A 1,137,362-nucleotide genomic window follows, 5' to 3' on the forward strand; every position below is an offset into this window, starting at 1 on the left:
TTTCTCTTTTCTCGCAGCTTCACCAGCCCATAGTTCAGTTTTCCCTTCTCAGCTCCATAAAGGCATCTTATCTTTATATAAAAGAAATTGTGGTAGTGTTTTTGTCAGCTTTCTCACCGCTGTGACCAGAACAACTGTAGAGGAGGAAGAGTTTGAGAATTCATAATTTCAGAGGTGTAAGTCCATAGAAGGCTGGCTGCATTTCTTTGGGTTGGAGGCAAGGCTGAACATGGCGGAAGAATGTGGCATACAGAAACATCTCACATCATGGTGGTCAAGAAGCAGAGAGAGACTCCACTACACCCCATAGCCACTCCCCCAATGAACCACACCCACCTGCCTCCAGTTGCCACTCAGTTAATCCCATTAGGGATTAATTCACTGGTTAGGTTAGGCTGTAACCCAATCATTTCTCCTCCAAACCTTCTTGCATTGTCTCACATGTGAACTTTTGGGGGACACCACATCTAAACCATAATAGGTAGGCAGATTCTAAGGTGGCAGCCCTGCCTTGTCTCTCTCATCTGTTTGTGCTGCTTCTCACGTCTTGAATTGGGGCTAGTCACAGTCACTTGCTTGACCAAGAGACTGGTGGGAGTGACATTGTGGAACTCCCTATGCTTGGTTCTAAGAATCCTTGTAATGTCTGTTTGAGATTTTCAGAAACCCTATCCCTAGGACACTCACTGTAACTCTAGTCAGGAACCCCAGCTGAGGTGTCGGCCAACATTCAGCATGACTGCCCGCCGAGTGGAATGAGTGATGTCTGCTCCGAGCATCATTCATTGAATCCTCAGATCACTCCAGACCTAGCCACCATTTGACTGCAGTGGCAGGAGATTCTGAATGAGAACTGGCTAGCTGAGTCCACTCATCCAAGGTGTGAGCAATAAAAATAATTGTGTTAAGCCTCTGAGTTTTAGGGTAGTCTTCTATGTGGCAATAGGTAACTGAACAGAAATGATATGCTGGTGGGGCCATAGAAAGAGAGGAGAGGGCCTTCTGATGCCTCAGCCACTTTGAAGAGCTCCATTTCTCAGCCTTTCGGTCTCTGCATTCCCCCAACACCACCACTCCTTTCAGAGCTATGACTGGCACACAGCCCCTTGCAAACCTTGCATGCTCACTAATTGCTTTGTATGTATTAATTTTTTTCAACACGAAGTCAAGGCCTGCAGGTCAGGACTCTGTCTTATTTGATTCCTTCTTTCTTAGCACACTGAAAGTACATGTTTGGTTCTTGTTCTTATATGGTTTGCTGCTTGGGCCCACCCAGGAGCCAGTCACACCATGGAAGAGTCTGAACCTCATTCACACCATGGCCCCTCAGGGAAAGAGATCTGCGGAGTGTTAATTTTCTGTGTAGACTTGTCCCTCTCAACGCAGCCCCAGAAAACTAAAGGGGGCATATGTTCCTGAGAGGATCATTCAGGAGTCACTGGACATGGGTCTGGTCTTCTTGGACAGGTTGCAAATGTGTCTGGCCACTGAGGACTGTCCTCTGCATGCTAGGAGTTTTGCACAACCTGGGGAGGGAGCCTCAGCTACCCTTCCAGAATGTGGGGTAAGTTTGGGCTTCTCTCTGGCAAGACCAGAGCCTGCTCACAGGTAATTGCCTGACCCTGGATCCAGAGAGGACTTGAGGCTAGGAGAATAGGGAACTGAGATTAAGGGTCCCCAGAGACCCAGGAAGCATTTCAGTTCTCTCCCTTGGCCCCACTCCAGCTGATCTGTGGGGCCGCCAATAGCACCTGGAGAGCTCTGATTTGCAGGCCTTGTTCCCATCCTCCCTCCTAGTTTCCCCAGAGCTCCTTTTGACTTTGAGGAAGTCTGGGCAGATAGAGATAACAAAGGATTTCATGCTGGAGAAGGGACAGCTGCCCCTGACCATGGGGTCGGAGTTGCCCTTGCCAAATATCCTCCTGAGGTAAACACATGGTTTTCGTCTGCACCCCAAGTTCCTTCTCCAAGCAACATGTCCTTGTTAAGCCACCATTGAGACAGCACTGAGAGCTACTCATTCTGGTAAAGGAATGTGTTCTCTGCTAAGATGCCTGGATCTCTAAGGGGAAAGTCATGTTCTTGAGAAAATATCCATTTTACCTCCTCTCTCGGGGGCCCACTTCCTGACCCACAGGCTCAAGGTAAGCAGAGCTCCAGCACCATTTCTGGGCCAGATTCCAAACTCCTGGTGTTTCCAACCCAGAAGGGCCATATTTAGTGTAAACCTTGTACTCTCCTTAAAGTAGTTTAACAGAAAGAAGACATTGGATCCCTCCTTAGTACATATTGATAGTTCAATTTTCACTGTCATCTAAACTTAGGAAGCAGAAAAACAAAACATAAAGCCCTGCTGGTCCGACAGGTTTATCCATCCTGTTCTATTACCTTCTAAGAAGTCTGCCTTATTAGCATATCTGATCACTTGAGGACTACCTGGCTGGAACAGTTTAGATGCTAGAAAGGAACTGATTGGCTTATTTTCCTCCTCAGATGTAATTCTTTGGGCTCTCCACCCAGGTCACTACTAGTCCATACGGGCATCTAGTATTATAGGGCACCCCTTCCTCTGTGGTGACAGCCATGCCAAGGCACAGCTTGGCTAGCAGAGTGCAGGCTGGATTTCAGCCCCCAACTGCCCTCCAGGCAAGTTGGACTTGGGTAGTAAGCAGCCTGCAGAACTCTACATGGGCCTCCACCCATATCACTAGCACCAGTTTCTCTTTTTGGAAAGGTGCTTATTGGAGAGGGAGGAGGAAATGATGCTTGTTGGTGTACATTCGAGACAGCTTCCTGGTGGCTCAAGAGCAACCCCTTAATGTGGGCATGTTTTGTGGTCTGGGAGAATTTGAGGGGCATTTTACAACAAAGCCCACTTTTTCTGGGACAAAAAACATGGGTTTTTGAAGTTGAGGTGGCCCTGAGGAACTGAACAGCTGGTCAGTCTGCCCACAAACCTGCCCCCAAACCTGACGGCAAACTCTGGGTTTGCTTATTTGTATACTTTAAGGGAATTTTCAAGAACCCATCAACCTCTTCTGAGAAAATAAAGGGTAGGTCCAAGGCACTGCTCTCCCTTGCCTGCTCTGGAGCTTGGCCTGTGGTTAGGACATCTGGTTGCAGAGAGTTTGACCCATCTCTGCTTTCAGATCTAAATCCAATCACCTGTCAAGGGGCTTGGTTTCCCTGCTTTGATGAATCCATTTATAGAGTTCTTCAAGTTGTGGTGGTGGGGGGGGAGGGGGTGGGGGCTGGTGAGTCGGGAAGACTCTGCACAAGATCTCAGGGGTATCATCTTCCCTGGCTGTGACCCAGCATAAGCACCTCTTAAACCAAAAGAACAGCACACAGCACATCCACAACATGTGTAGACCTGGGGAGGAATCGTGGTATCAGGTTTAGTCAGGAACTTCGTAAATAAATGCATTAATACACCAATCCTGTAAGTAATCAAGGCTATCAGGATTCATTCATTTCTCCATCCATTCATTCAACAAACATTTATTGAGTATCCAGTAATAAACCAGCCCAATACTATGCTCTGGGTAAAGAGGCAAGTGAGAAAAAGTCCCCCTGGCCTTTAGCTAAAATGCCATTTCCTCAAAAAGGCCTTCCCAGCCACCCCCTCTCCAGACTCGGGGCTCCTGTGTGTCTTTTCTTTCTGGACACGACTTGGCTTCAGAAGGAGTCTATCCTGGCACAACATGGCCCCAAATGATAGGTGCTGGCTGACTCTTGTCCATTCTAAAAGTCAGAAGGGCTCACCTTCTTCTGGCGATGGTCCTAAGTTTAGGAAATCTGATCCCTGTATAGGGTCTAAGGCCGAGTGAGGATTTTCTGCTTCCGAGAGGGTCAGGACCAGATGATTGCCAAGGTCCCCATAACCTAAGCCAGTGATTCTAGGATAGATGGGACCCTGGAGGTTGGTGTGGTAGAGGGATAACCAGATAACAGGGGTAACCAGGGTGGGGCATGTGTTCCACTTTAGGCCTCATTCTTCTTCAGGAAAGAAATGAAGATGTGATAAGGGGCTCTCTGTGGCCCTGGTGATGATCTATTCTCCACCCCAACCCATGTGACTAACAGGTCTTCCAGAGGCAGGAGGTGACATGGGAAAGGGGAGAGGTGTGGTGCTTGGCCTGCCCCCTGCACCCAGAGCCCTGGGTCTGGTTACATTCATTGTCACTGTGCACAGAACCTACGTCACTACTGGGAAGAAGAGTAGGTTGGGCCCCATTGCTGACCGCACCATTTTATTCTTGCTGGGCCACTGACTCCTAGCTCTGTTTTTCTGTTTCCAATAGCTAAAGGAGGACAGTTGGCCTTTTCTGCTTTGGGAGCTTATGTGTTTCTACTGTAGCATGAACTGTAACCAGTTCAGGGCCCCAGCCTGGAGGCTTGATGCCCTGGGAGTCTAAGTGAGCCCTAACCCAGATCCTGGTCGCCACAGGTCAGTTTAGCTCTGCCCCGCGAGGTGATGTAGGCTCTGTAAACAAGGAGCTGTTAGTTCTTCTGGGATTGGAATCAGCTCTCTTTAGTTCTGAATGGTTATAAAATATCTGTGGTAGCTGCTTTGGGTAGGCCAATACAGAGAGGAGAGAAGAAAAAAGTTGTGTGGCGGGGTGGGGACCATAAGAGCAGAGAAAAAGAGAAAGGGATGGGAGAGAATGGCTAAAGGAGACAGGTGAGGGTAGAGGAAAGCAGTGACAACAGTAGCCTTAGGCATCACTTTGGAATGTGCAGCCAAAAACGGAATGATCCAGCAGGCCAAGATGAAAGGAAAAAAATGCACCTTTTCCTACTTACGCTGGGACTCAGTGACAAAGCCTGAGGGTAGCTGGCTATTCTTGGGTTAGCTCCTCTCCCTCCCCCTCTCCCTCTCCCTCTCCCTCCCCCTCTTCCTCTCCCTCCCCTCCCCTCTCCCTCTCCCTCCCTCTCTCCCTCCCCTCTCCCTCCCCCTCTCCCTCCCCTCCCCCTCTCCCTCTCCCTCCCTCCCCCTCTCCCTCCCTCTCCCTCCCCCCTCCCCCTCTCCCTCCCCTCCCCCTCCCTCTCTCCCTCTCCCTCTCCCTCCCCCTCTCCCTCCCTCCCCCTCTCCCTCCCTCTCCCTCCCCCTCTCCCTCCCCTCCCCCTCCCCCTCCCTCTCTCCCTCTCCCTCCCTCTCCCTCCCCCTCCCTCCCCCTCCTCCTCTCCCTCCCCTCCCCCTCCCCCTCTCCCTCCCCCTCTCCCTCTCCCTCCCCCTCTCCCTCCCCCTCTCCCTCCCTCTCCCTCCCCCTCCCTCCCCCTCCTCCTCTCCCTCCCCTCCCCCTCCCCCTCCCTCTCTCCCTCTCCCTCCCCTCTCCCTCCCCTCCCCCTCCCTCCCCTCCCCCTCCCCCTCCCTCTCTCCCTCTCCCTCCCCTCTCCCTCCCCTCCCCCTCCCTCCCCTCCCTCTCCCCCTCCCTCTCTCCCTCTCCCTCCCCCCCTCCCTCCCCTCCCCCTCCCCCTCCCTCTCTCCCTCTCCCTCCCCCTCTCCCTCCCCTCCCCCTCCCTCCCCTCCCTCTCCCTCTCCCCCTCCCTCTCTCCCTCCCCCTCTCCCTCCTCCTCTCCCTCTCCCTCTCCCTCCCCTCCCCCTCCCTCTCTCCCTCTCCCCCTCCCCTCCCCTCCCCCCTCTCCCTCTCCTCCCCCTCCCCCTCCCCCTCCCCCTCTCCCTCTCCCTCTCCCTCTCCCTCTCCCTTCAGGACTCCTTCCAAGATTTCAGGTAAGGTTAACCCTTCTCTAGGAAATGGGCCTTGGTGTCCAGTAGAGGTGGAACCACCCTAATGGATGGATGGATGGATGGAAGAGTGGGTGGATGGGTGGGTGGATGACGGGTGAGTGGATCCATGGATGAATGAATAGATAAATGAGACAAAGAATAATGGAATGGGATTTTTGAGGGATTGAATGAGTGAAAAAGGCAAATAGTAAGTGGAAAGTGAGAGAATCCCATGGGAGGGTGTAATCACTTAAGCAAGGATTGCCAACTACAAAGATGCTGCCAAGGGGTGCCTGGCTCCTCCCCCTGCTCCACTCTAAAGTCATCCTAGGTAAACATGGGATCTGAGGGGGAAATGGGATGTATATATAGTAAACAACTTGAAGAAAAATTTCTGAGTTCCTGTATTTCCCAGCTCTCCATCTCTGGAGTCTCCTTTAAGAAACTCAAAATCTGTCACTGCTCACCTGGAAGGTAGTGTTCTGCTTCCCCTACCCATGACCAGGTGTTTTCAGGCTTGGACAGACAGGTAAGGGCCTGAAAACTGATTAGAAGAGACAGGAAAAATAAGTTGTAGATTCATTTGAGAATGGGAAGAGTTAAATTGCCTGAACCCTTTAGGCACTCCTACTTCTCCTACTTAGGGATCTGGGGCATTGATTCCTCTAACAATCACAAATCATTGAGGGGATTGTCTCTTATAGCCTTTCAGTAAAAAATGTTAAATACAGGCTTTTCCCCAGGGAAAGCCCAGAAGGAATAGTTCACCGGAGTCAGGGTTAAGGGTTAGGGATCAAAGGGCTATATCAGGCAAGCCTTGAACCAATAATGTTATCTCAGGGGTAAGCAAAACTCTTCTTTCGTGGAAGATCCTGGTCAGAAACCAGAGCTACCCATGTGAGTCATATTTCAAAAGCTACCTATGGATACAGGCTAGAAGGGGGTCAAGTAGAGGATGGAGAGAAGGGGTCTTATTCTTAGGTTCCCCACTATCTCAGGACCTTCTCACTTACTGGGGAATCCCTGGATTTGAGTGGATTCAGTCCAACAACCTGCGTGGGTGTGTTCTTAGGTAAGTCTGAGTCAACAAATAACAGGAAAACACTGGCTCTTTTGCTTAAAAAAAAAATGCATCATCGTGTAAGAGCAAAGGTAAGGACATCTGATTCCCAGAGAAGTGTTAACCTTATCCAAAATCTTGGAGTCTAGAGGGAAAGAGAGGGGCTGACCCAAGAATAGCAGGCGACCCTAGAGGCTTGGTCACTGAGTCCCAAAGTGGGTAGGAAAAAGGTGCATTACATTTGGGGCAAAGGTCATGTGAAACTCCAGGAAAAATCATCAGCCTTGGAAGGTGAATAGCTTGTCACCTGAGAAACCTCCAAGGGGTCATAAGTGCGCAAAAGGTATGTCATGCAGAAATAACCTTCCGCTCCCTCCAGCAAGGCCAGTAGTATGAAGGGTTTTCACAGAATGGTGGGAGACCATTTCATCTTCTCTTTCTTAGGACAGAGATCCCGGCATGCTCACCCAAGCAGTTGTGTGTGCACTTTCACTATCTGGCCCAGGGTAGACTGCCATTTTTTGGTTCCTCTACTGGTGAATTTCTTCCTCCCAGCATCCCCTTGGCTTCTGATATGGTTTGGATATGCAGGGTCCCCCCCAAAGCTCCTGCTAACATTTGGAGGTGTAATGATTGGATTGTGGGGGCTGTAACCAATCAGTCTATCCTAGTTTGGATGGATTGGGTGGCAGCTATAGGCAGGCGGGCCAAGGCTGGAAGAGGTGGGTCACTGGGTGCATCTTCCCTATGACCCTTTCCCCCCTCTCCTCTCTTTCTTTGCTTCCTGACCTGTCGCGAGCTGGGCAGTATTCCTTTGCTGGCCCCTTCTCCTATGACATGCTGTCTCACCTTGGGCCCAGAGTGGTGGAGCCGAACTCTGAAACCACGAACCCCAAATAAAATTTCCCCCACTTTAGGTTGATTTTTGTCAGGTATTTTGGTCACACAAAGGTTGACTAAAACAGCATCCATTTCTAAATCGACTTCAGTCTGGGGGAGAATGCAGTGCCTACTCTAACTGGCCTTCTTGACCTCAGGACTACCATTTAAATAAGACCAACTTAAAAACTCAAGACCTTTTCCCCTTTATTATGTAAAGTCCTTAAATGCTCATGTTACTGATCTGTGTTCTCAATTTAAATATTATTATTACTTTTTTTTAGTTGTAGTTGGACACAATAACTTTATTTTATCTATTTATTTATTTTTATGTGGTGCTGAGGATCGAACCCAGCGCCTTGCATGATCTAGTGCTCTACTGCTGAGCCACAACCCCAGCCCCTATGTTCCCAAATTAAAATGAAAATAATAGCCAGGTGCAGTGGCATATGCCTGTAATCCCAGCTGCATGGGAGGCTGAGGCAGGAGGATCATTTTGAGCCCAGGTGTTAAGGCCAGAGTGTGCAATATAGTGAAACCCTGTCTCAAAAAAAAAAAATAATAATAAATAAAATTAAAATAACTCTTCTCCATGGAGCAAGTATCAGGAGGGGAGAGTTCCTTGTGTGTGTTGAGCCCTACTGGCTAGGGCCAAAAGACGAGTTGCTGTGTGTACTTGACCCTATGACCCCTAAGGGATGGTTGCCCCCAGGTACCTGGTCTTCATCTGGCCTCCTGTTCTCTTAGTTCTCACCAGATTGTTTCTGTTGCTAAAATCTGGAGGGAGGGATTGGGATGACTTTGTGCAGGAGAGCAACTAAACGATGGATCCCAGGATGGGAGTGAGGAGCTGAAAGAGTGGGTGGGGATGGGGGAGGGGGTGCTGCTTTCCCAGGTCTGCTCCTGTGGTGTAGCCTCTTGACTTTGAGCTTCTGATTTATAATAACTGAAGTAGTCGGGATTCGGCCCAGAGCAAACTGAGGCTAGAATCGATAAAATGGTCTGCCTAATGTCTTACAGTTGATGGGCAGTGGATGGGCAGTAGGTAATTCCCATCTGGGGGCATTGTCTCAGGCCTTTGAGGAGAAGTGATTACAGGCATGCGCCACTGTGTCCAGCTACGTTAGGTTTTATAACATTGAGGAGATGGTGTCATTCCTAAATCTGAAGGGTCAAAGGGAGGAATAGTTACCAGAACCTAGAGAGACTACCCGTAAGGAGAGGCTGCCTAACAGGACAGGGTGTCCTTTGGTGGAGGCGCAAAACGAATTCACAGGGATTTAGTAGGGAAGGAATGAAGGGAACAAACAATCCTTCTGCCTTCTAATTTCCTGTTTGAGCACAACTAGAAACTCAAGCTTAAAGATGCTCTGTTACTGCAGGATATAGACAAATGAATTATCTGGCACACGAAACAGGATAAAGGGCAAGGAGTAGATCTGGAGGAGAAAATGGAAGATAGATAGTCACTGGGAAACTCAAGTGAGGTTTATTTTCTTTATTTTTCTTTTCTTTTCTTTTTATTTTTTTGTGCAATGCTGGGAATCAAACCCAGAGCCTTGTGCATGCAAAGCGTGTGCTCAACCACTGAACTACACACCTAGTCCAAGATTTTTTTTTTAAATAATTTCCCTTTTTTTGCAGGGGGGGGGGGGGCTTTCTTTTCCACTGTCATACCTGTCCCTGCTTGGCTTGCAGATGCTAGTCTTTCTGCTGCTTTCCCGTACCCTGGGACTCCCAGCCAAGCCAGTGTCTAGTTTCTGGGCCTGTCTTCTCTCTTCCACCATTTCTTTATCAAACCAGTTCTTCAGATATTGGCTTCTGGCCATGACAACGCAACAGGATCTAGATTTACCCTTCCACTGTAAACAACCAGAAAACGGGACAACATAATGTACTGACGGCTTTAGATATTGCATAACTTGCAGGACTGCAATCCCCGAGATAAAGGAAATAAATGAAGTGAGCCCTCTGATCACCCCAGGTTTTGATTGGAGACACATTCTGGTCTTTACAACAGTGAAAGGAATCCCAAGCACAGCATTATGGTCTCATTAAATTAAAAGACAGAAATAAAGACTAACAAGACGTTAGATGGAAGTTTTGGGGCAGAGTTCTGGAAAATAAGCTACTTATGTGGGAAAAGCTCCACAGGTACTAAGACGAAGACACAGACAGTGAAGCTCCACAAGGTGGGCAAAAAATGACCAGGGGTTGTGAACTGAATAATCCAGAGAGTTCACATGGAAATATGAAATGTACAAATATAAACTTGGCTTGATCACTCAGGGCATTTGGTAAAGACAATAAAGATCATCCCCAAATAGTAGGCCTGAACTATCCTTAGAAAAAAGAAACTATTAGGTTTACTCTAACAAAGTTTTAAATAATTCCCTAAAGAAATAATTTTATCCATAAGTAACTAGTAGCCTATCAGGTTAAAAAAAAAAAATCAACACTCTTCAAAGGAAGATTGTTTTAAAAAACCAAAACCCATAGATATAACTTTCAAAATATCTAGCATCCAATAAAATAAACCACTAGATCACTGAGTAGTGGGAACATGTGACCCATACCAAGAAAAATATCAGTTAATAGAAATATACCTAAAAATGACAAAATTGAGCAGACAGGCACACTGAAATACCTATTATAAGTATTGAACAAAACGTGTTCAAGGTTTTAAGAAAAACAAATAGAGTGAGGAAACAATGAAAACATGAATCAAAAGCCAAATATAACTTCCAGGGATGAAGAATACCATGATTTTTAATCCATGAACTTAAAAGCAAAATGGATATGAAAAAAATGAAAATAAGTGAAATTTAAAAATACAGCAATAGAAACTATCTAAAATGAAGCCAGAGAGGAAAAAGACTTAAAGCTGAGCATGGGCACAGTGTACCCACCTGTTCTCCCAGTGACTTGGGAGGCTGTAGTAGGAGAATTGCCCCAAGACCAGCCTTAGCAACTTAGTGAGTTCCCAGCACTTGGTGGGACCCTGTCTCAAGACATAAGAAAATAGATAAATAATGCACCTCTGTGGTAAAGCACTCCTGGGTTCAATCCCGGGTATGAAAAAAAAAACTTCATAAAATAAAAAGAAAGAAATGAATAGAGTCTTAATAACCTGTTGGGCAATATCAAGTGGTCTAACACATATGTAACTGGAAAGGAGAAGAACAAATGTAATTGGGAAGTAGAAGAGAAGATGAACAAATTCTTGCCAGATAATGCACATTTTCCCAAATTTGATTAAAACAAAACAACCAACAAACTATATATATAAATACACACACACACACACACACATATATATTTATTTATTTACACATCAATCTAGATAGAACTATATGTCATTAATCTAAGAATTAAAAAGAACCCAAATTGATGGTACATAATAATAAAAATTAGTAAAAATTAGCAATAAAGAGAAAATCTTAAAAGAAGCCTGAGAAAAAGTGTTGTTATATGTTATAGAGAATATAAGAAATATTACTGACTTCTTATCAAAATTATGCAAGCCAGAAGACAATGGAATGATGTATTAAGCATAGTAAATGAGAAAAAAAGATCAAGTTATAATTCTGTATCTAGTGATAATACCCTTTAAAAGTGAAGGCATGGGGCTGGGGTTGTGGCTCAGTGGTAGAGCACTTGCCTAGCCCATATGAGGCATTGGATTTGATCCTCAGCACCACATAAAAACAAATAAATAAAATAAAGTATTATGTCCATCTACAACTAAAAAATATTTTTTAAAAAGTGGAGGCATAATGAAGAATTTTTGAGATAAATAAAACCTTAGAGATTTCACCACCATTAAATCTACATTAAAGAAACATTAAAGGAAGTTCTTTAGGCAGAAGGAAAATAAGAATGAAGAGTTTCAGAACTGATAAACATAAAAGTAAATATTAAAGACTTTTTCTTTAAAAAATTCCTTAATGCTGATAACGCCAAGGTCGCGGGTTCGATCCCCGTATGGGCCACCAAATGCCGCAGTCTGGCTGGGCACAAAATCACGAGCCACTCAAGCAGGAACAAACTTTATTTCTGAAACTCTCACCAATGCCACGCACGCTCCCGGGAAATATCCTGAACCACCCATGCGGTGTTCTCCCGGGACACACTACACCAACCGGGAAATTCCTCCTCTGGAAATCCCTCCTACCGCACTTCCCCAACCAATGGGAACTCTCCGGGAGTCCCGCTAGAGCTCCAAAGTAGCAGGCTGAGGTGGACAGCAGGGGTCTAATATCCAATTGAATGCAGATCTTAACATAATCATATCATCTCAATGGCTTGCTGGCGTCACCTTTCAACCAAAAATGCCATGCGTCATTCCTACTTAGCTATGGCTCTCAGCACCTTAAAATGTTAAAACAAAATAATAATAATACTGTGGAGTTAATAAAACATGTAAAAGTAAATTTTACAACAAAAAATAGCATAAGGGATAAACGTGTATAGCTAAAAATCAATGTTTTGGATAAAATTAAATAATGAAAGAGAACATTCAATCCAAAAGAAAACAGGGAAAGATTTTTTAAAAATAAGGTAACAGAACAAATTCAACAAATACAAAACAAATATTAAGGTTATACATGTAAACCAAACATGTATGGTAGATATAATTAAAGAAGCCCTTTTTCAACATAAAAATGCAAATAGTTTAAAAGCAAAATAATGAAAAAAAATTTATCATAATAAACCTGTAGTGGCTATGTCAATTACAGAACTGACAAACAAAAACTCACTTGAGAACAAATAGAATCACCAGAGATAAAGAGATAAGTTTATAATAATAAAAAATTTAAGATATAGTAATCCAAAATGTGTGAACTTCTACTAACAGTTTTATAAAGCATGAAATAAAAATTGATGAAATTTTAAAATGAAATAGTCAAATCCATAATTATTATATATATTTTATTATTCCTTTTCAGGAACTGATAGAACAAATGGCCAGAAAAATCAGGAAGTCAGTAAGAATATTGAAGACTTGAATAACACTAACTGTCAACTTGATTTAACTGGTATTTATAGAACACATCACCCAACAATATCAGAATAACTCTCTTTTTAATTCCCATGGAACATTCACCAAGATAGATTATAATTTGGGCCATTATAAAATTTTTTTTTTAATTTAAAATTTTATCACAAAATAATTAATGAGAAGTAAAAGCCAGAAACATATTTGGAAAATACCCCAATATTTGTAAAGTTAAACATTATATTTTAAATTATCTATGGGTCAAGGAAAAAGATGTGGGGATAATTTAAAGTTAGTTTGAGCTGAATGAAAATGAAGGCATCACCATTTCAAATGTGACATTATATTCATTATTTGTGCAAAAATCATCACCATCTAATTCTAAAACATTTTCACCACGCCCAAAAGAAATCCCAAACCATTAGCAATCCTTTCCTACTTCTTCTTTCCTCTCCCCCTCTGGATATCACTAATCTTCATTCTGTTCCTATGGATTTGCTTATTCTTGACATTCCATATGAATGGAATTTTGCACTACCTCGTCTTTTGTGTCTGGTTTCTTCCATTTAGCATTTGAATAGAATTTCAAGTGCTTAATTAGAGAATAAAAAAGACTCCCCCTCCCTGCTGGGATTGAACCCAGGGCTTATGCATGTGAAGCAAGCACTCTACAAACTGAGCATATCCCTAGCCCCAAAGACTCACTTTTGACATCAATACCAACACAATTGAGTAGGGATAGAATAGTCTTTTTGACAAGTGGTATGGGGATATATAGCTATCCACATGTAAAAAAGTGAAGCTGAAGCCCTACCTCACACCCTATATAAAAATTAACTCAAATGGATCAAATTCATAAATTTAAGGGCTAAAATTACAAAACTTTTACAAGAAACATGGGTGTACATCTTCATGATCATGGACTAATCAATGTTTCTTAGTTGTGACATTTTAATAAAAAATAGATAAATAGGACTTTATCAAAAGTAACAATATTTGCATATCAAAGCTCACTATCCATAGGGTAAAAATACTCACAGAATAGAAAAGTAGTTGCAAATCACATATATGAAAAAAGACTTGGACCTGGTATATATAAATAACTTTTTATAATGTAATAATAAAAAGATAGACAAACCCAACATTTTTAAAAGCAATTTTTTTATTGATATATAAGATAACCTAATTTTTGAAAATAGGCAAAGGGGGACTGGAGATGTGGTTCTGTGGAAGAGCACTTGCCTACCAGGCACAAGGCCTTGAGTGTGATCCTCAGAACCCCAAATAAATAAACAAAATCAGGCAAAGGATTTGAACAGACATTTCTCCAAAGAAGGTATACAAATGGCCAATAAGCACATGAAAAGAAGCAAAACATTTTTAGTCATTAGTAGAATGCTAATCAAAATCACAATAATATAACACACCCACTAGGATGACCATAAAGTAAAAAAGACCAAGGATAACAATCATTTTGAGAATGCAGAACATTTGGAGTATAAAACAGTGTAGATGCTTTGTTAAACAGTTTGGTGGTTCCTTAAAAAGTGAAACATACAGTTGCCCAAAGACCTAGTGTTTCCACTCCTAGATGTGTACCCAAGAGTATTGAAAATGCACACCCACATGCACTGTGTATGAATGCAGTGAGCCCCGAAGTAGAAACAACCCAAATGTGCCTCAGTGAGCAATGGATAAACAAAGTATGGTGTCTCCATGCCATGGGATATTGTTCAGCCATAAAAAGGAATGAAATTCTGTTATATGCTAGGACATGGATAAACCTGGAACACTTTATGCCAATCAAAAGAATCCAGACACAAAATGTCACCTATTGCGTAATTCCATTTGAATGAAACGTCAGAATAAGCAAATTCATATAGACAGATGGTAGAGTAGTGGAGCCAGGGAGGAATGAGGGGTAATTATAAATGGATATGGGGTCTCTTTATGGGATGAGGAAAATATTCTAAATTAGATAATAGTGAGGGTTGCACCACCTCATGAATATACTTAAGGAACCTAGGTAAGTCTACCCTAAAATATGGCACCCTGGTATGTTGATTACTTCCAGGCCCTGGGAGATCTGCAGAAACTGAAGAGGCTTTACTCTGCTCTTTCCTTATCTGGGTAAAGACCAGACCCACCAAAGAGGAAAAACCATTGCCTTCAGTCCAGTCGCTGAGGTTTTGTTAACTAAACTCATATCCCAGGAAGGAAGACTGGGAAATGCTACCACACCCAGGCCTGCTTTGTCAATAAGCCATCACCTCTCCTTCATTTCCCAGGTCCATTCATTCTTCCAAAGAGAATCATTTACCGGCTATTGTCTGTGCTCTTGGCCCATTCAATCCCCCAACAATCATTTACTACCCTTCAAAAAGAATTGCCTACACTCCCCCTCTTCCCTCTGCCCTACGAGGAAGAAACGAACATGGGAAGAAACAACAAACCTCACTGGGTTGGTGGATAATCATACTCCTGGAATTTTCCCTCCTACAACTTAAATAAATTTATATGCCTCTTCTCCCCAGCTAATCTGTGTGTTGTCAGTTCATTCCAGCAACACTTCAGAGAGCAAATGGAGAGTCTTCCCTTTGTCCCTATGATACTAAAACCCACTAAATTGTACACTTTAAGATGGTGAATTTTTATGGTATATAAATTACTTTTCAATTTTACAAATAAGAATCTGATAGAAATGACTTCATGCCCCAGTCTCAAATATTGATGTGACCTTAATGTGAGGCTCTCAGCAATATCTGGTCTAACTCAGGCTGACCCTATCCTGCAAAAACTCCAGCGTCTATTTTCTGAGTCCAGCACCTATGACTTCCAATTTTTCTCAGATGTGGTTGCTACCAGCCTGCCTCCAAGTTCTGCCGCAGAGGTTGAATTTTGTATTTTAGTTTCTATGCTTATTTTCGTGCAGTATGAGTTTTTTTTTTTTTTTTTTTTTTAAAAACCTATTGTTAGCTTGCTTCCCATAGCCAGGCTCAACTGAAATGATAAAGATGACAGATGATTGATAATGAGGTGCTTTACAGTTTATAAAAAGCATTTTAACATTCAACACTCTTGGCCTTAGACATTTGAATTTGAACTGGCCATGTAGTGGCCCGAGCTCTCATCCCATTTTCTCTGACTCAAAAATTGAAGTCTCTCTTCAAACAACTAAATGTGTTTTTGAACAGGTTATGGAGAAAGGATCTCCTATCTACCCTTCCAAGAATATTATGAAGGCTCTTAGGCATTTAAAGACTAGCTTCCATTGAAAATCTTATATTGGTCTGTGATATGCACAATGACCCCAATTATTAGTCATGACTAATGTTTACTTCCTTGATGGTGTTGTTTGCTGATTCATTTTCACTCCTGCAGGGACACACATGCGCACACACACACACAAACACACCCCTTAGGGCAAGGGGTTGAGCTGCCTTCTCCTAACTGTGCTGTGACCGGAGCTGAAATCCATTTTTGTTCTTCCCTCCCTCCTCCTACTCTCTCTCAAAAATGCGAAGATGTACATAACATAAACTTTATCATTTCAACCACTTTTAAGTATACAATTCTAAGGCATTAACATGCACTCACACTGATCTGCAACCAACACCACCATTCATCCCCAGAATTTTCTCACCTTGCAAAGCTGAAACTTGGTGCTCCTGAACCACTAACTCCTCACTCCCCTCTCCCAGCCCTGGCAGCCACCATTCTCCTCCCTGTCTGGGAATTCAGCTCCTCTGGGTATCTCATATAAGTGGACACACAATATTGGTCCCTTTACTGCTTGCCTGACTGTCTTTCTTTCTTGTCCTGGGGATTGAACCCAGGGGCACTTTACCACTGAGCTACACCCAGCCCTTTCTATTTTTTATTTTGAGACAGGGTTTCGCTAAGTTGTCCAGGCCAGCCTCAAACTTTTGATCTTTCTGTCTCAGCCTCTGATTACCAGCACACACCACCATGCCTGGCTCTTGCTGCTTGCATTTCTTGATAGCTGAGAGTCACATGATTCCAGAGCTGGCCCTTGGGACCGGATGTTTGATGTGGTACAGCCCAGAGGAGGGATAGAGGGGTCTGTAGCACAAACAGCCCCAGACAGAATCAGGAGGGCTCTTTGCACCCTGACGACAGCTGGAAATTCTTTCTGCTCTTCTGAGAGTGGAGTGTTACAAACAGGAGACTTTGCAAGCCCAATCCCAAACACAGGAATCCTTCCCTCGTCAGCCTGTCTCCTGGGCCCCACGGAGACAGCTGGGCTTCCCACGCAAGCGGATGCACTCAGCTGTGACGGCCTTTCCTGGGTCAGCCTGCTCCAGCTCACCCTTGAAGGAGAACATCAGATCCTTGAACGTAATGGCTCATTTTCCATTCCAAGTTGTATGGAGTACAAAGTAGAACACTTTCCAAATGCCCGTTTCTGCCACTCACAGCAATTAGTGCACTCAGATTGGCATGATCATTTTATTCCCTGAGCCAGTTCTATGAAATTCATGGCGAGGATTTGAACCTCATGAATGATCATCCTTCCACTGGCTTTTGTGAAGGTGAATGAAAACAATTTCTTATTAATGAAAGAGAAAATCCCTTCACTGGATTTGGAGTAAAGCCACAGCTAGATGGAAAACCAGACGACCAGAAAACAAAGATGGATCTAATAGGCCCTGGGATGTCCTAGGCCAAATTTGGCTGTGGAAGGCTAAGGGCAACCTGTGTTGTGTGCCCAGTCACAGGCACATGTACACCTGGAGGTTCAGAAAATAGGATTATAGTACTTGCTGCTGGTATTGAGTGTAGATCTGGGTGTGGTGATGGGAAAGTAGGCTGGGCCTGGATACTCATCCAAGGTCTCTCTGTTCTGATTCTAGTCCCCCTAGTTTGTAGGAGGGAAGTAGAGGGTTGGAAGGCCTGTGCAGTTAGACTTTGTACAATTGAGACTGGGATTCCTTGTTTTCCTAAGTACTATGTCAAGGATAGCAGACCTGGGTGAGGATATTATCCTGCTGTTGACTTGCCTTCTGACCTGGGGCCAACCCTGGCCACACACTTATCATCTGTGAAATTAGGGAATAAGACCCAACTCAAAAGCAATAGACTTCTCCCTTCTGCAGTTCTGAGATGGAATCCAGGGCCTCATGCATGCTAGGCAAGCACTCTATCATTGAGCTACACCCCAGTCTCCTAAAAGCATGCATGTGTGTGCACACCGATACACACATGTGTGCAAACACATTCAGATGCAGTTGTAATAGGGAATGCATAATATAATATGAAATACTAAGATACATAGTATAATATTTCATATATAAATATTATATATGATACATAGGCTAATATGCTAATAATATACTAAGTGAGAATGAGGAAGGAGAGAACTTGATTCTACCTTATCCTAATGTTTCTTGGAGGAGCTACTCCTTGAGCAGGGTTGGTCAAGGTGCTGACAGGTGGATACAGGAGCATGAAGAGGAGGTGCCTCTTGCACATAAAACAAGTGAACAAAAAGAGGGATGGTAAAACAGGTGAGGGCAGAGTGGCAAGCTCTGGGAGTGGCGAGTAGGTGGTTATAGCTGGGCACAGGTTAATAGTGCATAGTCAGTCGGTCCTCAGTCAATAGCAGCTGAAGACTGTCAATAAGGACTGAAGTGACAGGGTAATGAGGGGGAGCCATATGTAGCATGGAGTCCATCTGGGTTTCTATGAGGGAAACAGATTTCTGCAATGGACTCTTGTGTTCTAGGACAGGTGGATCACTGAAGAAGAAGCCCACAGGCTAAGAGAAAAGGTCCAGAGGAGATATGGGGAGGGCTTGAACTTAGATAACACTTTTGGGTGGGTGGGGTGGCCCATGCCTGTAATTCCAGGGTCTCAGGAGGCTGAGGCAGGAAGATGGCAAGTTCAAGGCCAGCCTCAGCGACTTGGCAAGGCCCTAAGCAACTTAGTAAGACTGCCTCAAAAGAAAAAAATAAAAAGGGCTGGGGACATGGCTCAGTGGTTAAGTGCTCCTGGATTAAATCTGTGGTACAAACAATAAATTAATAAAGAGTGTAGGAGATTCCTCAAGTTTCCAGAAGTTGATCAGACATACAAGGAGACAAAGAAGGAAATGTAGCCAATTTTGAGGACTTGAACCTGAGAAACTTTTCATAAACAAAGTCAGGCTATCTCTCGAGAAGAGAGAGAGGTCTGGAATGAGATGATCAACTCAATTTTGTGTGAAAATTCCACAGGGTGTCTGTGTAAAGAGAGCCAGAAGGAGGTAGAAATATGGAAACTTTAGAAGGTAGAGAATTGGGGCTCACAGAAGCAAAGGCTGAAGATGTAAACATGGCTGGGATAGAAGGGATTGTGGGAAGAGGAGGCTGGGTGCGCAGAGGAGCAGATCAAGAGTCCCTGGATGGAGCGGAAAGTGGAAGGCTGCCGGGAAAGAACCAGAGAATCTAAGGACACGCAGTGGGCAGGAGGCCCAGAAAATGTGAGAAAGTGGCAGTGGGGTGGCCTCACTGAGAATGGTCAGAGCCTGAGGAGAGGAAGTAGAAGCAAAAGGTGTGAAAGACCCTCTGAGAAATGTATCATGAAAGGAACCAAAAGATGGCTGCAAGAACAGGGCTAGAGAAAGGCATTTTAGCACAGGGAAGAGGCAGCCATGTTTTGGTACCCTCTTCTCCAAGGCTACCTCACAGCTTCTGATTCAGGAAGGAGGATGGGTGAGGAGGTGATGTGGAGGAGATAGGAGCCATTACCATGTTGGGCCAGGTAAATAAGTTAGTTTGCAAAGGAGGGGGATGATCTACTTCTAACATGGGGATGGGTAGGGATATGAAGGACTCTGAGGTGGAGGAGATGAAAGGGGAGCCCTGTGAGAGGTCTGGACCCCAGGAAGGAGGATGGTGGTAGTTCTGCAGATAGAAAGTGGAGGTTGGGGTCACCGTGGGAAGATCTGAGGAAAGTGAGGGCCTCAGGCATAGCAGCTGGCTGGTTTGCGGGTCCAAGAGGAGAGCTGGGTCCCCGCTGAGTTGCTGGGTCTGCAGCCAGTGTGAGGGCTGAGCTCCCCCTTGCAGGGCCGGGTGTCTTTAGGTGCAGGGGAAGGGAGAGACCAACTCAGATGGGGTCCCTCAGGGCAGGCCTGGGGAATGTTGGGGATGCAGGGGATTGAGGATAGAGATCAGATTGGTAAGGGACCTCAGGGAAGCTCCCGAGGGCACATGGCAGGGGGAGACCAGGTGAGAGTCAGAGGAAGGAAGAGGTGAGGGGCAGAAGATGCAGTCAGAGAGGGGACAGCTGCCGTAGAGGTCTCCAGGTCTGATAAGTGATAGAGAGTACAGAGTGGAGGCTGGAGAGATCGGAGACCTGCAGGAGGGGCAGGGGAGAGGCTGGGCTCTCAGAAGGGTTGATTTGTGACTGAGGAAAAACGAGGACCCCACAGACAAGGAGGGATGGAACCTGGGGCCTTGATGGGAATTGCGTGGAAAACGTTCCTCTCATTTAAGCAGCAGCCCTGTTGGAAGTCAGGGCGCTCTCAGAGGCAAAGGGGCCTGCTCTGCTCATGTTCCCTAAACCCCAGCTCTTGGGGCCCTGGGTTGAGCCCATGAGGCCTGAGTTCCACACACTGGGACTCTGATGGGAGGTGAAAGGTGACTTCTCCAGTGGCTGTCCCACTGCCAGCCTGCCCCAGCCATCCAGCACCGCAGCTGCTCTCTGGGGCCAGGGAGAGTTCAGACCCTTTTGAGAGCCCAGCTTGTCCCCTGCACTGAGATCCCAGCAGTTCCCCTTCCCCAGCCCCTGGGGACCCTTCTCTGGTGAGGCAGGGGCCATGCGAGGCCCTGAGAGTGACTCTTGCGTGCTGCTGAGCCAGGGAAAGACAGGCCATCGGCACTTCCTGTCTTGGAAGGACAAGCCAACAGCGCGGTTGGACTCCCTGCTCCCAATTTGACTCTGTTGGATTCTTTCTCCCCCTGGTGAGCTTCAGTTTGGAGTTGTTAGATCTTCATCAGCACTTACGGACATGGTGGGGCTTGCAGGGTAATCCTGGGTCAGACCAGCCTCAGAGGGACCTTTCTAGGCCTCTGGGACCACTGGCCACCACTCCCTGCTAGAAACAGCCACAGGCTCCTTCCCTCCAAACCCAAGCTCTCCTTCTCTTCTCCCTCCCCTAAGGTCTGGGATTTCTTTGCTTTCCAGCCTGGCTCTTCTTTCCTATTAAGGTCTGTAAGGAGTGGATGGGAGGCAGGTGGCTGGCCTTCCCTGGTCTGTCGCCCTGGGGGATCTGCAGCCCCTCCTCCTGCACAGCCAGCCCAGCTTCCTCCCAAAGCCGCCTGGGGGCGGGACAGCCTCTGGCCCTCAGTCTGTGCTCCCCTCCTTTCTCTGTGCCCCTTGATATTTGTCCTCAGCAGGGGAGGGAAGCTCTCAAGGATTTGTGCAAAGACTCTGGGCAGAAGAAGATAAATGGAATTTGCAATAAATCCAGGAGCAAAGTTGTAGCTTGACTTAAAAACAAACAAAGGGGCCAGAACTGCACTTAAGCTCTGCAGAAGTTCATCTCTCAGTGTAAACAGAAAAGGGCAGGCGGCCCAGGAGCCTGGGACAGCAGGCGGGGCAGGGGCAGGAGGACTTCCTCTGAAGACGGTGGTGGGGGTGGTCTCTGTGGCCCTCTTAAGGGAGAAAGAAGATGCTAGTGCTGCTGTTCACTACTCATTCTCCCAGGACTTTCCATTTTGAAAAGGTGCTCTCAGGTCGGGGACAGGAATTTGTTTGGGGGTGCTTCTAGGGCCTGCTGCTGGGGCTGGAGCTGGGCAAGGCCTCATCCTTCTCCCGTCCTGAAATGCTGGAACTCACTGGGCCTCCTGGAGGCTCAGAGAGGCCTGGGCTTCCCTCAGACCGTGGTCTGCCCAGCACGACCCTAGGTGGGTCACTTGCTCTAATCACCATGCTTGGTTTAGGCGCATTAGGCTGGAATCTGCAACTCCTTGTTTACATACAACTCTCCAATAGTTTCAAAGTGCTTCCTCTCAGGCCCTCTCACTCACAGGCCTCTAGGTGGAACAGAGATTAGGGGCATTTTATTACACAAAAGAAGTAAAAAGATCCATTCAAAGTCACACAGCAAATAAGCACGTGAGCTAGGTAGGTGCAGGGGAAAAGATGGGTACTGAGGGACATTTGCTACTCAGTTAATAATGCACTGTGTGATCCTGGGTGAGCTTCTTGACCTCTCTGGGCCCAGGCTCTCCTCTCTAAGGTGTGATTCCTTTTAAAGGGTAAACAGATGAGTTGCTGCCCTTTTCTCTGTGGCTGCGCTTTTCAAACTCAGGAACCTCAGGGAAACCCAGTGGTGAGTTGAGGAACACACAAAGCCACAGTTTAAACACAGCATACCTTCCTGGAGCCTCATGTCAACATTTGGATATTTTTTGGAGGAAAAAAAAAAGAAATTTTTTTTTAAAAAAATTGTTAATCAAAAGATCTGTATTATAGGAGAAGAGGCAAAATTCCAATCTTGACGGTAAAACAGGAAATCCAAGGGCATTCTGTTCTTTCTGCAGTCTGTTTCAGGTCCCCCAGAGAATGTATTCACTTTCTCTTGCCTCTTGGGAATTTAGTGGGAGAGCCTGGGACCCCACCTTGTATTCCAGAAGCCCATCTCCCTGACTGAAGGAAGGGGCTGTGAGGTCAGGGGAAGGTGGAGAACAAATCTTTGTTGTTGGGGGGTATCAAGAAGGCTGAATTGTGTTGGGTATTTCCCCAGCATGTCCTTCCTGGAACCTCAGAACGTGACCTATTTGGAAACAGGGTCATTGCGGATATAACTAAGTAGGGCAGGCCCTTAATCCAATATGGCTGCTGTCCTAATAAGAAGAGGAGGAGGAGTCGCACCAGAAGAACGCCATGTGAAGATGAAGGCAGAGACCTGAGTGATGTGTCCACAGGCCCAAGAACATGCCCAAGGATTGCTGGCAACCGCCAGCCGCTGCGGGAAGGACTGGACCCGATTCTCCCTCTGCAGGCCTGGAAGGCACCAACCCTGCCAGCACCTTGATTTTTGACTTCTACCCTCCATTACTGTGACAGAATAAATTTCTATCAGGTCAATTTTTACCAAGTTTGAGGTTCTTTGTTGTGGCAGCCCAGGGAAACTGGTACAGAGGCTGTTGTGAGTGAGTCCTGGCCGTGACACCGTCCCTCAGATGCTGAGAGAGGGTTGCAGGGGACATGAGCCTGTGAGAATGAGGCCTGATGGTGAAGCATACTTTTCTGCAGGATGATGTGACCAGGGACAAACGCTGGCCCTGCCTGGCTGGTGCAGCCTCTGACTGGACACTGCAGGAGGTAAGATGGGCCTCATCAGCTGCTGCTAATTGTACCATTCTGAAAATCTCCAGAATATTTTCAGCCCATTTGCACTTATCAAATATCAGGCTGGAAACCCAGCAGTTTGTGTAGGATCTTTTCCAGAATGAGGGGGATTTCACAAACTTGGCCTTATGTGGGGTGAGTTTCTTGGAACTTCGGCTTCCGAACAGGCCTAGCCTCCTGGTTCTGGGACCGCCCGCTTCTCACCGGCTTCCAGCCTCTCTTGGTGCACCTGGCCACCCCATGAAAGACAACTTTCTGAACAGACTCTGCAGCCACAAGATGTCTGCGTTCCTCTGGCTCTCTGGTTTCCCCTTTGCATTCTTGGGAGTTACATGACACTCAGCAACGAGTGATGCTGGCAGTCTAAGGAATACAAAGTTCAGAACCCCAGGCCGCTGCGGCCTCCACTGTGGTTTTTCTGAAGCTCCATTTCGTTTGGGCTGGAGGTGAACACTTCCCTCCCGAGACCCCAGCAGGCGGGGGCTGAAGCAAAGTTCAAGGAACAGTCGCTTCCACCATGGTTGGGTGTTTGTCTGGCACACATGCAGCCTGACAGCATGCTGACAGGAGGCCCAGGACCAGCAGGCAGGTCTGGACAGACTGGAGGAGTGGCCGTGGGGAGACTGGGTGCACCTGGCTCCCTGCTCCTTCCAGCAGCGGCCTGACAGGGCACTCATCATTAGCTCTCCAAATGCTTTCATTAAAAGTTCCATGTTACCTGACACTTGGACGTAATTAAAACAGAACAACCGTTTGCAGTTAATTTTACTTTTATGACCTCCACAGACTTTTACAAGGAAGTCTCAGGTCACCTCATTTTCAAAGGGAAGCCAAGAAGGACACCGTAGGTCCCAAGAAAGGACGGAGAACAGAGCCCCGTACCCCCTCAGATTCAGAAATAAAAAGATGAAAGAAAAGACACGTAGTGGTTTATGATTCTAAAAGTAACACATGGTTACAGAGGACAATTTGGAAGACACAGAAAAGTATGAAAGATAAAATAGAAGCCACCTACAATCCCATCCCTAGAGACCACTGTGGATGTTCTGGGGTATAAATACCCTTCCTGGTTATGAAAATATCTCTTCACATCTGTGCCATAAAAATAAAAGTGGAAACACATTTTAGTATATAGTTCATGATTAAAAATTTTTTTTTAGTTATACATGGACACAATATCTTTATTTTTTTTAAATTTTTTTATGTGGTGCTGAGGATCCAGTCTAGTGCCTCACATGTGCGAGGAAGCACTCTGCCACTGAGCCATGACCCCAGCCCTATAGTTCATGATTTTTTTAGAAGAGAGGTCCTAAAAGCCTGTGATGTTTCAGATAAATTTGTTACAGGGGTCAATATAAAAATAAGATCCATTAATTCACAAGTAATTGTTAATTACTTTGTGTCCTTCTTTGTGTAAGATGCTCCACTAGGTACTGTGGGGCACTAGAGATATCTAAAGGATGTCTAGAAACTGGATACTGGAGAGGAGGAATGCAGGAGCGTGGCTTTTGGTATCTGTATCCTCAACCCCTAGCCAAGCTCACCATAGGGCCCTCAGGCTGGTTTGTTGAGTAGAGCAGAGTGAGCCCCTCTCAAAATTCCTCCTTATTCACTACCCCAGCAAGTGTTGGCCTTACGCCATGGTGTGTAGGTGTGAAGTGTTGGGTTTTGGCATAGGGAAGCCTTGTGGTGAGAGTGATGTTTTAGATTTGTGTGAGCACTGGTTTACCAGAGAGATGGTGTGATGGCTGGTGTTGTGTGTCACCTTGGTTGGGCCACAGTACCCAATATTTGGTCAAATATTAATCTAGATGTTGCTGTGAAGGTATTTTGTAGATAAGATTAACATTTAAATAAGTAGCTTGGAGTAAATCAGATTACCCTCCATACTGTGGGTGGGCTTTATCCCATCAGTGAGGGCCTTAAAAGAAAAGATGGAGGTACCTCTCTTCTGCCTCCAGACTATCTCTGGGCTCCAGCTACAACACCAGCTCTTCCTGGATCTGCAGTCTGCTGGCCTGGCCTGGAGGTTTCACACTTGCAGCCTCCACAATCCCATCAGCCAATTCCTTAAAATCTATTTCTGTGTCCATTCACCTGTCTATCCATCCCTCTGTCCATCCATCCATCTGTCCGTCCATCCATTCATCCACATACATGTCCTATTCATTCTGTTTCCCTGGAGAATCCTTACTAACACAGACAGGTACGGAGAAAGACAGGAGTAGGGAGAGTTGGCTATTCACAGGGGCGAGGGAGGTCCATTTGGTCAGTAAGAAGGGTGGGTGAGTGTATGCTTGCGCCTCTATGTATGCCTGTGTATGTGTGAACACCATTGTGTGCCTGTGTGTGCCTTTGTGTGCATGTTTATATGAACGTGTGTGTCTGTGCTTCTCTGTATGTCTGTGTATCTCTATGGTTTGTTGAACTTGTGCATACATCTTTATATATACCTAGATTCTCGTCCATGTGCATGACCGTGTGTTTGTGTGTCTACATTTATGTCTGAGTGTTTCTGAGTGGGTCTGTAAGATTCTGTCTTCATATCTTTGTGTGTATCTGTATGAGTCTGTCTTCGTGTGCATCTGGATTGTGAGCCTCTGTGCTTGTCTGTATGTCCTCATGAGTACGTATCCGGGCCTCTGTTGATCATCTGTGTTGGTATATGTCTATATGAGCACGGGTATCTGTCTATGTGTCTATATAAGTGGCACTTGGCGTGTGTTGGTATGTGCCTAGCTGCATCAGTGTCCTTGTGTCTGTGCTTGTTGGGGGATGTAGGCAGAGAATGGATCTGTCAGGGCACCCTAGAAAGGGGCATCTGTTGTTCAATTCTCTGCCGTTCAAACAGCTTGCTGGGAGAGAGTGTAAGCTGAGTGTGAGAGCCAGGCAGAAAAGTAGGCTGCAGAAAAGCAGGCCACATATGAGCAGGACCAGCAAATCAACAGGAGACTGGGGCAAGTTTGGGAACAGGATGGCCTGAGGTCAAAGATGGCATAGAATTGACTTAGGCAGTTCAGGGATATATACATGCCACACCTCCCCAGCTACAGGTTTTTAAAGGGGCTGAGCAAGTTGGGTGCATAAGGGCCTGTGTTGAGAGTCTGGAAATGGAGAACAGGCCCCATGAGAATGGAGAAGAGACACTGGGCAGACAGGGTAGGGAACTGGTCTGGGGTCGGTGAAGATGCACTTCAGACCTGTTGGGGTTGAGGAAACAGAACAAGACTTCCAAGGATGAGGAGAGAGTAGTGACCAGTGTCACATTACAGAAAGGACAAGGAAAGTAAGGAATGCAAAAAAGTCATCAGGCTTGAGGACAAGAGAGGGAGGCAGTAGGTATGCATGGCAGGAGGGCAGCATTTGTGGGACCCCCCGCTATGATTATATGGAAATGGAAAAACAGCATAATAACCACATGAATGGGCAGCGGAGTTGAGTGAGGGGAGCCCTGAGCATATGTGAATAAAGAATGAAACTCAATCATCAAGATCTTCAGGCCTGATCCCATTAAGCACTTCCTCTGAGAGTTAGCAAACTGATATCCTTTAATCATGCCTTATATTTATAAAGGCCTTTTTCCAAAGAACTTCAAGTGCTCAATAAACATTAATTAATTCACTCTCCCAGCCTTCTTTAGGGAAAAGTTGGTGGCAGGTATCACCATCATGTTTATAGGCACAGGAATTGGGGCCAAGATGAGAACCACTCTGTTCGCTAAGGACACAAAGCATCTGTGGTGGGAGGAGTCCTACCTCACTCTCCTTCCATGGCTGAGCCATTCCCAAATCACCCACATCTTGCCAGACCCCCTATCCCCACCCACACCCCCATTACTGGTAAGATGTGGCTATGAGACCAGATCTGATGCTTCAGGGTAATCCCAGAGGCCTCCAGGGGCCAGGCGTGGGGCTTGGGGAGTGGATCTTTCATATGCTTGGTCTTGAACTTCATGGACCTAAGCTTACTTTCTGCTTACTTATTTACTACAAGCAAATTCTGAGACCACACACTCATCAAATTGTCACATTCAAGAAAGCACGCAGTTATTCAGTTCATGTTGGGTGCTTTACATCTTGGGCTGTTCAAGACCCAGTCACGGACTCAGAAGCTAAACACTCCTTAAATGCAAAGAATATCAGGCACATCCCAATCAGGGAATGATTGGTCACCTCTGGTGGTGAGCTCCGGCTTTGTCAGTAAAAGAAAGGAAAGAGTCGGAACAGTTTGGTCCCAGTGACTGAGGAGCCTGAGGCAAGAGTTTAAGCCCAGCCTGCACAATTTATGGAGACCCTATCTCAAAAATAAGTGGGACGCAGGGGATGTAACTCAGTGGTAGAGCACCCCTGGGTTCAACCCTCAGTTAAAAACAAAACAAAAAGAAAAAAAGAAAGGAAATCTTAATGGTTGCCCACTGTGGTCCCAGAGAGTGTTTTGCCTAAAGTTCATCCCAGGACTGGCCTGGTGACACTTGCCCAGCTCTGTGAGCTGCCTACACACACTCTTAGCTAAAAAGGCCCGGTTCTTCCGAGATCAGTTAAACAGCACACAGTCCCAGTCTGGTGTTTATGCCACTTGTGTGGACCTGGGAAATCCGAGGGGCCACCAGCATGTTGGCTCAATGCCAGGGCTTAATTAGGCCCAAATCTCAGTGATTCCACAAAGAGCCCCGTCCCCCTGAGGCCAGCCAAAGGGAGAGGCATCCCAAAGAGGATTGGATCAGCTTCTTTTGAGTCTTCCCCTCATACCATTGTTGGCCAACTTGTTAGTGCAAATAATCCCCTTGAAGTCACGGGGCAGCTGCACAGAAGATCAGAGGACCAGCCCTGCCCAGGACAGCTTGGTCACCCCAGCCATCCCCTCACGTGTCTTGCTTCCCACGCCCTGTCTGCTGCGTCCTGTGGAACAGGGGTGGCCGCGAAGAGACAGAGGGAAGAGTGGCACAGCAATGCTTTCATTTTGGAGCTTCTGTTGAGAAATCTTTGGTGTTTGGTCAGAAGTCAGTAAAAATATCACATCTTCAGGAAACAAAGTAGTTAGGTTGACCATTTGAGTTGGGGGACCCAGAAAGCCCAGCCACTCTGCAGGGCAGGGACCAAGGCCTAATCTTAGGGGAACACCAGGAAGGAAGAGGGTGATGTGAATTGGTTGAGAATGGAAGAAAGACCTGAGACTTTGGGGGAATTTCTGTCTTTTCCTTCCTGTCTCTGTCCCTCTTTCTTTTGCAGCTGAGAACTCCAGTTTCTCACAATAAAGTTGACTGGCTCTGGAAGGGGAAGTCACAGGACAAGACCCACCCCATCATCTGGGTGGTCAAGCGGGTTTAATGTAGGCAGGGCTGAGCCGACGGCAGGTGGTGGGAAGAGGGCCTTTCCTGTCCTTCTCCAACTTTTCTTTGTTCACTTGAAGAGAGTAGAATAACCCCTTGAGTCTTGGAGTCAGATGGCCTGAGTTTGTAATCTGGAAGGTTCCGCCTAGCTTACTAGTGCCATAGTTGGTTTCCAAGCAGAGCAGGGTCAGATTTCTCCCTTGTGGCTCCTCCCTGCTGATGTACCGGTGACAGTCGCATGGTAGCCTCCTCGGTGTTGAGTTGACATGGATCTTGTTGGCACACAGAAGTTCTATAGGGTTGGATCCCGCTTTCCCCCTCCCCCCGGGGTGGCTGGATGTGGAGATCTGTGGGCTCTGCCACAACTCCTGGCAGCCTCCCCGTGCTCCAGGGGTGTGGGAACTGGGCACTGGCCAGCCCTGCAGTGGGCCATGAAGCCAGCCCAGATAGGGCGGCTGCAGATGAAAGGCCGCTGCACTTTCCTTTCCAAAGTGCCGCTGTGTTCCTGAAGGCTGCAGCTTCCTCTGCCTGCTGGGTTTTTTTTTTTCCCTCCCCAGTTCCTCTCAGTGATATCTTAAGAGGCAAACTTCCAGCACTAACAGGAGGTCTTTTGTTCTCCTTTTCTCAAAGTGGACTTTAACCCAGTTCCTACAGATGGAGTCACTGTAAAAACAAACAAATAATAATACTCCATTTTCTTCCAGGCTCTTCCAGGCCTGCTGACAGAAAAGCAGGAACCTGACACTGTGCGAGGCCTGTGGGGCTCTTCTCCGCCCCAACCTTCTAGAGGCGCAGCCCGGGAGAACCTTTTAGAACATGCTGGAGCCCAGCACTGTGGCTTGTTCAGAATTTCATCAGATTTGGGGTGGTCCGGGACCTTAAGGAATTTTAGTCTCCACACAACCCTGGTGGGATTTATCCCGGACTGAGGCCTGCTCTGTAATGCTCCCAGACCTGCCACCCACTGAATTCTGGACTGGCCTCCCTTCTCTACTCTCTAGTTTCTTCATGTGCATACAGACACTCTGATTTTATTAGGAAGGACGTTGCAACAGTGGTATCATCCTGCTCTATTAAAAGGACTTCAGGACAAACTTACATAGGGGAGAGCAGCCTGGGTCCATTCAATAAAAGCTTCCTGGGCATTTAGTTAGCCCCTGGGTTTGCAGAGATGAGAAAGACCTACTTCCTATCCTCAGGCAGACAAACATGGAAGGAAGTAGATGCCCACAGGTAAGATGGACATGTGCTAAGGGTGGGGTGGGGCAAGGTGGGGATGACCGGGTGCCTGGTAGTATTGGGAAAGTCTTCTCAGAGGAGAGGGCATTTGAGCTGAGGCTGACTATGCATAGATGCTCATCAGCTGCTCAGGGGAGATGGAGGTGGGAGTGGGGGTGAGGACAGGGTTAGGGAAGGGAGCAAGAGGAATAATCCATGGCAGGTTTGGGCCCATCACTGTGCAAGCTGTCCCTAATTTTTTTAATCTTTATTTTTATTTATTTCTATGTATGTGGTGCTGAGGATTGAACCCAGTGCCTCACACATGCAAGGCAAGCGCTCCACCATTGAGCTACAACTCTAACCCTCTGCCCTAATTTTTATTCAGGCATTTTTGTCTACATGCTTAAGAAGAGCTGAGCCTTACTTTTTCTGAGAAGCAGTAGTCCCTGGAGGAATGTGTCACTGGCTTTGGGACTCCTTTTTGAGGTGTTTGTCTGGCCACATCGAACATGAAGACATGCTTTGGGCCACTGGTACTCTGGACACATTGCCAGAGAGTATGGCCATGGTTTCTAGTAGATGTTAAAGGTTTTACAAAAGGTTGTCACCCACTGAGTTCCCGACCCTCGGAGCTCAAGAGCAGGGATCAACATTCATGTTTACAATGAATACCTCGTCCCATCGCCTGGAGAACTCCTACCCCTGGTCAACCCCAACTTAGAAACTTCCCGCAGGGGGAGCACCTCCCGAAGCTGAGTAGAATCAGCTGCAGTCTTCTTTGTGTTCCTGTGGCTCACTCTTTTTTTTTGGAGGGAGGGGTACCAGGAATTGAACCCAGGTGTGCTTAACCTCTGAACCACATCCCCAGCCCCATTTTTATATTTTATTTAGAGATAGGGTCTTGATAAATTGCTTAGGGCCTTGCTTAGTTGCTGAGGCTGACTTCGAACTCATGATCCTCCCACCTCAGCCTCCTGAGCTGCTGGGATTACAGGCATGTGCCACTGTGCCCCACCTGTGGCTTACTCTTTATTCCTTGATAAAGACTCTAACTTGTAACCCTCTGTCCTCTCTTGGTTTCCTTTTGGGCTGTGGCTCTTGGAAAGGGAATGACAGCTGATGCACTTTGAGTGAATGCACTCGGTGTCTAGCATCGTATCTGGCTCATGATACACCAGGTGTTCTATAGGACACATGAGAGTGCGTGACAGGCGAGCGGGTGTTTTTCATAGTCTGACAGTGACATCAACGGGAGGCTCCACCTCATCATCACTAATCATAAAATGGTGAGGCCTCAGATTTCCTACTGCTTCTACTGCTTTGTGTATAAGTAGATCTTTCTTTCCAAGAAGCTTACTTGCACTTGAAAATTTGGATTTAAAATCAGACTGAGACTGCCCGGGACTCCAGGTCAAAGGGAATCTTTGTTATATTTTCAAGTTGCCTTTCCTGCTTTATCGGGTCCCAGGAGCTGAAATGGCAAGGATCTTCCATTAACTTATTGGGTTCCTATCCCTGAAATACAGTTCTTTTCATTTCTGTGTCAATCAAAATGAACATTTCTTCTTACTCGACCTGGCAAGACAGGATAGACTTCCTCCCATCTGTGTCATCGTTATTATTATTATTATTATAACTTGAGGGAGTCTCAATCAAGGGCAGGGGTCGTGAGAGTCTTTTTCTGCAGGGGAAGGCGCCTTGGCTGGGCTTTCTGTTGCTACTCTCTGTTCTGCCAAACTCAGCTTCCCCAACAACCAGGAGTGGATGATACCGAAGATGCTTAGGGCCTTGCTTAGTTGCTGAGGCTGACTCTATCCCCTGGGGATAGAGCCCCCATTGCATGCTCAGCCCCTGGTCTAGCCACAGCTGGTTTCTCGCCATGGGAGAACACGGGCCTCAGCCTCAGACTGTCTCCTGGATTATTATGAGAGGATGAGTAAAAAATTCCAGGAACAAGCTCGTTCTCAATGACAGTAGCTGGTTAATTTCTTCTGAGAAAATGGAAACCTTGGTCTCCTGATGTGTGCAATGACAGGCACAGGAGGAATTTTCCAATACAACAGGGGAATGAATTTTCCAAGGACAGGCTGACCGAGAAAAGCTACTGTCTGACCATGCACCAGAATTGGTAACGTGGCACCCCTGAAGCAGCAGAGGTGACCGGCTGGACTCTTGGACCAGGAGGACAGCTGCCCCCCCCACCCCCCGGGGTGTGTTGCCAAGATCTGCCCCTGATGGGATTAGTGACTTCAGGACAGCTGGAACATTGCAGTGCCATTTCCTACAGTGAGAAGAGACACGATCTTGACTCTGCTTTGGAAGGAGGTGACCATGAGGAGCAGCTGAAAGCTAGATGGTTCTTTAGACTCTGTGACAGAAACAGTATGCACCAGGCCTATCTGCTCACGGCGACTCCACAGCGGCCCCACGGTTTCCTCTTCCCACTCACCGAGCTCCGCCCTACGGAGACACTGTCCTGTGAACTGGGCAAAGCCGAATGGTCTTGTTCTAATTCCCTTCATCATCTTTCCACAAAGGGAGACAGGCCATTGTTCTCCTGGCCCCTTTCACACAGCGACAGCAGGTTTTCAAAGCTCTGAGGGATAGGATGCTGTGAAAGGCCCCGGAGAAGGGACCAATCAGCCTCGAGTTCAAAAACCCACTGAGGAGCTGTCAGGGTTTATAATGGTCCTCTGAGAACCCCTGGGAACTTACGAGCCCTTGGAGATGCTCGTTCCTGACTAGGAAAAGAAAATGGTTTGGGTTTGATGAATTCCCAGTACCAGATAGAAATATGAAGCCCTCCGAAATCTGTGACTGGGGGTGAGAGAGTCACCTTGGTGATGTTGTTGAGGACATCAGGTTCTCTGTCTCTCATTCCATAAAATATCTGTGATGGGATGGCTGGGGGATTTGAATCTCTAAAACCACATGGAGAAAAGACATGGGATAAGAAACAGGAGACACAGATTTTCTTTCTTTTTTTTAATCTAATTTTTTTCCTGATTTTGGAAAATATATGTTATTGGGAGAAAATTGGAACGATAGAGAAAATTTCCAATAAATAGATAAAAGTCAAACATAAGGTTATGATCCATAGACAGCACTGTTAATATTTTTATACACACTTTTTCTGGATAAAAATGTACACGATACTTTTCTTTGCAACACTGCTATATTCTATGTATTCTGCTTCATAATCTGCTTTTTCCCTTCAGTGATATGCTGTGAACATTTTCCTGTGAGATTAAGCTTCGGTCTCACACATAATTTTAATAACTACCTAGTATTCCATCTCACAGATATTAATTTAACTAATACCATGTGGCCGAACACTTAGCCTATGTCCATTTTTTTCTTGCTAATAAATTACATGGTGCAGACATGGGGAGACTGAGGCTGCTCTCTGCTCCTATCATCAGTCACTTAGTCCTTCTTCAAAAGCCATTGAACATTTTGGGGGCCAAAGAGATTTCACAGCCCTTGATCAGAATACAAGGACAAATTTAATCTCATTCAAGCTAGCAGCAGCCCTGAATGTGTTCCTGATTCCCCAGAAACATGCACAGTGTAAAACTGCAGTTAAGCTGAATTTGGTGGACCTTTCTTCATAGATGTGCTATTTTAGACAAAATGGCATCTCCTGACTGGTCGGTCCCCTTTGACCCCAGCCACCTCTTCTGTGGGAAAGGCAAGCTCATGGTAATAGAGGGGGAAGCCAAATGCCTTTAGCCAGGTGTATCTGTAGACACAATTGGAAGCTCATATCCCAGAGTGAATCATTTTCCAGGTTTAGGGCTTTTGGTGTCACTGTTTTGCTCTGTTAGATTAGATAATCAGATAGGAAAATGTGAGAGACCCAGAATTCCCAGTATGCCACGGGGTCTGCTGAGATGTTGCAGTTCTCCTGGGCAAAGAGGGAGAGGCCTTGGCCCAGAGCTCTGAGCAACTCCCACCAGAGAACCTGGGGCAAAATCTAGGCCGCCAAGCCCCCAGTTCAGCTCACTCTCAAGAAACTCAAGCCGCCACTTGGGATGAGACTTAGTTCACCTCTGACCTCTGCATCCCTGACCCTTCTGCCCAGCAGCAGGCCGGACAGGAAGTGTGCTCCATGGTGGAGGGGCAGCAGTTGTATGCCTGGGACATGGGGCCTGGGGGGCGGGGGCAGCTAGGCCACCAGCCGCCACTCCATCACGTCCTTCTCGTTCCTGCAACCTGCACACATTTCAGCAGGCTGCTGTGTGAGAATACAGGAGGCCCTGGGGCTTCCAGAACATGGGAGAGGAAGACTTACTGGAGAGAGGGAGTTCAAGGGGTCAGGCATGGAAATGAACATAATGGTAGAAATGTGTAAATAAGTGTAGGCCAGAAAGAAATGCTGGTGTGTGTATCTGCATGCGCGTGCGCGCACACACACACACTCCCTCTCAACCTCCTTTCCTTCCCTTTCTCTCACACTCACAGTTTAATGGGATTTCTGGGAGAGGAAATTGTGGTCTCGATGCAGATGAAAAGTCCCGGAGTGAGCTCTCAAAAGTGAGCGTGAAGGGAAGGGAGCGGGAGGGGCGGATGCGAGAGTCCCCTTAGGCCAACATTTCTGTCCCACTTCCAAAAGGTCATCCTCTCTTCTCAGCTGCTCTAATCTGTCACCAGACAGCCCTGCTGCCTCTGACAGTCCCTGTACACAAACCCAGCGCCCCAGGAGCCACTCCTTTCCCCGGGGCCGCTGAGGAGTGGATCCAGCACCGGCTGATGAGCTCAGCCATCAGCTTCTCCCAGGAAAGATTGGCTGCCACAGAACCCGGCTGACTGCCATGCCCCCCATCCCATCCTCCACCCCACCTCCCCACCCCCACCACCCCGTCCAAGCCGGCGGCTGAGGTTGGGGAAGTTTACAGGGGGGCTGCTAGGAAGAGATCGGCGTTCCTGCCCTGGGTGACGGAGGAGCGTGGAAAGACCGCGGAAGCCTGCCTTCATGCCCATAATTAGATGACAGTGGCACCGTGGTAAATGCCAGTCCAGAGAAATTCCCCATTTCCAACCAGCCCAGGTGCCGGGCAGCTCCAACATGGCCTCTGGTGGTTAGGAAGGGACAGCCCCAGGTCCTTTGCCAGCCCTTTCACCCAGGATGGGAATTCCCCCTTTCCCATCAGATTTTCTCTCTCCCTCCCCACCAAACCTACAGGGACAGGCTCTGATTGGTTTCTGCTACTGTTTTCTTCTCTCTACCTGGGTGACAGTTTGGCCCCCTACCTGCAGTCTTGGCCCCCTCAGCATGAAGGGCCCAGTATGATTGGAGGGATTTGGAGTTGACAGTCCACCTGGACAGCCAAGGTAAGTAAGGTAATCACAAACCATGGGTGGGCATTGTCATTACTTCTGTTTTACAGGTGAAGACAGTGAAATCCATAGAGGTCCATTAACTTGCCCAGTGTGGCACAGCTAAAGAGTGGTGGAATGAGGATTTGAACCTGGCAACCTGGTTCTGGAATCTTGCTTTTAAGACCACACTGCAACAGAAATAAAATGACTCTGGTGCTACCAGTCCTGCTGCTGGCCCAGTTCTGACCTCAGTTTGATGACAAGATTCGGTTCCACTCCTGTGTCTAGAGACCTCTTGGGGGGCTCATCTCCCTCATTCTTCCTAGGATGTACTGTTTTTACCAGCTCCCCCAGCATCCAGTTCTGGAAGCCCACTCTGAGCCATGGGCCTTGCTGATAGATCCCAGACGCTAAGGATAATATAACTCACCTCTGTATCTCACGTGTGGACGACATGTGAGGCCTGACACACAGGAGGAGCTCCAGCAACAGGTGCTGAAGGAAATCCACACCAAATGTTCTATGCCTCAGTTTCCTCTTCTGCATAATGAGAGCAAATGCAGAATTTTGGGAACATGAATTAAGTGAATACATATAAAGAGGTTAGAATTGTATCTGACATGTGGCACGAAAATAATAAGGTTCAGTACATACTATTGTCAGCGTAGGTGTTATTGCATACAGGTGGAAGAGTATTGTGGTAAAGACTTTGGACTCTGAGATTCTAATCCTAGCCCTGGCCACTGCTCAGATCTATGACCTTTGGCACTTTTCGGTACTTGTACCTCACAGTGGTTTTTGGGAATTTAATGAGGTAATATATGTAAAGTACTATGGCCGGCACAAAGACAGATCTCAATCAATGATTGCAAAAACATTATTAGCATTAATGATGTTACCATTTCAAAACCAGGATGCATATGTTTAAAGCATTTGAAGCCACTTAGTACTCTTCCTGTAACTGATCTCTCTCTTGATAATACACACGTGTGCATGCACGCACATACACCCCACTGCACCTCCCCATTCACGGTGACAAGTGCATCAAAGGCATCTGGGGACTTGGCCATTTCCCTACCAGCCCATGAAAGCAGGGTCTCTTGATGCAAAGAGGGGATTTTGTGCTTGAAGCCCTGGCAAGCATCCATTCCCTCACTCCTGATACCAAGAGGACACAACCATCTGGAAAGAAGGGTGTGGCCAGATCCTCCAGGACTTGAGAGCTTCCCTTGGTCCATCTGAAAGTCACTTGCCACTAGACTCTGTGCCTGGCTCCTAGGTGGTGAGTTCATCTCCCAGGGCTTTCTTCCTCCCACCAGATCCAGCAGCAAAGCATGAGAGGGGAGTGACAAAGGACTGCGTTGGGCATCCAGGTGACTGGCCAATTGCTTCCACATCTGGAGGATTCAGGATTGCAAGTGCCATGGCCATTCAGAACCAGAGCCCCACATGGTAGGAGAGACTCAGAACTCCTCAGAAATGTGGTGTGAAATCCTTGTTGCAGCTGGTTATGGGGAACCCTGAGGAGCAGAAAGATGAAACAAGCCTCCCTGCTCCCTCTGCAAATACCCAGGGAAGAAGAGTGTCTGACCCACAGGGCTCCTCATGTCGATTTGGTTTTTACGACAGCAGGACCTGATTGTGGTATCGCTGTCAGTGGTTCTGGAGACCATGTTGGAGGGGGGGTGGATTCTGAAGGGATTTACGTACTGATGGAGCATCCAAAGGGACAGCCCCCTTCCTCTTTGTTAGGGAACCTGTGGGAAGAAAGCCAGCAGAAAGGGCTGTCCTGGGACACTAAGAGCACGGCTCTTGTTCTGCATATCCAGCCTCCAGCTTGGAGGATGGCCCTTCTTCTAGTCCTTCTTTGAGTCTTTTTCCAGTTCCATTTCCCAATGTCCTTGCATGTGACATTAGGCCGCTGGGAATGTTGTTCATTCTGCTGTTGCTTCTCTCTCTAAGCAGACTCCTCCACTGGGGATGCCATGATTCGGCCTCCAAAACACAAACAAACAAGAGCCCGCACTTTCATTTGTTTAAACAGAAGCAGGAAGGAGAGGGCCAAGGTGAGATGTATGCGTGGCCTTCGGAAGGGAGAGGGCAGGGGATGGCAGCCGCCCAGTGAGCGCTTCAGGAGGCTTAGCCCTGCCATCAGGAAAGGCCCCTCGGTGGGTGGTGAGGGCCTTGAAGATGGGACATTCTCAAGATGTCACCATGCTTCCTCTTCCTCATGGTCAGGATCGGGGTGGATCACGACGGTCTGGAGTAGTTAGCTCAGGTATAAAAATAGCTTCAGAGGTGAGTCTGCGTCACTATCCTCTTCAGTAGAAACCATGTGGAGACATGGTTTAGAATTTAGGATAGGATGGCCTCTTGCGAGCAAGGGGTCTAGGTGGCCAGGTGATGTCAACATTAAGGACTCCAATTAGATCTGTTTATCCGCCCCCCCCCCCCCCCCGTGGGAGCCCAGAGGCAAAATTCAGGTCCACCAGCTCAGTCTTGGGAGGCAATAAAGAGGCCTAAGCCCCAGGCATTCGCAGGCCATAAGCTGAAGACCCAAGGTCGTGGGACAGGCCACCCCAAAGCCTGCAGGGGAGGTGCCTGGGAACACCTGTCATGTAAGAAGCTGGGGGGAATTACAGGTGTGATCTGAGGAGTGGCCTGACTGGTTCCAAGCCTGGGACCTGCCCACGGAAAACTGGTTCCATTTTTTAACAACTGTCAACATAACCCCATCTGCGCCCAGGTAGGCAGGCTGGCCCGGCAGAGTTTGAGGGGACACAGTCTCAGCTTTCACTCTCTCTTGGTTGAAACCTCCCTGGACACATAGCATCTGACAGCGATGCTCTTCAGGTTTTGCTGGAAGGACAGGCTGGAGGTGGGGCAGCACTAGCTTTCAGAATCAGCCTTTAGGTGGACACCTTGATCCGCTGCCCCAGATGACCCTTTTGGGGCTAGGCGGGGAAGAATGTGAGGTATGGGTGTAGGCACAGAGGGAGGCTTTGAACCGGGGTTAAGTTTGCAGGACAGTAAATGTCAGTGCCTTATTAAGGATACACACCGTGAGAACAGATCTGAGTGCATGTGCAGTTTGTGTATGTGTGCACACACCCGTGTAAGCGTGTGTTTGTGACTCAAAGAAATAAGAAAAAAGAAAAAAATTGGGGGGAAAAAAGTCCTTTCTATCCCTGTAACCATTAGAAAGAAAATGAAGTCCAAGTTGCGTTCAGGGCAGCTGAGACAGAGGAAGAGAAGCAAGAATGGAAAAAACAGGCCGTAAAGATGCCAGGGCTCCTTAAGCAGAAACATCTGTTGAAGTCATAAGACTCTGGGCCTGGTCAGGCTTCTAACAAACCCAGGAAGAGGGAGTCTGCGCTGGATCAGGACTACCCCATCCTCTGCCGCGCAGGGCCCCTGGGACAGCATACGTGCCGTGCTGAGGAGATACCTTCTCCTGGGCTCAGCCCAGGCCTTGCTCCTAGCAGAAGAGGAAGGGAGAGGGAGGGCCTGCAGCAGCTGGGGGCAGGGATGTGACAGCAGTTTTGAGTGTTATTTATTTAAAGCTTTAACTCACTGGGGTAGCCTGGTGAGCTACACAGCTCAAGAAAGAAAAAGTGAATATGAGGGGGAGGGGGGAGTTGCTGACCTACCCAGGAACCCCAGGGAGGCTGTGCTTGCTGTTTGCAAATGCTCTTATTTGTGCTTTTCAGGCTGGGCCAACTGTCCCAGGCTCACGTTTTCTAACAACTACCAAGATGGAAGCCACCATTTATGGATCATATACCAGTCCCTGTACCATGTGCTTTGTATAGCTCATTTAATTCTCCAGCAAATCTATTATTTCCGGAATGGGTAAAGATGTGCATGGCCTTCTTTGTGGAGTTTCTATTAGGATTATCATCCTAGGAGAAAATCTAGGTTTAGTGAAGTGAAATAATTTGCCAGTGTGTTCCTATACCCGGGAGATGCCCCTCCTTCCTCCCCTGACAAAAATAATTTGAAAAGCAGCTTTGCAAAATCAGCCCAGCTTTCATGAACACCTGAAGGCTCCTGAACATGTCCATGGCTTGTCCAACCCTGGACTCCATTGACATTAGCCCGGGCACACAGAAGAGAACTACAGCTACAGAACATGTCAGCATCAGAGAGAAGCTGTTGAAACTCCAATCCCCATGATAACGACAAAATCCTGCCATCTCTCAAGGAAACATAGATAGTGGAAGAAATGAAAACCCAGAACCTAGACTACTTGCTTGGAACAGTCAAGGTTTTATAAGTCTCATTACGAAAGCTAGATGCGTCTCCTTTTCTGCAGCCCTCTTCTCAGACCTGGCCCTGTGTGGCTCCATGCATTCATTTCCTTTACCCACGGCCACCCAGCCTACACGAGACAGTTCAGCCCCTTCCTGGGCCCTGGAGACCTTATTCCACATGAGAGCCACTGGAGATGAAAAGCTACCCTGTTGGTGGCAGGGTTCATGATCAGGGGACCCAGAAGATACAAAAGTGAAGTAGCCAAAGGGTGGATGGAAGCTACAACATTTGAGTAGCTGCCCTGGGGACACAAAGGATGTTGATGTTCCTAAGCAAAGACTTTGTGCTATTGTGGTTCACTAGGGCAAGAGCAGACTAGTGCCAGCCCCTGATTCACATATCAACCCTGTATTCTAGGTCATGCAACATCCACTTTCAAGGTGAGAAACTGAGTGGCAGAGAGGGTACTTAAGTTACCTATGGTCACACAGTTACTGGGTGCTCAGCTGGAATTAGAATCCACGAGGCCGGAGGCAGAAGCACCCCATTGCATCTCAGACTGTCCCATGCCTCACATCACCTGGCCAGTTGATGAAAACCCGTTCTCAGACTCAATAGGTGCCTGAGAGTCTGCATATATAGCGAGCTCCCAGGCAAAGCCAGCCATGCAGGCTCTGGGAACACACGGCTTTCTTTAGTGCTCATCTGAGCATCTGAGTTGGCATTTCCCAGCCTCTTTAAAACAGTTTCCCACCAGGATGTTAGAATTGACCAAAACCTCACATTGTGCCGGCCAGTCAGCTCCGCCAGGCAGCTAATCGTTGTACATTGTCTCACTTTTGCCTATTACCAGTGTTAAAAAACCCTAATATTGGCTTTGGGTCACAGAGGCTCACAAGGGTCTGCTTATTGAGGCCCAAAGCCCAGGGTGGAAGACAGCTGCTCCCCAGGGCTGGGATATGGCTTTGATATGATTCTGTATCTCAAGGGGATCCATGTGATGAAATCTCCCTCTTAGGGCCTCTCCCACAAGCTGAAGGGAATTTCCTGCTCAGACCAGCAGAGGAATTAGGAGTTTGCTCCTCCAGGGCCAATTTCAGTGGGAAAAATAGGAATGAGAAACAAGAAAGCAAGGGGCTGCTTTGTGTGAGCCCGGCCGAGTTGGGCTCCTGGTTCTGCTCCATTTAAAGCTGTGGGAGGGATCTCTGGCTTTTTTAGTTCTAGTGTGAGAGTCTGCAGCTCCCTAGGGCCTGCTCCAGAGGGCTGGGAGAACAAATCTTTCAGGAGGGCTGGGGTGATCTGCATTCCGTAGAAAGGAGGAGCTGGGAGAGGCTGGGCTCAGGTTTTCTCCCAAGCACAAAGCCAGGCTAGTAAGATGACACAGAAAACCCAAATCCAGCCCCTGTAGCACCCTGATGCCTCTCTAACCCTCCTCTGCTTCTGCAGACGGGCCCTTTCTTGCAACAGGCACGAATGGGGCTTTCCTCTGTGCAGGGCTATACTGGACGCTGACAGAGCAGGACTCCCTAGTTGCTGGCCCTGCAGAGCTCAACAGCTAGAGGGAGCAGACTTTTCCACTGGGTTACTGGAGTCCCACTGGGTAAATGCCCAGAAAGGGAGTGTGGGCCAGGTGGGCATTCAAACCTGCCATCCACTGCACTCCCTACCTGGACTGAGGGGCTCCCTCCAGCTGGCTGTCCTCTTTGGGGTCATCTTACCCACCCTCACACTTTGTAAATATGGACTTCCATCCCCCCCCACCGCCTCGCCTGCCCCCACCTCCCCAGCTGCACCCTTTTAGAAGCCACTGGACACCTTGGTTCAGACCAGAGCCATGCATGGGCTGGGTTTCCATGGGCATCTGGAACTGATCAACACAATGACCGGGGAGGCCGTTCCTTGGGAATTCTGCAAATGTTTGCCTTGGTCAAAAATAAAGGTGTGTGTGGAGGGGAAAGGTCGGGAGGTGGTGGGGAGCCAGGAGTCAGGGCTGAGTGGACCCACACAGGAGCCTCAGTGTTGCTCCAGGTCTATCTGGGTGCTAAATGCTTCTGACTCCCCAGCTTTGAACAGTCCTCCAGGCAAATCACAGCCCTTGCAACAGGACCATTGCTGCTCTGCCTCTCCACGCCAGCCTCAAGTTGTCATGCAGTCCCCCCCCCCTTCCTTTAATTATCTTCTCTTGCACAGGCAAGGAGGTCCCCAGGGGCTGAGGGGAGGGGGCTCCGAGCAAGACTGATGGCAGCAGATTCACTATGAAGCAGACAGCAGATTCACTGTGACGGTGCTGTGGATGCTTTGCAGGCTGTGATGAGATCTGCAGCAGATGAGTTGTTGCCTTGGCAATACTAATGAAAAGCAGGCCTCGGAGAGCCAAGAACCCCCGTGGGCTGAGTTATCTCCCCCCTCGACGCTCTCCTCGCTTCCCCACCAACAGCCTCAGATCAAACTCCCCAAATATTTATAAAATCTCTACCAGAAACAGAGAAAGTCAGCCACCCGGCCAGGCGTCTGCCCACGTCTTTCCGGAGCTGCTCGGGTGACACTCTTCAACGTGGCTCATTATTCTGTTTTTCTTCCTTTGCCGTGAGCAGGACAACCAGGGAGAGAGGGAGGGGAAGATGTTGGCTCTGCCCGATCCTGGCTGACTTTGAACCAGGGAGTTGGCTAGAGCTAGGGGCCTTACTTTGGAGAGGCCATCCTGTCTCTGGCTGCTCCCTGCTCTTTGCCTCCTGGTTTGTCTTTTACTTCATTCCACTCCCTGTTAAAGCTGGGTTCTAACTCAGACTCTGCCTTGGATTATGCCTTGGTTGCTTGTTTAGCCCCCTTCCTGCTGTCCCACACCAGCTTCCCTCCCGGGGCTTCTGAGCAGTCTCTGAGGGGAGACCACAGCTAAGAAGCTCTTGCTTCCAAAATGAAATTCGAGGGATGGTGGATATTGGCAACAAATGGAGCCAATTTCCCCGCCATGGCAAGCAGGAATTGGGCTCATTCCCTCTGAAGAAAAGGGACTTCCTGAAATTCCCCACGTGGAGACAGCAGGGAATCAAAGATGGTATGAGAAATTCTGAGTGACCTGTGTCAATTCTTCCCCCTGCCCCCCATGGTCATTAAAATGCAAAGAACTTGAAAAACAGGGCACACAGAGGTGGGTTACAGCTGGAGACTTTGTCTTGCCAGTAAATGGGAAGGTGCCATTTGCCCAGTCGATGAGTAGGTCACGTGGTTGCTGGTCCTGCCACCCCCTCACATGGGTGACGCAGACTCTATGAAGGGAAGCAGCAGAGGGTTGTGGGTAAGTCCTGGACGGGGTCGAGACGCTGCGTGTAATTTGAGTGTGGTGCCCATTTTGGCCAAGACCAGCAGGTTCAACCTGGGCAGGTTACGAAATCTTCCTTTATCTCAGTTTCCTCATCTTCAGAGAATGAGGGTTAGACAAGGTGGTCTTTTAAGATTACTTCTAAGATTTTTATGTAACAAGGAAGGAATAAAAATGCCATATGGTATGAGATCATCTGTGGGCCAAATGTGGGGTGCAAGGGCAAACAAGATGGGTGACAAAGCAAGAGACAGGTTCATGGAAGTGCTAGGGACCTTCACGGAAGGGAGGCTTCCAGTGTACCTAGAAGGATGAAAGGCATTTGGACAGAAGTAAAGCGAACAGCTGAGTAGGGGCAGCTGAGCAGGTGTTGGGAGAAGGGGAGGAGCCCAGTGGGGAGGTGAGCTGGCTGGAGTCAGGAGTCATGCTGGGAACCGTGGAAAGGGAAGGCTCAGGGAGAAGGCCAGTCAGGGCCTTGCGGCAGGAGCAGAAGTGTAGGAGAGGAGAGGCTTTCGTCAAGCAGCAGTGCTTTGAGACACAGCTTTAAGATGGTACTTTAAGATGGCTCCTTCTTGTAAGATGGATGAGTTTGCTCTAAGTGACTCCCACCAACACCCCAGCCAGAAGAGGTGAAAGGAAACCAGGCCAGTAACTGGAGGGCAGGACACTCAGCCATTGATCACGTGGCCCCAAGGAGGCTTCGGGTTCCTGTGGTTGAAGGATCTGATCCTCCAGAGACGTGTCCTTTTGTCACCTTTCTGCCAAGGAGACCAGCCAAGTGGCACAAGCTGATGGGGATTAGAGTCAGGGAGTGTGAAAGGAGGCAAACAAGCTCTCCACTGTGTCAGGGGCGTGAGACAGTGACACCTGTGTGACCCAGAGACACGAGGTGGTGGGCAGACACCCAACCCTGGCAGTGGGAAGCACTGGGTATCATGAGGACCCTTCTAGGAAATGCTGAAGCTCCTCCTCCAACCTCTCATTGGCTGACCTCACTCACATTGACCATGGCCCTGGTCTGGTAACAAGAGTGGCCATGAGTTAGGGACCTATTCTACCTTTTCTCCAGCCCCAGCCTGGCCACAGCAAAGTCTCCATGGTTTAGAAGAACATGTCTGCCAAGAACCCGTTATTGTCCCTGTTGGAACTTTCTTCAGGAACTTGGATACTGAATTCCCTGGACAATTCCATGAACCCAATCCTAAGGCCACTTGGGCCACAAAACCTGCATCTGTTCTGCCAATGAGGGTGAACAGTGACACTGGTATGTGTACAGGCCTCAGTGGGTGACAAGGGCTGGCTTGCAGGGGTGGAATTTGGAACTGCGGGCTGAGTGTCCAGACATGTGCTCAGACCCTTCCTAATGCTGGATGGAGTCAGGGTCTTAAGCCAGACCTTAAGCCACAGTGTGGAACATTCCAGTGTGGAACTCTGGCTCATTCAAATTCTAAATTCAAACTTGGCCCTCAGAATATCATGAAGGTGTGTTTGTCAAGGTAGGAGGAGAGAACATATTAAATTTAATAGTTTGTTAGTTTGATTTACAACTTCCAAATATTTGGACATATGGAAGCCAGACTCCACTGGACTCTTCTTGGACTCCCACGTATTAAATGGTGAGTCTATTTCCTAACCCGTCTTCAACCCTCCCACTGACTTCAATATCAAGGGTCATCTTGTCTCAGAAGAGCTTTGCCTTTCCTGGCAGGCCTGCAGGTGCCATGCACAAGCCTGATGGGCAAACCCAGTGGACCCAGGCCTTGGTGAGCCACGGGGCCTGTCTGTGCCTCAAATTCACCTCCTTATGCTGGGCACATGCCTATAATCCCAACGACTCAGGAGGATGAGATAGGAGGATCTCAAGAAGTTTGAGGCCAGGCTTAGCAACTTAACGAGGCCCTATATCAAAATAAAAATAAAAAGGGATAGGGATGTGGCTCAGTGGTTAAGCATCTCTGTGCTCAATCCCTGATTTAAAAAATAAATAAATAATAATTTCCTTCCTCCCATCCAATCCCAGGAGAGAGCATGACACCCTCTCAAGTGTGTCCCTTTGGTCTCAATCACTTCATGAAATTTGGAATCCTCTGTGGGCTCCGCCTTATGGAAAGTCAAAGTGGGTCACTGAGTGATTTTGAGGGGCCCTGGAAGATCCCTGTGGCCTGTCAAAATTCCTGTTCCTCACCGCATTCTCTGCTCCACCCAGACCTGAACCATTTTTACAGGCAGAAAAGCCTCCCGTTCACGTCAGGGCCTCCCCCTCCCCTTCTCTGCCTTTGCTCAGATTGTAGGTAACACTCCTCTCCCCTCCTATCTCAGAGGCAGGCTACTCATTAAGGAAGGCCCCAGATCCCAGCCAGAAATATTCCATCCCTGTCCTTAAAACAATTAGCATTATTATTGTAATTACTGTCATAAATGTAATTAATTAATGCTCATGGAAAAAAAATATTAAGTCATCCAAAAGGGTAGACAGTGAAAAGCAGAAGCTTCCTTGCCCTTCTGAATCCCAGCTGCCCTTTGCCCGAGATGACCACAGAACACAGTGGCTCTGTCTCTTGTGGAAATGGTCTGCACGTAAAAGCTGGGCTCGCTTGGTCCTTCTGTCCGTTACTTGAGATCTCCAAAGGGAAAAGGATTCCAGAGAGATGAGAACTGAACCACGGGAAGACCTTGGGGAAAGGGCCTGGCTAGATGGGGCCGACGGAGAGAAAAACACTGTGGAGAGGAAACGGGAATGTCAAAAAGTGAGAAGGAATGAACATGAGCAGTGTCCTCGATGCCGCAGAGGAGGCAGTGGGGGCATGAGAATGGCATGTGTGCAGGGGATGGCAAGGGGTCAGGAAGGTCTAGAGGTCAGAACAAGTTCAGAGAGGGAACTGAGGAACAGTTCCAAGGAGCAACAGAGGCAGAAAAAAGCCACATACGTGACAGTATCTGCTCGCACTGGCTCTGTTCTACTCACTTACCATCTATTTCCTCACTTAATCCTGACAAGTCCCCATGTGCAGATGAGGAAATTGAGGTGCAGAGGCATTAAGTAGTTCAAGGTCACACAGCTAGTCAAGGGCAGGAATGGGACTTGAACTATGGGAGACCAGCAGCATGCTAATCACTACTTTCAAGCCAGTCAGGGAGTGAGCAGGAGGTAAGGAGGTGGGGCCGAGCAGCACGGCTCTCCTGACAAGCCTTCTACTCTCAGAGTACCTTCCAGAATGCTGAGGAGACTGATGAAGGAGAGGAGATACATCAGAAGAGAAAACAAGGGGGAGCAGGAAGCCCTTCCCTGTTTTGTCCAGGGATGGTGGAGCAAGCAGAGGTCTCGGGCTAGCAGGCCAAGTGGTCACTCTGGAGGAAATCATTATCTCCCAGGTGGTGCCTTTCAAGAGACCCCTTCCAAGCTCCAGGCTGGCTTTGCAAACCCTGTCCTCCTGCCTATCCCTCTCATTCCTAGTCCCTGTCTTTCCCATGCCTCCTCCTCCTGGGCAGATGGCTAGGACCTAGCCCTTCACAGATGCCTGTGCCCATGGCTGGGCCTGGACGCTATCCTGAATCCAGCTATCCTGAATCTCTGTCTTGGCCTTGGTACCCTGGGAGCATTTCCCCCTTCCATTTTCTTTCCTGGGCACTCTCATGCAGGGCCCCCTAGAATCCTAGGAAGGGGTGTGGTGGAAAACAGGAATTGGAGTTGTAGGCTGTGCCCCTTGCCACAGGCGCAGCTCTCTGTGGGCTGATTTTGGAGGTGCTGATATGTTTAGGAACCATGCAAATAGGGTTGCCAGATAAAATACAGAATACCCAATGTCCTTTGGATTTCAGATTAAGCAAGGAATCATTTTTCTGTATTTATAGATGTATCCCAAACATCGTCTGGAACATATTTATACTAAAACATTATTCATTGTTTATCTCAAATTGGAAATGTTCTCTGTTTTTATTTGTGAAATCTAGTAACCCTACCTTCAAATGCAAACATCTTGGCCTGGCTCCCAGGACATGGTTTAAGACAAGCCCCCAGCCAGTGCTACTCCCTTGATCAAGCAGAACCGTTAAGTCCTGTGCTCCAGAATGAAAGACATCTCTGAGCTGCCTCCATTCACTGTCTGAGAAGTTGAGGTCTTCTCTCCGGCCCACTCTAGTGGACTCAGTTGGAGGTAAGTTTGGCCATTTGGAAGCAAATAGACAGGGAATGTGAAACAAGATTCAGGGAGGCTCAGAAATGGCTTGTCTTTGGATCCTTGAATTTTCCAGGTTGGTGAGGCCGTGTTCTAATAGGAAATTGGTGGTGATCTCACCAACAAGGAGAGTCAGGAGGGCATAAGTCAGCACCAGTGATTGCTAAGAGCCACCTCTGGGTCTGTTATGTGTCTACTTCTCTACTCTGCACAGAACCATGGAAGGAGCCAGAGGGGAGGCTGGCTGGTAAGGGTGAGCGGACACAGCCAAGCAGTGCATCCAGGCTTACCCAGTGAGCTAGAGGAAAACCTGCAATCCAGGTCACCAGACACTGCAATATTTCTAAAGAGCTAGATAAAACGACAAATCTATTAGCTGCCCCTCAGTGAACATGCCTCTCCCCTGTCTCCTGTCACCAGCACATGGATCTGGGCCACCTGTCTATGTCCAGACCACCTTCCTTGAACTCCCTTCTGGATTTTGATCCTCATGATCTTGTTTCCTTCTCATTCCAAAGTTTTCCTCCAAAGTTTCTTATCAAAGCCTTTTCCCTTTGAATCAATGTACCCTTCAAGGAGGGAGTTTATCTGAGACAATCAGGTCCTGGCCACCGGTGGGAAGTTCTATCGGTTTCTTTTTAATGATTGCCTAGCAGATCATGCGTGAGGTGGGCTGTCTGTCTGAACTCTCTATGAAGGCTGCCATGTCACACTATTCAGGGAGGAAAAAGACTAAATTCATCTCTGTTTTGTTTTTTTTTTTCCTTTCACTTCCGTTAGCAACAAGTTCCAATAGCTGTTCTGCTGCATAGGCAGCAACATGTTTGACAATGTGCTGTTACAAACCACGCCACAGAACTGGGAAGACCAGTGTGTTTTCCCAGATTTGCAGGAAATGACCCAAGCTCTGGGCCAGCGAGAGGTCCTACAAAACAGTAGGTGTACCCAACATTCCCTCTGATTCCAACCAACCCTTGAGGGCACTCCAGATTTCATTCATTCATTTAAAGAGTACTCACTGAGCACCTGAAAAATGGTTGCGGCTCTTGCAATGATCTAGGCAAAAGATGGTGATAGCTTTGACCACAGAGGTAGTGATAGGAAGGAATTGCCAATAAGATTTGCTGACAGCTTGGTTGTAAAATGCAAAATTCCTAGAGGAAAGAAGACTGACTCCCTGACTTTCGGCCTGAACAAAACGAAAGGATGGAGTTGACACAGGGAGACTGAGGGATGAGTAGGTTGGGGGAACAATAGAATCAGGAATTTGATTTGGATCTGGCCCATAGTTATTCCAGTGAAGATTTTACATAGGCAGTTAGCTATAAAATTATAGAATTTAGCAGAGATCCAATTTGGGATCCCATGGTTGGATATCACATAAAGTTACATGACTGCTGGGAGCGAATGAAGACAAAGAAGAGGTCTGATCTTGGAGTCCAGAGTTCCTTCTCTGTCATTTGCCGACAATATGGAGCAGCTATGCTCAGAATCAGGTCACCCCCCCAGCTGAAGTTGGCTTTTTTTGGGCGCAGACTTTCTAAATTAAGAACGGGCTCTGAGATAGACTACACACCTGTTCCATCTCCCTGGGGGTGGTGGTCAGGGAGATGGGCAGAAACTGTTTTTTGTTTTGTTTTGTTTTTAATATTTATATTTTTAGTTGTAGTTGTCAATACCTTTATTTTTAAATTTTTTTTATGTGGTTCTGAGGATCGAACCCAGGGCCTCGCACACCCTAGGCGAGCACAACCCCAGCCCCAGATCCTGGTGTTCTTATGTGATATAATAATAGATATATATTTGGTCTTTGTCCTAAAACCCTTGGAATTTCTGGAGCGATAAGAGCAGCTTTTGTATGTTAATGAGATAACTGGTGGCTGAGGTTTCCCATGGAGCTTCAGGATGTGAGTTTGTGGCCTTAAGGACCAAGGCAGGATAAGAAGGTTAGAACTGTAGGCCCACTCTCTGACCTCCAGTGGGAGGAGGGGGTCAAACATTGAGTTACTCACCAACAGCGCCATGCTTGTGCCATGAGGTCTCCATAACAGCCTATAAATGATAGAGTTGGTGAGCTTCGGAGTTAGTGACCGCATGAAGGTGCCAGGGGGCTGGTATGCCTAGAGAATGTGTGGCAGCTCTGGGTCCCTTTCCCCATACCTCCTAAGCATCTCTCCCTTGATAGTTTATGATAAACCAGAAATAGTAAGTAAAGTGTTTTCCTGAGTTCTGTGATACAACCTGGTGAATTTCCAAACCTGAGGGGTGGGGAGATTGTAGAAATCCCCCAATTTATAGTTGGTGGCAACTAGGGACTTGGGACTGACATCTGAAGTGAGGCAAACTATGAGACTGAGCCCTTAAAGCTGTAAAATCTGCTGCTAACCCTGGGCAGTTAGTGTCAACATTGAATTGTAAGATATCCAGTTGTGTCTAGAGAGTTAGAGAATTGATTGGCGTGAGGGTGAAGCCCACACATTAGGTGTCAGAAGTGTTGTGAGTGAAAACATTTCAGATCCTATATCCAAGGTTCCTATATCCAAGTGAGACTTAAGGAGAACACAGTGGGAGACCCTCTGAGTGAGTGAAAACCAGGCTGTCACAGGTGGGAGTCCTCAGGCAGAGCTGACAGAATGTGATCCTGTGCTGGTGACTGGCTCTGACGCCTTGCAAGCCAGAGATGAGGGGTGGACCAAGAAACATCTAAGGAAGTAGATCTCAAGAGGCTGAACATGCTTGGGTGGGGGGGTTGCTGTGGGGAAGGGTCTAGGCAGCTGAAATGAGAGAAGAACCTTACAGTGTAGAAGTTAAGAAAGAGGGTTCTGGGCTGGGAGCGGTAGCACATGCCTGTAATTCTAGCAATCTGTGAGGCTGAGGCAGGAGGAATGCAAGTTCAAAGCCAGCCTTAGCAACTTAGTGAGGCCCTAAGCAACTTAGCAAGACCCTATCTCAAACAAACAAACAAACAAACAAACAAACAAACAACAACAACAAAACGAGGGCTCTATAATCAAGGAGACCAGCTCCTTAGGCAAATCACAAAATCACATTGTAAATTAAAGAGCTCAGCACTGTGCCAGATGAATGACAAATGATGGATAAGTGGTAGCACTGTAATTATCATTTATGATTTTAGGACAATCTACCTATATTTGAGCAAGTCTGGAGAATGGATTTCAGAAAATGCAATGATAACACACTATCATGCTAAGACAGGGACATGGTTCCTAGAAATATTTGATTTATTCTTTTTTTTCTTTGGTACCAGGGATTGAATTCAGGCACACTCAACCACTCAGCCACATCCCCAGCCCTATTTTGTATTTTTTGAGAGACAAGGTCTCACTGAGTTGCTTAGGGCCTCGCTAAATTGCTGAGGTTGGCTTTGAACTCGAAATTCTCCTGCCTCCTGAGCTGCTGGGATTACAGGTGTGCGCCACCACGCCTGGCTAGAAATGTTTAATTTTAACATAAAACAAGGAAGAAATTTTATGTTCATGAAGTGGGGAGCAACTCCCTGAAAGAAACACACTGCAGAAGAACTTGAACCTCAGAAAGAACACACTCTTGTCTTTGAGTGCAACAAGAAAGGGGTGAAGGCAGCAAAGGACAGGCCCGAGGCGTGGGGCTGGGATGGTGTGGGCAGCTGGCATGAGCTGCATTAATGGCTATGTTAGCAGAGAGGCCAAGTTCAGCTGCAGCTAGGGAGGGGCTGCCAGCGAGTTCTTTGTAAAGGGAAGAACTAAAAATGCCACCTGGATCCACTGGCCTGGTCCTTTCATTTTGGTGGGAGAAAGCAGAGGGAACCAGACTCCACAGTGTGCATGGCTGGTGGACAGAGGGCTAAGATCAGGCGCCAGGTAGGCGGAAGTTGCCAAGCGGGACCCAGACTGAGGTGTGAGGACAGTCTGTGGTGAGCGGTGAAAGGTAGGACCCCTCAACTGTGGCCTGAGATTAAGAACACCATGGTAAAGACAGACCAGGGTTAGTTATTTTGTTTTGGTTTTCAGATTTTTTTTGAAGTTAAAAACAGATAAATATTAAGTAAGATCACAAGAATGATCATTTTGCATTTCACTGTAGAAACATTTACATTAAAGGAGAAAGAGAAGTTTTACTCTTGGTCCTACTTGATTGAGGCTGAGTCTTCATCTTCAAAATGATAGAAATCAAGGACAAGGCCACAGGACAGGGAGGGTCCAGGGGTTTTGCTGTAGGTATCTAGTGGAGGGTGGCCAATTCCTTGGGGTTTTATGAGGTACAAACCCAACATTGTCTCCCTGCCCCTTTGTGCTTTCTCCTGAGTTATAGTGGTCTTGGAGATCAGCTTGGCTCTCTATTTCTAGGCTAAAGGTCAAGGCTGCAAAAGACTTGGACCCAAACTGGAAATTCTTTCCTTCCCTGTATCTCCGTCAGCTTGCGAGCGCTTCTCTTTCTACAGTCTTGTTGTGTTCTGACATGGACCCTGGCCTCCCAAGCTTGCTTTCCAAGGAATCTCAGCAGACCACAAAAAGAATCACCCTATCTACTCTTCTGTAATCCAGCATTTTAATTAAATAAAAGACAATTAAATAATTCTCTTGCTCTTGAACTATGTGCATACTGGGGTCTACTATAGCAGACTCCCCGGCAGCAGAAAGCTCAGCGGAGTTGAGGGGCCCAGCTCAGGCCTGCCTCGCACCTGTTGCTGAACTTAGTCTTGCCCCTGCATCAAACCAAGGTCCAAACCCATTCTGACCTCCAACCCCATCAATAGAACAATAAAGTTCAGACCTAATGGTTGAGGCAAGAATGTCTCCTACCCTCAAGCTCTGAAGTACAAAATCTGGGTCCTTCCTTAGGAAAGTGTCTCTGTGTCCCTGGCACCAGCCATGCCCACTGCCCAAGTGTCTCCATCTGAAAAGCAGAACTCATTCCTCATCATGGAGTGAACAGAAAGAATGCCAACAAACTCCTTTCAACTAGGAGTTGAGTTTCACACATCCTATCCTCACTGTGAGGGGCTTGGCCCTTCACTCCCCACTGCCTGGAGCCCCACAGGGATGGGAGGGGGCGGCAGCAGGATTAAGGTGCTCCAGTGTTCATCCTTGCCCATTGGACCTCTCCTTTCAGACCGTGCCCCTCCTTCGTTGCCTCTTGCTCTGTGCCCCTTGGTGCTGACTGCTAAGAATGGAATTACCAGCTTCCTTTGGCCGCTGGCTTCCTTTCGGGCTTGGTCCATGGGGCCCTGGCAAGAGGTCAGAGGTTGAGAGGGCATCTCTGCCCTGCTGCCTCCTTGCTCCGCTGCCTTGGTTCTGGCAAGGGCTGTGTCCTTCAGGACTGCTGCTCCCATCCGGTGGTCCCTTCTGTGGGCCCAGCTTTCATCAGGCCCTGCCACACATTTCCTCCCCGGTCCCTGGAGCCCTAGGTGGTAACAAGTCCCCACTAGTGCTGGTCCCTGGGGCCTTGGCACTCCTTGCTGCCTCCCTGAGCTCTCCCGCTGCTCTATAACTTGTCCTTTACTACATTCTTTTCTGTAGAGCCCTTCTGAGAAGATTATTTTCTGCTGAGACCCTAATGGATAGACCTTCCCATATGTGTTTCTCAGTAAATAATGCCCTAGACCATAAAGTAAGAGGGTTTCTGACTTTTGACTCTTTTGAAGCTTTGTTAGTGTCCTAAGGATTGAACTTGGCTGGCTACTGGGGAATCAGGCTGGGTATGAGGATTGCTGTGGCTGCCAAAGTTTCTAGAAGGAGCAGGGTGGAGGGCCCTGGCAGCTGTGGGGCCTTCCTGTTAGGGAGAGAAACAGCTCACCATGTGTGTGTGTGTTGGGATGTGACAGGGGAAGGGGATAGACTCTGTGTTGTGGAATCTACCAGGCAAGGATTTGGGATTCAATGGTCAATTTCAATTTACCAAATGGGGACAAGACCTAGAGATTCACCCACTGAGTTCATTTCCCTCCGAATAAGCTGGAATTCAAACCTCTATAGATTATCATTTTGAGGAAAAAGGAAATTTGGTGACATCCAGAGAGATCAAGGATGGGATCAGCAAGGGGCATGGTGGTGCTATTTAAAAGCAATATGAGGGGCTGGGGCTGTAGCTCAGGGGTAAAGTGCTTGCCTCGCATGCGTGAGGCACTGGGTTCTATTCTCAGCACCATGTAAGAATAAATAAAGATACTGTGTGTTCATCCACAACTAAAAAAAGTTAAAAAAAGAAAAAAGCAATATGAACTTGGGAAAGTCAGAGACTCAATTCCCCCCATTTTTCAATTGTGAATTTTTAAAAAATACGTCTTTATAGAATTGCTGACAATATTGCCCCTGCCCAAGCAGCTGGCACAGAGGATGCATTTAAAAGGCTTGGTACAGTGCCTGGCACACAGAGATGCTCAGCACATGGTACCACTGATGATCTAAGGCCATCTCCCTGGCTTCCCATGACAGAAGTAGTCATTCTTCAGGAGACTCTTGGAAGCTAATGTTAGTTATGACCTTAAGATAATCAGAAGACCAAAGACATTTGCCCTTTTCTTGAATTTCAGAATGGCTTTGGAGGAGTCCCTGCTCACCCTGTGCCTCTCTTGCCTCTTGGCCTCGCTTGCCAATCCCCCAGCATCCAACAACTGGAGACAAAAACCCTGCTACCCTGGCATGCTTCTCCTTCTCCCAGGAGCTCTTGGAATTGACTAATGAGGTTAGCGCAGGTGCCACATTGCTGCCAGCCATGAAAACATAAAAATAAACCATTCTCTTTGGAGAGCAGTGACGGGGGACACATGCCCAGAGCCTGTTACTGTGGTGCCCTCAAACCGCAGGGCCTTGTCAGCAGCACATTCCTGATTCACTGCTCCCAATCCACCGGCCAACCTCCCTGTCCCACTAGAGCAGGCCCAGTGGGTTCAAAACAGAAACCTGAGTGTCCTGGGTGTGCTGGGGCAGCTCCCTGGGTGCTCCATACAGGCCACTGGGTGAGAGGATGGGAGCTAGACTTTAGGAAAGATCTACAAAGACTTCCCAGTTTTATTATTTTAAATAATGTCCAGTGAGCTGGACAGGGTTCTGAAGGTGGCTAATATTAAGACCTGTGGTCAGCAGGGCTGTTAATAGAGAAGGAGCTGCTTCTCATCCTCAGCTTGCTGGAGTCAGCAAGAGGGTGGAGGAAAGATGCACATGCGTGTACACACACACACACACACAGAGCGGTCGGTGAGAATGGGACATTGAGCTCAGCTTAGAAACATGTACTGTGTGTTCTTGTTCGCCAGGTTAGGTGGGAGGAACTGAACTCCAAAGTGAAGTCAAAATCTTAATGTACAAACTGAACAGTTGCTCCACTTTGGTGGCCCAGGAACAGACATAGATGGTGGTGGCCTAGAACCTCCATAGAACCTCAGGGGTTGAGGGGAGGAAAGAATGGCTTCCTCCATTCATTCAACAAATGCTCTGTCAAGGAGCTGGTGCGGAGCAGAGAACAAAGGGCACTGTCCCGGAGCTTTGTTCCCAGGGGGAGACAAACAACTAGTATGTATCTCAGGTTATCTCAGGTGTTATTTGGTGACTCATTGATGGAGAAAAATAAAGCCAGGTAAGGGGGATAGGGCGTCTTTGGGTGGGGTGTCAGCAAGGGTACACATTGGTTTTGTTCTGTTTGTCAGTAAAGATATGGCTAAGAGAGGAACGGGCCTAGCAGGTGTTGGGGGATGGGGAGGGAAGGGCAACCCAGACAAAAAAAAGAATGAGGTCGGGGCTTCTTGAGGAGTAGTAAAGGAGTCTGGTGTAGCTGACGGGCAGGGCTTGGAGCCTGAGGCAGCCCCTCCAGAGCCAGGTGACGACTGCAGGCAGGCAGCAGGGCACCCCAGGAGTTGTCTGGAATAAGGAGCCTCGGGCAAAGAAACTGGGAAATGAGGAATTGGGCAAAGACACGGGGCCTTACCAAGACAGCAAATTGGACAGCCAGTTTCAGGGCAGCTTGGAGGGTGACCAACACCTCCATCTTATTTCAAGAGCCTTGGGGGGCCGCTTGAAGGGCAGCTTTAGCTTCAACAAGGTGGAGAGCTAGGCAGCTGCCAAGTTCAGGTTCAAGACCTGAAGTCCAGGAGGCAGAGGGACTGGGCTGCATGGGAGAGAGGCTGAGGCGTCTCTAGGGACCAAGAGACACTTAGCAGAACCCGCTAGTGTATTGGGATTAGAGACGGTATCTCAGAAGGTTGGCCAGACATCTGAGAAGTGGGCCACAAACATCCCTGCTTCTATCCAGAGGACACGGAGGACTTGAGGAAAGTTCTTGTATGGAATACAAAATAGCAGAGTGTTGAGGTCTGTGGGAACGTGCAGGCCAAGAATTTTCCCCAGAATGGCCTGTGTTCTAATTTTGGGGATTGTGCTTTATGGACGAATTCTGAGAGACAGTGAAATAAAGTCCATGTTCCCTTTTTGTGTCCACTCCAGCAGCGCCTTCTCTCCGTGGAGGCTGTTCACTCTTTCTTTTCCCTTCTTTCAACAAACTTGATTATCTGGATCTTGGGCGAGGACCCAAGGAGGGGAGTCTCTCAAAAAATAGCCAACTAACAACCAGACACCAAGAGCTGAACAACTAACAACCAATCACCTAACCAGACACGCGGTAAGAAGGACAGCCCCTCAGAGATGTCCGTGTCCTAATACCTGGAACCTCTGACTATGTTACCTTGTAAGGAAAAGGATTTAAGGTTCTAAACTGTCTACCCTAAAATAGGCATCGTGTCCTGGATTATCTGGGTGGGGCCAGTGCAATCACTGGTCTTTAAAAGTGAAAAAGGAATCGGTAAGGGGGAGACCGTGGAATAACGGACGGTCAGAGCGCTGTAATTTTGGTGGCTTTGAAAGTGGAGGGAGAAGGTCATGAAACAAGGAATGCAGAAGCTTCTGGAAGCTGGAAACAGATTCTCCTCTGGAGCCTCCAGAAGGAAGCAGGGCCTTGACAACACTCTAGATTTTGAGATCCATGTTAGACTTCTGACTCCAGGTTGTAAAGTAATTAATTTGCATGGTCAAAGCTACTAAGTTTGTGTTAATTTGTTACAGAAGCAATAGATGAGTAACACACCAAACCCATCTCTACTCTGCCTGGTGAAGCCTGCGGCCTCAGCATGCGGTTGTCCAGCCTTAGTTCAGGGGTTACCCACGCTGCATTCCAGTCAATCAGAAAACACTGCTGCTTGACAGTCCCTGCCCTTGACCTCTGCCAAAGCTCAAGACTCTTTCTGAAAGGGTCTTTAGATATGACACTTGCACCAACTGTCTAACCTTTCAAAGCCCATTCATTGATTGATGTAAATTTAAAGGCAAAGCTATCCATGTGAGTGATTTGTGAACTGGAAAACTAAGAAAAATATGATTGTGATTTGTGTGTGTGTGTGTGTGTGTGTGTCCAGCCTTTGAGCCCAAGGTCTCTGAATGCTCTCAGAATTTTTTTTTCTTTTAAGACATTGACCACAGTCTTAAATTATAGTTTCATATATGCAAATGTTATTCTCCTACTAGATTTAAGGCTTCCAGGAGGGAAGGGTTGTGGACTGAAGTATTTATCTTGCTAACCCCATAGGGAGACCCTTAGCTAGAGGTAAAAATGGGGATGGGGGTTGGAAACCAGAGAGCCAGGGGTTTGTCACAGGCTGCCAAGGACACTGGTTCTCCCTCCAGGCTCAGCGGCAGCCCCAGACTCTGATCCCCTGATGAGAAAGCCTGGGCATAATTTGTCCCTTTAACTAGAGTGTGCAGTGAACACTTGTTGAGGACGTATTTCTGGTATTTTTTAGATCCTACCATGACACCATCCCCCCAGGTCTGGCCTCTGCTTGGCTCCAGAAGGAGTGGCCCTCTGGGTACTACTTTGTTCCCACAGGTGGGGCAACCGACACAGGACAAAGAGCCCCAGGGCAGAAGGACTTGGGTGTTGAAACCCAGGGGCCATGTGGGCAGGCTCATGCTCCCCTCTGACTGGCACGGCCTGTCCAGTTACCCTGGGCCACATTAGGTAAACAGGGGAAAGAAAACAATGTCTGTCGGCTACAAAATGAACCCATCAGGAAAGGAATGTTATTGCCAAGTGTTCTCAGAGGGCAAGACAAACAAAGAAGGTGAAACCTGTCTTTAACAGCAGTCCCCAGTTCCTAACCATGGCTCCCAGCAGCCCTTCTGTGAGCAGAGGCCTGAAATCCTGTACAGAAGGATCCTTGATACCTGCCTCTCACTTTTCCAGGGTCCTCTTGGCCTGTTCCCTCAGCCCTGGGGTTGGAGCTTCCCGGGGAACAGCTAGAGGCCGCTGAGATGGGGCTGCTGGCAGGCCTGGCTCCGTCCCCGCTGCTGGCTGTGCCCTTTTAGTGGGGGCATTCCCATCTCCAAGGAGGCGGTCACGTCAATAAGGGACGTTAGGCATCTTGCCCTCTCCGCGGGCAGAGGTGTCCCATAGCAACTGGAGCTGTGATCTGCATATGACAGCACATTGCAGCTATTCAGGACTTTTCTTTCCCCTGCTTTCTTTGAAACAAGCTTGCCCTATATCCAAGTTCCCTGTGAGCCTCATACAATGAAAACAGCAGTTGACAGGTTCCCTGTAACTTGTGAAATCTGAGTGCATCCAAGGGGAGAAAGAGTGCTCATTACCGAAACACAAAACGAGCCTCTTTCAAGGCCCAGCTAGTCGGCCCTTCAGTTTGCTGCCGCTGACCCCACTGCCCTTCTGAGCACAATGAGTGCAGGAGGAGAGGGAGAGCGAGGTCTTTACTCCGTAGGTTGCCAATTGATCACCCTCCTAACCCCTATGGGGGCTTCTGGGCCCAAACAATTCGGGTGACAGAGGTCAGGGCTCCAGCCCCTTCCTTGGGGGAGATCTTAGCTCTCCCTGCAGGAACTTTCCCAGGTAAAACAAAGACAAGCTGGAGGAGCCTTAAACAAACTCCTGCTAATGACGCACAGGGGAAATAGAGAGAGGGGAAATGAGAGGTGCCCAGAACCACAACACTGGGCCTCAGACCTTTTGTCTAACCAGACCCCAACACCCTTTGCACACTTGGGGACTGGGTCATGCCTTGCAGAGGTTCAGCCAGATCCAAGCTCCAACATGGCAGCCAATGACAGCCTGACAATTGGGTTGGCAAGAGGGAGCCATGTAAGAGGAGGAAATGGCGTTGGTTTTGCCCACACTGAGTTTTGTCTAATTAACTAGACTTCTGATATCCAAAATGTCAGACTAGGATGGAAAAGAAGAGGAAGGGGGAGCAGAGGAAAAAGAAGGAAGAAGAGAAAGAATAATTTCTGAGGTAGGCCCCGAATGGTGCAAGCTTGGAAGAAAAGCCTGCAGAGAGTGCCTGTCCATTCCGAGGTTGTTCCAGGAGGGTTCTGGATGGATTCGACTCCTGCTTGAATGGCACACCCTATTGTGCATAGTGCAACATGGGAAGCACATAGGAGAACAGTACCCTGGGGGTACAGGCCAGGAATCTTGACTGAGCTCTGCCCAGCTCTCAGAAGAGCAAGAATAAGCAAGAATATGCAATGGATGGGGCTCCATTCTTTACTTTCTGGTTCCAGAAGCAGTAATTGAAGGTGACCACACACTCTTGTGCCAGTGATCTGGTATAGATATACTTGGGGATCACAGGCAATCATTTAACTGTTGGGCTTCTGATTTTATCATTAGAAAATAAACTGTACACTTGCAACTCTCTCAGTATGCCATGCACTTTTATTTTGCCAGTGCTGTGCCTTCTTGTTGGAACACACCCCCCCCACCCAACTTCTCACCTACCTGGCAGAGTCCCTTTGATTCTTTAAGCCACATATCAAGTGCCATATTCTTTATAAATGTTCATATCTTAGCACTTTTCACTTTTCATTATGACAATCTACTTACTTTTCTATGTCACAATAGACTATAGTTTTTAAGATCAGTCATTTTGTTTTGTTTTGGTGTCATTAGTAGTTGGCACATAGTAGCTGTTCACTAATGACATGAAGAATTGAACTGAATCATGACGGGGCTATTTCTTTTTTAAGGTCCTGGGTTGAGTTTTATTCAACCACCAAAGACTTAGGAACAAGTCTATGACATTGTCTAACTCCATTCACATCATGTGAAAGGGACCCCTGTAACAATGCAATAGGCAGCCCTGCTTATGGAACATCTTGCCATAGGGCAAGCACAATTGTGGAATCCAAGTACCACGAATTTACACTCTAATTACAGAGACAAAGCTAAAATGGAAGAAGCAATAATGGCCCAGCCCAATGGTGCCCTGCTTGTGAGTATAGCAGGAATCCTGGGGTGGGAGAGATCCATGTGGACCACCTCCACTGGGAAAGGCATCATTTAGGAAGTAGAACCTGCATATCCATGTAGAAAATAGAAATGATGAAGAGGTAAGAGGTATGCAGAGCACGGAGAACTAGGGCAGCAAACTACTGTGAACAATATATAAAGGTTGAGACCCATCATCACACATTCATCCAAATCCACAGGATGTAGAATACCAAGGGTGAAAAGTGAATCCTAATGGAAACTATGGACTCTGGGTGACAGTGCTGTGTCAATGCAGGGTCCTCAGTTGTAACAAGTGTAGCACTCTGGTGGGGAATGTTGATAGCGGGGGGGGGGGGGAGGGGGCTGGGGGAGACTGTGCATATGGCAACTCTTACTTTCTGCTCAATTTTGCTTGGGGTCTAAAACTACTCTAAAAAACAAAGTCTATTTTTAAAAATGAAGTCAGTATGAGCTTATTTAGTATATTATCAAAAGAAGCATATTAAAAATGGAGCAAGCAAAATGCATAGGGAAATTAATGAACAATGTGGCCTGACCATAGATGTGGAAGGGATCCATCCGTCCAGCAGATGATGAAGAATCTCAAAAGCCAAGCAGAGAAGTTGGGACTTAATGTTGGAGGACACAGTGAGGTTTAGTAAGTTCTAGAGCTGAGAAGTAGTAGCTTTTAAATTTTTTTTTTATTTTTAGTTTTAGGTGGACACAATATCTTTATTTTATTTTTATGTGATGTTGAGGATCGAACCCAATGCCTTATGCATGCTAGGCGAGCACTCTACCACTGAACCTCAACCCCAGCCCTTTTTAAATATTTTTATTAGTTGTTCATGGATCTTTATTTTATTTACTTATTTATATATAGTGCTGAGAACCGAACCTAGGGCTTCACACATGCTAGACAAGTGCTCTACCACTGAGCCCCAACCCCAGCCCAAGAAAGTAGTAGCTTTAGGAGCAGGATTTGGTAGCCACATGTGTTGAAATAATTGGAGCAACTTGGGAGGCTGAGGCAGGAAGATTGCAAATTTCAGGCCAGTCTGGGCAATTTAATGAGACCCTGTCTTAAAATAAAAAATGAAAAGGGCTGGAGGATGCAGCTCAGTGGTAAAGCATTTCATACGATATGTGGTGCCCTAAGTTCAATTCCCAACTACCCCCGGCAAAAGAAGAGAAGCTAGTGTAACAGGGTGTGAGACAAGGAGTGCTCAACCTTGAGGCATTGGTCTGGTTTGCTGCTTACTTGCTTAGTCTGTTTCCTGTGGCTATAACAAAATACCTGAGGCTGGGGCTTTATAAGGAAGAGACACTTATTTCTCACAGTTCTGTAGAAAAGAATTTCAAAAGCATGGTGCTAGCATTTGCTGAGGACCTCCATGCTCCACCATAACATGCTGGAGGGCATCGCATGAAGAGGAACAGCACACAGGTGTGAGACAGAGAAGGATGGGGCCAAACTTACCCTTTTATCGGGAGCCAGTTCTCTTGATAACTCATCCACTCCTATGACAACCCTTAATCCATTCATGAGGGCAGTGTCCCCTCCTGAGAAGGGCATCCCCTTTTAAGGTTCTCATCTCTCAACATTGTTATGATGACAATTAAATTTCAGCATGAATTTTGGAGGAGATAAACTACAGCATATACTGTTTGAAATTTGACCTTGATGTTGTTTTCCTGACATCTAACGAAGATGAGTAGCCAGGTCTATTGAAAACAGAACAGGTTTGCTTTTTCTCTGGATTTCAAGCAGCGTGTAAGAGCCGAAGACAGGGTTTTCTTCTTCAGCTATATCTGGAAAAATCAGGCAGCCATTCAACAAATAGTTAGACTCTGAGGACAGAGCAGCAAGGAAGGGTCAAACTCACAGAGCCAGTGTTCTAGTAAAAAGCACAAGAGGGGTTGGGGCTGTGGCTCAGTGGTAGAGTGCTCACCTCGCATGTGCAAGACCCTGGGTTCGAGCCTCAGCACCCACATAAAAATAAATAAATAAATAAAGTTTTATATATATAAAGAAAGCACAAGAAGTTAGGTTTTCATCAAGTAGAGAGGATCAAGAAGGACAGGTCCTAAAACTGCTGAATCTAGAGAAGTCAGGAGAGAGAAGTGAAGGGTGTCTAAACCAAAGGAAGTGTGAGAGAGAAGAGGGAACAAACTTATCTTATTCTACCAAAGTCAAGTTTCCTTCAAGTTTCTACCCCAATGCACCCAATGACACACTGCCCTCAGCAAGACTGGCTCCAGGCATGGTGGTGCTAGAGAGGGACATGGGTGGCCAAGCACCCCTAGAGAGAAGATTCTGATCTGCTCCCCAGCTGCACTGAGAGAACCTGATGGAGGGAGACCCATTCTCTAAAAATAACAAGTGCTCAGTAGCATTTTAAAAGATAGCCTTGGCATGAAGATGTCAAGCCACCATGGAAATAAATTAGGGTGAAAGCAAGAATCAGTCCATCCAAGATATAATTGAAATATTAATAATCAGGCATGAATTGTAGATAGTGGCAGCTGGGCTGGGGGAAGGGCTGCTACACGGCTGCCCAGTGAGCATCCCATTCTGGAAAACCTCAAGCCCCGGGATGGCCACTTGAGGGGTGTTGAAGTCCCTGACAAATCAAAGCCCTGGGATGCGCTACCTTTCAGATTCTGGTAGAAGAAGGCAGGTCTGAAGGAGAGAAGGAACCTGAGGACCGCCCTTACCCAGAACCCAGAGAACCGCCTCTCAGTTACAATCACAGGAGCCCCCAAACCTGACTCTTTAAATCGAATGCCAGTCCCTACCCCACCTTCACCACCAAGGGCCTTTCCTCTGTGCCATCTTGTGTTACTGAGGAAGCAGTTTAAAGATGGCTGAAACCAACACGTGAGAAAGGGAGAGGCCGGGATGAAGGGAGAGACTTCCTGGGATTGGGACACAATGAGCTTTGTTTTCAAGGCAGAAACTCTTAAACAGAGCCAGATCCCAGCTGCCCTGGGTTATAATGGTCTCCCTAGCTTATTAAGTAAATGGCTCTAAAGTCACCTTTTGCTGGAGGAAGCTTGGGCCTTACAGGAGGGAACGTGATTGGGCCCAGATAAGGCAGGGCATCCTGTCGGCCTCCCGGTCCACACCCTCACAGCTGCGCCTGCTGTGGCTGCCGCTGACTTCAAAGAAATTGCTTCCCTTGGATCCACATCAAGGACTGGGATGAGAAAAGGGTCCTCTGACCTTCTTATGGTGAAGGATGGGACCACCTTTGTGTTGTTTGTGTGTGTGGATTTCTCCTGTTGCTATTGTGTTTTCATGAACTAGATGAGGAATATCTGAAAACAATCATCGGAAACAGTCTTTCACCTACGGCCAGAGGCTGGAATCTGGCCCAATGCAGGGAGAGGCTGTGGCCCACGTGAAGAAGGCTTACCAGGGTGCAGCCCTAGTCCCGAACACTGGTGCTCTGAGTCCCTTCCACCAACTAGGTCATGGCCCCGATTATGTGTTCCTTCCGCGTACCAGAGCTTTATCAATGGGCAAAGCTTACCTGGAAAACAAACCTTACCCTCAGACCCATAACCTGCCTTATTCTGAACTTTAACTTTAATGCAGTCTGGTAGTCAAGATCATTCCAGGCCCGAAAACCAGCCGTCTCCTGGGTTCTTGGAAGGGTGCTCTTGTGGTGGTGGTAAGCCATGCGGGGAGACTGTAGAAATTCCACTCCTCCTGAGGCTAAGGCTGCCGTGGGAAGCTGAACTCTGCAGCTGTAAGTAAGGGCTGGGGAGGCTCCTCCAACCCACGTCCTCCTTGGGCTTCTGCCTGGCCCCTCTGGGAAGGCAGAACCCATCCCACTCTGTCCCAGGTCTGTCATTGACCAGGCCCAGCTGGAGCAGCCTCCCATTTGCACCGAGTGCCACGGCAATGCTAACAGGGGCCATCCGGGCCTCTGTGGTGTGACCTCTCCTGAAAAGAGCCCAGCCAAGCTGTGGGCCAGTACCCACAGGCTGAAAAGGAGACAGAGAACACTGACAAGGGAAAAAATGAGAAGCACGAAGATTTGTACCAGTGGGATTTTGGCTCCAGGAATCCTCTACCAGCTTTCTCAGCCTTTGTCTGTAGGTTCCAAGGTTTAGAGCCCTGTGAGGAAAGAAGGGGCCCAAACTGATTGGGACCCAATTTTCAAAAAAAAAAAAAATGCAGGTCACCCCCTTTCTGCCTCAACACCAGCAGAGCAAATGCTATTAATAACCATGGCCTTTCCCCAGGCCACGCAGGGTATGCAGCGCTGGATGGAGCCCGCTCCTCCAACGCGGCCAGCTGTTCCGAAACAGGTTTGGGAAAGTGATCTTTGGCACATAATGAAAAGGGTGTGTTTCGGGGGGAGCGCCCAAGACTTCTCTATCAGGGCCAATATTATTTTTAATTGCCGAGAATCGGCCTGTGGCTGTTACTCAAGGCTGCAGAGCGCAGACTTGCCAGGATCAGAAACCAACTTCAAGAAGAGGAAGAAAACCTGGTTCCAAGGACTGTTCATTACCAAGCTGTCGCTTCCATGGAAAATCAGGTTACGCCTCAGCGTTTATATGATCCTCTCCCCACCACCTCTCCCTCCTTCGTCCCCCTTTAGAAAGGGAGCAGTGAATTGGAGCAATCTGGGAATTTGGGTTTCTGCCCTTCCCCCAAAGCATGACCGATGGCCCATTTTTCAAGCCAAATCTCACCCCTTGCAGGCAGCTGTCAGGAAACCACAGAAGGTGCTTGAAGGAACACGAGGAATGGCTGGTTCTAATCTGGAGAAAAAAATGAATTAACAAGGCAGCTACTTATGGAAGAATGTTTTCTTTTCTTCAGCCCCAGCCTGCATATTTTCACAACATGTGTACTCTGTTACCTTGTCACTTCCCTGTTTTCTTTGGGTAAATAACTGGGCTCTGGACCTAGGGGAAGAAAGAAAGAAAGAAACACCCAGCTTGGGACTATCACTGGGCAGAGCTGGCCGGCTGAGCTGCCGAGGGAGGAGCTTGTGCTGGGGATAAAACATGCCGGTTGCAACCACAGCTTGGCCCCAGCTGGATGGGGCTTTTCACTGAACTCTGCAGGTAATGGTGTGGGAGTCAGAGAAGGGAGGACAAAACCGCCCACCTCAGCCCCCGGGGTTGGCAGGCCCCAAGGCTGGGGAAATAAAGAACTTTTCTCCTTCTCCAAGTCAACTGTGAAGGCCTCTCTGAACCTGGCAGAGTCAATAAGGCACATTCAAGCCAGCCCTGCCCTTCCACTGACCAAAGAAGAGAGGTCACTCAAGTGGTGCCCAGTGGTGAACCCCAGCAAGAGTGGCAGGAGCCAGGGCCTTCCATGGAGCATGGGGTGGGATCTTCCTCTGTAGTGACCCAGGGTGGACATTTGAATAAGCAATGGGCTCCGTCCAGAAAATGCCCAAGAGTTTTGAGCCACTGTCTTTCAGAGGTGCTACATAGGATTTTGTCACTATTCTGGCCTTGGAATGTTTGCCTTATAGTGTTTGCACCATGTCCCAAGTAAGTACAGAACAGCACCATCTCACTAGTAGGGTATCTTTCCGATCAGCACTAAAGTGAGGGCACTAGTTTGTGAGTTACTCTGATAAATCAGGGTCTTTTCTTCACAAAGTAACAACAACTCTTACTTGCTCAGGAACTCATGGCTGATCATCAGAGCAAAGAACTGATAATCACATTGCAGCCATATTGCTCCTAATACTGCACAGCATGTGAAAGGTGTTTATTTACCTGATGCTACCGCCTGCCTGTGAAGCCGGTACTTCCCTGCAGGGGGAAACCAAGGCAGAGAGAACTCAGAGCCTGAGACCATCACAAAGGCCCCCCACGGCTGGGTTGGCAAAGGTGGGATTAATTGGGTGCTATTTGGGCCCCTGCATATGTGCATTTCCTTCCTCCATCTGCTCAGGAGTCTTTGATTCCAACTTTGAATTTGCTGTCTCACCTTGTAGATCACACAGCCATCCTCAGGCTGAGGTTTGGAATTCAAACCTGGAGTTTTCGGTTGCAAAGGTCTGGCCCCCATGTGTTGAGAGACTCTTTTGGTATCACTGGAAGGGTACAAATGTCCCACAACAGGGTCACCCTCCAAAGGGAGGGTGACACTGCTGGACTGGCACTACTTGTAAGGTGACAAAGAGTTTTCAGAGGGAGAAAAAGGGAAAACCAAAAGCTTTCTGGGAGCAAGAGATGAGAACATCTGTGGACTAGCCAAATTACTCTCATGGTTGAATTCTGCAAAGACAGCTCAGAGAGGGATCATGAGGTAGCTAGGAGCAGCCATGAGAACAAAGGCTGCAGCTAATGGGCACAGAGCCCTCCCTGGGCCAGGACCGTGCTGAGTGCTTTGACATATTATCTCATTTAATCCTCTCAACTACCCTCAGAAGTGGGTGCCATCGTCCTCCTTTTCCAAATGAGGAAACTGAGGCACTGAGAGAGTATGTAGCTACATATGGAGAGAGACAGGAGAAGTCAGGATCCAAACACAGCAGTGTGACTCCAAAGCCCTGCCTCTGAGAGAAAGCAGAAGGAGCTCCCTCATCAGAATTATGACATTTACCTTGGTGGCCTGCTCTATCTGGATAGATGGCACAACCCAGACCCACGAGAAGTCTCTTCTAGCTTCCACCTGGCAGCAGATGTCTGCATCTCCCCAGCAGCACTTCCACATGTAACACTATGCCACCGGCCCCTGGGTAGTCCCACTTGGAACCCCCTTCCTCCTGCCCCCGAGGTGTCTTTCCCTCACTCCGTCTCTACCATCACATTCCTGGCCTTTGCTTCCTCCTAGTCACCTCCCCTAAGTGCCTCTGGCAATTTTTTGCAGAGTCTAGGCCACATGTAAGCATGCCTGACTCAAAATTAAGTCATATTTCTCCAAGAGTCGCCTCTAGACAACCTGCACCAGAATCCCGTGTGCATTTCAAGAATGCAGATTCTCAGCTTCTGCCAGAGGCCTCGGTGGGGCTTACAGCCATGGGACTAGAAATCGGCATTTTTCTAGCAGTTTCTCAGAGTGACTCTGATGTTCCCTGAATTTTGAGGCTAACAATTCAGGCTTTTCTGTGAAATATATTGCACTAGGGGATAAGCTCATTGTGTGTTGGGGACAGGCAACGGGGAAGCTGGAATGAAAGTGACGAGTAGCAGAGGAAGAGGTAGGAGGCTGGGCAATGTTTCTGCCAGGTGGTGGGACTGCAGGATGGGCGATGGCCCTGGCAAAAACACTCTCCAGCCAACGTTCCAAGTAGAAGGCCTCTAGAGCCCCATTTCAAGAATCCAGGAATCTGGCTTCCTGCTGGGAAGCAGCATCCCTTCTGTTCTCCACTGGAGACCCCAGCAAGCAGGGTGGAAAGAGAATCAGGCCCTAGGCCTTCTAGAAGGGAAGGGAAGTGGCCATCCAGGCAGAGAGAGCAGGGGGAGATCCAAGAGGTAGCAGTGGGGCAGAAGAGTGGCGGGACTGAGAGCCTATTCAGCATTCCTGAAGGTCCTTCACAAAGAGGTTTTAGGGAACCCCTGAGAGACCCCCAGGGTAGTCCCACTTGGGAGACCCCCAACCCACAGACTCATCAGTGAAAAATATCCCAGACAGGCGACTGTGTGCTGATTATGAAGTTAAACTTTAGGTCAATTCATTTGAAAAAAAAATGGAAAAACAATTATAAATCATAAAATTGAAAAATGAAGGGTTTTTTTCCACCTCACCAACAACTCCCAGACAACTGAACACAAAGTACCTTAACCTTGGCATGTGGCAAGACCTCCATGCAAAGTCATTTCTCAGCTCATTTGAAGGGAAAATAGTGCTCTTTTTGTGACCACCTATAACATCTGGGCACGCTCAGCAGATGTAACTCAAATGAAAACTCTGATTATTAGCTGGAAAAGTGGAGCAAGGAGAAGCTGGAGGAGGGAAAGCCTGCGTGGACGTAGCTGGTGCTGGTGCGTGGAGCGTGATTTCCACTTCTAGAACTGTTTGTGCCTGGTAGACCCGGACAAGCTGCTTTCGTACTCTGGGTCTGGATTTTCTCATCCAAAACAAGGCAGGGAGGCTGCTATGGGGTCCCCAGAGTTGTTGCCCTGAGGAGCAGGAGACGCCCAGGCAGACATACACTCTGCCCATCCAGTGCTCCAGTCTTCTCCTGGGGTCCAGCACCACACTCCTGAGGTGCTTGTGTCTGTGGCAAAGACAGAACTTTCCCACCATATCTTTAGTAAGAGAATCACAGAATAAGCTCTGAGGCCTTCTTGCTTTTGAATGATGAAATTAGGCATTACCCAGAATTTTTCCTATGATTTGTATTATTTAGTGTCATATATATATTGATATATTTGTATGTTATATTGGAGAGTATATGTATTGTATATGTACAATGTTACCTGTGACATATGCGATGTATGTTGTACATATGACATGCAATGTCATATACATTTACATGTATTATGTAATATACTTAGGTGGCACTATAAATATAAATCACAGGTATTTGTATATATATTATAAATATTATAGGTATATATAAGTAAATACCTATTATATATATTTTAAATATTTATTTTTTAGGTGTAGTTGCACACAATGCCTTTATTTTATTTATTTGTATGTGGTGCTGAGGATCGAACCCAGGGCCTCACACATGCTAGGCGAGTGCTCTACCACCAAGCCACAACCCCAGCTCAATACCTATTACATTAAGAGGCATTTGTATTCACACATATGTATGTATTGGTATTTGTATGTGTATATACCTAGGTAGCACTATGTAAGTATAAATCACAAGTATATTTTATGCACACCGCACATATGAGTGGACATGTACAGAATAACTAGTTTTAGTGATCTAAGGTCATGGACAATAATTATTAGATTCCCATGATAGGTTGAATTTTGTCCCCCAAAATATATATGGATGTCTTAACTCCTCTTTGTGTATAGTACTTCTTTTTTTAGTTGTAGTTGGACACAACACCTTTATTTTATTTATTTATTCTTATGTGGTACTGAGGATCGAACCAGGGCCTCACATGTACTAGGCAAGCGCTCTACCACTGAGCCACAACTCCAGCCCAGGACCTTGTTTTTTGAAATAGGATCTTTGCAGATGTAATTAAGATGGAAGTTATGGTCCTACAAGATCCAGGTGGGCCCTTCATCCAATATGACCCATGTCCAGATAAGAAAAGAGAGAGACTCGGCAGAGGCAGACTCACACAGGGGACACCATGTGAAGACAGACACAGGGAAAGGCCCCTTGAAGGAGAAGGCAGGGCCTGGGGCGATGCACCTACTCACCCAGGAAAGCCCAGGACCCAGGAAGGACCCCTCCCTAGGGCCTTCAGGAGGAGCAGGCTCTGGATTCAGATTTCCAGTCTGCAGAACTATGGAACAACACATTTCTATTGTTTTAAGCCACCCAGTTAAGTGCCAGGCGGTGGCTCTTGGTTTGGGCAGCCCTAGGAAACACAACTCATCGCAGAGTGGGATGGAGCAGAACCTCCCGCCAGAATTGGGTTTATGCTTGGTGACCCCCTACTTCTTGGCCTCTCTCCCTAGCTCTCCCTCTCGGGGGTAGGGGTGGGGTGCAGATATCCAACTGTTTCCAGCTGAAGCCAACACCTGAAAGGTGATGGGATTCCCTACACCTTCTGCTCCTCTGTGGTGGCAGCTGATGGCTAAGGCCACACTGCCACCTCCTAAGCTCAAGCTCGATCACCTGAAAATGGGGAGCTGAGAGAGTGTGAGACCTCACAGCCTTCCTGGCCCTGCCCACTCCCTCCCAGCAGCTCTGGAAGGGTGATGTAAATTTACAGTCAGTATCTTCTAGATCAGAGTCCTGCTGTTAGAGGCTTTACTTTCTTTTTTACTTTAATGGTACAGAAGAATTCTCTCCCAGCCCCCTCAAAACACTCACACATCTTTTTAAAATTTGCACCTTTTTTTTTTTTCAGCCTGGTTTCCTATGGTGAAGGGGAGGTAGGAAATGCCCAATAAATCATCTGTCTTTCCTCACTCAATTGAAAGGCAGGAAATGCAGAGAACAGGCGCAGGACCTTTTCCATTTTGCATATAACAAGAGCGGTCAGGCCCTGTTCCTTTGAAGGGCAGGCCCCTCCAAGAGCAGTATTAATTCTTTGAGCCACTGGAGTTTCTAGTTTCTAGGGACGAGATCCAAAGCGGGTAGGCATGTAGATACTGGCTCTATCCTCTGCGCGCTCTTTCTGAGGGCAACCTCTCTGGGCCTGCCTGGGGAAGTCTATTCATTGAGTCAGTGGCAGTTAGGAGCTTCATGTGCACAAGGCCACTGTGACTCTGTGCAGGATTAAAGGGATTTTGATCTCGAGTCCTCATTTTTAAGGAGTTTACATCCAGTTGGTGCAACAACTAACTCATGTCCATTGGGGTTATTACCCACACACAGGTTATGAAAAGGGCCCAAGAGAGGTGTGGGAGGAATAGAAGATGCTTCTGGGGGTCAGCAAAGGCTTTTTGGAGGAGGTAAAGAAGGCTCTTGGCAGTTGCTTGAAGTCTGGGTAGGATTTGGAAACACAAAAGAAAGGAGGAATGACATTGCTGCAGATGCTGGGGACTCCTGGGAATGTCACAGGCTCAGAGATGAGGAAGTCAGAAAACGCATAGCTTATCTACGGGACAGTGAGAAGTCCAGGGTCTTTGGAGAGGGCCAGGGAGGGGTGGTAAGGAATAAGTTGGAACGTGAAGGAGGAGCCCTTCTCTGGGCCTCCCAAGCCTGGGGTGATGATCAAACCTGAGCTTGGCATCTGTATGAATGGGGCCAGCCCTCACTAGAAGATGGCTCATTCAGATCCAAAGGAACACAAGTGACAACACAAGTGTCTGTAAACAGCTTCAGGTCTGATGTGATCTCTGTGAAAATTCTTTTATGAAAGATCACGTAGAAGTTTCTTATAGTGCATTTTTTATATATATATCTTTATTTTGTTTATTTAGTTTTTAAAATTTTTTTAATGTGGTGCTGAGGATGGAACCCAGTGCCTCACGCATGCTCCTCAAGCGCTCTACCACTGAGCCCCAGCCCCAGCCCCCCTATAGTGCATTTCACAGCAAACCTTCTCCAAAACCTCTTGGGACATTTGCTCCTCGGCTTTCACACACTAAAAGGACTCCCTCTCTCCCAGGCCCTTCCTTTCTCTTTTTTTCTTTTCTCAGGTCACTGTCCCCCCTCCCCCGTCCCTGGCTGTCCCCTCGCTCCTGCTCATCACCCCCCCACCCCTGCCCTTCAGCACTGCTGGGCCTCCGCTCATCCTGGCCTCCTGCCCTCTCCAGGAGGAGCCTCTCTGGCATCCTGGGGCTGGAACCCTCTGCGACTGGCTTTTAAGAACAACCCGCAATGGATGGCAGAGCGTGAGGGCAGGCAGGGGAGGCCGAGTGTTCCAGGGAGGGGCCTGAGCGAGGTCCTGGGAAGGAAAAGACCCTAAAAGTAGGAGAGGAAAGTCTGATAGGCCCTGGGGTTACCCAAAGGCAGCTCTGGTCTGGATGGACTTTCACCTTTGCCAGTCCCTTGACTGTGGACCCTGGATCATTAAGCCCCAAACACAGGGCGACATTCAATACCTTTCTCCTTCACGAATAACTGAATGTGTGTGGGGGTGTACATGAGCAATGCCGTGGTATGAGGTGAAGGCCTGTTACAATCCATGGCCCGTCACCAGGCAGATAACAGGGCTCACCTACACTGCTGTCTCCAAGGGCAGGCACCCCAGCAGGTGGAGTAGGAAGGCTTCACCCCACCTGGATCCCCCATGTCTGAGTGTAGTTTCTACCCACGCTAATTCACAGCTGGGTGGAATCATAGACAGCACCAGGAATGACACTGGACTATATGTTCCTTGCCCCTGCTGTTGGATGGACAGGGACACCATGGTATATGACTTGCTCATTTTCTGAGAGCCAGAATGGGATTCTCTCCTTGCTCCATGAGCTGGATATCAAAGCTTCATGTATTATCTCTTCCCAAGATATCGCATTCTAAAGGTGGTTTTGTTGAGCAGATAACTGAACACAAAAGGGAAAACAGAAAAGGAACCAGCCTGTGCTGATTCCCTATTATGAACTGGGCACGGTGGCCGGGTTCTTAAGAATTACTATATATATATATATATATATATATATATATATATATATATATATATATATATATTTAGTTGTAGGGCGACACAATACCTTTATCTCATTTATTTGTATGTGGTGCTGAGGATTGAACCCAGTGCCTCACATGTGCTAGGTGAGTGCTCTACCACCATTCCACAGCCCCAGCCCCAAGAATAACTTTTAATCTACTCTAATACCTCCACTGTTATTCTCCAACCAATACTTTTTGAGTAGCCACTATGTCCCAGGCATATTGTAAGCATGGGGAAACAGCAGGGAACAAAAGACAAAAAGCCCATCACACATTCTTGTAGAGAAAAGAAGAAACAGGAAAATGGATAGGGAACGAGCTATGCCCATATCTAAGGGAGAAGATTCCAGATGTAGGAGCCATCCACAAAAGGTAAGGTCCTGCAGCAGGACCCAGGAGTGGAACAGCAAGGAGACCAGTTTGTAGGAAGAACACAGACCGCTCTTTAAACATGAGGAGAACTGGCTTTTCCTGTTAGCTCACTTGGCTAACTCATCTTGCAAATGAGGTCAAGGTCACAGGGGGAGGATATATTTGTTTCCTAACAAAAGTCATTTTGCAAAAACAGAGGAGATGGTCACAAGAGAATGGAATAATTATCACAGACTGTCCTTGGAGCTATCTAGAACTCGATTCATCTGCTGACTGCCAGTCTGTACACAAACCACGTTTTCTGAGCCTGTTTTCTGTTCTGCAAAATGGAATAAACCCATTTAATAATATCCACTCAAGGTGATCAGGCTAATGTATTATGTAAAGCATTTTGTGAACTATAATGGGCTATGTCTAGCTCATGTTGGGTCTAAAAGCCATACTAGTAGGCAGAGAAAATTTCTTTGTAGGTTGCAAAGATTATTTTTACTTATGCCTTATAGTAATCTTATTATTTTGAGTGGGAAAATATTTCATGAGTCTTTCACCACCCCTCTGATCTTTGGGTGTAACCATCAGGGCCATTTCTCAAGCCTGCGATAATCTTAACCTCCTCCCACTTACCCACCCAGCCTACCTCTTCTTGTGTCTCCCAGCCTTGCTGGAGAGAGCTACAGGCCCATGCCAGCATCTGACCTTGACTTGGCTCAATGCTGACAAACAATTCCCATCCTTTGGTGAAGCCCATGTTTGCTTCCTGTGGTAGGAGTTCCAAACTTTCTCCACCATCCCCAGGTGCCCAACCCCACATCCCTCCTCTTCTCATAGCACATTTCCTGTCTCCAGCTGTACTTAGAAGAGTAAGCTCAGTATCACGAGCTTCTTTCTTTCTGGTAATTCCTTACCCAGACCTCAGTCTATTGTATACTCTGCTCATCTCTTCTAAACTTCCATTTCCCCAGTAGACAGGGAAGACATCTTCCTGCATTGGTTGCCATGTCATACTTGCTAAAGAAAACATCAGAGTGACCCAAAAGATTGATGAATAAGGAATTTGATTGCTGTGCTGCTTGTCAGAGCATAAACTGGGAAGCAACTGCATGTTGAATAGAAGGGGGTTGGTTAAACTGATCAACCACGAGATGGCTTGAGAGGTTTTATGAGTACATTTCCAATTTTGTTAGAAGCAAAACAAAATTTGCAGCAACAAACATAAACATATGTAAAGACTGGAAGAAAATGCACAAAAAAGTAAACAATGATTATCTTCAGATAATGGGCTTATGAGGGATTTTAACTATTCTTCGTACATTATTCAAAATTGCTAATGTAAGCATGAAGTATTTTTATAATTAAAACTAAAAAAACCAACAGTAACCTTTCTCCATAGAAAAGCTGTGTGATTCTGTGCCTCTTATTATCCCTTTAAATGCAGGGTGGTGCCTGGTGGACAGCTGCACAGTAACTCTTGTTACACATAAGGGCCAGAAGCAGAGAAAGCCATAACCAATTAACATTACAGGGGGAACCGAGGCGTGCAGAATGGAAATGCTTCTATGGGAACATACTATTTTTTTCCCCCTATTTTGGGACAGGTGTTTAGGGGAATGTTCTAAATTTGCTCCAGATAATTTATTTTTAAAAATATTCTGATTATTGCATTGTTCTGCCCCTATTTTCATGGGAACTTTTAACTTGCAGAACCATTTAGAAATGGATGTTGCATTCTAGGTCTTTGGCTTGAGAGCCTACTGTGTGCCATCACTGGGGAAACCATGGGTTACCTGCCAGTGGTCCTCAACAGTGTAACATCTCACCAGGTATTTTGGAAATGTGTAGGGGGATTTTTAACTTGTCAGGATGGAGGAAGAGAAGGTGGGTGGGACCAGGGTTGCTAAGCACCCTACAATAGACAGGGCAGTCATGTACAATCAAGAATTGGCCTACCCAGAATGCCAACACTCTGTGTGGGGGTGGACATTGAACTGGGACAAGCTGAGTACAGAAGATGCAAACTCAAATGATCAAATGCTCCCCTTCCACCCAGCCACGCAAGGAAGGGCGGTGAGAAGCTGCTTCTCGGCAGCAGCCCAGTATCATCATGCCGAAATTCAGGGTTACTGGATCTCCCAGGCTCCCCCACGAAGCCATAAATCTAAATGGTGATGTACAATTTCCTGATTTTTAAAAAACACTGCATAGGCCAAACAAAACATATCTGTGGGCCAGATTTGGCCCTCAGATTGCCAATTCACAGGTCTGTCTTAGGAAAAGATACATCCTTGTCTTCACGAGAGGGTATAACAGAGCCCTGGTGAGTTCAAGTTCTAGAGTGGATAAAACCGGTTCAAATTATTGCCCTGTCATTCATTACCTATGATCTCAGGCAAGTGAAAATCCTCTGCACCCCACTTTTTTACTCTATAAAATTAGAACTAATGGTAACACTCATTGACTTGTTATGACGATTAATCTGGGAAGAAGTCCTCACTGTCTAGCACATGGGAAATGCATTAGAAAGTAGAGCTATTATTATTATCAAGGATATCACAGTCTAAAACTAAGCACCTACTGTATACAGCATGCTGTGCTGGGTGCTAAGGAATTATAAATATGTATGAGAAAAGGCCCTTGACCTGGAGGGTTTTTTATTCTATAAGGACAGACAAATCCAGGATATAACTATCGTGAGCTGCTCAGATATAAGAATGTGACTGACATCAGACGATCCCTGGGGACTGGCAGTGGGCACTACTTGTGAAGGAGGTTAGGAGCATGGAATCTGGCCAGGCCGAGTGGGATAGGGAGGGATGCATTGAACAAAGGCAAGGAGACAGATTATAAAATCCTAATAACAACTGAGTGCTTGCCACACCCGAGGCACACTCTGAGTACTCCATGGAATGGTAAATACATTGTTTGGGCCTTTGTACATACAAAGGACAAGGCATAAGGCTAGAAAGGTCCCCAGAGAGCCAGGCACAGTGGACATACCTGTAATCCCAGCAGCTCAGGAGGCTGAGGCAGGAGGATGGAAAGTTCAACACCAAAAAAAAAAAAAAAAAGAAAGTTCAACACCAGCCTCAGCAATTTAGCAAGACCCTGTCTCCAAATAAAAATAAAATAAAATAAAAAGGGCTGGGGATGTGGCTCATTGATTAAGCACCTCTGGATTCAATCTCTGGTGCCAAAAAAAGAGAAAAGAATGAAAGAAAGAAAAGAAAAAAGAAAGGTTGAGGGAGCCTAGTCATGGGTGCTGACTGCCGGGGCCAGAGCATGAGTATTTAACTTGTTGGTCGGGGAGTGAAAACAAGGACCGTGATCTGGAAAGCTGAACATAGAAGAGGTCGAGTATGGCATGGGCAGAAGTGAAGATGAGGGCAGCAGACTTGGGGGGAGATCAGCCTGGATTCTGGGAGTGGGTGAGGGGGTACTGGGACAGGTACTTTACTACACCAAATTAGGGAGGCAGTGGGGGATGGGTGTTGTCCTAACCAACTTCTAGGGTTTAGCATTCAAGAGCAATGCTAAGCTCTTGTCTTGTTTACCTCCTTGATATCCTGGCTCTCTTTGCCCACTGTCCATGTCCTTCACTACCAAGTTTGTTTTCTCTACTCATTGCTCCTCATGGTATAATATGCCACTTGTTGGCTATTTTTTTTTTTTAAGTTTGGGAAGCAACTTTTTCTCTGGCTAATTTCCTACCCCAGCTCTCCTCCTCTCTAGGACACAGATTGCTGCAAGGGTTATTGATGGATTGATTACAGTAATGCCTCTAGACTTTTGACTTGTCCGGGCTGGCTGATATGGAATCCCACAGTGCACATGAAGGAAGGATGTGCTTAACAAATACTGCGAAACAATATTTTCAGGGGGAAATTGTTAATCCACTTAAAGAACAAACCGTCTCTGAGCTTCCCAACAATATCCATGGACATTCCAACACGCAAATGTTGTTTACACAGGGGGTTCATCTATTTTTAAAAGTAGACTGGGCACACCTCTCCTCGGGAAGATTTTGTTGGCTGAGATTCTGATGATTCTGTAGGGCGGAGAGGAATGAGACTATTTTGCAGGGAATGTCTAATGCCTGAGGTTCTTCAGACCAAAACCTGAATTAGTCCAAGTCAGTGAAGTTTTGCTGTGATGTATCTTTATCATGAAAGAAGCTGTGAATAATCACCTAAGCTCCCTTTACAGATAACTGCAATATTTAACTGTCAGAGAGGTCTGTTAACTCCCTAGAAAAGGACCCTCGGCTTTGAAAAGCAAGTGGCATGACCTCAAGTCCATATTTCCAGCAGGAAAATGAAGTAAAAGCAAGCATGTGGCTAGCAGCTTGCGGACCAGAAGGGAGAACTTGGTGGCTATGCACAGGATACTTGGATGAAGCAGGGCAGAGCCTGCCCAAGGGAGGCGAGAATGTCTCCCCACCCACTGCTTTAGAAGAGTCCTGCTAGTTCTTTTCCTGTAGTAGGACAACTTCTGCCCTCCATCTGAGTCCCCTTGATCCTTCCCCCAGGTCCAAGCCTGACCCTGAAACAGAGGCGCGTGGGTGGCTGGAAAACTTGCAGCAATAAAGAGTTATTGGACGATGGTCAGAGTCAGCCACAGTTTTACTAGGCTGCTTGGTAGGTGGCAAGTTTCCTATCACTAGAGGCAACCAAACAGGGGCTCCACATCACTGGACAGGGAGGGCAGCGGGACTCCAACTGGAGCTTCCTCTGGACTTAGCAGCAAAGAAATACCTATCAGAAAGGACTTGTCTCTCCTTCTGGATTCTTCCGTAAAAGCGTGTACAGGGTTTGGGCTAAACACAGGCTAACAATCCTGTGTTTTCCTGGACCTGTGATTTGGCACAAGTCATTTCTCATTGGTCAAATGAGGGTTTGGGCTCAAAGAAATCTGAGTCGTCTCCACCGCCCCAACATTGGTGACGTGCAGACACTGGCTCGAAAACGAGGATGGTTCCAAGTGTGACTCAGTCAAGCGCCTTGGAATTAGGACTGAGGAGGTGGGAAAGGAGGCTGGAAGCATCTTTGGGGGCTTTTGACAGACCTGATACACCCCTGGAGCTCAAAACTCTCAGCTCCCCCAGGATTTACAGTGCCTGAAATGTCAGCCTGAGTCATTCCTTAGGGATTTGAATCTTTCCCCTGCCACTCAGGGGTCCTGTAATCAAATGCAAATTAGGTCTTTAAGCACCAAAGAGGTGGGAGGAGGGATTAGCTGACAACCCTGGGAGCGCTGGGCAGAAGGCCCTGGGGAGTGACGGCCCCCCATGGGGGAAGGTCGGAGAGAAAGAACAGAAGAGGCAGCTCTCTCAGAAGGGGTCAGAGGCCTCAGGTGGCCCCCACTTCATCGCCAGTGTGCCCCCACATTCGGTCCAGGGTGGGGGGATTATCCGGGCCAACCACCCTGCCCTCGACATTGTCTTGCTGGGTCAGGCCCCCACCCTGTGCGTCACTGACTGTGCTAGCCTGTGATTCTCCAGGCCAAGAGCCCAGAGACACCCGCTCTGACCCTCTTCCTTTGCCTAGGCCCAGAGAAGTCAGGATGGAACACAAAGAGCAGGGCTCCGCGGGATCACATCCTGGAGAAGAGGGGCAACTAGGAGGGTGGCAGAGCCAGCTCCGAGGGCGAAGCCAGCTCTAAGCGAGGAAATCAAGCTGCTCTCCCCAGCTTGCCCTGAAATCCTTTCCAATCAGGGAGTCTAAAATTACCATATTTACAGCATCTGCAGCCAAGCCCAGCACTAAACAAGATGAATAGCCATGACGCACGAGGCTGAGCAGAAGTATGTGGCCAGGCTGGGCTAGGCTGGGCTGGGCACTGGGGCGAGGGACCCACAGGGGAGAGCAGGACCGTCCCAGGAGGGGGGCTTATGGACAGGATTCACCCACCACTCAAGGAAGGAAGCTGACTTTAGAAAGCTCTCCCTCCTGCTTCTGCTCCCCACTACCCGCCTTCAAATTCTCCAGGAGGAAACCACCGAGGCCTCTAAGACAGTATCCCTAAATGGACTTTCCTGAGTGTATAGGGAATTGGGGGGAGTATCACTAGTGGGGTTTTTCTTTGGACTCTTCTAGTGGGGACACCATGTCTTCTTCCCAAGTATCTTACCTACTCCAGGGTCAGCCCACGCAGTCTAAATGACTCCATTCATAAAACGGACCTGAAGGTCTGAGTAATTTAGCTTTGGAGGAGATGGAGACTAGGAAGGACGGGGAATGTTCTGTGTCAGGGTGTCCCAATACGCTTTGTCCCAGCCTGGCCTGTTCTTTCCTGGATAGGAAGAATGCCCAGGAAAAGAGGGTGGAGACTAGTGACCTGCTGACTCTCCCTTGGCGAGAGTCAGAGAGAGGAGGGACCTGTGTACCACTGAGAGATGGAGGCTGGAAGCCCAGTGCAGTTTCTGGAGCCCCAGCAGCTCACCAGAGATGCCTGCACCCAGATTCTGCAGAGTGAACAGGCGCTGACCCCAACTCTCCTCTCTTTGGCCAGGGCATCTCCACACGATCTGCTTTGTGTACTGGCTTCGTTTTACATTTTTCACGTCACATCTATCTCCAGTGACATTAGTATCCAGAAATCACTGACCTGTACCAGTGGATGGCAAGTAGAAGACAGTGTGGGGATGAAGGGAAGGAAGGCAGAATGAACTGTCTGTAGAAAGGGGGTTAGACGTGGCGAAGGATGCTGAGAAAGGAGATTTCTACAGAGGGGTGGCCAAGACCAGCACTAATGTGTGAAAACATCTCCCCCAAGACAAATGGAACCAGAGCGACCTGCAATAATCCCCCTAAAGGCTGAACCCGGACTCCAAAGCATAGACCACTTGCCTTACATCTATCTAGTCCATGAGTGCGGTTCCTGGTAGGAGATGAGGAGATGTAGAGTTGGTGGTGTTTCCAAGCTGAGGACACACTCAAATATGCGGAATATTCAGCAGACAAGTAGATCTGGCCCTGCCCTCAGAGAATGCTAGAAGAAGAAATTGATAAACTACATATATGTGTGTGTTCTATTCTTCTCAGTGACCCAGAAATGCCATGAGCTCCCCATTGACAATAACGTGGTATGAACTGAATGGTGTGTGTTACCCAAGATGGTGGCCCCCATGGCCACTGACCTTTGTCCTTACCTTTTCTCTACAGTAGCAGAAGTTCTCTTCTCCTATCTCTTAGATCTCACCTTTTGTCTCCTTCCTGGCTTTTCTTTCCCACTCTCCTATCAAATGGTATTTGGCTCTAGGTTTGGGCTTCTGTTTTCTCTTCCAAGTCTGCTTTCCTTGAGTGACCTTACCCTCTGCTGACTCCATTTATCACCCAAAACCTGTGACCTTAGCCCCAGCCATCTTCCTGAATTGCCCACATATATTTCCAACTGTCTACTGGACATCTCCAGTTGGAAGATGGTTGTCTCAGATCGCACATGTCCAAAACTGATCACATTATCTATGCTCCCTTGCTTCCCACGACGTCAAGCCCTCCTCAGGTTCCTCCCCTATCGTCTCTCTCTAGATATGCCAGCCACTCAGACATCCCAATGGAAACCTTAAAGACACTCTAACCCCTCCAGCTCCCTCACCATCTGTCAATGTGAATCTGAGGAGCCCTTTAAATCTCTCTCCTTTTCACCTATGCCACTGCTGTCCTGAATTCAGCCCTCCACGCTCCTCTGCTACTGATAATCCTTCCTGTGAGATCTTCCCATCCTGGGATCTTCTTCCACACTACAAATTGGAGATAAGTATCTAACCACAGATATGATCATTCATTCATAACTAATTGCAGAGGGCCCACTTGGTTCCAGTGTTTGCGCTCAGAACTGGGAATAGGTTGGTGAGTAGGACTAACAGGGTTCCTGTCCTCATGGGACTCACATCCCAGTTGGGGAACCAGACCAAAAAATAAGCCCAGAACAGATACATGAATGAAATATCTCTCAGTTAGTTGTAAGGTGGAAATAACGGGGCAGGGTGGGTATCTGAGCCACCACCTGCAGAAAGACCTAGCGGCTCCTCATTACCTACAGAACAAATTTCAGAGTTGGGACCTACATGGTCCAATCTGTTTTCAGCCTTCACCCCCACTGCTGCCTCTGGCCTCCCAGTCCTCTTCCCAGTCCTCTTTCTTTTTGAATCCCTGGCAAGTAACAAGCAGATGTACTGGAGGATTCAAAGTGTGGGTGAATGGACGGTAGATCATGTCTACTCTTGGTGAACTTTCCTTATGTTGGCCCCTTCCCCTTCTCCATCTTCTCTCATAGTCTTTCTGCTCTGGTTACTTCTAATGCTCTTTCCTAATAGACACCTGAGGCATTAAGGGCAAGGCAGATCTTGCACCATTCTGAAAAAAGTGTCTGGCACGCAGTAGGTGCCTGAAACACCTATGAAGAGCACAAAGCTAAGGGAAGTGACAGCTATTCTTTAAAAACTCTTTCCTGCTAACAACTCCAGTAGTCATAGTATTTGAAAAGAAGAGTCATGAAGACATCCTTTGCTAAGAGGATCGCCAGAGGTACACACCTGTTCTTGCTCAAGGAACAGCCTCAAAGAGCCCAACTTTGTCCCTGTGTCTTTGCCTTTAAAAAGATCTTTGCATAACCAAAGAAGAGAACAAGGAACCAGATATGTGCCCGTGGAATTGATGCCCAAAGATCTGCCATTATTCATCTGAATGGAAAGTCATCTGGGTTAGCTGTTGATTCTAGGGTTCAGCTCATTCCTTCAAATGATCTGTGAAGAACCAACTCGGTTTCCATCCTAGCAACAGGGTATTTATTTCTTTCCAAGGATCTTAAGTGAAACCTAATTTCTCTGCTATTCCCACATCCCATTCCTGGAACTCCCTAATCACTATTCCCTGCCACCAGAATAATTGAACACAGGGTTCTGTTGGTCTTTGGCAAACCCACTGGGAGTCCCTGCCTCCTTCGGCAGGATGGCGGTAAGGTGGACAGGTAACCAACCGTAAGAAATTCAGTAAAAAGTCTGATTAAAGGTAAGAATAAAAATAAGAGGTAGATTTTCTGAGTTGTTTTGGGCCCGATGCCTGCTCTAAGAAAAGTACTGGGCATATGCCAATCTGCCTGGCCTCCCCAAATCATTGGCTCTTCTGAATTTAACACATGGTCACCTCGCCTTCCTTTCTTTTTTCAATCTCTCCAGAAAGCACCCTACCCGTGGACCTGAGCATCTCATTAGTCTGCCTTCCTTAGAGGCCATTTCAGATTTCTCTTGACAGTCTTATTTTATTTGCTCGGGTACAACGTTGCCAGCCTCATTCTTCTCAGCCAAGCCTCCAAAGGAAACATGATCCGTTTGCTGCGTCAGATCACTTGGAAATAGATACAACTGGCTGGGCGTCGCTCCATGCGGGGCTGTAAAATTGCTCTCTCCTTCTAAGTGGGTTGGGTTGAGCCCAAACTGAGGCAAGAGGTTTCCAAGGGACACAGAGCAGAGGATTGTAGTAGGTGGTGGTGATGTCGTCAGAAGTCCTCTGGCTTGAGTCAGTGTTAACCTTGCACAGTGTGCGTGGGCAGCAAACCAAACAGCCAGGTCTTCAACACTGGGGTTCATGAAACATTTTACAAGAATGGTGGGGGTGTAGACTTGGTGTGAATCTCTTCATTCAAGCCAAGTTCTAGTCTAAATTTTTGCGTTTCCAAGATAAATGAAGACTCCTTAAATTGATTTTGAGACTTATGTATCTTATGCAAAGCTAGCGGGTTGTCTACACTTCCGCAGGGCCACGTTTATTGAATACCATTGAAATCCTGATATACATTTGCCCAAGGTCTCCTTGGATTTTCAAATGGGATTAATTTATACTTTGGCTTAATTTTTCACGGTGGCATTTTGTTCTAATTACCTGAGAGGCTGTCTAGTCTAATGAAAAGAGTTCTAGGTGGGGGATCAGAAGTCCCAGCCGCATTGATCATGGAGCAAGTCACTTAATGTGCCTCAGTTGCCTTATCTACAAAATAGGAATTGTGTTACTTGCCTTGAAAATCATAAAGCATTATATAAATTAACATATGGCGGGGCTGGCCTCAACTGTGCTGTGTGATTGAAAATGAAGTGATTCTGTAGGTCTTATTGAAGCTGTGGACCAAAACAATGTGACAGGGAGGTGAACTGGTAGTCAGGTGAGTAGGACACCAGCTGTCCTGTTAGAGGGACTATTTTAAACTCAAGCTAAATCCTTTAATCTCACTCATCATGATTTTTATATAACCTTCCATTTTAGATCACAGAAGTAGGCCATTTGATCTTATACACAGTCGAAAGATTTTCCTCCATTTTTCTATGAGGAACATAATGATAATTCCTGATATTTGATAATCTGCCTTCATTGAACAGCTTCTAAGTCCCAGGCATCTAGCTTCTCGGATATAGGAATAAAAATCCTTGACTTCAGGGAGCTCATTCCTTTGAAAAGATGTACTTGTAAACACAATTATGGAGAAAAAGCCAGAGAGAGGACAGAAGAAAAGTGACAAGCTTTTAGGACTGCCATTGGCAAACTATAACTGTAGGGCCAAATCCAGTTCACCACCTATTTTTGTGAAGAAAGTTTTGTTGGGTGGGCGTGGTGCCTGTAATTCCAGCAACTCAGGAGTCTGGGGCAGGAGGATCACAAGTTAGAGGCCAACCTGTGCAACTTAGCTAGTCCCTGATTAAAAGAAAAATTCAGAAGCACCGGGGATGGAGCAGAGCAGTAGAGGGCCCTAGGTTCAATCCCCAGCACCACACATACACAAGAAAAGTTTCGTTAGAACACAGAGATGCTCATTCGTTTACATATTATCTGTGACTGTTTTTGCACTGGCAGAACCGAGTAGTTGGTTCAGAGACAGTATGGCCTGCAAAGTTTAAAAAAGTACTTTCTGGCTTTTCAGAGAAACAGTTTGTTGACCTCTGGGTTAAGGGAGTCAACTCTTACAAAGATTTAACAGTGGGTTAAAGTAGAGAACAGGAGAAAGATTTTCCAGTTGACTAGAACAGTCAAGTACAGGGGAACACACTTGTTAGAGAAGCAATGTGCTCTCGAGCTGGGGAGGTAGCTCAGTTGGTAGAGTGCTTGCCTTGCATGCACACCGCCCTGGGTTCAATCCCCATCACCACCACCACCAAAAAAAAAAGAAGGCACTTTCTTCCCTTTCGTGGGCATCTGCCACCACTCTGAAGTGGCAGAGGCCATGACGAAGGTCAATCCCTTTGTGACTTCTGACCAAAGCAGGGGCTATAAAAGATATTTCAACACACCTTCCTGTGTTCACAATATAAACTCTTTCCCTCTTTTCAAAGATTTGACAGAAGTACGGCCTTCAGTTCTGCTCACCTGAAAGGATGATGGAGTTCAGGAGTTGCAGGGGGTAGTTTCTACCCTGAACAGGTACAGTGGTAACAGGCTCAAAGCACAATGCCCCATGTGGATGTGCGTCCCAGGAGGTGGTTGTCACCAGGCTAAACCACAAAATGGGCCAGGACCACAAAATGGTCAGAAAGCCAAATCTCGATAAGTAGGAAAGGAAAGGGGCAAATATACAAAAGAAACATCTGAGAAGGCGCAGGAATAAAGTAATATATAACTTTCATTAACAACTGCTAAAATGGCAGGTGTGGTCTTTATTCCTATAATTCCAGCAATTTGGGAGGATGGGGCAGAAGGATCACCAAATTCAAAGCTAATCTCAGCAATTTAGCAAGGTCCTGTCTCAAAAAAGTGTTGAGGATGTGGCTCAGTGGTTAAGCACCCCTGGGTTTAACCCCCGATACAAAAAGGAAAATACACAAACCCTGCAAAAATGCTAGAGGTAACGTCACAAGCCTGTAATCCCAGCATCTGGGGGGCTGAGGCAGAAAGAGTGTGAATTTGAGGCCAGCCTTAGAAAATTAGCAGGACCTTCAGCAATTTAGTGAGATGCCATCTCAAAAAAGTAAAGTGAAAGGACTGGGGGTATGGTTCCATGGTAAAGCACCCCTAGGTTCAATTCCCAGCACTCAAAATAAACAAAGAAGAAACAAAAACAAAACTGTTAAAATGGAAGAAAGAAAGAGAGAGAGAAAGAGAAAAAGAAAGAAAGAAGAGAAAACCAGCAGCTGCAGTAATGGGGGTTCTCATTGGTACCAGACAGGGACCAACAGATGAGTCTGGAAAAAAATGGGCTGGTTTGGGTGGGGAAGCGCCCATTAAGTCAAAGCTAACATGTTTGAAATCCATTCTGTAATCCCTGGTCTCCAAATGGGACGCATTGTAGAGCTGAATCAAACTGAAGTATTAGGATCCAGGCAGAAATTACTGGAATCTTTATTTTTTTAAGAAATAAGAGATGTGGCTTCATAAAATTTAATGTACACATTGAGAATGGGGTCCAGACTTTTTTAAGTTCCTGGAGAACTTGAAACAAAGTATATCAATACCAAGAACTGTTATTCCAACTTCCACTCTGCCAGTATTTTCTTCTTTCCAGAATGTCGATATATCTTTGCAATGAGGCATTAGTTGGGTGACATAAAATTTTAGGGATGGTAAATACACCTTAGGAACACCTCATGCCATCTGGACTCAACTTTCCCCTGTGACCTACATGAGTTTCTAAGGCAAAGGAGTCTCGATTAGGAGGGATGCAGCCACTGCCACCACCACTGAGGCCAGTCCCCCTCCTGACAGGCATGAGTAAGGGACTCTACGGGCAGACACAGTCTCTGAGGCCTGCACATAGGCTTCTGGGAAGGATGATGGCATTTCTCTTCAGAAAGAGGCCAGGTGGGCCCATTAATCGAGATAGCCAGCTCTGTTTAACCACCTAGTCCTTGTCACAAAGAACCCAGTTGCCAGATTGGAGGAGTTTGACCTATATCCTGTCACAGGCTTCAAGAAAAGAGGAGCCTTTTCGTTCTTGGCGTTCCGTTGCCGCAGTTGGTGGCAGTAAGCGAGGCAGGATGCTGCGGAATCTGCTGGGTTTCTGTCAGATTGACCAAAGGACCATCAGCTCTGCTTCATGCAGCCATTTTGAAAAGAAAGTTCCAGAGAAACAAAAGCTGTTTCAGGAGGATAACGGAATTCCAGTGCATCTAAAAGGTGGGGTAGCTGACGCCCTGCTGAATAGAGCCGCCGTGATGCTCACAGTTGGTGGGATGGCAGATCCTGTGTATCAGTTGGCTATTGCCTCACTTCCCAAGAAGCAGGACTGTTTACAGTCATCTCAGCAATCATTAGGTTCAGTTTAATTCAGCTCTCTATAGACCAGTGAGTGACCTGATAAGTAACTGAATTCTTCTTGGGGATCAATATTTACTGACTTGTACTAACTGCCACCAATAAAGCAGTCTTTACCATGAAAGAAAAGAGAGAGAGAGAGAGAGAGAGAGAGAGAGAGAGAGAGAGAGAGAGCCTAAACTGAATTGAGCAGAGAAAGGATCCGTTGAGTCCCCTGGGGATAAAGTTTGAGCTGTCCCTGAGAAGACAACCTGGAAACATGAAAGAGCATTTTCTTCTCTGTGCTTCACCAAAGAGGGCACAGGCTCTTCCTTTCTGCCTATCTCTTTGAAGAACTTGGGAGGGGAAAAATGAAAACAAAAACAAATGACAGCAACCACAACCACTTTTTATGACCACAGATGGAGTTGGGGGCAGGGGCAGAGAAGAGACACTCTGCCTGGCTTTCCCAATTCCACATCATCTGGGCCTGCTTTGTGACTAAATCTTATTCCCCACATGGATTCTTCATTCCAGCAGCGTCTGTTTTCTTTCCTCAGAGAGATCACCCAATTCCATTCTTTGCTTTTGGTTGAAATTCCACTCAATGTTGGCCCTCACGAGCCTTCGTCTCTTTACAAAGTGTCACCCATTCTGCTACACCCACCCTCTCTTCCGTCTCCTGGTTAGCCGGAGTCACATTGAAGCAGGGCCCCCTTGTATGTTTCTCTGATTCAGGTCTCACCAGCTGACTTTCTTGGGAGGATGTGTCATTATGTATTTCCATAGAAATGAGTGAGCAAGTTGGAGAATAAATAATAACTCATTCCTATATGAAGATCAAGATCTTGGAAAATGGAGTCAAACTGAATGAGGGGGAGATGACGCTCATGGTTCATGGGGCTCAGAGCTTATCTCAATTGACCAAGAATTCTGGCTTTATAAGAATTCTGGCGACCCATACAGAGCTGGGGCATGGTCTGTGCCTCCAATAACGTGCAAATAATTCAGAATTCTATATTTGCCCTGCAAAGACGAGTTGAACTCTCTAGATCTTGGAGTTTTAAAAAGCACAGGGTATGGTTCACTCATGACTGGAAGCATTGGGAAGGGGCAGAGCCAAGGCAGAACTGTCCAAGTGATGTTCTCTGTCCACGTGGCTTTGGTGGGACTTCTGGGGCCGGATGCCAGCACAGACATGCCCTTACACCAGCTCATAGCGCCTGAAGGAAGCACCAACATGAAGACAGCTCGAACACTTTCAGAAAAAAACTCTGGAGTCTTAGCTAACAGCAGGCTGGAATATGTGGGACCCCAAAGGAGGCCACAGTTTAGCATCCTTTCATCCAGAGGAGGGAAAAAAATTCCTCCTTTCTCATTCCTTCTCCCAAATTAAAACAATGAAAATCAGTTCTCATTATCCCGATAATTAAGTCCCATTCAGCCAGCTGACAGCAGCCAAAGAATGATTTTTCTGTGCTGCTCTGTGTGGCTGCCCTCTGCGGCCCCATTCATGGACCACTGTGTGCATTTAATCACCCTTAGCTGGGCTGAGCTAATGAAATGCTGGGGCCTTGCCCTGCCCTGACCCTGCTGCTATTTCTATCTGAGCTCAGCACGTCCTTTGCTTGACAGTTGCAACCGAACAAGCAGATTTTTCTCTCCCATCTATGGAGTGTAAAGAGCCTATTTTGGCAGCCTGTGGGGCTGGGGACCCCGCTGGAAACCCAGTGAATGCCCCTGGAGGTTAATGTGCAAAGCTGTTTTCCAGACCAAGAGGCGGGAGAGGGGGAGGGCGCGCTGTGGCCCCGTGGAGGAAGGGCTGGGGGCTCTTCTGGGGCAGAAAGGGAAGATGAGCCTAGAAGGAAGGGGCCGTGCAGTGGGGGCACGTTGATGTATCCTGATGCAGACCTGAACAAAAGCCCTTTGTCATTATCAAAAATCTCCCTCCCTCACTGGGGTCAAAGTGAGAAAATCCATCCCGTTGGGTTTCCAGTTCACATGGCGTGGTGAAAGGAGAGGATCCAGCAGAGAGACTGCTCTCTTGAAATTCTTGTTGTTTTAACGAGTCCCCAAGATTCAGAAGTTTGGGACTAAGTTGCCAAAATTATAGGTATTTATCCATATTGAAATTTAGGAATTTACATTTAACTAATGGAGGAAAAAAATAAAATCCCAAATTTTCTCTGAGGGAATTTGGCGAGAAGAGACCCAAACCATTGTTAAATGTGGTAGTAGATGGCTTTATAAAAATAGAAAGGACATAGCTAAGAAGCACTTTAATAAGGTTGACAAACTCCAATGCCCCTAAGGACCAGAAGGTCAGAGGTCACCCAAATGAGTGAAGGGAGACAGGTGGGAACTATGACCCATTGGAAAACACTCGCCCAGTCTTCGTTAGAATGGCAGTTGCTGGGTAGCTCTGGTGGCTTCGTGCCATTCAGGTGAACAGGCCCCGAATTACACGATTCCCCCCTCCCTGCCTCTCTTCCTTCTTTCCTTCCTGCCCAACGCTCCCTCCTTCCTTCCTTCCTTGAAACGAGGCATCTCTATTCTTATATGAAGTCTCTAATTGTTAAATGCTAGAAACTGATTCAAGATGTGAAACACACACACACACACACACACACACACACACGGTGTGCTAGCCAAACAGAATATGTTGGCATACTGTAAGCCCACACCTAACATTTGGAGGGCCTGGGGTCAGAGTACAAATGGAGGCCCACATATCATATATCTAAATATTTAAAAGGTATAAATCAAGCTCATGAACTGTTAACAAAATATGTTCTCTCAACCTACAATGAAAATATATGCGTTCCTAGCAGCATAAAAACCTGGGGTGAAATCAGAGTGCTAGGATAACTTGGAGTTCACAGTAATGGAGCAGTTTGGGGAAAGCAGGCTCCTGGCCCCCTCCCTTCTCGCCTCCATCCTGCATTACCAGGGGTCTTGCATATCTTAGCCTACAAGTCAAGCTCTGTCTGTCCCCCTGTACCTGCCCCTTGAATTAGCGCTGTACACATCAAGCATGCAGACTGCCCGGGGAGAACACACTTAGATGGATTTGGCCATGTTTGAGAGGATGCTGACTGAGGTCCTGGGACGAAGAGTGTGGTCTAAAGGAAGAAGCATGAGCTTGGGTGATCACTTCATTTTAGTCCATGGGACAAGAAAGGGCCACAGTGAGGGGCTTTAAGTGTGGGATCTCAAGGCAGGGATCTCTTTTAGCAAGATCTAAGTGTGTCACTGGCCCCAATTTGGGATCTCAGACTTAAATAAGCAAATGTCTGTGAGTGAAGAAATTTTGACTCTTGGCCTGTTTTTATAAATAACTATGTGACTTTAGATAAATTAGTTTTTGATTAATCAGTTTCTACATTATAAAATGGGGACAGAATACCTCTTTTTAAAAATATCTTTCTGTTTCAACATGTTTTTTAATATCTTTATTTTATATTTTTATGTGGTGCTGAGGATCGAACCCAGTTCCTCACACATGCCAGGCGAGCGCGCTACCGCTTGAGCCCCATCCCCAGCCCCCAGAATACCTCTTTTAACAAATTTGCTTGAGAAAATTATGCATCTGGAAAGTAATAACTTGAAAAGTAAGAAGGAGGACTCAGAAAATAACTTCCATAGATACAAACTTTATCAAAAGGAATACATGTATAAAGGTCTCACTCAAAATACCGCATTGAAAGTCTATCTTTCCTTCCTTTCTTTTTTCTTTTGTGGGATTTGAACCCAGGCCTCATGTATGCCAAGCCAGTGTTTTACCACTGAGCCCCAGACCCAGTCCTAAAAGTCTTTCTTTTAATTCCAGGTATAGACTAAGCCTAGAGGAACTGAAATGACAAGACTTTTCGGGGGATTTTCCCTCTCTTCCACCAGTCCATTAGGATGGTTGTCCCATCACATTGTTCTTAAAAAGCTATTACAGAGGAAATAAAATGAAAACAAAACCTGGGATTTCAGTGGTTCATGGCCTGATTGGAAGCACAAAAGTTTTCTTGTCTCCTTTACTATCACACAGCAGTTAGGTCTTGTGGCTGTTTCTTGAGTCAGAAGGCCAATTGCCCATTTTTCCTTCCTAATAACACTTTGATTTTCTTTTGAGGGATTATCTTTTCCCTGTAGGATACAGTCTGCGCACAGTGCTGGTAAACAGGCTTGTGATCCATGTTGGGCCAATCAGATGCTCCCTCAATGGAAAGTGAATTTGAACAGAGGGACAAAGAGAGTGGACATGATGGAAATTTCATCCCATCCAGGTGAAGTATCCTGACCAGAGACTTTTAACCTTTGATATGGTTCTTGCTTCTTAGCTTCTAGAAGTTTGCTTGCTTTCTACCCATTTCTAAGACTGATTTTCCAACCTTCCCTTAATCCTGCGGGCGCTCTCCATTCTTCTTTTAGACTCCCTTTGGCTTACATTGGCCAGAGGTATCCCTGTTGCACACACCCAGAGGACCTTGGTGGCTATGGTGGCACCAGGGAACCGTGGTGCTGGCCTTCAGGCCAGCTTACTGAGCGCTATTGAGACCTTCCACGTGCCCTGACCGCAGCGAGAGCACAACTCACTAAGGGAAATGACACAGAGACTCAACACTGAAGCAGTGGCACCAGCCCAGGCTTCCTCCACCCAGTTACACATATTCATTTTCTCTCCGGGTTTTCCTGGAATGTTGGAACATTCATTTAGTCTTTCACTTAATAGTATGAGCTGTTCATAAAATGGCCAGCAGAATCCCAGCACTTCAAAGGGCACTCCCAGAATGAGATTGCAGTTGGAATCAATATAAAAATGAGTCAGCGGGGTGCTTCCAAGGGCTGCTGTTAGATCGATGTGTCAATATCACATGCTTAGAAATTAGGTTACAATGCACCTGACTGCCCTTGAGAGAAGTTAGTGGAAAAGGGCAGAGGGCTCGCCAGGTGTCTGGGTGAGGACATGTGGGAACTAGAAAATAACAAAGAAGGGAGATATGCAGGGGCGGGGGAAGATATGGGGGATGGAAGTAAAAAGATCTGGGAGCTGATGGCAGAGAGTACCTGATCACCAGGACAGAGGTGCAAGAATGTAGGACACTGGGGCAGAAAATACCCCAGACTGACTTTTAGATTGACTTTTGAAATCAATGTTAATAATTATTGTTTAAATGCTGGGGAGGGGGCGGCTAGGAAGGATTGAACCCAGGGGTGCTTAACCACTGAGCTGCATCCCCAGCCCTTTTTAATATTTTATTTAGAGACAGGGTCTCAGTGAGTTACTTTAGGGCCTCGCTAAGTCGCTGAGGCTGGCTTTGAACTCATGATCCTCCTGCCTTGGCCTCCTGAGCAGCTGGGTTATTGTTTAAATATTTAACTTCAGTCATCACCAGAGTCCTTACCTGAGCTATCACCTGAGCTCTTACCCTGAGATTGCTCTGCAGATCCTCCAAGGATGGAGGTAAGGATGCAGAGGCTGTACAGCCGAGCCAAAGCTAGAGAGTGAGGCCCCGGGGTTCTGTCCCCAGCTCTACAAACAAACAGAAAACAAAACATATAAAGCACTTAGTAATATCTCTGGCACATTAGTGCTCAATAAATATTAGTTACTATTATTCAATTTTAAAATATTTATTGAGCTTTCTCAGTGTTCCAGGCACTGTTCCAGTTCTTGAGATAGATCAGTGAGCAAAACAGACAGAGATCTCCACCCTTGGGGGGTTTACATTCTAGCGGGGGAGACACTATAAACAATGTTGGTGGTATCACTGGTCTCTGACCCCTTACCCACCCACTCCACTGAGCTTTCTGGAAATCCTCTAAATCCTAAATCCTTTATCCTCTTCAAACATTCTGTTGGTCTTCAAGCCTTAACTCAAACCTGACTGGCCCTGAGGATTTGCACTCAAAACTGGAGCTGGGTTTTCTCTCGTTGTCTATCCCAGACCTAAAGTAGAGACTTGCTTCCTCCTGCTACTTCTAGACCTTTCCTCCTGCTACTTGCAGTTTACCGCAGGGCTACATCCCTATCCCTTTTTATTTTGATTTTGAAATACAAATAACTGGGATTATAGGCGTGTGTCACCGCACCAGGCTTCCTCCTTTATCCTTTACAAACCATGGCTATTCTCAGCAACTTAGGAGTTCAAAGCCAGCCTCAGCAACTTAGTGAGACCCTGTCTCAAAATAAAACATAAAAAAGGGCTGGGGATGAGGCTCAGTGGTTAAGCACCCTCAGGTTCAATTCCCAGTACCAAAATATCAAAACAAAGACAAAAACCATGGCTACTTGGTTGCCCCTCCCTGCAGACCAGTGACCCTCTCCCACCTCGGTTGCTGTCACACCGGTCTCTCTGTTCCTCGGTTGTTGAACACTTGGGCTCTAACTCACCTTGCTTTTTCACCCCTGTGTTGTCATTATTTGGGGGCCTTTAGCACCTTGCTCTCCGAGTCCCTGGACCTCCTCATTTCCACCCATTTCTGCCACTCATTTCTCAGCTACATGAAAAGGCCACAGCCTCTGCCTGTCACGCCATCTTTCAGGCCTAGATTTCAGGTGTCCCCCCAGCAACGACGTTTCACCCTTCCAGCCCCCCTTCTCCAGCAATTCCTGGGCCCTAATAAGACCTCCAATCGGTTAAGTTGATTCACTTCTTATGATTTTTCATTATTTTGTTTTACTTATCACCTTCTCTCATGCCTTTATTTTTCTCTATATCCATAATCAATTCTACAATTCATTACTACTGAGCTCTGTCTTACATCTCTTTGTCCCTCTCTCTCATGCCAAACCTACTTAGATATCACCAATATCAGATTAAACCCACCTACTGGTTTAGGCTGCAATGGCCCTAAAGCAGTTTAAGATTAACAGAGAAAATAATTCACCTCAATTGACTGACTACGTTTTACATCCACGATTTAGTCCTCAAATGCTCAAATAGGCTATGCTGCTTCCCTAGTAAGTTCATTTTAACTTTTCTAAGAGCACTGGTTACATCTCCTCCCCCTCAGACCTCCAGTGATTATCTGTTCTTAGCTGATGATGTAAACTCAAGTCTCTTTGAGAGAACAGAAATAACCAGACAGGAACTTCCTCAACTCCAGATGTGACATCTGTAAAACTATAACCTAGTATGTCTTTCCTTCCATTAAAGGCAACTCCCTCTACTTGTGCTGGATGCCATCCTCTCTTGATGTCCCCAGGATTTTGTTCCCAAGGTCATCCACCCCTCCAGCAGTTTCTTCTGCTCTATGGATAATTCTCATTAGTATATAAAGTGCTCAGGTAGATTCCTATCTTGAAAAATTCTCCTTCCATATGACCTCCCTTCCAGCTACCATTTCACTCTCTGATCCCTTCTAATTTGTTTTCTGTAGTGTATGCAGAATGCTGTTGACTTTGATATATTGATGATATTATATTCAGCAAACTTATTACTTATAATGACTTCCCTACACAATGATTTCTTTTTTGCATTAACAATCTCATTCTCTTTAAAGAAAGGTAGCTTTGTCTGTTCCCTTTCCAGTTCTTATTCCTCATTTCTCATTGCACTGATAGGATTTCTGGAATGATATTGGATAACAGGTATCTTTGTCTTTTTTCCGAATTTCATGAATATGCATCTCAGGTTTTATTTTAGATGTGATGTCCATAAAGTTATTAGTAATAGATTCCTTATCAAGTTAAGGAAATTCCTTCCTACTTTGTTTGCTAAGAGTTTTTTTGTTTTATTTTGTTTTGTTAATAATGGAGGAGACATAGATTCATCAAATGATTTTTCTGCATCTATGTAAGATGATCATTAACATTTTGTATTTTAATCTTTTTCTCTAGTATATTCTGTCAGTCATCTCTGATGTTAGATCATTCTTGCTTTTATTTTTTATTTATTTATTTTTTTGGACACAATACCTTTATTTCACTTATTTATTTACTTATTCATTCACTTTTTAGGCAGTGCTGAGGATTGAACCCAGTGCCTCAGACATGTGAGGTATGTATTCTACCACTGAGCCACAACTGCAGCACCCCTATTCTTGCTTTAAATAAATTCTACAAGAAAGTTTTTTAAAACACACACACACACACGTCATATCTGGTAATATTTTATTTAGGAATTTTCACCTGTCCTTGTAACAGCATCGTCTATAGTTATATTCTTATGTTTGGTATCAAGTTTATAACAGTCTCATAAATTGAACAACTTTCCCCCTTTTTTTACACTATAAAACAGTTTGTATAACATGGGGTTGGCTGTTCTATGGTGGTCAATAAAACATTCCTAGAAAGCCACCTATGCCCCGTGTTTTTAATGTGGAGATTTGGAGTAATGAGTCAATTTCTTCATGTGTTATTGTTTGATCTCGATTTTCTAATAAATTATCTTCAATTAATTTCAAAAATCCACTTTTCAAAAAACAAGTATTATTGTCATTTATTGGCATTAAGTTGATTATAAAGTTGCTCACTCTATTTTTTAACAATTTTTTTCATCCTGATTGTATCTACACTTGGGTTATGTTTTCTTTTCAATTCTTAATATTTATTGAATTTTTTTCTCATTTTCCAGAGCAGTCTTGCTAGAGTTTTATCTATCTTAATAGTCATTTCAAATACTCAACTTCTGGATCTGTTTGTTCTATTTATTGTTTCTTTGGTTGTTTCTGTTTTCCATTAATTTTTGAACTTTTAATTTTGTTCTGATTTTCTCAAGCTTAATCTGTTGTTTTCATTGCTTCTAGATTGAAACACTTAACTCCTCTCTCTCTCTCTCTCTCTCTCTCTCTCTCTCTCTTTCTCTCTCATATATATATATATATATATATATATATATATATATATATATATGTATATATATATTTTTTTCAGGGTCTTAGGATGCTAGGTAAGTGCTCTATCACTGAGCTACGTCACTAGCCCTCTTTTGTTTTTAATTAATGAATTGTAGAGTTATAAGTTTTCCATCAAAATACGGCTTTATTTATGTTGCTAAGCTTTGATATATAATTCCATTGTGATTTCTTTTTAACATGTAAGTTTCTTAGGAGAAAACTTTTTTTTAAACTATTTTTCAAAAAATTGAATCCCACTGTGATTAGAAGACATATCTATATGTTAATTAATTCTCACAAATTTGTTGACACCTCTTGTGTGTGACTTATGTCCATTTATGTAAATTATTTAAGTGTTCAAAATATTTTTTAAAAAAAGAATACATGTCCTCTATTGTTGAATTTTGAGCAAAGGGCACATCAGTTTGAGGTTATATCTTTTATGATTTTGGTAAGTTTTGTTTCTTTGCTGGTTGGTTTGTTTTATTGAAGTGAGGTCTAACTCTGTTGCCTAGGCAGTTAATAAGATTTGTAAGATATGAATTTAGATCTCCTACCATGATTGTACGTTTTGAAATCATCTCAGTTTTTGCTTTACCACGTTTGAGTTTTCACGGTTATGTTCTCTGGAGCCTATAGGTTCATGATTGTTAAGTGTTTTTTTTTTTTTGACCAAGAGTTTCTTTTATCATTATATAGTTCTCTTAATCCCTTTTAATATGTATTGCCCTAAATTACACTTGTCTGCTATTGTAAATGTGAGACCGTCTTTCTTTTGGTTAATATTTTATGGTATATCCCTTATCATTTATTTATTTCCAAGTTCTGTATGGTTTGGCTCCTGTGTGTCTTTTGAAAAAAGTGTGCAACTGGATACTTTAAGAATTCTAATCTGATAATCTCTGATTTTTAGTAGATATATTTAATACAATTATGTTTATTGTGGGTACTCTAATTTTTTATTTACTTCTTCCAGTTTATTTAGAATTTTCTTTTTATCTTCCTTTGCTCTTTCTCATTTTTTCTTCTTTCCTGCCTTCTCTTAGTTTGGTAAGGTTTTCTACATTCCATATATTTTTCCCCTTTGTGGATCTGGAAGCTATAGATTAATGTTATTTTCTATTCATGATTATGCCAAAGTTTTATCATGTACATTTAACAATAAATGTTTAAAAGTCTAAAAGATTTTTGGTGTCTTATCTCCCTCTTGAACAAGGCAAAACTCTAAGCACACTTTAACTGTTCAATAAATATCATATTATCTCATCATACTATCTCAATTGATTTTTTGATTTAACCATTATTTTAAACTCCAGATTTATTTTTCTAACCTGTTGAAGTAAATGCATTTTAATCCATTTATTTTTGTGTCCACTATAGCTTCTAGATTTCTATCCTATATCTTGAGACTAGTAGGTAGACATACTTAAATCTTTGTCAGGTGGTTTTGTTATTATCATGTCTTTTGTACACAATTCATCTAGAAGTCTAGAAGTGTTACTGTTTCTTTTTGTGTTGATTATCTTTGCTTGGATACTAATTTTGAGTGAGTTCCTTTTTTTTTCATTCTCACTTTTTTTCCCCCCTATCCTAAAGGTTTTATAGAAGTCTCTGCTTCTCAACTAAGTGGGAGTTGAGATCCTGCCCTGCCATGGTCTTGGTGATGTCCCCCTGTGCTGCAGGGAAAGCATCCTAGCTCCTGTGAGCTATAACTGTTTCCTCCCCATTCCACAGGCCTGCAATTTCGTTGAAGCTATGGTTGTAGGAAGGTTCAGCCTCAGGTTTTTTGACCTTCTTTCTGATTTGGTTTTTCATCTCAAGAAGTGAGCCTAACTCTAGGAACTTCCTGCACCTGGAACAATTATAGCCTTATTACTTTACAGGAGCTTCTTGTCCTACTTCTGGATTTGGAATTCTGTTCGCTCTTTCTGCATAATTCACCTAGAGAAAGAGAAGCAGTATTTTCTTTTTGGTCCCTGGAATTGAACCCAGGGATGCTTAACCACTGAGCCCCATCCCCAGCCCTTTTTAAATATTTAGAGACAGGGTCTTGCTGAGTTGCTTAGGGCCTTGCTAAGTTGCTGAGGCTGGCTTTGAATTTGGCAATCCTCCTGTCTCAGCCTCCTGAGCCTCTGGGATTACAGGCATATACCACTGAACCTTCAGTATTTTCTGAAGTAGAATAAGGCTGGGAATTATTTGGAGTTGGACATAACACGGTTTCACCCATAGCCCCACCATTTACTAACATGCAGACTGGGGGCAAATTATCTAACTTGGAGTCTCAGTTTTCTCATTCACTAACCAGGAATAAAACCTACCTTTTGAGAGTGGTAGGATAAAGGTTAAAAAAGTGCCTGGCACCATGGATAGCTATTTAGCACATATTGGAATGAGTATTAAATAATCATCTTAAAGGTAAATAATTCATTCCAAAAACATCCACCTTTTCCAGGATGTTTTTCACACAAAGTATGGGACCTCGACTTTCTCCTACATGACGTATTCCTACTGGAAATTACCGTTCAGGTTGACCACAGGTTCTTACAGGAAATCAGGTAAAACTTCATTTATTTTGTTTATGAAATATGTCCAATTTCCAAAGCGTCCTTGAGATACTTTACCGTAAAAGACACATGTACAGCAAGTTAGCAGAATGAGAAAGAAATTTAAACCACAGAGGAGGAAGGGACACTACTTATGCCAAAAACCTCAGTTAATTGTTACTGTAATTGAGCATTAAATTTGTTCAAGGCTCCCTGACAACTGAAGGCTGAGACGAGGAAGTCCAACGTGGGTGACATGAGAAATGTGACGTGTGGGACATGATTCTCAACAGCCTAAGCTTTTCCCTTAAACAGTTTAGCAAGGTTATAATGGACTAGAAAACATTAGGATTACTCTGCATTCAGGCTACAGGTTGCAAAACAAGACGGAATTCTTCGCAGGGCACTGCGGTGTCTTTCCCCAAGGTTTGGCAGCAGGTGGAAGGACGCTGGGTTTGAATGGCTTAGTGCAAATCTGTTAGAACCAGGAAAATGAGATTTTTCTCAAACTGACTTTTTAGAAAACAATGTTTTCAATATTCCAGGTATAAGAATATATATGTTGAAGAAGATTTGGGAACATGAAAGAGTGGAAAACACAAAATGGAAATATCAGAATCCCATCGAAACAAACATAATTAATCTCTAATAAATTTCCTTCCGACTTCTGTCTATGGGTCCTTACATTAGCTGCCTTCTTGGAGTTTTTTCCTAGCTAAGTGGTTCTACAAATTGGTGGCCTTTGGCTGCAGTGGTTTTTATGTTTATAATTAAAGAGCCACTGCTCACATACTGCACACCTGGTGTGCTGCAGACAGTCATGGGTACGTTCCAGAACGCCAATCCTTCCAAAACCAACAGGCACAAGGAAGTTTTCCCTGTTTGCAGAGAGGTTATGTAATTTGTCTAAATCACACAGAGTGAAAGGAAGAGCAAAAACACCGATTCAGGCTTGTCCATGCAGCAGATTCTTTGACAGTGGGCCACTTCCCAGAGACACACGTCTCCCACATGGTGCTGCTGCTGGGACCCCCGGAAGTGGGAGTGTTTGTCTGACGGCAGCTTCACTGGCTCCTAGGCACAGAACACAGACGGAGCTGAGGTCCCCACTCTCTCTCTCCTTTTCTCCCCTTTCCCACGTGCTAGGTGGTCAAGAAACTTAAGTGATCTGTTTCCAGGTTAGCTCACATGGCTGTTCCGATAGGTTTTGCTTTGATAAAATATTGGAATTCAAACCTTTTCCATGGGAATCAAGAGAAAGTTAGAACCCAGTTCTGTTGTTTTCATCCCAGTGATTACCAAAGAGCATGGAGAATTTTTTTTTCCATTGTTGTTATTATGAGCTTTATAGTTGGAACTTTGAACAGACAGAACTTCTCTCCTGAGAGCCTTGATCTGCCCAGAAACTTCTCTCCTGAGCAAGGACTGAAGCATCCTGCAGCAGCTCCCAAAGCAGTCACTAAGTCACTTCCTCTGACAGACCCAGGCCACACAATTGTCAGGGCATGCTGGCTGCCACACCCAGAAGAGGCAGCGTATTGTGAGTGGCCTCCGTCCAACACAAGCAGTGTCCTGGGCACCAGGGACACCTCCTGGCTGAAAATGAGCTAGACTTCTCCCCTCTCCTTCACCACTTTTGAGGAGCTATGAGCTATATTCTGAGGAACCAAGTGGCCTGAATGTCAGGAGCTCTTGATGGGCCACGCAAAGAGCCTCCATCCTCCAACAGTGGGCCATCAGAGCCCTTGGGCAGCCTGGATGAGTCAGGCCGGGTTGCCAGTGAGTCAGTAACCAAGAAGCCCTCTCCCCGCTGCCTTGCACAACTCTAAACACAGGCTTGTCGTCCCCACGATCACTCATCTGGTTGTGGCACACCAGAGCCTACTTTCTGAAGGAGATGTTCGTGGGAAAGAAAGTTTGAAAAGAGGATGTACACACCTGAGCTTCCACATTGTGGGTAATGGGAACTCTTTTCAGTTGCTTGAGGCATGATACACAGCAAACCACGAAGCAGCTGGCTTTCCTGATGTGCCAAATGACTTGCCCTGAGGTTTGGGACCCATTTAAGAATAAGAACAAGAACAACAATACCATGAAAACTTTCATAGCTCTGAACATTTACCAGATACTTCTCTAAGTACTTGACATATATTAACTCAAGTGTTTTACCCATTTTACAGATAAGAAAACAGAGGCATGTGTTCAAATGATGTTCCCAGTGTCATCGAGCTTGTAAGAATCTGAGCTAGAACTCAAGTTTCTTGACCTAACTCAAAAGTTTGACCTGCATGTTCATGGGGAGGAAAGATGGAAGACTGGAGAAAGATCACAAATATTCTAGCAGATAGTTTTTCAAACCCAAGGATGTCTCAGGGTGGCTCATGGGAAGGCTAATTCCATATTCCAGAGCATAGAAAAATCTCCCAGGCCCTGAGCTGGCATTCTGGGTGAGCGTGAGAAACACCTCCACATAACGTCTCAGGGTGTGTGAGCCACACTGAGGAGAGGCCCTGGCTCACTGTCCAGAAGTAAAAATCCTTCTTAAGAAGAGACTGTGTCCGGGAAGCTCTGGTGGCTGAAGGGTCCACATGTAGGTGCAACATGGCCAGGAAGATTATAGAAATGTCCAGGCTCATGTGGAGAATGCTGAGGTAGTTATCAGGGTTTTCAACCCCCAGGCTCATGGCACCTGGAGGAGCTTATCCTTGGCCCTGGGGGGTCAAAAACCATGATAATCCTGAAATAGTTTCCCATGGCCATTCTAGAAAATTACCGCAAACAGTGGCAGAAGGCAATACAAATGTATTATTTTATACTTCTGGAGGTCAAAAGTGTGACACCTAAAATTAAGGCATCATCAGGGGTGGCATTCCTGTCTAGAGACTTTAGGGAAGACTCCATTTTTTGTTTTTGCCAGTTTCTAAAGGCTGTTCCTTGGCTCATGGTTCCCTTCCATCTCAAAGCTGGCAATGGCCCACCGCGACTTTCTCACTGTGTTTCACATTGACACTGACTCTTCTGTCTCCAGATTCCACATTTAAGGAAACTCAGGATGACCTGTGGCCCATCTGTACGATCCGTGATAATCTCCTTATTCTAAAGTCAGTTGACTGGCAATCTTGATTTCATCTGCTACCTTAATTGTCCTTTGTCATACAGCATAATCACATGTTGCAAGGATTAGGATGTGACCCTCTTTGGGAGGCCATCAGGCTGCCTAACCCAGGCCCCCAAATGGTAAAACCAAGACTCTCTATCACAGTTGAGGGAATGCTGAGCAGCTGGTGATCTCTGCCTCATGCGGAAGAATCATTGTGGATCTGCTTCAGAAAGCAGGCTGGGAAATCACATAATTGGTTTTTAAAGAGCTACAGATGCACCCTTGTTCTTTTTGTGGTGCTGGGACAAAACCCAAGGCCTCACACATGCTAGGCACACTCCACACCACATTAGCCCACACCTGTCTTCTTGAGAGATCTGAAGCAATTCTTGTCTAGAGCTCCAACGTGTTTGCTCCCTGTCAGAACCTGGGAAAGAACTGTCTGTGGGGTCAAATCATTGATACAGGCAGCATGGAATCTTCCAGAACAACAACCACACAGGACAGCTTGTAGGAGAGCATGAACATTCTCCCACTTAACCTGGCTCAAAAATCTAAAAAGAATGTAACCAGAATATTCCCTCATCCTGTGTCTTAGGTCTGTTTGGCACACTTTATTTAAAACCAGCCAGGGCCCATGAGCTGCTCACCCCACCAGGGACCAGGGTAGTGAGTGTAGAACTCTCGAAGTGCTTTTATTTCTTGGTATTGGAATGGCTCTATCAAGAGAGAAGAGGCCCTCTCTCATCCCAGTCAGGGTTTGCTCTCTCCATACACTTATCCTTCTACCCTGGTCATTTCTCAGCATTGGTCTGTCAGCTTCAGAAGTTTTAATTATTTTAATTTTAAGTATCTTTTTATTTTTAATTTAATTTTATTTTTCTATATCTGTGCCACTTCAGAATCATGACAGTGGCTCTCTTGCTAGGTCCCTCACTCCATGGGCCTTTGGGTAGGTTGTTGGCTTTTCTCTGCCTCAACGGTGCTTATGTGCAATGTGAGGATAGTGACAGCACCTACTGTGCAGGGCTGGAGTGAGGAAGTGGATGAACCATGGAGAGGCCTCAGAATAATGCCCGACACTTGGCAACGCTGCTGTAATCCCTCTTAGCTGCTATTATTTGCAAAAGATCAGATAAGAGACACACCTCTTTTCTTGTAGCCACAAACCAGCTATTTTGATGCCACTGGAACACTGATACACCCATCTTGACCTTACACACACATTTCTAAGCAATGTCCCTTTTTCTGTTCAATGGAAAAAGAATAGGGACGCCTCCCTCAATAATATTCTGCTCCATGGGATTAGTATTCCTGCAAAGGCTATTTCTTATAGCAGAAGGCAGAAAACTAGTCTCCTGCCAAGTGGGTATTTGAGAGCTGGGCACTTATGTAAGGGCCCAGAGAAAGTTACTCTACACAGCTGGGGTTAGGGACAAAAATAAAGCAAAGTGGGTTCTCTCAGGACTCTTTGGTGCCCACTGTTTGCTCTAATCCTAACCCCTACTCAAAAGGGAACTTTCTATGCAGTGCCATCTTGCCCTGACAGTCAGTACGATCCTATTAACTCAAAATGCCTCCCAGACAATCTGTCTCAAGAACAAATCTTGGCCAGGACACTGTAACATGGCTTCAACCTCCATGTCCCAACTCACTTTCTACCCTCAACTTTGAGGCACAGTGTTCACTGTCGTGGGACTGTCCTTGAGGTATTTGCCCTCAGGTTCCACCCTGCCCTAGGGCCACTAGCTGCCCTCCCTGTGGTGTTCTGCTTTCCATTTCCAGCAGCAGTTACTCAACCTGTCTCTCAGTGGCCAGGTGCCACCACCAAGCCCAGAAGTGCTTCAGGGCCTGAGAACCTTGACTCCCAGTGGTACACAGGCTGCCTAAATTCCTCAAATATGCCCCCTGAAACAGGAAGTCCCAGAGATTCAGTTTCTCTCACCAAGTTGCAGCTGAGGAAAACCATTCTCAAGGCCGGCCCGGAAAGCTGTCAGAGAACCATTTTGCGTTTTACTCAACATCAAACGCATTCCAAGACTTATCTAATCAGAAAGCCTCTTCAACAGTGAGGCAGAGGCTGTTCCTACAAACTGTGCTGAGCCAGGAAGAGGGCCTTGATTTTCAAATGCAAAAATAATGGCACTTTCCTCTTTTGGCACAGGCAAAGTTGGTTGGCAGCTGGAGGTTTGGGGTGACCTCTGACCCTCTCCCACAGTTCCTCCGAAGTCCCACTGCACAATACTAAGCCACCCTCAAATCCCAGGCTCTAATTGGCTCTGGTTTGTTTTGCTTTTCTCTTCTACCCAGAGCTTCAAAAGGCACTTCGATAATTGTTTGAGGCATGAAAAAGGCAGGTTTCAGCTTTCCTAACTGGAATTGGAGGTAATTACTGTCTTCCACACACGAGCTGGTACATGCTTCAAATCAGATGGCCCGGGTTGTTTTATAGAGGGTGGCTGGGCTTCTGAGCCAGGAGGAGGATTACTGAGCCTTCCAAAGACTCTCTGTTTCCGAGACAGAAGAATCCAGATACCTCAGAAACAGTGGGGAAGCCTTCCGTATTCTTTCTGCTGTCCCTCATCTCCGCCCAGGAGGTTTGTCCTGAAAAGACTGTGCCCCCAATCCCATCCAGGAAACTCAGGAGGCATCTTGGGGTTTTCTCTCAAGAGACAGAAGTGTACACCCCAAATCACTCCCATCAGCAACCATGGGCTTGACCTGAGCTGTCCTCCTGTCAATCCTTAGAACCAGGATAAACCCAGCCAGGTCATGTAAGAGCTGCCCCAGAGAACTAGGATAGAGATTCAGTTTGGGGCTGTTAGAACAGCAAACCCCTGAAGGGCAGTCCCAGGCTCACGTCTCCCCACCCCCACCCCCCTGAGTGTGGACTCACACTCAGGAAATAAGAGCGGGATCCTGTTTCAAACCCACGCCTACCTGCTTGTGTCCACAGGTCTCTGACTCACATCTCTAACCTCCATTGTCCTCACCTGTGGAATGAGAAGAGTAACTGACCCCACCTCATTGGGTGGTTGTGAAGCTGAAATGAGGTTAACCCTTGTAAAGGGCTTGGCGTCGGTGCAGGAGCTGGTAAGGGCTTAATAAATGTTAGCTACCATAATAGTCAGAGGCATGGTTTCTGGTGCCAAAGGAACCACTCTGAACATTTGGAGCTTTTCAAGACTGGAGATTGAGAAATGGAGGAAGAAAATGTGGTGCTATGAGAACAACGGAAGGAAGCAAAAGGGAACAGGGTGACAGCAACACCCCAAAACATGTTCCCAAGGGCATCACCTTAAACACACTAGGTTGCCTGAAGCTCCACAGATTAGGGACTAACTGTTGCCTCTTTGCCACGATATATCTCAAAGAGAACTCGCTGGTTTACCATCATTCATAACCTCAGTGTGAACAGGTTGCTTTCTTCCTGCTACCTGCACTCATAGAATCTACCACCGGCAGAGGGATTGGGTTAGGGAGAGGAAGGAAGAGAAAGTAATTTAGAGTTTGGAAGCACTGTCCGGGGCCAGAACAGCTGTTCAAGTTCAATTCCCTGGCTGGCCCGCAGACAGCCCCCCAGGCTCTTGGGAGAAGGAGAGGTAAGTTGGATGCATCCTGGGAAACCTGCATTGCTTCTCTGACTGCCTCCCACTCTGCCAAGCCCTGCCTGTGAGTGGCCCAGGGAGCAGGCCTCAACCTTTCCCTGTCTTATTTTCATCCCTAAAGAATCCCAACCAGGTGGAGAGCTTGTATCGTGTCCCTGAGGCTGACTCCCAGAATTTCTCTCTTGATTTGGATATTCGATGGTGTGCTTGACATCTCTCTTTCAAATGTCCCAAATAGAACTCTCAACTCTCCTCACCCCAACCCCATGTCACTAAAATCAATCCACATAAAAAACCCTCCCAGCAAGGCCTCCATGTAAATATTCTCTCTGCAAATGAGCTTAGAAGCCAGTTGACCTATTTCTTGTACCATATGCTCTTCCTTCATAGCCCTTAAGACAATATAATCACACATTTCTTTTTATATTAGATGTATAATATCTTTTTCCTAATAAAGTTCATGTGAGTGAGGTGACATTTCTCCGTCTTTTGTCCTTCCCTACATCTAGTTCAGAACTTACTTGGGAAATTTCCTCATTATAATTTATATAATTATATAAATTTAAAAGAAACCACTGTCTTCAGCAATCTAATGTGGGCATAGTAGGTCCTCACTATATATTTGCTGAATGAATGACTTCAAAGTGGAGAAAGGTCCTGGGGTCAGGAAAAGAGTTTCTATGCACAAAGAAGGGCCTTGAAACCTGTCGAAAAATTCTTGAGATCACTCACATCTTGTTTTCCTGAAGTGGGCCATTTGGCCTCATTCCCCTGCTATTTGAGAGAGCTTCACATTTAATAAAAGCCCTAAACAGTGAGAACAAACATATATGGTATGATCATGAACATGGTGAACTGATGTAAGCTTAAATGTCTGTTATGGGGAGTGACTCAATTACATGCATAAACATGGTTGACTCTCAATTATCCATTCCAGTGGATAATCTAATAGCCAGTAATCTAATAGTTTATAATTTAATAGCCTATAACCCTGACAGTTTAACATGTGGCTTCAGATTATGTTTCTGAATTTGCATCAGATATAGGGAGCTTTGGTCCTTAGGAATTCACAGTACTTTGAGTTCATATGTCCAATGTCACTGCCTCAGTTACCTATTAAGGGCTCTGGACTCCAACTACATACAGGAAAAATTGTAGATTGTGCTTGGGAGAAAAGTATATTGGTTTTCTGTCATAAAAATTGGGGTCTAAAGCCCAGCTCTTTATTTGTTATCTCTGTTTTCACATCACCTGGCCCTGTCTTTGTTTTCTCGTCAATACCTACCTCCCAGCACTGTTTCAAACACAGTCCACTTTCAGAGAAAAATTGATCTGAACTACCCTCAGGCAGGTGAAAAACAAGTCTGAAGCAGACTTGGGGTCCCCACATACTTTCTGTTCCCCATCTGAAGAAAGAAAGACTTCTCTCTTCTCTTTTCTTTTTTCTGCCTTAAAGTACCTTCTCTTCCATGCTCAGGGAGATAAAGTCAGAGGTCTTTGCTTTACGAAATCTGGTTGTGAAAGTTCCTGATTATGTCTATGTACTTTTGAAAGAAAAAGCTGTTCTCCTGATCAATCTAACACAGGAAACTGACTGTGGGCTTTCCCTGGGCTCAAGTGGCTCCACCAATGGTACAAATTGATGGTGACTTTCTTCATGATGATGCATATATCTGGGCATGTGCTGGTGCTATCTTGGGTCTGTATCAAGGTTGCAAAGTGGAGAAGACCTGAGATGCAAGGCAGAACCAGTCATGTTGTCAGTGAGTGGCTGGAACCCCAGAGTTCCCACCTCCTTTTCCTGTCCTCAAGTTTATATCTCCAGGGAAAACAGCTGTCCATTCTCAGACCAACTGGGACTGACGCCAGCTGTTTATTCCAGATGCCAAGAGCCAAATGCACACCCACTCTCCTCTCCCACTCCTTACGCTCAAAGTCTCACATTTTGTTGAATTTATGAATAACCTTAGGGACTTGCTAAGGAGGCATTTCTCCAAGCACTACCTCCAGAGCAGCAGATTCAGTTAGTGCAGTTGGCCAGGAAGTCTGCGTGGTAATAATAACATCTCTAGCTCATTTCGTCTCTTCTCTAGAAAATTCCAATGTAATTGATCTGAGAATCACATTTGGAGTGGGAACCTTCACCGTGGCGGCACTGGTAAATGCCTAACAACCGGCTCAGATGCAGAGGGGATTCTGGTTTGCAGTTCACCAATTTTTGTGGTGTAAATATTTCTACCCTGGTCCATTCAAGCTACCAACATGACGTCATGACTGTGGCGGTGGGAAAAGGTATGTGCAATCCGTTCTTACAAGTCCAGAATAATCAGTTCCAGAGCACCATGTGGTGGAGAACTCTGGATGCTGCCAAATGCTGACTCCTGGACTCTAGATTAGAAAGGCCACTCACTGTTCAGTCCAGGATGTCACAGCCCTGGTTTTGTCCTAAATCCTGAGCTCTTTGAGTGGTTTGTTTTGGTGATGGTTCCCAGAGACCTCTGGGGGTTCCAAACCAGAAAAAAGAGGCAGAGGAAAGAGAAAGCGCCCAGGGAAATGCAGGTAGTGGAAGCTGCTGGCCACGCCCACGCTCTTCACCTGGTGCAGGCCAGCTTTCAGAGGATAGGGGTTTTCAAACACCTGCTTCGGCCTTCATTTGATAAGCTTTCTGGTCAACTCACATCAACCTGATCCTGCTGACCTGGAGAAGGATGAAAAGACTGAGTGTCAGGGACGCAAGGGGATGAAAGGGGATGGGGGAGGACCGTGGGGTGGTCATGCGACCCAGGGTCACCACCAGCTTAAGACTTCCCCTTTGTCTCCTTGCTTGGGCCCCATGTTTGAAGGTTTTAGTGATTTCCTCCCCCCCCACCCCGACGAGGCAAACAGATGTGGAAAGGTCTGCAGTTCTCAGGGTTCAGGACACAGTCACTGGCTGTTCCCGCACTCACAGACAGGCCAGCTACTCGGTCACTTAGTAAAATGGCTAAGCCCGGTCAGGTGTGGGGTTCAAACCACCCCTGCACTTTTGCCATGAAAGGATGTGTGGGCTGAACTGAACAAGAATGAAAAACAACCGCCTCCCTGCTCTGTCTCGTGCCAAGTCCCTGTCGCAGGAATTTCAAGGCACTGTAGGAGGCCATGCCTGTAGCTCTTCCACAGCAATAAAACGCTCACGGACACGGTGGACATTTGAACGGATGCAACCCGTGGGCCTCTGGGCCCTACGGGGGGGTACAGTGGATATGAGCATGTGGCCCACTTAGAGCCCAGAACCAGAGGGGACCTTGCCACTCTGAAAAGCAGATCCCTCAGCTTCCACTGCTCGGGTTGAAGGGGAAGGAGCGGAGCGCCACAGGAAGGGCACAGCTGTTAGCTTCTTCAGCGCCTTGTTTATTCAACACTGACAGTCTGAGGAATTTCTCAGAGCCTTACCAGGGGGACAAACAAAAGCCTAAAGATTACCCTAATCTCCCTTAAATAAAGAACCTGCCTCAGATCTAGTCCATCCACAAGAATAAGCTGCTGCCTAATGATATGTTTGTTCGCTTATGCAATAAGTGGTGGCCATTACAATTTTGCACAAAGACCTGGTACATGCCTGTCTTAGCATGTAGCAGTCACCTCTAAATGCTGCAAGGAATGGCACCCATTTCCCTAAAGCAGTGGTTCTCACAGGGAGGTCTAGGGGGCACTGGGATCTCTGAGGTCCTATCAGGGTGTCCACAAGGCCAAAAACTATTTTCATAATAATACTAAGATGGCACTTGCCTTCTTTACCATGTTGACATTTGGGGAAATTGCTGGCGCCAGACTATACTGGCAGCCATGGTATTCTTCACTGCTACAAACTCACAGGGAGAAAAAAAGCCAGCTTCACTTAAAAATGTTCTAGATGAAGCAAAGTTATAAATTTTATAAAAACCTTGTCCAAATTCCACTTAAAAAAAAACTATTCTGTCATGAATTGGAAAGGAGGCATCAAGGCTTCCTGGTGCACCCTGCAGTGTGAGGCTGTCTATGGGAAAGACTGTGGGTGAGTGTTGGGTTGTAGGTGCAGCCAGCCACTTTCAAGGACACCATGTCACCACAAAAGCACCAAATGACCGTGGTGATTTAGACTTGGTCATTTAACAAATGTTTTCTCAAAAATGAAAAAACTGAGATCATCATTTTAAGAGAGATAATTGATAGCATTTACTGTCCAAATAGAAGTTTTGAGCAAAAATAAAGTTTTGAAAACTTGTATCTGCCACAGTGAGCTTAACAGCATCCCAATGCTTACAGACATTTCTGATGAGATCAGTGGTGATATTAAAAAATATGAATTATTAGCTTTCATCATGGCATATATCAATAGGGAAGATTTGCATAATGTAATGAAGCAATAGTTCCAAAATGACCCATACACAGTATTATAAAATCATGCATCGGCAAAAGATCTATTTAAAGTATAAGTCAGACACAATGGATTTTAATATGACTGAGTACAAAAGTTCACTGATACAGTTTCAGACTCCACAATTACAACAGACCTTTAATAAGCTACCATTAGTTGAGTTTGTGTAAAATGTCAAAGACAAATATCCATAATTATCTGAAAAGGCCATTAAAATATTCCTCCCTTTCCCAACAACATATCTATGGGAGGTTGGGTTTCCTTCACATACTTCAACCAAAACAACATTATCACAGCTGATTGAATGCAGAAGTTGATATGGGAACCCAGCTGTCTTCTATTAAGCCAGACATTAAAGAGATTTGCAAAAATGTAGAAAACTGTCAGTCTTCTCACTAAATTTTGTTTTGTTTTAGAAAACAGTTATTTTTACATGGAAACATATTGTTATTTGTAACTTTGAAATCAATGAATTTTAATAACTATTTAATATTAACTTACACATGAAAATAAACAAATATTAAACAAACTAACAAATATTAAAATTTTCTGTTTTAATTTTAATATGGTAGATTATTTAATTGTCTACTGCTCCATGGCAAAGTACCCCAAAGCCTATTGGTTTAAAACAACAATCATTTGTTCTCTCCTGCGTTGCTGGGCCCCATGAATTCAGGAGTGGCTGGGTGCTGCTCTAGCGCAGGGTCTGAAGGTTGGACTGGGGTCAGTGGATCTGCCTTCAAGATAACTCACTCTCAAGCCGGTCTGTTGTTACTGGCTATTGACTGGAGGCCTTGGATTTCCTCCATGCAGGTCTTTCCCCAGTGTACTCAAAACAGCAATTGATCTTCTTCAGAGAGAATCCAAGAGACCAAGTAGAACCTGCAGTCCCTTTTATGACCCAGTCTCTGAAATCACACACCATCACTTCCGCTGTTTTCTGTTTGTCACATAGAGCAGCCCTGATTCAAGGTGGGAGGAGAATATACACAGGCCAGAGTACTAAGGGGATGGAGATCTTTGGGTGCTTCCTAGAAACTGGCCAGGACTCATCAATAGAATAACCCCCATAAACAAAGACTGTTTGGGATCTTCAATAAAATGTGACAGTATTAAAGGAGTTATTTAGGCCAAACATTTGAGAGATGCCAACCTAAAGAAATTGGTCTATATCTTGAAAAAATTTTTAACTATTAATTTATTTCCTTTATCAATTTGTTCATAGTTTTACCATCATTCAGACAACGACTTGTTCCCTTACCCTCCACGAGTTTGGACACAGCGACTTGTATCCTGTTTCTTGTACACTTGGTTTACTGCGGATTCCCTTCTGTCTTTGGCTCTCCTCAGAGCCCTGACATGTTGGCCTTTTTCACTCGGCAGTGCCTGGGCTCCCCTCAGCTCTAATCATTCAGGCTCCCTGAAAAGTCCTTGTCTCAAAGAGCGTGTCACTAGTGGGCAGTTCAGAAGAGCTGCTGTGAGCCAAGAGCTCATGGGCGTTGGAAAGACAGTAGTGACCTAAACAGACCAAGGTCCCTGCCCTCGTGGAGCTTATGGTTCCACAAGCGGGAAGACAGAAACAAGAAGCATAAGGAAGCAAATGTATTAGAAGGTGACGGGGGACAAGGGTGGATGCGGTCAAGGGGGGAGTGGACATGAGGGGGTCAGGTGGTGGGGCCGGGGTACGGTAAACTTTGGAGATTAACGAGGATGGTCAGGGTCACTGAGGAGGAGAAATGTGCGTGAAGACTTGGAAAGGTGAGGGAAGGAGCCAAGTCCCCGAGGTGGACACACATCTGGTGTGTGTGAAGGAAGCAGGCCAAGGTGACTGGAGAGGAATGGCAGGGGACGGGGGAGGGAAGGCTGGAGCGTGAACGGGAGCAGATGATTTAGGGCCTCGGCTGCCACAGTAAAAACTATGGCTTTTAGTCAGAATGAGATGGGAGCCATTTGGAGGCCATTTGGAAGGGTCTGAGAGGGAGGAGAATGTGATCTGATCTGGCTTTTGTGTTGAGAATATATTTTAGGGCAAGAAGAAGGAGACCAGCTAGTGGAAAGGAGAAAGAGGAAGACTTAAGAGATTATTGTAGGTGACATGAGAGGAGACAGTGGTGGCTTAGACCAGGATGTTGCCATTGCAGCTCCTGAGAGTGGTTGGATTCTGGACAGAGTCCCTTGGGGGCTCCGCAGTGGGGTGTCAGAGAAAGACAACTATCAAGGATCACTCCAAGGTTTGGAGCTGCCTCACTTGAGAAGAGCAAGTTATAGGTGGACCAGTTTGAAAGAATAGAATTAGAGAGTTCCAGTAGACACAGGCAGTTGGAGCCACTCCCAGAGTTTTCGGGAAGACCCCAGTTACACTTGCCCTCCCCAGGTCCCTGTCTTGCCTGCCCAAGGGCAGGGTTCTTAAGGCTGGGACAGGCCCTCTACCACCTGCTTTTTAGGAAACAGTGGAGCAGATCACTCATTGTGTGAAATTATATTTAAGGGAGTGGAGGAATGTTGTTCTCCAGCCTCCCACTCTTTTTTCTTTGTCTTTCTTATCGGAAATGAAAGAAAACAGCCCGAGGAGATAGGATCTCAAGTCTAGAAATCCTAGCAGGTAATTTGGGAGTTGAAAACAAATCTCCCCTGAAATGCATTAAGCAGGTGAAGGGAATTTCAGCCCCAGCTCTTAAACCACACCTCATCCTGGCCTGGCAAATAACTTCCTTCCAGCCCCAGGCAAATCCCAGCTCCCACCACCAAATGCCTGCAGTTAATAAACGTCCCACAACAACAAAACTCAAAAGTGAAAAAGGGAAGACTGATCAGGGACCAAGATACTGAAGGGCTGCTTGAGAGCCTCTCTCAGGGAGCTGCCCTCCAGAATGAACGTTTGGGAAGGAAGCAGAGGCACAGGGCTGGGGTGCCAAGGCCTCACTTCTTGCAAAGCACCGGAGCAGGGTAAATATCTGACTGGAGTCAAAATGGTGATTTTTCGTGATCAGACCGTCCAATTCTTTCAGTAGAATTTCATCACTAACCATGGTCGAAGTTTTCAAAATGGCTAAACCTAAACCCAGTCAGGCACAGAGACTTATGCCTAGAATCTCAGCAATTGGGGAGGCTGAGGCAGGAGGATCCCAAGTTTGAGGCCAAGCTTGGCAACTTAGTAAGACCCTATCTCCAAGGCAGGGGGTGGGGGACAAGGAGAAAGACCCTGTCTCAAAATTTAAAAAATAAAGAGCTAGGGATATAACTCAGGGATAGAGCCCTTGCCTATTTATCATGTGTGAGGCCCTGTGTTTAATCCCCCCGCCCCCCCCCTGCAACACACACCAGCGTACATACTGAAAGGCTAAAATCTCTGGAATCCTTTACACAAGTCAGGCTTCCCACCAAGTAAGGAAGGACTGGAATTCCCAAATGCTGGTTTAGATAAATCACCTGAGGGTAGATAAGAAAGTTCTAATGGGCCCAGGAAAGACTGAGAAAAATAAGTATCATTTTTTGCTATGGGGAGTGCACTCAAAATTACCTATTATTCCCATTTTACATATCAGAAAAATGAAGCTCAGAGAGGTTGAGTGACTTGCCACACAGTTAACTAGTAACAGAGTAGTACATGGAAATTCATATGACGTCATGGCAGCTACCATTTGCTGAGATAGGCAAAGTACCCTGTGCTTCATGCATGTTAACTTATTGGATTCTCTTGGATTACTTCCTTTTTAAGGAAGTGAAACTGTCCAACAGAACTTCCTGCCATGGTAGAAATGTCCTATATATGTGTTGGCCTCAGCCCCACGTGCTAAATGAGACTGAGGAACTAATGTGTGTGTGTGTGTGTGTGTGTGTGTGTGTGGCGCTGGGGATTGAACCCAGTGCCTTGTGCATGTGAGGCAAGCAGTCTACTACCTGAGCTATATCCCCAGCCTGAGGAATTGAATTTTAAATTTTATTTCATCTTAATAGATTTAAATTGGACAACAGCGTTCTAGGAAGTTCAGTAGTTGTTCCAAAAGCTAGTGAAGTGACAAGATGAAGACAGTGTCTTGGGGGCACAGTGAACCCCAAATGCTTACCTTTCCCTTTCCACTCTGCCCACCCCTGTGAGGTGCCTGCATTCTGCAAAGTGAAATAGCCTAGAAAGGAAACTGACCAGGCAGTGTGCAATCAGCTGAAAATAAAGCCCGACCCCAGGAAAGGCTGGGTCTCTTTCGGAGCCCACTTCTTCCAGTGTGTCTGGAGGCTCCAAGAGAGGCTTCTTTAGGGCCAGACAAGCCAACTGGGGGCTTGAGACCCTGCACCGGTGACTTCCCAGAGCCTGCCATGGCCCCGTTGGCTGAGGGTTCTGTGACTCACCTGTCCCAACCCTGCTGTTTAAACAGCAGCATTTCCTTTTTCTGGGCTTAAGACTAATCAGTAGCGGGGTGGTGAGCCATCAGGCCCAGCCTCACCCTGTCAAAACATGTAGCTCTCCAAGGCTTCCACTTGAGGCACCGCCCAGGAGGCACAGCTACTATGTGCCATATGTCTGAGTGCAAACATTTAACCAAAGCAGGGCCACTGTCCCCTCGGCCTCTCTACAGCCCTTGAGTGTTCATCTCTGCTGCATTACTCTCCTGCTCCGAAACCTCCAAGGACATCCCATGATGGTCAGAACAGCATCCAGAGTTGCCACTTCTATGGCTCTTGCCTGCTGCTCTGACCTTACGTGCCTCCTGTCTCCGTTCATTTACTCTACACCAGTTCCTAGCTTCCCTGCTGTTCCCCAAACATGCCAAACTTGTCCCTGTCCCAATCCTTTGCTCTTGATATTCCTTCTGTCTGGAATGTTCTTCCTGGATTGAACAGAGCTCATTCTCTTCATTCAGCCTCTGCTCAAGCGTCACAGTGTGTGACATAGTGCACTCCTCACTGTCCTTTCTTACCCTGCATTACTTTGGGCAAGGCACTTATCACTAGTCAGCTCTCCATCCCTGTGGGGTCAGCATTTGTGGGTTCAACCAGCCAAAAATATTCAGAAAGTTACATTTGTACTGCACATGAATAGACCCTTTCCTTGTCATTATCCCCTAAATAATACAGTGTAACAGAGCCTTGTGAGGTGGTATATGCCTGTAATCCCATGATTTGGGAGGCTTGGGCAGAAGGATCACAAACTCAAGGCCAGCCTGGGCAATTTAGCAAGACCCTGTAAAGGACTGAGGATGTAGCTCCGTGGTAAAGCACCTCTGGGTTCAATCCCCAGTACCAAAAACAAAAAAAAAAAAAAAAAGAAACAAAACAAAAATATAGTATAACACTATGTACATAGCATTTACATTGTAATTGGTACTATAAGTAATCTATAGAGATGATTTGAAATATGCTGGAGTCTGTACATAGGTTATACACAAATACGACATCCTTTTATATAAGGGATTTGTGCGTCATGGATTTGGTACCTGCAGGAGTCCTGGAAACCAGGTGCCTGTGGATACCAGGCACTTCTCTATGTTTGGTTCACTTGCTTGCTGCCTGTTCCCTGCACAGAGATGTAAACAGAGGGAGGAGAGCCTTGTCTTTTTTTACTCTGAATCTCCAGCTCCTCAAATTAGAGTCAGCCACACAGGTGCTCAGTGAAACTTTGTTGAAGGAATAAATGCATGCATGGATGAGTGCAGGGTAACTGATTACCTTGAGTGCATGGGGGCAGAGGGAGGCTCAGGCTTGGCTCACTCTACACAGATCAGCACTTTCATGATTTGGATGCTGAACCCTGAGAAACAAAGAGATTTGCTGGTTTAATTTCTTTTGCCCTGGGAAAGTTAAAGATCACAGATAATCCAAAACCCAGTGCCAAGTTCTCTGATTTATAATCGAGGAATTATTCCCACAGAGGTAAACAAGAGCAAAGGACTGACAAGTGAAATGGAGGAGGAGAATGATGGGAAACAGGCGGAGAGACCCGTGCAGTCTGCACAACTTCAAGGGTCTGAGTTCCCACCGATGCTCACTCAAACTTGGATCCAAAGAATTCCTGCTGATCTCCACTCCCAGAATCCTTTGGACAATGCTGCCCCAGTGGCTGTTAGGAGTAAGAGGGCTTCAAGTGGGGACAGTCGAGGAAAGGCTCATCCCTATACAGTGATGACATCTGCACCCATCTAAAAGTCACACCCAGAATGGCAGACATTTCCTAAGGATGGCCTAAACTCACAAATGTCATGAGAGTTTCCTAAAACTTGGATTTACAGGGTAAGGGATGGGTGTAATTTCCTTTTTGTGTTCCACAGAAGTGAATCTTCTTAGTCTACCTTTAAAGACTTTAAAGAAACAAAATTAACAGCACTTAGAAAGTTTTAACACATAGGAGGTAGTAAGTAAATACTAATAAAAATGCCCAGCCAAAAGAGGAACAGTGGCCTCTGAAGAATGGTCTAGTGAGGCCTTCCATGGACAGAGAGTCAGTAACCGTGGGCTGCACTCCCTGTACCAGTTATATAACTTTGGACATGCCCCAAGGCCTCAGTTTCCCCATATATAAAGCCTGGCTTCAGTGGACTCCAGTCCCTCTAGCCCCAGCCCTGGCCCTCTCTCATTCTCTGAACATGCCTTCATAGCTGTGTGGTGGACTAGTTCTTACAGGTGTCCTACAGAGAGCAAGGCCTGCTCTCTGGAGTTCATCCATTGTTTTTAAGCACCAGAGGTTATTTAACAGCAGTTCTCTCATAACATTTTTCATGTCATCCATGAAAGAAGGTTCTGGAAAGTAGCCATCATCAAAATAGGAAGTAAAGCCAGGCTGGTGTTGCATTTATCAGATAACGCAGGCTTAACCAAAGTTCCTGTCACCCCCTGTGGTGATTCTGGGAGTTTGACCCTGTTTCAGAGGGTTCATATTTAGAGCTGTAAGAAATCATCTCTGTGGCTTGTGGGATTTGGTATCTGTTTCTCTCCTTTCCACAGCTCAGGGCTGTGGGTGCCAAGTGAGGGTTCCAATGACCCCTCTCCTCTCAGAGCCTTATGCAGACACAGAATGCCAGCACTGGCCAGGGCGGTTCCTCAGCACACTTCAGCAACTGACTTGAAACTGCCTCTGAACTTAATTTCCTTCTGCTCTTAACAGGGTCCTAAAGCACCAGTCCAGCAGAATCCAGACTCCTTCTTTACCTTTCCCAATCCCATTCACAGGCTTGAATCACCAGGAAGAGAAAGAACACCTGACAGGGAGCCTGGAAGATCCCTCTGGGCCTCAGTTTCCTCAGACAGGACTGGGTGTTGGCTGACGGCCCCGCCCTCCCTGCCTCCTGTCTTCTCCAGCCCAGGGCCAGGGCCCACCCTCTTCCCATGACAGGCCATGGCTCACATGTTATGTAACTTCTATTAAAGGCAGGGGCTTTTCTCTTTTTTCTTTTCTTCTTAATGATCCTAGGTACTCTAGGAAGAGAGAAACATTTTTATGATCCCAGTAACCAAACAACATAATGAAAATCATGGCAACGATCAGCCTCATAAAACCCATGGCGAAAGCCGCCACATTCTCAACAGAGACCCTGGGAATTCAGAGCTCTCTGAAGCCTTAAGTGGCCAGGGCCTCGCTGAAGGCCTTGGGACGCCCGGCTGATGGCTGATGAAAGGATTTTAACGCGCCACTGAAATTCTCTTTTCCAAAATAACCACTTTGAAACCTGTTAATTACAGACACACAACCAGCCCCAGCCCCAGCCCCCCAACAGGACCTGGGGCTTCTACTGGGAGAGTGGGGCTCCGGAGGCTGGTCACTGCCATGGCGCTACACATGCTTTGTGTTGGGCGAATTAGCTTTAGGAAGAGAATCCAAATTAATTAAAACCACATGGCCACTCCCCACCCCCACCTCCTACTCCACCTCCCTCCCCTGGAGACAGAGGCCAGCGCAGTCTAATTTGGTCCAGTGTTTTTGTTTCCTAAAATCTGTCTTGGGCTCAGGCCATTAATAGGTTGCAGCTGATTTTAATCTACATGAATCAGAGACCTTGATGCTTTGGTTTTAAGGAGATTACAAATTGTGTGTCCAGCAAAGTTGGGATGGAGGGGAAAGGCCCTGGGTGGGGAGAGGGAGGGGAACGTATTCTGGAAAGCACAAAAACTCTGCTCTCCATTAAGCAGCCGGTTTGAATGAGCCTGTGATTTCTCAAAGCTGGGGGAGGGAGTTAAGAGGAGGTGAGGGTCTTGCTGCTGGGACCCTGAGCAGAAACACAGAGCCTGGCCTGTGAAAACGGCATTAAAATCAAGGATCTGGACAAGCAGAGGCCTCAAGTCTCCTACCTTCAACCAATTAATTTCCCAAGTTTGGGTTGGGCACCTACCATAAGCTAAAGCAGGGACCAGAAAACCATGGTCAATGCAGCCTTCAACTTGCTTTTGTAAATAAAGTTTTATTGGAATACAGCAGGGGCCATTTGTTTACATCTATGGCTGCTTTAGTAGTTGTGGTTGAGACCCGGTGGCCCACAAAGCCAAACAGTTTACTCTCTGCCCCTCTGCAGTGAAAGTGTGCCAACCCCTGAACTAGACAACTGTTCTAAATCTCATAGGGCAGGCAACCCACTTGCAGCTCAACAAAGGACAGGTTTCGGACTTACTCAGTTTCCACATCACATCAATGTCTAGGTTCTTTTTAGACGTCACCCTTCAGGAAAGTGTCTTTATTCTCATTCAACTAATAATAATAAAAAGCAATGACAACCACCATGCTCCTGAGTTAAGGGTGCAATGTACTTGCCCTGACAATACACATACCCATTTCACAGGCAAAAGAACAGTCACAGAGGCAAAGGAACACTCTCAGGCTCGTGTAGGAAACAGTACAGTTAGGAGGAGGCAGGCATCTGAGGCACTGAACAATCCTCTGTTGGTCGGATGATACTCACAGAGGGTCCTGGGGTGCCTTAACACAGTACCACTCCCTGTGTGGCCCACAGGCCATTAAACAAAGTTCTTTTGCGAATGGGTCCACAGAAAATATGGTGCAAACCTTGGGGGTAGTGTATCTCCTTTTTTTTTTTTTAAATTTTTATTAGCTATTGATGGACTTTTATTTATTCATTTATTTGTTTATATGTGGTGCTGAGAATCGAACCCAGTGCCTCACATATGCTAGGCAAGCGCTCTACCACTGAGCCTCAATCCCAGCCCGGGTATCTCCATTTTTAAGGTAAAGATCAGGGACTGGGAATGAGTCAGGCCAGGTGTCACTCACTCTTGAAAACCACTTTTACCTGAGGCCCAAAGGCTGGTGAGTGTTGGGTGTCCTCCACCCAAGCCTTCTGGGCCCTAGGCTGGTTCCCTCTCAACAGGGACCCTAGGTGGCCACCTGCACTCCCCCAGAATGTCTCTAAGGCAGCTCCTGGCCTTCAGGAGCTTCTAAGCCAGCTAGAGCAGAGGCCAGGAGCAGGAGGACTGGGATTCTGTGATAGGTACAGTGGTGGCAGTGCCCATGGGGGGCTTAGGACAGTGTAGGTGAACCTTGACTTTTGCTGAACGCAAAGCCCTGAGTGATGAGCCTCTGGTGCAAACACTGCTCCTTGGAAGTGTCATCAGGCACCCTTCCCAGGCTTTCGGGAGCTGAATACTGTTGGGATCATTTGGGGGACAAGTAGGGAAGTCAAAGAAATTGGCATCCTCCCAGGAACCCATCTTGACAGGTAAACGGAAGACACCAAGAAAGCTTCTGCCTTGGAGCAGCGGGGGAGGGGCCAACCTCTCCACTGGAACCTATTTCCTTCAGGCTGAGCTGGGCTTCAGGTGGAGACCCTTCTAGCCAAGGCAGGACATCTTCCAGGGTGCAGTCACAGTGGTCAGCAGCACCTTGGAGCCTGACCTTGAATAGAATCTACAGAGAGCCTCACTAGCTTGAAAAGAATGTCGGCTCCATGCAAGGGCCCCAGGTGACAGGAGGTATGCTGGTCTGTACCTCACTATCTCCATTTCCACTGCAGTGTCCTGGTCTGTCCTTGGCAGGCTTCTTGAACTTTAGGCAGCACCTCAAAGGAATTTCAGAATTCACTGAGGAGTCGTGGGGTCCCACCTTCAGAGTCCTGCCCTTTCTCAGTGGTCTCTATTGACTTGCCTAAGGATGGCTCCAACTGAGCAGGACTGAAGAATCCCCCACCGTAACAACCAGAGCCTTGCCAAGGAGCAGGGCAAAGGCTGGGAAACAACCCCATCAGCATCTATGGGTTCCCCTCTCCCAGGGACTCTATGTTCAGACCTAGAGGCATGACACCTTTGGCCTCTGCCTCCTAGTGATCCCCCAGAACCTTCCCTGGTATTCACCTCTAACAGCATTGAAGGTGCAGTCTTCAAAGCTCCGTTTTGTAGGGACTTGGCTTCCTGATAGGTTCTGTTTCTCTGCTCCATAGAACACAACAGCAAGGGGATTGTTGCCACTGCTTCCTCCATTCTAGACTAGAGGAAGAACAGAGGCCCATGACTCTCACATGGCTCCCTCAGGAACCTAGGTGGGTGTGCAGACACCTGCCCTAACAAGGTCCTGAGCTACAGTGAGGAGTGATGCTGGCACTGTGTGCCTCTGGTAATGGCCCTTGGATGGAATGCAGTATGTCATGGTTAATTAGTGGTCACTGAGCATCTGTCACTAGCTGGGTACCACACGGATGAACATACTGGCAAGACAGACTCTGAGAAGGTCACATGCCAAGGAGTTTGTTTGTAGTGTGCAGCTTCTCCCCATATTGAGATGGTCAGAAATGCTGCTCACATCTACGCATCAGTGAGGTTTGGCCAAATTCCCCAACTTGTCGTAGGACACCAGTCTGAGGACTCACCAATCCGGAGCTCTTGTAAAAGAACAGGGCATTTAAGTCAAGGTCTACTCTTCTGTGCTACCAAATAAAGCCAAGCCAGAAGAAAGCAGAGTGAAAAAGCTCATAAACACTTCCTGGGGCTGGGCTGACAAACTGAAGCTCAAAGCAGAGCAAGCCAGACGAGTTGAAAACCACATAAACACGCGAGGATGCAGAAGCTGCCACAGGCCACGCAGACTGGGCCCTAAAATGGCTCCAGAACCATGAAGGGGGACATGATTTAAAAATCAGAGCTCCACCTTCTTTCCCCTCTAAGCACACCCAGGAGGAAACTGTGGGTTAATATTGTAAAGGGATTTCATTTGTCCCTAAAACAAGCAGGGCAGGGATCTCCATCCAATTTCTTTCCCTATTCGCTCTCCTTCAGCTCACCCCCGAGACCTGGAGCTTTTACTACCAGTCACTTTTTGTGTCCTGTGTAAACAAGGACAGCTAACTAGCACAGGACATGCATTTCACAAGCACTGAATGTGGACCAACCTGCGGAACGGGGAGACTGCCAGATTTTTTCTACCTGAGAGTTTTCACAGACTCTCAAACTTTCTTTCGGCTTCCTTCCTCCACATGTGAACGTGGGCACCTGCCACATGCACACCCCCCTCAAACAACGTCTCCCCAGGTCCCCCCATCCTTGTAGAGATCTGCCCCTCCCAGGCATAGGCAGGCTCCCAGAACGTCCCTCTGTAGTACCCCCACATAAACTTGAGTGTGGAGGAGGGTGGGGACTGCCCTCCCCGTCTCAGACACTTGGAACATTTTGCCCCCTCAGCATGCCCCCAGCACACAGGAACTAGGGAGCCGAGGATGTTTATATTCCCGGGTGTGGACACGCACACACGCACGCACACACTCAGCCATGCTCCAGCTGGCGGCAGCACGCCCGGACAGGCCTGGGTCTGTTTGCCATTGTTTTTCACTCGCCTTTACCAGGCTTTCATGTAACAGAGGGGAGGTCACCAGAGGTTTGTCATCCCATTTTGTAGCACTTCCTCTGGGCCTGAGCATTGGGAATGGTGGCTTTTTAAAATTGTGTGTGGGCGGCAGGGTGAACCATGGGGGCAAAGACATCCTTCTGATCTCCCACCCGAGTTTCACTCACTAACGAGCACCATCCTGGGCTTTTTGCAGGACTGTCTGAAACTGGGCTGGGAGGTCAGGCTCAGCTAAAGAATTTCTGGAAGTCCAATGTTGGGGTCTGTCACTCCTTGTTGCTGCAATTATTCTAGGCCCAGCTGCCTGAGGCAGACTGGATCCTCTGAGAGCCTGGAGGGAGGTACCCAACAAGCAAGGGCAGACTGGGGCAGAAACTGAAAGAGATAAAAATGGGCTCCAAGTGGCCACTACCACCCCAGGAACATGGACCCACCAGGAAAACAGGTGCACAGAGGATTCCCTACTCCACCCCCAACAGCAGCAAATGTTGATGATTCTCTCAGTAGAGCACATACAAAGTGGATGCTGTCTTTGCATAGACAATAAGACTGGCCAATAGACAAATGCATTTTTTTTTTAATTTACAAAAACCAGATGGACTTGCTGTTACTGCATAGATCTGGACAAGAGGTAATGTCTTGTATTACATCCTTCACACAGCGTAGCTTATGCATCCTGTGCTCTGGGGCTACTGACAGATTCCTCCCTGTGCCTCCCTGTGGCAAGGGGCTGGCTGGAAGTGCATGCACTCTGTTCACACTCTTTGCTGGTAAATTTCACCAAACTGTCCTCCCCACCAGAGTTCTTTTTTTCAAATAAAATCTTGTAAGAAATTGCAGTGCACACAACTGATAAAAGCCGAGTTTCTTGGTCAGGGGATGAGTTATTTGTGTGTGTGTGTGTGTGGGGTGTCCCCATCTGTTCCTGCTTCCATCCTGATCCTTTCCCTGTCTATACTCAGGGGATTTTTAAAGGGGATTCCTTGGATGCCAGTTTGAAAACCACTCTGACAATTCAGGCCTTTTCTCATAATAGTTGTTGAATGTTGGTACCCAAGAAAACACACAATGACAAAGAACTGTTTGAAATTTGGCAGCTCTTTCAAATTAGCCTAAATATGGCTTATTTTGGTATAGGTATGGACCCCTTGCTGAAAACCCCCAGGTCCACAGCTTACAAATGGGGAGTAAGTGAACCGAAATCAAGAGAGAGCAAGAAATAAGACCAGGTGCGGTGGAACACGCACTATAATTCCAGTGGCTTGGGAGGCAGGAGGATCACAAGTTCAAGGATAGCCTCAGCAATTTAGCAAGGCCCTAAGCAAGTTAGTGAGACCCTGCCTCAAGATAAAATATGAAAAATGGACTAGGATATGGCTCAGTGTTTAAGTGCCTCTGGGTTCAATCCCTGGTACAAAAAAGAAATAAAAAAAGAAATGAGATTGGGGTCCCCAAAGGAGCCAAGCCACCAATAGGCTCTAGCTCCCACTGAAGGAATCTGTGTCTGACGCTGTTTGGCAATGGAGAGCCACTAAAAAGCTATATGTTTTTGTCTATCCAGCTATTTATTTATTCATTTATTTTGTACTGGGGATTGAACCCAGGGAGGTAACCATTAAATCACATCCCCAGCCTAAGTTGCTTAGGACCTTGCTAAATTGATGAGACTGGTCTTGAAGTTGTGATCCTCCTGCCTCAGCCTCCCTAGTCACTGGGATTACAGGTGTGGGCCACTACTCCTGGTTCTACCTACTTATTTTAAAGTCAGGAAATGATATGATTGGAACTGAACTAGCCAAAAAAAAGAATGATTCCTTTGCAGTTTCGGCTGCTCTCTCATCTCTGAGACTCCTGTCTCAGCCTCCACATGCCAGTGCCATAGTCCAACAGGAGCAGCTCCCCTGCAGACCTTCATGGACAGACACTGACATAGAGGCACTTAGTGTCTAGGGTGGCATTACCTAAAGCGAGTGGCCCAGCCTGGGCCTCCGCAACCATGTGATGGTGAGCAAACCCACTGAGGAACACATGCCCAAAGTCAGGAATGTTCATGTGGTTGAACAAAAGGGGCATTTATATTGTGTGGAGGCCTAATTCCTCAGTTCTACCCACCTTCTTCTAGGCCTTCTGGTCCCCTCTGCCCTCCCAAACTTCTCATGGAAGACCTTGGTTTCCTCTGCGGAGTCAGTAAACATGGCTGGAGGTAGCATCCAAAGCCCATTTTGGGGAATGAAGTCATGCTTCCAGGTCCAACTCTGTACTGTACTCAACTTGGGGAGAATTGCTACAGACTTTGGTACCAGATTATGTTCATGCCTAAAACAAGGGGTACTGTGAAAGTGCATCTATTGAACTCAGAAGGGGCCGTGGGAATGAAGATGTAGTTAAAGCAGTGAATGCTTAGTGCTTCCTGGATAAAGGACAATGCTGTGAAGTTTTATTATCTACCTACTCTGTTTTTGTTTTATTTTGTTCCGTTCTCTTCTGTCTTTCCTTTTGGGGGTCTGCATAAACTTTATTAGGTATTCATTAAAAAAAAAAGTCCTTGCACTTTAGAGCAGGATTTTATTTGGTGCCTCAGAGAATTCCTTTCCATAACCAGGACCTCAAAAGATTCCTCTTGGTCAGGGTGAAAGAGGCCTGCGTGTGTTCGGTTGCTCAGTTCAGTTCCATTTAATAAATACTTATGGAACATCTACTAACATCTCTGTAGCCCCGAGAGGCAAGGCTGGACTGGAGTGAGTAGGAAAGGTTATGAACTTTGAAGCCAGTCTGCCAACTCAACAGTCCTGTATATATCCAGAGAGCTTTGATCGTCTCTCTGAATCTATTTTGTCACCTGTAAAGTGGAGATAATCCTGTCTGTCTCATAGTCATCAAGTAACACAAAGATCTAAATCTAGTGGGTGGTGGATGCGAGCTCAGTCTCCCCAGTTCTTCAGAATCTGGCCTCTGGAGGAGGGAGTCAGGAGATGCCTCTTCCTCCCTTTCCGTTGCTCCTCCCTGAGGTCCTCTGTCTAGGCTTGGATCCATTTAGGAAAGAATGTCAGTCAGTTAAACCAGCGATTCTGGAACTTTCTCATCTCAGTTTCCCCAAGCACTCCTGGGCAACTCATTTCCTCTCTATACTCCTCCTTCCTCCACCCAAACCTTCCAAGGCCTCCACATTATTATCCCCCTCCCCCTCCCACCAACCCTATTCCCAAGAAGGAGAAGAAAAGAGCTTTTCCATTCTTTTGAGAAGGAAACAGTGCAGTGCAAGTGGCTTTGCTTTGTTGTACCCACTTCAGAAAAGATCAGACTGCGACTCCACGAAGTATCAGTGCTCCAAGGGGGGCTTCAGGCAGGAGCAGGAGGGGCCGGGTCAGGCCCGGTGGGTTGAGGCTATCACAGAGCGGCTGGTGAGCAGGACAGGGAGTACCTACAGGGTGGAGTCTACTCACAGGTGCCCCCATCTCCCAGGACCAGAACGGTGTGCCTAGAATGTTCCCTGGCAGAAGTACCATCTGGTCTGAGAGAACCGGGCTAAAGGCATCCACACAGGACTCTGTCCCTCCCTAAATGGGGATTCTTGTCTCTCAGGTTCCCAGGGTGGAAAGCGGATGCAAGGAAGCCCTTGAAAAGGCACCACTTTAAATTAAGCTTCCGATGCTAAGAAGGGGCCTCAGCTTCCCACAAATCCCCTGGTGCACGGAGCTTTGAGGCCGAGTGTTCAGTCCGTTTGTTCTTTCAGAGGCGTGCCTTGGAAGCCAGGAGTTATTTGTTTCCGAAAGGTAGGCGCACATCAGGTGGGTGGTCTTTGCATTTTTTGTGTGCTTTGATTCCCTCCCTTTCTTTTCAGGACCACTGAGGGGTTTACTTTCTCTCCCTCCCAGCAGTGCTGGGGGTTTGGCTGCTCAGTGCATCTGTGTTGGGTTTTCCCACAGGCCCCTGCAAAGGCCGCCCCTTGCCTTCAGAAGACCCTGGGCGGCCCCGAGGGGGGGGAGCTGAGCTGCAGCTGTGTGCCCCCTCCCTTCTGCATCAGGCTTTGATCAGTTTTTGTGGGGGCTGAGTACAGCCTGACCTCCCATCTCCAGCGTCTCTCAGGTGGAAAGTTCTGTTCAGCCTGTCTGTGGCTTCAAAGGCTCTGCCTCCTTCTGGTTGGGACGAGTCTGATAATGGTTCCCGTTTTGTTGTTGTGTGATCTCCCAGCAGCCCCATCTTTCAATTGACAGGCTTTTGCTTGTTTGGTTGGGTTGCTCTGGCCAAACTGAAACCACCTTTCTGGTTGAGAAAGCACATTGACGTCCTCTCCCATTGAGTCTCCTTTGATGGTTCATATGTGGCCTTCCAGCCAGACAAAGGTGACTGGGCTGTAACAGCCAGGCACCTGGCAAATCAGAGTCTGGGCGTTGGGCATGGCTGATGCCCCAAGAGGCGAAGGACTGGCTGAGCCTGGAGTCTGTCAAGAGGAACACTCAGTTCCACCCTTCCTACTCCTCGAGTATGCAACCTAAGGAGAGCCACGCTTTCTGCCCTGGTTCCTTGCAGGAATCCAGCCATGGTGGCAGATGTGGCAGTCCATCCATCTCATGCTCTTGCTTGAACCTGGGTTGAGTGTAGGAAAGACCAGAAGTTTTGAAGTTGACTACATTTCCCAAGAACTTGAACTGTTCCATATTTTGAAAAGTAGGCACTAGGCCAGCCAAACTCAGGAGGTTTCTTTTCTAGCCTATTATTTCCAACAGTGGTGGCCTTATGGCCTCAGTTCTCAGCCCTCGGGATAAACAACAGCTAACTTGGACACTCCAGGGCCTACTTCGGCTCCTGCCCTAAACTGCCATTGACCCTGTGTTCTGGCCTGCCAGCCCCCACGGCCTAGATGAAAAGACAAGCACTGGACCACCAAGGTGCTGTCATCCATTTGGATAGAGGTGGCTGCCTCACCAGACAGTCCAGTGTGGCCTCAGCTGTGGCTGGCTGTTCCTCATAATGAGGACAAGGTTAGGCTGCACAGTGCCCTTTGGTTTCCTCACATTTAAAATGAGGGTGGCCAAGGGCAACAGGAGCGGTCAGGAGAGCATCCTTCTTCCTCAGCCTGATAGCACAGTGCTCTTCCTTCCTTTTGATCATACTCAAAACAACTGCAATAGAACAATAAGCCCTGGAGGAGCCGGAGGGGGATTTATTATGCTGTTGTCCTGTGGCAGAGCCTTGCCTGACTTTATCTTGCACAGAGGTCTGCATGGGAGGAAATCTGGCAGGCCTGTGGGTTGTCTCCCCAAAACCGTACTCACTCCAACACGGAACACTGAGAGAACAGGGAGAAGCTGCCATATTGGCCACACCCCAGCCTGGGCCCCAGCAAGAAGGAGATCAGCCTGGATCGCCCCAAACTTTGAACACAGGGCTCTCTGAGAGGGACAGGGACTGCTGATAGTTAGAGCCCCCATGAGTCCAGCCAAACAGTGTCAGTTTGCCCAGGACAGGACCTGAGAACTTTTTCACCAACTAGTATCCTCCCTTCTCTTCTGGCTGGGAAAGTGAGGTATATCAGGGTATGCCTTTTGTTTTTGGAAAAGCAGGAGACAGACACAGCAGTGGGAGTTTCAGATTCTCACACCAGAGGAACCACTTGGTTAAGGGTGTCATCTCTTCCCAGTTACTGAGAGAGGAGAAATGACCTCAGAGTCTTGGGGCAAAGGGGAATGTGACTGGTCCTAGTTCTGTGTTTCTCCTGAATTCAGATGTTTTGCCTCCATCTGCTATTAGCCTACCTAGCTCACCTAGGTCACCTCAGCATGATTTTTTTTTTTTTTTGTACCAGGGACTGAACTCAAGGACGCTTAACCACTGAGCCATATCTCTAGCCCTTTTTTTGGATTTTAGAGACAGGGTTTTGTTGATTGCTGGGGCTCACTTTGAACTTGTGATCCTCCTGCCTCAGCCTCCCAAGCCGCTGGGATTACTGGCATGCGCCACCAGGCCTGGCTACCTCAGCATTCTTAATCTCCATCAATCCATCCCTCTGACCCTCACTGCCAAAGAAAGTCTCCTATGTCAGTGCTGCTAAGTGTTCAGAAAATAAATGCTTTCTCATCAGGCAGCTGGGAGCCATGGGCGGATGGACCAGCTCTCCTTGAGCCTTTTGTAGTGCTGTGGCTTGAGCACAGGCAGACCCGGTGCAAGGGCTGGCTTCATCAGCATTGACCAAGTGACGCTGAACAGGCTGCAGACCTCTCACAGCCACAGTTTCCTCATCCATAAGATGGGGACGAGAATACCAACCTCAGGGGATTGTTTTGAGGATTAAGAGATGGTGTCTGATTTATGTGGTGTTGAGGATCAAACTCAGCACCCCGCGCATGCCAGGCGAGTGCGCCACCCCTTGAGCCACATCCCTAGCCCTAGAATATATTTAAAAACTCAAAAACTTAACAATCTCCCCCCAAAATAACCCAATTAATAAAAGGGTAAATGAATTAAACAAACACTTCTCAAAAGAAGAAATACAAATGATCAACAAATATATGAAAAAATGTTCAACATCATTAGCAATTAGGGAAATGGAAATCAAAACTCCACTGAGATTTCATCTTTTGCCAGTCAGAATGGCAGTCATCAAGAATACAAATAATAATAAATGAAGGAGAGGATGTGGAGACAAATGAACACTTTTCCACTGTTAATGGGATTGTAAATTAGTACAATCACTATGAAAATCAATATGGAGTTTCCTCAAAAAAACTAGGCATGGAAATACCACATGACCCAACTATACACTCCTTGGTATTTATCCTAAAGAATTAAAGTCAGCATACTATAGTGAGACATGCATACCCATGTGTAGAGCAGCACAATTCACAACAGCTACAGTGTCCATCAACAGATGTATGAATAAAGAAAATGTGGAAATATAAAAAAAAAAAAAAAAAAAAAAAAGAGATGGTGTCTGAGACATACATAGTGTATGTAAACATTCTCCAGAGCATCACCACACGTTCAAGTAGCTGCAAGGGCCTGATCGACCTCCCTGTCCTGAGAGGTGTCCTCAGGGGAATCATGAGCCCTGCTCTCTGCCCCGAGGAGCAAATGCACAGGAACACAAGAGGAAAACAATGCAACAGCACAAAGGCCAGGCAAGTCCCCCTCAGACACCAGCAGCCAGTTTAGGTAGGAACTCCGTTTTCTAGACTGGATGCGGTGTCCCTCGAGTCACATCATCTCCCAGCACAATCCCATGGGATTTGTCTCCTAGGGCCGCAGTGACAGATCGCCACACACTGGATGGATTAAAACAATGGGAATTTATTCTTTCACAATTCTGGAGGCCAGAAGTCCAACATCAAGGCGTCTGCAGGACCTCCTCCCTCTGGAGGCTCTGGGGAGAAGCCTTCCCATCTCTTCCAGCTTTGGGCTGCATTACTCCCATCTCTCCTCCATGGACACATTGCTGCCTCCTCTGTGTGTCTCATATGAGGACATTTATCCTTCTAAGAGACAAGTGGGCCCTATCTAGAACGATATCGCCTCAAAATTCTAAAAAAGACCCTCATACAAATAGGGTCATTTACAAATTCCAGGGGCTGGGATGTGGACATCTTTTAGGAGGTCACTCTTCAACCTATTCCATCACTAACCCTCACCTGCAGCTGGAGAGGAGGGTCACTCCTCTCCATGACATCACTGGTTCTCCATTTGGCCCCAAGAAGGGGCCTTGCTTCCCAGCCTTCAGGGAAGACTCTGGCTTGTCATTCCTTATTTATTGGCAGGAAGTGAGGTCAGGTCCTCCCCAGGCTGTGAAGAGCAGCACGCTGGTATCTAATGGTGGGCTTCAATCCTTGCAGATCCGGGTCTCCTGTTCTTAGCCAGATTCACTGAGATTTCCAGCCCTGCTTTGCCCTTGGGCTGGGAGTGACCAGGAAGACTCGCAGTGTGGCGAGGCTCCTTCTTGCCAAGCCCCACAGGAAGCTCTGATTCTCCCAGTGCCACCTTCTCTATCCTTGTCATCCTCCCAAGGCCTGCCCCAACTCCTGACCCTTCAGCTACCAGGCGGTGAGGGAGGGGAGATGGTAATAGACAGTACTCTCATTCTTCCATTCAAATAATATCTATGTATAAATTTAACAAGGATCTCAGCTCCTTCCAGTTGGTTTCAAGAAAGAAGCCGGCTCTCTGCCCTTCCCCTCTGATGAGGCTCATTCAGTGGGCTCTAGCGGTGGTCTTGCTTTTCTCCTCAATAGCTCCTGTTAATAACTTTGTGTCTGTGCTCTTTTTAAAGGTGTTTCTCCTATTTCTGGCTCACAGATGTTGACAAGTCACATGTGTAGTGTGCCGTCCTCACACATTTGGCAGCTCTGGACACTGGGCTGTATGGAACAGAGTGCCCCATGTTTACTGGAACCTGGCTAAGGGTGTGGGAAGTCACTGTGACCCTGCAGTCCTGAGAATGGGGTAGTAGAGGAGACTAATTAGAAAAAAGTGAAAATAAGGCACAATAAGACTTCTCAACCTGGTGAAGCCCATTACTTCTCTGAATCATCCCTCAACTTGAGGGAGGCTCTCCTTTCTCTCCTTTCTCTGTGCATGTATTGGAATGAAATTTATATCTTCACATGTAGACAGTGGGTTCTGTGTGTGTGGAGACCAGACCTTTAGAAGGGTCTTGTGCTACTTTAGAAAGTGACTCCTGTGCTCAGACTTTGCTGGTGGGAATATAAAATGGCTGGACCAATATGGAAGATAGTCTGATGGCTCCTCAGAAAGTGAAAAAAAAAGTGTAGAAGCACCACATGACTTAGCAGATCTACTTCTAGCTATGAACTCAAAAGAAATGAAACCAGGTACTCAAATACACATACACACATGTTCAGGAGCATTGTTCACAATGGCCAAAGGTAAACACAGTTGCCAAATGTCCATTGATGGATGGATGGATAAACAAATACAACACAGTTTACCCTTACAATGGAATATTACTCAGTCATAAAAAGGAATGGAATCCTGATACAATGTGGATGAAACTTGTTAGTGATAGAAGCCATACAAAATGTCACATAGCTTATGGTTCCACTTAGATGAAGTATCCAAAATAGGTAATCCATAGCAACAAAGAAAACTGGTGGCTTTAAGGAGCTGAAAGGAGGAGAAATGGGAGCAAAAACCTGATGGTTATGGGGTTTTCTTTTCGGGCGATAGAAAACATTTTGGATAAAAGAGGTGGCTGTACAATATTGTGAAAATTTTAATCGCCAGTGAACTGTTCACTTTAAAAGGTTAAGTCATGGGCTGGGGCTGTAGTTCAGTGGCAGAGCACTTGCCTAGTATGTGTGAGGCCCGGGTTAAATTCTTAGTACCACATAAAAATAAACAAATAAAACAAAGGCACTCTGTCCATCTACAACTACAAAAAAATTTTTTTTAAAGGTTAATTCATACCGTGTGAATTTCAGATTAACAAAAATTAAAAATGTTTAATTTTTAATTAAAAATTAAAATTTTTAATTAAGAAAAAAATAAAATAAAATAGAGAGAGAATAATAATAATTTAAAAATTCGCCCTGTGTTCCAGGTACACACCCAGCTCCTGCTCTTGTTCCAAGCTCACATTTTCTTCCTGGACAGACCTGTGTGCCCATTTTCAGTGCCATGTAACAAATCAGCTTATGGTGCAGATCACTGTCCTGCTTTTTCTTGATCCCTTTCTGAGACACATCCCCTGAAATCCCATGACTAAAGCTGAGTCTACACAATAGCTAGTAACCGTCCTCCACGAGAACAATGGGTGTGGGTAAGAACACCTGAAGAGCCAGACTTTTGTCCCAATATTTTGTTTTTGCAGCAGTAAAGCAGATTTTCTCGGCAAGAGGAACAGGTTTGCACATTTCTTGTCTTTTAGAATTCCTATGGGCTGCAAGAAGAAAAAACATAGTGGCAAGATACCTAGAAAAAGGTGTTCCAGGCCCGCATACGAGCCTCCCAAGTCCTCTTGGAAACTGTAGTATAAGGAAATATGGGGGGGAGGAAGGTTCCTGCTACCATGCAATTTGCTTCTACCTCATTTGAGAAGTTTGCGTTTCCGGAGCCAGAGCCGAGATTTAGGATTTCAAAGAGAAAATACCTAGAAGGAGAAAGGAGGACCCGGGGATGCCCCATGTTACCTGGGGCTGAATGTGGTAGCCTGTCTGCTGGCTAAACTGTCCTGCTTTCACTGGATGTGGCTGACAGGTGCCTGCGGGCAGCAGGCAGTGGCTCAGCCACTGGCTGGAGAAGACCCAGTCCCTGCCCTTGCTCCCTAGGAGGCTCAGGAAAGCTGGGCCTGCACAGCAGAAGAATCCTGGCCATAATGCAATGCCTGGGGCACCGGGAAAGGGCTAGAGTTGGAGCCATTTGAACCCAGGGTTGAAGGGAGATGGATGCAGGGAATGAGCAAGGCAGAGGGTGAGGCTAGCGACCCCATTGGCCCAGAGGCACGGAAATAGTGCTGCCCGTAGGAGAACAGGCTTGTCCCTGAAAGTCAGGGCCATTATGGGAAGAGTCTCACATTTGACTCAATTCTTTCTGCTGTCTTTTTCCTCTTCATAAGAATGACAGCCAAATATTGACCATAAATCATTTCCCTTAATCCTTTTGATAACCCATATATATATATGTGTGTGTGTGTGTGTGTGTGTGTGTGTGAGTGTGTATCTCAAGTTGTATATACACACAATGCCTTTATTAATTTTTATGTGGTTCTGAGCATTGAACCTAGTGCCTCATACATGCTGGGCAAGCGCTTTACCACTGAGCTACACCCCAGCCCGTTGATAGCCCCCTTTATATAGATGAAGACAGTGAGGTTCAAAAAGGTTAACCAGCTATCATAAAGGGGCACATCACTGGAACATGCGTATCAGGACAAGCCTGGGAGCGACTGAGCAGCTCCCTGGAGGAAGCTTGGATGGAGGGGTGGGTGGCAAGAAGACACAGGAAACTTTAGCTGCAGGGAGAATATTTCATTTCTCAAGCCAGGATGGGTACAGGGCTGCTCTTCATGCCTCTCTGTGGAAATGTTCCTGGTGACCCTAAGCCGTTGCACTAGTGCACAGGGTGGCCTCTCTGTCGGATGGGTGGCAGTGAGTTGAGCCCTTTAACGCTCAAGAACTGCTGAGTTTACCATTGTGGTGAAACCAGGTTGCAATTCACTCCACTTCACACGGCCTCAGAGGCAACTTCTGCTGCAAAAGCAGGACTAACAGGTTTGTCCCTCCTGGTCCCCTGGGCAGAGGGTTGCTGGAACTGACTGTTTCCCATCTTGGGATGTGCCAGGAGAGAGCAGAGAGTCTACGCCCCACTTGGGTCGGCAGGGATGGCCTCTGTGCCCTTTGAGGGACCGTGCTTTTTCAAGTGAACTTCCCTTCAAGTTCCACTGTTTGCTTTTCTGCCACAGCATCCTGTCCCCTCCAGCGCAGCCTGGAGGAGGAGACCCAGCCCCCTGCCTTCCTGGCATGCAGACCTTAAAACAAGAGCCCTCTGCCATCGGACATCCTTACCATTTCCAGCTATTGAGTATAATCAGGTGGGCCAGGATCTGATTTCAAAGCCAAAAGCAGAGGGACTAGGAGGAATCCTTTCTCCCCATTGCTCCAGTGGAAGACAAAGGGGTCTGAACAAACAGGATGCACTGAGAACTGCAGCGAGCACTCCCAGCCAGAGGGGCAGGCAGGATGCAGGCCCAGAATAGAGGGCCTGAGAGCCCGGCAAACCAGCATGTGTGGCAATGATGCCCAACAGAAACAAGCAGGGCAAGAAGAGAGGCTCAGGGATTAATTCAGCTGCCCCTTGGGTGGGTCATGATAGTCATGCTTTTCCAGGGTCTGAGGAGTTACATAATCTTCCCCCACCCTCTGGTAATTAGCTTCACTTTTTAAATTTTATTTATTTTTTTCGTGTCTTCATACCTGTACTTTAGATAATAATGATCATCACATTCCACCATCATTAATTACCCCATGCCCCCTCCCTTCCCTCCAACCCCTCTGCCCTATATAGAGTTCATCTATTCCTCCCACGCTCCCTCTCCCTGTCCCACTATGAATCAGCCTCCTTATATCAAAGAAAACATTGGCATTTGGTTTTTTGGGATTGGCTAACTTCATTTAGCATTATCTTCTCTAACTCCATCCATTTACCTGCAAATGCCATGATTTCACTCAGCAATAAAAGAGGATAAAAATCATAGAGTTACATAATCTTAACTTGAAAAAAGAGTTAATCATTCTAGAGAATAGGACCCTTCTCAGGAGAATATAGGCCCAGGGAAAACTTCAATGTTCCTTCCTCTCTTTTACTGACCCCATTTTCTGTGGGAGATATTGGAGATGAAAATAAATATTCCTTAAGAAAGGTCATTGAAGGCAACAAAGTTAGGAAGCAGCTCACACTGGAAGGAGATGTGCCTCTGGGGGTCCCTTGCTGATGGTGAAACTGAATGACACCTGCCTCCAGTTCACAATAGTTTTCCTTAGTATTGACCAGGGGTACTGGAATACTGCACACAGGCACTTCTGACATTACAGCGATCGGGACGCACCAGGCATTTTCTGGATGAGTCTATAAGGATGAATGTCCTCCAGTGCACAGGCCAGTTCCATCCAATCAAAGAACCACCCCAGCCTTTTGCTAATAGAGAAATACTGATGGGATTGGCTGTTTCTGGTATTCAACGGAAACCCAAGCTTCTCCAACCTGGAATCTTTGGACGTGAAACCCCCGAAAGGAATCTCTGAGATGGAGAATCTGATTGAAAAGGTCACTGTTGGTTTTAGATGAACAAAAAGCATCTAGAAAGGCCAGACATCTCCAGTCCACCATTGCCTCTAAAGGCAACCCTGAGACAAGCACCAAAGTACCCAAGAGACCACCGAATCTGACATAAAGCATCAGGAGACATATAAGGATGCTTTGGCCCAGGGTTGGAGTTCTGGGAACAAGAGCTGCACAGGCTGCCTCTCAGTTTCCATGAATAGAGGGCCTGAACTGAGTTCTTTTGTCCCCATAGAGATATATCAATGGCCTGTTACACTTCAGCAATAACTAGAAAATAAAATCCCAGCTAACAGTGGGTATACGGAAAGCACAGTGAACATGCTTGTTATAAACTATTTCAGTCTATGCAGTATGGAAACCAGATTCGGACTTTTCCTTAGTATGGCCAGAGTACAACCTAAATGTGAGGTCCTTGGAGGGAATTCTAGCAATGTTAAATGGACTTGTGAGGACTGTGCTTTTTGGAGTGGGGAGGCCAAAACCAGCAAATACCATCCAGATTTTTCTTAAAGGGAGGGACTTGATGAACTCATCGTTATATGTATAAACAAATGACCTTCACAAAGAATTTGATTTCTAGGGAGATTTTGAGCACAAAGCTGCAATGTCTTTTAGCACTTGATTTATGATTCAAGATGAACTGCTGCTAACACCAGGGTTATTCAACAGGGTGGGGGTAGGAAAGGAAGATCCATTCATCAAAAGGTGTCCAGAAAACCCTCCAGGTGAGCCAACTGCACAAAGGGAGGAAGTGAGCCCAGGAGGAGGAAAAATACTCCTCCCCTCATGTCCTGGTGTGGCCAGGAGACAGGTTTGCTTGAGGGAAGCTCCAAGGATGGTCTAACCTATATTCTCACTCAGAACCACAGTGACTGGACTTGTCTGATTACTTAAATCCTTATTCTGCCATCCCAGAGTTGTATGAGATTAAGCAAGCTACTTAACCCTGAACCTTGGGTCTTCTAATATCAGAATAATAGTAGCTGCCTCAGAGAGTTGTTGATGAAATATGTGAATGTTGATTAAGCGTCTAATATGTGCCTGGCTTCATTCTAATCCCTGTCACATCAGACAATGACAGTTTCGTGAGATCACTCATGTAGTATACTGGAAACACACACTACCTAGCATATATATAGTAGTTGCTCAACAAATATTAGTTTCCTTCCCCTTATTATCTGTGCCAACTAGGCACCTGCTGTGTGCAACCCACTGTGTAAGACCCTTGGACCTGACATACACAGCACTTTAGAGCTTCAAAGCTGACTTTGCACATGAGAACAAATGTCAGCAGTTTTCACACTTGCCCAATGAAGCCACTTCTTCCAGAATCAGCCTGCAGGGATGGTGGGAGAGATTTTGAGTTCATATCTTTCTTTAACAGAATAGTCCTTCTTCTGTCAGTTTTATATCCTGAACCTCTAAGACAGATCCAAATTATTTATTAAGCATGGTTAATGTGCCTAGAAGAATCAGCAAACAAATCAAAGATGCCCATTCTCTAGAACTCTCATGACAGCAGAGAAGACACATGTGACTGGTAAACAGTGCCCTTTATTACACTGTATGGTGATACGTGCTTCAGGAACATCAATGTAGAGCAGGATGGGGTAGGGAAGTGGACTGCAATTTTAAAGATGGTAGGTCTCATGGAGAAGGTGACACTTTAGCAGACACTTAGAGGTGAGAGAGTCATGCCAATATCTGGGGAAAGGAGTTGGCCATGAGACTCTAGGCTTAGGGAAGCCTGAGGTGAGCCTGGTGGTAAAGGAAGAGCAAAGACATGGCGAGGTTGCAGAAGGTGAGCAGGGGGTACAAAGTTGGGGAATCAGGGACACTAGAACCCTGGGGATGTGTAGACTTTGCTTTCAGTCTGAGTGAAAAGACTGTCTCTTCAGAGTTTGATGCAGAGGAATGGCAGGATCTGATTAATGTTTTAAAACTGAGGCCTGGGTCACTGCTGGATCCAGGCTCAGACCTTTGGGGAAGGTTGGGAAACCACTGATTCCTTTACTCTGGCATCCTCATGGGTCTTGGGCGTGAAGAGCAGGAGGATGATTTCCGTTCTCATTTTACATATTGGCAAATTGTTACCCAGAGAGGCTACAAGTACACTTTGAGGGTTCAAGCCTGGAAGGTGATGGGTTGGGAATTGAAGTCTTGAAGCCCTTGGACTTAGTCTTGGATGAGTTGCTGGACAATAGGACTGTCAGCTAAGCAGTATCCATGTGAGTTTCTTGTGTCCTTGAGGATTATTTGGTGCAGAGAAAAGACCTTCTGGGAATACTCTGGTTTTTGAAAATTGTATTTTATTTATTAAAGGTACACGTTGAGAAAATCCAGTTTTCCCTTAGGCTTTAAAAATCACCTTATAAATCTTATTATATTCCAGTTATAAATCATGGATGTCAGTGGAAGTTCGTGGATGATGTCTTCACATTTCAAAAGATCCTTCCTTGCTTTAAGTCTCAACAATGAACCAAATATATCTCACCTAGTTTATTCCACATCATGTACTCCACAGAGAGTCACCCCAGAAAGGAAGACAGAGCACCTTGTGGGGGCCTTGGTGGAGGCACACCTTGGCCAGACACCAACTGGTAACCAGGGCTGGGGATCCGGGCTAACGGGTCTGTGGGATGGGCTTCCCAGCAGGCACTAGGCACTGGGCAGGGTGACATGGATCAAGAAGTTCATGGGGCACCTGAAGGAAGAAAGAGAATGTGGCCCCTCCCAATTCCATAACTCATTAGTTATACTCACTCTGGGGGAAACACAGAGTCCGGTTCTGCCTCCACCATGTTGATGCAGTTTTACAGCATTAGGCCCCTCTGAGCCCTCCCTGCAGCTCACCTCTGCCCCTTCCTTACTCCTCCCCACTCCCAGTTACCTTTCCATGCCACACTCTCCCTAGGCCTGCCCCTGCTGTCCTCCCCACCCCCTGCCTATTTGGGTCTTGGGAGCTTGGCCCCCCACTCCACCCTTTTCCTCCATATCCCCCACTCTTTATTGCTGAATTCAATGTTCTCAATACAATACCGCTTTGATGATTTGCTCCAATTGAGAAGGAATGTCAGTTTAAATTAATGAGGAGTTCTGAATAATAGAATTTTAGAGCCAAGTTGAGTTGCTTTCACCCTTGTAAGACATCCTTTCCAGAGAGAAGTGTTAGCATTTAAATCCAGTAATTGTTGATAATGAAAAATGAGGAAATAGGTTTAGAGAATCTTTTTTAAAAAGTTTACAAGCAGGGAACCCTTTGGAATCAGCATACAGTTTCTTTGAATCAGACAATTTTTGCTCCTGAAACTTCATTTTCCTGTCTTTTTAATCACTGTGATTTCACCAGCTTGTCACAGGTCCAGTACAGTTTCAAGTAGAGTTCTTTATAACAGACATTTCCATATCCAAAGTCTCTCTGGCAATTTTCAATTTTCATCACATGAGCAATACATGAATACATTCTCTTTAAAACAATTAAAACCTTAAAATAGCACTAAATTAAAAATTTAAAATAATAAAATCACTTATGCCATTTTCTTTAAGGTGGTAACAATGTATTATCTATAACAAACTCCTGCAATAAAACCTTACTCCTCAGGGCTATCCTTCAAACTAAAACAAAATAACCCATCCACACCTGACTGGCTATCTCCTCTAAAAAATAAGCAGTATTTAAAGCTGAGATATTTAAAGCTCCCAGGTTTCCCTTCGACATCATTATGGCCCACTCACCTCACTTCCTTACCACATCTCTGCCACTTGCCACCCCACATATCGGCCAGAAAAATTCACCAGATGAAGCATATATAGCAAATATGTAATTATTAAATCCAGATAAGGGTATTTTAATGTTTATTATAGTATTTTTCTCTACTTTTCTGAATGTTTAAATTTTTCATTAAAAAACAAAAGCTGAGAGTGGTGGCACATGCCTAAGATCCCAGCGACTCAGGAGGCTGAGACAGGAAGATTGCAAGTTCAAAGCCACCTCAGCAATTCATTGAGGCCCTAGCAACTCAGCAAGACCCTGTGTCTAAATAAAATACAAAAAAGGGCTGAGGATGTGGCTCAGTGGTTAAGCGCCCCTGGCTTCAATCCCTGGTACCAAACAAAACAAAACAAACAAAAACAAAAAAAAAATCCTCCCCAAATTCTAAGAATAGCAAATTTTGCACATGACCCTAGGAAGAAAAAAGGACCAATCCTACTCCCTACTGTCTTCCTCTTCCCAGGGATGATATTCATTCATTCATTCTCTCTCTCTCTCTCTCTCTCTCTCTCTCTCTCTCTCTCTCTCTCTCTCTCTCTCTCCTTCCCTCCCTCCTTAGTCATTATTTATTGATTTTTTATTTGTTCTTTTGAGATATACATGACAGCAGAGTATGTTTAGACATACTATATATACATGGAGCATAATTTATTCTAATTAGGGATTCTCATTCCTGCATTGGAGAAGGCTATTCCTCACTTATAGGAAGAGAAACCAAAGTAATGACTGGTATATTTCTTAGCAACGTGCACACTTTTTCCAAGCTCATTCACACATTTTCTTCTTTTGCCTTTCCAACAATTCCTTGGGGGACAGGAAAGGTAAGCACTGACCCCCCATGTTACAAATGAGGAAGCCTAGAGGTTAGTGATACTAGCTAAAACCTCTAGTTCACAGTTAGTGCTTTCTCACCAGGCAGCAGGCATTGTTCTGTGTTAACTAATTTCATTCTTAACTCTGAGTTACATGCCCATAGTTACAACAGTAGTCAGTGCTGGACTGGAATATGAACCAGGCGGCCTACTCATGAGCCTAAACTCAAATACCTACATCCTCACGTGATGACATGACACGTTTTGCTAGTATCCCCCAAAAGGAAACATAGAAGCCTCCAGGGTGCATTCAGACTATTAAGTGTGATTTTTGGCTGGCATGTTATTTTATAACTTTTGAATTTCAAGATTTATTTAAAGAAAGATTTCATCTAAAAAATCCAGATTTCTGGCTTCCCTTGAAAATTCAGAAATTCTGAAAACTTTGGACCAGCATTCACTCAACTGGTGGGGAGCTGAGTGCTGTTAAAGAAATATTTTTCATGACACCTATTAAGATGTTAAGTAAGACTTTATTTAGGAAGGGATACTGTGATGGGGTTTTGCAATGTCGAAGAGAGACTGGGCTCAACTCTGAATACAAAAGGAAGAGTAGGAATTTATAGCCAAGGAGCAGGTGGGGGTTAGTAGATGAAAAATTACTGAGAGGAAAAATCCAGGCTAGGAGATCTTCCCTCCATGGGCTTGAAAGGATTCTTACTGAAGGCAGGTGAGTGTGGTAAGAGGTTGAGGGTGGGGTATGAGGAATTTGACCAAACACTGAGGGTAATCAAATACCAAGGATGAGGAATTTCAATAAATGGATTCAGCAAGATTCTTGCTAAAACTGGATTAAGTTGGCCAAGGACAGAGCCCAAGGTTGAGACCTAGTTGGAAAAAGGATCCTGACTCAGGTTTGGTCAAACAGGGAGTCTTAATCAGCAACTGCTTCCTATTTATAGGACATGTTTTCTCCAATGTGTCAGTCTACACTACTCCTTATTACCATACCTGGCCTAGGAGGGCCAAACCTAACAGGACTGGTTATCTTTATCAGGAGAGGCAGAGACACCAGGATTTCATGCACAGAGGAAAAGCCGGGTGAAGACATGGAGAGGAGGCATCTATCTGAGGAAAGAGTCCGTAAACACTAAACCTCCTGGCACCTGGATCTTGGACTTCCAGTTGCCAAGGCTATGAGAAAATAAATTTCTGTTGCTTAAGACATACAGTCTGTGGTATTCTGTTATGGCATCTCAAGGAGACTATATAGTAAGGAAGTGACTTTCATATGACCTCTGTCCACCTATTTTACCTCTCTCAACAGCCCTTCACCCCACACTTTACCCTGCAACCACATATAACACCAAATGCCATTTGGTTTAGCTACCAAGGAAAGTTTTCAGTAACATCAGTTAAAAAGGTCTGATTTCTCCAGCAGTGTGTATACCACCATCAGAATGGGCTGTGAAGGTGGGGGAAGAGCTAAGAAGATGCCACTAAAGAATTCTACCAGCAAGATCGACTCAGACCATTTTGCTCAACAGGGTGAGGAGATGATGCTTACATTCACAGCATAAGGAGATTTTGGAGCTGAGATGTGGGCATGGAAAATATTAGCATAATAGGTCTATTTGGCTAGTCAGTTGGGTTTAGCAAGCTGTTTTTATAGGGAGAGTCTGAGTTCAGTTTAACAGAGTGATGGTCAAAGTAACTGCTGCAAAATTTGCTTCATCTTAAGCCTTCCTGTGGATCTCCACCAGGTGCTCTAGTTTAGAGAAGCTTATGCTATTGACACAAAGATAGGTGGTTGCTGATTAACCCCAGAGGGGCTTAGAGAACTGGGAGAAAGCCAAACTGGCTTCTGCTTCATCTCTGCATCAACTTCCAAGCTGTTAGATTGGAAATGACTGTGGAGTTTGGAAGATGGTGTTGGCATGAGAGGCTAGACAAACCCCAGATGGGTTCTTGGGTCCCAGAGGACAGCCAATGGCAATAGACATCAACCTCAGACTCTAAATAGAATGAGCAGGGATCTGGAAGTGATCCAGAAGAGCTGGCTCTAGAATCCCACAGCAGCAGGTTTAGAAACACCGCCCAACTTACCTTCTCTGCCATCACAGTCTCCAAGGGGAATACTGCAATTTTAGTCAGTAGATAAAAGTGTCAGTCACAGAAGAAGTTTGACCGGTGATTTAATCAACACTGACATACTCAGAACTCAGGAAAGGGCAGGGGAACAGACTTGTTTAGACTTGTCTGTATTTCACTCAGAGCCTCATGACCACTAAATGAAATATGAAAATACTGAAACTTGAAAGCAGGTGGTTTGGGTTGGGTTTTTACCTATCTGGTGAGGTACAAAGGTAATGGTATTTACTGAGTAAAGCTTGGTATCACAGTTCAGTTTTTCCCGAGGCTTCTGATTGAAGTCTGGATTCACGTGGGGCATAATTTCTCTAACTCAGTTGGAATAGGGCAACATCACATGTGATTGGTCTTCCAAAAATATGAAGATCTGAGAAAAACTTCAAATGAAGAGCTTTGGGCATGTTGGGAGAGCACAGTTTGTAAAACTTTATCCAAACTTACTCCTTCTCTTGTGTTCTGAACCTTAATTTGAAAGTGAATTGTTTAGGACTCGTTAAGAATCTGGGGCAAGAGGAGGTTGGAAGATGAGTGAAGACAGAACATCTTCTGTAGTGCTCAGTCAGGGTTCTTCGATGGAAGTTTGTTTTCTGCTGATGTATAGTTTCAGGGAAAACAAAATTGTTCCAAGGATCAGGAGGAGGAGAAGGAGAAGGAGGAGGAAAAGCACAGTCTCCTGGTGGGAACTGGATTTTCCTTAGCTGAAAGGGGTTTGTTTCCATTTCTCCTTCCATTCAATACCTTCCCCAATCTTCCTCATATGCCTAAATAGATCTCAGGAGTTCTTCCTGCCCACTCAGCAGTCCTATACTTGTGAGACTGGGCACTTCCACAGGGAAGGAGTAGAATACTGGCATCAGGGCTTGGGGGAGGGAGAAGTGATGGGAGATGCCCAGGCTGTGACAGGATGTGGGAAGGCCAGGTCTACAATGATAGATGGGATGGGGAGGAGGAAGCAGGCAAGAGAATAAGGATCCTTGCAGCAATCTGGTCAGAGGACACAGAGTGCATGAGGGCCCATCATCATCCCGCCTTCTCCTAGCCCCTCCATGGAAGCAGCCTTCCCTACACACGCTGCTTAGGCACCTATGTTTTCAATGATGTCCCTAGTCAACGGAATGACTGAACAACTGAATGACTGGCTAGTGACCAATGATGCTGTGTGCATCAAAACAATAGGACAAACCTGAACCAATCAGGTCTCTCTTAGAAATTTTAACCAAGATAAAAAGACAATGGAGGCTGAGCTAAAAGGCTGAGGTGTAGTCTAAGGAGCTAGGGACACCAGTATGAGCCATATATTACTTTTTTTTTTTCCATACATGACATTTTCAGTAACCAGAACTACACTATGCAGGACAAGTTTGTCGGAAGGGAAGGTGGCCTCAGGTAGACATGCAGAGAAAAGCAGAAAAACCAGGATAATAAATCCCCTAGGGCTGGCTCCCCATTTATATCCTTAAAAACACATGTCCCCTTTTACCTGAGGTAATTGAGACTCCTTTTTTCCTAATGAAAAGGAAACATCGTACAAGCTTCATGTAGGCAGGTTGCTTTGGAGAGAATGAGTAGGCTCTCTTGGCAAACATGGCAGACCACCAAAGCTAACCTGGAAACTGTGTGTGTACTTAAGATTAGAGTTTAGGCAGGAAATGGTGTGACCTAATTTCTCTCTTTGTTCTTAGGATGTCATAGTAGGCCAAGACTATGCTTAGGTCCTGAAGAAAGGAACTCTTGGCATTTACAAAAAAATGGGTTTGATCTTAGAAAGTCCCATTCAGGTTACTAAAATCTAGATTCACAAATCTCTCTAAAGAAAGGCTTTTAAACAATTTTTTTTTTTTAACTAAAGGGAGAAAAGAGGTATGAGAGGCACACTGACCAACATGACCTCATGAATCATTTCTCATCTCTGATTTCAGGGCTCAGGAGGGCTAAACTGGAAGGAAAACCAAGAGCAGTTCTTGTCAATACAAGACCTCATCTATTAAGTCCACAACCTCTTGGAAATGTCCCCCAGCAAAGCTGCCATCAGCACTTGACTGAAAACACATGGAGGCAGTGTACTCAGAGCAGGAACTCATTATTGGAAGAATAATAAGGGAAAGTTTTTACTTTTTTCCCTCTCTCTTTCTCTCTGCTGTAGGGAGAACTGCTTTCTGGAAAAGTCACAAAGCTTAGAGGGAATTTGAATCATGTTTGGTAAGAGGAGGAGGAATGGGAGTGGGAGCCAGAGGCCTTTCACACAAAGCACGCTGGTCCTGGGCAACTCAAAGCGAGTCGTTTCATCTTAAGTATATTACTGAAACCAGGCCATGGCTCCCTTTAACACACTATCTTTTCCCAGAGCTATTAGTGCCTAATATAGTATTAAGGAAAAAGAACACAGAGTTAACTGGTCCTTTTTGGATACTCCTCATTTTCAAAAAGGTCCTGTAAACAAAAATGGACTGTAGAATATGTCACCTTCCTTCCTTCACACTACCCTTTAGATCTTTGATATATGCCAGGTAATCCAAAGGAAAAGTACATAGAAGGAGTGAGCTGGGAAGAAGGAAACAATTGCCAGCAGGCTGGGAATAGCAGCATGTGGCAGACATTACAGGCATTTGCTAGTATCCAGTTCTTCTCTTTTGAATACAGGGCAAGTCTTACCTTCACATCTCCTTCAAGTTAGGCAGGGCTGCATGACTGTAGAGAGTAGAAGTGATGTGTGTCATTTCTTCATTGCTAGTACTCCATCTGGTTCTGTCTTTCTAATCTCTCTCCTGCTCCTCTCCCCCACCCCTCTCTTTCTCTAAAGTGGCAACTGTGGAAGTGCATTTGATATTGAAGTGCAACTCATGAGTCCCCACATGGAGGAGAAGTGCCTGAAATCTCTGACTTGCACAGATTTTAAGTCACTGAGATTTGGGGCAGGGTAGGGGAGCAGGGGGTGGTTGTTAGGCAGAAAAATCAAGTGTCTCTTGATTTATACCCAATGATTTTTTTTTCTCTCCTCCCAGACCTATTAGAGTTCTGGAAAATTTGTGCATTATCCAAGCCCTATTCTCACCAAAATTCAGAGAAGTGGGTAATTCATTTTTTCTCACACTTAGGATATTCAGCTGAAAAGTATGATGGAGTCCTTTCTTCCATCTGAGCAAAGGAGGGCTCTGTATTCTGTAGTGGAATAAAAATATCCTTCCACAGCATAGGATGAAAGCATGGTAATATTGAAACGAAAGCTCAGAAAAAAATGACACTTCAAAATAGTTCTAAGATAGGTTTTTAGGGCAGAATAGAATATTTTGTATCAAATCTGCACCTTCCCTTTCGTTTTTTGGCAACTCTGGTTTTGTTGGACAAGCTTTTTAAATCCTGTCTCTGAGCAGAAACTTTGCTTTATTCATAACACATGACGTAAAGACAGTATGAAAAAAGCCTGGCATCTCTAGGTCAATCCAGAAATATTTCTGAATCTTTCTAGCACTGCAATACCTCAAGAAAATGGTTAGGAGCCCAGTGCAATCAGAGTGACAGAGTTGGACTTTCATACACACACACACACACACACGTATCTATGGAGAGAGAAAGATCTCAAAAAACTTCTGAATTACATCATTAACTCCTTTCAATATAAATATTTGATGATACAAGATGCCTCACTAATAAGTCCTGGGTGGTACTAGCCTGGCAAGTTTTCAGCTCCTGGGGAAGACGACCTCTTGAGTCTTTTTTCCTGTGTACCTTCCCTGGGGCAATCTTCCTGTTAGTGTTTCCTATTTTAACAATGATGAAAAGTAAAGATGGCTGTGGTGAGCCTCTGCTGTCTTCTCAGCTCCAGTGTTGGGGCAGGTGCTTCTCAAAGCGGATAATCCAAACAATAGCATTGCTCTTTATTTGAAAAATATTCACTGAGTTACTGAAGAATTGTATGTATGGCATTGTGCTGAGAACTTTGGTGAATTGAACATGAACAAGACAGTTTGCAAAGCTGTGAGCAGAAATACTACATGGGCGAGGGGTGGGAAGGAGGAAGGACAGCCTGGGTCCAAATTCCCATTCCATCCTTCCCAGCAGGAAACCAAACCATCCTGTCTTGGTTCCTTACTAGGAAAGAAGGGATACAATAAGGATGCTTCACGAGACTGCTAGAAGGATCAGGAGTGGGTGTGTCTATATGTAGCAGCTCAGCATCAGGAGAGTTTGGTGTGCAGAAGCCATGCTTAGGCCTGTCCTGCACTGTCTTACGAGTTTCTTGGAGTCAAAAAAAAAAAAAAAAGTCTCAAGGAAGAAATCATTAAATCTTTGACATTTAGGATGAAGCTAATTCTTCTTTTTACCTTGTCCAATACTTTTGAATAACCCATTTTGGTACATAATGGTAGTTTTTCTTTCTTGGTGGACAATGAAATGGGAAAGAGATCACATGAACAGTTATAGAGAATAAATGGTAGCTTTCCCAAAGTAGGGAGGACAAAGTAATATTTTCCTCATCGATGGCAAGGTTCATGCTTGATGTCTATAAAAGTTTAGATATAAGGTATTCCCCAAAAGTCCATGTATGAGAATATTTAGAGGTGAAATGATTAGATTATGAGAGCTTTAACCTAAACAGAATATTAATCTACTGATATGGGTTAACTGGGGTAACTGTAGGCAGGTAGAGTGTTGCTAGAGGAAGTCAATCTCTGGGGGTATGTCTTTGAGGTTTATATTTTGTCCCTGGTGAGCAAAGCTCTCTTTCTCTGCTCCCTCGTTGCCATGTCCTCTTGCTGCTTTGCTCCTCTACACCATTCTGCTATGATGCTCACCTCAAGACCTTACCTCAAGGCCCAGATCTACAGAGACGGCTGACCAGGGACTGAACCTCTGAAGCTGTGAGCCAAATTAAACTTTTCTTCTTAAGTTGTTCTTGTTAGGTCTTTTGGTCACAGTGACAAAAAGCTAACACGGTGCCCCTATAACAAGACACAGGCTTACAAGAGAAAAGCATGTAAATTTATTAACCTTTTTCTTCTTTTGAACTAAAGGTTCAAAACTAAAGGTTCTATTCAGTGACTCAGAACTCAAGGAAGTAAGTTGTTTATAACTTAAACAACTTGGATGAAACAGATGTCCTCAAAAGAAAGACAAAAAGACGCAGTCCTTCCAAGATCCAGATCCACTCCCAAGGATGGCCATAAGACAGACACATATGCCCCTCAAGAACTGACAGCACCAAGCACATTAACCACAAATGGGGTATAATCTAATTTCTCTCTGGTCATATTCTTGGGACCCCCCCCCCCGCCCCACACACACACACACAGCCTGAAGTTAAGCAAGACTGATAAGCTGTGTGCCCTGATTGGTAGAAAGTTAAGGCAAGTTCTCATCACACAAAACAAGACTAGGAAAAAGATGGCTGTTCACAGAGGGAAAAAAATCAATAATGAATAGGTACCCTAAAACCAAATTTAGCCAGAGTCCCAGTCCAAGAAGTACTTTTCTCTGCTAATCTGAACTTGGAAAGGAGCAGACAAGAAGAACTTTTTACCTTCTTCTCTCTACCTAGAACTACAGAGATCCTAGAGAGCTCTTCTTAGTGAGAATTCTTATTTCACCAACTTTTTGTCAATTGTCCCAGGATCTCATCTGTAGGTTGCAGAGCAAGAGGGGTGGCTCAGCCACCCACATGGGGCACCAAGAAATGTAGGGAAGAAAAAGTGTTATTTTGTCTTTGTCCTTTGCAAGGATCATGGCTGAGGCCCCTACAACAAGAGATCAAAGAGAAAAGCTGACAAACTTATTTACTGTACATTTTTAATGACATGGGACCCTTCAGAAATGAAAACCTCAAGAAATAGGGAAGCCTGTGCATTTTTATGCTTTGATGAAGAGTGAACAGGCCTGCATAAGTATAACTAGAGGGGAAAGGTATATGATCTAATGGTAATAAACCGGGGGCAGGGGGTAGTACTTAGTGAGGCCCATTTGTTCATATTCTTCTCTGCCTCCCTGTGTCTTCAGAGATAAGGACATTCCTTTCCTCACGGTATAGGGAGGGCACATCTGGAAAGAAGGTTTTATGACCTGCTTCTGGGGAAAGACAGCTAGGTTTTATGACCTGCTTCAGGGGAGTGAGGAGAAGGGAGGGGGAAGGAGACAGTCACTGTCCTGTTCTGCTGTTTTCTCATGTTTTAGGGGTAGCGTGCCCTGAACCCTACCACCAACTTCTCAAATACTTCTTTATATTTGAAATTGGCCAGGTCAGCTTATAAGAATTCATGGAAAATGTGCATTTAATCAGTTGCAAAACTCAGCTTGGTTTTCACAAACATTCTACGGAAGATCACAAGTTCTCCAAATGTACTTTGCACAGAGGGAGATGCATGGCCTTGGCCTGGAACATTTCCTTCCTCATTTCTTGCAGGCTTACCCAAATCTCCTTCTGATGCCCAGCACGCCTGCTTGTTGCCCAGGAATACCTTCCCTGGTTCACTCCAGGCAGGTGAGATGCTCCTTCTTTGGCCCTTGCAATGGAGCTTGGACGTGCATCTATCATATCATTTTATTTTATTCTGCTTTATGTTATATTTATTGTTTTGGGGTCTTTTTGTAATACAGTTCTGGAGGACAAAGCATATATCCTATTGCTTTCAAGCTCTGCCTGAGCACTTGGTCTGTGTTTAACAAATATGAAGTTGTTACGAGACTTGGTCTTTGATCCATTCTTCATCACTCACTGTCTACTTGGTACACAGCTCTGTTGGGTGTTGACAGGAGACAGGAAATAGGGTATGACTTGATTTTAGCCCCTAAGGCACTTAAATTTCTCAAGGGGAGCAGGTAAAAATGGTTGTACAGAGGACAGGTTGGGTCACTAACGTCTTGGGTAAGAGCTTGAAAAAGGCTGGGAGTACTTAATGCCTGACTTTGAAGGGGCTGAAGCTCCCAGACCTTTATACTGATCCCAGCCTGATGTTTTGGTCAGAAGCCTCAGGGCAATAGGAATGGGTAGGCCCGTTATTCTCCTGGAAATGCCTAAATTATCCCATGGGTCACCAACTTATTTATTTGCTAATTGAGTGGCCCAGCTTTGGGCTTTAAATCTAAAGAAATCATTTCATCCTTTATTAAATACTGCATGAATCTCACTCTTTGTTCTGCAAGGCTATACACAATATACCAGTGAAACTTGAATTTACACTACAATAGTCATGCCACTAATGACCTTCCAAATGCCACTAATACCACACATGTTCTGCTTCTCGGTTGGGATCTGAACCTGTCAATGAATTCTGAGGCCATTGACCTCCCTCTAACATAAGAACAGACCCCCATGCCCATGCCCACCCCCAGCCTCCCCCATCATTCCATGATTTCATTTCTGAATCAGTTACTCTTTGGAGACCTTGATTCCTTTACACCTACTCTTTTTATTTGGTGGACAATACTTTATTCGGAAATGTTCCCTCCTGTAATTACAAATCTTGTTAGTCATCCTCCTTCTCTCCCCAGGGGAATTGTGGGCTTTAATTAATTAATGTGGCTAAACCGCTTTGAGGTGCCTGGTTGAAAGGTGCTATATAAGTGCAAATTATTATTATTATGTCTGTTGACATCCCATGGTGGCAAAGCCCTCAGCCCTACACATCTAGAGACCTGAACAAAGGCTTCTTCATCTTCACCTTCCCTGCTAGGTCTGAAATCGCTGGTTCAATGGTCTAGGAGCAAATCTGTTACCATCTCAACAGCAATCAACTAATTAATCCCTATTATGTTGGCTTCCGTTTCCTTCTTCCAAGCAGCATGGTCCTGTTTCATTTCACAAATCACACCCCCATCAGCTCTAGACAAAGGTCACAGTATCCCTATGGCCTGTTAGCCTGAAAGAAAAAAGAAATAGAGAGAACTTGAAAAAAAACAATGTTGTCATGAAATGCTCTAACTTCCCACCCTTCATGGAAATAAAACTTTCCTTATAGTAGCCGTCCCCTTCTCCTTCCCCACGGAACCACACCTGGCACACCAGATACCCAGAAACAGTACTGGTGGGATTAAGGTCCCGTGGCTCTAGCTTGACCTACAAAAGGGGGACTCTATCTGCACTGGGTGGGAAAAGGTCATCCAAAGATGTCGGGCCCCTCTTCAGCTTTCTCTACTACCCCCAAGTTTCCCCTGAGAAAGCCAGCTGCCATCTGTAGCCAGGAAGCCCTCACAAAGGCTGGGGACCATGATTTAGATGTTTTGTGCTACACCTAGCACACCACAGCCCTTAACAAATGCCTAGTGCTTCCACTATGATGGTAGCCATTGAAAACAGCCCTGTGGGGGAGACTTGGCCTCTTATAGGGACCAAAACACTCCTTACAAGGTCGTGCCTCAGACCCTTTGTTAGAGTGGATGTGGGCAAGCCTCAGGGGGTCATGTCTTCATCTGCCTTCATTTATCCTCCCTATTGAAGGGCTCCTTCAGGACATCGGTCAGTCTCTGTGGGAAATGATTTGGAGAGCAACAAAAGAACTTGGGCCCTTTGGGGGGCCTTCAGAATTCAGTAAACATCTGGACGGGGAAGGCCAGATTCTCAAGCAGTCTAGCTGGGGAGATGTCAAAAGAGAAAGAGCTGTGTGTGCAACGTAAGCTCTTAGTTCTGTGGCGACATTTGTTGTCCAGAAAGACACAGACACCCCAGTAGGTAGAAAGGAAGATTTTTCAAAAGCTTCTCTATTTGACGGTTTTTGTGACTGTGGCTCCTGTTTGTCAGTGCTCATGGCCTGTGTGAGGAAATGGAAGTTTTGCATGGTTAGCAAGCAGCATGTGATGTCTGTTCTGATTCTGTATGTGTATGAATAACCTAAGGTTGCATAAGCCTGTCCTGCTAGTTGTTGTTAAACATTTCTGTTATCTTTGAGGTTTTTAAAGGCAAGGTGACTTACTGGATTCTCAGGATGAGCACATTTTAACTGACAAAAAAAAAAAAAAAGCACTAAGAAGCTAAGTGATTTATACTTCACACAGTGAGATGTAGGACCTGAACTCTTGACTCTTAATGTTCCCTTTATTGTTGAGTCAATCCATTTAGAACACATTAGTCAGCATGATTCAACATTCGTCACTAATCAGCACTAGTGATGGAACTAATCAGCATTCCCCAGTGTCCCCAAAGCTATCCTCAAATAGCAAAAGAAATTGGCCTCTGTCAAGAGACAATTGAATGTGGTTTTGTTGGTATTCAGAAGCTGAAGTCCCCGTTCAAGCCTCACATACTCTTAGGAGCTTTCCTCAGCCATCCTAGTTGGGACAACCCTTTTTCCTTCCATCCTTCCATATCCTTGAAACTTGAAATAGCTGTCACAGTTTGCTGATGATTAGATCTACATAATTACATCTTCCCGAACTAGACTGTGAGCTACATAAGGGAAGGGAACTTTTTTTTTCCCTCTCTCAATCTTGTATCCCCTGAGTCCTGAGCAGCATGTTCTGCAAACAATAGAAGCTCAACAAATACTTGCTGAACTGAATGAAGCTTAAATGATATTCCATAAGGAATACAAGTCCTTTTGGAAGAGATTTTCAGAGAAAATAAAAAAACTGAATTGATTTAACATCTTTTGGTATTATTACCTGGGAATTTTCACAAATGCAAATTGTTAGTTCTGCCTATGGCTTCTAGGTTCTAAAAGTGGAGTGTGGACCCAGGGTAAACTATGGTCCAAGTCTTGGAATGAAATTTTTCTCTATAACTTTATTTCAACTGCATTTTGTTTCATGTTAAAAAAAAAAAAGTAGAGGCAGGAAAAAACATTTTGGAAAAAAAAAATGTTTACTCTATAACTTTGGATCTCCTACCCTATTCTGTGCTATAAGCACTAGTAGCTCCCATTCAAGTTTCTGTCTCAAATGCTGCATAACAGCAAACACATACTAAAATTACTGCCTGAGGGAGATTCTGTTTAGGTAGGATAGGGTGGGTTGCCAAGATTCTGGGGCACTGGTCCTTGGTAGAAGAACAGAATGATAATGCTACTCCTCTTTTCCCTAGGCTCTGGAAACAAACAGGGCCCCAATAGCATTTTTAACACACTATATATATTTTTTTAATTTTTTTTAGTTTTTGATGGATCTTTATTATTATTTATTTATTTATATGTGGTGCTAACAATTAAATACAGTACCTACAAAGGAAACTACCAATTACAATACCAACACATGCTAGGCAAGCATTCTACCACTGAGCTACAATCCCAGCCCCTATGCACACTATTTATGTGGCATTTCAAGAGTATAACTCTATTATGCATCAAGCCCGGCCAAGGATCTGCACTATTGCAACGTGGGAATTAATCTCTGAAAGGTTTGTGTCACTAAATATTCATCTTCCTCTTTCTCTTGTGATAACAGAGCTCCCACAATGCACAATTTTTGTGGGTACATGGCCATTCAGATTAATAACTACATTTTCATCATTTCTTGCCATATACTCACAGATGGCCAATATGATATAGGTAGAAATAAAGTGTGTAACTTCTGGTTAGCTTCCTCAAAGAAAGGGGGATGCTTTCCCTCCCACCACCATCTCTGTCCCACACAAATCCTGCTACCTGAATGGAGCAATGATGCTGAGTCATATTGGGTCATGACAACAACAGTAATATCCTAGGTGTGATGGAGCTACAAGCCAACAGATTGTGTCCCTGGACGAACCTGGGGAGCCAAGCTGCCATACCAGCTCAGGACCACATTCCTCTGCGGTGCTCTATGAGAAGGGAGTAAGCCTCTCTTTTACACTACTGTTAGTTTAGGTAGTGGCTATGCCCAGCCAAACTTATAACCCAACTGCCCTCAGGGAATTTCTTGGAGGATCATTATATCAGTGTGACTGATACATTTTAGCTTAGATTTTCAAGATTCAACATTTAAGATGGGGCTAAACTACGTCAACAGAGGCCTATGAGGCCCGAGAGATAAGCAGCTAAGGGGTTGCCATGATGGAAGAGGAACAACCCAAAATCCTTTTGATTTTCTAAAATCTTAGGCCCAGGCTGAATACTTGAAAAGGAGTTAAAAAACCCAACTTTGAGGCAGTGAACTTAGCTTAACCTTCTTGGAACTGTTTCCTCAAGAAAATCAAGGTGATGGGTGAACTAAAAGCCCTTGTTTGAGGAAGTGTAGATACAGTTAGCTTTCGGAGAATGAGTAAATTTTTATCAGTGATCATCTAAGTACAGGTATAAAGCACACACACACACACACTGTGCAGAAAATCTCTCTGGAGCATATGGCAAGCTTACATTCCTAAGGCAAGAGACAAAAGAGGCATCCGTAAAGAACACATAAGAAGATCAGCCATGGAAATATGACAACACATCAATAATTATACATGGCTGCACAGAGATTGGTCCACTACCTCCACAGAGAGTCTAAATTGGTTAACTTATTTTGAAAAAAATTTGGGAATACATATAAAAGATGCCTTATCTATACCTAGAGAAACCCTCAAGCCTTGTTCTAAATAATCAAAATATCTATAAATAAGGGAGTAGATAATGGTGTGGATACCTGAAATAAATCAAAGGAATCTATGTGCATGAATGTGGACATACATAAAAACATTATGTTAAATGACAAAACAAAGTTATAAAATAATGTATATGATAAATCATTTATAGAAATTTTAAAATGCATTAAAAAACAAATCATTATATTATACATAGATTCACAGGTAGGTAGAAAAGTTTTAAGAATGAAAGAGAAGGATATATGCCAAATGGTGGAGAACTTTTCTTCTTTGGAGGAGAGTCGGGTGGGGAGGGCCTGGAGTAGTGATAGGTACAAAGGAGTTTTGAATTCTGTCAAATTTTTGTCCTAGAATTGAAAAAAAAAAATCTGAAACTACTAGGATAAAAATTTTAACAGTTGTTAATTCTGGGTGTTATATTCATATAAAATTCATGGTTTTTGATTTTCTGTACTATTCTGTATTAAAAATATTTTTCAGGCTGTGGTGTAGTTTAGTAGTAGAGGGCTTACATAGAATGAGCTAGGCCCTGAGTTTGAACCCCAGCACCTACTCACCCCCAAATCTACATTGATAACAGTCTCTCTCTGAGGCTGACAGCCAGAAGAAAAGATGTGAATAAGGCAGAAGGCCAGTGTGGGAGGTCCTGGAAGAAGGAGATGTGAAATAAATGCAGAGAGGAGAAGACCCTGGGTACATGGTGGTCCTTCCTCTTTCCCCTAGGAAGTCCCATAACAAAGAGGCCTGAATAAACTTTCTGAGGCTGCAGTGGCACCTGTCAGGACAAGGACAATGTGACAGGCTGGCTCTGCCTTCCTCTTCATGATTTCCAGGAGGAGTTTGTGCTCTCTGAGCCACTGAATCTCAGGGCTCTCTGCCCAAGCTCCAGGCTGTGCCAGGTGTGTGAGTGGTACTAGCCAGACTAAGAATCTTCTGGGTCATTTTGAGTCTACCAGGCAGACAATATTTAGATGAGCTACTGATTCAAATTGAAGTCTGATAAGCTCAAGTGGTAGTATTGGGGGGAAAAGAATTTTTCAATAAATCATCCAGTTGGCTCGGTAACTATGAAAAAGGAGTGGAAGAATTTAACCCAACTTTGTGACAAGGGAACAAATAGAGGAGATTAATGCCTTTCCTGATATGCTTCAAAAGGTGATCAAACAAACCCTTCTTGATTGTAAAAGCAGAAAGATGAAGCACTTAGCTTTCCATAAAAAAGACCATTGTTTCTTTATTTTTTCTTCCTTTCTTGGTTTCTTCTGAAAAAGTGACTAAGTGACTGAAGCTAGCTTGGTGTCCAGTACCTTCTCTGGACCTGTGTCAGGGTGCCCTGGTCTCCTCTGAAGTTCTCCAGTTATCCTAAAATTTATACTATTCATTCAAACCCAAACTAGTATAGGACAGTGTCGGAATCCAAATTCAACCAGTTGTATCTGATCCTGATTTTGTAAAAACTGTTTAAAAACATGTTTCTATCTCACTGAGAAATAGTTGCTACCTTCAGTCCTGCTCAAAACAACTTTGGCTTTCTTTATTTCCAACCACTCCCTAAATTCCCAAGGAAGAGAGAATAGGTAAAGGAGTGAACAATGTACCCTGCCAGTCCAGCCTCTCCATTCTTAGGGCCAGCCCTGCTTCAGAAGCTGCTTCACCTCATCCATGGGCCTCCCAAAACTGGGGGATGGTTCCAGAAGGGTCTGACCCTGGCTTCTTATATGCACCCTGCAGCATCAGCAACATAGCCTGGCTGCTTTCAATTAGAGTCTCTGCTGTGCTCTGAGTGGTACATTTGGTGCTTACTCTTACCAGAGCTGATGTGGGTAGTGGTGGAGTTCACTGAGAATTCTTCTTCCCTTCTGCACCCAAGTGCTTTGAGGCCCACCCCATTAAAGCTGGTGCCCAAAGTCAACCTCTGCTTTTCTCTTGCCACCAGATCCCAGCATCCTTCAGTCTCATTCCAGCCTAGGCCAGCTCCTCTAAACTTTTCCACTTGATGGGCACTGGACCTTCCATAGGGGACAAAAGGAAAACTGGATTCAGGGCTCCTCCTCCACCCCCACCTTTCCCACTCCAGTTGCACAAAGGGCTGAACTCTTCCTTTGCCCCAACCTGGCCTCTCTCAGAGCTGAACCATCAAGAAGCTGCTGGCTGCAGTCAGCTCCCTCTCCTTTGGAGCCCAAATATTTCCAGGGTCCAGGGCCAGGCCAGGAGAGGCCAGGATACCAGAAGAACCGTGGGCAGACAAAGAAGATGCAAACGGGATAGTATTACCATGTTAATGGCCTGAGTCTGAGGCCTCCTGAAGATGCAGGGAGGGTGGGTTTTCTTTCTCTTACTTTTTCTTTTTTTTTGCCAAAGGAGAATAGTTCCGCTTTCTATTTTACTTCAACAATAGCACAGACCGGCTCCTTCAAGTGTTTCAAAAAGCGCCTAAGAAATCTCTAACCAGCCCCTGGGTCTCTCTGGCCTGCCGCTTCATTGTCCCTCCCACCCCAGTGAACAAAGGGGTGGGAAGGGTGTCAGGCCCCCAGTTGCTGCCTGTTCTCACATCCTAATCCTTGGGAACGGGAGGGGAATGGCCTGCAGAGTTGCTTGATCCTATTCTGCTCTCACTTTTTACTTCTTCCACTGCTTGTGCAGAGCTTCAGGTATTAGCTAACCTCCTGGGCAGGGGCTGGAAGGAATCTTGGCCTTGCTAAGAGATAAAAGGCACTGAGGGACCATTCCCAAGTTCACTAGCAGCCCCCACCCCCAGGGTAGCCTGCATGGATTTTTCTTCTCACTGCTCCTGCTCACTCTATTATGGAGCCTGGTGTCAAGGCACAGACCTGTCTCACCCTCCCAGCCCTTCCCCTCTATCTCTGTGCCCCTCTGAAATGGACTGCAGACCCCACTCAGAGCTCCAGGTGCTACCACGCCAGAGCAACCTTGCACACCAGGAAAGCTTTCAGCCTTGACTTGTGGGTACCTTTCCAAATTTACCACCCAGGGAGAAAAGGGTTTCTTTGCTTTAAGCCTGGGGAATTGTGCAGGTGTCTTTTTTAGCTCAGTCATCTGGTAAGAAAGGGGAAAATAAGCCTTTATGTTCCAGTGTATGAAGATCTCAAGAGAACAACTAAAGGTATCAGGCTAAATGAATGATAAGTATATCACCCCCCAGGAGGATCAGATAAAGCTGAAGTGAAAAGTGAAAAGAAAGCAAGGAACGGGGGAACAGGAGAGTGAGAAATGAAAGACGGAGACCAGGCAAAGATACACATGAGAGTTTTATTTGTCAGAGCTGACAAATAAAGGCACATCTCTCCATTGATGGAGAGAGGCAAAACAGGCTTGGGGTTTGGGACTTTTATGGGGCAGGCTCAGAGATTAGAGCCCCATGGGTCCTAATGGGGGCGGTTAAGGGTGGGGTTGGTAGGAGGGAGTGGTGAGCCTTTCTCAGAAATGCCCTTGGGCGGAAAGTGAAATTTTTCTTAAAATGGCTGCCACTTAAGATGGCCATTCAGATGCTAAGCAAGGACCTTACAAGAAGGCCTTTAGAGATTACCAGGGCTGGTTACTGCATTCAAAGTTAAAAAAAAAAAAAAGGAAAAGAAAAAAAAAAGTGTCACCCTGCAATTCCTACATATGAATTCATGACATGCACAAGTGCACACACAAGCACACACGTAATAGATATTTCATTAAACAATACAATATATGTGATATAATCTGATATTTTCTATTCTCTCTTCTTTTTTCCTAAATGCTGATCTTGATTCATCAATTTCATATCATGACCCACTAATTGGTTACAGCAAAGTTTGCAAAGCCTTGAATCAACATTTTCATTTTCAAGAGGACAAAATTAGGGCTCAGAGATTTTCTCAAGATTATATCAGAGCTGAAATGAACCCCAAGAGTTCTTTACAATCAAAGAGGGACCCTCATTTTTCTGAGAGCACCCTTTTCCCCCTTAAAGTCTTTGGAGCACAGAGCCAAGAGGGCAGGGAGTGCAGGAAGTGTATTCAGTGGCACTGCCGACAGAAGCAGAAGGGCTCTACCGCCTCCAAGATCTCTGGGAGGGAAGCACAGCTGAGAGTTGGACTGGAGAAAACCCTTAGCAAGCAGCCAGGTGGAAGTTCTGAGGCCGCCCAGGCATTTTATATATTGGTTGGGGATCTTATATTATAAGCCATCTCTCTGAATTTCTTCTTTCCTGGACACACTGATCTAGGTCAGTTTCCTTTAGTAATCCATTTTCTCCCATTTTCCAGTTTTTTCTAACAGTCATTCCTTGTGGTTCTTTGACCTTTACCAGTTCATTATATCTCTAGTTTCTCTTTTCTCTAACCAGTTTTCTTTTCCCTGTCAAAATCACGGTCTTAACAATGAGGATCAGGGAAGCAATCCAGTAGATCTTAGTTCCACAAATGTCCCTGATGTTATCCACATTACACCAAACTTAGGAATGTCATTTATCAAGGTATAAACATCACAGCAAGATTTTACTACAAGTCCTTAGGGCAGAACTGATTCTTTACATCCTGGATTTGTCTTATAATCTTCCATAGGATTTCTTGAAATGTCCCTCTATATTTGCTATTTACTAGACTTCTTATCTTTTAAAACAGCCTCTAAAAATGAAGAGCTCAAAGCTACACTGTGCACTGGGTAAATAAAAACCGAGCTTTCTGATTGCTTATTAGTTATACACCCTTAGAGAGTATGTAACAAAGGGGCCTGCTGTTTGCTTTGCTTAATCTGGTCTTAAAATCTCTGCTTCTTTGTCAGAAAACAATATTTGCAATTGTAAAAAAAAAAATATTTACCAAGGAACTTGGATAGCATAAGTCAAAGGCTAAGAGCTAAAGGTCAGTAGTTCTTATCCCAAATTTTTGTGAACCTGAGGGTCCCTGCTGTGAAGCTCAATTGCATCAAACAAACATGCAGCTTTTGAGTCCATTAAGAAGCAGACATTTTAAAAGGGGAAGGAAAGGGAGGGCTGCAGTCTATTCCTCAGTCAGAAGGGTGAACTCCCCAGCCTGCCCCACAGAATTCCTGCTAGATATTTGTAAAGCAATGTGTCTCCATGGGAATATTACTGGGACTACCCTCTTTCCAAAATTGTGGAAAAACCTCAACTTACAAAATCTTACCAGGCAGACATTCCTTCCATGAATAGCCTTGGCAATAAGCTTCTCAGGCCTGAGGTTCACCTATGTATCTCTGTGGGTGGACCTCCTGCTTAATAGTGGGGGACAGAGGAATATTGTGGGCATTTCTTTATTCGCAAAGGAGTTTTAGACATCTGACCCTTCTAAGAGACTGATTTTTCTAAGTTTAATGGTGTTTGAATTTATGCCTTTATGTTAATTATTCTATTCTCTGGAAAGATTTGCCATTGGGTGCCTTTCCTAACCTCCAGAGTATCTGGCATCTGCAGAACAGTTCTGGCATCTGAATTACAGCTTGTGGCCTGGGAGTGTTCCACTTTGAGCAAGAATTTGAGTTCTTCCAAGTCCCAAGCCTATCTTATAAGGTGTAGGTAGGCAAGGCCTGGTCTCTAGCAGAAGGGCCTGCTGGGACTCAAACACCAGAAAGGGAAACATAGTAACCATAAGGAGGCAGGAAATGGAGCTCATGGAGTCGGGACATAGGCTGCCAGTCCAGATGCTGCCACAGCCTGTGAAGTGAGAGGGCTCCTCCACACCATCCAGTTCACACCATAGGATCTCTGTAGAAGACTGATGGTGGCAATTCCTAGATTTCTTGCTTTCACTTTTTGGTTCTCCCAATCTGTTATTAACAATATAGTCCTCCCTCATCCACACCTCAACCTTTTGTCAAATTCTTGCCACAACTGCCAATCTCTTGATCTTGTCAGGGAAATATCACTGGCCAATTCACGTTGGCCTTTGATTCTGTCCTAAAATAGATTCTTTTGGACCACAGCAATATTACCTCACTATTAGAGGTAATATCAGCATAGTCAGCTTGAAGAAATGGCTTAACCTAAGGATCTTACCTTGAAGAACCAGGCCTTCCTCCTTGATGGTGTAAATAAATGAGGTGAAGGGAGCCAGAGGGGATTTGGCAATGAGAATCTGCAAATAAATCACATTTTTCCAGAGTCAGACAAAGAATCAGGTATGAGTCTCTATTTACTACTCTTCTAACTTTGACATAGAGTGGTATCACATGACTATAAGTCATAAGGTTTATTATTTTCAAAAAATTTTTTAGAACCAAATGTTCAAATGAATGATATCCTTTCAAAATGATCACTTTAGAAGGATATGGTGTTTATCCAAATATTCTGTCACCAAGTGCCATATTCTTGAACCAATTCTTGCAGAAATAAGACACATTATTTTTTATGTCACAGCTACTTTTCTGCTCAAAGATAAACCTAGCTCCATTCTTTAATTTTATGAATAAACAGTTAGTTAAAAAAATTCAGTGATCCTTAAAATATTTACCATTACTGCAACTATTCAAATTAACTTGCCAAAGACAAAGCAATGGTAAATTGCTTTCTTGGACCCAATCCCTCACCTTGTCTGTATTTACACCCTTTATCTTGTGACTATATTTTCTCTTAAGGTGTAGCACATTTTCCATGCCCTTGACTGTGGGGTTGTCCACATGACTTGTTTTGGCTAGTTGTTTTGTGCCAGTTCCCAGATTTGCCTCAAGAAGTCTCAAGTATTTCCATTTGTTCTCTTATGCTTCTGCCAATGCCAGGAAAAAAAAATGTCCAAGCTAGGCTGCTATCTCAGAAGGGTAAGAGACGCCTGAAAAGAGCTGGTCAGCCAGGACCATCTAAACAGCTGAACTCGGGGGGCCTATACACATATAAGTTAAATACTGCTATATACCTCTCAACTTCTGGTGGTGGTATCATGAAGCATTATTGTAGCAAGAGGTGACTGATAACACCAGCCAGAACAAAATACCAAAAGCACTTTTGGCAATGGCATTCTTCTACAACAAATACCTATTTAAAAGGAGATGATCATTCGGTTATTTAAAAAATCAGTATCTTTGTTGGACGTGGTAGCACACGCCTGTAATCCCAGTGGCTCGAGAGGCTGAGACAGGGAGGACCACGAATTCAAAGCCAGCCTCAGCAATTTAGTGAGCCCCTAAGCAACTCAGTGTGACCCCGTCTCTAAATAAAATACAAATAGGGCTGGGGATGTGGCTCAGCGTTTGAAAGCCCCTGAGTTCAATCCCTGGTACCCACCCCACCCCCCAAAAAAATCAGTATCATTAACTCATTGTCACACTTCATGAAGCTCTACAGAAACTCTAAGGATTGGTAGATTTTTATGATATTTTATTGAAGAAATATGAATATCAGTTTCCTGTTTTTCAAATCAAAATAATATCATCAAAAATAGTGACAAGGGACTGGGGCTATAGCTCAGTGCTTGCCTAGCATAGTTGAGGCACTGGGTTTGATCTCAGAACCACACAAAAAATAAAAAAATAAAATAGTTATAAAAAATATATGTTAAAAAATAGTGATAAGCCAGGTGCAATGTTGCATGTCTGTATATGTGCATAGGCCCTTGGTCAATGCCTAGTGCTGAGGAAAAAAAAAAAGTTACATTGGGTCACGGAACCACTTAGGTAATCAGGAAAGCAAGGAAGAAGGAAGAAATAATTGCAAACAACCAAAAGGCTTACACATATTTCAATTCAACAAACATTTTTTATCTGTCAATTATGAGAAGTGGTAGAATAACGGGGTAAGGAGATCACAGGTTTTAGTCATGGGGTTTGAATCTAGCTCTTCTACTAGTTGGCTAATCCTCAGCAGAGCCTGCACATATTCCCTATTAGCCACTCCCCTTCTTCTTTTTAGTAAATAACTGCCCAAGTTCCCACATTTCTCTGCCTCTTTTGCAACAAGGTGTGTGGCCATGTGATTAACAGACTATGAGTACAAATGCCAGGTAGAACTTCCAGATTCTGTTTTCATAAGAAAATTGCATGCCCTTCATTTTCTCTTTTCCCCTTCCCAAGGGTAGGAACCAGTTCCAACCACATAGACAGGACAACTTCCTGGTCATTATGAAGCAACATGGGAGGAGAAAGCTTGGTGACTTCAGATAGCATCAATACCTTCTAGCTGGGTCACTTGTCCCCTCAGGACAGAGCTACTTGTTTCAATCACTGTATTTCAGCTGTCTTTGTGATATAGTATAGACTGAACTCTAACCAATACTGTGATGCTGGACAACTTAAACTTTTTGAATCTCAGTTTCCACATTTGTCAAATGGGGATAAAAGCATTAAATGAGATTATCATGAAGATTAAATTAAGTATATAAAATACTTGTCAAACACTAGTAAATGCATAATAAACAACAGGAGCATTTCCAAGCTCACCAAAACCCCAAATACTTTGCTTTTCAATAAGGAAGTCTCTAGTTGAATCTCAATAATTTTTAGTAGCTGCTCTAAAATTATTCACAAACTTGCAAACCATTTTCATAACCAATGAGTATAGGTAGGCAATTACACTTTCATGTTAAAAACATGACATCTAAAAATTAAGATGGATCATTTTCTGACTGAGGTTGAGGTTCACATGAAGTTTAAGGAAGCCCTTTCACAGGGGAACGGCATGGCAGAAGAAAGGATAGTGCTTTTCAAACTTCAATATGGGTGTGAATCACCAGCAGGTCCTGCTGACCTGCAGATTCTGATTCAGTAGATTTTGAACAGGACCTGAGAGTCTGCACTTCCAACAAGATCCCAAGAGATGCTGATGCTGTGGTCCCAAGATCACATTATAAGTAGCCTGATTGAAGAATCTAAGGAAAAACAAGAGATGGGAGGTATAGAGCCAATTAGAAAGATACTACAGTAATTCAGTGATGAGAATAAATTATGAGATGTGGCCTAAACCACAATTGTGTCAGAAAGAATGGGGAAAAGGAACAAGATCAAATAGGAATGAAAGAAGCTAAACATACCCCAAATCTCAGATTGCTATTGTCTAAATGTAGCAACCAAACATGAAACCAAAAGGGTATAAATAAATAGCAATCAATAATGTGACATTCCAATGCTTGATGAAATAATAGCCCCTGCACCTAAGCCTTCCAACTCTTTGGTGCCACCTCTGGTAGTCTAATGCCTATCCTAAGAACAAGTCCTAAGTCCCAGCCAAGGGAATCTCACACCTGTGAGGACCCTTCTGCAGGCAATCAATGGGTTTGAACAGGTCACTGATTAATGCTCCATTCTTTTTGGGAGCAGTACTTAAAATAAGTCATCAAAAGGATGATTTGTGTGCAGTCAGAAAGAGGAAGTGATAAATAATGTCAGATGAATCCCACTTCCTTTTTTTGGGACAGAACTTCTAGATCAGAGGGCTGTCATCAACATAAAATATCTGATTTGGGGGGAAAAAAGTGACAAACTCTTTTGACAGCCTGGTAGATAAAGTAAAGACAAGTTGCACTGAATACTAAGACCATTAGAGTGAATTTGTAAGTGGCTCAAAGCTCAGTAGCAACCTGTGAGGGGATCAACCTTTGATGTGATGCACTGGTTTCTAGCCTTGGTCCTGTTCCATTCAACATTTTTAACTGACCTGAATGAGGATGCTGACATATTCAACTGCATCCATACAACAAATGTGGAATCCAGCAGGGACTAGAACTGACAAAAAAATGTTGCACTAATAGAGCTTACAAGCTAAAGGAGGAAAAAGGCAATAAAGTAAATATGGTATCTTAAGGTGATTATATGTGCTATGGGGAACAAGGGCAGTAAAAGAGTATAGTAAAGAGTATATGTAGTATATCAGAGGAGGGTGTCATTTTTAAATAGAGTAGTTTGAAAAGACTTCTTTGACTTTTGGATCATGTAACTAACCTTATTGATGGGATGTTTTAATAATAGGAAGGTAATAGAAGACAAGAAAGTCAGAGGAGGAATTCATATATTAGATCATACAATCATGATATCCTAATGAATCTCAATTTGGTAAAAATGTTAGGACAAATCCTACATGTGTTTTAGAATGCTGAAATCCTTGAGAACAGAGCACAAACTTTGGCTATAGAATGGAGGAGATAAAATAAAGCATTCAGAAAATGGCTTAGAAATGTTGGTTAATAGTAATTCAACATGAGTCAGGAGTAAGATGTGATTCTCAAAGATATAGTGTGGTCTTGGGTTATTGCAATGGAAGTATAGTATCTGGAACAAGGGCTGTGATAGTTCTGCTGTCCTCTTGACTCAGCAAACCATACATTACACAGTGTGTATAGATTGGGGCCCAGAGTCCAAAAGCAAAGCTGAAAAATGGGAGAGCCAACAAGGTGAAGATGGGGCTGGAGTTGTAGCTCAGTGGTAGAGCACTTGCCTCGCAAGTGAGAGGCACTGGGTTCGATCCTAGCACCAAATAAAAACAAATAAAGGCATTGACTCCATATACAACCAAAAAAAAATTTATAAAACAAAAACAAAAAACCAGGAGAAGATGCCAAAGCAATCAATAATTAACATACTGCAATGCAAACATGATTGTCAGAGCACTGGGTGAAGGTGTTTAATATGAGTTTTCTGGTCTAGAGTTTGATAGTGTTACCTACTTGAGAGGAGATGGATCAATAAGTTTTCAGTTCAGTTGGTTTTGGAGGGGAAATGTAAGTTAGCTTTTCACTTAGTAGATTTCAGGGTCGGGGAGGGAGTGATGCTTGCCATGTATCTTTGTGAATACACACAGATTCTTCTTTTTAAAGATCTGAATCAATGTCCAGTGCCCATGTGCTTTTCTGTCATTCAAACTATAAACTATCTTCTCTAAAGTAAACAACTACCCCAGCAGAAAATTTAGGCTATTCTGTTTCACGTGTTCAGCCATTCCATAAATCTGGGTTGTTCTAATATCTGACCTGGGCTGCTATCATGTGTCAATCTATCTTCTTCCAATATATAATGTCCTGCAGGGAGGCCTAGAGGCCTAAAAAATCCCTCCAAGTCCCTAGTGAAAATTCTGATCCCACTCAATCCTGTGTGCATTGTGTGGAGCTGACTCTGGAATTCTCTAAGTGTTCAAAGAAATATGTACTTGAATAAGTATAGACATATGTGGTTCAGAAAGCCTGGAGCTCCACATGATAGATATTTGGTATGGTGAGCTATTAATTCTACTCCCACAGATAGGTTATTTTTTTCTTGACTATTTCCTTCATATAAGGCCAGTTCTATTTTCTACTGCCTATTCTTTCAAGGAAAGTGGTTACCAATATTTTTAAATTATTTTGAGAAATATTTAAGATATGCCTAAATCCCAAATCATGGTATAAATAATTTCCATTATTTATATCATCCACTCATCTATACACTTGTGCAATCCACACATATTTATGGTATTTTTCCTTTTTGCTGGAAAAATACAAGATAGAGAGGTTCTTGCTTTCATGAAGTTGACATTCAATGGCAGAAAACAGCACAGAGAAACCTTGGGCTGTTGGTCTTTTCCCACTTTGACATTCTACTATGTTTCCTTTGATCTTGAGCATTCAATCCGTCCATCAACTAACACTGTACTCTGGGCCAGGCATACTCAATTTACCCTGTGTGAATTTGAACTTATTAAAAGACTATCATCTGCTTCTACCTCGGCTTCTGCCTCTGTTTATTTATCAGATGCATATTCTGAACCCTTAGAGGGATAGAGTTTGGAGGCATTTGCTTTGACCTTACCTCTTTCACCTCCATAGGGTCCAGTCAGTGTGTTGCAGCTCTGAACACCTAAAATGACGCATGGACGTTTTTCTTACTTTATGCGTGGAGGTTTCTCCCATCTTACAATTGAGAATACAGAGGCCTAAGTACTTTAATTAAAGGGTGGAAGTAGCAGTTTGCCTTTGGGGCTCTTGAGCCTCTCCCTGCACATCCTCTCCTCCTTCTTTTATGTTCCTCTCCTAGGGTATCTATTTCACTCTCAGCAAACAAGTTCTTAGTTAATTCTCTCTAGCCCTAAAGTGACAGCTGGTTGAAACCTTCCAATATTCCCTTTCACAGGTGTGTTTGCACTTTAATATAAGCTCTCAAAGGAGAGGAATGTATCTACAATGGCAGAAAGTACAATAGGATTGGGGTAGGTGGGGAGCCTTCCAGGGTTCTACAGTAATAACAATAACAAGAACAACCATAGCCAACCAACATTAATCTTTGCAACAATGCTTTGAGGCAGGTAGCTTATGACTGATAAAGCTGGATTCCAACTCAGGCTACCTGGTTCTACAGGCCCTTAGAACCACTGTGATGGCAGTCCCCAATCTGCCACATATAGATTACTCTCCTTCTGTGGAGAAAAACATCAAATAAGGCCAAATACACAGCAACAAAGAAGGATGTTTTTCTCCCCCCTGCAGCATGGATATTGCATGCTTCAAGACAAAGAAGTAATTAGGTGCTGTAGCTGCTCATGAATTCCATACTGGCAGTTTTCCTTCCACCTTTCATCTCTTAATGTCCACATCCTACCTATTCTTCATACTCCTGTAAATGTCACCTCTTCCAGAAACTTATATTGGTTTCTCCAGCCTAGGGTGATCTCTATTTAATCCCATTATGCTTTATCTGTACCTCTAATAATAACACTGCTTTCATCACTATTTTACAGTTAATGTTACCTGAATTCCTCATCATCTATTTGAAGACATGACCACATCATTGCTGCTGCTTCTTATAGCAACCTCGAGAATGGTGCTATTTATAGAATGGAAGCTTATCTTTGAAATGCAAGAATGAATGCATAAATCACAAATTGGTAACCCACAGCAGCTCTACTGAGTCATACCCACTCTCAGGATTTATCTGGCATCCCCTTCCCAAAGTTAGGGGACTTAGAAGATGCCATAGAAAATAGCAGGCTGCCTAGTCAATCCCTGCCCAGATTCTCAGCTTGGACAGGGCCCAAAGTCAAGTCTTTGGTTCCAGCTTGCTATAGCATCACATGTTTTTCCTGGCTTGATCCCACTTCCAAAAGGCTCAGAAAGTGGAAAAGGAGCCACGGAATAGAAAGTGCTGGGCATAGGCACTCCAGGTCTTCTCCAGGACAGTGATACCTTCTAGGGATAGTGCCTGTGTCCTCCTTTTAAAGTATAGGTGTGCCCTCATCTGAGGCAACCCAGCCCAGTCCTTCTCTATGGGTAGCTAGAAAGGCTAGTGCAGAGTGGGTGGCCAGAGAGGCCAGTGTGGAGCAGGCAGCACCGATGTCAGAAACCTTGGGTTCAGGCTACCCAGGAGGCTGCTTTTGTGGAGCTCTGGTCCTGGCTGGTTCTCTGAGAGTTCCTGCAGTGGAGCCCCACCTTAGGAAACAGTGAGTGTTGCCTTTGTGACCAGGAAAGCAGACATAAAGAGACAGCCATGCACTGAAGGCAAGCTGGCACCAGTTCTTCCACTTTCTCTTCCTTAATTCCTATGCCAGGAAAGCTTCCTTTAACACTGGTGATGAATCCTTCCTCTCTCCTATTTCCTTCCCCTTTTTACCCACTACCCCAAAGCTCAGATTGGTTGGGGGTGAAGGACAGAGGGAAATGAGCTGGCAGAGAATTTCTTCCTGTAGGGGCAGGTGGTCTGACTGGTTTTCTTTCTGTCCTGCTCTCTGCTATAATGTGACGACAAAATACGTTCTGTCCAGAAAATAGGGTGAGAAGCAACTGAGTGAGATGGCTCAGAAATATGACTTTGTACACATCCACAACTTCCTGTCCTGTTAGTTTTTTCAATCCTGTCTCAGTCTTCCCCATGTTCAGCAAGATTATATGTTTTGTTTTGTTTGTGGTAGAGGCCCAGCTCCCAACCCAGAGGTACTCTACCACTGAGCTACATCCCCAGCCCTTTTTATTTTCAGACAGGGTCTTGCTAAATTGCCCAAAGTTGGACTTGAAATTGTGATCCCCCTTCTTCAGGCTCCTGTATACCTGGGATTACAGGTGTGTGCTACTACACTTGGCTTATCTGGTTGTTGATGAACATAGAGGTGATTGTCCTAGTTGAATATGTTTGGTACTTTTATCTGCAAGCAAGGGTACTGTTGAGAAGCAAGGGAGAAACCCACTGGCTCTGAAATGTCCTTTGAGAGGGATGCTATTATCTCTCCTCAAGTGGAATCCTAGGGTAATAAAACCCATTGCTAAATTAAACAAACCTTTCCTCTAGCTATGCCAAGTGTCTGCGACAAAAATCCTTCATGCCAGGGTTTTTCCTCCTTGTCTAAGACTTAGAAAAAGGTTGTTTTCTCAGCTGCTTAGAAGCCCAGGAAGAGAGCCAGGGAGGAAAACAAACCAGTTGGTCTTGCATCAGATAATTCCACAGTTTGTGATAACCTCAGTCTTCTGTCCCTTCCCCAGGTTGCTCTGAACTCTCCATGCCAAGGGGCAGAGGGCCGGAAATGCTCCAGACAGGAAGATCTGCAACTGGAAGGAGGCTGTAAGAGCAGGGGGCTTGAAGTGCACTCAGTGATCCTCATAGGAACTCCCTCGTCATCATGTGCAGGGAGCTTGAGAGAAGGTGGCAGAGGTCCAGCTCCCAACCCATATCTGGATCTTATACTGATTAGAATCTCTGCATCATCACTTGGAAAATCACTCTCCACAGAACTCTGAAGCCTCAACACCAACAGCTTCACAGGCTTGAGGGGAAAGCAGGGAATGAGATCAATGGCATCTAAGCTGCCTTCTCAAAAATAGGGGAGTAAAATCTGTAGAAGTTATATAGGGCTGGCAAATGGTGGAAAATGAAATGTATTTGAGCCAGCATGAATTTATTAATTTATTTTTATATGGCCAACTTTTTTTTCCTATAGCACTTAAGGGGACAGACAGTAAGCTGGTCTGAATCCCTAATGAAACATAATTCTAGACCCTAGGTAGAATCTCCTAGAAAGTGTGTGCCTGAGGCTACAAGTTCAGGGTTTTTCATAGAATATCGTTATTCTCTTTTGTGTATGTGTGTGTGTGCCTGGTGCTGAGGATTGAATCCAAGGCTTTGTACGTGCTAGACAAGTGCTCTACTCCTGAGTTATGTCTCTAGCCCCATTATGGCACTGGGGATTGAACCAGGGTGCTCTACCACTGAGCGACATCCCCAATCCTTTCTTTTTTATTTTGAGAAAGGATCTCACTAAGTTGCTTAGAGCCTTGCTAAATTGCTGCGGCTGGCTTTGAACTTGAGCGCCTCCTGCCTCAGCCTCCCAAGTTGCTAGAATTACAGGCGTGTCCCCCTGCAAACAGCTGTTTTTTTTTTTTTTTTAAAAACAAAAGCTCATATAAGTATTGCCAATTTCAACTTAACTAGTAAGTATGAACTGGTTTCACTGTGATCTGAATTTGGAAACTTTAGCTCCAATTAAAGCAACCAAATACTGTTACAGACTTTTTCAAGTGACAGAGACCCATTCCCTTTTTCTGCCCTTTCTTTCTCTATCTTTTAATTGACCATAAAAACAAAATGCATAGGAGCTCTGGCCAGCTGTAAATGCTGAGCTCTTTGGACATCCAGTTAAGCATGCCCAACTTCCCAGCACCATCCATAACCCACAGGAAGCAGTGCTGGATCTTTTTGTCCAGGCTTGCTAGAAAACACAGCCAAGGCAACACAGCTCTGGCCTTCAAGGGTCATAGAAGGAAGGCTGTGGATGTGTGATTATTATGGTAAAAAAGATGCCAGGAACTTAGAGGGTGTGTCTTGAATTCTGAGACACACATCCCTATTACATCATGTTTGGGCCACATGGGATTTTCTTTAGTCTCACAGGAACTGATTTAAGGAAGGCAACATGTTTCTATGTAAAGAGGATGAAATCTGGGCTTGACACATCCAAAAACAGCTGGTCAAGTGGGACTGGTTTGTGTAATGCACCACATCCCTGGCTCTGCTGTGAAGGGTGGAGGAACCAATGTGAGAAATCAACATGCTCTTTCTTCAGAGGATGGTCAAATTAGTTTACCCTGTTACCACAGCATTCTTCTTATTTCCCCAAAGTCCTCTTTCAGTGCAGAAACAGAAAAAGGACAAGACAGAAACACCAGACAGGATTTCAGGTGGTTGAAAGTGTTAGAGACAGTAGAGTACCCTCCTATCTCTTCCTTTAGTGGTGAAACTCAATCTAGTTTAAATTAGTTTTTGTAACCAGCTCAATAAGATGGAGGAGGGCTGGAGCTTCATAAAGTGATTCCAGTGTTGTCAGGCCACAATCAGGAACCTGTCAGCTTAGTCTTTTGTATTTTTAATATTTTTAATGTGACTATGTCCAAATCTTATACTCTATATAAACATCGTGTGAGTCATTTATGAAATATTATTGGGAGACCAAGGTATCTTTATCCCACAGAAATAGGCTCATAGACTGAAATAATTCAAGAAATGGGGAGCTTCCTGGAAAGGATTTTAGAAGAGAACTTGGTTAGAAGAGTTTGACAGCAACCAGATTGGATATATAAGGAGTTTTAAAACTATGCAGTCTCTTTGGGAACCCACCAGATTTGGGGGCCTACTTCAAACATTACAAACTATAGAACAGACTTTGGAATAATAATAATCCCATTGACTTGTCAGGCTCTGAAATCCTCACTAGAATCATGTTTGGACTAAATTTGTGTCTTCAGGCAGTCTATTTGGTTAATATATGCATGTGCCACCAGGCAGAGCACATCATCTAGAAATGAGTCAGGAGGCTATCTCACCTAGAACACAGGGCCTTGAAGCTGAAAATTCATGGATGTGACCATCAGAGAGTCATAACTGTCCAATATAGGATGGTTTCTGGGCTGGGAAGGGTCCTCTAGGGGGTCCAGCACAGCCTGGTACTCAGCTCCCAAATAAATTGTGGGAGGTGGGAAAGTCTTCCTATTTTGTCATCATGCTAGGAACAGCCCCACTCAAATTTCCAGTGTCCTTTTACATTATCCTAATCCCACAAGTCTTTTTATTGTTGACTTGACTATACTATGGAACTATGTGCCAGTTCCACCAAGCAACACTTTTTCTCTTCCTTCTGTACACTATGAATGTGGCTTTATGCTTTTCTGCTTATATAAATAACACATGTTCACTATAGACAAGTAATACAGAAAGTTATGAGAAAAAAGCAAACCAGTCCCTTCTCAGTGATTCTAAGTGAGGAAAACTTTTTATGTCAGAAACTATAGAACAGAGTATGAGCACAGGCTCTCTCCCGAGGCCCTTCCGAGGTAGGATGGGAGGCAAGTACAGAAGATCTGGTCATAGAAAGGTCTAAATTTTTTGCAAACCTTTTTGATGTCCCCTTCATTCTGTCACTCCTCTGCTCCTATCTTCCTCCCAGACAGTCAACTACCTTCTGGAATGGCACACAGCAACCGTGGGCATGGCCTAATTAGGAGGTGCAACAATGGGGAAAACCTCCCCTTTGTTCCCGTAGGGCACTCATCTTAATATAACTCTCAATTTCCACTCCTTCCCAAGGAGTTAATCATGGTTTAGGAATAAACTAGATCTCTGCCTCATGACTATGGGACAAAAGGTTTCATCTACCAGACAAGAGCCCACCTGAGTTTTCTTCAAAGCTTAGAGATAACTACTTAGGGATTCCTATAGGCAGGCAGGCAGAGTCATCCCCAGGGGAGACATTCAGGAGTCTTGGAGGAACAGGACACCAATGAGGAAAAAAGGTAAGAGAAAAAAGAATGAAAAAAAAAAAAAACCCAAAAACTAAAACCAGGTTCAGCAACGCAGCATCTTGGAATGCTTAGCTCTCCTCAGCACCCTACAGAATCACAGACTCTCACAGGTCACATGGTAAAGGATGTGAGTTTGGGGACAGCTGAAGGGATGGGACTTAAGGTATTTCATTTTTCTGAGCTTGGATTCATTTGGTGACTTGGAGCAGTTTTCTGAGCCATTTCCCCATTTATTTAAATTTTATTATTATTATTTTTTGTAGTACTGGGGATGGAACCCAGGGCCTTGTGCATGCTAGGCAAGTGCTTTACCACTGAGCTATATCCCCAAGCCTCATTAAAATCTAATCATAAGAAAGAAGCCCAATTAAGATAGTTCCAATTAAAATACATTTTAAAAATAATAATTGTAGGGCTGGGGGTTGTAGTTCAGTGGCAGAGCGCTTGCCTTGCACATGTGAGGCATGGGGTTTGATCCTCAGCACCACATAAACATAAGTAAATAAAATAAAGATACTGTGTCCATGTATAACTAAAAATTTTTTTTAAAAATAATTATATTTAAAAACCCATTCAGTTCAGATCAATTCAGAACACCTTTTATGGAGTCTTTGTAAAATCTGTACTATGCTCTTTGGAGTCCCAAGTAGCAGGGTTAGACCAGGTTAATGGTGAAGCAAAGCATGGCTATAATATTCATGAACTGAGTTAGCTATTTCTGAAGTGAGGTTGTATTGTGACTTGTCTTGTTTGGATCAAAAATATATTCTTGTTGATGTTTTACTTTTATTAGCAGGGGTTATTTTGATATCTGTTGTTTTAATAATTAAAAATAAAATATTTTAAATTTTCCTGATATGAGTTTAATGAAGGCAAAATGTCATTTATTTTAATGTTACCATCCTCTTGACTACATTTCTGTAAATCCACACCATGGAATACTATGCTGTTGTGAAAAAGGGATTTGTCAATATATGTACAGGAACAGATGATCTGCAATGATAGGTTATTTTTAAAGCAGACAATAAAACACATGTGGTGAGTGTGTGTATATATCTATACATGCAGAGAAAATGTGTAGACGTTTATATACCTCTACAGGATATTATTTCCTACTCTGTGCTATTCTATATTGCTTAGTCACCCCCAACCAAAGTAGCATGCATCACTTTTTTTCCTCCATTTCAGAATACATAAACAAAAATCTGACTTATACAGGTAGGAAAAGTCAAGTTAAAGGGAGAGTGAGCACTCTGCCATATTTGGTCAGAAGTCAAGACCGGATGCAATTTGTTCTTGCCAGGGATTTTCTGTTGAACAGACAGAGCCTCCAGCCGAGTATCACTGAAACCTCTCCTGCCAGAGTAAAAATACAAGACCTAAAAAGGACAGATACACTTTGCAATTATATAAAACTGTATTTACAGTAAGTATAAGCAATGATTACTTAGAACTGAATGACTTATTAATGTTATATTCATTCAACAAATATTTACGGAGTACCTCCTATGTCCCAGGTACTGAGCTAGACATTAAGGAAAACAAAGACGAATACAATGAGGTCTCTGCCCATAAGAAGCTGAAAGAGCCAGCTTTGAGGTAACCCAGAAGGCTTTGGGAATCCAGAAGATGACAAATGCCTTAAAAAAAAAGCTTGCTTCCCAGCTCCTTGCTTAGGGTGAGCAGCAAGCCAGGACTTTAGTGGTTTAAATGTCTGTCTAGTTTTCTCAGAGTAATCTGATAAATTTATAACAGAGATGTCCTAGTAGAGTACATGGATCATATGTCTAAATAATCTTAAAGTGAGTTTTCTCTCTTTGCCAGACAAGCAAGACCCTGCATATAAGCCCAATGTCGTCACTAGTAGATTGCCGGAGTTCTAATGTCTTGAAAGCCACTGTTGGCTCCCTCATACCTACTTTTCACATCTTTCATCAGGTCCTTCTCCATATGGATAAACTTGCTGCTCTAATCTCACCTCTAACCTCTTTTCCAGATAACTTCCAAATCTGACCCTGCTGGGGAAATGTCTCAGGGAAGCCTGTATTTGAATTGTTTTCTCTACCCTGGATGAATTCCATTAGACCCCCGTTCAAAACTCACCCCGTCTGAAGCTACGCTTCACCTCCAGCAGGACCAGCTGTTCCCATGTACACTTTACAGAGATCTCAAGTACAGAGCAATTTCCAGGCTGTTAGCCTGACCGCACCAGGTAAGCCATTCCAGTTTTTCAAATACTGAATTATTTCCATGTTTGCATTGGGCAAACAGTTACTGCCCCTAAGCCCTCCAAATGCCCATGGTTGCACCAGCCCCAGGTCTATCCTACAGGCTCCACCAACTAAGGGCTATATTGCCTGTCATAGTATATGTGGGATGGTACCAGAAGCAACACCCCTTCCCCCAATGGCTGGCATCTGTTCTGACTGGTCCCTTTTTATGTGGTCAGTAAATGCTTTTTAATTAATTTCCTCCTGAGCATCACACTGCATTATGGTCAGTGGTTCTGAGATTTACTCATCTGGGCAGATTTTGAAAATTATTCATTTTTTCTTTTTCCAGAATCTAGTCCAGTACATGGTAGATGTTTAATTAAGAATCAGCTTGCAATATAACCACATTTCTAAAATGATTGCTTAATTTCATTTTAGTACTAATGATGCTACTTTTGAACTAGAAAGAATATTTTATAGCCCACATTAATGATTGAGACTAACCCAGAAAATGTGCATTTTAATAGTGGAAGCAATGACATCAAGGACTTTCATCAGGTTTAATATGTCGCAAAGAAACCATGGTCAGAAAGGCTATCTAAAACCCCCAAATGGTTTTTAATTGCTTTTAAGTCAGTATTTTTACTCTTTATCTGAACCTTTTCAAAGAGCCCTAAAAGGCAGTGAAGCTTTTTTAATGCAAATTTCATGCTTTTTCCTCACCACACTGGTGGAAGTGATCAAGAAAAAGACCAAAAGGAAATCTGGAAGAGGAAGACCAAAGGAATGGAATAACATGGACAAAGGTCAATCCAGATAATCAGAACTTGTCTCTACTTAATGAGAAGATATGGTTATCAATTTAATGATAAAGATTCTCATTATTAGAACTTTCTGGCCTCACATTTATATGTCACTGCGAGCATCTAATGTGTGTATTATTGTTTGTTTGTTTTTCCTGTTTGAAATAACAGATATACAATTGAGACTAAATAGAATAGGGAACCTATTTGTTCACATAACTGGAATGTTTATAAGTGACAGACCTCAGGCTCAGTTGGATCCAGAACCTTATATTATCACCTTAGAACCTCCTCTCCTCCCCCCAGAACATTATATCTCTTTGTTTTATACTGGGTTGACTTCATTGTCAACCTCAAGTGGGTTCCCTCTGTATGGTGGCAAAATGGCCACTAGGAGCTCCATGCTTACATTCGATTTAGTGATTTAGGGATCCCGATTGCTCAGTCTTGGGTTTACTTTAATCAGCTTAGCTTGGGTCAACCAATTACTGCAAAACAATCTCTGCAGAAAGGAAATATGATCCTTCCTTTGGTCAGGCATGGAGCCAGTAGGTATAGTCAGCCCTACCTAGACAACACGGGCTAAACATTGAAGAAAGGTGTTTTCTTACAGAAAGATCATAATGCAGGTACTAAAAGAAAGGGTAGGAGATCAAGGCAAAGCAAAAATACCAGAGGACTACCACACTGTTTATTATGTTATGAGCAACCTAATGGCTAAAAGTCACTTTGGAGTTGTGATTTGACTCCCTTTCCTACAATTTACTAATTGTTTTAGTTTTAGGACATGTCTTAATCTGTCTGAACCTATTTCTCCCATCAGTAAACTCAGTCACTTCATAATGTTATTGCAAAAACCCATCTCATAGCATAATATAAATATGATGTTTGGGGTTGGGGATGTAGTTCAATGGAACAGTGTTTGCTGAGCCTGCCCCTGGCTATGGGTTCAGTTCCCATTACCACTAAACAAACAAATAAACAAATAAATAAATAAGCAAGCAGCTCATACAGTTTTTCTTGTGCTTGGCACAAAAATGGCAGCTGTTAATGTTGTTATTGGCATTCCTTGGGGACAGCTATGGAAAGCACAAGGGTTATAGTAGAAACGAGTCAGAAAGAAGTTGCATTGCCCCTACTTAGATAGCAAATTATGGTGTACAGTCTCACTCTTCAGCCCCTCTGGAGTCTATTGGCTTGATCTTGCCTTTAATTCCACAAACCTTCTCAGTCCAACGTCACATTTGTTTCCACTCTACTGTGTAAGTTTGGTAGGATGGACAATCTCACTTGTTCATCAAGTCAATCATTTTCTTTTTTTTTTTAATTTGTTCTTTTTAGACATACATGATAGTAGAGTGTATTTTGACATATTATACATACATGGAGTATAACTTCCCATTCTTGTTGTTGTGTATGATGTGGAGTTACACTGGTCGTGCATATGTACATAGGAAAGTTATATCCAATTCACTTTCTATACACCTATTCATGATTTTGGACAGGTTCTAATTTGAGGTTTCCCAAAATAAGAAGATACAACTTGAAAACATCCAGACCCAGTTATAATTTGAGGTGGGCTAGCAATTAAGAATGCTAATTTTAATTGTTTAATTACCTGTGGCCTAATGTTGTAGACTGAAAGAGGGAGGGATTCAGGAAAGTCAGTCAATTTAAATATATATTTGCAGAATTGAACTTAAAGTTGGAGAATAATAAGAACAATAACAACTAACAACTCTTTTTGACTCATGTATAAAATGGGAATAACAGTACTTACCTTACAAAGATGTGATGATTAAATGAGTTTATTGCATTTATATCACTAATATGTTTCAGATGGCTAAGTACCTCGTAAAGATTACCTATTGTTGTTAAAAAATACTGCATCAGAAACCAGTAACTTAGTAATATATAGACACTTTCCAAGTAAAGGTCTTTCCTTCTGAAGGAAGGGAAATTAAAAGGATCTGGTCAATCTTACAGATTGAGAGCCACGTGGAGGTGGGAAAAGAATTCAGCATTCTTTTCCACTCACTTACATCTTTGTTGTAAGCCTCATGGGCCAGCTCTTAAGGCTATAAGCAAAGCAGAATGTGGTAAAACATCCTGTAGTTCTAGTTACTTTTGGCTTTGGATTCCATAATGAGGGTCTCTGCCTACCTCTGAACTTCATAAACATAGCCATAAGAGGAAAAATTAGCCAAAGTTCAATTATGTATCAAAGAAAGCCACAGAGTCAGAGAGCTCCCTGAGGACCCACACAGCCACTTTGCTTACTGCCAAGCTATGGTCCTAATGCATGGATATGTCTGTTAGCCAAGAGCCAAAGCCACAAAGCCCAATGAATTCATTTAGCTTTGGCATTTCAATGTACTAAGGAGTCTGTTATTTGGGTTGTTGTCTCATTGTTAAGGGTAAAAACAGAAATACCCTTCACCCCTGTCATCAGAAAACTGGTTTACTAAAATCACCACCACTCCTTCCACCCTACTCCAGCCCTACTATGAGAACAATCCTATTGCCTTGTGTGACAAAGCAGAACAAATGCCAGTTTTCCCCACTGATGATTCCTGATTTCTTTGTGGTCATCCTTTCCCATGAGGCTGACTTGGATGGACCAGTTTTTCCACATCCCAGGGTAGGAGCAGTCTTCTGACAATATCACCAATCTAAATCTATCTCAACCTGTCTCCCTAGAATGAAACATTCTTCATGGTTCAATTTCTATTCCAATAGCTTGTCAAATATGCCCTAATACCATTTGTCTCAAAATCAAACAAAAATGTTTACAATTCTTTCCACCTTTGGAATTTGGTTGTTTCTTTAAATGGTGCCCTCCAAATCCAGTGAATGCAACTTTCCTTCATGGAAGTCATGATACTCTGAGATCTAAAAAAGTATCCAATTGAAATCTAGGTACAGAACTTCCCATTAGAGAATCCTGAAGTTACAAATAGCTTGTCATCTTTGGAGACGTTTATTTCACATAAGTCAACAAATGCATGTTAGGTATCTGCTCTGTGCCAGGCACTATGGGGGGCTTTTAGCCAAGCAGCTAGTGTGACAGGAAAGCAGGCAACAGGTAACTGCACTTAATACCATATGCAATGGAAGCACAGAGATCCACATTTTCATGGTAGTTGACAAGAATGTAGGGGAATAGAATCATTAAGCCTAGGCCATGGGGAATAAGGCTGCAAAGCTCTGGGCACTACCACACACTGTGAAGTCTTACTGGAAACATAAATTATGACTAAAAACCAAATTTAGAGCAAAGAAATGGTATCTAGCACTAGTAATATTTCTTATCTGTGAATTCTGTTTGAAAATTCAAAAATTTATCTTTCACTACAAGAGCTTTTATTCTTGGAAGCACAAAGCTTTTCAAAAACTGTTTAACTTTTGTTTTAAATAAATTTATGTTTTTTGTTTTTCTGATGTTAAGAAGTGAGTTATCCAAGGCTGAGCAAAGGTCAGTGTATTGAACTCTGAAAGTGGCCAACCTGGAGGCAGAACCAGAATTCCCATCTTGTGTGTGTCTACCAGACCACCCTGCCATCTTATATAACCAACATCATGTCTTAGTTTTGAGCATTTGAAAATGGAAAGAAATGTGACAGGTTAGAATCTCAGATTCCCTGGCTTTCTGATTAGTTGCAAATCCACATAAGGCTCACATATCACTCTCTTCCATTTTGTCAGTATCTGACTTTGGTTGGTTGTTATGTGAGTGATGAAAACTTAAAAAGCTATGTTCATGTGTCTAGCATGTGGGAAATCACTCCCAGGTTCACTCTGCCCCGAAAGGGCCTGAGGGTTATGTACACAGTCTATACCTAAATAGACCTATTTGTCCACTCGTGTACACATTCAACATTACTAGACACTCATTTAAAAAACAGTGTGTTGTGTGCTGTCTTGATGGGAAGCCACAGGCTAAGCTCTCAGACACTGGCCAAGAAAACATGGAATCCAACCCATCCCTAGACCACAGGAAAAATACTTGCAACCACAGAGTTGGCGGCAAAATATTCTTTCTGTAGGAAACAAAATGTTTCCAGCCCTGGGATTTTTTTTTTTTTTTTTTTTTGGGTCCTTTCACTGTTATTGAATAGGAAAGGCAAATGCTTAAGCAAGAGGCCAAGTAAACATTAAGGAAACCAAAACCAGTTTCCTTTGCTGGAGAGTGGAACACAGGGTAAATAAGTGGCACACTGGATGAGCCCCAGGCCTTCAGAGGCTTTTGGGGAGCAGTAACCCAGGCAATTTTTTATGTGTTTATAGCCTCAGTTAAGTCCTACTTCGCTGCAGCTCCACTTAATGACTACGTAGACTTGGATAAGTCACCCTACTTTTCTGAGCCTCAGTTCTGTAACAAATGGGAATAATAGTGATCTCATAAGTTAGAAAAGTTCTAGAGGGATGAAAGGGTCTGACCAAACCATCCAGGTAGCAGTAGGCCAGGACTATGCAGACTGGCCTCAAAAAGTAGAGAGACTCAAAGACATCCTCCTCATAGAATATTACACGTACTATCAGGTGGCAGTAGATCTCAGACTTTGTGTCTCCCTAAGAATGGCCCAGATATGTAGAAATGCAGACTTATCGACCCACCCCAAGAGCTGATTCAGTCTAGGAGGGCTTAGAATCTGAATTTTTAAGCTATGCAGGTAGATTTCAAAAGGTATTCCTAAGATCATCTGTCAAGAAATAACACAAGAGAAGTCTTCAGCCAAACAAATAAGCAGAGTGCAAGGACTGCGTTCTGCAGGTTAGCACAACAAATAATATGGCAAGCTCCCAAAGACAATGAAAGATATTCCTGTTATATAAGATAGTAGAGGAGGTGGAGCATGATGACATGGCTTCTTTTTCATAGAACCAGAAAATACAATCATCTTCTAGATCATTTCTCTCTCTTACAGAAGAACCCATGACTCAGAATCATTTATCCAAGATTATATAACTCATTAGATACAGAGCTGGAAATTTATTATAAAATATCCTTATCTTTTTTGCAATGGAAAATATTTTTCTTGGTATCTAGAGATGAAGATGGTGGCTATATGTGTATAACATTCTAGAGTCCATGAATTCATCTTAATGTCTCAAAGAATTTAAAGAGCATCTTAGATTTCTGATACATTCAAATGCAAAAGTCCTTCCATGGTAATTCTGGAACTGTGATTCATTTCAGAGACTCCTTTGCAGGCTAATAAAGGAAAATTGGTCAGAAGAAAGAACTATCAAGGGAATAGTGTGGACATTTCAGAGATACCAGAAATTGTAGTTAAATGTGTGTACAGCACCCACTTCTATCTGCTTCCTTAAACTCTACTCAATCTTGCTTCATTAAAATCATTCTCCTTTAATATAAAATATATACCTGACCTTAAGGTCTAGAAAGTTCCATGTGTCATCAAATAACCATAAAATATCCTGGTTAGTGATTACTATGTTAAAAAATTTGTGAGCCTCCTACACAATACCCAAATAAATCAATATGGCATTGGATTCAAGTCATTTTCAAAAGGATGGAATTTCGGATTTTCCCTGTAATGACGGAACATGTAAAAAACTTTAACATTTCTGGGGCTTTGTCTCCATAGACTAGAAATCATATTCACTTTCTTCCTCTCGGTCCAACATTGAAGGATATGAGCAGGCATATGAGTATGGATCCTCTGTTTCTACTTTACTTTGATGAATATTTTAAGGGAGCAATAATCATCCCCCAACAGAATCCCTTTTGGACTTTATTTATTTATTTATTTTTTTGGCAGTGGGTGGGGGTGCGGTACCCAGGATTGAACTCAGGGGCACTCAATCACTGAGCCACATCCCTAGCCCTATTTTGTATTTTATTTAAAGACAGGGTCTCACTGAGTTGCTTAGTGCCTCGCTGTTGCTGAGGCTGGCTTTGAACTTGCAATCCTCCTGCATCAGCCTCCTGAGGCACTGGGATTACAGGCATGCACCACTGCACCCTGCCCAGAATCCCTTCTGAAAGTGGGCTTTGAAGTGAGAGACATGGCAGTGAAAGCCATGACCTGCTTGAAGAAAACCAATAATGTATTCTGCAGCCGGATGTTGTCTGTCCTCATAACAATCTCAGAAAACTACAATTCATTAAGTCAGTAACAGTGGCCCTACAAGATTAAATTTAATCTTGCAACCATTATTATTAGCCAAATGGGGCCCAAAGAAGGGAGTTTATAGAAGTCTCCTTATAGAAACTGAGATGGCATCTAAATTAGAATCCAACTGCATCACTACATACTTAACAATCCTTTCCTTCCTGGAGAGAATTCTTTAGAGCTGTTCTTCTGTGCTATGTCATCACGCCTCTACTATGACACGAACTCATTAAAGGATGGGAGCCTGCTATTCTTTCCACAAGGGAAGAGCAGTTTGGATATGTACACACAGATCCTGGAACATTTCAATGCACCTCTTGTAGAGGAGGTCCTTTTGGTCTCAACTCCCAGTCCCCACGAGACATTATTTCCAGCCATTAAAATGCTTCCTGAGCTTAGATACATCTGGAAAGTTTTGGAAAATCCTACAGGAAGGAGACTGAGCCAAAAGAGCTCCTTTTCTCATGCCATGCAGGAAGCACTGTGCAAAACGTTTGCCCTCCAAGATAGCCCAGCCCAGAATCCCAACTCACAGGGCTGGGGAACTATGGTACATAGATGAGTCCTCTGGGGAACAGGGCTAAGGAAGAACAGATTTGGGTTCCTATATTAGCCACGTGCCAGAGAGCTTATGTAAGACCCATACTTGTCAAGGTCTATCAGAGAAAACAGGATTCATCCCAGGCAGTTCAAGAGAGAATTTAATTTGGGGAACTAGTCACAAATATGTTGGAAGAGCTGAAAGGAAAATAGAAGACAGCAAGACAACCCAGAGTTCGGCAACAAGAAGCTACTATCATCCACAATCAAGAAAGACGTGCTACTGCTGGAGCTCAGAGGCTGATGCTGCCCAACTAGACCTGGGACAACTAAGGGATCATGGAGGAAGAACTAGAATCACTGCCCAAGACACCACCGAAAGGCAGGCGTGGAGAAGGGACAGAAATACATGGCTTCTCTCATATTTCTTCCCTTCATCCTTCCCCCAGGGATCAAAATGAACCAGAGTCAATGGAAAGGTAGCTTGGGAAATATAGGAGTCAGTTCCCTGTGGTACCAAGCAGACCAGGGAAGGACAGGGGCGTGGATCTAAGAACAAATAAGCCATTGACTTGGCATGACCCACAAAGCAGGAATTACTGATTGATTCTCAATTTGCAGATGGGTATCTTTCAGAAAATATTTAAGTCTAAACTATTGGTTCTCCAAATTAGCTACTGATGCCACAGCCTTGGATTTTAAATTTGCCAAAATTCAGTGGGAGGGAGACATGGCTATCAATAGGGCCCTCTCCTCCCTGAGTTAAAGGGTTTTACCACAAATAGTTTGTACTCTTCCCTTTCCATAGCAGGCATCTCCAAACTTTTCATTTTTCACATGTTCTGATACCACTGTCTCTGTACAGAAACCAGGGTTCTGAAAGAAACAGCATTGAGGGTGAAAAAGGAAGAAAGGAAAAATGGGCTGGAAACAGTGGTAGGAGTCAGGGGGAAGACAATTTTCACTCATGATTCTGTGTAAATTATGAGAAATCATTTTGGATCTCCAAACTAATTCCTGATGGCAGTCATTTAATTCAGAGTGGAAGAATGAAAGTAACCATACTATGCTATATAATCAGGGAAACACGTGTGTCAAGCAGAGTCAGCTGTTGCCTCCCCTCCTGGGTCTGCTCTTTCTCTTGTACTAGCCCATTTCAGTGGGCAATGACCTCATCTACTCACCTACTGCATCAGAACCATCCCCTTCCTTCTTCTCTCTCTTAAGGGCTATTAATCCTGCTTCCCTGCCATCTCATATCTCTTCCTTCCTCTCTACCTCCATGGCCACTGTCTCCTTAGGCCCTCATTCCCATGGATCCTATTTCTAATCCCTCTAAATCCAGATGGCAAACTTGTACAGGAGAGCCTTGAAAGTGCAAATCTGATGTTATTGCCATGACTGGGGCTTCTGAGAACCTCTGCAATCAAATCTGGTATACCCTTCTTTTCCTTGCTTAAATGACAGGCCCCACTCTCTCCCCATCCAGATGTTGCATAGACACGACCTTCAATGTAACTACCCTTGGCAGTTCCCATCTCAGGGCCTCTACTCATGGTTTCCCCAGGCCCAATCTACCTAGCAATACCAAATTGCCTTTTAAGTTTTGTCTAGTTCTCACCCCTTCCTCTGAATCCTTCTCTAACTATCCCTTCACTACTAGGAATTTAACCAGCCCAATATTGATGCCCACACTGTATTCTCTACAGTTCCCTCAATACCTTCTTGTATTTATTTATATGTCTGCTTCTGTCTCCTAGGTATTCTCCTGTAATAGTATGGTAATTTAGGACAGGAGGATGGGCTTCATTTGACTTCATATTTCCCAATATTTAGCACATATTATCTACCTGAAAAATATTTAAAAGGTGGGGGGGGGGTAGAAAGGAGGGATGGGAGAAGAGTGGTGTCCAACACAAAGAACACTTAATGGTTTTGTCTGAATGAAGACCAAAGAATTAGAAGAGGACTCGTGTCTTGGTTTCAGCACAGACAAAGGCACTATTATAATTACCATTTGTACAAGACTTGTTCCTAAAGATTTCAAGCTGTAATGTATACTGCCTTAGTCTGTTTTGTGCTTCTGTAACAGAGTGCCACACACTGGGCAATTTATAATGAATATAAGTTTATTTCTCATAGCTCTGCAGGCTGGCAAGGCCAAGGTTGAGGGACCTCTGTTTGGCAAAGGTCTTCCTCATGTCATCATGTGGTGGAAGGACAAAGAGAGAGAGGGAGAGAAACTCATCTTTACAAGGAACCCACTCCCACCCTAACAGCACTAATTCATTTATGAGGGCAGAGCCCTCATCTCTAACTACCTCCTAAAGGTCCCATCTGTTAACCCTGTCACAATGGCCACTAAGTTTTGAACACATGCTTTGGGGGGGATACATTCAAACTATAACATAAACATTTTCTTAACTGAGGGAAAATATTAGATTTTAGGAGATGAAAAAGTGACCAAGCCTTCAAAGATGCCACGGCAGTCCCTCATTCAACTTATTTCTCTGAGTTTTCTTGGAAAATAATTGCCTTTGAACCATCACAACATGTAGAAAGATCCCTTAAGCAGTGGGGTCATAGAGACTGCATTTTAATTCAAACTAATATTACAGGCAGCTCCTGAAAAGGACTGACCTTCTCAAATCAGTGGGATCAAATGCTGACAGATCCTTAGCAGAGCCAGTCACTGGGGGTGGGGGATGGGGTGCAGGGATGGGGGGGGTGGTATAAAAAGGCAAGACCAGTGCCAGAATGGGGACAAGTAGAAAATAGAGATCAAAGGAAGAACCTAACATTCCAACGCAGGTCAATATAGGACAGTATGTCTGGAAAAAACACTGTATAAATAGCTACAAATATGAGAGAACAGTTTGGCATAAGCACAGCTGTTGAAGGGTTAGGGACCATGTTGACCCTGATAAACCTTTCTGTTTTAAGGAAGAACCAGTAAAAGAACATGGAACTATCAGAAGTTTTCCCATTTCACTAGACATTGACTGAGTCTTCACTAGGGCACTGGAGTAGTACTTTCAGAGAACAGAGAATTCAGAAAAGATTTAGAGGAAAACTCCAATATTTGTTGCTATGTGGGAAAGTGAATTGGCAAGGAAAAAGTAAAGGCATAGATATTATTAATATGTCATTCTCTATCATTCGCAAAGGAAGGGATATATCTCTGGGGTACACCATGATACTTCCTAGGCCCTGCTGCTTTTCACTGGAGGAGACCTGGACAGACAAGCATAGGTCTGCCACACTGTGAGCAAGACTCCATAGATTCTCTCTTCTTTGACAGTAAATGGGAGAACACTGAAACCAAACCCATTACATGAAAAGACATTGACTAGAAAGGCCAGAGCTTGGAAGCTGAGGGAGGAAGGGCCAGGATGTCTAGCTGAATGGCAAGAGTCGGGGGATCAAGTTCTGTGGAGCCCATTCTTTCTTGAGAAGGTTCTGTTGCCATACAGAGCTACACAGTTACAGTTATAACTAATGATTATTTAACAGAGATTGAAACAGTTCTCAGAACAACAGGGCATTCCACTCGTTGAAGGAAGCATTCTACCTAATATTAGGAGCCTACCACCCCATAGTTTAAAAGAAGAAATTATCTCCAAGTCACATGCATAAATAACCTTATATTAAGATGGGACTCTTGTCAGATCAAAGTTAAGAACCCAGGAATGTTGAATAGGGAGTGTATGTATGTGACTGGGGTGGGGATGGGGGCAAAGGAGAAGGAAATTCTGCCTTTGCTACCTTAAAAGTCATGTGATTTAGAGCAAAAATTTAAAGCTCTATAAACTTCAATGTAGTCATCTATAAAGCATACCTATTAATACCTACCTCATAGAGTTTTTGTGAGGCTTGAACAAGAAAGTGCCCATAAAGTACTTGGCAGAGTAATTGGCACAAAGGAAACTCTCAATAAATGCTTGGTAGACAAAGAAAAGCAACCAGAGGGCCAGGGCTGTGGGGGCTTTGGGTGGATTGTTCCCAATTCTCAGATACACCAGGCGCCTTGATTATAAGTTTCTAGTTTGTAAAGATGTGTTTCTTTCTGGAAGTTTGACACTCTGAGAAGAATTTGGTGAGTGTGTGTGGATCATAATCCCAGCTCAATCTCTCATTGCCAACTTTGAAAGGAGGATTGAGAAAATAAGCAGTGGGGTACAACCACTGCAGCTTGGCTCTCCAAAGGTGTTCTCAAAATCATAGTCCCTTAGGTAACAATAAAACAGGAGTCCAAGACTCAAAAGCACACATGGTCTTTGTCCAAGATGCCAGAACTCTAACATTCTGCCAAGCCAAGAAGGGAAACTTCTAGAAAAAGACCCTAAGTGGAAAAACCTCTGTTTCAAGCATTTTAACTTGAAGGCAGTTGCCAGGAACCACTGGGGACAGGGAGCTAGGCAAAAGGGTAGGAGGAAGGTTAATGGGGAGAAGGAGTAAGTCAACTCTATGGGACGTGAAAACTTCAGATTATTTAGACCAGGAGAAATCAGGAAAGCCCAATGACTTCTATTGCATTTGACAATCAATCATGCATTGGACAATATAAAACATATCATAAAATGTCATGGTACATAATAGATCTTACACAAATTCAAATTGAACACTTTTATTTGATTCATTTTCTTTCACACTTCCATTCTTTGTCTGCATCCCTGTCCCCTGCCCCTAACTTCATAAGCTATTAAGATGCTAGAAGGGCCTGAAGCCCCACAACTCTACCCATTGCCCATCAATGATCTTGAGAAAGGACTAGAAATGCAAACCAGTATTGTACTGTGCTGTGCACCCCCCAGCCATAGCACCCTCAGGAGAGAAGCAGAGACCACAGTCCTAGGCTGTGCACTGCCTTACCATCAGGATTCTTTCCCAAGAACAACAGCCAGAACACAGTGCTCTAAGCCAGACCTACCTTGGCCCCATGTGTGACCAAATCACATACACAGACAGAGCAAAGAGCATTTCTGGATCACAGTCACATGACAGGAGTATTTCCAAGTCAAACAAAGCCAAGAACCAAAGAAAAAACAAGCAGCAGCTCATTGTCTCCTTCCTTTCATGTCCCTGTCCTGCAGTAGGGAATGCCATTTTCATATGTAATTTAGTAAGCTTTGCAGGTAAGCTAAATGACATTCTAGATCTAGTCATCTTTGGGGAGAAGGCAGAGAGAAAGATAGTAAGGACCATCCATCAAGCCAAAAGAATCGTTAAGACTTCATTTTCTAGCACCTCATTTTATTTTTAAAAAGATTAAAAGAACAAAAACAAAATCCCATTACATCTTAGAGAACATGGTATATGGCAAAAAGAACTTGGGCTCTGAAGCTATACTAACTTAGATGCAAACCTTGATACTACTATTGACAACAAGTTTTTTTTCTTTCTTTCTTTTTTTTAATCTTTCAGCCTGGTTTCTCTATCTGTAAAAATAAAGATAAGGTGTCTGGGAAGGGTGTTGTAAGGATTAACAGAAACAATACCTGTGAAAGTCTCACCTGCCACCCTGTAAGCACTTAATAAAGGCTAATTCCATTCCATCCCCAGAAAATAAAGAAGGCTCTAAATTTGTATTGCCTGGAGTACTGGTATCAGGAAATATTCTTCACTACTAACCAATGGACACTGAGATAGTAGGAAATGGGTTGAACACAAGTGGCCTCCTGTCTCCTTTCCTCTGTCTTGCTCTGCCTTTTCAAATAAAGATGCAGAGACTCAAAAATGTGATTACCACAAAGTTTCTCCCATGCTAAGAAGATCAGACAAACAAAAGGCCAGAAAACTCTGGTTCTCCTGAATCATGGCATATCTTGAGCCTATTAAAATGGGCAATTGGAATCTCAGGGTTTAAGGGTGCTACTCCATGAACTCAAATGACATTTGTAGGAGACCAGCAGCCATGTTGTCTATAAGAAAAGTCACTTGATTGGGAAGTTTATGCTCATTGTGAATTCAACCTGGAAAAAGTCACTTAGTCACATGAATGGACTCAAGAATTTTAAGTTGACTTTTATCTTGAAATACATAGCAATTGGGGTGAGATAGGACTTTTTTTAAAAAAAATTTTTTCTGCAGATTTCTGCAGAATCTTTTTGTGAGCTATTGAAAGTCTTAGGGGATATAAAAATCACATCACCTGCAAACCCAATAATTTGGTTGGGTTTGGAGACTTTTTTTGCCCAGAGTTTTCCTACTATTGCTCCTACTATCATCAGATAAAGTGAAAATAGCAACAGGTTAGGAACTGGGAGAACTGAATTCCAATTCCATTTTTTCTACTTACTGTCTGATCCTGAGTAGATAATTTAACCCCAACTGTTTACCCCCATCTGTAAAATGAAGGGGTTAGAATAGATTACAGGACTAAGGACCAACCATCCACATGAGAATCACCCTAAGTGCTAAAAACTGCAGATTCTGGGCTTGGCCGCACTCTTACTGAATTCATCATTGGAGGCAGGACCGGGGATCTCTTTAGATAAGAGTCCCTGGGTTAGGAGATCACTAGGAGGTATCTCAAATGGGATACTGTTATTCTAAATGTTCTTATTGTAGTGAAAGTGCTGATTTGTTTAAAAGTCGGTCCATAGTTTATGCAGTTATTGAACCCTTCTTCACTTTTTACTTTCCCAATCAACAACTTGCCCCATTTTCTTTCCACTCATAGCTAAAGAATCAAGGCTAAAATACAGCATCCTGTCCAACTGTCATTCCCAAATGAGCCAAATACTTTTCATTGTCCTTGACTCTCAGGTCACTGCCTTGTTCAAGAGATCTTGTAGCTGTTTCCCACTGCAAACATTTTTATTTCTTAGCCAGACAAATAGGGTCCTCCATTTTGTTCCAAAGCCCTGTGTCTCTTCTACTTCTTTCAACAGCTCAGATTTCTCTAAAAATCTCTCATGCAGGTATTTGGCCTAGTTTACTTAGCAAGTTAGAGCTGGGAGGATCATAGCATAAGGAGATTTAGAACCAACAGTATGTAAAAATAAAATTAATCAGAGCTGGAAGAGAATGACTAAGATGGTGAAATGAGTGGCTCATTTCAGGGGAAATCACTTTTCAAACACTTGTGAGTAGACCTGCCATTTGATCCCTGATGGTCAGAGATCATGATCCTTAAGGACAGAAATAAGGACATGTAATAAGTCTGCCATAAAAGTAAACATATTCACTTTAAATACATTAATCCATATGTTCTTTATTCACAGATCCATCTGTCCTGCCTTTTGATGTTAAAGTGTCTATTTTTTTCCCCTTTTTGAAATGGAGGCAACGTTTTTTTTTTTTTTTTTTTTTTGTGGTCCTGGGGATTGAACCCCATACCTTGTGCATGCAAGGCAATCACTCTACCAACTGCGCTATATCCCCAGCCTGGTAACCATTAATTTTATAACCCCTCAATAAAAATATTTTGCTTTTATTTTTATTTAAACTTTTCTTGGTCCCCAAGGGATCAAACTCTCCTAATAAAGACTGACTCCTCTCTGGTGAAGGAACATATTCTATCACAGCTGAAGCATCAGAAGAGAGACCCCCAGCTGAGGCAAGGGAGCAATTGTACCTATGTATTTTCAAAAACACCTTTCTTAAGAAATAGCTCTCTTGGGCTAGGGATGTAGCTCAGTGGTAGGGCATTTGCCTTGTATTCATGAGGCCTTGAGTTCAATTCCCAGTACTGCAAAAAAGTTTTTTAAAAAATGATCTGCTTGTTTACTGAATTTTACTAAAGCCCATTCAGAAATGATGATTTCATGGGCACATGGACTTTTTTAAAAGGGAGCCCCATTGAATTCATTTGTAGGTGGTAGGAAAGATATAGATATTCTTGTCTCAAATGTAGAGATAGAAACAGGAGTGTTGTTCCTTTTCTGATGCAGCCCATCTTATGCTCTGCTGAGTTACCAACTCACTGTATTCATTTGTGGTTGCTACATGCTTGTCTGGTGGGATTTCCTCAGATTTCAATACATTTGCCTGGTGACCTGAGAAAAGAATCCTTTCAAAATCACCTTTTCCCCAATCTGTTCAACACCTGTTAGAACACTTCTGATGGAAGAGAGTGGCAGAGGCTTTGATTCTGCACTTAAGCAGATCTGGAAAAAGAAGAAATATTTATACCCAAGGCAATTTACTTGGCTGGGATTCTATGTTCCCTTTGCTATTTCTACAGATATTTCTTCTTAAAAAGGATTTTCTTCTATCTCTGCAACACAGCCAAACTCACCTTTGGCTGAATCCAGGTGTGCGCTCTCTCTTTCTCTCTCTCTCTCTCTCTCTCTCTCTCTCTCACACACACACACACACACACACACACACACACACACACATGAGCGTGCACATACACCTACACAGAAGTCTCCCTGACTAAAAACAGCAGATGAGCTGGAGGAGAAAACAAGAGTACATGTTAATTTGGAATCATTCTGCTTAGGAAAAGGGATTCATATCTGAGTTAGGGCAACTAAGCCTGATCCCTCTTTAGAGAAACCTGGGAGTAAGGAGACATACAGGGTGGCTTATATCAGGTAAAACATCATCTGTGGTGTCTCTCTTTGGGTGAACACGGGTATAAACCTGGTATTCCACTCCAAATCTACGTTTCAGCTTACCTGGGAGAAAATTTTAATCATTTTTTCTTTGATTATTCTGTCATTCATTAAGCCTTCCCAACCACAGAAAGGGGAAGTTAAGACTTCTAGAAGATCGCAACAAAGATTTCTGCCCTGTCTGCCAAAGTCCACATGCCATCTATTTTTGAAAGTGGATGCAGAAACCCTCCCTCCTAGGCTTCAGTCTATGTTTAGGACCCTGGCTCATTTACACAAAGGAATTCCTGTGAAAAGGATTCTTGTGAAAAAATCTGGTTCCCATTCACTCATAGCCCCCAGCAGACTGGTTCTGCATAAACGTATTCTTATATTCAGTATTCTTATGCTATTTCTATACAGATATCTGCTTGTAATTGTCAAGATTTTATGCTAAACTCTTTTACTGACAATTACTAATGCATTACAGGGAAGATTAGACTGTAAAACTCAATTCCTATGGGTAAGAGTTGATTCTAAATCAGCAATGTGTCCTTCCTCAAGGGTGGGTTAACAGTCAGGCGTGTAAAAGACTACACACCTGTAATCCTAGTAACTCTGGAAGCTGAAGGATCACAAATTTAAGATGAGCCTGAGCAAGTTAGCAAGCCCCTATCTCAAAATAAAAAAATAAAAGAGAAGCTGGGGCTGTAGCCCCGTGGCAGAGCGCTTGCCTAGCATGTGTGAGGCACTGGGTTCAATCCTTAGCACTGCATAAAGAACTAAACAAATAAAGATATGCTGTCCATCTACAACTATAAAATAAAAAACATAAGAGGAGCTGGGAATATAGCTCAGTGGTAGAGTGCCCCAGAGTTCAATCCTCAATACCACCCCTCCAACACATAAAGAAAGAAAAGTAGACTGGGTTTACATATAGATACAAGGAATTTCTTTCTTTTTCTCTGTCAAATAAGCATATCAAATATATAAGTGTTAAGCATTATCCTTACTTCTGAGGGTACACGAATAAAAATTCAGTCATAGACCTGAAGGGGCTGATAATTCAGGGTTTAAATGTTTAAGAATAAAGACAAGTACCAGGTGCAACTTGAGGAAGAGGGGCTGATTAACACTGGGTGTCAGGAAAGTATCCATAGTGATGGTGTTTGAGTCTTTGAAAATACCAAATGGACACCAAGAGGATCAAAGCACCAGAAAATAAAAACTGAATATTTCCAAGATGCAAAACAACCTGAGAGTTTAACAAAAGCCCATGGATACAAGTAAGGATCAGGAGATGGAGGAAGAATGTTGGTCCTATCAGTAATTTACTGGTGTATCTACTTCTTTCAACAGCTCAGATTTCCCCCAAGCGTTCTTTAGCTTCAGGGTGCCTTCTAAATAGAAGATGAAAATATTATTATAAAACCCACTTAAATAAACCTCCTATATGAAAAAGTCAACTCTTTCCAATTTGTTGAAATAGGAGAGTTATAATATTTATTTCATCAAGAGGGTGTGAGGCTTAGTCAGGATTAATTTATTTCATTATTCCTTCTAGGGTACTTCAAAATTTATATAATCCCTTATGTGGTTTGTAGGAACAGACTTCATGAGATTTTGATGAGAAATATTATGAATATTTCATCAGGGTTTTGCATCATTCTTTCAAGTATAAGCTTTTCCCAGTCCCTCCCTCATCACAAGGTACCTAGCTCAATGAGAGCTTCCCAAATGCAAGCCTTGGCCAATCCACTTTCCATGCTGCTGCCTCTTTCAACACTCCAGAACCTTCTTTAATAGTAGGGCCCTCTACCTCCTCTATGCTTAATTCTTGATACTCTTAGAGCATATACTGTTCACATGCTTATGTTTCCCCAAGTAGATTGTGAACAGCCAGAGGTTATCAACTACCTTTCTTTGTCCTTTGATTCTCTAGCATCTTATACAAGAACTAGCAGACAAGAAAGGATTAAATAAAGTTTTATCAAGTGAATGAGTGCTCGAACCCTTTGCTCTGGTTACAAGGTAAAACCCAGCCTGTGCCACCTGAGGATGTGTCCACTTTCCTAATTTTCTTTTGGCTATTCACCTGCCCAGCATGTCCCCTTTCTGACGAACTACGGGCATCTATTATTTAAGGCAGGGGTTCTCAACCTTGGCTGCACATTGCAATCACTTAGGCTAGCCTTATAAATAAAATGAACATTGATGCATGGGCTCCTACCCCATCCCTGGCAGAAATTTAAATTTCATTGGTCAGGGTGGTGCCCAGGTATTAGTATTTTATAAATGCTTCTGTGATGAGTCTGAAATGCAGTGAGGTTTGAGATTCCCTTGGTTTAAGGTGATACTCAGGTCCCATCTTCTAGAAAGACTCAAGGTATCTTTGATAGTTTCACCTTCCTTAGGATTCAAAGTATGTACTTTTTTTAACCATTCATTAGATAAAAAATAAAATGCTTCCTTGTGACTATATTTCAATATTCCTTAAGTTCTTTAACTCCTGTACTGTATTTGGTTGTTCACGAGTCTGTATATATGTATCATCTTCGTCCCTACGCTGGAAGCAATTTGAGGGCCAGAACTGTGTCTTCTCCTTCCTGGCATCCCCATGCCATGCACATCATGGATCCAGATATATTTTTGATTATTTAAAACAATTGCAACAACAACAACAACAACAAAACTAGTAGAGGCCACTTTAATGCTACTCTAAGGACATGTCTTTGATAAGAATAAAAATGTTGCAGAAAGGGTGGAGCAGGATTGAAGCAGAGTAGGACAATGGTAAATGAAAGTCCAATGGAAAAAAAGGCTAAATTAATCCAAAAGAAAATGCTTCCCAGTTTCTCAAGAGGGTTTTCCCAAATACTGAAGCAGATAAACAAGAGAATTAACTTGGCTTGTGACCTGATAAGGAGACTTCTTTTTAGTTATATAATTTTACACAGTTTCCAGGGTGTAAAGAAAAAAATCAGCCAGGAGGACTCCTTCCCTTCAATTCAGCTCTTGGGTTAATCAGATTGAAGATTGTTCAGCTTGACCTGACCTCCTTCCAGGCCCTGTGATTCCAGACTAAGCCTCACATTGAAGAGCCCTGGTGTAGAGCTCAATGTCATAGAAACGGGATGAAACATAATCCTTATTCCATAACCTTGATCCCTTGGTGTAGCAGCTTCTACTTGTGGACTAAAAAAACTCCAACAAACAGAAAATTATACTTGATATCTTCTCCAAGGTGCTGGTGTCCCACAGGTATGACTGTCCTATAATGACCAGGCACACTTTCCAAGTAAGTAGAATCATAAGAAAATATTTTTTGGTGTTATTACCTGAAAGCCTGGCTTTAAAGTATTGTTTGTGTACATATCACTGAAATATCTTCACATGGCTTCAGTACTTGGTCATGAAGTAAGACCACAGGAAAGCCTCACGGAATCACTAAGCCTGCTCTCTGCTGAGGCAAGATAAGGCCATCAGGCAGAGACATGTTTTTTACATCAAATTTCATTCTAGTTATTGGGTCACAAATTGAACAACTCATTCCCCAAAGCATGCTTATTTCTATAGTGTAATTAAATGTATGTCCTTTTGCTTGTTTTGGTCATTTTTACACTGGTAATATTTAACATTAATTGTTAATTATTGTTTGAAAATATGATTCAAAGGCATTTAAGTCTGCCTCTGATTGATTAGTAATGATAGTACAAGTTGTCCTTCATAGATTAAGATAACATCACTGACCCGTCTAATAGGATATGAGTTGATAGACTGTCACTGATCCAGCCACACTTTGCCCCTAGTTCTTCTTGTGACCAGTGGCCTGCATTTGACCTTATCAACCAAGAGCAAAGAGCCAACTAAATCCTCCCATTACCAAAGAAATGCAAAATAATAGCATTTGTCCTCCCAGCCACTTCCTGTTGACACTGACAAAATGTAAAGGACTGGATTTTTTAGTTATTATAAGGAAACGACAAATGTGGCTCTAACTTCTTTATCTACTTGAAAATTCTAACTGGAATTAGTAAAACTAGGGTCTAGGAGCCTCGAATTCATGATACTGTATATAAGAGACCAAATCACAAATTCAGGGTGTATTACAGAAAGAGTGCCAAATAAAATCTAAAACAGATTTGGAGGAAAAAATAAACAAACAAACCCACAGGCATAAACTATAGGCTTTTAAGAAGTGGGTAAAAAATTCATGAAAATGAATGAATCAACACTGATTCACAAGGAATTTTGCTTCCTCTAATACAATTTAGAAATACTTGACAGTTCTTAGTGATATCTCTGATAGCTGCAAACAAAGTTTATTTATCATGATTTACTACCTAGGGTACAAACCAAAGGTCATTAGGTTCTCCAGGAATATTTTTGGGTATGTTCCACTAGGAAGAGAAGTGATGGAGCCCAGGATACCAGAATCACTGGGGGAAAGGTATCATTGAGGTAATGAGCATGCCAGGGCCTGAGAACATAAGAATGCTTCCTGAACAGAAATAAGTCCATCTATCTTCTCAGAACAGGGCTGACCTAGTCACCAAGCTGGAATGTTATTTACACAATCCCAAGAAGACCTAGAATCCTCTGTTCTGTAACCAGGGCATTCATAAAGTTATGTCTGGAACAGGCAAAGACTCATGTCTGTTTTTCATAATTCCTGTCTCCTTGAAAAAGAGCCAATTTACCTAATGCAGGTAAAGGCAACAACACCCTACCTCCCATGTCCAGAAAGGACCACCAGTGCAATAGTTCATACTCTTTAATTAATAACCTGAATTTGCCATATACTTAGCAAGTTGGGCAAATCTGGCTTCTGAATTCTGCCCCATTCAAAACAACCTTTTTCTTTCTGCATACAGAAGAGATTGTGATTAAATCTGGTGACATAGCAGGATAAAGTCAAGGTAAGACATTAGAAAAAGAATTTCCTGATTATGAAAAACATCAGGCTATGGTATTCCTTTCTCTGGAGTACGAGAGAAGATGGAAAAAGGGGTAGACAGTATAGCTTTCTGGATGGAAGTGGGGGATTCTTACTTGGGGCCAGGATAGAAACTGTAAATAGGGAGCTCTGAGGAAGTCATTATCCTTTCCAAGGTCTCTCTGGCACCATTCAGTACTTTACACTACAGGCTTATGTAGTAATGTAAAAGTACCAGGATCTGGGGAAAAGTTCATTCACTTAGCAGGATCTATTTGGGCTAAAGTTCTCTCTCTCTCTCTCTTTATATATATATATATATATATATATATATATATATATATATATATATATATATATACACATATACACACACACACACACACATCTCACATATATGATAATCTCACTAAAAACACAGTCAATATTTAATTTACAGACAAATTATCTAGAGGTGTGGTTCTTGGTTATTGCAAATATCAGGGAACATGCTAACTTCCCGTGATTTATTCTTACATTGTTTTCCAGTATGTGACTACTGCCCTCACTTCACTATAACTACCAATGAGTAAGCAAGGTTTCTCAATGCACTCTTGCCAGTGTTGGCCCAGGATGGACAAAGTAGCCATCACTTTCAGAAGATCCTCTGATTTCTCGGTACATCTTGTTTTCTAACCTTGACAATGAAGATAACACTGACAAAGAACTCACCTGTCTTCTCTCTGAATCAAGGGACTGGAGAATCAGCCTGGTGTTCACACTGTGACTCCAAGTGTTTCCTAGGGCTGCAATTACACAGCTGGATTCAGAAAAGCCTGAAATGAGATGGCAAAACCATGCTTATGAATGCCCTTTCTTCAAATAGTATTTTACATAAAAAATGTCCAATTAGTACTTGTTGCTTAGATAGTACTCAGAGGCTTGGTTCATAACCACAGAAGTCAATAAATTAGAACAGGAGGACGGGGTTAAGAAGCTTGAGACTGAAAATAAAAACCAGCATGTGTTTCCTTCAACCTCTGTGAAAGTGACAACCACTGGGCCAAACAATAGCAGTTATATGCCAATGAGGTTGCATTGCAAAGAAGCTTGGAGCCATTGCTAATAATCAATCAAGCTCCCCAACATTCATGGCAGAAAAGCATTAAGAGCCAGTATGAAATAGTCTTAATTTAATAGTTAGAATTTTTTTAGCTTGATAAAAATCTTAACTTAATTTTTCTTATCAAATAGAAAAAAATGGCAGCATATACACATAGAATTCCTTTGCCCTCCTACCCACTGTACACATATACACACCCAGAAGGGGAATCTGGAAGATCTTGACATTTCACTTCTAGTCTATTTTAGACAGCCCTATTCCAAGAGAAACATGCTTTTAACTTCTAAGACTTTCCTTTTAGGGAGAGGATCTGAAGTAAACTTCATCTGAGTTCCACATTTACTCCAACTTGCACTAAATGACTCTCTTCCATCTCTAGTTTCACTGATTACTCTTGACATGACAAGAAGAAAACCATTTCCACTTCTTTCCCATCTTCTTCTTCCACAGGGGAAATTCTCCAAGTCCCACCACGAGAAGCCAACCTCCACTATCATGTCTGGTGCTTCCTGAGGTCTCCTCTGAACTCTCTTGCCCTCTTTGGCCCTTGGGCCATGGCAGGAATCCTGGCCTGGGGCCATGGATGTTGCACATTTCTCCTGCCTCATATCTTCCAGATAGCATTTCTTTTCAGCAAGGAGACTAAGGCAGAGAGACTGAAGTCCACTGAAATATCTAAAACAAAACTAGGCCTTAGTGTCTCATTTTTATCCCCTGCTTGCATCATTTGATATGTACCCCTCAGTATGGAATAGGAATTGGTCCTTTTTCCAAGCCAGATATCCTTCAGGGTAGTCTGTCAATTGCACATGGCCTTAATTGTCTGGGTCCAAATGCTACAGTGGATAAATGCCATTCAGTGGCTATTAGCTGGAGGCAACTTTGTTGGAAATGTCTAATTGAGAGTGTTACGGGCATCTAGAGGGTAGAGACTGTTGAAGCCATTAAACATCCTGGGAAGTCCCATGACAAAGAATTATCCAGCCCCAAATAGAACAGTACTAGGTTGAGAACCCCTGGGTTAGATAATACCAGTCACATATATCTTTCCTAGTTCAAGCAGGTCCAGGTATAATTAAGATGGAAATCAATAACATTTCTCAACAAATGGAGATTTTAGCTTGAAGGAGAATTTACTATAGGAAAGAATAAGGGGTAGCCTTGGATCATCATGGACACTATTCAAAACATGCATAAATTAATGTGAACACAAATAAGGTTCACATTTGATCTGTCCCATTCCCCTATTTAAAATCCTAAGTAATGCTCTATGCCTGAGGATAAAATGTCTACTCCTGAACAATGCATTCTGGGCACTTCATCATTTGCCTCCCTCTCTAAGGTCTATCACTGAATGGTTCACTGTCACCTCCTGACTTCTTTGTCCCCATCCTCCTTGACCTCTTGTCAGCAGCTGATAGAGCATTCACTCTACCAGCCTTCTCTGCTTCTCCTTTTACATGTTGATTACTTCTTTTCCTGCCCTGTCTTTTTCTCCCTCTCTTCTTAGCTGTGGTGGACCTCAGGAAGCTTGGGAGACCAGATTTTTCCCCCTAATACCAAATGCCTTCAGTGGCTAAGAAGGTAAAGGTAATATATGTACATTAGTAAAGAGCCCAGGTGTTGATCAATTAATATGTAAAGGTCTGTATTAGCATTAAGAGAGGTACTCCCTTCTATTCTTTTTGAAATATACAGTCTACCTTTCATTTTCCACTTCTTGATAAAGACAATTTTTTTCTGCTATAGGAAAATCAACACTTCAGGGGCAATAGCAACTATATTTGCATTTTAAAAAGTAGCTTTATATGTGTGAGATAATTCACACATCATAAAATTCACCCATGTGAAATGTACAGTTCATTGGCTTTTACTGTACTCAAAGTATCATTCAACAATCACCACAATCAACTTCAGAACATTTCATCAGCTCCAAAAGAAATCCCACATCCTTTAACCACTGTCCTGGGCACCCCATCCTTTGTCCCCAGCTCCAGGCAACCATTAATCTACTTTTTATCTCTATAGACATCAAGGGATATCAGGGAGGTGAATGGGAATGGGGACTGTGGTGAGAATGCATCCAGGATCTCCAGGGGCAGCCTCTGTTGTCATGTAGCAATGCAGTTCATAATTAACCACACCTTTTGATGTTTTTAAAAGAGAAGCCAGAAAACAATATTTTATGTAAAATTTCCTGATTTTTAAAATGTTAGCTTAATCTTAAAATTTTTGAGTTTTTAAGAACACACAAACATACTTGTGAGCCAGATAGTCTTGTTCTCATCAAGCTAGCAATGTCTGCTCCATACAGCATAATCTCACTGTTGACAAGCCCTGTGCAGGTGATTTCTAAGAATCTGTTTCAACCTCTGACTTGTCCCAGCACCTGTTCTCCATTTTCAACCACAAGAACTGCAAGTTGGACATATGAATTTTAGACTGTCATTTCAATATCTTCAAAGCAAGCTCATAACTTCCAATATAAATGTACTCTTCCTTTTCTGTTCTCTTCTTCAGTCTTCCAATTACCTGGTTTGAAACTTCAGTTTAATTTTTATGTTTCTTTTTCTCCTATGCTTTTTGCTTCAATAATGTTCACATTTGATCTGTCCCACTCCCTTATTTAAAGTCCTCAGTAATGCTCTATGCCTGAGGATAAAATGTCTACTCCTGTACAATGTATTCTGGGCACTTCATCATTTGCCTCCTTCTCTCTGGCCTCATCTCTCTAAGGTCTATCACTGAATGGTTCACTATGACCTTCTGTGAAGTCCTATTGATTTATCTGATTTATTTCACTTACATCCTCCTCCTACCTTCCATCTCTCCTACTCCAATCTTGGACCCACATTAGTTTCTACCTAAGAATGACCAGGTTAGATTTCTACCTGATGTTCTTGCTGCTGTCAGCTTCTCCATACTGAAGACCATCCTCTATTTTCCTCCCTGATGACCATGGATAATTCCCCCAATTGAAGATGTTTTCAAGCATGCATAAGCACACTACTGTGCCACTTAAAACCAACATGCTAAAAAACTTTCAATGACTCCCAAATGACTTCAAAGAATTTTAAGTTCCTAAGATGGACATTCAAGGGCCTTCACCCTGTGCTCAACCTGCCTTTTGTGCTTCTTTTCACTCCACTTCACATAGCCTTTGCTCCAATTTAATCACCCCAATTCCCCTCTTTGTCTGGAATGCTCCTACATCCACATGTCCAAGACCTACCCTGCCTGCAATGCCACAGTCCACGTGCTGACTTCTCTTATTGTTAGAGAAATAATATCTTCCTCCTCTAAACTTCCATAATACTTTACTTCACTCTTTGAATTGGGCACATTCTATCATGGTATAATATTTGTGTGCTTTTCTTATCACCCTTAGTATATATTTTAAAAGGGTTAGATGTATTTCTAATTTATACCAGCATGTCTGACTGAATGCAAAATGTGAGACCCAGAGGATACTTAAAGAGTGATTAAATCACTAATAGGTTATTTCACTAAACTTTGAGCCATCTTATATACTTGTTATAGCAGTGCATTAAATTATTAATCCTATCTTGCTTAAGTTAAGATTATCAGATTTACCTTTTACAAGCAAACTCTAGAATCAAATTGCTTACAATGTCTGTTAAAGGATAGGATAATGAGAGGATATGCTTTAAAGTTTGCCAAGAAAAAGCTACATGTGAATAATTGGGAGTTGCTAATTGGTTAGGCACTCTTTTTTTAGATAAACTGGAGGAGATTCCCGGGTCTAAAGGAAGACACGGGATGTTTTCAGTGGTCAGAGCTGCATTTGGGCCAGTAGCAAGTATTTAAAGAACTCCATGACACTAAACCAATTAAAGCAGCATAAAAAGTACAATATTCTTGCCTCCTCAACAGGTTAACTCAGGTCCCAACTACGGGCCATGAGTGCAAATGACCATAGAAGCATTTCCAATGAAAACTGAGTAAGATTGAGATGTATCTCCAGGAGTCCTTACAAATATCATGCCACTGTAAGAGTAACAGCAGCAAGGCCTTGAAAGTTAATGATGCTAAAGACAATGTTTTTAAAAGTACTATACACTGGGCACTGTGAAAGTCTTTTTATCAGGGGCTTACATACTGTTTGAGTTTCATATCTTACATCTTTTTTGATCTTCACAGCAACCCTGTGAGATACATAATGTTATTCCTATTAACATTATCTGAGGGTCTAAGAGTTAAGTCACTCCTTCAAGGTCACATGGCTGGTTAAATCTTAACCACTACTCCTAATTGCCTTATCCAGGCTCATTATATCTCTTAAGTCAAATATCCTGTTATTGTGCTAAGTCAATGGGGGCCCTAGGGAGGGCTTGGAGAGCTCAAAGGCCCATCTCTTTGGATGACACTGGCAGAGGTATGTTGTGAACATCTTATCACTCATCTGAACTCTGAATGTCACTAGGGCTTCACACTCAGCTTCCTCTGTTCTGATGTACTTTGATAACCTAGGGCAAGAGGTTTCCAGAAAGATAGCACATGTCCTGGCTCTGCAAATTATTTAACCTTGCTCAATTGGCCCTGTGGCTGGATTCACGCAAATCAGGTGGCCTGGAACTGACCCTCCCTCGTCAGAGGCTTAAAATCTGATCAGGACTGGGAAGATACTTCACTTACAAGGGCCTTTAATGTAGGAAAACAATTGGAAGTGATTATGGAGGTTGGGTCACTTGAGATAGGGAGATGGAGAAGCTATTATAAATGTGTACCCTTATTTTCAACCAGAAAGCTTAGTGGACTCTTATGTCTGTTGACTTTCTAGCATTCCTATGAGAAGGCTGGCATAAATGACTGTTACTGTTATTTATGAGAAATTTAAGATAGGAGGAATCTGCTTACTGGCTTTTCAGAAAAGGTGATTTCCTGCCCAGTTGACCTAATTGGTCAGGAAACAGATAAGTGAATTTTCTCTATGCTCATCTTAAGAGGAAATTCTAAAAACTGGGGTATTTTCTCTCTCCTTTTTGATGATTGTGATATTTAGACCGACCAAGGCAGTATGACTTAATTGTCTGGAATTTGGTTGATTTTAATACAAATTTTAAAAAGCAAAGTAAATGAACTAGGCATTGAAAACATCTTATTGGGGGAATTATCCATGGTCACAGAATTGAACCTGCAGAAGCATTTGGGTAGGCTGCGTAGAGCAAACCTAATTTATTTACTCTGAAGTCAAGGCTGTCTAAAAAAAACTGTGGGAACATTCATCCCCACTCTCTCAGAGACTCCTTTAGGTAAGTCAAAGCATGTTGTCGTTCTATGATGCTTATCCATCTGTAAAATGTGAATAATAATTGTTGCCTCCAGGCAACCAAAGGTTCTTGGTGACCCTGAGATGGAGATACTTGATATGGTTAAATGACAGGAGCAATGATGACCAAACATGGAAGATGAAAGTCAAGAAGAAAAGAAGTTTAATCACCCTATTCTCTATTTTTTATCCTGCTAATCATTAGGAAAGATAGTAAAGCTTAGTAGTGAAGCAGTTAAAACATGGATTCGCTTTCTAGAATCTTTCATGACTACTATCTTTTGGATTCTATTTCCTACTTTTTTGGAGTAGGAGTTGGTTATGAAGACAAATTTCTCACAAGGCAAGGAGCTGTCTCTTTGCTCTCTACATACAGAGTATAGCCCTGGTGCAATGAGACTGGAGGAGGATAATTAGGTTGTTATATAGCTTTAACTTTCAAAAAGGGAATGGGCCTCTGGTACCAATCCGTGTCAGTATTCAGAAGGGGCCTGTTGGAGAGCCTGTAATGAGAAAACTCCTTTTCTGAAAACATTTCAATTTATGACTCCTCTCTTAAGCATTTCTGGGAGGTCAGACTGAATCTCTAGTGCATAACAGAAAAGTGTTTGCCCTGTAGCAGAAGGGTCAACTTTAAAAGGATAGACTTTTCCAAGTAAAAAAAAAAAACAAAAAACTGAAGAAAAACAAAGTAGTGACTCCCAGAATAGGAACAGAGGGGAAGGAAAAGTTCATGGCCTTAGAGGAATGAATATTCTGGATATTTGGTCCCTCCTTTCCCTTTAGATGAAAGGCAACTTATTGAAACTAGAAGAGAAATTTTTTTTTTAAAAAGGGGGGTAGGGGATGATCACACTTAAAAATGTTTTCAGGACTAAATAAATCCAGGGAAGGGGTGGTATGTTACCACTGGAACTGACATTCTCTTTCTTATCTCTGTCCTCACATTCTGAAGCATGTTCTATGTAATGCATGAGAGTTGCTGGCTAGCAGGCAGGGCCCTGAAGTTCTATTTTTGACTCAGCTGTGGACTTTTAATGAGGCCAGGTGGGAGAAGGAGAGTGGGATATGAAGAACATCAGAGTAGGGCTCAGTAATGACCAGTTATGTTACCTCTCTCAGCCTCAGTTTCCTCATCCATGACAAGAAAGAGTTGTTCAAAATGACCTCGAAAGTTCCTTCCTGAATTACAAATTTTGTCTATGGTACTTTAATGACAAAAAATTTGTTCCTCATTCAGAACCTCCCTTTCCCCGGGAAGTCTGAGAATGCAGTACTCCATGTGTTGTCTTTGAATTGCTATGCCCTACCCAGCCAGTACCCATTTATGGATATATACGGTGCCCCTTTTTCTGACAGCAGATTTCTCTCCAAACTAGGGATTTTCTTTGTCTATTCTACCTACTAAAACCTTATGAAGGATAAATATGAACTGGCTAGTGGCCAAGTTCCACCGACACAACTTCACAATAACAAAGCTTAAGGATGGGAGTCTGAGTGCTAGAGTATGGATCAGGAGGGGATTATCATCCATTAAATTCAGTTTCTCCTGTTTAAAACCTGGCCCAGGGCAGTTGCTGAGCTTCAGCCTCAGTTTTTCATTGGGGCATCCATTTGAACTGGGGAAGTGACAAAGAATCTTGGTTACTCCTAATAGAAAGTTGACCTAGGGGAAACGTTTAGATCTGTTTTTCCCAAAATTTCCAAGTAGTCTAAGCTACCCCTGTGGGTCTTGTTCTATTCAACGCAAAAAGACAGAATTTCAGCAACTACAATGGAAGAGGACAAATGGATTATAAAAGAAGGAAGGAGACTGCCTAGGCTAGGCTATTTCTAGAATAAGGATTCAAGGTGACCTACAAGCTCAGTGAGGCCACAGGGCAAAGGTATCAAATAAAAGAGATTGGGATAGGCTCAGACATATATTCTCCAGCAAAATTAATTTCCTTGGGGGTTTGTAGTTCACTAACTGAACCTGTGAACCAGCTGTATTTAGTGTGCACTCTACTTCCTTGGGTCTCTAAAACTGACAATGGTCTGTAGGTCAAGTTCCAACGGAAGTGATATTTTTGACCTAGCTCTATAAATAGAGCACTGGGAAAAAACCCATCAACTGCAATGGTCCAGGGACCACACGCTATCTATCAAATAAGTAACCACAGTATCTGTGCTACCATTTTAGTTGAGAAAGAAATATCTTTTGTTATTTATAATCCTTTGAGCTTTGAGATTCTCAAAATACTTTAAAGCTATTAGTCTTCTTTCAGATTTACAAATAAGGGATCTGAGGCATAAAACCATGTAACAACTGCCTCATCAAAAACCATATGCCCATGAGGGAGGCATTTAGCTGGCTAATAAAGAAGGTTGCTTCACTTTGGTAAAGCAAAAAAATTCATTTCCAATGTCTTGGCTGGAGGTGAAAGGGACAAATGCAGTTCAGCTTTTCCCTGCACTACACATCGAGGCTGACTGAAGTCTCAATAAAACTCATTGCTAGGGAAAGAAAGAAAGTGAAACAAAAACAGAAAGGCAGGGCAGTCAGCACCTCTGGAATGCAAGACTTAGGTATGGATTAATCCTCTTCGGCAGAAGGTACAGCAGGAGCAGGGGTAAACTAATCTCTAGGATAAAGGCTGGTACATGCCAGCACAAGTTACTCAAATGATGACACTGGCTTTTGCGTGGGGAGAAAGTATTTTGTTTCCATAATCTTGAGTGTCATCTAATTAGGACACTTTTGAAAATGAAATGGAGACATTTTAATGATTATATTGGGATAGCAGGTAAATTGGGACTGTTCTGGGCAAACCAAGATATATGGTAACATTCCAGGGACACCATGTACAAAACAGCCCAGAATCTGGGTGAGGATGTTCACTCTATTAGAAAAAGCTCAGTGTGGAAACCATCCCATATGCCAACCAAACAGTTCTGAAGGTGATACTACATAGGGCTGCTCTGTTGTGTTTATAGTGACAATCATCAAGGTCCTCAAAGATAGCTGGGGAACACTAGCAAACTAGAGAAGAACAGAACTTGTGTCCAAATAGAAAGACACCATCTCCTCTCACCTGCTCAGCTCCCGATATCCTCCAGGAGGTCATGTCCCTGAATCTCTTCTCAAATAGTTCAATTATCGCTTGCTATCATCTATTTAAGGGGGGAAATCCTGAATGATAATCTGGACCCTAGGCTCCCAACCCTTTGAAACAAAATTTTTAATTAAAAGTGAATTCCTTATTCAAGAAAACACATGCACCCTTAGGTAAATACTAGCAAAATAATGCAAAGAAAACAGAAACTGAACAATTTTTTAAAATATGAGGAATTTTCTTTTTGAATTCTTGTTTCATTGAAGATAAAGTCACAGCCAAATATGGGGCTCATGCCTGTAGACACAGCTACTTGGGAGGCTTAGGCAAAAGGATTACAAGTTCGAGGCTAGCAACATCAACTAAGTGAGACCCTATCTCCAAATAAAACAAAATAAAAAGGGCTGGGGATGTAGCTCACTAATAGAGTGCCTGTCTGGTATTATATAAGGTCCTGGGTTTGATCCCCATCACTGGAGGTGGGGTGTGTGTGCGGGGGGAGGCTGTGTGGGATAAGACAGAAGGATGAGAAAGATGCTACATGAAATTTTTTTTTCCCACAATGTGTTCTATCTGCTGGCTCTGAATTCTTCAAATTGCACATATCAGCTGTCTTGGTATGACCTTGGCTTTTCTGCTCCCATAGTGGAATCTTAGGCAGCAGGAGGACACCAGAGCTGAATTCTAATAAGTCTTGCATATTATACATGGTTATCATCTCATTTTTGACCATCTGATATTTACTTCAGGTGACATTGGCTGACACAGAAGGAACACAGATGTTTGTTCTCATCTTATATTGGTTATAGCTCTAATGGCTGGGGGCCGGGGGCTGGGGGAATCACACCCAGATGTGTGCCTTTAGTCAGCTACCTTTGGAGAGAGAGGGGAAGGGTTAAAAAAATGGCATATCCTTTATCAGTTACTCTTTTGATAACTATATCACTTAACTGAAATGATATCACATAACTGACTTAAAACTATAATGAAGTAATATTTGACAGCTTTATATATCCAAGGACCTGGATTAGACAATGAGAAAGTCAGGTGACAATGCACTTGACTGAAAAGCCAGAGGACACATGTGATTTGCCTTTGGGATTTCAGTTCAGAAGGAAAATTCAGGACTGAGAGCTGGTTCTTTGCTGGTACCTTAGCTGATATGACTTGGTCCTGGATGAAGACTGCTCTGCTTCAGGCTCACACTAGATCATTGCTCTATGTAAGCAGTAAGGACACAAGAGAATATTGTTATTTATCAGGACATATATTTTAAAAAAGAAAAATGTTTTCATGAATATTTCCATGAAAACATCAGTTGTCACAAGCCATCCATGGGTTGTGTGTGGATTATTGTGCGTAGTAGCCCACAATACTGGGGATAAGTCTGGCACTGGTAACTTACGTGGGGCACCCCCCACAGGGATTGACCGCCTGATACAGGTGAACTTCCCCCTCAAGCTCTGCTAAAGATCCCACACAGCACCTGAGATGGGTGACCTGCCAAGATGTCAGTCAATCTGCTGACTGCAAGACATCAAGAATTAAGACTTTGCCCTTGAAACCTTATCCCTGCCTTTGATGTACCCCCTTAAGTAAATCACCAGAGCCATCTTTTCTTTGTCTGGTTCCAGACAAACTAGATAGATCTAGTTCCATGTGGACTAGATCTATCAGGGGCTTCGCCTATTGTAAATATATTTCTGAGTATTTGTGTTTTGTTATTTACTAATTATTTGAGATTTTTAAGTTTTAGGGTGGCTTAGATTCCCCTGGGCAGGAAGAAGAACCCCCAAATGAGATGCTGGCTGTCGATCCCTGTTAATCAGTGGCTTAAAAAATTAATGCAAAACAACATTTCAACTTAATGCAATGTCTAATCTTGGACCAAAAAAAAAATGTCATAAGAGGGGTGAAGTGGCGACTTGGAAGGCTAAAGTAGGAGGATTACAAGTTCAAGGCTAGCTGGCTTTAGTAACTTAGTGAGACAATGTCTCAAAATCAAAAAATAAAAAGGGCTAGGAATGTAGCACAGTGGTAAAGTGCCCCTGGGTTGGGTCTCCCATACAAAACAAAAACAAAAACAAAAAAACACCCAAAGAAACAAACAAACAAAAGCCATAAGGACATTATTGGGACACTTGGCAAAGTTTGAACAATGCTGGTATATTAGATAATAGTAGTGTATCAATGCTAATTTCCCTGGTGAGATAATTACATTGTGGTTATGTAAAATAAATTGCTTTTCTTGGGAGATAAATGCTAAAATATTTGGAGATGAAGGATCATGATATCTATAGCATTCTCAAAATGGGCATGCAGATATTATAAAAATAAAATGATAACAAAATGCAAGAGAGATAAAACAAATATGACAAAGTATTAACAACCTAGGTAAAGGGTATATGGGGAGTTCACTGTACTTTTCTTTGAACTTTTCTGTAGGTTTGAACTCTTTTCTCTGGATCTTACCCCTCAAAAAATTATTGTGAAAATATAGATTAGCTTACCCTAAGAGATGATCACTGATATAAAATCAGTACATTGGATTGGATTTCTGGAGAAATTATTAGAGCATTGTTTCAGATGTGTATTCTGTGCATCAGAATCACCTTGTTCATTTAAAACAATGCTGAATTCTGGGCCCCAGCTCAAACTTAATGAATCAGCATCTCCCAAGGTGCTGCTCAGGAGTCTGCATTTTTGAAAAGCTCTCGGAGATGATGTTCATCATGTGTGAGGCATATGCTGTTTCGCTTGCAACTGTAGCCTCCTGGGTGAGGAGGAGAGTGCACATACCCTTGAGGATACATTTGCATTAGAAATCCGCCACCTTGTATCTTGTGAAATGGCTCTGTCCTTTTTATTTTGAAGGCATCATTCTGGAGAATGTCCTTTGGCCCAGTTTTTAAGACTCCTGTTTGCTGATACAGAGGGGAGAGGTAAATGTTCTTTAGAATGGCCATAATTAATCTGACTGGAGCTGTTGTCAGAGATGTCACCCAAAACATTAATTCAGAAAGTCTTGGTGAGGAGGGGTAACCGACAGCCTGTGGTTTAAAACAGGCCAGGGCTAGTGCCTGGTCACTCAGAGACCCTCATTAAAGTCCCTTCTCCGTCATGCTCCCTGACCTGCAGTTCTTCAAGACATCATCTTTCAGAGTTCCAGCTCCTCTGTCTCCTCTGTGAGACAGGAACAGAGACTCTCCTCTCAGGGAGTCAGGAGAATCAAGGGGACAGGAGACAGCCACCCTGAGGTGCTTTGAAAACTCAGAGGACGTTAGTGCAGCTGATAAAGTCAACTAAAGTGTTTCTTTCCTTTGATCTCAAGATGTGGGCACAATCATTACCTCCACTTCATACAGAAGTGACTTGATCACTGAAACCTACTTCACTGAAGGCAGAGCTGGGGCCTGAGCCCAGGCCTTCCAGGACTTTCCATGGTCCCTGTGCTTCCTTTCTGACATAAGAGAGCACATCTTTGTGGAGAATGCTTTTAATTATCACCTTGCCCAGAGCGTGATGATTTATTGTTATGCTTTTCTCCCACCCAGCTCCACTGCCCCTTGCCCCTTGGGCAAGCAGAGGATCCTGATAGGAATCAGGACATGTTCATGAGCAGGAGGGAGTGGAATGCTGGCGTCACACTTGCTTACTGACCCCGGAAGGCTCTCAGAAGGGGGTGAGGGAAAGAAGTTTGGTGCAGGGGATCCCAGTTTCTCAAACTCCTGAGTTTTAGATGAGAACCCAAAGGAATTTCATTTTCCCACATTGGTGAATTCGCCTTGTCTGCTTGAATTCCCTCAGTGCTGCTTGTATTTCCTCCACATCTGAACTGGGCCTCCTGAGTCAAGGCTAGGAGAAGCTGGGACACTTCTCCTTTTGGGAGGTATGTGCTCCCACATGTACGCATAATGTGAGAGGCAGGGATGTCCCTATGGCCACCCAGCCAACACAAGGCTCACAACAAATGGGGGTCATTGGAGGGGGAAAAATTCCATTTTTGATAGACAATCACACTGGCCTCTAGAACAGAAGTTGCAAGATTCCAGCATCATGCAGACTGTTAGTATGTGTGTTGTGGCGGGTGGAGGGGGTCTTGGGCAACAGAGATGACCATCCTCTAAATTCCTAAATTGGGTGCTCCAATCCTCAGGGGCCCAGTCAAGTGTTTTCAAGCTGCCTTATAGAGGGAAAGGTAAACAATGAGAAATATGCTGATACCAGTGGGATTATTTTAACTGGGGGAACTGGTTTTAGTGAGCAGCGGGCAGTCAGGACACATCTGCAAAATATGAATTCTTAAGCAAAGCAATTTCCTTCTTCCTTGATAGCTACTATTTATCCAGAAACAGGAAATAAATATCCAGAAATGGATTTGCTGAAAATGGCCAGTATCAGCAGAGTAATCAAGACCTCTGATCTCGTGTTATGAATCCCACACCTCAGATGTCAGTTGATGTAACAAGTAATGGTCAAGACTTATGCGGTAACACTTTGGGATAATTAGTGTGTTTCAGGTGCTAGGCTAAATGGCTCACTTACATTATCTCTATGAGGAAGGTACCATTATCAGACCAATTTTGCTTGGGAAATGGCAGAACCAGGATTAGAACACCACAGTCTGGTTCATTATTTCTCTTTTCAATGATTCTTTCAGTCATTTAGAAAGTATTACAAGAGTGATCATTTGTCATCCCCTGTGGGAGGGAACCTCAACTCATCATTTCTTAGACACTCCACTTGTCTTCTTTTCCTTATTAAATTTTAGTATGCAATTTATTTTTCAGAGTCATCTATGCCATTCTAGAAAAGCATATTTTAATAATGTTCTCTTCCTAATGTTAGGAAACTCTTAGTCATATGATAGGCTTCTAGCAATTGATACAGAAGAAAAATAAATCTCCAGGTTTCCTCCAACTGAAAATATGTAAAATAACCCCAGTTGCCAAAGCCATGACTGGCTTTCTTTCTGTGATTTTAATTTACACATCTGGCTCACCTTTTGCCAGAAACGTATGATTATATATCTTTATATCTTAGAACATTTCTATATTTTATGACATTTTTATTTTTATCACCACAATTCTGATATTTATATGATTTCTTACATAAGTGTTAACTCTACAGTGAAAAAAATAAAACAGAGGAAGTTAAACATAAGAGAGTTAAGAAGAGCCCTAACAAAAGCCAGTTAGCCCATGTTTTCATGTTCTGTGCTTCTGGGGTGGGAAGAAGGACAAATCATAGCTACTATCTATGAACACCTATTGTGTGTCAGAAACTGTTCTAAGTACTTAACGTAATGATAAACTCTTAATCATCACAATAACAAAACAAAGAAGATACTATTATTGCCCTCATTTTATAGATGACAAAACTTTACCTCCATTGTACAACTAGCAAGTGGAAGAGCCAGGATTCAAAACCTTGCAGTCCAGGACCCATATGCCAGCCTTACCCAGGATTCTGACAAGCAGCAGTGGCTGTGATCCTTGCTCTGGACACTTCCCATGCCAGCAACTGAGTTAGACTACTAACCAAGGATTCTTTAAAAATCCTTAAACCAAGAAGGCCCATAAAGTTTTTATGACATTATCATAAGCCCACATGTTTATGAAACAAAGTAATGGTACAAACAGAAGAATCATGTGTTTATTATTTTTTGAAATGAAAGATTCTATCATTGGTTCTTAGAAAAGTGGTGTGCCCACAGCCATGCACTTAAGCCACTGGTCAGTACTAGGATAAACACTCCATTCATATCCATCCCTTGAGTCTGTATTACTGGTTCACTTGGAGGGTCCCATGGACTCCCTTGCCTGGATCCGGGTACCTCTGCAGTTGTCTATGGCTGTGTTTAAGATGAAAGGCTCCATGGCAGCCCAAGTTCTAAATTAAAAACAGCACAACAATGATGATGTAGCAGCAACAATAAAATAATAATAAAGTAGGTGGTGGAAGTAACTCAAGGGTGTAAAACTTCCCTTAAACTGATCATCAAGAGAAGGCAAGGGAGGTTCCCTATTTAAACAGGCAAGTGCCTAACAGCAGGAACCTAAACTCATTATTATTCTGTATTTTCTTTTTTCATGACTGGAAAGTTTTTCTATTCTTCCCCCTTCTATCCCTCTCAAAAGAATCACAAACTTTAAAAGTAGCAAGCCCCTACTTTAAAAAAATTTCTAAATAAAAATCATAAAACCATAGTGATTGCAAAACTGTTTTGTCTGGGGGAAGGGCAGTTTTTTTTTTTTTCTTAGAAGAGCTAATTTCATAGGATTGGAAAAGGAGAGAGATGAGAGGAGAAAGGGTGGGAGCACAGAAGAAGAGAGGCGGGAGAGGAGGGGATAAAGAGGAAGAATCGATGGCTTCAAAAAGCAACATTGTCCAGAGAGGTGAAAGGGAACAGATGGCCGTGGAGAATGTGGCCCTCAAAGCCCCGAAGAAAAGGGCGATGCTGACAGATCTTGCTGTTTCCCATTGACGCTTGGGTGTTCTGGGGTGGGGAGCCGAGGCCAGCGCAGGGGACAGACCTCTGTTCCCAGCGGCTCACTGGGACACTGGTACTGAGGCTCATTGAGAAGAAAGAGCAGGCATGGGGGTGTGGGGGCAGCAGCTGTGGCCACAGAGGGAAACCACAACAGTGGGCAGCAGCAGGGACAGCCTTCTCCTTCTCCTCTGGCTTGACCCAGGAAGGTTAGCCCAGTGCTGGACTTTGTCCTGGCAGAGGTGAAGGAAAGGACAGGAGCTGGAGAACCCACTGGGGGAGGCTGTCTGGGGTAAACAGACACCCGGGGAGAGGGAAATGAAGAGAGGATTCCAAGTGCCTTTAGAAGATTGAAGACATTCAAACTACAATAAACAAGAAATCTGGGTCTTTGAAAAAGGTCAGAGAATCCTGCCAAGTTAATCTGATATTATTTCACAGCATCTCAGGGCACAGAAGCAATTTGCTGAGGAAAACTCAAACATGAGTTGGTGGCAGACTCAGGAAGGGACCCAGGAGTTGGTCTCAGGGGTTTGTCAGCCCCTGAAGAGGTGCAGGCTTCAACAGGGGTTGCCTGACACAGCAGGACCAAGGAGCAGAGGTGGGTTCGTGTGTGCATACGTACGCCTTAGGCACAGGAATGGGATGCCCATAGGCTCCTTGCATGTAACTACACCACACTGGAGGATTGTCACTGGAGACTCACACGTCATTTCAGAGAAGAAAGAGTACTTGAACCCCTGGCCTGGCTGGTGAACTTGTCCTTCAGCCTCTGCAGATGGAGGCCTGGAGAACGGGTGAAGAAGGGAACTGGTTTGCGGAAGTAGTTATTACAAAAAGGCTCATAAACTTCAGGGACAAAGATGTAATCAGTACAATTTCCTTAATATAACTTTGATCAGGAAAATTATCATTTCAAATGACGTCTTGACCTCTCTATATACCCTGAGGAGGCTCCTGCCTCTTAAGAGGGAACCACATTGTTCCTGTCTCATGGTCCAGTCAGCCCAGAGAGCTATAGTAGCTCAAAACATTTCTCTAGTTCTGGTTTTCCACTCCTCCTGCTTGGCTCTGAAAAGGACAGCAACCTGTACTGAGGGCTATGAGTCTGGAGACAGTGGAGTATAGGTTTGGGGGAACAGATCCCTCATCTGATCATTTGGAAATATCCCTATACGTCAGGCCCCATGAACATTTCTCATCTAACCTTCTGTGGGAGGAAGGGGATTTAAAAGAAAGCTCTAAATATACTGAGTGACCTGCAAGTTCACCTTTACCTGGGGCTAGGCCTCCCTTTTCACCTGAATAAGGGTGTGACATGGCCATCAAGTCCCACATTTTGCACTGGACATACATCTGAGTTACTGAGAAAATTCCCATGGAGCGGCATAATAAAAAAGATCGACCATGATAAAGACCTTGGCTTTTATTTCCCTGCTTCATCCAAATTGCTCCCCAGGCGCTTTAGACTTAGAAACTCCACTAATCAACCTTATAAACAGCAGCCCAGCCTCTGCATAGAAATTACTTTGTATAGCTCCTAAGTGAAATGCCCCGGGGGATAGAAGATGCCCAAGGCTTTAACAATTACAACATAACACAGCCTCAGTATGAGAATAGAAGACAAGCACACTTTGACATCCCAATTGAAACTCCAGACTGAATCCGACATAGAAGAATGTAATTACCTTTCCTAGTTTGATGGTACACTAAAGAAATTGGAGAAGTGGAATACCTATTAGGTCCCCACTAATCCTCCTCCTACATTCAAAGCAGGGCTAGTTCCTGGAATTCATTTCTGAGTATTCTTACTCCCCACTATTGTTAAACAGCTCAATTGATAAGTGCTTCCAGCTAATAATGCGTTCTGCTGAGCTAACCCCCTCCTCTTTCCCAGCAGCTCAAAGCACTTTACAAATATCACCTCATTATTCTTTATGGCACTCAAGTGAGCCTGATAGGTGGAAAGGTTCATTATCTTCTCCTTGCCAATGGGGAAATAGACAAAGGGAGGAGAAGTGACTCGCTGAAGCCAACAAAGCAGAGGCAGAACTGGAACTAAAACTCAGCCATTCTCCTGACTCCAAATGTGCACATGTCCTATGTCAGCTTGTAAAGCAGATCTGCTGACAGGGCAGGATTTCCTTGCTGTGGGCTGTGTTGTAATCAACAGGTCCACAGCCATCAGGACAGTGGGCTAGAGGGGAAAGGGCATGAGTAGAGATGGAGAGGCCCCATGAAAATGGCCTTAACTAGTTCAGACAAATTTCTTCATCTCTGAGTTTCACTTCCCTCCTCAGAGAAGGAGGTATTTAGGTTAGAGGGTCCTTCAGCTCTGAGACAAGGGGTGAAGTGAGAGTTTGAAAAAAAAGGTTTTATTTTTCACCAGCCCCTTGTGATCATCCCTTTTGTAAGCTTGAAATAGCAACCTCATCTTTTGATAGAGTGCTTCATGTCATCCACTGTCCACCCAAATAATAGTGGGGATCAAATCAGTCAGTTTGATATGGAAAGTGGGAGAGGTGGTGCTGGGGTACCAAGGCCAAGTATTAAAGAGAGACAAGACAGGCAGAGAGCAGGAAGATAGAAGATTGCAAGGGCCATAAAGGGAAACATTGGCAAGCAATACCTTGAGCCACGCTTCAGCCCCAACCAGGGGCACTCCCTACATTCCATGGAACCCAGGACAAGTTCTCCAAAGCATAAGAAGGTCCCAGTGACACAGGGTTTGCTTTGGTTTTTCTAAATAGAGGATTCTTTTGCTAACCCCCAAACTCATGTGAACAATGTCCTGATGTACCATGCACTGGTGGTTTTCCATTTAAACAGAATTTCATTTTAATGAAACATTAATATGCCTTCTTCAAGTTAATTAAAACTGGATTACACAGCAGATTTTGTAGGTTTTAATTTGTGTGGTTTGAGTTCCATAGGCCAGAGCTTTAAAAAAAACAAAAACAAAAACAAAAAACTGCAATATCTTATCACTCTGATATTCTACACTTTCTTTTCCTAAATGATGCTTTGGTACTCTTCTTGTGCCACAAAGAGAGTTAGAAAGTAGGGACATTTAGTAAAATCAATATTTGTTTGTAGAAGCAGCCCCCACAACCAGCATAATAACCTTGGAATGAGTTTTGGGTGATGGGCCGATTACAGTGACTGGATATAAAAGACTGACTGTGCAGCCGCCAGAAGAAACACATTTTTGTAATAATTGAGTTGTTTCTATTGGCTCAGCCTTCTTTGCATTCACCATGGGAACTAAGTCAAGTTTGTTTGCTTTTCTTTCAGAGATTACAGAGCATTCTTATTCCTTCTACATACAGAGTAAAATGAAAATAATAGATATCTCCTGAAAGTTTTTTTTTTTTAAAGATAAAATTTTAGTCATCTTCAAGTACAGCTGTAAAGGCAACTGGTTGCAAACTCTATTCCATCTGCTCTCTCTGAGGGCCTCAGCTTGACCTTGTGGAACCTTCTTTCTGGGAAGTTAAAGAATTTCCAGGATTAGCTCAAGTCTGAGGCTGCCAACTGTGACAATCTACAAAGCTCTCTTAGGTAATGATTCAGACCCCATTTCTGCTCAAGGCCAAGACGGTCCCCAGTGAGTTAAAGATATTCTCATTTCCTGGACCTAGACTATAATGTGAGTTGACCCCGGAAGAATTTTGGAAGGCAAGCCTCAGCATCTTTGCATACTAAAGATTCAACAACTGATATATCTGTGACAACTGAAATGTAATTAAACTTGGAAAGTAAGGGTGAAGAGGTCATCAGAAACAAGTTTCAGAAAGAACACCACAAGAACAGAGAGAGAGAGCATGCAAGAGAAAAAGACTCACAAATTTAATAACGATCGGATAGATCTTCACTATCTAATTGTGAGGGAAGTGTCTTGTCTCCTGGACTGAATATTTTAATTTTCCAGCAGAATGCCAAATTTCCAATGCTGATTAGATAAAATGCCAAATTCCTCTCACCATCCCAACCCTAAGTTGGGTAAGAATGAGTCAATACTCTTACTGACATCAGCTGGCCCAGGAAAGAGAAGGCTGCAAATCCTACCAGAGACAGCCCAAGTGTAACAGGGTCGGATATTGCCCTGATCACTCCTCAGACACTGTCTTTCCTTGAATCTTCCAAATAGTGCAGACATCTAGGTGGCTGATGAAACAGCAAAGGAGCTTCTAACCTCTCTATAACTAACTCTCTGTAACTAACTCATTCTGTGACTTCCATAGACCTCCCTTTCTCCATTTAAACAACAACAACAAAAAAAGTAGGATTGGAGTGATTCTAATGTTCCTTTGACCTCCGAGATGCCCTATGACTACTGTATCTCTGCACAGACTGGCATTTTTCCCAGATAGGGTATATTCTCTACCTTTTAAGTTTCAGCCAATGCAGGCCTCCAAGAGTGCCTGACAGTCAGTGTCTGAGGAGTCTCAGGTCATGTATTCAAGTTTTACTTGCTAACAGGAGCATTTACTTCTTCCACTCCTGCAGGATGGGAGTTACCTCAGAATTATAGTGTTCCAGGTGACATTAATCAGGGAAAACCACTAGTATATGCCAATAGATAAAATCCAAAATGAGTAAAGATGAAGATCTCAAATGTGAAGATTTAACAAGTCCAAACTATAACAGGTTAAGCTCATAGTGTGAACATTTAGTCAGTAAAGACTAGCTTTTTAAATAAATGACTAGAATTTCAAAACTTAGATTTTTCCATTATCCAAGATTTGCAATCTAGTTAATAACCCAGCTCAGCAACTATATCCATAACAATGTATTTCCACAATGTTGGTTGAGGAAATTTTAAGAATAGTCAGCAACTCCAAAAAACTTTTCATTCAAGGACTCCAAAATGTTATGTAAGTATTATTTCTTATGATCCCAAACAGATGTGGTGATGAGGCTCTTCATCTGAGAAATAAGGAACATTTTACAGGATTGTCTTAGGGTAGAAAGTAACCAGGACTTGACCGAGATTCCAACAAGCCACTCTCAGAATTATCTGGCTTCTAATCTGTTACACATTAACAGAAGAAGCAATGGGCTCAATTTGGTCTTCAGTATCAGATTTCCCTAGCAACTCAATGGTCCATTTGCTTATTACCTTTATTTGGAAATCTGGAAGTCTGACCAGGATGGACCAAATATAGAACTGCCAGAATGATTAATACATAAAAACTCATGTGTATTCTTAATTTTTTTTAAAAAATGAATTTTCACTCTTCTACATTACTTTTAAATTCAGTTTAGAGTGCAGCTTCCTTAAGATAGACTGACATTTAGAACACATTGATAAATCTGGATAAAATAAATACAAAAGCTAATTGCAAAGAAGTTGTTAAGCATTATGTTCTAATTTTAAAAACTGACATAAGTTTTATACATAGAAAAGTGGCTAGAATTATAAATACTTATATTTTTCATCATCTTACTGTAATGGGTTATAATCTTTATTTCCTTTTTTGGCTACCCATATTTCCTATTGAAAAGAACATAGATAAACTTCATAACATAATATTGAATAGAAAAACTAATACCAATGAGGTTCAGAACCTACTGTTTGACTCCATTTATATAAACAGGCAAACTAATCTATGGTTGTAGAAGTCCAAAGAGTGGTTTAGGTTCTACTAGGAAGAGCGGGGAGGGGTGGGACAAGGGGAATGAAAGGAAGGGGGAATTTGTGGGTAGGGTATTAAATGTTCTGCTTCTTAATCTGGATATTGGTTATACATGTGTGTCCACTGAGAAAATTTGTGGAGCTGTACACTTATGATGCATACACTTTTTTGTTTGAAGAATATACATGATTTTAAAAGTTACTTAAAAAAAATACTAAATGCTTCTTCACACATACTGCCAGGAAATCTAGAGGAAAGGCTCTTTGTGAGGAGGCAGAGAGAGAGATTTCAAACTGCACTTTCAACTGTACAGTGGTCTTCTTTGGGTGATGACAATGACAAGGAAGAGACAAGTATAACTCCACAGAGAGGGGCCCTGGCATATAGCTCCTTAAAAGCAGGAAAAAAACCCACAGATGTATGTCACTGAAGGGTCCCAATTTGTGAAGATCAGTATCCTTGCATATCCCTTGACAATACAAGATTAATGGTAACTCTCAAAATCTGAGCAAAAAAATTTCACTCAACTCAAGCTCACTAGAGGCCTTGCATGAACCAGATGTAGCTACCTTGGGAGGTGCAGTTCCTGTACAGGGCCTACATTTGTGAAAACAAGTAGCTGATTCAGTTACAAGGGAAACTCTGTGAAGGCAGAAACTTTGTATTTCCAATGCTTAGGGCAAGATCTTCATAGGATAGGGACTTGATAAATATTTTTGAGATAAGTGAATATAGAAAGCTACTTTCAAAAAGAAGAAACTATTTCAACTCAAGTAGCAGTTACCATGAATGGTAAAGGGGAAGGAAAAGGATGGACTTAGGATGATACATATTGGATTGGTGATATATGTCTCTGTCCCTTCCAGTGTTCCTTCATTAAGCTAAGATGGGCTAAGGCATGGGGAGATTTGTGTTGCTGTACATGTCTGGTAAAGCAACCCAGAAGAAGAGCACTGTCCAAGAGAAATATAATGCAAGCCACAAATATAATTTAAAATTTTCTAGTAGCCATATGAAAAGATGAAATAGAGGTCAACAATACATTTTAGTTAGCACAATATGTCCAAAACATTATCACCCCAACATATACTCAATATAAAAAATTAAGATATTTTACATTATTTTTTCCCACTTTACATCTTTGAAATCCAGTGTGTATTACACTTATAACACATTTCAAGTCCTCAGTGACCACATGTGATTACTGCTATTGTATAGACAATGCAGATCTAGGAGGATGTCCATTTGGTGGTGTTAGTAATATGTGTATGAGAGAGATGGTATGAGAGATAGAGAAGACTTTGATAGGATTTAATCCTGGCCCTAGGTGCTCTTGAGGTAAGCTGTGTCCCAGTCCTTTGTTTCTATAGATATGCCAGTATTCTTGTGATAATTTTACTTTCTGTCACATGCAATAAAAAGAGACAGATACAGAGAAAACACACCCACAGGTATGCTTTTCAGGCACATTGCCTGTCAAACCATAGATACTAAATCAGCATAGTTTAATTTATAAATTAAAAAATAAAGGCATTAACAAAAATGAGCCACTATTTATTCTAAAGGTTTTTATGCCACTTGCTGTAGGTTACACAATCAATTTGTCTATCCTTTTTGTGAACAAATGAACCAAAGTCTAGTTCCAACTTGAAGAATTCCAGGTGCAATTTAGCTGTAAATTCTGAATCAAACAGGAGTTTAATAAGGTGCAGGCACTACAAGTTACCTGGATACTATCCATCTGAGACTGCTTCAATGTAAAAGAAATTAAAATAACAGCCTTTCTATCAGCCAGCACACCTCCTGCTTCATCTCAGGACTTGTCTTCCTGCCAACATGCATTTATTTCTGTGTGTCTTCGGTTAAACATGGAACTGGAGTTTGAGGAGAATGAGTCAGTGGTTTGGGTCTGCTGAGGGAAAAACAGCAGCCATCTCTGATACCAAAACCCAAATCATTTGGTATCATATGTTTGGCATTTCAGTATTGTTGTTCATTTCCTCCAAATAGGTCCAGACACACAGGCAGAGGTAGTATCCATGAATTTACTGTTTCCTCTGGATTATAATTTTTCTGTGTCATGAACCAGTCTTTGGGCCTTCAAAACTGTAAATGCTACCCTAGTTTTGGGGATATCTTTGCAGGTGGCATAGTGTAAGTAAGTTGGAAAGTCAGGATGAAATGAGAGGCAGAAACAATCACCTTTCCACTGGCTGGCAGGAAAACCCCCCTGGGACCAGGAAAAGAGAAACACTGAATGCCATTAAGAGGAGTTCTTTTTTGGGATTGGCTTACTTCGCTTAGCATGATATTCTCCAACTCCATCCATTTACCTGCAAACGTCATGATTTTATTCTTTTTTAATGCTGAGTTACCATTGTGTTTATATATAACAAAGTTTCTTTATCCATTCATCTATTGAAGGGCATCTAGGTTGGTTCCACAGTTTAGCTATTGTGAATTGAGCTACTGTAAACATATATGTGGCTGTGTTACTATAGTCTGCTGATTTTAAGTCCTTTGTGTAGAGACCCAGGAGTGGGATAGCTTGGTTAAATGGTGGTTCCATTCCAAGTTTCCCAAGGAATCTCCATACTGCTTTCCAGATTGATTGCACCAATTTGCAGTCCCACCAGCAATGTGTGAGTGTGCCTTTCCCCATATCCTCGCCAACATTTATTGTTGTCTGTATTTTTGAATATTCTCTCTGATAAGTGGCTGCTGATCCATAATGGGAGATGGGGCATGGGAAAAATGGAGGAACTTTGATTGGGCAAAGGGGAGGGAGCAGTGGAAAAGGGTTATGGGGGCAGGAAAGATGGTGGAATGAGATGGACATCATTACTCTAGATACATGTATGAATGCACATATGGTACGATGCTACATCATGTACAACCAGAGAAATGAAATTGTGTACAATGAATCAAAATGCATTCTGCTGTCATATATACCTAATTAAAATAAATTAATTAATTTTAAAAAATTTTAAAAAGCTTTGGAAAAGTTAAAAAAAAATTAAAAAAGAGTTCTTGTTTGGCTTGGAAAACCTCTGATGCTAAAAGGAATGTGCAATCCAGTGTTCTGGAGCAGATTGGAAGGGCCACTGGGGTCCCAGGCAGTGTCATGGCAGACACAGAAAGGACTAGGCAAAAGCAAGCTCTCCATTATCTCCTACTGCTAAGATTCCTGAATGAGTCCTGTTTGTGCTGAATGTGGGAGGAATTTGCTGTGATTCCTGCCATCCAGATGGTGTAAGATAGTCAGTGGGTGCCTTACAACAAAGAGTGGAGAGGAATGGTATGTGGTTGCTGCTTGTGTATGAGTCATAGGCTTGTAAATGCCTTTATATCTTGCACAGATCATTCAACATTTAATTGCAGAACTTAACTCTCTATGAAGTTAGACCATAGACAGTTCCTGATTTGCCCCAGTTAACAGGGTTAAGCAGGTCAAAGAATATCTAATATTTAAATTTTCTGCTCATCCTAATTTGTTTGGGAGAGACACTTAGCAGATGGATACCCCAGCAGAAAAGGACTCCTGAGTTCTTCCAATAGCTTCTGTGTATTAAGTTCCTACTTTTATCTCAAAGTGCCACTTATTAAAAGGAGGCAAAAATAACCTCCAAAGAATACTGCCCTAACTGTGGATGAGATCATTCCTGAGAATCCACAAACTTTGGGAGGGACCCTGGGGAAATAGCAATGAAGTGATTAAGGGACCACCTTAGGTGACCACAATAACAGGCTAAGGCTATAGATTCTGGAGCCAACCTCTCTGAGTTTTATTCATTAATTAATTTTTGGTACCAGGGATTGAACCCAGGGGTGCTACTGTGCCACACTCCCATCCCTTTTTTTTTAATTAAATTTTATTTTGAGACAGTATCTGTCTAAATTGCATAGGACCTTGCTATGTTTCTGAGGCTAGCCTCAAACTTGCAACCTTCTTGCCTCAGTCTCTCAAGTTTCTGGGATTACAGATGTCTGTCATGACACATGACCTAAGTTTGAATTCTGGCTCTGCCACTTATCAGCTATTTGTCTTTAAACTAATGGCTCAACCTTTCTGCAAATCACTTTTTTCATCTGTGAATCCAAGATAGAATAGTATCTAGATACCATTAGATGGGATCATGAATGTCAAATGCCTAGTACAGTACCTGGAACACATATAAATATTAGCAAATCCCATTATTAATAAGTACAGTATACTTTTACTTTTAAAGTTGGAAGAGTCTTCAAAAAATATTTAGTCCTTCTCACTAAACACCCTTTTACAGATGAGAAAAGTGAGGGCCAGAGGGGTCAAAATAGGTCAATGGAAATGATACACATATTCCAGGAAGGTCATCAGAAGAGACAATGACATATCTAACCAATTATTCACAGAATAATTGGAAGCTCTTAATGCTAGCTAGGACCAGAAGTAATACTGCCCTTTTGAATATAGTTCTGGGGAACAAATTAGGATTCATTTGTTGGTTCTTAGCTGTGTGATGGGCTCTTCTGAGAGAGAGATTCAGAAAGCATGTGAGAGCATTTATTTGCCTAGTGTTATCAAACTTTGAAGATGGTCACCATGAAATTGCCAGTTGCCTGGAGGGGTGCTGGGGAGGAAGACAGTGCTAAGAGGTGAAAAGCCAGAAAAGAAAAAACCAATTACATTGCCTAAAAGAGTCTTTGGAAGAATGAACTAAGTTGTTCAGAGGTTTCCATGTCTGTTGTAGGGGAGGTGAAGGAGGCTTCACCTCAATGTGATGCAGCAGTGAAGGGTGTCAGGCCTGGCATGCTGCCCGATGCCGAGAAGCTGTGGCCCAGCTGACGGGAGAGTCAGGCTGAGCAGTCCCACTGTTCCCTGGAGACTTGGATCAAGCTCATAGCCAGGGGAAGTGGGGATTAACACAATGTGGTGTCCGAGCTAATGAGTTAGCAAAACAGAGACAGATGGCATTTGAGTAACTTAACTCACCCATCTCTGTTTGCAATGTACTCCCACAGCTTCTCCTCTGTCCTCCTGCTATCTAACTCTGCTCAGCCTTTTCCCCAAAGGTCATGGCCACAAAGTAATCATCCTACATGAAAAGTAGCTACAACCCCACTTTCTAAACACAAATGTCACCCACAATTGGGGTGTAGTGGTGGGGAGGATGTCTTTCAGATGGCTTTGGAGAGATACTGACTTCTTTTTAAAAAAAATCACTTTCCTTTCCCTCTTTTTTATAGAGGGAAAGGAAAGTGATTTTTACTGAATTATTATTTTATATTAAAGATATAATTCCTTGAAAAAAATATGTAAAAGATAATGTATACAAGACTGCTAAAAATGTACATAACTTGCAACTTGGGGTTGAAAACAAGAAAAGGAACTTTTATTTTGATCTATATTCAGATTTATAGACCATGCAAGTTTCCTTCACAGGCCCTAGGCAGAGGTACAATGGCCAAGAATGTGACAAATGTGTATGTTTAGACCAAACATGTCAACCCTGACACTTTGCGACGAAAATGACTGTTTTACAAGTTGCCTACCACTCTGTGCCTCTTTTAAGGTGTTTTTAGGGGAGAGGCCCCGAAATAACCAATTTTTCTAGTGGTCATTATTATGCAGTCAGCAGCAACAATGAAACTCATCTGGCTCTGAAGCCAGCCAGGACATAGCCATTTTGGAAAATCCTATCTTGTACCTTTGGGTATTTGTTCATTTTTATAATAACCTCTTTAATAATAAAATTCCAACCATATAAACAAAAGGAAAAAAATGAGGTTTTTACAAATCCTTGATTTATGAATTATGATAAAAGGTTTAATTTTCCCCCTTGTTCTAGCCAGTTATTTCATTCAATGAAGTAATAAGAAACTTTAAAAATTTAAGTCAATAAACTCCATTGATAAAAATGGATTTTGCTTTTGCAAAGTGATAACTGACTCATGACAAAAAACTTACATGATCACTGAATTATTCAGTAGAATTTGTACCTAAATAGGGACATTGACAAGGAAGTTTAAGCAGAAAATGTATTCCCCACTCCATCCACACCCCCAAACTTTCCTGCCCAGGAACCCTCTCAGAAGCTACCTGCTTATTTTTGTCTTTTTAGAGTGGGGCCTTAGGATTGATATAGGGTAAAAAGCAAACAGCTCAAAGAATCTACTGCTTACTACCTGGCAGAGTCAACTTTAAACCAAATGATATCTGGGGAAATATTTATATTCTACCCAGATCCTCTGTCTGATAATAAGGGACAGTAAAATATGCTGGTGAAGACCTTGAGTACTGGATAGCACCAGATTCTTGAGAAAATAAAGTAAAATATAACAGACTTATAAGTAGGACTTCATTATGAATTTTATTACTTGTTGCTGATGGAATGGAGTGAATTAAGAATTATTTGAGATTATGTTGAGATTTCTTATCTAGAAAAAAGAATCAGAATAAACTAAAGCAAAACAATGAATATAAGGTCATGTGGTATCAAGAAGTACAGTGGGGGAATCTGCAGGCTGGTCCCAGTCAGGTCAGAAAAAGCCAAGTGATATGTTCTAGTGATTTAAGAAGAGCTTTTACTTATTTATTTATGTTTTCCACTCATCCCTAAGAGTCCTTTGAGCTTTAACCATGCCCAGGAAGCTATCAACATATCACCAGTAGGCTGTGTCTTTAAAGTGTTTTTTAGAGTAGTTTAGGATACATTTGTGCTCATCCAGTTGTGAAATGGCTGGTCCAAGTTAAAGTCAGACAGGGAATACATAACTTCAAAATCTTAACATCATTAGTCTTGACGAGTAAGTCATGTACACTGAGTAGAATTTAAAGAGTATTAAGTTCAAAGTTATTATAGGGAGGGTCTTTTCATCTAGATTTATCAGAGAACCTGACATAATATCATATGCAACATTTGTTCTTTGAATGAATGAATAAACATACAAATTATTAATATTTGCTTCAGATAAAGAATATTTAGGGATGGGCATGGTGGCACACGCCTATAATCCCAGTGGCTCAGGAGGCTGAGGCAGAAGAATTGCGAGTTCAAAGCCAGCCTCAGTAAAAGTGAGGCACTAAGCAACTCAGTGAGACCCTGTCTCTAAATGAAATACAAAATAGGGCTGGGGATGTGGCTCAGGGGCTGAGGGCCCCCTGAGTTCAATCCCTGGTACCCACCCAGCACCCAGAAAAAAAAAGGAAGAAATAATGTTTAGAGTAAGTTTGTAACTATAGAGATTAAAATTAGTAAAACTAATCTATCCTCTCAAAATATCTGGTGTTGGTGAGATTATTGATTCTCAATCTGGGACAATTCTCCTCCTACCCCCACTCATGGTATTTGATAATGTCTGGAGACATTTTTGTTTGTCACAAGTTGAGGAATACTACTGGCATCTACAAGAGGGAGGAGTGCTGCTAAATGTACTACAATGCATGTGATAGCCACCCACAAACAAGAATTATCTAGCCCAAAATGTCAATGATGTTCTGGTTGAGAAATTTTAGGCTAGACCAAGCACCAGGTAGAGCTAAATAAATGCACCTGACCTCCAAATGTGTTTTCTACCAGTCTCTGTTCTTGTTCTTCCTAGATGTTTTCTATGTTCATTCCGCTTGAGCCTCCTAATCCCAAACCTTATATGTATTTTGCATTCATTGGCCATTACATCCAATAGTTTCAAAGATAATCTGAGAATATGCATAGAATGGAGTGACAGAAATAATGGTCAGAGTCCCATAAAGGAGAGATTTTAAGTGGACAGAAATGGAACAGAAGTTATTTCCTCCTGAAAAAGAGCAACTGGAAAGGGTTCCAGAAAGAGACTCAATTGGTGGTTTCCATTCTAATCCAGTCTTCTTACTACTATGGGGAAAAAGCAGTGTTAGAACTGAATTATAGACAAACTCTATAGTTTTAGAGCAGAAATTCACCATGACCAATTTGGGGAAATTAGAAAATAAATCAGTATTGCTTTAAGTGGGGCTTACATTAGTCAATTCATCTAAGAGGGAAGTAAAAATATATTTTCCAGAGACGAGTATCTGGTCAACTGAAATGACTGGAATTCCAGCGAGCCAGTGTCTAACTAGCTAATAGTGGTGTGGCTCCAAAAAATCACTCACTGTCATTGGGACTTGATATCCTCATCCAAAATAAATGATCACTGCCATCAGCTCAATTTAATGATTGACAGGACAAAGAAAACAGAACATATAGAGAAATGGAAAGAATGAAAGATTTGAAATAAACAAGAAAACTCTCTCTTGGCTTAAATTGATGGCTCCATATCCTTCTCATTTAATTTAGGTCTGTCAATAGATACCAATAAATCAGTCACCCTATTGATCAGATCTCACATAAAATGACTGACATGCACACCTCTCATTTTTTTTTTTTTAAAACAGGACTGGAATCATCACTCTTTCAAACTGAAGGGTGCCTTATGTAGATGCACACAAATCACAGCTTTGATAAACATGGATTTAGAATACAGTTTTCTTTCTGCCATCCAAATGTTTGACCCTAATGCTAAATAGTGAGGGGCTGGGGGTAGCTGAAGGGTAAAGAGCTTTCCTGGCATGCATGAGACCCTGGGTTTGATCTCCAGCACTGTAAAAAATAAATAATAAAATAAAATGGTTCTAATTCTGATATTTCAACAAAAAACTTGGGTTTATATTTTCATTGAAATGACACTGGGGTGGTAGTGCCAGGCAGACTTCTGAGTGAGTTATGGCACAGATGCAACCCAGAGACTTGGCTCTTTGTATGTTTTTTGTTTTTTTTCCCCCAAGTGATGGCTCTCACTAAGACTGTAAAAGCCTGTGATCCCTGCTTGATGCCCCCCCTTCCACTCCATCTCTCTGTGGGAATCATAATATGATTAAATACTCTTAATTATACAGACACACTGACATCCTGAGGAAAATGATGAAAACTACCTGGCAGAAAACATAGGTGTATATTAACTCCAACCATCTGGGGCCTGCTGGGGGACTAACCACAACCCTTGGCTTTTCCTTCCCAAGTGCGGTAACATTCTGAGCCCATGTGTGTGGTCAGTTAATAATGTGTGTTTTAGTTTGGCTGGGTACATATGCTCTGCAGTTTCACTTTGGTCCCTTTTAAACATTCTTAGTTTTTTAAGATGACCAACAACCCTGTCAGAGAGGAATAATTGGGAGAGAAAGTTGCCTCTCCATTGGCCAAGCAAAGCCAGACCATCTTACATAGTTCCCAGAAGCTACTTAGAGGCACACTTGCAGCACAGGAACATCTCCGGAACCCAGAGGCTTTCACAAAGGCAACTTAAGAGAATGACAACAAAATAAAAGCCTGGAACTTCGGGAAGTGGTTCCAGGAACAATGAGTATATAAAAATGAAGTGGAATTACTTTTTCCAAGCAATCCACTTCCATAGACAATGCAATCATATGACAATAACCAGCATTTATGAGTATGTGAGTATACACTCTATGTTTATAGATACCACGGCAGCTGCCAACAGCGGAAGAGGGTGAGTGGATCCCTCTGTGACCAGCAACCTCCCTCTTCACCCTGCTATAACTTCACTACACCCATGGGAGCCTAGTTTCCCAGCCCTGCAAAAACTGCCTTGATTAAAATGTGATGTCCTTGGTCACTTGGGAAGTTGAGGGAAAAGAGCCAAACCACACTATGGGAGGAGCAGAGAAAACATCTCTCTCCTTTCCATGCAGGCATATCCTGACCACAGAAATCATCTTCCCACAGCTTCTCTACTCTCCATCCCAACTTTCCATCTTGTTATATTATCTTTCCATTTCTTCACACACCTCTGTCATTCCTCTCTTCTCCCTATGGTGGGAGTGAATATTTTGTTCAACTCCAGGCAGACAAAGAGATACCATTTCCTGTGTCCACTCAGAGGCCTAAGAAATCAGTCCTAGACAGGTGGGTAGATAAAGCCAGAAAGGGGATTTCCTCTGCTGGTCTACCAGTGCACCTCTCTCTCTCAGCAGTTCCCTTTTCTTTTGTCCTTAAAGCACTTGGCAGTCTCTAAGCAAATCCTACTGACTTAGTACCTGAAAAAATGTTGGCAAAAAATCTGTACAGCAAAAGTTGATTTTCAACAGCCAACAATAAAAAATTTAAAAAAAAAAAGTTGATTTTCAAGGTAAAAATTTAATCAGAGGTGTTTTTAAGAGTCTTTCATTCATTCATTCATTCATTCATTCATCACCAATAAATATTTACCAAGTACCTTTATGTACTAGGAACTGGACTGGGTGAGACCGGATAGGTCTTTTAGTAAATGATAGCATGTGAAATGTCAGGCTGAGTAAGGCCTAGCAATGTCAGTCTATCTTTGAATAAGAAGCTCCACTTAGGATTTCCTGGAACAAGCAACAGGGGAATAGCACAATATGCTAAACAACAGGTATCCAATCTATTTTGTTGCTGTTATTAGTGGAAGAAACATTGTTGGGAAGAACAAGTCTAGTGAGTCAGAAGATTTATAAGGTACTCTTTCTAGGCCTGAGCATCGTCATTTGTAAAATGGGGATCATGCTACCAGCTTCACATACTAGAAGAGATTACAGTGAAAATCAAAAGAGATACTGTACATGGAATACACTTTGTCAACTATATAAGTTGAAAATGTACATAAACTACTATTGTGATGCTCCATCTCAGGTTGACTGATGTGAGTAGTGCATTCGTCACTTCAACCAATACAAAAACCTTTTATAGAGGAAGGTAGTCTCAATTAACCAGGTTAGTCACCAAGAAATTAAATGATCTGAATCTTAAAGGGAAAAAAAGGAGCTATTGAGTGAAACATGCTCTTTATAATTTAATATATAGTGATTGCAAACAGAAAATATTTCAGTTATAAAAAGAAAAGAAGCCCATATGCTAAAAGACTTAAACATTATTGGGGTGGTCCAAAAGTAATATGAGAATAAGAAAGTTAAAACTAATATTTTGTCCTACTTCTATATCCAGTTTTTGAGTAAATGGAATCAACCCAGTGTTCCTCAAACTGGACTGATTTTTTTTTTTTTTAAAGGAAAAAATTATTTGAGACCTCTAAAACACATTTAAAATACTTTAGGAGATGTCAGAGGAGGTTTTATAAATATTAAGATATTTAAGACTTATTTTTTGAAAATAACTTTCAATTGCAAAGTATCATTTTTATAATAATAAAGACATATACCAGATTTGTGATAAAAATATAACAAATTCAAAGTCTTACAGAACTTGCAGGCCTCAATTTGAGAAATACTGATTTTGTCTTGCCTTTGCTATTTATGAATGAACTTGGTCCTGTGAAGACTAAGTGACTCCTCCAAGCCACACAGATGGTTATTAGCAATAATGAACCATAAGCCCAGGTTGCCTGATTTCTAGAACAGAGCTTTTTCCTTCCTTACACAAGGCCTCCTCTGTTTGTGGCAGAGCTCACTATCTGCTCCAGACAGATACCAGCATTGTGTTAGTGCAGAGCCAGGGAAGCAGATGGAGGCGAGAAGGTTTGAGGGGAAGTGACATGGGTGTGGCTGATGCAGAACATCACTACAGCTGGGTCACAATTTGAAAGGAAGGTATTCCAAGGCTTCATTCTTTTGCTCATCATTGAAACAAAGAAACCTTGGATGGAAAACTCCCGTAGTTTTAATAATGGGAGCTTTTCTGCTTAACAAGTCTAGGCAGAAAAGTAGGAAGAACATAGTCCTGAGCTAAAAACCGGAGAGGAACTACAGAAGGTATGAGGTTATAATTCAGGGTGGCCAATTTAATCAGCTCATATTCATTAAACACCCACATACACATGGTGCTTTACAACAAACCCCTTCCCTCACTCTGAAGCATCCACAGGCCTGTTTTAAACAGGCCACCCTGTACATGTTGGGAATCTGGCCAGGGTGTTAAGAGAACTGATTCCCTTCCTAAGAAAAATAGGGTAGATTTTTAGACAACCACAAGTAAAGGTTAAAACTTCTAGTTTTACATCTCATCTGAAAGCTGGGAAAGATTTAGGGAATCTGTTTTCCAAGATTTGTTTGCAAAACTCAGTAATATATTAAATCCTTCCATTTCAGAGGAGTAACATCCTATACCATCTAAATTCCCAGACTTTAACCCTGCAATTTCCTTGGGTGAATTTCTCTTCATTACTAGAGCTGAATTCAAGTACTTTATGAATATTCTCACATAATGACCGAAGCACTATGACCCCTGAGTTACATATAATTAGCCAATCAATGATTTCGGTCACTTCCGGCCCTTGGATAATGAACTCTTTGTAACTAGAGAAAGCATGTTCTTACCACTGCCTGTTTAAACTGCCAAGAATATTTTCAGCCTGACTGATTTATCAAGCAACTTTTGATTGCAATCTGATGAGAGGGTTGACGAGGCCTGTTCCCTTGAACAGGAAGGGGTTGGGTCTAGCAAACTTCTGGTATTAGGTGGTCTTTAAATACCAGGGAGTAATGTAGCACAAGTCACCCAATTTGGGTCCCTGAAAAATGTTTGGCAAGTGCTGTGATTTCTCTTAAAAAAAATCTCTGGTAGTTTCAAAAACTCACACAGGGGGCATCATATCATGAGGAAAGACTGAAAAGCTGTTCTGATTTCAGACCCTTCTCAGATAACTTTCTCATTTTTACAATATAATATCAGCCAGAAGACCCCATGAAGCTCAGGAAAGGACTCCAGTCATTCTAATTGCAGCTTATGATCCAAAGCACACAGTAGGTACTCAACCTACCACTGATGGGTGGTGGGTTGTTGTTTTGTTTTTTACGTGGGTTACTTTCAATGTGTGGTTTTGGGAAGTGAGAAGGATTCAAAAGGTGGTGGATACAAAAGGAGAGACGGGAGGGGTTACTTCTGCCTCAGTCTTCCTCCATGGTGCTCTTAGGGACATATCTCCAAAGATGTGAGAAGGAAAAAAAAAAACCCAAATAGGTATTTTTCAAGCCAGTAAAGGTGAACAATCATAAGAGATATAAAGTCTATAAAGTAATAAGGTTACTTTAAAAACACCCTCACATTTTTATAAAATCCTGCTGTTGGGTGTACATGAAGTAAATAGCAGGTGACCCCCTAATTTGGAAGTAAATCTGGAATGCCTGGGTCTCCAGGAGTCCTACAGATTAGGAAATAGAATATTATCAATGTTCTGGAAGCCTCTTGTGTAATCCCACCCCAACAGCATCTCCTCTTCTATGCGAAGGGAACCTTTATTTTAAAGTTGGTGATTTTTATTTCAGCTACTGTCAACATCTCAAAAATTATTCGTAATTTATACAGAATAAGGCTCTCCAAGCCAATATAAGGAAGAGCTTTCTTTTATTTTTTTATTGGAATTAAATCAGCTAATTCCTTAATCCATTTAACAAATATTTATCAAGTGCCAACTATGTATCAAGCAAAGACTTAGGCACTGGAGAAACAGCCATGAACAAGACAGACCTGTCCTTACAAGCAAACAATTACACAAGTAATGCTAGTTGTAACTGTGAAAAGAGCTGTGTGGGATGGTGTCCCTAAGAGAGCACCACGGAGGAAGACTAAAGCAGAAGGTACAGTACAATGACTCCAGACGTCACTAAGAAAGAAAATCATTATTTCCTAGATCCAAAGCTTCAAATTATTGGGGTCTACAAAGAGAAATATAATATACAGTGAAAAGTTTGGAAAGCTCTGCTCCAGAGTGGCCCCTCCCCCACTGAAGTCAGGAAGAGGGTGAAGAAGGCTGTAAGAAAATTCAACTTTACCATCACACATACAGAGATTAAAGATTCTTGCACTCTGGCTCTTGAAGTGCTATTTCCCAAGACCAAGCAGCAGACCCATCCCAAGTTTAAACAGGGTAGAGCTATGTCTCGGTTGCTGAAGCAGTTCCATCTCCACCAACCTTTATAAACCATGACCATGTCAGTTTTTCCAAGCAGGAGAAGTGGATGGAAAGCCAGGCCACGTCTTAATAAGGCCCTGGTGAGCTAATGGGTGTGATTATTTCATTGTCTCGGATTCATGCCAGCCCAAGCTCATCAGATACAGCACAATCCAGGAGAAACATGACCTCACTTTCAACATGGGACTGAGTGTGCAGATGCCAGTAGGAATTTAGCGATCCCTCAGCGCAGGTAAAACTGAACTCTTTACAGTTCCAGCTAATGAGAAGCATACCAAAGTTACCTAAAACAGTAAAGCTAATATTGACATTAACATACTAGATACTGTTAGGGGAAAGGAAGCCAGGAAAAACTTCTGAGACCATCTGTGCTAAGTATGTCACATCCATAATGAGGCGTGTATTTAAGATAAATTGCCATCTCTTTAAATGATTAAGTACCAGATTTATGGAAAGCTATAACCCCACCAGGACCACAGGGTTGTTAAGTGGTTAAGGCTATAAAGGTGAGAATCTCAAGATTTCAAAGTGTTTGCCAAGGTAACGTCTGTACCTCAGTTTTCCCAACATTAGAAAAGCACTTCCATTACATAGACTGCATAGCTGTGAGAAGAGCAAAGGTTTTGCAATCAGAAACATGCATGCTCTTACTGATTAATTCTCAGAACCTTCTCATTGCATCATGTTGGCATCCACTGGAGGACCAGAAAGCACAGCACAAGGCTTGATGTGTCCTAATTGCATCTCAAATCATATTCATTCATTATTCATTCAATATTTTTTTTTTCCTGAGCATCTACTATGTGCCAGAATCAGACTATGTTCTAGGCACTAGAAATGTGATAGTGTTAAAAACCGACTCACTCCCTGCTCCAATGGAGCTTAGAGTTTACTGAGGGATAGCATCAGGCTTGACTTTTAACTTCTCTGTGAGCCATGTGACATTGGGCAACTTATTTTCTCTGTTATGTTTCACTTCCTCATGTGTAAAGTAAGGATGATAAATATAAACTATCTGGTATGTGAAGGTGGCTAAAATTATATCCGACACATATAAGCTATCCAGTAAATATTGGATCTTTCTTTGTTCTCTCCAAATCATGAAAGAAGACAATACTTACTTACAGACCTTAGCTTTTCAAATGGAAGATTCTTCACACATGCAAATGATCAAGACATTATTATCATTGACTTGTAATAGGTAGTATGGTACAGTGGAAAGCTTTGAAAACACAGACCAAAGTTAGAATCTTTTTTTAAAAAATATTTATTTATTAGTTGTGGTTGGACACAATACATTTATTTTATTTATTTATTTTTATGTGGTAGACACAATACCTTTATTGTGTGGACACAATACATTTATTCATTTTTTTTATGTGGTGCTGAGGATTGAACCCAGTGCCTCACTCATGGTAGGCAAGTGCTCTACCACTAAGCCACAAACCCACCCCCTCATTTTCTTCTTAATCACCCATACCCCAATGTTTTAACTTTCTAGTTTCAGAACACCAGGCAAGGACCTTAGACTGTCAGGATTCTAATTAACCCCAGCAAACTGACAACATTTTGAATAGAATCCAAATATATACCAGGGAACACAGTGTGCTCTAGTCAACATTCTTCTTCACTAGCACTCACTGTTGGGTCTGTAGTACGTGCAGATGTGAGAGTCAAGAGCTCTTTCAGAAACATGAAAGAGGCATAGTGTGGATTAGGATGATGATTTAGTTGGAGAAGTGCCTCTAAGCAACACAGTAGGGAGGCGGATGAGTTGGTTCAGTTTTGCCCCAAGAAATGTGGCAGACATGCCCCAGGCTCCATCATATTAGCCAAGTGGGCATCTTGGAAGAAGAGGCTCTGACTGTCTCCTTACTCGACACACCCTACGGGGGATAGACAGGGGCTTAGGGAAGTCCTCAAAGGAGGTTCATTTGACACAGCCACCAACATTGCATCCTTCCTTTATATACCCCCACTTAGTCCAGCATTCAGAGCTGGGAGCCAAGGAAGGAACCCTATTTGTCTTTTCTGAGTTCTCTATATGTTGAATAAATTACCAAGTCTAGACCTAGATCTGTTTTCTCATGAAGTCATTAAGGACTTAAAGTCAGTGGTGGTATAATATAAAGATTATCTAGCCATTTCATATATTTTCCAATCTGAAAATTTGACCCTTCCAATCTGATCCTTCTTTGCTTTCTGCTGACTATCTCATGTCTTATTTCACCGAGAAAAGAGAAACCATAAGAAAACTACTTCAATCTCACACCACCAAATCTACTAACCTGCTGGCATTTATGCTAATGTAGTCTGCCTTCTGTTCTGGTCCAGTGAGTCCTTCTTCAGCCTAAGGCTACCCTGCACACTGAACCTGCACGCCAATCCTTTCCTGTATCCTCCAGGTCTTTCATCAGTGATTACTCTTTTTTTCTCCAGCATTGTCACATTTTCTCTCTCTACCGAATCATGTATATTAACATAAAAAAAACTTAAAAAATAAAACCTTCGACTTCTCCAGCTACCACTTCAAATCTGTTTCTGTTCATAGCAAAACATCTTAAATGATGGACCCATGCTCTGTTTCTCTCTTTAACCTACTCCAATAGGGCTTATGTCTCCAATACTCCACTGAAACCACTCTTTTTTTAAAATTGATTTTTAAAAAAACAAATGACAGTGGAATGCATTCCAATTCTTATTACACTTACACAGCACAATTTTTCATCTCTCTGGTTGTATATAAAGTATGTTGACACCAATTCATGTCTTCTTACATGCACTTTGGATAATGATGTCCTGAAACCACTCTTGTTAAGGCCTCCATTGACTGTATCCTGCCAAATCCAAGGATCAATTCTCAGTCCACGACTTATTTGTCCTCTTAGCAACACTGGGTTTAGCTCCTTCCTTCTTGAAATATTGCTTCATCTGGCTTACAGAAAACCACACTCTCATGGATTTCTTCCCACTTTATAGCAGGTTTCTCCCCTCTTTTTCACTTCTAAATGTTGGTGTACCCCCAGGAATCTTAGTCCTTAGTTGTCTTCCCATCTCCAGCTCAACCTGTCCCCTGAGTTCCAGATTCACATTCAGCTGCTTTGACTTTCTCTCTACTTACATGACATCTCAGACTCAACTTTTCTACTCTGCTACTGCCCCCCACCATTTACTCTTTTCCTTAACATTCATGGATTTTTTTGACCTAAAATTAGAAAAATAACACCATTTCCAGAGTTATCCAGACTCCCAATTCTAGGGATAAGTCTTGTTTTTTTTATACTCATATTTCATATCCAACCTATGTGCAGGTCTTATAAACAATTTCTTCAAAGTTTATCCTGAATCCAACTGCTTCTCACCTGTTCCACCACTATTCCCAAATCCCAGCCACCATAATCTCTTTCCTGGATTAGTGTTATGTTTCCTGACTAGGTTTGCAGCTTCCATCTAGCCCCATATATAGTCTGTGCTCCACACAGCAGGCTGGAGAAACTTTTCTAAACATGTAAATTAAGTCATGTCCATCCCTAATTTAAAATTTTGCATCATGATGAGAATAAAATAAAAACTCTTCACCTGGCTTTACGTACCCTAGGGCCAGACTATATGTGCCCAAGATCATATATGTGCCCTAGCTGTCTCCAAGCAACTCACCAGTCTTACTGCATTATTGTGAATATAAAACTAGACATACAAAGGGATTTTAAGTTTATTAGGTGCCATAAGTACTATTGTGGTTGCTCTCATTGGATCAGTTGCCCTTTCATAAAGAGTTTTAAACATGTCTTCTAAACATAAACTGTAATTCCTGCCAGTGGTTCGTTACATGTCATTACAGACAGATTGCATAACAGGCAAATCTTTTCATTTTTGTTAATAGGTTCAAGCATTATTTTCCTGCTATATATTTAACTTTGTCTTTTTCTCTTCTGGATATGGGATGTCCCTTGCAGGAAACAGCAGCTGTGCCACTAACCCTGGACATGGTCCAAGGCCATTTCCATATCCTGTGAGAGAATCATTCTTGCGAAGTTTGTTTTTGCAGTACAAAATAGAATAAAGATCATTTTTTAAAAATATACATTGTATATAGCACTTTTTGTCCAGAAACAACTTCTATGTGACCAAAGAGAAAACCAGGTCTTGATCTCCAATTCTGCAACTTGAACTAGGCTAGTCATTAAGAAGATTCCATCCATCACTTAAATGTAAGAGGCACTGCATAGAACCTGGTTGTCATAAATAATGTATAATGTCTAAGGAGGGGAAATGAAAGATGTGGCACCCATTTTAAAGAACAGGAGGAGTTTATGAAAGAGGAATTTCATTGACTGAGTTGCACCAAAATTGCAAAGATAAGCAGCTAATATTAGTTTCACATTTTACTCAAGCAAAAAAAAAAAAAAGATATGACCAAGAGAGAACATTAGATGACACAGAAATGCCTTGTGGATCATAAACAATACTTACTGAGTGCCCTATTTTCTTAGGAAGGGTTTCTAAACTCAACTCAGTGGGCCCAATCTGTGCGAGAGCTAGAGTGCTTAAGTGCAACATGCCCAAGCTTATGCAACGCCAAGAACATCCTGATGGCGGTTTCCTAAATAGCTTTCCAAATTTTACAAATAGCCAAACCCATTGGCACTAGGCTATTTGACTTAAGTGACTTTTATTTTTAGATGAAAAGTCAACAAACATATGAACAATCTGAGGATTCAAGCAATAAGCCCGATGGGTGATATCAACATGGAACCATGTCTCATCTCCCAAGAGGGATGAGTCATCCAGCCTCTTCAGGACAAGCAAGTACTAGCAGCAGGGAGGAGAGCTGGGTACTGGCTAAACTCTCCAGCCAAGCCTGTTGCCTTTTTGTGTGTGTGTGTGTGTGTGTGTGTGTGGTTGCCATGGTTGCCATCTCATTACACATAAAGGAGGAAAAAAAATACAATGGCCTTTAAAAAAAACAAAACAAACAAACAAACAAAAAAAGCAACATCAACAAGTCAATTTTAACAGCTTCCCTGAAAATGAGCCACAAAATCCAAACTCGAGTTTATACCCAAATTTCAGATGCTTGTAGTCTACTTCACTTAGCCTTTTCTACTTTCCTTATTTTTCCCTTTCAAGACTTAGCAAATCTCTTTTATAAATTCTCTGGTCTCTTTCATTTTTGTAGGAGCACAATATTTCCTACTTTGGGAGGTAGGCATGGCTTTCCTTTATAAGAACTTTAAATTATTTCTCTCATTCACCCCTTTCAGGTTGAAGTAAAGATGTTAAAGCAAGCTCCCTGATGAAAGATATATAGCATGCCCACCACCACTACCCCACCATACAACCCACAGGAGCAGCTGCTCAACAATACCAATACAGTAGTCTAAGCAACCACCATCAAGCATTTGGAGTTGAATGAAAGATCTATTTGCTATTTCTCACTAAAAGCACCTAGGTATTACAGGGGTGGGGGAGAATAAAACACATCAATTTTGAGCATGGTGCACACCTGTAATCCCAGCAGCTTGGGAGGCTGAGATAGGAAGATCGCAAGTTCAAAGCCAACCTCAGCAAAGGCAAGATGCTAAGCAACCCAGTGAGGCCCTGTCTCTAAATGAAATACAAAATAGGATTGGGGATGTGGCTCAGTGGCCGAGTGCCCCTGAGTTCAATCTCTGGTACAAAACAACAACAACAAAAACAAAACAACAACAACAAACACATCAACTTTATAGGAAAAGAAACCATGGTCAATGGCAAAATCAAAACAAATATAAGAGAATTCAAATATTCTACCTTTACCTGATGATTTATGCTCTGATATTGGGAGAATAGATAATGGAAAAGACATGGGTTTTACCATGTACTGGTTGTTAGGTTCTGATGAATTTATCTACCTTTTCTGAGGCTGTTTGCTTGTTTTTAAAAATGTGGCAAAACATTTGCTTCACAGAGTTTCCATAAAAGTTACAGGAGAAAAATGAAAATATATAGTTCACCTCATGATTAAAGTTAGCTCTTTTCCTGACTAGCTTTCTAGAATTCTAGTTCTTAGAAACAACTCTACCCACTTTAGTAATATTTCCTCAGTAATAAAATATCTCCTTTAAAGTGAACAAGCAAAAAGGAATATAAGGATTCTGCTAACTCTCTGGCATCCAGGCAGATCTATATCCATTAAGATAAGCATTGATTCTAGAATGTTCCCTAAGAGTTCTTTTCTACATGGTTGCCACAGGTCTCAGAATGTCCATACCCATAAAGATACATTTCAAAATAATATATTTTAAATAAATTTTATCTTGTATCCCCTTTGCTACCCAGCTGTGACACTGGAAGTTTACCTCGATTACTAATAATCCCATTTCCTCAAGACCCAATGGTGGCCTATTGATCCTTCCCTTCTGTGAGAAGAATGGCGATTTTAGCCTGTTTGTCTTCTCTGGTCAGCTTAATTACCAATTCTGCCTTAAGGCCCCTTTCTCATGAGTTCCTTCAATCTTTATGAACCTGTGTTTCCAAATATCTAGTAATGAATCTTGCTCTACTTTATACATTTTTTATATTCTTAAGCCTGATATATATAATAGCATTCAATAAATACTGACTGAGCAAATTAAGGAATTAATAAAAAGTTCCCTACTTTTCAGATGGACCCTTACAACTCACATATAAACATGTGGGTTTGTGTAAGTCTTGGGGGTCTTCAAGCTCAACTGTAAGAAACAGGAAAATGGCCAACTTTCCATTTTTACAGGCCCATCTAATTTAGTCTAGATCATAAAGTCATAACTAGGGAAGTAATTATCAAGTACAGTTTGAAAAAAAATTATTGTCATCATCTTTCAATCCCAATAACACATTTTATGAGCAGTTTTAGGGGCCATTTTGCAGAGGCTTTCAGGTTACCCGCCCCTCAGACTGGACCTACGCAATTACAAGAATTCCACAGTAGTCTGCAGACCCTTCCTGAGTTTTATAAAGAGCACTTCAAAATGCTCTGAAATGTCCTAAATGCTCTGTTATGTCCGAAAGCTCCTGAGAGTGAAATGTTACAGTGGGAAGCTGCCTGAAGCTCATTTATACACTGAAGTTATTAATCTCCTTCTTATATGTTTGATATAAGCCCTAGGGCACTTGGGAGGGTGATCCAATTACCCAATTCAGAGAATTGCCCTTTTCTTTCAATCAAGTTCAGAGCTCTGAATTTTTGTTCTACCAATGACTTTTTGTTTCAGTCAAACAAGGTCATGGAAGAGGCCAATATCTGCCAAGGCCAACAGGGGTTTCATTTACATGCCCACTAATGTGAGCAACATAAGAACCTCTTGAGAGCATTAAACTAGGGTGTAGGACAACAAGCCTGTTATTTATTTACCAGCTCCCAAAGCCACCACCACCAGTTTCTTGCCACTCAACATTTTTGGTTACCATTTTGGATTTAATGAAACTCTTTTCCATGCATCTGGAAGATGTGTTGGGATATATTAGTAGGAAAGAAACTCTAAGGGAATTTTCCAACGGGCCCCAGAGGAAAGGGCTTGAGCCTAGGTCATGAGGCAGATTACACAAAGCCTGTACTTCCTTAAAGTCAAACATTTCCAAAGTTAGGTTATTAATGATTGTAGATCAGGGGTTTTCTTTTACCATCTAGCTTCTGTCACAGATCTTAATTATATTGATGATTTTATTTATCATTTATTTTTGTTGCTATTTCCTTTTCAATGAATATTAAACATAAGTCAGTCTAGCTTTAGCTAAGACTGGAACACTTCCACCCTGGCCAGAGAGGATGGTCTGGCCAGTGTCCTATCACTGTCAGAGAGACACAGGCTGTCTGTTTGAATTGACTATGGGGTGTTTGTTACTTGAAGCTGATGAACGGTACTTCAGTTGAAGTTGAGAATAAACATTTAACAGATGGTCCAGAGAAATAAAGCAATATGTCAATCCATTTATCAAAAGTTCCAGGACGGCCACTTTAGAATTTGTGAACAATTAAAATGACACTGAAGTTGTTAAGAGAAGAATTGATCTTAGGAATGTTTGTTAAATTCAATGATAATGTTAAAGGAAAAAAAAATTGGGGGGTAGGAGGGGGTTTCTTTAATTACCAAAATGTGATACCAGCTTGCAGTTGATCTGTGTTTGTAATAAAATAATCAATAGAAGCATCTGGGAAACTCTTCTTCCTGCTAATTTCACAAACATGTTCAAATTGTCCGTGAAAAAAAAAAAGTCAGAAAATGAAGAGATGAAGAAGTAAGTGAAGAAATACTATATTCTTCTAGTGGCCCAATCAGAAATCCAAAAGCATTGAATCTACTAGGTCAAAGAGGTGACAAAATTTTGTGAACAGCTAGAGATATGATTTATAAAAAGCAAAAGAAGAAAAAAAAAGTTTAAAAATATAATTTAAATAGCCATACAGCTTATACAGATGAGTTTTTTTGATATGTTCTGTTCAGATGGCTCGGATGAGGAAATGTCTTGATTGCCTTTTTTGTTTTTTTCTCTTTGGAACAAAGAGAAAGAATTCATAGATCTTGCTGATTAGTTAATGATCTGGAAACTAAAAGACCTGAGTTTTAATCTCAAATCTTAAAATTAATTCACCATGTGGTTTGGGAAAGGCTTTAATCTGTCTAACCTCAGTTTCTCCAGGTAATATATCTAGATTATATGATTCATCATGATTCACCAAATAAAAAGCATTTACATATAATAATGGTTGCTCACTCAAGCTCTAAGGTTAAACTATGTTCCACAGTCTGAAGATCCAAAACACTTGCCAAAGAGTCATAAGAAAAATAGGACAGTTGTTTCCTAGTGGCTTAGTGAAGATATGAGAAGAAGTACACTTCCATCTTTCTCATTACACAGCTAAATCAGGCACAGGACCTGACTGCTTTTAATTCCACATGCATGTCTTCTTCCAACTTATTCCCTGAACCTCTGTTGTTAAAGCTGATGGTCTGTCCTGAGGTGGCCCATGAAGTCCTTCTTCCTCCCATCTAGGCCTCCACCTTCCCTTTGCTTTGAATCCTAGCCCTATATGCCCTATTTCAAGTACTTTCTCCAGACTCAGAATGAAAGAGAAATGTGTAGGAGCATATTTCTAAATTCCTGCCGAGCTCCCTCCCCAAAGTAGAGGGCAATCAGAGGCCAGCACAGAGACATGGGCATCACTCTGCCCCAACACCTGCCAATTCCTGCCTAAAACTATCCAAAGAATGCTGGGGTCCAGGGAGCATGAGCGGGAAAAGGGTAACTGCTAGAAGGAAAAACACAATCCTGGTCTCAAAGCAGCAATAAAAATAAAATTAAACCCTCACACACACACATAAGATTCTTTATGTCCTCAATTGAAGTTGCCTGAGTACTTCACACTGGAGCTATGGGCAAGAGGATTTTCTGAAAAAACAAACCACACACACAACAGACCTTACTGCTCCCTTGAAGGGGCTTATTTAAGGCAAAACAAGGCCTCCCATCATTCCTGTGAGAGATCATTGTCCCCCTTGTTGCCACAGCGCCCTGTGAGGCTGTGGGAAACAAATGACCTCAGAGGCACTGCAGTGTGTGTCACTGCAAAAGAAAAGAGAATGGAAGGGGCTGGGGGGGGGGGAGGGGGAGGCTGCTGGCGAGCAGAGTCCTCCAATGATATCCCTCCAGGCACAGCAGGAAAGAGGCTTGTAGGCCCCAGGAGTCTCCAGCCCGCCTGTAACGGGATTAGGCTCCTGTTCCCCAGAAGCAAATCTTTCTGGATGTCCTGCTGCTCATTCTGGTCAATCTGGCCTCTAATTGGCTCTCCCAACAAAGTGCCCATGATTTCCACCGTCTTACTCTGTTTCATGGGTGTCTTGAGTCAAGAGAGGGCTCTTGTGAGACTAGGAAGAGTGGGAGCAGAGGAGGAGGATGGCTGGGCTGGGGTGGTGGTGGTAGAGGGAGGAAGAGCAAGGCTGAGCATGATGGGAGGGGAGATGATGAAGCAAACCAAGGTAAATAAACACTCAGCACTGGAGAAGGCAGCCCACTGTGGCCTAGGTCTTGCTCAGGGCATGCACTGGGAAAGCAAGCATGCAGCCCAGCCACAAGGGCCTTCCCATGCACAACCGCCTCTTGTGAATCTCAGTGAAGTAGAGCAGTGGATGTGACACAGAGACACAATAGTTGACAGTAGGCTGAATCTCACAAGTTGGCATCTCTCTCTCCCTCTGTCTGTGTTAGGTTCAGTTTCTTGTTCTCCCAGATAGGAACGTTAAAAGTTAAATTTAAATGTTAGAGAGTCACATTTTACTTGTGGAGTTGACACCAGCCCCTAGCCCTGCTGCTTGAACCACAGAGCTATATTCACTACAGAATGACAAACAAAAATGGGGAAAGAAGACCTGGTGTGTGCAGGTGAGGAGAACTTGGCACCCTGGAGTGAAATGGCTGGCCTGATCTAGAGTCTGCTCACTTGAGGATGCTCCTGTGTTTATACTAGGGAAAATTTAAAACAAACAAAAAATGAAAATAAAATATGTAATACAAGATGTAGTTTATGTGTAAAATTCCTTTTATATATGCATGTATTTTCTACAGAAATATGTGCTGTGTAGATATATACATTTTTAACCAACTGTGAATCATCTGTTAATTTGCCATTTACTCTTTATATAGTACTAATTTCTGAAAATAATAGACTTACAAGAATTCTGTATGTCCATAGAATTTGTTTTGGCCTCTATAAAATATTCTGCCAAGTTTCAAGAGTAACAAAAATTGTAAGTTTGTTGACCATAAAAAAACTATTTTGTATGAAAATCTTTCCTCAAAGAACAGCCATAATATGGTAATGCAGATTTTCTCACCAAGTTGGCAACTTAGAAATTCTGCTTTGAGAGAAGCTGAGTTTGATGCAAAAAGGTTCTGCCCATTTTAGTTGTTTACCAGGAACATAAATGTCTCTGGGCTGCCCTCCTTTCTCCAGGTGCTGCCTGGGACTCTGCAAAACCACCAAAGGCCTTTGCCTTTCACAGATACACTCATTTCCCTGAAAACATAAATCAGAGATAAGGATGAGGGAACTAATATACCATCTTTCTGCTATGCTTTTTACAGAGTAGCATGATTAGGAAATAGCATAGTCTCTGGAACCAGAGACTTGGACTCAATCTCCATAATGTAACCTCTTTGTGTGTCAACTTCCTTAAGCTGTAAAATGAGGCCAATAATATTTACATCATCAGTTGCTACAAAAATTAATTAATATAAATGAGTTAACATATGAAAAGTCCTTAAAATAATGCTTGGCATATAATACTAGATGTTAGTTTCTGCAATACTTATTAATATTAATTAATATACTGCTCTTGGCTCATTCCCATTTAGGAATTTCAGCACTACACTCAAAGATTAAAAAAAAAAATCACAAGAACTAACATATACATTTTTTCAGTGCTCACTATGTGCCAGGCACTAGAGGTTCTTTATATGTATTCCACAAGAGAAGTCTGTAGGCATCTTCTTATGGGGTCTGACAGGGGTGATGTATCAGTTTGAACAATATGATGTGGCTGGTATTCATCCATTTTAGATTTCTAAAAGCAGTCACTTCATTTGGTTTAGCCTAATTTCTTTGGGGTGTCTAAAAAGACTTCAGAGAATAAGGAACAGGACAAGAAAAGATGACATGAAAGAAAAGAACCAAGACAAGGCAGGGGAAGCTACCCTTCTTCTCCACTCCATCTCCCACCATGAGGAGAGAATGTAACTGGCGCGGAGCGGGGCAGGAGTGGAGCAGCAGATGGAATGATACAGGTAGCTGAAGAAGGGGGACTGAAGCTCTAGGGAACACAGCCAATGGGCCAAGTGTAAAGCTGTAGATCTTGAGATTCCTGGCAAGGTTTCCCCAGGCTCAGAAAATGATTTCAGGGCAGTTCGTTCACTGAGCAGGTCTTTATTAAGCAGCCGATGAGAGGCTCTGAAATACTGAAAATAAGTAAGATCTGAATTCTAACTTTGGTTTAGCATTGGTAGCTATGTGACATGAATTTTTAACTTCTAAACCTCATTTTCATCTATTAAATGGAGAAAATACTCCTATGATATTGGGTTGTTGGGAGGAGTGGAAACAGTGCATATGAAAAATGCCAAGTGCAATGTTTAGTATGTGGCACACACTTAATAAAGTGTCATTACTACTGTTATTTCAGCTGCTAATCCTGATAGAACCACGGTCACTACTCCCACAGGCATTACACTGAACACTAAGATTGGGTCCTGCTTTTAAGGATAACAGTCAGTGAATGGGAGAAACATAGAAATGCAATGATAAGGTGTGCCTTGAGGAAGCTCAGTGCAGTTATGGCAGTCTTATATGATGGCAAGAAGATTTCCCCCAGTGAAGGGCACAGGAGGAGAAGCCAGTAAGGTGAGGTGGGCACTGAGCCTGGAGGCTCTGCAGTCTAGGAGTGTGTGTGTGTGGAGGGTGGCATCTAGCAGTATGGGGAGGATGGAGTCTAGGAGTAGGGGGCATATGAAGTCTAGGAGTGCAGGGAGGGCAGATGGAAACCAGGAGCATTGGGGGTGGGGAGATGGAGCACAGGAGTGCTTGGGCGGGGGGAAGATGGAGTCTTTGTGTGGAGGATGGAGTCTTAGAGTCTGTGGGGGAATATGGAGTCTAGGAGTGGAGGGTGGGCATATGGAGCCTATGGGGGCAGGGCTGATGGAGTCTGGAGTGTTGCAGGAAAGCCTTCTAGGAGCGCATGGGGATGCTGGACTCTAGGAGTAAAGGCAGAGCCACAGGAGGGAGGAGAACAAGTAAGCACATGTTCTCTGCTTCACCAGGAGTTCAAAACCAAGTAAGACTAGATACATATTTAGGAGACTCTTCTTTTAACTGCCAAATAAATTGTTTTGATTATTTAAGTTTGTTGTCCAAGATCCAGGAGCCCTTCCCAGGCCGACTAGGCCGGTTTCCCTGCAAACACCATGAAATGTCAAAAGCCGACAAGAAAAAGGACCCAGACTGAAGGTAAACTGCAGGAATTTTTTTTCCTTTCTCCCTTTTTCATTACCTATCACTCTGAAGACTGTATTTCAAACAAAAACAAAAGACAGTTCCAGCTCTTAAAAACTGGCAGACAAGAATGACTACCCTTTTTTGAGAAAACGTATCACCCACTACAGACAACTCTCAGGAACATTTTTGACAGAAGCATTCAAAATGATTCCTTTGAGTTAGCCAAGAGGAGCCTGAAGAGGTGAAAATCTCACAGCTACACATGGTTCTAAGAAAGGCAGTTGCCCTTGGAGCTACTGGGCCTGGTGGAGGTGGTTGACTGGCCTGGCTGTCCGGCCACCCCTCCTCCCCGTGTTTTCAGGCAGCAGCTGTTTGTATTTACAGCTCACTACCTTGAAGCAGGGAGAGGAGACTTCATTTTCTTTTTTCCCATCCCCTTGACTGCCATTCTCCTTCTCCCTAGCTCCCTGGAGCCCTCTCCTAAAACAGCAAAATGTCCTGCTTGCCCCTGAGTGAAAGGAGTCCAATCATCCAGCAAGGGGGACTTTATGAGCTTTCTGGGGACTCTGGGCGGATGGAAGGGATTAAAGTGAGGTGTGCTTTACGTCTTTTGTACTTTACTCTCCTGCTGCCTTATGGAGTAGCCAATTCCCCACCTAGGACAGGTTTGCTTGTTCTTCTTGGTGGGTTCTGTTTTTCTTTCCTCCCCCATAATTTTTCGTGAGGTGGAGGGAGGATGCAATAAAACCTCATTTCAGATGCATCATAAAACTCAAAGAGGCTGGCCTGTGGCAGCTTCAAGCAGGTGGGTGTGCTCCACTGTGTCTGCAACTCCTCCTCGAGAGGTGTGAAATCAGAGAAGTTTCTAGAAATTTTGTTACTACTTCCTGGGACTGCAGCACAGGGGTACAGCCCAGTCCCACCTTGTCTAGTAGCTCCTAGCATTAGCTGGTCTCCAATTAACATCATGAATTCCTTCTTCGAATTCCATGGCATAATCATTAAACAGGATATTCTTAAAATAGCTTTCTAAAATTTTCTTTACCAAAGGTTTTCATATCAGATGATCTAACTGAAGGATAACTTATAGCTATAATCCTGCATTCCATAGACAAAGCAGACCATAACCCTCCCAGAATTTTCTGACAGGACTAAACAAGCAAGTCATAATAGGAAAAATATAAGTGGGCAATAAACACATAAAAAGATGCACATTCTCTTCAGCAATTAAAATAAAGCAAACATGAACAACAATAAGATATTATCATCACTTAAAAGATTTGTAAAGAATAAACAAAACAGAAAAACCCTACCAGTTAGGTAATAGTGGGGGCGACCAAGAATTCACAACTACTACTAATTGCCATGAAAATGGATACGTTCCTGACAGATGGTTTGGCAATACATATAAAAACTGAAATATGCACAGGATCTATCAAAAGCAAATCAAGAATATATCCAAAGGAGATGATTAGACAAATTTGGAAATTTGAATGTAAAAATTTTTAATGATAGTAAAAATTTTTTAATGATAGTAAAAAATACAAAAAAAAAAAACCAACCAGAAATGATCAACAATTGGGAATGCATAAATGGTTATGGAGCAGCTATTTAAATGAATATTATATATCTAGACACCATAATTAACAGTGTTATTTTTATTATAATTATTAGTGCATATCAATGTACAAAATAATAGGATTCTTTTATTATAACCACCCTACTTTTCCCCCCAGTGTCATTCTTTATCTATGGACATAGAGTTGTCCACAATAGCTTAGTGAATCACAGTTAAAAAAAAAAAAAATAACAACCAATAGGACAGTATGAACTTGTTTTCTAAAAATGACATATGTGAGTATAATAGGATACTCTACTAGATACTTGGAGAGATGCTCATCATAATATTATTTCTGTTAGCATTATGACTTTAATTGACTTTTCCCTTTTCCCTTTAAACTTTCAGCATTTTTTTAAAATTAGAAAACAATAATAACAATATGTGTATTTTAATTGGGGTAAAAAATTTCAAACAATTGGACTAATTGCAAATTATGACCAGCAAGTCCCATGAATTTTATTCAGTCTAGTTCTAAGGATAAATAGAAAGACAACTATACCCAGTTAATATTAGAAAGAGTGTTAATATTGGGTATAGGGGATGGTGGATTAAAACTGGATAATTTGTAGACCCACAAGCCCAAGTTTTACTTTACTTTATCTTGTTTCCAGAATCACAATGAAGCTTATAACAAAATGAGGAGCTAAACATTTTAGGCAAATTATTTCAGTTCTAAATAACATTAAGATAAATTTTTAAATGCTCAACTTACTTTGAGCTAACTATCCACTCAATATAATTTGTAATCATGTTTTCTTTATGCAACACAAAGGGTTAAAATTTGCGTCTTCAAAATTGGCAATATAAGAAATGTGATGTAAAGGGATGTAGAACAACATATTTGCACTAGTTCCACTAAAGCCAGAGTGCTATCTCTACCATTCCTGAGCAGGGTACATTGAGCAGCTGCTCACATAGTTCCAACAAGATAGAACCCCCTTAACTGTGCATATTATGGCTCCTCCACAGTCAGAGAGTTTGCTTCATCAAAAGACTTGCTAAATGCCAAAAGATACTAATCATCAGTCAACATTGTATTGTTTTGACCAAAATACCTGACATGAACAACTTAGAGAAGGAAAAGTTTATTTCGGGCTTATGATTTAGAGGTTTAATCCACAGTTGGCCAACCCCATTGCTCTGGGCCTGAGGTGAGGCAGAATATCATGGCAGAAAGGTGTTGTTGAGGAAAGCTGCTCACTTCACGGAAGCTTGGAGAGAGAGAGAGAGAGACAGAGAGAGAGAGAGAGAGAGACAGAGAGAGAGAGAGAGAGAGAGAGAGGGAGAGAGAGAGAGAGACGCCAGGGACAAGATATAATCCCCAAGGACACACCCTCAGTGACCTACTTCCTCCTACCATGCCCCATCCACCTAAAATTACCACCCAGTAGTCCATTTAAATTATTAATCCATCAAAAGAATGAATCCACTAATGAGGTTATATCTTTCATTGTTTAATCATTTTGCCTCTGAACATTCCCGCACTGGAGATAATGTTTCAAAATGGAGATTTTCGGGGGGGACACTTCATATCCAGACTATAACACTATTCTAATATTGAAATTTTTTTTCTCCAACGGAAAAGGAAACTAAGTCACACTGCAGCATAGGCACTTCAGACCTCAGAGCCTGAAATAGGGCTCTCAATTAAAAATTCATTTCCAAGTCCATTCTTTAACTTTTCTTATTTGAAAAATAAGTGAAGCTAGAGGCTAGCACATAGCTTCCCGAGGGCCAACTAATTCATCTTCCCTACCTAATGGCATAAGATCTTTGGATTTTTAAGCTTATGAGTACCCAAGGGGAAAAACTTTATTTTCTAGTTTAAAACATTATTGGAAGATGCAAAATTCTTAGAATAGGCACATTTCCTATATGGTACCACAAATAGTGATCATGGCTCCTTTTTCTAATGTTCTTTATTACTTTACAAGTAATCTTTTTGTCATAAAAATATTACCACTATAGTCAACACTTCTAAACATTTTTTTTTTTAATTTCATGGAAGGGGTGATGAGAGAGGACCACATATTTGTTTGCTTAACATCACAGGCATTTCTTATAGTGTATATATGTAAGCTCATCCCTTAGACCCATGGGCTTGAGGGTACCACACGTGGTTATATCAGTGGGTGGCCTGAGCTTCTCAGAAATCATAACTATGTGGATGCTGGGAAGGTTCCTGAGCTATTCTCCCAAAGTGGCAACTTTTCAGACAATATTTAAGTGAAACATTGATACTTCATGGCTTTCTTTCCTCTGCTGCAACAACCAGGCAATGATGGCCTGGACTCCCTTCCATATCCACTCTCTGTGCTCTTATAGTCTGGCTCCACCTCTGCTTCCAAACTCTGCTGCCTGGAAACCCACCTTCCTCAACCCTGATCCTTTATCTCATCTTGTCCCAGTGCTAGTCTGAATCTTCAGTGGCAGATCTGGTTATAGAGACAAGAAGGGACAGGAGAAAACAGAGGTATACCAGCTGTGGAAACATCCTAGCCCAAATTCCAGCTCTTCACAAGAGTCCTCCCCTCTGCTACCTAACCCCTACACCTACATACAGCTTAGATTCTGGGACAAAGTACCATGGAAGCAACTGCACTGGGTCATATCCTCTCTCTTGAAGGAAGATGAAAATTATCAGTCCTTTGTGAACTGATTAGTACCAATGCATTACTTAATTTTCCTTTATGGGGTTAAGTAAGGTGACCACAATTCAGCTTCTAAACATTTTTAAAGGGAAAAGGGGTCCTGGCATCCCAAGGGCCTATTAATAAACACAATGCTTCACAGAAAGGCCTTCAGTCAGTTAGGGTACAGGGTCGCATCAGCCTAGGAACCCAGGAGCTTCTTTGGCATAACTGGTTTACAATTCAGACAACTACTTCTACATGAACTCACCCATCAGTAAAGTAGGAGGTTAGGAGAGGTGACCTGCTCACTTCCCAGGTTTTCATTAACTTTCAGAAGCATGAGATTGAGCTACAGGGAAAACCACTCATGGCTCAATTTTTACCTATTAGCAGAAGACTTTTATGGAAGGGGGTCCAGGCCATCATTGCCTGGTTGTTGCAGCAGAGGAAAGAAAGCCATGAAGTATCAATGTTTCACTTAAATACTGTCTGAAAAGTTGCCACTTTGGGAGAATGGCTTGCCACAATACAATTTTCAAATGAAATTTCTAAATGTTTATTGCCAACCTAGACTTCTTCACTGAGCTCCAGAATCCTGTACCTTCTGGGATATCTTCTCAGTGTTACAAAGGTACCTCAGAGAAATTGTGCTCCTTCCTGTCTGTGCCTCCCCCCACCCCCTTCTCCCTCTCCCCCACAATCTCTCTTTTTTCTTGGTGGTGCTGGGGATCAAACCCAGGACCTTGGGAATCTCAGGCAAGCACTCTACCACAGGTCTCCCGGGTCCATTATTCCTTCTCTTCATCCTCACCACCATTATAACCAGCACAAAACCCGGCACAATTGCATTTGCCTCCCAGCAAGACTCCCTCACTACACTTTTTTAAAAAAAGTTATTTCCCAGCCCCTACACTTTTAATTCATTCTACACCACAGCCAGAGTCATCTTTCCGATGAGTAAATTTTATCACTTTTTACCCCACTCCTTGCTTGAAGCTGGTCAGTGACTTTCCTTTGCTCTTAAATAAAGACAAAACTTCAGTGTTGGCTTCTCCCTGACTCTGCAGTAAGCCCTGTCTGTACCACACATACTTTGCTCTCTTGGGGTCTCTTGCAATATGCTGTGTACACATTGACTTCTTTCCATGAAATGTTCCCAAACTGATACCTATTCTTCCTTCAAGTGGCTGGACATCTCTTCAGCAAAGACCCATAAAGTATGTCTGCTTCTCCTGTAATGTTTTATCTTAGCTCCTTGATGTATCCATCTCCTTTGAGGCAGGATCAGGGCTATAATTTGCTATTTACTCTGAGTTTCTTTGATTCATGGTTGTTTCTCCTTTAGACTATAAGTTGTATGTGGGCAAAGGTCATGTTTGTTTGGTTTACCACAGGTATTAGTTAAGTAATTATTAAATAAAGGAAGAGCAAAGGAAGGAGAGAGGGAGACTTATTCTCATACTCCCTCAACATGTTCTATACTTTTCTGTTTTGGGAACTTTTGATCATTGTTTTTCCTTTCATATAGCATATTATTATACCTCTTGCCAGTTAAAACCCTGTTTCTCACCCAAAATGCCACTCTCCAATAGATGTTAGACATTGTCTCATGCCCTTAATTTCTGATATTCTTCGAGTCTGGTTTGGATTGGGGTGATCTATGTACACAACCATTTTTTGGGGCAGGATCCAATGTCTTATTTGTCCTATATCCCACCACCACCTCTGTCACCAGCCTCAGAGTTTATTGAGCAGAATTAAATTCAGTGGAGTCTCTGATATTAAGGCTGCAGCTGTGATAACTTTTCTAGAGTTAGGGGATGCCATGTTGTAGAGTCACACTACTATCTGGCATCACCCTGTTTAGGACTTTATTGAAGCTCTACTGGCAATTCTACTAGACTCTTTCACGAAAAAAGTCAAACAGATGCAATTCCTACCTTCTAATATCCCTATCTAAAAAATGAGAGCAACAAGCTGTAGCGCGCTCGCCTGGCATGCGTGCGGCCCGGGTTTGATCCTCAGCACCACATACAAAGATGTTGTGTCCGCCGAGAACTAAAAAATAAATATTAAAAAAAAATTCTCTCTTCTCTCTCTCTCTCTTTAAAAAAAAGTGTGTTTTATATGGTTGTTTTTTTTTTTTAAAATGAGAGCAATAATAAACCAAACACTTAAATTAAGCGTAACAGAAAGAGTGTTCAGTGGGTTTGACAAATGAAAGTATAGGGAGTTAGATACACAGGGACAACCATCACCTCCCCTTCACTAAATCAGGGAAACTGTCTATCTTCACTTAGTTCTGTTTACTTAATACTAACCTAAAGAAACTTGTTTTAGTTTATCCATCTGTCTCATGGTTGCCACAATATAATTTTCAAATGAAATTTCTAAATGCAGACCACACACAATATTTTAGTGGACCTAACACTGATTTATGCTAAGACTGGGGGAAGGGAGATGCTCTGAAGAAAGATGCTTTGCCAGTAATTTTCTGCTGCCAGCCTTTGCTTGTTCTGCTATAGAAGCACACAGCTGTAGTTTAGTGTCTCAATTACTGCTGGATTTGGCCCATTCAAGAGTTATATCATCTCTGCAATACCAAATAGCGTGAAAGTCAAAACCGGGATTCCTAAGACAACCATGGCGATAAAATATAAATTAAAAGGCTCTAGCTTGCTTAGCTATTATTCTGAAAACATCAGAATGCAATTTGTTGGGCAGATTCTATAATCTGCAGATGAAGGCAGTTATAGGGCTCAAGTTTATCCAGCGTTAACAAGCCCTAATAGTCTAGTTCAGTTCAGACATAACAAACGGAAATGGCTTTAAATTATCCTTCCCTAGAGACATGATTTCATAAGAGAACAAACTCTATATGCGCACAGAGAGATTTCCAATGTAAACATGTGGTGGAAGCTAAAAGCTGCAGCCGGGTTTCAAGGCTGGATATGCCAATGGCAGAGTATTTGATTTCAAAGATGCCGGTTTCCTCCCAGTGCAATAGCATGTATGCTTTTTATGCTGACTATACTTTGAACTGCAGAATATACACAAGCTTGCATATATGTGTAATTTTATAGTTTTCTTTCTAGCTGGGATATTAATAGATTTTACTTAGCTTTTCCATGCAAAAGTATGACTGGGATACATATGCTTAAGGGATAGGGTTCCTCATGGAAAACACAAGGCTCACTCATCACCTGGCTGCATGAAATGTAGTCTTTAAAGCTTTGGAAAACACAAGGTGAGCAATTTGGCTCTTCCATGTTCAACAGGATATAAACCTAACTCCCTCTGAATATGAAAAAGTAAGAAAAGGAGAATTCTTTTATCCTCTGCAGAGGACAGAACACCCTCATTTGTTCCTTTGGGCTGATCAGCTCTGAAAAGCCTAAGACCAAGATATTGCAATGATGATCAGCCAATGTCCATTTGGCCTATGTGCCCCTTGTTCTGTTTTTTAAAATTTCACATTTTTAAAATCAATTAAAATAAGGCAAAGGAAAAAGAATATTTTGTGACATGTGAAAATTATATGGAATTCAACTTTAATTGCTCATAAATGAAGTTTTATTGGAACACAGCTATCCTCATTTATTTGTGTACTATGACTGCTTTCATAACATGATGGCAGAGTCAGCAGCTCTAACTAAGACCATATGACTTGCAAAACCTAAAATATTTGTTATTTGGTCCTTTTACAGAAAAGGTTTACTGATTTGAGATCTAAATTATGAGACAAACGCAATGATGACCTTCAGTTGCCACTTTTGTTTTTTTCAACAAACCTATGCATTCTGCACAGGAATTCACAAATGAGTGACTCCTTGCAGCCAGGTATGATAGTACACCTCTGTAGTCTCAGGGACTCAGGAGGCTGAGGCAGGAGGATTAGAAGTGGGTACAACCAATATGGAAAGCAGTATAGAGATTTATTAGAAAATTTGGAATGGAACCATCATTTGACCCAGCAATCCCTCTCCTTGGTCTATACCCAAAGGACTTAAAAACAGCATACTATAGGGACACAGCCACATCGATGTTTATAGCAGCACAATTCACAATAGCTAAATTGTGGAACCAACCTAGATGCTCTTCAATAGATGAATGTATATAAAAAAATGTGGCATATATACACAATGGAATATTACTCAGCAATAAAAGACAATAAAATCATGGCATTTGCAGGTAAATGGATGGAGTTGGAGAAGATAATGCTAAGTGAAGTTAGCCAATCCCCAAAAACCAAATGCTGAATGTTTTCTTTGATATAAAGAAGCTGATTCATAGTGGGATAGGTAGCGGGAGGGAGCATGAGAGGAATAGACGAACTCTAGATAGGGAAGAGGAATTGGAGGGGAAGGGAGGGGGCATGGGGTAATTAATGATGGTGGAATGTGATGATCATTATTATCCAAAGTACATGTATGTGAGTATACCATGTATACAACCAGAGATATGAAAAATTGAGCTCTATATATGTAATAAGAGTTGTAATGCATTCTGCTGCTATATATAAATAATTTTTAAAAAAGAAGTATAATAGCTTAGTGAGAACCTTGGCAACTTAGTGAGATTCCATCTCAAAATAAAAAAAAATTAAAAGGACTGGGGATGTGGCTCAGTGGTAAAGTGTCCCTGGATTCAATGCCCAGTACAAAAAAAAAAAAATCCCTTACATTTATATCAGAATTCACTTATCAAGAGCCAAATGCCTGTCTTTCTATGTTTTTTCCCTCAAACCATCAAGTCATGCATGAACTACTTAGACCTGAGATCATAAAGAAACTACAAATAAGGAAGAAATCTTTATTTTTATTAAAAATTTCCTAAATTTGGAAATACATTCTACTGTCATGTATTACTAAAAAGAACAAATAAAAATAAAAACTCATGCTAGTAAAGAAAAAAAGTTTAGAAATTAAAAATAAAGATGAAATATAAATAAATAATATAGAGAATGATAATATATTTAATTTTTAATCTATTCTCTGCACATATACAAAGACAAAGGGGGGATCTTTTTGAAAATCTTTTGTGGAGTTTGAGGGATCATTAAATTCTACACCTTTTCAACAATCACATTCTGAGCTTGTCAAAAGAGACAGGGATAAATATACAATGTTGGTCTGGGCAATGATTTTTTAGATTTGACCCTAAATGTGAAGGCAACAGAAAAAAAATAGATGAATGGAATTACAGTAAAATATAAAGCTTTTACACAACCAAGGTAACAAGAGAGTGAAGAAATATCTATGAACTGAGAGGAAATATTTGCAAACCATATATCTGATACGAGATTAATATCCAAAATACATATAGAATCCAAACAACTTCACAGAAAGGCAATAAATAATCCAAAATTAAAAATGAAAAAGGGACCTGAATAGACATTTTCCCAAAGAAGACATACAAATGGCAACAGATATATGAAAAGTCCTCAACATTGCTAACCACTAGGGAAATGCAAATTAAAACTACAATGAGATAACACCTCACAGTTGTTAGCATGGCTATTACCAAAACAAACAAACATAAAAGAAAGATAACAAGTGTTGTGAGGATGTAGAGAAAAGTGAATCCTGTGTACTATGGATAAGAATGTAAATTAGTTCAGCCATTATGAAAACAGTATAAAATTTTCTCAAAAAAAAAAATCAAAAAATTGACCTAGAAATCTCATTTTCAAATTCCAAAAGATTTTAAATCAATATGTGAAAGAGATGTCTGTATTCCCACATCATTGCATCACTATTCACAATAGCCAAGTTATGAAATCAACCTAAGTGTTCATCAGATGAATGGATAATGTACTACATGTCACTCACACACACACACACATACACACACACGCACGCACGTGTGCGCACGCGCGCGCACACACACACACCCTTTAAAAAAGAAAAAAAATTTGTCTCTGCAACAAATGAATGCAATTGGAGAACATTATGCTAAGTAAGCCAGGTATACAAAGAAAAATACTTCATATTCTCATTAATATATGGAATCTAACACAATTGAACTTAAAGAAGCAAAGTAGAATGGTGGTTACCAGAAGTTGAGGCAGGGAGAAGGAAAGAAATAGGAAGATGATTGTCAAAAGCTATGGAGTCTTGGGCTGGGGATGTGGCTCAAGTGGTAGCATGCTCACCTGGCATGTGTGAGGCACTAGATTCAATCCTCAGCACCACATAAAAATAAAAATAAAGATATTGTGTCCACCTTAAAAAAAACTAATATATATATATATATATATATATATATATATACATATATGTGTGTGTGTGTGTTTTTTAAAAGCTATGGAGTCTAAGACAGAAGAAATAACTTTTTTTTAAACTCTGAGATATATTTGCACAGCAGTCAATCTAATAAATGACAATGTATTGTATATACCAAAATTGCTAAGAATAAATTTCAAATGTTTTCACCACAAAAAAAATAGGTATATGAGGTGATGTATATCTTAACTAGCTTGATTTAATTATTTTGCATTTGTATTCTTAGGTAATAACACTTAGTATCTCATAAATATATACAACTATAATTTGTCATTTTGTAATTTAAAATAATAAATCAATAAAATGGCAGCAGAAATGGGAGCCAGGGATAGACATGTTTTAAAGATAAGAAGCAGGGAAAATCTCTAGGATTTTTGCCTGAATGGATTTGGAATAAGCATCTCAAAGACAACAAAGACAGGAAACCCTGAATACCTGCTCACATTCACCTAAAACTGAACATTTAAAAAAATTCTACAGACATCATTAGACCAAACATAGACATGCATGAGTTTACTAGATTTAGATAGCACAGTGCTGACCATTATTGCTAAACCTTCTGATCTCTCAAATGTTCTTCTATATGGTGACAAGCAAAACATTCTCTGTGTTTCCACTTTTCAATCCCTTTTGATGGATTGTATTTTATGGTAAAGGTTTATTTTGCTCATTAAATCCAAGGCACTCTTTATTTCAGAGACAGAGAGAGAGAAAGACAGAAAGACAGAGACAGAGACAGGAAGAAATGTGGGAGGTAAGGCATGGGTACATGGCAATAGTGGGCCTCCCCTAAACTGGATTAGGCAGTGGCCCTCATACCTCTGGCTGATGGAGGATAACAGCTGGATATGAGAAATTCTTCCTTATCCCAGATTCACCAGTTAGACAAGCTATTCCATTTATTTGCTCTATGAAGTAATGGTAAAGAAGCAGAGAAAAGCTAAGAGTGGCTTACAGAAACCCTTTCTCATAGAGAATAAATGCTTTCCCTTATTGCTCATTTATCTAAAAATAAAATAAAAATTTAAAAAAAATATATAATATCTTCAGCAATAGATTTGATAGAATTCAGTTCCACTCAGTAAGTATCAAGTGGATTTTGTGTTCTGGGCACTGGACAAGTAATCAAAAATAAATAAAAGACAAAGTTCTATTTTCAAATATTCACACTCAATTTCAGAAAACATGGTCCTATAGAAGGAAAACAATCATGTGTTATAGTAGAGAGGTAAGCAAAACATTTGAGGAACAAAGAACAAATAATAATTAGTTGCAACCTGGGCGACTGGAAAGAATATAAGAAGGCACCTTGAAATTTTTTTCTTCTACTACCTACAGTATTTCAAGTCATCATTTCTTTTTCATTAGTAAAGCTGTTTTTTTTCTTTTTTCTTTCTTTTTTTTTTTTAATTACAGGATGTGAAAGTGCACCATGTACCACTACGTGCAACATTGGTGGACATGTATTCTTTCTGCCTAACATCCCCTCCACCTTTCCCCTTTTCTCTTTTTCTTTCTTAAATTTATTTTGTGGTACCAGGGATTGAACCCAAGGGTGCTCCACGACTGAGTTAGAGTCCCAGCCCTTTTAAATTTCTTATTTTGATATAGGTCCTTAATAAGTTGTCCAGGCTGGACTTGTTGCAATCCTCCTGCCTCAGTCTCCTCAATAGCTGGGACTACAGGTGTGAAACTGCATAGGCTTCGTCCCCTTTTTCTGATATCAGAAGTCTTCTTTCCTGTGAAGAACTGCACCAGCCCCACCTTTGGAGCCTTGTCTTTTTTTGCCACAGGGGTAGATAAGTGATCCAAAGGCCAACAGAGGACTCCTTTGGTAATGATTATATTAAAATCGGAAAGAAAAAGGACCTCATATCTTCTGATATTCTAAGTGATAAAGACTGAAGAAACTGGTTTGCTACCATGTGGCAAAACTTACAAAGAATAAATCAACAGGAGGAAAGCAGAGCAGAGAGATGGAAAAAGCAAAAAACAATGATGATATTGTTAGAAACCCAGTTAGAGACTTCCCAAGTATATTGGGCAATAAATTCCAATGGATCTGTCACTTGTATTTATCATAATCTTCTTACTTTAAAACATTATTTATAGATTGCTTCCACTGTACTTTTCGATTTGGTTATTAAGGCTCAGACCTCCACAAAACTTTATGCAGACCTTTACCACTTTAATCCTTTAAGATATGTTCTAGAGATTGCCAGTTATTCCATGAATGACACAATGCCATTTAATGATAAAGCTACTTTTTCTCTTATTTTAATTTATTCTTTTTAGATATACATGACAGTAGAATGTATTTTGACATATTATATGTACATGGAGTATAACTTCCCATTATTGTGGTTGTACATGATGTGGTATTACTTATATTCTCCCCATCTCCTTTATTGTGTTAGCATCCTCATATCAGAGAGAACAGTAGGCCTTTGGTTTTTGGGATTGGCTTGTTCCACACCATGACAGTCTCCAGTTCCATCTATTTACCAGTAAATGCCATAATTTCATTTTCTTTATGGCTGAATAATATTCCATTATATATGTATACCACATTTTCTTTACCTAAATTAATCTATTGAAGGGCACTTAGGTTGGTTCCATAGCTTAGCTATTGTAAATTGAGCTGCTATAAACATTGATGTGGTCACATTACTATAGTCTGCTGATTTTAAGTCCTTTAGGTATATGCCAAGGAATGGGATAACTGGGTCAAATGGTGGTTCCATTCCAAGTTTTCTGATAAATCTTCATTCTGCTTTCTAGGGTGGTTAAACCAATTTGCAGTTCCACTAGCAATGTATGCATGTACCTTCTTCCCCACATCCTTGCCAACATTTATTGTTACTTGTATTCTTGATAATTGCCATTCTGACTGGAGTGAGATGAAATCTCAGTATAGTTTTAATCTGCATTTCTCTAATTGCTAGATATTGAACACTTTTTCATATATTTGTTGACTGATCATATTTCTTCTCCTGTGAATTGTCTGTTCAATTCCTTAGCCCATTTATTGATTGGGTTATTTGTCTTTTTGGTACTAAGTTTTTTGAATTCTTCACATATCCTGGAAATTAATGCTCTATCTGAGGTGTAGGTGGCAAAGATTTTCTCCCATTCTATAGGTTCTCCATTCGTGTTCTTGATTGTTTCCTTTGCTATGAAGAAGGTTTTTAGTTTGATTCCATCCCATTTATTGACTCTTGATTTTTACTTATGCTTTAGGAGTCTTGTTGAGGAATTCAGTTCCTAAGCTGACATGATGGAGATTTGGGCCTATATTTTCTTCTAGTAGGTGCACGGCTTACGGTCTAATGCCTAGGTTCTTGATCCACTTTGAGTTGAGTTTTAGAGCAGGGTGAAAGATAGGGGTTTAATTTCATTTTGCTACATATGTACTTCCAGTTTTCCCAGCACCATTTGTTGAAGAGGCTATCTTTTCTCCAATGTATGTTTATGGGACTTTTGTCTAGTATGAGATAACTGTATTTATGTAGATATGTGATAGAGCTACTTTGATACAATGTCATTTATCAACTCTCATTCTTACCTTTACTTTTCCTATTATATCATACCTATTTATAGCTCAAGGTTCCCTATGTTTCTATGTTTTATTTTATCCATCATGCATTTTTTTTGTATTACAATTTACTGAAATGCAATTACTTTGGTTGTTGCTGTGCTTTAAAGAGACCAAATTTATATTTAATTTTAATTTAGACATTAACATTTTGCTTTACCTTAATATTCTCTCTGTGCAGCACATCCTAGTGGCATCTGCAAAGTTAAATCACCTTTGACATGTAGAATTCTTGCTTTTTACCTTCTTTGAAGTTAAAATTGTCATCAAAATCAGAATTATAAGTTGTAGTATTTCTCCCTCCTTAATCTACAGTGATAAAATGGGACCAATGAACACATGTGGAGATCTCTGAGCACTGAAGGCAGAGCACTGTCTAGGGCTTTTGTATTTTATTTCTCCTACCAGATTTGATCTCATAGGGAGCCAAGTATCCTGGATGCTTTGGCTATCCCTCATGTGCACAATGGTAAAAAGAGAAAACAGGAAAAGTTTTTCTCTTTCCTTGATAACTCATTTCATTGGTCTAAAACCAAATGGGAGTTAATTTTGATAAACATTATTAGTGAAATAGTATTGAATACTAGCCACATGCCAGGCTCTATTTTACATTCCTCCTGAAAGCATTTGTTCTTCTTTTAACCCTTGTATAAACAAAGAAAAAGCAGCAGCCTTCTCTGTAAAGACTATTATAAGGTCACATCTCAGCATTGTCTGTGATAAACTACCTCAACTCCCTTAAACATTTGTTATTGTGGTGATTAAAGGTTTATACATTGGAGACAATGGTTGTGCCATTAGATTTACTACTTATAGAAGCAGATTTCCCAAGGCTCTGGCTTTCTCAACATTTTATCTGATTCGTATTTATAAGAGGGAGAAGTAGACATGGAAAGAGAAAGATATATCCAACACTCATCTTAGTGACATCTGCAAGGAAATCACCTCTAATATGTGAAAACCATTGCTTTTCATCTATCTTAAAGGTGAAAATATCATCAATAAAACTGAAATCAGAAACAGAGTTATTTGGTATAGCTATTAGATAAAACGGAAACATGTAAAGCATAAAGACATACTTTGAGACATCTAAACAGCCCCCAATCTGAATCCACATATGGGTGGGACCTTGGCAGCCATGTTTAAACTGTGATTTGATTGGATTAAAGGCAGACACATTATCTGTGCCAAGCCAATCAGATGCTCTCTCAGGAATTTAGATTGATTGACACTAGTCTGCCTGGGTGGCAAGCTGAAATCAAGAACACATAAACTTAAGTCCTGAGGATGCACCACATTTGGTCCTATGCTCACCAAGCAATGAAAATGGATAGCTGAAAGAGAGAGAGAGAGTGAAAAATGCTGAGAAAGGGAGGTCTGAGTCCATAAGTCTCTGAGGGGAGCTAGGCAGACAGGCAGATTCACTAGGAGAGCAGGCACTAGCAGCTTTCATTCCAGGCTCTGGTCGCTTATGAAACCAAGGAGGAGTTTCTATCTGTGGGTTCTGGGAGAGTCTCCTGGTTCCCTATGGTAAATTAATCTGTTTTGCTAAGATAGTTTGAATAGGTTTCAATTATTTACAAACAAATGATTTCTAACCCAGGCAATGAGAGAGTGGTTTTTGATTTGGGTTGAAAATCAGAATACCCTTATAGATTTTTAAAAACATCTGCCCTGCCCCAAGGGATTCTGACTCAGAGGATCTGGGGTAGAGCCCAGATAAAATGAAATTTTAGAAATTTCAGCCTTAGAACTATGGTACATTGAATGGCAACTGGTAGATAACCGAAAGCTAGGCATCAAAGGAAAAAGAACATTCTTATTAAACTACTAACAGCAAATGGAATAGAAGGAAACATAGGATTCAAGATGTATACCATTTTTACAAAGCTGCATGCTATGATGACTAATCCTGCCGAATAAATTGTGATGCACTTCAATTATCTGTCTTAAAAAGAATTTTAAGGATCCAAGGAATTGAAATATTCACATATCAATGAACTACCCCCTGCATCTTTAAATCATCTTGGTATGTGGAAGCCTAAAGTCTTAAAAAATATTATTTAGTTGGACAATTACAGGTTGTGATGGGTTAGAATAGGCACGAATGAAACTAATAGATATGTGCAAAAGAGGCTGTTATGTAAGAATTTGGTATAGAAATTCTCCCCTGTACTGGAAGAAATTGAGTCCAATAGTGGATTGCATTCATCTGACAGCAAGTTTAACACCCAAATTATGGAATAAGTTATAAGTGAACTACAAATGAAATCACCCTCATTAGTTTGACCAAGGAATTTATTTATTTAAAATACTTTTTTAGTTGTAGATGGACACAATACTTTTATTTTATTTATTATTTATGTGGTGGCAGGGATCAAACCCAGTGCCTCATGCATGCTAGGCAAGTACTCTACCACTGAACCACAACCCCAGCCCTATGACCAAGGAATTTATCTCAGGTTTAAAGCATGGATCTTTTTGAGGTAGATGAGAAAAATTACTACAATATTTGTTAAAACAAAAACTTTAAAACAAAAAATTTGTTAAAACAAAAATTTCATCATAAGAATGAAATTTATAGTATTCTATAAATTTTTTTAAGGACTACATGTTATGTTTTAGAAGCAGTGGGAACAAGTAAAAATATGGTGAGATCTCTTTTAAACCCTGGAATGAATTCTCCTCCAGTGAATGGGTTAGGGTCTGAAAGGCACATCAGGATTAATATAAAATAGCATTAGTATCAAGGAATTGATACAGAGAAAAAGAATCTGACTTGAAACTTAGAAATTTCCTCCATATAACAGATGTAAATTTGTCCATGAACAGAAATTTGTCATGATTTTATATTAAGGTCCAAGAACTTTCTATCAAAATGACTGCAGGAATCAGTGTGGGGAGGGTATTTCCTTTCTTAGAAAATTCAAGAACTTTCTGGAAATAGTGCCTTATGACAGCAATCTGGGTGGTGTATTGTCAGACCCCCTAGGACTAAGTCCTCTATTTCTGAGGTCAACTTAATTGCTTCAGATCCCCTGCCTGTAGCCAGCCCTACATGTGCCAAAAAGGATGAATAAGTGTTGAATGAAATATAATGAAAGGGCAGTATAATCACTTCCACACATTTATGACATTGTTCTGGACAAATAAATGATCTTACCTTTTTGAAATCTGCTTCTTAACTAAAACTGAGACTCATCCAAGTCAAATACGAAGGAAGATACTAATGACAGTTTTGAGATATAAGTATGTGGTTTACGGCAATAGATGGCAGAACCACAATACTCTGTTTCTTCATTGTTCTACGAATGATGTAATAAGTTAACATTTCTTGAACACTTTATATATGAGACACAATTTTTACAATATTACATTATTAATTCTTTTTTTAAAGAGAGAGAGAGAGAGAGAATATCTCTTCTTTTTTGTAGATGGACACAACACAATGCCTTTATTTTTATGTGGTGCTGAGAATCGAACCTGGGTCCCGCCCATGCTAGGCGAGCGCTCTACCACTGAACCACAATCCCAGCCCCCATTATTAATTCTTTTAAACCTCAGAATAATCTCTGAAATAGGTACTATTATTCATCTCATTTAGACAGTTAAAAGAAACAGTGGCACAGAAAGATTAAGCAATTTATGCAAGGTAAAGCAGCCAGAAGTGGCAGAGCCAGGATACATACCCATGCAATTCTGGCTTCTGATAAACCGTTTAACCTCTATCTATATTGCTTCTTGAATGTAATGCCCACGCGTTTCACCTCTCTCCTGTGAGTCTCTTTGAGTATTGCTGGACTAAAGGCCATTTTCATAATGGGCTAAATGCATAATGGGTGCTTGCTGGTCCCCAGTGAAGTCTCTGTGGAGCTTTCCTTAATTCCCATATATTAAAGCTGCTTGTTACTGGAAAATCCAAAGTCATATATTTTGGTACCTTCTACCTTTAGTCAGCCAGATGCACCTGAAAATGTCTGTTAAGGCCTCAGTTTCCTTATTTTGTCAAAGGAAATTATATTTGATGACCTCTCAAACCATTTTCCAAATCTATGAAAAACTTTGAAGAAAAGAAAGATCCCAGACCTGTTCTATAATTCCCCGCTTTGTCAGATCTCATCAGCACCTCCTTCACAGAGCTTATAATGCTTATAATCGGCTTCAGACAGGTGAATTAGTCCTGGTGAAACTGTTAGCATCATAAACGAAAGCCCACTGTTTCCTTCAGGGCTGGAAAGATGCAAATCAGAAAATTACCCTAGGCCTAAAGTATGCAGGAAACTGCGTGAATGACTATTTTCTTTTTTAGTTTAGAAAGAAACTGAAGTGCTGGAAAGTACAGACACTGTTACTATATTTTCTTCTTTCTTTTGTATATATAAAAATATACATCCAATCATCAGGCATGGTGTGTTACTGGGGACTGAAACTAGGGCCCTTGCACATTCAAAGCAAGCACTCTACCAACTGAGCTATATCTCCAGCCCTGGTGAGTTCCTTTAATACCAACTGCTTGGAAGGCTGAGGTGGGAGAATTGTGAGTTTAAGGCCAGCACTTAGCAAGACTCCATCTTAAAAAAAAAAAAAAAATCAAGTTGAATAACCCAATTGCAATTCTTTCTCCAGTGACAACTACTATCAAGAAACAGACATCCATTCTTCTAGCCTTTTTTAAAAAAAATGAATATAATTTTGTTGCACATAAACTTAAACATGAAGCATAGCCTCTCAAGCATACACCTAGAATTGCAGTTATTGGGCTGCAGTCTTGTGCCTTTTCATATCTAACTAGTTGCTGTCAGATTGTTCTTCAAAATGACTGTACCAATCTACTCTCCCATTAGCAGTATGAGTTCCTACTTCTTCACATGTTCACAACTTTTCTTTTGTTTTGCCAAAGTGATAGGTAAGAGTGGCATCACATTTCTTTATAAAATTTTATTACCTTGATCATTAATAAAGTTGAACACTCAGGTCTCTACCTCTAAAAATTACCAGTTTATATCCTTTGTCCATTTTTTCTATTATTTTTTTCTTGTTGATTTGTGGGACTTCTTTACTTATTATGATATAAATATGCCTAACTTCCTAAGGTTAGAAGGTTATACGTCATAACAGACCATAGTTGGCCAGGCCAGTGCCAAGGGGACACCCAATCTGCTGGCTGGTTTCATGGCAGAGTCCACATTGCAGCCACAGAAAGAGTGAAGGTAACCATTCTATGCAGGGAACAGCTAACTGGTTACTCATCTGGGTGGGGAAATTATGGACAGAATCATCAGATTTTCTATCATTTGCCTAGCCACTGTCACTGGGCTATAAACCAGCCATTTTTTTTTTATTATTACACTAATAGAGTCAGAGAGTGAGGGAAAAGAAGTCTAGATGCTCTTGAGCTTTCAAAGAAAGGTCTAGACAAAGATGAAATGATTTAAAAATATTTCTCAGCTTACAAAATGTGAAAGGAAAGAATATAAAACTAAGCTGAACTGGAATAAGAAGAAGATATTCAGCTTTAGTTCTCTGCACCTCCACTGTTTTCTTCTGAGAACAAAGGGGAAATATCTTTGCTGTCTTTGACATAGGGCTAACCAGAGATAACCTAGAATTAGAGGCACAACAGATACAAAATTTTGTCTTCTGTACAGCAAGTGAATCCAAGGCTCCTTCCCCAAGAGAACTTGAACCTTTTAATATGTAGACCATGAGGCTGCTCCATGGTGCAAAAATTTCTCAGTGGAGAAGAGCCATGCACCCTACAGAGGTTTAGAAAGAAAACAATACTATGAAAGGCAGCTTAGTCTCCTTGGATTTTCTTGAAATAATGATCTCATGCCAAGTCTCAACCCTTAAAGTGAATTGTATTTTGATTAACGACTTTATTCTGTTAAAAAAATAAATGACTAAATTGTGTGTTTATATGCAGAGATGTACATTACACACATGCGTATGTGTGTGTGTGTATGTGATCTGTGTATGTGTGTATATATCAAGAGTAGAGGAGCCAGCTGGTTTAGCCATTTATATTTGGAGGATGAGCCCATATAACACAGTAAATTCTGCTGAAAGGAAATTATAGGAAAGAATTTGATATCCTGGATTTTTGAACACAGAAAGATTCAGAGTGAGAGTATGGAAATATTCAATTTAGAAAACAGTTTCTTGCTTCTAGATCAGTTTTAAAAAGTAAATATATAATGGGCACTATTTAGGTCAGGCCACTGTTATTGTTGTTTGGTTTGCTTGCTTGATTGATTTTAAGCTGATTTTTTTTTTTTTGGTACAATTCAATTGGAAAAAGAGAATGCATATGGTATTGTATGGTCCCTTCCCATCAAAATCACCGTCTTCAGCAAACTTTCCCCCAATACTTTCAACAAGAACAGTTTGGAAAACTGACATTCTTTTCTCTTCCCAGTTATTCCCTGTAAATTGAAAACTACAAACCTAGAAATTATCACTTGAATCTATTCAAAATAACTGATTGTAAAGTCAGCCAACCTCTGTTATTAGTAGATTCATTTTAAGGTTGGGAAGCCTCCTGGAAACACTACTGTTAAGTGTCCATGTGGGTTCCATAAGGGGAAATGACTGCTAGTGCTGAACACACGGAAACTGTCTAAGCGATGTGGCCCAGGAAATTGCAGAACCCAATTGTGGAGCTAATTAGTAGATATGTGGATGCATGAACACTATAGTCAGGAGAGCTTATACTTACACAAAGCATTCTGAGTCACCACATAGAACTTAATGAAATAGTCCAACTGCTATAGAAAAATGTGGAGCAACATATAACCTTTAATTTTTTTTAATTTGACTTTTAAATAAATCTAGATCCATATAAGCAGTAACAATGCCAAAATTGTTGTTCTTTAGAAGAACTTTTCCATATATACAACTAGAATTATTTCTCTAAATAAAATCTATTTTTCTGAGTGTTGATTTGAAGTCTTTGGATTCCAAATTAGACTAGCCAAATTACAGTAGGAGAAAGGTACCTACTAGTGCTGGCATTAAGTGCTCCTAACTCAATATGGAACCCATACACCTAATTCTATCCCTTCAAAAACACTGCCACCAGGCTAAGCGACCCCATGGTTTGCCCCATTTGTAGAGTTAATAAAGAAACTGATTGTGAATGAATTGTTGCCTCACAGCGAACAGAAAGAGCAGAAAATAGCAATCCTAGATTTCATCACTCCTTTACCACTAGTGTTTTTTTGGTTTTGTTTTGAGTTTGTGAATTGTGATGTTTGTTCACATACAATACTTGCCTCTTCCCAGGCATGTTATGAGTGTGGGAAGTGACTCCTGGGCAGAAACTACATCTAAACCAAATCAGTCAGTGTTTCTCCATCTTCCCTTTTAAGATGTGCAGCAAGGAGTTTCACAACAGTTTTGAAAAGGAAATCCACGATCTGGTGATCACAGAAACTTAGGTAAGAAGAATCATAAAAGTCATCTCCTCCAACCTCTCACCTAGTACAAGGATCCTATCTGCTTAGGGGTTAAAAAAATACACTTCTTTTGTATACATGAGATGTCTTAGGTAATTTTCTCTTAACGTACTCAGTGGAGGAGGAAAACATCTGGCCATCCTTTTCCTTATAAGAATTCTTTCTATACTTAAATACCATTTATTTTCTCCCTTCAATCTTCTTTTCTTTCAGTTAAATAGCCTACTTTCATCATTCTTCAGAGATCTGATTTTCCATGCTTTTAATCATTTCAATTGCCTTCCACATCCTCTGAAAAAGCAGAAGTCCAAGCTGGGCATGGTACCTGAATGAAATCTTTGCTACTATGTGTCTTATTAATGCAAATATAAAGATTCAGTTTTTAACACCAGCATTCTGTTAATGTAGCCTAACATAATATTAAATTTAAAAGTATATTTTAAAATAAATTAATTCTTTGCTTGGAATTTTTATGTTATACATTTTCAATATTAACTTGTTCAAAGTGAATAATCTTAAAATCATTTAGAGTGCTCTAAGGTAAAAACTAGATCCTTCTCCCCAGGGTTTTAATATACTGTATCTACTGGTTCTACATCCACAGCTTCAAATAACCATACAGTGAAAATATTTAGGGAAAATTGCCTCGGTATGAACACATACAGACTTTTCTTCTTGTCATTGTTCCCTTAAAAAAAATACAGTATAGGGGCTGAGATTGTGGCTCAGCAGTAGAGTGCTTACCTAGCATGTGTGAGGTGCTGAGTTCGATCCTCAGCACCACATAAAAATAAAAATAAAGGTGTTGTGTCCAACTACAACAAAAAAAACTTTAAAAATACATTAATAACAACTATTTATAGAGCACTTATTTTGCATTAGAAATGATTTAAAGTATATGGGAGATGTACCTAGGTTACATGCAAATACTATATACCATTTTATACAAAGGACTTAAGCATCCATGGGTTTTGGACCTGACCCACCTTGGATACCAAGGAATGACTATATTTAATTGCAGATGCCACACACAGCTGGTAATGCACTTGTTACCAGTCCCAAGTTTTCTTCTATAATACCTGAATTCCACATGTGTGTTTGTGTTTTCTGGAGCCCAGCGAAAGGTCTCTGCAATTCTCAAGTTGACCTTAGTATTTTTTTCTACTTATTTATTTATTTATTTATTTAGTAGTAGTTTGTGGCCTCTAAGGGATTGTAGGTCCCAGAGAATGTTGACTTCTCAGATGGATACATATTTCACTCACAGATCTGGGTTATTAGTGGCAGAGTGCACAGTCCAATTAGCATAATAGGCAAAGCAATAGGTAGGGCTGAAGTGGTAGACTGAATGGGTCATATTACCAGGGGGGCTAAACCTGACTGCCTATGATGATGTGAATCTTTCTCCATTTTTCAGTGTGCTGGCATTCTTAGGAAGGCTCCTCCAAAGCATGGTTTACAGGTTTATTTTCTACCAGGATAGTGACCCTGGCAGACAGAGGTCCCTCTTTTCCAGTAGTTCTGGCCAAACTCTTGTGCTGGCATCTTACATGTTCAGCTTGAGTCACATGTCCTAAACCAACCCCACAATTCTGTTTGGTCTGATCTAGTTGATCAGGTACTAATTCCAAAAGATGGGAAGTTGAACGGGAGAGAACATGAAAAGAAAGGGTGGCAAGTTGTAAGGACAGGCTAGGACTGCTTACAGTCCTCAGGAGTGTCTTCATGGTTTTCAAGGAGCCCACACATGGCACAATCTCTGATATGCGGTATGAAATCAGTAAAGGCTTGAAGGATGGATCCAATGGCTAGCTTTGTGACCACTGGCTCATTGCCAGCAAAAGATCTCAAATACTTAAGGATAACAGTAGCATTGCCTAGCAAGGCACAGGAGAAAATGTTTATTGGGTCAGGCTGCAGGGAAGGAACAGAGGGGAAAGGGTTGAGGAGATATAGTCCTTTCTATGTAATTTCAGGGAGAGAAACCTAAGAATTAGAGAAATTGCTCCCACAGATCTAAGTAGAAGCATATACTTAAAGCCTATAATGAGCATTTCTTTGTTCCCTGGTTCTGTAAAGTTCTGATCAAAATTTTGCAGTGACTGTAAGGGCAGCTTGGTAAAATAGGCAGGGTGGCCACATAACAGACTGGATAAAGGTGTATGTGGCATATGGGAAGAAGACAAATGGAGGGCTCTACAGAGAAGTGGGTGCCTAGGGGCTCCATGCAGAGGTAGGATAGCTGTCTAGAAGTTGCCTACATTTTGAAAGTGATTTAAAGGGTTTCTTACTGAATCTGATATTAAAATAAATGCATTCAAGTGAATAATTAGAAGACAAATCCTATTCTAGAACTTACAAATACTGTGCTGCAATGTGGCCTAATCATGTTTACTAAGGCATGGTGATAAACTTTTAAATTCTATTTCACTTTCCCTTTTACAGTCATAGATATTCCTTTGCAATTTTAAGTTATATTTAATTTATGACTACTGTATCCTGTGTTTTAATAATAACTTTTTAAAGATTAATATCCACTCATAGTGGTTAGAACTTGAAATAATTACACTACGTTTACCTTTGGTTCCTTGCTGAATCTTAAGTTAATTGTAAAAATATTTATGAGTAATAAAAATAACCTCATTGGGCAATATGGGCATTGGTATTAAAAGCAATAGAGAACCAGGAAATTTAGTTGGATTCCCAAAGGAGTCTTTGGCTGAGAAAGGTTTGGGAAGAACCATGCTAGATGTCTCCAAAGGTAACACATTCTTGGCCTAGGCACAGAAAAAGAAAGCAGTGGAGAGAAACAGAGAGGGGAGATGAAACAATTCACTTTGTACAGAGTAAAGTCTCTGAGAATAATATTTTTATTTTCTGTGTGCTCTGGAGGAAAGCAGACTAATTTATATACAACTTTTCAACTTTCCCTTAAAGGTCTTGGTGGGGGGAGGACAAACTAATAAGACAGTGAGGAAAATAACTGAGATCATCAAATTGATTATGTAATAACTATGGCAGAAGTATTTTATAACCTATTAAAATTTTAGCTTTCCCAAACTGATAAAATTGAAACACACATGCTTACCTGTACAACTGAGAGTAAAACAAGTTTGTAGGACATCTGCTACTGTATCCATCCAGACCTACTCTCATCCTACTCCACCATGCCTCTACCTTGGAATCTGGTCTGTGTGGATCATCAACAGAACTTTCCTGGACTAGGCCACTGGGGAGCACCAGCAGAGGACTGGAAAGAGGAGAGCGGCACCCATGGGCTGTAGCACCTCTGGATGGAAGGTCTCAGATCCTGCTGGGCTATCCTTCCTACACAGTCAGTCCTTTCTGTCTTATCTGTCTCCTCACCCTCAGTCTTGGGGTACTGATAGAACCTCACTGTAATTGGCCCCACAGCACTGCACAGCTTTTGAGAATTGCTTGTACCCTGTCCATTCCTGATGATCCAGTCTCCTGAATTATCAAAACTAAAGTATGCCATCTCATTCCTAATAGGATCCTGGCTGATAGAATACACAATGTATTAGGCTGAATAAAAAGAGGTCAGGTTATAGAAAACATTCTGAAGGCAACCAATACCTCATTTTACGTCTAGTCCTAACAATTATTGAGATTAGAGTTGAAGGCAGGCCAAGCCCAGGGATAAGGAGATCTATGACCAAAGGAGTCTTCAGTTCTCTCCTCACAACCTGGCCATGGATGCAGAGAGGGCTGGAACAGGAGCTGCTTGGCTTTCATCACACTGGCACAGGTCAGCAGCTTCCTCTCCTCTTTCCTCCAGTCCTAGCCTGTCCTTACAACTTATCACCCTTTCTTCTCATTGGATAGGAATGGGGCAAATAGTAGTGGGGCTAAAAGTGTCCAGCAGCACTAAACACACAGCTAGTTCAGTTAGGGAAACTAGTTTTGCTTATTAAGGAATAATAAAATTATTCAATTAGGATTTGTTAAAAAATGTTATAGCTCAATGAGCACCACAAATGGCAAGAATCGTGTCCTATCTATTCACTCTTCCAGTCCCCAGACCCAGCCTAGTGCCTGGAACTGAGTAGGGCCCCATTAAAACACTTCTGACATGAATTATGGAGCAAAATTCTAAGGTCCAGTAGGACAGTCAATGCTAAGGGGAGCCCCAGTTGTGTACCTGAGGGTGCACTTCTACCATGTGAATGGGCTCTTTTATTCTTCCAAATAGATTGTCATCAATGTCTCTCTCAGGGTTTTTGACTGATTTAGGGTCATGGACTTCCCCTTTGAAAATATGATAAAAACAATGTATCTACTCCACACTGAAAGATAAATATAGGTCAGGGACTAAAGGCAAAAAACCAAACTTTTAATCAAGATGTTTTGTATCACAGTGGAGCAGATATAATCCCTATGTAGAAAAGGACAGTGCACAAGAGATTCATTCCAGTTCAGAATATAACCTAGAGAAATGTACTTTCTTTACCTAAACTCCCAACATCTGATAATGAATACCTATAGTTGTTGATGAAGATGAAGATGGTTCTTACCCTGGGTCAGATGCTGTGTTAAGTGTTTCATATAATCTAACTCATCAAACCCTCACAACATCCCTATTAGGTAGAATACTACAGGGTGAGTAGCAAAAATGCTTGGGATCAGATGTGTTTTAGATTTAAGAACTTTTTGGGTTTCAGACTATATACATATACATAATGAGATATCTTGGGAGAAAACTGGACCCAAGATAAACAAGAGATTCCTTTGTTTCATATATACCTTATATACATTGCCGGAAGATAATTTTTTTTTTTGTACTAGGACTCAAACCCAGGACCTCAAATATGCTAGGCAAGCCCTGAGTTACATTCCCAGCCCTTTTGATTTTATTTTCACACAAGGTCTTGCTAGGTTGCCTAGGCTGGCCTCAAACTTGTGATCCTCCTGCCTCAGCCACCTGAGTAGCTGGGGTTACAGATGTGTACCACTGTGCCTATCTCTGAAGATATTTTTATACAATACTTTAAGTGTGACTACATTTTTACTTTGATCTGTCACATGAGATGAGTGTAGAATTTTACACTTGAGGCATCATATCAGCACTCAAAAAGCTGTGTTTTTGTTTATTTGTTTGTTTTATTTTTAATTTTGGAGCATTTCAGATATTTTATTATCTTCATCTTAAAGATGAAAAAGTTGAGGCACTGGGAGGCTTAGCAGATTGCTCAAGGTCACAAAGAGTGAATGAGCCAAGTTAACAAACCAGGTACTCCCACCCAAATGCTTTAGTTCTTAAATTGGTCAGCTATTATTCCTAACTGTTCAATTCTCTAAGGAACCTTTAGTAAAAACATACTTGATGAGCATTTAGTGGCATGTAAGGCATTGTGCTACCTGCTCTGGGAGACCCACAGACAATAGAACAGTCTTCCCTGGAGAAGGCATCAACTCCAGGGGAGGGGATAGACAGGTAAGGCCTTTTATGTACTAATAGTAATGTTGGGCAAGGGGGAGCGACAACCGGAGCAAAGCATAAGCACTGCTGAAGTCAAGCATGAGTGGACAGGCCAAAGCCAGCCTGAGAAGACATGTAAACTTCAAAGGAAAGGGAAACTACAGGAGCAGGGCACATCTGTAATCCCAGCAGCTCTGGAGGCTGGGGCAGGAGGATCACAAGTTCAAAGCCAGCTTCAGCAACTCAGTGAGACCCTGTTTCTAAGTGTGTGTGTGTGTGTGTGTATAATTTGCTGTGGATGTGGTAAAGTGGTTAAGTACCCCTGGGTTCAATCCCCAGTACCAAAAAAAAATTATGAAAAAAAAGAAATACATAATTCAAAAAAATCCATAATGGGTAGGAATGAAAATGTGAAGCAACTACTAACAAAGTCATGGTCTTAAAGGGAAACAATGTGTTCAATGTTAATCTACAAAATGAAACAAAAGTTTATGTCTTCAATATCTTATTTACATGTTTTAAAAGGGAAAAAGTTATAAATATATCTTTTACAGCATTAGAAGATGCCACTTGTAAGCCAGAGCATTTGCAAACTGAGCCCAATGTTAGCTTAGGGTTATATGAGGCCAGCACATCCAAATTGGAAAAGTCCCTGTTCTGAATTCTGACTGTTTCTTGGGCTCTATTCCAAAGATGAGAAGATGCATTTATTGGAAAAGACAAACTACTAGCAATATATTATAAAACTTTGTGGTGCCCATGATAATAGGAGATGAACAAAGAGTCTGTGAGATGGGCCTAGAAGGCTCAAGTATCATCCTAGAGACATGCAGATTGGGAGCAGATAGTCTGTTAAATCTACTTAGCGTGGGCAGTCCATTCTAACAATACCTGAGTGGTCTTTAGAACAGAAAGCCAGAGATTATTTGAAAATGATCAAAATAGCACTGTCAGGGCTGGGGTTGTAGCTCAGTGGTAGAGAGCTTATCGAGCATGTGTGAGACACTGGGTTTATTTCCCAGCACCACATAAACTAAATAAATAAACACACAAAATAAAGGTATTATGCCCATATACAACTAAAAATATTTTTGAAAAAGAGCACTGCCAACAAACTATGTGTAATTTACTGATATGTTGAACACTTATAAAATTACGTACCACTGTAGATGTGGTTTTACAGTCCTCTAGGAGGTTAGTGAACTCTTTTAGCCACTGGTGACTGGAGGTACCTGTCCTAGCTCTTTTTTTTTTTTTAAAGCTTTTTCCTGCTATTCCTAGCCGTAGCTTTTCAGAGTCTAGAATGGCCTGCCCCAGTGAACAGGGTCTCTGAACTCTTTCTAAATATTCTCTTAGCATCTAAATATCACTGCTGAACATCAAGCTTGAACTCATCTCTGTTCCTGTTTTCACTGTTTGGGTGTTGTGCATCTATGCATCATTTTTCCTGATACAGGGCTAGGTTTCCCTAGTGCTTTCTTGTTTGTACCATGCCTCCTGTCTGGCAGGTCTTCCAGTTCTCTAAGGACACTACCTTTAGCTGCCAATGTCTCAGACTCAATTCCCACTGAGATCAAAGACAGGGCTCAGTCCAGCATCTGGTACATAACAAGCACTCAATAAAGGTTTGCTGAATGATGAAGGAACATATGCTCATATCTTCAGGTCTGAACAGGGCCCTGCCCTCAGTTGCACTGGCAATGCCCAGCTACACTGAATGACTGACTCCAGCCTATAGCCAGTATCAGTTTCACCCTGCATCCTTCCAATCTGTTGCTCCTCCCAGATCCCATGGTCTCTTTGGGAGTCCTTGTCTTTGAGTCACCAAGGTTTATTTATCTTGTCTCTCTGCTCTTTGTGGAGGAAAACAGTGTCTATGTTGAGTGCTGCTGAGAAGGCCGCCCCCTAGAAACAAGATGTGTTTTCTTCTCAGAGTTCTAGAATCTCCTTCTGAAGTCAGAAGTGTAGGCTTTGCCTCTCAATAAAAGCTTATAACTTAGAAGAGGAAAAAGTCTTTGTACTTATACAGATACCCAATAACACAGGGCCACAAATACAGCCAGTATGAGGTAAAGGCAAGAACAATTAACACAGGTGGAGAAGATGGGGAAGAAAATTTGAATGGGGAGTTGGAATATGAAACAGTCAATCAATGTGGCCAAAATACAAGTGAGAAATAACCCAAGGCTAGATTAACTGTCAAAATCTCTGAATGAAATGACGGAATGCATTATCTTATAGACCTTGCAAATTGCCACTTGATTTATTATGGACCTTCAAGATATTATGCAGAAGTTGGATGTAGTTCTTTAAGCATGAATTAAAAGGAGAACATTATTATAATTTCTTGCTTCATTTTATGTGTTTATTTAATGTAGTACTTACTATGTGCTAAACACTGTTCTAAGTGATTTATAAATATTAACTCACTGAATCTTCACAGTGACACTAAGTCAGAATGATCATTTTGCTCTTTTTACTGATAAGGAACATAAAGTACACAGGTTAAATAATTTTTCAAGATCTATACCTGTTCTGCCTTTTCTGCTACCAAGAAAGAGCAGATTACAGATCAAATACTGCTACTTGCTGAGATTGTCATAAACAACAAAATACCAAGGGCAAAGACTAATTGATGATGTCTTCCCAGAGATTCTTTTGAAATCTTCTAAGTGCATCACTTAACTAAATTGTTCCTGAAAGACCCTGCAGCACCAGCATCCCAGCACCCAAAAGGAGGAAAACAAATGTCTGCAAGTATACCAAGTATGTAAAAGCCTACACTTCTGACGTTATATACCATTCTCTGTGCTTTGTACAAAAGTGATACTGTATCTCTGTGTTTTGAATAATTGATCATAAATGTGCTCTGTGAAAGGTTAGTCTTCCTGCTTCGTCTGGGACAATTCAGAATCTCCAGCGTAGGTCTGAGTAGAGAGAGCCACCTTGAAGTTAGGGGTGTGTGTGGAAGTGTGCTGGCACCGAATATGGGGTGAGAGGAGGGTTGCCTTCAAGCAGGGAGACAGAGGGATGTGGGGAATGGTGACAAAGGGAGAGGAAGCCAGTAGGGCTGCCTCAGTCTTGGGGAATAGAATGAGATCACTTTTTTCAATAACCTTCCTTCCTTCCTTCCTTCCTTCCTTCCTTCCTTCCTTCCTTCCTTCCTTCCTTCCCTCCCTCCCTCCCTCCCTCCCAGGGGCACTCTACCAGTAGGCTACATCCCCAGCCTTTTTAATTTTGTACTTTGAGAAAGGGTCTCATTAAGTTGCGTAGGGCCTCACTAAATTGCTGAGGCTGACCTTGAACTTGTCTCAGCCTCCTGAGTTGCTGGGATTAAGGCATTTAGTAATCAGTTTTCTGAGAAGACTGTAACATTATGCCTCTCACCACTGCTTTCTTTCCCCCTAGTTTCTCTCTTTCTCTCTTTCTTTTAATTCATTTTAGAATTGGATGACCTTGATTATAAACTGTGAGGACTCTTGGTTAAAGGAAACAGGAAGTAGGAGAAAGGTAGCACAATGGGAAGCAGGAGACAAATGAAGAGAGCACAGAGAAAAAGGAAGAGAGGATTCACTGAACTACCACAGGGGGCCAGGCAGATGAGAGAGGTGCTGAGTGACACAAGGAGGCTGGGGAGGCTTTCACCCAGAAAGAGGCCCTGTTATTCTGAGACCCTGTAAGAGAAATTCTTCCAGACCTTGGGTCCATGATCCAGAGTTTAAGAAATGCGGTTGGGGGCTGGGGTTGTGACTCAGCGGTAGAGCGCTTGCCTAGCACATGTGAGGCCCTGGTTTTGATGCCCAGCACCACATAAAAATAAATAAATAAATAAACGAATAAACAAAATAAAGGTATTGTGTCCATCTACAACAAAAAACATTAAAAAAAAGAAAAAGAAAAAAGAAATGCTGTTGGGATACTTGGTAGAACCACACCCATAGAGATATTTAACAGTGACAACTGTAGCCACAGCAGACGATAGGATGAAATGGCTAACTTCATGAATGTTTCCAGCTGCAGCAAGCAAACCTTTTTACATAATGAGATCAAAATGCTGACAAATCATTTTATATAGGGAGTGAACCAGGAGGAGGATGTGTTAAGTTCAAAATGAAAATGGTATTGGGCAGTGTATTCTGCTACTTCTAAACAGGAGGAGAGTTGAGAGGAGGGAGTAGGTGGGAAGGAGGGGCAAGCCCTTTCTGTTGGCAGGACAGCTGGCTGAATTCTGCAGCAGCCTTACAGTTTAGACCAACAGCCATTTTGGAACAATCATGTGGTTCCTATGTAAGCTCATCTTGGAGCTGTTAGCCATTTACAGTTTAATGCTTGCAAGTGTCTTCAGGCTCCTTAAGGATACTAAAATGATAATACATTTTAAAATGTTGTAATAATGTTCCTAGGCTTTTTGTTTCTCATGATTAAAACATTTTCATAAAACAGGAGGCATCTGAAGTTAACATCTTCTAGTGCAAAGATTTCTTTATTGTGTTGCTGTGACACACGTGAACAAAGATTGTTTAGGGACAAGTTTAGACAGAAAGTTCTCTGTCAGTTGCGTCCAGTAAAAAAAAGGAGAGAAAGGAATGATTCCAATATGAAGTCAAACTGGGAGTTTGGAAGGGAGTGGAAAAGAGGAGGATTTGAGGACAACACTGAGGGTACCCAATGGTTAGGTGCAGGGGTTTTGGAGTCAGAATGATGTAAATGCTTATCCCAGCTCTGCCTTTCAATGGCTCTGTAACCTGCACCAAGTTACTTTACTTCTCTAAGACTTCCTCATTTGAAAAAAAAAAAGGCGGGGGGAAATAACAATATCTGTCTGTCTCCTAGAATTATTAGAAGGCAGTATGAACTCAAGAAGGTAGATGCAGGTAATGAAGGTAACGCATTGGCACACAGTAGGTACTCAGTAAATGACACCTATTCTTGTTCTCAGAAACATATCTAGTGAGATTTCACTTTACTAGGTCAGGTAGGAATTTCATAGAAGCACAAATTCAAGAGGTCCAAAACTATCCTAAGGAGATGAAATACTCTGGGTTCAGGCTGTTGTGGCTCAGGGGTAGAGCACTTGCCTAGCATGTGTGGGGCACAGGGTTTGATCTTCAGCACCACATATAAATAAATAAAAATAAAGGTATTGTGTCCATCTACAACCAAAAAAATTTTTAAAAAATTTAAAAAATAAAATGGAGAAAATATTGCATATATATATATATCACAGTTTATTTATCCATTCATCTATTGAAGGGTATGGAGGTTGCTTTCACAGTTTAGCTATTGTGAATTGAGGTGCTATAAACATTGATGTGGCTGAGTCACTATAGTATGCTGATTTTTAAGTCCTTTGGGTACAGACCAAGGAGTGGGATAACTGGGTTAAATGGTAGTTCCATCCCAAGTTTTCTAAGAAATTACCATACTGCTTTTTCCAGAGTGGTTGTACCAATGTAAAGTCCCATCAGCAATATAAGTGTGCCTTTTCTCCCACATTTTTACCAACACTTAATTGTTTGTATTCTTGATAACTGCCATTCTAACTGGCATGAGATGAATCTTAGAGTAATTTTGATTTGCATTTCACTAATTACTAGAGATGTTGAACATTTTTTCATATTTGTTGATTGATTGCATATCTTCTTCTGAGAAGTGTCTGTTCAGCTCCTTATTATTCAATTTATTGATTGGGTTATTTGTTTTTATGGTGTTAATTTTTTTGAGTTCTTTATCTATCCTGGAGATTAGTACTCTATCTGATGTGCATGTAGCAAAAATGTGCTCCCAAAATGTAGGCTCTCTCTTTACCTCACTGATTATTACTTTTGCTGAGAAGAAGCTTTTTAGTTTGAATCCATCCCATTTATTAATTCTTCATTTTATTTCTTGCACTTTAGGAGTCTTGTTAAGGAAATTGGGGCCTAACTGATGTGATGAAGATTTGGGCCTACTTTTTCCTCTATTAGGCACAGGGTCTCTGGTCTAATTCCTAGGTCCTTGATCTACTTTGAGTTTTGTGCATGGTGAGAGCTAGGGGTTTAGTTTCATTTTGTGCATATGGATTTCCAGTTTTCCTAGTACCATTTATTGAAGAGGCTATCTTTTCTCCAATGTATGTTTTTGGCTTCTTTGTCTAGCATGAGATAACTGTATTTATTTGGGTTTGTCTCTGTATATTCTATTCTGTACCATTGGTCTACATGTCTACTTTGGAGCCAATACCATGCCACTTTTGTTATTATAGCTTTGTAGAATAGTTTAAGGTCTGGTATCATGATGCCTCCTATTTCACTCTTCTTGCTAAGGATTGCTTTGGTTATTCTGGATCTCTTTTTTTCCAAATAAATTTCATGATTGCTTTTTCTATTTCTATAAGGAATGACATTGGGATTTTAATTGATGGAATATTACTCAGCATTAAAATAAAATTATGGCATTTTTCAGGTAAATAGATGGAACTGGAGAATATCATGCTAAGAGAAGTAAGCCAATCTCAAAAAACCAAAGGCCAAATGTTCTCTCTGATAAGTGGATGCTGATCCATAATGGGGGGGGCATGGGAAAAATGGAGAAAATCTGATTGAGTAGAGGGGAGGGAGTGGAGGGGAGGTGGTATGGGGACAGGAAAGATGGTTAATGAGATGGACATCATTTCCTAGGTACATGTATGACTTCATATATGGTATGATGCTACATCATATACAGAGAAATGAAAAGTTGTGCTGTAATTGTGTACAATGAATCAAAATGCATTCTGCTATCATATATACCTAATTAAAATAAATAAATAAATGAATAATACTCTGGATTCCAAAGAGATCCCTTTGGAATCTAATCAAAGTCTGATTTGATCATCTGAGACACAGGGCCATTCAGATCATCTACAAAGTTTGATTATAGGTGGAGTAAACCTAGGTGGGTACTGCAATGGAAATGGAGCCTCAGAACTAGAAGATAAAGGAATGAGAAAAGGCTCACTTCACTGTGGTATTACTGAACTGATTCTGTTTTCAAAGTTTTATCGCATATATTGTTTTGTTTTAATTTAAAATTGATCAAGACTTTCAGTAAACATAAAAGCTCCTGGGCTCTTTGGATGGCCCTTTTATTATAACATAGAGTTGTCATATTTAGCAAAACTAAATATGGGAGGTTCAGTTAATTTAAATTTAAATTTCAGGTGACAAATATTTCAGTATAAGTACATCCCAATACAATATTTGGGTTGTATTTACACTAAAGAATTATGTCTTGTTTATTCAAAATTCTAATTTCACTGAGCATCCTAGATTTTATTTGTCAAACTTAAACAGTGGCCTAAAACTTGCCCTTTTTAACATGCAGAGTGGCAAAACAAAGTCATCCCCTGTCTACAATTAGTACTGCACTGGAAAATAAAGTACAAAAAAACCCCCAAACAACCCCACAGTTTCTAGGGCTGTTACTTCTCAGTACATACAATTCTAATTCACAGACTTCGTTTCATAAAAATTACTTCCCCACACAGGATTTTTTAAAAAGCATCTCAGTCTAGAGCAAAAATAACAATGGGAGGGGACTTCCCCTCTGATGGCATCTAAATAATTATCAGTGGGTTGATGTTTCAGATATAATACTTTTTAGCATTTTGACCCCTTACTTTTTTTTAGCTTGTCTAGCAAGGCCAATAGGCTAAGCTGTGTTCTTTCAAAAATCTGTCTTTACTCTTCGTGAAAAAAATAAACATACAGAAATTATATTCCTCTAAATGAAGCAGCATTTCCTTCGGCAGGTTCAATGCCACTGAAAACTATGAAATTAACCTTCAGTGCTTAAGGACAATGCCCGACAGTGCTGGCCATTGTCTCCAGCTCCAGCTGCAGCCTGGTTATTCACACTGACCTCAGACAGAGAGGCTGGCCGCGTCTGAACAAGGCCACACAGTAGGTGGACCATCCATGTAAACAAACAAATGCAAAACTCCCTCTTCCTTGGTAACATCAAAACCAACTGAGATTTTTCCTTCCTGATTGAAAGTTAACAATATTCTCTGCTTTCTAAAATATCTCCAAACACCCCCAAGTTCGAGATCTCTAATAAGTTAAAATTGGAAATAGGTTTACTCTGTAGGGCACTTGAAATTTAAGCAAATGGCACTATTATCCTTTAATTTTTTTTTTCCTTCTCAGACCTTCTGTCTACTTTCTAAGACTACTCAGGTACAGTGATTCTCCTCCCAAAGATTAGCATTGTTATTGTTATAATCTTCTTTAAAGGACTACATTAAACTTTTGGGCCAGGGCACAATAAGTCTATGGCCAAGTTGAACCAGACAGAAAAATGGAACTGGTTCCTGCTTACCAAAATGGTACGGATTATGTACAGGTCAGATAAATTATTTTTAAATCATGGGAGTCACTAGTAAAAATTCACTGGTGCTCTGATGGCAGCACAGAGGCTGCTGACCACATGAAGCAAACTTAGAGAACAAACTGAGAAAGAAAATTCATCGTCATATCATCATGACACAAAACATACATGAAGGACAGAGTGAAAGGAACTGCTTTTCTAGGACACATTCCTTGATCCTGGCAAGGGAAGGCAGAGCTTGCCGTCCCACTGACTTCCTTGTATAGAAACAGCTTACATCATGTGATGTGTATCAGTCCACCTGGACCACTCACTACTGGACCACTCACTACTCGCTTATCCCAAGCTCTCCTGCCCTGAGTCTTTGTTCATACCTTTCCTATGGACTGCTTCCCATCTCACACCAAAATTCTGCTCAACTACTTCTTCTAGGAAGGCTTCTCTGAAATGGTCGTTTTTCTCTTCCAACTCCCAACATGCTTTGCTTTTTCCATTTTATGAAATTACTTCATCTATTTGGAAGTAGACTTTCTCTTATTGATCACAGACCCCCTGAAGGCAGGGACCAGACCTCACAGAGCCTCCTCCAGATGGAGCACAGGGGAAGTGTTCAGTGGCAGTAGGACTGATGTACTTATTTGCCATGTCTCTGGTTTCTTTGTAACATCTCCCCTAGGAATTCTTTACTGAAGACCTCTCTGATTCCACACAGTATTATGTCCACAACAGAGTTTGTGACATCATATTAAAATTATCATATAAGCCATCAGACTACTAGTTTTTGAAGGTAGAAACCTCAATTTACTAAGTGTCTGCAGCACCTAAAATAGTACCTGACAATGAGATAGCACATAAATAGATATTGATTAGATGTTCCAAGTGGACTGCAGGCTCATTGAGGGGAGCTTATAGTCTCATATTCTGAACCCTTGCTTTATAATCAAGAAACATTAATTGATGTGGACATGTAAGGCAAGCTCAACAGCAGTTTCTCATAGTTCTTTCAAATAGGTCATATTATTTGGTGAGCAAAAATATGGAAAAATCTTCCTAAATATAAATGCTAATCTCAAGGCTCCATATACTAGATGTCTCAAGTGACTTCTGGGTGGCCCTTTTTCCCTAGCTAAAAACAACCTCAAAAATTTATTTTATACTTTAACATAAGCTGCATTCCAATTTTGATCATTATTGGTATTTTAAAAATAAGTCCAACTAAAGTTCTAAAACTGAATTGTGGTGATGGTGACATAGCTCTGTAAATTTACTAAAATTCATTGAATTGTATACTTACAATGGGTGAATTTTATGGTATGTGAATTATACCATGATGAAGCTGTAAAAAAATTAACTTAGATTGCTCAACAACAGGGCATCCAAACACTTGTTTTTCATTTTGACCTCCAAGGTCCACCACAGTAACAGCATGGCTGTTCCTCGTTAGCCAGGAGGTGTGTCCATTTTGGCAGGAGTGCTCAGGCAGGTCACCAAAAGTAAACAGGTCTGTAAAGGTCATCACAAAGGCGCTGTTGTTCTGTCTCATAGCCAAGGAGCAAAGGAGAGTTGCCACAGAATATCTACTCTTTTTTGCATCCCTAATTAGAAACATGTGGAAAAAAGGCCCACCCACAGGTCAAATCAGCCAGAAAGGCTCTGTTTCTTCTGCCTAATGTTGCATGTTGGCTAAAGAAAGATCTCTCCCTGGGCCTTCCATGGGAATGGTTTCAAGTTATAAAAGTATCTCCAAAGGCCACTTGCAAAGCACCAGTGGATTTTCACTAGTGGCTCCCCATAATTCGACCAGCATATAATTTATGCCAGCTTGGTAAACTGGAACCTGTTCTATTTGTTTGTCCAGTTCAACCTCACTGTGGGCCTGTCTGTACCCTGGAGCAAATTACACACTGCTCAGATTCCCTTGGGTAGGTGAAATGCACAACTTAGAAAATTCAAAAGCTCTGGGCAGCACCTTGGCAACACAGATCATGCAAATGTCTGCATTCTTTCTTGTAATCCATCTAAGGTGAACTTGATACTTTGGTTATTTCCGTTTTACAATAGAAAATATAGCTGTCTCAATGAGACATCAAGTAAACGAACGTTAGATTATATAAACTCTATTTGTTATTCCCCAAAGAAAATACAGGTTAAGATATAAGACCCAAAGAGTGTTACTGCTGTTCACATTCATTAAAACTGTCGTTAATATTCACCTTTCTTTAAATTCTGAGAAACGGTGACTCTTTTTATTAGTATAAAATTGATAATAAAGTCAGTGCAAGTAGAACTAAGGTTTTACTTTGGTTCTAAAGAGCTGCAAATGCTGGGAGACTAATTATTCACACAAACAAAAATAGTCTCTTTTATTAACATAGGGAGCAATACATGCAAAGTCTGCTGTGCTGGCCCAACATGGGGCCTTTTGCAAAGATCAGATAGTTCAAGAGACCTGCTTTGATCTGACCAAAGGCAGGCATTTAATCTCCTATGTGGAAGAAAGCTATAGTTCTTAGATTAATTACCCGGCCACAGATCTGCTGCCAAGCTGCTCCAAGTCTCTCTTCCTAATGGGAAATAAATATCTATTTACTTCAAACCATGTGGTAGAGTCAGCTTGTGCCAGAGATAGCATTCCTTCTTTTACTCACAGATAAATAAAGAATCAGTGCATCATTCAGTGCTTCAGGAGCAATAATCCTGTACTCTGAACTCCACTGTTTCTTACAGGTTTGCCAGACAGAGTATCAGGGACTGACAATGTCTGATTTTTGGGAAAAAAAAATGGTGCCAGCTAGAAGGGGTAAATTTTATATGTGGAGAGTTGATTTTCTTGGGTCAGATAGGGAACTAAAATGAGATAAAGACTGAACTCACCAAGTATCATTAGCTACCTTTCTACAGAAAATTGACTGGGTTCTGGCAACTGAAAGGTGGTGGCAATGGGTGGAGAAAGGAAGTCATAATTTAGAACTCATGGTTCTAGTTATATTGGTCACATACTTTATAGGAAAGTGGCCATCACTGCCTGTCACAAGGACCAGAGGACCAAAACTTGGACTCAATGGATGATCCTGAGTGAATATTTGACCTTCCCTGTGCTACCTCATTAGTAGTAAAAATAAAAAAAAGACCTTCCACTTTGGTGTGAAATTAGATGGCATCACCTTTTGGCTCTATAACCAAGATATGTCTTGTTAATAATATACTGCTCTGAAGAACTGAGTGGGTGGAAGCTCTGGACTTCCACTACAGGAATGAATGCCAGGGACCAAGTGATCAACATCCAAATGTGAAATCAGAGTCTCTTAAAAAGAGGCAAGCATTTTAAATCTGCCTTTCAAGAAGCTGCAGCCCCACCTGACTGCTGAGGATTATGTGAAAATGGTTCAACATTGGCAGTTTTTCTTTGGCTAGTAGATGCCTTGTTGACCACCTCTGAGGGAGGTCTGGTCTGAGTGAAGGATCAGAATGGGTGCACAAGGGTCAGAGGGCTGGTGGTGAGGACAGCAGAAGACTCTGTGGAGTGGAAGTAAATTGTCCTTGGATCAAATGCCTGTTTTTCTCTAGGCAAGACTATTAGAGTGAACTTGCTGTCAACACTCTTTCCAGATGCTTCTTTGAAGAGTGAGTGACTCTGATCAAACCCTATACAAATTGGTAGTTGATGAAGTAGAAAGGGATATGTAAAAAAATGTGATGTACATAGAATTCTTTTCTTTTTTTTTTCCCCTCAATAGGAAGTTAGATTTACTTCTCTGTCATACAGAGTTGGTAGTCCCTAAGCTTTAAGCTTTCAGACCTCTAGAATCAATCAGAGGCCACAGGGGTCTTTATTCTCCTACCTCCTTGATTTCAAAACAGCCAAAAAAAAAAAAAAAAGGAGGAAGCTAGGCACTAAGAATCCTGGTACTGAACAATCCAAGCTATTGTCACCCCATTTGTATGCCTTCTATCAGCAAAACCATTTATATCTCTCCAGACCTATGCACAGCCCCCACAGTCTTTCTGTCACTCAACTTATGATCATTCCAGGGGAACTGCAAGCCAGCGGTGAAGGATTCCTTTGTTTCCATCTCTATAGTAGGATGACATGCGGTCCTGAGTGCCAAGGTACTGAGATAAGAAGGGTGCTCAAAATGCCCAGATGGCTAGAGAATGAAAACCCGGAGAACAGAGCCAAGTTTGCACAGCAGACAAGGGCCACTGTGGCCAGGCTGGAAGTAGAGTCCTTGTAGTCCACAGGCAGCGGAACTAAAGGGAAGACATCCCCCAACTCAGCTGGTGGGAGCTGGGCAGCTTCCCAGCTGGAAGGGGCTCTCAAACACATCCCTGTAAGCTACCCATGAAAGACAGAGATGCCGTTAAAAACAACAAACAAAAGGAGCCGCTAATCAAGAGGAACTTTAGACTTAAGAATGGGGTTCAGTCATCATTCCAGAAAAATGCATGCCTGGGCCAAGGCCCAGGAGAATGGCATTCAGCTGCTGTACCCCTCTTTGGGGCCCAAGTTTGGAGGCACTGAAAGGAGAAGAGATTCACAAAGGAGGCAGATGGACATGTAGTGCGGTTCCCATACAGAATATTAGAATTAACCTGGTAGAAGCAATCACAACTGTGATCAGCTGCTTGGAACTGAAATAATGTTTTAAATAAGAAATCAGCAAAGACATAAAAACTCACATTATACCCTTTCCTTGTAAACCTTGGAAGTTATAATTATTTGATGGTTGATGTACAGTTTTGGAAATTAGCAACCACTGGTCTTGGCCATCGCAGGTTCTGACTCTCAAGACACTCCAATTTAGAACAGTGTGTGTGTGTGTGTGTGTGTGTGTGTGTTTAATAAAACAAAGGTATTTTGCATAGAAAGCCCAATGGTCTTAATTCTCCCTCTAAGTTTAATACTTATTTTTTAAAATAATGGTAGTTCTATTCCTTTCCTATACTTTTGGAACTATCCAAATTGCTTTTAACAACATTTTATCTTCCACTAATTTTTGTTGTTGTTGTTCAGGGGTGTTTAACCACTAAGTAATATCCCAGCTTTTTTAAAAATTTATTTTTAAATTTTTTTAAAAAAATTTTGAGACAGGGTCTCACTTAGTTGCTTAATGCCTCCTTAAGTTGCTGGCTTTAAACTTGAAATCCTCCTGCCTCAGCATCCTGAGTTGCTGAGATTACAGGCATGCACCACTATATCCATCTACCTTCCACTAATTCTTCAAGCAGAAAGGTTATGACATTACCAGGTGAACCAGACAACAAGAGATAGAAAAGATAAATGTTAAAAGCTTAATAATTATGCTGGAAAAATCCATAACTACAGTAAGGAACTACTGATGAGATATTTTTTTTTTTTTTTGAGAAATGTCTGAGCAATTACCACACACACCCCTTGAAAGCCCAGCTAGCTTGTTTCATTGCAGGTAAGGAATATATTTGACCCTGCTACCCTCAGACAATAACAGGTTTAAGACTGAGGAGATCTGCATGGTCCATGAAGACTGATCCTTCCTACCAACCTTGTCTTGATGGCTGGATGAAACAAAGGTAAAGCCACAGAGTCTTCTCTCTCTGGACTTTAGTTTGCAACATATTTGCAACTGGAAGACAGCGGGGAAACAGAAATCAGTTCTATATTTTGCCTTTTACTCCCAGGCGCCTCATGCATGGTAGGCAAATGCTCTACCACTTAGCTACACCCCCAGACCTTTTAAAAATGTTTAAATTTTGATAAAGGGTCTTGCTAAGTTACTGAGACTGACCTTGAACTTGTGATCCTCCTACCTAGCCTCTTGAGTAGCTGAGTAGCCGCTGTTATCTGTCCTGTATATTCTGCTTTGAACATGCAGGGATACAAAGCAACTGAGAGGCTCCAGGAAACCACATTTTGCTTTTCCCACTTATTTAGGTATTGCCAGTGGAGACTCAATTAGGCTTCATAATTAGTGTTTAATTTATAACTTACTCTTAGGCACAACACCTTTCACCAGCAATTTAAAGTACAAAACTACATTTATCCTCCATTGTGCTGCTCTTCCCATATGAACTTGGGCCTTTGTGGCCCACTTATCTTCTAAATGAACAAAATAATATTTATTTGATTTGTACAACACGAGATAGCAGTGCTGAGTTTCATGGGTCCATTTACTGAATTATTGAATATTTGGAGACGAATCCAGTTTTCTTTTCTTTAAATCCTGCCTTCCCTCTAATAACAACATCTATGGAGAGAGTCTTCTAAATAACACTGGTGCTATTTTAGGTATGAGGACAGAGGGAAAAAACCATGATCTTGAGCTGAGATAGCATAAGAATTGCAATAGGAACAGGATACCCTTTGAAAACACAATTTAAGTTCATCACGCGAGTGAGAATTTAGGATGTCCTAGGTCACTACTGGTGGCATTGGTCATTTATCACTGCACAGCAGCCAGATTTCCTGGGGAAAAAAAAGGTGTTTTTTTCCTGAATGTTCCCCTGACATAAGCCATTATCTATTTGCCAAAGATGAGGGCAAAAAGGCATGCACACAGGTTAAAACACCAAGCCTTTAAAATAGCCAGTGTCAGCTTCCCAAATGGCCTCCTTATTAAGTCTCATTTTCTTACAATGATTTCCTCTTCAGACAAAGGTGTCTAGGGGTGGTCTATTAAAGTGATTTTATTTCTTTTCTTTTTAAACTGTATTACATGTTGGGCTGTCGTTAGTAAAGCTGACATGGCACCAGCAGTCTGTTCTTCAGCCCCACACTCGAAAAGACATTTTTGGACAGATCAAGTTTTGTTCATGTAAAAGATGAGGTATACATAGTCAGAAAGACAGGAGATGAGGAAGTAAGGGGCAGTGGATGGAAGGCCACTATCTAAACAGGTTCATTTCCAATAAGCTGTCTGAAAACTGACAGGAGCTCTGGGCTAGAACATCACTCAAACTTTCTGTACAAGGGAAACTGCACCTCACTGCAATGTCTTCAGAAGGTCTGTGAGAGGAAGTGAAATGGTGGGCAAGGAGGCTAGAAGAGCAAAAGAAAAGTCTAGAACTGGTTCACATAAGTAAGGCTGTTTACCACCCTGTGGAGTTTCATTTCTTTTTGGACATACCAGCTTTCCTTAAAGAAAGAGGTAGTTGACCCCTGCGCCGCCGGCCGGGGAGCTGGCTCTTCCACTGCTGCGAGCCCAAATCTAGACCTGACCTGGAGGCACAGTCTCGCAGGCTCTTGCTCCCACTCCTGCTGTATCAACGTACACAAGTTATTCGTCACCCCCCCGGTTATTTTGCTGCTGCAGCCGGACTGCGGCAGATGGTGGCCCGTTACGGGGAGCCCCGGGACACTCGGGGGTAAGTGACGAAAAAAAGCTGCCCGTCCATAGATAGGACGGGAGCAATCCGCTCGTCCCTAGGCAGATAGGGCGAGAGGAAAAATGACCATTTCGAGAAAATGGAGAAGATTGATACAGTATGTTTGTGTCTTGTTTTGTCTCAGTGTATTGTATTGTCTTTATGATGAAAATATGGAAGGGGTGAGAAGTAAATTACTAAGGGAAGAAGGCACCCCAGTGGAACCAAGAATAGTTAGGGCATGTGTCGATAAGAGCCCAGGAACTCTAGTCAGAAAGAAAAAGAAAGTTCAGAAGAAGAAAGATTATCAGAGGAGGAAGGATTATCAGGAAAAAAGTTGCAGCAAAAGGCTATTACTAAATACTTTTCGTTACCGGAGGGTGCGTGAAGCAGAGAGGCGGCTGCCGAGTGTGCAAGCCAGTCACAGCGCAGCAAGGATTTTCCAGGAGGCTGCGGCAACTGGCCCTTCCCTGCCTCCTGGCCGGGGAGCTGGCTCTTCCACTGCTGCGAGCCCAAATCTAGACCTGACCTGGAGGCACAGTCTCGCAGGCTCTTGCTCCCACTCCTGCTGTATCAACGTACACAAGTTATTCGTCACCCCCCCGGTTATTTTGCTGCTGCAGCCGGACTGCGGCAGTTGACTCTTTTTAAAGACTGTCTGTTCCCCTCATATCTGCTCAAGCACTCACACCTATCACAGTGGTCCTGATAACAGTGTACAGTGCTCCCCTAAGACTATTGGGATCATATCTGTCATGCAGTTCATAGGCTTCGTGGCTTTCTGAAAAACAACAGCACAGAGGATGAAAATGTAGAACAGTTGAAAATTCACCAGGTGATAAGAAGAAATTGGGTTTGAATGACTGAGGGGACAAAGTTTTGATGTTATCCCGTCTGTCCTAGAATGTACAGGATCTCTGATCTTACTTTTCCCCTACATGATCTGAGACTGAAGATGCCAGAGAAAGAGGAATTTTACACAAGAGAGATGTGGGCACCCTCACAAGGCTTTATAAATCTCCCCAGGAGCCATGTCTCAGGCAACTGGCTGATGGCTGATTAAGAACTAATTTATTTCTAAGGTCTTGAATTATAGAAAACAGGAATATACATAAATGAATTTCCTTTCCTGAAGATGGCTCCAAACCAACATAAAATAGCAGAATCAAAAATAACACCTTAAAAACAGTCACATATTCATCAAGTTATGTTTCACCACAAGAGCCTAGCAGGTGAATTTACATATGGTATCCTATATATCTAAGAATCTTCCTTATATGATATCATCATATTTCACTGAAATTTTCTAAGCATCACAGCTAGAAGAATGAATTCCCCATAATTGTTCATTTCTTTTGGTTAGAGGAACTAACTCTATGTCAGTTCACTCCCATATCTTTGGCAGATTTTGTTCCAACTTCACCATTAGCTGAAATGTTTTATAGCAAACAGCACTGCATTTAATGATGCTTCTTTAGGGAGACTTAATAAAAGTGATGTCTATTGTTAAAATATCATAGAAGGTTTTAAGGTAGACTGAAAACCCTATCCCCTGGCCTTTTCCCTTCATCCACCCTCTGATTTTCATCTCCCCAAATAATTAAAGCTAAATCTGTTTGGCTTCATGGTCTTGGAAGAAGCAGTGTTGCTTGATCATCATTTGGATTTTGGCCTATAACCTTTGTCTTTGTCTACATCTCTGTGATTGTCCTTTCTTCCTTAACTTGAAAATAAATATTCTTTTTCTGATCCAGTACCCAGAATCACAAATGTGATGAGTAATGATCTCTCTGTGGCTCATTTTATTGCCAATTCCAGTACCATCAAATTGGCTTTTACTTTAATAATTGGAAAGTGGGCAGAAGATTCCCACACTTGATGAGGCTGCTTTGCATCAAATGCTTCCATCAGACTCATGGAAACAGAGCCACTTTTCTTGGTGGAGAACATGAGCTACTATTATGCCTCCTTAGTTGAGGAGATCTTCTGTAAGAATAGCTTTCCCATTTATAGCAAGATAACTCATGGAAGGATCTATTAACATTTCTAAGAACTAAATATGAAATGCCCATCTTCAAGCAACACAGGAATATCATAAATTAGAGGAGTGTTGCATCAATGATACATTCACAGGTTGAGTAGTGAAATAAGTGCTATTATGATATTACAGCCAGGATTTCCCTGTTTTAAAAGAGCCTTCCCTCTCAGGATGGTCTATGAGCTGACATAAATGGCAGCTTTTCCAACAGAAAGTGCATTTGGTTTCAATTCACTTTTATAACAACAGAGACTAACCCTTAGCAAGATGGGGAACATTAAGCTCCATTGTTCAGGCTGAGGATGACTGATTTGGGTGGCAGGAAGTTGAACAGTCTCTTCTCTGGAAAAGAAATGCCTGTGGGTAGCAAGCCTCATTCCCAAAGGGCCCCCTTCCCTTCCCCTCAGATAAAATGTCAGCAAAAGAAAACCAAAGAATCATCTCATAGTACTGAGAAGAGACCTCAAGAAATCATCAGTTGATTCAATACTGGCTAGAAGCTTTTGTTTCTTAAATAATTACAGGAACTCTGAAGCATTGTTATTTAATAAGGTCTAAGGGCACAGCAAAGTATTTTATAAAGCTTCTTGTATTATCTTTAAAAATGAGAAAATGAATGAGATTCTTTGAGATTTGGCAGCTTAAAGATATGAGAGGTTGTTAAGTGGAAAAGGTAGGAAAAAAAATCCAAGTTGTACCCAGGCCACTGGTTCATGTCTCAAACAACCAGAAACTCATTCTCTATCACTGTAATTTTTCAGAAATACCATGCCAGTTACATTTCCTTTTCTCTCACTGACAGAAAGGAAGGCATATTGGATAAGCTAATACAATGAAAGAATTCTGACGCACAAAATGTCCTAACAAAGTGTCCTTCAGGGGAGAAAAAAAAACCAAAAAACAAAAAGCAAACAAACCCAAGTAGGGAATTATGTAATTCTAGCTTTGATATTATTTAGAGAACAACAGGGGGAAAATACCATCCACCCTACGTTCCTCGAGAACCTCCAATCAAGAGTTTGGGCATGTTTCCTGGCTTCAGGCTGGCTATAAATAAATTTAATAAGGATGAAAAAAATCACTGCATCATTTACAGTTCACTCTTGACTCCAGCTGACAAAAATCCAGTCCAGATGTTTGTTTTGCAAGACCAATAGTAAGAGAGTAAAACTCTATCCTAAGAATACTCTAGAAGATTGGGATGAACTTGAAGAGAAAAGGAGAGAAGCCTGGCAAGGAGGATGTGGACACACCTGGTTTGCTATCAATTTAACAGAGACATGGTAATTAATTTATTTTGTGCATAAGAAATCCAGTTTATTAGCCTTTCCTCCACCTCATCCCCCCTTCAAAGCCACAGGCGCTTGGCTGGTGAAGCCTGAAATGGTTGTTCCATAACCTTTGCTTTTAAATTAAACAAATGACCTCAGATTTTGGAGCGGTTATTGACTCAGGGGAAAGTATGCCATTAAAAGTGTGCCAGAAACAGATTTAATTGGTACAAGTTCCAAAATGTGCTCAAAAGAGCGCAGGCTTCTCGCATATAGATTTCAGGGAAATTACTCAAAGGCCGCACAGCTTTGTCAGAATTTGAGATGTGAAACAAGGCAGCTGAAAGACTCCGTATCAAAAGGGTAAATTCAATTCAGAAGATATTAATCTGATTACCTAAGTAAGGCTGAGAATCGGATATGCTCCATTGTGTGCTCTCGTTCAACCTGGACAGCTGGAGGAGCCAATGGCTTCCTATTCCTTGACATATAATTAAGTTTTAAGAGCCGATCAAGTTACGGATACAAAGTTTTAAGAAATATTTCATTCAGGAGTGGCATTTACAGTGCTTGCCTGTTGCAAGAGTCATTGTTCACTTTATTTCCTTGAGCCATGCTGGAGAGTGTGTGGATCAGGCCTAGGGGCCTAGTGTTTGTGTTTCAGGCTACAATAAACGCCCTCTGTGCACCTGCCTAGAGGAAAAACCAGTCCAGCCGCCTCCTAAGACAAAGGGCCCTGTATTAAATGCTGAAAACCCAGACATGAACTGACCCTGTCAAATTCCAGCTAGGAAAAAAATAATTAGTATTTTCATCCAATCCAAGAGAAGCTGTCACGTAGATTTCTGAGTTTCTTTTCTCATCTGCACTGAATCTGAACAAGGGTGACTGGTCAACAGAAATCACCTCCTTTCTCATGAGTTTCCTTACTTTTCTAGAATTCTTTCCTAATGGCACAATCCATTGCTTGGCACACCATAATCTGACCTCCGGGGATCAATATGTTCCTTCCCAACCTTTCTCCACAAGGTCCTTTCCATTGCAGTTTTACTTGGGTCATGCAAATGCATCTCCCCAACTATGTGTTTTCAAAGATATCTCCAAAATGCACTTGTCACAAATTCCAGGTACACTTAGGATCGCAAGAATGTTTATCAGTAGGCCAAAGGATCAAGATTATATTTCTTCCTTGTCCATTGTAATTCCCAAAGCCAGTTGGTGAAAGGCCAGACTGGATCACACAGACAGATTTTAGATTACTTTCCCTGGGAGAACTGTTCAGCTTGGGCTCATTCTAATTCATATCTAGAATAAATCATGCTAGCCTCAGCTGATCTGAACATTGTCATGAAGAAAAAATGATTTTTCAAAAAATTTCAAGTCCAACAAGATGAGGTTTCATTTGTGAATCTCACGAGAGGCATGGGTAACTTTGGCCTTGGTATTAGATGAATAAACTGAGAAGGGCAACTTGACTGCACTGACTTCAGAATGAGTTGGTTTACAACACCGGAAAGGACCTGTGAATTGTCATCTCCTACTTTTTTAAGGAGTGGGATAAATTAATTAAATTATGATTTTGAAATTTATTTTATATTGCCATTGATAGTAAGGCTTTGGCTGCAAATAATTTTTTAATATATTTGGTGATGAATAGCTATATTTTTGAGGGTTAACTGCTTTCTCAAGGTTGCTTCAGTAGCTCCTCCAAACTCTAGTCCCAACGGACAGACTACCTAAATGATGTGCTTAATTGTGTCTGGAAAGAGCCTAGGAACCAAGCAGCATTTTATCTGATTTGGTGCTCATTAAATGGCCAAGAAAAACAGTCACCCACCACAGGTGCTAAGCTATGCTGAACTACGTTGGCTAGAATAATAAAGTTTTCAAAGAAATATGGTGCTGATTCATAGCCTGCCACTTGATGAGTGGCTCTAACTCAGCGATGGAAATTGTCTACCCGCTGATACCCAGAGCATCGTATATGCTCCTCAAGAAAGACCAATTAGGGAGTCCATTTTAGTTCTGTCCTGACATCCTAAGATGGTCAAAAAGCCACCATAACAAAGATCACAATGCCCTCTTCTTTCTGTGATTGCCTTTAACATAAAAAATCTGTCTCCCCCATCCTGGCAATTCACTAGGTGCTCTGCCACAGAGTGACTTTAAGTGTTGCATGTGTGTGAGGCTCGTTTTCTGGACCTTCCTTATTTTCTTATCTTTTCCTATCTTATCCACTGTGGCACAACACAGAGCCAATTTAGATGTAAGGTTTAACTTCATTACAGTATGCAGAAATTCTAGGCTTCCAACCAAACAAAGCTGACAAAAAGAATTAGCCTTTATGTTCTAGAAAACCAGGGACCAATTCTAACTTTGATCCTGTTGCTCCTGAACACCCCACAAGCATTTCACAGTAAGTGCTCCATTTTGTATGAATAAGTGAGTGTGTGTGAAGGAGTGAACAATTGATGTGCCAAAATGCTCACAGAAGAGTTGGTCAAGCCTGGGGTTTGCTCTGTTAATCTTTGAACAGAGAGGACTGACTAAGGCTCTAAAGAAAATATATAAATTTTCTCTGTGAAGACAGAATGCATCAGAAGAAGCAACCTGAAAAGGCCCACAGACGTCACATAATACAATCCCGTGTTGTGGCTGAGGGAACTGAAGTCCGGAGAAATTAAGAGTAACATTGCTCAAAACATTGCTCAAAATAGCACAGATGGTTTGTGGCAGAAATAGTCCTTGAACGTAAGTCTCCTCATTTGAAATGCAATGCTTTATCTACCTTGAGCAGATATCTACTTTATCTACACTGTTTCTCTAATGGCTCTCTATAAAGATATTTCAGGGTACAGGCAATAAAACAGCAACAATTATATGGAAGCATGGAATTCAACTCTGGCTACAACAGAAATACATGGCCATAAGTTCTAAGGTAGTGGCATTATCCCCCTGAAGACCTGAGTATATATGCTGGTCAAAAACAGACTCTGGAGGCAGACCCTCTAGGTTTGAATCCCTACCAATTACTAATTATATCAAATTAGGTAAACACTCTGTGCTTCCATTTCTTTGTTTCTAAAATGAGGGTAATAATTGAACCCCATAAGCAAGCACAGGGCTCTAGGTTCCAACCCCAGCACGCACCACACAAAAAGAAATTGAACCCTACAAACTTGCTGAGCTTTTCTGTACTTAGTACAGTGCCTTGACACATTGTAGGCACTCAATATTATTATTGTAATTGTTAGCAAAAGGAACATAAAACATATTTATTTCAACTCATTTGCTATTTTTCTCTCATCTCCTAACAAAGAATTACAAATAGTCTGATGTTGCTTTTAACTATGAGGCACTTTGATCACCTAATGCTATTAGAAACCTAGTCTCTCCCAAGTTGATGAGGTGGGGAATTAAAACTATACAGGATCTCAGAAATGATAAAACTTACTATAAAGTTCTCATTGCTTTAAGAAATTTAGGACTAACCCTACCCCAAAGGGATTCCTCTCTAAGAGATCAAAATCAGAGTTCTCTAGATTCATTCCCATCCCTTCTAAACTGTAAATTGTTGCCCAAGAAATCTCTTTGAACTACAAAATGATCTTGCCACCTTCCAGTTTCAATGGCTCCCATCACCCTCAGTAAAAAATTCCAACCAATTAGCATGATGGATAAAACCTTTCACAATCTGGCTTTTGTCTATGTCTGCATCCTGCCTTTGTTCCATCAGCAAGGTTTTTCTCTCTGCCAGATACACCTTCCCACTCTTTTTTCCCTCTTAGGAACTGCTATTGATCCTTGGAGGTCTGGCCAAAGCGACTCCTTGCTGCAAAGTCTTCTTAGAGAGTCCCATTCCTAAACCAGAGATTCTGTGTGCTTGACTTGCAATCTCCTTGACCTGTGCCATCATGGTGCCAAGTGCAATTTATGTGTTCATTAATTATTCCCCTCACCACAGGGCTCTGAACTTCTCAAAAAGCAGCACTTCTAGTTTTGCCTGTGTCCCTGGCACCTGGCACAGGAAATAGTAGACAGTAGGTGCATGATAGATGTCCTCATTTTGTATCAGACTAAACTACTTCAGTCACCTCCCTTGTGCAAATATAAGATTCCTCCTTGAAAATCTGAGTTACTAGGCTTCTGTTCTTTCATTGCTAACACTTTCCCCACACTGCCTATTGTCACTCATCACATATGGATAGATAGTAAAAAAAACTGCCCACATTTTGAAGGAATTTTGGAGCATAGAGATGTATGGGTGACAAAAACTATGGTGGTGATTTCATGCCCTTTAGGTGAATACAGTTCTAAAGCTTAGATAATCCTCTCATAGCTACTGGTGCCTCATTCATGCATTATGAATTTATTGAGTAATTATTATTGCCAGGTACAAGTCTAGGCTCTGGAGAGCCAACAGTGAACAAAAAACAAAAGTCCTACCCTCAAGGAACCAACATTACAATGACTCTGAGACAGGATTTTCTTGCTGGTTTGCCCTAATTTAGTATCATCCAGTCACATAGCAAGCCACCTTCCTCAGGTCCAGTTTGATCCCTGAAGGGGCCAGGCATTTCCTCCCGGCTGGTGGACCTAGTCCTTGGACTCCGGCAGTCACTTGTTCACTGACACTGTTTCTTGGGCTCCAATTTTGAGGGTTCTGATGGCTTTTTCTCTTTCTGGTCTAGAGCTCTCTTGGGGACAAGATTTCCTTAATTTGTTTTGATACTTTTCCTTCCTCATTTATGTATATATCATATTTTAAAACGAAACAGTTTTTGTCATCTTAATCCCCTGCCCATTTAGGTAGCTTCTATTGTCTGTAGCTGGAGGCGACACTGCCAGGATACATAGATTCTCTTAGCTGCTCTTCTGGGCCTATTATATGGGGGAGAAATGGTTAAAAAATCAACAGCATGACCTAAAAAGACCTATTGTCTTCTATTAAACACAGGAACTGTCCCAGTGCACACAACCACTGTGCATTGCTAACACATGTGCATACACATATACTCAGACCCTCAGCTGAAGGAACAGAGTAATTTTGCTCCAGCTTATTGTAAATTCAGAAAGGATGTAACTTATAGGTGTGGAGTTCTCTGCTGGAGGAATTTCAGTTGTTCAAATGCCACCCTGGCTTCTCTGGCTTACCTGTCTTAAGTAGTTGATAGATAATGACTGACTATGGGATGTAGTTTGTGCTAAAGTACTCTGAATATGAGGTAATTTATACCTAGTTAATCTTAAGTAGGCCTCCTGTCTCATCAGATAATAATAGTTGAGTGTAGACAGTAGATTCTGGATAAATGGAAGAAACATCTTTCCTCGTGTAGACAAACTCTGTGGCTATAATGGAAATTAGAATAAAGAGGAGCCAGGTGATTATCTGGGATCAGAAAGAAAATGTTTTTGAAATTTTTTCCCACAGTAAATCTGGTTGAAGGCATGGACCAATGATACATAACCAATACCAAAAATTTGATCTCAAAAACCAAGAGGATACTGAGAATGGACATCATGGATGAGATTAACTGAGGTACAAAGTCTCATTTAGTAAATTTATACTAATGTCTGCTTGGCTGGAGAAAGCCATTCTATTAGATGTTATGTTGGGGTGCTTACCTCATGGGTTCTCTATTCTAAAGGAATCTGTTCTTCATACAGAAGCTCCTATAAAGGGGAAATGCTCCTGTTTATAGGCCATGCTAAAAGAAGAGGGTATTCTGGCCACTTTCTTAGTTATGGCTGATTAGGTGAAAGGATGAACCAACAGACAGAATAACCAGATAAACGGGGCCAATCAGATCATAAGGGCAAGTGTCAAGGTATATAGAAAGAGGAAGAGAGAGGGAGAGGGAGATGGAGGGGGTGGAGAGAGAGAGAGAATGTGTATGTAAATATATGACCAAGGTTTCAATCTTTCCAATTCCCATTTTATCTGGCTGTACAAATAGCTAAAAGAATCCCAGTTGTATCCTTAGAGAAGAGCCTAGTGATTAAATGAGTAAGTTCTGGAGCCACTCTCCATAGGTTGGAATCCTGGCTCTGCTACTATTTTATCTTCTAACCTCAAGGTTCTTCATATATTAAATGGCATGATGAATACAGCCCTCAGAGGGTTGTTGTGAAAATGTATAATGCCAGGCACACAATACATGGTCCATAAATGTTCGCTACTCTTATTAGGTCTACCTTTTTTTTAATAAGGCCAATTATTTTTTAAAAATATATTTTTAGTTGTTGATGGAGCTTTTTCTCTATTTATTTATATGCAATGTTAAGAATTGAACCCAGTGCCTCACACATGCTAGGCAAGCACTCTACCACTGAGTTTTACAACCTCAGCCCCCCATAGGTCTAACTTTTAAAAAGTAATCTTGAGAGAATTTCTATTTCTTGCCACCAGAAGAGACCTAAATCCTTCTAGTAACTCCTGTATCTCAGACATGAGACAAAGCCTATAGAAAAGACCACTGGTGACCCAAGGAGGCATATGACTGTGGTAAGTGCTAAAGGAACTCTATACATCTACTCCCCTTTTAGAATGTCATCTCCTTGAGATTACAGGTAGAGACACATTTGTCTTGGTATCTGTGATGCCTAACATAGATAGGGATTCAATGAATAAAGCAGTGTTTCAAAGTGTGGTCCCTAGACCAACAGTATCATCAACCCCTGAGAGTTTGTTAGAAATATAAATTCTCTGGCTTTTACCCAGATAAACTAAAAATCTGGGAGTAGGAGCCCAGAAATGTGTATATTAATAAGACCTCTGGTGATTCTGATGCATGCTAAAGTTTGAGAACAACTAGAATAATGATTCTGGTGGAAAAACACAACCACTCCATATCTTTGACTGAGGAACAGCCCTACTTTATCTGGGAAAGTCAGCTTTGGAAGGGATAGATATTAGAACCAAGGTCACAGCTCAGCTGGACCACCCTTGGGCCAGACTACCTGGCCAGATCTTGTTATGATCATCCGGCAAATCCTAATGAACATCACATATGATCATGCCAATTCTTGGCATCCCATTCTCTGGGCTTCAGCCCTACCATTTCTGTAGCTGAGGCAACTGGCAAAGCTGACTTTGGCATTCTGGTTCCTTTGGTCTTCTTCTGAGACCTTAACAAGAACATGTATAGACCTGGGAAATTAGTAAATCCTAGGTGGTAAAGAGGTTTGAGTCTAAGGGGGATATATTTCCAAAACATGTGCTCAGCCCTCACATGAACCACTTCAAAGACTGCTCCCCAGAGAAAACTGTCTGGCTCTCATCTAACTTGATTGTCATGTACCTTGTTCTTCAAATGTGTCTTCCTTCAGCAAACTAGCACCAGCAAAACAGAGCTCATGACCAAGAAGTGCTTCCTGGTGGTTGACTTTAATGTTCCCTTTCTCCTTTTGATCCCTCAGTCATGGTTATATTACCCCCTGGCCTCCCTGCTGCAAATCCTTAAGAAGTTTCACTCTTGAGATTTATAGCTTTTCAGATATTTGTAGACTGTGCCCATCTCCTCTCAACTCTAGCCTCTCCTACCCTACATAGTATTTAGACTTTCTTTAGCTAAACACCACACATTTTTTGGTGCCTTTAATCTTTTTCTATAAATTAGATTTTTCACGGCATCTGATCAGCTGTTGGAAGTAATATAAGGCTAGTCAAGTGTTGTGGATTCCCTGGAATGCCAGGAAGAGTGGAGCATGGATAAACATGTGTGCCCTTGTGAACAGAAGCATGTGACGCCTTATGTGCTGACATATGTCTGTGGCTTTGGAATCAAAAATTGAAAGAACAACAGGACACTTAAATACTTTTATCCAAAACTTGCTCCTAAGAGGCAACACTGTTCAAATCTAAGATTTCATGGGAAGCACTTTGACTTCTGTTCCTGCCATGGCCACCTTGCACTGCAATTGAGCAATTCTCTTCTCTCCTTCATGCTTCATTTGCTTGAGGTGGATTAAGAAATTCATCATTTTAAAACATTTTAAAGTACTAAGGAAATGCTAATGCTAATAATATTGATTGCAGTCACACTGTGACACCTTATAATTTCAAAGCACTAATATAGCCAACCTGCACTATACTCCTGGGGGGTGGCTACTGAAAGCTGCTCCACCCATATCTATTTATGCATGGTCTACACAAACCAATTAACATTCAATGTGAGATTGGGCCATGAAGAGCCTTGGAGCTAACTGTGGAGAGAGTTCCTCTAACTTGACCAACCCACCCTTAGTTTGTGGTTAATGGATTACAAATTTGGGTAATGCAGAACAATAAATCACAACTAAAATAATAAAGCTGAAAGTACACACAATTTAAGCAGAAACACCAGTGTTTTTTATCGGAAATGAAAGAAACCATTGATCATAGCAACTGTCTGAGATTAGCAGGGAGCCACATTTTCAAACATCCTGCAGTAAATCCAGAGCAGATCCAGCTGGAAAGCAAGAGTGGAAATAAAACTTGGAAATTCATACCATGCTTTGAAGTCTGCTTCTTTCACAACCATAGGTCCCCCATTCACCCCAACCATTCTGAGCTGTGCTTGCTTGCTGAATTTATTTTAAAAGAGACATAAGCCACACACTTGCATATAATCTTTCAAATGGACTCCAGCTTTTTGCAGGGATGGTTTGTTAGGGAATTTGAATCCCAAAATACTTTCTCTTGCACATGAAATCAGTCCATCAACTCCTGACTCCAACCAGAATAGAAAGGCTCCCAGCACTAAAACTAGAAACCACTTTTGGTTCTAGTAAGCACTGCTTTTTTCTTGTGTTCTTTCCCTGACCCTTCCATGTACTTTTAGTTTTCATGTACTATAATCTGTCAAAACCTATTAATGCAGATAGGAAGATACCAACGTGCCAGGTGCTGGGAATGCCAGGATGGCAGCCTAATAACGTCTTCCTTCCTATGAAGCCACCTGGAACTCCTGAAGTGGGCCATGTCACCACACTGAAGTAACTGCTACTCTGCTAAAGCATCAGAAGAAAATTAAATGTCTAGATTGAGTAGAGCTACAATCTGTGCAAGATTGTAACTTGCTACAATCTTACTAACTGTGCCTGGTAGATGGAGACTCAGCCAGTTCTCAAATCCCAGGCAACTTCAGAATAGGATATGCCCTCTTAGGCCAGCTTGACTTTTAGATCTTTTCTTTACTGACCACTATAGGGAACAGAGAGAGATTCCTTATGACTGAGATTTGACTGTCCTTAGTATTTTCTGTGATCACAAGAAAGAGCTGGCAAGGGCTAAAAAACAAAACAGTTACAGTCACTGAGCTCCATGATAACCCAATAACTCCATGATAACCATAATAGCTCCATGCTGGAGTTTCTGCCAACAAAACAAAAACTGAAGGAGAAAATAGTTTGAATAACAGTGTCTGGTCTAGAACAATATAAAATATGAAACCCCAAATCCTTATTTTGGCCCCATCTCTCCTGTTAAATGATAAGTTGGATGAACAGAACATTCCTAGTTTTTGCCAGCTTTGACATTATAAGTTCATAAGGTGGATCTGAAAATCAGGAGCATCCACCCATGAATGAAATTTTAACTCTGATTTATAGAGTGGGAAGAATAACCTTGTGGCTGATATTGTCCTAGTTTAAACAAATAAAATTAACAGGATCTTCAGAAGTTCTAGCATTGATACTTTTGGCATATCTATAACTTCATGTACTACTGTCTGTTTCTTACTCTATACTAATTTCTGGTCTTGTCAGTCTATCTCTTGTTCTCTCTGCCTCTCTCCAACATAAACAACCAGAAGTGTATGCAAACTAGTGTGAGAAACACACTTGGGATGGGGGGACTTTGGTCAGTTTGCATTAGTCCTAGAAGTTCCATTATTCTAAATAAATGAGAAAGTTTGTAAATAAAAGGCTACAAACTTATAAGCATACAGCATAAATGAAGAATTATTTTAACTAAATAGGGAAAATTCAATTTGCCCCTTTAATTCTTCTCAAGTCACAAGCTCTGGGGCAGGAAAAACATGGAGGAAGTCCTTTGCCTTTGAGGTCTTCTCCCTTCTGTAGCTCTCCCACCTGGGAGCTGGATAATTCAACAGTGGAACTGAACCTAAATGAAGGAAATCATACCATAGACTTAAGCAGTGAATACTGGGTCTACTTAATCCAAGCTACAACCCAGTCACAATTTTAATAAGGGTGTGGGGTGGGGGAGCAAAACAAAAACAAAGAACTTTCAACTTTACAAACACTGGGAGGGCAACAGCTGGTCAGCTGAGATTAAAGGAGCGTGAGAGAGCACCTCCCCATCTCCTGACTTCTCCTCCCTCATAGACGGCCCTGTAGCCAGCCAGGGTTCACTTTTACAGCCCTGTGCAGATGACCTTGTTCCAGCTAAGATAGGGGCTCCTTTGATCTCAGCAGGGGGATGCTCTGGTCCTGCAGCTGGCAGATATTAATAGCACAGGATCTGCTGGGGTAGAAGGATCTCTCAGTTGGACCAGGTCACTTGTATTCCCTCCTCTGCGTCAGAGCAGAAGGAACTTCATTCCCTGAATCAGCTCCCGCTGGGTACTCTCCTTAGGTCAACTCAGATCCTTTTACTGCTCTTGCCGCTTGTTCTCACCCTACAACTGTTTTCAAGGGTGTACTGCTTAAGCAGATCCTCTGCTCTGCAGCTGAAATCTATTATAGTACTCTCTAAATCAGAACTATACCCCATTCATGGGTAGATACTCTTGATCTGCAGACTCACCTCACTATCTGATAATGTTACAGGAGGAAAAGACTTGAGCAATCACTTATTCATCCAACCTGTGGCCCAAAGTGATTTAAAAACATGCCTGAGATCAGGTCACTTAACACAAATGCTAAGCGGATACAATAAATGCTTGAAAAAAACAAAGCAATTTATATTTTATATGATAGATATATGTCATATAAATACACATCTCTCTATATATATGTACATATATATATATATATATATATATATATATATATATATGAACTTAACTAGTGCAATAGTTAAGTAGATATAAATGTTGTAAGAAATTTGTTCATTTTAATTCACTAGCAAGTAGCTTCATTATAGATCCTAGAAAAAATATTTCTATATCCTCTTTATCTGTTCAGCTATATAAGAACAAGAGCTAAAAACAAACAACAACAACAAAACCCAATTGTTTCCTTTCTCCCTTGGATTTCATAAGGGCATGTTGCCTAAGGATGTGCTGGTAATTCTCCCTCTGCTAGTAATACTTCATCATCTTCTTATAGCAGTCACACTCAAGTACAAAGCCATTTCTTTTGTCTGTTTTGCTCCTCTTCTTTTCACAAGATAAACCAGGAAGCCAAGATAAAGAAAAGTGCTATAACTGATTTTCAAATGAGGAAGCAAGACACTCTCTTCAGGTCTCTTCAGAATGGAACAAGTGTGCACAAGTGTGTGTGTGTGTGTGTGTGTGTGTGTAATCATAATAAATTTTAATGCCATTCTCAGGTGTTTTATGTGATTCTCATGGTTCTTTCAAAGTATTTACTATGATATTCACTGAGCATCTATTTACTGCTTTCAGTATGCCTAGAACTTTGCTAGGAATTGGGACATCACACACATACAAAAAGAACATGACACAGTCTTTTTCCTTAAAAATCTGCCAGTTTGGTCAGAAAAGCATGAAAAGTTAAAGTCATTTTTCTAGGCCTTATCCTCATACAGCTGAACAAGTAGAGAGAGAAGCAGAGAAGAAGAAAGCAGTGAGACCAGCTGTACAAGCAAGAAGACTCTGCAAGAGGCAGTCTTGAAGCCTTGAAGGAATGAATTTGGGAAGAGAAGAAACGAGAGAAGTGAATAAGGGAAATAGGGAAATGCTACTCTAGATAGGGAGAGTGATCTCTGCAAAGGTGTGGAACCTTTGTGGGAAGGGTCAGCTAAAAATCAGCACCAGGAGCACAGGAGTGCCCCATAAGGAATTGGTGGGAACTGGGGCTGAACAAGAAGGAAAGGACAGACACTAAAGGCTAAGAAGCATTAATTTCATCTAGTGGTGCTCTGGAAACTGGTCCACTCAGAAGAGAAAACATAGGAGTTTTTGTATTTATTGACTCTCGTGGTATAAATACTTCTATCCTGATGATTACAACAAATCCCAAATCCCTGAATAATTTTAAATTTACTTACTTATTTTGTCCATTCTCAGAAAAGACAATTCCTGGCTTTCTAAGTAGGAGAAAGACATGGTAGAAAGATATCAGATTGGGGAAGTTTAATTTGGTAGCAGCAGAATGAAAATGGTAGAGACTGGAATTGGCAAACTCTTTTGGATTAAAAAATAATCCAATCATGAGTTTAATAAGCCAGTTGTTCACAACATAAATTATTTTTAAAAGGGAGGAAAGATATTTTTGGATAGAAAAGCTAAAGAGGATGATGAAAAGTATTTGAGGGAGGAAGAATTCTGGATGATTCAGATTTTCAGCCCAGATGGCAAGAGAATGATAATGTATTACTAAAAGTAGAAAGCATTTTATAGCTTTTATAAATTTATATTTTATAAATATGCTATTAGTTTTCACCATGAAAGACATCAGCAAGAAGCAGGAATGATGTTCTTGCAGTTTCTGAGATCATAAACCAAGGCCCATCCACAGAAGACCACCTGGGCAGTCAGGAACCTTGCTAGGCCTAAAAGTCCCCTGTAGTCCATTATGAAAAATTCTCAGAAAGTGGAAAGGGAAGAAGGACCCATAAGAGCTCTGCACATCTACCCAGGCCTACAACATTGTGCCTGAAATTCAACTTTGACTAGAAGTCAGAAATGTCAAGTAAGAACATTCAATAAAACTAGAAACTACTATCTGGCTTGCTGATGTAATTCCTCTAGCTACTTAAAGCTCATTCCCATCAAATATATAGCCAGACTGACCTTTGCTAGCAGAAAATTTTTCAGGTTTACCACTGTAGAGATTTTTCTTAAGCTTCCTGTAAAGTTAATCAGGAATCCTACATGTATGGCATAAGAAACTGCTCTATACTTTTAGCCAGGCCAAAAGTACTCAAGACAAACAAAAGGCTAAATTGCTATGGGGCCGTTAGTAAAGTGGACCTTTGAGTGTGGGTCTCAGAATCAAAATCATTTATCAGTTTGCCAGACCTCCTAAGGATCTGAGACAATCCACAGAAGAACCATCAGCCTCCAGATGGAGATGATGGATACCTGTGAAGATGATTCACTCAAGTGAAAAAAGGAGCTCACTACAGAGGTGGGGGCAGAGACTCCAAATACAAACAATCAGATACCTAGAAATGTGGCTAAACCTAAATCGCCAGGCTTCAGCTGGCTTCACTGGCCAGCACCCATTAGCCATGTCTCTAAACTCTCAACAGGAGGCAGGGAGGCTGTGGGATGTTTGTCAGTGTCAAGTTTCAGCCTCTCCAGGACAGATACCTTACCTTCAGACAGGGACAAATCATCAGCCGGAGACACCAGGTCTGCCTGAGAAGCAAGGGCTTTGCTCAGATGGGTTGTAATTTGATTCGTCAAGATAACCTGTGAACAGACAGGGAGAAGGGAGGGGGGAAGGGAGAAGAAACAGAGAAGACCAAATTAATTATTAGAGCTATCCAAAGGCAGACTGTAGTTTAGGAGAAGACTGATAAGTACCTATGTAGGAAACCCCCAGCTCTAACTTTCACCAACTTTATCTTCAGGCAGGGCCTACAGGTCATTCAAAACCCAGAAATCTGAGAAAAAGAGGGTTACTTTTTTCAGACCTTAAATGGCTAATTAATTATTTCTAAATGATGAGAAAATTGGGACCAAGAAGTGTTATGTTAGCTAAAAAAAAACCAGAATAACCAGAATTAAGATGTACATGCACACATTTTATCAACATTTAATTTAAAAAATTATGTCCACAACCTAATATATTGTTGGTGCCAAATAAAAATAATTAAAAATCTCGATGCCTGTGGTTTCTTCCTTGTTATCTCAAAAGTCAATTTTAGTTCCAAATTTGTGAAACAGGAATAAGACTCAATTCTAGAGGAATAATTGTCCTCTTTTAAATTAGTTGAATTGTAATGAAAGAAGTCCAAAGTCCTCACTATGCAATTTAAAAAAAGTTAACATGATCCTACAAAATAAAGTCATAACATTTACAATTCTTGGAAAGGATTCTGAAACTACCTAACTACATGGTCCATTGCCACACAGTATTTTTATATTCAGTACAGTCAAGAAACTTTCTTTCCAAAACAAACAAACAAACAATCAAAACCCAACTTTCTTTCCTTAAAAATCCCCCCTTATAAAATCTACATCATTGTTTAGAAATTTAAAGGAAGAATAAAATGCACATTCTTTCCTAGAAAATAGTAACCTGCTGAATGCCACAATTATTTGAAAAGGATTGGGGATTCCCATCATCAGTAGAACTGTGAACATCTTGGTCATTTGGAGGAAATGTCTCCCCTGACAAGGTCATTTGGCATCTAGTGCACAATTTTGGAATATGTATCCAGTCAGATTGTCTTGGTCTATCCTGGGGATCAGCTATGGTTTTGTGGCCACCCTGATGAGAACAGAAATGGAAATCATCTCCAGTCTTTATTATCCAGCTTTTCTGCCACACCTCTGTCACTGTGAGTTTACCCGTGACACATTATACGTTCTATACCAATGGCAGTTTAACTGAGGGTTGAGAGAAGAACAAGATGGCAAGGTAAGGTTAAGAAATGTCTATTAGCAGAGACAAACTCTGAGGTCTTCATGTGTCAAGGAGACTCATGAGTCTCCAGTTACTCTGCAGAGCTGATCAGGTACTATGGGATTCCACTTTGTGTTTGCTCATCTCACCTCTTGTATTCTTTTGGACAGCTATCTTTCATCTAAACTAGTAAGAATCACAGAAGAAATATGTCTTCAGTTAAGATGCCTGGAAATGTTCAAACAGCCTGATCTTTTAAGAAACAACTATTCATATTCAAGAGGATGAATAAGGAATTGTGTTCATCTCTCTTTATAACAAGGGTATGGGCTTTGGAATTCAACAAAACTGGGTTCAAATTCTGACTCCGATACTGAGGACCTTGGGAAAGTTACAAAACCTGTGAGTTCCTCCATTTGAGCAGATAAAAGAATATAAATCTTATAGAACTGTTATGAGAAGAGAGATAATCAACATAAGGTGCTTGACACAGTGTCTGGTACTTAGTAAATTTCAAATAAATAGAAACTCTTGTTATTTACTGCAAAATGATGACATCTGGCCTAATAAATTAGTACATGCCACATGCTTCAGATAACTGGGTCTAGCAATAGAACACTAAATCACAATTTCCTATATCAGGAAATACTTTGGTACCTGATCATTTTTACCATTTTTTTTTCAGTGCTGGAGATTGAACACAGCACCTCACACATGCTAAGCAAACACTCCACCACTGAGCTACATCCCAGCCCTCATTTCTACCAGTTTGGGTCCTTCTAAGCATTTATTTATTTATTTACTCATTTAGTACCAGGGATAAAACCCATGTTGCTTAACCACTGAGCAACATCTCCAGTCCTTTTTTTATGTTTTATTTTGAGACAGGGTCTTGCTAAGTCCTTAGGGCCTCCCTAAGTCGCTGAGGTTGGTTTTGAATTTGTAATCCTCCTGTCTCAGCCTCCTAGAATTATAGGTGTACACCGCCACAGATGGCTCTAAGTTTTATTTAATTGCAAAGAATCTGTGTAAAAACCACAGCAGGAGGACTGGGGTTGTATCTCAGTGGTAGAGCACTTGCCTAGCATATGTGAGGCACTGCATATAAACAAACAAACAAATAAATAATATAAAGGTCCAAGGACAACTAAAAAATATTTTTAAAAAGCCCACAGTAGGAAAAAAAAAAGTAATTAGTTAAAGCAAGACCAGTAAGATTCTGGCACTGCTCTGAAAATACTATGTGCTTTATTTACCAAGAAACAAAATAATGTATCTGTCTGTTCTAATTAAAAAAAAAAGAAAGAAAGAGAGAGAGAGAGAAAGAGAGAAACTTCTGAGAGTTTCTAAATATGTAAGGTTTAATTTTATGGTATTCTTCTCAATGATGGCTTGATAAGAATGACTAGGAACTCCAGTTTGGTAACAGTGTAAGAAAAGCAATTACTGAGTATGGTACTTACTATGCAAAGTAAAGCATGTTATCATACACATGGAGGACATTAAGAGGTAAAGGTACTACATGTCTTCCATAGAAATTTATAAATTAAGTGATAAGGCATTGATTAGAATATTTAGATCACTTTTTCACAATTTTGGTCCTATAATGGAAACTTATACTAAGATGATTGTTTTGTGGTATAGAACTAATGACATGATGCCCTGTGGAACCTAAAACAAACTATAGCTGATTTCAAAAATACCCACTGGGCTGGGGGATGGGGGAAAGCTCAGTGACAGAGCACTTGCCTAGCATGAATCAAGGGTTTATCCCTAGCACCTTTGAAAATGAAAGAAAGAAAACTTCCCTCATTTCCACTTGCAATGGAAGAGTAGAAGAAAAGAAAACATTTTTACTCTCCCGTAGCAAAAAAAAAAAAAAAAACTGCTAATAAGAGCTAATAATTGGTTCTGTTAATCATCTTCTCCCTTTTTATTATGAGTCTTAAAGCCAAATCACTGAAGGAATATATGGCATCAGACCTCAGGGGTTTGCTAATCACATCATCTTACTGAATTGTGTGGTTTTCTGAATCTGTGTTCAGCAAAATGATAGAATGGAAACATTTCCAAAAGCATTGATTACAAATAATCACGACTTGGGCAGAAGCCTACAGATGTGTTTTCCTCTGAGGCATTCTAGAGACATGAAAACTATGCTCTTAAAATAACTTATAAAATAAGATTACAAGTTATAAACAGAGTCTCAGCACTATCTGGTTTCTGAAAATGAGTTCTGACACCTCAGAGGGGCTTTCCTATGCTTTCTTTGTTCCATTGGAAAGATCAGGGCTTCTATTGCTAAACTTGTGCAAAAGCAGTTTGCAGTGGCTGGGACAAGGGCTTTGAAATCAGACAGACCTGTGTGGAGATGCTGGACTCTACCGCTTCCTAACTGAGTGACACCAGGTAAGTTTCATGACCTCTGAGGGTGTGATAACACTTAACTCACAGAGTTTTGAGGATTAAACTGGATAATGTGTTTACAGTCCTTGGCATAGTGCGTGGCTTGTTGTCATCCCCATTGTTGTCATTAGTTATCCTTTGCTGATTTGTGTCTTGGTTGTTCAGAAGCCTGATTCTCAACATTATATGGTACCTCATTAAAATGTACTACTTTTATGTTTTTATTATCAGTAAAAAAAAAAAAAAAGCTTAAGAATAAAAATCTTTGTACAACATATAGCTCACAGTTGACAAAGAACAAATATTTGCTGCTTATATCCTCAAAAGCAACAAAACTTTGACAGTGCATCTGCTATTCCCTGAAAAGAATGGCTAATTAAAAACATAACATAACCTCATTACCATCAACTGTAAACCCAAAGACAGAGTAGAATAGATGGACAAAGGGAACGATATACTGTATAATCTGAAACTAGGATTATACAGTATATCTGTATAATAGGAGACAGAATCTAGCTTAAAGTTTACTTGCCAGGAAGAATACCATCCACTTTACTGGGGAGAATAAGAAGGCTTATAAATTGTATAGATTTCAACTCAGCTTTTAATGGAGAGACAACTTATTCCCAAGTCTTCCTCACACTGCCTTCTCAGGTTTCAGATGCTTAATGAGATACATTTGTATATGAAATGGCCTTTCATATAAGGACATATAGACCTCGAGTCCCTCCCAAGGCAAAATGGGAGAAGATTTCTGCCTTCAAAGAGCACGTCCCTGGGTTCCACATTTCCCTTGGCATTTCCTACCTTCTCTAAATGCATCTTATTCAGTCCTTCTGTGCGCTGTTGTACAATGCTTATTCCTCAATTTAAGGAAACAGTTAAAATCTCTTTTTAAAAAATGCAATTCAGGGCACAGATTCATAAACAACGCAATAGGTCTTGGAAGAACTTGTAAGGTAGAGAAAACAGATGGAAAGACAAGAACCAGTTAAAGCTGAAGTAAACTGATAAGGCAGATTGCTGGGAAATCAAGGTGGTTTTGGTCAGAAGGCAGAGGGTCCTGAGCATGAAAAACCAACTAACACACAAACAAACAAAAAATGAAAGTCATTTTCACCAGGGACTAAAAAGGCAGCTTTAAGACAACAAAACTTTGAGTAGAATGAGCTGGTCATCAGCCTTAAGAGTCAGGACTGGACAATTCAGGCTGACTTTCCACTAGTATATGTGTCTGGTACAGACTGTCTGCCTTCAGTTGACCCATCTTTCTTCAGTTATGCTGTAACAAGACTATATCTAGGTGATACCCACACAGTGCTTGAGCTTACTGCTTACTGCTCAGAATACATTTGGCCTTAATAGGCAACTGTATGCATCTAGTCTGATCCACCCTACATTGAAGGGGTGATGGGGATTCCATGAGTAGCCATTTAGTATGTTGGACAGAAGAGAAAATTAGACTGCCTTGGAGAGAACAGAGTGAGGAATTGCCAAGCCTAAAGCATAGCCTTTGATGGAAGAAGTTCCTTTTACTTGACTTTAAGGTGACAGAGAAGAGGGAGTTTATGGTTGATCAGGCATAGAATAGATTGGAATGTGATATCTGGTCCTGTTTGGTCAGCAGAAATATTCATGGTCATTGGAACAATAACTAAATATTTACAAGTCAGATTCTTTTAAGGACCCGTGAATATGACAAACACCATTGTTTAGCTTTCTGGGGGACAGATCACCTTCACTGATTCGAACTAGTCACCTGCCTGAAATCAATAGCTCGGATAAGAAAAGGGGCTGCAGGCCTCCTGCTTAACTCTCCTTCCTAAGGGTGGGGAGAGAAGAGTTCTCAGTACAGACCCACTAACAGGTACCTTCTCTAGATGTTGAGGTCTTGGCCTAGAGAATTCAATCTATAAAATTATGAACCTATGTCCAAAATACACTACAAGATTGTCAAAATGTTAAGTCATAATAAGCCCAACTTTGGGATGCTAAGAAACAACCATAAGCCAAGTAGGTAAATAGCTTCCACTCCTATGAATTCAGGTATGGAATGAGTCTACAGAAATTTTCTCAAACTTCCTGGTGGTCTTCAATGGCCTCAGTGCATGTAGTTTGTCATTTCTGAGGTCACAGGAAGCTTGGAAACAAAAGCTCTTTGTGAAACTCATGTCTTTGCAACCGAATTCAAGGGGCTGGCTGGTGAGTAGAACCATGGGGCAACCTGAGACAGCTCAGGGGCATTTCTGTGCCCATAAGAACATCTACTTCCTCCTCCTGCCTACTCCCTGCCCTCCCCCCCTCAAAAAAAAAAAAAAAAAAAAAGGCCACAATCTAACATAATAGAGAACTTTAAAAAATCACTTTAACTGGGCCAGCAGGGCTATGTGCAATGATTATCTTGAAACTTCCACTCCCAGGTAAACTGGCAGCCCACTGGATAAGCAGGTCAGCTTATCCAGAAAGAGCAATGAGAAGAGAATGTGGGTGCTGACTCTACTCACCATCCGACTGGGGCTCAGCCTAGTGCTTTCAAAATGATGAGGTACTGCCTTTTATCAATTCTGAAGGCACATTTAATCTTTCTTTATTTTAATACTAAAAATGCTCTATGGGTTTCAGGCACTGTTCTAAAAATGTTACTTTTGGTTTCTAAAGTGATGCTAATTGCCAGATATGACAGTGACCTAGCTTCTCTATCTAAACAGCAGACTTGGGTAAGTCAGATATTCTGAGTTTTAATCCTGGCTCAGTTATGGGTTGCTGAATGCTTTGCTTTTAAGGAGACAGAGGCCGGAACTTTCCTGTGAGAAACTGTTCAGGTTCATTGAATCCTTTCATCGCCGAGTCTTGAGAGAAAGACCCTGGAGTGGTTTTCACCATGCTCACCTCTTGCTTTCCAACCATGACGGTGTCCACCCAACCCGTCTGCTACTGGAGAGCCACAGTGAGGGGGATTGGAGGGAGTGAAGAAGGAAAGCAGGTTGGGTGAGAGGCCAAGGGGAAGAGAAGAAAAGGCCCCCCAAGAAGGCTTGAGGGCTACACTCCCAGACTCAGCCCCTCCCAGGCCCACTCCCTTCCTGCCCACTTGAGCTCTGGAAAAAGACATTCAGTATTTGTTGTGAGGAAAAGTCAGACCAAATATTCTGGAATTCGAGCAAGATAAAAACAAATCTGGTTTTACTATTCTCTGGCTTAGTTTTGCTGAGCTCTGGAAAATTATGAGTTATTTCATGATGAAAATAATTTTTTTTTCTGTTTCTGATTACAGAATATCGTTGTCAGTTTTAGAAAAAAGAACTGATAAGGTTTAAGTATTCCAGCCTGCTATTTCCATTTTGAGTGACTGCACAATTGTTTTCTGGGAAAATCTAAAAGGCTGTGGAGATTTTCCTTTAGAAATATTTGTAATAAAAAGAACAAACTTCAATTCGGCTTTAGGAAAACACAGGTATGGGTGTTGGGCAGCCTATCTTTTATTTCTGGTTCTGACGGTAACCTGCTGTGCAGTTCTGTTCAGTCTGAAGGAGATGAAAAGGAAATTAATGTATTAATTGTTAATATAACAGGCTACAAAAAAAAGTTTCCTATTTTCACTCACATTAGTACTAGTGTTGTACTCAAAATTCCACCATTGTTATTGACTCTCACCATCTCCAGCCTTAAGAAAACCATCCTACCCAGAACGGACTGGCAGCGGCTGAGGCAAAGAGGAGGGGAAAAGGGTAAGGAAGACACCCTAACATAATATGTGTTTATGGTGAGAATTTTTTCAATCTGAATAAAATTCATGCCTCTCCTTGTTAATGGAGGAGAAACCTCTTCTGTAGTTATCACTCTGACAGCCACAGGTAAAGCTAGAGAGGTGCACTGCCTAGGAGAGTCCCTGAAGAATAGGGTGGCTTGGTTTGAGGCAATGTAGCTGGAGGAAGGGAAAAGGATCAAAGTTCTACACACACACTCACCCAGTCACAAAGGGACTAGTAACAGTACTCCTTCCACTCCATGGCAGCCACCTCTCCTGACCACTGATTTCCCAGGGAATGCACTGAAGTAGGGCTATTTCTGCCATATGGTCAACATGAACGCATCGCTAGGGCAAGTAACTGTGCAGCACAATAGGGAGGCTTTCTCTTTGGCCTACTTCTCCTGGGTGCGCATTCAAGGGGGAAACCCGGGCCAATGGCTGTGGTATAGTAGCCATGGGCATGGAGGGTTCTGGTTCCACTGTTGGTGTGCTGTTTCCCCGGCCACAGTGGGCTGAGGTTAGCACGTGTTAGTTCTGAGACTCAGAGGGGCCGACAGTTGGGAGGAGGCCACAAGCAGTGAGCTATTTCCGCTGTCAGCCCAACCCTGTGGCCTCATCGCTTCAGTGGTCTTGGGCCGGCTGCAGGAAATAACACGCACAGTTGGTGAACTGCGACAGGGCAGCTACAGTGGCTTCCAATGGGGCATTTGCCAACTGTGTGCAACTTTGCAGTTAGCATGGGGCCAAGACAGCCTTTGGCCAGCCAGGGCATGAAAAAGAACAAGACATTGTCAGATGACTCTGAGGTTCACACGGACGTGGAAGAAACTTTCCTACCAGCTGCACTGTGCATTTTTTGTGGCCAGCTTGCTTTTGCCCGAAGTTTGTTTGGTTGTCTTCACCCACTCCCTCACCCCTGCCCACTGAGCCCTACAGAAAGGTAGGGGAGGTGAATTTCCAACAGCCCCCTGAGTTTCTGCTGACCTTTTTAGGAGGTTTTTTTTTTTTTTTTTTTTTTACTTGGTGGTGCTTTCTATTCACGTGTACGCCTGGGCTCTGGGGATTCCCCTCCCTTTGATTTGTAAGAAGGATTAGAAAGACACTGCTTTGTGATCAGGCCATCACAGACGACTGGTATTAACCAATTTCCCCTTCTTAGACTCATTTGAGACCCAGAAAATAGTTCTGTTGAGTCACTTGCTCACTGAGGGTCTGAAAATACAGCTTTTGGGGGAGTCCACATTGATAAACACCAGCTCTGATCTCCACCAGTCCCAGCTACACTTACAGTGGCTTATAACAGACAGGAGCCAGAGCTCAGAGGAGCCTCTGGTCTCACACAGCCTCTAAGAAAACTCCTGTGGGGGGTGAGCCCATATTAGTCTGCCTCTTTGTATCTCTATGCCACCAGCATGAATAGCATCCTGGCCACCAAGGGCTCTCCAAACTTACTGACTGGACAGGTACAATCAATTCTATCTCTACAGTGACTCTGGGGTATAAAGTAGGAACAAAGGTCATTCAGTACCTGTTCAAAAGGAGGCCAAAAGGTCTGCCTAGGAACAAATTCCCAAGTCAGCAGCCTCAACAAATATACTCTTAGGCAAAAATTACTTATTTGATGTCCTCAAGAAAGGAATGTTGTATAAGTGTTATTTTTAAAGGGGGGGAGGAGTTGAAATAATGCTGTGTCCATATTTAAATAAATGACATCAATACAAACAATAATAACTTACAGTGAAACAGAGTCAACATAGAAGAGACACAATAAGCATAGGTCCAGAACAAATACATTAAATGGCCAAATATTTACCTGGTGAGTAGGGGCAGACTTCCTTTCATAGTGAGGTCCTTGCAATGGATGGAGATCTTCCATCATGGTCACCAACAGGCCAACTACAAATCACATGCTACAGGCCCATTAAAATGGGTGTCCTGACCATGGGTACAACTCAATTGAGCCTCAATGCCAGGTGACAAATACAATTTTAGTCTCTGATACCCATTCCAGTGGCTTGGACATGGCCACTTGGAGCACTGCCCAAGAGGAAATGTGAGGCTGTGTGAGGTCTCAGAGTTGCTAGAGGGAATGGTGAGGCACATATAGTACATACATATTCACTAGGTGCTATCCTGAACTTTTCTCTCCCTCCTTTTCAGGTGACTATTTGTTACCTCTCATCTGACATCATTAACAGGAATAATGACATCATGGTACTTTATATTTAAAGAGTTTATTCACAGAAGGGTCTTAGCTGTCCTCACTAGCAGGTAAGGGAAATTGGGAGCTAACTGAAGTAGCAGTTGTGTTACGAGTTCTAGGTTCCCATCTCAGATCCATCACCTAATAGCTACAGAACACCTATTCTACACCTGCTCAGGTACAGTACTTAATCTCTCCATGCCTCAGTTTCAACTGTCCATTTAAGATAGCAAACATGCCCATTGTGAGGGGGAATGAGTTGGCACATAAAGTAATTAAGACAGTGTCTGATGCCTAGTAAGTACCTAACAAGTATTACCTTTCTTCTGACATTCTCATTCTAACTGCTGTATTTTTCATGGTTCACTTCCTCTGATTCTCATCCCCATCCCAAATGTTCCAGTCTGGACTATCCCCCTTCCCTCTTAAGTTTCCATCTTTCAGGAGTCAGTTCAAATTCCACCCCATCATGGAATTTTCCTAGCCCCAACAAGTCCTTCATTTCCTAATATCAAGTAATCTACTTCAAGTATTTTTCTCTGATTGTGTGATGTGCGTTATTCTTCGCTCTCTACCTACAGTGTAAACATCATGAGATTTTATGTTTTTCTGAAACCCTGACCCCATTCTAGAGGAGAAAAGAGAAGGGAAACCAGCATTGATTGAGCACTTCCTATGAATCAGACCCTGTACCAAGTGCTTCACACATGTCATCCTCATAACTCAGTGAGATAAACATTACTACCCTAGTTTTAAAGATGAGGAGACAGGTTCAAAGAAGTTGAGTAGTTTTCTGAGATCAAACAGTAAGCATGTGGGACAGCTAGATTCAGACCAGGTCTGTCTTTCTAATCTATACTGATTTACCTCATAAAAGGTTCTCAACATCAAAATTCATGGCCTTGACTTGGGAGGATGAGATAGGAGGATCTCGAGTTCAAAGCCACCCTCAGCAAAAGTAAGGTGCTAACCAACTCAGTGAGACCCTGTCTTTAAAGAAAATGCAAAATAGGGCTGGGGATGTGGCTCAGTGATCGAGTGCCCCAGAGTTCAATCCCTGATACCCCCGCCCCCCAAATTCATGGCCTCATGTATATTTGTTGATTAATATCCTCAGAGTAAAGCATTTGCTCATATTAAATTTACCAAGACCCATGTTGTTTAATGCAAAATGACATTTAATGGGAAAATGTAAAAAATGTTTAAGAATAAAACAAATTTTCAGTACCAAGAAGAAACCAGTCAACTGCTTTGTGGAATGTACTGTGAATTCTGGTTGGTAGAGATGGAAACATTGAGTTCACAGGCTGGGGAGGAACCATGCTCTGGTAGATATGGCAAAGGAAAGGACACAGATTCCTGGATTCTATTCCTGGCTTGGCCACTAACCACTCTGCTAATATTTTCACTTCTGCTAAAATGTGATGATGAGAGTTTCCAAAGAAAAGTTGCCATATAAGAATAGGCAGTTAGCTGGTTAAATGTGGTAGAGCCACAAACAACGCTGGGATCTGTAATAGGAGTTCACAGTTGGGACAAATTACATTTGGGCATTTGTCTTTCTAGCTTTGCTTCAACCTATAGAGAGCAGCACTGAATATGGAACAATCTTTAAGTATAAATAGTAATAGTATGTATGTTTTTAAAGAACTTTCGTTAATTTAGGATCCACTTGAACCATTTATGTTTGTTCTCATTTCTACTTGAAATGACATTTGTATTTTTCAGACTGGTTACTATGCACAATGGCAGTGCTAAATAAGAAAAAAAACTGATTGATTCTTAGCATGTTTGAAAATCAACACATGAAGTATGCCTCTCTCTGATCCTGTGGAGTATCTCATCCTTAAGATAAAGACATAGCTGGGACTGAGCAAGTAGGAAGAGACGTTTGTCATTGGTCTTTGAAGTCATCTAGCCAAGAGTCCAGGCGTGAAAGAACTGGTGATAGTGGAAGGTTATGACTGCTTCTGTAATCCTTTAAGGTACACATGATCCTCTTGAAAAAAAAAAAAGGGACCAGAACCTGTAGGGTAGTGACTGTCCATTTGTATGCAGCTAAAGTCCTATGGAACCCAGAATCCTGGAACTATGAGCAAGTCTTGTGGACTTCCTGTTTCCATCAAGGTCTAGAAAGGGATCACTGCTGAGAACAGATGCCCAGCTGCTTTGAAACAGGGAGGACAGGCAAACTCTTTTCCTGCTCGTGGACTCCTCCTGCCCTCCCTAGGACCACACTGAAATGACTAAATATGGCTGTTGCTCCAGTGAATCCAGTCAAATAAATAAGTCAATTCTCTTTTAAGTTTGTGGTCTTAACTTCTTGTTGGTTTATTGCAAAATTAGAGGGCACATAGAGTAGAACCATCAATCAGTAACCAGCAGAGGAATAAGCTCTTTGTGGAATGTACTGAGAAGCAGGAAAGAAGAAGAAAAAAATGAAAAGAAACCTCATGAAATGGCCATTTGTTAGAAGAACACAGAGGGGAAAAAAAAAATCCCCATTTTGCATGGAGCATTATTTCGGAAAAGTCTTATTAAAGGTTTCCTATCTCCCCAGGAGAGCAAGCACAGGAATGCAAACAAAAATCCCTCAAATGATTTGCCATTTATTAGTGCTGGTTTCTTGTGGGTTTTGCTGTATTCCATAGACATAGGCAAAGATCAGGGGCTTCGGGCTGGAACAGTGACTCAGCAGGCCAGAGCCCAGGGTTAGAAAAGGAGAAGCCATTATTGATTACTACAAAACAAACAAACAATACTGGCTTCTGTAGCACTCTACCCCAACCTGACATTCCCTTAGCACCCCTTCATTCAGAGTTAAAGCATCCACTGCCATGCCTTACTTAGAATTTCTGATAAATGTTACTTGATGAGGATGAATGAAGAGGCTAGGGGAAGAAAACTAACATTCACTGAGCACCTTCAGGTGCCAAACAACATGCTCAATATCCTATCTAAATATCCCCTTTAAGGAGCAGCGGGGGTGGCGGGGGGAGCATGTATGTAGCTCAGTGGCATAGTGCTTGCCTGGCTTGTGTGAGACCCTAGGTTCAAGCCCCCAAACTGCAAAGAGTAAATAAATAAACTGGGCATGGTGGTACACATCTGTAATCCCAGTGACTTGGGAGGCTAAGCCAGGAGGATCTCAAGTTTGAGACCAGCCTCAGCAACTTAGATCCTGTTTCAAAATAATAAATTAAAAGGGATGGGAATGTAGCTCAGTGGTAAAGTGCCCCTTGGTTCAAAAAAAGAATAAACAAAAACCTCATTACAACCTTGTGAGGTAGGTAACATTATTCCTCCACTTTAGGGATAAAATCATGTTGCAAGCAGCAACATCATGTGACAACCAAATCATTTCTTTCAACTACATATCCCATGTTCAAGCATGGCACCAAAAATAAACTATTGTGACAATATAAATTCCTCTGAAAGAAATGAAACAGAGAGGGCATGGGGGTAGAAATGATGGTGGAATGTGATGATCATTATTATCCAAAGTACAGGCATGAAGACACGAATTGGTGTGAATATACTTTGTATACAACCAGAGATATAAAAAAAAAAATTGTGCTCTATATGTGTAATAAGAATTGTAATGCATTCCACTGTCATATATAAATAAAAATAAAAACAAGAAAAGAAATAGGTAGTTTTGGAAATTGCATAATAGTAGTCACTCACCCTATGTCTACTGTGCATATTTTTTTTTCTCCAGATAAGTTTCTTCTCCAGGATAACTACTATTCTTGCCTATTTCATAGGAGGAAAAATCAAGGTGCTGAGTAGGGAAATGTTCACATGGGAAGCAGAAGAGCCATTAGAACACATGTGGTTCTGACTCTTACCTGTAAGTTGTAGTCTTTGAAATAATTTGGTCATAGGGAAAATTCTTTGTTGCTTTAGAACAATAAAGGTACTATATTTAAATATATAATACACATGTGAGTGAATATTAAATCTCATCTGAATCTCCTTATTGACAATGATATGGTAAATATTACATCTTTTCCCACATTGGAGAGAAAAAGTGATTTTCCTGAAGTTTACAGCATATAAATGAACCAAGACCCATATCCAATGCCATATCCCATGATATTTATACTCCTTGATCTGGAAGAGAAACATACTTTCCAGAAACAAATGACTGATGGTAAAGGAAAAACTGCTGTGAGAACACTGGTCTCATGTCTTTCTAAAATGAGGGTGAGCTATGTGATATCTAGTGAAACCACATCTTGGCTTCCCTCTTCTCTCTACACAGGTTTTAACTATCAATGCCATTAGAATATACACTCTCACTGAGGGTGGTCCTCTGTTGATAATCCGAGGGTCATTGGTTAAGGTTTATTAGAAGTGGTCTCCTTCATTAACTCAGCCAAGGAGTTTCTGAGGGAGAAGGGTAGAAGCAAGAAGAGAGGGAAAGCCATATCTGGTACTAGGCAAGTTCAGAACAAGACTATAAGGAGGTTAACAAGTAAAGTTTATATTTAGGGTTTCCCTTCCTAATCCCCATTATAGTCTCTCTGTCCAGAGTACCCCATGGGCTTTATGTGCCCATCCCTTCCATTGCAGGTGAAGTGGAACCCCTGCCAGACTTCCCTTCCCAGCCAGCACTACCTGGAAGAGCTCTAAGAGCCCAAGACTTCATCTATGTACCCTCCACCACTATTCAGAATTGTACATAGTCTTTTCTTCCCTTCCCTGTTCCTGATGAACTAATTCCTAAATTTGTTTTGCAGGAGTCTTTTTTTTTTTTTCCACCAGAGAGGCCCCTACTGACATGCAATATCTCTAAAGCAGTGACTCTGAAGAGGGGAATGTTGGTGAATCCAGTTCTTCTTTCTCTGGGCTCATATTAATTCTCCTACCTATTCTTTTCTTCCCTCTCCTGAAATAGGTTTGGCTTTACATATGACTGACAGATTGGCCTATAGACATTCAAAGAATAGTCGAAATATAAGCTGAATATAAGACAAAAACAAAATTACAAGTAATTTATTTAAGTATTAAATTTAAAAATATTAGTAAAACATTTATTAAATACTAATTATTGTTAAAACAAAGTAATATTTTTCTGTTAAAAAGGAAAAGTAACATTTGGATCTGTGGAGTATTTCAGAGGAGGTCCCTGACCTCTGGAATACTGGAAGTAAAGTGGCCAATCACAGGCATTTATAAGAATTCATCTGACTCTAAAAGGAGCTCTTTGAAAAGCAGGCTATCAGCTGAGAGACTTCCCCTCTTCACCAGACTCTCATGTCTCTGAGTACCAACCTTACAGACAAGACAAGATGCCTTCAGAGTCTCCTCCTGCCACTGATCTAATTCATATGGGACAGGTTCTTGCAGTTAAAAGAGGGGGGGGGGGATAGAAAAACAAGAAACTTCAGCTGAGAGATTTAAGGGTGTTGTGTGTGCGCACATGTGCACACACAGACACAGAAAGCTAGGTTTCAAACTGTATTTAGAAGCTAAATTCTGCTAAAACACATCAAAGGGTATCAAGCCCCATCACAGAAGAAAGGAAAAGCCCTAATTCAGATGCAATACAGTTTAGGAAAAATCATTATGAAAGACTTCTTAGAAAACTAGGGGAGTTAAAAACTAAAACAAAAAAAACAACCAAAATGTCCTCAAACGACCATGTATGTCATCAGGGACCATTCTGGTACCTCCCTCCAATTCCCTCACAGGAAGAAGCAACCCTATCAGGCCAGAATTTCCCTGCCCTTGAGAAAGTAGACACCATAAGCAAAGCAGGGTCTCTTTGTTTGTTCTACTAATACACACACACACACACACACATACACACACATATTTTAGCCAGTTATTCTTCAACATGACTGACAAGTTTTCTACTTTTCTGTTTCTATTTTCAAAGTCAAAAATAAAATTCAACTGGAGATTCAAATAAAAATTTTAATCACTACAACTATGTTCCTTTCATGTAAATATGGTCAGTTATTAGTTATTAGGTAGTACATAGGGTTACACAGAAACCCCTTGATGCTAACACAGATTTTGGAAATGAACAAAATAAGATGACCCTTTGAAGTTAAAATGGGTAATCAGCACTGCACAATGAAAAGACAGAATATGAGCCCCATAAAATAACAGATCTAGAACATAATCATTAATGGATGCTAAAAACCATGTGATGTGCTAGGTGTGGTGGCACATGCCTGTAATCCAGCTACTTAGCAAGCTGAGACAGAAGGATCACAAGTTTCAGGCTAGTTTGAGCAAGTTAGCAAGACCCTGTTTCAAAACAAAAATAAATAAGGGCTGGGAATATATGCTCAGTGGCAGAGCTTAAAGGTAAAACCCTGGGTTCAATACCTAGTACTGCAAAACAAACAAACAAAAAAACTTGAGGTGAAAAGTTGACAGAGAACTTGGTCATAAAAGATCAGACTGCCAGCATCTGAGCCCACTGATCAATTCAATCACCATTCAAGGTGGTACAATTATACATTATTGCCTTGTGACATTATGAAATAGGAAGTACACAGCACCACCTATGGAGTATTTTTGTCTTAAAAAACAAAAAAAGACTAAATCCTAATCAAGCCTCTAGCTATAACCATTAGTTTGTGGAAAATATGAGTTACAGAAGAACAAGTTAAAGGAAAAGGTAAGGAAGCCATCAACCAAATCTAAAGTATAAGTCATTCTATATCTAATTTCTCCAAAAACATCAATGTTACAAATAAAGGGAGGATGAGAAAGTGTTGGGGAATAAAACAAAGGGCATATAACAAACAACTGCAATTTATGGACCTTAATTAGTTCCTTATTCAAGTAATTAACTGTGAAAGGTAATTTTTTGAGACAATCAAGAAAACTGAATATGGGCTGGGTAATCAATGAAATTAAGACATTGTTGGCTAATTTTGTTAGGTGTGGTAAAGGCCTGGCAATTACAGTTTCAAATGCCCTTATAAAATTCAGAGATATTACAGGGAGAAATTTAAAAATACAAACCAGGAAGAAAGGGTGGGGAGATATAATTATGATACATTTTGTAGTTCTGTCATGAACACTTATACTGTCACAATGATATAAATGCTAAATATGATTTTAACTAAATGTTAAAATACCCATACTAGAAAGAAGAAGAGTGAAACCAAAGGAGAAAACAGTATAAGTGCTCAATGGTCATCTTCCATAAAAGACATAAGACAATGTCTAAAACAGAAAAATTAAGAATACCAATTCAAGCACATCAGTTAGGAATGGGTAGATAACTAGCAGAAGAATAGAAAAGACAGGGAAAACTAGGGCAGGAACTGTTGTCTGTCAGTTTAAGAATTATATTGTCATTAGATTTATGAAACAATATACATGCTTTATTTTGATGAAGAATAAAATTTACATTAAAATTTTAAAATAATACATATATCAGAATGATGTGGGGAAGATGTTTGTTATCCAAAAAACAAAAGAAAAAAAATTAAATATAAAGGACAGAGAGGCAAAGATGGCATTGCTTTCATACCTGGGAAGTCCAGTTAGAGGGGCTGGTTTTCAGCAATGCTGAAGGGTCTTGCTGAGACTCACACAACAAATAAGGACCAGAAATAAGAAGAGTCATTGCTCATCTTTTTCAAGTTTACAAAAGGAGTGAAAGCCAATGAACTCTGGAGACATTATAATCTCTTCAAATCATAGCTGCTGTAGTCAATCCCATTAGCTTCAAACCGGCTGACTAAATATCCAGATTATATAAATCCAACTCATGTTCACCTGGTAGAGAGAAGCCTCTGCAGAAATGGAATCCAAAAATTCAAAAACAATCTATAAAAGCATAACAGAAGATAAAGAAAGGACCATGGCATATAGAAACTTTCCACTGTCCCATTTTCAAGCTGAAATAAATGTCTCACAAAGATAATCTCAGACATTTGTCTTTTTCCCATAGGAGAAGGGAAAATGAAAAGAAAGTGACAAATTTAGGAGATTCTAAGAGTTCTGTTGTTTTTCAAATTTATTGAGTAATTACTGTTCCCGAAATTGAAACTAAACACCTTTCAACATCATATAGTTATCCTTAATCCTTTACTGTGAGTTGGACAGTCTGCTAAGAACTGAACCAGGATTACTTCCTTTTGTCCTGACCACTGTCCTGTGAGGCAGTACATAGTATTACATCCATTTTACAAGTGAAAAGGGTGAGCTCAGAGAGTTTATAAAAGTTATGCAAGTAATGAAGAGAGCCAGAACTTGAAGCTAATGTTCAGAACCCAGACCTATTGAAATACAAAGCTATGGTTTTGACTCTATATCTTTTCTGATCTTCACAACATACCCTCAAAGTCAGTACTATAATTCCCATTTTATAGATAAGAAAATTGAGTCTCAGAGAAGTCAAATTGCTTTCTGTAGACACACTGATCAGTGGCAAAGCTGGGATTCAAATCCAGAATCATTTCACTCCAAAGCGCAAGGTCTTCACCACAACATTATATGACCTCTCTTTTTGCTAGGCCATCAGTTCGTTCATTCAGTAAACATTTACCAAAGGCTACTATGCACCAGGTATCAATCTAGGCACCTAGGGTACAAGATAAATAAAATAGAAAAAAAAATCCCTATGGGGAGTATATATTCAAGCAGTGGGAGGTGACAATAAACACAATAATGATAAATGACATAGTATGCTGAAAAGGAATAAATGCTATGGGAAACTAATGAGAGTAAGCAATGTTTAGCATGAGGCACGGGAACATGTTGAAATCTAAGCAAGTGGGCATAAGAAGCTTGGTGAAAAGGAGAAATATGAATATAGGTTTGACAGAGCTGAAGGTGGCAGGCATGTACATATCCAGTCAGTTTGTATCTCCTCACCAGAAATCTTTAAAAAGAAATCCTCTGATCCTTTATGTGGAAACACCATACAAGCAAAAACAGTTAAAAAGCTAAGGTCATTGGCTTTGGCTTCTAATTTGCTAAAAATAGACACTGCAGGGAGACAAGAAAATATGCGTACAATTCATCTGCCATTACAAATGGGAATGGCAAGGCTGATGGCTGTGCCTAGGAAGGGCAAATGGAGAGCTAAATATTTTACCTATTAAGAATTTTCTTCCAAAGTCAGCAGCCTTCCCCAGGCAATCTGGGTGATGTCTTCATCAAGCTCTCAGCCTACACATGTTAACATTACAAAACTATTCCCATAAAACTGCACTCTATAACAGCCAAAGACTGGCTGAACCCCTGTGACCCAAATGTGATATCTCCAGAAAAACCAACAGGGCAAGCTATATTACACTTCCCACGAGTACACAAAGCCCTGACCAGCATGCAGTAAGAGCTCATTTCACTGCAAGGGTCGTTGAGGAGTTCAACCTAAGACTGTGGGAAGTTACAGATATAGTCTCTTCATCCAAATAGAAAAAGATCTCCTCCATTAAGAAAGATCCTGAGAGCTCATCCTTCAATTTCAGACTTTTTAATGAGGAAGAATTAAGGCTAGACACTGGATTTTGGTGCCTGACCTCCTCTACAAATGGCCTTTGGTTGAACCATCTTCCCCTTCCAGCTCACAAGCACATTTCTGGATCTGTCAATGCATATTCCAGGGGCCTCTTCTGTACTGGGCTGGATTATGGGGCACATCACAAAGAAAGGGTACTGATGTGGAACTCTCCAATTGGTGACAGAAATGAACAGGGGAAAGTTATCAGTGAAACAGATGCTAGTAAAGTGTTACACAATTATCTGAAATATGTTTGTACTTTTGACTTACTGCTGACCCCTGGAAAAAGAAGGTGGTTCTACAATAGCTGTTTCCAGTTGGCAGCTGTGTGGATCAGAAGCTTCAGATTAAGGGAAGGCCTGTGCTTCAGCACTAGAAGACATTGCTTTTCATGACACAGATTCTATAAAGTGAGGGAAAAAGGAAGAGAGAGAGTGCGAGAGCGTGCAAGCACGTAGAAAGGAAAAACCAAAAATCAGTCCCTTAATCGGGTCCATATGGGTTACTGAGCACCCACTGGGTGACATGCATAATTCCAGGTTCTGAAGCAACATCAAGAACAGGATGAATAAAGCCTCTGTCTGCTCTTGTGGAATGAGACTCCTGGTCAGAGTTCAACAAAAAACAAGGAAACCAGAGATAAGATAATTTCAAATAGGATGAGTGATATGAAGAGACAAAATATTAGGTATGGACACTGATAGGTTAGGGTAGGCTTGTCTGAAAGAGGACATTTAGGCTGAGATCTGAGTGACAATCCCGATTATCTGAATTCAGGGCAGAAGAATTAATATAAAGGTCCTAAGGAATAACAACCACAGGATGAATGCCTTATGAAGCCAAAGAAGATAAGGATGGCCAGAAGTTAGTGAGTAAGAAGCGGGGACAGGGGATTGGGCAGGGCTGAGTCAAGCCAGGACAGAGGCTTGGGTTTGCTTAAAGGGGTGGTGGGAAGCAGTAGACTGACAGAATCTGGTTTATGTTTTCCAGTGTGCTGATTCTGAGAAGCTAAAGCTCCAACATTGAGCCCCACCCCATCCCCAATAAAGATACAGCTTTTGTAACCTGCTTAATATATTCATGAGTATGTAATTGCTTTGAGTTGGAAAGAAAGAAAGAAAGAAAGAGAGAGAGAGAGAGAGAAAGGAAGGAAGGAAGGAAGGAAGGAAGGAAGGAAGGAAGGAAGGAAGGAAGGAAGGAAGAAAACATCTACCAGAGTTTGAGACTCTGGCTCCCAAGACATAGCAGGATAACAGAACCATATCTAGGGGAAGTATCCTCACAGCCCTTTCTACTCAGGTGACATCTGGTGGGAGAAAGTGTCTGATAATATTGTATCTGCTAGAAATGAATCTTAATAGTGGCCACAGTATGAAGCAGAATATTTCTAGCTGTACATACTTTCAAAAAGAATTCCAGTCTGTCTAAGGCAGGAAATGGTCTCATTCTATCAATGAGCATGCATTTTTTACATTTCTACCAAACAAAGATGAAAAAGTGAATATTGTGTAAATTAAAGATACAGTGTGTTTTTGAGGATTTGAAAGTTCCACAGAAAAGAGAAGCCATAAGAGGGAAAATATCTACAATGGAACATATATGTAGATATTTAGAGACAGCTAAATCCAGGTTTTTTGATTCCTGTTATCAATGTCCCAGGTAAACAAACCCACAAAACCATGGTTTATATTCCAGTTGTGATGGGGTGTTTTTAGATGTTCTACCAGAAAACCAACTCCTGCTATTACCCCCAAGAAGACAAAGGTCATCTATAGACAGCCACTTGGCAGAATCCACTTCAGCAAATTCAATCTCTTTGAACCACCACCAGTTTCACTTCCCTATGGGGAAGCTACAAAATGTACATGGGAGGAAGTGAGAATGGCATGCTGATGACCAGTTATCTTTTTTTTGAAAATGCACACTCTATACAATGATATATGTGCATATACAGAGGCAAATGGCAATATGGTGTGTGTACATGTGGCACTGGGGACTGAACCCAGGACTTTGCACATGACTCTTCTACTGAACTACAACCCAGCCCTAGATACCATTCTTTTGATTAACATTAATATTTCCTCAATAATCAAACCCTCTACAACTAATTCTATTAGTTCTTTGGATTATTTTTTGGTACCGTGAATTGAACCCAGAGGTGATTTACCAAGACTGAGAAACATTCCCAGCCCTTTTTGTTTTTTATTTTGAGATAGGATCTCACTAAGTCACCCAGGCTGACCTTGAACTTGTAATCCTAGGGCTTCAGCCTCCCAAGTTTCTGGTGTTATAGGTGTGTGCTGTTGCACCTGGCATTCTTTGGATTCTTTATAACAAACTTAGGAAATAAATAGAAAAGTTATCATTCTCACTGACAATGAGAAAACTAGGCTCTGAAGTTCCTGAAATTGCTCTTTCTAAAGGAGATGGGATCATAATTCCAATTTTTTTAAAATTTATTTATTCTAATTTGTTATATAAAACAGCAGAATGCATTTCAATTCATATTATGCATATAAAGCATAATTTTTGATGCCTCTGGTTGTATACAAAGCAGAGTCACACCATTCGGGTCTTTATAGATGTACTTAGGGTGTTAATGTTCATCTCATTCTACTGTCTTTCCTATCCCCATGTCCCCTTCCTTCCCCTCCCTCCCCTTTGCCCTATCTAAAGTTCCTCCATCCCTCCCATGCTCCCCCTACCATCCCCATTATGGCTCAGCATCCTCATATCAGATAAAATATTCAGCATTTGTTTTTTGGGGACCTAATCCCAATTTTGATGATGTGTAACATCATCATTTTGATTAACCAGCAAAATAAAAATGAAAATTTAACTTTAGCAAAATCATAACATCAAAAAGCATATCAGTGTTTTCTCAGGACCAGGGGGAGGAGAGGCAATTGACTGCACAAGAGCTCGAGGGAACTTTTTGGGGTGGTAAAAATATGATTAGTAGGTGTACAATTTGCCAAAACTCATCAAATTATATACTTTACTGAATGAAAGCTAATTTTAGAACATTTGATGTCAATGTAAACTCCCAATTTTGCTTTCCATTAGCAAGAAAATTACGGATCTTCATTTTTCTCCTACTGCATTTGTCTACAAGACTAATTCTTTCATTTGAATTTTCTAATGTTAAACATGTTCTCTTTGTTATCATCCCTTTTATGTTAAATGCAATGACATTAAATCACATTTCTAGTTTTGCTTAAGGGAATTTTTTCCCATATAATACCGTATGTATTTGACTTACCCTGGTTGCTTATATCAAGGTATGTTCTTAATATCTGTGGTTGTCACAGTGTTACTATTATTTGGGGGCACTCTAGGGATCTGAATCAGCTGGACTGTTCACCTTCATACCTCATAACCAAAAGTGCAAAATCTTCCAATGAGTGAAAGAAAAAAAAAGGAATATCTTTGCTGAGAACACAATACTCTTCCCCTTTTCAAACTGTTTTTTATCAAGTTGAAAAAGACAAGGTCACCAGGGACAATGCAAAGAGGAAGACTCAGAAGTTAACTTTTCAGAGTAAAGAGCATCTAGTGAGGGCTCAAGGTTTTGTCCTCCCACTTGGGAGCTGGTGAATAATGACTGTGTTTCCCTAGAAGAGGGGTCTTATGTCTCTCTAGCTCTTTGCACCATGCATAGAACTACATATTTAAATGGTGTGCTGATGTTTTTAATAAAATAATGGCATTTACATATTTTCAAAGCACTTTACAAAGTGTTTTCACATTTATTACTGCACTTGAGCTATAACTTTGTGGGGCTGGTAATATTATCAATCCTATTTTATATAGATACCAGATTCACCAGGAATATATGTAACTTGTCAAAAGACACTCAGCTCTTAAGTGGTGGTCAACTTGGTCATATAATCTGTCCTCTATTCATTTATGCCACATTGTCTGATAACTGTGCTCAGATCAAAAAAAGCTATTCCCCCTCCAAAGAAATGTAGGAACTCAGAACATGATACTCCAAATACGGTACCTTGGCATACTGAGTATTTTAAGCTAAAGGAAATTGATAAAAAACAAAACAAAACAAAACAAAAACCCACAGATGTTTCTGACCTTTTTCATCATTCTCCCCTGAAGGAGGTCATAAAAGAATTCTCTGATCTGCCTCCCCTGAAAGAAGGTCATAAAGATCCTCATTCCAGAGAGGTCCTGCCCAATACCTGGAAGCCAAAAAGAATCCTAACAAATAGGCCCTGCTAGGTTCCCCTGAGTTTACTGCCATTAGATCATCCCCTTTGGTCCTCCAGCCATATTTCTGCATGCCAGTTTCCCTAGGTCTTTAGGTCTTCATTTCTGAAGGCTTCTGTGTCACATAAAACTGTGGTTAAATAAATTTGTTATGCTTTTCTCTTGTTAATTTGTCTTTGTTATAGGAGTATCAGCCATGAACCTTGCAATGAGTGAGGAAAGGATATTACTCTTTCTTTCCTTCAGAGTTGGATGCCCAACTAAAGCCTATTTCCAATTAGTGCACTGATCACTTTGCCGGACAAAGACTTCCTCATGAGAAGGAAAATGAATAAAGAAAAATTTGATGGAACCATCCATCTATAAACAGAGTGCATGTAGTTAATCTGATTTGGTAGCATTATATCTCAATAACTGCATTTCCAACACTGCAATACTTATAATTCACTTTTTGCTGAGCATAATCGTATTCATCCCTCTAAATTCTAGCCATCTACTCTTTTATGAGTTCTTTCCTGATATTCCAAAGTGAATTATTTTCTTCATCTCTGCCGCTTGATTTGTACCAATACAATATCATATTATCTTACATTGAATAGTTGGTTATTTTCATGTCAATCTGTTCCACTGAGGGGGTGGGGTCGTGCAGATCTTAAAAACAAAGCCAATGTCTCATTCAATTTGGGAGCTTGGCCTAACACCTGATTGTTGAATATTCACTATGGAACCTAACAATTATTTGTGATAAGCTTAGTCATAAATAAGTTCTAAATCATAAGACTACACTTAAGTAAAGCCAAATAATTTTCCCAAACATATACTAACTCTGTCATTTATAACCCTATTTCTGACCTAGTTTAAGAACTCAATTTTAACCATTGATAACTGCTATTACAGGTTCAAACAGTTTAGTTCAGACATCAGGATAATAGGAAGCTCTAATGGGAAAGTGAACAGGAATAGGACAGGAAGCTGAAATCCAAAACTATCCTACTCATTCTAAGATGTCTGGTCACTTGGCCAATATTCTACCTAATCTACTTGCCCTAGATGATCCTGTTTATTTCTTACTAAACCCTGTAGGTGTTGTATGCTATTTTAGAGGTAAAGTTACAAGAGATAAAGGTCTTCAGATTCCATTAGTCATGTTTTCCTACTACCCTAAGCAGCTTCCATACATATCCCTTCAGTTTGGCATAGGTAATATCCAGGCAAAGCAGATGAGAAATAATAAAGAAGGAGGTTGAAACACAATGCTAACCTCTCTCTTGTGCTCTCTGTCATCCACTTTCCTTGGATCCTGAAAGCTTCTGATGTCTCCTATAGCACTCTCCAATCCCCCTTAACTAGTTTCTACTGACCTCTTCTCTGAAACAATTGCACTTTCAACCTTCTTCCCCTGATAATTGTTTAAATTCCTGGTAAACAGCTTATATCTGCTTTTACCTTTTCTAGGCTCTAAAATGTAAAAACCCTAGGAGATGCCTCCTGTACTTCTGGCAGTCCCGACAAATTGGTAAGGCCCAGGATACTCCAAAGTACCTTGCACTGGCTTATCCAAAATCTCCTCACAAATCCCTGGTCATCCCAAACACAATCCTTCTCTTTTTTCCACTTTGTAAATTCTGTCACCAAGCCTATAAACCTCTGATATTCTGTCAGGAGTCTAGGTCCATCACTGCCTTTACGTCCCAGAACTCCCGGAAGACTAGGAAATTAAGGTATTCAGATTTCCTTCAGGGCTAGCTCTGTTGGCCAGTATGACAACTCTACCCGCTTATTACCAGCTAGTCAGATTTTTCTTACAACTCATGAGCCCTGGTCCTGAATAAACACCCTTACATTAATCAATAGAGAACCTCACTCACCCTTGTGTTTGGAGGCCTTGGCTATTCCCAAAGAGAGAAGTATGTGGCAGTTGGAAGACAAGCATTAAAAAGGTGAAATTATACATAAAACAAATTTGCTGCTGACTTTTCCTTGCACACTGCTTTTCTGGCATCTCTTTTACCTAGTATACACTATTTGTGATTTTTGCTTTCTGGTTTCTGATGATCAAGGCTGCCATTAGTGCTTATTCAAACCAGATGTTTTCCACAAGAAAATGTCAGATGAGGGGGAAGGGTTAGGCCCATTATGAAAGAACAGAACATAGGCCTTACAACTTTCCTCCTTCCAGAGACTGCTGATTTGACTCAGGTTTCTGAATTGAAGGCCTGACATACTCTTTTTTTTTTTTTTGCTTACAGTAAAGTGTAGCTTTGTTTGTTTAAATAAGAACTGGGGCGCGGGGGGGGGGGGACTGTGAAATATGCAAATCTTTACATAGCCCATGTTGATTATATAATGCTAAAAATATAAAATTAGAATTAAGTACTCATAACAACTGTAATCCCAGCAACTAGGGAGACTAAGTCAGGAAGATCATAAGTTCAAGGTCAGCCTGGGCAATATAGTAAAGACACCCATCTCAAAATTAAAAGGGCTGGGAATGTAGCTTAGTGGTAGAGCATCCCTGGGTTCAATCTCCAGTACTACACACTAATAAAAGTACGCTTAATGAATATTATTATGAAATCACAATTAAGTTCAAAGGCCTTAAATTTTTGTTCAAAATAAGTTAATATCACTAGAATCCTGGCCATCTCAAACACAACCCACTTAGTAAACTATCTCTTCTTTCCACTTGATAAATGATATCACAAAGCTTATAAACTTGTCACAGTCTGTCAGGGGTCTGGCTCCATCCCTGCCTGTAAGTCTTCCCCAATCACAGTCACAGAACTCCTGGAAGACTAGGAAACTTAGGCATTTAGGAATCACTGTGTCCCCATTCACCCTATTCTTTGTGCATGGTGACCTGCATCCTTGCTCCAATCTTTTAAACACTTTTGGCTCCTATAAAGCAAGAAATTTTGCTTTTTTCATATAAATTGGTTAGATTTGGGTTTATGTCACTTGAAGCAAAGTCTTGACCAATATGTTGTATGATGCATTAGAACCTTTTAGGTTTAAACTTTCTTGCTAGGGCAGTTTCTTTCTAGGCAATGTACAAAAATTACAGGGAAGTACTCTCAGACATCCTGTTCTCTTCAGCCCTGACAATATACCAGGGAGAGAGGTGCCATCTTTTTGATGGAGATGAGGAAACTAAGGCTCAGAAACTTGCTACAAAAACTAAAAGCTACCATAGGCAACGAAAAATTTTATTTTCCCCTCACTTTTTGCTAAGTTATGGCTGAGTCCTTCTAACAAACAACAGATAACAAGAAGAAAACCATAACAAATTTATTTAATATAAGTTTTACATGACTTGGGAGCCACAACCCCAGCCTTAGCTTATATATTTTATACTTAGGTTTAATCGAGAGGTGGATGGTTGTGAAGAAGCATGATTGAACAAAGGGAGTGTGATCTAATAGTAATAAATGCATATGTGTGTCAGGGGTGAGGGTACTTAGTAAAGCCTAATTGTTTATAGTCTTCTCTGTGTCCCAGGTCTTCAGAGATAAACATGTTCCTTTCCTTTGTTTGGGTCTAGGGAGAGCACCTCTCCAATAAGGGTTTTATGACCACTTCAAGGAAGAAGGGTAAGGAGAAAGGAAGAGTTACTTACCTTCCTTGCTCCTGAGGTATTTTGCAAATGTCAAGGTGACTACCAGGAGTCAGGGAAGGATTCTAACTCAGTCAGATATGATTCAGAATTCTATTAACCTCCTAAAGGAGTTGAGGTTGGAGAGGGTGAAAAACCCACAGCAGGGGTCCAGGATATAAATTTCAATTGCACTTGGTAAAAAGCTTAGTGGGATACAGGATGAATTGTTTCCTCGCTGCCAATATCAGAATGTTTCCCGCATCTGATTTAAAAGACTGCATTAGGGTGGTAGAATGGTTCTCCAGGCCAGCTTGTGACAGGGGCAACAGGTTTGACCTTCACTCTCCCATCCCCCCAGTATCTCAAGACCCCACATCTAATTCTTCCCATATACCAACTAAAGGCAGAACTTGCTCCTGAAATCTTGGACCTAAATGCTCATGCCTTGTCCCTTCTTTCCAGTACTGCTGTTGTCTGTTCTTATCTGTCTGCAATATTACCAACACATGCATACACACACAGAGAGAGAGAGAGAGAGAGAGAGAGCGCAACATTCACATGGAACAATGTACAAGTAAACCCTCTTAGAAAGTGGATAAGTCTAGGAGAAAGGACTAATACCCACCCAGTGTGTGTGTATATGTGGGGGGGGGGGCGGGGGGGCACTCCCATTTACAAACACAGTACCAAGCCCACAGCATCACTTTAAACCCCAAATTCAAGAATTAACAGCTCACCCAAGAACCATCTCCTTCCCTATCTGATTTTAGAGTTTACTGATTGCCTGTGTCCAGCATCAGAATCCTTGTTCCTCACTGAAATCTTACAAATTCCTTCTGTCTTGACACTTCTCACAAAGTCCAATCCCAACTCAAACCTGTTACTGTTTTGGGGTGAGGAGTGAATATGAGTCTCAGTTCTGCTCAGTCCTGTACTTGGGAATAAGCAAGAATTTAAAATATCTAATATTTTTATTTTACATGCAGATTGCATTCTCAAGTTGGTGTTTAAGGCCAAATTTATTTACATTGTCAAAATTACCCTGGAAAATCCCTTAAACCTCTCAGTTCTAAATACATGGTTTTGTAGTTACCAATGCTGCACAGTAATATGTGTACACAGTAATATGCATAGCATATAATTAAAATTACAAGTGCAAAATACGGTTTCACAGTATTCTTAATTACATACAAGAAAGAGAGAGCACACAGTTGAACTTGAATAAATTAAATGGGCCACTGATGCTACTGCGCAATATCTTTCACCTCAACTCCCACAGGCTTTTCGCACACTTCTAAATAGGCTTAAGGGCTCCATTTACATGAAAAGACAGACAGCTCCGGGAACCTTTGAGGCCTTCTCTTAAGATGCACAATCACCACAAAAGGAAAAGAGAGAGCATTCTTTCACACAGGTTTCTTTTCCTGTTTTTGCCTTGTGGCAGGAACAAAAGAAGATTTCTGAAAGAGAAAGCCAGTAAAAACCACCGGCCATAACTTCTACACTAGGCTGTGAAAGATGCTCAGCTTGAGAATGCTTCCCTACGCTGTGACACCCACAGCACAGAGCCTTGAGGAGACTAAGTGTCTCGTGACCAACTGGCCTAGAGTCTTTGAAGGATGTAAGGCCTTACTTAAGGGAAAATTGATTCTCAGAAACACGCAGAATGAATTAAAAGAAGCATTCAAGCTTATGTATGGGGTAAAACAAAGGTTAGATTAGGTACTTAAGAATTAACGGAAGATTAATGATTCTTGTGGATGTGCTTGTTGTTTTTTAAGAACTTTTCTTCTAAGTACATCTTTAAATACAGCATCAGGTAATTGATTATATTAGCTGTCAAACATTCCTTAAATGTGAGAAAATTAGGTAGAGCATAATGAGGTATAAGAAATGCTAGCCCCAAATATGGCATGACAGAGTATTTTAAGCTGAAAGAAACTGAGAAAACTGCAGAAACAGGAAGGTTTCTCTTTCTCTTGAAGCCCATTCCTGACCTTGCTAAGCACACACCTCCAATTTATTACCATTGAGTGACACCCACTTTTTGTCCAACTACATGCTGCCTATTCTTAATTAAAGCTAACCATATAGTCTTCTGGGGCTGGGGTTGTGGCTCAGCGGTAGAGCATTCACTTAGCATGTGTGAGGCCCTGGGTTCGATCCTCAGCACCACATAAAAATAAATAAATAAAATAAAGGTATTGCATCCAACTACAACTAAAAATAATAATAATAATTTTTTTAAAAAAAGAATACAGTCTTCTGGGTCTGAGTGTGCATTTCTGAAGGTTCCTATGTCACTCAAAACTCTGATTAAATACATTTGCCATGCTTTTCTCTCATTAATTTGTCTTTAGTTGCAGGAGTGTCAGACACTAACCTTTCTATGGGTGAGGAAAAAACACTACTTATCCTCTCCTAGGATCACTCTCCTCCTCCTTTCCCCACATCCATATGCACATACAATGCCTTAGCCATGCTGGCCTTTTAGTTCCAGAATACTCTAACCTTGCTCCTATCCCAGGGCCTGTGCATCACCATTTCTTTCTGTAGGAATATTTTTCCCTCAGGTCTCCCCATGACTGGGGGATTCTTCCATGATTTAAGTCTAAGCTCAAATCTCTTTAAAGAGGCCTTCTTTGATTATCCATTTCACAGCAGACAATGCCCCATAGCCACCTCCCATTATTATTTGCACTAGTTTCACTTTCCTTGTTGCATTTATCATTTTCTGAAAATACCTTATATACTTGTTATTTTGCTTGTCATCTGAATCCTTCAGCGGAAGTGCAAGCTCCTTGAAGTCAGGACCTCTGATTCACCACTTTCTCCTGGATGCCTATCACATGCCTGAACCAAAGTATGTAGTCAATAATATCCCATGAGAGAATAAATGATTCTGAGGCAAAATAGCCATGGCTATATACCCACAGCCCTCATGCTTGGGCCATGCAATCCTGATCAAGGGACTGGTACCTGCTTCCCTAAGCACAAAAAAAGGGGCTAAGAAGGAAAATAAAGTTTTACGAGCTCAACTTGCAAGGCTAAATTTATTATTGAATTGATTGGTTTGAGGTTTCTCTGTATACTATCTCCCTTTCTGTCTACTGAAAAGTGGAGAGGAAAGTTAGAGATGCAGGACTGCATTCTGACAAGAATATTAGGTGTATCCCTATTTGATATCGCCAACAGATCCAAGCCCCAGCCCCTAAACTAAACTCCATGCTCCTTCTGCCTGGCCCAGTCACATTTACTAATACCACAGAGTTCTAGCCTCTGAGTATTATAAGAGAAGCAAGCATGGTTATGGCATAAACGTTAGACTCATGATGTGTTCTTCCTTGACCAAAAGAATATACCATATACTTTCATTGTATCTGTTGAAATTCAATTCAAAACATCTTTACTGAGCCCATATCATGGACCAGACACTGCATAAGTATTACAGAGAACACTGAGATGAGACTTGGTGAACTCAACTGCTGCTTAATACAAACATACAAGCCAACTAAAAGGGCCAGCTTAGGCACAAAAAGTATTTGTTTCAAGATTCACTTATTACTATAACTAATAATCCACTCAGATGATAAAATAGAGTCATGGGAACAAATCATAATGAGTTTATGTTTCCCTATTATCTGAGCTGTGGAAGACAAAGGAATAGCCAACTAGAGAATAAGAACAGAGTAAAATAGGGGCAGAAAGGGGTGATATATTTCCTTACCCCATCAGAAGGGTCACAACCAACACTCCTATAACAAAAGAAAGTTTAACAGCTAAGCACAACATATTTACTTCATAAATAAAAACTTCATAAAAGTTGAAAGTGACATGAGATCCTTCTGAATAAAGTCCCAAAGGGACATGGAAAGGCAAGAAGGCAAAGAGAGAATTTGCTTCTGAGGTCTACCTCCAAGACCCTTCAATCCTCATTAGTTCAAAACACTCAGAATGCCAAAGCTATCATTTTCTGAGCCCCAAAATTAGTAACAAACCATGAGGGATAGATGAACAAACAAATATTTTCCAGAGTGCCTTCTAATGTGCCAAGCATCATTTTAGTTTTGCCATTTATTTCTATAAGGGCCATTTAATTCTTGTAATAATGTAAACTAGAAGTTCCATTTTTATTCTTGTTTTGACACATAAGGAAACTGGAGCTCAGGGTAATGTAATAAAGGCCATAAAGTATATATGTCAAGATTGGAACCTAAATCTTGAGACTCAGCATCCAGTTCTCGTTTTATTTCTCTACAATCATTTCATTGATCAAAATTCACATAACTCGGGCTGGGGTTGTGGCTCAGTGGTAGAGTGCTTGTCTCGCACACATGAGGCACTGGGTTTGATCCTCAGCACCACATAAATAAATAAAATAAAGGTATTGTGCCCATCTACAACTAAAAAAAAAAAAGTCTTAAAAGAAAGGATTCACATAACTCAAATATGTAAGACAGAAAACCACCTGTCAAATGTATTTTCCAATCTAGCTTTATTGGTGAAGAGTATATAAACTTTCAAATCAAAAACAAGCAGACAAAAGAAAGACTATAGGATTCCAGAAGGCAATATCTTCTCCAGAATGCACAGAAGTGGTGATACCTATTTGGGGCTGTATCATTTATTTTTTTTTAATGTTTGATATAAATATCCATGGAAAATATCTAACTGGATATTTTAACAGGAAATAGAAAAGACTAAAATAGATGTAATCACTGGCCATCTACCAAAAATTTTCTAGGATGACTAAGAGAGTTTAGTTTATATGTTACCAGCTTCTTTGAATAGACCTGAGCTATAAAAAGTACATTATTGGGGGGGGCTGGGGTTGTGGCTCAGTGGTAGAGTGCTTACTTAGCATGCATGAGGCACTGGGTTCGATCCCCAGCACCACATTAAATTTTAAAAAAATAAATAAATAAACAAAATAAAGGTATTATATCCATCTACAAATAAAAATATATTTTTTAAAAAAGTATATTATGGTTTTCTCTGCAGGTATCCATCACAGACTTGTGTTTATTGTTGATATGTTATCCACCTCACTTTGGAAGCATATGAAATCATGACCATTTATAACCATACATGGCAGATTATAATTGGCCTTATACACTTAACCTTGTCCAATTATCCCTTAGTCTCTAAAAAAGGCAAATAAATACTTTCTTGTTAAATCACACTTGATGATTTAACAAGCAAAAAATATTTTAAGCAATCTATTTGTACCCTGAAAACTTTTAGATTTTTAGTGTTGGGGATTAAATCCAGGGCCTTGCACATGATAGGCAAGCACTCCACCGCTGAGCAGTCCCTGCAGCCCTCTGAGAGTTTTTAAGTCATCTTCTCTGCATTGCATTTGGTCAATTTTTTCAAAATTTCAAAAGACCAGATAAACCCAATGGGGATAAATACTGAGTGAGAAAAGACTAGCATGCTGAAACGTTCACCTTCACATTTCCTGAAATTCTGATGTTTCCTTTAAACATGATTTCAAACATTTTAAAATTCACTCACAAGTACCTAAAAGCCATGTTTAGACTTCCTTGAGAAAAATAAAGTACTTTAGTAGGACACTACAATCATATAGTTGCTAGGAACAGTGAATATGAAAGAGAAGTAAAGGAAAGATCTCATGCTTGGAAAGAAACACTTATATTGATGACAGTCCAAGAGGATGTTCATTTGGCATCCCTTCCCCCATTTTAATGTATTTATTTTTTGAAATGAGTCTCTGGAGTAATTCAGTTCACTTTATTCAATAAATATTCACATAGCACCTTTTATGTGACAGGCTCTGTTTAAGGTGTTGTGAATATAGGAACCTAAGACACAGTCCCTGCTCTTATGGAGCTTACTCTGTAGTAGCATAGATTGTGTTGGTGTTAAACTGTCTACAAGTTCCATAATACAACTCCTAGAAAAGATGGTGTTTCTGTGCCCATCCCTTGAAGTTGAATGGGTCTTTAGGATGCCTCAACACAAAACTGTAGTGAAAGGAACACACATGACTCCTGAGGCTAGACTTTAAAAGGCCATGCCAACTCTGCTGGTTCTTTTGAGACACACTCTGGGAGCCTTCGTTGCCAGGTAAGAAGTCTAAGTATCCTAAGGCTGGTGTGGAAGACCTTGAAGAGAGACATATGAGAAGCTCCAGCTATTCTCAACCTCAGTAGTTTGATTATTCTAAGCTCAGTTACCAGACATGGTAGGTGAAAAGCCTTCAAGATGACCTCAACTCCACTACTGGCTGGGCATCCCCACTACTGCATGAGAGGCCCTGTGTACAAACCCACTAGCCAATCTTATTCAACTCCCACACAGTTTTGGGAAAGGAGATGAATTGAGGACTTAATAATAATTAAAAGTGGCATAAGCCTTGGTTTAGGGGATCCTGATGTCATCAAAGTATTGTTGGAGTGGAGATAATAAAATAAATGTGCTATAAATACTGGATATAAATGAGCTCTAAATATTGGAGGTGATAATCAGAGAAGAGAATATTTGAAACCATGACTTTACATCAGGGCTGGTGTCATTGGTAACATCAGGAATAAGGTAAGATCATGTGAATTTTTGAAGTAGAATAGAGGAAAAGATTCATGGGGGGAAGGGACTCATCCTGAGAAGTTAGGATGTAGGATGGATGATCTACTATGTGAAATGAGGTCATCAAGAATGACCTCATTTATAGGCATAATGTAGAGAGAAAGGGGGTCAGAAACCTAGTAGAGAGTTGATCAATGCCTGTTACTAAGAAATTGACATTTCATATGTCTCTCTCTCTTTTTTTTTTTTTTTTTGTTAAAGTATTAGGGATTGAACACATTCTAGGCAAGCATTCTACCACCGAGCATTCTCCCCAGATCTTTATTTATGAGATGGGGTCTTGCTAAGTTGCCCATGCTGGCCTCAAACTTCAGCTCCCTGAGTATCGAGGATTACAGGTGTGCACCACCACACCCAGTGAGGACTTATCCTGCCCTCACCTCACCCCTGTCTCTAATTGGAACCTAATTCTTACCTCTGAGTGAACAAAGAATCATAATTTGGTTCTAGGTATCAGTATCTTTTGAAAAACAAATCCCAAGTATGATAATTTGCTCATATCTTTGTAGCAGATGCTTTGATTTTTTAAAACTTTTTTAAATATTTATTTTTTAGTTGTAGTTGGACACACACCTTTATTTCACTTGTTTATTTTTTTATGTGGTGCTGAGAATCGAACCCAGGGTCTTGTACATGCGAGGCAAGTGCTCTACTGCTGAGCCACAACCCCAGCCCAGATGCTTTGATTTTAACCTGCACAATTTGTCTCCTTCTAAGGGAAACTACCTATCACCATTCCTTCTGACAGTGTTGGTACAAGGCACATCCCTTACCCGTCCCTAGAATTCATTGATATAAACCAATGAAATTTGGGGTGCTTTTTTAAAAATGCCACACTAAATAGCATCCTTTCTCTCCTCCCTGCAAATAGGTTGCTGCTCCTAAGCTTCTGTAAAACTTCTGGAGCCTCCACTGCCAGTGGCCTAGGTAGCCATTTTTCAAACCAAAGTGATTCATCCCTAGTCAAAGTTGACTAGACTAGAGTCAAGTGACTAAGTCTAGGGCAGAAAGTAAGGGCAGGGCTTGCCAGTGGGAGGTGAATCCAAGAGAAGTTTATCAGACTGTATCTGAGACATGTCACTGAAGCTGCCTTACCATGGCTCTTGTTCTTAAATTTCCAGGAGATTCTTATTCTTTTGTAGTAATTGTTATTTGAGCTAACTGGAGTGGGCCTTTATTCCAACAACCACAAAAGTCTAATTTAGACAGTGCCAATATATGAAGGAGGGAGAATAGTGCTTTCCAATAAACTGTCTCATTGGGATGGTCATGATCTGCCCCCATACAACAGGCAATCTGTAGGAAAGCCTTGAGGAGGAGAGTGGAGGGAAAGGCCCTCGCCCCTCATCATCTTACAATCTGGTATGCTGGTATGCATTGTGGATGCTTAAGAGGACATGTTATTTTTTATAAAATAAATTGTACTTTTAAGGAACTAGAGAAATTATTAATAAAACACACACACCCAACACACACACACACGCCATTTTTATTAGTCTGTGAGCCCAGAGCCTTTAAGTCCTATTAAAACACAAAGGTGACAGAAAATTTCTAGAGTCACAATACATATTACAGGTTAAAGAGATATGTTTCTGGAATAAAAAAAAATAATAATTACTATAATGAAAGTCTTTCAATTGAAAAGGTCCAAATCCTACCACCTTAACAAATCAACTGTTTTCACATATCTGTGTCCCATTCTCATCTTACTTCACATATACACATTTTTTAAAATTTTATATTCTGCTTTTATTGCTTAGCATTATAAAAATTTACTGGTGCATAATCTTCAAAATTATCATTTAAATTAACAATTAACACACACATAAAATGTGAGCTAAGTGTGTATATCATAGTTTAAATCTTCTGTTGTTAGACATTGGAGGAGTTTTCCTTTTAAAAATAATGCATCAATTAATGTGATTAGCGCATTTGTCATTTTGTAAATATTATTTGTTTTAGTTTCAGGTTTAATTCCTTTTTCTTGGAACCTATGCATCAGCAAAAAAAATAATAAATTAAAAATAAAATAAAACTTAAAATATAAACTTTGTTCTTAGAAAGTACTGATTATGTGGGGCTGGAGGCACCGTTCACTGTTAGAGCAGTACTTGGCATGTGTGATGCCCTGGGTTTAATTCTCACACCCCGCCCCCCCCAAAAAAAGCTGATTACTTAGAATTTCTTTAATATGAATAAAATTAGATTTATGTAGATAATTTAACTATTTGATTGCTTCCTGAGCCAAAAGTTTTTCTTTTTGTACCAGCTGTCAGATCTATAGAAATGAAGAGGCAAGAGTAGGACTGGTAAAGTGATTAAGATAATAGGAAAGACTCATGAGGAGGTAGGATTTGACCTGGATTTGAGAAGCATGGTACGATAGTGAACAGGGCTCAGATAAGGAAACCAGCTTGAGAGAAAACACAGGGGGTGCAATGACCAAGCAGGGTGACTTCCAAGCTCGTACCCCCAGCCTCGAGCTACCCATTAAAGTAGCAAGTAGCGAGAGAGACAGAGAACACGCCAGGGAGTGGACTTTTATTGGGAACAAAAAATTCTGGGGAAAATCCCATCCAATGAAGATTAAGGGGGGCAGTGTCCCAAGGCCAGGTGAGATGATTGGGTCTTCAGGGGCTGTGGTCAGGCACACCTCCACACCGACAAGCCCTCGGACCCAAGAAAGGTGAGGAAAGAGCTCTAACACAAAGATGTGTCTGAGTGCCTCTCGCCCAGCCGGGAGGTAACTGGATCACATGCAAGGATGGCCTCCCACAAGTGAACAGGGCTCAGAAAAGAAACCAGCTTGAGAGAAAATACAGGGGGTGCAATGACCAAGCAGGTGACTTCCAAGGCTATTCTCCCAGGTGCAGTAGAGCTGTTGCTGGGGAACAGCTGGAGTAAGCTTCCATGAGATAAGAAGGGGCACAAGGTAGAAGGACTTGAAAGCCAGTCTGAAGAACTGAATCTTCCCCAAGCAAAACTAATTCAGAGTCACAGTCATCAAATTAGATAAAACTTTTAATGAACTTTCAGTAAGTCTTTTTTGGGGGGATCACAGACACCAAAATCCACCTGGCATGATGAAGAGAGGCCTCTTACTACTTTCCATATAGACTACTTAGACATCATATGGCAAGGGGCATGACAGAAATGGTCAGTGAAGTGGCCACCACCACTGACCTTGGACAGGTGACAAAAATTTCTAAGGGCTGTAACTCTGGAGTCAGCACCCAAATAGGGTAAATCTGTATCCAGTTGTCAAACTCATAGCAACACCTGACCAAATCTAGTCAGAGGTAAGTTATAGCACATATTTCTTTGGTTGACCACAGACTAATATCCTGGATCCAGTAGAACTTTTTTTTTTAACAGTATTTATTATTCTAATAAACCAAATGGAATGTTTAGAGATGGCTGGGCCAATCTGATTGGCACACTTACAGGGCATTAATTCTTCCAAGGTGACTGGTGTATAAAAAGTGAAACTATAGCACTCATGTAAACAATCCATCTGCTTCGTTTCCCTCCCCCAGGCACCTCTAATTTTCAGCTTACATTAGCTGTAAGAGGAGCTAATGTTTTTAGTGTAGAAAAATGGCATTATCCCAGATGCAGAAATTAAGAAAAATAATTTTACAGACATACAGATTGTATAAATCAGCAACTGCAACCCGGGGCTATTAACTGTAGTAGATGACTGAGACCATAGAGCAAACATCTCAGTAACTAAATACTAACTTATTACAGGCATCAAAATTTTACTTTAGGTGAATGAATTATGTGACAACTTTTGTCCATAAAAGGTGTATACTTTTGAACTAATCCCAAAGAAATTACTGCAACTCAACAATACATTCTAATAGTCCTTCTCTCAAAACAGGTCCCTCCTATGGGTACTTTGAAAATTAGAATGAATGACTATCTTATGAGGGAAATGATTTATAAAAGTAGTTGGATAAGCCTATTACAAAAGCAGGACTAAGAGTCATGGGGCCAGAAGCAAGGTCCACAATTTTCCTGGGACCAGACAAGCAAACCAGGTAGATAGATGCTCCCTGAGGTCAATTCCTAATTATCTCCAGGTAATTACTTTATGTTCATTGTTGGCAAATCTTGCTTTCAACTTCTTGTTCACTTTTTAAACTCTACCACTTTTTGTTTATCCCTGTTGTTTAATCCATTCTTAGACCGGAAAGAGAAAAGTTTTCTGAAAATAGGTGAAATAAAACTCCTTAAGACATTAATTTTTTTTTTTTTTGCAGTGGTGGGGGGAGGAAGAGAAATAAAGGACAAATTGAAGTGAGGAGCGAATGAGAAAGAAATGAAAAGGAGGGGGATACTCCCTAAATGAAAAAGGCAGAGAAAGGAGGGTGACAAAAGAAGAAGAGGGAAGAAAATAAATAGTTCTATTTAGGATGATGAAGAGAATTATTCCAGAAGTGAAAGAATCAAAGCATTATAGTGGGATATGCAGGGATGTTTTCCAGATCCTCCCAGGTTACCCCTTGATTGCTCAGCACCCAATGAGTATAAGGTCCAACGTCATCCCTGTGTCCGGATAAACTGTCCACAAGGCTCATGTCACCAATCTCTTTGGTAACTGGAGAAGCCCATGGACCCCTTCTCAGAAAAGTTTATTGGAACACACAATGAAATATGTAGGATTATAAAGGAAATCAGTTTTATGGAAATACAATTTTCAAAAAATTTCTGAATAATTAAAATATCAATAAGTGTGCTTCTTAAGCACTAAATAGCAAAACTTAGTGGTAGGACTAAATATAGCTACTATAATATCAAAATAGTGGATGAGTATGAAAAACATCTAAAGAATGGAACAAATAAAATGTAATACTTAGTATCGGTAGTATTAAGTATATGTGCCTTAAAGTCCTAGGCATTGCTAATAGTACTGTGGTTTATTGCCTATATGCAAAAAAATTGGAGCAAATTCTAAATTTCAGTCAAACATTGGTGAAAACACAGATGCAGGTTTCTTCTTATCCAAATTCACAGATATCCTGAATTTGGGGGGAGGAAGGGTATCAACTGACCTTAGGAAGAGAACCACTTAAATAATAATAATAATAATAATAATAATAATAAACTTGAAGAATTGTTCCACTTATTTTATGAACTTTTTAATAATTTTTTAAACATCAAATTGAATACTTTATTTATTTTTTCTGTGGTGCTGAGGATCAAACCCAGTATCCCACACATGCTAGGCAAGTACTCTACCACTGAGCCAGAACCCCAGCCCCTGCTTATGAACCTTTTAATCCAAAGTAGCATGAGATTCCATAAAATTATGCAGACCAAAGTTGCTGAGGAAAGCAAGATCTCTGAAGAAATAAACAATTAAAAGAACAATTAATATGAAGTGGCACTAATTATTAAGGATTCTTGGAGAAGGCAAGTCCTTTCAAGTTCCTAAAGAAGTGCTAATATTGGGGATATTGATTAACTGAAAAAATTAAATAGGAGCTCCATCTTACATGAAAGGCAAACTAGAATTAGATATAAAACTATTTTTAAAAATTGGAAGAAAATATGAGTGTTTTCTTCTTTGTTTTCAGTGACTGTTGAGATAGACTAGGACTTAGCATAATACTTGAAGTCAAATATACCAGAAAGACACACAGCAACATAATGTAGTGGATATGAATGTAGGCTCACAGGACAGTGCCTGAGTTTGAATCTTGTTTATGCCACTTTTACCTATGTGATTTTTTATACCTTAATTTCCTCATTAGTGAAACATAGACAATACTACATTCCTCATAAGGCTATTGCTAACAGTAAATACATAAGTTTTTATATATCAGACACTTAAAATGATAACTCATAACTGCTTAAAAATGTCTCATATTATTATAGATTTTCTTAAGTTCCTTTTAAGCCTAACAAAAAACTGTAAGGAAAATGCTGAAGTATTTGATTATCTAAGATGTTTGCATACCAAGGATTTCAAAAACAAAATTAAAAGGCAAATTAAAAACTAGGGAAAATAATTAAAACAAACATGAGACAAAAAGTTAACAACAACCTTACTGTATAAAGAGTTCTTATAAATCAATATGACACATAAACATTTCAACAGAAAAATAAACAAAAGACAAAAATTTTTCAAAAGAAATGATTAAAGAATATGAGAAGATATTCAAACTATAAGATTAAGTAGGGGAAAACTGCTATAGATAACATGATATTAATTTTGTTAGTACACAAATACAATTTTAAATAGCCTAGAAGGAAATATATCAGAATGTTAAAGAAGATTATGGGTAGAAGATTTTGACCATGTGATTTTTAATTTCTTCTTTATAATTTTTGTCTTTTTGAATAGAACTTTCAATCAAATTTATAAAGAACATTATTTTCTAATAGAGGAGATGACATTGTAGCATTGTTTGAAATAGTGGAACGTTAGAAACCATCTAAATATTCATCAATAACAAATAGGTTAGAACATATATACTCCATACATATTTGATAAAACTTAATAGGTAACTGTTAAAAGATGAAATATATTATTTCTGCAATATTAGTACATAAATAAAAGTTGCAAAACATTTTTTTAAGTATGATCTTACTAAAAAATGCTGTGAATATTTCTCCATTGGTAAAAAGTGTGCATGTTTATATATGTATGTATATATACATATATATGTGTGTGTGTGTGTTTATCAGAGAGAAAGAATAAGAGAGAGAGAGAGAGAGAGAGAGAGAGAGAGAGAGAGAGAGAGAGAGAGAGAGAGAGAGAGACAGTCAGACAGACACAAGCAGCAGTGGTAAAAGAGAAGTAGGAAAATGGATTAAGGCCAGGGGAGTGTATTGAATTTCCAGAATATAAGCTAGGATCATATTTAAATATAAATTTAAAAAATACATACCCAAGCTAGATTTACATTATTTTAGTTGGTTCCTAGTTCTCCCCTTTTCACATAATTGAGAAATTTCTCAAGCAGTTGGGATAAATAATAAAGAAGACCTAGATTTGAGTCCTTATACAGATTATTTTCAAGAAAACCAAGATCAAGTCATTCTCAAAAGCTCAAGATTTCCATAACTAAACCGCAATTTTAGAAAGTCATCACCTTGCAGTTTAGGGGTTTAGCCTCCTAGCTGCAAGTACACTCTCTTCTTATAGGCTGTTAAAGACTAGAGGAAGTATTTGAGCTTCTCTTGTAAAAGCTGCAAGAAACCCTTTAGAAATAAGGGACTCAGGGCTGGGATTGTGGCTTAGCAGTAGAGCGCTCACCTACCACATGCATGGCCCTGGGTTCTATCTTCAGCACCATGTAAATAAATATTTAATTGTATTGTGTCCAACTATAACTAAAAATTAAAGATTTTTAATTAATTTTTAAATTTATGTATGACAGTGGAATGCATTACAATTCATATTGCACATATAGAGCACAATTTTTCATTTCTGGTTGTATATAAAGTATATTCACATAATTCATGTCTTCATACATGTACTTTGAATAATAATGACCATCACAGTCCACCATCATTTCTAACACCATGCTCCTTCTCTTCTCCTCCAACCCCTCTGCCCTATCTAGAGTTCCTCTATTCTTCCCACACTCCCCCTCCCTATCCCACTATGAATCAGCCTCCTTATATCAGAGAAAACATTTGTCATTTGGTTTTTTGGGATTGGCTAACTTCACTTAGCATTATCTTCTCTAAATCGACCCTCAGCACCACATAAAAATAAATAAATATTTAGTTGAGTCCAACGACAACTAAAAAATAAAGATCTTTAAAAAAAAAAATAAGGAACTCAGAAAGAATGGCTGATAGACATTCCTTTTAAATCTCAATAAATCAAGTCCCTTCATGCACTTTACAGGTTATGAAGGTTTCCCCAAAGGGCAAACAGGTTTATCTTATGTGCACGATAAAGTGTCAGAATGAGAACTGCATTCAGTCATAACAAACCCTGATATTTTCCCCATAACATTAAAATTGGAGAATTTTTATATAAATGTATTAGCATGTCAGCCCTAAACAATACTATTCTTTCTCAAAAAACAGTATTTCACACTTTTTCAGGGCTGGGCTGGAAAAGTACAGAAAAAGTATAGCACCAAAGTCTGAAAATCTTCAGCTGGGCAATGGGCAAAGTTGTTGGGACCCCATAGACACAGAGACAAGTGAGTTAGCTTGTGTACCTGGCAGGACAGATATAACATTTGCAGGATACTTCACAGAATAGCACCCAACATGGGAAAGTCTTTTCTTAAAATGAGTTCCTTTGTTTTGTTTTCTTGAACATTAAAGTCAAAGGATAACTCCTCTACATTCCTTCAAGAGCTTTCACAGGTTTCAACTTATTTACCAGCATTTAAAATAGAAAAAAGGAGTGGGACTTCTTCCCTTCTAAAGCTACACTCCCCTCTGAAAAAACAACACATGTTTGGCTCCTTCACCTTATGCTTTTAAGAAGGAATTTTAATGGGATGGGGTTCCTTGAGGTGCACCAACTTAGGAGGGAGGAGCACAATGTAAATTATACCTTACAACGAGTCTGAGCCCACTGGCCACTGCAAGGGATTTTAAGTCCATAAACAAAATCATTTTTGTTTTTGTTTTAAACTCATCCCTGAAAGGTGCAAGAGAAGATGAATTGCTTCTTTTATTTTTCTGAGTCTGTCATAGAAAAATCAAGAACCAAACAGCAGTGCTTTGACAACTAGTCAAAGACAAAGTTGTTTTGACCAGCATCTTTCATTACTCTGGAAGCACTTTCCCTCCCAATTAATATAACTTATGAGGCTGTTTTGGAGAGTTTGATAAACTGACACTCAGGAATATTAGTTGACTTTTTTATGCTGGAAACCATGGTAAGCTGATATATACAGCTTGCCTCTGTGAGGTAGAAGTGCCAGAACTTCTGGTAACCCCTGGCTGCAACCCAGCCACTTACTGCACTGGGGCAGCCATTGTGTTTAGCCCATATTCTTTCCCCCCCGCTATGAATGTTCCCTACCCCTCAGCTCTACTCTCTGATTCTTACTGTTAGACCCCAACCACTTGGTTTCTGGTCTGAGCTGTCATTTTGATATAGGTCCGAGGCCCTCAGTGAGTGTCCTAAGGTGGTGAGCAGGCCTGGGCAACATCAGAAAGGCCCACTCCCAGAGGAGTGGGAGAGGATTTTGCTTATTTGGGCCACGCTTTTACTCTCCATGGAGAAGAGTTGTTTCTAAAGTATTGCATCTAATTAAAAGAACTGGCTAAATTTGGGTTGTTTACTCTTAAAAGTAAACCATACAACTATATACCTCAAGCATTGTAGTGAGAAAATTGAGCTTCTTCATTCAGAAACAAATATAGAAACAAGCTGTGACTCACTTTTACCATCATTCTATTCCAAAAACTTAAAAACACAAGCTGCATAGTGAAGATCTACATAAAAATGTACAGACACATTTGCTATAGCCCTAAGAGCAAAGAGATCAATTAATTGGAGGAGTATGAAAATAAAGATAGGACAAATAAGAGAGAGAGGGCAGTAGGGAGAGAGGAAGGTATAATAAATAACAGTAAAAATATCACAAATTAATAATAATTCAGAATGGATGCTAAAAACAAAAATCAGGAGCAAAGTGAGGCTATAATTCGGAGCCTGCATCAAGGGGTATTTTGTACAACAGATTTATTCACAAAGCACCAAAGTAGCTATTAGAGGAAACAATAAAGAGACCCCCACCCCCTGGAAATTTGAGCCCTGCTTTGGAATTTTTATGACATTTCTTTCTTAACAAACAAGAAGGTTCCACCACCCTTTCCTAGCTTCAAAGCATCCCTATAGTGGTGGCCTGTGATTAATACCTTAGTTTGATTTATACATGTTATTTGTGGTATTCTCAAAAGTCATATAATTTATTCTTTATAAAAGTATTGCAACTCTGGCAGGCAAATAAATAAACAAAACCCCCTTATCCCTAATCTACAGGAATATTCTGATTACTGTGACTCACTCTGGTCACTTGGACAAGGCCCTTTTATGTCATCAGTTCTATGTGTGCAAAATTAAGATGTTACCAGCACCCCCAGCTAAAAACTAAAATATACCATGTAATTCCCAGTTGGGAAGTAGTGTAGGATGTGATGTAAACATGTCACTTATTTTTTTTGTTTTATACTACAAGTGGATTCCTGAAAAGTAGAGATTTACACTTTCTCCCATTTTTATAGATGGATTCATTTGCATTTCACATCAGGAACTCACTACTCACTATTTAATAGGAAATCTGATTGTGGTTCTAACTGTAAAGAATGCTTTTGTAATTAAAATCTTTTTGTTTGATCAATGTTATATATTCAGACTCAGTATAACTGGAGTTCTCAATGCAGGGTACACTAAGAGTTTTATTACCAGTTGGTATGTTATTGTTTTATTTTAACACTATTCCTTCTTTTTTCAGAAAAAAAAAAACCCAAAGAAGTATTTCTGTACCTAAGTTCATGTTTTTCATGACACAATAGGACAAAACTTGCACTGCAGCTTTATTTAGCTTATTGTGCCCTGTGGCATGTGAGGCATCCACTGAAGAAGACACCAACAAAGTACTGGGAAAAACTGAAGGCCATATCCCACTAACTGTGTCACTGTACTTCCAAGCCATCTACCTAGTTGAATGGAGATTATGCTGCTCTTTTAAAACAAAATCCTGCTTTGCATATCTGAGTTATCAAGGACAATATCTTCAAGTTGATCTAATTCAGTCAGCTAGAGCCACTCAGGGCTAGGGCTCAGAAACCTTACTTCCAGACCCTCTATGACCCACAGTCAAGAGTGCCAGCACCATTGGGCACATCCATCCCAATCTGCCATTTCAAAGCAGCTGCCTGCAGGCTGTGTCTGCCCTCAGCTACCAGAATGCAATGGGGCAGAAAAATTTAAACACAGGGGAGCTGGGGAGGGGGAGAAAGAACGAAGGGAACTTAAAGACAGTATCTTGGAAGCATATGTTTTAGAATCACTGCAGCCAGTTCCCTGTCAAGAAAATATTGTCCAGGTTGGTTGGTCCAATCTCATATAATCACAGATGGTTTATGCCTCCCTATTCAGGGTCCCAGTTCCCCCAACTAGCAAGAAACAAAGGAAATGGTGCATTGTGGTGTAGTTACTCTGCCATCTAGTGTTACATGTGAAAACAAACAAATAACAGCTGAAAATCTGGCTGTTAGAAAATTAAAAAGAGAATTACAAATTTTGCTAACTTGCATATTTTTCTTTCTGAAAATGAAGATCCTTCATTTCCACTGGCAGCCTGGTGAAGCCCTGCCAACCATTACAGCAGTCCTTCTCATGGGGGAAAGGAAAGCCAGAGAGTATTAGCTCTGAAGTTCAGGATGTGGAGAAAAAGAATATAACCTCAAAAACCCACTTTAGTGATTTTTAAAAGGCCTTATCCCTCCATATAAGGCAAACACCATGAATATAGCAATACAAACTAGGCAGTGAAACTGTCAGGACTGGGCAAGGACAGTATGGCCACTTCAGTCTTCACCTTGGAGAAGACAGCAATAAGTATCAGAGAAAATATGGATCATTTTTTAAAGTATTATCACTTCAACAACTAATGTATCATGAAGTAATGAGGTGAGCTGTGGGCTTGGAGTGCAAGTCTGCTTTGAGTCCCAATTCAGTAGCCTTCTAGTTGCAGGTAAGTCATGCAGTATCTCTGAGCTTTAGTTTTGTCTTTGGAAAAACATATGTACTTACATATATTCTTTCTGCTTTCATAAAACTGTCCCAAGGATTAGTTAGAAACACATCTGAATGCTTTTTGCCAACTCTAAAGCCCACTGCAGCACCATAAAGATATTTTCCCCTCTATATTATTCCCTTCTTTGGTTTGTGGCAGTCACTTATTTGTATGTGACCCTCTGTGTGAAGGACTTACGTATTCAACTTGTTCTAGAAGTGCCAGTGTTCATTCTTGAATAAGTGCTCTCGGGGTTAAAAGAAGAATTAAATGAGAAAACGTTTATGTGTGTCATGCAATATATGAAAAAAAACTCCCCACTGGACTATGAAAAATTAGCATTGTAGTTCAAACTGAAGTTATTCTAAATGTTTCTCCTTAAAATTATGTTCCACTGAGAATAAGAAGGCTTTCTTGATTAGTGGTTTCTATTGAAATGCGATTTTTTTTAAAGTTCCAGAGACTCTAGCCTGAATTTTCTTCTTGGGGACAGAGCTTACATTGCGAAAACAAATCAGGCATCAGGAAATTTAGAATTTTTCATAGCTGTTCCTATGACTACTAACTGTGTAACTTCAGGCAACTTGCTTAACCACTATCAATTTCAGTTTCCAAATGTGAAAAATAAGTGGTAAATTAAACAAGCAACTCCTTCCAGTTCTAGGATGAAAAGTTGTCCTACTTCTAAAAGTGAAATTTAAAGAAAATTTAAAGCTCATCACAGACCAGCTGTAATGTAATTCTTCAGAAAAGAAAAGTTGCATGATAGAAAAGATAACCTTAGGAGAGAGGGCTACTATAGAATGGGTGTGTTTGTGTCCTCTATCAGATATTTCTTAGATACTCAGAAACCAGTGTAGGCTAAAATAGGCTGTAAGAAAATGCTTACCCAGCCATCTACCTGGGCTTTCAAAATTACAAAGAATGGCTTTCCTTCCATTTAGCTCTGAAAACAGCCTTTGCTCTTTTTAGTAATATTTTTAACAATGCCAAGAAAAGAATTCTATTTATCCAGATTTCCTCTCTCTCTACAAATGTCAACACTACTTGGAAGAGCAGTAAAAACAACCTGGTGTTTTCATGATGTGAACATTAGACCAAAGTCACACTGTGGAGGGATCGAACTTGAAACATGACTGCCAGAAAAGGATATAGTTCATGCCTCAGGAAAAAAAACCCAGCTGTTGACCCCTGTTACAGAAATCACAACCACATCTGGTTCACTAGCACTTCCTCCCATATGGAGGCCGCCTTATTTTAAATATCCCCAATTCCCTCTGCTTTAAGATGATGCCAGTGTCTTATCAAATGGTCAGCTTTACTGAGTCTCCCTGGCTATTATGGCACACTGGGGCCCTGGAGATTTAGCCCTTTCTTTTCCCTCATCTACTGGGGCTTACACCCACTAAGTCAAATAATTTTTTCAGGTCTTTCCAATAATCTGCTGGAAGCCATGGAGACAGATCTAATCAGGGTTCTCATCAATCTTTCTCTACTTTCTCCAAACAGAACCAGGAGACTAAATGGAATGGTGCTGGATTTTTTTTTTTTTTTTTAATCCCTCAAGCCACTTCTGTCCAGGGAGTTAGGGCCCACTGTATGCTTCTGGGAGCTAACATTTTCCTAGGGAAATTTCAGGGATTTTACATTTGCCCTAAACCAAATACACATGAAACTTTAAGTCTAAATTCCACGGAGCTTTTTAAAAGGGGCTTTGCCTCTCCTTGGCTTATAATAACCCTGAAGGTTTGTTGTATCTCATTCATTTTGGCTGTTTTCCAGAGCAGCTGACAGACTGAAAATAAACACACTGCTGTCCCTACCACCCCATTTCTCTCCTCCAACCTTCTGACAACCAGCCCTCCTCACACAAAGACCCAGGAGCATTTATGTGTAGGTACACACCACCATGGCCTCGCAGCTCAGAGTTCAATATTGACCTTGATAATTTCTAGTTTGGATTTCAAATGTAGGTATCCTCAGCCTAATGACAATAGAATTAGAGCCTTATTCAATATGTGAGTGGGAATTCCCCTGGTCTAAGGTCAGAAGTCTCTGTCCTTTTTGAAAAGCAACCCTACATTTGGGGAAGTACTGTTGCACAATTTGAACCAAATATTTAAGGCAAGCTTGGGAACTTCTGCTGGAAAACTGATTTGGGAAGAGGACATGTGAGGCATCATACACTTATAGATCACACCAATACAAGAAAATCCGAATGATGGATTCCAAGCAGGAACCCAGGATCTCTATGTAAAGCAACACTGCCAATGTATTACTAACAAATCAAGAATCTGATCAACCATAGCTGAGAGTCTATTTGACTCAGAATTTAGCAGCAGCTTCATCTCCCAAATTGGTAAGGGGAGACAGTAAATAACAAGAACTGCTATCTTTATTTTGCCTTTTTTTCTTTCCGGAATGGAATCCAGAACCTCATGCATCACTCAGCTATCACTGAGCTATGTATCCAATCCCAAGAACTACGATATTTGAAGTATTAAATTTATAGCCAGCCCAGTTTGCTGGACCCCACCCTAGCTGGGTCTCCTCTAGATCACAATACAAGTGAGAACAGGACTCCTAGGACCAGAACTGGGCCTGATTGGCTTAGTAGGAATGGAGAAGGCAATGAGGACACAGGTCATGGTTTTACCTAGGTGTTTTACTTATCAATCAACACAGCCAGCTATTTTGTGTTAGGATAGTCTCTAACTCCTCCATCTAAGAAAAAGATCATGATCTTTTCATACCATAACCATTCATCTACCCAAATATCGGGAGATTGTTTTCTTTGTGAAGTATGCCGATTAATTGCCAAGGCAACACCTGTGCATCCCCTTTTTTGCTATGGGAAGCATTCTAGGAAATTCATGTACAAGACCATGCAGAGATCACCCACCCAGTGGCTTGGAATGCAGTGTGACCAAAGGCATTTCCAGAGAGCTCACAGGGCACAATGGTCATGCATGGGTGGATTTACTGGATGGATTAGACAAACCAACCGCAACCTTTCCATCTTTTGTTTCGATTCCTTCCAGTAGATTGGCCTTGTTACCAACACTGATGCCAAGACTAGCAATTGCTAGCAACAAAGAATTGTTGTTAACCCTTACCGCCTGTTTCATTCACCCTAATTATTCTCTAACAATACAATGGCTTCAAAAAGCCTCCAACTGTCCAACAGACACTATGGGCCAGAGGAATCACTGAACACAAGCAGCCTATCAATAAAAGACAATCCTGAAGCCGCTTCTGTCTGAGTATTTGCTTCATCTTCTCTAAGACAATGGGAAAGAAAACTCAGGGGAATAAAAAGGAAGTCCTGCCCTACAGATCTTTTGTTTGTCTGCCAATGCTGTATCTGCTCCAAGTTCTTGGGCGTATTCTTTACCACTCCCAAATACAGGAAAAGACCTCAATTTCCTAGGAAATGCAGCTTCAAGATTTTTAATGAATTCTCATTTTACCCAAGTCAAACTTCAGTGAAGATTCTGGTTTCTATTTATTTTTTTCTCTCATAAGGACAAGTATCTTATTATATGGCAGAGATATGTGAGCCACTGGACCAATTCACAATAAAAACAATAACATAAATAGGTTTCCCATATTTTAGATGACCAGCATAGAGCCCAACATGTCAGTATTTTTTTCTTTAATAGATAACATGGGTTGACGGCGTGAGTAAAAAAGCAATAGACTAGAAACAGGCCATCAAGAAAGGAGACCTGTTTAATAAAAGAGTCTGATAGAATAATCCTGAAGGTTTCCAAATAGGGGCATATAAAGTCAACAGAAAATTAAAAGAGAGGAAGTCTATGATGAATACAAATCAACATATAATTAGACTGAGATATACCCATGTGATGAAATGGCATGAGAAATAAAAGTTTGGTTGTTTCCAATAGGCAATCTTGTCAGTCCTCCTGTGCTTAAGGAGAACAGACCAACAAACTGACCTAGAATCTCAATGACATCTTAGAATAAAGGGGATCTTTTATGGTCTATTTGAAACATCAATTAGAATATGTCCATATGTAAAGGGAACATGGGACCTGGAATGTGTATAGTATGTCAATTACTATAGAGTATTTGAAGCAATAAAAACCATGGCTGCAAACCATACCCTCAGCAGAGCTATAAATAAATGAACAAAGATAAACTGAATTCCCCAAGGAAGAAAAAGCCTATATTGAAAAAAAAGATCAGCAAGCTCTAGACTTCAGAAGATACAAAATAGCATCAGCTATGATAATTTAATAGTGTTGTTACTCAGTAATTTTTAAAAGATGAATTAGTCAAATAGATAAAACATTAGAAAAACAAAATAAACAGCAGAAAGTTGCTTTTCTTTGCCTAAAAGTCTGGATAATATAAGGAAGTTCATGACATGAAAAATGAGAAGAATGCTTTATTAAAAAAAAAAAAACAACTTTATTTTACCAGACTTACAAAGGTTAAAAAATTGAATCATCTTGAAGATATATTTCTATCTAGAAAATAGCAAAAGTTTCAATAAAAACTTGTAATACCAAAAATTATAATACTAAAACTTATTTAAAGTGATTACAAAGAAATGTCATTGATTATTGTGTGAATCAAGGGAATGAGTGATCTGAAGGTACCAAGTACTGATGTGTTTTAACATTTCTGATATAAACAGTCCTGGATTTTAGATGTAAATTAATCCTGAAGAGCACATCTTAAAAAACAGCAGTAATAATACCTAAGTACACACTACTGAGGTTATCATTAGTGTACAAGATACTAGATTTACTAGTGTGTAAAACAAACTGCCAGAACCCCTTTCAAGGAAGGACTCACTGCTTAGCTATGAAGAGTACGGCCAGCAGGCAGCTTCTAGCATAAGCTCCTTCAGGTTCAGGATCAGGTTTATAGGCCCTCCTTGTCCAAGGTCATGACCTTCCAGGAGTAGACCATATTCTAAAACCAAGAGGCTCCATCACTGACAACCTGAGTGACCTTGAACCAGTTACTAACTTTTCTGACCTATAGCTTACATTATAATACACCAATAATAATATCTTCTACATGTGGTTGTCATGAGAATTATATGATATAACATGTGAAAAGTGCTTTTTTAGCATGGTACATAGCACCTGGGAAGGGCTCTGTGAATTGCAGCTATAAAATTATTGTTTTTAGGGGCTGGGGCTGTAGCTCAGTGGTAAAGCGCTTGCCTCCTATGTGTGAGGCCCTGGGTTCAATCTTCAGCACCACATAAAAATAAATAAAGATACTGTATGTTCGTCTACAAAAAAAAAATTATTGTTTTTAACCTCAACAAGAATAACACAATTTCTAACACTTGGCAGGTACTCAAAACTCTACATTGATGAAATAAGGCTAAATATTGATGGTTATATACACTACCTTCCTTTGTTGAACATTAGAGTAAACTATTGAATTTAAACTGAGGAAGCAAAAAGATAATAAAGGGGGCTTTATTATTTATTTTATTCATTCAAGAAATTTTTATTTAGGCAATGCCATGCAAGAGAAACTAGACTTTCTACCTTCAAGGGGCTTACAACCCTTCTAGATAGGAAAATAAGATGCACTAATATCTTCTATTTCCAGGCAATCTGTGACAAGCTCCATCCAGGAATTCAGAGGTTTGCAATCACCTCCGATGGTTCGGGGTCAGGATGGCTCCGGAGGGCACCTTGAAAGGTGACAGATGTAAGTAAAGTAAAGCAAAGCAAAGTAAAGTAAAGATGAGAAAAGGGATCGTTCTGGGCAATCAGGATGGACTGAGCCAGATGAGAAGGGAAGCAAGCAAGTGGACCTTTGGGGAATGCTGACTAGTCTAGGCTAGCTGGATTTTATGCTAGGGAATAGTGAGAGACAGGTCTGGAAAGGGCAATGTGGACTTGTCCGGAAGGGCTTCAGATGCCAAAGCACAGGTGGTAGAAACCAGAGATGCTTCAGGGCTAAGGGATGGCCAAGCTGAGACCAACTGATCTGACAGCTGTGGACAGGGTGGACCTGAACAGGGGGAACCTAGAGTTAGGGCAGACACTCTTTAACAACCCAACTAGTATTCTCAGATGGGAAAACTGAGAGGCCATGTGCCCAAGGTCTTCCAGTTCATAAATGATGGGAGTGGGGTATAAATTCCAGAGTTCATGAGAAGAGACATGAATTGGGCAGGGGAATCACCTGATGTCTTGAAAACAGCAACAGGTTGCAGGCAGAGAACAAATGTGCTGGACTGTCTAGGGTAGGCAATGGGGGGAAGGCAGGCAAAACTGGATTTTTAAAGAAACAAAATCTGAGACATAAAAGAAATTAAATTTAAGTGGTATCCATATGTATTGGATTTAGCCAAAATCATGAAACCAAATATTTTATCATGACACCATGATTGACAATTTAAAAAGAGTACAATATGTTTTTCTCACAACCAAGGAAGAAGGAAAATAAAAAGGAAAGAGAAAAAAAGGTTGTTTGAAGGTTGTATAGCAGCTTCCAAGTGAGAACATGCAATTTGGGTTTCTCAGTATACCAGAGCCACATTTTTAAGGGAAAGACAAGAATAGAACATGCCCTGGTGGGCTTTTGGGGTTAAAGCCATGATAACATATAAACAAATTATAAACATACAAAGATGCAAGTTCACTGGAATTGCTTTTCTCTGCAGACATGTCATATGAATTTGGTTTTAATTTAGTTGAATAAGATAGTATATGTAAAGTGTCCAATACAGGATCCGAGGCAAAGCAAGTGCTGGTTCTTTTTCTTTTCCTAATCAGCATCTTCCCAAACTACCCAACAAAATGTAAGTTAGACTTAATTTCTCTTATAGTTTAGCTTGAAAAAATATAAAACAGTCTTATGATTCTTCAAGTTTCCACAGGTTAAAGTCCTTGAGTTCTGGCATTACCTACAAGTGAGTGGGGACAAGTATGAGAACAGAAGCTCTTTCCTTGAAAAGTAAATGAGGGCAGGGACATGAACAAACAGTGGGCCACTGAAAACAAGAGGCTTTTTGTACTCTGGACTCTTTATCTTATTCTACCAGTGACTCACCATAAAGAGCAAGTTCCTGTGTCAGTGAGAGCTCAATCTGTCCTTCTTTGCTCAGAGAAATAATTGTCCTTTATCCCCACTTTACCTCCTAGCAACTGATGAGTTAAAGCTCTGGTAATGATACATTAGGAGAGTAAAAAATATTCATTATTACATATGCTATAGAAAAGGCACTCTGGTCACTCACAAGAATTCTAAGTCATACTAGACCGAAGAAAAAGAGCTCATGTTGCTAGTAGGTACCATCTTCTTCTCTCCACTCTCCCCAACCAATCCCCCAAAGTTTCTGTATATTGTCTGCCTTTCCTAAGTGGTTATATGTGGAAGTGGTGTTAAGGCTGTTCAGCAGATCATGGGGTGAAAGGTATTGTTCTATGTCACCCCACTCAACAGATTTAATAGGCGGCAGCTGTGGCTCCAAATATATACAAAAGGCCTCTTTTGCAATGAAGAAAACTAAAGACCCAACGTTCTTTTTATTATTGTCGATGTAACACCCAGGGTAAAAAGAGTGTCCTATAAAACCACTGCTGCTGACAGAGAGGATGGGGACTCCTGGACAACATCGGTGTCATATTTGGTGAGAAGGTCTCTCATCTTCCAGATGTCTTTGTATATATTCTTGTGGCCAGACTGTGACCCTCAAGGTAGAGGGACTAGGTTAAAATAAGGAACATTTGTAGGTTCAAATAATGTAACCAATGTAGCTTATCCCATCCAACCTAAGACATTTCATTTTTTTTTAACTCAGATATTAAATTATACTTAGATTGGCCAAATTTTCTCAGATAAAAATCAGGTCCTTTGTCAGTAAAGAATATTTAAGGAGACAATGGAATAGAACATTTAAAATGAGATTGCTGAAACATCAATAGTTATATCAGATTCTGCTGCAAAAAAAAAAAAAAAAAAGGAAAGGGCTCTTGTGCTTCTTTTGGCTGGATGACTATAAAGGAGGCTTTAGGGTCTGGCAAATAATGGTGGTACCACTGGGCTGGGCTGGGCTGATGGGATGGGCAGGTCAAAGTCAGAGAGAAGGAAGAGAGAGGGAGCAGTGAACAACAAAGCAAATAGCAAGCTGAAAAACACATGCCAAGTATTGGAGTAGAATCTTAGAGCTCAGTTAAAAAAAAAAAAAAAGACTATGGTGAGGTACAGCTTCCTAGGACAGAAGGCAGTGTGACTTCTCAGAGTCAGGCAGAAAAAAGGGTTGTAAATCCTCTTGAGCAACGGTCTCACACTGAGGATTCCTCACTGATGGAGAAACTCAGTACCCAGAGAGTAGCTGTGATGCCATTTGTGATACCTTGAGAAAAAGAATCCAGTGGGCCTGGAGTTGTGGCTCAGTGGTAAGAGCACTTGCCTAGCAGTTGTGAGGCTCTGGGTTCGATTCTCAGCACCACATATAAATAAATGAATCCAATAAAGGTCCATCAACATCTAAAAAAAAAAAAGAATCCAAGAAAAGGAATCAGAGAAGAAGAGAATAGGATGGGAAAGGCCATAGGAAAGCAACAAATCCATACATACTCCCCAGGTGCTCCCCAGGAAAGTGACAGAAGAGTGAGGCATTTTCCTTGGATTACAGTTGTATCTTATCTGGAAAGAGTGTCCCTCAAGGAGACTGCCTTGTCACAGAAGAAGGGATACAGCTTAGTCATCCATGTGGCCTGAGCAGTCAGCATGGCGCCTTGCATGTGGTGACTGTTCAGAAAATGCTTGTTGTTTGTTGTTGTTAAGATGCCAAGATTCCTCCAGAGCTAGTGCCTTTTAATCGTGGTTCACAGAATGCCCAGAACAGCTGAAAAGCACCATAGATCATGTCTAATTTCCTGATAAAACTGGCTAAGTGGAACAACACAACTGGCTCAGGATCACACTCTACCCACAGATATTCTGATCTCTGGAGGAAACCGGAATCTGAATTTTTATCAAGCATCACATCAACCCCAAACTGATGGAATTCATTGCAGGTGCTCCACAGACCACAACCCAGGGGCATATAACATTACATTTTGTGGTCTGGCTTTAAGAACTGAGATCAAGCTGAGAGTCCCAGGGATGAGTAACAGTCAGCAACATTTCCTTGTAACAATTAAGGAATTCTACTTTGTAAACAATGTTTTTGATCAAAACCACAATGAAATATCACTTCACAATGACTGTGATGGTTGTAAGGCTGACAATAAAAAGTGTTGGCAAGGATGTGGAGAAACTAGAACCCTCACATATTGCTGGTAGGAATGTAAAATGGTTTGGTCATTTGGGAAAGCAATTTGGCAGTTCCTCAACATGTTAAAACAGAAAGTTAACATATGACCAACAATTACACTTCTAGGTATATTCCCAAGAGAAATGAAAACATATATCCATGCGGAAACCTGTATGTGAATCTTCATAGTAGTGATATTTACAAGCTGAAAGTAGGAAAGAAATAACCCAAATCCTTAGGGGCAGAAAGCAATTGGTGATTGCCAAAAGCTAGAGAAAAGCATTGGGAATGGGGGAGGGAATGGGGAGTGACTGCTAAGAAATGTAAGATTTCTTTTGGGTGTAAAAATGTTCTAAAATTCAGTGGTACAACAATAGTTATACACTTCAGTGAGTAAACAAAAATACTGAACAGCATACCTTAAGTGATTTTATGATATGTGAATTATGTCTCAATAAGTCTGTTTAAAATATTTTTAAAATATCATGCTAACTTGTAAGCATCTAAATAATTTTACCACTAGAGACTACAAATAAAGATTACAGAAGCAAGTCATGTAATATAAACCAACCAGTTAACAAATATCTGAATGAAGTGGGTCAGGTGTAAGGAAAGGGAGCGGTGTGAACTTTGGCAAACTGTGAGAGGCATGCCCATCTAAAGGGAGCAGAAGCTGTTGAGATCTAATGAATTGTCACCTGCAAGAATGTGATACAACATTTTGAGAGCTTCTAATTTGAAGAGCCTGGATTTTATATGACATCTCTCAAGTTTTAAATGCTGACACTGAATTCATATTTTTTTTCTAAAGACATCATTGAGAGAGTCAATAAAATATATCTACAGGCTGGAGGATCCCATGGCTGCCAGCTTGTGACCTTGAATCAACACACGCATCTTTCCTAAGCAATTAGTAAAGTAGATTGCATTCAAGTTGCTCAGAAGACTTTTTATAGGTTAAGCTACCTTCACAACATGGAAAACCCAACCAGTTAACAAATATCTATTACAGACCTCTTAGGTGTGAGGCGCTAGAAGGTAGGGGCACCATAAAATTAGAGCACAAGTCAGAGAAGTCAATTTTCATCACAAAGGAAAAAGCTGCATCCCTGAGGGAGCCGCTCCAGAAGCCTGCAAGATGGTTATGCTTATGGCAATAAAACTAAGGCTCTCTAGTCCCAGAACACTGCTGGGTCCCATTTTGTGATACTTCAAACTGGCTGTGGACTATCTGAATTCATTTACTTTTCATTGCTTCAGTGAACAACAGGAAGAAACAGAGTTTCTCCATGTGCTTATCAGCTTCAATTTCAAATGTAGCTCAATCCTGTAGAGTCAGGAGGGAATAGACACTTGAATCCAGGTGCTCTGCAGGCTGGAAGAGTTTTAAATCTCTGAGTTGGCTCCATAGCAAAAAAATAAAAATAAAAAAAATAAAATAAAAATCCCAATAACTCTCTTATGAAACAATTTCTCCCAGGACAGGGACTTTAGAGGCAGATACATTACTGCCCACATAATTGAGATAGCAAGTGAATGAAAAGGTAAAGGGGTAGCTGATTTGATAGAGGGTCACACAGGTGTCCTTGAAAATGGACAAGTGCTGAGAAATCAATTTGTGTCCTTTCTCAGAGACTTGAGGAACAGATTGCTACAATTAGTTAAGGGACTGCTTACAAGTGACACTCTTTGTGTGGATGTCTGCAAATCTATATAACATCAGCAGTCACTAGGAATCAAGGCCAACAGGGAAAGCTGAGCAGGGGCATGTGTTTAGCATTCAAGAGAACAACTCCCCAAAGAGACACAAACTAACAGCTTAGAAGGGGTCAGTATCCTACTAGCTTTTGTTTGAGACTTCAAACCTCATTAAAAATGTTTGTCATGTGTAGGAAAAGAACAGAATCCAAAGTGTATATGATTAATGATTCCTAAAGTTTTCTCTATACAGCAAGGTGTACATGCCTTGATAGGCAAACTGAAAAGAATACACTCTTTGCTGTCGTGGCCCTTTCTCTTTTGCTTGATTGATCTAATCGCTGGCCTGGTTTCAAGTACTTTAGGTACTTCTCTTTTCTTGACTATTCTATGGTTACCTACTGAACTTCTCTACCTGAATGTCTTCTCTTACTAGAACCTTTATTTAAACTCAATATGTTACAAAGTAACCTTGATATTCTCCAAGGTTGCTTTTCATTAGAATTTCTTGTTGATGGCATCATGATCTACCCAGATACTCAAGTCCCCAACCTGGGTCTCATCTGAACACCAATCCCTTCACCCAAACTTTCACTGCAGTCTCCCTATTTGGCTTCTAAAATGCTTTGTAAATCTATCCCTCTCTTCTGCTGCTGCGGCCACCACTTCCAGATTAGACAGCAGCTTTCCTACTGGTCCTTTTATTACCCTTTTCTCTCACATCATACTATCATCAGAATTCTCTTTCTAAAACATAACAAAATAAAGTTCCTTTCTTTCTTTAAAACCCCCATAAACCCTTCTAGTACTCACAGTATGCTACACAAGGTCCATCACAGTCTTAACCTATTTAGGCAATTTTTTTTCTATAATCCTATTAAAATGTCTTCTTTTACCTGAATATGCAATGTTCTTTCACACCCTTATCATTTACACATGCTGTTTTCTGTATTGATGATGCTCCTTTCAACCTTGTCAATCTAGAAAATTTATTCGTGATGTTCCAACTCAAGTATTTCCTCCTCTTCTTCACAGAAATATCTACTTCTTCTATGCTTCCCTAAGTATTTTGCTCAGACCAACCACAAAGCACTAATTCAATGAACCTTCAGGTCCCTACCAGGACTGTCTTATTTACAGCTATATCTCCAATGACTAGTATACTCAGGTATTTAATAAATGTCTCTGAACTCAGAGAATAAGCCAGGAGATTAACACATCACAAAATCAAGAAAAATGAACTTTCCAGTATAACTTAGAAGTATAATTGCAAATCTAAAAGTGAACAATTTCTTAAATAACAAACTTCATAATGGGGAATACTAGCCAGGCAAAATAATGCAATCGGTATCTACACTTTGGTTCAGACAAACAGAATTGACCTTTTAGTCCTGTGAATATATAATCTTTAAAGAAAAACAAGTAGTTTAGTGTCTGACAAACAATAATAAGCACTACATGTGTTTGCTGTTGTTTTTATTGTTAGAGAGTTATGACATAGTCTACTATCCATCTAAATAGCTAAAAAGATAATATGTCATGATGGAATTCTGCTAAGTAACCAACCTCCAATTCCTAATTTTACATTGAGAAACTAAAATACTCACATATAACCAAGTTTCCTAACACACATGAAAATATTCTGTTTCAAATACATGTCTGAGCCAGTGGCCTCTGGCCATAGCCCACATACTACCATCATGCTTAAAGGCTATTGGCAATGTCTTCTAGGTTTTTCTATAGACTAACATCAAACTAATTTATCTGACCTTTTTGATCTACATAGCCCATCCACTACCTCCAACTATTTTCTAGAGGCCTGAATGAGTCAGAACAAGAAAATGATTAATCAACTTGGAGAGATTTGAAAGCTGGAAAAGAGCCATCCTGTGAGTAAAGCCTTGAAGCTGTGGGACTGCAGCAGTTGGAAAGTTAGGGGATTTCCATGGTTGAAAACATTTGGCCAGCTTGCTATTATCCTCTGACCTTGCAATAAGACAGAACAGACCAAGCTGGGTGATTTACCTCTGACAATATCCTATGTCTGCTGCCTTTGGCTGTTCACTCTGACTTGACAAAATCAAAGTAATTTCCCCTGAGCCTTATGACTTTGGAAATAACTCAGAAAATTCCCTCTGCTTTTTCCTCCCAATGGATAACATTCTCAGTCCTTGGCTACACTTTTATGTATAGTGAGGTTTACACTAGAAGTAAATGCAAAGCACCTAGAATAATACTTGGCAAATAGTCAGGTGGGTCTGCTCTTTTGTTAGCCGGGGCTGGTTTCTCAACACCCAGGGTGTATAGCACCATCTTGTTTTTCCTTTTTGCCAGTTGTTACCCTGCCAGTACAACATAAAATTACTTCTCAGGCTTAAGATTTGTATTACTTGCCAGTGTTCCTTATTACATCTATTTAAATTCTCCAATTCTCTTTCCTGAGGACTTGATTTCCAAAGTGACTTTTTTAGAAAATACTACTCTAGTATTATTGACCTTTTATATCCCCAAAGTACCAAAGATACTTTATCTGTATAATTTATTTGCATTTCCCTCATTTGTTTTTTAACATGTAATATTATACTGATGAGAGGAGGGCTTCTTGCTTTTCTGATCTACTTGTCTCCACTGCTTACGCCTTTACCTTCATTTTCTTGCCCTTTCACACTATGTACACTGTCCCCTTTCTTCTTTCATTTAAATATATGAATGGCTTGGATTTTATTACCATCTCTTCCTTTCCTGGTTCTGCTTTCTGTTCTATCACTGCATCTGTAATACATTCCTGTGCCTGCTCTCTCAATAATGTGTCAGCAGAATATATAGATGCCTGGTTGTTTAATGGTGTCCTGTCCCTGTTTCTCTCCTTAGTATATTATGTATTTTCTCATAAACTTCTTAGACTCTCAATCTCATCCACTTACTTGACTAAAAAATAGGTTTAGACAAAGCTATCTACAAAATTCTACCAGAAAAGATCCAGGTACTGCTCCATTCAGCAGATATTATCATACAGCTCATATATACATGCAAACATATGCACGTAAACATTCATTGTCAGGGTTCTTATCCATTGATTCATGGGTCACAAGGAACTTGCTGAGCATTGACAGCTGCTGCTTTTCACTGCACTGGCATGGAGAAGGTTTTGCCTTTTGGCACATAGGTCAGTAAACACAGTGGGGATTAACAGAAGAGAGATAAGAAGAGAGAAAACAGAAGTGTAGGAAGAAAAGCAGAGTGATTGAGGAAAACAAAAATCAGAACAGGCAAAGAGAGAAGAAAAAGGCAGCATGCAGCTTTTTCACTTGAAGAAGAAAGCATGAGGGAAAACATTTAGGAATTAGTAAATACAGATGAGAAGACATTCCAAATCAATGTGTCATCCTCATTTTAAAATCATTTTTTTATTATTATGATCTACTGTCCACAATATGGCTTCTTATTACAAATCCCTCAGTCTACAGAAGCAGAAGTATCCATCTGGCAATTTGTTTGAGGTCAGTCAGTTAGTCAAAGCCCTCAAGGACTCTAATTCTAACACTCTACACAACTCAAAAGTGAGCAAATAAGTAAGATGTTCTTCTGACAGTTTACTGCTAATGAATAACCCTAGTTTTGGCCTTCCATATGTAATAAACATGATGATGGGATTTTCTATCACAGTCAAAGAATTTTAAAAATTCATTCTATTCCAAACTACAGTAACCAAAGATGCTTCTTGCTAATTATTGATCTAAATTCTAAAAGTACGTTGTAGGCAAACGAACACTAACATCAGAGCCAAGAACTCCTGAGCTGGATCAGGGTCACTTTGGCAACTATGAAGAAGCAGAAATCCCTTATAAAGCTCATTTCTTGATTGAAAGACTAAACTTATTACCTCACTATAGAACAGGTTTTGCAGTGGATATCTGTTGTCTTCCAGCCTCCCTTTCTTTTTGTAGAAATACTCTAGTTTGGATTTGGGTATAACTACTGCCTAACTTCCTCAGGACCAGTGCTGGTAAAACTATCTTCCAAGATACAGGTCCTTTCCCTGGACAAGAGGTAGGCTTATAATCCAAGCCAGTTAGTCAGGCTCTCTTCTGGGAATTTGAACAATTAAGATCAGAAAATATCTGAAGTGGATTCACCGCATCAGTAGTAACCTGACATAACTGTCCAATAGGTTTTTGGTCCCAGTACTCCTAGAGCTGTTCTGATCTGGAAACTGTTCTTCTTTAGGATATGACCTATTCCATATCCATTCAAAGATTATACTTTATTTCTTTAAGTTAGCCAAGGTTAGTTGCTATTACTTGCAATCCAAAACCCTGAACAAATACAATGCAAATTACAATGAATGAGAAAAATCACCTGTGTAAGACTGTCATACAATTTGATGCTTTTTGTAACCACTTAACTAGTTACAGGCCATGACTCCTCTGTGCCTTCTCAGTTCTGGACACCCTGTTGAAAAGTTTAACTGACACTCAAAAGCAGAGGAAGAATACATATTGTTATATGCTAGAAATGAAGCATTGCTTGAAGTATTGCTTCAAGCTAGTCAAAGTTGAAATTTTAGGATGACCAGACAGTGATAGCCTTACCTACAATGGCATCAAAAGCTGGTCAGGACCATTCTGTCCGATCCTAAGTCATTTGTGTAGAAGAGACAATTTTGACAGTTGACAGGGTACACAGATATAATAGATCTATGACACAGCTCTGAGCCTGTCCCCAATTTGAAGGTTTGCCAAACCAAAAGGGCAAGCCCCAAACTACAGCTGGGATCTTGTTCTGTCAGTTTTCAGGGCTATTCTCTTTATTCGGAAACAAGATGAATGAATGACCAACTGAGATGCGAGTGCTCTTCAGTGTATGCCAAAGGCCTTGTGGCAATGTAGCTGAGCCTAGACTGAAGACCAGGGCCTAGTTACTCCCAACACCCTGGAAATCACCTTACTCTGAAACTGGCTGTGAATAGATATCTACTCACAGAGCTATTTGTTTCCCATCCTGCAACATATGAGACCTTGAAAATGGCAAATTCTTGTCATGATTAAGAGGAATAATACAGAGGCATCTGCTGAAATGACTTTCACTTGCACTGAGAAATGTCAAGAAGTATCAAAAATTATTTCATCATCTTGGTTCTTATCATATACTATAACACTGAATAGTGGCTTTTGGGGTTTAGAATGCATGAAGTTTTAGAACCTACCTGTTGGTAAGTTCAGAACTTCTTATAGTATTTTTAGAGAACGTTAGGTTTTCTTACTAAATCTGCTGGTTTGTAGGGTTCCAGATGAAAGTGAGAAAAAAATCATGTTTTATTCCCATGCTCATAATCACTTATTGTAAAAATTAGTTATAAAAGTTGAGACACAGAAGGGGCCTTAGTAAATATTTAGATTAAATTCTATCATCTTACAAAGGATAAACTGCATGTGAGGGCCAGTCAAGAAGTAGTGACAACATAAGTCATATCACTGACAGTGGTAAGGCTAAATGTAGAATACAAATTATATGACTTGTGACCAGAGCTCATTTTTTGTATCAAGCGCTTTAAAATAAAACTGTTTTAGGGCTGGAGTTGTAGGTCATTGGTAAAGTGCTTGCCTGGCATGGGTGAGGCCCTCAGTTTGATTCTCAGCACCACATAAAAACAAATAAACAAAATAAAGGTTAAATAAATAAATAAACTGTTTTAAACCCATACTAAATTCTCACTCATTTATCTCCCCCAACTCAAATTTATCAAGCATGTCTGATATACCAGGAGCTGTTTTTATGAACACAAAATGATAGAACTAAGTTCCTTAAAAAAAAAAAAATTCAAAGAGAGTGATTTCAAAAAGTGACAGTCCTGGGGCTGGGGATGTGGCTCAAGCGGTAGTGCGCTCGCCTGGCATGTGTGAGGCCCGGGTTCAATCTCAGCACCACATACAAACAAAGATGTTGTGTCCGCCGAAAACTAAAAAATAAATATTAAAAAAAAAAATTCTCTCTCTCTCTCTCTTTTAAAAAAAAAGTGACAGTTCTGTTTCAGTAAATTTTCACACTGTGGTAAAGGAAAGAAAGAGAATGAAATAACTTTAATTTTCATAACAGTAATGATTCAAATAATTCAAGCAATATGTGCATTGTTTTGCCAGCAAAAGGGAACATTTTCACCAAGCTAATCATACTTCCTATGAATGCCAAGAAACCACTCTGACCTACAGTCTCTAGAGAAGTGAGATGTTGAGTCTTGCCTAGGATGGGGAGGAGGGAGCTATGCTGAAGGAAAGCATGTTTTGGAGCTAAGACACCTTAATTTAAATTCTGGCGCTCCCATCTACTACTTGTGACCTTAGACAAGTTATTTACCTTCCCTTAGTCTCAAATTTTTCACCTATAAAACAGGATGAAATCACTTACTATAAAAATTAGACATAATGTATGCAAAGCAGTTAGCTCATTGCTGACACAGAGTCCTTAATACATAATAATAATCATTATTATCACCATAATAATAATTGATAATTAATATGATCAATAGAAAAATTGTATAAAAACAAAACTATATCACACTGTCTCCTCACTTGATAGGTGGACTTGCTCTTCTCTGCTATCCATGAAGAAGAATTTTAAAATAATAAAACAGGCTTGGGAGCATAGGTCAGTAGTAAAGAGCTTGCCTAGCAAGTGGAAAGCTCTGGATTTCATCCCCAGAACTTCAGAAAACTTTATTTTTTTCAAAAACAATAATGTTACATAATGGATAGAATTAAAGGATTCCAGGATGTCATCAAGTCTATACCATAGTCCTTAAGCAAGACTCATCTTAAAACAAACCCAAAGAGAATAGAATATGAATCTGTGTGTGTGTGTGTGTGTGTGTGTGCGCGTACGCGCACCTTTGTGTATTTAATCCTCAAAAATGAGAATTCTACCATATTTTTTCAGTACTCCACTCCAATTTTGCTTGTTAGAAGATACTTCCTTATGTTCATACAAAAATTGTACATACTGTAGTTTAAGTTTCTTGTGTTGTCCTGAGGTAAGATGGAAAACACCAGTCACTATGCTCTACTTAGCTTCATTGTGTACATAAAGATTGCTATTAAATTGCCCTTTATCCTCCTTTCTTTCCATGCTGACTAATCCCAGTTTCTCTAAATTCCCTCATAGTTCTTTCCCAATCCTTTAATCACCTTTGTGGCTGAACTCTCAGCCACCTCTAGATTCAACCTCTCCCCAATAATTACAAATTGCTGAACTGGGCACAATTTCCAACTACAGTTCTGAATGTCAACCAGCAAGCTGAATGTGTTCCTGCAAAATAGCTGTCTAAATTACCATCCCATGATTATGCTTTTGCTCTGCAGGCTATAGCTTATGCTACACCTTATGTTCTACAGGATATAGTTTGTAGAACCTCAATCTAGAAAGAAAGTTATTTTTGAAGGTTCTTCATAGCAAATTTAAACTTGAACTGCCTGCCTCCCAGCTCTTATCATGTTTCTATATCCTCCAAACACTTAGGGAGAACTAACTTCAATGAGAATCCAGGTAAAACATGAGTATAAGAGTAAATAAGCTGGACAAGAATCCTAAAATTTGTATCAAAACATAAAGATAAGTTGTTTTGGGTTTAAGTAGCATTATTCCTCTACAAGTACAGATAATTCAGTAATAGCTATGAAGCAAGATACTGGAACAAGTTGCTAAAGTACAATCTACTATGATTTATTGTTCCTAGAATTTTTTAGGTTTCTTTTCACAATTTTTCTAAATCTACAATGTTTATAAAAAATAAAAACATTTTACCATTTCACAATAGTATGTCTAAATCTTTTTGTAAAAAACAAATATTTTTCTCTTGTGTTTTCTGTATGTACTATAAAGGCTTAAAATATTTCTTAAAGATTATTTTTGTTGTTTATATAAAAATATATCCTGGTAGCATAAGAAAAGCAATTTCCTGAGTCTGGATACATCTCTATCCCTATTTCTATGTCTAACTCTATCTCTATCTTATATAGAGAGAGAGACTATTTGGTGGTCCTGGGGATTGAACCCATGGCTTCAACAAATGCCAGGCAAATGCTCCACCACTGAGCTACATCCCCAGTCCCAAACCTAATATTAACATCCACTTAATAATTACTTAACACCTACTATGCATACACTGGATCTTAAAGAGTTGGATAAAATATAAACAGCACACAATGTGAACCTGAAAGCCTTTTAAGAGGAGTGATATTAGACACTGAGGAAGGAGTAGAATTTTGACAGATGTTCCTGGTGAAGGAATATTTGCCAAGCAGAGGAATGCCGAGCCGTGTTTTCCATTTCTTAGATGCTGAGCAGCATCACTAATACAGCTAGTGAGACACTGGCAAAGGATGAGATTAGGAAAGAACAAAATTGGATCCTAAACAGATGCTATTTTTACAATAATTTTTCCAACCAAAAGTTGTTCTTGAGAGTTGTCCAAGTACTGTAACAGAGTCATACCATTTCAGTGCAATCTCAGGATGAGAAAGCAACTAATTAACCCAACAGGTTTTGTGCAGGATGACACTGCATAAAAGGAGGTGGATTAAAAGATCTGGCAATAGGGAAATCAAGTCATTTTCTTTTTATAGCTTAAATAAGTTCATCCTCCACAGGTTCACATTTTTTCCTTTTATTTCATACCATGATTGTTTTGCCCCACTTGGCAAACATGAAACTTCTTTGTGAATGTGTGTTTCTCAGTAAGAACAACAAAAAATGTGGCTAAGGTTGATTTGTAATTTTTCACTGTGGTTTTGAATCATGGATGATATCAGCAGAGCTACAGAAATTAGGTTTGTCAGTTAAGCCTCCCTCCCTGCCGGTTAAGCAGCAGAGCATGAAACATAAACCATAAGAAACAATGGCAAGGCTCAAGGGTTATTTGTTGTTATTCTCCAAATACATCTTAGTGACAGAATGGAAAATGGTCAACTGGAAATCCAAACTCTATCTTCATCAAAGCTGGGATAATTTCATAAGTTAGGATTTTCTTTTTCTTTCTTTTTTTAAAATTTTTAAACATTTGTTAACAAAGGAGAAAGAATAATTGAGAAATGTCTGAGAATGGTTTGGCAGAATGGGATCTGTGGCTTAACTAGCCTGAAGGAATTATGAGTTATCGTGCCAGACTTTTCAATCCATATCCTTTAACAATTGCACATGCCTCTAGGCTTGTGCCATACAACAATCTCCACAATAAATTAAGGGAGTTGAAGAACTGGTCAGGAGTTGGTAAATTTGAAGGGCTGTGAGAACACTATATGTATGTGTTCGCAGGCACAAATAAGTATTTATAAGTGTGTGTCCTTGCAATAGAAAATGAAAAGCTATAGAAAACAAAGTTGTATTCATTAGACATTTATTAAAACCATACGTATCCCAAATCAGGCCTTGGGATAGGTAGAGATAATAAAGAACAAGACAGAATTCTGTCTAGAGGGAGTTTTGAACTAGAAGAAAAAGGAATATAAAATTCAATTGGACGGGAGTGGGTGGTAGAGTGCTTGCCTCGCACATGTAAGGCCCTGGGTTTAATCCTCAGTACCACATATAAATAAACAAATAAAACAAAGGTATTGTGTCCATCTACAACTAAAAATATTTTTTAAAAATTCAGTTGGTTATGGGAAAGTTTCTATGCTCCAAAATTGTGACTAAAAAGATAATGAATTGCTGTTAAGCAAGATAGGGAGAATGTGAAAGTGTCCTTTTGGAAAAACAGACTAACAGTGCAGATCTGGGCATTCTGAGTAGGAGGGAGTCACACAACATCTAAGAGAACATTCCCAACAGACACTTAGAAACAAGGGCCTAGAGCTCAGAAGTGTGGGCTAGATGCAGAGATCTGGGACTCATCAGGGTATGGGTGAATACTATAGGCATAAATTAGAGGTGGAGAGTAAGAAGAGAATGAAAGGCACAATCTAGAATGCTATAAAATGAAAATTCAATAAGTACTTCTAACTACTCTGTGTAGTTATTTTGTGAGGTACTTCCAGGCATAGAAAGATGAAGAAAATGTAGTTCCAGCCCTCAAGGGGATTTCTACAAGAATGAGTATTTGAGTAAGAAAAACATTTCTCTCTTGATATCAACAGTGACTTCCTTATAGTTACCTCACCCCCAGAATTCACTGAAGTGACATGAGAAAATATTATTCTATGCTTTCTCAGTCTTAAGTTTTAAATTTTGTTCTTAAATTTAAATTTATCAATTGTCAACTTTGTTTCTGCCATCAGAATAGTAAATGTTTTAGCCAGGTGTGGTGACACTTATGATTCCAAACTACTTGGGAGGCTGAGACGTATTTTGCAAGTTTGAGGCCATCCTCAGCAACTTAAGGAGACCCTGTCTTAAAATAAAAAGGACTGAAGATGTGGCTCAGTGCTTGCCTAGCATGTTCAAGGCCCTGGGTTCAATCCCCAGTGCTACAAACAAAAAAACCTAACCAAACAAAAATACTAAGCTCCTTGATGTCAGGGGCCACTATAGCCTTTATTTCTTTTTCACATTTTTAAGATCTTACATGAGAGTAATAAATACCCCTTGTTGAGTACATCTCCTATGCCAGACATTACTTTTAAGTGATTTTTAGAAGTTATTTTACTTAAACATCACAACAACCCTACAAGGTGGTATTGCTATTCCACTTCATAGATGCTACATAGATGGGTATACAAACATTTGCAAACAGCAAAGCCAAGACACAAGTCCAAATCTGTCTCATGTTCATGGGAGTAAACCCATGCTCATAAAAGGTTCCTCTAGCTGTTTACTGCTCAAGCAAAGGGAACAGATAATTACCATCAGTGACAGGAGGGAAGTTTTATAATAACTGGGCATCTTCCATCAATTATCTCCATTCAATCCCATCTACTCCCTGATCACCTTAGGAAATTAGTTATCATGTTTTGAGAAGTACCCTGCTCTAAGACAATTTAATGAATGTCTAAGCTTTTGAGGAATGAAAACCTATTACATCCTAATAGGACTTGTTATATCTATAATATCATGAACGTATCTAAAGACAAAATAAGTAATGTTCTGGGCAGATATGCAGACTGGCTTTGGTCTTTTCCTCAGTTTATAAATAATATTATGAAGATAGTAAAATTAGGGATTAAAAGGAATTTTATTAAATTGAAGAGTAGAGAATTAAAGGGCTGAGCAAAGAATGTAATTTCATGGTAGAGTGCTTTCCTAGTATGTGTGAAGTTCTAGATCCAATTCCCAGCACCACAAAAAGGAAAAAAAAAAAAAAGAAATAAAATACTAACCCAGTTATCCCACTCCTTAGTACATATGCAAAGGAGTTAAAATCAGCATACTACAGTGACACAGCCACAATGTTTATAGCAGCACAATTCACAATTGCTAAGCTATGAAACCAACCTAGATACCCATCAACAGACAAATGAATATAGAAATTGTTACACACACACACACACACACACACTGGAATATTACTCAGCCATAAAGAAGAATGGCTTGGGCTGGGTTTGTGGGTCAGTGGTAGAGCACTTGCCTAGAAAGTGTGAGGCCCTAGGTTTGACCCTTAGCACCACATAAAAATATAAATAAGTAAAATAAGGCATTATGTCCATCTACAACTACTCACACACATAATTTTTTTTTAAAAAAGAATGACTTTATGACATTTGCCGGTACATGCATGAATATGGGGACCATCATGCTAAGTGAAATAAGCCAGTCCCCGAAAACAAAAGTTCAAATGTTCTAAAGCGTGGATGCTAACACACAACAAGGGGTGGGGGTTGGGAGAATAGAAATTCAATGGACTAGACAAAGGGGAATGAAGGGAAGTGGGGGTTTAGGAATAGGAAAGACAGTGGAATGAATCTGACATAACTTTCCTATGTAGATATATGAAGACATCACAGTGAATCTCAACATCATGTACAGTCATAAGACTAGAATCCTAATTAGAATAAGATATATTCTTTGCATGTATAAATATATCAGAATAAATTCTACTGGCATGTATAACTAAAAAGAACAAATAATTTTAAAAAAAATTAAAAAAGAAAATTTAATTTATTCCCTTAATATAATATACTAATTATGTAACCTCCAAGTAATACCTCTTCTGGGGGACCTTTCCTGATACCCTCTCAAAGGAAATAATTTTTCCTCTTTTATGTCATTTACCATATTCCATTTTGTGTTCTCTTTTCTGCATTCGAATCCTGTTTTATATCAGTCCATGCACACAATATCAAAGATATTGTAAATCCTTGTCTAGTAAAATAAATAAATGACACAATGCCAATTTTGTTAAAAAAAATAAAAGAGTAAACAAGATCCAAAACCTCAAAATGACAGAGTGTTCCTGGGGTAAAAATGGAGTGGATTAATTAATTAATTAATGTAGTTCTGAATTTAATAATTAGGCAAGAATAAATAAAATGTGAGGTTTCCATACAACAGAATATTATTCACCTATAAATAAGAATGAATGAAATCTCTTTTTAAATTTCTTTCATACATGACAATAGTGGAATGCATTACATTCATTATTATTCATTCACAGCACAATTTATAACTCTGTATATAAAGTATGTTCACGCCAACTTATGTCATTATACATGAGCTCTCTTATTGATTTTTTTTGCATTACAATTCTTAATACACCTTTATACCACAATTTATCATATCTGTTTGTATAAATCTTAATTTATGCTATAATATGAATCAACATAATTATTCTGCTAAAAGAAAGGAGCCAATACAAAAGACAATATTTTGTTTATGGCTTCATTTATAGGAAATGTCCAGAATAAGTAAATCTATAATATAGAAAATAGAGGAAATCAGATGTGACTGATAATGGGCACTGAATATTTCCTTTGAGGTGATGAAAATGATCTGGAATTCCATAGTGATGACAGCTGTACAACCTCGTAAATATACAAAAACAGGAACAAAAAACGTGAATTATGCACTTCAAAATAAGTCTATTTTATGGTATATAAATGATATCTCAAAAACTGCAATTAAAAATACAGTTCAAAATTCAAGCAAGGAAATGAGATTCATAAGAAAAAGTACTTATGAATCACAAAAGAATGTTGTTGTTTGTTGTTTGTTTTTGGCAGTACTAGGGATTTAACCCAGGGTGTTCTATCACTGAACTACATACCCATCCCTTTTTATTTATTTATTTTTTAAATTTTGAGACAGGGTCTTACTAAGTTGCCAAGGTTGACCTTGAGCTTGTAGGTCTCCTCTGGAGTGGCTGAGATTACAGGTGTGCATCCTTGCTCCTAGCACAAAACCATCTCTTTATTAGTGAGTTGGTCAGGCTTTATGGACAACAGCACTAACTTCTGGGCTCCAGATGGTTTAAAAGAGAGCCACAAGACTGATTAGACTTGGAAAATAAGATTTATATGGAATACTAACATGATGGGAATGATTCTATCTGAAAATCCAAGTCAAAGGTGGTGATTTAATAACAGTTTCTTGAATACATAAGGATTCTAAAGCAGAGAAGAGTAACCAGCTGTTTTCCATCTTCTCTGAAGACAGAGCAGAAAGAAATGGGTGCAAAAGATAATATATGGGATTTATACATAAAAGAAATTATCCTTACAGTTGAGAGTTTAACAAAAGGCAATGTTATTGGCGGTATCCAAAACAGGGGCAGAGGACTGTCCCTGAGGACTTTTGTAGAGTATTTTCAAAGCCATATTTGTGAGTTTGTCATTGTGCCATTCTAAAGGATACATTTTCTATTTTAGGATTTAGGTGAGCAAGAGAAATGAAAGGACTAGATAAAGTCCCACCAGGTTAATGTTAGAGTAAGTTTCTATAAAGTGATTGTAATTTCCTACTGGTTCGCTTCATAAAGCTTCCTCGTGAAAGGAAAAAAAATTGTTCTCCTGCTCCAAATGAACTGAGAGCCTTTCACATATAAGATCCAGATTCTGTGCCAAAAACATTCCCATGCTGGGAGTTTTAGCTACTTAGAAGCTCCCTGTCTCTTTATTAAATGTTGTAGTATTTTATAGTTTTTCCCTAATTTGGAAAATATTTCTGGTGTCAGCCTTCTACCCACCTACCCTACCCATGAGCCTGTAGAAATACTCCTACTGACCTATCACCAGACTTGCTACTCCACTGAACCACTCCTGCGTCACTGTCCATGACAACTTCTATTTCTGATGCATAATCTATCAATAGTGCCAAGTTGCAATAATGTGCCTTGGTATTATATATACACCCCACTGTCTAACACTTCCTACCTCCACACCGAAAATTCCAACTTCAGGTTATACTGCGAACTATTAATCACCTGTTTATACAATATTGTTGTGTAAGTATTCTGGTATAATCAAGGTAATTTTTCACAGTTCTTAACTACATGTTTTTCATCTCCAAAGAAAGACCAATACAGTGATGTCATAAATATACATTTGAAGTTATGATTTCTGTCACTTGATTAAGTAGATATGAAAATTAATGTGAATGCCACATCAACAGTACTCACATTCAGGTAACATAAACTAAGCCATCACTTAGTTTAGCATACTTCCAAGAAGTATATATATATATCTCTGATGCCTATCCTCAGAGAATCACAAAGATCACTGACAGCCACATAAACTGTTAGGAAATGTACTGCCAGTGATACTTAACAAAGAGCATGTAGCTCATTTTGCTGAAGCCAGAATCAAAGTTAGATCAGAAATGAACTAGGTGATATTATAAATCTTTTTCCTAAACCCTGGTACTCACTTGGCAGTGGATGGAGGTGGGGGGTGGGGGCAATATCAAATAATCTTTATGAGTCAGAACAGAACAGGTCTTAAAATTGTTCTTGGCTCTATTGCCCCTGGGTCAGCTGCTGAAACAGAAGTCAGGCTGTGACTTATAGGCTTACATTCATTTTCCTTATGCTGCTTAATTTTAGTGGCATAGTTTCCACATACTCTAATTTCTTGTTTTCGGTGTTGTATGACATGTCTTATAAATAGTGTGAAGTTGGTTTAACTCTACAACATTAAAGTTATATCCCCATTAGGTCTATAACCTAAAGACCTGTTACAGATAAGGAACTGTTCTGAAATCTGGTAACTACTGAGAATTACGGAGAAATCCAACAAGGCTCTTTTGCTTGAGACTAACTTCAAACAAGAAGGTCTTGCTAAATTATACAAAGTTTTCCTTTCAAAATTAAGTAGACCAACACTTTATATTTCAGAACCTGAGTCCTCCATGACTTCCTATTTCAGGAAAATATTTTTTGTACATGAATGCCCAACTCCCTACTACATATTCTTCTTGTCTCACTTCTCCACAAAGACTAGGAAAGTGAGACATACCAAACTTAATTTGGCCCAGAACCACACAGTCCCACCATGAAACAAATCTTGTGAATACTACTCTGGACAGGGACTGTGTTTCCAACCACAGCACTCCTTGACTCTGAAGAAGTTAAGGTGCCCATTCTTAGATTGATGAAAGTAGAACCTACTTCCCCGACCCCACACTCCATTATACAGTACTGGCTAACTAAAAGGCACTTATGTTCTTGATCAAAAGACCACTATCCACTTTCCTTATAAAAGAGCTACAAATGTCATATTAATTAACCACAAACTGTATGCCTTCACATATTAAGCTCTATGAGGTCTATACATAACTGATAACATGAGATTTGAAGCTGGGAGTTTTTAGGGAGAGGGGATGAAGAGTGGTCTAAAAGCAGCAGTGAGGAAAAAGGAGGTCACCTAGTCCACCTCCAGACCTAATGGTAGGAGAAAGTGGAGACAGCATTGCCATCACTTAAGAGGGTAGCAGGAAAAGCAGCATGCTTAGGACATCCAGATCTCTAATAGAGTTAGAAGGTAAAAGGAATGCTCTGAGAAGGGGTTGGGAGCACAGGAGTCTTTGCTGAAGATGGGTTCTGAATGCCAGGGGACACAGGACTTGAGGAGGAAAAGAAGAGAGGAATTAGAGTTTGGGAGGTAAAAGTTCCCGGGCAAGTCAGGCTTCTTGCACTGACTAATCTAAACAGTGATCAAAGGCATCCTGAGATTAGATTGCTTGAGGCAAATAGCTGTGATTAGGCTGAGAGTGTGCAGGCAAAGAGGAATTATTGTCCAGGTTCCCTGTGACCCCTGTTAATGGAAGTGCAGAAATCCCAGAAAGGGGAGTCTTATCCAGGTATTTATGTCCCTCTTGATCCCGGATGATAAAGGAGGTGATACATAAATCCATAAAACAGAGGAATATACATACTTTTTGAAATATGCCATTGTAATTCCAGATTTAGTTTTACAGCAACAAGTAAAAAGATGAAGGAACCACTGAAATGATAGAACTTAGATGGGATTCTTTAGGAAGACTTTGATAGCCTTATTCAGGAAAACTTTGGGGAAGGCTTAGAGATACTTAACAGCATTTGGGAAATGCATTTGAGACTCTAAGGTATAGTTCACTTTGGGAAAGTTATTAAATCTCCTTGAGATTGTTTCCTGTCTTTATCAAGTGGTGATAATAATACCTATGTCCTAGGGCTGTCATGAAGATTATGTTAGGCAAATGCAAGCATGGCACCTACCATATAAGTTCATGCCCCCAAAGCATTTAAAAAGCATTTAACTACCTTTTCAACTTGTGCTTTCTATTTTCTAACAAATCCATGAGACAACTGTTGGCTCCACTTTAAAATGCAGTGATGGAGAATATATATATATTCACAATACCTTTATTTCGTTTATTTAGTTTTTTGATGTGGTGCTAGGGAACAAACCCAGTGTCCCTCGTGTGCTAGGAAAGCGCTCTACCACTGAGCCATAACTCTAGCCCCCAGTGATGGGTTCTTAATGAGATACAGTCAACTCATGTATGGTCTGTCTGTTATGAAGAAGCTGAGCTGGGATTTTTAACTCTGCTTGGCTGATGCCAAAGGTTAGTCTGAGAAGCCTCACTGACTCTCTTATTTGCTTTTCTGCTACAGTTAATATGAAAACTAATTTCCCCCAAATTGGTTGGGAAACATACTGGCTCTATCAATTTCAAACAGAGCAAAATAGTTGAATCCAGAACAAGCTCTTGTGTGAATCACTATGAGACAAGGACTGCCTGCATTAACTGATGATGACAGTGCTGGTAGTAAAGAATAAACACTATGAAGAGAACATTAGGTACTTAAAAATCCCGTAAGAGCCTGAGATTCAACTTGGTACTGAACTGGTTCCTCTATGTTATAAAGGGAAATTTTGACTCAGTTTTCATTTGTTTCTTTTCTACATATTGGGGAAAAAGACTAATGAAGACCAGTGAAGTAGCTTCAAGATGTAGAAGATGTGCTGAGCAGTCTAAAGACATAGGTTTGGGCCCTGCCAAGGCTACTGGGCAGCCAGTAGCCTTGAGCAGGTTCATTGCCTTCCTGGTGACAGTAATCTGGTTATTAAGAAAAATGAATTTCAGAATCGGAAAGCTGATTCTCGTTTTTCACTTACTACTGCGTGACCTTGGGACATAGCTTCCCCACTTCAAACTGGGGAAAATAGTACCTAATACATGTATAACAAGTATAAGGATTAAATGTACACTGCAGATAGTTAGCACAGAGGTGGTGTTCAGAAACTTTTTGTTATAATTGTTACCACCAGTACTCTCTGATGTTCATGTTCCCGGTTTCTGAAATGGGGACAATTGAACCTATCTTCCTTCCTCTGCTCTACTTTCTAAACAGGATTATTTGTGATTTTTATTGTGTGTAAAATAGTACTTTATGAAATGAAAAAAGATCATACAAATATTAGGGTTATCATGATGATAGGAGAGAATTGAATTATACTATCTTAAACATTAGAAGTAACAGGGATGATTAGTCTTCCTGAAATGTTTTGAAAATGATAACCAAATTGTAAGCCCTAAACATCTAACTGGGGAAAACAAACTGTTCCTCAGGTTCTCAGAACTCCAAAGTCTTTTTTCCCATAATATAATTGAAACCCCTAAGGATTCATTTAATTCATAGTATAAAGGGAAAACAACAACAAAGTTGAAATAAAGGGAAGGCTGGTTTCACAGATTACCCATAAAACTAGGAAACTGTTACTACAGCACAATACAATAAGGAGGCTTACATATTGGGTCCTGGGGGAAGAACACAGCCTTATTTGTTGAATTTGGGTATCAGAGCCCAGAAGCTGGCCTTTTCTATTCTGAGTGCCATGTGCATAAATTTGTAGACTGTCATTCTCTTTAATTCAAAACACTGGTGACCAGTTGGAGCAAAGCCACCTCCAGAACGTGACGAGCCAGCCACTTAGAACACTGAACATCTCTCATTGCTCAAACTAAGTCATAAAACTACTGACTTGCTTAACTTGAAGTTTTTGTTGTTTACCAGTGTGTGTCTTAACTGATCTCAAGAGAAACTTAGGGAAAGGACTTTAGAAATCATTTAGACAACATCATTCTGTACCCTTCTCCACTTCCCAAAGATGGAAGTCTTTTTCACAGCATTGTGCACAGGGCCAAACATTTCAAGGATAAGAGTGCCTCCAGTGGCTTGTTTGCCACTAGAGTTATGGTTGACAATTACCAGCAGTAACACAATTCCTTTGCCCCAAGGTTTCAATAGGGGCCTCCTACTAGAATAACATTCTGATCTCTTTTGATGCTTCAAAAAGGATTTTTGTGGGGATAAGAATTTGGGTCCCTTCTCTCTAATTTAAATTGGAGAAGTCTGCCCTGGCTTCAGAATGCCCACATTCTACTCCTCTCTACAGGATGGGCCTGTGCCTCCAACACAAGACCTGTAGGCTTCCAGATGCCCTGCCTGATTCCATAAGTGTTTGATTAGGGAAGGGAAGGAGAAGGGAATTAAAAGTCTGGTTGTAACCTAAGATCAAGCCATGATCTCCAGTATGGTTTTCCTGATCTCAATCAATCAGATACCTAGGTCTATTTCTCAATAGCAAATGAGAAATAGTCTCTTAAATACCAGTACAAGCTATTTCTCTCATCATACGTCTCTGTTAATACTCAAGGCAGTCTTCATATTCCTCTGTCTTCGGCAACATCTTCAGTTCACCATTTCTCCTGTTAGAATATAAATCCAAAACCTCTTATCATGAGTTAAAACAGTTAAGGATTCTCTTAATGACAACCAGACTTAGTACTCTGGGCATGCATGCACTGTTGGAGTAGAACTATTGCCACTCCTGATTCATAACATCATATTCTAATAATTCAAGCTCAGATTTATGTTAGTTGTACTTTTCTCTTTTTCTTCAGCAGGCACATGACAGTATTGATTCATATTAAGTTTCCTATTACATAACATCCCTAAAATTTTTTCCCCATTACTTGTTATCAACTCCCTCCTTCCTTTTAGGATTTGATGTCTTACTGACCTATATCTAGGACTTTACATTGACCTTTGCAAAAAAAAATTTATTTTTGGGGTAGTACGATTGAATCCAGTGGTGCTTAACCACATTCCCAGCCCTTTTTTATATTTTATTTAGAGGCAGAGTCTCGCTGAGTTGCTTTAGGACCTCGCTAAGTTGCTGAGGCTGGCTTTGAACTCACGATCATCCTGCCTCAGCCTCCCAAAACCCTTGTAAAACTTTAACTCACTGGCTCTGGTAGCACAATACAATGATTAAGAACATGAGCTTCAGTGTTAGACAATTGATTCCTATCTCAGCTGTGCTCATTATTGGCTGTGCATCTTGAAAAATGATTTAGCATTTCTGTGTCTCCTTATCTACCTACAGAATGGAATATTAACAGTAATCATATCAGGATTAAATGAAGGAGTCAACATAGGACATTCAGCATTCTGCCCAGCACATTCAAAGTGCTTAATAAATATAACCTATGGTTATTATTAGCAAATTTATATCAACCTACACAGATCTTTTAAAAAATCCTGTTTCACTATTGCATGTATTAGCCTTGGAGTCAGCCATATTTACAAAAGCACATCTTTTGTGCATCCATCAAAAGTTTTAAATGAGAAAATTGGTCAGAACAGCATTAGCAAACAGATTCTTGAGGCTTACCACGATGACCTCCTTCCAAGATGGACATCAATCTATCATCCACCTCAAAACTAGCAGGATACATTTATTCAACCAGCTATGAGTCCAGTTAATTAACCTCAACAAGACAATAACATTAAAATCTCTGCCAAACTTCTTCCAGAAATAAAAATTCATGTTTTAATTTCTATAACCAATCAGATAAACTGTAAAAGAATGAAATGGTGTTAGAAATAGAAATTCTTTGCTTTTAGTGAGTTTGTATTGTCTCCAAATAATATTTTTCTCATGAGCAATCATTCAATGATCTACTCAAAAATTTTGCTGAAGATCAATGTTCTGCAGGTTCAGGAATATGTCTTGTTCTTCCCTACTTCATTTTTCAAAATTAGAATATGTCTGACTTTTTTTTTTCAATACTCTGCACCATACCTTATTACTATAATTTTTTCATAAGTGATTTGTTCACAATGGCAATTCTACCCATGCTGCAGTTCCAATGGAAACACTCTACTCCTAAGTTAGGGTAGTTCTAGGCCAGTCTAATTTGCTGACCAACCAAGGTGGTCATTTCACCTTTCTGCTGCTGCTTTTGCTTCTGCTAATGATGATGAGGATGATGGTCATAGCAGCCCTATGTAATGGTCTGGGCCAAAAATTTTACATGGATTAACTAATTTAATCCTCAGAGCATTTATTGAGGTTGGTGTTTTGCTAATCTCTTTTTTTACAGAGAGGAAATCAGGCTTAAGTCATATAGCTTATAAATGGCTCATCTAGGATTCAAACACAGGTCAGCTAGTTTCTAGGCCCAAACTTCTAGCCAAGGGTGATATTATCTCCCTTTTTTACTAAGTGGTACCATATGGCTATATAAACAATATAATTGGGGTCTAGTCCCTGAAGGCATAGAAACTCCAAACCATCAGTATCCCAGGATAGCGGGAGTTAGACATGGTTGCTCGAACAAAGTTTACAGTAAACTGGTAGAGAAAACCAGAAGTCCAATTTATTATTTATAACTGTAAGGATCCACCACACAGACCAGGTACTTGCATTTTCCCTTTTAGATGGTTATACCTACAGAGGCAAACTATACACAAAAGCTGCCAGAATAAGAGGAATTTGTTATAGGACTTGAATGTTACATTGAATTTCTAACATAGAAGGCCTCTTGCCAGTGGCACTGAAACTCTGAAGACTGCCTATATTCCCAACACTTTGGATAGTTATTGGTCAAATTTTATCTCTAGGTGCTTCTGATGGTACTTAGCCTCTTTTCTGATAGATTTATGCTTTGTTTATGTTTACGCCAGTATGTGGCCGAAAGGCAATCATTTTCTTTAGGTGGTTTTCCACAACTCTGCTCTGATAACATTCTCTAGTACTTCTACATTTTATTTCCCAACCAAATTCTTGAACAACCATCAGATCTCGTCTATGCTCCACAATGTAATCAACTCTGACTTATAGCCTTTGACTCATATATGACAGCAAGAAGTTTTCCTACTATCTGTTTCAACTTTTTATTTTACCTCTTTAAGATATGTATACCATATTCAGTTGATAGTACAAAATAGGTATTAAAACAGTAAAGGCAGTGCAAAAGCAGTATTTTTTTTTTCATTGTTCTATCTTCTCCACATATTAATGTTTTAATGGCAAGAAAAAGTAGGGAAGGGCAATGTGACTAGAGTGGTCCCTGTGCAGGGGGGGCTGGGTCCTTAACTACAAGCAAAAGTAGCCCTGTCCTTCAACAAAGCTGAGTCACTAGGCACTGGGGGCGGGGCGGGGGGGGGGGGGAGGCAGAGGGGAAGAGGTCACAGTGTCCTGAACTCAGACACTTAATGATTTTAGATTTTCCTACCTAAGAAATATACCATTAGCAATGTTCTTGCTATGACCACAGTGCATTAGTCATAAAAGACTTGTCAGAGAGAAGATCAAGGGAGATAATGCAAATGTGTAAGTGTGGGAACAGCACTGACCCTAAATCAAGCCTGAGAACTAGAAAGTGAAAGGGACTAAAAATAAAGGGAAACTTTTTGTTGATAAAAAATAGAAAGTGAAAATGAAATGAACATTTTAAACAGAGCACACTTTTCACTGCCCTTCATTTTACTTAGTGACTCAAACAGGGAGTTTCTATAATACAGAATTCTGTTTGGTACAGTAACCTACCTGCTCTTTTTGGATGATCTTATCATGATCATGTAGAGAGTAACTCACTCTAAGTCACTGCAATAATGATCATAAGCACATGTCCTTGCTTTTGGAGGGGCTATGGAGATTTCAAAGCACTTTCCAAGTTTTTTCTCTTCTCATCCTCAAACTGTGAGCTAGAGATTTATTGCCCACTTTGTTCCAGGTGAGGGAACTGCTTTATGATCTATGTTTTTTCCATGATACCACAGTAGTGATGTCTGCCACAATAGCCCATCCAGCCTTCACTGGAGGCAACTAAGACACATAATCCTACACTGTATGATTGCCCTTAACTAGCCTGAGGCCTGGCTATATATCAGCACAGAATCCCAGTTATCATTACTAACATATTCCAAAACCAAAAAAAAAAAAAAAAATCCACATGCACAGGAACCATGGTTTAAGGTATCTTACCTATTTGATCCTGGTGTATTTGAATACTGCAACACAAGTACCAATCACCTTTATTTGCTTCAGGCATGGTATACAAAATCTGTGGTTCCACTGAACAGGTCCCTTATTACCTGGTCTCAACTTTTCTAACTATAGAACTCTTCTAAAGATATTCCTAGAGTGTGTTTCACTCAGATTAATGTAGCCTGATGAAATTTCAATGCCAAATAAGGGAAAAGATCATGTGTTTTATTCCCTGGAGGTATATTACAGCCTGGCAAGGAGCTTCCTTCAACCCATTTAAAAAGATTATCAGGAGCAAGAAAAATAGGGTAACTATAAAAGAATTATCCCTAAAAGTTCTCAGTATAGGCTGGGGTTGTGGCTCAGTGGTAGAGCACCTGCCTCATATGGGTGAGGCACTGGGTTCGATCCTCAGCTCCACATAAAAATAAATTAAGAAATATATGAAAATATTGTGTCCATCTACAACTAAAAAATATTTTTAAACAAGTTCTTAGTATGATTCTTTTCTCTGATGCCTAACCACAGCATCTTCTAACATGATAGTAGTTATAACTAGGCATGTGTATCTAACTGCAGATCCCTGAGGTTACAGAATATTTTAAAATCATCTTCCTAAAAGTAGATTTGAAGAGAACCTTTATATTTTTCCTTGTACTCACTTCAGCTCTTTCAAATGTTGAAAAAAATTAAGTGAACAAGACAATTACAAATAAAAAATTAAAATTCTGTTAGAAAATTTTATCTTTTTCAAGGAAGACAAACCTCCCCAAGAAGTATCAGGAAGCTGAGAAAATATGAGGCCCTGGGAGCAAGAGATGTAACCCAACATATGCTATAGCAGGAAACAATGGCAATGGTTGCTGTATCCTGTCACTACCCTGCACTTAGGAAGAACAAACATTCTTGTTAGCCTCACAGTATCTAACATGGTGACTGTTTCACAGAGAATTCTGTAAGTAATTACTTGCTGGGCAAAATGGAAATAGGTTCTCACGTCTCCCAAAGTTTTAGTTATAAAGTACTAAAGGAGAATTATTCTCTATAGGAAGAAAAAATATACTGTTTTGAATTTGATGTGTTCAAGTCTTACAATGTGAAAGAGACCATGAAATATCTTCCTGGTTTACCAAGGTTCCCAAACTAATTCATCCATAATGAAAGAGGAAAGGGCTTCTACAAAGTTCCACAATCTGGAGAATATCTTAATGCTTTCAACAAAACTTCACATCAAGATAAGCTATCAATGTTCTCCATAGATTCCATTCAGTTCAGTAAAGATTTTATTTTTAGATTGTCCAAACAGTTTGCTTGTGGATATTGGATACTAAATTTCTGCCTAGTATTCCTCTTGTAGAACAATTTATTGTCATTCAGATTGATAACCAACATCTGTAGTATAATGTAGAACCCAAAAAAGGTTTTGCTATTTTAAAAGAGATGCTATAATATGTGGTATAGCTGCAGACCTAGATGGGGGTGATCAGCTGGCCTGAGATTAAGCTCTACCATTTTCCACCTGTGAGTCTATAGGCATTTGATTTTACCTATCTAAGCCTTTGGTGTGTTCCTCTGACAAGTAGTGGGATTAAAGCAGATAACCCCAAAGATCCTTTTTAGCTTCTAATTCTTGCAATACTTCATGACCCTGAGGAGAAAAACAATTAAAATTAAACCCTTTATTGCCTATGCACTGTACAGAAAACAGGTTGAAGCATCAACAGGTCACACAGACATGGATCCTATTAGCAAAAGCTCAGCCCTTTCTGTGGCTGAAAGGAATGAGAAGAATATTTTGGCTTTCAAAGTGGGCAAAGACTTGGTTTGGATTTCTCGCCAAAAAGACAGCATGTCTCAGCAGTAGAAATGATGCCAGCAGCCACAGGCTGGATCACTGCTTTTAGAGAGGCCCAGCAGGCTCAACACAAATTTTTTAATTACCATTACTATAACCTTTACCACCTTGTTTTTCTTGGGGGCGCTCCTGGTCAGGTAATCTGGGTTACATCCAACCCAATTTATAAAATTTGAGGCCTTTCCCACTGTAGGTAAGATTACATGCTATTTTAAGAAAACTCTTGGGGGATGAGGAAATATGTTGTTTTCCTTTTAAATATTATACTGTATATCAATTCCAAATGCTAACCAATTCTTTAAAGAAAAACATGAATTCCCTAAAAATAGCCTGTCTATAATGCCTCTTAGAGTTGGGCGCTTTATACACACAGCATAGCTTGCTTAGCCTGCAATTAAAAATAAAATAATATTTTGTCAACATATATAAAAGGTTAAGAAAAAACTAAATGTAAATGTCCCCTAAACATTAAACAAATATTACTTAATTTAAGCTGGGTGATTCTAAAGGTATATTCTCAAAAAAGCTCAAATGAATTTCTAAACTCAGATTTAAAAACCTTCAGTAACCAGATATCAAATCCAAACTCCCAATCTTGGTCTCCAATTTTCTCTGACCACTTTGCTATCTTTGACATCTTCTGAGATTCTTTCCAGTCTTGACTACCATGACTCTATATAATACTGGCTCTCTTCCTACTTTCTAAACTTCATTTTCTTCATCTCTCTCCCAGGCTATTCTTATTTTTATCTCCTTCTTCTCCTAACAGATCTTCTTAATGTACCTCAAAATTCAGGGGGCATGCTCTGTTCTTTTCTGTAAGTCTCTTTCTCTTACAGTCTTGGATTTGGCATATGCCAGTTGTATTTACCCCTAACTAAAACTGACCATCTCATGTAAGTTTCAATGTTCTATTTCCTTCCACTGCATGCTGAACATCTTTATTATTCTGCCTTATTATTTTAAACTTGGAAGCCATACCTAAGTGAATTGTGCTTACACCCCTAACTAAAACTGACCATCTCATGTAAGTTTCAATGTTCTATTTCCTTCCACTGCATGCTGAACATCTTTATTATTCTGCCTTATTATTTTAAACTTGGAAGCCATACCTAAGTGAATTGTGCAGGTGGAAATCTGGGGAAATGGATGGCAATTGGAGGAATCAGTGTGAATTCATGGTCTCTAAAACGTGTGTATGTATGTGTTTTTTTTGTGTGTGTGTGTGTGTGTGTGTTTCCTAGTTCTGTTCATTGAATTATCCAAGAAGCTAAGACACTTCAATAGCACTGAATACAACCATGCCTAGAATGTATTCTCTATTACCATTTCTACTAAAAAAAAGAGCTAGTGTTTCCTAGAAAAACAGGAGATTTGAGAGCTAAGAGAGGATAGTTGTAAAATGTACCTAGCATGACTTATTATGCCGAAAAGTAAGGAAATGCTAAAACACACACACACATACACACACACACACACCATGATAGAGATATGACACAAGAACACACTAGATAAATCTGGGACAAGCTGAGCACCAAAATAATTCAATATAGTAGAAACCACAGAAAAGATGTATGGATGGAGAGAAAAGAGGGCACTATTACTTTTAAGAAAATATCTAATACTGACTGGCAAATGTGGAAGGAATGTTAGAGTTAGAAAAACATGATTTTATGGACATTGTACAAAGCCTGATAATGAAATAATTATCAATAGATACTAAATCTAGGGGTGAAGATGAGAAGCAAGATATTTGCTTCCCACTGACTACTTTGTGCTTGCAAGGGAAAACAGGTAATTATACAGAGGAAAAATTAGACAATGACTTCACCTGGTGATTAAAATTTATATCACTGAAGAGTGGCAGAAGGACATTATATGCCTCCAGAGGTGATAACTTGAAGATAAAACATTATCTGGTCAACAGGACAGAACCTGAATCTGATCTTAAGGAAATATCAAATACATTTTTGAAAAGTGTATGTATGGGGATAATCCTGAATTCTTCAAAAAAGCCAAAGTCATAAAAGATAAAGGGTATGTAAGTGGTGGTGCTGAAATCCAAGCTACTTGGGAGGCTGAGGCAGGAAGATCACAAGTTCAAGGTCAGCCTGGACACCTTGGTGAGACCCCATTGCAAAATAATATAAAAAGCTCAGCAGTAGAGCACTCACCTAGCATGCTCAGGGCCCTGGATTCAATCCTCAGCACTGAATAAAAATAAATGAATGAAATAAAGGTATTGGGTCCAATTACAACTAAAAAATAAGTAAATATTTTAAAAAAACAATATAAAAAAGGCTGGGATGTAGTTTAGTGGGAAAGCACTTGCTAGCATGCATGAGGCCCTGGGTTCAGTCCCCAGTGCTGTTAAAACAAAAACACACCAAAAATTTTGGAAAAGCTCCAGATGAGAGACAAAAGGGACATGACAACTATATATCTCAACTAATTGTGATATCTAATCCTAGACTGGATCCTATGCTGAAAGAAAGAAATGCTATAAAGGGCACTCTTATATTACTGGATCAATTGATAAAACTATAACTAGAATACATATGATAGATTAAACTGTAGTCAAATTTATTGAAGTTGATCACTCTACTATGGTTACATAAGAGAATATCCCCTTTCTTGAAAACATACATTTCAGAGTTTGGGGGTAAAAAATTTAAGATGAATATAATTTACCCTCAAATGGCTCAAAAATATTATGCATATAATGCATGTACAAATAGATGATAATAGAATAAATTAAAATGCAAATGTGGTAAAATACTAGCAATAAATGAATATATGTAAAGACATATGAGTGCAATATTTTCACTTTTGCAGCTTTTCTATCTTTCTAAATAAAAAGTAAAAACAAAAGCATGCAAAAAACACACTGAACCCAAAAACTTGGAATGGATAATTTTTTCCCAGTCCCTAAGCAAGCTGTCTCTATCTTTTACTGCTTTTATTTTTCCAAAAAGGTTGAAATAGCATACTTGTCAAGATTCCTCTGTCTTTTTGTCTCTCTACCTCTTTATATAGCAACTTGTATATCCTTCCTAATTTTTTCTTGCCACAAATACATTTTATAAAATGGGAATCACACTATATATTGTTTAATAACCTTTTTTTCACTCCTCTCTATACCATGAGTATTTCCTCATTTCAGTAAATATTTTATACAACATGATTATTAATAGCTATTGAGTATTTCTTCGTTTACTTAGTCAATGCTCTGGCTTTTTTCATCTTTCATACTTATAAGTAGCATAAATAAAAATGTGTGTGTGTATGTGTGTGTGTGTGTGTGTGTATTTGAGCTCATCTACTAAGGATTTCCTTAGAACTAATGGTTGTGTACATTTAATTGAATTGAATCACATCTGTTTTAGTTAGCAATTTCACCCTCTGTGACTAAAGGACCCAACCAGCACAACTGTAGAGGAGGAAAAGTTTATTTGAAGGTTCATGGTTGCAGAGGTCTCAATCCATAGATAGCAGGCTCCATTCCTCAGGGATCCAGGTGAGGCAGATCATCATGACATAAGAATGTGGTAGAGAGAAGCAGCTCATATGGTGATCAGAAAGCAGAGAGAGTCTCTACTTGCCAGATACAAATATATACCCAAAGCCATGACCCCAATTCCCACTCCTCCAGCCACACCCTACCTCTTCAGTTACCACTCAATTAATCCCAATCAGGGGATTAATTTGCTGTTTTGGTTAACATTGTTATAACCCAATAATTTTCCTCTGAACCTTCTTGCATCGTCTCACATGTGAGCTTCTGGGGGACACTTCACATCCAAATCAAAACAACATCTTTCACTAGTTTGTATACACAAAGCAACTATGTGGTCACTTCCATGCTTCCAGACCCTTTCTCATGGTGCCTTTGAGCCTACTCTCTGTCGATCCAAATCATAAGAAAACAATGTATCTTAAATATACTTGTATCAGAGGTTCTTAAAATTGCTCTTTGAATGACTAACACCCTATGTATCCTCCCAAGCCTCACTCAAGTCTCCCCTATTCTCTAAACCCTAATTATAACCCCTACAGGCCACAGACATCACTCCTTGTTTATCACCAATAGAAAGAAGATTGGTATCTTTTCTCTAATGGACAAGCAGGTGACAAGTACCTGTGTATCCACTTGGGAGGCAGGTGACTTATTCATCTGACTCAGAGTCTCTGAGTAAGTTCTAAAGTCTACGCCCTAAAATGAGCCATGGGAAAAGTAGTCCCAGGGAAATGTTTTGTAGTACTAGATCCGTCTCTGTGAGGCCCTACTGTATGATGGAAGTTGACTGGATCAACCTAATGTTAAAACCAAACTAATTATGTGATGACTCCTTTAGACTAATGAATTCTCTGTCCAGAAAATGACTAAGAACTGACCTTTTCATTGCTTTTAGGTAGATAAATTCACCTAGAACTATGCAAAAAGTGTAATTGAAAAATGGGTTTTACAGAACTTGCTTTAAAAAATAGCTGTAAATAATTTGTATTTATGAGGCCAATAAATTATTTGTGAATACAAACTTTTAAGGTACATAAAAATACTAGAGAAAAAAATTTTCTCCTAAATAGTTTCAATATGAAACTTTAATAAGATTGAGTTAAGATTCATGAAATTAGAAGAACAATGAAAGTCCACTACTTAAGCAAAGCAGAGAATTACCCTGGGAATAAAATCTTAACACGACCAAGAGTGTCTGGGAGACCCAGCTGCTGCCTTTACACATTTATAGAAAAAATTATTGTTTTATTTTACCCAGTTCCTTCTAGTAAAATTTTATGCATAAAATAACTAAGTCACAGACAAGCCATCAGTGATGCTACCTTTGAGGCTAATGAAAGGAAGAGTCTCTGAGGATACTAAGTTAGAAGAGAACACACTTGAAAATTTTATTCTCCAGCATTTCTTGGTCTATTTGAGAATGTTTCATAGTAAAATTGTGTGCATATTTTCTACATTTCAAAGCAAGTTTTAATGAATAACACTTTAAATAAAAGCAATGACATAGCACTGGTCACTGACTTCTCCAAGATGGACAATTTAATCTTATCCAAGAAGGTTAGAAGGATGTGGTTAATATTGCTGTAGTAATCCCCAAATCAAAGCCACCATTTGACAGTTTGTGTTCTCAGGCTCCCCCAAGCCGGACACTAGGATTGGTTTCATGGACAAGGAAGGTCCCACAAAAGAAATGATTAAAAACAACTAGAAGATGATTACTCCTTTGTGACTCTTGCCTGAGAGCCTGAAATCTGAGCAGAATTCATCTCAGTTTCTCTAATGAATTCCTCTGCTGCTGTCATGCGGTTAATTCTCTACTTTTCTACTACTCTGATTATTAAAAAAAAAAAAAAAGGAAAAGGAAAAGGATCCAGCCAATATAAGCATCAAAGGGTACTCCCACTTCTGTGGCCTTCAGATATTTTCCAGGGCTGGATTGTGAGGACAAAAGAGATGGGGGGGAGTGGGGGAGGCAGAGGAGGCTGCTGTTTCCTCTGGGAGAAATGGGACAAACCTGCCAGAACTACAGTGCAAGTAGGTGGTGTGGGGCTGTGCAGCAGAGGTTTCCTTAGGGAGGCTAGAAGATGTTCCCTAGTCTTAGCCAAGACAGACCCCAGCTGTTACTGAATGGTGGTATATGGAGGAGGAGGAGGGCAAGGCCCTCTAAAGGGAGTCTCACTGCAGACATCCTTTATCAGGGCTCAGATGGAGGCAATGGAGAGGGAGAGGGAAGGGGTGAGAGGAGGAAAGCAATTTGAGAAACTGAAAACCAGCACAACTTTTCATTTCCTGAACTTAAAGCAAATAACTGTTTGTGGTATTCACTGGAGTTTGAGTTTTTTCTTCTGCCACAAAAGACTGACTAGAGGATTGGTCTGAAGTTAGTAACATGAGACTGAATGGGAATAAATGTAAAAAAATCTATTACAAGGATACAAGAAAAAAAATTATTATATACTAGATTAGGTGAATGACCAGGCTGAAGAAGTTCCTGTGAAAAAGATGTAGGGATTTTAGTTGACTATAAACATCAGCCAACATGGTCACTGGGCTGCTGAAAACTCCACTGCAATTTAAGGCCAGATTAGCAAAGGTAAGGAAACATAAGTTTCCCTTTGCTTGACACTGGTCTGGACTTAGCTGGAGTGCTGTCTTCATGCTGGGTGCCAAATTTTAAAGAATATACAGAAAAACTGAAGCAAATCAAAATAGCCACAGGAAAAGAAAGGGTGTGGAAATTATGTTTCAACTGGTTTAAAAAAAAAAAAACAATTTATGGAGCAGGTTAGCACTCTACAAACAGTTGGAGGGTTCCATGGGGGAGAGAACAGAAACTTCAAAGGCAGACAAAGGGGCAGGAGAAGAGCACAATGTAACAAAGAATTCCTAATAATTCAAATTGTCCCAAAATGGAATAGGCTGTTTTATGTAATGGTTACTTCTCCAGCATGGGAAGTGTTCAAAGTCTAATGAACATCTGTGAGGGATGCTATAATCGAGTATTTTAGCATCAAGTGGAAGACTGGTCTCAATACCTGTTTGATTCTTTCAAATATTAAGATTCTGAGCCTGAGAATTATATAATAATAGGAATAACATTTAAAAATAAAAGGTATTTATCATTGGCTTGAATCTCCCTACACATCACGGTGAAATTTACTCACAGTCATTTAACTGTACTGTTGCAGTTCCTTCAGTTTATATTTTGAGTTAATAAGGAAAACCTCCCTCTAGTTAAAGTCCTAAAGAAATCACTGTTTATAAGAATTCTAGGGTTCTAATCCTAATGTTTATTAACTTATTCTTTTAGATATCTTGTCTTCAGACACACCACATGCCAGAAAAATAAAACTCTCTCAAAATAGTACCAATGTCTTATTCCCCTTTGTATCCCTGAGGCAAACACAACATTTGATACAAGTAGGTGCCAAAAGTATTTGCTGCCTGTGTTGGGACTATGCCAGATGCTGGGGGTATAGAAACAAACAAAATGGTCTTACTTATCATGGAATCTACAATCTTATAAAAGCTACAACATTCAATTTTAAAAAATCAGACTAAGAAACACATAATCAAGCTGGGGTTGTGGCTCAGCAGTAGAGTGCTCGCCTAGCATGTATGAGGCCCTAGGTTCAATCCTCAGCACCACATAAAAATAAATAAAAGAAACACATAATCATAAATTTATTTTTAAAAATTGAATTAAAAGAAGAGAAACAGGAATTATAAGAGGAAATCTAACTTTCTTAAGGGAGTGATCTTTACACAGAGACCTGAAGGGAAATAGGAGCAGGCCAAATAAGATTAGGAAGAGGAAGACTCTTCTATGGAGAAGGAGGAACCTGTAAGAAGGTGTTGAGAAGTGGGAGTGAAGGTGAGGCAGAGGTAGGAGCATGGCGGACCTCATAGGCCATGCTATCATTTCCAGGTTGAATCTCAAGATTATAATTGGAAGCCAATGAAAGATTTTAAGCAGGAAACTGATGTAAAAGTATCAGGTGGGTGACAGCATTGAAAAGGACTGAAACAGTATGTTTCAAAACATTAGTGGGTCATGAAATAAATTTAGTTGATCAGAATTTTTAAAAATTTCAAAATCCACCATAAAAAGTAAAGGTATGTATTATTCTGTGAATCTTTTGTTTCAAAGTTATTTACAGATACACAATAACACATGTATGTATGTGCACTGGGGATATCATGAATGTATTTTTTATTGTGGATCATAGTCAAAAATGTTTGAAAGACACTTAACTAGATGGAAGCAAGAGTAGAAACTGAAAGACTAGTTAGGAAGTGACTAGAGTAGTCAAGATGGTAAACATTTTGAGAAGTAGATTTCAACACTTATCCTGGAGACAGACATTTGAGAGGATTTGGCGGCTGCTTGCATGTGGAATGAAAGGGAGATGTCAAGGATGACTCAGGTTTCTAGCACTCATTAACTTGAAAAATGAATGAATGGGTGAGTGAACAAATGAGAACAACATAGTAAATTTAGCTAACATTGTAATTTGCTTCAAATTTAACTATAGAAACACACAGGGTGGGAGGAGGTTTAACTATTTAAAATACTAGGAACTTAATTTTTTCCCCTTTGTTTCTCCTCAAAGCATTTTAGGTGTAGGACTTCAACTTTATATTCCCAGGTCCTCTCACAGGGCCTGCCAGTAGTCATATGCTGAATGAATTAATAAGCAGAGTAACATAAAAATGAAAAAAGTAGTCAGTCCTATGGGAAAATGAAGTATTCTATATTTCTTAAAGTTAAGGAAGAGAAAATCAACTTGGGATAGATTTTTCTTTTAGGTTGCTACTTAATGATCAAAAGTGACATTTTATAAAACTAAAGAAAGAATATTTTTAACATTATAATACAAAAGCACATTTATTCCTTTTTACTGTGGAATATTAATAAATATTCAAAAGTTCTCTTCTACCACACTGCCATATCTCATTCTCACTCCGTTTACAGATCTGCAAGAGAATCAAAGTTCTAAATTCACAATTATAAACATTATTGGGATTATTCTTGTGTACTTGGAAGACGGAAAGTATAATCCTTAGTTTAAAATAAGATAAATGGATTATTGAGAATATCTAAGAAATCTAAAGTCACCTAGCAACAGAGTCCACGATAATCCATCCTTGCCTTCTGATTTGTTGTTAGCCCCATGGTTCTTTGCTTATTCTCTAACAGCATTCTTTTGCTGATCCTAATATATAGGAGTTGTCTACTCAATTTTTACTCCCTCAAGATCAGCCACCATGTCTTCTTCTATTACTATACTGTCCCTAATGCTTAGCAGTCCTCAACACAGAATAGTCAGTATTTCCTGACTGGATTAGCTGTAAGATTAAAACAGTGTTTGCCTGTGTTACAGGTTGTTTAATTACACTTTGCTCCTTCATCAAACTGTGTCAGTCTTGAATGCAAGTTTTATCTCCAGCATCCTTGTCTTTCATTACAAAATAACAACTGCCTCTTTTCCAAAGAGAAAAATATTTTCCATTGTAAATTATACTTGCAGCTGGGATGTTGAAATGTTCCTCAAGCAAAGATTTTTATCTGAGCTGCAAAGGGGGAAAGTGTAACTCATAAGCTTAATTTTTTTAAACAAACCCAATAACTCTGTTCCTTTGGGCTCAGACAGTCCTCTTAGTCTGTTTATTTTAATGTCCCATACTACTTCCCCCTGAGTGCCCGTGGGTGAGCCATCCAGTATATGAGAACACTGGGGACAGATTATTGCTGATGTTAGTGTGATCCCTATAACTTCTAATGGCTAACATTCCATCTATCACAAAAAGAGCATTGAAAAGGTGATACTGTGGAGAGGAAGTCCTTTAAAGGAGGCCTAAACAAATATGTTGTCCCCAACACTCTTGCTTCATCCTGGCTTGGCCAAACAGACTGGAGGCAGAGGGTAGCTGTATCACTTTTTATTTTGGCTGACTATCCATATTACTTTTTAGATATCTCAGAAAATAAAAATTATTATGTGGTACATGTATCTCTGAAAACTTGAGGAAATCCTTTTGAAAGCAATAATGATTACTTTCAAGAGAATTCTGAATTTGACCCAGTATTTTACTCTTAAAATCTTGGCCCTTTCTCATAGCAGTTACATCTCAATACCAATGTTTCCATCTACCTATGAGAAAACAAAAAAGTATGTAACTTTGTGCTAAACCTGGACGCTACTTGAAGATATGGTCCTAGTCCATAATACCATTGCCCTTGTCGATGGGGAGACTGGATTGGGGGGAGACCAATTAAAACACAAGGTACAAGGAACTAAGTGCTTCAGTAACAAGTCAAAAAGACTGGTGCAAGGAACAGCATTTAAGTCCACAGGGAGGTTTAATGATAGACATAACCACTTGAATGTGGTGTTGAAGAACACTGTAGGAGATGAGGGTAGAACCTCATTTGAAGTAACAAATAGCATTATCCAAGCCATAAAGGTGGGTACATGCATGTTCAAGGAACCACATGAAACCTGTGTGGCTAGGGTATACAATTCACATGGGAATCACTGAGGGAAGAGTAAAATTTCACAGGAACGAAATACACAAAGATGTTATCACTAAAATGTAAATATGAATTGAAAGTCTGGAAAAATTTTGAGTGCCTCAAAGAAAAGGAGTTGCACCTGTTTAGTGTTACAAATCCAATTTAGGATGAAGCCAACAAATCAATGAATCTAAAAACATAACCAACCACTAAATCATTTGACTTAAATGATCTATTCATAAAATAATATATTCCAATATTCATTTATAAAATGGTCCTATCCAAACTCCTGAATATACCCCTCTTTGAACAAAGGTGAATTCTCATCAAACAAAGTAAATACAAAGCCCCATTCCCCCCCCCCCCCCGCCAAAAAAAATGATGAGAGGGTTGGGGTTGGGGCTCAGTGGTAGAGTGCTCGCTCGCCTAGCACAGGTGAGGTACTGGGTTCAATTCTCAGCACCACATAAAAATAAATAAATGAAAATAAAGGCATTGTGTCCACCTACAACTGAATATATATAAAACAAACAAACAAAGTGATAAAAAAAGGGGAGAGAAAGAGATTGTTTCAGAGTGAGAACCAGTCAAAGAGCTGCTGAAAGGGTTCCAGTCTGTTTACCTTAACCTCAATGGAAACATATCCTTACAAATAGAAAATTTGCATTCTGAATAGAAAAGTCTGTTTTCAGAGCAAATAAATAACTTTCTTGGGGGGTACTGGGGATTGAACTCAGAGGCAATGAACCACTGAGCCACATCCCCAGCCCTATTTTAGAGACAGGGTCTCACTGAGTTGCTTAGCACCTCTCTTTTGCTGAGGCTGGCTTTGAACTCTCGATCCTCCTGTCTCAGCCTCCCACGCTGCTGGGATTACAGGCATACACCACCACACCCAGCAATATATAACTTTCCATAGCTGACATTTAAGATTTAATCACGTTTGGAGACCATTAAAAAGAATTGTCTGGAGAGAACTGGTTTAGTATTTCAATCATCATTAGCTAAAACATAAAGATTACAATTTGATAATTAAAATTTGGAATATAAAAATCTGTTTTCAGAGAAGTCAGTATATACTAGACAATAATTTTTTCAAGTCGACATGAAGTACTCTTCTCTTCACAATGAAAGAGAAAGGAGCGTCCAAAAACAAAAACTCATGAAAGGCCCCTTTCAGATAGTGGCTTTTGCTGTGTCCTCCTGATTAAGAGCTCATAAATAAGAGGTCACAACAGCTGCAACTTATGATTAACTATGGTATAGTATTTCAAACAGTGAATAACATTATAGTTACTGGAACCAACAAAACTCCTTATTTTGGTTCAACACATGACCTTGGCTTTGTCTGGCCTGTAGGTGACCTGAACTGAAGAGAAATGTCTGGGTTGAAATTTAACTGGGTGTCTGAAAAACTATGTCACATGGCTGGAAGTCAGTAATGTTGCAATTTCAGGAACCTCCACTCCTCTCAATGTGATTGGATGGTGCAAGGTGAATCTGGAAGGAGCAGTGAAAAGTAAAGCTAATTGGTTCATCTCAGACAGCCCTTGAATAATGCCCAAACATCTGTGACCAGTCTAAGTAAATCACTCAGGTTATTCTTACACAACCAAGGTTATTTTACTGCCTGCCATGGGCAAGGGCCCTTTAGATTACAGGGTAAACAATTCTCGAGTGATTAATGATATATACTCTTTCTCTGCCCTCTATAAAGGGCAGAACTCTTCTTAAGGACAACATAAAAAGGCATCATCCCTGATTTACAGGCTAAGATCCAAGCAATATGAGTTTTCTCTAAGTATGACAACCTATTTTCGAGTAAGACCTGAGCCTCAAAAGAAAGACTACAGAAGATAGGAGGAAAGGGTCCTCCATTATCCCTTTCCTTAGAGAGTATACTCTGAGAAGCTGCCAGTATTCCCCAAGTCTGAGATGGGTTCAGGATCTAATTCTAAGAACTATTTCCCCATGTCCACAAGAGATGAAAACTAAAAGAAGCGCCTGACTTTCCTCATTTTAATTTGTAAGTAATCACATCATTTAGTACTTAGTGTCTTCTCACAGGCCCTCAAGTTACATTTTATTAGGTTGTCCTGTTAAAATGAACTGACCATGTAATGGCTTCAAATGCTGTTATACAGAAGCTCAAGTTGTAATAAAGCAGACCTATAGCCTCTTTAAAACATAATCCAAGCACATATGCTTATTTTTTGTCTGTCTGTCCCTAGTTCACATGTTGACATTACAATAGAGGGTGGGTTTCCAAGGATGAATACACCATTTAAGACACAATTACATTTTACTCACAAATCTGCCAACAAGACACACAATTCTTCTTAGAATGAACAGTGACATTCATTTATCTAACACAAATACTTTCTTTTGTATTTACAATATCCTTTTAAACAAGGGTATTGTTTTAAAAGGCTCATAGTAATATGGCATTAACTAATAGTATTTAGACAATTAATATTGAGAATTAATGAGATACATATTTCCCAGGAAAGATGAGCCTGCTTGAATCTTCCATTTCATAATTTCTAATGAAATGCAGAACACAAACCACATGAAGAATTTAAACTTCACTTGCTATTATTAAAATCAAAGGAATAAAGTGCTAGTTCCTTACAGAGATTATGAATTAAGATCTTGAACAGAACTAAGTAAAGAGTAGATACTAAATAGACACTTGTTAAAAGTGAGTCAATTAACCACAAAGAGTAAAAAGTAATTTTTAAAAAAATAGTCAAGACAAAATTTTTATCTGATCTTTTCATCTTAAAATCCCCATGGTTCAATTTGCAGCACCACTAAAAAAAAATGAATAAATAAGCAAATCAATGAAATGAAAGATTAAGACAGGTAAAGTAAATTATACCATAACACCAGAACCATTATAATAGAAGCAGAGAACAAGGAAAAAGAGTAGTGCCTGAGGAATCTAAAGAACCGTACAGCAGAGAAGCAGTGCAAAGCACCCTAGGAAAGGGAAACCCAAAGTGAAGCACAAAGCTGAGGAGCAGTAGGACATCCTTGAGTCTGAAGCAGATGTACCTGGAGCTGAGGCTGGAGAGATGAGCCACGGCAATCTTACAAACCCAACTAACACATTTGGATTCTATCCTTTAGAAAAGGACAAGTTGAAAGAGATTTTTTAAACAGGAGAGTAGATGAGATTTAGGCAGATAACATTCTGTCTTTTCAGAATAAAGTAACAGAATCTCTAAATTCAATTAGTTTTCACAAGAGGATTGCTGTCAGAGTAGGAAAAATTTTGCTTTCCAGAAGTCAATTAATTCATGATTCACACTATCAATATAACAAGTACAAGAATTGGGCTGGCCAATGGGAAAGTAGAGCTGTGGCCAAATCTAATACCTTTGCCTTTAAAACAGCTTCTACAGGATCATTCTAAAAAACTTTTCTAAGGAAGAAAGAAGAGAAGGAGGGAAGGAAGAAGGGAGGGAGGGAGGAGAAAGAAAATAATTATTTCCATGCTTTTGTTCGTCATGATTTTGATCTTTTAAGAAATACTGGGTGGATGCTGAGGTGTAGTTAATACAAAAGCAGTATATTCCCAGTGTATAAAATTTAAAGACCAAATAAAATAAAGTAAAAATTACAAAAAAAGTAAAAAACAAAAAGACAACAAAACCAAAGAATCACTCACAGTCCCACCCCCAGGCACAACATTTTTGCCAACTGGGTCTACAGATTTCCAATATTTCCAATTCTTCTCTGTATTTCATTACACCTGTTTAATTGAAAAAAAAAAATCATGGCTAACCAGAGCAAAAGCTAGAGCTAAAATCCATAAGCATTTTCCCTTGTGCCAGGAAATCTATTCCTTCTTACTAATTTATCTTTGAAAATGTCCAAACATCATAAAGAAGAAAGCTTCAGAAACAGATTTTTGAGGTGTTCATATTTTATTTCCATTTATAAATAACATTACCAGTGGTTTTTGGAGAGATGCCACTTTAACTATAAAAATTACGACACGCATAAATAAAAGGCATTCCTGTACATCAGTGACAAATCCTCTGAAATGGAAATGAGGACAACCACCCCATTCACAATATCCTCAAAAAAAAAAAAAAAACTTGGGAATCAACCTAACAAAAGAGGTGAAAGACCTATACAACGAAAACTACAGAATCCTAAAGAGAGAAATAGAAGAAGACCTTAGAAGATGGAAAGATATACCTTGTTCATGGATAGGCAGAACTAATATCATTAAAATGGCCATACTACCAAAAGTACTCTATAGGTTTAATGCAATGTCAATCAAAATCCCAAAGGCATTCCTCGCAGAAATAGAAAAAGCAATCATGGGCTGGGGATGTGGCTCAAGCGGTAGTGCACTCTCCTGGCATGCTGCGGCCTGGATTCGATCCTTAGCACCACATACAAATAAAGATGTTGTGTCCGCCGAAAACTAAAAAAATAAATATTAAAATTCTCTCTCTCTTAAAAAAAAAAGCAATCATGAAATTCATCTGGAAAAATGAAAGACCAGAATACCAAAAGCAATTCTAAGCAGGAAGAGTGAAACAGGCGGTATAGCGATACCAGATTTTAAACTATACTACAGAGCAATAGTAACAAAAACAGCATGGTACTGGCACCAAAACAGACAGGTAGACTAATGGTACAGAATAGAGGACACAGAGACCAATCCACAAAATTACAACTACCTTATATTAGACAAAGGTGCTAAAAGCATGCAATGGAGAAAGGATAGCATCTTCAACAAATGGTGCTGGGAAAACTGGAAATCCATATGCATCAAAATGAAATTGAATCCCTTTCTCTCACCATGCATAAAAGTTAACTCAAAATGGATCAAGCAGCTAGGAATCAAACCAGAAACTCTGCATCTAATAGAAGAAAAAGTTGGCCCTAATCTCCATCTCATGGGGTCGGGCTCCAAATTCCTTAATAGAACACCTATAGCACAAGAGTTAAAATCAAGAATCAACAAATGGGACTTACTCAAACTAAAAAGTTTTTTCTCAGCAAGAGAAACAATAAGAGAGGTAAATAGGGAGCCTACATCCTGGGAACAAATTTTTACCCCTCACACTTCAGATAGAGCTCTAATATCCAGAGTATACAAGGAACTCAAAAAAATAAACAACAAGAAAACAAATAACCCAATCAACAAATGGGCCAAAGACCTGAACAGACACTTCTCAGAGGAGGACATACAATTAATCAACAAGTACACGAAAAAATGCTCACCATCTCTAGCTGTCAGAGAAACGCAATTTAAAACCACTCTAAGATACCATCTCACTTCAGTAAGAATGGCAGCCATTATGAAGTCAAACAACAACAAGTGCTGGCGAGGATGTGGGGAAAAGGGTACACTTGTATATTACGGGTGGGACTGCAAATTGGTGCAACCAATTTGGAAAGCAGTATGGAGATTCCTTGGAAATCTGGGAATGGAACCACCATTTGACCCAGCTATTCCCCTTCTCGGACTATACCCAAAAGACCTAAAAAGAGCATGCTACAGGGACACAGCTACATCAATGTTCATAGAAGCACAATTCACAATGGCTAGACTGTGGAACCAACCTAGATGCCCTTCAATAGATGAATGGATAAAAAAAATGTGGCATTTATACACAATGGAATATTACTCAGCACTAAAAAATGACAAAATCATGGCATTTGCTGGGAAATGGAAGCATTAGAACAGATTATGCTAAGTGAAGTTAGCCAATTCCTAAAAAACAAATGCCGAATGTTTTCTTTGATATAAGGGGGGCGACTCAAAACAGAGCAGGGAGGAAGAGCATGAGAAGAAGATTACCATTAAACAGGGACGAGAGCTGGGAGGGAATGGGAGAGAGAAGGGGAATTGCACGGAAGATGGAAGGAGACCCTCATTGTTATACAAAATTACGTATAAGATGGTGTGAGGGGAAAGAAAAAAAAAGAAAGAGAAATGTGTTACAGAATACAACAGACACTAGTATGGCTGTATGTATAAACGTGGCTGTATAACCAATGTGATCCTGCAATCTGTACATGTAGAAAAATAAGAATTCATACCTCATTTGAATTAAACATATGATATGTTAAGATCATTGTAATGTTTTGAGCAACTAATAAAAAAAATTACAGTCAAACTCAATTATCTCTGAGTTTCTCTTTAACTCTGAAGCAATTCTAATGGAATTTACCAGAGGTCAAAAACTGGATCAATAGGATATTAGATGAGGGCAAATTAACTAAATCAAAATCCTCAAAATAAGGATTTAATAAAACTAAAATAAAAATCATAATCCAACATTACAAATTGGAAGAAGAGTCAATCAAGGGAAGAAAAGGAATTCAGACCCAGAAAAGGGAGGCTGAATCAACAAACCCATTTGTCAGAGATTGCTGGCTGCTCACAAAATTTGTTTCCTCTTCTTCCTAGACACACAGCCAGATTACACTTTTTAATTTCCCTTGTAGTTTAGTATGGCTATATAAATCCTGTCCAGTGCAGTGAAGATGGAAGCAATGTGACATACTTTCCCTATAAACTTCCCATTTTCTCTTGTTTCATGGTCTTTCTTCTTCCAGGGTAACCTTAGATGTCATTCTTTAAAAAACGGAAGAGTCAAAAGATGGAAGGAGCCCAGTCTATGAATTACTGTTTGGAGAAGAGTCCTACAATAATCAAGAACATTAACATCTAATTAAACTTCATCTGAGCAAGGAATTAGTTTGTATGTATTAAGTCATTGATATTTGGGGCTTTATGTATTACAACAGGGAGTGTAACACTCCCTGATGGGTAATGATTGGCCAGGACATCTGGGAAAGGCCAAACTCTGCACGGTCTTAGATCAGCCTGTTATGTGTTCAGTGCCATAACTGCGAGTCAGGCTTTGCTAGGAAATGCCAATAGATACCGAATTATTTTTTGTCAGTGAAGTCTTACTCAGCTCAATTTCACCAGGTTAAGAATATCAAATGACAGCAGGCACAGTAGCACACACCTGTGATCCCAGCAGCTCAGGAAGCTGAGGCAGGAGGACCATGAATTCAAAGCCAGCCTCAGCAAAAGCAAGTTGCTAAGCAACTCAGTGAAACCCTGTCTCTAAATAAAATACAAAATAGGGCTGGGGATGTGGCTCAGTGGCTGAGTGCCCCTGAGTTCAATCTTCAGTACCCCCCACCCAAAAAAAGAATATCAAATGACAGAGGGAATCATATATGTTTCATAAACAAATTTGGCAAATTTCAAATGCTCTCTTGAGTTTGGGAAAGATTTTCATAGTGTTTTGCTGGAGACATAATTAAAACAAATTACAGTATGTAGATTCTGCAAATCAAATATACAGAGGGATGAAGGGAAGGGAGAAAAAGGGAAAGCAAAACTAACTTATACTGTAGAGACATTATACTTTCCTGGTTAGATTAGTTTCCAAGTATGTATGTATGTATATATGTATGTATGTATGTATGTATTTATTTATTGAAATTATTGTGAATGGGATGGTTTTCCTGATTTCTTCTTCAGCTGAATCACTCTTTTTTTTCCCAGTACCTTTATTTTAGTTTTATGTGGTGCTGAGGATCAAACCCAGGGCCTCATATGTGCTAGGGGAGAGCTATCACTGAGCCAAAACCCCAGCCCAGCTGAAACACTCTTGCAGTATAGAAATGCTATCAATTTATGGGTGTTGATCTTGTATGTGCTACTTTGCTAAACTCCTTTATAAGCTCAAGAAGTCTCCAGTGGGGTTTTTGGGTCTTCTAGATATAGGATCATATTGTCAGCAAACAGAGATAGTTTGACTTCTTCTCCTATTTGCATCCCTTTGATTTCCTTTTCTTGCCTGATCGCTCTGGCTAATGTTTCAATGTCTACATTGACTACAAGTGGTAAACAGCCTTGTCGTGTTCCTGATTTTAGAGGAAATGCTTTTATTTTTTTTTTCTCTATTTATTATGATGTTGTCTTTGAGTTTGTAATAAAAGGCCTTTACAATGTTGAGGAAAAGTTCCTCTGGTCCCTACCTTCTCCAGCATTTTAAACATGAATGGGTGTTGGATGTTATCAAAGGTCTTTTCTACATTGTTAGATAAAAATTATAGAACACTGAAGAAAGAAACTAAAGAAAACCTTAGAAGATGGAAAGATATCCCGTGTTTTTGTTTAGGCAGAATCAATAATAATCAAAATGGCCATACTATGAATAGAAATATAAAGATTCAATGTAATTCCCACCATAATATCAATGAAATTTTTAACAGAATTAGAACAAATAATTCTTAAATTCATTTGAAAGAATAAGAGGCCCAGAATAGCTAAAGCAATACCAAGCAAGAAAAGTGAAGCAGGAGGCATTACAATACCTGATCTGAAATTATTATACTACAGGACTGTAATAACAAAAACAGCATGGTACCGACATCAAAATAGACATGAAGAACAATGGAATAAAATAGAAGACACAGAGACAAATCCATATATCTAAAGCTGTCTGATATTTGACAAAGGTGCCAATAGTATAGCATATCTTGGAAAACAGAGAGTCTTTTTAATAAATGATGCTGGGAAAACTGGATAACTATATGTAGAAAAATGATATTAGACCCCTATCTCTCACTCTGCACAAAATTCAAACTGAAATGGATCAAAGACTTAGGAATTAGAAACTTTACAACTGCTAGAAGAAAACATAGGGTAAACACTCCATCATATAAGTACTGACACCAACTTCCTTAACAAGACCTCCAAAATGTAAGAAATAAAACTGAGAATCAGTAAGTAGGATGCCATCAAACTAAAAAGCTTCTGCACAGCAAAAAGAAATGATTAAGGGTATGAAAAGAGAGCCTACAGAATGGGAGAGAATCTTGGCCAGATACCCTTCTGATAAGGGATTAATATCCAGAACATACAAAAAAACTCAAAAGCTTAACACCAAAAAAACCAAATAACTCAATAAATAAATGGGGAAAAAAACTCAACAGAAACTTCTCGAAAGAAGAAACACAAAGTACATGAAAACATTTTCAACATCTCTAGCAGTCAGGGAAATGCAAATCAAAACTACACCAAGGTTTCATCTCATTCCAGTTAGAATGGCAATGATCAAGAATATAAACAACAATAAATGCTGGCAAGGTTGTGGGGGGCAAGGTACACTTGTACATTGTTGGTGGGACTTCAGACTAGTACAACCACCCTGGAAAGCAGTATGGGGATTCCTCAAAAACCTAGGGATGGAACCACCGTATGACCCAGGTATTCCACTCCTAGGAATTTCCCCAAAGATCTAAAATTGGCATATTATAGCAATACAGCCACCTCAATGTTTATAGCAGCACAATTCTCAATAGATAAATTATGGAATCAACCCAGATTCCCATCAATAGATGAATGGATTAAGAAATTGTGATATATATATATGTATGTGTATATATATATATATATATACACATACATATATATATACATGATAAGTAAATAAATAAATAAAATTATTTAAAAGCCAATTGCACTTATTAGCCAAGTAAGATTAGAGAACAGGATGCCCGACTTCTACCCAGAGCTATTCCAGTGACTCACTATGTAATTCTGAGGACACGGCCCTTTCATCTTCAGTTCCTTAGCCTATAACCAAAGTTTTAAATCGGGCTTTCCCTCTCCTTTTGGAGTCACCCTTTCTAGCTTCTCTTGCCCTCAGATGAAAGGATCTATAGATGTGGAAAATTGTTGTTTGGTGATTTCCTATAACCCCCTTTCTAGAATTTCAGCCATTCTCCTTTTACTTTGAAGGGACACTGCAGAGAAATCACTGCTGTGCACAATCGAACCCACAGGCTTAATATTTCACTGTTGGAGAGGCAGACTGAGAAGGAACAAGTTTGGCTTTAACACCACAAATATCTCCAATTACCAAATGCAAGCAGAAAGAATACAAAAAACCAAGGAGAGATAGAAAGGCCCTTGGTATTCTTTAAAGCTTCCCTTTGGGGATGAAAGTTCTTCTTTGAGACTTCCAAGCAGCCTGCACACCTGGAGTGCATTAGTGGGCTCTGGACTTGAGGTGAAACAGGCTAAATTTCATCTAGATGATTCCCACAATCCAGTCTCATAAAAGCCCACAGTAATTTACCAGCTTAGGAACATGGCATGGTATTCATGGAGTGTTGAACCCAAGGATTACCTTCTTGAGTCCTAGATAAATCCCACTGCTCATCTATGTAAACACACTTTCATCTTGATTACCTTAGCTCAGGAAGACTTTCATTTTGTTTGCTGTGGCATAGGGTCAAGACTAAGACCTACCCTCAAATCATTCTCACTCCTCTTCTGAGAAGCTATAAGTTTTTTGTACCAGGCTGTGTCATCCAAACACAAAACACCCGCATCTCTGCCATTTGCTTCCCTTTCTCTACCTGCCTTGCTGGGGTGATGCTGATTTATTTTATCTCGCCAGTTCCCCATTTCAGTGTCTCCCAACTTCTATAGGGAGAAAGCCTAGCTTTCTAGGTAGGCTCCAACTTTGCCATGGTGGCCAATATGGCTGTTCCTGCCCCAGAAAAACTCTTCATCTTCCCACATTTCTTATTTCTGCTCTATAGTTCTTAAAGTCTAACTCAGCCTATGGCTCACCCAGACACCGTGATTGCTGTGTTCTAGGTATATGCTCCACCACCAGCTACCTAGAGAAGTAACACACAAGGCCACAAGCTCTAGAGTTAGATTTCTGATTTTGCAGTTCACTATCTCTGTGACCCTAGAAAAGTTATTGATCCTCTCTTTGCCACATTTTTTATTTATAAGATGAGAATATTAATGCTAGTAGCTACTTCAAAAGGTTCTTGTAAGGATTAAATACATGACCTCATAAGTTGCCTAGAATCTTGTAAGGCACTCAATAGCATGATGATGATCATGGTGACATCTTCATTACCAAAATCAAGTACATTCCTTAAAAAGGACACTCCTCTGCCCTGACCTTTTCTCACATTTATAGCTCCCTCATATAACAGCGGCCAGGATGACCTCTATTCCCAAATCACAACCACCTAGGGTAAACTGAGTCATTAGTGAGCAAGCTGTAGGATAAACAGGTTTAGGTGAAATACTGCCCAAGAATAAAGTAAAGACAGGGCTGGGGCTGTAGCTCAGTAGTAGAGCACTTGCCTAGCATGTTGGCAAGGTTGTGAGGCACTGGGTTCAATCCTTAGCACCACATAAAAATAAACAAATAAAATAAAGGCATTCTGTCCATCTATAACTACAAAAAAAAAAAAAGATTTAAAGAAAAGAATAAAATGAAGATAAATGATATGGAGCTCCCCAAACTGTCCGCAGTCCATCAAAATAAATGTTCCAAATTAGGCTCTGGCTCAGAATCTACTCAAAGCTGGGGTATTCTAAGATGACAGGTGACAAAATACTTACCATAACCATTAGGACATAATGGAGCATTATGTTAGGCAATGCTCTGGCCTGCACATGTTCTTTAGAATTGAAAAATTATTGGTGCCACAGAACAAGCTCTAGTCATAGAAATGCCAGGTGGAAATCAAGGGCAGAATGTGGAGCACTCACAACCCAAGACATACATTTACCTACTTATATATCTTCTACCATGTACACAAGAACCAACTATCTTGAAGTGAGAACTGAACTAGCTGAAGTCCTAGTATTTGGAGCCCCTTATGACCCATCAGTACCTCCATATGATGCAAGGCATAAATCCCATGGTGTGATGCTCTTAAGAATGTGTCATCTGTTTACACATATCACAAACAAGCACTCTGATATATGCTCTCTATGGCAGTCTTATTCCAAGCTGGCACAATAAGAACGGCATTCTTCAACTTGCACACCTCTCTAAATTATGCTACTACTAGAGACGTTCTTTGAAAAAAAAATCCATGTGACATATAAATATTATCGATTTCACTATGTACCACATTGGGAGCCGCTGCTCTAGATCAAAATCAAATGAAATCTGCAATAAGTTCTGGACATTTACTGAGCACCTACTTAGTACAACTTAGGCAATGGTATGACTTTAATATTATATATCCTCATACCTAACTGTAGGTTAGAGATGAGATAAATACCTCACAGGAATGACCTCAGCTGCAAATGCTTTGAAATTATTAGGTAAAAATTAAAAAGTGCATTTAAATATATTTTTTTTAAATTTTCTACATAAAATATATCTCACCCCCAGATTCTTGCCAAGAAAGAATAACAGAGCCTCATCCTAAAAACAAAGCCTAAAATCTAGGGCTGTATGAATAATATCTACCACATACTAGGTGAAGCAAAGAAATTACATATCAACAAATAGTCATTTAACTGGAAAAGGAATGCTTAACACATACTGGATGCAGCTCCTTTGTCTTCAAGGTGAAATAGGAATGAAGGAAGAAGGGGTATCTGAGTACTCTGCAGGAAGGTGGCATTGATCTCACCTCTTCTTATGTTAAACACCACTACAGAAACACACTCTCACAATATTTATACAACCAAACACTGGGCATTTGCTGTGATTCAGACCAGAGATGTGTGATTTTATCTACATATCTCCTTCAAATTTCCTATTTCCTCTTCAACATCACCAAATATTTAACTCTAGTTCTGGTCTCAAAGATTACGGTCTTAAGTCTGCCTGAAAGAGTAGGGTAAGATAACTTCTTTTATGACCAGTCATGTAAAACAGGCAATAGAATGGATGTGGTTCAAGTGCAGTAAGATTTTCATGGGGCTTTTCTGACAACTCCCTTCTCTCTTGACCCTAAATGCTGCCAATCTGCTGCCAATCACGCTAGCTGTTGGCCAGCACCAGAAACAAGTCTCAACTCTCCAGACTCAGCTTAAAAATTCCTTTGTTAACAAAATAGGGTAAAATTATGAGGACCTGGCCACCAAACTTGCAACAAAGGATTTAAAATGGAAGGTGATTCAAAGGTTATGCACAGCCCACTCTCTTGAACAATGAAAATCTTAATTCAATGGCAGCTCCTCATGTGGTTACTTATGCATACCTAACCCCATTTCTTCATTCATGAGACTGGACAGTAGAAAGGGAAGCCAAAGGCATAATTACAGAAAAAAACAAAGTATGCCCAGCACACTGCAAAACTGGAAGAGGTACATAGCTAAACTAAATATAAATCACCCAAAGCCACTTCTGCTTATCAATGTATTCATGCATGTTCGCTCTGCAAAGAGATATGGGTTTAGTTTACACTTGGTGTTGTCAAACAGCCTCATAAAAGAGGATGAGAACAGAAGACCCTGCTTACTGCAAAATTAAGAAGGCGACATGGTCATTGGTTTAAATGTTACAGAAAGGGCATTACAATAGCAGTGTCAAGATGACTTGGATCTGCCTACTAGGATGAATTGCTTCCTTTCAAGCAATGCCACGATCATGTGAATTCATATACATAACTGAGTAGGAGAATATTTTCAAGCAAGGTAACTTTCTCTAGAGTGGTCTCAGTACCTGGCCATCTGGGTGTTTCAATAGTGGTTCACTGATTAATAACAGGATGAGATAAATGAGAAAGTGAAGGTCCAGAAAGTCTGAACATCTTGGAGAGTTAAGTTCTTTTAACCCTTAGAAGGATTTTAAATGTTTATTTATATGTGTTTCTATGAGTTTAAGTTTAATTGCCTTTTATTTCCATTTCTTTTCTTCTCTTTTCCCACTCCCCTCACTACCTTTACCTCATCAATTTAAAGTTGCTTGAAGAAGCTTTTCAACAATACCCAAATTAAAGCAATTTTACATATGTTCTCCTTATGAGTGAGCTTGAGGTCTATCCTTGGGAGAGAAAAGATAATCACATGGCATGTTAAGAAAAAGTCCACTGAGGAAACCTACTTATACTGGAATCAGTGAAGTATACGTAATTAGATCACTCTTGGACTGGTCAATAACAAGAACTGTTCTAAAAAACAAGAACAGGTGCCTACATATGCACAAACACTTATGCACACACACAGGAACACACATATATAAACAAATACACATGTGTATACATGCACAGGCAGAAGCAGGTGCTGATAGGTTGAGTTCCTTTCTGGCACCCAGAAAAAAAGGTGGTGATTCTAAAAGTTTTAAGGGTAAACATCACTAAGTGTGTTTGTGAACAGATTTATGTGCTATTTGCCCTTGGAAGTCAACGGGGGCATTATATACTCAGTGGCATTCTAAGGGTTTAGAAGGAAAACCTCTTACAGAAACAAGGCTTAAACTCCAGTGTTATCTTTCCTGGCTCATTCTGGTAGTTATGCTCTGGGGGATGGGGGCCTCATTTGCTCATTTTGTGATGTGCCTCAGTTGTGGATAGCAAACTTGATGACAATATTATGAATCAAGTGATTTAGAACAGATCTCTAATAAAACACAGAACTCAGTCTTGGCATGGTGCAGTTGATTAATATGCCCTGGGCCCATGAAATACATATTCCTGTTGCTAATTGAAACAATCCAGAAGCCTTCTCTGGTAGTTACCTGGCTGATCTTGTTCCATTATCCTACCCTCTTTTGGTAGTACTATAACTATTTGTTTCAAGACTATTTACCATTTAATTCCCAGAATCTGGACATGAATGGTCCAAAGTTTACCTTTTTGTATTTAAAATAGACCTACTCAGAAGTCTTCAACATGAAATATTAACACTATAAATTCATACAATCTTTATCCTCTCTAGAGATCAGAGAACTTTACAGTTGCTATTTTGTTCTAGTTTTTAATGTTTATTTACCCATGAATGACAGACATCACAATCCTCATCTCCTAAGGGAGAAATCATCTAATGGTGCTTAAGTTGCCAGAGGTGAAGTTACTGGTAAAGCTGACAGGTAAAATATGAATTTCCTGATTCACTATTTCAGCAGTAGATTTTATTATCCCATTTTTAAGAAATGACTAAGAATTTGAAAGCCAACTCTTTCAGAACAGCTTATTGACTAAGAGTGCAAGTTTTGGCATTAGCTAGACTTGGGTTTGAATCCCAGTTCTATTTGCTGTCATAGACCTTAGATAAGTTATTTAATCTCTCTGTACCTCATTTTCCAACCATCCATACAAAACCCCAGAAAAGTAGATGGGTGTTGCTTGGTATGCTTTCCAAGATAAATGCCTAAGATAAAATCGGCCTTCTCGTTTCCTAGGGATGTTTTCAGAATTAGGATAGGAAAGTCAGCACATACTTGCTTGAGCAAACAGAAAACAGCATCCAAATAGAGTCTGAGCTCAGTGGGAAAACTCAGCCTATTACAGCACATGAATGGCCATTTACTAATGAGCACAGTAAACTGGTTCTATTTACCTTATCGTGATAGAAGAGCAAGGGAAGGAGGAATAGGCAACATCTTGTCCTGAATGTAGGTGTGACAGCCAATGATAAATGCACCTAAACAAGTCTTCATATGCCATGCCAACAATAAATAAAATGGAAATAATCCGTCTAACATTCAGTACTTAAATTACTGTCTGACTGATGAAACAAATACTATATCTCCTTATTATTATGCTTTATTTATATTATAAACATACCAATTATCATAAGGTTAGTAAATGCACCTTGAATTCTTTCCCTCTTCATAATAGCAAAACGATGGAAGAGGAAGATTGAAGTTATAAGCCTCACATGGAAAAACAAAACTATAAAATCCGTGGGAAAGAATGTGGTATATTGGAATATAAAATCTGTATTTCAACTGAATCAAGTTATTGTTTTATTTCATTTAAAATTTAATTTTTCTTAGAAATACTGATCCCCAGAATTCAAATTATAGCTGAAGAAAGGTAGAAAACATTCTGTTCCTTTCTAACAGACAAATATTAATATTTACACTAACTTACTACTATTATTTGCAAGGAGAATAAAGCTAAAAACTTAGATGTGGACTGTGCTGATTATCTCACCATCTATAGTATAGAGCATTCTTATGTAATGCAACTCAGTCCCCGAAAAGAGGATTAATTAACATGAGGTTTCCATTGGTTCATTCAATTCTTTCCAAGTTTAAATAGGTGGATCAGATTAGGTTTGTAGGACTCATTGAGAAGGTAAAACTTAAAGTGAGCAAAAACTTAAAGTGGGTGAGGGAGTTAGCTATGTATATATCAGGGGAAGGGCATTTTAGTCACCAAACTTGATTCAACCTAGGGCCCCTTGGTCTTGGTCCCATTACATAGTCTAACCCATGTGCTATTGGCTTCACTCCAGCATTTCAGTATATCCTATCCTTTAGTCATTCACTTTTAAAATAACATTCATTAAAGGGTTCAAGGTTACTATATCCAAGTTGCTCCTATCTTATCTGAGAGACACTGAAGTCTGTCAAGATTATATCCTTGTATTAGTCAAAAAGATGTTCTCTTTCCTACTCTTCTTAGAACCGCCTATATTCCTAATCCTTGATTATAATGGCCTCTAAATTCTACCAGAAAGTGCAACTTATCACCAGTACCTCCACTGGAGTCTGAACCTAACAGGGTAAAAACAAGTACATACCAAGTAAGAACAAATAGTGAAAGGAAGGTCCTTCGGCAAATAAGGGGGAGGCGGGAATTAGTAGGAAGCTGTTCATCACATACATAGTTGATGCTAAACTGGAAACAGTAGGATGAAATAATCCAAGACTTGGGATAGTCAGAGCCATAATTACAAAGATGCCCTGCAGACTCAGTTTCTAATGGTTGAGGTTTCAGTGGCTATAAGTTTTCCCTTCACTGACCAATTTGTGGCCACGGATGTCAATATAATGACTTATGTAGGAGTAGTTTGTATATTTTAACCATCTTCATACTTCACTCTTTCAAAGCAATGCATTATTCCTTGAGTAAATATTTATCTGTGCAGTCCAGTGGTTATAGCTAAAGGAAAGAAGCCAGCAAACATGAACACTACCCCGTATTCTGCTACTGCTCTTACATAACAACAAGGAAGTCACCTCTCTTAAGTTTGGGAACTAAGACAGTTTATGCCCCTTGGATTAAGTCCTAAAAATCTTTATATAAAATTACTCATATTCCATATGAACTTGTCCCACCAAAAGTACCTAGACCCAGGTATCTAAATCAATCATTAATTAACCACCCCATTCCTGTCACCCCTGGGATCCTGCTTGGGATTTCCTGTCCAAAATTTTTAGTCCAAGTGTTAATTCCTGAATTTGGTCTCATCACACTTGCTGACTGCTATCTTTGAAAATAAAATGTTAGGTTTTGAGGTCAGGGTGCTCCCACAGACAGCATGGCAAGGTAGCAATCAGCTCTTTGCAAAGAATAAAAAAGAGAATATAATTTTATCTTGAAGTTTGAACTAGGTTTCAATGGCAACAGATCAAGCATAAAAATGTATTAATTACAAAATGGCCCCAGTTAGCCCTAGTTGGCTATATAGGTAAAAAACCCAAAACTATGCCTCCATGAGTTAAACACTAAGCTAAATATATGAGAGTGTACACTCACTTTAAACCTGCCTCTGACTTGTTCTGGAAATTTTGACAAGTAAAACTTCTCTGTGTTCAACTTCCTCATCTGTAAAACTTTAAAAAATGATATTTTACTAGCTGGGGTTTCACAGCAATAAATTTAAAAATGCTTTTGAAAAATGTAAATGCCTGGAGCTGCATAATCAGTCACATCACCTTCAGAAAAAAACAAAGGACCAACTCCCTGTGATCCAGGTGTCCCTACACTCAATAACAAGAGACCTTGGAGATTTGGCTCAGCAATGAGTAAACAGGCTACAATAAAGGAAGGGCAAGCTCCTGGGGAGGGAGGCCAAGGAAGGTTAATCATTCACAGGATTAAGTGTCTTATTTCTCTTTCATAACACAAGCTTGACTAGCTGGAAGCTACCCAGCCAAGCACTAAGGGCCATCAGTGGTGAAAAGGAAATATTAAATGGGAAAGGAACTGAGGTTGAGGTCATCTCATTTTAATTCTCTTAAGTTCTTTCTTTAAGGGTCTTTCTTCACATGAAATTTGGGAGATAACAGTTCAACGTGGATATGTAGAGATTCAATTATTTTTCTTACATATAAAAGCTCTCATACATCATATGAACAAGCCCCCACAAGCTTATGGATTTTTGTAGAAGAGTTTGGCAAAAGATCTCAATCCTGTTCTTAGCTTCTTGCAAATAGTTATGTGACTTAGGAAAGTCTCTTCACCTAGTTAAGCTTCTTATTCCCTGAAGTTAGAAAATAAGAAATTGTGAACTGGGCCCTGGCTAATAAAGGGACAAATCCATTAGTGCCTGGCTCTTCTTTCCTTAGATAGTATGTTTGTACTTTGCAATGTGATCAGGGGTCAAGTCAGTAAGAACAGGACAAATATACATGTAATAGGTTAAGAATGTAATGACAGAAAAACATACAGGATCCACATCCTCCTCTTAACAACTGACAAAGCATTTCCTTACTTCTTCTAAATGAGAACTGGATGATTTAAGGGAGAAGGGGAGGTATGAAGTGAAATTCAGGAAGTGTTCAATGAAGACCTAGCAGAATGTAATGGAAAGAAGTATATTAAAATTGGCTAGTGGGGCTGGGGGTGTAGCTCAGTGGTACAATGTACGCTTAGAACTAAAATAATAATAATAATAATAATAGAACAAATGAAAGAATGAATGGCTAGTGGATATACAGATTCAAATGTGGCTGAGCTGCACAAGTATTGAGTTTTTAAATATTTTTATCAACCTAAATAAAAATGTGAAATAGTCTTAAAAGGCAATCCACATCTATAACACTGAATTTAATATTTTCCTCAGAAAATAAAAATTTCTAGTGATGATCTCTTTTCTCCAAAGAAGTTTCTACTGCAGAAATGCTCATTTCCTTTCCATTCTATCCTATTCCAGAGTTATAAACAAAAGAAAATAAAGGATCAAAAACTTAGAACCTTTTGAAGAAAAAAAAGAGAGTCTCTTTTATAAATCCAAGAGGTTGGTCAGGCTGAGAATCTGTGCCCTGTTCACACAGAAAGGCAAGAGACTCCTGGGCTTGTGGGGTGTGGAGAAGGAGCTGGGCATTGGGACTTACCCTTTTAAGATACTTAATGAAAATTCATTTTGTTCTACCCAAAGACCAAAATCAAGACATGAAGCTTTTACTTCTAGAAACCCTAAAACTCAGTGAAGGAACAAAATGTACTTCCTGTATATTTTTTCCTTTATATCAATCTATTATACTCAGAAATGAGAACAACTTATTATTTACAGTTACAATGAAATAGCAGATCCAATCTAAATGTCCAACATCTAGAAGAATGGTTATAGAAATTATGTTACAATCATGAGGTCAACCATTCTGATATCATTACAAATCTGTTTACAAAACAGTTTTTAATAGGATGAGAAAATATTTGTGATGAAAGAATTGAAAGAAATACTATTTAAAAACTATATGTGAAATGTAAGTTGAATTATGTAAAAACCTTAAGTTTGTATAAAATAAGACTAGAAGGGGATATGACAAATGTAATTAACAATAGTGATTTCAAGGTGGGGTTTTAGAAAATTTTTCGTAATAGCTTTACTGAACTATAATTCATATATAATTCACACATAATTCACATTTGAGTAAAAATTTCAACAGTTTTTAATATATTCACAGAGTTGTACAACCATTGCCACCAGCCAGTTTAGAATATGTATATCATTTCAGAAAGAAATCAGGGCCAGGAATGTAGGTCAAGTGGTAGAGTATTCACGTAGCATGTATGAAGTCATGGTTTGGAACCCCAAAACCAAAAAGGGGAAGAAAAAAAACTACATCCTTTAGCTATTATGCATAAATCCCTCTTATCCACTAAGCAACTACTAATCTAATCTAATATCTGTCTCTATAGATTTTCTTGATATTTCATATGAATATAATGTGTCTTTTGTGGATAGCTTCTTCACTGAACACAATGTTTTCAAAGTTCACTCACGTTGTACCATGTATCTGTACTTCATTTCTTTCTATTGCTAAATAATATTCCATTGTATGGATACACCACATTTTTGTTTATCCATTCATTCACTGATGGACATTTAGGTTGTTTCAACTTTTTTGATATACTGCTATGAACATCTCGGAACAACTAGTTTTCAGTCATACTATATGCACCTAGGAGTGGCTAGGGTTTTTTTTGTTGTTGTTTGTTTGTTTGTTTAAGCCTCTGTGTGCCCAAATTTTCCATAAGGAATATATAATCTTGTACATCTGTGTGTGTATGTGTGTTACATGCACACACATACACATGATATGCACACTTCAGATTAAAAGATTAAAACTAGGGTCTCGTACATGCTAGGCAACCTCTCTACTGTGAGCTACATCCCTGGCCCTTCTCATTTTATTTTGAGACTGGGTCTCCCTGCATCTCCTAGGCTGGCTGGTCTCAAACTTGCAATCTTCCTGCCTCAGCATCTCAAGTAGCCAGGATTATGGGCATACGTCACCATACCTGGCTGGTACTATTATTATTAGGAAAATAATAATAATAAATGTATCGTCTTGATTTTAATCCGCCCATGTGTCAGTTCTTCTTCTGCCCAATCTTTCCTTCTCTCCTAAACCCAACAGACATTTTGTAGTTAATTAACAAAAATGTTTTTAATGAATGTTTGCTCTGAATTGGACTCTGTAATAGGCAAATTGAAGGATATAAAAGGAATGGGAAGAGGTCTCTGCTTTCAAGGAAGGGATGCTACCAAAATCAAGAGAGACTGCTAGAGAAGGGGAAACCAGCATGAACCTAGGAAATAAAGGAATAGAGCAAATTTGAGTGGGCTCCCTCCTACACTGGAACATGAACTACTCCATCACTCAACATAAAACCAGAGTTCTCTCATCTGCCTATGCTCTAACTTAGAAATCATTACAACTCTCTGTTAGAAAGGCATCTTCCTAATGAGGGACCTAACATGGAGATTTAAAAAAAAATTGTTTTAGATGTTGATGAACCTTTATTTTATTCATTTATTTATATGCTGTGCTGAGAATTGAACCCAGTGCCTCATACATGCTAGGCAAGAGCTCAACCACTGAGCCACAACCCCAGTCCTAAGATGGAGATTTTAAATGATTCTTTCCACCACAGCTAAGATTCCACAGAACAGTATTATTTGCTATTTTCTCTGTATACACACTCAGACAAACGACTTGTTTCATTTAGAAAAGACTGTGTTAGCATAGCAGCAAAAGCAAGTGGAGAAATGGCACCACTGTAAGGTGAACTAGGAGCCCATCTAGACCCCCAGTTCAAAATTCACCCACAGTCCAAAATACGTCCACCATTCAAAATTACCCACCACTACTACCTCTCAAAAGTGACCTGCCCTTATAGGAATGTATGTCACTAAAACTGCCCCTAAGGGCCACCTGGGCCACAGGAAAATTTAAGCCATCATGACTCAGCAACATACAATTAGAGAGTTGTATGTGATGTAAGATATCAGATTGAGGAGGAAGTTAACTTTTCTAAACATAATATGCTGTTTAAAATACATAAAGTTCTGAAGAATAACATAATAAATGTTCTGTACTCAAGATATAAAGCAATAAGGGCCAGGCACGGTGGTACAATTCTGTAATCCAAGCAGCTCAGGAGGCTGAGGCAGGAGGGTTGAAAGTTCAAAGCCAGCTTCACCAACTTGGTGAGGTCCCAAAGAACTTAGTGAGATCCCATCTCAAAATAAAAAATATAAAAGGGCTGGGGATATAGTTCCTTAGCTAAGCACTCATGGGTTCAATTTCTGGTACAAAAAATAAATAAATAAATAAATAAATAAGAATAAAGGGTTATATTTTTAAGAAACTGGTAAACAGAAAAATCAACTTATATAAGTTGATGACTGATAATAGAATAAAAAAGTCATAACTATCAACAACAGTTTAAGGGTAGAATAAGATGTGTTGGGAACAGAAAGTATGAATCAGGCACTAAACAAATAAATAAAACCAGGTTACTTTAGAGGACAGTACCTGTCCCAAATATGACTGTGATCTGGGCACCACCTTGCCTTTCTACATTGTATCCTTCTCTGAAACTCTGCTGCTTTCAGGGTGGCAGATGAACCACCTGTTAAAAGAATAAAGAAAATGGCTTCAGATTTAAAAAAAAAAAAAAGAGAGAGAGAGAAAGAGACCAAAATCCATTGAGCTTGCTATGCCTGCTGGAGGCTTCAGGGAACAGGCAGTGTATAGACTTCTGTTATAGTGATTAGGAAAACAACAACAGCTAGAATAATCCCTCCTAAAAACTGAAATAGGAGCATGCCAGGGACAAATGCTTTGGTGGAGGCTTGCCCATGTCCTAGGCCTGGAATAAAGGAGCATTTTTAAAGGGCAAGTCTGAAATGTGCTCACTGAGCATGACCTGCCTTGCTAAGCCTGGTTCTTCTCATAGTTATTATGCCCTCAATTTCATGAACATCATGTTCACTTAGAAAGAGGAAAAAAAATCTGTTTTAGTAGCAAATGCACATCAATACCAGAGTCCTATTATTTCTATTAAGTTAATTAACCTATTTTTGAAAAGTATACAAAATAAGTCACTTAAGTAGGTGTGACCTTATCCAGTGAACTATGCTTTTAAACTGTCTCCAACTATTAAGATTTATAGACCCCTTTATCAACATCTTGGTTTGAAAAGGCTGGCTGAGTGAAAGGCATGCAGCACCAGGCTAAAACAGCTTTGGTCCCTACCAATCAGCCTCTTATTATAACTTAATGATATTTAGATGATGATTAGATTTTAAAACTGAATGATGTTTAATCTAAATTCCTGAGTGCTTGTGTAATCATGCCACTATATATATAATTTAGTACAGTTGGACACAAAACCTTTATTTTATTATGTGGTGCTAAGGATTGAACCCAGTGCCTCACATGTGCTAGGCAAGCTCTCCACCACTGAGCCACAACCCCAGCCCCAATTATGCTGCATTTTAAAGGCTCAGGCAAACAGTCTGAAAGAGAGAATTTGTGACTGAGGTCTATAAAAATAATGTTTCTCCAAGACTGATAAAGGAAAAAAGTGCTTTCTCATGGTATACATATATTGGCAAAATCTCATCACCATTATCATCATTAAAAGCAGAAAAGGCCCTTGCAGAACTGAGTACCATGCTGAGCAATGTACAAAATACAATGCACAAAATGTTTTATGATTTAGTCCTAATTCAAGGGAGTAAAGGCCTAATAGAGAGGCATTTTTATTAAATTAAATAAAATTTCATATATAAAGTGATAATGAACTTTAGTTGTAGTTGACACAATACCTTTATTTTATTAATTTCTCATCTGAAGGTCTCTGGTTCCATGATTATGTGGCCTACCCCAGGGAGATATTCAAACTCCTAAAAACATCTAGTGATGAAATGATGGAAGACACTTCAAAGTTTCACATTGTTTTAGAAGTTTCTCTAACTTTTTTATGTACAAATTACAAAAAGGAATATGGAGCCTCATGGTATGATAACCTTAGGATCTGTGAACTCCAGCATTACACATATGAAGTCTCCTCTCTTTTAAGGTTTCAACCAAAAGATGGTGAATTATGTCAAAGTCACAGAGCAACATCCCACTCTTTGTCATTTTTTAAGCCCTTACTAGTGCCCAGAAACTAGTTCAGAAACTATCTAATCAATTAATGAAGGAGTGTGCACATATTTTAACACCTCCAGGGGAAAACAAAACAAAAAACTCTAGGCTTTTAGTTTTATCTTTGAAATTGCAGGCTCTGTTCCTAGTTTTGTTTTTCCTTTAATGCTGCTCTTCCTGTATGCGCCGTGCTAAACAAAGTGAATTATTGAATATTTCAAACTCATTTTGTTTTGTTTTTTTCCTACAACTTCTTGTCTTTGTTTATATTATTCCTTTTGCAGAAAGATTCCTCACCTTCTTGCGTTCAAATCCTACCTATACTTCACAATTTTAGATGTTATATCGTACACCTACAAGAGAAGTTTATCCTCTGGAGAAATGGATCTAAAGGGGTTTTTGAACTCAAAGACACCAGAGGTAGCACAGGCTGGGGGCTTGTGGAAGTACTGAACCGACCTGCACTAACCTGCAATGAAAGGAGATTAAGTAAAAATCTACATTGGGGGAGAGAAAATGTACTCAGGCCTAGCGCCTTTCCTTCCTTCAGTTCTCCAAACTCTGGCAACCAGTTTCTTAGTTTCAAAAAGAAAACTAGAAAGCTCCTCTCTGGATAAAGAGAATGCACAACATTCAGATGCAAATACCTGGAGGTTCATCCACAAAACAGAGGGATCCCTCCCAAAAATGCCGAATGAAAACATCGATCAAGAAAACTATCCCTGTACTTAGAGCTTCTGGTGTGTGTGTACACACAAGGCACCCCTGCTCTTTTTTTTTAATATCTATTTTTTTTTTTTAGTTTTAGGTGGACACAATATCTTTATTTTACATTTATGTGGTGCTGAGGATCGAACCCAGTGCCTTGTGCATGCTAGGTGAGCACTCTACCACTGAGACACAACCTCAGCCCCTACCCCTGCTCTTCAATGTGAATGGACTTCAAAGACTGCCAGACTTTTGAAGAAAACCTCCAACATGAAAGTCAAAGAGCAAATCTTAACCCCTCCTATATTAACTATATCATAAAAACAGCTTATGTTCCTCAGGAAAAAATAATACTGAAGATTTTGAAAGAACACTTCTGGGGATATTAAGGACATTATTGTTAAAATTCAGTATTTTGTACTTTCATTTTATCTGGATTGATTACCAATATAGTAATGATAGAAATTTTTATTATGATTAAATTAAAATGTAGTTTAGTAATATAGTGATAAATGAAGAAATATAAAATTTTATACACTTAACATTATCATAGTGACCATGCTAGGCCCAGTGTGATATTAAAAAAAAAAAAAATGTCTAATTCTCTGGGTTTGTCCTAGTCTCCAAAATGATCTTCCATCTGTTCTCTGCTATATTGGGAAGGGAAAAAATATATAACATAATAAAAACTCTCATTTCTTCAAAATTCTGTTCTTGTCAAACTGGCATGAAGAAAGTTATCTGCTTAGTTAATGCTTACCACTTTGGTGTTAAATTGTTAATAGATTTGTGTCTCCTAAAGTGAGAGGCTAAGAAGAAAAGATGACCCAGGCCAATAGACCTTTGCTTAAGCTACAGGTCCATTGTGACAATGCAATGACCTTTGGCAGATCCTTGAGTTGCTTTAAAGTTACATTTCTTTATCTCACTGGGTCCCTGGTGGTACATGCCTGTAATCCAGTGGCTCTGAGGCTGAGGCAGGAGGATTGCAAATTCAAAGCCATCCTCAGCAATTTAGTGAGGCACTAAGGAACTCTGAGACCCTGTCTCTAAATAAAATACAAAAAAGGGCTAGGAATGTGGTTCAGTGGTTAAGTGCCCCTAAATTCAATCCTGGATACCAATAAAAAATATTTCTTTATTTCTAAAGTATCCTTTCTATACTATACTCTAAAGTATATATCTCTAAAGTTGTATTTCTTTGTCTCTAAAGTATATACAATAAAAGTCTATCTCATAAGGTTGTTTCTAAATTAAATAAGACAATGCTTATGAAAGGACTTTGTAACTATAAAGTTCCAAAGAATGCATGGAATAAGTAGAAGATCTTAATAAATGAGTCTCCATGTTAAGTTTCAGTTGCTCTATGAAATCTTTGGGTAGGTACAGAGTTTATGGGGCATTCCCTTTGGTCTTTCAGTCATACCAACTAAGTAAAGACCTAATCTACCTGTCAGATCTTAATCTGAGCACTTTTTAAAGTTACTTCCATGAAACATTGAAAAGGAAGTAGAATCTGAGAAGGAAAATATGGTTTTAGGATTTTTTAATCCACCCATCCATCCAATAAATCAATTAACCAAGTCCTACTCTGTGCCAACCACTATTCTGCATATTGAGATGCAAAAATTAACAAGACACAATCCCTCAAACAATAAAGTAGGAAGGGAATAATATTTGCAAATGCTGTAGGTTTCAGAGGAACCATGAAATAAGTATATACAGAGTATAAGGGGATATAAGAAGAAAATAATCAATTCTATTTAAATTAGTACAACCTCATGCTGAGATTGGGCTTTAAAATAGACACTTTCTTATCAAAAAAAGTGGATGAAGAGAATGGGAAGTACTGAACAACATGGCATGTTTAGGAACTCAGGAACTTTCAACATGACTGGAATAAGAAGTTCCAAGAGATGCAAGGTAAAGATCATTAAGACCTCAGGCATGGAGGCACACATGTGTAACCTCAGAAACTCGAGAGGCTGAAGCAGGATGATGGCAAATTTGAAGTCAGCCTCAGTAACTAAGAAAGGCCCTAAGCAACTTAGGAAGCCCTTTTTTTCAAAATAAAAAATAAAAAGAACTGAGGATGTGGCTCAGTGGTTAAATGCCCCTGCATTCAATTCTCAGTATAAAAAACAAAATAAGACGTTTAAATCCTGTCTTGTAAACAAGAAGCCACTGAAGAAAGTGAGAAAGTAACACTTTCTGATTTGCCTTTTGGAAAGGTTAATCTGGAAATAATATAGAAACTAGACAGCCAGGGACAATACTGATAGCTAGAACATAGAAAAGCAAGAGCCTAATTAAAGTAGTTACAGACATGAAGAGAAAGGACATAAAATATTAAGATATGTCAATCTATGAACATTGAGGGAATGGGTGAGGGTTTTCTGGCTTCAGAGATAGGGTAGATAGATGGTGATTCCGTCCAGAGAGAGAGAAAATTCAGGAATAGTATATGAACTTAGGTTTATATGTTACACCAGAAATAAATATAGGACATCCAAGCAGAGAAGTTGACTCATCAGTTGTATTTATGGGTCTGGAGCTCAGAAAAAAAGATCTGGCATAGAAATACAGATTCAGGACTCAGTAGCAGATTGTTGCTATTAAAATTATGAATTCAACACTTACCTAACACTTTCTTCTTCACTACTTTATTTAGCCTATGCCACCAGATAAATATTCTCAGATAATTTAAAATTGAGTACATCTGAAGATGCAACTTAATTTGTAGCTAAAAAATATTTTATTTAATTGAAGAGTTGGTAAAGATAACAGAACATCTCCTCCTGAAAGTCATGCCATGGATTTTACTATAATCCAGCTCTAATTTAAAGAGAGTCCTAGCTACTTAGGAGCTAAGTTAAGAGCACCATCAAAGCTCAGGAGTTCAGTGCCAGACTGGGCAACACAGCAAGACATCATGAAAGAAGAGAAGAGAGAATATGGTGCTGGGCATGGTGGCACACACCTGTAATCCTTACAGAATAAAAATAAAATACATTTAGTAAGTATAATGAAAAAATAGAAAATATAAATATTAGTAAAAGCAATAGACAAATAAAAATACAATATTAGAAATATAATAGAAAAAATTTTCTCCCAAATCTTACTCTTCTGAACTGGATAAATAACAATATTTTATACCTACAAGTTATAGTATCTTTCATTCTTCAGACTGTAGAAACTTTATATTTTCTCTCAGTTTTAACAACATGCCTGTCAGGTAAGTAAACGAACAGGACTTTTGTCTTCTTAGTGTACCTGCAGAAACTAAAACACAGAGTAGAAGTAATGTGCCTGGCCTCCCACCTTATCATTAAAGTGAAACTGGGAATGGAGCACAGATCTCCAAACTCCTGCTTTTCACATCTCCCCTACACAATTATCACTATCAGTCACCTTCAGGATGTTACTGCTGGGTACCTGGCACTATATTCATGGCACTGTGCCAGGCTACTCTCTTATGGAATAGATATTAATGTAGACCTTATTGTAAGGGGAAGGTATATGAATTTTCTCCAAAGCCTTTCAGTTGCTTTTTAATGTACCATGTTTACCAAATTAGGTGGATTATATAGCATGCAAAACTAAAAAGAATTCTATAAAGTACTTGCAATCTCAAGTATAAAGCCAATGCAAAAAAATAATATATTTTGTTAGAGCAAGTTAGTTTTGATCATTGTTAAAAATAAAGTTTAATGATGGAGACAAGATAATACAGAGATCTGGCATAAAACTTAGATGCCAGCACAACCAAGTATCCAGTATAAATCTCATCCAGGCTTGGACTGACTGAAAGTTACTTTGATATAATAGTCATTTGTTGGCTAGTGTGAATTAACTGATCAGGTTCATGCCAGTTCTCACAAGACAAACATCTATGTCACAAAATAAGTAGCACTTCTGACCCTAATAGAACTCTTTACCCAAAGAGGGAAAATCTGGATGAATAAAGACTAAATATCTGTCAACCAACCCCTCTTTCCACATAAAAACTATCTCCTTTCTCACTGCTCCATCTAAATTAAGAACCTTTAGATGGCCATTATCTCTGAATGGCAAATCTTGCAAGCCACTTGGCCTTTGGAGGTGAACCACAGAAGTTTCCCGGTTCATACACAATGTTAACTTGTGCAAAGTTCCCAAAGAGTTACTAATGGACAAAGAATAAATTTCATTTTAAAGTGATTTTCAAATATCCCTATAGAAAGACATCTGAAAGTACTTAAGACATAAACTTATATCCCTGGTGGTTGAAAGAAAAAAATTAAAAAGCCTCTGTCTCACTCCATAAAGGTTACTGAAAATGCCATGCAATTAAAGTTATTTATATGGCATTGAGTTAAACTCCAAAGGTAACACTTAACCATTCTCTGTTTACCAAGTTAATCTAACAGATTTGTTTACTTTGTCTGATTTACTAAGACAAATACGTTGAGGTCTGAAATGTTTTATCTGGCCCTGGGAAAGGAAAACGAAAGGAGTGTTGTGCATTTATTAATAGATAAGTGCAAACAGGCTCTATCCTATCAAATGAACAGCTAGGAGCTTTAGCCACTGTTTACTGAAAATAAAATTAGCCTTGGCTGGCAGGTACTTATCAGATCTGAGAATAATTAACTACCTACATCTGGTACTTGTTACTGAAAATGCTAGTGGGAGCCACTACCTTTGGTAAGGATTTTTTCCCTGAACAGCTAACCTCCCTGTAAGAGACTATTGGAATGCACCCTTTATTTCCAAATGCACTTCTGGCAGCATCAAAAGCAGTTCCACAAGCTGTTTCCCCATTTCAACCCAACAGAAAAACACTTTTAGAAATCCAAAAGAAACCAACAAGACAAAGTTGGTGCCCACATATTCTATGATGCTCACCTACAAGATTATTGCCCTATCAAGCCCTGGGAGCTTTGCAAACACACAAGGGTCAGTTTAAGTTAATCAATAATAACATTTTTCATTTTAAAAATTATTATTCAGAGGACTTCAAGAAATTTTACCAATGTTGAAGAAAATAAGTACAGTGTTCACAATTCAAAAAAAAAAAAAAAGAGCCTAGAAACCAACAGCCCCCATTATTAGTTAAAAAGGAAATAATAAATTTGGGTACATTGTGCCTAGCTTATTTCTTTTCAACCATAACAAATTCTTTATCAGGTAATAGGTTTTACAATTTTAGTAAAGGAAAGGAAATGCTCTAAGGCATATACATAAATAAGCAATTCAAAATAAGTTGTTTTATATTTATGTCACAGGAATTAAGAGACAGGAAACTCAAGCACTCTGCAATTAACTTGTTATGAAATTCTAAACAAGTCACTTGTTTAGTAAAGTGACCTCTCATTTCTTGGCTCTATAAAACCCATATCACAAGCTATCAGGAGGAATAAACTTCTAGCAGTGCCAGGAAAATATTTGTAAATAGATAAGAAATTTCAAATCTTCAAGAATATCTCTTCTCAAGCAAAACAGTAAGACTATATTAATAATAAATTATGACCCCCCCACCATTTATTAAGATATTTTTCTGACATTTTTGGAAGATAAGTATTATTGTTCCTTGTAATGTAACAAAGAAACTTGAATTAAAACTGGGTAATTTGGGCTGGGGTTGTAGCTCAGAGGCAGAGCACTTGCCTGGCATGTGTGAGGCACTGGGTTCAAGCTTTAGCACCACATAAAAATAAATAAATAAATGGCATCTGTCCATCTACCACTACAAAAAAAAATTTTTTTTAAACTCTGGGTAATTTTAAGATCAGTTACTGTCATATTTATATGGAAATGAAAAGATGGACTGTCTGTACCTACATGCCTTACTAAATATGCTAGGTCAGACATCAGATACCTTAGTAGATGAGGACATGAACTAAAAACCAGCGAATTCTAAGGATGGAACCAGTAAATAGGGCTTAAGAAACAGAAAGAGGTAGAAGTAACAGCCAGGGAAGAAATTTAATACAGGGGAGGGAAAAGAGGCTAAAGAAAAATAGAAGAAACAGAAAAAGCAATGAGTATTTCTGGGGTTAGGTAGTATGCTCAGGCAAAGAAGTGAGGATGAACCAACAGGGACGACAGGCCTGACCCCTGACCCCATGAACTAGTTAGGAATGGTGGGGAGAGAATCATCCCTGTAAGATATCAAGGCAAACAAGAATTATTTGCTTGAAATCAGAGAAAATATTACTTGATCTGAGTAAAGTCCAACAGGGTTGAAAAGAACCCAAGAGATGAATAAATTTATAGTTCCACCCATGCACAGAGTCGTAAATATTTAGAACATAACACTAAGAACCTGCATAAAACTGCCAAAATTAGAAAAAATCTAACTCCAACAATAAATTTCACTTGCTGGATTGTGAAAGATTTCCTATGTGAATGACATCTGCAATATCACTCTAATCATTCAACTGTTCTCTGGAATACTATCTGTGATATGACTACAGATGCACATCTTTCCTAGTATTCACTCAGATAGATCAGCACAGAAACCATTTGTAGTCTCAAGAAAGGAGATAAGTCAAACTATTTTCATGTCATTAAATGAGAAGATTCTCTTAAGTGTCAAACCCAATAACTAACAGCTATAATTCATTAAATGCATTTTTCTGTCTTCATTATCTTCTCACAAAGCAGTTGCTTTTAGGGTCAGCTTTAGCTCAAGCAGTTATTTGGTCATGTGGACTTTACAAAATGCTTACTAAAGGAAGAAAATTTCGGTACATTGTTTAGTATCTTCACTCTCCTATTATCATCTGAATTTTTAAAAATGCTTTGGTTAAGAGTTTTAAAAACAATTTCTTCCATTTGAAATGTTAAAAGACTTTCAAGATAAATTTACATATTTGTTATAAAAGCATTCAGTATTCAATTTTAAATATCCCTAGATTTATATTTTCAGGAAAAATTATATGACTTATTTTAGAGTGAAAATTAGGCCTGGGAAGTTAGGTAAAATTGCATAAAATAATTGTTTAAAAATTTTACATTCTATTTCGATTTACATATTAACAAGAATTTAATATGCTAAAGTTGGCTTCTATGAAAGTTAAAATTTCTCTAAATTGTCAGACTATTTAATTGCATATAGATATTTAAAATTATTTCAATCTTATCTATATAATTTCTTCCTTTCAAATCTTATTTTAATAGTAATAGTCTAGAATGGAACTTAATATCAGGCTTTCTTAACCTTAGCACTATTGATGTGTTAGCCTGTGTAATGATTGTGAGGCACTGTCCTGTGCATTGTAGGTCATCCCTGGCCTCTATCCAATAGCATGCCTCCACCTTCCTGCACAGCTGTGACAAACCAAAGTGTCTCCAGACATTGCCAAATTTCCTCTGGTTGCAGAATCATCTACTTTTTTGAAAATCACTGCCATAGGGAAATGGCAACCATCACAGTTTCACATTTAGGAGAAGGAGCATGGTATTCCAGGGACATAACAAGGTGTGGAGAAAAAAAAGAATGACTTTAGATATAGAAAGATTTGGGTCAAAATTAAAACTTTATCACTCATTAGCTGCATAGCCTTGTGAAAATAATAACATTCTAGTGGATATTTCTCTTTGCCTGTCCAGAATCCCTTTTTGGGAAAAGGTTCTGTTAGAGGAAACATCTCTCTTCCACTCTCAGTCCAGACCTTGCACCAGGGTTGAGTACATGAACCAGATTTAGCTAATGAAATAAATGCATGTCCCAGGCTTAAAGGTTGTTCAGGGATAGTCATGCGATTGACTGATGCTGGGCCAATTAGACTAAATTCTGAGACTTGCTGGAGCAATCAGGAAAAATTTGTACCCTTTCTGCTTAGGTTATTCATCAGTTAGAGAATAAGCCTGGAGCTTCTAGATGGGAAAAGATGGAATAATAACAAAGCCAACCCAGTGGAAAGCAGAGCCAAGTGAGACAAAGCCCTGATGAAATAATGCTGAATACCTGAAGTCATATCTACCCCTTACACATGTCAGTGATGCAGCAAATAAATTTCCTTTCATTTTAACTTAAATCAGCATGAGTTGGGTTTTAACATTTGGAGCAAAAAAAGAAAAAGAAAAAGAAAAATCCTACCTAATAAAATACCTATCTTAAACAGTTGTTGAGAAGACCAAGCAAAATACAGAATAGGCCTATAAAAAACTTCCTCACCCTGATTCCCAATTTATAGAAATCCAAACACAATTATATAAGAACTGAAAACACAATACAGAGACAGATTAAACAACAGAACCCCTCTTTTGTTTTGACCTCTTTCCCATAAACTGCCAGTCATTCTAAGAATTTTAATTCATGGAGCCAAAAATTAGTATATTTTGAGTTATCTACCAAAATAAAAAAACAAAAATAAAAACACCCCAAAATCCAACAAATAAATACATAAAGCCAATGAATAGCACTTAATGAACTCTATTTTGTTTTCTCTTTGGTCATCATATCATTTTTAGGTAGCCAACAGTAAGGGTTTGCTTATAAACTTCCATAGGTTGATTTTATTTTATTGTCAGAGGACTGATAGAAGTGAATTATAGAGTTGGTAGATTAAAACAAACATATAACAGGTCTGGGAATAGAGTGAATCAAGAGAAGCACCTGCCTTAGAAGCAAAATTCTGGAGGTTGATAAAAAAAAATTGCAGTGATCAAGATAAAGAATAATTTAATCTAATTTTTAAAAAATGCCAAAAAACCATGATGAAGAAAATCTTGGAATTTTATATAAATATAGAATTAGTATCAATGGTCTTTCATTTTGCCTCAGGCTCCAATATGGGTTGGCAAGGTTTTGCAAAATAGAGTAAAATTTCTAAGTTCTAAGAAGCAGAGACATTATCTAGTGTTCAAAAACAACATCAAGGATTCAAATGAACTTGAGAGGCAACCTAGTTAAAAACTCTAAAATGAAAGTTAAGGAACTTGGGTTCAAGTTTCAGCTCTACCAATACTAAGGAATTTATCTTTGAACAAAGTGCCTGGCTTTTCTAATCTAAAGTTTTTTTCCTAAATAAACAAAAAGATCTATACAGATGAACATTAAGATTTTTCCTAGTTATAAAGTTCTATGATTCCACTATAAAATTTATTTATTTTGATGCCTAAAAACAAATCACATTGAGTATGCTATAATTCCAGTTCAGCATTTGTGTATCTGGGAGCTTATAAAACGACAAGCTTACCTACCCATCCAAGTCTACAATGAAAATAACCCAAGTTGAGTGTGATTTTTTTTAAAACTAGGAGTGCTCTTACATGTTTCAAATGTCATTACATTATAATAAGATCCTACAATGGGAAAGTCACCGGCTTTCTGTTATGGGTACAAGGTGGCATGGTTGATCTGTGTCTCTAAAAGCTGAAATAATTCACATGGCCACCCACTGACAAGTCCATTGAAGCATAAAGTAATTGGGTTAATAAGTGACTGCTTATAATTCTCAACAATTTCCAGAAACAGAAAAACAAAAATCTAAAATCAACAACTACAGTGAGAAAGTGACAAGCATGTGGAAGGAGGGTAAAGGGGAAAAAAGTGTAATCTACTAAAGAAATAGCACAATAAGTTAAAAATATAACAAGTCACAAGTGGTTTAGAATCACTGGAAATAGAATATAAAAATTGAATATGAAAAACTAAACTTCCTGTTTTTAGGGATCCAGGCATATACATTTTAGGTCAATTTTTTACTGTACCCCAAGAAGTAAAGAATTATCATACCTGAGAGATAAATGGACTAAGTAGCTTTTTAAAAGAAATTTTTAATAAAAACAGAAGTTCTTCTTTTTAAAAAAAAATAAACATTTTAAAACTTTTTACATGGAAATTTCAAACATGTAGTTAAGATCATATAAATGACTCATTTATCAGCTTCAATATTTGTCATCTCATAGTCAATGTTATCATATCTATATTCCCACCAATTTCCCCTTATTCTCCAAGAGTTTTTAATTATAAGCCCAAAACCAAGTCTTTTGGGGGCTTTAGCTGCCTGGCTTGTAAAATGCAGATAATTATACTAACCGCTTTACCAATGCATGAAATTGTAAAAAATAACAAAGACCTTTGAGATTCTTCTGACACTGTGATATCTGAAGAAAAAACTAGATAGAAATGGAGTCAGCTTTGCTTTAAATAAGTCTTTCATCTAAGAAGCACAAAACTCTTTGGGAGAATTTATCTTTCATTCTCCCAGCACCTCTGTGTGGCCAATGGAAGTATTATTATTCACCTTTAGAATATAAGTGATATAAAAAATAAAGAAGAAGAAATTATTCAAGCCAGATTAAATGAAAAAAATCAACACTAAAGGCAAAAATAAATCCATATTTTCTAACCCCCTGGTTCTATCATTAAAATGTACCTCTTTCATTGTTATTATAATATTTGTGGGTGAAAACAATTGTTTTCTCTTCATGAAATGGACTTAAACTCTTATTAAGGAGTTACATGTTTAAAAGAGACTTGTTCAAATAGATTAACTGAGTTTAAAACTCACTTTGTAGATTCATACAATGATACTCTAGTTATTTCAGCTTAAGACAGAAAGAAGTAAAGGAAGAAAATTAAATACACCTGGAATTCACAGAATTGAACAATTACATCTTGGCATTTCATAGGTTTGAAATCCAAAACATTTACTTGGCAGATCCAAACATTGCTTCAGTATTATGCTGAAGAATTATACCAGTTGGGCCCAGGCCATAGAGCCACAGGCCCAGATGATGCAACTTCCAACTGGACTGTAGGGTATTTTTTTAAGCACTTAACAAGTCATTATAACTTCATACACTTATGCCATTTTCCTTCCAATTCATACAATGGTTCTTGTTCACTAAGTTTAGTCCAGGCAGGTTGGGATAGGGTGGAAGAAGGAAAAATTGCTGTGTGGAGGGTGTGGTGAAAGTAGTCTGCCATGAGCTAGTCTTCTTAAATGTTGCCTATTATGCATTTCATGGGATATATCAGGGCAAACGTTCTTTGTCTTGCTATGATCACAAAAATAGTCAGCTGTGGCTTGAGCACTGTCTTCTATGACCATAACAGAGAAATCACAACTCAAAATACACAAATGAATAGTTCTTAAAAGTTTATATATGAAGGATATTCTTCATCAGTGATTTTTCTCTGACTTCAAAAATAATGAAGATCCTACAATGGGATCTTCTGTCAGTACTTGGCTCCTGTGTCTTTCTGACAAACCAAACATAAACAAGCCAACCAATAAAACAAACAAGTAAATAAATAAAGCAAACAAGTTTAAATCATATTTTCAAAAACTAATAGTTGGATATTGTCACTATTCCTATTTTTATTCAGGATGCAAAGCTCATGTGGATTGTGACTTCTACAATAAAAGAGAAAGCACAATTAGAAAACAGGCTGAGTACCCCTAATATAAAAATCCAAAACTTTCTGAGTAACAACATGATGCCACAATTGGGAAATTCCACATCTATCCTCATGTGACAGGTCACAATCAAAACACAGACACACTAAAAGTATTGTATGAAATTACCCACAGAGGAAAAATAAGAGGCCCAGAATAGCTAAATAAATCCTTAGCAGGAAGAGTGAAGCAGGTGGCATCAGTATACCCGAACTTAAACTACACTATAGAGCAACAGTAACAAAACCAGCATGGTATTGGCACCAAAACAGACTGGTAGACCAATGGTACAGAATAGAGGACACAGAGACTAACCCACAAAAATTACAATTATCTTATATTAGACAAAGGTGCCAAAAACATGCATAGCAGAAAAGATAGCCTCTTCAACAAATTGTGCTGGGAAAACTGGAAATCCATATGCAACAAAATGAAATTAAACCCCTATCTCTCACCATGCACAAAACTTAACTCAAAATGGATCAAGGACCTAGGAATTAAACCAGAGACCTGCATCAAGTAGAATAAAAAGTAGGCCCTAATCTCCATCATGTGGGATTAGGCCCCAAGTTCCTTAATAACACTCCTTTGGTGCAGAATTAAAATCAAGAATCAATAAATGGGATGGACTCAAACTAAAAAGTTTCTTCACAGCAAAAGAAACAATCTGTGAGGTGAATAGAGAGCCTACATCTTGGGAGCAAATCTTTACCCCTCACACATCAGATAGAGCACTAATCTCTAGGGTATATAAAGAACTCAAAAAGCTAAGCACCAAAAAAATAAATAAATAAATAACCCAATCAATAAATGGGTCAAGGACCTGAATAGACACCTTCTCAGAAGATGATATGCAATCAATCAACAAATATATGAAAAAATGTTCATCATTGCTAGCAATTAGAGAAATGCAAATAAAAACTACTCTAAGATTTCATCTCACCCAGTCAGAATGGCTGCTATTTATTAGTGGGACAGGGAAAGGGAGCATGGGAGGAATAGATGAACTCCAGATAGGGCAGAGGGGTGGGAGGGGAAGGGAAGGGGCATGGGGTTAGAAACAATGGTGGAATGTGATGGTCATTATTATCCAAAGTACATGTAAGAAGACACAAATTACCTGCAGAGACTACATATAAGGTGTATATAAAATCAATTTCCTGTTTAGATTAAGGCCCCATCCCCCAAGTTACCTCATTATGTATATGCAAATATCTGAAAATCCAAAAAAGTCTGAAATCCAAAACACTTCTGGATTGTGCTGGGAAATTTCAGTTATGGAATACTCAACCTGTTGTAGAAAAGACAGGGAACTGGCAATTAAGTTATCTAGGTGTCCATCTACTAACTAGCTGTGTTGGGCAAGGCTGATATGCTTCAGGACAGCAGTTTTCTTATCTATTACATAAAATACATGAGCTGGGCATGGTGGCACATGCCTATAATCCCAGTAACCAGGGAGGCTGAGGCAGGAGGATCACAAGTCCAAGACTAGCCTCAGCAACTGAGCAAGAGCTTCAGAAACTTAGTAAGATCCTGTCTCAGAAAAGAAAAAAAAAAGGACTAGGGATTAGGGATGTAGCTCAGTGGTAAAGCACCCCTGGGTTCAATCCCCACTACCAAAATAAATAAATCTTTAAAAGTCTAAATGAGGTCTAAGACTATTTTTAGCTCTAAAATTCTTAAGACCACCTAATTCCATAACCTTCATGTCACTATTTCTACATAGCATCTCTGATTTTCACAATGTAACTTCTGTGACTCGCTTTAAAATTTGTATCACCTGTCTGTGGATTAGCTTGTAAAAAAAAAAGTGTTAAAATCTAAAGCAAAGAAAAGAAAGGATTCTTTTATGAGTATAGGTTAGGGAAAAAAATAATAAGAATAAGATATTCTAGTCCTTCTCCAAATCCCACCTAATGAGTCAGGCCTTTTTCGGAGATTCAGAAATAGAAGGACAACATAAGAAGTGCCTGGATCATAATGCATACTAATAAATATCTGAGTATCGAATCCCTCCCCCTTGCTCTCCAATCTTCCCAACACCACTACCAGAAGTAAGATCTTTTATAAACTACAACACTTTCTTTGAATCAAAGAGATGCTATGGAACCAGTTTCATTTCCAAAATAAGACACAAGCAGGGTAAGGTAAATGGCATTTACAGGTAAATGGATGGAGTTAGAGAAGATAATGCTAAGTGAAGTTATGCAGATGTGAGTTTCCTAAAGTTGTTTATCTCAAGTGCTTTCTTAAAAGAGAGACTCCTAAGAAACAATAACTAAAGAGGAGATCAATCTTCCCCATGAAGGAGCACAGAAAAATAAGAGCACTGTAATAGCAAAGTATTCTTAGAATTTTAACACTTGAAATAGAAAAGTCTCTCTCTGTGGAGATGAATTCCTTCCATTCTACAAGGATTCTGTCAACATCGCCTACCTCAAATGCTTGGTTCACAAAAAAGGGAAAAAAAAAGTGGTGATGCAGGAAATTGTATGTAAACAAACAAACAAAAAGGTCATTTTCTCTCCCTGGAACCAGTGCTGCCAAAATAGAGCAGGGTAAACAAACAGCATGTGGAACTGAATTACTTACTTAAACCCCTCCTATGAGAAAGGGGGTAGGGGATCTTCCAAGGCTTCTAATTCTTACTTTGCTAACTTCTACATTGTTGTGGGTAGGGTAGTGGCAAGGAGACACAAACTAAGGGCTAACTAGCCAAACAGACTGGGTGGATGAGTTGAACTTAAAAACTTAGAAGGTCTGTTTCTGCTTCAAGGACCTAATGAATCAGAAGCTCCCATTTGCAAATGGTGGCAGAGGGATGCCGGGGAGATCTTGGTATATTGCATCCTGGATTCACATTTGCATTTTAGACCCTACTATTTATCTATGAACTTTTCTACTTTTCAGAACGACTATTTATAAAAATAAATAAATAAATAAAGTTTGCAAGAACTACCTTATCAGAAGCTAGTTGGATTTTGCAAACATTTATTGGCTTGGCTGACATTAAAAGGAGCTGTAAGAACAGGAAGGAGATAACCTGCATAGCTTTCCTATATGTTTCCTGATTCTTTTCAGGCCCCAAACCATTTTATTCCCCAGTGAAGTCCACATAACAAAGCAAAACAAACAAAATCAAAATCTCACAACTATTTACCATTATAAAGACATTAATATGATGCCAACCCAGTTACCTTTGCATCATTTTCTTTTTATATAATACATTCAACGAAACTTATCATTTACTACCTTATGCATGTTTCCCCAAAACTCAATAATCTACCCATTAATGTGTACAAAGAAATTTGTTATGCAAATGCTAGTAAAGGATGTGAGTGGAAAGGATTAATATGAAATTCTCTTTCCTAACTCTCGATTTATAATGAAACATGATGCTTCTGCCAGAGACTCCTCCTTTTGCTACTTGTCATCTCTATCACCACCACTGAAAATTTAAAAAGATGATCTCTAGAGAATTTTTGCTACAGAAAAGATTGACCTACCACCTAAAATAACAATTTTTTAAGGAAATGAAACTTGGGCTGGGGTTGTAGCTCAGTGAAAAAGTATTTGCCTGGCATGTGTGAGGCACTGGATTCAATCCTCAGCACCACATCGAAACAGATGAGAGAAATAAAGGTATTGTGTCAGTTTATACCTTAAAAAAAAAAAAGCCTCCCAATTACTATTCTGAGAGAATTTCCAGGGTGTGATTCAGGGAGAGAAAACCCAAATGGAGTCCAGCAGACTCTCCAAGTTGTAGAAATAATATTGAGGGTCTGCAGAGAAGAAGGCAGAGATCAGTAGGGCACAGATTAATGTATACTGTGAGGAAAATACCTGAGGCTAGCTAGGGAAAGAATGATCATAGAGTGGTAGAAAAAAAGAGTACCTGGCACTGACATGAGACCAGGAATAGTGTTTATTCTCACCAACCAGACAAGAAAATATCATAATTCATCAAGTACTAGGTTTGATACCTAGAAGGCCTTGATAGTGGGGAATAATTAGCTTTAAAGTAAATGATTCTGGTCCTACCTAAACAATTTTTTTTTCTAGTACTGAGGAATGAATCTAGGGGTGCTCTACCATTGAGCTACATCCCAACCCTTTTTTTATGTCAAGACAGGGTCTCACTAAGTTTGTCAAGGCTGGTCTTGAACTTGTGGTCCTCCTGCCTTAGCCTCTTAAGTCACTGGCATTACAGTGTGTACCACAAAGCCTGGCTCTGCCTAAACAAATCTTAAAAGCAAGATCCAAAGAATCTGTTATCAAGTAATTTAATTGTACCTATCAAAAAACCTTAGAGCTATATTATAGAAATATAAATATCCAGCACCCAATAAGATAAAACTCACAATATCTGGAATCCAGTCAGATAACCAGGATTGCAATAAGGCAGAAAAATATGACCCATAATGAGGAGAAAAAGTCAACCAACTGAAACAGACTTAGTATCAGTTCTAACAGATACACACAAAATGGTCAAAAGGGGGAGGAAAACAAGAACAAATTTCCCAGAGAATACACTCAAGTACATTAATCAAAAAGTGGGTAAATACGAATTTCATTTACATTTCAATTATTAAAGCCCAGTTGTTCAATTATTATGGGAGAAAGCACCTGTGGATGTAAAGTTTGAAGTTTTAGGTGTACCTTTCTATGACAAGTTCTAGGGAGAGTTTGACCAACACAGTAGAGATCCACAATGACACACAAGGTCTCCAGCCATTAGTGAGCAGTGCCAGTGTTGCCAGTCAACACTTCAGAGAAGAGCTTGAAGACTGACAGAGTGCTGTGCTGCAGCCCAAGTTCAATGTGTCTGTCAAAATCTTGGGTTTAGGGGCTGGGTTTATAGCTCAGTGGCAGAGAGCTTGCCTAACATGTGTGAGGCACTGGGTTCGATTCTTAGCACCACATAAAAAAGAGACAAAATGTAGGCATGCTGTCCATTACAACTACAAAAAATAAAAATAAAAAATCTTGGGTTAAAAAAAAATCTTTGGGTTTATGTTGGTGGGATTGTAAATTATTACAACCACCACAAAAATCAGTATGGAGGTTCCCCAAAAGACAAGGCATGGAACTACCATAAGACCCACTATACAACTCCCCAGTATTTATTTTAAGAATTAAAGTCGTTGCATTACAGTGTTAAATGCATGCCCATGTTTATAGAAGCACAATTCACATTAGCCAAACTATGGAATCAGCCTCCGGTGTCCATCAATGGATGAAAGGATAAAGAAAATGTGATATACATACACGATGGAGTTTTATTCAGGCACAAACAAAATTAAATTATGTTATTTTCAGGAAAATGGATGGAACTAGGACCATCATGTTAAGCAAAATAAGTCAAACTCAGAAAGTCAAGGGTTGTATGTTTTCTCTTATATGAGAAGCTACAGAAGTAAAAGGGAAAAGAAAGTTGTTAGGAGGGGGATCTTATGAAAATCAGATCAGTAGAAGAAAGGGACCAGGGACGAGAAAGGAAAGTGAAAGAGCTAGGGAGTGATATTAGCCACATTGCTATATTGTGTGTATGTATGAACATGTAACAAATTCCATCATTATGTACAACTATAATAAACTTGTGGGAAAGGGCTGGGTTGTAGCTCAGTGGTAGAGCACTTGCCTAGTACGTGTGAGGCAGTAGGTTTGATTCTCAGCACTGCATACAAATAAATAAAGTGAATAAAGGTATTATGTGCATCTACAGCTAAAAAATTTATTTTTAAAAGTTGTGGGAAAAAATCTTGGGTTTATAGGTGTTTTGGAGTCGAGCAGTTAAGGCTGATAATTCACATATGTATATGATAATATGCGAAGCAACATTCTTGCAGGAAGGGGGATTATACTCTATGTTCTTATTGCAGTAAAACATGTCACTCACATAGAAAATTATGTATTTGGAATCAATTGAAGGTCTAACACAAGGACATTCAAATAGTGTTTAAAAGTTAAGTAGAAAGAGATCCAACATGGCGGCCGGCAAGGAAGCAGCACTTTCAGTATCTCCACATTAACCGGATCAGACACACCCATTAAAACAGCCACATTCTACCTACTGAGGAACTTCTAGCAAAATTCCGCTGAAAGGAGACCTGCCAGGAATTAGTAAGTTATATTAGAGGTGACAGTTGGCCCCAGACAAGTGAATCTTGGCCAGCCACGCGGGCGCAGAGGTCCAATCCCTCAGCCACCGCCCAACCGGCTCTGCAAGCGGCCCCGGGCGGCCCGGGGCAGCGAGAAGGGTCCCCGCCTGGCCCAGCAGACGGCCCCCGCCATCCCGGCTCTCCTGGCGGCCCCACTCGCTCTGTGATCGGCCACCCCGCCCTCCCAGCTCTTAGCCACGAGGCCGCTGCCTACCGGGTTCTACAAGTGGCCCCCGGCGCGGCGAGAAGGGTCCCCACCTGGCCCCCCCCCCCCCCCCCCCAGCGCAGGCTCAGCTCTGCAGGTGGCCCCCAGCGGCCCCGCGCAGCGAGAAGGGTTCCCGCCCGGCAGACGGCCTGTGCCCTCCCGGCTCTGCTAACGGCCCCGCCCCCACTGCGAACGGCCCTGCCCACCCGGCAAACGGCTCCCCCCCCCCACACACACGACGTGAAGGAAATCTAACCAAGCCTTTATGAAATAGTGAACTGGGAACTAAAACCAGAGATTGTGTCAGACCAGAGACAAGCCAGTTCCACCCCTCCCTTCGGACACTCCAGCAAGGAGGCAGGGGCCCGCCATAGCAGAGAGGGGAAGTCACCAAAGTTCGGCCAAAGAGTTTCCTTCCCAGCGGAATCTACTTTAGCAGGTGTGTGACTCCCACCCACATCAGATACAAACAACCAGGAAACTTCAAAATCTCTCCGTGGGCGTGACCATAAGGGCCAAAGGACTCTGGACCCCCAACTCCCAATACTGCCAGTGACGTGGGCGTGACTGTAGGGGAGGAGGGAAGCAGAGAAGACTCCCCACCCCCAACTCCCCCAACCCAACTGAGAGGGCGTGACGGTAGGGGCGGAGGGAAACAGAGAACACTCCAGACCCCCAACTCCTCCTACCGCCAGTGGAGTGGTCGTGATTGTAGGGGCTGAGGGAAGCAGAGGGGATCCTCGACCCCCAACTCCCATTACCACCAGTGGCGACACCAATGGTCTTAGCCGCCAGACTCCGAAGGTGTGCCCACCAAAGGGGTCCGGAAAAATTAAACTATTGACTCCCAGAACACAGCTCCACAGCACTGGGGCTTAGATGAATGACAGAGAGAGTGCTCAGTCATTAGGGAAATAGAGCACCCAGAGGGGCTGAAAGTGTAACCAAATCCTTGGAGAACCTCCTCCGGTGCACAGGACCTGGCTGGCTGGCAGGAGGAAGGGGAGGAGGGGCTGTAGAAGTGAAACGGCTCTGGACCAACAGGATTGAGAGACTCCCAGGAGCCGCCTTACAGGGATTGCTGTTGACACATTGAGGGCAAATCTCAGCCCGGAGGGCACAGCTTTGCCTACGGGAAGAGAAGAAAATGGATCTCTAAGACCTAATTTTATTTCTTATTTTATTTTATTTTTTCTCTCCCTTTTTCCCTCTTTCTCTCCCCTTCCAAGTTTTATTGTTCTTTCCATTCTCCTCTATGCTATCTAACTCCCCCTCCTTCTTTCTTTTCAAGAGCACCTTCCTTCCCCTTCCCCCCAACTTTCATCCCAAGCATTACGTCCTCCATTTCGTGTAACTGTCTAAATGCAAACAGGTGAATGTTTCGAGGCCGTCTATAGTGCTCCTAAATACCTAGCTACTACCAACACCCTGATCCAATTGACGGTTAGCATCCCCCTTCAGTAGAGCAATCTTCTAAAGTAGCCAAGACATACTAACCCTTATACCTTCATAGCACCTAACCTAAAGTCCTAAGAAGAAAAAACAAATCACTATATGCATACAAAATCCGGAAGCCCTTTATAAATTGAATGAATCAGCTCTAAAGTACAATAAAGCCCAACATCTATAGGCATAATCTCCCACCACAAAGGAGAGACAACAGATATAAACAAAGCCAAAACAAATGTATAGGAGAAAGCAGTTACAAAGCAGTCAAACAGAGCTGGAAAGTAACGTGAACAACATGAAAAAACCAGGGAAAAAAGGAGTACAGATAATGTAGGACAACTTAAATCTACAGGAGGACCTAGAAGCATCAGAAATATGGACAGGGAAAGAAATCAAGGCATACCTAACTCAGATGGAATGGAATTTTAGAGAAGACATGAGACAGCAAACCCAAGAATTGAAAGTATATTTTGAAAACCAACTAAACAAACAAATTCAAACTGCAAAGAATGAGCTTTACCAGGAGATAGAGATCTTAAAAAAAAACCAAACAGTGATTTTAGAAATGCAAGAAACCATAAACCAGATTAAAAATGCTAAGGAGAATATTACAAATAGACTAGATCAAGTAGAAGTCAGAACATCAGATAATGAAGACAAAGTTTATCAACTTGAAAAGAATATAGTCAATACTGAAAAGATGCTTAAATCTCACGAGCAATCTATCCAAGAGATATGGGATCTCATCAAAAAACCAAATTTGAGAGTCATTGAGATAGAAGAAGGCACAGAGATTCAAGCCAAAGGAATGGACAACTTATTGAATGAAATAATCCTAGAAAACTTCCCAGAGATGAAAGATGGAATGGATTGCCAAATCCTGGAAGCCTACAGGACCCCAAACATCCAAAACTGTAATAGGCCAACTCCAAGACATATAATTATGAAGATAGCCAACATACAGAACAAGGAGAGAATATTAAAAGCTACGAGGGAAAGGAGGCAGATTACATTCAAGGGTAAACCAATTAGGTTAACGGCTAATTTTTCATCACAGACTTTGAAAGCGAGAAGATCCTGGAACAATGTATTTCAAACGCTGAAAAATAATGGATTCCAACCAAGAATACTGTATCCAGAAAAATTAAGCTTCAGATTTGACAATGAAATTAAAATCTTTCATGATAAACAAAAGCTAAAAGATTTCGCAGCCAGAAAACCAGCACTGCAAAGCATTTTGGGCAAAATTCTACAAGAAGAGGATTGGAAAAACAGTGCCCCAAACCAACAGCGGGAGGTATCTCAGTAAAGGGGGAGGAAAACAACCAAAAAGTAAAAACTAGCCAAACTAAAATAAATAAATAAATAAACATGACTGGAAGTACAAATCATATTTCAATTGTAACCTTAAATGTTAATGGACTAAACTCACCAATCAAGAGACACAGGCTGGTAACCTGGATCAAAAAAACAAATCCAACAATATGCTGCCTTCAGGAGACTAATATGATAGGAAAAGACATACACAGGCTGAAGGTGAAAGGTTGAGAAAAATCATACCACTCACATGGCCCTCGGAAGCAAGCAGGAGTGGCCATACTCATATCGAATAAAATCAACTTCAAAACTAAGTTAATCAAAAGGGATAAAGAAGGACACTATATACTGTTAAAAGCAACTATTCACCAACAAGACATAACAATTATCAATTTATATGCACCAAATAATGGTGCAGCAACGTTCATAAAACAAACTCTCCTCAAGTTCAAGAGTCAAATTGACCACAACACAATAATTATGGGTGACTTCAACACACCGCTCTTGCCATTAGACAGATCCTCCAGACAAAAGCTGAATAAAGAAACTATAGAACTCAATGACACAATCAATAACCTAGACTTAACCGACATATATAGAATATATCAACCATCATCAAGTGGATACACGTTCTTCTCAGCAGCACATGGATCTTACTCAAAGATAGATCATATATTATGCCATAGGGCAACTCTTAGTAAATATAAAGGAGTGGAGATAATACCATGCACCATATCTGATCATAATGGAATGAAACTGGAAATCAATGAAAAAAGAAGGAAGGAAAAATCCTGCATCACATGGAAAATAAACAATATGTTACTGAATGATCAATGGGTTACAGAAGACATAAAGGAGGAAATCAAAAAATTCTTAGAGATAAACGACAATTCAGACACAACATACCGGAATCTATGGGACACAATGAAAGCAGTTTTAAGAGGGAAATTCATTTCCTGGAGTTCATTCCTCAAAAAAAGAAAAAAACAACAAATAAACGAACTCACACTACATCTCAAAACCCTAGAAAAGGAAGAGCAAAACAACAGCAAATATAGCAGAAGACAAGAAATAATTAAAATCAGAGCGGAAATCAACGAAATTGAAACAAAAAAAAACATTGAAAAAATTGATAAAACTAAAAGTTGGTTCTTTGAAAAAATAAATAAGATCGACAGACCCTTAGCCATGCTAACGAAGAGAAGAAGAGAGAAAACTCAAATCACTAACATACGGGATGAAAAAGGCAATATCACAACAGACACTACAGAAATACAGAAGATAATTAGAAAGTATTTTGAAACCCTATATTCTAATAAAATAGAAGACAGTGAAGACATCGATAAATTTCTTAAGTCATATGAGCTGCCCAGATTGAGTCAGGAAGACACACACAATTTAAACAGACCAATAACAAAGGAAGAAATAGAAGAAGCCATCAAAAGACTACCAACCAAAAAAAGCCCTGGACCAGATGGGTATACAGCGGAGTTTTACAAAACCTTCAAAGAAGAATTAATACCAATACTTTTCAAGCTATTTCAAGAAATAGAAAAAGAAGGAGCTCTTCCAAATTCATTCTATGAGGCCAACATCACCCTGATCCCGAAACCAGACAAAGACACTTCAAAGAAAGAAAACTACAGACCAATATCTCTAATGAACATAGATGCAAAAATTCTCAATAAAATCCTGGTGAATCGAATACAAAAGCATATCAAAAAAATTGTGCACCATGATCAAGGAGGATTCATCCCTGGGATGCAAGGTTGGTTCAATATACGGAAATCAATAAATATTATTCACCACATCAATAGACTTAAAGATAAGAACCATATGATCGTCTCGATAGATGCAGAAAAAGCATTCGACAAAGTACAGCATCCTTTTATGTTCAAAACACTAGAAAAACTGGGGATAACAGGAACTTACCTCAACATTGTAAAAGCTATATATGCTAAGCCTCAGGCTAGCATCATTCTAAATGGAGAAAAACTGAAGGCATTCCCGCTAAAATCTGGAACAAGACAGGGATGCCCTCTCTCACCACTTCTATTTAATTTAGTCCTTGAAATACTGGCCAGAGCAATTAGACAGACAAAAGAAATTAAAGGCATAAAAATAGGAAAAGAAGAACTTAAAATATCACTATTTGCGGACGATATGATCCTATACTTAGAAGACCCAAAAGAGTCTACAAAGAAACTACTAGAACTAATAAATGAACTCAGCAAAGTGGCAGGATATAAAATCAACACACATAAATCAAAGGCATTCCTGTATATCAGTAACAAAACTTCTGAAATGGAAATGAGGAAAACCACCCCATTCACAATATCCTCAAAAAAAATAAAATACTTGGAAATCAACCTAACAAAAGAGGTGAAAGATTTATACAATGAAAATTACAGAACCCTAAAGAGAGAGATAGAAGAAGATCTTACAAGATGGAAAAATGTACCCTGTTCACGGATAGGCAGAACCAACATCATCAAAATGGCGATATTACCCAAAGTTCTCTACAGGTTCAACGCAATGCCAATCAAAATCCCAATGGCATTTCTGGTAGAAATAGATAAAGCTATCATGAAATTCATATGGAAAAACAAAAGACCCAGAATAGCAAAAGCAATTCTAAGCAGGAAGTGTGAATCGGGAGGTATAGCGATACCAGATTTCAAACTGTACTACAAAGCAATAGTAACAAAAACAGCATGGTACTGGTACCAAAACAGGCAGGTAGACCAATGGTACAGAATAGAGGACACAGAGACCAATCCACAAAATTACAACTTTCTTATATTTGATAAAGGCGCTAAAAGCATGCAATGGAGAAAGGATAGCATCTTCAACAAATGGTGCTGGGAAAACTGGAAATCCATATGCAACAAAATGAAGCTGAACCCCTTTCTCTCACCATGCACAAAAATTAATTCAAAATGGATCAAGGAGCTAGATATCAAATCAGAGACTCTGCACCTGATAGAAGAAAAAGTTGGCTCCGATCTACACATTGCGGGGTCGGGCTCCAAATTCCTTAATAGGACACCCATAGCACAAAAGTTAATAACTAGAATCAACAAATGGGACTTACTCAAACTAAAAAGTTTTTCTCAGCAAGAGAAACAATAAGAGAGGTAAATAGGGAACCTACATCCTGGGAACAAATCTTTACTCCTCACACTTCAGATAGAGCCCTAATATCCAGAATATACAAAGAACTCAAAAAATTAAACAACAAGATAACAAACAACCCTATCAACAAATGGGCCAAAGACCTGAACAGACACTTCTCAGAGGAGGACATACAATCTATCAATAAGTACATGAAAAAATGCTCACCATCTCTAGCAGTCAGAGAAATGCAAATCAAAACCACCCTAAGATACCATCTCACTCCAGTAAGATTGGCAGCCATTATGAAGTCAAGCAACAATAAGTGCTGGCGAGGATGTGGGGAAAAGGGTACACTTGTACATTGCTGGTGGGACTGCAAACTGGTGCGGCCAATATGGAAAGCAGTATGGAGATTCCTAGGAAAGCTGGGAATGGAACCACCATTTGACCCAGCTATCGCCCTTCTCGGTCTATTCCCTGAGGACCTTAAAAGAGCATACTATAGGGATACTGCCATATCAATGATCATGGCAGTACAATTCACAATAGCTAGACTTTGGAATCAACCCAGATGCTCTTCAATAGATGAATGGATTAAAAAACTGTGGCATTTATACACAATGGAGTATTACGCAGCACTAAAAAATGACAAAATCATGGATTTTGCAGGGAAATGGATGGCATTAGAGCAGATTATGCTAAGTGAAGCTAGCCAATCCTTAAAAAACAAATGCCAAATGTCTTCTTTGATATAAAGAGAGCAACTAAGATCAGAACAGGGAAGAAGAGCATGAGGAAAAGGTTAACATTAAACAGAGACGAGTGGGGGGAGAGAAAGGGAGAGAGAAGGGAAACTATGGAAATGGAAGGAGACCCTCATTGTTACACAAAATTACATATAAGAGTTTGTGAGGGGAAAGGGGAAAAAAAAACAAGGGAGAGAATTAAATAACAGCAGATGGGGTAGAGAGGGAAGATGAGAGGGAAGGGGAGGGGGGATAGTAAGGGATAGGAAAGGTAGCAGAATACAACAGTCATTAATATGGTATTATGTAAAAATGTGGATGTGTAACCGATGTGATTCTGCAACTTGTATTTGGGGTAAAGAATGGGAGTTCATAACCCACTTGAATCAAATGTATGGAAGATGATATATGTCATGAGCTTTGTAATGTTTTGAACAACCAATTAAAAAAAAAAAAAGTTAAGTAGAAATCCTAAAAGATTCAAAGTCAAACTTCTTAAGGAAAAAAACCAATAAGGTCTGAGGTGACAAATACCCTGGCTAGGATTAAGGATAAATTAGACATTGTAGAAGAAATGGCTGGTGAATTTTAATACATAACAACAGAAACTATGTAAAAATAGAATATATAGGGGAAAAAACAATCACAAAAATGAAAGTGCACCAGTGAGCTCCAGGACAACTTCAGCTGCCTTTGCATATGTGCACTAAGAGTCCACCAAGAATTGGAAAAGAAAAACATTGAAAAAATAATGGCTGATTGTTTTTCAAAATTTGCTAAAAATCCTAAACCCATGTATCAAAAAAGCTCAACAAAGTCCCAAACATAAAAATAAGGAAAATTACACAAAGATCTATCATAATCAAATTGCTCAAAACCAATGAAAAAATCTTAAAAGCAATAAGAAGAAAAGAAATATTATATACAAAGAAACAACAATAAGGATGAATATACCTTCTAACTGGAAACAATAAAAGTGAAAACACTGTAGAGCAATAGCTTAAAAAAAAAAACTTAAAGGGAAAAATAAACCCTACTACCCCAGAATTCTATATCCAGATAAAACATGTTTCAAAAACAAAAATGAAATAAAGACCTCCCAGACATACAAAAGCTAAAGTAATTTCATTTCTTTGATATAAAAAATGATAAAGCAAATCTTTCATGTAAATCCATCTGCTTTGTATATGGGTATATACAAAGGAATGAAGATCACTGGAAATGGACACTACTGAATAAATATAATTTTTCTTATTATATAACTATAGCATAAGATAATTGATTGCTTAAACAAAACTGTAGTATAAGAATTAAAACACATATACTTATGTATAAAGTATATAGTAGCTACTATAAGGCTACTGTAAGGTTTTTATACTATATGTGATGCATAATTTCACTTAAAGATAGACCATGATAAGTTAAAAATGTATATGATAAACTTTAAAGCAATCACAAAAATAACTAAATAGATTTATAGCAGTAAGACAACAAAAGAGGTCAAATGGAATCATAAAAAATATACTTAAGCCAAAAGAAGGCAGGATACAAGGTTAATGTGCACAGTCAATTGATACTCTATATGCTAGTAATGAACATTTGGAAATTGAATTTAAAAACACAACACCATCTGCACTAACAGCAAAAAGAGCAAAATGGGTGTACACTCAAGAAAATATCCATAAGACCTATATGAGGAAGCTGCAAAACTCTGATGAAAGAAACAAAAGACAGTCTAAATAAATGGAGAATAGGAAAACTCAATATTGTTAAGATGTCAGTTTTTCCAATTGATGTATAAATTCAGTGCAATCACAACCAAAATCACGAGTGTTATTTTGGACCTATTTTTTTTTTAAAGAGAGAGAGAATTTTTTCATATTTATTTTTTTAGTTTTTGGCGGACACAACATCTTTTTGTTTGTGTGTGGTGCTGAGGATCGAACCCGGGCAGCACGCATGCCAGGTGAGCACGCTACCGCTTGAGCCACATCCCCAGCCCTATTTTGGACCTATTGATTCTAAAATTTATATAAAAAGAGAAAAGATGTCAAATAGCCAACACCAAATTGAGGAAGAAAGACAAAGTTGGAGGAATGAAACCATCTGACTTGAAGATTTACTACAAATCAAGACCACGTGTTGGTTTTGATGAAAGACTAGATAACTCAGTCAAGAGAACAAAACAGAGCCCAGAAATGAACTCATATAAGTATAGTTGATTGAACTGTGACAAAGGAGCAAAAGACAATTAATGGAAGGATAGTTTTTCCAATAAATGGTGCTGGACAACCAGCCATCAACATGGAGAAAAGAATAAATCTAGATACTGACCTTATGCCTTTCAAAAAATAACTCAAAATGGACCATAGAACTAAATACAGAATGTAAAACTATAAAATTCGAGAAGAAAACAAAGAAAAAGTCTAAGTGACCTTAGGCTTAGCAATGAGTTTTAAGATAAAACACCAAAAGCATAATCCATGAAAAAAAATCAATAAATTGAATGTTAAAATTGAAAACTTCTGCTTTGCCAAAGACACTGTTGAGAGAATGAATAGAAAAGCCAAAAATTGAGAGAAAATCTTTGCAAGACACATTCCTGATAAAGGATTCGTATCCAACATATACGGATTCTTAAAACTCAATAATAAGAAAAAAACAGTTTAAAAAATGCTCATCAAGGGATAAAGGGATGGCAAATGAGTACATAAAAAGGTGATCAACATCTTATGCCACTAGGAAAGTGCACCTAGTAGAATGGCTAAAATCTAAAGCAATGAGTATACGATATAATGCTGATGAGTATAAGAAGGTAGACCATCAAGAGCTCTCATTCATTACTGTTGGGAAGCAAAATGTACAGACAGGTGGGCAGTTTCTTCATTCAATTTATTGATTTTTTTCAAGCAGGACATAGAATATTCCTGGATCTAGCATTCCACTCCTAGGTATTTTATCCAAGAGAAAAGAAAGTATAACCCTATTCAACAATTTGTAGTTAAATGTTCATAATGGTTTTATTTGTAATAACCATAAACTAGAAAGGACCAAAAACACCCATCAATACATGAATAGTATGTAGAGGCAGTAAAGACATACACTGAAATATTAGCCAAAAAAATTTTAAAGAAATTAATTACTAATACATGCAATGATGTGAATGTATCGCAAAATAATTAAGCTGGATTTAAAAGCCAGATCGAAGAATTTATACTGCATGACTGAATTTATGCAAAACTAGAAAATGCAATATAATCTATCGTGACAAAGATCAGTAGTTTTCTTGAGGAGGTAGGGAAGGGTGGGAGAGAGAAAATGGAAAGGTAATGTAGAAACTTTTAGGGATGATGATATGTTCATTATATTCCTTGTGGTTATGATCTAATGAGTACATACATATACTCAAACATACCAAATTGTACTAAATATGTGCTTTTTATTGGAATGCTAATTATGTTAAAATTCCCTTGTATTATCTTTTTTGGTAAATGTTTGACTCTTTAATAATACATATATATTCCTACTGTGTTGGAAGACTCTCTCTATATTAGTTGTTTAAAATATAAAGAACCACTTCTTCATTCATCATTAAGGTTAAAAATATTTGTTGAGGGCTGGGGATGTGGCTCAATCGGTAGCTAGCTCACCTGGCATGCATGCGGCACTGGGTTTGATCCTCAGCACCACATACAAATAAAATAAAGATGTTGTGTCCGCTGAAAACTAATATATATATATATATATAAATTCTCTCTCTCTCTCTCTCTCTCTCAAAATATATTTGCTGAATATTTATTTATTATGTAAGTCAATGTACTAGGCCATTGAAGGGGATACTATTTGGTACTACAGGGATGAATGTCAGATTACAAGGAATAAGCAATATTGATAATGATATACTGATAATGATAACATGTAATGGCAGGGGTCATTTACTTTGCTGGAGCGCAAAAGGCTTATGGAAAATTAAACAAGAAGGCAAATTTTTAGGTTCATGAAGATCTCTTGCCAGAAAGCTTTACAAAATGGCACAGTAAATCAGAATTTCAAGCAGAATATAGAATAAAATAAACATACGTTGTTAAAGTAACAACGTAACCTTATTTATTATACTATATTATATTAAATTTCAATAGGGAGACATGAGATTAGGGGAAAGTTCCTTTTTAGAAGTGGAATCCAGGCCACATTTACTCAGGTAAATCTCTACAGGAAAAGCAGAGAAATAAATGCACAGTCCCACTATGATCCAATTCAACTGTTTCTCTTGGGCTTATAGATCTCAGTTGATCTTTCTAAAATTCATCAACTTTGGCATTTTTCCCTCAAGGGCCAGAAATCTCTGGCTGTTATGCCTCAAGTGGAATAAGACTCCTGGAGAAATTCTTTTGCTACCACAACTATTTCAGTGTGCTTCTAAGTGGTGAATCTCAATGCTTGCCAAATTCCTCTGGTCTGACCCCATCTGGATGAACCGAAAATATTGCAAAATAGGTCCTCTATTTTCTAGCCATATTTGATTATCCAATATGCCTCCAAAATCATGCCTACTTTTATCTTTAAGAAACCACAGGTCTAAGGCTCTTAATTCAATATATGGCATTAGGTACAAACGGACACAAGGAACATCCATTCCACTCTTCATCACAGATACATTTTCACTTTCATCTAAAAAATTGAACAAAACCCCTTTAGGAGTGTTTTCAGCTTTTACTCTTCTAATCATGTTTGGATAAGCACATAATGGCTCTTTCTAATTGGACTTCCTTCCTTCCTTTCTTCCTTCCCTCCCTCTCTCCTTCCTTTTTTTCTTTCTTTCTTCAAGAGACAAACTGTTCCCAATCTCCTGGGCTCAAGCAATCTTCCTGCCTCAGCCTCCCAAGTAGCTGGGTGTACGGGTGGGTGCCACTATGCCCAGCAAGTTACACTTAACTTCTTTCTGAAATCTAAGCCACAGATCTTTCTCCTCAGCTTCTCTTTGTTAAAGAAGCAAAATTCTTTCTGTCTAGTTTCTCAAGGTCCTTCCCTCTACTTCTAGCTTAAGTGCATTCCAGGGAGCAACAACATCCAAGCAATCTGAGAGGCTCTCAACTGAAATTCCCCTGAATCGCCTCCTCTGAAGCCTCCAAACTTTCTTGATTCTGGCTTTTGTTAGTTCCATTTTAGTTTTATTTCCTAAATTATTCTTTCTCCCCATGCTGTAAGGTTCAATGATTTAGTTCTGCTTCCTTTAAACGGAACAGTCTTGGACCCCTTTTTGCTGAACATAACTTCAATTTATACTCCAAACAGGTATGTTTAATTTTACACTGAAGCTATTTCTCACAAAGTACAATAAGTGTCAGAATAATATCTCAAACTTCTCAAAAATGTGAATAAAACATTCTAGGAAGAGTATATTTTAAGATTCATAACCTAATGTTTAGCTAAATGAAAATTAGAGGCCAAATTCAAGGACACTCCAGATGTCTTCTATGGGTGAGTTTAAACTTGCACAAAAGTTTTTGGACAAGATGCAAGGCAGCTAAGTACAGATGAAAGTTATAAAGAAAAGGGAAATGCATGAATCATAGTCATGGTATAAATAATTTCAGGAATTCATTTCCAGACAACTACTCCATTCATATGTTATACTGATTTTAGAAAATTTTTATTGAATAAGAGAAGCTCAGACTACTCAATAATAAGATAACTATTTAAAATTATTATTTAAATTATTGGCAGATTTTTATAATAATAATTTGTAAGTATAACATGGATAAGGGCACTTTGTGTAGGTTATATAATTAGTATTCACAATAACACCAAGTAATATTGTTATTAGTTCCATATTACACAGGAAGAAACAAAATCCCCAAAAGCATCACTTATGTGTGCAATTTACCCTGCCAGTAGGTGGCAGAACAAGATATTCAAACCCAAATTTGTCTGCCTCCAAAGCTTCTGCCCTTTTCCAATAGGATTCACTTCCTATTAGTTGAAGGAGCTATCGCTAGTGTTTTGGAAAATTCCTGACACATGCAGCCTGGATGGTATAGTGGAAACTTGTGAGCCCATGCTCTGGCAGGTGTGTGCTCTTGGCCTAATCTGTTCCTTCTGTTGGCTTTCTTTTTGTTGTATATAAAATGAGGAATTTAGGTAGTTAACATTCTAAGGACCATAATTGTAGACAATGTGAAAGAACAGGGGACAGGATAGTAACAGAAAGTTTAACTAGATATTAGAAACAATACAGCCAAACAAACTAGATAGGCAGAAATGAAAGAAAATGGCTTTATTGTATTGTATTCCCAACTATGAATAAAAACTTTATATAATACATATATCAGCAGGGCGCAGTGGTGCATGCCTATAATCCTAGCGGCTTGGGAGGCTGAGACAGGAAAATCAAAGCCAGCCTCGGCAACTTAGTGAGACCCTGTCTCTAAATAAAATAGGGCTGGGGATATGGCTCAGTGGTCGAGTACCCCTGAATTCAATCCAAATTCATACAGACATAAGAAAAACATTAGACAAACCCTATATAGATATAGTTTGAGTTTGCTTTTTATTTTATAAGATTCTGATGACTATACTGAGTTCCTCTTACACAAGAAGTGTAGACTGGGGTGCTCTCAGACATGGGGCAGGACAGCTATGGAGGTTCCAGAAAGAATGGCAGAGAAGAACAATCTATTGTATCTGAGAAAGCTCTACTCATCTGCAAAAGACGGTGCCCTACTACAAAAGACAAAGGCTGTGCGGGCTTCTGTTTTATTTTGCTTTTAATATCTAAGCCAGCAAAGTTAGCCTGTGCAAGTGGAACAATTAAAAACCTTCATAACACTTGGCTTCTCCTTACATTAAACCTTCCTTTCTTGGTTTTTTAAAATGAAGAGAACTAAGTGCCTTTTTGCTCAGCTGCCATCATGAAGAGCCAATAGATGTCTGCAGACAAGATCTGTGGGAAAACATCACAGGCCAGAGGTGAAAGGACACCACAACGGCTGGGAAACAAATGGCCAAGAGCTCTCTGGGGCTTGGGAGACCTCGTGGTTTGGAATGGACTGTAAGAGCTAAAGAGGATCAAATTTCTAAACTTGTGAGGGAGTACAGAGGCTCCTGTTATCCATCGTAAGCTCTCTCAATAGATAAATGTTTTTTTATGTGGAAGAAAAAAAAGAAGAAAAAGATGATGATGATGATGAGCAGTCTGGCAAAAGAACCTAAAGACAAAGCAAATCTTCCACAGGATGTTCACAGACAAAAACGCTGAGGAATGTAGAGGGGGAGAAGCTCCCCAAAGAGAAAGGGAGGGGGAAAAATTAAAGCCATAAGTCCTGACATTTGCCAAGGAATGAGAGGGAGAAGGACAGAGCACTGTTTAAACTGCTTTAAACCAGGTAAAGGGACTGTTGGTCCCAGTGGAGTCCACACACCCTTACCATGCCTAGTCACCAATTCCAGCACCTTGTGCCTCCCCTGAAGATTGCAGCTGCTTTCCAAAGCCCCCAGAAAGCAAGAGCCAGAATACAGTGACAGCTGGAAGGAAGGGAAATTAAGCAAGGACCTGGCATAAATAGAAATGTGGCCAAAAGACACAAATATGAAGGGAGAGAGACAATTTTCCTGTGTGGTTTGTGTGTGCGGCATGGAGGGGGAGCTCAAAATAAGAACTAGCCAAAGTTCTTGGCCTTGATGGCCTGAAGGATTTGGCAGGAGCAGGCTTTCTCATGGCAGGCAAGCCAGGAAATGAAGCTTTCAGCTGTCTGTTTCAATGTTTTGCTCACTGTCACCATGTTCATGTTCGGCCCCGGGCCCATTTGTATTTTCTTCTTCTTTGGGGATTAGCACATCAGTGTGGTCAAAATCCATTCTGGTTATTCAAGACTGTACTGTGCATCATTTCCTCACACACCATATTTGTCAACTAGGGACTTTAAGAACATGAAATTCTGACAGTACACAATGAACTAAAGAGTTAGATGATCTGTAACTCAGAGAACATTAATCCAGCCTCATTTTAAAGATGGAGAAACTAATACTAGCTAAGAGAAGTAAGGTAACTTGCTGAAATAACCTTAATATTCAGAAAGCAGCAAAGTTGGTTCAAGTACCCAACTCTCCCATTTCTACTCAGTCAGCTGCCTCTCTACAAAAAACACAGTGGTCCTTGATATCTCAGAAAAAATAATAATCCACTTCCAATCTCTTCTTTTATGGGGATTTAATAAGAATTGTGGGTGTCATCTATGCTTTCTGTTAAGAATTTGCCTGTAAATTTGGTAAGTAATTATCCAAAATGTTTGTTCTCCAAAACAAACAAACCTGGAGATATATACAACTAACAACTTTCAGAAAAAAAAAAAAAAAAAAAAGCTAAACTAAAGCCAAGCACAATGCATGTCTTAAAAATTAGTTTCATGAAACTTAAATTTTGACTTTCACTTACAATTGCAATTGGTATTAAATCATGAAGCATTATTGCTGCTACTCAAGTTATGGACTCAGTTTATCCTGTCATGTTGATTTAAGAAGTCACAGGTTAGTTTCAGGCCCTGGAGGCATTTTTTTAAATTAAATTAAGCAGGTATTTAAAATATAGTATTTCTAACTCAAGAAACAAATTTAGAAATCAGAGGAGAATATTTTCATTTGAAAGTAAGTTTTTAAAAGTTAAAACAAAGGCTGGGTATGGTGGAGCATACCTGTAATCCCAGCGGCTCAGGAGGCTGAGACAGGAGGATTACAAGTTCAAAGCCAGCCTCAGCAACTTATCAAGACCCTAAGCAACTCAGTGAGACCCTGTCTCTAAATAAAATACAAAATAGGGCTGGGAATGTGGTCCTTGTTTGAGTGCCCCTGAGTTCAATCCGCAGTACCACCCCTTCATCCTCCTCCAATGCAATTCATACAAGACTTCTTTGAAAAATTATTAAATCTCCCAGGCCTAACTCCCAACACCACACCACCACCACGCCCCCCGCAAAAAAAAAAAAAAAAAAAAAAAGAGAGAGAGAGAGAGAGAGAACTGCAAATGGTAGCCTTGTTTTACATTCTTACAAACCTCCTTAATAACTGGCCTAAATGACAGCTGAATTCTGATATTTGGTTTTATATGCAAGGTGTTACAATGGTATTCAGAAGTGAGAGTATGAAAATGGAAATGACAACCAATGTCTTATGATTATGATGAAGGTAAATTGACCTCACAGACCCTTTGAAAGAACCTCAGGGACTGCCAAGGACCCCAATCTACATTTCTTTTTTTTTTTTAATTTTTATTGTTGGTTGTTCAAAACATTACATAGTTCTTGATATATCATATTTCACACTTTGATTCAAGTGGGTTATGAGCTCCCATTTTTACCCCATATACAGATTGCAGAATCACATCAGTTACACATCCATTGATTTACATATTGCCATACTAGTGTCTGTTGTGTTCTGCTGCCTTTCCTATCCTCTACTATCCCCCCTCCCCTCCCCTCCCCTCCCCTCTTCTCTCTCTGCCCCCTCTACTGACATTCCTTTGTCCCCTTGTATTATTTTTCCCTTTCCCCTCACTTCCTCTTGTATGTACTTTTGTATAACTCTGAGGGTCTCCTTCCATTTCCATGCAATTTCCCTTCTCTCTCCCTTTCCCTCCCACCTCTCATCCCTGTTTAATGTTAATCGTCTTCTCATGCTCTTCGACCCTACTCTGTTCTTAGTTACTCTCCTTATATCAAAGAAGACATTTGGCATTTGTTTTTTAGGGATTGGCTAGCTTCACTTAGCATAATCTGCTCTAATGCCATCCATTTCCCTGTAAATTCTATGATTTTGTCATTTTTTAATGCAGAGTAATAATCCATTGTGTATAAATGCCACATTCTTTTTATCCATTCATCTATTGAAGGGCATCTAGGTTGGTTCCACAGTCTTGCTATTGTGAATTGTGCTGCTATGAACATCGATGTAGCAGTGTTCCTGTAGCATGCTCTTTTTAGGTCTTTAGGGAATAGACCAAGAAGGGGAATAGCTGGGTCAAATGGTGGTTCCATTCCCAGCTTTCCAAGAAATCTCCATACTGCTTTCCAAATTGGCTGCACCAATTTGCAGTCCCACCAGCAATGTACAAGTGTACCCTTTTCCCCACATCCTCGCCAGCACTTGTTGTTGTTTGACTTCATAATGGCTGCCAATCTAACTGGAGTGAGATGGTATCTTAGGGTGGTTTTGATTTGCATTTCTCTGACTGCTAGAGATGGTGAGCATTTTTTCATGTACTTGTTGATTGATTGTATGTCCTCCTCTGAGAAGTATCTGTTCAGGTCCTTGGCCCATTTGTTGATTGGGTTGTTTGTTCTCTTATTGTCTAATTTTCTGAGTTCTTTGTATACTCTGGATATTAGGGCTCTATCTGAAGTGTGAGGAGTAAAGATTTGTTCCCAGGATGTAGGCTCCCTATTTACCTCTCTTATTGTTTCTTTTGATGAGAAAAAACTTTTTAGTTTGAGTAAGTCCCATTTGTTGATTCTAGTTATTAACTTTTGTGCTATGGGTGTCCTATTGAGGAATTTGGAGCCCGACTCCACAGTATGTAGATCGTAGCCAACTTTTTCTTCTATCAGACGGCATGTCTCTGATTTGATATCAAGCTCCTTGATCCGTTTTGAATTCACTTTTGTGCATGGCGAGAGAAAGGGATTCAGTTTCATTTTGTTGCATATGCATTTCCAGTTTTCCCAGCACCATTTGTTGAAGATGCTATCCTTTCTCCATTGCATGCTTTTAGCCCCTTTATCAAATATAAGATAGTTGTAGTTTTGTGGATTGATTTCTGTGTCCTCTATTCTGTACCATTGGTCCACCCGCCTGTTTTGGTACCAGTACCATGCTGTTTTTGTTACTATTGCTCTGTAGTATAGTTTGAAGTCTGGTATCGCTATACCGCCTGATTCACACCTCCTGCTTAGCATTGTTTTTGCTATTCTGGGTAGTTTATTTTTCCATATGAATTTCGTGATTGCTTTCTCTATTTCTACAAGAAATGCCGTTGGGATTTTGATTGGCATTGCATTAAACCTATAGAGAACTTTTGGTAATATCGCCATTTTGATGATGTTAGTTCTGCCTATCCGTGAACAGGGTATATTTTTCCATCTTCTAAGATATTCTTCTATTTCTCTCTTTAGGGTTCTGTAGTTTTCATTGTATAAGTCTTTCACCTCTTTTGTTAGGTTGATTCCCTAGTATTTTATTTTTTTTGAAGATATTGTGAATGGAGTGGTTGTCCTCATTTCCATTTCAGAGGATTTGTCGCTGATATACAGGAATGCCTTTGATTTATGCATGTTGCTTTTATATCCTGCCACTTTGCTGAATTCATTTATTAGCTCTAATAGTTTCTTTGTAGACCCTTTTGGGTCTGCTAGGTATAGAATCATGCCATCTGCAAATAGTAATAATTTAAGTTCTTCTTTTCCTATTTTTATGCCTTTAATTTCTTTCGTCTGTCTAATTGCTCTGGCCAGTGTTTCGAGAACTATGTTGAACAGAAGTGGTGAGAGAGGGCATCCCTGTCTTGTTCCAGATTTTAGAGGGAATGCCTTCATCATTCATTCAGAATGATGCTAGCCTGAGGCTTAGCATAGATTGCTTTTACAATATTGAGGTATGTTCCTGTTATCCCTAGTTTTTCTAGAGTTCTGAACATAAAGGGATGCTGTACTTTGTCGAATGCTTTTTCCGCATCTATCGAGATGATCATATGGTTCTTATTTTTAAGTCTATTGATGTGGTGAATAACATTTATTGATTTCCGTATATTGAACCAGCCTTGCATCCCAGGGATGAATCCTACTTGATCATGGTGCACAATTTTTTTGATATGTTTTTGTATCCGATTCGCCAGAATTTTATTGAGGATTTTTGCATCTAGGTTCATTAGAGATATTGGTCTGTAGTTTTCTTTCTTTGAAGTGTCTTTGTCTGATTTAGGTATCAGGGTGATGTTGGCCTCGTAGAATGAATTTGGAAGTTCTCCATCTTTTTCTATTTCCTGAAATAGCTTGAAAAGTATTGGTATTAGTTCCTCTTTAAAGATTTTGTAAAACTCTGCTGTATACCCATCCGGTCCTGGGCTTTTCTTAGTTGGTAGTCTTTTGATGGTTTCTTCTATTTCCTCAATTGATATTGGTCTGTTTAGGTTGTCTATATCCTCCTGACTCAATCTGGGCAGATCATATGACCTAAGAAATTTATCTATGCCTTCACTATTTTCTAATGTACTGGAGTATAAGGATTCAAAATAATTTTTGATTATCTTCTGTATTTCTGAAGTGTCTGTTGTGATATTGCCTTTTTCATCCCGTATGTTAGTAATTTGAGTTCTCTCTCTTCTTCTCTTTGCTAGCATGGCTAAGGGTCTGTCGATTTTGTTTATTTTTTCAAAGAACCAACTTTTAGTTTTGTCAATTTTTTCAATTGTTTCTTTTGTTTCGATTTCATTAATTTCAGCTCTGATTTTCATTATTTATTGCCTTCTACTTCTTTTGCTGTTGTTTTGCTCTTCTTTTTCTAGGATTTTGAGATGAAGTATGAGATCATTTATTTTTGTTGGTTTTTTCTTTTTTTAAGGAATGAACTCCAAGCAATGAATTTTCCTCTTAGAACTGCTTTCAATGTGTCCCATAGATTCCGATATGTTGTGTCTGTGTTTTCATTTATCTCTAAGAATTTTTTGATTTCCTCCTTGATGTCTTCTATAACCCATTGATCATTCAGTAACCTATTGTTCATTCTCCAAGTGATGTATGCTTTTTGCTTCCTTCTTTTATCGTTGATTTTCAGTTTCATTCCATTATGATCAGAGAAGATGCTTGGTATTATCTCTACTCCTTTATATTGTCTAAGAGTTGCACTGTGACATAATATGTGATCTGTTTTTGAGAAGGATCCATGTGCTGCTGAGAAAAAAGTGTAACTGTTTGATGTTGGGTAGTATATTCTATATATGTCAATTAAGTCTAGGTTATTAATTGTGTTATTGAGTTCTATAGTTTCCTTATTCAACTTTTGTTTGGAAGATCTGTCCATTGGTGAGAGAGGTGTGTTGAAGTCTCCCATGATTATTGTATGGTGGTCTATTAGACTCTTGAACTTGAGAAGAGTTTGTTTGATGAACATAGCTGCACCATTGTTAGGGGCATATATATTTATGATTGTTATGTCTTGTTGGTGTATGGTTCCCTTGAGCAGTATGTAGTGTCCCTCTTTATCCCTTTTGATTAACTTGGGCTTGAAATCTATTTTATTTGATATGAGTATGGACACACCTGCTTGTTTCCGAAGTCCATATGAGTGATATGATTTTTCCCAACCTTTCACCTTCAGCCTATGTATGTCTTTTCCTAACAAATGCGTCTCCTGTAGGCAGCATATTGTTGGGTCTTGTTTTGTGATCCATTCTACTAGCCTGTGTCTCTTAATTGGTGAGTTTAAGCCATTAACATTTAGGGTTATTATTGAGATATGGGTTGTTTTTCCAGCCATATTTGTTTATTTATGTTACTAAACATGGTTTGTTTTCCTCTTTGATTATTTTTCCCCCCTTTACTGTCCTACCTCCCACTGTTGGTTTTCATTGTTATTTTCCATTTCCTCTTCCTGTAATGTTTTGCCAAGGATGTTTTGAAGAGATGGTTTTCTAGCTGCAAATTCTTTTAACTTTTGTTTATCGTGGAAGGTTTTAATTTCATCTTCCATCCTGAAGCTTAATTTCGCTGGAAACACAATTCTTGGTTGGAACCCATTTTCTTTCAGTGTTTGAAATATGTTATTCCAGGATCTTCTAGCTTTCAGAGTCTGTGTTGAAAGATCAGCTATTATCCTGATTGGCTTACCCCTAAATGTAATCTGCTTCCTTTCTCTTGTAGCTTTTAAAATTCTCTCCTTATTCTGTATGTTGGGCATCTTCATTATAATGTGTCTAGGTGTGGGTCTCTTATGATTTTGCACATTCGGCGTCCTGTAGGCTTCTAGGATTTGGGATTCTGTCTCATTCTTCAAGTCTGGGAAGTTTTCTCATATTATTTCATTGAATAGATTGCTCATTCCTTTGGTTTGAAACTCTGTCCCTTCCTGTATCCCAATGACTCTTAAATTTGGTCTCTTGATGTTATCCCATATTTCTTGGATGTTCTGCTCATGGTTTCTTAACAGTCTTGCTGAGCTGTCTATGTTCTTTTCAAGTTGAAATACTTTATCTTCATTGTCTGATGTTCTATCTTCTAAGTGTTCTACTCTGCTGGTAGTATTCTCAATTGAGTTTTTAAGTTGGTTTATTGCTTCCTGCATTTCTAGGATTTCTGTTTGTTTGTTTTTTATAACCTCTATCTCCCTGTATAGTTGATCTTTTGCTTCTTGGATTTGTTTATGTAATTCTTTGTTGAAGTGATCTTTCATTGTCTGATTTTGCTGTCTGATGTCTTCCTTGAGACTCCAGATCATCTGAAGCATGTATATCCTGAATTCTTTATCTGACATTCCATCTGCTGCAGCTATTACCTCTTCTAACGTTGAGTTGACCTGCATTGCTTGTGGTCCTTTCTTTCCTTGTCTCTTCATACTGTTCGCGTTCCTTTCTACTTGGTGAAACTGTTGTGCTATTGAATTTTCCCCCTATATATTTATATTGGTCTTGTATAGTTGCAAAGTCTCCCTCGCAGGCGCGGGCGGCGGCTCTGCCCCTCCTCCAATTGGGGCAATGTGCCTACCACGTCGGCAGGCCGCTGGGCCTGCTCTGCCGGTCAGTAGCAGGTCCGCCTACCTTGCAGGCGCAGGCGGCGGCTCTGTCCCTCTGCGGGCCGCTAGGCTTGTTCTGTCGGTGGTCACAGTTCTGCCTACTTTGCAGGCGCAGGCAGCGGCACTGCCCCTCTGCAGGCCTCTGGGGCTGTTCTGCCGGTGGGTCGCAGGTCCGCCTACCTTGCAGGCGCAGGGGGGGGGGGTGGGCTCTACCCTTCCTCAGGCCACTGGGCCTGTTCTGTCTGTCGGTTGCAGGTCTGGCCTGTTCTGTTGGTGGTCACAGTTCCGTCTACCTTGCAGGCGCGGGGGGAGGGTCGGCTCTGCCTCTCAGCAGGCCGCTGCGCTTGTTCTGCCAGTGGGTCGCAGGCCCACCTACCTTGTAGGAGTGGTTGGCAGCTCTGCCCCTCCGCGGGCCACTGGGCCTTTTCTGTCGGTAGTCACAGTTCCGCCTACCTTGCCGGCGTGGGGGGAGGGGCGGCTCTGCCTCTCAGCAGGCCGCTGCTCCTGTTCTGCCGGTGGGTCGCAGGCCTGCCTACCTTGCAGGAGTGATTGGAAGCTCTCCCAATCTACATTTCAAGAGCCACTGGACCACAGCAATATAAGTAATGTTCAAAACTGAGTAAATTAGAGTATGAATTCAAGCTTACTCTATCTGCAGTGCTAATTCAGGGAAATCCTACAGTAGAGAGTTCATAACCTAATCCTATAATTCTAAGAGTAGACTTGTATTCTCGTAACCTAGGTAGTATGACTGTGTCCACTCTCTCTGGCACTTCTAAGACTATTTCCTCAAACACTAGTAGCACAAATGAGGGTGACCATATTCCCTACTTGCTTAGGACAGTCCCAGTTTGTTCTTTTTAAGAGAGAGTGATGATTACTAATAGAGTCCCCTCACTCTCAAAGGTACCCAGCCTTGGGGACAAATTATACAGTCACCATGACAATGTCATTTAATTGCAGAGCTAGCATTATGTTTCTTCCCATCTCGTGGACAGGTCTAAATGAAGCCATTCTGGATTTGGTTTACATAGTAGTACTCTGTCAAAATCTTTTGCTAAAAATCAGCCAGGCCTGGGAGAAAATGCCTCCTGAACTCTTGGTTTCTGTTTCTTCTTTTGCCTTCTTACATTCACATCAACCAACCATTCTTAACAGTTCTACATGGCAACATAAATGCTGTTTTCTTGAGATGCACCTGGTTTAGAGTTTGGACTATAGGATGTCATTTTGCAAATTGTTTCAAATTAGTTGTAAAATAACCTATAGATTAATGGCTACCAATCAACCAGACAGGGTTAACCACTAGACTCATAAAACAGTACATGAAACACAGTACATCAATCCACCTCATCCTCCAAAATCGAAGCAATTCATACAAGACTTCTTTGAAAAATTATTAAATCTCCCAGGCCTAACCCCATGAGCATGGCAGGGGGTATAAAGAGGACTGGAAAAGAGGTGCTGTAAATTCTGACTTGTGAACCTTGAAACTGGTGTGATTTGGCTTTGCATCTCCAAGTGGCAAAGAAACCTCAGTAGTTATCCAGTGCTTTTAGAAAGTAGGGTAAAATTATAAGAACATTTTTATGAGTTGTGGCTGGCAAGCTCTAGCCTGTTAAAACTTTAAAAACCAATGCCTTGGTGGAGGTAACATTTACTGTTTACTGTAGCTCTGGTTGTTAGGGGTTATTGCTAAGGTCCTGGTTTTCCGTGACATCAACAGCATTCCAAGGGAAGTGTGTGTCAGTGACTTTCAGTAATGACTCCCTTTTCCAAATGTTCAAAGCTTCTGCCAAGCTGCACTACACCTGCATACCAGCTGAACTGGAGGAAAAGGAAAAGCAAGATGGATTAAGTGGGATTTTTGTCTGGATTCCTAAATGAGACTAAAGGCTTTTCTTCCTTCTGTGTTTGGTTTTATGTAATAAACTGATGCCAACCCTTTTAGGAGTGACAAGACTCACCCTTAATTCTTCATAAATTGATCTGATTATTATTTATGACTTCCCACTGTCATATTCCAGAAGAGCTTTTTGAAAATTTTCTTCTGTAGGAAAAGTTGAGTACTTAATAAGATGATCAGCATAGTATGCCAACTGTCTGGAACAGTTTCTGAGGAACACGTCTGCTGCTCCCTAAATAAGCAGGTCACATTATTGTATGAAGAGACATTACTGTATCATTCCTTTAGGAATCACCTGGCTTTCAACATTTCAAACCAAATGTGTTTTCTCAAGGCAGCAGTAGATCTTACTCCAGAGCCTGACCTCAACAAAACCAGGGTCCACTTAACCTGAAGGCACCTAGTAACCACTCAAAAAGTTTGTTACTGGTATTAGGGCCAGTACTTCTATACTGGCCTTTCTATGCACTTCTATAAGACTTTCTTCCAAAAGGCCTGAAGCATGTTATCAACATTAACTCATCAGTAGTATTGACAATCCTCGAATAGAGAGGTTGCAAATATTAGTTCAGGTGGGAAAAACTGGGAAATGGGAGTAAAAGGGAATGAGAGTGAGGAGAATGAAAGTACTCTGCCAAGAGCAAGAGCCTCATGTCCCAGCACCACTACCCCTTAGATAACCCACACCCCCAGTGCCTTCTCCAGTTCTGCCCAGATTTGACATTTTTTTGTCCTGATCAAGTGGTTTTGAAAAACAAGCACTGCTGTTCATGGAAGCTGTTGAAACAAAAACGATTTTATGAGAAAACATGAAGGACTGTCCTCTAAAGACTTCTGATAAAAGAATGATTTATACATTTAATATCTGCTTTATGAATGACACAAGGTAGAAGTTTCAATTTTTCTATACCTCAGTTTCCTCATCTTTATAGCTAAAAAGAAAAAAATCATTTAAAGTATCTCCAAGAGATGTTTTGAAATTTTAATAATTAATGTTGGAATTACATAGAAATCTTTGAGGGAACATCTCTAAAGTGCTAAAAGTGCTCTTTTACAGTATATTACATAGTTCTAGAGGAAATTCTTTAATTACTAGTAATTATGTTCTTAGGAAATAAGGATGAATTCATGTGCTTTCAAGTAATATTTTAAATAAAGAATTTCTATAATTATAAAAAATAATATCTATCTTCAACTTCCAAAAACAAGGGTTTTTAAAATTTTTTTAAAAATTTTATTTATTTTATACATGGTGCTGAGAATCAAACCCAGTGTCTCAACACATGCCGGACAATGCACTACCACTGAGCCATAGTCCCAGCCTGTTTTTTTTTAAACACGGTAGAGGCAAGATCCTCCATGATACATAGCAGCCATAAATAACATACTAATAAAGATGGCTGTTTCCCCAATTTCTCTTTGACTTCATCAAAAAGGTTCAAATATGAAAAAAACGTGAGAATAAAAGAATCACTCTCATTCAGACTGCCTATGAAGATTGGAAAACATGGCACTTGGCTTCAATTACTAAATTATTCTACAAAAGTATGTCCACTGTAAGCTCACACAGAGTTCTGAGCCTCAGTTACCTTAAACAATTTTTAAAGGGGGGAATTTAACAATTATAGCTTGTTAACAGGAGATTAAGCCAATTCAAAAACAAATCTCTCAATAGACATTTTGGTACAAAGAATTAACAAAGTTACCCCTAAGACTAAGTTCCACAAATCATTTTCATAAATAAGTATGTACATAAATTAGTTAGCAGAGAAACAAAAAGAAACAGAGAGGTTTTTATACAAAATGTTTAAATCCCAAGAAAAGCAAATTGGGGAAAAGGTTTCTTTTCTTCTTCAAGATAAAAGATTTAATGAGGTACTAATCCTCTCAGTACAGTTCCTTTGGTAATTGCCTTATTTTAAGCCACACTAATTTTGCTAGGACCCTTTGCTGTTAAAAGATGTTGTTTTATTATGTTAAACTACACACAAAAGAAATGTAACAAAACAGCAAAATACACTTCTGATTTTAGTTATGCTACCAACCTATACTTATCCAGAAATTTTAACTGCCAAGTGTCTTTTATCTAATACAGACTTCATCTTTCACCACCCACCCTCGCCACATGAAGTAACAACGTCATTAGGAATGGAAAACTCTAGGAATAAAAACCCGAGCACTGGAAAAAAATACTAAATGGGAATCTGCCTCCAGCTCTGCTGATTTTGAAGTTTGCCCTGGCCTCTTGGGTCTGGAAGCTAGACTTCTGTGCCCAGAATATGGCTAGATGAGGAAGACAGTCTCAAATCACACCCTGAGGGGTAGGAACAGAACACACAGTCTACAGTCCTCTAAAGAGGATTGAGGGCTTGCACTACAGAGGCTCCTTTCTCATTGGCCCTTGGTGATGTCATGCTCCTGTCTCCAGGGCCCAGGAAATTCACCATGACTAATGGAGAGCCTCAGTTGTGAATACACATTCCATCTCAGAGGAGCAGCAGCGGGCAAGAGTGTCAGGGCAAAGCAGAATGTGCTGCTAGGGAATGCCAGTCAGTCATGTACAGGACCTTCAGGAGTTCTGAAATAGACTGCTCTCATTCACCTTCTCGGAAAACCTTCAGCCACTGCCTGGATATCTGTGGCCTGTTACTACTCATGGCAGTAACTCTTAAACTTTTTGCTTGTTTATTTTGAATAATTACTTTCTTTAAGCAAAGAAAAGTGGTCATTGTAATAGGATACATATCCTTCTGAGATTTCTAATGTATTAAGGCAGTAGTCAGCAAACTTTGTAAAGGGTCAGATAATAAAAATTTTTAGGCTTTGTATGCTGTATTATCTCTGTTGAAAATACTCATTTTTGCCCTTGTACTACAAGAGCAGTCATAAACAATGCATAAGTGAAAAAGCACAACTGTGTTGCAATAAAGTATGATGTACAAAAAACAGTGGCAGGCTGGCTTTGGCCCAAGAGCCATAGTTTGCTGACCTCTGTGTTTGTTAAAGGATAGCTCACCTTTTCCCCTGCCACATACCTGGGCCAAAGTATTCTCAAACAAGGATTAATTTACAGGAAAGGATGTGAAGAGATTTCCAAATATACCTGTGATGACTAGGCACCTAGAATATAAAGGTGGTTTACAGAGAGCTAGTCTCTGGAGTCAAATGACTAGGTATCAGTTCTGACTCTGACATCTTTGAATTTCAGGGCTTGAACAAATTACTTTATTCCTCTCACCCTTGGTTCCTTCATCTGTAAAATAAGGTTCCAAATTGTTCCTACTCAGTTGGGTTAGTATGAAAGTTCAACAAGAAAATATATGAACAAAATTTAGCATATTGCCTGATACTATAGTACTCAATAATAAAATGCTAGATTTTTAAAAAAGTGATCATAATTACTACCCTTGATTGTAGTAGACCAAAGTGAAGAGGCACATATCAACACAAATACTAGCACACTGTGAGTTTTTTTTCTAGTTCTACTAACATCTATTAATACCATCATTTCTTGTAAGTGCTTCATAGAATTCCACATGGAATGTACCATAATTGAATCAATTATTGAACAATTAAATTATTTACTTATGCCATTATAAATAATGACATGATGAATATCATTAAATATGTACATCTGTATGCAACTTTATTTTTTGTGGTGCTGTAGATCAAATACAGGGTCTGTGTGTGCTATGCTCTGCCACTGAGTCACACCCCCAGCCCATATATAAACCTTTGAGCACTTGTTCAATTTTATTCCTGGGTGCAAAGATATATGCACATTTTAAATAACCTGTACTTATTCTGCCAACTGGCTCTCCAGGAAGGTAATACCAAATTCTAGTTCTACCATCACTGAAAGAGAGAATCTTTTTTCTCACATTCTTTTTTTTAGCTGTAGATGGACCTTTATTTTACGTAATTATATGGGGTGCTGAGGAGGGAACCTAGGGCCTCATACATGCTAGGCCTGTGCTCCACCACTCAGCCACAACCCTAGCCCTTTTCTCACATTCTTGATAATACTACAACTACTTTATTTTAACACTGGAAAAACTAATACCCAGAGAGGTTAAATGACTTGGTGTGTGTGTGTGTGTGTGTGTGTCACACATGCGTGCACAGGCGCATGCATTACCATACACTAGGGATCAAACTCAGGGTCTCCTGCACCTAAGGCAAGTGCTCTACCACTGAACTATACTCCCAGCCCAATGACTTACCTAATTTTAACTGAAAAATGTTAAAGTGTTTCTATTGGCCTACAACTTTATAAAACATTTGATAATTATTTTGATTACTGGCAGATCTTTATGGAATCCATGATCCAAATTATGATGATAATAATCCTATTTTATGATTGAAAAAACTGGAGGCCAAAAATCTACTTTAGATAGCCAAAGTTCTCAGATAAGGCAAAAGATATAGAGGGATACAATCAAACTAGAAATTACTTTCCCTTTATTGTTGGACTATACAAGATTCACCATAACACTTGGGCAAAATTTAATTTTTAAATAGCAGCGAAATATGCTGCCTTCTCATGAACTCACTTAACTTTATTTTGGCAAATGACAAATAGCAAATCCAAACAGAACTTTTTTTATGTATTTATTTATTTATTAATTGCTATGAAACTAAATAAGCCCATAAACTGAGTGTCTTTTCTAGAGGAGAAAAAAAATAAATAAATCATCTGAGCTTTTGACAAGCAAGTCATGGATCTGGGCATTTAATTCCATTCTTATCTTTATTTTCTTCTTAATAATTACAATTTGAAATCATATTATTTATTTGTTTATAAGAATTCTAAGTTCTATAAGAACATGGACTTTGTCTCAATTACTATCTTTTCAGTACCTAGAAGAGTACTTTGCTCATAGCAAATGATTTGTAAATATTTCTGGGATAAATAAATACTCCCAGATGCTATCTATGTATTTCCCTTGCTGTACAAACTCCAAGGCAGGCTGACTTTGAAGTTGTTATTCCATATGTATCATACTTCAAAATAAACAATTTCCTAAAAGAAGAGCAGATTCTCTTGCCAGCAGGGTCCCTATCCAATTGAATCCCAACCAAACTTCCACTGTTCAACCATGCCACAAGTTTGCACACACTGGCACATTATGATCTCTCATCTTATCCTTCACCTAGGAGATGCTGTCACTGTTAGCCCTTGCATTGATTTTGCTTATTTGGTTTGTTTGTTTTTCTTTCAAAGAGGCTACCACTAAAAGAGTTTCCCAACTACAACTGAAACAGAAAGACAAATGCTCACCTATTAATTATTTTATTTAATTTTTTAATGAATTTGGTAGTTATCTATTCAACATCCATTCTGCCCTGGATGATTGACCTAGTCCTACAAATTCCAATATGGTATCCACCAGCCATACATAGTCATATAAATTGAAATTAATTCTTAAAATTCAATTCCTCAATTGTAGTAGTCATTTTCCATGTGCTCAATAATTGCCACATGTAATAACTATTAGATACAATATTGGACAGCACAGATATAAACATTTCCATCACTTGCCAACAGTTCTATTGGACAGCATGGGGTCTAGTCAAATATGGTAATTCCATTCTCCTTGCCTGAAATTGATTATAATATGGGTGTGTAATTAACACATGGGGAAGTTATTAAATGGCTTCTGAGCAAGGTTTCCTTACTTCTAAAAATATCATACAAGAGATATCTCTCTTCTGTATTTGGGTAATGTCAGTTTAGGATGGAAATGTTGCAGCCGACTTCTGAAAATAAGGAAAGCCAGCCCAACATGCAAAGCCTATTCAATAAAGATGGCAAAGCAAAGCAATGGAAAGAACATGCTTAATGAAACCACTGAAGTGTTGAAATGCTACAAACCCTGTATCTTTATTATATGAGACGAAAATGATGAATTTCCTCATTGTTTAAACAATTTGGAAATGGGGATTTTGTAACTTATAGCCAATTACAACTAATAACAGAGGTTCATTTACACTTTTGTATTATTCTCTAATAAAAAATTCTACATCAGTCACTGTGCTATTAAAAATTTATAAGAACTCTTTGCTTGATATTGTCTCCAAAGTTTGACTATGCCTCCTTCACTCAAACCTTAACTAAATTACACTGTCTCTCATAGATTTGAGCATTTTAGTTTTTTTCTCCATTATTAATTTTTATTTAATTGATTACTTTCCCATCTGAAGATTTAAGCTCAAAATGCAATATAAAAAATATTTTATGGTCTGGGGTTGTGGCTCAGCAGGAGAGCACTTGCCTAGCATGTGTGGGGTGCTGGGTTCGATCCTCAGCACCACTTAAAAATAAAGGCATTGTGTTGTGTCCATCTACACCTAAAAAATAAATATTAAAAAAGGTATTATATCCAACTACAACTAAAACAAAATAAATATTTTTTAAAAAATATATTTTATAAATAATCTTTCAACCATGAATTTTTTCCTTTTGATGAAGTCAACAAGAATTCAGGAGTAGGACTGTTAATTTCAGTGTTACCAGAATCGGAAAAATCCTCAAAGATTACCTGGTTCAGTCCTTTCATTTTACAAATGAGGAAAGTAAGGTTCATAGAGACAAAGGGACTGTGACAGACAGAACAACAGCCCTCCGAAGATGCTCACATCTCACTCTCCAAACATGTAATCTTACATGAATACAGGGATTTTGCCGATATGGTTAAAATTTTGAGGGGAAGAGATTATCCTGGACTTTCTAGTTAGACATAAGAGATCTCATAAGAATGAGGAAAGGGGGTCAAAAAACAGAGAAAAATGAACAAGATGAAAGATGCAATAAAAGAACCAGAGACTCGAGTAATGCACTTTGAAGATGGTTAGAAGGGAACATGAGCCAAAGAATGCAGAAAAATAAGGAAATGGGAAAAAAGTAAGTAAATAAATTCTCCCCTGAAGCTTCCAGAAGTAACCCAGCCCTATCAAAGCTTTGCTTCTAAGATTTTCACCTCCAGAATTTTAAGAGAATAAATTTGGGTAGTTTTATATCATTAAATGTAAGATAATTTGTTATGGGTACCAAAAGGAAACTAACAGAGTGTTCTCTCTCAGTTATACCATTTGGACTGGTAATGTCAGAACACAAATCTTCTAAGTCCAGTTTTGCTTCTACCAAAAACTTCTAAGTATTTTTTTTCCATACTCCTTTCTCAAAGATAGGAAAGTCTCAGTTGTATGCCTTAATTGTGTTACGTGGAAAAGCACCTGACTAGCCACAGTTTGGGACCATTGTCTAGTAAAAACATAGACTCTGGAGCTGGATGGACTGGTTTTGAATCCTGGTTCTGCAACATATTACCTATATGAGCTCGGGCATGCTACCTAGCCTCTTTGTGTCTCAGTTTAATCATTTCTAAAACGAGGCTAATAGTATCTACCATATAGGTTTATCATGGGAATTTAACCAGTTAATCTTTCCAAAGAACATAAAACATGCCACCAAAGAATAACATATGTGTTTGCTACAATAAACTTTAAAAAATACATTTGCTGTCTATAACTTGTCACTTGTTAACCTATTCACAACAAAATGGTAAAGGCTATTAGAAAACAAATAATGAAATTTGAAACTAAATTTCAACTAGAACATTGACTCTTAACTAATTTTGACTCTTAATATAGTTTAAATCCTACTTTAGAATTTTTTTCTACATCTGGGCAAATTCCATTTTTAAGTCAGACTACAAATAAGTCAGCTAGTTAATAGAAAAAGTCCCAAATTTATAACATAAAACTAATACAAAATCACAGGTTTTTAAAGAAATGACACAAGACCAGGATTTTTTGAAACATGGATTATATGGGCTGGGGTTGTGGCTCAGTGGCAGAACACTCGCCTAGCATGTTTGAGGCCCTGGGTTCGATCCTCAGCACCACATAAAAATAAATAAATAAAATTAAGGTATTAAAATTGAAATCTTATTTAAAAAACGTGAATTATGAAAAAGGCATTTGCCCAACTGGCTTGTTCAAATGAATGAACTTCTTTTTATAGCCTAAAGTGAATGGTGAACTTTGGTGAACTCGCATACTTTAGACTACTCAACCACCCTTAGGTAACTGCCAAAAAAAAAAAAAAATTTTTTTCCCCTGTTGGTAAGAAAATAATTAAAGATGAGGATTTTCTTTCTCATAACATATTTTCATAATATGCTTGTTAAGTGTTACTTGCTTGGCTTGGTTTTCATCTTAATGGAATGTAGCCACTTCCACAGCATTAAAATCATTCACTAAGATTTGGACATGTGCATTTTGGAAGAAAAAGAAAGATTCTGTGACAGAAAGTGGGAAATAAGAATATTCAATTGCATCAATGAAATGTGGACAGGCAACACAAGCCTATGTGTAATATTAAGAAATGAGAACTAAACTGTATGCTCCATGAAGGCAATACCAACGTCTATCCTTTCCCCATTAGAACCCAGAACCTAGCATAATTCTGACACACTGATTGATGTGCAGTATATCTGGAGCAGATAGAAAGGACTACCTAAGGCTAAATGTGTATAAACAAAGCAACATGGAATGTTGCTGCACTGGCTGGTATGTTTGGGATTGTACGGAGAAGAAAATATTAGTAATGTAAGGTGCCTATTTACTTAAGTCAGTGGTAAAAGTAGAATCACATGTCCTCTTTCAGTCTGTAATGAAATCTTGCTGAAACTTAAAATGAAACCACCTCCTTAATAGAGCTTAATTTTTCTTTTTTCCTTTAATTAAAACAACAGACTAGAATAGTCATACACACAGGCATGCTATTGCACTTGAATATTATATACTGAATAATTTTGCTCATCTTAAACTACATTTGCATTGGTAACTTGTATGAGCTACAAAAGAAGGTGGAACAAGTAATTTGGCAATTTAAAATTTTTTAGATTCATCACAAACATGCAAAATATCTTCTTCATTACTTAAAATTATTTTCATTAAAACTTAAAACTTTTGCTCTGCCAAGGACTATGTTAAGAGGATGGAAAAGCCAGTTTACAAACGGAGAGAAAATATTTGCAAATCACATATCCAACAAAGGACTTGTATCTAGAATATAAACAGAACTCTCAAAATTGAACACTAATAGAATGCAATCAGAAAATGAGCATATGGTGGCACACGCCTATAATTGCAGTGGCTCAGGAGGCTAAGGCAGGAGGATTGCGAGTTCAAAGCCAGCCTCAGAAAAAGCAAGGTGCCAAGCAACTCAGTGAGACCCTGTTTCTAAATAAAATTCAAAATTGGGCTGGGGATGTGGTTCAATGGTTGAATGCCTCTAAAGTTCAATTCCCCATACCAAAAAAAAAAAAAAAGACAGAAAAAGAAAATGAGCACAAATATGTACATTTTACCCAACAGTATATACAGAGGAGAACATAAAAAGATGTTCAACATCATGAGCCATTAGAAAAACTTCAGTTAAAATCACAATGAAATATCCCAACATATGTATCAAAACAATTAAGATAAAAATTATTGATAACACCAAATGCTGAAGAGGATGAAAAGAACACACATATACATAACTTACAAACTGATGATGGAAATGTAACAGCCATTCCAGAAGATAGTCTGACATTTCCTTTTAACACTAAAAATTTAGTAATTACCATATAACCCAGGGTTGTACTCTTAAGCATATATCCAGACAGATGAAAACTTATTTCCCCATAGAAACTTGTACATTAATGTACATAGCAGCTTTCTTTACAATTGCCCCAAACTGGAAACTGTCTAAACATTCTTAAAAGCATGAATGGTTAAACAAACTATGGTATATCCATACCCCAAAATACTAGTTACCAACAAAAAAGAACTAATTATATATATGACACTTACATACATACATACACACATATACAACAACTTGAATGAATCTTAAGGAAAGTGAAAAATGTCAACTTGAAAAGGATACATATTATAGGATTCCATTTATACAATATCTGTGAAATAACCTAGCTACAGTGATAGGAAAGAGATTAGTGGTTGCCAAAGGTTAGAGAATGGAAGAGTCATGGCTACAAAGAGACTTTTTTGGTGATGGTGCAGCTAAGGATTTTGATGATAATAGTAGTTACACAAAGCTACATGTGTTTTTAAACTGCAAAGTCCACACACCCCAAAAATGAGTGTATGTAATTGGTGAAAATTAAATAAATTCTATGGATTATGCCAATGTCAGTTTCCTGGTTTTGATATTATAGGAGAGTCACACAAGACTTAACATTGGGGATGCTGTACATTTATTTGCACCTTGCTACGAAAAATTAAAAGGTTTTAAAAATCATCTTAAAACAAGTCATTCTGCCTTGAATATGTTCCTATCCCTTTGATGATGATCTATGTGACCTTAAATCCCCAGGTTCCAGTTTTTTTTTTAAAGTATATATGACTTCTCCCACTGGACCTTCATTTTTATGTAATATAATATTTCCATCCATCCTTTAATTCAAAAACAGCTAAACTAATTCTTTAAATAATCTCTTGAAGTGAAATACACAGAAAAAGAAAATTCCAGACATAATCCCAAACCAGTATGTGCCTGCTTTCCCTGAAAAGCTGTCAGAACAATAGCATTGCTGAGCTGGAAAGAAACTAAGAGATCTTCCAGTTCAAATTCCCACCAACATAAGAATCCTTTCTATAATATCTCTGACTGATTCAACATTTGAACACATATAGTAACAGACTATTGGACTGTTTTACTTGCCCACCAAATTCCCTTTCAGTCAACTTTTCCACAGACCCCAGATTAGTCCAGAGGAGACAATGAAACCAAACTGAGTGTCACGCCCCTTGATGCTGGTTGATTTGTCCAGAGATGGCCATCAGGCTCAAGCTGGACCACTCTTTTCTTCAGATTTCTCACTAAATGTGATAAAGAAAGAGAGTTTCTCTGCAGTTCTGAGAGACATGCAACTCAGAAACTCTTGCGACTTGTGTTTCACATGATGTGTGAAAGTGAGACTACGGTAAGAGAAAATAAGGCCAATACCTAGAGAGTAGCAGAGATGAGAGAAAGAGAAATAGGGCCAGCTGCATTGGATGATCATTAGGGTAAATAAGGGAGGAGGGGAGAGTTGGGGGAATCAAATTGTTTTGTCCAGTGGAACATCTGCCCTTCCCAGTTTGGCTATTAATCCTTTCTTTGCTTACATGAGATATTCCTAGAATCTTTCTAATATTTTTTTTTTATTTTTTACCAAACTAAAGTCAAGTTTGTGCCTCATGTAACCAAGAGAATATTCTTTTATAAAGGGAAAGCCCCTAACTTTTAAAGTCCTGAAAGCAGCTCTAGTTGTTAGAATGCTCTTCTTCATTAGAAATATAGTAAACCTCCTAAGACAGCCCAACAATTGCCCCATACCCTTACCTAGTCTCATCCTATTCCAAATATTTGAAGTTTATAATCCTATAAACTGTTGTGGATATTTGTCCCTTTTTCTCTATATATCATGCATTTCTTTATTATTTTGATAATAGCCCCCCATTTCTCTTTTTACTAGTGCATCTCAATTATACAGAATGGTGAGTTCAGTGTGGCATATTCACACATACGTGAAAGCATAATTTGATCAATTTGACTCCCCCAACTCTCCCCTCCTCCCTTATTTACCCGAATGATCATTCTTCTGCTTTCCTGGCATCCTCATTTCTTCATCTTCTCTCTAGCTTCCATAGATGAGAAAAAAACATGATACTTAGAATTCTGAGTCTGGTTTACTTCACTTGAAATTATGATACCCCATTTCTTTGGGGGAAATTATCTTTACACTACTAGATGTAGTCTTCTGTGACTATGGGGTCAAGGTGCTCTACCTTTCTTTAGTCAAAGGGTGAAAATATGACCCAAGCCAAATCCTCTAGCTTTGAATTGACAAAAATGTTGAAAATTGCTGGATTGTGATCACTCTGGCAGTGAAGCCCTGAAGAACATAACCCCTAGGCTTACTGAGACCTCTTAAAAATGCTCTAGTCCCTGACCTGAGCTTGATTCTTTCACTTCTCTTGCACTCTGTAAGCAATCCAAAATCCTTCCAATCAGGTATGTTATTAAGCTAGCTAGTTAGTTTATGCACGCAGAGAATCTCAAACATATACCAAAATGTTTCTCTTTTTTAAGTAAGTAATCTTAGCATGTTGAACTTCATGGGTCTTGACCTCTGACCTGTAATCTGATTGGTTTCCTCTTAAACTCATGTATTAAAATCCTTCTGAATGCATGTCAATCAAACAAAAGGCATTCTAGCCAGAAGAGAGACAAGAAGAATAAATCCATCTTGACGTGTGCTTCTGTTAGTCCAACTCCAAAGTTCTTGTCACAAGCATATGGCTGACTGATAGCAGACTTTGCATTTATGGTCAACTAAAAATTTAAGTCTTTTTCGTATTAACATCTTCAAAATTAACTCTTTCCTGCCCTATGTTATATAGTAGAATTTTTAAAACACAAGTAACACTTCAGTCAGTTTGACTTTGTATAATCTTAAATCTACAAAGGTTTAACAATGTTATGATATGGTTATCACTGACTCAGATATACATTGAGTTTTTATTCTCTGACAATATAAGACCATTCTGATCTGACAAAGGAATGAACTAAGAATAATCTTATTTATCCATTTCCCCAAAGGAATTTAAGAATTCTCACATTGGATGTCTGTGTTGTATATTGAAATCAACTAAGTAAATGTATATAAAAGTACCTCTAAGCTAGTAATATTCAACAATAAAGCTAGATTTTTTCCCCTAATGGATAAAGAAATAAAATTAGACAAATATAACTCTCTCTCTCCCTCTCTCTTACACACACACACACACACACACACAATATAAGACATATAGACAAGGTGTTAAAAACCAGATCATGGAACCTTAATTCATTACTAGTAACCCTTTGCAACTGCCATGAAATCCTCTCTGGTGTTTGCAGAAATTCCAATGGGATAGGTTTTGCCCCAGTTTACCTTTAAAATTTTTATTTTCAGGATCCTACTTCAATTCAAAAATTATATGTTTTTTCGGAGATCTCCAGGCTACAATAAAAGAATCAATTCTTACACAAAAAAAGTTTACAGAGACTAGCTTTAAAACCACTGGACATTTTGTTTGAATGTGAGAGATTTTCCATTTTAACTTTAATCATGGTTTTACTATTCTATACAAGATATTCTATACATTAAGAAGTTTGAATAACAAGTCTGGTTGTAAAGCAATTGAGAGATAAGGCCTAGGAAGGTAGACTGGTTGCTTAGTCTAGTCTCCAACATTGGTTTTCATCTTGGTGAGTTTCTTTATCCAGGATCTGAATCTTAAACATTTAGTCTTAAAACCCAATCTTGTCAACCCAACAAGAGAGGACCCACATTAAATACATCCACACAGAAGCCAATGAATATAATCATAATGCCAATATATTAATCTCTGGAGAAAATTCAATTGCTATATAAACCAGGGACACTTGAGTCAGCCAGACTAGCATATCTTCTCCTCTGAAGACAACCTCTATAGACCTAAGAGCAACCTCCAGAAGTTGACAACAGTTACCAGCTGATAACAGAAAAATGGGACTTCATTTTTAAAGCTGCCTGGGAATGAATTCTACCAATAACAACAATGTACTTGAAAGAGGACCCTGAGCTCCAGAAGAGAATACTGTTATCTTTAATTTCAGTCTGAACAGAGAACTTAGCCAGGCTGTTCCAGATTTCTGATCTATAGCACTATCAGCTAATAAATGGGTAGTTTCAAAATGTTAAGGTTGTGGTTACATAGTAATAGAAAACTGACACACCTATAGATCAATGATTCTTTTTTTTTTTAAATAATATATTGCAGTTGGGCACAATACCTTTATTTATTTATTTTTATGTAGTGCTTAGGATCAAACCCAGGGCCTCACATGTGCTAGGCGAGCGCTCTACCACTGAGCCACAGCCCCAGGCCAGATCAATGATTCTTGAATTGCAGTTTCCCAACTTGCATTGGTATTGGCAAATTCTTAGACCTTAAGAATCTGGGGTCAGGGCCTAGTGATCTGTATTCTAACAAGCCCTCCAGCTAATTCTGATGGGCACTGAAGTTTGAGAACTACTGAAGTACACAATGCTTAAGTACTCAGGCACAGGAAAACTTGATCAGTGATTCGATTTTACACTTCTAATCTGACTCAATTTATTCTGACTGATACATTCTTTCTTTGGGTATCTTAATAGTTGCTATTTACTTTTCAGTAAAATCCTTTTCCTTTTAGACTCATATTCTTTAAGACAATCGTGTAAATATCTACTGTTATGGATTTATGGCTTACCTCTTTAAGGAAATACCTCATTTTCCTCATGAAGTGAGAGGCATCCCACTGCTCCCCTGTGGTGTATACCTTCTATTTATCGTCTGGCTCTTTACTTAAAGAATATATGTGATATATTTAAGTCTTTAAGTTTTAGCTGTGTGTTGTTCACCCCAAGCTCTTAACTCATACAATTCTGATCATTTCCGCAGTCAGTTTTTGCCTGGAAGTGAGCATCCTTCCCCACTAAATAAAGAAATAACATGGCATAGTAGAAGGTGTCAAAGGACCTAGGTTCCAGTTTAGGCTCTACAATGAACAAGCTGTGTAATCTTAATATCTCAGAGCCGGTTTACTCATCTGTAAAAGGAAAAGCTCAAAATAGATAATTCTCTAGGATCTCCTGCAGCTAGATTTTTCTATGGCTTTCATTTTAGAGTTTTTGATAACAAAAGAGAGAAAAGTACAAAGTAATACTTCAAATGATTTAGCTTATACCTCACAAGAGAGGAAAGGACCTTTTCATCTCTAGGAAGATTTTTTGTGGGAATAAAGAAAATTAATTCAATGACAAGCTACATATTAACTTTTAAAATAGTTACCAAAACTACCTTGAAAGTTTAAGTTAAAATTGTTCAATGTCACCTTAAGAGTAAGGGCTTGCTTATTTGATAATTTCATGTGAGAACAGAGATAAAGAGCAGGGTCTATAAGTCCCTTAATAACAAAACCTGCACGACTATCTGATTGGATTCGAAAATTACAGAAAATTTGATTGCTGAGAAACTTTACTCTTGTGATCTAATTGATTTCTCTTCATATTATATATTCTGAAGGTTTGTTTCTTTGGGTGAGAATCCAAGAGATAGAGACACAAAAAGAATTAATTTCTAAAAGAATGAAGCGTCATCTCCTAAAAAAAGAACCTGGGAACAATCAAACTAGACACATATTCTAGCTTCCAAATACCATCTTCAAAAGGTTTAACATGTCTTACAAGCCATTTGGAACTTTGGGCAAAGGGGAGGGAGGGTAGGGTGCATGGGGGCAGGAAAGATGGTGGAATGAGGTGGACATCATTAGGCTAAGTACATGTTTGACTGCACATGTGCTGTGATGCTACATTGTGTACAACAATAGAAATGTAAAGTTGTGCTGCAATTGTATACAATGAATCAAAATGCATTCTGCTTTCATATATACCTAATTAAAATAAATTAATTATTTTTTTTTTAAAAGCCATTTGGTCCCAAGCAGTGATTCTTCCCAAACAATAAAAAGAACAGAGTGTGCTACATTCAATAGTTTGGTCACAGTAGTTGCGGGAATACAAAAATGAGTTAAGACAAGACTTCTAAGTTAACATAAATAATTTTTATAAAGTTTTCAAATTTCATTATATATTCATGTCTTCGTTTGATGCAATAAGTATTTGTTGATCATTTCCCATGCTCTCTAGGCACTATGATAGGAACCTGGGCATAAGAGGCATGATCCCTGCATGTAGGGCATTTGTATTGCCAGGGATAGGGTTGGGTGGGGGGGCAGACTCAAAGGAAATTCCATTACTAGATACAATGAAAATTCAAAAAAATTCAAGTCTATCCCATATCAGAGCAGAGAAAAGAGACATAATGATCAATTCTATTTAACCTTCTAAGAGATGACAGATTACCAATTTTGGGTTTTAAAATAAGAGTTAATAAGCAAACATATCCTTCTTGTCATAAAGATATAAACGTAGTGAAGCAGGATATTTATTGGCGTTTGTGGTTCTCCAGGGATAAAAAGCACTATAATGTGTGTGTGTGTGTATGCATACATATATATATATATATATATATATATAATGTATTATAAGGAGCAATTGTTATTTATTCCTTGTTATTATTATGCAATACAGTTAACTTTGAAAAATGAGAGGTCTTTCTCTGATTTGTATATTCAAGATCACTGCTCAAATGGATAAATCCAACACTAATTCAACAGAAATTTAATGACTACCCTCTGCATTTCAGCATTATGCTGGGCCCTGGGTAAATACAGATGGAGGACATAGTCCTATTCCCTTGGAATTTACAATCTAATAGAAGAGACAGCTATATAAACAAATCACTGGAGTAGTGTGTGAATAGTACTTTTTAGAGCATATAATCCTAGCAGAGAGGAGGGAGTGAGCAGACCTGCTCAGTGAATGAAACCAGGTAAGCTGGAGAGTGTGCTACATTCAACGGTTTGATCACAGTAGTTGTGGGAATACAAAAATGAGTAAGACAAAAATCCCACCTTGATTTCAATAGCTGATGGGAAGAGAAGTGAAAAAATAAATATATAATTCAGGGCAGACTGACATACAAGATAAGTACTTTTACAAAAGGTCAAAATGCTTTGGAAAAGCAAAGCAGAGGATGATTGCTTTGTTTAACAGGGTATTGAGGAAGGCTTCATAAAGAAGGTGGTAGTTGAGGTGATGCATTGGCTCTGGAAGGTTCTTTTTATACAGGGGACATAAATTATTTCAGTTCTGCAGAAATACTTTGAGACTTTTCCTGAGTTACTTTAAAGTCTTCACAGAGAAACTGTAATAAGCAAAAATATTTTCTGTAGAAAGAATCCACCCAAACACCTTGACATTCTCATTCCACATATTTCACACATGGTATCTTTTATGTCTGGGAAAGTAGACTAGGAAATGATTCAAATACCCAAGGGTCTCTAAGCATATATGTTGGAAAGTGTACCTAATTTCCAAAAAAGGTCAAGTTGCAGAAGACTACATTTTGATTGGAAAACAAGCTGCTCACTTCTGGGTATGGACCAGATGCTGCAGTTTAGGCATTAAGGGAGTAAAACACACCTTGCTGTCAAAAGAGTCTACACAGCCTTGTCTTCAGCCCAGCAATTTCACAATGAGTAAGATGTCACAATGTGAACCCCACTTTCATTTGTAACATTTTATACAGTCATTCAAAGGAGTGAAATGAGGTTTCTAATCTTCACTGACAATAATTTAAGACTAAAGGATTTGAATATAGAATAGTTCCTAAAGATACTAAGTAAATTGCAATTGCCGAGTATAAGATTTTGAGGTAGGGCAGACACACAGTGCTACCTGGTTCCCCAGAAAAACAGCATGCAAAGCAGTAGGACAAAAGTATTGAAAATGGTCAGGAAATAAGGAAACTAAGAAAAGTGCCAATTATGAATGAATGTCTTAAAATTGATTAATTTAAAAAAGATTTATTACTGTTGGATAAAAATTATCACCAGAAGAAAGAACTATATGGCTATAAAACAGATGCATATAATTCAATCACATTTCATTGCAATTATTGCATCTAAGTCAGATCTAGCACCAGAGAAACCAAGGGAAAACACCTGCAGGATTAGGAAGATCAGATGTGGGATATCTTGCCTTCACTACCTATGTGTCATTATGATTACTTCTTTCTAGACTGTTTCCATCTGATTCTATGGAACCTTGGTGCCTTCTTATTATGTTTATTATGCTTCTATGACACTGAGACTTCAATAGAAGCGGAGTTCTAAGAACAGAGCCTACCATCAAATTATATGACACTTAAGATGAACTGGTTCATCACCCCAAGAGAAATTTGCCTTAAAAAATGTGTGTATGTGTGTGTGTGTGTGTGCATGTACACACACACGCATGCGCACACACCTACACAAACACATACCTTAAATAGTTAGATCACTAGAAATGAGGAATTTGTTATCTTTTTTCTCAGGAATATTCAATCCTTCTGACAACAAAACTGACCAAAGTCCAACTACATAGATTATTCCTACAAATTTAGATGTATATACATTAACCAAATTGCTCTGCCACTGCTCAAATATTAAGGTTTGGCTTGCGGGCATAGTAATTTGTATTCATGAAGCCCAGTACTAAGAGTTAGTTATCAGACTAGGTTCACTTTCAGAAGAACACAGCGCACTGAGAATTACACAGCAAGCTACATGTAAACAACTGCGTGTGCTTTTTCCATTGCATCTTTTCTTCCAACTCTCATGGAAACAAGCACTGCCACAGACCCTTGGTGACCCAGCAGAACCCAGTCATTTGGCAATAATGACTGGTTTCTGACATCTGGAAGAACATCAACTAAAGAAAATGAGGGAGTAAAAAAAAAAAAAGGCAAACATAAGACAATTGATTTCTCACCCCTGTAACCTCTGCAGTTCCATTTGCTTAACTCAGAATTAATTATGTTTTGAATGCTGTGCAAATAAAAGCTATAGCCCTGTCCAATTTTCACACTACTTTGTCATGTGCCTAGTATAGGGCTCAATAATGTCACTGCTAATGTGAATGCTCCATAAAGCTGATGAATTGCTGATGTAATATTTTAAATAAGGATACATTTCTCATTCAATATGACATTATGTGGGAAAATTTCACTTTGTCACTTATTTGTCATGAGAGTTTGGGAAAGTCACATAATCTCTTTCAACTCTACCTTTATCTCATCCTTAAAAATGAGAGAAAGAAAACCTGTCTTTTTTTCTTATTATTAACACCTGAGGCCTACTCATTGTTCAGAATGAACAAAAACAATATGCAAACTCTGACACCACAGAGCAGTTCACTCTTTTACCTTAGGAAAAACATGTATACAGCCTCAAAGAATAGGGCCATCACATGAAACATGTAGCTTTGTCTAGCTAGAAACTAGAAGGCACCCAAAGTCTCATTAATATGTCACTCTCTGAATAAGAAAGGTACCAACACTATTGCTGCTCCATTAGGAATAAAAAGGCTTGAGGTAAAACTGGATGAAACTGCATACTCAGAGCAGTTCCATGGTAGGGACAGAAAAATAAGGCTGAACCCACACTACTCAATGGCATTGAGTTAATATTTCCTCCCTCCATGTAAGTAAGACATTTCTAAAATGAAGGCTCCAGTCTTCATATACACTTTATTACACAATGTACCACCACTATAAAATATAATTTCAAGTTTTTTAAAGATAAGGGAAAGAGTTCTAGCCACTAATATCTACTGACCAGATGATTTAAATGGTGCATCACAGGTCTTTGACCTGTGGACCACTAATCAGAGCCTGGGAAGCTAATGCATCATTCGGGAATACTTAGAACCTGCAGAAAACCGGAGTCTAATCATAATACGGACAACCAGAATTTCTGTCCAAGATAGTAAATGAAATTCCATGAATTTTCCTGTGTACTAAGGTCTTTTCAATGAGACTTTTGAAATGCAATCATGAATTAATATCATCTACATTTTAAAAGGTCTAAGATCCTTACATTTATATAGTATTTTAATAGAACAGGCAAAACCCGAACGTGAAATAAAATACAAAAGAATATGGAGTAAAAAATGAGTCTCTTCCCTTTGCCTGTTTCCCAGGTACCAATTCTCCATCCTAGAAACCTTCTTTTTTCGGGGCAGGGGGTGGGGGGCGGAAACGGCATTTATAGGGGATTGAACTCAGGAGAACTTGGCCATTGAGCCATATCCCCAGCCTAATTTTGTGTGTTCATTTATTTTTTAGTTGTCAATGGATCTTTTAATGCCTCATACATGCCAGGCAAGTGCTCTACCACTGAGCCACAACTCCAGCTCCCCAGCCCTATTTTGTATTTTATTTCAAGACAGGGCTCTCTGAGTTGCTTAGTGCCTTGCTTTTGGTGAGGCTGGCTCTGAACTTGCAATCGTCCTGCCTTAGCCTCCTATGCCCCTAGAATTACAGGCATGCACCACCACACCCAGCAACAATATTTTAATAAAAAGAAACTATGTATTTGTGTATATATGTGTTAGACATATTGTTCACATTCTACTTAATAATGCATCTTAGATTTTGTTCCTTTAATACTGTAAAACTTTCTCATTCTTATTTTAATAAGTTGCATAGCATTATTTCATGGCACATGAAAATATGTTTAATCAGCACCCTATTGATGGATGTTAAAGTTTTTTCTAATCCCCTGCTATTATTATAATTATTGAAGCAAAAACTCTGTTTATGTCAGTCTTTCTGCTCAAATGAGACTACAATGTAGGAAATTCCTAAAAGTAGGATTAGTCAAAGGATACATGCATCTAAATTTTTAAAAGATTGTTCACAAAAGTCATATCAAACTTGTCATTCTACAAAAAGTATAACAAACAATTGCTTATTCAAACCCTTAACAATACAGGTGTTTGTTTGTTTGTTTAAATATTTTTAAGTTGTAGATGGACACAATACCTTTATTTTATTTTTATGTGGTGCTGAGGATCAAACCCAGTGCCTCACACATACAAGGTGTGCACTCTACCACTGAGACACAACCCCAGCCCCAACAATACAGTTTTGATCAAACTTCTTTGTCTTCAATAGTCTAAATAATTTTATTTTCTTAATTTTTACCTCTATGAATGAATATGGCATCTTTTATAAAAAAAAATGCTTAAAAGCTATTTGTGTTTTTCTGAAATTTGTCCTTGTTCTTTACCAATTTTTTTGTATGAATTCTTAGCCATTTCTTATACATTTATAGATATTCTTTATTCAGTAATGAAAATAGGCCATGGGCTGTGATATGTGTGAAATATTTTTTCCAGACTTTCATTTGTAGTCTTACAATGAATTTTTATGTTACGCATAAATCTTGTTTTTAAGTATTTAATTATTCTTTCTTTCATGGTTTCTAGGTTTTATATTATACTTGAAAAATGCTTTCTCATGCACAGATTTTCTTTCTTTCTTTCTTTTTTTTTTAGTTGTTCAAAACATTACATAGCTCTTGACAATGCACAGATTTTCTAAAATGGCCTCTGACATTTTCTTCTAAAACTTACCTGATTTTATTTTATTTTACATCCAAATCATTGGTCTACCTTGATTTTGGAATAAGGCTTAAGGAAGGGATTCAACTTCACTTCTTTGTGTAATAGTATTATTTATTGAATTCATATTTCCCTCTCTGATATGCAATGTTAAAATTATATGAAATTTCCACATATATTTACCTTATATTCATCCCACATGAAATTTCCACATATATTTACCTTATACTCATCCCACATTTATTTTACAATATCCAATCTTTTCCATTTAGCTGTTTTTACTAGCACCATAGTCTTTAAATTACTATAGCTTAATACTTTCTATAAAAACTGTGCTAGTTACACCTTAGTACTCTTCTTTCTTAGAATTTGTAATTATAAATTATCTTATTTTTGTAAGTTTTTTGTTGAATCACTTGAGTTTTCCAGATATACAATCATATTGACTAGAAAGTATGGTTAAAGCTACTCCTTTTCAAATGTTTTACTCTGAATTTCTTTTTTTTTTGGACTCCTTTGATATTTTCATTATCTATTTTGTTGGTGAATGTTTGTTTTTCCTGCTGGACCATAAGTATACAAAGACAGGAATCAAGTGTGTCTTGTTAACCACTGATCCCTGCAGTCAGCATAATGCTGAAAGCACAGAAGTTGCTCAACAAAATATATTTACTTAATACTGGAGGGAATAAATACATTTTTGTAATTAAACATAATTATTTAATTATTGGAGGGAATAAATACATTTTTGTGCAATGTTACTATGGGATTTGTATCCTTTTAACAAGAGGATATGTCAATATTGTTCAATTGTTTTAAAGTTAACCAATTTCAATTGGAGAAATGTTATACACATAGTGGCTCTTTTTTATATTTCCTCTGGTCTCATAAACATTTAAAATTTAATAAATCCATAGGGTAATTTTAGAGAGGAAGTTATTATGTTGTCCCTTAGACTATAATTCTTATTTAAATAGAAATACTTGATTTGTAAAGATAAAAGAAACAAAGTTGAAAAATACAGCCTTTTGTCACTTGTTTTCAAGGACCATTTATAAGTCCTTGATTTGTTTGTTCCTCTGGCTTTTTAAAGAAAATTTGGGCTACTGAAAAGTTCATATAGAAGAGAGAAAACCTGATTGGCCCAACTTTCAAGCTGGTAAGAGGGCACTTATCAACCTATGAACTGTGAATCTTTAGAGCAAGTTACTGTTTATCATCCATTTGCTTGGGACATGGGGGTGGGTTCATATGGTACTGACCATGACTATTACCTCTCAACAACATGAAGTAATATCCCTTCATAGCATGAAGGTAAGCAATGCCATAAAGTCTGTATTATTACTCTTTACTGCCTGGACTCACTGAAAGTTTCAAAAAACACTCTGCTTTTCAGTTTCTTCACTTTTACAAGAAAGCTAAAAAGTTGTTTATATTGATTAAAGATAATATACGTAAAATGTCTGATGCATAGCAGGCACTCCAGTGTCAGTTGGTGTCATTAATCTATGAGATAATATAAAAGGTGTTCTAGCACTGGGGTTGTGGCTTAGTGGTAGAGCGCTTGACTAGCATGTATGAGGCACTGGGTTTGATCCTCAGCACCACATATAAATAAACAAATAAAATAAAGATCCATCAACAACTAATAAAAACAATTTAATTTTCTTTTAAAAAAGGTGTTCTATTTGGAACATAGAAAAGAAAAAAATATCCATAACTTCTGTGGGCAACAAAAGCACATCATGAACTCAAAGACATTACTTTCTTACAACCCACTCCTCTTCATTAATTTATACATTATACCTCACCTAAAGAAATGGTATGAGGTGAAGAAAGAGCCTACAGAATAGGAGCAAATTTTTACTACACTTCCATTAGATATAGCACTAATCTCTATGATATATAAAAAAATTCAAAAAACTTAACACACAAAAAAATAACCCAATCAATAAATGGGCTAAGGAACTGAAGAGACATTTCTCAGAAGAAGATATACGGCTGATCAACAAATATATGAAAAAATGTTCAACATCTCTAGTAATTAGAGAAATGCAAATCAAAACTATTCTAAGATTTCATCTCACTCCAGTCAGGATGGCAGTTATCAAGAATACAAGCAACAATAAGTGTTGGCAAGGACACAGGGGAAAAGGCACACTCATACATTGCTAGTGGAACTTCAAATTGGTGCAACCAATCTGGAAAGCAGTGTGGAGATTCTTTAGAAAATTTGGAATGGAACCACCATTTGACCCAGCTATCCCTCTCCTCAGTCTATACCCAAAGGACTTAAAAACAGCATACTACAGTGGTACAGCTACATCAATGTTTATAGTAGCACAATTCACAACAGCTAAACTGTGAAACCAACTAGATGCCCTTCAATAAATGAATGGATAAAGAAACTGTGATATATAGATAGATAGATAGATAGATATAGATATAGATATATACATACACATACAATGGAATATTACTCAGCATTAAAAAAGAATAAAATCATAGCATTTGCAGGTAAATGGATGGAGTTGGAGAAGATAATGCTAAGTGAAGTTAGCCAATCCCAAAAAATCAAATGCCGAATGTTTTCTCTGATAAGTGGATGATGATCCATAATGGGGGGGTGGGGATGGGAGGGCAAAGGATGGGGAAGGGAGGGGGCATGCGGGTAGAAAAGATGGTGGAATGAAATGGACATCATTACCCTAGGTACATGTATGATGACATGAATGGTGTGACTCTACTTTGTGTACAAAAAGAAATGAAAAATTGTGCTCCATTTGTATACTATGAATCGAAATGCATTCTGCTGTCATGTATAACTAATTAAAACAAATAAATAAATTAATTTAAAAACAAAGAAATGGTAAACAAGGCACAATGTTACATGACCATAATCCCAGTGACTTGGAAGGCTAAAGGAAAAGGATGGCAAATTCAAAGCCAGTCTTGGCAACTTAGTGAGACTCTGTCTCAAAATAAAAAGTATGTAGCTCAGTGGTAGTATTCCTCTAGGTTCAATCCCCAATATCTCTCTCTCTCTCTCTCTCTCTCTCTCTCTCTCTCTCTCTCTCTCACACACACACACACACACACACACACACAATGATCATATAGAATTATACTTGTAGCAGTATGATAAAAGATTTTACACCTAAAATTTCTGGTTATAATATAAAATATGTCTTTATAAAGCCTGGTTCAACTGAAGATAAAATAAGAGAAATAAGCATAGGCCATAAACAACTGAAAAAAAAAACATTTCTCAAAAGAAAAAAAATTTGAGCAGATTCTCCCCTGAAAGAGTAACCAATCCTTACAGAATCAGAGCCCTCATTCTAGTGAGCACATGCTACCGTCAGAGTTGGCTGGAATGAGAGGTGAAATGAAATCCACTACTTAAAGCTAAGATTTCCACTCAGTCAGTAGAAAAAAGTCCACCAAGAAACAGAAGACCTGCCCTTAGTCATGGCTATGTGCAGACCATGCATTCAACAAATACTCAAGTGCATATTTTGTATCAGGCACTATTCTACACACTGGGTTACAAAGATCTCTGCCCTCATAAGAATGTCTAACTACCAGCAAACTAATGTGGTTTAGGGTTAGAAATTTAAATCACTCAGGAATCCTGAAAACCTGCAGATTAACATTTAACATCCATAAGTATTATTTTGGCAGTGTCCCTTGATTTTCAGTGTCCACAAGCTTCTGAGAGGAGCAAATGAGAATCTCCCCTTGAAGAACACTAGCTTCTCAAAGTTCAAGAAATGTACACCGAAGAACCACCATAAATGAGGATAAAATAAAAGAAGAAATCCTAATGGACATTAGAAAATATTTTGAATCAAATATTAATCATAATGCAATGTACTTGAGGGATGTTGCTATAGCAGTACTTGGCAGAAAATTTATAGTCTTGAGTGCTTACATTACAAATGAAAAACAAAACTATGGAGCTAAGAGTCTAAACAAAAAAGTTAGACAAAAAATGATGGACTAAATACACACACAGTAGGAAGAAGGTGAAAATAAGGGAACCAAAAAGTAACCAAAATTAATGAAGTTGAGAGGATACAATAGAAAGGATCAACAAGCCAGAAGTTGTCAGGTCCCATGGCACATGCATATAATCCCAGAGGCTCAACAGGCTGAAACAGGAGGATTGCAAGTTCAAAGCCAACCTCAGCAATTTAGCAAGGCCCCAAGCAACTCAGTGAAACTCTGTCTCTAAATAAAATACAAAAAAAAAGGGGGGCTGGGGATGTGGCTCAGTGGTTGAGCTCCTTGGGTTCAATACCCAGTACCCCCTCAAAAAGGGCGGGGGCCAGAAGTTGATTCTTAAAAAGACTAATACAACTCACAAATATCTAGTGAGATTGAGAATGAAAGTATAGATTTTTAAATTTCTGACATAATATACATACTTATGTATGTGGTATAGTATTATAATTCTGTATTTATATTCTACAACATGTAATAATCAAATCAGGGCAACCAGAATTGCCATTTCCTCAAATATAAGCTACAACAATTAATTATACATTTCAAAAGAAATAGGGGGGAAGAGTTTAAAGGTTACCAACAAATAGAAAATTAAGTTTGAGAGTTTTATTATTTTGTTTTTTTAATGGTGCTGGGGATCAATCAAGACCTCACACATGCTAAGCAAGTACTCTTAAAATTGAGCTCTCTATTCCCTAAATTTAGGGTTTTAAAAGAGAAAACTGGGGCCGGGGTTATGGCTCAGCGGTAGAGCACTTGCCTCACACGTGCAAGGCCCTGGGTTCGATCCTCAGCACCACATAAAAATAAATAAATAAAATAAAGAGTTATTTAAAAAAAGGGAAAACTAGAAATGTAATTAAGATTAAAAAGTTAAGGACACATTATAAATAATTTTGTAACACATTTGAAAATTTAATAAAATGGAGAAATTAAAAAAAATTATAAACCAGCAAAACTGACTCAGAAAGAAAGAGAAAGTAAGAATGTCCCCCAAAACATTACAGAAACTGAAATATATTTAAATATCTTCATACACACCTACACACACACACACACACAAAAAAAAATCCTGACCTAAGTGGTTTTATAGACAAGTTCTATAAAAAAAAAATTTCAAAAGTGTAAAAAAAAAGTATTCCAAAAAAGTTTAAAAGCAGTAATCCACATTCATTTAATGAGGTTTATGCAATTTTATTCAATGGACTGTTGAAAAGAGTAAATACGGGCCAATCTCACTTGAATATAGATACAAAGTTATTAATCAAATATTAGCAAATAAAGTCATAGCTGAGTTGGGTTTATTATAGAGGTACAAAGTTATTTAAACAATAGGAAATTAGGTTAACAGATTAAAGGAGAAGGAGCATACAACCATATTAAAAAAATACATGGAAAAAAGCATTCCGTTAGAAAAATATCAATAAACACTCCTAGAAAAGTAGGAATAAAGGAAAATTTCTTTAATCCAAGAAAGGAATCTAGAAAGTAGAATGTGGGCAGAAGGTACTTCTGGGCTTGGTCATAAAACATCCCTACTAATCCTACATACTCTCCTCTAGGGTCAGCTGACTGAATGGGAAGATTAGGCATGTGTAGACCAAAAGATAAAAGGATACTAAATCCCTAGTTATACTTGGAGAAGAACTGCTGGGTGCCATCAACCAGCATCACCCTCATTTGGCTTCATGGAAACAAAAAGTAAATGCTGATTGTATCAAGACACTAAAATTTGTCAAGACACTAAAATTAGGATTTGAGTATTTCTCGCTCTAGTAAATCCTTACCTTCTAGGTTGCAATTGTTCCACTCTACATATGAGAACTGTTGAGATCAAAAAATGGTTTCAGGGATTGTGGCTCAGTAGTAGAGAGCTCACCTGGCATGTGTGAGGCACTGGGTTTGATCCTCAGTACAATCAATCAATCAATCAATAAAGTATTGTGTTGAAAAAAAAAATGGTTTCAATTGTAGAATGTCCTAGGTAGCAAAACTAATACATGTAAAGGCCCTGATGTGGGACAGAATGTGGCCTATTGGAGGATTTAAAAGAATCTTAGTGGCTGGAGAGTTAAAAAGACAGATGGAACTGGAGAGGTAGATAATTGTCAGATCATACAAGGACTTTAGTCTTGCTAAAGATTTTGGAAGATAACCCAAGGACACTGGAATGCCCCCCTTCCCCAAAGGATTTAAGCAGAAATGCAAAGTGACCATATTTGAATTTGAAAAGATCACTCTGCCTACAAGATAAGGATACAAGAGCAATAAGGGGCTGCTCACTTTAGGAGGCTATCAGAGAAATTAACAGAAATACTATGCTGCCAAGATTAACATAATTAGATCAGGAAATTAGAGAATTATTTAAAAAACAGAAGTTAGCAAGAACTTCAGAGACTTATTAAAAGAAGAGATGGTACATATAAAGGAGTATTTTAGGTCTTAGAAAGGGGTAGGTAATTATAGATAAAGAGATCACTTTTGAAACTACTGAAAATGGGTAAGGTTTAAAATTAAAATGGTAAGTCTGAACCAAGGTGATGGCAGAAGAAATGGAAAGGAAGCACAGAGATACAAGAGACCAAGAACATTTTGAAAAAAATCCAGAGCTCCATACATATCTGCACCATGGTGCTGGAGAGACCTGCTGTTTTTGTATACTGTAAGCTCATTTGTGCTTTAGGCATCCGTTACTCCCCTTTTAATTGCATCAACCCACACAATTTTGGCACAAAAGATCAAATAAATTAAATATTTGACAAGACAGTAATAGAAACAGAGATTTTTTTAGAACTATATTCAGAGTCTATGGCTCTCTCTCCATTTTGGGGGGACTGGGATAGGGTACACTGAGGGGGGTACTTTGTTTTAAATGTCCTCTTTGGGAGCCATGATAGTTAGAAGAGACTAAGGAGTTCTTAATTTTGATGGTTATACTATGCTTATGTTGGATGGTAACATTACAGAAAGCTGGGTGAAGAATACATGGAAAATCCCTTCCATTTCTGTAGCTTTTGTTGTTAAGTACAAATTATTTCAAAATAAAAACAAATTGAAAATAAATAAATATCCTCACATATAGCAAATTGATATTTTCATAGTACCACACTTTTGAAAAAGCAAAGAAAAATTCATGTAGAACAAAAGCTAGAGAAAATGTCAGTAACTATCTGGGCAATACATTTCTTTGCAGGGGAGGAGTTGATTAAAAAAAATATGGTATGACTTTAAGTCAATGTTGAGACTGTTTTCTTTTACAGTTTATAAATGGCTTCTAAAGGCATTTCAAAAGGACGAGTTCTAAAAATATTTTTTTGCAATGACAGCATCATTGGATTAGTGTAAAGAGTGGCTGTGTTAGAAGAATAGCACTCATTATAACAGTGTACCTTATGGCATATTTATTTTTAAAAATCACTCTTCATTACCTTATGGTCACACCTCAGGGTGTTAAAGCAGTTTTGGGGTACTCAGTAAATCAAAGAGAAGTTAATTGAAGGCAATAATTTATCATGTCTCCCTCTGTTTTCTAACTCAAGGGTTTGAGTTATTTTTAATTTCTTGTGTGATAGAAGATCTTCTCATTTTACCTTATTGGGGTTGTAAGCAAATTTATTACTCTTTAAAAGAAATTCACTTTTGTATGGATAGAAAAACAAAGTATCAAAAGAAACACAATGACAGCAAAAAAGCAGCCTACAGGCAGTGCATGGTCATCAAGGTCAGCTCTCCCCTGTCATGTGTTGATCTCACCTTACAGTCTATCTAGACCAATACTGAGCATACACCAGATAGTCACCAGTCAGTTGGTCATGATGTCTGCATCATTTTATGGAGAATCTATAATGTGGCCTCTTATTCATCAGTTAATATGGTCACATATTCACTCATCATATTTTGTGCTGGAAGGGCTTTGAACCACATGACCAACAAAATAAAACAAAAAAAACCCCACATAAACATATATAAACAGCTATCCAAATAGGTACCATGCCCAAGTTCTAACAAAATAGAAGCATTTTATTTCTTTATTTTCCTAATAAAGCAGCAAGGTTTAGGCTACAGGTTCAAGCCTTAGAATCAATGTCTTAATTTCGTTTTTGCCACTTAACATATTTTGCCTGTTTTGCTTATAAATCAGATGCAATAACATTGTTGCCTTCTAGGGGACTTATGTAAATTAATAATATAGCTATAAAACATCTTGCAAACATGAAATGTTACATACTTACTAATTCTTTAAATGTGCTCATTATATTGCCCACTTTGAACCTTAATATTCACTTATAACTATACACTTGAGATTTTCCCAAGGGAAAAAAAAATTCAACTTTTTTTTTAACCTATGGCTTTATCAACTTTTCTTTATGTAAGCAAAGATACAGTAACAAGGGGAAAAAATAACACACAACTAACCCAAAACCAAGCAGTATTCATAAATGCTCTAAGCCTATGAACATATAAAATATGCCTTGGTGTCAATTAACCACATTCATGCATTATTTCTAGTTGGGAATTGCAACAGAAATGTAGTTATTTACTGAAAGTTAGATAATAAAAATTGAATGTTCTCTCAATATAATGCCATGACTTAAGTATTAGTGAGTTCATTATTGGCAATTGTAGTTCTTCATCTATGAACTGTTTGTTCAAAACTCATATATTTTTCTTATGAGTTGTCTTTTAATTAACTCATAGAATTCTTAATATGTTATGAATATTAGCCACTCTGTTATGCATGGCAAAATTTTATTCCAGCTTTCATTATGGTATCCTTTAAAGTGGGATGATGTTAATTCACCTAAGGTATAAGTAATACCTTTCCTCCAAGAAAGCTAAAACTAATAGATGCAAGTTCTACTAAGAATTAATAAACTCAATAAACAAACTGAAAATATCTTAAATATAAATATGCTGTTATACTTGATAGCATATAAAATATTTTAAGGTCAAACTCAGACATTGTAGGTCAAAATCTTATGACAGGGGCTGGGGTTTTGGCTCAGTGGAATAGCACATGTCTAGCACATGTGAGGCACTGGGTTCAATTCTTAGCACCACATAAAAATAAATAAAATAAAGGTATTGTATGCATCTACAACTAAAAAATATTTTTTAAAAATCTTGGAACTTAAATATCATCAGTCTTAAATACTTTCCAATTATGTAAGGTAACTATTCTTTCTATGTGGTGAGTTTATTTAATTCATAAGGAAGAAAACAATGATGACATGTCCTCTAAATATATACTACATTCTTAATACCTTATTAACACTTCCTCAGTGTCTTCAAAAGCATCTGGTAAGTACTCCCTGGTATAACCAAAGACTATCTCCTGGAGCTAGGGAAGCCGGGGGAGCCTGGGGAGCCTGCTGCCACTTTTCCTTCTGAATTCTGTTCAGATAAAACCAGCTGGGACACAGTTGCAGCCCAGCTGTTGGCTTTGATTTCCTATGACAGCACTGAAAACAATCACTCCAGCTTGATCACATAATAATTAAATTCAAATTACTACAGCTAAGGCTCACTACATTAAAAATTAAAGCTGCCAAGAATTCCAAAAGACTATCAGCATAAGGAACTATACTTGTGGCTGGATCATCATGTATGCACATTTTGTCATTTCATCTTAGGCCAGGCAGACAAAAGGGCTGATCATATTGTGAAGGGGATAAACAATTACATTGGTTAGATGAAGGGCAGAAACAAATCAATATGGACTCTTATTGACATAAATGCCATCAATAGGTAATCATCACATCAACACTCAGAAAAACGCTTTCCTCACAACCCAACAGACCATAAGCTCAAGAACAGGGGATGCAGCTCACCAATTTCTCTGACATCAGTCCAACACAGTGCCGAGAGAGAACATAATAAGTGGTCAATAAATGCTTTTTTGAATGAATGAGAGAGGAGGCTGGCTCAGAATAGATAAGGTAAGTGACACAGATATTTAAATACCTAGGCGACAGTGGAACAGGGGTGATGACTTAACTCTTCATGTGATGCAAGGGAAATAAGAAAGAGAATACTCCACATTTCCATAGATTCTTTCACTTACAGCCATGAGATGGGAATAAGTACCTTGAAATGACCTGACTATTAAGAAGAATATCTTTGGTATCTGTCTACTGTGGAGCTCAAACAAGAACAGGAAAAGAAGTATTCAGAGATGTTACCAGAGGCAGTTTCAGAATTAAGAAGTGCACCAATACACTCAATCAGTGGTAAATTCACAGCTTATTTTTCAGTAATGGCATCTAATTCACTCAAAGTCTTTTTTAAGTGGGGAAAATGTCGGTGCCTCAGACCTGCCTGCACACTCGCTCTGTGGAAGTGGTACTGAATGCAGGAGTGTACTGCAACCACTAGGATTACAGATAATCACCATACAGATTATATGTAAATCATATCAGAAAAGTGGGGGAAACAGTATGTACTTATTTTGCTAGCACTATTCTGGGTAAATAAAGAGCTGGGTCTAAATTAGGAACTGCTGAATTGATTGAAGAACAATCTTTTGTTCTTATTTTCAAATATAGCATTATAAATGGGAAACTACAAGATCCCCAGGAGTTTCCTTTGCCTCAGTTTGAAAATGTACCCATCCATGTATTTGGCTTGCAAGACTATATCCAGTGCATTTGCCAATGCAGTGGAGACCTGGGTTCAGACCCTTCAAGAACGATGACAGGTTCACATTGTGGCAATATAGGTACACAGGAGAATAGGAGCTAAAGATGGGCATCATGTGACTTCTAATGCCAGTTAAAGGAGGGACTATGGATTTGTATTCTAAACCATAGAAAAATAAAAAGGTCCTGAGGAGATACCAACCAAGATCTCAAAGGCAAGCAGTTAAAATTAGACGAGTTAATTGTTCAGTGGGCTTGTAAATACAATTCAATATAAGGAGAAGCTCCAGAGATTAAACCTATATGACTGCAAAATTGTACTAAGATTCCTAACTCTGAGTGCTAACTGAATTTCCTGGATAAGGTTGTACTTCAATAGTAAACCCCCAAAAGGCTTTTTAAAAATTCTTCAAAAGTAGTTCTATGTACCATACCATACCTACTGCTGGAGACCTGGCAGAGATCCTGCTATGAGCTACAAGCTAGCAGCAGGGTTAGAAGACAGCAGAGTGAAGCTTTTGAGCAGCAGAAGGGCCTACAGTAAACCACAGGAACAAGGCCCAAACAATGGGCAACAAGGTGGGGAGGGGGGTCAGCTGGAGCAACACAAGGTAAGGTAACTTGAGTGTTGGGAAACACAAAGTACAATCACAAATCCAAGGCTTCATAATGTAACACATATCACCACAGATGACCATCTGCTTTGAGTTTGTTACGGAATGTAATTGCTCCCTTCTTGCTGGCAGCCATTTCAGAAGACCTGGGTGGCACCTCTGGAAACCTGCCCAAGGTGGTCCTTCCCTGGGTATATTTTGGCAGGAACAGAGGTTCTGGGTAAAGGAAGTGGTTTGGTGAATATTTCTAGATTTTCAGTTTAACCCAAACCAAAGTACTTAGGATGGCATTGTAGTGAGGCTGTGCTATATTTACATCTCAGAAAAGAAAGAATTGCCACAGATTTGATATGTGAAAAGTTTTGAAAGCAGACACCTACTCACTAAGAGCAAATAATAATTTAAGATGGATGAATTGAAAAGACATGCAACAGCACAACCACATGAGAGCGTTTGTGTATGTAAATTTGCTTGCTTTTTCAACCACTGATATCCTGTTTCTGAAAATGTATTCCTAGCTTCTATTCTCCTCTAACAAAACCCAATCAGTTTCTGACAGCTCTTTCCCAAACAGCTGCCTTTCATTTAATTTCATTTAATGTGCAAGCCATTTCAAGTCGCATGCACAAGCACACTGTGAAGAATTCATTTTCTCTAGTTTCCTGGTGACAATAAAAGAATTTAATAATAAAAAAAGTTGAACTTTGGTCTCAAATGTTTCTGTCCTGCCGAAATGGTGAGTTATACAAGTGGAAGTGATCCAAAGGTTATTTGGTCCACCCCCCACCATGCAAAAAGAGCCTAAACAGACCCTTTCATGTAATTACCTAACTTGTCTTTTTAAAATCTTATAAGAAAAATTCCACATTCTCACTAAATAAATTTGGTCCAGACCTTGATAATTTGAAAAATGAACTTCCCTAGGGATAAGTGCAGGGGGTAAAAACAGATTTAGGATTCACAAACAGGGACAAGTCAGATGATAGAATTTTAAGACGTTTTATCCTAGAATACATATACAGGAGAATAACAGGGAAGATGCTTGCTAAAGGAAACTGAGTTCTTGAAGGAGAGAGATGTAATTTTGCATAATAGTTTAGATTATGAGCTTCACGGTTTAATAACCTTGCATGCAAATTCTACTAATGCCACTCTAAGGTACAGTTCAATTCAAAATAAGTACTAGCAATAACATTTCTTGGGTGCTTATTATATCTCAGGTACTACTCTAAGCGCCTTACATATATTAATTAACTTATAAATACTTAAATAATAGAGTTGTATAGATTATATAATGTTCTTAAAGGGTTGTCACAGTTCTTATGTTCAATAAATACTAAAAATTATTAATAATTTCCACTTCTGTTCACAAAACTGAAAGTTTCACTAATAAGACTTTGGATCCAAAAACTTTAAAGAAACAAATAAACCCAAAGCAAGCAATGCTACTTTGCTCCCTCCCTGCTTCTCTTCTATAAAATGCAAGAAACAAGCCTGAGCAAATCCTGAGAAAGGGAGAATGTTCCATTGTGTTCCCTTACCTAAGTAATAATGGTAAGAGGAAATAGTGAAATAGTATGAACACCTTTCAGTCTCTTCATCCCAGTATCACTCATCCTCTACTCTTGCCCACTTCTTTACTGTTCTCCACACCCTCCCCCAGTTTCTAGCCCACCATGATCTTGAATGCCACAAGGTTTCTGTCACTTGAATGACTAAGAGGCAAAGAGGAAAGGTTGCTTGAGAGTAGAACCAATGTGATCAAGTTTCAAATCAACTATTAACAATGAGGACCTATAATTGAAGCTGGAAACTGAAGCTCTGTTAAAGACTTCACTCCAAGTATGCCAAGAACTTGGCAGGTATTGGCTGTGGGGACACTCAGCACTCACTTTGTCAAGAGGCTAAAACCATCTATTTTGAAAGTGAGACTGGAAATGGTGTTACACTTGCCTTGTGTTATCAAGTCCTGCTGCCCACTCAATGCTCTTCAGCCCCACATCTCCATCACTAACAAGAATTCAGGGGCTGGGGATGTGGCTCAAGCGGTAGTGCGCTCGCCTGGCATGCGTGCAGCCCCGGTTCGATCCTCAGCACCACATACAAACAAAGATGTTGTGTCGGCAGAAAACTAAAAAATAAATATTAAAAAATTCTCTCTCTCTCTCTCTCTCTTAAAAAAAAAAAAAAAAGAATTCGGGGGCTAAATACCATATCCAGAAACATAGCTCTTTGTTGTCTATGCTCCAGGCAGAGGAGCTCCAGTCACACCCCTGAGGAAGCGTAGTGAGGAGGCCAATGGAAAAGACCCAAAGGTTTTATCTCCTCTTTCTACTGAGCTCCTCAGTTCCCTCAGAAAACTTTGCTTCCTGTTATATAATACTTTAGGTAGGACACTCATACTTCTCACTAGCAACACACCAGAACACTCAAGAAGTAAAACTTACTTGAATCTTATGTTTACAAAAGAAAAAGGCATGTACAAATTCAAACTGTAAGGTGGGCTCACGGCCACATTATAAAAGTCATATTCAACCTGCCTGCATTTTATCAAACCATGAATCATTTCTGCACTGATCCCCCACCCCCACCCCCCGCCAAGAATTCTGTGCTCTGGCCAGGAAGCATTTCAAATGTGTGGTCATCAAGTGCCATGAATAACAGAAAATACAGGAAAATCAGTTTCTAAATCAAATCTGTACCCTTGAAAATAAACACATTTCCAAATGATGTAATTACAATAATATGCCACTCTTGGTTTGAAAATTAATATAACATTACAATTTTTAAAAAAGAGATCAAGAAGGAAATATGACATCATATTTTTCTGAACCAGTTTTTTCCTGTATGTAATAAGGCTAGCTGGTGTAAAGTAAGGCAATAGGAAAAAAGATAAAAATAAAGAAAATTAGGAGCTGGGGTTGTGGCTTAGCGGTAGAGCGCTCACCTAGCACATGTGAGGCACTGGGTTTGATCCTCAGCAATTCTCAGCACCACATAAAACAAATAAATAAATAAAACAAAGGTACTGTGTCCAACTACAACTAAAATTTAAAAATTTAAATAAAGAAATTATAGATCCTCATAGACAATAAAGGTTTAGATTATATTGTACTTGAAGTGAAATAATCCATACACAGGTAATTGAAGTGGTAGACTGAATCTAAACCCCCAAAATAAAAGTAATAGGTGTTTTTAAATACATGCAAGTTTTATTAAGATATAACCACATAACATAAAATTCACTCTTTTAAAGTATATGATTTAATGTTTTTAAATATACACATAGACATTTGTAACTATAACCAATATCTAATTCTAATTCAATTCCCTAAAAAGAAACTTCAAGACCATTTGTAAGTCACTCCTCATTCCTCCCTCTCTCCATGCCCTGGCAATCAGTAACCTATTTTCCATTTCCATAAATTGGCTTATTCTGGATATTTCATATAATGGAATTATGCAATATGTGGATTTTGTGATTAGCCTTTTCATTTAATATTCATTCATGTTAAAACAGGAACCAGTACTATGTTCCTTTCATCATTATATAATATTCTATATTGTACAGATCTACCACACTTTGTAGATTCATTCATCAGATGAGAGACATTTGAATGGTTTCTATTTTTTGACTATGATAAATAACACTGCTATGAATATGTGCAAGTTTTTGTGTGGACACGTTTTCAATTCTCGTGGGCATATATATGAGTATGAAATTGCTGGGTTGCACAGTAAACTCACTGTAGCTTTTGGAAGAATACCAAGCTTTTCCAAAGTGGCTTTTACCTTCCCACCAGCCCACCAGCAACTTATGAGGGTTCCAGTTGCTGTACATCCCCATCAATGTGTTTTATCGACTATCTTTTTTATTATAACCATCCTAGTGGTAAAAAATGGTATCTTATTTTGGTTTTGATTTGTATTCTGCCAGTGGTTAATGCTGTTGAGCATTTACAGTCCATTTCTATATCTTTTTTGAAAAAAATGTCCATTCAAATTCTTTACCTGTTTCCATTTGGGCTATTTGTCTTTTCATGTTTGTGTTATAAGAATTATTTATATTTTCTGGATACTAGACCCTTATCAGATATTAAATTTCCAATTATTTTTTTCCATTCTATGAATAGTCTTTTGGTGTCTTAATGGGGCACAATGAAACATAAAAATTAATTGATAAAGTCTAACTTATTTATTTTTACTTTGGTTGCTTTTGGTGTCATACCTAAGAAACCATTACCTACTTCCAGTTGTGAATAGTTATACCTCTACTTTCTTCTAACAGTTTTAGACCTCATGTTTATGTGTCTGATCCATGTGGAATTTAGTATGAAATTAGGAATTTAACTTTGCTCTTTTGCACATGGCTGTCCAATTCTCCCAATATTATTTGTTAAAGAGACTGCTCTTTGCCCCACTGAATGATCTTGGAACCCTCATCAAAAATCAATTGATCAGGGGCTATAGTTCAGTGGCAGAGCACTTGCAGAGTGTGTGAGGCACTGGGTTCAATTCCTAATACCACATAAAAATAAACAAATAAAAAAAGGGATTCTGTCCATCTACAACTACAATTTTGTTTAAATCAATTGATCATAAATGAAAGATTTTACTTCTCACCCATAATTCCAATCTTATTTTCATTCTATGCTTGTAACACATTGTCTGGATTATTGCAGCTCTATGGTGTTTTTGAAATTGGGAAAATGTGAGCCCTCCAACTTTATTCTCTTTCTCCTACCAAAAGCACTATACAGATTTAATGCAATTCCTATTAATGTTCCAATGACAGTCTTCATAGAAATAGAAAAAGCAGTCATGAAATTTATTTGGAAAAATAAGAAACCCAGAACAGCCAAAGCAATACTTAGCAAGAAGAGTGAAACAGGAGGCATCAAAATACCAGACCTTAAATTATACAACAGAACTATAGTAACACAAACAGCATGGTACAGGCACAAAAACATACATGAAGACCAATGGTACAGAATAGAGAACACAGAGACAAATCCACATAAACACAGTTACCTCATAATAAACAAAGGTGCCATAAATACACATTGGAGAAAAAATAGCCTCTTCAACAATGGCACTGGGAAAACTGGAAATCCATATGCAATAAAATAAAATTGGACCCTATCTCTCACCCTGAACAAAATTTAACTCTAAGTGGATCAAGGACCTAGGCACTATACCAGAGACCAAGTGCCTACTAGAAGAAAAAGTAGTCCCAAATCTTCATCATGTCAGCTTAGGAATTGAATTCCTCAACAAGACCCCTAAAGTGCAAGAAGTAAAATAAAGAATCAATAAATCGGGTTGTACCAAACTAAAAAGCTTCTTTACAGCAAAGAAAACAATAAAGAACAGGAAGAGAGAGCCTACAGAATGGAAGAAAATCTTTGCCACCTGCAACTCAGATAGAGCATTAATCTTCAGAATGTATAAAGAACTAAAAAAAAAAAAAAAACTTAGCACCAAAAATAAATGGGGCAAAGTCAATAAATGGGGCAAAGGAACTAAACAGACACTTAACAGAAGAATAAATACAAATGGTCAATAGACATGTGAAAAAATGTTCAACATCACTAGCAATTTGAGAAATGCAAATTAAAACTACACTGAGATTTCAACTCACTCCAGTAAGAATGGCAAATGTCAAGAAACAAGTCTCAATAAATGTCAGCAAAGATGTGGGGGGGGTGGGGAAGTACACTCCTACATTTCTGGTGGGACTGCAAATTGGTATAACCACTCTGGAAAGCAGTATGGAGATTCCTCAGAAAAATTGGCCCAAAGTTATCATTCCTGGTCCAAGAACCAACATTTGACCCAGTTATCCCATTTAAAAATCAGCATACTATAGTGATGCAGCCACATCAATGTTCATACAGTTCAATTCACAATAGCTAAACTGTGGAACCAACCTATGTACCCCTCAACAGATGAATAGATTAAAAAATGTGGTACATATACACAATGGAATATTACTCAGTCATAAAGAAGAATGAAATTATGGCATTTGCCAGTAAATGAATGGAACTAGAAGCTATCATGCTAAGTAAAATAAACCAATTCCCAAAAACCAAAGACTGAATGTTCTCTATGATATGTGGATGCTGACTCTCAATGGGGTGTGGGGGTGCATGGGGTGGAGGTTCACTGGACTGGACTAGGGGAATGGGGAGGGATGAAAATACGAAAGACAGTAGAATGAATAGGATATAACTTTCCTATGTTCATATATAAATACACGACCAGTATAACTCCACATCGTATACAACCACAGAAAGGGAAGTTATACCCCGTGTGTGTGTGTGTGTGTCAAAATTCATTCTACTGTCATGAATAACTAATAAGAACAAAAAAAAAGATTTTTTTTGGCATTTCTGGAGCCCATTAAATTTCAGCAGCAGTTGGGGTTTTGATAGGGATTGTGTTAAATTTGTAGGTCAATTTAGAGTTCATTTCTATATTAACAATAATGTGAGACATCTTTCATTTATTTAGGCTTTTTTTTTTTTCTTCAAACCAGGGATTTAAACCAGGGCTGCTCAACCATTAAGCCACACCCCCAGCCCTTTTTTTTTCATTTTGAGACAGGGCCTTGCTAAGTTGCTTAGGGCCTTGCTAAGCTGCTGAGGCTGGCCTCCAACTTGTGATCCTCCTACCTCAGTCTGCTGAGTTACTGGGATTAAAGGCATGGGCCACCACACCTAGCTATTTAAGCTTCTTTAATTTCTTTCAACAATGTTTCATAATTTTCAGTGTACAAATCTTACAAAATTTTTGGTTCGATGTATTCCTAAATAAAGTGTTTTTTGACATTCAAAGTTTTAGGTTTTAGTGTCCCTTCTAGCTCTTTTGAAGCATCAAAGTTAAAAAGGAATAATTGTTTATGAACTTCATAGTGTGCGCTGTATCCCTGTCAGTTTAATTATATCCATAGTTGCATATGTTCAGATCAATCCTAGATGTTAATAAATATCTTAATGAAGAAGAAAGTAATACTGATCTGTGAAACAGTAGAACACAACAGGGTACAAACTGGAATTAAATATAACAAGTTCAAACTAAAATTTGTTCATTCACAGGCTCTGCAATACTAGAAAATTTGTTCTGTTTCTTCAGCCTCAGCTTTCTCATCTACAAAATTAAAACAATCTCTACCTTGAGGATATTATATAGATTAGAAACAATATATAAACCCTCTTAAGGACCAACGCTTTGTCTTACTCACTATTATATCCGTATCCCCTAGGATCAATGCTTTGTGTCTAAAGGGTACAAAATGAATATTTACTAAGTGAATTAGCAAAATGTCTGAAGTAGTACATCTAGCAAAAGTAAGAGTTCAATAAATGGCAAAGATAATTATCATCATCAACATCATCATGAGATTACTGACACTGGCATAAATAACATCATATTTCAATGAATAAACTGAGCCAGGCATGGTGACGCATGCCTGCATTCCCAGCTACTTGGAGACAGAGGCAGGAGGATGGTAAGTTTGAAGCCAGCCTGGGCAATTTAGTGAGACCCCGTCTCAAACTAAAAATAAAAAGAACTGGGGATATGGCTTAGTTGTAAAGTATTTGTGCACATTCACACACACACACACACACACAAACACAGAGAGAGAAAGAAGAGTGGTACCAAACTCTGAAAGAAATGGAAATACAAATAAATTTAGTCAGAGACACTGTAAATCTGAAAAGAACAAAGGAGAACTTTAATAATTCTAATATGGCGTAAATATTGCAGTTCATCTTTAAATTGACTTTCATTTTATTAAACTGCTCAATACAGGAAAGGCTAGAAAACATTGTGCCAGACAGGGGGTAATATTCAAGGACAGAATAAGAAAAAAAACTACCATGTCTATTCTAGTGGTTACAATAGTATAATTAATAATGCTAGGAAGGTACTCTAATTGTAAAAAAAAAAAAAAAAAAATTGAATGAAGGTTGGGCACAGTGGTGCATGCCTGTAATCCCAGAGGCTTGGGAGGCTGATACAGGAGGATCACAAGTTCAAAGCCAGCCTCAGCAAGGACAAGGCGCTAAGCAACTCAGTAAGACCCTGTCTCTAAATAAAATACAAAATAGGGCTGGGGATATGGCTTAGTGGTTGAGTAACCCTGAGTTCAATCCCTGGTACCAAAAAATAATAATAGAAATGGTTTTTAGGTTCTTTTGTAAATTTCCTTAAGTTTATTTTTTTAAATAAGAAAAAAAGGCCAGGCTCAGTGACAGACACATGTAATCCCAGATTCTCAGGAGGCTGAGGCAGGAGGATTCTAAACCCAAGCCAGCAACTTAGTGAGATCCTGTCTCAAAATAATATAAAAGAGCAGGAGACAAAGCTGAGTGGTAAAGAACACCTGGGTTCAATCTCTGATACCAAGGGAAAAAGAAAAAAAAAAAACAGGAAGAAAAGGAGGGGAGAAAAGAGAAGCCCACAAATATGCCTGGCAAGAAGCGTCTACTTTCTGGGATCCTATAATTTCTCAAACCTTCATGGAACAAAAACTAACGCTCAAACCAAAATTCAAGTGCAGTTACCAAATGCAGACTCTGAAAACGCCTTCTGATGTTTCAACCGATTGCTTTTTCATTTCCTATAGTTTTATCCTCTAAAAAGATTTAGAAGGAGCATTTAAGACACAGGAGTAAAACTGAAACACTTTCAATTTGGCACTAGTCATTACTAATTGGTCTAAAAATCAATTTTTCCCACCTCTATTTTATTCCAACAATCACAAATAAAAAGATGATTCTAGATACTGTTGCAGATAGGATAAAGAATAAGACCTTTCAGAAGATTCAAAAATTAGAAGCTACATAATTCTGCCCCTACCCCCACCCCCACCCCCCAAAAAACAGCAGCAGCTATATAATCCTGTCACTTACATGGCTAAAGCTTGCCTCTATGCTTTCAAAGACAGCTTATTCCACCAAACAAAAGTGGCTGCTTTAATTGATGGACAGGATTTAAAAGAACTTTCCATGATACAAACAAAAGTAAATAATACTTTAAGGTTAAATGTAATATGTAGAGTCTGAAATGAAAGTCCAAATATTCCTCATCCAGGCATGCATTCTGTACTGATTTGAAAGCCTTATTTTTGTCCTTAAAAAAATAATAAAAGCAATTTATTTTTAAAAGTTTTAAACATTGCATGATTTTTTTAAAAAACAAAATAAGCAATCAATTGCCTGGCATGCATGAGGCCCTGAGTCCAATCCTTAGCCCTGCAAAAAATAAAATAAAAAGCAATCAAAAGTATAAAATGAATGTAAAATTTTCCCTCCCTGACCTATAGATTCACAGTCCTCTTCTCCCAACAAAACCACTGTTTCTTTTTAACAACCTGAAGTTTTCCATGCACAGGCAAGTGTAATCAGTCACACATATACAGAAGAAACTGAAATTCTACTATTGACAACTGTGAACCACCTCCTTTAGCACAAAATTATGCAAATACCTAAAATTTTATTTTATTGTCAGTGTCATAGTATAACAGAGTAATTACAGAATCAAAGAGCTACAAGTAATGTTGGGGAATTTTACCAGACCCTTGTTCTATAGGTCAGGAAAATGAAGCTCAGTTAATTAGGTAAGTTGCACAAAGTTGTTTATTACAAGAAATATTCCTAACTCTTACCACTTGAAGCTCTGGCTATTTTTTTCTTCTGTGATTTAAAAAATATTGCTATCTTCTAATAGACTTTAAAACACCTTTCTCAATAGAAAAAAAACCTTAAAGTTTAAAAAAAAGAAGTTATAAACTATTAAAGTGTCTTCCTTTGTTTTTATCTGTTGTCTCATCAAGGGGGAAAAGGGCTTATTTAATTTCATCTAGAATAACAGTTCTGCCTCCTGGACAGACTCAACAGATGTATTCACATCTGTATTCTTAAGAAACAAGTAAAAATTAAATATAAACCTTATGAATTTAGCTAATTCCTGTAAAATCATGAATTTTATTTTCTCAGTTGAGCACTTACGAATTCTGAATTCACAAGCCCCAGTCTGTACCCTGTATAATAAATGGATATCTTATTAAGAAGCTCGAGAGGGAAAGTTCTTGGTTTCATCAGAAATGAATGAAATCTAAGGCGATTTCTTGCAATCTAATTAAAAGAATCATGTGGGCCAACACTGGTATGTGAGCAGAGACATGATGTCAACAGCGTCTAGAGATAACCCTGTTCCAAAGCAGCTGTTTGGTGAAGCTGCACAGTGATGAAAAGTGCTGCCTGGAGTGACTGCTAGAAGAACATGCAGTGGAGTGGGCAGATTAGACAACAGGACTTTAATACCCAAAATGCAGTTTGGCTCACACATGTCACCCTAGGCCTATCTGCTAAGTACTTTGTTTTTCAGCTGACCTGCTTTTTTAACTGGTCCCAACAATATTTATTGGTTGGGTATTTAGAAACGTTAGACAACAAAGGCACTGCTCAAAGAAACTACTGTGCTTAAAAAAAAAAATAGTTCATTAAAAAAAAAAAAATCAAAGCACCTAGAAGCAATTGTTTGCCTTCCATCCTATCTTTGCAAGCTTCTGTAGAAGCCAGGATCTTCATTCTCCATTATCTATTATATAATCTCTTTCTGATTCTTTAAACCTTTCAAAAATCACACAGAAATAAAAACTGCCCCTTAAGCCTGCCTGGTACTAAATACTAAATACAAATACTTCTGTAAATTGTTAGCAATAAAAATGCCAAATAAAAATCTCCCGGATACACTCTTTCACTCTGTATATGTTGCTACCTTGAGTTTCTGGGATTTGTCTCTAACAAAACAGTACTAGTGTCACACTAAAGAAGGTTACCTCAGCCCTCTGAAAACTGACTTAGTGAGCTCTATTTCTAAAACAAACACAGCAGGAGGTGGCTCCCTGTAAGCCATAGGCCCAATACTGATAAATGCCAACCAGAGCTTCTAAAGGAGACAGAATATCTTAATCTGCAAAATTCCCTACACCTTCACAGGAGCAATTAAGTATATTTTTTGTCTATAAAGCACTTTTGTTTTGGGGATTTATTTGATCCTGATGCCTTTTTTTAAATTAATTTTCTTGAATAACTTGTTTGCTCCCTATCTAATGTGATCTGCCCAAAGCAATCAATACATTTTCCTCTCTTTTATCCTCAGGGATAGGACCTGTTCTTATTCAGTTTCTCTAATGAAACCTACAAAATATTCCTTCCCCTTCCACATCAATGTGTACTACCATGTTAAATTCTCTTGGCACACTGAAGACAAAGATAAATGATGGTATGTTGTGGAAACGGACACAAAAATTACAACAACAGTCACAACAACCCACACTATATTCAAAGGAGGAAAATAAACTCTCAGTTATTACCACATAATCTAATATCTTTGGGTTTTTACCTTCTGGTTGCCTACCTTTGGACCACTTCATTTTGTGATCTTTCTTTCCATGGTAGGAAGAAAAACACAACAAATTGAAACTTAATATGATAATTTATTTCCTAGTTCCTCATAAAAGATTTTTTAGAAACATAGATTGAAACTATTTTGGTGGCTCATAAGGTTTTGAATTAAACAGGGAATCCCACTTAATTATTTTATTAAGTATTCTTTATATGTCAACTGCTATATCTTATATATCTTATAAGCCAACTGCTATATCTTTCTTAACTATATATAATACTGAGCTCTAAGCAGATCAAAAGACATGTATTAGTATAGGAAAAAAAAGCAAAGGGGTCAAGATCTGGGGAGTTCTTGCATTCCTGTTTGGGAGCTGAATGCTTCTAAGCAAGTCATTTACCCACTTTGGGCTTCATTTTGCTCTCTGCAAAATGGTAGAGGGTGGGTCAATGATATCTAAGGCTCTGCAAAGCTATGAAAATATTTTTAGGCAATTAAATATCCATAGCACCTTTGAGGAAGGTTAATCAAGTAAAAATTATTCATAATGGTATTTTTGTTTATTTGTCTGTTTTTGTAGTACTGGGGATTGAACCTAGGGCTTACTAAGTGTTTGGTAAGTGCTTTACCACTGAGCTACAGCCCCAGCCCCATGAATATTTTAAAAAGTAAAAGGCATGAAGGGCTGGGGATATAGCTCAGTTGGTAGAGTGCCTGTCTCATATGCACAAAGACCTGGGTTCAATCCCCAGCGCCAGAGGAAAAAAAAAATGTAAGGCATTAAGAGTTTTAAAAAGTAAGGGATGAAAGACCAGGGTCCATACCTAGTAAATAAGAGGAGCCAAGTAACCCCTGTCCTCAAGGTAGTAAACTGAACTTATGAAGGAACCATAGTAAAACTCAAAAAATCTTCAGACTTTCAAAATTAAACCTCTATGTAACATGCAAAGCTTTTATATGCTCAACAGGCAAGTAATATCAGATAAAATTTACAAAGATAGTTTTTAAAGCCATTTTTTTTAATAATAAGGAATTCTTTATTTAATCACATTTCTTTCTACAGTCGAGGTCTTTGGAAACAAGCTTCCGTCTTCTTTTCCCATCAAACTCACTCATGTTTACATGGGCAAACTATTCCAAGCATGAACGAAGTCATAAGACAACAGCCTGATCAGGAAGAAAGTCAAAGGGAACTTCCCTCCTCCTTTGAAATTTTAACTCATATCCAGGTCCTCCCTCTCACCCCATACTCCTCTCATAAAATGCAGTATTTATTTATCTTTGATTCTCCTCAGAGGTGCCTGGAGAAGCCTGTCGAGTGAGCTGCCACCTTCCAGATTTAATCGGTTTTCCTCAGTTGTTTGGCAGCTCTAAATGCAGAAACCAAAAACTCTTCTGCTTGATTGGACTTTTTCAATACAAGAGCTGGCATAGCCTCACACGTACTTCATCTGAGCGGAACAATAACAATATTAAGTTCCCTCCCATCACAATGGCCCTAGTGTTATTTGGTTGTCATTCCACCTGTCAGCTGCCACCAGAGGGCAACGAATTTGCAAATTACACAGATTTCTAAGGAATTTTCTTTTCTTACCCTCCCCACCCTGCCTTTCTTACTTGGGACTCTACATTCCTATGGTTCCTATTCTTCAGGGACACAGGAGCTTATGTAAACATAAATTTTTACAATTTAGGAAGGACACCCTGCTTACAAATCAGAAACTGACACAGAGCACACTTAACTGTGGTAAACTGGTGATAGAACAAAGAATAGCATCCAAAATTAAGATTTATTCTTGTTACTGAAGTTAAAGGGTCTAAGATGATTTCACTTGGAGTCACAGGCTGGGTTGGGAGGCTGAGAAAAGAAAATTGATAATATCTACATCTAGTTACAATGAGGGAATTTTATATACATCCACAACCTGAGCCAACCTCAAAGACATGAAAAGCTATGACAATTTTAAGCACCCTGAGCATCGTGACTAAATATGAGTAGGTTGGGGATTTGTTCCCTGTGTTAGGAGCCTCTAACCAATAAGAATCTCTGGGTCCTTCTCCACAGCAAAGAGTAAAAAGTGACAAGAAGATATAGAGAAGAAAGGGTCAAACAACAAGGTCACCTGGTCAAACAACAAGGTAAGTAGAGAAGAATGGTGGGGGGTAAGACCAGAAAGACTTAGGGGACACAAAAAGACCCTGGATGCTAAACTAAATAATTCTTGAAGCATTGATAGTTTTAAGCAGAGGGGTAACAAGATCTGATTGGCACTTTAGGAATACCATTTGATAACACTGTAGAACATGGATTAGAAAAGGCCAGAGTAGCCTGTATGAGGCCATGAGTTCAACCCCCAGCTCACGTATGCACAAAAGAATAGAGGAAGATAAGTTTTTGCTTTAGTCCAGACAGAAGCCACGAAACTAAGACAATTCCTCATGACATTCATTTATTCTTTTCTTCATTTTTCCAAGCAAGAATTCTTAGTGCCTGCTTACTCAAGGCTATGTGCAATGCCCTTAGAATCGATGACAGCAATGGGACTGGAAGAGTCAGCTTTAAAGCAGAACGTAGATAAAATAAAAAGAATTGGCTGGCCAATTAGAGGAGTTTAATATGACTGCCACATACATGATCCAGGTGGGTAGGTACAGAGTAGTGCCATTTACCAAAATGGGAAATGGAATGGGGGAAGGAAAGGGAGCAAAGGTAAGGGTAACTTTACTTGGTAAAAAACAATATGTGAAGTTTCAGATGGTCTAAAGTACCTGCTGAACAATTAGAGATGTCCATTGAGCAATATTGAGCAAGAGACAGGGAATTCATTATCCTCATGAAAACAAGCTGAATAACTATTTCATTCTATATAAATTCCCTAAAACTTCTATAATTGTCACACCTCTGAGACTTTAAATTTCCTATTCATATCTCAGACAAAAACATTCAAATTAAATTTCTTTAAGGGGGCTGGGATTGTGGCTCAGCGGTAGAGCATTTGCCTAGCATGGGCGGGACCAGGGTTCGATTCTCAGCACCACATAAAAATAAAGGCATTGTGTTGTGTGTCCATCTACAAAAAAAGATTCATTTTCTCTCTCTCTCTCTCTCTCTCAAAAAAAATTTCTTTAAGGGAAGGAAATGTTTTAATAAAAAGAAAATGTGTACCTTTACTAAAAAATATGAACTTGGCAAATTACAAATTAGAACAGGCCATGGTAGCCTGTGCCTGTAATCCCTGCCACTCAGGAGGCTGCGATAGGAGGATTGCAATTTGAGGACATCCTAGGCAACAGTGGAACTCCATCTCAAAAGAAAAACACAAATTAAAAGATGACTAATTTTTCAGAAAAATAACTCCTTAAATATTGATATTCAACAATTCTGGAATTTTGCTAATTCTAGTCAAGAGAGAATTCCATAATAAACAATGAAAAATAGGAAGGTAGAAGAAATGAGGAAGATGAAAAAGTACATGTGACCTTTCTAGGAGAAATGTGACTTAACTCTCAAGTCAGGAAAGCTTTATGAATACATACAGTTTATTCCTCCACAGTTATTAAAAATAATCTGCAAATCTGACTCCAAGCATTCTAGTAACCAAAGAAGAAAATACAATTAAGTCTAAGATTAATAAAAACAACATGATTTTTTTGCAAAATGAATCATTAATTCCTGATCCTCCAATCTGAGAGAAACTTTGTCTCCAGGTCCTCTCTAAGATGGTATGGTATGATATGTGGTGTGGGTGGCTTCCTCAATAAAAACCAAATCACGGGCTGGGGTTGTGGCTCAGTGGTAGAGTGTTCACCTAGGATGCACGAGGCACTGAGTTCAATCCTCAGCACCACCTAAAAATAAAATAAAGATATTGTGTCCACCTAAAACTAAAGAATAAATATTAAAAAACAAATTATAAAAACAAACTCATAGGAAAAAAAAATCACAGAGAAAACAGTGAATTTTACTCAGCTATTTCCTACAGCATCCATCATTGAAGGTCAGTGATTTAACCTGGAGGAGGAGGAGGAGGAGGAGGAGGAGGAGGAGGAGGAGGAGGAGGAGGAGGAGGAGGAGGAGGAAAGAAAGAAAGGAATGAATGAAGACATCATATTCCATATGAATAAATATTGTGTAACATATAGTCTATGAAAAAATATAGTGTGGGCAGGTAGAAAAAAGGTAGGCTTTGGAGTTAGGCTTGGCTCCAGCTTCTGCTTCTGCTATTTATTGCTATATGACCCTAGAAAAGTTGCTTAATGTTTCTGAATCTGTCCCTTTATAATGCAGGTTATAATGAGAAATAAATCAGTATAAAGTGCTAGTATTAATGTTGAGCATTTGGACATTGAAATAAATGGGGATGGGATCAGGGCAGAAACCAACAGAACTAATTCACCCACCCCCCCAAAAAAAAGGTAGTATACATGAATATGAAGGTAGAGATACAAGGTCTTCATATCTGGCAAAAAAATTTTAAAAAAAGACTTCTTTATAACATAATGTGACTGTGATACCAAGGGAATATGCCTTCCATTAGTAAGTATTCTATTCCTCAAGAGTGTTGGTGGGCTGAAAATGACTCAAAAAACATAATTCTCAACTTATTTTCAAGACGAAGACCTGGACCTCTTTTCACCTTCCTTCAGTTGCATACAATTAGTCAGTGTTCAGTATTTGTTATAAACAGGAAGAACCTACACATCAAATAATAAATGCCAATAAAATAATTCATTCATCTCACTTATAAGAAACCACCCACACATTGCTCCTGTATATCATCAAATTTAAGACGTAGCCAAAAGAACACTTATGATAAATGACTTAATTATAAACCTATACTTGCCAGAAAAAAATTTTAATTTAACAAGCAACATAAAAAATAAGCAGAGTCTGCTCTCAATAGAAACTAAGCATTTTGTCTATGACAGGTGTCCACATGTACTTACAAAGAAACATCTGCTTTCCTTCTTACAGATGTCTTCATCTAAGGAAAAAAAGGAGAAATTCCTGTTTCTCATACAAAACACTTTAAAAGCCAAAAGAGTACAGCCAGATGTAATACTTTAGGAGCACTGTTCGTTCTTATATGTGTCTCACTTATGAATCATAAAACTTAAAATATTTTATTTCTACTTTTCTTCAATTAACTTTTTGGCTCATCACTAACTACTTTCTGGTCATCTCTTCCTAAAGTATATTTACTCCATTCTTAGACCGGTGGGTTAATCACACTCCACAGTTCAGGATATGCTATTATAATGACTCTCTATAAGACCCTTTCTGGTTAATTTTATTTTATTGTTTTTTCCTTTTATCTCCACTTTTCATTCTTTCCTACTCCTATTTAAGCAAACAATTTCTGGCATCTGTCTTTGAATATAGATTATAAAGAATGTGTTTTACAAATCATAAATGGCAATGTTTGATGCATACCATTCTTATGTTTTTCACTAAAAATTCACTTCAAAATGTACCATGATGCAGTATGACCCTCTGATTCATACTAACCTGTGGCATTGCATTCCAAAATACTAATCTCCTACCTCAAACAATGACACTATATCCAAAGGTGAATTCCATATGAATTAAAGCCTAAATTAAATAGCAAATAACCCTGTGGCCTTGGAACTCTAAAAGCATAAACTATAAGAAACAAAAAGTGATATTTTGACCAATTTAAAATCAAGGATGATTTAAACTGGGCATGATGGCGCACACCTGTAATCCCAGAGGCTTGGGAGGTTGAGGCAAGAGGATGGAGAGTTCAAAGTCAGCCTCAGCAACCTAGCAAGGCCCTAAGCAACTCAGAGAGACCCTGTCTCTCAATAAAGTACAAAATAGGGCTGGGGATGTGGCTCAGTGGTTAAGCACCCCTAGGTTCAATACCCCATACCAAAAAAAAAAAAAATCAAGGGTGATTTAAAGACTCACATTAACAGTGAATCTTTAAGTCACAATACTAAGAAGCCAAATAGCTAATAAGTATATAAAAAAGAGCTCAACTTCATTAGTAAACAGAGAAATGCAATTTAAAATTAAGTATGACTTTATATCCATGAGTTTGGAAAACTGAAACAGTCTAAACATAATAAACTATTGGCAAGGAAGTGGAGTAGCAAGGAAGTGTTCATATATTATTGGTGGGATACAGACTGGTGCAGCCATTTCCGGAAGCAATCTGGCAATACTTAGTGACCTTCAGAATGTGTATTCTTGGTGACCTTGCAATCCTATGCCTGAGTACATGTTCCAGCGACTTCCAGGATGTTCCTCCCATCATAGTTTACATTAGTAGATAGAAAGAGATGATCTACTTTTTTTTAAAATGCAGTATAAAATCATATAGACCCAGACTATAAAAAATATGCATCTCTTATTTCTACAAATTTTTCTACAGAAAATTAGAGCTCATTTGCAAGCCTGAATACAATTAAAAAATGGCATCACACATTTGCACATGTGTATTATTTTTCTATAGAATCAAAAGGAATTTTCTTAAATAACTGAATAATTTCTATAAACTAAGGCCCTGAATATGTTATATAATCATAGAAGTATTATTTAAATGCAAAAGCAATGTGTTTTGAAACTTTACTTTAGGAATTTATTATAATGAACAGTTAATTCTATCCTACTATTATAACTAAGTTAGATAATAATCAAAGGATAAAAGAGTTGAATTTTCTAAGGTTAGGCTGGTCATTCAACAACAAATGTTCCCTATTTTTACTTTCCCCTGTTGCCTTAAAATAGGCATAGTCATCTGTTCCCAAGAGCTATAGCATAAAAAGGCTAGAAGTTTAACAAAATGCTCTGAGTACTCAGAACACTTCATAGAAAGGTTTGATGGACAGTGTGTTCATGTCAGTGCCACACTTGATTATGGAGATGATTATGGAGTCCATACATACATGTGGCTCCAGAGTCAGGGAAAAAAATCTCAGGTGCCTAGGTTTAAATAAGACAATAATTTGATCACTCTGGAAAAGAAAACTTGAATTATAAATAATTCAACTCATTTTTAGCATCTCTAGCTTCTACTTACTTTCCCAAACTTTAGATATAAATCCAAAATGAATATCACATGGAGCATAAAAGTCCACAAGTATCTGGTGCCTAGTGTTCTCCCAAGAAACTGCTATCCTTAAGTCTACTTGAAATACAAAAGGTCTTTGCAAAGCTGACATTTTCAGATACACATAAACATTTACCTGACACAGAGGCTACTGAAAGAACCACATTTAGAGCAGCGGGGAAAGTGGGGGTTGAAAGGGAGTATGCAAAGGAGGTGCTTGGCAAGGGTGCAATTTGAGAAGCCCAGACAGATTGGGTCCTATGGCTTTGTTCCATCAAAAGGTCGTTTGAAGCACAGTATTTTATTTTTATAGTAGGGTATTGAGTTCTGAGGTTTCTGATACACCCCAGGGAACCAGCAAAAGCTAGTCTCAGCACTGTGCCAGCCCCCTGCTGGGTCACTAATGAAGATGGAGAACTGCGAGTGCACCCAAATAAAACACAGGAAAAGGCGAAAAAGGACTCCAAGCAGGTCTATTCCTTTTATTCCAGAGGAGCAACCTTTTCTGTACTTCGGGACTAATGAGTTGTGAACAGGAGGTGGGAACAAATCACACAGTGCGTTACCAGAGGGACAACACTGGCTGGGCTTTGTGTTTAGCAGCCGGTTCAGTTTTCAGAGCATTTCCCAGCAAGGACCAAAAGCAACTTGAACAAAGGAAACATACCAGTTAGATACTTGAACTGTCTCCACTAATACCACAGAGAATTGGGGGCTTCAAGGCTAGAGTGACTAGTGAGGGTAGAGAGAAAGACATAGGTAAGAGGGCCCAGCAATCAAAGCAACATGGCTTGTAATGAAAGTTCATAAGAAGCAGAAAACAATGAGAAGTTCTTGAAACTTTTTTTTCAGAGTTGTTATTTGAAAGTTCTGTCATTTCTAAAAGACATAAACTCTGATCCCTCAGCAGACATTTAAAAGAACAGAAATAAAGCCTAAGAAGGTATTTTATTTTTCATCCTCATCACTTAATTAGGAAGGGCATTTATGAGGTTCAAGGTTTTAATTGCCTTCAACTCCCTCCCCAACCTTCTTCTTCAGTTAGGCCCTTAGAGCAACTGAGCCTGAGCCAAACAGACATCTGAAACTTCTCTCAAGGAGAAGAAAAACACCAGCACAATTACTCTACATGTGCTCCAGTCCCTCCTGCTCCATCCCCCACTTCCCCTCCCTCCCTCTGGCGCTCGCGCACTCTCTCTCTCTCTCTCTCTCTCTCTGTCTCTCTCTCACACACACACACACACACACACACACTCACACACACATACACAATATGGCTAACATAGCAGAAGCTTAACTAATGTAACTGATAGCAGCAAATGCTACAACATGAGAAAGTTTCCCATAATCAGAAGAAAAGGAAGAAGAGGAAAAAAAAAATGAGTTCTTAGACAAAGAAAACAGGGGTTGAAGAGGCTAAACAAACAAACAAAACACCTTCTAACTGCACAGTGATCCAATAAATTTGATTAACTCCATATTCCTTAAATATCTGGAATTTTACCACTTTTCTCTTTATTTTCTATGATGACATCAAGGCCAATAAAACATGTTCTTAGTTGTCCCAAAACAAAACCTCTGCACCTTCCAAAATTTAAACCAAAGCATCACCATCAGTTTATTTTAGATCCATGGAAAATAGAGGCAATCGATTTTGATCTGTAATTGTAATTTGTAATTTTAACAATAAATTCAGATTATGCTCACTAAGGGTTCTGTAATAGTAATTTATAGTTTACTTATTTTCAATGATCAGAAATATTATAGCTCCTGTTTATTGCATATCAACAATGTACTGGTATACATATATGATCTCTAATCTTAACCAGGATGCAAGTTAGGCATTACCAGGTATTACCATGAGAATATGACCAAAAGTAAATGACTTACTCAAGACCACATTCATTAGTTATGATGGAGTCAGGAATTTTTTCTTTTCAGTGCTGGGGATCAAATCCAGGACCCTTCTGCATGCTAGGCAAGTCCTCTACCACTAAGTTACATACATCCCCAGCCTGGGAGCCAGAATTTTAGTTCATTTTTGTTTGTTTGTTTCTTTCTTTGGTTGGTTGGTTGTTTTGTTTTTTGGCTTCAAAACCTATTCTCTTACTTTTAAACAATGGAAGAAAGTAAGTACAGTTGCCCCTATAATATTTGAACAGTAGAGTTTTTAAGCTTAATACCGTGATAATCCAGAGTTTTCTACAATCAACAATCCATCACTTTGGCTATAAAGAATCATAATGGGAAGGCCATCTTTGTTAATGCAAGGTAGACTGACTGCAGGTGATCTCCAGGTTGTACACTACATCTAGGAAATCTCCAAAATCTCAGAACACCTGCTATTCTGATTATTTTGCCTAGAATTAGGTTCCCGATCCTAACCAAATCCACAGGCTCAGAGTTCAATTCTAGTATGTGCCTGTTTCTCAAACTAGAGTCATCAAATAATGAAATCTGTGGGAATCAATATATGCTAGAGAATTTGAAATAATATGGACTGTACTAGGAACCTGGCACTCTGAACTTTCAGAAAATCACAGAAGTAATTGTAACAATAAATTCCCTCAAAAATAAATTCCCTCAAAAGGTCCCCAAGATTAGAAGCTAATCCCAGCAGAAAATGGTCTTCATCACTAACACCCTGCAGTTTGGAGAGTATCCATCTTATAATGCTCTCCCTGTGTTCCAGACTTATCCCATCCTAAGTTGCTCCCATCCCCTCTCCTCTAGCAACCTTTGTCTCCTTGACTCCTTCCTTTCAGCATTAAAATATGCTCAAGCCCACATGCTCTCCACCAGCCAATGCCTCCTTCATAAACTATATCCTTTTCCTTCTCTTCTTCACAGCCAAAATACATGAAAGCATAATCAGTACTTGCTGACTCCATTCACTCACCTCCCATTTACTCTTTAAACAAATTTACTGAATTTCTGCAACCACTGGACTACCAAAAAGGTCCTCAAAAGTTTGCCAATGCTTTTTAGTTGCAAAATCCAGTGTCATCTTCTTAGTCTTCAACTTACTTGATGTTTTAGCTGAATTAAAAGCCACTAAACACTCCTTTTTTCCTTCGAACTCTCTCTTCCCTTTGTTTCTATTAAACTATATACACCTGATTTTCTTCACATTTCTCTAACCCTTCCTCATCAGTTTTTTGAATACGTCTCCCAAAATGTTGCCATCCCAGCCCCTCTTCCCTTTATGCACTCTCCTTGCACAATTTCATCTGCTTACTTGATTTCAATAGATAATCTATAACCTTAAAGAATACTAAATTGATACATCCAGCCTAAACTTCTCTCCAGCCCTAGAAATTCAGACACCAAAGAACAAAGTAGCACCTTTCACTTTCATTGTCTAACATCCTTGTGAAAGTCTCAAAGTCATCTCCAACTAAAAATGTCAAAAGCTGAAACAAACTTTCTGCCCTATTCCCCCAAAATATCTGCTCTTCCTACTTAAGTCATCATCTTAAAGAATGCCACCACTGTTTACCCTTTTTACTAAGCCAGAAATATTTTTACTAAGCCAAAAATTATTCTTGACTCCCCTTTTTTCTCCATCAACCACTGAATCCTGAATGAAATATCTCGCATCATCCCACTATCACTACACAATCCAGACAAACTTCACATCTCAGCGATATTGTAGCCCACAACTTCTTAACTGGTCTGCCTGTAGACTTACTATCCACCTATTCCAACAATTCTTTATATCCAGTCATAGGAACCATATGGCAACAAACATGTCACCATCACCAAGACTGGCACATAGCAGAAGCTTAATACAATTTAGCTGAATGAACCAATCAATTAATCAACAGATCAACCAACTAACCAATCCTGAACTCAAGGGTTAGCGTTGCTGTTTCTTGAAAAATTTCCCCAAAATTGAGCAGTGTCTTAGGAAATAAAATTCTGCATCAACAGTTATGCCTTTGTGTTACTCTGTTGCTCCAGACATAAACACTGAGAAAGTGCATCAGATCACTTCATATTACACAGAATCTAGGTCTACACCGCAGCTATGTAGGACCACAGTTTATGTCTATAGTTATTCTCCAGTAAAGATGACTGTCCCCCAGGGGATTCTGCCACTGGGATCTACTGAGTAGAAAAGCCAGGGAGGCTACTAATAACCTACCTTGGATAGAACGGCCTCTCATAACAAAAAAGTATTGAGTCCAAAATGTCAAAGGTGCTCATATGTGTAGTTACAAAATTAAGACACAAAATTAGGATGTCACAACAAGACAATAAACCTATTTATTTCCTCTGCAAACCGAGATAGGACATGTTCTCTTTTGAAAGCAAAAGTTAATGAGTTTCTCTGCCGCAGTCTGGCTGGGCACAAAATCACGAGCCACCACACAGCTTGTAGATTCAAACAGCAACTCTTTATTCCCGAACTCACACCAGCCGTCTACAATCACGTTCTGGGGAAATCCACCCCCACTGGGCTTCTGTCTCCCAAAAAATACTGTCTGAATCCCGTGAGAACTCAAGAGGAACTCAGGCAGCAGGATACGCCCTATTCCCAGCAGGAATAATCTTAAACCTGGAACCACCCTAAACCTGGATAGTCCTAAACCGGGAACGCCCTAAACCCGGATCCGCCTTGGTCCTTGAGCAAGGTCACCTACATGCAATGTCACTGCAAAATGTCCTATTTCCATGAGTCCTTCCACTAAGCAACATGGGGTACGGTATGCTGGCAAGGAAATTGTCATACCTACTTGGCTAATGGCTCCCAGCATTTCTCCAATTTAAAAAAATGAAGATAAGAAAATTTAAATAGTGACTCAGCATTCCAACTCTAAGAATGAAAACAATGTTCAGAACAAATTCTAATAAGATTCATTAGTTTCTTTGATGGCTTCTTTCTTCCTCTACTCACTTCCACCAGAAATAAGCATGATAACAAAATGCCCTAACAGGGCATGTACACATGTACACACATGGTGCTATATCATTGCTTCTCACAGCTTTGGGAAATAAGATTATTTCTTCTTTATGCTTTTCCCCTTTTCTTCATCCTCTTTTCTTAATCAACCACAGTATGGTTAAGGAGTAAGTTTATTATTGTGACTTTATGTGTTCCTTTTTCCCAAGGTAAAAAATAAATGGAATTCCTTATTTCTCTCAGAAAATAAAGACAACAAAAATCCTAAATCAAGATGATCTGCTGGCATAAATATAACTGATTTTTCCCTGATATTCAAGAAATAAATATTTTTTCAACATTACAATGAGTCAGACATAACTTTCTTATGTTCATATGTGAATATACAACCAATGCAATTCCACATCATATAAAACCACAAGAATAAGAAGTTATACTCCATGTATGTATAATATGCCAAAATACATTCTATTGTCATATATTTATAAAAAGAACAAATATAAAAATTTTTAAAAGAAATATTTCTCTTTCTATCTTAAAAAGTAACTTTCAACCCAGTGCCAACATACAACAATTCTAATGGCTTTTTCTATTAACTTTCTTGCCTAAATACCACATTTTTAAAGAATGCACAATTTTTGCACAAAATCAGAGAAGGCTAAGAAACTAGCAATTATAATACAATGAGTAGAAATTTAAAGGAAAAGAATACTCGTGACTGAATATCAAGACCACCATTGCTTGCTATGACAATATTCCCTTTTGGTGCTTCCTATAGTCAAGTCAAGATTCAGAGTGCTCTGCTCTAGGTCAACAAATCAGTTCAATGACTGTGTTGTCTGATTATTATATGCAAATACTACTGTAAGAATTTGGGGGCATTTGGTGCATTATAAGTGTACATAACCGTGGGATTAGTTACTGCATATTTTTACATACACACAACATAACAATATAATTTAGCCAATTCCATTCCCCAGTATCCATCTTAAGAATATTTGATCATAAAACACCCAACTGTGAACTGAATGCAATTATCTAACATAAGCTAAAATAATAAATAAATGCAGGCCTTGAAAGCAAAGAGTAAAACTGCTTTGATTATTTATATTCAGCTCACCCTAAAATCTTAGATGCCTCCCATTTTATCAGCCCTGCTTTATCAATGGTACAGTTTTCATTTATATTACTTGAGTCTCACCGAATAAATGTTGTATCTTAACTGAAATACAAGATATGTCACAATAATCAAAATCACAGATTATTAGTTGGAACTCTGTAGTTTGCCAATAGAAGCCATGACACAATATTTGTACAGCATAAGGATTCTTTAACCTTAGGTGATTACTCTGAGGAAAGAGACCAGAAAGAGAAAAGGCAGCAGTGTGCACATATACACAGATGTCTACAAACAAACATCTCAGATGTGTCAGAACAGAACAAATATATCATTTCTTGGTACTAGTATGCAGGTCCTGATAAAAGCTAGGAAATGAAAAAGCGAAATTAAATTGAAAGCAATATTAATCACTGCAATGAAAATAAAACATTGGCAACAATGTAGGTTGTTGAGGCCTAATTTTAAAAACTACAATTCATCCAAAATAGCTGCCACAAGACCACAAGAAAGAACAAGGCAGCATTTTATGTATCAATGTGATTGCTTTCCAAGATATATTGTTAAGTGAAATAACAACATATAAAACTGGGTATGGTGATACATACCTGTAAACCCAACTACTTGGAAGGTTGAGGCAGGAGCATCCCATTTGGGACCAGTATGGGCAACTTAGTGAAATCCCATCTCAAAATAATATTTTTAAAATGGATGAGGAATGCAGCTCAGAAACAGGGTGCTACTGGGTTTAATACTTAGTACAGGAAAAAAAATCAAGGACATATGTAAAACTTAGCAAAGTGCTATGCAGTAGGTATATTAAGCAAGGGGTAGCGTGAGAGGGGGAAATTATTTATTTATTTATTTACACAAATATACACATATATAGCTTCTACATGCATAAAATATTTATGAGAGGAAACAAAAGAAAGTAGTAGTTTGAGCTCCCTTCAAGGAAGCTAAAGGATGGCTTAGAGAAAAAAGCGAACAAAAAATATTCTTCCTATATACTATTTCATACTTCTGAAATTTTTTGTGTTTGTTAGTTTGTTTTTGGTGTTGTCATGTTTGTTGTTTAGTGTGAAGTGTGTGTGTGTGTGTGTGTGTTGCTGAACCACATTCCCAGCCTATACTTCTGAAATTCTGAACCAGCTGAATGTATTTCTTAACGAAAAAAATAAATAAAACTGAGCCAGGTGTGATGGTATGCACCTATAATCCCAAAGGATTAGAGCTGAGGCAGGAGAATCACAAATTCCAGGCCAGCCTTAGTAACTTAGAAAGACCCTGTCTCAAGACAAAAAAAAATAAAAGGTTCTAGAGGTGGTAGCTAAGTGGTAGAGTGCCCCTAGGTTCAATTCCTAACACAATAAATAAGTAAAACGGTTCACACAGTGTTGTGCTTCTGTAATCCCAGGTATTTGGGAGGCTGACACATAAGGATCACAAACTAAAGGCCAGCCTGGGCAATTTAGCAAGAACCTGCTTTAAAATAAAATTTAAAAAAAGGACTGGAGGTGTAGCTCAGTGAAAAAGTGCCCCTAGGTTCAATCCCCAGTATGATTAAAAAAAATGAGTAAACAATTAAAACTGAAATTAAAAAAACATGTGCCAAATAACTGATCATAAGAAGAGAAAAAAAGAATTATTCACACTCTCTAAATCAGTTAGTTCTGTCAATATGTAGGTCAAAGTGTGCCTCAACACTGGATTAACATGGCATTGGGGAGAGCTCCTAACAAGACAGAAATTAACTTTTAAAAACTTCTACAGCAGCTTTCTCAATAACTCTCTTCAATTCTTGCAACACTTTTAAAAAGGAGACAATTTTCAGGTTTAATTACTGATTACTGATAGAAGTTATTTCCCTAGTTGTGGAAGAGGAAGACAATTTAAAAAAATTTTTTGCCTAATTTATTCATCCTTCATTATCTGTGAGTCTCTCAATAAGAACTAAGATTTTCTTCAGAGTTCTCATTCAAATATTACTGCAAGTTTAGAATAACCTGAAACAGACTTCTAAGATAACATTTCTCCTTTATAATTCAGTTGTGTTTATTATAAATGTATTAGGAAATATAGATACAGAAAAAAAGTTTTTGACAAACTAAAATGCTACAAAATAGGGCTCTGTGTTAGCTCGTCTCCTTTTAAGCAGTATCTACATTATTTAATGCTGTGATTATGTGACCTGGCCATAGCTTAAGTATGTCCCTCTGAGCCAAGATCACAGTTGTGCTTACACATTCTAAGAGGAGGCTCAAGAAGCATTTGAATCCTTGGCTACCTTGTGACAAAAACAACCAAGCAACCAACCACAACTATCAGTTATGCCAACTCCAAACTTATGGAAGACACTCTTTAGTATTCAAATAGTACTACAATTATATCTTTTAGGTATCTCATTATAGAACAACATTTTTAAAAATCTGTCAGAGGGCTGGGGTTGTGGCTCAGAGGTAGAGCACGCACCTAGCATGCGTGAGGCACTGGGTTTGATCCTCAGCACCAGATAAAGTAAAATAAAGACATTGTGTCCACCTATAACTAAAAAAATTAATATTTAAAAAAAATCTGTCAGAGTCATATCAATGTGAAACAGATTAATAATTACAACTCCTGGCTTCAAAATTATCTAGGACAAGATAATTTCTTCCAAGCCATGCTATAGAATTTTGTATCTTCAAGTAAGTACTTGTTCTCATTAGACTCCAGAAATCAGGTCAGGGCTAGGGTTTTGCACTGACTTACAAATGGTTGAGCATTACTTTGGTAAATTCAATCAATGAATAGTTTGTTTCTAAGTTTCAATGCCCTCTTTTTTTCTTACATTGAAATTTAACTGTTAACGATTCATCTAAAATTGATGGTGACACCAGATATTGACCACTACACTATTTTTCTTTTTTTCAATCAGTATCAGATTAGGTACACACATGTGGAGTATTATGATAAACATCTGTTTTTCAGATGAGAAATTAGACTTTTCAGTTAATGCTCTTAAAGAGAGCCATGTCAGACTCAACCATCAATCATGACATTACTTCACAGCTAATCATCTAGGTTGAAAGAAAGCATCTAAGTAGACCAGAGAGCCTTTCGGAAAAGGTTGAAAGACTTACCTTGAAACTGATTTGCATTTCAGACTGGGGACACCTCTCTTGTTATACCCTTTGATAGTCTGGGCCTCGCTTTTGAAAGACACTCAAAAGCAAATGCAGCTATTCAAACATTTGCCCATATCTGAAGAGTATCTTGGGTACTCAAATGCATTATGAAATGTAATTAACATGCTTTGGTTTTGAAAAATTCCAGAGAAGGAAAAGAATGTAAATAAAAGAATGGAGAATACATATACAGTTGGACATTATGGAATCAGAAGTGTAGACAGAAAATAAACAAATAAGATTAAGTTGATCCATCTGGGGAAGAAAACACTAGCCCATTCATCCTAAGGTTCCCTAAGAAGTAAATGGGAAAGCAACTGTTTCTATACTCATTTTGCAAATGGGAAAAATCAAGGTATGAAGCAAAAAAGAAAAACATGGAAAGTTATAAGCTTACCAATGAAAGAATTGAGTGAGAACCCTGGGATAAGTATCCTGTCACACTCTACTATTCTCATTTTTCTTCACCACAGCATATCTCTATTAGTTGTTCCTGCCTATTCTTCAGGAGATTGTGATGTACCTAATAACCACCAGGTAATAAATAATTGTCATTTTCATGAATACAGAATATAATTTTAAGTAGGTATAAAACAGGTAAAAGAAAAGACATCTCTTCGATTTCCAGGAGTTTGTGTATTAAGAAAAGTACATGAGAATGAGTAGAAGAGAGTACAAGAAACAGATTGAGATGATTAAAACTGGTTTCGAAATAGATAGTTTTAGTCTAAAATCACATAGTGAGAGAATACACACTAAAATATTTTCTTTTTGCCTTTTATGTTTTCAGTGTACTTAATTCAGATAACACTGGGTACAACAGCAATAAAGTCAATAAAAAGAGTTAGATCTCACTGAGATACATAGTGTAATTCTAAATTTTTATTTACACTGCTAGTAATATTAGGTGCTACAATTAATAAAGAAGAGGAAAATATTACCATGGTATCCTCTGCTTTCTCAAACATGTTTAGAAAGAAGCAAAATGCTAACTATTACTGTCAAGGAGAGCTTAAGTTCTCTCTGAAGTTCATGTACATTTTTTTAAAGGGCTAAACATTTTATGCAAATCAAGAGAAGAATAAGATTTAAGCAGAGTTTGACCACAATTTAAGCATATTTTGCCAAGAACACAGGATGTGTTCTTGTATGTAAAGTGGGTCAAGTATGAATATACCACAGTGAATTTCATCTTTATAAATATCTACAATGCCTTAATTAGAAAAAACTATATAAATAGAAGAAAAATTGGTACAGTAGAGAAAAGGCAACTGGGGAAGGAGAAAGGAAGGGAAAGGGGAAATATTGGGAACTGAATTGAAGCAAAGTCTATTCCAAAATTGTATAATTATATCAAAATGAAGTCAAATAGTATGTATATCTGTAATGAACTAATAAAAAAGGAAAGTGGGGCATAATTTACCTGCAGAAGTACTGACTGAATGCATTTTTTCTTGGGATCATACTAGAATAATGAAAAGTTTACAATATGTGTACAAGGGGAAATAACTAATATGCATACTAGACTCTAAAATGAAAATGATTATTTTGGAAAATTAGACTCTGAGATGTAACATTAGCAAAATTTATTAGGTTCTAAGACAAAAGAAATTCCCAAAAGAGAAAGAAATTTAACTACTTTGTACCATCAAAATTCAGATACATAACCATCTAAAACAAATCTAAGATTTTAAATAGAACAAGTTGTAGTTAAATATAGAAGCTTGATAAAGTCAGTGGCCTATTCAAGGGAAAATCAAATATCTCTTGCACCATAGCTAAAGAGCTTGATCTCTTAGGAAACATTTGCAATTTGCTAAATCAGCTAAGTATCTTTATAGCGTTTTAATGACATTGCACCCAGACAACATTTTTCACCCCTCATCTGAGGACAGAAAAAAAGGTGAAGGGCTTAGAGGCTCATATATATATATATATATATATATATATATATATATATATATGTGTGTGTGTGTGTGTGTGTGTGTGTGTGTGTGTATATATATGTGTGTGTTTGTGTTTGTATGTATATTTATAATATTGATTTGATTTTATAACCTTTTGTGTATAAACTATTCCACTGGTAGAAAGAACAAAAGGTGAATGAAAATCAAAAATGACACCATTGAAATAGTGCAGCTTCAATATAGAAATAGGAGAAATAAACCATAGTCATTCAGTTGATATGAATATATACCATTAAAATAATGAAAATAATTGATTTCATAATCAATACTGCATATAGTATCTGTACATCACATGTGTTTTACATGTGACATACCTGGGATATTAGGTAGAGCTCATAGACACTTAAAATGTTACATTCCATATCATGTACAAGTAAGAATAAGCACACAGTTTAATGGGATATATTTCTAGCAATATAAGAAACACAAGAATATTGGATTTTTTGTTTTTTGTTTCTTAGAGTCTTAGCTTATGTCTTTCAGAATTATTCTACACAAATATTACATGTGTGGATAGTTTTTCAAAGCAAATGTCTTTAATATTCAACTTGAAATTTTTTCAAAAGTTTATATGAAGTCTTTCTATATAACCAGTAAGCTACCCAACCCAAAGATAATAGTCAGCAGGATGACTTATTAAAAAATGAACAGTCTACTGGATGGAAGGATTGTAAATACCCTGGGAGCAGGAACTACATCTTATGCCCATCATCTAGCATTGTGCCTTAAATATTATAGTTATATAATACACATTGGTGTCTGAAACAGACACAAACAGCCTAAATCTCAGCCCTACTTCTACCACTGCCATTTCTGGAAATGTAAAAAATATAATTTGGGGTATATAGCACATGATTTATTCTGCCTCTCCTCTTAGAGCTACTGATCACCATTCACAGGAGAGAGCCCATCCCTATCCCCATTTTAACCATAATGCTCTCATATAACACCCTTTAGCCACGGCCAATTAAAACAATGGTAAACTCATGGCTCAGAGTAAATCAGAGTATCTGGTGTGAGCACTTGAACTTAGAGGCACACAGACAGGCAAACAGAAGCCAAACACTCAGTTCCAGAACACTAAAGCAAATGTTCAGTGGAGTTTCTCAGAGCTTCTTGAGTTGAGGTCTATCTAGCTTTTCCTTTAATTTGGAAAACTTCCATACCTTATATGTGAAAATGAAATTTTCACTTTTGGGTAGTAAGTAATAAAAATGAACTCAAGTGAGCTGGAGTTATAGCTTAGTGGTAGAATGTTTGCCTATCACTAAAATACTAAAAATATTTTAAAAATGAACTAAAGTTTATTTAAGCAAAAACTAGGGGGATAAACACACACACACACACACACAATCTCAAGTGAGAAAAGCCCTTGACTTTGTTAGTTCAAGCTCTCTCTCAATCAGAAATCCCTCTGAAAATCTTCCTAAGAAGTGGTTGATAATAATTATTTTTGAACAGAAGCAGCCTGTTCTGATTCTTTGGTTCTTTTTTAGGTGGAACTAAAAATCTTGAGTACAACATGGCAATAAATATATTTGCACATAAATATTTATATATCATTATTTCTTGAAGATGTGTGTGTGTATGAACATGAAGTTACATTCCAGGAAAGTTGTCCAATTTTATAATCCCAACCAGAAGTATATGAGAAGCCAACATCACAAAGCATTAAGCCTTATTGTTGAAGAAAACAAGACAAAAATTTAAAAACTAACTTTTAAGTGTACTTTTTATATTTATAATTATGAGTTATATATATATATTTATATATTAGTAAGTATTTTATTAATACTTTATCTCATTTCCACAATTGCTTTTAGGCTTAGGAAGTTCTTCTCTTTTAAGAATAATACCAGGTGCTGGGGTTGTGGCTCAGTGTTAGAGTGCTTGCCTAGTATGTGTGAGGCACTTGGGTTTGATTCACAGCACCACATACAAGTAAGGTCCACTGACAACTAAGAAAAAAATATTTTTAAAAATTGTATCAGTATGTACGAATTTTTTCCTATCTTTTTAGTGCTATAGGTGCTACTTAGGAAACTTTCAATAGAAATATAATACCTATTTTTTAAAATGTTTGCACCCAAAACTGACAATGAGTCAAGGCTGAAATGAAGTTTGAGAGAATCTCAGAGGCTTCTCCTGAAAAAATATCAAACAGAAGCAAAGCCAAGTGTCATTTGGCTTGTAATAACATTATAGACAAAAGAAAATGTCACTGGAGAAGTCACATATAAACTCTAAAGAGAAATGCAAAGATAGGAAAGGAAAAAAGAAAGTAGAAGAAGGGAACAGATCTTTCATAATGTTAAATTTTTTAAAAATTATTGGAATGACCTTCATTTTCAATAAACTTTGAAATACAGACTTCCCATTTCATCAAGCAAATGATGGAATAAAGTAATTTTTAAAGAGCACTTGAGGTCCGGAATGTAAGGAATAAAATATTCTGGTTGTCGAGAGGATATTAGACAGTGGCATCTGTTGGCAAAGGATACTCTAACCCAATAATATTAGACATTATAAATATCCAGAAAGTATGTGTGTAGGATGACACATTCTAGGAAATCTGAGTTGTGGAACTAGAATCTGAACATAGAAGACCAATACCAGGAATCATAATGAACAGGAGAGAGCCCAATGAAAGGGGGGCGGAGTGCTATTACACTGTGAATAAGCACTACTCTTAATTCCAGACCTGCTTAGGAAAGTCTTGTCAAAGCACTTTGTTTTCAGTCTGCTCGAGTTCTATGATGTGCAAAAAGATTTTCTAATTTGATAATTAAAGCTAAAGAAAATTTGCTCCAAAATGTGATATCTATTCTATACCAAGTCTTATGAGAAGATCAATGAGAAGAGAAGTAGAACACATATTCTCTAGCTAAAGACAAGTTCCAAACTGAATGGTGGACAATGGAACAAAGAACATTATCAGAAACTGTTTTGTAACCTCTAATCTACTTATCCCAAAATACACAAATCAATGTTACTTTCAATTCATCACTTTTATGGATCAAAAGATAAACTTTATGGTACTAAAAAAAACAATTGATTTTAGAACAAAACATAGGAAAAATCTGTATAACAACTGAGAAAGTAAAGACTTAGGAAATAAAAAGCACTCAACTGTAAAAATACTGGTAATTTAGGCCTTATCAAAATTAAAACTCACTGGTCTTCAAAATGTATCATCATGAGGGCTAGAGTTGTGGCTGAGAGGTAGAGCACTCGCCTAGCATGTGTGGGGTGCTGAGTGCAATCCTCAGCACCACATAAAATAAAATAAAGATATTCTGTCCACCTACAACTAAAAAATAAATGTTTAAAAAAATATGTCATCATGAAAATAAAGTACCAAATAGAAGAAAACACTAGAAGTTATATCTAGAATATATTTTTCAAATCTTTAGTATAATAAAAATTGGCATATGATTTGGAATTCACAAAAGAAAACATATAGGTCAGACAGAGCACTAATCTCTAGGGTATATAAAGAACTCAAAAAGTTAAACACCAAAAAAACAAGTAAAGCAATCAATAAATGGGCCAATGACATGAACAGCCACTTCTCAGAAGATGATATACAATCAGTCAACAAATACATGAAAAAATGTTCATCATTGCTAGCAATTAGAGAAATGCAAATCAAAACCACTTAAGATTTCATCTCACTCCAATCATAATGGCAGCTACTATGAATACAAACAACAATAAGTTGTTGGATGTGGGGGGAAAGGTACACTCATACACTCCTGGTGGGACTGCAAATTGGTGTAGCCAAAATGGAACGCGGTATGGAGATTCCTTGGAAAATTGGGGATGGAACCACCATTTGACCTAGCTATCCCTCTCCTTGGTCTATACCCAAAGGACTTAAAAACAGCATACTACAAGGACACAGTACAATTCACAATAGCTAAACTGTGGAACCACCATAGATGCCCTTCAGTAGATGTATGGATTTAAAAAATGTGGCACATATACACATTGAATATTACTCAGCAATAAAAGAGAATAAAATTATGGCATTTGCAGGTAAATGGATGGAGTTAGAGAAGATAATGCTAAGTGAAGTTAGCCAATCCCAAAAAATTAAATGCTGAATGTTTTCTCTAATATAAGGAGGCTGATTCATAGTGGGATAGGGAGATGGAGCATGGGAAGAATAGACAAACTCTAGATAGGGCAGAGGGGTTGGAGGGAAAGGAAGGGGCATGGGGTTAGAAATGATGGTGGGATGTGATAGTCATTACTATCCAAAGTAATATGTATGAAGACATATTACAGCCAGGGATATGAAAAATTGTGCTCTATAAGTGTAATAAGAACTGTAATGCATTCTACTGTAATATATAAATTTAAAAAATATAGGTCAATAAGCATATAAAAAGATGTTCAACATTACTAGTCATCAGAAAAAAGCAAATTAAAACTCAATGAGATACTATGTCATGAACAGTAGAATAAGTATAGTGACAAAGACTGGTAACACCAAGTATTGGTAAGAATGTAGAGCAACTAAAATTCTCATTAACTACAGGTCAAACTACAGAATGTTTTCCATTGGAAAACAGTTTGGAAGTTTCTTACAGAATTAACTGCATATTTATCATGTGAATCAGCACTTTTACTCCCAGATATTCCCCCAAGAGAAATAAAATTATATGTCCATATAATACTTCTGTACAAATTAAAATACCTTTATTAGTAACTATAGAATGGAAACAACTAAAATGTCTATTAGATAAAGGGATAAATCACTGTATACTTGTAGAAAGGTATACTACTAAGCAGTAAAGAATGAATAAACTGATGGTACATTCAATAATAATGGATGAATTTCAAAATCATTATTTTGGACAAAATATGTTATATACAAAAAGAGTATGTATAGTATGATTCCATCCATATGAAAATCTGGAACTGACAAAACTAATCTACTGTGATATAAAGACATACAATTTTTGCCAGGGGACAGGGTGGGGATTACCAACACAGGGGCATAAGGAAATTTTCTAGGAAGATGGAAAAGTTTTATATCTGATCGTGGTGATGGTATAGGATGTACACATTTGCCAAAAGTTACTAACCTGTACCCTGAAGCACCTGAAGCATGAATACAAAGTACATCTAATAATTTTTATTTATTTATTTATTCATTTATCTATTTATTTTGCTTTTCCTTCTTTATATTTTTTTTTCCAATTGTGCACAGGATCAACCCAGGGTCCTGCGCATTCTAGGCAAGCACTCTACCATTGAGCTACTTCCCTAACCCTTAAAGGTGAAATTTTTAAGAATGAGAAGGTATAAAGAGGCTGACTAAAGAAATTGTCTCATGCCCATCTGACACCTACATATTTCAAACTGTCAGCCTTGGGAACAAGGAAAGCCAAAGAAAGGAATTATTATAATAGCCAGGAAAGAATACCAAAAATGTGAAAGATACATGCAATTTCTGGGCCATTGAGACCATTTATCCTCCCTTTTGTCTTCAATAAATTATGTTCCCAAATTAGCTTGATAAAATTCCAATGGATAATCCTGATTTTTATATAAACAAAATAGGCTACTTTTCTTCCAAAACAAAATTATACATGGAAAATGGCCCATCTTTTTTTTTAATCCTAGAAATGAGAGGTCCTTATTATTGCTTTCCTAGGAGAGCCAGCAATTCAATGTAAAAGATATCTGGCTGCCTGGAGAATCTTCCTTTTCTTCTAAGACTCATTACCACAGCAAGACCAGTAGTCAGATGATGGGTGCATTGGATGCTCATCTCCCCTCAAAATGATCCATTGTGGGAGACCAACCTCGAATGTGACTGAGTCACTCCCCATCTGGGTGATTGAGGCAGGTAACAGAAATGACACTAGACTGCCCCGCCCTTCTTGGGTCCGGGGTGTCTTCGTGTAGAGGCGTGTCTCTCCACAACCCCAGGGACCCAATCACTTCACCTGACCTTGCAACACTGCCCCCCTTGACCTTCATTGGACGGGATTTTCCCCAGAATTTTGAGTTCCCCAATAAAAGCCCACTCCAAAGCATGCTCACTCTCTCTCACTAGCCTCTCCCCTGCTGGGAGCTTGAGGCAGAGAGCAAAGAGGAGCCCTCCTGGAGCTTGGTTAAAAGTAAATTGTGTGTCTGTGTTTTATTTCTAACTCCCTGAGAATTTCCTTGAGTGACCGAACAGTTAATCGTCTGCACTGGCCGCAGCCGATAATCCATCTTCTTTTTTATTAAAATTCATTGAACTGTCAACTCTTTATTGAAAAAAAATACTACACAACTTCAATTCTCTTGCTCACAAATTCTTTCTTAATCTTGCCACTAATTGATGGTTTGTGACTAAATCTGATGAATTATAACAAATCAGGTGAAAAGAATTCTCACATAAAAACAAATTATTTTTTACTTTGGATATTTTAGCCCTTGATTAGAAATACTCATTAGATATTAAGTTACTTTAACTGAAAGCGCCTTTTTATCCTATTCTTATGTTACCAAAAGCTCAGGTCACAAAGAACTGAGAATTTTCAATCTCATTCCCAACTATACTTTGGGAAAAAGAATCAATAATTAGAGTTGCAAGAGAATTTCAAGATCCTCTTGTCAACAGTTCACAATGATGTGATAAAATCAAGTGTCAAAATCAATTATAAAATGTTATTTCTTTCTACAAATAAAATATTATGAATGTTTTGACTGATGTTGTGTAATTTAGATTACACAAGTTACATAAGTTATCCCTGTAATAACCTGACCCTGATCAACTTACATTGAGAAAGAAGGTACAGCTTACAGGAAAGCAAGAAAGAGGCTCATATATAACTTATAGCCTCTCTTGGCTGCATTCTGACACGTGCAACTTATTGGTGTACAAGTATACCAGGAAGAGTTGTGACAGCTAAGAAATCCAATTAAAACCAAAGCACTCTAATTATTTTGTCTTCTACCAAAATATAAGTATGCTGATAAGAACATGTTATACTTAGGACCCACTTGTGCTATTGTTTGGGTATGGTTTGAGTGTGTCCTTCCAGGGTTTATGTTAGAAGCTTGGTCCTCAATGTAGTTGTGATAGAGCCCAGTGGCAAGTCCTTAGATCAATGAGGACATCATCCTCATAAGAAATTACTTAGTTCTCATGGGATCCTGATAAGCTCTTATGAAAGGATTGTTAGGAAAAAGAAAGATTGGATCCTGCCCGCTCTCTGGCTTCCTGTCTTACCATGTGATCATCATGTGATCTCTCCCTGTCACACATGGTCCCACCCCATGATGCCATCTGTCAACATGTAATTCAGTAAAGGGGTCCTCATCAGAGACAAAATTGATGGAATCACATGACCTTGGACTTTCAGTCTCTCAAACCATGAGCTAAGTAAACCTCTATTTTTTTTTTTTTGAGAGAGAGGGAGAGAGAGAGAATTTTAATATTTATTTTTTAGTTTTCGGCGAACACAACATCTTTGTTTGTATGTGGTGCTGAGGATCGAACCTGGGCCACATGCATGCCAGGCAAGCACGCTACCGCTTGAGCCACATCCCCAGCCCCAACCTCTATTCTTTTTGAAGTACCTGTATTCGGGTACTTTGTTATACCAATAGAAAATGAACTAACACCACCTGTCATATGTATTGTGACAAAAATAGGTTAATAAAAACTGGTCTAATCCAATCATCTCATTTTAAAGATAAAAGAACAAAGTTCAGTGTTTATATAATCATAGCTAAAAAGTGATCAAACTGGCCACTTGTCTCCATCTGCATGATTTCCAAAATCTTGTTCTTCCTCCTATGTAATATTGCCTTTCTGTCACTAATTCTGGAAGATATTTCTTGTTTAATTCAGCTATTCTTCTCTGAATATGCAAAACTTTTAAGACTTTTAAAGCATTCTACAATCCCCAAGGAGGAAGAAAACCCTAAATTCACTATTAAATAAAAAGAATTTAATTCAGCATCTATAATTCAGTTTACTAGAAACATATTTTGTATGGAACAGAGAAGTATAAAAGTGGTGGTACATATGTCCAAGATCTCTTAACTTGGTCACTCTGTGGAGAACCAGCACTAACAACTAGCAGCAACCTGCCACCGCAGAAGCTCTTCTATCCACAGGCAAGCCCCAGGATGACTACAGCAGTGGCCAACATCCCACTACAACCACAGGAGAGATCCAAACCCAGAAACACCTCCTGAGATCCAAAACCAGAAATACTTAGCAGAAACTCAGAGAGCTAATGAATATTACTGTCCTTTTTAGACATTAAGTTTTGAGGTAATTTCTTATACAACAACATACTAAAATAAGGATCAAAGTTGAGATAACATTTTTAAAAATACAAAAAGATGTCTATATTTAGCATTGATTAGTTGATTTTTTTTTTATGTTGCTGCTATCACATGTTGCTCTCAATAAATGCCTCAGGGGATGAAAAGTCATTGGTTCACTTATGTATTTATACACAAGTAAATATTCAAGAACTCTGATCATAGTGCTGACCTGTAGATAAGCAGCATTAGTTTACATAACTTACTACCTTGCACTAAGGGAAAACTCTTTTATCATTAAAGGCAAAATTTCTCCCTAGAAAGGATTCTGAAGAAATTAAAAATATGCTCCAAAAGTCACAGATTTTTAAAAATCTTAAAGATGGAAAAAACATTTAGATCACTTAGAAAAGGCCCTCATGCTTATAAATGTGGAAACTAAGCCTCCAAATAGGTATATATTTAGACAAGATCTTTAGATTTTAGTTTTTTTTCACTTGTGTCAGGAATAGTTTGTTCATAAATTGTTGAGTGTTGGGAGGGTTGTTATACTGTTTCCACCAAGACCCAACTAGCTCTCCAAACTTCTTAAGGGGGAAAAAGGAGGTTCAATACAAAGATCGCTTCAAAAGCATAATCTTATACTATACTACCACAATGCAGTACTCTGAGGTTATAAGAAAGACCAGGAAAAAAATCTCTGAACTGATATGGAATAACTTATAGATGCATTATTAAGCAACTAAAGTGCAAAAGAATATAGTATGCCATTTTGTGAAAAGAAGAAGAGGAAATAAGAAATAAATATCTTCTCAAATAAGAAATATGTACATATCTACAAAAAATAAAAGAGAAAAAAACGATAAACAGGAAACAAGAAATGGAAATGGCACAGAAGGAATGGGAGGTAATGTTTCTCTGAGCATACATTTTGTACAGGTCTGACTTTAAATGGAAAACTAACACAAGCAACTTTTGAACCTGATATTTGTACCACATGCCCTAAAACTGAAAACCAAAAACGAATAATGACTACTAGTTATAGTAGTGTTCCTTTTTGAAAATACACAGGTTACTGATTCTGAAATCGTTTTCTTTTTATCCTAGGACTGAGTAAATAAGTAAATATGCTGAGGATACTGAAATCAGGCTTCTCACTGTTGAAGAGCTAAAAACAGGAAAGAAGAAGTGACAGAATGAATAGGTAGTACTGAATGAGCACTGGAATTATTAGTATAAATTCATGGTTTTTCATGTAAATAAATCAGAAGAAAATAATAACTGGCCTAAAAGTAATCATAAGGAATCATTAGACAAACCCAAAATGAAAATCTTTCTTAAAAATAACAGGCCTGAAATCCCAAAGAAGACTGAGGGAAGTAAAGGGGAGAGGGGGCATGAGGATATGAATGATAGTATAATGAATTGGACATTATTACCCTATGTGCATATATGATTACATGAACTGTGTAACTCTACATCATGTATACCAGAAGAATGAGAAGTTATACTCCATTTATGTATGATATGTCAAAATGCATTCTACTGTCATCTATAACTAATTAGAACAAATTTTTTTTTTTAAAATAACAGGCCTGGGGCTGTGGTTGTGAACTTGCCTAGATCAAGTAAGACACTGGGTTCAAGCCTCAGCACCACATAAAAAACAAACAAATAAAATAAAGGTTCTGTGTCCACATATAATTAAAAATATATTTAAAAAACAGGCCTGTGCTCAACAAAAATGTTAATGTTATAGAAGACCAAGAATGAGTAACAAACGGAGAAGAAGATTATATTAAAGAAGATTAAGAAATATGTAAAAAAAAAGAAGTATGTTAAGTGAATGCAACATGTGATCAGGAATTTTATCTTATTATAAAGACCATTTACTGGAAAATCTGAATACAGTTTATAGACAAGAAGACAATGGTGTTACAGATAATGTTCCTTGACTCATAGTAAAGTTATATGCTGATAAACCATACTAAACTGAAAATATCTTAAACTGAAATACATTTTAATACACATAATCTACCAAACACCATAACACAGCACACTGCAGAGTATCATTTACCTTTGCTATCATGAGCTGATTGGGAGCTTCAATGTCTTTCTGCTGCCCACATAAAGGGAGAGGATCATACTACATTTCATCAAGCCAAGTAAAAGATCAGAATTAAAAATTCAAAGTAGTTTCTATGGAATGAGTATCACTTTAGCACCATTATAAAGACAAAAATAAGTTGAATCATTGTAAGTCATGAACTATCTGTATATTCGTGTTAATTTCCTGATTTTATATAATTGCACCATGATTATATAAAAGACTGTCTTGTTTTCAGGAAACATACACTGAAGTATTTAAGGATAAAAGAACATCATGTTTTCAATTCAAAAATGGTTCAAGGTAAAATAGTTTGTGTGTGTATATATGTTTGTGTGTGTTATGCCCAGCCTAAGTACTAGCTATCCACCATATACATGTATGAGCCTGATCTCAGAGTAGAATGAGATTAACACTTACCAACAGATCACATTATGGTATTTCTCAGATACAGTGAAATCTTTGAGGAAATTAAGGATTTAATATAGTCAGAAATCTCAGAACCTTAATTAAAGTTATTCAAAATTAAACATTTAGGTATTCCTAGGAAAATTAGGAATAAAAAATGCTTTATCAAAAATCCAAGATTCTTTCTTCTTGACCAGAAAAGTCAGACTTTGGTATGCAAGGACTACTGTGATCGAGACCAGAGTAAAAAGCTTAGCTAGAGGGGCATCAATCATTTCAGAACCACTATCTTCTCACTCTCAGTCTCTATCACTAATTCACTGATTCATTCACCCAGGAAATTTATATTTTTTGAGTATCTCCTGTAAGTCAAGTCCTATGCTAGCATTCTGGTGACCCAAGAACCCAGAAATCAGTGAGTGACTAGATATAAGAAATATTCCAAATAGATGAGTTTTGCTTGATCTACACGCTTTCATTGTAAAGAATAAACTAAGACACATAGACCACTTAATCATGCCAAAGATTCCTTTGGCATTCCTAACAAATCAATCCATACTTCTAAACTTCCAAAATAAATTTCCTTTTTTAAAAAAATATTTTTTAGTGTCATTGGACCTTTATTTTATTTATTTATATGTGGTGCTAGAATTGAACCCAATGCCTCACACATGCTAGGCCAGTGCTCTACAATTGAGCCACAACCCCAGCCCCCAAAACAAATTTCTAGAGCCCATTCTTTTATATATAATTTAACCTTTCAGACCCATTCAAGGGGAAAAGAGACTTTACTTCAAAACTACATTCTAAAGGTTAAAATAAAACTGTTCACCAGCTTCCCAATTCTGAGAGGACTGTTTTTATTAGAGAGGAGGATATCAATATTTAAAAGGCAGAACCCACCATTCAATTAAAAACATCAAGGGAGACAACCTAGAGAATGTGGGAAAATATTTACAAGGGGTTAATATACAGGATATATAAGAAACTCAAGCAATAATCACTCTTTCCAACTGAGTAGGCAATAGATCTGATTCCAGTTTTCTGCAGATGAAGATGGAGTTTATGTAGATTAAGTATAAACATAGCTATCTATAAAATTAATCATGAATAAGACACAGAACAAAAAAAGAGACAGAATTAGGCAATTTAGAATCTATAAAATAGGAAGTCATGGAAGTGAGACAAATAAGACATCAAAAGAGAAAAATAGTTAAAAGATCTAAAAATGATAAGAGATGACACAGCAAGTTAGAAGTAAGCAAAGACTGACTGGAAGGAGTAATTAAGATCAGTGGTAATATGAGGTCAACTCCAGGGTTCTATATTTTCACTTGATGGCTTGACAAGTTGCTTAAATTCTCTTAAAGGTAAGTTTCCTCATCAATAAAAAGAGAAAAAATATTCAAATATCCCATCTCAGGAATACTGCACAGTGCCTGACACATAGTAGATGTTGGATATATTAAATGCTAGTTATTATTTCTATTATTGTTGATTAGTAGCAGAAGCTGAAAATTACACTTCAATGATGTTACTCAAGCTAGGCTTAAGAAGCAATTTTATTCTAAGAGATTTTGGGTATAGAATGCTCTAGATATCAAAGTGACTTATTTTTTTTAGGATGTGATAGTTAATGTTCTAATTACCCTAGAGGCTGAGGCAAAGGGAGATGAAGGGAAACCAGAGCCTTCTGTCACATTCAACAAAACTATAATCTATAATTTGGTTATTATGTGTAACTTGCCTACCTATTTCTGTACAATTAGTACCTCAAAATGCCTTCAACCAAGGAATTTTCTTCTTAGTTTTGAAAGCTAGTAAGTTGACCCCTTTATATTGTTCCTAAAAACAATGTTACCAAAGAAGAAAATATGCAATTGTCACATAAACATGAAAAACATGTTTAGTCTCTCTAGAAAACAAAAATTTCACTAGGAATTAGATTAGCAAAGTTTATTAGCAAAGTGCAATGAAGAGCACTCTTATGGCAAGTTCTTAAAAGAATAAAAATTCATCTATCAATTTCACTTCTAGGTTTTTATTACAGAAATGATCAGGGTTGTGCATGAAAATTTATACATAGTATATTCCCTACAGCATATCTAAAATTGTGGGTGTGTGTGTATGTGTGTGAGAGAGAGAGAGAGAAAGAGAGAGAAACAGCCTAAATTACAAAAATAGAATAGTGAAATAGATGACAGTATATTCATAGGTTTAAACACTATGGAGGCATTAAAAGTCATGTTGAAAAAGAATTCAGTGGCAAAGACTGCTCTCTCTCCCCAGTTACAAAAATGAATTCAAAATGCATTTAAGGCCTAAATTTAAGACATGAAATAATGAAACTACTGGAAGAAATCAAGGGAAAATTTTCAGGATAATAAAATATATAAAGATTTTTTGGTTATGACTCCGAAAGCACAGGAAACAAACAATTTTAGACAAAAGGGATTATGAATTTTCTGCATAGCAAAAGAAACAATATGTAGAACAACCTAGAGAATGTGGGTAAATATTTACAATGGGTTAATATACAGGATATATAAGGAACTCAAACAACTCAATAGCAATATTTTAAAAATAAGCCCATTTAAAAATAGGCAATAGATCTTAATAGATATTTCTCAAAGGAAGACATATCAATAGCCAAAGGAATGTAAAAAAAAAATGCACACCAACACAATTATCAGAAAAATGCAAATCAAAACCACAACAAGATATCATTCTAGTTAGAATAGCTATTAGCAAAAAGATACAAGGTAGTAAGTATTAGAAAGGATGTGGAGAAAAGGAAGCCCTTGTAAGTTGTTAATGGGAATAGAAATTAGTACTGCTATTAGGGAAGAAAGTATAGAAGTTTCTCAAAAATTAAAAATAGAACTACCATGTGATCCAGCATTCCCACTAATAGTAACTGTCCAAAGCAAATAAAATCAGAATGTGGTGGCATATGCCTGTAATCCCTATGGTTCAGGAGACTGAGGCAGGAGGACTGCAAGTTCAAAGCCAGCCTCAGCAAAAGCAAGGTGCTAAGCAACTCAGTGAGACCCTGTCTCTCAATAAAATAGGGCTGGGGATGTGGCTCAGTGGTCAAGTGCCCCTGGCCAATCCCTGGTACCTACCCCCCAAAAATTAGCATGTCAAAGAGACATCTACACTCACATGTGCATTGCAGCACTATTCACAACAACCTAAGTGTCCATCAACTGATAAGTGGATAAAGAAAATGTAGTAATACATGCATACCATGGAATGCTATTCAGTCATGAAAGGATGAAATTCTATCATTTCATGATACAGATGGAATTGGACATTGTTATATTAAGTAAAATAAGACAGACACAGGAAGAAGAGTATTGCATGATTTTACTCATTTGCAGAGTCTAAAAATATATCTCTCGTTGAAATTGAGAGTAAAATGGTAATTACCAGAGGACAGGAAGGGGTTGGGGAAGAACTGATGGAAAAACTTGAATAAGTTCTGGTATGGATTGCACAGTAGGTTGACTAGACTATATATGTCAAGTAGTAAAACAAAGAATTTTGAAAATTTCATCATATAGAAATAAGTGTTTGAGGAGATAATTAAGTTTAAGCTGATTTAAATATTATACAATGTACTAACACATGATAACCCATTAATATGTATAATCTTTGTTTTCATGAATCAGACATAAGCATAAAAAAAAATTTCAAAATAAGAAAAAATGAGGAACATAAAAAAAGAAAATTCAGTAGCAAAAGGAAAATGTTAAATATACATTGCTTAAATTTTAAAACTAGATCACCTTTTTCATAAATTTATTAGTTTCTTTCAAGCAGTTTTTAAATATTCACATAAAATTATACATATTTATAGGGTATCATGATGTTTTGATGAATATTACGTATTATGTAATGTTTAAATTGGGGTAAGCATCTCTCTCTCCTCATTTATTATTTCTTTGTGGTACATTCAAATCCTCTCTTCGGTTTTTTTGAAATGTACACTACATTATTATTATCTATAGTCACCCCACTGTGCAATACAACTCAAATATTAATTTTCCATATAAACTTTAACATTATTTCATACAGTTTTTAAGGAAGTCAGAATTCTATAAATCTGATAATTTTCCTTCTAGTATCTGATAATTTAATAAATTTTCCTTTATTAATTTAATCCCCTTTCTAATATTTATTCTAGAGTTGGACATAAAGCATCTTTTTTTTTGGGGGGGGGGAAGGATTTTCTTAAGATACAGCTAAGTGGAAAAAGCAAGATGCCAGTACAATCCCATTTTGGCAAAACACACTCCTCCTCTTTTATATCTGCATATGATTACATGGACTTGGTGACAGATATTTGAAGAGATGGGGAGAAGAGGAAAGGTAAATGTTCTCCCAAAAGATTCTGTACTTAAAAAAAAAAAAAAAGTCATTCATGGAAAAAGCAGTATGGCACTTATATCAGTGCATGTGTGTGTGAGACAAGAGAGATGCCTGAAGAGACAGTAATCTCAATGTTCACTTTTATTTCCCAATGTAGGATTCTTTCTTTGAGGGGGAAATCAAACCCAGGGCCTCATGTTGTATCACTGAACTATACCCCCAGCCCCTAAATAGGTTTCTTTTGTAAATTTTTTTTGTGTAGGATTGAAAAATGTTTTACATGAAAATATATTATGTGATATTATGAAGAAAAAAAAAAAACTTTTTGCAGCAGACTAACAATGATACGCACTGGGGTATGCTGGTATACTGATAAGTCAGAAGGAAAAGAAAAGAAAGACAATGAAAGGATATATGTAGAATGATGTGAATTACCAAAGAGGGGTGATGGGAGAAGAGAACAGAACTAGAGAAGAAGTGAAAAGGAGTCATTTGTGAAGGGTAGTTGCTTGCCTTACCATCATCATTTCTGTGATGAAGTATATAATCTGGTGGGGGAAAACAACTTCCATAAAAACATGACTTCCTCAGGAGGCCGAGGCAGGAGGATCGTGAGTTCAAAGCCAGCCTCAGCAAAGGTGGGTGCTAAGCAACTCAGTGAGACCCTGTTTCTAAATAAAATACAAAACAGGGCTGGGAATGTGGCTCAGTGGTTGAATGCCCCCGAGTTCAATCCCCTGTACCCATCCTACGCACCCCGCCCCTATAAAAACCATGACTTCCTCTGTCAGATACTTTCTATAAGGGATATACAGAGCAAGGAAAGATCTATGTGAAATGAATTAGGAAATATTTCATAGAAGAAATAGGACTGGAGAATTAGAAAAATTTTAAAAAATTAAAGTGAGAATTTTCTAGATCTATGCGGAAAAAAAAAAACAACACTATCAATAAAGTGTACAAGCTATGGGCTGCAGATGTAGCCCAGCGACAGAGTGGTTGCCTAACATGCGTGAGGTTCTGGGTTCAATTCCCATCACTACAAAAAAAGGGAAGAGGAGAAGATGGAGGAGGGGGAGGAGGGGGAAGGGGGGGAGGAGGAGAAAGAATGTAAGTTTAAATGCACACCACTGGACTGGAAAAGAGCTTCATGTTGAGTGGAAAATAAAAGTGACAGCACAAAGCCAGATTGCAGAGGACCTCAAAAAACAAGCTGAGAAATTTAGGCTTAATGCTCAAGGCATTCATAAGCAGAAAAATGACATGAGAGAAATGTTTTAGAAAGTTAAATCTGGAAATGTATCAGGACCAGGCATTGGGTCCTGTGGGCCGGCAGAGCAGCTGTGTGCTGGGCCAGGAGTGAAATAAGCCAGTCCCCCAAAAATCAAAGGCCAAATGTTCTCTCCAATATGTAGATGCTACACGATAAGGAGTGTGGGGTGCAGAGAATAGAAGTTCACTGGATTAGACAAAGGGGAATGAAGGGAAGGAGGAGGGACTGGGAATTGGAAGGACAGTAGAACGAATCACACATAACTTTACTTTGCTCATAAATGAATACACCACCAGTGTAACTCCACATTATGTACAGCCTCAAGAATGGGATCCTAATTGGAATGGTTTGACTCCATGTATGTATAATATGTCAAAATACACTCTACTGTCATGTCTATCTAAAAACAACAACCAAAAAAAATGTGAAGCATCAAAGATTCTTTAAGAAAGAAAGCTAGCTAGCTAGATCTGGAAATGGTAGATAAGAGCATGAGTACTGAAAGAAGAAACAAAAAGAATGTAGGAAGCTCTTAGAGCCATAGAGCCTGGAGTGCCATCCTAGCCATGAAAATGCATTCACAGGAGCAAACCAAAGAGACATTTTGAAACATTGTTTGGAAACTTTTGCTACAAAACCTTGGTCTTGCATGTCCAAGAATACTTGGGGCTCACTGTAGGAGCCACAGATCACCCGCACCTGTCGAATATGGAGTTGTTTGTAATCTGGAGAGTGAAGGACAGGACCAGGAGTGACTCTGGGCACAAAGGTAGGCAGAGGAACTGGAGACTTTAGTTGGACCACCGCAACCTCTACCCACTCTGATGTGTCTTTACACCCTTACAGGAAAAGTGCTAGCATGACCCAAGGCTTTGAACAGCTAACAGTGTCCAAGTTACTGATTCCTATACTCAGTTTTATCATATAAACTCTAGTAGGCCAACCTTAACCTCTTATTAATACATAAGGAATGTTTTGATTACTCACTATGTAGCTATCTAAGTACTGTAAAATTCAGTTACACCCTTGTATGTTTCATCTAGGGTTGGAGGAGTGAACACCAAACAAATATTTCCATATCATTTTCAAAAAAGCCTTCACTTCTGATAAGACTTCTTCACAATTTAGAACTTGTTAACACACTGAAGATAAGGTTCCAGTTAAAAATATTTCATTCTTTATAGAGGACAGATTCTTCTTCCCTCTAAAATAAAACCTCAAAGCAAAATTTAAAAAGGAAGTGTGTTCACGCACACACGCACGTGCGTGCACGCACACACACACACACACACACAAAGTCTAACCTTCAGGATGAATCCAAATACTATGTATAACTATAAAGCTCTAATTTCAAAAAACATTTTTAAAATCTAACTTTCTACATTGTTGTCTGTATTTTCTTTATACAGTGATGCCAACTTATAGAAGAGCTGGATTACAGATGTTCCCTAAACACAAGCTCAAGATTTTATAAAACCCACCCTTATAGTGCTATGAGAGGAGATAAAATTTGTAAAATGTTTAAGATAATGCCTGGTACATTATAATTACTCAAAAGAACTGAAAGCCCAAAGTAGTAGTCAAAGAAAACAATAGCAGGCCAAGAAAGTGTTTTGTTAATCATGATTTTAACGACATTAAATTACATGGGAAAATATTAGAAAGAAATACACTAAAAAGTCAATTCAATTTCTCTGGGTGTTGGTGTTGGAGGTGGCTGATCTTTCCTTATTTTTCTTCATTCTTTTCAAATTTTTCCCAACCAGCACACCTTTCTTTTATAGTCTTAATTTAAAAATATGTAATTTTAATAGGATTTTGCACAGAAAAGGAGTCTGTGGAAAGATTTACTGCCCCTGATAGAATTTTCTCTTCTCTCTCTGTTAATATCTTGGTCCCTTAATGACAAGACCACATCTTTCCATAATTTCCATATTTCCTTCACCTATTCTTTTGCCTCTTTGAAAGCTATCTACCTGCCATTCTTTCTAGTCTTAAAGAATAAAAATTTTAAATGTACAAAAAATAGATTCTTCAGCGTACATCTAAGTAGAAACATTATTTTTATACACATAATCTGTTTATATATGTAAACAACACAATAAAGTCTCCTATAGTAAGTATAAAATAAAAAAGCACAGAATCCTATTATTCTTTTTTTATTCTAATTTGTTATATATGACAGCAGAATGCAATTCAATTCATATTACTCATATAGAGCACGATTTTTCATGCCTCTGGTTGTACACAAAGTAGATTCATACCATTTATGTCTTCATACATGTATTTAGGGTAATGATGTCCATCTCTCCTATTATTCTTTTTCAAAAAACTATCTCAAAAAGTTATAATACACTTAGTATAAGCACCATACCCAAATAGGAGGTCATTCATCTAATGAATTCAAACTGGACCTTAACATAATTTTATCTGATTTATAGAAAACCCTACGTAGTTCGTCCCATTTTATACTAAAATCCACAAACTACGTAGATAGGTTTGGAAGTGTTTTTTTGTTTTTGTTTTTTGTTTTTAAGCAATGCTCTAAAAGTCCACAAGATGTGCTAGTATTTCCACAAAGCTTTTTTCTTTATAATGAGATGTGATATTCTGCAATTCCCACAGGAAGGCCAGGACTACAGGTGATGTTGCTACTGTTACAGTTGAGAAGAGAAGGCCTGAGGAAAGCCTCTGCTTTTGGACTTGAAGAAAAAAATCAAAATAGTTAATTTTATAAATTAAATAATTTTAAACCCTAAAGAATTTATAAGGTTTTTCTTTTTTAATTGCCATTAAGCAATTAAATCATTATCCCTGAGGACTTGCATATCTTGCTCTTTTCTCCTATCTCATAGGACAACCTGGCCTATCCTCCAGACACTGATATTGTAGAACATTAATAAATATAGAGCTAAGATATTCTCAAATTATTGTTTCACATACTTACTCATGAGAATGTTTTGCTTCTTGATTTTAATTTCAAATGCAGATTTGTAGAAATTTTATGCTTCTATCTAAAAAAAATGACTTGTAAAAACTATATTGCTTTTTACTTACATGATCCTCATATTTTTTAAGTTGTAGATAGACATGATACCTTTATTTTATTTATTTTTATGTGGTGCTGAGGATGGAACCCAGTGCCTCACACGTGCATGCTAAGCAAGTAGTCCACCACTGAGCCACAACCCCAGCCCCCTCACTAGTTTTTGTTTCCTATACTGTTAATGGACTTTTGGCAGAAAAAAAATAAAAATCATTCGCCATTACTGGCTTACATATTCAGATACAGAACTGAATTAAAATCAGTAAAAATTTTATACAGAACTGAATTAAAATAAGTAAAAATTTTATTCAGTTCCTTCTGTGTAAAAGGTGAGAGATAAGAAATATATATAAAACATGTGCTAACCTTTAAAATATTCACCTATCCAAACCTAAGACATGCTTTCAATAAAGTAATATTATTTCAAATTTCTAAAAATTGACTCTCAATCTCACAAAAATCCTGTTTGCTGATTCAGACTGCAGTTGGGCAAAAAGGAAGATGTGACAATGTTTCTATTGATGATTAATGAACATATACTAAACAGGTTATAATCAGTAAGAAAAAGAGGGAGGGAGGGAGGGAGGGAGGGAGAGAAGGATGAGAAAAGGCTACAAGGAAGAAAAAAAAAGATTTCATACTAAATTGTCTGTATTAAGATATAACTAGGACCAATTTTAAGAGAAGAAATGCAAGTTTTTCTTCGATTTAAATGAACACTTATAGTTAAACAAATACATGGAAAAACTGACCTAAATAAAAAAGGTTTAACCAGTGTGGATCTCTATAGCCCACCCAATATCTCTGACCAGCTAAGTCAATGTGAGGTCAGTGCCAAAATAAGATCGAGGATTCAAAACAGATTTTGCCTTTTCAACACTGTAAACAGTTTGAAAAACATACAGATTATGAAAGAGAAGAAAACCATCAAGATTGAGCCAATGATATGCTTATAACATCCTTCTTCTCACTATTTGATGCACATAAAAACATGTCTATCACCCTGTCTTCCTTTTATAACAGTTTGCAGAATTCAGAAGTAGAAATTCCCAACACTTTCTACCAATTGGTTTCTAAATAATTTGAATGTGAAGATTTCACATCAATTGTTTAAAATATTGCTTCCTTCTCCTGAAGATTATTTATTTGCACTGTTGTCTTCTCAAGAAGACAATAAGTAGTCATTCAAGTTGCTGGTACTTTCTCTGGGCCAGTTACAGCAGATAGGACACTGACAGACAAGAAGAAACCTGTTTTGATCATCATGTTTCTGACAACCTGATGGGCAATAAGAAGTTGGGTGCCATATTTAACTAAGTCCTTTTCCAGTTCTTTTAAAATTTTATGGCTTAATACTCATTGGTAAAGTTACAGCATGTTTCCTTCTTTTACAACCTTTTTTACAAACTGTAATGGAAAAGCGACCTCATGACACTTTTAATAACTTTAGTCTTCTCAGGGGTTTTGTCATCTCTTGCAGTTTGGCATCAGTTCCAAAGACCTACCTTATGTTTAGCCACTTTGGGCTTTTGTTCCTCTTTTAATCCTAATTTATTTCTCCAGAAGTGAATTGCTCTATTTGCTCATTGAAAATCATTTTTTAAGTTTCAAATTAATGAACAGGCCAAAGTTGTAGATCAGCTCTGCAACTTTTCTAAAGATTTGCAGACATACGGTTTGCTTTTGTGGAAAGAGCAATACAGACAAATTTGAAAATTACTAGCAAAAGATTTCAAATTCCAGATCTCTTGCTGAAAACATTTGAGACTTCAACTTAATTTTTCTTCCCAACTAAGAAAAAATTGATACTAAAGAACTATTTGTAAAGATCCTAATATCTCTCATTCATCACATATCTTTCCCAAACTACATTCTAATCAGTATAATACACATGATTCACCAATTAATTCTGCCCAAGATATTTTCCTGTACTAAAATTCAAAGGAAAGTGCTTGGCAAAATGCAGGTTAAGATCTGCCAAACCCCAAACACTGGAAAATAAGTAATAATTCTAAGATGTTTTGCCAAATCTCAAAAAGCTAATGGCCACCTCTGTCTGGAAGGGCTGAATGTATCTGAGCCCTTCTACTTGAGCTTCATAGGCTATTGGTGTCAAAGGTCAAGAGCTACCAATCAGAGAATTAATAAAACCAAAGCTCTAGATAAATAAACTTCAAATTCCATTTTAAATTCTGTCAGAAAGATTCATACATAGTTCATCTGTTAAGAGAAGTTTCCCCCCCCCCCCCCATCAAAGAGCATTTTAGCCTCAGGAGTAACTTTCATTCAACAAGAATCACCTACATTCTGATTCTTGTGGTTATTAGAGCAAATCATGGGGTGTTGAGAACTTGGCTTCCTCCATCTTAACAATAATAGTTGAAGTCCTAGAAGCAGTTAATCCCTGGAAGGCTTTGTGATCCCATCCCTTGACATGTTTGATAAATATGGAAATTGTAAAATGTTCTGACTTGTTAAATTTTTTTCAGCCTGCTTAACATGCTCTTTGGCCTCAACATGCAAAAAGTGCTGATTTGGCATGCCTAGGAGCCTCCATCACCTCCTCTATTGTGTACACATTGACAACCCCTGAAGCGTAAATAAGTCAAACTTCACAAAGAAATATTTATTTTACACTCTAAGAGGTACTCTCCTTTTCTCAGGGAAACAAAAGTATGATGAAGGGGAGGGGGAAAGGGTGTATACAAAAAAAGAAAAAAAAATGGCAGAAAGGGGAAAAGAAACCCCACAATTCTAAATGATTGCAAAACTAAAGACTATAAAAAAAAATCTGGGCTAAGAAAGGTGTGTCTACAGTTAGCTAATAAACACATCATCTTTCAGTCTGAAATTACTATTGTAAGAATCAACTATTCTTTGTTTCTTGCTTTACAAAATATAATGAACAATAGTTTCCCACCCCTGCCCCCTGATCTGAGAAAGAATGATTTTCTTTCAGTACCTCCTGAAATTCAAATGAATCAAACCCCCTTTAACACTGTTCAAATTTAAGAAAATTCAATACCATTATGACCTAAATCTGGCCACCAATGAACAAGAAAGCAAGCTCTGGTCTCATGAATTAGTCCAACTTCTATTAATCTCAAATAACGATTTGAGATCAAACAAATAGATAAACACCAAGAAAGAAAGCTGTAACTGTACAAACCATGCAGAGTCTAGAAACCAGACACATAGGATTCAAAGGAAAACTCTACAGAGAAACCACAAAGACAAACATTGATGAAATTCTCCTGACACACTGGAACACTTTGGAATCCATAGCCTACTACATTCACCATAGACATTATCAATGTTTCCAGATCCAACCATCAAATTCCCAACACTCTCTCCATTTCCAAAAGATTGCCTCTATAAGTTCTCCTGAGGCTGCTGATTATATTAAATTTACAATTTTGAGAGCAACATCAAGTGAGAAGTAGGAGGAGGCATGGTAGAAAGAAAACATGCCTCATGGATGCAGAGGTAGGCACATCATAGTAAGAAGAAAAGTAAACAGTCAAAGAGCTGAGTGCCAGAGAGCTGGAGGGAGATGGAAAGATGCCAAGAGTCAGCATGGCACACATACTACTAAAACCTTCCAGGAATCATTGAGAATTAGCTCTAGGTCTACAGACATTTCTCAGAACCTAGATGTGGGTAGGCAGGAAAAGAATGACCAGGTCATTCCAAAGGGATAAAAGAGTGAAAATGTTGACTTCTCAACCTAGTTTTCATATCCCAATTAAGGAAAGAAGGGAAATAGACAAAAATAACTTTAAGAGAGAAAAATAATCAAAATTATTAAAAATACTCTCTTACCATCCCATCAATACCAAATTTCTTAAAAACAGTTGTAACCCAGAACAGAATGGCATGAAGAAAATTGCACCGAATAGAGAAAAGGAGACCAGTCAAATCAATGACCAAGTCATCCATCTTCTCTTAAGTGCTCCTCAATCAAACCTTCGTGTACATGAGAATCACCTGGGGGATTTTGTTAAAATTCAGGCTCCAGCTCAGGACAAGAAATGGATCTCCAGATTTTGCAGTTCCTACAACCTCCCAGGTGATGTTAATGCTGCTGCGAGTAGCTAGGATTAGCATGGATCTTGATCTGATAAAATCTTGCTCATGACCTTGAACAAATTACTTAATTTCTCTGATTTCTTATTTTCCTCATTTATTAAATGGAGATGCCAACGCTTAACTCATAACACTGTTGTGAAGAATAAACAAAACTATTTAGCCTAATACCTACTTACTATCATCACAAGCACATTATTTTCCATAATATGATATACATACCATTGGTTGTTTGAGGAAAAACTTGTAAAAATTGTAATGGTTAGGCAACATTTTAATAGGCATTAGGAAAAACATCACCTTAAACCCAAACTTTCATGGGTATTATCACTTATTTTAAAAAAGGAAGCAAAAAAATTACTACCTAATAAAAGTACAAAAACTGCATAGATATGACAAAAATTATCATATCTAACTTATTAATGTATTGGAAAAATCAATTCATACTATCAAGTTCCTTGAAGGCAGGGACTTGACCAGGTTCTCCTATTCCAAAGAGCAGGTGTGTGAGAGTTCTAAATGTATTTCAATACCTTCTGCTCATTTAAATCTTACAAATCACCCTTGAATCAAATGATATTCTTACCCATACTTACTCATATATTGCCTAACTGTGCTAATCATGATCATCAGGTAATCCATAAGATTAATAAAAACAAGTTCTGTTGAAGACCCATTTTCCCCTTTGATATTTAAATTAAGCAATCTAAGTTACCTTCCAACGATGAGCTAAATAATAGAATTATTCTTGGGGAGAATTATTCCCTCAGTAAAGTAGTGGTCTAATATATCCAGTACTAAGATGTTTCTTTTTCCACAAAAGTTTAGTAACACCATTCTAAGGCAACCTGTGATCAAAAGGATGGATGTGGATGACTAGAACACTTCACAAATGAATTTGTTTTATCCTGTAACAGCAACCTTTGAAAAGTGAGAAGTGAGAAAATCTGGGGTCATACATGCTTTGGAGAAGTGAGAAAATCTGGGGTCATACATGCTCTGAAAAAGAGCAGTGTGTTCTGAATAGGATGGTTTAAAAAGAAAACTATAAATGAGTTATGTCCTTAGTATCTGATGTCTGATATATATGCAGCAACACATCATTCTTTCAATTCTGCTGTTACAGATGACGGTTTTGGTGTAGTTAGTGAATAAAAAGAAAGTGAACACAGACATGTGCTACAACTTAACTCATTCATTTGTCCAAGAAGTGAACTTCATGATAAGTTTTCAGATGCTGAAAAAATATTTTCTCAATTTTTTGGTGATGGTCATAATATAATGACCATAATAAAGACATGACATACTTTAAAATTTAATACGTACTATTAACATCTTCTCTAGCACTTTCTTAAGTCTAGACAATAAAAATTATAAGTCAAATCCTGATTTGTTGTTTTTGGAGATTTCCATGGTACTAACACTTCTACTAAGGTTGATTTTAACACCAATCTGATATGAGTGAACACAAAGTTGTGAAAAGACACACAGTAGTATATATCATTACACAGTTTTTTCAATATATACACAATAGACACAACTGTAGGAGCAAAGATGAAAATAAAATGTAGTAATTATAAAATAATGAGTTTTGAGTAAAAATAATTATGAAATATTATCTTTGAGTACTGATTATTTTTGTTTTAAAAATAATTTCTTATTGTAAGTTCATGAAGTTTTAATATTTAATAACTAGTTTACAAAATTTCTAAAACTTAATCATAGCTCTTACACACCATTGGCCAATAACCCATCTCACACATTGTTAATATGAAAAATCAGATTTACACACCTCTTGAATAAATGTAAATTTTGTGGGCTAAAGAAATGACAATAATAACAATAAAATAACCCTACAAATATTGCAATTTGTATTTTTTATGTAACCAAGCTTAGAGTTAACAATGAAAAACTTATGAGGAATGTCTGCTGTTAAGTTCTGGGAAGTCAAAAAATGAAAGCACCTTATATCTTGCAGGAAATATGTAGGCAATAGATATCCGCTTTGGAAAAAAAAAATAGGACATCAAGCTAAGATATTTGCACTGATTTTCACAAATAAAACTTGTCAGAAAAACTTGATTTACTAAGGGAACCAAAAAATTTTAAAAATGGTTACTTAGAAAACAAATCATTAAGATTCCTTCCGTGGAACAAAGTGCTGTCACAAAACAAGTACTTTAGATGTCATCATTACATGACAATTCCACCTTTTTAATTTGTGAAAGATAAAAGAGGAAATTACAAGCAAATCCAAAGCGATTTCATTAATCTACTCAAATAATTAGGGAATATATATTCCATGAAATGGTCATTTATGATATTAACTAGAAGTTCTCTAGATTTTCAAACACAGGTCTGTGCTGCTCTGGTAAATCTTTGAAAATAAAAAACCAGTTAAGTTACTCTTAGCACCTTGAAAAGTTCAATTAACCAGTAAACATTAAAAGGATGGAAAGTCAACTACCTTCCCTTTCATGGAGAATATACTTGCGTGACAACTTTTCAAAACCTACTGTTAAGTCCTATGGAATTGTTTATTTCAAAAGTAAATCTTCAAAGCTGAGGAAAATGTACAGCACATACATTGTTTATCTCTACAAGATGGAGCATATGGAAAAATTTACAGCTGTCAAGTATTATTACACTACAAAACAAACATGTGGAAGAATACAACAGGAATAAATATAGTGAGACTGGTTCACAAACTGGAGATGCTGGAGGCACATGGAATAGTTTACCAAAATTACAATGTTTAAGACATCAGCAGGACAATGATGTGGACCTGGGTTTTATAAAAAGATTGTATTCAATAGATTCAGTTATTCCTTTTGAATTATAACACAGGTTTAGGCATGTGGGTTAATTTGAGAAGCAGCTCTTAAAAAGGAAAGAAGAAAAAAAATTCCTGTGTTGTGTTAAAAATTCCAAATAAGCATTATGGATACTAGAAGTTTTCTTTTTCTTTTTTAAAGAAGAATAAAACAACTAAAATCACGAGAGCTGTTGAGTGATAAATATTCAAATGAAAACAGCTGAAAAAATATTTTTAAAAATATTTATTTTTCAGTTATAGGCGGACAATGTCTTTATTTTACTTTATGTGGTGCTGCATATCAAACCCACTTCCTCACACATGCTAGGTGAGAGCACTACCTCTGAGCCACAACCCCAGCCCTGAAAAAATATTTTAAAAAATTTTTATTATAAGGCAAACTAGTTTTTTGCTGTTGCTCTTTTATGGATTTGAGTAAAATTGGAAACTGAACCTAGGACCTTGCACATGGTAGGCAAGCACACTACCACTGAGCTACATCTTCATGCCTTTGTATTTTATTTTTGAGAAAGGGTCTCACTAAGTTGTCAGGGCTGGCCTCGAACTTGAAATCCTTCTACCTTAGTCTCCTGAGTAGCTGGGATTACAGGCATGCACCGCCATGCCTTGCACAAATTAGCTTTATTTCTAAAAAAAATCTTTATAGCAATATAGATTGATGAATTAAGTAAATTTTAAAATTCAATTTCTGCAATAGCTTTTCAGACTAAAAAGTGGGGGAAAGGCACTCTGCCTACATTTTAAAATGTAGAGTCTTGCAGTTATCTCTTTCAATATGATCTAGCTTTGAAATATACTGTATTTCCAAAGACTGATTTTTCACACATAAAGCTTGAATGAAAAAGAATAATTTTCCCCAAATTCTCATCAGCAGTGCCCTGAAAAAAAATTTTAAGATGAGTATGATAGAAAAGTAATTCCCAGGAAATAAAAGCATTCTGTCCAAAGTCCACATGTGCTAACTGCAGAGGCTCCAATGAGGCCTGAGTGTTCTATTTTCTTCAGTCTTCTAATCATTACTTTAACAGACAATAATTAAATAGCACATACTTTCTACACACCCTAAGTGTCGAAGGCCTATTTAGAGAAAAGCCAGTCCACTACATCTCACATCTAAGAGCCAGAATGAGAAAATGTTTCTGACTAAAGAGTATTTCTATCTCTACCACTGCTTCATGTTGTAACCTAAGTGAAGAGATTTGTCTGTTCCTCACTTGGCTTTAAAAATTAAAATGGAAGCTGGGCATGGTGGTACATGTCTATAATCCCAGCAACTCAAAAGGCTGAGATAGGAGGATTGCAAGTTCAAAGCAGCCTCAGCAGCTTAGCAAGTCACTAAGTAACTTAGCAAGACCCTGTCTCAAAATAAAAGTGACTGAGGATTTTGCTCAGTGATTAAGAAGCCCTAGATTCAATCTCCATTACCAAAAATAAATAAAAATAAAATGGAGCCACATAACCTAGCTCACTAGAATATTGGGAGGCTATAAATCTTTGATCTCTTGGGCATGGGTGGCATACATTCTGATATAAGAAGAGGTTTTAGAAACTTCTAAGAGACCAACTTCAGTGGTAGTCAAGGTGAAACATTAAAAAACAGATGACCATTGATCAGAGGAAAGTGCCTATTAAGCCCTCTTAATTATTTTCTAGATAAACATGGTCTTTGAAACTAAACCTATAAACTGCCATCTAGATCATTATGCAGTTTCCAGTTCTATAACATCCATGGGTGCCATCACTACAAATTATAACTTCTGAAAAGATAAGAGACAACTAAAATAATCAGATTCATAATTAGAAAACCAGAGAAAAAATCAGGATGTTTGATTTCTAGGCCTGGCTCCTGATATTAAAAAAATAATTAGGAAGTTGGTATTTTTCTTTAAAAAAATCTGTTTCAGGCCTCTTTATAGTCCCATCTGCCTCTTTTATGAGAAGCCATCAATATAGCTGCCAAGATTTCTTGGTAGAAACATTGTTTTGTAAGATGAAACAATTGGACTTAATTGGACCTTAGTTTCTGGATACATGCCAGTATTTGCATGTTTGCATTTAAGTTATTAAGAACTGGTGCACAATGTTTTCAATTGAATCTTCTCTATAAAACCTTGACTCTGGTCTGTAATTCATATAATTCCTAGCTTTTAACTGAAGATATAATGATGGCAACGGCTTAGTTCTTATTTTCTCTAGAAGTTCACAATAGCCTCACATTTTAAATGCCAGATACTAACATTCTATATGACAACAGGACAGCATTTAAAGGAGAAATTAAAGAGTGGCAAGACAGGGCAACAGCTCTGACTACTTGTCCCTCTTTTAACTATGGATATATTTTCCCCTTAGAAACAGAGTTATAAAAGGCAGAGAGAACCAACTTTCTAGAGTGTTAAAATAATAATAATGAGGAAAACCTTTCCGAGCATATTAATACTCAACAATAAGAAGATTAATGTCAAATTCTCTTATTTTCACATTTTACCCAAGAATGGAACTCAGGATATGTTAATTTGTGAGAAATAAGCCTTCACTTTTTAAAGACATGAATCAATTTTCCTTGTAATAGTTGATATTTTCAGTGTATATGAGTCTGTAGATAAAACAAAAGCTGCTTTTTTTTGAATACTGTAAAACTGACATCATGCCAAACTTCTAAACACCTTGTTATTTTTTAAAAAAGAGAAAGAGAAAAAAGGTAAGACTTTGAAAATGAGATAGAACAATGAAATCCATGAGTACAGACTCTCTATAGTTTAATTTATGTAAGGAAAACAACTGGGTAAATTAAATTAATCAGAGTCCAAAAGAACCATAGATCACACGTACATACTGCAACAAGGAAGATATATGAGTTTAGAATATGTTTAACTTTGGAAATCCAAAATTAATTCCCTTAAGTCACATCTTCCTTTCCTTTCTGCTTGAAATTCAAGAAAAATGGTGGGAAAATTTGCATATTTTGCAAAGTTAGGAATCCAAATTCTTCAGACCAGCCCTCCGGTTTCTGTGGGAGTAGACAGTTGCCAGAGAAGAATTTTTGGAGGAAAAAAAATGAGTGGCTTGCTCTTTTGCCTCAAACGACTCTTGCTTTGGGAATTTCACTACCTTAACTGTCCACATAACCTTCCTCTGGGAACTTTAAAACATGAGATTCACTTTGTTATTGTTGTTGTTGGTGGTGGTTGCTTCATCTTCTAAAATTTGCACAGGAGACGTCCATCATTTCCACTAGTTAATTAACTCTGATGTCAACTTAGAATCAAATGAAGGTTTGTTCAGATTTTGCTTTTTATTTTTATTTATTTATTTTGTTATTTTGTTATTATTGTTTTGTTTTGTTGTACCAGGGATAGAACCCAGGATTCTTTACCACTGAGCTACATCCTCAGTCCTTTATATTCTTTTTATTTTGAGACAGGTTCTGGCTAAGTTCCTCAGGGTCTTACTAAGTTGATGAGGTGACCTTGAACTTCCAATCTTTCTGCCTCAGCCTCCCAAGTGGCTGTGATTACAAGTATATATCACCACCGTACCCATCTCAAGTGGAGTTACATAAACTATTCTTCTCAACATTCCTTTTTTTGGGGGGCGGGGGACTTAAACTCAGGGGGCACTCAACCACTGAGTCACATCCCCAGCCCTATTTTGTATTTTATTTACAGACAGGATCTTGCTTAATGCTTTGCCATTACTGAGGCTGGCTTTGAACTCGAAATCCTCCTGTCTCAGCCTTCCAAGCCACTGGGATTACAGGGGTGCACCACCACTCCCAGCTCTCTTCAACATTCTTGTTGTAGGCTTAAGAAGGCAAACAATCCTTACTAATTTAAAAATGGGGAGAAAAAAAAGTCTCATACGTTCTGGGCCAATAAGAGTTATAACAATTCCTATATCCAAGTGGTATAAAAGACCAGTAATTTCAAAAATTAGGAATATTTCTAATTATTTTCTAGATCCAAAGTACATGGGGAAAAAAAAAATCTTCCCCAAAGGACATTATCAATAGTCAGTGGTCACATAAGGGCAAAGAAAACTAATGTATAGTGATCCACTGGTATCTCAGTTAATCGGGGGAATAAGATTTCTTTCTTAGGAACAGGACAATGAAACTCAACCAACAGAACTTCCATAACAAACTTTTCATAAATAAACTTGAAGAAAATGTTTTTTACCTAGCCGGCTAGAGCAGTTCCCCTCTAACCACAGACGATATGTTCCAAGATGTCCCTCAGGTGCCTGAAATCAAAGACCATACCAAACCCAATATATACTGTTTTTTTTTTCTATACACCCACAATTATGATAAAGTTTAATTTATATGTTAGGCACAGTGACAGAATAAAAATTGTAATTAACAATAAAATACAACAATTATAACCATTTACTATATAATAAACATTATTTAAAACTTATGAATTGTTTATTTCTGGAATTTTCCATTTGATATTTTCAGACTGCAGTTGACCACACATTACTGAAACCACAGATAAGGAAGGACTACTGTATAGTCACACAGATCTTTCCAGAGCATTCGTGTTTCCCTGTCAAGGATGAGTCAGTCAGCCTTATAGTCTACTTCAGTTCAGTGAAGCCTGGGAAGGAGAGGATCATTAATCCATCAACAAGTTCTCCTGAGCAGCCTCCCTGCAGGGAGAGACCTGTGGTAGGGGCTGTCAAGTGGTCAAAACAGTGTATACCACAGTGTAAACCTCTATCTACCTACTGCTTTCTGTCTAGCTTGCTGCAGAACCAGACAGCTCATTGGATTTCCTTATCTTTAAGATGTACTGAACTGAAGATTGTATGATATAAATTCAATTCCTAGTTGAAAAGCTTCACAAAATGATTCACGTAAATGCCATCCAAATATAGCTGGAAGGCTAAATGAAAGTTGGTAGAATTGCTCGTTAAGTGGCATTTTACACTCAAAAGCATCAGAATAAAAAAAAATAGTGTTTGTAGTACAGAATGAAAACAAACATTAAAATATTTAAAAATAAGGGAATGTGTGAGGATAGAAAAATAAGGGCATGTGTTGAAAAGCAGCATTATTATTTTACACACTTATGTTTAAAGAAATATTCAAAGGTAAATATAGGAACACCAGGTGTAGCTCTAAAACATAGCATATGCTATTATATAGGATAATTTTTCTCCTAGCTTGAACTGATTATTTATTAACATTTAACAAAATTTTATGAGTGTCTACTATGAACCAGACACTGTGCTAAAGAATATACAGAGTAAATAAAAAATAAAAAGGACATGGCTCCTACCCTCAAGGATCTTAGGAGAAGGCAAAGAACTATAACATGTAACAAATACTATGATGATAGGGTAATATGGGATAGACCATGGGGATCCCTAGCCTACAGGGAAGGCCACTACTTCCAGAAGGGAAATTTAGATAGAAACCAGACAAAAATGGATGATGAAAAAGGCAGAGGAACAGTATGTGAAAAAGCTTACAGGTAAGAGAAACCTATTCAATGAAAGAGAAGAAATCCAATTCAATAGGGCAAGGACATAAACAGGGAAACAGTGGTACAAGATGAAGCTAATAGGTAAATAGAGCCTGATCAAGGGGCTTTGCCCTAAAGGTAGTAATAAGTTGCTGGAATGTTTAGAAAAGGGAATAACATTATCACCTTTACATTTTTTATATCACCCTGGAGAGTGGAATATGAAATAGTGTGGTAAAGGGGTGAATGGCAGAGGATATGGCCATGATAATCTTTGACAGATTGGACTGGAATGATGACTTCCAAGAAAAAGAGATGTAGAAAAATGTAAAAACTATTTGAAGAGAGAATTATCAGAACTCTGCTTAGTGATGGAATGTAGGGAAATTAAAGGAAGAAGACAAGGTTATCTCCCACATTTCTGACTTGAACCACTGGGAGATAAAGTCCCTGGAGGGTACAACAGGCTTGGAAAGGGAGGGATGTAAAAGTAATGAGATTAGGAATAAAATTCAGAAACCAGAGTGAAGAGGGCTCCAAAATGAATAGGAGGTAAAAAGTGGAGAATAACTGGAAATAGAATGTTAAATGTGTAAATGAAGTAGAACAATTTTTTACAGGTGAGAAACACTTAATGAGGATAGGAATCAATAGAAAGTGAGCTGATCACAACACAAGGATCCTTCTTTTGAGTGCTTACTGTGTACCAGTCAGTGTTCAGCACTTTAAAGATATCTTTATATAATATTTTTCTATATATCTTTATATAATAATAACCCAATCGATGTGAAAAAATTGTGATACATGTGTGTAATATGAATTGAAATGCATTCTGCTATATAATAAATTAAAATAAATTTTAAAAAGAACAAAAATAAATTTAAAAACAACAGCAGAGAAATAAGGGTACTGGAAGAAGAATAATAGGAAAAAAAGGAGATACAAGTACAAGAAGACAGAGTAAAAGAAGGTGATTTGTAAGAAAATTGTTAATAATAGCCCAGAGAAGAAATAACTATTAATTTAGCTAGGCCACAAAAACATTCTAAAAAAGGCAGAGCATTGTACAGCAGGTGAAAAAATAACGATCTTAAGAGTGGCAAAGAGGACTTGTGAAGACAATGACGGTAAAGGTATGGGAAAATGACAAGTATCCTCTCAGAGTGTCTATAGGGGAAATTGCATCTTAGGGAACTACTAGGCCTCGGGTCAGGGAAGAAAATCTTCCTGACAGAAGTTTACCAAGTCCAAAATTTCAGATATGACTTCCGTCATTGGCATCTGATCCTTGTGTTAAGGACCCATTTCTCAGAATGCAACATTCCACCTTTAAGCTTCTCCTTTGCCCTGGTCCTCTAGTGAAACACTAGTCTGGAATAAGTTGACATCAGAACAGCAAAGCAGTTTATTTAGAGAGTCATTTGAACAAGCTGACACATTTAAGGAACCAGGAGGGTTTCAATTTCCACAATCTGGTTATTTCCCCAGGTCCTCACCATGCATCACAAAGATCTCTGTGAATCCACTTTAAAAGGAAAGGGCAACATTCTTTTCACTTGCTTGCACACTACCCTCAAAAGAAGGTGGTACATCCAAGGATAAAATAAATAATTGGCCACAAAAAATCATGCTGCAAAAATATGTTTATTTCCATACAAAGATATTCTCTTTTCATTGTTGAGCATAAAAAGCAGATTACAAAATAGTATGTTGAGTCTGATATAATTTTTGCAGAGGATCAATGTTTTGTTTAAATTGTAGTAAAATATACATGAAATTTATAATTTAAATCATTTTCACATGTAAATATAGGTCAACTGCATTAAATACATTCGTAGTATTGTGAAGCCATCACCACTCTAGAACTTTTTCATTACCCAAAAAACTAGACTAATCACATGCAATAAATTTTTTAACATTAACAAAAAAGCCTTAAAAAAGTGTACACCAAAACTGTTAACGGTGGACAGTTCAACTTAAGCAGTTTTTCTTTTCTACTTTTTAGTCCACTGTATTCCTGACATCTTTTTCTAAAAGGAAGTGTACTTTAATTTCTTAAAAAATAATTTATTTAAAAGACACTAAGAGGGACTGGGGATGTGGCTCAAGCGGTAGCGCGCTCGCCTGGCATGCGCAGGTCGCTGGGTTCGATCCTCAGCACCACATAAAAAATAAAATAAAAAAAGATGTTGTGTCCACCAAAAACTAAAAAATAAATATTAAAAAATTCTCTCTCTCTCTCTCTCAAAAAAAAAAAGACACTAAGAGTTTAAACATTAAAAAAGAAAAATGGCATTAGGGACCATGCTTATCACCTCAATTAGATTTGGACTGATAACTAAAATATATACCATGAGTGATCTTAAGTTATTCAAATCTTTTATGTAATTTTTAGAATGGAAAACAAAACTTATTATCAATAATAAATAGTGCAACACTTTAAAATGATAACTGCACCATAGAGAACTAATTGTCCCTCATTGCTTACTTTCACTTTCCTCTTCTTCCTAGTAATAAGAACCCCCAAAGACAGTATTATCTGGTCATGATTTTGTGGTTAGTTGTGGCCACATGTCTAATTTTAGCCCAAGAGGGAATACCACGTATAATTTACCAGAAGTGCCTTGAAGAGAAGGGGCACACTTTTGCTGATCTCTCCTTCCTGCTAACTGCAACAGGAACAATAGGTAAAGCTGTAGTTGCCATCTTCAACCAAGAGGCAACAATCTAAAGCTGAGATATCAATAATATATTTGTCTCTTCTTTTGTTTTATGCAGTTATCCTAATCTTGTCTGACACACGTACCTTCTAAATTATTTTCTTTCCCAGCATGTCACATACAAAATGCTATACCTTTGTCAACAGGGGTCATAAATAATACCAATATAAATTGGGAAATAAGGGCTAGGACTGTAGCTCAGTGGCACAGCACTTGCCTAGCATGTGGGAGGCACTGGGTTCAATCCGCAGCACCACATAAAAACAAAACAAATATAATAAAAGCATGCTGCCCATCTACAAATACAAAAACAATTTTTTAAGAAATTGGTAAATAATAAAGATGACCAAATCCAAAAATGACCATTCTCAAGCTTCTTCCTATTTGAATTCTCTACAGAATCTGCCACTATCAGCCAATTCCTGAAACTCTTTTCTCCCCTGAAGCAGTACTCGGCAGATTTTGTTCCCATCTCTTTATTCTCTCCTTTTCAGTTTCCTTGCAAGCTCCTTTGCAATCTGGCAATTTCTCTAAAATATTTTGACCAGAATTTAGGTTCTTTTTCCTTTCTTCTTTTTCTGTATGTGTTTAGTGGCCTATTTCAGTAGTCAAAATTTCCCTGAAATAGTTATTTTACTTAATCATTACCAAATGCCTAAACTTTACTCATGTTTACTATATGCCATGAAAAATATATATTTTATCTCTATGCGTCTCTGCAACTCTAACTTATGTATTACTATATTCATTTCAGAGCTGGGTCTAAAGCCCAATAATTACCCAGGGTCTCAGAGCTAATAACTGGATACATCAAAGTTTAAACCCAGGCTTGTTACTATTCCAAAGTCCCTTAACCATTATACCCCCAACATACACACAAGTCTCTGACTCAAGGAGTTTAGTGTCTCAGAGAGAAAATCCAGACCAATAAAAAGCAGAATAATTCCAAAACTGAATAACAACATATGACAAAAATGCAAAAAAAAAAAAAAAGAAGAAGAAGAAGTAGTACTAGGAATTCTCAAGAGTGAATTAAAGAGATCATAGAATAATTCAATTTCTCCCCCATAAAAACCTAGAAAATTACTTTAAAAACCAAATCCTTGTTGAAACCTGCCAACAACAAGTAGATAAAGAGGTAAGAGATATTACAACTTTGGGATAAAGGTAAATCCTTAATAGAACTTGCTTTGACATTTAAATTAGTACCTTTAAAAAGTCATCAAATAAGCATTTTCCTTCCACAAGGTATGCTACAGGTGATTTGTTTCATCACATCTTAATCTTTAGGGGAAAAAAACTACACAGAAGCTTAGCTTCTCTAAATTGTCTACTAATGTTAATCAGTTATTGACTAAAAAGGAATAGGAAAAAGAATTAAAGCTGTTTTCTGGAAGTTTATAGAATTTGATTTTTTGCTTGTATTTGAAGATAATTTGAAAGGTCTGAGAAACTCCTTTATAAAGCAGGATGAGCTATAAATAGTTAATAAAATTTTAACAATACATAGACTAGACAGGAATGTGGGACATGGAGGGGTCAAGACCAAGAACAATGTATCTTCAATTTTCTTAAAGTGGCAATAACTATTTAGCTATGAAGCAGAGTTTATTGTTCTTTGTTTGTTTTTTGTGGTACTAGGGATTGAATCCAGTAGTGCTCCACCACTGAGCCAAAATCTCAGTCCATCTTTTATTTTTTATTTTGAGACACAATCTCACTAAGTTGCGGAGGCTGGCCTCAAACTTGTGATCCTCCTATCTCAGTCTCCCTAGTCAGTAGACTACAGGTGTGCATCATGGAAGTTGGCCTAAGCAGTTTTTAAAATAGGTGCATCTGGAGTTAAAACTTTTTCTTTAATGCACGATATTTTTATGAAAACTCAAAATCTTCCATGGAAATCCATGACAGTTTTCACAAAAAATCTAGGGATAAAAAGGAATCCAATATTGATGTGTAAAAGAACAAATTTAATTTGTATGTGCTCTATTGGCTGCTAAATGAAAATATTTAATTTCTAAAATAAAAAATTACATTTCACCATCAACTGATAATGAGGAAAGAAAGAAAAGACATGGGAAAAATAAAAGCAGTCTTTGTGATGATAAAATACTTAAATGAAAATGAAGATTAAATAGTAACCTGAATTATTAACCTTAACAATAAACAGTTTGATTTCAATATCAATGAGGGAAAGTCATTGGGTATTTATTTTTTAATAAAAGGATATAGGATTAATTCATTAATCAAATTTGGCAAATCAGTCCAAGATTATTGTCAAATAAAATGTTATTCATACTTTATTCATTCATTCCTGCTCTGCTTCATGAAAAACTTTTGACTAACCACACCCAAGCTCTAAGACTGCTGTATTGAGGATAGAGTCATGGAGGCCTCACTATAGATTACATTAATTTAAGAAATTACTTAATTGAAACTATGCCTTTTTTAAACCCATTTTAACATGATTTGTGCAAAAAATACAAATATGTATTTAAACTATCTTTATTTTTATTTGGGGGGAATCCAGATCAAACTCAGGATCTTATGCAAGCTAAGCAGGTGCTCTTAGTAAATCATAGCAAATTATTTGATATTCATCAGGGTCAGAGAAAGTTGTATTCCAGTTAATTCAATATTCTGTTTCAGTTTTCTCATTTAGAAAATAAGACCACTATAGATTAAATGAATTAATATTTATAAAGTATTTAAATTAGTACTAGCATATAAAAGTTATATAAGTGATAATTTAATAAATACAGTCATATAATTATGGTTGACTTTCCAATATTAGCTTCACTCATGTTTCTGGTCCCATGTGCTCTTCAAGAACTTTGCAGTCCTCTTTAAAAGGTGAAGTCGATTTTTTCCCCTTAAATCTGGTTGTATTCATGACTGTTTAGACAAACAGGAAGATAGAAATGTTCCGAAACTTCAAAAGCTATGTAAAGGAAGAATACACCTTCTGCCTTTCTCTTTCTGGAATGCTTGCTCTGGGGAATCCAGAGACCCCACTTAAGGAAGCTAAAACTTATCCGTTAGGAGAGAGGAGGAACTGAGACCAACAGACAGCAACCACTGCCAGAGATATGTATGGATGAGCCTTCCATGAGTCCATCCTAGTCTTTGGTATTCCAATCCCAGACACTGTGGAACAATTAAAGCCACCCCTTCTGTGCTCTGTTTAATTTCTGACCTGCAGAATCTATGGACATGATTAGCTGATTATTTTACAGCATTAAGTTTTGGGGTAATTTGTTACACAGCTGGAGGAACTGAAACACTAACAACTGCCACACAAGATTTGCATTTCAACTAAAATCAAAAAGATTTTAAAGTGGCTTATAAAATTCAATATAATATAGATAGTACAGATAAAACAGATGAGAGCAGAATGCAAAGCAGATAAAACTATCAGGCATTCAACATCATCGAAACAACAGCAATAGCTAATAGCTATTGTTCTCCATGTGTAAGGCACTGCAAAAGCAATGACTTAATGCTTCTAACAACCCTATAAGATACTGGCATTATCTCTATTTTATATATCACATATAAATAAAAAATAAAATGTCCTAGCACTAAATAAGAAATAATACCCTGAACACTAAAACTACGGAAACATATTTCCATTTGCTTTATTGTTGGAACATTTAGGATTCTTGTATTAAATCATCTTCAGGACAATTAATATAGATCAAGAGTTCAAACTTTTTCTTAAGGGCCAGATATTAAATATTTTATACTTTGAAGACTTTCTCTATATTAGCCTTATGTAAAACTACTCTTAACTTGTGGGTGCCACAAAAATACACCCCCAGCTGGCTCCTGAGCCATACTTTGCCTGAACAGACTATGATAAGGAAATGTTGAATATTTTAAATTTAAATTAATAAACTAATTTTTATTGTAATACTTATACTAGAATCTATAGTTATATAATTAAGAAAACATATTTTCTGGCTCCAATCCATTCACTAAAAGCATAAGCTTCCCTGAATATGTGGGTAAATGAAAATGTAGACCCAAGCATCCATAATTTCCATTATAATAAATGTCTCTTCACAACTGATATTTACCTGCTTTGAAAGGTCTGAAATTCTGTTACTTCAGTAGGGTCTAACTGCTTCTCCAGGCATCTACACAGATAACTCTATGTTTGTTTATTGAGGTTCATGACAACTCACTGGAATTGATAGACCACTGAACACTTCTAACCTGTAGATGTTTTGCAAGAAAAATTTATTATTCTTGGCAGAAAATGATGGAAACTAGGAAGAAAGAGCCAGACCATCACCATTTGTAAGTGAATTGGAATTTTAGGGAAACAGTTCCCCCTAATAAATTTGTCTACACACAGCTTAATCAACCAAATTCACAGCTGTTATCAGGTTGTGCCTCTGTATGCACAAGCATATAAATAAATTTCTTAATCAGAACAAAAACAGGTTTAGAATCTAGTTATTTAAGTGGTATAGCCAGCACCTAACTATATGTCAAGGAGAATCATAATCCTAGTAGGAAAGTTGTTTTTCTATTTCCTCAGAGCTACAAAGATGCTGGTTAGTGACTACTTCTGTGATCATCCAAAGCTGAAGCTACATGGTCTCATTTAGTTAGATGAGCAGTCTAATGCCAAATTAAACACATGTGTTTTCAAACTGAGATTCCAAATTAGGAAGAAGCCAGTTACTTAAATTTAAATTGGAAGGGAAAAAATTTTGAGAGTATATAAATCAGAAGGCCCTGAGAAATTAGAATGGGTACAAGAGTGAGGAAATGGAACTCTTTTGCTCAAGAATGTAAAAGTAAGTAAAGTTCAGGTTAAAAAAAAAAGCATAAATTTAGGTTCATACAAGCACTCTTTACAGACTGAGAATAGGAATTGTTTACAGGAAGGTAAGGTGAACATGCTATGTTAATAAAAATAAGTTGCCCTGTAGATTAATAAGTCAAAATAGTCCTCAGAGAAATAATCAATCCAATCATTAAAAATTTACAGCTAGTCAGTTTACTTCCTGGAAAACTAGAAGCATAATTTCAATGCATCTTATAGATTTTAGGGCTCCCTATATTTTTTTTCATCTAAAAGATCATCTAAAGTATTAAGTACAGACAAAATAGAGTAACTAAACAAACAGAAAGTCTATCATTCATAAAAATAGCACGTTTAAATATATATTACTAAATTATTAACAAACTATTGTTAAGTTGGACTTAACCAGGCCATGCCATGTATGAAATCTAAATTTTAGGAGAGATCCAACATGGCAGCGGGCGCTGAGAGATCAATTCTGTGACCTCTTCAGCTGCGTGGGCAAAGGGAGTCTTAAACCAACTGAACGCTGTTTGCTCAGGATCACTTGGCAATGCTGGGCTGAAGTGGACCTAAGGTGAGCAGTTTGCGCCCCTCAGAGCCTACACCGAGCCCGGAGCGGGTGAATTCAGGCTACCCGCACGCAGTTTCTGGCTGTCTGCGTCTCGACGCCAAACTTCCGTGACTCAGTGCTACAGACTCTCCAGCAGAATAGAGAAACAACTCTTTGGTTCCTCCGTGAACCTTTTGAGGTGATACCAACTGAGCCTTCATAAGTAGCGGGCCCAGGATTGAGAGGGGACCTGGGAGAGCCGGACCGGACCCACACTGTTAGGGTCTGTAAACAAGTCAAGATGGCACCTGGCATTTTGCCAGGGGAGTGGTTTGTGAAGTAATGCCACCAAGCCATTAAGTGTGGAGATTCCTTATTGGTTGACTGCTGTATCTAGATTGTGTTAATTAAGATAAGCTGTGTGGAATGTATATATACCCCTCTTGTCCTACAATAAACGGCTCCCACTCCTGCTGTATCAATGTATACAACCCCAGTTAGTTTGCCCAGCCAGCCGGGCTGCGGCAGATGGTGGCCCATACCAGGAGCCCCGGGACACTTGGGGGTAAGTTGACGAGAAAAAGCTGCCCATCCCTAGATAGGACGGGAGCAAATCTGCTCGTCCCTAGATAGGGCGAGAGGAAAAATGGCCATTTCAAGAAAACGGAGAGGATTGATGCAGTATGTTTGTGTCTTGTTTTGTCTCTGTGTATTGTATTGTCTTTGTGATGAAAATATGGAAGGGGTGTTAAGTAAATGGATAAGGGAAAGAGGCACCCCAGTGGAACCCAGAATAGTTAGGGAATGTGTTGATGGAAGCCCAGGAACTCTAGTCAGAAAGAAGAAAGTTCAGAGGAGGAAGGATTATCAGGAAAAAAGTTGCAACAAAAGGCTATTACTGAATACTTTTTGATACCAGAAGGTGCATGAATCCGCGCGGCGGCTGCCACATGCAGCAAGGTCATGGGGCAACAAGGACTTTCCAAGTGGCGGCAGCCGGCTCTCCTCCCCCCCCCCCCCTTGCCCAGAGAGCAAGACGCCACTGCGAGAGCCCAAATCCAAACCTGACCCGGAGGCACAGTCTCACAGGCTCTTGCTCCCTGTGCCCAGTGGCAGTTTGAGTCCTGAACACTCCCCGGACTCTCACTGGGGCGATCTGGGGCTACCCAGGACGCTGCAGGTGGAGGACGGCCCCATGTCCCTAAAGTTTGATCATTTCCAAGGCCAGTAACTACAATGGTTCTCCCACACCTGGAAGCTAATGAGTAATGAGCACTATTAAGGCTTATTTCAAATGTAAAAATCCTTGAGATAATGTACTAAATTGTTCAAAAGGTTGTTTTCTTAGCGCCTGCTGGAATACTACAGGATTTTCTTTAGCATCATTGCCGGAGTTCATGACTTCATCCCAGTGCCTGTGAGGACAAGGGTGGAAGAATTTCCAGTGTTGCTGAAAACCGGACAAAACTTCGGCTGAGAAACGGATGAGACTTTGGAGCTGTTGCTGTTTCTGCTGCTACAGCTTAGGCTAGCTGCCTGCAGAACTTACCTAGACTGTAAACGTACCTGGACTGTGAATTACCTGGACTATGAGTTAATCTATTGAGACACTGCATTACCTGGACTGAGACAACAAACTGTAATCTACAACAAATTGTAACTCGGTATCTTTGCTAACGGTGTCATTGCTGGTATAATTTTTCCAAGGGCTTCTTGCATGGAGCCATCAATTGGCTTGGTATTGTGGCATTTTGTATCCTCCCCTTCTGCTTGTAGCAGATTATTTATGGTGTTTGTGTAAAAACCACTATGGTCGTTATTTAAATTAAACAAAAGGGGGAAATGAGAGGGTCTGTAAACAAGTCAAGATGGCACCTGGCATTTTGCCAGAGGGAGTAGTTTGTGAAGTAATGCCAGCGAGCCATTAAGTGTGGAGATTCCTTATTGGTTGACTGCTGTATCTAGTTTATGTTAATTAAGATAAGCTGTGTGGAATGTATATATACCCCTCTTGTCCTACAATAAACGGCTCCCACTCCTGCTGTATCAATGTACACAAGTTTCTCGTCACTCCCTGGTTATTTTGCTGCAGCCAGACGGCGGCACCACACTTCGCATCTGACTCCTGGCAAAGGGAACGAACGGCTGCCCTTCGCATTGGACACCACCATGGCAGTGAACTGACGTCACCAGAATTCGGTCATTGAAACCGGCGACTGCATGTGTGAACCCCCGGCCCCTCCTCTCCACACAGCGGGGAAATCTCAAGGGGCAAAACACTACATAAGGAAGAAATGAAAAACAACAACCAAAACCAACAGTGGAAAGTACCTCAGTAAAGCGAGAGGGGGGTGGGCTAATCATGGAGAAACAAACCAAATTAAAAAAAAAAAAAGATAAATAATCAAACATGACTGGAAGTACAAACCATATTTCAATAGTAACCCTAAACATTAACGGCTTAAACTCACCAATAAAGTGACACAGGCTGGTAACCTGGATTAAAAAAAAACAGATCCAACAATATGCTGCCTCCAGGAGACACATCTGATTGGAAAAGACATACACAGGCTGAAGTTGAAAGGTTGGGAAAAATCATACCACACACATGGTCTTCGGAAGCAAGCAGGGGTGGCCATCCTCATATCGAATAAAATCGACTTCAAAACGAAGTTAATCAAAAGGGATAAGGAAGGACATTGTATACTGTTAAAAGGAACCATTCACCAACAAGACATAACAATTATCAACATTTATGCACCAAATAATGATGCTGCAACGTTCATAAAACAAACTCTCCTCAAGTTCAACAATCAAATAGACCACAACATAATAATTATGGGTGACTTCAACACACCTCTCTCACCATTGGACAGATCCTCCAAACAAAAGTTGAATAAAGAAACTATTGAACTCAATAACACAATCAATAACCTAGACTTAACCGACATATATAGAATATATCAAACATCATCAAGTGGATATACTTTTTTCTCAGCAGCACATGAATCCTTCTCAAAAACAGACCATATATTATGCCATAGGGCAACCCTTAGTAAATATAAAGGTGTGGAGATAATATCATGCGTCTTATCTGATCAAAATGGAATGAAACTGGAAATCAATGATAAAAGAAGGAAGGAAAAATCCTACATCACTTGGAAAATGAACAATATGTTACATGAATGATCAATGGGTTACACAAGACATAAAGGAGGAAATCAAAAAATTCTTAGAGATAAATGAAAATACAGACACAACATATCGGAATCTATGGGACACAATGAAAGCAGTTTTAAGAGGGAAATTCATTGTCTGGAGTTCATTCCTAAAAAAAAAAACAAACAAACAAACAAAAAAACCCAACAAATAAATGAGCTCACACTTCATCTCAAAATCCTAGAAAAGGAAGAGCAAAACAACAGCAAATGTAGCAGAAGGCAAGAAATAATTAAAATCAGTGCGGAAATGAACGAAATTGAAACAAAAGAAACTATTGAAAAAATTGACAAAACTAAAAGTTGGTTCTTCGAAAAAATAAATAAGATCGACAGACCCTTAGCCATGCTAACGAAGAGAAGAAGAGAGAGAACTCAAATTACTAACATACGGGATGAAAACGGCAGTATCACAACAGACGCTACAGAAATACAGAAGATAATTAGAAATTATTTTGAAACCCTATATTCCAATAAAATAGAAGATAGTGAAGACATCGATAAATTTCTTAAGTCATATGATTTGTCCAGATTGAGTCAGGAGGATACACACAATTTAAACAGACCAATATCAATGGAGGTAATAGAAGAAGCCATCAAAAGCCTACCAACCAAGAAAAGCCCAGGACCGGATGGGTATACAGCAGAGTTTTACAAAACCTTTAAGGAAGAATTAATACCAATACTTTTCAAGTTATTTCAGGAACAGAAAAAGAGGGAGCTCTTTCAAATTCATTCTATGAGGCCAACATCACCCTGATTCCGAAACCAGACAAAGACACTTCAAAGAAAGAAAATTACAGACCAATATCTCTAATGAACCTAGATGCAAAAATCCTCAATAAAATTCTGGCGAATCAGATACAAAAACATATCAAAAAAATTGTGCACCATGATCAAGTAAGATTCATCCCTGGGATGCAAGGCTGGTTCAATATACAGAAATCAATAAATGTTATTCACCACATCAATAGAATTAAAGATAAGAACCATATGATCATCTCTATAGACGCAGAAAAAGCATTCGACAAAGTACAGCATCCCTTTATGTTCAAAACACTAGAAAAACTAGGGATAACAGGAACTTACCTCAACATTGTAAAAGCTATCTATGCTAAGCCTCAGGCTAGCATCATTCTAAATGGAGAAAAATTGAAGGCATTCCCTCTAAAATCTGGAACAAGACAGGGATGCCCTCTATCACCACTTCTATTCAATAAGAGCAATTAGACAGACAAAGGAAATTAAAGGCATAAAGATAGGAAAAGAAGAACTTAAATTATCTCTATTTGCGAATGACATGATCCTATACCTAGCAGACCCAAAAGGTTCTACAAAGAAACTACTAGAGCTAATAAATGAATTCAGCAAAGTGGCAGGATATAAAATCAACACACATAAATCAAAGGCATTCCTGTATATCAGCGACAAATCTTCTGAAATGGAAATGAGGACAATCACCCCATTCACAATACCCTCAAAAAAAATAAAATACTTGGGAATCAACCTAACAAAAGAGGTGAAAGATTTATACAATGAAAACTACAGAACCCTAAAGAGAGAAACAGAAGATCTTAGAAGATGGAAAAATATACCCTGTTCATGGATAGGCAGAACTAACATCATCAAAATGGCGATATTACCAAAAGTTCTGTATAGGTTTAATGCAATGCCAATCAAAATCCCAAAGGTATTTCTTGTAGAAATAGATAAAGCAATCAAGAAATTCATCTGGGAAAATAAAAGACCCAGAATACCAAAAGCAATTCTAACCAGGAAGAGTGAAACAGGCGGTATAGCGATACCAGACTTCAAACGATGCTACAGAGCAATAGTAACAAAAACAGCATGGTACTGGTACCAAAACAGACAGGTGGACCAGTGGTACAGAACAGAGGACACAGAGACCAATCCACAAAATTACAGCTATCTTATATTTGACAAAGGTGCTAAAAGCATGCAATGGAGAAAGGATAGCAACTTCAACAAATGGTGCTAGGAAAACTGGAAATCCATATGCAACAAAATGAATCTGAATTCCTTTCTCTCGCCATGCACAAAAGTTAACTCAAAATGGATCAAGGAGCTTGATATCAAAACAGAGACTCTGCGTCAGATAGAAGAAAAAGTAGGCTCTAATCTACATATTGTGGGGTCGGGCTCCAAATTCCTTAATAGGACACCCATTGCACAAGAGTTAAAAACAAGAATCAACAAATGGGACTTACGCAAACTAAAAAGTTTTTTCTCAGCAAGAGAAACAATAAGAGAGGTAAATAGGGAGCCTACATCCTGGGAACAAATTTTTACTCCTCACACTTCAGATAGAGCCCTAATATCCAGAGTATACAAAGAACTCAAAAAATTAAATAACAAGAAAACAAATAACCCAATCAACAAATGGGCCAAAGACCTGAACAGACACTTCTCAGAGGAGGACATACAATTAATCAACAAGTATACGAAAAAATGCTCACCATCTCTAGCAGTCAGAGAAATGCAAATTAAAACCACCCTAAGATACCCTCTCACTCCAGTAAGAATGGCAGCCATTATGAAGTCAAACAATAACAAGTGCTGGCGAGGATGTGGGGAAAAGGGTACACTTGTACATTGCTGGTGGGACTGCAAATTGGTGTGGCCAATTTGGAAAGCAGTATGGAGATTCCTCGGAAAGCTGGAAATGGAACCACCATTTGACCCAGCTATTCCCCTTCTCGGACTATTCCCCAAAGACCTTAAAAGAGCGTACTATAGGGATACAGCTACATCGATGTTCATAGCAGCACAATTCATAATAGCTGGACTATGGAACCAACCTAGATGCCCTTCAATAGATGAATGGATAAAAAAAAAATGTGGCATTTATACACAATGGAGTATTACTCAACACTAAAAAAATGACAAAATCATGGCATTTGCAGGGAAATGGATGGCATTAGCGCAGATTATGCTAAGTGAAGCTAGCCAATCCCTAAAAAACAAATGCCAAATGTCTTCTTTGATATAAGGAGAGCAACTAAGAACAGAACAGGGAGGAAGAGCATGAGAAAAAGATTACCATTAAACAGGGACGAGAGGTGGGAGGGAAAGGGAGAGAGAAGGGAAATCGCATGGAAATGGAAGGAGACCCTCATTGTTATACAAAATTACATATAAGAGGAAGTGAGGGGAAAGGGAAAAAAAGAGAGAGAAATGAATTACAGTAGATGGGGTAGAGAGACAAGATGGGAGGGGAGGGGAGGGGGGATAGTAGAGGATAGGAAGGGCAGCAGAATACAACATACACTAGTATGGCAGTATGTAAAAACATGGATGTGTAACTGATGTGATTCTGCAATCTGTATTCACAGTAAAAATGGGAGTTCATAATCCACTTGAATCAAATGTATGAAATATGATATGTCAACAGCTTTGTAATGTTTTGAACAACTAATAATAAAAAAATAAAATAAAATAACATAAACTTGGTTAGTATAAAAACACCAAAAAAAGAAATCTAAATTTTAATTATACATAAATGTCATAATAAATGCCAATTTCTATTTCTCCTCAAATTAATCCAATATAACTTCAGACTAAATGCTCACAGTAGAAGCTGAAGAAACGGCTTAGGTATACACATTTTCAAAGTATTGGGAAAAGACCTAATAACATTTAAAATAGCAACATCTAAGCAGGAATGAATATTTATAAGCATCTGAATTCTTATGACATAAGAACTATTTTCATGCTGATGAAACAGACCCACTACCCTAAAACCTTAATAAATGGGCAAAGGAACTGAACCCATCCTACTCAAAAGAAGAAATATGAATGATCAACAAATATATGAAAAAATGTTCAACATCTGTAGCAATTAGAAAAATGCAAATTAAAACCTCACTGAGATTCCAGTTCAATCCAATCAGAATGGCAGTTATCAAGAATACAAGAACAATAAATGTTGGTGAGGATGTGGGGAAAAGGGAACGTTCATACATTGCAGTCCTGCAAATTGGTTCAACTACTTTGGAAAGCAGTATAGAGGTTGCCCAAAAAACTAGAAATGTAATCACCATTTGACCCAGTTATCTCACTCCTCAGCATATATCCAAAAGATTTTAAATCAGCGCACTACAGTGACACACAGCCACATCAATAGCAGCACAATTCACCATAGGTAAGCTATAGAACCAACCTAGATGCTCCTTCAACAGATGAATGGATAAAGAAATTGTGGTGTATATACACAATGGAATATTATTTAGTCATAAAGAAGAACGACTTTATGACATTTGCCTATAAATGGATGGATCTGGAAAATATTACTAAGCCAATCCCCAAAAAACAAAAGTTGAATGTTTTCATTGATATGGGAGGGGAGATCTTACCTAGCCTACATTAGATTTATTTTAGTTATATAATGAATAAGTTTACAGTAAATATTATAGGTTTAAACTGCATTTGAATTAAAAATAAAAATAAAATTTGCACTACAAAAAAAAAAAATAAAACCATCTGTAGTATTAAGCTCCTATTATTTTTTTTTCCAGTATTCCCTTCTGTGAATACTTTGTGTGTAATATGCTACAGTCTTATTATTTAGTCATGTGTTAACTGTCTATAACAAAGCTGTCCAAAAGACCTTTCTATAATGATGGATATGTTCTATATCTGTGTTGTCCAATATGTCCACTATGGTAGCCTGTAGCTACTGAGAACCTATAATGAAGTTGGTATACCGCAATAATGAAATTTTAAATTTAATCTTAGTTAATTTAAATTTAAATGGCCACACATGTCTAGTAGCTACCATTTTGGACAGTTTAGGTCTAAGATAGGGACACATTTTTTTCCCACAAAAGTCCCTGCACAACCATGATTCATGTCATTGTTCATGGTGTTCCCTCTGCTTAGCCTTCCTTTCCCCTCATTGTGTGACAAGGAAACTCCCACTCATCCAAACCAGTTCATGTTACCTTTTTCATGAAGCTATCTTTGATTTCTTTGATAACAACAGAGAAGAGTAAAAAGAGCTGTAGATAAGGAAAAAGGCAATTAACATTTGATTCCCAGAAATACCTTTATAAGCCAGAACTAAATTTGAGTCTCACTTTTCTCATCTATAAATTAGTAATAAAATATTACTCTTGCAAATTTGTTGTAAGAATTAGAAATTTGAATAACATATCTTGTGGCTAACATTTATTTGTCTACTTAGTCACTGTGGAAATGAAATACTTGAATTTTTCATTTCACTTAGCAACTCTATAAAGTAAAATTCCTTGACTTATTCTTCTATATATGCAACACTTTTATTCATTTATTCATTCAATAAGACCAAATATGGTCTGGGGTTGGAGCTCAGTGCCAGAGCGCCTGCCTCACACATGTGAGGCACTGGGTTCAATCCTCAGCACCACATAAAAATAAATAAACAAAATAAAGATATTGTGTCCATGTATAACTAAAAAAATATTTTTTTAAAAAAGGACCAAATATGCCTGATAGGGGATAAAAGAGTAAACAAAACAAAATTTTTGCAATCACAGATCTTACCTTATAGTGGAAAAGACAAACAAAAGTGAGAAAAAACACACACATATACACACACATATAGTATCAGTAGTGTTATGAAGAAAAATAGGCAAGAATAATGCTATTTTCTAGAAAAGGTGGTCTATCAAGACCTCTCTACTGAGTCAATGCTTGAACAGGGAACTAAATAATGCATAAAGGAGAGTTATATGGACATATGGAGGAAGAGTGTTCCCAGGAGAGGAACAGAATAACTGGGAGCTAATACATAGCAGAACCTACACTAGATGCTAGAAATTCATGAATGAACCAGAAAAATACTAGTCCTCCAGAGTTATTATTATGAAAAAAATGAACAAATGCCTTAGAAATGAAAAATTCAAGAAGGAAAAGATAAATAGATATAGAAATAGAATGATAGGTAGGCTGGGGTTGTGGCTCAGAGGTAGAGCAATTGCCTGGCTTGGGCGAGGCCCTGGGTTCGATCCTCAGCACCACATAAAAATAAATTAATTAATTAAAGATATTGTGTCCAACTACAACAAAAAATAAATACTAAAAAATAGAATAATAGGAGAAAGTGTTGTTATTTCTACTTTACAGGTAAAGATATTAAGTTAAACAACAAACTGGTAAATTATAGACTAAGCATTTAAACCCATTAAGTCTCACCCCTAAGCTTATTGTCTTAATTAATATGCCATGCTCTAAGATTACATTATAAAATCTCCATTGGGAACAACAGGATGACAAGGATCAGAGTCAATTCTAATGTCAGTTCAATGGCACATGAGAGAAAGAAAATAACATTGAAGTAACTCAGATTTCCAGTATAGATAAAATGTGAAAACACCATTCATCATTACAACACTCATACTTTGTTGGTGGGACTACAAATTATTACAACCATTTCAGAAAGCAGTATGGAGATTCCTCAAAAGACTAGGAATGGAATCACCATATGACCCAGCTATCCTACTCCTTGATATTTATCCAAAAGAACTAAAATCAACATACTATAGTGATACCAGCACATCAATGTTTACAGCTGCACAATTCACATCAGCTAAGTTATGGAACCAGTTCTGGTGTCTGTCAACAGATGAATGGATAAAGAAAATGTGGCATATATACACAATGGAGTTTTACTCAGCCATCAGGTATGACGATGTGAGGAGGGGAAAAAAAGGAAGAAGAAGTGGGTCACATTAGATTAGGTAGAGAGAAGTGATGGGGGGGGGAAGAAAGGACAGCAGAATAAAATAGACATTATTATTGCTGTGGTATATACATGACTGCATGACCAATGTAATTCTTCAACCTGTACACTCAGAAAAATGAGAAATTATATCCCATCTAATGTATGATATGTCAAGATCATTGTACTGTCACGTGCAACTAATTAAAACAAATAAATTAAAAAAGTAAAAAGAAAAATGAAATTATGGCATTTGCTGATAAATGATAGAAACGGAGAACATCATGCTGAGTGAAATAAGCCAGACTCAGAAAATCAAGGGTCTGGGCTGGGGCTATATCTCAGTGGTAAATCGCTTGCCTCACATGGGTGAGGCACTGGGTTCGATCCTCAGCACCACATAAAAATAAATAAAGAAAATCAAGGGTCAAATGTTTTCTCTCATATGCAGAAGCTAGAGCAAAATAAGGGAGGAAAGTGGGGGGGGGGTGCATGGGGGGGATCCCATGAAAGTAGAAGGGAGATCAATGGAGTAGAGAGAGGACATTTAGGGGGAAGAAAGAGAGACAGGAAAAGGGAAGAACTGCAGAAGGAAACTAACCAAATCAGTTTATAATATATAATATAATATATAATATATTATATATAATATATATTATATATGATAATATACCACAGTAAATTTCATCTTTATGTATATCTATAAGCATTAATTTATAAAACAACTAATAAAAAGAAGGAAGACCAGTATAGTAGAGAAAGGTAGACAGGGGGAGGGAAAAGGGGAGAGAAAGAAGAAGTACTCGGGACTAAAATAGAGCAGATGTTCCATGAATGCATTATTGTGTTGAAATGAACCCCTCTATTATGTATAATTATAATACACTTAAAAAACATTTTTTTAAAAAAAGAAATCATGATCCTAAAACCAGGGACAGCTCTCCTTATTTAGGGAAAATTCACTTTAAAACTTCACAAAAATAAGGGGCTGGGGATGTGGCTCAAGAGGTAGCGTGCTCACCTGGCATGCACGGGGTGCTGGGTTTGATCCTCAGCACCACATAAAAATAAAATGAAGATGTTGTGTCTACCGAAAACTAAAAAATAAATATTAAAAATTCTCTCTCTCTCTTTAAAAAAAATTCACAAAATAAATAAAATGTACCATTTAATGATAAAGGAATAGGTTTTCAAAGGGGCTGGAGTGAAAGAGAACTACTCAAAAGAACTTATCCCCACAAAAGTGAGCTATATACACAAGCTTCGCAAATGGTAGGGGAATGAAATGGGTGGGGGAAGAAAAAGTATTCACACAGACATTAACAAAACTAGTCATAAGTTAGCAGTACATATCAGGACTTATCAATATCTTCCTAAGTATTTAGAACTTAAAATGCTTCATTTCAAAGCTGGTTCCTATCACTTAGCCAACTAGTACAAAACTGTCAACACTTTAACTCATAAACTAAAGGAAGAAAATGCCAGAACCATATGGGAAACATTCTCACCATGCCATAATAATATGTTTAATCTATATGAAACATCTTATTCATAATTATTTTACTTTCTTCCTAATTGGAAAGCAATACACATTTATTCTGGAAAATTCAGAACTATATAAAGGAGAAACTCAATTAACAACCTTAATCCTACCACCAAAAGTTAATCACTGTCACTATGATATCAATTTCTTTATAAGTACATGTACATGTGTGTTTGAAGGTTTTGCGTGGGTGATTGTTGCTTTCTATAAACCATTATCAGACTTTGTATTCAGCTTGATATCCTCCTATTTTTTCACTTAATATGTAAAAAGGAATCTATATTTTAAAACACAAAATTTTAGTAATGGTAAGATATTCCACTATATGTAACTGGGATTCTCTATTTTTTAATTCATATTTATAAAAGAAATTATACTTAATCTATATACAAAATAATAACTTTCTCAGGATAAATTCCAAAAGGTAAAATTACTGGTTCAAATTATATAAATATGTCAAAGTATAAAACTCTTGCCAAATGTCCTCCACTAAAACAAATACAATTTACATTTCCACTATTAATTTCTCTTTTAACCCCATACTCCTTCACAAAACCATCAAATTATTAAATATAATAGGCAAAAATAACATCACATTAATCATTAATGTACTTTGCCTTTTCTTTTTATTATTAGTCACTCATACTTCTTCTTTGGTAAATTTTTAATATTATTTGGGCATTTTTCCAGAGTTGGCATTTTACTTTCTCATTAACTTAAAAGAACACTTCATATGGAAAGAGATTTGTCCTTCATTAATATACACATTACAAGTATATTTATAAAGAACACTTAAACTCAATACTAAAAAAGCAAATTACCCAGTTAAAAACTAGGCAATCATGGTAGTATATTACCTGTAGTACCAGCTACATGGAAGGCTGAGGGCAGGAAGATCACATAAGAACCAGGAGTTGAGAACACAGCAAACATTAACTCAAAAAGGATAGGAAGGGGATCTTAATCAACATTTCTCCAATGATACACAAATACCCAATAAGTACTTGAGATTTTACTCAAATTGGAATTAGGAAAATACAAATTAAAACCATGAGATACCACTTCATATTCATTAGGATAGCAACTATATTTTTAAAAATTTTTTAGCATCCATGATTTTAAAAAGAAACTTTTGAGGAAAATAACAAAGGTTGACAAAAATAAGGAGAAAATGGAAGGGTATGAGAAAAATAATTTAGCAATTCCTCAAACAGTTAAACATACAGTTATAATGTAACCTAGCCATTCTACCCGTAGGTATAGACTCAAAAAATGTGAAAGCATATGTCCACACAAAAACTCAAAATAAATATTCGCAGTAGCATTATTCCTAATAGCCAAATATCTATAAAATAAAATAAGGCATACCCATACAATGAAATATTATTTGACCATAACATGGAAAAACCATGAAAACATTATTTTAATAAGTCTAAGAAGACAGACACATAAGACCACGTTTTGTAGGATTCCATTTATATGAAATATCCAGAATAGGCAAATACATAGAAACAGATAGTAGATTTGTGGTTGCCAGGGTCTGGAGGAAGGCAGGAATGCACTCCAACTGCTAATGGGATTCTCTTAGGGATGCTAAAACTATTCTGAAGTTAATAGTAATGACTATACAACTCTATGAATAAAACAAAAATCATAGAATTATATATTTTATAATTATAAATTTTATTGCATGTGAATTAGACCTCAACTTTTTAAAGATCAAAAAAATAAAAACAAAATGATAAGCATAAAAGTTAATATATAGCAACCCTGGAGTTTATGAGACCAGAAATTCTACTTTGTGAATTTATTATCATTGCAGTTTTGCTTATATTACAGTAAAAACTAGAAATAACTCAATGCCCATCAATATGGGATTAGGTAAATTATTGTGTAATAAACTATGAAAACTTGTTGGGAGGTTCTATTGTTGCTGTTGTTTTTGCAATACTAGGATAAACTCAGGGGTGCCTTACCACTGAGCTACATCCCACCTTCTTACTTTTTATTTTGAGACAGACAGGGTCTGTCTCAAAAGGCGCTCAGTCTGACCTTAAATTTGTGATCCTCCTGCCTCAGGCTCCCAAGTCGCTGGGATTACAGGCATGCACCACCATGTCTGGTTAAAACTAGCTTTTAAAATGAAAGCTCCATAATATTGAAATGCAAGATTTCCAAGAAATATTAAGTTATGAAAACAAGGTATAAAACAGTATGTAAGCCGGGTGCAGTGGTGCACACTTGTAATCCCAGTAGCTCGGGAGACTGAGACAGGAGGATTGTGAGTTCAAAGCCAGCTTTAGCAAGGGTGAGGTGCTAAGCAACTCAGTTAGACGCTGTCTCTAATTAAAATACAAAATAGGGCTGGGGATGAAGCTCAGTGGCCAAGTGCCCCTGAGTTCAATCCAGGTACCACCCACCCCCCCACACAAAAAAAAACAATATGTAATGCATTCTACCAGTTATATTAAAAATATACACACATAGTCACATATACTTATAAATGCAATATTTAAAGGAATAGTAACTACTAATTCTCTAAACTAATTGAAAGGATACTAAAAATAAGAGATTGAGTAAATAACTATATATCAATAGATTTAAAGTGTTTAAATAAACAACTTTCTAGAAAAAAATTATCAAAATGATCTCAAAAGTAAATAGAAAACTTCAGTAACATTTTTCAAATGGCTAATAAAAATATGCCCATAAGAGATGTTATTTACAGTACATTAAACCAACAAAGGACTGGTATTTATAATTCATGAAGAATTTATATAAATTAATAAGAAAAAGACAGACATTCCAAATGGACAAAAACTTAGATAGGCACTTCAAAGAGGTGAGGCCAAGAGGCATATTCAAAGACTGTTTAATGTATTTAATCATAAGGGACAGGCAAATTAACAGCATACTATGACACCCAACATACCAACTAGAGTGGCTAGAATAAAATAATTAAATATCAAGCTCCAACAAGAATGTGGAGTATATAGGTATGGTGGCATGTGCCTATAATCTCAGCAGCTCAGAAGGCTGAGGCAGGGGGATCACAAATCCAAAGCCAGCCTCAGAAACTTAATGAGGACCTAAGTAACTTAACAAGATCTGTATCAAAATTTTAAAATAATAATAATTTTTTTTAAAAGGGCTAGAAGTATGACTCAGTGGATAAGCATTCCTGGGTTCAGTCCCCAGTATGAAAAATTAAAAAATAAATAGAATGTGCAGTAAGCAGTACTCAAACACTATTGGTAAGACTGCAAATTAGTTCAACAATTTAACTAGCAACATAATTAAAGTTGAACATATGCATAGTCCATGACCTAATAATTCGACTCCTAGGTAAAAGACAAGGTGTAAATATGTCCAACAAAATGTCTGCAGCAGTCCTATTTGTATTAGCCAAAAGGTAGAAAGTACCCAAAAGTCCATTAATATGAGAATGGATACATAAAATGTAGTGTGGTCTATTGTATGATTATCTACACAATAAAATACTATACAGCAAAAGAATGAATGAACCACAACCACACAAAACAACATGATGAAGCTCACAAATACACTGTTGCATGAAAGAAGCCATAAATATAAAAGAATTCATCTTGTATGATTTCTTTCGTATAGAGTTCAAAATATAACAAACAAAAATCTTAATCTGTCGTTTAGAAACTGAGATAGTGGTCAACTGGAGAAGGCAGTGGCTAAAGGGCTTCTGAGACACTTGTAATTTTTAGTTTCTTGCTGTGGATTCCAGGTTATATGAAATTTTTCAATCTGTGAAAAATCACTGAGCACTGAGCTTTATATTTATGACTTGTGTATGTGTGTAGGTATGTGTAATACTTCAGTTAAAATTTTCTTAAAACAAAAATTTCCACATAAATTTTTCATCAGGTACACAGTATAGAGATAATTTTTACTGTACATATATGTAGAAAAATTCTATTATTATATAAATTTTCCCACAGAATAGAAAATAAAATAGAGCATTCCTCAGCAAAATATTACAAAAGAAATCCACTAATATATTCTTTAAAATAATCAAATACATCTTATCTGGGAATTTAAAAGTGGCTTAACACACTAGAAAATCCATTAATATAATTGGCCATATTAACAGAATAAAAGAAAAAACTCATATGACTTAGCTCAAGAGAGAAAAAAAATTTGTAAAATTCTAATTAGACATACTACTTAAGAAAAGAACTTCTAGGCTGGGTTGTAGCTCTGCAGTAGAACTCTTGCCTAGCTTGTGCAAGGCCCTGGCTTCGATCCCCAACAAATTAACAGCACACTATGACACCCAACATACCAATTAGAGTGGCTAGAAATGAACACATAGAAATGAATAAATAAAATAAAGGTATTGTGTCCAAATACAACTAAAAATAAATAAATATTAAAAAAAAAAGAACAGAGCTTTGACCAAACTAGCAACATGAAAAACTATATATATCAGGAGTCTCTTTAAATTAGAAACAAGACAAAGTCCAACTATCACTGCTTCTACTCAAAAAATTTAAAAGTATGAGATTTGGAAAAGAAGAGAAAATATTGTCACTATATAATTCTCTCCATGGAAAATATGAAAAAAAAAAAAGTTTGCAAAGCACATTAATAAGAAATCAAGTTTTCTCAACTTAGAAATCAGAAAATCATCTGATACAACAACCAAATAACTCCCACTTAAAAATGTTATCAAAAACCCATGAATAATTTTAACAAACAAAAAATGAAGTGAAAAATCTTTGGGGATAAGATTCTTTGCAAGCACTTACTACAAAGAGCAAGAAACAGACTTCTAAATTACTGGTGTTAGAGGCAGAAGAGAAGAACTGTTTATAACTGAAATCCACATTTCAAGGAAGATATTTGACTTTTGTTTTTCCCATTTCTGGTCTCATCATTTTCAGGGATAACAGCTCTTCTCCATAATCATTTTTTTTTTTCAAAACATTCCAGAGCTTCTGAAAACATACCAAAACAAAATTAAATCTAAAGGTCAGATAAGTTACCCACTAGAGAAATGAGGTAAACTCAGTCCAGGAAGTAATCTGATTCCTTTGTTATCACTATTATTTTTAGCTGTAGTTGGACACAATATCTTTATTTATTTTATTTTTATGTGGTACTGAGGATGGAACCCAGGGCCTCATACATGGGAGCGCTCCACCACTGAGCTACAACCAACCTGTCATCTGATTCTTGATAGTACAAAAAACTAATACTTTAAAAATCAAAAAATAGACAAATCTTAACCTTAATGAAATAAAATACGTAAGTTTAGAATTCCTACTAAGAGCAATGTGCATTAGTTACGTGCTTTATGAAGTCCTTGAGAGTATTCATAATAAAAGTGAACATACTAGAGTCTCAGAAAGTCTCTGTAGTACTCACACATTATCAATCACTTAGAAAATCTAAGAAATAGGACAAGGAGGAAAAAAAAAACAACAATAACAACAAAGTAACCCAAGGAAACAGATAACTAAGAAAAATAGTTCGACAAACTCTTGGAAACTTGGGACCGTGGTCTGGAACTTAATATTAATGAAATGATCAGCTTAGAATACCAATTTAAAGCAGGCTCGAATAGTAGTTAAGAAAATACCAGCCCACAGGAATTTTCCACAAGCCTTCCCAAATTTATTAGTCATGGCAGTAAATAGGAATGGCCTAAGGAAGTATACTTTTACTATGGGTTAGATTTCCTGTTTGTTCTTTTCTACCTTCATTTTTACTTTCCTCCTAGTAGATTGTTTTTAAAGATATAAACTGCTTTTCTTAAAGTTATGGACTATGCTAATTTTCCTAAGTTTATTTGCAAGCTTCCCCACCTTTTATACCTGTGAGCTCTTGCTCCTTTCAGTTTCTTAAAAGTAGAATGTCCTTGCTACTCAACCTTCCAGGCATAATTTAAATGTCATTGCCTCTCTGAAGAACGCTACAGTAATACAATTAACTGTTCCTTCTATGTTAACTATAAGGCAAAAAAAAAAAAAAAAGAAGAAGAAAGAAACAGCACTTAATGAACTTTTGCTGCAAACCAAGTGCTCTATAAAAAAACTTCATTTTAATCTTATAGACAGTACTACAAAGTTTAGTTAGCTCCATAACAGAATGGAAACAGAACAATGTCATGGAGTTCAGATTTAAACTAAGCCTATGTGACTTCAAATTCCACTGTCTTTATATAATTTCATGCTGTTTCTATTTTGTGCCTTATTACAGGCTTAGAATGAGTTTATTACCAGTCTACTCATAGATGATGAGATCTTTGAAGGGATAGCTCCTATCTTCTATTAGGTTTGAATCCTCCTGTCCTAACAATGACAGTATTTATGTATCACATAGTACTTTTGTAGTGTCAAAAATTAGCACCTGGAATTCTAGCCACAACACTAAATAGGATCAGTCCCGTTCTCCTACCATAAACAATGAGAAAATTGCGGAAATAAACAAAGAAATTATTGTCACATATTGGACAAAAGTCAGCATACGAAAATGTACAATGTCAGCCCCCAAATCACCCTAATGTCTATCTGGAAGTAATTTTGGGGATGCAACACAGAGAGTGATAATCCACCCAGAGTGCAGAGGTCTTGTTGTATTAGTGTAACAGAGTTCAGAATGTAAAGGATAGGAATCTTCAGGACAGAGTACTAAAGAAGAAGGAATTGTGCACAGGACAACTTAGCAAACTACACAGAAATTCCTCTGAAACTAATGGGTGAAAGCTAAACTGCACATTCACAGAGTAAATTATACAAGGCCAGATAAAAGCAATTCAACAAAGCAGGATAAACATGAAGAAAAAAAGTATCATAAATACTAATCTGAATAATTGCCAGAACTTGTATAACCTGTAAGACATTTTGACCAACTATAGTAGAGAGACTTCATTTAATATCTAGAGCATTGTACACAGACTCCAGAAGGGCCATACCCCAGCAGTAAAGCTGAATTAGCTTTAGAGTAGAGGTTCTTAAAAGTTAAGAGTACATCAGAATAACTTGGAGGGTTTATTAAAATACTAACTGCTAAGTATTACCCCCAGAGCTTTTGATTCAGTAGTTCTGGAACAAAGCTCTAGAATTTACATTTTAACAAGTTCCTAGGTAACAATGATATTGGTGATTGTTCCAGACATATACTTGAAGAATTACTGCCCTAGAGTGAAGACAACTCTAGACACACTCTAACAAGTATCAGATGGATTAAACTGATCCACATTTAACTCAAACTACTTGCTAGAAAGAAACTTAACCTTCTTTATAGAAAGGCAATAAAATTCTGCAATCCACAATATAACAGTCAGAATATCCACATTAATATTCATAATGGGATTAGTAGGAAATTAGGCACAAGAAAGATCAATGAACTATAATTACACAAGAACAGAAATTACCCAAACTGAGGCACAAGAAGAAAAAAGACAATATTAATAAATACTCACTGATCTGTGGAACAAGGGCAGGATATATTTGAAAAACTAATGACCAATGAAAATATGAATAATGATGAAATTATAAATTTTTCATCATTTAAAAAAACAGGGCCTGGTGGTGCATGCCATTATCCAAGGAAATCAAGAGACTAAGGCAGAGGAATTGTAAGTTCAAGACCAGCCTCAGCAACTTAGTGAGACCCTAAGCAACTTAGTGAAACCCTATCTCAAAATAAAAAATAAAAAGGGCTAGGGATGTGGCTCAGTGGTTAAGTGCCCCTGGATTCAATCTCTGGTACCAAAAAATAATTTTTTTTATTTAAAAAAAAAAGATAAAAACTATCCAACACAGCAGGATAAACATAAAGAAAATGACATAAACCATATCAAAATCAAAATGGCAAAAATCAGTTATAAAGAAAAAAGTTTTATAAGAAAATTTTTAAAAGACATTTATATAGAAGCACAAAGCTAATAATACTACTGACTTCTCATCAAAAACAATGGAAGCAAGAATACAATGGAATGACAATTTTAAAGTACTAAAACACAAAGTATTGTCAACCTAGAATTCTATATCTAGAAAATATATCCTTTAAAATATAAGGTTAAAATAAAGTCTTTTTTTAGAAAACTAAAAGCTGAGCGAATTCAGTGCAAGCACATCTACAGTGTAAGAAATATTAAGAGCTATCTGTAGGATGAAGTTAAAGCAGAAGAAAGCCTCAATGTCACCAAAGGAATGAAGAATGTCAGGATGGTAAACATGTAGCATTTAACAATAATGGTTTTACTACTGCAAATTATTTTATTTATATTTAATATTAAGTAAATTAAATTTTAATTTTAATATTTAATATGAAATTAAACAAGACTTTTTCCCTCATTTAATTCCTTTAAATATGACTAATGATTTTATGCAAAAAAAACAGAAAAGAACAACAACAAAAAATATTGTATTTGGCACCGCAGTGTGTCACACATTATGCTGAACTTTGGGGATAGAGATGAATTAGGAATATAATTTGCCCTCAAAAAGCTTACAGATAGATAAATAATAGTAAAATATAATGTATTCCAGAAAAGAAGCATGAGATAGTATGAGTCAGTAAATGATTCAGCAAAGCAGAAGTTGAAAATTGGAAGGTAATAGATGAGAGTAGAGAAATAGAGATGATAGATCATGAAAATCTGCATCATGAAAAGAAGTATATACCAGTATACCAGTCAAATTTTTAATCATAGAATAATATTTTTGTGTTTTTATAACTTTATTTGCTTATTTGTTTTAAAGAGCACTTTGATAACAGAGTAGAAGATTGATAGGCTGTAGAGAAAGGGCTAGGGACAGAACTGCCATAACTTAGGAAATGACATAGAAGACCTAGAGATGAATCACTTTCTCCTCCCTGGTATGCTTACTTCACTTGCCTTCCAGGACACTACACTTTTGATTTCCCCTTTATTTCACTGGTTCTTCTCAGTCTACTTGGTTGATTCCCCTTTTTCTCTCCCCAACCTTGCCTCAATCCATATTTCTTGTATTGAAGTAGCCTGGGCTAGGTTCTTATTCATTTTCTTTATCTACTCCTTTTCTTGGAAATTTCATGTAGTCTTTGGTTTTAAATACGATATATTTTCATATAACTCCAAAATTCATTTGCACTGTAATTCTGAACTCATAAATCTGACTGCCTACTCAATTTCTCTAGTTATCTAATAGACATCTCAGTAGTAAATTCAAAATTACATACCCTGTGCTTCTTCTATGAATACATTCTCACCACCTCACCCTCAGGGAAGTCCACTTAGAACAAAAAAACATAGATTTATCTCAACTTTCTCTTACACCCTACACCTAATCTATTAGAAACTCATGCTGGCTGTATCTTCAAAATATCCCAAATCTGGGCTGGGGATGTGGCTCAAGCAGTAGCGCGCTCGCCAGCGTGTGTGCGGCCCGGGTTCGATCCTCAGCACCACATACAGACAAAGATGTTGTGTCTGCGGAAAACTAAAAAATAAAATATTCTCTCTCTCTCTCTCTCTCTCAAAAAAAAATATATATATATATATATATATATCCCAAATCTTCTCACTACCTGCACTGCCACTAACGACTCTGTCCAAGCTATCTTTATCTCTTGATTGAGATATTCCTAACTGACCTTTCTGTTTCATCCCTTGCTCGTACAATCTGTTCTCAAACCAGAAGCCATAGTGATTGTTTGAAAATATAATTCAGGCATCTTCCCTCTGTTTATTGCATCCATCCATCCACTGCTCCATACGGGCCTGCCATGAACTGACCACTGTCACCTCTACGGCCTCCTTTCCCATGGCTTTTCCTCTTGCTTTCTCCACTTCAGACACACTGGCTCCCATGATGCTCCTTGAAAGAACTCCTCCGACAATTTCTCTTCTTACAACCATTGCTCTGACAGTTCTGTCTGGAAAGCCTTTTCCTCAGATATTTTCATTGCTCATTTCCTTCAAGTTTTTGCTCAGATTTCATTTTTAGATGAAACCACCATTTTCTAAACTGAAACTCTCTCCTAATCCTACACTCCCAAGCCTCCATTCTACCCTGTTTTCTTTTTTCATGACATTAATACTTTCTCTACTATGAATATTATTAACACTTTCTTTGTATAATTAATGCTTAGATCTAGTATTTATTGTATGTCTTCCCCACAAGCTTCATCAGAACAGTGGTCTTTGTTTTGTTCATTGAAACATTTCAATCAAACAGAACAGAGTCTGGCACATTGTAGCTGCTATGTACTTCCTGAATGAGTAAGTTGCAACAGTGATGTAGAGAAGGTAGATCAAAGAAAGATGAAGAGCTAGGCCTGGTGGCACACAACTACAATCCCAGCAACTTTGAAGGCTGAGGCAGGAGGCTCAAAGGCTTGAGGACAGCCTCAGCAATTTAGTGAGATCCTGTATCAAAATAAAGCAATTTAGTGAGATCCTGTATCAAAATAAAAAAATAAGAATGGCTGGGGTTGTAGTTCAGTGATAAAAGTACCCATGGGTTTATTTCCCTAATTAAAAAAAAAGAGGCAGAGAATATATAATTAGCAAGACTTGGTCACCAATAGTATTTGGAGGGTAAAGAAAAAAATAAGGGCTGGGAATGTGGTTCAAGCGGTAGCGCGCTCGCCTGGCATGCATGCGGTCCGGGTTCAATCCTCAGCACCACATACAAAGATGTCCGCCGAAAACTAAAAAACAAATATTAAAAAATCCCCTCTCTCTCTCTCTCTCTCTCTTAAAAAAAAAAAAAGATGGAAAAGAAAAAAATAAGTGTAGGCTGGCATCCATATTTCTAACTTGAGATAAAGAAAGCAAAGACTAATTTGAGAGGAAGAGATCCCAAGTTCAATTTTGAACATGTGGAATAAACAAATCAGTTATCTTGTCTTATATTCTAATTAAATTCTAAAAACCAAAGTCTATCTAGTAAACAGTAGCAATATGTTTTAGTGGAGGACTACTTTTTTTTCATTTTTGTGCAATCTTTTTTTAAAATAAATGCATTTATTTAGTAAATCTTTTGAAATATTTTTGAAAGTTTTGTTATTGTTGTTGTTGTTGCAGTACTAGGGATTGAAACCGGGATATTTTACCAGTGAGCTGCTTCTACAGCCCTTTATTTATTTTTTATTTTAAGTTCATCTCACTAAGTTGGCAAGGCTGGCTATGAAATTGATATTCTCCTGCCTGAGCCTCCCATGTTGCTGGCATTATAGGCATGCAACACAGTATCTAGATTCTTTTTAAATTATAGTAAAATGCATATAACATAAACTATACTATCTTAACCATTTTAAGTATACAGTTTAATAGTACTAAGTATATTCATGTTGTGCAACCAAACTTTAAAACTTGTCATCTTGCAAAACTGAAACTATTTATCCATTAAAAAATTGCTATATCCCTCTACCCATACCTTGGAAAACACCACTCTACTTTCAATGAGTTTCACTATTCTAGATACCTTATATAAGTGGAATCATATACCATTTGGTTTTTTTGACTGGCCTATATCACTTAGCATAATGTCCTCAAGGTTCATTCGTGCTGTGGTATGTGTCAGAATTTCCTTTTTAATGACGAATAATCTTCCATTATATTTATATGCCACATTTTATTTATTCCTTTCTCTTTTGATGAACATTTGGGTTGATTCTGCCTTTCAACTATTTTTAAAAATGCTGCTATAAACATGGATGTACAAATGGTTTTTTCACTTCTCTGCAATCTGAGATAACTATAGGAAAAGTCAGAGAAGACCATGAATTAGGAATGGGATGACTGATGGGTAGGGGCTAACATTTTGCCAAAGAATCCTGGAAAACCAGAGAAAGACCTTATGATAGTAGCAGTTGTCTTAGATGTGTTTAGATAAGACTTGAAAGATAAAGAACAGAACCCCACCCCACCGCTGCCTTAAGCCATTTTTTACTACTGTTACACAAAGAAGCACTGATTTCTCATTTTATATTTCTAATTTAAAACTAGGGTCTACCAACTTACCCTACCTAGTTTGATAATGATTTATAAGCTACTGTTAATAGGGTATACTTTTAAGATGAAAGACAACACCATAACCATCCTATTTTAGAATAAATCAAAGATGAAACTTGGCCATATAACCAGTGAATACGTTCAACTAATTAACTTATCCTGCAGGCCATGCCTTTGTTGGCTTAATATTTCAAAAGCTTTCTTTTTTCAAGATCATTCTTGTCTACCTAGAAATGATGAACATTAAAATTAAAGCTAGCTGAAAAACCTATTTAGCCAAGAGAGCAAAAATAGTTTTTTGGTGTTTTGTTTTTTTTTTTTCTGAAAAAGAAAAAGAGATTAGTGTGTACTTTTAAACCACTAACGTGGTATTTTATTTTTCCTTTCAAAAAGTAACATGGAAATTAATTATAGTTCAAAGAAGAAATATAGAATATTCTGACAATAACTGAAACAACTCTGAAAAAACAAGTTCTGCCTCAGAATTCAGTTTCAACTTAATATTAATACTGAAAATGTACATAAAGGTGTGGTTTTTGTATGAATTCATAAAGTAGCTGACATAATTAATATCAGGGTGTTCCAGGGTTTCTTTTATTTCTTTATCAGTAATACTCTTTTAATGAAAATGTTTCTTGGAAGATTATAAGTAAGAGAGTCTAGTAACAGATTTTTTAAATAAATGATAAGAGAAACTGTAGTATATTTCAACTTCCTTAGCACTCAACAGAGTGACTAGCATTTAACAGGTAGCCAAAAAAATTATAAATTAATGAGTGAATAAAAGAACAAATGTAAGAACAAGCCAATGGCCCTGTATTATTATCTTCTTACAGTTAAAATATGTATTATTATCTTCTTACAGTTAAAATATGATCACATTGGTTTTAGTATTAATTAAAATGTGTCAAATATAAATAATGTTTCCTGGAAAGAACATTATTTTCCCTTCTAAACTCACAGGTTAAGTCCTTTTAACTTCAGAAAGACATTTTAAGAGTAGACAAGAATAAAGCACCTTGCAAAAGCAAACAGACATGTTTTAATAATAACACATACATATTCCAATTTATCCATTATGATCAAAGAGATTCTCTGTTTCTTAGCCAAATGACAGGGAGTAAGACTTTTTTTTTTCAAAAAAAGTTAGACTGAATTTTATAAATCAACTAATTTTACTCCCTATCTGATGAATACATTTCTTCTATTATCACATGCCCAGAGGTAGGTAGTTCAACAACTCCCTAGAAAAATCACTACTTTAATTCCCAACACAGTGCAGTCCATTCCATTTGGGGGGGGGGGGAGGGTGAGGGGGGTGGGGATCAGTTAAGAAACAGAGACCTCTCCTTTTATATCTCCATATACCATCAAATAACTGGTCATCATTTTGCTTTCTGGGACATTACAATCTCATTTTAACCTCCCTTTTGTAGAAATGCTCTTTAAATAAACATTAGGAGATGGCACTTATGACCCCTTAAAGATTAAACATCTTTCTTTCTTCAGTTTGGTTATTTGGGAAAAAAAAAAAAAACGTATTGTTTTAGCCATTTTCTTCTGAATGTGCTTAAAGAACAGAATATAATTTTTCCTGCCCACATGCTTCCATTTATGTACAATGAATTGAAATGCATTCTGCTGTCATGTATAACTAATTAGAAAATTTTTTTAAAAAAAACTACAATGTACATTAAAAAAAAAAAACAGAATAATCTGACTTGGAAGAAAGAAGACTGTCATCAATCCTGTTCCAGACACTTTTATTAATATAGCCTAAGATCATAATGCAATTTTGGAAAGGAACATGACAACATTATTGCTCATATTAAGTTTGCAGTTGACTTAAGATATTGTCTTTTTTCTACCCCTAAATCTAAGCCATTTCTCCCTGATTCCAAAATACATAGCATCATACATTGCATTATGAACTTGTTCTCAGTAAATTTTATCATACTGGTTAAGCCAATCAACCCAGCATGTTTGGCCTTGTCTGATTCCTGTCTCCATCACCTAATAATTGAACCATCCTTCCCAACTGCATATGAATTACAAATTTGATCAGTATATCAGATATATATATATATATATATATATATATATATATATATATATATATATATGTAACAGAAAGCTAAAGATAGATTTCTTATTATCTCAAGACCCTCCCTCCAGGTTAACATAAATTCATTACTTAACACTCTTTTACATGGTTGTTCAACCAGTTTCATACCAACATAACTGTAATAGCATTCTCATCCATCATGCCTACAGTGATATCATAAGATAAACCATGTCAAAAAGATTTATAAAATTCAAGCACTTATATGGTATGGTCAACAGTCTAACAAATTTCTAAAGAAGAATGAAATTATCTTAATCCACCATAACTTAAAAAAAAAATAAATTCAGGCTGGCTCCCAGAGATCATCATTTTTCCTTCTGAGTACTCAACAACCATCTGCTAAATGACCTAATCTGGAATTTTACTGAGGTTCACTTCATACTCACGAGCTATAGTAAACAAGAAAGAGAACCTCAGGTGCTACTGCCTTAGGCTCTGTAATCTGCTCTTTCCCCTATCATCTTCCTGCCTAGGATTCCATCTCAGGGATCTTGCCCAGGCTGCAGAGCTGTGGCAGGGGATATACCAAAAATGGGTTTTCCAGATTTAAACACCCAACTCTGATTCCTAACTGCTTTTCCCCCATGTTCTTTGAACCAAACAAGAGGAGCAATAGTTATCTAATGTTTGGGATTATCTGGATTACTTTTCTTCTCCATTAGTATATGGTCCACAGTTAACTACCATGTAATGATTTCTAGTAAGGCTTCACTTTTACATACTCTCCAGAAAGAAATAAAAGCTAATAAAATTTTAACACAACTATAATCTGTGAACAGAAAAGAATAATTTGATATGCAACTGTAATATCATACCTTTCTGGGGTTTTCTGTGTCATTTACTTGGCACAAACTCTATATAGTTGTATGCTTTTAGTTCAAAAAAATCTCAAAGTACTCATTATAGGCAAAACCTACTATGACCAGTCAGTAAATAAATCCAAACCAAAGCACCACTGTTTAGTTCTTAGGCAGTAAATAATCATACCTAATACTTCTATGCAACAGACTTTTTACAATATAAGATTTTTACCTCTTAGAAAGAAAAGAACTGGGGTATGGCAAAAATGAGCAAACTCAGGATAGAGACACATGGAATATTATGCCCCAAGTAATGCTTTGGAAATAGTCACTGGGCTTGGAGGATTTGTTAGTTTTGGCTTTGTTTTTTGCCATAAGAAACATTGGCAAATTTGATTCAATGTTTTAAAGGTCAAATTATTATATCTATCTACTATTTGAAAAATAAGAATAACTTCGTCATTTCACTTAGAGAATTAGAATTAGACTCAAACTTTTAAAGACCTTTCAGAAGTGGGACATGTAATTGCCTAAATTGGGGTAAATCCAGGGCTGGACATGTAAATGCAAGCAAAGCAGACAATTTCAAAGAAAAGTATCAGATCCAAAAGATTAACATACTGGCATAATATAGGAAATTCCAACTGAAAGTGCTGTCTATACCTGCTGCCTACAGCAGGGTAACCCACTACCCTACTGCCCCTCCCTGGAAGTTGGAAAAGTCATTGTTCTTTTCCTTTTTTCAGTACCTCATTTCCACATCAAAACGCAAAACCAAAAATCATTAACTGACACAATAATTTTTTAAAAATATTCTTCTTTTAAAAAACATGTCTCAAGGGGCTGAGGTTGTAGCTCAGCAGTGGAACATTTGCCTCATAAGCATTTAGAACTGGGTTCAATCCTCACTCAGCACCAAATAAATAAAGGTATTGTGTCCATCTACAACAAAAATATTTTTTTAAGTGTCTGGAGGGGCTATAGCTCAGTTGGTAGAGTGCCTGCCTCATATGCAGAAGGCCCTGGGTTCGATTCCCAGCACCACCACCCCCAAAAAAGTGTCTGGAAATTCTATTGTATGTCATGCACACTATGCCCATTACAGACATCCTAGAATAGGAGAAGCATACTTTCATTACTGAAACCTTGGATATCATTTAGTCTAAGGCTTTCATTTTTCAAAAGTTCAGGGAACTTAAGTGATTTACCTGAAGTAAAGCAGCAAGTTAGTGGAAAGATCAGGAAATCGCCACAGATAATTCTGTTAACCTCTGTAAAATAAGACACCAGGTGTCACAGGAACACTCCTAATCCTTACTTTACAGGAACTAGACTTTGCCTGACTACTAAATATCTTACTTTTTAAATGTCTGCTAATTCAAAAGTCCAACAGTTTTCATTTAAACAAAACTAAAACATCACTCTGCATACTCATAAGTACAAAAAAAAGCGGGTGTTGAAGTTATTACATACTATAAACTACATTTTACAAACCACATTATAATAGTCTAAGTGTATAGTAATCAAATGTCATCACATATAATTAAAGATAAACTCAGCGTGTCAAAACAGAAGATCAAAGCACTTTTAATACTGCAGGCCCATCATTTTCAATGGCCTATTCCTTGATCATGCCTTTAATTCACACAATTTGGTGAATCAGTACCTCCTCCTACTGCAGTTGAAATAAGCCCCCAAACCCTACTTTCAAAAAAATTGACAAACATAAAAAATATTCTCAAATTATGTGTGTGAAAAAATTAGTAAACCACCAGTTTTCCATTAAACTTGATCCTAGAAAGAACAGATAATATGTTGTTTTTCATTCTCTAAATCAGAATCTGATCTAAGCACACATTTTTTAGTTAAAAGAAGAGTTCTTAGCCTCATATGTGAAAAGTAGATAATCTGAATTACCTGGTATTCCCATTTGCTGGTGGTTGTTTGTTTTGTTATTAATACCAACTATGGTAATGAAACACTACCTGCTACCTAAGCAATTCAATAAAAAAAGAACCAAGAATAGTATCACTCAGCATTATATAAAAAAAAGAAAGAAAACCCTTCTGTTGCAGTTATTTTATTCCTTTAAACTTTGGCTGAACCACACTGGCTGGTATTTTGCTGAGGGAGTGATTGCCAAGTTATCCACAGGCACATACACAACAGACAAACCACAATATGGAGAATGTCAGCCATTACTCCTAAGAATCTCTTCACAAAAGTATGTGCTGAGTAATGAGGAGTTCTTCAGTAAGTTCAGGTAAATGTAGAGTTAGAATAGGCCTTCAGAAATAAAAAATCAACTGAGATAACCGCCCCAGATGATAGTTATGAAAGTCAATACTAAGAAAACCTGTGTACTAAACATTCTTCTTTAAAACAGAAGAAAACAATGTTTTGGGCTGGGCTGTAGCTCAGTGGTAGAGCGCTTGCCTAGCATGCATGAGGCACTGGGTTCGATGCTCAGCACCACATAAAAATAAACAAATAAAATAAAGGCATTCTGTTCATCTACAACTACCAAAAAAAAAATTTAAACACAATGTTTTAAGAGTTCCTGAATGCTAAGAGATTAAAAATCCTAAATAATCCTGAATAATAAATTCAAGTTTATTATGGACCTTAACAAATAAAAGATGAGCTGCAGGGAAACCAGAGCCTCTAAAAGGCTACAATGTACCTTCTCAGATGCTGACTTCAATATGAACAACGTCCTATCTGTACTCATCCTTAAAAACTTCGATTGAGTCATTTTCTTAGAACCACATTTATTTGATAATAAAAGACCTCTTCTTGGGCTGGGGTTATAGCTCAGTGGTAGAGCGCTTGCCTTGCATGCACGAGGCCCTGGGTTCGATCCTCAGCACCACATAAAAATAAATAAAAATAAAGATATTTGTGTCCATCTACAACAGCAACAAAAAAAAATTTTAAAAAAGACCTCTTCTTGACAACCTGAGAGTTCTAGTCTTGAGAAACATATTTTAAAAAGTCTAAGATGTTTCATTCCAATTTCACTGTCTGCTAAAATACCAGGTCAGATGGGAAGGCTATTTTGGAACATGTATATGGAAAGGAAGTCAACAATTGCAAAGGGTTTCCTCAAAGGAATGATGAAAAGAAATAACATGTGAATTAGTGCAGAATTCAGTGTTTTGTGTGTATATGATATTACACTTTGGACTATTCAAGTTTCTTCAAGACTCAATAAAACAAAACATAATGCCTGTATTGTTACATTGGTGCTCTTTGACATCTTTAATTACTCTTAAATTCATTAATCTGATATGTCCTTCTCTCCCCTTAAACTACAAAATATGTAAGAACTTTTGACTTACTAAATATATTTAATTTTTATTACAAATTAAGTATTACATGTGCCTGAAAGTATGGAAACTAAAATTATAGGATAAATTATCTATCTATAAAAATTTATAATCTAGTTTAGAAAAGACTCAACATAAACCTAAATAAAGTATAGCATGCAGGTATATACCAGTATACACGTGTGCATACCCACAGCACTAAAATACAACAAGAAAAAGAACCAAGGTACAGTGGAAATAATTATGCAATTCCATATGAGGCATTATACAAAATTCTGGGCCTTTAATAAGTGTCAGTGTTTTTTAAAAAGACAATATACTAAGGAAACACAAGTGATATGACAATGAAATTTCTATTTACCAATCCTTATATAGAAGACACAAAAAAGCTGCTAAAAAAGTTGTATTGGGAAGATAGGCAAATTTAACAATATATAATACTGAATTTGATCAATATACCATGCTTATGTAAAAGAATGTCTTTGTTCTTAAAAGACATATACTGGGGCTGGGGATGTGGCTCAAGCAGTAGCACGCTCGCCTGGCATGCGTGCGGCCCGAGTTGGATCCTCAGAACCATATACAAACAAAGATGTTGCGTCTACCGAAAACTAAAAAAAAAATAAATATTAAAATTCTCTCTCTCTCTTTTAAAAAAAAAAAGACATATACTAAAGTATTTAGGATAAAGAGTCCCAATCTCTGCCATTTACTACCAAGTGGTTCAGAACAAGAGTACAGTAAAAAGTACACACACACACACACACACACTTAAGAGACAAAAAAAAAATAGCAAAATGTTACCATGTGAATGGATCATAGGAACTGACTATACAATACTAGCAACTTTTAATTTCTCCAAAATGTATTTTTAGCTTAATGAACATTTAAGCTAAAATTAAAAAAAAAAAAAGAACACCCCAAAAAAAGCCTAGGTGATGCTGGTCTCAGTGGTACATGCCTGTCATCCCAGCTACGAGAGGCTGCTGCAGAAGGATTGCTTGAGCCCAGGAGTTCAAGACCAGCCTGGGCAACACAGAATACTGAGTAGTCTTCCATTGTATGTCTATACCACAGTTTATTACTCATTCACTTGATGATGGACCTGGTGGTGACTTGCAGTTTGGGGCTATTACAAATAAGACTGCTAAGACAGTTGTATATAAGTTTTTGTTTCTATACCTTCAATTATCTTGGGTAAAAAGCTAAGTGGAATAGCTGGATCATATAGTAGATATATGTTCAACATTTTAATAAACTACCAATCATACCATTTGACATTTACAAAACGTAATACTGTCATTGTCATTATTTTTTACTTTCCCACCTGCAAGATGGCAGGGTTTTAGTTCCTCCACATACATACTTATCAACACTTTTATAAGATTTTTTTTTCACTTTAACTTTAATAGGCATTGTATAAATAAAAACATTGCGGTTTTTATTTACATTTCCATGATAATTAATGATGTTGGGTTCCTTTTCATGTGTTTACCATCCATGTATCTTCTTTGGTGGTATGTTTGCTAACATCTTTTTTCTGTTTTTGTTGGCTTGTTTTTTTATTGAGTTTTGAAAATTCCTTATATATTCTGGCTGAAAGTCCTCTATCACATTATTATGTTTTGCAAATATTATCTCACAGTCTGTGACAAATCTTTACATTCTCTTTTGAAGATCTGAAATTTTTTATTTTGATGAAGTTCAATTTATCAATCTGTCTTTTTATCAGCTGAGCCTTTGGAGGCATATATAGCAAAGCTTTGCAACAAAAAAAATTTCCAATTTGCTCTTCCCCCTTCCACTGATACTATGATCAAACTCAGGGCCTCATACATACTAAGCAAGTGTCTACCACTGAGCTACATTTCCGGCCCATCTTTCTATTTATTCTTTTAGAAGTTTTATAGTTTTAGGGTTTACATTTTAGTCTATTTCTCCATTTTTGGGTTAATTTTTATATGGTGTAAAATATTATACAATTTATTTTTCACATAGATATCTAATTGGTTCAGTACCATCTGTTACAATTTAAAAGACTGGCTTTTCTCCAGTGAACTGCCTTTATACTTTTGTCAAAACTAAGTTGCCCATGTATATGTTGGTGTTTGTGGAGTCTCCGTTCTGTTCCACAGAAAAATTTCCCTATCTCTACATTAAACATTAATAATTAATACTACTCTACCAGGAGGATGGCAAGTTAAAAGCAGCCTCAGCAATTTAGTGAGGTCCTAAGCAATTTAGCAAGACCCTGCCTCAAAGTGCAAAATAAAATGGGGGGGGGGGGTACAGCTTAACAGTTAAGTGCCCCTGGGTTCAATCCCTGGTACCAAAAAAAAATTTTTTTTTAAATACTGCTACTCTACCTTGAGTTATGATTTATAAATCTTGAAATCAGGTAGTATTAGTCTTCTAACTATACATTCTTTTTAAAAGTTGTTGTTTATTTATTTGGTCTAAGATGCTACAGTGATAAAAATAAAGAATTTCTTTCTTGTAGCTCAGCAGTAGAGTGATTGCCTAGCATGTTCGAGGCCTTGGGTTTGATCCTCAGCACCATATAAAAATAAATAAATTAAATAAAGGTATTGTGTCCAACTATACCTAAAAAATAATTTTCTTAAAAAAATAATTTCTTTCTTTCTCCCCGCGCCCCCAGTACTGGAGATTAAACCCATGAGTACTTTACCACTGAACTACAACCCCAGAGCTCCTTATTTTTTTATTTTGAGACAGGGTCTCACAAAGTTACTTAGGAACTCACCAAATTGCTGAGGCTAGCCTCAAACTTGTAATCCTCCTGCCTCAACCTCCTGAGTCACTGGGATTATAGGCATGTGCCACAATGCCCAGTAAGAAATTTCTATTTTTTAACAATATAAATCCCATTTATTTTTTCTTTTGCAAGAGTTAATTAGAAAGATAGAGAATACAGACATTCAGGAAAGACTGAAGAGGCCACCGTTAGTAAGTCGATCTGCCAGACCTATTTCTCAGTTTAAGAGAGAAAACCACCAATTCTAAAAGTTAAGCAATAAACCTTCAAAGAAGGCACAGTATGGACTTCACAGAACTTATTTTACAATCTATAATCTAATTATCAAGCATTGTGCAGGTTATCTTCACTCAGGATTTCTGTTCAAAAATTTATGTAATTTAAATAGCCACAATTTTAAACTTGATAACATGCAGTAACAGAGTATATATTTAACATCTATTATGTCCTCAGAAGTGTTCTAGATTCCATTCAGAAAAACTACAAGATCTTCTACCACACTGATTTCCATTTAGGAAGAAAACAAAAGAATAGACAAAAACAAAAGTGACAAGAAATAAACAAATCAACATAAAAATAATGGAGAAAGAGCTTAGTTCAAAAGTACTATGGAAAATAGGATCCAATAAGATTATTATGAAGACTCCTTAAAGGAAAATATAAGTCAGGGTTTGAAAGAATATTGGTAAGATTAAAATAAATGACATCAGTTGATAGGAGAAAGCATGAAGTTATTTTAGAAATATTATCCTATCAGGCAAGAGGCTGAGGCAGGAAGATTACAAATTTGAAGTTAGCCTAGACAATTTAGTGAGACCCTGTCTCAAAAAGAAAAACTAAAAAAGAAAAAAAAAAAGGTGGGGGCTGGGAATGTAACTCAGTGGTAAAGGGCCCTGAGTTAAATCCCCAGTACTAAAATATCCTAGTAGAGCCAGGTAACAGAAGTTTTAAGAGTAACAGCGCCAGGAGTGTGGCTCGGGGCAGAGCACTTGCCTAAATGTGGGAGCTCCTGGGTTTAATCCCCAGCACCACACACAAAAAAAGTTAAAAAAGAGAACTACTAAGGCTAGGGAGATAAGGGAGAAGACTATTCTATACTTCAGGCATAAGGGGTTGGGGAGACAGACCAGAGAGGTAACTATTGAAATGTCTTAAAATACATAAATAACCTGAAAGTTTTAAGTATTTATTTACTTCAAATGTTCATACCTATTCAAAATTAGAATTTAAAACTCTGTTTTAACTAAACACACTTAATTAAATATTTTAAAGTTATATACAAATCATAATTGTACTTTTAAGAATCACTCTTGTGAGGTAAAAACAACTCTCCACATCATCTTCAATGGTAGTGAGACCTCAGGGCTACAGAGTTGTTTACAGTGAACTCTGAGGCACTTCCATTTCCAAATCTGCCCACATTGGAGTTTCATGTTTATATGATGGTTAGCCAGTAAAGTCCATTTTTCTTCTCCTGCTTTAGTAAAATAGCTTTTAGCATATGGAAGCATTTTCATATTGTCAGTCCTGCTGTAGGGAAAGGAGAACAATCTGCAAATGCCATCCAATAAAATGTGAACTTTCAAGTGAGGCTGATCAGACAAAGTTTCATGTGGCAAAAGTTGTATTCAATAAATCTTTCCCTTTTTTCCAGAAGGGAATGTTCAAATTTATCAAAAATTCAGCAGAGTGACCAAGGAAGATGGAAACCAAGTAAAAACCGTGAGATTTGATCTTAAGGATATAACTAGAGATTTTCAGAAAATTGAGTGCTGAGGACTGAAATGCAAATGACTTTAATCTTTATTTAAAACTCTTCATAGAAATACTGATGTGGTGGTGATAAGCACAAGACAGAACAGCAGTTGGGGAAGGAAGTAGAATCCTCTGAGGGTAACACTCATACATCTTCCACATGCTTTTTCAAGTCTGTCTCTGACCCTCCTTCACCCTCTCTCCTCCCACTTCTACTTTTCCTTTTACATATACCAGGTAGTGTCCACTGAGTAGAGAAGTGGGACACATGTGCGGTGTATAGAACAAGTTAGAAGAAAATGAAGAGATATCATAGTCAGAGAGAGTATTGCCCGGTGGCCTCATGAGGAGTCCCTCACAGGTTCAGGGGATCTCAAAGACATGATGCAAACAGGAGGTATTAACTGAAGTGATCTGTGCAGTAACCAGGTGTATATGCAGCTGATGGGCTTTGTCTTCTGAAGGATATAGTGCAAACATCATGAGCTGTAAGGATCAAAAGAAAGAATGAAGAGTTTTAGGGGCTGGGGTTGTGGCTCAGTGGTAGAGTGCATGCCTAGCATGTGTGAGGCACTGGGTTTGATTCTCAGAACCACATATAAATAAATAAACGTCCATCAATAACTAATAAAATATTTAAATAAAAGAAAAAAAGGAAATTCTTAAAAAAAAAAAAAAAAAGAGAGAGAGAGAGAGTTTTAACCATTCTACTTTCTCTAACTCAAAGTGCTCCAGCACTCCAAACAGGAATCCTGGCTGATACACCTACACATACAAACAACAGGAGGGGAATTTTTTAAAATATATAAACACAAGTAATTCAACCACATGGAAACCAAAAATGTGCAAATAATAACTGAAATCACAGACTGATATTATAAATAATCCCAAAACCAACCCTAAATAGAATTAGAGATGATGAGGAGAAGGAGGAGGGAGAAGACAGGGAGAGGTGGAGGAAGAAGAAGAAACAACAAGGAAATATTGTTATTGAAACTAATAATGTGAATGGAATTATATCTTAGTAAAGGCACCAAACTAAAGGTTGCCAAAAGGAGCTTCCCTTCCCACAGACTCTCAGGCCTCACTCTCCAGGGCTGGTGCTCAATATACCAAGAATGATACGGAACACAATTAGCCACATTATTTTCAGGCTGTATGCGTACCTATATTTTGATTAATATTATCACTTGATTTTAAATTTTCTCAGTCAATAATAATAAGATGTTGACACAAATTTCAGTAATTTGCCCTTTCTTTGTGAATCAAATCCATGAAACTTTCAAGAGAGAGAGAAGATAAAAATAAATTCCTTTTTTCTACTTATCTAAGCCAAAGGGCTTGATCAGGCCCATAACTGAAGCAGAATAGGGATCAGAGACCCTGCATTGCTTGCTACTTAGTACCTGTTCTGCTCCAGGCAACTCTGAAACTTTTGCTTTGATAGTTCAAGGCTAAAAGCCAATTTTGATAGTTGGCCAGAGGGAACTTTTTAAAAAATTAATCTCCTCATATAGCAATGCTTCTTGAGGAAAATGATGAAATGTAGTTCCCAACTATTCTGAAATCAGTTTGTCCTCATGAATGGCTCTGAGAGATATCACTCATTCAGCAGCACCACACACAAAAAAAAAAAAAAAAAGAAAGAAAAGAAAGAAATTTGTAGCTGAATCAAGATTTCTAATTTTTAATCAACCAGCCAACATGTACTCTGCACATGTACTCTGCACATGACAATAGGTACATATGAAGGAATAAGATTTTGCTCCCACAAAATTGGAATTCTAGTTGGAAAGGAAAATTAACCCAGTTAAACTAATTAAAAATAAAGGGATAAACTGTTCAGTATTTAGCATTAGTATAGCAGGAATTCTAAAATTAAAGGCTAAATAGCCCAGAAAAGTGCAAAGTGGCTTTATAAAAGAGGTAGAAGGAACACAATAAGACTGGAACAGACAGAATCAGCAAGATTTGGAGCTGGGGTTGCAGCTCAGTGGTAGGTAGAGAGCTTGCCTCACATGAGTGAGGCACTGGGTTTGATCCTTAGCACCACATAAAAATAAATAAAGATATTGTGTCCATCTACAAGAAAAAAAAAATCAGCAAGATTTGGAAAGACAAAGAAGGTAATCATTACCATGAAGGAAAAAGCAAAGTAAAACTGAACACAGTATTAGGGATGGAGATGGTGTTTGGTCCAAGGTGTAAGTGACCAATTTAAGTAGGTGTTTGTTAAACACAGTTGAACTAAGTAAGATCAGGGGACTGGCTTAGGGAAGATGCTGAACATCGAGGATATAAACTTGAAGATTAGGCCAAGGAGAGTCACGATTATTATTTGTGAGGGACGTTAGAGATTTTCAGAAAATTGAGTGCTGAGGACTGAAATGCTTTAGAAAGGGTTGTTTTAAAAAGATCATGGAACTAAGCTCAATGGCGCAAGCCTGTAATCCCAGCGGCTCTGGAGGCTGAGACAGGAGGATTGCAAGTTCAAAGCAACAGTGTTGCACTAAGCAACTTAGTTAGACCCTATCTCTAAATAAAATACAAAATAGGGCTAGGGATGTGGCTCAGTGGTGAAGTGCCTCTCTGAGTTCAATTCTAGTACAAAAAAAGCGGGGTGGGGCATGGAAATAAATATTGTAAGCCATGTAGTTGTGAAATAATATCAGTTGTGACTTGAATAATAGCATCCATTTATGCAGCATTCAACAATATTTATAAATGTCATTGTTTATCATGCACATTCGAATACAACAGGATATTACTGACCCATAGAAACTGAGATAACAAATGTTCATTGTTTTAAACTGCTGAATTTTAGGATAATTTATTAGCAATAGATAACTAATATATACATAAAGTCAGCAGAAGGGACCCCAAATAAGGTAAGAAAGGCAGGAGAACTGAGGATGTGCACTGCCACTAAAGACCAAAAAAATAAAGTTTCAACAAATAGTAGATAGGTAGCGCCAGATATAAATGAGTAATACAGCATGATAAAATGGTTTTTTAAATGTTATTTAATTTGGTTTAGGTCATGAATAATAAAAATTAGATTGTGTACAAGAAACTGATTACTGTTAATGGTCAAATTGCTGTTTTCCTCCTTAAAAAGTGAATAGGAGAAAAGCACAGGCAGCCTGATAAACACCACAAGTCTAACTGTGTGGGTTAACTAGTAACTGATTAAATGGCTAGTGAAAGGTATAAGTCTCACATATGGCAGTGAGGGTTTTTATAAAATTTTACTTCTGTTTTGATCTAGTACCTAACTTCAGTCCTACACTCTCCCCACAACAAAATAAGAAGTATAAATTTATTCAAATTTTTTATCACATCACCTGCCGAATGGTGCTAAATATTATTAGCTACCTGTTTGCTTCCCAGCTACATTGAAAAGTTCCTGTAGCTTATTCATCTTTGATGTCACAATACCTCTAACAATACTTAGTCCACAGCAGATGTTTAATAGCTAATTGAAAATTAAATATATTCATACATCATAGATCATTTTTAAAGTATCAAGATTTTTCTTCCATTTATGTCTCTATCAGATAGTACCTCTTCATTGTAATTCCCTAAAATTTAGTATTATCCCACCTGTCCATCTTAGAAAATGAGTCAAAGTCCTTCTATTACATATATTCCCCTATGCAATCTGCAGATTTCACTTCTTACATTAAGACACTTAAGTGTCATTTTCCTATCCAAGGTAGTAATAGTGAATTAAACAAGTGTTTTGTTGAAAAGATCAATCTTCAAAAAACAATATTAATTTAAAATAGAGTGAATGACCCATTAGTATCAATTGTTAGCCATCATTCAAATAAGTGATTCCTGTGTTACCTTTTTTACAACTCAACTGGGTGTTGTGGTCTTCATTTCTATAAATTCCACTACATTTCATACTCCATCCTGGTCAAACCTCCATCTCAATTATACTGACCTGAACAATCTGGAATTTATATTATTTCATGGATTTCTTTCAACATTATCCTAGGTTTTGGTTTAGAATGTCAAAATCTAAAAACTTGCATTCCCTTGTCCTCAAATTGATAATTGACTGCATAAAGTAACTGAGGCTATTTTAAGAGAATTGAGCATAAAAAATAATAAAATGAAGTTATTAAAAATCAACATTTAAAATAAGCATTGAATGCTCAATTTTATAAAAGTCTATTCAAAGAACAACTAAATTTTCAGCTTTTAAAAGAATCCTAATACACCAAATTAAACTCTAACTTTGCCACTCAAAGTATAAATAGGATAATACCAATCTTAAGGAGTTGTAATCTGGACAAATTCTTACATTGAAAATGTTTGTGGTCTTTTACGCAGAACAGCTGCCACCCAGGATGACTAAAATAACACAAATTAGATTTAATTGAGGTAAAGGACCACACCAGGTTTGTAATTCAATTTGTCCTATGTGGTGTGGGTTTGGGGTTTTCCTCCTCCAGCAAACCACAGTTTGAAAACTTCATCAAATGAGAAGTACAAAAGAATAAAACTATATAATGTGAATGTTTAGCATGAATAAATCCATTTTAACAGTTTAGGCAATTTTTTAAAAAACCTGATGTCAGCAAGCACTTGTTTTGTTTTATTCACTCAAAGTTCATTTTTTAATATTTATTTTTTATTTGAACACAATATCTTTATTTAATTATTTTTTATGTGGTGCTGAGGATCAAACCCAGGGCCTCGCACTTGCTAGGCAAGCGTTCTACCACTGAGCCACAACCCCAGCCTCTTATTCACTCAAACTTCTCACTGCCAATTTCTCATTCTTTTACAATCTATCCTATCTGTGAGTTTTATTTTGATATACTTTCCTATCTTAGCATACTATTTACCCAAAAGTGCAAAGTAGATTCCAGGTTAGTTTTAAGCCCATTTTTTTTTTTTTAACTTCAGTCCAAAACCCTGAGGATCATTAATGACAGTTAAGGCAGAGCCAGCAGTGGACCAACCTTTCAAGTGGCCTCAGGTATGACTGATTAGATGTTGTTGATAGATATAGCTAATTACACTGTCATCACTGTGTTGATAATTTTGATCTCTATGGATCTAGTCATAAGAGAAGAATTTTAGGATAATTCTTCTGTCCCTAGAAGAATGTTTAGATAAAATGTCCTGAAACTAGACAATCCCTGACCCTTGTTGGGATATATTCATACAAGGCAATTTGATCACTAAGGAAGTTTTAGGGGGAAAGTTGGGCTTACAAATTTAGTGTTGCTTTCACCATTCCCTTCCCATTAGAGGTCACAGATTTTAAGCAAAATTTGAGGGGAAGAATTTTCCAAATGAGTTGGTTGCCCAGGTAACTCTCAATAAGGTTCCAAACCAAAGAGTCTAATGTAATTGGCAGGCTTCATTTCAGAAAATCTTATTGAACAAGATTTCTCTGATAAATTCAGTGTAAGCAGAACATGGCAACAGGAATGTGTAACAGGTTAATAACCAATCAGAAGACCAGGTCACCTTCTTTTGATATTGATTACATATAAAGTATTTGGATTCTTGCATGTATTAGAAGTCATTTGGGGGATGTGGTAACACACACCTATAATCCTAGCTACTTGGGAGGTTGAGGCTGGAGGACTGAAGTTCAAGATCAGTCTGGGCAACTTGGTTAGACCCTGTCTCAAAAAATAAAGGAGCTGGAGATAGAATTCAGTGTTTGCCTAGCATGTGCAAGGCCCTGGGTTCTATCTCCATGGCTGCGGAGGAGGGGGGGAGTCAATTTGTCTTGGAAAATATGAGCACTTTTACTGAGGCAAACCCTTGTCTCTATAATTTTTTCTCTGGCAAATATAGACATGAAAGGCACCTGGCCTAATAATTCTCTCTTGCATAACACTTCAGAACACATCACAAAGCTGTCCCTTCTAAAGGCTCAGTTCTTCCCAGGTGTCCTAAAACACTAAAACACACCCAAGAAACTTGAATATCTTAGGTTGTTCAGACAGTATAGCTGTCAATCATGTTAAATGCAGAAAGAAAATTATTTTTACATCGTTTTTCAACAATATTGGTATCAATGAGACATTTTTTTCTAGTTAAAAGAGCTAGTTATTCAGTCTTCTCCCTACTATCAGACACCACCTGAGGTAAACTATAAATCCTCCTAAAAGACAAGACCAAGAAGCACTACCGGTTAATTATAGGGGTCTCACGGATAAACCAGATGCTGAGTACCAGATGGTTAAGATTATAACCAGCTAGAACATGCATAAGACACTCAAACTGTCTTAGAAACCTAATCATTGTTTTTATTTTATATATAGGTAGTGCCCTTCTTAAAGGCAGAAGAATGCACTATTATGCAAGGCTATCTTTAATCTTAAATTTGTTCATATTAAAAGCCAGTTCTATACAATTTTAAAAGGGTTAATTCCAATAAATTAAATAAATCTCAAATTGTATAGCCATTGTCATGGAGAAATTAAGGCAAAGCAAGGCAATGTGTTAAGATTACAATGTAGTTAGAGAGTAACTAGCCAACTCTTTTCACCAAGGCAGAATGATCTAAGAAGTCATATAACAACAATAACACAAAATAAAAAATGTCCAAAGGGCAATATGGACTATATCAAGAACTATATATTCTTCAAGACCCAGCTCATTCCCCTCTCTCCATTTCACAAATTTCCTACAGTGCTATTAAACTGTTTCATTTATTTTTAAGTTCAAAGCTACAAATCAGTTTACATTTACAGACAAAAAAAAAAAGATGCAAAGCAAATCAACATTCTCCTCTCTAAACTGCCTTTGTTGGTTACTTAACTGATCTGACTTCTCAAGTTCAAGAGAAATTTAAAAAGTAACTATGAAACTTACACATCCATATTCCAAGACCAACTCTACTAAATCTATAGATAGAAAGAAAACATGTTCCATTGGCATGAAAACTGGAACAAACTTAAACTTGTAACTAATCAAACATGAGTCATCTTTTTAAGTTCAGATGAGACTGCTGAAAAAGGAAACAGATCCTTCCTTACACTATCAGTTCAAAATGTCTTGCCTGCACTGAGCCTGGTCTGAAGCATTCCAGAGTAGTTTCCCTACTGGGTTATAAACATGACATTTCATTTGAGTACAGGTTATACTTAGAACAGTTTCATATGTGTTTATAAATAATTTGATTGTGAAATATATAGTTTAGATATTGTAATATTTAATATTTTTACATCATAACAGAATAGTCCCCAGATGTGCAAAACACAGGAAACGCTGCTGGACTTCATGCAATTGAGTGTCAGTTTTTTTCACCAGCTGGACACCAAATTTTGAAAAGAATTCTCATACCAGGGGTGATATCCATTTGGAAAGAACGACAGTGAGAAAAGAATGAGTTCTTTAAATGGTTTCCTCAAATAAATATCTCTTTTTGTTCATAATTGTCTTCCCTTTATAGAGAAAAGGTTTGGTGTCTCATATAGAGAAGAACTCCAGCAGGTGTTCTTCAAAAAGCATGTCTTTTACATATTTTTGTAAAAAGAAGCAACCAATCACAAGAAGGTGAGAAGAGGAATTTAAAAAGAGAATCTTATAGGATATATGTACTGAGAGTGTTGGAATTCAAGTAAAAGTGAAATTTTACATGATTTTCTAATCCAGGGTTATCTAAATAACAGACCTCATGAATAATCTGAACAAACATAAACATCCAAATATACCTTAAAAAAACATCAAAAAGCTGGGCATGTAATCCCAGCAACTCATGAGGCGGAGGGAGGTGGATTGTAAACTCAAGGCCAGTCTCAGTCATTTAGTGAGATTCTGTCTCAAAATAAAAATAAATAAGGGCTGGGGATGTAGCTCAGTGATAGAGCACCCCTGGGTTCAATCCCCATGGGTGGACTAGAATACAAAAACAAAACAAAACCTGGGCCATTGACTTTTGTAAAAGGCAGCAAATAACGTAGAACATTAAGTTGAAAAGAACTAAATAGATCATGGATTGGCTCCTAGAACATCACAAACCTTTGTTTTTGTATGTTTTCAGTACTGTTCTACCTAATATAGCACACTCTTTGCTGGCTTAAAAGAAAGAAAAACTTTAAGTGATCTATTCTGGGTATTTTTCGCACTTTCAAGAACTATCTTAATAATATACTAACCACCCTACCACTGCCAGTCACTTGTACAGAATCTTTACTGAGGAACACAAATTAAATGGTTATGGTTATCTTCATTATTTCACAAAATATCATTAGGTAAGCTAAAAGTCAGAAATAGGTTCCTGTGTGTTACAGATGGGATAATTTAAAAGCAAGGAGTAACCTGCAATCACAGAGTGAGACAGTGATGGGCTGAGACTAATTCTCCAATTCCTGACTCCCACACTTTTGCTCCTGGTATATGATGGCACCTTTTTGAACATTCAAAAGCATATTAATAAAGTAAATGTCTTATATATACTTTCTCAGAAGATCCTGTTCACTTTGACTCAGTCCTTAGCTTTATATAGGTTAAAAATATCAGATACTAGTGGTCTAATAATACTAGTGGTAGTAATAATAATGCTTGACAATTATCAACTCCTTTGACAATTTTCTTTGAACATTAAATGATCATTATAAATATTCTTCAAGGAAGAGTGACAAATAAGTAGCACAAGTTTCATCTATTTTAATATTATTAAGTTATTTATAACTAGCAATAACCAAAATCAAACACAGAAAAAAGTTTATCAGAATGTATTCTCTGAAAAAATTATTTCAATAACAGTAAAATACTAGAGCTATAAAAGCACTAAAAGACTACCTAAACCCCTCATTTTATAGATTTCAAATTTTCTTCTTGAATTAATTTGGGAATTTAAGTGCTAAACAGAAGCAATTGAAGAGGGAGGACATAGGCATATGGAAAAGGGAAAAACAGATGCATATATACATGGAGTCCTGGTTACATTTAATTTCCAGCAATGCCAATAATTGGGGGTGGTGTATAAGGAGAAAGGAGGGCAGAGAGTGTTAATGCCAGCAAAGTTCTTTGAACTGGATCCAAGAGTGTTTTTAACAGTCTAATTTTTAAGGAGAACATTTTTCAAGTCAACAATTACAACCTTTTATATTTAACTGGCATCAGAACCAACAAACACTTGCTTACAAAAATTTTTTCCTGTTTTCACCTTCTAATTGTCCACACAAATTACTATGAGAAGAAAGGGTCAAGATAGTTCTAAAGATTATATTATGTGTCAGAAGTTGGAAAAATATGATAAGTCATCTATATGTAACAGAAAAAGACTTCCTAGATCTATTATACAGTCAAAAAAGCAAGTCTGTAGGATGAGAAGCAGAGTAAATGTCTGTGAGGAAAGTGCACACACTAAATAACACTATATGCTTTTTATAAGCCTATTTGCCCATACATCTTTCTGTAAGTCAGTGCATAACTGAACAGGCCCTTTTCAGAAGAAATACAAATGGTTAACAAATATATAAAAAAAAATGTTCAGCATTTCTAGTCATTAGAGAAATGCAAATTAAAACTATACTGAAATTTCATCTCCTTCCAGTCAGAATGGCAATTATCAAAAATACAAGTAACAATAAACACTGACGAGGATGTGGGGGAAAAAATACACTCATACATTGCTGGTGGGACTGCAAACCAGTACAACCACTCTGGAAAGCGGTATGAAGATTCCTCCAAAAAAAATAGGAATGAAACCATCATTTGACCCAACTATCCCATTCCTCGGTTTAGATCCAAAAGATTTAAAATCAGCATTCTACAGTGATACAGCCACATCAATGTCTGTAACAGCTCAATACACAATAACTAAGCTATAGAACCAACCTAGATGCCCTTCAACAGATAAATGGATAAAGAAATTGTGGTATATGTACACAATGGAGTATTACTCAGTCAGAAAGAAGAATGACTTTATGACATTTGCAAGTAAATGGATGGACCTGGAGCTGATCTTGCTAAGTGAAATAAGCCAGTCCCAAAAAACTAAAGGTCAAATGTTTTCATTGATATGTAGAAGATAACCACAATAAGGGGCAAGAGAGGAAGATTCAGTAGATCAGACAAAGGGGAATGAAAGGAAGGGATAGGGGGCAGGAAAAGGAAAGACAGTGGAATGAATCTAAAATAATTTTCCTATGTACTTACATAAATACACCTTAGTGAATCCCACCATCATGAACATCCTTAAGAATTGGGTCTTAGGACTGAGGTTGTGGCTTGGCAATGGAGCGCTTGCCTGGCACACGTGAGACACTGGGTTTGCTCCTCAGCACCACATAAAAATAAATAAAATAAAGGTATTGTGTCCATCTACAACTAAAAAAAATATTTTTAAAAATGGGGTCTTAACTAGAATAAGATATATTCCATACTTATACAATTATATCAAAATGAATTCTACTGTCATGTATAACTAAAAAGAACCAATAAAAAGAAGGGTCTGAAGGGCACAAAGTCAAACTGAAAATAGTTGTCATTTTCTAGTGTTGGTGGAGTGGTGAGGGGATTGGGATGTTAATAGGAATGTCTAAATGGCTTTTACAGATATTCTGAATGTTTTGAAGATAATATATTAGTATATTGCTTATATAATAAAAACTAATTTTAAAAAAGAATCAGTCCTGAATAAAAAAGACAAAAGTTGAGCATAAGCATTCAAAGGTCAGAGAGAAGAATGACTAGGCACAAACATGAGAAAGGCTTCTGCTTCCTCATTAACTTCCTCATTAAAATAAAGATCAAATAGTTTCCCGGACTCAGTTTACTCCAAACCCACCATCTCTGACTAGAGATTTTTTTCCTTCCTGGTGCTAGAGAAAGAACTCAGGATTTTGTACATGCTAAGCAATGTTTACCACTGAGTCACCCCCAGCCCCAATCCTGTAGTCCTGTGAGTTCCTAATCATTCTTTAGTCCTTTGGAAAGTGAGATAAGGAATAGCAGGTAGATAAGGGTAGTGATTTTTCTCTCAATTCTTGACCCTAACTACCCTACCAAGAATCTTTTGTGGTTCTTTTCCTTATCCTTCATTTATAAAAATAGGAGCTAGACGTGACTATCTGTACTGATAGGAAGGAAGCATTCATTCAATATTGTTATAAACTAGTTTTATCACTGCTGGCTCCACTGCTTTCTCAAATCAAGTCCTTTCTCTAGTTTTGCTTGAGGAAATAACCTACAGCTAATCTGAACTCTATTCCAATGGTTGTACTTGTTGCTTGGTACTATGCACATGTCTTCTTGTGTCTTATTTTCAAGAGCATTCATTGGAAAATCTTGGCTTCCTCAGTTCTCCATACTAGCAGGAGTTCATGAGAGCATTCTGTGTGTATGGGGCAAGGAACAAAATGACTAAAAGAAAAAGGGTAATTAACAAGCTCAGATAACTAAGAGGAAGCTAGTGGAACTAGTGTAAATGTGTTATGTATTTGTCAAAAGAAGTGGCTGCAGGGTAGGGGGAGATTATGGCAGAAAATGAGGTGAAAATAAGCAGACTGGGGCCAAACCATGAAACATGGCACAACAAGCTAAGTTTAGACTTTAATGGAGACTCATCAAAGGTTTTTAAGCCAACGAATGATATGATTACATCTGTCTTTAAAGAAAGAGATTTGACAGCAGAATGGAGGATGAATTAGAAAATTAAAGGAAGACAAGCAGCTCTCCAAAGAACTGAAATGAAAGATGAAAAAGACCTAAACAGGGCAGTGGCCATGAGAACAGAAAAGAGGGAATGAACATATTCAAAAGTAATTTGTGAGATAGAAAATATAGGACTTGTTAATAGATTGGTGTGGAGACTAGGGAAACAGAAGGACTCAAGATGAATGTGAGGTTTCCAGCTGAGAGAACAGAGAGACCATTAATGAAGACAGAGAATACAAGGGGTGGAAGACAGGTTTGGAGTGTTCACAGAAAAATGAGTTTGGGATTTATTAAACTACTTGCTGGGATAACACCTCTTCCTAAGACCCAAAATGATAAGGACTTTGTTTAATAATTTTCTCTGTGCTGCATCCAGTATAATGCCATGTGTATTTAATTCAAATTCATGAAAAACAAGTGATAATGCTAACCTAATAAATGCCAGAATAATTGAGACTTGACAATATTTAAGATATCTCTTCAAAGTGCCTGTGTGGAAAGAGAATATCAGATGAGATGATTTGTTTTACTTTTCTTTCAAAATTTCCTCTTCAGTAATTTTCAAAATAAATGTCCAATAATAACAGAACTTTTAACGAGAAGGTCTATTACTAAGAACAGCCTGCAGTAGACCATGGTGCCTCTCCCAACTTCACATTCTACACATTCCAATAATCAAGTCACATCACCTCTAATTCTCTTTCTTGTTCAAAAACCTGTACTACCACTTAAGATTTTAAAGCTTGCCCCACCCAACAGTCAAACATAATCAGAGCCTTTTAAACAATTTGAGAGAAAAGGGGTAGGGGGGAACCCACTGCTGTTTTATTTTAAAAACCTTGGGGGAGGTATAGGGGAAAAAAAGCACCATTTGTTCTGGTTAATGTTGTTGTGCAATGTTTTCTGGGGTTTGCCTTGTAGGCATGTTGAAATCATAACTAAATAAATCAGCTCAGGCAACACAAAGAAACAATATTCCCCTCCCCCTTGGATGCCTGAAGGAATAATGGCATCTTCTCCATGATGTGCACAAACTTTGGAGCCGCTTTGTTTTTAATCCTGTGCCAAGTTAAGTTTTAGTTTTATTTTAATCTCAGTAACCACAGTAAATTCCAAATTTTTGACAAGCAAATGCTTTCTTCCTTGCCAGAATCCCACTCACTTTACTTTCTAACTCCTGGAGCTTATGGATTCAATAATGGCTGAACTGCTGATCTCCTTTCATAATGAAAAACATAAATACCAATAAGTTAAGAATATTTCCTGACATTTACATGTTAGTTTACATGTTAAATGAGTTAAGATAAAATTGTCATCGTCACTGTCCCTCATTTTTTAAAAATATATTGCTGTGTAATGAGGGGAAAGAACAGCATAGAAAGTCAGAAGATCTGGGCTCAGGTCTCATTCATTCATTTGGTTGTATGATGTTGGTTAATCAATTTAAAGTTAAAGAAACAGACTGGATGGTTTTCAAAGTCCCCTTTCACTTTAAAATTCTGATTCTAAAGATTATGGCTATTACCTATTTTATTGTTGTTGATGTTTTCTTTTTACTTCATGGCCACTCAAAACAAAGTTTCTAAGGAAAAAAATAGTTAGAAATTTTCTAATCTGAGTCTACAAACCCAGCTACTTGGGAGGCCAAGGAAAGAAGGATCACAAGTTCAAGGCTAGCCCAGGCAATTTAAAACCCAAGGCTAGCCCAGACATTGTCTCAAAATAAAATAAAATAGATGGGCAATATAGTTCATGGTAGACTACCTGCCTAGCATGTATAAGTCTCCATGTTCAATTCCCAGTACCATAAAAAAAGAGAGAAAAGGAAAAAGAAATGTTCTAATCTGTATGTAGAATTTTAAACTATGTTCTATAGTTGCCCAAACAGAGAGATAAAATAGTTTATTTATTAGAAGGATTCCTCAGCTGAGACATAAAGATTGCAACCAATTAATCTGGTCCAGTTTTGTTATTACAGATGAAGAAACTGAGATTAAGAAGAAATATAGCACATCCATAATATACCATCAGCTATTAAAGATAATAGGAAGAGGAAAAGAATCATAGTAAATTTGGGAGGGGGAGTTACCAGGGATTGAACCCAGGAGCACTTAACCACGAAGCCTCATCCCCAGCCCTTTTTATTTTTTATTTTGAGACAGGGTCTTGCTAAATTGCTTAGGGCCTCACTAAGATACTGAGGCTGGCTTGACTTTACAATCCTCCTGCCTCAGCCTCCTGAGCCACTGGGATTATAGGCATATGCCACCACACCCAGCTGGATCATGGTAGATTTTAACATAAATGAGGTTATGGAACTGCATAAGAATGATCATTGTCAGAGGAATAAGTTCACTGTATCATTTTCATTAAAGCAGTTATATAATAGAAAATAATATAAAAATACCCCAAAAATGAAACAAACCATCCAAAATCTCCCCATTGAAATATATTCAGCAATAACAACTAGTGAACATGATTCCTGACAACTCTTTTCATATGCAGATCAACAGATGGATGGACAGAAATAAACATTTTTTCTGGGAAGAAACTGCAGTCAGTTTTAAAACTAAAAAAGTATCAACTGTAATTTTACTTGAAATTAGCAGAAGCTGAAATGAAAATGAAAATGAAGAAATTTTAAATCTTAAATAAAAACTTCATGGGCTGGGGTTGTGGTACAGTGGTAGAGCACTAGCCTAGCATGTGTGAGGCCCTGGGTTTGATTCTCAGCACCGCAAATAAATAAATAAAATAAAGGTCCATTGATAACTAAAAATATATTTTTTTTTAAAAAAAAACTAGTCATTCAAGAAACATTGTGAAAAATCCTTCTAGTTTAAGAAAAATAATTTTAAAAATCAAAAAGAATAGACATTACTAACTGAATTGCTGCTGTGAAAGATAAGGAAATTAATAATCCCTGTATTTTCTGTATTCAACATGTCTTTTGCATCTGCAGATTCATTTCATTCCACTGAGGTTTTGCTGTTTCACATCTCTAAAAACTTCTTAAGCTCCATTTGTTGAGTCCTCTTCCTTATGGACATCAGTAATCGTTTTGTTGAGTGGCCTTTGTATAATATCTATCACTGTTAACAAACTGACTCTTTGTCTCTCACAGCTGGATCTACTGCGATTATGTCAAACTTTTGCCCCAAACCATTACATTTTCTGTTCCTTACTGGTGTCACATCATTTATCAGTCCACAATGGTTGTGGTATCCTAGTCCTCAATTTGTTTTCTAAGCTCATTTTTCATTATTATGAACTCATTTTTACATTTTATTTTTGAATGTATGCATCTGTGTGAGTCTGTGTGTATTTAAAAAGCCCAAATGTTATAATATTTTCTGTTGTGGTCAGTGATTTCTTTTCCTTTTTACTTATCTGAATTTCCTATTTTTCCCCATAATGAACATAATTATTACTTATACAGTGATGTTACATAGTCACACAATATTTGTAAATATTTGTATTTCTAGAAGGAAAGTAGATTTCCAGTAAAAAATAAAATGCTGACAATAAAAGAAGTGAAATAATCTGTCTAAGCAAAGCAGTTGATAGGACTGCTTCCTTCAACTATCCACACTATACTATTTCCAAAATGTATCTTCTAACAGGATAGCTGTAAGCTTTAAGAGAACTGGAATCCAGCCAACAACTAAACATCTTTATGTTTCTCATCCAAAATACATAATTTCCAAGAGTAATGTTCTTTCTTAAACTATATGCACACTTCAGTCTTTGAGAAATAGGAAAGCAATACCAATTCTGATCACCAGCATACAATCGAGGTCTGAGACAGAGATACACACCAATGTAAAACCTCTCTTGTTTTCTTTTTCTTTCTTTCTTTCTTTCTTTTTTTTTTTTTTTTTTTGAATAGAGGATGGAACCCAAGGGGCACTTAACCACTGAGCCACATCCCCAGCTCTTTTTTTTTATATATATTTTATTTAGAGACAGGCTTTGAATTTTTGATGCTCCAGCCTCCAAAGCCACTGGGATTGCAGGCATGTGCCACCACACCAGCTCTCCTATTTTCTTCATGGATTTTTTTAAAATCTTTTTTTGTAGTTGTAGATGAACAGAATGCCTTTATTTTATTTGTTTATGTGGTGCTAAGGATCGAACCCAGTGCCTCACACATGTTAGGCAAGCGCTCTGCCACTGAGCCATAGCCCTCTTTATGGCTTTTGTTTTTATTGTTCTTATATCTCAGAGGTTAAGCACAGATCTCAGGAAATGTCTCCATCAAAACTGTACCTAGGGCTGGGGCTGTAGCTCAGTGGCAGAGTGCTTGCCTAGCATGTGTGAGACACTGGTTTGATCCTTAGCACCACATAAACAAATAAATGCATTCTGTCCATCTACAACTACCAAAAAAAAAAATTTTTTTTTAAACTCTACCAAAGAATGAAATTCCTCTCAGAGTCTAGTAAATTGTTGATTCATGTGTCTAGGCATCATTAAGTATTCTTCTAAAAAGATGTGTCTTAAATTTATAAATTTCAATACATCTCTCAGATGTATTTGAGTATACTGATATGCTCACTCTGATGCTACCAATTCCTAAACTCTTGGGGCAGGGTTCAGGAACAAAAAATCTTTCTAAAGTGAATTATAAATGTTGCTCTCTTGAAATGTTAAACTGAAAAATCAAGAGTCTTCATTGATGGACAAGAAATAAAAGGCAACTTATAGAAGACAATAATTAAACGTTGTTTGTTTGTTTTTTTAAGGAAGAGATGAAAGTTATAGAAAGATCAAGTGAGGTAGAATCAAACCATTTCTGAATTTGAGTCTCAACTCCTACTAAGCTGTGTGATTTAAACAATTTAATTTCTCTGAACTTCATTTGCCCAGGAGGAAAGGTATTTCTGTCATCCATATATTTATACACTTAGCACAGAATACTAACTTTATATTTATATATTTCTATAAAATTAATAAAGTACTTTTACAAAGAATGCCTTGTTCTTAGCAAAAAAAGGCAAATACACAATTAATAAAGTTTTAGTTGTCAAAATATACACATGCTAGAAAAAAGACATACAATAGTAACTTGACTGTTTTATAAAACTTTAATCACTTGTCATCTAATAACATGTAGAGATATATAAGCATATTTATCCCTGGGCTATATTTATTTTTCAGTGCAAAATATAAGTTTAAAAAGCAAGTAACAACCAAAAGAACCCTATATAATCAAACAGAAACATTCTGAAAATCCAAAAATCTTAACATAAATTTCAGGATCAACAGTACCAACAGCTGATTCCAATTTTACATCTATAAACTTAAACAATTTATAGACTAAAAAAAAAAAGAAGATTCTACATATCAAATAATGCTAGAAGTATCACTTGTAAAGGTTAATACCAAAAAAAAAAAGTGACATGAAAAACTGACTACAATAGAAGACATGGCAAATAGCCCCTAAAATTCCTTGACATATAATAGAAAAATTAATGCTGGATCTAGAGAGAGGGCAGAACAGTCAAAGTGAGAAAGGAAAGAAAGGTTTTCAAGGAGACATCAAAAGCTACCTTATCAGTCTAGGAAGTTTCTTTTTAGTATCCGGAACATTCTAATAAAGAAAACTAAGCTTAACAGTTGTGTCCACATGAATGACTTTGGGTGCCCAGTTCTATAATCTTGTTATGCAAGTTTAAAAAGATGGACACTTATTTAGCTGACCTAAGTAACTTATAAGACTAAAGACGAGCTGAACATAAATACCACATGTCCATAGGCTGAGGGAACAACTTGCCAAGCTGGGTGCTCATCATTAACCATCAAGGTAACCTGGCACCCAGTCATCATTCACATCTGCTCCTAGCACCAATGTGGTTCTAACTTTCATCCAAATTCAGGGAATGCTGTATTTGTAAGATATTTCATTAGGGATACAGGATAGACTTTTAACCTTTTGGATTTTTGTTTATAAACAAATGCTGCTGTACTCAGGGCAATTCCACATTGTCTCCCAATGTATTCCCATCAGTCACAGATTTTTGCTTCTTTATCTGTACTTTTCTTTTGAGATGGGGCTTCGCTATGTGGCTCAGCATGGCCTTGAACTTGACTCAAGCAATCCTTCCGTCTTATCCCCTGAGTACTGGGACTATAGGTGCATGCCACTGTGCCTGGCTTTTCTGCATTGTTCATGTGATTATTATAATGAAGTATTTTAAAATAACTTTTTTCTAACTTTGACCAAAGACAAATACAAAACGAAAAATATGGACACTTTGAGGAGAAGATTCACTAGCAAAATTTGTTTAGAACCAGAATATCTTCAAAACGTACTCAAAACCTGGGGCTGGGGCTAGGGCTAGGGCTAGGGCTAGTAGCACACTTGCCTGGCATGTAGTGAGGCATTGGGTACAATTCTCAGCACCACGCATAAATGAATAAAATAAAGATTTATCAACAACTAAAAAAAGAAAGAAAAAAGTACTCAAACCTTATCCTCTTGGCTATAGCATTATCCCATCAAATTTATATTCAACCCTCCAACAGAAGCCTATTCCAAATAAGAATAGGGATGAAAATAAAGAGGAATATTTTTTCACTGTAGGTTTTTTCTTAATTTTCTGTTTACTGTGTTGAGTCCTGACTTGATACCAAGTTTATTTGACAAGCTCTTGGTGGTAAGCCTAGACACCAAACTTTTCCTTCATGAAAACCAATGTGTGTGGCATCTCGATATTGTTCATTTTCTCACAAGAGGGTGACTATTTGTGGTGGCATAAGACTCTCGTTACTGTGTGAGAAAGCCTCCTGCCATCCTGGCTAAACAATGCACAGTTAATTCTATGTCTGCATTTTACTGAAGTAATAGTGATCATTACATTCAGTCAAACTGAAGATGAGAAAGAAAAAAAAATCATAATGAAAATCATCATGATCAAATAAAAATAAAGCCTCACATACAGAGCTCTATGTTAACCATTATGCAAAATAAATAGACATGATCCTTGCTTTCCAGAAGCCTCCATTGTAGAGCAGATGATGTTGACACAGACATATAAACAGACATTCACAATATAGAACAGAGACATGATGGCTGCCAGTAGGGCAGAAATAAATCAACAGCAGCCAAATATTTACAAAACATGAAAGATTTATTATGTGCAATGTATTTTGTATAATACATATAATAGTCTCTGGAACTAGTGATGAATGAGAGAAGATACAATTCTTTTGTTTCCTGATTCTACTCTAACTCCTAAAACTTCATGTTTTAATGGGAGAGTGACTATTTTTTTGTGCTATAAAAGTGCAATAATAGCATTTCATTTCCTCCAAGTTGTGTATACTATAAGTGTATACACTCATGAAAATGCAGTACAGCAAATTCCATTACAATTTCTCATGAAGTTAGCCAGGGCAGAAATTTAATTTTTAAATCCCTTCTCAAAAATTATTCTTACATGATATACTTCACAATATCAACTCAACAATTTGGAAATATTAATATTTGAAATAGTCAATGTGAAATTTTGATTAGAGACAGGGAATCTGAGTCATTCCCCACCCAATGTTACTTGTTTTATTTCTCCAAAACTTCCTCTGGCCATCTTCATCTTTGGTCCTTCTTTTCTTACCTTATTCTTTTCACCTTTTCTTGTCCTCCTTGACTCTGGAACCAACAGAGATGATATAAATATAAGAAGCTCCCCAAACAGTGGGGAGCAGCAGGGTCCTTTTTCCCTCAAATTTTTATTTGGGTTTTAATAAGAGATGAGGCCTCACTATGTTGTCCAGGCTGGGCCCTAACTCCTAGACTCATGAGATTCTCCTGCCTCACCCTCCCAAGTATATGGGACTTCAGCTTACCACTGCACCCAGGCTTCCCTCCTGTTTTGAAAAGGAGGAGTCCATTTTTAAATAGATTAAATATATCATAATAAAGAAATTCTTTGAATTAATCTATCTTACAGATTATGTGATACAGTCAACATCTTTTGGCCTCATATTACTACATATCCAGCAGTCTGGATCATGCTTTCTCCTACTCACTCTCCCAAACTTAACCAAGCCAATACTCCAGAGGCAAACCTTGAGTGTTTCTTTTGTACTTTCACACCCTCCTGGATCTCTCCTCTATCTTGGTACTTACTGCACCCTCTTTTATTCACCTGTTCAACATCTTGATCACCTACAGAACTGAAAGGAACTAAGATTTTATCATCTGGCTCTAGCACAACATTTGGCACATGAAGGTTTGTTGATGAGATAAACAACAAGCCAACCATCTGACCAAAACAATTAAAATACATCCTATATCTCTAGGGAAGTAATACCCAACAAAGATTGCTGCAATAATGAAATTATTCAATATCTGTGTTAGTCGATATGATGACCATTAGCCACATATGACTACTAAGCACTTGAAATGTAGTTCTTGCAACTGAACTTTTAATTTTATTTAATTTTCATTCATTTTAATAGCCACATGTGGCTAATGGTTAACATAATCTCTAGAGACACAATGGGAATATAAAATACCACACATGGCTTGGTTTGCTTACGTTGTTTAATATATTGAACTTTATAATTTACTGAAATAATTCAAACTTCCTAAGTGAAATTTCTCTTAAATGATTATGTATTCTGAGGGCAGGACTTTTACCTTGCTCATCATCATCTTATATATAGTAAGACTTAAAATATCTGAAAATACTTAACATAAGGTAAAATGAGTAGTTACTTACTGCTCAAATGTAAAGAATCTCATGTCTCTTTATTTTCTTCCCAGTTTAAAAGTAACAGGTGAAAACCAAAAACTAGACAACCCAACATCAAAGTAAAACAAAACAAAAAACATGTTATGCTATCTGAATTAGGTATCCTCCAGAGCATCAAGCAACAGAAGGTGGCTATCAAATATGCCCCACATCTCCACCTTTCCTCTATCTTTGTTCATGCTATTTTCTTTGCCAAAAGCCTAACTCATCCCAATCCCACCTAAATGTACCCAAATTCTACGTATACTACAATGTGCAGTTCACATTCCCTTCCTCCATGGAAGCATTCATGTTTATACAAGGATTGGATCTGCCTCGTCTACACAGTCCTCTTAGATGGTTAATTCTGCTCTGTTCTATAAATGTTAGAATATTTATGTTCTCTCTCTTGCCAGATAATAAGTCCTCCAAGGGCAGACGTATTATCTTATTCATCCTGCTCTTTCTGCAATGCTTAGCTCAGTGTTCTTTACTAAACAGGATCAAATATGTATAGCATTAATGAAGTCTCACAGAACAACTGATGTAATTATAGGCACTCAGTGTAAGATGCCAAAGAACATCTAATTCAGAAATTGTAAGTGTAGAAAAAAACTTTCTTTTGCTTCTAGAATCCTCAGAGAGCATCAATTTGTCAATAATCTCTTATGTGCAGTCCCTAACAATATTAGATACCCCAATATTTTCAACTATTTTTATTTCTTAAAGAGCTTCTCATCCTCTTCCAATCTCTCCTTCTTGCTATTTCCTCCCCAGTGGACACTATTCCTTCACCTCATTAATTTTAATATAAGTTTGTGATGTCACCCTTTTTTTTTTCTTTGAAGACAGCAACTATACCATCCCTTCCTAAAAAGATGTTTTTGGACAGTGCCAAACTTCGAGATATCATTTAGGAGCAAATGTAGATCACAGAATATACAGTTAATTGCACTGATGTGTTACTAATCTTTATAAGCGCTCCAACTGTGTTCTTGTATGTCCTCAGAATAGATAACAAAGTTTAATACTACTTCTCCCATATACATCTGTCCATTCATTAATGCAACAGACACACTTCATTCACTCTTCCATGTGCATACGTAATTACTATTTAAAATCTCACACTGATATGTACTTTGTTATTGACAATAGTACTTTAAAATATATCATTCCATTTCAGAAGTTTGGGCAACAATTCTTAACATCCAGTTATTGCTTTTGCTATAAAGTAAGCCAGAGAATTTTCTACATATAGTTTGTGCAACATTTTGTTGCCTGAGGAGATGAGAAAATGATTCTTGAATCTTTTGTTATAATACTAGTGTAAAATATAAACAACAAAAATCAAAGAAATTCTGGAATTAGAGAGAAAAGACTGACTTGTTTTCCTTGGAAACAGTGACTAGACTTCATTGTGGTCTTCATTTATTCCAATGAAAAACTTTTCCAAAACCTAAAGAACATATTAGCTTAACCATTATAATAGCATTTGGAAATATCTATTGCTTTTTCAACATTTGTAAGGCACATGGGGTTATCTGCTCAAAAGAATACGGGATGCAGAAATGTTTCCATGTACTAGAAAATGGTCCCATTGGTTTAATAAGACAAGAGAAAAATGTGGTTTATTTTGCAAATAAATATTGAACTATAGAAGGTATTCTTAGAAGAAGGAGGCACTTTCTTCTAAGAACTACAAACAACTTTGAAGTCACATGAAATCACTTCACAAAACAAGATGATATCACAAAGTCAATTATCATTTACATAAGTTACCAAAACATGCTAGGATGGTTAAAATTTATAATATTTTGAATTCAGATAAACTTTTAACTATTCCCTATCGTTAAAATAATAGTCTTTCTGCCTTATTCTTTTAGGAGTATTGGGATCACAAGATCAAGAGGAAACAGACTCCAACTTTCCAACTTCAAAACTTTTAACCATGTTGTTATTCCTCTCTAGATAATGAGCTTTAAGAAAAAATGAATTAAAAGTTAGTTGTCTTATTTTGGTTAATAAACCATTTAATATTCAACTTCAGTTCTTAAAAAGTTTACAAAAATCTCACTAGACATTAGCAAACTATCATAGAAGAAAGAAAAAGTCCAAATTTGTTATTACAGTCCCTACCCAACTCTTCATCAAATGGATAATAATACATTTCAGTACACACCAAACCACAGGCTGCCAACTGCATATCCTGCAAGCAAATTTGTTATCAAAACAAAAACAGTAAAATGACACTACTCTACAGCATATATCTCCAGATCCCAATTTCATTTGCAAGTGATCTCTACTATTTTATTCTGTCCCAGAATGTATCTAGAGTTCATTTGTACATTTGTAGAAAACAGGGAGACCTCATTTCTATGAACAGAGAATTTCAAAATGGCCCTAATCTGAACTTAATCTCAAGTGATCTCAGAACCAACCAAGCCTCATCAGGATCCATTTTAAAACAGGACGATATTTAGATATATTCCTATAGACTATAACAAATTACTCTGAGCCTAGATATAGTCAGACTCTAGCATACAATTCTCTGTCTCTCTCTCACTCTCTCCCCGCCACTGCCCCGCTCCACCCATGGGGGAGGTTGTTTTTGTTTTTCTTTTGAGATAGGGTCTTACTATGTATTGCCCAGGTCAGCCATCCTGGGCTCAAGGAATCCTCCTGCCCAGCTTCCCTAGTAGCTAAGACTATATAGGTGTATGCCAATGAGCCTGGCTTAATAAAATATTTAAGAAACATTCCTCGATAAGTTCAGAGGCACATACCTATACTTGCAGCTAAGGAGGCTCAGATAGAAGGATCCTTAACCCTAGAGGTTCAAGGTCAGCCTGGGCAATATAGCAAGACCCACTCTCAAGGGGGAAAAAAATCAGTCTTATTGAGAATATAAATATAGCCTTGTAGGCAGCAGATTTTTCTTTATCATACACATATATATATCCTATATATCTCATAAAATGATATATTTTATGTCAAATATATATAATATGTCACATTATATATACACACATATACATATACCTGTATACACAGTAACTTCAAGGGTAAATATTAGGGATTGCCTGACAATTAATTTAGATAAAGTTATTGTTTTTAAAGACCAAATATTTGCCTTTCTTTAAGGAAAAAAAACACCTCTATTGTAGTTTGAAATATGATTTTCCTCCACCCAAATTCAGGCTGAGATTTGGTACCCAATGCCACATTGCTGGAAGGGATTTGAGTCATGGAGGCAGGGCCCTTATAAATGAATTAATGCCTTTCCCATGGGAATGGGCTAATTATTATGAGAGTTTAGCCTCTTTTCTCCCTTCACACATACCCATTTGCCCTCTGATTTCTGCAGCACAAGGGCCAAGACAATGTCACACCATGCTCTTGGGCTTCCCAGCCTCCAGAACTCTGAGCCAAAATAAACTTGTTTACCTCATAAATTCCTTGCTCTTGGGTATTCTGTTATAGCAACAATTCAACAGACTAAGATAAGAACCTTATACATAAAAAATCTTAAGTTAAATTAAACCTTGTCAGCTAAGCAAGCTGCAAAAGCCAAGGAGATGATGCTACGTTGGCCCCATATAGGTTCTTTCATGTCTCTCAAATACTCTAGGCCCAGGCCCATGGAGTCCACAAGAAACTATCTACTGTTTGAGAGCACCTTCTCTAACATCTCCCCACCCACTCCCATCTCCCAGGGCCACTAATGTAAGTGACCTCAACCCGTCCAAGAGAGTTTTCTGCCATTCGATGACTGACCTAATTGTGGAACTTCTAGAGTTGAAGGCCCACTTGTGGGATAAAGTGGCTGCACACCCTGCTAACAGGTCATCCCTTGGCTCTGGAAATCTGTCACCTCCACCATGGAACCTAGGTGACTTTGAACAACTAGTGACCAGTCTGACCCTTCATGATCCTAACATCTTTGGTCCCCAGTAAAGATGCTGAAGCACTGAATGATGCTGCTGAGGACTTGGGCCCCTGGTTCTGGGAGGGGAAAAAGGGTTTGAATACCTGGGTTTACTCTTACTTCTGCCCTGTGCACAAACACAAAACTCTACGCAGAAATAAACTTGCTTTATAACAAAAAAATAAGTTAATTAAACCTGTATCACAAGTCGAGAAAAAATAGCTTCCTTCTAAGAAAAATCCATATTTTAACCAAATAAATCTAGGAGTCAAATTACAGATGTGACTTTCTAGTAAGAAATTCTAAACACAAAAATAGCAACTATTTTTGGAAACTGAAGGGAAGACAAAGAATAAAACACAGATAAGGACAAACATTTAATGGAACACTTTCCATGGCTGGACACTGAAATAGTAACTAAATATACAAGGTACCCAAAGAAGATACAGTCCCTGCTGTCATGAAGCTCTGAATTGATATGAACCCATTACTATATTTTTTTCCTCACAACAAAATAGCTATTTGTATTTCCATCAATCTACAAATAAAAGCTAAACATATCTTGCAGAAAACTCTCCAAATCCCTAGAACTAACTGCTCTTCTATATAAGACACTCACCAACATCATGATCTTTTTACTTCTCTGTGTCTTTGAGTAATCTTACTATGTATGTTTGACACTATACATTCAGTCATGAGGATATATAATATAGATGTTATGAATCATGATGATGATGACAGTGATAACAGCAAGAGCTAATCATTAGTAAGCACTTAAGTTCCAGACACTGCACTGAACACTTCACATTTATTGTTTATTCTAATACTCACCTTAACCATGTGTGACAGGGCTAGTATTAAAAGATCACTGTGTGATCCATAAATATTTTATCAAAATAAGATAAACACATCAAATTAAGAAGTCAAATTTTACTCCTTGGTTCTTTTTATCTACAACCATAGTTAGCAGCTTAATGAGAAATATATAGCTACAAATATAAGTTAAAATTATCCCTTTCTTCAGCGTATATGCAAAGGTTAGGAAACCATAGATTATAGGAAAGACAGAAATATGCCATCCTCTCTCCACCTAAACCTGTGAGGAAAAAAAAAAATCACAGTATCAATTTGTATTATCAAACTTATAACAAAGATTTGTCTTATGTACTTGAATTCAGCCTCAGCAAAAGTGAGACACTAAGCAACTCAGTGAGACCTTGTCTCTAAATAAAATATAAAATAGGGCTAAGGATGTGGCTCAGTGGTCAAGTGCCCCTAAACCCAATCCCTGGTACCACCCCACCAAAATTGTTTAATCTAAAGGAACTCTTAAGCAGTGATAAAATTTAAAATTTAAAACTTAATTTCTTCAGTTGTTTTTTATACTGAGAAGATATAAACCTTTTACCTTATTCCTTTCCTAGTTCTACTTCATTTTCTAAACATAACCATTTGTCTGTCTAAAAGTCTGAATTAGAAAGAAGTATTTTCAAATTAAGGTATTCCTCAATTCAAACAGGATATCCTCCTGAGACTTGAGAGTTCCAAACTCTTGCTAAACACATACTTTCATATCCCAAATTCATTCAGAATCTCAGAACTGAAGTCCTTAAAAGGAACAGCCCCTCCTTCTCCAGGATGTCCATCTCTTTCCATGATCCTGAACTGCAGTGACTCTTAAAGACCTCTTTGGATGAAGTTCTATTAACAACTATTTTTAACCTTTTAGGCCACTGAGAATCTGGTGAAGGCTATGGACTTTCTTTTCATAGTGATGCTCCTAAATGCATACAGTTTTGCATAATTTCAGGTCTTCCATAGACTTAATGAAATCCTGTCAGGTGCCTCAATTCAAACTTTTGGTCTACATTTCCTCTTCAGTCACATACCTTTCAACATCACAGGAGCTTGATATCATGTAAAAATAATGAAACAAAACTTTTTGAGGAAAAAAAATGTTAAAAGTTTCAAAATGAAAGAAGTCCATGGCAATTTGCAGATACCAACCTAATGACTCTAGAGAAGCTATCTAGAAGTTATTGCAATATTTGTGCACAAACTATATTAATCTCCCATTGCTAACATCTTGCTTTAGATATTTTAATACCATTTAATCAATGAAAACTTTTGACATTTTAGTACAGCCAGGTAGCCCTCACTCTTTTTTTTTATAAATATTTTTTAGTTGTAGTTGACACAATACCTTTATTTTATTTATTTATTTTTATGTGGTACTGAGGATCGAACCCAGGGCTTTGCACTTGCTAGGCAAGTACTCTACTGCTGAGCCACAACCTCAGCCCCCCTCACTCTTTCTGGTTCTTATCTAGAAAACAGTATAGCTTATTTTGGTTTTTTATTGTTGATTTTTTTATGTAACTGTTAGAAGAGGAAAGAGAAGGGAGGTCTTACTTTTCCCTTGGCTACAATGAGAACTCCTAAACAAATATTTTAATACAGTGATACATTCAATCTATGTATGACTCCATCTTTCTCTTTAGCAAGAAGGCTCCCAGGCTCATTCACCAATCAGTGACTCTGAAACTAATCTTTGCATTTTCTTGACCACTTTTAAGAAGTCTACCAGATTTCAATGACACCCTCCTGAGTAACTAATAATTGTTAAGGTCCACAAAAAAAGTGTGTAGATCATACGGTAGTATGCCCAATGTTTAGCATGCTTGGCACACTGTAGGTGCTCAAAAAATACATTAGTGCACTGACAAAACTCTTGTAGCAGCTATTAGTTCAACACTAGATATGAAAGCTTGGCAATTTACTAAACATCTCTGACACCATTTATTTGTCTAGAAAAGGCAATGATAATTCTCATAGAGCTATTATTAAGATTAAACAAGATCAAGTACATAAAGCAAGTGTTAAAAATTTTAAGAATACCACATAATCCCTTAATTTAAGCCTATATTTGAGGCCCATTTGACTGAATACTTTGATATAGACAGATGAATTTTAAAACATCTACACTATAAATTGATGTAATTCACTTTATACCATACTTTTATAAAATTACCAAAAAGGTCCAAAAGAGCTAGGAAAGAGCAGAAATATTAAAATGGGGAAACAAAGAGAGGAAACCCTCATAAATAAGCAATGTTTTGAAAGGAAATAACTTCCTTATATATTTGTGGCTCAAAACACAACTAACACTTTTCAAGAGACACACCTGGCACAAACATACCAAATTGGGAGATTTATTTTTGCTTAAATTATTCTCCAGTCCTGGAGAGAGGGAAAAAAAAAAAAAACGCCACAAAAATGTACTTTAGGGTTTTAGTTCACCCCCACCCTCACAGGGCCACATACTGGTTTTCTTAAAAACTAAGTCTAAAGCGCCATCTACTGTGTCTGATCTAATCACATCAATTTTGTTGGTTTTTACTTCAGAGTACTGCAAAAATAAGTAAAGCAGGAAACTGAGAATCTGTCAGTTTAAAGTCTTACTCAAAGAAATGAAAGAGGATGTGCATTTTTCCTATTATACTTTTTTCCACATTTTAATTGATGCATTATAATTGTATATAATTCCATTATATACTTTTAGACAATATTTTTAGGCCTTCTTTTCACTTTCTTAAATAGACCTGATCTCATTATAATACAAGCATCACAGTAGGATCAAAATGTTTCCCTCTATATGTTACAGGAACAATAATAATAACAACACACTTTTTTGTTGTTTATTCATTTTTACAGTGTTGGGGATCAAACCCAGGGCCTTGAGCATGCTTTGCAATCACTCTACCACTGAGATACATCCCTAATCCTATTAACCCATTTTTATTTAAGGCTTACTGTTTGTCAAATAGTGTTCTAAGAGCCTTTCATTTGCTGTCTCATTTAATTTTCACAAAAATCCTTCAAGGCAGATGCTATTAGTATCATCTCCATTTTACTGATAAGAAAATTGAGGTACAGAGGGATTATTAAATACTTTGTCCAAGTTACACAGTTAGTAGGTAACCAGACATTCTGGATCTAGAACTTATTTCTTAACCATGATGTCAAGCTTTCTATTACTATCAGTGGACTCAAAATAATTATTAATCACACTTTAGTCATTAGAACTGCATGGAACATCATGCTTTATTTCAATACATTCTATCCTTTAGGTTTCTTTGGAGTTGGAGGGAGATTGGTATATATAATTTAGAAAGTATTGTTTTAAGCAGAGAAGAACTTTTTAAATTTTTTTTATTTGTTCTTTTTAGTTATACATGACAGTATAATATATTTTGACATATTTATACAAACATGGAGTATATCTTATTCTACCTCGGATCCCAGTAAGAAGAACTTTTTAAAATACCTGGGCCTCATTCTGGAGATTCTGATTCCATATAGCTAAACAAGAATTTGAAATCTTTTGTTTATTTTGAGGTGCTGAGGATGGAACAAAGGGCCTTGATCATGTTAGGCAAGTGCTCCATTACTGAGCTACAACCCCCAACCTTGGAATTTGAAATCTTTGTTTTTAACAAGTGCCCCCAATGATTCTGATGCAATCAGTCTGAGGCCCTGCATATAGAACCATGGAGTTATATATTATCTGGGGGCTATCAAGGACCATATTACTTAAAAATGGAGGTTCTCTGCTTTCATTCTCCTTTTATTTCATCTTAAGTATTTAAAAGAACTGTGAAGGCAAAATTCTATCATAAACTTAAATATGTAGGGGACTTGTGTATTTATAACAACTTTCAAAGTAAGAAATTATATAATTGGTTATTGAAATTTTTTAATTTTGTTTTAATGGTTGTAGAAAAATAAGGAAGAAATGAAGTAAGTCTCCCTAGCTGCTTCTGAATACAAATTCTTTTCTGGACCTCCAGATAACTTACTCTCCGTGCCATGGTTTCTAAAAGTTACTCCAGGGATTCTCCTAGAGGGGGACAAGAGAAGGCAAGGATTCACGCACCATACCCATCCCACCACACTTAATTAAACAAAGTTTCCATAGATTAAGTTTGAAAACCATTGACTTACTCCTCTCACATCAGTGCAGTTGACTTCTGATTATCTGTTTCACAAGAGTATACCACCATGAAATAAAACCAAGTATCCTTCAGATAAGTGTCTGAGACTCACTGTTATTTCGAAATAAATGAATGGATGGATGGATGGATAGATCTAGATGGCCAGCCCAAAGCTCCTGCCATAATGTCATCTTTTTTTTTTTTTTTAAGGATCTTTTTCACTTCAAAGATGTAGGCTTTAGCCAGAAAATACAAATGTTATTGCACAACCTCCTGCTTTTTCCCTAAGAGTTCTTGGGGAACAAGAATTTCAAAGATAAATTTTTAAAAAGAGAAGTTCACATATATATGATGTTTGGGGTATGGAGGTACAATTCAGTGGTAGAGTATATGTTCAGTATATGTGAAGCCCTTGGATCAATTCCCAGAATGAATGAATAAATAAAAATATGGTGTCTATAATAAAATGAAATGGGTTTGTTAATAAGCATCTATAATTTACAAGTCTAAATAATTCATGTTTATAAAATATATCAATCCAAGAACTTATTCCACTACTACTGGTACACAAACATTTTTGTATTTTCCTTCAGAATTATTTTGGAAGTAAAGTAATAGAAGAAAATTTACTTTTCCACTTTATATTTCATTTATATATTAAATCCATTATTTAATTTGACACCCCAACATATTTGTCACACTTGGGCTCTACATGATGGTTGGCTATTAAAAAATCAATATCAGCCTACAAAATGAAGATATGCAACCACAGAAAATAGTCAAAGACTATACAAAGAACGAGTTTCCAGAAAAGAGCATGCATAAAATGAGTATATAATCTTACATGATCATTTTGAGGGAAACAGTACCTATTTGGATATAGTACTGTTGGCATAAAAAAAAAAGAAAATCAAACACTATATTTTTAAATCACTGCACTTTATAACCGTAACTACTGCCATAATAGTTTTCATTTTCTATATGTCAAAAACTCTTCCTCTCATGAAAGAAATCAAAGCCAAGTCCATTTATAGAGACTCCACAGTCTTTCTCTGGGAGGATTTGACAGGCTTTATGACTTCTATGTACTGACAGTCTCCTGCCACTTCACATAAACCTTAACTTCAAGTTCAGTTATCTGCCACCACATTGCATAATTTTTCCCCTATTCCAAATACTCAGAAGGAGCTTCCCAGAAATCCATGTTTGGATCAGCACAACAATTTGGTATCATCAGCAACTTTTAGCATTTCCTATTGGAGTTATTAAAACACTAAACAAACCTGATCTTGGTAGCAACCCTTGGGGTTCCCCAAGAACCTCTGGCTGAAGTCAAGCCATTCTCGGCTGTGTTGTGATTCCCATCATAGGACTCAGATGTGTTTATTTGCTAAAAGTTTAAATTCTTATGGCTATTTTTTTCAACTAAAAGTTGCAAAATGTATTTCGAAAGCTAAGGGGGGAAAATCCCAAAGGAAAAAAAAGCCAAAGAAATCAGCAAAGAGAAATAGCTCTCAGATGAGTTATCTTATCCAAGTACTCAAACCACCTCATATTCACCTGATTCTTAAACCTCAACAGGATTTTGACCTTTCCTTTGCAATTATTTATTTCTAATTGTATAAGAGACTTATTAAACACATTTGAAAATTCTATATGAATTATAACCAGCAATCCAACTATTTTATTAGCTTTTTATTCTCTTTATTACATTTAAAGAGAGAAAAGCAAACAGTCCTTATACAGAAAGTAAAAGAGCAAACAACTTTCTACCCAAACTAGTCTGTATTATGAACAAGGGAAATTGCTCTTTCTTTTATTCAAGTGCAAATCTGTTTGAAGCTTTCATTCTGTTTCCCCAGTTTGCTCTCTGCAGCTGCATTAAAGATGAAATGTGGGAATAAAAGAAAACTAGACTGGGGCCAAAAAGCAATACTGTCCATATGCAAACTCACTCAAAGGGCAGCAAAGTTCTGTACATCCCTTCTCATTTTTCCATTCTAGGAGATTGCTAGCCAAAAGGAGTCAGTACTGGACTACACCATGTCCAATCCTGTTTTAAACAACGTCTCGTCTCGTGTGAAATCAGGGAAAGGATAAAGTGACTTAGACCCCTTGCCCTTCACAGAGTTTGAGATGTTCTTTAGGGCAAACATCTTTTTGATCTTAGGTGGCCAAAATGAGATATAATCAAGAAAGAAAATGAAGAGACCAGACCCTCATGGATCTCTTAAGAGGCTTGTGGAACAAGAGGGTGGCAGAGGCAGAGCAGCAGTGAAGAGAATTCACTTCACCTATCCTGCTCCATGCAAAATCCTCCCCTTAAAAAGCCAATTCTGCTGTAGACTGTCAGAATGTCTGGCAGCCCATGAGCCCACATGCCAGGGTGTCAGGTAACCTTATAATCCCAGCAGTCTACTTAGGCCACCAGTGAACCAAACAATTGAAAAAGTTCACCACCTCAAAATCAAACTCTGCTGGGACCAGAGGGATGTTCTCAAGGGGTTTTACTCAAATGTCATTATAACTCCATGTTATTTTTAATACTGTTCCTTGGATTTTGCCTCACACAGAATTCCCTAGTCACAGAAGGACCATGAACAATCTCCAGATGTATAAAATGCAAAAATACTTCCCTCCTACTTGTGGATTCCAAGACAAACACCACAAGAAGCACGTGTTACTAAACTCAGACCTCATTCCAAATTAAATACTGCATCATGTGCACAGTGTAAGGCTTAAAAAACAAACCTAACAAATATTCTACACGGTTCATAAGCCAGGCTTGGGCAAGCACATGACCAAGTTGTAAGAAGAAAACATGAATTGGAGAATAGGGGTAAAGGGTGAGAACAGACTTGGGGCCTTTCTTAGAAAATTGGTGCTATTTTCAGTAAACATTTATATAATATAGGACATAGATAAAAGAGGAAATAGTACTTTTCCCTGCTTTTTTTTTCCTACTGATGACCCTTAATTCTAAAACTGTTCTTAAATAGGGAAACCCTATAAAGATTTCAAAATCCCCAGCTAACTCAAACACAAACATCATTAAACACACACACACACACACACACACACACACACACTGGGTTAATACTTAAATGTCTGGCTAGACAGCCCAGACAGAATCCTTTTGACCTGGGTCTGGACAGACTACATGGAAACTTGGGGACAGAAAATAGGAGCATCAGGCCATGTGAAACAGTCTGTACATTATTGTTATTGGTTTCAAAAATTAAAGTAAAAAATGGAGGGAGGTTTAAAGTAGAGAGATAGCAGACAGAGAATGAGTTTGGCTAACTGGGTAAGTTCAGTTTTTTTCTCCCACAACTTGACCCAAGCAAAAGCTTTGAAGAAATTTGGACTAGGAAATGTTTGCTGAAATAACATGACTTTTTAAAATTTGATAGATGCAAAAGAACACACACACACACACACACACACACATATGTAAGTTATAAAGCATAGCTATGAAATCTATATACAGGAACTGAACACCCAATTTGTGAAATTAGGACACTTCCAATCTCCTAAGGACTGAATGTGTGCATCCTCTCCCACATTCCTATGTTGAAATCCTAATCCTCAGTGTGATGATATTTGCACATGGGGACTTTGGGAGGTAATCAGGGTTAGATTAGGTCTTGAAGGTGGAGTCCCCATGATGGGAACAGCCATGTGAAGACATAGCCAAGAAGAGAGCCTGACCATGAACCTGACCATGCTGATAACCCCGATCTCAGATTTCCAGCCACAAAAACTATGGAAAATAAATGTTTATTATTTAAGCTGCCCAAGCTATTTTGTTACAGTAACCCAAGGTGACTAAGAAAATCCCATGAAGTTACACAAGGGCCCATCCTGAATCCCATCTTCTTGCCTCCCTCCCAATGGTCATGACTATGTTGTGCATTTATTTCCTTCTAGCTTTTCTGCTGGGACCAAATCCAGGGCCTTCCACATGCTAGGCAAGCACCCCACCACTGAGCTACCCTGAGCCCTCCTTCTTGCTTTTTTAAAAAAGCTATTGGAATAACAGCTATTGGAATATTCTTCTTTTAAAAGGGAATATAGTATCATTCTTACTTTGTCAATTTTACATTCATTATCTAATTTATACAAGGATTATTACACAAATACACAGAATTTTGTTTCTACTTTTTAAAAATTTGTATCTTAAAGCAAGGTAACACATATAACCATTAGATACATACATGTAGCTGACCTAGATGACCTAACATTTGGTGTCCCTCTTTTGTCCTCTCCTTTGTATTTCTATATTTTGGGGGGAATGGGAGTAAAGCCTTTATCTCAATGTATCAAAAGAAAGTACTTGTCTGAACACCATCTCCCCCCAAATTTAAGTACCTCAAGGAATATGTCTTACTTGTTCTAATTTTCATCTACTCTTTTAAATTATAGACCAAATGCTTTAAATGTTTCACAATCAGAGCTAGTCAACAATAACAAAAGATGTTGCTCTTTCAATCACTATTTTTCTTACATAATAGTCCAATCCCAGGCCCAAGTTAACCAATGATCTCCTGAGAGTGTAACTTAATTTAACAGTCACCACACACCACCTCACATACAGATGACACTGAAATTGTCAAATGAGAATATTTCCTTACGAGTCATACAGAGCTGACTCATAAGGAATGTGGGCAAGCACATTATTTACATGAATGTTTAATTTAATAGTATTTGAGTTTTTGGGGTTGGGACTATGCTAGGGATCAAACCCAGGCCCTTACACATGCTGAGCAAGGACTCTACCACTGATCCATATCCCTAGTCCCTATTTGAGTTTTCCTTAACCACAAATGCCAATATGACACTGAGGGAAAAAAAAAAAAAAAGAAAAAAAAACAACTTCTTATTGAAGGACAGCATCACCTACAAAGCAGCCCACACACGAATTGACTGAAAAGTCCCTGACACTTGACAGCATGAAGTTTCACAACCACCTTAACATACCTTTACATTATGTACTGAACACAAGTCTCTTGGGGGCTGTGTACTAAAGGATAAGCCTGCACCCTCAGTTATGTCAGTATTATGCAATATGCTCATCATTACAAATTTGTCCATCAGCTTAAAGGAGCAAACTGACAGTTAATGCCATTTCACATTCAAAATAAAGTTTTGCGACCTCCCCCTAAAGCATTAGTGTTGGAAAATTTTTCTGACTCATCTCTTCATTCTGCTCGAAGTACAAGATTAAGATCAAGAAGATCTAAAATATCTTTCTGGGTGTGGACAGGAGTCAGGAGAGAAAGCGCCTGAAGAACTCAGTCATAAGACATCAACCTGAAGGATCTTTCTTAAGGGACAACTGCATTGTTATTCCAAAAGGTTTAATGGTTACACTGTAGGAAGTAAATCTGAGCGACCTAGTCACATAAATACAATCTACAATCTAGAGTCAGTTCTGATATTATTTAAAGAGATGAAATTTTTAAAAAATTGAAAAAACTGCAACATACTTCAGGGTACTTTCCAAACCCACATCTTTTCACAAAATACATTTGAAAAGCCTCGGTCAAGAAAGAGTACATGCTGATTTTGATAAGCCATTCCAGGGGAAAATCTCAAGAAGGGTATCTTTCTCAGAAGGATATTAGTGCTCTATTTCAAACCCTTGGCACAAAAAAAGAAAACAACAATAACAAAATTCATCTGTGCCTATAATTTACCAGGTGTGATCATTTTTTTAATCTACCTCAGTCAACTCTAAACATATCCTCACCACTACCACTGCATTCCAACCAAACTGAAGGTATAGTAAAGAGACAAAGAATGATTTCAAATGGAATACTGGAGAGATTGACCAAGAAAACAGGCAGGTGATCATGACCATCTCACTGTGTCACTACAGTGCATCATCAGCTGCTCAATTATTAATGGGAAAATATCTCCATTCATACTATGTCAAAGATACACTCCACTTTCTCTACCTACCTCCAGCCTATCTTTGTTGCTAGACAGTTCTCTTACTATACCTAAAGGAAAACAGAGTGCTTGCAATACTATGGCATTGATCAATCATGAGCACTTTTCTCTGATAGTAACTTGACACCTGTAGTAAGAATGTTATCACTGCTACAACCAGTTTGTTCTTCATTGCTTTTTTGTTTTGTTTTATTTTTTGGCTATATCTGTAATAGCATATCATGCCTGAACCATGAAACAAGGAAATAGCTATTCATTTCTCACTCTCCCAACCCTTAGCATTTCTCTACCAGCTTATAACAAGAATAACACAAATACAGTAGGAAGAAGGTGCATTGTGTGTTAGAGATCATTATGTTTCACTCTTAATAATTTCTGATCTTTCTTGGCTGTCTCTAATTGTATTAACTACTGATTTAGGGCATAGCTTAGAGTTTCAATTTAAAAAAATAAGTTTCCCCTTTAAGCCAACCTACACAATTCAGACAGTGCAATCCTTCTAAATCACCTTATTTCATCATGTGGTATATACTACTATTTATGTGTATAAAACATATTTCTACTCCAAAGAATACCACCAAGAAAATAAAATGACAAAATGGGTGAAAATCAAGTATCAGATAAGGGATTTGCATCCAATATATAAGGAACTCTTACAACTCAATAATTAAGACAATAATCCAATATAAAAATGGGGAAAAATTTAAATAAATATTTTTCCAAATAAATATAATCAGTCAATAATCATATGAAAATATTCTCAACATAATTAGCCTCTAGGGAAGTACAAATAAAAACCACAAAGAGAGAACTGCTTCATACCCACTAATAGGATGGTTATAATTTAAAACAAAACAAAATGATAACGCCTATTAGTAAAGATGTGGAAAAACTGGAACCCTAAGTTTGACGGTTCCTCAAAATGTTAAACACAGAGTTACCATATGATCCAGCAAATCCACTCCTGGGTATATAATCAAGAAAATGAAAACATATGTCCATGCAAAAACATGTACATGGATGTTCATAACTGCACTATTTATAATAGCCAAAAGGTGAAATTAAATGCCCATCAACCAACAGATAAATAAAATGAAGCATATGTATATAATGGCATATTATTTGGCAAGGAAAGGAAATGAAGTACTGGTATCATGCTACAACGTGGATAACCTTTAAAACATATGTCAAGTGAAAGAAGCTAGTCCCAAAAGACAACAAATTGTATGATTCCATTTTTATGGAATTTCCAAATAGGAAAATCTATAGAGACAGAAAATAGTGGTTGTCAAAGGCTGGGGGGAGTTGGAAACTGAAAATGACTACTATTGGGTATAGAATTTCTTTTGGGTGGTGAATATTTGGAATTAGTGAAGATAGTGAACAATCCATGAATATACTTCTTTTAAAAATCCTGACTTATATACTCTAAAAGGGTAAATTATATGGCATATGAACCTGTTCTTTGAAGGCATTTTGTAATGTGTTCTTTACAAAATAAAAAGCATTTTAAAGTCTGAAATGATGCATTTTTAATATGTATTTAATATGAAATTCCTGGCAGTCAATAAATAAATTTTGGTCAACTGACCCTCACCTCTGTCTGACAGAGTAGAATTCAAATGCAATGAAATCCCTCTCTGCCCATCTTTTATTCCTCTACCTGACCTTGATTTAGTTCCAAAGTTCAATTTTGTAGGATGTGGTCCTGGCAGGCCCTAGACCCTGAAGCAGTAAACAATCAGGTAATCAGCCCCTATTATTTAGAAATAAGAAGACTATAGCTGGGCTATTTATCCAAGATGGCACAACAGAATCTGTGTTAAAATTTAGAAAATTTGTAGCCAGATGTTGTGGTTCATGCCTGCAATCCCAGCAATGCAGGAGGCTGAGGCAAGAATCCCTGTCGTGAAATTAAAAAATACACAAGTCTGGGGTTATAACTTAGTGGTAGAATACTCCTGGATTCAATCCCTAATTCCAGGGGGAAATTGTTTTTCCCAAGAATATTTACAAATCTATCTCTATCTTATGACTGATATACCTTCTGGTTTTCTTTGTGCAATATATCTTACACTTTAAAGCAATTGCCTATCCATCCTCATACATGTGGAAAATGTTAAAGGAAGGTTATTCTGGCATATCCAAAAATTAACCCTTTCAGAAAGAATTCCTACACAAAGCTATCATATAACAAGGACATTGTAACTAGTTAGATTCATTCATTCAACCAAAATTCATTGAGCACTAACCACCTGACAAACACTGAGATAGTGCAAATAATTTAAATTAGAACAGACTATCATGAAAGAATTCACCATTATGGAGAAACACAGAATGCCTTGTAAACAGACAGTGATAGTGGTATGCTACAGAGTATAGTGCTATCAGGAAAGCCTTCAAAGTCAGAAGCCTGAATTCTACAAAGACCAGGAAGGCTGAATACTATAACTATGAGATGCCTTACAGGTTCCCCATCTGACTCTACCATTCATTCAACAAATGTATGGGTACACACACATAAAAACACACACACACATTAATAAGAGTCATATATCAAGCCACATGCTCCAGAATCCCTTCAGGAGCTAGTTTTCAAAGTATGTCAATAAGAACAGATTTGTTTTATTTTGTTTTTATTCTAGAAAATTTTTTTCCTGATAGAGGAATGAAATACAGACTATGAAACAAACAGAAGTAAAATAAAAAATGTATTCTTTCCCATATTATTTAACATACCCTATAAAAAAGGGTGTCAAGATTTTAAATTCGGATATTTCAACTCTTTTTACCTATAAACTCTCTGAGAGCAAGAACAGCATCTTGCTCACTGTGGTATACTCAATCAGAACTCCATTCATTACATTAAGTGTCAGATAAATGAATAAGCAAAGAAATGACCCAATGGTAAGGCAACAAGTACAAGGTACCACTTTCCTGAGATAATTATTTGAAGGCATTTTATTCCTGCCTTCACAATATGCCTGCTAACTTTCTCCTTTTCAACTCCCTTGCACTCTTACTTCTTTTCTCTCCTTTTACCTTTTTCTCTTCCTTCATTTCTTATTTAAAACCTGTCTTAGGTTTTAGGAACTGCCACAATCTGTTGTTACTGGCAATTGCTTTACTAAGCAGGCCACCTTCATTATAGTAGTAGCAGTGGAGAGCTTGCAGTTCTGTAATCAAAAAGCGCCACCTAGTGGTTAAATCTCCCTTTATCCCAAAGGTACCAAGAAACCTGACTTAACTATTAACACTAAAGAATTCTAGTTCTGTTGTGCCAGTTTGGTCTTACAGCAGCATCAGATACACTGACTTATTTCCTTTTATATCTACAATCAAGTTGTCAGAAGTAACTGATATTGATAATCTATTAATATTCATAGTCAAACATATGTTGACTTTGTTTCTTATCCTTAAGTAGACAAATTGTGTTACTTCCATTCTGGTAGAATTAAAGGTACAATTCCATCAAGACCTTTTACTTTACCTATACTTTAAACACTATAAAATAAAATCTGATTATGTTTTCCTGTACCTACTACTAAATTTACCTGACCATAATCTATGAAAATGTTTAATTGCATTTGTCTTACTTTCCCATTATCAGCGATCAGAGCCCATTGCTGAGGGCAAGAGGCAGTAAACACCCAAAGCCAAGGATGTAATAAATTCAGTGGCATATTCAACCAACTCTTCCAAGAAGAGAACTATGGAAAAACAAGGGAGAGCTTGGGAGTCTGGCCTCATAGGATTGACATCATTAACTAAACAGGCACTTCAAGAGAACTGGACATACAAATTGAGAGCAGGAGATAGATGTTGGCAAGAAGTTAGCCCCAAGTTAGCTACTGGCTCAACCAAACTTGAATGCACCTGAACACACAGGTATAGGTAGATAATCCTCTGGAGAGTTCTGAAAGCAAATGACTTGCTAGAGCACCCCAAGGTCCAAAGCCCAAAAAAGGGCTTATAGAATGTAGTTTGCCTGGTAAGAAAATGACTAGGGCCGTTGGAGGACTCAGAGATGGATCAGCTTCAGTGCTCCCAAGTGGAAAAAAATGAATTAAAAGAAGGATAGGAGGATTCTAATATTCCCATGCCTTAGGAATGTAATGAATTTTATGTGTTCCTTTTCCTATTAAAAAAAATGGTGAAGAAAAAGAAGGATGGAAACCAGGAATGCCCAGGAGATACACCCCACCCTGAGAGAGATGAACATTACCAGGGACCACTAAGGGAAGTCAAGGTAAAGGTTCTCACTGACGAAGAGATTCAGGATGAAGTTGGACACTATCTTAAAGAAATAATCATGTACTAAGATTACTACCAGAGGCTACCAGTATCTGACAGGTTTGGAATGCTCCCTTCTACCAACCACTCCAAAGACCCTAGATCCCCTACTACTTCACTCTGTGGCCAACACAGAGGACCTGGAATCTTGAAAGGCAAAAAGGAACACAGAATCCTGACATGAGACTACCATCAGGCATCCTGAGTCATAGTTCTGGCCTGTACCAGGATATAATTCCCAGTTTTATGCTGGACAAGACTGCTTTAATAATAACAAAACATACATGCACATGCATGTACACACACACACACACACACACACACGCACGCACGCGCGCACTGTATAATATGTCCTTGATTTCATTAAAAGATGTAAGAGAACTAAAGAAATAAGACATTTCTCAAAAAAAGAAACTCAAACATCCAATAAATATATGAAAAATATGTTCAACATCTCTAGCAATCAGGGAAGTGCATATCAAAATCACACTAAGGGGGCTGGGTTGTGGCTCAGTGGTAGAGCGCTGGCATAGCACGTGCATGGCAATGGGTTCGATCCTCAGCACCACATAAAAATAAATAAATAAATAAATAAATAAATAAATAAATAAATAAAATGAAGGTATTGTGTCCAACTACAACTAAAAAATAAATATTTTTTTAAAAGTCACACTAAGATTTCATCTTACTCAAGTCAGAATGGCAATTATGAAAAATACAAATAATAAATGCTGGCGAGAATGATAAGGAAAAGGTACACTCACACATTGTTGGTGGGACTATAAATTAGTACAAGTACTTGGGAAAGCAGCATGGCAATTCCTCAAAAAACAAGGAATGGAAACATCATTTTATCCAGCTATCTCACTCCTTGGCATTTAGCCAAATTATGGAACCAGCCCAGATGCCTGTCAGTAGATGAATGGATTAAGAAAACATGGTATTAACACACAATGAAGCTTTATTCAGCCATTAAGAAGAATGAAACTATGGCATTTACTAGTAAATGGTACTGAAGAACATCATGTTGAGTGAAATAAGCCAGACTCAGAAAATCAAGAGTTGAATGTTTTGTCTCATGTGGGGAAGCTAAACCAAAATAAGGGAAAGAAGTGGGGAGGGATGTTGGGTATCATAAAGATACAGGGAAGATCAATAGAATAGAAGGAGATTTGAGAAGGAGGAAGGGAGAAGGGACAAGAACAGTGAGGAAATGAGGAATTAATTTTTAAAAAATCATGCTATATGCATATATAAATATGCCACAGGGAATTTCACCTTTATGCATATGTAGAAAGCACCTATCAAATAAAAAATAAGTAAATAAGCAAAAGGAAGATCAGTAGAGGAGGGAAAATGGGGAGTGGGAAAGGAAGGGGGAATGGGGGTTAAAATGGAATAAATCAAATTTCATGCATGTGTGATTTTGTCAAACTGCACCTAACTACTATGTATAACTATAATGAGCAGAGGAAAAAAGATGCCAAAGGAATGTAGATTAAAAAACTGGGGGAAAGAATATTTTCTTACATTCTAATCTGCTGGACTTGTTTAGTAAGTTGGTTACAATAAGAATTATCAAGGTGCTTGTTAAAAACTCAGATTTCTACTCCTCTCTAAGGATTCTGATTTTCCCAGTCTATTGGGGGATTTTGTTAATTTTTTGTTTGTTTACAAACTTTCTAGGTCTTTCTTATCATCATGCAATTTTGGGAAACACTGTTTCAGAAGAAACTGCCTAACTCCCAAGGGCAGCATGCCTGCCTCATGAGAAGGCGTTTCCATTGTATTAGTTGTATTCCACTACTGTAACAAGCACCCACAAGCAAACTAGAACAGATTTAGTTTGGTTTGCAATTCTGGAGATTTCAGTCAATGGTCAGTTGGCCCCATTGCTTTGGGCCTATGGTGAGGCAGCAAATGATGGTGGGGAAAACACAACAAAGCAAAGTCACTCACCTCATGGCCAAGATGCAAAAGAGAGAAAGAGGAAGATACTAGGAATTTCACAATCCTCTTCAAGGTCACACCCCCAATAACATAAAACCTCTAAATAGGCTCCACCTCTTAAACCCTCTATCACCTTCCAATAGTGCCACACTGAAAACCAGGTGTTTCACACATGGGCCTCTGGGAGACATTTGAAAGCCAAATTGTATTCAGGTTTCCCCAGCCCTCTCTCTTACTCTTACTACAAATAGAAATGTTTGTCATTTCCCAAAATGTAAAGCATTTCCATTTTTTCTTCTTATTACATACTTTTCATGTGATAACTCTATCTAATTCATTTGGAAAATACTGTCTATAACACATTTAACGTCTATTATATTTACCTGTTTTGTGTCAAATTTCTTCCTGTAGGACTAAGAATGATAGAGGGAAGTCCTAACTGTCATCTCTGGACCTAGCACAGGGATAGCTGTCACACCCTATCCATGTTTGCTGGCTGGATTAACTAATGTTCCTAGACTCTGGATGATCATGTATTGTAGGAACTTAACTGCCACAAAATCTTATACAATACTCAAACTTTAAATTAATAAATTTTATTTAGATTACCTTTTTCTACTCCTGTAGTTTTTCTTTATGGATCAGTTATCTGAGTATTAGCCAAATAACAAACAAGACTAGATGTAAATACAGGCTACATCTACATCTGAGAAATACTAATGTGACACAAAACTGATACATTTCACATTGTAGTCAAACTAAACAAAAGAAGAAATATAAAGTTTAAATCAAATAGGTTTACGATTTTTTAGGCACAATTATTTAGACAATAAAATTTTTTATTTGCTTTTAATCAATCTCTAACTACAAAATAACTTTATGGTTATAGAAGAAGATCCATTATGATATTGCTAGAGTGGTACTTTATTGGCATAGGTCAATTAATGTAAAACATATCTGAGGAGGGTAAAACAAATTACTATATAAGAAATACACTTGCAATAGCACAGTGGCCCATGCATGTATTCCCAGTGGCTTGGGAGGCTGAGGCAGGAGGATCACAAGCTCAAAGACAGCCTCAGCAAAAAGCAAGGCACTAAGCAACTCAGTGAGACCCTGTCTCTAAATAAAATACAAAAATAGGGCTGGAGATGTGGCTCAGTGGTTGAGTGTCCCTGAGTTCAATCCCCACACACCACCACCCCCAACAAAAAAAAAAATCCAGTTGCTTTTAGTATTCAAAAGCAAACAACTACATATTTTCCCCTTGCACAGTCAATTTACAAATAAGATATTCTTGTAAACATGACAGTAGCATATATTCAAAAACAAAAACTGACAAATGCATGTATTTATATATTCACATTAGTAATATATTTATCTGTTCAGTTTTCAACTAAAATGAATGGTTTATCCCTACTCATCTCGGGCGGTGGGGGTGGAGTATAGCAGGGCCTATTCTTCAGCTAACCCAACATTCAGGCCCAAATTCCTGGTTTAACAGTTCAATTATAGTTGCTCAAGGAGTTAAATACAAGTTTTCTCAGTTTTCATTCCAACTAGGGAGGATCCAGCAGCAGAGCAGTACACTTTATGAATCTTCAGAGAATACTGTGATTGCCTGAGAATACTTCCTCAGGAAGGATGTGTAGGAGATAAATTTTTTGACACCTTGCATGTTGGAAAAGATTTTTATTCTATCCTCATTATTGATCAATAATTTGGCTGGACATAGAGATCTGTTTTTAATAAGTTTTTTTCAGAACTCTGAAGGTATTGTTCCTCTGTCTGACAGGTTCCAGTGTTACTTTTAAAAGTGTGACACTCTGATGATCCCTGTTCCTTTCTTTGTGAATTGTTTGTTTTCATTCTCTGTTTTGACTCTCAATGTTCTAGTAATATGTCTTTTTTTTTTTCCTTTGTGGTGCTGGGGTGCTCAAACCCAGGGCCTTGCACATGACAGGCAAGCGCTTGACCGCTAATCTATTTCACCAGCCCATTATTTCTCTGACATTTTTACATTTCTTTGACTTATTTTCTAAATGATTTCTTCAGTCTTATCTTCCAAGCTTTTAAAATTTTCCACTGTCATATTCTGTGAGCTCCTTTTTTTCCCTGAATATCCTTTTTGGAACCTATTATTTTTATTTCATGTAGCAATATGTTCTCTAATCTGCCAGAGATAATTAGGCCAGGAATTCTACTAAAGGATCTATTACATTCACCATATCTAATTTCTGCAACCCACCCAGATATCATTATCCCCACATGAATGTCCAAGAGGCATCTCAAACTTGATATATACAGGACTGATCTCCTGACTTCCCCCTAAAATCTGCTCTGTCCACAATGTTCCTCATTGATAATAATTTCATTCTTCCAGTTTCCCAAGCCAAAAATACTCTCTTTCTCTTTTGTTTTTCCCCCCCCCCGTGGGGTGGGGAAAGAAGTAGGGATCAGGGACTGCACTTAACCATTAAGCAACGTGCCAGCAACCCCACCCTTTTGTGGGGGGGGGGTAGAGACAGGTTTCTAAGATGCTGAGGTTGGCTTTGAACTTTTGATCCTCCTGCATCAGCCTCCCATGCCACTGGGATTATAGTCATGTCTGACTGAGGCTCTTCTTTTTGTTTCATACAACATATCTTTGTTAGTCTTTCATCACTGAGACCAAAATACTTGACAAGAATGACTTAAAGGTAGAAAGATTTATTTCAGGTTTAGTCCATAGTCAGGGGGCTCCAAGGCAGAAACATTCATGGCGGAAGGACATGATAGAGGAAAGCTGGTCAGTTCCTGACAGCCAAGAAACAGAGAGGGAGAGAAAGGAAGGGCCAGGAACAGATTTAGTCTCTAAGGCCACACCCCAGTGACCTACTTCCTCCAGCCATGCCCCACATTCCTATTGTTTTCACCACCTCCTGGTAAATCCTTTCAAATGACTAATCCATCTGATGGATTAATACACCCATAAAATCAGAAGCCTTATAATCCAGTATTTTCATCTCTGAACATTGCTGCATTGCCTAACACATTAGCTTCTGGAGGACACTGAAGATATAAACACAATAATATCCAACCCATCAAAAAATTCTGTTGGCTGAATCTTCAAAATATATATATAATTTAATCAATTCTTATCATTTTCACTATTACTACTTTCATTAAGTCACCATCATCTATTGTCTACATTACTACAAAAGCCTCCTAATGATTCTACCTCCTTTAACTCCCTACAGTATACTCTAAACTTAGGAGTACCAGGATTAGCCTTTTAAAACCTTATCAAACTTGGCTCCAATGTCACCAAAATCCAATTTGACCTGACATCAAAGCCTACAAAATAAAGTTAGACTGCTCTTCATCCATGTCTCTGATTAAAATAGTGGTAAATCCTCCACAGACTTTAATGTTTGGGGTTTTTTTCCCTTTGATTTCTAATAATAAAAAAGTACATTCCCTTGTGTAAATCCAGAGAGAAAGTGTTTGTGCAAATCTATGAAGTAGTAAAACAGGATGGTATTTAACTCAACACGAAAACCAGCAACTACCCAGATAGGAGCAAGGTTGCCAGAGAAATTTCTATGAAGAATTTCTGACCCCCTGGTAAGATATATACCACTTTCTCCTATTTTGACTTAGCAGGGTATGTCTTTAAGGAACATGGTATATGTCTTTATCCAGGATGTTCTGATCTTTCCTCTTTCAAAATTTCCCTTTTAAAACATTCTGTTAAATAAACATGAAAAAGTAGCCAGGAAAACACACACACACACACATACAAAGTCAGTAGAGGGAACTTTTAACACCAGACACAGTATAAAATATCTATAATTAGAATGTGGTATTATCACATGAAAAGACAAACCATAGGATAATATACAGTCTAAATTCAATCCCAAGTAAATATAGAAAGTAAATAATGATAAAGATGGCATCTCAAATCACTGGAACAAAGATGTTTTAAAAAATGAAAAAATAAATGGTGCTAGGACAACTATTCAGTCATTCGGAAAAAGATAAAAACTAAATCCATACCTCAAATCATGCACAAAAATAAATGCCAAATGGATCAAAGATCAAGATGCAAAAAATGAAATTACAGTCTATTCTTGTTATTCACAGTAGTTATGATCTATAAAGTCTCCACAAAAACTGAACTAGTAAATACTGAATCATTATTTACTTCCAAAGGAAATACAGGATAGGGTTCCCACAAGCCTCTGGTAACATAGTCATCAAATGACCAAAATATACCTGTCCTATTTGAATTTCTGTTTAAAGACTCTTTAGTATTCAGTTGATTCACTATAGTTCTATAACCAGTGCCTACAGGAAGCTTGTCTAACACATATACTTTCTCCATAATCACACCTTTCTTGTGCTTAGTAACACTAGAAAGGACTTCAGCATTATGCTTGGGAGCCATTTAAATTGCAAAATAACCAACAAAAAGCTCAAAAATATGAAAAGGACACTTGTTCACAACATGAAAGCTGAAACAAGAAAGCAGAACTTAATTCAGCCACAGCAAGAACCATACACATTGGGTGACTCAAATTTTTCACCGCTCTGCCACATCTGCAAATGACCATGAAAGCACCAAGGATACTAATTTAGGAGTTACAAATAAATTTTGATGAGGAGGAAAATTCACAAACACTGAATCCATGAATAATAAGGATCAACTGAAAATTCACAAACACTGAATCCATGAATAATAAGGATCAACTGTATATTACAGAAAACATGAGTGTCTTCCTCTCTAACGTCTGTGTAATGAAAGGCTTTTTCACTACTACTCAAAATCCAATACAATAAAATATGGCTATTTCTGACTACATAAAAAAAAATTTTTTAACAAACTTATGCTTGGCAAAAACACAAAAGTCAAAGGAAAACTAACCGAGAAAAATATTTGCAAAATATCAAAACATTGATAAAGGGCCAGCATCCCTAATTATTTCTATAAGCCCTTAAAAATTAAGGGAAAAAAAATAGAAAATTCAAAAGAAAAATGTGCAAAATAATTAAAAATTTACATAAAAAGAAGTAAACATAAGATGTTCAACCTCACTAATATTAAGATAAGTATACTAAAATGACATTCCTCAGACAGGCAAAATCAACGAGTACAATAACACACTCTGTTGGCACTCTATACATTGCTGGCAGGAATGAAAACTGGTACAATTCTAATGTAAAATTTGGCAATTAATAAGAAACTTTACCTTTTGACCAGGCAATCCCACTTCTAGGAATATACCATGAAGATAGACTTCCAAAAAAACAAACATACATATATGCACAAAGCCGTTCATTGCAGCATTGTTTGTAATTGCCAAATACTAGAAAACAAATTAAATGTCCATACAGAAGAGTAGTTAAATAAACTAATCAGCTATTGTGTACCCACATAACAGAATTCTATGCAGCTGTAAGAAAAATGAGAAAGATGTCTGTGAACCGATATAGAGTTATTTTCAGGTTATGAAGTTGAGCAAAAAAAAGCAAAGTACAAAAAAAAAAAAAAAAAAACAACTATATGATCCATGTATCAAATACCCAGAAAAGGCAAATCCATAGCCAACAAATCAGTGATTTACAAGGGCTGAGAGGAAGGGGCAATGAAGAATGATTATTAACAGGCATGGGAGTGTTCTTTTCTGGAGTAATAAAAACATTCTAGCATTAGTGATGATGGTTGTAAAAGAGTAAATTTTATGATATATGAAGTATATCTTAATAAAAATGTAAGAGTACCTATAAAATGCTGTTATATGAAATAAGGAGAAATAAAATCTGTATGTATCTGCTTTTGAGCAAAAAGAAACACAAAACAGGATAAATGAGAGAGTTATGCAAGAAGGCAGGAGAACAGGATGGAATGACAAGCATGTAAAAATAGGATGGAAGGAACTGGGGGAAGGTCTGTGATATTTCTTTGAATACACCTTTTGCATCATCCTGACTTTTAGAACTACATTAAAAATAAAAACATAAATAAAATTAATCAGGGTAGGAGGAAAATCCAAATATGATATACAAACAGAACTATATTTATTTTTTTAACCTTTATTTTACTTATTTATTTTTATATGGTGCTAAGGATCAAACCCAGTGCCTCACACATGCCAGGCAAGCGCTCTACCACAACCCCAGTCCCAGAACTACATTTCAAATGTATTTATAATCATACTATAGAGAAGCAAAAATATATATATTTATATTGTGTGTGTATATATATATATATAAATACACATAATAATATAAAAATACATATTTAAAAATATGTATATTTTTGTTGTTGTTTTGTTTTAGTACCAGGAATTGAACCCATGGGCCCTTAACCACTGAGCCACATCCCCAACCCTTCTTTATATTTTATTGAGAGACAGGGCCTCACTGAGTTGCTTAGGGCCTCACAAAGTTGCTGACACTGGCTTTGAATTCATGATCCTCCGGTCTCTGTCCCCACCCCACCCCCAGCCACTGGGATTACAGGTTTGCGTCACTGCGCCCAACTCAAAATAACTTTTGAATCCATCTTTGAACTATACTCCCTTTGACCTAAGATTAAGGAAAAAGAAAAAAAAAATCCTCCAAATTGTAAGCACTATATAGTAGGGGTTCCCTCCCAACATGTATATCAAGTTCAACTATTCTGAAACTATTTTCTGTATACTCTACAATTTAGTAAATAAAAAAATATATATATACTATGAACAAAAGGATTAGGTTTTCTCACGACTGAAGTAGAGAGTTACAAACATGGAAAGAAGGAAGAAAAGAATGAATTCTGTGGAATTGTATTGGAATTGAACATATCAGCATTCAGTCCTGATTTTTATATACACTGAAATAGAAATAGGTAAATATGTAGACATAGGTGTGGAAGTATCAATTATTAGTATATGATGATGATGATGATGCCTAATATATAATTATATTTATATATTTAGGTAAAGACACAGATTTATAGATGTAGAAGTAGATACATATGCACACACATACATGTTTATTTCCCCCTCTCCCTGGCTACTAAGAGAAAAAAGATTTTGGTTTCTTAATACTATTGTTTCAAAAAAGGAACCAGGACTGATTCTACAGCGAGTGCTAGAAAATACAAGATGAGCTCAAAACACTGTTTTATGTCCAAAGGTAAGAAAGCACTCAAAGAGTGATGACAGTATGTCAAAAGCTCCTATATGCCAACTTGAAGGAGTTCTCTCTGGCCAAATCTGAGACAATTTCAGTATCAAAATAAATAATGATAGTAGTTTTGTAAAAACTTAAAAGAAAAACATGAGTTCGTGCTTATAAAAGTAAATATATAAATAAATGGGAGATAAAAGAATGTCTCTTCTTTATGGTAGAAATAATTAATAAATGTAGGTAAAATAGTAGAATTAGAAAGTCACCATTTGACAACCATCATCACAATAACACAGGTTGAGTATCCCTTATCTAAAGTATTTGAGACAAGAAACATTTTAGATTTCAGGGGTTTTTTGTTTTGTTTTGTTTTGTTTTTGTTTTTGTTTTTGTTTTGGCGGGGGGATTATACATATAATAACATATCTTGAGGATGGAATCCAAGTATAAACATGAAATTCATTTGTGCTTCATATACACCTCACACACATAGCCTGAATGTAAGTTTGTATGATATTTTTAGTGTGTCTTTTTTTTACTGCTACCCATTATATGAGGTCAGGTGGGAAATTTTCCAGCTGTGGCATCATGTTGGTACTCAAAAAGTTTTGGATTTAGAACATTTTGGCTTTCAGACGTTCAGATTAGGGATGCTCAACTTGGAAGTGATTCAAATAAGAAACATCAGTGAATGTTAAAACAAAGTAAAATTTCAGGAATTACAAGATATTAACATAGTCTCAAAGTATCTCTTCACAACATATTTATTGATTCCAAAGGAGAAAACAGTAACTTTATACTGGAAAAACCCAGCAAGCACTTGACAGGTACTCCTAAACAAAATAATTAAAACTAACAGCAACAATAATAACACAAAATCAATAACATGTAACTTCTGATATGACAATCTAAAAAACCCACATCTGTCATATCCTGTCAAAACCATACCATACATATAATTATGAGCAAACTCAATCTGAGATCCAATTCTACTATTTTAGGTGCATATTTAGATAAAGGGGCATTATACATACTTAAAAAAAGCACTGCAACCTGTACAATCAGAAAAATGAGAAATTATACCCCATTTGATTCAAATGTATGAATTGTCAAGATCATTGTACTGTCATGTGTAACTAATAAAAAAAAGCACTGCAGCATTCATCATATTTAACCTTTCACTCAATACTTAATCATTGGTGATTACTGTCTAAATTAATAAACGTTAAAAGGATACAAAATAATGGTCTTCTATCATTCCTTCCCATTTATTAGCTGAAACTCTTCTGTAAAGACCTCCTACTTGACTTCCTTGCAATATAGTTATTGTTAGAGGTTGGATAAATGCTTACTTCTTTCCTTTTAATTGTCAATTTTCAAACTAAGAAATTAGTGCTATAGTCTCTTACATGGTTACCAATGAGATGTGTACTTCTATCAGTTGTGCCCCACCTCCATTTTGTCTTTTTAGACTCAAATTTCCTCATCTTTGGTCAAAAGGAGCCAATTATACCCTAAGTTCAGGTTTCAACATAATGAATTTGAAGTGTCTATTGGACATCCAAGAAAAAGCTGGGAGGGGTTCTGAAACTGAAGAGAGACAGAAGTAAAAAGAACTATGTAAATATAATTCTTATTCCAAGACATCCTAACCATCTTGCAAAGCTGCCTGAGAGAACATTTTTAGTATAAATTAAAATTGTAAAATTGGGAGGGAAAGGGAGAGAGAATGGGAATTGCATGGAAAAGGGAAGGAGATCCCCTTCGTTATATGTTATACAGAATACAGGTATGACAACATGAGGGGGAAAAAAAAGAAGAAGTAGGTCACATTAGATTGAGTACAGAGAAGTGATGGGAGGGGAGGGGAAGGGAAGGGGGAATGGAAGGACAGCAGAATACAGTAGACATTATTATTGCTATGGGTATATATGTGACTGCATGACCAATGTAATTCTGCAACCTGTACACTCAGAAAAATGAGAAATTATATCCCATCTGATTCAAATGTACGATATGTCAAGATCATTGTACTGTCATGTGTAACTAATTAAAAGAAATTAAAATAAATAAATAAAACAAAAAACATAAATAAATAAAACTGTAAAATTAATACGTTCACTGACTACTCCATCTGTCCCCATCTTTGCTTTTGTTTGCTTGTTTTTCTTTTTTTCTACTTACAGTATGATGGTTAGGATGCACCAATCTATAAAGAAGTTCCTACCATCAATGAGCTTAGTAGGAAAGATACCATAACCATCTGTCCCATATGCCAGGTAACAGATACAGGTCATAAGAAACATATCAGAACAAAATTAATGTTATAAAACTAGAAATAAAGATTATGTCCAGCTAGAGTGATGTAATATTTGAGTCAGTATTTAGTATTTGATTAGTAAAAAGCTAGGAAGCATGCCAGGGCACTGGAGAGAACTGGGATGTGGTAGAAATAGTCAGTGTAGGGAGGGGCATATTAGGAGCGCTAAGAAGTACAAAAATTCATCCAAGAGAACTTTCTATAGAATGTGTGGTCACCATCCTATATCTGTGCTGTCCAATACAGTAACCATTCACCACATGTAGCTACTGAATACTTGAAATGAGCCACTGAAAATGGAATCTTTAGTTGTATTTAAGTTTATTGAATTTAAAATTAATACCTATCTATGACTAGGAGTTACCATATTAGACAACATAATATTAGATAAAAACTCAATGAGGCAGAACACAACAGACACTAGTATGGCAATATGTAAATCGATGGATGTGTAACTGATGTAATTCTACAATCTGTATATGGGGTAAAAATGGGAGTTCATAACCCACTTGAATCAAAGTGTGAAATATGATATATCAAGAAATTTGTAATGTTTTGAACAACCAACAATAAAAAATTAAAAAATAAATAAATAAATAAATAAATAACTCAATGAGGACAGATATGTCTGCTGAATGAATACATGATTGAATTAATGTATTATTGGGTGCACACTCAAAGGGATACTCCAAAGTTTATATCTTAGGACAATATAAGACACCAGATGGACAAGTATGCCAGGGCCAAATTAAGAAGGCTTTGAATGCAAACTTAAAAGTTGAACTTCACTTGATAAAGAATCTAAAATTTGGATGCTGGGGCTGGGGCTGGGGCTGTAGATCAGTGGTAGGGCACTTGCCTAGCATGCATGAGACACTGGGTTTGATCCTCAGTACCACATAATATAAACAAATCAAATAAAGGTATAAAAATATAATAACAGGGCTGGGATTGTGGCTCAACAGTAGAGCACTCGCCTAGCATGTGCTAGGCCCTGAGTTCAATCCTCAGCACCACATAAAAATAAATAAAGGTATTGTATTCAACTAAAAAAAATTTTAAACATGATAACATTATTTTTTGAAGGTGATTATAAATATTATCTCATTTAAATTTTAAAAATCCTAAAATTTTTTCTTTCTTTCTTTCTCTGTTGCTAGGGTTCAAACCCAGGTCTTTGCACATGCTAGGCAAGTACTTGACCATTGGGCTACACTCTCAGCCCTTGAAATTTTCTTACTCCATTATAGATCTCTTTACACTCTTAAAACTTATTGAGGTTTCCAAAGAGTTTTTATATATGTGGTACTTACCACAGTTTGTTATATGGTGTTCTATAGTTTTATAATATGGTGTTTACCATAGTTAATCATTTTGAATTAGAATTCAAACTTATTAAGTGGATAGTAATTTCTTTTAAGATAATAAAAACTTCATTGCACATTAACACATTTAATAAAAATAACTGGTTTTAAAAGATAATGAAGAAGGTGGCACTGTTTTATGTCCCTCAAATCACAATAGAAAGCAGCTATATTCTCATGTACTTCTGGAATCTGTTGAAATGTCACGCTCTGGCTGAAGTATCTAAAGATAATCTGGCCTTACAGAGATACACAATTAGGTGGGGGGGGGGGGCTTAAGGGCTTTTTAAAAAATTTATTTATTTATTCTAATTTGTTATACATAATAGCAGAATGCATTCAATTCATAGTACACATATAGAGCATAATTTTTCATGTCTCTGGTTGTACACAAAGTAGAGTCACACCATTCATGTCTTCATACATGTACTTAGGGTAATGATGTCCATCTCATTCCACATCTTTCCAACCTCCATGCCCCCTCCCTTCCTCCTCCTCCCTTTTGCCCTATCTAGAGTTCCTCCATTCCTCCCATGCTCCCTGCCCCACACCCCCATTATGGATCAGCATCTACTTATCAGAGAAAACATTCAGCCTTTAGTTTTTTGGGTCTTGTTTCCTTCACTTAGCATAATATTCTCCAACTCCATCCATTTACCTGTAAATGCCATATTTTATTCTCTTTTAATGCTGAGTAATATTCCATTGGGCATATATACCACAGTTTCTTTATACATTCATTTATTGAAGGGAATCTAGATTGGTTCTACAATTTAGCTATTGTGAATTGTGCTGCTATAAACATTGACGTGGCTGCATCAATATAGTATGCTGTTTTTAAGTCCTTTGGGTAAAGACCAAGGAGTGGGATAGCTGAGTCAAATGGTGGTTCCATTCCATGTTTTCTAAGGAATCTTCATACTGCTTTCCAGATTGGTTGCAGCAATTTGCAGTCCCACCAGCTATTTATGCTTTTTTCCCAACATCCTCAAAAACACTTATTGTGTCTGTATTCTTAATAGCTGCCATTCTGACTGGAGTGAGATGAAATCTTAGTTTTGATTTGCATTTCTCTAATTGCTAGAGATGTTGGTTTTAATGGTTTTTTTCAAGTAACTACAGATATTCTTCCTTGAAAGTACATCAAACTCAACAAGCAATAATTTGGAAAAGGTGTTGCCGTATGAACTCTGAAACCATATCAGCAAATTTTCATGCTGTTAAAAATTCATTGCTCTACCTTGCACTTTGAAGAAATCCTGACCCAGGTATATTTTTATAATACAATGCATTATTTATGTGGAAAAGGTTATGCAGATCTTCCTAATATCATCAATCTCATCAGAAAAGCTTTTAAGGGATGAGGTTGTAGCTCAGTGGTAGACCACTTGCCTAGTACATGTAAGGCCCTGGGTTTGATCCTCAGCACCACAAAAGATAAATAAATAAAATAAAAGTATCGTATCCATCTACAATTACAAAAAATTTAAAAGAAAAGATGTTAAGTTTTCAGAAGTTTTCCAAGTTTCTCTTTTTGCTTCAAACCTTAAATTTTATAATTATCAATGACAAAATCTTACTTATTTTCTGGAAAATTTTTATCAAATATCAAAGTCTGAATAACTATAGTTGTCTATTGGACATTTTTTCAAATGAGTATATATACCACAGTTTCATGAGATGGGGTTTCATGAAATAAGCAGCTACTTTAACTCACAACTCAAAACAACTGCAAAAATGCTGCTCCTTGAGGCACTCATAGTTCAGAATATAATCTGCATTCCTGTAAGTATTTTCCACCTTGTCAAATAGCCTATTAATAAATGTGCACTTAAGGTTTAAGATTTTTTTTTTAATTTTTTTATTGTTGGTTGTTCAAAACATTACATAGTTCTTGATATATCATCTTTCACACTTTGCTTCAAGTGGGTTATGAACTCCCATTTTTACCCCATATACAGATTGCAGAATCACATCAATTACACATCCATTGATTTACATATTGCCATACTAGTGACTGTCATGTTCTGCTACCTTTCCTATCCTCTGCTATCCCCCCTCCCCTCCCCTCCCCACCCCTCTTCTCTCTCTACCCCCTCTACTGACCTTCATTTCTCCCCCTTGTATTATTTTTCCCTTTCCCCTCATTTCCTCTTGTATGTTCTTTTGTATAACCCTGAGGGTCTCCTTCCATTTCCATGCAACTTCCCTTTTCTCTCCCTTTCCCTCCCACCTCTCATCTCTGTTTAATGTTAATCTTCTTCTCATGCTCTTCGTCCCTACTCTGTTCTTAGTTACCCTCCTTATATCAAAGAAGACATTTGGCATTTGTTTTTTAGGGATTGGCTAGCTTCACTTAGCATAATCTGCTCTAGTGCCATCCATTTCCCTGCAAATTCTATGATTTTGTCATTTTTTAATGCAGAGTAATACGCCATTGTGTATAAATGCCACATTTTTTTTTATCCATTCATCTATTGAAGGGCATCTAGGTTGGTTCCACAGTCTTGCTATTGTGAACTGTGCTGCTATGAACATCGATGTAGCAGTGTCCCTGTAGCATGCTCTTTTTAGGTCTTTAGGGAATAGACCAAGAAGGGGAATAGCTGGGTCAAATGGTGGCTCCATTCCCAGCTTTCCAAGAAATCTCCATACTGCTTTCCAAATTGGCTGCACCAATTTGCAGTCCCACCAGCAATGTACTAGTGTACCCTTTTCCCCACATCCTCGCCAGCACTTGTTGTTGTTTGACTTCATAATGGCTGCCAATCTTACTGGAGTGAGATGGTATCTTAGGGTGGTTTTGATTTGCATTTCTCTGACTGCTAGAGATGGTGAGCATTTTTTCATGTACTTGTTGATTGATTGTATGTCCTCCTCTGAGAAGTGTCTGTTCAGGTCCTTGGCCCATTTGTTGATTGGGTTGTTTGTTCTCTTATTGTCTAATTTTTGGAGTTCTTTGTATACTCTGGATATTAGGGCTCTATCTGAAGTGTGAGGAGTAAAGATTTGTTCCCAGGATGTAGGCTCTCTATTTACCTCTCTTATTGTTTCTTTTGATGAGAAAAAACTTTTTAGTTTGAGTAAGTCCCATTTGTTGATTCTAGTTATTAACTTTTGTGCTATGGGTGTCCTATTGAGGAATTTGGAGCCCGACCCCACCGACTGTAGATCGTAGCCAACTTTTTCTTCTATCAGACGGCGTGTCTCTGATTTGATATCAAGCTCCTTGATCCATTTTGAATTCACTTTTGTGCATGGCGAGAGAAAGGGATTCAGTTTCATTTTGTTGCATATGGATTTCCAGTTTTCCCAGCACCATTTGTTGAAGATGCTATCCTTCCTCCATTGCATGCTTTTAGCCCCTTTATCAAATATAAGATAGTTGTAGTTTTGTGGATTGGTTTCTGTGTCCTCTATTCTGTACCATTGGTCCACCTGCCTGTTTGGGTACCAGTACCATGCTGTTTTTGTTACTATTGCTCTGTAGTATAGTTTGAAGTCTGGTATCGCTATACCGCCTGATTCACACTTCCTGCTTAGCATTGTTTTTGCTATTCTGGGTCTTTTATTTTTCCATATGAATTTCATGATTGCTTTCTCTATTTCTACAAGAAATGCCGTTGGGATTTTGATTGGCATTGCATTAAACCTATAGAGAACTTTTGGTAATATCGCCATTTTGATGATGTTAGTTCTGCCTATCCATGAACAGGGTATATTTTTCCATCTTCTAAGATCTTCTTCTATTTCTCTCTTTAGGGTTCTGTAGTTTACATTGTATAAGTCTTTCATCTCTTTTGTTAGGTTAATTCCCAAGTATTTTATTTTTTTTGAAGATATTGTGAATGGAGTGGTTGTCCTCATTTCCATTTCAGAGGATTTGTCGCTGATATACAGGAATGCCTTTGATTTATGCGTGTTGATTTTATATCCTGCCACTTTGCTGAATTCATTTATTAGCTCTAATAGTTTCTTTGTAGACCCTTTTGGGTCTGCTAGGTATAGAATCATATCATCTGCAAATAGTGATAATTTAAGTTCTTCTTTTCCTATTTTTATGCCTTTAATTTCTTTCGTCTGTCTAATTGCTCTGGCCAGTGTTTTGAGAACTATGTTGAACAGAAGTGGTGAGAGAGGGCATCCCTGTCTTGTTCCAGATTTTAGAGGGAATGCCTTCAATTTTTCTCCATTTAGAATGATGCTAGCCTGAGGCTTAGCATAGATTGCTTTTACAATATTGAGGTATGTTCCTGTTATCCCTAGTTTTTCTAGAGTTTTGAACATAAAGGGATGCTGTACTTTGTTGAATGCTTTTTCCGCATCAATCGAGATGATCATATGGTTCTTATTTTTAAGTCTATTGATGTGGTGAATAACATTTATTGATTTCCGTATATTGAACCAGCCTTGCATCCCAGGGATGAATCCTACTTGATCATGGTGCACAATTTTTTGATATGTTTTTGTATCCGATTCGCCAGAATTTTATTGAGGATTTTTGCATCTAGGTTCATTAGAGATATTGGTCTGTAGTTTTCTTTCTTTGAGGTGTCTTTGTCTGGTTTAGGTATCAGGGTGATGTTGGCCTCGTAGAATGAATTTGGAAGTTCTCCCTCTTTTTCTATTTCCTGAAGTAGCTTGAAAAGTATTGGTATTAGTTCCTCTTTAAAGGTTTTGTAAAATTCTGCTGTATACCCATCCGGTCCTGGGCTTTTCTTAGTTGGTAGTCTTTTGATGGTTTCTTCTATTTCCTCGATTGATATTGGTCTGTTTAGGTTGTCTGTATCCTCCTGACTCAATCTGGGAAGATCATATGACTTCAGAAATTTATGGATGCCTTCACTATCTTCTAATTTATTGGAGTATAAGGATTCAAAATAATTTTTTATTATCTTCTGTATTTCTGAAGTGTCTGTTGTGATATTGCCTTTTTCATCCCGTATGCTAGTAATTTGAGTTCTCTCTCTTCTTCTCTTTGCTAGCATGGCTAAGGGTCTGTCGATTTTGTTTATTTTTTCAAAGAACCAACTTTTAGTTTTGTCAACTGTTTCCATTGTTTCTTTTGTTTCGATTTCATTAATTTCAGCTCTGATTTTCATTATTTCTTGCCTTCTACTTCTTTTGCTGTTGTTTTGCTCTTCTTTTTCAAGGATTTTGAGATGAAGTATGAGATCATTTATTTGTTGGTTTTTTCTTTTTTTAAGGAATGAACTCCAAGCAATGAATTTTCCTCTTAGAACTGCTTTCAATGTGTCCCATAGATTCCGATATGTTGTGTCTGTGTTTTCATTAATCTCTAAGAATTTTTTAATTTCCTCCTTGATGTCTTCTATAACCCATTGATCATTCAGTAACCTATTGTTCATTCTCCAAGTGATGTATGCTTTTTCCTTCCTTCTTTTATTGTTGATTTTCAGTTTCATTCCATTATGATCAGATAGGATGCATGGTATTATCTCTACTCCTTTATATTGTCTAAGAGTTGCCCTGTGACATAATATATGATCTATTTTTGAGAAGGATCCATGTGCTGCTGAGAAAAAAGTGTAACTGCTTGATGTTGGGTGGTATATTCTATATATGTCAATTAAGTCTAGGTTATTAATTGTGTTATTGAGTTCTATAGTTTCCTTATTCAACTTTTGTTTGGAAGATCTGTCCAGTGGCGAGAGAAGTGTGTTGAAGTCTCCCATGATTATTGTATGGTGGTCTATTAGACTCTTGAACTTGAGAAGAGTTTGTTTGATGAACATAGCTGCACCATTGTTTGGGGCATATATATTTATGATTGTTATGTCTTGTTGGTGTATGGTTCCCTTAAGCAGTATGTAGTGTCCCTCTTTATCCCTTTTGATTAACTTTGGCTTGAAATCTATTTTATTTGATATGAGTATGGACACTCCTGCTTGTTTCCGAAGTCCATATGAGTGATATGATTTTTCCCAACCTTTCACCTTCAGCCTATGTATGTCTTTTCCTATCAAATGCGTCTCCTGTAGGCAGCATATTGTTGGGTCTTGTTTTGAGATCCATTCTACTAGCCTGTGTCTCTTAATTGGTGAGTTTAAGCCATTAACATTTAGGGTTATTATTGAGATATGGGTTGTTGTTCCAGCCATATTTGTTTATTTATGTTACTAAACATGGTTTGTTTTCCTCTTTGATTATTCCCCCCCCCCTTTACTGTCCTACCTCCCACTGTTGGTTTTCATTGTTATTTTCCATTTCCTCTTCCTGTAATGTTTTGCGGAGGATGTTTTGAAGAGATGGTTTTCTAGCTGCATATTCTTTTAACTTTTGTTTATCGTGGAAGGTTTCAATTTCATCCTCCATCCTGAAGCTTAATTTCGCTGGATACACAATTCTTGGTTGGAACCCATTTTCTTTCAGTGTTTGAAATATGTTATTCCAGGATCTTCTAGCTTTCAGAGTCTGTGTTGAAAGATCAGCTGTTATCCTGATTGGCTTGCCCCTAAATGTAATCTGCTTCCTTTCTCTTGTAGCTTTTAAAATTCTCTCCTTATTCTGTATGTTGGGCATCTTCATTATAATGTGTCTAGGTGTGGATCTCTTATAATTTTGCACATTCGGCGTCCTGTAGGCTTCTAGAATTTGGGATTCTGTCTCATTCTTCAAGTCTGGGAAGTTTTCTCGTATTATTTCATTGAATAAATTGCTCATTCCTTTGGTATGGAGTTCTATACCTTCCTGTATCCCAATGACTCTTAAGTTTGGTCTCTTAATGTTATCCCATATTTCTTGGATGTTCTGCTCATGGTTTCTTAAGAGTCTTGCTGAGCTGTCTATGTTCTTTTCTAGTTGAAATACTTTGTCTTCATTGTCTGATGTTCTATCTTCTAAGTGTTCTACTCTGCTGGTAGTACTCTCAATTGAGTTTTTAAGTTGGTTTATTGCTTCCTGCATTTCTAGGATTTCTGTTTGTTTGTTTTTTATAACCTCTATCTCCCTGTATAGTTGATCCTTTGCTTCCTGGATTTGTTTGTGTAATTCCTTGTCGAAGTGATCTTTCATTGTCTGATTTTGCTGTCTAATTTCTTCCTTGATACTCCAGATCATCTGAAGCATATATATCCTGAATTCTTTATCTGACATTCCATCTGCTGCAGCTGTTACCTCTTCTAAAGTTGAGCTGACCTGCATTGCTTGTAGTCCTTTCTTTCCTTGTCTTTTCATACTGCTTGCGTTTCTTTCTTCTTGGTGAAACTGTTGTGTTTTTGAAATTTTTTCCCCCCCTATATATTTATATTGCTCTTGTATAGTTGAAAAGTCTCCCTTGCAGGTGCGGGCGGGGGCTCTGCTCTGCCCCTCCTCCAATTGGTGTGAGGTGTCTACCACCCCCGCGGACCCCTGGGCCTGATCCGCCGTTCTGTCGCAGGTCTGCCTACCTTGCAGGTGGGGGCGAAGGCTCTGCCCTGCCCCTCCTACCACGCCCGGGGACCGCTAGGCCTGATCTGCAGGTTGGTCGCAGGTCTGCCCACCTTGCGGGCACGGGTGTCAGTTCCGCTCCGCCCCCACTCCAATTGGGGTCACTTGACCACCACACAGGCGGGCCACTGGGCCTGATCTGGGCGCGGGCGAAGGCTCTGCTCTGCCCCGCCCCTACTCCAGTTGGGGTGAAGTGTGTACCACGCTGGCAGGCCGCTGGGCCTGATCCGCCGGTCTGTCGCCAGTCTGCTTACCTTGCCGGCACGGGTGGTGGCTCTGCCCTGCCCCTCCTACCACGCCTGCAGACCACTGGGCCTGATCTGCAGGTTGGTCGCAGGTCTGCCTACCTTGCGGGCGCAGGCGGCGGCCCCGCTCCTCCCCTCTGGCTCGACAACAAAGCGAGAGAGACTCGGGTATCTGTGACTCACCCTCCCTACCAGGGGACCAACTGTTTCCGTTGCCGCTGGCACCGATGAAGTTTTCTCCTCGGCCGCTCTCCGATGACATCAGATCTCTGCCATGCTGGCATCCCCTGTTCTATGGCTGAATCCCATTTTCTTCTCTTCCAATAGGCGGAGCTGTGCCCTCTGAGCAGAGCTTCTGCCCTCTATGTGCTGACAGAAATCCCTGTACGGTGGCTCCTGGGAGTCTCTCAATCCTGTTAGTCCAGAGCCCTTTCACTTATCCGGCCCCTCCCCCTGTTCCTCCTCCCAGCCAGCCAGCCAGGTCCTGTTCACCAGAGGTGGTTCCCCAAGGATCTGATTACACTTGCAGCCCCACCGCGTGTCCTATATCCCGAACGATGAACACCCTCTCTGTCATTCATCTAAGCCCCAGTGCTGTGGTGGGGTGATCTGGGAACCAACAGTTTAATTTTTCCGGACCCCTTTGGTGGGCACGCCCCCAGAAACTAGCGGCTAAGATCTTGGGTGTCGCCGCTGGTGTTAAGGGGAGGTGGGGATCTGGAATCCCCTCTGCTTCCCTACAGACACGCCCCCGGTGGTTTCCTGGCTGGTTGTATCTGGAGGGGGTGGGAGTCACACACCTGCTAATGTGGATTCTGCTGGGAAGGAATTCTGTCGGTGGAACTCTGGTGATGTCACCACTCTGCTATGGCGGGCCCCAGGCTCCTTGCAGGAGTGTCCGAAGGGAGGGGTGGGACTGGTCTGTTTCTGGTTGGTTTCAGCTCCTGGTTTGCTATTTCATGAAGGCTTGGCGAGAGACCTCTTCCTAGAGTCCCTGCACCGCTCCTGCTGCGCTGCGCCTCGGAGGCTATCCGCCCTGACGCGGGGGCCGGTGCAGGCAGCCGACAGTTGCCGAGTCGCGCGGGCAGTGGCTGGCGGGTCTGGACCTCTGCGCTGCGTGGCGGAGATTCACTCGTCTAGCGCAGACTGTCACCTCCAAAAATCCTACGGATTCCCGGCCGATCTCTCTTTAGTGGAATTTTGCTAGGAGTTTCTCAGCAGGTCGTATCTAAGCATATCCATGCGTCTCTCTGACCCCGTTGTTGAGGAGGTACTGAAAGCGCTGCCTCCCCTCTCGCCGCCATGTTCTCTCGAAGTGTTTATTTTAAATTAGTCTATTTTATTTCCTTTGACATTTTTCTATTTTTGAACACTCCTTTCCAATCCTGAAATTTAACAAATAACCAATTTTGTTTTCTGTTTTTCTAACACTCAAAAATAGGTAATTCTAGCCAGGCACCATAGCACACACCTGTAATCCCAGCGGCTCAGGAGACTAAGGAAGGTTTAACATTTAATGAAATTACTAATTTTAACTGATTCACTGAGGAAAACAGGATTTTTTTTAATTTTCAAATTTGTCCTAAGACACTACAAATTTTACCTGTCACTGTTTTCTCACCATTAACACAAACGTCCACACAATGGAAAAGGCAACTGACATCTTGGCGTAACTATGAAAATAGTTTTGACTTTGCAGATCCCTGATAGAGTCCTGGAGATTCCCCAGAGGTCCCAGATCATGTTCAGAAGTGCTGCCTTAGTGAGTGTTTCTCAGCTTTGATGTGCATTAGAATCAAAATCTCTTGCTATGAATCAAAACCTCTTGATTCTTTAACAAAGCACCATTATATGATTCTTAGGTCAACTGAAGTTTACTAATCACAGACCTATATGGTAGAGTGATCAATAAAATGAGGATGTTAATAGTGGAAATGGACAGGAAGGGATGGTTAGCAAGAAACCCTGTTAATAAATCAAATGTTTTACAGATTGATAAAATGTGAGAATATGAAGAAAATTAAAACATCAAAATTTTAAGTGTTGGGGCTGTGGCTGTAGCTCAGTAATAGAGCGCCTGCCTCCCACGTGTGAGGCACTGAGTTCGATCCTCAGAACCACATAAAAATAAATAAAATAAAGATATCGTGTCCATCTACAACAAAAACAAATATTTTTCAAAAAAATTTTAAGCGTTGATTACAATGGTGATGGCACAAAGTGAATGAGAGGTCAGAAGAGGCTTGAGTACCTAGAGAAGTAGGAGGGGAAATTAATGGTTGTTTTTTTATTTCCTGATTCTCCTTCTTCCTCCTCTATGTTCTCAATAAATTTTATCTCTTTTTAAATCTTACTTCAACTTAAGATTTTTATTTATTTTCCACTTTATTTTAGTGAACTATTTACATGTCACTTTCTTGCCTGGTAGAATTTAAATCCTTGCGGACCTTAACGAGTCTGGGGAGCATTAGTCCTGGGTTACTAACTATATGATTTTCTTCATGTTACTTAATCTCTCTAATCTCAATTTTATCATTTCTAAAATGGGAACTAGAAGTCACTTTTCATGGTGCTAGCTAGCACAATGCCTAGGCCATAGTAAATATTTTAAAGATAATAAAATCAATCAGCATAACTATGTTTTCTTTAAAATACTGTTTTTAGATCTAAGACCTTTCTGAAAGAATAGAGATCACAGGCAATTCTCACTGTAAAACACACTACAGTGGCAGTTCAGTATCAATTAATTACAGAATGATAGTCTAATTTATGAATTGAAGTATCTAGTTTATCCTGTTTTATACTCATTAAGGACTCTAGAAGGATAAGCAAACAAAAAGTACAATTCTAAAGTATGTTTGGCTTTGTTGGGACATGACACCTAACTCTGTGTAAAGAGAAGCAAGAAGAAAATTTCTCAAAATTCCTAGATTGTTAGTAGATTTAATTTATTGCTTATCTTTGGCCTTCATAAACACAGATATAACAAGGGGATGAAATTCTTTACTCTGTTCAGGTTACTGAATGCACATCTGGACTATACTTTGCAAGAATAGATCCCCAGAGCTTAATGGTTCTATACAGTACAGTATAAAACTCTATTTAGCTGAAATGGGAATGGAGCTGAGTAGAAAGTGGAAAGGGGTAATCCTAATGGAGGTAAAATGCAATTCTCAACAATGACATTCAACCAGCACACTAAGCTCATATCTCCTGACTTGCCATTAGAGTCTTTTTAACTATAAGTAACAAGTTTCATCTAAAAAATAACTATTTAAAAAAATTTTAAATGACATATCAAAGTGTGGTGAAAACTTTTTTAAAGCCTATATTATGACCCAATAACTGTCATTTCTATTAAAATAAGAAATGGGAGAAGCTCAACCAAGCGATTGTGGCGTACTGGTGCTGGGACGCCTGACGGCTGCTGCATCTGGCCTCTGCCCTGGCCTGAAGTGGGTCTGGATCCCTCACAGTCCCAGGGTGCAGCTGGTCCTGGTTGAGATGGAGCACGAGGCTGAGGAGCCAAGACGGTGGCAGACTGCGCACCAACCGATCCTGTGCCCGTGGGCTGTCCAAATGAAATCAAGCTGTAGGAAGGCAGAGATCTTCCTTGAAGCTAGATTTAAGAATAATTGAAATGATGACGAGAGAGCAATGTCCATCTTGGATATGTCTGTCTTCCAGATGTGGCGGAGTACTCACCTCTTGGAACCACAGCCCACTAGACACTCAATACTTTCCTCAGGGCACAGAGATGTTAGGGACCTTTTTGGTGTCTGCTGAGGCACCCGTGCATAATATGGGTGAAGTGGGGCCCCAGTTCTTTGTGTTACTACCGGAGTACTCTGTGAACTGTTGCCCACAAGCGGCTCTTGTCCCTTCCCAGATGACTTACTGTCAGGGAGTCTCTCCCTCCCGGCCAGGGATGATGATGTGCAAGGAGCCCCAGATGATGATGCCTTTAGGAGAGCCCAGTATTCCAGGAATGGCCAGGACCTTCAGTGAGAATCTGAAGATACCCCCCAACAGGCTGCCAGTCCCAGATTCAAGTGGCATCTCCGTGTCCCACACTAGTGCCCCAACAATGCCTTATTCTGATCCCCAATTACTACCTTCTCTCAGACCCTCTTTAACTCCTAAAATGTTATGGGCCCCAAACATGCCATCCACTGAGACCCAGCCTGTGCTCCCCTCCATGATTCAGATGTTGCCGCCTAGAGATCCCTATGACCTTGAGATGCCCTCAGATAGGTCCCAGTCTTTGCGGACCTTAGACTCCCTTGATGCTTTTGTGGACAAGTTAGACTGCCAGGAAGACCTCTTCCTACCTGAGCCGCCCACCCAGGCTCCAAGGAGAGCAGAGAACTCCAGTGGCCAGAAAGCGGCACCCAGGAGGAAATCTCCCCTTTCAAGGCCTTATTGCTGTCAGTATAAGAACTGTGGAAAAGCCTATACCAAGCGCTCACACCTTGTGAGTCACCAGCGCAAATACACAGGTGAGAAGCCTTATAGATGCACCTGGGAAGGCTGCACGTGGTCTTTTTTTCGTTATGATGAGCTTGGACGACATATGCGGATACACACCAGGTATCGACCATATGAATGTGATCAGTGTGGCCGACAGTTCATGAGATCTGACCATCTCCAGCAACATCAAAGGATTCATCAGCACCTGCCAGGGCAGGTCAGCAGTGGACAGACAGATGGTCCTCTTGCTCCTGGTCTTTAGGTCTATCTCTTCCTCAGTTTTGTTTTTCTACCCAGTTGCTGCCTGCCTCCAACCAACTCATCTCTTGGTAGGAGCAGCTTAGATGAACACAAAGTTTAAGAGGCAACATCAAAGCCCAGATGAAGCTTTGGACTCCATCAGAGTTTCCTCAAATCCCTCAAAGCCTGTCTTGAATGGCCTCGCCTCACTGGGGACACCTACTATTGAAGTTTTGCCAGACAGGAAGATGAGCACAATGGAGATTGAGAGTTTTATTTAAAAGCTCTTTATCAAGTTGCTCCCTGGCCTGAAACCTTTTAGTGACTCTCCTTTGCTGCTACATAAAATCCATGGTTTGGCCTTCCACAGTTTCCAGAGCCAGACTATGTTTAAATCTTGAACTTTCCACTCACTAGCCATGTGACCTTAGGAAAAATCTGTGATCACTATACCTTATTTCCCCTTCTGGAAAATGGGAAAGACGTACTGGCCTATATTGGATATGTCATATGTATGGCATCAGATTCTTTGCTTCTTTTTTTTTTTTTTTTTTTTTTTTTTTTTGGTGGTGGTTTGTTTTATTTTGTTTTTGGTACCAGGGCTTGAACCCAGGGTCGTTTAAACTGATAGCTACATTCCCAGACCTTTTTATTCATTTTTAAAAATTTTGAAACAGGGTCTCACTGAGTTGCTTAGGGCCTTGCTAAATTGCTGGGGCTGGCATTGAACTCTCAAGCCGCTGGGATTACAGGCATGTGCCATCACACCCAGCTGCATCAGATTCTCTTTGTTACTAACCATCCACATGCTTAGAGTTTGTCTCTTCCAAACTCATGGAATGTCCCACCATAGGGCATGGGGTCTGGCATTCCATGTAACCACAGCAACCTTGAAGTGTAGGGCAATTCTTGCTCTAAGGGGAAGATTTGACTAATGGGAAATGGGAAGTAGGAGAAAGCCATGCGGATGAATTCTGCCTTCTCTCCCTTTCATGAATTGCTATAAGGCATTATTTCTCCCATTCATCCAAGCCTCTGGGGAGATTCCCAAGTAGGCAGGGCATATGCATGCTGGGCCTCTTCAAGGCTTGTCATGAAGCAGTGTCCAGCTTGGAAACAATCACTGCATTACCTACTTTTCACCCCTGCCTTGCTTCCATTTTCTCACCACTAATGCCTTGGGTTTGTACCTCCAAAATAAAACATCAGTATTTAAAAAGAAAAAAAAAAAAAGAAATGGTACACCGTCCCGTCCCCCCCCCCCCCCCCGGCCATTTCTATACGACATGCATGGAGAAGGCTATTCTTTCTTCGGGGAGGAGCAGAAAGAATGTCACATCAGGATGTTTCCAGTTGCAAGTAAATAAAACTTGAACTCAAATTAGCTTAAAATAACACTTCTGAACCTTTTGTGCGTATAGAACTTACCTGGGGATTTTGTTAAAAGGTGATCCTGATTGTGTAGGACTAAGGTAGTACCTGAAATTCCAACAAGCTCACAGGTCATACTGATGCTGCTAGTTCAATTCCACAAATTTAAACCATAAGAAAATACACAGATTAACATATCTGCAAAGCCAGCAATAAACTGTTGGTTATTTTCAGAATCTTTCTTTGTGGAAACTTTGTGTGTGTGTGTGTGTGTGTGTGCGCGTGTGTGTGGTGCTGAGGACTGAACACAGGGCCTTATGCATGTGAGACGACCACTCTACCAATGAGATGGACTTCATTACCCTAAGTCTATGTATGAAGACACACTTGGTGTAACTCTACATTGTATACAACAAGAGTCATGAAAAATTGTGCTCTATATGTGTACAATGAATTGAAATGCATTCTGTTACCATATATAACAAATTAGAATAAATAAATTTTAAAAAACTGTTGACTAATGTCATCAAGGACTAGTTAAGGCTACAGGCTTCCTTGGTCATGTCCTGCAAAAGAGTAGCTTCCCACAGATTTTTCTCAAAGAACAAGGAAGAGCATCCCAAGAAGCTTAGAAGACTTCCCTTGTTTCCCATTTGCCAGAATTAGGAAATGTGATCATCCCTGAACTGCTGATTGGCAAGGGAGATTGATTAACTCTTGGACCAATCAGGGCACCCCTGGACTGAGGGTGGGATCTTGATGCATGTTGGTTACAGGGAACTGGAGGGTGGAGCATGTCAACATTGAGAACTAGGGCATTTATCATAGGTCCATAGGAAGGAAAAGAACAGATGCTTCGTAGGCATAAACAATAGCCAACACATATTTTTTTGCCACCCCTCATCCCAGAAAGGTCATCATCTAGTTCTGAGCTCAATGTATGTAGGAGAGGGAAATTTTACTTGGGGCTCACAGTTTCAGAGGTTTCAGTCCATAGATAGCTGACTCCATTGCTCTGGGTCCAAAGTGAAGCAGGGCATCATGACTGAAGGGTATAGCTAAGGAAAGCAGCTCACCTCATAGTGACAGCAAGCAGAGAAAAACAGGAAGGAGGAAGAGGCCACAGGAAAGACAAACCCTTCCAGGACACACCACCTGTGTGACCCACCTCCTCCAGCCACACTCCATCTGCCTGCAGTTACTACACAGTCAGTCTATTCAAACTAGGATGGACTGATTAGATTACAAATCTCACAATACAATTATTCTTCCTCTGAACATTCCTGTGTTAACAGAGGAGTTGTTGGAATTGCTTCCTGAATCCTAATGATTCAAAGCTTACCTGTCTATCCCAAGTTCCATCTCTCCCTTTAGATCACCCCTAATCACTCTCTGTTCTCTGAATTTCCAAATCCCATAACTGGGTCCTAAACCCAGCAACACCAGAAACCTGTCACAAACACAAACTCTTGGGACCCATTGACATAATGTCACAGAAACTCTTTTTCAAAATCCATGTTTTTACAAGCATTCCAGGTGATTTCTATGCATATTCAAGGTTGACAACCCTGAGTTGGAGGATTATGATTAGCTATTAAAAAAAAAAAGTCTTGATAAAGTAATTTAAACAAATAGGTTATTTATTTCCTCTCAGAAAAAAAAAAAGTATAGAAATAGTCCAGGGCTGAAATGCAAAAATATCAACATCCTTAGCAGGTTGGTTTATCGCTCATGGGTACAGTTGGTTGCTATTATTTTAAGACAGGAAGAAGGGATACACAACAAAGGATCATGCCAGAAACATCATCTCCAGTTTACTTGGAATATAAAAACTTCCTAAACATCCCCCCTCAATAAACCTTTCTTTAAATGCTGTGATAAACTGTTGTTTTCCAAAGATGGCCACCCCAATACATTTATCCCATCTCTTATGTTCTTTTTGTAATGTGACAGACCTCTTCCAACTGAGAAGGGAGACCAGGTTCTCTCTTGGAACTAGAGGAGGACTTGTAACAGTCCCAACTAACACAATGAAGCACAATGACTCAATATAACTGCTGACAAAAGATCATAAAAAAAAATCTAGCTTCCATTTATCTGGGGCCTGTGCTTGCACATTATCTCTCTATATATACGTGTGTGTGTATGTGTGTGTGTGCGTGTGTGTGTTATACAGCAAGCATGTCAAGACCAGATACTAATGTTCTAGTCAGCTCCCAACAAATACAAACACAAGTTTTAACCACCGGACAGCATGAATGCACTTTCATATAACCCTAGTCCCGGCTTTAAGTCTTCTAGCTAAGACCTCAGACATCATGGAACAGATGCAAGCTATCCCCACCAGACTTATCTGAATTTCTGATCCACAGAAACCATGAGAATTCATAGTAATTTTTATTATGTTAGTACATTTAGGAACAATATTATCAAGCAGTAATAGAGAATTAAAACAGATAACCACTGGCCATCGCAGAGTCACATAGCTACCCTGAGTTGCAGAAGATGGGAAATCAAGGAACGCGATTGTCATGGACCAATGTGGGACACAGTGCCACGAAAACACAATCAAGATTACATTAGCAAGGGGAAATAAGTTCTGGGAGGCAACTAATAGTACATGCCACAACCACCTGCTATTACTTACTATCTACTGCCTTATATTATGTTGATCTTTTCTTAATATATGTTTTATATCAATAAAAAATAGAGGTTTTGAAGGCAGAATATTTCTTTTAAAATGCCCTAACTAGTAGTTAGTCTAAAAGTATCAGCTACTTAACCTCTGAAAGGAACTATTTAAGTTATACTTTAGAAAGAACTTCTAGAAGCTATGAGGTTCTAAATGCACATAAAAGGTATTATGGTTTGAATATGTCTTCAAAGATTTGTGTGCTGAAAACTTGGTCCCCAATGCAGTATGTTATCATGCATTGAGAAGGCCCTCAGCAGCTGCTGGAGCCCTGCTCTTGGACTTCCCAGCCTCCTGAACTTGAATATTCTTTATCAATTACCCAATTGATAGTAGTCAGTTTTAGGCACAAAAGGTAAACTAAAACAAAAGGTTTTATCACTGGGAAGGTAGTTTTTTCAGAATAATTCCTCTAGAAAAAATATTGATGCAAATAAGCTTTGAAAAATCCTTAATTATACACATAATTATCAACCGAATCCAGAGTCAAAAGTGTTCTCAAAAGGATAACTGGAAATCCTGCCCAAAGCTGGCCAACAGAGGCATTTGCCAGCCCTTTAACTACAGATAAACACTAGTACAGGCCAATTAAAAATCATAAGATAAACATAAACTCATAAATATTTATATTTAAATAGCCACAGTGATTTCTCACTAAATGATATCTTATTTTTGCTTACTAGAGAGGGAACCTGATAGTGGTTTCCAAATATGACATCAGCCCCCAACTATTTCTGACCATTTGTGATATTTTCCTGGGTCACTATCTCTAATAATGCAGAGGCAAGATGGTATTGTAATTTAATTTCCTTTTTTTTCATCTTATTTTCATCATATTGCAATTTAAATTCAAAACAAATCTTAACACTTTGAAAACACTTCAAAATTTTTATTTTAGCAAAATAAATTAAGTGTATTCTCTGAGTTTAGAAAAATTTGATATCATTCAAATAACTAAAGCTAAAACAGCCTATATTTGCCTATTTTCTGTTACTACAATAAAATATCTGAGGCAGTATAACTTGTTAAGAAAAATTGTTTATTTAGATCACAGTTTCAGAGGTTCAAGGGCACAGCACCAACATTAGCTCCTGGTGAGAAACTTATGGCAGATGGAGGGAACATGTTCCAGAGAGAGTAATCACATTGCCAGACATGAAGTCAAAGAGCAGTTTAGGAGTTGGGCTCACTCTTATAACTCACTCGCAAGAGAAGTAACTCAGGGTCCCACAGAACTACCCTAATCACTTCCAAAGACATGCTTCCAGTGACTCAGGGACTTCCCACTAACACCTACCTCTTAAAGATCCCACCATCTTCTTAACATTTCCACACTGAGTAATATTAAGTTTCTAACACACGAATCCTTAGAGGACAAATCATATCCAAACCACTAACAGCACAGCCACTAATTTAGGTAATTTTGAAACTACCAATTAATAATCACACTGTACTTCATAATTTGAAAAGTCCTTTTATAGACATGTTATACATAAATATATCTTCCTTAAATCTGTATAAAAGTACTTTGCAAACCTCTTAGTAATCTAGCAATATATTATTATTCATCTATTAAAATTATTAGGGCTAATATTAAGTCCTATGATGTAGAAATGTTTATCTTCTTTCTCCATGTAAAGATATTAAGGTTAAGAAAGGAGAATTCACTGCTCCAGGACCACATAGCTAGTTTCAATGCATTTAGTACTTAAATTCTTATCTTCTGACTTGAAATTCTGGGTACTTTCTACCATATCTTGCTGTCACTATGAACATTTAATCTTCAAAGTGTGATTCCCAAAGACTGAAAAAAAAAAAAGTGGAAAGACATCTCTATTGTTAGATGTTAATTCCAATGCTATAGATCAGGCTAATCCCATGTTATAGGGCAATCCAGTAAACTAAATATCCTATGACCTAACAAAAGGCAAATTTATTACAATATAGCCTAAGAAATGACACTAACTTTAGTGACTTTAAGCTAGAAGCATTTAAAAACTTCATATTATAGCAATTTCAGTATTTCGTTAAAATATCACCTTTGGTCCTGATAACTATGGGCATTGCTTTATTCTAGTTCAGGTCAGAACTGTCCCTTCTTCAAACATACAGTATATAAATACACAAAGAATCCTTTGAGTCATGATGCATATAAAAACTACCTTAAGTTTTAAGTTCCTAGGAACTCTTAATTAAATTCCTGAATAACCAAGTTTACTGGATACATCTCACAATACAATGAAACTTGTCTCTTGTCCAGTCACAGCATGTATTCAGTCTTCATGAAACCTCAAAGCAAAATCTTAGGAGGCTGTCTCTATTTCAGGTGTTCCCCAAGAGAGGACCAAAGTATAAGTATTTAGATATTACTTTACTAAGACAACATACTTATCACAAGACTTAAGCTGCAAATTTGCCAAAAAAGCTCAAAAAAATCTTTAACATATTCACTGACAGATAAAAGACCTTATTAAGACCCTTAACAAAAAATTTTAAAAAGACCCTTAACACACATTTATGATTTCATGTATGTGAAAAAGCAATCAAAGTTTTTCAACTATTTCTTCAAATATTCCTCTTACTTGAATGTATTCAAATATTTTGTTACCTGAAGTAGTGATATTACTAATACAGAAACACAGCTATAGTTATACTTCCAAATGGCAATCAATGCACAAAGGAAATTGTGAGACTTTCCATGGAAAAGGGCTTAGAAGAAAGTTTTGAAAGAGTTTTGTACTACACTAAAAGTCAAGCGAGCAGAATAATTCTGACTGCTATATTAGGAAGTCTAGTTCTACTATGATAATACATATATTAGATAGATCTAGGTTCAAACTCTCACCTTTCCATTTACTAGCCATATGATTCTAAGAAGGCTATTTACCCTTATAAGTTTCAAGTCTTCAACTATAAAAAGGGAATAATATAGCACACCTCACAAGTTATTTAGAGTATTAAATGAAAAATATTTAAATGTGTTCTTATTTGAAATGGAACAAAAGTACTTATAAGGTGTAAGCATTTATTACTAATAGCATTTTCAACTTACAGAATATCCAAATAAACTAAAAATGCCAATAACCACTTGTTTTGCCAGTAAAACACCATAAATGCTGAGATACTAAATAAGGTCCCTGACCTTAATTAGAAGGAACTCCAAAACCCAAACAGTTATGATCACAATTTAATTTTAAAAGGAGCTATGGTTCAAACAAATAATGGTAAGAGCAACAAGAACCCTTGCTCTCATTTTTCTGTTATAACCATCAAAACAGCCTTAGTATTAAAAAAAAAAAAACCAACTACCATTTAATTTAAATGTTTTACTTCCAGTAGGACATTTCCCAGAGAGACTGAATCACCAGTAGAAAAATAAAAATGAAAATAAGAAGTAAAATTAATAAGATTATTTCTCTTTCAATATCAAAGATAAACAGAAGGCAAAAAAGGAGGAAATACACAGTTCAAATGAGAAATATATAACTCTTAATATCCTCTATTTAAAGTACCTTAGTTGTACTGGAAGACAGATAAACCTTTAAAACACAGCTATTATATATTTCCATGAAATTATTACCACAGTCAATACCAAGAATATATTCCTCACTTCTTAAAGTATACCCCCACCATCTTTTTTCAATTAAAAAAAATTAGTTATAGATGGACACAATACCTTTATTTTATTTATTTATTTTTTTATGTGATGCTGAAGATCGAACCCAGTGCCTCATCCATACTAGGCAAGCAATCTACCACTGTGTGACAACCCCAGCCACCCCCCCACTCCCATCTGTTAAAATTTTATGTGCATATGTGGAAAGAACATAAAATAATAGCTACTCCCTAACAAAATTTAAAGCATACAACGCAATACTGTTAACTATAGGCACTATATTCTACAGTACACCTCTAGGACTTACTCATCTTCCCTATCTGAAACTTTGTACCCTCTGATGAATACCTTCCCATTTCCTCCCCATATCCTGGCAATCACCATTCTACTTTACATTTCACATACAAGTGGGATCATGTAGAAATATTTCATTTAGCATAATGTCCTCCATATTTATCCATGTTGTCACAAATTAGTAGGATTTCATTTTTTTAATATTAATTTTTAGGTATAGTTGGACACAATACCTTTATTTTATTTACTTATTTATTGTTATGTGGCACTGAGGATTGAACCCAGGGCCTCACACTTGCTAGGATAGCACTCTACTGCTGAGCCACAACCCCAGCCCCAGGATTTCCTTTTTAGGCTGAATAATATTCCATTATTTGCATGCCACTCTTTTTTTAATCCATTCACTTGTTGATGAATATTTAGGTTGCTTGTATGTCCTTACCACTGGGAATATTGCTACAATGAACATGGGAGTACAAATCTTTTCAAGATCCTGATTTTAATTCCTTTGGATATGTTCCCCCAAGAGGGAGAAGTGGGGTTGTTTTAACAAATGGAAGTTCTATTTTATTTTCTAAGGACTGCCATACAGTTTTCCATAGGAGCTGCACCAATTTACATTCTCACCAACAGTTTATACAAGGTTCCCTTTTCTCCACAACACTTTTTTTTCCAAACAGCCATTTTAACAGATGTGAAGTGATAACTCATTGTGGTTTTGAGTTGCATTTCCTTGATAACTAAAAATATTGAAAAGCTTTTCAAATACCTGTTAGCCATGTGTAGGTCTTCTTTTGAGGAATATCTATTTAATTTCTTTCCCCTTTCATAACCACATTTTTTCATCTTTCCCCCTCCTTTTATTTATTTCTCTTTTTGATACTGAGTTGAAGGATTTCCTTACACATTTTAGATATTAACCCTTTATCGGATATATAATTTCCAAATATTTCCTCCCATAAGTTGTTTTTTTTTATTTTATTGTTATTTCCTTTGCTGTGCAGAAGCTTTTTAGCTTGATATAGTCCCATGTGTCTATGTTTGCTTTTGTTGCCTGTGTTTTGGAGTCTTATCCAAAAAGCAACTGCCAAAGCCACTGTCAAGAAGCTTTTCCCCCGGAACATTTATTGATTGGGTTGTTTTGTTTGTTTGTTTGTTTTTTGGCATTAAGTTTTTTGAGTTCTTCATATATTTTAGAGATTAGTGCTCTATCTAATGTGCATGTGGTCAAAATTTGTTCCCATTCTGTAGGCTCTCGCTTTACCTCAACGATTGTTTCTTTTGCTGAGAAGAAGTTTTTTAGTTTGAATCCATTCCATTTATTAATTCTTGGTTTTATTTCTTGTGCTTTAGGAGTCTTGTTAAGGAAGTCAGGCCTAATCCAACATGACAAAGATTTGGGCCTTCATTTTTTTCTATGTGGTATAGGGTCTCTGGTCTAATTCCTAGGTCCTTGAGTTAAGTTTTGTGCATGATGAGAGACAGAGGTTTAATTTCATTTTGCTACATATGGATTTCCAGTTTTCCCAGCACCATTTTTTGAAGAGGCTATCCTATCTCCAATGGATGTTTTTGCATCTTTGTATACTATAACTGTATTTATATGGGTTGGTCTCTGTGTCTTCTATACTGTACATTGGTCTACATGTCTATTTTGGTACCAATACCATGTTTTTTTTTTATTACTAAACTCTGTAGTATAGTTTATGGTCTGGTATTGTGATGCCTCCTGCTTCATTTTTCTTGCTCAGAATTGCTCTCAGAAGAAGATATACAACCGATCAACAAATATATGAAAAAATGCTCAACGTCTTTAGTAATTAGAGAAAAGCAAATCAAAACTACTGTAAGACTTCCTCTCACCCCAGTCAGAATGGCAGTTATCAAGAATACAAACAACAATAAGTGCTGAAGAGAATGCGGGGAAAAAGGTACACTCATACACTGCTGGTGGGACTGCAAATTGGTACAACCACTTTGGAAAGCAGTGTGAAGATTCCTCAGAAACTTGGAATGGAACCACCATATGACACAGCTATCTGACTGCTCAGTCTATACCCAAAAGACTTATAATCAGTATACTACAGTTTCATAGCCACCAAATAGCAGCTGAATTCACAATAGCTAAACTGTGGAACTAACCTAGATGCCCATCAATAGATGAATGGATAAAGAAAATGTGGTATATATACACAATAGAATATTACTCAGCATTAAAAGATAATAAAATTATGGCATCTGCAGGTAAATGGATGGAATTGGAGAATATTATGATAAGTGAAGTAAGCTAATCCCAAAAAACTAAAGGCCAAATATTTTCTCTGATTAGTGATGGGGCAGAAAAGATGGTGGAATGAGATGGACACCATTACCCTAGGTACATGTATGATTGTACAAATGATGCATCTCTACACCGTGTACAACCAGAGAACTGAAATGCTGCACTCAATCTGTGTATGATTAATCAAAATGCATTATGCTGTCATGTACAACTAAGTAGAACAAATAAAAATAATAATAATAATAAAAGAAACTTTTCCCCTGTTTTCTTCTAGAAGACTTCAGGTTTTATGCTTTTAAGTCTTTAGCCCATTTTTTATTGATTTTTGTATAGGTGTAAGATAACAGTCCAATTTCATTATTTTGCATGTGGATATAAGTTTATATACACACTTATTTATTAAAGGCTATCTTTTTCCCATTGTTGTGTGGCGCAGCCTTGTCGAAGATCAGTTGACTGCTGTATAAGTCAGTTTTCTGTTATTATTTTAAAAATACCTGAAACTAAGTGCTTATGAGAAAAGAGAGTCTTTTAGCTCATAGATTTGGAGGCTGAAAGTCCAAGATTAGGCAGACCTGGTCCATGTTTGGTCTCTAGTGAAGGATGGCAGATGGCATCACTGCAGGTACACATGGGTAAAGAACAATCATGCAATCCCAGAGCAACTGGGAGTGGCCAGGCATGTTCTTTTTATAACAACCCTCTCACAAGAAACCATAGTCTAAGAACTACCTTAATCTCCTCTGAGAGCAGCACTCTGAGCAATACTTCAAGACTACCCTCTATGCTCCACCTCTTAAAGGTCCCATCATCTCTTAATACCACTAAACTGAGAACAAAGTTTCCAACACATAAATCCTTGGGGGACACACTCAAACCATATCCAGACCATAGAAACCACATATGCATGAGTTTATCTTTAGGTTCTCTATTCTATCCCATTAGTCTGTCTATTTTTATGCCACTAACATATTGTTTAGGTGTTTGGGGGAGAAGGATTGTTTAGTTTTTTGAGACAAAGTCTCATTCTGTAGTGTAAGCTGGTCTCAAACTCCTAGGCTAAAGTGATCTTCCCTCCTCTATCTCCTGAGGACTGGGATTCAATATCATGTTTTGATTAGTGTAGCTTTGTATCAGAAATCAGGAAGTATAACACCTCCAACATTTTTCTTCTTGCTCAAAATTGTTTGGGCTATTTTGGAATCTCTTATGTTGTAAGACTAAAACTCTGCCCAGGTCTTAAAACTCTATTAAAACTTTGAGAAATACATTTGTTGACTTGATAAACACATGAAAATAGAAACAATAATACTAGAAGTTTTCAAAAAGAAGGATTGCCAAAAATTAACCTCCTCTCAAAGGGGAGAACTAAAGAATATTTTTTAAAAAGGATAAATCTTTTAATAAAGTGAAATTAAACACTAACAACATATACTTGGAAAGTAACTGTATTAACTCAGTACACATCCAAGAATGACAATAGAAAACACAATGATATCAAGCAAAGTAACAACCTGTTTTTGAAAAACATAATATCCAATGACTAACCTCCTACACAGCCAAGTTTGTATTTCAAACTGTTCATCTGACTCTGATGAAACAGTGAACTGTTAGTGATACTATTCAAGATAAGATTCAACTTCTCTGTAGTATTTTCTTTTGATAAACAAAAATCATAAAATAGAATATCATCTGACATTACTAAACTTTTAAACAAGTCAGTATAGTAATACTGGTAAATTCTCACCTTGATCACAGCTTGATCATCAGTGACCAAAATTTTGTTCAATGATGTCTCACAAAAAATCCTGCATCTTACTAAATTACAAGTACAGAGCTTTCAAATTGGCTATGAATCCTCTGCACACAATCTTTTTTTATAAAATGGATAGGAAGAGAGAGACACCAGAGTTTTAGTTTCCAAATATCTTTTCACTTTTTAGAATGAATATTAGAATGTGTTCCAATTAAGTAGTATAAGAATAAAATAGGGAGCCTGGTCCAGTGGCACACACCTGAAATCCCAGTGGCTTGGGAGGCTGAGGCAGGTGGATCATGAGTTCAAAGTCAGCCTCAGCAACTTAGCAAGGCCCTAAGCAATTCAGTGAGACTCTGTCTCTAAATAAAAATACAAAAAAGGTTACGGATATGGCTCAGTGGTTGAGTGCCCCTGAGTTCAAACCCTGGTACCAAAAACAAAAAAAATAAGAATTAAATAGGCAATTAGTTAAATATGCATTTAAGAAATACAACTTGAAAAAATATGATATAGGCATTCTATAAATATTATTGGAGACCACTTCAATAAAGAATATTATTCAATATAGGCGGATATGGAGGGTATATGAGGACATAGTTCTATTTTCAGGGAACTTTATAATATAACTGAGAGCTCAGACATAGATATATAAATATTTAAAGGCACTGCAAGGCAAATAAATGATTACAATTCCCATTAGAAGTTAAGACCATTTGAACTATAAAAGAAAATAGAATCAATTAGATTAAAATAGTGGTACCAAAAAAATATATCTCAAGAAAGACATAAAACTTCAGAACTCTGGAATGAAAGATGAAATTTAGAAAGGAAGAGATGAAAGAGGAAGATATCCACACCTAGTAAAACACAGAGAGGTAGGGGTAGACCAGCATCCTGCACAGACAAGAAAAGATGAGGTAAGAAGAGTAGGTTTGAGCCAAGAAAAAGAAAATTCCTGAGTATCATATCAAGAATTTAGATTTAATCATTCAACAAATATTAATTAAAGTGCCTATTATGTGCCATACACTGTCTTAGATGCAAATGATACAACTGAGTCAATTCAGATACTGTCCTAATGGTGCTTATAATTTAGTAGTTTTATTTATATGTAATATGATACCCTACAATGCTTCCAAGCAGAATAGGTATGTGACCAGAAATACACTTTGGAAAAATTATATAGCAATGGTAATTACCAGTCCATTACCTATAAATAAAAGAGAGAAGCAGATCAATTAAAATATTGCAATTAGAATCCAGGATAGAAGTGGCAAGTGATATTATTCAATAATCCAAATGATTTATTGATCAGCCTTAGATAAATTACCTTATTTCTCTGCATCCCTGTTCTCACTAGAAAACAGAAGATTGCCACTGAGTCACACTATTAAGATCTTCAATCAGAAAATTCCATAGCACATCAAGGCACTGTATGTTATATGTAGAGTAATGTTAAAGACTAAGTGCTGCAACTCACTTTCATTTCTAAGCTTGCAACACAACTTTAGAATTATGCTTGTCCTTTATCAGTTTAACCACTACTTGTCTCCAACGGAGCACTCTTTCTGAGCAAGACTGGGAAGTAAGGGTCAAAGTTAGACACGATATAGGGTTAACTATAGACTATGAAGGTTTGTGCTACCGTCCTTTATTTCTCTCCGTGTAATCTATAGTCCCAAGTAAAGGACAGAGAGGGAGGTACCCCGCTACTTAGGTATCTGTTAGAAATAGAAAAAGAGCAGTAGACAAGATACTTATTTTATTCTTCATTACACCACAGTGAGCTATTTGTCTCGACAATTAATTTAAGAAGACTCAAAGGCAAAGTCCATGTTTTATTCATCTTTATGATTTCATCGTGCCTAGCACAGAGCTTTAGACACAACTGCTGAAGGCAGAATTGAGAAGACGAAGAGAGGCTAAGACCCAAAAAAGTATGAGTTAACTGGGTATAAGAGGGTTCAGGCAATAATAACAACCATCAACAAAACAGTCAGAAAGGGATACAAAGTGAATAAGACATGATTTTTTTCCTTTCCAGGCACTTTCAGCCTAGAAAAACTATTAGGAGGAAAAAGAAAAATATACTAGGCATCTGGAATGAGGTAACTACTAAAATTAATAATTAATGGCTACCTTTTACTGAATACACCAAACACTGTGTAAAGAACATTACAGACATTATCTCATTTAATCCCCACACCCCCATGAGTCAGATATTATTATCCCTATTTTTCAAATAGGGAAACTTAGAGCTGGGATAAATAACTTACTCAAAGTCATAAAATTAGCAACAGTAGAGCTCTGACTCAAATGAACATCTAAATCTAAAGCTACCAGGAACCAGGGAGATGTGACTGAAGCTAGTTTTAAGCACCAGGTACTGTGTGTATTTCCAAAGTGCAACCAAAAAGATTTGCAAAGATGAAGAGCAGTATTTAAATTGAAGAGATATTAGACCATATGATGACTAAACAGAGAAGAGTCAATGCATCAAAACCAGGTCCCCTCTCCCCATACAACCAGTGGGCTGTCTTGTGAACTTCCAGAGCCAACTAAGGCATAAAAAAGTACTCCACCTTGCTCTCCATCTTTTTAACTTTCTATTCTGAAATAACTTGAGATCTATCACAAAGTTGTAAAGAGTACAAAGTTCTCATATGCCCTCAAGCAACTTCCCCTAAATTACCATCTTACATACCATAGTATTATTATCAAAACCAATGAATTAAGATTGATATAAAACTATTAACTGAATCTTGCCAGTTTTTAACAATTCTAAATTTAAAAAATCATAAAATCACTTGTACCCACAAATATAATTATAAATTGCCAATATATAATAAGACATAATAATTTTAAACATAAATAATTCAAGCTGCCATAGATACTCTTTTATATATCTATTGGTGGCCCTGTGTGCCAGGGGTCCCCAAGATTACCCTCTGTTTTAGAAGATTTACTAGAAGGGACAGAAAAGCTATTAACTCAGTTATGGTTTATAATACCCAAAATATAAAGATGAAAACCAGCAAAGAACCTAGGAATTAGACCAGAGACCCTGTGCCTAACAGGAAAAAAAAAAAAAAGGTAGGCCCAAATCTTCATTATGTCAGATTAGGCCCGACTTCCTTAACAAGATTCCTTAAGTACAAGAAATAAAATCAAGAATCAATAAATGGGATGGATTCAAACTAAAAAGCTTCTCTCAGTAAAAGAAATAATCAATGAGGTAAAGAGAGAACCTACAGAATGGGAGCAAAGTTTTACCACACACACATCAGATAGAGCAATAATCTCCAGGATATATAAAGAACTCAAAAAACCAAACACCAAAAATACAAATAACCCAATCAATAAATGGGCTAAGGAACTGAGCATACATTTCTCAGAAGATATACAACCGATCAACAAATATATGAAAAAATGCTCAATGTCTTTAATAATTAGAGAAAGGCAAATCAAAACTACTGTAAGATTTCATCTCACCCCAGTCAGAATGACAGTTATCAAGAATATAAGCAACAATAAGTGTTGGGAGAGGATGCGGGGAAACTCTTACATTGCTGGTAGGACTGCAAATTGCTGCAATCAATCTGGAAAGCAGTATGAAGATTCCTTAGAAAACCTGGAATGGAACCTTCATTTGACCCAGCTATCCCACTGCTCAGTCTATACCCAAAGGACTTAAAATCAGCAGAGTACAGTGACACAGCCACATCAATGTTTATAGCAGTACAATTCACAATAGCTAAACTGTGGAACCAACCTAGATGCCCATCAACAGATGAATGGATAAAGAAACTGTGGTATATATACACATTGGAATATCACTCAGGATTTAAGAGATAATAAAATTATGGCATTTGCAGGTAAATGGAGGGAGTTGGAGATTATCATGATAAGCGAAATAAGCCAATCCCCAAAAACCAAAAGCCGAATGTTTTCTCTGATAAGTGGATGTTGATCCATTTGGCGGTGGGGGGGGGGACACACACACACACACACACACAGGGAGCGCAAGGGTCCCTGGGAAGAATGGAGGAACTTTCGATTGGGTAAAGAGGAGGGAAAGAGAGGAGGGGAGAGGGCATGGGGTAGGAAAGATGGTAGAATGAGACGAACATCATTATCCTAGGTACATGTATAATCATACATATGAATGATGTTACTCTGTGTACACAGAAGTGAAACACTGTGCTCTATTTGTATACTATGAATAAAAGTGCATTCTGCTGTCATGTTTAACTAATTAGAACACATAAATAAATAAAAATAAATTTTAAAAAATCAGCAAAGGGAAAAAGAGCATGACTAAAGTCCTGGAGAAACTAGATCCATACAAGTTTTTACACATCTTCTCCCAGTGCTATTGCATGGATGTGCTTAATTGTGTCAATAATGACATGCAGCAACACACACAAAGTAATGTCAACCAAGAAAGCTGTCCCAAACCTTGGTGTCCAGTATTTTTATTGGGGGTCAGTCACAAGGCACATGACACCTGGATAACTGACCTCTCCTATTTAGACTCCAGGCCCCAAAACAAAATGAATGTTCACCATAAATCATATTGTTTGCATAAACTATCTGATCAAACTGGTACCTATGGCTCTAAGCCCTCAGGCATTCAAAAATACTCTTATGAGGCAGATTATTCGAAGGACTTGAGTTCATCTCCCTAGAGCCAGCCAAGGATCAGTCCTAAAGAGTCCTTTCTTGGAAACTTGCTAGATTTGTGCAACCCAGCTTCCAAGGTTAACCTTTCCTACACAATCTGTGAATGTATTTCTGGGCTATCCCATTCATTTTAACAATAGCACAATATAAGATTATATGGGTGTACCAACACTAACTTACCCAATTATTTACTCATTAACCTTTAATGTGTTTCTAGCTATTAGTCAAAAATAAAAGCAGGGGCTGGGGATGTGGCTCAAGCGTTAGTGCACTCGCCTGGCATGCACGGGGTGCTGGGTTCGATCCTCAGCAGCACATACAAAAAAACAAAGATGTTGTGTCCGCTGATAACTAAAAAATAAATATTAAAAATTCTCTCTCTCTCTCTCTTTAAAAAAATAAAATAAAAATAAAAGCAAAGTTTCAGAGTCATAAACAGATACACAAAAGAAAGACATAGTTTTTCTAGAATTCATTATCATTAGCTGATGAAATAAAGGTTAGTCTAAATGTAAGTTTCAGGCCCCTAAAGAAATAAGGTTAGCTTTAAACATTCCAATTTTAAATAAGAATAAGCGAACAAGAAAGCACTTATGGAAATAAAAAAAAATACAGAGAACTTTTCTTATTGCAGAACTCCTATATTGTCTGCTTTCAGTAATTAATATAAAATAAATAAAGTAAAACAAAAATTACACTCAAGAGTTTTTTTTTTTTAAGGGCTTATTTATTTATTTATCTAGGTCTAGAATTTCTATTTTACAGAGTAACTTCATTAGATTTTCACAAAAATGCAAGTTCTAAATATTCATGTTTATGGTAGGACTAAATGTAAACAATGAATCCACTACTACATATAATTATAATACACCAATAATTTTTTTAAAATACAGATATCCTCAAAATATTAGTATAGATACTTTATAATGGAAAATTTCCACAAAATATTAACAAATATGTCTGTTTCCAATCACATGATATTTATTAATACCTCTTTCATTGTCAGGGACTAATATAGAAAAGAGCAATTCTAGACTTAATTTTTTAAATATTTAATTGATTTGACTTTTTAAATACACGACAGTGGAATACATTACAATTCTTATTACACATACACAGCACAATTTTTCATATCTCTGGTTGTATATAAAGTATGTTCACACCAATTCATGTCTTCGTACATGTACTTTGGATAATGATGTCTATCACATTTCACCATCATTGCTAACCCCCTGCCTCCTCCCTTCCTCTCCCATCCCTCTGCCCTATCTAGAGTTCGTCTATTCCTCCCATGGTCTCCCTCCCTACCCCATTATGGGTCAGTCACCTTCTATCAGAAAAAACATTCGGCATTTGTTTTTCGGGGATTGGCTAACTTCACTTAGCATTATTTTCTCTAACGCCATCCATTTACCTGCAAATGCCATGATTTTATTCTCTTTTATTGCTGAGTAATATTTCATTGTGTATATATACCACATTTTTTAATCCATTCATCTACTGAGGGGCATCTAGGTTGGTTTCACAGTTTAGCTATTGTAAATTGTGCTGCTATAAACATTGATATGGCTGTGTTCCTGTAGTATGCTGTTTTTAAGTCTTTTGGGTATAGACCGAGGAAGTGGGATAGCCGGGTCAAACGGTGGTTCCATTCACAGTTTTCTAAGAGCCTACATCTTGGGAGCAAATTTTTACCCCTCACACATCAGATAGAGCACTAATCTCTAGGGTACAGAAAGAACTCAAAAAGCTAAGCACCAAGAAAACAAATAAACTAATCAATAAATGGGCCAAAGACATGAATAGACATTTCTCAGAAGAGGATATACAATCAATTAACAAATAAATGAAAAAGTGTCATCATCTCTCGCAATTAGAGAAATGCAAATCAAAACTACTCTAAGATTTCATCTCACTCCAGTCAGAATGGCAGCTATTATGAAGACAAACAACAATAAGTGTTGGCAAGGATGTGGGGGAAAAGGCACACTCATACATTGCTGGTGGGACTGCAAATTGGTGCAGCCAATATGGAAAGAAGTATAGACTTAAAATTTAAATGTATCCTTGCCCATGTGAGGATCAAATAATGTCACTTTCCAAAACAGAAGGAAGTTTTATAGTAGCTCAACTAGAGAAAAAAGGTTGGAAAATTAAGTCATCACATGAACTACAGTAGGAATATACATATATATTACAATCAAAAGAAGCTGTGAGATTGGTTAATTATGTAAATTATAAGCAATAATTTAACAAATTATCATCTGTTACATTAAATTAATATAATTAATTTGAACATTTCTGTGTTGCTCATAAACACCAAACACCTAATGGTTTCATAAGTATGGTTTATTACAGAGGATTATTAACTAATCTTACAATTCTATGTATTTCTATGACAATAACCCTGAAGTCAGCAATGGAGGTTCACGAGAATATTATCTACATTTAAAAGGAGTCAATGCCTCAAATTAGTATGACAAAACATTGCTCTACCCTATCTAGAGTTCGTCTATTCCTCTCATGGTCTAGAGTAGAGGGTTCTCTTATGCTCCCTACTAACTACTTAAGATACTGGGGAACCACCAGCCCCGAAGGTCCTAAATCTAGGGAGAAAGGTCAAAATCAGAGGTTGGTGAATTAAGATCCATGGATCAAATCTAGCCCTTCATTTGTTTTTGTAAACCAAGTTTTATTGAGCCACACTATATCCATTTGCTTATAACCTGTCTACGGCAGAGCTAAGTAGTTGCCACAGAGACCAAATGACCCAAAAAGACTAAAATATTACTATCTGGCCCTTTACAGAAAAACTCTGCTGAACTTTAGCCCAGCAGATCTAATAGGGTAAAATGAGAATGGCTTCATGGGTATCTGAAAATCCTAGACTAAATAAATAGGAAATAAAATATTACTATTTCTGGAAAGGAGACAAGACAACAAAGTTCTCTGACCTATAAAATGCAAGTTATTAAATATTAGATAAAAGTGTCCCTTATAAGTTTTTTTTTTTTTTTTAGATACTGGGGATAGAATTCAGGGGTACTTTACCACTAAACTACATCCCCAACCCTTTTTATTTATTTTGAGACAGGATCTTGCTAAGTTGCCCAGGCTGGCCTTAAACTTGAGATCCTCCTGCCTCACTCTCCCAAGTTGCTGGGATTACAGGCATGTGCCATCGTACCCGAATAGCTTTTTTGACCTAATCATTTGTTAAACTGTGTTTAAGGATAAGTACATTTAATTCAAGACGACAACCAGTTGTTTGTTTTTTTTTTTTTTTTAAACCAAAAAAGCATCGCCCTTTAACTTCTCTAAGGACCTGTTGAGAAACAGGTAGGTATTATACCACTGTTCAAAGGTGGGAATTATTATTTCCATTTTATACATTAGGAAACCAAAAAAAAAAAGGAAAGTAATTAAGCACAATTATACAGACAGTAAGCAGATGCGTCTGAGTTTTGATCCAGATCTATCTGACTGTAGGAGAAAATTCTAACCCCAAATCCTCCAGAAACTAATAATTACCTTTGATATAACATCAACATAACATGATTTTCAAAGACAATCTTTGCTGACACACACACACAAAAAAAGTTGTACTTACTTACCTGAAATCCTGTGACCTAGGATACTAGATATCATTACTAATTGCATACCAAAACAAAATTATACCCAATGTAAATATGTTTACTATTAAAGAACACACACACACACACACACACACACACACACGAGTTCTAATACATACATTTTTTAAAATAGAAGTTTTAAAGTATAAGATAAGAAGTAGAAGGGAACAAATACATAAAATTTTCTCACATTCATAAATTTAGAGTTAGGACAGACCTCTATAACTAAACATTAACAAGAGAAGTACAAGCAAGTTTATTAATACATGTAATATACATCATGGAGAAGAAAAGCAACCCTCAAAGCAGTGGCTTGGAACACTGTCTTAAATAGTATTTTAGCAGTCTCTCTGCTTTCCAGCTGCCATAAGGTGAACAGTTTTCCTCTGTCACACCCTTCTACTATGATGTCTGCCTCACCTCAGGCCCAAAGCAATGGAGTCAGCCAACCATGGACTGAAACCTCTGAAACAGTGAGCCAAAATAAATCTTTCCTCCTTTAAGTTGTTTTCTCAGGTATTTTGGTCACTTACACAAAAAGCTGACTAACACAGTACTGAATTCTGTATCTATGTTTTTTCCTACAAGTACCTACCTATGATAACATCTAATTTATAAACTAGGCCCAAGTAAATAATTAACAACAATAACTAATAATAAAGTATAACAATTATAACAATATAGCATGTATAAGGCCTTATACAGCATGGGGGGGGGGGCAGAGCAAAGAAAACATAGAGCAAAGAAAGGAAAAACTTTAAAATGCTGTCTAGCTGGCTGGGGTTAACACATTCTGTTTTTTAGCTTTTTTCTTTCTTCTTTTTCTTTGTGGGTGGTGCTGGGGGTAGTGCCAAGTAGGTATTCTACTACTAAGTTATAACCCCAGTCTTCCAATTTTGACTCCTGTTTCTGAAATCCCTCTCTATACATGCTGAATCTTCAAGTCAAAGCCTTGGGTTTTCCCCAAGGTCCAGCATTTAAGGGGATCCACATACCTGTGCCAAGGGAGATGTCAAGTGCAGATGTCACTGTTCTCCCTCTCCCCCAGAAGAGCTGCTTCTGGGGGAAGGAAGGATAGAGATGGCCTTAATCTAGTGACCTTTCCATTTATGTTCCTTTTCTGTAACTGAGAGCCCCAGAGTGTGAGGAGAACTGAAGAGAAGACCAGACCTTCTTAAAAACAACAAACTGCTATCCACTGACAAAAAAAAAAAACAGAATTATCATCGATATTTTTTTCATCAGTAAACATGATAATTTCACTTGCCTCCATGCTAGAAGAGTATTTAGTAATAGCCATGTAAAAAAATAGAATTCTCAGGGCTGGGAGTAGCTCAATAGCAGAGCACTTGCTTACCATGCATTCAGCCTTAGATTAGATCTCCAGCACAGCAAAAGTAATAATAATTGTAATTATTTAATTAATTGATTAATTTTTTCATGGGATGAAATGTTTTTAATGTTTTAACAAAGAACAATAAACTTCAGAAAAGTGACAATATAATGAGAGGACAATTTCAGGCATTAGCCCAAAGCAGGGAAAACTAGGAAGAAATGAAGAGTGAGGTCTGCTCACAGACTCCTCTGGTGCCTTCCCTGCACCATCTCTGAATTGACAAACACTGTCTATTGTGATTTATTCTCTGACACACAAATGCATATGATTTGCTGATTTGAAAAAAAAATTTAAAGATAATGTTAAAAGCAAATATTAAAATTTAAGTTAAATTCTAATAGGTAGTCAAGTTTAAGAAGAGAAGCAGTGCCTATGATTTATACATTAAAAAATATTTACTAAATGCATACTATGTGTTATGTGCTATTCCTGGTGTTAAGAAAATTTGTATTTAATTTCAAAATATCTGGAGATTTTCCAGGTACTTCTGTCATTTATTTCTACTTTAACTCTCAAGGGGTTAAAATTTGTACAATTTCAATATTTTAAGTTTGTTGAGATCTGTTTTACAATGCAGAAAATAGTGTATCTTGGTGAATATCCATGTGTACTTAGAAAGAATGCATATTCTGCTGGCATTGAGTGATATATATGTTCTGTAAATGTCAGTAAGATCAAGTTGATCAATTATATAATTCACATCTTCTATATCTTTACTGACTTTCTTTTTTTTTCTTAAAGAGAAAGGGAGAGAGAAAGAGAGAGAGAGAGAGAGAGAGAGAGAGAGAGAATTTTAATATTTATTTTTTAGTTATTGGCGGACACAACATCTTTGTTTGTATGTGGTACTGAGGATCGAACCCGGGCCGCACGCATGCCAGGCGAGCGCGCTACCACTTGAGCCACATCCCCAGCCCCTCTTTACTGACTTTCTAACTACTAACTCTTATAAGTACTAAGAAGACTGAAGTCTCCACACAGTACTATAGGCATGCTTGCAAACATACAATGTCATAAGCAAAATTAAATACAAATTATATTTTAGATTTATTTCCATATTATAAAAATATAGCATATCCATTGTAGAGAAATGTAAAAATTCAATAAAATGCTTATCTGAACACCCATGTTGGCTTTACTCCTGATTCTGACTTGAATGAAAAGAGGTGTGGAGTGTGTCAAAATGGTATGGCAATGATACAGTCCTAGCCCAACCCACCATCTCAGATCCACAACCAGAAATCATGCTGGAATACACTGGCATCCCAGCCAATCTTTCTCAGAAGTCATCAGACATTTACCTATGATAGTTCTACTAGACTTGAATTTTTTCTCCTACTACCTGGCTCTCTAATACTGTCTAGATGTCTAAAATCTTTTCAAAATTTAAGAATCTTAAGAATTCTTTTTTCATCCTACAAGATCCCACTGTAATCTGATTATAGTAAGATATTTTGCCACCTAAAACTACATTTTATCACTATTAAAATCAATATTAGGTGAAGGGGAGTGAAGGCAGGGGAGGGGACATGGGGATAGGAAGGATAGTAGAATAAACAGATATTATTACCTTATGCTAACCAATGTGATTCTATATGTACAATCAGAAAAATGAGAAATTAGACCCCATTTATGTATGATATATTGAAGTACATAAGTGCATTCTACTGTCATGTATAACTAATTGAAACATACAAAAAAATTATTAAAAAACAATATTAAAGCTGGGCACGGTGGCGCAGGCCTGTAATCCCAGGAGGCTGAGGCAGGAGGATCACGAGTTCAAAGTCAGGCTCAGCAATGGCGAGGTGCTAAGCAACTCAGTGAGACCTTATCTCTAAATAAAATACAAAATAGGGCTGGGGATGTGGCTCAATGGTCAAGTGCCCCTGAGTTCAATCCCTGGTACCCAAAAAAAAAAAAAAAAAAATTTAAAAAGAGTTAAAAGCAAATATTAAAATTTAAGTTAAATTCTAATAGGTAGTCAAGTTCAAGAAGAGAAGCAGTGCCTATGATTTATACATTAGAAAATATTTATTAAATGCATACTGTGTGTTATGTGCTATTCCTGGTGCTAAGAATAAAAGTTAAAGTAGACTCTATGTAGTCTACTAAGGAACACACAATAAACCAATAAACATACTATATTACATGCTAGAGTAAAAACTGTCATCAAAAAACATAAAGCATAGTAAGAATCATAGGTGTGATTAACATTTACCTGGTTAGTTCTCAAGTCCTCAGGAAAGAATAAGCCATACTACTATTTAGAGGAGGAATATTTCAGGTGGAGGAAAAGTGTTGGTAGGTTTGAGGAAATGCAAAGATGCATATGATTTGCTGATTTGAAACACATAACGAACTAAAAAATAACATACCGTATTAAGAAATTTAGTTCCATATGAAGCCCCTTATTCAAAGTATAGTACAAAAGCTTAAAACTTCATGATTTTTCACTTAAATGAGGTAATTAGTCTAGAAAAATTCTAACATGTTCTATAGGAAGTATTTTTCAAAAGCCTTTTAAAACCAGCACTTACCTGTCACAAAAAAACTAATACCACACTGTATTATATAATAGTATGTATAATATATATACACACACACACTATGTAGTTACATACTTATGCATTGTATATTTTGCCTTTATTTATAACAGAAAAAACAAGTCAAAGACAGAAATGTTGAGATACTAAGTACCTATTTTTTCAGAGGCCTCTATTAAAAACAAAGAAAAGCAGAGTGCCTTTGTCACTAAAGAAGATAAATCAGCTCAGTAAAAAAAAGCATTAGCCTACAATTACTATTTAAAAGGAAACAAACTTTTAAAAAGTGAATTTTCATATTTTAAACAAGCTTAGGTAAAGCAACAATATGAATTAATAAAAATAAGCATAAAAACTTATATTCAATCAAATATCTCTATGAAATATTTTTAAATTACCTTCTTCTCCTTGATCAGTGAAAACTAGAATTCAAATTTATCATTTTAACCAATGACAAGAAAAATTTAAACATGAGCACCACCCACGATAAATTTTATAGTACTTGACTTTAATCCAAATTATGGATTAAAAAGCCATTAAATTATGTAAAACTTTTTGTATCTTGACTTTTTTTTTTTTTTTTTTTTTTGTATTTTCTCCCTTGACTTCCAACTTGGCTTTATAAATCTCAAAAGCTGTGTGGTGGCTCATACTATTTAATACATGCTTTTTTTTTTTTTTTTTTGGGGGGGGGGTGCTGGGGATTGAACCCAGGGCCTTGTGCATGTGAGGCAAGCACTCTACCAACTAAGCTATATCCCCAGCCCCTATTTACACATTCTTTATGCTGCAAAGATCCAAGATTTTAATTTTCCAAAAACAAATCTAAAAATTATAAAATCATAACCCAGTTTCATCTCAGGGTAAGGAATTTTCTGTCTAGATGAGATATGACTAAAACTGAAAAGCCTAGCAATTCCAAATGTTGCTGAGGCTGTGAACAAGTAAAAGTCTCCCATACACTGCAGGTAAGAGAGTAATTTAGTACACACTTATAGGATACAGTTTATACATCACAAACCCTTGCAATATCCCCCTCATCTTTAGAGTTCCTGATCACAATGCCCACAACTGAAAAGTGGAGGTTTTCTTACTGGGTTTCTTACTCGTATTATCATTACTACCATTCCAACCATCCCCAAATGGCTGAACTCTGGTCATTTGAAGCAAACCAAATCCTACTCTGTACAAAACAGCACTGAACACGGTAACACTGTATCTGAACCTAAAATATTTACAAAAGTGACAACTACTACAGTAAAACAAACTTTGTAGAAATAGACACAGGTAATTGCATTCAGTTTTACTTCCTAGGTTATCTCAGTGTGACAAATGTGATATAAAACATACACAACGAGGGGCTGGGGTCACAGCTCTGTGGTACAGCGCTTGCCTCACACCTGTGAGGCACTGGGTTTGATCCTCAGCACCACATAAAAATAAATAAAAATGTTGTATCCATCTACAACTAAAAAAAAGTGTTTTAAAAAACACACAATGAGTAAAAGAAGTGGGGGAAAGTGTGACTACAGGAACTTCTAAAAACATTTAAATCTGCCTCAATCTCAAATTATGAAAAAGAGTAAAATAATCTCAGCAGATGAACTAATTTAAGAAAATATCAATATTTGCTAGAGTAATTAAACTGTGCTACCTTAAAAAAGTCATCTGTTTTATGTCTTCTTCTATTTTTATTACTTGGTATTATGTATCAGTAAACTTAAAAGAAAGAAAAAGGAGAGATAAAGAAAAACTTACTGGGATTGAAAATTCCTTGGCCAAATACTTCAATAGGGATGATTCTTTGGCCAAGAATTTGTTTCTTTCCCTCATATTGCCTTGAAGTTGGGTATCAAACTCCTTTCTGACGACAGAAGCAACAGAGTCGACAATCACAAGTTTAATTCCTTTTGAAATAATTTCTTCTTCCAAAGATTCAATCCTATAAAAGCAGAATTTGTAAAATAATGAAAAAATTTAAGATATAATGTAAAAATAGATTGTTATGAGGGTTAATCAAAAATTTTAAATTGTTACAAAAATTGCAAATTGTTCTTCCTAAAGTTACATTGATGACTGCAAAAATCTCTTAACATCATTTATTTTCAGCTCTTCTACACATATTACACTTTTCTGGATATAGAGCAAAATGTTTTCATTTAGTTTCGGAATTCCTTGATTGTCCCATGAAACTGCCAAAGCTCCAATTTTAGAGAAACACTACTTATTGCAGCCATTCTCCAAAATGGCTCCCACTCATTCCCACCTCCTGCTATTTCACACCCTTGGGTAGCTCCTTCCCACACTGTAGCAGAGTTGGTCTATGTGGCTAATAGCATACGACAAAATAATGGTACATCATGTCTAACAGTAGACTATAAACATCTAGAGTTTCCATCTTGAACATTCTTTCACTTGCCCACACTCACATCACTCTGCAGGAAGCAGGTTGCTGTGTTTTGAGTCTACGGATACATCCACTTGGTGAGGAATAGAGGCCTTCCAACAACCACATGAGTGACCTTGGCCTCAGATTTCACAGCATAATTGAACCTTGAGATGACTACAGCCCTGGCCAACAGCTTGACTATAACCTTTTGAGCAACTTTGAGCCAGAAACTATTAGCTAAGCTACTCCCAGATACTTACCCTCAGAAACTATGTAAGATAATATATCTGCTGGGTGGTTTTATTATTGTTGTTTTGGGAGGATTTTTGTTTGTTTGTTTGTTTTGGGTACCAGGGATTGAACTCAGGGGCACTTAACCATTGAGCCACATCCCTAACCCTTTTCTGTATTTTATTTTGAGAAAGGGTCTCACTGAGTTGCTTAGGGCCTCGCCAAATTGCTGAGGCTGGCTTTGAACTCACAATCCTCCTGCCTCAGCCTCCCAAGCCACTGGGATTACAGGCATGCACCACCATGCCCAGCTTATGTTTGCTGTTTTTAGCTGATAAACTTTGAAGTAATTTGTTAATGAAATAGCAGACATTATACCACTTATGTGATATCTAGAACATTTTATTCATTGATATTTTTTTCATTTTTAAAGAAGTCCTTCAAAGGCTACAGAAAATTAAAAAATGAAATAATTATTGCCCATAATTTGCATATGTAAAAATTTTTTGTTCTTACTCAGAAGCTGAAAACATGAAAAAAACATCTTCAAAGCATTACAAAACTGTCAAAATATTAGACAACACACCTTTGTAGAACTTCATCACAGGTGAGTTCCCGGTAAAGATGAACTTTACTACTTGTCCAAAGTAATTTTTCTTCAGTGTTAAAATATCTGGGAAAACGGGATTCTGCTATTTCAACCAGTCTATAGGGAAAAAAACAGTCAATATATTTAAACCACTACTGAGACTCTAATAAGAACTGGAAAGCTTATAAACCTTATTGATAGAGCAGACATAAGCAAAATAGCTTAAAATACAAGTTTTGAATGTAAGCTCTCCTTTTGAGCACTTATCAGAGGTTACATTAGAGGTTACATGAGACCAGTGAGGGCTTTTAGGTCTTCTCTAATTTTGAGCAAACAACAATGTCTCCAAGATCTATTTTTCTAGGAATTTTTTATAAATGATATTTTATCAAGCAACTAGAAGATATATTACTAAATAAGAAAAATGCTTTCATTTTCTTGAATTAAAAAAGTACATTTGAACATAGATGGCATATTATCATCCTAATAATCAGACATCAGTAAGTCTCCATATCTTATTCCAGAAAAATGTTTTCTCCATTAAAACCTAATTCAAATAAATACTATCCAATAGTTTCTTGGTAAACAGAAAATTATTATCTAAACAAATGAATACTATTCAGTTGTTTCTAAGTAAACAATAAGTGATCTCTAAACACTGAATTCTGACCACAAAGCTACATCTAACATATGGGGATCAGGCCAACCAAGAAGAGTGACAAGTGGAAATAGGCAATTATTATTGATAGAATAAGATATGGAGAGCGTCACGAGAAATTACAAATGCTTCTGATTTCAAATGTTAAAAATATAACTCTTTAAGTGTAACTGTCTCCCATTTAAAATGACACTTTATCAGTCATACTACTTAGCATGCAAAGGGACAGAGTGGAGAGACGATAAACACTAAAACCATCCTATATTTTATGTTCCATTTAGAAACAAAAAAGTGCAAAAAAGCAGTGTTTTCACCCAAAACAGCTAGAGTTGCAAGAAAAGGCTGATAACTTTAAAGAGACAAACAAAATAATAATAATAATTAATAATCAGAAACAAAAGAGAAAACCCTGAAACACGAAAAGAGAGAAATAAAACTAGTCAACAACTTTTTTAAAAAAGTGTTGACGAAATTGAAAAGAAAAAAACATAATTTGATTGAACAGAAAGCACAAAAAATACTTTAGGAGTAAGAATTATACAGAAGGGGTTTAAAGAGAACAAAATGAATCACACAACCATTCAGAAGTGCTTGAGAGAAGCATAGGGTTTAAAATAGAAGAAGGAAATGAGGCAAGTGAGGGAAGAAAAGAGATGGCACTGGCAAAGGCAGAACAGGCAAATGCTGAGGGCTTGGTAGAAATGTTTTGTTTTGTTTGTTTCTAAACTAGGGCAACTATTTGCTGAGTTTCGTGCAGAGATAACAGTCAGAGATAACATCTAAAAAGCTCTCATGCTCGGAACTCACCAATTTTTATTAGGATAGTATGGCAACAACTACCAGAACCATGGAAGTTTCTCAAAGTAGTTGATCAGGCACAAGATGGAGAGTACCTAACTCATTGGTAACAATAACTCAATGGCTGACAGGCATGAATAATTTTCTGCTCTTTAGCAGCATGATAGATTTCAACTAGTGGCTTGAGTGGTGAAGATTTCTGAAAATTATTGCTGCTACTCATTCTGTTAAGGCTTTTTGGAAGGAATAATGGTCAATGGACATGAACTATCTTTATTCACAGTAACCATTCTAAATAACTATATCAAATGGTTATTTACCTACCAATATGCTGCAATTCTCTGTAAGTTTCACTAAATTATTTTTATTCAACAAAAAAACAAATACAAATGTAGTATTCTACATGCCTTATATTAATCACATTAATTTCTTATAGTCTTTACCACAAAGAATTTTTTCTTTAGGACAAACAAAAAAGAGCTTATCTTTTACTCCCAGGCATTAATTACATAAAATTTGAAAATACTGCCATCTAGTGGCTACCTTTTATTAAAAAAAAATCCTTTGAAATGAAAGGTAAAGATTCATCCATTCCACAAATATTTACTGAGGAGGACCTACAGGCATAGTTCTAGGTGCTGAGGATATGGCAATACAAAGGAATGAAAGGAAGGAAGGAGAAAAAGTAAAGAAAAAGAAAGATCCTTCCCTCATGGAGCTTATATTCTAAGAAAGAAGCAAACAAATACATATTACATGCCATGTAATAAGTGCTCTAAAGAAAAGAGAAGCAGAATGAGGGAACAGAAATGTAACCAATGGAAGCAAATATTATTATATGTAGGGGGATTGGTAAAGCTTCATTTATAAAGTAACATTTGCAGTTTAGGCTTAAAGACATGAGGAAATGAACCATGCAAATATCCAATGGGACAGCACATCAGACTAGAGAACTATAGCAAGTACAAAAGTCCAAATGTAGGCAGATACCTGATGTGTTTGAGGAAAAGCAAAGAAAATAAGTAGATGAACACCAGAAGCAAGAGGGAGAATAATAGGAAATTGTCTCAAGGACAAACCCTGTATAACTGAATTGTGAACAAAAAAAGTTACTTTTTCCATGAAGGCCATTTTTCCTTGAATGAATAAATGCCAAATTATGATTTTACACTTCCAGTGAAACCATGATAATAATTGTTGTCAATGATAAAACTCAAAGTTTTTTTTTAATGAAAAATCAGAATTTTTTCTATCTTCCACCATGAGTTTGATGCTTCCCACTATTTAATTCTTACTGAAATCAGTGGAAATACTGATGAGAGACTTTTTGAGAGTGAATAATAAAATATATCACATTTAGAAGACTTCCATAACTCAGTGAACCAATATTTTCCAAATGAGTAATACTTAATATTATAAAATCATGTACAGGTAAATGTCCACTAAAAGTATAAAACAGATCAAATAGATTTTAATTTAAAATAGGAAAAATTCACTAATACAGTTTCAAAGTTTATCACTCATCAAGTCTTAGCTTAGTTGGGCTGGGGCTGCAGCTCAGTGGCAGAATGCTTGCCTAACATGTGAGGCACTGAGTTCAGTCCTTAGCACTGCATAAAAAGAAATACATAAAATAATAATTTTAAAAAGAATGGTAGGGAAAAAGTCTTAGCTTAGTATCAAAGAGGGAAATTTATAATTGTCTGAAAAGACTATAAAATATTCTTCACTTTCCCAAATACGTATCTGTGTGAGGTCAGATCGTCTTCATATTTTTCCAACAAAAAAACATATTACCAAAGACTGAATGCAAAGCACATTAGAATCCAATAGTCTTCTATTATCAGACTTTAAAAAAGATTTTCAATCTTTTCTCTCATTTTTAAGCTTTGAAAATCTATTTTCCATAAAAATATGTGTGATGAATATTTTATGAATCAACTTATTAGGGTATGGTAACCTGTTATTCAGTTGACCATTATGTATTGCTGTAAAGAGATTTCATGGTTATCAATGTTGGTAACAGCTAACTTTAAGTAAAAGAGATTGTCCTATATAATTGGGGTGGGCCTTTTTCAATAACTTGAAAGGCCTTAAGAGCAAAAGTGAGGCTTCTTTAAAAAAAAAAAAAAAGAAAAGAAAAGAAATTCTACCCATGGACTACAACTTCAAACCTGGCTTTCAGCACTTCCTGAGAGCCTGCCTTATATATTTCAGACAGCCTCTGCAATTGCAAAAGTCAATTATTCCCTGCAATAAATCTCTTTATGTATATACTCTACTGGTTCTACTTCTCTGATGGAGTCCTGCCTGATGCAGTGTATTAACATATTACACATTTATTATTGTGTTTCTACTGAATTAATAATTAAATATTTTTTAAAATCCCTCAGTTTCTAACATGATAAACATCAATCAATATAATCTAAAGAGTTTAAAATCCTGAAAAAAAGTAAGAATTACAGCCATAAAGGAAAAGCTGTAAGACTGAATACAACAAAAAAACATAGGTAACATAACCAAAGTTAAAACATAAATGACAGACTAAAATAAAATCTTATATTCTTTAATATCTAAAAAATACAACGTGTTTCTGTAAGTCCATAAGGAAAAAGAAAAAGAAAAAAGGGCAAAGTGTATTTCTACATAATTTGCCTAAGAAAGATAAACAATGAACATATTAAAAGTTATTAGTCCATAATAGTTTAAAAAATGAAATGTCAACTTTCCCCATGACAAAAATTTAAAAAACTAGAAAACAAAGGGTTGATGAAGACTTTCAAAACACTGTGTATTAGAACATATGAGTACCCCTAGGTTCAATCCCCAGTACCAAAAAATAAAATATTGTGTACAATATTTCTGGAGATAAGTGTGGCAGTTTAAATCACAATTTAAAATAAAACCATCCTGAATAGGTTTCCAATGGATTAAAACCACTAATATGAAAGATAAAACTAAATATATGTTTTAAAAATGTTGCCTAATAGTGAGAGAAAACTTTTTTTAAAAATATTTGTTTTTTAGTTGTAGTTGGATACAATACCTTTATTTTATCTCTTTATTTTTATGTGGTGCTGAGGATTGAACCCAGGGCCTCACACATGCTAGGTGAGCACTCTATCTCTGAGCCACAACCCCAGCCCCAAGAGAGAAAATTTCTTAAGATCCAAAAACCAAAACCATAAGACAAGTTCAAAATTGCAAATTTCTGTTCAACAAGATACCATTAAATAAAGATAACAGAACAGAAAAAGATATAATCTCTGATAGGTGTTATTGAATGAAGGAATGAAAACACTATCCGGATTCTTCCTCAAAGTCAATTATTTTTGCCAATCATAGTTTAGTGGAAAGAGAACATGAATTCACCTCTGAGCTCACTTACTAGCTATATGATCTTAGGTTAATCACATGACTTCTGAGTACCATTTTCCTTATTTCTAAGATGAATATCAACTCCAGGCATGGTAGCACATACCTTCCCAGAGGCTTGGGAGACTGAGGCAGGAGGATCACGAGTTCAAAGCCAGCCTCAGTAACTTAGTGAGGCTCTAAGCAACTTAATGAGACTCTGTCTCTAAATAAAATATAAAAAGAGGTGGTGATGTGATTCAGTGGTTGAGTGTTCCTGGGTTGAATCTCCAGTACCAAAAGATAAAATAAAATAAAATGGATATCATAATACCCACCCTCCCTACTTCAAAATGCCATTATATGGATCAAGTAAGATGAATGCCACTTACAGCATCTGAATTATGTTCTAATTTATAAAATGTTATTTAGAGCAGCTGCCTCTCAATTCTCTCATCTCAACAACTCTCCTATTACAGAATTTACAGCACCCTGTGCCCCACCCATTTATTATCATAAAAACCATTTATTCTTGCACTCCCTCTACAAATTCCCAAAGACTTGATAGCTAGGGGGAAAAGTTGCCTATCTTTGCCCCCAAATGAGAACCACTAATTTAGACAATGGAGGTAGTGTCATTCTAAACAGCTATGTTGTAAACAAAGCTCCTTTTTACTTACGCCCCATCAAACTCCCAAAACAATATCCCTGAAAACCTACTAAAATCTTTATTTCTAAAATCTCCTCCATGGATAAGTCATTTGCAAACCAATTGCTAGCAGAAACTTCTTGAGAGAAAACTCTTCAACCTCCCAAATTCTCCTTCCCTGTCATTCAACTTAACCTCTTATATTAAATAATATTCAATAGTCCTACATCTATTCTCACTGTCGCATTGTCCAGAGCCATCATTCCTAACAAATAATGTTAGCAATCAATCCTACAATTGAAGGATTTACTGTGGTAGAAAACCTCAGAAATGGTTAGAAGCACTACTCTTTTTAATAATTTTTTTATTTGTTCTAATTATCTATATGTGAGAGTAGAATGCATTTTGATACATCATACATAAATGGAGTATAACTTCTCATTCTTCTGGTTGGACATGATATTGAGTTACACCAGTCATGTAATCATGTATGCACATAGGGTAATAATATTTTATTCATTCTACTATCCTTTTTACCCCTTCCCTCCCTTCACTCCCCTGTCTAATCCAAAGTATCTATTCTTCCCTAGTCCCTTCCCCTTATTGTTAATTATCACCCACATTATCAGAGAAAACACTCAGACTTTGTTTCCTTAGGATTGTTTTTTTTTTTTTGATTAGCATAATATTCTCCAGCTCCATCCATTTACTAACAAATGCCATGATTTCATTCTTCTTTAAGACTGCGTAATATTCCATTATTGATATACACCACATTTTCTTTATCCATTCATCTGTTGAAGGGCACCTCAGTTGCTTCCATAGTTTAGTTATTGTGAATTGTGCTGCTATAAACATTGATGGGGCTGCATCACTGAGTATGCTGGTTTTAAGTTCTTTGGTTATCAACCTAGGAGTGGAATAACTAGGTCAAATGGTGGTTTCATTCCAAGTTTTCTAAGAAATCTCCATACTGTTTTCCATAGTGGCTATACAAATTTGCAGCCCCACCAGCTATATACAAGTGTACTTTTTTCCTCACATCCTCACCAACATTTATTGTTGCTTATATTCTTGATAAATGCTATTTCGACTGGAGTGAGATGAAATCTCAGTGTAGTTTTGATTTGCATTCCTCTAATTGCTAGAGATGATGAACATTTTTTCATGTTTGTTCATCAATTGTTTTTCTTCTTCTCTGAAGTGTTTGTTTAGATCCTTAGCCCATTTATTGATTGGGTATTTGTGGTTTTGGTGTTAAGTTTTCTGGGTTCTTTGTATATCCTGGAGATTAATGCCCTATCTGAGGTGCTTATAGTAAAGATTTTCTCCCATTCTGTAAGTTCTCTCTTCACATTACTGATTTCCTTTGCTGAGAAGCTTTTTAGTTTTAATCCATCCCATTTATTGCTGCTTGACTTTACTTCTTGTGTTTTAGGGGTCTTGTTAAAGAAGTCAGTTCCTAAGCCAAGATGTTGAAGATTTGGGCCTACTTTTTCTTCTATTAGGGACAGGGTGTCAGTTCTGGATCCATTCTGAGTTGTTTTGCGCAGGGTGACAGATGAGGATTTAATTTCATTTTGCTACATATGTATTTCCAGTTTTCCCAGCACCATTTGTTGAAGAGGCTATCTTTTCTCCAATGTCTGTTTTTGACGTCTTTGTCTAGTTCGACATAACTGTATTTGTGTGTGTGTTGTCTCTGTGTAAAAGCACTACTCTTTTTAAAAGAAGTTTGAAGCCACATTTCAGTTTTTCTTACCCACTAAACCTCACATTGAAGATGACTGTGCCTTAATTTGAACCTGACAACTAAAATGCATTTTAAAGATTCCAGTTCTGGAACGTGTTAACTAGTTTTGAATAGATGAACTTCTTTCCTGATCAGTTCCAGAATCAAAAGGCGTGTCATTTAAGGAGCAAAAACCCTTTTTAATATTATTAGTTCCCCATGTAACTTCACAACTCTTATATGTAAGAAAATATAAGAGTTATTCATTTGTGAACACACACTAACTCGAAATAAAATGTTTAATGTAAAAAAAAAATTCCAAAATCATAGTTGAAATATAGCATCATAAATAAGCTGAAATATGAGTTTATGGCTTCTCCAAAGCTTCTTATACATATGTACTATTTTCCTGTTCATTCATTCAATATGTATTACTAAATATAATGTGAATCTACAAGTTCCTTGAATTGTAGAAAATTCCAAAGTTTTGTTAACAGTAAAAGTACTTATGACTAATTTCTACTTTCTATCATAGAATTTTTTTCACGTCTCTTTCCCCATAATTTATCCAGATTCACAAATGATAAGGTAGATGGAATAGGGCTGAGGAAAATCTACCCAGACTTCATGAAACCACAAAAACAGTAAGAAGGGCCTAATCTTCCTATTGGCTGCCCTCTGGGTCAAAGATCCTAGATTAATACCAACTAACCAATAGGTCAGGGGTCCTAAGACCACACTGGAACTAACTTCAGAATCAGCCAAAGTCATGGCTGGACACTATTACTGCTGACCATGCCTTCATCTATACACCCTGATTCAGAAAGAGTGACAATCTAAAGTCTTGTAGAAATTAGATAGCAAGATCTGTAAGCCACTTGGTACCGAGAGGTGACATGCACACAAAATTAATTCAGCTGCTCAGCCAGTGCTTCCCCCACAATATAAAAACAACAGGTATTTCTCCTTTGCATCCTTAGTTATAATACATTCAATTTTATATTTTAGTGATTATTTGAATAATGTCTTCCTCCCTTGCTGAACTCTTTCTTCCCCATTCTCAAAGCTTTTCTATCACTGTAACTCAGGAATGTCCATTTCTACCTCCTAATTCCAGTCCTATATCCCACCTTCCAGGGTCATTGGTCCCATCTCTTGCTTCCCCAGATCCTTCAGTTTTTTCTCACACTATCTACCCTACTATTCTCATTTGCAGTTCCAAACTTTATTTTCCTTTATCCATGTTATTTTATTTTTCTTCAAAGCTTTCCCCCCCCCCAAGAAATTCTATTACTATTTACTATCCATATTACCTTCCTCTGTGTGTGTATGTGTGTGTGTGTGTGTGTGTGGTACTTGTGGTTGAATCCAGGGGTGCTCTACTACTGAGCTATATCCCCAATCTTTTTTCTTTTCTTTTCTTTTTTGAGACAGGATCTCACTAAGCTGACCAGACCAGACTGGCCTTGAACTTGCAATTCTGCCTCTTGAGTAGCTGAGATTACAGGCATGCACCACGATGCCAGGCTATTCCTTATTTTTATTCTTAACCCCCAGTTCCATTTTTTCCAATTATCTCTATTAAGGATAATATATTATTTATTCAATTCATGTACAATGGAATTGTTATGGTTGCCAAATTTTCCATAGGCTAAAATATGGGGATGGGTCACTGAATTAATCTATTTATCCAGATTCTCAAGATATATGAAAGAATATGGTAACTAAGACAACATCAAATTTTAAGCAAAAATCCAATATGTAAAACAAAGAAAAACAGACCTTTTCAGATTCCATTAGAAGAAGGACATTCAGAACTCTGCCTTCTTAGCATTTCCTTTTTCCCAAAGCAGACCCCAAGTCCCCCAGGGGTCAACTCTACACTACACTATTATCTAACTGTTAAACCCTCTGGAGATACAAATGCAGTCTGTGATGAATGAGCATAATTAACATAATATTTTAGATTATTTTCTAAAGGACATGTAAAATAAGCTAGTTAGTATACTGCTTTAAAAAAATATAACTAATCTTTCCAAAGTGCTTTTAAGTATATCACCTTCACCCACAAGGTTTTCTTGTTTGTCTTTTTTTTCCTTTTAATGCATTTTAACTCAAATAGTTTTTATTTATTCTTCCTGTTTTCTTTTTTTTAATTTTTATTTTATTTTGCTACTAGGAATAGAAACTACTTCCTCCTTGATAAAAAATTCTAAAAATAATTTCCCACTTTTATCACTTAACCCAAAATCCTATATATGTGAATCTTTTAATCCTTCCTCATATTAATCCTTCAAACACTTTTTCATTCATGTTAAAAGGCTTACTTTGTAAACACAAAATGGTGACAATACTAAACCAGACTGACTAAAACATATTTCTCTTTGAGTCTCATATTTCTCTGTTCTATCTCTTCTCTAAATCCACATTGCAACTGATCAATACATCTTTTAAACCTGTTTTAATTCAAAGGTTCCTCCTCCTTTTTTATTTTAATCTTACAATTTATTTGTTAAAGAAACCAGGTTTTTTATTCTATAATTTCCAGTAGTTCAGATTTTGTTAACTGCATCCCTCTAGAATAGTTTAACACATTCCTTTCTGTATATATGCTGTAAACTGGTAGTTGGTAGACAGCTTAATCACATTCATGTTTGGTTGTTCTTCCATCGGGGATACTCCAGTGATGTTGTTTTTGTTTGATTCTAGCAGTCTTTGATGTTTAATATTGAGATTCATTAGATTGTTAAGAGTTTGTAATTTGGAGATAATCCAACATTCCTTCTTTATTTATTACTCGGTGGCATACACCTGTAATCCCACACACCTGTAACCCCACTAGCTTGGGACGCTGAGGCAAGAGGATCACAAGTACAAAGCCAGCCTCAGCAAAAACAAGACGCTAAGCAACTCAGTGAGATGAGACCCTGTCTCTAAATAAAATACAAAATAGGGCTGGGGACATAGCTCGGTGGTCAAGCATCCCTGAGTTCAATCCCTGGTACCCCCACCCCCCACCCAAAACTTTTTCCATACAGTTTTAAAATAAGAAGTTGCTTCTCCAAAATTCTCCAATGGTAATCAATGAGTTCCTTTTCATCTCTTTTTATTATAATTATTAACACATGTTAGTTATAAAAATAATGGATTTCATTGTGAAAATTTCATACATGTGTATAACCATAGAACATACTATGATTGTATCCACCCTCCCTGTTGCCTTCTCTTACCCTCTCTACCTCCTCCCCAGGTCTCCTTCCCCTTCCCTAATAGTTCCACTTCTACTTTCATACCATCTTTTTTTTTTATTATTCTAGATTCCACATGAGAGAAAACATACAATGCTTGTCTTTCTGAGTCTGGTTTATTTCACATAAAATGATGACCTCCAGTTCCATTCATTTTCCTGCAAATGAAATAATTTTGTTCTTCTTCAAGAACAAATACTCCATTGTGTAAATAAATATGCCACAACTTCCTTTATCCATTCATCTGTTGATGAGCACCTAGGCTGATTTCATAGCTTGGTTATGATGAACAGTGCTGTAATAAACATAGGTATTCAGGTATCTGTCTTATGGTTGGTTTTGTTTCCTTCAGGTATATACCCAGTAGTGGTAAAGCTAGATCATATGATAGTTCTCATTTTAGTTTTTTAAGAAACTTACATGCTCTTATCGATAGTGGTTTTATTAATTTAGAGTCCTACCAACAGTGTGTAAGGGTTCCTTTTGCCAACATCCCCACTAGCATTTGTTATTGTTTTCTTGATAACAGATATTCTGACTGGGTGAGACAGACTCTCAATGTAGTTTTTATTTGCATTTCCTTTATGGCTAGAGATGTTAAGCATTTTTCATGTATTTATAGGCCATTTGTACTCTTGAGAAATGAATTACTGTTCTTTTGGTATGAATATTTTGAATTCTTTATATATTCTGGATATAAATCCTCTGCCTGATGAATAGCTGGCAGATTTTCTTCCCATTGTGCAATCTTTCCCTTCACTGTGCTCACTGCTTCTTTTGCTATGTAGAAGCTTTTTAATTTTATCTCTTAATATAATTATAGATGCATGGATTTAAATATTTCATGTTTTGATTCACTGACATTATTATTCTTATTGATGCTCAATTTGTTTCATCTTTGGTCAGTAGAGGCTCTTCATGTTGATTCCTAAATCTTTTAGAGATCAAATAGTCTGTTATAGCTTCCTTGCTATCTGACATGTTTCAAACTCAAAAATAAATGCCGAATGTTCTCTGATATATGAAGGCTGATTCATAGTGGGGTAGGGAGTGGGAGCATGGGAGGAATAGACGAACTCTAGATAGGGCAGAGGGGTGGGAGAGAAATGGAGGGGGCAGGGGGTTAGCAAGGATGGTGAAATGTGATAGACATCACTATCCAAAGTACATGTATGAAGACACGAATCGGTGTCAACATACTTTATACACAACCAGAGATATGAAAAATTGTGCTGTATATGTGTAATAATAATTGTAATGCATTCCACTGTTATTTATTTTTTTAAAAATCAATTAAAAATTTTTTAAAAAAGAAAAAAAAACTCAACTTAAAAATTTCCTGCTCCATGGAGATGTAGTTCAGAGGAAGAGCATGTGTGAGGCCCTAGAGTTGACCCTTAGGGACCACCCCTACCCCAAAAAAAGAAAAACACCTGCTCCAGAGCCAGATTCAGCCATTTCTCAAGGAATCTTCATTCCTTTTATTAAGAAATAGCCTTCGGATTTCACAATCTGGGAGTAACACCTGCCAGTTCACTCATTTATCAAACATTTTCTGGAAAGTTAGTATGTACCAGTCACTGGATTTGGCTTTGAAAATAGAAAGATATAAAACAAACCCAAAGAGCTGACAGATCAGTGGCATATATTCAGACAGAACAGATAACCAGGAAATATATTGCAAGATAAGTATTAAGCTCTAGGCAAAATAATTCATTTGGAATTTATCTGTCCATGTCCACTTTGATCTGAATAGTACTCTTTATAAAGAAATAAAAGAGAGATCTGATTCATAGTGACACGGTTAGAAAGAGTCAGAACTCTATAGTATACCTTGAGTAAGAGAACAGAATTGGGGTGGAGATATAGCTCAGTGTTAAGAGTTCTTGCTTAGGCAAGTGCAAGGCCCTGGGTTCAATTCCCAGCTCTACACACACATACACACATGCACGCACACACATACATACATGCACACACATGCACAGAAGAAAGCATGCAAGAGAACAGAACTACATCAATCTCCAAATGCATAAGCATCCCAGCTCAGACATATCCATTCACCAACACTTTACTTCCAACTAGAAATTACTTATAAGGCAAATTATCTATTTTCTTTTTCCTTTTTAGTTTTGCATCTTCCTCATTTTTTACTTAAATTCTTCCCTGTTTCTTTACCTTCTTTCTTACCAACTTTCAAAACACAAGACAGCTTACCCAGGAACCCCACTTACCCCAGTAAGAAAGAGAGAAAAACAAAAAACTGTCCTGTGTCAATTTTAAAAGGAAAACTCTTACCAAAAAGTAATCTAACATTCTCTGTTCCAAAAAAACAGGTAAATATTAACCTATTTATTAATGTTCCACATTGTATATGTTATTAAAGTAAAGCATTATAATGGAAAATAATCAAATATCTTACCTTTCAGCACTAAATGCTGATTCTGTGTCTATGTACACAACAGCTCCTTCTAATCCTCCCATACTGGTGGGTAATGTAGCCAAAACACTCATCATTATGCAAAACTGAGTTTTTCCACAGCCTGGTGGCCCTGTAATCTAAAAAACAAATATTATTTGTATAAAGCCTATAAGTCAAAGAAAATCATTTTAGGAACTTGCTACAAAAACAATCCAACAACCTGGAAATAGTTAACCAGGACAGAATTAACCCCTAATACCCTGGAACATCCATTATATATAATGAATTAACTTCTCCCCTATGCATCCAGATTGGTACTCTATGTAACATCCTTGGAAGAACTGTGAAAATGGTCACTCAAATCATCCTCTGTGTTTTGTAGTTCAGATAAAAAATTTTAACGAGAAAGGTATTTAGGTCATTGGGGCACTGCCTTAGAAGGGATTAATGTTGTTTTCGTGGAGTAAGTAAGTTCTTATAAGAGGAGGTTCTTATTAATCAAGCCTTCCCCATAAACTTTACTCCTGCCGCACAAAGCCATTTCCCTTCCTGCTTCTCCACCCTATTGTGATGCAGCCTGTGGGGTGAGTTTCACCACTGTTAGGGTTTGAATATAAGGTATTGCCCAAAAGCTTATGTAGACAATGCAGGAATGTTCAAAATGTTCAGAAGTGAAATTATTAGATTATGATCTGAGAGCTGTAACTTAATCAGTGGATGAATCAATCTGATTGAGCAATCCTTTGAAAGAACTTCTCACTGGATGGTAACTACAGGCAAGAAGGGTATAGCTGGAGAAGTAGGTCACTGGGGGTTTATATTTTGTCCCTTGCTCCTAGCTCACTTTCTCTTTGCTTCCCAGCTACCATGAGCTGAGAACTTTCCTCCACCATGCCCTTCTACCATGATGTTCTTATCTCACAGGTCCAGAGCAATGGAGTTGGCCAACCATGGACTGAGACCTCTGAAACCATGAGGCAGAATAAATGTTTCCTCCTCTAAATTGTTCTTGTCAGGTATTTTAGTCAGAGGGAGTAAAAGCTAACTGACAAAGCCACAATGAGAGCACCATGCTGTTGGATCTTCTAGCAACCAGAATTCTGAGCCAAATACACCTATACATAAAGAACCCAGCCCTCAGGTATTTTGCTATAACAACACTAAATAGCCTGACAGGTTTTTATAAAAAAATTTAAGCAAAACTGATACTTCCTGAAGTACTCTTTGCACATCTGATATCAACTTCTGGGATGCTACAGATTGCATAAGGATAAAGCAACAGAAAACTTGGAAGACATTTTATAAGAAACATCCACATACCTACCACCTAGACTCTAAAAATACCATTTTTACTATACATGTAATATTCCTCTATCCATTATCAATTCGTCTTAGGTTTTTTTGTTTTTTATGCACTTCAAAGTAAGTCAAAACAATATACTATTCCCCCACAGTTCAGCATGCACATCATTAAGTAGAATTTAATGTTTAAGATTCTCTTTTTCCTTTTCAGATAAATTTTACAAAGAGTGGGATATAGAAACCTTAATTCTAACATTTGATGAACTTCAATTGCATACACGTATGCAATCTATGATTTGTGTTTGTTTTGTGATGCTGGGGATCAAATTAAGGTCTCTGCATATGCTAAGCAAGCACTCTACCACTGAGCTATACCCTCAGCTCCAGATGTGCAATCTAAATTCTTATCAAGTGAAAATATTACCACCCTAGGAAATTACCTCATATACATTATTTTATATTCAAGAAGTCTTTTTTTTTTTTTGGAAACTATATCTTTCCTGATAACATCTATACCTCAATAGCACACATGGAAAAAAAAGTGGTTGTTTGTGTATTTTGTTATTGAAAAAGAATCTAACTAATATGATGATCTGGGCCATGTTAGAAACACCTGTACTTTAAATATATAGCATTCTCCCACATTGAGTTTAATTCCTGAAACTTCAAATCATCTACAATGACTACTCTATACATTCTGAAGTTATTTGCTTACCAAATAATCCATTTAAGTTGTTGCCATGTTGTTTTCTATATTAATCCTAAACTACTGAAATCAATGTGCCTCTGTCAACCCTTTGCAACCCTCCCTTACAGACAAAACTGATAAATGATAGTCTGACACACAGATGATCAACCCATAGATTGTTAGTTAAAGCAAATTTCACTTGCTAGATTGAAATGCCAACAAAAGTTCTAATATTTTCTTCCCACAACCTAAGAGATCATCTTACATATCCTGCTTTGGAAACTAAAGATATCCAAGAACTTATCATGGACTCTTATTACTAGGAACAACATGGATCAAATTACTCATCAGATATCAGAGCAAGGGAATCTTCTGTCAGTAAAAGTTTAAACTGGATCTTCAAAATAAAGAAATACTTATACTTCAGAGTGAGAACTAATGGAGGAACTGAAAACCGGTCTTTCTACACATACTATCTATGTACTGGGTTTTAGATATGTTCTCAGATTAATGAGCCTGCCAAACCCCTTCTGATTTTTTTTTAGTGGAAAGTTTAAATAAGCCATCATTTTTACTAGGATAATATATATATAAATGTTCAATGAAGCATCAAGTACCATGAAAATATAAGGTATTAATGTACTATTCCATCTTTAAAGAAAATGTTTTTAATCTGAAAAGTTAAGAACAAGTGGCATTTTCCCTACTTCATTATTTTTATGCATTGATTCAGTATAGTCTTAGAGAAAGTAAAATATCATGTGAATAACATTAAAAGCTCTCTGGGTGTGTTTGGGCTTTATTTTGTGCTTGGATTAGAGCTTGGATAATAACACTTTATAACTAATTTCTAATGCTTTATATTCTCTTCACATATTTTTCCTCTATTCTAGAATCAAAAAAAAAAAAAAAAAGTTTTATGCTATATGCAATCTTATGAGGTGCCTGGAGCAAAATTTCATTATTTTTTCAGGTTTACTTAATAGAGTCAAAGTATCTCAACATTAATATTTTTTTATTTTCAGACAATTTAGCCCTGAATTCTAGCACCCACACCACATCAAGTTGTGTTCACTTCTCAGCTTCAGCCCCAATGGTGGTTAGAAAGAGAAGTCATACCAAACCAGAAAAGTCTAAATTCTGTGCTTCTTGGAAACTCAGTGAACACAACATTCACGTACAGGAAATACCAGTAAAATACAATTAGCTTTATATAGTTAGAGACAAAGTTTCACCACCCTTACATGAGAAATATAAAAGAACTGAAAGAAAATCAGTAGTGTAGATATCTCAAGCATCAGCAAGGAAGAGAAAAATAATCATCTACAGAAAAGTCTAATTGTACTAAGGAATAAATGAAGCCTTCTCATTCTAATCTTTGATTAAATGTGAGATGAACATGAAACCTGGACCCTTAAGGACCTAGAAATCTCACCAAGCTAACTTTCTGCACACTCAAGATGGGGACATCTGCCAAGCCTATAGTTGGAGAAAAAAATGTAAGGACTGTCCAGCTGGGATCTGAGATAAGACAGCTTGTGGGAACTATCATGTTTTTAATGACTTCCCTTCCCAGCACCTACTTTTATATTCACTTTATAATTACGTAGAAATATGATTAGATCTTAAGACCTACAGAATTTGTTTTAAAAATAACTTGACTCTAAATCCTCAAACTAAAAGCAAAAGCAAAGAATCTCAGACAGGCCAGGTTGTACTTAGCCTTGTGAAAGAAACCTTGAACATCTCTTTATACCAGCATGTGGAAGAATTTATACCTTAGATTCTCTCCATCAATTCCATCTTATTTAGTATTGATAACTGCTATTTTTTTAAGTAAAGGAGAAAGAGAAGGAGAGAACAGGGCAGGAAAAAAGCAGGAGACATGGAAATGACAAGCCCAAGATACATTTAAGAAAAATTAAATAGTTATCAAAAATCTTGGTATTCAAGTAAATGAAAAAATCTTTCATAAAACAGCATTTACTGAGTATTTGCCATATGAAAGATCCCAGAGAACATTATAGAGAAGGATGTTTATTTCTAAGTTAGGGAGTGAGTAAAGAATTCAAAATAATACAACCATAAATGCTAATAAATTCCTGTATTAGGACAGAAACCTAGGTATCTTGTTTTCCAAACCTCTGGGCAGGATAAATAAATCATGTCAGCAAATTATATTGAAGGAATGCCCATCTGAAATCTTTCCCTCACTTTCCCATTGCCGTTGCTGCAAGTGAGGCAGACCTAGACCTGACTACAGCTTAAACAAGACCCACCTTCAAAGATCTACAGATCCATTGGTGAGAAAAATAGGTGTTTGCCACAGTTTTCAGCAGATAAAATAGACTAAAGAAGCATTTAAGTCTTATAATTCACTATTTCATGTACATCTGTCACATGCCTGGCCCTTGTAGGCAGTGGAGTTTATAACCCCTGCCTTATTATCTCCTGTGATTATGTAGGCCTCAGATAATCCTGCCAATGTGGAAAAAAAAAATTCTAAACTATAATATGAATTTGTCCAAAAAAAAAATTTCAGTACTGGGCTGAGTTTGTGGCTCAGTGGTAGAGTGTTTGCCTAGCACATTGAGGCCCTGGGTTCCATTCTCAGCACCACATGTAAATAAATAAAATAAAGGTCTATTGACAAATAAATATAATTATATATAATTTTTTAAATTAGGGTACTACACAGAACTCTGGCATCCTACCTCTACCTTTTTTAAGAGAGTAGGAGAATCAATCCCAAAGCAAATCTGTACCATTGAAGGAATGGTTCTGAAACTTAATATGCAGACATACCAAGATTCAGTGAAATTCATATACATCAAAATTGATAATAGAGAATTTAAGTTAAAATCAGAGAAAAGTAACTACAAAAGTAACAGCAGAATGTTTTCAGATATGTTCTTATTCCCTCAATCATTTCCAGACCTAGGTCTTGACCTTTCAACTAGAAACAAAGACCATACAACACAAAAGGACACCTCCATTGATGCTTCTATTAGTACTCTATTGCTCTGTAACAGATTACCACAAATTTATCAGCTTGAAACAACACCCATTTATTATCTCAAAGTTCTGTCAGCCAGAATCCAGAAGGGCTTGACAGAGTTTCTATGCTCAACATCTCATAAAACTAAAATCAGCTGAGTTGGTCTCTTATCTGGAGGATGGGATAAATATCAACTTCCAAACTCAGTAAGTGTGTTAAGTTTTTATCACTATAACTAAAATACCTGACAAGAACAACTTAGAGAAAGAAAGTTATATTTGAGTTCATGGTTTCAGAGGTTTCAGTCCAGTCAGACAACTCCATTGCTCTAGGCTTAAAGTAAGACAGAACATAATGACAGAAGGGGTTGGCAAAGTAAAGCAGAGACAGCATGAGGAGCCAAGGACAAGATACGCCTCCAAAGGTATGCTCTTCAGTAGCCTACTTCCTGCAGCTGCAGTCCACCTGTCTATGGTAACCACCCAGTAAATGATTCAAATTATTAATCCATTCAATGAACCGATTCACTGATTAGGTCATGGCTTCCATTTTATCCCTAAACATTCCTGCAGTGTCTAACATGAGCTTTTTGAGGAGATGACTTGCACCCAAACCATAACATTCTGCCCCGGGGCCCCCCAAAACTCATTTCCAATTCACAGTGCAAAACGCATTCAGTCAACCTCCAAGAGTCCCTATAGTCTTAATAAACAGTTCCAACATTGTTCAAAAGTTGTTCTAAGCAAATTCTTGGTTGTGAGCCCCTATTAAAAAGTTAAAAAAAAAAAAGATTTAAAAAGCGAATTACACACTTCCAATATATAATGGCACAGAGTTAACAATCCCATTCCAAAGGGAAGAAATAGGGGCATATAAAGAAGGAACGGCACCAATGCAAGACTGAAACACATCTGGGCAAAGAAGCCCAGCATCTGGGATACATGGTGGGGAGATGCAATCTCTAAAGGGCCTGGGCAGCCCCACCTCGTCAGCCTTGCAGGATATAACCCATATGGCCTCTCTCTGTCAGCAGCCAGCACTTTTCTTCAACAGAAGTTCCACATTACTGGCATCTTTTAATTCTAGGTTTTAATTCCACTGTTGCTTCAGCTTTCTTCCCAAAGCTTCACAGTTATCTCCCTCTCAGGAGCTGCCCATAGGGATTCCAACCCTCAATTCTCTTCGCCTCTCAGGTATTCCTTCGAAAAATCAGAGGAAGCCTTAACAACCCCTTAGCTCCAGCATCCCATCCTGCATTCTTGCAGAACCAGCATTCCTGCCACCAGCTCAAGCAGTAGCCAGGTCCCCTTGGACCATGGCTCCTCTGAGTGCCTAGGGAGCAGAGCATGGTGAAATGAATCTTGGGGAAATAACTTTCTAGACAACCCTGTGCAAGACCCTATCCCAAGGTCTCTTCTCAAAGGAAGTTTCATTTTTATACCCTTGAGTCTATTATAGCTAGGGTCTTCCTGATTCCTGAGATATCCTCAAGGCATCTTTCCTATTGTCTCTGTGTAAAGTACTTAGCTTCTCTTTAGTAGTGGTGATCTTTTCAGCCACCACATCTTCCTTGACCCATCTTACATGGTCTTTTCTAGTCAAACTGCAAGTTTTTAAAATCTTTATCCTCTGCTTTCTGCTCCCAATTCTCACAGGACACAAGGCTAAAAGGCACCAGCAATACCCATGTCACTGCCTGAATGCAGTGCTGCCTTGAAATTTCCTCCTTCAGATTAATTAGTCCATCACCTTTAAATTGAGCCTCATAGAAATTCTCATGACATGGGCAAAATGTGCGCAAGTCCTGTGCCAGAATATAAAACAATTAGCCTCTAATTCCCCATGAAAACCTTGATCCTCTCTGAAATCTCATCAGCACAATTTTTATTGTCCACATTCTTATCAGCATTCTGATCTTCTGAGCTCCCATCAAAACTCCCATTAGCTCTGCTTACAACATTCTATGGCTTCTCTAGCCTGCATATTCAAACTTTTCAAAAGTCCTCCCAGAAATCAGTTCCAAAAGTTTCTAAACTATATGGTCAGGTTAGTCACAGCAATATCCCCACTCCTGCTACCACTTTTTGTGTTAGTGGGTTTTGTGTCATGGTGCTCAAAATACCTGACAAAAACAACTTAAAAGGGCATATTTGGGCTCACAGTTTCAGAGGTTCAGTCCATGGTGGGCCGACTCCATTGCTCTGGGCCTAAGATGAAGCAGAACATCGTGGTAGAAGTACATGGCAGAGGAAGGCTGCTCAGGCCATAGTAGCAATGAAGCAAAGAGAAAGTACAAGGATCTAGAGATAAGATATATAACCTCCAAGGTTACTCCCCCATTGAATTACAAACTACAGTCTCTCCCCACTGCCTACAGTTACCACCCAATGATCCATTCAAATCAAATAGATTAATCCACTCATTAAATTACAGCTCTCATAATGTAGTCATTTTACTCTAAAAATTCCTGCATTATCTAACAGAAGCTCTTTGGGGAGACACCTCATATCCAAACCATAATAGTTAAACTGTTGGCAAAATCTACTTCTCTACAGTTACAGGTGTGCAGTCTCTTTCTAGCTGGCATCTAAGGGCCCCTGACAGGTCCTGAAGGCCACCTAATTCCTTCTCACATAGTCCAGCAAATGGCATCTCCCCATGTTTTGAATCTTTTTGTCTTCTTCTTCTTCTCAACCAGAGAAAGCACTGCTTCTGACAGTTCTTGTAGTTAAATTTGAATACTCTCCCTATCTAAAAGTCACTGTACCACATAACATAATCACAGAAGTGACATCTCATCATTTTCACAGGTTCCTGGGATTAGAGCACAACAACACTCAAAGGCCATTTTAGACATTCTGCCTACTATGATGTCTCTGAGAATTAACATTCAAAGGTGATAAATTAAGGATTTTTAAAAAATCATATGCATATGTGTATTGATTATATATATATATATATATATATATATATATATATATATATATATATATATATATGCATTTTTAGTTTTGGTCTCATGGGATTATACATATGATATATGATAGCCATTCTCTAAGACTGACCCAGTGACCGTCACCTTTTTGTATTCATGACCTTTTATAGTCCCCTCCCACACTGTATCAGGTTTATCCTCGAACACAATAGAAATGATGGTATGTGACTTCCATGGCTAGGTCATAAGATACACTATCATTTCTATCTTACTCCCTTGGATCATGTTCTATGGGGAAAGTCAGCTGTCACATCATTAAGACCCTCAAGCAGTCCCATGGAGAGATTCACATGACAAAGAAGTGCCAAAAACCAGAACCAGCTTTCCAGCTATATAAGTGAGCCATCTTGAAAACAGTTTCCCCAGCTCCAGTCAAGTTTTCAGATAACTTCAGCCTCAGTGAATATCTTCACTGCAATCCCATGAGAGACCAAGACCACAAACACCTCATTAAGCTATTCCCAAATTCCTGACTCACAGAAACTGTCTGAGATACTACTTATTATTGTTTTAGTCACTAAGCTTTGGGATGACTTGTTAAACAATATATAACAAAAATATATAGATATAAATATATAAATATTAGAGGAATACGATTTTAAAAAAATAAAAAAATTCTAAAATGAAAGAATTGCAAATACCCATTAATATAAAAATCAAATAAGTAGAAAAATCAATTTCTTAAACGTACTATTTTAATAATTAAAAAAAATAAATGGAATACAAATAAAAATACTCAAAAATAAATACTGTTCCCTGGAATTGCAATAACATTAAAAGTTCCTTATAGGGGCTGGGGATGTGGCTCAAGCGGTAGCATGCTCACCTGGCATGCGCGGGGTGCTGGGTTCAATCCTCAACACCACATAAAAATAAAATAAAGATGTTGTGTCCACCGAAAACTAAAATAAATAAATAAATAAATATATTTTTTTTTTAAAGTTCCTTATAAAGCTAGGCTACTCCAGGGTCATGCTCGCCTGGCATGCTTGCGGCCCAGGTTCGATCCTCAGCACCACATACAAACGAAGATGTTGTGTCCACCGAAAACTAGAAAATAAATATTGAAAAATTCTCTCTCTCTCTCTCTAACTCTCTTTTAAAAAAAAAAAAAAAGAAAAGAACTGGTACTATTAAAATGTCCTCAACTTCATAACATTTCTCTTAAAGAGTAGGGCCTAATTTTACTTTCCCTGAATATGGGCTGGACTTAAAGATTCACTTCTAATGAAAGAATAAAACAGAAGTAGTGGTGTGTAACTTCCAAAGTTATATCACTAAAGGTACCAACACTTATACCTTGCATTCTTTGGACTACTCTCCCTGGGGGAATTCAGTCATCATGTCATAAGGAGACTGTGGAGAGGCTGCAAGGGGAAAAACTAGAGTCTTCTACCAAAAACCAACACCAGCCAGCCAAGCATGTAAGTGAGGCCCCAAGAAACAAATCCTCCTGCCCCAAACAAGCCTCAGATGACTACATCCCTTGGCAAGATACCAAAGAGCTAAGCCATTCCCAAAGAAACTGAAAAGTAAATAAGTGTTTACTGTTTCAAGCTACTTGGTTTTAGGATAATTTGTCATGCATATTAATTAATAACCTATCACTTCCTAGAACTAAGTTTTATTTGCAACAGGAAGTAAAAATAACTCATTTGAGCTTAGTGTTATTTGCTAAAATGTTAATAAAATTTCAGATTTTCCTTTCTAATATGCTACGTAGTGATTCTTTTTTAATTCCCTCAAATTGTTGCATAATACTATTTCATAGTATTCTTCACTTTCTAAGTTGATTCACAGAAACAGAAACCTAAACAGATTTTAGTCAGCAATGATATTTTTTAAAACCTTTGTTTGTTGAGCAACTACACCAGGTACTAAATGGAGAACTATACCCTTAATTCATATTAATGTTCATAAAATTACTTATTTACGTACTGGAGGTTAAACACAGGCTGCTTTACTACTGAGCTACATCCCTAGCCCTCCTTTTTTTTTTTTAGTTTTGAGAAATGGTCTCTCTAAACTGAGAAGGCTGGCCTTGAATTTGTGATCCTCTTTCCTTAGCCTCCCAAGTAGCTGGGATTGGAGGCATTCAACTATGCCCAGCTGAAATTATTTATATATTTTAACTAAACTTGTTCCTCATGGTCCTGAAGATTATAAATCAATAGAAGGTATATAAAGCTTTTACTTTACCTCTGTGAGGGATCCACAAGGCACACCACCACGTAGGGCTTCATCCAAAGCAGAAAGGGTAGTAGATAAGAATGCTGGTGAGAGATCAGTAGACCTTTGTGTCTTTATCCCATAAGCCTGAACAACAATCAAAAAAATGATTAAATTCTTTTCAGCCTCCATATCTACTCAAAAATATAAGTCAACTCCTAACTTCTTAACTTTAGAAGCTAAAACCCAATCCATCTTTTTCCCCTTTATTATTTATTTGTTCAACAAGTAATTACTCCATGCCAGAGACTGTGCTAGATTATGGAGATGCGATTTTACAGAGGGATTATGAATCTGGAACTAGAAATGGGCAATTGCAATACAATTATTAAGAGACAGTGTATTAGGGAAAAGGGAGACATAGAAACAGTAAAACTAATCTGGACCTTGTAATCTACAAAGGTTTCACTGAAGTGCTGTATGACTGAGCTGAAATCTGATATATTTTGTTTTATTTCTCTATTAGATGAGCAAAAGAAATGTGAATGTTTCTGGTAAACAGGATGTACAAAATTCAAGCAATAAAGATTGGAAAATGTAAACAAAATAAAACTAAAAAAAATTTTTAAAGTTCATTTAGCTGAAAGAGTGAGGCTGAGAGCAGCAAGTGATGAGGCTGGAGAAGGAACTGGGCTTAACCACGAAGAGCTCTGTAGAAGTTTGGAATTCATGCTGAGAGCAACCAGGAACAACATGACCAAGTTATCATTTCAAACTCAAGTTGTTTTGTGAAGAACAGCTAAAGGGAGGTTCCTAGGCTAAGAAATATCCATATCAAATCCCTGGAACCGGTCTGTGAATGTTACTTTATTGGAAAAAAGGCCTCTGTAAATGTGATTTACTTAAAGACTTCATGATGAGAAGATAATACTGAATTATCTGGGTAGACCCTAAATGCCATCACAAGTATCCTTATGAGAGAGGAAGAAATTCGATATATAGAGGAAAAAGCAATGTAAAGATGGACCAGACAAGGAGTAGCCACAAGCCAATAATGCCAACACTCCTTGGAGGCTGGAAGAGGCAAGGAATGGATCTCCCTAGAGCATCAGGAGAGACAGCAGCTCTGTCTGTACCTTTGGCCTCCAGAACTATGAGAGAATAACTTCCTCTTGTTTGACATCAACAGCCTGAGGTAATTTGTGTTAGAGCCACCACTAAGAAAATAATACATCAAATTATCACTTTGAAAAGATACACAGGTTGGTTTAAAAGAGTAGCTTGAAGGTGGCTAATACTGGAAGTTGGGAGATCTGTCAGAAAGATAGTTTGCAACCATTAGAAAGAAAAATAATGGTGGCTCAAGGAGGGTATTAGCAATGGGGATAAAAAATTGCGGGTACTAGTAAATCTATCTAAAATAAACTATAGAGTATGTCTGAAGGGTTTTTTCCTTTTATATAATAAAATTCTGAAATTATTCTGTTTTCATTTTCAAAACATCAAAAATGAGTATATTTTTTAAAGTGAGTGTATTTAACCATACTAAGTTCACAATAGAATAAGTGGGTGAATAGAATAATTCATTTTATGACATGTTTAATGAACTGCAACAGAGAAAGTTGGACAAAAGGAGGCAGAGAAATTTTATCTTGTAAAAATTACAATCAGAGGCTCCATAATCATCTGGCATCTGCTCAATGTTCTATCTATAGTTAGAAATGTACATGATAGAAACTCTAGTGATTCAGATTCATCCTTTAAGGTCATGGTCAACTGTGGCCACAATGTAATACTTGTGCTGAGTTGTTCTCTGTACTAAGCAGTCATCTGCATAGTTTTCTTTGTATGTGCATGGCAATGGTTCAAATTATGGATCATTGGTGAGCTTTAAAGCCATTTAATGCTTCTGCCCCCATTTCTCAATTTCAATCATTACACAATTGGTTGTACATAGGATCGACTTGACATACAGATAGTCCACCACTGACTGCAGAAAGTCCAGTCTGGCTGTAACGGAAAAGGTAATAAGCCCCGTATCAACCTGGATATGGCATGGTGGGCCCTGCTATGTGTTTTATTGGAAGAATATTCTCTTTCCTTCAGTTCACTAGGATCTTTCTTTTCTTTCTTTTTAGGCTTCAATCTCTCCTTTTCTTTAAGACTCTCATCTGAGACAAAACATTCACATTCAGCAAAGTTCCTTGCTTTCTTTTCCATCCCCATATCCACACTGCACAATGTTTCCTCTGAGATCCTTTCTTATCTCAGGAATACATCCACAAGAAACTATACAAAGAATTTTGGTGATTTCATTTGTTGGTTTGGATAATTTGGATGTACTCAGAATAATAAAATTTTAACACTCCGCAAGGACAATTGTTTTTTAAATTATTTTTTTTGATTCAGGGTCTTGCTTTGTTGCCCAGACCTAGCCTCAAACTCATGATCCTCCTGCCTCAGCCTCTTAGCTGAGATTATAGGCACACACTATCATGCCCAGCTTTAAATAACTTCTATTAATTTTCTGGGGCATTAAAATTTTACCTGACTTTAAAGGATGTTTATTTTTCTAACATTTCATCAAAAAGAACTTTTGATGGGGCTGGGGCTGAAGCTTAGTGGTAGAGCTCTTGCCTTGCAGGTGTGAGGCCCTGGGTTCAATCATCAGCACCTCATAAAAATAAATAAACAAATAAAGATATTGTATCCATCTACAACTAAAAAAATTTTTAAAAGAGATTCTGAGAAAATCTTTTTTTTATAATAGTCTCTTTTTTTAAATTTATTTTTAGTTGTAGTTGGACACAATACCTTTATTTTATTTATTTTTATGTGGTGCTGAAGATCGAACCTAGCGTCTCACACGTGCTAGGCAAGCACTCTACCACTAAGCCACAACCCCAGCCCCTGTAACAGTATTTTTTATATTTCAGTTTAGTTTTGCCTTCTCCTGGGCAAAATTATACAAATAGTCACTACCCTAGAATATGGAGCAAATGATGTCAGACCCTCTCAGATAATGCTGATTCAGGAATTAAAGAAAACAAAGGGAAAAAATGAGGATGGAACAAGGTAATAAACATTTATTGAACATCTAGCATTGCTATATTAAGTACTTTACATATATTATTTAATTTAATCCTCACAACCCTACACGTAGGTACCCTATATATACACTACACATAAGTATAATTATCTCCAGAATAAGAAATGGAGGGGCTGGGTTGTGGCTCAGTGGTACAGCGCTTGCCTGGCATGTGTGAAGCACTGGGTTTGATTCTCAGCACCACATATAAATAAATAAAGGTCCATTAACAACTAAAAGAAAAAAATTTTTTAAAAAAATGGAAACTGAGAGGTTTGCCAACAATTACTTTAAGAGGGTGTGATAATCAGCTTTTCATCTTTGTGACCAAAATACCTGCTAAGAACAACTTAATGAAGGAAAGTTTATTTTTGACTCCCAGTTTCAGAGATTCAGTCCATGGTTGAATATTCCTAACAGCTCAGACCATGGTCTGACTTCATTGCTTTGAGCCCAAGGTGAAGCGAACCATCTGGCAGAAGGGCATGGGGGTGGAAAGCTACTTACCTCATGGTGGCTGAGAAGCAGAGAGAGCAAGGGGAGGGGTCCCAGAGAAAAGGGATCCTTCTGGGGCACACCACAGTGACCCACCTCCTCCAGCCATACCGTACCTGCCTACAATTACCAAGTTAGTCCATTCAATCTGCCTAGGATACACTGATTAGGTTATAGTTCTCACAATCCAATAATTTCACCTCTGAATATTCCTGTATTAGCACAGAAGCTTTTGGAGAACATCTTATATCCAAACTATTACTGTGCACACAAGAATTGTTACTGGTCTTTTTTTTTTTTTTTCCTTTTCCTAATTACAGACCATAACATATCTTAGCAATTTAGAATTAAAAAAAAAAAGTTAAAGAGCCAATAACAAAATTCTGAAATAACTACTATTAACATTATAGTATATATATAACTATGCATATATGCTTTTAAACTTTCATTTTTACAAAACTGGTATGTACACTATAAACAATTTCAGAGCCTCCTTTTTCACAAAGCATTTATATCCTAAGCATTTCTCCTGTTATTAAAAATTCTTCAAAAATTTTAATTCTTACATATTATCTCATCACATAAATATAGGAAAATTTATCTTCTTCCTTTTTACTGATGATTTGTTTCCCAAAGGCATAGATGGAGGTTTACTTAGGAAAGTAGACATACATTCAGTTAGAACAGGATAGGGGACAACCTCAAGGTTTCCATTTTTTGATGTAAGAAACATTTCAGTGGGTGCATGCTTCCATAGACTTTTTGCCTATAATCTGGCAACATAGGTGCACATGGGGACACTTCATCAACATGAGAAGGCAGTTCAATCTGTCAACATTAAAGTACTTCACTTATAATCATAAGTGTAAGTTCTAGAATAAAGTTTGTGATTATCGGAAAAACAAAAACAAGCTGAACTAATAGAACAAGGCTTCATAAATAGTATGTAAACAAATGAGACAAAAAATAATTTTGTGACATGAAATTACACTACTTTTTCTTTTTGGATTTGTTTTGCTATTTTTTTGTTGTTGTTGTTTGGTTTTGGGGTTTTGCCATACCGGGGATTGAACTCAGGGGTGCTCTACCACTGAGCTACACCTTTAGCCCCTTTCATTTTTTATTTTGAGACATGATCTCACTAAGTTGCTGAGACTGGAACTCAAGATCCTCCTGCCTCAGCCTCCCAAGTAGCTAGAATTATAGGGTGCTTCACCACACTTAATACACTACTTTTTCTTCTATTTTGGTAATTGCTTCTTCTCTAATCTGACTTATAAATATTGGCATCACTCAGGAATTAGTCTTAGGTACACTTATCTTCTTATTATATGTACTTTTCAGGCAATATTCACCCACATCCAGGGCTTTAACTGTGATGTTTATACTTATGATTCCCAAATGCACAGTTCTAATGCTCATCTCTCTTCAAAGTCCAAATCCATATACTTTTCTGCCTACTTCATATCTCCACTAAATGTTTCACAATTGCCTTAAATTAGATAAGAACTAAACTGAATTCATGATCTCTGTCCCTCAAATCTGCTCCTGTTCCAGTATTCCATATTTCAGGAAATGGTACTACCCAGTTCCTTAAAGCAAAAATCAGGGAATCATCTCTGACATTTTCCCATAATTTCCCACCACCCACAATTGCCAAATCTTATAAATTCCATCTCCTAAATATCTCTCATATTAATCAACCTTATACCCTCTACTTAATACCACACTAACAATCCTAGTCACAATCACTTTCTGTCAGAATATAATAACAAATACCTAGCTAGTCTTCCTGAATATTTTCTTGCTCCTTTTTAATCACTTATCTGAATTAAAAACTGATTATTTAAAAACACACTTTAGATTATAGCCTTTTATGACTTCCCATTACTCTTGGAATAATGTCCAAAATCTTTAACATGGTCTTCAAGGCACTAACAATCTGATTCCTGCTTACTTGCTTTTAGCTTAAGTGTTGCTTCCTTAGTAAGTCCTCCTGTTATGGTTTGAATATGTGTTCCCAAAAAACTCATATGTGAGACAGTACAAAAGTTTTAGACGTAAAACAATTAGATTATGAGAGCTAAAACCTGATCACTGATTAATCCACTGATACGGATTATCTGAGTGGTAAATGCAGGCAGGCAGGGTATGGCTGGAGAAAGTAGGTAACTGGGGGTATGCATTGGAGGTTTATATTTTGTCCTTGGTGAGCAGGTTTCTCTCTGCTTCATGGCCATCATATCCTGAGCTGCTTCCCTCTGCCACACCCTTTTGCCACAATGTTCTGCCTAATCTTAGGCCCGGAGCTATGGAGTCAGCCAAACATGGGCTGAAGCTCTGAAATCATGAGCCAAATTAAACTTTTCCTCCTCTATACTGTTCTTGTCAGGTCTTTTGACCACAGCAATAATGAAAAGCTAACTAAAACACCTCCTGACTTCAAACTAAGTAATGTCCCTTGTTATTTTCAAAGCTCTTCATACTTTTCCTTGCACTACTATAATTATTTCCATAATTGTTTAAGGTCTGACTTCCCCATCCAGACTGTAAGCTATATGAGAGTAGGAACTTTATCAATCTTGTTCACTAGGACATTGCCAGTACCTAGCAAAGTACCTGGCACATGGTTGGCACTTAGTAAATAGTTTGTTTTAAAAAATAAATGAACAAATGAACAACAAAAAAAAAACTTTCTTGAATGAATGAACTAAAGCTAAGTTAATATGTAAGGCAGTACTCAAACATAAAGAATACTACAAGAGTAGGTACAAACCAAAGGAAAAATATTACTTCTAGCATTGTATTTGGTGAGATTGCACATGCAAGTGTTGCTGCAAGTTGAAACCAAAGTTGAATTTCCTCCCCATGTTTATTTAACTCCTTAGTTAGAAATTAGCCATGGGTGCATACACATGTGTGTGTATGTACTTTTTTTTTTTTTTTTGGTACACAGGGGTACTTGACCACTGAGCCACATCTCCAGTCCTTTTTATTTTTTATTTTGAGATAGGGTCTCACTAAGTTACTGAGGCTGGGCTTGAACTTGAGATCCTTCTGCCTCAGCCTTCCAAGCCACTGGGATTACAGTGTGCAAAGCCTTAGATATTTACCATTTAAAATGACAGAAGTCAAATTAAAAGGTTTCCCTGGTTCTTTATAACTTTGAATATAGTAACAACTTAATTTGAATTTAGTCACAAAATCAACATGTACTTTTTAAAACTTTCTACCTTCTCATATAAAACAAAGACAGCTTGTGGTATGGAACATAAATGTTCCCCAAGGGCCCATCTGCTAAAGGCTGGGTCACCAGACTGTGGAGCTATTCAGAAGTAGTGGAACCTCTGGGAGGTAAGCCCTACTAAAGGAAGCTGGGTCACTGCAGGCTTGCCATTCACTGAAGGGGATGTTAGGACATTTTGTCTCTTTGCTTTCCAGCCACCAGGAGGTGAGCAGCTCTGCTCTATCACACACTCCCCACCATAATGTTCTGCCTGGAAAAAGGCCTAAAAACAAAAGAACCAACTAATCTTGGACTGAAACCCCTGAAACCATGAGCCTAAATGAACCTTTCCTCCTTATATGTTTATGTCAGATACTTTGTCACAGCCATAGAAAGCTAACAGAGCTGTTCAAAGCAATGAAATCATTGATAAACCAAGACTAGTACCTAATTCTGATTTCTAATTCTGATTCTAATTCTCCTTCGGACTATCCCATCTGTAAGGTCCTTAGGTCACAAGCTAAATGTGAACTAAGGAAAATATCTGTAGTTCAGATAACTCATTGTTTTTAGAAGTTTCAAATGAAACTAACATTCCAGCTTTCTTTCCTTTTTTAGGAAATTGTACCCTACTTTATTGAATGGTTACCAAATTTCAAAATAAGATAATAGATAAGGTAAATAAATTGCAATCCATACAAATAAATACATCTGCAAACAGAACCGACTTTTAGGCAACTCTTGTTCTGAGAAAACAAGATCTTTCCACTGTGTTCAAAATCTACATTCTGAAAAGCTACAGTTACAAAACAAAAAGCATTAAAAAAAAAAAAAAAAGTACATTTTGATGAGGGCTTATTATAAAGAACTTCAGCTTTTCCCAAGAGTAAGGATAACATTTTGGACATTATTTGTTCAGTTAATAAGCAAGTATATGTATTTTATGATATGGAGTATGTAATGATGGTAAAAGTTAAGTATGACAGAGAAAAAAGGACATTCAAAAATTGAGTATGTTATAATTTAACCACAAAGTCCTCAAATCTTACCCAAATAAATGACAAATAAAGATGACCTTTTGAAATACCACTATTAGCTGCAGAAAAAAGAAAACTTCCTGTTGCTCCCTAATTCCTACATTTAGGAATTGTCTCGTATGATTTTATAAACCTCATAAATTTTTCACATGTATTCTCATTAGAGGACTAACATTATGGTAAGATACTTGATACTTCTGAAGTACTCATCTCTACTTTTGCTTCATCCAAAAAAAAATTTTAAATGAGACAAAGAATCATTGCATAATCAAATCAAAAAATAGATGATACCGTTTGCATTTGTGGGGCACAGGCCCTGCTGACCATACGCAGAAGTTCATGGACACCTCGGTAACTCAGGCCAGTTACCTTCATAAGTTCCAGTGGGGAAAGACATAAAAAGTCCTAAAGAGACAAAGAGAATATTTTAAACACAAATGTGAAACAAGGATATTGGAATAAAAGGAAATTTTCAATTGACATTGCCCATATGTAGATAAAAATGTAATTATTTGCAGATCAAAGATTTATGCATTCTTTCTTCTTTGCTGTGCTAGGGATTGAACCTAGGGCCTCACACATGCTAGGCAAATGCTCTACCACTGAACCACACCCCAGCCCTATGCATTTTTTTATTGTATTTTTCCCCTAAACATGCCTTAACTAAAAATATGATGACATAATCTTATATTCTAATTATTAGTTCAATCAGCATATATCAGAAGACATACCAGGCAACATTACATAGCAGTAGCATCCAATTCAGGTTTATATGAACACTGCACTTGTACCAGAAAGAATCTGGGCCTATACCAGAAAGAATCTGGTGCATATTTGTATGCACCCCGAAAATGTCAGGTTGCAATGTATTTTTGGGGGTACACTTCAGTGGCAGAGCACTTGCCTAGCATGCATGTGGCCCCAAATTTGATCCTAAGTACTGAAAAAATAAAAGGTGTTTATTTCTAATTTAAAGTTTACTCAGATAAAGTATTTGATAATTGAGAGAAAATAGAGCTGAATGTGGAATGTTAAATTTCATACTTTTTAGAGCATTCTGAAATATGAACAAGAGGATTATTAAATGTATAATGGAGGAACCACAGATGCACTTAACATACCAACTGATTCAAAAAGAATCAAGTATGCTCTGATATCTATCTTGTTAAGGATAAAATCCTAAAATAAATCAATAAACTTTTTCCCCCCTCCTGAAAGGAAATTATTTCATTACAGTGCTTATTAAAAATGCAATATTTGCTCTATGTATTTCTCAGCCTTCATTAATAATAGTACTAAAAATTAGTTGTAACTATTAATTTCTCTTCCAAGAGAAATTTCCCATGTTGAATACCATCTCCTAATTTGAGTAGAATTTCTTATGTAACTACAAAAAGTAGATAAAAATTTCTGTACAGCCCCAAATAAATGGTATGAGTATATTTCACCTTACATCCCCTAAAATGCAAAAATATTAAATTTCAGTAAATGAAATTACATTTGGAAATGCAACCTAAGTGGCTTATGGAAAAGCACCATCATTCAACTTTTTTTTGGGGGGATGGGGGGGAAAGATGTGGGGGCAAACCTAAGTTTTTATGTTCCAGGTTTAAGAATTATCAAAGTGGACTGGGGTTTTGACTCAGAGGTGGAGTGCTTGCCTAGCACGAGTGAGGCGCTGGGTTCAATCCTCAGCACCACATAAAAATAAATAAATTAAATAGAGGCATTGTGTCCATCTACAACTTAAAAAAATTTAAAATAAAACAAAGGATCATGGCTAAGGTGATTAGCCATTAAAGAAAAAAGAATTATTAAAGTATATTTACTTAAAGTTAATTGGGCATAAAATCTCTTAACGAAAAAAAATTAACTATTAAGTTTTACCTGACAGGTAACAATCTGATGTCTGCTCAGACGGTCACACAGCTCTTGAGTTAAACCCACTCGTCTTAGTTTCTTGCTACCCATGCTTCCAGATCCAGCAAAGAAAAGAAGAACCTTGAAAAGAACATCAGAAAATAATATACATGATAGTGGATGGGCTTTCCAAAACACTTTATAAAATAAAAATTTTTTCAAGTTTCTCCATGTGCAAAATGAAACGTGATATGTAATTGATTAAGAAAGAAAAAATGATGGCTTTAAAGAGGAGGAAACACCTATTTATTCAACACACAAAACAAGACAACCTCAGAATGTGCATTTCACACAATTCTTTGATATTTATTCCATAAATATTGTTATATATTTCATAATTATATAGCATCTTAAGATTGTCAGGATATTTATAGTTTATTTGGATATGTAATTAATTCAAGGCATATATCCAAACAGCACCCCTAGAAGTCTTTATTTTTATTGCACTATAACAATAACAGCTAAATTTATTGAGTACCTCCTTTATGCCAGGCACTGTTCCAAAAGCTTTACCTTAATTATCACATATAACATTTTCAAAAGGCCTAAAAGGAAAGTAGATTATTGGACCCTCTTTTACATATGAGAAAACTAAACTGGAAATGTCTGCTAACAGAAAAAGTAAATGATAGGGCTGGAGTTGTGGCTCAGTGGTAGAGCGCTTGCCTAGCATGTGTGATGCACTACGTTTGATTCTCAGCACCACATATAAGCAAATAAATAAATAAAGGTCCATCAATAACTAATAAAAATATTTTTTAAAAAAAGTAAATGGTGGATTCAGAACCCAGCAATCTGACTCTGAGGCCTATCTTCTTTGTGTGTGTGTGGGGGGGGGGGGGCTGAACTCAGGGGCACTCGACCACTGAGCCACATCCCCAGCCCTATTTTGTATTTTACTTAGAGACAGGGTCTCACTGAATTGCTAAGTGCCTCACTTTTGCTGAGGCTGGCTTTGAACTTGTGATCCTCCTGCCTCAGCCTTCTGAGCCACTGGGATTACAGGCATGCGCCACTGTACCGGACTGAAACCTATCTTCTTAATCATTACACCCTACTGCAAGTCCAGAATCATATTAAACCTTCCTTTTTTCTAGGAGCCAGAACAAACCAGAATCAAATGAGATTTATTATGGTTATTATCTATAAATCAAAATTGTTCTTTATTATAACAGCTGCTTATAATATCAATGCAATTAAATTTCATTCTTGTTATACCTTGCTGAGAGCAAATGAGGCTCATGAAATGTTTGTTTTTGGAGAGCTAGAACAGAATCATTATGACTTCCCTAACAATAATAATGCATACAAAGGAAAGGCTGTGTACCTCACCTGAGGTGGCAAAGCATTCTCTGAAAAGAGTAGAAATAGGAACTCATCATTGCTCCAGGGAAAAAAAGCAATATAATTATCAGTAATATTTTGGAACACATTCCACAAAGATAAAATATATGATCCTCATTTTCTAATGGGAATTTCTTAGTATTGATTTGTTTTCCTCAATAGAAAGTTTACAAAGTGACATCTACCTGCTAGATTATTGTTTAGTATCTTTTCAGATCAGGTAGTTCCAGGCAATAATACCATTTAGACTGATAAATTCAGTGGGTCAAAAATAGAACAACCACCAAAAAAGTAACCCCCAAACTACAGAGATTTTTAATAATAACCAATCTGCTAACTTTGTTTTAACAAGGCCTGGACTACTGCATACTGTTTTTGGTCACTCCCCATTTTACCAAAAACAAAAACAAAGAAATAAAAAACATTCCATTCAATTTGTTCCTTCCACAGACACTTCTTAAGTACAAACTCTGCTGAACTCTGGGACAGAAGAATCATTCAGATAGATTTCCTCCCTTTTGGGTACACACAGTGGAGAAATGCAAAGAGATGTACGTATACACAAATAACCACAGTCATGCAGTAAGTGTTGCTATTTAAGTGCTATGGGAGCTGATCGGAAAAAATCGCCAATGGGCCTGAAAAAGTTAGGTCAGTGTCACAGTCTTGCCAGTTTTCTAAAAACTTACTTTTATCCATTAAAACATCCCACAGGCACATCAGGCCACAGAATAAATTCCATACTTCTTAGGATCATATTTTTAAAACTTTAAAGGTGGGTCCTGTACGTTCATTCACACATCAAATTGCAAGGCTCATATCCTGTCCTTCCTGGAAAAAGTTACTTACCTGCCAGTATATTGGCTACCTCATCTGTAAAACTGAGGTAACTTTAATATCAACTTCATAGGATAGCAGCAAGGGGTTAAAAGACTTAGGTTGTGGCTGGCACACAGCGCTCGGTTCATTCAGCAAACATCATCTAACCTGCTCTCCAGCCAAAACGTTTCTTGGTAGGTTACTCAAGCACCCTCTAGCCTCCCTGACTTCCCTCCACAAGGGCTTCCCCAGAGTAGGACTCTTCCTCTCCAACATTTCCATCATACTTTGTACATATTTGTTTCATAATATTATTAAGGCATCTTTGTTTCTTCCTGCTGCGTACGTGTGTGCCCATCTATGCGTTTTGGAGGCGAGGAGAGAAACTTAAACCCCGAAAATTGAGCTCTTTCCACTCCGCCACCAAGAAAAATCCAGTTAGACGTTTAATGAAAACTGTGAAGTAACAATACTATCTGAAATTTGGATGTTTTACCTCATTTTACAGATAAGGCTATTGAGACACGAAGTTGAGAAACGCGCAAGTCAAACACCTAAACCATTGGTGGAGCCCGCCTCCGAATCCAGGAACGAGTCTATTATTCCAAGCTCTTCAACACCACCTGAAGTGAGACCGTCCCTGAACTTCCCCTAACGACAGGATTCCCTAGACCCCGATCTGTCTTAAGTGGTGATGGTATGTGTGCGCCTGGGAGAGGGGAGATGAAAACGTTACGGGAGGAAAAAGCTTTCTCCCACAAAGGGCACCTTCCAAGCATCCCCCCACCCCATCCCCGCAAAGGCCACCGGACCTGAAGCGGGATTCCCGTCAAGAGCCCTACCCAGCATCCACCCGGACAGCAATATCCACGGGCTCAGGAAGGGAACCGGAAATAATGAAAATACCCACTTCCCTACAACTGTTCTCCACAAGAAACTTTCCAGTTCCAAGTGTGCAGCTTCCAACTTTCAAAGATTCCCCCACTCTTCACACAGTTCCCCGCGGAAAGCGCCGCAGAACAACAACCGCAGCGCTGGTTGGTCGTCATCATGGCTATTTATCCAATCAGAGGCAAGCACAAGCCCAGGTGGCTCCGATGATTACTGGGAATTGTAGTTCTGATACCTAAATCTATGTATGAGCTACGAATCAGAGTCAATTTCTCATTATAGTGATCCTCAAAATCCGGTGTAGGAACATCACCAAGAGAGTGTGAAGCAAAGGAAACCTTGCTTGGAGTTTTCTATTTTCTTTCATGCACTATAACATTTAAAAATTGTTTAATGTACGAGAGAGGCATGTTTTCTGGGGGATAGATATCAATCTGCTCATCACAGAGAGTTTTTAGAAGAGGATCTTGTGTTTAATTTGCCCTTTTCAAAAATAGTTTGGGAACTGCTTATTGAAATTGCTCGAACTGAAAAACACACATTGGGGAAACCCATGGGTCTCTAGCTGAAAACAAACACAAAAGAAAGCAAACAGAAGGTTTGTGTAAATGCAGTCACAGTGAGGAAATCTAATATACCATTAAGACTTGATTTCAGAGTATTATTCGCAAAAAGCCTTTGTTCGTTCTTTGCTCTCCCCTGTGCAACTCCTCCATGCATACCTCGATTTTATAATTTAGACCACTGTAACCTAATTATTGTCCTGCATCCCTCCTTTGAGAAGAGGTATCTTGCCTCATTCGAGGGAAATGGACCTGGCACATTGTTCAATTAACGGTTGCTGAGAAAATGAGGAAATAAATAAATGGAGTGAAGCAGAAGAATATGAAAATTCAGACCACAGAGCTCTGGGATTATAAGAGAGCCCAAGTTGAATAATAATGGAGAATAGCCCTGGTATCCCTAGAGTCTAGCAAAGCATTGTCACTGGTTAGCACTAAACAAGTGTTGACTTCCAATGCTATGAAGAGCAGGGGAAAAAAATAGAGGAATATCAATTGTTCCTGCCACCTGCTCCACCGAAGGCAGAATTGAAAGTGTTGAGAGGAGGAGCTGTAATTGAGAGGGGCTGGTCCCTAGCCAAGCCAGCTGAATTAACTCTTTCCGAGCTTTCGCTACTGGTGAGATGGCATCACGTGACTCAAACATGGCACTAAATTTACGTCCTCCCTCCACTGAGCCAATAGGAATGCACTGTCAGCCGTCGTCACCGCCCACACCGCCTCTGTTCACAGAGGATCTGTCACCTGACTCGTCCCAAATATGGCTGCGCTGGAAGCTCTTTTGCTTTGGGCGCGGGGAGCAGGTGAGTACAAGGCGCCAGGGAGAAAGCAGGGCGCTCTCCAAGACCCGAGTAGTAAGTGTCCCTGCCTCCCTCACGCCCCTTCCCCCGCTAGCCCTCCACTTCAGGCTTTCGTCTCCTGGTCTTCAATCCTCTGGCTTAATTGAAGGCTCAAACGAGGGGAATTCCTGCTTAATTTTTCATCCTTGCCGCGGCGACCATCTGGGGATTTGGAGCCGGACTGGCACAGTGTTTAAGAGAGAATATGGAAGTCAAGTTATGGGTCGGACTCCGGGCTAATACGATGGTTAATATTATTAAATATAGGATCTTCATTGGTATCCACACTTTGGAGAACGTGGTAGGTCTTAAAAAGAGATGGTAACATCAAATTAAACTTAATAAGGAGAGTAATTCCCGCCTTTCCTAGTCGGGCCAGTAGTTGCTGGTTTAAATAGAGTTCCGTTTCTTCTCACTGTGGTACGTTGTTCCTAGGAGGTGCTCCACGAATGAGAAAATTGAGGATGTGTTCCGCCTAACTCATCTCTGTCTATCTCCCTGCACTCTGTGCTGGGAAAATGAATCATCCATTTGGAGAAGAAGAAACTGCTACCTTGAAACAGCTTTTGGGGTTTTTCTGTGAGTGCCTGCGGAGGGGAGAATGGGAGCTGGCACAGGCATGTGTACATCAGCTACACGAGGGGCACGGGGATATCCCAAAGAGGGTGGAAGACATACTTCGGGCACTGGTGCTGTGTCCAGATCTGCTGAGGTAAGGATCTCCCTTTTTGACAGGGAATTTCAGGATAGAAGACATATGGTTCAATATGTGGGCTTTGGTTAATGTGGTCCATTCGACTATCTTCTAAGAATTAGCAGAGCACAGTATATTTCACATACTCTGAAATTTTCCTAATATATGCCCATTACTTTTACCAATATAGTCCATTGGTTTGGGGTTATGATCTAGAACTGGATTTAAGCCTGGCCACCAAATTGTGCCTTAAACCACCATTTCTTGGCATATGTGCATTAAAAAGTATTTTCTTTACCTCCGAAAAGCAAATCCTGCTCTAGTCTAGATTTTGGTGTAGTTTTTCCCAGTTTCCACTAATTGTGCCATCTCATATAACTATAGTACAATATCAAAACCTGGAAATTGACACTGGTATATTACTGTTCACTAAAACCTGATTTGGTTTTCACCATTTTTTAAGTCTGTATTCATTTGTTATTGGTAATTCTATGCAATATTATCCATATTATCCCATAGTAATAAAGATACAGAACTATTGCATCACTGCAAAAGAATTTCCTCACCTCTTTTTATTTGCACTATAACCCTTCCTTGTCTCCATCCTAGATTTTTAATGAAGTTCTGCCTGATGGTGCTATTACTAGTGGTATAGGAATGAAATGTACTGTTTTTGTCTTTCCTTGGCTTGTCCTTACTTTAACCATTATTTACAGTATTGAAGTATTGTATTAGCACATAAAGAATAGAGAAACAAATGATCCTTTTCTTCCTCTATTTGTTTAGGATCTAGCTGGTTATTGTCTGCATTACTAATTTCAAAGAAAGGCTTATGAATTCCTAAAACTCTTTTGCATATAATTAAAAATAAATTTTTATGAACTTCCTTTTTTCTTTTATATTTGATTAATTGTTTATGTTTAAGAATATACTTTAGATAGAATTAGCTGTTGCAATTTTCTCTGTAATATTATATTTAAAAGTAAGACTAACTCACTGGGCACAGTGTCACACATCTATAATCCCAGCAACTCAGGAGGCTGAAATAGGCGGATCACAAATTGGAGGCCAGCCTCAGTAATTTAGCAATTTCCTAAACAACCTAGCGAGGCCCTAAGCAACATAGCAAGACCCTGTCTTAAAATTAAAAATAAAATGGGATGGGGTTGTAGCTCAGTGGTAAAGCACCCCTGGGTTCAATCCCCAGTACCAAATAAATAAATAAATAAGATTAAGTTGGCCATAGTGAAGAATGCCTTTCATCCCAGACACTCGGGAGACTCTCTTGGGCCCAGCCCAGGAATTGGACACTAGCCTGAATAATGTAGCAAGACCCTGTCTCAAAAAATAAAAATAAAAAAGATTGGGTAAAGAGGTAGAGGTTGGTTAGAGACTTTCAAGGAAGCTGCCAGCTCTATTCTAGGGTTTATGTTTTATTGAGCTACTATATATAACTGAAAAATTTTATTAGGACTTTCCTGTTCAGGCTTAAATGGACTTTCTGATTTATTAAAAACTAAATTTTGGATTACAAAAAGAGAAAGGGTCAGTAGAAACTCTGTTTTACAAAATTTTTCTTTTCACTTTATTCAGATGTGAGCAGGACATCAGCCCTCAAAGATTAGCCTGGCTCTGGCTACTAGTACTAGAAAAATGGTTGGCCCAGGAAAAGGTAAGAAAATTTACATTTAAATTTTCTCCGAAGGCATTCACTGAGAAGAACTTAGAAGTAGTTATGGGATTTTCCGTCTATTTGTTACTTCCTTTATTATAAAAGTGGTCATAATCTCTCTCAGTATTATCAGTGAGAGTTGTTTAAACTGTTATTGCTGTCTCCTTATCTAAATTCCTTCATTAATTCACTAACATACATTGGCATATAAAAGCCAATGATGATGCCATTTTTTTTAAATACCACTATGAGTCTTCTGCTTAAAGAGAACTTGGCAAAACTCAGTTAAAGTGTCAAGATAGCAAATAAAATAAGAACCCATACATTTGGATCTATTCAGCATTCAAGTATTAGAGAATGAGCTGAGCTGAAAATTGGTTTTTATACTAAAAATCTTTTCACTAGTCTAAAACAGTGAAATCTATGGATGTAAGCCCTGTTAGTAATTTAATAATGCATAAGAATTGAATTAAAATTTAACTAAATATAAAAATATAGCAAATTAATAGTGAAAGAAAACTGATAAGATAGTGCTTTCTTTTTTTTTTTTTTTTTTAAGGAAATCTTCCAAAATCTCTTTTAGAAGAGCTTATTATTAGAGATAGAGATCCATTGAAGGAATTTCTGTGAATCAATTTCATATTGAACCAGAAAATTTAAGATTTAAGTGAGGAGGCAGGCAAGGTGGTACATTCAAGTAGTCCCAGCCAGTCCCAGCCACTAAAGAGGCTGAGGTAGAATGATTGCTTGAGTCTAGGAACTAAAGGGCGTGGCAGCAAAACCCCATCTCAAAAAGAAAGGACAGGAAAGGAAAAAAAGAAAAAAGAAGGGATTGGTTGACTTAAGTGAGGAACCTTTGACATACCATATAGTTAATTGACAGAACTGGAGCTGAAACCAAGATCTGACTCCTAATCCTTTGCTTTTCATACTTTAACATTATTTTTTGGCCTACATGGAGTTAAAAGTGAGAACTTCTGTTTTTGAAATGTCTGTCATTTAGCCTAATTTTTCTTATTTTTACTCCCTCAGTCATGAGGATTAATTTTGTCTTTAATGGAACATTTATCCTTCACATAGCTGTCAGAAAGTAACAAATTGCTGATCTAAATGTATCGCTTACCCAGGTGTTGGCAAACTGCCTACTAAAGAGAAAAGACAGAAAGGTAGCAGGAAGGGAGAAGAGAGAGAAAAGACTGAAAAATGATGATACTGGATAATTAAGAGTTAGAATTAAAAGAAAAAAACTTGAACTAAAGTAGAAATATCCTCCCATGCTGCCTCTCCCTACCCCACTATGAGATGAATTCTAGATAGAGCAGAGGGATAGGAGGGAAAGGGAAGGTGCATGGGGTTAGAAATGATGGTAGAATGTGATGGACATTATTATCCAAACTACATGTACGAAGACATGAATTGGTGTGAATATACTTTGTATACAACCAGAGGTATGAAAAATTGTGCTCTGTATGTGTAATAAGAATTGTAATGCATTCTGCTGTCATATAAAATTAAAAATTAATTAAAAAATAAAAATTACATATGCAATAAAGAAATAAAGTAGAAATATCATAGCTGCAGTAATATCTTAAAGAAAAAAAAATCTTATGACTGATGAAGGATCTCTAGTACAGACATGAAATTTGTCAAACCAAATGAATTTATCTCTCAGTGGAAGCTGTTTGCTTACTTGATGCCTGATTGGTCACTTATTTTCTAGATAGTTGCTCAGCTATATCAGGCAGTGGATTTCAATTCTCTGGCTCCTTGGGTTTGTTTGGTTTTTTTGTTTTGTTTTGTTTTGTTTTTAACATCACAGATCATTTAGTCTATATAGCTCTGGTAACTCGTTTAATTTAAATGTTTGTGAGAATACTTTTGTTCACTTCCCTGGCTTGTTAGGTGCAGACCAAGAGTGGTTCTTGTTTCTTCCAACAGCACAGATCATTTGGTCTTTAAAGCTCTGATGACTTGCTTATTTAAATAGTCATGAGAATGTTTTTGTTGCTCAGAATTTTAAAACTTTATATAAGGCCCAATATTTCAAATGCATTCTTAGAGTAGTTCAACAAGGCAGTTGTTTTCCTGAAAGTGCCTTCATCTTCTAAGAATGTGCTGGCTATCTGTTCTTTTCAATGATCCCACCATCTGCCAAAAAGCTTCCTTTGCAATTGTTAAACGAAGCAATGATTGTTTTTCCTTTTCTTCATTCACCTTTGTCTTCTATCTCTTTATCATGCAGGGAGTTATCTCTACGTATATCTAGATATGTACAAAGATTTAACTGTGCAGATGTTCACTGCTATACAGCTTCTAATACAGGAAAACTAGAAACCACTCCCCTTTCCATAGTACAGGACTGGTTAATAAATGAAGTATATTTATATGTAAAATACTATGCCACTATTGAAAATTACATGGAATACGATTTTCAGTGACATGAATGTTTATATTCTCCAAGTGAATAAAAGCAGTTTAGAAAAAAGTATGTGTGGTATACATGCTTAAATACATGCATAGAAAATGACCTGAGTGCTCTTAGACCACAACATAGAAGTTCTCCTCCATTAGGAAGATTAGATTTTTTTATATATTTATAACATATATAGTTTTTTAGTTTTCATATTTGTATACTCTAATTTTCACCAACATTGAGCATACGTTGCTTTTATTGTAAGGAAATCTGTGCTTAGAAACAGTGAGCAACTTCTTGGCTGTTTTAGAAATATTAGTCATTTATGGTCCTGCATATGCTTAAAGTAAATTCACCAATAAAATAAATATAAGCTAATCATTCTTTAGAATTCTAAATAAAGACTTAAAATGTTAACCAGAATATTAAGGACTTGTTGTCTTAGATATCTTATCTGTTTTTTCCACTTCTCAAAAGAAACACTATTCAGCTTCTCAGCATGAACTTCCAATGTTGAGCATTATACAAGCATTCATATGGAATTGGTACATGTTAGGAAAGAGTATGGTGAGAAGTAATAAGATTTTGGACTATGAACACATTAGATCATGCTAGCCTTTGATGTGATAAATGGCACATGAAAGGAGAAAGTGTCCTCTTGTGTTCTAACCACTTCTCATACACATACACACACACACACACACACTCCTACAGGTGCTTCCTGCCTTCCAGTAAAACTCATCTTTGGGAAGCTTTAATCAGAGTCCTGATTTATGAATGTCTCTAATTCATTGTTTGCAGAATTAGTCCCAGGCTCTTATTTTTGTTTCTAGAAAAACAAAAGACTCTATTTTGAGTTTTCAGGAGCAGGTGTTGGGAAATTATTGTGAAACAAGCAAATATAGAAAGGGTCATAGGCTTCCTCTCTATTCATACATTGGACATTGCTGATGGCATGGGCTCATTAACAAACATTGGGATCAGCCGGCATGATTGCACATACCTGTAGTCCCGGGCTCTTGGGAGGTTGAGGCAGGAGGATCACTTGAACTCAGGAATTCAAGGCCACATAGTGAGACCCTGTCTCAAAGAAACAAAAACAAAAGTTATCTTTTGGGCTGGGGAATGTGGCTCAGTGGTAGAGTACTAACCCAACCTTCAGGAAGCTGTGGGTTCAATCCATGGCACCACAAAAGAAAAAATGTGTGTGTGTGTGTGTATTATATATATATATATATATATATATATATATATATATATAGAGAGAGAGAGAGAGAGAGAGAGAGATGATATATATGTATAAATTTATATATATATATAACAAACGTGTATATGTATACATATAATGCATGTATATTTATTTATTTATGATTCACTTTTTCCTTTTCATGTTTGGAATAATTTGAAAATACTCCCAACTACTTCATCTCTATAAAGATTATCTGTAAAAATATATAACTATTTGCAACAAGTTTGGTTTGGAAATTAAATGAAATTTTTAAAAATGTGATATACAAAACACCATAATAATAATTATGAATAAACATTAGATCCCTTCCCCCTTTACTTTCTTCTCCACCTAATATTGAGTATAATAAATACCAGAAACAGGGATTTGGACTAAAAGAAGATTATGTGGGCCATACCCACCCAAACTTACCCATGACAGGGTGTTTTGGACATAGCAAGGGAGATTATTGGGAAAAGAGCTCAAGTGATTTAAAAAAAGAAAAAAGAAAAGAAAAGAAAGTCATACGAAAGGAACAAACCTTGGAATTTAAAGCCAATCCGTATAGGCTTTATCATTAGTTTTTAAGAGAGGAATTTGTCCAAGTTTAACTGTCTTGGTTTATAAGAAAGTTATCTGAAAACATATTCAATTTAGTGGTTAAAAATACTTTATTTTAGAGAAGCAGCAGAAATGAAACTAACTGGAGAGAAATAATTTTAATATTTCTTATTTTAATATTTGAGTTTTGGGGTTTTTTTATTTTTTTTTTTAGTTGTAGATGGACACAATATCTTTATTTTATTTATTTTTATGTGGTGCTGAGGATTGAATCCAGTGCCTCATGCATGCAAGGCAAGCACTTTACCACTGAGCTACAACTCCAGCCCTTAATATTTGTTTAATATTAAAATATTATTAAAAATTTGTTTCAGAATTTCTTATTTTAATATTTGTTTAAAAAAGCATATGCCTAATCTCTATACTTCCTTCTAGAAGTTACTCCCTGCCATCATCCGGAGAAAGCTTGAGTTTCTTTTTTTGTCTGAAGACCTCCAAGGTGACATTCCAGAGGACATCCTCAAGGTGAGAAAGAGCCTAAGGCCATCTGTGCTGTCTCTAAACAAGCCCAACTTTCAGAGACCCATCAGAAAAAATGTCTCCAAGATGTTAGCTGCACCTTATTCTCAGGGAAGACAAGGTAGAAGCCCCTGTGAGGGGAGGTTAAGAAGGCAAACTTTTCTAATATTAGAATCCTTTGAGGTAGATTCTCCAGAGGTACTAACTATAGCTTGGGATCGATTTTTTCACATAGAAGGAATAAATAACATGGATTTAAGCTAAGATATTTGAAATTTTGACCAGTAGATGATAACAAATATGAAGAGAGAGGAACTAATATTTGGTAAATATCTTCTATAGCAGGTACACTGAATGTGTTACAATAATTCCTCACAACAACCTTCTGGGAATTCAGTATTCTAAGTATTAACTATGTAGTATGTATGAATTACCACATACATGTTTGGTGTATGTTCTGAAGCTCTTTACTTATTTTTTTTTTCTTTCTTTCCTTTTTCTGGTATTGGGGATCAACCCCAGGGTTTTGCATGTTAAGCAAGTACTCTTAAAGTGGGGACTTTCACTTGTACTGGGTCAAAGACTCATCATCTCACTTAATGAACAGGCATTGCAAAAACACCATTTATAGGCACGTGCCTGAAGTGTGAGAAATAACCTACTTCGTATCCTCCTTTTCTCCCTCCACCTTACTCTACAAACAGGCTAACTAGAGTCTTGCTTTTGAGGGCTAATGGTCTGGTTGGGGAGGAAAGACTAATACCCATGAGACAATTTAGTCTCCATATGGTACTAATTTTTAATTACATTGAAATTGTGTGGATTGAAAATATTTTAAAAGTGTCTTAGTCTCTTTTCTACTTCTGTAACTGAATACACAGACTGGATAATTTATAAAAAATAGAGGTTTGTTTAGTTTGTGGTTCTGTGTGCTGGGAAGAAGAGCATGGCACTGGCATCTGCTCAGCATCTCTTGAAATCCTTCCTGCTGCATCACAAAATGGTAGAAGGCATCACAAGGTGAGACAGAATTATTGTGCTAGCTCAAGTCTCTCTCCCTCTTCTTATAAAACCACTAATATTATCTAAGCCTAATGGGGTAAAGTTTCCAATACATGAGCTTTCAAAGAATACCTTCAAACTATAGAAGAAAGGTTTTATAAAAGGAAGACTGGACTATACAAAGTAAATTCAAATACCTTTAGATGGGCATAATATCTTACCTATCTGTTCTATGAATTTGCAGTCCCCGATTTAAGTTACCAGTACACACTTTTTGGAAGCAGTGGGTTGGGGCTAGCTTGAGCATGGAAGCCTTGGGGAATTGAGTTAATCTCTCTTAGCCTCAATCTCTTTATTTATAAAATGGGGGTAATAGTAGTGTTTTCTTCTTCAGATTATTGTAAGGATTAATTTTGTTCTTGTGTTTAAAGGGCCTAGAACAGAATCTGGCACAAAGTAATTCCTACAGAAGTATTTGCTACTGCTACTAAACCATCAAGACATATAAATGATAATATTTTAGACATGACCACGCCCATCCCTCTCTTCATCCTCTATTTAGGAGCTTTATGAGACCTTAGCACAAGATGCAATAGGCCCTGTGTCTGAGAGAAGTCTGAGAGGCGAGAACTCGACCCCTCGACTGAGCTCCGAAGCTGTCTCTGTGCTCTGGGATCTTCTGAGACGGGCTCCCCGGCCAGCACAGGCCCTGTTGGAGCTCCTGCTGGGCAATGATGATAGCACCAGCCTCTATCACCCACTTCTGCAGAAGGACCTGGTGGACCTCATTCGAAAAGCACTGCAGTCTCTTCAGGGCCAGGACTCTGGGTCCCCTGAAGTAGTTGATGCCATCTATAGGGCCCTGCAGGCTCTGCGTTGCCCTATAGAGCCACCAGGGCTTGAGTTGCGTGTCCTGTGTGAGGAACTGCTAGAGGCCTGCTGGACTGAGGGGAGTCCCCTGCGAGAGGAGCGGCTGCTGGGGTGCTTGCTACACAAATCTCGACAGGGCCTGCTGTCCCTCTACAGCCAGACCTATGCAGAGAAGGTCATAGAAAAGTCATCAAGAGCTACAACCTCTGGAAAAGGTGTGTTCCTTTGTTGCTTTTCATTGTGTTTTGGTAATGTTGATATGTCCAACCTCTCTGAAGTTTCCCTAGACTAGTGCCTTGCTTATTGTTCAAGACATCTAACAGGAGAGGCAAAGAAAGAATAGATAAGGTGTTCGTGTGTGTGTGTGTGTGTGTGTGTGTGAAAGCACAGATTTTCTAGTGTTAGTACAGAGGTGATGTGGGGAGGGAGTATTAGCAATAGCAGGAAAGTTTTGCAGAAGCTACTAAAATAAGTAAAGCTTATCTTTAAGATAAAGTGTAAAAAACCTGGTTTACATTTTTAAAAGAACTAGCTCTCACATCAGTTGGTTTTTCAAATGGGCTCTGGCTTAGGAAAAAAGAGCTCTTGGTTCCCAGTAACCTTGTCTGGTTTGATGTTCAGTCTCACCAGATCATCCAGATCCCGAGCGGGCAATGCTGGCCGTGTTCTCCATGCCCGATCCCACCCAGGCTTGGAAAGTGGCCTTTTTCTACTGCCTAAGCAATAGCAAGCATTTCCTGGAGCAGATCCTGGTAAGTCAGTCTAAATTATTCTTCATAACAGAAGGACCTAAAACTCTTCTGGACTTTTCCATTCCTTATTTCTCTCCCACTCATTTGTGCAACACAAGCAATCTAATTAGTAGCAAGTCATTTGGTTCTGTTCATCCCACAGTCCCAGGGGACAGGAGGCTCTGAGAATCAGTAGCATTCATAATTATAGTTTTAGTTACTTTATTTTGGTCCTTTGCCAGCAAAGGACCATGTCAGCTTTCTGGAGAGTGTAAGATAGAAATGGTCCTGGCAGTAGTACATGGCATAGCTGATAGGGAAATAACTACTCTAACCTTCCTCCAGATTGTAACTGAACTTCATTTAATTCAATAGATATTTATGAACCTCAATCTGTGTACCAAGCTCCTGTCCTAGGAGCTGGGTCTACAACAGAAATCGGGGACATATTTTAGTGAATATTTATTTCACCCAATTGGCCACTTCTGTCATTATCAGAAATCTCTCCACTGTACAATAAGCTACTTTCCCCAGTGAACAGCAAGCCAGAATTCATTCTTTCCAGTCCACATAGTGGCCTATAGCAGCCATGTTTGACTTACAGGTAACAGCACTAACTCTGCTGAAAGAGGAAGATTTCCCAAGCCTCGGTTGCCTGCTCGATAGGGAATTCAGGCCTCTTGGTCACCTGCTCGTGCTCCTGGGCTGGACACATTGCCAGAGCCTTGAGTCAGCTAAGAGGCTGCTGCAGACACTCCACAGGACTCAGGTAACTCTCATTCCACATCCCAGGTTGCCCTGGAAGTGAGTGCCATAAGACTTTGGGCCTAGACAGAATGTAGGGTTCTAGTGTCAATCACAATCTATGAATGCCAGGTACCTGAGCCAGCATCTCTTCTTCCCTATCAATAGGACCAAGACTGTGATGAGCTCCTCAGGGATGCCTGTGATGCATTGTTGGCTCACCTGGAGGTCCTGGAGTGGTGTGTACAGCAGAGCAGGTACAGCACTGTACACCCAGTCCCCTTCCCACCATTGGACACACTTGATCCTGTGATCTATGTGTGTGGCCATTTCAAGACATCTTCTACATAAATGTTTTGAGTTGAGGATTTGACCAGCTACAGATATTTACTCTAGCTATTACACCAGGAAATAAACATGAGTATTTATTATCTTCTCCATGATTGTCAAGTCATAACTAGAGCATAATTTCAGGATGATAATGGTTCACATTTCCTAAGCACTTACTGTATGCCCGGCATTGCTGTCATCCCTTTACCTGGATGATTAAGCCTTACCATAATTCTGTGAGATAGATAATTCTTTTTAAAGGTGGGACAACTGAGGCCGAGGTTATACAGAAAGTAAATATTATTTGTGTCCTTATTCATATGTTATCCCGAGTCACACTTCTATTCAACAAATACTCATTGAACTATGTGTAAAGCCGTGTATTTCCCTATAACTAAACATAGGTCTGGGTTCCTGTCTCGTTCTTCACCCATCTCACCAACACTTCCTGAAATAGTGCAGGCAGAAAGGGAAGTAGCAAGGGACCTTTCTTCAAAGTAAAGCCACAGAAGCTTATGTCAGTGTGAAGCTGGGGAGAGGGTAGAGATTAGGAAATTTAATCTGCATAGGCCTTTTTTTGGCTCCTCTGACCAGAAAGGCCCTTTATGGACAAATAAAGCTGACTTTATGGATGTGCTTCCCTAAAGGCAAATAAACCTGTGTTCCAACCCAGACCTTGAGGAGGTAAAACCTCTGGTCTTAATAGGCCAGAGAGGAAAAACAAGAGGGACTAGAGACTCTTCTTTCTGCAGGGCAGTAACTTCCTCCCAACTTTTTTCTTTCAGTAACCCCATACCAAAGAGAGATCTTCTATGTCATTTACGTGGTGGAGACAGCCATTCAGTGCTCTACACTCTCCATCACCTTACAAATCTCCCAGCCCTCAGAGAGGAAGAGGTTCTCAAGCTCTTACAGAAGGTGCCAGCCAAAGACTCCCAGCAAGAACGAGGTGAGTTGGTGATGGAACAGTTTGGCCAGCATTCCCTCTTAGGATGGTCATAAAAGTGTTTCCTCAAGTATGAGATTTATTGTGATGGCCAGGTATCTGTCAAGAGGGCTGTCCAGGGCTAGGACTATACCTCAGTGGTTGAGTGCTTGCCTCACATGTGTGAGGCACTGGGTTCGATCCTCAGTACCACATTAAAAAAATAAATAAATATATTTTTTAAAAAACTAAATAGAGCGTTAAAAAAAAAAAAAAAGAGGGCAATCCAGCCAATGTCCTCTAAATTAGGACTATGGGACATAAAGGCTTCCTCTTTTTTAGTGAGGTGTAGGGAATCCCATGAGTACAGTTCCACATCCTTTGTCCTGTGGAATCATCCAGAAAACACTAGCATACTCTCCTTCCAATGAAGTAGATTTAGGACCTGCCATCTACATTCACAGATTGTCATTGTCAGTGTTAATGGACATTATTGGTGAGTGGTTTCATGCTTCTCAGGATGTCTCACAGCACATTTTGTGCCCTTATTCCCTCCATGTTCTCTCTATACTGTATTTACAGATCAAGAGGTTTGGACAAAAGACTTGCCTGAAACAGTAACAAAGGCCCTTTTCAACCTTTGATCTTTGGTTAAAATTCAAGACCCTGATTTCTTATTAACAACCTTTTTCTTCTTGCTGTCAAAAATTGTACCATGATATAGGTAAAACCTACCACAAAGGCCAGGGACACTTGGCTTTGAAACCATCTATCATATGGCAGCCTGGATGTTGTTTTGATTTAATTTTCAAAAGGACCTATCATTGTTTATAAAACCAGTGTTAACCACATTCCAATTTTTTCTAGAAAAATAGACAACTTTTTTTTTTTCAACCAGGTTTCTTAAAGGAATTAGAAGTATGGCTTTTATATGCAACTACAAAAACCTTTCAAAGAATATTTTAAGTCTGATTCCTGGTGACCCACTGGGATATGTTTGGAACTTGAACTTGAAAGACAAAAGAGGGGCAATAAAAGTACTGAGACTAGGGGCTGGGGTTGTGGCTCAGTGGTACAGCAGTTGTCTAGCACACGTGAGGCATTGGGTTCATACCTCCGTACCACATAAAAATAAATACATAAAAAATAAAGGCATTGTGACCATCTACAACTGAAAAAAAAAAGTCAGAAAAAAATTTTTTTTAAATCCTTTGGGAGGTACAGGCTCTCAGGTGTAAGTCCTGACCCTGGACAGCAGTGCCATGTAGAGGATGTGAGATAATGTAGAAGGAAGATTGATGAAGAAAAGAAAGGAGCGGGACCTGAAAATTAATGTTGACCAGAGGAAAGGCCTGGAAAGGATCCAGAGCAGACTCACAAAATGAGACAGGGTTAGAACCTGTAAGTATGGCCTTCATGGAAAAAACTTTAAACTTCTGCCTGTTTCTCTCTCTAATTCAGACTCTGCTGATGCCCCAGTCCCTGAGCACCAGAGCCAGGCTCAGAACGTGACCCTTTATCAGGGTTTCTGTGCCATGAAGTATGCTATCTATGCCCTCTGTGTGAACTCACACCAGCACTCCCAGTGCCAGGACTGCAAAAACAGCTCCTCTGAGGACGTGGCCCTGGCTGCAGAGACAGCAAATGACTCTCTCTCCTCCCCAGGTATGGCACTTCCTCCCATCTCTGACAGATGTTGGTAAGGCTTGGCCCATTGAGTGCTTTGTTTGGTTACATTTTCCACCAGGATTGAGGTTACTTTGATTTTATGGTGTTCAGGAATAATTTTATCCATTTATTAGCCTCTTAATCAAAGGGACATGGAGAAAGCAAGTCACTTGCTTATATTTTAATGGTATCTAATCACATCACCTCATACAGTGTTTTCCAAATGTTTTAAAAAAAAAAAAAAAGAATACAATCCATGTTAAAAATGGCATTTCATGTCACACTCCAGTGTTACCTTGGCATATCATTTATGTGTTTACATATATATGTGGTATGTGTATATATCTGATACATAAAACTGAAACTTCAGTTTTCAGAAACAGTACAGTCAAATGGAGCACACTTGTGATTTTTTTGTTCTATATCGTTTTTTTAATGCAGCCCTTAAGTCAGTTCCTGGGTCACAATCTGCAGTGTGAGAAATACCATCCTAATGTCCTTTCCTCTCTTATTTTTCTTAAATAGGTGCTTTACATCTCTTCACAAAATACCTGTCCAGGTGTCAACAGTATCTGTGCAGTATCCCTGACTCTTTATGTCTGGAACTTCTGGAAAACATCTTCTCACTGCTCCTCATCACTTCTGCTGACCTCCGCCCAGAGCCTCACCTGCCTGAAGACTATGCTGAGGATGATGACATTGAAGGAAAAGGTCCCGTGAGCTTGAGGTCTCCATCAGAGAGCCCTCAGCACATAGTACAGCCTGAGAGGAAATCAGAACAGGGTCCGATGGCAGCCCCCAGGATTCTTGCTTCTATAATACCAAGTTGTCTGAAGGCAGAGTCAAAAGACCATTCCCCAGGGCCTCATGGGCACAGCTTTTTGGATCTAAAGCACTTTACTAGTGGTGTCAGTGGATTCCTGGCTGATGAGTTTGCAATAGGGGCCTTCCTCAGGCTTCTGCAGGAGCAGCTAGATGAGATCAGCAACCACAGCCCCCCTGAAAAGGCCCAGCTGCTAGAAGACCAGAGCCATTCAGGAAGCAGAGATGGACTGCAGAGCCGCCTGCACCGGTTTTCCAAAGTCCTCTCTGAAGCCCAGTGGAGATATAAAGTGGTAACAAGCAACCAGGTCTCAGGTAAGAGGAGACAGCACAACTGGTAGGTCCAGGAAGTGGGAAGGGAGAAAAATCCTAGAAAGGTAGGAGTGTTTGGGAATCACTCTGTTGTTACTCAGGGCATTATCATCTTAGCAACCAGTGCCAGAACACTGGGATAGTGCTCCATGTCTCAGAGGTCAGTATAGATCATGCCCTACTCATTCCCCCAAGAGACAGGCCAAATTAAATCTGATCCCTGTCCTTATGTTGTCTGTATCAGAGGAACAACCATCCCGAAGATATCGGCCTGTTGCCCCTCGGTGCTCTAGCCTTCGCCGGGGTCGTCGGACAAGACGGAGCCGCGCAGGTAATCTAAAGAGCTCTCTTTCCATGTCTCACTCCCATATACCAGGCAAATGGTATATCACCGCTTGTATAATATTCCTTAAGATAAAGCACATGGTCAAAACAACAAGTATTATGAGCATTATGAGCTCATCCTGGTCTCACTTGCCCAAGTTAAGTCTTTCTATCTTTTTGTTTTTTTTTGGTAATATGAATTGAACCCAGAGGTGCTTTACCACTGAGCTACATCCCCAGCCCTTTTTTATTTTTTATTTTGAGACATAGTCTTGCCAAATTGCTTTTAGGGCATTACTAAATAGCTGAGACTGGCCTTGGATTTGTAATCCTCTTTCCTTGGCCTCCTGAGTCACTAGGATTACAGGCATATGCCATGGCAAACTTTCATTAAATAGTTTCTTACATATCCTTCCAGAACTATATAGTACAAGCACACATATCTTTTCACATATACAGATGCATAATACTGTGTGTGTGTGTGTGTGTGTGTGTGTTAAGAATTGCAACATGGCTTTTTCACATATCCTTTTATATACATGAATGTATCATATTATATATTGAGAATATTTGTGTGTGTGTGTGATACTGAGGATTAAACGCAGGGGGCTTTACCACTGAACTATATCCTCAGCCCTTTTTATTTTTTGAGACAGAGTCTCATTGAGTTGCCCAGGTACGCCTAGAACTTGCAGTTCTGCTGCCTCAGCCTCCCAAATTGCTGAGATTACAGGCATACCCACCTTACATGGCTAAGAGCTTCCTTTCACTTAACATTTTTAAGGCTGAGTAGTATTACATTGTCCTATATACTCCATTAGTGGACATTTAAGTTGCTTCTGAGTTTTTACTATTAAAAACAATGCTATAGTAACCAACCTTATACATTCTCTATGCATACTTACATAATATAGTAATGTATACTTAATGTAGTATAAGTTCCTAGCAGAACTGCTAGATCAGAGGTATTTGGATATAAAATATAGACATTATCAAATTACCTGAAAATGAGTAGACTGATTTATATTTCTTCAAACTAGATGTGATTGCCCATTTATACATGCATTCATCAACAGTGAGTATATCAGATTTTTTAATATTTTGCCAATACAATCAATACAAGAACAATGTTCCACTGTTTAATTTTTTTTTTTTTAGTTTGAATGAGATTGAGTTTTTTTTTCATACACTCATTAGCCACTTATATATACATACATATATATTTTCTTTTTTCATCTAAACTTGCCATTTATTTAGTCATCTTATTTGGAGCAAAAGGCAAAGAATTCACAAATTAATGGACCTAAGCCACTGTTTGAAATTAAACATCAGCCTTCAGTTTGCAAAATAGTTTCTTGGTAATTAAGCAAATTGCAGCAGAAGACCCACATAAGTTGCTGTTTTCTTCCTGGAGAAGTCAGCAGGATAAATGGCATCCCTAGGGCTTCTTTCTGTTTTGAATCTGACATGTCCTGAGTTTAGAACTTTGTTTTGAGATAAATATAAAAGGCCTAAATGTCAATAAAATGTTCTTCCTGTGTGATAAGGATCTTTGCATGGTCAGGTTACATAGTCCACCTCCCAGGGGCTGGCCCTCCCCAGGCCCAAAGGCCAGACAGGCAGATGGCTGAACAACCAAGGCACACCTCTTCCCAGCCGTTTTGAACTACATAATCATATATAAGTTTCATTTTTCTGTTGGACTTACCAGTTTTGTTGAATTATAGAAAATATAATTTCATTTATATATATATATAAATGAAAATAGTTTGTGCTATAATGAAAATTATGTGCTATAATTTTTTCTCTATTTTTGTCTTTTGAATTAGCTTTTCTTAAAGGCCTTTAATACAGTAGAATTATTCAGGAGTACAATATTAAATTTTTAGATAATTAAATTTTCATGATGGTTTTTGGTACTGATCTTTTTGACCATTAACAAAAAATAAGTGTTTCCCATGTGCCAAACAATAATACTAGGTATCTTGTCAGAAGTGAATAAAGGCGTAGATCAAGCCATTGCCTTCAAAGAATGTGTAGTGTACCAGCATAGCCAGTATACATGAAAAACTAAATTGATAGACTCCCTGAAAACCAAAGAAATCTGTTAGAAGGGATCATAAGCATGGCCTGTGAGAGTCAAGGAAACAGATTTCATGACAGAGATGACTGGAACCAAGCTCCAGGGAATGAATAGACTCTAGCTAAGTGGCAATAAGAAAGGTGAACATACTGGATAGATTGGAGGATACTGTGAGAGAAACCTGGAACAACTTCATGTCTGAGTTTCCCAGGCCCTCAAACCACTCAGTTAATTGGTTTGGGTCAGAAGGCAGAGTTTACATCCAGTTGACTCACCCAACCCAAGAATGTTCAGCCCATCATTTCTTTCCTACAGCTTTCTGCTTCTCTTCCTACAGGGGAACCCAAACACTGAGCCAAGGGTATTCCTTGCATGGGGTGATATGATCCCCATGACCATGCTAAAGGACAGAAGGCTTCATTGGCAAGCTCTAGCACTTCTGGAAAACTACTGTCAAGAAGCTTTTTTTCCAGGGCTTTGAACAGGGTGGTCTTTGGTAGGCCACACATGTCACACTGTGGGTCCCTACCTTTTCAAATATAAAGATACCCTTTTCTGGGGCTGAGGTTGTAGCTCAGTGGTTGAGCGCTTGCCTCAGATGCATGAAGCACTGGGTTCGATCCTTAACACCAAATAGAAAAAAATAAATAAATAAAATAAAGATATTGTGTCCATCTACAACTAAAAAACATACAAAATTTAAAAAAAGGATACATTTTCTATGTCAGAACATTTGTAACCCTTCTTTGCACTCTAATGCTTTCTGGTTATAATTGTGCTTTTATTTTTTCATTGTGGTCACTGACCCCTAGAAATAACTTGAAAACTCCTAGGGTTCCAAGACCTACAAGTTGGAAACTAATGATATAGGCTACTACCAGATGAGACTGGGGCCATATTAAACCTACACTTTGCCCTTGCCATTGTAGGAGCAGCATGGGTAGTAGTTAGCTATTATCCTCTCACTCTACCAAGATCTTGGCTTTCATGTCAGCGTCACACCTTCTGCACTATAAACAATTGATACCTTATTTTCTCTCTTCTTCCTGACACCACAAGATGGCCGGGATAGAAGTTCCAATCCATCCCTGGAAAGTACAAGTAGTGAGCTGAGCACAAGTACTTCAGGTATGTGGGTCCCAACAGTTGCCAGCTTCAAGCAGCTGTGTTCTGATACAGAGTTGCCATATACTATGGTGTAAAAATCAGGACTGAGCAATTGATGTGTGTGTTCAAGAAGGTTGTTCTGCAGATGACTAAACAGATTTCAGCTAAAAAAGGAGAAAGGGCTGTTTCACACTCAATTGAGTTACTCATCAACAGAGAGAAAACAGGTGAATGCCAAGGAAGATACTTGGTACTTGACTTATATTCTAAGATGATAGCATAGGTTTGCTTTTTCAAGGAAAAAATCAAGACCCACTTGTAGACCTTTTTAGAGAAGGACTTTGAGGTAAGAGGACAAAGCAATATGATTTTTTCCACAATTTCTCTTAATGCCTCCCCACCCCATGTTCTTGTGTTCCAACAGAGGGGAGTCTGAGCGCTGTGTCTGGGCGGAATGAGTTAGATGGTCGGTTGCAACCCCAACCTCAAAGTTCACTCATCCCCATGATGTTCTCCCCACCTGAGTCACTACTGGCATCCTGCATCCTTCGAGGAAACTTTGCAGAAGCCCATCAGGTAAAGGAGCCTCAGCTGCACCTTGTCAGAGTGTAGAATGCCTAGTTGGTCCCTGGCAATAACCCACCGGGATTCAGGTAAAGCTGGATAATCGTTACTCCAGAACCACTCACGATCACTTGGGGAGCCACATCAAACAGAATTACAAAGGAGTTTCCAGGCCCAGTCTGCAGCATTGTAGATTTAGAGATATTGAATTATGTTCCTAACATAAGATGATAAAAATATTCAGCTATGATCCCACCCCTTCAAAGTAGTGAAATATTTTGGTTTCTTTCCTTATACTCTTTCTCTGAACACATCCATGTTTTCATATAGTTAAAAATCATGGTGTAGACAGTTTTAAATAATAAATAGAATGATGGGGTGTGCAGTGCAATATGCCTATAATTCCAGCAATTCAGAAAGCTGATGCAGGAGAATCACAAGTTCTAAGGCTAGCCTGGGTAACTTAGGGAGAACCTGTCTCAAAATAAAAAGTAAAATGGACTTGGGATGTAACTCAGTTGTAAAGCACCCCTGAGTTCAGTCCCCAGCACCAAAAAATTTAAAAATAATAAATAGATTGCCAGTTCAATATACAAGAAATATAGGGAGCTGCCAAACTAGCACACCCATGGTGTATCAGGGAAGCAGCAGTGGAGTAACGATCAGAAAGACTCCTGACCTCTCTGAGCTTTGGAATTCTCATTTGAAAGTTGAAGTTAAATATAATACCTGCTTTTTCCCACCTCAAAGGACTGCTAAGAGGATTACACACAAGCTGTGAGAAATGCAGAAATCTTCTGCTATTGCTTAAACTCAATAGTACTATTAATGTTCAAAACTCCTGGTCTATTTTTGATACTTGTGCCAGTCACTAAACATGGAGGTCAGAATTTTTCTTTTTCTGTGAGTTCAGTTATTAAGGAATCAATCTAGGAGATAGGATTATATTTCCTCTGATTATTTTAAATCTCATACTTTAATAATAATGATAATTATGATCCTCTGGACAAGAGAGAACCCTCCCCAGTCTTTCTTTCTGTTGTTTTGCTTTTTTGGTACTGGATATCAAACCCAGGACCTCACACATGCTATGCAAGTGCTCTACCACCGAGCTGCACTCCCAGCCCTAAAATTTGGTTTCTTTGGTTTTGTTGTTGTTGCTCCCCAGCCTCTCTTAAAATCCATATCCAAAGGAGGTCAGCTGGGAGTCTCATGGTGCCTTGATCCCTAAATGGCCTCCACACTCTTGCTTTCCTTTAGCCTTGGTTTCTTTTTTTTTTTCTTCTTCTTCTTCTTTTTTCTTTAATAAAAACTTTATTTTTTAACATGGTTATAGAACAAGTTGTGCTTATTATAAGAAAATTCCAGAAAGTATTACTAACAAAATAAAATTACTTTAAACCTGTTGAATGGAACAACCAATGTTAAAGACAGTATTTTTTAGCAAAAATTTTTTGTTGAAAAAATATGCCCTTTTAGGTAACTGAAATTATTTTATGTCTAGAATTTTAAGTTGTCTTTTTTTTATATTATAATACAAGCATCAACCTTATAATTTCAATTTTAGTGACCTTGTAATATGATCAAGTCGCACTCAGCCATTTTCCTTTTGCCCAACATTCAGGTTATTTTCAACCTTATGATAGTTGTAATATGCCAAGATGATCACCTTTAGGTGTTAAGCCTTTTGGATCATTTCCTTAACAAACTTACTCGTAAAAATTACTGGGTCAAAAGACTAAAAATGTCTTTATAGACATTTATGTAGATTTATTTTTATATGGCTTTATAGATTGCCAAACTACTATTTAAAAACAATTGTGACAGTTTAACTCTACACCACCCCCCACCCTGAGGATTTATTTTTACCCTTTGTTGTTGTGATAGATGCAAAATAATATTGTTATTTAATTCATGGATTACGAGTAAGTGGAAATATTTTCTCATTTCTCTACTAGTCAAAGTATTTCCTCTGAAACTGTCTACATCTTTTTCTTATTTTATACTGGGATTTTGGTTTTCTGTCTGATTTTTATGGGTTATTTTTATATTTGATCTATTCTTTTAATGTTCAGTGTTCTTCTGACCCTCCAAAGAAGACATCTGAGGGCCATAGTCCAATGATTGTCAAGACCTACTGTCTCTGGACATTGTCTGACTCTCTGGACCCACCACAGCCATGCTCTCCTCCCTCTCCTATGACAGGTGGTATTCACATTCAACCTGAAGTCTTCACCCAGTGCAGGGGAACTGATGTTCATGGAGCGTTATCAGGAAGTGATCCAGGAGCTGGCCCGAGTAGAGCACAAGATTGAAAACCAGAACTCAGATGGGGGTAGCAGCACCATTCGGAGGACTGGAAGTGGCCGCTCAACTCTACAGGCTATTGGCAGCGCTGCCGCCGCAGGTCAGACTTCTTCCCTGCTGCCACTATAATTGAGAAGGTAGCTAGGAGCAGTGGATGTAAAGGGAGAAATCACTCAAATCATAAGCTCTTCAAGAGGATGGGCATACTGTCTTGAAAAATAGCAATCCTGGCACATTCAGAGTAGTTTTCGAGCCATACCCAACCTCCTTGATCAGGTGTTCACATTACTTGCCACTCCAATGAGCTTGTCTTCTGTGACTTAAATAAGAACATGAATGTGATTCCCACCATGTGTTTTGCAGCCACTGTCTTAGGCTTTGGGAAATAGTTAAGAGTTTATTATCTGCCTGCACAGTGGTGCATACCTATAATCCTAGCAGCTCAGAAGTCTGAACATCACAAGTTCAAAGCCAGCCTTAGCAACCTGGCGAGGCCCTAAGCAATTTAGTAAGATCCTGCCTCAAAATAAAAAAGTACTGGGGATGTGGCTTAGTGGTTAAGTGCCCCTGGATTCAATCCCCGGTACCCACCAAAAAAGGGGGGGGTTCTCCTTCACATATAATTATTGAGGGATAAAGCATACAATTTTATTATCTCCAAAGTAAAGAGGCTGTGTATCAATAGTTATAGCCCATAGGTCCACATGTCTCAATTTCCCAGCTATGGCTACACTGCCAAAAAGCTCATCTTCCGTTATTTCTTGAGAATCTGGTAGAATCTGGTCCCACATTTTCACATTTCTTATGAGTCTTATTGGTCTATACATCAAATTACCATCATATATTGCTTCTTACATGTCCTCCCAGAAATTGTCTGTCTATTTAAAAAAATATAGGTACATCCTTTTTATATTTTGTATATAAATATGCTTTTACAATGAATACTGCTTTCTACCTTGCTTTTTTGATAATGAAAGTATATTAGATATCTCTTCCAGTTAGCACACACAGACCTGCTTCTTTCTTTCTCAGCCTACCTTTACACCCTGTTTGGAAGACACCCTCCCTCATTTTAGCTTTTCTGAGTTTCTCTTGGTCTTCCTGTTCATGCCTCTGTTTTGATGCTATAGGAGTGACCTGTAATGACAGTCCTGATATTCATAGATCCTGTGCAGAACAGCCTGAACATTGTTTGAATAACTACTTTTTATAATGAAAGTAGTCATTAGAATCATTTTAACCCCTTGCTTTCTCCAATACTGGGTTTCCAGGGATGGTATTTTACTCTATTTCGGATGTGACTGACAAGCTTCTTAGCACCTCTGGAGACCCTATTCCTACGCTCCAGGAAGACTTTTGGATAAGCACTACTGTAATGGAGCCCACCGCTCCCTTGAGAGGGGTTCTGGAAGACCTCAGTCCCCCTGCCATGGCTGCATTTGACCTAGCTTGCTCTCAGTGCCAGCTCTGGAAGACCTGTAAGCAGCTTTTGGAAACAGCCGAACGGCGTCTACACAGTAGCCTTGAAAGCCGGGGTGAGTGGGCTGCTAGCCTTACCCTTCATTCTCAGTTGAGGAGATAAGCTCCTGAGAGACTTGATAACTTCTGAAAGATGAAAGTGATTATAAGGAGACAGAGAACAAGGAGAAAGTAAATGTTAAATGTCCTCATGACCAATCTGATGGCATAAATATAGTCTGTTGAGAGTCTCCTCTTAATGGTTATAGCAGCCTACAATCATTTGGGGATATTCTTTCTTGGCTTAGCATTAAGTTCAGGGAAGAAAAAAGATCTAAAGTTGGTACACCACAGTGATATAGTCACATCAATGTTTATAACAGCACAATTCACAATAGCTAAATTATGGAATCAACCCAGACACCCATTAATAAATGAATGGGTGAAGAAATTGTGGTGTGTGTGTATATATATATAATGTGTGTCTATATATATATACACACACACACACACACACACAATGGAGTTCTACTTGGTCACATGAAACAATGAAATTATGGCATTTGCTGGTAAATGAGTGGAAATTGAGAATTTCATGCTAAGTGAAATAAGCCAAACTTAGAAATTCAAAGGTCAAATGTTCTCTCTCTTGTGCAGAAACTAGAGTAAAATAAAGGAAAGGGGGAAGGAAAGATAACATAAAGAACCAATCAAAAAAAAAGAACCAATCAAATATTAAATTAATAGACAAGCAAAAGGAAGTCTATAATAGAGTAAAGGAAGGAGAATGGGAGAGGAAGGGGAAGACAGAAGGAAAAAGGTGGGGTTCATGAACTGAAATCAATTTCCATGCATGTATGAGTTTGTCAGAATGAATCCAACTACCATGTATAACTATAAAACTCTAATAAAAAAATTTAGGGAAGAAATATACATTCAACTATGGCCCAAATAAGGATTGAGGTTGTAACTCAGAGCATGCAGTTGTCATGCCTGAGGCCCTGGGTTCAATCTGCAGCACCACAGAAATGAAAAGTACAAATGGATTTTTGCCTTTAGACCGCAGTCCCCTCCTGGGTGAACCTACCTACCTTAAATCCTGGGACCGTCATGAATTTATAAGCCATGTATAAAAGAAAATTCAGTGGATCACAATTGCAGGGAGAATCATGCCTTGAGGTTAATATTGTCCCAGAATGTGCAGATGGAATTCTTAGAGGAATCAGGTATATGAAGACAGAATTAGGCAATCAGAGAAGACAGGATACCAGCTCAAATCCACGGCCAAAGGTAATAACCAAGGCAAATCTACGAAAAGTGCCCATTTGGCTTGGGACAGCAAATTCCACAAGAGTGCCAGAGATTCTGAATCTGGGGCTGTTGACTGCTAAGGCATCGCACCAAAGCCCTACAACCTCAGGCATGGAATAAATCAGACTTGAGGATCGTCATCCAAAATGGTCCAACATGTATTTCATCTCTAATATTAGGGAAGATAAAATTACACAAGTAAATACAATACTGAGTATCATCAATCTCTGGAATTATCTAATTTTCTGCATTCCCTTTTCCTTCATCTATTTCCAGGTCGACGGCTAGAGCAGGTACTCCTCAATACTGAAGGTATTCAAGGTTTTCCAGTTGTTCTTCAGCAAATCACTAAGATTCTCAATTATCCACTTACATTAGCTGGACAAACTAAATCAGGTGAGTTCCTTCCCTCCTGTGCCCCACACTTTTTTTTTTTTCTGGGACTTGGGACATTAGGTCAACAGCCTATTTCACTTTTTCATTTGCTTTCCATAGAGACTGTGGAAGAAAAGGGAGGAGGCCCTCCCCGGTGCAGCATCACTGAGCTGCTTCAGATGTGCTGGCCCAGCCTAACCGAGGACTGTATTGCCAGCCACATCACCCTCTCCCAGCAGCTGGATCAGGTTCTTCAGTCGCTGAGAGAAGCACTAGCACTGCCAGGTAAGGGGCTGTCTGCTCAGGAACAGATAAGCAGATATGAGCTGAACTTGGGAGAAGCAACAGCTGAGAGTGAAGGAGCACTTTGGAGCTGAGGCCCAGGACTCCAGAACTGGGCTCAACCCTTAGTTGGCTGGGTTACATCTCAAAATTGAACTTTACCCATTCCCCACCTCTTGTTTGAAAGAATAATTAACACTCTGTTAGAAGGAACATTTTTCAGGCTGCGGCTGTAGCTTAGTGGTAGAGCACCCGCCTTGCACGTGTGAGACACTGGGTTCGAGCCTCAACACCACATAAAAATAAATAAAGATATTGTGTCCAACTACAACTAAAAAAAAAAGAAGAAACATTTTTCTTATTCTTATGGGAAGTATACCCAGGAGGTACTTAGTATATGTTGATCAATCCTTCTCAAAAGCTTGCTGTGCTTTTTAGAAAGATATTTCACTCCAGAGACAACAGGGCACCAACAGAATTATGTTGCCTGATCTTCCTGACGGAGAATCACTTTGTGCAGATTACCAAATTAGGATGTTATTTCCCCCATCCTCGTGTACTGCCCAAGCTGTAGAATGCCCCAAGTTAGTGTATAGAAGGCTCAGTTTATGTATTGTTCAGAAATTGACCAAAACTGGATGCACAGACTAAAGCCTATGTCCCTTCCCCTGCCATAACTCCTCTCAGAGTCTAGGAGTACTCCACTGTCTTCCCTGGTGGAACAGGCAGCCCAGAAAGCTCCTGAGGCGGAGGCCCACCCTGTGCGTATCCAGGCTCAGCTCCTCCAAAAGAACCTGAGCAAACAGACTGTGGTAGACAGCATACAGACTGACTACGTGGGCACCTTTTTCAGTTACTGCCACACACTGGCTGCAGTGCTCCTTCAGAGTTTGAACTCTGAACCTGGTGAGTAGCAAAAAAGAGAAAATGTAGTCATGACTGACCTATAGGTGTTTAGGGCAAAGTAGAGAAAAGGTGGTAAACTAAGAGGTTCTGAGTGCAGCAATAGCTAAGGACACCAGATTTATAAGATTCTCCTTTTATTCATCTCCATTTAATACATCTTGTTCTAAGTACACTTGTGCAGCACATGGGAATAGTCAATAAAATCTCATAGAATTAGAAATATCTCTGTCAGAGCTTGGGTCCATTGTGGCTTTAAGGATCCAGTAAAGGAATCAAATTTTTGGTATGAGTACCAGATTCTTTCTTGAGTCCACAGAGTGAGTACAGGTAAGTGACCCTAATCTCAAATCCTAACCGCTCCAAAATCCAAAACTTTAAGAGCACCAATCTGATGTCATAAGTGGGGGATTTCACATTTGACAGGTCACAGTCAAAATACAGGCACGTTAAAAATATTATATAAGTTATCTTAAGGCTCTGTGTTTATCTAAAGTATAATGAAACAGAAATGAATTTTGTATTTAGACTTGGGTCTCATCTCTGTGATAACTCATTTTGTGTGTGCAAATATTCCAAAATGTAAAACACTGTGATCCCAAGCATTTTGTATAGGGATTAGTCAACTTGTACTGCATGCACTTCGTTCAGGTTGAAGTGAGCAAGAGTGGCTAGACCTGCAATTTTTCTGAGTTAAAGATCTTTAAAGTAGTGGTTTGGTTTAGATAAACTTATGATCAGGATCATGTTTAGATACCCTTTGCTTAGCACGAATCAACAGAAGGGCTTTCGGTATTGTTTTCTATTTGACATTGTACTTTTGTATGGATTCAAAGAAACAGGACTCTGAAATACTGGAGTCCAGTGGTACAAACAAAGGTCATTGTCTTTGTCTTTATAGATCATGTGGAGGTCAAGATAGGAAATCCCTTTGTTCTTCTACAACAGAGCTCTTCCCAACTGGTGTCACATCTCCTGCTTGAGAAACAAGTTCCCCCTGACAGGTAGGAGCCACCCCCATGGGAGTCAGCCCTGACCCTACCTGATTGTTTCATCAAGGAAAGCAAGGGCTCAGTGGGGTTGTGCTTTGGGTCACTACAGGGAGTGGAAATCTCTTCCAGACTTGACTCTTACAGTATTTCAAAAATCAACGTACTTTTTTTTTGTCTCTTGCCACTGCTAATATGTATATTGCAAGTATAGATAAATCTTCACTATGGATAGGTAAAATTTAAAAGCTTGAAAGCTATAGTTAAGTAGGTTGTAGGAAAATAAGCATTCTCAGAGTTTGTTAATGGGTTACAAATTGGTATAACTCCAGTGGAAAAACAATTTGTCAGTATCTATAAAATTTGCAAATTTATATATCCTTTGACAGACCAATTCATTTGGGGGAATTCATCCTGAAGCTTTATTATATGTATGAAAAGTGATGTATATGCAACAGATCAGAAGACTCCATTGCTAATAATAGGAGACTAGTTATGTTCCTCTCATAACGGAATATTTTGTAAATGAAAAATTATAAGGGTCCTCTCTACAGAGGGGTAAGGACAGATTTCTCAAATATGTTATTAAGTGAAAAAGTAAAGGACAGATCAATGCATCCAATAGACTACCTTCTGTATGTATACATGTGTATATTTAAGAGGAAAGAGCAAGGGCTGTGGCTCAGTGGTAGAGCACTTGCCTGCACAAGACTGGGTTCAGTCCCCAGTGCTGCGAAAAAAAAAGCAGGGGGCAGGGGGAGGGATACATTAAAAAAAAAAAAAGTACTTTCATTTGCATTTGCTGTGTAAGCATTAAGAAATTAAGACTGGATGATAGTGCCTATGTATTCAGGTCTCACATGCCCTCTGCTTCTCTCCCTCTAGGTTGGCAGCCCTTCTGGCCCGAGAGGGTCTCAGCCTAAGTGTGCCACAGGTCATTGTCAGCTGCTGTTGTGAGCCACTTACTCTTTGTTCTTCTCTACAAAGCCAGCAGACATCATCCCTTCTGACCCACCTGGGTGTCCTGGCCCAGCAGCACACCTCCCACTGCCTGGACAACCTCCCCCTTTCTATGCCAAGTTCCCCTCGGCCAACTGAGAATTTCACATTGGAGAGAAAGTCCCCTTCTTCCCCAAAGGACTCATCGCTTCCAGCTCTTACCTCCTCTGCCTTGTCCTTCCTTAAGTCCTGCTCAAAACTTCTGGCTATAGTGGCCTGCCTGGGGGCTTCCCCAGGAACGAAGGTCAGCAAGCCCAGCTTGTTGTGGAAGGAGCTACGTGGTCGCAAGGAGATGCCTATGACTGCAGAGCAGGTAGCCCAGGAGTGTGACCACCTCCTGGAACAGTTCCCTATGCTCAAGGCCTCCCTCTTGGCAGCCTGGGAGCCCCTACGCAGGCCCTCTGAGGAAGGGAAAAGTCTGGCATCCAGTCTTTGTGGTCAGGCCAGTCTCTCTACTGTGCTCCTGGGCCTGCATTCTCCCACTGCCCTGGATGTACTGACCAAGGCCTTTGAGGAAGCCCTGGTGACCAGAGATTGGCTACGGGCCCTACAGTTAACTGAAGTGTATGGGCGAGATGCAGACGATCTGAGTGGCATAAGGGATGCAGTCCTGAGCTGTGCTGTGGCATGTGGTGAGCGAAATTTACACCTATCTCTTTCACTAGTGGCAAGTATTTACCAAGCATAACATCACATTGAATGACTCTAGAGAAAGGTACCACCATAACTTCATTTTATTGAGAGGTTAGAAAACTTGCCAGGATGGCAAGTGGTAGATTTGAAGTTAGAATCTAAGTTTATCCTACTCTAGAATGGGCATACAACCAGTAACTGGTAGTCTCAATTCTGCTTATCAGAATTATTTTGAAATTCTGTAAAGGAAAAATAACCTAGGCTTCATCCTCAAAGGCCCAGGATGGTGTTCACGCAAGTCATGATTTTAAAACAGATCAGCAATTTTTTTCTGTAAAGGACTTTGTAGGCTATATGATCTTTGTTGTAACTATTCAACTCTGATACAGTAGCATGAAAGCAGCCATAGCCTATACATAAAAGAATGAGTGTGGCTGTATTCTAATAAAACTTTATTTATAAAAAACAAACCATGAGGGCTGGGGTTGTGGCTCTGTGGTAGAGCAGTTGCCTAGCACATGTGAGGCACTAGGTTTGACCCTGAGCACCACATAAGAATAAATAAGTAAAGGTATTGTGTCCATCTACATTTAAAAAAAAAAAAAAAAAAAAAGTTTAAAAAAAAATCATGTACTTTAAAAGCACCCCAAGAGTTTTATATGTGTAACCAGAATGGAAAGCCAATAAGCTACAATCTTCCACTAGAGAAAATAAGAGTCAGGTGTGCTGTAGAGAATGGCTTTTGGGTAGAAGGCTTGGCTGCCCTTTGGGAAGGAGAAAAGACCTCCTTCTCCTTGAGAAGGTGGACAAAGCCACTGAGAGGCTTTATGATGTTAAATCCTTGGAGTCTGTTTTTTGTATTCTAAGATCAGAGCTATGAAATGGGTGTGGGAGAAAGACAGCTACTAAGTAGTAAGATAGCAAATATCCATGGAGTGAAACTAGTTTTCCTGAAGTAACTTTCACGTGATTATATAAGATGCAGAGTAGAAATTTCAGGGAAAACCACAGTTCTGCTGATGAAATGAATCTGAAAGAATGTTCTATACGTATCATGCCAAACATGGAAAGCTACTTCAGACCCCTTTCCTGCCTTGTTTTTTTCTCCTCTCTTTTGTCCTTACCCACTTTTCTGCCTTCTGAAAGTCCCATGACTATGGTCAGGTTTGCATAAAGGAACACATAGGGGTGTGGGATTTCTCCTTGTCATCTAATGGTTCAAATATGAAAACTAGTTAAGGTTACGTGAATCTTAAAGGCCTTCCAAGCTCCTGTTTTATGAGATCAAACAAAGCCCTCCCTTAAGAAGTAAACTGGCCTCTTGAGCGTTTCTGTTGCTAAACTTGGTGTCTCTTGTTGTGCCATCATTTTTGTCTTATAGACAAGGAAGGTTGGCAATACCTGTTTCCTATAAAGGATGCATCTCTGAGAAGTCAGCTGGCCCTACGGTTTGTGGACAGGTGGCCCCTGGAGTCGTGCCTGGAAATCCTGGCCTACTGCATTTCAGACACAACTGTCCAAGAAGGACTAAAGTCTGAGTTGCAGAGGAAGTTGGCAGAGCTTCAGGTGTATCAGAAGGTATGAACACTGACATCAAGAGAAGGAAACAGGCTTCTCATCCTGTTAACAACCTCTGCCTATGTTCATATGATGGGGGATTTTAAGAAACACAGAATATTGGCTGACTCTGCCCTGCAGCTGGCTTCAGTTCTTAGGTGAATGGAGAGGAGGCCTCCTGTATGGTTCCTGTGTTATTTACTCCTGTTATTTTAAATACATCTGCATCAAGCAAGGTTAATAATAACAAAGTTGTTGAAATGGTGCTCTACAGTCCACAAGGTTTTTTTAAGCTTGTGTATGTTTTATGTATGTTTTTTCTTAAAGATTTTTAAATTTCAAGAGCCCTTTTGAAAGGATGCATAAGAGTAATAATTTCAAAAATAAAAGATACTTGTGGGGCAAGTGTTATATCCACCTAAAGAGGTTCTTCAACAGTTTTCATGCAAAGCTAAAATTCTGCAGGAAAGGCCAGAAGAAAATGTCTTGGGTGGGGTTTTGAGATGCAGCTTGGAACAAGTGACCCCAGAAGGCTGGATAAGCTTTGAGCCTCTCAGAATTGTCTTCACCAGTAAAAGGCCCTGATCTTGGCCTCCCATTTTGCCTTTTCTGCTTGATTTTACTTCCCAGAGAAGTTCATTCTCCTCTCTAAACAATTTTTGCCCTGTTTGCTCTTTTCCTCCTCTTTCCTAAAAGTTCTAACACTGGGCTTTGGGCCTGACATCTAGGGATGGCTCTTCCCTGAACTCATCAGTGACTCATTCATGGAGGGAGGGAGAAGCTAGTGTTGATTGATGGATTCTCCTGTCTTTCCTTAGATTCTAGGCTTGCAGGATCCCCCAGTGTGGCATGACTGGCAGACCCTCAGGAACCACTGTGTTGAGGACCCATCATCTGTCATGAATATGATTCTAGAAGCACAGGTATCATTTTCCAGAGTGGTATCCCCTTCATCCTCCTTGCTGAGCTGCAACTCCTTAGCTGGTTGTTTAGACCCCTTTCTATGTATCAGTAGCCAGTTTATAATTATATGACATTCCTTTTTTTTTAATTGTGAAATTTGCCAGCATACTGATAAGTGTAGAGAATAATACAATCAATGCTTTTATACTTGTATTCATTGTGAGCTTTTCTATACTATGTACACTAGGTACAGAATGTACATGTAGAAGCGGAATTGTTGTGTCATCAGCATGGGCATCCTCACCTTCACTAGGATGATACCAAATTCTACTGGTTATATTCTCACACACAGTTCCTATTGCTCCATATACTCACCAACTTTTATGTTATCCAACTTCAATTTTTTTCCCATTGGATGGTATCTCATTGTTTTAATTTATATTTCCATGATTAGTAATAATTGTGAATATCTTTCCTATGTTTATTGGCCATTTGAATATTAACTAGAATTTTATCTGTCTTTTAAGAATCTGATATACCATAGCTCAAAATGTAGATGTTCACTAAACGTGGTAGTGCACACCCGTAACTAGCTACTCGGGAACTCAGGAGGCTGAGACAGGAGGGTCACAAGTTTAAGGCCAATATAGGCAACTTAGTGAGACCCTAGGGATGTAGCTAAGTGATAGAGCTTACCTAGCATGTGTGAGGCCCTAGGTTCAATCCCTAATATCAAAAAAAAAAAAAAAAAAGTGGATGCTCACTCAGGTGTTCTTTTGTTTGTTTTTTTGTTTTTGGGGGGGGGGGGTGGTACACCCGGGATTGAACTCGGGGGCACTCAACCACTGAGCCATCAGATGTTCTTTTGTTCATGAAATATTTACTGGATATAGGGATCTCTGTGCTAGATAGTGGTGAGAACAAAGATAATTAGGTTTAGTCCCTGCCCTGGAGTGGCATATTTTAGGGAGATGGGTGACATAAGATGTTTCCTGAGGTGGATACAAGATAGTATATCAACTAAGAAGTAAGCCAAGTTCATAGGAGCTCAGGTAGAGCTCCTGACATAACCTGAGACACAAGGAAGCATCCTAAAGAAGGCACCCCAGGAAGAAGTGTGGGGAGGGCATCCCAGGCACCACCATACTGGAATATTTGGACAAAGCCCTGAGAATTCCATCCCCTGAAATTAATAGAGTTCATAAATTGAGGGTGGGAAAGTAAAAGGAGGGCATGGATAGAATTTAACCTCAGTATGTTTGCTTGGCCCATATAGTACTGGTCCACAGAATTCTTATTTTTCCATATTCACTTCTTTTAAAAAAAATTTTTTTAAATGGGCATTTGTTAATTTAAAAAAATTTTGTTTTAATTTTTAGAATTCTGACAATACTGGGTCTTCATATGGCTATAATCAGAGTTAAGCAAGTGCTACCTCCTTGGAAGCATCTTCTCAGTTTTCCCCCATTCTCACCCAGAGCTGACACCAAGTGTCATTATGTCATCTGCTTCTCTTTTTTATGATAGAGCTGGAAGGAAAATTATATTAACAGTCAGCCTACTTCAGTCATTTTCTTACTTTACCTTGTTACTCTAGTCTTCTGAATTTCTGATCTCACTTAAGTCCCATAGTGAAGATCCCATCAGCAGCTACCAAACATTCCTGAGGCTTAAAAGACTCAAGACTGCTGAGAAAAATCAGGCAAAAGTTAGATAAGTTAACAAGGCCAGTAATTTAAAGGGATTGAACCTGTTGTGTTTCCTTCCAGGAATATGAGCTGTGTGAGGAGTGGGGCTGCCTCTACCCCATTCCAAGGGAACACTTAATCAGCCTACATCAAAAGCATCTTCTCCACCTTCTAGAAAGAAGAGATCAGGAAAAGGCTCTGCAAGTAAGCCTCTGATTTTTCCCATTTTTCATTTGGGAAGGGACAAGAAGATTCGTCAGCTCAGAAGGCTTTTTCATGCAGAATCCCATACAAAGTATTTGCTATCTTAGATGTGCCCCTTCATGTCCTTCAAGAGCCAGTTATAGTCAGCTTGAGAAGAAGGTGCCTAGCCCTGCTTTATGTGCCACATGGAGCAGATGGGTCCAGGATTCTGCTGAACTCTGGTCCTATCAAGGCCATAGCTCCCTCATGAAGCTGTGGAGGTAGTGAAAAATGAGTGTGGAGAAAGGATTAGCCCAAAATGGAAAACCTGAATATTCCTTTCTCAAACCAAATAAGGCTGGCCTGAGAGTTCTTCAACAGGCCTCACCATTCTCCTACCCTCTCCTGCAACAGCTCCTGCAGAGAATCCCTGATACCACCATGTGCCTTGAGGTCACAGAGCAGTCCCTTGACCAGCATCCTAGCTTGGCCACTTCACACTTCTTGGCCAACTACCTCACCACCCACTTCTATGGAGAACTGACTGACATCCGACACTGTGAAATCCAGGCACTGTACATGGGATCCAAGGTAAGGATAAAGGGGATTCAGGAGAGCATGACTAAGGGGCTGACTGCTGGCCCCACTCCCATTTTAGAACCCTCCCTCTCAATGGTCTTTCAGCCAGCACCTGCCCAAAATGGAAAACTTGAATATTCCTTCAGGTTTAGCCTGAATAGTCTTAGCCTGTGCTATATAAAATTCTAACCTAGCATCCCACCATATCCTGGTTAAGTCTCCTAGGACTTATACTGCCCTGCCTCCAAAGAGAATTTTACTTGATTCTCTCGTGTTTTTCTTAGAACCTGCTGTATCAGTGTGTCTCAGTTCTGACATTTATTAGAATCATTTGGACTTTGAAAAATACCAGTAGTTGCCTTCCATTCCAAACCAATTAAAACCGGTCTTGAGATGACTAGTCTTGAGGGTTGTCTGTCTTGCTAAACAGATGAGATAATAGGTCCTTAGCTTTGCTGTATAACTTGTAGACACTAATCGAAGAAATTATAAGATAGAGAAAGTAATCCGATAAAGGAGAGTTTGGAGAAAGAGGGGACCCTCTGGCACTCTTGTAATTTTTCTGATTAGCCATTGCATATACTCTCTCACATAGAACAGGTACCAGTAGGGCTGTGAATGTGATGACTTTCCCCTAAGAAAATAAACCTTTTTTACCTTTTTGATGCACTGTACCTAAGTTGGGGAAGATCTTTATAAATTGGTAATGGACAGAACAGAACCAGTGAACCCATTTCAAGCCTAATGATCGTGACCTTTAAAGGGAGTTTAGATTCATCATTTATCTGTAGAACATAGGAAGTACCAGCTTTAGGTAGCCCACTGACATCACCTTGTATTATTCCTTCTAACTAAAGCCTCACATAGACGGAATGCATTAAGGGCCAGGCAGAGCTCAGCCATACCTGGAGGGTCTAGGCCAGGGATCAGCAGATCACCACCTGTCTGCCAAATCCAGTCCTCAGTCTGGTTTTGTAATCAAGTTTTATTGGAACACAAGCATGTCACTCATTTATATATTTGCCTGTGGTTGCTTTTGTGCTGTGTTGATAAAGTTAAATAGTTATGAATCCTGAGAACTAAATGATTTACTGTCTTACTCTTTATAGACAAGGATTACCAACCCTTTGTCTAAATAAAGATCCTTGGGGTACTTCTCAGTTGCCACCTGGAGGATTTAGATGGGAGTTCTGCCTTGCTTCCTGAAAGACTCCTGGCCCTTTGCAGTAATACTATGGGCCTTTTAGCCTCTGACACCTTTCCATTTCCCAGTAAGAATTTCAAGTTTCTTCTGAAACTTGTTACTGTTTTCTTTACTCTGCAAATCTACCTCACAAACAGGTTCTGCTGACCCTGCCTGAGCAACACCGGGCCAGCTATTCCCATTTGTCCTCCAGTCCTCTGCTCATGTTGGAGCAGCTGTTGATGAACATGAAAGTGGATTGGGCCACTGTGGCTGTACAGACCCTGCACCAGCTGCTGACCAGGCAGGAGATTGGCTTCACTATGGATGATGTTGACTTGCTGCTTTCCAAATATGCGGGCAAAGCCCTGGACTTCCCATACCCTCTGAGAGAGAAACGATCAGGTAACTGCCAACATCCTAGATGGCAATTCAACATGGAGGAAGAAACACCATGCTACATTCTCAGTTTTGGTTTTTTCCTCTTTCATTATTTTGGATTTGATTGAGAGTGAAAGGAATATACTTCGAGAGACAGCTCTTTATTAGCCTTAGAAGAAAGTAGGAAGCAAGCCAGAATTAAAGGATGATAAACAACACTGCATGCATAATAACATAAAGATTTGGGGAACCAAATGTACTGGAAATAGCATCTGTCTGACTTTGATATAGTGGACTCCTAAGTGCCATTATTTCTTATGGAGGGGATGCTTCATTCCCAGGGTCACATTAGATATCACTTGTATTTGAGTTGACTCAGCCTCTTCTAGAATGAAGAAAAATAAGTATGGACTAATGTACCCAGCCAGCTCTTTTTTCTATATCTTCTTAGATATTATAAATCAAGTACATCATTGAAGTGTCTTCCACATCCTGCTGGGCATTTTTAGATTTATGTTGTAAAATCCTAGTGTTTGTTCTATTATCTCTTGTGCCTGAATATGGCTTGATTTTTGAGAAGTTTAAGAAACATGTACTTCTTGGCTCAGAAGTGCCACTGTCATTCTATACATACCTAGAGCAATTACAGATAACAGTCAGGGAAACCAACTAAGCTTTGAACTGAATACCTAGCACAAGGAATATAGATGCTTTTGGTAGACCGATATTTTGTCAGCATTTTCCCTCTCGACAGAATCTGTGATTCACCTCCAGGAAATTGTCCATCAGGCTTCAGATCCTGAGACCCTGTCTAGATCATCATCAGCAGAGTTCTCTGCAGCTGCTGCTCCTGGTAAGAACTGGTTCTGAGAGTTACCCATTTTTTCAATTCAATTCTGCCTTATTTGGACCTTCTGGTTCTTTTGTCTCTTTCTTCATTTACATTATATTTTTCATAGTTCATTTCAGCTTTGTATATCCCAGGAGATTGAACATCCACCTGGCTCTCATTATTTGCTATAACATGTCCATAAAGTCTGCAAACACTGAATTTGTGAATTGCTCCAAAGAGAAATATATATACACACACACACACCACATACTTCTCACATAGTTTATATTCTTAAATTCTAAAAATAATGCATCCTAGTAGATTCTATTTTCCTTATTTTGCAAAAGAGAAAGAGAAGTGACTTCTCTGAGGCACCCCACTAACAAGTGCCAGAGCTGGAATTCAGACTCCATCCATCTGGCCCCACCACCAGAGCTTCTTACTCTGTGCTGCCCTGTACTGTTTCTATCCTCTGATCGCCACATGAGAGCTGAGACAAGAGGGAAGAGCATCATTTTATTCAGCCTCAACTGAGAACTTGAGTGTTGAGAGACTTAGAATTTTCACCACTCTAGATATGTCCATGAATGACTGAAAGCCCTGCAGGGATTGATTTTGAGTTCACATAGAGATTTTAGCAAATAGGCAAATTCACAAATATAGAATCTGCTAATAATGAGGCTAAGTGTATTTAATCCCCAGTTAAATTCTATTACCCACGCAGGGAACAAAGTCCTTGAAGTCCTCAGCCATGTTTTGGTCACCCTTTCCACCACCCATTCTCCCCAGTCTCCAGCACATGCCCACTGGCCTACATGCAGAAGCAGCTCAGCCGTTGTTTTGCCAAATGAAAGGAAAGAATGCTTGCACTGTCTTCTGGACGCTGCTAGGAGTCAATGTTTTTCAGTTCTCATTTTCTGTGTCCAGCCAAAATTGTTCTGCTAGGTGACAAGAAATTCCTTTAGGTGTCATAAATCAAAGACTATGGCATTCCCTGTCCAGACTTGGAGAATTTGCCATGTTATTTACAATAACTAGCAAGGGGAAGATTTAGACTTGCAAGTGTATGAGTAGCTTCATGTACCAGTGTATAAATTTCTAAAAGACAAGGACTTTTATTAAACAAAGTCATAACACCATTATCATACCTAAACAAAAATGAAACTGTGACTTACTATTACCAAATATCCTGTCAGTATTCAAATTTTCCCAGTAAAGATTTTTTTACAGCTGGTTTTTGTATAATCAAGATCTAAATAATGTCCACACATGGCCTTTGGCTAAAATATCTTTTCAAGTATTTTCTAACAGAAGATCACCCCACCTCTTTGCTTTTTTATTCTCCCCAGCACTACCACCTCTATTTTATTTGGGGAGAAAACTGGGTCATTTGTCCCATAGAGCCACATATGTGCTGGATTTTGCTAGTTGCCTCTCTGTCTGGGTCTCTATTTCCTGAATATCTACGACACTGGCCATTAGAGCTAGAAGTTTATCTTGAGTCAGACATGATATTTAATTTTTTTTAAAGCTAATACAGTTTTTTTTTTTAGTTGTAGTTGGACACAATACTTTTATTTTGTTTATTTTTATGTGGTACTGAGGATCGAACCCAGTGCCTCACCTCACACGTGTGAGGCAAGCGCTCTACCGCTAAGCCACAGCCCAGCCCTGATGATATTTATTTTTAATTTTTTTTTAATCATAGAACACTATACCATTATTTTATTTATGGGCTGCTAAGGACCGAACCCAGTGCTCCATGCATGTAAGGCAAGCATGCTACCACTGAACCACAACCCCAACACCAGACTGATATTTTTTGGTAATAATTGATAAGCTTTGTTGTGCATTTTCAAGAGGAGGTACACAGTGTTCCATTTTCTCTCTTTTGTAATGCAACCAGCCAACTGATGCTCATTAACTGCATCTTTTATTTCAGCAGGGCTTTGTAAAACAGTGAAATTCTATTCTTCCTTCTGAATTATGAACTGGAACATTGATCACCTTTTACCCTGACCTCTGGCTCCCAGGTGTTCCCCTTGTAAATTCCCCCAGTCCAAGGGAGAGGAGTTTCCCTCAGAGTCAGCCACTGCTGGAATTTGTGCCACCAGCAACACCCCCTGCCAGGCACCAGTGGATACCGGATGAAAGCGAGAGCCTCTGCATGGTCTGCTGCAGGGAACACTTCACTATGGTGAGTGGAACAGGGCCTCAGCGTCACTGCAGGAATTGAAAGGAAAGCTCCTTTCAGTATCCACTTATAAACTAGAGGTGATATGTTAATTGACTCATGGAACTGTTAGGACTGTATACAACAATAAATGGTACCACACTTAGCATAATATCTGCCTGTAAGATTAATTCAATGTGAATGAAAATGATGATGATCTGATTTCTCTACTGTCTGTTTCCTGCTCCTCTGTTAAAGAGGTATAAGATGTCTATCAACCTCTCATAATGAAATGAGGTTGTACTTGTAAAAACATTTGGAAAAAGGATGCTTTTTCGTCATCATCAATACTGTGCAGAAATGTGATCCTCTCTGCCTGAGAAAATCACTCCTTCCCCACAACTTTTTGGCTGTGTGTGTCCACATGTTGCCTCATACACAAGTAAAACTTGGCAGAAGCTATTAATTGCAAAACTCTGCATAACTTGGAACCTTTGCCTATGAGCTGATGTCTTAAAATGGCAGCTTTTTAAGGGCAAGGCCTGCTGTATTCATGTTCAGTAGAGGCCAAAGTACCTGGTGCTCTTAATAAGCCACATCTGACTACAACCAAGTATAAATGGACTGATTGTGGTCTCACTTTTGCTTCTTCCCTCTTTTATCCCAATGACATTCCTCAGTTTAACAGGCGTCATCATTGTCGCCGCTGTGGCCGGCTAGTGTGTGGTTCCTGCTCCACCAAGAAAATGGTGGTGGAAGGCTGCAGAGAGAACCCTACCCGCGTGTGTGACCAGTGCTACAGTTACTACAACCAAGAGTGAGTGTCCTGCAGTGAGACTGATACTGATACTGACCACTGCACACTTCTCCAGGTCCTTTTATTTCTAAGAGTCTCATTCTAGAGAACATTTCAAATCTGGACCACTTCCAGAAATGTTTAATTTAACATTCATACTACAATGCCATTAACTCTACAGGAAAATGTTTGTAGACTGATCTTGGTCAGAGAAACTAGTATGAGAGGAGGTCAGGATGAGAGAAAGCAGTGTTTAAGGGGCTTGCATGCTGTTCTCTCTGAAATCAGGACATTTGGTTTATCAATCCTCTCCAGATTGAGGCCACTGATCTTACTTCAACACCTCACCTATTTTCTGCTCAGTCTGGCTTCAGCTGGACTCAGAAGGAATGTTACACCTGCAGAATATTTGGGTATCTCCTATGTCAGCTCTAGTCCTGGCTTGTTACCCACAGTTAGAAGAGCCCTTATACTTTCCCACACATAGTTCACCTCCAGAAAATTTTCAAACACTGTTCACACCTTTGTCAAGACAGATCAAAACCAGGTTTGCTGGCTAAGTGTCACTCAGTCTTTCCACTACTGATAACAAAGGTTATCAAGTAGTGAAACCAAGACTCTGGGAATAAGGGCCAAAGCAACTATCCAGAAGCAAAATTGCTTTGAATTCTCCATGCTTTTATTTTATTTAACAGACTTAATTAGATTCCACATTCTACTCAATAGCATTTTCATGTTGGTTTTAATATGAACAGTTTTGGTCATCATTTGACATGATGAAATTGCTATACCTTCAAAGTAGAGAACAAGTATACAGAATCAAGGAGACCAATGGGAAAGCTATTACAGACTCCAGTAGTAAATGATGAAGTCCCTTACTGAGACAAAAAGAGATAGGGACATTTAAAAGGATGTTTAGGAGGTGGAATGGACAGGACATGGTGAGAGATTGGCTATGACAGGTGAGGGAGAGAAGAGTTATGGATGATTCCCTGATATCTCACTTGAGTAACAGAGTAAATGCCAGTGTTATACACTAAGCTCTAAACAAAGAGAAGGAATGATTCAGACACTTAATTTTTCTTTCTGTTTCTAGTACACCAGAGGAGAATCCAGGTCAATTAGAAGGTAAGGCCTCATCACATTCTCCATGATTCTTCATATGCTCAACTTGGCCCTGTCTTCAGTCTGTCTGCTACAGTTGTTACACTCAATGGCATCTCAATCCAGCTTGTTTGCCAAAGAAAATTCTTGGTCTTCTGTCAGTTCTTGGTCTGTTTCCCTTGATGCTTATCATATTAACCTATCACACAGGCCCATTAGCTTTCAGTATTAAGAAGGTCAGCAACTAACAAATTTAGTCCTTATCTTTTCATAGGTTATTTCTCTCCCTAACCGCAAGTTCCACTTCACTACCATCCTAATATCCAAGCCTTCCTCCTTCCCCCTAGGTAGTCACTGTTAACAGTTTGGTCAATAACCTTCCACAGTAGGTTGTTTTTAGAGTACCTATTTGAGAACCATGTGCCTTTCAGGGTTTTTCATGTGAGGCAACAGAGTTGTATTACAACACTGTATGACATTCATCCCAGGTCTGTGCCTGGGGAAGAAGGTGGACATGCCTAATGGGGTCTCCTATAGGAAACAAAAGAGTCCAAGGAGAGAGAAAGGGGCCCTCAGATAGCAGGCGTGTATTTTGCCTTCAACTCACTCCAGCTTACGGGACTGGGCTAGACTGAACTGCAAACCAGTGACTGACACATGAATGACAATTCTCTTCTCAGTGCCAGACAGCTCTAAGAGCGAAAGCCCGCCATATTCAGCTGTGGTGAGAGTCCCCAAAGTGGCTGAAGTGGAATGGATTTTGAGTCTGAATGAGGAGGAAAATGAGCTGGTGCGGAGTGAATTTTACTATGAGCAGGTAATGGTAATAAATTGTAATGGCTATTTAAGTTTCTTTATGGTGTTTAATAGTATGGCAGGAACAACAGAGGTAGGTGAATACAGCCTGGCCTGCACTTGCTTACTGTGAAATAATATGGGAGCTAAGACCAGTAATCTGGTTAAGGCAGAGGATGAAGAACATTTCAGGAAATGTACAAGAGGAGACCAGGAAAGGCTTCATGGAATTTAAGATGAGTCTCAGGAGCTGAGAATGTGGCTCAGTGGTAAAACACCCCTGGGTTCAATCCCAGGGGCCAAAAATAATAATGATAATAAGATGAGTCTTGGAAAAGGGTTAAGAGTGTGATATGCAGAAATTTGGGCACTACAAGGGGAATGAAGATAGAGGAAGGAAAAAGTACAAAATTAAAATGTCTGAGTAAAGGCACAGTGTCAGAAACTACAGGGCATGATTGGGGAATTGGAAGTTAATGTGAAAGGAACATAGAATGTGGATAGGAAGTGAAAGGTAGATTTGAGAAGGACTATGAATTCTGCAGTCAGAAGCAGGGTAGGTGTCAGGGACCTAGCAAAGTTTTCCAGTTAAGCTTTAGGAATACTAATTAGACCAGCAGCATGTTCGTGGTTTAAAACAGACTCCTCAAGGTGTTCAGACAAGCAAGCAATGCAGAGAGACCGTAGACCAGAAAAAGGAGAGAGACCTGTGGACATTCTCAAAAGGTAGGTAATATGTGGATATAACTGCCTTCTTCCCTGTAAAGTGACAAAACTTAACAGCCAGAACTTAGGCAGTGCCACTGAAATTAGATCTGCTTCTGCTTTGCAGTAGAACTTTTGACTCCTTCTTTCAGGGTCTTTCAACCTTTCAAAAAGGTTGTATTTGATTGTATTTGAAGAATGGTTTGGCCCCTGAACTCACTAAGTGTGTCTCCCTTCTTTCTCCACCTCTAGGCCCCCAGTGCCTCCTTGTGCATTGCCATCCTGAATCTCCACCAGGACAGCATTGCCTGTGGCCACCAGCTGATTGAGCACTGCTGCAGGCTGTCCAAGGGCCTCACCAACCCAGAGGTAGATGCAGGGCTGCTCACAGACATCATGAAGCAGCTACTCTTCAGTGCCAAGATGATGTTCGTCAAGGCTGGCCAAAGCCAAGACTTGGCTCTTTGTGACAGGTACATAAGAATGAGTCTCCATTCTGTTACATGGAGGTGGTTTTTATGCACCTCTTTTTCTGACACATCACTATGGTTTTTCACCTCCCCATCCTCTGACAAGACACACTGCAATGTTTGCATCTCACTTTGATGTTAATGAAATACTTACCTGACCACAAGTGGTCTTGCCGCCCCATCTTGTCTGCCTACGTCCTTTTCTTTCCCAGAGTGTATCCTTAAAGCAGAGTTCCTGTACCTATATCCTGTCTAAAAGAAAGTAAAGACTTCCCCTGATTAGTTTGTAATTTAAATCATTTAGGGAAGTACCTTTAGTGTCTGTGGAATTTTCTGGCTTTTAAAGGAAATATATCCTCCCCAAATGTGCAGTGGTTAACTTTCTACAGACCTCCACCCCAACACTGACCTCAGGGAGTTCTGCATAATAGATCCATAAAAGCATCTTGGGAAGTGACTGATCCCTGCCACTGTGCCAGTCTGAGTCATAAACTGGAAGTATCCATGGAAAAGGTGTGACCAGGCCTCCCTCAGGTTCCTGTGCAACCTGCTTTGACTCCATTTATTAACTTGACAATGAAAACTCCTAATTCCATGCTCATCCACCCAGATGCATGACTCACATTTCATGTTCCCAACATCCGTCCTAACCAGATTTGGGAGCAGGGAGTGTAATTTTCTTTGAAGTGTAAATGCCTCCCTCAGACACTTGCTCAGACTCCACCAACTCCTAACTCCCTATCCTCAGACAAGTCGGCTAACCCTCTGGGCCTCAGTTTCCTCCTCTATAAAACGAGAATGATAATAATATTTAAATATCAGAGGGTTGTTAGGATAAAATGAAATCATCCACATCAAGGGCTAAGAAATTAGCCTGGTATGCTCATGTACTACAAAAAATTTAATTATTCTTATTTCCATGAACAAAAACCAGAAGGTTGAGAAAAGCATATGGAGGTGGAACAAAAATGGAGGAAATGCAAGGGTGCTAGTTTCACTCTTTATATTGAGACAATGAATTATATGTCATTTGTCAATTTGATTAATGAAGAAATAGGTATATTTAAATAAAGTTTTAAAATAACCATAAAAAGCAACACTTATAGTCCCAGCTGCAGTAGGAGGCTGAGGTAGGAGGATTACTTGAGCCCAGGAGTTTGAAGCTAGCCTGGGCAACATAGCAAGACCCCCCAGCTCAGTAAATAAGTAAATAAATAAACAAGAAGGGCTGGGGATATAACTCAGTGGAAGAGCCCTTGCCTAATGCACAAGGCTTTGGGTTCAATACTCATGTGCACATTATAATTATGAAAATAACCAAAAAGCTACCAAATTACTGGAAAAGGATGAGAGTATGGGGGAATAAAACCAGAATTCTCTCCATGTAATAAAAGATAGATCTTTTTCCATATTTCTTTTGTTTTCTAACACAAAAGTGAAAATATAGCCAAATATATCTCAAATAGCAGTAATTAAATGAGATAAAATTTACTTATTAAAAGAAAAATAGTGGCTAGTGCACTTGCCTAACATGTGTGAGGCACTGGGTTCGATCCTTAGCACCATATTAAAATGAATAAATAAAATAAAGGCATTTTTTCCATCTGCAATTACAAAAAAGAGAAAAGAAAAGAAAAAGAGGGGTGGGTATGGCTCAGTGGTAGAGGAGCACTTGCCTAGCACTTATGAGACCCAGTTTCATTCCCTGGCAACATTTTTTTGAAAAGGGGAAAAAAAAAAAACAACTTTGGTAGAGGAAACAAAGGTAACTTCAAGTCCTGTATGTTCTTTAAAATCTGATGTATTTGGAGGAAATATTCACTTTAGACTGAGGGCAGCAGAAATGAAGGAAGGATTCAGCAGGATTCTCAACCACCCCAAGGTGCCTTGGGCTTTCTTGGTTTCAGATGACACCTCTTTCTCCCCATCCCTGTATTCAGATATACTCATTGTAAGAACCTTTGTTGACCCTTTACAGCGGAAGGGGATTCATCTGTATGCTGCCATGCAAACCAGTTAAGAGGTATTGGTTTGCAGAGTTTTCTACTGTTTTAACTCATGCCTCCTTCTGATAGCCAAAAAATAGATAAATGTTTAAAAACAAAATCCATATCATCTATATTAAGTGTTTTCATTTTTAAAATGTACTTGCATATTATGGTTCTAAATCTGCTTTCTTATACTATACTTTTTCCCTTCCTTATCCCTACAAGGTGAAGAATTACTCATTGATGTCCAGAATCCCTTTTGGTGAACAAGTCAGGATCCACACAGGGTTTTTTGCTAAAACTAAGGGACAAGATTCAGGAACTGTAGGTGTGGGCTTGTTTCAGGCAACACCAGACAGAATGGTGCAACACTTTAGGTTCTCTGAGTACATAACATTTTTTTAAATATTTTTTTAGTTGTCAGTGGACCTTTATTTTATTTATTTATATATGGTGCTGAGAATCAAATCCAGGGCCTCACACATGCTAGGCAGTGTTCTACCACTGAGCCACAACCCCAGCTCCCTCCATAACATTTTTCCAGTCCTCAGATGTCAGGAGTAAGGTCACAGGAGCAGTCCTGGTGGGCTATGAGGAGTGTCCTCTCTTAGCCCAAGGAGAGGATGTCAAGTCCCAGAGCCTAGACTAAAAGGGCCAGAACGCCTCCACACAGGAATACCTGCAAGAAATGGTAGTAACATGACCTCTGTATTAACCAAGAACACAGGTCATCGATACTACAACCTCCCAAGTAAGCAGGGTTCCAAAAGACTAAAAAGCAAATGGGTAACTTGTGAGCACCCAATAGTCAATATAAAGGCCTTGTCTCAAATAGAAACCGTGAGCATCCCCATTCTAAACAATAATGAACATTTAACAAGTGCTGAAAAGTTTCAAACACTGTCTTTTTTAAAAAAATATATTTATTTTTTAGTTATAGGTAAACACAATATCTTTATTTTATTTTTATGTGGTGCTGAGGATTGAACCTGGTGCCTCATACATGGTAGGCGAGTGCTCTATCTCTGAGCCACAACCCCAGCCCCAGACACTGTCTTTTACTAAGATATTTCATTAAAACTCCCAATTGTTATACCCATTATACAGATGAGTGAGTTGAGGCAGAGAAAGTTTAAGTCAGTTGCCCCAGATCACAGAGCTGGGGTTCAAAGAGTCTGACTCTAGAAACTTCACTCATAGTGTCTATGTATCTCTCAATTCTCATCATATTTCACATTGAAAATGAAATAGAAAACCTTTAAGCAACAACAATTCTTAGTAAGACTCTGCAACCTCATTACTGGGTTTTTTCCTCCCTGTAGTTACATCAGCAAGGTAGATGTACTGAATATTTTAGTTGCTGCTGCCTATCGCCATGTGCCATCTCTAGATCAGATCTTGCAGCCAGCTGCAGTAACCAGGCTAAGGAACCAGCTTCTTGAAGCAGAGTACTACCAATTGGGTGTTGAGGTAAGCCAAAGACAAAGCTTACTTCTCCCCCACTGTAATGAGTTGTCTTTGCTCAGCCTTGAAAATGGTCTTGCCATTTCTCAGTTGTCTTGACCAAGGGGAAGTATCCAGGGCATGAGCAGCATGGGAACATGCTGGCATGGGTGCAGAGTGGTGGGGAGGTGGTTAGCCACAGGGATAAAAGAGGTCATTGGCACATCCTCAGGTCTGCATGTATGCAACATCTCTCACCAAAAGGAGCAATTTTTCTTCCAGGTCTCTACAAAGACTGGGCTTGATTCCACTGGGGCGTGGCATGCTTGGGGCATGGCCTGCCTCAAAGCTGGGAATCTCACTGCTGCACGGGAGAAGTTCAGTCGCTGTCTGAAGCCCCCTCTTGACCTCAATCAGCTGAGTCATGGCTCAAGGCTGGTACAGGATGTGGTTGAGTACCTGGAGTCCACAGTGAGGCCCCTCATTTCCTTGGTAAGAGCAAAGCCGGTGAAGTGGCCAGCTCTAGGAGGGAAGACAGGAACAGTAGGGACCCAGGAAAAGGGTCAGCTTAGATTCAGCTGACAGTGTTAGCCCTGGCTAGAAACTGCCAACTTGATATTTCATTTCCTCCCATTACATATAGTTAGATAAGACACTAGTTATGGTTGAATAAATAACGCAAAGCCAATTTTTTTAAAAAAAGGAAACTACAGAACTTTTTTAAAAAATAAAAAAATTGCTGGGGCTAGGGTTGTGGTTCAGTAGCACAGTGCTTACCTCTCACATGTGAGGCACTGGATTCGATCCTTAGCACCACATAAAAATAAATAAAATACAGATATTGTATCTACGTATAACTAAAAAATATTTTAAAAATAAAAAGTTGCTAGGCATGATGACACATACCTATAATCCCAGCAACTCAGGAGGCTGAGGCAGGAGGATCACAAGTTCAAGGCCAGCCTCAGCAACTAAGCAAATCTCTAAACAACTTAGTAAAAGCCTGACTCAAAATAAAAAATTAAAAGGGCTAGGGATATGGTTCAATGGTTAAGCACTTCTGGGTTCAATTTCCCAGTACCAATTAATTAAAATAAAAACTCATGTATAATCCCATGCCCAGACTAATTAGTATTTAAGATTTTGGCATATATGTGTAGCCCGGGCTACTCAGAAGGCTAAGGCAGGAGAATTGCTAGTGTCCAGGAGTTCAGAGCCAATATAAGCAACATCTCAAAAAAGATTTTTTCTGAGTTATTTATTTATTTATTTATTTATTCGTTGTAGGTGGACACAATACCTTTATTTTATTTTATTTTTTAATGTGGTGCTGAGGATCAAACTCAGTGTCTTCCACATGCAGGGCGAGTGCTCTGCCACAGAGCTACAACCTCAGCCCCCTGAGTTATGTTTTTGAGTGCAATTCAAGTTATACCATATTATAATACATAGAATTTTGTATTCTGCTACTTTTCTATTCTCAAAACTAGAGAATGAGCATTTTTCCATGTGAAAAAGCCTTTGAAAGCGCTCTTTCCATGCCTGCTGAGAACTCACTGAGTTCCATTTTTCTCTCCCACTCTCTCCTTTCCTGTCAGCAAGATGATGATTACTTTGCCACCCTGAGGGAACTGGAAGCTACCCTTCGGACCCAGAGCCTCTCCCTGGAGGTGATTCCCGAAGGGAAGATTATGAGCAATACCTACTACCAAGAATGCCTCTTCTACCTGCATAACTACAGCACCAACCTGGCCATCATCAGTTTCTACATGAGGCACAGCTGCTTGCGGGAAGCCCTGCTTCACCTCCTCAACAAGGTGGGACCCGAGACACAGCCCACAAAGGGCAGCTCCCACCTCACCCCCCTCCCTTGAGCCTCCACATCCCCCACCATAGGCTCAACCCATTGTTGAACTGTGAAATCAAATCTGGCAGAGTCAGGTCAAAATGGAAGACTCGGTCTACACAAACATTGTCCACTGATTGTGTGACAAGTCTTAACCCAATCCTAAAATACTCTCCTGATTGGCAATAGTAAATTTCATCCCTTCTCCCAAAATGTTTAGCAGGATCACAGTATGGTGCCTGGGATGAGACACTTAGTGTGAACCTTTTGTGATATGGGGCACCCACCTCCCACAGGGCCTAGGACTGTGTCCACTCAGAGTTGTTGCCACAAGGGCCATGAACATGCATAGCACAGGTCCTGTGTACATGGTGGAAGAACAGTGTACTCCACTCACTTTCTTCTTACATCCTCTACCCTCTTCCCCTTAGAGGCAAAGGCACCACTGAGGTGCATTATTTCTTAGGAGCCACAGATGAGTAATCAGGACTTCATTTTACCATGATCCTTCATCATTCCTTTTTTATCTGAATATTGCATGATCACTTTCTAAGAAGTTAGCTGATACTGACCAAATTTTATAGAAAATTAAAAGAGCCCAAGGTAAACTGCCTTGAATCAATGAAGACAATGAAAATTTCAAATACACACATCTTCTAGAGTTGCTCCAAATGACATCAACAGTTCACAGTACTGTGGTAACCAGATACCTACAGGATAGTGAAAGAGAAATGTTTTTACCACTGCTTGGCTTACTGTTGTGTCTTAGCTACTAACCAAGTCTCAAGAATCAAAACTCACATAAAAGTCATGTTATTTGGAATTTAGTTTCTAACTTTTTTCCCTTTTTCTCTGCTTACTAAAGAGTTTAGAGGTAAAGATGCATCTCCCAAGCACAGATTGAGAGTGGAAATTATTTAGTCCTATTTCCTTAGATAACTGTGGTCCCAGAGCTAAGCTGCTTACCTAAATACCCAGATATAAGCTGACAACAGCATTGCCCCTGCTTTACATCTGTCAGCTTAGGAAGGAAGCCTTCTTTTTATCTCCTGTAATCACAGTTACCCTTGAACTGAAATGTCTTATCTGTATTCTCAAGCAGGGAGGGACACTGTAAAACTGACACCAGAGTGCCTGGGGTATGGAAGGTGTTCTGTTTCTAGCCTGTCCATTTCATCCCTTTGCGTACACTGCCTGTAGAGTGAGCCTCCTAAAACTCTCCCTAACAGGCCTTTAGTGGATCCCCACTGCCACAGGATGAAGTCCAAATCCCTTAGCATTCTATAGCACCCACCAGGATCCATCTGCCATATTTCTCCAATTAACTTTCATCACAAATCCTATCTGCACCTGCATTCCAGACTCATCAATTTTTTTTAAGAGAGAGAGACAGAGAGAATTTTTTAATATTTATTTTTTAGTTTTCGGTGAACACAACATCTTTATTTTATTTTTATGTGCTGAGGATCGAACCCAGCACCCCGCACATGCCAGGCAAGCACGCTACCGCTTGAGCCATATCCCCAGCCCCTCATCAAATTATTTAAGTTTCCTGATTGTACCATGCACTATCTTTGTGATTTTTTTTTTTCCGGTACTGGGGATTTAAAAGGAAAACCACTACTTAAAAGAATTACTCAGGTTGATTTGTTGACATTGGAAAAGAGGCAGAAATGGGAGATGGTAGACCAGGGAGGAGGCTATTGCAGCAATCCTCCTGGTGGTGACAACTTGGATAAGCAGGGGCAATGAGGTAGCCAGAAGGGGCAGCTTCTCTATATCATTTTATGGTAGAACCAATAGGACTGGCTGACTAATTTGATGTTGAAGTTTGGGGGAAAAGTTGATTCTAAAGTTATTGACTTGAACAGTTAACAAAATGGTATTACCATCTGAGAAAAGGAAGACTGGAAGGAGCGGGTTTCAAGGAACACTCTGGAATACTGTTTTGAATGTATTATGTGTGTTGAATACCCAGGACATGTTTAGGAAGCAATTTGGATATCACGGGATAAACAGTTCTGGACTTTAGGAGGTGATGACCAGGCTGGGTGTGGGCATCATCAGCACTGGGCTGGTACTTAAGTCATGAGACTGGACAAAATCACCAAGAGAGAAAAGGTTCAGATGGAAAAGAGAACAGGTTCCTGCTAAACCTCAGGGAGATTGGGGGAAATCAGCAAAATGAAATTGGGAAGACACAGCCAGAAAGATAGAAAGAAAACCTACAGAGGCTGGTGTTCTTTAGGTCAAATGAAGTTTTTCACAATTAAAACTAAAAATTTAAATTAAAAAGTTTTTTGAGGGAGAGGAAGCTGTTATCAAAAGTTGCTGATAGGAGCAGGGCATGGTGGCACACACGTATAATCCCAGTAGCTTAAGAAGCTGAGGCAGGAGGATCTCAAGTTCAAAACCAGCCTCAGCAACTTAGTGAGACCCTAAGCAACTCAGTGAGACCCTGTCTGTAAATAAAATATTTTAAAAGGCTGGGGATGTGGCTCAGTGGTAAAGTGCCCTTGGGTTCAATCTCTGGTACCTACCCCCTGCCAAAAAAAAAACTGCTGATAGGCTGGGGATGTAACTCAGTGGCAGAGCATTTGCCTAACATGCACAAGGCCCTGGGTGCCATCCACTACAGGGAAAAGCTGCTGGTAGATCAGGTAGAAAAGGAGACTAAGAATTGACTCTTGGGATTAAATTAATAGTTTAGAGGTCCTTAGTGACCTAAGACACAGTTTGGGTGGTATTTGGGTCCAAAAGTGAGGTTAGAGCAGATTCAGGATGATATCCTGGGAAAGAAAGTAGTGACAGCATAGATAACTTGGTCAAGGAGCTCTTCTACAAAATGAAGGAGGTACATAAAGCTGTCACTAGAGTGAGATTCTCAGAGGTATCTGTGACACACAGAAGATTAAGCATTGTGCTAGGAGGATGCTAAAGTATGTGAATGAAAGAAAATTCAGAACAGATCCCAGACTGAGCCAGAATTCCGCTCCAGGCTCCAGACTTCTGACTTCTCACTTTACCCTGCTGCAGGACAGTCCTCCAGAAGTCTTTATAGAAGGCATTTTCCAGCCAAGCTATAAAAGTGGGAAGTTACACACTTTGGAAAACTTGCTGGAATCCATCGATCCAACCTTGGAGAGCTGGGGCACATACCTGATTGCCGCCTGCCAACATTTACAAAAAAAGAACTACTACCACATTCTGTATGAGCTGCAGCAGTTTATGAAGGTAATAGCAGCCCCCTCCTCCCTGGTGCCCCGCCATACAGGGAAGGCTGTAAGATGAGGAATACGACTGCCATTTGATCCCTTGCCTTGCTATTTGACCTTAGGACAAATCCATTTTGCTGTCTAGCATTGTTAAAAAGATATTTGAACTTTTATGCTAAATTTAGGGATAAACTTTAGACTTGTCCATAATACCATTCTTCACAATTCAAGGAATATAAAGGTAAGAAAGATACAGAATTCATAAGGAATGATGGAAAAGTATTTTCAAAGAAAATACATGAAGAGAGAAGCAACACATTTCTCCTAATCTGTGTGAGACTTGCCACTAAATCACAGAGAAATTTATTTAATACTACGTTAAGAGTGAAACCATTGTGAATGAAGAAGCAGAAGTATCCTTTTTTCGATTATTTTGGGGATATGAAATAATGTCTAACCCAAAAGTTTAGTTGGTCAATTCACTTTAGGATCTGTTGGGCTCTGAAGTGACTGACTCAAAATAGCAGTTCAACTGGTGACCAATGCATAGCAAGGAAAAAGAAGCAAGAGATAAAGATGGAGACATCACTAGGGCTAGATGGGAATCAGATCAGAATTCTCATCATGTCCTGCCTCCAACATCCCTGATCTCTTTTGACCTGAACGTTCATTCTTCACTTCTAGGACCAAGTCCGGGCTGCCATGACCTGTATTCGGTTCTTCAGTCACAAAGCAAAGTCATATACAGAACTGGGAGAGAAGCTCTCATGGCTGCTTAAGGCCAAGGACCACCTGAAGATCTACCTCCAAGAAACATCCCGCAGCTCTGGAAGGAAGAAAAATACCTTCTTCCGAAAGAAGATGACAGCAGCAGATGTGTCTAGGTAGCTCAAGGCTTGGGAGCTAATTAGTGCAGGGCAGAAAGGCTGGGATGGAGTGTCTGTGCCCATGCCCTGTGTCCTTAAAAAACACATCTGAAAGGGAAAGCGGGCAGGAGAGGAGGATTAGTATCACATGCTGCGACCAAACTAAACTCCCTTCTCCTTACAGTGGGAAAAAAAGATCCTGTGTGGTCTGGCCTCTGCTGATGGCTCCATCTCTGTCTTGTATTCTTCTCTCTCTTTTTTTTTTTTTTTTTTGTTTCTTTGAGGAGGTGGTACTGGGGATTGAACTCAAGGGCACTTGACCACTGAGCCACATCCCCAGCCCTATTTTGTATTTTATTTAGAAACAGGGTCTCACTGAGTTGCTTAGCACCTCCCTTTTGCTGAGGATAGCTTTGAACTTTGCCATCCTCCTCTCTTAGCCTCCTGAGCCCTCCTGAGCCACTGCGATTACAGGCATGCGCCACCACACCCAGCTCTTCTCTTCTTGATGAGCATCAGTCACTGGCCTCCTGAAGATTCCTCAACACACCAAATCCTTTCTTCTCGGGTTTCATGCTTGCTAATCCCTCTGTTTACAACATGGTATCTAAAGTAAACTTTCCACCAGTTCACTGTTGCCTTTGTAGCTCAATCATTAAATGTCTTCTGTGTTTGGTTACTGTTCATTTCTCCTCCAGCCTCTGACTCTGTGAGAGCAGGGCTCATGCCTCTCTTAACCTCTGTGGCTGTACCTGGCACATAGGTGCTCAGTAACTCTGTGCAGGGGGGACCCTGAGACATCTATTTCCATCTTTTTATAACTATCCAAAATGTATTTGGAGTCTCTTTTCCCTCCACATCATTTCTTTGGCCTTTTCCCTTGCCTTCTATGACTTCTCAGTCACTCAGTACCTCACCCGTGATGCTCCTTATGAGAATGTACCGTGAGTGTCCTGTCCCCATAGGCACATGAATACACTTCAGCTACAGATGGAAGTGACCAGGTTCCTGCATCGGTGCGAAAGTGCCGGGACCTCTCAGATCACCACTTTGCCTCTGCCAACCCTTTTTGGAAATAACCACATGAAAATGGATGTTGCCTGCAAGGTAGGTACAGTGCTTCCCCTCCCCCAGGCAGCCCTCATCTTTCATAACATGTTTAATTGTCACAATTGTAATTGGTTATTATTTTAGTTGTTTGCTTGATGGCTTCCTCTCCACTGGAGTTACATATGGTTGGATATCAAGTAAATTTTGATCATTCTTATGTCTTGAGTGGCTGGCACCCATCAAGTCTCATTAAATATATATCAAACAACTGAATAAATGGGGGCCCTCATTCTTTTTTTGTGTGTGGGTACTAAGGATGGAACTCAGGGGCACTTGACCACTGAGCTACATCCCCAGCCCTGTATTATATTTTATTTAGAGACAGGGTCTCACTGAGTTGCTTAGTATCTCACTTTTGTTGAGGCTGTCTTTGAACTCCTGATCCTCCTGCCTCAGCCTCCCAAGCCCCTGATTACAGTCATGTAATCATTACAGTCATACACTACCGCGCTTGGCTCTCATTCTTGATTTAGGGACTATTCAATAGCTACTGCTTCCTTTTTTTTTTTTTTTTTTTAGTATCAAGGATTGAACCCAGAGGCACTTAACCACTGAGCCACATCCCCAGACCTTTTATATATTTTATTTAGACTCAGGATCTGCCTGAGTTGCTTGGGGCCTCACTAAATTGCTAAGGCTGGCTTTGAACTCGCAATCCTCCTTCCTTCCTCAGCTTCCTGAGCCACTGGGATTGCAAGTGTGCACCACCATGCCTGGCAGTTACTGCTTCTTTAAGCATGTTTCCCTCTCCTTTTTCAGGTCATGCTGGGAGGGAAAAATGTAGAAGACGGTTTTGGAATTGCATTCCGTGTTCTGCAGGTATGACTTGGATTATCTGAGATTATGCCAAGGGCAGTCAGCACCTGACCACATTTTCTTGAGATTATTCTTCAGAAAAATTTTATCCCAAGAAAAGCAGATTTGCATGTACATTAGGGATGAAATTAGGGAAGTGGCTATTACAGAACTGGGTCAAATGCAAGACTGTAGGCTGTTTTGCCAAAAGCCAAGTAACCAATGACAAACTCATTAAAAGCTGTCAAATAACTACCTGAAATTAGTCTAGTACAGTTCCTCGTGGCTGTTTCTCTACAGAGCCACTGCTCACCCTTGCAGGGGAGCAAGGCTAGAGGGAATAGCCAAAGGTTTCCATTGGCCCTGTGGACTGCCCCTCCATTCTCTATCCAGGAGCTGCCTTCGGGAGCATATTTTCTGTTGCTTGTGATAAAATGACAAAAGTGGGGTTGTAGCACTGAAGCAGGGGCTGGAGCAAGGCACTGAAACTCCAAAGGGCAAAGTCTCTCCAAACCCCCACCATGACCATGGGTTTATGCAAACACCCCTAGGAGCTGATTGAGGGACAGGCAGGACACTGTACGTAGCATGCATGTCTCAAGGACCAGTATTCTGTCTTCCCATCCATTTTAATTGTTGGTTAAAGTGCTCTACTCACAGATGCCCCTGGTGGGCAGGCAGAGGGGCAGCTATCCCGAGTTTCTCTGGCATAGAATTAACCTAGATGAGGCTTAAGGTCATCTGGCAGTTTTCAGCAAATTAATCTTTTGATGAACTGGACTTTTTCTGAACACTAAAACAATTCTTAAGGGAACACCAAGTATCAAAGGCAGCAAATACCAGCTTTCCACACCATTTACCAGAGAAAGGTGATTTCACAAGAGAGAGAATGAAATGTTCTTAGGATTCTGTTAGGATATTTTAAGGAGATGCCATGGAAGTAAGTGAAATGCACCATTTTAGATGATAAGGTTACAGTGTTTATGGATGCTTCCTAAATGTCTGCCTGACTCTCAATGAACTTTTGCTTGTTTGGGGTTTGTTTGTTATGTTTGTTTTCTCTTGTGTCTACACTCATCATGGTTTTTCTACAGCGAACATAGTGGATACTTCTTAAATCTGGCCTCCCTTACCACTGTGGACATCCCCTGTCATCTTAAGTCCCATGTTCTGTTCCAGGACTTCCAGCTTGATGCTGCAGCAACCTACTGCAGAGCTGCCCAGCAGCTGGTGGAGAAGGAGAAATACAGTGAGATCCGACAGCTGCTCAAATGTGTCAGTGAGTCAGGCATGGCAGCCAAAAGTGATGGGGACACCATCCTCCTCAACTGTCTGGAAGCCTTTAAGAGAATCCCACCACAGGTGCACTCACCCTTCTCTTGGGTCCTCCAGCTATTTTAGTGTCTTCTCATCACCCACTTTATTTCTCTGTTCACCATAGCGTGCCAGAAACTCTAGTTTCTGACCCCCTTGCAACAATAGCCTCTACAACCCTTTTCTTATAAGGAAAATTCATGGTGGTGACCATTTAGCCAGAAGGTGTCCCTTAACATTACCTTTTCTAACATTGTGTACACCTGAAAATGTCTGATGGCATTGAATTGCTTGCTCCCTGTGATTCTAAAGATCAGGATGGGCCAGCAAATGGCCTTTGAAGCTTATTACCTATGAAGTTGTATCCCTGTGGCTTCTTTGAGGGGTAAACAGAGTCACATCCATTTGTGAAGGCCAAGCACAGGCCTCTTGGGAGATATTCTTTTCCCAAAATTCCCAAGCTTGCTGTTCTCATTAGCTTTCCTTCATTGCTCCTATAGTAGGAGTTGAGTTTAGAAGGAAGAATGAGGCAGGCGATCTCATGCTGGAGTTACAATGCTGGGATGAAACTGAATTGGACTTTGGCCCCCAAAAGGTCATGGGCTCTTCTCCCTCTTAAAACTGCTGTGTTTCTGTTCTGCACAGGAACTGGAAGGCCTGATCCAGGCAATACACAGCGATGACAACAAGGTGAGCTGAGCTGTCACTAAGCTATGGTGATGGTAATGGACAGCACATGGGGCTTGCCTTGCTCTCCACAGTAATCACCTATAGTCTTGTACCTCAGCTCTGCTGTTATCTAGAAGCGGCACTGAGATTTAAGTAGGGGTTTAGAAAGGAGGGAATGGATAGGGAACAGGTAAACATTGACTCTCTGAGCCTTTTCCTTTTCAGTTCTTGTCCCCCAAGACAAACGTGTCCTAAGCTGCTCTTTTTTGGTGGGAGGGAGGTGTCAGTCTTGAACCCTGGACCTTGCACATGCTAGGCAAGTGCTGTGCCACTGAGCTCCATCCCCGGCCCCTTTAAGGTGCTCTTGAATCTACATTTTATATGGATGTCTCCTCTCAGAAAGCCCTAGAAAATGTCCCACTTCCATCCTTAGGCTGATTGGCTGAGTGAGGTTCCCAGAGTGGGTAAGCTTTTCTTTGTTCTCCTAAGAAAAGAAGAGCAGTAAGAAAAAGCCACCCCCAACCCCTTGGCCTACAGTGTTCATTGGTGTCTCATTTGCCAGAAAGGGCCTTTCCCCTGGGACCAGTGAACTCTTCCCTATTTCAGAAATTGGTGAACCTTTGCTTCACATTGTCACTCTGAGGAGTCCCAGCCAGAACAAAAGTATTCCCAGCTGCCCTGTATGTGGCTAACCTTAGGATTGATCCTCTTGTCATAGCAGGAAGGCCCCCCAGCCAAGAAACACCCAAGAAAGCCCAACCAGACAGGGCTACCCTGACTATCAACAGAGGAATATTCTGGTAGCTGAGTTCTTTATGGTGAAAAGAAATGTCAGGCAAAGAGCTGCTCCCCGTGACAGTATTGCTAATCCCGGACTATATTTGCAGGGCATTGTTAGGGGCTAAGGAGGACCTGTTCTAAACATTTCCTTATTATTTCTGTAACATCCTGATGAAATGTTTAGAAAAGATGAAATTCTAGCATTCTGAAATGTGGAGAATTACTTTTCTAAAATCAGAATGAGAACCCAATGGCCAGAACAGACAGCCAGTTTCCCTGAGTCCCAAACTATGGTCCTTTCCTGAGCCTTCACTGAGCCTCGCACTCTACAGGACAGTGGCTCTGTCCCTGGAAGTGTGCACAGTGCAGTCTAGAGAGTCAGTATTACTCTTCAGGGTTTTTCTCTCAGCAGCTGTTCCAAGTGATCTCAGGACTTGGGGACTTGCCCATATCCGCTTAATCCAGTTCCTATTCTAGACTCTCTGGCAAGATACCCTTCTTCTCTTGGCAGGAATTTTGCCTACTAACTGGGATATTTTACATGCATGGGCTCTGACTGGAGCTGAAGGCTGGAGTGAGAGCTCATATCCTAGGGTAGTGAATAGAACAACAGGACTTGATCACTTTTGTGAGTTCAGGACCTGCCAGGCATCTTTTAGTGGTGGGAAACAATCTGTAATTGAACCCAGGAAAGGAAGACTTTACTGACTAAGACCAAAAAAAAAAAAGGAAAGAAACAGTGGAGCATTATACATGGAGTGAGAATAATCCCAGAGAGGACTGTGAAGCAGAAAGGCAGCTGCCACTGGGGGCTGTGGCAGCTCAGGAGGACCTTGCTATTGTTCCCTGGCTCAGAGCACTAGCCAGAGAGGGAAGGGGCACTCGTCCCCACCATACTGCACATTCATGAGGCGGTTTCGGAGATATGCACCCTCAAAACTGAGCTGCCTCTGATCCAAGCAAAAGAAGTCAAGTCAGGTCTAACTGGGGTTAGACCTGAAGTACACCTTTTCTAATTGTGTATATTCATTTTCGTCTCCAAACTTTCTGTTAAAAGATTTTAAATTCAGATTAAAAACAGAAAAGGAGAAGGGAGAATCTGTGCATCCATTGTAGCAAGAAGGTATGATGGCTCATGGATTCGTTAATTCATTCATATAATGCATGTTTATTGAACACACTACATGCTAAACATCAGTAATACAAGGGGTAGAAAAAGCAGACACTCTTCCTGCCCTCATGGACCATATAGTCTAGTCAAGGAAACAGACATCAATGAAAAAATAACCAAGTAACCATAAAATCATGATCTGTGGTCACCAGTAGTAACTTTTTACATTATAATACCATGTGATAGCTTAATGTCTAGAATATATGAAGACTTTCATAATACAAAGGCAATAACCTACCTGTTAATGTGTAGGTGAGAGGTAATGTGTCTGCTTGAGCTTTGATGTGGCTCAGCATATTTGTTGGTGATTCACCAGTGATAGTTTCCTTTCCACTGTTTCTCATATCCGATTGCCAGGTTCAGGCCTACCTGACATGTTGCAAGCTGCGATCTGCCTATCTGATTGCCGTGAAGCAAGAACACTCACGGGCCACCACCCTCGTTCAGCAGGTGCAGCAGGCTGCCAAGAGCAGCGGGGATGCCATAGTGCAAGATATCTGTACCCAGTGGCTTCTGACAAGCCACCCCCGGAGTGCCCATGGCTCAGGCTCCAGGAAGTGACCCTGGGCAGCAAGACCAGGAAAACATAGCAAAAGAACTGTGGCGACAGGAGTGATAACCCCCACCTCTCTCCTCCCATGGAGTGGGACTTCTCTGGCTCTGCCCCAGGTTGGAAAGAGTTGGATTGGACCCTACTTGCCTTCCAGCAAGGACAGGACTTTTCACGCAAGTGCCATGTTTCTGTAAAATTGTGGGATCTGTGTGTTCGTCTGGAGATGGCCAGTTCTTTCTACCTCAGAATGAGTGAGTGTGTGTACACAGGCATGTACACACATGCGTGCATGCTCCTGTACACTCATGTTTACGCCCAAGCATTTTCTGAACAAATGAGACTCTCCTCCATTAGAGGCACTTTCCTTTAGATTTTTGCCAGTTTGAAATCCTTCCCTGCGTTTTGGTTCTTAACCCGGGTCATCCTGTTTGTACACAGTCCCTCCACATGGTGATGCTTTAGTAGCTCCTCTTAACTAGAGGAGTTTTACACAGAATTATAGGGCAACACCAAAAGGATTGCTTCTTTCCCCTTTCTTTCCTTCCTGAAATTCAGAGATGGCTTTGGGGCAAGTGCAACCTGTGGAATAAAACTGCTTGCCAAGTGTCTCCTCTCACAAGCACAAGGAGTTCATGTGGGTCTTTGGAAGGTAACCTGAATAGAGGCCTTTCAGGTAGTGACGTCCGAAACCTCTGACAGCAATACAGGTGATCAGATCTGTGGGCTAATGCACAGATCGGAGGGTCCCTGTCACATTGATCCAGAGGGAAGTGAAAGGCAGGCCTCTCCAAAAAGGGATGCAGGATGGTTACTCACAAGCACAGAGCTGGCTCTTATTGGTATCCCTGCTACAAAGTTGATGGGTGAAAGATTGTGGCTCCCTCTCTGAGAGTCTGGGAAGAGTAATGATAGTGAGGGTCCTATGACTGAATGGCTAGACTTTACCTATTTGAATTCCAGTCCTGTTTGTGCCTCTTGAATTGATTAAGAAACCATTTCCCTCCTTCTTCTTCTCCCTTCAGTCTTTCTGGGACCACTGGATGGATACTCAGACACCTGGGTCATTAAGACAGCAGTGCACTTCTTAGTCTTAACAGAAGGAATCAGGGATTCACTTTAGAGTTTGGCCTGTGGGCAAGGGTCAGAACTAGGGAGCCAGGTATGGGGGCACACACCTACCATTCCAGCTACACAAAGGACTGGTGATGTAACTCAGTGGTAGAGTGCTTGCCTGGTAGCATGTGTGAAAAAAAAGTACCTAGTACCACAAAAAAATGAAGGAAGAGGAGAAAACAAGGGGACAATAGGTTACATCCAGTTGGTGGAAAACTAGATAAAATCTTCCCACCTGAGATGTGAGATATCTGAGAAAGGGTTTGTCATACTTAATTACTTGGATTTGCAAATGAGAGGCCTAAAGAGAAGCCATGCAGCCCTGAGTCTCCCACCAGCCAGAGCTCAGCCTATTGATCCCTTTTTTAAAGCTGAGAAAAACAGAAACTGGAAGTTGAAGTCAACATCTCTGGTGCTTAGAAACCCTGTGGAATTCCCTCTGAAATGAAATTTTTAAAGTAAAATAAATAAGTATTATGGAGATCTGTCAGATTGAAAGTTTCGGTCTTATTAGAGAGGAGAAAGACTGTAAGGAAAATACTAAATTTCTTTGGGGTGAAGTATGAGTGACTTTTCCTTCCTTGAGTCATATAACACATCTGACTGACTCCCAGGAAGGGCATCTGCTTGCCCTTCTGAATCTGCCCTTTTTGCACTGAACATAAGCACTTTATACAAATGAGTCACAAATCTTGCAGCCCTTAATTTGGGGTGTTAAGACCAGATTTTCCTGACTTTTTCCTCTAACTAGTTGAACTGTAAAATAGTCAGCCATTGACTAGACTGACATAGATGGGGCTAAAGGTCTTTGAGCATCACACTGTGGTCTCCAGCAAAATATTCTCCAGAGCAAATGTATGCATTGAGGGGCTAATGTATTACCACAAGCAAACCACAATAAAGTGTCTATCCAACTAGTTTCCTGGCCTCCTGTCTTCCTTGTACCGATTGCTCTTATCCTGCCCATCCTTTCTCCTTGTGTTTTCTGTGGATAGAAAAGGTAAGTAGGGATGGTCAGGTGACCTTCAACTCTTAAACTTTCTCTCAATGATTCCCATAATAACTACTGACTCAATCTTTGGTTAGGACTTATCTCGTTTTTTTGAGTGTCGCAACCTATTAATGGACCCTCTGCCACCAAAAACATTTTTCTTTTTTTCATTTTAGTTTCGTTTTTGCTTCAGCTGGGAATGGGGTGGAGAAAGGTAATATATTTGTAAGGCAATAAAAGGTAAGTGAAAAGTCCCTCCCATTCCTGTTCCCAAAACCAACTCCCTTCCAGAGGCCAGCAATTATTTTGACTGGCTATTTCTTTTTTTTTTTTTTTTTTTTTTTTTTAAATTTTTTATTTTATTTATTTTTTTTAAGAGAGAGTGAGAGAGATAGAGGTAGAGAGGGAGAGAACTTTTCAATATTTATTTTTTAGTATTTGGCGGACACAACATCTTTGTTTGTATGTGGTGCTGAGGATCGAACCCGGGCCGCACGCATGCCAGGCGAGCGCGCTACCGCTTGAGCCACATCCCAGCCCCAGACTGGCTATTTCTAAACCAAATTTATACCCTCCTTAGTTCTCCCCTGTCAGCTCTGCCTCCTGAGACATTTCTACATGGCTCACCAGTTTCTAGTGTGTTGTTCCAGAGCTGCTTTATATATAAATAAGCATTATGACTGAAGTATTCCATGGTGAAAATAATGCCATAATTTAACCATTCTCTACCAATGGACATTTTAGGTTGTTGCCATCTTTTGGCACAATAAATTATGCTGCAGTGAAACATCTTGTCCAGAATTGCTATATTAGAGGATATGTGCATTTTGGTAAATCATTTCATTCACCTCCAAAGAGGTCATAACAATTGACTCTCCCACCAACAATGTACGGAGTGCCTGCTTTTCCTGCACCTTTGACAAAACTGTTGTGAAACTTCATAAATCTTTGCAGGTATGAAGTGAAAAAAATGGTACTCTGAGAACTTTTTTAAAGGTGTGTGCTATTTTAAAACCTCACTCCACATCCCCCAGCCGCACAAAAGAAAAAGTCAATAAACTCTTATAGTTTCTAATAACCAATTTGTGAATTTTTTAAATATTTTGTAGGGTCTTTAGGGAAAGCAGAAATTGAACTTAAAATTGCTTGTACCCTCTCAGGGCATATGTTTGCAGCATGATACTTGATAATAGCAGTGGCATCACTGCTGTTATCTCCTTTCCCCAGAAACATGATCTCATCTAATTGCTCATTTAAAAAAAAAATAAACACTAAAAATAAACACAATTCCAGATGTAGTGACACATGCTGATATCCACCTACTGGGGAGGCTCAGGCAGGAGGATCACAAGTTTGAGGCCAACCTTGGCAGCATAGCAAGACCCAATCAAATTTTTTAAAAAGGGCTAGGAATGTATCTCAAAGACAGAGCACTTGCCTAGCATGCATGAGGTTTAATTCCTCAGTACTGCAAAAAATGAAAAAAAAAAAAAGATAAAAACCATCTGAAATAGATGTGGTACATGTCATGACAGAGAAAATTGGAACTCCCAATCTAGATGAGGATAGAGGAGACATGAGCACTATGTTTAGAAATCTGAGACATGCCGAGGTTATCAGATCTCTTTGGCTGGACCTTAAGTTAAGTAGATCAAAGGCCATTAGATCTCTTAATCCCCAAGCAACCAAAGAGTTGTCACAGTAACCCTGGAGGAAATGGCCTCTTCTTGATCTTTGTCACCTCTTCCACAGTGACAGTGTTAACCAGCCCATTTTCTTCTACAACATGTGCATTCAACATCTAATTAGTGGTCGGCTGTTTTGCTGAAGTGCTTTCTTGCTCCCTATTTCTTCATGTTGTTTCTTCTTGAACCCTTCCTTCACCCCCACTACCACACCCTCCAGTCTACCATTGTCAAAAACCCTTCCTTCAAGCCCATATGGGGAGTCAGTCGTCTCCTCTATAAATTATTTGCTTTTCTGGCAATACTCCCTATTCATCCTTCTTCAAGTTTCTGGCCATTCCCTCTAGACACTCTTTCTAGGTCCACAGATCTAGCAATCTTATCTACTTAGGCATTGGGGATTGAAAGTAACCCAGGGTTACATTACCACTGAGCTACATGCCTAGCCTCTTTTACTTTTTGTTTTGAGACACGGTCTCACTAAGTTGCTGAGGCTGGCCTCCAACTTGGGATCCTTCGACCTCAGGCTCCTGAATTGCTGGAATTAAAGGTGATCACCACCATGCCTGGCCTCCAGCAATGATTTTGACTGGCTGTTTCTAAACCAAATTTACACCCTCCTTAGTTCTCCCATGTCAGCTCTGTCTCCTGAAATTTTTCTGCTTGGCTCACTTGTACCCCAAAATATCAGCATGTCCAAAGTGAGATGCATCTTATTCTACCCACAAGCTTGATCTTCCTCCTTCAGTAAGTATTAATATTAATTGATATTATTACTCTTTTGCATGCTGCCTGGGTTAGAATATCTGTGCAGTTTCTTCTCTTTTCATTCAGCACTTAAGCATATGTCTAGTGGAAAGTCAAACCCTACCTTCCCACCTTCCCAGTTTGCTTTATCATGTGTGAGGACCTTTTCGTCTTAGTTCCTTAGTTTCCTTAGTTCCTTAGGTCCTTAGTTCAGGTCCTTGTCGTCTCCTCCCCTTTACCGTAAACACTCATCCTGGAGTTATACTTCCTACCAACTCCATATTAACAAACAATAAGTCTAGAATAAAAGGACTATAATTTGGAGGTATGGAAAAACCTTAAAAACAGAAATGAACTCCAGAATCTTTGAAAGACTTTAATTTTATTGTGCTAATATATATATATATATATATATATATATATATATAATATATACAATATTATATATATTGTATATGGAGGTTAGAAAGCATTTTGTAATAATAAACAACTCATTACTTTTACGTTTGTAGACTTAGTAGTATAAAAGTAATGTGCATGAAGTATATATATATATATATATATATATATATATATATATATATATAAAACCTACCATTTTATAAGTGTTCAGTACAGTATCATTAAGTACATTCACAGTATTGTGCATCACACTTTTAAATGTTGTGGGAAGCCATTCTCGCACGTGATTGGGCACCTCCCTGATTGGGTGGGAGGCACTCTGGCTAAACTGTGTGGGAGCTTTCCCCACCCTCTCCTGGTGCGAGAGCCTGTCCATGTGGGGGTGTGACTGACCACTGACCCTGAGGCCAATCACTGACCCTGACCTTGGAATGCTGCCCCCCTCAACCTTCATTGGATGGAATTTTCCCCTGAATTTCTTGTTCCCCAATAAAAGGCCACTCCCTGGCGTGCTAGCTCTCTCTCTCCTGCTAGCCCTGAGTAAGCCTTGCTGCCCTACCGGGTGGTTCGAGGTGTGAGCCAGAGAGGTGAGAGCCGTCTCGGACCTGGTCATAGAAAAAGGTAATTGAGTCTGTGTTTTATTTTGATCTCACTAGTTAACTTTTATGCCACAAACCTCTTTAATGAAACCAGTGTGCTGGTCGCATGGTAGAAAAATGTTAGTACTTTGGGTGACCCAGGTATATCCATAGCCATTTCAGTATTCATGTGATCTTCCATTACTACTATGTTTAAATACACTTTCTCAGATACTTCCTAAGGCAAAATTCTCATATGTTCAGTGAGCACTTGATTCTTTCATACCAGATTGACATTAAAACCTCTGTGTAGACCTGGCACATCATAGGTCCCTCTTTGGGAATTCCCAGGGTTAGGCCTCCAGTGGCCACATAGGATTATATGAACTAAAAGAACATAATTGCCCTTACACCCATTCAAGAAAGTCTCCTTCCTTTGGCCATGCACTTTGAAAATCCCATATTATACAAACATGCACAAGAAAACAATAACTACTTAAGAATACACGATCACCTCTCTTACTTAGGCTCTGGCTTTCAGTGCTGACATAGCACAGCCTCATACCCTTATCTACTCTCACAACTACTGCTGGTTAAGGCCCCTTAACCAGTGCATCTAAATGCTTTGAAAGTGTAGATTGTGCTGCTATCTTGGAGTACAGGGAGAATTGAATAAGCAATTGAGGAAAAGACAAATTCATCTGTCAAGTTCATTCTTAGCATGAATGTCATAAGTACGTAAAAGTAGATATCATTTTCAGTAGAGCTGAAGGTCTATTTTCTTGTTTCTCTTCATACTCCAAAGTGTATTTGCAACACTTGTATATGGAGGTTAGAAAGCATTTTGCAATAATAAACAACTCATATTACTTTTACATGTAGACATAGTAGTATAAAAGTAATGTGCATGTCCATTTTTTACCTTGGCAACTAGAACATTGAACATTAGAATTGTGAATAATTTTATTTTAGTAAACATTCATAGAATTCATTAAATTTTTGAGCTGGATATGGTGGCACATATCTGTAACCTCAGCTACTTGGGAGGCTGAGACAGAAGGATTATAGGTTTTGAGGTCAGCCTGGGAAATTTATCAAATCCCTGTCTAAAAATAAGTAAGGGGTGGGATGTAGCTCAGTGGTAGAGTGATCACCTAGTATGTGCAAGACCCTGGCTTCCATCCCCAGTACCACAAAAAAATTAATCAAATTTTTAAAAACTAAACAACTTGAGCGTTAATTAAATAATTTTTATTTAAAATGTTGATATTCATAACTAATGTATATTGCCTTTTAACTTTAATAGATGAGTTAAATATTTTAGAGGAAAAATGACAACACATTTAAAAATTTTTATTTTTGTGTTTCTTTGATTTCCATTTTTATTAAAACATTCAAATAGTATATATGTGGGCTGAGGATGTGGCTCAAGCGGTAGCGTGCTCGCCTGGCATGCGTGCGGCCCGGGTTCGATCCTCAGCACCACATACAAAGATGTTGTGTCCACCGAAAACTAAAAAATAAATATTAAAAAAATTGTATATATGTTGAATGTAATTACTTTTTTTATTCCTTTAAGTAACTGCCCTCTTGTGAACAAAATTATTGGATGATTACAACACAATTTGTGATTTTATTGAGATGCAGGAGAATTAAATTTTATGGAATAAATATATAATATTTAATAAATTATGTCTTTATTTTATTATTTATCTCAGTACTACTCATCCATATGTTCTCTCATCATCTACCAGCTGGATACAGACCATCCAGTGAAGAACTCAGAGGAAATGAGAGATGATGGACCCACTGAATTTTTAATGGCCATGTGAATCCACCCTCTCAACTAACTCATCCGTATTCTGGACTGTGACATGAGCAAGAAATAAAATTTTAATATAGTAAGCCACTAAAATTTAACGCTTTCTTTCAGCAGTTAACTTCCTCCTCCCATTAGAACAAACTGTTCTTCTTCTTTGGTCTTCTCAGCTGATTGTTTTGGCTAATAGATATCATCCATCCATATGTAAAAAATAAAGATTGTACACATTGATTAAAATCTGGATGCACCCCTGTGAAGACGTACCAAGACTATTAAGATTCTCTGTACTGGCATGTTAGGTCAGCAATCCTCATGGTTTGATATCCTCAACTAAAGATAACAGGTATTGGAGGTGAATAAAAATATAATGAAACAGGTGTCAAAATTTCACTTGGAAGATGAGGAAATTGAGAGTAATGAAAGTAGACCAGGAAGACATCTGCTTTAGGCCAGCAATATTGCTGAAGAAAATAGGTCAAAAATAGCTGAATATTAGCAATTGTATATGGTTCAACATCATGTATGAGGGCACAAATGTAATAAAGACAATTTACTATGTCACATAACAAGAAGTTTTCACAGATTCAAGTGACTCACTACTGCACCATCAGCAACTGAAGATCTTTCCATCTTTTGCTTCACTGTCCTCAGCATGTGAGCCTGATCTTTGGACAAGGTCAGCTCCACTGGTGGCCTCAAAATGATTGTGGCAGAGTCAGGTGTCACATATAGCCATGACAGCATTGGTACTTAGGATTGAACAGAGGGTGAGGGTTATCACTGAGCTACACCCCCAATCCTTTCTATTTTGAGAATGGATCTCTGTAAATTGCTGAATTTTTTTATTTTTTTTTTTTATAGAATAACTTTATTTTTTTTTATTTATTTTTGCTGAAATTTTTTGTTCTTTTTACTTATTCGTGAGAGTAGAATGTGTTTTGACATATCATATATACATATATATATATGGAGTATAACTTCCCATTTTTGTGATCATACATGATGTGGAGTTACACTGGTTTTATATTCATATATGAACATAGGAAACTTAGGCCCAATTCAGTCTACTGTCTTTCCCGTTCCCATTCCCTTTCCTTCCCCCATTTCCCCCAACCAATCCCATGAATCTCCCCTTCTCCTCCCTCCCTTCCCCCACCTATTATAAGTTAGCATCCACATAACAGAGAGAACATTTGGCCTTTGTTTTGGGGGATTGGCTTATTTCACTTAATATGGTAGTCTCCAGTTCTATCCGTTTACAGGCAAATGTCATAATTTCATTCTTCTTTATGGTTAATATGCCATTGTATATATGTACCACATTTTCTTTATTCATTCATCTGTTGAAGGGCACCTAGGTTGGTTCCATAGCTTAGCTACTGTGAAATGAGCTGCTATAAACATTGATGTGACTGTGTCATTATAGTAAGCTGATTTTAAGTCTTTTGGGTATACCATGCTTCACTTTTTTATTTTATTTTTTTTTTTGTTGTTGTTGTTGTTGTTGAAGTACAATGAAATGCACATATTTGAAGTCTCTACAGGAGACTACTACTAACACCTTTCTATCATCAGAGGGCGTAAGTGTCCAACCAACAGCGCCACCTCCATATGCTGGGAGGCCCCCAACCCCCACAGTTGATAGTTGGGATCCTGAGACAGGATCTCCAATATTAACATGCCCTGTATTTGAGCAGGCAGGAGGGCAGCGAATTCACCATGCTTTAAATTTCAAAAAAGTGAAGCAGCTAAAAGAGGCTGTAACAACCTATGGTCCTCAAGCACCCTTCACTGTAAGCATGGTCGAATCCATTACCGACTTGAACATGATGCCAGCAGATTGGGCTAATATGTGTAAAGCTGTGCTAAATGGAGGACAATACCTGTTATGGAAGGTTGCCAATGAGGAATTTTGCAAGGAGTCAGCTAGGCAAAATGCAGCAGCTGGTTATCCTCAGAGAAATCTAGATACGTTGTTAGGAAAGGGACCTTATGAGGCTCAGCAGCAACAAATTGCATATGATCCTGGCGTATACATACAAATTGCTGTAGATGCGGTTAGGGCATGGAAGACGTTACAAGGACATGGATGTTTACAAGGTCAATATCTAAGGTAATACAAGGAGCTAATTAACCTTATGCTGAATTTGTAGATAGGCTTATTCAAATAGCTACCAGAGTTTTTGGGAATACAGAACAAGCAATGCCATTAATAAAACAATTGGCTTCACCATTGCTTCCACTCATAGCAGCAGTGTTTAAAAATAGCTATTTTTCTATATTTTTCTAAAATTTTATAAGCTTTCTGATTTTTTTTTTTGTACTAGATATTGGGTTCAGGGACACTTTACTTCTAAGCTACATCCCCAGCCTTTATCTCACTAAGTTGATTAGGGTCTCACGGCTCAGGCTGGCCAGGAACTTGTGATCCTTCTGCTTCAGACTCCCAAGTCACTAGAATTATAGGCATGCACCCATCACACCTGGCCAAGCTTTCTGATTTTTACAAGCTGGTGCTCAAAGATGATACCGAAACATCTTGTTTAAATTTGCCTTTCCCTAATCACAAGTGAGGTTGAACATCTTAATTTGAGTATAGATTCATTTGCATTTCTTCTGTAAATTTCCTCTTTATATCTTTTTCACATTTTTTGGAGGTATTGGGGATTGAAACCAGAGGTATTCTTCCATGGAGCTGGACCCCCATCCTTTTTATTTGTTATTTTGAGGCAGGGCCTAAGTTGCCCAAGCTGGCCTTGACTTGCAATCCTCCTGCCTCATCTAAGGAGCTGGGATTATAAATGTGTCCCACCATGCACTGTGGTTCCTGTTCATATCTTTAGAGAAGTTCTCTTTTGGATTTTATGTCTTCTTTTATTGAGAAGTAGCAATTCTTTATGTAATATAGGTATTATATAACTTTGTCACATAGATAGATACAGATGATATAGATATGGATAGGCATGTAGCAACACACCACTCAGTTTTACTTCTTCAGGAAAGAAGCTCTTATTCCTCCATATGCTAGAAGCATAGGTAGCTAACAGCTCTCATTTAAGTCTTTCTCTTGAACCTGCCCTCGCCAAAAAGGAAGTTTCACCCAGGTCATGCTCCCTCCCTAGAAGCTGTCCACATCCGGTGACAGATCACTGTGGAGACATAAATCTTTCCTCAATTTAAGGCAACTTAGCTCCAGGGCTCCCTGTGGAATAAGATCACCTAACCCTACCTCAGCCTCTAGAGCTGCTGGGATTACAGGCATGCCCCACCATGCCCAGCCAGAGTCAGCTTCTTGCAGCCCATCAAAGTTGTGTTTCTTCTGCCTACATCCACTAAAGTATTTTTGAGTGAATGGTATGATACCCCCAAGATATTTTACAATATCCCACTCTTACCTCTTAAAAAATGTCATGGGGGAAATAGATGAGATGATATTGACAACATGTTAATAATGTTGCAGCTGGACATTGGGTGCATGGGGATTCATGATACTATTTGCTCTATTTTTGTGTTCAAAAATTTTAATAGGGTTGAAGGTGTAGTTCAGTGGTAGGGGATTTATCTAGCATGGGTGAGACCCTGGGTTTGATCCCCAGCATCACAAAGAGAAACAGAGACAGAGAAAGAGAGAGATTTAATAATAATTTTTTTAAAGGTTACTTGAGCTAGGCACAGTCGCACACTTGTAATCCCAGCAACTCGGGAGCCTGAGGCAGGAGGATCATGAGTGCAAAGCCCTAGCAAAGCCTTAAGAAGCTTAGGGAGACCCTGTCTCAAAAATTTAAAAATAAATAAATAAAAAAGACCAGAGATGTGGCTCAGTGGTTAAGCGCCTCTGGGTTCAATTCCTGATACCAAAAAAAGAAAAGAAAACAAACAAACAAACAAACAAAAAACCTTTATCTTAAAAAATAAATAAAAGGCTACTTGATGTTGAAGAAAAAAAAAATTTTTTGTCACCAGATACTCTTGGAGGCTTTAGAGCTAGAGCCAATAAACATGGTTTCTAGGATCAACCAGCTGAAAGATTATTTACATCTCTCTTCCTCTTCTTGGTGATCTTCAGAATTTCAGTCAAGAAGCAGGTCACCTGGTCCACAGTATAGAAGAGTGAGGCCAGAAGGAAGAAGAGCTATGAATGTAGGGAAAGGGGTTATTGGGACTTGATTTTTCTGCAGCTACCATCTACCATCCTACCTCTGGTCTTACTCTGTGGTACAGTTTAGCAGTTGTGTTTTTTTTTTTTTTTTTTTTAAGAGAGAGAGAGAGAGAGAGAATTTTTTTAATATTTATTTTTATTTTTTTTTCCGGTGGACACAACATCTTTATTTGTATGTGGTGCTGAGGATTGAACCCAGCGCCTCGCGCATGCCAGGCGAGTGCGCTACCACTTGAGCCACATCCCCAGCCCCAGCAGTTGTGTTTTAATCCACTCCTTTCACTTCTCAGCTAATAAAATGTTAGTTCTAGAAGAAACTTGAGAAAATATCCAACTGTGCCATCTTATTTTGCACCCAGATACAACATGCTAAGAAAGTGATGGGTGGGTGGGTAGAGTGAGATACTGCTCACTAAACTGGTGGGCAGGCTTCCCTTCTTTGGCCCATGTCCCTGAGAAAATGGAAAGGCAATAAGATGAATGTGAATCTTTATTTTATCTAAAAATTGAGGTAAAGGGAACTCTATAATAAGAAACCATCTGCACGGTGGAAAATGGAAAGGCCCAGCTTCACTTCAGGCTCCACGATGCTCCAAAGAAGAAATCAAATTTGGCCAAGGTTAGCCATGATCTTCTTGAGTTGATCGCACTCCAGGGTTGGGACTAGCATTCCAAAGAGGAAAGTGGTCAATTAAGAGTTTGAGCCTAAAGCCCCCTGGAAATAGGTAATGCTACTGCTCCTGTCGCCTCAGCTTAAGCATGCACTCTGGTGTTTCTGGTGTTGGTGAGAAAATTGACCCAACTTCCCAGGCTCTTCTGTCACCCCCATTCCCAACCTGGGATTTGCTCAGTTCTTTTGTCCCATAGGATTGCTGATTCTCCATGTCTTCAAGAATGGTCTCTAGGTATGAACATCTTGTGCCATGAGCCAGCATCACATGAGGGTGTATCAAGGTTTCCAGAAAGGTCAGGAGGATCAGAGTAGGCAGCATTTGCAGCAGCAGCAGCCAGTCAAGAGGATAATACTTTCAAGTTGGCCTTCTTGTTGGTCCCCTTTCAGTATGGCATGGATTTGGCCTGATAAAGCCATGGCTTTTCAACCAGCTAGCTACTCCCACTGGATTCCTAGAAGCTCACAGCTGACCTTCCACAGGCGCTCAGCTGTTTTGTTATTTCGGGCCCTTGGAGATACCCAAGTCCTCTTACAGTCACTGGAAGGCAGAGATGGGAGGAGAATATTAGATGTGAGAACTGGCAGTCTGGGAATGCTTGTGATCTCTTCCTCTAATGTTCTAAATATATTATACATAATGTACTAGATTCAAAGAAACCATATTAAAATGCATATTTTAAATTTTAAAAACAAATTTGGGATATGGTGATACATCAGCTTTTTAATTAATGTATTCTATCACAAGATATAGCATCAGAATTAATAACCATGGATTTCAAAGAATGGTGAGCAGAATTGGCATTGTGCTATATTTGTAATAACTGCAATGTTATATGAAAATATTTATACTAGAAGGCTAGAGGACTCAAAAGATAATGGGGAGGGATGGGGGAAACATAGTTCTCAGAATGGTTTTTAAAATTTTGTTGTTGTTGTTTTGTTGCTCTGTGTGAGGGGAGGGGTTGTTTGTTTGTTTGTTTGTTTGGCAGTCTTGAGGAAGATTGAATCTAGGGTTTTGCACATGCAAGGCAAGTGATCTACCACTGAGCTACCTCCCCAGCCTCCCTCTTTTTTTTTCCCCAGCCCCCTTTTTTTTTTTTTTTTGAAACAGTGTCTTACTAAGTTGCCCAGACTGACCTTGAATTTGAAATCCTTCTGCCTTAGTCTCCCAAGTCACTGGGATTACAGACATGCATCACCACTCACCACACCTGCTAACACTTGGCTTTTTTTTTTTTTTTTTGGTGGTGCTGGGGACTGAACCCAGGGCTTTGTGCATGCTAGGCAAGCACTCTATCAACAGAGCTGTATCCTTTAATAGTATATTTTTTTCTAATTATGAAATTTCTGTATGGCTTTTAGAAAATGTAGTACTGATAAAAGAAGAAGAGTCTATTAATTAACTGCTTTTCTTCATAACTTTGTTCACTTTCTTCATGTATAAACAGATACAGTCTTTTATATAAAACTGGAATCATACTGCATTTAATTTGAGGAAGATATCTTTCTCCTGTTAAAAATATATTTAATTACAAAAATAACAAATAAATATATGATCTTCTAAACATTTTTAAATAATAAAGAAAAACCTAAAATAAAAAAGCTAAACTCCTCCTTTACATGCCATCCAACTCTCCCCCAAACTTCTTTGAAGTGAGCACTACTACCCAGTGGCTGGGTATGTATTTACAATAAATACTTACATAGTTTAGTATTATAGTCATTTTTTCTCACAACATTATACAACCAACATTTGCCCATTAATTAAATACTATTTGAAAATGTTACATTTAATTATGGCAAAATATTTTATCACAACTTTATGGCAGTGACTTAAACACTGAGACTCTAGAGTAGATTTGTCCAACAGAAATATGATGCAAACCATGTGAGCCACACATGCAATTTAAAATTTCATCTAGTAGCCACAATCAAAAAGTAAAAAGAAATGGGTGAAATTGGTTTTAGTAATATATCTTAGTTAACCCATTATGGCCAAATCATTACAGTATGTAACCAATATAAAAATAATGAATGTCATATTTTTATTTCTTTTTCCATACTATGTCTTCAAAATTTGGTGTGCATTTGATACTTACAGAACATCTCCATTTGGACTAGCCATATTTCAAGTGTTCAATGGCCACACGTGGCTAGTAGCAATAGCACTAAATAGAACCACTCTAGAGTCAGACTGCCTGGGTATAAACCCCAGTTCTACCATCTACGAGCTCTATGAACTTGAGCAATTCCTTCATTATCCTGTGCTTCAGTTTCATTTGTAAAGTGGGGATAATATTACCTACCTCTCAGAGTTTGATCATTGTATGAACTAATACACACAAACACTTAGAAGAGTGACAAACACATAAAGAGCTCAAGCAACATTAGTTATTAGCATTTATCCATTTCCCTGTTATTGGACACTGAGTTTATTTACAGTGTTTCACTTAAATGCACTGATGAACAGCCTTCAACAAAGTGGGACAGCAGAGAGGACTTAAGTCATGGAATGGGATGGGGATTTAATCCTGGTCTTTCCTTTATTCCCAAACTCAGGTTGCACATTGAGCTTGTGATAAGATACAGTACTGAAATTTCTATTTTTATATTCTAACAGATAATACCAATCTCGACAGCACTGGGACAGAGTTGACACTGGAGAAAGAGATGATCTTCTCCCAACAACTTTGTGCTAAGTGGTATCAAAGAATTCATGAATCAAATCAGCCAAAACTTTAAAAGAGGAGAAAAAGAATCCAGAGAGCCTGCTAACAATATTCTTTGCATATCATAAACACCAGGGACAGTCTTTAACAGCTTTCAGAAAGCTACAAAGTTTACACAGAAAAGCGGCACCTAGGTATAAAATAGAGCTATAAAAGCAGTTCTTTCTAACGTAAGTTTCCTTGGAAAAGAAAATGGAATTGTTTGCAGATCCAACCCAAACCTGTCTTCCATCATCAGACACAAATGAGGGGACTCGCAAAGCCTAGGGAGTCCTGTGTCTCACACATACACAGGTAGAGGAGGGTGGAGGAGGGAATCTACACTGCCGCCACACACCTGAAATACTTGCCACTCAGGGGCTCCAGGCCCTCAGCCAGGGCACAGTGCAGACTGGTCTGGGCCCCTTCCCTTGTGGTCTTGACGAATGGGGAAAAGAGCCTCCAGAACAGACACAGCAGGAATGAGTGCCGAACCAGCTCCGAGCTGACGATGCCTGGGTGAACTGCATAGGTGGTGACTCCTGTGCCTAAAGAAAAGACGGCACAGTGAGACTAGGCACATGCTCTGAGCTCAGGAAAGCAGCGCATCTCTGCAGCAAAACATATAAATAGGAAGAAAGAACTCAGGAAACCCAACCCCAGGGTCCAGAATTCACCACTGCTAGCCAGGCAGAGTGTACCCAAAAATGAATTGATCTCTTCCAGAATGATTTATAGCTTTCTCAGCCTTCTGTGCCTGGTTCAATGTCCTCCTATTTCAATGTCACCTTTATACCAGGGCTAAATTACTACTAATAAAAAAAAAACACGTAGTAAGTAGAAATATCATTTATTAACAGTTGTTTCTTTACCATTTCTATAGGAGGGGCTCAGGAGTAGTGATCTGATTGGAAGGTAGAGGAGCGGGGCCTAGTTTTGAGGTGCATTTGCCCAGCACCTCAAAAATCTACATATTTTATGTAGATTGAGGGTGTTGATGAAGATTATGGAAAGTTAACCTGCTCCCCAGACACCCCTGTGTAACCACTGTTTTCAGTACTTATTATAAAATACGCTTTACCTTCATTGTCTCATTTAATTCTTAAAGAGGTTTGTGAAGTAGGTAATATTAAGATGCCCATTTACATTTTGTAGCTGAGGAAACTGAGTCACAGAGAGAGGAAATAAATTTCTCAAGGTCATACCTAGCAGATTATAGGACCAAGGTCTCATCCCAGAGGTAGAGAAAAGATCAGGGGCTCCAGACCTGGACTTTCTGGATGGTATTCTGGCTCATCTAGGAAACTCACTTGGGCAAATTTATTATCTATACCTGATTCTTCATTTGTAAGAGGAGGGGGAATAACAGCACCCACCTCATAATAATGTTGAGGATTAAATTAGTTAACACAGAGTATGGCACAATAAACTCCCAATTGCTGTTCTAATTATTATTTATTTTTAGGATTACCCCGTTCTTCTGCCCTTGGGGTTCTGAAAGTAAACACTGTTGTTCTCAAACCCTGGTTTGTTCACTATAGTAAATGGTCCCCCAGATTCTCAGATGTCAGAGCCAATAGCTTGAGCAAAACTCCCAGGGAGCACAGAGTTATTAAGTATTAAGAGCCAGACTCACCTATTCTACAGTTGAGGAGACACAGTCAGGGAGGTTAACTGGACAGTCCACATAGACACAGGGCTAGTATGAGGTAGAACAAGAACTCAGACCCCAGGGCCTGAACTCCAGCCCTTCCTACCTGACTCCAGGCAGTGGCAGCCCTGTAGCTTAGCTCCCCAGGTGACTCCAACAAATGGCACAAAAGGAGGAAGCACCTTGATTTAAAGCAAAGCACCCACATTCCATTCCTGACTCTTAGTTTTGCCATGTAATCTTGAATCAGCCATTTTCTTAGAACTCAGTTCTGACCTATGAAGTAGGAATAATAATACCCACTCTGCCTGTTACAAAAGGTAGCTGTGAAAATCAAATGAGATAATAGATACAAGATAAAATTTTACATACATGTAACTTTATAAAGTTCCTAAATCCTATTCAATATTAAGCTCTCTGGAGACAAAGACTATTCTATTTACAGTTTATAGCCTCATTCTCCTCAACACACAAAGCTACTACTGAAATGTACATGTTTTACAGCCTAAATTCAGAAGTTCTGGAGCTGGGGTTGTGGCTCAGAGGTGGAGCGCTCGCCTACCATGCGTAAGGCACTGGGTTCGATCCCAGTAGAACATAGAAATAAAATATATTGTGTCCACCTATATCTAAAAAATAAATATTTTAAATAAATAAATAAATTCAGAAGTTCCTGTGAACCTCTGTCTGGACAGGCGACACTGTTTTTGTCATTTTAAACCTGGCCCTTTCTCCAAACTTACCTTGGAGCCTTTTGGCCAGCTCTCGAGTAAAAAGCACATTGGCCAGCTTGCTGTGACAGTAGGCAAGACCACTGCAGTAGCGCTTCTCGCCTTGTAGGTCATGGAAGCGAATCTTGCCAATATGATGGACCACTGATGACAGGTTCACCACCCGTGCAGGAGCAGACTCCTTCAGCCGCTTGAGGAGCAGATGGGTGAGAAGAAAGTGGCCTGCAGAGAGAGCCAGCAAAGAGACTGACAGCAGCCTAGGCTCAGGGTATGGGAACTGATGACAGGACTTCAGCATTAGCTCATTGTCTTCTGGGTGTGAACAAATTCTGATGCCATGAATAACTCAGTGCTAATGGTCATTGTTCCAAGTTAGCGGATTCCTCAAAGCAAGGGCCAGAGCTGGACTATGGTAAGGCAATATTAATCTTTATTTGTACATCTGTCTTTGCCTGGATCAGGGAAAAAAGCCCTCCCGCTCTATGATCATGATTGCTTAACTGTGGACTCAGGTATACTCATGTACAGAGGAAGGATAGAATAGTCAAAGAAAATGACATTTGCCTGGGATCACAGAACAAGTTCCATGCACTCCTCTCTAAAACCATCACCTTGAACTCTGAACCCCCAGATATATGTCTTATACCTCAAGTTCTTGACGTTTGCCTGCCTCCATGGACCAACCCTTGACTTGGTTGCATCTCATATGGATTTGATTCCTCCAGTCACACCCAGATTCCTACATACCCCAGGCCGGCCCTGCCTGGCAAACTTCGCACTGTCATTATCCCATACAAGAATGATGTTCTCTCCTAAGATTTGGGGTTTCTTTCTGTCTTTTTTCCTTTTTTCTGTACTGGGGACTGAACCCAGAGCCTTGAACATGCTAGATAAGCATTCTACCACTGAACTATACCTCCAACACTTTTTTATTTTTCATTTTGAGACAGGGACTAAGTTGCCCAGGTTAGTCTTTTTTTTTTTTTTTTTTTTTTAATTTTTTAGTATTTATTTTTTAGTTTTTGGCGGACACAACATCTTTGTTTGTATGTGGTGCTGAGGATCGAACCCGGGCCGCACACATGCCAGGTGAGCGCGCTACCGCTTGAGCCACATCCCCAGCCCCCAGGTTAGTCTTGAACTTGTGATCCTCCTGCCTCAGTCTCCCCAGTAGCTGGGATTACAGGACTGTGCCACACAATTCTCAGCTGAGATGTGGGGCTTCTTAATGGTATGGATAGGAAGGCCTTGCTTTTTTTTAATACTGGTTAGGAGAGGGACAATGAATACAACAATGTGTCCGATCTATTGGAACATTGAAATCTAAAGGGACCACTTTGGAGATTCTCAGCACTGGTATAGGACCATCTTCCTATAGAGAACAAGGGGGATATGCTTCATTTTGGAGTCATGTAAGTATACTTACCCAAATGGTTGACCCCCAGGTGAGTTTCAAAGCCATCTGCTGTCTTGGAATATGGACACAACATCACTCCTGCATTATTGATCAGAATATGGAGTTGTTTTTCTTCTGCCAAGCACAACCAAGGAGAGCCTGTGTTAGTGAGGAGACCAATAGCTACCTGTCACAGCCCTGAGTATTTGTCCCTTGTCTTTGTCCAGAAACACTCTTGTTGCAGAAAGGTTATCGAGAAACTAATGTGACTCCATTTTTGAAAATAAATAAATAACAGCAGCTTCTACCTCAAGGCCTGTCCTAAGGAAGGGGGCATGACCCTTGTCTTTGGAAAAGCCTACAGAGCACTCCTAGGCACACACCCACCCTGCTGAGTTGTTTGTCTGCAAATAACTGGAGAGATCTGTGGCACCAGGTGTCCCTGACTCGGTTAGGCTAGGTGGGGACCCATAGCAACCCCCTAGCAACCACCAATCAGCATGAGACAGGGAAAATACCTGGCATGCCAGATGACCCCCTGGTAGTTTATGGTAGTTGATAATATGTTGGGAAACCATGTAGTTTAGCATGTACACCCCTCGTGGCCTAAACCAATCAGTTCAAAGGAATCCCCGTCTTGTACTAACCAATCACCCCTACCCAACTTGTTCCCACCAGTGAATGTGCTAATCAATGTTAAGAGTTGTTGTTTAACTTTCCCGCAGTATGAAATGATTTGCTGTGTGATGTTGTGATGCATAGAGTATCCCCCCAAAACCTATAAAATCTCACTGAACAAAGGACCGGGACTCACTCCCTGGGACCACTGCGTCGGGAATGGTTGTGAGTCCAGGCTCGAGCTTGCAATAAAGACTCTTGTGTGATTGCATAGGATTCGGCTCCTGGAGGTCTATTGGGGTCCCAACAATCTGGCATTACAGTTATCACTCATTCTGCTCCTTTCTTGTAAAACAAGGTATTGCCTAGAAGTCAATAACTTCCTTCACTTGGACCTATTTCAGTGGTATTCAGTAACCATTATCATTGAGTTTCTAGTTTTAGTTGCTTATATCTTCTTGGACACTGTTCATTCATTTATTCAGCAAGTATGTACTAACTACTGACTCTGGGCCAAGCCCACTCTGCTGGGTCCTAAGAATCCACTGGTAAAGAAAAGCAGACCTGGTCCCTGTCCCTCGTGGATTCTATAGTTCTTGGTAGAAGCTGGTCATTTTCCAAGACCCAGAAGAATTTTGGCAGTGGCACAAACTCATCTAGTGCCTGTGGCCACAGAAGGTTGATTTTCTGGATGAAAGAAGAAAGTGGCATCAGGGCCACACCTTGATGCCAAGGAACAAGCCCAGACTGGAGCAGATACCTCCAACACTCCTACTGCAGAGCAAAGAGTTGATAAGGATCCTGCCCAGCTTGTCCACCCACCATTCTCTTGCCAATTCCCTGTCCTGCTGGTTCCTGTAGCAGAACCTGCCCAGTGGGATCATGATAGTTCTGATGCAAGGGCCATAGATGGGCCAGGGTAGAACAGTCATTCCCACTCAGTTTCCTGATTTCTTCACCACCACCTGGGGCCTCACCTGCCAGAAAGCCCTCAGCAAAGGCTTGGATGGATTTGGTGTCAGATAGGTCCAGTTTCCGCACCAGCACCTGGGAGTTCTTTGTATCTGCCCGGATATCGCTGGCAGCAGACTCCCCTTTCAGTACATCTCGGCAGGCAATGTATACTCGTGCTCCTGGGGCCAAGACAAAAAGGGCAATGTGTTCAGATCCTAGGCTGAAAAGAGGAATAATAAGTGAGCTTATTATATTATTATTATTATTATTATTATTATTATTATTATTATTGAAGGACAGAGCATTCTCCCAGCCACTCCTAAAACAGTGGAGGGATCACATTTCCACTTCCAGATGTTCCTGGGAGCACTGCTCAGTCTTCTTGCTGTTGGCTTAGCCCCAGGCTGGGAACGCTGGTTTTACAATCCTGTATTTAATGCTGCTTAGCATATCCTATTAGAATAACTGACTTGACAAGTATTCTACCTGGACATCATTGTTTTCCTTACTTTATATAATAGGGAAGGAACAGGGAGGAAGGGAGGTGTTGAAAGCCAGAGTAAGTTAGTGTCATGTTGGACTTGAATCCCAGGTTTTTAAATTCCCACGGGAGCTTCCAAGCCCAGGAGGAAGGGCAGAGTCCTCAGTGAGGAGGGCAGGAGGCAAAGCTGTGCAGAGGCAGAAAAGAAAGGACTCACCTCTGCGAGCCAGCTCTCGGGCCGTCTCCTTGCCGATGCCTGTGTTGGCACCTGTGATCACCACTACCTTTCCCGGAAGCTGCATGTTTGTTTTACATACTCCACCAGCAAAAAACTTCCTGCCAGCAAGGGAAACAAAAGCATCACACGCCATCTTTCCCAATCCACACCGAGATGCATAAAATAGAGCCATCCAGCTTCTAAGAAGGATATCTTTTACTTTGGAGTCAGGAGGCCAGAAAAAGATATTCTACATGAGATGTTTTTCCTACTGGGCAAGGTAGTGTCCAGTTCATAAGCGCAAGTTGGAAGGTCGTGGGCCCAGAGACTACGAATGATCACCTGGGCAAAGAGAATAAGTGCTCCTGAGACAGAGCCAATGAGGACTTTCCTTGTCAGATAACAAAGACAACTAACACTTATCTCTGCAGGTTCCCAGGGTCAGCTTCCTCCTGTGACCCACATTCAAAAGACATGAGTGATGAGCATTAGTGGAATGGATGATCCTGAGCCCTAGGTCTCCATTAAGCATCTCTGTGATTAGCTGATGAAAAACAACATCCCAGAGGGCAGCACACGGCTGTCTCTCCTGTTCTAGAGAGTGGAAATCCTCAGAGCCTTTCTGCCATCATATTACAGATTTCATTCTGGCCCTTGTCACATAGAAAGAAAACTTCCTTTGTTGACTTTTCGAGAGAGAGAGAGAGAGAGAGAGAGAGAGAGAGAGAGAGAGAGAGAGAGCCCAACCCTGACCAGAGAAGAGCACAGCTAACAATTCCTAAGCATCATTTGACTGCTACCAGGTACCAGGCTAGGGGCTTTCCGTACATAATTTATCTTAATTCTCTCAGCCACTCCAGTATTATCTCTACATGACAGTGGAGAAAACTATGGCCCAAAGAAGTTAAAACCACTTCTTTAAAAAAAAAAAAAAAAAAAAAATATATATATATATATATATATATATATATATATATATATTAGTTGTTGATGGTCCTTTATTTTATTTGCTTATTTATATGTGGTGCTAGGAATCGAAACAGTGCCTCACGTGTACAGGGCAAGCGCTCTACCACTGAGCTACAACTCCAGCCCCTTAAAGCCACTTCTTACGGGGGCAGAACGGGAATTTGAACCCAGGTCTCCATGCTAGGACCTAAAATGACACTTCTTCCCTGATATGTCCATTTAACCTTCTTTATCATCAGGAAGTTAAAAATTCTCTGTTCAATGTACACATTTCTTTAACACGTCCAGAAGTCTCAGGCTACAGAGTCATCCCAAACTTTTATTGAGGGTAGTTATCAAAGGGAAGAGTTGGTTTCCTTCCCAGGGTGCCTGGTACTTAACAATGAGTCCCTCGGTAATGTCCCCTGCCATACACACAACCTCGCTTGTCCACCTTGATTAGGGACAAGAGAAGAAAGGGTGAGCTTCGGAGAAACTCAAGGAATCGAGTAAAAGAGCCAAGACTCCACCTAAGATGACTCTTGAGCTGCCTACAGAGTCATCCCCGCAGCCTTCCTCTAGCACCAGACCTCAAATCGGCCCCACCTCCACAGCCCAAATCCTCCCTTCTCATTTTCCACCATGGTATCCATAACCTCTCTTTATTTCCTGCCTTTTCTGCTCTAACTTTCTCTCCCTCAGCCTCCTTCCCTGTATCTTTTTTTCCTCTCCTTACAGTGCAGGGTTTTGTAAGCTAGTGTTATAATTTGTTGAATTAAGACAAACCTGATGGATGGAGCTGTCACATACAAGAGCGAAAAGAAGGAGGTGAGAAGTCCCAAGATAACCAGCATCTTTTTTATGTCTTTAGTTGCTGCTGCTCCAGCTTCAACCGCAACTCTGGCTCGGGCTCAGAATCTGGCTTGGGCTCAGGATCTGGCTCCAACTCTTGGCTGCTTTGGCTGCTTCTTGCTCCTCTTACGCCTAGGCGCTCAGCAACAGCTTGGCTCTAAGCAGAACCCAGAATCCTATTTAAATCCGAGAGCTGTCAGAGCACAGCCTCCTGGGAGTTGTAGTCCTGGAGCAGAGAGACTAGAGGAAAGATTAGATCCTTATACTTACTTGCAAAGAAAATTTGGGGGAAACTGGAATAATGGCCTCCTAGCTCTACCACCCCCAATTTTGTCTACTTTTTAGAAATATGTTCTCCCAAACAACCAATCTCTACTCCTATAAGAGAAAATACTGTAAACTTTAGTAACATATCTCATAAAAGATGGGCATGGCGACACATGCCTGGAGTCCCAGCTATCAGGAGTGGGAGGTGGTAGGATTGCTTTAGCCCAGCAGTTCGAGGCCAGCCCCGGGCCATAGTGAGTACCCATCTTGAAAAACGAAACAAAACAAAACACCAGATTATGATGATTGAAATACATGTGTAATGAAAATAGAAAGAAGAAGAAACTCTCAGAGGAATGGTAAACAAGATCAGGAGAGTGGTTACCCTTGGGGAGGAAGGGGCAGTGACTGGGAGGGATTGGTTGGAGCTACTGGGGGATTGGTAGCGTTCTCATCTTTGACCTGAATGCAGGTACACAGGTGCATTCACTGTGAAAATTTGTTGAGTCATACACATTTGATTTGTGCATTTCTCTGTGCCTTATGTTATACTTTGATGGAATTCATACACCCATCCATATCTACATACAAGCTCTATGGCTCTGAGAAAATTACCAAACCTCTCTGTTAACTCAGTTTACTCACTTACACAATGGGTATGATATATATATATATATATATATATATATATATATATATATATATCCACTTGTTTCAAATATTCAATTATTAAATAGGTAGAAAAATTAAGACAAACTAGCGCATACTAAACATGTAGAAGAGTCAGCTGTTATATTTTGTTGAATTGATTCCTTTCTTCCTAGCTATACCACTTGCTTTACTCAGGGTTTGGTGTAGAAAGGGAGACATGATGAAAGAGGGTGCCATTTTTTTTTCTTTTAATCCAGAGGTGCTTTACCACTGAGCCACATCTCCTGCCCTTCTAATTTATTTCATTTCATTTTATTTTATTTTGATTTATTTTTTTTGAGACAGGGTCTTGCTAAATTGTTGAGCCTGGCCTCAAACTTGACATGTTCCTGTCTCAGCTTCCCAAGATTACAGGCGTGTGCCACCATACTTGGCAAGAGTGACGTTTAACTTAATGCAAAAGCAGGGCACTGTAGTACACACCTGTAGTCCCAGCTCCTCAGGAGCCTGAGGTGGGAGGATCACTTAAGTGCAGGAATTGGAAGCTGGCCCAGGGAATATCTACAAAACAAAACAAAACAACACAAAAGATGGGGCAAACACAGTGAAAAAGCTAGCTTCAACTCACAGGCTCTGGTGTGTGAGGGGATGGGAGGGGGACATGGTATTTGTCATCCTTGTTCACTCAGCTTTTCTCTCCTGGGTAGGAAGGCAGGCAAGGAGCTGGGATGCAATCCCAGGAATCATGCCCCAGTTCTATTCCTACCTTCAAAGCCATAGGACAACTTTTACAGGAAAGAAGACTCCTTGGCGGACATGTGTTCACGCCCGTGTTCATCAATTCATCTATCCACCCAACCTACACTTACTGAGCACTTCTCAGTGCCAGGCCTGTGCTCGTTGTGGGGAAGACACAGTTCCTGCCCCTCAGGAAACTCATGGGCCTGACCACCAGAAAGGCTGATCAGAGGGTTCCCAGAGGGGACCTCTCCTGACTCAAATCCAAGATCCCCTGCACTTAGGAAGTGGTAACTCTGTTTATCCTGAGTGTGTCTGTGAGGTAGAGAGCCATAAAGAACAGTATGTAGAACTCTGGAGAAGAGATACATTAGAAGGAATACAAAGCATCTAGAATTATGGAAATACACAAATGGCTTGCTAAAAAACAAGTGCTAAATATTATAATCCAAAGACCATTATCAGAGTGGTATTAGTTGTACCAAAATGTTAAATTATAGAATAAAGCTATAATAATAATCTGTTATAATAATAACACTACCATTTAGTGTGTTACAGATAGGTGAACAGACAAAAAGAAAATCAAAACAACAGAATGGAATGCCAAAAAATAGACCCAACTTCATATGGGCAATTAGATATGATTAAAATGTCGTCTCAGATCAGTGAGGGTGGGGGAGTGGATTATTTAATACAATATTATAATATCTAGGAATACAGTTAGGAAAAAGTAAATAAGTACCTTACTTATTTTACACCAGAATTCCAATTCATTAAAGACATAAATATGAAAAATTAAATCATTAAAATATTAAGAAACACCATTGGATAAATGTTTAAATAATTCGAGTGGTAACAGCTTTCTAGTGACTAAAACTAAAACTAAAAAGGCAGATAGGCTTAAAAAACTCTTCATGATATGAACCACCACACACAAGGAGAGACATGTGAGAAACTGAGGTGGGAGTACCTGCAAATCATGTGCAAATCATGTGGAAGATGCTCTCTGACTTGACCTTTGGTTGGCATTTGTCAATGAAGTCATGCTGCAATGGCCACTGGTCACCTCTGTCCTGGCTACCATATTTACAACACATTACTAATTTATTTAGAATCCAAAGGACTCTTACAAATCAAAAAGAAAAAAGAATAATAAGTGAGTTGAAATTCAAGTTAACAGGAAAGGAAATGCAAATGGCTCTTCAACCTCACTCCCAGTAAAGAGATGCAAATTAAAATCACACTGGGAACCACTTTTCACTTACCAGATTGGCAAGGACTAAAAAGATTAATGTCCTCCTCCAGGGAGAGTGTGAAGAAACAATGCTGATGCACTGGAGTGGGCGGTGGATCCTTTCAGCCTCCGTTGACAGTGCAGCTACATCACAGGTCAAGTTTCAGATCAGGTGCACTTGCTCCCCTTGACCTAGACATCCCACTTCCTTCTATTTACAAGGTTATCATTGCAGCATTGTATATAATATCAAAAGCTTGGAAGCCTTCTAAATATCCACCCAAAACACAGCAGTACAATAGATACTACACTGATTTTTTTTAACATTCTGATAAAGAAAAGTAGGAAGCAAAATTGTATCTTTAATATGCTAATATTTGTTTAAAAATGGAGGGGAATATATAGACCTATTTGGTTTTTTTAAAATTTTTTTTAATTGTTGACGGACGTTTATTTTATTCATTTATTTATATGTGGTGCTGAGAATTGAACCCAGTGTCTCAAGCATGCTAGGCAAGCGCTCTACCACTGGGCCACGACCCCACCCCTAGATCTATTTGTATATGCATAGAATATCTCAGAAAAAAAAAGACAAGAAATGGTTGCTTTTTGTTTGTTTGTTTGTTTGTTTTGGGGGGATGGGTACCGAGGACTGAACCCTGGGGCACTTTACTACTGAGTCGGATTCCCAGCCCTCTTTTTTATTTTTTATTTTGAGACAGGGTCTCACTAAGTTGCTTAGGGCCTCACTAAATTGCTGAAGCTGGCCTCAATTTGCCATACTCCTGCCTCAGCCTCCTGAGTTGCTGGGATTGCAAGAGTGTGCCACCATGTTTGGCGAAATGGTTGTTTCTAAGGGACAGGAATGTAGGAGGTTTTTCACTGATTTTTTTCCCTTTTGTACCTTCCCTTATATCTATCACCTATTAAAAATTAAAGGTTTCACCAAAAAGATCCATATCACTTTGAAACAACTCACTTGTTTATTTTTGTTAAATTAATCATCACAATATCACAAAATAAAGCTATCTTTCAAAACAGCATTGAGACTAACATGCTTTGCCCCATACTGAAGACTATGGACCAATCCGACACCTATTTTTAGGGAATTTCCCACTGAGACAGATGCAGATATAAGTCACAGAAAGAAAGGGATGAAAACACAGAGGAACCCGTACAAGAATGGACATGAAATTCAGCCATAATGAAGAGCACGCATGACTTGCAACACTGCTGAGCAGGGCCCTCTGGCCACCTCACCTCTAGTGAATCACAGGTCAAGTTTACAGGTCAGCCATCCTCCCAGGGCTGACACTGAGGTGGGAGTACCTGGAAATCATGTGCTGTGAAGCAGAGCTGGAAAGATGTTCTCTGACTTGACCTTTGGTTGGAATTTGTCAATGAAGTCATGCTGCAATGGCCACTGGTCACCTCTGTCTTGGCTACCCTATTTAGAACAGTCTTAAGAGTCTCAGAAGGTGGAAACTGTAAATACCTCCTTCTCCTCCATCCTGCTTTTCCCCTCCCCTAGTTTTCAAACCACAGATTCAGAAGCCAGAAAAGGCAAGTGGAAGGTTACAAATCCAATCTTCCTGCTATAGACTCAGCCCTGTTTCCCTAAAAGGCCTTGTATAGCACCACATTAGTATTTACATTTCCAATGAGAAACTGCCTCTTCCCACATCCCTTCCCCAAATGGCACCAAAATAGAAGTATATTTTTTGTATTCATTTTACCCAACAAGAATGATTTATTATTCCTTTTTCTTGATTTTAAAAAGTGAAACAAACTGGGTTCCATGGCACATGCCTATGTAATCCCAGCAGCTCAGGAGGCCAAGTCAAAGGGATTCAAAACCAGCCTTAGCAACTTAGTGAAGCCCCCTCTTAAAATAAAAAAAGTAAAAATAAAAATGACTGGGGATGTAGCTCCATGGTTAAGAGACCCTGAGTTCAATCCCCAGTACCAAAAAAAAAAAAAAAAAGTGAAACAAACACATCATCTTTCTTTAAATTTTTTTTTTCTTTTGCTGCCACTGTGTAACTTCCAACCCTTACCTTTAACCTACCAAAAGTACTCTTCATATTCAGGGCCAAATAATTCTTTCTTGCTAGGGGATGTTTAGCAGCATCCCTAGCTCCTGCCCACGAAAATGTAAATTGTACTGTAAAATTCTTTAAACTTTTATGAAGATGTTTGTAACATTACAATCCCTTGTGACAACCCAAAATATCCCTAAACATTACCAAGCGTCCTCTGTGGGGCAAAATTGCCCCTATTTGGGAACCACTGCCCTCCAAGATATACGGCCTACAGGAGAACCCTGATATATGTTTGTTTGAGGGAGTTTTGTATATTTTTGGTTGTTGTTGTTTTGCTTTGCTGCTAGAGATTAAAACCAGAGTCTCACGTAAGCTAAGCATGTGCTCTGCCACTGTATTGAAAATAACTGAAGCAAAGTGATATTTCATTTAGTATCTCACGCCTTTGGCTCAGCTCCCGCCAAGCTAATCTGCTTACTATCCATAGCAAGTTATTAGTGCCTACTCAGGGTCTGGGATGCTGGCCACCTACTAATCCTTTTGACCTTCAAATTTTTATCTTCTCCAGTTTAATTCTATTTATCTCTCATCACTCTTTGGTCTACAGTTGCTGGGATTTATGAGTATTACACCTCAAAAATGTACTTCTGTGAGTGACTTTCTGGGGTGCTGGGAATGTTCTATTTTGTTTGGGGTTTGGGTACCATGCACTTTTTCAAAACAGCAACTGTACATTCACAACTTGTACATTTCATTGTTTGTAAGTTTTACATCAGAAGAAGAAGCTACAAATAAATATTGAACTCTGGCTAATGATTTGCATGCTGAGGTTTTCAGCCAATTCAATGTGAATATCTACAATTTGAAGTGCACTAATAAAATAAAATAGATTGATGAATACAGGGAAGTAAAATGAACATTTTACTTGTTTTATGTATATAACAAAACAAGTATATATGTAATAAAACAAGTAAAATGTTAATGTAGAATTTAGGTGATGCATATATGGACCTTTCCTATAAAATTCTTTAAACTTTTATGAGTATTTGAAAAATCTTTCCAACTGAAATATTGTAAATACACACAAATGTGTACACCTTCTGTCATGGAAAATTAAGAAGCTTAACATTTCAGCTGGGCCTGGTAGCCTACACCTGTAATCCAAGGCAGGAAGATCTCAAATTCTAGGCCAGCCTCAGCAACTTTTCAAGGCCTTGAGCAATTTAGTGAGACCCTGTCTCAAAAATAAAAAAGACTGAGAATGTAGCTCAGTGGTAAAGCGTCCTGGGTTAAATCCCCAGTACCAAAAATAATAATAATAATAATAATAATAAAATTCAAGAGGGCCGAAGATGTAGCTCAGTGGTAGAGCACTTACATAGCATGTGTAAGGCCTTCTGTACAATTCCCAGGTAGTGGGGGGAGGGGGAACCTTAACATTTCAGAACAATAAGTTGAAATATATTGCCATATTATTTTTTAAAAATTTTTTAACATTATAGAAATTTTCTTCGACTGAAAATATCTTTTGTCATCTTTTAGGTTCAACTTAATATATATCTTTTCTGAAGCTTTCACCCACCCAAGCCAATTATCTTCTTGCTCCCTGTTTTAGTCAGCTTTCTCATTTCTGTGACCAAAAGACCTGACAAGAACAGTTAGAGGAGAAAAGTGTATTTGGGGGCTCATGATTTCAGAAGTCTTAGTCTACAGACAGCCGACTCCATTGTTTTGGGCCTGAGGCCGGGCAGAACATCATGGTAGAATAGTATGGTAGAGGAAAGTGGCTCAGGACATTGCACCAGGAAGCAGAGAGAGCTCAGCTCAACAAGGACAAAATATATGCCCACCTCTTCCAGCCACACCCTACCTGTCTACAGATATAACCAAGTTAATCCCTATCAGGGGATTAGTTCACTGATTAGGTTAAAACTCTCATAACCCAATCATTTCACCTCTAAACCTTCTTGCATTGTCCCCCAAATGAGTTTTTGGAGGATACCTGACATCTAAATCACAACACTCCTTTATATTATGTTTACCTCTCCATCAAGGAAGTCATAGTAGTTTGACTTGTGCCTTAGATCAACCCTTATCTCACCATTCAGGGATATAAACGGGGCTGCACTTTTGTGTTCTCCCAGTGTCTAGAACCAAGACTGGCATAAAGGATACATGCAAGGAATAATGATAAATACAATTTAGTTTACAGTGATTTCCTCTTATGAAATTCCAAAGTATTCTAATTTAATTCTTTGCAGTCATGAAAGTCATCGGGTCAAAATGGAATTGATTGTGTCCATTCAAACCAAAATACATACATACATACATACATCTGCGAAGTTACAAAGGAGGGGCCCTATTACATATATGCCTGATAATAAGAACTATGCCTACAAGACTGCTAGATCCACAACCTTACACAAGAAATAATTCTGCAAGGACGTCTGCCCAGCAACTATCTTTCAACCTCAGATTGGCACTACTCTTATCATTAAAACTTATAGTCAAGGACTACTGTTTCAAAATATTTTATGTAATTCCACTCACTTCACCTTTGAAAACTTCCCCTTGCCTCAATCTCTTTGGCAAGAGATTGAATCAAGGGGCACTTTACCATTGAGCCACATTCCCAGACCTTTTTATTTTTTATTTTGAGACAAGGTCTCACTAAGCTGCTTAGGACCTCCCTAAATTGCTGAGCCTGACTCTGAACTTGGGATCCTTCTACCTCAGCCTCCTGAGTTGCTGGGATTACAGGTGTGCACCACAACACCCAGCTGCCTCAACCTCTTTGAATATGCTCATAGTTTCTTACAGCATGCATATTCCTATTGCAGGGATATTTTATTCCAAAATGAATATAATTAATCTTTAGAGAATCTAATTTCTATTTATGTTGACACAATTTTGTAAATATTGCACGATTTTGGTTCAAATAGAGGTGAATGATGAGTCACAACTGCAGAGGATAATTAGAAAAACAACAATCTGGGTACTAGAGACTGAAACAGGAGGTAAAGTGGAAAAAAAGACAAGGCACTTTTGCAATTAAATATTAATATTATTATTTTGTTGTTGTTTGGTAAAAGTGGGCCAATAAACCCAGGCCTTAGACCTGCACTGTGGTGAGGTGCTAGGAAATTCTCAACTTCTGCCAATTCAAACGCTCACAGCAATCAGTGAAGTCATAGGCATCAAAAATCAAAATGAGGAGGGGCTAGGGATATAACTCAGTTGGTAGAGTGCTTGCCTTGCATGCACAAGGCCCTGGGTTCAATCCCCAGCATATCTCTCTCTCTCTCTCTCTCTCTCTCTCTCTCTCTCTCTCTCTCTCACACACACACACACACACACACACACACACACAACCAGAATGAGGACAAATAAGTAAAACAGATGTCTCCTAGACAACTAAAAAGCATTTCACTACTTTCTATTGGAGTAAACCAAAGAATATATAGAATCACATAATGTTCATGGTCCAGCTTACGAAATAAAACATCATCAGAGGCAGGTGCAATGAAGCACACCTGTAATCTCAGCGACTCAGGAGGCTGAGGCAGGAGAATCACAAGTTTGAGACCAGCCTGGACAACTTAGCAAGACTCTGTCTCAAAAGCATAGAATAAAAAAGGCTAGAGGCATATATAGCTCAGTGGTAGAGTGCTGCTGGGCTCAATCCCCAGGACTGCAAAAACAAAACATCCTCAGAATAAGGCTGGGGTTGTAGCTCAGTGGTAGAGCACTTGCCTAGCATGTTTGGGGCACTGTGTTTGATCTTCAGCACTACGTAAAAATAAACAAATAAAGTAAGGTATTGTGTCCATCTACAATTAAAAAAAAAAAGAAAAGAAAAAGTGCGGCAGCGTACCAATGGCTCAAGAGGCTGAGGCAGGAGGATCGTGAGTTAAAAGCCAGCCTCAGCAACTTAGCAAGGCCCTAAGCAACCCAGTGAGGCCCTCATCTATAATAAAATATAGAAAAGAGCTGGGGGTGTGGCTCAGTGATTAAGTGCTCCTGGGTTCAATCTCCAGTACCAAAAAAAAAAAGATCTAGATGTTGTAGTATCTGAAGTCCTATAGCCCTATACAGGTAAAACAACAAAAGAAGTCAATTACCAAAGAAATGGCAATAGCACATAATAAATTTAAAAGATCTAACAATTGCCACACACACCAGAAAATTAACTAATTGCTGGATGCATTTAATTATACCTTTTCAAATACTTTTGGTTGCCGCAGTCTGGCTGGGCACAAATGCCGCAGTCTGGCTGGGCACACAATCACGAGCCACCACACAGCTTGTAGATTCAAACAGCAACTCTTTATTCCCGAACTCACCAGCCGTCTACAATCACGTTCTCTTCCCAAATCCACGTTCTCTTTCCAAATCCACGTTCTCTGCCCAAAATCCCCTCCACTGGGCTTCTATCTCCCAAAATATACTGTCTGAATCCCGTGAGAACTCAAGGGGAACTCAGGCAGCAGGATACGCCCTATTCCCAGCAGGAATAATCTTAAACCTTAAACCTGGAACCTAAACTGGGAACGCCCTAAACACGATTATCTTAAAACCGGGAACACCCTAATCTGCCTTGGTCCTTGAGCAAGGTTAAGTACATTCAATGTCACTGCAACATGGGGTACGCTGGCAAGGAAATTGTCATACTTACTTGGCTAATGGCTCCCAGCATTTGGTGACAAGCTTTTTTTAAATTTTATTTTTTAATTTATATGACAGCAGAATGCATTACAATTCTTATTACACATATAGAGCACAATTTTTCTGGTTGTATACAAAGTATATTCACAGCAATTTGTGTCTTCATGTATGTACTTTGGATAATAATGTCCATCATGTTCCACCATCATTTCTAATCCCATGCCCCCTCCCTTCCCCTCCAACCCCTCTGGCCTATCTAGAGTTCATCTATTCCTCCCATGCTCCCGCTCCCCATCCCACTATGAATCAGCCTCCTTATATCAAAGAAAACATTCAGCATTTGGTTTTTTGGGGATTGGGTAACTTCACTTAGCATTATCTTCTCTAACTCCATCCATTTACCTACAAATGCTATGGTTTTATTCTCTTTTATTGCTGAGTAATATTACATTGTGTAATATATACCACATTTTTTTTATCCATCCATCTACTGAAGGGCATCTAGGTTTGTTCCACAGTTTAGCTATTGTGAATTGTGCTGCTATAAACATTGATGTGGCTGTGTCCCTTTGGGTATAGACCTAAGGAGAGGGATAGCTGGATCAGATGGTAGTTCCATTCCCAATTTTCCAAGAAATCTCCATACTGCTTTCCATATTGACTGCACCAGTTTGAAGTCTCACCAGCAGTGTATGAGTGTACCTTTTCCCCACATCCTCACCAACACTTATTGTTGTTTGTCTTCATAATAGCTGCCATTCTGACTGGAGTGAGATGAAATCTTAGAGGGGTTTTGATTTGTATTTCTCTAATTGCTAGAGATGATGAGCATTTTTTCATATATTTGTTGATTGATTGTATATCCTCTTCTGAGAAGTGTCTGTTCAGGTCCTTGGCCCATTTATTGATTGGGTTATTTGATTTTTGGTGTTTAATTTTTTGAGTTCTTTATATACCTTAGTGATTAGTGCTCTGTCTGATGTGTAAGGGGTAAAAAATTGCTCCCAAGATGTAGGCTCTCTATTCACCTCACAGATTGTTTCTTTTGCTGAGAAGAAACTTTTAGTTTGAGTCAATCCCATTTACTGATTCTTGATTTTAATTATTGTGCCAAAGGAGTCTTATTAAGGAAGTTGGGGCCCATGGCCTCCTCATGTCCAGGAACATTCCCCTCTACCTCTTGCTTTCATCTCTGTCCACGATCTATCAGAACCTGGAACTGTTATGGGGAGACGTCTCAGAAAGCACTTTAAGTCTGAATTTCAAATCAAAAGAGAGCTGTATTTACCTGGCCAGGGACTGTCACTATAGAGACAAGCTCTGTGAGAAGACAGCAGTGTCCTTGTCCATCCAAAGAGAATATAAGCACAATTTGTGTCTTCATACATGTACTTTGGATAATAATGTCCATCATGTTCCACCACACAAACAGAGCTATCAGAAGGAAAAGTTATCTATGTCCTGCTACCAAGTTTCTATTTGTTCCATCTTCATTATACCTACTTCTCTTTATCCCATCTTTTCTAGCTCTTTAAAAATGTTCCTGCTATGAGGCAGTAGCTAGTAATAAGCAGTGAAATGTGAAGCAATAGCACCGCAGGGTCACAGAGCTTCTTTGAAATTGCCTTTAATGAACAATCAAATAACTTGTAGAATAACAGGTGTACTAACCCTGAGGAAAAATAGAAGTCAACAAAGGGAGCCAACAAGAAGTACATCAAGAAAGAAAGACCAATGGAGCTAACTTCCGACAGGCTCCTCCGAGGTCATTGTAAAGTTAGGATTTATGGCCATAGGTTTCTCAACATATTTCAGAAAGGAAATTCCTTCCTACCCCAATACCCACGTTAACATGGGATTGACTTATAGATGAAGCCTCCCTGAATAGAATGGTCACCATGACAGTTCTGGAGAGGACTAACTAGGGTCAAAAACTCCCCTGCCTGATGTGAAGGAGGATTGAACACCTGATGGGTAAAGACTATAGAAGGTGGAAGCCAGTTCTCCTGGCAAACCTCAAACAGCAATAAATTTGGAAGCAGTATCATTTTTTTGACATTCTGTGCTCAGAAACAACCCACTTTCTCTCTTGAGAGTGCTCTTTACTTTCATTCATAATAAAATTCTCTCACTTGGCTCTTCGTGTCTGACTAAATTTTGTTTGTTGTTGGAACTGAGGTTTGGAGCTTCAGCTCCCCACTGTCCTGTGGCATCTAACGTGGTGATGTGACTCAGATCAGCACCATCTACAGGACAGTTTTAAACTTCTCCTTATTCATCTCCCAGCTTTGGTTGGGATGGTGTTCAACTTAGCCTCTGATATCTTATCTTTCACCGTGGACTGCTCCAGGTAGTCTCTCTGCCAAAAGCTCCTCCATATGCCATGTCAGTGTTCTGTCTTATGCAGTTTTGATGCATGTATTCAGCTTTTCATGTAGTCAGTAACCACATTGGCACCTTGTCTTTTCTGGCTGGCAAACTACAATCTCTTGTTTATTTGTTGTTGTTTGTTTGCTTATGTGGCATTTTTAAATCAAGGTCACTAAGAGGCAATGAGATCATCTCCACTGTTGTGGCCATTGTCTTACATCATGCTCCTGACTCACTTTAGGAATGGGCACATACCATCTCCTTTTAGAGGCTCTATCCAGAATCTGGAGGTTACTTAAGTCATCATCTTTGTCTACAATGATCCTTGATCTTTTTTTTATGATATTTATCCTGTTGTTATTATCAGACTTGCTGTGTTTCCAACATAGTGACACAAAAACCTCTGCTCCCCTCCACTTTTCAACATCAGACCTACGCTACTCTTAAAATTCTATGCAAAAGACCAGGCATGGTGGTACACGTCTGTGATCCCAGTGACTCAGGAGGCTGAGGCAGGAGGAATGAAAGTTCAAAACGAGCCTCAGCAACTTAGTGAGGCCCTTAGCAACTTAGTGAAATTCTGTCTTAAAATTAAAATTTAAGAAAGGGCTGGGGACGTGGCTCAATGGTTCAGAACCTTTGGGTTCAATCTCCAGTATCGCCCAAGAAAATTCTATGCAAAAGGATTAAGGATCACTTCTTCAAGTTCTATCAATTGACCACATAAAGTTATTAAAGATTTTTAAAATTAGATTATAAACTTGAGTGACAAAGAATTGCACAAATAAACCACAAGTTGTGGAACTTGGAGAGTGCACACTACACCAAGTTCTCAGGAACCATGCAGGGACGCTTTCTGGCTCTGGGTTTAAAATGGACACCGTCAAGCATTCATTTCTCTTGGATGTCAGTACTGCTGAGGGACACCTGGAGTATTGATGGATGCTGGCTTTGTTTGTTTTACAGATGGGAAAACAACCATCAATATTGGTACTGACTAAGACTCCACTGGGATGCATCCTGAGAAACTGGGACCATTTTAACCCAGAGACCCTTAAGAAAAAGAGGGTTTTTTTGTTTTGTTTTGTTTTGTTGTTGTTGTTGTTTTGCATTGTTGCATGACCTCAATATAAGTTAGGAACAATAAAAAATGAGAGTATAATCTGTAATACTATTTTCCAAAAGACTCATTTAGTAAAAAAGAGAGAAAATGGTCAGAGATCCCCTATATGTCCAGGCTTTTTTTTTCTACTAGGAGATCAAAAATATTTGTGTGCTAAATGTAGCAGCAATTATGAGTCAATGATGAGTCAAGAAATTGATGGCTGCCGCAGTCTGGCTGGGCACAATTCAGGAGCCACTTGTCAAAAGAAACAAACTTTATTTTTAGAACACACAGGCCAAACCACACAGCTCTTCAGGAAAACCTTCAGAGCCCAACTGCCACCACTGGCTTCCCACAAGCCTCTCCACCTCCCCCACTCCTCCTGCTCTTGAGGCCAATTGGCTGGGTCGTGTGGGCAGAGCCAAAAAAAGTCCCCCAATGAGCAGCTCCATGGTCTGAAAGGGCGGGGAAACAACCCAATGAGCATCACCACAGAGGAGCCAATCCGTTGGCAGCTAGAAGTTTGCTGGGGCCGCTGTGAGCCAATCATCAGCTGGCAGCTGGAAGTTTGCTGGCAGCTGGAAGTTTGCTGGCAGCTGGAAGTTTGCTGGGGCCCCTTTTGGCTGTGGCTGTCAACATCTCCCCCTCTCTGTTTAAACAACAAGCATGTGGCTTAGGGACCTACCTGCCTTAGGTTGTCCAATACTACATATGGTCCTTACCTGTCATCGGATGAGCTGACCTCAAGGCATCAGCCTCCTGTCTTAGGTTGGTACCATTGCAATTGGATCTTACCCGTCATTGACTACCGGTCCAGCATACAGCCACACCTGTGGATAGATCTTTGTACCAGCAGGGGGGGGGGTGAGGTTCTTTGCCTCACCTCTATTGGCCCCCAAATTTTAGCTGAACGACCATCACAAGCAGAAGGGAGGAGGATACACCAAGCCAATTGACGGCTCCTTTTGGAAAAATTGTACCACTGATGACACCATCAGCAAAAATACCCCAACACTACCACAAGTCGCTGCACCAACAGATAGTTCACAATGCATACAAGTGATACATAGTCCAGGCAACTTCTGCAAGCAGTTCAGTGATGGCTCTTGCAGAAGCTGTAGATTGGTTTTATCTTTGTCTTCACTGGCACTGGGCTGAAGATAGGAATTCTGGCAATAATGGCTAAAGAAAAAATTATGTAACATTCCAGAAGGCACTAAAAGGAAACAATTTCGATTCCAGAGAGATTAATTAAGGTCCTGACCCAGTGATTGTCTGGAGTCGGGGGTCTTAACAATTTACATTATCTTGAACAGAATTATTAAATATAATGAAAAGGAAAGGTGAAAGTAAACAAACAGATCTGTTAACCTCCTTTTTTGTTCACATATTTAAAAAATCCTCAACAGCTGTTTACCCAATTTAATCACATGACTAAAAAAAATTTGGATCCATTTTTTCATGAGCGCTCATCATATATGATATATGGACATACATACATACAAACATACAACAAAAAACACAAGTGTGCACACATAATACATACAACACATAACATAATAGTAAAGGCCTTATAACTTTTTACAGGTGAAATCTCCATTGCAATGTTTAAAAACTCTATAGTCAAAAACAGATCTGATCAGCAAAACATTAACCTAGTTCTGTATGAGCTCAAAAAAAAAAATTAGAACTTCATGATGTGGGAAAGGGTAATAATAAAATAGATATTGAAAAAAGCATCCTGGTTCTGTCGCAGATGTAAGAATAGCCAAACTGGAGTATCAACTGTAACATGCAAATATTTTAATTTTCCAAATTCTGGCAAGTGTGTGACATCCATCTGCCAAATATGGTTAGGTATCAATCCTCTAGGATTGACTCCAAGATTAACTTGTGGTAAAAAGGTCACACAATTTTGACATTGTTTTATTATTTGTCTAGCTTGTTCCTTAGTTATTTTAAAACGCTTTTGTAAAGTAGTATCGTTGACATGGAACCGTTTATGAAAATTTATAGCTTCTTCAAGTGTAGAGAAAATATGTATGTCATGTGTAGTTATATCTGCTAAATCATTGCCCAAACTAAGGGCTCCAGGCAATCCTGTATGTGCTCTGATATGTCCTATAAAGAATGGATCTTTTCTGTCCCAGATTAGACTTTGTATAGTGGAAAGCAAAGAGAAAACAGTAGAGGAAGGGGAAATCCTACCAGCATCTTCAAGGGATACTATAGCGTTAACTATATACTGACTATTGGAAAATAAATTAAATACAGAATCTTTAAACATCACAAAAGCTTGTAATACTGCATTAAGCTCTACCTTTTGAGCTGATTGTTTGGGTACTAAAAATGTAAAAGTTTGATCAGGTGTAACTATTGCTGCTGTACCATTATTTGACCCATTAGTGAATATATTTGGAGCATTCATGATAGGTGTTTTTCTTGTCATTTTTGGAAAAATTACAGGATGCGATGACCAAAAAGACAATAAAGGATTGGATGGTAAGTGGTTATCAAATGAAACATTAGATTTGCACATGATTATTGCCCAAGTATTTAACTCATTAGCTAACTCATTAATTTGATCCACAGTATATGGAGTAGTAATTTTATTGGGAGAAATTCCAAACACTCCCTTTGCTGCTTTTATTCCTTTGAGTATTAATTGTCCTACAGCCTCAGGATACCTAGTAAGAATAGTATTAAGTGAATAAGATAAATGTATCCATAACAATGGACCTTCTTGCCAAAATACTCCTGTAGGAATATTTTTTGTTGGTAGTACAATAAATAATAAAGGCAAACTTATATCAATTCTATCCAAATGCATATTTTCCATATATGTTTCAATGATTTTTAATGCCTTTCTTGCTTCAGGCGTTAACATTCGGGGTGAATTTGGATCTGATGGACCTTTTAGGATATCAAATAAAGGTCCCAACTCTCCTGTTGGTATACCTAAATAAGGCCTTATCCAATTTATGTCTCCTAATAACTTTTGAAAGTCGTTAAGTGATTTGAGTTGATCTACTCGTATTTGAATTTTTGGTGGACGGACCATGGTTGAGGATAATAGAACTCCTAAATAATTAATTGGAAAATTTAATTGTACTTTATCTATTGCTATCTCTAGATTATAATTTTTAATAAGTTTGTAAGTGTGGCATAACATTCTAGCAATGTGTTTTTATCTTTGTGTGCTAATAATACATCATCCATATGGTGAAATATTTGTAGTTCAGGATTTTGATTTCTAAGTGGCTGGATTACTTTGTTAACATAAATTTGACACATGGTTGGGCTGTTAGCCATCCCTTGAGGGAGTACTTTCCATTCATATCTCTGATCAGGACCTTCATGATTCAGTGCAGGGATAGTAAATGCAAAACGTGGACTATCCTCAGGATGAATTGAAAAAAAAAACAATCTTTAATATATATACATACCAGGTTTTTGGCAAAGCAGACAACTGAGGAATCCCTGATTGAGCAGGTCCCATAATAACCATCTCATTATTAATGGCTCTTAAATCTTGCAATAATCTCCATTTACCAGATTTCTTTTTGATGACAAAAATGGGAGTATTATGGGGAGATACAGAAGGTTGTATATGTCCTTCCGCTAATTGTTGTTTGACAAGGTCATGGGCTGCTTGTATCTTTTCTTTAGTCAGGGGCCACTGAGGAACCCATACTGGTCTTTCTGATTTCCAAGTAATTTTTATTGTCTCAGTGGCCCTTTCTGAAAATCCAACCTATGTGTGTCTGTTCCTTGATCTATTTGTATTGGTGCTGCTATGCCTTGTTTTTGTTTTTCTAATCTTTTTCCTTTCCTAAAACCTTGTCTAGCCATAATAGTGGGTGCATTTTGATTGATGTTATTTGTTAATGTCAAACCTAATTGATCTAGGACATCTCGTCCCCATAAATTTACAGGAAGATGATCCAATACATATGGCTGTATAGTTCCTTCACATCCTTCAGGATCCTTCCAATCTAATACCATTGCACTTCTATGGGGATTAGTCGCCACTCATAGGCCTCGAAGCATTTGAGTGGCTTGTTGTAATGGCCAATGTTTTGACCGATCTTGATGAGAGATGATGCTAAGGTCTGCACCTGTATCCATTAGTCCATTAAATTCATGTCCTTGAATATTTAGTTTTAGCATGGGGCGAGAATCTAAATTTAAAGAAAGCATAGCCCAATCTACACCTGTGGAGCCTAATCCCTTGGAACCTCTTTCTACAGTACGACTGGAAAATTTATCATGCAGGCTGGGTATTATTAATAACTGTGCTATTCTATCTCCTGGTGAGATTACTGATATACCCTTTGGAGAACTGGCTATAATTTTTATTTCACCTTCATAATCGGGATCAATTACCCCAGGACTTATCATAAGTCCTTTTAGAGTAGAAGAACTGCGTTCCAATAATAAGCCTACTGTTCCTTTGAGAAGAGGTCCTTTTACCCCTGTGGGAATGATTTGAACTCCCATCTCTGGAGTTAGTACTGTCTTGCACTTCCTCTGGTTTGTCTAGTGATGGATTTAATGGACAATGTGTCCTGGGCACTACCCTGATGGGGTTGCTGGGTTCCTCCAGTGCTACATATATTTGTGGTCTTGGGCCCCGGAGCATTGGGCCCCCCTGTCCATTTTTTGGCAATGGAGCCTGATGCCTTTCTCCACGATATCGTGGATAGACACCTGGTCTTTGTTCGTTTTTTGATAATGGAGTAAGTACCCTCTATGGTGGTTTGAGAACGGCATTCATTAGCCCAATGTCTCCCTCTACGGCATCGTGGGCAAATACCCGGTATTCTACTCCTTTGATACCTAGTTTTGTTAAACCCTCCTCCTATGGGGCAATTCCTTTTAAAATGTCCTGTTTGTTCACAATTGTAGCATGTTTTTGGCCTGGCATCTAAAACCTGTTGTACTGCAGCTGCCACGACTTGCCCTTGTTCATTAATGTCTCTACATAATTCTAGTCAGACAGAGGAAGAAAGTTTAGAGCAGAAAAAGCCATCATGGGAAAAGTTACAACAGGAGACTGCTACTAACAACTTTCTATCACCAGAGGGCGTAAGTGTCCAACCAAGAGCGCCACCTCCATATGCTGGGAGGCCCCCAACCCCCGCAGTTGATAGTTGGGATCCTGAGACAGGATCTCCAATATTAACATGCCCTGTATTTGAGCAGGCAGGAGGGCAGCGAATCCACCATGCTTTAAATTTCAAAAAAGTGAAGCAGCTAAAAGAGGCTGTAACAACCTATGGTCCTCAAGCACCCTTCACTGTAAGCATGGTCGAATCCATTACCAACTTGAACATGATGCCAGCAGATTGGGCTAATATGTGTAAAGCTGTGCTAAATGGAGGACAATACCTGTTATGGAAGGTTGCCAATGAGGAATTTTGCAAGGAGTCGGCTAGGCGAAATGTAGCAGCTGGTTATCCTCAGAGAAACCTAGATATGTTGTTAGGAAAGGGACCTTATGAGGATCAGCAGCAACAAATTGCATATGATCCTGGCGTATACATACAAATTGCTGTAGATGCGGTTGGGGCATGGAAGACTTTACAAGGACATGGAGGTTTACAAGGTCAATTATCTAAGGTAATACAAGGAGCTAATGAACCTTATGCTGAATTTGTAGATAGGCTTATTCAAACAGCTACCAGAGTTTTTGGGAATACAGAACAAGCAATGCCATTAATAAAACAACTGGCTTATGAGCAAGCGAATCGTTGGTGCAGAGAAGTCATTAGACCATGGAAACATGAAGATTTAAACACATATATTAAATTATGTAGAGACATTAATGAACAAGGGCAAGTCGTGGCAGCTGCAGTACAACAGGTTTTAGGTGCCAGGCCAAAAACATGCTACAATTGTGAACAAACAGGACATTTTAAAAGGAATTGCCCCATAGGAGGAGGGTTTAACAAAACTAGGTATCAAAGGAGTAGAATACCGGGTATTTGCCCACAATGCCGTAGAGGGAGACATTGGGCTGATGAATGCTGTTCTCAAACCACCATAGAGGGTACTTACTCCATTATCAAAAAACGAACAAGGACCAGGTGACTATCCACTGGCCTAATGGATTCCCCCTAAACTACATTCTCCTCCCTCTCAACAATATACTTCACACTCAGATCTATCAAGCCCTACTTCTTCCACTTCTACCCTGTACACTTACACCATTACATACTGCTTCTATTCCACCTTCCTGGTTTGCCTCATGTAAATCTGTCTCTAAATATCCAATACCAAATTATTCCCATTTCAAGAAACAAAGGGAGAATTTGGGCCAGACAAAATACAGGTGCATTTTTCTCTGCTAGATCTAAAACAAATCAAACAGGATTTGGGACAATTTTCTGATGATCCAGAGGGATTCCAAAATTTAATCCTGCTTTTTGATCTAACCTGGAGAGATATAATGATAATGTTGAGTCAAATTCTAATAGATACAGAGCAACATTGGATAATAGAAGCTGCTAGGGCTTTGGGGAAAGATTTGCATATTATAACACTTTAGACCCCGTGGGTCCTTCATCTGTCCCAACTGAGAATCCTCAATGGAATTATGATGGTTCTACTGGCAGGTGGCATATAAATCACATGATTATTTGTCTCATGGCAAGACTTAAAAACAGCAGAATGAAACCTATTAACTCTATGAAATTGGCAACTATTGATCAGAGGTCAGAGGAAAATTTCACAACTTTCTAGAAAAGATTCAAAGAAGCCTTAATAAAATATGCCCCCTTTGATCTCACATCTTTTGAAGGGCAACTTACTTTAAAAAATAAATTTATTGTATAATCTTCTCCAGATATTAGAATAAAATTATAAACATTGGCCCTGGGACTTCTCTTGATGACCTACTCTGGGTAACTTCCCAGGTCTTTTATAACAGATCCTGGGAGGATACTTTAAGGGACTAGCAAAAAGAGAACAATAGGGACAAGAGACAAGCACAGTTATAGGCTGTGACTCTTGGGGACCACATATTTCCTCCTCCTCAGGACCCTTGAACCCCTGAACATGTCTGTCATCATTACAGAAAACCAATACATTGGTAAAAAGATTGCCCAACTAAGGACAGGCTTCCATAGACTCCTTATCCTTTATGTGGAGGATAGGCCACCGGATTATTGACTGCCCCAGGGTGACAGGAACCTCCCATCAGACACTCTCCAAATGATGACCCAAGAAGAGATGCCTTTGGAATCAGCCAGGACCCAAAACAGTCACCATCAGGGGGGCTGAATGGAGGGTAATTCTGCAGGTAGGAAACAGGGCTGTTCAATTCTTTTTGTATACAGATGCTACCTGTCCTGTTTTAACTGTTCCCTGGACACCTCTTTGCTAATTTCTGCTTGGTAGTGAGAGTTGATAGAATACTCAAGTGAAGAGTTCAGCCCTCTTCTATGTTGCAGTTGGGAAGATGTAACATCTCATTCTTTTATTGGTAATAATTAAACGTCAAATTCCATTAATGAGTCGTGATTTTTTAAAAATATTTTTTTAGTTATAGTTGGGCATAATGCCTTTACTTTATTTGTTTATTTTTATGCGGTGCTGAGGATCGAATCCAGTGTCTCGCACATGCTAGGTGAGCGCTCTACCACTGAGCCACAACCCCAGCCTTAGTCGTGATATCTTAATAAAGTTAGAAGCTTGTCTAAGTTTTCCACTCAAAGCACCCAGTTCTTTACTTTTGATGTTATCAGTAGGTGAACAATCAGAACAATTGATTGATGGGAACTTGTTGAGTACCTCCCTACAAGGGAATAACTGGATAAAATTACAATCCTTAATGCTACAACAAAAGGGAGCGATGTACTCTTTACAAACCACTACTCACATAGATGTCACATTATGGCCTATAAATGAGACTTTGTTAAACTCAAGTGTTTGATGAGATGTACTTTTGGGTACCCATGGGTACAAGGGAGGTGGACCCAAAATATAAGACAACCTCCACAATATAAGACAACCTCCCCAATCTTAAGCATAGATGGAAACAATTTGTTTTTTGTTGGTATGATCATTTAGCTTCACAGTTTATCCCATAAATTGGTCTAGAAGACCTAATCTGGCATGTGGAAATCCTGACCAATTATATTTAAAAAGTTCTTGATGGTGACACTGAGAAAGGCATTTCTCTCCTTAACACAGAGTGGCTGCTCATGAGAAAAGTTGTTTTACAAAACCACGTGGTCATGGATGTTCTCACAACAGCTCAGGGTGGCACTTGTGCCATCATTCAGATTAAATGCTTCACTTCCATTCCTGATAACTCTGATAATATAAATCAAGTCCTCAAAGATTTGCACTCCCAAATGGATGCTATGTTCTCAGCAGCCTTATGATGAAGACAACTTTCTAGTTCATGGATTCCTGGTACTTCCTGTTAGAAGAAACTGCTGGTATCCATAATCATTATCATACTTATTGGTGTATTTGGGTGTTGCTATGCTTATTGTCACATCAATCTTATTTCAATATTTCTATCTTCTTGTTTACCTCATAGGGTATCCACCTTGCAGATGGCTTTACAATTTGTTTCTACTGAATCAGAGACTTACTTTGGCTACTTAGATAGATCTTGCACATAAAGCATTCACTGACAGATAGTAAAGTTTGGAGGTACATATTTTATAGGCCTGTGCCCCTAATCAGAAGGAAATAGGTAATGTTTTGATTTCATTGCCTCTAATCCTCTATATGATTTAAGGTCTCCAATTCTTGAACGGGAAGGATTTGGAAGTAGTTAGTAATGAGCAGTGAAACGTAAAACAATAGCACAGCAGTGTTTCAGGGCTTCTTTGAATTGCCTTAATGAACAATCAAGTAACTTGTAAAAACATGTCTACTAACCCCAGAATAAACAGGAAGAAACAAAGGGAGCCATTAAGAAATACATCCAGAAAGAAGGATCCACAGAGCCAAAAGGCTCTACTGAGGTCATTGTAAAGTTAGGATTTATGGCCATAGGTTTCTCAATGTATTTCAGAAGAAATTTCTTTTGTCGTGCAGGGGCTTTAAGGTAAAGTTTGTCTGGTCACTAACCCCAGTACCACATTACACTAACCTTCCCTCTCTCCTTCACTGATGGAAAAAGTTGGTAACATGTTTTCACTTTCCAGTCACTCCTCAGTTTACTCTTATTTGACTTTCACTTCACCACATCTCTGAAGCTGTTCTCAGAGATATCACTAGTCATTTATGTGATGTTTAATCTTCAATCCTGAGATTGCTTGACTTCTCAGTACTATGGCACACATGATTAGTACCTAATTAGTACTACAAGATTAGTACCTAATTAGGACCTAATTCTCCCATTTTTAAGAGCTTTTTTGAGGTGTAATTGGCATGCAATAATCTGCACATAGTTAAAGAATATAATTTTATAATTTTTGTCATTATATACATTCATGAAACTATCACCACAATTAAGATAATGAACATGTCTTCCAATCCCAAAATCCTCATTGTCCTTGGTAGTCCCCACAATCTCATCCCTTGCCACTTCCTCCCATCCCCCAAAAGTCATTGGTCTTTCTGTCACCACAATCCATATTATATAGTTTGCATTTTTTAAATTTTTGTGTAAATAGAACCATACTGTCTGCATTCCTTTGTCTGACTTTATTCATTTGGTGTAATCACAGTATTTGAGGATTCATTCAAGCTCTTTTATATGAATCAAAAGTCTATTTCTTTTTATTCCTAGGTAGTATTTCATTATATGGATATAACACAATTTGTCCATTCATCTGTTGATGAATATTAAGGTTGTTTCTAGTTTTTCTTTTTGTCTCTGTTGGGGACTAAAGCCAGGTCCTTGCACATACTAGGCAAGCAATCTACCCCTGAGCTACACACTTAACCTATTTCTGGTTTTTGACTGTTATGAATAAAGCTTCTGGGATCATTCACCTACAAGTTCTTTTTTTAAATTTAATTTTTTTAAGTTGTAGATAGATACAATACCTTTATTATTTATTTATTTATTTTTACATGGTGCTGAGGATCAAACCCAGTGCCTCACATGTGCTAGGCAAGTGCTCTACCACTGAGCTACGGCCCCAGCCCCCCACCTATAAGTTTTTGCATGAACAAACTTTTACTTCTCTTGGAAAATTATCTGGGAGTCTTTTGATAGGTGTATGCTGATCTTATGTTTAGCTTTTTTTGTGCGGGGGAGGGGTACCAGGGATTGAACTCAAGGGCACTGATCACTGAGCCACAACTCCAGCCCAATTTTGTATTTTATTTAGAGATAGGGTCTCACTGAGTTGCTTAGTGCCTCACCATTGCTGAGGCTGGCTTTGACCTCACAATCCTCCTGCCTCAGCCTCCCTAGCTGCTGGAATTACAGGCATGCACCACCATGCCTGGCTATTTAATCTTTTAAGAAACTGCCAAACTGCATCTCTAAGAGTGTTAGAAGACCCTGCTTTCTGCAGAAATCACCAGCACTGTGACCTCACACAGGGCTTGGGGCCTCAGCGTTCAAGCAGGGCTCTGGATTCCTGGCTCCCAAAGTCCAAAGTTCCAGCAAATACAGGGCTCATGAATGCCTTAGCAGAATCACCTATCAGCACATCTGCAGATCTCCAAGACTTCACTCGGCTCCCATACAGGTCACTCTGTTGCTACAAACCCACAGCACAACGCCATCGCCCAGCTCCCCCACCCCACCCGACACCCCAGCGCTGAAAGCAGACTGCCTCCATCTTGGCTCACCTCCCTCCCCATATTTGCTGGAAGCAGCTCTCAGATCCAGTGGCCAGGTACCAGGTTTCTAACCTCCCCCTCTCCCCAGCAGTGGTAACCCAACACTGTAGCTGCCCAACACAGGTGTGCAGTGCGACCAGGGAGCTTTCCACTGGAGCCCCGGGGGGAGAGTTTCCTCATTTGGGAACTGCAAGGGGAGAGGGAGAAGGGGCTAAAATTTGGAGCCTAACAGAGAGACCAGGAACTGGGAAATCTCCAGGCAAGATATGGAGATAGTACCAGGCACTGAAGTCATAGGAGCGGTCCCAAAACGAGACCCATGAGGTGCAGTCTCCCTGCAGGGACTGGCAGGTGCCACTCCCCACTTCCAGGTGCCCTGCACCAGGACCAGCCTTCCCACTCTGGCTACCTCCACCATCCTGAGGGCAGAGACACCAGCTTGCAACAGACAACCCCACCTATTGGACGAGAAGAGAAGCAGGACAGATACAGATCTCTAAAACTAGCAACAACCCTGGTTTCTTCCTTTGAGTTTTTTTTTTCTCTTCTACCCCTCTATCCTCCAGCCCTTACATCCCCAACATATGTGAAATCAAGATCTTTGCATGAAATAGGATGTTGAGGACTAAGTCATCTGAACAATATAATGTAGAGGTGTTGTATATGGCCTTTTTTTCCTTTTCTTTATTCTTCTTTCATTTTTCTTTTTCCCTCCAAATTTTACTACTTTAACATCCTGTATTTTTCTAAATACATATGTGTCTTTGTTTTATGTACTTTACTGTCTTCCCACGAACTTGCCTACCCTAAATTAGTTCCTGTCTATTCTCTTGCTACTAAACCTCTTCATTAGATTCTTTTTCACACTTCCTAAGATATGGTAACTCTATATCCTCACATCCTACCCCCTCAGCCTATCGTCCTACACCCCACCCCCAGTTCACTGTCCACTGTCAGGAAACTGTAAACCTTTTTAAAAAACTACTGATTATATTTTAGATAATAATTGAATCCAACATTTCTGTACATTGAGATTAAACTGTAAATGTCTTAACAACAACAAATTGTTCATAGGTGGTATATTGTTGATATTGGGATCTGTTAACATTGTCCTTCCCCAAAAAGGAGAAGTCTTGGAACCCTACAAGAGCACTACAAACCTATAGAGTAAAAACAATAACACCCCAGACCCACAGAGATAGAAAGGAAGACACACGAGCAACATGAAAAGAAAATGGAAGAAAGTGCCCCAAAGGAATCAAGACACCACATCATTAGAATCATTGGCAGCCACAGCAGAAGAAATGACAGAGGAGTTCAGGATGTACATGGTTAAAATGTTCTGTGAACTCAAGGAAGATATAAGACAGCAAATACAGGCAGTGAAAGATCACTTTGACAAGGATCTACACAAACAAATACAGGAAGCAAAAGATAACCTCAACAGGGAGATAGAGGTTCTAAAAAACAACAACAAAAAACCAAACCGAAATCCTTGAGATGGAAGAAACTATAAACCAAATTAAAAGCTCAAATGAAAGCATCACCAACAGAGGAGACCACTTGGAAAATAGGACATCAGACAATGAAGACAAAATATATAATCTTGAAAGAACATAGATCACACAGTGATTATGGTAAGAAACCATGAGCAGAACATTTAAGAAATCTGAAATAGCATAAAAAGACCAAATTTAGGAGTTATTGGAATAGAGGAAGGCATAGAGGTCTAAACCAAATGAATGAACAATCTATTCAATGAAATAATATCAGGGCTGGGGTTGTGGCTCAGCAGTAGAGTGCTTGCCTAGCACATTTGAGGCCCTGGGTTCTATCCTCAGCACCACATAAAAAATAAATAAACAAATTAAAACTATTATGTCCTACTAAAAAATAAATATTAAAAAAAGAAACATGAAGAATGAATTGGAAATCCAAATTCAAGACATCTACAGGATGCCAAATGTACAAAATCACAACAGCTCCACACAAAGGCACATTATAATAAAAATGCCCAATATACAGAATAAAAGCCATGAGAGAAAGGAATCAGATTACATATAGGGGGAAAACCAATTAGGATGACGGGAGATTTTTCGACACAGACCCTGAAAGCTAGAAAATCCTGGAACAATATATATCCAGCTCTGAAAGAAAATGGGTGCCAACCAAGAATCTTGTATCCAGCAAAATTAAGCTTTAGATTTGAAGATGAGATAAAAACCTTCCATGATAAACAAAAGTTAAAAGAATTTATAGCTAGAAAACCCAGCACTACAAAATATCTTTGGAAAAATATTCCATGAAGAGGAAATGAAAAACAACAATAAAATCAGCAGAGGGCAGTAGTACCCTAAAGTAAAAACTAATCAAAGAAAAAAATCAAGTCAAATTAAATAACAAAAATAAACAAATATGGCTGGGAATACAAAACCATGTCTCAATAATAACCCTGAATGTTAATGGCTTAAACTCACCAATCAAAAGACATAGGCTAATAGATTGGATTTTTTAAAAAGACCCAACAATATGCTGCCTCCAGGAGACTCATTTTATAGAAAAATAAATACACAGACTGAAGGTGAAAGGTTGGGAAAAATCATACCACCAGCTGGACTGCAGAAGCAAGCAGGGGTTTCCATTCTCATATCTAATAAAGTAGACTTCAAGCCAAAGTTAATCAAAAGGGATAAAGATGAACACTACATACTGCTCAAGGGAACCATACACCAACAAGACATAACAATCATAAATATATATGCCCCAAACAATGGTGCAGCTATGTTCTTCAAACAAATTCTTCTCAAGTTCAAGAGTCAAATTGATAACAACACAATAATCTTGGGTGACTTTAACACACCTCTCTCACCACTGGATAAATCTTCCAAACAAAAGTTGAATAAAGAAACTATAGAGCTCAATAACACAATTAATAACTTAGACTTAACTGACATATATAGAATATTTTAACCAGCATCAAGCGGATACACTTTCTTCTCAGCAGCACATGGATCCTTCTCTAAAATAGACCATATACTATGCAACAAAGCAACTCTTAGCAAATACAAAAAAGTAGAGATACTACCATGCATTTTATCAGATCATAATGGAATGAAATTGGAAATCAATGACAAAATAAAAAATAAAAATTTCTGCATCATGTGGAGACTGAACAATATCCTACTGAATGAACAATGGGTTACAGAAGACATAAAGGAGGAGATTAAAATTCTTAGAGGTAAATGAGAACACAGACACAACATATTGAATCTCTGGAACACTATGAAAGCAGTACTAAGAGGAAAGTTCATTGCATGCAGTTCATTCCTTAAAAGAAGAAAAAGTCAACAAATAAATAACCTCATATTACATCTCAAAGCCCTAGAAAAAGAAGAACAAATCAATCACATAAGTAATAGGAGGCAAGAAATAATTAAAATTATAGCTGAAATCAATGAAATTGAAACAAAATAAACAATTGAAAAAGTTGACAAAACAAAAAGTTGGTTCTTTGAAAAAATAAATAAAATTGACAGACCTTTAGCAACAATAATGAAGAGAAGGAGAGAGAAAATTCAAATTACCAGCATAAGTGATGAAAAAGGTAATATCACAACAGACACTACAGAAATACAGAGGATACTTAGAAATTATTCTTGAAAACTTGTACTCCAATAAAATAGAAGATACTGAAGGCACTGACAAATTTCTTACGTCATATAATTTGCCCAGATTGAATCAGGAAGATACACACAATTTAAACAGACCAATATCAAGTGATGAAATAGAAGACGCAATCAGAAGCCTACCAACCAAGAAAAGCCCAGGACCAGATGAATACACAGCTGAGTTCTACAAGACCTTTAAAGAAGAACTAATACCAATACTCTTCAATTTATTTCAGGAAATAGAAAAAGAGGCAGCACTTCCAAACTCATTCTATGAGGCCAATATCACCCTGATTCCAAACCAGGCAAAGACACATCAAAGAAAAAATACTTTAGACCAATATCTCTAATGAACATAAATGCAAAAATTCTCAATAAAATTCTGGCAAATCAAATACAAAAACATCAAAAAGATTGTGCACCATGATCAAGTGGGATTCATCCCAGGGATGCAAGGTTGGTTCAACATACATAAATCAATAAATGTAATTCATCACATCAGTAGACTCAAAGATAAGAACCATATGATAATCTCAATAGATGCAGAAAAAGCATTTGACAAAATACAGCACCCCTTCATGTTCAAAACACTAGAAAATCTAGGGATAACAGGAACATATCTCAATATCATAAGGGCTATCTACGCTAAGCCCCAGGCCAACATCATTCTAAATGGAGAAAAATTGAAGGCATTCCCTCTAAAAACTAGAACAAGACAGGGATGCCCTCTTTCACCACTTCTATTTAACATAGTTCTTGAAATACTGGCCAGAGCAATTAGACGAAAGAAATTAAAGGGATACACATAGGAAAAGAAGAACTTAAATTAGCACTATTTGCTGATGATATGATTCTATACCTAGAAGACACAAAAAGCTCCTCCAGAAACTAGTACTAGTAAAACTAGTTGCATAGTATATATTCTAGAACTAGTAACTGAATTCAGCAAAGTAGCAGGATATAAAATCAACACCCATAAATCAAAGGCATTTCTGTGTATCAGTGAAAAATCCTCTGAGAGGGAAATGAGGAAAACTACCCTATTTACAATAGCCTCAAAAAAAAAAAAAAAAAACAAAAACAAAAAACAAAACTTGGAAATCAACTTAACGAAAGGGGTAAAAGATCTATACAATGAAAATTACATAACCCTAAAGAAAGAAGTCAAAGATGACTTTAGAAGATGGAAAGATCTACCTTGCTCTTGGATAGGCAGAATTAATATTATCAAAATAACCACATTTCCAAAAGCACTGTATAGATTAAATGCAATTCTAATGAAAATCCCAATGGCATTCCTCATAGAAATAGAAAAAGCAATCGTGAAATTCATCTGGAAAAATAAGAGACCCAGAATAGCTAAAGCAATCCTTAGCAGGAAGAATGAAGCAAGTGGCATCACTATGCCAGAACTTAAACTATACTGCAGAGCAATAGTAACAAAACCAGCATGGTATTGGCACCAAAACAGACTGGTAGACCAATGGTACAGAATACAGAACACAGAGACTAACTCACAAAACTACAATATCTTATAATAGACAAAGGTGCCAAGAACATGCATTGGAGAAAACATAGCCTCTTCAACAAATGGTGCTGGGAAAACTGGAAATCCATCTGCAACAAAATGAAATTAAACCACTATCTCTCACCATGCACAAAACTCAACTCAAAATGGATCAAGGACCTAGGAATTAAACCAGAGACTCTGCGTCTAGTAGAAGAAAAAGTAGGCCCTAATCTTCATTATGTGGGATTAGGCCCCAACTTCCTTAATAAGACTCCTTTGGCACACGAATTAAAATCAAGAATCAATAAATGGGATCGACTCAAACTAAAGAGTTTCTTCTCAGCAAAAGAAACAATTTGTGAGGTGAATAGAGAGCCTACATCTTGGGAGCAAATCTTTACCCCTCACACACAGATGGAGCACTAATCTCTAGGGTATATGAAGAACTCAAAAATCTAAGCACCAAAAAAACAAATAACCCAATCAATAAATGGGCCAAGGACCTGTACAGACACTTCTCAGAAGAGGATATACAATCAATCAACAAATATATAAAAAAATGTTTATCATCACTAGCAATTAGAGAAATGCAAATCAAAACTAATCTAAGATATCATCTCACTCCAGTCAGAATGGCAGCTTTTCTGAAGACAAACAACAATAAGTGTTGGCGAGGATGTGGGGGAAAAGGCACACTCATCCATTGCTGGTGGGACTTCAAACTAGTGCAGCCAATATGGAAAGCAGTATGGAGATTTCTTGGAAAATTGGGAATGGAACCACCATTTGACCCAGCTATCCCTCTCCTCAGTCTAAAAAGGATTTAAAAACAGCATACTACAGGGACACAGCCACATCAATGTTTATAGCAGCACAATTCACAATAGCTAAACTGTGGAACTAACCTAGATGCCCTTCAATAGATGAATGGATTTTTTTAAATGTGACATATATACACAATAGAATATTACTCAGCAATAAAAGAGAATAAAATCATGGCATTTGCAGGTAAATTGATGGAGTTGGAGAAGATAATGCTAAGTGAAGTTAGCCAATCCCCAAAAAACAAATGCTGAATGTTTTCTCTGATATAAGGTGACTGACTCATAGTGGAGTAGGGAGGGGGAGCATGGGAGGAATAGACGAACTCTAGATAGGGCAGAGGGGTGGGAAGGGAAGGTAGGTGGCAAGGGGTTAGCAATGATGGTGGAATATGATGGACATCATTATCCAAAGTACATGTATAAAGACATGAATTGGTGTGAGCATTACTTTATATATAACAGAGTTATGAAAAATTGTGCTCTATATGTGTAATAAGAATTGTAATATATTTCACTGTCATGAATTTAAAAAATAAAATCCATTAAAAAAACCTGCCAAGCTTCTTTCCAAACTGGTTGTACCATTTTTACATTCTCAAAAGCAGTGTTTAAGAGTTCCGGTTGCTCTACATTCTCATTAGTATTTGGTATGTCAGTCTTTTTTTTTTCCTAGTGGGCACATAAAGGTATTTTAATGTGTTTTTAATTTGAACATCCCTAATGACTGATGATATTGATTTTTTTTAAACTGAGGATTGAACCCAGGGGTGCTTAACCACTGATCCACCATTCCCAGCCTTTTTTATATCTTATTTTGAGACAAGGTGTCTAAGTTGCTTAGGGCCTTGCTAAGTTGCTGAGGCTGGCTTTGAACTTACTATTCTCCTGTTTTAGCCTCCCAAGCCTCTAAGATTATAGATGTGCTGCACTGCACCTAGCCTTGATCATTTTTTCATGTGGTTTTTCTTTTTTTTTGCGTTTGTATATCTTTGGTGAAGTATTTATGCAAATCACTTGATCATTTAAAATATTATGTTTTTCCCTTAATTCCTAGTTTTTTTTTTAAATTTGTTCTTTTTAGTTATACATGACAGTAGAGTATGATCTGACATATTTATATGAACATGAAGTACATCTTATTCTAATTAGGATCCCATTCTTGTGATTGTACATGACATGGAGTTTCACTGGTGGCGTATTCAAATCTGAACATACAAAAGTTAAGTCAGATTCATTCTACTCTCTTTCCTACTTCCTGTCTCCCCATTCTTCCCTTCCCTTCCCATTGTCTAATCTACTGAACTTCTATTCTTCCCCTCCCTCCCTTGTATCAGAGAGAACATTTGACCTTTGGTTTCTTGAGATTGGCTTATTTTGCTTCGAATCATAGTCTCCAGATCCATCCAATTGCTGGCAAAAGTCATAAACTTATTCTTTTTTGTGGCTGAGTAATATTCAATTGTGTAAGGCTGGGACATGTGAGGCACTGGGTTCGATTCTAAGCACCACAAAAATAAATAAATAAATAAAAATTAAAAGATTAAAAACTTAAAAATAAATAAATGTATTGTGTCAATCTACAACTAAAAATTTAAAAATTCCATTGTGTATACATATCACATTTTCTTTATCCATTCATCTGTTGATGGGCACCTACGTTGGTTCCATAGCTTAGCTTTTGTGAATTAAGCTGCTATAAACATTGATGTGGCTGTCACTATAGTATGCTGTTTTTACGTCCTTTGGGTATATACTGAGGAGTGGGAAAACTGAGTTAAGTGGTGGGTCCATTTCAAGTTTCCTGAGGAATCTCCATGCTGATTTCCAGAGTGGCTGTACAAATTTGCAGTCCAACCAACAATATATGAATGTATCCTTTCCCCCCACACCCTCACCAACATTTATTGTTACTTGTATTCTTGATAATTGCCATTATGACTGGAGTGAGATGAAAAATATATTTTGACTACAGTTCTTTATCAGATGTATGTTTTGCCTTGTCTGTGTTTTATTTTTATTATCTTTCAAAGGGCAGATGTTCTTAAAGTTGATGAAGGTTACCATCAATTTTTCTCTTATGGATTAGGCTTTTGGTGATGTAAATACACACACACACACACACACATCTATAAACACACACATACATATGTATGTATATAAATGTATATATGTATGTAAAAACATATATACTGTATAGTGTGTGTGTACGGGTGTGTGTGTTTGATGCTGGAAATCTAACCCAGAGCGTGTTAGGCAAGTGTTCTATCACTGAGCTACACCCCAATCCTTGAAATACTTTTTTTTTTAAATATTTTTTTTTAGTTGTAGATGGACACAATACTTTTCTTCCTTCCTCCCTTCCTTCCTTCCTTCCTTCCTTCCTTCCTTCCTTCCTTCCTTCCTTCCTTCTTTCTTTCTTTCTTTCTTTCTTTCTTTCTTTCTTTCTTTCTTTCTTTCTTTCTTTCTTTCTTTCTTTCTTTCTTGTGCTGAGGATTGAACACAGTGCATCACACATGCCAGGCAAGCACTCTGCTACTGAACCACACTCCCAGTCCTTGAAATACTTTTAAAATTCATTGTATTACACCATGTTTGCATGGTTTCCTCCCATGATAATCATCAATTCATTGCTTCTTATTGAAATCCATCTTTCTTGTCTGCTCTGAGAAAATAAAAATGGATCCTTCACATACACCTTTTTTAAAAAATGTTTTGTTAGTAGTAGATGGACCCAATATCTTTATTTGTTTTTATGTGGTGCTGAGGATCAAACCCAGGGCCTCACATGTGCTAGGTGAGCATTCTTCTGCTGAGCCACAACCCCAGCCCCTCACATGCACCTTTCTTAGTTAAGCCTTGTCAACTGATGGCACTGGAGAGACACTGCAGGAGGGAAGGGGCCTGCTTCCTGGTCCTTGTGTATCAGCTCAGCACATTCTGCCGCAGAGCTAGTTTCTGCAGTCTGCATGGCTTCTCTAGTGCCAGTTCCATCAACCAGCAGCTTCCCTCAATGCCCCCTGCCACTCAGGTGGGTTCTAGCAGAGTGTGTCCAGTGAGACACCTCCCTATGGACAGCTTGCTCAGCTGATACAGTGCCACAATGACTTCTCTGCCATTCAGTGTTCTACATCTGTGTTAGGTAGGAATTCAGGACACCAAGATGTCTGAGATAAGGTGAAAGGACGCTGCCAGAGGACAAAACATGCAGAGGAGTCCTGTCCCTGTTTATGATAAGTCCCATTACCATGACACTGAGGATTTATCACTATTACAACTACAGGTTAGGAATTTTTAAATGACCATGGGGGTAAATTGGACAGTATTCTAATCAGGTTTTCTAAAGTAACCAATGGGGGAAAATTGGACTATAGTCTAATCAGGTATCCTAAGGCAACCAATGGGGAAAATGGGATAAGGTCTTCAATCATGTCCACATAGGAAAGAGAATACCTCATAGCTCAGCATGTAAGATCCTAATTTCCAGATACCAGGGCCTTGAGCTTCCCTCTTTTGCTCCTCCCACTCCACTCTACCTTATGAAGTGCTACTTCCACTTTCACCTTCAATAAATCTGTACTTTGCTGTTATTTTTACGTGTGTTGCTCAGTTCTTTGTTGGGGACGCCAAAGACATAAGCCCAAATTGGACACTGTGATAACACCTGTGCCCTCTCCAGCAAGGTTGGTTATCAGCCCAGGAGTGGAAGGGCTCTCCTTCTTGGAAGCTATATCTTAGCCACAGGTAGTGGTTATTATATTATATATCAATTATTATTATTATCTTCTTTAAAATTCTTTTCTTCTTATTAGCCCAACATCTCCCCCTCTCTGTTTAAACAAAAAGCATGTGGCTTAGGGACCGTGCCTGCCTTAGGTTGTCCAATAGTACATATGGTCCTTACCCGTTAGGTTGGTACCATTGCAATTGGATCTTACCCGTCACTGACTACCGGTCCAGTATACAGCCACACCTGTGGAGAGGTCTTTGTACCAGCGGGGGGGTGAGGTTCTTTGCCTCACCTCTGTTGGCCCCCAAATTTTAGCTGGACAATCATGACAAGCAGAAGGGAGGAAGATACACCAAGCCAATTGACGGCTCCTTTTGGAAAAATTATACCACCGATGGCAACATCAACCAAAATGCACCCACTATTATGACTAGACAAGGTTTTAGGAAAGGAAAAAGATTAGAAAAAACAAGAACAAGGTATAGCAGCACCAGTACAAATAGATCAAGGAACAGACAGACATGGGTTGGATTTTCAGAAAGGGCCACTGAGACAATAAAAATTACTTGGAAATCAGAAAGACCAGTATGGGTTCCTCAGTGGCCCCTGACTAAAGAAAAGATACAAGCAGCCCATGACCTGGTCAAACAACAATTAGCAGAAGGACATATACAACCTTCTGTATCTCCCCATAATACTCCCATTTTTGTCATCAAAAAGAAATCTGGTAAATGGAGATTATTGCAAGATTTAAGAGCCATTAATAATGAGATGGTTATTATGGGACCTGCTCAATCGGGGATTCCTCAGTTGTCTGCTTTGCCAAAAACCTGGTATGTTTTAGTTATAGATATTAAAGATTGTTTTTTTTCAATTCCAATTCATCCTGAGGATAGTCCACGTTTTGCATTTATTATCCCTGCACTGAATCATGAAGGTCCTGATCAGAGATATGAATGGAAAGTACTCCCTCAAGGGATGGATAACAGCCCAACCATGTGTCAAATTTATGTTAACAAAGTAATCCAGCCACTTAGAAATCAAAATCCTGAACTACAAATATTTCACCATATGGATGATGTATTATTAGCACACAAAGATAAAAACACATTGCTAGAATGTTATGCCACACTTACAAACTTATTAAAAAATTATAATCTAGAGATAGCAATAGATAAAGTACAATTAAATTTTCCAATTAATTATTTAGGAGTTCTATTATCCTCAACCATGGTCCGTCCACCAAAAATTCAAATACGAGTAGATCAACTCAAATCACTTAACGACTTTCAAAAGTTATTAGGAGACATAAATTGGATAAGGCCTTATTTAGGTATACCAACAGGAGAGTTGGGACCTTTATTTGATATCCTAAAAGGTCTATCAGATCCAAATTCACCCCGAATGTTAACGCCTGAAGCAAGAAAGGCATTAAAAATCATTGAAACATATATGGAAAATATGCATTTGGATAGAATTGATATAAGTTTGCCTTTATTATTTATTGTACTACCAACAAAAAATATTCCTACAGGAGTATTTTGGCAAGAAGGTCCATTATTATGGATACATTTATCTTATTCTCCTAACACTATTCTTACGAGGTATCAATTAATACTCAAAGGAATAAAAGCAGCAAAGGGAGTGTTTGGAATTTCTCCCAATAAAATTATTACTCCATATACTATGAATCAAATTGATGAGTTAGCTAATGAGTTAAATACTTGGGCAATAATCATGTGCAAATCTAATGTTTCATTTGATAACCACTTACCATCTAATCCTTCATTGTCTTTTTGGTCATCGCATCCTGTAATTTTTCCAAAAATGACAAGAAAAACACCTATCATGAATGCTCCAAATATAATCACTGATGGATCAAATAATGGTACAGCAGCAATAGTTACACCTGATCAAACTTTTACATTTTTAGTACCCAAACAATCAGCTCAAAAGGTAGAGCTTAATGCAGTATTACAAGCTTTTGTGATGTTTAAAGATTCTGTATTTAATTTATTTTCCGATAGTCAGTATATAGTTAATGCTGTAGTATCCCTTGAAGATGCTGGTAGGATTTCCCCTTCCTCTACTGTTTTCTCTTTGCTTTCCACTATACAAAGTCTAATCTGGGACAGAAAAGATCCATTCTTTATAGGACATATCAGGGCACATACAGGATTGCCTGGAGCCCTTAGTTTGGGCAATGATTTAGCAGATATAACTACACGTGACATACATATTTTCTCTACACTTGAAGAAGCTATAAATTTTCATAAACAGTTCCATGACAATGCTAATACTTTACAAAAGCATTTTAAAATAACTAAGGAACAAGCTAGACAAATAATAAAACAATGTCAAAATTGTGTGACCTTTTTACCACAAGTTAATCTTGGAGTCAATCCTAGAGGATTGATACCTAACCATATTTGGCAGATGGATGTCACACACTTGCCAGAATTTGGAAAATTAAAATATTTGCATGTTACAGTTGATACTTCTTCTGGATTTTTGATGGGCTCCCTTCATGCCGGAGAAAAAACTAAAGATGTTATAGCTCATTGCTTACAAAATTTTGCCACTGTGGGCGTTCCAAAACAGTTAAAAACAGATAATGCCCCTGGTTATACTTCTACCTCTTTTAAACAATTTTGCTCATCATTTGGCATTACTCATATAACAGGAATCCCATACAATCCACAGGGACAAGGTATAGTTGAAAGAGCTCATCAAACTATTAAAATGTACTTATGAAAGCAAAAAGAGGGAATTGGGAAAGGGTATATATTCCCCAAAGATAAACTTAAAATAACCCTTTTTACTCTAAACTTTTTAAATTTGGATTCATCAGGACTTAGTGCTGTGGAAAGGCATATGTGTCCAAAAAATGTGCATAAGCCCAAGGTACTTTGGAAGGATATTCTAACAGGACAATGCAAAGGTCCTGACCCAGTGATTGTCTGGAGTCGGGGGTCTGTTTGTGTGTTTCCACAGGGAGAACAGCAGCCGATTTGGATTCCAGAGAGATTAACTAAAGCGATTTCTACAGACCAAAAAGAAGATGATTTGACTCAAGTCCATAACAGCTGATATCCAAAACTCCAGTTTGGCTATCCTTACATCTGCGATAGAACCAGGATGCTTTTTTCAATATCAATTTTATTATTGCCCTTTCCCACATTCTATTTCGTTTTTTGAGCTCATACAGACCTAGGTTAATGTTTTGCTGATCAGTTCTATTTTTTGACTATAGAGTTTTTAAACATTGCAATGGAGATTTCACCTGTAAAAAGTTATAAGGCCTTTACTATTAGGTTATGTGTTGTATGTATTATATGTGTGCACACTTGTGTTTTGTGTTATATGTTTGAATGTACGTATGTCATATATCATATATGATGAGCGCTCATGAAAAAATGGATCCAAATATATTTTTTTTATTCACGTGATTTAAATGGTTTAATTTAAATTGGGTAAACAACTGTTGAGGATTGTTTTAATATGTGAACAAAAAAGGAGGTTAACAGATCTGTTTGTTTACTTTCACCTTTCCTTTTCATTATATTTAATAATTCTCTTAAAGACAATGTAAATTGTTAAGAAAATTGTTTTCTTTTAGTGCCTTCTGTAATGTTACATAATTTTTTCTTTAGCCATTATTGCCAGAATTCCTATCTTCATCCCAGTGCCGGTGAAGACAATGTAAATTGTTAAGAAAACTGTTTTCTTTTAGTGCCTTCTGGAATGTTACATAATTTTTTCTTTAGCCATTATTGCCAGAATTCCTATCTTCATCCCAGTGCTGGTGAAGTCAAAGATAAAACCAATCTACAGCTTCTGCAATAGCCATCACTGAACTGCTTGCAGAACTTGCCTGGACACATTGTGAACTCACCTGTATGCATTGTGAACTATTTGTTGGTGCAGCGACTTGTGGTAGTGTTGGGGTATTTTTGCTGATGATGCCATCGGTGGTACAATTTTTCCAAAAGGAGCCGTCAATTGGCTTGGTGTATCTTCCTCCCTTCTGCTTGTCATGATTGTCCAGCTAAAATTTGGGGGCCAACAGAGGTGAGGCAAAGAACCTCACCCCCCCGCTGGTACAAAGACCTCTCCACAGGTGTGGCTGTATACTGGACCGGTAGTCAGTGACGGGTAAGATCCAATTGCAATGGTACCAACCTAAAGGGTAAGGACCATATGTACTATTGGACAACCTAAGGCAGGCACGGTCCCTAAGCCATATGCTTTTTGTTTAAACAGAGAGGGGGAGATGTTGAGAGCCACAGCTGAAGGGGCCCCAGCAAACTTCCAGCTGCCGGCTGATGATTGGCTCACAGGGGCCCCAGCAACATCTAGCTGATTGGCTCCTCTGCGGTGATGCTCATTGGGCTGTTTCCCTGCCCTTTCAGACCATGGAGCTGCTCATTGGGGGACTTTTTTGGCTCCGCCCACATGACCCAGCCAATCAGCCTCAAGAGCAGGAGGATTGTGGGAGGTGGAGAGAGAGGCTTGTGTTGGAGAGGGAGGCTTGTGGAAAGCTGGTGGTGGCAGTTGGGGCTCTGAGGGTTTTTCCTGAGAGGCTGTTTTGTTTGGCGTGTCTTGTTCTAAAAATAAAGTTAGTTTCTTTTGACAAGTGGCTCCTGATTGTGCCCAGCCAGACTGCGGCAATTATTATTATTATCTTCTTTAAAATTCTTTTCTTCTTATTAGCCCAAACAGTTGGCAAGCCATGATCCATGAGGCAAATCCAGCCCACTGCTTATTTTTATACATATATATAAATAAAGCTTTATTGGAACACAGCCATGTTCATTTGTTTATGTATTATCTGTGACTGCTTTCATACTTCAACTATTACCAAGAGTTCAATCCTTGTCCCTGATACCAAACCAATAACAAGGATGAGAAAAAGAAAAAAAAAAAAAGTTTTATTGTTTGCTAGCAAAGGAGAAACAGAGGACTCCAGCCCCAGAGGCTGTGATTCTGCCCTTCAGGGAAAAGGGTTTTTTAAAAAAGGTGATTCAAAGGCTACATTCCACATGTTCTGTCTGAAATTATAACTCACTTGTTAATTTGGGAAACAATCATTTCTGAGATCTTCTGATGCTATCCTCAGAGTGTGAATTACTTCCTTTCTGTGGTGGGTGTATGCTCAAGGACAAATAACTCTGCCTAGGATGGGAAAGAAAGGTAATTCTGTTTCCCCTGAGATCAGGGAGGGGGAGAGATTAGGGAGGCCCTGGGAGAAAGGAAGAGAAGAAACATGTCCATTTTAAAAACAAGTCGCAGTGGCAGAGCAGCAGGGCTGTATTCAAAGCATAAGGTGAACCACTGTTACTATTTTATTTTATTTGGCACCAGGGATTGAATCCAGGGGCAGTTAACCACTGAGATATTTCCCTAGCTCTTTCTATTTTTTATCTTGAGACAAGGTCTTGCTAAATTGCTTAAGGCCTCATTAGGTTGTTGAGCTGGCTTTGAATTTGCAATCCAGACTCAGCCTCCAGAATTGCTGGGATTAAGGCATGCACCACTCAGGCTGGTTTAACCAATTGTTTAACCAATCCTCAGCAATTTATCGAGGCCCTAAACAATTTTAATCTGGATTCTATGAATGATTCCACTATGTTGATAAACCACCTGAAATTATATGCAAAGTTTGTGTGGATATGCAAGTGTGCATATGTATGGGGAGAAAGTTTCCAGCTTAATCTTTTGGTAATAAATTTCAATAGTTAAGGGCATAGGACCTGGATACAAACTGCCCTGAATCCCAGCTCTGCTAATTCCACTATCACCTAAACTAATTAACCTCACCATGCTTTGTCTGTAAAATGGGGATGTTGTAGTACCTACCTCATTATTATGGGAATTTAGAGAGTTAACATATATAAAGCATTTGGAGATGACTTGGCATATGATAAATGGTATATAAGCATTGGCTAATATTGCCATTTCTGGCTTTCCCCTTGCCTGTAAGGCTCCCAGCTAGACCAATGTTTTCCTTTTCTTTCTTTCTTTTTTTTAATATTTATTTTTTAGTTGCAGTTGGACACAATATCTTTATTCTATTTTTTTTAATGTGGCACTGAGGATCAAACCCAGGGTCTCCCATGTGGTAGGCGAGCACTCTACTGCCTAGCCCCAACCCCAGTCCCTAGACCAATGTTTTCTGATGCTCTAGTGCACCTTGCTCTCCAGGACTCATCCCTCAGGCTCTTTCTCTGCTCAGAGCAAGCTTGCCAAAGTGTGGCTTGCCCACTAACTCTTGACCTTGCCTCTGGCCTCAGCTCAAATATTTTCTCCAAGAAGCCCTTGCTGATCTCTAGTCTATGAGAGTCCTCCCTCCTCTCAACTCTCAGCCCAATTTTTCCCCATTAAAAACAACAACAACAACAAAAAAAAAACAAAAAACCTGCACTATAATTGAGTGAGATCTCTTTAAGGGTTTCCCTTACAGTTTCTAAGCTCTGAAAAGGACAAAGGTCATGTCTGCCTGGCTCCCTGTGGACTTCAGTGCAGTGCCTAATATACTGTAGGAATACCATAAATATCGGTCAAATGAATTAGTGAATGAATAAAAACAAAACAAAAAAATGTAGCTGGCTGGGTGGTACGCAGAGATCAAAGCCATCCTCAGCAATTTAACGAGGCCCTAAGCAATTTAGCGAGACCCTGTCTCAAAATGAAAAAAAAACAAAAAGGCTTGGGGATGTAGTTCAGTGTTAAAGCACAAAAGCGCGCCACAAAGAAAGAAATAATTAAGCAGGGAGCTTGCCTGTTCCCAGAGAAGATATGCATACCCTTAATTTAAGACATGATTAAATACTTTCATAAACTGGTAAAATCAACTGTGTCAATCTGAGAAATTTACTGCTATCTTGGGAGATGATACATAAGTGACACGTTATCAGGAAAACTACATTTTATTATTAATACTCGAACACTAGGAAAATTATAATAATTACCATCATAATTCAAAATAGACACAATAAAGAGATTCTTTAGGAAATGTCTTAAAGGACCAATAGTTGCTTTCCCTCCACTGGAATAAGGAATCCCTGCAAGAGTTCGCACTGCACCCACCTCACCAACTGTCAAACTCCAAGGGTTCCTCTGCTGTGTAAAGGGCCTTAAAATACCTGCGGGACACCAGTGCCTATTCTCCAGCCAAAACAATGAGGTAACTGCCAACCACGATGGGGGGTGGAGGCGGGGACTGGACTTGGGCCCCAGGAGATACAGAACTGGGGAAATTTCACAAGAATTGCTGGTGGTCAGAGGGCTTTAGGAGAGCCGGTTGGAATGTCTCAGAGACCCTAGACAGTTGGAGATCTGTCATGCATCTGGCAGATTTCTGAGGATGGAAGCAGCTTCCTTAGACAGCCCTTCAGCTCACAAGCCTTGGACTACATTTCCCAGCGGGCTTGCTTTAGGGCTGGTTGTGAGTAATAGGGCGTGTCTAGGAAGAGAAGCCATAGTACTTCAGCAGCGCTGGGGCATCTTGCTCCGCTGCAGCTGCGCCGGCAGAGATGGTTGTACTCCTGCTCCTGCTCTTCCTTCTCCCCTTTCTCCTGTACGTGACTGCGCCCCAAATCAGGTTTGTGCAATTATGTGTTGCCTTCTCTTGCAAAGTCTTCACGAGGGCACCCGAATTCTCAATGAAGCTCTTTTCTTCAAAAAGAAGGACTAAGGAAAACTCCCCGTGGTGGTGGTGGTGGTGGTGGTGGTGGTGGTGATGGTGGTGGGGTCCCCAAGATGGCCTAGAGCCGGAGTTCAGTGGGTTGCAGGCCAGGTCCAGGTGTCTTGGATGTTGGTAGGGTAAGATCCGACACCACAGGCGGTCGTGAACCATTCTGAGCATCCTGCTTTGCTTCTCCGATCCCCCCTATTCGTCTGGCACCCCCCCTGCCTCCGCCTTCAGGGATCCCTGAGCGCAAGGCTGCCTTAAATGCTCGAGTTTTCAGCTTGGCGGATTTCAAACCCTAGAACGGAATGTGGCCCCCAGCTCTGTTTCCTCCTTCAACTCCCACGTCTTGCCCCAGCGCTATCTATCTTCTTGCTTCCAGCCTTTGAGAAACAAAGAACTATTGCACCTTTTGCTTTATGGCCCGGTTGCATGCGCTCTCGTTACTATTAGATTAGTGCTTTCGTGAGGCGGCTGTAAAGGAGAGAAATGGAAAGAGTGATTATGCACCCTACCCTGCCTTCGAAGCAAGAGCATGGGGGACGGTGAGGGGTGTTGAGGGGGAGGACAAGAAAAGTGTGGGGGACGGTTTTTTGACCAGGTGACAGATCAGCCCGAGGCTGGCGCGGTTCCCCAGAGAATCAGCAGCGGGCTGCACAATCGCTGATTGGTTCTGAGTAGAGTCACCCGTAGTGACGGCGGTCCAGTGACTGAAGAGACACACTCCTTCCCCAAGAGGTGTGATCATAGTTGCAGTAGAAACGGAAGCTGTGCCAGATTCTACTCAGTCATTTCTTACCATATAAGATTGATCTATCAAGGATCACCTGCCTGCCTCCCTGCCTCCCTTTCTTGACTTTGACTTTTCCTCATTGATGACCCTCTTCCGGTTGTATTTTTTTTTCTCAATCCTAAACATTCACTGCTCCTATCTCTAAGCACACACGTGGGTTATCATACTCAAATGAAAACATGATTTTTTTTATGTCTTTGCCACATCTTCTTATGCACATAGAATCTCAATGAAAACTTGAACCATAACTGGGAAATAGTTCCTAATGATATTTTTCACTGGGAAAATCTTTCTTAGAAAAATATCTAAGTGAGGTGATATTTTTCTTATAAAGAATATTCTTCAGGCTTTATCTCCAGCCTAGCTATGTCATGGGAGCCAGGCCAGAGCTGGAATTTTATAGTTGATTTTCTTTTTCATTTCTGCTATTTAAGGAGAGGAAGGAGCTAAGTGCAGCCCCCAACAATTTGTCATTATTGGAGCTCAAGCTGAAGGAGTGTGGGAAATAGAGCTGGGGACATGTTCTTTGAGCAGGGAGGTATCAGTTGGTGGGCACCATGAATTAGTTCACCTCCTTTTCAGCCTGTTTGCACTAAGCAGGTAGCTTTGGTGGCTAGGAGTAATTTGCAGTTCCAAGTTCAATGAAAAAAGCTGAAATGCTCTTTAAAAATGCACCTCCTCATCATCTGATTATTTTAGTCCCAAGATTGTAAAGGAGAGAAAAGAAGAATCTGAGGACTGCCAAAATGAATTTGTGCATTTGTTCTTTTGGAAAGGCAGTATAGTGTAGTACTTAGGAGCAAGGACTGTAATTAGACAAACCAAGACTTGAAACCCCACTCTCCTTTGTACTTATTTAACTCCGTGTGTGTGTATGTGTGTGTGTGTGCGCGTTCATAGGATTTGAATCCATGGTTTCACTCGTGCTAAGTACATATCACTGAGCTACATCCCCGACCCCTGTCTTATTTTCATGTGTGTAAATGTATGTGAGTGTGGCCTTTTTCTTGATTTGTTCTAGATTTACAAGCTTTCATAATTTTAACTCTTCTAATTGATTAATCATTTCTCAAGACTAAATATGTCAGTTGTTGGCAGAGTGACATGCAGAGACAAGTTCTTTCCTCTTCTTGACTGGGTCTTGTGATTTTTCTAAGCCAAAAGTACCTCCTGGGGAGCTCAAACTGTAGTCAGGTGCTTGGCTAATCAAACCTTCATCCAGTTCTTATGCTGCGGGGAACAGCTTTTTCCCTTGTGCAAGAGCAGATTGTTTTCTTTCCACCAATTTTTCTTAAACTTGTAAAAGGACATAAGTGGAAGAACCTAAAGGAAACCTCAGCCTTGGGATTTGAAGACATTGGGAGTTGAGGAATCCTCTGCAGGGATGAGATAATGAAGGACTGATAAACTCTCCTCCTTTGTCTACAGGAAAATGCTGTCTAGTGGGGTGTGCACATCTACTGTCCAGCTTCCTGGGAAGGTAGCTGTAGTCACTGGAGCTAACACAGGAATTGGAAAGGAGACAGCTAAAGAGCTGGCTCAAAGAGGCAAGTTCATCTGCTCTTCATTCCCTACTGCTACTGTAGTTTTCCCTCACAGTGGGTCATTTTCCTTATTTCTTCATGGTCCTAGATTCAAGAATACTCCAGTGTGATATTCTACTTGTAATGGGCATTTAACAGATATTATCTATCTGTTTTTCTTTCTTGATTTGATTTGAATACCTCTGTTGTGAATTAGGGATAAAAATTTTAATCTAAAAACAGAGAACAACATTAATATTACTACATTAATGTCAGTATTAATCTATAACACCCAATCAAAAAACAACTGACAGTTTTTTTCATATGTCGTTTGATAGGAGCCCGTGTGTATTTAGCTTGCCGGGATATGCAAAAGGGGGAATTGGTGGCCAGAGAGATCCAAGACATGACAGGGAACCAGGAGGTGTTGGCACGGAAACTGGACCTGTCTGATACAAAGTCTATTCGAGCCTTTGCTAAGGACTTCTTAGCACGTAAGTGTGGAACCAGAAACTATGTTGTGGGTCTTACGATCAACATAGCAGACTTAGCTAAAAGGGAAAGATTCCTTTCCCTCTAATACATAGAAATAGTGGATAAAATATAGCCCCAAACTTTCCATATATAACTGAACTCATGTGATCATTGGGATGTGATTTATGTCTGGGGAACATCCTAGGAGCAGAAACAAAAAGGCAACCATAACAGCGAGCATGAGCCAAGGCCAGAATCTTATGGGAGTATCAATACTTGGTTGGGGCTTTTTAAGGTCTAGGGTCTAAATAACAAGATCAGGAGATGAGACCTCAGGTTTTTGAGGGGTGAAACACCATAGATAAGGTTGAGATTCACAAAGGGCTATCTGGTCCATGGTAAAGGGAAAAACAACAAAACCCTGACTACTTTGTACCAGTTCAGGGACATGATGAAAAGCCTTTTCATCTTTTCAGGATATGGATGAATAGTCATCTGCAAGAAACTAAAACCTCAAACTGGTCTTATCTGTGGGGTCTGAATCATACCACCAAATGGTGTAGGATCTTTATTTTTTAATTACAAGAAATGTTTTTTGGTGCCAGACTCTTGAGCTGAGACATTAACATAAAAACCTATAATAGGTGCCAGGTATGGTATTACATACCTATAATCTCAGCTACTCGGGAGACTGAAGCAGGAAGATCACAAGTTTGAAGCCAGCCTGCACAATTTAGAGAGAACCTGTCAGGAAATAAAAATTTTAAAAGGGCTTAGAATGTGGCTCAGTGGTAGAGCATTGCCTAGCATGTATGAGGCCCTGGGTTCAATTCCCAGTATTGAAAACAAACAAACAAAACTATAGCTCTTGTGAAAAACAAATCCAAGCTTACTCTACAGATATCCCTTTTCATTGCCCAGGGATCTAGGTCTCCCAGAGGAAATACCTTCCACTGCTATGAACTTAAACCACATGAGGAAATGGACTACTAAAGACAGGTGGCAAGTTTCTTTTGGGATCTGAATTCCAGAAGCAAGGGTGCATATAGAACAACCTTTTTTCTCTTGCTTTGGGATCTTCCCATTCAGCTTGGGAAGTCTTTGTATTGGGAGAGGTGGACAGAATACTTTCAAAAGCAATGAGTAAGCAGCTCCTGAACTGGAAATACTGGGAAAGCCATTCAGTGATATCAGATGGTATTTTTCCATGTTGTAGAAATATGTAGGATTCAACTAAGTTCTTACAATGAAAAAACAATGCAGCGAAGGGGAAATGGAGGGAAGATTGAAGTCCTGCACCCCCACTTTCAAAGCCTGGGTTTTGAGGCAGGTGTCAAAGATGTAACAGCTATGGCTGGCCACATTCATGCTCCGTTTTCTCTTTCCTGCAGAGGAAAAGCACCTCCACATTTTGATCAACAATGCAGGAGTGATGATGTGTCCCTACTCTAAGACAGCAGATGGCTTCGAGATGCACATGGGAGTCAACCACTTGGGTAGGAAATCTGGTCTTATCATAAAACTGGAAGAAATCTAAAGTTCTCCTTGGAAACCTTAGGAGTCAGATTGAGCCTTCTTTGTGGTATGATTGGCGCTCAGGTCTATAATAGACCAGGTGAGAGTTATGAATAGTTTAGACCAGCCTGAAGCTGAGGCCTGCCTTAGGTTCTGCCTACGTTTTAATCTGCATTCCAGATTTGGTTTACCTTGAGAGCATTTTCCAACAGCCCAATAGGATTGGGGACTGTGTTGCTTCTTAGAAGTGATCCCTGTAGCTGGTATCAGATAGAGGCTACCTACACTTAAAGAGTGATGTTAACCACCATTGGAACAAGACAGGACTTCATAGGCACTTGTCACACCTACCTGGCTGTTTCCATTTCCCTGAACCTTCACTGGACTTGTGTAGTTGACAGTGTAAGTTGAGGTGAAAGGCTTTATTCCTGAATTCTCTGTCCCCCATAGCTGAGCCCTGCTTACCTCCATTCCTCTTACCTCATACTGGCACTGAACTCTGTTAATCCTAGTTTTTTCTCAACAGGTCACTTCCTTCTGACCCATCTGCTGCTAGAGAGACTGAAGGAATCAGCCCCATCAAGGGTAGTAAATGTGTCTTCCTTGGCACATCACCTGGGAAGGATCCACTTCCATAACCTACAAGGCGAGAAATTCTACAATTCAGGTCTAGCCTACTGTCACAGCAAGTTAGCCAACATTCTTTTCACCCAGGAACTGGCCAGGAGGCTGAAAGGTAGGCTTGGGAAAAATGAATATGGAAACATAATTCAATGGAAGATAGCTAAATGCCACAAGAATGGAAACTGTTTTCCAGAGCCTGTCACCTGCCCTCAGGACCTGCTTCCCTGACTCTAAATGAATATTGGAGGTGGCTAGCTGGGGACAGGGAGATTCTTACTTTGATTCTGAAGGCTCCACAACTTACTGTGTGAGCTGAAGAAGTTACTTAACTTTTCAAAACTTATTTCTTCATGTGTACAATGAGACTGCTCCACAGATGGTTGTCATAATTCAGGCTCATGAGCAAGTCGAGATTTTTCACTCTTAGTGAGACTGAGTAGCAGGAAGGGAACTGAATTAACACTAGATACAGCCATTAGAATAAAACATTTACTGGGATTCTGGAGGGGCATCTTCCTAACACCAAAGGGTCTAATATGAGGGATAGTGAAGGGGACTCTCCAGTCACAAGTAAACAAAAGTTCTTAGCATGATCAACTCTGGATTTCCAACAAAGATAAAGGAAATGAAAATCTAAAAGGGCAATATGTAGGAGAAGAGAGAGGCAGAATTCAGACTCAAGGAATTAATCACAGGATCCCCACTTTAGAATAGGATCCTCATACTTCATGGTCAGCCACAAGATGAGAAGAAGGAAGCTGGTAGGCAGCTCAATCCATATGCCCAGTCTGTACCCAGGGCATGCATCCTTTATTAACTCAGGATAGATGAGGATATCATAACAGTAAGAACTATCCAAAGAGTAGGTCAGGGAGCTAAGGCAGCCTGGAGGTGTAGAGATGGGTCCACAGTGAGAATCCAGTAAAAGTAGAGTATATACTAGGGAGTAAACCTGACAGTTTTCCTGGATTTTTAGGTAGAAAATAGCTGTGTTGAAGAGCAAGAACCCCCATGTGACAGATTGATTCATCCAACCATTCCGCAGACATGTATTCCATTCCTGATTTAGGGGAGTAGGGATGAGGTGGTGGACAAGACTCTATTTGTTTGACGTCTAATGGGAGAGAGAGATGATTAGCAACATTTGTTCCACGTAAAATCGTCTAGTAATACATGAGATAATTTTTGCTATAAAAAGTTCAAATAGTATGTGATAGTATACAGAATTAAAGATGAAAACCTTTATTTATTCTTTTAGCCCCCTTCCAATTTTTTCCCTTCAAGTGATGCTGTCAGCAGCTTGTTGTGCTGATTTCCAATCATCCCCCGTGCATTTACATATGCATGTCATACACAAGGAACTACATTTCTAACATGGTATCTTGGCAATTCTTCCATGTGGTACATATTTACTCCCATTCATTTGTTGGCTGCATTATATTTAATATAGCTGTACCTTTGCTTATTTATCCATTTTCTTAAAACATATAGGTTGTTTCCTTTTTTGTTGCTGCTATTTAATTTTAATTATGGTAATGTTATAAAGGTTAAGTGCAAGGACTTAATAATGGATTGGGCTGGCAAGGACCTTATTCAATCTAAGGGTTTAAGAAAGATTCTCTGAGGAAGAAATTGCAATCTGAGCCCCAAAGAATGATTAAAAATTAAATGGGTCATAGGTGCAGGGTGGTGAGAAGGCTGAGGAACATTCCAGCCAGAAGGAAGAAGATGTATAAAGTATGAGCTCTGTTGGAGAAACAGAGAAGACTGGTTAGAACATGGTTTGAACAGAGGATTGAGCTAAAACTGAAAGGTAGATAGAGGCCATAGTAAGGATTTTAGTGTTAATTCTAAGAGCAGTAGAAAAACCTTTGAAATTAAGGCCTTTTAGAAATGGGCAGGAGTAGGTGCAGCAAGCCTGGACTAGGGTGGTGGAGATGGAATGTAGAAGACACTCCTGAGAGATATTTAGGATGTAGAAACCACAGAGCTTGTTGATGATTATGCATGGTGAAGTGGGGAATCATCAAGTGCTGCTCCTAGAAGCCTATTTAGGTATTTAGGGGACATGGCAGCAACCAGGTTTGGACTTAAAAGTGGAAGTCAGTTTTAGACCTCTGAATCTGCATTGTGGTAGGTTATCTAGGGAAGACTGTGGAGTAGGCAGTTGGAAATAATGAGTACTTTATCTCAAGTTGCAAAATCCACAACTTCTCAAACTTGACACCAAAACTTATTTGGTAGCAAAACCTCAACTATGCTAGGGAGATTAGATAATAGGCAGGATAGGTATATGTCTCATATTATCCTGCTAAAATAAGAAGAAATTTAAAACATTTTTGGTCTCAAGATTTCCAGACAGGATCAGGGACCTGAAATAACATGTGCAGAAGTGTTATTTAGCATTTCCATATTCCAGGGACTATTCTCAGCTCTTTACATATGTGAAATTATCTACTCTTCAGACAAACCCTGTGAGGTATAGGTATCATGATTAGCCCCATTTTAGAGATGAGAAAGTAAGTCACAAAAACAGGAGCTTGTCTCAGGTTACACAGCCAATGAATGGAGTTGGGAGTTGAAATGGGGCATTCTCGCTGCTACAAAGTCCATGCTCTTCACCACTTCTCATAGTTACTCTAGAATCCAAAGGAACAGTTTGGGCTGTAGATGCAAAGTGTAAGTCTAGTGAGCCATGACAATTCCAAGACTTAACATTTGGATAGAAAATGATGATAAGGCTGTCTAGGAAACTGAGATGAAGCAGCCAGAAGAAGGGTTAAGAGACCAGAAGAGGTGTGGGGTCATAGAAGCCAGTTAAAAAAAAAAAAAAAAAAAGGACTTAAAAAAACAGGGGATCAACAATGTAAAGTGTTCCTAACAGGCCAAGTCTTGGTTCTGCTACAACAAAACAGTTAATAACCTCTCAGAGCCTTAACTTCTTAATCTGTGAAATGGATGTGTAAATTAACTGAATAGTGCTTGTGATGTTACCGTGGCAGGGGGTTCACTTGTGGGATCACAAGAGTCTTCCCATCCTTTTTGGTAAAATCGAGTCCGTCTCTTTACGTGGCACCCCCTACAGGCTCTGGCGTTACCACATATTCTGTACATCCTGGCACAGTCAAATCAGAATTGGTTCGGCACTCATCTTTCATGAGGTCGATGTGGTGGCTTTTCTCCTTCTTCATCAAGACTCCTCAGCAGGGAGCCCAGACCAGCCTGTACTGTGCCTTAACAGAAGGTCTTGAGATTCTAAGTGGGAATCATTTCAGGTATGCATATATCTGTTTTTGAAGATGAATTTTATTTCTCAAAGGAAATTATCGGAATTTGTCTGGTATGTCGTAGCCTTTTAAAAAAAGTATTTTGTCAAATATATCTAGAGTTTTTATCTTTTATGTGACCCATTCACATTTTTTGTGATACCTAAGTTTGATTTTTTTCTCTTACTCTGATAATTATGCTTTCTATTTCTTTTCATCCTATCTTTTGTTATGTCAGTCAAGTTTTATTTATTCCTTTTTGGACTCTTTAGTTCTATATTTCTCACATTAAAAAGAACTTTAATCTGTTTTTTTCATTGTCTTTAGAATTGAAAGATTCCCTTCTTGAATGAGTAAAAGTTTAAAAACTTCATTGTAGAGGCTTTTGAACATACACAGCAGTAGAACAATTAGCATATTGAACTCACATATACCCATCATCCAGTTTCAACTGTCATTATCCTTCACACCTTTCCATATTTTCTTCTCCCATATTACTATTATTATTATTATTATTTTAATGTTTTTTAGTTATAGATGGACACAATACCTTTTCATTTTATTTGTTTATTTTTATGTGGTACTGAGGATCAAACCCAGTTCCTCACACATGCTAGGCAAGTGCTCCACTCTGAGCCACAACCCCAGCTCATTCTTCTCCCATATTATTTTGAAGAAAAATCCCAGACATCACATAAGATTGGATTTTTAACATTTTATTTATCTTCATGACAATGTTAAAGTAACCTGATATTTTGGAGAAGGGGCTATAAATTATATTCAGATTGGAAAGAAAGGTAATTAGATGATGAAAAGTCTATAGTACCAACTTACAGAAGAACCACAGAAGTTATTTCCTTAGAGACAGACAGAATCTAGTCTATGTTTTAGAAAAATATTTGTTTAATGAATAAGTAACCCAGTGAGAGGTAGAGTCCCTGATTTAGGGTATTGACAAAAGGATAGTTGCATGCCAGAGGCCCTTGAAGAGACAGAATTTTACCACTGGATGAGTGAGAGAGGGAGGGAGAGAGGGAGGAGGAAGATTTGGTAGCCTGGGTTTCAAGCCTGAGTGTCTAGGAGGTTGATGATGACATTAACCCAGATAGCAGGCATGGAAAAATAGTGTATGACTTAAGGTTCTTGAATTCCAAAGCAGTGGACATGAACGCTGGCAAAGTTAAGCAGGAAGGAAATTTTCTATAATATTAGAGCTGGAGGTGCCTGTAGATTCAAAGGGAAGACTGAAGAGTTGCTTAGAACAGTCAGAATGGCCAGCCACCCTGCTGGAGCACTGCTGCCAGGGTGAAATCTTTTAGTTTTGGTTGCTCACTATACAGTCTCCAGGGAGGAAGCATTGGATAGAAGGAAGTTGCCAAAAGAAGATGGAATGGATATTTAGTCAGAATGACAGTTTTCCCTGGCGTAGTAAATCTTGCTCTGTATATGTTGAGTGTGTATTACAAGACATACAAATAGAAATGTGTAGCAGAGAGTTGAAAGTATGGGTCTGAAGTTCAAGAAAATAGATAAATACAGTTTTGCACACTGGAATGATTTTCCAAGAGTGAGTGGAGGCCGGATGTGGTGGTGCACACCTGTAATCCCAGCAACTTGGGAGGCTGAGGCAGGAGGATCGCAAGTTCAAAGCCAACCCAGTCTATGGATTCTTAATTTTACTTCATTTTGAAGATCCAACAGCAGCCAAGTAGAACACTATTTAGAAAGCAATGTAAAAGTCTGTTTTGATTGGAACTTTGCACTGGCTGTTCTCTCTGCCTATTTCTACTAATCTTTCTGTCTGTAATGTTTTGCCTATAATGGACATTTCACAAAAATGGAATGATAAAATGTGGTATTTGTGACTTTCAATTAGCATAATGTTTTCAAGGTTTATCTATACCAAAACGTATCAGTTCTTAGTTCTTTTTTTAATAATTTTTTTCTTAGGTGTAGATGGACACAATACCCTTATTTTATTTATTTATTTTTATGTGGTGCTAAGGATAAAACCCACTGCCTCACACGTGCGAGGTGAGCACTCTTCTACTGAACTACAACCCCAGCCCCTCTTATTTCCTTTTTATTGCTTAATAATATTTAATTATATGGATATACCATAGTTTATTTATCCTTTCATCAGTCAGTGGACATTTAGGTTTCCAAATTTTTTGGCTATTTGAATACTACTGTTGTGAGCATCCTTATAGAAACTTTTGTATTGGCATTGCTCTTGGGGCATCTGGTAACTCTGTTTAACTGTTGAAGAGTTGCCAGACTTTTCCAAAGTGACCATCCTTTTACATTCTCACTGGTCATGTATGAAGGTTCCAGTTTCTCCATATCCCAAACAATACATGCTATTGTGTCTCCTTTTGATTTTAGCCATCATAGTGAATATCTTGTCATTATCATTTTCCTGCTAATGATATGAAACATTTTTCTTGTGCTTCATTGTACTTTAATGTATGTACATTGGAGAAGTGTATGATTTGAATCCTTTGCCCATTTTTAAGTTAAATTATTGTCTTTTTATTGTTTAGTTGCAAGAGTTCTTTATAGTCTAAATACAAGTCCTTTATCACATAAAAGATTTAAAAGTATTCTTTCACTCTGTGGGTTGTGGGTTGTCTTTTCACCTTTGTGTGTGTGTGTGTGTGTGTGTGTGTTACTGGGTATTGAACTTAGGGGCACTCAACCACTGACCACATCCCCAGCCCTATTTTGTATATAGACAGTGTCTCACTGATTTGCTTATTGCCTCACTTTTGCTGAGGCTGGCTTTGAACTCATGATCTTTCTGCCTCAGACTCCTGAGCCACTGAGATTGCAGGTGTGTGCCACCACGCCCAACAATCACTTTCTTAATAATACCCTTGGAAGTACCCAAATTTTTAATTTTGATAAAGTCCAATTTATCTACATTTTTCTTTTGTCACTTGGGCTTTTGGTGTCATATCTAAGAAACCACTGCCTCACCCAGGTTCACAGATTTTCTACTCTGCTATGTTTTCTTTACACAGTTTTATAGTTTTAGCATTACATTTAGGTCTGTGATCCATGTTGAGTTATTTTTTGTATGTATTAGGAATTAGAGGCCTAATTTCATTCCTTTGCATGTAGATATCCAGCAGTCCAAGCAACATTTGTTGGAAAGACTGTTCTTTCCCCATTGAATTATCTTGGTAGCTGTATTAGTCTGCTCAGACGGCCAGTACAGAATATAGTTAGCCCTGAATATCCATGGTTCTGCATCTGTGGATTCAACTAGTAGAGGATTGACAGTGTTCACGGGGAAGAGTGTATCTGTACTGAACTCAGAGTTTGTTTCTTGACATTATTCCTTAAACAATATAGTGTAACAACTTATTTACATAACATTTACATTAGGATTGTAAGTATCTTATGAGACGATGTGTGTAGGCTATTATGCAAATATGATACCATTTTATGTAAGGGACTTAGGCATCCCACAGGAGGTCCTAAAACTAGAGACTGGGTGCCTGTAGCACAGATTGGATGCCTTAAACATTTATTTTTTTACAGTTCTGGAGACAAGATCTTGTCCAAGATAAAGGACTGGCAGGGTTGGTTTCTGATGAGACCTTTCTTCAAGGCTTTGGAATGGCTGTCCTCTCTGTGTCCTCACAGGGCCTTTCCTCTGTGCACAAACATTCCTAGAGTCTCTTCTTCTTCTAAGGACACTAGTCCTATTGGATTAGGGCCCCACTTCTAGCCTCATTTAACCTAAATTATCTCCTTAAAGGCCCCATCTACAAGTACAGTCACATTGGGGGTTAGGGTTTCAATGTATGGATTTTGGAGAGACAAAATTCAATCCCTAGGCTAGGTATAGTGGTACACGACCGTAAACCCAGAGGCTCCAGAGGCTGAGGCAGGAGAATTGCAAGTTCAAAGCCAACCTCAGCAACTTAGCAAGGCCCTAAGCAACTCAGTGAGCCCTCTCTCTAAATAAAATACAAAAAAGGGATGGGGATATGGCTCAGTGGTAGAGTGCCCCTGGGTTCAATCCCTGGTACAAAAAAAAAAAAAAAAATTCAATCCATAACAGGAACCTTTTTGGAAGTCAATTGACCATAAAGGTAGGGGTTTATTTCTACACATTTAATTTTGTTATATTCATTTATCTGTCTGTCCTTATGCAGGTACCACATTATCTTGATTACTGTAACTTTGTAGTAAGTTAATTTTTTTATATTAGCCAATCTTTTACTATATTTATTCTTAACAAATTTTGGGGGGATTATCAGCACTTCAACCATGTTGATACAGTAACCACACTTAAATAGCTCATACTATAGTATTTAAATAATTTTTATAGCACATCATAATTTACAAGGTATCTTTGTGTCCATTGTATCATTTGCTCTTCACTATGACCTTAAGAAGGGTATAAGACACAGGGCAGAGGAAGATGCTTACAGAGGCTAGATGTTTCCAGAGAGTGGTTCTCTGTGATGGTATTTTCATTCACAAAAGTCAGGTTGTGCTGGTCATACTGTAAGTTTTCTTAAGTAGATATACTACACTTATAATTCTTGTTTTATAAATGTGAAGTTTTGTGGGTTTTTTTCCTTTTGTGTGTGTGGTACTGGGGATTGAACCCAAGGTCTCATGCTTGCTAGGCAAGCATTTCTATATATCCCAACCCTTTTTTAAATTTTTGAGACAGGGTCTCATTCAGTTGACCAAGCTGGCCTCAAGCCTGTAATGCTCTGGCCTCAGCCTCTGGGGTAGCTGGGATTATAGGCATATACTACCACCCTTGAATATGTTTTTAAGTGATCTGTACATGTGAAGGTATTTTAAATGATGTTTCTCAAGCATTAGCTAGTTATAAGGATCATCTTAAGAACTAGTTGAAAACAGATTCCTGGGCCTCAACCTGAGGGATTCTGATTCAGTATGTCTGAAATAGGACCAGAGAACTGTCATTTCTGACAAGCTCCAGGATGATATTCCTGCTGCTGGTCCACGGCCCACACCAAGTAGCATGTGTTAATGAACATATGTTAGGAATTTGCTTCATGTTGTTAATTCAGAGTTGGCAACTCTACTTTTACCTTCAGAATTTGCTTAGAAGCCATGCCTATAATCCCAATGGCTTGGGAGGCTGAGGCAGGAGGATCACAAATTCAAGGCCAGCTTCAGCAATTTATTGAGGCTCCAAGCAACTTAGCAAGACCCTGTCTCAAAATAAAAAATAAAAAGGGATGGGGATTTGGATCAGTGGATAAGTACCCCTGGGTTCAATTCCCAGTTCCAAAAAAAGAAAAGAAACTTAGTTACCAACACAGCAGCCTTTCAAAGGTGATTAGGTCAAGAAAGATTAAATACCATTATTGCAGGAGTGGTAGAGAGTTCCTTATAAAAGGATGAACTGGGGCCCTCAACCACCTGGTGCCTTCTGCCTTGTCATGATACAACCAGAAGGCCCTCACCAGATGCCAGTCCCTTCAAGTTCATCTTCCCAGTCCCCATAATCATGAGCCATTAAATTTCAGTTCATATATAAGTTAAACAGTCTGGTTAACCAGTCTATAGCAACATACAAAGGACTAAGACACACCTGGCACCTTGTTACCATTTCTTTTTTGCTGTCACCTTTTCCTTCCTTTGTTGTTTATGAAGCTGGCTATATTTGTCATGAGTTTTAAAGTAGTTATAATTGCAGATAGTTCAGGAATAAGAAATATTCTTTTACTACTCCAAGCATCTGTGACCAGTGTAAGCAGCAGGATCTCAGCTTTGTAACAATGTCCAGGGCCTGGAAGGATGGCCCTTATGGTCTTATTTGAAGAAGGTAGACATACACAGGTGTCAGGCAGGCACTGATATTAGAGTTAAATATATACACAGAAAGGAAGACATAAAGACCTAATGAAACATTCTGATCAGAGTGACCTAATAAGAAGATCTAACTGGCATTCATATTTTCTCAGAGAATAGGACCAACTGTGGCCCTGTCCTGAAGGACATGTGATCCCTGGATTGTTTTTCTATCCTATTCTTTATCCCAGGCAGAGAGCAGATTCCATTCTTAACCCTTTGCTTCAAGCCTCTCTCTTTCCTTCCCAGTGACTGCCATGTGGCATGGGTCTCTGCCCAGGCTCGTAATGAGACAATAGCAAGAAGACTATGGGATGTCAGCTGTGACCTGCTGGGACTCCCAATGGATTGACTGGTGGTAGTTGGACCCCAAAGAAGACTGCAGCTGAAGATACAATGCTCCTGACAAAATGTTTCTCCTTCAAGGTGGCCAAAACCTGAAGCACAAAAAGAACAAACCTTCTGGCCTAGCCTACGTGGTATCCAGTTAAATTCCAGTACACTGCCAGACTCATGTTAATACCTTGCATTTGTCCAGACTTACTTTGTTCTTGTTACTACCAGTTTCTAGCAATATCATTGGATAAGATAACCTCATAAGACCTGTACAGCTCATATTTTCCTTCTGAAACCTACTCCTACTTAAGAGAATCTAAGCTCTGGAAGGTTGATGTTTGGAAATATGGAATAGTCTACCTTCTTTGTTCACACTGTAATTCCTCCCAATCAACCAACCTTTACTTAAGGGAGGCACACTGCAACCTCAGCTGAATCGAGTCACAGTGGCTTGACTCAAAAGCAGGGCTTCATTGCACCAACACTGGGATTCTTTCAGGAAATCCTTCACTGAATCTGGATTATGGCCCAGCCTTATTTCTCACAACCTAAAGCCACTGCTGTTAAGATATTTACCCAAGTCCAAACCACAGAAGAACTTCCTTTTCTAAGAAGTTTGTGGTATTTGGGGGAGAGCAGAAATTTTTTAAAAATCAACATGTCATTTTCCTACCATGTATCAAACCAGTAAGGGGGTAATGAAAATAGCATTATTAAACAACAGGCCACTTGGCTATACTGACTCCAGTCCCATGGAGGCCTCCTTTTTTGTGCCTTGAAACTAGAAAAAGAAAGGGAAGTGTTTTTGGTCATTGTCATTGTGTTATCTTTTTGTTCTTCTTGTGTATTTATGCAGTTGGGAGTATTTTCACAAAATTTACAACAGCCACAAAGAAACAGTGGCATCAAAGCAGACACTAATGTAAGGATATGATCAGAGATGGAACAAACCAGTGTCATTCATTTGTTTATATAAATGAGTACAGCTGCAAAGAGAAGTAGACTGTATATGTTGGTATCCAGCCAATAAGAAGTAGGTGGGTACAGGGACAAGTTTAAAAAAAGTTCCTAAAATTCTATATTTTATTTGGAGAACTTTTATCAAAAGTAATGTTGCCAAAGAAGTCTGAGGAATTGGTAATGTTCCCATCACTTCACTGGAGTATGTGATTCTAAGAGAGTTTGTGACTTTCTTGGACTGAATAACTTTAGTAAGGAGAAGTTATAGGACCACATCCTTCACTTCTCATATATACATAAACTGATAAATCTTTTATTGGACTGTTTGACCATTAAACTATATATTTAGAAATGGTCATTTCTAGGAAAATTGGAAAACTTGGTAATAGTGCAGAATAACTCAATATTTTACGTAATTTATGTGGAACTGTCAATGACAAAAATTCTTTTTGATTATTTATCATGTTTTTAATCAGAATAAAAGTGTAAGAATTAAAAGTTTCAAGAGTCAAAAGAAGAAAGCACCTATTATAATTATGCAATTATTTTTCATTATAAAAGATAAATTTGTCCCAGAATCTAACTACAGTACAATCTCAGTTCACATGCCATTAATTTGTGTTGTTGATAATTTGACCATTCACTCACTTCCTACTTAACTTTATGACGTTGACCAAAGGTCACTTTTTCTGCAATCCTTGATCATCCCCAGAATTTTCTCTCTGTACCAGCCTTTTATTTCTGTAACACAGTGTTACAGGACTTAACACTACACTGCTGCTCACAACCAGAGACTTTATCATCTCTTTGCACAGGGCATATTAAGAGCTCAACTAATTTATTTGTTTAAAGCAATGGTCAGTGAACTCAAATCTAATAAAAACAAGGCTCTAAGAGAGAGAAATCACCAAAGCAGCGAGGTGTGGTGGAACACCCCTGTAATCCCAGCCACTGGAGGCTGAGGGAGGAGAATGGCAAGTTCCAGGCTGGCCTCAGTAACTTAGCAAGGCCCTCAGCAACTTAGTGAGACCCTTAGATTTTTTTTTTTTAAAGGGCTGTATGGGCAGTTTAAGTATTGGCTCTTTAGGCAAACTACGCAATCACTATAGACAGGAATCCACACCCACGGAGTGTAGGAAAAAACTTTATAATTGCTAAGTTCACTTAGTGGGAGACCATACCTCTTTTCTTCAAGCCCGGCCCAAGTTCTACCCCACATTATAAACCACTCAAGGACAAAGTAAATTATATGATTCATCAACATATGCGCTGATTCCCACCAACGCCTACACTCAAACGCCTTTGGTAAACTAATGCACAGCCTAGTGCACGTGGCGGTCCGAGTCCGTATTTTGAGGTCGCACTGAGTTCCCCAGTGCACCACCGCCCGACGGCCCGCCTATCCTTCTAGGACTAAAAGCCAACACGTAGGACACGAAGTGAGGAAGTCAGGGTGGCAAAGAAGGGAGCGATAACCGTGAAGAGGACGTTCGGGACCATGTTACACTCCAGCGCAAAAGCCGGAACACGGCAGCCCCACGGGCGCGTGACCCACAAGCCGAGCGTCCTGCGCCCTAACTACAGCCCCCGGCATGCACTGCGTCCAGCCCCGCCCCTCGCCGGCCGGCGGGGCCCGGAGGAGGCAGTCAAGCTGCCCGCGCCGGGGCCCTCCTCGAGCCCTTCCGCTGTGGCGCCTTCTCTAACCCGGGCTGGATATTTCCAGGGCCGCAGACGGCCGCTGTCCCCGACACGGCGCCACTTCTGCAGAAGTCGCCAGACATTGTGGACCTCCGGGCTTTCTGTCAGGCTTTCGTGCCCGACGCTTCCGCAGTGAGCGGCCGGCCGGGTGGGCGTTCCGGCTACGAAGGACCCCGCCGCGGCCCCGGAAGCGCCTGGTTCCGGGCATTGGTGGTGCGGCGATAGCCGTGATGGCTTTGGGACTGGGCGGCTGACCGCTGGGCTAGGAGCAGGCCCAGGGCCTAGAATCTCAGTGGCCGCTTTTTAAGCACGGCTTCACCATGGCCACCTCGGCCGCCTCCTCTGAACATTTCGAGAAGCTGCACGAAATCTTCCGCGGCCTCCATGAAGATCTACGAGGGGCACCCCAGCGGCTGCTAGGGACTGCCGGGACCGGTGAGGCGGGGGCGGGACAAGCCGTGGGGAGCGCGAGTTTAGGAAGAAAGAGTCTCCTCCCTCCTACCGGGCACCGACCCCTTGCTCCCCGCTTCTCTCCCTCAGACACGCCTCCTAGAGCTGGCACGTCCCAGCATTCAGGGGTCTCCCTGCTGTCACTGAGAGGGGGCTGGGGACGTGGCCAGGGTGCCATTTCTCTGGGATCTTCCTGTGGCCTTCAGAATTTTCTCGGTCCCCCACCACACACGGTGGCAAGAAGACCGTACGATTGTTAAATCTACCGTTCTATTTCAGTAGAATGGGTTTCTTTTGTAATTCTGTATTTTGTTGTAGTCACTTAAAAGCATTATCATCAAGAGAGGCTTCATCAGACAAAAGAATCCATAACACAGAATAGGGCCAGGAACCCAAAAGAATCATACCTTCTTGCTATTGGAATGTAAGGGTTCATGGGAGTTTGCCAGAGGTGGGGTGAAAAGAGGCAATGAAATTTAAAAAAAAAAAATGAATACTCCCAACTGGAGCTTAGGGTGTAGGTGGAAAAGCAGCTAGTGACAAGGAAGGTGAAACACACTGTGGAGGGACCTAAATGTCATATTAAAATTCTTGGACCTGATACAGAGAATCAGTAAAGGATTTTAAGCAGCTGATTAATATGAATTTTATTTTAGAAAGAGTGCTGTGATGGATGGATAAGAGGCTGGCTATAGGAGACCATGTTAGGAGCTTGAGTGACAGTCATCTAGAGGGAGGTGGTTCTAAGCAGAAATTAAGCAGACTCATTAGCTATTGAAGGAGTGAGAAAAAAGGTTCAAGTGTTTCTAAGTTTTTTCACTTGGTCAGTTGAGTGAATGATGAACTTGAAATAAGAAAAGAGAAGCAGCCAGGCATAGTGGCACATGCCTGTAATCCCTGCTACTGCAGATGCTGAGGCAGTAAGATCACAGGTTCTAGGTCAGCCTAGGCAACTTAGGGAGACCTGTCTCAAAACAAAACTAAAAGGCTGGGGATGTACCTCAGTGGTAATGCACCCCTGTGTGTGTGAGAGAGAGAAGTAGACTTCTTTGCTTGGAGGAGATCATCAAGGGTAACTTTAGAATAGAAATCACAATGCATATATCTGTTTTAGCCTAACAAAAATATTTTTTCTGCCATCAGAAATATCATTTATGAAGAACATATTAATGTGAATGGAGAGACAGCATAGTAATACTTAAAAGCAAGAATTCTAGAGCCAAACTGGGTTAAATATACATTTTGATAGCTATGTGATCTTGCAAGTTATTTTAACCAAATTAGTTTCCCTTGCAGAATGGGGATAAATCATACTATTTAACTTCATAGGATCTTGGTGAGGAATTAATGAGTTAATGTATGTAAAGCCCTTAGACTATTACCTTGCAATAATAAGAACTGTTAGTTATTGTTATTAACATATGAGAAATTTGATATTTAAATGAAAACTAATACCAATTCTGTATACAACTAACTACTCTTATGTAGCTCTGCTTTTTCCCCCCAGAACATTTATTTTCTGATATAGTAGACACTTTACATATTTCTGATATTTATATAAAATGTTTGTTTTCCTTTCATTGGAAAGATAGTTTCAGTGTGGTCCATGAACCAGCAGCATCAGCACCATCTAGGAACTTGTTAGAAATATAAATTCTTAAGCCCCACCCTAGACCCACTGAATCAGAAAACTGTTTTGACAGCTCTCCAGGGGATTTCTGAAGCAAACTCAAGTTTGAAATCCACTGAGCTAGAATATAACTCAGTATTTTATTTGCTTTGCTTATTATGAATCCTGAATTCCTAAAATATTGCCTAGCACATGCTAAGTGATAAATATTTGTTGAATGATTGAATTGTGTAAATACTGTGAATTGTTGTAAAGAAAATAACTGAGTATTGGGCTGGGGTTGTAGCTCAATGGTAGAGCACTTACCTACCATTGTGTGAGGCACTGGGTTCAATCCTCAGCACCACATTAAAATAATAATAATAATAATGATAATAAAGGTATTGTGTCACTCTACAACTAAAAAAATCACTGAATATTAAAACTAATAGTGTGTTTTTATTGTTTTTACTTTTTTATTACTCTTAAAATTGATATATGCAACTACTTTTTAAGGGAATATCATGCTCCAAATTCTTTTATTTTGTTTATTTGTTTTTATATGGTGCTGAAGATCAAACCCAGTGCCTTAGCACTCTACCACTGAGCTATAATTCCAGCCCTATATGCAACTATTAGAACAACAAAGATGGAGATTTTTATTTTCCTAAAGGACAGTCCACATTCAGTTTCTGCCATTAAAGGATAATAGACAACAAGTGTCATTTTAGGAAGTTTTTGTAGCCATGACAATCCATTTATTATCATATACTATAATTATCAATCTATTTAATATAATGTTAAGACCTACAGCAGGATTTCAAGATTCAGTTTTGTACCACCTGAATAGGTAAATACCTCAGTGTTATAATTTCTTTTTTAAAATTTTTTCTTTTTAATTGTTAATGGGCCTTTATTTTATATATTTATATGTGGTGCTGAAAATCAAACCCAGTGCCTCACACATGTTGGCAAGTGCTTTACCACTGAGCTACAACCCCAGTCAATTTCTTAATTTAATTAGTATGTTAAATGCCTGTACTCATGATTTCTAGCTTTGGTTTTACAGTACCTGAAGACATCTTTCCATATGTCTTAATGTTGTATGTAAAAAGTCTTTGAAAAGAGAAAAAAAAAAGTTTTTGAAAGTTTTTCGTTTTCATTCACATAAACTTTAGTGTATGTACGTGAGACCCTATTATTTTGGGGGCTAGACAAAGTTATCACCACAGTACCATGTACAGAAGGCTGATAAACACCAGTTACAGTCTTCAGAATTGTAATTATTCCAACTCTCTTCATACTCTGTGGTGAATTTGGTTTTCTCCTACGTATTCCTACCTGAGGATTTATTTTCAAAATTAGGTAGGGGCTGAAGGTTATATAGTTCAGTGGTAGAGCACTTGCCTAGTATATTCTAGGCCCTGGGTTCTATGCCTGGCACTTGCTAAGTACTTGTTATTTGTATTATCTTATAATCCTTTCATACACTCCCATGAGGTCAGTACTATTATATTTCCTACTTAAAGGTTTGGAGGTTTGCTTTTAACTCATGTGTGAGATCAAGCAACCCATTAGTCCACACACAGAGGCTGTAGATCTTAGAAATGCCACAGAGGGGCACCAGAAGCAAATGAACCACATATTTTTCAAAGAGAGCGTATTTGATTTCATGTAGGCTGGGATGGGGGTTGTAGCTCAGTGGTAGAGCACTTGCCTAGCACGTTTGAATGGGTTCAATCCTCAGCATCACATTAGAAAGTGAATAAATAAAATAAATATATTGTGTGTCCCCCCCCCTGCTCGCTTGCTCGCTCGCTCTCTCTCTCTCTCTCTCTATATATATATATATATATAAAAGAATGGAAACTATAATTCTTTTTTTTAAAAAGTACAGACTGTAGAGCACTCCTAGATGGGAAGTGTGTGCTTTATGAAATCAGGTGGATGATAGAACATACCAACTACAAAAAGACGGAATAACAGGATCACTGGGAAGTTTGCAAAAGAATACAGTTTCGGTGGACTATCTCTTCTCCCTTATTTTTATTTATATAGTTCGTTTTTAATCATTCTCAAATTTGCCCCTTGAAAACACAGATTTTTTTTTAGATCCATTAGCAAAGAAAGAATAAAGGAGGAGACCTTATGACTAACAGAGTTGTAGAAAAATGTGAGCCAGGAGGGGAATGCACATATGTGTACAACACTGCTTTATACTATCTGGCTTAGATCAGGAATAGATGTACTTGAATTTGGAGATATGCCATTTCAGAGGAGTGACTACACTAAGCACTTTTGTGACAGCTTATTGCAAAATGACAATACTGCTCCATGGCAGTATCTGTTTTTGACTGTAACTATTATTATTTCACTGTTGGTGGCTAAGAACACAGTCCCCTTGAGAATAGTAACAGCTGCTTTGATGTCCATTTCAATTGTGTCTCCGATAGCCAAGAGGCTGTTTGCCATGGCTGAACTTTCCCCCATTAAATAAATAAAAAATGAAGCCATGTTTTTTTTTTTTGTTTGTTTGTTTTAATATTTTTTAATTGTAGATGGTCACACTACCTTTATTTTATTTATTTGTTTTCTTATGTGGTGCTGGGAACTGAACCCAGTGCTGGACACATGCCAGGCAAGCGCTCTACCACTGAGCCACAACCCCAGCCCCATGCCATGGGTTTTATGAACAGTGTGGACAAATAATTCACCTACAGTGACTTATTATGCTAAAGGAGTGTCACTGTAGTAAAGGATCTGTTGTCATTTTCTCTTTCAGGCAGTAACAACATCTAGAGGAGATGTAAACTTTTAGAAGCTATGGACAAAGTTTAAAAAGACAAAGTAAGCCAAGTATGTTGGCATATCCCATAATCCCACCAATGTAGGAGGCTAAGGCAGGTGGATTACAAATTTGAGGCCAGCCTTAGCAACTTAGTGAGGCCCTAAGCAACTTAGCAAGACTGTCTCAAAATAAAAAGGGCTGGGGACTTATCTCGGTGCCTCTGGTACTTTTTAAAAAAAAAAAAAAAGTCAGTTACCTTGTTCTGGAGGTGTTTATCTCAAGTTGAGAATATAGAACAAGCACATAAGTGATTTGTGATCATTTAAAAAGCAGCTGCTAACTGATATAATAAATATTGTTGTGATTAACAGTGTAAATCCATGCAAACCTTTAGTGATGTTGCATCTTATGTTGGTTGAAAGGGTCTAGAGATGGATGGTAGTGATGGTTGCACAACAATGTGAATGTACTTAATGCCACTGAAATGTATGCTTAAAAATGGTCAAAATGAGGCTGTAATACAGACTACTTGGGAGGCTAAGGCACGATTGCAATTTTAACTGAGACCCTGTCTCAAAATAAAAAATAAAAGGACTGAGGATATAGCTCAGTGGTAAAGTACTCCTTAGGTTCAACTCGAGTCCCTCCCCACCAAATGTCACAATGGTAGATTTTTTTTTGTTATGTGTACTTTACCACAATTCAGATTGTAAAGGTAATCTCAAAAGATTAGAAAAACATTATAAGCAATAGTAACTTTGTGGATAATAGATTATGTGTAGATTTCCAATGAGAACATTCATTTGTATACTTTTTTTTAAAAATTCAAGTTCCTCAAAAATTGAACTGATTTCTTCCTCATTTTAGAGCCAAGGGAGGAGATCAGGTACCAAAGATAAGAAGATAGTTATCTACATTTTCACGTTGAGGCAGGCCCAAAGCTGGCACTAGAACCTGACACCCCTGACCAACTAGGACTCTCCCCCTATACAAATATTTACCATATCACAGCATTCAAAATGCCTTAATGATTTTTTCTGACAGGTGTGTTGTATACCTATAAGCTGAGTGACTCAGGAGGGAGGCATAGGCAGGATGATTCCAAATTCAAGGCCAGCCTCAGCAACTTAATGAGACCCTTGTCTCAAAGTAAATAAAAAAGACTGAGGATGTAGCTCAGTGAGTGGTAAAAGAAACCCTGGATTCAAGTTCCAGTACCAAAAAACAAACAAGAACTTACTAATTTTTGCTATATTAAATGCCTTTTTTTTTTTTTACCAGGAATTGAACCCAGGGGCGCCTAACCCACTGAGCCACATCTCTAACCCCTTTTAATTTTTATTTTGAGACAAGTTCTTGCTAAGTTGCTCAGGACCTTGCTAAATTGCTGAAGCTGGCTTTGAACTTGCCATTCTCCTGCCTCAGCCTCCCAAGCCACTGGGATTATAGGCGTGTGACACCGTGCCTGGCCTGAGTGCCATTTTTATTGTTTTCTCTTTATTAACTCATTCATATAAAGTACATTTATTTAATATGTAAAGATACTTTAAAAAGAAACTTGGTATATTTTAAATGGGAAATTTCTGTAAATGATCAGAAAAAAATATAATGAAAACAGAAATTTTAGTCTGTGGCCAGCGCAGACGGTATGAAAAGTTCGGCTACGTGGGAAAATCCTAAGGGAGTTTAAAGACACAGACTCCAGTTATCTTCAAACCAGCTCCAGGATGGCTCCTCAAACCCCCAGCCTCCAGCTACCCAAGGAAGTAATGAGGTTTACTGAAGAGGCTAGAGAGAGAGAGACAGAGAACGCCAGGGAGAGGACTTCTATTGGGGAACAAAAAATTCTGGGGAAAATCCCATCCAATGAAGGTTAAGGGGGGCAGTGTTCCAAGGTCAGGTGAGATGATTGGATCTTCGAGGGCTGTGGTCAGGTGCGCCTCCACATGGACAAGCCCTCCGGACCCAAGGAGGGTGGGGAAAGCTCTAACACATAGAAAAGTATCTGAGCGCCTCTCACCCAGCCAGGGAGATAACTCAATCATGTGCAAGGATGGCCTCCCACAAGAAATAATTCTTTTCTTAGATGTTATTACTTTGATACTGAAGTATGTTCTATTTTTGTTAAAAGAGGAGATTAGTAATTTTTAGGTATTAAAGACAGCACCAAAATGACATTGGAAGGGTTGAAAGAGAACTCAAGGTAGAGTGACAGGTCTTGTATGCAAGTCATTACCTATGTCACCACCCAGGAGGAATGAGTACCACACCAATGAGCAGAGTTGGTGAATTTTGAATTTGATTTGTAGAAAAGCAGTGCTTCAGGGTTAACATGAAAGAAGTGATTTACTATGGGGTGAAGGTGAGAACACATTTCAGCGATCCATATTGGTAAACTTACTGATGAAAGTTTGCCTGGCCCTTCAGTTATGATGGGGAAAATGGTTGAGAATGATTAACTTAGACCTGTAGCGTTTCTTAGCAGGGATGCTGTTGGCTTTGGGGACCAAATAGTTGTTATGCTGGACTGTCCCAAGCATAGGTTTTCTTGTTCCTTGAATACTAAATGCCAATAGTAATACCACCCCCCTCATTCATCATGATCACAAGTTCCCCATATACTTCCAAATGCCTTTTAAGAGTGATTTAGTTCCTCCACTCCCAATGGGGGAGAAATGAGAAGGTTATCCTAAGTGGATGGAATGGCCTCTACAAATATGTGGAAGAAACAATGAGTGTTACTTATCTTTTTTCTAGAAGAGAAGAAGAAGTTGATCAGAGATTTTGATGAAAAGCACCAGGAAGCAAATGAAACGGTGAGAACAAGGAACAAGTTCTTGTTTCTTCTCCTTGGTGTTGGACTTTTCCAGAAGTAATTCTGTGACCTGATCATAGATTACTTTTTTCTATCTATTGATCCTAGATTGTGACTATTTCTTATTAATGAGGCTACTTGATGGGGATGGGTGGTTAGGAGGTTGAAAAACACAAGTGGGTGAAACTTGGAAGACTCTCCTAAAATACTGCATTCCTTATGTGAGTAGTAAGGGCATTCTCACTCCTTAATCTGAGTGGTATTTTCAGATCTCTTCATAAGAGCTAGCCTCTAGGATAGATTACTGATCTTTGTTAAACTTGCTGTCACAGAAAATGTAGCTCAGAGATGGTTCTAGCCATATTCCTCTCTGTCTTGGAAGATAGCATAACTGGATTTTGTTCCTCGGGCAAGACATTCAAGAACAGAATGAGTTGTCTCAAGCAGGACCCAAAGCCTGTCAAGTCAGTCCTGGTTGCTGGGGGCTTCTCTCTTGCCTTGCTTTTCTTTAAATTTTTTTTTTCTTTTTTCTTTTTGCTCTAACCCTTTGGAAGCAAGAGCCCTTCTAGCTCCTTCTCATTAAACTCTAGCTTCAGTAAACCTATTAAGATTGGGGCTAAAATCTAGGTCCTTGGTAATATCCCGATCTTGTCACTTGCACTGCTCTGTTGCCTGGAACCTCTGGGCCAAGTAGCATGATGTCTGATTCAGTTGATTGTACATCAACTGAACAGCTGCTGTTATTTTTTCTAATGGAATAACTGCTGTTATTTTTTCTAATGGAAGAACACTGAAAGGTTTGACCAGACCATTAATTTGATTTTGGATGAAAGCCATGAATGAGTGTTTAGTTCTTCACAGGGATTAGAACAAGTAGTATGAGAGCTACACATTGTAAGAGGTGATAGCGTTACAGTCACTGGGGAAATTGATGGAGAGAGGCATTCTGTGCTTGACTTAGGAAATATTCAAGCAGAACCTCTAAATTCTATAGCACACTGAGAAAAACTACATAGATTGGACATCTCTAAATCTTGTACAGAAACTGATTATTCTGAGGAAGAGGTTTGGAATTTTGGGGACTGTGGAATTTGACTTAATATTGATTCATTATAACATGTAGGTTAAAATATTTCTACATTTTTTATTGAAAAACAAAAAATGAAATAGCTGCCCTGAGTTTTGCTACTTAAGAGCAGACTTAGGAGAAAAATCATTTTCATGACAAAGAACTTCCTCTTTGCTTATTGAAGATCAACCTCCCAGTTATCCCACTGAAGTTCTGAGAAGTTAGACTTGATCTACATCTTTTCTCTTTTTGTACCTGTTTTAAGGAGACCACTAAAATATGAAAACGTATCTCCTTCATAGTAGGACTATTAGACATTTTTCTAGTACAGTTGGGCATATCCATGATACCTATTATGTATGAGTCTCGTCTTTCAATTAACATCCTGATAGCATTTTAGAAATCTAGCCACTTCTGATTTATGTATTTGGTGTTCATATACTCTCTGGTTTTTAATTGAGCAAGATTAACAGTCCCACTCTGGCATCCCAGGCAGATCAAAATAATTTAGGCCTTCCTGTCTGTGTGTGTAGGGTTTTTTGTTTTTTGTTTTTAACTTAGAAAAATGGAAATTTGACTCTCCAAAGCATCCTACTCCGTGGGCCCCTACTTAATCTCTGCTTTAGAGAGAAATGTAGTTGTTGATTTTCAGAAAAAAAGAAGAAAATAACCCTTATGTCAGATCATTTTTAGTATAGTAGTCTTGAATATACTTCTTTTTTTTTTTTTTTTTTTTTTTTTGAGAGAGAATTTTTTAATATTTATTTTTCAGTTTTCGGTGGACACAACATCTTTATTTTATGTGGTACTGAAGATCGAACCCAGCGCCCCGTGCCATGCACGTTACTGCTTGAGCCATGTCCCTAGCCCTTGAATGTACTTCTTGATGTCCATGTTGAACCATATCAGGCTCAGGATCTGAAAATTTTGAATCCTAACTCCTCTTAGAATGTAAGCAGTTTTAAGTCAGTCTTGTGAAATGGAGAAGGTATTTCCTATCATTGATTTGTTGTAGGGATTAAATTAGAGAATGTACATAAAGACGTATTTAACAAGCTCTAAGTTGCTTCTGTTAGTTGGGGTTTTTTTGTTTATCTTTTGCAGTACCAGAGATAGAAACCAGGGCCTTGCAGTACCAGAGATAGATAGGAAGGCATTCTACCACTGAACTACCCCCCAGCCCATTAATGTTTTCTTTGATTTATTCATCCATCACAGATTTTATTAATGAATGCTGGCTAGACACTATTCCAGGCACTTGGAATGAAGTGAACATGGCATTTGGGGCCCCTGCCTCATGGAACATACGTTCGAGTGTCATTTGGGATTGTTCAGGGTTTGACGAATTCAAAGTAGGCACATCCTCAGATGAAAAGGGGGAGACCCAGGCCACATATTTATTACTTGGTGTTTTCCCAGTTGGCAGAGATGGAGGAAGAGCTACGGTATGCACCCCTGTCCTTCCGTAACCCCATGATGTCTAAGCTGCGAAACTACAGGAAGGACCTTGGCAAACTCCATCGGGAGGTGAGAAGCACACCTTTGACAGCCACACCTGGGAGCCGAGGAGACATGAAGTATGGCACATATGCTTTAGAAAATGAGCATATGGTAAGTATTAGCTGGTTGATTTTTTTTGTTTTCCCTTCCCTGAAGGAACTGTGGTACAAGAATTAAACATTGTGGAGTTGCAGTCCACATTATCAGTGCATACTGGATTCTTGGGTTTTTTTAAAATTGTAGTTCCCTTTCTTGCATCTAATTTTTCTTTTCCCTTGTGGTACCTGCTCTTTTTAATGCAGATCTTTTGGCAGGGGCGGATAAATGAAACTAGGGGCACATAACCACTAGCCCTTTTTATGTTTTATTTTGAGATGGTGTCTTGCTGAGTTGCTTTGAACTTGGGATCCTTCTGCCTCAGCCTCCCGAGCCACTGGGATTAAAGGTGTGCATTACCATACCTCACTTAATGCATATCTTTCTAAACCCTATTTTCTTAGATTTATGTCATATACGTATGTATATCTTTTTGTGTAGTAGTATATAAATGTTTCTTATTCCTACCTGAACTCTGTTTTGACATGTTGATCTAATTTTTTTCTTCTTGAGGTTTTATTCTTTCATATACATTTTAGAATCACTTTCTCATGTAGGCTCCAAAAAGTTCATTTAGGTTTTTCGTTTGTCAAAATATTGTAACAAAATTAATCTTTCCTTTACCTTAATATCAAAATGGTCCAGCAGCTATCCAAGAAAATGCAAGGTGCTTCTCAAGAAGCCCCCCCCCCCCCCAGGCACTGGGGATTAAACCCAGGGGCACTTTACCACTGGCTACATCTCAAACCCTTTTTACTTTTTGAGAAAGTTTCCAAGGTTATCTTGAATTTATGATTCTCCCAAGTAGCTGGGATTACAAGAGTGTGCTACTACGCCAGCTCAGGGGCTTCTGACACCTCTTCTAATGGAAAATGAGCCTGATTACCTCTTCAGGGTTCTGGTTTATAAAATTGGACTAATTGAAAACTTACATCCTGGAATCATCTAGAGAATCTGGTTAAAGATATTTATCATAAGATTTCACAAAGATTAAATTTAATGGGTTGTATTTGGATTATATTTCACAAATATAGTACAAAGTAGAAATTAACATTACAGATTGTATGTTAAGAGAAATGGAAAGAGGCCCACCATTGCAGACCAAACTTATGGAGAGATGCTGGTAATAGAAATAGTTCATAATGCATGCTGATTATAGTCTGAAGGACATTCAGAATGTTACTGGGTTGACATATTTGATATCAAAACAAGATATTTTGCCAGGCCAAGAGGTACACGCTTATAGTCTGGTGACTCAGGAGACTGGCAGAAGGATCGCAAGTTCAAGGCTAGCCTTAACAATATAGCAAGACTGTCTCTCAAAATAATAAAAATAAAAATAGCTGGGGATATAGCTCAGTGGTAGAATGTCTTTGGGTTCAATCCCTCATACAGAAAAAAGAAAAAACCACATTTTGAGAATGATGTAAAACTTTCAAATGGATAATTATAAAATCACATGAAAAAAGACTGGAGGGCTGGGATTGTAGCTCAGTGGCAGAGCACTTACCTAGCATGTGTGAGGCACTGGGTTTGATTCTCAGCACTGCATGTAAATAGGTAGAATACCCAAAAACAACTAATAAAAATGGTTAAAAAAAAAAAAAAGACTGGAAAAAGCCAGGAAAGTGGAAGTTTTATAAAAGTGGCTTTGGCCATTGTTACCAGAAACATGGAGGGGATGCATCCAAACATTTTGCTTTAAATTTATTAGTTTCAGAAATTTTAAATCATAATTTTTTTAAGTGAGTCTCACTCTGTTGTCCAGGTTGCCCTCAAACTCTTGAGTTCAAATGATTTTTCTTCTTCAACATTCTTGAGTATCTAGAACTATTAGGCACATGCCACCATGCCCAACACCATAAATCAGAATATAGATTATATGTACCACTTTCTTTCTTTTTTTGTTTTTTGTTTTTTTTTTTTTTTAAGAGAGAGAGAGAAAGAGAATTTTTTTAGTTTTCGACGGACACAGCATGTTTATTTGTATGTGCTGCTGAGGATCGAACCCAGGCCGCATGCATGCCAGGCAAGTGCGCTACCGATTGAGCCACATCCCCAGCCCCTTTCTTTTTTTTTAATATTTATTAATATTTATTTTTTTTAGTTGTAGTTGGACCCAGTACCTTTATTTCATTCACTTATTTTTATGTGGTGTTGAGGATCGAACCCAGGGCCCCAAGCATGCTAGGCAAGCACTCTACCGCTGAGCCACAATCCCAGCCCCACATGTACCACTTTCTGTAGAATTATTGTCCCAAATCTGTCTGAGCCTGATTTATGTGATATTTTTGTTATTTCCTGCTCTTTAGCCTAATTATTTGAAAATCTGCATCTTTTTCTTAAATTTTTCTTTTTCTCCTTCTTTTGAGCAAACCACTCATTCAGTGGTTTCCTCATCCACTGGTCTGTATGCTACTTTTTAGGTGAAAATGCTTCTTGTGCCAGGTATGGTGGCTCATGCCTGTAATCACAACGGCTCAGGAGGCTGAGGTAGGAGATCACAAGTTCAAAGGTAGTGAAACCTTGTCTCTAAATAAAATACAACTAAGGAATGGGTATGTGGCTCAGTGGTTAAGCATCACTGAGGTCAATCCTCAGTACCAAAAAAAAAAAGAATGAACAAAAGAAAGAAAATACTTCTTGATGCTTTTGCTCTAAGAATCCACTTTGTTTTGTCATTCCTTACACCCCTGGTATTGGGTATGGAACCCAGGGGCACTTTACCACTGAAGCACACCCCCAATTCTTTTTATTATTTTGTTTGAGAATGGATTTGCTAAGTTGTCTAGGCTGGCCTCAAATTTGCAATCTCTCCTGCCTCAGCCTCCCAAGTCACTGAGATTAAAAACATGTGCCACTGTGCCTGGCAAGAATCTACTTCTTTTTTTTTTTTTTTTTTTTTAATATTTATTTTTTTTTAGTTTTCGGTGGACACAACATCTTTGTTTGTATGTGGTGCTGAGGATCGAACCTGGACTGCACGCATGCCAGGCGAGCGCGCTACCGCTTGAGCCACATCCCCAGCCCAAGAATCTACTTCTTGATGATGTCTTTTTAAGTTCTATTGCCAGTGGTCATACTTTGTAAAAAGCCTTTGAGAGTTGCACCCCTTCAGATTGTATAGACTTTGGATAGCTAAGAATTTAGAACTGCACCCATTTCTGTTCATGGTTAATCCTGGCCTTACAAAGACTACTTTTGTCCACATGTTATCTGTGTTTAGGATTATAGGTAGAGTAAAACTTAAATGGGATTTAGAAAATTAGGGCAGCTGGGAAAGCTTACTTCAGTCCCAGATATTAACTGCCTTGAGACCTAATCACCATGTGGCAACTTCATAGTTGTGTGTGTGTTTGATTGGCCTGAGATGAAATTCTTTGGCAGGGGGCCAGGTGTGGTGGGGGTGTGTCACCAAGAGTGTGGTGGCCACCTAAGTTTTTTTCCTTATTGTGATTGAATCTTGGGCTTCTAAATGATTTTTTTATATGCTAAAAAAGAATAGTTTATTCATAATACCCAAATCCTCAGTACCAGTCAAGTGGGAATCTTGAGCAAATTAGTCTTTTTCTAGGACTGTAAAGATTAGTTTTCTTGTGAAGCACTGCCAAAATTACAGGCTATATGCATAATCAGTTAGCTCCTGCACCCCTAAATCTAGCCTGCTACCTTTCTGAAGTTGCCTCTGAGAGACTCATTTTATGTTTATGATAAATTTGAACTGATCCACAGGAAAAATGCTTCTTATCTTTTATTTTTTTCTCACCTCTCTTCACTTAAGTTTAGCAAGTGGTGTGGGTAACCTGTGGTCTGGCTGATTGAACTTCAGGTTCTACTTGAGTCTATGACCTTGAACATGATCTTACAGTATATTAGTATCTTTGGTTCTTCTTTAAAAGTACAGTTAGCCCTCCCTGTCCACTGCATCTGATCATTCAACTAACCTTGCATTGAAAATATTTTTTAAAAATTCTATCTATGCTGAATCACATGTACCGACTTTTTTCTTGTCATGATTTTCTAAACAATAAACAACTATTTACTTAACATTTACATTGTATCAGACATTATGTATAATCTAGAGATGATTTAATGTATATGAAGGATGTGCATATGTTATATGTAACTGCTGCACCATTTTATATAAGAAATTTGAGCATCCGTAGATTTTGACATCCTCAAGGGTCAACCAATCCACTGTGGATACCAGGGAACTAACTATAATGGAAATTGTTGTTCCCTATATCCCTTTTTATACAAGGTTGTAAGGAGCATGCTGGCACTGAATCTATAACATTTCCCTCCCATGTTCCTATCAGAATCGGCTACATTCACAAAGGGCATTGCTTCTGCAAGGCACTGAAAGCCTAAACAGGGCCACTCAAAGCATTGAGCGTTCTCATCGGATTGCTACAGAAACTGATCAGATTGGCTCAGAAATCATAGAAGAGCTGGGGGAGCAACGAGACCAGCTGGAACGTACCAAGAACAGAGTAAGTCTGCACAGGTGGGGAAAAGTGACTGGAATAGGGAAAGTAGGTAGGTCCACCATACCCAGATGCCATCATCCTAAGTCCAAAAAACAACAGCAGTTCTAAATGTAGGGGATAACCTTTTTTTTAGGTTGCTTGGGTAAGAGAGGTTCTCCCTTTGAAGGAATTTTACCCCTAAGACTTAGACATTAATGGGAAAAAAAATTTTTTTTAAAGAGGCATGTAAGGATTCAAAGTCAGCAACATGAGCTTTTAATTTCTCACATCTAGGGGAATATTTTGATATTCTTAGGAAAACATCATCAACTTATAACACCCCATCTTTTAGAACCAACGTTCTTTTCCAAATGTCAAACATAGTACCATTCATAGTATGTAGATTTATAAACTATTGCTCAGTATTGGACTATAGTCCTTTACTGTTACCAAGGTAAGTTGGATCATTGAGGGAAAAAAATAAATAGAAATCCATTGATGACTGTTGGGGGTCTTTAATATGCTGCCACTTTTAAGAAACTCTGGGAAATAACTCATTTCTTCCTTTCTAAATATTTGTTACTCTACAGAGGGATTTTTAAAATAGTAGTTTGCCAGTGGAATGCTCTATCTTAATAGGCTGAGGCAAATTCAAACTGAAAAGCGGATAGTGGGTCCAAGATTTAGACAGGAAAATATTAGCTTAGTGTGGGGATTTGAGGATGTTGTGGAGCAGATACTGGGGATTTGAACCCAGGGGTACTCTAAACTGAGCTACAACCCCAGCCCTTTTTATATTTTTGAGACTGGGTCTCGCTAAGTTGCCTCAAACTTGTAATCTTCTTGCCTATTACAGGCATGCGCTACTCAGTGATATCTTTCTTACACATCTTTTTTTTTTTTTTTTAATTTTTTATTGTGGGTTGTTCAAAACATTACAAATTTCTTGACATATCATATTCCACACTTTGATTCAAGTGGGTTATGAACTCCCACCTTCACCCCATACACAGATTGCAGAATCACATCAGTTACACATCCATTGATTTACATATTGCCATACTAGTGTCTGTTGTGCTCCGCTGCCTTTCCCATCCTCCCCCCTCCCCGCTCCCCACCTCTCCCCTCCCCTCCCCTCCTCTCTCTCTACCCCCTCCACTGTATAACCCTGAGGGTCTCCTTCCATTACCATGCAATTTCCCTTCTCTCTCCTTTTCCCTCCCACCTCTCATCCCTGTTAAATGTTAATCTTCTTCTCCTGCTCTTCGTCCCTGCTCTGTTCTTAGTTACTCTCCTTATATCAAAGAAGACATTTGGCATTTGTTTTTTAGGGATTGGCTAGCTTCACTTAGCATAATTTGCTCTAATGCCATCCATTTCCCTGTAAATTCTATGATTTTGTCATTTTTTAATGCAGAGTAATACTCCATTGTGTATAAATGCCACATTTTTTTTATCCATTCGTCTATTGAAGGGCATCTAGGTTGGTTCCACAGTCTTGCTATTGTGAACTGTGCTGCTATGAACATCGATGTAGCAGTGTCCCTGTAGCATGTTCTTTTTAGGTCTTTAGGATAGACCAAGAAGGGGAATAGCTGGGTCAAATGGTGGCTCCATTCCCAGCTTTCCAAGAAATCTCCATACTGCTTTCCAAATTGGCTGCACCAATCTGCAGTCCCACCAGCAATGTACAAGTGTACCCTTTTCCCCACATCCTCGCCAGCACTTGTTGTTGTTTGACTTCCTAATGGCTGCCAATCTTACTGGAGTGAGATGGTATCTTAGGGTGGTTTTGATTTGCATTTCTCTGACAGCTAGAGATGTTGAGCATTTTTTCATGTACTTGTTGATTGACTGTATGTCCTCCTCTGAGAAGTGTCTGTTCAGGTCCTTGGCCCATTTGTTGATTGGGTTTCTTACACATCTTAATAGCTTCAATTCTTCATTCTTTTTTTCCCCACATTTTGCAATTCTTCATTCTTAAAATTAATCAGTGATTCTATTCTCAATATTAGTGAAATCAGTATCAATATTCAATGAAAATTCACAATAAAATGCTTATCCAAAGCAAGCTATGGAGAATTAACTTGCCAACAAATAATGTGGGTTCTGAGCTTTTAAATTTTGGTTAAATTTAAAAGCCAACGAAGGCTGGGGATGTAGCTCAGTGGTAGAGTGCTTACCTAGCACATGTGAGGCACTGAATTCGATCTTCAACATCGCATAAAAAATAAAATAAAGCCAAAGAGTGGGGTGGGTACAGTCATGTACACCTATAATCCTAGCTAGCTGGGAGGCTAAAGCGAGAGAATGGCAAGTTCAATGTCAGCAATTTAGTGAGAACCTTTCTCAAAACTAAAATCTTTAAAGAGGGTTGGGATGTAGGTAGATTGAGGCCCTGATTCTAATCCTTAGTACCACCAAAAAACAAAACAAAACAAAACAAAAAGCCAAAGAATGCACCGAGAGATCACTATATCAAGGCTATTGGTATATTGATCATCTGGGAACAGATGACAAGGAGCAGCCATTGAGATGTTCTCTAGCTATCTAGATTAGTAACAAACAGTCAAAAGGGAAGGGGTCCATGGGGGCTAATTCCCTTCACAATTCAGTATAACTGCCTCAAAGGGGTAATAAAAGATTTTTAAAACACATTTTAAAATGATAGTCTACCAGCTTATGGAAATAAACACCAACCCAGGAGGCTCTTCTGGAACTTGGCTGATGAAATAGAAATCTTAAGTTGCTACATAGACACTGGCTGGGTAATCCAGATCCTTTCCTGTTTTGAGTAGCCAAAGTGAAAGTAGTCCCAGCGAAAAGTCTACAACCCCACAGCAACCTTGGGATATAATAATTCCCACATCTCCTTGATGAATACCAAAGTACCTTTTCCTTTCCAGATTCTGCTACTTGTACTCAGAGGCCATAATTTAAATTAGTTTGATTTCTAGGCCTTTTTGAACATAGACCTCTTAATGCCCACTATTAATTTAGGAATGTTCAAATTCTATACAGTATGTACTTTTGAAAGAAGGGGAAAATAATTGGTATTTTCTCTTCTCAGCTGGTAAACACAAGTGAAAACTTGAGCAAAAGTCGAAAGATTCTCCGTTCGATGTCCAGAAAGTAAGTTTCAAAAAGTTACAAAATTTCTTTTAACTCTTAATGTCTTCAACCAAGAAAGCTTAAAACAGTGGCAGAGTCCTAATAAATCACCTTAGTGCTTTGTTCCATATAGTCCCCCTGTACTCAGTACTGCCCAGCAGATAGAGAAATAAAGTAAGGAATATAGTTTTTATAGTAAAATATTCCAGGATAAAATCCTTTGTTAAAATTATGTATTGCTCTGATTTGCAGCACTTGAAAATTTGTCCACTGAAAGAATGTTTAATCTCAGCTTTATATTTCTGCAAGAAGACACATGGGAATGATAGAGCTTTATATTTATTGAAATATATTTGTAAAAACTTGATTAGAAAACAGTTTTCATGGCCAGGCAAGTTGGCGCACGCTTGTAATCCCAGCTGCTCAGGAGACTGAGACAGGAGGATCTTGAGTTCAAAGCCAGCCTCAGCCAAAGTGAGGCACTAAGTAATGAAAGGAGACCCTGTCTCTAAATAAAATACAAAATAGGGGGACGAGGGGATGTGGCTTAGTGTTTGAGTGCCCTTGAGTTCAATACCTGGTACCAAAAAAAAAAGTGTTATTGCTTAGTCCTGGCTTTTGGCTCTGCTTGCCCTTCATGTGAATGAGGCTCTTTTCTGGGAGTCCTGTCATGTTAGCAAGAAGTAGATTTTAAAAACAAAACAGAAACCTTTGAGATGAGTACTAACAGCAACAAAACCAGGACTGAAGGGAAGTATTGCCATTGAGGCTGAAATTGGGGATAAGTGCATGACCTTGGGCACATATGGCCTAGCATGAAACAAAATGACAGCCTGTTCATGAAACTAGCAGGAAGCGTAGAGTTTTCCCTAAACAATAGGAAATTCCTTGTGGACTAAGGAGAAACCCAAGAGTGAACATGAAAACCAGAGATTGAACTCTGTGTAAACAAAAAATAGTACTTTTTTAAAATAATAATAATAATAAAAGATACCCATTAAGTTAGGGGAGCAGAGCAGAAGAAATAGGAACAAAGTAAAAAAGGAAGACTGAAAGGCAGTACCCAGGGTTCTAGTTACTTTTCCTAAAAGCAAAACCCATCCATGAATTGGACTTTGACACAGGAGGGTCTGTTCCAAACCCTTCACCCAGCCTACAGTCATAGCTGTGGTATTTAACCAATGTGGTGCTATGTGGCTAGATAGTGGTATTTATTACTGCTATTTGAAATGTGATTTGAAGACATTTTAGAACCAAAAAACTATCTTTATGCTTTGGTATTTATAGTCCTAATTTTCCACATTTCTGTGAGGTAGACAGTTTTATCTCTAAATTACAGCTAAAGAGCCTTCAGAGTTGCCACTTCCAAGCCAAAGAACCTTATGAGTACTTATTGCTAAGTGGCTCTGTATTCAAACAAAAATTTCATCTGCCCCCAGAGTATCTTAGCCTTGGCCCTGAGACAAACTCCAAAGAATGAAGAACTGTAAGAAATAACCTGTCCAGACTACTGACTACTACTTGTTCTGCTTCTCTTTGTAGAGTGATGACCAACAAGCTACTGCTTTCCATTATCATCTTATTGGAGCTAGCTATCCTGGGAGGCCTGGTTTATTACAAATTCTTTCGCAAGCATTGAAATTGCTATAGGGAAAGGTTTGTGGATCAGAACCTTGACCCTGTGGACAAATGTTATTAGGGAGTGGAATAAGCGTGTTGCTGCTGTGGGCTAACAGTTCAAGGATGCACTGTGTAGCCAGACTGGGAGGAGGAACAGCAGCCAGAAAAACCACATAGATGTGAAGGAACAGTGACAAGACCAATATGATATACCAAGGTAATAAATGAAGTTTATGACTTCTGCAAATTTACATAGTACTGTAACATATCAATACCTTGTGAATTTAAAAAAAAAAAATACATTTACAGTAGTATTATTGGTCACCAAAATGGAGAGGGGAAACTTTACAATCATGAAAATGTATTGATGTTCTTATTAAGGCAGTATCAATCCAGCCGACCATTTAGTATCTGTCCCCTTGAATGCTTTGCAAATCTGGAATGCCCATTGTGAAATGTGCCAGTGCACAGTGTTTCCTAAATTCTCACACGTTCTTCATTTTCTGATTCATCTGGTGAACTGGGAGTAGGAAGTTGGTCATAGACAATGTGTCCTCCTTCCCTTGTCTGACCAAAACTTGAAGCAATCACATCCACTGCCAGTCTAGCCGTAGCCTTTGCCTCTTCATCTGAAGTGGCCAACCGAGGATTGACTTCAACAAGATCCAATGCTGACAGCAACCCTGGAAGAAAAAGTATCAAAATCTCAGAAAATCGCCTAGCTGGTACTTTTAGTGAGAGTTGTCCCACTTGGACAAGGAGAACAAGCCAAGGTAAAAACAGGAGCGCTTTTCACTATAAAATTATCTATTGTAAGAAAGCCCCTTGCACCTCATCCTCTTACCCATCATTCAAGTTAAAACACTATAAGCTGAAGTACTGAAAGAAACCTTTAAGGTAATCAAATAATTCATCCCTATTCAGCTAACATAATAGGCCTAGCTATCAGGCTTTCTAATGCTTTATCTGTTTTTGTTATTGTTTTGGGGGGTGCTGGGGATCAAACTCAGGACCTTCTGCATGCTACGCACACACTGTGCCACTGAGCTACATCCCCAGCCCCATTTGTATCCCTTAAGGCACTGTACCACGTGCCCTAAAATGTATATTCTTATCCCTTCATGCTTGAGTTCTGAGGAAAGTTCTACATCTGATACATTTTTTATGTCTCCCAGCAGACTGGCCCAGCATCTTACACTTGGCCATGGGAAGATACAGTCATATGTTGCCTTCTGTGAGGGTTTGAGAACTTTTGCCCAAGTCCTCAGCACTGTTCTTTGGCCTGGAGGGAAAGGGAAGAACCTATCCAGATCTTCTTCCCTCCCCCTCTACATAGCCAACTTCTCTAGAACTAACTTCTTAATTGGTTAATCTGGATAAAGTTAATCTACCTCTTTGAGAGTCATCTGAATAAACTAGTATTCAAGAATACAGTATCTAAGAATATTTGGTGTGACTACAAAGACTAGAATCATGGGTGTATACACCTAATGGCTTATTGATATTATGTTATAGTACGTGATACTTAGTGTCATTGTATCTGTTCAGTGTGTTGTTTAAACAGAACATAGCTGATTGCAGTGTGCAAAACTGCAATGACCAGGCATGTTACCATAGCATTTCCATCATTTTGTCCATATGACCTGTGTCTCTGACGGTTTATGTCACTGATTTATACTGGCTAAACCTGCACCCTGAACTTATCCCAAAAGTAATAATCAGAGAGTGTGTGCTACTGTTACCTATGTTTCCTGACTACTGCCATCCTGCAAATTAAAGAAAACTGTTTGATGTATCTAATGGACAACATCATGAATGTCTTTTGGAGTAAATACTGCAACAGAGGAAAGGTGGCACAAGGCAAGGACCATGCCACGTCTAGGTGCTGCAGGTTATTAAGCCCTCCTCTGACTGGTGAGATTGGAAAGCTAAATGGAGGATTGAACTCTTGGGTTCTCTGTCCACTAACCCAAGGTAATATCTAAGATGGCGGGTCTGAGAATGAAACTGTCTTGCTACTCTTAGATCTGAAAGTGCTTTCCTAAGGTTCTAGCAGGTTCTATGGGTTCAATGCCCATTTCTATCTCTTATTCCAGGGTTCCCTACAGCCTTAGACCTTTGAATCTGGGGTCTCTATGCTTCTTTATACCTGTTTCATGAAATGGTTACTGAAGTAGTACCACATGGTAAGTGTTTAAATTTTGGAAGGGAAGGTCATTTCAAGTGAACTTAAAACCAGAAGCTTTTTTACAAAAATGAAAACTGCAAACAAGTTTGAGTTTTGGAAAAGTTACTTTTGATAATCTAGAATTTATGTTAATATTGTCAGTGATTTATCCAACTGTATCCTACTTATTAAAACTCCTATCAAACAACCTCTAGTACAAGACTTAGATAAAAAGGACTTGTCCCAACTTACAATATCTTTAAGAGATCTGCTTTGACTTCAAATTCCTGACTCCCAGAGAACCAACCCTCTTTTTTTGTGGTACAGAGGGCGAAATCCTATACTTTTTAGGTACAGAAATTTAAGCAAGGGGGGAGGGAAACAGGAAATACTGGGGACTGAAATGGAGCAAATTATATTCTATGCATCTACAATTATGTCAAAATGAACCCCATTATTTTGTATAACTATAATATACAAATAAAACATTTTTTAGGGCAGGGCCTGGTGGCAAATGACTACTCCCAGCAACTCAGGAGGTTGAGGCAGGAGGATCACAAGTTCAAAGCCAGCCTTTGCAAATTAGCAAGACTCTAAGCAACTTAGCGAGATGCTATTTCAAAATACAAAATAAAAAGGGTTGTGGATGTGCTCAGTGGCTAAGTGCCCTGGGTTATATTCCCAGTACCCCAAAAAATTTCTTTTCAGCAGAACAGCCTGGTATGATAACACATACCTGTAATCCCAGTGACTTGGGAGGCTGAGGCAGAAGAATCACAAGTTCCAGGCCAGCCTCAGCAACTTAGCAAGAAGACCCAGTCTCAAACACTAAAAGGGGCTGGGATTGTAGTTCTGTGATAAGAGTGTCCCTGGGTTCAATCCCCAGTATCAAAAAAATAAAAAGTTTAAACAAAGATCCCCTTCAGGCAGGAGATGCCGCATATTTACATATATACTTAACAGGCTACTGACCTGGTGTCTACATACCTGTATTGTGTATTTCCTCAGTAATATACATGCCTTCTCTATAGGTCAATCCCCCCACAACAGGGGTTCCAGTGGCTGGAGCCAGTGTAGGGTCAAATGCATCAATATCAAAACTCAGATGGATTGGCCTTTGTCTCCTGGAAAGGAAGAGGACCAGAGAATACATATTTAGTTGTGCTTGTAGACTCATTCATTCTTCCTGTTATCGGAGCTCCTTGATTTTGTTGTTTTTTTTGGTCCTGGTACTTTGTTAAATACAGCAAATTTCCAGGTTTTTTTCTTCCTGAAAGTTACTAAAAGTGTATTAGATTCCTACATACTACTTCATGTTATTGGTGTTTGTTCTACATATTTCAGACTGATTAACTGCCGATTGTATTTCTGGTGTACCCTGGGCATTAGAGCCTCCTTCGTTACTGTCATTAGAGGGAATTCTTCACTTTCACATGACACTGGGCTCTGATATACTAATTTAAGTTAGCATGATCTGAGTTATATTTGCCTTTATTCTCTAACAGCAGCTGAACTTAATACTAATTTTATGTCTGCAAACTTAACATCTTCCAATTCCAACTTGAGTACATGTGTCCAACGGCTGAAACTAACATACAGCATCCTGAAGTAAAAACTCAGGATTGGGAAAATGCTCCTTTAAGCTAGCATATTATTATCATTCATCTGCCATCTTTCTATATTACCAAGATTTGCTTAATATTAGACTCAGATGAAGCAATAATAATGAGGCTGTGAAGAATGGGACTGTTGGAACAAGGAATGCCTCACATCTCAAAAGATAAGCATTAAATGGAGATAAAGCCGGGCACAATGGTGCCTGCCCTGTAATTCCAGCAGCTCAGGAGGCTGAGGCAGTATGATTGAGAGTTCAAAGCCAGCCTCAGCAATTTAGCAAGGTGCTAAGCAACTCGGTAAGACCCTGTTTTTAAATAAAATACAAAAATGGCTGGGGATGTGACTCAGTACTTAAGTGTCCCTGAGAAATTCACAAGAAACAGGAGATCTGGGCAATGACTTAAAGGAAATTCCCTCCCAACCCCAGAAAAAGAATATGACTAGATGTTTCATGTGATACCTTTCTGAAATTTCTATATGTACATAATTTGTTTTATTTTAAAAGTAAAGTTTCTATGCTAAAGAGACAGGCTAAGGTGTGACACCCATTGAGAGTTTGCTCTGTCCCTCTCTGGGATCTAGAAGTAGACATACACTGTAGTTACTTACTTGCCAATCAGCAGATCAAATGTCTGTTCCATGACCTTCTGAATACCAAGTCGATCAATATCTCTCATGGAAAAATACTGAATATCATAGTTCTTTAAAATAAAGCTGGTGAGAAAGAAAGAAAGGAATCCTTAGTTTAAAAGCTATTTTTAAGTGACTCAGGAGGCCTCAGCAATTTAGCAAGACCTTGTCTCAAAAAATAAAAAGGGTTGGGTATGTAGCTCAGTGACAAACCACCCCTGGGTTCAATCCCCAGTACCACACACACACACACACAAAAAAAAAAAAAAAAAAAAAATTCAAGTTTTTTAGCATGTATATTAGGGGGTTTTCCCTTGTATTGACCTACAACAGATTACATCAAGCATCAACCTTTAAGAGGAACATAAATAGCCAGCACAGGCCCAAAGCTTAAACTTACTGTTCAGGAGGGTCCACATCTCTTAGGCCAATATACACAATACTTGGGGAAGAGATACAAGGTTTGATCCAGGAAAATCCTGGGAGTTGTGGTACCTATGAAAAGAGGAATAAACAAGATTATAGGATTAATTAAGAATTCTTGGTCTCACCAAGATAATCACCATGTGTTTCCAAAAGTGTGTAATCATTTTTTCCTCCTGTCCACAGGATATGTTTAAAACAACACAAGACACACTTGATCTAGGAAATAAACTTCACAAGAATGGAAATGTTTCAGAAGGGGAACAGAAAAACAATACAGCTTTCTCAAGGAGAATGAAAAAAAAATTTCTCAAAATGGTCTTGGTTTACCAATAACTAGTCTAAACAGTAGGACTACACTGATTTGCCCTTTTGGTTCCTTTGCACATTGCTAAACTGTTTACAGATTGGTTCTTAAAGTATAACTCAATTGCCACCTCAAGTTGCCAACAACCAAACAAATTGTGTCTAATGAATAATCTTTGTACTATTCTGGTTTAACCTGGTTTCTCGCTAAGGGGGAGGGATATACAGATACTAGTTTATGCCTGTCTTGGCATTAACATGCCTCCCATAATATTTTCCTAAGCCTCTTCTCTATAGCTTAGGAAAATATTACCCAGAGGTAAGCATAGCGTCGCTTATCTGAGGGTGTGGCCTGGGAGCCTCTAACCAAGGAGTCCTCAGGCTATGAGACTGTCCATCACTAGTTACTACCACCTTACTTTCTTAGAGAATTATAAGCACCCTTGAGAGCAGGGACCATGTCCTAGTCATCTCTAAATCCTAGCATCTAGCAGACTGTCTGGCACATAGTAGTATTTAGTGAACAAATGAAAGGTTGGTGAGCCTCATGGAACCCATCCTTCACTCTAGTCTTATTGAACAAAACCTCCAAAGCCCCAGGAATAACCCTGTAAGCCATTTACCTTCTCATTCTGTCCCACTAACCTTGTCCTGTAGTTCTCTGAGAAGAAATGCAACTGGCTGTCCATGGAGGTTTCCTGATGAAGTGGTGAGGGGTGTATTGATGTCAGCATGGGCATCAACCCAGATGACACAAAGGTCTGGGCGGTGCCGGGTGTGACCACTAATGGTACCAATTGCCAGGCTGCAAAGAACAAATATAATCTTCAAGGCCCTCTGCTTTGCTATCATCATCAATAAAAAATATTCTGAGCCAACACAGCTTACACTCTGTCCTCAGGGCAAAGTCAGGGCCTGGACTGGGTTAAGGTAAAACAAGTTCCCTGGGTTGTTGTTCCCAAAGATTAACCTTGAGTGGATTAGATATGAGAAATATAAAACTCTTGAGGACTGGCAGCATGATAAATGTATTTCCTGTCCCCAAAATTCATGTCATTTGATCCATTAACCCTGGCCCAGAATAGGACCTCAAATGTTTGTTCAGTGAGTGAAATCTAGTTAAATGAATTGATCTATGTGTAACAAATCAAAAATGTTGCTTACTACTTCTTAAGGTCTCCACCTGGGAGATCTAATTTTAACTTACAAAGAATCAGTTATGTTAACTTTTTTTTTTTTTTTTTTTTTTTGGCCGGGGGGTGGGGGAGGGTCCCAGGGGCACTTACCACTGAGCCACATCCCCAGCCTGTTTTTATTTTCTATTTTGAGACAGGGTCTCACCGAATTGCTTAGGGCCTCACTAAATTGCTGAAGCTGGCTTTGAACTTCCAATCCTCCTGCCTCAGTTTCCAAAGTTGCTGGGTTAGAGGTGTGCACCATTGTATCTGGCCTACATTAACTTTTTATGGATTAAAAACTATAAATCAGGGCGGGGGGAGTAGCTGGTACAGTGCACTTGTCTAACTCTGGGTTTGATTCCCCATCAGCACACATACACACACACAATGGAGTATTACTCAGCCATAAAGAGGAGAAACTATGACATTTGCCAGTAAATGGATGGATCTGGAGATTATCATGCTAAGTGAAATAAGCCAGTCCCCAAAGGTTGAATGTTTTCTCTGATATGTGGAAGCTAACCCACAAAAAAGGGGTGGGGAAGAAAAGAAGTTCAGTAGATTAGACAATGGGGAATGGAGGGAAGGTAGAAAAAGGAAAGACAGTGGAATGAATCTGACATAGTTTTCCTATGTACATATAGGGAAACCACAGTGAATCCTACCATGTGTACATCAAGAATGGAGTCCTAATAAGATTTATTCCATGCTTGTATGATTATATCCAAATGGATTCTACTGTCATGTATAACTAAAAGAACCAATTTTAAGAAGAAAGCACTATAGCTATTTTTGCTTATATGTGCCTGAAACCTGAAAAGTCAAAAAGTTGTTAAAGTCATTAAAGTAATAAGCCAATCCAATTCAAGACTTCATGTCCACCACTGCATAAGACAAGTTATTTGCATGTTATCTGTGTTAGCATGGCATTCAAATAACTTTCAATGATTTGTTTTTGCCTTTCTTTGTCCTTGGGCTCTGCTTACATCAGCTACCTGTTCTGTCTCAACTGCAGGAATATGGCTGATGAGATTGTGGCTGGGAAGCTGCCCAGAAACAAAGTTGAGTTTGGCATAGACAAGAAATGCAGCTTAAGCATTCTATAGCCATCCTTGATCAATAAAGCACAAGACAGATTTTCAGGCTCCCCTTGAATGACAATATGGTCTAGTGCTAAAGGCAGTGAATTAAGATAGATTACTGGAGTTTTTGTCCAGGAAGAACTGTGAGATTGAAGACAAATTATCAAACTTCTCCAGACTTCCACTTCCCTTTCTGTAAGATAGGAATAAGAGTACTTGGCCTGTTTTAAGTCAGGACTGGTTTTGGTTGGGGGGCGGGGGTGGTACTGGGGATTGAAACCAGGGGCACCACTGAGCAACATCCCTAGTCCTTTTTATTATTTAGAGACAGGGTCTCAGTAAATTGCATAGGGCCTTGCTAAGTTGCTGAGCCTAGCTTTGAACTCGATCCTCCTGCCTCAGCTTCCCAAGCTGCTGGGATTACAGGTGTGCCCTACCATACCTGGCAGAACTGGTTTGATAAGTAAGGTGATGGTGCATATATAAAAGGAGTGATCAAAACATGCCTCTTCCTTTAAAATGGTCAATAGCCATTCAAATTATACACTTGTCCCTTCCTTCATAGACTATTCCAGATTGCCTAGGTTTTAGCATTGAATAGGAAGGAAGGAAGTAATAACATAGGCTGCAGTATAGATAGCTACAGGTAAAAAAGAAAAAACAAGGACCATGGTAATCACATTGAGGAGGTCCCCAAAGAGTGAGATCTGACTACAGGAAAGACTAAATAAATAATCTTAGAGAGAGAGCACAGAACTCTAAAGTTGATTTAACTGAATGCCCCAGTCATCATACTAGTGAATCTAGGACTCTTATTATCCTTCCTGAATTTTTATTCTAATAAGGATTCTACCTGCTTCTCCGGCTGAACAAAAGTTGAACTTCTGATAGTGATCTGAAAAGCTCTCAAAGTACCTCAGAGAAAGTTATTCTATTAGATCTGAAAAGAAAAATTAATTGCAATGGGGGCCACAATGGATTTGAATCCTATCTCTGCTATTTCTTGGCTGTAGGCCTTGGATAAGTTATCTAACATCTGGCTTTCGGTGCTTCCAGTAATAAATAAAACCTTAAAATACATTGAAGTGCTTCTGGTGCTTCATTGCCTCTACCAATAAACGTCATTACTTAGCTAAAATAACAGTCCCCTGTGAAATCTGACTATTCAAGCACAGACCAACTTCTTTCTTCTCTGAAAGTCTGTAGAATTCAATATTTTAAAAAAATTTGTTCCACATGTTTTAATTTCATCTAACTGGAATAAATCGCAAAGTTTCCTACAAATCTTTAGACTACTGAGAAAACATCAGCTCAGTGAAGTATATACTGACCTACTAAGAGACAAAGGCTCCAGTGACCAAATACATTAGTCACCTAGGGTATTGTGGACTGGAAAGTATATTCACATTCTAAGGGATGATCTCTAACAAATCTATTAGAAATGTTAATAAAAATGCCTAAATTTGGGTTGGGGTTGTGCTCAGTGGTAGAGCGCTCACCTAGCATGTGTGAGGCCCTGGGTTTGATCCTCAGCACCACATAAAAATAAATAAAATAAAGGTTTTGTGTCCAAATATAACTAAAAAACCAAATAAATATTTTTGAAAAATGCCTAAATTTAGTCTTGATGTATTCTTCCAGTTCTCCAAAATGAAAGTCATGTTTTCTAGAAAACTTAAGAAGATAAGCATGAAACATGGTGACTAAAAACCTTGCTTAACCTACCTTTGTACTTGCTGTGTCAAATAACACAAATCCTCTTACTATACAATGTGTTACACAAAGCAAAATACACAGTTCCTGCAAAAGTTCGTGATCTTAGACATTAAAATGATGTTATAACACCACACCCTAAAATTACTGTGGATATTTTTCTTGGGATGAGGAAACTAAGATAGCAGCTAAGTAATGAGCCCAAAGCAACATGTTATCCAGCCCCTCACCACACCTGGCTCCAGCTTACCTGTGGTCGCCTCCCACTGTGACACAGCTGTAGCCACCTGATACTGCTCTGCTGACCACCTCTGCCAGTTCCTGGTTGGCAAGGCCCACAGAGCGTGGGTTCACTATCAGGTTGTTATAGAGATCATCTTTGGGCACTGGAGTAAAACTCAAGTCTCCAAAGTCTTTTAAGCGGCAACCTGGAAACAAGGGGTGATAAGAAGAACTGTATGTACTTTTCCAATTCTTACTGGTCTGGGATACTCATGGCAAAGTATACATCTTACTTATTTTGTCACAGTAAAAATTAAAATGTCACATAACTGGCAGAATTGCTCAATCCAGTAATCCTGGGAAGTAAACCCTCAATATTTTTAAGATGTAGATGGACACAAAACCTTTATTTATTTAATATTTTTTGGTAGTGAGGATTGAACCCAGGGGTGCCTAACACTGAGCCACATCTCCAGCCCTTTTTTTTTCTAAATATATTTTTTATATAAGAGACAAGGTCTCACTGAGTTTGCTTAGGGCCTTGCTGAATTGTATAGGCTGGCTTTGAACTTGCAATCTTCCTGCCTCAGCCTCCCGAGTTGCTGGGATTACAGGTGTGTGCCACCATACCCAGTGATTATTTTATTTATTTTTATGTGGTGCTGAGAATCAAACACCGTGCCTCACACGTTAGGCAAGCACTCTACCACTGAGCTATAACCCTAGCCCAAGTAAACCCTCTTAAAAGAACACCATTTTGCAGAAGAAACTGAGCTTTACAAACTAAAACCAAGAGGTATTATTAACTTAACCTAAATCACAAAATTGGTAGCACATGTCCCAGACTTATAAAGGGGAAGTAAAATACCAAGAGTAACCAACAGATTTAAAGAAAATAAGTACTATTAATTAGGACCAAAATACACATATAGAAATTCTCAGACTTTTTAAAAATATTTTTTAGTTGTAGTTGGACACAGTATCTTTTTCTGTTTATTTTTATGTGGTGCTAGGTATTGAACCCAGTGCCTCACACATGCCAGGCTGGTAGAGCACTTGCATGGCACGTGTGAGGCACTGGGTTCAATACCTAGTACCACATAAAAATAAAATAAAGCTATTGTGTCAATCTACAACTAAATTTAAAAAAATCAGAGGACCTAAAGCATACTAAAATATCTGCCAGGCATGGTGGCACATGGCTTTAATCCTAGCAACTGAGGAGGCTGAGGCAGAAGAATTCCAAGTTCTAGACCAGCCTCAGCAATTTAGCAAGGCCCTGAACAGCCTAGTGTGATCTGTCACAAAAAATAAGGGTTTGTGGGGCTGGGCTTGTGGCTTAATGGTAGAGTGCTCACCTAGCATGTGTGAGGCACTGGATTCAATCTTCATCACCACATAAAAATAAAATAAAGGTACTGTGTCCACCTACAACTAAATATAAAAAATAATAATAAATAAGGGCTGGGGATGTGGCTTAGTGGTAAAGTGCCCCGAGTTCAATCCCCAGTTCAAAAAAAAGAAAGAAATATATAACATTTGTTATTACAAATTACTGGCAACTGTTACGCTTTTTTTTTTTTTTTCAGTGCTGAGGATTGAACCCAGGGGTACTTTACCACTGACTTACATCCCCAACTCTTTTCACTTTTTATTTTTGAGATAGGGTCTTGTTAAATTGCCCAGACTGGGCTCAAACTTTTGATTGACCTGTTTTGGCTTCCTGAGTCATTGGGATTATAGATATATGCCACCAAGCCTGGCTGGTTTAACATAAATTCTTATTTAGGATTCACAACAGTTCTATGAAGCAACTAAAATAATGCCTTTTCCATACAGTATGAGGACACTCAAGCAAAGAAAAGTAACTTACCTAAGGTCACATAGCTGCCAAATGCCAGAATCAAGATCTAGCAGGGCACAGTTGCACATGCCTGTAACCCCAATTACTCAGGAGGCTGAGACAGGAGGATTGTAAGTTCATGGCCAGCCTGTGCAACTTAGCAAGACCCTGTCTCAAAAAAATTTTTTCAAAGAAAGGGTTGGGAGGGTAGCTCTGTGATAGAATGCTTGTCTAGCTTTTGCTAAGTCTGGGGTTTAATCCCTAGTCCAAGTCATCTGGCTCTAATATTTGTATTCCTTACTGTACAGTTTGCCTCCCAAATAATTCTTCCTGCTTCCAGTACTTTAAGAACTCAATAGCCAGGCATGGTGACGCATGTCGTTTGGGAAGCTGAGACAGGAAGATCAAGAGTTCAAAGCCAGCCTCATCAACAGCGAGGCGCTAAGAAACTCAGAGAGACTCTGTCTCTAAATAAAATACAAAATAGGGGTGGGGATGTCGCTCAGTGGTTGAGTGTCCCTGAGTTCAATCCCCTGTACCCCCCCCCAAAAAAAAATATATATATATATACACACGCACACATACACATACACATTCTGACAACTTTGAATACTTTCTACCTATATTGTAGGTGAAAACTAAACAATCCAATTCTATCCAAAAGGGACATGAGGGCTATGGTTGTGGCTCAGTGGTAGAGCGCTTGCTAGCATGTGTGAGGCACTGGGTTCAATCCTCAGTACCACATAAAAGTCAATAAATAGAGGTATTGTGTTCATCTACAACTAAAAAAATTAGAAAAGGGACATGAACTATGAGAGAACAGAATGTTACAGATTGTATGCTTAGGGCCCTGCTTCTCAAACTGGTGTCTAGTTATTGGGGTTCTGGGGGACTGTAACATCTCAATGTCTGCATGGATTTGTTAAAGATTTGGATTAAGACCAGCATGAAACCGGGCGTGATGGTACACACCTGTAAAGCCAGCAGCTCAGGAGTCTGAGGTAGGAGGATCTCAAGTTTGAGACCAGCCTATGGAATTTAGCAAGGTCCTGTCTCATAACAATAAAGGGCTGGGGATGTAATTCAGTGGTAAAATTTCCATGTTCAATCCCCAGTATAGCTAAAAGAAGGGGGGGTGGAGAAAGGAAGAAAGAATGAGTGAGCATAAAAGACCCCACATGAGAGAATATCCAGACAAGTAAGAGGAAAGGAAGGAGGGAAAATGCAGATAGGAGAAGAATGACAAAAACAAAAACAAAAACAATGGGAACCAAGAGAAAATGACCATATAAAATCTTTGTTTTGTTTTGGGGCTGTTGGGGATCAAATCAAGGGCCTCATGCAGGCTAGGCAAGCTCTCTATCAGAGAGCTACACCCCAGTCTACAAAAATCTTTTTTTAAAAGAGCTCAGTGGGACACTCAGGAGGCTAAGTCAGGAGGATCACAAGTTTGAGACTAACCTCAGCAACTTGCTGAGTCCCTGACTCAAAATTTTAAAAAATAAATGACTGAGATTGTAGCTCATTGGTAAAATAGAAAATGAAAATCTTTTAAAAAGAAAGTCAAGAACTGGGGATGTAGCTCAGTGGTGTAGCACTTGCCTAGCATGTACAAGATCCTGAGTTTGACTCACACACACCACAAAAAAAAAAAAAAAAAAAAAAAAAAAAAAGCCACAAGTAAAATCTTTATTGACTTCACCAAATTTCAAAATGTGGGGAGTAGACTTAAGAGAAATGAAGCTCTAACTTTGAAGTCAATATCAGGTGTGGTCAGATCTTGAATGTTAGTGCCTATTCTAGGGTGTTTTTATTTGTATTTTTAATCTCAACTACCCCTTCAAGCATATTATGCATTAGGTTCTTACTGGATTAAAACCCTAGAGCATGTCTGGTGTTTTGTAATTAGGTGCATAATTATAAAAGCCTTATAATCAAAATAATAATAATGTTAATATTAACTAACTTTAGAGACCTCTCAGTGAGCTACACCCCAATCTATAAAAATCTTTTGCCAGGCACTTTAACTCATATTAATCCTCACATGCAAAAAATATACTGAGGAATTAAAATTTTCATGGGTAATTGACAGAACTTGGGGAACTCTCAAGACCAATCATGGAAATCAGGCTGTAGACTCAAGTAAGTGCAACAGGAAACTGCGCTCTACTCATTTGTATTTTCTTACTAGGGGGAAAACAAATTTAAAAAAAAAAAAAACTGAACAAGGCCTGAAAATAATTTTGGTAGTCTTAGAATAATACTGTCCAAGGAAGAGAGATTGAATTTTGTAAAAAGATTTTGATCATTAAATGTGTAACTGTGCTTTGGATTGGGTTAACAGAGTAATTCACAGCATAAGGACTGGAAGTTAGCTCAGTGTTAGAGCACTTTGCCTAGCATGCTCAAAGCCTTGGGTTCAATCCCCAACCCTGTGGGGGCAAAACCAAAGATTAATTCAGAGCCCAGATGGTGGATTCTCCTAAATTACCCATCTCTATTTACTCTATTTCTTTCTCACCAAGCCACCTTATGGTTACTCACTTGGTTTCCCAGATGCCTTCACTTACTCACAAGGGCTTCCAGACAGTGCGTGCTGGGAGGTCTCTTGCTCAACATAATTACACAGAGGCATTTTGTTTTATCCAGCATGGTTAGTGTGAGTCTGGGTATTAGAGCCTGAGAATCTCTACACACAGCAAGCTTTGTGTTTCTGGATCCACAAAGCTCTGAGCCTGACCAGGAAAAAATTAATATCTTGAGAGGCCCTGCCTGAGCGGCCTGCCCTCTAGACTCCTAACTCAGCTCTTTAATTTTCACAGTAAGTACCAGGTAAGAACTAGGAATAGCAAGTATTAAAGGATCAGAGGAAGTCTGCTGAAGATTGAGGCAGTCAAAGAAGGACCCCTCCAACTTAAACTTGTATCAGCACTGTTTTGTTTTATTTTCTACCTTACTTGGATAGAAATTATTTATAAAAATGAATGAGGAGGTATCTAATGGTAGAGGGTCCCACCCTAGTCCCCAGGCCAAACTACTATATCCTTGCAAGCCTTTATACCTAATATTTTCTTAAATAAGACTATTAGGTAGAGTAGGCTACACTGCTGTAGCAAAGCCCCCAAAATAATGGCTCAAAGATATTGTTTCTTTTTCATCTAACATCTAGAGTGGGTATCTCAGTCAGCAGGAGGCTTTCCTCCATGTTGGGATTCACACATCTGGCTTGTAACTGTCATAACTAGGGCTTTGCCACTGATGGGGCTAAGGCTAGGTCTCTCCAGGTTCAAAGCAGCAGGAGGGAGAAATATATTGATAAGGCATAGATCCTCTTTACAGGCCCCGGCTGAGAAATGGCACATCACTCCTGCTCACATAGCACTGGCCAGCAAAGTCTAGCTTATGTCCAGAAGAAAAAAAAGTAGAATTGTGGGAAACAGTTAACAATCTCAGCCACAATGAGTTTTGTTTTGTTCTTATTCTATGCCATAAATTTTAAGCTGTTAAAAATCAAAATACTGCCAGACATAGTAGTGTACACCTGTAATCCCAGTGACTTGGGAAGCTGAGGCAGGAGGCCAGACTCAGCAACTTAGCAAGACCCTGTCTAAAAAAAAGAAGCTGGAGACATAGCTCAGTGATAAATGCCCCTGCGTTCAATCCAGCATAATAAAGAAATAAATAAATTACCACTTTTGTTACCATAGATTTATCAATCTATAGTATTTTAACTATTAATTATAGAGCTAAATCATCAAAATTATTATGCCATCCTGAGCTGGCCTCCTAAGAGCTCTCTCCTCTAATGCCCACTGTATCAAGAGCACTGAGGCACCCAAAGAACTTATAGTAGAATCCAAGGTTGGTTTCTAAAGAGTAAACAAAGGCTCCAAAGAAGAAATATACATGCCATGTTTGATAACAGGTGACCAACTTAACAAGAATGACACGTCTGAAAATTGGAGCATTGTGATATGAGGTACTGGAGAACATGATTGCAACCCACAGGCTACATTTCTTGAGAGAAGCAGGAGATTGATTGATAGGGGGTTCATTTTTTAAGAACCAGATGAACTGAGTACTAGTAAAGGTACTATTTTGTCAGAATGCTATGACAGATTCTCAGTTCAAAGAGCAGAAGGAAATGGTCTCATTAATTTTAAATATTAGAGTAGCATTGTAAAGAGCAAACATCATAACATGGAAGGAGTATCTGCCTGCTGTGCTTCAGGTCAACTTATCTGCCAAGTGTAGGTCAGATGAGACCTACAAGGTTTTTTGAGTTTTTTTCCCTTGGTACTGGGAATTGAACCCAGGCTCTTGCACATGCTGGGCAAGCACTCTACCACTGAGCTATATCCCAGGCCCTGAGATCCAGTGTTTCAATGCTATCCTTTACTTTTATATTTTATTTTTTGTGGTGTTGGGCCCAGGATCTCATGCATGTTAGGCAAGCACTCTGCCACTTTTTATTTTATTTTGAAATATGGTCTCATTAATTGCCCAGGCTGGCCTCAAGCACTTGCAATCCTCCTGCCTCAGCCTACTAAGTAGCTGAGATTTTGGCTATTCTGCACCACTAGGTCCAGAATATCAAATTATTATATTATATATGTATATATTTTTTGCAATACTAGGGATTAAATCCAGGGCACTCTACCACCGAGTTACATCCCCAGCCTTTTTTGGTTTTCTATTTTAAGTCAGGGTCTTGCTAAATTCTTGAAGCTAGTCTCAAATTTATAATCCTGTCTCAGCATCCTGAGTTGCTGGCATTATAGGTGTACACCACTGTACCTGTTAAAATTTCATCCTTTCCCAGGTAGTTAGATGGTAAATGTATGAAGCCTAGAACCAGGCGGTGGCAGGCAAGATTTGTAGGAATGACCCCAAGATTCCACACCCTAATCCCTGCAATGTACAAATGTGATGGGACATGGCTGAGTTCAACCATGGGCTCTGTTTCATGGCAAGTTGATTTATCCAATGAACGTATTCCAGTCACATAAGCTATTAAAAGTCTCTCCTGTTGGTGACAAAAGAGCAAAGGAGACAAAAGAGAGAAAATATGACAGAAAGGGAAATCAGAGTTTGAAAGCACAAGAAAGATTTGACGGGCCATTGTTGTCTTAGAAACAAAAGGGCCATGTAAAACTGTTCTAAGGAAATGAATGCTGCCAACAACCTCAGAGCTTCGAAAGGAAGCCAAGCTCCTGGACATAACTGCAACTTCTGCCCAAATTTTGACCTTGTGAGGCTCTAGAGAACCCAGCTGAGCCACACTGCCCAGATTTCTGAACGGCAGGAAGTGTGAGATAATTAATGGACCTTGTTTTTAGCCAAGATGTCCATGGTTGTTACACAGCAACAGAAAATGAATACCCTAGTTTTCTGGTTCTATCACTATTTTCACCACACCCCTTTAAATTTAAACAGTGTTAACAGAAATAGACAGCAGTAAACTGAAAAGGCACATCGCTTAACTTCTAGCTTTGCTAGTCCAATGCCAATTAGAATTTTAGCTTTCTTATATTGATTTATTTAGGCCTTATCTGTATTCTTTAGTTCTGAGTCTGAAGGCTTGAACTCGTTTTTCAAAAAGCCAAAGCTCTCATTTCCTCATGTTGATTGCTTATTTAACAACATTTCAGGAAAATTAAAATATAATAATTTGAGAAAAAATTATGAGATTAATTCTGCTCTAATAGTTTACGAACTTTATTAAGCCCCTTTTTTTTGACAATATCATGTAGTTTATTTGAGCAAACTAGTGAAGTGTTCCTGTTTTACCTGTTCATTCTACCTCCTTCTGTAAACTGCACCCCTTTTCTTTTAAGAATGTGGTTCCCCCAGGCAATTGATATTTTCCAATCTGACATAACTTGCCTATGTACATATATTAATATACAACAGTGAATCTCACTATCATGTACATCCACAAGAAATCAACAAAAAAAAAAAAAAAAAAAATTTCATCCTTTCTTCCTTTTTTTTTTTTGGCAGTGCCAGAGATCAAACCCAGGGCCTGATGATGCTCAGTAACCATTCTTCCTCTAAGCCCGGCCCTCAGATTCCTTATTAAAAGTAAGAACTGGTTGCAATGGTATGAACCTATAATCCCAGCAATTTGGGATTACAAAGCTAGCCTCAGCAACTTAGTGATACCCTAAGTAATTTAGTAAGACCCTGTCCCAAAATAAAAAGGGCTAAGGATGTGGTAAAGTGCCCCTGGATTCAATCCCTGGTAACAATAAATAAATAAACAAATAAATAAAATGTTTAAAAAAGGGCTGGGGATGTGGCTCAGTGGTAGAGTGCTAGCATACCATCCAAGAGACTCTGATTTCAATCCCCGGTTCTGCAAAAAAATAAATAAATAAAAATAAAAGCTGGGCACAGTGGCACACACCTCTAATCCTAATGACCCAAGAGTCTGAGGCAGGAGAATTGCAAGTTTGAAGATAGCCTTGGCAACTTAAGTAGACCATGTCTCAAAAAATAAAAAGGAGGTTGGAGCTGCAACTCGGTGGCAGAGCGCTTGCCTAGCATGTGTGAGGCACTGGGTTCGATCTTCAGCACCACATAAAAATAAAGGCATTCTGTCCATTGACAACTACAAAAAAATTTTAAATAAATAAAAAGGGCTGGAGGTGCAGCTCTGTGGTAGAGCAGTCCCTGGGTTCAGTCCCCAGCACCAAAAGAGAAAGAGGAGGAAGAGAAGAAGATAGTAGCATTTTATGACAAGATGAGTCTGAAACTTAAAGAAACTCTCAAGTCAAACAAATTTGGAAGCAAACTGAAAGGGCCCTCATTTTCCCCTTGCTCTTATATGCTGGCACAGCCTCATACTGAGAACTTGTCTCCAGAGCGAAGGTAATAAAATACACTGAATACTACTATGATCTTTCAGGCTCAGATATTACCTTTGGCCTTGATAAAGCCCTCTAGGCTCCAACGAAGTGGAAAAAGAACACAAATGCATCAACAAGATGATGCAACTGGCGGTGAGAAAGAAATCAAACAGCCCGGTGTGACCTTCACAATAGCTACAACAAGCACTTCTATTTTAGGGCTAGTGAGTAAATCCTAGAGGGAAGCCAGTGACAGGAAAGAAGGAAATAGGATATAATTATCTGCCTCCATACATCACAGTGTGCTAGGCACCTTACTGAGAACTGAGCAAGACTGGATAGCTCTGTCCACTGAGGCAAGCCTCAGTCACCCTTTGGTTAGAGATTCACATCAGGCAATGTCATGAATGAGCAGGTATTTTTTGGACAGCACAAAAGCATTCCATTCTTCCTCTTACATGGGGCACCAAGTGTTATCAAGACTCCCAGCAAATCAATAGATGGGTTTCAAACTAGGGATAACAGGAACTTACCTCAACATTATAAAAGCTATCTATGCTAAGCCTCAGGCTAGCATCATTCTGAATGGAGAAAAATTGAAGGCATTCCCTCTAAAATCTGGAACAAGACAGGGATGCCCTCTCTCACCACTTCTATTCAATATAGTTCTTGAAACACTGGCCAGAGCAATTAGACGAAAGAAATTAAAGGCATAAAAATAGGAAAAGAAGAACTTAAATTATCACTATTTGCGGAGGACATGATTCTATACCTAGAAGACCCAAAAGGGTCTACAAAAAAACTATTAGAACTAATAAATGAATTCAGCAAAGTGGCAGGATATAAAATCAACACGCATAAATCAAAGGCATTTCTGTATATCAGCGACAAAACTTCTGAAACGGAAATGAGGAAAAACACTCCATTCACAATATCCTCAAAAAAAAAAAACTTGGGAATCAACCTAACAAAAGACGTGAAAGATTTATACAATGAAAACTACAGAACCCTAAAGAGAGAAGTAGAAGAAGATCTTAGAAGATGGAAAAATATACCCTGTTCATGGATAGGCAGAACTAACATCATCAAAATGGCGATATTACCAAAAGTTCTCTATAGGTTTAACGCAATGCCAATCAAAATCCCAATGGCATTTCTTGTAGAAATAGATAAAGCAATCATGAAATTCATATGGAAAAATAAAAGACCCAGAATAGCAAAAGCAATTCTAAGCAGGAAGTGTGAATCAGGCGGTATAGCGATACTAGATTTCAAACTATATTACAGAGCAATAGTAACAAAAACAGCATGGTACTGGTACCAAAACAGGCGGGTGGACCAGTGGTACAGAATAGAGGACACAGAGACCAATCCACAAAGTTACAACTATCTTATATTTGATAAAGGGGCTAAAAGCATGCAATGGAGAAAGGATAGCAACTTCAACAAATGGTGCTAGGAAAACTGGAAATCCATATGCAACAAAATGAAACTGAACCCCCTCCTCTCGCCATGCACAAAAGTTAACTCAAAATGGATCAAGGAGCTTGATATAAAATCAGAGACTCTGCGTCTGATAGAAGAAAAAGTTGGCTCCGATCTACATATTGTGGGGTCAGGCACCAAATTCCTTAATAGGACACCCATAGCACAAGAGTTAATAACAAGAATCAACAAATGGGACTTACTTAAACTAAAAAGTTTTTTCTCAGCAAGAGAAACAATAAGAGAGGTAAATAGGGAGCCTACATCCTGGGAACAAATTTTTACTCCTCACACTTCAGATAGAGCCCTAATATCCAGAGTATACAAAGAACTCAAAAAATTAGACAATAAGATAACAAATAACCCAATCAACAAATGGGCCAAGGACCTGAACAGACACTTCTCAGAGGAGGACATACAATCAATCATCAAGTACATGAAAAAATGCTCACCATCTCTAGCAGTCAGAGAAATGCAAATCAAAAACACCCTAAGATACCATCTCACTCCAGTAAGATTGGCAGCCATTATGAAGTCAAACAACAACAAGTGCTGGCGAGGATGTGGGGAAAAGGGTACTCTTATACATTGCTGGTGGGACTGCAAACTGGTGCGGCCAATTTGGAAAGCAGTATGGAGATTCCTGGGAAAGCTGGGAATGGAACCACTATTTGACCCAGCTATTGCCCTTCTCGGACTATTCCCTGAAGACCTTAAAAAAGCGTACTACAGGGATACTGCCACATCAATGTTCATAGCAGCACAATTCACAATAGCTAGACTGTGGAACCAACCCAGATGCCCTTCAATAGATGAATGGATAAAAAAAAAAGTGGCAATTATACACCATGGAGTATTACGCAGCACTAAAAAATGACAAAATCATGGAATTTGCAGGGAAATGGATGGCACTAGAGCAGATTATGCTTAGTGAAGCTAGCCAATCCCTAAAAAACAAATACCAAATGTCTTCTTTGATATAATGAGAGCAACTAAGAACAGAGCAGGGAGGAAGAGCAGGAAGAAAAGATTAACATTAAACAGAGACATGAGGTGGGAGGGAAAGGGAGAGAAAAGGGAAATTGCATGGAAATGGAGGGAGACCCTCATTGCTATACAAAATTACATATAAGAGGTTGTGAGGGGAATGGGAAAATAAACAAGGAGAGAAATGAATTACAGTAGATGGGGTAGAGAGAGAAGATGGGAGGGGCGGGGAGGGGGATAGAGGATAGGAAAGGTAGCAGAATACAACAGTTACTAATAGGGCATTATGTAAAATTGTGGATGTGTAACCGATGTGATTCTGCAATCTGTATTTGGGGTACAAATGGGAGTTCATAACCCACTTGAATCTAATGTATGAAATATGATATGTCAAGAGCTTCGTAATGTTTTGAACAACCATTAAAAAAAATAAAATAAAATTGTTTTAAAAAAAAAGAGAGAGATGGGTTTCAAGGTGGAGTGACACAGAGAGTCTCTCAAGCCCCAGGTAACCCACTGGCAGGGTAACAGAAATGGAAAAAAGCTGGGGACCTCTGAGTATGCAATTTTTTTCAAACTGCTCCTAAACAGACTTTGCAATTGCATTTAGTGCTGATAAGTACTAATGGCTTTTTTGGGTGGGGGGGAGTACTGGGGATTGAACCAAGAGGCACTTTACCACTGAGCCACATCTCCAGCCCTTTTTAAAAATTTTTATCTTGAGACATATCTCACTAAGTTGCTAAGGCTGGTCTTGAACTTGAAATCCCATGTCTCTAATGGCTTTTGAAGTTATACATTCAAATGTTGTATATGGGAAATATAATCTGACCCCAAACCAAGGGAATTCCTAGTATTTTAAAGGAATATACTTGCTATTTTTAGAATTTCACCTGTACTTGGAATACTAGCTTTGTTTTGTTTGTTTGGGTTTTTTTGTTTGTTTGTTTGTTTTGTTTTGGTACTGGGGATTGAACCCACAGTGACTTTATCCCCATCCCTTAAAAAAAATTGAGACAGGGTCACACTCAGTTGCTAAGGGTCTCACTAAATTGCTAAGGCTGGCCTCAAATTTGTGATCCTCTGGCCTCAGCCTCCAGAGTCACTGGGATTATAGGCATGAACTACATGCCTGGCTTGGAATACCAGCCTTTGTTTACTTATTCAGTAAACAAAGCTGAAATGTTACTAGAGATTTAAACTAGGGGGAAAAAAATGCCAGGGTTAATTCAGACCATTTAGAATAAGAGAATCTCATCCCTAAAATGTGACTTGGGTAATAACCTTCAAAAGATTATTATTTAAGTAAACTAATTTGGTTGCCACCAATAAAATACAGAAATCTAAATTGTATTTAGTGCATTTAACTCTCCCAGAGGTTATGCAACCTCAAAAACCAAAAATGTTTTGAGCTATCTAAAATCAGCTCTTGCTTATTTACATCCAATCTCCAAATAAGTTTGATACATTGAGGAAAGAGTATAAAACCCAAGTAGACATATTCTGGTTTACTTCAGAGTCCCAGAGAAGACTCTACCAACCAGCCCTCTCTGTCTCCTTCCTCCTCATCTGCTTTACTCTCTTGTTGCCTCTATACCAGGACGGTGTTTGCTGAGACAGTGAAGACTGTGACTGAAGAAAACAGGAGCAAGGACAGTAGTATTGGGGGCTCAAGGATGGAAGGTGACCTTGGAGATGTAGGCCTGTCACTTCAGACATATCTGTCTACCACACACCAGAGTTAGCCTCAAGATCAAATGATACAAACATGGTGTTAACAGATACTTTTGTATGAATATTATGATTGAGTTAAAAAAAAACACTTGAAAATTTAGCTCAACATTTGTCTAGCAAGTCTGAGACCCTGGGTTCAATCCCCAGCATCAAGAAAAAAAAAATTAGTTCAAGATAGTAACTGAGATGACTCGAAACACCAGATATATGTTTCCACTAATTTGGTTCTCCAGTTACATCTGTCCTTGTCTAAGGAGAACAGATGGTATCAATTCTTTGGATGGGCTTAGTAACATGCCCCTCTGCACCAACTCAAGTCAACCCACTAAGCACCTCTGGGTCCAAGAGAGCCAACTTAGGCTTTTCCAGGCTGACTCGGTTGATGGCACCCTAACAGCCTGGTTCCAGCACAGGCACAGATGGAATTAAGAGTTCCTCTGGCTCCATAAATCACATAATCACTTTACCTCATTCAGAAGAAGACTGCTGACCTTCTCTGAAAACAAAAGATCTGCTACATTAACATGTGGACAACATTTTAACCTTTCCAATATCAAACCCCAGGAAGAGACAGAAAAAATCCTTGGGGATAAAAAACTACTCTTTATGCTGGACACAGTGGCACATGCCTCTAATCCCAGCAGTTTGGGAGGCTGAGGCAGGAGGATCGCAAATTCAAAGCCAGCCTCAGCAACTTTGTGAGCCCCTAAGCATGTTAGTGAGACCCTTTCTCAAAATAGAATATAAAAACAGGCTAGGGATATTGGCTCAGCAATTAAGCACCCCTGGGTTCAATCCTGGTACGAAAAGGAAAAAAAGAAAGAACTACCCTTTATAGCATGTAATTCTTAAAAAGTTTTATATTCTACCTTGTTCCAGAAAGGGTTTAAAGGGAGACACAACATGTTGGTGACTATAGCTTTTCCAGTTACCAGTCAGCCTTGATGTGTCTCTTCCCCAGACCCTATGGCATCCTGGTGAGTCTGCCCAGAAATCTCAAAAATCTCTCCTACATTCCACACTGCTCTGGGCTGAAAGGAGAGTACACACTGAATGGCCTCCATTAGCCAAGTGCTACATTGCATGCAATGGAAAGAATCCCTGCCCTCTGCTCCCTGACTTCCTGAAAGAGATTTCTAACCAACAAGATGTAGAGAGATGTGGTTCAGTGTCTGAACCTGTTGCCACATTCTAGGGATTACGGATTACAACTGAATGAGGCCATCTTTGTGGTTTTTCTTCCCCACAGTTCCCTTTCTCTTCCTTGAAACTGATGTAAGCTAAGATTTCCCAGAACTTGTTTGTAATACGTCTTTTTTTTTTTTTTTTTTTTTTTTTTTTGGTATCAGGGTTTGAACCCAGGGGCACTTAACCACTAAGCCACATCCCCAGTCCCTTTTTCTTTTTTAGTATATATTAAATATTTTATATATATAATATTGTATCCACCTATAACTAAAAAATAAAAATGTAATTTTTATAAATGCATAAAGTATTATAAATATGTATAATATATATTTTCTATTTTTTAGTTATAGATGGGCACAATATCTTTGTTTTTTTATTTTTATTTGGTTCTGAGGATTGAACCCAGTGCCTCACATGAGTGAGGCAAGTGCTCTGCTATTGAGCCACAACTCCCACCCCCAAGTCCCTTTTTATATTTTATTTAGTGATAGAGTCTCACTAAATTGCCTAGGATCTCATTAGAGTTGCTGAGGCTGGCTTAGAATTTGCAATCCTCCTGCCTCAGCCTCCCAAGTCTCTGGTATTACAGGCAGGCACCACCACACTGAGCTTACTATATCATTTTGATAAAAACAGATTTTTGGTGAGAAGGAGCAAGCACAGGCCCACTGATTTCTCATTGAAATGGCTCCTTAAAAAGTCCATCTTAAAGGGTGTGGTGGCGCATGCCTGTAATCCCAGTCACTTGGTGCCAAAATTTAAAAAAAATCCACCTTGAATTTTCTTTTTCTTTATGTAAATTTTTTATTTTTATATGATAGCAGAATGCATTAAAATTCTTATTACACATATAGAGTACAATTTTTCATGTCTCTGGTTGTATACATAGTATATTCACACCAATTTGTGTCTTTATACCTGTACTTTGGATAGTAATGATCATCACATTCCACCATCATTAATTACCCCATGCCCCCTCCCTTCCCCTCCCACCCCTCTGCCCTAATTAGAGTTCATCTATTCCTCCCATGCTCCTGCTCCCTATCCCACTGTGAATCAGCCTCCTTATATCAGAGAAAACATTCGGCATTTGGTTTTTTGGGATTGGCTAACTTCACTTAGCATTATCTTCTCTAACTCCATCTATTTACCTGCAAATGCCATGATTTTTTTTTTTAAAGAGAGAGAGAGAATTTTTTAATATTTATTTTTTAGTTTTCGACAGACACAACATCTTTTGTTTGTATGTGGTGCTGAGGATCGAACCCGGGCTGCACGCATGCCAGGCGAGCGCGCTACCGCTTGAGCCACATCCCCAGCCCCAAAATCCCATGATTTTATTCTCTTTTATTGCTGAATAATATTCCATTGTGTATATATGCCACATTTTCTTTATACATTCATCTACTGAAGGACATCTAGGTTGGTTCCACAGTTTAGCTATTGTGAATTGTGCTGCTATAAACATTGACGTGGCTGCGTCCCTGTAGTATGCTTTTTCCACATTGAATTTTCTACATTCCCTATGAAAGATTATAAAGTCAAGGACATTAACTCTTGGAACACCAATCCTCTGAAAGCCCTAAACACAATGCCACGCACACCCTGCTCTGCTTTGTGACTCTTGGTTCACAAAGGCAGAAGTTTCCTATTTCTGTTACTTCTATTCATGAGTCCTCTTGCATTGGGGAGGAAGCCAGGAAGACACCATCTTCTTCTTTTTTTTTTTTTTTTAATATATTGGGGATTGAATCCAGGGACACTGTGCCACTGAGCTACATCCCCAGCCCCCCTATTTTTTTTTCTGAGACAGGGTCTCCTTAAGTTGCTAAGGGAGACCACATTAAAATGTTGTCAACATGTCACAAGTTCCCTGAGTCCTTGGTGCAACAGGAGGGATGTGGAGAGATGTGGCAAGAGGAAGAGACAAGGCCTTACTAAATTGCTGAGGCTGGCCTCAAACTTGTAATCTTCCTGCCTCAGCCTCCCAAGCCACTAGGATTACAGACCCCATTTTCTCTTTCAATCTGAGCACCACCACAACTATTTTATACTTCCTTAATACCAGAAGAGTTCAGTCATTAAATAAAGAAAATTTATTCAAAGATTAAATAATTTAAATCAACCACTGTAATCCCTTAGGTGCTGCCTTTGAATTGTGTTATCTGGATGCTAAAGGAATAATGAAGTACCTGTCTGAAATAACTAGAACATTCATTATTACCTATTTACTTTCTGGTTTAAGAACATGTTTCAAAAAGGGGGTAATAGGGCTGGAGGTATAGTTCAGTTCTAGAACACTTGCCACTCACCTGGTTTTGATCCCCAACATCACACAAAAAAGGGGGGTGCTGGGTGTGGTGGCATATGCCTGTAATCCCAGTGACTCAGGAGGCAGAGACAGGAGGATCCCAAGTTGCAAGCCAGGCTCAGCAATTTAGCAAGGCCCTAGGCAACTTAGACACTGTCTCAAAATAAAAAATAAAAAGGATTAGGGATGTGGCTCGGTGGTAAAGCACCTTCAGGCTCATTCCCTGGTACCAAAAAAATCAAAACCAAACAAAAACCAAGAGGGGGCAATATAAACTAGCCATTATTACCTGCTAACATTTAGCTTGAATGAATCTCTTAATTTGTAGTCAATTAAGAGTTAACTCTTCCAAGAATTAAAGTTTGATATATGATGGTTATCCTTTGAGTCATGCATTCTTAAAAATCTGGGAAACCAGTGACTTCTGAGTAGCAAATCATTGAGAGAAAGGAAATAGTGATCTGGAAAAATCCCATGGGTCACAGTGTTACAGGTGACAGCTAGGTTGCTTTGCTCCTTTTCTTCCTTCAACCAAAGTTCACTATGTGCTTGCTCACTGTGTACCTGGAACTCTGTTAAGTCCTGGGGATACAGAGATGAGACATGGAGCTCAGAGCCTGGTGAGAAGACAGTTAGGGAAAGTGGCAGTCCAGTCCAGGTCTAACTGCTGTGACACATGTGTTCAGAGTGTGGAGGGAAGAAAGATGACAGAAGGGAAGAGCCAGGAGGAGTTCTCAGAAGAGGGAATTTGGGAGTCTTGACAGTACAGGCCAAGAATAAAAGAGGGGAGAAGTACTTTCTAGGAAAGGCACATAATAGGACTGTGGCTCAGTGATAGAGTGCTTGCCTAGCATGTGTGAGGCACTGGGTTTGATTCTCAGCACTGTATATAAATAAATGAAATTAAGGTCCATCAACAACTCAAGAAGAACCAAAAAACAATACTTTAAAAAAAAAAAAAAAAAGAAAAGGCACATAATAAGTCAGCCCTACAGAACAATTCGCAAGTTCCCTGAGCCATGGTGCACCAGGAGGGCTGTGGGAAGATGTGGTGGGAGGAGGGGGCAGAGCCCAGATCATAATGCAGTGGGGAGGTAAGATTTCAAGTCAGGAAGTAAAAAACAAATTTGCATTTTAGATCTAATGCTCAGATAAATAACAATGTGGAGAAAACAGATTCCAGCAGTAGTGAAGAGGCATGCAGGGCAGATAAAGGGTCTGCCTCCAGCTTTCTGGCTCTGTTACCTCCAGAGATGAAAGACATAGGGAGCCAGGCATGGTAATTTTTGACCTAGTTCCAGCTACTCGGGAGGCTCAGGCGGGAGGGCAGTTTGAGCTTAGGAGTTCCAGGCCAGGCTGGGCAACACAGTAAGACTCTGTCTCAAAAAACTAAAATAAATATAAAAGAGAAAGAGACTGGGGAAGGAAGTGAAGAAGATGACAGGGAAATTGTTTTGGATTTGTTGGCATTGAAGTGTTAGGGACCCTTCTGCTGAAAATATGTAGACATGGAAATGAGTCAATAGACCAATTCTAGGCAATACCCAATGGCTGATAATATCACGTCACCTGGGAGCCATCTTCTGGAAATATAAACACCTAGGGAGATAAATGCTACAACCTCCCAGTTCCTATGGGAGAGAATGAAACTACTTTCCCTAGGCACAGGTGGCAGGCATTTTGCTCCAGTTTGCAAAACTACCATCTCAATTAAGGTATGAGAAATGCATTTCCCTCCAGGTAAAGCTAATCAATTTTGGCTTTTAACACAGGTCATCAACTCCAATTTCTATGATTCAGTTAGCATGCACTTTGTATAAAAGAAATACTGTTGAGTCCTCTTTCTTGAAGCTTGGCTATTGTTTACCATGGAAACATTTTGTAATGGATTGTTCCTGCTTAACTAAATAAAAATATGAGCTTTCCATGGTCTGTGTAATCTCTTAGCAGATTGCCTGTGACTTACATCACATTCTGGTTTCATGCTTATTCAATAACAAAGTGTTTTCTTTCTCTACTACCTTTGTGGAGAGGTTTTCCAAATTGGGAGATTACCCAAAACTGTATATTTGAAATTAACTTATTTTAGGTGTAATAATTATATTTTTGTTAAGTTTTAAAGAATTTCAGTTTTAAAGATACAAAAATGAAACTTGCAAAGGAAATAATCCAGTGTCTGTACTTTGCTTCAACACGGTCTGGAGGTAGGTGGAAAACACCCATGTGACTGACAATAGCTGATGCTGGTTGAAGGCTATATAGAGCTGACTATGTCACTACCTACTGTCATTATGTTTGAATACTTCCATAATAAAAAATTAAAAAGAGGAGATACAGGGCTGGGATTGTGGCTCAGAGGAAGAGCACTCACCTAGCATGCCTGTGGCACTGGGTTCGATCCTCAGCACACACACAAATGAAATAAGGTATTGTGTGCACCTACAACTAAAAAAAAAAAAAAGCTTAAAAAAGAAAAAGAGAAAGTACATGGAAGACATCTTGTGTGCAGGTTTGGAGCTGGGAGGAGAAATGAGTGCTAGAGATAAAACTCTGAAGCACAGAGAGGACAGTAAAGCTATGGAAATGAACAGACCACCAACTAAGTATAAGCAAGAGGATCAAAGACAGATTCCTAAAAACGCAATGTGAAATGGGTAGGTAGAAAAAGAGGATCTACCTCTTTTTCTCTAAATGAACCTGAAGAGTTAAAACCAGAGAGTAGCATCCTTTTCGGTATGGAAGCAGTGTTCAATAATGTCAAATAAGGTGAATGTCACAGCACCCACTATCTTAGAAAGCAGGTAGTTGGGAATCTCAACATAACTAGTTTTATTCCAATGATGGCCCAGGAAGGTGGTTCTGAAGTAACAAAATAACTGGACAATAGCTAAAGGGCTACCTAAGGCCAAGGGAGGTGGCAGATGGGTAAATTTGTATTCTTAATTATTGAAGAAACAGGTTAGTAAAGCAAGTTGAGTTATAAGAAAGAAAAAGTGTAAATGCTAGAGCAAGAACTCTCACAAAGGCAAAAGAGGATGGAATCTAGAACACAGGGAGATGCAGTTGAGGGTTAGTTCTCTAATGTCTGTTCTTTCTGTCAACAGATTTTTAGCTGGGTGCATGACTTCTCTTTTTTGGGGGGTGGGGCATTGAACCCAGGGGCACTTTACCACTAAGCTACATCCCCAGCACTTTTTACTTTGAGACGAATCTCACTAGATTGCTGAATCTGGCCTCAACCTTCAATCCTCCTGCCTCAGTCTTTTAGGATTACAGGTGAGCACTACCACACCCAGCAAAAAACTCTTAATTGATCAGCTTCTTGAACTGGATGTGGCCATGTGACCAGTTCTGGCCAACAGGATAAGCAGAAGTGTCGTGCAGCCACTTCTTGGGAAGGAAAAGTTCTTGCTTTACCCTCTTTTTTCATTCTTCCATCTTGTGCCAGAAATGAGACTAAGTCATCTGGGACCATTACGTAGATATCTTGCCAATAGCACAAGTTAAGAATCTACGTCTGAAGGAACACAGCCACCAAACCAGTTCTGAATTACTTCTTTCCAGACTGACTTTAAAATGAACTAATTTTCTTAAGCCATTGATATTTTAGGTTCTTACCACATGTAATCTTATTTAATGCTGTGATTAAACTCATACTTTGAGGGAGATGAACAAAAAGGATCTCTGTCAATGCAAGTAATTTGGGAGATGAGAGGATGAAAGTCTGGAGAATTCATACTCAAGTCAGAAAAACAGGGGCTTGAGGATTATGGGTAATTTGCAAGAGCAAAAAAGGGAAACATGAGAGGAGGATACTAGGAATACACAAGATCTTCAAAGGAAGATGAAGACCATATATCTTATGATGGTGCTACTTTGCATTTCTTCAGCCTTAGTCAAAGCTGAGAAGGCAGCTGACTGAGCCAATAAGAAGTTCAGGATGTATATGGCAAGAAATGAGGTTCTCAACCAAACTGCTGACCTCATGGCCCTGGGAATGTTTCCTAGCCTCTTCAGACTATACTTCTTTCCCCTCTTCCCCAGCCTTTTTACAAATCAAAACAATGTACTAAATGCTGTGGGATTGGTTTTATTGAAAAAAAAAAAAGAAGAAGAAAAGAAAAAGAAACCTCATAAGTTAAACCATAAACAGTACTTACATTTTTATGACTGGCTTATTTTACTTAGTATATTGCTCTGAAGGTTCATCCATATCACAGCATATGTCAAAATTTCCTGCCTTTTAAAGACTGAATAATATTCCATTGTCTGCCTACCATCTTGTTTATCCATTCATTCATCAATGAACACTTAGTGGCTTCCACCTTTTGACAATCATGGATAATGCTGGGCGTACAAATATCTCCTCAAGACCCTGCTTTCATTTCTTTTGGGTATATGCCCAGAAATGGAACTGCTGGATCACATGGTAATTCTATTTAAAATTTTTTGAGCAGTCACCATGTCTTCCATAGTAGTTACACCATTTTACATTCCTGTGAACAGTGCCCAAGACTTCCAGTTTCTTCACATCCTCTCCAACACTTCAACACTCATTTTCTGGTGTTTTTTATGGTAACCATGTTAATGGCTATGAGGTAGTCATGATTTGCATTTTTACGAATTATGAAATGTGGTAATTTTAAATGCCTAGCATAGTGGAAAATGTTACATGGAAAATGTTAGATATCTAACAACTTTGAAATAAGAGGTATAAGTTATAATCTTTGCTACCTTTATAAACTGGAAAGACATCGAAACTTACCAAATTCCAATAGACATGCCCATTTTCTGGTACATCATCAGTGATATTAGCATATACTAAGGCACTACTAAATTATTGATAATATATTCACTTTCTAAGAGGAATCTGCAATATAAAGGAAAACTGGAAAATACAAAACTGAAGCCAAAGAAGTAGGAAACTATTAGTGACAATGCAAGTAGGATTTAGAGTGGGGGAACCAAAAGAGATGCCATGTCTCAATTCAGGCCTTCATTCCTATTCCTCCACGCCACCCTCCTCCAAGATCAGCATGGCTCAGATGAAGTCCAAAGCAGTGCAGTGGTTTGGTGTTCTGCTGAATCCTGTTATAGTTTGAATGTGTTATTCCCCAAAGCATGTGTTGGAAATTTAATCCCCAGTGTAATAGTGTTGAAAGGTGGGGCGTAACAGAAAGAGTTCAGGTTCTGAACAAATGGATAAAATGCCAATTAAAAGAGTTTGAGCCTGCAAATTCAATCTCTTGATCTTTCTTGCCATGTGATGTCTTTCACTATGTTATGATGCAGCAAATAGGCCCTTGATCTTGGACGTCCCAGCCTCCAGAACCAAAAGCCTTTATAAGTTCCTTATAAATTGGCCAGACTCAGGTATTCTGTTATAGACAAATAAAATGGATTAAGACAGGAAAAAATAAAGTCAATTTGCTAGACATTTAATCTTTTAAAAATATAACCAATTATCTCATGAGTGAGGCTTTGGGTTCAATCCCCAGCATCACTAAACAAAAACAAAAGCATATCTAAATAATTTTACAAATCAGAGAAATTCAAAACTTTACTGATTTTGCTGGGCATGGTGGTGCATCCCTGTAATCCCCATGACTTGGGAGGGTAAGGCAGGAGGACTGCAAGTTCCAGGCTAGACTTAGCAACTCAATGACTCCCTAAGCAACTTAGCAAGACCCTGTCTCAAAATAAAAAATAAAAAGGGCTGGGGATGTCAGTGATAGAACACCCCTGGGTTCAATCCCTGGTACCAATAAAAACCCAAACAAACAAAAACTTTACTGATCTTAAACAAGTTCATTCCAATACCTTAGCTTCCAATCACATACTCAGACCCTAGACTAAATTTTTTTGTTTCTTTTTTTGTTTTGTTTTGTTTTGGTCCTTCTGTTTTTATTTCTCCTTACTGTAAAGACAGACTATGTCCAATAGAAGAGAGTGAGTAGTAGAAGCAAAGGATTTGCTGGGTCATACACCGCCTGCCCCCAACTCCATTCAAAAAGATCACTGACAGTTGCTGTTCAGTCAACCTAGAAACCAATTTTTGTCTCAAAGGCTTATTCAGACAGCTCTCAAAAACACTAGCTTCATCTCTTTTCCTAATACCCCAAATAAATAAGAAGTTGAAAATTGGCACCCTGGGGCTGGGGATATGGCTCAAGTAGTAGCGCGCTTGCCTGGCATGCATGAGGCACTGGGTTTAATCCTCAGCACCACATAAAAATAAAATAAAGATATTGTGTCCACCTAAAGCTAAAAAATAAATATTAAAAAGAAGAAAAAAGAAGATTGGCACCCTAAGATCCATATCTGTCAACAGACATGATTTGAAAAGTATACGGTTTTTAAGTTATGTTTCACAATATAAAAACAAAACAAATATATCAAACTTGTATAAAGTAAAACAGTAGTTGTAATGCATACACTTTTTTTTTTTTTTAGAGAGAATTTTTTTAATATTTATTTTTTAGTATTTGGCAGACACAACATCTTCGTCTGTATGTGGTGCTGAGGATTGAACCCGGGCCACACGCATGCCAGGCGAGTGCGCTACTGCTTGAGCCACATCCCCAGCCCCTACACCTTTTAATACTCAAGTCACAAAAATAGACCAGTACTGGTAATTCAGAGGTCCCACATATCCTTAGCAATCACAACTGCCTATATAATTTTTGGTTACTATAATTAAGATCTAATTCATGTACTATAAAATTCACCTTTTTAGAAATTATAATTCAAGGATTCTTAAAATATTGACAGCCAGGCATGATGGTGCACACCTGTAATTCCAGTATTTCAGGAGGCTGAGGCAGGAGGATCACAAGTTCGAGACCAGCCTCAGCAAGATAGCAAGACCCTGTCTCAAAATAAAAAAATAAAAAAAGGGCTGGGGATGTGGATCTGTGGTTAAGTGTCCCTGGGTTCAATTCCCAGTACTCTCCCCTACCCCTGCCAAAAAAAAAAAATTATACACACACACATATATACATACGTGTGTGTGTGTATGTATATGTATGTGTGTGTGTGTGTATATATATATATATATATATATATATATATAACTTCATCATGCTACAAAAGAAACTTGTACCCATTCTCAGTCACTTTCCATTGCCCTTAGCCCCTGAGAACCAATAATTGCCTCTTCTAGACATTTCATATGCAATCATACCTGTGACCTTTTGTGTCTATATTCCTGACATACTTGGCATAATATTTTCAAGGTTCATCCATGTTGTCATATGAATTAGTACTTTATTCCTTTTATGGCTGAATATTCCATTGTTTGAATGTATCATTTTTCTTATCTCTTCATTAGTTGGAATTTTGAATTTTTAGAAATTGTTTTATTTATTTATTGCATTACAGGGATACACTACCACTAAGCAACTTTTTATTTTTTATTTTGAGAGAATTGTTATTATTTGATATGTCAGGAACAGCAAATAAATCATTGCTTTGAACTCCACAGCAGACTGCAGCTTCTGGGTATCTTTCGGTGCAACATTGCTGAAAGACACACCCATTTGCAGGTGGCTGCTGCTGATAGGGCAGATTCCTTGCTTGGCACGGAATTTATGGGTTCCATAGCTTTGAATTCTGATGCCTGCTGCCCTGGAGTGGAAGAAATATGGGCACACTCAATAGACTGGAGGTGCCAGCTGTTGCGCAAGTAGATAAGCCTGATTAGCCTGTGCCTGGTGCTCAACTTCGCATTTTGTTTATTTTGAAGAAGTTTTTCTCTTACAATAAATCCCTTTGATGTGCTTACCTATAAATAAAAGATGATGGGCTTTTCTTTGCTAGAGACATCAGACCCTTAAGGTCTGATCCATCCACCAACACCCATCCACCCCCATTAAACTATTTTTATGTCTTTGTCTTTATTTCTAAATATTTCTTCAGACCTTTAATTTTATCAGCTGGTTCATACCTCCGTTGGTTTACTGATCCCTTGCTGTGCAGGATGCAGCAACATTGATCATTCTGGTAGTTCCCTAGAAGGCCACACTTCTTTGGCTGTCTTTATTTGACCAACATAAGTCCCGAACTTGAAGATGTCTGTAAGCTTATTTAGACTGTAGCTGATATTTTCAAGAAGTCACATTAGTGAATATGATGTTTCAAAAATCAAAGTACTGCTGGGCATGGCAGTGCATACCTGTAATCCCAGCAGGATGGGAGGCTGAGGCAGGAGGATCACAAACTAAAAGCCAACCTCAGCAACTTAGTGAGGATATAAGCAACCTAGTGAGACCCTGTTTCAAAATAAAAAAAATTTAAAGGGCCAGGGATGTGGCTCAGTGGTTAAGTGCCCTTGGGTTCAATCCCCAGTACCAAAAAAAAAAGTGCCAACTGAACAAGGAACTGCTTAAATGAAATGGAATTAAGATACAGACCCAGATTAAAGGCCAAAGAAATTGTAACCTGGGTTATATTAACTGATAAGAAGATTGTGTCCGGGCTGGGGTTGTGACTTAGCGGTAGAATGCTCGCTTAGAACATGCAAGGCCCTGGGTTCGATCATCAGCACCACATAAAAATACATAAATAAAATAAAGGTATTGTGTCCAACTAAAAAATAAATATTGAAAAAAAAGAAGATTGTGTCCAACACTAATGATGGGAATGAAACTTTGAAAAGAAAATAAATTTATGATCAAGGTCCTGGAGAGAGAAAACTTTGACTATACAAAAAAAAAAAAGCCAGGCGCAGTCCTTGTGGTAACTTGTTTCTTACTAGAACTTTTAAACAGGTTTATCAGTTAAGATCTTTAAATTGCAAGCAACAGAAACCTGTTCTGCCTAATTTAGCAGAAAAACAAAATAATTAAATTCAGGGGTCATTCCCAGAATCTCTCTGGATTTTGGGTTTTTGTTTTTGCAGTACTAAGGCTTAAACCTAAAGCCTTGCACATACATGCTAGATACATTATCTACCACTGAGCTAGACCCCCAGCCCTAGTCCCAATCTTTAAGAAAATATAAATCTGATTCAGGTGCACATTCCTGAAATCCCAGCTACTCAGGAGGCTAAGGCAGGAGGATTTATAAATTCAAACCCATCTGGACAATTCAGCAAGACCCTATCTCAAAAATAAAACCTCTGTAATCCCAGCAACTTGGGAGGCTGAGGGAGGAGGATCACAAATTCAAATCCAGCCTCAGCAATTTAGCAAGGCCCTGAGCAACTCAGCAAGACTCTGTCTCTAGGGCTGGGGTTGTGGCTCAGTGGTAGAATGCTTGCCTGGCATGTGTGAGGCACTGGGTTCAATTATCAGCACCACATATAAATAAATGAATAAAATAAAGGTCCATCAACATCTAAAAAAAATTTTAAAAAACACTCTGCCACTAATAAAAATATTTAAAAGGGCTTTGACGGGTGGTTAACCTTAAATACCCCTGGGTTCAATCCTTGATACAAAAAAAAAAAAACAAGCCAGGCGCCAGCTCAGTGGCAGAGCACTTGCCTCACACATGTGAGGCACTGGGTTTGATCCTCAGCACCACATAAAAATAAATAAAACAAAATAAAAGTATTGTGTCCATTTATAACAAAAAAAATATATTTAAAAATTATTTTTAAAAATGTCTGGTGTGGCACACACCTGTAATCCTAGCTACTTGAAAGGTTGAGGCAAGAGGATCAAAAGATTCAGGCCAGCCTTGGCAACTTAAGGAGACCCCATCTCAAAATAAAAAATAAACAGGTCTGGGGATATAAAATCAATGGTAAAGTACCCCTGGGTTCAACCTCCAGTACTGCAATAATAATTACTATAATAATTAATAAATAATAAAAATTGAAAAAGTTTAGGGATTTAGCTCAGTGGCAGAACCACACTCATGTGTTCAAGCCCCAATACCACTAAATAAATAAAATCTAAGTCTGTTTAATTGCCCACTACCAGGACTAATGACCCCCACCCCCTAACAACCAAACACCACACTGCTAAATGGTCCAGTGAAAGATACTATTGCTGCCGTGGCCTCCACTACCAGAGAAAGGAGAAAGAATCCTTAGCTGACCTTTATTCTTGAATTTCAAATTAAAATTTAATATGAGTTCTTCTGTTGGTGGATCCTTGGTCAAGTGGCTATAGCCTTAACTTCAATAAAAACAAGGTGGAATGTGTGGAAGTAAGTATAAGAGGCAGGGAGGGTCAAATTATGCAGGATCTCTCCTATCGGTTGGTAAGTGCAGAACAGATACCACTAGTGATTGAAAGAAAAATACCCAAATATAAAAGCATTCAAATGCTTTAAGCATTAAAATGTACTAGTGTAAATCTTGAGACTTCACAGTTCATTATAGGGGCAGGCTATGTTTTAAAAGTATGAAGCTTTAAAGCCAATATTAAGAAAAACACTGCAAGGCACGGTGGCGCACACCTGAAATCCCAGCAGCTCAGGAGGCTAAAGCAGGAGGATCGAGAGTTCAAGGCCTGCTTCAGCAACTTACAAGGCCCTAAACAACTCAGCAAGACCTTGTCTCTAAATAAAATACAGAAAAGGGCTGGGGATGTGGCTCAGTGGTTAAGCACCCCTGGATTCAATCCCTGGAACCAAAAAAAAAAAAAAAACACAACTAAAATAAATAATACAAGCAGACTATGGATATGGCAAGTTAGCACTGGTGGTATATGAATGACAGGCCTGAGATGCATGGCTGCATTTAAAAGAGCTCCATGGGGCTGTCAGTGTAGCTGAGTCTAGCATGCTGAATCAATCCCCTGTGTTCAATTCCTGGCTCTGGAAAGAAAAAGTAAAGAAAGAACGTCAGCTAGCCATGGGAAGAATACAGATTAGCATTTTAGAAGTACCACTCTGGAGCTGTGTACCAATGGGTTCCTTCGGTGGGTCCTATTGGTGAGTCCCAGGCCATGGAGGAGGACGCTGCTGCCACCACCCTTTACCAGCCAGCCAGCACCCCCACAGGACACCTGGGTCTATAGCAGCGGCTATTGAATATATTTGGAAGCTCTATGAATACATCAAAAACCACAATCAGTATCCTTTGGAAGAGTGTTATGCTGTCTTCATATCAAAAGAGAAGATGACACCTATCTGTAAACAGCAAGCAAGACCTGGAAATGGACCTGTGATCTGGGAAATTTAGAGTGATCCACGTAGAATCCTATCTGAAAAACTTTGCTTCTGATCAATCTCACATGAAAGGCTCCAGTGGGAACTAGAGAGAGCCTCCTCCACCATACCCTTGCATTGAAACTGGAAACTCCAAAATGAACTTGAATTATTTCATCAGCATGGATCCTGAAGTAGGATGGGGCTCTATCTACACACTTTCTGAATTTGTACATTGGTTTAGCAGCAACTACTGAATCTGACATAAGGATGTGGAACTATGAGAAATTCTAGGACATGGACAATCCATTCTTTCATTTGGTACAGCAAACATTAGAGTACAGTTGTCTTGGAGTTACATTTTTTTCTTGATTCAACTGAGTGAAAACATGAGTGAACACAAATATCAGTGAATTAAATAAGTCCTTTTGGGGGCTGAGGCTGTAGCTCAATGGTAGAACGTGTGCTTAGCATATGTGAGACCCTGGGTTCAATCCCCAGCACCACAAAAATATAAAATAAAATGCACTCTTTCTTTTCAATATGTCAAGTTGAAACTCAGTGCAGCACCTAATTGCTAGGCTATTCCTGTGGCTCATTTGCTAAAACACATGATGACTTATATGGGTAACAGCTCCTGTTAAGAAAGAGGTATGGACTTGGAGCCAGTTCCGTTTGTCTGTTATGTATATTTCCTGTCTTTCAGGCTACACTGTAAATTTCTTGTAGGCAGGGCCATGCCTTATGGCTCTGTCAATCTCTGATGCCCATAAAAGATGCCCATAAAGGGGCTGGGGTTGTGGCTCAGCAGTCGAGTACTCGCCTAGCATATTCGAGGCCCTGGATTCAATCCTCAGCACCACATAAAAATAAATAAATAGAATAAAGGTATTGTGTCCAACTACAACTAAAAAATAAATATTAAAAAAAGGGCGACCATAAAATATTTCTAGACACAGCACTGCTGCCTGAGAAGGGATAATATTGTGAACTGAATCAGCAATAAGTATTAGTCTTTTTGGACTATGATATTGTTGAAGTATAAAAGGTTGATGTTTTCTTAGGCTGAGTGATATTTGGCCTATTTGTAAATGGTTTTAAATAAAATAGATTTAAAACTAGTTTTGTTTTGAAGATTTTATGTTGCTCTTGATGATCCAAAACACCTTAGAACGTCTTAATCATAGATGAGAATCACTGCTTTAAAACACAAGATGCCTTGGAAATGTGGCTTGTAAATTTCAAATAAAAGGTATTTAGCATTAATTGGGGGGGAGAAATACCATTATGGTAGCACTGAAGAAGGTTAAAGTGAGGAATGAAAAAAGAGGACACGAGATACCATTTGAAAGTTATATTCAGGTGTGAAAAGAGGAACAAAACTTGAGCAGTATTGTGGAGAAGGAATCTAATCATTTAGGAGATAAGATCACCAAGATGAGGTGATCAACTGATTTAAGAAGCAAAAGGGAAAGAAAATAATTGTGATGTTCTTTGAATTGACTTGAGTAACTAGATAATGGGTGACAGTGTGAAATAATGACAAGATGGCAGAAAAAGTAGATTTGAGAGAGAAGATAAAATGAACATTTTTTTTAACATGATGGATTTAACATATCTGTAACATTGAGGTGAGGCTACTTAAAACAAAGGTAGAGGAGTAAACTTGGCTTTCTAGAGGAAGGTCAAAGTTGTTGAGAGTAATTGGGGAGTGGATGAGATTGGTCACATTCATCAGAAAATGGCAGGAATAACACTGGGGACCTCAACATGAGGGTTAGGAAGAAGAACCCCCCACAATTCAATGAAGAAAGGAGGCCAAGAGAGAGTAGTATTGGCTATCAGAGGAGACTATTTAGGAACAAAGCAGTCATATAGGTGATAAAAAATCCAATAAAATAAAGGCTGACAAATCTGAGCTTTCTCTAGGTAGTTTTGAGGCAGGAGAAAGGGTTAAAATGGACAGGCAGAAAACTTGGGTTCCTTCAAGGTCAGGTTTCTATTCAGCCAGGCTGAGAACACACACCAGGTCTCATCCAGGTCAGGCTGATTCCTATAGAAACAGAAAAAACTTATAGTGGACCCTCATCAAAACAAGGGAGCAGGGAAACATGATCAGACCAAAGAGCACATGAAGAGCTTGTGGACTCTGAGAGCCTTTCCCAGGGTTGGGTAGGAGGCTAGTTTCCTTAACCCTTAGATTCATATAAACACTTATATAATAGCTACTCTTCAGTATCCCTTTCTTGAGTCCTCTACCCTTTGGGAGTCTGCTTTCTTTCTATTACTCTAATAAATTCTGTTACTTTGCTCTCACCCTGTGTCCATTGATTTCATTCTTCAAAGTCATGAGACAAATTCCCTCCATGCTAACTTCAGAGGAATGGCAGGAAGGAAGCCAGGCTAACGCATCACTATCATGCAACTAAACCCGTGACTCCTAAAGTCCTCTACCAACTGTTGGAAGCAAATACAGATGCCTGAACTCACATATTGATCTGTCCCAAATGAACAGATTTTTATATTTAAACAACTATCTCAGGTCCTCTTATCAGCAGTTCTTGTGGAAGCAAACTAGTTTCTTGGTTCTCAACTTGTCTCAACCAAAGAGATTCTTGTTCTATCTGTTAGAGTGCCAAGTAGATTAGGAAGAATAAGTGTCATTAGTCTAATTGAGAGGAACCAGAATAACCCACAAATGACTTTCTGGACACCAGGACTTGTAGCCTGGTCAGAAGCAAGCTCATTTGAACAGATTTCTCAGTGACTGTGGCTTCTTCAGTAGCACAGCTGAATCAAATTACCAGAATTAAAAAGATAGAGACTTACAGCCTTAATCTTGACTTACAGCTATCTTTACCCACAGACATTCATTCTACTTCTAATGAGAAAAAGACAAACTGCTGTGGACATCAGAACTAACTAGAATCAGGAGCAGATGGACTGCCTCTGAGATTTTTTTATTTAACACATTTTTTTTAGTTGTAGATGGACACAATACCTTTATCTTATTTATTTATTTTTATATGGTGCTGAGGATTGAACCCAATGCCTCATACGTGCCAGGCAAGTGCTCTACCACTGAGCTACAACCCCAGCCCTACCTCTGAGCTTTGCCAGAGCCATCTCTCTTCATTTCTGTCCAGCCCTCTTAATGTACTAAAATAAATGGTTACCTGTGAGAAACACCATGCCCTATTGAGTCCAGGGAAATGGAAAAACAAGTCCAGACACTAAGTCAAATAAATACATTCACCCAAGAAAACAGGAAGTTTACGTGACACCATAGCAACACAGAAGAGCAGCTAGTGACATCAGAGCAAAAGGCAAGAACAAAGGAATTAAGGAAATTTACCTTCTCTCTCTCCTTTTTTTTTTTGGGTTTCCCCAGCCTGCTACTCATGCTTTGAAATTTGACCTATGCTAATTTGAAAGTACTAGAAGGATGGTAAGTTATTCTGGTACTGTTACGGAGCAGAGCAATGAAACTACTCATGGTACTTTTCTCCAACATATTCCAGGAGATTAGCCAAAACCATGTGCTGGAAATCTGCTGAGTGCCACAATCTTATTAATATGCAATGAGATTCTATTTTGGACAGCTGGTGATACTGGCCTACCAATCAGCAGCTAGGTACAAATACAACTACAAAATTTGAAAAAAAAATATGAAAAGGAAGGCAAAATAAACTGAAGCTTTACTATTACTTTAGATTGGGAGTTTAAAGGGAAAAGAAAAAGTAGAGGGAATAGTATTTAAAGGAAAAGGGCCTCCCCCAGGTTGGAGTGGAAAATTACTAAGAGATGGACAGAAAAGAGGTCTATAAATGAAGGAAGCCGTTATCAGTGTGCCGCTTCTCTCTAAAGAGGCCTAACCTGTTTCTGGTAAGAGTCTCTTGAAGACAGGACCTAGAGATAACAGCAACTTGAGCAATGCCTGGCCCAGTTTGTTAGACGGGCTGCAGACATTTATCTGGTATATAAAAACAGTGATCACCAGAGATTGTTGTCTTCAGTGTAAAATGATTCTTTTGAAAAGGCAGAGTATATACAAGCTATTTTAAGAGACAGTATCTTCATTAATAAGCAGGAATAAAAACCGCCTCCCAAGCCAGGCACAGTGGCATATGCCTGTATCCCAATGACTTGGTAGGCTGAGGCAGGAGGACTGCAAGTTCGGAGCCAGCCTCAGCAACTCAGTGAGACTATCTCAAAATAAAAAACAAAAAGGGGCTAGGGATGTAACTCAGTGGTAAAACACACTGGATTCAATCCCCAACACCAAAACCAAACAAACAAAAAACCTCCTCCCAGTAGCTACCTTGACACATAAAAGAAGACCAGGACTGGGGTGTAGCTCAGTGGAAGAGCACTTGCCTAGGGTCTTGAGTCCCTGGGTTGGATCCCTAGCACTGTAAAAAATAAAAAAGACCAAATCTTAGCAGTTTATCTTTCACTTTGGTAGTGAACTTGGTGAGTTATTAAAATGACTAAGAAGGAGATACTACTGAAGAAGAAACTGCAATTATTGAACAGAGAAGAATTTTGAATATTCAATCTGAGTCGTCATATCCTTATAAAGGTGGAGGCATACACCTCAACTTTAGATGATTTCAGTAACTTCATTATTCCTGCAGGTTTTGGAAGGAGATGACTGATCCGTGTAATGGACTCATCAGCAGAGATTTTAGAGGAATTCTGTGATCCTATCTCCAGATCACCCTGCTGCCACATATTTGGAATTTGCAGTACTAGAAAAAAATATGTAATGGAGGAAATGACCTTGAGTATCAGCCAGAAATATTTGGATTAGACATAAGGAGAACCTTCCTATCTATAAAGTTATGAAATTTGGTACCCTGTTACTAAAAGATGTCATTACTATACAAATTGCATTTATCTTTGGATCAGATTTACTTTTGTTTCTAAAAACTTGAAGTACTATCCTAATTACAAGACTGCAACTTTTAAGACTGGTTATCTGAGGGGCTTGTAAAAATGCTTATATCTGTCAGGCACGGTGGCACACACCTGTCATCCCACCTACTCAGGAGGCTGAAGCAGGAGGATTGCAAGTTTAAGGCCAGCCTGGGAAATTTAGCAAGACACTGTCTCAAAATAAAAAATGAAAAAAGGACTAGGGATGTAACTCAGTGGTAGAGCACCCCCTAGGTTCAATCCCCAGTATCACAGGGGAAAAAAAGATGAAAGCAAAAAGAAAAATGCACATATCTGGGTCCCACCTCAGACCCAATGAACCAGACTCTTCCATGGAGGAGTCTAGGAACCTATATTTTTAATGAGTAACCCAGGTGATCTTCTAATCAGGTAGGTTTGAAAAACACAGCTCTACACCCTGCTTACAGTAATGCAAAGCCATGAACCCTAGAGAGGAAATGAATTTGAAGAGAGGAAACTGTTGAGACTGATGACTCATAAGCATCTCAAGACTGAGTTTTGAAAGCTATAACTGTAGGGGAAAATGTTAAGTGCAGTTAAAGCTGAAGCAAGGCTGGGCATGGTGGTGCATGCCTGTAATCCCAGCGGCTCAGGAGTTGAGGCAGGAGGATTGCAAGTTCAAAGCCAGCCTCTGAAACTTAGCAAGGCCCTAAGCAACTTAATGAGACCCTGTTGCAAAATAAAAAATAAAAAGGAATGGGATGTAGCTCAGGTAAAGCTCCCTTGAGTTAAATCCCCAGGTCCAAAAAAAAAAAAAAAAAAAAAAAACCCAACAACAACAACAAAAAAGCTGGTGAAAGTGTTCTCAGCACCTGATGCATGCCATTAGCAGCTTGTCCCAGGCCCAGCCTCATTTCACCCCTGGACTTCCACATCAACTCTTTATTGCAACTTTCCCTAAAGACTCCCTGATAGATCTTAAACTACAGATGTAATCCAAAGAACAGGAGATAAATGTGGCAGATTGTTCCCAAGTACATAGATGACACTGTAGGCTGTGGATATAAGAGAGAAGACTCCAAGCCCAACACAGTGGCACACACCTGAAATCCCAGCAACTCGGGAGGCTGAGGCAGGAGGATCACAAGTTCCAGGCCAGCCTCAGCAACTTAGCAAAAAAAAAAAAAGCCCTATCTCAAAAAAATAAAAAGGGTTGGGATGTAGCTCAGTGGTACAGCACCCCTGGGTTAAATCCCCAGTACCATTAAAAAAAAAAATGAGAGAGAAGACTCCAAAGTGGTCCATAAACAGTCCTGTACAGACATAAAATCCAGCCACTTACCCAAAGCAGAGAGTCTTTTCAGCAAGCCAGCTTCTCTAACAGCAGCTGGACCATATTCCACTCCTTTTCTTTTCTGCAAATCACACAAATTACAGTTAGATGGAAGGAAAGATGGGGGCAAAACACACACACATAATTTAGTTCACAAAAAAATACAGAAATCTGCAATACTACACTTGGTTCCTAATAGACTCCTCTGAAAACCTGACACAGCATCTGTCCTTCCATCTATTACTTCCATCTATGAGGTCTGGTCATTTTATCTAACCTTTACACTGGGAAACAACTCCATTCCTTGGATTAAATCAACTTCCTCCTGCGAGAAGGGTCAGCAAAGTCCAAAACAAGGGAGGGGCTGAGACAGGTCAGGATCTGGGGGTTGGGTGTGTGTGGCTGTGGCTAGCTGGGGCCAGGGACCTGGCCCCTAGTGAGCAAGCCCTCTACGACTGTAGGTTTCTTTCATTGAAGAGAAAACAAAACAGCCCCTCGGGTCCTCCCGCCCCGGGAGAGAACAGTGCCAATTACTTTCCCGGTTAATGCTTTCTGGAAGAATGGATCCTCCTCGCACCTTCTCTCCGTCGATTTTCCACTGGGCATTGTGGCGGGTTTCGCCTTCCTCGGCCCCTCCAAGGAACCCTCTTCCTCCTTTCCTCCGTTCCATCACCCCAGGCTGGGGCTACCGTTCTCTCGCTCTTTCTGGGGACACCATCCATCCCCCCTTCGCTCCCTCTTCATCTCGGTCCGGCTAAATCCCACGTGTTCTCCCGGTGCCCAATCGCAGGAAACCGCCAGCTCTCGCCCTCACCGTTGCCCCAACCTCTCCTTGCCTCGCCTCCGGGCCCCCAGCACCCCACCGCCGCTTTCTCCAGGTTCTGGGAGCCGGGAAATCCTGCCCACAGTGTCGGTTCCCAGCTCTCACCTGTCCCTGAGAGAAAGGGGCTCCTATCACAGCCACAGAGTGGACGGACTTCTTCAGGACAGAATGCACTTGCATCCGAAGAAGACGCGAGAAACTGCCCCTCAAGGACATGATCAGCAGCGCCGGGATGCCAAGAGAGAAGTGTGTCGGTGCTGCTGGCAGCCTCGAGTGAGGGCCACCGACCGCCGCAGAGCTTACCTATAGGCGCCAGCCGGACCGCGCCGCCCCGTGACGTCACCGCCACCTAGGCCCCGCCCCGGCCACACCGCCCGCGCCCCCAACCAGCCCCCGGCACACCTTCCCTTAGGCCCCGCCCACTGCTCCTTTGGTTCTCGGGACACGCCTACGATGACATCATTCCACCCTGGAGCTGGCTGTCCCAACCAGGGACACGCCCCTGCTGCTGATGCCTAGAAGGCTGTATCAAGGGCCGGCCAATAAAAGCCCAGAGACAGACAGGTTGTGTCCTCTCATGTGAAGTGGCCCGCCCTCCCCGAGTTCGTGAACTTGGCGGAATACACGAACTGACAGTCTCTACAACCTCTCTTTTCATGCAAATACACGCCCCTCCGTTGCTAACTCTACCAAGGGTTGGCTGGGCTGCGCCGTCCGGGGTCTGACTGGACCCCACACGATTGGCTACCCTAGACAAAGCCAGCATCCATCTGCTTTCTTCCATCTCGAAGCTCAAAGTCCTGGCATCACCCCACCTTTGGGCATCTATGACTAGAAGATCAGATGTAGATTAAAGCTCTCTGACTCCGACATGTTAAGATTCACCTACCGTATGGCGAGGTTAGAATTTATCAAGCAATTACCTTCTAGATGTTTTCAATTTGTTGCTTGAATATCGGGAGCACTGGTTATTAAAAACCAAATAAACCAATGTATTCGAACTATTTCTAAAGTTGAGGGACGCTAAAGAGCTGAAAATACTGACTACTTAAAGTCTTAATAGCTAATAACAGTATTTTAATAATGACCAACCTAAATTCTAAGAACTTTAACCCTCCGACAATTCTACAAAGAAGGGACTCTCTCTCTCTCTCTCTCTCTCTCTCTCTCTCTCTCTATATATATATATATATATATATATATATATATATATTTATTTTTTTTATTTTTTTTTTGAGAGAGAGAGAATTTTTTAATATTTATTTTTCAGTTTTCGGTGGACACAACATCTTTATTTTTTATTTTTATGTGGTGCTGAGGATCAAACCCAGTGCCCCGCGCATGCCAGGCGAGCGCGTTACGGCTTGAGCCACATCCCCAGCCCCAGGACTATATTTTTTAATATTTTTTGTAGTGTTGATGGACCTTTATTTTGTTTATTTGTATGTGGTGCTGAGAATTGAATTCAATGTCTAACACATTCTGGGCAAGCGCTCTTCCACTGAGCTACAACCCCAGCCCAAGAAGGGTCTATTTTAAAGATGAGAAAACAGGATCACAGAAGTAACTATCCCTAAATCACATAGCTTTTAAGTGGCAGAGCTGACTCCAATTTCAAGTTCTTAATCATGACACTATGGCATACAGGAATCTAAACATTATTGCTTCCAAAGTAAATTTTTACATAAACATCTTAGGTTTATTTCACCTGATGCCGATTTACATAATGCTCTCCAAAGTATTTCGAGAGTTTCCATGGCAACACTCTAACTCCTATGAGCCTCTGTATAAAGCAGGTTATTTTTAGAGGATACTGTATACTTGTCTCCACCTGCTGGTTTAACAAAGTCTTCTTCAAGGTCTTAGCAAAATCAGAATAGAATTACTGTAAGGCAGCAGTTCTCTCTCTCCCTCTTTTTTTCTTTTTTTTTGGTACTGAGGATTGGACCCAGAGAGGCTTAACCACTGAGCCACATCACTAGTCCCCAAGGTCTTGCTAACTTGCTCAGGGCCTGGCCAACTTGCTGAGGCTGGCTATGAACTTGCAATTCTCCTGCTTCAGCCTCCTGAGCCTCTGGAATTATAGGTGTGGGCCAACACCACCGGCAAGGTAGGGGTTCTCTAAGTAAGGTCCCAGTCCAGGAGCATGAACATCATCTGGATACTTGCTAGAAATGTCATTTTATTGGGTCCTACCCCAAAATTTACTAAATCAGTAACTGGTGTCGGGGCTTCAGCAACCAGTATTTTAACAAGCCCTCCCAAAGTAGGTTGGGGATATGGTCATCGATTTAGTCTCTGTACCGTCACAACTATTTAGTTCATTAGAGCTATCTTTTTAAAAAATATACTTTACTAGTAGTTTTTTTTTTAAGTTGTAGGTGGACACAATGCCTTTATTTTATTTATTTATTTTTATGTGGTGCTGAAGATGGAACCCAGTGCCTCACACATGCCAGGCAAGCTCTCCATCACTGAGCTACAACCCCAGCCCCCATTAGAGCTATCTTGGTTCTTTTTTCTTGCCCATCACCATATCCATTTTTTTTCTTTTTACTGTTTTCTAGAGTTGATACTGGTATGGATTGCCTTGGGCCCTCCTGGGCTTCTGCAAAAACCTCACTATCCTTAATCACCAACTGTGGATCACCAGATTGACCTGTCTAAAAAAACTACATGATTCCTACATGTCATTTTCAGTGGTTTTCCACTACCTATAGTTTATTCAGAGGCAAATTACTAGTCACACACTTTTAAGTGAACAGCAGACTAGGTCATATTCTATTGTATGGGCAGAAAGTGTGATACCTTTCATTAACCATCATAAGGGTCACAGATGACACTTCTATAACCAAAGGAAGGTTTACAAGAGAGGCCGATCAAGGTCATTTGATCAAGTTTTACTTGAGATGTGAGCCTTCAGAAATGAAGACTGAAGAAAACTGTCTGTTATTTAATGTTTAGGTTTGATGAGGAATGGACAGGTATATAGAAATGTGATTGGACAAAAGGGGAAGATCTATGGAAATAGGGGGAAACCAGCAAGACTTGTCTGTGTAGCATTCTTTACTCCCAAGTTTGGGACAGGATCCCCCCCTAGAAGGAAGGTGTTCAAGGAAGAAGAGAGAGAATAAGGTTTCTAGGTTTTATGGCTTGTTTGGGGAAAAGGAGTTCTAGTCTTTAAGGCCTGCCTTGGGGAAGAGGAACCCTGGTTTCTATAACTCACCTCAGAAGAAAAATGGGGTCAGGAGACAAGGAGGGCAGGAGGGCAGAGAGAAACTTTGCTCTAACACCTCTCCAATGTCCTTTCAGAGTACTCAGCAATCAGAAAGCTGAGCAGGAGGATCCAAGTTCAAGGCCTGCCTCAACAACTTAATGAGACTCTGTCTCAAAATAAAAAGGGCAGGGAATACAGCTCAGTGGTAGGGTGCCTCTGGGTTCAATCCTGAGTATTAGAAAAAAAAAGTACTCATCCAACCAAAGTGCCATACTTTAGGGTATTATTTCAACACTGTTATACCTTAAACTTCAAATTATTATTTATTACTTAAAAATTTTTTTTTCTGTACTGGGGATCAAACCCAGGGCCTCAAACAAGCTAGGACCTCACTCTGCCACTGAGCTACATCCCCAGTCCTTTTATTTTATTTTATTTTGAGACAGGGTCTCATTAAGTTGCTGAAGCTGGCCTTGAATGTGCAGTCTCCTGCCTAAACCTCCCGAGTAACTGGGACAGCAGGTGTGTGCCACCACAGCCAGCTAGATCTGAAATATTTTATAATCAATTTCTAGATCTGCCAAAGGACAAAATTAAAATTTAGTTTAAAGCTTTTAATTGGCTGTATTTTTAATTTGAGGAATAGGCAACAGTTTATTCCACTAAATAGAAGAAGTATTCTGATGGCCTGAACGGAAGTGGCTGGTTTTACAGAGGAAGGATGAAGAAAGCAGAAACAAAAGAATAAAAAGTGTATTTATCACTTCAAAGTTACTTTCCTTCTAAGATGGTAACAGGGAGATAGAACAATAGAAAAATAACTGCTTAACATTAGACTACTTTAAGTTACTTCTCTTGTATGCAAGAATTGATAAAGAGGGAACTTCATTATCATGCCAATTGAAACTGGCCTATTTGGAGAAATTTGGTTGTTCTTTAATCCTGATTTTTCAAAAGCTCAGATAAACAGTTTACTTTGAACTTGGTGACATGGAACTTTAGCATTAGTGACTCCATTTTGATTTTTAGCTTGATCTGTACAGGAGTTGAGTTCAAAACAACAGCCTCCTGTAGTTTTTATTTAACAAACTCTGAAGTTCAAAATGACTATTCTGCTTTCATTTTTAAGATATGTATTTAATTTTTAACTGAAAGATCAGTTTTTTTAAATAAAATTCTGGCTGGGTACAGTGGCACATGCCAGTAATCCCAGCAGCTAGGGAGGCTGAGACAGGAGGAACATAAGTTCAAGGCCACCCTCAGAAACGTAGTAAGATGATATCTTCAAATAAAAAGTAAAAAAGGGCTAGTGATGTAGCTCAGTGGTTAGGCACCCCTGGGTCCAATCCCTGATATCAAAAAAGAAAGAAAAGAAAAGAAAGAAAGAAAAAAAAAGAGAAAAGACTAAATTGCAAATTCTCATAGGTGGCAGAGAGACCATGTCTTGTTTTGATCATCATTTCCTTCCTGAGTACATCACTTGGCACATAGCAGGAACTAGGTAAATAATAAAAAAGACTGCCAAGTTCTTATGAAGTTCTTAGTCATTGTCCTTGATCTATGGCTCTCTTATAATAAATGGGCATCTCAAAGATTTCTTTCTGGACTTTTTTACATACACCAATCACACCTTTAGAGCCTGTCTTTAATTGTAAAATGTATCCATTCATTCACTCACTGAGCACCTAATATATGCAACTAATTGTTCTATGCATTATTTATTAATATTTATTTTTTAGTTGTAGTAGGACATACTACCTTTATTTTATTTATTTATTTTTATGTGGTACTGAGGATCAAACCCAGGGTCTCACACTAGCTAGGCAAGCGCTCTACCACTGAGCCACAACCCCATCCCTGTTCTATGCATTATTGATGGAGAAGTCAAATAATTCTTCCTTATTTGCTGTACTGGCATTCTAGTGTGGAATATGATCAAGCAGGTAACTCCAGATGGTAATAAATGCTACAAAAACAAAAAACAAAAAACAAACAAAAACAGAAAAATTTTGGGACAGGAGGTGCTGTTTTAGAGAGGAAGTTCAAGTAAGGACTCTCCAAGCTGGGCATGGTGGCCTGCACCTGTAATCCCAGGGGCTCTGGAGTCTGACACAGGAAGTTCACAAGTTCAAAGTCAGTCTCAGCAATAGTGAGGCACTAAGCAACTCAGTGAGACCTTGTCTCTAAATAAAATACAAAATAGGGCTGGGGATGTGGCTCAGTGGTCGAGTGCCCCTGAGTTCAATCCCTGGTACCCATCCACCCCATCCACCTGCCAAAGAAAGAAAGAAAGACCTCTCTAAATTGACATTTGAGCCAGAGACCTGAATGAGGAGAAGCCAGACATAAGATGTTCTAGGAAAAGAGCCTTCTAGGCTAAGGGAACAGCAAGATCAAAAGCCATGCACTGTGAGTCAGAGGAAGAACAAGAATGACAGTGTAGCCCAGGTGTGCAGAGCAAGGCAGGTATTGTAAAAAGAGGCAGATTTGGCAGGAGCCAAATCACAGAGAATTTTTTTTTTTTTACATAAAGGCAGGAGAGTAATTGGTCTGAAGCAAGATTAGGAAGTTGGGAAATTTTGGTTCCTTCTTTCTTGTTCTTTCATACTAGGGATAGGGAGAATTAACACAACCCTAGGATAGGGTTAAGGCAAATGCTATCTATGGTCTGAATGTTTGTGTCCTCTCCAAAATTCATACTTTGAAATCTAACCCTTGAGGGATGATATTAGGAGGTGGGTCCTTTCAGGGGTGACTAGATCATGAGATTGGAGCCTTCATAATAGGATGAGTTTCTGTGATATTGTAAAATACAAGCATATTTGGTTTTCTTTCCTGGGTCATGGCTCCTATAACCCTGTAATTTCCTAAGTGGCTACAGCAATAAGAGTATCTTTTGTTAAAATATTTGGCCTTTGTCCTTGGTTCCTGATATATCTCCAAAACTGTTACCAGACCCAAGTTCCACCTGCTTGCGCTGATACAGGGCAATTAAATCAAGACACAGGTGTTAAGGCAAGGAAGGAGACTTTATTTGAAAAATCAGCTAGATGGAATCCCAGCAGCTCAAGCAGCTGAGGCGGGAGGATTGCAAGTTGAAAGACAGCCTCAGCAACTTAGCAAGGCCCTAAGCAACTTAGTGAGACTCTATCTTAAAATAAAACATTAAAAAAATAGGGCTAGGAATGTGGCTCAGAGACCATGAGTTCAATCCCCGGTACAAAAAGCAAAAAGCAAACGAACAAAACAACAAAAAACCCACAGCTAGATGAGATGTCATAAGCTCATCTTTCCAGAAATCAGAATGATTGAATGATTTAGGGGTAATTTTCCATTGACAGATGTTCCCAGACTGGTGGGGAGAGGTGGGCTAGATAATTCATATCTGATTTTTATCACTTAGTCCTGAGTTGCATTTCAGTTCTGCAAATCTTGAGAACAAGATCTTTATTTCCTCTAGTTATTCTTGTCACTGATTAGTTTGCCCAGTAGTAGTTACATATTACACAAAGGACAAGCTAGAGGGTGTAGGTGCCCTGAGGCCCTCTTGCTGTCTGTCAAACTCACTATATTGAACAAAAACAAAACAAAACAAACAAACAAACAAACAAAACCATCCTTAATGCTAGGCTTCAATTCCCCACTGTCAGATGGCCATTCAGTCTTGTTGGATTTGGGTTTATGCCTCAGATCTGGCTATGTACTACTGAATGGAGGCCTCATAAGGGGAAATTGAATGGAACAAATTGACTTTATGGGACTTAAATGCTGGTAGCTGTTTGGTGGAGAAAGTTTTCCATTTTAGTTATAAAATACTTTCACACAGACAGTGTGAGATCATTTGAATGATCCTAAGCACAGTTACACAGATCAAGGAGTCAATCCCAGGTGGTCTTGCTAGCAAGCACTTGGGCTACTTCCCACAGGAGCTACCAAAAGTTATCACAAGTGTTTCTGTTTAACTCCAGACATTTTGCTAATAATGAAAATTCACTCTCATTGGTAAAATAAACCCTAACATAAATGGTATTCATTGGTATAGACTTCATTTTTAAGACTTATACGTATTTCTCAAATAAATATACATATTATATATGTGATTACCTCTCCCATCTCCCATTACATTAAGGTTTCCTTGAAACTGTATGAAATTATTGTTACTTTATTCACCCACAGTTGTGATACACTCCAATCTGTTCTCCTAAACTTCACTTTAAAAAAAAAAATTTCTGTACTCATTCCCAGTTAAGTGGTCCTAACTAGTAGACCCTTTCATCCAATTTAATCAAAATATAAAGACCAAACTTTAAATTGAAAGATCATAGCTTATTTATATTTAGGTTATTTGGATCAGTTTGCAAGTAAATATAAAACATTTGCAGAACAATTTCTTGGACTTTTAAAAAATTCTCACATAAACACACTATATAATTTTTTTCATGTCTCTCATAAATAATAGCCCCATTTTAACTATGTTGTTTAGCTTTGAGTTGATGCCTGAGGATACCTAGATTTCAGTATCAAAACCTGGCAATGGTTTAAAATCCAGAATGAAGCATTATTTTTGCACAAATTAGGATAACCACATAAAACAAATCCCAAAAGGGCTGGGATTGTGGCTCAGCGGTAGAGCGCTCGCCCAGCATGCGCGGGGCCCTGGGTGGATCCTCAGCACCACATAAAAATAAATGAATGGAATAAAAGTATTGTGTCCAACTACAACTAAAAAAAATAAATATTAAAAAAATCCAAAACATACTTTTATGGGGATCGAAGCTTAAAGTTATTTATCTCTCAGTTTTTGGAGGCAAATGGGTACAGAGATTCATGCAATGGAAATTTGGACCTAGAAAAAGCAAATTTTGTATACTTTTAATTTTTGCACCTTCTTCCTGGTGGGCAGTTTTGGTGCCATTGTCAATATTGTGAATTCCGCCTCAGTGCCAGCACCTGTTTAGTTGTTACCATGGCATAGCATAATGTCATTGGTGCCCTTGTGAAAAGGTCCTAGTCCGGTTGTTCTAGTAGTTGATCTACCAGATCAGGTCAGCTGTAATGTACTACACAATTTTTATACAATTATGGTTTAAAGCAGTAGTCACCTGAAGTTTACAGTAGCCTGATACTTTCCCATTCTATTAATAATTAGCCAATAGCTATTCTTCTGCTCTAAAAGAGTCATTACCTGGTAGTATGATCCAGGGTAAATTTTTCAGCATCAAGTAAAATGTTACAAGTGGCTCTTAAGACAGGGGCCATCCTTTTACAGTTTGTTCTAGCTGTGTGAATGAATTAATAAGCAATTGGTTGGGGAGCATCCCCGAGCATCTTGGGCAACACTCTGATCCCACTGCCTCCTCTCTCATCCTGCTGACAAGCATGAGCCCATTTTAAAGGATTGAAACCTACAAGGTTTAGGGATTGAAATCTGGCAAAACATAGGAACACCTAGAGAACCCCATAATTGTTGTTTAGTGGTGGGATTTTAGGACAGCAATAACCTTTTTCTTATTGGCAACAAATTTCTTAGGTTCATCTGAAGAAAACTAAGGTAAGCTACTTCTTGCAAATTTGAGCCTTTCTTTTCTTTCTTTTTTTTTTTTTTTTTTTGTAAGATCTTACATCTGCTCTTAGCCGTGGTGTTTTTCAAGCTTTGCTGATAGGTGGGGCTTGTTAATTCGTAGATCATCTAAATTGTAATAACAACTATTCCTTTAGTTTTATCTGACTTGGCTCTGCCCAATCTCTTTCAAAAAAACAAACAAACAAACAACAACAACAAAAAAAAAACCTGGGAGAGTTTCTGCGAGTGCTTTCCAGGTTCTGTTTGCCAATACAAAGTGCCTTCAGAGTCAAGTCCCCTTCCTGACAGGTGATAAGGGGGTCTGGTTTTGTCTCCAACATTCCCAAAATGCTGTCACCAACATTCAACTAAAAAGTTGATGAGTTTATTCCCCACTGTCAGTTGCACCCAGGGATCTTATGCAGAAATGTGGCCCTGTAAGGAAAGAACCCAATGAAGGAAATAGAGAGATAGGAGAGGTGTCTCTACTGTAACAGGCTTATTTGGGACAATCCTGCAGGGGTGGGGGTGGGGGATCAATCCAGCAGAGGCTGGAACCATCTTCCCCTTATAGCCTAGGGAAGTTATAGGGGAGTGAGGAAGTGGGGGAATTTTTGCAGTTTGGCCATTGCAGGGGGTTGCCAGGGAAGGTCCTTGTAGCCATCACCTTTATTCTTTATGGTGGTTTCTCTTCCATGTCAAACAAGGTGTTTCTCAGATTTTAGTCCCAGTGTGTGTAAAGCAAGCAAGAAGGACACCTCACCGTCTGCTGCTTTAGTCCCAGATGACAATTCCCTTTCTTGTGTAATGATGGAGTATTGTCTGGAATTTAGATCAGGCTGAGTCAAGAGTAAATGTGGGGTGAATTTTTTTTTTTTTTGGTACCAGGGATTGAACCCAGGGGTTCTTAACCACTGAGTCACAGCCCTTTTTATTATTATTTTAAAAAAAAAGTTTTTTAGTTGCAGATGAACACAACACCTGTATTTTATTTATTTATTTTTATGTGGTGCTTGTGATTAAACCCAGTGCCTCATACATACTAGGTAAGTGCTGTACCACTGAGGCACACCCCCAGCCCCCCAGCCCTTTTTTTGTATTTTATTTACAGACAGGGTCTTGCTAAGTTGCTTAGGGCCTCACTAAACTGCTGAGGCTGGCTTTGAATTTGCAATCCTCCTACCTCAGCCTCCTGAGTTGCTGGGATTATAGGCATGTGCCACTGTGCCTGGTGTGGGGTGACTCTACTTCTAAGAAGGAGGATATGTTTCAACATGGCACTGCCTATGTCAAGTTCTCCCTAAAAGCCTCAATTCCCCTGGGCCCCTTAAGTATTGTCCTGCTTTACAATATGAGAAGACTGATACCTTCCCACTCTTATAGGTAGTGTTTTGTTTGTTTTTATAGAACCTGCATTTTATTTAATGAAATGGTCTTCTAAAGCATAGTATAGTCTTAGATTGTCTAACAATGGGGACATGTTAGGTGATTTTTGTGACCAGAGAAGGGTCTGAGGAGTTCTTAGGGGGATCTCAACTCAGGACCAGTGGGGTTCTTAGCATTCATGACAGAAAAGAATTTCAGCATGAGCTGGACACAGGCACAGGCAAAGTTTTATTTAAGAAGGTAGATACACATTCAAGGGAGAATGTGTGCTGTCTCGAGTGTGAGAAGCAGCCCTGACTTGGGCTGAGAGTCCAATATTTAAAGGAGGGCTGTATCAGGTACAGGACCAGGGGCAGATCCAGGGTAGAGCTGCATAATTTCACACCAGTTCTTCTGTACTTGGCGTGTTTCCCTCATTTTACAAGGGTGTGGGGCAAGGGCATGTTGCTCAAGATTTACAACTGTGCTTTCTACATATCAATGTCTATCAGTGTTTTCTTTAAGATTCAGCTTTTCTCTCTCTTTATCCTAAATCTTTATCTCAATTTCATCATTGTGTATCATGGAGTATCCAGAACCAGGTTGACTATCTTGTTACTAGGCAATAAAATCTGTTGTGTTTGTGGTCTATCATTGACCAAAAATGTAATTATGTGGTGTATGACTGTATACATACAGAGAAATAATTTTTGCTGAAGCAGCAGAAAGTAAGGTGTCCTTCTTGCTTGCTTTACACACACTGGGTTTCAAAGTCACACCTGCCTAGATTAACTAGTTGATCTGCATCCATCCATTGCATTTGATGCCCACATACCATGGACTGCCCATGCTGTGCAGTTGGGTCCCAATGAGAGGGTCAGGGTCCTCCTAAGATACTACTGACATCTTTCAGAGGAGCAAGGCTTCCATTGGTCCCCATTACCCCTACCAAAGCTCTGTGGAATCCTTTTCCTGTTTCCTGCTTTTTGGGTCAAAGCATGCTCTCCTGGATGTGTTGCTTCTTGTGTAAGTTTGTGCTAGAGCTTGATCAAAGTTCCACAACAGGTAATGTCTTTTTTTTTTTTTTTTGTACTGGGGATGGAACCACCCAGGGGCACTTAACAACTGAGCCACACACCCAGTCCCTTTTATATTTTATTTTGAGACAGGGTCTCTTAAGTTGCTTAGGCCCTCACTAAGTTGCTGAGGCTGGCTTTGAACTTTTGATCCTCCTGCCTCAGCCTCTGGAACAATTAGGATTACAGGTAGGCACCACCCTGCAGGGCAACAGGTAGTATCTTTTACATACAGCAGTATTAAATGCTTTTCAGTTCTCTACATCTAAAGAACAAAGATCATTATGTTACTAAAAGCTTGGTCCTTGTCCTTAATGCTAATCTGTAACAGTGGTCCACCTTATGCTTTGAATATAGCCCTTGCTGCTTGCCACAACAACTTATTTTTAAGACAGATATACTTCTTTCTCTTTCTCTTCCCCCCTCACTAATTGCAGAGAAAACAGGATTACCTACTCCATCATAGGCAGATTTGTCTGTCCTTGAGTACACACCCATCATAGGAACAAAGTAATCCAGACTTTGGGGATGGTACCAGAAGTTCTCCAAAATTACTATCTCCCAAATTAACAACTGAATTACAACTCCAACAGAGAACACGTGCAATATAGCCTTTGAATCATCTCTTTACAAGCCTCCTGTTCCTATTGATGGGCAGAATCACAGCCTTTGGGATAGAAGTCCCCTCTTTTTCTCCTTTGCTAGCAAGGCAGTAAACCTTCTTTTTCCTTTTTCTCAAAACCGTGTCCTTATTATTGGATTGACATAAGGGACAAGGATGAACTTTTGGTAACAAATTTGGCAACCCAGATGGGACTCAAGATCAGCCCCTTCTCTGGCTTTTTTGGGCAGGCTTGGCTTTCCAAGCAGCCCCACTTTCATGCTGAGGATGCAGGGTGACTGGAGATCTTGAGAGCCAACTCTGGGAGAGTTAGGAGATGGGTGAGTTTTCAGGTGAGTTTGCCTCAGATCGAACCAGGGGAGCTAGTCATGTGAGTAAAGGGAGGGACCGAGGGACCATCCTACCAGCTGCTGAAGCTCCTTTTGCTTTGGGTTATTCCCACCTCCTCTCCCTGAATGTTACAGGTTGCTCCAAGTGGTCCACTTTGAGAAAAAGGAAACCAAACTCAGTAAAGTTGCTATGCCCTTGGCCGTCTGGTAACTTCCCCAGTGTGCATGCTGAGACCCTTGATTCCACATATCTGGTTCCTCTTCATGGGACTATCTGGTCCCTTTTTGTGTGGATATCTGTGGTGCCGCTGGTTAAGCGGGACTTGAGAACCTAGGGATATTTATTCATTTCTGGTCTGTTCTAGGTTCTCATTTGTTTATTGGCTTTGGGTTCAGGAATTCCCTCTGGTTGTCAGTCTGTATTTTTGTTTGAATCTGTTATTTTCCCCTTTTTAAGACATGGGCAATACCACATTGACCTTATAGGTAGTCTCTTGGGGAAGATCTTGGCTGGTATGTTTTAAAGGTTTCTTTCTGTTGGCCATGGTTTTGAGGCTCCTCTCTGGTTGTCTGTCTCTATTCTTTTTTGTACAATCTTGCAATTGGTCTGTCAGAGGTAAAGTAAGTTGAAGGGCCACCTACAGATATAAGCCTGTCTAAGAGAAAGATGTTTTATCATAACACAGTCTGGCCTTTGAATGTTTTTTCTGGATTATTATACAATCTTGCAGTTGAAGTTTGTCAGGGGTAAAGTATATGGAAGAGATTCTGTATGTACAGGCATTTATTCAGTTGCATGACTAGATGTCTGAACAGTCAGGAACTAAGTTGAAGGTGCCAAAAGGCACTGCTTCTTGTGTGCAAGGATAGCAGGACATCAGAAGAAAGGGTTAAAAAAGATTTAAATCCTTTAAACCCAGTTTTGACACTGCCAGCATTGTTTCTCAGCCTGGCCCCAGACAGATGCAGATCATCTCACGTAGGAAAAAAAATCCCAGAAAAGCTGCCTGGGCTATAGAAAAGAACACCTGGCTTCTGCCCTGCCTCCTAGCCCCTTTTGCCCCTGGAGATTGGAGTCTGCTGGCTATAAAATATATTTCCATACCTATAACTTTCTCTTATCTTTTCTATTTTCAGACCCTTTCTTAAATTTATATTCTGAAACAATCCTTATTAATGTTATCAGTGCATTTAATTTACACAATAAATTTCATCCCAGAACTGTATCTAGCTGAGCCTTGTGTAAGTATTATGTAAAAGTTTATAAAACAAAAGTTTATCTAGGCAAGGTAACCAATAAGTGCTCTCTAGCAAGGTTAGTTTATGACCTGGAGACAGGAACAGTCTCTTTTAAGATCTATTTTAATATCTGCCAAACACCCCATTTGGCTAGGGGGGATATCTATCACCGGGGCAAAGCAATCCTTGTTATAACAGTATCCCATCAAACTAAATGCCCAAGGAGATGACTGGCAGGATAAACAACTGCACCCAGAAAAGAAAAAACAGAAACCAAGGACATCAGTGTTTTATTGGAAGCCTTTGCCCGCCAATTGCTTGAGTGCCACCCGGGAGAAAGAAGATTAAGGAACAGTTTTTTTTTATATGCTGGATTGTCTAACCCTCTCCTGGGATGAAATTTGTTGTGTAAATTAAATGCACTGATAACATTAATAAGGATTGTTTCAGAATATGAATTTAAGAAGGGGTCTGAAACTAGAAAAGATAAGAGAAAGTTATAGGTATGGAAATATATTTTAGCATGGAAAAGTAGATGATAAAATAAATGTTTCTAGGTGAGAAAATATTTTGTCAAGTAAAGTAATATTCTTGTGCTAATGCCCAAGATGAAAGAGAGGACAAAACTAAGGATGTGAATGTCTAAGTAAGTTGCAGAAGGTTGGTGGAAGGTAAATCTCAAAAGGTTGGGTATGTGATTAAATGGGCTGTAATTAGCACAAGGTTTTTCAAATTTTAATGTACTGATATGAAGCAAAATCTGAAACATTGATCTGCTCTTATCTATCAATATAATTTTCTTGTCTCTGTTAGGTTTTATTACTTAGGGAAACTAAATCTTTTTTTTTTTTAAAGAGAGAGTGAAGAGAGAGAGAGAGAGAGAGAGAGAGAGAGAGAGAGAATTTTAATATTTATGTTTTTGGTTATCGGCGGATACAACATGTTTGTTTTGTATGTGGTGCTGAGGATCGAACCCGGGCCGCACGCATGCCAGGCGAGCGCACTACCACTTGAGCCACATCCCCAGCCCGGGAAACTAAATCTTAAAGGAATTAGGATTTGTTCCTTTCCTGTTTTAAAGTCTTAAAATGATTACTTTGTAACTGGATAAATAAACAACTATTACTTTAGGTTATAACAATATAGTTAACACCCTAAATATATGTATATCAGAACTGTATCTAGCTGAGCCTTGTGTAAGTATTATGTAAAAGTTTATAAAACAAAAGTTTATCTAGGCAAGGTAACCAATAAGTGCTCTCTTTTATACATTGTATCTGACATAGAAGGGCCACACTTTCATTTGAAGATCTGTCTTTCATCTGTTTGCTTTGACTAAGTCAAATTCTGATCATTAGCACTGTTTCCTAAATGTATAAGAGATTTAAGGGTATCCTTTGATTTTTGCTAGTACTACTAATCCATGGAGACCTGTGATTATTGTTACAGTACACTATAAATTCTAAATTGTACTTTAGAAGTCAAGCTTGTTAAATGTAAAGCTTAGGAGGGTATTTTGTCAGTTTGATGTTCTCCAAAATAAAATTATCTGAAGCAATGGTCTCCTTCAGATTTATATAGAAATAACAAATTTGGTTGGTATTTATTCATGTCAGTTGATGTTTTATAGCTGGATAAATGTAACCTGTTGCCAACAAGTGATATATACAATTTTGTGTTATTCTTTACACTGGAATAGAAATTTAAATGTACTTTTGGAAGGTAATAAGGAGGGCCTAATCTGTTTAGAGGTCATACTGTAAAACATCGAAGCATTTTGTCACTTTTTCCACAAAAAGAAAGTTAAAAGCTCTCTTAGCCTTTGTTTGATTCATGTTTCAGATATAATATTGTATTATGTTATTTGTCAAGAGCCCTGCCTTACCTGAAATAAAGCTCTGCCTCCCACCTTACTCCATGTTAAAATGGCTCCAAAATAGGCTAGACTTGAATTCATTGAAAGTTGTGTTCAAAAGATCAATTTTTGTTGTAAATATTACTGTGATATCAAATGGGATACAATACATAACCAAATACAGGTTTATGATTATAAAAACCATTTTTCATGGATCATAGCTATTATACAAACTAAATATGTTTTTGCTCTGTTGATTTTATAACTGTTATAAACTTTATAACTGTTGCCTGTTAGTGTTTTGCAGAGGTACTGCTTCTAACAAATCAACCTGAGTTAATTTGAGATAATCAGCCATCACCTATAGGACAGATAGGAATAATGCTGACTTCCAGTACTAATATTGACCCCAATTAAAGAAAGAGGTAACTGTAAAATTATAGATTTTGAAGTTGTAATCTGTTACTCCCATTGTAAGACTGGTGGAACTGGCCTGCTGGATGTTTAAAACCCAAAACTTGAAGACCAAAGTCAAGGAAATAAAAGGGCCAAGAAAAAAGAAGCCAACATTTTGGCTCTTGTCCTCTAAGGAGATCAAGACAACTCCTTAGAACAGGAAGATAACTAGTGCACGTTCTTCAAAGAGGAGGAAAATTGGAGAGGGAAATGTCCCTGATGCTTCCAAGAGAAGCCACATATGGTCATCAAGACTCTGATCCATACTGGCAGATGGCCCCATTGGTAGAGGAAAGCTTCCAACACTTTCCCAAGAGTGATCTCTGAGCCATCTCAGCTGACTCTTAAGAGTAGCTAGGAACAAGGTCAGTTTTAATCAACTTGGTCTTAAACACCTGGCAGAAGAGTATAGCCTAAGTACAGTCCTACATGGACATTTAAAAATAAAATAATTTTTTTTGTGAACTGTTCTTTTTTTATTATTAGTTACATATGACAGTACAATGATCTTGACAATTCATACATTTGAATCAAATGGGGTATAATTTCTTATTTTTCTGATTGTACAGGTTGCAGAAGATGCACACTTGTGTCAGCCCTACCAAAAGTAAGTAAAGCTGGAGGCTATAAAGAAAGGGTTCTTGTGTGGGAGTGCCTAATAATAATGATCACAAAGGACTAGAGTCACAAGTTTGTCCTGAGTTAATTTGAGCCTAATCTCATAGATCTACAAATCTTCCTAACCTCCTACATTGATAAACTCCATCTGTTTTTCATTAATATGATTATGAGTTAATGTCTTCATGGTTTTCAGAGACTAGCTAAAATAATATTTGCTTTTCTGTTAGTTTTTACAAAAAAGTAATGATGTGCTGTCTTGTGTATTATTATCTTAGCATGATCCCTGCCCTATGTGTACATTGTCCAGTCACCTGCCATCTGCCATTGTGGACCTCTGGACTGCTTTGATGCTGAATGTCCTTTACTGTCCATGATAGAGGACTTTGGGTTACATCCCCCACCTACACACTCTTTCAACAGGAAGCAGCTTGGAGATGTTGTCGCCCATTTTTCCATAGAAATGGAATGTAGAAATTGACAGTGGAGAAATGTAACAGTAGTCCACTTTATGCTCTGAAAACAGCCCTTGCTGTTCTTCCATTGCAACTTATTTTTAAAATGGACATGTTTATTTGTATTCCTTTCTCTCTCCTCTTTCCTTACCTCTCCCCCTCCCTAATCTCAGGGGAAACAAGATTACCTTTCTTCTCTATCCTGGCAAGGACTGAACTTTCAGTAACAAATTTAATAAGGAGGACACGGTTTTGAGAAAAAGGAAAAAGAAGTTTTATTTCTTTGCTAGCAAAGAAGAAACATATGGGACTCCTGTCCCAGAGGTTGGGATTCTGCTCATCCAGGGATCAGGGGGCTTTTTTTTTTTAATCAATATCTTTATAGTATTTTATGTGGTGCTGAGAATTAAACCCAGTGCATCATGCGTGCTAGGTGAGAGCGCTCTACCGCTGAGCCACAACCCCAGCCTGGTCAGGGGGCTTTTAAAGAGGTGATGATTCAAAGTCTACATTCCACACGTTCTCTGTCAGAATTATAATTCACGTGTTAATTTTTGGAGTTAGTAATTTCTGAGATCTTCTGGTACCATCCCCAAAGTCTGAATTTCTTTGTTCCTAAGACAGGTTTGTCCTCAAAGACAGATAAATCTGCCCAAAGTGGAAAAGATAATCCTTTTCCCTGAGATTAGGGAGGGGGAGAGATTAGGGAAGAGGAGAGAGAAAGGAAGGGAAAGAAACATGTTCATTTTAAAAATAAGTCACAGTGGCAGAGCAGCAAGGGCTATGTTCAAAACATAAAGTGGACCACTGTTACAATTATTTCCTCAAGCTACTTTTGTCCCAGATTAATTTGACTACTTGAGTTACATATTACACAAAGGACAGGCTGGAGGGGGTAGCTTGCCTTCTTGCTGATTCCCAAACTCACAGTAATGAAGGTAATGAAGAAAATATCCTTGGGCTGAGGTTGTGGCTCAATGGTGGCGCACTTGCCTAGCATGTGTGAGGTACTGGGTTTGATCCTCAGCACCACATAAAAATAAATAAAATAAAGGTATTGGGTTTATCTACAACAACAATAAAAATCCTTAATGCTGGCTTTAGAACACCTCCAGAGTGATAAAAGTGAAAGATAGTCCTTTGTTATTTATAACAAGCCCCTTTCACTACACCCGAGTTAATGAAGTGATTTTCAGTAAGTCCCTGGTGCTCAGCATGTTGTAACTCCAAACCACACCTCCCTCTTCAGGGAAGGGAAAGGGGCTAAAGGGGATGAAGGTTGTGTTGCTCACTAATGACCAACAATCTTTTGGTAGTGGTGCTTGAATCCAGGAGTGCTTTACTGCTGAGATACAGCCCAGTCCTTTCTATTTTGAGACAATGTCTCACTAAGTTGCTGACCAATGACTAGCAATTTAATTATGAAACTTACAAGATGAAGACTCTTAGAACCTCTGAAAAGAATGATTTCAGGGTGCTTTCAGAGGATGAATAATGTAAGCAAAGAAGCAAACAAAGGAAATAGAGAGGAGAAGTGGCTCAACAGTAGTAGCGCAGGTTTGTTTGGGACAAACCTGCAGAGGTGGGCTTTTGTGGTGTGACCAGCACCCCACCACCGTAATTACCTGCTCAGGAGGTATGAGCTGCCTGGGAAGTAAAAAATCTGAAATAATTAGTAAGAAATAAAGACAGAGCCAGAAATTAGATAAAAAGGGGAGCGCCTGATAGGTCTTCCAGTCCTGATAGGAGCTGGAACTGAACAACTGAACAAAGGTCCCTGATTCTTTATTTAAGGGGGAGTACATCAAAGGCAAGGATAAGGTTTCAGAGGGAGGAGTCTAGGGTGCTTGCTTCTCGGTGTAGCAAGCGTCTTGCAGTAAACAGGTTGATAGGCATTTTGGCAAGCCACACCCATCGCCAAGAGTCTGTGTGGCTCTGAAGGGTCACCCCATCTCCAATGCTGTGCTGAACTTGTGATGGAGCAAGGTAGGAAATCACGTGAACCAGGCGTTCTCAAATCAGGGTTGCTGCTGGGAGTTCACAATACCACGCTTTCCTGCTTAATGGCTTCAACATGCTCTCAGTTCATACACAGTTCATGAATGGCTTCCCACAGGGGACCTACTAGGAATGGGAACTGTCTTTCACCTACAGCTTGGGGTAGATATAGCAGAATGAGGGAGGGAGGATTAGGCTGTTACTAAGGGGTTTTCAGGGAAGGATCCTTGTGGTGTCATCTTCATAAGGAACTAGGTGCTTTAAGGATTTCAGTCTCAGATAACAATTTCCTTTCATATGATGATGGAGTGTTTGAGGATTCTTCCTATGATGATGGAATAATATCTGGGGGTTTGGGTCAGGCTGAGTCAGAGTGACCTTGAGGTAACTGTGGTTCTAAGATGGAGCATATGTTTCAAAATGGTGTTGCCTGTGTCAAATTCTACCTAACAAGAACATATCCAGCATGCATCTGTAATCCCAGTAACTCAGGAGGCTGAGGCAGAGGATAGCAAGTTTGGGGCCAGCCTCAGCAATTTAGGGAGGCCCTAAGGAGCTTAGCAAGACCCTGACTCAAATTAAAAAATAAAAAGGGCTGGGGATATGGTTTAGTGGTTAAGCTGTTCAATATCTAGTACCAAATAAAGAATATATACATGCCAGGAGGGTAGTACACCCTAACTCCGTGTGGTGTGGATGGAAGCTCCTACACTTGGGACTGTTCCAGATGTTTCTTTGCCCTGTATATCTGTCAGTCTGGCTGTTCATTTGCATTGTGAACTTTAAGAAAAAGGAAATCTCCAAAAAGGGTCGCAAGTGACTATTTGGACCTAAGTTCAAAATGCAGTCTGGTAGTCATTGCCAGCTAGGAGTAATAAACATACAGTGTGTTCTTGACTTTATGGCCCTTGCCCAGGCATGTTCCTGTTCCATTCGCCAAAATAAACAGCCTCAAGGAAGTTTCTTTTGCCATCTGTAAATTTATTTTTTATTATTATTATTTTTAATTTTTTAGTTGTAAATGGACACAATACCTTTATTTTGTTTTTGTGTGGTACTGAGGATCCAACCCGGTGCTTCACACATGCTAGGCAGGTGCTTTACCTGTAAGCTACAATCTCAGTCCTCTTTACTATTTTTCTATTTTGTGGTAATGGGTATCGGACTCAGGTCCTGGTGCATGGTAGGTGAGTGCTCCACCACTGAGCCACATCCCCAGCCTTTGCATTCAAATTTAAATATCAACCAATCAGGAGTAAGGGCTTCCTGGCTTGGATACCTCATTTTCATAGAGGACCAGAGTGGGAACCTGGGCTGGAACATTCTCTGTATAAGCCAGCCCCTATCTTTGTTTCTTGGGAGCACATTTTCGTACTGAAGACAACTTCACTCTGGTTTGCAAATTATTATTTTTTAAAATAAGTCTTCCTTTTTTGTCTTAAATTCTTTCTTTGTGAAATTTTGTTGACGGTATCCTTTAAAATATAGCTGGGTATGCTGGTGCACACCTATAGTCCCAGGTACTTGACAGGCTGAGGCAGGAAGATCATTTGATCCAGGAGTTCAAGACCAGTATGGGCAACATAGCAAAACCCCATCTCAAAAAAAAAAAAAAAAATATATATATATATATATATATATATATAAAACATACATGCATGCATATATACATACGCATATATGCATAAATACATATAAATGTATCCTTTATTTTATTTTATTTTTTTTTACAATTTTTATTTTTTTATTTTTTTTTTTAAATTTTTTATTGTGGGTTGTTCAAAACATTACAAATTTCTTGACATATCATATTCCACACTTTGATTCAAGTGGGTTATGAACTCCCACCTTCACCCCATACACAGATTGCAGAATCACATCAGTTACACATCCATTGATTTACAAATTGCCATACTAGTGTCTGTTGTGCTCCGCTGCCTTTCCCATCCTCCACCCTCCCCCCTCCCCACCTCTCCCCTCCCCTCCCCTCCTCTCTCTCTACCTCCTCCACTGTATAACCCTGAGGGTCTCCTTCCATTACCATGCAATTTCCCTTCTCTCTCCCTTTCCCTCCCACCTCTCATCCCTGTTAAATGTTAATCTTCTTCTCCTGCTCTTCGTCCCTACTCTGTTCTTAGTTACTCTCCTTATATCAAAGAAGACATTTGGCATTTGTTTTTTAGGGATTGGCTAGCTTCACTTAGCATAATCTGCTCTAATGCCATCCATTTCCCTGCAAATTCTATGATTTTGTCATTTTTTAATGCAGAGTAATACTCCATTGTGTATAAATGCCACATTTTTTTTATCCATTCGTCTATTGAAGGGCATCTAGGTTGGTTCCACAGTCTTGCTATTGTGAACTGTGCTGCTATGAACATCGATGTAGCAGTGTCCCTGTAGCATGCTCTTTTTAGGTCTTTAGGGAATAGACCAAGAAGGGGAATAGCTGGGTCAAATGGTGGCTCCATTCCCAGCTTTCCAAGAAATCTCCATACTGCTTTCCAAATTGGCTGCACCAATTTGCAGTCCCACCAGCAATGTACAAGTGTACCCTTTTCCCCACATCCTCGCCAGCACTTGTTGTTGTTTGACTTCCTAATGGCTGCCAATCTTACTGGAGTGAGATGGTATCTTAGGGTGGTTTTGATTTGCATTTCTCTGACAGCTAGAGATGTTGAGCATTTTTTCATGTACTTGTTGATTGACTGTATGTCCTCCTCTGAGAAGTGTCTGTTCAGGTCCTTGGCCCATTTGTTGATTGGGTTGTTTGTTCTCTTATTGTCTAATTTTTTGAGTTCTTTGTATACTCTGGATATTAGGGCTCTATCTGAAGTGTGAGGAGTAAAGATTTGTTACCAGGGTGTAGGCTCCCTATTTACCTCTCTTATTGTTTCTTTTGCTGAGAAAAAACTTTTTAGTTTGAGTAAGTCCCATTTGTTGATTCTAGTTATTAACTTTTGTGCTATGGGTGTCCTATTGAGGAATTTGGAGCCCGACCCCACCGACTGTAGATCGTAGCCAACTTTTTCTTCTATCAGACGGCGCATCTCTGATTTGATATCAAGCTCCTTGATCCATTTTGAATTCACTTTTGTGCATGGCGAGAGAAAGGGATTCAGTTTCATTTTGTTGCATATGGATTTCCAGTTTTCCCAGCACCATTTGTTGAAGATGCTATCCTTCCTCCATTGCATGCTTTTAGCCCCTTTATCAAATATAAGATAGTTGTAGTTTTGTGGATTGGTTTCTGTGTCCTCTATTCTGTACCATTGGTCCACCTGCCTGTTTTGGTACCAGTACCATGCTGTTTTTGTTACTATTGCTCTGTAGTATAGTTTGAAGTCTGGTATCGCTATACCGCCTGATTCACACTTCTTGCTTAGCATTGTTTTTGCTATTCTGGGTCTTTTATTTTTCCATATGAATTTCATGATTGCTTTCTCTATTTCTACAAGAAATGCCGTTGGGATTTTGATTGACATTGCATTAAACCTATAGAGAACTTTTGGTAATATCACCATTTTGATGATGTTAGTTCTGCCTATCCATGAACAGGGTATATTTTTCCATCTTCTAAGATCTTCTTCTATTTCTCTCTTTAGGGTTCTGTAATTTTCATTGTATAAGTCTTTCACCTCTTTTGTTAGGTTGATTCCCAAGTATTTTATTTTTTTTTTGAAGATATTTTGAATGGAGTGGTTGTCCTCATTTCCTTTCAGAGGATTTGTTGCTGATATACAGGAATGCCTTTGATTTATGCGTGTTGATTTTATACCCTGCCACTTTGCTGAATTCATTTATTAGCTCTAATAGTTTCTTTGTAGAGCCTTTTGGGTCTGCTAGGTATAGAATCATATCATCTGCAAATAGTGATAATTTAAGTTCTTCTTTTCCTATTTTTATGCCTTTAATTTCTTTTGTCTGTCTAATTGCTCTGGCCAGTGTTTCGAGAACTATGTTGGAAGTGGAGAGAGAGGGCATCCCTGTCTTGTTCCAGATTTTAGAGGGAATGCCTTCAATTTTTCTCCATTCAGAATGATGCTAGCCTGAGGCTTAGCATAGATTGCTTTTACAATATTGAGGTATGTTCCTGTTATCCCTAGTTTTTCTAGAGTTTTGAACATAAAGGGATGCTGTACTTTGTCGAATGCTTTTTCCGCATCTATCGAGATGATCATATGGTTCTTATTTTTAACTCTATTGATGTGGTGAATAACATTTATTGATTTCTGTATATTGAACCAGCCTTGCATCCCAGGGATGAATCCTACTTGATCATGGTGTACAATTTTTTTGATATGTTTTTGTATCCGATTCGCCAGAATTTTATTGAGGATTTTTGCATCTAGGTTCATTAGAGATATTGGTCTGTAGTTTTCTTTCTTTGAAGTGTCTTTGTCTGGTTTAGGTATCAGGGTGATGTTGGCCTCATAGAATGAATTTGGAAGTTCTCCCTCCTTTTCTATTTCCTGAAGTAGCTTGAAAAGTATTGGTATTAGTTCTTCTTTAAAGGTTTTGTAAAATTCTGCTGTATACCCATCCGGACCTGGGCTTTTCTTAGTTGGTAGTCTTTTTATGGTTTCTTATATTTCCTCAATTGATATTGGTCTGTTTAGGTTTTCTATATCCTCCTGACTCAATCTGGGCAGATCATATGACTTAAGAAATTTATCGATGCCTTCACTATCTTCTAATTTATTGGAGTATAAGGATTCAAAATAGTTTTTGATTATCTTCTGTATTTCTGAAGTGTCTGTTGTGATATTGCCTTTTTCATCCCGTATGCTAGTAATTTGAGTTCTCTCTCTTCTTCTCTTTGCTAGCATGGCTAAGGGTCTGTCGATTTTGTTTATTTTTTCAAAGAACCAACTTTTAGTTTTGTCAATTTTTTCAATTGTTTCTTTTGTTTTGATTTCATTAATTTCAGCTCTGATTTTAATTATTTCTTGCCTTCTACTTCTTTTGCTGTTGTTTTGCTCTTCTTTTTCTAGGATTTTGAGATGAAGTATGAGATCATTTATTTGTTGGTTTTTTCTTTTTTTAAGGAATGAACTCCAAGCAATGAATTTTCCTCTTAGAACTGCTTTCAATGTGTCCCATAGATTCCGATATGTTGTGTCTGTGTTTTCATTTATCTCTAAGAATTTTTTAATTTCCTTCTTGATGTCTTCTATAACCCATTGATCATTCAGTAACCTATTGTTCATTCTCCAAGTGATGTATGCTTTTTCCTTCCTTCTTTTATCGTTGATTTTCAGTTTCATTCCATTATGATCAGATAAGATGCATGGTATTATCTCTACTCCTTTATATTGTCTAAGAGTTGCCCTGTGACATAATATATGATCTATTTTTGAGAAGGATCCGTGTGCTGCTGAGAAAAAAGTGTAACTGCTTGATGTTGGGTGGTATACTCTATATATGTCAATTAGGTCTAGGTTATTAATAGTGTTATTGAGTTCTATAGTTTCCTTATTCAACTTTTGTTTGGAAGATCTGTCCAGTGGTGAGAGAGGTGTGTTGAAGTCTCCCATGATTATGGTGTGGTGGTCTATTAGACTCTTGAACTTGAGAAGAGTTTGTTTGACGAACATAGCTGCACCATTGTTTGGGGCATAAATATTTATGATTGTTATGTCTTGTTGGTGTATGGTTCCCTTAAGCAGTATGTAGTGTCCCTCTTTATCTCTTTTGATTAACTTTGGTTTGAAATCTATTTTATTTGATATGAGTGTGGACACGCCTGCTTGTTTCCGAAGTCCATATGAGTGATATGATTTTTCCCAACCTTTCACCTTCAGCCTATGTATGTCTTTTCCTATCAAATGCGTCTCCTGTAGGCAGCATATTGTTGGGTCTTGTTTTGTGATCCATTCTACTAGCCTGTGTCTCTTAATTGGTGAGTTTAAGCCATTAACATTTAGGGTTATTATTGAGATATGGGTTGTTCTTCCAGCCATATTTGTTTATTTCTGTTACTAAACATGGTTTGTTTTCCTCTTTAATTATTTCCCCCCCCCCCCTTTACTGTCCTACCTCCCACTGTTGGTTTTCATTGTTATTTTCCATTTCCTCTTCCTGTAATGCTTTGGCGAGGGTGTTTTGAAGAGATGGTTTTCTAGCTGCGAATTCTTTAAACTTTTGTTTATCGTGGAAGGTTTTAATTTCATCCTCCATCCTGAAGCTTAATTTCACTGGATACACAATTCTTGGTTGGAACCCATTTTCTTTCAGTGTTTGAAATATGTTATTCCAGGATCTTCTAGCTTTCAGAGTCTGTGTTGAAAGATCAGCTGTTATCCTGATTGGCTTACCCCTAAATGTAATCTGCTTCCTTTCTCTTGTAGCTTTTAAAATTCTCTCCTTATTCTGTATGTTGGGCATCTTCATTATAATGTGTCTAGGTGTGGATCTCTTATGATTTTGCACATTCGGCGTCCTGTAGGCTTCTAGGATTTGGGATTCTGTCTCATTCTTCAAGTCTGGGAAGTTTTCTTGTATTATTTCATTGAATAGACTGCTCATTCCTTTGGTTTGGAGCTCTGTACCTTCCTGTATCCCAATGACTCTTAAGTTTGGTCTCTTAATGTTATCCCATATTTCTTGGATGTTCTGCTCATGGTTTCTTAACAGTCTTGCTGAGCTGTCTATGTTCTTTTCCAGTTGAAATACTTTGTCTTCATTGTCTGATGTTCTATCTTCTAAGTGTTCTACTCTGCTGGTAGTATTCTCCATTGAGTTTTTAAGTTGGTTTATTGCTTCCTGCATTTCTAGGATTTCTGGTTGCTTGTTTTTTATAACCTCTATCTCCCTGTATAGTTGATCCTTTGCTTCCTGGATTTGTTTGCGTAATTCGTTGTCGAAGTGATCTTTCATTGTCTGATTTTGCTGTTTAATGTCTTCCTTGATACTCCAGATCATCTGAAGCATGTATATCCTGAATTCTTTATCTGACATTCCATCTGCTGCAGCTGTTACCTCTTCTAAAGTTGCGTTGACCTGCATTGCTTGTGGTCCTTTCTTTCCTTGTCTTTTCATACTGCTTGCGTATCTTTCCTGCAGGTGCGGGCGGTGGCTCTGCTCTCTCCTTATTCCAATTGGGGTGACGAGTGTACCACGCCGGCAGGCCACCGGGCCTGATCCGCCGGTCGGTTGCAGGTTTGCCTACCCTGCAGGCGCGGGCGGCGGCTCTACTCTGCCCCTACTCCAAATGGGGTGACGTGTCTGTCGTACCAGCAGGCCACTGGGCCTGTCCCGCTGGTCGGTCACAGATCTGCCCACCTTTCGGGCACGGGTGGAGGCTCTGCTCTGCCCCTACTCCAATTGGGGTGTCGTGACTACCCCGCCTGCAGGACGCTGAGCCTGTTCCTGGCACGGGAGGTGACTCTGCTCTGTCACTACTCCAATTAGGGTGGTGTTTGTACCATGCCGGCAGGCTCCTGGGCCTGATCCGCGGGTCTGTTGTAGGTCTGCCTACCTTGGAGGCGTGGGCGGCGTATCTGCCCTGCCCCTCCTACCACGCCTGCGGACCCCTGGGCCTGATCTGCAGGTTGATCACTGGTCTGCTCACCCTGCGGGCACGGGTGGCGGTTCCGCTCCGCCCCCACTCCAATTGGGGTCACGTGACCACCACACCGGCAGGGCCTGATCCGGGTGTGGGAGAAGGATCTGCTCTGCCCCTACTCCAGTTGGGGTGACGTGTGTACCACACTGGCAGGCCACTGGGCCTGACCCGCCAGGCTGTCACAGGTCTGTTTACCTTGCAAGCGCGAAGGGCGGCTCTGCCCTGCCCCTCCTACCACGCCCATGTACCACTGGGTCGCGGGTCTGCCCACCTTGCGGGTGCGGGTGGCGGCTCCGCTCCGCCCCCTCTCCAATTGGGGTCACTCGGTCACCACGCTGGCGAGCCGCTGGGCCTGCTCCGGGCGCTGGCGGCGGCCCGGCTCCTCCCCTCTGGCTCGAGGACAAATTGAGGAGACTCGGGTGACTGTGCCTCACCCCCCCTACCAGGAGACCAACTGCTTATGTCACCGCTGGTATTGATGAAGATCTCTCCTCCACCGCTTTCTGCTGACATCAGATCTCTGCCATGTTGGTATCCTATGCGAATGGCAGCATTTCGTTCCCCTTGCCGGGCAACCAAAGCAACAGGTGAGTCCTGACCGGCCCTCAGCAGGACCTGGACCGAGACGCAGTTTCCGCGGGCTCCTAGCCCCGGTCCAGGGAAGTTCCGGGAGCCGGAACTCGGCTGCTCCGTGCTCGGTGTAAGCTCCTATAAGTGTAAGCTCCAAGAAGCAGTCCCCACGGGCTCAGTTCCAGGAGCCGGAATTCGGCTGCTTAGTGCTTGGTGTATGCTCTGATAGTAGCAGGGTCCAAGAAGCAGCCTCCGCAGGCTCCGCAGCCCTGAGCCAGGGCGGTTCCGGGACGGTTCCGGGAGCCGGAACTCAGCCGCCCCGCGCTCTGTGTTCGCTCCGATAAGATCAGATTCTAAGAAGCACCCAGGCGCTGAACCCTAGCAATCTGTCTGCAAGCCGCAGGCGAATTGCAGCCTGAAATTACCTGTTCTATGGCTGAATGAGCTGCGGTCAGTCGAAAACAGGGAAGGTGACGTCAGTTTACCAACATGGTGGCTGCTGGCCTCCTCTGTGGTCTCTGTATCCTTTATTTTAAACAAGTATATATAATAAAGTATCTTGTTTTGTAAAATACTCTAGCAAATTAATCAAACCTGAGTAGATAGTCAAGGTGAGATAGGGATTTAGGATAATATATATAGAGAAATACCGAATCTTTAAGGCAATGCCCACAAGCCATTAAGATGCACAAAGCATAGTTGTAAATCTTGAGCAACATGCCCTTGGCCCATGACCTTGTGAAATGAGGGAAATATGCAAGTGCAGGAAAAACTGCCATAAAATTGGGCTGCTCCATCCTGGATCCACCTGCCCCTCATACAGCCCTTCTATAAATATTGGACCCCCAGTCCAAGTCAGGGCTGCTTCTCACTGTTCTTTTTTTTTGAACCAGGGATTGAACCCAGGGATGCTTAATCACTGAGCCACTTCCCCAGCCCCTTCCTTTTTTTTAATATTATATTTAGAGACAGGGTCTTGCTGAGTTGCTTAGGGCCTTGTTAACTTGCTGAGGCTGACTTTGAACTCACCATCAGAGCCACTGGGATTACAGGTGTGTACCACCAAGCCTGGCTGCTTCTCACTCTTGAGACCGTTCACATTCTCCCTTGAATGTGTATCTACCTTCCTAAATAAACTTCTGTCTACGCCTCTGTCTGGCTCATACTGAAATTCTTTTTCATCATGAATGTTAAGAATCCCGCTGTTCCTGAGTTGAATTTCCCCTCTCCCTGGGAGCTCCTCAGACCTGTCTCTGGAAACATCTCTTTTCCTGTGACAGGGAAACTTAGTTTATTGCTGGTCAGTGAAAAGTTTCAGAAGCCCACATATGAGACTGATATCTTGGATATCATCAGTTCAAAGCCAGCCTCAGCAACTTAGCAAGGCTCTAAGCAACTTAGTGAGACCCTGTCTCAGAATTTAAAAAATAAAATAAAATAAAATGAAAAGGGCTAGGGATGTGTTTCAGTAGTTAAGCACCCCTGGTTCAATCCCTGGTAACGAACACACACACACACACACACACTCACACAACTTTGAAAGGAGTAGAGAAGACAGACTGGCAAGGGACCCTAGAACCTGAGGAACAAACAGGAGTGCATCCCATGGTTTTTGCTTTTGTCTCATACATCCCAGATTGGATGCTGGAGAAGAGAGCAACCCAGAAATGTCAATAGGCACATACACAAATATGCTCTAAGGAAAGGCTGCTCTCTCTTGTCAAAAATAAGAAATAGCCAAGCAAGATGGGAAACTTTTAAACAGTAACTAGCCCAGTCAAACACCACAGAAAAAAAACTGGCTCTGCCCTCATTTCTGCCAGCAAAGGCCAAAACTGAGAAACCTAGACTTGCACTTTCACCAGACAGTAAGGAAGCACCCCACCTTGTCACTGGGGTGCAGCAGGGACTTTCATTCCTGGGAGTGGTAAGGAGCCTCTCCCAGCCCCACCCTACAGTGTCAGTGGAGAACATGTGGGCCGCCCCAACTTCCACTCCACCCAGAGGTTACCAGGTCTGCCCAGCAGGTGTCAGTGGAGGTCAAGTGGGGAGCCTGGATTTTCACCTGGCAGTTAATGCGCTGGGATTCCTTTTTTCCGGGTGGGGCATGGCAGAGGAGGCCTGATATAAAACAAGATTTATAAGACCTACAGTCACATAGTAAACTAAATGCCCAGGTATCAAATGAAAATAACTCATCATTCTAAGAACCAGAAAAATCTCAATTTGAATGAAAAAAGGCAACAGATGCCAATACTGAAATGACATCAATGTGAGAATTCTCTGGCAGGGATTTTTAAAATGCCATCATAAAAACACTTCAACAAGCAATTACAAACATGCTTCAAACAAATGAAAAAAATAAAGTCTCAGCAAAGAAGATACAAAGATCCAAATGGAAAAATTTTTAATATATATATAGTTTTTGGGCTGGGCTGTATGAAGCTCAGTGGCAGAGCGCTTGCCTGGCATGTGTGAGGCACTGGGTTTGATCCTTAGCACCACGTAAAAATAAATAAAGGGCTGGGTTGTGGCTCAGCGGTAGAGTGCTCACCTTGCATGTGCAAGGCCCTGGGTTCTATCCTCAGCACCATAAATAAATAAATAAATAAAATAAAATACAATAAAGGTATTGTGTCCAACTACAACTAAATAATAATTTTAAAAAATAAAGGCATTCTGTCCATCTTAAGTACAAAAACTTTTAAAAAAAAAAATATATATATATATATATATATATATATTTTTTTTTTTTTTTTTCTTTCTTATCTGAAATAAGAATCCAATAGGTCCTTTACTACTAAGCTATATCCCCAGTCCTTTTTATTTTGAGACAGGGTCTCACTAAGTTACTGAGGCTGACCTTGAATCTATGATCCTTTTGCCTCATCCTCCCAAGTTGCTGGCATTTGCTACTACAGCTAACTCCAAACAGAAATTTAGAATTAAAAAACATAATAAGTAAAATAAAAAATCTCAACCTATGAGCTCAGAGACATAATGCAGAGGACACTGGAAAGATTCATTGAGCTTGAATATAGGATAATAAGAATTATCTAATTTAACCAACAGACTGGGGTGGGGGCGGAAATGAGGCCTGCATGGTGGTGTTATGCCTATAATCCCAGCGATTCAGTAGGCCAATGCAGGAGAATCCCAAGTTTGAGGCCAGCCTCAGTAACTTGGCGAGGCCCTCAGGAATTTAGTGAGACCGTCTCAAAAAATAAAAAAGTCCAGGATGTAGTTCAGTGGTAAAAATCTGGTGAAGTTAATGAAGTTAAAAAGAGTTAATTTTTTAAATGCATAATTAAAATACATAGAATTTCAACAAAAACTAACTGAATTAAAACATAGTTATTAGCTGCGCACAGTGGTACACACCTGTAATTCCAGCAACTCATGAGGCTGAGGCAGGAGGATCCAAGTTCAAAGCCAGCCTCAGGAATTTAGCAAGGCCCTAAGCAACTTAGTGAGACCCTGTTTCAAAATAAAAAATAAAAGGGTTGGGGATGTGTGACCCTAGGTTCAACCCCTACCAACACAAAGTGTATATGCATACATATATGTGTGTGTATACAGTTATTAAAACATCGTTTTAAATGCTATAGTAATGTTTCTTTTTATTGACACATTAAATAACAAGGTCTAGTGGTGCCTCTAATAATTAGTGTTGTTTTACTCTTCTCCATTTATAATAGTCTTAAATGTTTTCTCTGCATTCATCAAGAGCCACATCAGAGAGTGGCATAATTTTCACTTCAACCGTCAAATATAACATAGGAAACTCAAGAGAAGAAAAGTCTATCGTGTTTACTCATATTTTTGGTTTTTCACTGTTTCTTCTTGATGTTCCAGGATTCCTTTTTTTTTTATCATTTCCTTCCTGTTTAGAGAGATTCCATTAGCCTTTTTTTTCCAGGTAGATCTGTTGGTGACAAATTCTCTTAGTTTTTCTTCATCTGAGGATGGGTTTATCTCCCCTTCACACATTTGTAGGAGTCATCAATAAGATACCATAAAAAAAAAATCAAATAAAGGAGGTGGGTGCGATGGCATGCCCCTATAATCCCAGCTACTCAGGAGGCTGAGGTGGGAGGACAGTTTAAGCCCAAGAGTTCGAGGCTAGCCCGGGCAAGATGGTATTGTAATACCTTCTGCATCTCCCACTCCTGTTTTCTTTCCAGCCAGGATTTGTTTGCTTACTCCATGTTCCAAGATATGATCCGGAGGAGACAACTCCCAGACTCCTTACTAGGTCTTCAACTACCTCCTGGGTCTTATCCCTACCTACCTCCCCAACTTCCAAGTGTTCTTCTGGCATGCTGACCTTTTCATTCCTCCAGTTAAGTCAACCTTGTTTCTGCTTCATAGCTTTGTTTTTCCTGGTCCTTCTTTCAGGGAAATTATTCCTCCAGAGCGGCCTTGGCAGACCAGGGTGAGGCCTCCTCCTTCTAAGTCCCGTGTCATCAGAGACCCTTCTTGACTGCCTTAATAAAGTCCCCATTCCACCCCTGCCGGTTAGCACATTATTGCCAACATAATTATCTGAAGTTATTTCCATATCGATTCTCCTACAAGAAGCGAAGCTATTTGGGGGCAGAGACCTTGTCAATACCCTCAGCACCTTAAAACTACCTGGCACAGCAATGAATGAGCGGATGAACGAATTCCTGCGGACCCTCTCGTTGGGGCTCACTCTGGCTTATAATGGAAACCCGTCTGTCGAGTGAAAGTACGTTATGATAGGTTTTGATCTGTCCGCAATTGTTGGATCCCTAGGAATTTCTAGAAGGCGACAATTACAGAACAGAAACCCAGCCGAACCAACCCCAACCGGTGAGCAACTGCGGCTGCGCGGAGTTCGGGGTGGTGCGGGGCGGGGCGGGGCTGATCCGCTCCCGGAAGCGGCTCCTGCGCCGGCGAGACTGCGCGGAACCGCGGGTGGGCTAGAGCGGCGCTGCGGCGTGGAGCCAGCGGCGATGGAGGATGAGAGGACTTTCTCGGACATCTTTGGCGGCCGCCTGGCCCTGCAGCGCCGCTACTACTCGCCGTTCTGCCGGGAGTTTTGCCTCAACTGCCCTCGGCTCTCGCTGCGGTCGCTCACTGCTGTCACCTGCACCGTGTGGCTGGCGGCCTACGGACTCTTCACCCTCTGGGAGGTAATGGCCGGTCGGCTCCTGCCTGCGCCTGGAGGTGGTGTCTGGGCTTTGGAAGGGTCTTGGTCTAGCCCAGAATTCGGGTGGGAACCTCCCACCGTCCTAGGGTCGGAAGTCGGGGACCCGCTGGTTCTGGGGACGCCGCTCCGTGCTGGACAGCTCTTTCATTGAGTTTAATGAAGTCTGTGCTCCTGCACATTCTTCTCCCGTGGGCTGCTGCGCCGCTCTGTGGAGTGACCCAGCATTTGTCTAGTTCTTGCACGAAAGCCTAAAACGTTCACACCATGTGTTTTATGTGGCACATGCTCTTAGTACTTTCTTTAAAATTTTTTTTGTAGTTATAGATGGACAGAATACTTTCATTTATAAGTGGTGCTGAGGATCGAACCCAGGGCCTCACACATGCTAGGCAAGCGCTCTGCCACTGAGCTACAGCCCCAGCCCTCATAGTACTTTAATTCCATGAATTCAGAGAACTGTAAGGTGGATCGTCCTCATCCATATCTTTTACTCCTCAGAAGCACATTGCTAATTCCTTACGTGTGGTCTTCCAGAAACTGCCTTTGCTTCCACGTGTGTATGTATATAGAGTTTTATTTGTCTTAACTTCTGTTTTTCAAGGCAATTTAACCCTCCCTCTAACTCCAATTTTCAGGCGTACTTTCTAAAGAATTTAGAAAGTGCAGACATGAATGGTTTCCTATGCTGTTTTCAGACATATTTCTGTTTTCTCTGAGCCTCAGTTTTCACATCTTCAAAATGGAATTAATACCTGCTTTACAATATTATGAGGGTCAAAAGTATAGCTGTGTAACCGTTCTCAAATTAAAGGAATAATCTGAGTCATGCCCCCTCCCACCTTTTTTTTTTCCTCCAAGTACTGAGGATTGAACCCAGGGGGATTATGACTGATATTGGTATATCCCTATACCTTTTTATTTTTTATTTTGAGGAATGGTCTTGCTAATTGCCTGGGCTGGCCTTTAACTTGGGATCCTCTTGCCTCAGCCTTCTGAGTTTCTGGGATTACAGGCTTGTGTTACTGTTCCCTGCCTGAATCTTCCTCCACCCTTACCTGACTATCAGGGATTGAACCGAGGAATGCTTAACATTGAGCCACATCCCCAGCCCTTTTTGTGTTTTCTTTTTTTTTTATTATTATTATTGGTTGTTCAAAACATTACAAAGCTCTTGACATATCATATTTCATACATTTGAGACCCATCTTGCTAAATTGCTTAGGGCCTCACTTGCTAAATTGCTTAGGGCCAGCTTTGAATTTGCAATCCTCCTGCCTCAGTCTCTTGAGACGCTGGGATTATAGGCATGCACAATTGTGCTTGGCTGAATCATCTTTTTAAAGTATGTGTTCTTGTTTCAAATATAGTCCTCTTAAATGAGTATATTATTTCAGGAGTGATCTGACTAGAGCTAAGTCCAGCAGGGCTATTTATGTAATTTACATATAGTTTCCATTGCTGCATCCATTAGCTCTTGCCATCAAAGCATATTGCAGAACATAGTAATTTAGCATAGAAATAAGCAGAATTAAGACTGTCTTAACATGTATTTAATTGTAGCTAAAAGTTTCTTCATGGATCAACTAAAATTATGATTAAATTAACTTGAAAGTCCCTCTTAAATTTAATTTATAATATAGTTGAATAATTATTATTATTTTTATTTGCAGTGCTGAGAATTGAACCTTAGGTTTCTAGCATGTTTGGTAAGCCCTCTACCACTACATCCCTACTGCAGTAATTTAGTTTTAATACTACCCTGAATTCTAATCATACATGTGGTTATGTAAGAAGGAGGAGCAGATATTCATTAAATACCCACTGAGTACCAGGTGCTTTACTGAATTCCTTACTTCAACCTTAGAAGAAAGTCAAGCAAAACCCTAACCATAACCCTCAACAATTTTGCCAGGCACTGAGCAACTCAATGAGACCCTGTCTCAAAAAAATTTTTTTAAAAAAGGACTGGGGTGTGGCTCAGAGGTTAAGTGCCCTTGGGTTTAATCCCTGATAAAAAAACAAAACAAAACAAACAAACAAACATGAGGTAGGAAGCCTACAGAGTTTATATGAGAGGCTCATTTGACTCTGGCTCTTTTCATCTTCCTGCTCTTCCAACTTCAGTGTACTCCACTAGACCTTACCATTGCTCTCCACTTTGTTTTGCAGAGGTTATAAAAGTTTCAGGCATCTACACCTCATAACAAGGGGATCTTTATTCCTTAGATTGCTCTTTTTTTTTTTTAATCTGACACATTTTATTGAGATAGCAATTTGATCACATATGGTCCAAGAATACTGAAACAATAAATAAAATATAATCAGATGTTGGCTATTGGTCTTCAACATTATAGCCAATGATGCCATGCTTGTCTATGATCTCTCTAGTATAAAACCACATCCACACTTCATTGGCCATCAAACCATTCAGCACAGCTTCTTTAACTGTGAGCTGTTTAAAGCAACCAGTTTAAGCACTATTGACTTATTTTCAGGCTTTGAATAGCTAGCTGTAGGGATCTCAGCAAGGGTTGGAGAAACGGAGCTCAGCTTTGGCATACTGTCAAAATGGGGCCAGTCGAGGCTTTGAGTGACAGCAACACTGGGGCCTTCTCTGTGAGGCTGCACATGAACTGGGCCATGGTTCTAGGGTAGAAGGTCCATCACCCCAAAAGACTTAGATTTCTTTTTAAGATGAACTAAGTTTGTCACCCCTCTCAGCAAACCCTCTCTCCAACATTTCATTGGTTAGAGTTGTATCACATGCACATTTCTAGGCTAATCATGATTCACTCCAAATTTAAGAAGGATGAATGGCTGTTAATCAGGTGAGGAGTGTACTGCTGCTGTGATGAGCATTCTATAGTTGTTCAGTCCATAATTTTGTACTGTATGTTCTGCTGAGGGAGCACATGAGGAAAACATTTGGTCCTTAAGGTGCAGTTTTGGAAGTTTTTTCTTTTTCTTTTTTGGGGTTGGGGATCAAACTTAGGGGCACTCCACCTCTAAGCTACCTCCAAACCCTTTTTATTTTACTTTGAGACAGGGGCTCACCAAATATAGTGAGGATCTCACTAAAATTCCTAGGCAGGCCTTGAACTTCTACTCCTGCCTTAGCCTCCCAAATTGCTGGGATTATAGGCATGTGTCATTGTGCCTGATAGAATAATTTCTGAGGCTAGTATGATGGGGACATTTTGCTGAAAGTTCTCCATAGACTTAGTCATTAGTAATCTGGATTCATTTCACTATATACCTTTATAGCACTTCAGAGTCTGAATAAAAGTGATTTCCTCTTCTTCCGTGCATGTTCTTCTCATCTTTTTAGCTCACAGCAGAGCAAAGCCTTTTTTCTCAATGCCCAATTGACTTGTCTTATGGCACAGATATACGCAGAGGACCTCTTGGTAATTTTACTGCCTGTGTCTGGCTCTCTCTTCAGAACAGCATGATCCTCTCTGCTGCCATCTCCATCACCCTCTTAGGCTTGCTTGGGTACCTCCATTTTGTGAAGATTGATCAAGAGACTTTGTTAATCATTGATTCCCTTGGCATCCAGATGACTTCATCCTATGCTTCAGGCAAAGAAAGCACTACCTTCATAGAGATGGGCAAAGTCAAGGATGTTGTCATTAACGAGGCTATTTACATGGTAAGTGTTTAAGTAATGAGTATTACAGGTTTCTCTGGAGGAGATAGTCAGTTCATGGGATGTTCCTTCATCTAAACTTGAGTCTTATTACCTAAAGCATTTGATCACACAGAATTATACTTGAGGACCCTCTGGTCCAAATCTTCAGTGTTTCCTTTTTAGCTGGCATGAATATAAACTACAAAAGGGAAACAAACTTCCATTGAAAAGATAACTATCTTTACAGTTGTACTTTTTTTAGTGATGGGATATATTATGAGAAATGCATTGTTAGCCAGTTTCCTCACTGAGCAGACATCATGAAGTATATTTACACAGACTTACACAGTGTGTGTCACTGAATCATAACCGCTGTTTTTTTTTTTTTTTTTCTTGGTACCAGGGATTGAACCCAAGGGGCGCTTTACCACTGAGCCACATCCCCCAGCCTGTTTTGTTTTTTATTTTGAGACAGGGTCTCAATAAGTTGTTTAGGGCCTTGCTAAATTGCTGAGGCCAGCTTTGAACTTGTAATTGTCTTGCCTCAGCCTCCTGAGTTGCTGGGATTATAGGCATGCGCCACTGTGCCTGGCTAACCATAGCCTCTTGGTGTAATCAAGAGATGTAGTGAACATGAGGTGTTGGAGGCTGCTGCCAGCATAACATGGCATATCGCTTTATAGTAAATGTTTTTGTAAGTAGCAATACTCTATAACAACAGAAAGTTAATATAGTAAATACATAAACCAATACCATTTGTTTATTATCATTATTAAGTATTATGTACTTTACATACTTCATATCTACTTTTATATGGCAGCACATATTTGTCTATACCCACATCATCACAAACATATAAGAAATACATTGCACTAAAAAAAAAAATACATTGCACTATGACATAATGCCACTATGCAATAGGGATTTTTCAGCTCCATTATAATCTTAAAAGTCTCACCATCATTGACTGAAACATTGTTATGCAGTGCATGAATGTTTTTAGAGACACAGCAGATTTTCATGGAATCAGCATTTTAACTTTATCTTCTAGCCCAACTTTAAAAATCATCTCTGCTTTTTTTTTTGAGACAAAATTTCACTGTGTTGTTCCGCTGGTCTCCAATTTCTAGACACAGTTGGAACTTCAGGTATGCGCTAAGTGCCCAGCTTTTATTTATTTATTTTTGTACTGGGGATTTAACCCAGGGCACTTTACCTGAGCTATATCCCCAGCCTTTTTGTTTTTTATTTTGAATCAGGGTCTCACTAAGTTACTTAGGGCCTCACTAAGTTGCTGAGTTTAGCTTTGTACTTGTGATCTTCCCGTTTCAGCCTCCTGAGCTATTGCTGGGATAGTAAGTACGTGCCATTGTGCCCAGCTTTGTTTTGTTTTTTTAAGGAATGAAAATATACTTCTCCCTCACTTTAGAAGCTATCAAGCATTCTGCTACTTAGAGATAACCATTTATGACAGTTTTGAGCCTTCCCTTGAAGAAAGAAGAACACAAAGTGAGTTATTTGGTTTATTTTCTTACAGCAGAAGGTGATTTACTACCTCTGCATTTTATTGAAGGATCCAGTGGAACCACATATGATATCCCAAGTAGTACCTGTCTTCCAGGTGAGCACAGAACACTTTCCTTTCTCCAATGAAATCCTTTACTTTTCTGCATATCTACTGCCACTTAAGTTCAGTAGGAATGTAAACATCTATTGTCAGAGTATTGGAAGATACCTGATAACTAATTTTAGTGAAAATGAGGATTTTAGTTATTTTTAAAGTTCCCCTCTGAGGTAAAATATTAGGAATTCATACAAATTATATAGAAGAGAATAATCAAACATATAACAACTCCTGCATACAAATCACCATTCATTAACTTTAACCCTGTCAGTTTAACTAATGTACACTTTTACATAGATGTTAATGATCATCTAACATTTTTTTTTACAAAGGCCATTATGCTTATTATTTTAAATAATTTTATTGCATTCTAGCATATTGGAATGTCAATTTACTTAGCCATTTTATTGTTAACTTTTTAAGTTATATCTAGGTAATTTTTTGTTTTATTTTTATAACAACAACACTATGCAACCATGATTATAATAAATTACTTTGTAGGTAAATAATATTAAATCTATATAAATATATGTTGGTATTGAGGAATGAACCCAGGGATGCTTTACTACTGAGCTACATTCTCAGATCTTATTATTTTTTATTTTGAGACAGGGTCTCATTAAGTTGCTGAGGCTGGCCTCAAACTTGCAATCCTCCTGCCTCAGCCTTCCTAGTTCCTGGGATTACATGTGTGTGCCATCATGACTGGTAGTAGTTATATATAATAATTTGCTCTCACTGCCCTTCCCTTTTTATGAAAGATTTAAGAAAGCTGCACAAAATCATTTTGCATAAAAGTTCAAAATTATTTTATTAAACTTTAGTCTTATAGATTTTTTTTAAAAAAAATTTATTTTTTAGTTGTAGGTGGACATAGTATCTTTATTTCATTTTTATGTGGTGCTGAGGTTTGAACCCAGTACCTCACATGTGCTAGGTGAGCACTCTACCACTGAGCTACAATCTCAGCCCAATCTTATAGATTTTTATATTTGAAATTGGGCTCTAGAGACTGAACAACTTTACTATACTCTGGAATTTGAACTTGTTTTTCTAAAGTCTTGGCAAACAGTGGCTTACCTGTTTTTTAATTTAATGTGTAAGTAGAGGCATTTTAAAGTTATTAAATTTGTATTGCTTTAAAGATATTTTTCATATTTTCTTATAAGTGTGATCACCTATTAGCTCTTATTTTTAAACTGTGCATCTCTTCTAAAATCTAGATATTGACTATGCATTCATAACAATTCTTTGTATATTTTGAGCAGCAAACTTTTATAAAATACACTTTCCATATATATATTTTTCACATTCTGTGGCTTTTCTTTTAATTTTGGTTGTTTTCCATTTCACAGTATAAAACGATTTTCTGAATTTACTTATTAAACTGTCCTGCTTGTCTCTGAGGTCTATTTTACAACTTGTGACATTTTTTAAGGTCCATCCTTGTTATTCCTCTTGCTGTCCTGAAATTTAGAGATTTAAAAAACCATCCTTTTTTTTGGTACTGGAGATTGAACCCAGGGGTGCACTACCACTGAACCGCATCCCTACCTGTTTTTACTTTTTTATTTTGAGATAGGGTCTTGCTAAGTTGCTGAGGCTGGCTTTGAATTTGTTCCCCTCCGGCCTCTGTCTCCCGGACTGCTGGAATTATAGGCGTGTACCACCATGGATTAAAATGCTGTCTTTTGATGTGTGCCTTGTACAATCTCAGGCTGGTCTGTGGGGCTAGCTGGGAATTTTCCCAACAAGATGCTCTGAGGTTTGAATTTCTTGCCTCTCTGAGCTCACACCTGTGCAAGTTAGAACCCTTAATGTGGGTGAGAGGTTGAGCTTGCATGTGGATGCAGAACCACTAAGAACTCTCTTATGTTCACCTGACTCTGCATTTCTCCCCTTTGGAATTCAAGAGTGCCAAGCCCCGGCTGGACTGCTTGATTGAAGTGTACAGGAGCTGCCAGGAGATTCTGGCACACCAGAAAGCCACATCAACAAGCCCATGAGTCCCAGCATTAAGAAGGCCAGTATTATCTTCCATGGGAAATGACTGCTAAGCCATAGTGGCTGGTTTGATTTCTGTACTATAAACCATCAGGTGGACACTGTCTTAGGAACCAGAATGAATGCAGTGAATCTCAGAATTTTGCCTGTTTTACCAGAGGGGAAATTAAGAATTTTGACATGATGTATCAAAAGCATTGTCAGCAAAGAGCATTTTGTAAAATTCCTAATAAGCACATTCAAGTTTAAATTTTGTGTTGAAATTTGTGGAGCAAGATATTGAGAAACTGGTATCAGAATTCACATGAAAGGCATAATTTCTCTCTGCGTAGTATCTCTGTCTGAAAGTTAAGGAAAACCATGAAGCTCTTAAGGTATGGAATAAATGTCCTACAAAAGCCTATTCTCTGCCTACCTAGCTTCTGTGTTCTGTATGGGTTATTTATGATGACTTTCTTAATAAACAACTCTCCTTCCAAAACATACACAGTAATTGCCTGATGTGCAGACAGCTATTTTTTTTATTGACAAACACGATCATGACATTTCAGTCATGGGTGTCAAACACATTGATACTTTTCTGTTATTCAGCATTTTCTAACACTTTTCAGCTACTTTTGCCAAGAGGGAGGAGACAAAATGTAAGACAGAAAATTTGACTTTTGTTTCCAGACATGGTACTCCCAAGTTAAAGAAGAATAAACAAACTCTAGAAGCCTTTGTTTCTAGGACAGTTTCTTGTCTATAAAATTAATAAACTAAAGGAAGATTCCTAAGAGTCAGGAAGTAGGAAAGATGGTGAGGGAAGTAGTTTGACTCCTAGATTCAATATGAACATAATGGCACTTACACTTTCTTTAGAGCTCTATTTTTTTTTTTTAAATGCGCTAGTTAGCTAATATCTTCATTGGCCTCAGAGACACTCAAGATATAAAAGCAGAGATAACTCAGCCTTGGAAGAGTTATCCAAGAGCCTACGTCAGGTGATTTTTTTCGAGGTAGAAATGTCTCAGCTAGACCCCCACCCAAATCCTGGGAGGTGGTGGTGGGTGGAGGGATAGAAATAGCTATAAAACTGTCTGCCTTGCAAAGTCAAATTAAAAAGAGACAGACTCTCATGCCTCTTTATTTCTTCCTTCTTCACTGTGCTTTGTTAGTTTAAAGGTTGAGAGGGAAAGCATAACAACAGCTGAAGTGATCAGATAAATTAGTTCCAGTCTCATGGTTTTTGCATGTGCAATACCCACATCACTGGGGCTAAAAGCTTGGTTCTTGGGTTGTTTCTGCTAGCCACATTTTTCAGCATTTTGTGAAAAAAATGTTAAGACTACCTTAGAGTTATAAAATAAAACTTCATTTCTCAGATGTTGGAAAATCAGAGTATGAACTCCCCCACCCCAGTGGAAAAGATGTAGACAAAAACCATTCCCCTGCACTCAATTAGAATGTTTGAGTTGAGGGGGATTATGATGTTCTCAAGAAGGCAAAAGGTGAAAAAATTTTCTACTTTTTATACCTAATGCTTTTAGGCTAAGACAGACATTACATACATGCCCTGAGTCTCCAACTAATTTCCAGCAGAAGTTTGCCAGAAGTCTCAAGCACACCCAGGCCCTGGAGGAGACTGAGGGTCTTCTTTGTTCCTGATTCGCCTTCAGTGCCTCACACAGTAGCTAAAAGTGGAGAGCATTTGCTCGGTCTTTCAAAGAGTGGGGAATAATGGCTACCTTTCCTTCAGTAGTGAGCACAGCCTTCACTGAGTCCCTTCCAGTGCTGAAGTGAGACAGAAGTCAGACTGGACCCACCTTTTCCTGTCCTTGCTTGGACAGTGTGTAGTACTGAGTTCAGTTTATAGTCCAGTGTACATAAAACATGAAATGCAGCAGGGTTAGTGTTTCATTCTGCAAAATTTGGAGCTGCTGCCTCAGAAGGAGCACTGTGGATCCTACTCATCAGTAGAGGGGAAGATAGTCTATTTGTTTTTCTCTAGTCCTGCCAACACCATTTCCATCTGGAAAAGGAAGTCCAGTTTTAATTCTTGGCTTTTGTCAGAATTCAGGTAAATTGGAAATTTTTATCCTATTCTTTTCAGAAAACTTCAAGTATAATTCTCCACACAAAGATCACATACACTATAACAATGATCTTCCCTGAAGGAATCAGTGCAGAAGCCCCAAATACAGCACTGTGACCCTCAGTAACATTGGGACAGTGGGCCATCCCTGTCTATGTTTAGAATCAGATAGCATCCAGAGTCAGTATTCTTATGGGTGGTGGTGGTGGGGAATAAGTGGTTTCTATACTGGGTCTGGATTTGTAAAAGCTGGGCTCTGAAATATTATAAGGCATCTAGAGAGTAGTCTTCATAGACGCTGAAATACACATTTCACAGAACTGTGTGCAGGGAGTTCTATTAGACCCATCACAGTAGTACCATATCCTAGGATATAAATCTCTAATCCCAGAGGTGGTGGGGAGAGGGTAGGAGAAATATTCACAGCAATGTTGGCCCCTTGGTGGCACAGGAAACAGAAGCAAAGAACTGTCGTCCATCTAGCTCCCATGGCTGGCGGGCTGCAGGTGAGTTGGCAGGTGGGTTCACAGTTGTAGAGCAGTGGTTCATGTAGCTGGCCATGATGAAGGTAGTTTCAGCAATCTAAGGGGGCCAAAGAAGCAAAAGAATTAAGCTAGCCTTTGAGTGCTGGCTTTCTCAATTGGCTGTTGTATTGAGTATATGACGTTCACAGGCTTCAGCTCATCTCTCTCAAACTACCCACCCAAAAGAAAGTGTCCAAAGGGGATCGTTATGAGATTCAGGGACCCAGTGAATGGTCTGGAGTTCCTCCAAGATGTGTGGTGCCCTCCTGAGAAGAGGGCTAATGTTCTGCTCTGGTTATCTCTACGGCCAGGGAAGAGGTCCTTCTTGGGGAAGAGGTCACACATCCTCTCATTCAGCAGGGATGATATCAGAAGGAGGTGGAATTTGGCAAACTACAACTTGAGGATTAAGAGTGGGATCAACAGGGTTTCTGGTTACTATCAGAAGGGTGTTAGGAATAATAAATCAGAACTTAAGTTTATGAGGGGCTGGGGTTGTGGCTCAGAGGTAGAGCACTCGCCTGGCATGCATGAGGCACTAGGTTCAATCCTCAGCACCACATCAATAAAATAAAGATATTGTGTCGACCTACAACTAAAAAATATTTTTTTAAAAAAAGAACTCAGGTTTATGAGCCTTTGTAACTGTTACTTTTGATGGTCAATATTTCCTGTACTGAGTAGGAATAGTGCCTTAAAGCAAAAGAGGTATTTTTGTTGCCTTAGAGATCACAAGGAAGAGGGTGCATAGCAGAGACTGTCCCACTTTGTGGCTAGTGTTGTGGCAGCAGAATGAGAACATGAGAGCACCTTCAAGAGGACACTGCCCTACCCCAGGGCCAGCTGTAGAAAAGACAGACAAATGAGCACCAACTCAGGCCTGCATGGTTCTGGTGTATGTGAAAATTACAAAAGTAAGAGCATAGTAGTGGCTGGATCACAGTTAGTTCCCTCCTGATAGCATCTCTACCTACTAGCTTACCAATGACAGTAAGATACAATGCTACCTAAACCCTCTGGGAAGCTGATTATATATAGGACCTGAAATTTTACCTGGGGCAGGGCCTTCTAGGTTCTATGGTGACCCCAGTTTCCTCTCTAAGCTCCAAGCTAAAACATCCCACAAGACCAGAGTAAAATTTTGTAGCCGCAGTCACTCACCTTAGGAGCAGTCATCCGGAAGATCAACTTCTCAATGTGTGCTTTTCCAGACCCCTGGTCTGGAATGGTTCTAATCACAAGCATGAAGTCATCCCTGTAGCCACCAAAGGTTGTCACTGAAGAGTAGGGGTAAGTGATGTGCACTTGCTGTGGAAAGGAGCCAGTGAGTTCTGGGGAACCTTCACCTGTCTCTTCTAGGCACAGATAGACTTAAACAGGAAGGAAGAACTTTGAAGTGGTCATGATTTGGAATTATACACCTTGAATATCTATAAGCTGTGTCTAGACTAAAGGACAGTGCTGCTTGGACAGGAGGTGAGAGTAAGGGAACCATGGTCATCTAACTCAGACCTTTGAATCCAGAGAGAAGACAAGAGGAAGAGGAAGGATCAAAGCCACCCTTTCCTCTTTCCATACCATAGTGTGGTGGTCCAGGATGCTGACACCATCTTCATTCACAGCAATCCATATCAGAGTGTTCTCCTTGGAAGACAGCTTGGCAGGCTGCAGATCAGAAAAATCCCATCAGACATAATATCCAGGGTTAGAGAATTTGAACCATTAAGTACTTTCTGAGGATAAAGGTACATCCAGGGATCTGCTAAGCAGTAATTTTCAACCTCATCTTGGAAAACACAGAAAACATAATTTGTATAACATTCGTTAATAAACAGGCAAGAGTGTCTGTGGCATGAGGCATCTACTAACGATCCCAGAGGTGGATGGGATCACATCATCCTGCTGCAAAACACTGGACAGAAAGCTCTGGGCTGCAGAATAGAGGCCAGCCCTATCTTTTGCATGGGGAACAGGCTGTTTCAGATCTCAGAAACGTAGCATTCTGTTCACAGTGTTTCCCAGCTGAAGTGCATCTTGCTTTAACCAATTTCCTAAGGACTTTAAAAGAATGGAAAAACAAGGATGCAATCTTGTAGGCTTAAGCCTTACTAGTGAGAACATGACATGTAGTGGACATTTCCTGAATTTTTATTGCCAGGGCTGCAGTGGGATGATTCAGAAGGTTTTTCTTTCCTACTCAAAAGGCTAGGAGGAGAGGGAGAGATGGACAGGTCACCTTTTCTGAAGCTTTCCCCAACTTCCAAGATCAAGTGGGCCTCTTTATAGATGCCTTTATAACACCCCTATACTTTTCCTTCATATCCCTGTAACCGCTTGTAAAAAAAAATACATACATAAATTATATATATATATCATCATATACATATGAAAATATATGAATTAATGATATATATGAATGATAGGGGTTGAGGGTGTAGCTCAGTGGTAGAATCTCTGCCTAGCATACTCAAGGCCCTGGTTCAATCCCTAGCCCCATAAAATTTAAATAAATAAATATACATGTGTGCATATGTACGATGCGGGAGAAGACAAAAAATGAATATATAGATGATTATTTGGTTAATGTGCATCTCCCCCATTATATGGGAAGCTTCATGAAGGCAAGGGCTGTCTGATTTGTTCAGTTCTTATAATCTTAAACAAGTAGCATTAGATATAGTAGGAACTTCATAATATTTGTTGGATAAATGAGTGAATATCCATTTTCTGAACTCTGGCTTCAGTGAGCAGAAACATGAGCAGCTTAATGTCTGATTATAATGTCTGGTTACAGGATAATATCTGTTTTCTATAAAATTCATGTACTCCAGATGCCTAGTGAGGAAAAGTTCCAACTAAAATTACTACTGGCCTCCTGGCCTTCATGCAGAGGTGAAATTAACTCTTGCCTATGTAGTCTGATTCCCCTGTGTGCCATGTTAAGCTAATAGAGATTTATTTAGGTTATACATGTTTCTTTCAAACTCCTTTAAAATGGAGTATTTTAAGTTGAAATCCTTGTGTGTGAATTCGTTGATCCTCTTCTCTTTCAGGAATAGCATTGACAAGTCTATAATAAACACTTTCATAAAGCTATGAATCACAACTGTGCTCTGGACCATGGTAACCTGGAGTAGGTCAGAAATAGGTGGAGAGAAAGTGACCCCTTGTGGTTGGTAGTGTGGAGGCAGGGGTTGTAGACTGGAGTGGCTCAAACATGACCAGATGGGGAGTGCAGCTCCAGGAGAAATTTAGGATATTCCTGAGGATGTGGGTCCTTCCACTGGCACTTACCTGAGCAGCAAAAAGCTTAGCACCAAAAAGAGGCCATTTCCGGGCCACAGTCAGGTAGATGCGGATGCATTCAGGAGGGGAGCAGCCTTGCAGTGCTGCCCACTTTGTGGTCAGCATATCTGTCAGATGCCTGTTGGGGTGTATGGAGAGAAATAGTGCCCATGAAGTCTCATCACAGCTCTGGGGCCTCCCCACAATACCTCCCTGCAAGACCTTGCAGGCTACCTACCTCAGCTGTTCAGGGGGTGCCCCATGTCTGTAGCGCCTTGGGTAGAACCTATCTAGGACTTGCTGGAGAAGATGATGAGTCTTGGCAGGGGGTGTGCTCCCAGGGCCTGGCAGAATAGGCTTCTCCAAGTCCCCATATTCTACCTATAGCAAAAAAACATAGGAGTTAACAAGAGTCTGGAGGTAGATGGGGCCAGGTGGATGTTTTTGGAGAGGTGAACTAAACCACTGTTTATTTGTGGGGTGTGATTGGATATTAAAAAATACTTGTGAACAGAACCTTTATTTCAAGTTTCATAAACACTACAGAAATAACCTTAGAGTTCTAGAATACTGTAGATTGTCTAGACCAACTTTCATTTTGCAGCTGAGGTAATTACCTTATCCAAAGACAGTTAATTAGTGGCAGACATGGGAAATTATGTGGAAATTCTAGTTTCTAATCAAAGAATATGGGCCATAGAATTGACAATGCTACAGATCCTGAAAGACAGACTACCTAGCTCAAATCCCAGTTCTGTTATTTCGAGCTTTATGTCCTTGATCAAGTTAAACACTCTGAGCTTCAATTTCCTCAACTAAGTGGGAATGAGAACTATGTGGGAAAATACATACAAAATGCTTAGCATAGGGCCCACTATAGGATATCCATGTTGATGTTAATACTTATAAATATCAACAATTATTTCCCCTTCCTTTCCAGCATGTTGATCCAGCCTTTTTCTTATGGGGACCATGGAGGTATCCCACATACCTCTGGCAAGATGGCTCCTACAGGTAATAGGAAGGAGAGTCAAAGTTTGAATGTATGGTCTTCCTAATTCTACTTATAATGTTGGATGCTTTATACATTTTATCTCATACATTATGAGATATTTGTTATCTAAGCATCATACTTAGTAGTACAACCCTGTGGATGCAGGAAGGGAAGTATTTTGTTTTTAGTATACAGAGTAGGAAACTAAAGCATAGACAAATGACATGTCTTGGCCAACATTTCACATGGGAACATGGCTAGGACTCAAACCCCTGTTTTGAATTCCCAGTCCAGCATTCTGGACTGTAGTCCGTCTGCAGTGGGTAAGCTGTCTGTTGTCTGTACCCGGGACAGCATGCTGCCCTCTTCTGAGCACCTCCAGATCTGCAGAAATCTCTAATATTTCAGGCTGCATGGTGATTCCACCTGCCTTGGAGATTCCACCTGGGAGTCCCAAGATGGCCTCCTGACCCTTATATTTCCTGAACAGACAGAACCATACCTGGGCCATCAGGGCCGCCATCTCAAGAGCCAGTTCTTTATTGACAGGAAATCTCCCTGCCACTATCTCTCCACTGGTTTGGAAGGCAAGCAACAGTCGCTCTCGCTCTGTCTCCCCTTTGACTTGACTCCGAAAGTACAGCCTAGAGGGAAAAGAGTGAGAAGCCAAGTTTCAGCTGGGATCCCAATCAGGGATGAGGCTTTTTCTGGATCTTTTTATCTTGATTTCCAAAACAAACAAAACCCCCATAATTCTTTATACTATTTCCTATTGCCCCAGAAACATAATCAGGTATGACAGAGCAGATGCAGGACCATGCAGATCTTATAACCACAGCAGGATGTGGCTAATTCTGAATATACCATTAGACTTAATGGATTTGGTGACAGGAATCTAGCACCTGGAATCAGTGTTTATTAGGGTGTTGGATGAGTTAAGATTCCAGGAGACTAATGGAACTTATTTGCCTGGCTGACAAAGCCTGAGCTGCCCAATGTCTCAGGAGTAGGAGCAGCACCGGCCTGCACCTCAGCTAATGCCCATCAGGCAGGGTTGGATCTGTGGGCCCGTCTGCCTGTCTAGGACAGGCCATCCAGCTGAGGAGGTGATGAGCTGGCCCCCACTGGCAGTCCTCATGTTTTCCCACAGGCAGTGCTCAGGACCTGTTCTTGTACATCAGCTTCACAACGCGTGTCCCACCCTCAGATTTTCCAGGGTGCAGCTCCTTCAGGGCTTGTTCCCACTTGGAGATGGCATCACAGATCTTGAAGAGGCAAAAGAGGAAAGTCAAAGAAGCCCCTTGTGAGGGCAAAAAGGTCCAGCCCTGGTTGCCTGTACTTAGGCAGAACTGTGAGTGCTCCCATCAGGTGACTGACCTGTGTGGGGCCTCATACTCCCAGGACCTGCAGTGCTGCCACTCCCTCACAAATGGATGGGGAGGTACAATGTGCCCTGGGCATGGTGAGCAGCAAAGCAAGGAACGCTGTCCCACTGCCTTCATAGTCGAGGGGGCTTCCTGGAGGCTACGCAGGGACCCTGAAACCCGTGGCCTCATCTCACTGGCTCCTTTTCCATTCCACCGACTGCCGTTCTTTTCAACAAATATACCCAATGGCCTTCAGACACTTATGAGGAAGATATCTGGCATATTTTTTTCCTGGAAGTGGTAAGATTAGAAGCCCTTGTCCTGCTGTTGTAAAGACAGATTCTGGAGCCAAATATACTCATCAAGTGCTGCAGCACATTCCCATACACACTAAGACTGTCATTCTAATTCTAGACCATAATACAGATTGGTCTTCAATCCCATTTAAGGGCCTCTAATAACACAGGTACAAGAAGGATCTACTTTGTTAAAACCTATAAGCTAGGGGCTGGGGATGTAGCTTAGTAGTAAAGCAATCCCTACTTATTTTAAATTAATTAATTATTTAATTTAAAATAAATAAATAAATAAAACAACTATAAGCATAGCATAGGTCCTGGTGCATAAGATGGCACACAGTGGGTCTAGGCATACAGTTCTCTGCCTATGAGTGGGCCGATGTAGGCTCAGCAGAGCTTTCCTGCCCCTTTACCAAGCTGAGAAGAGGCTCTTTCCCCTGGATGCTGCAGGGCCACTGGATGGAGGCAGGGTATGGAGATCTTGTCCCCAGAGATGAGGGTACATGCATTTTTGTTCTGCCCACACAGCTACATTTTAGACTAGCACAAAAATGCTGGCCCAGGAAGTACCTTGGGCTCAGCACCAAATGTGCTACTGAATAGTCGGGTGCCCACTGGATGGCACTAGTATTCCTGAGTCTGGGGTGGCTAAGTGGGGAGGCTGTCACCTTGACACTCCCCTGCAGGCAGTGTTCCAGATCCCTGCCAGAAGGATCATCGGTGAAGAGAGCAAAGCCAGAGTGGGATGATTTCCTCATGCCCGTCTCCTGATTCAGCCGCTGCAGGAACTCATCAACTGTGGAGGAGCCATCAAAACCAACCACCTGTGGAGGAGGGGAGGCACTCTGAGCTCAGTAGGCTTGCGGAGGCTTTCTATAGCAGGTGGAGAGGAGCAAGGGTGAATGCAAGAGAACCAGGCAAGATGGTTTCCATATTCAGACACAGAAGGTCAGGGGAAGGAAGCTGAGCCTGCCCACTGTAAACCAGAACAGACAAGCTTGGTCCCTTCTTTACTGTCACTCTTGGGGCTTCAGTCTCATGCCACTTTCCTAGTCATATGTCAGCTTCCCTGTTCATGTGATAGTTAAAGAGATCTACTTCTAGAGAACCGCACAATGAAGTGCTTCTGTGATTCAAACTCCTTTCTCCCTAAACACATGAATTAATGCCCCCTCCCGTGCCAAATTCTAAGCTCATCCTTTTTTCTGGTTTCCCTGTTAAGAATCTGAAAGCCCACAGAGGCTTGGCACTCACCTGGGCCAGAGATGTTTCCTCTAGACAGTAAGAACACTTGGGTCAGAAAGCTCAGCCAGTTTCCTCACCTGGTAAGTCCCGTTGGCAAAGTGCACAGGGATGCTGAAGGGCAAGGAGTGGTGGAAGGGGTTTCGCAGCAAGATGGACACCACTTCCATGCGTGATGGTCTGGCTTCCCGCTCCCCTGACTGCAGAGTTCGCTCCACTGCCCGCTGACAGTAGGTGGCATACTGGCCAGTTTCATTTCTAAAAAGCCAGGAGGATAAGAACACTAGGCACTCTGATCATCCCTGCCTCTGTGGCACCCAGGTGCCTACCCAATTTAGCTAGCACCAAAACTAGCAGGGGTAGGTTGTAGGAAAAGCCCTTAAGACTAGAGTATTAATTTGTCATTCATAACCTATCTGTGGTAGACTGCTAGCATGCATGTTTTCTTGCAGAAGCCAGAACAACATAGAAACAGTGAATATTTGGGGACAACTTAGGGGCAATATGGTTTCACATGAACTACCCTAAAAAACACCCCAAAACACATGGACTGGTGTGCAGAGAAGCCTAAGCATGCCCAGATCTCCATGTGCCTGTTTGCACAAGATAATGGACAACATCTCTCAATCCTGAGCAAATCTTGGAGGGGAGGAACAATCTGCTCTATCTAGTCTCCCCATCATCCCTCTTAATCATACCGCAATCAGTAGTGGCAGCAGAAACACATCTACTCACCTGGGATCTGCATGGCGTTGGAGCTGCTGCTTAACATACCAGAGGAAATGATGCTGAGGCAGGAAAAGTGGGGCACACAGAGCCAGGAGCTGCCAACACTGCCAGGGGACACATAGGGTGGGCTGTGTGCTGGGTCTGCAGAGCCCCTGCCTTGCAGTTCCAAGCTGCAAAACGTTTGACACTCTTTCCCCACACCAGAACCCCCCCAACCTTCTGTGGGAACCGGGTTGGCCAGCTTGGTCAGGCTTTGTTCAGAATGGTGATCACACAATCTGACAATGCACAGACAGATAAGCTGTACTGAGGCAGCTCAGAGCATGGAGGCTGTTTGCTCGCTTGGCACAGAGCACAATTTGCCCATCACCTTCCACTTTTTTTCTTCCTGGGCAGTCCTTGCCAGTGATTCTGTTCAGATGTTCCATCCCCAGGAAATGCTAACCTGCATGAGGGAGTACTTCTGAGGTGGGCGGCAGCTGGTCTGCTTCATGAGTTGGCAGTAGATCTCGCTCTGCAGCTCAGGGTGAACCAGGCACACCTGCAGTGCTGTCTGGGCCAGGGACACGTGGTAGTCCACTGAGGCAGCCTCTACGGGCACATTGATGAAGAGCTGGCAGGACTGGGAGGGGAACAACAGTGGTACAGGCAGAGACAGCACCATGATTATTGTTCTGACAGTGCAATGGTGTCTCTGACCCCAAGCAGAGCCCTAAGGGAGGCTCAAACTCACCACAGACAGCTCTTTCTAGGAAAGAGCATTATTACTGCTTACAAGCATCTATGCTGAAGTGGCTATTCTGGGATAGAATCATTCCTTTTTTTTTTTTGGTACTAGGGATTGAATCCAGGACTGCTTTTCCACTGAACTATATCCGCAAACCTTTTTATTTTTTACTTTTGAGACAGGGTCTCATTAAGTTGTTGAGGCTGGCCTTGAACTTATGATCCTTCTGCTTCAGCCTCCCAAATTGTTGGGATGACAGGTGTGTACCACTTCATCTCACAGAATGAATCTTTCCTTCTTTAAAGGTTTCCATTATACAAGCAAGACAAAGTTAGCTTACATAAGAAAATTCATTTAAAAATTCAGATAAGCGGGGCTGGGGTTGTGGCTCAGAGGTCGAGTGCTTGCCTAGCATGCATGGGGCACTGGGTTCGATCTTCAGCACCACACAAAGATAAAATAAAAGTATTGTGTACACCTATAACTAAAAAATAAATATTAAAAAAATTCAGATGAGCACAAAGAACATTTTTAAATAGGTCAAAGTCTCTGAAGTCCAGAAGCAATGTAAACCTGGCCCTTCCTACTGTGGACTATAGGGGGGCATCTTCATCAAGAGAGAGTTTTCACTGGCATTTCTCAAAGTCCTAGAGCTTCCCTCTGCCATAAAGGAAGGTTGCCGTAAAGGAAGCCATTGGGGGACCTTGTGGGACCTTCTTTCCCTTTCTCTCTGGATCCCCCTGTGGGCTACCCTATCTCCTCCACCCATGTTATCACAGCAGTAGGCTTAGGCTGCTCCAGGCCAAGCCTGGGCATGCAGTGTGGATACCACTGGTTGATGGGCCTGGGCTATGCTCTTACTTTACCTTGAAGAGCTTGAGAGCCTCTGTCTGCAGAGCCTCAGAGGGCAGGGTGGTGAGGGAGGTACACAGCCCATCTTTGCTATAGCACAGCATAGGGTGCCTCCAGAGTGGGGAATCTGTCCAAAGCACAGCACCAGAAAGCAGTACAGTTACTACTGAGGAAGGAACTCACCTCCCACCCTCCCAGCCCCAACTTTAGTTTGTGAGGAAGACAATAATTTAACTCTCTGGGAAACATGGGTGGTTCTGAGTTTATCAGTCACAGACTACAGGGTATGCAGGGGTGCACTGCATTCACACACTCACAAGTGTGGCCATACAGGAAGGCAGTCAGCACTTTGCTACAGAACTGCAAGAAGGGTGAGTGTGCATGGCTGGGATGCACCTGAGGGTAAGTGTATGTGAGGGCAGGTCTCTGCCTTATGGTGCAGAATTGGCTGCAGGAGCACACACATTACACAAGCCTCACAGTAGCAGTAAAAGGCTGTGCGTGGTGTGTGCCTTGGTTAGTTCCTGAGGACCCTGAGACTCAGTAGCAAAATAAAGACCCCTAAACAGCCCCAGGCTTAGTTTAGCCTGATCAAATTTAGGCTCAAATTATTAATTAACAAAGTCTAACTATAGATTAACCAGCTACCTCCTTTCCTCAGTCCTCTGCCCAGCTAGCAAAGCTGTGGTCTGAAGAGTGAAACATTTACCCAGATCACTGAACAGTCTGCTTCCCAAACTCCCCCCGAGTGTCTTAGACAGAGACATAGGGGCACTGAAAAGTAGGATGGGGACTCCTGTTCTGAATTAGTTATATTTAGCACAGCTCCAGGGGACCACAGTGCTTTCTTTGGGTTCCTGACCAATAAGCACCTAGCCTCCACCCTCCAACCCACACCACAATGGCCACCCTTACCTTACCTGGGTCTCCCTCACCATCCATCAGTTTCCCAATGAGCTGCTCATAGGCAGTGCCTACCTTGGCACTGCTGCCACCTGCAGCCACTGTGAGGTGGTAAAGCCATGTATCCTGGAAGAAGGTGGGAAGCCATTGGATGTGGGGGAGTGAAAGAGTGGAGGTAAAAGTTCCAAAGAGGATTCCCACAGTGGGATTCAGCCACTGTGGTTGGCAAGAGTCAAGGTTACCAATTTCTAAGGGGAAAGATTAGGGATCAGGTGAACAGGGACCTATTTCCAAGTTGGTTCTATCTCATGGCCCCAGGGAAGATGCTGATCACTGGGAATGAATTCAATGGAAAGCTATATTCTCATTCAGAGAATATTAATTGCCAAAGTATTAAAAGAGGGAAATAAATTTAGGGAAGCTCAGGCGAAAGAGAAAGGAAGGGCTGAGGCTGTGGCTCAGTGGTAAAGTGCTTGCCTAGCATGTGTGAGGCACTGGGTTTGATTCTCAGCACCACATATAAATAAATGAATAAAATAAAGGTCCATACATTTAAAAAAAAAAGAAAGAGAAAGGAAGATCAAAATCACAAGTCCAAGTTTGGCCACAAAGGCCCAACTCCTACCTTACCTTTTCATGCTTGGTACCAATGAGCAGGTAGGTAGGACTGTGCTCTGGAGGATGGATCACCAGCGTACAGTGGGAGGAAAGTAACCGTCTGGTTCCTCCAGCCTCATAGTCCTCATCTGAGTCACAGGATCGATCTACTTCTTCTATGCGTGCATCCCGCACAGGCAGACGACCCAGGGGTCGCTGTAGACATGAGCCGTCCATGAGTGGGAGAACCAGGGGGATGAGGGAATTTCCTCTCTCTGAATACTTAAGCTCTAGAGGGTGGGAGTCTTGGATGTGGACAGACAACAGGATGGGAAGCTGGAAGCTATAGCATTGCAGCCAGGCTGGGAGCAGAATGAGGCTTATTTGAGAATAACCAATAGACCACACAGGTTATACATGCTGGCTGCATGCTCTGGAGAGATCTAGCCAGCTGGCTGTTGTACTAGTTGTGGGTTTGGTTGGGTACAGGGTAAAGATGGGGACTGACATCAGGACATGGAGCCACAGCAATGTGGCTTGGGGGAATAGTTGCTGTCAGGAAGTTGAGGTACCTTATCCTCATGGCTCCGGTAATAGTAGAAGGTTTTCCCAACAAGAGCACACCAGACTAGCTTGGAGTGGCCATGTTTTACCTGGAGGACAGAAATGAACTAGCATTATTAGAACCAGAGGGCCCCAGAAAAAAATCCAGGACTGGCAAAAAGAAGCCAAAGAGAAGACTCAGGTCCTTAGTGGAAATGCCAGTCAGACTCCCTACTAATAGAACCCCTTTCACAGAAAAGACCATGATGTGTACACCAGCCTTCCTTGGGCTATTCAGTGACCTATGACCTACCATTAAAAGATGGATACCTAGGGGCTGGGGTTGTGGCACATGGCAGCGCGCTTGCCTAGCATGTGTGAGGCACTGGGTTCGATTCTCAGCACCACATATAAATAAATTAATAAAATAAAGGTCCATCAAAATCTTAAAGAAAAAAAAAAGATGGATACCAGGACAATCAGATATCCCTTCCAGGAATGTGAACACAGGAAGAACTTGCTCTTGGCAGAGGCGAGGGTTGTTAGGATGCAAGGAAGGTAAGAGCCAAGGCAGGCTGAAACCCTTGGGTGACCACAGATCATGAGGGAACAGAAACTACCCAGATGCAGAGAATGGCATCAACACAGCCTGAAGGGGGAAGCAGAGGCTGAGAGCCCATAACCCCTGAGACTGCTGAGCACAGCTGCTCTGGCTCTGGGGTGTCTGTTGTCACTAAGTGCTACCTTGTTAACTTCCCTTTCCATGGGTTAGCAAATGGTTCTCTGTTCCCTGCAACCAGAAGAGCCCTAACTAAAATGTCTTTAGGGCAGGCCTAGGACACTGCAGTCTTTGGATGACTGGCTATTCCCAATCTGCCCAAGTCTCTTCTTGACACTGTTAATTCTGAGGCATGGTGGATACAATGTGGGGGCAACCCCTAATGACCTCAAAATGGGGTAAAACCATTGCTTTCCTTCCTGTGTTGGGAATACTTGTTCTAACAATCCTTAGCTATGCTTCCTAGATACCATCACCATCACCTTATGTTGTTAGACCATGTTTGAGGGTCAACCAGCTAGTTACATGAGAAGCCCCTGGATTTAGGAACTGTGGGAAAGGAGGGAGCCCACCACTCTTTGCCCCTCCCACTCCTGGCTCCCGGACTCAGGAGGTTCCTCCCCTCAGCTCCCTCATACCTTGGTCAGCCAGCCCTTCACAGTGGGCTTGGTGCCACCCTGAGGCAGGGCTGGAGGCCCGGTGGCCTGTACCTTCAACAAGTTCTGTAGGACCCGTATCCACTCCTCCAGCAGGCTGGGTGAATCTGCTGTCAGGTAGTAGGTCTTCTTCTCTGAGATAAGCTGTGGAGGGCAAAGGATTGGGGCCAGAGGCAGCAAGACAAGCTCTGAGATGACACAAGACCCTGAATTCACTGGATCTTCCTTATTCCTACCCTGTTGCTCCCTTCCTTCTTTTCCTCCCTATCTTTCCTACCTTCACTCCATTTCACATTGTCTCCTCTTCCTTCCTTATATTCACAATGTAGTACAACATCCTAATGTTGATGTTAAGTCTTTCATTCATGTTCTTTTTGCCCCATCTTTGTCTCAAACATAGTCATATCCAAACCTAGCCTCTGATCTGCCTAAAATACCAACTGCTCTGATCAGGTTCACCTGGAATGTCTGTGCACCCTCCCCTCGAACAATTTGGCAATGGGAGTTCAGATCCACTTGACCTTGAGGTTTCCGAATGACATCACTCTGTAAAGAAAGGAACAGAGAGCAAAGCATTGGAGGCTTCTCAGAGCATCATTTACCCTCATATCTTACTCCAGGTCAAAGGCAACGGGAAAAGTTATTCCCAAGCTTTCCTGGTATGGTATGATGGGTAACTTGTTCTAGATTCTGGTTCTAGCTAAATGAAGCTATACTTAGAAGAATGGGTCTTTCCAATACAAGCCTCAATAAAGACTGAGTAAGCCTTTAAAATTGGGTCAGAAGTTACCAAATTATTATTCAATGAAAAAGTCCCTATAAATTCTTTTTGTTAAAGTGGGTGTGGTAGCGTAGACCTGTAGTCCCAGCTACTTGGGAGGCTGAGACAGGAGGATCTCTTAAACTTAAGTATTCAAGGCCAGATTTGGTAGCATAATAAGACCCCATCTTAAACAAAAACAAAACTTTTCACTATATTCTTATATGAAACATGGCAAATAAGTGGCATATATATCACTACTATTATTCTTTCCATTATCACTGCAGACATCAATCAATCAATCATGGAATGCTTATCATAGAGAAATATAGACCCAGAATCCTTAAAAGAGAGTATGGAGTTGGTGACAGCCACTACCAATCAAAGGGGATCTACACAAGAGCAAGGCCAATTTTCCCTCTTCAATAATTAAAATTAGTTCTCTAGGGAGGTTCTGTCAAACTAGTTCCCAACATCAAGGCTCCTTAATTCCAGACAATGGAAGGAAGAGGTGAAGAAGGTAATGGGTTGTCTGTTAGAATAATCCAGATGAAGTGAGGGCAGCCTAGGAACAAATCTTTTTATAGGACTAAACATGAGAAGCAATCGGCTTCTGAAGGAAGAAGAAATTCCCAAGCCAGCTGGCCAGGGGCTGCCTTGACTGTCTTGTGCCTTATTTCATTGTGAGAAGCCATGCCCAGCCTCATGGTCCCCTGTGTGTCTCAAAGCTTTGAGTGCCTCTCACTGCCTGTCAGATCTCTGTGCTCTGGCCTTGAACACACTGCCTTTCTTTCAGTCCTTATCATACAGTTCTGAGTCTGGACTGGGATCCTTCTACCTCCAGTGCTGGAGGAGGGGTCTCACCGGGGACTTGTAGTACAGAATTTGTCCCTGTCTCAGGACAAACCAGCGCCTCTTCCATGTCTTCACCCGGCTTCCCATTTTCAGCAGGTAGCCTGACTTCTCCAGTGACTCCTGAGGGGTGAGAGAGCAGAGAGGGAGAGGGAGACAGAAAGGGGAAATCACTTGGGGCTCTACATCACACAAGTCAAAATGGTCCAGCTGAATCACTGCTTTGCCATCAATTTTTTAAAAACTTTTTTTTTTTTTTTGGTACTGTGGATTGAACTCAGGGGCACTTGACCATTGAGCCACATCCACAGCCCTTTTTTGCAATTTATTTAGAGATAGGGTCTCACTGAGTTGCTTAACACCTCACTTTTTGCTGAGGTTGGCTTGGAATTCACCATCCTCCTGCCTCAGCTGATCTCCCAAGCCGCTGAGATTACAGGCGTGTGCCACTGCACCTGGCAATTTTTTAAAAACTTATTAGGTGCCTATTCCTTGTATTTATTTTCTGGGCACCATACCCTGTTGGGGGTTCAGAGAGGAGTAGAAAAGCCAGGATGGTCCTGCAGGGGAGGGCTCCCACATGGCTGGGGCAGATAACTCCTGGTCTGCCATGAGAAGGTGGCAGATCAGGGGCTCAGGCAAGAGGGCGGCTAGAAAGAGCTTCAGGAAAAAACCAGACCTGAACAGGTCTCTGGAAGAATGATGAAATTCTTCAAAGAATTTGGGAGGCTGAGAGGGCTGGGGTTGTGGCTCAGCAGTAGAGCCCTCACCTAGCACATTCGAGGCCCTGGGTTCGATCCTCAGCACTACATAAAAATAAATAAAATAAAGGTGCTGTGTCCAACTACAACTAAAAAATAAGTATTTAAAAAAAATGCTGAGGAGGAAGGTCATTCTAGGCGGCATGGCATGAGAGGTCAGGCTGGCCTGGGGAACAGTGGGCACAGGCCAGGGTAGAGGGTTTGTGGAGTAGAGTGGAGCCAGGGCTGGGGAATTAGGTCTGGATTCACTGCTGGCCCTGGCATGTAGTGCAAGTCAGAACCTTAAATGTCTCATCCCTAAGACAGGGTAATAACCCCAAAACAGGGCACTAATCCCAAGAGGACTACAAGGACAAATGAGATGTGAAGTGCGAGCACTGAAGACTATGCCTGTAAAGCACAATCTGACAGCTCACGTCAGCATCCGAGGGTCAGTGTGGAGATAAAGCAACAGGTGCGAACCCCTCACAGGGTACCAAGGAGCTCTCTACGCTCCTCCTTCCCCCCTCCCCCGAGCCTGGGGTCTGTGTGCATCTGCTTTCATCAGTGGACACCCCCAGCCCACTCTCCAGGATTGCCTCCCTCTCTGTACCAACCCAGGGGCCTAACCCACTTAGCCCAGGCAGCCTCTGCTGTAGGTCTGTCCCACTGTGCCCTCTGTTGCTCACCCCGCCTAGGCCCAGCCCGTCGGTGGAGTAGGACGAGGTGCGTTGAAGTTTGTGCTCAGGCTCTGAGTAGTCACTGTCCAGCGAACAGGCATCAGGGGGAATGGCGTAGTCACCCTCGGAGCTCAGTGAAGACATGGAGACCCCTGGCCACCAGAAGAGGAATCAAGGTCTGGGTCCTACACCTCCCAACTCACATGGCCCAGGGGCTACAGGGTCTTCATCACAGACCTGGGACCTCCAGTCTGGGGCTAAGGGTAGAGCTGTTGGGGATCCCAAGTACAGATCAAGTAAGGTCCCCCATGGACAAATCCCATGGAAAGGGGTGAGGGACCCTCCTGCCCCCCTTCTCTGTACCTCTCTTGATGGCCCGGGGACTGCCTAGTCCGCTGGTCTTCCTACACTCAGAACAAGGGACTGATATTCGGAAACTGGCCTGAGAGCTGCAGTCATCATCAGACCCAGAGGAGTCGTCAGCGAAGGGCACATTGCTGATCTGCATGGCTCTCTGCAAGACAAGTCCCCTTCCCGACTGAAGCTCAGGCTACAAAACAAGCCTTTCTTACCCAACAGCTTATACTTGGATTCCAAGTGCCCAGGCATGGCCTTCACAGCCTGTCTGGGGCAACACAGGGGCCATTCGCTCATCACTGAAAAGACAACTGTCCCAAACAGTCAGGTTCCTTCCTGACTTCACTCATGTTCTTACCTCCATGACGTTCCTCCCTCCTATACACATCATCTTCTATGGTCCCCAAAGAGCTATCCCATCCAGACTGCACCCTGCCTGCTGTGTCCCTCGCTCCCTCCACCAGGGGGAGAGAAAGCCATGCCACAGGTCAGGTGGAGTGAGGAACAGGAGTGAGAGATCTTCTTGAAAGGCAAACATTTAAAAAGACTCATTATTTATCTCAATGTTGGTGAAAGTTTGGGGAAATAGCAGGAGGTTGGAATACTCCAGCGTGACAAAGTCTATTTGCGTGTGTGTGTGTGTGTGTGTGTGTGGTGCTAGGGATCAAAAGCAGGGCTTTACACATGGCTGGGCAAGTGCTCTGTGGCACTCCCAGCCCATAAGGCATTTTTAAGAAAATAATGTAGCAGTACCTGTCAACACCTAAAACACTCATATAATCTGCCCAGAGATTCCACCTTTAGAATTCTGTATATTTAAGTACAAGGATATCTATGTCAAGAGAGCAATAGAGGCATAGAATGATGTGTATCATGTACCCTTTGTGAGCATATGTAGGCGTGCATGTGTGAAAGAATGAGGAGAGAGGAAAAGAGGGAGAGAGAAAGAGAGGGCACGTACATATTTATAAGTGCATCTGTAAATAAATGCAGCAGAGGGCACAAAAGAATAAACACCAAACCATGAATGATAGTTCTCTCTAGGGTTAGGAATTAAAAATAACTATGACAGGAAACTTCATTTTTTTATTCTTCCATCAGAAGTTTTATCAAACTTTTTATTATGATTCAAAAACAAATAACAAAAAGACAAAATGTGTATGGAAGCATCCTGTTGCAGTACATCTGATTTTTGCTTAAAATGAGTAGCAATGTTAGCAGCGTCATGGGAGTGTGTGTAAACATATATAACCAGTTCTCGAAGGAGAACTGCCCTCTGGGACCTGGGAAGTGAGAAAGACACGAGAAAAGATGGGAGTGGAATTGGAGCAAGCAGAGGTCTAACCTTTAACTTCTTGTTTTGCCACATTCTTACTGGCTCAGATTTTTATAAATGCAGAATTCTTATAATCAGAATTATAAATAACAAATCAAAATGACATATGATGGGTTGAGTTCACTATTCAAGGTCACTGCATGCAGGTTTCTGGCCCTCAACACTCTCCCCACCCCAAGTCCCTGCATGCCAAGCCCAGGGGCTCTACTGATGGGGATGTCCCTTCTTTGCATAGTCCTTTCTTACCCCTTTCAGTGCTGTGTAGACAGGCACAGTGACATTCTTGTAGACAAGGCCAGAGAAAGACACAGGGGATGCAAGGGCAGGAGGGCTTGAAGCTGGGGGAAAAGAGGGATGGGATGAACTAAGGTGGCAGAGAGGTATGTTGGGGAGGCATCTTCTTCCTTTCCGCTCTCCTTGACTTCCTTTGGGGACCACACAGAAGAGGACCTACCACAATGAAATCCAAAATTCTTGCCCTTTAATCATTTACCCCTCCACATGGTTTGCACGTGTCCCACTCTTGCCATGTGTCCATGGCTCCGATCACTGTGGGCATGCTGGGGCTGGCCAGTAACTTTGGAGCCAGCAGTCAGGGCTGAACCTGCATAACTTCTTTTCCCTCTTGCACAGCCCGGGCCGTGGGACCGCACCTGAACTGCTCCTGCTGGGGATGGGCACTGGCACCAGGCCATCCCGACCCTGGATATTGCTCAGTCTCCACCTCCCTACTTGCCCACTCTGCCCACCAGTGGCATTCAAGCCCTTTGAGCCTTGCTTGGACTCACCACAGCAGGCAACGTGACTCCGGGAAGACACATCTGACAGCTGCATGCCCGAAGTGGCCACTGCATAGATCCGGCTCTCCTGAAATGAGAGATCCCAGGTCAGCGCCCAGGACAGTACCTGTCCCCGGCAAATGGAAAACATGGCTTTGGAGGTGGGCAGACCTGGGTGGGCCAGTTACTGTCTAGGGGATCTCAGCCAAGTTTCTTCATTTCTGAGCTTCATTTTCCTTGGCTCCAAAATGGAGACAATAATACCTCTTCCAGGAGGCTGGTGTGGAATCAAGTGATTTTTTTTTTTTAATTATAGGAGAAGTTAGAAGTGTTGATAATGAGGAAGTCAGAGCTACACGGGGAGGGTATGCTCTTTGGAAAGCCAGCCATTTGGAACCTAGAACATGCTGGCTTCCTATAGCAACACTGTTAAATCATAGTTAGGCCTTAGGGACAACCTATAAAACCTATTTAGCCCAACAGGAATTCAAAACTCCAAAGTCAAAGACACTCATAGAGAATATGGGCCCTAAGGTCTCCCATCCCCTTGGGGCCTAAGGCAGGCCCCTGGGTCTTGGGAGGTTGGTTGTCCTAATAAACCACAAGGCCCTGCCCAGGCTATTCTAGAGCTGTTTGCTCTGCTTACCCCACAGGGAGAACAAAGGCCTGCTCAGGTGACATGAGTCACAGGGGCTGGAGAGGAAGGTCAGTCAGCTTTGGGAGGAATGCCAGCCTGGCCCAGGGAGGCAGCTGGGGGCCAGCTGGGCTGGGGACAGGGCTGGGAGGGAGTAGGATGCACACCGGGGTGTAGCTCTAGAGGCAGGCAGTAGCATGGGGGCAACTAAGATGAGAGGCTAGTGATGCGGGAGGAGATGCTGAGGTAACTGGAGCCTTGGCAAGACAAGAGGTGGTGGGCAGTGAGAAGGACGACCACAGGGCGCTGAGGCAGGCAGGGGATTCCTGAGCTTGCACAGTGTAGATAAATCAGGTGTAAGCCATGAAATTAGGCAGAGAAAAGAGGATTTCTGCCAGCAGTGATCACGGAATCAAATCAAGTTTATTCTAACTTCACAAAGGAAATGAAACTCAAGCTTAAGGGATTGAGGTACTATTTGGCAAAAGTGTATCTAATGCCTACCTCACAAAGTTGTCACAAGGATTAAGAGAAAAAAGGCTCTACAGACTCCAAAGGCAAATAAATGTATTTGACTCCCTCAGAGTAAAAAATGTCCTCCTCTAATTCCCAGCCCCACCCCCTCAGATGGTCACTGCCCAGGTCCTGCCTTAGAGAGGGGCTAAGCCCTCTGGCGGTCATGGGACAGGGTGATCCTACCTCAGGGGTCTTGGATGAACTGACACGGTGGCATTAAGTCTTGTTTCCCTCAGGAGCAAGTTACAAAGAGGACTGACAACAGGAGACAAATTCTCCTTAAATTGCATTGGCCAACTCTTTGGGTCCCCGGGACCCAGCTGAGAGAGAGAGAGAAAGGTCTGCAGAAAGATTTGATGCTTCCCCTTAAGACCTGTACCCCAGAGTGTAGCGATGTTCACTCAGGCAACAGGGTCTGAAGCATTTTATTGTTTTTGTTTTTTGAGACTGGGTCTTGCTATGTTGCCCAGGCTGGACCTGAACTCTGGGATTAAAGTGATCCTTCTGCCTCTGCCTCTGTCCTGGGACTACAGGTAGGTGCCATCAAAGCATTTTATATATTCTATCCTCTCCTTTCTCCCTTCCCCATCTCCACTCTCTTTCTCTCTTTCACACACATACACACACACTTAATATGAACAGGCAGAACACAAGAGCCACTCTTAGTCACCATGGTAGATGATATATGGCAAAATGATCAGTGTAAGCAACACTTTTCTGGGTTAACACCTGCTAAGCTCTCCTGCTCTATCCCTTCTCCGATGTTCCCTCGGCCCACCTGTGCTTTAGGGCTCCAGGGCAAGACAACAATGAACAAGAAGAGCATCAGCAGCCATGGCTTGAAGGATGGTCAGCCATGGGGCCATGGCACTTTCCCATCTCCTGACATTCTGTATAGCCTGCTTTCTGCTCAGCTTTGTCCCCAGTTTGCAGGTGCCACTGTAACCATCAGCAACTGGTCAGCGTTCGCTGCAAAGGGTGCAGGCAAAAAGCCTGGACAGGAGCCTCCCTGATCCAGCACTCCTGAAATTAGGGATCTCCAAAGTAGTGGTGTGGGGAGACAATCCCATCCCAGGGCACCCCATTCCCTCTGCTGCCAGGAGCCAACACTCAGCTGTCCCTCATAGTGCTGCCTCACATGGTAGCATCTGGTCTGACCATGAGTAAGAGACTTGACAACTGCCCAGGCCATGTCCCCCAGAGGCTGTACAGCTAGACTGCTGGTGCTGGGCTCTGAAGGCAGTCGACACTCAGTTCAAAGCCTGACTCTCTCACTGTCCCCATAGGACCATGGGCAAAAAACAAATGGAGGGGACAGCAGTTTCCAAGTGTGTCAAGGGGAGAAACAGCACCAATTCCTTGCACAGCTGAGAATCCCTCCCACATGCCAGGCCCTGTACTTAAGCCCTTTACAACTCATGCCATCCTCACCGCTAACCTAAGAAATGTTAATAACACCCCACCTACTCCATTTTTACGTTAACATTTTATCACAGAAAATGTCAGACACAAAAGTAGGGAGAACAGTATAGATAATGACCTGGTACCCATTGCCCAGCTCAACTATGTACTCATACAAGGCCGGTCTTGTTTCATCCATGTCTCTAACTCCACCCAAGGTCATTGATTCTGAAGTGATTCCACCAGACATGGTGTAAGTTTATCTAATGTTACAAGTAAGGAAGCTAAGGCTCAGAAATGAAAATATCTAGATGGTATGGTGGTGCACCCCTGTAATCCCAACTATGCGGGAGGCTGAGGCAGGAGGATTCAAAATTTGAGGCCAGCCTGGGCAATTTAGCGAGACCTTGTCTCAAAAGAAAAAATAAAAAGGGCCAGGGATGCAGCTTAGTGGGAGAGAACTTGCCTAGCACATGTGAGGGCCTGGGTTCAACTCCCCAGTATGCCAAAAAAGTAAAAAAGGAAAAAAAAAAAAAAGAAAGAAATTAAAAAAGAAATAAAAATACTCAACACTTAATGTATCATTTACCACTTGCAAGGACTTATTAGATATCAACACATTTAATTATCAACACATTTAATCCTCACAACAGCCCTATAAAATAGTGACTATTATCCCCAATTATGTAGGGAAACTGAGACACAGAGTTTAGTAACTTGCCCAAGGTCACACAGTTAGCATTTTAACCCTAGTGGTTTCTTCTTAGGACCTGTGCTCTTAAACCCACACTCAAAAAGTCACAAATATGAAAAGAGAAAATGTGCACAAAGCACCCAGGTTGGCATGTGGCACTTAGTGAGGCTTGAGAAATGACTGCCAGCCACCATCCACATCACTTCAGATCTGGCTCTGCCCCCACCCCCCCAGCTGGGTTGGTTGGGGAGGCCCCTCAGAGCTGCAGTAGGGATGCTCAGTGTGTGGACTGTGAGCCTATTGATGGCTCTGCCCCTCTGTCTGGCCCCAAGGTTGCCTCTTACCCATGATGGAAACCGGTGTAGTGGAGGTGTGGGTGGTTTATTCTCCAGTTCTTTCTCTAGCTCAGGTCTAGGGGCCTTCAGGTTCTCTCCTTCCTCCTTCCCTGCTGGAGGTGACTCCTCCATTTCCATCTTCTCTGGTTCTTCCCGGAGCTCAGCTGGGGGCTTCAGCTTAGAAAGGACAGAGGGGTGGAGTGCTGCCAGGGCTCCAACCTCAATGTTCACCACATGATCAAAGTGCCCAGGGCCTACCTGGGGCTGGCTGTGGTGCCTTTTGGCCACCTGGATGCTATTCCAGGGGGCACTGGAAGCCCGTGCCTTTGGTAGGGTTAGGCTGCTGCCAGGGCCACCTTCCCTGGCAGAGGTCTTGGTCCCAAAGAGTATCCCTCCACAACGAGCAGTGACCAGGCCCTCCCCCAAGGAGGCTGAGCCACATCTTGCGGAGCCAGGTATCACACCCAGCTGGCTGGGAGAGCCCTCTTTTCCCAGATGAAGTGGAAGGGTCTTGGTCTCTATTTCCTTGGGGTGGACCATGCTGCAACTAGAATCCTCCACTGGGCTTCTGGCTTCAGGCACAGAGCCCTTGCTCTGCAGGGCACCCAGATAAGGTCCAGGCAAAGCCACCTTCAAAGCCTGGGCCTGAGGACCACTATCTTGTGTCACAGGCTGAGCTCCTGGATCTGAAGGGACAGGATTCTCCTCTGGGGCTTCTTGGGGGGCCACCAGCAGCTTCCCTGAAGGTGTCATCTGAAGAGCTGTGATTGGGGCAAAAACAGGCGTATTGAGAGCTCCCTCAAATCAGCACCGTACTCCACAGCACACACACCCAGGCCTGCCTACCTTTCAGCGCATCTTGAAGGGCTCCCACCTGCTCCACCAGGCGCTGATTACAGTTTTTCAGATGCTGATTCTCCATCTCAAGCTGGAAAAAAAGAAAATGAAGATTTAGAGGGGGCAGGGATGTATCTCAGTAGTAAAGTGCATCCCTAGTATGCTCAAGGTCCTGGGTTCCATAGAAAGAAGGAAAGAAGGGAGGGAGGGAAGGGATAGGGGCAGGTGTAGGGAGAGAGGAAGAGAGGGGGTAGAGGGAAGAGGAAGAGAGGGGGAGAAGGAGAGAGGGAGAGATAAGGGAAGTTTAGAAAAGGGAGATTTAGGATACTCAGCTCCTATAGGTTCAGACATAGAACTCTAAATAAAATTAAAAGCCCAAATCTTTGAAAAAGAGCATCCGGTGTCCCACCAATCCAGTGCTGACCCTCTACTTTGACAGCCCCCATGCTTCCTTTTCTAGTTTTGTTTGTTTGTTGGTGCTGTGACTTGAAACTTTCACTATGTTTATCCTTCTGAAAAGTGTGAAATATAACCAGGCACACTGGCACATGCCTGCAATCCCAGCTACTCAGGAGGCTAAGGCGGGAAGATGGAAAGTTTGAGGCTACCTGGGCAGCAACTTAGCAAGGCTCTGTGACAAAATAAAAGATAAAAAAAATGGGCTGAGGATGTAAAGTGTCTCTGGCTTCAATTGCCGTGCTGAAAATAAATAAATAGATAGATAAATAGATAAATAGTGAAATATAACATATACATAGACAATTGCATCCTGCATCAATGAACAGATTCACAAATAATTCTGAAATTCATATGCATGTGACAATTGCCCACTTAACAAATATAAGCTAACTGGCAGCACCCCAGGCAACTTCCTGACTCACCCCTTCACAATCACTCGCTCCTTATTTCCCTCCTAAAGGACACCACTCTTTTAAGTTTACTGAATTTGCTTCCTTGCTTTTTGGGACTTACCATCTCAGGATGCATCCCTTCACCTTGGTTTTCCATAGTTGTGCCCATTTCTGTACTTTAGATAAATGCAACTATACAGTATGTACTTCTGTGTGTCTGATTTGTTTTGTTCAACAAAACACATATGAGATCCAGCCTCATGGTAAGTGCATTTTTTTTTTCTTTGTTTTTGCAGGGGCGGGGGGGATTAAACTCAGGGGCACTTAACCACTGAGCCACATCCACTGCCCTATTTTGTATTTTATGTAGAGACAGGGTCTCACTGAGTTGCTTAGTGCCTCACTTTTGCTGAGGCTGGCTTTGAACTCAAGATCCTCCTGTCTCAGCCTCCTGAGCCACTGGGATTACAGGCATGCACCACTGTGCCCAGATGCATTTTCTTTTTAAATTAAATCCAGCATACTTTCATGGAGCATCTCTTTGAAAGGATCAGCTGGGGCTATGGGAATATGGAGGTAAACCAGTCCTTAGTTCTGTCTCCAAGAACTTGCAGTCTATCATGTGACCTGAGATGAGCATCTAAAGAAGGGGAGGGGTGCAAAATGAGAAACATGCTCCCAAAGGAGGGACCATGTGTCTCTGGAGGACAAAGGAAGTTTGTTTGGACAAGGATGAACTCCAAAGATGGAGTTCATCCTTGTCCAAACTCCCTATTCTTTTCTTTAGAAGGAGGCTGGGTTTTGTTTGTATGCTAGCAGCACTGATAAGCTGTAGCACGTGATAACCACCAAAATGCATACCCAGAAAGGAAAAGGGGAGTAGAGGTTTCTAGCAGCTGGGGAAAGAGAGCATTTGGAGGGTACAGAATTTTGGGGGGTGATGAGAAGTTTTGGACACAGTGGTAATTGGCTACTCAACACTGTGTGTGTATTTAATGCCACTGAATGTACACTTAAAATAAGAATTTGGTAAATTTTACATGTTTCATCATAATTACTTTTTATTATTTATTAATGTTTGCCACAAATTTTTTTTTTTGGGGGGGTATCCAGGATTGACCCAAGGGTGCTTAACCACTGAGCCACATCTGCAGCCTTTTTAAATATTTTGTTTAGAGCCAGGGTTTAGCTAAGTTGCTGAGGTGGGCTTTGAACTTGCGATCCTCCTGCCTTAGCCTCCTGAGGCACAGGCATGTGCCACCATACCTGGATTTTTAAAAGTTGAAAATGGAGGGGACAGAGAAGAAAAGACGGTGAGTGGAGGATGGTCTGAGTGTGCTCCTTAGAAGGAAACTGAGGGGACTTCTCAAAAGTGAGGTTCTTTCCTTCTTCCCAAACTTAAACACAGCACAAAGCTAGTAAGGAGCTCCAGGGAAACTGATCATGACAAAAGGAACAAGAGATAAAGCCAGGTGCTACAGAGTTTAATCTGAATGCAGGACAAATGGTTAACAAGATGAAGGTGAGCAAGCTGCCACCAAGCAGAGGAGGCAGGAACTTGGGAAAAGGCAACCCCAGCCTCACCCCCAGGCCAGGCCCCCCAACATGAGCTCTCCACTCACCTCTGCTAACTTTAGCGTCACCCACTCCTTGATCTTTGCAGCTTTTTCTTGAACAATTTTTGCTTCCTCAGCTCTTAGCTGCTTCTGCAGGAAAGACAGGGCCTTCAGTTCATTCCCAAAAGTGGGAAGCTGGGAGAAGGGACAACGAGTGATTGGATGGGGGGGACCCAACAGAAAAAAATTTAATTCATTTAGGATTTTTTAATATTTATTTTTTAGTTGTAGTTGAATACAATACCTTTATTTCACTTATTTATGTTTATGTGGTGCTGAGGATCAAACCCAGTGTCTCACACATGCCACTTGAGCCACATCCCCAGCCCCAGTTAGGATTTTTTTAAAAAACATTCTTAAAAAGTGGGAAGGGCCTTCCTAAGTATAATGGAAATCCCAAAAAGCTATGAAGGAAAGACTAATCAATCTATATCATCACTATCAATTACTATTATGACTAAAATAAGAATCCCTTATACAAAATCAAAAGACCAACTGGGGAAGGATTTGCAACACAGAAAGTCCACATACAAAGGGCTGTTTGAATTGAACAATCCAAAAAACACATGCAAAGGACATGAACAGGAAATCAACAGAAAAAGAAAGATAAAGCCATGAAAAGCTGCTCGACCTCACTCATAATTTCAAGTATGTAGATAAAAAGAAAACATTATTTTTCTCTAGCTGACTAACACAATTTAAAAGTCTGATATTACCCCCAAACCATCATGAATGCTGGGCATGACCTCTCTTATACAAATTGGCAAAGCCTGTGAGGTGGCAATTTGATAACATATGTCAACATTAAAAGTGTACATTGACCTAAGAAAGCCACAGCTCAGGAGTCATTTGCTGCAATATTACTTGAGAAAGTGAAACACCAACTAGAAAACTCAGAACTGGAAACAGTCTTAAGTGTCCACTACCAACAACACATTGTTTCAATACGTGGCACATCCACAGAATGAAAGCAAAATGCCATGCTTTGATACACAAAAAAACATTAACAGCTAGGAGTGGAAATAAAGGGTTGGGAATAAAGGAAAAATATTATTTGTCATTTTAGACCCTACTGGGTTTTTTATGTGTCTATTTTTTACTATAAGCACATATTACTTTTTTTTAAGTTATAGATGGACTCAATATCTTTGTTTTATCTATTTGTTTTTATGTGGTGACAAGGATTGAACCCAGTATCTCCTGCATGCAAGGCAAGCGCTCTACCACTGAGCTACAACTCCAGCCCAGCATGTATTACCTTTACAGTTAAAAAAACAAAACCAAGGGGGTTATAGCTTAGTTGGTAGAGTGCTTGCCTCACATGCACATGGCCCTGGGTTCAATCCCAGCACCACACACACACACACAAAGTCTAAATTAGCATATCACTAAGGATAAAAAGGAAGTTTGTATCTAAAAAAAGCAGCCTAGAATAGAATGGAACATGGGCTTTGATCCTACATGTGAGCTTATTTGATATAATAACCTTCTGTGCCTACACTGGCACCTCTAAAATGGGGAATGTGGGCCACTCTGAGGATGGAGAGAGAGAGAAAGTACATAGCACAAGGTATCAGCCAGCTCTCCAAGACCTGGACCCTGATCTAAAAACCAAGGAGCAATAAGTGTCTACTGAGTAGCTGAGTGACCAGTAATAAGGACTTTGATTATGCATGTAGAGAAAGACTGCCAGACAACTATTAGGAGGACAGACATAAGCTCCAAACAAGGGAAATGAGATGGGAATATCAAAGTGTCAGAGGGCTAGGAAGATCTTAAAGGTCATCTAGTTCACGGTTTGGCAAGCCACAAGCCAACCCAGTCCTCTATCTGTTTATCCCTCACCTACGTTTTTTTTTTTAATATTTTATTTATTTATTTTTATGTGGTGCTGAGGATTGAACCCGGTGTCTCACATGTGCTACGGAAGTGCTCTGCCACTGAGCTACAGCACCCCTGCCCATGCCGCCTATTTTTTGTAAACAAAGTTTTGCTGGAACTCAGCCATGCACGTTCATTTATGGATTGTTTCTAGTTGCTTTCATACCACAACAGCAGAGTTGAATAGTTGTTACAGAGACTCTGTGGCCCACAAAGCCTAAAATAGTTATTCTTGGGCCCTTTACAGAAACAGTGGACCCTAGGGGCTGGGATTGTGGCTCAGCGGTAGAGTGCTTGCCTAGCACCGGTGGGACCCGGGTTCGATCCTCAGCACCACATAAAAAATAAATAAATAAATAAAGGCATTGTGTTGAGTCCATCTACACCTAAGAAATAAATATTAAAGAAAAAAAAAGAAACAGTGGACCCCTGACCTAATTTAGTACCCTCTTTGTATAGCCGTGGAAACTGAGGCCCAGGGATGAAATGACTGGCCTCTGTCAGTTTGTAGCAAAGCTGGGACTCAAACCAGGTCTCTTGACTCACAGAAAAGTATTCTTTCTCTTCTAATCTTGACCTATTGATTGTAATTGTAAAATATTTTTCTGACTTAAGGAACTTTAGCAGGAGTCATTTTGCCCATCAATCCCCAGAATGTTGCCACATCCATAATCCCACTGAAAGAGAAGCTAGGGTACCTCTAAACTTAATTAGACATTCCAAGTGTAAAAACTGTTTTCCCATGATTGTGCAGGAACACACGCTGCCCCACGGCATATAAAGGCACATCCAGTGAGGGAATGTTCAGTGAATGCTGATGAATGATTACAAATTTGCCCACGATGGTTGGAAGATACTGCCAGAATTAGCTGGAAACTTCATGGAGAACGCACATGCAGAAATTAAAGTCACCTGACCCTACTGTGGGGTCCACTGTTAGAAATAGATGGAGCTCTGACACCAGGGGGAAGTTGGCCACATAAAACCAATGGCCGAGGGAAGGGACAGAGCTGGGATGATGTTCATGAGATTGACAAGGGGAGGAGGCTGGGTATAGGTACTGGTAGTGGGGCATTCCAGAAGTCCTCTGGGGAGCAAGGGTGCTCACTATAGCTGAAATGCTGAGCAGTGCCTCCCACATACTCAGGAAGGGAGGCCTTGATTTTCAGAGAAGGTAATAACTTAGGTCTCTGTTTATTCAGGTTAGCTGAGAAACTGGCTAAACAGCTCAACAAGGTTGACTGTCCAGCCATATGCTGTTCTGGTTACACTCCAGACAAGTATCGTGTAGCACATGTTGGCAAGACATGGGCCGGCGTGGAAAGGGAAAAGGTCTCCTTACCAAGCATTGACCATGTATCTGATACTATATAGAGATTACCTCCCCTAATCCTCCCAAAATCCCTATGAGGTATTATGACTCCTATTTTATAAATGTGTAAACTGAGAATCACCAACTTATGTAATTTGCTCACAGAGAACAGCAGGTACAGAGGTGAGATTCATACCCAGATCATCTGCTTCCAAAGTCCTTTTCCCTATCTCCTCTCCTGACTTCTAACAGTGTGGGAAGGAATCTTCCAATAATTAAATCTCCTTATAAAACAACAGGTTCATCATTATGGAACAAAGCATGGGTCTTTCTAAATATAATTTTAAAAATACTACATGTAATGTAACATCCCATTTATAATTATATATCTGTAGTAAATAAAATCACTATTTCAAAGAGAGAAAAAACAGGCTCATGAGGGAGTGAGTTTCCATCATTTCATGCCTCAAGCAGAGGGGCTCAGAAGCTAGGGGCCAGCTAGAGCAGATGTTGAGGGAACTGGTGCTCTGTTGCAAGTTAGCCCTTACCTGCTTCTCCAGTTGTGCCTCCAGGTGGCTGATAAGTTCATCTTTGCCCTGCATGACTTTCAGCAATTCTTGGTATTTTCGGTGCAGGCTCCCTGTGGAGTCCACATTCTTCAGATTGGACAGTTTTACCTTTTCTTCCATCACACCCACCTGAAAAGTACCAATGCTCTCATGAGGTCTCACATTATTCAAATCCACGACTCTCAGGCAGAGCCCTTACCCAGAGCAGTCTGTTCCAATTAATTAAGTGGCCATTTATTAAGCCTTTATCTGGACAAAAGGAACTGACAAGCAAGACACTCAATTTGGCTACTTTGAAAAGACCAGCTAGGTTCTGGCCCATCTATCTCTGGGGACCCTACCAGGGATAAGCTGGATATGACAAATGGCCCTGAAGGGCACTGTTCCAAATCATGAGGAGAGGTACTTACTGTTCACTGAATATTGACATGCTTCTCCATATTTCCTAACCCTCTCTAGTTAGATGGGGCCACATAATTCATCCAGCCAATGGAGTAGACATGGCACATCATTTCTGGCCTGAAGCATTTAAGAGCTGGTGCATAAGCATCCAGCTCTTTCCCTGCCACACCGAACCAAGAGGAGCAGCTATAAGGCAGGGGAGGTACCTCCAGCCTGGACCCCTGAATGACTGTGGGAGCAGACTTGCTGGTGAACCCTCAATGGATGGGTTCTATACATGAGAGCTAAATGTGACAAATCACTGAGACTATAACTTAATTTATTCCCACAGCACAGCAAGGCCTATTGGACCAACTATACTGACCTTACCCAGACCACTTCATTCTCATACAACACTCCCTGCACCTTCACACGTTCAGGTCCAGCAGTTAGTTTTTTTTCATTTCCCCCTTGCAAAGAACTCAGTGTGATGACTGTGCCCACATTTCCATACTTGAGCTAATCCCCTTCCCCATTACCTGGGTCTCTGCATTCTCTGCTCTCTGCTCCGCCTCCAGCAGTCTCTGCTCCAGCTCCTGCATCTGTACAGCCAGACAGAAAGGGGAGATACAGGTGCTGTGACCAAACTGAAAATGGCACTGGGGCACTCAAGCAAAGTATACAGACGCCACCCTCAGGTCAGATCAGTCTTCAACTGCCATCTCAAGTGGCTCAAGGGTGTCAGAGTAAAGATTTTCCTGGCAACTCTGGATTCCCTGATCCTGAGTTTAGTGGGTAGGTAAAGGGGCATGGCTGCTGTCCTCACGGCTGAGGGAGCGAGCCTAGCTCTTTTTCCACTGTAAAGGGTGCTGAGGTAGCAGTGTTACATCTTTCTTCCTGAGCACTCCTGCCCCCATCCTTTCTTCAGTCCCCTCTTCCTCTCTGCACTGGGTCACAGGCAGGGCCATACCATTGCTCACCCACACGCCCAACTTGGCCATGATCCTACATAAGCCCACCTCAGTCATCAGGAAGAGACTGTCCTTCCCTACCCAGAATATCTCACTGGCTGGGTATAAATAACATTCATGACATTCTTAAATTTTAAAGAAATAGAAAGGCTCAAGTCCTTTTTTTGGTGCTGGGGATTATAATAAACCTAAGACTGTGTGCTTACTAAGCATATGCTCTACCACTGAACACCAGCCCCTACATTTTAAAAATTCTGTCTTTGGGCTAGGGATGTAGCTCAGTGGTAGAGAGCTTGCTAAACATGTTTGAGGCTCTGAGTTCAATCCCCAGCAATGCAAAATAAATAAAAAGAAAAAATATCTATCTTGCTGCCAGGAAAAGCATGTCATTCGGGTCTGAGGAACTCAGTAATTCTACCAAGTGGCCCAAGCAAAGGAACTGATGGTCTTGCATACGGAAATTCATCAGGGACAGATCAAAACTGCAGCCTGAAGAGTTGCTCATGAGCCCACGGCCATGGCAACATTCTTTGCAACTTCATGAGCCCAGACTGGCGAGAAGAATGTGGGTTGGACATCAGCTCCCACTCTCCCCATGCCAGGGCATCACCATGTGCTGCCCAAACTCACACTAGCACACAGAGGTCCTAGGAGGAACAGAAAATTCATACAGCCTACAGTCAAATGTCAAATGCCATGTGCCTGGGCCTGGCTAATTTCGCCCCAGGCCTGTCTTGCCCCAGGGCAACCTGTATTCATTACACACATACTTGATGCATATCCCTGCAGTCCTCCATGATGCTGGGCAGGATCAGGGTCCCTTACTTTTCATGCTCCAGACCAGCCCTCACTTACCTAATGTGCGGACCTCACCTTTTCTCTGGCTACTCCACTTCCTCCCCTTGACTTGAACTCTGGCTTGAAATTTACCAATGAACTGAGCAATTCCTCTCAGAGCCAGGCGCACTTTCCCAAACCAAATGGCCCTAGGGCCTGTCCTGAAGGAGCTCCATGACCCTTAGCCAATGGACAGACAATGGCACAACACAGATCTATACTATGGTTATAGGGGTGTTGCCCAATGTAAAAGGAATTCCACTTAGTGATATGGGAGACAAGGACTGGATGATACATAGTGGTGGCTCCCAGATCAGTACTAAATATCCCTTCCCCCTTCAGCATCAGACCTGAGCAGGCTGACCAGGTCCTTTCTCTCCAGGAATTTGAAACCTGCAATCAAGAGACCAGAAACTGGAGCCAGTGACCCACACAGGAAAAGGCACGCAAGTTTTACCAAGTCATGGATGTTGGACAGAAGTGGGGTTCTGTGAGGTACTCCAGGAGTCCCCGTTTGCTTGAGTTTTGCCCACGCAGGAAGAAAGTAACTAAGGCAATGACTGGGAGCATTTTCTTTTTAAAGAATACAATGAAATGTTAAATGAGAAGGCCTTGGACACTAAAGAGATTTCCTAGATTGACCTTCGGCTGGATCCCTTAGTTCTAATATCTGCTCTGCAGCTTAGAAAATGGCCTATGACTTCCGTAAGAAGGCCATACCCATGACCTTCTGCAATAATTGTCTGACTTTTTCTAATACATTCATTGGAATATTTGTCTTCCAATTTTGAGATGGAGACCAAGGTAGAATAAGGAACAAACTTGAGTCTTACCTCCCAGCTAGGCATTTTCATTTGGATCAAGAGTGAGTGGTCAATGATACTAATCAGAGCCAGAAATCACTTGTCATGGGCAATGCAGCAAGAATTTTTCCCCTCAAGATTTTGTTATCCATCCCTTTAAGGTATTTTATTATCCATCCCTTCAAGGTTTTGCTTTACCAAAGCAAAAGAAATGGCAAGGAACTGTCCAGGGCCAGGGTCTCCTCCCAGCCAGGGCTGCCTGCTTCAAGGCTGCCAGGTGGTCCCCACTGTTGCCAACCCTCCCAGTCATTTTTATCTTCCTGGCAAGGACACTTGACACTCAAAGCATTTTGTGTTTACCCTTTTATGCTGAGGCATTCTATTTCCTCTAAAACTAGTTTCTGAATATTGAAAACATTTTGAACAACCAGACTTTTTACAAAGAGAAAGCATAATCCCATATTTATGCTGCTATACTCAACAATTACTAACATCCCACTGTTCTTGTTTGAAAATATCTTTAACATTTTGTTTCTATCTGTTTTTATGAAAGTATACTTTCTCTCTTGCCGCTGGAGTACTTGGTGTGTCATTTTGGGAGTTTATAGGCTTCCCTTTTAATCCCAGTATCAACACTTCATGCCTAGATCCTTCTTCTCCACATTTGCTTAAAGGGTCATACCTGGAGCTCTGGAAATCTGGCACTTTAGGTGGGCCTCCCTTTATTTGGGTTCTGTTCCTTCTCCCACAGGCCTTGCCAGGACAATGTCCTCAGCTGTCCTTAGTTTGCGGGTCTGGGGTGACACACCAACCAAGGAGGTGTCAGGTTTAGGTGGCTGACAGGGATCTACTTTCATCAGCTGCACGTAAGATGCATAAACTGTCCTAGAACTGGCTGCAATAACCTGATGAAATGCACTTGGCACCAATCTGGTATTCAAGCCCCATGTCCACCGTTCCTTATTCCATATGGCAATGCTGTGAAGCAGCCCCACGTGGCAGGAGCAATGAGCATTCTCCTGCAGCCCAGAGTAGTCCTGCCATGCCAAGCAGAGGCCTGAACTGAAAGCCACACCATCCTCAGTCTCCACTATTTCTCTGAAAAGGAAGTTTAACTTTCCGGCCACCACCTTACATCCACTGTCACAGGTGAGAGCCAAGGCTCTGGAACCTGGCTGACTGTGCTATGGTGTAGTTTTAGAGAAGTTCCTTAACCCTGTGCCTCAGTTTCCTTACCAGCAAAACAGGAGAGCAGCAACAGCATCTCTCTGCTAGGGTTGTTAGAAAGATGACACAAAGTACCCCCACAGAGCATTTGCTGGTTTGTAGATAAAAGCTGCTTACTGGTGCTTTTCTGTACAAAGATGGCACTTAGGACCAGGGGGACCAGTTTGCTGGGGACAGTCTCACCTGCTATCCCAGCACAGTTACTAACAGAGCCTCCTTTCATTTCTCTTCAGAGTGTCCTGGTTAGATTATAGATTACATGTCATCCTATTTAGAATTCATCTACATAAAGAATGGGTTTAAGTCAAAACTTGCCAACTATGAGTCTAAAGAGTGCCTCTATGACATATATAGTGGTGTGGGTCTTTAGCCTACATGTACATAGCTAAACAGGGCCACTTGCTGTGCGTCTAGCACTGTTGTAAGTAGTCTTAACTCATTTCAATTTCTTTACAAAGTCAGGTACTATTCGTGTCCCTATTGTACAGGTCAGGAGACTGAAGCACAGAGGTAAAGAAACTTGCCCAAGGTCACACAGGTATTAGATTCACAGCCAGGATTCAAACGCAAGTGGACTGGTTCCACAGTTCATACTGTCAGCCACCATGCTATATAGTCTCTCACATTCAAATCTCAAATGACACATAAAAATCCAGACACCACAAACAATTCTCAATTTCCAGCTTCTATTAAAAAAAAAAAATCAGAAGATCTGGCCACACCAGGATGACGTTTTCTTATGGCAATATGTGGCTTAAGCCCATGTCCTTGAGTTCTCCCATAGCCCGCCTGGTGCTTTTCACTTTACCTTTATCAAAGTTACCTATGAGCACTTGGGTTTGCAATACCAGTTTAGTTATTAAACAGTTCTAACTCTGTTGTAATCTAAGACAACAGTTTTTTGCTTCTTTTTCATAGCTGCAGATTTTATGTTTGATTGAAATCATATACTTAGTCCCAAATATATAAAATATACAAGTGTGGAGCTGGGATGAGAAATAACTGTACAAAACCTGGAGAACTGTTTTGCTACTGTTTTGTTTTTTGCAGTGTTGAGGATTGAACCCAGGGCCTTGTGTATGCTGGAGAAGTACTCTACCACTGAGCTGTATCCCCAGCCCTGAGATTTCTTTACAAAGGCAGGTACTATTCATGTTCCTATAGTAAAGGTCAGGAAACTGAAGCAGAGAGGTAAGGAAACTTGCCCAAGGTTACACAGGTATTAGATTAAGTATTAGAACACTTCTAGTAGTTTTTTTTTTAATTACATAAACTACATTGTACTCTTCTGATATTTTTTGTCCAATATTGGTTTTTGAGATTTGTTGATATTATATATGTAGCTCTACTTAAGACCTTTTTAAATGCAATGTAGTATTCCAATGTATAAATATGCTCAATATATTGATCCAGCCCCCTACTAAGACATTTAGAATATTCACGATTTTTTATATGTCAGTACTACAATATGTATTCTTATGTGTCTCCTGTGACCAATATATTTGGAATTACTTCTACCACTGCATTTTGTTTCTTACTATATATTCTGTTTGTGTTGTTGTTGATGATAGGTACCAGGGGCATTTAACCACTGAACAACATCTCCTGCCCCTTTTTGTATTTTATTTAGAGACAGGGTCTCTCTGAGTTGCTTAGGCCTCACTAAATTACTGATGTTGGCTTTGAACTTGTGATCTCCCTGCCTTAGCCTCCCAAACCGCTAGAATTATAGGTGTGCACCACTGTGTCTGGCTTGTATTCCTTTTTCTATTCTTTTTTTTTCCTGTTCCCTATCTGGATTTAAGACTTTATTTCATTTTTCCACACTACTGATTTTAAAGTTATATGTACTATATTTCTATTTGATATGACTCTTATTATTGTATACTTAAAGACAGCTAGTTGTTTCCCATTATGTGTTCTCCTCTTCTCTTTTTTCTATCTTAGACTACTCAACTTTTAGCTGAGCACATGACTGGTGAGAATAAAGAATATTTCCTGGGGCTAAGTTGTAGCTCAGTGATAAAATGCTTGCCTAACGTGTGTGATTCCCTAGGTTCTATCCCCAGCACCACAAAAAAAAAAAAAAAAGAATATTTCTCAACCTTCCTTGAAGCTGGGTACAACCATGTGACAAAGATGTGGTCAGTGAAATATGAGCAGAAGGAACACAGGCACCTCTGGGAAAGGGAACTGGAAGGAATTTGGATACCATCTTTTTATTTTATTTTTTAGTTGTAGGTGGACATAATACCTCTATTTTTATTTATTTATTGTTATATAGTACTAAAGATCGAACCCAGTACCTCATCCATGCTAGGTGAGCACTGTACTTCTGAGCCACAACCCCAGCCCAGGAAACCATCTTTAAACACATAGAAGACAGGATTGCTTATGTTTGAAATGCTACAGGAAAAAGAAAGAAACATCTGTCTAGTTTGAGCCATTGCTGTTTTGGGTTCCTTCTCACAGCTAAAATAGTATACACAGATTTTTAAAAATTTATACTGTTTAGGTTTCTGCTTTCTGAATCTGAGGCTTCAGATCTTTTATCAAGTTTGGAAACATTTTAGCCATTACCCCTTCAAGTAATGCCTCTCCTTCATTCTCTTCTCCATTTCTGGAATCCCGCCATCCTGGCATCCATATTTCAGCCTCTATATCTTTATTTCTCTGTACTACATTCTAGATGACTTCCTCGGGTCTATCTATTCACTAAGTCTCCCTTCTGGGCTGGGAGTGCAGCTCAGTGATAGAGTGCTTGCCTAGCATGTGCAGGGCCCTGGCTTCAATCCCCAGTACCCCCAAAAGAAAACAAATTCAATTAAAATACTTTCTCTTCTAGAATTTCTATTTAATTTTCAAGTTGACCTGACCTTTTTGGATACTGCCTTGTTCTTGTCTCATGTTTCCAAGTTTCTGCATTATGTCTTCAATAGTTTTGAACTCGTTTATTTTATTGTCTCTTGCCAAGAATTCTATTATCAGAAGACTAATTGTTTGTCAGGTAGGTGAGTTCTCACTCATCGTAAATTATTCCTCAAGCATTAGTCATTTTAGATTATATACTCACCTTCATTGAGGCTCTTCTTCCTGTGAGGATCCTGTGTGATCTGGATTGAGGTCTTATTTCTTCAAAGAGGTTTTGTATCTGTTTTCTACAAACTTCCCCAGTGTTACCCCTGGCCCAGAACTTAGGCTTCTTCAACCACACTGGTGGTAGAAATCCTAACATTGAACTAGTATTATCATCAGGTTCTTAAAGACTTCTTTTTCTTTACTTTTGTTTTTTCTACCCAGAGCCTTACCTAAGTCTGAGAAGCTATTGCCATCTCCTTGCGCTGATGGATGATTTTCTTGTCATCTACCTTTTTATTTATGGTGAACCCTTTGGTAGTCTGACTCCATGAGGAAGACTCTATTTCAGCTTCAGATCCAACCAGCCAAACCTCATCTCTGTCTCCACAGAACTCAAACCTGAAACCTTACATTCCTAAAAGGAGGCCACCCTCTGCTCCCCTCCCTTCCCCTCCCCTCCCCTCACCTCTCCCTTGTCCTCCCCTCTTCTCCCCACACCACTCAGCCACCAGAGGTGAGCTCCACCCTGGTTCTTCCCTCTTCTGCTCCCTAAGGAGTCCTTTTATTATTTTTTTTCCCAATGTTCATCTCTGTGTTTAGAAGGATATTTAAAATATTTCATCCAGCATTTTAGTTATTTCATAGTAAGAATTTTTAAAAGGTGCTGTGGTTGTGGCTCAGAGGTAGAGCGCTTGCCTAGCATGTGTGACGCACTAGGTTCGATTCTCAGCAGCGCATATAAATAAAATAAAGGTCCATCAAAACTAATAAAAATATTTTTTAAAAAATTTAAAAGGTTATTTTGTGGCCCTAATTACTGGTAGAAACAGAAGTGTCCTTCCTCTGAGGTATTTCAGGCCACCTGGCTGAATGTATTCCTACCTACCCTTTCCTTGCCTCCTATATGCCCCTAACACTACAGCCTAAGGCAAGGTTCACCCACTTTATAGTACAAAGCCATTTTCTGGGAGCTTGTTAAACACAGAGATTACAGCACCCTGAAGACCTGGATCAAGAGGACTGGGGTGGGGCCGAGGACAGATATGCTTAACAAGTGCGTGCTTAACAAGTGATTCTGGCCAAACTTTGAAAACCACTGTCTAAGACCTGTTGTCCTTTTCCTGAAGGGGCTGAGTTCTTTCCTCTCCATTGGCACCACCTGGCAGGAACGTGCAGGGCCCCTGTTCTTCACAGTTTGAACTCAAGGACAGCAATGCCAATAGAGCCAATGTTCAAGAGTTCTAGTCCAGACTAGCCCAGGGCACTCCCCCTGCTTTGGAAATGCAGAGGTGAGGCCACTGACTTGCCTTCCTGGGCTCCAGGTTACAGGACTATCAATAAAACAGGTTGCTTACTCATCAAGACTTTGAATTACTTGAAGAGGGCTAAGCTGAATTTTACCTTTGTTCTATGAAAGAAAGGTTTCTGAGCTGGGGGCAGCAGCTCACACCTGTAATCCCAGAGGCTTGGGAGGATCCAGAGTACAAAGCCACCTCAGCAACTCAGTAAGGTCCTACGTGCCCCTGGGTTCAATCCCCAGTACAAAGGGGGGGGGGGCGAGGAAGAGAGAGAGAGAGAGAGAGAGATTTGCTAAACAGATTGATACTATATAATCAAAACTACAGAAAGAGTGATTGATTCACTTAAGATATATAAAGATATAGATATGTATATATGTATATGTATATATATGTGTATATATGTGTGTGTATATATATATATATATATATATCCATCTGTTTACAAACCTGAAAAACCAGCTACTAGGGAGGCTAAAAAAGGAGGATTACAAGTTTGAGGCCAGCCTCAGAAACTTAAGGAGAATTGTCTCAAAATAAAAAATAAAAAGGGCTGAGCATGAGGATATAGCTGGGTTTGAACCCTTTAAGGCCAGTACTTCCCCTCCCCCACAATATATACAGAATGAATACATGTGTAAGTTTGTATGTGTGTGTGTGTGTGTGTATGTATGTATGTATGTATATATATATATATATATATATATATATATATATATACACACATACACATATATTTCTTCAGTGCAAGTCTCCACTCTCTACATGAGTTTTGCTGTACAATGCCTCTGGAGGTCAGCAGAAACATTATGAAAGGTGGTAAGTTTCCCACACCAGCCCACCAAAGCCTATAAAGATAAAATTGTTCCTATTTAAGACCCGTTCTATGCCAAGACCTCCATATATGTGAGGTAACTCTCAAACTAATGTCTGAGAGGTGGACATCTATCTCCCTGCATTAGTGGTGAAGGGGACCTGCTCAGGGTCACATAGCTAGAAACTGGTAGAGCCAGAAAGGTCTCCAGTGCCTGTGTCCTTGTCCCCAGAAAACCAGTGGCTCATGTGCTTAATAAAAGGTGAGCGGTAGGATGGATACATTTGCATTCTTCTCCTAAAACAATATCCTGCCCACAGTGAAAAAGAAATGCTAAGGGGAACCTGGACATGGTGGTAGGGCACACACCTGGAATCCCAGCTCTTCAGGAGGCTGAGGCAGGAGGATTCAAAGTTCAAGGCCAACCTCAGTAACTTAGTAAGATCCTATCTTGAAATTAAAAAAAATACAATAATAAAATAGAGAAATAATAAAAAATAATAAATAAAAAATTTAATAATTAAAAAAATATCTCAGTGGTAGAGTAGCCCTGTGTTCAGTCACCGTACCAAAAGAAAAGAAGAAATATTAAGGGATAATGGAACATAGGAGCCACAAGTAACCAAGAGGTTATAAAAGACCAAGAAGAATTCTATCATTTCTTTGGTGTACCTATGAAGAGGTAGAGCAGGGAGAAATGACAGGTGACAGGGTAGTAAACCGCTAAGTCTGGTCTTAAAATAAGAACAAAACCAAATAAACAAAAAGCTACCTTGGGTTTTATTTTGCACGTGTGAAAAGCATCTCTTTGAAAGTTTACTTTCACCAACTCTCCCCCTTTGACTCTGGCCCTCTCTGACAATGACCCCCGCAGTGAGGGGAGGCAGCCCCTGAACTCCAGGTCTCACCTTGTCAGCCAGCAGCTCCCTTATCTTGCTGGCCTGGAGGCGAAACCGGAAAAGCTGTGTTTCCAGGGCCAGGCAGCGCTTCTGCCAGTCAACACTGGCCCGGCTCTCCACCTTGAGTTCGGCCATGATGGAATCAACTTCTGGCTTTTTCCAGGGAACTCTAAGAACCAGCACACTGAGAGAAGAAAAGATAAATAAGTGTGTGAGGAGTGGATGTACGGAAAAAAGAGGAGGAAGAAGAGACCAAAAGAGAAGATGAAGTTGGGAAATGGAGGAAGTCATTGTTCACCTGTCCCATCCCATCTTCCTCAGCTCAGTGTATTCCACTCCACCATAAGCTGGCTGAGCAACTCTGGGAAGTCACAGAACCTGAGGAAACTTAAGGAGAATCTGGTCTAATTTTTACCAAACTGAGAAGTAAGGCTCTTTGGTGTTTATCCATTCAGCAACCATTTATGTGCCAGACCCTGTTCTAGGCAATGGAGATAAAAAAGTAAAGAGAGGTCCTTATCTTTAAGTTTTACAAGAAGCACTCAGGAAAGTCTAATTACAAAATTAAAAATGTCACCACAATTGCCAATTGATATTTGGATAAATGGGAGCAAAGAAAGGGGCAGACTGTGAGGGGATGGGAGAGGCTACACTGTAGGAAATGCTTCAAATGGGTAAGGTCACAGAGCAAACTAGAGGAAGAACCCTGGTTCCTAGTGTAGTTCTGATTCTACTACACATTACCGATGTTAGGTGGGAAAACTAAAAAGGTAACACCATGCTTTAAATTTCCCTGATGATTTTCTATTTAGCTGGGGTCCTGTCTATTGTCATTAAATCATTCTGCCTTGGAACAGAGTCTTATTTCTTCTCCTTCAAATTGTAAGAATCTAATCAGAAAACTGCTAGATATTTTGCTCCAACCCTGGGAGAAAGCCACAAGTCTTTGGAAAAAAACTGTGTACAAATCAAGTAGACACCTATAATCTCCCTGGCCAGGGGAATTTACCCAGAGACCTCTTGGGCAATTTTGAGAGAAGAAAAACTGGGTCAAGGATGAGCAAAGGAAGAGGCATGTATGAATCTACATGAGAGAAGAGATAGAGGCATAGTAAGCTGGCAGGAGAGAAGGCTAGAAGGCATAACCAACCACCAGGATCTGCAAATCCCCCTTTTAGGGCATTATTAATAATTATTTTTGACAACAGCATAAATTTGGTCTGCCCCAAACCATGACATATGGTCACCCTAGTATTAGCTCATTTTAAAGAATGAGTGCTAATTTTTTAGGTTGATAATCTTTAAAATTTTTCATCTATTTGAGATACATATGATTTACAGGTAAAATGATATCATGTCTGGGATTTGCTTCAAAATACTCCATGGTAAGGGGTAAGGAAAAGGAGATTTATAAGATCTATTAAGATGTTGACTTTGGGAAAAGGGCAGTGCTGGTGACAGAACCCAGGGTCTCATGCACGCTAGGCAAGTGTTCTACACTAAAATACATCCCCAACCCCAAAATATTATAATTTTTAAAGCTGGTTGATAGGTTTATGGCAGTTCTTCATACTGGTCTCTCTACTTGACTATACACCTGGAATTTTCCATAATAAAAATATACTGTGTTTTTAAATCCCCTTTTCCTTCCTCAGAAACCTCAGGACTTCAGAAAACCCAGGCTAAGAAAACCCAGCCACCTCCTGTGCTGTTGCCAAAAATTACCTCGAGCAACAGTTTGTCTCTTTGGTGGTAAATCACCAATATTTCTTCTCTTACACCTGACTTTTCATGAGTACCTTTCTCCCATTACATACTATAAACAGCTATCATTTATGAGAAGACACTGAGGGACAGAGAGGCTAAGTAACTAAAATGGACAGTTCTACAGCTAGTAAATACTGGGGTGGGATTCTGGTTCTAAAGTCCTTGTTCTCAGCCACAGTGCTCTTAACACATCCAAAAAGTGGAAAGAGACTGGGGATGTGGCTCCTTGGTAATGTGCTTGCCTAGCTTTATGAGGCCCTTGGTTCAATCTCCAGCACAGCAGGGGTGAGAAGATGAAAGAATTCTGATTTTGGAGTGAAGTAAGTTGTTAAGAATAAGAGAAACAATTTATAAAATCTTTCATAGCCCTTAACACTAAGGTGAACCTATATCCCAGATTCTCCAAAGCATCCTGGCCTCAAATATTCTGCCAACACAATTTTCATAAGCATAGACACTTAATGTGTCCGCACTTTTCCTTGAAAAAATAGGGCCAGGGGCTGGAGTTGTAGCTCAGTGTAGAGCTCTTGCCTAGTACACGTGAGGTACTGAGCTTGATCCTAGCACCACATAAAAATAAATTAATTTATTAAAGGTATTGTGTCCATCTAAAACTAAAAAAAAAAAAAAAAAGAAATTCAAGAAAAAATAGGGTCAGTAGACCTGGAGAGAAGAACTCAACAACTACACCACTGATGGGCCTAATGTCTGATTCTTGTGGTTGTCGGCTTCTCAGAATACTGGACACAGGACCTCAGCCCTGCTCTCCTAGAACTGTCATCCCAAACAATGGCACATTGTGACCTCCCAGCAATCCCCACCTCAAAAGACTGGGACCAACTGGAACGGGCAGGAAGACAAAAGACAAAAACAAAACATGACCTTCTCTGAGCTAAGATCACAGCTGAGAAGACAAAACAGAACCTTGGAGGGCCTCCAGGGAAGGCTGGGAGACTTCATGTTTGATTTTCTTTGTCCTTTAGGGGGATTTTGCTTTCCTTCCTATGAACAAAAAAGTGGCAGATGTGAGACTAGGATTTGGGAGTCTTGCAACCTAGCCCAGGGCTGAGAACAACCAATCAAAGCACCCAAGTAAAACCAAGGGTTGAGGAGCTTAAACTTCTGTGTAGCTGAAGGAGTCTGATTAATTTTAAATCCCTCTTGTTGATTTTCAGAACTACTACTTAGATTCTAAGGAGAGAGGGAAAACCCAAATTACCAAAGTCTCTGGGGACTCTGGAAATAAAATATCACTGGTCTCCACATACCCTTGAAGTCTGAGATTACATCCAGACTTTAGGGAGTGCTTTCTCTAATCAAGCAAACACCTCCATGACATGGTTTAGGAGTACCAAGTGGTCTGATTAATCTTCTCGCTGCTTTGGGGATGCTGGCAAGTTCCCGAGAAGGCTGAGACTCGTGCTAGGCTTGCCTCGGCATGTGAGGAGAGCCAAGAGGTTTGGAAACAGATCTGGAGTAAGGTGCCTGCTGCCAAGCCCAAGGCCTGGAGGCTCTTCCGGCAGAGGCAGGTGGTCAATAACAGCTATAAAACAAGGGATGTTCAGGGAAGATACCAGTGAGTTAGACCTCGTCTGCTAAGTCACCTTGCATCTGTATTTCCCATAAAGAAATTCAAGAATCAGTAGCAATAAATTCTGCAGAAATCATTCTTAACTTTTCAAAGCATCGAAACAAGTGCATACACTTGTATCTCTGACACAGAGAACAAGTGCAAATACATTGACAATGAACAGATTAGATAAATCATCACATGTGTGACTGGTTTAGAGACCCAGAACTAAACGGTGGGTAGTGGAGATGGGTCAAGAATCCTGATCTCCCAATATCTAGAATTCTCTTTCCATCAGGATGTTCATAGACATCTCGTGCTACCAGGATTGCCTAACACAAATACATCATTAATGGCAAAATTAGATAGCCAGTGGGAGAAAGCTTGCCTAGCATAGGTTTGATCTCCAGCACTAAGGGGGAAAACAGATGGGAAAATAAAAAGGAGAAGTGAACTGGATACAAAACCCAGCTCAGTTGTTGTTTTCCTTTTGTTATGTTGGAAATTTGCAACATACATAAGAAGTAGTAGTAAGATAAATCCCTGGGTGCTCCCCACCCAGCAACAATTATCATAAGCTCATGGCCACTCCTGTGAAATCCAGTTCCCTTGATTCCATTAGCTTTTTAGCCCAGAATGCTAAAAAGCTTGGCAGGTGGGTCAAATGATTGTCATGGTCTTGATAACTGTTTTGAAGCTCCCCCAAATCTTTCAGTCCTGGTTCAAAATGCCACAGAGGTCAAAGCCTTGTGGGTAAGACAAGTAGTGGGAAAAAATCACAGAGAGTGACTTTATACTCAGGGCCTATATCAGAGAAAACACAAACTTGACCTGGGATCTCTCTGGCAAGTTTTGGGATTTGACTGGAAACTGACAAAACGAAGAGATTAAATGTAATGCAACCAACTTTTGTTAATACCATGTGCAAGCTTGAGGACATAGAATAAAGATCCTCTGGCTTGGAAACCTTAAGTCTGTTGCCATGGTATCTCCCTACAAAGGGAATCAATCAACACAGGAGCCTAAAAGAAAGAGGTCAGAAGTCACTGCAGGCACAGGACAGCAAATTGCTTCCTTAGAAGGTATAGGAAGTATCAGAAGATAATGGGCTTCTAGCCAGGCATGGTGGCATGCAACTGTCATCCCATCAGCTCAGAGGCTAGGATAGGAGGTTCACAAGTTGGAGGCCAGAGTCAGCAACTCAGCAAGGCCCTAAGCATAAAAAATGGGCTGGGGATGTGGCTCAGTGGTTAAGTACCCCTGGGTTCAATCCCTGGTACCAAAAAAAGATAATGGGTGCCATGGCACATGACTGAAATCTCAGTCCCTCGGGAGGCTGTGGCAGGAGGACCATGCGTTAAAGCCAGCCTCAGCAAAAGCGAGGCACTAAGCAACTCAGTGAGACCCTGTCTCTAAATGAAATACAACATGGGGCAGGGATGTGGCTCAGTGAGGTGCCCCTGAGTTCAATCCCCAGTATCAAAAAAAAAAAAAGAAAGAAAAATAATAATGGGCTTCTGTACAATTTCCATTGGGCTCCCTCATGTCATCTCACTATGGTTTACTCCCAGTGCAAGGACCTTTTGTGACTTCCACTGGCTAGGATGAGCTATCACTATCTTCTCAAAATTGCTGTGCTAGACTAGGCTAACCACCTGCCCAACTATGGGAAAGGAAGAACTTTGTGCTTCCTTCTGGGATGAAGCTGGGGGAGGGTGTGAGCAGACACATAACGACCCCTTTGATCTCAGCACTGTCACCGGATCAAGTCAACAACATGCATCCTGCCTCTACTGGGTGTGAGCATCACATTCCACACACACAACCTTGATGGAGACAGAAGAAGGTGAGCATGTCCCAGGAACTGGGGATCTGATAACATAAGACAGGGACAATACAACTAGGTCCTCAATAACAAAAAACAGTACAGAAACAGAGCATAGTTCTTAAGATCCCTGTCTGGCGCCAAACAGGCCTGAGTTTGAATGTTGGCTTAGGCATTAAATTCTGTCACCCTAAATCATTTACTCACCTTCTGTGAGCCTCAGTTCCATTTTGAAATTGAGGGCAATTTTTTAAATGAAGGCAATAATATTAGGTCGAATCATATAAAATTGTCTACATTTAACCACTTTCCTAATCTTTAAAAATGGCAATTTCAAAACTGGTATGGGAGTACACACCTGTAACCCCAGCTACTCAGGAGGCTGAGACAGGAGGATTTCAAGCTTGAGGACTGTCTGGGTAGCTAGGGAGAATGTGTCTCAAAATAAAAAGAGCCAGGAGTAGCTCAGTGATAGAGTACTTGCCTAGCATGCAAGAGGCTTTGGGTTCAATCCCCAGCACCATGATAGCGGGGCACAATTTCGAGGTCAGGGGTGAAGGTCAGTGGGACAGCACTTGCCTAGTATGCATGAGGCCCTGGGTTCCATCTTTAGCACCAGGTGGAAAAAAGGCAACCTCAAAGATTACATCATGCAGGATTCCCTTAAGAATTAAAGGAGACGGAGGATACAGCACAGTTGGTAGAGGACTTGCCTTACGTGCACAAAGCCACTGGTTCAATCCCCAGCACAACAACAAAAGAATTAAAGAAGACACTACAAAAGCCTGGTCTCTATCTCTAGTAAGCATTCAGTGACAGCTATTGTTACTATCAACAAATACAAGGCAAGCCAGCTGGGCCCTGAATGTACAAGATGTGACTCATAGATGTGCTCCCTACCAGCACCACCTCAGAGAGGAGGTCATGTTCCTTTTAAAAATTATCTTATCTATTTGTTTTTGAAGATTGAACAAAATGATATAAGCTTCAAAATAAGACTCCTTCCCACCCCTATACTTCAGCCATAGTTCTCCCCAGAGGCAACTATTGTTAGGGTGTTTTGTGTTCTTTCAGGGAGATCCAGGACATATGCAAACATTCATGTACATTCTGCACACACAAATGGTGCCACACTATACACACCATACTTAACAATATAACTCTGAAGTCTTCATATATTAACATACATCTCTGCCACATTCTTCTTCCATACTGCACGACAGCTTTAATGTATTCTACTGGATAGCTATTACATGATCTTCTTTTTATTGATAGTCACTTGGGTTGTTTCCAACCTTTTGCTAAAATAAACAATGCTGTATTGAATATTCAATGAATATGCATCATTTCATATACATCAGGGTATATCTTAAAGGGCAGTCCCAGAAATGAAATTGTAGGGTTAAGTGATGTGCATTTTAAATTGCCAGATAGTCCAAAGTGCCCTCCCTTGAGGCTATCCTAATTCATACCTCAGCCAGCAATAAGTGCCTGTTTCCCCACAGAAGAGGGCAGTTCGAACTAGCTTGTTTTCTTTCTCTGTGTCTCTTCTCTTCTCTCTCTCTTTTTTTTCTTTCTTTCTTTTTCCCCCCAGTACTGGGGCCTGAACCACTGAGCTAAAAACCTGAGGCCTTCTTTAAAATTTTGAAACAGGATCTAATTAAGCTGCTAAGGCTGGCCTTGAACTTGCTATCCTGCCTCTGCCTTCTAATATAGCCTGAACTAGCTTTTGAAAGGGCAAGAAGGCACAGCTAGGCTTACCAGAGAACACAGGATGGTGGTTCAGCACAGCCTTCTGTGAAGTCACCCAAAGCAAGCATGAGGGAATCCCAGCACCTTAACATTCACCTCAATAAAGCATTCTCCAACCTCTATGGAGCACAGAGGTTTTCTTTTCTGCTTGGCTGACCTGCCCCCAGGAGTCAAACCTGACTCCCAAGAGAACATCCACAATCACATTAGAAATAGCCTAGAGATAAGGAGAATAGCAAAGAAGAAAGCACCTTGGGGGAGTGGAACATTAACTGGAGGGACACACTTCTTTCCTGAAGAGGTGACTTCTGAAGAGGGCAGAAGGGGCACACTTGGGCACATTTTTTTTTTCAGCTCAGATATTAGTTTAAATGTGCTTGGGACAACAGGATGCACCCTACCATAACCCAGCTCTGGGCAGTTCCCTCTGTAGCCTAGAGGGAGGACAATGGATAGTTAACCAATCCCCATATTTGGAATTTAGAAGGCTTAGGTCTAAGTCTTGCTTCTTCCACTCTAGTTGTATGACCTTGGGCAAGTCATAATTTACTTCTGAGTCCTAGTTTTCTCTTTTATGAAGTGGGGATAATAATATGCAGCAACACTGCAATAAATGATCTATAAAGTATCACTGCCATACATGTCTGGCATAGAAGAATCCAACAAATTTGATGATGGACCTGTCGACTGTCTCACTGAGAACTGTTTCAATGATTTTTCAAGTGTCTTCCTGGAACCAATATTGTTGGAAAGTTCCTGGTGAAAGCTTATGGAGGGGATAGCTGGTGGGGAGCAATACAACAGCGAGAGGATTCTACTTCCAGTTGAAGATCTTCAACTGCCTGTCACCCCAAAGGCCCCCTGATCCCTGGGGACTGATTACAAAGACGCCTAGGATACAAAGCCCTTGATGTAACTGGGCGCCCAGCCTGTTTTCTTTTCTGCTTGGCTGACCTGCCCCCAGGAGTTGAACCTGACCCCCAAGAGAACATCCAGAATCACATTAGAAATAGCCTAAAAAGAGGTGGGGAGGGGAGGGGATCCGGGGGTAGGGAGGGAGGCGAAAGCGCGCCGAGCACCAACCGACAAGGTAGATTGATGCCTGCACGTACGTCCGGAGGGCCCTTCCCGGGAGCAACTGGATCGAGCCGGTCCCAAACTACAGGTCCTCCAAGGAGGGCTAGCTCTGGCCTTGCGGCGAAGCTCTCCAGGGGCTCCTGGCTCTCCAAACCTGACCCGCGGCTCCCAGCGCAGCCCGCCGCTGGGAGTTCGCTTCCAGGTGGGGAGGCACCTGCTCCGGAATCGCAGTCCGGGTCGTGGGGAGCAGGTCCCCTCCGCCCGGCCAACCGCCCTCCCGGGTCCGCACACCCCAGCCCGTTCCTGGCCAGGGAGCGCCAAGCCTCACCTTCAGGTGGCCGGCGGGCGTCGGCGCCGCACCTCCGGCACTCGGGCGCCCTGGGCGCGTTGCCGCCGCTGACCTTGCGTCACTCTCGCCGGAGTCCCGAGCGGCTGCCGGGTCTCCGCTCCCCAGCAGCAGGGGTCGCGGTGGGCGGGGCGGAGCGAGGCCGGAGCCGGGAGGGTGCCCGCGGGCTGGCCGCACAAAGCCCGGCCGCGCCTCGCTGCGCCCCATTCAACGCTCCGCTGGGCTCCCTCCGCCCCCTGCTCCCTCCCGCTCCTTAAAGGCCGGGTGCCGGGCTCGGCTCCGCAGGCAGCTCGCGGAGAGGCACAGGAAATGACCTCAGCAGCCTCCAGCCTCCCACTTCTCCGCACCGCCGGGCTTGTCCCGGGCCGGCGGGGACCGGGGGGGCGCTGGGGTCTGGGGGGCTGCGGTCCCGAGCTCCCTGTGGGGGCCACGCCAGCTCCTGCAAGGTGTGCTCCCCCCCAGATAGAGTGGGACTCTCGCAGGACGGGGGACAAGATCCGACCCTCCCCCGAAGAAGGTTCCAGCGTTTGTCTGGCCACCTGTGAGAATGTTACGCCCGGATATTTGGAACAGAAGTCCTAATTTCCAATGGTCTGCCTCCTGATTTGTAGTTTAGAGAAAGAGATAGAAAGCAAGTCACCACAGCCCGGAGGGTAACTTAATCGCTCACGTACGTTATTTATTTTAAAGGAGAAAGGCAAGCAGGACACTCAATCAATGAGACTTGGTCCCTCAGGCATTTGCAGTCCTTCAGTTATATGATCCCATACCCAGATGGATCTGGACACTAATATTTATTTAGGTGGGTATGGGATGAGGAAAATGGAAACGAACGAAAGAACAGCTGTCTTGGCTTGGGGTGTACTTCAGAGGTAGAGCGCATGCTTAGCATGCACAACCCCTGGGCTCCATCCCCAGCACCAACAAAACAAACAACAACAAAACCCACAGAGTTTTCTTCCCCAACCCTGTAGACTGTATCTCAGCAAGGCCTGAACAGAAGCAAACACCACCAGGACCTGTTTCTCCAAGTGGAAGAAAGTGAAAAGGCATTAGTGAAAAGTCCCTGGCCCCACCCCAGGTTTGAATGTGAATCCCCAGGGGTGGGACTGGTGAATTGCCCAAGAAACAAGCAGCGCAGGCCATTCTCACCCACAATTTTGAGAGTCCAAATACCAAGGAAAGTTGTCAAACTGGGCCAACAGGACTCAGAAGGGTGAACTTGCAAATGGCTTTATTGAGATAGATCAAGGCCCTATTTTGTGGGGAGAATGTCCTCTGCTGTCCCCTTCAACAGTTAAGAATTTGCTTCAGCTGAAAAGCAAGTCCTGTGGATTTGGGGAAGGGGAGATTCATTCATTTTTTTAGCTTTGCACATAGTATGAATTTCAAATAATACAGAAGGCTAAAAAAGAAAAAGTCTTTCTTCTATCTTGTCCCTTGTCTCTCAGATCACCCCTTTCCAGCAAGGCTACTGTTTTTGTTTTTGTACACATAAGATATTTTGTGTGTACCTAAGTATTTTGTATTTATATGTGTGTGTGGATGTGTATTCCATATTTGTGTGTATCTAAAACATTCGTGTATATGAATATATTTATGTATTCACATTCACCTTTTAACACTCAGGAAGAAGCAGCCCTTGTTTTTTGTCCCCTCATCATTATCATCTGTTGGCTATAAGGGTAGCACTGTAAGAGCTGCCTTGTTTTTTTGATGGTTTCCTAATATTTCTTTTTTTTTTTTTTTAATATTCGTCATGGCCCCTTTTTTTTTTTTTTGATATCTTTATTTTATTTTTATGTGGTGCTGAGGATCGAACCCAGTGCCTCATGCATGCTAGGCGAGCGCGCTACCACTTGAGCCACAACCCCGGCCCTCCTAATATTTCTAATGAAGAATATTTAAGATGTTTCCAACTTTTAGGCTTTTATATACCTTGCTATGATGAACACCTTTGTACACACTTCCTGGTCATGTATATGACATTCTTTTTGGTTTAATACTTAGAAGTGAAATCACTGGCTCTAAACATAACATAAATTTTAAATTACAATAAGTGCTGCCGAATGGCCCTCAAAAAAACCTGCACCAATTTACACATCTATCAACATGTTCCAGTTCCTGTTTGTTCCCTCCAACCTGTGCCAATGAAGTGATTTATCACAAAGCACAAACTTTTCAAAAGGGAACATTAGATGAATTAGTGTATGTGAAGGGTTGTAAACAGTATTAGCCCATAGGAAGATTCAAGAAAGCCAGAGAGTCCACCATGTGACTTCCTCCTTGCTTTGAGCTCTTTTTATCTCAGCTCTGTAAACTTGGGCAAATACCTTACTCATTCTGGGACTCAGTTTCCTTATCTTTTTTTTTCCCCAGTCAGTTGTTTTGTTTTGTTTTTTGTTTTGTTTTGTTTTGGTACTGGAGATTGAACCTAGCAGTGCTTTACCTCTGAGCTACATCCACAACCCTTTTTATTTTTAATCTTGAGACAGGGTCTCGCTAAGTTCCTAAAGGCTCCCTAAATTGCTGAGGTTAGTCTCAAAATTGTGATCCTCTTAGCCTCCCAAGTCCCTGGGATTTCAGGCATGTGATACTACTCTAGGCAGTTTCCTTTTTTAATTTGAAAATTTCAAACTTATAGAAGTTGCAAAAATGGTACATTAAATACTTATGTACCCTCATTGAGATTTACCAATTTTTAACATTTTGCCACATTTACTTTTACATATCTGTATATATGCAAATATATATATACTTGTAAAAGGGATATATATATATATATATATATATACATACATATACATATATATGTGTGTGTGTATGTATGTGTGTGTGTGTGTGTATATATATATATATATATATATATATATATATATCCCTGAACTATTTGAGAGTTAGTTATACACATCATAATCCTTTACCTCTATTTCAGCATGTATCTCCTAGGAACAGGGATGATCCCCTAATATTATCATATTATCATATTCAGAAATTTTAATATTGATATAATCCTATCACATACTACATGGGCCATATTCAAATTTCCCCAGTAGTTCCAATAATATCCTCTATGGTGGTGTTTTGTAGCGTTAGTCCCTGCCTGGTCCTCACCAGAGTGAATGGATGTCTGCAGGAGAATGGGCTTGTCTCCTTTTCTGCTCCACAGGGAGAGAGACTCCAGAGGTCCACAGCCTGGACCCTGGCATAACAAGGCCAGCAGGGACACTTGAAGAATATTCTATTCCACCAGCCTTCTTTGCTGAGGTTGCCCCCTCTGCCTGACTCCAGCTACTCCATAATGGCATCCCAGAAATGTTCTGCCTGCCTCCCTCCCAAGGTCCTCTGGCTACCTCCCCCGTTGTTGATCTGTAATCAGCAGAGGCAGCCATTCTGGCACTAGAAAGGTCTGGGGAACCCTCAATTACAGCCCCCCACCACCAGTGCACCCCAAGTATTCATCCCTGTGGACCTCTAAACTAGCCCACCTCTAACTTAACCCTGGAATTAAGAGTCTTTAGATTTATTATTTATTTGGTCTGGAGATCCAACCCAAGGGTGCTCTACCACTGAACTACTTCCCCAGCCATTTTCATTTTTTATTTTAAGACAGGGTCTCACTAAATTGCCAAGGCTGTCCTCAAACTTGTAATCCTCCTGCCTCAGCCTCCCAAATTGCTGAGATTTACAGGCATGCACCACAGTTCCTGGCTCAGACACTGTGTTAAAGCACATTTCATATAAGATTTCCATGAAACTGAGACTACTGGCCATATTGAGACAATAACATCAACTGACATTGATGTTCCTCTCTTATTCCCTCTCTTCCTTTCATTCATTGAGCTGGAAAAAACCACCTCCTTGCTTCCTGCCTGCTTTGTCTTTTAAAATGGAAAAATTGTGTCCTAAGGTAGCTACCCTTGAGGGCAGAACGTTTAAGAGTTGGAGATAGGGGCTGGGGATGTGGCTCAAGTGGTAGCACACTCACCTGGCATTTGAGGGGTGCTGGGTTCAATTCTCAGCACCACATAAAAATAAAGATGTTGTGTCCACCGAAAACTAAAAAATAAATAAATAAATATTTAAAAATTCTCTCTCTCTCTCTCTCTCTCTCTCTCTCTCTCTCTCTTTAAAAAAAAAAAGAGATGGAGGTAAAGACAGGATTATGAGGGAGTCACCACAGCAGAGAGGGAATTTGCAAAGTCAAAATAAAGAAAAAGGCATCTTGAGTACCATCTTTGGTTGATGCTGTGGTAGGAGATGGAGGACAACAGGTACAGTTGGGGTGAGTGCCGGGGACCTCAGACATCTGTTGGAAAGGCCCCCAGAGCCTTCAAAGGATCCTTGGAGAAATGGTATTCACCACCACACCTGAAGCTCATTTCTGTTGGATGTTAGCTTATTACAAGTGACCTGCCAATGGAGATCAGAGAGATGGGAAGAATGTCCTTACTGCTCTGGTAAAAGGATCAGTTGGAGTGCTCTTGTGAGAGGGGGATGAGGCATCCAGTGCCAACAGGTCTGAACCAATCTGGCCCTTTGGTGATAATATAGTTCTTTCATTAGCAGTTACAGGAAATGAAAGGTGAGTGAAGGCCATTTGTTTTCTCTCCTCTTACCTCCTACAGGTGGGATATTAAAAATTTAAGTCTAAGGCCAAATTCTGCCAAATGTGCTTATATTGGTCCAATTCTTCAACTTTATTCTTCCAGGGCAGTAGAACCCAGATAATCTCCCTGGCCAACTCCATATTGTGGAAACCACTTATTTCACCAATGAAAGTTTATTTCTAGTATCTCTCAAGCATGTTAAGCTCTCGGGTATAGATGATGGCCTTTGAAGTGCTTATGTAACCAAGCTCTGGAGAGCAGATTTCTGATTAGGCCACTTCAGATGCTAACTCACCACTCTAGGGGTTAGAGGAGGAATCAGTTTATACACACACACACACACACACACACACACACACACACACGGCTTAAGCTGGAACGTTAAAAAAATAAATAAATTCCTACAGAGTCAATATAGCAGCATCCTAGTCTGGTCTGGTTTTGTGGACAGCACTGAAGGAAAGAAAGGGAACCAAGGAACTAGCCAGACCTCAGTTCAAGTCCCAGCTTCATCACATAGATTGTGATGTGACCTTGAGACAGTTGCTTAAATTTTCTTAATATGTAATTTGTAAACTGGTGATAGTAATAATTCTTGCTACTTAGGGTTGTTGAAAGAACTAAATGAGATAATGTGGTGTCTGGCATGTAGCAGATGAGCTATAAATGATAACTTTTGTCATTCAGTCTTTGAACAAATATTTGCTAGAGGTCTAATATTTACCAGAATATTCTCCTAGGTGACTGGGAAACATAAAGATTGTCAAGAACCCGATATCTGCTCTCAAGGAGCACCCTTTGTTGCAACATTGCAATAAATAGTCAGGTGGCTGGAGAGATATGAATAACTCCAGAGAGAACTGGTGAAATATTTGATGATATTCCATGAGACTCCACTCCCCAGCCCTCGTGTTTCCTCTGAGCAGGGCTCTGGTCTATGAAGACTCCTCCTGCTTCACCAAACCCTCGCAAATCAAAGTAGCCTTCCTTCTCCTTTCAGAGCCTTGTTCTGTTGGAAGAAGAAAGGGGAGGAGTGGGGAGAAGAAAAGGGAGGAGAAGGGAGAGGGATCGCAGACTCCCAGGAATCCTGGGACAAATCCCGTTCCAACCTCTGCCTCAGAGCCAGGGGCAGAGCTTGGCTACCCTTGGGTCTCAGAGAAGTCCTCAGGAGGTTATTTAATGCTGAATCTCTGGGGGCAGCCAGGGTAACACATGGGTCGGATCAGAGAATCTCGGGTCACCATCTCAGTAGGGCCAGGAAGGCAATGCTTGGACATGCAGAGAAGTACAAGGTAGGAAACTGAGAACCCAGAGATAGAATCGTGTGTGTGTGTGTGTGTGTGTGTGTGTGTTTTGAGGATAGGTGGGAGAAGGTGTCCTAACTTTCGTCATTCACTCTTTTTCCATTTATTCATTTAGTTACTCACAAACACAAATTTATTGAGCATTTACTATATTTCAGACCTGTTGGCACTGGATGCTACTTACTAAGGCATAGGCTTTAGAGCCATACATGCCTGCCCTGGAATCCTAGCTTCCCAGTAGGGGACACCAGGGCCAGTGAGGGGGGGCTGGATATGGAATTGGTGCAGTGACCACGTGTATGAACTGCAAATGATCCATACATTGCAGCTGTGGAGCCAGAGAGAGCTAGGCAGAGAATGGGGAAGGCAGGGGGTTTTCCTCTGTTAAACAGGAATCAGAATTCTTTAAAAGGTAGAGATAAAATGACTGCCCCAGTGCCTGGTATATTATAGATACTCAGTAATGGTTATTAAATGAGAAGGGATCTTGAAGGGATAAAGGCATGAAGAGACAAATGAGGTGCCCAAAGATTATGGAATTAGAAGGTTACAAAGAGGAGAGGGATGGAAGGAGGGTCTGCCTGGTCAAGAAGGATTCCAATAAGGAGACAGACAGCCATTGCAATCTAACCCCATGTCATAAAACCCTGAGGGTGCTGATTGAAAATATAGATTCCAGCGGGCACAGGGGTGCATACCTGTAAACCCAGCAGCTCAGGAGGCTGAGGCAGGAGGATGACAAGCTCAAAGCCAGCCTCAGCAAATTATCGAGGTCCTAAGTAACTCAGTGAGACCCTGTCTCTAAACAAAACATTTAAAAAGGGCCAGGGATGTGGATCAGTGTTTAAGTGCCCCTGGGTTCAGTCTCTGGTACAAAAAAAAAAGAAAAGAAAATACAGATTCCAGGCCCCAACCCTGGCCATTCAGATTAGCAGACCTGGGGAGGGGGGTTGATTTTGTGCCCCTTAGGACCTATAGGGAATCTGTATTGACCAGTATGCCATAATCATATTTTTTGTGACACTTCAGTCATCTTCTTGGAGAACAACAGCGCCAGAGGGGAACGCAGGGTAGAACTCATGTAATCACAGCATATATCAATACAAAATGATCTGTGCAGTGCCGCCTTGGGCTCCCCAGGCAAGAGACAGAGGTAGACAAAGGTCGCTCAGGTGGGGACAGGAGAGAGAGGGAGAAGGGGAAGCTGGGTTGGAGCTGGTAGACCTGGGGCAGTGGGTCCAGGTAAATCCAGCCCTCCACCTGGAATTCTAGATCTTTTAGAGCTTGCAACATCATGGTTTTAGGCCAGCTGTCTTATTTCTCCATCAGAGATTAAAATCATGGCTGCTTGCATCAACTGGGGGAGGGAAGGACTGGGCAGGGACCAGGTCCAAGTCAGTGGCAGGTTCTCCAGAAGCCTGGGAGGCCAGTGTGAGGAGACTCTGGGGTTGTAAAAAACCAAGGGAACTTGCCCAGTCAGGGAGCTGGCAGTGGCCTTTGGTTCCTTCTCTGTGACACACATGTGGCAACACCTGCCATGTGGGTTTTCAAGGTGACAGTCTGTGGCCTCTGGGGACCCACTTCCAGAGTTCAAACTGCAGCTCTGGAACTTAGTTCAGTTTGGGCACTTAATAAGTACTCAATAGATGCTAGCCATTATTGTTACCTCTTCAGCTGGTGACAAACCTAAGCTGAGAGAAAAAAGTCTTTGTAGTTGGGCACAGTGGCGCATGCCTGTAATCCTAGCAACTTGGGAGGCTGAGGGAGGAGGATCGCAAGTTCGAAGCCAGCCTCAGCAACTTAGACATTCTCAAAATTTTAAAAAAGGCTGGGGATGTAGCTCAGTGGTAGAGCCTCCCTCCCCAGGTTCAACTCCCAACACAACACATCCCTACCCTCCCTTTCTTCCATCCCTACCTCATCCCCAGTCAAGTCTCTACTTGAGCCCCACTAGCTTATCACATGGTTGAGCTAAGAGTGTGAGGGGCTGGCAAGCTAGGGCTCAGCTATCATACTTCAACACATTTGTTGGATGTCCACTGTGGGCAAGGATGTAGGAGAGCGGGGGTGTGGAGGAGTAAGGACTCAGTCCAGGGCAGCTGGACCTCAGAGGCCCTCTTCATGCTGTTTGTCCTCCCTTCCTCTGAGCAACAGTTTTCCTTGACCATAAGGGGCCTATGGTCTGGGGTGGGGTCCTACACACAGGGCTGTGTAGGTTCTTGCTCAGCTACCTCTTGTGATCTGAGGATGGTCTCAGCAGGTTCTTGTGCCTCTGTATGTTCAGCTGTAAAACAGGAGTGGATCCTTCATGGCTGCTTTCCTCAGTATGTGGGTAAAGAGCTGATGGACACGTCACTAGTGCTCTGACCTGGAAAAGGGAGAGCAACCACGGTGGGAGCACATCTTTGGCTGGTGTGAGAATTGCCAGATGGGAACAGAGGCCACTTCACCAAACATACCTAGGACACAGCCAGCTGTTCCAGGACTCTGAGAATAAGTAGACTCTCTCTAATTTTCTCATTGAAAAAGAAAACATCTAAAGCCAATATTTATTGAGGGCCAGCTAAGTTCTAGGTACCTGTTAAACATTGTAGAAGGAAATATAAAGCAAGAATAAGAACATGAAAGAGACAGAGAAAAAAGAAAAACATTGTATGAGGACTGATATTAATTTTCACAATCTCTGGGTGTAAAGCTATTTTTATCTCCTTTTTATAAATGAATAGACCAAGGCTTTCAGAAGCTTAGTGACATGGCAATGCTCAGGCAGCAAGTAAGCCAAGCTGAGACTCAAACCCTGCTCCGCCCGTCTCCACAGACCATGTTTTTAGCAGTCGTGTTTCAGGTTTTAGCTTCAGGCATGCCTGCATGCCCTGCATGGCACCTTGCAGGTTGAGTGGTTGCAGTCAGAGTGGACCAGGTACCCCAGGATTCACAGAAAAGGGAAGATGTGACACACATGGACAGAATGAGAGACCCTGGCCATGGCAGCCCTACCATGTCTTAGCCTCAAGCCAACTGGTCTGCTATTTCCTCTGATCAGCAGGATTTCACCTTGTACTTCCTGTTCATTGTGCTCAGGCTTGGGGTTTTAAAGAGAAAACCCTACTCCTCTTTGTGAAGGGGGGTTAGTTCAGATGATTTAACCTGTCTTCCCTCTCAAAGTTCTGGGTATGATCTGTCAAGAGATGGGAGGCTATCTCTCAGCACCATCTAGTGGCAGGATGACTAGTGTGATTTCTTGAAGGACCCTGAACCCCAGCCTTGACTCCCAGTCATACCTAGGGGCCAGATCCATTCCCTTCTGATCTGACCACTGCATGCTTTGGTCATCTCAAAATGTGGTGGTTAGTGGGGCTTCAGCTCTGCTTAAAATGGAGACTTTAGCTATAGATATCCTTCCTGTTCAATTTTGTATAGTTTCAGGCAAGGGGACAGGAAAAAGTGGTATTAAAAGTATAGGGTATGGTGGAGGATTGCTCAGTGGTAGAGCATGTGAGAGGCCCTAGGTTCGATCCCTAGTACTCCCAGAAAAAGACTAGGGTGAAGTAGGGAAAGATAAAAAGAATATCCACCGGCTTCCTAGCTCCTGGCACCTGGTTCCAAGCAATGTGTACCTCCTTCTATTTGGAAAGCACAGGACCTAAAACAGCATGCCCCAACCATCAGCTGGGAACTGATCCAGGTAGATGTGTCACCTAGCCATGTCACACAGGTAGGGAACAGGAAGAGATTTCTCTGCACAAAGTCCAAGCTGCACATTAAGGATTATTTCTCTGCCAGATTAACTGACGGGGCGCTGAGCCGGAACCAGACTGCTTTACTCCAGCACTGTATCAGGGGCTTTGCTCGGGTGGAAGTGAGCTTTAGAGTTTTCAGAGAGCTGGTCTGAACAGTGTACTTTAAAAAAAATTTTTGGTACTGTGGATTGAACTCAGGGACACCCAACCACTGAGCCATATCCCAGCCCTATTTTATATTTTATTTAGAGACAGGGTCTCACTGAGTTGCTTAACACCTTGCTTTTGCTGAGGCTGGCTTTGAACTTGAGATCCTCCTGCTTTAGCCTCCTAAACTGCTGGGATTACAGGCATGTGCCACTGTGCCCAGCATGAACAGTGCACTTTTCAGAAAAGAATTTCTGCATTTCTAGGCCCCATCCAGAAGAGGAATACTGGTCTATTTTCTTTATAGAGTGGGCCAGCCCAAAGGAATCTAAAACACAAGTAAGGAGGCTAGGGGTGGAGCAGAACAGACTGATTCCTAGGAATGAACTCCAGGAGGCATTGTTCTGGAGGTCACACAAGGTACCTGCTCCTTCCAAACATGTTGCCCCATTGTCCACTGGGGAAACTCTCGGATGACTTCTGAATGTACAAATTTCCTGGCCACAAGGGTCTTGTATTTTATATATACAAAATACACTAACAAAATACACTCCTGGGAAAGATGTATTTTTTTGGGGGGGGGGGGAAGCAACATTTTTAGTGTTGAAATAAAGCCACTGCAATACTTAAAATAAGTTTCCTCAAATATATTTGCCACTGAAGCCAGTGGAATAGTAATAGACATATGTAGTAACGTGCATAAGACTGAAAGCCCTTTATAGCAGTAAGTATCAAGGAAATTTTTCTAAGATCTTTTCCACTCCAAATCCCTACTTTCACAGACATAGTATATTTTATGATTCTTGTCCTTTCTTGAGCTACATCATTGAATATTTCTTATAAGTCACGTTAAGAGGTTGAGAATACCCTCAAATATTTATAGCAGCAAGTGTTATAAATGTAAAAAGGATACAACCTAAGGGTACATAAATTGGAACCTAGTAAGTCATGTATTATTATGATGATTCATACAGAAAATAAAAATATTTTGCAGCCATTAAAATTTGAGATGAAGAATTATATTTATTGACATGGACAGGTATTCATTACTTAATGTCAAGTGAAATAATTTCTAGAAAAGTATGTAGAATATCACTTATTTTATATAAAACTGTATATATAAAAACTATATAGCTGGGCATGGTGGCACATGCCTGTAATCCCAGCAGCTCAGTAGGCTGAGGCAGGAGGATTGCAAGTTCAAAGCTAGCCTCAGCAACATAGCGAGGCCCTAAGAAACTCAGTGAGATCCTGAGTTGTATGTGGCTCAGTAGTTGAGTGCCCCTGAGTTCAATCCCTGGTGCCAAAAAAACAAGCAAATAAGCTAGCAAACAAACAAACAAACAAAAACCTGTATATAGATGTAACTTTATGCATATTTATATATAGAAATATTGGTAGAATATATTTTTCTCTCAAACATTAACAGTGATTACCTTTGGGTATAGAAATTTGATATAAATATTTTTAGTTTCTGCTTTGTACTTTTCTGTATTATGTAAACATTTTACAAGGAGTATGAATCATTTTTTCTAATAAAGCTATTAAAATGTTTTAAAAGTATTGATCTCATGAGTCAGGGAGAAAGTTGAGATTCAGGGAAGTTGATAACTCAATAAAGCCGCAACCTTCCAGTCCAAGAGGCAGAGTGTACCCCGTACCACCCATCCCTCAAGTTTAATGCCAACCCTTTGAGTCCTGCCTCTAGCTGGTTAAGATACTGGGGAAGGATATGGCAATAGGGACCTGGGGGAGCTGGAGACCAGCATTCAGAGCAGAGGGGACTCCCATACTTCTGATGTTGTCTGAATCCCTATTATCTCTTCAAAGCAATTAAGCTATGACTACAACATTACCGGATCCCTATTATACAGCATGTTCTTGTGGGCTGGCAGTTGTCCAGGTCTTGATGGAGCAGACACAAGTCTGGGGACAGAGTTAAGTTGAACTCCTTACTTCTCATCCAGGCCCATTTCCCATCCTGCCAGGGAAATGACGTTTTCAATCATGTTCTCCACTTGAAGTAAGGAGGAATGGGAAGCTAGCTGGGTGCAGTCCAGAGCCTGAATGCATAAGGTACTGGGTGGGAACAACATGGCTAATGATCTCCAGGAGGAAGTCCTGAGTCTGTCTTCCTTCTGTCTTCCCCTTTTGGCCCTCTCTAATCACCCACGCACATTTGTCCACACTTCTAACTGTAGCACCAGAGATCCTCACAACCCTTCCTCCAATACTCCTAGAGTTCTGGGGCAGCATCAAGCTCAATTCAGCTTGGTGGAATACTAGCATTTAGGGCAGAGGGTTGGGGCCCCTGAGCCAACTGCCTTTCTAGAACACAAATTTGGATTTAAACAATAAATCCAAGAATACAGTAGAATATTAATCCTCTATTACTCAACTACAGGGCATTTATGGGGGGGGTCAATCAAGATGGACCCCTGAACAACCAGTTCCCTTCTTAGTCCACCCACTCTGAACACAGACACAGATTCAAAGCGCAAAGGGCCCATTTCCTCATTGGAACCCCCTACCATTCTTCTCTCCCTGACCCCAGAACCTGCTACTGTATTCCCTGGGAATATTTACCTGAAATTACTACTCATGGATATGAAAAAAGTGCCATCAAACACATCACTGTTCCTTCCTGATGTCTATACTTTGCAGAAGGATGAAGAGAAAGTAGACCCTGACCTAAACTGTGGGCAAGAAAGAGGGGCAGGAGGCTTTTGACAGAAAGAAGTATATGGACTTACAAATACTGGTTAATTCTGAGCCAGAGAGTTTACAAATGAAATGTGGTAGAGTCTTGCCATGGAATCAGGCCCCTTGTAGAACACAAATAATCACAGAATTTTTACTGTAAGAGAGGTACAGAATTAAAAGCAGTCACTTGGAGGGCTGAGGGGTTGCTCAGTTGTCTAGTGCTTGCCTAACGCATTCTTGCTTAACTTGTGAAGCATGAAGTAATGCTCTGTTACAAACCATCTTGCAATATTCTCATCTTCCCTATGCATAGGTCTCCATCTCTGTTTCCTATAGGACCCTAATCCTTAGCACAGTGTGTGATATATTAATGGCTAAGTGAAATAAGTTCCTCAAAACAACACAGTGCTAGGTAAGAGAAGACACTCAGATACTATCTGGGACTAATGGGACACCTCAACCAAACTAATTCCCCAAGACAAGACAGAGTCCCTGGGATCATCAACCCCTCAGGCCTTTTCTGATGGTGGCCAAGTTCTAGAAGGGTCAGAACAAGGAGAGTAAAAAGAGTAGAGAGACAGGTTGTACCCTACCTTCTGCGATGCAATCTGCACACCTTGACGCCCAGGATTAGGCTGCCTCTCAGCCAGATCCTCTGGGAGAAATCTTTTGATTCAGGTCTACAAAAGGAAAGATTTTTTTCCACTCTACCCTATCCCAGTACCTAATGGGCTAAGGAGTGGGGCTTGGATGAGATATTGTGATAGAAATTCTTAAGCTATTAATGTTGCCAAGTCCCAAGATATCCTCCTGCAATCTCCGCATCTGGCTGAAATTTCTCTTTGAACTGATATGGTGAAGTTGGGACAGGCACACTGTGTCCCCCGGGGGGGAGAATGGTTTAGATAGCAGCATAAAAGCTTTTAACTGCAAAGCCTTCTCATAACCAGGCTCCCCTTAACAATACTCCTTTGTCCTTCCTCAGACCACTAAGCTTCTTGTATCCTGGCAAAGGGAGGCACAGAGGGGAGGTGACCAGATTGGAGTTTGGCTTTTAATCTCCAAGGCAGAAATTCTTTTAAATCTGACCAGCACCTGGGCTGGCTGCTGAGTCTGAAATGAGAGCAGTGGAATGGGGGTGGGGAGAGAGGTGTGTATGTGGAATGGGCTCCCCAAGTTTCCTAGTAAACTCTATCCTCAACAGATTTATGACCTTCATAGTTAAACCCACATTTAGAAATATGAATTCGTGTGGTTTCAAGGCATGTTCATAGTCTCACTTTGATTTCTTTAGCTTGCACCTTTTCCTCTCTTAATTTACAGCTAGTCTTAAGAACCTGCACTAATTTTTGGGACTGAAACTGCACACACATTAATGTCTTTTTTTTTTTTTTGGTAACAAGGATTGAACTGAGGGGCACTCAAACACTGAGCCACATCCGCAGCCCTAGTTTGTATTCTATTTAGAGACAGGGACTCACTGATTTGCCTCGTGCCATGCTATTGCTAAGGCTGGCTTTGAACTCCTGATCCTCCAGTCTCAGCCTCTGGAGCTACTGGGATAACATGCATGCACCACCAAACCTGGCACATTAATGTCTTTATCTTTATGGATGAATTTACATTATCATAGAACTGTGAGTTCTTTATTTTCAGGCTCAAGGTGTTCATGAGTACTGCACAGTTCTCATCCACTGCATTTTTTAAAAAGTGAAGATGAAAAAATAGAGGGAATATGATTTTTAAATATCCCCAAGTAGGGCTGAGGATGTATCTCAGTAAAACAGAGCATGTGCTTAGCATGTGTGAGAACAGAGGTTTGATCCCCAACATGAAAATAATAATAATAATAAATTTAAAAAATACATATCCCCAAAGTAGGAAAACACATTATTTTGAAAGCTATGCTAAAGTATATAAATCCCTTTTTCAATGGACATAGACAGCAAATCTTCTAATAAAGCTACGGTTAACTTGATCATACAAGATCTGGGTCTCTTGCATTGGTACCTTTTGCCATCTCTCTATGACATTTTGTAATGAAATCAAAGAATCAAAGAATCCGTGATAACCTTTGCATGTACTTCTCCTTTCTATCACAATTCAATCATTCCATATCTGTTCAAAGTCCAGAAAAAGTCTGCCTTGTAATTGTAACCTATGGACTTACCCTACAGTAAATAATGAAGTTTGGACAATAACAATACCAACCCCTGCAAAAAAAAAAAAAAAAAAGTGGTAGTATCGTTCAGCATCTGTGTCTTCAGAGCCTCCCACTGCTTTCTTGAGATTCTATTTCTCTCTTCACCTTCTCTCATACTTGAGAACCTTATGAGAAACGCTGAGATACTACTCCACACCTATTATAATGGCTCAGATCCAGAGTATTAACACCACCAAATCTGGTAAGGATGGGGAGTTCAGGAACTCTTAATCATTGCTGGTGGGAATGCAAAAATGATAGGGCCACTTTAGAGAACAGATTGGAGATTTCTTATAAAACTAAACATATTTTTACCATAAGATCTAGATATCAGGCTCCTTAGTATTTCCCCACGTTGTTGACAGCTTATGCCCACACCAAAATCTGTACAGTTTATAGCAGCTTTATTTATTTATTTATTTTGTGGTGCTTACACATTGTCCTTACACACAGTACTGTGGTACATCTAAACAATGGAATGTTATTTAGTGCTAAAAGGAAATGAGTTGTGGAAGCATGAAACAACATGGAAGAAGTGTAAATGATTATTATAAATGAATGAAGTCAATCTGATGAAAAGACTATAAATTGTATGATTCTATCTATATAACATTCTGGAAAAGGTAAATCTATGGCTACGGTTAAAATATTAGTGGTTGCCAGGGGTTAGTGGGAAGGGAGAGATGAATCAGCAGAGCCCAGATTTTTATGGCAGTGAAAGTATCCTGTATGATACTATAATAGTGGATACATGTCTTTATGCATTTGTCCAAGCCCATAAAATGTACAACATCAAGAGTGATCCTTAGGGCTGGGGATGTGGCTCAAGCGGTAGCGCACTCGCCTGGCATGCCTGTGGCCCAGGTTCGATCCTCAGCACCACATACAAAGATGTTGTGTCCTCCAAAAACTAAATAAATATGTAAAAAACATTTTTTTTTAAAAAAAGAGTGATCCCTAATGTAAACTGTGGACTTTGGATGCTAATGACACATCAACATGTGTTCATGAATTGTAGCAAATGTAGCTCTCTGATGGTAGGATGTTGATAACTGGGAATGTAATGTGTGCATGGAGTCTGGGAGCATATGGGACTCTTCTAATTTCTCATTCACTCAGGTTGCTTTCCTATAAAACCTCAGTACTTTCAGTTCAATTTTGCTATGAACCTAAAACTAAAAAATAGAATCTAGACTAAATGTGGTGGCATGCATCTGTAGTCCTATGTAGTCCTGGCTACTCAGGAGGCTGAGGCAGAAGAATCCCAAATTGGAGGGCAACCTCAGCAACTTAGCAAGACTCTGTGTCAAAAACACAAAAAGACAAAAAACACAAACAAAAAAAGACCTTCCAAGGGCACTGAGTCAGGTATAAATTTCCCATGTGTTTAGGGGCTACTTTGTAGTGTTTCCCTTCCTTTTGGTACAGCCCCTTAGCTATTTTCTTTTTTTTTAACCAGGGTTTGAACCCAGAGGCACTCAACGACTGAGCTACATCCCCATCCCTTTTTATTTTTTATTTTGAGACTGGATCTCACTAAGTTGCTTAGGGCCTCACTAAATTGCTGAGGCTGACTTTGAAACTTGCAATCCTCCTGCCTCAGGCTCCTGAGCTGCTGGGATTATAGGCATGTGCCACCATGCTCAGCTCCCTTGGCTTCTGTTTTACTGCTTTCCTCTCAGTCATGATGTGTGGGCCTGGTAAGGCTCACACCAGGGGGATCTACTGGGTCCTTTCTTGGCCAAAAAAGAAAGGTGGATGCCTGACTCAGGCACTTGATAAAATGATTAGAATCTAGTTTTTCTGACAGCATAAAGACTTGAGGAGACTCTCACTTACTGGCCATGTCCTAGACCCCCAAAGCTGGCCTGCTCCTAGTCTTTTCAAGCTTGTTTTTATCAGCATTTCCTTTGAGTCTGAGAACCACCTGATCATATCCTTCTAATAAACCGTCTTAGACTTTAGGTAACTAAAGCCAGTTTCTGTTGTTTGTGGTCAAAGAATCCCGAATGGCACAGATTTGCATTCCTTAGCTTTTTTTCTTCCTTTATTTCTTTTTCTCTTCCTCTCTCTCTCTCTCTCTTTCTCTCTCATTTTTTTAAAACAACACTGGGGATTGAACCTAGTGGTGCTCTACGACTGAACTACATCCCCAGCCCTTTTCACTTTTTTTTTTTTTTTTAAATTTTGAGACAGAATCTTGCTATGTTGTTGCCCAGACTGGGCTTGAACTATGATCCTCCTGCTTCAGCCTTGTGAGTCACTGAGATTGCAGACCTGTACACCATTCCTGGAGCTTTCCTTAGCATCTTTTTGCTCCCTTTCCTTCCTATTTTAAGAAGGAGCTATGGTAGAGACTCCCCATATTTTCAAATGCAGCATGTTACTGCTTACCTAGACTGTACGCCCCTCTTCTCATTTCTCGTTCACTCAGGTTGTTTTCCTATAAAGCTAATCCAAATAATTCCAAATTCAACATTGCCTTCAATATTGTGTGCTTCCTCTGCTTCTATGCCACTTCTCTTGCTTGTCACAGCATCTGTGACACACTGTATATTGTCCTTTCTTGATCTCCAATTTTTGTGCTCAGCTCCCTCCCAGACCCTTTCTCATCTGGCTGCAGGCCAGTCCCTTCAAGAAATTACTCTTGAGTCACATCTCTCCTGAATTGCGGTCAGAGGGCAATCCCTCTCTAGCAAGCATAAAGAAATCTTTCTGATTCTCTTTGAAAGTCATCAAGAACATTGCTTATGGTGGAGACAAGAGCAAGCCCTTTGTGGATGGTGTGCTTTGGAGGAAAGGCAGAGAAGTTCTTATCCTTAGGAAAATATACCTAAGAACTGAACATGTTCAAGGCTCTTTAAAGACTACAAAGATACTTGGAAGACTTTTCTTTCCCTGTCTAGTGGCAAAAGGGAGGGCTGAAGAGAACTAGCATCAACTGCCTCCTATGGCAGGGACTTTCTATGTTGTGTGGAGTTACTGCCATTCATTACCTATACACTATGTGCTTGGCATCAAAGAATGCTCCTTATAAGCATCATTTTATTCTCACATCAGCCCCAGGGATGGGTGTTATTGACATTTTCATTTGGCAGATGAGAAAACAGGCTGAGAAAGGCTAAATGAACTACCTTAAGGATGTCCAACTAGGATATGGAGTCTGAACTCAAATCCAGGTCTGAGGTACACTCATTCCATTTTACAGAATCTAGAATTGAAAATAAAGTTATGAACTTTAAAAAGAAATCCCACTCTGCCAGAGCCAAATCTATCTCTGTTTTGCTACCATACTGCTCTACTTGCTTTGGTAAGACCAGAAGGAAAAAGAGGGGCGGGCATTCTTTGGTGTGTATTAGTATAGGGGGCTTGGTTTGTCCTACTTTCAATTTGTCCTGGAATCACTATAACCATGTTGACTGTGCCTACTTTGACAACACTGTGTGGGTCTCAGTATTCTTTGGGTGGAAAACCAGGGGACCACTCCTGGGTACAGATGCTATTTTTAGGTCCACTGCTGCAGCAGACTGCTCTTCCCAGTACATGCCTGTTTTTATTTGAAATCTTGGTAGAGATGGAAAGAACCTTGGATGGATTGCCAATAGACCTGAGTTTGAACTGCATTTTGCTTTTCCTAGAAATCTAACCTTAGCCAAACTATACAACCTTTCTGATCCTTGATTTTCTCATTTATGTAAGGAGATAGAAATAGTTTCCCTACCCAAAGAGAGAAGATATGCCAATCGTAAGGCACTATACAATTTGTTAGAAAGATCCCTAATGTAGGAATGAGCAAAATCCTGATCATGTTTTTAAGCCTAGAAGACAGCTGGAGAGAGATGGGATGATGTCAAGCCTTGTATCTTGGTTCCTAATTCTTCCTTCTCTCTGATCCTGTAACTGACAACTTGGGTTACTATACTGAGGATAAAAATATTAATATTATATATGAAAACCTTTTCTTTGACTTCAAGCCTTATTTTTTGCCACCAATTTTAGAAGAAATTCGTGTCTGTGGGCCTCTAAAAATGTTTTTGGCACTAGACATTGACCTACAGTGCCTAATGGACAAGTTGCGGGAATTCAGTTCTTGCTAGCTTCCAGCCCATTACACCTTCCTCTGCTCAATGCTGCCTCCCAGAGCCCAGATGAGAGCTGAGCCTGCAAAATATGCAGAGAACTAGAGTGGGAGTCCTATGCTTGGCAAGGGGATGTCCTTCTTCCTCAGCTGGACCTTGCTGCTAGACTTAATGAAGCTGCCTCTTGCCAAGGTGATCCTAGAGGGGTCTCTATCCTGTCTGAAAATATCTTAGGCACAGCCCACGTGGCTGCTTGTAACCCTGACCCCTTCTCCCTTCTCCTTGCCTTACCCCCAGCAAAACAGTTTCCTATTATTGAAAGCCTACTGTGTGCTCAGAACTTTAAATGCATTATGACATTGGGTCATCACAGTATGCTTATGAAGTAGGTAATATTATCTCCTTATACAGAGGAGAATAATGAGGTCAAGAGCTCTTAGCAATAGCATCTCAGGGCTGTCTTTCCTATACAGGTTTGAGGAACCCAAGATAACCCCCTCTGTCCCTATTGGAAATTCAGTGCTTTTCTTAGAGAAAAATGGATTGGCTACCTCCAATGGGCTTAGAGCTCCCAGTCCACATTGCCCACACTCAGTTTTGGGATGCACCTTTGTGGATCTTTCAATATCTTGGCCAGGGATAGGAGGTTAATGGAAAACCCATGTCTCCATCAGGCAATTAGGGGAAGACATAGGATCAAATTAGGTTCCAAAAGTAGGAAAGCTGCCTAGTTTCTTGCCCAGAGTGGGACACGACCTGCTGGATGAAAGTCAGGTTCATCCTGGAAGACTTCATGTGACTTCTGAGAGTTCTGTCCCTGTGGCGTGTTATAAAAAGGATAAGGACTACAGCCTCTCTGGTCATCCCTCTCCCCATTTCCTCCCTCCAGGTTGTGTGTGTGTGTGTGTGTGTGTGTGTATTGAAGGTTGAACCCAAAGCTTCCTGCATGCTAAGCACTTGCTTTACCACTGAGCTACACCCCCAGGCTCAGGGAAGCAGCCATCAAACCCCTCAGAGGAGGTCTAGGAACACATAGGGTAGACACACAATAGGGTATGTGTGTGAGAAGTAGAAAAGGGCAACTTCTCTGGCTGGGTTCTTTTTAAAAAGGACCCCTCTGGGTGACATGCCATTTTCAAAGATGTCCCTTCTTTTTGACTGAAGTACCTAACACCAGAACCCAGGACTGGAGTGGGAATGGGGGATTTCATTCCCATTCCCTGCTCAGCCTTTCTCAAGACCCAGGACCAATTTGGGGACCTGTTATAGTCCTCTCCTCCTCCTCTCCTCCTCCTCCACTTCCTGGGCTTCCAGGCTATCTATTCCCCACGTTCCATGTTGGGGAATCTCCAGGCTTTCCAAATGACATCCAATATTTTCCACCTCCCAATAGAAGAATCTAGATTCTCTTCAGAAAGAACACATTGTTTAATCTTTGTGTGTAAACCAAATTGTAGATCTTGGTGGCACAGGACTTGCCTTAGGCAAATTCCTTAGCTTCCACAGGCCTCAGTTTCTTCATCTTGGAAATGGAAATCATAAAAAATGAACTGGTAGGACTGTTTCAATGAATGGACTGAACAGAGCACAATGCTGGCTGGCACACGGTGCATCTGCCCCACCACATGAACTGTCACCCTTAGGTAGCCCGGGCCTGCACGATGCCCACAGTGGATACTGTACACGGGTCCCCACAACTCCTGCAAGCAGGGAGGAGGGGGCCTCCGGCAGACACCTCCAATGCAGGAGGGATGGCCTAGGCAAGGAGGGCCGAAGAGCCCTTCCTGGTAGCTCCCTGCGCTGCCAGGGACCGGGGCGTGCTTCTAGGCGCCGAGGTCAGAGCTGACTCCCGGCTCTGGGAGGCGGCGGGGTCGGAGGGGGCAGCCGGGCGGGCGGGCGAGCGGGCGCGCAAGGAGTTAAGCAGGGCCGCGGGCTGAGCTCCTGTCAGACGCGAGCATGTGCAGTTTGCAGCGCATCCGTACTATGGGTGAGTGCCGCCGCCGCCGCCGCCGCCGCCTGGGGATCCGTTCTGCCCCGGCAGCGGCGGTTGTAGCCCTCCAGCCCCCTCGCCGCCGCGGCGGGCGCCGACACACGATGCGGGACTAGGAGCGGCGCGGGCTAGCGAGGCGGCGTGGGGGAGGCACGGCCGGCAACTCGGCGCGGGGGGAGCCCGAGCGCCGGGCGTGGGGGCGGGGAGCAGGCGGCGCAGGAGAGCGCCCCGAGTCCTGGCGCGGGAGGAGGAGCGGGAGCCAGCCGGGCAGACGGCGCTCCTGGCGGCACCTGCGCCCCGCGGGCGGCCGGCCCGGCCCTGCCCTGCCCCTGCCCGTGGCTCTGGCCCCGCATCGGTAGGTGCCCCCGATGCCCGCAGAGAGGCCTTTCCGCCACCGAGAGAGGTGGCCGAGCGGGGCGAGCAGCGCCGAGCGCTGGGGGCGCGGGCGATGGGGGGCTGTGATGGGGAAGACCGGGCGACCGTGCTTGGGGGCAGTGCCGAATCCCGCTTCCTCTTTGCTTTCGGTTTCGAAGCGGCTGCCCCAGCTGGAGAGCGAGCGGCAGATTAGATGGTGCGCCGGGGCTTGGATTCCCTGCGGGGGATGGGCGCACAGGGGGGCGTGTTGGGGAAAGGGGTGCACATTGGCAACTTTCCCCGCCTGAAACAAAGGGGACTCGAGGAGAGGCGAGGGTGAAGGATCCGGCGGGGGATTTCGGGCAGCGGAAGGTTGACACCTCTTTCCCTCGGCAGAGAGCACCCCGGAGGCCGCTTCGAGAGAACAGAGGGGGGCGCCAGTCTAGGTAGACGCTGGGGAGTCAGGACTTGGGAGTGGGAACCACGGACCCTCCTGAGTTTGAGACAGGACTTTGCTGAAGAGGAGGGAGCCCTTTCAAAATGATCCTGATGCCTCCCCCTGGGGATGCATACCAATCTGGAGAATGGTGGGCTGCACAACTGGGCGTTCTCGATTGCCCCCGTGCCCATCCAGGATCAGGACCCCAACCTAGCCTCAGACCGCCAGCTCTTAATCTGCCCTCCTGATCTCTGGTCCTTGGTGGAGGTGCAGGGCCGGGATGGGGAGCCATACAACCCTGTTCCTGGCAAGGACAGGGAGGCATTGGCATCTTTCCCAGGTGTCTTCCTTCCCTTTTTCTCTGCCCAGTCAGAAACTGACCCTCGTTGCTTCTTCCTCTGTCTCCTTTCTTTCTCCAGGGTTTCCTGGGGGGTTATGTTTGGTTGCTCAGGTACAGAGCTGGGAGTGGCAGGTTGTTCTGATGCTGCTTCAAGACTCTTGCAGGAGGAAAAGAGCAGGACCCTGGGGAGCTGTCTGCCAGCAAAACCTTGGGGGCTCTGCTAGTGCATTCTCATGTGGTCTCAGCATCCCAGTAACAAATGAACTGTTACTGTGGCCTTCAGGCTTGGATCATGGGGAGCCTAGGTTTCTCTATTTGCTGTGACAGGAAAAGGGTCAAGAGAGGGGCTGAGCAGCCTTCCTTGGGGGTGGTACAGCTTCTTTCTCTCTAGAAAACAAATGGGCCAGTTTCCAGGTCCCCAGGCCCTGACCTTGTGTCCCCAGGAAGGAGGTGTCTTGAACTCCCAGCTGGCTTGCATGTGACCACTGGCTCCCATCCTGTGGCAGGACAGCCTTTAGGGAGCTCAGGTTTTTCCCTGGTTGGAAGGCAGACCTGCTTGCCTGTGGAGACGGCAGTCACTGGAGGGCTTTGAGCTTCTGGGTGACTCTTCTCCTATCCTGTGAGTGAACTAATGATACAAGTATCTGGGCTAGGGGTGGGCCTGCTTAGGACACCTGACTTTAGAGACATGGATGCAACTTTGTGTTTGGAGACAGAGATGGGGTGTATATGTGAATTGTGGGGTGGGGGAGCTGGTCCTTGGAAAGAAATGACAAGCTAATTTGGCCACTTTTAAGATACTGGAGCGAGGGAGGTTCCAGGGCCAGTGATGGTTAGCTGGAGAAAATGAAGTGCCCTGAGCTTTAGATCTATGTTCCTGGAACTTGTGGTTGAAATCAGGTGCAGACCCTGGACCAGAGAGCCCAGCTGGCCTGCTTCTGTAGACCTCTCCGCTCTAACTGAGCAGGGTTGAGGATTGCTCATTTCCCCATTGGGTTTATCCCAAGCTGTTTATTCATAGCTGAAGATGATGTTATGGAGGCCTGACCTCCCACCCCAGGGGTGAGAGAGTGGGCTCTACTGTGGACTGTTTCTCCTATGTTCAGACTATAAGATGAAAAATGATACTCCTCTGACTCCCTCTTTGAAAGTGATGAGGCATGAATTTTTACATTTATAAAGTAATTTAAGAGTCTTGGGTCCTTGAATGAAAGAGATTAGCTTAGTTAGTGAGCTTCATGCCGTGTTTATTTCAGTTATATTGGATTTGCATATTGTTTTTAAAGGGAAAAGTGTCACTTTACAGGAAAGGGCGAAATTACAACTTTTGTGATAGGGAAAGCTTAGTGTTGGGTTTAAAAGTGTAGTTTTTATCAGAGAAGCTGTTGCTGTCGTACACAGGCAGTGTGTCTTTTCTGTCTGCCTCTGTTCCTGGGACATCTCGGAGCTCCTCCCTGGTAGGATTTTTCCTGGGGTTATCCGGCCTGGACATTATCCGGCCTGGACCCTCCAAGCTCTAAGAAGAGTCTCCTATGATGTTGGGGGCTCTGATGTCATAGGGAGAGACCTGGGTACAGGCAGTAAGGAGAGGCAGCCTGGCCTTATCAGCAACCCTATCTGATCTGGCTGTCCTTGAGGGAGGAAAGGGATAGCTAACCCTCCCCCAGCTGGATGGCTCTCAAATTTGTATCTCTTTACTCTCTCCTCCCTGTTCTCTCCACCCCCAAATTATAGACATGGTAGTTTGGGTTTTAGTTTTTTTTTTTTTAATTTTAGGAACATTCATTTTAAGGTGTGTATAACTTCTGTCTGGCAAACTCAGCCACTTTTGTGACAGTACCTGGCCAAGGAGAGAATAGGGAAAGCGATTTGGATATTTTGTAAGGAAGAAATCCAGCCTTACTAGCCTGATTTTCTGCTTATTCTCCCCATGCCCACCACCTCCAAGAAATTGCAGGGTTTGTATTTGAAAAGTAAAGTATGAGATGATTGGGGGGAAGGGATACCCAGGGGCGTTTTCAGTTTTGGTTTCCCTTGAGGGAAACTGAGTCACACAGAGTCAACACACTGGCTGTGCATATGCTGGGAGGGTTTCCCTTCCCTTCCCTGGGAGTTACTGAGAGTGATTCGAGTCAAGCATTCTATGAGATCTGTAGGTTAGCCCTTTCTATTATGAAATAGAGATGCATGAAGAATTTAGGTACCAGTGTGTTTGGTTCAAGATGTATGATGGCCCATGCTGCTGTGATTCAAGGAAAAGGAAGTGGCTTCTATCCCTGAAATAAGTATCCATAGAGAACTGAGGTGGAGTGAGTAATCCAGCACATTCCCAGGATAAAAAGGAAAACCTGCCCCTTTCCCTTTGTTCACATGCCTCGGGCTGCATGGTGGACTCCTGGCTCCCAGGGATTTTGACATCCGTTCAGGGCTCCTGGCTCCTATCGTGGCCGGTATTGTAGGATGAATAGCATCATTGAAATGATGATGCAGTCTACATGGGCAAGACTTGGGTCTTCAGTTTGCACCTTCCTCGAGAAACATGGCACCATACAAGACTTCACCTGCCAATTATTATAGGAAGATCTAGTAGATAAGGAGATATCAACTGGGTACCTTCTTGTACACCTATAATCCGAGCCACTCCAGAGGCTGAGGTAGGAGAATTGCAAATTCAACACCAGTCTGGGCAACTTAACAAGACGCTGTCTCAAAATTTAAAAAATAGTAAAAAGTCCTGGGAATGAAGCTCAGTGGTAGAGTGCCCCAGTGTCCAATCCCCAGAACAACAACAACAACAACAAAAAGTAAGGAGATATAGTTGGAGAGAGCACTTTCTGACAGTGCTTTCCTCTCTAGAAGCCTTGCATTTAGAACATAGTAGATTTGCCACTTCTGACTGCTTTTGCAGTTGGACTTAGGTGAGAAATGCTTTCTAGCTGGTTCATTCATTCATTAGCTCAGTTTTTAAGAGGCACCCCTGTCATGAGATTCTGGAATGGTTCATGTTCATCAGAAAGGTCAATTACCCTGAGTTTTAGTAAGGCCTTGACACCAGCCCCAAGGAACTAGGGAATCCAGCCAAGGAGATTGAAGGGCCACAAAGAGAGGATTCTTTTCTGGACTTCTGAGGAGCAATTCATGCTTTGAGATAAAATGTACTTCCTGGGGCTCCATGATTTCATTGCTAGCACAGTCAGTGGAGGGGAAGGCCCTCGTCAGCAAGAAGCCCACCTTGTGGAGAGTAACTGCCATTTTTAGGGACATTGACAGGGACCTGTTTTCAGCCTGTTGGCAATCCCCATCACCTTTCTCATGACTATCTGTGGTCTCAGACCCCATCTTAGTCTCTAGTCCTTAGGATCTTTTCCCCTGTTGTTCCTAATCAAAATAAACAAACAAACAAAACAAAAACCTTTCCAAAGCCAGGACATTGGCCTTTTATCTGCCATTTTGAAACAGATATGGGCAAGAAATAGTGTCACCACTGGGCAACATCAGCAGTGGTTCCAGGTTTATGTCTTGTCTTTTTTTAAAGTTGTCAATGGACCTTTATTTTATTTATTTTATGCAGTGTTGAGAATCAAACCCAGTTCTCACACACGCTAGGCAAGTGCTCTACCACTGAGCCATAACCCCAACCCTTGTCTTGTTTTGTTTTCTTGCTATAAGTAGTGAGCTGACCTTCTTATGCTGACATGTAGATGGCTTAAAGCTTTCATATGGCCACACAGTTTCTAGTACTGCATGTGCTTGTTAAATCACCAGCTGTGATACTTCAATGTGATCACTTACCCAGATTTCTAGGTCATTGGGCATTGATGCTATTTGTATGGGAGCAAATGATTGGCAAAAGTTTCAGGAATCGGGAAATCTGGGATCCCTCCTTGATTTACTCACTTCATTGCAACCTCTGAGATATAATTTCACAAATGGAGTTTCAGCTGGCTTCAGTGATCATAGCAATAACAGTTGACAGCCACCATTTATTGGATGAGAACTATGTATGAGGCATTGGGCTAAGCCCTATGTCCTCCTCCTCTCTCAGTAATGAGAAACTGGTCTCTGTAAGATAAAATGACTGCACTTATCATACAGCTAATAAGCATCCCAACTGAGATTTGAACTGAGATCTGATTCTGTTGTGTTCTTTATCCTTGGATTGGGTGATAGAACAGATGTTGGGGAGAGGGTAAATGTGGAGGTAGTTAACATATAAGGAGAGTTGATGTGGACTGGGCACATTTAGTAAAGGGAGATGAAAGTACAGATTCTTATTTGAAAACAAGCATCCCAGTGAATGTTCGGGAAGGAGGGAGAGGTCTGTACCCTGCAGTGGGGAAGCAGACCAGATGGCCTGGGAGTTCCTATAAGGAGAAAAGGCTTTTTGCTTGGCATGGGAATGTGTTTTATAAACCCCATTTTATTTTGATGCCAAAAGTTTCCTCTTGATTAACAGGCTCCGGGGCAACATTTTCCTTTCTGTTATATTACTACACCAGGCATAGCAGCTTATCTTTGCAGATGCTTTGACTCCAGTCTTCGCCCACCATCCCAGTTTCTGTTCCTTCCCCTGTCCATAATTATAATGCAGCTGGGAGACCTGATTATGTCTTGGATCCCAGGTACACTCTGCAAAGTACAGAAAGTTTTAGATTGCCAATCCTTCTAAGAAAGTATTTATGGATGCTGATTACTTCATTTAAAGATGACTAGCTAGCCAGGTGCAGTGGTACATACCTGTAATCCCAGTGGCTCCGGAGACTGAGGCAGGAGGATCACAAGTTCAAAGCCAGCTTTAACCATTTAGTGAGGCCCTAAGCAACTTAGTGAGCCCCTGTCTCAAAATACAAAATAAAAAGGGCTGAGGATGTGACTCAGTGGTTAAGCACCCCTTGGTTCAATCCCCAGTACCCCCCCAAATTAAATTATTAAATTAAAAATAATGACTAGCTAGTTTATTGAGATCCACACTTGTTTACTGTAGACAGGTTAGCTATATACGTCCTCTACCACTTTGAGGTGTTTGTAGAAGAAGAGTAAAGATTGAGGTAGTGGCCTAGGGGAGGTGAGCTGACCCCTCTTAGAGTTAGCATGATGCTACAGTTTGCTAGATGCCAGGAGACTTGGGCTCTTGTTTCCGCTCAGTCACCCTGGGCATGAAGTGAATTCTTTGGCTTTTAGTTTCTATATCTATAAAATAAGAATGTTGGACAAGGTATTCTGTAACTTCCCTTCTGCTGGTTGTGCTGGATGGTCCAGAATCTAGATGATTCTGGCCTTTCTCAGGTAAAAACTTAGCTGGTTTGGAACTGTAGGAAGTCAGAGTTGGGAGAGCAGAGAGAGAGTTAAAGGAGAGAGAAGCCGTACTGGAAATTAACAGTCAGAGCTGGAGTGAGCCCCTTCTTGTGAGCGGAGCTGGGTCAAGTCATTCCTTCTTTGACTGTTTCAGTGGGACAACTGAGAGGTGGCCTTTGTATATCTTTCTGCTCATCATTTCCTTCACCATGGGAGGCACCTTTTGTATCTTAAAAAAAAAAACAAAAAACTTCACCTCCCCCTTCATCCTCTGACTGTCCCTAAGGGAGAAGCCCCCAAGCAAGGCAGCAGTAAAGTTGTGCTTTTAGTGTATGTTTCACATTCTGCACTTGGATTTGGCCTACTTCAGCCCAGGATTCTATCTCCCCTGACCTGCCAGACTTCTCTTGCATGTGGCCCATATTAGTCCTGGGAACCAATCATACATCCTTTGGTACAGTGAACCTGGGTATGCAGGCTGACCCCCAGCTCAGTATTCTTTCTTGGCCTTTGACAACTGATGGCTGGTCTGTGTCTTACCCTCTGAATATGTCAGGTGGTGATCAGAATCCAGTTCACCCTGTTCTCCTAGTTTCAGGAAGCAGTCATCAAGTTTCCTGAGCAGTCCTGTTGTGGCTCTTCTCAACAGCTTGCCTTCAGGATGGAGGTAGGGTGAGATCACCAGACAGCAACAGCACTCCCCAAATTTCTCTGCAGAGGTGCTCCTCCAGCCTGCCCCTTGTGACACACCCTCACACTGAGAAGGGCATTTGTGTCTCTCTTGACAATGTGCGTCCTTATCTGGTGTCACACTGGGCAGCATTATACCTACCCTATCTTGGTGCCTATGTCAGAATTTTGATTTGACATCTTATTATATGTGTATCATCAAAACTATAACTGTCACAATGAGTCCATGATGTCATGGATATTATTGCTTAGGACGAGGCTACTATACATATTTAACTAAAAAATTGACTGAAATAAAGACATTGATGAGAACAATGAACATTTATTGAGTTCTTATGCAGTTAGCCCTCCATACCCATGGGTTATGTGTCTGTGGATTCAACCAACCACAGGTCAAAAAGATTCAGGAAAAAAAAATGTGTCTCCAACTGAACATGTACAGACTTTCTGTTTTGTTTTGTTTGTTTCTGTAGTACCAGGGATTGAACCCAGGGATACTCCACCATGGAGGTACATACCCATCCCTTTTTATTTTGAGACTGAGTAAACTGAGGCAGAGAAATTTAGCAAGTCACCCAAGGCCACACAGTTGACATCAGAGTCAGGATTCAAATAGAATTAATCTGACCCCAGAGTGTCCACTTTTTTATAATTGTTTCTGTACTGGAGGTTGAACCCAGGGACACTTGACCACTGAGCTAACTCCCAGCCCTTGATACTTTTTATTTTGAGACAGGGTCTTGCTAAGTTGCTGAGGCTGGCCTTGAATTTGTGATCCTTCTGCCTCAGCCCCCTGGGACTACAGGCGTGTACCACTGTGCCTGGCTGAGTGTGCACTTTTGTTGTTTTGCCATACTAGGAATTGAACCTAGGTGTCATGTGGGCTAGGCAAGCACTCTACCACTGACCTACATCCCCCAGTCCTGAGTGCACTAGTATGGCAAAACAACATCTTCTCAGGTCACACCCATCTCAGGTGCTGTGTGGGATCTTTGGCAGAGCTTGAAGGGGAAGTTCACCTGCATCAGGCGGTCAATCCCTGTGGGGGTGCCACAGGCAATTCCCACTGCCAAACTGATTCCCCTCATTAGGCTACAATGTGAAGCATAGTCCACACACAGCCCACGGACTAGTCCCTGGGATTACAGGCATGCACCTCCACACCCAGCCTGAGAATGCACTTTTAAACATGACACTCTGTCACTTCCCATAAGGGTAGCAGGAAGCCACGGCTAGTCATGAGAGTGGCATGCAAATGCTTGGGAAACGCCGAGTTAGGAGGTTGCTGCAGATCCTTCACTCTGATTCATGTTCTCCACGCACATTCTTGACTTGCTTTACCAAATAACTCTTGCTCCAACGTTTCCTACCATGTCTTTTACCAAAGCCTAGTACACTTGCACAGGTGACCTGGTTTGTTGAGCTGCCTGGAAGGATCTCTCTGCCCCACTGCCTACCCACATCTACTCCTTTTTAAAGTCAGAGGGCACAAAGGTATATTTGACCAAAACCACTGTACTAGGATCTTTGAAGTCTTGACATTCCATCACTAAGCTGCAATTATTACATGCTTTGATGCAAAAGACAGTGAACATACAGTTAGAAAATACAGATTCTCTACTTTCTTTGCCAGAGACTGAGAAAGGAGGATCACAAGTTGAGGCCAGCCTCAGCAATTTAGCAATACCCTGCTTCAAAAAAAAAGGAGGCTGGGGATACACTCAGTGGTAGAGCACCTGTGGTTGCAGTCCCTATTACTGAAAACAATGTGGATGTATATATATTAGATCTCCTCAATTTTCAATAATGTGTGATTTTATTTTTCTTTGTTCCCACTGACTTTTAAGTTCCTGAGGGTTCAGCAGTCTTCACACAGGTTTTACACACAGAAGGTATTTAATAATATTAGTTGTTGACTGGAGAAAAATATGCAATAAGTCTGCTAACTGATGTCTAGAAACTGCCTTCCTCTGGTTAATCACCAGCAAAGACTTAGCAGTACTCTTTTCAGCATTAATTTAAAACAAACATTTTGTGTCCAATCTGCTGCTTTTTAAAATTTATGTGATGCTAATTAGGCCCACGATCCTTTCTTGGCAAAATCAAAATCTGAGACCTCTCCTCCTTCTCCTCCTGTTCAGTGCTGGGGATTGAACCCAGGGTCTCCCACATGCTAGGCAAGCACTCTACCACACCCCTGGCCTTTTTTATTTTGAGACATAGTCACACTGAATTGCCCAGGTTGGCTTCAAACTTACGATCTTCCTGTCGACTTTCGGAGAGGTTGGAATTACATGCGTGAGCCACTGTACTGTCAGAAAACTTTAGCTCCATGATAGCAAGAGCTGACCTGAACTAACAAGGCCATCGATGGTATTTTCACCTGGCAGAGTAGTCACAAATGTTACTGTAAAAAATGTTACTGTGTTTGACTGAAGGACTTTGCTCCAGACTTCGCTATGGTGATTGTGTATTTTATTATGTGGGCTCTATATTGCCTTTTAAAAAAATCCAAAAAATTCTGAATTCCTAGAGTTTGTGATAAGGCCTTGTAGTGCTGAATGACATTTCTTAACAAAGCTGATGTTGGCACTGAGGGTGGGATAGGTCTTTGGGTTTTGTGGGGTTTTTTGGGTACCGAAGATTGAACTCAGGGGCACTTGACCACTGAGCCACATCCTCAGCCCTGTTTTTCATTTTATTTAGAGACAGGGTCTCACTGAATTGCTTAGCACCTGGCTTTTTGCTAAGCTGGCTTTGAACTCCCGATCCTCCTGTCTCAGCCTCCCGAACTGTTGGGATTACAGGTATGTGCCACTGTGCCCGGGGACAGGACAGGTTTTTGGATTCTTCAAATATCACAGAACCTTACATAGCCTTTGGCCACGGTTTATTGATTTGATTTTTAAAAATATTGCATTAAAATATAATTTATCTTGATTTCTAAGGTTTTTGTTTGTTTTTGTATTGGGAATTATGTACTGGGATTTGACACCTCTGTCCTTTTTATTTTGCGATTGGATCTCGCTAAGTTGCTGAGGGTCTGGCTAAGTTGCCAAGGCTGGCCTTGAACTTACGTTCCTTCTGTCTTAGCCTCCTAGGTCACTGGGGTTATAGGCATGTACCTCATTGCCTGGCTTGATTCCTGTTTTTTGGTACCCTCTTAAGTTTTGGGCTTGTGGTGAGAGCCTTTCTTGCCTTACTCTAGCACTGGCCTGTTGCTCCATCCCTGCACAACTCCAGAACCAAGGCTTTTCATTTTCCCATGACTCTGGGATGAACCTGTGCCTCCTCAAAGCAGTGGGGGGACATACCTGCTGGAGATGGCATTTGGTATAATATGGTGGGGCTCCGTTGCCCTGTGGCAGAGTTAGTTCATGCCAAGAAGCTTGATGCCTCCTGGTTATTGCTTTGGAACCCAAGAGAGCCTCGTTCCTCCTCTTCTGTCTGGGAAGGGATGCAGCTACTCATATGACCGTCAACTTGCTGGTTAATTCCTATAACTGCTTTGATCACACATTTTAAAATAAAAAAAAAACATACAAATGTTCATGAAAAAACATGCAAACAATAGAGAAATTCATAATGATGGGATTTAAGTTGTTCTGTTGTGTTTATTTTATTTTGATGAGGCAACTGAGAAGAGCAGTGATTCAAAGTTGTGTGTGCCAGTGGGCAGGCCAGGCTAGCAGAGCCCGGCTTCTGGACCTTCCATGATACAGGAGGCCATTCCCTCCCCTTCCCCCCAGGCCCTCGGTGTCCTCTTATTGCAGAGGACACATAAATCAGCTATCACCTCTTAGTCAAAGGGCACATCTTTTAAAATTTGTACCCTTTGTCCCTGTTTAACAGCGATGGCAAGGCTTGCGGGAGCTTAGGTCACCTCCACCTTCCCTCCACCATTAGATAACCAACCCCTCTCAGCCTGAGTGGTGAATATTTCTGGCTCTGCCACTTTAACTGATTGGAGGGCCTTTGGGATGCTTACTTCTCTATCCTTATTCCTGTCCATGATTCCTCACGATATAGCATTTTCCGTAAATATCCCTAAGCATCCTCTTACCTACTGTTTACTCATCTTCTTGTCCATTAAGGAAGATATTCCACAGACCAAGCCTGGCACCTATTTCTTTGGCTTCCTTTAAACACATCCCTGCTCCAGACATTGAACCATTTATCATTTCCTCGGCCCCTCCAGATGACTTGAGATTTTCTTCCTATTGTCATGATGCTGGAAGTGTTGAGATAATTTGAAATAATCAGGGAAATGAAATTTCCCAAAGGTACCCGATTGAGTAGTTTTTTTAGCCCCCATGGGTTGACCACATTGTCTGTGTACTCACCATCCGGGAGCTTTACATTGATGTCTGTAGAAGACGGTCGTTGAGCAGGGTGTCTCTCAGCAGTACAGCGTTTGCCTAGCACCTGTGAGGGCCTGGGTTTAATGCCCAGCACCCAAAATATATAAATAAATGAGAAAAGACCCTTGTCTTTATCCTATGGGATTGATGACTTGAATTCACCTAGTTCTGTTTGCTTTCTTGTCCCCGTTAGCACTGATGTTTCCCTTGCTTTCAGGGCACATGATCTGCAATGGTATTTCTCTTTAATTTAGCAAATATTTGTAATGACTCCTAATTGCTCTGAATAAAACTCATAGATACTGCAGGACTCAGTGGTACACATCTGTACTCCCAGTGACTTGGGAGGTTGAGGCAGGAGGATCACAAGTTTGAGGCCAACTTGGTGAGACCCTAACTAAAAAAAAAAAAAAAAGACTGGGGAGCTGGAGATGTAGCTGAATGGTAGAGCACCTCTGGGCTCAATCCCAGAACCATAAAAACCAAAAATCACAGATACAGTGACCTACCTATATACATACATTTTAGTTTTTTTACTTTGTTCATTTATCTTTTGTGGTGCTAGGGATCAAACTCAGGGCCTTGAGTGTGCTAGATAAACGGTCTACAGGTGAGCTACACCCCCAGTCCTTTTTTGTTGTTTGAAATAGGGTCTTGCTAAACTGCTGAGGCTGGCTTTGAGCTGGTGATCCTCCTGCCTCAGCCTCCCAAGTAGCTGGGATTACAGGCATGTGCCACTACTCCCAGACATTTTTAAAAGTCAGTGCAATAGAATACCTCTAATCTAAAAGAGAAATAGAGGCAAAAATAATTATAGTGAAGTATCATGTACTATAATACGTAACTGCTTGGACATGGCCACATAGAAGACAGAAGGATGCCATCAGATGCTGGCACCTTTACATAGAATCATCAAGAATTAACCACTACAAACACCCATGAGCTACAGGTGTGTTGTGTAGGTGACTCAGACACCAGGAAAAGTGTTTCTGGGGGGTTGATTTGATTTTCCAAAACGATGAACCTGTCTTAGTAAAGTTCCAAAGAACATAGAGCATGGTGTCCACTCAATTTATATACTAACAGCATTCCTGGACAGGTCAGCATACACTAAAACCATGCAAAAAGGGCTGAGGGTATAGCTTAGCCTCTGAGCAGGTGGACCATTTGCCTAGCATGCAGAAGGCTCTGGGTTCAATCCCCAGTTACACACACACACACACACACACACAGCCCAAATACCTCATCTTTATTTCAAAAAGAGAATTAGGTTTTGGTAATGAATTACAAATGAACTTTTCACTTCTGTGTTGTCAGTGGAACATTCTCAAGTCATATAGGAGTTTTTTGGTGGGCTGTGTAGGATTCGCACAATATCAGGCATTCCAGGTCCCCACCTCTGAGTACCTGCAACATTCCCCAGCTACCATGTTGCTGTCTGTGCTGACCATCCTTCCCTTATACTGGTCTGAAGAAGGGCAGATGGGCATAGAACTAGGCCCTTCTGTGTAAAGGGATGACACATGTGGACTGGGGATGTAACCTAGTGGTAGAACACTTGCCTCGCATGTGCAAAGCCCTGGGTTCAGTCTACAGTGCTGCAAAAATAAATAATTAAATTAAATCGAAAAATAAAGTGCATGTTTGTCCTGCCTGCCCTGGGACTGTGGCTCACTGTGCTCTCCTCTCCCAACCTCAAGACAGCCCAGGGCCTCTGTGTGTACCCCACAGTGTGCATCCCCTCCACGACCCCTCCCCCAGTATGATTTCTTCTTAGCACTTAACATCCTTAGATCTCTCATAACTTGAAAGAGAAGGGGAGAGGGGAGGAGGGGAGAGAAGAGCAAGGGGATAGGGAAGAGAAAGAAAAGAGGTAAGAGAAGAAGAGGGAGGATATCTCCTCATGTCTAGTCCTCCTCCAGCAGCTTCTCTCCTCCTCTTACCAGCTGGTCTCTCGAGGTCACTGCCTCAGTTCCTCATTTGCAGCCTCTCCTTCTGAAACGTTCACTGAGACCTTGTGCGGCTGTCTTTCCAGTCCCTGTGCAACTTACTTTTGCAGTTGGCCATAGCCTCTGCTACTCTCCTGCCTCCACTTCCCTGGTGTCCCAGGGCCCTTTTGTGGGTGTCCTTCCTCAGCCGCCTTCTTGGCCCCTTGTCCTCCACCGGCCCTGTATGTCACCTCATATGTCTTCTCCCCAGCAGGCTGCTCCTCCGCAGCTCCATCTGGGTTCCCCACCCATCTCCAGCCTCCAGCTGGCCACTCTGTGTGTCCTGTTGGCATCTCAAACATAAAACATCTGACATGCGGCTCAGCCTAGATTCCCAGACTGGTGCCTCTTCTTGCATCCACTTAGGAAATGACACTGCCACTGCCAGGTCAGAAGTCTGGGTATCATGCCCAACACCTCCCCTTAGCTCCTCCTCCCATAAATCACTCACGGAATCCTTTCTGTTCTGCTTTCTTACCAGCACTGCACTAATTGTGTTGTTTCTTCATAGTCATCACTAATTTGCCTTGGCTGCTTACTCTTGTCAGCATTTAAGATTGCAACCCCTAATTTACTATTCAGGTTGGATTAAGACCTTTAGAGGCCCTGGGTGCTGATGTCATTAGGATCTCACAAGTTACTCAAAAGAAATTAAAGCAATTCTAAATTATGATATAAAAACTGTTTTTAGAAACAACAAGATTTATGAGTGTGCTAAAGCCTCAGTAGCTTCTTTTTATTTTCTTTTTTTCTCCCTGCATGGTGCTGTGTATTAAACCCAGGGCCTCCCTTGTGCTAGGAGCCACACACACCGCCCCTTCCTTTCTTTCTTTTGAGACAGGGTCTTGCTATGTTGTCCAGGTTGGCCTAGAACTCCTAGACCCAAGTGATCCTCCTGTCTCAGCCTCCTGGGTACCTGGGACTAAGGTACAGAGAGCACCCCCAAGTCTGGCTTGAATTCTCAAGATTTTATCTGTGATTTTTTTTTCTTTCTCCTCCCCTCCCCCCTCTCCTCCCCTCCCCCCTCTCCTCCCCCCCCCCCCTTTTTTTTTGCAGTTTTGGGATCAAGCCCAGGGCCTCCTGCTTGTTAGGTTAGTGCTCTACCAGTGAGCTACATCCCCAGCTCCCCAAGATTTTATATTTCCAGTGTTTTCAAAACAATCATCCCACTGGGCTTCATGGCACACACTTGTAATCCCCAGCAACTTGGGAGTCTGAGGTGGGAGGATCACAAGTTCAAGGTTAGTCTGGCAGCTTAGGGGACCCTGACTCAAAGTTTAAAAAAAATTAAAAAGGGAGAGTTCCCTGATTTCAAACCCCAGCACCCAAAACAACCAGGTGAATGAAATAAAAATATAAAAGCAGCTGGACCCATTTCTGTGCTCAGCACTCATATGCCAAACTACTTAGCATCCAGTGGTCTGTACATAATAGATGGCGTATAAAGGATTTTGAACTAATAAATAAATGAACTTGTACAATAGATGGTTTCCTCAATTCCCTTTAGCCCTCAGTGAGTCTCTTTAAAGACTTTTACAGCTGTCTGTCTGCAAAGTGGCCACATACAGCTGGGAGACTGAGCCTGAGGAGGGAGGGGGACAAGTGCTTGTGTCTGGGATGGGGGTTATTTGGAATTAGGTGGTAGGAATGGTGGTGGGGAGTTGGAAATAGGGCATCTGCCCCAGAAAGTCTGTGTGAGATCTCAGAAGGGAGGATCCTGAAGGCCTAAGGCAGTGTGAACAGGACTAGCAATGAAACTTTTTGAAATGCAATACCTTATAAAACCCAGAAGCTGTGGTTTAACAAGTAGAGCCTGACTTATTAATATGGGCTTGCAGACAAAACAGGTGTCAGAACAGCTTCAAAAGACATCCTCTACATGTAGCAGTAGACCCCAAAGTTTTAACCCTGTCTTAAGATGGATGCCTCCTGGGAGATTGGGAAAGGGAAGGACTAAAATGACGGAGAAGCAAGAAAAGGGAAGGCCAAATTAGGAGACAAAATGTGAAAAAGGTAGGAATCCCAGAACTGGAATTTTTGTGCCCAAGAAAACATCTGATGACCATCATTGTTCTCCTTGGATTTGCCCTTTATGTCTGTTCCGGTGCCATCCCAGTCACCCACTTAGAATTCCCAGGTATTTCTGGCCAGGCCACGGAGTGGGAATTCAAAGCTCTCTGAGACCAGGAGGTCTATTTTGAGGGATACTGTCCAAGTGGAAGAGCATGGCTATGTTAGCCAAGCCCTGTTGAGTCACCTCATCTCCATGATTATTTTCCTCTTCCCACTCCCACCAGAAACAGAAATCCATTTGTCATTCAGCTGACATGTAAGAATGTTATTGCAAAAGCCACTCAGCTTTATTGGGAACAGTGGGGTATAAAAAGTCTAGTGCCCTCTCCGTGTCCTTAGACTGCCTGTGATAAAGCTGCAAGACAAGACTTGGACTCGTTGAAAGGTAAGGGACATAGAAGTTGTCAATATTGTGACCCCAAAACTCAGCTTGACCTGAGCTATCCCACGATCCTGGAGAATTAGGTACCTTTAGGAGCTTGGAAAGAGGGATTATGGTGGATTAAGTAGGTTGCAGGGGCCTTTTGCTAAGGAGGGCAATTTTTTTTTTCTTGTTTGGGAGGATAATCTTTAAGCGAGCACTGGAGGACAGGCAAATGTGGACAATTATACAGGAGGGACCAGGACATTCCAAATGGAGGGAATTCTGTGAGCAGAGACCCAGAGGCAGGAGCATGTGTTTAGGGGCCAGTGAGTTACAGACCAGCCTTGGTAGGGCCGAGGGCTGGTGCCAGGGGCAGCATCCACTTCCTTTTTCTTTGCAAAGTAGTTCACTTAACAAAATCTTATTGGGCATCTGTCTTGTGCTAGGTATTTAAAAAAATAACTTGCTTCTGTGCTTGGCCTCCAGTTAAAAGGGAAATAAAAACTTTCCTAATTCTGAAAGTAATGCATATTCAGTATAGGGAGTTCACTTCCTTCATTTCTAAGACATTGAACTTTTCTTGGTTTTGTGGATTCAGTAGCTTCTCTTGTTCCCCAAAGGATACTAATAATACTTCTTAAAGCATCCCATTCTGTTGGCTCTTCCGGGTTTTTTCTAGCTAGAACTTTTTATCTTATTAAATTTGGTGCTTCTTTTACAGCCTCAGTTTTTGTCCCGTTTTGAGCAGATTCTGTATGCTCTGCTCCTGGTTTGCTGGTCACTTCTCTGTGAAAATGTTGATTCTGTGCACTAGAGCCAGCCCCCACTGGCTGTGGAGAGGAGGCTGGACGTGCCTGCTGGGCAGTGGCAGGGGCTGGCCTAAGTCTCCCTTTGCCTCTCTACCCCAGTGTCCAGGGCACAGCATGGAGGAGCGGTGATGGAGGGAATGACTGACCAGGCTGCTGCAAATCCAGTCACCCCATCTCAGGGCCCCTCCTGTGCCCTGATCTGCTGCCTTGAAACGTAGAGTCCCGGGGGCTGCTCCTCTGGCAAGCATAGAATCCACAGCCATGGTGCTTGGGTTCAAATCCTAGCCTTATTAGTGCCGAAACCTTGAGGAAGCCCGGTAACTACTTTGGGTCTTCTTTCTAAGGTGGGGATAATAATCGTCTCGATCTCAAACAATTCTTGTTAGATTTAAATGAGATATTATAGGGCAAGTTCTTAGAACAGTGTCTGTCACATACAGGCACAATATGAGTGTCAACTGTTATTTCATGTTTTTATTTTGGGGGAGATGGTTTCTCCACCAATTTATTCCTACCTGCTTTCTCTTTTCAGGGAGCCCAAGTCATTCCTTCTTTTTTTCTTTTTTTAATATTCTTTTGGTTGTAGATGGATATGATGCTTTTTTTTTTTTAATGTGGTGCTGAGGATGGCCCCCAGTGCCTCACATATGCTGGGCAAGCACTCTGCCACTGAGCCACAACCCCAGGCCCCAGTAATTCCTTATTGTTTTCTGTTGTTGTATTGGATTTATTCTCCCTAGGACATGTCCTTTATGTCGTTTCCAGGGTCTTGAGGGAGGCAGGTGTACTCTTGGCCTGCCCCCTGAGGGCCTTGCATTTCTCTCAGGTTTTCTTTCTCGTGTCTCAGGTGTTATTAGTATCTGTGGTGGATACCCGGTGTATCCTTGTCACATGCAAGCACTCACCGCCTGCCCAGGCCTGCCTCAGGCTGGTTCTAGGCCGTCCTAGTCCTAATGAATGTAATGGGTCCTGTTTCCTTTGTCAAAAGGAATGTTAATTATTTTCAACAGTCTAATTACGAGGCTAATGAGAGACTGACTGAGATAACATTCCCTTTAATTACTCTTGCCTAACTGCTGTTTGGAGCCATCCTTGAGCCTGTTGCAAGGCGGGGTGCTGTGTCAGTGGAAGGAGCTGTCCAGCAAGAGGCTGAGTGGAGCCAGGGTTACTGGGCTTGAGGCTCAGGGCGGAAGTGCCAGGTGTGGCTGGCGTTGGCGCTCAGCCAAGTGCGGGCCAACCTTTGTCATGGGCCATTAGTTGAAGGAAAGGGGCAGTCCAGGCCCAGTCAGGTAGAGAGCAAACACTGCCCCACGTCAGCTGTCATTCCTCAGTCTTCCCTGCGGTCCACCCACCAAACACCTCCCTGAGGGGCCAGGCTCCCTCACCCTTGAGAACCTGCACCCTCCCCCTCCCCCACAACCAGTTTGGCAAATGGATACTCTATGTCAAGTACTACCCAGGCCATGACCATGCAAAGATAGGGAGCCAATGGTCTAGATAGCTTTCTAAAATAAATTTTGGATCATACCCCTCCTCCTCTCCCTGGGAGAAATGCCACATGTCTGTGTTGTGACCCCTACCACCTTCCCAGACTGCGCTCTGCTGTGACCTTCCTGTGGTGTCTTTGAAGAACTAGGCCTGGATGAGCAGACCCTGGAGGGCCTCTCCTGAACCCATGGAAGGACTTGAGTAGGCTATAAGGGGCAGCTCATAGGAGGTTGTCTTCAACGAGAAACCAGGCGCGGTGGCACATGCCTGTAATCCCAGCAGATTGGGAGGCTGAGGCAGAAGGATCATCACCCTCTGCAAAAATGAGGTGCTAAGCAATTCAGTAAGATTCTGTCTCTAAATAAAATGTAAAATAGGGCTGAGGATGTGGCTCAATGTTGAGTGCCCCTGAGTTCAATCCCTGGTAACCCCACCACCACCCCCCAAAAAAGAAATTACTATGAACTGAAGATGGCCCATTGCTTTAGGCCAACCAGATCCTGCTAGTTCCTCTCTCCGTCCCCCATCCCTCATGAATGGCATATGGGGTAAAAGCCCTGGGAAGACCTTGGCCCTCCCATTTTCTAGCTTTGAACTTAGGTAAGTCCTTTCATTGAGTTTCGCTTGCTTTTGAGCCAGCTGGCGCTCATGCCTGTCCTGGGCTTGAGGAGGGACTGATGAGATGGCCTGTTGGAAGCCACCTGGCACAAAGAAGGTGACCACTAAGTGTTGTGGAGTTTTTAAACCCTCCAAGCAGCACCCCCTAGTCTGACCTATAACCAGAGACCCAGGAGCTGGCCTCATTCAGCAGGAGCCAGGGCCCTCTTCTAGCCTTTTGGAGACAAGTCACTATTCAGAGAGTAGGTAGTGATTTTTATGAACAAAGAGTAACCCTCCCCTCCAGCTCACAACAGCAACCTAGGTTACCTAGACCTGTGCCTGTGGGAGGGAGAGAAGGCAGGTGCATCTTCAGGAGCGGTTTCTCAAGCACAAGGGAATAGAGCTCAACTTCAGGTTTATGTCTTTGGTGATCTTCTGGTCACCCTTATCGAATTCAAGAGCAGCTGTGTCCAGTAGAGTTTTCTGTGATGATGGAAGGCTTCATCTCTGCACCGTCCAATGCGGTAGACACTGGCCACGTGCAGCTGCTGACTACTTGAAAGGTGGCTAGTGCAAGTGAGGAATTGAGTTTTTTATTTTATTCACTTTTACTAAATTAACATTTAAATTTAGGGAGCCACAAGTGACTGGTAGCTATCCAATTGAGTAGTCCAGTTCTGGAGTTTCTTAAAAAAACAAACAAACAAAAAAATCGATTTGTGCATTACCTGTTCTTGGATTGTGCCTAGTCTTGGGTCTTCATGAGTCCTATTCTCAGGAGAGAGTCCAGGTGTGCTGGTTCGCTGGTAAAGGTCAGGTGAGTCATCCTGTCTACCAAAGGAGAAATGGCCCAGTCTGAACAGCAACCAGAAGGGAGAGTTGGAGTCCCTGAGGCAACAGTTCGGGTTGATCCACCTTGCTTGGAATCTCACCGTGCTTATTCTGAGTTCCTCCCTTCCTGTCCCCAAGGGAAAGAGCCACTGGTTTTTATAGCAGCAGAGGTGGACAGGTGGTGTTCAAATATGTGATCCTTGTGCCAACCAGATGTGTTCCAGATGGGGGAAATCACCTGCTTTAGGATGCTCTTGATTACAAGGGGCTCATTGGGCAAATGCTGTGCCACTGAGCTATGTGGCTTTACTATGGTTCGTATTATCTCTCACCTACTTTTGGGTCTTTTCACTTATTGGTCCCTTTACCCACTTTCCCCAAAACTCCTTGCATGGCTTCTTGTTAGTGGGATCAAATGTCCATGCTGCTTATCCTGAAAAGTGACCAAAATTCAGGCAACAGATGTTGGTGGATAGGAATTAGGTTTATTCAAAGCCAGCCCTGAGGAAGACAGAGGCTCTAGCTCCTCAGAATGCCATAAGTTTTTATGGGGAGGGGATGAAGGCGGTGAGGCTGCCATCTGGGTGGGTCTTTGTCAGTTAGGTTGTGTATGTTTATGCAGTGACTTTTACTTTCTGCACTGGTTACTAAGGAAGGAAGGGTGTTACAAAGGTCATCTGGGGCTTAGCATTATAGGTAGCACACACCTGTAATTCTAGGCACTTGGGAGGCTGAGGCAGGAGGATTGCAAGTTCAAGTCCAGCATGGGCAATTTAGCAAGACCCTATCTCAAAATAAAAAGTAAAAAGGACTGGGAATATAGCTCAGTGGTAGTGCACTCCCGAGTTCAATCCCTAGTACTGCAGAAACAGAACCCAAGGCCATCTGGGTTCTATGAATCTAAAGAAAGACTTAGCAGATAACATCCAGGTGGAGCTTCTCTTCACCCGAAGATCAGAGAGGGATGGAAGGGCAGAAGGGAGTGAGAGAGAAAAACAATCTCAAGGGAGCACCTGTTGCATCCTCATCATTCTGATTTGGGCCTGAATGCTACTTCCTTCCAGAAGTTTAAGACTGCTTTCCGAGTCCAGTTTCTTTCTCCAGTTTCTTTCTCCCCCCTCCAGGCACTTTTTCTTTATGCCATAATATCAGATATTCTAACACGTGTGAGAGTGCTTATTTGTTGTCTGTCTCCCACTGGCCCTTGAGATCCAGGGGTAAAAAGCTTTGTGTTATTCACACCTAGTACAGGGCCTGGCCTTTCCTAAGTACTGCCAGAATACAACAGCTTGAGTAAACAGGACCTCTTGGACTAGACTCCCTGGTTGTTTGGAAATCCCTGGGGTGGCTTGGCTGTGGAAGTCGGTGAGAAGCAGAGCACTGGTGTAACACTCCGCCCAGCCTTGTCCTCTACAAGACCCTCTGGACTTCTTTCTGCCTGCACTGAAGTCAACCAAAGGCAGGCAGAAGTACACCTTCATGTTGCAGCTGAAGGCACAGTGTGGTGGGTTACCTGGGGTACATTACCTAAGAATGTGGGCAGTCATGGGGGAAACTTAGATAAATCCCTGGTCACTTTGGGGTGAGGCCACCATCTTCTGGCTGACAGGAGGCTTGTGGTCTCATGTGATGAGGATTCCAGGGCTCCTGGTTGCTGTCTGATGGGATCTGCAGAGAGGATTATTGATGAAGGGGAGGTGAGGCAGTTCCTTACAGTAACACATGCCTCACTCTGGGACAGTGGCCAGGCAGCTAATTAGAGAGCCCAGCAGCTGTCCAGCCTTTTCAGGCAACATGCAGCAGCTACCCAGTGCCAGGGAGTGGGATGGCTGGGAAGGGAAAGAGGCGGAGGTCCAGGGACCACCCTCCCCGGGGCAGGAATTGAGCAATCAGATCCATCAACTGTACTCAGAGGGATATGGGAAGGGGCATGTAGGGTACAGGAGCTGGATGGGAAGGAAAAGGCAGGAGAAGAGGGTGGCAGGACAAGGTGGCCTCTGAGTGAAACAGAAGATAGGGCAAGATGTCAGGCAGCCAGGGAAATCAGGCCCACTCCCAGAGGGAGGCTGCTGAGTGGAAGACAAGGTCAAGTGCAGCTGGGGGAGCTGCTGCCATCCCCACCCACTTTCCTGTGCTCCCTCCTTGCTTCCCAGGGAGATCTGGATGGACAAGGCCTTCCCCTGGGGGGAAGCTACTCGTGGTCACTCCTTGGTTTGGGAAGTTGCCAAATCCACTAGTGCTTAGGGTTGGTCTTGCCATAGGATAAGTAAAAGCAATTGCTTTGGGTCCTGTGGGAAAAACTGGGAGACTCCCTAAAGGGTCTTTGGGGCTCATTTTATTTTGTGGGCACCTGGGTACAGGGAAATGTATATAATATGAAATATATTCATTCTTTTTCTGATCCCTACAGAACCCTAAAACCTTTGGAATCTCCTGAGTGATAGGAAAGTCTTTTGTTATTTATAAGAGCCCCTTTAACAACACCTGGTGGTGCAGGAGGATAGCAGATTGAGGACCAGTCTCAGCAACTTAGTGAGACCCTGTCTCAAAAACAAACAAATAAACAAACAAACAAAGCACCACCACCAAGGACAACAACAAAAGGCTAGAAAGGTAGCTCAAGGGCAAAGTGCCACTGGAGCTTATGCTGATAAGATACTTGGGGTGGGGTCTCCTAACTGGCCTCTGGATTTGAGAGCCAATCACCAAAAACCAAAAGATCAGAAGATTAAAGGATTGGAACTTTTAGTCCCATCCACCAACTTCCAGGAAAGGTGGGGGGGGGGGCGTCGGGAGGGCTGGAGATGAAGCTCTGTAAAAACTCTTGAACAAAGTTTAACGAGCTCCTCGGTTGCTGAACACGGAAGTTACTAGCGGGGTGAACTGTACCTTGCTTCTTCACCTGGCTGTCCTGCTTAAGGTATGTGTTTCCATGAGTTCTGTGAGCCATGCTGGCAAATTAATCGGACCCAAGCAGGAGTCATGGGAACCCTAGTTTGTAGCCAGTTGTATGTATGACAAGTCGGGCGTGGTGGCTCACACCACTTGGGGGGCTGAGGCAGGAAGATCACAAGTTCGAGGCCAAACCTCAAGAACTAAGAAAGACCCTGTATCAAGATAAAAAAATAAAAAGGGCTGGGGATGTGGCTCAGTGGTAAAGCCCCCTTGGATTCCATCCCTACTACCAAAAAAAAAAAAGTATAAATGACAAACTAAGTTTGGTTGGCATCTGAAATGGGGGCAGTCTTGTGGGACCGAGCCCTCAAAAGTGGGGCCTAGTATTATCTTGGGTTAGATAGTGTCAGAGTTAAAATGAATGGTAGGATAAGTACTGCTGTCCCCTGGAGAACTGTGTGGTGGCGGGGGAGGGGACAGGGCGGACATCCAGTCACAGGTATTCTGTGTCAAGTGTGAGTATACTTTATTTTTCCCTTTACTGGGAGATTTGGCGGTGGGGGTGGGGGGTGTTAAGGAAGAGGAGGGTGGGAAAGAAAAGAGGACGGCATTTGCTACACACTTTCCTGCTGTAGTCTTAGGTTCCAGGCCATGGAGGTAGGAGGGGCCAAAGGATTTGGGTTCCGGTCAAAGAAGCAGAGACTCAATCCTGCAAGCCCAGCTTACCCTAAATAGTTACAGAGGAGAGAAAACGATGCAGAGGGAATTTCCTGCCAGCAGCTGCTGGTTAAACCTCTTTGGGAAATGAATCCTCGTGCGTGAAAACTGGCTGTGCCTTTTGAAAGTTGTAGCAATAACAGAGTAGGCATTGTTATTCTCTGGCCTGGCCCCCTGCCCACGTAGGAGCCTGCAGTGTCTCTCAGGATGCCTGCTTTGTAGACCCAATCTTATGGTGCACAGCGGGAGTGAACCTTTCTATGATAGCACCCTAGGAATCAGAGACAAACACCAGACCTTGCTAGGCTTGGTTAATAACACTGGATGACTCCATCACCCAACAATCTAGCTGGACCCTCCTCCATCTTGTCTATCTATCCAGCAGAAGTTCCGTAGTCTCTAGGAATCCATCATCTGGTAAGGCATACAGTCACATACGAAATAATTTTCAGATGGAACACATGCCAAAGGAAGCATGGTCAAAGTCCAGGGGGAGCATCGGTGATGGGATGAGCCCCAGGCTGTGGACGGCTTCACAGGAGAGTGAGGTGCAAACAGGGTCTGGAAGGAGCAGGAGTGGGTGGGCTGCTGAAGAGGCAGAAGATGACAGGGCTTGACACCACATGTGGTTCCTGCTGCTTCAAGTGCTCAGGAGCACCTCAGGCATTTGATGGAGAAGCTGGATAGAAAAAGTCAGCTGAATGTAAAGTAAGAAACTGTCAGACTGGGCGTAGTGGTGCACGTCTGTAATGCCAGCGGCTCGGGAGGCTGAGGCAGGAGGATCTCAAGTTCAAAGCCAGCCTCAGCAAAAGTGAGGTGCTAAGCAACTCAGTCAGACCCTGCCTCTCAATAAAATACAAAATAGAGCTGGGGATGTGGCTCAGTGGTTGGGTGCCCCTGAGTTCAATCCCTGGTACCAAAAAAAAAAAAAAAGACTCTCAGGATGGACTGAGTGATCACATTGAATGAAAGGCCTGTGCACTATATTACATTAGACAAAATATGGCCTCTTCAGAAATGATGCTGGGAAGCCTGGAAATCCATATCTAGCAAAATGAAATTAAACCCCTATCTCTCACCTTGCACAAAACTCAACTCAAAGTGGATCAAAGACTTAGGAACTAGAACAGAGACACTGTGCCTAATAGAAGAAAAAGTAGGCTCGAATCTTCAACATGTTGGTTTAGGAAGTGACTTCCTTAAGAAGACTCCTAAAGTGCAAGAAATAAAAATCAAGAATCGATAAATGGGATGGAATCAAACCAAAAAGCTTCTTCTCAGCAAAGGAAACAATCAACAATTTGAAGAGAGAGCCTACAGAATGGGAGAAAATCTTTACACAAGCACCTCAGATAGAATACAAATCTCTGGGATATATAAAGAACTCAAAATTTAACACCAAAAAAAAAAAATCCAAATAATACAATCAATAAGTGGGCAAAGGAACTGAACAGACACTTCACAGAAGAAGAAATTCAAATCTACACCAAGATTTCATTTCACTCCAGTGAGAATATAAGTTATCAAGAATACAAGCAACAATAAATGTTGGTGAGGATATGAGGAAAAGGCACACTCATACATTAATGATGAGACTGCAAATTGGTGCAACCACTATGGAAAGCAGATGGAGATTCCTAACAACACTTGGTATGGAACCCTCATTTAACCCAGCTATCCCATTTCTTGGTTTTAACCCAAAGGACTTAAAATCAGCATACTACAGTAATTCACCCACATCCATGTGTATAGCAGCTCAGTTCCCAATAGCTGAACTATGGAACCAACCTAGGTGCCCTTCAACAGATGAATGGATAAAGAAAATGTGGTATATATACACAGTGGAATATTACTCAGCCTTAAAGAAGAATGAAGTTATGGTATTTGCCAGTAATGGATGGAGTTGGAGAATATCATGCTAAGCAAAATAAGCCCATCCCAAAGAACCAAAGGCTGAATGTTTTCTCTGATACGCAGATGCTAATTCACAATAAGGTGGGGTGGGCTAGGGAAAAATAAAAGTACTTTGGATTAGGCAAAGGGAGTGAAGGGGAGGAGGGATGGGGTAGGAAGGTTAATAGAATGAATCGGACATTATTACTCTGTGTGCACATATGACCAGGGTAATTTTACATCATGTACCATCAATCAGAACAAGAAGTTATACTCCATTTATGTATGATGTTTCAAATGCATTCTACTGTCATGTATAACTAATTAGAACAAATTTTAAAAAAGAAAAGATCTATGCAGACAGGTGCCTTAAGGATGAGGCTTGGGTAGGAAGCAGTTTGGAGGCATACTGTACAGGGAGAGGGGTGACTAGAGCATGGGAATTGGGGTTTGAATCAAATGTATGAGTTAGGACAAGTCTCAGTGTTTTCATCCCTAGAATGGGGGGGCCATTTCTGCCCTTCCTGTCCCACAGGAGTCCTGAGAGAATCACGAGAGGTGATATACTTCAAAAAGCCTAAGTTCTGCTTATGTGAGTTGCTGAAGGGCTCTTCACATATTTGTGTGCTCCAAAAACTTCCGGCTTTGTCCCCTACGGCCTGCTCTTGAGGGCCAGGGAGTGTCAGAGGGAGCTGGGACAGCTTGTGCTCTTGCAGGGACCCCTGCTACACTAGCATCTTGTCCACCCCCACTGGGGAACTGGCAGCAGGGGGACTTCAGTCCAGGAAGCAGGAGGCTGGCTCCTGGAGGGACCTGCTCTGACCTTTGGGGCTTCATCTGCCAGGGCAGCGCCTTAGCCAGCAACCAGCTTCCAGGGCTGACTGCAGCCCCAGCCAGGCTCTGCTGGCAGGATGTGGTCTTTGGTTTCTGTTTCTCTTTTGACTTGTGGTTTACTGTGGGCTGCTTAGGGCTCAGGGAAAGGGAAGTTGCCCATGGGTGATTGGACACCCCAGGCGGTGGGTCATGGCGTTGCTGGTAGGAGGGCGCATCTGACACGCCCCATTAAGGCCCTTTCCTGGAGGTGGTAGGTATGTGCCTGGGTGACCTCTGCCCACCATCAGGCAGGCTGGGAGAGGGGAGGGGGCTGGACAGGTGGGGGAGGGCTGGAGGTTCCTGTTCCTGGAGGACCTGGGAAGGGACAGGCAAGGCAGAGCACAGCAGCCCAAAGCATGTCACCTGTGACGCCTCAGCCTTTCACTTTCCTCCAGTGCAGTGGCCCTGGGGGAGACCCAGTGGGGGCCCCCACAAAGCACACTTACAGGGGGTGTTTAAGTTTCCCAACCTGCCCTTGCCCTTACACTTCTCAGATCCCTTGCTGCCTCCTAAGTTGTCAGCTTAAGGGACAAAGGGAGAGGATTTGCTGCTCTCAGAGCCGGGGGGAGGGGAAGGGAGCCTGGGTGTCAGTACAGGCTGGCACCTCTGTGGTCCACCCTGCTTGGGTGGTCAAAACATGGGGACACGTGAGAAGGGCCACACACTGTTCTCAGCTTCTCTTGGCAGCCACCCTGCTGGGCCAAGGTCCTGTGCAGACAGTGCTGTGTCAAGGGGATTTCCCAGGAAGCCTCAGCACCTTCACATTAGAACAAAGAATCTGGGCATCTGTCTGTCTTAGATGGTCAAGACTTGGAGATATTAATAAAAACATTTATGCAGCAAGAAACCTTACAAAGTAAGATTTATACTAGCTTGTAGCCAGTTGTCAGTGTTCATAGGAAGGGCCTCAACAATAATAATGAGATAAATATTGGAGAGGTGGGTTACAGTAAGAGGCTTAGCACACGTTTTGTTTGCCTGTTTTTCTGTGTTGTTGTATTTGATCCCTAAAACGCTAAAACAAACGCCCTACCTTGTCTGCCTTCTGTGAGGTTCTCAACTGCCCTTGGTAACAGATGTCCCCACTGCAGGGTGAAGGTGACAGTGTAATTGGAAGCTGAGAATGGAGCTGGATTCTAAAATTATATCCCTTCTGAGATTTACAAGTGTGCACACATTCATTCACTCATGGCCCAAGAAGCCCTCAATTGTAATCCCACACGTGAATTACGCAGGAAAGGTCCCAGGCTCTCATGGCTGGATTAACCAGACCTGAGCACACAGGGCAGTAGAGGTGAGATGGTAGGTTCTAGGTTCCTGGTGACCTGGTACAGAGCCCTGAGCCTTGGATTTAACTCTTGGGCTGGCCTGGTGGCTCAGAGCTGGGGCGGATTAAGCTAATAAAGGCCTCCTCTTTCATTCCCAGGGACACAGGGAAGCTGCCCTCCTATTAGCCAAGGATCAGCTGAGCCCTGGGGCTGATGCCTGCCCACATTGCTGAGAATGGCACCGAGGCCCAGTCTGGCAACAAAACAAAGGTTAAGCCGGGACACTCCTGCACAGTGACCCTGATGCCTGTTATGAGCTACACACTCAAGGGTGTGATAAGTGAGTATGTTTTAGGTACCCAGGGGTCCTGCCTGACCCTGTCTGCCTGCCTAGCATCCCATCAGCATGGATCTGGGGGTTCTAGTTCTAAGCCTGCTTTCCATCCAAGGGGATGGAAAGCCCCGTCACAGGGCTACAGTTCTGGAATTGTAGGGGAGTGTTGAGCAATTTCAGGCCACGTCACTGTTGGAGTCATTTAATAGCCCCATGGCCTCCCAAAACTGGGCCAGACCCAGATTGGTTGAAGTGAGTGAAGCAAGAAATCCAGCACCTGGAAGAGGGCATCTCCCTGCGGTCTTTCTTATCATTGGCTCCTGGAGACCCTGAGCATCAGGTTTTACCTCCCTGCAGTAGGAGCTGTGCCTTAACTGGAATTCGGATTCTGTCTACACGCCGCGAATTCAAGTGGCGCCACCCACCCAGAAGGCCTTGGATAGAACATCCAGTGCCCTGGCAGGTGAGGGAATTTGTGGAGCTGACACTGTCATAAAAGTGACTCCCAGGGAGTCAGCAGGGGCAAGTCCTCTTGCTTTCAGCAGTATCTCTTCCTAGGTCCAGACAAGCCCCACAGAAGGTAGGAGAAGGTCCTTGACTGTGCAGCCTCAGCTGGACTTATCTCCAGTTTTCCTTGATGGTACTTTAAAAAATAACCATCGGCTGCCTTCCAGAGGTCTGTCTGACCTGAAGGCTGTTATGTCTGTGCAGAACAGATGATCCAGTGGTGGGCTGGGGGACCAGCAGGAAGGGAGCCCCTTGTAAGGCAGGCAGGCAGAGCTGGAGCTTTGGCAGTCTTGATTGGATAAGCATTTAGGAGCTTGTGGGATGGTTCACGGGGGCCCAGCATCTTAGATTCCATGCAGGAGTTTGCAGAGAGAGGTAAAAGAATAACCAGGTATTTCTCAGCTGCAGGCAGGTCTGACTCTCCCAGTTGAAAATTTACAGCTCAGGGCCAGAATCTGTTTCCCATGCAGCTTGGGCTTGGAAAATCAGTTTGTGACTCATGGGCTTTTCAGGAAGGTGTTGATTTGTAGCTGCAGTAACGTGGGTGAACCTGGACTGGAAGAGGGAAAATGGGTGTGGGGAGACGGCCATGGAGGCCACTGGAAATGTAGTAAACCAGATGGTAGACCTATTCCCCCCGTTAGACAGGCTCCCTGAGCAATCTACACTATGAGCCTTAAGGCTTTTGTACCCTTTGGTCTAGTGATTCCATTTCAGGAATTGTTCACTCTGAAATCTTTCATCAGCAAGTAGTCTCAAAGAAGAAAATGGCTAAATTCTTTTGTTAACAGGCATAAAAGATATTTCTGGAATGTCATCTGTAATAGCAGAAATGGGGCATAATTGTTTCTTTGCTGAACATCTTGGTTAAGTAAATTGTTTTTCTTTCCACTTGGTGGAATATTACATAGCCACTCTAATTATAAGCACATATGGCTACAAAACCACTTGGAAAACAATGTTGATACAATAAGTGAAAATGTCTGGTTATAGAATGAGTACATTATGGTAACTTGTAGAATACGCACATGGGGAACGATTGCAGTGGCACGTGATGATGGTTGGTTGGTTTCATTAGGAATGCGTTTCTTTTCTATGATGCATGGATCAGCCTCTTTTAAAACCATTCAATTTGGGTGACTGAAGAATATACCATTAATAGTGACCCTCTTTAAAATGTGGGCTTAGGAGAGGTTTTTGCTTGCTAAGTCACATGCTTGCTAGGCGAGTGTTTCACCACTGTGCTACATTCTGAGCCCCCTAATAATATATTTTTAAATACTAGAATTAAAATTTTCAGTGTGGGCCTGTTTGTGCTCATGCATCCATCCCCCATCCATCCCTCATAGGTCTTATTGCAGGATCTAGGCAATGATTACCCAGCAGTGAAAACAAAGCCCAGGGCCTCAAGGAGCTTTCATTCTAATTGGGGAGGAAAAGACCATAAATAAATAGTGAAAGTTCTATGAAGAAAATAAAACGCGATGATGTGAATGGCAGGGAAGCTATTTTGCTTCCTGAGCTGTGGATCCATTCCCTTAGCCTTCTTGCCCACCTCGCTCCCCCATGCCTCCCAGCTGGGATTTGCTGAGCATTTGAGCCTTCTGAAAAATCCTCTGTGTGGAATGTTTCTTTCTGACACTGGCTGCTGCTGATCTGGGCAGATGGCTCCTCTGGGCAGCCTGTACACGGGCCGCTGCTCTTGGCTGGCATTTCCATAGGAGAGCTGGGCCATCTGAGATGCTAGTAGCATCGGGGTGGGTCGGCAGTAAGGAACACTGCGTAATGTGTGCCTAGTGAGGGGTCTTTGAATGGTTCATGCCTTGAAGCCCTGAGGGATGGTCCTGTGAGGGTCAGCTTTGACCTTCAAGGATCTTTGTGTGTATTCTGCCAGAACTTGCCTGAGGAAGGGACTGGGAGCCTTCAGTAGCTCTGACAACCAGTTCTGACCTTCACTGATTATCCATCTATCAATGTGCATCCTTCTGACTTCCTATTGATTCTCCAGATGCCATCCCAACTATCCAGAAGCTTGGAAAATGGTAGTGTCCTTAGAGTGCCTGGAGACGGCCTCTGAGGAGGAACAGTGTGCTGATTAGGGATGAAGACTCTGGAGCCAGCCTTGTGGATTTTGAATCCCAGAGTTGTTTTTATAGCCATTAGTTATAGGCCAATTAGCCTCTTGCTTCCTCACTTTCCCCATCTGTAAAACAGGCTGGAGGACTATCTGAGTCAATGCGTGAAAAGCGCTGAGAAGAGCATCTAGTTATTATTGTGACGGGAGGTGAGGAGAGGACCCCATCTAGGCCTGCAGTGTCCCTGATTTCAGGGGGTCATCCTGGGGGGATGCCCACAGCAAGAATGGTCGAGGTCAGGGGCATCTGAGCCCACCAGTGACCACGAGCGTTTCCTTCTGCTTGCTTTCCTTCTAGCCCTGAAGCAAGCCTGGGTTTTCCTCCTCTTACCCTGAGGGCTGTAGGGAACGCTCAGGATGATCTCGGGCCTTACTCCAGACGGAGAGAACTGCCCTCTCCTCACTGACTCCACTGATCCTCGTGTGGAGTCCACCTGGGGACGGGATCCAGAGTCTCAGAAGCTTTGCCCTAGGGGCCTCCTACAAGGCCTATGTGTCTCTCCAGAGGATGGATTTAGGTTCCTGGGGACAGGGAATGAAGCTTGAGAAGCAAATAGGGTGAAAGAAATTCTGTCCAACCTGGCTGTGTGGGAGGAGAGGCTTGATTTTTCCAGCAAATTGCTTCTCTGGACAAAAATTCCCAGAGTCATTATGCTGTGGCACCTTAGTTTCCTGGAATTAGATGAGAGTTTTTGGCAAAACCAAGGGCAATCATTCCATCTGGTATTGCCTCCAGCCCATCTCAGGCTCCTATGGCAGTCTCTACCCTTTTCACCTGCTCTCTGAACCTGAGCCACCCTGTGGATGAGCTCAGCAGGCTCTGAGAGAGCAGCAGGTGAGACCCCTCATCTCACCTGGAAGCAAGTGTCTGTCCATGCACACACAGGTGGACAGGCCCTCTTTCACCCTTTCAGAGCATTTCAGAGCAGGACACTGAAAGCCTCCTCTCCCCTCCCCATCACCTGTTCCTGTGGACGGTAGTTGGCTGCTCTGGCCAATCACCTTGAGCCCTTTGCAGGAACACTGTGTTCCTAGGCCCTTCATCATCAAGCATGAGGGCTCTTGGAATCGAGTGTTAGTTCCCAAAACCCTACTTGTGAAACCATCCACTCCTCTCCAAATGCTTTTTTCATGCTTCTAGTCCTGACCATGCTTGTCCTCTTTACTCCACCCTGAATTTTCTTTCCTGGGCTGTCCTGACTTTGTGTCGCAGTCCTCAGGATGGTTGTGTTTGTCACCAGGGAAAAGAGGCCAACATTCGCGGAGCTGCTGGTTCTAGCCGCGGCAGGCTCTCCCAAGGCTCTGGTTCCAGGGCTGAGCAAGGAGGTATGGGAATGGGCCCAGGGGCAAAGGGGGCGGGGGGGGGGTCAGGGCAGGGAGTTGGGGCCTGTGGGGTCCAACAGAGGGTGGTGAGCTTGTCTTGGCTCCAAGGTTAGGCACAGGTCGTGTGATGATAAGGAGTGGGATTGGGTGTGGAGCTATGAACTTGAGCCCGTGCCCTGCGCCTTATCTTATCATCTCCCACCACTCTGAACTGTATCCTCCCAGTGACACTGTCTCATCTTCATTTGTCTTCACCCCTGTCTTCTGCCCCCAGCCAGGTCTTTCAGTTGCCCCCATCCGTCTTGTGTGGACCAGCTGTGTTCTCCTGACACAACCCCTCGGACAAGGTCTGACCTTGCCTAGGTATGCCTCCCCCTGCCCCCACCTACCCAAGTGCTTCCTGCTGCCCAGAAATAGAGTCCAGTCCTGGGCTCCCCCTGTTCTCACCTCCCAGCCTCTCTTCTGTTCAGAGCTTGCCCTCTTTCACCCCAGGTTCCTCTCTCCCTTTCATCTTGCTTCTGCTGACAAGGTTTTGGGGTCCCATTCTTCCAGGTCACCTGGGATCCTCTGGTTTGTTCCTAGCTGGAAAACCATTCTTGGTCACCCCAGGAAGATGAGATCAGAGACAAGGAGAGCGCGGTTTAAAATCAGCACGAAGGTGGGGGGGCTGGTAGGAGAGGAGATCCGGGAATGTCAGGAGGGAGAGCCCCTTTCCTACCCAGGATCCCTGGCCGTCCTTTCCTCCTGCTTCAGCGGGAACAGGGTTTGTGTGCAGATCAGGTGGGCAGGACTGAGTTAGGGCAGGAGGCCCAGGGGTCTCTGAATCATTGTTCCTGGGCCACCCACCTCAGGGCTATCAGCCTTTCTTGTGTTTCCCTAGAGCCTGAGTCTGTTCTCTGCTCACCTGGGGAGTGGGGGTTCAGGATAAAATGAGAATGTACCAGGAATGTTCACCCTTTTATTCTACCCTCTCTTCAAACCTAATCCTCAGAGAACTGGTTCTGATGCCCTTCCCTTTTAATTCAGCACCCCACCGCCACAGGTCGCTGGAAGCTCCCACTGACTGTCCTAAGCTCTACGTGGGAGTTTTTGCGCCCCGAGGTAGTGATGTATGTGGGATTATTGTTTTCACATGGTTTCTTTTATTTTTTTTATTTTTTTTTTATTTTTTATTGTTGGTTGTTCAAAACATTACATAGTTCTTGATATATCATATTTCACAATTTGATTCAAGTGGGTTATGAGCTCCCATTTTTACCCCATATACAGATTGCAGAATCACATCAGTTACACATCCATTGATTTACATATTGCCATACTAGTGTCTGTTGTATTCTGCTGCCTTTCCTATCCTCTACTATCCCCACTCCCGTCCCCTCCCCTCCCCTCCCCTCCCCTCCCCTCCCCTCTTCTCTCTCTGCTCCCTCTACTGAGATTCGTATTTTCTTAATTCATTGGCTTGGTGCTCTAGATAGGGGGAAAGATCTAACCTGCTTGGCAGGTGAGGGCTTGGGGCACAGAGATCCTGCCTCAGGTAGGAGATGGCTCTTAAAGCAGAAGGGCCTGTCCAGAAGCCTGTCTCTGTGCCAGAAGGGACAGCTACACTTTCTGGAGTGTTTGCTGTATTAAAGAAGTATGTGTGATTACCCTGTTTATTTATTTTTATTTTTAGCTCTACCACTGAGCTATATCCCCAGCCCTTTTTATTTTGTATTTTGAGACAGTGTCTTGCTAAATTGCCAAGGCTGGCCTTGAACTGGACAATCCTGCCTTAGCTTCCCCAGAGAGTACAGGCATGCACCACCATGTTCTGCCAAGTATTCCATATCTAGCAGCTCATTCATCTTCACCGTAGCCTGTGATCGTTACTCCATTATCATCCTTTTATCTGTAAGGAAGCTGAGGTGTGGAACAATCAGGTAACTTGCCTTAGATACCTCAGGTGGTGAGTATCAGTCAGAACTCGGACCCAGGCCCTTGAGCTTAACCCCACACCACATTCAGGCCTGGGTCGTAGTTTGTTGTTGGGAAAGACTCAGGAGGGAAGAATCTGCATTAATTTTACTGACTTCAGAGATCCTGAGGTCCTTTTGTTTGGCAAATTTCTTGAACATCTTTTGTATACAAGATCCAAAGAATATTAACAAAGTTTTTATTTTTTTCCCCTTCAGTGCTAAGGATTAAATCCAGGGCTTGCACATGCTAGGCAAGCCCTGTATCGCTGAGCTACATCCCCAACCCCAGCAAGCATTTATAAGATAACATTTTATTTTTCCTTGCTTCTTAGGAAACTTTTTAAGAGCATACAGAAAAAAAAAAAATACAAGGAAGAATCACATATGTTATTACCATCCAGAGATGATTTTTGCGGATTTGGGTGGGGGGAGTATTTACATGGATGTACACCTTTGCAAAATCAGTCATGTTAAATACTCAGTTTTGAATCCTGCCCTTTTCTTTTAATATTATAAGAAATGTTTCTCAAGTGGCTACTCGAGCTGGGCTTCAGATGAATCATGACAAAGCCTGGTGCTTCTGTAGCCACAGACAGGTGAGCAGAGAGGGCAGCAGACAACTCTGGGGTCTTGGGGAGGATTGTGGGTTCATGGGCCATGGCGGATGATGGCAGACGGGAAGAGCATCCCAGGGAACAAAAGCAGCAAGGTAGAAGATTCAGAGGACAGGCTCGAAGGCAGTGTTGGGTTGTGAAGGGCTTTGCTAGCCATCCTCAGGGTTGGTGATGTTGGTAGGTTTCAAGTGGGGAGAAACCTCAAGTGGCATTTGAGACAGATTGCTCTTTCTATACACATCAGTCCTGTGATTTGAATTGGGAGGGGGCAAAGTGGGGAGACTTTCAGAGTTATCCAGGTGAGACATGAGGAAGGCTTGAACCAGAGTTAGCAGCAATGAGAAGAGAGGAATGAAGAGGAGACTGATTCCAAAGAGATATAACAAGTAGAAAGGGCAGGAATTAGTGGCTTTGCCATAAGATCTGCCTTGACCAATGAGATAGCGGGATGTCTTAATCAGGCTTTAAAATTTGGATTATCTTTTTGTTGAGATTTTAAAAAGGATTTTAATATTAAAATTGTTTTGAATTGACACATAGTAATTGTACATATTTATGGGTTGCAGTGTGACATTTTTTTAGTTGTTGATGGACCTTTATTTTATTTGATTATTTATACGTGGTGCCTCACACAAGAGGCAAATGCTCTACTGCTGAGCTACAACTCCAGCCCCAGTGTGACATTTTAGTACATGTATACAATGTGTAATGATCAGGTCAGGGTAATTGGTATATCCATCACCTCAAATATTTATCATTTTTTGAGAACATTCAAAATCCTTTCTAATAGCTGTTTTGAAATGTATAATTACTTGTGGTCAACTACAGTTACCCTGCTGTGCTACAGAACATTAGAAATGATTCCTCCTATCCTGTTCTACCCTTATACCCATTAGTCATCTTCTCTCCCGCTATTCTTTTCCCCTCCTTGACCAGAGTCCTGATAATGTGTAGTTGGGCTTGCTTGCTCTTGTGCTGCTGTCCTTACCTAGAAGGGTATGCCCAGCCTAGTCTAGTTGGCCTCGCAGGAGGACGAAAGATTGGTGGAGGACAGCCACCCCCTAAACCTCCCAGCCAAGCATAGAACAGAGACCCAGATGACTCACAGCCTCATGATCAAGGCCAGCCAAGATCTGCCAACCCACAGAGCTGCAATAGTAAATGATAGGAGATTTAAGCTAGTTTGGGAATGATTGTTAGGTGGCCATTGCTAACCAATTAGAAAAAGTCCTTATTCTTGTGTCGAATGTGCAACTGGGTACCGGGCACCATGCCAGGGACTGGGATGGCAGTGCTGAACCCACAAATAACCTTACTCAGAAACTTGGGTTGGGGGTTGGTGGGGGGTGGGAGATGTGAAAGGGGAAGAGAGAGTGATTCAGGGCCTCTGGCTTCTAACTGGGTGCATGGTGATGTCATTAATCAGAATGGGGTTAGAGGAGGAAAATAGGTTTGATGGGGGGGGGGGGGAAAGAATGAGTTTGATTTAGGAAAGGAGACATTTAGGTGGAGGTGTCCAGGAAAGAGCATGATATAGCCAGGTGCGGTGGTGCACCCCTGTAAACCCAACGACTTGGGAGGCTGAGCCAAGGAGGATCACAAGGTCAAGACCAACCTAAGCAATTTAGCAAGACCTTGTCTCAAAGTAAAAAATAAAAAGGGTTGGGGAGGTAGCTCAGTGGTAAAGTGCTCCTGGGCTCAATCTCCAGTACAAACACACACACACACACACACACACACAAAATGCTAGGAAGAGCACAGTGCAATGCATAAGGGGAAGCAGGTATCATTGCAACATGACCTGTGTTATCTGAAAGATGAGGCTGGCATTCCCAGACAGGTGGGAAAACTGCAGATATCATTTTGTTAACCTCTCAGTTCCCTGGCCCATCTTGGAAAAGGGTTGACACATGTTAAGCCAGGAATTCTTTGGAAGCTGGCAGAGTTTTTCCTACTCTTTTTTTTGTATCAGAGCCTTGAGCATGCTAGGTAAGCACTCTACCACTGAGCTACATCCCCAGCCCTTTTTACTTTATTTTGAGACAGAGTCTCACTATATTGCCCTGGCTCACCTTGAACTTATGATCCTCCTGCCTCTGTCTCCGGGATTGCTGGGATTAGAGGTGTGCACTCCCATGCCTGACCAGAGCTTCCCATTTTTGTTGTAATCCTGAACTCTCCCATATCCCCCTCTGCCTAAATAGGACATATCATTTAGAAAGTTCTGCTCAGGAGAGACCTGTGCCAATGATCGCAAAATGGGACTGAAAAACAGCCACTGCTCTCAAGGAGTTCACAGGCCAAATCACAAGGGCATGCACATCAAAAAGTAAAAAAGGTGGCATCTGGTAATGGGCCAAATCAGTGGTCCAGACACTCTCTGGTAGAAGAAGGGAAATCTGAGAGGCCTGTGGCCAGGCCAGGCTTCAGGGAAACAGGATGGGATGAGAGCCAGTCCCTGAAGGCTGCTGGGGTTTTAAAACAAAGGAGGGGGATGGAGAAGGAAAGGGGAGCACTCTATCAATCCACTGGTTTCCCCTCAACATTGAAACCAAACTCCAAAATTCAATTTAATGTAGCAGTTAAAGACAAAATGTGACCATAATGGGTATTACTTTAGGTGTCTTGTTAGGATGGCCATTATTGAGGAAATAAAAACAAACATTAGCCAGGATGTTGAGAAACTGGAACACTTGTGCACTGCTGCTGGCAATGTAAAATGTGAAGAATGGTGTGAAAGTTCTTCAAAAATTAACCATAGAATTACCATATGATCTAGGCATTCTAATTTTGGGTACAGACCTAAAAGAATTGGAAGCAGGGTCTTGTAGAGATGTTCAGACACCCATATTCATAGCGTTATTTATAGTAGTCAAAAGATGGAAGCAACCTCAGTGTCTATGGACAGAGGAGTGAACAAACAAAATGTGTTCCATATAGCTGATGGAATTTATTCAGCCTTAAAACGGAAGGAGATTGAGACACATGCTTCATTATATGGAAGACATTATGCTCAATGAAATAAGCCTGTCACAAAAGACCAAATACTGTCTGATTCTAGAGGAGGATATGGGAGAGTTCAGGATTACAACAAAAATGAGAAGGTGAGGTACCTCCAATTTATGGAGACTGAGCTGAGGGAAGAAGGAATGGGAAGTTAGTGTTTCATGGGGACAGAGTTTTTTTGGGATGATGAAAAGGTTCTGGAGGTAGATGGTGGGGATGGCTATACAATAGTGTGAATATGCTTAATGCCACTGACTTGTACACTGAAAAGTGGCTAAAATGGTAAGTGTTATAGATGTGTTATGAAGAGAGAGAAAGGTGATAGTTTTCTTAGATTTCAGAAGTGTGAGTGACATGGGGCTATTTGAGAAGTGAGAGAAGACATGGGATCCCAGTGGATGGACCTGGTGAGAAATGAGCTAGTAGCCTAGAAGTGGGAGTGGGTGGTGGGCCAGGACAGACAACACTTCAACTGATTACAATCAGTCAATCAGTCAATCAAGTTTAAGTGTAGTAGATACCCCCGAGGAGTTGTGAAGAGTTGATCAGAGGAAGCCAGTGAGCTGGGTTGTTTTTTTCCATTCATTTCTCATGCCCACTGCCTAAAGAAGAATAGGCAATACAGAAATGAACATGGAGTAAGGTCAAGAAGACAGCAGGTTCCCAGGGTGGTGGGGCCCGCCTGTAATCCCAGCCTAGGAGTCTGAGGCAGGCAGATCCCAGTTTGGAAGTCAGCCTTAGCAACTTAGCGAGGCTGTAGGCAACCTAGTGAGATTCTGTCTCAAAATAATAAAAAACATAGAGGGCTCCCCAGCTCAGTGATTAAGTGCCCTTGGGTTCAATCCCTGATACCAAAAAATGAAAGAAAAAGAAACTGACAGAAGACGGTAGGTAACCAAGGAGGAAGGGAGAAAGGCAGGGGCAGGTGTGATGAAATCCCCTCCAGCTTGATCACCCCAGAGGCGTGGGCTGGGCAGTGGGAAGACACCAGCAGGGGCCTCCTCCTTGATGCATCTCCTCTGTGTCCCAGGAGCAGGCTCCAGGGGGCACCATGGCTTCTGCGGAGCCGCTCACGGCGCTGTCCCGCTGGTACCTGTACGCCATCCACGGCTACTTCTGCGAGGTGATGTTCACGGCCGCCTGGGAGTTCGTGGTGAACTTTAACTGGAAGTTCCCGGGCGTCACCAGCGTGTGGGCCCTCTTCATCTACGGCACCTCCATCCTCATCGTGGAGCGCATGTACCTGCGCCTGCGGGGCCGCTGCCCGCTGCTGCTGCGCTGCCTCATCTACACGCTCTGGACCTACCTGTGGGAGTTCACCACGGGCTTCATCCTGCGCCAGTTCAACGCCTGCCCCTGGGACTACTCCCAGTTCGACTTTGACTTCATGGGCCTCATCACCCTGGAGTACGCCGTGCCCTGGTTCTGTGGGGCCCTCATCATGGAGCAGTTCATCATCCGAAACACCCTCCGCCTCCGCTTTGACAAGGATGCCGAGCCTGGGGAGCCCGGGGGGCCGCCAGCCCTGGCCAACGGCCACGTCAAGACTGACTGACTGTCGGGGAACAAGTGGGAGGGCTTGGGGGAGGTCTCTTATGGAACCCAAGGACAAAGAGACCAAGCTGTCAGGGTTACCCCTTCTGTTCAGCACAGCCCCCCCCCCCTTTTGCTCGTAGGGCACACACAGCCCCATACCCTCCAGGGTGGGATGGTGTTAGGAGGTGGGGTGTGTAGGCAACAGAAGGACATTGGTAAGGTACATGGATCTTGGCCCCAGTCCAGGGGCTGGTAGCAGGAGGCTTCTGGCTGGGCAACAATTGGACTACATGGTTGGCTTTTTTGGAAGAAGCAGGATCTATCCTGGCTAAGGGTCATTGAGAATGGGGCAGCAGGTGGGAGGCAAGCTCTGAGGAGGCTTTGGGCTGCTGCTGCGGTCACCTTCCTCCCACTTGCCTGGATTTATTTGGGCTTTGGCTGGTTCCATTAGGCAATATTCAGGTGCTTGCTTGCAACCAATACCTCCCTGGGGGCCTGCTGAGCTGCAGCCTAAGAGAGACTGAGCAGCCAGGAGGCTGCTTGGCTACCATGCTAGTCTGCAAGGGCTGGGAAACCTTTCCCTGGCTCCTCTCCCCTCCCCCAGGGTCCTGCTCTGCTCCCTTGGCCTTCTGGGGGCCCCCGTGGTGCTGGATTCCCACCAACCTTGGGCTTTGGGAGGTTTCAATCCCTGTGTGTTCGGTGGTGTTTCCCCTTTTCTTTCTTTCTCTTTTTTTTTTTAAAGCCTTTACCACTAGTACCCCTTTTATCCATGTCAGCCACCTGCCCCATTCCCAACTTCCTAACCAACACAGCAGTGGCCAGAGGTAGAACCCTGACATAGACTTTACCTGCCTTCTCCGGGTCCTGCAACCACTGCTCTCACTGGCCTGATGACTGGGGAGGCCCAGTCACCAGTTCTGCCTCCCTGGCTATTGTCTGATGAGCAGTGTCCCCCTCCCTGCAGGCGCCCTGCTGAAAATGAATTGTGTCCCCCAGAATACAGTTGAGCCCAGAGGGGCCTTGTGTATCCACATTGGAACCTAGAGGCAAATTAGCTGAATGGGGAGTGGCGGAGGCTGAGCTCTATCCTGTTTGCTGTCACTGGCTTATGTTCTAGGTAGTCTAGCTTTCTGGGGGGCAGGTATCCAGTGTTGGAGACCCGTGGAGAATGAGGAAGGAAAAGAGGACTGTGGAAGGCTCTCTGGAGCTTCTTTCATGGGTCAGGACTAGTTCTGGTTCTACTGTGGCCCCAGCTCTGCAGCTAAACCTCAGGGCTGCCCCCGCCTCCAGCAAGGCTGACCCTTTGAACTTGCTCCTCACAGTGTTAACCCTGCCATGCTCGTGGGCATCGTCATCTTGATTCTCTCTCTTTCCCCCTGCAACAGGTCCATTGCTGGCAGTGGACGAGTGAAATCCTCACTCCAGGCCTCTCTGACTCTGTCTGCCTACACTCTGAGGAGAGGGGTCCATCAAAAAACAAACCATTCCATGGGACATGGTTTCATCTTGACCACTAGGACCGAAGTAGAAATTATCCTTCCCCTTCTTATAGACCGTTAAAAAGTGGCTACCACCTGGGGAGAGAAATTCCTCTTGGTGGCTGTTCCCCTGGACTGTGCAGACAGAAGGGGTGTCCTGGGCTGGGAGATAGTCTGGTAGCCTTTGTCTGAGTTTGTCCCGTCCAGGGCAGGATGTAAGGTGTTTCCATTTCTGTTTCCTGTGCCGGCTCCTCAAATTGAGAACTGCATCCTGTGGGTGATGGTCCTATTATTGTGGCCCTAATTCTAGGATTTTGGGGGTTACAGGGAGTCAGACTTCCAGTGGGGGTGTATTGCTGTCCATATACAGATGGTTCCTTATTGCTGGACACTCATTTCCTTGGTCCCCCCAATTCTATGGTGTCTCATTCTCCTGCACCCTAAAGACCCTCCAGCCACCACCTTTACATTCCCCTTGTACAACTGAATTCAGTGGCCAGAGACCTCAGGGTCTCCCAGCACAAGCCCTCCTTACTTGTCAGCTAGAGTAAGCCCTTAGATGGCCTGTCAGGTCTCACCACTCCAGATGTTGCCTTGTGGGCATTTCCTGGTCCCATTTTCTCTCCTGGTCCTATAAATATCAAATGCAGGAGTTCCCAGAGTGAGCATGCATCCCTGGCACCATTCTGCATTGTGGGCCTAAGTGTCCCATTGCTCCTGTGTCCTCTTATAGGGCACAGAGCCCCCAAGAAGAGAAGGCTACAACCCGCAGCCTGACCACAGAATCTGCAAAGTTCACATCTCACCAGGAATAGTAGAAGAACTGTTGCTTTTCTGGGGGGCAGGTATCTTCAGGTGTCCAATCCTTTAGTGCTCAGGGCCTTAAAGTTTGGGTAATCCTAGCCCTGCCAGGCAGTGAGGGTGCTGGTGGGGAGTCTGCTTGCTCTTTAGGAACCTCTGGTGTCCTGGGCCATTCCAGACTGTGGCACCATCTCTCAAGTTAGACTGCAGATGTGCTGCTTCTCACAGTTGAGCTGCTTTGAATGTCTGCTAGGTTTCCTGTGCTGTCCCTCCTCAGTGCCAGTGAGTCACAATGGCCTATGCTTATTCATAGCAATAATATTTAGGGGGTACCCATGAAGCCCTTTTGTCCTGGTCCCTCGCTCTGCATGGGTCTCCTGGTGAGGCAGCTGCTGAGTGGGTCAGCTCGTGTGACAGCCTATGCTTAGGAAGCTCTTCACTACAGAACACGTACCAGGGGAGGCAGGCTAGGGACAGGCCTAGTCCTTTAGCTCTGGCTAAGGCAGGGAGAATGCCTTCCCCCCTGAGGCCACCCAGACTCCGAGGAGCTGCAAAAAGGGGCTGTTGAAGTGGTTGAGACTGTCTTCCCATTGGGCAGCTCCTGAGAAAGACACATGACTGGTTGGTGTGCCCATTGCCTGCTGTGTCTCCGTTGGTCTCTGTCTTTTCCTTTTCATATCTAAAAACAAAATATACTGGTGTTTGTGTTCCAGAACTGGCTCTTGTCCCTTTCTTCTACAGAGGAGCTCCTTTCCCAGAGGTTACTGAAGGCCTGGCCCTGACACCACACTATCCTGAACCAGGAGGGCTGATGTGGGGGTGGGGGTAGGTGACACTCCCTGCTGGTCCTTTTCACTGGCTCTGCTCTGGCCCTCTCTAGTAACCTGATTTTACCCCTGTGCACCCTGCCTTTTGTGTAGCATGATTCTGGTCCTGTCTTTTGTCCCAGGCCATGAGGCAGATGAGGAATACTGAGAAGTACACAGGTTGCTGCACTTGCCCATGAGATGAGCTTCTCTTGAATACACTGGCCATGACCTGGAATGTCCCATGGGTTGGAGGGCCTGAAGGAGGAAGCTGAGGGTATCCCCAAAGAGCTAAAAGACCATAGCTGCTTTGCATCTCATTGAAAGGAAACAGTTGTGCCCTCCTCCCTGACAACTCTGCTTTCCCTGAGAAGCACCTTTGTGGCCGGTGGCAAATCCTCCCCGAGGCAATATTTAGTTCTGGCCCCTCCCCCACCAGGCCCTTCCCCATTGACCTATGTCCAGGAAGAGGATGGAGGGTTCAGAAGCTGCTCAGTCCCTCTAACTAAACCCCAAAGGCCTGGACCCCTGCTATCTTGCACACTCATGTGGCCTCTTGCCAGGCTATAGAACACAACCATATGTGATATAAATCACCGAAAAGGCCCTCTGTCACTTGCCCATTTAAAGTATTCACTGCTTTGAAAGCTTTTCCTCTTATAAAATGAGATTGCAGAAAGCCCCAGTAGTCACTTACATGTCAATATACACAAATCTGTAAGGTGATTTTCTTAGAGGATTTTATAGAAAGACAAACACAATGGAACAGAGTTTACTTTATGGAGCTTCTGAAGAGGCAAGAGGCAGGGCCTGGACTGAGTGTGGACCCAGATGGCTTCTTTTTTTTTTTTTTTTTTTGGTACCCGGGATGATTGGACTCAGGGGCACTTGACCACTAAGCCACATCCCCAGCCCTATGTTGTGTTTTATTTTGAGACAGGGTCTCATTGAGTTGCTTAGCATCTCACTTTTGCTGAGGCTGGCTTTGAACTTGAGATTCTCCTGCCTCAGCCTCCCGAGCCACTGGGATTACAGATGTGTGCCACTGGGATTACAGGCATGTGCCACTGTGTCCCACTCCAAATCTCTTCTTAACTAGCCAGGCTCAGTGAGTGCCTTCTTTTCTCAGTGTTTTTCTTCCTCCTCCATCCCTCCTTCACCCAGTCCCAAGGGACCTTCTAAAGACATTTCACTGACAGAAATGCCCCAGGAGAGAGCTAATGCCAAGGTTCTGTATATTCTGAAATCTGCCTGGTCTTTGCAAAAACCAAATGCTTAATAACTGTGAATCCAGGAGTAATATTTCCCACCTGTGATCTCAGAAGTGATCTCAGAAGTAAGGCAGGAGGACCACAAGTTTGAGGCCAGCCTCAGCAACTTAGAGAGACGCAGTCTCAAGATAAAATAAAAGGGGCTCGGGATGTAGCTCAGCTGTGGAGCACTCCTGGGTTCATTTCCCAGTATCTCCCAAAACAAAACAAACAGTGGAAAATGACCATAACCTTGACTTTTCCTCCTGGGTGGCTGTCTCAGAAAGGTGCATTGTCTATACCGCATCCTGGTGCAACCACGGAACTGGTGGACTGCCTTGGTGGGCAGGAAAACAGGTACAGGAAAGAGGAGCCACTGGCCAAAGGTGAGAGGAGCCAGGTCCTGTTTTAACTGTGGCTGTAGTTCCTTCCACTGCTAGCACTGTGACCACAGGTACTGTGACTAGGCACTGTGCTGAGTGGTCTATATGTATTCTCTCATTTCCAATAAAAAATCATTATGTCTATATATTACAGAGGAAGTCTGCTGGCAATCAGTTTGAAACCTTGGATTTATCTCATTTCTTTGCAAATCACCCTTTCCTTTGCTTGAGATGAGGTCTCATATGTTGCCTAAGTTGGCCTTGAACTTGGGATTCTCCTGCTTCAGCCTTTCAAGCAGCTGGACTATCAGCATGTGCCACCTGCACCCAGTTTTGCAAATCACTCTGGTTTCAATATAAACAGAAGACCTTTCAGGGAACCTTTGTGACCAGTCAGATGCCCTTAGTGCTTGATGAAATTCAGGATGCCTTTACAGTCCAACTCACATGCTATTTGCAAAGTTTAAATGATACGGATCCACCAGGTGGTAAAAGGCCCTGAGTGAGGATGAAGCTTCTTAGATAGAGATCGGGGTTTCTTTAGTTTCCCAAGGCTGTGGTAACAAATGACCACAAATCAAGTGGATTAAAACAAGAGAAATTTATTGTCTCATGCCTCCAGAAGCCAGAAGTCTGGACTCAAGGTGTCATCAGGGCCACATTCCCTGAGGAGGCTCCAAGGTCCTTTGCCTCTTCCAGCTTCTGGTGGCTGTTGGGGATGGTTGGCCCCTAGGCTTATGGCTTAGCATTCCAATTTCTGCCTCCACACTCACATGGCCTCTTCCTCTTCTCTTCTATCTGTTTTTCCCTCTTCTGTCTTTTATAAGGACACTTACTGCCTTAGTTAGCTTTTTGTTACTCTAATAAGTACCTGGGATAATCAATTTAAAGGGAGGGGGCTGGGGATGTAGCTCAGTGGTAGAGCACTTGCTTGGCCTGGCATGTGCAAAACCCTGGGTTCAATCCCCACTATGAAACAGACACACACCACACAGAGGAAAAGTTGATTTGGGCTAGCAGTTTTGCAGATTTCAGTCCATGGTCTCTTGGCCTGTTGTTTCTGGGCCTGTGGTGGGAGCTCATGGTGGAGGAAACTGCTCACCTCCTGGCAGTTAGGAAGCAAAGGAAGAGAACAGAAGAGGAGGGGCCAGGATCTCCACATCCCCTTTAAGGGCACGCCCCTCCATGACCCAACTTCCTTTCACTGGTCCTACCTCTTAAAGGTTCTACCCGCTTCCAACAGTGCCACAGGCCTAGGACCAAGCTTTCAACCTGTGGGCCTTTGGGGATATTCAGGATCCAAACCACAGCACCGACCGTTGGACTTAGGGCCCATCCAGGCCGTCTCAGTGATCTCATTTTAAGATTCTTAACTTTTCCAAAATAATTCACAGGTTTAGGGAATTTGGGCATGGCTATCTATTGGTGAGGTGGTGGGGAGGGTCAACTCGTGATAGGAGTGAGGAGATTTCTGCCAAAGCTCCTGCATCCTGCACCCTCTTTGGAATTCCATTAAGAGCAACAACTAGAAGTACACAGTGAGACCATCTGGGAGAGGATGTGGGATTTAGGTTAGGACAGAGCTCTACATCCCGAGAAGCATCTTTTACCTACTGTGGTTTTCTGTTTCAATGCAGATCTGACCATATCACCACCTTCTTCAAACTCTTTAAAGATTTCCCATTACCCATAGGCTCAAGCTCACCACCTTAGCAAGACTTACAAAACCCTTTGTGGTTTGCCTTAACTTCTCACCTCCACCTCAGCCCTCTGAAATCCAGGGAGACTGACTTGTTGTTCCTCCTCCAGCTCCAGCTCACTGCTCTGGGCCTCCAGCCCCTGTGTTCCCTCTTCCTGGAACACTATTATTCCTTCTCTTAGCCCAACTAGAGACTGATGAGCTCACATAGAGGCAGAAACGTTAGTCCTATTGACGGGGAGCCTTCTTGGGCCCAGCTCCGAGGTTACTTCAAGGCAACCTCAGGATGGGGGTTGTCTCCCTGGAAACTCTCATGAGATGGTCACCAGCAACAGTAGCTCAGCTGTCAAGGGAGCAGCCTTCAGTTGATGATGTTTAGTTTGAAACCTGGATGATGAGGAGGGTCAGCGTGTGGAGATGGGGGAAGAATATTTCATGCAGAGCCAACAGCTAGTCCCATGAACCTGAATAGTCTGAAGTACAGATGAAAGGCTAGGATGGCTGGAGTTGGTGAGAAAGGGGGTGAGGAGGAGCTTGGATGTGGGTGAGAGAAGCTCAGGCAGAAGTCGGAATCTGTAGAGCCGTGGAGGCCTGAGGCAGGGAGAGGACAGAGGGGAGGGGGGTCGTGAGCGCACAGTGGCCATCGGCTTTTTGCTGCTATGACCAATACCTGACATAATCAGCTTAGAAAGAGAAATGTTCTATTTTAGTCCACAGTATTGGAGGTTTCAGTTCATGACATTGGCTCTGTTGCTTTGGGCCCATGGTCGCACAAGACATCGCGGTGGGAATGTGTGGCTCTGCCACTTATTATCTGATTGACATTTAACAAGACACTGAGCCCCTCTGGTACTTCATTCAGTAAATTTGGTTCAAATTTAGTCAGTCTCGTTTAATTCCTTAGGAGTTCCAGCCTCCCTTCAGGCTGAGGGCAAAAGTCACAACAGAGAAGATTCAGAGCCATCAGCCTCGTTGGCACAGCAAACATCATAACATGGAATCTTAGATATCTATGTGTGGCCAGGCACAGTAGCTGAGGCAGGAGGATTGCAAGTTCAAAGCCAGCCTCAACAATTTAGTGAGGTCCTAAGCAACTCAGCAAGACCCTGTCTCTAAATAAAATATAAAAAAGGCCTAGGGATGTGGGGGCTGGGCATGGTGGTGCACATCTATAATCCCAGCAGCTTGGGAGGCTGAGGCAGGAGGATTGCAAGTTTGAGACTAGCCTCGGCAATTTAGCAAGGCCCTAAGAAAGTTAGAGAGTCTCAAAATTAAAAAAATAAAAAAGACTCGGGATGTAACTCAGTGGTAAGCATCCCTGAGTTCAATTCCCTGTACAAAAAAAAAAAGACTTGTGGGGATTGCCTTTGGGGGATTTTTCAATGACCAACTCTGGTCTACCTCCCTGTTGGCTGGAAGGTGATTGGCTTTCCCAGTTTGCCTGAGAATAAGGGGCTTCCTAGGACATGGAACTTTTGGTGCCCAAACTAGGCCCACCAGGATATATTAGGGACCCTGATTAATGGAGTGCCATCTTTACTAATTATAGTACAACTTAGTTCCTGGTTTGCAGAATAACCCCTCTCTCACTGGACATGGTCTTGGTGGGTTCTCTCTCCAGGTCGTGGATGGATTCCTGACTCAAGCCAGAACAGCCAGCCTCAGAGTGTTTGCCTTCCTGTTGTTTCTCAGCTTGTTATTCAGCCTTTCCTTTGACTCTGTGGGGTACCCTTTATGGCTTCCCAGTAAATTTCTTTTTGGTTTCTGTTAATTGGTTCTACTGCTTACAATCACCTCTCCTCTCTCCTCTGTACATCAGTGAAAACCTTCCGTATGTTGACAGTCCAGATCCTTGCTACACACCCCACTTTAAAAATATATCTTTATTTGTTCTTTTTAGTTGTACATGACAGTAGAATGTATTTTGACATATTATACATACATGGAGTATAACTACCCATTCTGTGGTTGTACATGTTTTGGAGTTTCGCGGGTTGCGTATTCACATATGAACATAGTAAAATTCATTCTACTGTCTTTCCTTTTCCCATTCCTCCTCCATTCCCTTTATTTCCCTTTGTTTAATCCAATGAACTCCTATTGGGATTGGCTTACTTTACTTACCTTGATAGTCTCCAGTTCCATTCATTTACTAGCAAATGCCATTATTCTAATTTTCTTTATGGCTGAGTAATATTCCATTGTACACACCCAATTTTAAACTATCTGACCATCTCCTATTTGCTTAATCATATCTTCAGCCCTCAAAGTCTCCTTTTCCACCCTTCATGAGATGCTGCTCATGTCTTGAGCTAGCATCTTCTTTTTTGTTGTTTTTTGGTGTAGGGGATTGAACTCAGGGGTACTTGACCACTGAGCCACATCCCCAACCCTATTTTGTATACAGGGTCTCACTGAGTTGCTTAGTGCCTCACAGTTGCTGAGGCTGGCTTTGAACTCACGATTCTCCTGTCTCAGCCTCCTAACCTGCTGGGATTACAGGTGTGCGCCACGGTACCTGGCCTAGCATCTCCTTTATAACCCCAGTTGCCTCTCTGGGGAAGCTGCCTGTTCCCTCCACCTGTTCCTGAGTCCTGCATCAACTCTGCTGAAAGCTGGAGGAAGCTCCAACACAAGGGTGCCCCAACTAGATCCTTCTTTAGAAATTGTAAACACCCAGACCTTTCAAATTTTGTAGGTACCCCAGGATGTAGTCCTGATGAACTTGGGATTGATCCAGTATTGTTGTCCTTGTCTGCAGTAGGGCCCTAGGAATTCTTCAGAGGCAGGTGATCAAGGTCAGCTAATGCCCCGGGTGTCCCACCTTTCCCACTGGTGGCTCCTGGGACAGTGTGACCTGTAAAAGTTGTCTGGTCCTCTTCAACACCAAAGGTCCAAGCCTTTCCTTTGGATCCCTTTAGAAATGAAAACAAGATGACATGAGGTGTTGTTTTACAGACTTTCACTCCATCTGGTCCCCCAGGGTCTCAGGCCTGCTGGCCAGCAGGATCCGATGGCTCCTTTTTCAGGAACAGCTCATTGTTTCTGCATCCACATGGGCCCTGGGCATCCTAAGAAACAACTTGTCTTTTCTGATTGACATATCTGGGCATCCCTCCTAGTTATTTCTATATTTTTCCTTCCTATGACTCTGCTGAAGGCATTTGACCCAATCCTGGTGTGTATTTCATCTCCTTGGGATGAGGCTGACTTTGTGATCTGGGTAAGAAAGGGAGAGAGGGAGGGCAAGGATCAGGAAATGGGAGGAGCCGGATGGCTCCACCTTCATGATTGTTTGCAGCCAGTCCCTTTCTCAGTCTTTCTGGAATGTGGCTGTCTACATTCCATGCATGACAGGGAACTTCCTGGTTGCCTGGCGAAAGATTTGACATCCCAGGCTTTGAAGTCATTAGACCCGAGTTTGAATCCCAGGTTCCTGACTCAATTGGGCATGTTACATAACCTGTCTAAGCATCATCTGAAAACGGCGCTAATAATAGTCTAACTCCCAGAGGGTGGAGATCAGTGAGACAAACAGTGTCGGGTGCCCAGCATGCAATCAATGTTGGCTATTGGGAGAACTCTTTTCCTTCCTTAGTCTCCTAAGTGAAATGCAAACAGGTGAGCATTTCTGACTTCCGGTTGGTGTGGTCATGATGGCCAAAGCCATGGAATGTGCCTGACCTGGCCTGGACCACTTATTATTAATCAGAAGGCAAATTGCTTAACCTCTAAATACACAAGCATTCTCCTCTGTATCACAGGGAAGAAAAACCTCCTCTGTAGGATTATTGTGAAGGTCCAGTCAAATAAAATATGTCCAATCCACTTAATGTAGGCCCATGATCCCTTATACAAGAGCCATCAGATTTTGCAAGACGTTTTGTATTCCAACAAAATAACACCATTTATAATGCTGTGTATTTTGTAATTCCTGAGCGAGGTGTGAGTCAGAACCCCACAGTCAAAGGCATTATTTCCACACCTATGAATATCATGCAACTTGAGGTAAATAAAGATATTAAATTGCCTTACCTCTCACCTGGCTGGATAGACAGGCAAGTATTCTAATGTCTAGTTCCTAGGTAACAAACTAAGGGTCAGGAGAGTGGGTTACTCAAGATCACATGGTCCAGAATTGTCAGAACTAGCATCCCTGGGTCCTCAGGTGATCTGTCTCAGGAACTCCCATGTCACAGGCCCTGTTATGACTATTTCCCTTGCTTAATGAACTGCCAGGGTAGGAGCGGGTGGGAGGGAGGAATTTCCTACACAGTCAAGGTTTTTCTTTTTTGTCTTTCTAGGTGGATGTCTATTTCAGCATTCTTTTCAGATTCTGCTTTTCCCACTTTGGTATCTTGTATACATTTCTCTGTGTTGCAATAGACAACATGCTTACTTTCGTGGGGGTGGGTACTGAGGATGGAACTCATGGGTGCCCAGTCACTGAGCCACATCCCCAGCCCTCTTTTGTATTTTATTTAGAGACAGCTGGGTGTTTGCCTGTTTGCAATTCTGCACTGTCCTAAAATAATGCTTCAGTCATTCACTTTAAACTTTGTCTTGGGGATGAGCAAGCACACTGATTTGAAATCACCTGTCCCCTCAGCTCCCCACTGGCTGGCCGCCTTTGGGAGATTGTCTTTCCATGCACTTTGACTGTATAGTTGTTGTTCCCGATCAACGAATCAATTAGGGTTTATTGAACGTCTAAGTGGAGAAAAGCGTGCTCTTTGGTGCTTGAGGACACAGACTCATAAGCAGTGTCTCTGACCCCCAAGGAGCTTATGTGTGGTCAGGGAGGCCTTTCAATGTCACATCAAGCCGTGTTTGCATCCAGCCAGTCAGGCCTTCTAAGCAGGGCTGTCAGGAAGGGCCTCGGGTGTGACGTGTGTGGTGAAAGCAGGAACTTTAAATAGGCCTCTGATCTGTCCCCTGCCTGTCCAGGGTGTTGTCTCCGTGCAACCAGAGGGTGCTAAAAATGAAATAGCGAATAGGGAAATAAGCTTAAGGGTTCTACGAAGGCTTCCGTAATACATCAAGCTTTGCTATCAGACTTTAGAGGTGAACCATTAAACATCAATATAGGGAGGCCAGGTGCAGTGGCACACACACCTATGGTGCCAGCTACTCAGGAGGCTGAGGCAGGGGGATTACGAGCTCAAGGCCAGCCTCCACAACTGAAGGAGACTCTGTCTAGAAATAAAACTTTAAAATAATAAATAAATAAATATCTAAAGGGCAGAGAATGTAGCTCAGTGGTAGAGGACTCACCTAGCATGTGTGAGGGCCTGGGTTCAATTCCCAGTACCCACCCCACACATAATCAACACAGGGGGGCAGAGCAAGATGGCAACTGAGTAAGATCCTCTAGTAACCTCCCCACCATTACCCAGTTGAGCAGCTATTCATGCACCAAACTACCCTCACAACAGCTAAGGAAATTATCTTAAAAATAAATTTTAAAATTATATTAAAAATTTAAACTGGGTGCAGTGAAACACATATCTGTAATCCTAACAACACAGGAGGCTGATGCAGGAGGATCACAAGGCCAGCCTCAGCAACTTAACAAGGCCTTTAGCTACTTAGTGAGACCCTGTTCCAAAATAAAAAGTACTGGGTTTGTAGGTCAGTGGCAAAATGCCCCTCAGTTAAATCCCCAATACCAAAATAAATAAGTAAATATGAATATAAAATACCAGTACCCTGACTCTCCTTGGTAGGGGTCAGTGAAAGGACTAACAAGACCTAGGATTTTAGTCCTATCTAGTTTCCCTTTAAGCAAAATACTCGTCCTCTCTCTGTCTCTGCTTGTCCATCCATCAAATGGGAACAACAGTGTCTCAGTTCATTTGGAGTTGTTATAACACAATACCCAACACTAGGTAATTTATAAAGTATAGAGGTTTATTTGCCTCACAATTTTTTGTAGTTGAGGGTCCAAACAGCTTAATGCCATTGTCCTGGCAAGGGTCTTCAGCTGTGTCAGAACAGGGCAGAGAAGTTGAAAGGGAACTGGCTGTGTGGGGCCTTGATTTATAACAACTTTTTTTTTTCTTTTGAGAAATAATTCACTCCAAGACCCAACTCATGCCCAAGACCAACATCAATCCATTTGTGTGGGTGGAGCCCCATGACCTAATCACATGGCACCGGGTCCCACCTTTTAACAAAGAATCCTGTACCTCAACATTTTCACAATGGGACCAAACTTCTAACACATGAATCTTTGGGTGACAAACCATATCCCAGCTCTAGTAAACAACGATGCTCTTGTGGGACTCAGGACTGCAACGAGTACCAATGGAGATCTTAATAAATTCCTTAGAAAAAACACGCTGTGTTTGAATGATCTGTACAGGCTGGGGACCACAGCTCATTTGTTTCTATATCCTGAGTACCCAGCACGGGTGGGTCTGGCACATAATAGGAGCTCAATAAACATTTATCCACTGAAACTATGAGTTGGCAATTGTAATCAGGAGTCCATAAAAGACTGTGTACTACATATCATTTAGTAAGTCTGGCTGCATCCCTACAAACCTGTCCTCTGCAGGGAGTCCCCATCCTGACCCTGTCACCCTGGATCCAGTATAACAAGTCCCTCATTCAGGGCAGTGAAGATCAGAAGCCAAAAGTTCAGCCCAGGACAGGCAAGCAGAGGCAAGAGCCGTCCTCAGCCCATCTCCTCAGGTTTCAAGGGCCACAGGAATCGCTGCCATCGCGGATGGACCAGCTCCACCTCCATTTCCCGCTCCCGGCTGCTGAGGCAGGAGTGTCAGGCCCCAGGAGTCATCAGCCAACAGCAGTGCTGGTCAGCTGAGAAGGACACTGGGCACCAGCCAGCAGCCATGCCCTTGTCCACCGCCAGCCGGGGCTCAGGTGTCCTGCGGTTTCTCGGCCCAGCCAGTCTGTCGCTCCTGGGCATTTGGTACCAACAAGAGATTCCTCACCCTGTGCTGGGGCGTCATTTCAAACTGGCCAGAGTCTGGCCCACTGGGGGGACTTTTCCAAAGAGATTTCCTGTTTCCTCGAGCCAACATTGTCCTTCTCATTGTCAGCTCCTAGGGGATGTGACAAGCTTTGAAGTTCCCTTCCACACCTGGGGTCTGTGGCGACCCTTGCTTTCCAAAGTCTGTGACTCCTCGTGTGCTGGTCCCTTTCTTCCTGTGTCTTCTGCACCCAAATGTGAGTTCCAGGGAGCAGGGGGCCCAATTTTCATTGCCTTCTCACTTCAGTGCTGAGGATTGTGCCTCACCCAAAGCTGGTGCTTGATTAATATTTGTTGGACGAATGAGTGAACCAACAAAAGAACCCTTGTGCCATGTTAGGATGGATGACAAATGACAGTTATTGTAATTATTATAAATAAGTGATGACTATAAATGACTTTAAAAGGAAGCAGTGATTTCCACAGTCTCTCAGGATTAACCAACACATCATCCTGCCTTATCTATTGATTATATATTCATTTATTGATTCAGCTATGCCTTCAACCCTGTTTTTGGTCTCTAGGAGAAACAAAATTTAGATCATCATGGAATGGGTTTGCCACGATTATGAAATAAGGGTGCATGGTTCCAGAAATAGGTGTAATGGGGGGTTTGAACTAGTCAGGGAGGTCACTGAAGCTACCAAGAGGTCACAACTGCACCAAGTCTAAAAGAAGTGAGTCATTAACTACGAGCCAAGGAGGTGGGGGTGGAGAACACTGCAGACACAAGGATCGACGTAGGAAAGACTAGCTGAGAAGCAGCCAGGGAGTGGGGAGGCTGAGGAGGAGAATGGTCCAGAGCTACGGCCAGACCTGGGCAGGCCCTGGTCTAGGCCAGAGCAGCCCCAGATGGGCTAGCCTTGTCCAAATGGGCTCAATAGAGCTACCCTGAACAGGGAGATGTCACCCCCTCTAGAGACTGTCTGCAGTCCCTAGCCTGTATCGGGGCCTCTTCTTTGTCAACCCATGGCACCCAAGGGTTCCCCTCAACACATAACTTTGTGTGTGTGTTAGTTTGTATGTGTGTGTGGTGCTGTGGATGGAACCCAGGGTCTTATGCATGCTAGGCAAGTGCTCTACCACTAAGCTACATCCCCAGTCTTTCCTTAATATAATTCATTAAAGTCTACTTAAGGACCTGGCACTTTGGATTCTCTCCCTCTCAGTTTGTGAGCTCACGTAAGGCAGAGACCTGGGCTATTCATCCTGTTCCAACAGCGCCTAATGCAGTGCCTGAGACAAGACAGGACCTTTCGCGCCTAATGAATGAATGAGTGAGACTCGCAGATCACAGAGCATATTGATTGGATGAGTGTTTGGGGTTCTACACACTCAGGAAGCCCCAGCTGAGCTGAGTCCTGGGCTGCACACTAGAGTGTGGATGAGGGTTTCTGCTGGCCTTGGTAGGAGAAGGGACCAGAAAGGGCCAGAAAGCTGCAGGGGAGGAGGGTGTCAGAGGATGCTGTGCAGTTTTGATCCTATAGACCAAAAACAGCGTTGAAGGAAGAAAAGGTTTAAGGTATTCTTCTCAGAAAGAAGGAGAGAGCACAGTTTCAAGGGGAATTTGTTTACCCGATGCTGGAGAAGAATTTCAACAGGTAAAGGTGCGTGGATCTATAAGGGTGAACAGGAATGCCAGCTGTGTTTGGCAGACACTGTGAATTATGTGCCAAGCATTGCTGTAAGTGTTTTGCAAGCGTTAAACCATTTAAATTCTCTTGCACAAAACATTTGACTATTACTTTGTCTATTTTTACAAATGGGGAAACTGTGGAGCAGAGAGGTTAAGAACACACACAAACACACACTACCTCTCCTTGGGGGCAAGCAGTCAGTCGGTGACCCAGCCAGACTTTGAACCCAGTTTGGCTCTGGAAGCCAAGCTCCACCACCACCACCTCCAGCTGGCCTTTACCCTGCTCCTGGTGCAAAGGTCTTGAGACCTTTTTAAAGGTCTTTCTAGAGGGAGGTCTGAGTCGCCTGCATTTTTCAGTTAAGAAAGCTAAGGCTCGAGAAGGGTTGCCCAAGCTCAGCCAGCAGAGAAGAGTCAGAGCCAGGTTCTACCCTCACAGCCGTGCTGGCCGTCTCCTGTGCCTTCCAGATGCTGAGCTGCAGGCCCAGGTGGCCCCCTCTACCACCTGATGCAGCTTGGGAACCACCGCCAAGACCCAGCATGTGGTCCCATTCCATGCCCACCTCTGACTCAGCAGGCTGCTCTGGACTCCCTACCTTTCCACCCCAGCTCTGAACCTCTACCTGACCACAGGACACCACTCTGACCTGGCTCTGGATTAGGAACAACTCAGACCATCAGCAACTCTGGGGGAAAAAAATATAGGTGCAGCTAAAATCTATTTATACATCTCTGATGGGCAGGAAGGCGACAGCCAGACCTAAGGAAAGGTTGTTCAAGGATTCAGCAAGTCAGCGTCCTGGGTACCTGAGCAGGTTGATGTGAGACGTCCAGATGGGACGCGGAGCCTCACTCAGCTAGGCCCTGCTGGCTGACTACTTGATACAGGAGGCTTCTCCTTGTTCTGCCCCATGTCTTGTTGCTTTCCTCAGGGGCTTCCTTTGATGATAGCTGACAGATTCAGGAAGCACAGGAAACCAGAGAAAGGGGCAATTTTAAAATTTTGTATTTATATTTATTTTCTTTTTTTATTTTTTGAGACAAAGTCTCAAAAACACACACTGCCTCTCCAGGCTGGTCTTGAACTTCTCGGCTCAAGTGATTCTTTTGCCTCAGCTTCTGGGATTACATGCTCTGTAAGAAAGAGTCAATTTGACCCATCAAACCAGCTTCCCAGGGAGCACTAGGGCCATACTGACTTGATAGGAGGAGCCGTTGGAGCATTTCTTTTATTTTTATTTTTAATTATTCTTTTAAATTTTGATTTGTTACAGAGCATTCTTTAAACTCACTGTTCAATTACTTTCACCTCATGAACTTGACTCAAGTGGGCATAGTTGTGTTTGCTTGTATTCCCAGCAATTTTGGAGGCTGAGGCAGGAGGATCAAAAGTTTGAGGCCAGCCTCAGCAATTTAGTGAGATCTTCATCAACTTTATGAGAGCCTGTCTCAAAAAAGACTAGGGATATAGCTCAGTGGTAAAGCAACCCCTGGGTTCAATAACCTATACCACACAACCAATAAGCAAACACTATGCCACTATGCACAGAGGACATCACCTGAATGCTTAGTAGGGCAATATTCTTGTCTTCCATCCTCTCCCTTCACTCCCCTTCAAGTCTCCAGGTTTCCTTTTTGCACCACCCCCACCAAACTTGATTCATGTGGTCCTAGTATCAGCCTCTAGATTCACTTATGACTCTATAGCCACGGCCAGCTGACTGGCTAAAAGGTTGGCATTAAGTTTAAGTTGGTCCATCAGTTCATATTATGGGACTTTCTTTTTTTTTTTCTTTTCTTTTCTTTTTTTTTAAAGAAAGAGTGAGAGAGAGAAAGAGAATTTTAATATTTATTTTTTAATTTTCGGCGGACACAACATCTTTGATTGTTTGTGGTGCTGAGGATCGAACCCGGGCTGCACATGCCAGGCAAGCGCGCTACCGCTTGAGCCACATCCCCAACCCACTTTCTTTTTTTTTTTTTAAATTTGTTCTACTTAGTAGTACATGACAGCAGAGTGCATTTCAGTTCATTGTACACAAATGGAGTGCAACATTTCAGTTCTCTGGTTGTACACAGTGTAGAGATGCACCATTCGAGCAGTCATACGTGTACCTAGGGTAATGGTGTCCATCTCATTCCACCATCTTTCCTATCCTCATAACCCCTCCCCACCCTCCCCCTTGTCCAATCCAAAGTCTCTCCATTCTTTCCTTGCCCCCGCCCCATCATGGATCAGCATTCACTTATCAGAGAAAGCATTCAGTCTTTAGTTTTTTGGGATTGGCTTACTTCATTTAGCATGATATTCTCCAACTCCGTTCATTTACCTGCAAATGCCATGATTTTATTCTCTTTTAATGCTGAATAATACTCCATTGTGCATATATACCACAGTTTCTTTATCCCTTCATCTATTGATAAGCATCTAGGTTGGTTCCACAATTTAGCTATTGTGAATTCAGCTGCTATGCACATTGGTGTGGCTATGTCACTATACTATGCTGATTTTTGTCTTGGGACTTTTGATCTCAAGTGCCTATCTGGTGACTGGATCAGTAAATTGGTAGCTATATCTATCAAGATGAAATAGACTATGCTATGAAATCCTGAAATGTTAATGGCTTAATCCTATGACAATTTCTTTCTTTCTTTCTCATGTGAAGTTTCACGGAGCTCGGCAGGTCTCTTGGGAAGTTCTCCGCTAAGTGGTAATTCAGGGAACTAAGATCCTGCTATTTTGAGGCTCCATCATCTTAAGAGACTTTCATCCAGTTGAAGGAAGAAGGAGGAGGGAATGGAGTGGGGTGGGCGTGGAGAAAGCCCATCAGTTCTGAATAGCCTTGGCCTGAAAGTGACACAGGTCACTTTCACCCATATTCACCAGTCAGATGTGTATTCAAGCTTCACTTAACTGCAGGGGACGCTAGGAGATATGCGTGTGTGTGTGTGTGTGTGTGTTACTGGGGATTGAACCCAGGGACACTCTACCACTGATCTACTACTGATCTACCACTCAACCCTTTATTTATTTATTTTTTGATACTTGTGTGTCACCATGCTTGGCGAGATATCATCTTTCTATGTGCTGAGGAAGAAGAGACAGAGAGAGGGAAAGAAAACAATTGGTGAAAATAAACTAAGTAGTGGTGGGAAACTTTTTGTAGCCATGTTTTTGTTTGTTTGTTTGTTTTGTTTTTGACATTCACAGAAAGTTGCTCTGTACCAAAAGAGAGGTGGCCAAAGGCAGGAGAAGCGGGGAGAGATGGGAAGGAAGGTCCTAATGAGACGATTACTGAGCCTCACTGGCCTTCTCTGGGGCATTCTTCCAATGCAGTCCTCTTGTGCTGAGCTGATTTTGCATTACTTTTGATCACTTACCGTCAAATGAGTGATGCCTAGCTAATATAATCTTTGTCTTAATATAATTATGCTATCATGCAGGCTAAATAACTATACTCCTTAAAAAAAAACCTTTTCACTTGAATTGTTACAAATTCAAATCTCCATGCTAAGCTTTTCTCTCCCCCCATCAAATTCATATACTGAAATCCTAACCCCTGAGGTGATGGTATTAGGATGGTATTGTGGGGACTAGTGCCCCTATAAAAAGGAGGACAGAGACTCCCACCCCTTCCACCATATGAGGAAACAGCAAAATAATAACATCTTTGAACCAGGAAGTGTGCCCTTGCCAGACACTAAATCTGCCAACACCATGAGCTGCCCAGCCTCCAGAACTAAGAAAATTTCTATTGTATTTATGAACCATCCAGTGTATGGCATTTTGAATAGCAGCCTGAACAGACTAAGATATGCCCCATCTGGTCTTCCCTGTTTAGGCTAAGGGTCAGTCAGATAGTAAATATTTTAGACTTTGTAGACTTTGTCCTTGTGAGACCTTGTCTCAACCCTGCCATTACAGCATGAAAGCAGCCATAGATGGTATCAAAACAAATGAACATTGCTTCATTCAGTGAAATTTTATTTTACAAAACAGGAGAGGCTGGGTATATAGCTCAGAGTGCATGCTTAGCATGTGCAGGCTCTGGGTTAGGTTCCTAGCTGCACAAAACAAGACCAGGCAGAAGGCTAGATGGGGCACATAAGCTGTAGTTGGAGAACCCCTGGTCCAGTAGGTTTCTTTGGATCTGAGCTTGGGAACCTCATTTCTCCCTGTGAAACCTAATACTATTTGCTTTGATCCATCTTTAAAGTCAGGGGCATATTTTTGAATCCTGATGTGATCAGTCAGCAGAGCAGCTCTGTGTCATGTGCACATTGAATAAGCTTTAGTGTTTTAATGGTTCACAAAGGAGCAAGCTCACCAGGCACAGCGATGCACTCCTGTAGAATCCCAGCTACTCTGGAGGTTGAGGCAGGAAGATCTTCAATTTGAAGTCAGCTCCAATGACTTAGTGATACCTTGTTTCGAAATAAAAAAAATACAAAGGGCTAGGGGGCGCATGGCTGGGTGGTAGAGCACCCCTGGGTTCAATCTCCAGTACTGCAAGAAAAACGTTTAGTTTTTCTCATTGCTAATGTTTGAGTATTTGTCCCCTCCAAGACTCATTGAATTTAATTTCCATAACAGCATTAAAAGTTGGGACTTGATTTTGTTTTTGGTTTTTGCAGTATTTTGCAGTATTGAGGATTGAACTCAAGGGTGATCTAACACTGAGCAGTATTTCAGCCTATTAAAAACTTTTTATTTTTGAGAGTTATTTCTAAGTGGCCCAGGCTGGCCTTGAATTTGTGATCTTCCTGTGTTATCTGTGTAAATGGGATTCCGGGCATGTACCACAGCACCTGGCAAGATACAAGACTTTTAAGAGGTGATTAGAACCATGAGGGTGATTTTTTTTTTCCTCTTTGAACTAGGGATCCTATCCAGGAGCACTTTACTACTGAGCTACATCCCCACTCCTTTATATTTTTATTTTGAAACAATGTTTAACTAAGTTGCTGAGGCTGGCCTTGAATTTATGATCCTCCTGCTTCAGCCTCCTGAATTGCAACCGGCCCATGAAGGAGAATTTAATGCCTTTTTAAAAGGTCTTTCAGGAATGGAGTTTTTCTTTGCTCTTCCACTCTTCTACCATGTGAGCAACAACATTCTTCCCCTTCTGAGTGTTTAAGGACCTTTCTTAGAAGCAGAGACCAGTCTTCACCCCATACTCTACTTGCTCACACCTTGATCTTTGTCTTCCTGCCTCAGAACTGTAAGATATAAATTCCTGTTCTTTATAAATTACCCAGTCTCAAGTATTCTGTTATAATATCACAAATAAGGACTGGGAAGATCTATTTTTTTGGACTATTTCACAGACTTGGCTCCAAAGCCAAAAGGAGTTTACATTAGCCATAGGCAATGCTTTGTGAATTACCTTCCTTAAACAAGGTGGAGGACCTTTCCTTGTGAATTACCATTTCCATATGCACCTTCTTTTCTGACACCACTTCTGAACCAAATATGTGCTATTTTCTGATACAAAATACGGGTCAGTTTTCTTCACCAACCCTCCAATTCTCCCACACAAACTGGGAGTCCAATAATTTAGTTCAACTTGCTCCTGATGCTATCTACCGGGAGTTAACATCAGATCCCACAAGTTAAAAGGCTTAGTCCCACAAGACTGCCCCACCTTAGATGCCAGCCGTAAGTGGAGCCCTCAGGTGACCCACATTTCTGCCTGCCTGACTACCAAATAGGAGGTTCCCAGGACCCCCACTCCCTCGGGTCTGATCCTTCCCTGGAACAGAACTCAGGAAAGTACTCTATTTAAGATTGCCACTTTATTATAAAGGATACAAGTGAGGAAGGGTCAAATGCAGATGTGTAGGGCAAAGTATGGATTCACCAACTGGGAACCTTTCCAGGTCTCATCATTCAAGAGTTTTAAAATGCAATCTCTATCTCCTCTCCCCTCCATAGAAGTCAAGAGGCGTGACTGAAAGTTCCCATCCTCAATTCATGTGTTGGTCTCCCTTGTGTCCCGCCCCCATCTGGACTCCCCACTAGGAGTCCCACCTCATCAGTACAAACTCAGATCTGTTAGGAAAGGGGTTTGTTATGAACAACAAAAGCTATTCCTATCACTCAGAAAATTCAAAATGTTTTAGGAGCTCTGTTCCAAAGTCAAAGAACAAATATCTATTTATAGTATACTACTCTAGACTATGTAGCTCTGGAGTTGGGCACACATCTGTGAGCTCAGCTACTGGAGAGGCTGAGGCAGAAAGATTGCAAGTTCAAGACCAGACTAGGCATCTTAGACTGTTTCTCAGAATAAAAAATAAAAAGGCCTGGGGATATAATTCAGTGGTAGACTGCCTCTGAGTTCAATCCCCAGTACCGCAAAAAAATCAAAGGAAAAAAAAAAAGTTATGGGCCCAAAATACTTTGTGGAAGTGGTAGATCTTTCATGACACGGTACTTTTTAATTTGATTGGTTTCTACTTTTTAGGTAGAAGAAATAGCTTTACACAGTCACAGAACAAATAGCTTTATCATTTTGGGCTTCTCGTTGAATGTCACTTTTACATTTTTGACTTTTCTGACACTCACGAACAAACTCTTCCCTATGAGAGGCTGTGAGGATTCCTGTCTGATCCCCCCTCCCTTTCCCCTGAGGCCACATGTGTGGTCAAATTCCCATTCCTTCTTCCAAGCTCAAGAGCTACCTCTTCTGTGAGGTCTTCACCCTTCATCCAGGTAGAATTGAAGTGTCTCCCCACAGCCCCACTCTGTTCTAACTACTTGTTTACAAGGCTGTTTTCCTGAGAAGGCTGCAGACATCCAGTTGCTTATCTTTGGACTGAACAGTATCTGACACACCACTTGGGCTTACTAAACAATTGGTGCTGGTCTACAGGAGCAAGATCAGCCTCACTAGGACACAGAGGAACCCTGGAGGTGGAAATAGGGATGCTGCTCCTTGACAGTCACCCTTGTTTGAAGAAGCTATTACTCATCCTGTGCCTGGTTCTGATTTACTCCATCTTTTGATGGTGAGAGCCATTCTCCACTGCCCACACACGTAACTCTATTAATAGATAAAACTCAAGATGACAGCTCCCAAAATAACTCCCTCTTCAAGGTCAGTGGAAGGCCATGGAATCACCATCCTGGTCAACCCACTGAACCAGTGGGTGGACATTGGCTCCCAGCTCAAGGGTGAGGATGCTGCAGAGTGTTAGTGGGGTCACATTATGACTTGCATGGATCCTAGGCACTTGTGCCTTTGTGGGCCCATTATTCCATAAAGATGAATTGAAAATTATATTTTATGATTACATTGGCCTAAAGACAAGCATAATCCAAATTTTATTCCTTTTTTGAAAGAGAGGAGGAAAAGTTTATTTTGGCTCATGGTTTCAGATTCGGTCCAGGATCAGTGACACCATGGCTTTGGGCCCCTGGTAAGGCAGAACATCATGTTAGAAGGGTGTATCAGAAGAAGGTAGCTCAGAACATGGCAACCAGAAAGCAGAGAGAGCTGTGCACACCAAGGACAAAGTATGAATCCAAAAGGTATACCCCCCTGTGACCCACTTCCTCCAGCCACATCTTACCTGCCTACAGCCACCACCCAATTAATCCACATCAGTGTATTAATCCACTGATTAGTGTATAGGCCCCATAATCTTATCATTTCACCTCTGAACATTCTTATACTGTCTCACACATGAGATTTTGGGGAACACTTAATATGTAAACCACAACATAACATTCTGCCCATGACCCCCAAACGCTCATGCCTATTGCACAATACAAAACACATTTAGTCCATTTCCAAGAGTCCCCACAGTCTTAATAATCTTAATGTTGCTCAAAAGTTCAAGTCCAAAATTTCATCTGAGACTCAAGGCAAACTCTTGGATGCTTTTCTCCTGTAAAGATCAAAAGCAATGCATCCAATATATAATGGCACAGAGTAAATGTGTTCATTCCAAAAGGAAGAAATAAGAACATAGAAAGAAGGGATGGGACCAAAGCAGGACCAAATCCAACTGAGCCAGAAGTCCTGTCCATCCACGTCCAGCATCTGGGGCCCATAGCATTGTGATGTTCTCTCCAAAGGGCGTATGTAGTTCTGCCCCTAGGGCCATGCTAGTTGCAGCCCACATGGCTTGTTTCTTCTTAATTTCTGTAGCTTTCCTTGGCAGATATTCCATGGTACTGGCTCAGGGGTCCTCACTGCATCTTTGACTTCCTTCTCACATCTTCATGCATCACCCTCTCAGGGGGTGCCTGCCGCTATTCTGACTTGGCTATAGTTTAACTGGCCTCCCAGACCCTCCTTTGACCCCCTAACTCCAGCTTTCTGCACTCCTGCAGAATGCAGATGATGCCAGGGTCTTCTTCTGAGCTGCCCAAGCACTCAGATACCATAGCTGCAGTGGTATGTGAGTGCTTGGGCAGCTGAGCATGATGAAACAAAAAATAACTGTGTGGGAGTATCTACCCAGCTTCTAAATAACTATGTGGAAGTATCTACCCACCACACAGATACCCAACATTACGGCCACCACCATATATCAGCCATTGGGTTGTGACATGAGAGAAATTCTTAATTTAGTAAGCCATTGTGATGTTTGTTATAGCAGTTGGACTACACTAATCCTTTTTTTTTTTTTTTTTTGGTACTGAGTCACATCCCCAGCCATTTTTATTTTTTACTTTGAGACAGGGTCTCACTAAGTTGCTTAGGACTACACTAAATTGCTGAAGCTGGCTTTAAATTTGTGATCCTTCTGCTTCAGCTTCCCTAGCCCATTACAGGGATTACAGGGTGCAACACTGTGCCTGGATAATACATTTTTAAATGATCCTTGTAATATCAGGTACCATAGAATTATATTACGATGTTATTTTCAAGTTGATATAATTCGGTTTCCTCCTTTGACAGATGATAAAGCTAAGGCCCAGAGAAAAGTTACTGACTTGCACAAGGTTACACAGATTATTAATGTTAGAACTTAAACTAATATTATGATATTACCCTCAGTCCAATACTCTGGATTATACCATATTTCCTCTCTTTGTGCCACATTTCAAATTTTCTACTGTTTAAATTTGTATTTGCACATGTCTGATTAAATAGGTAATCCATCCGGTTTAACCAGATCTCATCTGGTTCGAAGTCCATGACCTCTGGGATGGGCTGTCTTCCCTATCAGGCCTGCCTGTGGCACTTAGTGGTCTGGTGACTATGAATTTTTACGCTTGTTTTCCATATGCAGAGAATAAGAAAACTGGCCTAGATATTCCGTATTTCCTGCTCTCATTTAAAATTTAGTGGTTATCCTCTTCATTTTCTTTTATTTTGCACATCTAATTGTACAACATTCTTCTTTAATTGTTGGTTCTCCTTGATGATAGTGTGAACTACTACTTAGCAGTAGACAGTGCTGCTGGTTCTTTTTCCTTATCCTGAACACTCTTTCTCAAAATGGTGAAGAGAGATTCTCTGGCAACATTTTCTTTATGGTTCTCCATTATTTTTTAATTCTTTTTATTTTTTGCATTCTCAATGGTAGCAGAGACCCTGTTGTTTAACAAACATTTGTTCAGATCAAATAAGTGGAAGAAATAGTCATTTGCTCATCTGGGTCATACTTCCCTGTGATAAGTCTTTTCCTGGTTCATCATATGGATTTAAATAAAACCTTGCTTAAGGGGAGAGAGGAAGAGAAGGAAAGAAGGTTCTGGGAAGGAGATTGAGCAACTAATGTTGCGTGCATGGATGATTAGAGCATTAAAAAAAAACATTATGTACAATTATAATGCACTAATAAATGTTTTTTTTTAAATTTTGCCTAGATTCTGACAAGATCAAGCACAATATAATCTCATATAAATTTAGCTAAAATGAGCCTCAGGGAGAGCAAATTCCACTTCAGTGAAGAGAAAGAATCCACCAGGTGTCTCATCAGGAGATTCAACTTCAGTAATCAGCATTAATTACTGGGGTAGTCCGGCCAATTAGCCTGGTCAGCCAGGGGGACACAGATCCTCTGGTTTCTGTTGAAGCTGAGTAAGGTCGCCATCTCCTCATCACTCAATTTGAAGTCAAAGACCTGAAAGTTCTCGAGAATACGTTCTGGGGTCAGAGACTTGGGGATCACCACCACATTCCTCTGGATATGGAACCGGATCAGAACCTGGGCCAGGGATTTTTTGTGCCTTGCAGCAATCTCCTTGATCTTAGGGTCCTCCAGTAGTGAAGGGTCTTCTGGTTTGGCCCAAGGTCTATCTGGAGAGCCCAGGGGGCTGTAGGCTGTGGCCGTGATGCCCTTAGAGTGGCAGTATTGGATCAGTTTCTCCTGGGTGAGGTATGGGTGACACTCCACCTGGTTAGTCACTGGTTCCTATTTGAGTCCAGGCTTATTCAAGATCTTCTCCGTCTGGAAGTGGTTGACGTTGGAGACACCCAGAGCCCTCATCCACCAGCTCCTCCATGACCTCCCAGGCATCCAAGAATGTTTCTTTACTGATGAGGTTGTTGCCTGTATCATCTTTGGGGAATAAGTCCTTCCCAGCCTGAAATCCCTGGGGCCAATGAATAAGGTAGACATCCAGATAGTCCAGTTTCAGATCCTGGAGGGTCTTCCGACAGGCTTCCTTCACAAGCTTCCTCTCAAAGGAGGTGCACCACAACTTGCTCACAATAAAGAGGTCCTCTGCTTCACCACCTTCTCTTGGATCTTCTCTTGGATGGCTTCTCCCACCTCATTCTCATTCTGATAGACGTAGGCACAGTCTATGTGGCGATATCCTGCATCAATGGCCACCTTCACGGCTTCTTTGACTTTGTTCGGGGGAGACTTCCAGGTGCCCAGACCCAACACGGGCATCTTGGCTTTGGTGCTGAGTTCCACAAAGGTGGCCATGGTTGGTGCAGAAATGGCTTTGAGAGAGCAAATAGATGTCTGGTGTTTTTTAGCTCTTGACAACAAATTCTTTGAGAGTTTACCATAAATGGGAGATCTAGAAACAGACTGAACATATTCTTACTTAACAAGAGAGGCAGCAAATTCTGACCAAGATTTCCATTCATTTTCCAATGGCAGCTTAACTTCTTCCAATGGATATATATATATATATTTTTTTTTTTTTCTTCCAGAAACTGATGATTAAGCACCAGTGCAATTATGCAGACTCCCTTTATCCAACAATTCCCTTTCTGGACATTTATTTCAAAAATCAGGTGTCTTCCAAAACCCAAATTATGGAACTAGCCTAGATGTCCATCAACAGATGAATGGATCAAGAAAATGTAGTGTATATACACAATAAAGTTTTATTCAGCCAAAAAGAAAAATGAAATTATGTAATTTGCAGGTTGGACAGAACTTGAGATTGGATAGAACTTGAGACCATTATGTTAAATGAAATAAGTCAAACTCAGAAGGTCATAAGGTTTTCTCTCATATGAGGAAGTTAGAGAGAAAGAAGGAAAAGAAAGGTGGGGTGGGTGATGTCTCATGAAAATTAAAGAGAGATCAGTAGAGGAAAGGAATCCAGGGGCAGGAGGAGAGAAGGAAAGGGGTAAATGCTGCAGAGTGATACTGCTGTGTTGTACGCACATACTAATATGTAACAAAAAATCCCATTATTATATACAACTCTAAGGCACGAATAAAAAATGTTGGTGGGGGAGCTGGGGTTATGGCTCAGCGGTAGAGCACTCACCTAGCACTTGCGAGGCCCTGGGTTTAATCCTCAGCACCACATAAAAATAAATAAATAAAATAAAGGTATTGTGTCCAACTACAACTAAAAAATAAAATATTAAAAAAAATGTTGGTGGAGGGGAAAGGCTTCTGAACCACATGGTCACATTAGTCACAGTGACGACTCCATTTCTTGGTATCCATTTCTGTTTTAGTCAGCAGTGCTATGACCAAAACACTTGACAAGAACAACTTAGAGGAGAAAAAGTATATTGTTGCTCATGGTTTCAGAGGTTCAATTCATGGTCAGCAGACTCCACAGCTCTGAGCCTGAGGTGGAGCAGAACATCATGGTGGAAAGACATGGTGGAGGAAAGCAGCTCCGGACATGGCCACCACAAAGCAGAGCATTTTTATACATTCATTACTATTACAGTTATCAGCTCCTAATTTTAAAAGAAATTAAAATTGAAACATTTTCATTGGGCCTAAAAGTAGAGAGCCTGCATGAGTCTGGGTTCTCCAGAGAAACAGAACCTATAGGATGGAGACATACATCCATGAGTATTTGGAGACTGCGAAGTCTCATGATCTGTACGTGGCAAGCAGGAGATCCAGGAAAAAAAAAATGACTGTAAGTTTCAGCCCAAGTCTAAGACAATGACAGGTGAAGACAAATGCCCCTTTTCAAAGACAGAGAGAGTCTGATTCCCACTTACTCCACCTTTTTGTTCTTTTTAGACCTCTAACAGATTAAATAAGGCCCACCCACATGAGGGAGGGCAATCTGCTTCACTCAGTCAACTATCAAATATTAATCTCTTTCAGAAATGCTCTCACAGATGCCTAGGATAATGTTTAACCAGGTATCTGGCCAGCGAAGTTAACACATACAATTAACCAACATGGGCCCTAGGCACTGTGTGTCCTGAGCCTACTGGAAAAGTTGGCTCTGAGTGTTAGGGAGTAGGTGATAGATGGTTCTTTCCATGGAGTTACCACTTTGTAAGCAGTAATCCACAGGAGAAATGATTGAATTCTTAGTGGTCACCTGGTGTTATAGTTAGGATCCTGAAAATCCCCAGAGGCCCATGTGTTAGATCTTTTTTGTTTTTATTTTTTGGTGGTACTAGGGATTGAATCCAACAAGGCTAGGCAAGTGTCACTGTCACTGAGCTACACCCCTGGCCCTACCACCCAGGGTGACATTATTTGGAGGTAGAACCTTGAAGAATTTAGGCCCTGGGGGTCACGCCCTTGAAGGGGATTGTGTAATCCCCATTTCTTCCTTTTCTTCTTTTTTTTTGCTTCCTGGCCATGAAGTGAGCAGTTTTGCTCTCACCATGGACTCCAACATGATGTGTTGCCTCTCCACACACCTAAAGCCACGGGGCTAAACAATATAAACTGAAACCTCCCAAACTGTGAGCCAAAATCAACCTTCTGTCTTTATAAGTTGATTACCTCAAGTATTTGTTAGAGTGATGGAAAGCTGACTACACACTTCGGCTCACGGAGCAAGATCTTGAGCTTAGAAGCTGGTGCCCAGTGCATTTTAATCTATAGTGAGGAGAAGTGGGGGAAAGGGGGGCCAGAGTGTGGGAGGGCTGACTTTTCATCTGTCCCTTGTCGCAAACCATCTTCAGTCATTGTCCAATATCTCAGGTCTATGCAGAACCTTCAGAGATGAAGTTTGCCTTGTAGGACTTGGAAGGGCAAAGCTTCCTCTAAACCAGAGGAACTTGGACCTTGACTACAGCAACAGGTACAACTGGAAATTTCTAGGCAGTGAAGTTATTTAAAAATGTTCATCCTAGAACTGGGGTTGTGGCTCAGTGGCAATGCGCTTGCCTAGCACATGTGGGGCACTGGGTTCAAACTTCAGCACCATATAAAAATAAATAAATAAAACTAAAGTTGTGTCCATCCACAACTAAAAATTAAGAAAAAAATGTTCATCCTGAAATAAACCTAGAAGTGCATGCTTGTAGTCCCAGATATCCAGAAGGCTGAGGCAGGAGAATCTCTTGGGCCAAGGAGTTTGGGGCCAGTCTGGACAACATAGTAAGACTCTGTCTCTTAAAAACTTAATTAATTTACTAAAAATGTTCATCTAGGGCTGGGGTTGTGGCTCAGTGATTGAGCACTTGCCTCTCATGTGTGAGGCACTGGGTTCGATCCTCAGCACCACATAAAAAATAAATAAATAAAATAAAGATTTTGTGTCCATCTACAACTAAAATTATTTTTTAAAAAGTTCACCTAAGTTTTTCATTTTAATCTATATTATATTCATACTTATTTTCTCCAAAATATTTAAATAAAAGTTGACACTGAATTTTCATTCCATGGCTTCAATACTCTTGGATAATATTCCACTTCTTTCCCTGCCTCCACTGCCTCCTGCCCTTTGGTCAGATAGAGGAAGGACCCATTGGCTCAATTTTTCAGGCTGGAGGGAAACAGAATCAGGCAGCACAAAGACATACCATGGTGTCCTCCATGCTCTAGATTGATCCAGCAATGGGGCAAGCTGAGTGAGTGGAGGTTTTATAGCTGAGCTTCAGTGTAAATCCTACCCACCTGTATACTGAATCATAGACCATAGTCCATTTCCATTTCCATTTCATGGAACTCTGCATGTATCTCAGTGCTAAGAGCCATAGCCAAATAGTAATGATGCATGGCATTTTTGGTTGAAAGGTGACACCAGCAAGCCATTGAGTTGATATGATTATGTTAAGATCTGCATTCAATTGGATATTAGACCCCTGCTGTCCACCTCGGCCTGCTACGGGACTCCTGGAGAGTTCCCATTGGTTGGGGAAGTGCGATAGGAGGGAATTCCGGAGGAGGGATTTCCTGTTGGGGTAGTGTGGCCCAGGAGAACGCCGCGTGTGTGGGTTGGCATATTTCCCTGGAGCATACAGGGCATTGGCGGGAGTTTCAAAAATAAAGTTTGTTCCTGTTTGAGTGGTTCGTGATTTTGTGCCCAGCCAGACTGCGGCAATTGGTGGCCCGTACGGGGAACGCCTGAAGCTCAGAGGTAAGTAAAATTGCTCGCCCCTGAGGGAAGGCGAGAGAATGGGTGACCATTTCAAAAAACAATGTGTTCTTGTTTTGATTTATTTTGTTTTTGTTTCAAGCTGCCTATCTCTAGAACTTTCTCAGGAAAACTGGGAAAAATGGTTGGCTCAAGGTTTGAAGTTGTTTGGCCCTGAGGAAGAGAAAATTGATACAACGATTTTTTGTTCCGTTTTTGTTTCATTCTGTTTCGGTTTTGTTTTATGTTATCTTATTGGGTTGTGTTATCTTTATAGTAGATTAGAAATTAGTAAAAAACAAACCAAAAGAGTGTTAAGTAAATTGTTAGAGGTCCAGACTATGGTAGAAAACATGTTAGATCAAGCAAAAGAGAAGGTCTCTCGGGCTAGTCAGATAGAGGAAGAAAATTTAAAGGAAGAAAGCTTAAAGGACAAACAGCTATCAGGAGGGAAGCTACAACAGGAGGCTGCTACTAACTCCGTTCTATCACCAAAGGGCGTAATTCAACCAAAAGCTCCATCTATAGAGACAACTGAGTGGCCCTCAACCCCCGTAGTTGATAGACGGAATCCTGAGGCAGGACCTCAAAGATTAGCATGCCCTGTACTTGAGCAGGCAGGAGGGCAACGATTTCACCGTGCTTTAGATTTCAAAACAGTGAAGCAGTTAAAGGAGGCTGTAACAACCTATGGTCCACAAGCACCCTTCATTGTAAGCATGGTCGAATCCATTACCAACTTGGACATGACGCCAGCAGATTGGGCTAACATGTGTCGATCTGTGCTAAATGGAGGACAATATTTGTTATGGAAGGTTGCCAATGAGGAATTTTGCATGGAGACAGCTAGGCAAAATGCAGCAGATGGTTACCCTCAAAGAAATCTAGATATGTTGTTAGGAAAAGGACCTTATGAGGGTCAATGGCAACAAATTGAATATGATCCTGGCGTATACGCACAAATTGCTGTAGATGCGGTTAGGGCATGGAAGACTTTACAAGGACATGGAGATTTACAAGGTCAATTATCTAAGGTAATACAGAGATCTAATGAACCTTACGCTGAATTTGTAGATAGGCTTATTCAAACAGCTTCCAAAATTTCTGGGGATACAGAACAAGCAATGCCATTAATAAAACAACTGGCTTATTCGTTGCTGCAGAGAGGTCATTAGACCATGGAAACATGGAGATTTAAATGCATATGTTAAATTATGTAGAGACATTAATGAACAAGGGCAAGTCTTGGCAGCCGCAGTACAACAGGCTTTAGATGCCAGGCCAAAAACATGCTACAATTGTGAACAAACAGGACATTTTAAAAGGAGTTGCCCCATAGGAGGAGGGTTTAACAAAGCTAGGTATCAAAGGAATAGAATTCCAGGTATTTGCCCACAATGCCGTAGAGGGAGACATTGGGCTAATGAATGCCATTCTCAAACCACCATAGAGGGTACTCCGTTATCAAAAAACGGACAAGGACCAAGTGTTTACCCATGATATCATGGAGAAAGGCATCAGGCTCCATTGCCAAAAAACGGACTGGGGGGCCCAATGCTCTGGGGCCCACAACCACAAATATACGGGGCAATGGAGGAACCCAGTAACACCATCAGGACACATTATCCATTAAATCCCTCATCAGACAAACCAGAGGGAGAGCAGGGTTGGACATCTGCGCCTCCACCAGAACAGTACTAACTCCAGAGATGGGAGTTCAAATCATTCCCACAGGGGTGAAAGGACCTCTTCCCAAAGGAACAGTAGGCTTATTATTGGGACGCAGTTCTTCTACACTAAAAGGACTTATGATAAGTCCTGGGGTAACTGATCCCAATTATGAAGGTGAAATAAAAATTATAGCTAGTTCTCCAAGAGGTATATCAGTAATTTCACCAGGAGATAGAATAGCACAGTTATTAATAATACCCAGCCTGCATGATAAATTTTCCAGTCGTACTGTAGAAAGAGGTTCCAGGGGATTAGGTTCCACAGGTGTGGATTGGGCTATGCTGTCTTTAAATTTAGATTCTCGCCCAATGCTAAAACTAACTATTCAAGGACATGAATTTAATGGGCTACTGGACACAGGTGCTGACCTTAGCATCATGTCTCATCAAGAATGGCCAAAACATTGGCCATTACAACAAGCCAATCAAACACTTAGAGGCCTAGGAGTGGCAACTAATCCCCATGGAAGTGCAATGGTATTAGATTGGAAGGATCCTGAAGGATGTGAAGGAAACATACAGCCATATGTATTGGATCATCTTCCTATAAATTTATGGGGATGAGATGTCCTAGATCAATTAGGTTTGACATTAACAAATAACATCAATCTTAACGCGCCCACTACTAGGGCTAGACAAGGCTTTAGGAAAGAAAACAGATTAAGAGAACAAGAACAGCACCAATTCAAATAGATCAAGGAATAAATAGACATGGATTGGGTTTTCAGAAAGGGCCACTGAGACAATCAAAATTACTTGGAAATCAGAAAGACCAGTATGGGTTCCTCAGTGGCCCCTGACTAAAGAAAAGATACAAGTAGCCCATGACCTGGTCAAACAACAATTAGCAGAGGGACATATACAACCTTCCGTATCTCCCCATAATACTCCCATTTTTGTCATTAAAAAGAAATCTGGTAAATGGAGATTATTGCAAGATTTAAGAGCCATTAATAATGAGATGGTGATTATGGGACCTGCTCAATCAGGGATTCCCCAATTGTCTGCTTTGCCAAAAACCTGGTATGTTTTAGCTATAGATATTAAAGATTGTTTTTTTTTTCAATTCTAATTCATCCTGAGGATAGTCCACGTTTTGCATTTACTATCCCTGCACTGAATCATGAAGGTCCTGATCAGAGATATGAATGGAAAGTACTCCCTCAAGGGATGGATAACAGCCCAACTATGTGTCAAATTTATGTTAACAAAGTAATCCAGCCACTTAGAAATCAAAGTCCTGAGCTACAAATATTTCACTATATGGATGATGTATTATTAGCACACAAAGATAAAAACACATTGCTAGAATGTTATGCCACACTTACAAATTTATTAAAAAGTTATAATCTAGAGATAGCAATAGATAAAGTACAATTAAATCTTCCAATTAATTATTTAGGAGTTCTACTATCCTCAACCATGGTCCGTCCACCAAAAATTCAAATACGAGTAGATCAACTCAAATCACTTAAAGACTTTCAAAAGTTATTGAGAGACATAAATTGGATAAGGCCTTATCTAGGCATACCAACAGGAGAGTTGGGACCTTTATTTGATATCCTAAAAGGTCCATCAGATCCAAATTCACCCTGCATGTTAACGCCTGAAGCAAGAAAGGCATTAAAAATCATTGAAACATATATGGAAAATATGCATTTGGATAGAATTGATATAAGTTTGCCTTTATTATTTATTGTACTACCAACAAAAAATATTCTTACATGGGTATTTTGGCAAGAAGTTCCATTATTGTGGATACATTTATCTTATTCTCCTAACACTATTCTTATTAGTTATCCTGAGGCTGTAGGACAATTAATACTCAAAGGAATAAAAGCAGCAAAGGGAGTGTTTGGAATTTCTCCCAATAAAATTATTACTCCATATACTATGGATCAAATTGATGAGTTAGCTAATGAGTTAAATACTTGGGCAATAATCATGTGTAAATCTAATGTTTAATTTGATAATCACTTACCATTTAATCCTTTGTTGTCTTTTTGGTCTTCGCATCCTGTAGTTTTTCCAAAAATGACAAAAACAAAACAAAACAAAAAAATACCCTATCATGAATGCTCCAAATATATTCACTGATGGGTCAAATAATGGTACAGCAGCAGTAATTACCCCTGATCAAACTTTTACATTTTTAGTACCCAAACAATCAGCTCAAAAGGTAGAGCTTAATGCAGTATTACAAGCTTTTGTGATGTTTAAAGATTCTGTATTTAATTTATTTTCTGATAGTCAGTATGTAGTTAATGCTATAGTATCCCTTGAAGATGCTGGTAGGATTTCCCCTTCCTCTACTGTTTTCTCTTTGTTTTCCACTATACAAAGTCTAATCTGGGACAGAAAAGATCCATTCTTTATAGGACATATTAGGGCACATACAGGATTGCCTGGAGCCCTTAGTTTGGGCAATGATTTAGCAGATAAATCTACACATGACATACATATTTTCTCCACAATAGAAGAAGCTATAAATTTTCATAAAAGGTTCCATGTCAATGCTAATACTTTACAAAAGCACTTTAAAATAACTAAAGAACAAGCCAGACATATAATAAAACAATGTCAAAATGTGTAACCTTTTTACCACAAGTTAATCTTGGAGTCAATCCTAGAGGATTGATACCTAACCATATTTGGCAGATGGATGTCACACACTTGCCAGAATTTGGAAAATTAAAATATTGCATGTTACAGTTGATACTTCTTCCAGATTTTTGATGGGCTCCCTTCATGCCGGAGAAAAAACTAAAGATATTTTAGCTCATTGCTTACAAAATTTTGCCACCGTGGGCGTTCCAAAACAGTTAAAAACAGATAATGGTCCTGGTTATACTTCCACCTCTTTTAAACAATTTTGCTCATCATTTGGCATTACTCATATAACAGGAATCCCATACAATCCACAGGGACAAGGCATAGTTGAAAGAGCTCATCAAACTATTAAAATGTACTTATTAAAGCAAAAAGAGGGAATTGGAAAGGGGTATATATCCCCCAAAGATAAACTTAAAATAACACTTTTTACTCTAAACTTTTTAAATTTGGATTCATCAGGACTTAGTGCTGCAGAAAGACATATGTATCCAAAAAATGTACATAAGCCTAAGGTACTTTGGAAGGATATTCTAACAGGACAATGGAAAGGTCCTGACCCAGTGATTGTCTGGAGTCGGGGTTCTGTTTGTGTGTTTCCACAGGGAGAACAGCAACCGATTTGGATTCCAGAGAGACTAACCAAAGTGATTTCTACAGATCAAAAAGAAGATGATTTGACTCAAATCCATAACAGCTGATATCCAGAGCTCCAGCTTGGCTATTCTTATATCTGCGACAGTGATTAACCAGGATGCTTTTTTCAATATCTATTTTATTATTGCCTTTTCCCACATCATAAAGTTCTATTTTATTTTTTGAGCTCATACAGACCTAGGTTAATGTTTTTCTGGTCAGTTTTATTTTTTGACTGTGGAGTTTTTAAACATTGCAATGGAGATTTCACCTGTGTAAAGCTACAAGGCCTTTACTATTGTCTTATGTGTTGTATGTTTGTGTGTACACTTCTGTTTTGTGTTGTATGTCTGTATGTGCGTATGTCCATATATCATATATGAGGAGCGCTCATGAAAAAATGGATCCGAATTTTTTTTATTCACGTGATTTTAATGGCTTAATTTAAATTGAGTAAACAGCTGTTGAGAATTGTTTTAAAATGTGTACAAATAAGGAGGTTAACAGATCTGTTTATTTACTCTCACCTTTCCTTTTCATTATATTTAATAATTCTGTTCAAAATAATGTAAATTGTTCAGAAAAATTGTTTTCTTAGTACCTGTTGGAATGCTACATAATTTTTTTTATCATCATTGTCAGAATTCCTATCTTCATCCCAGTGCCGGTGAAGACAAAGATAAAACCAAACTACAGCTTTTTCGATAGTTATCACAACAAACTGTATAAACTGATGCATCAATGAATAATAACTCAACAAGTAATGCTCAATCAAGGAGTCGATTTACTTTGGGAGGAAATGGGCATATTGATAGATTCCTCCACTTTGAACTGCTTGCAGAACTTGCCTGGACTATGTATCACTTGTATGCATTGTGAACTATCTGTTGGTGCAGCGAATTGTGGTAGTGCTGGCGTATCTTTGCTGATGGTGTCACCAGTGATACAATTTTTCCAAAGGAGCCGTCAATTGGCTTGGTGTCATGGCATTTCTGTATCCTCCTCCCTTCTACTAGTGATGGTCTAAAATTTGGGGGCCAACAGAGGTGAGGCAAAGAACCTCATCCCCACACTGGCACCAAGGCCAAATTTGGGGGCCAACAGAGAAGAGGCAAAGAACCTCACCCTCCCACTGGTGCATAGGCCTATCCACATGTGTGGCTGTATGCTGGACCAGTTGTCAGTGACGGGTATGATCCAATTGCAGTGGTACCAACCTAAGACAGGAGGCTGACGCCTAGAGGTCAGCTCATCTGATGACGGGTAAGGACCATATGTTGAATTGGACAACCTAACAGGCACCGTCCCTAAGCCACATTGCTTGTTGCTTAATTAAACAGAAGGGGGGAGATGCTAAGAGCCATAGCCAAATAGTAATGATGCATGGCATTTTTGGTTGAAAGATGACGCCAGCAAACCATTGAGTTGATATGATTATGTTAAGATCTGCATTCAATTGGATATTAGACCCCTGCTGTCCACCTCGGCCTGCTACGGGACTCCTGGAGAGTTCCCATTGGTTGGGGAAGTGCGGTAGGAGGGAATTCCGGAGGAGGGATTTCCTGTTGGGGTAGTGTGGCCCAGGAGAACGCCGCAGAACGCCGCGTGTGTGGGTCGGCATATTTCCCTGGAGCATACAGGGCATTGGCGGGAGTTTCAAAAATAAAGTTTGTTCCTGTTTGAGTGGCTCGAGATTTTGTGCCCAGCCAGACTGCGGCATCTCAGGGAGGTTGATCTTTGAGAAAGTACACAATTGCCCAGCTTCAAACAAGTCAAACCTCCTGCTACTTACGTTTAGTCCTTTAGATATGAGCTGGTCACTAGCAACACAGGAAAGAAAATGCAGATGCTTCCCTTAATTACCCAGCTAATGAGTTAGGGCTGAGAGGCTGCTGGGACAGTGTGTTCCGAGTTCTGATGATCTTTTCTGGGGAGAATGCTCCACCCCTGAGAGACAAAAGAGACTGGTTGGATTGGGGTTGGTTAGACACTCTTTGACAAAAGTGAGGAGAGATGACTTGAACTAGCAGGAAATGAACCAAAGAATGGATACTGAAGGGTCTGCTCAGAATGAGGTGTGGTGTGTGTGTGTGTGTGTGTGTGTCCATATTGGAGGTGGTGATAGTGCTGAGAATAAGGAATTGATGGGAAAGCCTCATTGTGGGTTTTGAACCACAGAGGGGAGACTTTGGTTCCTATGGAGTCTGTGTCCAGTGGTTTAATGTGTATCCCTTGTTACTTTTCCTGCCAAGCATTTATTTCTCCTTCTGGTTGAAATTCTTTTTTAATATCCCTTTTGCTTAAGCCAGTTTGAGTTGGATTTCAATCATTTGCAAATGAATGAGGTACAAATGTGCTAGGGGAAGAATCCAATGAGAAGAGCATTAGACAGAAATTAGGAGATCCGAGGTGGTGGCACTGGCTCTATCACCAACTACTTCTGACCTTGGACAAGTCACATCACCCACCTGGACCCAGTGTCCCTATTAGTAAAAGGATTTTGAATTTCATGTATTAGTATAAATCACCGTACGTAAGTCACATATTACCAACAACTCTCACTCACATTTTATAAAAGAAAGGATATTTTTAGCACTAAAAGTATATAGAATCCCAAAACTGGAAAATGAAACAGATTTAGATTGTTTTTAAAACTTACATTTTTATTTGCCCCCTATTTCCCTAGGCTAGGGGAAAATGTCACTGTGCTGCTCTGACGTCTACAGCTGGAAACTCTTAAATCTCAAGAACTCCCAGGTCCATTTTCAAACTCTAATATGGCTGGATTAATCTTTTAGCTTAGCCTCTTTCCCCAAAATTGTCAGTCTGTGAATTATCATTAGCTTCGCTTTTATTCACCCTTTCTCCTTCTGCAGCTGAAGGAACATAAATGTCTACCTTACTAAAGACATTTCCCTCTAGAGACACTCACTGATGAAAATTTAGAACTACTCACACATAAATAAGAGCCCATCCCTGACACAAGCTAAACACCTCACCTATGAAGTGCTTAAAAAGCTAATTCATTTAGGGGCCAGGGTTGTGACTCAATGGTAGAGTGCTTGCCTTGCACATGTGAGGCACTGGGTTCAAAATAAATAAATAAAATAAAGGTATTGTGTCCATCTACACTAAAAAATATACATATTTTTTTTAAAAAAGCTAATTCATTTAGACTTCATCTGATCACCTTATGACAGCCAGGAAGCAGAGTGGAGAGAAAGGAGAGAGAAGAGAGAGAGAGAGAGAGAGAGAGAGAGAGAGAGAGAGAGAGAGAGAGAGAGAGAAAGAATGAATCCAGGGTTCCAATGTATCCTTCCAGGGCAGCCTCCCAGTGACCTACTTTCTTCAACTAGTTACAACCTCCTGAAGTTTCCATAGCCATGATTTATTAGCTAGATCATTATGGGAAACATCTCCCTGTTCTTTATTGTGTTGCTGATGGTCTTTTTCACACCTCTGTATGGTATCACCAGCCAGGGACTAACACGTGGGATATGGGGGGACATTCTAAGTCCAAACTATATTATGTGGTGTTAAGGCTTGGGACATGTGGACCAAGCCTCATTAATCCTTAATTCTGTGATCTTCCAACTGTTTTAGAGACTGATATCTGTCACTTGTCTCCTTGTGGGTGGTCTTTTTTGGATATTCAACAATAGCAATAGCACTAGAGACCATTTATCTTGACACTCTGGGTGTGAGGCACCTCACCTCCAAAATCTTGTCATCTTCTCTTTACTAGAGGTAATTATTATTAGGCAAGGTGATTATTATTTCAATTTTGCAGGTGACATAGCTGCAGTTTGGGGAGGTGATCTGCTGGCTAGCTTACAAGGTAAGGTCTTCCTGACTTTTAAGCCTCTACTTATAATCCTAGAAAGAAAGGAGGGATCTTGTCCCATTTTGAAGTCAGAAATATTCAATTCCCAGAGAAGAAAAGTAATGAACCCAGGCCAGCTAGGAGCTGAAACAAGCATGAGGCCCCGACCCACCGTCAGCCCACTTTCTAGAAGCTGTCCCAGCAGAGGGCACTGGACAGACATTTTAAGAAAGGGAGGGAGGCTCAGGAGATTAGGATAAGACAAAACATCTTGGGGCCAGAGCACCCTGTCCCTGGAACTGAGGCCAAGGTGGATGCAAGGGGCTTTGGGGAATTGTTTGGAGGGAGTTTTGAGAGCCAGGCCAGGTGGGAGGGCACTAGACTGGGAGCCCTGGGCCTTGAGAGCTGAAGCCCCTAAATGGCAAAATGGCTCCTTGGTGTTATCTTCCAGCCCCAACTCTGGACTCAACTGGGGTTAACCGCAGTTTCTCAGCCTATAAAATGAGGATTCATCGTCTGGCTGGGAAGGAACATAAGATACTGAATTCCTTGACTCTGGAATCGGACAAGCCTGAAGACAAGAAAACCTGTGCCCGTCCCCCACTCTTTGTCTTCACCCTGATAAATAGCATCCCCCACTGTGGGGATCTCAAGCTGGAAATGGGGGGCTCAGCCCTGATTCCTCCCTCTTCCTCCAGCCCATCAGGTAGTCCTTTAGATATAGCCTCTCAAACATATCTCAAGTCCCCCTGTTTCTCCCTATTCCACCAGCAAAGTCCAAGCTAGCATTGTCTCTCACCTGGACACTGCAGGGACTCCTACATGCTGCCCTGTCCCTACTGTCCCCACAGCCGAGTCTCAGACCTGCAGTTACAGTGATGCTTGAAAATTTAATTACTTGTCCAGTTACTTGCTTAAATCTTTCAATGATTTCCCATTTTATTTGGACAAATATCACAAGCCCTTTACTTGGCTCACCTGATCTGACATCTGGCCTGGCTACCTATTCAAGTGTCTCATGCCATAAGCCTTGTCCCTCACTCACGGAACTCCAGCCCCAATGGACTTGAGGTTCCTTGAACACACCAAGCTGTCTCTTCTGCAGGGTCTTTGCACCCTACCAGTCCTTCAGTCTAATGCGCCTCCCTGTGAACAGCTCCTGCCACCCAGACTGAGAGAGGCCTTCCCTAACCAACACTTATTTTCTATCATAGCACATATTTATTTCCTTCTGAGCACTCATTATGATTTAATTATATTACTTTGAGACTTTGGGTGCTTACTTCCATGAGGGCAAGGTCTTTTCTGTCTGTGCATAGTTGTAGCTTCCTAGCACGCATTTGACATGTAGTAGGCACTCAAGAGCTGATCTCAGCAGCACACACACCTATAATCCCAGCAATTCAGGAGGCTAAGGCAGGAGGATTACAAGTTCAAGACCAGCCTATGCAACTTAACAAGACCCTTCCTCAAAATAAAAATAAATAAATAAAAAGGACTGGGAATGTAGCTTAGAGGAAAAGTGCCCCTGAGTTTAATCCCTAGTACTTAAAAACAAAAACCATAAGAGGTCCATTGTGTAAATCATAACAGCACCCTATGCCCAGTGGGTCTTCTCCATGATTCTCTCCTCCAGAGTACAGGTTACCATACAAGGGTCTGGGAAAATATTGAATTTGTTCTCTGGGCTGGTTTCTGACCTATAGGAAGAACTTGCAAAAGGGTTGAAGGTGGCAATAAGATAACAGGAGACTGGGAACAAATGACAACTCCCAAGTGCTCACTTTGGAATCCTGAAGGCCTAGCCTCCCTTATAGAAAAGGGGCTCCCTCTGCTGGACCATGCAAAGCTGCCAAAGACAGGGTACCACCCAGAGAGAGCAGCCTTGAGATAACCAGCCAGGAGCAGGAGTGGGTGGGTGTCTCAGGGCCGGAAGCAGACATGTTAGTTTGAATGGAGGCAGGTAGAGTCTCCCTCAGGGCTGTAGAGCACCAAGAATCAAATCTTGGGCATGCTGCTGGGCTAGGCCTAGCCACCCCAATGTCCCCCAGTGACTCCCTGTAGGAGTGGACTCTCCTAACTCTCCCACACAGGCGCCTACAGGCCTAGCACCCTGGGCAGCGGCCCAACTTTCTTGGGGGAGGTTGGCCAACCTTAGCTGGACAGTAGTATCTTGTGACATCCGCAGATCCTGGCAAGAAGCCCCAAGGCTCCGGGCAAAAAATGGATCTATAGGTTCCAGGAAAGAGGCTTCTCTGGGAAATAGAGCTACAGTGGCATTTCTGCCCCTCAGGGAAGTCAGCCCTCAGGGAACCCGAGAAGCTCAGAACTGCATTAGCAACACATCCCATCAGGCCTGTCTCCCTCCCCATCCTGAAAAGGGAATACTCAGCAGTCTCCAGCAAGCTGCCTACTAAGTTTTTTTTTTATTATTATTTCTTATGGTTCTGGAGATCAAACCCAGGGCCTAGCACATACTAGGCAAGCACTCTGCCACTAAGCTACACCCCCCAGCTCTGTGTGTGTGTATAAAAATTTATATAATGTAAATGTATTAATTTATACATATCTATGAATATATATTATAAATTTATTATTTATGATTTTTATATACATTCACATATATTTATAAATATAAATTTATACATGTCTTATTTATAATATATAAATTTATAAATATATATTTATAAGTCCATAAATATATATAAATTTATATATATATATATATATATATATATACTTGTTTCCTCTAATTTGGTGCAAAAATATGTGGTTACCGAACTGTCCTGATGACAGGATGACACCCCACACAACTGTGCCTCCAACTAGACATTGGCCAAGGACACAGGTGGGTGCCACTTATGGGGTGTGAAGGCTTGATCACAATTTAAGGCAGAAAGAAACTTTTAATCACCTGGGGACCAGGGAACCAAAGGAGAAGGAGGGAAGGGATGCCATTCAGGCAGAGAGGGCTTGAGGCAAGACTCCTGTAGATTCTTTATAGATGTTCTATTAAGTCTTCAAGTGACCTTCCTGGGGATTTGACAAATGAACAAAACTCATATGACCATGTTGCTTTTTAAAAACAGTTTCCAGAACAAAACACAACATTATGAACAACAGCTGACTTCTGCCACCCTATCCTGTTGTGGTCACTGACATGACTCGGTGTTCTCTGAGTCCTCATGATCCCTCTTCTCATTTCTCTGCATGTTTAGGGTCCATTACTTGAACCACTCTAGTTCTCCAAACGCTCTCATGGTCTGTGATTGGCCCTCAGTCTCAAACCAGAGTGCAGTAATGAAGCAGCTGACCCCCTTGAGGAAATGAGTGTTCCCAGGCTCCCTCCAGAGAGAGATTGGCAAGGTTTGAAGTGGGACCCCAAATCTGCATTTCCACAAGCATCCCAGTAGATTTAGCTATACAGTCTTTAAATCCCACTTCGACTTAGAAATCTCTGTGAAAGTGCCTCATTTCTAATTGCCTTCTATGTAAATAATATTTACAATGAACACTTGTAGAAATGACTTTTCCGCTTTACATTATTTTCTTTAGCTACTTCCTTAGAAGTAAGATTGTGGGATCAAAGGATAGGAACTATTTTATAGGTTTTGCCATCAGGGAATCTGACCTACCACACATTAAGTTTTGTCATTTAAACTGATTTTTTTTTTTGAGGTTTGAGTACTGAAGATTGAACCCAGGGATGTTCTACCACTAAACTATATCCCCAGCTCCTTTTATTTTATTTTGAGACAGGGCTTTGGTAAGTTTCTGAGGCTGCCCTTGAAATTGCGATCCTCCTGCCTCAAACTCCTGAGTTGCTGGGACTATAGGTACAGGTCACCACACCCTGGCTAAATTGATTTTTTTTTTTGCACCAGGAATTGAACCCAGGGGTGCTTAACCACTGAGTACTTTATTTATTTATTTATCTTTTGAGACAGAGTCTCACTAAGTTGCTTAGGACCTTGCTAAGTTTGCTGAGGCTGGCTTTGAACTTGTAGAACTCCTGCTCAGCCTCCTGAACTGCTGGCATTACAAGCATGTGTTACCACGCCTGTAAACTGATTCTTTAATAACAATATAAAAGTTGTTCAAGCTGAAAGTTCAAGATTTGCAGTGGGGCTGCTCATTTTTCTATGTAAAGTTTTGCATGTAAGCTCTGAATTCATTTCTTTTGACTACTTATCAAAAAAGGAGCAGCATTCTGACCTTTTCCACTTGCTCAGTGCCTTTCTTTTCGGGATGGGAAGCTTTATTTGCCATATACATTTCTCCCCCTTCTGTGGATTTCATTTTTTGTGTTTCCTTTATTACATTTTCTGGGAAAAAAATGGCTTTTATAAACAGATTTGGATCCATTTCTCCTGTCTCTGATAGCTTCTGTATCCATAGTCAAAACGTTTTCTCTGCAACGCAATCGAAATGTGTTTCTCTCCCACTTTCTTCCCTGGCTTTTTATGAAATTACATTTGAAATGTATTGTAGTGCATGGTGTAAAAATGTGGATAGAGAGGGCTGGGGTTGTGGCTCAGTTGCCTACCACATGTGAGGCACTGGGTTCGATCCTCAGCACCACATAAATAAAATAAAGGTATTGTGGCCATCTACAACTTAAAAAAAAAAAGTGGATAGAAGCTAATTCTGATCCATGCTGATGTCCTCCATTTAGATATTTATTGAATAGTGACTCTATTAGTGCTTACTCATCTTCTATCAACTCCTTAAATAACATGAATGTTTTTAGAGTCTATTCCATTCCCCTAACTTTTTCTTTACCCTGATAACTATAATGGCTATTATTTCAAGTTCACCATCAAGTTTCTCCACACACACACACACACACACACACACACACACACAATATTTTTTTTTTGGTATTTTGCCCATCCATACTACATACTTGTTAAATTATAGATGCATCTTATTTTCTTTATTTTCCATTTTAGTCTTAACCCTATTTAGTCTTCACATCAAGATCAAGATACATTTCTTCATGAATTCATGTTTTCCTTTGCTCCTCCCACTTGAAATTTTTCCTTGAAAAAATACTATGAATTCCAAGTTAAATAATTCCCAGCTATTTGCTTTTTTACTCTTTGAGTGATTCTTGTAAGTAAGCCAGCTTTCTCCCTCTCTCCTCTCTTTTTTCTGTCCCACTCTTATTCTCATTCCCACGCTCATTAAAATAAAAGCATTTTGACCCTTGCAGCTAAAATGATACCCTCCCGTTTCATGGTGCCACCCAGCACAGTCTGTGAGCTGCTCTGAGGAGAACTCCAATTGCCTGTCTCCTTTTCTTTGCCCTCCCTTTGCCTGTAGGTGGGCAGGATTGTCCTGGTGCTGCTTTCCTGGGTTAGAACATTGCTGGTTAAGGAAGACTTGGAACAGTCCAGAAGTGCCATCCCTGTCACTGAGTGAAACAGGAAGTCTCCTCAGGTCCACCCAGAATCTCAGAATGTGACCTTATTTTGACATAGGATCTTTGCAGAGACCCTTAGGGGTCATCCTTAGATTAGTTAAAATGAGGTGGGCTCTAAATCCTATGACTTGTATCTTTATAAAAGAGAAACACACACACATGCACGCGCTCGCGCGCGCACACACACACACACACACACACACACGAGAAGCAGAGATGGGAGGGATGATCCACAAACTAAGGCAGTCCACATGATTGCCGCCATCTACCAGAACTCACAGAAAGGCCTGGAGTGGTTCCTCCTCTCAGCCTATCTAGAAACCAAACCTGTACTGAAAGAGTACATTCCTGTAGATTTAAGCTGTCAAGTTGGTGACAGTTTGTTCTGGCAGCTCCAGGACTCTAGTCTACCCTAGGCCCCCAGCCTTGCCTGAGAGCTTCTTCACTGTGGAACACAGAGGAGAGGTGTCCTTGTAAACCTGCCCTAGAACAGAGAATGAGCAGTCCACTCTGGAATGTAAACACTCAAGAAATGATGAGATTTCCCCTGTTTCCTGACCAACCGCAAGTTTCTCTTTGTAGAAGGTGAACTATTTACGGCACATGCCGGGTTCTAAGCACCCAGGGCTTTTCACCAATGGAGGCAGAGGGGTGTAATTCAAAGGCTACAGACCACCAAGCTCTCCATCTTAGCTCTGCCATTTTGTAGCTGTCAAACTCCAGGCAGGTCACTTGACCTCTTGGAGCTGGGACTCCGCAGATGGATACAATAACCATTTCTGCCCACGGTACCTTAGGGAGTTTTGCTGAGATCCAATGAGATAACGTGGAGGTCAGCCTGTGCCCCTGTTCTGAGTTACTCCATGTTGTATAGAACTGCAGTGCCTGGCCCTAAGTTACTCTGTTTTTATAAAGCAGCAGTTTGTCCTGAGTTACTCCATTTGGAGTGCAGGTGCTAAGGGAGAAAGACTGAATAACTTGAGTAGGCAAGCAGATCGCCACAGATGTGGACATGTGAAGTTGCCAAAAAGTATAACCCCAGCTGCACAGCACAACGATACGGCACTAACTAATAAATAAATGGTACTAATAAACAGCTACCACCTCTGAGCTTATAAAATCAGAAACACATAAATGCATGGACATATCAAACCCAAATCAGGGAAACCAGGCCCACAAGCTATCAGATACACCAGAACATACCTAATAAGGGGCACTTAAGATGGTGGTACAGGGCTGGGGTTGTGGCTCAGTGGTGGAGGGCTTGCCTTGCATGCGTGAGGCCCTGGGTTTGATCCCCAGAACCACATAAAGATAAATAAATAAAAATAAAGATATTATGTCCATCTACAACTAAAAAAATGTTAAAAAAAAAAAAAGATGGTGGTTCAGGGGCACATAGCTACCTCATCCTATCAGTCACCTGGTGAACACTGACAAGATGGACAGGCTACAATTCCCCACTCTGTTCCTGGGGTTTCGGCTCAGCATGATTCTCTCTGCTTGGTGAAGTCCAGTTCTGCCGCCCCAAACTGCCTGTCCTCCAGACCCCGGAGCCCTGGACCCCTGCTGTGGAGAGCAGGCTGTGCCCTGCTCTGTTACTCCATGAGGTACAGAACCGGAGTTTTCAGGCTGTGCCGAACCCTGGGTTACTCCATTTTTTTTATTTATATATGACAGCGGAATGCATTACAATTCTTATTACACATATAGAGCACAATTTTTCATATCTCTGGTTGTATACAAAGCATATTCACATCAATTCGTGTCTTCATACCTGTACTTTGGATAATAATGTCCATCACATTCTGCCATCATATCTAACCCCATTCCCCCTCCTTTCCCCTCCCACCCCTCTGCCCTACCTAGAGTTCATCTATTCCTCCCACGCTCCCTCTCCCTATCCCACTATGAATCAGCTTCCTTATAGCAAAGAAAACATTCAGCATTTGTTTTTGTTTTTGGATTGGCTAATAGCTTTACTTAGCATTATTTTCTCAAACTCCATCCATTGACCTGCAAATGCCATGATTTTTTTCTCTTTTATTGCTGAGTAATACTCCATTGTGTATACATGCTACATTTTTTTATCCATTCATCTATTGAAGGGCATCTAGGTTGGTTCCACAGTTTAGCTATTGTGAATTGCGCTGCTATAAACATTAATGTGGCTGTGTCCCTGTAGTATGCTATTTTTAAGTCTTTTGGGTATAGAACATAGCTGGGTCAAATGGTAGTTCCATTCCCAATTTTCCAAGAAATCTCCATACTGCTTTCCATATTGACTGCACCAATTTGCAGTCCCACCAGCAATGTATGAGTGTGCCTTTTTCCCCACATTCTCACCAACACTTATTGTTGTTTGTCTTCATAATAGCTGCCATTCTGAGTGGAGTGAGATGAAATCTTATAGTGTCTTTGATTTGCATTTCTCTAATTGCGAGAGATGATGACACTTTTTCATATATTTGTTGATTGGTTGTATATTATCATCTAAGAATAATCAGGGCTTTGGCCCATTTACTGATTGGGTTATTTGTTTTCTTGGTGTTTAGCTTTTTGAGTTCTTTATATACCCTAGAGATTAGTGCTCTACCTGATGTGTGAGGGGTAAAGATTTGCTCCCACAATGTAGGCTCTCTATTCACCTCACAGATCGTTTCTTTTTCTGAGAAGAAACTTTTTAGTTTGAGTCCATTCCACTTACTGATTCTTGATTTTAATTCTTATGCCAAAGGACTCTTATTAAGGAAGTTGGGGCCTAATCCCATATGATGGAGATTAGGACCTACTTTTTCTTCTATTAGACTCAGGGTCTCTAGTCTTATTCCTAAGTCCTTGCTCCATTTTGAGTTGAGTTTTGTGCATGGTGAGAAATAGGGGTTTAATTTCATTTTGTTGCATATGGATTTCCAGTTTACCCAGCACCATTTGTTGAAGAGGCTATCTTTTCTCCAATGTATGTTTTTGGCACCTTTGCCTAATATAAGGGTAATTTCGTGGGTTAGTCTCTGTGTCCTCTGTTCTGTACCATTGGTCTACCAGTCTGTTTGGGTGCCAATACCATGCTGTTTTTGTTACTATTACTCTGTAGTATAGTTTAAGGTCTGTTATAGTGACGCCACCTGTTTCACTCTTCCTGCTAAGGATTGCTTTACCTATTCTGGGTCTCTTATTTTTCCAGATGAATTTCATGATTGCTTTTTCTGGGTTACTCCATTTTGTAAAGCCATCGTTTGTCATAAATTACTCCATTTGAATTCAAATGCAGAGAGAAAATGACTATGCCTTGTCTGTACAGGTATACAAGTAAACAACCACCATCTGCCCTGCACAATCTTAAGGCACAAATTGATAGGTAACTTTTACACGCCGAATTATCAAACTAAATCAGGAGCACCTGGATACATGGACATCCCAAACCACATCAGAAATACCAGTCACTGGCACTTGTCAAACTAACCAAATGTAACCCCCTCACCTAAGACCCATAAAATGAAGACCCTACCCCTGTCCCAGGGAGGCACAATGAACCTGTTACCTGGGTTGCTCTTCCCAAGCCTGGCTCAGGAAAATTGCCACAACAATGAACCTCTGGTTCTATCCCTCTGGGCGGATGGTGGTTATTTACTTGTACAAAGTGTAGCCTTTGTCCCTTTGCATTTGGACTCAAGATGGCGTAACTTATGGCAAATTCCTGCTTTCTAAATTGGAGTCGCTCAGGGTTAGGCACAGCCTGGAGACTCCTGCTCTATACATCGAGGAATAACTCAGCAGGGCACAGCTGCCCCTCCATGTTCACCTTGAACAGCTCCAAGCCTTGACAGATCAGAGTTGTTAATCTTGACAGATAAAATTCCTTGACCTTGTCTGACCACCAGACAGTGACCCTTGTATGTCCCTCCCAGCTCTCTGCCTTTGCTTTTAGTTCTGCCTCTGTAAATCCTGCAGCCTCTGTCATCCCTCTCACAGCCTTTTTTGCTGTCTCGGAAGATTAAACTCTGAACTCCCCACATGCTAGGCAGGTGCTCTACCGCAGAGCCACATCCCCGGCCCCTTTCTCAGCCTTTCTGTGACTTATGTATCATTGTGCAAAGTGTGATGTGTGACTCGAGTGCTGTAGGTTTTAGTGATTCAGACTAGAACAGATGCCAGGCACAGTGGCATACACCCGTAATCCCAGCAGCTCGGGAGGCTGAAGCAGGAGGATTATCAGTTCAAGGCCAGCCTGGGCAACTTCACAATACTCAGAATAAAAATTTTAAAAAGGGCCGAGGTACAGCTCAGTGATATAGCCCCCCTGAGTTAAATCCCCAGTAATACACACACACACACACACACACACACACTCATGCACACACACACACACTGGAATGGAATAAGTGGAATAAGAGAAGTGATAAGTGTCGTGGTCACAATGCCAAGTGAAATTAAGAGTACTTGGTGAGTTAAAGCTGGTGAGACTGATGTAGCTTGTGACTTTATTGTTATTTAGTTAGTTGAATGACACTGTGGAAAGATACAAATGGTTTTGGTCTCTGTTAATGGCATAGCTGCTCACAAAAATAACTGGTTTGTTTTGCAGTAGTGGGGATTGAACCCAGGGTGTTCTGCCACTGAGCTACAGCCCCAGCCCTTTTCATTTTACTTTGAGACAGGGTTCAGTAAATTGCTAAGGCTGGCCTCCAATTTGCCATACTCCTGCCTCAGCCTCCCAAATATCTGGGATTATAAATGTGCACCATTGTACTGTGCCTGGCAACAACAATAATTCATGAGGAAAACATTGTTTAAACTGTGAAGCTCTGGACACATGTGGCAGCCAATAGCAGTGGCCTGTGAAGCAGGAGCAACAGGATGAAGGGGTGGCAGGACACATAGGCCTTCCTGTGTTCTTTTTCCCTAGGTGGGCTCTGTGTCCTTATTGAAATCATATAGTTTTAAAATTTATTTTATTTTTATTTATTCATTTATTTTATTTTGATGCAGTGCTAAGGATCAAACCCAGTGCCTCACACATGCTAGGCAAGCGCTCTGCCACTGAGATACTTTTAAAGAACATTTCAATGTGCAACAGAGGAAAAAGTAAAACTGTGTGCCCTGGTCCAAGTTACAGGCTATGAGAAGACTTAAATGAGATAAGGCAATAGAAAGGGCTTAGTATTGGTTCCTGGTGTGCAGTAAGCCTTAAATAAATGTTAGATATCACCTTTATCATGGTCGTTATTGACAGAATAAGCCATTTTTAGTATGGTTTTAGGCCAATTGAGCTTTGTGAATTTGAGTAAGTTGCTTCATTTCTGTGGGCTCTGATTTTATAGAAAAGGAGAGAATGGGTCTTGAGCCTTAACAATCCCTTCCAGCTCTAGGATCCTACAATCTCTTTGACTCTAATGGGCTAATTCCACTAGCCAGGGACTGACCTCATGACAACAGATACGGTGGCCAGCTGCCCACAGGGCCTGGCAGGAGGTTGCAGAATGTCCACTAGCTCCTCCAACCAAAGCCTATCTGTCTGCCCAGCAGCCTCTGAGGCCCACATCTTGGGCAGCAGTGGGGAGAGGCTGCAGGTAACCAACAGTGAAGGGGAGGAGACAGGCCTTAAGCCCAAAGTTGGAAGAAGGGGCAGTACTGAATACAACAAATGTTTGCCCTCGCTGAGTCCTAGTGAGGGAGGAGGTTGTGAGGACAGACTGAAAATGCAGTGCCCTTAGCTCTTTTAAGTGGCAGTGTGTGTACTGGTTAGAAGTCTGGCTAAGGAGCCAGGACTGCCTGAGTTGGAATCATGACTCTTCGATTGATTTATTTATCCCTGTGTGACTTTGGTCAAAGTACTCCACCTCTCTGGGCCTCACATTCCTCACGTCATAACAATAGTTCCCCCTAGTGGGTCCTTGTGAAGAATAAATATATATTAGTACTTAGAAAACAATCAGGCAGCTGCGTGCCATGGTGCATACTATCATCCCAGAAATTCAAGAGGGAGAGACAGGAGGATCTCAAGTTCCAAGCCAGCCTTAGCAACTTAGTGAGACCTTATCACAAAATAAAAAATAAAGAGGGCTGGGAATGTAGCTCAGTGGTAGAGCACTCATGGGTCCAGGACTGGAAAAAAAAAAAAAGTGCTAGGCATGTGATGAGAAGAATGTGTTGGTTATCACATCCCCAGCCCTTTTTTAAAAAAAGTTTTAAATTTGTTTTAATTAGTTATAAATGATAGTAGAATGCATTTATGCATTTTGATATATCATACATAGATGGGATATAATTTCATTTTTATTTTTGAGACAGGGTCTTCCTAAGTTGTTGAGTCTGGCCTAGAACCTGTGATCCTCCTACCTCAGCCTCTGAAGCTGCTGGGGTTACAAGTGTGTGCCATCCTGCCCAGTGTGGGGAGGTCTGAGGTGTATTGGAGGTAGAAATGGCTTTCCTGAGCCCCTGTGAGACACCTGGGGAGCCTGGGAAATGTATGCAAGAGGAATGTTCCCATAAAGGTGTCAGAACATGCCAGAAAATATGGTCTCTTACAGTTCCTATACCCCCCTCACCTCCCCACCCACTCCCAGTGCAGAGGCCTGAGAAAACTCAAATTAGACCTGCTTTGCTTTCTTTTTCTTTCTTGCGGTACTGGGGATTGAACCCAGGATGCTTAACCACTAAGCCATGTCCCCAGCCCATTTTATTTTTTAATTTTTTGAGACAGGATCTCACTAAATTGCTGAAGCTGACCTTGAACTTGCAATCCTCCTGCCTCAGCCTTCCCAGTCACTGGGATTATAGGCTTTGCACCACTGCACCTGACCAGACCTCCATTCTTAGGAATTAAATGACAGTCTGTGTGTCCCTGAAAGAGCTAAACACTAAATTATCTGCTCTTAAGTATCTGGTGTAAATGGGTCTTCAGATTAACAAATGTTTTAGAAGAACTGAGGGAATAAGAGCTAAAAATGGATGGAGACCTAAGTCTTACCTCTTAGGGCACAGCAGGTGGGTAGGGTCCTGTTTGGAGGGTAGTGTGGGGATTCCAGACAGAAGCACAGGACAAAAGAGGGCAGCTTCATCTTCTCCTGGGAACCCCTGGGCCCACCGCTGGCTGCATTTCTGCCAGCCACAGCCCTCAGGGCAGCTCCTTCTTGTACTCTCCCTCTATAGACCAAGGACCTTACCTGCCAGCGGCCGCCTCAACTGCGTGGGTCTCGGCCTCCCCCTAGTGGCCAGTAGGTGGAAGTTCCCTTAAAACTGGTGGCAAGGATGTGATTTTATAATAGCATTTGAATAGTGCTTTAGAGTTATAGGGGACTGTCACAAGTACTTAAGACATCTACATCATCCACCTTGAGCATCCTCCCCTCCCCTGCACTCCAGTCACCTCTGATACTCCACCTTTCTGATTCCACTGGCTCAACTAATTTCTCCTAATGGGTAGAGGAAAGAGTGCTGGAGCCCAAGGAAACCTAGGGAACTGTGAGTTCTGGCTTCTTTAGGACCTTGGGTCCTTGCCCCTGCCAGTCAACACCAGCGCAGGAAGCAGGCTGGAGAGTGCAACCAGAGACTGCAACTGCCCTCACCTGGCTCCTTTGCTCTGTGGTCCCAGCTCCCTGCAAGATGCCAGGGTTGCCCTGCTCCCCAGCTACAAGAGTTTCAGGCTTTCCTAAAACAGAACATTACCGACACTATCTACCCAACAAGGCAGGTCCCATCGGTTTCCATATATTTAAAATCTCACAGTCAGGGTTCCTGGTCATTGATTCTTTACTGAACTCATCGTGGAAAATCCCAAGGATGAGATTCCAGTCTTTTCCTTTCTTCAGCAACCAGGCTAGAGATCCTGTCAGACCCAACAATATTCTCCCTTGTGTGCAGAATTTTCTAGACTGCTGTTCTGATGATCTATCTATAAAAAGTAACCTGAGAATCATATTGAATATTTCAAATGTTAGATACTGAGTGTGTTTGGGTTTTTAATGTGTTATTTTGAGAAAACCACTTAGAGACATTCTGTTTCGAGCAGCATAAGCCAGCCATTAAAATGTTCTCATTCCTAGTATTAACTTTGTTTCTGCAGGCAGGGAAAAGCTGTTGAGCTGGGTGAGATGATGTCCTGTCCTTCCAAGTGGGACTTGGGGAGGATTAAGATAATGAGAGGGAAGTCTCAGGGAGGAGGGGATGGAGGGGCACTGGGCCGGCTCTGCTGGACAGGGTTGGGCTAGGACCCCCTGAGAACAGACTTGCAGATCATGGCAGTGGGAGTACCCTTGCTGAGTCCATGAGGCCCCAAGGACCAGCCAGGCCTGTGGGCTTCCTGCTGTGGGGAAGCAGTGCCCTGCTCAGGCAGGTCCTGGCCCAGGACAAGGAGAATGTTAGATACTGAGACCTGGATGATGGGAGGGAGGATGAGGGAGGGGCAGGGGGTTAGGTCCACCTCCTTCTTTCTTTACTATCCCCTACATTTCAGATTCTGCATTTTTCCTTTTTTTTTTCCAAGAAAGTGCCTAGTGCTGGGCATGGTGGCTCATGCCTGTAATCCCAGCAGCTCAGGAGGCTGAAGTGAGTTCAAAGCCAGCCTCAACAATTTAGTGAGGCCCTAAGCGACTCAGCAAGACCCTGTCTCTAAATAAAATGTAAAAAGGGGCTGGGACATGACTCAGTGATCAAGTACCCGTAGGTTCAATCCCCAGTACAAAAAAAAAAAAAAAAGTGAACAGTGTTAAGCATTCAGCTCCATCAGACCATGTAGATGGGAAAAGGGAGATGGATTCCTCCAGCGATTGCAGGACCCCTCAGCAATCCCCAATCCAGGGCTAACTTGCTCTTGGTTGTGACTGGGTAGGGTGGCAGCTCGCACTCACACTTGCCAGGAGGAAACAATGCCCAGTGAGATGGAAACAAACAATATGGCCCCTGAAGGAAGCTGTGTGGGCACGAACTTCAGGGTCCACACCCTTCTCCTCAGCTCTGCCCTTCCAACTGTAGCAGAATGTGCCACAACTCTGTCCCATCTTTTCCCAGACTTACCACTTCCTCCTTCCTGTGCTGTGGGCACCCTGAAGCTTACTTCCTTCTGAGTGCTCCAGTTCTGCCCATGGATATAACCCCTGCCATGCCTGTGTCTCCCTACAATCAGCCACTCTTGGCCCCTGCAGAGCTTCCCTGCTGCCGGCGCGGCAGGTCCCAGAACTGTGCTAGGAGCTGGGGAAGCAGAGCCCTAAAACAGCACTGCTGTGGAGAAGCTGGCAGCAGAGGGGCCTGGAGGGGTGGCATAATCACACAACCACACTGTAAGCAGTATCTTAGAAGTTTCTACAAATGGCCAATTTTTAAAATTCAGTCTTACAAGCAACATGCCCTCCCCAACCCCTTTTTGTCTTTTTGCTTCTGCTTGGGATAAATGTGATGTTTGTTGCTGTGGCAACAATACACTAATAATGGAAGCAAAAAAAGAAAGAAAGAAAGAAAGAAAGAAATGAGAAAAGCCTAGGTTTTGAGGGTAGCATAGAACACTGAACCAATTCTGGAGCCATCCCCTGGACTTTTGGTTGGTGGGGGGTGCTGGGGAATGAACCCAGGGCACTTTACCACTGAGTCACATCCCCAGCCCTTTTTTAAATATTTTATTTTGAGACAGGGTCTCACTAAGTTGCTAGGCTGGCCTCAAAATTGCAATCCTCCTGCCTCAGCCTCCAGAGCTGCTAGGGTTTCAGGTGTGTGCCAGCATGTGCGGCTCCAACAAGTATTTAATTAGAAACTGAGCCAAGCAATAAGCAGTTGGAAGAAGAAAGGAGCAGATGCTGCGGGAAAATAGGGTGTGGTTGCCCCTCCACATCCACAGATTCTCCATCCACGTGGGAACAGAAAATTGCATCTGCACTGACCATGTACAGAATTTATTCCCTAAACAATATAATATAACAACTATTTAAACAACAGCATGTATTGCATTAGATATCATAAGTAATCTAGAGATGGTTAAAAGCATATGGGAAGATGTGCATAGGTTATAAGCAAATATACCATTTTATATAAGGGTCTTGAGCCTCTGTGCATTTCGGGCACTCAGAAATGTACCCACCCAACAATGTGCTTTGCTAATTTTGTAACTATGTAGGGGCCCCATGCTTCCTTTCTTTGAGAACACTGCTCTGAGCAACCCCAGTGCTCTCTGTTGTAAATTTTTCTTCATTCTTTTATCTTTTGGTCTTGCTTGCTGGCTTCACACTTTGTGTAGAATTCTGGAACGAGACCCCCATGGACATGGAGGGACCACTATTCATATACTGTAAAGGCTGGAAACCAGAAAGGCCTCTCTGAGAAAACAGCCTTTAAGCTGGGAGCTGAGGAGGGAGGAGGAGGAGGAGTGAATTAGGCAGAAGCTAGCCATAGCTGGGAATAGAGCTAAGGGCTATTCATGCCAAGACCCTGGCACAGGGGGAACTAAACCCGCTGGAGAGCCCCCGAGGAGCAGGATAGAGTTTGAACTGCTTTAAAAACTTGTCTTTGGTGAGGCGTGGCGGCTCATGCCTGCAATCCTAGTGGTTCTGGAGGCCAAAGCAGGAGGATTGAGAGTTCAAAGCCAGCCTCAGCAATTTAGTGAGGCCCTAAGCAATTCAGTGAGACCCTATCTCTAAATAAAATACAAAAAAAGGGGCTGAGGATGTGATCAAGTGCCCCTGAATTCGATCCTAGTACCAAAAAACAAACGAACAACAACAACAACAAAAATCATGTCTTTAGTGCCTCCCCCAAATCTGTGTCCCCATGTTTCCTACTCTCACTGCTCCTTCTTCCACACTGCCCCCTCTCCCACAGAGAACCCTGTGTTCTGGAGCTCTTTGACTATACACCCTATTTTTGAGGTTCCCCCAGACCAGCCTTTCCCTGTACTTAACCTTTGAAATGACCCTCCCTCTTTTCCTCAAAAGCTCTAAAGAACTGCACTTCTCAAAGACAGCAAAGACCAACCTGTAATTGGGAGGATTCAGACAGCAAGCAAAGGATTTTAGGCAGATGGAGGGCCCTGGAAATCACACCTCCCACCCAGCAGCCTCTCTGCCTCCTTCACAGGAGGTCTGTGGGCTCTACCTGGGAGGTATCTGCGGCAGGTCGGGCTCTGTGTGTGGGCCAGCTACTCCCTTTCTTCTCTAGACACACTAGTAACCTCTGAAGGTCTCTTTTATCCCAATTCCTCACAGCAGCAGTACCTGGGGCTTTGTGGGGGAGGCTGAACAGCCCTCCAAGAACTAACTTTAAAAGTTCCTAGGCAGGAACCAGATGTGGTGGTGCATGCCTGTAATCTCAGCAACTTGGGAGGCTGAGGGAGGAGGATCACAAGTTCAAGCCCAGCCTCAGCAATTTAGTAAGACTCTCAAACAAAAAGAATAAAAAGGACTGGGGATGTGGCTCAGTGGTTAATTGCCCCTGGGTTCAATCCCTGGCACGCCCTCTTGCGTGTGTGCGTGCACAAACATGCACACACACACAAAGTCCTAAGCAAGGCTGGGGCTATAACGCAGTGTCAGAGTGCTTATTTGCATGCACAGGACTTGGGTTTGATCGCCAGCACTGCTACCAAAAACCTGTACTAATGAGTGGCAAAGATGAGCTAGAGCTCAAGCAGAGATCTCACATCTAGAAATTATGGATCCAGTCCCAATTTCCAATATTTTGTTCTACATGTCCACTCCCGTTCGTTAGGCCATGGGGTCCTGAGCTTCAGTCTGGAAAGCATGATGATCCTCACTAGTTGAGATCTGTGTCATCTACTTTGCTAGCCACTGGCCACATGTGGCTAAGTTCTAATTAAAATGAAATAAAATGTATACTTCAGTTCCTCATGTAGCCGCATTTTAATGCTCAATAGCCATTAGTGGTATTGGGCAGAGCAGATATAGATATTTCCATCAGCAAAGAACAGTTTGTGGGACAGCACTGGCTGAGAGAAAAAAGACCACTTGTGAGTAGGAGATCAGTCTATTTTACTGGTCATCTTGCTTAGCTGCTAAGCGAGGCAGGCATCTTTAGGGGCGAACTCCTATGTTAATGCACCTTCAGTGAACTTTCTTTTTATTTAAGCTAAAACTTTTTGAAGAAACCTATGAAGAATCAGCCAAGGTCATTGAAGTCATTCTGACTCACTCTTTTAGGTGCCTAGAGTCAACCTGGCTCATTATAATGCTGAGTTCAGCACACCCAGAACATTCATGATCTGTTATCTTCTTTTTGAACATTTGTTCTATGAGCTTAAGCTGAACATGCCCAGGAATGCATCCACCATCTTTCCTTTATGAACTTAAACTGAGTACACTCAGACATGTATCCACCTCAACCTGTGCTTTCCTAATGTGAGTATGTATAGGCTCCCTGAATCAAAGCCCCAAGTCTCCTTTCTTTGGGGAGAATGCTGCTTTGAGCAACTCCAGTGCTCTCTTTACCTGTTGTGGGTAGTCAATCTTTCTTCATTCTTTTATATTCTAGTCTTGCTCACTGGCTTTACACTCACCAAGAGGGGAACCCATTGCCTTCAGTTATAGTCCCTCTCCTGAACCAAGAGAGAGAAGGAATCAATGGGGAGTTGGAGAAACACTGGGAGGTTGGCCTGTGTGTATGTATGTGCAGAAGCACATGTGTATGGGTGGTGGGCAGACCAGGAGTCTAGCCTTCAAGGCTCCCAGATGAACCTAGCAACACTCACCACTTGCAGAGTTGGACCTAGTAGGTAAAGTCACAGAATGGGGGTCCTGAGGGACATAGATGTCCTAAACTTGTTCTACCTGGGAGAGAGTAAGGTTGGGAGCAGGGAGGAGGCCCACCACTCTGGAATCCAATCCTGACTCAGGACTGAAGGAGGACAGGTCCTTCTGATGCTGTTTCTGAGACAGACAGAGGGGAGAAGCAGTGTGAGAATATGCAATGCCGAGGTGCAAGCCCTTAGGACAGAGAGAGGGATGTGCAACCCTGATTTGCTATCTTGGCTCAGGGCTAAGACAAAGATTTAGTGGGTGCTATGGACTGAAGGTTGGTGACCCACACACATATCTAACAAGCCCATATGTTAAAATCCTAATCACCAATATGATGGTATATGGAGGTGGGGTCTATGGGAGGTACGGTAGTCAGCTCAGATGCTATGACCAAAATACTTGACAAAAACAACTTAGAGGAGGAAAGGTTTATTTTGGCTCACAGTTTCAGAGACTCAATCTGTGGTCAGCTGACTCCATTGCCCTGGATCTGAGGTGAGGCAGACATCATGGTGGAATAGCCTTTGGTGGAGGAAGGCTGCTCAACTCATGATAGCCAGGAAGGGGTGGGGGGAGGGAGGGAAGGGAAGGAGGGAGAGGGAAAAGAGCCAGGGACAAAATATAGCTCCTGTTATGGTTTGGATGTGAGGTGTCCCCCTAAAGCTCACATATGAGGCAATGCAAGAAGACATGATTGGGTTAGAAAGTCTTCATCAGTGAAGTCCCCTGATGGGATTAACTGAGCAGTGAGTGAAAGCAGGTGGGTGTGGCTGGAGGAGGGGGGTCCTTGGGGACATGCCTTTGAGGTCTGTATTGAGTGGACTCTCTCTCTCTCTTTTTCCTGACCATCATGTGAGCCGCTTCCCTCCACCACACTCTTCTGCCATGATGTTCTTGCTCACCTTGAGCCTCAAGGAATGGAGCCTGCTGTCTATGAACTGAGACCTCTGAAACCATGAGCCCTCAAACTTTTCCTTCTCTAAAGTTGTTCTTGTCAGGTCTTTTAGTCATACCAGTAAAAAAGCTGACTAAAACAATCCCCAAGAGCACACCCGCAGTGTGCTGTTCCTCCAGCCGTGCCCTACCTGCCCACATTACCAACCAGCAATCCACTCACATTATTAATCCAACCTATGGATCAAGCCACTGATTAGATTATAACTCTCTCATTCTAATCAGATCACCTCTGAAGGTTGCTGCACAGGATAACACATGAGCTTTTCGGGAGTCATCCATAACAAACTCTAACAGGAGGTGATTAGATCACGAGGGGAGAGCCCTCATCAGTAGGATTAATGGCCTTATAAGAGGAGACATGGGAGAGATGGTCTTTCTCCCTTAATGTGAGGACACAGGAAGAAATCCAGCTGCAAACCAGGAAGTCAGCCCTTATGAGGAATGGAATCAGCCAAAGCCTCAATCTTGTATTTCCTAGTCTCCAGAACTGTGAGAGAGAAATTTCTGTTGTTCAAGCCATATAGTCTGGTATTTTATTGCAGGGCCCAAGCAGTGAGAGTGGGTAAAAGAAACAGACTTCCCAGGAAGTTTGTTCTATAGAAGATTTGCAAGGGGGGGGGGGGGCTGGGCAGTTCCAGGGCCTGCTGCATACCAGGTCTGCTCTTGCTGAGTGCCTGAGTCTCTTACTGGGATAGCATTCTCCCAAGTTGTTTTTGTTTTGGGGTGGGGAGAGATTGGTACTGGGGATTGAGCCCACAGGTGCTTAACCACTGAGCCACATCCCTAGCCCTTTTTTTATTTTGTATTTTGAGATAGGGTCTTGTTAAGTTGCTCAGGGCCTTGCTAAATTGCTGAGGCTGGCCTCAAACTTGCAATCCCCCTGCCTCAGCCTCCCAAGTCATTGGGATTACAGGTGTGCGCCACCAAGCCCAGCAAGTTGTTCCTGGTTCTGAGGGAAGTGTGGACTATTCTCTACCAGGACCACTTTCCAGACACCTACACATGGTAGGTGGTAGACTTCCTACCCAAGTCTACTTCCAGAAGCCAATAGTGCCCTGAGCAGGAAAAGCACCCCAGGGTACCTCAGAGTAGTTCAGTCCTGTAGCCCAGGCAGGTCTCTGGAGTTGTGCTGCCCTCTGATATGCCTCTATCTCCTGCATTGATTGATTGATTTAGTCCTTTGTTTTGTTCAGTTGGAGCACCAGGCCAACTGGGCTCATCTGCTCCTTAGGAGATCATCTCCACAGAACACAATATACTATGTCAGTGCACCTCACAAGAGCCCATAATTTGGAATCAGACCCAACAACCTTGGCAAGTTAGTTCACCTGCAAATGCAAGGTGAAATGTCTACCTCACAGGGGTGTTGGGATTCATGGGTGAGTTAGCACGGTGCCCCAAATATGGCAGATATTATTAGTATGAAGTTGTTCTGAGCCTGACTCTGGGGCTGCAGGAGGGGGCTTCAGAAGAGGGGCCACTGAGGTGGGTCTGAGGAAGAAGTATCATCCTACTGGAGAGGGAAGTAGGAAGGACCATTCAGGGAGAAGCGTTGTCATGCTCAGTCCTTGGGGCTCTCTGCTTGGGCTGGACCTCTCAAGCCTCACCCATTTCTCCTATCCTAAGCAGATCACCAGACATTTTGAGGACTAAGAAGTGGAAGGGAAGCAATGGCCATGCTCCTGGTGCTCTGGTTGGGACTGGACACAGATCTGAGGGCTGGATTGCTCATAATGCCATAGTGCCCCCTCCACCATCTTCAGGAAAGTTGTAATTCGGGGGTCAAGGGCAAAGTGTTGTCCTCAATATAAAGTGACTGATGGTGGCTGCTAGAAAGGGAGGGCAACAACCACCACTCTAGCATGGAAAAGCAAGAGCTGTTCTGGTTCTCAGAATGACCTCAGAAATCCTCTGTCAATCTTTGAATAATGGTCATTAAATACTAAATAGTGGCAATAATTTTTTAAACCTGCAGCTTTTCTGCTATCAGTTTTCTTTCATGCTCTAGAGATAACTCATTCATCCAGAATTCACTCTCTGGCAATGTTGCTCACATGAAAAACAAGGCACAGACTCAAAAATCAGGTGAACAAGAAAAAGCCTGGACCTGAACATGGTAGGTTCATACCTGTGATTCCTGAGATTTGGAAGGAAGAGGCTGAAGCACAGCAAGTTCAAGGCCAACCTTGACAACTTAGAGAAACCCTGTCTCAAAAATAAAATAAAAAGCGTTGGGGATGTAGCTCAGAGGTATCTCCCACCAAAAAAGAAAGGAAAGAAAAGAACCTGGAGAAGCTGTGTTTTGTGTGTCTTTTATTTATTTTATGGGATGGTCAGTCAGGTGTGGTCACAAGAGGGCACACACGATAGGTGCAGGCAAACAAAGTTCTATAGGCAGGAGGTGCAGCCTGTCACTTGGAGCCACATAGGTGATCACAGGCGGCCGGAGGCAGAAGACTGTAAGTGATGAAAAGGCAGAGGCCAATATCTTTATTGGGTTCCCACGGGAAAGGCCAGGCAGGCAGGGTAAACCGTTTGGGAGTGGCTAGTTTGAATACTTTTAGAGGGCTCTAAACTATAGGGTGTCTCTAGTTGCCTGGTACCTGGTCCTAAGATGATTAAGGCAGAGGAACATTATCTCCAGGGTGTAGAGGCCAGATAGTAGAGGCTGGCTCTAGGTTGGCTGATCTGCATATCATCAAAAGCATGTTCCTTGCTATTTCTAAGAATTGACTAGCCCTGAGAGAGGCTGTCTTTCCACAGGGTTTGGAGTGGTGTGTGTGTGTGTGTGTGTGTGTGTGTGTTTTCAGTGCTGGGGATGGAACCCAGGCCCGTCTGCATGCCAGGCAAGTGTTCCACCACTACACTACACCCCCAGCCCTCCAACTAGGTTTTTTAAGAAGTCAAAACATTATGATATACAGAAAAAAATTTTAAAACGCACACAACTGGAGAGCCTTGCATGCCTCACACAGATGTTGTCTATCGTTATTTTCAGCACCATTTTCCAAGTTGAGGCTATTTATTTGAGTCTATCAGATGGTAAGCAATTTACAGAGTAACTGCTGGAGGTGGGCACTCTGACAGCAATGAAAAGTGGCCGTAGGCAACATAGGAGAAGACAGAAAAACAGACCAAGGACCCACAAAGCACAATGCCTGGGTCCATGTCCAAGGTCAAGTGTTTGAGGAGATCTCTGTTCCTGCCTAATCCGCCTCTTACCCAACATTTATTCTTCTAGCTCCTATCATCAGGCTCAGTTTCCTCCTTTGTAAAAGAAAATGATGGCCCACACAAGGTCACAGCCTGATAGTCAGGATGTTCAGGGAGACTGTTGGGCTGGGCAATGACAGTCCTTTTCTTGGATTTACCATGCCCCTGATGCTTTCTAAGTGCTAGGTGACTAACTTTGTTTAGTCCTTTCAACAACCTTAGGAGTGAGGCTCAGGCAGTCCTATAGTTTCCTGTCTGTTTGGAAGAGTCCCATGCTTGTTTTAATACTCTGCTGGATTTTTCCAGTTCGTTTGGTTCCCCATACTTTTTACTGGTGACTTATAATTATACATAATAGTGGGATTCATCGTTACATATTTATTCATGCGCATGCTAAACAGTATAATTGGGTCACTATTTTGAGAAATCGAAAGTCCAGTAGTCCATTTCAGAATACAGTATTTAGCCTTAATTGGGAGGTAAGATCCAATTGGAGCAATTTAAACTAGAACCCTTCCCTTTGCCAGTCCCAATTTTAAAAACTAGCCATCGAGTAGAACATAATCCAGAGCTCCTCCTATCAGAGCCAGAGGCAGTGCTGCTTTAGGAATAAAAACAGACGGCTTGCACGCCCACTACACCTTGCTTGCCAGACTTTGAAGTACACCCTTGCACACCAGCAAATTTGCCCTGCCCATCTACTTCTGATCATGTATTTGATTCTTGGTGGCACCCGGGTATTTCTAGCAATATCATCCTCCAGTATTTTCCCCTAAAGCTCTGCAGTTAATGTCTTGAAGTTCTTGATAATTCTGAAGCAGGGGCATGCCCTTTCCATTTGCCCCAGGCCCTGCAAATTATGCAGCTCGCCCAGGGTTCGAGGTCTTTCCTTTAGAGTGCTGGGTAACTTGCCCAAAGACACGTAACTGTTTGCCACTCAAGGTGTGGTCTCTGACCAATGGCATCAGCGTCACCCAGCGTCTGTCACCGTTGCTTTTTCCATCTCTGTATTTACTGGAAACATATCCTTATTTGTATGGGAAAGATTTCAATTTCTGATCTTCAAGTGAGATTACCTTTACACTATTTAGAGAAGGTGGGCTTCTAAAGGCCCCAAGTTGCAGTCCACCGGCGATCCCGCGCGCCAGCTAATTGGGACTGTCTACTCTCACTAGGGCGGAGCTAGCAATGTGCATTGAGAGCAAATTTAAGGAGGCATGTACCCTCGGGGCCTGATCCTGCACCAGCAAGTCTCTGAGAATTTAAGCCTCCTTAAATTTTGCAACCAGGGCTCCTTTTTGCCTCGCCCTTCTGACCGCTAGTGGGCTGCCTGCCCAAGCGGTTCTGCAACTCTGGGTCCTTAGAGCCTCAGTTTCCATTCGGGAATTCCTGGTTAGAGAGGCTCCTGCACGAGAACTCTAAAAAGGGGAGTGACTGCTTAAAATTAGAATTCAATTTTCCCGCCATCTCTTCCCATTTTTTAACTCTGGGAAGTCTGCAGCTTCCTCCGCCCCTCCCCGCGTCTCTGTTCACCGCTCAGCGTTGGAGATGGTTGGGGCCGGCCGCACCTTCTGTTGATTTCCCCCAACAAACTGCTCCACCCAGCAACAGGCAGCCCCTCCCATGGGCGGAGCCGGGGCGCTTTTACACCCGCCTCGTGCAGGTGGGAGGCCAGCCCCGGGACTGGCTGCTCTCCAGAACCCGCTCCAAGCCAGTCCCAACCCCCGCGAGGGCAGAGGCTCCCTGGTGAGCCTCCTCGGGATCCTCCTCAGCAAGGGACCGATCTTCCGCGGCCTCGGAGAGCCCTTTCCTAAGGAGAGCTGGGGAGGTCAGCGATCTTCCACGGCCAAAGTTCCCAAGAGCCAGCTAACCTTCAAACCCGCTTGGAGAGACTTCTTTTTTCTACCTCCCTTCCCCTCTCTTTTCCCTCAGTAGTCCACATGTAAGTTATAAGTGAGATTTCTTAAAACGAGGATTTCCTAACCCAGGAATCAAAATCTCCTGGGAATGGACACAGTTCCTTGCTGCCTTTCCATGACATAGGAAAAAAAAAAAAAAAAAAACTTGTGCTATGGAAAAATGCGGTCCTTTATGTGAGAAACCCCCTCCTGCTGGGGAGCACTGGAATGAAGCCCTGTGCGGGGGCACGTCTTGGATTGTGGAACATGGACTGCCCTTGGGCTGTTCACCCTCCTACTGGAGTCCCTTTTGTGCAGTAAACAACCTGCATTGTTTTAAGTGGTGGCTCTGGTAAAAGTCCTGCTGGTGATTTTTTTTTTTTTTTTTTTTTTTTTTTTTGGTCCTGGGGATTGAACTCAGGGGCACTCGATCACTGAGCCACATCCCCAGCCCTATTTTGAATTTTATTTAGAGACAGGGTTGCTTAGTACCTCACAGTTGCTGAGGCTGGCTTTGAACTTGCAATTCTCTGGTCTCAGCCTTCCAAGCCACTGGGATTACAGGCATGTGCCACCGTGCCCAGCCCTGCTGGTGATTCTGATGATCAGCCAAGTGGGAGCCTCTGAGGCCTAGAGAGCTGATGTGACCAGAGACATACCCTGTGGTCAGCACATGTCATTATGGCCATCCCATTCTTGCTCTGGAGTTCTGCATACATTCCCAGGCCAAATCTCTGCCTGTCCCTTTAGCCTACACAAAATCAGCTTCCAGGAACAACATTTAGGGAAGGGTGGATGGAGGAAGTACAGAAAGAGAAAGGAGCATGGAAAGAGGGGAGAGGCTCTTATCTATATCCAGCAATTCAGCCCTGTCTGATCAATCACATGGCTGAGTCATCCTGCATCCTGCCCCACCCCATCCCTTTGTCTACCCCAGGAATTTCTCCTTCCTGGATGGGTTATAGGGGGTAGGTAGGGTTGATGACCCTAGTAGGGATACAGGGAGTGTGGGCTCTGGAATTGGCTAAAAGCTCACTGAGCATTCTGGAAAGTAACAACCTTCTCAAGATGCCCCAGCTCTTTCAATAAGACAGGAAGGAAAGAGATGTTGCAAGCCAAGGAGTCCTTCTGGCATTTCCCTGTGGCACCAGTATATGAGGGAGTACTGGGATGGAGAGGTGAGTGGGTCAGTCTGCTTTCACTAAGTTACATTGTGTTTACACCCATGTGTGTGGCCTGGAGGCCAAGGCCTATGTATCACCCTTTGTGCTTTGTACTTAGGATATGCTCAATGCAATTCTTCTGCTCTGGTGAATGAACTGATGAATGGTTGAATGGTTATGGATGTTCTCGACTTATAATGGAATTATGTCTGAATAAGCCCAGTATAAGATGAAAATGCACTTAACACCCTAACCTACCGAACATCATAGCTTAGCAACACTGTAGAGCATACTCTGTTTCCCCTTATGATAGTATGGCTGGCTGGGAGCTGCCTGCTGCTCACTGTGCTGTACTGCATTGACAGAGTATGGAACTCATATTGCTAGCCTGGAAAACGAGAAGAATTCAAAACCCAAAGTTTCCATTTAATGTGTATCACTTTTGCACTATTGTAAAGTCAAATAAGCTGAACCATTTTATTTTTTGATGGTGGTGGGGTTTGCTGGGAATTGAACCCTGAGCCTCTGCATGCTAAGCCTATGCTTTACCGTGGGGCTACACCACCAGTCCAAGCAGAACCATCTCAAGTAGAGGAAGGGCTGTATATATTTCTGCTATAACAGGGCAACTTGATGGATGGCCTTGAGCAAAGCCATGGATTAGGCAAAATTTCTGTTTCATGTTTGTCTGTGGCCCTTCTAGCTCCTTCCTCTCCTGGCTGATTTTGCTCTGCTCACCACTCCACACCCCTTCCCTTGATTGAACCCGGGATCTCACACATGCGCTCTGCCCCTGCACTACACCCTCAGCCCCTGTGAGCTTTTCTATACCTTCAGAGAGCTCTCTTGGGTGTGCAGGACTCCATACTTCCTCCTTTTCCTGTGGGTGGTGCCCTTGTCTGGGACTTCCACTGCTCCTTCTCAGCAGCTTCCCAGTTCTGAGCCTCTTGCAGGAGTCTCCTATAGCTGGTTGCCCCTAGGAGGTGGGTAAGGGAGCCAGTTCTACTGACAGGTGGCACAGACTGTGCAAATGAGAACCGCCCCTGCTGATTCTGAGAAAATTTGCAAAGGTTTCTAAAAAGTGCTGTATTTGATGCTGGTGTGGACAGTTACACTGGCATCAAACGCAGCTGGTGAGGATATCAGGTGGCATATTTCTAGAAAGCAGTCTAAATTTTTAGGGCTAAGGCTGTAGCTCAGTGGCGGAGCGCTTGCCTAGCATGTGTGAGGCACTGGGTTTTATCCTTAGCACCACATAAAAATAAATAAAGACATTCTGTCCATCTACAACTACAAAAAAATTTTTTTTAAAGAATTTTTAAATTTTATACCCTTGAACCTAAAATTATACTTTAGACATTTACCTGAAATAATAGAGATGTGGCAAGATGTTTATGCACGATATTTATCATAGTACTTTTTTACATAGTGAAAAATGAAATTCAATCAAAATGAAAGGATTAAATATATTATGATACAGTTATAATCAAATTTTATGCAGTCATTAAAATTATGGCTTTGGGTTATTTTAATGATCTGTTAAGATGTTTATTAGCTGTAAGTGACAAAATTACTGTTTTTTTTTTTTTAATTTTTTAGTTGTAGATGGACACCATAACTTTATTTTGTTTATTTATTTTTACATGGTGCTGCGGGATCGAACCCAGTGCCTCACATGTGCCATGCAAGTGCTCTACTGCTGAGCCATAACCCCAGCCCCATAGTGTTCCTTTTTTAAAAATAAAATTTAATAAAAATAAATGTTAAATAAAATAAATAAAAATCCTGATTGTCAGCTAGGCATGGTGGCTGTAGTCCCAGAAACTTGGGAGACTGAGGAAGAAAGATCCCAAGTTGGAGGCCAGTCTTAGCAACTTAGCAACATTTTGTCTCAAAATAAAAAATAAAAAAGGCTGAGGATGTAGCTAAATGGTAAAGTGCCCCTGGATTCAATCCCTAGTACCAAAGAAACAAACAAAACCCTGATCATTTGTCTGAGTGATGGAATTTGTGGTTTTATCAACTTTTTGGTATTTTTCCAAATTTTCTATGATAAGCACAAATTTATTTAAGTATTTATTTATTGGTACAGGGGATTGAAGCCAGGGGTACTTTACCACAAAGCTACACCCCAGCCCTTTATTATTTTAGTTTGAGACAGGTTTTTGCTAAATTTCTGAGGCTGACCTTCAACTTCTCATCCTCCTGCCTCAGCCTCTCAAGTTGATAGAATTTTAGGTATGTGCCAACACACTCAGCACAAATTTATTTTTATGGTATTAAGAATTACAGAAATTTGTTTTGAAGTCTTTTCTGGATCTGCAGACGGCTCCCTTCCAGGCCTTCCTTAGCCACACTCTTACTGC

General features: G+C 40.1%; 11 protein-coding genes, 2 long non-coding RNA genes, 2 other non-coding genes and 3 pseudogenes across 42 annotated transcripts; 10 read left to right on the top strand and 8 right to left on the bottom strand.

Annotated features, from left to right (window-relative positions):
- The first annotated feature begins 6,623 nt into the window (after positions 1 to 6,623).
- LOC124104137 (uncharacterized) lies at positions 6,624 to 15,194 on the top strand. The gene is made up of 3 exons (XR_006855362.2): positions 6,624 to 6,803; positions 12,620 to 12,709; positions 14,958 to 15,194. It is a non-coding gene; the product is annotated as an uncharacterized LOC124104137 (long non-coding RNA).
- A 69,233-nt stretch (positions 15,195 to 84,427) lies between these two features.
- On the top strand, positions 84,428 to 84,715 carry LOC124104615 (cytochrome c oxidase subunit 7A2, mitochondrial-like). The gene has a single exon (XM_046461643.1). The coding sequence runs from the start codon at positions 84,428 to 84,430 to the stop codon at positions 84,713 to 84,715; it is 288 nt and encodes a 95-aa protein (XP_046317599.1).
- A 61,124-nt stretch (positions 84,716 to 145,839) lies between these two features.
- On the bottom strand, positions 145,840 to 719,445 carry Rad51b (RAD51 paralog B). 5 transcript variants are annotated; one of them, XR_009228352.1, is made up of 12 exons: positions 719,315 to 719,445; positions 716,209 to 716,322; positions 714,613 to 714,726; positions 706,506 to 706,622; positions 696,324 to 696,460; positions 683,463 to 683,582; positions 682,015 to 682,198; positions 298,801 to 298,897; positions 191,509 to 191,612; positions 158,663 to 158,748; positions 155,949 to 156,027; positions 145,840 to 146,309 (listed from the first exon to the last, which is right to left on the bottom strand). XR_009228352.1 is itself a non-coding variant. In XM_058584544.1 (11 exons), exons 2-11 carry the CDS (start codon positions 716,290 to 716,292, stop codon positions 146,305 to 146,307), a joined length of 1,041 nt encoding a protein of 346 aa, XP_058440527.1. In that variant the 5' UTR covers positions 716,293 to 716,322; positions 719,315 to 719,445; the 3' UTR covers positions 145,840 to 146,304. The 5 variants fall into 5 exon arrangements, 4 of the variants coding, with proteins under 4 accessions (XP_058440527.1, XP_046317435.1, XP_046317436.1 ...); XM_058584544.1 differs by lacking the exon at positions 158,663 to 158,748; XM_046461479.2 differs by lacking the exons at positions 145,840 to 146,309; positions 158,663 to 158,748 and adding an exon at positions 146,325 to 151,950.
- On the top strand, positions 302,275 to 310,718 carry LOC124104503 (uncharacterized). 3 transcript variants are annotated; one of them, XR_006855449.2, is made up of 5 exons: positions 302,275 to 302,465; positions 304,883 to 305,007; positions 306,123 to 306,187; positions 308,371 to 308,481; positions 310,142 to 310,718. It is a non-coding gene; the product is annotated as an uncharacterized LOC124104503 (long non-coding RNA). The 3 variants fall into 3 exon arrangements; XR_009228354.1 differs by having other exon boundaries at positions 304,883 to 306,187; positions 308,371 to 309,371; XR_009228353.1 differs by lacking the exon at positions 302,275 to 302,465 and having other exon boundaries at positions 304,782 to 305,007; positions 308,371 to 309,371.
- Trnam-cau (transfer RNA methionine (anticodon CAU)) lies at positions 584,357 to 584,429 on the top strand. The gene has a single exon. It is a non-coding gene; the product is annotated as a tRNA-Met (tRNA).
- LOC124104407 (Krueppel-like factor 17) lies at positions 654,917 to 656,005 on the top strand. The gene has a single exon (XM_046461355.1). It carries the CDS (start codon positions 654,917 to 654,919, stop codon positions 656,003 to 656,005), a length of 1,089 nt encoding a protein of 362 aa, XP_046317311.1.
- On the bottom strand, positions 680,946 to 681,018 carry Trnav-cac (transfer RNA valine (anticodon CAC)). The gene has a single exon. It is a non-coding gene; the product is annotated as a tRNA-Val (tRNA).
- LOC131424816 (rRNA-processing protein FCF1 homolog) lies at positions 707,122 to 709,170 on the bottom strand (annotated as a pseudogene).
- Positions 719,446 to 720,572: 1,127 nt separating the features above from the next.
- On the top strand, positions 720,573 to 779,652 carry Zfyve26 (zinc finger FYVE-type containing 26). 3 transcript variants are annotated; one of them, XM_046461142.2, is made up of 42 exons: positions 720,573 to 720,661; positions 721,133 to 721,409; positions 722,985 to 723,063; positions 727,701 to 727,790; positions 729,349 to 729,871; positions 730,278 to 730,408; positions 730,992 to 731,156; positions 731,300 to 731,388; positions 732,247 to 732,410; positions 733,848 to 734,051; positions 734,580 to 735,191; positions 735,433 to 735,519; positions 738,655 to 738,723; positions 739,127 to 739,278; positions 741,472 to 741,673; positions 742,845 to 743,108; positions 744,619 to 744,738; positions 744,838 to 745,002; positions 745,687 to 745,905; positions 746,804 to 746,906; positions 747,777 to 748,522; positions 749,905 to 750,101; positions 750,899 to 751,003; positions 752,753 to 752,875; positions 753,269 to 753,445; positions 754,775 to 755,021; positions 755,752 to 755,850; positions 757,863 to 758,026; positions 758,683 to 758,819; positions 759,895 to 759,926; positions 760,583 to 760,719; positions 761,655 to 761,875; positions 765,183 to 765,330; positions 765,586 to 765,795; positions 766,902 to 767,120; positions 770,186 to 770,383; positions 771,049 to 771,248; positions 772,196 to 772,337; positions 773,100 to 773,159; positions 774,315 to 774,497; positions 775,095 to 775,139; positions 777,427 to 779,652. In XM_046461142.2, the coding sequence occupies exons 2-42, from the start codon at positions 721,216 to 721,218 to the stop codon at positions 777,628 to 777,630; spliced, it is 7,626 nt and encodes a 2,541-aa protein (XP_046317098.1). In that variant the 5' UTR covers positions 720,573 to 720,661; positions 721,133 to 721,215; the 3' UTR covers positions 777,631 to 779,652. The 3 variants fall into 3 exon arrangements, 2 of the variants coding, with proteins under 2 accessions (XP_046317098.1, XP_058440528.1); XM_058584545.1 differs by having other exon boundaries at positions 727,704 to 727,790; XR_009228355.1 differs by lacking the exons at positions 765,183 to 765,330; positions 770,186 to 770,383; positions 771,049 to 771,248; ... (3 more) ...; positions 775,095 to 775,139; positions 777,427 to 779,652 and having other exon boundaries at positions 766,902 to 767,039.
- A 9,597-nt stretch (positions 779,653 to 789,249) lies between these two features.
- Rdh12 (retinol dehydrogenase 12) lies at positions 789,250 to 800,353 on the bottom strand. The gene is made up of 7 exons (XM_046461750.2): positions 800,283 to 800,353; positions 798,549 to 798,667; positions 797,874 to 798,029; positions 796,309 to 796,413; positions 794,895 to 795,104; positions 792,859 to 793,048; positions 789,250 to 790,330 (listed from the first exon to the last, which is right to left on the bottom strand). Exons 1-7 carry the CDS (start codon positions 800,348 to 800,350, stop codon positions 790,228 to 790,230), a joined length of 951 nt encoding a protein of 316 aa, XP_046317706.1. The 5' UTR covers positions 800,351 to 800,353; the 3' UTR covers positions 789,250 to 790,227.
- A 40,829-nt stretch (positions 800,354 to 841,182) lies between these two features.
- Positions 841,183 to 856,728, top strand: Rdh11 (retinol dehydrogenase 11). The gene is made up of 7 exons (XM_046461614.2): positions 841,183 to 841,513; positions 843,822 to 843,940; positions 844,255 to 844,410; positions 845,782 to 845,886; positions 846,432 to 846,641; positions 849,615 to 849,804; positions 855,895 to 856,728. Exons 1-7 carry the CDS (start codon positions 841,446 to 841,448, stop codon positions 855,995 to 855,997), a joined length of 951 nt encoding a protein of 316 aa, XP_046317570.1. The 5' UTR covers positions 841,183 to 841,445; the 3' UTR covers positions 855,998 to 856,728.
- A 1,835-nt stretch (positions 856,729 to 858,563) lies between these two features.
- Vti1b (vesicle transport through interaction with t-SNAREs 1B) lies at positions 858,564 to 879,961 on the top strand. Its single transcript, XM_046461616.2, has 6 exons — positions 858,564 to 859,074; positions 866,244 to 866,302; positions 868,790 to 868,981; positions 873,286 to 873,459; positions 876,506 to 876,567; positions 878,089 to 879,961. The coding sequence occupies exons 1-6, from the start codon at positions 858,960 to 858,962 to the stop codon at positions 878,183 to 878,185; spliced, it is 699 nt and encodes a 232-aa protein (XP_046317572.1). The 5' UTR covers positions 858,564 to 858,959; the 3' UTR covers positions 878,186 to 879,961.
- On the bottom strand, positions 878,377 to 922,369 carry Arg2 (arginase 2). 2 transcript variants are annotated; one of them, XM_046461615.2, is made up of 8 exons: positions 922,167 to 922,369; positions 921,248 to 921,320; positions 887,533 to 887,710; positions 883,955 to 884,114; positions 882,981 to 883,075; positions 882,560 to 882,664; positions 881,321 to 881,457; positions 878,377 to 878,849 (listed from the first exon to the last, which is right to left on the bottom strand). In XM_046461615.2, exons 1-8 carry the CDS (start codon positions 922,275 to 922,277, stop codon positions 878,644 to 878,646), a joined length of 1,065 nt encoding a protein of 354 aa, XP_046317571.1. In that variant the 5' UTR covers positions 922,278 to 922,369; the 3' UTR covers positions 878,377 to 878,643. The 2 variants fall into 2 exon arrangements, with proteins under 2 accessions (XP_046317571.1, XP_058440529.1); XM_058584546.1 differs by lacking the exon at positions 922,167 to 922,369 and adding an exon at positions 921,816 to 922,098.
- Positions 922,370 to 953,899: 31,530 nt separating this feature from the next.
- Pigh (phosphatidylinositol glycan anchor biosynthesis class H) lies at positions 953,900 to 961,829 on the top strand. 2 transcript variants are annotated; one of them, XM_046461078.2, is made up of 4 exons: positions 953,900 to 954,150; positions 957,610 to 957,819; positions 959,336 to 959,419; positions 961,336 to 961,829. In XM_046461078.2, the coding sequence occupies exons 1-4, from the start codon at positions 953,971 to 953,973 to the stop codon at positions 961,426 to 961,428; spliced, it is 567 nt and encodes a 188-aa protein (XP_046317034.1). In that variant the 5' UTR covers positions 953,900 to 953,970; the 3' UTR covers positions 961,429 to 961,829. The 2 variants fall into 2 exon arrangements, with proteins under 2 accessions (XP_046317034.1, XP_058440530.1); XM_058584547.1 differs by having other exon boundaries at positions 957,615 to 957,819.
- On the bottom strand, positions 955,901 to 957,310 carry LOC124104263 (ATP synthase subunit g, mitochondrial-like; annotated as a pseudogene).
- A 100-nt stretch (positions 961,830 to 961,929) lies between the features above and the next one.
- Positions 961,930 to 1,011,806, bottom strand: Plekhh1 (pleckstrin homology, MyTH4 and FERM domain containing H1). Of its 2 annotated transcripts, XM_046461077.2 has the most exons (30): positions 1,011,555 to 1,011,806; positions 1,003,245 to 1,003,419; positions 993,848 to 993,910; positions 992,907 to 993,056; positions 989,172 to 989,255; positions 986,708 to 986,789; positions 986,120 to 986,622; positions 985,871 to 986,038; positions 982,291 to 982,369; positions 981,749 to 981,840; positions 980,173 to 980,323; positions 979,819 to 979,961; positions 978,402 to 978,512; positions 977,237 to 977,323; positions 976,760 to 976,921; positions 975,592 to 975,672; positions 975,053 to 975,235; positions 974,440 to 974,548; positions 973,534 to 973,646; positions 972,386 to 972,562; positions 971,947 to 972,044; positions 971,292 to 971,469; positions 970,638 to 970,793; positions 969,468 to 969,568; positions 968,806 to 968,947; positions 967,548 to 967,690; positions 967,319 to 967,448; positions 965,603 to 965,689; positions 965,186 to 965,332; positions 961,930 to 964,082 (listed from the first exon to the last, which is right to left on the bottom strand). In XM_046461077.2, exons 2-30 carry the CDS (start codon positions 1,003,368 to 1,003,370, stop codon positions 963,921 to 963,923), a joined length of 4,008 nt encoding a protein of 1,335 aa, XP_046317033.1. In that variant the 5' UTR covers positions 1,003,371 to 1,003,419; positions 1,011,555 to 1,011,806; the 3' UTR covers positions 961,930 to 963,920. The 2 variants fall into 2 exon arrangements, with proteins under 2 accessions (XP_046317033.1, XP_046317032.1); XM_046461076.2 differs by having other exon boundaries at positions 985,871 to 986,622.
- Positions 1,011,807 to 1,032,591: 20,785 nt separating this feature from the next.
- Positions 1,032,592 to 1,074,029, top strand: Tmem229b (transmembrane protein 229B). Of its 17 annotated transcripts, none has more exons than XM_058584549.1 (6): positions 1,032,592 to 1,032,703; positions 1,059,785 to 1,059,966; positions 1,063,843 to 1,063,927; positions 1,064,199 to 1,064,287; positions 1,066,397 to 1,066,475; positions 1,070,530 to 1,074,029. In XM_058584549.1, the coding sequence occupies exons 5-6, from the start codon at positions 1,066,434 to 1,066,436 to the stop codon at positions 1,071,052 to 1,071,054; spliced, it is 567 nt and encodes a 188-aa protein (XP_058440532.1). In that variant the 5' UTR covers positions 1,032,592 to 1,032,703; positions 1,059,785 to 1,059,966; positions 1,063,843 to 1,063,927; positions 1,064,199 to 1,064,287; positions 1,066,397 to 1,066,433; the 3' UTR covers positions 1,071,055 to 1,074,029. The 17 variants fall into 17 exon arrangements, with proteins under 17 accessions (XP_058440532.1, XP_046317537.1, XP_058440536.1 ...); XM_046461582.2 differs by lacking the exon at positions 1,032,592 to 1,032,703 and adding an exon at positions 1,047,783 to 1,048,273; XM_058584551.1 differs by lacking the exon at positions 1,032,592 to 1,032,703 and adding an exon at positions 1,047,783 to 1,048,273 and having other exon boundaries at positions 1,064,203 to 1,064,287.
- Positions 1,074,030 to 1,096,045: 22,016 nt separating this feature from the next.
- Positions 1,096,046 to 1,097,014, bottom strand: LOC124104621 (aldo-keto reductase family 1 member B10-like; annotated as a pseudogene).
- Positions 1,097,015 to 1,137,362: the final 40,348 nt, after the last annotated feature.

The sequence above is a fragment of the Marmota monax genome, unplaced genomic scaffold (genome assembly GCF_021218885.2).
Source record: "Marmota monax isolate L192 unplaced genomic scaffold, Marmota_monax_Labrador192_F-V1.1 WCK01_AAM20220418_F8-fsc00001, whole genome shotgun sequence".
In the NCBI taxonomy this organism is placed as follows: domain Eukaryota; kingdom Metazoa; phylum Chordata; class Mammalia; order Rodentia; family Sciuridae; genus Marmota; species Marmota monax.

Excerpts from the sequence above, each read along its gene's own strand:
- LOC124104615 (XM_046461643.1), top strand. The coding sequence starts at position 84,428 with ATGCTGCGGAATCTGCTGGGTTTCTGTCAGATTGACCAAAGGACCATC.
- LOC124104407 (XM_046461355.1), top strand. The coding sequence starts at position 654,917 with ATGACGAGAGAGCAATGTCCATCTTGGATATGTCTGTCTTCCAGATGT.
- Rad51b (XM_046461479.2), bottom strand. The coding sequence starts at position 716,292 with ATGGGTAGCAAGAAACTAAGACGAGTGGGTTTAACTCAAGAGCTGTGT. Across the intron at positions 706,623-714,612 it reads GTGCCCCACAAATGCAAACG|GCTTATGGGATAAAGACACA; the intron begins GTATCATCTATT and ends ATTGTTGTTCAG. Across the intron at positions 683,583-696,323 it reads TCAGCATTTAGTGCTGAAAG|ACTGGTTGAAATAGCAGAAT; the intron begins GTAAGATATTTG and ends TTTTCCCTATAG.
- Zfyve26 (XM_046461142.2), top strand. The coding sequence starts at position 721,216 with ATGAATCATCCATTTGGAGAAGAAGAAACTGCTACCTTGAAACAGCTT. Across the intron at positions 743,109-744,618 it reads CAGTAGCCTTGAAAGCCGGG|GTCGACGGCTAGAGCAGGTA; the intron begins GTGAGTGGGCTG and ends ATCTATTTCCAG. Across the intron at positions 772,338-773,099 it reads AAATGGATGTTGCCTGCAAG|GTCATGCTGGGAGGGAAAAA; the intron begins GTAGGTACAGTG and ends CTCCTTTTTCAG.
- Rdh12 (XM_046461750.2), bottom strand. The coding sequence starts at position 800,350 with ATGCTGGTTATCTTGGGACTTCTCACCTCCTTCTTTTCGCTCTTGTAT. Across the intron at positions 798,030-798,548 it reads CCGAGAGCTGGCTCGCAGAG|GAGCACGAGTATACATTGCC; the intron begins GTGAGTCCTTTC and ends TCTTGGCCCCAG. Across the intron at positions 790,331-792,858 it reads CTGAGTGGCAAGTATTTCAG|TGACTGTAAGAGGACTTGGG; the intron begins GTGTGTGGCGGC and ends TCTGCCTTCCAG.
- Rdh11 (XM_046461614.2), top strand. The coding sequence starts at position 841,446 with ATGGTTGTACTCCTGCTCCTGCTCTTCCTTCTCCCCTTTCTCCTGTAC. Across the intron at positions 841,514-843,821 it reads GTGACTGCGCCCCAAATCAG|GAAAATGCTGTCTAGTGGGG; the intron begins GTTTGTGCAATT and ends CTTTGTCTACAG. Across the intron at positions 844,411-845,781 it reads TGCTAAGGACTTCTTAGCAC|AGGAAAAGCACCTCCACATT; the intron begins GTAAGTGTGGAA and ends TCTTTCCTGCAG.
- Vti1b (XM_046461616.2), top strand. The coding sequence starts at position 858,960 with ATGGCCACCTCGGCCGCCTCCTCTGAACATTTCGAGAAGCTGCACGAA. Across the intron at positions 859,075-866,243 it reads GCTAGGGACTGCCGGGACCG|AAGAGAAGAAGAAGTTGATC; the intron begins GTGAGGCGGGGG and ends TCTTTTTTCTAG. Across the intron at positions 868,982-873,285 it reads CTTTAGAAAATGAGCATATG|AATCGGCTACATTCACAAAG; the intron begins GTAAGTATTAGC and ends TGTTCCTATCAG.
- Arg2 (XM_046461615.2), bottom strand. The coding sequence starts at position 922,277 with ATGTCCTTGAGGGGCAGTTTCTCGCGTCTTCTTCGGATGCAAGTGCAT. Across the intron at positions 881,458-882,559 it reads TTTGATCTGCTGATTGGCAA|GAGACAAAGGCCAATCCATC; the intron begins GTAAGTAACTAC and ends CTTCCTTTCCAG. Across the intron at positions 878,850-881,320 it reads TGAGGAAATACACAATACAG|GGTTGCTGTCAGCATTGGAT; the intron begins GTATGTAGACAC and ends TTTTTCTTCCAG.
- Pigh (XM_046461078.2), top strand. The coding sequence starts at position 953,971 with ATGGAGGATGAGAGGACTTTCTCGGACATCTTTGGCGGCCGCCTGGCC. Across the intron at positions 954,151-957,609 it reads GACTCTTCACCCTCTGGGAG|AACAGCATGATCCTCTCTGC; the intron begins GTAATGGCCGGT and ends CTCTCTCTTCAG. Across the intron at positions 957,820-959,335 it reads TTAACGAGGCTATTTACATG|CAGAAGGTGATTTACTACCT; the intron begins GTAAGTGTTTAA and ends ATTTTCTTACAG.
- Plekhh1 (XM_046461076.2), bottom strand. The coding sequence starts at position 1,003,370 with ATGGCCGAACTCAAGGTGGAGAGCCGGGCCAGTGTTGACTGGCAGAAG. Across the intron at positions 986,623-986,707 it reads CCTTCAAGATGCGCTGAAAG|CTCTTCAGATGACACCTTCA; the intron begins GTAGGCAGGCCT and ends CCCCAATCACAG. Across the intron at positions 971,470-971,946 it reads CAACGCCATGCAGATCCCAG|AAATGAAACTGGCCAGTATG; the intron begins GTGAGTAGATGT and ends CTGGCTTTTTAG.
- Tmem229b (XM_046461571.2), top strand. The coding sequence starts at position 1,063,823 with ATGGTTGTGTTTGTCACCAGGGAAAAGAGGCCAACATTCGCGGAGCTG. Across the intron at positions 1,064,288-1,066,396 it reads CAAGGTCTGACCTTGCCTAG|AAATGTTTCTCAAGTGGCTA; the intron begins GTATGCCTCCCC and ends TAATATTATAAG. Across the intron at positions 1,066,476-1,070,529 it reads GCTTCTGTAGCCACAGACAG|GAGCAGGCTCCAGGGGGCAC; the intron begins GTGAGCAGAGAG and ends TCTGTGTCCCAG.